Source organism: Kogia breviceps, chromosome 1, assembly GCF_026419965.1.
Source record: "Kogia breviceps isolate mKogBre1 chromosome 1, mKogBre1 haplotype 1, whole genome shotgun sequence".
NCBI lineage: Eukaryota > Metazoa > Chordata > Mammalia > Artiodactyla > Physeteridae > Kogia > Kogia breviceps.
In genome coordinates this window covers 45,581,479-46,734,911 of record NC_081310.1, presented here as the reverse complement: position 1 = coordinate 46,734,911, position 1,153,433 = coordinate 45,581,479, and the positions used below count along the sequence as shown (strand labels likewise).

Sequence of the window (1,153,433 nt, the reverse complement as noted above, 5' to 3'; positions counted from 1 at the left end):
CTGGCAGTTCAGTGGTTGAGGCATTGCACTTCCACCGCAGGGCCATTGGTTCCATCTCTGGTTGGGGAACTAGAATCCCGCATGCCATGAGGTACGGCAAAAAAAAAAAATAAAGAAAGAAAGAAAAGTGCTATTTGTACTTTACATGCCAGGAAGGAATTTGAGGAAGTCAGTAGGTAGATCCTTAGATTCTACAAGTCTTGTCTTGGGCAAGTTGCTGTCATTGGGGACTGCCAGATAGTGTGTCTTTGTGGTATGAAGGGACATGAGTGTGTTAGCACCAAACTAAATCCAGTCAGCAGACATCTTTTTTTTGCCCTATTTTAAAATGGTTTGAATTTTAATATCTCTCAGTAAACTGATATATATGAATCTGATTATTGGAATTCTATAGGCAAAGTTCCCATTACATTTGGATATTTAAACCATATTCTCCACTTTATTACTATTGCCTACAACAGTATTGGGCAGATACTCATTAAAAATTTTGTTGACTAATACAATTATTAAATCCTGAAAAATAAAAGGAAAATGCTAGAGTTTTGCTAGGTTTACTCCATTCAGTTATAATGTTAAGGTTTGTAACCTCAATAGATTTCTTGGAGGGGTTAGATTCTAAAGTTAGCTTATAAATTGTATGAATGGGTGTGCAACTTCACTGTATACCAGGATGAAAAATATCACCATGGACACACAGGAAATTAAAAGAACTATCATAGATTTCTTTGATCAACTATTTGAAAAGCTGGTCAAAATAGATGGCTTTCTAGGAAAATTTAAGTCACCAAAATTGATGAGAGAGAAGATACAAAATGTAAACAGACTGATTTTCTTAGAAGAAATAGAGGAAGTTGTCAGAGTTACCTACTAAGAAATACTTAGCACAGAGTTCTTCACATATGGTATGTCTCAAACCTCCGAAGAATAAATAATCTTAATGCTATTTTAACTCTTCCAATGTATAGAGACAGCTTTCAAATATTCTCTATGGTGCCAGAAAGCAATTATTCCAAAACTTGATAAAGGTGGTACAGGAGAAAAAGAAAATCATTGATAAATGTAACTTCTGACTATCAAAACTCTAAAAAAAATTAACTAATAGCATCTATTAGTAATTTAAAAGAATAATACATACCAAGCAAAGTTCCTGCCAGGAATGACCATGTGGTTCAATGTTAAGAAACCGGCTGATTTCATTCATATGTTAATAGGTTAAAGGGTTAATACACATAGGCCTATCTTCATGGCTGCTGAATGGGCATTTGATAAAATTTAACATCCATTCCTAAGAAAACAAAAACAAATAAGCAATAATAATAGCAAATTGCTTGAATTACCTTTCAAACAAGGTAAATTAATAATTCACCCCCTAAGGTCACACAACCAGTAAGGATGGAGCCTGGATTTGAACCTAGATAGCCTGGATTTGAACGTAGGATAGCCTTTAAATATGTTTTAATATATAATATATATTATTATAAATAATAATAAAAATAAATTATTTATTAACTTGGTATTGAAACAACTGACTTTCCATTGGGGGAAAAATATAGCTGAATCTCTATCAACTCCTAAGTTGTCAGAAATAAGTAAAACAAACAGTATTTAAGAAAAATATGTACATTTAAAAAATTAATAATTTGGGGTAAGGAAGAATTTTCTAATGAAGATACAAAAATAAAGATAGAAAGAAAAATACTGATAAATGCCTATATATCAAAGAAAAAGAAGCTTTCTGTATAGCAGCAAATATTCTAAACAAATTCAAAAGACAATTGGAAAATTGCAAATTTCCAATATATCTAACATTTCAGGCAAAATACTAATTTTCTTAGTACACAAGTATTCTTTTTTTATGTTATTGAAATATGTTCTGTTTTAATTTTATTTTTTATTTATTTTTTGGCTGCGTTGGGTCTTTGTTGCTATGCGCGGGCTTTCTCTAGTTGCAGCAAGCAGAGGCTACTCTTTTTGCAGTGCATGGGCTTCTCATTGCAGTGGCTTCTCTTGTTGCAGAGCTTGGGCCCTAGAGCACGTGGGCTTCAGTAGTTGCAGCACGTGGGCTCGGTAGTTGTGGCTCAAGGGCTCTAGAGCGCAGGCTCAGTAGTTGTGGCGCACGGGCTTAGTTGCTCCGCGGCATGTGGGATCTTCCCAGGCCAGGGCTCGAACCCGTGTCCCCTGCATTGGCAAGCAGATTCTTAACCACTGCACCACCAGGCAAGTCCCCACAAGTATTCTTATAACAAGAATTAACAAGGAAAATACAAGCTTATAAAAAAGAAAAATTAATTATCAAATAATATAGGTATTTTACAGAAAAATAAATGCAGGTAGATTATAAACACATCAAAAAAGGTCCACCTCTTTCATAAATTTAAAAATGCATATTGAGGGAATTCCCTGGCAGTCCAGTGGTTAGGACTCAGCACTTTCACTGCCATCGCCTGGGTTCAATCCATCAGGGAACTAAGATCCTGCAAGCTGTGCAGAGCAGCCAAAAAAAAACCAAAGCATGTTGGAACAAACAAAGAAAAGAACACAACGGAGATGTCATTTTCTACCTATCAGTTTATTGAAAAGGATTTAAATTGGATAATAAGATACATACAAATTGTGCAAATTACTCTGTGGAGTACAATTTAGCAATATCCATTAAAATTCAATATGCACAAAGCTTCTCATCCAGGTATTCCACTTTTAGGAATTTATCCAATTTCATACAGGTCTGAAAAGATGCATATGCAAGTTGTTGCAGCATAACTGGTAATGAGAAAAAAGTTGGGGGACAACCTAAATATACAGCAATAGGGAAATATTACACAGTTCTTAAAAAGGGATAGCTGTATTGTTAAAAAATACAGAATAAATCATATTCCTCTATTTGTATAAAACAATAAAATTAGATAGATTGCTATTAAAGCACATATACATATATATGCATGGAAACTCTGGAAAGATAAGAAACTTCAGTGGGAGGGAATTTTGAGATGCAGAACTGGCCAAGAGCCTGGAGTAGGAAGGAACTCCCTAAGTTATTTCCCCCTGCATGTGTGCTATTTTATTTAAAAAAAAAAAAAGGAATAAACAAATTACTCTTAACAGTATTGATCACCTTAGGAAATCTGGTGTCCTGTGGAGAAAAGCCATCTCGTTGAGATTTTCCAGAATGGCCACTCTCCAAATAAAGCATATCATAAAATATCTCAGTGACTCACTTACACCTTTGTAGTTGTAACCAAGTTTTTATGATTCGCATTCTACTTGACCTAAGATGTATTTGTGATGACCAGAAATCGACTTCAGAGTGTAAGATCAGACTTTTCACTCCAACCCTATTTCCCCTTAGGCTTGTAGAATAAGCCACTGTTGGTGTGGCTCTTTAGAGGAGAAAATTCTCCAGATAAGATTATTGGAAAGTGGGGTGAGAGTGGTAGTAAGGATAGAAGGAAAGAGGTAAAGAAAGTCTACATTTTCAGTGTCTTTATCTGATCCTTTGCTCTCAGCAAATTGGAGGTCATTTCCAGGACTGAAGTAGGGATTAGCCATTGGACTGCGAACATTGGTCCATTGTTAGAAAGACTTGAAATTAACTTTGAAATAGTGATGAAGGAGGGGAGAAATGTTTATACTTTTAAGGGTATGTGTAGTACATGGCGACATAGCCATCTATTTCAGTGTGAGAAATATGGATTTAGAAGGGAGGGGAAAAATTGGCATTTGCCTGAATTCAGTTTCTAAAAAATAGAATATATTTTAAGCCAGTTTTTTGTAGGTAAGGCCTTTTGCCACTGATTCCTGTTTTACATAGGCATGTGAAACAAAGAGCCAGTCATTCAGTCAGTATAGTTAGCTATTTAGTTAATGTCTTCTTGATTTTTTCTGCTCCTTCCTCTCCCTCAAAGTGCAAGCAGTGCAGGTATACCCTAATGAATGTCTTTCTGGTTAAATTTTCTTCTGGTAGAACTCTTTCTTTTTTAATAGCAAAGGATTAGTTTATTCATTATCCCATTTCCTAAGCAGAACCATCTGTTTATTGTTTATTTATCCTTCTCTAGAACCACTTACACAGAGGAGGTTATTTGAAGTGGGGTTATAGCCTAGAATTTGGAGTCGAAAATCCGAGGCACCCTCTCCACTCTTTTTGTGGGTTAGGTGGGGCAGGAACCATCTAGAACTGGTATCTCCTTGAGGCCTAAAGGTGGCCACACCTAGGAGGGTATGGTTGATCCACAAACGGGAAACCAAATTATCTCTATCAAGGCACTTTTATCTCAGTAGGGCGCTGGAAGTGTGCAGGGAGCATTGCTGGAGCTGGGCAGAGTTTACTTATTTATTTATTTTTTAACTTTTTTTTTGTGTGTGTGAGTGGTACGCAGGCCTCTCACTGTTGTGGTCTCTCCCGTTGCGGAGCACAGGCTTGGGATGCACAGGCTTAGCGGCCACGTGGCTCACGGACCCAGCCGCTCCACGGCATGTGGGATCTTCCCAGACCCAGACCGGGGCACGAACCCGTGTCCCCTGCATCGGCAGGCGGACTCCCAACCACTGTGCCACCAGGGAAGCCCTATTTTTTAACTTTATATTTTATATTGGAGTAAGTTGATTAACAATGTTGTGTTAGTTTCAGGTGTACAACAAGGTGATTCAGTTATACATATACATGTATCTATTCTTTTTCAAATTCTCTGGGCGGAGTTATTGCCAACGGAGGAGTTATTTGCAGGTTTCAGAGAAATGAGGGGCATTAGCCTACTCACCACCTGCAGAGGCAGTAGAGGCTACTGTATGTCTTTGCTGTCCCAAAGGAAAGACGGAGTAGCCATTCACAGCCAAAGAGGCTGTGGTGATTAGGCATCCAGGTGATGATTTTGGACAGGTTTCCTTTTTTAACCAGGTCAATAATGGAAATGATCAGGTAGAGAGGTTCACGGCTATGAGGATTCAGAAGGCGGCACTCCAGGACTGGTTGATGAGCTGCATCTTAGAAAGCAGCAAGAACCTCCTCAACCACGGACAGGGAGAAGTACCCTGGGTACTGTGCAAGGCACTGAAGCAGATGGGAACTGACAGGCGCAATATAATCTCAGCAAAATGGAGAGTTCCTTTTCAGGTGTGCAAGACCTTGGTGCAGAGAGCCTCTCTGAATTCACCTTAGGGCTGGGAGTGCTGGGCATCTGCTGGCTTGTTCAAGGTTCAAAGACTTGCCAGTCCAGCAGCATTGCCCACCATCTGACCAGGATGTCTCTGTCTCTGTCTCTATCTGTCTCTGTCTCTGTGTCTCTCATCATCTATCTATCTATCTATCTATCCATCCATCCTTCTATCTATCTATCATCTATCTATCTATGTATCATAATTTGGTCCGTTCATGCACACATAACAAACTATCATATTAGGATGTAAGATGCTGAAAACATCTTCCCAATTACCAAATAACTAATGTTGTTGTTGAAAAACAATTGCTTTGAATGCAGTAACATTTAAAGTTTACATGCTGTACCATAAACTTTACAGTCACAACAAACACCACACAACAATAAATTGGTTATAAAATGTAGACATAGTAAAAATAAAAAACAAGGCAGGTTTTGATAATGAACTGTTACTTTTCAAGTAGATATTTGAAGCTTGTAAAAAGTGAGAAGGTGAAATGGAAGAAGAATTGAAATAGTCATTATTTGTCCCTGGTCACAGAAGGTGATGACGTGAATGTGCTTGATGACAATGGGGCAATTGTAGGCAAATTATACTGATGCAGTAAAGTCAGTCTATTCTTGGAGGAGTTATTTTTATTTCCTCTTGCTAGATAAACATAAAGGATCATATGTGCTTCCAAAATGATCCAATCCCATCTCACCTCACTGAAAATTGTTTTAGTGGAATAGCTTCTTTAATACATAATTATGTGGATAAGATGGATGAGTTGACAGATTCAAGACTGTATAACATTAAAATAACAGGGGAAACAGCATATTAATGCAAGACCCACAAGTCCTTTTTTAAAATGTAACGAAGACATTTCATTGCACTGTCTAGGACTTCTAATACAGTGTTTAATAGAAGTGATGAGAGCAGATGTCTTTGCCTTATTCCTGATCTTATGAGGAAAACATTTAATATACCCCTATTGGATTTTAGCTAGTGTCCTTTTTCAGACTGAGACAATTATTTTTGACTCTTAGTTTCTGTGATTTTTATCAGGAATGAGTACTGAATTTTGTCAAATGCTTTTCTGCTTTTTATTGAGATGATTATGCTTTTTTCCTTTCTTATTCTGTAAATGTGGTAAATTACATTGATTGATTTTCTCATGTTGACCCAAGTTTGCATTCCTAAGACAAAATCCCCACTTGGTCATGGTTATATTATCCTTGTTCTGTGTTGTTGTATTCCACTGGCCAATACTTTGTGAGGATTTTTGAATCTGTATTCATGAAAAATATTGGCCTGTAATTTTCTTTTTTTTAAAGTGTGCTTTCAGGTTTTGGTATCAGAGTTATGCTGGCCTCATAAAAAACTGGTAAGTTTTCCTTCCTGCCATAAAGAGTTTATGTAAGATTGTTATTCCTTCCTCCTTGAATATTTGGTAGAATTCAGGACGGTGAAGCCATCTGAATCTGGAGGGTTTTTTGTTTTTTTTGTTTGTGGGACAGTTTTAAATTACATATTTAATTTATTTAAGAGAGTTCTGCCTCTACTTCTTACTCTCTGTTCTACAATGCATCTTATTTGTTTACCCAGCATTTATCTTTTTTGGGGGAAACATCCTTTCTTATTCTATGGGATCACATAAGAACTGTCAATCAGTGTATTTTATACCCCAGCTTCCTTGGAGGGTGTCCGTATGTTAGTCAAACTGACATAGCAAATTGGGACTTTTCTGCTAGAAAAAGTGGGAGAAGACTGTCTCTTTCCGGGGACTTCCCTGGTGGTCTAGTGGGTAAGAATCTGTACTCCCAATGCAGGGGGCCCGGGTTTGATCCCTAGTTGGCAAACTAGCACACATGCCACAACTAAGAGTCTGGATGCCGCAACTAAGAAGACTGTATGCTGCAACGAAGACCCAGAGCAGCCTAAATAAATAAATAAATATCAAAAAAGAAAAAGATACAAGAAGTGAGCTGGAAAGTTAGGTTATTTTAAAAAAAAGACTTTATTTATCTTTCCTTTATTTTAATGGTGCTAGGATACTGTGAGTTTAGGGTTGCCCATGGCCATTTTCTCCAGTCACAGGGAGGAAGACTGTGGTTAGAAGAGAAGACCAATTCGTGGAAGGAAGCAGAGTAAAAGATGGAAAGGAAAGAAGCCCGATTACATCATTCAGATCCCTAGGTCAAATCACACCTAAATCTCGTTCTATTTTTGGACTTTTCAGATACATATGCCAATAGATTCTTAAAAAGTTTTATTTAAATGTAAGTTAATTTGAGTTGGGTGTCTGACATTTATAATGAAGAGAAACTTGACTAGTACAGTCTCAAGAATCAGCACTCTTGGGCCTTCAACCTTAACCTGTGGTTTGGTGTTAAGGGACTTCTTTCTCTCTTTGCTTATTTGGTAGGAGGTGAAGAAAGGAGGGGTAGGTGTACAGATGATTGAGAAATATTCCTTAAAATGAAATGCATTGAAAGTGTGAGTCTGATCTTATTTTGGAGGTACAGTGGGGAAACATGTGACCTCAAAAGACTAAATGATCACTAAGAATGTATTTTACCTTTAAAACATTATAGTATAGCAAATAGATTTACTAGAAGCATTTGGTCTTGGCTTCAGGAATGTTATGTATTTCCCAGATAGCATTTGTGGGCTGACCTGGCTTGTCCTAATATGGATTACATTCTCATGTAAAAGAGCATCTCAAGTTCTAAAATACTGACCTAACTGTGCCTTTTTTTAAAAAGGCTACTGGAACGTCTGGAGATTTGTTTTACCTTTCTATCTTAGAGATTGTTTCCTACAAAATAATGAAATGTGACATAATATGAGATGTCAAAGGTAGGCTTTGTTCTAAGAATAAATGAGCTGTACATTTGTCTATCTTGGTAAGTAAAGAAGTCAATAGCATCAGACTTTATGAGTTTATGGAATATATTCATACCTAAATCTCTAGCCATTGAATAATTGAAAAAAATCTACCAAGGCATTCTATTTAATTAACTTTCAGAAACTTCTGCTTGAAATTCCTTTATAACTTAAAGGTTATGGAAATAACCTTTAATACACATTCAGTGAACTTATGTTTTGAAATAGAGTAGGTTTTAAAAAAATTAATCAATCAGGGAAATTGTTATACAGTTATTCTGAGTGGATAATTTTTATTTTACATTATGTTGTAAATACATTTGGTATTTCATTTTTAGGGAAGAAGATTGTATGTGAATCTGCTTTGGACCTTTGTGTTTGAAGTAACAAAAAGAAATTCATGTGTAATAGACTCAGCATTAAGATGGCTCCATGACATGGATCCTGAAACAAATTGTAGCATTACTCATCCTTTTACATCAATAAAGATTCTATTTTCAGACATAATGACATTTACTGGTTTGGAAACTTAATATTTTAATATTAAGTTTAATATTATTAAACTTATTTTAAACTTATTATTATTATTAACTTATTATTAAATATAAACTTATTATATTTAAACTATTAAACTTACTATTAATTTTCACCCTAATATTAAAGAATACTACTTTTATTAAAAATCTCTTGGAGATCCGATGACATTTGCTGATTGAATTTGAAAGTTAAGTACAATGAGATGTTCCCTCTCAGGCACTATAATATGGATTTTAAAGTTTGACAGAGCTGGCTTCAAATCTCAGCTCTGCAACTGGCTAGTTGTTTGAGTTTGGGAAAGTTGCTCAACTACTTAGGGTCTAGCACACTAATCTTAAAGGGTAATGTGAGCAATAGTGATAATGTATCCTAAGCATTTATCATAGTGTCTGGCACATGGTATTTCCTCATTAAAAGTAGTAAACTTCCAAATATGATGGTGGAAACTGTCAGGTCCACGCAAACATCTGAAATAGAATGGTTTCTGAGAGAAACCAGTGTAACTGATAATAGCCCATAATCCCACCACATTTTGCTTTTTCTATAAGGTTAGAACTATGTTAACATGGCTAAAATATAGGAGTGTACCTGTGAGAAAAACCACCATATAAGTAGGTGAAGAGAGCAGCCCTAAGAGAGACTGAAGGTGATTCTCTTTTTTTTTTTTTTGGTTTTTTTTTTGGTTTTTTTTTTTTTTGTTTGTTTGTTTGTTTGTTTTTAAATATTTATTTGTTTGGCCACGCTGGATCTTAGTTGTGGCATGCGGGATCCAGTTCCCTAACCAGAGATTGAACCTGGGCCCCTTGCATTGGGAGCACGGAGTCTTAACCACTGGACCACCAGGGAAGTCCCAGAAGGTGATTCTCTGAAGAGAAAAGTAAAAGGGTTTTTTTGTGGGTCTGTATGTGTGGCGGGGAGAGGCTGGAGGGTATGAAGCAAACAGGTTATGGGAAGAGAAATCAAGTTTTCTTCCTCCTTAGAAAATCAGAGCATTTTGTATGTGGTCAGGATATTTGTTTTGTTTTGTTTTGTATTTTTCTTCTTTAGTCGGCAGACACTCAAACTGGCGATTTCCAGAGACTAGAAAGTAAAGCATCCAGAAGGCAGTCTCAGTGGTAAGAAAGCCATCCCAGTGGTCAGGAGAGGGATGAGGAAAGGTGAACGGAGGGGAGATTTGCTTACATCCTGTACCAACCAGGGCATTAATGTAGGTTTTGTGTTTTTAAAAAATTAAGATTGTTAATGTAATTCTGTATTAGTAGGGTTTTCAGAGTATATGCCTGGAGAGAGATGTTGCGGCAGACGTCGTTATTTCTCTGCCCAATATCCCTTCTTTCCTTCTTCATTGCCTACAGAACTCTTAACTTTGAATGGAGCTGTTCTGTGAAAATCACGTACTCTTAAGCCTCCTGTGAAGCTAGGGGTGGCCATGTGACATAGTTCTGACCAATGAGATATAAGTGGGAGTCAGCAAGTGTGTCTTTGAAAGCTTTGCTTTCTTGGTAACGGGACAGAAGTGACTGTTATTGCCCTTTTGCTGTTGTTCCTGCTTTGATTGGATGTTTGGAGCTGCAGCATTCATCTTGTAATTATCAGGGGTCAAACAGCAGGATCCATGGATCCAAGAGCCTGGATCCATGAAGGTGTTATAGAGCCAAGAGTCATTACATACTTTTGGACTTCATGCTCTGTGAGAAAAGTCAACTCTTTTTGGCTTCATTTGCTATCAGTTGAATGTTTTTTTTTTTTTTTTTTTTTTTTTTTTTTTTCGCGGTATGCGGGCCTCTCACTGCTGTGGCCTCTCCCGTTGCAGAGCACAGGCTCCAGACGTGCAGGCCCAGCGGCCATGGCTCACGGGCCCAGCCACTCTGCGGCATGTGGGATCCTCCCGGATCGGGGCACGAACCCGTGTGCCCTGCATCGGCAGGCGGACTCTCAACCACTGTGCCACCAGGGAAGCCCACTATCAGTTGAATATTGACACTTGTAGTTGAATGCATTTCTAACCAACACTATTGACAAACAGGTTTTGTGCACTGATTCTTTCTTTTCTTTTTTTTTAAAGAAATTGAAATTTAGTGAGATATGATTAACATACTATACAATTCATCCATTTAGAGGGTACAGTTCAATGTGTTTTAAAATGTATTCGCAGGGTTGTGCAATCATTGCTACAATCTAATTTTAGATCCTTTTTGTTTCCTCCCCACTAAACCCCTTATCCATCCACAGTCATTCCCTATCTCCCATCACCCAATCACTCCGGAGCCCTAGGCAACCACTAATCTACCTGCTCTTTCTATATATTTGCATATTCTGTACATTTCACATGAATGGAATCATATAATATGTGGCCTTTTGTGTCTGACTTCTTTTACTTAGCAAAGAAAAGTAATTAGAAATGAAAAAAAATTTTCATGTTTTCAAGGTTCATATGTGTTGTAGCATATAAACCATTCTGTATTTTGTCTGAATAATATTCTGCTACATGGTTTTACCAAATTTTATTTCCCTGTTTATCAGTTGATAGACATTTGTGTTGTTTCCACTTCTTGACTATTATGAATAATGCTGCTGTGAACATTTGTGTACAACTTTTTTGTGTAGATGTGTTTTCATCTCTCTTGTGTATATATCTAGAAGTGAAGTTGCTGGGTCATATGATGATATTTTGAGGAACTGCGAAACTGTTTTCCAAAGAAGTTGCACTGTTTAACATGTCCACCAGGAATATATGAGGGTTCCAATTTCTCCATATCCTCACCAACACTTGTTAGTGTTCTTTTTTTTTTTGATGATAGCCACCTTAGTGGGTATGAAGTAGGTATCTCTTTGTGGTTTTGATTTGCATTTCTCTAATAACTAATGATGTTGAACATATTTTCATGGACTTTTTGGCTATTTGTATATCTTCTTTGGGGAAACGTCTATTCAGATCTTATGTCTATTTTTTTAAAATATACATTGTCATTTATTTATTTATTTATTTATTTATTGGGCTGCATTTGGGTCGTAGTTGCAGTATGCAGGATCTTCATTGTGACATGCGGAATCTTCATTGCAGTGTGTGGGCTCTTCATTGCAGCACACGGGCTTCTCTCTAGCTGTGTCGCTCAGGCTCTAGACCATATGGGCTCAGTACCTGTGGCACGCAAGCTCAGTAGTTGTGGTGTGCAGACTTAGTTGCCCTGCTGCATGGATCTTAGTTCCCCAACCAAGGATCGAACCCTCATCCCCTGCATTGGAAGGCAGATTCTTAACCACTGGACCACCAGGAAAGTCCCTTATGCCTATTTTTTAATTGGGTTGTCTTTTTATTATTAAGTTGTAAGAGTGGTAACTATTTAAGTTGTTACTTAAAAAGCAACTGTTTCTAAAACATAATATACTTTAAACAAAGTAGGATATTTATACAATTGTCATTTTGATGCTTTCGAGTTGGTCACAAGAGGCATAGACATCGCATTTTAATTAATATGAAGGCACAATCATTAATGGTATTAGCGTTTTATTATAAATACGTTTAGCCCTAAATCTCTTACTAAATCTTAACTGCTAATATACTCAGTTTAACCAACTGGACCTAGTAGAGTCAGGTTGGTTAGATTTTTTCTGTACTTGCATAGGGTCATTTGGCTATCGAGTCAGTGTCCCTGAATGGTAAATGCTTTTATTTTCTTCTTTAGCATTAATTGATAAAGCAATCTTGTCAAGACTCCTGGTCTCTGACTCCCAAGAAAGGCCTTTTGGGGTACCTTCACCTTCCCTGAGAGTCAGAAACCACTAGAGTAAAATATTAATTTACTCCAAATACCTGAAGTTTCTGATTAACTATCTCTCATAGCAGTGCTACAGGTTTAAGCATCTATTCTCTAGAGGTGATCCAGGACAGAAATGATTATTTTCCCCTGAACAAGGGCAATGACAGTGGGGGTGAAGGGACATGGACAGATTTGAGAGACACATAGGCGGTAGCTGTGACAAGATTTGGTGACTGATCAGACAGAGAACAGAAGGGTGAAGGTGAGAGTGGAGTAGCGGATGATCCAGGTTTATGAAGTGGGTGACAGAATGAAAACAAGAGAATTATCACAGGGAACAAGAGAATATAAGGTCGGTGTGAAGGAAGTGCCAAGTTCTGGTTTGAACACAATCCATTTGAAGTATCTCTGGGAAATTTACAAGATAGTATTAAGTAAATAACTGTATACCTGGATCTGGCCCTTAAGAGAGAGCTGTAAGGTAAGTCAATGCGTTGGAAGTCTGAGCATGAGAGAGGATGATAGCACTGAGAAAGAATGGAGAGTGAGGAGAAAAGAGGGCCTTATTCAGATCAGTGAGAAACATCAATGTGTGAAAGACAGAGAAAGGAGGAGTCTGCAAAGGTGACTGATAAGGAGCAGCTAAAAATGTATACAGAAAACAAAATTTCTGGAGAAAAAAGAGTTGTCATCTTTATCAAATGATTCATAGTGGTCCAATAACATAAGAACTGGAATGTGTCTATTAGATTAAATCAAAAAAAGGTTTTTGGTGCTTTTAATGAGAGTAGTTTAAGGGTATGCTCACATAGCTAGTTTGCTGCAGACCTGAGACTTGAAGCCAAGTCTGTCTAACTTTAAAACTGACATTCATAGTGCCTGAGAGGGAACATCTTGTTGTACTTGACTTTCTTTTTTTAAAATTTTTTAAATTAAATTTAATTTATTTATTATACAGCAGGCTCTTACTAGTTATCTATTTTATACATATTAGTGTATATATGCCAATCCCAATTTGTATTTGACTTTCAAATTCAATCAACAAATGTCATTGGACCTCCAAGAGATTTTTAATAAAAATAATATTCTTTATTTTTTATTTATTTTTTTTTTTAAAGAGAAGTAGGTGTCTAGTCATTTGGTTGCGCCAGGTCTCTTAGTTGCAGCAAGCAGTCTCCTTAGTTGTGGCTCGCTGGCTGCTTAGTTGTGGTACGTGGGCTCCTTAGTCGTGGCATGTGAACTTTTAGTTGCGGCATGCATGTGGGATCTAGTTCCCTGAGCAGGGATCGAACCTGGGGCCCCCTGCATTGAGAGCATGGAGTCTTAGACACTGCGCCACCAGGGAAGTCCCAATAAAAGTAATATTCTTTAATATTAAGGTAAAAATAGTTTTCAAAACAATAAATGTCATTGTCTGGAGATAGAATCTTTATTAATGTATAAGGATGAGTAAGGCTACAATTTGTTTCAGGATCCATGTGATGGAGCCATCTTAATGCTGAATCTATTACACATGAATTTCTTTTTGTTATTTCAAGCACACTGGTCCAAGGCAGATTCAGATAATAGTCTATTGCAGCAGGGAAAAGGATGGAGCGTGACGGAGAAGGGTACTGCCAGAGGAGATGATATTTGAGCAATGACCTGAGTGCAGTGAGTAACAAAGCCATGGACATAATCAGGGGAAGGAATATCTGGCAGAGGGAATGCAAGTGCAAAGGTCCCAAAGTGGAAAAGGATTTATCAAGTGGAAGGCAGAACAAGAAGGCTTAGGGCCTCAAGGCTTAATTCTACAGTGCAACTACTCAAAGGTCTCAAAGGATGCAATGTCTAGCCTGTCTTTTTATCCTTTTTCAATATGTAAAAAATCTATTTTGAAAAAGAAATCTCACAGAGCAAATGTTCAAGTATAGCACAGTAATGTTTTTCTTTGAAATATTTGGGAGTAAGGAAGTTGTTGATGTGGCCTATTGCCCCGAATCTTTTACTGTTTTTTTTTTAACAGAAAAAAAATTGGTCCCAGAGACAACATTTTTGGGAGAACTGTATGGAATTTTTTCAAGAGTTTCATCATTGAATTTTTAAAATATATCTAAGAAGAATAATGTTTATCATACTTAGACTATGTGCATAAAAATATAATAAATTAATATATTAATATTCATCAAAAGTTGGTAGTACAGCATGTTTTACTGTTTTATAGGTACTCAATAAATATTTGTTGAATGAATGAATGAATGAAATACATTTATTTCCTCAGAAAGATTTTATGACATAACATTTTTAGTTCAGGCAGCTTAATCTGGCTGCACTGTCCCTCCTGTCCTAGCTGTAATATCATATAATTCAGCATTATTATTACTTTTAAATTATTTTTATAAAGAAATACATGTCAGAATAATGGTATATTTATCTTAATGGATTTTAAGACTAATAAAATATTTGTTTTTATAATTTTATTAGTTTATATAATCACTGGCATGAGCAAGTTAGTAAATGCTAAAACATTATGTTGCTGAACTTTTTTTTTTTTTTTAATTTATTTATAGCTGTGTTGGGTCTTTGTTTCTGCGTGAGGGCTTTGTCTAGTTGTGGCAAGCGGGGGCCACTCTTCATCGCTGTGCATGGGCCTCTCACTATCACGGCCTCTCTTGTTGTGGAGCACAGGCTCCAGACACACAGGCTCAGTAATTGTGGCTCACGGGCCCAGTTGCTCCGCGGCATGTGGGATCTTCCCAGACCAGGGCTCGAACCCATGTCCGCTGCATTGGCAGGCAGATTCTCAACCACTGCGCCACCAGGGAAGCCCTGCTGAACTTTTAAGTTTATGAATTTATTAAAAATAAGGAAGACATGTAATTAAAAGAATTTATTGAAGTATAGTTGATTTACAATGTTGTGTTAATTTCTGCTGGGTAGCAAAGTGGCTTGGTTATACATATATATATATTATTTTTCATATTCTTTTCCATTATGGTTTATCACAAGCTATTGAATATAGTTCCCTGTGCTATACAGTAGGACATGTTGCTTATCCATTATATATATAATAGTTTGCATCTGCTAATCCCAAACTCCCAATCTTTCCCTCTCCCATCTCTCCTCCCCCTTGGCAACCACAAATCTGCTCTCTGTATCTGTGAGTCCATTTCTGGTTTTTTTTTTTTTTTTTTGCGTTATGCGGGCCTCTCACTGTTGTGGCCTCTCCCGCTGCGGAGCACAGGCTCCGGATGCGCAGGCTCAGTGGCCATGGCTCACAGACCCAGCCGCTCCGCAGCATGTGGGATCTTCCCGGACCAGGGCACGAACCCGTGTCCCCTGCATCGGCAGGTGGACTCTCAACCACTGCGCCACCAGGGAAGCCCCATTTCTGTTTTGTAGATATGTTCATTTGTGTTGTATTTTAGATTCCACGTATAAGTGATATTATACGGTATTTGTTTTTCTCTTTCTGACTTAACTTCGCTTAGTATGATAATCTCTAGGTCCACCCATGCTGCTGCAAATAGTATTATTTCATTCTTTTTTATGGCTGAGTAATATTCCACTGTATATATATACCACATCTTCTTTATCCATTCATCTGTCGATAGGCATTAAATGTAATATTTATTAGCAACTCATGGGCCATGGACAAAGGGGTTATTTGAAATTATGGTTAAATGTTCTCCATATCTCCAAGTGTCTTAATATTGCTTCTAGATGATTAAATATGTTTATATCATTTATTTTTTCATTTGCAGGTTTACTTCAATTTATACTTTTGTATTTTTCTTTTAAAAAATTAATCAGTATTAATGATATATTTGTAGTTCTTATGTGCCAAACAGGATTTTTAGCTAAGGCTATATACTTGTCGAAGTGATCTGCTAAGAAATTGAATAGATTAGAAATGGTGCCTTTCCTGTGATCATTTCATTGAGCATAACATCAAACCTGTATCTCATAAGGCAAGTGTTTCCTTTCATTCATTTTACCTGGCTCACGTACAAAAACGAAGAAAGCAATTAACCAGTAATGGAACTCTGACCGACATTTATAGCTAAGTAGCTGATATAGCTATAGCTACATAGCTATAGCCATTACAGCTAAGTAGCTGATATAGCTATCGCTATGTAGCTATAGCTTCTCACATTTTCTGAAGGAGGTTTTGTGCTGGACTTGGACGTAGTCCATTATTCTTAAGAGATGAATGACTTCAAGGAGTAATGAAGATTCTTCAAAACACCTCTAGTACCTTCATGATCATTGTGACATTTGTTCAATGATGCCCGATGGTGTTACTTGATATTTGTTCATTTTCTTTCTTGCATACCTGTTTGCAACTGACATGCTAAGAAGGGTATATCTAACTCCCCCTTAAATATAGCTGAGGAAAATCCATCATTATAGTATTTACCAAGTTTCTTGGTAATTTGATTTGTCCATAACAAATGCATGATTTTTTTCTGCATGGTTTTACATGGCTTCTTATTTTGGTAACTGTGGAATGTCTTCCTCTAGTGATGATGAAGTTATTGTACCCTTTTTGGTAACATTAGTCTGTACTCATCTAGATTAGTCTGCTGCCTCTTTGAGGTTGTCTGCAGCAATGCAACCCCTGTGCATTGGGGCAAGTTGCTTTTCTCTTTGTTTCTGTTTCTTCATTTGTAAAATGTTGAAAACAATAAAAGTAGCTACCTTCTACTATCTCCTGGGAGGTTTAAAGGATTAATATGTTAAATGACTTTGAACAATTCCTGGCACATACTAAGTACTAAATAAATACTACGTAATAAGTTCTAAATATAGTTAATAAGTACTAAATGTTATTTGTGTTGAGTGCACTGGTACTAAGCAAAGTACTTTCCAGCTCTGTGTACGTGCAGTTGGGCCTGAGGCTATGCAAATAACCTTTCCCTATCTCTTCTTGCTTCTAATTCATGTTCCAATTTGTATATGATGTTTTAAACCAGCAGTCCCCAACGTTTTTGGCACCAGGGCCAGTTTCGGGGAAGACAATTTTTCCATGAACGGTGGGGTGTGATGGGTAATGCAAGCAATGGGGAGCGATGAGGAGCCACAGATGAAACTTGGTGGCCGCTCGCCTCCTGCTGTGAGCCTGGTTCCTAACAGGCAGAGGAACCCCTGTTTTAAACCATTTTTAAAGGCAGTCTTGTGAGTAGGCCATAGTCATGTCTCGCTCTTAACCATCATCAGTAGAATGGATTAGTGTCACTGGATCTCTCTTCCTTGACTACAAGGTAACTCTTGTACTGTTTAATGTTCGAAAGCCAGTCTGAAGCCTGGAGGTAACTTGACTCAGCTCCTAATAGTTGCCTCTGTAATCTTTCCACACATCAGCTTTCGAATTCCAAGGGCTTAAAGAAGAGTGAATATTTTTAAATACAACGACTTTGAATACAGCAAACACGAATTCATTTATTATCATCAGAAAACATCTAAAGTCGGTGCTAAGTAACCGAACAATATCATGAAATGCACTGAGTCTGTCTCTGGGGACAATAAATAGTTCCTAATCTGTTGGAAGATACAACAACTTTTGTTATGTTTTGTGTCAAGGAATGCTATTGTTCCATATTTATTTCAGAAATTTAAAGGTAAATCCAAATTAATTTAGTTTTAAGAGTTTTATGATACATTTTGGGGTATTACAACATAGGTATCACAAAATGAACCTTGGGAATCATTGGCCAGTTTGTAACTCACCATTCACACTTGTCAAAAAAACAAAATAAATGTACCAACCATGTTATCATCTGCAGATTACGTTCACCTCCAGACCCAGCCACAGATCTTACATAGCAACTTGAAATTAAAAGGACATGCTTTTGTGTTATAAGGCAAAGAATGAGCATAGAAGTAACACAGAGAAAAAGATGAGATTAAACATTGACCTTTTTATAGTCAGAGAACTCGCTATCATTACAAGTCATGAGAATTCTTGGAGTGTAGTTGAAAGAACTTATTACTCAATAGGCTGTTAGGCACTGAGTGCGTGGAGGGAGAGGGATGAGAAAAGAGAATTTGGTGGTTGGAAAAATAAGTGGGACTAGAATGATTGACCTGGTACTAAGATCCTTCAGTCCAAGAGATGAACAATTGCATTCCTCTTTCTGCCTTCATAAACCACGACTGACCCGTTCAAGGTGGATTCTCAAAGCAGGGCAAAACAGAGGTCACCCTGACATAAACCCATGGACAGGAGGCCCCTGAAGATTTATGTAGATTTGGGAAGATTCTGTTTTTTTCTTCTTTCCTTCTCTTTTTCCAAACACCCATGGAATGCCATAGGGAGTCCTGGATATGTCCCAGGAACCTGGCAGGGGACAACTGAGCAAAAGTTTATTAACTAATGATCTGAATTTACATCAGAATTTTGCCACCCTTGCTGTTTCTGTGAGAATTGAACACATGTAATTGATATATTTCTCCTGCCATGCCACAGCACTAACCAAATGATGGGTCCACTTTTCTTGTTATATTTCTAGCTAAGATGAAATCACATTTAGAACTTGAATGGTACACTAGTCTCATTAATTAATGTAATAAGTGCTTACTGAGTGATACTGTGCTAGTTTATGTGTATGTATGTGTGTGCATGTGCACTTGTGTGTCTGTGTGTGTGAAAAGAAAACATCACAGGCTGATCCCTTAAATATCCTCCACTCTTTGAAGGGAGCTGAAGCTTGCACATTGTTAATTCCCACACAGGCCTAGATGCTATAAAATTTTAATTGGACCATGAAGATGTAGAGCGGAAGGAGAGTACAGGCATTCTAGATGGAGGAAAAAATTTATATGCCAAGACACAGAAGCAGTGAAGTTCAGATGTTTATGGGAAATAAAAATTTCATCCATTCAGTCATTCATTCATTCCATAAATATTTATAGAGTACCTACTATGTGACAAACACTCTCCTAGACCCTGGATATTCAGCACTAAACAAGGAAAAAATCTTTGTTCTCATGAGACTTTCACTCTGAGAGACAAGGGACAGATGGTAAACAAATAAATTAGATACCTTCAGACAGTGATAAGTATTATGAAGAAAAGAGCAAAGTAATATAGGGCATAAGTTGGGTAGAAGACATTAGATAGTGCTGTCCAGGAGGGGTTCAGTTTCTCTGGAGATTAGGTTCTGTGATAAGACTGTCGGGTAGAAAACTAAGAAGATCTGTATGGGAGAGTCGATGGAACACTGTGAATGTCAGGCCTGGTAAGCTCTTTTGGGACATTTCTAGAAAACACTAAGTATTTTAATTCTTAAAGAAGTGATATCTGGTGCTCACTTTCCTGACCAATGGTCTTTTCTAGTACCCTGTATAGAGGAACACTTGTATCCTTGCTTGACAGCTAAGTGGGAATAATCATTCTCTATCTGGGCACTAGTACATCTTGAGTCATTTAACTTTATTCAATTTCTAAATGCCAAGAGGCTGATCTTGACAAGCTTATCCAAGAGAACTTTAAGAATTTTTTTTTAGTTGCTCATAAAGTATTTTCAAATCACATTCAACTTCAGTTTATTACTTTTCCTGTGTTTCATGAAAATTACCTCACACTGAAGTCTTTCCACACGGGACTCAACGAAGTTCAACCACTTTTCAGTTGTTTTTGTAAAAATAACTGAATTTTGAAAATGTTTAATATTATTTCTTTACTTCCACACCTAAGGAAAAAAAATGTCTCAATGGATTTTTCTCAAATATTCCAGTAATACAATTTTTCATTCAATGCAAATACAGAACATTTTAACTTACAAGGAGAATTTTTTTAAAATAAATAATGCCAAATTGTTCTCAAGAAATGCTATGCTGTGAGTGGTGTAGGAGAGTGGCCATTTTTTTCTTTTTTTAAAGGGAACTTTATTTTTTTTTATTTATTTATTTATTTATTTTTGGCGGCATTGGGTCTTTGTTGCTGCGCGGGCTTTTCTCTGGTTGTGGTGAGCGGGAGCTACTCTGCGTTGCGATGTGTGGGCTTCTCGTTGCGGTGGCTTCTCTTGTTGGGGAGGATGGACTCTAGGCGTGTGGGCTTCAGTAGTTGTGGCTCGCAGGCTCTAGAGTTCAGGCTCAGTAGTTGTGGCACACGGCGCTTAGTTGCTCCACAGCACGTGGGATCTTCCCGGACCAGGGCTCGAACCTGTGTCCCCTGTGTTGTTAGGTGGATTCTTAACTACTGTGCCACCAGGGAAGCCCCTACAAGGAGAATTTTTAAAGAAAGTTTTAAGCATGTGAGCTATAGTGGAAACTTATTATCTTAATGATTTTTGTTTTTCTTGACACAAAAACTATTAATTGAACACTACTATTCTTGTTGTAGCTCTAAACCTCTGTACTTCCTTTAGAAGAGCTTGTAGTTTATGATGCTTACAGTCTGGCTATCTGGAGCATGTCTTATGAGAAGAAAACAGTTTTCACAAGTTAAGCTGAATGATATCAAAGAAATAGACAATACTGAGATCATTTGCTGACAGTGTGTTAGGAGGGAAAGGCCTCAGAATGGAGGGGTGGGGCTGGATTGTGGATCACAGTAAACATTAGAAAAAATGGGAAAACATGAAAAGAAAATGGGGTAGGAGTAAGGTGGTTTCTGTGTTCAATAAGGACACACCATCCCATGAAATTAAGCCGCAGTATCATGCCTGTTAATTTTGCCAGTTTTACAGAAACATCACTTATAAAACTGGACACAAAAGTATAATAAGAAAAAAGTCATCGTTGCTTTTTGTAAAATTATAGAGGTCACTCTTAGGAAAGCAATAGACAAGGTTAATTTTAAGGTTGCAAGTATAGTTTGAGGGTAGACTCCAAATTATTGTGCTGAGTTACTATCTTTCTTAATTTCATTCAGTTTATGAAATATTTTTTCAAAGTTTTCATAACTGGTAGGTGGGTGATGGGAGATGCAGCATAGCAGAGTTTATGGTGACCAGGGATGAGAGACTGGGTGCCAAGTAAGAAATAAAGAGTCAGATAAAAAGAGAAGACATGTATCGTATATGTAATAGTCAGCTTGGGCATACTGTAGACTGGGTGGCTTAACCAACAGAAATTTTCTCATAGTTCTGGAGGCTAGAAGTCCAAGATCAAGGTCCTAGCTCATTTGGTTTCTGGTGAGAGCTCTCTTCCTGGCTGCCTTCTTGCAGTGTCCTTGCATGTCCTTGGTGTGTATGCAGGGAGGGGGAGAGGGAAGGAGAGAGAGAGAAGGAGAGTAGCCAGCTCTCTAGTGTCTCTTCTTGTAAGGATACTAATCCTGTAGGATCAGGGCCCCACCCTTGTGATCTCATTTAACCTTAATTACTTCCTTAGGAGCCCTTATTTCCAAATTTAGCCACACTGGGGGATTAGGGCTTCAACATACGATTTTTTCAGGGTACATTAATCCATAAAATATAGAAAAGGGGATGGGGCTTCTAACAAAAGCAGGTTATAGAAAAGTTTTACTACAACTGAATAATAAATTTGGCTCTGAGCCTCCTGGCAAATAAGGCAAAAAGGGAAACATAATAGGCAGTGTGAATTTAAATCAGTGAATAATCTCTTTGACATCTTAAGACTATTCCCTCATACCGTGTGTTTCTGTTTGTTAAAGTAGTTTCAGATATTGACTGGTAAGGGCAGGAGGTGGGGAGAGATGTATTTTGGGGGCTAGAAATTCTGTTGCATTTCATATCACACTGCAGATTTTTTTTTTACATAGAAGGCTGATTTCAAACACTGCTTTTATCCCTTGGAGACTGGGTGGAAGATGTCAGGTAGTACAAGTTCTGGACTGGAGTTGAGTTTATTGCCACTAGAATTAAAGACTGGGCTTTTGAACTGTCAATGTATATGCAGGAATGAAACAAAACAAGTGGAAAAGTCACAAATCCTGCAAGCAGATTGTTTCAATTCTGAGGGGGATTTGTAAACCCTATTCCTGGTTCAAGTTAATAAAATACTTTTTACCAAAAATGCTAAAGAAGATCACTTATGTTAATTGTTTTATATTCAAATGAATTTAAAATGATTTTATCCTGATAGCTGCCACTATCTATGGAATAACTAAAGGCAATTTATTCATCACAAACTAAAGCTGACATTTTTATTTTAGATGCTCGGGGTTGGTCAATATAATGTACCCAGTGCAAAGGGTCACAAAATCATTTGAATGATGATTGTTTTAATAATTAATATTAAGTTCTTAAATGGTTTGTGCCATTCTTATTTTTGTTTTTTAATCATGCCATATAATCTTCAGTTAAGTACAAAGACCTTTTCAATCACATAACCTAGAGATGATTTCACCCTATTTGGCTGCCAGTCTCTTATTTCTCTCTTCAGCAATGGTGAGGTGGATCCCTTTTCCTTGGGGAAGAGATAATCTGTGGTTTGTTGCCTTTACCAATAACAAAAGTGTTGGCGAGCCAGGAGGCAAAGCTGTTGCCTTTAGCATCTTTCACATGAACCATATCAAAAGAGCCAGGAGGTCTCTTTCTGTTGGTGATCATACCAGTTCTTCCCAGGTTAGCACCTCTGGTCACCATATACAGGTTACCAGTGTTAAACTTGATGAAATGGGTAATCATGTTAGTCTCCAAATCAATCTGAATGGTGTCATTCACCTTGATGAGGGGATCAGGGTAGCAGGTAGTATAAGCATCATGAGTTACCAGGTGAGGGATTTCTTTTGTGCCCACAGAGATCTTTCTCACTTTGTACGACTTGTGCTTAGCTTCCTTAGGTATACTACAATGAATAGCAAAGTGACCCTTGGTGTCATAGAGAGATGGAAATTCTCTCTGGTCTTGTTAAGGCTGATGAAATCTATTAAACCAGCAGGGTAGGTTATATCAGCTTGGACCTTGCCATCAGTCTTAATGAACTGTTGCATGCAGATCTTCTTTGCTTCATTTCCTGTCAGAGCATACTTAGGTCTGTTCCTTAGAAAATGATGAGGGGGAGACATTCTCTCAGGCTTGTGGGGACTGGTAGATGGACGAGGAACGAACACATTGGTCTGTTTATCAGCATCCAATGCTTTGGAGTTGTTACATGCTTCAGATGTTTCTTGGGATCATGAGTCATGGCTGTGCTAGCCATGAAAAGAGCATTCTTCAATCCTTTTTAGCTTGCTTAAACTTTCTTTGAAGTCAACTTGGTTCTTAAATTTGCATTGTTTTCTCAAAGTGGTAAAAAGAGAAAAAATAATTTCTGATCATTGAGATCCTTTCAAAATGGCAAACTCAAAGACTATCAGTGTCTCAAAGTATAACCAGAAAAACAAGTATAATGTAAACCTCAACATTTTTTTCCTTCATTCATCCTTTTGTTCATTCACAATTTGATCAGTTTATATTGAGTACCATCTACATGCCAGGATATTTGTTAGGCTCTGGATAAAATGTGGTCTCTTGGAATTTCCATGCTATTAAAATGCAATGTGGTGTGATAGCTGCCATTCTGGAGATAAGCACAAGTGTTACTGGAAACACTCGTGGGTGTCACCCTGGCTAGATGAGAAAATTTGGGTTGGTTTCTGGAGGAAGTAGCACGTGAGCTGTAAGATGAATAAGGGCAAGCTATGGATAGAGCAGGGAGTTCCAGAGGTGACATTATATGCTTGGGAGCAGCTGGTTCAAAGGCAGAGAGGCACAACTGAGTGAAAACTTGAGAGTAACATGTGTACAGTGGACTATCGAGGGAGAGTAGTGTGAGGCAAAGGGGAAGGCTAGGATAGAGCTTTGCATGCCATGCTAATCTGGCACTCTCTCCTAAAAGCACTCCTAAAACCTTTGAAGGGTTTTAACCATTGGATTGGGGATGATCAGATCTGATTTTTGAATGACAGTGCCAATAGGAGTGTGGCAAATAGATTGAGGGTGGGGTGCGAGAACTGTGGTCTAGGGTCAAGTTAGAAACTATTGCAGTAATCCTGGCAAGAAGTGACGAGGTCCTGAGTGAGACTGTTAACTATTTCCCAAAGACATAAAAACAAGTTTCTTACACAATTCTGGGCCAAATGCTTTAAACAGTTATTTAGAGGAAAGCAGATAATTGCTGTTTACAGGCAAGGCTTGTTCATTTTTTCCTTTCTCATTAAAAACAATATAACCCATCAAGGCAATTTTGAAGCCATATGATATTTTAGAACTTCCTAAGAAAAAAACAATAGATAAGCCAACATTAAATCATCCATGCTTACAAATAGTCTACTCCCTTTTCAGGCAACCCTCTGTAGATTAATTAGAACCAATCCCATAAATTTTAATAGTAACATATGTTCTGTCATCTGCCAATCTATTCTCAAGTCTATACAAGTATGACTGTATGCCACGGTGAACGAATGAACTGGAAAGATCAAAGTTTTTGATCTGATTCTATGACTTATAATTTTCAAATCAATATGAAGAGAAAATAGCAGGCATCAGACATCCATCTATGCTTGTACCAGGTCATACACTATAATTCTATCCAAGTACAAATTTCCATGGTAAACAGGGCAAGACTTGCCAACGTTTCACAGGTTTCCAAAAAGAATCTATGTCCCTCTTGGGAGAACTTTGAAACGAAAAGAAAATCCTCACAGATGAAATCTCCAGCAAAATAAAGTCACAGACTGTATTTCTGCAGCAGGCCTTTTGCCAAATGTCTCATCAACAAGTATGGTGCTGGCAGTGACCCGTCGATGGTAGATGGGTAAAATGCTACCACCAAACCTTGTTTTTATTTGCTCACAGCTTCCTAGAAAAAAAATCTGACTTTGAGTTGAAATTTTCCACGTTTCATCCCAGTCCAAAGGTGACTTTAAAAAAAAATTTTTTTTTTGGAAAGTTGAATTAAAGTCAAGTGAAATTTGTAAAGTTTAGTCATTTGGGGAGGTATGTGTACACAAAGATCTCAGTGGGTAACACACAAAAAAATATATTTTCCTTTTCCTTGTGACTTTTGAGAGACTGAATCCTTTTGGCTCTTTCTTTTAAAAGGATTTAACCCTGTCTCAGTTACAGGGGCAGGAAACCAACCATTTTTTTCAAGTTATTCAAACAGTTTTTTGCCTAGGAAGAACTAATAAAATAAGACTTTACATATTAAATCCACTAGTAGTTTAAAAAATTTAGAATGTCCTCACATACAGTTGACAGAAAAAAATATTCACAAATAGTGAGTGTAATTCAATTAAATTCAACAAATCTACTAAGTACCAGCCACTAAGTCAGTGTTTAGTGTTCAAGGTATATAAAGCTGAATAAGGCAGGTCCTGTCCTCCAGAAATGTATTATTTGGTAGTGGAGATAAGAGTAATAAAAATGGCAATAATATAAGGCAGAATACAATAAGTGTAGAGGTATAAGCAAAGTGATGTGGGGCCACAGAAATGGAGAAATTAATGTTGATTGTAGGATGGGAATCATTTATTCTGGGTTTTCAAAGATTGAGAATGGCAAAGATCATTGAGTTGGGAAGGACATTTCAGACTAGAGACCACTGTGAGTCCACCAATTGAGGTTAGAGATGGGACTAGTCAAGGTGTCTGCAGAGTTGGATATGACAAAGGAAGGAGTAGAAAATAAAGTTGGGAAACTTGAAAAGTTAGTCTCAGAGTTTCTCAATGGGTATGCTACTGGTTTTTTGGGGTGGATGGGTCTTTGTCATCTTAGGGAGTGTGCATCTCTGGTCCCAGCCTTCTAAAAGCCATCAGTGCTGCATGGCATTTTGACCACTGAAAAGAATCCCCAAAGATTTTCAAACACATCCTGGGGCAGTCAGTATCACCTCTGAAGAAAATGACTAAAGGTGGCTTGGATTCCAAATTTGGGAGCAGTCCTTAGTTCTGTAGGTGGTGAGCATCTACAAAAATGATTCTGACCAGAACAAGGGCACGAGCAGACTTAGGATTCAGGACAATGATTTCTGGAGATTGAATCAGAGGAGGGAAAGAATGGGATAATCAATTCAGTCTATTGCAATAGTCCGGAGAAGAGTCAATGTGGACTTAAACTAAATTTCATCACTTTCATGCCTAAAGACATTAATAGACATTATTATTATTATTTTAGCTATTCCTTTTCCCTCTGATAGTCCATAGCACTGCATTGTAGACCTCTTTGTGCTGTAGCTGCTTTCCTGTTTTTCTCTTTCCCCAAATTAATATCATATGGTAAAGTCAGTATTACAAAACAAGATTTTTAGAGGGTGATCATAACCCCCTTTCTACAACACACTTTCTAATTATAGCATATACACGTGGGGCATGGAAAGCTCTATTTAAAAACAGGACAGAAAGAATGCTGTTTCTCTGTTTCATTTTAGATAGTGTTTGGATTCTTTCACTTCTTGAGTGGTTGTTTTTCTTTCTCTCTCTCTCTCTCTCTCTCTCTTTTTAAAGAAGGACTCTGTTGACAGTAGCTTGAATAGTTTTGAATCCCAGATGCCAGTGCAGTGGAAACTCAAAGTGGATATAAGCAGATGGAGTCTTTCAGAAGCACCACTAGTTTCCAAAACAGAAGACGGTGCCCAAGCAAGTAGGTAGTGTCACTACTTGGATGTGTGCAGGAAATCCTCCAGACTAGTGGTGAGGGTGCAGAGCACGGCTGCCCTCACAGAAGCACCAGTCTGCACATCTCAGAAGGGCGTCCTGACTCAACACAGCAGCTGTGATCACATCTTGTAATGTGTCCTTCTCTCCCAGCTGCTGGAGTATTGCTGCCTTCTGGTTTCCCCAGGGAACTTTGGAAGGGACTATACTGACAGAAGATCAACCACAGATATGTTATGCTTAAGTTTTTTTTTTTTTTTTTTTTTTCTAAAAAAAAACCCTCTTCAGGAAACAGGTGGTTTTCCATTTGAAACAAAATGGGATTTCAAGCCCATTAAGCAACTGAAAACTCACCACATCTATGCAGAAGCTCGGGGACTTGAGATCACACATTTGAATCTGATCCTAGTCATTAGTGAGGCTCTCATTCTCCAAACCTCACCTGAACTTTCATCTAGGCTCCTGTTAAGGGTCTCTAAAACTGGCTTGGGACCCCACTCAGTTTTTCTAGGGCTCTATTCCCTTCAGTTTCTCTTGTGAAAAATTGTTAATTTTGCTCTTCATTTAAGAACGTACTGAAAAAATAATGATTACAATGTTTTAAATTTTCTTGGTACTTTATATGTTATAAAGCATTTTCATGTATATATTAATCTATTAAATACTCTGAAGCACAGAGGATTGAGGGATTTAAGCAAGGCCACAGAATGAAAAATCCAGAACTCAGGTCCCGGTCTTTTGACTCCGAGCCCATGCTGTTCCCCCTACAGTTTGCTATTTAATTACCAGCACTTCGATCCCCTGAACTGATGGTGAGGAGGGCAAGAATTTCTGAGCGATAAGATCTCCAGTTCCGACCTAGGGTCTGCTGCTTTGAATAATAAGAATCAGTTCCATTGGCAGTTTCCAGAACTGTCTTTTAGAAATTTGTGGTTTATGGCCCTCAGTGTTAGGAGAGGCCAGTAGCCCCAGCTCCTGGTGACCATTCCTCCCTATATTGTTGCACGCAGTAACTCCGGGCAGCATTTTCTGCTGGCTGTGGTAACTCCCAGTTGTTCCTGTCAACAGCTTTTGAAAGGTCCTCTGGGCCATTCCAGAATTTCTTGCTTCCTGGAATAGCTCCTTGGCCGGTAGACAGCACAGCGTCACAACCTCAGCACCACCGCTAAGGGCAGATCACAGCCCTAGTGCTCCACAGCTCTTCGTGGAACTTCTTCAACTAAGCCCCCAAAGTGACTTAGGGGAAGCAAGACTCTGTAAGGGCCTGTAATTTCACACTGGGTTTTGCTGGACTCTAAGACAAATTTGGGTCTCCTGAGTTTCCACTGATTCAGAGTGAGTGCCTTGATATTCTTCTTTCAGAAGTCACACGTTTGCCCATAAAATTTCTATCTGCGTGCTCAGTCCTTCCTTATCGTGTGTTTATGTGAAATGAGCCCCAGAAACTGCCCTACAGTATCTCCAAACTCTCAAGCCCTCAGGATTTTATAACACTGACCCTGTGTTATGTAGAAACTCACAGTCTCAATAATCACTTAGCAATAACAGTAAGGTGAGGTTTATTTAGAGCTTGCCACATGCCAAGACCTTTTCTAAGTGCTTTCCATTAACTTTTAAAATCCTCATAACACATCCCTGAGGAAAGTCCTGTGATAAGCCCCTTTTCAAAACAAGGAAAAGGAGACTTCTGAAGTTAAAAAAAAAAAAAAATCTGCTCAGGAGGCAATGGATGGGAGATCTACCTTCTGGTTGTTTCTGAATTCCAGTAGTTTCTAGTGGATAAGAAGGTATATCACGGGGCTTCCCTGGTGGCGCAGTGGTTGAGAATCCGCCTGCCGATGCAGGAGACACGGGTTCGTGCCCTGGTCCGGGAAGATCCCACATGCCGCGGAGCAACTAAGCCCGTGAGCCATGGCCGCTGGGCCTGTGCGTCCGGAGCCTGTGCCCCGCAACGGGAGAGGCCACAACAGTGAGAGGCCCGCATACCGCAAAAATAAAAATAAATAAATAAATAAATAAATAAATAAATAAATAAATAAAAAGAAGGTATATCACGTTAAAAAATTTGAGCACCTACTTTATCCTTGCAGAATGCCACGTTTTCCCTGAGGGCAGACTTCTTTAAGCTTCCTGTGGTCTGGACAGAGCTAAGATTTCTGTGGCAGACACTTCTTTTCTCACCTAACAGCCATTCCTGTTTCTTCCTTGCCAAAGTCCCTGGCTTTGTTCATATGGCAATGTGCTGTGGAGCCTCAAGGGACTGGATCCTTGTTGACCTCATTCAACCACAGAGATCCCATTCTTCTTTGCATGTTGGGTATAGGGGAAGTTTTGCATGAGTTGGGGGATCTTTGGGGGCCTCTAGACCTTCTAGACAACATATTCCTCTTTGAGTGAATACAGAACCACATGAGGTGAAAGCCCCTTTGCCCTCTCATTCTTCCCTTCCTGCTTTGGATGATGTTGAGTGAGGAGGTGCTATCTGGGCCTCAGAGAGCTTTTGGCCATTAGATTACAATCCTGAGGATAGAAACCGATATCCTGTGGCTGGCAAAATGGGATAATAAAAAAGAAGCCTGGGTCTTTTTTAATGACATGGAGCCTCCAAATTAACCCTGGGATCACTTCTGAATTTCTCATGAACTCGATAATAACTGTCCTTTTATTTATGCCAATGCTTATCAAAATGTTAGAAGTATGTGTCAGTACATAGACTGTTTCTTACTGCTCTGTAAAGAGATGAGAACAGAAACTGAGAATAAGGGTTTAGATACTTCCATAGTACATTGTTTGACATTGTTGTTAAACCAGCAACAGTAGACTTGTTGAACAAAATGTTGACCAGTCCAAGACGGATTGAAAATTAAAAGGGCAACAACAATGCCATAGGTAACTTAGTTGATAATTCAGTGGACTTTTTCTTACTGTCAGCTAAGAGTATTCCTAACCCTTAAGAAAAGAAGTTTGCGCCCACATGACCGGTGTGCTCTCAAATTTAAACAGATTTATGTCACACGGTAGAGGCTTTGACACAACTGGCCTTTCGCCTAGAGGCACATCTTAATAAATTTGTCATTCTGTGTGATCTGATTCTTCTGTGTTTGTCATGCTTTGAGGGAAAACCAGGCCACTTCAGGTAAAGCAGGGCGGCACAGACTGGGCACTTATTAAATATAGCAAAAGTATGAAGTTGGCAACATTCAGCTCAGAGCTCTGTCATGTGGTCGTTCAGGGGTCCCTGCCACCCAGCCAGTCTGTCATTCCTCTTCTTCTCTCCCCCATTCTCGTTTTTGCTCTCAGCCTGATGTGAATTCATCTTTAATAAGTGTTTTTAAATTTTTATTTTTTATTGAAGTATAGTTGATTTACAATATTAGGTTCAGGTAATCACTACAGCATAGTGATTCAGTATTTTTACAGATTATACTCCATTAAAAGTTATTACAAGGTAATGGCTCTAAGTCCCTGTGCTGTACAATATATCCTTATTGCTTATGTATTTTATACATAATAGTGTGTGTCTCTTAATCCCATACCCCTAATTTGCTCCTCCCCCTTCCTTCTCACCTTTGGTAACCACTAGTTTGTTTTCTTTGGGTGTGAGTCTGTTTCTGTTCGGCATATGTGTTCATTTGTATTATTCTTATTTTTAAATTCTTATTTAAAAATTTTTATTTGTATAATTTAAACAAATTTTTATACAATTTTTAAAGGTTACTTTCCATTTAGTTGTTACAAAATATTGACTATATTCACTGCATCGTACTATACATTCTTGAATCTATCTTACACCCAATAGCTTATACCTCCCACTCCCTCACCCTGAGATTGCCCCTCCCCGCCACAGCTGGTAACTACTAGTTCGTTCTCTGTATCTGTGAGTCTGCTTCTTTTTTGTTTTATTCACTAGTTTGTTGTATTTTTTAGATTCCACATATGTGATATCATCCAGCACTTGTCTTTCTCTGTCTGACTTATTTCACTAAGCATGATATTTTCTACGTCCATCCACGTAGCCAAGAATGGCAGAATTTCATTTTTTTTATGGCTCAGTTATATTCCACTGTACATATATATCACATTCTTAATCCATTTGTCTGTTGATGGGCACTTCCATGTCTTGGCTATTGTAAATAGTGCTGCTATGAACATTGGGGTGCGTGTATCTTTTCGAATTAGAGTTTAATAAGGCTTTAGCAAATAAATTCCCATAAAGCCACTTAAAACTTTGTGACTTTAGGAAAATCACTAACCTCTCTGAATCTCAGTTTGTAAAATGAGAATAATATGACACCCCAGTATATAAATAATAATAATAATAATACCTAGCATTTATTGTGTGCTTACTGTGTGCTTGGTACAATGTTAAGCCCTGTATAGGTATTATAACATTTAATTCTCTTAATGACTTTATGATGTATGTGCTACAATTTTATCTCCATTATATGAACAAAAACTGTGACAAGGTTACAGAGCCATGGTTTGAACCCTGATGTGACCACATCACCATGATGTGACCACTAGAGCTCTCCTGCTTAACCACTATGCTGTAGCTCCTTATTGTAAATGTAAGGAATTGTTAATATTATCTGATGAAAAAAATTGGATCAAAAATAGCTTATCTAGGGGCTTCCCTAGTGGCACAGTGGTTGAGAGTCCTCCTGCCGATGCAGGGGACACGGATTCGTGCCCCGGTCCGGGAAGATCCCACATGCCGCGGAGCGGCTGGGCCCGTGAGCCACGGCCGCTGAGCCTGCGCGTCCGGAGCCTGTGCTCCTCAATGGGAGAGGCCACAACAGTGAGAGGCCCACGTACCGCGGAAAAAAAAAAAAAAAGCTTATCTAGTGATTTTGCCTGTGTGAACCACCCATTCATGTAATTGCATATTAATATGACTAAATGTTTAGAAACGAGCCATTTCAGAGAATCAAAAAAGGAAAAAAAAAGAAAAGAAAAGAATCAGCTAGAATATCTGGCTTCTGATTGGTTTCCTGTTCAGAAGTTTCCTAAAAGTAAACTTAATTATAGTGTTGATCTTGGTAGATTAGAACATGTGAATAGCTTGGAGTATTTTGCCAACTGGACCAACCCTTTTCAGGTTGGTCCCTCAGCAGCCAGAGGCAGTGGAAAGATCTACTTCATTCCTTGGTAATCAGCCTGTTTGACGGAAGGCAGGACTAAGTCCAGGAAATATACAAGACCAGGATCAGAGGAGTTGGCCTCTAAGTCTGGCTCTTTTACCACCTGGCTAAGTGACATTGGGCAAGTTACTTAACCCTTTCAAGTGTCAGCCTTCTGCAATTTGCAGTGAGGCTCAATTGAAATAATAGAGGTGTAAGTTGCTTGTCCACCCTAAAGCCTTGTGAACATATTTTTATATTTTCTATTTATATCAGTGCCTAATCCCTGATATTGACACTGTGGTATATTTGGAAGCAGTAGCAGCTTCAGTGAAAATTCCACTCTCTCCAAGACAAGTGATTTGGATTCCAGTCTTACTCCATATCTAACCTGCTGCAGCAATGTTTTCTTACATGAAAAATGAGGGATGTTTATGGAGGGAGGGTTTCTAAGTGATCTCTGGGACCCTGCGCCATTTCATCATCAAAACTGCTGAGATACTTTCTTTAGGTATTTATTAACAGATGTTGCTACTGTTGCATTTCCATGTAGCTGAAGCACATCTACAAAAGACACCAGAAACTACTCTTTTGACTCATAAAAGCAGACAGCACAGCTATGGATCAAAAGGGTATCACACAGACACAGCTCAGATGCAGTCTGCCAAGGGAAGGAGCTTGCATGTGTGCTTGGAGAGCACCCCAAGTACCTCACTGGAGTGGACACTGCATAAGCCACAGGGCTGTGAAGAGATTTTTAAATCCCAGGATGCAACTAAGTTTGGCCAAATCAGCCCTGCTTAGAACATCAGAGCTACAAAGTTCAGTATGGACCAGGAGGAAACTGAGGTTCAAAAAGAGCACATCAATTGCCTGAGGCTGCACAGAATATCAGCAGTTAGCAGGCTGGAATCCATCTCACCTAATTCCCAGGCCAGGCATCTTTCTATTGTCCCATGCAGCCTTATTTACAAAGATGACATTATTAAAATTATCTTGAGGAATTGCTCAAAGAAGTCATTGCAAAACACCTAAAGAACACAAAACTTTTGAAACACTAGGATGATTTATATATTTTTCACTCATCTAAGATGTGGATATTTTAGCAATATCTTTTTTTAATCAACATATAATATGCATACATAATTCAGTAACATTCCCTGCATCACTGCTGAGAGTTATATATAATTGCAAAGACAATATTGTGATATCAAGCTGATGAAACTTTATATTTGAAAGATTTCTTTTTTTAAATTAATTATCATTGGAGTATAGTTGCTTTACAATGTTGTGTTAGTTTCTGCTGTACAGCAAGATTTCTCTTTTTGATGTTCTGATTCATAGGCATCTGAAGCAGTTCTCTGAAAGAGAGAAGGCTTTTATTTTGTGTGGAATATAATGTAAACACTTACCCCAGATCAACCAGAAGGAAATACATAGTGGTGAAAAAAACGACTGAAGGGGAATGGCATGTTTAGACCCAGTAAGACCTGAGGGTCATGGTGGACTATTAGCCAAATATGAGTCGACAATAGTTTATTATAAAAGCAAGTATTATACTTGGACATTTCAAATGGAGTAAGCTGTGATATATCCAGAATTATAGTAATTTTCCTATTATACTCAGTGTTCGTCAGTCCTTTAGCATCGAGTCTATTTTTGTACTTCTCTTCAAGTAAATTCAATAAATGGCAAAGGAACAGTAGAAGAGAAGAAGCTCAGTGATTAAAGCACAAAGAGTAAAACGTTTCAATCATGATAGATTACTATGGAAGATGTTGTTATCTGCTAGAAGAGGAGGGACAGTCAGATGAGGTATCAGAAAGAATACCTAATTACAAGATTTATTGAGAATTAGATGGTAAATTAATAGCTAACATTTATTGGGTACTTATTATGTGTCAGGTACTGTGCTAAGTACTGTTCATGGACAATCCCATTTAATCCTCATAGATGGTAGTATTGCCCAGAGGTACGATGGATTTAAATTATATAACTTATCTTTATGACCAGTCATAGAGGTAGGAGGATTAGAAACTTCAGGCCCTAATTTTGGCTATTTGAATAAAGTAAAAATCTGGTTTTATTTCAATGCACTAGAAGCTTGCCAATGGCATTGAATGCTTTAGGTATATTTTCTTCCTATACCAAGTGGCCAAACTGGGCTTCTTTACGGAGAACCCTTCAGCTGAAGGACTTTTATTCTTTATTGAAATATTTTCAAAGCAAGGATAGCCACTCCTTACTTTTGAACACCAGGCACACAAAAACCTTATGAAAATGAATGGTTGGCTAGGAACTCCTAAACTGAGAGAAGAGTATATAAATGATTTAGGGCCTCACAGCTGGCAGAAGAAAATGCAAAACCTCTCTGGAGGAACACTTCTTCAACCTAGGGTATGCAAGATTTCCATAGATAAAGCCACAATGAAGATAACCTTACACTCCAAAGTTATCAAATACTAGAGAAACAATTCCTTATGAACAACAGTGCATCAATTAATAGAACTATCAGGTGGAGACTATCAAATATGTATGCTTAAAGTGACCTAAAAGAAGGAATAATATCATAAAGCATAAGATTCTGAAAAAGAATAGGCATATTTAAAAATAAATAAAACGCTTAGAAGGTTTCCCTGGTGGCACAGTGGTTAAGAATCTGCCTGCCAATGCAGGGGACACAGGTTTAAGCCCTGTGCCACATGCCACAGAGCAACTAAGCCTGTGCGCCACAACTACTGAGCCTGTGCTCTAGAGCCTGCGAGCCACAACTACTGAGCCCACGCACCTAGAGCCCATGCTCCACAACAAGAGAAGCCACTGCAATGAGAAGCCCGTGCACTGCAAAGAAGAGTAGCCCCTGCTCACTGCAACTAGAGAAAGCCCGCATGCAGCAACGAAGACCCAACGCAGCCAAAAATAAAATAAATTAATTTAAAAAAAATTTTAGAGATGAAAACATGTAGACACTGAAATTAGTAGACAGGTTAAAAATGCTGGCTAAAAAAAGAATTAGTATACCAGAAGATAAATCTGAGGAAATTATCAGGAAATCGCTGAAAAAAAAAAGAAAATGTTGGAAAAATGAGACATCAAGAGACCTTGAAAATATAAGAAGATGAAACATATATCTACTAGGGGTTTTAATAAGAAAGAATAAAGAGAACGGTTGAGAGGTAATATTCAAAGATAGAGAAACTACGAATTTTTTCATTGATTTTTCATTGATTAAAAACATTAGTCCTAAGCCTCAAGAAGCACAACAAGTTTCTTGGCAAAATAGGTAAAACAAATACACATCTAGATCCATCTTAATGAAACTACAGAATATCAAAGACCAAAAATATATAATAAAGGCAACTTTAGAAAAAAGACAAGTTAACAAAGGAATGATAGTTCAACTAGCTGGAGATTTTTCAACAGACAATGTTGGAGTCAAAGGACATTGGAAAAAAAAAAAAAAGGATTGGAAAAATATCCTCAAATTGTTAAGAGAAAATAAATATAAACTTAAATTCTATAGCAAATTAAACTTTAAGAATAAAATCTCCTCTCCCTCCAAAACAACATTTTCAGACAAAATAAAACAGAAAGAATTTAGCACAAAATAACCTTTCTGAAGGAACTGTTGAAAGATGTAATTCAGGAGAAAGAAAATTGAACTAGCAAGAAAAGTGTAAGGAGTGGTGAGCAGGTGAGTCTCTGTTTCCTCTTACTGCTGCTGGATGTCCAGTGCCTTGCATAGGGTTAAGGGCAGGGCCTGAGTGTGGAGATAAGGTAAGGAGACAGGTTGCTATTGCTGCATGTTTATTTTTGTGTATGTGTAACACATTTCCCCATAGGTGCAGTACTGCAAATAATGGTGAGGTTCCCCTGCTGGCCTTTCAAAGCCTACTGAACTCAAGTGCTACTAACACATAAAACTATCTGATGAAAGAAATACTTGAGTCCATAAAGAATTAAGCAAAGAGATCAAGATTCCTAAATTACCAAGTCTAAAGTCCTAGAGTGGTGGCAGTGTCAGTCATGGGGATAGGGGCAGTGAGTACATGAACGTCAGGTTCCTAAAGGAAATTCTAGATTCTTCCTCTGAAGAAACGTGCATTCTTCCCCTGGACTCTAATTAGACCTTGTTTTTCTTTAGTGACAATAAAAATGGAAGAACAAGAACTTTGGGGAAAAATATTACCAAAGGGGATATGATTGCCAGCAAGCCTTTGGATTTCATATAAAGTGTCCTTTTAGGCAAATACTTCTTTAGCCTAAAGGCCTAGCTGAGTTGCCTGAAACACACTTTACTGCCCAATCATTTTTCTGGAAGTAAGCTTACCAGCAGACTGATGATTAGATGATTATGCAGATATGCAAACCTCAGAAACCTTCTGGATGGAAGGAATGCCTGAGCCCAGCAGAGGGTGGACACTGAAGGTCTGGAGAAGAGCAAGGAAACAACAGGTGTTCTCAGTTGGCTCCAAGGGTCTGCTGCAGACAGTCTCATAAAACATTCACAAGGTTGGCCAGTGCTGGGGTAGAGCCCAGAGTCAGGACAGGTGCAATGTAAAGGGAAATCCCAGGGCAGCTGAAAATAGAGAGATTCTAGGAAACAGACAGCCAAGTAGGGAAAAATTAAAGTTATCCTGCACCCGCCTCCACACCCAGATAGAGATGAAACACGTGGGCTCAGGTTTCTACAGGGTAAAATGGAAGTTTGAGAGCAAGTTGTTTTGTGTGAAAAAACCAAATTACCAAAGGAACACAGAACCAAGAGCTATTATGTTAGTGTAGTTCTAGCAGAAGCTTTTAACTGAAGGGCAGTTACTTGACTGCAGAAAAATTAAACTTGATCAGATTAAAGCTATTGTTTAACATGGTGTCATCGAATGGAATGAGAGATCAAGAAGTCATTAGAATATGCTTTTCCATAAAGGATTCTGATTTAATAATGCCTAGATTTCTAAAGAATAAAATAGTTAATATTCTAAAAAGGTGTTGACAAGCTTAATGAGCCTTTAATTGGGGAATAAGGATATTGTAATTAAGGAACCTGGCGGAATGAAAGCTGAAACGCTGGCTTGAAGGGTTATGTTAACTTGAAAAGTAATGTATGCCACATGGTAATTTTGCCTACTGAGTTCCTTATTTTTTTGTTTCTTTTTGACTGAGAAAATAAGGACAATGGACTACTTTCCCCTTTCTTTTTTCCTCCTTCCTATCATTATCGCTACTATGACATGAAGATAGTTTTACTGTTTTCCCCCTCTGAACCCTTCATTCCAGCATGAGTGTTTGCATGAAAATCCAGGGAGCTACATCAGTTCAGTTTAACAAATATTTATTGAATGCCTGCTGTGTCAGGTGAGGTACCAGGGACTGCAGCTATAAAGATGGGATGATATAAAGGTGAGTAAGGGAGACAGGCAGGTAAAGCATCAGGTCATTCTTAAGAGCTGGATGATAAAGTTGGCTGAAGGGAGAACTGTGTGTATTCTGGGATTTATTATTAACAGGAGCCTAGAGCTTAGGACAGAGGTTTTCAATACTGGCTGCTTTCTCATATTTCTAATGTTAGAACCACCTGAGGAGATTAAAAAATGTTCTTACCATCCAGTTCTTACTACCTAGATTCTGGGTTAATTATCTGGGTGAGGCTCAGGCCCAGAGTCCTTTTCCAAGGTTTCTCAGCTTAACAGCCATTGGTTTAACAATGGGCAGTCTTATTCCCAAAGCCTGGTTTCAAACTCAACCAGCCAAGGCCTCAATTTTCTCACTGCCAAATAGGGATAATGTTGGTATTTACCTGTAGTGGACATTTGCCGGGCAGTATGCTTTCCACTAGGAACGGCTCTCCCTGACTCATGTGGTGCCAGGGGGGTCTGTCAGTCCCATTACCTGCCCATCTCTGGTGGAAAGGGCTAGCCACAGGACTCAAGGCCCTTGGAGCCTTTGGTCTGAGTGTTGTGCACATGACTCAGCAGGGCCATCTAAAGCCTTCCATGATGGAGAGAAGGAGAGGGAGAGGGCAGGAAGAGCAAGAGGGAGAGAGTGAACAAGAGAGGAAGGTCTGCTTCTTTTGACCTCTTAGAATAAGCATGGAGGCAGTCAGTCTCCCCAGGTATACCAAGAGTGACTAGCTACAAATGAAGCCACAGTCAGAGTAACATAGATCTGAGAAAAGAAAACAGTGACAGAATCCTGGTAACATTATCTGGTCCCCTGGATTCAGCTATTTCTGAAGCCAAGAATATCTACCCCTGGGCTTTCCAGTTATGCCAGCCAATTAATTCCCTTTAATGCTAAGCTATTTTGAGTCAGTTTTACATTACTTGTTACCAAAAAAAGTCCTGAAGCTTCTGTGAGGATGAAGTGAAATAATGTAGGGAAAACACAAATCCTGAGATCTTATAAACACTCAGTAAATTCTAAGTATCACCATCAGCATCAGCATCAGCATCACAACATTGTCCTCGTTGCTACCATCACCCATGTTTCTTCTGAAGTGGACTGTAGAATGGGATGCAGTTACAGTATTTTCTCCCTTCTGTACTGTTTATTAGAAAGAACTCAGAGATTATTGACATGCTGTATAGCTTGTTTGTTGTTTATACTGTCCCAGCCATTGCTCACAGTTCCAAGAAGGAATGAGGACGCTTCAAGCTTTGGGAACTTTGAATACACCAGCCTTCAGTTTCATGCTGTAGCTGGTAGAGGAATAGGAACTACTTAGAAGACATCTGTTCTTTATATTTTCACCATTAGTTGAAAAATAAGCCTCAGTGTCCACTCCATGGTTTACTTCATGTTCCCCACGTGCCCAGTGCATGTTCCACGTCTGCACATTTGCTCTGATTTGATTCAAAGGCCTTCCTTGCCTTTTGTTTGTCCATCTCAGTCCAGATGCCCTACAAGACCCAGATCAAGTCCCTTGGAGCTTTTCTGAGCACTCTCTCTGAATTCACTCCCCTTTCCTTAAACTTTTTTTTCCCTTAAACTTTTAATGTCGTATTTTGTTTAGTTTAATTTATTTATTTTTATTTTTTAAATTTTTTTTGGCTGTGTTTGGGTCTTCGTTTCTGTGTGAGGGCTTTCTCCAGTTGTGGCAAACGGGGGCCACTCCTCATCGCGGTGCGCGGGCCTCTCACTGTCGCGGCCTCTGGAGCACAGGCTCCGTAATTGTGGCTCATGGGCCCAGTTGCTCCACAGCATGTGGGATCCTCCCAGACGAGGGCTCGAACCCGTGTCCCCTGCATTGGCAGGCAGACTCAACCACTGCACCACCAGGGAAGCACTTTTGTTTAGTTTTAAATGTGTGATTGCTTTATCTCCTCAACAAGATGGCATTTTCATTGAAGGCAAGGGAAATCTCTGTATTTTGCTGAATCCCCCTGCACATACCAGATTCCCTATGACCACTGGTTCAGAGTATCGTTCAAATTAGGCAGCTCTCTCAGGGGCAGATGAGGAATTGCATTGGTTGGTTGTAATGCTGCATAGTAGACCTAGCTCCAAAAAAAACCCACAGCAGTCTTTATAAGCTATAGCTCCAACTGCAGGGAATTCTAGGTACCAGTTCTTAACTGCCTTTAAAGTTTGAGGTCAAGTCACAGAATTTTTTTTTTCTATTGTCTTATCTTCTACTTCTGCCACAACTTTGCCCTTGGAGGTTGCATGGAAATTTAAGCTCCGTTGAGTTAAACACGAAATCTAATTATTTATATCATAATCTGGTCATATTCTAGGAGTCTATGTCAATTTCCAAAAATCATTTTCTCCTGGCCTTTTTCTTTGTTGTTATGCTGATCAATTACATGCACTATCCAGTGAGGTCACTCTTCTTATGTGTGATGAGATGATGATTCCTGCTGCTTTAGACTAATTTTGATGATGATTATTTAATAAATAAATGAACACATTTGGCTGCTCTCCCCATATATAATTGTACCTGCTTTGTTAAAGCCAAGGTTGAAATGAATAACCTGTTTCATTCTTTCTTTCAATTTTGAATTCTTAGTATTTGTTTTTGTGTTCTTTTGGCAGCTTTTCTGCTAACATGCTGGAACATGCAAGAAAAGGAGGTTGCACCTTAGATTCAAGATTATACATTGGTAAGGGTCCACCAGAAGATGCCATGCATTTAAAAGCCCTTTGAAAACTGTGAAACCCTGTAAAAGTGAGGGCTAATGTTATAATTAGAAGGTTCACGATTCTGGTAGCTGCAGAAGAGGTGTGTTTTACTTTAGTTCATAGGCTTAGCTTCTTCAGGAATTTAGTAACAACATCCCAGCATGCCAACGTGAAAATGGTTTACCGCACATTCATATCTGGCTTCTTTACTGATTACATAAAAAAACAAGAGAAAACCCAACACAAGCACACACACATGCACAGATACACCCCTATGTGTACAATTCAAGGAAAATACTGAATATATAAAGAAAAATTGCTAAAAAGTAACTTTACCAGGAAACTAACTGCATATTACATTATTACATATTACATATTACATTACATTACAGCAAAAACCACTAAATAAGCCATTATTATTTAATAATCTTAGTAAACTTCATGACTTACAAAGGAAGGGCTATTTACTTAAAGACCATTAAAATGAGCACAAATGGATATGTCTTTAAGACCATTAAAATGAGCACAAATGGATATGTCTTTAGTTATATAGATTGAATCAAACTTTGGGCACTAGGGATCAGAGTACTTGGTCATGTAGCATTAACATATTATAAAATACGTGGTATATGAGGAGTGGACCCGCCAGCAGCCTTTCAAGAACAGCTTTATCAACTAGACAGAAAATCCCACTCTGTCCATCATTTCATACATGGGTAGCAATTATGAAATCAGAAAAGGAGCTGTATCTTTTAAATTTTCTATTTAAAAACAAACAGAAAGCAAGCTTAAACGTCACTCCTGTTATACACTAATAATTTTGATGTACACCATTTTTACCAAAGGGTCAAGAACAAAAATATGTTTATACACAATAGTAGGCTGGTGGTGAAAGGAGTTGGCTTGTACCTCAGAGAGCCCACTCCTCCTTCAGTGAAATTTATCATGGTGGGAGTATTTATGCCTTGGAAATTGGCAAATGCTACAAATCACCACCCTGTACCAAAGAGCAGGTTGTTAAACATTTTCCTGCATACCACTGAGATCCAAACATAAATGAGTGTCGACAGATCACAACTTTCTGATGATACCTCATAACTGCTGGCGCTATTCAGAGTTGTAAAAATCTCTGCCAGGTATTTGAAAATTGTGCAGATAGTTTAATATTAAATCAAAGCTCTTCTCATCCAGAGATTACATGCAGAGAGACACAGGCCAGTGTCGCTTGGATACACACAAATAATCTCAGTAGATATGGTGTTCCATAAACCTAGACCATATCAGAATAATCTGCAAGGATTCCAGAATACTGTGGTCTCAAAGTTGTAGAGTGCTGAGTGTCCAATATTATACTGCATATGCATTTATGTATGTCATAATTTCATTAACAACATATTCCTTATTGTCTATATTTCCTTGAGAGTTCTTATAATCTGCATAATCCTCAAGATGATTCCGTATTCCTTCTGGTAAACTGAGGAAAGCAGCTTTGTCTGGTAACCAAGTTACTGTCATCAGTAAGTCATGGGTTTGGTTATTCAGGAAATTTTAACTTCACCTCTGTTTATGATTTTTTGGTTTCAGTGATGGTGTCCATTTGGGCCCTTGTCTTCCGGGTGGCTGAGAGGTCTCACTGGCTTGGTCACCAGCTCCATCTTCAGGAGCTTTCTGTTTGATTTTTTAAAATTTTTACTCTAACTTTTTTTCAGAGGGGAAGTCCCCTCTCATCATCCTCTCTGCATATTGTTCTTGACTGGCTTTAGAAGTTCTCTCGCTTTCTGAAGATTGCTGTCCATGTTCTGGAACACACATTTCATCCTTTTTATTTTAACTACCCTGATGTATAAAGATTTTCACTTGCTTTCATACATGATTATCTTTCCGTAAAGAAGAGCCCACGAGAGCATAGCAGCTGCTCACTTGCCTGGAATTTAGACTTCAAGACCTGCTTTAGCACTACTTATCAACAATTTGCCACCTCCTTCTTCTTCTAGCACCCATGATCCCCCAAGTTGATTTTCATTTCAGGATCCTACAGATACAGCATGCATGCAGGAGTTCATTCATTCACTCAATAAATATTTACAGGGGACACACCATACACCAAGCATTGTGTGAGGATACCTTTATGCTCTAGTAAGGGTAGACTGAAAATAAGTACTTTTCAGAGAATTAAAATATGGTGATGTATGTGAGGATAGCACAAAATGGGGCTGGCAGGTAGGCACAAGTAGGGATCAGGATCCTGGCTAGAGGGGAGCAGCAGCTTGGTAGGGTCAGATTAGCTACAAAATGAGAGTCTGAGAAAATGCATTTCTCATTGTCAGAGAAGGAAGAAGCAAATATGGAATGGGCACAGCTAGAATGAAATGGACCATGTGGTATTGGGTTAGAATTGAAGGTACTGGTGTGAACTTATGGCTGTATGTAAAGTAAGTGTAAAGTGAGTGTGTTTATGTATATATGTGTGTGCATATGTGCATGTACATATACATACAGGTATATGTTTGCATAGGTATATATATGTATGTATTCATGTGCATAGTTTTCTAGTTCTGTTCACTGAAAGGGACTAGGAACAGCAATTCCTCAGAAGTAGTACGCACATCTAGAGTCCAGATCTTGGTTTCCAAACACCACTCTCTTCTTGAAGAAATGGTGGATTCTAGGGCTGGGGAAAAGTGTAAGATGAACCTAGAATATCTTGTTGTGTTAGAAAGAAAAAAATGCTCAAAGAATGATGAGGGCATGGCAAGGATGCAGAAACTAGCCTCAGGAACGCCCAGGGGCCAAATCTAGAACAAGTTAAACATCAAAATGACTATGAGAGTTATGGATTATGACCTACTGAATGAAACAGTAACTCATGAGTCTGCATTGATATACACAAATGAATTAATAAATAAAAGGAGAGAAGAGAAACCTCTTCTTTATAGTAGAAAGTCAGCTAATAAATGTAGAAGGCATGATGGTATTAGATAATCACCACTGGCAACCATCAGAGGAATAATTAATTTAAATAAGAAACATCAGTGAATGCTAAAACTAGTGGGGTGAGAAGTGAGATTTTACAATGTCTCAACTTATTTTCTCACATGTCAAAGCTAAGAAGTACAATAACTTTAAGCTTGGAAGGCACCGTCTTTAGCAGGTGATCAAAATTAGCACCACCATCTGTCTGAGTTTTGACTTGAACATCTGGGTGGATGCTGGGGCCATGTACTGAAATTGGAAAGTTGGAGACAAGAGTAAGCTGGGAATGGGAGGTTGGAAATTGAGAGTTCTGTTTAGACCAGCGGTCCCCAACCTTTTTGGCACCAGGGACCGGTTTCGTGGAGGACAGTTTTTCCAAGGATGGGGGTGGGGGTGGTGGGATGGTGCAGGCGGTAATGCGAGCGATGGGAAGCGGCAGATGAAGCTTCCCTTGCTCGCGTGCTGCCCACCTCCTGCTGTGTGGCCCAGTTCCTAACAGGCCAGGGGTTGGGGACCCCTCATTTAGACCTCATTGACTTTAAGATTTGTATGTAATAAGAATTTCTCAAAGCTATCTAATAGGCATTTGGATATTTGAGCATAGAGTTGCCGGGAAAGGTAAGAGCTGGAGACACACAGGCTAGTGGTCATCAACATATTGGTGGCCTTAAAATTTGTGAGATAAAAGAGGTCGCCTAGGGAGAGCATGAATCCAGAGAAGCATGGAGGCTCAAGGCAAAGCCCTGGACGTTCCAACATATGGGATTCCAGTGGAGGAACCTGAGCTGGGAGAAAACCAGGAGGATTTGGTGTCATGAAGGTCAAGGGAAGAAAGTGGAGTAGTCAGCCAATGCTGTTGAGAGATCGAGTAAGATTAGAACAAAAAAGCAGGCTTTGAATTTGGTAACACAGAAGCCATCATCTAGCCACCAAATTATACTGAGCGCCTATTGAATACCAAGCATTATGCTTGGCCATAGGCGAAGAGAGATAAGTAAAAGACACTTAGTATATGGTATGATGAGTACTGTGATAGTAGCAACCTCAGGGACCCATCGGGGAGATATACCTAATCCAGCCTTGGAGGTAAGGAGTGAATGGAGGCCTCCAGGAGGAATACGTTGAAAGGTGGGCAAGGATTAACTAGAAGAGTGATGAATTTGCTTTAGGCAGAGGAAACCCACATACAAAATTATGGAGGCAATCTACTTGTTTGGAGAACTACAAGTAGGTTGATTTGGGTGGACTGCAATATATATATACTGCAATATATATATACTGTATATATATACTGCAATATATATGTATACATATACATATATGTATATATGTATATATATGAAAGAGCAAAGTCAGATGAGGTAGGAGAGGTAGCCAGGGACTAGATGATGAAAGCCCTGTATCCTTTACCAGGAACTACCTGGTGGTCTGAAGAAAAAAAGAATAGGATGCATCCTATCACATCAGGGATGCCAGGGAGGAACACCAGGCTGACTCCGGTCATGTTGTGGGAGGTCTGTTTGTTTGTACCACTTCTGGTTCCTGCAGATCCCTGCTCAAGGCCATGGGAGGTTGTCCTTGGTCCCAAAATTGGGAAGTGACTCAATGAACATAGCTATTAGGATTAACAGGGGAGCAGTTGGCAAGGATAAGAAAGTAATATTAAGAACTTTCTATTGTAATCTGTGTATTTCTGGTAAACCATAGTGGCATCTCTTTTTAAAAAATGTACATTGTACTTTACTGAATAGTAAGCATTTTCATTTGATCCTCATGTTGTCATTGTTTTCCTACTTTTAATAGTGGAAGTGAGGCTGAGAAAGGTGACTAAGCCAAAGTCACACACTAGGATTAATAGAGCAAGGCCATAGACAAAGACCTTATAACTTCAATTTCAGTGGATTGTTATGCTACCAAGAGAGATCTTGGAATACATTCCATCTGGAGCGATTTATGGTTGAGCCCAGCATACGTCCAGATGGAGATGCTAGGCCACAATACAGATATTCACCACCAGAGGGTGCTCTTACCCAAGAGAAAATTGGCAGTTCGTCCCACAGTTTAAGAACTTTCGCTAATGAGTTTCTTTTCTGAGGTTCTTTCTTTAGAAACTGCAGTGCGAAGAACCTGAGGGCAGTAGCCCGAGAACCGCAAAGTTTAGAGCAATGACCTGTAGCCTTCCACACCTTGTGTCAGAGAGATGAGATTGGTAGGGAGACGTTTAATTCTGTCTGAAAGAAATCCAGATCATGCCTGTGTGGATGGGAGGAGCAGGACAGTTCAGAAATAAAGCTGTTATGGCTGCTATTCTAATGCAGGATTTATTTCCACAAACTCTAGGGTTCTTCCCAGGGATGATTCTTAGTTGATTTGTAGGTCCTCATTGTAAGTACTTTCAAGGCATCATGTTTAAGAATTTTGATTTCGCCTCACTAGGACAACTTCTTTGCAAAGTTATGAAGGCAGTAGTCTTAGCCTTCCCTTTCTCTTCTGTGAACAGCTTCCTTCATGATCACGCTCTGTCTGTCTCACTCCTTTCCTGCCTTCCTCTACTTCCTTTCTGGCTTCCCTCGCTCATCAAAGTTACTCCAGTAAAAAATAGGAACTCATTCACCTTAAGGTTAAGGTAGCTGATAGTGACTTAAAATGTTACCTTCCTAGGAGATCATGTACTGTAACAGAAATTAAGGTCTTAAATCAAGGAATTGAAGTTTTAAAGATACATGGAGCAGGTGGGGAAATTTTTGTTTTGTTTTGTCTTTTTGTACAGAGAGGTGGGCTATGGGTGGGCAGTAGTTTCTCCCTGGAGTTTTAAAAAGTCAGTCTTTTTCGTGAGCAGTCTTGTATTTGGCCTGTACCTTATAGTTATCTCTGGGAATCTCCTAGTTGTGTTATTTGTTGTCTATTCAGGAGGAAAGTAAAAATTGTGTAATAATCTGGCCTGGATAATCTGAAAACATGTTCTTTCCTCTCTATTTTGGCCCACCCCCCTTTACAATAGCTATCCTCTCTCAACCCTGAGGAGGGCATCAGGAGTAATCCAAGGCCTGAATAATTGAGATGATCCTCCTTGCCTCCACTTGCTTCTACTAGGCATGGCCTTGGGGCTTGGTTGAAACAAAAGTGGACTCTGTACAGTCAAAGCTCACTTTCTTGATGCCCTGTTAAGACTCAGTCTGGGTGGGCAGGTGCAGGTGGGGAACACCAGATTCATTATGTGTGTCCTTTTCAATGGTTCTCTGGAAATTCTTCTAGCTTTACCCTTGAGGGGAATTTGGCCTAAAATAAAGACATTTAAGTTCATACCTGCAGGAGAAAAAGATATTGCTGTCCATAAGAACCTAGAGGCCTATGACAATCTCCCAAGTGGACAATAGGTCTTATTCCTGTTTGGTAAGTGTTGAAAGACATAGCTTAGTCTGTTTTCTTCACTGGGTCCTTCTGCCTTTTTCTTGTAACAGCTGTTTTCCTTTTGAGCTTGGGGACATCGTGTCAATGTCCTGGAATGAGCCACTTACCCAATCTATGGGTTTGGGGAAAGTTCTGGATTATGATTTTACTCTGATGATTTGAGTTGGGAGTAGGGTAGAGACTTGACCAGATTCCATCTTTTGCAGTTAGTCCTGTCCTGTATCTTTCCAATAGTGGTTTCAATGGCAAAACCCAAAGAAGAGGTGATGTATGGGGCCACTAAGCTGGGCACACCTACCAGATAGTTTTATCTATAGCTTATCATTCCACCTTTGTAGTTTCATCTCTTTAATCCTCTAAAGTTTCTCAGTCTTCAGGAATCATCTATGAAAATGCAGCAATTCCAGGGAAAACTCATAGCTTAGTCCTTAGTAAGGTATTGTCTTACTTCTTAACTAGTAGTTTAGGAGGTATTAGAGTCACGCAAGGTTTTCCCTTAGAGGATCTTCAGATATTTTTCACTTTACTGAGGCTAGACAGAGAGAAGAGAATCAGCTAAGGTTACATATCTTGAAAAAAGCAGAACAAGGGCTACAATTCATTTTTTTTCAATTTCTAGAGTGGTACCTTTGTTCCCTCTCCTATTCTGTGAATGAGACTATGCTGGGGGTGAAGATGAGAGGGAGAAAGGGATGCCAAGAGAGAGGAAATGAGCACTTGTGAAAGAGGTGGTTAGTTACCCAACATTCATGCAAAAAATATGTTTTGGACACTACCATTCTAGACATTGAGGTAGGTATTGCAGACTGTAAAGACACATAAGACATAATCATTCTTCTCTTGATCTAGGCAAACAAATCGACAATTATAATGAGTGTGATGATAGAAATGAGAGGCACGGGTGGGCTTTGGAAGGTTGGTCCATTGTCAAGATTCTTTTGGTTGCAAGTGACAGAAAACTTAGCCGAAAACAACTTGAATAAAAGAGACAATTTACTGATTAACATAATTAGGAGGTTCAGGAGGTATTTCTGGTTTCAAACACAGCTGTATTCAGGGTCTCAAAAACTATATTAGGACAATTGTCTCTTAGCTTTTCTTTTTTGTGTGTGTTGACATCATTCTCAGGCAAATTCTCTGAAAATAGTGCCAAGGATGGATTAGGCAGCTGTGGTCTTGCTTATCTGCTTAACAACCCTAATGGAAAGAGGGTGTTTTTCTGTCAAACTGATCTCCTTGAGCTGACTTGGATCACATGCCTATTCTGAAGCAACCAGGGAAAATGGAATACTCTTATTGGCCAGGTCTGGGTCAAATGCTTATTCTGGAGCTGAAGAAATGGGATTAGTCCCACTCAAACAACATGGGTTGATGGCGGAGGTGATTCTTGTGGACATGTAAAAGCAACACAGATTCTAACACCAGCTGGAGAAGAGGTGGAGAGGAGGACTAGAAGGTTATCCTGTTTTGAAACCCAACTGGGTGTACTACAATACAATTCTGACACTAACCACTTGGGGTTAGACTCAGACTCTACAAATTAAATGGTCAGTCCTCTACAAAACTGCCTTTACTTCGCATGCAAGCTGCATTTTGAGGGATCCCAGGTCACCTGCTCTTCTGACTGCCTGACTGTAAATTCAAGGGTCTCCATAATCTCCTCAGGTGTGAAAATTTGCTAGAACAACTCACAGAGCTCATGAAAGTACTATAATTATTATAGTTTTATTATAAAGAATACACATAGGATAGGTTCTGGTAGGGAATACAGAGCTTCCACACCCTGTCCTGGTGGAGTCAGGGTATGTCACCCTCTCAGCACATTAGTGTGTTCACCAAACAGGGAGCTCCATGAGCTTGATATCCAGAGTTTTTATTGGGGTTTCATTACATAGGCACGATTAATCAAGCATTGGCCACATGACTGAACTCAATCTCCAGTCCTACTTCACTCCCTGAAGGTCTGGGGACTGAAAGTCACAACCTTCTTCTGGTGACCTGCCTCCATCCTGGAGCTATCTAGGGACCTACCAAGAGTCACACATTAGCATAACAAAGACACTTCTGTCACTCAGGGAATTCCAAGCGTTTTTGATGCTCTATGCCAGAGAACAGAGATCAAATTCTTCACCTACAGAGATGAAGAAAGGCTTCCAAGGGAGGTGATATTTGAGTTGAATCTTTACATTGGCAAAGAGCACATCTGCATGAAACCACCAATGAGTAAAAAAGAAGTGTAGTTTTAAGGGACTATATACAATGAGTGAGGCAAGAGAGGGCTATAAAGATGGATGGTGTCCATGTTTGGCAGTGCTTTGTAGGTTTGCTTCTATCGTGTGCAAACTGTGGAGAGCCATGGAAGGATTTGGATTTTAGTATTATGTCTGTAGCATAGATATGGAGGGTGGAAGGAAGGTGAGCAAGGTGGAATGAGGTGAGTACAATAAATCAGGCAAGAATATCAGTTCCCAGAGATACCTGCTTCACTAGTTTGCCAAGGACAGACCCTTGACTTCTGTATTAGTGTCTTAGGTTTGTCATAAAAAACTGCTGCAAACTGTGTGGTTTAACACAACAGAAAGTTATTCTCTCACAGTTTGAAGGTCAAAATTCCAAAATCAAGGTGTCGGAAAGGTTCTGTCTCAGGGAGAGTCTGTTCCATGCCTTTCTCTTAGCTTCTGGAGGCTGCCAGTAATTCTTGGCATTCCTTGGCTTGAAGATGCCTCACTCTAATCTCTGTTTTTGTCATCACATGTTGTTCTTCTGTGTCTCTGTGTCCAAATTTCCTCTTCTTATAAGGACACCAGCCATTAGATTAGGGCCCGTTCTAATTCAGTAAGACCTCATCTTAACTTGATTACATCTGAAGAGAACTTATTTCCAAATAAGGTCACATTCACAGGTACCAGGAGTTTGGACATCAACATATCTTTTTGAAGGGCACAATTCAACCCATAACATGCACCAAGACTTCCTGGGCACAGAAAGGGAAGTGATGGATCATCTGTGTAGCCTCATAGTGTCATAGCTGTCTCCTCAGCCTCATTCACACAGAGCCCATAAGCTCTGACAATGCTTTGGGTAGAGTATCTTTATTGGCTGAGCTGAGCCAAGGTGGATGGATAGTGTTGCCTTTGCTACTATCCTGGAGGAGAAGACTGTTCCTACCTTCTCCCAACTATGTTCTAAGTTGGAAGAGGGAGAGGCTTTTAGTGCACTCCTCCCCTGCACCAACATTTAATTCTCATAGCACTCCTATTTCTTTGGAGAAAATGAATAATAGATGATTCTAAGTTCAGTGACTGCTCTTCTCTCACTAGAAGAGGGATGGTGATGTAAAATCAACACAGGATGACTTGTCTCTTTCCCTTACCCTCTCTCACCCACTTAATCATTGTATCTTAACCAATACATTAAATGGAACACCTCAGTCTGGTATCTTCTTTGCTGTATTTAAAGATGTAACCCCTCAAAAATCAAAATACTTTACTGATCATATCTCATTCATCCTAAACATGCAGCTGTGTGTTGGGAGTTTTAAGATTGGTTGTTCAATATTGGTTGAACCAGGTTCTTCCATGTATAAGCTACATCCTGGGAATCACTAGATACCTTCAGGGAGCCAATCTGTTAAATGGTACTCCATTGCTTCAAAGAGACCAGGGGTACCACAGGGAGAAACTAAGCTTTTGAGATCATGCACGTTGCGATGTCCTGATTTCCTGTCTCTCTGGAGCCAATGCAGTAGGATTAGACATGGCTGGCATCTCTGTACTCTTTTTTTTAAAGATTTAATGCATTTTTTTTCTCCTGTTGGATATGGGTTACTGTGAATTAAGGCAAAGTAGTTAAAATTTTAAATTCATTTTTAGAGTTGGGCGATATGAGTTCTATGTAGATGAAGTGAATTTCCAAGACTAACTTCATAGAGTGGCTAACTCATCCTGGTTTGCCCTGGATTCTCCTGATTATAAAAGCCAAAGTCCTAAACTAAAAGTCCTAAACTAAACCTAAACCCTTTCAGTCATCCTACCCCTTAAACAAGACCTCAAATTCCTCAACGGCAGAGATTGGTTTACCTGTCTTAGATATCCACCATCTTTCCCTTTCTTTTCCCTTATCACAATATCCAGTATAAACTTTAGCACGTATCTGAAGTCCAAAGGAATGTCATCTAAGATGCCAGAGCTAAAAGCAACAAAGAAGATCACTCAGTTTCCAGTATTTGACTTTATTCCATTAATGTCCTGAATAGTGAAGGGACTGAGAGGGCCAGGAGACGAAAAGTAATGAAGATGGAGGATGCAAACTCAGAATGCTATTTATGGTCTAGGAAGAATCTTTGGTTGAGTTACTGGCTTTTCTCCAAGGGTCAAACAGCTCCAAATTTCCAGAGGAAGCCCCTGGAAAGGAACTTTTCTAGGAGAAATCATTATGTAAGTTTCCTCAATGAGATCAAAGCAAGTGTCCATCCGGTGATGTCCTGTTCCATCTCCTTTCACCCTTGGAGATCATCCCTATGATGAAATTTACGGACTGTGATCAACCAAATACTTGTCATAATTTCATAGCTAAAGTACATTCACATGCTTGTTGTTATAGTAACCATCAATAATATTAATAAAACCATGACTAGTTGAACCAGATGAATGGGACATGTAAACACAGACAAGAATAGCCTTATCAGATGTCAACACAGAACAACATAAGCATAACAGTCTGCATGCTGCTAATCATCTTCTATCCCACCCCAGCAGCTACATCTGTCTTGCTTGTGCTTGAAACACCCATTGACTTCTGTGTAGGGGCTATATAAATGGATACACAGAAGAAAGGAGTCTTCTTTGACTTCTAAAATAAGACAAAGAGAAATAGTTTACCATGAGTTTAGTATTCCATGAAACTAGGGGTTCCCTGTATGATATTTGCAAATTGTTCACCAATTATTGTCATCATGAAACACATTGTCTACAAAGCTTGTTCTTATATTTTTTAAGTATCATTATAACTTTATTTTAATTAATTTATTTATTTTTGGCCGTGTTGGGTCTTCATTGCGGTGCTTGGGCTTTCTCTAGTTGTGGCAAGCGGGGCCACTCTTTGTTGTGGTGCACAGGCTTCTCATTGCAGTGGTATCTCTCGTTGTGGATCACCGGCTCTAGGTGCGCAGGCTTCAGTAGTTGTGGTGTGTGGGCTCTAGAGCGCAAACTCAGTACTTGTGGTGCATGGACTTACTTGCTCCGTGGCATGTGGGATCTTCCCAGACCAGGGAATCAAACCTGTGTCCCCTGCATTGACAGGCACATTCTTATTTTAAAAATTAAATTAAATTTATTTTTTTTATACAACAGGTTCTTATTAGTCATCAATTTTATACATATCAGTGTATACATGTCAATTCCAATCACCCAATTCATCACACACCCACACCCACCCCCCCGTGGCTTTCACCCCTTGGTGTCCATATATCATTTGTTCTCTACATCTGAGTCTCATCTTCTGCCCTGCAAACCGGTTCACCTATACCATTTTTCTAGGTTCCACATATATGCATTAATATACGATATTTATTTTTCTCTTTCTGACTTACTTCACTCTGTATGACAATCTCTAGATCCATCCACGTCTCAACAAATGACCCAATTTCATTCATTTTTATGGCTGAGTAATATTCCATTGTATATATGTACCACATCTTCTTTATCTATTCATCTGTTGATGGGCATTTATGTTGCTTCCATGACCTGGCTATTGTAAATGGTGCTGCTATGAACATTGGGGTGCATGTGTCTTTTTGAATTATGGTTTTCTCTGGGTATATGCCCAGTAGTGGGATTGCTGGATCATATGGTAATTCTATTTTTAGATTTTTAAGGAACCTCCATACTGTTCACCAGAGTGGCTGTATCAACTTACATTCCCACCTTGCAACAGTGCAAGAGGCTTCCCTTTTCTCCACACCCTCTCCAGCATTTGTTGTTTGTAGATTTTCTGATGATGCCCATTCTAACTGGTGTGAGGTGATACCTCATTGTAGTTTTGATTTGCCTTTCTCTAATAATTAGTGATGTTGAGCAGCTTGTCATGTGCTTCTTGGCCATCGGTATGTCTTCTTTGGAGAAATGTCTATTTAGGTCTTCTGCTCATTTTTGGATTGGGTTGTTTTTTTTTAAATATTGAGCTGCATGAGCTGTTTATATATTTTGGAGATTAATCCTTTGTCTGATGATTCATTTGCAAATATTTTCTCCTATTCTGAGGGTTTTCATTTCGTCTTTTTTATGGTTTCCTTTGCTGTGCAACAGCTTTGAAGTTTCATTAGGTCCCATTTGTTTAGTTTTGGTTTTATTTACATTACTCTAGGAGGTGGATCAAAAAATATCTTGCTGTGATTTATGTCAAAGAATGTTCCTCCTATGTTTTCCTCTAGGAGCTTTATAGTGTCTGGTCTTACATTTAGGTCTTGAATCCATTTTGAGTTTATTTTTGTGTATGGTGCTGGGAGTGTTCTAATTTCATTCTTTTACATGTAGCTGTCCAGTTTTCCCAGCACCGCTTATTGAAGAGACTGTCTTTTCTCCATTGTGTATCTTTGCCTCCTTTGTCATAGATTAGTTGACCATAGGTGCATGGGTTTACCTCTGGGCTTTCTATCTTGTTCCATTGATCTGTGTTTCTGTTTTTGTGCCAGTACCATATTATCTTGATTACTATAGCTTTGTAGTATAGTCCAAAGTCAGGGAGTCTGATTCCTCCCACTCCATTATTTTCCCTCAAGACTGCTTTGGCTATTCAGGGTCTTTTGTGTCTCCATACAAATTTTAAGATTTTTTGTTCTAGTTCTGTAAAAAATGACATTGGTAATTTGATAGGGATTGCATTGAATCTGTAGATTGCTTTGGGTAGTATAGTCATTTTCACAATATTGATTCTTCCAATCCAAGAACATGGTATATCTCTCCATCTGTTGGTATCATCTTTAATTTCTTTCATCAGTGTCTTATAGTTTCCTGCATACAGGTCTTTTGTCTGCCTAAGTAGGTTTATTCCTAGGTATTTTATTCTTTCTTTTGCAAGGGTAAATGGGAGTGTTTCCTTAATTTCCCTTTCAGATTTTTCATCATTAGTAAATAGGAATGCATAAGATTTCTGTGCATTAATTTTGTATCCTGCAACTTTACCAAATTCATTGATTAGCTCTAGTAGTTTTCTGGTGGTGTCTTTAGGATTATCTATGTATAGTTTCATGTCATGTGCAAACAGTGACAGTTTTACTTCTTCTTTTCCAATTTGTATTTCTTTTTCTTCTCTGATTGCCATGGCTAGGACTTCCAAAACTCTGTTAAATAATAGTGGTGAAGTGGACATCCTTGTCTTGTTCCTGATCTTAAAGGAAATGCTTTCAGTTTTTCACCATTGAGAATGATGTTTGTTGTGGATTTGTCATATATGGCGTTTATTATGTTGAGGTAGGTTCCCTCTATGCCCTCTTTCTGGAGAGTTTTTATCATAAATAGGTGTTGGATTTCATCAAAAGCTTTTGCTGCATCTATTGAGATGATCATATGGTTTTTCTTCTTCAATTTTTTAATATGGTGTATCACATTGTTTGATTTGCATATATTGAAGAATCCTTGCATCCCTGGGATAAATCCCACTTGATCGTGGTGTATGATCCTTTTAATGTGTTGTTGGATTCTGTTTGCTAGTATTTTGTTGAGGATTTTTGCATCTATATTCATAAGTGATATTGGTCTGTAATTTTCTTTTTTTGTAGTATCTTTGTCTGGTTTTGGTATCAGGGTGATGGTGGACTCATAGAATGAGTTTGGGAGTGTCCCTTCCTCTGCAATTTTTTGGAAGAGTTTGAGAAGAATGGGTTTTAGCTCTTCTCTAAATGTTTGATAGAATTCACCTGTGAAGCCATCTGGTCCTGGACTTTTGTTGTTTGTTGGAAGATTTTTAATCACAGTTTCAATTTCATTACTTCTGATTGGTCTGTTCATATTTTCTATTTCTTCCTGGTTCAGTCTTGGAAGGTTATACCTTTCTAAGAGTTTGTCCATTTCTTCCAGGTTGTCCATTTTATTGGCATAGAGTTGCTTGTAGTAGTGTCTTAGGATGCTTTGTATTTCTGCGGTGTCTGTTGTAACTTCTCCCTTTTCATTTTTAATTTTATGGATTTGAGTCCTCTTCCTCTTTTTTTTTGATGAGTCTGGCTAATGGTTTATCAGTTTTGTTTATCTTCTCAAATAACCAGCTTTTAGTTTTATTGATCTTTGCTATCATTGCCTTCATTTCTTTTTCATTTATTTCTGATCTGATCTTTATGATTTCTTTCCTTCTGCTAACTTTGGTGGGTTTTTTGTTCTTCTTTTTCTAATTGCTTTAGGTGTAAGGTTAGATTGTTTATTTGAGATTTTTCTTGTTTCTTGATGTAGGCTTGTATAGCTATAAACTTCCATCTTAGAACTGCTTTTGCTGCATCCCATAGGTTTTGGATCATCGTGTTTTCATTGTCATTTGTCTCTAGGTATTTTTTTATTTCCTCTAATTTCTTCAGTGATCTCTTGGTTATTAAGTAGTGTATTGTTTAGCCTCCATGTGTTTGTGTTTTTTTACGTTTTTTCCCCTGTAATTCATTTCTAATCCCATAGTGTTGTGGTCAGAAAGATGCTTGATATGATTTCAATTTTCTTAAATTTACTGAGGCTTGATTTGTGACCCAAGATGTGGTCTCTCCTGGAGAATGTTCCATGCTCACTTGAGAAGAAAGTGTAATCTGCTGGTTTTGGATGGAATGTCCTATAAATATCAATTAAATCTATCTGGTCTATTGTGTCATTTAAAGCTTCTGTTTCCTTATTTATTTTCATTTTGGCTGATCTGTCCATTGGTGTAAGTGAGGTGTTAAAGTCCCCCACTATTATTGTGTTACTGTTGATTTCCTCTTTTATAGCTCTTAGCAGTTGCCTTATGTACTGAGGTACTCCTTTTTTGGGTATATATATATATATATATATATATATATATATATATATATATATATATATATATATATATATAATTGTTATATCTTCTTCTTGGATTGGTCCCTTGATCATTATGTAGTGTCCTTCCTTGTCTCTTGTAACATTCTTTATTTTAAAGTCTATTTTTTCTGATATGAGTATTACTACTCCAGCTTTTGTTTGATTTCCATTTGCATGGAATATCTTTTTCCATCCCCTCACTTTCAGTCTGTATGAGTCCCTAGATCTGAAGTGGGTCTCTTGTACACAGCATTTATATGGGTCTTGTTTTTGTATCCATTCAGCAAGCCTCTGTCTTTTCATTGGATCATTTAATCCATTCACATTTAAGGTAATTATTGATATGTATGTCCCTATAACCATTTTATTAATTGATTTGGGTTTGTCTTTGTAAGTCCTTTTCTTCTCTTGTGTTTCCCACTTAAAGAAGTTCCTTTAGCATGTGTTGTAGAGCTGGTTTGGTGGTGCTGAATTCTCTTAGCTTTTGCTTGTCTGTAAAGCTTTTGATTTCTGCATCGAATCTGAATGAGATCCTTGCTGTGTAGAGTAATCTTGGTTGTAGGTTATTTCTGTTCATCACTTTAAGTATATCATGCCACTCTATTCTGGCTTGTAGAGTTTCTGCTGAGAAATCAGCTGTTAACCTTATTGGAGTTCTCTTGTATGCTATTTGTCATTTTTCCCTTGCTGCTTTCAACAATTTTTCTTTGTCTTTAATTTTTTCCAATTTGATTACTATGTGTCTCGGTGTGTTGTTCCTTGGGTTCATCTGTATGGGACTCACTGTGCTTCCTGGACTTGGGTAGCTATTTCCTTTCCCATGTTAGGGAAGTTTTCGACTATATTCTCTTCAAATATTTTCTCAGGTCCTTTCTCTGTCTCTTCTCCTTCTGGGATCCCTATAATGCGAATGTCATTGTGTTTAACATTGTCCCAGAGGTCTCTTAGGCTGTCTTCATTTCTTTTAGTTCTTTTTTTCTTTATTCTGTCCTGTGGCAGTGAATTCCACCATTCTGTCTTCGAGGACACTTATCCGTTCTTCTTCCTCAGTTATTCTGCTATTGATTCCTTCTAGTGTCGTTTTCATTTCAGTTATTGTATTGTTCATCTCTGTTTGTTTGTTCTTTAATTCTTCTAGGTCTTGTTAAATATTTCTTGCATCTTCTTGATCTTTGCCTCCATTCTTTTTCCGAGGTCCTGGATCACATTCACTATCATTATTCTGAATTCTTTTTCTGGAAGGTTGCCTATCTCCACTTCATTTAGTTGTTTTTCTGGGGTTTTATCTTGTTCCTTCATCTGGTACATAGCCCTCTGCCTTTTCATCTTGTCTGTCTTTCTGTGAATGTAGTTTTTGTTCCACAGGCTGCAGGATTGTAGTTTTTCTTGCTTCTGCTCGACAGGCAGATTCTTAACCACTGCGCCTCCAGGGACATCCCAAAGCTGGTTCTTATTAAGTAGTCATTTTGCACATGTAAGTTACTAAAGTAGTGGTTCATTTTAGCTGGAGGGTCAATAGACAATAGTTTGGTGACCGGTGCATTTATTTAGATTCTTGTTTTGTAAAATGGTATAATCAAACCTTATAGGCAGTTGTGATAACCTAATGAGATAATGTAAGCTAAGCTTGTAGCACAGTGATAGCATATAAGTGCTTAGCAAATGAAATATCAGGGGAGGCTGTCTAACATAGCGGTCATGGACTTTGAAGTTAGTTCAAATTCCTGCTTTTTCACTTTCCAGCTGTGTATCTTTGTGCAGGTGTTGTAAATCTCCCTCAGCCTTAGATGAGTTTCTTCATCTACTGAATGGAGAACTTTATAGTACCCACATTATAGGTTGTTATGAGAATTAAGTGATGTTATGTACCAAAGGTGTTTACTTCATTGCTTAAGACTTGGCCAGGACACAATAAATAGTAACTGTTGTTGATATTACTAGTAATAGTGGTATTAGAACTGTGAGTTGCTCAGTGATGTGACAGAACAGGGTTGTAACAATGACTTGGAGAAAACAACTTTTGGTAGTGGTGTGGGAGATGGGGTGTGATTGTGCAGCTAATGATTGTAGCTTTTCTCTGTCCCAGTTTACCTTGGTGACATATTGGAAGCACTACTCTTTGAACTTCTGTCTCTAACTTTTAAATTTCATCTTTAAAATTCTAGGTATAAATTAGTGCTATAAATAATCATACTATATTCTCTATTGCTTCTAGACTTAAAGCCCATTTCTGACCTATTTCTAGTTTTTTTTTTTTTCTCCCACCTCTTTGTACTGTCAGTCCTCACCTTTGCTAGTTCACTTCTTATTTTTGTAATCTATGAGACCAGCATTTCGGTAATATTTAGTCTTTATCAGTCAGAAAGCTTTAATATCAGGGATAGGAATAAGAAGCTTGTTTCCTGACATCATCCAACCATGATGTTTCTGGTCTCAGAGAGATCTTTAGCCCTTAATAATCCTCTAACATATTTTTTGTTCGATCATAACAAGATACCAATTTGTAAGAGGATTTATTGGAGCAGTCATGCCATGTACAGCACTAACATTTTAGAGATTTTTCTTCAAAGAGGAGCATTTGTTTGCTAGTATGACACCTGCTTTCCTCCTTTTCTTTTTATGTCAACAAATGGATTCGATCAATTGATTGTTTTCTCAGCACTCTGCTCAACATCTAGCTTAATGGATTAAAAAAAAAAAAAACCTAGCAAACAACGTAATTCTAGTAACAGAACTTCCTGGTTCTTTTAGATCCACAGTAGGTACAGCCCTAGACTGTGTTTGAGGTGATAGGGACATAGGGCCTGTAGTTAATCTTTTATTGCTCTCAGAAGTCTTTGTTTACTTCAAGTGTTTCATCTTCCCAACTAGAGGTGGATTTCCTTTACAAAGAACCTTTACTGGCTTACTTCCTTTTCTCTAAGAACTGATCTCTACTCACACGACCGAAACCCTGTGGCTATAACTGTACCAAACAATTTTGTTGTCTCCACAGCCATAGCTGTTTGTACCAATGGTAGGCACCCAAGGCAATTTGGGCCAATCAGAATCTTTCTCTTGGGAATTTGGGAATCAGACACTGGGACCTAGTAGTTGGTGGTGCCAGAGCAATAGGTACAGGGCTGCAAGGCTGGGCCATTGTAATAGTTATTTATTGCTGTATAACACATCACCCCAAAGTTAACATCTTTAAATAAGAAACATTGATTATCTAGGTGCATATCTAAGGAATGGCTGAGATATGCACCTCTACCTTATTACCTCTCACAAGGCTGCAATCCAAGTTCTATATACTTTGATTGGACAGGACTGTGGTATTATCTGAAGGGTTGGCTGAGGTAGGATCTGTTTCTCTTCTCACTCCCATGGTTTTTGGTAGGAGTCAGTTCCTCATGGGCTGTTGGACAGGAGGTCTCAGTTCCTTGCCGGTTGTTGGTTAGGAGCATCCCTACGTTCCTTGCTTTATGGGGCTCTCCACAGGGAAGCTGGCTTTGATCAGAGAATAAGAGCATGAAAGAGAGAGAATGCACAAAATAGAAGCTACAGTCTCTTTGTAACCTAATCTTGGAAGTGGTATTTCATAACTTTTGCCATATTCTGTCCATTAAAAGGAAGTGACTAGGTCTGTTCCACACCAAAGGGTAGATGATTGCACAAGGATGTAATTATCAGGAAGCAGGTATTGCAGGTCATCTTACAGGATGCCTACCACAGTCTACCCTCTGATCCCCAATGATTCTTGTCTCTCCTACATGCAAAATACAGTCACCCCTTCCCAGAAGTATGGCATTATGGCATCAGTTCAAAGTCTAGAACCTCATTAACTAAATCAGTTCCAGGTTTGGATCAGGCACCTTAGTTCCTTAAGTACAGCTCCTTGAGTATGGTTCCTCTCAATCTGTAGACATGTAAGACTAAAGAGATAAATTATACCCTCATTATACATAATACACAATTATGGGACAGGCATAGATTAACTAGTCCATTCCTGTTCAAAAAGACATGGGGAAATAGAAGCCACAAAGGAGTCACTAGTTTATAGCAATTCTGAAATCTGGACAATCAAATGTTGGAATTCCTTGACTATGTCTCAAGGCCTGAGTATAGTACTCCATGGTTCTGTTTTCTGGGTATCTTGGATGTAACCTGTGAATCTTCTTTTTATATAAAAGGTAACATTTTTCAGCTGAGTAGTTTTCTCAGCCTGCCTCCTACTAGTTAAATTTGGGGGGGGGGTTGAACTCCCTCTTTTCTTTTTGTACTGCCTCTGTCCCTTTTAGTCTAAGATGACAGTCTGCTGGTATAATTCTCTCAGAAATATTGTGGGCTTCCTATGAATGTCATTGGAGTTAGAATTGCCATTAGATAAAGTCCATACTCGTGAATATCTTTGGGAAAAGGCTTTCTTCATGTTGAGCCTCTGCTGAAATGAATGAGGGACAATATATGTAAGCTCCTTAGAAGAACTTTCATTTGAGAAACTCTTTACAAAAGTCTTTGTAAAGGCACTTTTGTGTGATTGAATAATACTATTAGGCATCGCCTATTTTTTTCTGAGGTCTGAACAAAAAGTTTTACAGGCATACTCTGAACTTCATCTTTCAACCATGTTCTCCTAGCAGTGCTCTTTATTTGCTTCTTACCTGGAAACCATTTTTTAAAATTTAGAATTGTTTGCCATTTGAAGTGCCTTCAAATTTAAAAAATTATTAATTCCTGGTCTCTTTTTGTTTAATAGTCCTTCTATTTATTTCTTTTCTCTCACATCTGTAAGAGGAAACCAGGTGGTGCTTTCAGCATTCTACTTAGAAATCTACTTAACCAGATCATACACTTTATTAGGAACATTTTCTGCTTTCCACATAACTACAGATGACAGTGTTGCTAAACTTTTTGCCCTTACATAATAAAGATCTCCTTTTTTCAGTTTTCAATAACATGCCCCTAAATTTTTTTGAGCCCTCACTGGCAGCATCCCCAAAGTCTAGATTTTGACTAAAAATGTGCTCAAGGCAATTTAGGCTTTCTCTAAACATGCTCCTTATAACCCTTTTGGCCTCCATCCACCTCCTGGTGCTAAAGCCACTCCCATATTTTGGGGTATTTGTTATGGTACCAAAATCTGTATTATGTATCTATACAAAAACATTTTCCCCCCAATTTAATGGCTTTTAACAATAAACATTTATTAACTCAGTTTTTTGAGTCAGGAATCTCCATGCAAGTTGTTTAGATGTTTCTGCCTCAAGATCTCTCACAAGGTTTCCATCAGGGTTTTTGCTGGGGCTGCAGTCTCATCTGAAAGCTTACCTGAGGTTGAATCCATTTCCAACCACTGTCACTCATGTGGTTGTTGACAGGATTCCATTCCTTATGAGCTGTTGGACAGAGGGTCTCATTTTCTTATTGGCTGTTATTTGGAAGACTCCCTCAGTTCCTTTCTGTGTGGGACTCTTCATGGATTAGATTGTAAAATAGCAGCTGGTTTCACTCAGAATGAACAAAGAGTGAAAGTGTGCAGGATATCTCTTTAACCTAATCTTGGAAGTGACATATTATCATTTCTGTTGTATTCTATACTAGGAGTTACAGGGTCCAGTCCACACTCAGGTCTAAGGGATTACACGAGGATGTCAATATGAAGATGTGGAGATGACTGAGGTCATTTTGGAGGCCACCTATCACAGGCAACCATCTTATGCTATAAGCAGGGAGAGAGAAGAAACAAAATGTATAAGAAATGTAGAGATAAGGACCACATTCTGCCTTGAATCTAACACCTTTCCAGTTCCTAACTATAGTCTTCAAAATGAGGACCAACTGCATTACTTGCTTTTGGCTTCCATAATATACCCCTATGATCTATGCAATAAATTCTCATTTTTTTTCCTTAAGATAGCTTGAGTGACTTCTGTTACTTGCCACTGAAAAAGCCTTGACTAGGGCAGGACTATACTTCATCAGCACAGGTCTAGACCCATATTAGATTTTCAAACCACACTTGCACTAATTAAACGAAATGTCGATCTTTTCTAGAATGTTCCCTGTGGGACTCTGGTGTCATCTTAAACACAAACCATCACCAGCAAGAATATCTCCTATTTCAGTGTTTGGTGTCAACCATAATTTCTAAGGGATAGGATTTCACACGGACTGAGGGGTTAGACCAGGGCTTGGTGGTATGAGTTGTTTATCATATCTGTTTTTATTCAGTTTTACAATATTTGTGTGAGGAGCAGATTCACTGCCATAGGCCCTTGCATTCCATGCATAGATAATACTGCTGAGGAGAGATTCTAAGACTATAAAAACTGGGAAAAGGATAATTGAAAGTTGCCCACAATACATTCCTTGTTCCAAATAGTCTGAGGCAGGGGCCTTTATCATTAGTCTTAGCATGGTCCAATGTGTTTTAGAGTTTCATTCTTTCAGATTTTCACCACTAACCCCTTGCAAAGGGCTTGGCTCTGTGGTAAGGTGGACTGACTGTGAAGTGTTCAAAATGTCATGTTTTGGCAAAATGTGGAAATTCCTTTGAGGATGACTGTGGCTCATTGTCAGAGATAATCCTTTTAGGAATTCCATGTCTGGCAAATGTGGCCTTCAATTTGTGGACTCTTGTGGTAAATTGGTATTGTTCAGGCTTTCCAATCCTGAGATTTTTATTGTAGTTATCCTCTCTAATGATACATTCTCTGTTACTTTTTCTTCCAAATAAACATGTTGGTGCCAATGTTCTGTTGTGGTCTGGTTGTTGAAGCTTGGGATATCATTAATGTTTTAAAAATATATCTACGTGTATGCTATACACCTTTCAAGTGAGATTGGACATTTGCTCATGAGTCAGCTTATTTACTAAAGAAACCACAGGACTGAAAGAGTAGGCTGCTGATGGCATTTCATATGCTTACTGGGACCATGACACAGTTTGAAAACGTCAAGAGACCATAGAGATTGTCCAGTTCACAACCCTCAGTTCAGAGTCAGCCTTAACTGATCCAGGGCTTGAAATCAGGGTCCTTGACTCTCCTTTTACCATGGTATTTTTATTTTTATTTTATTTTTAATTCAATCAAGTCTCATTATTAAACAGCTTTATACAGCCAAGAGAAATGGAGCTTAACATGCCAATGAACATCTTATGTCATTATCTCTTTATTTCTACTATTAATCTACTTTTAGAAAACTTCCAAAGATAGTAAACTCACATTTACCTACAAGCCAAATGTAACTTAACATTCCTAAATTTTCTAGACTCTGCAATCTTTGGATTTCTTTGACACTGAATGGCAATAATTGGAGACCCTGAGTTATGTGGCTGTAGGAAGTCCAATTCTCTCTCTAAGTATTCTGAGAATGCTTGGTTTGCAACAGGAATGATAGAATATCATATAGTTACCCATTTGCTTTTTCCCACAATACATACACACAACAGTCTCAGAATAATAATACCAGCCCTTTTACCAACAATATGATTTGGAGTCTATTTTTAAAGTTCCTTTGGTCTTCCTCTCTATGCAGTTATGTGACCAGCTGGATACATATTTAGGCTCTTTAGTTTCATTTTATTTTAACTTTTTTTTGGAATGAATTTTTAAATTTAATTTTTTACAGTCATGTAAAATTTGTACATGTGTCCAAAGTTAAATTTATAAAACAAAATATATTCAGGGAAGTCCTGAATTTCTCTGTCCACTCCACAATATTCTTTACTTATAGGTAATTATTTATTTTAAAATTATGACTTATCTTTTCATTTTATGTTTGCTATACAAATCTTTTATATAAATAATATTTCACTATGTGGTCTTTTATTTTTAATCTCTTTCTTCTTATAGTATACATATATATTTGGTATTTAGAAATGTTTGCACTTTATTGTAATTGTGAACAAGTGCATTTCACATTTTCCTTTCCAATATAGATATTCTTTTTCTTGTCTAATTGTAGTGGCCAGAACTTTTAGTACAATGTTGAATACAAGTGAGAATGTACATTATTTTCTTATTCCAAATCTTTTAAAAAATTATTTTAAATTTATTTTTGGCTGTGTTGGATCTTTGTTGCTGTGTGCAGGCTTTCTCTGGTTGTGACGAGGGGGGGCTATTCTTCATTGCAGGGTGTGGGTTTCTCTTGTTGCAGATCATGGGCTCTAGGAGCTCGGGCTTCAGTAGTTGTGGCTCATGGTCTCAGTAGTTGTGGCTCGTGGGCTCTAGAGAGCAGGCTAGGTAGTTGTGGTACATGGGCTTAGGTTGCTCTGAGGCATGTGGGATCTTCCCGGACCAGGGATAGAATGCATGTCCCCTGTATTGGCAGGCAGATTCTAAACCACTGTGCCACCAGGGAAGCCCTGTCTATATCTTCTTTAGTGAACTTTGAGTTTGTGTTTTTCACAAAATTAGCCCATTTCCTCTAACTTGTCAAAATTATTGGCATAAAGTTGTTTGTAATATTTCCTTATTATTCTTTTAATGTCTATTGATTTTGGAGTGATGTTACTTCTCTCATTCCTGATATTAACAATTTTTTCCTTCTCTCTCTTTCTCTTTTAAATCAGTTTGGCTAGAAGGTTATGAATTTTATTTGTTTTCTCTAAGAAACTACTTTTCATTTAATTAATCTTCTGTGTTGTTTTTCTACTATCTATTTCACTGGTTTTCACACTAATCTCTATTATTTATCTTCCTTTGTGTACAGTGGATTTAATTTATTCCTCTTTTTTTTCAGTTCCTTAAGGTGGGAGCTGTAATTTAATTGAAACCTTTATTATTTTCTAGTAAAGGCATTTATTACTATAAACTTCCCTCTAATCCCGGTTTGGCTGCAACTCATACATTTTGAGGTATTTTTCCATTGTCATACAATGAAAATACTTCTTAACTTCCCTTTTGATTTCTTCTTTTACCCATAGGTTATTTAGATACTTTCTGTGTTTTATTTTTAATATAGCTCCACTGTTGTTTGAGAAGGTACCTTGAGTACTTTTAAATTTATTGAGACTAGTTTAATAGCTCAGAATATGATTTATACAATCTGGTTTTTGTTCCCTTTTCCTGCCATCTTTTGGACTGATTATTTTTTATAATTCTATTTAATCTTTTTGTTGATTTCTTACCCATAATTCTTTGTTTTCTTTTCTTTCTTTTTATTTTGGAGATTGATTTAGAGTTTGTAGTACACATCTTTAAATTACAACTGTTTACCTTCAAGTGATTTTAAACATTTAAAGTATACTATATGAAATTTACATAGATCTCCATTTCTTTAGAGTCAGTCATTGGAGTTTCATTAGTTTCCTTTGGTGGTGTCATGTTTCCTGGATTTTTCATGATCCTTACCATCTTGCATTTGTGTCTGTGCATTTGAAGAAGCAGGTACCTCTTACAGGCTTTACAGACTAGCTTTGGCAGGCAACGTCCTTCACCAGTCAGCCCCTCCAGAGATTCTGGGCAGGCTGTCTGGTGGTGTCTGTGGGTGGCTGGAGTCCATGGGTGGGCAGGTCTAGTGCTTGGGTCAGCAGGAGAGCTAGCCTGGTGCTTGGGTCCATGGGGACCAGCCTGGTGCCTAGGTCCTCAGGGGCAGGCCTGAAACCTGGGTTCCCTAAACTGGGCCTGGTGCTTGAGTCTGAGGGAATGGGTCTGGGACCTGGGTCTTTGTGAGTTCAGCTGGATCCTGGGTTCACAGGGGTCAATCAGGTGCTGGGGACCACTAGGTTGGGCCCTAGGGTCTTGGTCTGTGACAGTTGGTCTGGTACTAGCACAGGCTAGGAACCTGGTTTCACTGGAGTTGACCTGAAAGCTGGTGCCATGGGGGCTGGCCAGGCACTAGGACAAGCCTGGAGCTTAGGGTTGTTGGAGTCAGCCTATAACCTGGGGTTTGGCCTGGAGGCTGAGGCTGCGGGGCTGGCCTGCTATGGTGGGTTGGGGATCAGGGTCTGTGGGACACTGTCTGGAGTCAGGGGCCAGCCTGGAACTGGAGTGGGCGGGGGATTGGTGTTCATGGGAGCCATCTAAGGCTGCAGGAGTGGGCCTGGTGCTGGGACAGGCTGGCTCTGGCATCCATTGTGAAGTTGGGTGGTTACTTCACTCTCTTTCTCCCATGGGGATGGTGCCTCTCTGCCGCACTGGGCTGCCTGGGAAAGGGATGATGGGGGTAATGTGAATCTATCTTTCCTACTCTCCTCAATGCATCTTTTCTTACTTCTGTGCTTCATCCAGGTGCTGTAATCCTGGAATCCTTAGCTCTTGTGAAGGTATTTTCACATGTGGATAGATGTTCAAACTGATATTTTCTTTTGGGAAGGAGAGCTAGAAATTCCTATGCCACCATTTTACTGATGTCACTCCCAAAGTCTCTCAACTCTTCTTTCAAAAGATATTTTTACTCATTATAGAATTCTAGGTTGAAAGGTTTCGTCTCTCAGTTATATTTCTCCATTTTTATGACTTGCATTGTTTCTGACAAGACTCTCTTTCTCTGTATATAATGTGCCAATTTTCTTTGACCACTTTTAATATTTCTTATTTATCACTAGTTTAAGCAATTGATCATGGTGTCCCTTGCTGTAGTTTTCTTAATGTTTTATGTTCTTGGGGGTTATTTGTGGTTCTCTGGCCTGTGAGTTTCAGTTTATATCAAATGTGGACAATCTTTTGGCCACTATTTCTTAAAAAAATTATTTCTTCCCTTTATGCCACTTTGGGACTTGAATTACACATATATTCCATACACATGTAAGTCACTTGAAATTGTCCTAGAGATCACTGATGATGTATTTATTTATTTATTAATTAAAAAAATATTTTTCTCCATGCATTCTATTTTGGATTGTTTCTATTGCTTTGTTTTCCAGATCACTAATCTTTTCTTCTTCAAAGTCTAACCTACTCTTATATTTATCCAGTACTCTATCTATTTATCTGTCATTTATTTATCTTTATATCTTCTGTGTCTTCTGTGTCTCTACTTAATATGTTACATATTTCTTCTAGCTTCTTGAACATAGGGAATACAGTTATAATTTATGTTGTGCTGGAAAATATTTGACTTTTTGGCCAAAAAGAATAACACAGCCTTGATTTGTCACATCTGAAAATTTCTATGCTTTATATTATCCCACTCTGGCTAATTTCAAGCTACCAACATGTCATCACTGAATGTAGAGTTGAGAACAGATGCACAATAGGAACACGCTATTTCATAGTATCTGTTCATAACATATAAATACAATAACCTTAACCTAAGAAGCATAGATCATACTAAAATGTAGTAAAATAATTAGCAAGTGATGAGTTTTTGTATTTGTTACCTTTGCTTTAAATATAAATTATTTAATTGTTATGTCTATATAATTTTAAATGATGGCAATTCCCAATAATTGAGAATAATTGAAAAATTGGCTCCCCTGAGCCATGATGACCTGACTTCAGTATACCAGTGGATAATAATGCTCTTAATATCTTTATCTACTAATTCTATTTGTGTCATTGCTGGGTCAATTTGCTTGAATTTTTCTCTCACTGTGGGTCAGACGTTCTTCTTTCTTTTGATGGCTGGTAATTTTAACTGGATGGCAGGCATTGTAAATTTTACCTTATTGGGTACTGGATATTTTTGAACTATTATAAATACTATTGCCTCTTGTTCAGTGACACCATTTAATTTCTTGGAAACAGTTTTCATCCTTTATGCCTGATTTTAAGTTTTTTTGTTTGCTTGCTTTTGTTTTTGGTGGGACAGAGCAGCATTTAGCAAAGGGTTAGTTTTTCCCTGATATTGTGGCAAAACTCTTTTGAATACTCTACACAATGCCCTGTGTTAAATTCTGCACTCTGACGGGTGGGAAGAGAAACTCCAAGAGCCCCAAGAACTGTTTCGTCTAATGCTTTTTTTTGTTGTTGTTTTTGCGGTACGCGGGCCTCTCACTGTTGTGGCCTCTCCCGTTGCGGAGCACAGGCTCCGGACGTGCAGGCTCAGCGGCCACGGCTCACGGGCCCAGCCGCTCCTCGGCATGTGGGATCTTCCCGGGCCGGGGCACGAACTCGTGTCCCCTGCATCGGCAGGCGTACTCTCAACCACTGCGCCACCAGGGAAGCCCTCGTCTAATGCTTTTAAGTGTCTCTTTCCCTGCCTGCATAGTTTTCTTATAGGAATGGATTGATCAGTATTCATATGAAAACTCAAGGAGGACCCTTTTCAGATCTCTCTCTCTCTGTCTCTCTCTCTCTCCCCCCTCTCCTGTCTAGTATTCCACCCTGTGAACTCCGGCTGCTTTGACCTCCCTAGATTTCCACCTCTACCCAATTCCATGAGGACTCTATCTTCCTGAGTATTCCCCACACGCCCTGTGGCCTGGATACTGTCTTTGGGCAGCACACTGGGCCAATAGTAGGGCTACTATTTGTTCCCTCTTTTTCAGAGATTGGTGCCCTTCACTGCCAGATGTCTGATGTCTTGATAACCATTGTTTTACATATTTTGCCTTTTTTTTTTTTTTTACTTGTTCATATGAGATGGTAAATTTGGCCTCTTATTCCATCTAGGCTGTATTGAAGATTCTAAACTCTTCATATTTTAGTTTAAAAATTTCATTCTTTTAATTTTCTATTTATCTTAATGCATTATCTATTTTATTTATCTATTCATTTGTCCCTTCTAAGTTAGTCATAATTACTGAGATTATATACTATTTTATTTATATTCTTTTCAGAGTTCTGCTTTCTCTTTTCTAAGGATTCTAGTTATGATGTATGTGTTCTTTCAACACTTACTTCATTTTCTTAATTGATTTTTAGCTCATTTTGAAATATTAGGTTACAGTTTTTATCTGTTTTGTACACATAACCTTTTGGAGTGCTTTTGTTGTCTAAAAGGATGTTATTCTCCTCTTTATTTCTTTTTAAAAATGGGTTTTGATCATGATCCTTGTTTGGGTCTCATTTTAAGCAAAATGAATTTTTCTGTGTTTCCTGAAGATGGTGGAATGGGCCAAGATAACTTTTCAAATTTCATGATTCAAGAGCTTCATCTTCTTTTGTTTTCACAAAGTGATTGATAAATAGACTTATACTTTCTGAGATTGTTTTCCCCTACCCCTGTTCCCCTTTTGCTACTGTTTCTATGTCATGCTGTATTTAAATAGACTTAGGAATTTCTCCTTACTATTGGGATTTGTCCTGGATAAGTATTTAGTTTGTTAATTTCAAGATTTCTCATAGCCTAGACTGATCTACATTCTTCATACTTTACCGTGTACTCCTGTACTCACTCTGAACATTGAACCTCTCCCAGTTCAGCTACTGACCTTAAATTGGCCCATTGCCCTTTCCAGTGAGTGTCTACTGGCTATTTTGGAGTTCTCATATTCTCAGGAGCTCAAGACACCCTGCTATTTTCCTCTGTGTAGATACTGATGCCATGCAGGCTTTGTCATTTTTGCTAATTCTCTCTCTCTTATTTTTTATTTTGTGGTTTGTGGTAATTCCTGTCATCTAGTTTTGTGGTGAATTTATCCATGGGCATATTTTTAGCTACATCTATTAGGCAGAATAATATTCACCTCCCCTCAAGGTATCTCCATCCTAATCCCTGGAACCTGTGAATCTGTTACCTTACTTGGTGAAAGGTGCTTTACAGATGTAATGAAGTTAAGGATCCTGAGATAGGAAGGTTATACTTTATTATCTGGGTGGGCCCGTGTGATCATAAAGGTACTTATAAATGAAAGAGAGAGGTAGAAGAGCCAGAGAAGAAAATGTTGCTGGAAACAAAGTTTTAGAGCGATGTGATATAAGAAAGACTTGACTGCTGGCTTTGATGATGGAGAGAGGGGATTGTCCCGGGTAGAAAGGAAAGGAAGACTTGAGTCTTTGAAACTCAATTTTATATCTATCTGTCTATCTATCTGTCTATCTATCTATATATATACATATAAAGTTTTATTTATTTACTTATTTTAAAAATAGACTATTTTTTAGGGTAGTTTTGAGTTCACAGCAAAATTGAACAGATACAGACATTTCCCATATATGCCCTGTCCCCACATACACATAGCCTCCCCTTTTATCAACATCCCCCACCAGAGTGGCACATTTGTTACAACTGATGAACCTATGTTGACACATCTTTATCACCTAAAGTCCATGGTTTACATTAGAGTTCATCCTCGGTATTATACATTATATGGATTTGGACTAATTTATAATGATGTAGCCACCATTACAGTGATACAGAATAGTTTCATTGCCTTAAAAATCCTTTGTGCTCCACCTATTCATCCCTTTCTTCCCCCTAATGCCTGGCAACCACTGATCTTTTTATGGTCTCTATAGTTGCACCTTTTCCAGAATGTCATAAAGTTAGAGTCCTGTAGTATGTAGCCTTTTCAGATTGACTTCTTTCAGTAATATACATTTCTATTTCTTTCATGTCTTCTCATAGCTTGATAGTCCATTTCTTTTTTTTTTTTTTTTTTTTTTTTTTTTTTTTGCGGTATGCGGGCCTCTCACTGCTGTGGCCTCTCCCGTTGCGGAGCACAGGCTCCGGACGCGCAGGCGCAGCGGCCATGGCTCACGGGCTTAGTTGCTCCGCGGCATGTGGGATCTTCCTGGACCAGGGCACGAACCCGTGACCCCTGCATCGGCAGGCGGGTTCTCAACCACTGCGCCACCAGGGAAGCCCTCCATTTCTTTTTTAGTACTAAATTACATCTCATTGTGTGGCTGTACCACAGTTTATTTATCCATTCACCTACCAAAGGACATCTTGATTGCTTCCAAGTTTTGGCAGTTATGAATAAAGTGCTATAAACATCTGTGTACAGGGTTTTTTTGTGTGTGTGGACATGAATTTTCAATTCTTTTGGATAAATATCAAGGAGTGTGATTGCTGGATTGTATGATAAGAGATTTTTAGTTTTATAAAAAAACAACCAAATGCCCAAGCTGTCTTCCAAAGTGGCTGTACCATTTAGCATTCCTCCCAGCAGTGAATGAGAGTCCTTGTTGCTCTACATCCTCCTCATCATTTAGTGCAATCTGGTTATAATAATTTATTAGTTCTAGGAGGGTTTTTTTTTTTTTGCTGATTCTTTTGGATTTTTTACATAGATATTTATATCATCTGTGAACAAAGATAGTTTTCTTTATTCTTCCCTTATGTGTTCCTTTTATTTTTTTTCTTTGTCTTATTGCATTAGCCAGGGCTCCAGTATGCTGTTGAAAGGCACTGGTGAAAGGGGACATCCTTGCTTTGTTCCTGATCTTAGTGGGAAAACTTCAAGTTTCTCACCATTAAGTATGATGTTAGCTGTAAGTTTTTTGCAGGTATTCTTTATCAAGTTGAGGAAGTTGCCCTCTATTCCTAGGTTAGTGACACATCTTATTGGGGGGTCACAAAAACTGATCACAATTGTCTAAAATAGTTGTCTAGAAGAAGGAAATCCCTTTTGTCAGACAGTAATTCTTCTACTCTGTAAGAACATCAGTTATTTGAAGTCCAGTTTTTTTATGGTTATTACTAAATATGATGAACTTGGGCCTTTATTTGTATAATTGCTTTTATAAGTTACTTGTGTAGCACATGTGTTTTGATTAATTAATTAACAAAGTCCTTTATCCCACCTTGGTATCAGTGTAAGAAAAATTAGTATAAACTAGCTATACTGTTCCTCTTGAGTTGAGGGAGAATATTTGAAATCTAGAGGTCTTTAAATAAAATATTATAGCTCTCCACTTTCTGTACAACTATGTGGTCCATAAAAATAATTTGGAGTCACTTTAAAAGTAAAAAAATCTGGTATCAGGCTGAAATTCTCTAATCTCTGGCATCCAGGATCAGAATCGGAAAATATACCACCTAGAATTTCCCTTAGATGACTGCAATTATACTGCTTCAAGAGGAAGAAGATAGTAAGAAAAAACAATGAAAATCTTTCTAAGTTTTGGTGTCTTCTTATAGTTTCATTGCTAGCTAATCTTTTGGTTACCAAATCCAAACTTTATGTTATATATAGTTAACATCTTTGTGACAGTTCATTACTAAAATAACTTTAAAAGAGGTTGGACTAACTCTTTAGAAAATGAACTTCTCTTGGAAATTATGCTGTTTTGTGCACAGTTATAATAGATTATTAATGGAGCTTGTTAAAAGTAGACTAGCCTCTGTGTAGACCTTCTTTAGATATGAGTAATACAGAGTCAGGGATATAACACTAGATTGTACCATCCTGTGGTTTTTATTTTATGTTGATAACTTTGTTAAATAAACAACACATAATTTGATTTTATTTGTCCTTATACATTAAAAAAAATCTCAGAGCAAAGATGAAATGAAACATGAATCTGGTTGTTTTTCAGAAGAAAGGACTAAATTGCTTTTTAAATGCCTATTATTCTGTGAGAACAAGTGGATTTAATTTCTGGTAGCCACATTTCTTTATTGGTCTGCCGTCTGAGGCTCAGAGCCTCTGTGTGGTTTAGTCTCCTGGGTGCTTCTCTGAGCAGTCGGAAATGTCCTTCTCAAACAGCTGCTTAGTCTTAATGCTCTAACTTAGAGTCCTCCTTTCTACCTAATGGCTCCTCCACTTTCGGCTTGGAGTCTACAAAGGTCCAGTCTTTTTCTCATGCACATTTTCAAGTCACCAAACGAAAGATCATCATATCCCAAAGGACTGAAAAAAAAAAGGGGGGTAAAGTGAAGATTGAAAAAAATGGAATTTGGGAGCAATATATTAAAAGATTGTTCCATTATTTAAAAGTAGGTGAGGCAATGTTAACATTTGTTGAGGATAATACAGACCTGCCCAACTCTTATTTTCCTCATTCTTCTCTTTTAAAGAAAACAGTTAACCAATTGAAAGATAGAATAAAGAATTAAAGACTGAGATGAATGAGTGAAAGCAAAAGGGCATCTGACTGCTTTAAATATATTCAAATCTTTAGACCAAGAGGAAGTAAATCATGAACGTGGAAAAGTATGCATATAACTGCTACTAATGATCTTTGAGAAAAAAAAAAAAGGCAAAGCAGAGCATGGCCAATCACTTCAGGGAGGCAAACATTTTAACTTTTATAATGGAAAAGATAAACATCAGAAATTACAAATGGGAGACTTTGAAGTTGACTCACACAATTTTCTATGCTGGATCTGTCCATGCCCATGTTCAAGACTTGGCAGGTAGGTGGTGCCCTAACCCCATGCCAGCTCCCAGAATTCTTGAACCTCAGTCCAATATCAGAGTCTCTTGGCTTTCATTTGCCATTGAGAGGAGGTAGGACTGCAAACAAATAGCTTTAGGAACTTAGAAAAGTATGCTGTTTTCACTGGGAACCAGTAGAAATGCACTAGCAGCAAGTCATACCAAAGCAACTTCTTTTACTTTCTGAGGGTTTACTTGTGTTGAAAGTATCATATTTCACCAAGATACCAGGAATTTGGAATTGGAGAGCTGGTAGGGATCTCAGAGATCACTTAGTTCAAATTACTCATTTGTAAGTGAAAAAGGAAGACCAGAAAGAATGACTATATTGCCTAATGTCACACAGTAAGTTTATGGCAGATAGAGCTTGGAATAAATTCAACTTTCCTAGTCTGAGTTCTTTGTAGAACATCAGGTTCTCCTCATGATATCTTTGTTGACAAAAAGTAAGGACTGAATGAAGCATAGTTAGGTGGATTTATAGTTGATACAATAGCCACACTCCAAAAATGTTTAAGAGATTTGTGTCATTTGAAATGAAATCTGTAATGGTATACTTCAGGTTTCAGGCTGTCACTGTCACTTTTAATATTTTAATAATTGAATTGGAAATGAAGGCACAGAAAACCTCTTACTAAATTTTCAGATGACAAAGCTGGGAGGAATAGCTAATACATTGGATGATAGAATCAAGATTCAAAAGGCTTTTGACAGGCTGGAACAATGAGCTGAAAGTAATAAGATGAACTTTAGTAGAAGTAGGAGAAAAGTACTACAATTAATTTTTTAAAATCAACTGCTTCTATTCAAGATGGGGTGGTTTGTAGTTTTAGCTGAATGTAAGTGCAATGTAGGCCAACAGTGTCATTTGGCTGCCAAAAGAATGTACTGCAATCTCATGCTCTCTTGGAAGCAGCATTCTTGTGTTCTGATCAAGGGAGGTCGTTGTTCCCTGCACGGACCACATGTGGAAGATGGACTGAACTTCAGCACCACATTTTATTTTATTTAACATCTTTATTGGAGTATAATTGCTTTACAATGGTATGGTAGTTTCTGCTGTATCACAAAGTGAATCAGCTATACGTATACATATATCCCCATATCTCCTCCCTCTTGCGTCTCCCTCCCACCCTCCCTATCCCACCCCTCTAGGTGGACAAAAAGCACCGAGCTGATCGCCCTGTGCTATGCAGCTGCTTCCCACTAGCTAGCTGTTTTATGTTTGGTAGTGTATATAAGTTCATGCCAGTCTCTCACTTCGTCCCAGCTTACCCGTCCCCCTCCCCGTGTCCTCAAGTCCATTCTCTGCATCTTCATCTTTATTCCTGTCCTGCTCCAAGTTCTTCAGAACCATTTTTTTTTAAGATTCTATATATATGTTAGCATACGGTACTTGTTTTTCTCTTTCTGACTTACTTCACTCTGTATGACACACTCTAGGTCCATCCATCTCCCTACAAATAACTCAATTTCATTTCTTTTTATGGCTGAATAATATTACATTGTATATATGTGCCACATCTTCTTTATCCATTCATCTGTCGATGGACACTTAGGTTGCTTCCATGTCCTGGCTATTGTAAATAGTGCTACAATGAACATTGGGGTACATGACTCTTTTTGAATTATGGTTTTCTCAGGGTATATACCCAGTAGTGGATTGCTGGGTCGTATGGCAGTTCTATTTTTAGTTTTTTAAGGAACCTCCATACTGTTCTCTATAGTGGCTGTATCAATTTACATTCCCACCAACAGTAGCACCACATTTTAACAAAAATATTGACAACTGTAGCGCTTTAGAGGAGAGTGACAGGATTATGAAGAGTCTGTTGTGAAGAAAACTAGATATATTTATTCTGAAAAGGAAAAAAACTTACCGATAATTTGTTAATGATAGCTATCTTTAAAATTGTTCATTTTTCAATGTTCAATTTATCATTCATTCAATAAAGTTTTATTCAGAACCCTCTACTAAGTGCCAGGGATACAGAGGTAAATATGATAAGATTTCTGCTCTTAAGAACCGCATAGTCTAATGCTGTGTTTCTAAAAGCAGGATCGTTGGACAACCTGGGTATCTATCAAACAGTGTAGCATACTAGGCTTCACATCAGATCTACTGAATCAGCCCATGGAGTGAGGTCTGGAAAGCTACATTTTTTTTAAGATCACACATATTAGCAACATAATTGGATAAACATTGTTGTGGAGTTTTGTCTAATGTGCTTAGGAAGCATATGGGAAGGAGAATCAGAGTCTGTCTGATAGTCTGCCATGTATCAATAGTATAGGGAACACAGACAGTTCTGGTTGTTGTAGAGGGCAGAATTAGCACAAGTGAGGAGTAGAAATTAAATGGGACCAGTTTTCAACTCAGAACAGTGAAGAAATTTCTAACAATAAGGGGCTTCAGTAACAGAATAGGTTTCCTATTGAACAGCGCACCTCTTATCCTGGAGATGATCAAAAAGAGTCTTGACAAGCAACTGTCCTGGGATTTGGGGAAGAATGTTCATGCCTCCCATTCTACGACCCATGTTAGCACAAAGAGGGACTTTTCTACCAATGCTTCTATCCCCTTTCTCTCAACTTGCTCACTTCTCCTCATGGGAGAGACTAGTCTGTTTTGTTAGAGTCTGGGGTATTTTTGAGGCCATGCTTTGCTAGGGGAAGGTCATGATATAAAGCTTTTTTAAAGAGGCTGGTGATTACTGTATGAGTCAGACATGCAGACTCTTTATCCAGATGGGTGTGGGTCTCCAGGGTCTGCTCTGTGGGACCCGATGGCACAAATGTGTAGGCGCCAAGGTATCTATTGAAGATGGAAAATAGGGGCCCCATTTATCATCTGGTATAAACTGTATTCTCCAGCACAGTTATCAGGACACCTGCTTTGAGGATCACTGAATGCTTTCCAGGCCATTAAGAAGCTGTTATTTGGATCTCTGTTTGGTTAAAAGTTCCATTATCAGACAGAGTTCTGAGGTGGAGAGCAGGCCCATGTTCTGAGTAGTAGGCCCATGAATCCATACATATTTGTTTTTCATTGAGTGATGTAAGGAAACTAGCAGTTGGTCTCTCTTGGTGCTCAGACATCTAGTCTCTAGAGGTGGAACGTTGGACTAAATGACTCCATTAACCTTTCAGAGTCTTAATGGAGCCTGGATGCTCTAATCCCTATTCGTTTATAGAATCTGGCTGAGATTATTTGAACAATTTGTCCTTAAATCTGGTGATCAATAATACCCATCTGTCAAATGGTTGGATCTCATATTTCCTATGGATTTAGGAATCCTCAAAAAGATGGTGTGGTCTCTCATGTAATTTAGGCTGTGCCCTTCATTTATGTAAACAAATTGTGGTGCATGTGTGGTATGCTGCCCAGGTCCTTCCTTGAGGACTGAAACACTCATTCCTCAAGTTGTTGGAAGTTGGAAACTTATGGCTTGTAGTGGAGTCCCTCACCAGAGACTGTCCTCTGATGAATGTCTCTTCACCCAAGGTGATGCTTCCTTCCTGGAGGCAACCCACATGGTTGATACAGAGGTATAAAGGCCCACCCTTTGCCCCAATTTGAGATCACTCTGTAGAGCCATCCCAGTTCCAAATCTCCCCATGGGATCAGCTGAGGATTTATTTTTTAAGCCTATTTATTTATTTATGTCACACTATGCTGGCATGTGGGATCTTAGTTCCCTGACCAGGGATTGAAGCCGTGCCCCCTGCATTGGGAGCATGGTGTCTTAACCGCTGGACCCCCAGGGAAGTCCCAGGATCAGCTGAGGATTTTGTTGTGACTTACCACAAACCAATTTTCCTATCTGTTCAATGTTGCTTTTATCTGTTCCCATAGGTACAGTCCCAAGAGGACTCCACAGCAAAGGTCCTGCATATGACTTGCTGTCTCAGAAGTCTTCTTCATCCTAGAGAACCCAAACTGCAACGTGAATACTTGCTGTCTTAATTTAGGTATCAAGCAAGTGCTAAGTGTATGGAATATGGCAGTGAGGAAAGAGCCTACAATTCAGTAAGTTATCTATTCCAGTTACGGTGCTTCCCTGATCTAGGCTATGACTTGGTTAAAATATATTGCTACCTTCACAGGTCAACCTTGCTGCTGATATTCACAGGGTCTTGCTGCTGCACCTCTCTTAACCCCTGTACTTTTGGGCATGTCCCATCACTGCCTATGGCTATGCCACTAGTCACCTTGATGCTACTGGTTTGGCTCTGCCATGCTAGCTATGCTAGACCCTGTTGATAACCTGTTCTCAACCTCCACTTCCCTCGATATGTCTGTTCTTTTCACTGCTGTCTGATTGAAGCTTATCTCCATCTTTGCCCATATTTTTTCTCTGAATCTTTTGCTTGTGAGGAAACCTGTTCCCCTTCTTGTGTCTTTCTCCTTTATAGGGGTCTTTCCCTAGTGGTAAAAGCTTTTATTTTCATCATCCAGCCCTCTGTGGAAGTCATTGTCTTGTCAGAAATGCAGACGCCTTTGAGTGATTGATTTCTTTTGTATATTTTTCATGTACTTCTGCCTTGGATATATAGACATCCCAGGGGGCTGGTTAGGGTTAGATGGAGAGTGTTTTAAGGATAGCCTCATATTGTACCCAGAATAACAGTTCCCTTTTCTACACTCAGGCCCTGATACTAAGTCTATCCCTCCCGAGACTCCTCCCCACTTATGGTAACTTTTCCTTCAGTGGCCTGCTTGTTGCTGTTTGGAGCATAGCTTCCCTTGGGACCTCCCCAATCTATCAGAAATGTCTGTATTTGTCTAGACCTCAATTATGAACACAGTTCAAGTTCTTTCCCATGGGGGTCCTAGGCCCATACCAGTAAAAGGATGCAGCTAGATTCTTATCTAAGTGTCCACAAACATTCCGTGACAGTTACTCTTAATAGCCTGGTGCACATGGATGACCTCTGGACAGGAGGGCGCCTAGTTCCACATGCTAGCATATCTGAATCTCAGCCAGAATGCATTGCTATATACAACTTTGGGATCCCATGAAGTGATAATATGTGATAGGAAGAGAACTGAACCTGGAGTCAGGAGATCTGGAATCTTGTTAGTGCCACAAACTCATTGCTTTTTAGCTCTTTGAGTCTCAGTTTCTACAATCAAGAATGAAGGAGTTAGACTAGATCATGTCTAATAACTCTTTCAGTTCTACCACTTTATGATTGTTTTCTGGCCACTTGTGTCATATTTCCACTCTTTATTACCATGACTTTAATTGGCTCTGGCATGAACTCTCTGAGGGATGACATTTTCAAAACAGTTTGCTGCTGGAATGCAGATGATACTTTTCCAGGGTTGACACATATGCATTTCTTTGTGTGACCTCTGAAGCCCAACACAGAATTTTCCATCACAGTCTGCCTGGGATTGATCACATGCTTCAGGAGAGGCCCATCCAGGATAGCTCCTTTGTAACAGATTTTTGGATAGAAATCATTAGGTTCACCTTGTGCCCGGATAATATTGAAGGCTGGAAGGAAATCAGCTGGTTGGAGATTTTTGTTTGTTTGTTTTGGTTTGGTTTTTTTTTTTTTTTTTTTTTTTTGTGTGTGTGTGTGTGGTACGCGTACGCGGGCCTCTCACTGCTGTGGCCTCTCCCTTTGCAGAGCATAGGCTCTGGACGCACAGGCTCAGAGGCCATGGCTCACGGGCCCAGCCGCACTGCGGCATGTGGGATCCTCCTGGACCAGGGCACGAACCCGCGTCCCCTGCATCGGCGGGAGGACTCCCAACCACTGTGCCACCAGGGAAGCCCGGAGATTTTCTTTTAATGTATTTACTCCCCTAATACGAAATCCTTGAATTCAGCATACAACAAAAAGCAAAGAGTAATAATGAGTGCATTATACACGCATATAACAAGAAATTCAACTATTAGAATGTCTGTAAACCAGTTCTACAGGATCAAATGCGTCAGTACATAATGTGAATGTTTTAACATAGGGTGTAAAGCCCAAAGACAGAATCACAAGGCTAAAAAGAACACTGTATGAAGATATCTACGTTTCCTTTTCTGAAGTGTAGATGAGCCTCAATTAAGCCATCTTCAGTGAAAGATTATCAGTGTTACACCTAATCAAAACCCAACAGAGAATCTACAACCCTCAGAAAGAAGCACTTTCTCTTTCTCTTCATAGTAATTCAATGTCTAGAAAGCCTTCCTGTCACCACTGTCTCCATTCAGGGGAGGTATTAGGCAGGTAACTAGTACAGAGACACAAAGTCAGCCTTCTTCTCCAGTCTCTGTCATCCATGGTCTTACCAATTCTTTCTTTAAAATGCCACCCTAGTCCATTCTCTATCTTTGTCACACCTAATCTGCTTTGGTTTAGGCCCTTGTCATTTCTAATCTGGATTACTGTAATTGTCTCTTCATTCAGTAAACTCCAGTTCCATGACAAAAGTAGAAACATGGGACCCAATGCAAGATTGATATTTCCAGCCAGTATAAAATTTCACATTCTCTTGTAAGCATGGGAGGTAAGATTGACCAGCAGTGGTCTGGCAGGCAGGTATAAGGTAATTGGAGAGGGAAGGAAATATTTATACAATGTTGGGCACATCTGTACCAAAGACTTGAAGAAAGATACCTTGGTACCATGAATGATATAGTTTCTGTATTCCTGGGCACTTGTATGGACTTAAGGGAAGGTGTGAAGTTAACTGGGTTCTGATCAGAGGTTATGACTCATCCTGTTTTTTCCTACACTAGCCAGGTGGTACTACTTCCTTTCCTATCTATTTTTCAGGATTTTGTTTTGGCCCTGGGATTGAGCTCACACAGTCCTGCCGTACTTTTCTACATTAGATGCATTAGCTTAGTTTTTCTACCACTTCAGTCTCATACTCCTTTTACTGCTAAAGTCATTTTTTTCTAAAATGCAAATATTTTTGTGTATTCTCCCATTCAGCATCCTTCATTGGTTCCCCACTGTCTTCAAGGTACCATCCAATCTTCTTGTTGGAATAAACATGACTTTTTATTATCTAGCTCTTGCTTACCACTCCTGCTTTTCCTTCATTATGCCTTCTTGCCCTTGTGCATGCTCTCATCTCAGTCTTGTATACCTGTTCATCTCCTGGGAGTTGGCTGATTCCAGCTCACCCCAAGATTCTCCAGTACTGGAAAGTCATTTCTAACCTCCCTTCATACTCTTAATTATGCTGATCTCAGTGAGGTTCCATTCTTTACTCCTGTGAGTTCCCACAGAATCCTGAACTTGTTTCTATCATAATATTAATCACACAGTATACAATTATTTGTTTCTTGTTTATCCCTGGCCTGGTTGGAAGCTTCTTGAGGCCTAGATCTTTGTTTCATTTTTATATCTCCTGCTGTAGCAGGAGATTGGCCCATAGTGGATGATCAGTAAGTGTGGGTTGGATAAATGAGGTTGAAGACCTTCCTAAGAGGGTTATCTACAGGAGGTGTTTTTTGTTTTTGTTTTTCTTTTTTTTTACCGAGTACAAGGTTTAACTAGACAACCTCTAAAGTTCTTTCTAGCTCTTAGATACATGATTTTATGCTATATTGGAGACCTTGAGATAAAATTCTCAGAAAGTAGCTGCTTCTACATAACACACATTTTTCTTGTTAGGGTATTTAATTTGGTGATTTTGATATTTTACGTGGTTCAGTTCACAGCATGAATCCTCTTTTCAAAAGGTTCTTCTAATTCAGTCATTTAACTGACAAATAATTTTCATTATCTTTGTTCAAACAATTTGATTAGATGTATTACTCAGTGATTTTATTCTGTATCGCTAAGATCTATCAATGTACCTGCAGTGTCAAAGAGTTTGATAAGGATCAGGAATTATGTGTGGGTTGAAAAGACATAGGCAGACATAGTCCTAAGAGTAAACCAGACCTAAGGATCAAGGTTCAAGAGCCAGAATTTAGATGAGCAGTCTGACAGTGTCACAGACATGTTGTCACAACCTGGTAGTGGAATAAACCTGGGCAGAGGAACAGAAATCAAGAGAGCATAGAACCCTCAGTATAGAGCAAGACAGGGCCAATAGCCTAAAGTCTTAGCAGGTAGAGATAGAGGAAGAGCTGGGAAAGGGTCAGGAACAAGAAGGAAGACCAAAGCAGGAGTGAAAACAGATTCAAAGAACAAAACCTTGACTCTGAGGTAGAATCTGACCCGGTCAGAAGATTCTTGATGCTCTTTGTATAGCAGAAATTAGCATCAGCTTTGCTGGAGGTAATCTGAGGTTAGCAAATAGGAGCAGAAATTGACTATTGGAGTCCTGTGGCATTTCTTATGGTACTTTTACTTGTTTATAGTCTCTTATAAGCATATCTACTGTCTCTTGTTACACAGTGAACTCCTTGAGAACGAGGACCATGGTTTTCTCTCTATTACACTGAGTGTAGTACTTTGCATATACCTGGTGTATGTATGTAATGAATTAAGTTACAGCAGTTAGGAATTGCATTATTAATGCTCCCTGGAGAATACTGAGTGGCTCTAGTGATTCCCAGAATGTTCATTTAAGCCATCTGTAGATTCAGTTGTTTTTAATGCCAGTCACTGATTTTTTTTTCTGGGTAATTGAATATTTAAGGTCTGTGTGACCCTGGAAAATAAGTAATGCTCTTAGGAGATGTATTGAGATCTCTAATGAGTCAAAAAAAAAAGAGTAAGTTTTCTTGGGAGAAGATCCCTGTCAGAGTGCCTCCCTATTGAGTGAGAATATCAGATTGTTTGCTCATAAAAGGATCAACAGCTGACACCAGTGGGATGAGTTTAAGATTCAAATTTATCTCAATGTCTCATAATTAAAAAAGAATTGTGTTGAAAACTGTAAAATTTAGAAATTCAATATGATGAATCGGTTTCTGCTTTCTTGATCAAGTATCCTTCTGCTTTTAGGACTGTACACCCCTGCAGCCAGAACGATATTCTAGAAGGAACAGCCATTTAGAAACACTGAGTTTTCAGAATCTTATGTAATACACACTTACGATACAATATCAAATTTAACCCCGACGAATGAGTACTGGAGCCTCATAAAGATTGGCTCACATCTGATTTTTTTTCTGAATCTATTTGTATACCAACTGGAGTCAAAACGTCCTTCTACTTGCTTGGCCTTCCGAATTGTTTTCAGCTTTTTTTTCCTCCTTGCTAAATGATGAAAATAATCTAACTTTATAGTTTTCCAAGGTCAATATGGTGGCCCTATATAGAGAGTGAATTGAGATTAAGAATTCAGTTTTAATTCTGGGAGCTTGACACAAAATTGGTTTAATTTAATCTATTTGATTTTAGTTCTTTAATTTCCTCATAAAGGAAATTTAATTTTCACCTGCTGGATTTTGCTAATTACCCTTTGCCCTGTCTTGTGCTAGGCAAAATTCCAAGTAGATTTGGAGTCCAAAGTGTTGGATTGGAGTCTCAGTTTCACCATTCATTAGCTATGTGAGTGTGGGTAATCACCAGAGGCTTAATATTCTCACTTGTAAAATAAGAATAAAAACCTCTTGCCCTGGGTGGATTAGATGAAAGACTGTATGTCAAGATATTTTGACAGCACCATGATCATTACCTAAATTTTTGCTTTATTTATTTATGAATGGAAACTCTCAGAAAGTTAGTTACTCTACTGTCTTAACTTTTAACCTGGAATCCTTAAGGCAAAACTCAATCAATGTTAACCAAAGACAAATAGAAAATAAAAATCATCATCACCATCACCACCCTCAACATCACAGTACAAGGTATACAGGGATTAAAAAAAAAACCATATCAGGCTAAGAGAAAGGCCCTCTACTACTTGGAAGAACAAATAAGCCAGCAGTGCTTTTTGCTATGCAAAATCAATTCAGTAGAAAACTACCTACTTTGGTATGATTTGACGGGTAGCAAAAGCATTTCTGTCCTAAAATAAAATCCTGCTAATGACCTACACTAGAAAGTGAAAAAAACATGGGAAACTGGTCTAGTTTCACATACTCTGTGAGACTTCCAATTGTCTTAGGGATCTATGGGGTCTGGGGACAATGTCAGAGCTGAGACTTAGGGTTTCAATAATCAGCATTTTAAAAATGGGGTTTCAAATTTATATTCTATTTTTTTTTTTTTTTTTTTGCATCTACATGGAGGAGGTGAAAGATATAGGGGAACACTACAAGGAGATAACAGCACTTTAGGAACTATGACCCCAAAACATTCTTCTCTACATGTTCCATTGATTAGTGATTGATTGTAGATGAGTAATATGATATGATGTACAGTAAACTGACCTGGGGTCAAGAGATCTGGGTTCCAGGCTTGTCTTTACTATAAAAAAATTTGTTTTGCCTTTTAGTCCTTCATAACTCTGAGGCTCAGTTTCCATTCTTTTGAAGTAAAGGGGTTGAATAAATAGCCTCTTAGTTTCTTCCTTTGGAAAACATTATTGAGCTCTTTTTTAAAAAAAAATAATTTATTTTTGGCTGAGTTGGGTCTTTGTTGCTGTGTGCGAGCTTTCTCTAGTTGCTGCGAGCCGGGGCTACTCTTCACTGCGCTGTGTGGGCTTCTCGTTGTAGTGGCTTCTCTTGTTGCTGAGCATGGGCTCTAGGCACATGGGCTTCAGTAGTTGTGGTGTGCAGGCCCAGTAGTTGTGGCACTCGGGCTCTAGAGCGCAGGCTCAGTAGTTGTGGTGCACGGGCTTAGTTGCTCCACGGCATGTGAGATCTCTCCAGACCAGGGATCTAACCTGTGTCCCCTACATTGGCAGGTGGATTCTCAACCACTGCGCGACAAGGGAAGCCCCCATTATTGAGCTCTTGTTTCTTGTTTAGTACTATGACACAAAATAAATAAGACACAGGCCCTACCCTCAAAGAGCTTACAGACTAATAGGGCAGATAGAAGGGTAGACAAATATGTGTAGTAAAGGAATACTAATATTAAGCTAGATGTCTGTCTAGGTCTCTTCTAATTCTAATGTTTTATTATTTTAAACTGTCTTATAAAATACCAAGGTTAATTATTAGCAATTACCAGCACACTTTGACTTTCTTGTAATTTTGTCAGCTATTCTGTTGTCCAGCGACCTTCCTTTCACTGAAAATCATTTTTGACAATACGTCACTGCCTGTTTTAGATATTTTTACATAATGCAATGAACTTCCTAACTTAAAAAGGGATTATTTTAATGTACTTGACCCATATTATTCATACCATTATATGTCACCCCAGATTCACCAGGATACAATAAAAATAACAATAACAATTATTGCTAATGCCACTATTAATTATTCATGTTAGTGTCATCCACTAAAGTCATTCCAGAATTTCCCAGGTACCCTGGCACATAGCACAGTCTCTGGGCACAGTGTAGATATTCAATGCATGTTAGTTAAATGAAAGAATGAATTTGATTATCTTAACTATCACTCTTTAGACAATGCAGTGTTTTAAATCATAATTTCTTATTGGATATCCAGCCACATTCTGCCTTTAGGTACTTAGGCATTATTCCATTTGAGGACTTATGGACATTATACATCTGTTTATGTTTAAAGAAAGGGACTTAAGTTGAATGTCATTTTACAGACTTTCAGACTGTCTTCTTTCATTTTTAAAGGGTTTCTTTCTCTTTTTGAAAGAGCACACTGTCTCCATAACCTGAACCATGCACCCCCAATTCTCCTCTCCCCCACCCTCATGTCTACTTTCACTGGCACACGTATGATGCAGCACCATTTTGGGGCAGAATTTTATAAAGAGGAGGGACACTGGATCCATTCAGGTGGTGGAGAGGTGAAAGAACAGCTCATGTGTTTCTTTGTTTTCTGTCATTTTTTCCTCTCCTCATTAAGGCCTATAAAGACAGCCTGTGTGAAAGAATCTGAAGGCTAAATTTGACACCATGAGATACCCAAGTAGTAGTGGAGTGGAGGGAGAGGATGAATGTGAAGATGTAAGGAAAGAATTTGGATCCTGAACCCACTTCAGCTCAGTTGCCAACTGATCAAATGTCCCTTTGGTTTCCTGAACTTATCCATGAAATTTGTATCTTGGAAAAACTACATTTGAACTTGGCAGGACACAAGTTTTATGTTGATCAGAGTCGAGTTTTAAGTGTTTTGTGTTCTCTTTCCCCAAGTGCTCCATGTGTTCTGAATAACCCTACCTTCTCCCCAATCCACAGTAGCAAAGAAATGCTGCTCGGGGTATGGAAAGATCAAAAAATATTAGCTTCAGAACTTGTCTCAGTTTTTTTTCCATTGGCCAGGGGCAATGCCAGATTCCCCATCCATTCTGGCCATGGACAAGCCAGTAACATCCACATTAATCTAGATTATGTTGACTTCATCCTGTTCTGACAACTTGTAATATTATGTGTCTTGTTTAATCACACAACAGAAGGACACTTCTCACTGAGTCATTCACTCAACATATTCCAACTGCGGAACATTTGATCATGCTTTTAATATTTATGTGGTGCCATGAATGTACACGACAGGGAAATCACACTTGGAGGAAAAGAAATAGGTTGTCCTCTCAGGAGACTAGTGTGGAGGAATGTACTCTTTCAAGCAAGGAGAAAAGTTTGAGATCAACTCAGAAGAGTGAGCAGGCATATTTAAAATTCACCTTAGTGCAAGGTGTCATTGAGATTCATTTAATCATGCAAAAAATATTTATTAACTATCTACCTTTGTGGGCACTGTGCTAGGTGTTGGGGCATAAACTCTATGCCCTTATAGAGCTTAGGAAAAATATTGAACAAGTGACTATGAGTGTGAAGAGGGTCATAAAATAGATTATATCGAGACAGCATATGCGATATACAGAAGTATAAAACAAGAAGAGCTAACCTTCATCATGGGGTTGACACCTTTTTGGAAGTGACATTTTATTTATTTAAAAAATTCTAAGTGTTTATTGCCATGAATTTTCACAAAGTGAACAGATGGGTGTAACTATCCAGATGAAGAAGTAAAGCATCACCAGAACTCAAGAATCTCCCGTAATGTCCTCTGCCAGCCACAACCTCCAATACCCAAAGGGAACTGAAATCCTATCACCAAATACTATTTTTCCTAATTTTTGGAGTTTTTATAAATGAATTTCTACAACATGTACTCTTTTGTGGTAGCTTCTTTCACTCAATGACAATCATTCATAGCTGTTGCATGTGGCTGTAGTTCCCTGATTATCACTGTCATATGGTATTACATTGTATAAATACATAATAATTTATCCATTCTACTTTTTTTAATTTAAAATTTTAATTTTTTTGGCCATGCCATGCAGCATGTGGGATCTTAGTTCCCCAGCCAGGGATCGAACCCGTGCCCCTTGCATTGGAAACGCAGAGTCTTAACCACTGGACAGCCAGGGAAGTCCCTATCCATTCTACTTTTGATGGACATTTAGATCTTTCCCAGTTTTTGGTCATAATTGCTGCTGAGAACATTCTTTTATGTTTGGTGTGCATCTAGTTGCATTTCTTTTCTTTTCTTTTCTTTTTTATTGAAGTACAGTTGTTTATTATGTGTTAATTACTACTGTAAAGAAAAGTGGTTCAGTTATACATATATATACATTCTTTTCTTAAAATACTCTTTTTCATTATGGTTTATCATAGGATATTGAATATAGTTCCCTGTGCTATACAGTAGGACCTTGTTGTTTATCTGTTCTATATATAAAAGCTTAATCTGCTAACCCCAACCTCCCACTTCATCCCTATCCCAACCCCCTCCCCCTTGGCAGCCACCAGTCTGTTATCTATGTCCGTGATTCTGTTTCTGTTTTGTAGATAGGTTCACTTGTGTCATATTTTAGATTCCACTTATAAATGATATCATATGGTATTTATCTTTCTCCTTCTGACTTACTTCACTTTGTATGATAATCTCTAGTTGCATCCATGTTGCTGCTAATGGCATTATTTCGTTCATTTTTATGGTTGAGTAGTATTCCATTGTATATATTTACCACATCTTCTTTATCCATTCATCTGTTCATGGACATTTAGGTTGTTTCCATGTCTTGGATATTGTGAATAGTGCTGCTATGAAATAGTGGTGCATGTATCTTTTTGAATTATAGTTTTGTCTGGACATTTGCCAAGGAGTGGGATTGCTTGATCATATTGGTAATTCTATTTTTAGTTTTCTGAGGAACCTCCATACTGTTTTCCACAGTGGCTGCACCAACTTACATTCCTACCAACAGTGTAGGAGGGTTCCCTTTTCTCTGCATCCTCTCCAGAATTTGTTATTTGTAGACTTTTAAATTTTTTTAGTAACTGTTTATTTTCCATCAACCTATTTCCATTTTAAGAGTATGGAAGAACAGCTTAAGACCACTCAGTGGTTGTTTCTACCCACTCAGTGGCCTGAGCAGTGGGAGCTGCAGAGCAGTCCTCAGTGGCGGGCTGAGCTCTCCGGTCTTCAGTGGGGAACGGCTGAATATGCACAGAGGGCACATGCACACATTCGGACCAGTCTGCCACCTCAGGTTGAGAAGCAGTGAACTCAGGATCTGGAACAGACCAGTCACTCTGAAATTCCTCCTTGGTCACAGCTTTCTTGGCTGTCACCTGCTCTTCCTTTTCAGTCTCTTCAGGATCTCTGTAGAAGTAGAGATCAGGCATGACCTCCTATGGTTGTTCACGGGAGATGGTGCCACGCATGTGCAGAACATCCTGGGCGAGCATTCACCACATCAGACCCACTGACTGGGCTGGCTCCCTTCTTGTTGCATGGGATGGCAATGTCCACATAATACAGAGGAGAGTCTGTGTTACACAAAGCAATAGTAGGCAGGTTAACGTAAGAGCCCTTTGTGAGAGGCTGGTGGTCAGCTCTGGGATCAGTAACCACCAGAAGTCTTGGCGGCTGCCTGGATCTGGTCAGTGAAGGTTCCAGGAGTGAAGTGGCCTGCAATAGGAGTGGCTCTGGTGGCAGCAGCAAACTTCAGCAGAGCTCACTGTCCAGTATTCCTGGAGGATATGACACTGGCATCAGCTGGGTTTTCAATGCCAATAATGGGACGAGCTGCCAACAGAAGCTTCTCCCAGGTTCTCTTCAGATTTATGATGTAGATGCCATCACCTTTCCCTTTGTAGATGTACTATTCCATTTGGAAGTCAAGGTTGCTGCCACCTAAGTGGGTTCCTGCTGCAAGGAATTTGAAGACATCTTCCTCCTTCATTTGCAGGACATTAAGGGCTCCAGATATTGTGGAAGTTTCCCTTTAAGTTACGGTGGGAGGGCTAGAGCTTCAAGACGGTGGAAGAGTAAGACGTGGAGATAACTTCCTTCACAGAAATACATCAGAAATACATCTATATGTGGAACAACCCCTACAGAACACCTACTGAAAGCTGGCAGAAGACCTCAGACCTCCCCAAAGGCAAGAAACTCCCCACGTACCTGGGTAGGGCAAAAGAAAAAAGAAAAAACAGAGACAAAAGGGATGGGACCTGCACCATTGGGAGGGAGCTGTGAAGGAGGAAAGCATTTCACACACTGGGAAGCCCCTTCACGGGCGAAGACTGTGGGTGGCGGAGGTGGGAAGCTTCAGAGCCACAGAGGGGAGCACAGCAACACGGGTGTGCCTGCAAGCTCTCACCAGCCAGAGAGGATTGTCTGCTCAAATGCCGGGACGGGCGGGTGCTGGGAGCTGAGGCTCTGGCTTTGGAGGTCAGATCCCAGCGAGAGGACTGGGGTTGGCTGCGTGAACACAGCCTGAAGGGGGCTACTGTGCCACAGCTAGCTGGGAGTGTGTCCAGGAAAAGGTCTGGAAGTGCCAAAGAGGCGAGAGACTTTTTCTTGCCTCTTTGTTTTGTGTTGCTCGAGGAGAGGGGATAAAGAGCGCCATTTAAATGAGCTCCAGAGACGGGCGCGAGCCGCGGCTGTTGGCGCGGACACCAGTGACGGGCATGAGACGCTAAGGCTGCTGCTGCAGCCACCAAGAAGCCTGTGTGCGAGCACAGGTCACTCTCCACACCTCCCCTCCCGGGAGCCTGTGCAGCCCGCCACTGCCAGGGTCCCATTATCCAGAGGCAACTTCCCCGGGAGAACGCACGGTGCACCTCAGGCTGGTGCAACGTCATGCCGGCCTCTGCTGCCACAGGCTCGCCCTGCATCTGCACCCCTCCCTCCCCCCGGCCTGAGTGAGCCAGAGCCCCCGAATCAGTTGCTCCTTTAACCCCCTCCTGTCTGGGCAAAGAACAGATGCCAGAAGGTGACTACTCGCAGAGGCGGGGCCAAATCCAAAGCTGAACCTGGGAGTTGTGCGAACAAAGAAGAGAAAAGGAAATCTCTCCCTGCAGCCTCAGGAGCAGTGGATTAAATCTCCACAATCAGCTTGATGTACCCTGCATCTGTGGATTACCTGAACAGACAATGGATGATCCCAAATTGAGGCAGTGGACTTTGGGAGCAACGATATATATATATTTTTTTCCTTTTTCTGTTTTTCTGTGTGGATGACAGGGTCTTGGTGCTCTGGCTGGGTGTCAGGCCTGTGCCTCTGAGGTGGGAGAGCCGAGTTCAAAACACTGGTCCACCAGAGACCTCCCAGCTCCACATAATATCAAATGGCGAAAATCTCCCAAAGATCTCCATCTCAACGCCAAGACCCAGCTCCACTCAGTGACCAGCAAGCTACAGTGATGGACACCCTATGCCAAACAACTGGCAAGACAGGAACAAAACCCTACCCATTAGCAGAGAGGCTGCCTAAAATCATAATAAGGTCACAGAAACTCCAAAACACACCACCAAACGTGGACCTGCCCACCAGAAACAAGATCCAGCCTCATCCACCAGAACACAGGCACTAGTCCCCTCCACCAGGAAGCCTACACAACCCACTGAACCAACCTTAGCCACTGGCAGCAGACACCAAAAACAATGGGAACTATGAACCCGCAGCCTGTGAAAAGGAGACCACAAACACAGTAAGTTAAGCAAAATGAGAAGACAGAGAAACACACAGCAGATGAAGGAGCAAGGTAAAAACCCACCAGACCTAACAAATGAAGAAGAAATAAACAGTCTACCTGAAAAAGAATTCAGAATAATGATAGTTAAGATGACCCAAAATCTTGGAAATAGAATGGAGAAAATACAAGAAACATTTAACAAGGACCTAAAAGAACTAAAAAGCAAACAAACAATGATGAACAACACAATAAATGAAATTAAAAGTTCTCTAGAAGGAATCAATAGCAGAATAACTGAGGAAGAGGAATGGATAAGTGACCTTGAGGATAAAATAGTGAAAATGACTACTGCAGAGCAGAATAAAGAAAAAAGAATGAAAAGAATTGAGGACAGTCTCAGAGACCTCTGGGACAACATTAAACACACCAACATTCGAATTATAGGAGTCCCAGAAGAAGAAGAGAAAAAGAAAGGGACTGAGACAATATTTGAAGAGATTATAGTTGAAAACTTCCCTAATATGGGAAAGGAAATAGTTAATCAAGTCCGGGAAGCACAGAGAGTCCTGTACAGGATAAATCCAAGGAGAAATATGCCAAGACACATATTAACCAAACTATCAAAAATTAAATACAAAGAAAAAATATTAAAAGCAGCAAGGGAAAAACAACAAATAGCATACAAGGGAATCCTCATAAGGTTAACAGCTGACCTTTCAGTAGAAACAGTGCAAGCCAGAAGGGAGTGGCAGGACATTTTAAAGTGATGAAAGGGAAAAACCTACAACCAAGATTACTCTACCCAGCAAGGATCTCATTCAGATTTGACGGAGAAATTAAAACCTTTAGAGACAAGCAAAAGCTAGGAGAATTCAGCACCACCAAACCAGCTTTACAACATATGCTAAAGGAACTTCTTTAGGCAGGAAACACAAGAGAAGGAAAAGACCTACAATAACAAACTGAAAACAATTAAGAAAATGGTAATAGAAACATACATATTGATAATTACCTTGAATGTAAATAGATTAAATGTTTCAACCAAAAGACATAGACTGGCTGAATAGATACAAAAACAATACCCGTATATATGCTGTCTGCAAGAGACCCACTTCAGATCTAGGGACACATACAGGCTGAAAGTGAGGGGATGGAAAAAGATATTCCATGCAAATGGAAATCAAAAGAAAGCTGGAGTAGCAACTCTCATATCAGACAAAATAGACTGTAAAACAAAGACTATTACAAGAGCCAAAGAAGGACACTACATAATGATCAAGGAATCAATCCAAGAAGAAAGTAAAACGATTATATATATATATATATGCACCCAACATAGGAGCACCTCAATACATAAGGCAAATACTAACAGCCATAAAAGGGGAAACCGACAGTAACACAATCATAGTAGGGGACTTTAACACCGCACTTTCACCAATGGAGAGATCATCCAAAATGAAAATAAACAAGGAAACACAAGCTTTAAATGATACATTAAACAAGATAGACTGTATTGACATTTATAGGACATTCCATCTAAAAACAACAGAATACACTTTCTTCTCAAGTGCTCATGGAGCATTCTCCAGGACAGATCATATCTTAGGTCACATATCTAGCCTTGGTAAATTTATGATAATTGAAGTCATATCCAGTATCTTTTCTGACCACAATGCTATGAGACTAGATATCAATTACAGGAAAAACTCTAAAAAGTACAAACACATGGAGGCTAAACAATACACTACTTAATAACCAAGAGATCACTGAAGAAATCAAGGAGGAAATCAAAAAATACCTATAAAGAAATGACAATGAAAACACGATGACCCCAAACTTATGGGATGCAGCAAAAGTAGTTCTAAGAGGGAAGTTTATAGCAATATGATCCTACCTTAAGAAACAAGAAACATCTCAAATAAACAACCTAACCTTACACCTAAAGCAATTAGAGAAAGAAGAACCAAAAAAACCTCAAAGTTAGCCGAAGGAATGAAATCATAAAGATCATATCAGAAATAAATGAAAAAGAAATGAAGGAAACAATAGCACAGATCAATAAAACTAAAAGCTGGTTTTTTTGGGAAGGTAAACAAAATTGACAAACCATTAGACAGACTCATCAAGAAAAAGAGGGAGAGGACCCAAATCAAGAAAATTAGAAATGAAAAAGGAGAAGTTACAACAGACACTGCAGAAATACAAAGCATCCTAAGACACTACTACAAGCAACTGTGTGCCTATAAAATGGACCACCTGGAAGAAATGGAAAAATTCTTAGAAAAGCACAATCTCCTGAGACTGAACCAGGAAGAAATAGAAAATATAAACAGACCAATGACAGGCACTGAAATTGAAACTGTGATTAAAAATCTTCCAACAAACAAAAGCCCAGGACCAGATGGCTTCACAGGTGAATTCTATCAAACATTTAGAGAAGAGCTAACACCCATCCTTCTCAAACTCTTCCAAAAAATTGCAGAGAAAGGAACACTCCCAAACTCATTCTACGAGGCCACCATCACCCTGATACCAAAACCAAAGATGTCACAAAGAAAGAAAACTACAGGCCAATATCACTGGTGAACATAGATGCAAAAGTCCTCAACAAAATACTTGCAAACAGAATCCAACAGCACATTAAAAGGATCATACACCATGATCAAGTGGGGTTTATCCCAGGAATGCAAAGATTCTTCAATATACACAAATCAACCAATGTGATAAACCATGTTAACAAATTGAAGAATAAAAACCATAATGATCATCTCAATAGATGTAGTAAAAGCTTTCGACAAAATTCAACATCAATTTGTGATAATAACCCTCCAAAAAGTAGTCATAAATGGAGCTTACCTCAACATAATAAAGGCCATATATGACAAACCCACAGCCAACATATTCATTGCAGCTCTATTTACAATGGCCAGGACATGGAAGCAACCTAAGTGTCCACTGACAGATGAATGGATAAAGAAGTTGTATCACATATATACAACGGAATATTACTCAGCCATAAAAAGAAATGAAATAGAGTTATTTGTAGTGAGATGGATGGACCTAGAGTCTGTCATACAGAGTGAAGTCAGTCAGAAAGAGAAAAACAAATACCATATGCTAACACATATATATGGAATCTAAAAAAAAAAAAATGTTAATGAAGAACCTAAGGGCAGGATGGGAATAAAGACATAGACCTACGAAAGAATGGACTTGAGGATGTGGGGAGGGGGAAGGGTAAGCTGTGACAAAGTGAGAGAGTGGCATGGACATATATACACTACCAAATGTAAAATAGATAGCTAGTGGGAAGCAGCTGCATAGCACAGGGAGATCAGCTCACTGTTTTGTGACCACCTAGAGGGGTAGGATATGGAGGGTGGGAGGGAAGGAGATGCAAGAGTGAAGAGATATGGGGTTATATGTATATGTATAACTGATTCACTTTGTTATAAAGCAGAAACTAACACACCATTGTAAAGCAATTATACTCCAATAAAGATGTTAAAATATATATATTTACAATGGGAATCCAGAACAACTCCGTATGGACCCCTGTCTGTGTAGCATGGAAAGCTACTTGTGGACGTTTAATGATGGCCATTCTGACAGGTGTGAGGTGATACCTCATTGTAGTTTTGATTTGCATTTCTCTGATGATTATCTATGCTGAACATCTTTTCATGTACCTATTGGCCATCTGTATTTCTTGTAGTGATATTTAAACTGATGTCTAAAGGGTGAATAGGACTTAGCCAAGGTTTGAGGGCCTTGTGTGTGCTTGTGTATGTGTGCTTGCACACATGCGTGTGTGTTAATACAGGGGAGTGGTTCTGTCTTATACCTGAGAGCAAGGTCAAGGGAGTAATGAATAGGGTGGGCAGGACAAGGGCTGTTGGTGGAAAGGAAATGGAAGCATATGGTTGGAAGATTTCAGTGAGCATTTTCATTGTTTTAAGGTGTTCGGATAAGATTTTGAGAAGGCTTGAAGAAGTACTCTAGGAACTATGTGATTGGAGTATTTCCCACATTCATGAAAACTAGAAAATAAAGCTCCCTGAGGGAAGAACCAGGTCCTTCCATTCACTCATGAAGTCCCCAAGGTTACTGAATACCCAGCTCATAGTTGATGTTTTTAAAAAATATTTATTTATTTTGGTTGTGCCAGGTCTTAGTTGTGGCATGCATATGGAATCTAGTTCCCTGACCAGGGATCGAACCCGGGTTCCCTGCCTTGAGAGCGTGGAGTCTTATCCATTGCACCACCAGGGAAGTCCCTCATAGTTGACTTTTAATAAATATTTGTTAAATGTACAAATGAATAAATGAATAAGTAAGAGGATGAATGATTATCTTGAAAATTATCTTGGTTGTGCCTTCAGCCAGATTTGCTTTGCCATTTTCCCAGAATTACTTGGAGACCCTTGGAAGCTCTGTAAATAGCCCTGCTCTGCTCAGCTTCGTTCTAGAACTTATCTCATAAAGCAGCTTTGAAATTCCCAGGTCTGTTTCCATTCTGACCTAAGTCTTTGGAACACACTATGAGTGCAGATGTCTAATCATGGAATAGTAAAATGCTCTGTGGTTTAGGGACTTAACATGATAGCAAAAAAGAGGTTTGCCATCATGATTGGTCCCTTGTAAATTCTCTAAATATTATTTCCAAGAGTGATCTTTCAAAATCCCATAGATATCTTAGATTATAAAGACTCAGTCTTTCAAGGAGATCATGACAGTTTAACTTATTATGGTGGTGGGAACCAACATTTTTGTAGTAACTTTCAGTTTGCAGAGTGTACTAGGGTAGAGTCTCAGTACTTTATTTCATTTTGGTGTTGTTACTATCTCTCTTAGACTCATGGGGAAACTGATGTTCAAAGGTAATTTGCCCAAGATCACAAAATAGCAAGTCATGAAGACAGGACACACACCGTATTTTTCAAGGACTTTTCCTTTTTTTTTTTTTTTTTCTCACTAGTGTTTCAACAAACTTCTAGTTTTGGGACTTATATCTCAATCTTTAGTTTCCTTGTTTGCAGCTATCAAAGATAACAGTCAGCTATGCTAGAACTATTTCTCATGATTATGGCTTTATGTTTTATATCTGGGGACATAATACTTAAATTTAAAGAAATGAATGATTCCATAATAGCATAATTTTAGGTGTCATGGTAGGCTTATTAAAGAAATGTCCTTGTGTAAAAGGGCCTTTTCATGGTCCTCAAATTTTATTGAGCACAATATAGTGGAAAAAGCACTAGGTAGGAGCTAGAAACCCAGGACAATCCACTGAACTTTCGGTCTGAGTCTCTTCCTTCATAAAATAAACCTATTGTTCCATTTCATCGCAGGGTCGTTGTGAGGATCAAGTGCTGAAGTTTTTCTGAAAGAACTTTGTACACTGTAGATTACAATGCATGCTATCATACCTTATGGTTGTCTAAGTATAAAAATGCATTAAAATGTGTCAGCTGACCTTAGTAAATATTTGTTTGAGAATAAAGAGTTCAATTCAGAAGTATTGACAACATGATTTCTAATTTCCCTGTTGGCTAACCAGTCATGCTTATTTAAACTGTTCATCTCTCTGCCCACATACATGGTTAACAATAAACAATCCCTATAACTTTTATGTACAATGTACTGACAAATGGGAAAACAAGCTGGAAAAGGCTTTGAGGAAGGCTATGCTATGGGATTACAACTGGTCTTTCCAGGTTCCTTTTAGTGAGCACAACGTATGTTTCTGCAACATTTAAGGAAACCTTTCCATTTTCTCTCCATGATGAGGGGCAATGAATCTAGTCCCTTTTCTTCTAGGGATCAGAAAGGCAGATAGGATGTTCTGGAAGATGAAATTCACGAGGAGGGACTGAAAATACATGGATATAGGGAGGTGGCATTTAGGGAACAGACAACTGGTCTTCCTACAGGCCAGGATGCTAGAATAAAAACAATAAAGCAGAAGGGAGAATTACACAGGAGAGGAAGTTGGGTCAAGAAAGGAAACGCAGCCAGAACCTGAGTGGTGCAGTGCCTTAACAGGGAAGGCAAGTAGTTTAAATTGTTTCCAGAAAACACAGAGGAGCCAGGGAAGGGGCTTATTCAATTAGCATAATATAATAAGAGTATAATAAGCATAATAAAATGTCCCCATGGTAAAGGGGGGGGAGCAGCAAGTGTCAAGTGCAACATAGTCTTATAAAGCTTCAATTTGGTGTCATCATTTCATAAAGAACTTATTTCTCTTCTTCCCTCTTTCTTTGAATAAATCTCCTTGAAGAACAAAACTCACAAATACACCAACAGGATGGAATTTAGAAAAACTGGAAATATGGGACCAGATTTTAAGTACCATAGTAGGTAAGTTTTTTTTTTTAAATCAGATTAATGTCAAAGGAAATGATATCTTTATAACTGCAACTTGGATTAGTCAAAGAGTGTTTTCTCAATGCCATTCTCCCAACGTACATAGGAAAACCAACCAAAGCTAAAGCGGAGGATGGGAGGGGCTTGATGTAAATGTCCACGTGTTGAGGAACTCTTTTTTTAAAATTAGTTAAAAATATTTTATTATAAAAGCATTTCATGTATATAAGAAAAATAAAGAGAATAATGTGTATCCACCATCTCAACCACATGCTGAGGAACTCTTGTCTAGATTCCTGCAGAAGCCTTCCCTGTTAAGTCCTGTATGTGAATGCTGGCCTCCACCTTAGCGCCCTGCTTTTCCTTCCTGGGAAGGAGATCCAGGCAGGCGGCACCTTTCTGTGTGAGTGCGTGAGCGAGCCGCTTCCTACCACCCCTCCCCTCCCTCCTGCAGTGGTAAGCCCTTTAGAAGAATGCTGAGGTTTGGGGCCTCCACCCCAAGGTACCCAACAGTAACTTCAAGGAGCTAATGAGTAAAGTACAGTAACAAGGGCAAATCCCAATGAGCTTATTAAAAAACTGAACCGCAACTTTGGCAAGGGCAGAAACTATTGTTTGGGACTTGTTTGTTGATTTTGCCTTCATATATTCCCCACCCACCCTTTCAGAACAGAGAGATTAGCAACAAAAGTTAGATCTTCAAAGCTCCACACATTTGTTGATTTACACTCCACCTTGGAGACCTTAGGAAGGCTTCTCATTGGGACTGTACAGGGTTCCAACCAATCTCTGTTCCAGCTGACCTCCTGGGACTTTTGCTGTGGTGTATGTGGAAAGCGGAAGCGGTCTGATCCAACTCCCATTTCTTTTGCTAAAGCTCCTCTGTAATCGCTTTGGACTTTATGAAACTCTCCCCGCACCAAAAGCAAAGAAACGGTTTCAAGTGCAGTAACTCTTCTCTCATGGGAATATGTATAACTAACAGCATGGGATTACCCCCAAATTGCCTTTTTCCCTCCCTGGGGGAAGATCGTGTTTTCAGAGCTCTTACAGAGGTTAAGGTAACTTTTGAGAATGCCAGGGAATTCTTGGTTTTCAGGGACTTGCATCCTCCGGAGGGGTAGTTGCACAGTTCCTAATAGGTGAGTTCTAGTCAAGTTCTGTGTTAATGAGGCCAGTGTTGGAGGGTGAAAATCACAGGTGAAAAATGCATAGGAGAAAATTACAGGTGAAATACTCTCTTGGAGAAATGTTTGGTGGTATCTCCTGAAGCTGAATTCATGCCCAGAAGCTGCACTTTCAGGTGTGTACCCAACAGAAAAGCACCAAAAAACTTGTTTGGGAATGTTCATAGCAGCGTTATTCATAATGCCTACATCCTGGAAACTACACAAATGCCCACTGACAGTTAAAAGGATAAATAAATTATGGCATTTTTACACAATGGAATAATATACAGCAATTAGAATAAATGATCTACAACTAAATGCAATGACATGGATGAATCTCAACAAATAATGTTGAATAAAAGAAGCCAAGCACAAAAGAATACACACTGTGGGATTCCAGTTATATAAAGTACAAAACAAGCTAAACTAATCAAGGGTGTTAGAAGTCAGGAGAGTTTTTATACTCTTGGAGGGGTGTATAGCGACTAGAAGAGAACATAAGGGAGGCTTCTGTGGTGGTGATTAAACATGTTCAGTTTGTGAAAGTTCATTGTGCTATACACTTATGATACATACTTTTTTCTGCATATTTATTATAATTTGATAGAAGGTAAAAGAAATCATGGGGGTGCTTAGTTTCATTCTGTTATGTGATCACTTGGTTAAACTCCAACCTTAAAAGTCACCTAGGAAAGGTAGTGCTGTTGACTGCAAGAGAGAATGGAATTGGGCACTAGCTCACTACAACCCTATCAGCACAGTTCAAGATGAGCAAACAAATAAACCAAAAACTAAAACTGAAGGTTTTTAAGTCCCTATTGATTGGTATCCACCTCACCCTACCCATCTGGCCTCTAGACTTTTTGCCTATGTGTAATCAGAGGGCTCCAGGTGTGCTCCAATGACCTGGTGACCCATGAGAAAGAGCAGTTGTGTTTGCTCAACATGGCATCACAGGTGCATCAGTGAAACCAGATGAGGACATCTGTGCTTTGCAGCAAGAGGCTTTTTGGCTGAATTTGGAGATCTCCATATATCACCCCCGTCATCAGCTTTGGTAAAACCAAATTCTCATCTTCTCTTGAAACCCAATATATATACTTTCCCTGGAACTGTCTCTGCAAACTCACTGAGTTCTCCTGAAGGGAGAAGTAAGACAAAAAGCTTTTGGTTTGGGTTTTTCCACACCCATATTGAACAATAAGTAGATCTTCCAACATGGCACACATCTTATTGGACTCCTCCAGAGTAGACATAAAGTCTATTTTATTCCTATCTTTTCAACATCTTGGGATGGGACTTAGATTGTTTGCACCCAATCTATAAATATCTGAGGACTGCTGTATGGAAAAGTCCTCTGTATTATAGTTACTTCTTCACTTATTAAATGGATACTTACTGAGTATCTACAATGCTAGAGGCACTAAGGGGGTGAGTACACTTGGGCAACCAGTCCCCTTTCTATCAATGAATATCTATTTAGCCTTTGGGCAACCAATCTTCTTTCTATCAATGGATATCTATTTAGCCTTGTCTCCTCTCCTTCATGCTAGTGAAATTAAAAGAATAAATACATTTTTAATTATAGAATAGCAATCAGAAGCATGGACTCTGAGAAAGATAAAGAGGAGTTTGAATCCTGGCTCAGACACTGAATAGCTACATGTTCTTGGGCAAGTCCCTTAATTTATTTAAGCTTTGATTAAGATAAGAATAATAGTTACAACCACCTCATAGGTTTTTTGGCAAGGATTAAGTGGGATCAGATGACAATTTCATCTTGTCCTAAATTAGAGGCATGTCTGGATTTGAAGGAGCCAGAGGCTTGTTTCTTAACTGTACCTTCAGTGAATATAGACAGCATTCCTTCCAGATCTCAGGTCTTTCCTACTGGTTCTTTGTGGCCTGTGTGCTTTGCATCTAATGACTCATACCTCCACCTACTCCAGAGGACTGTCCTTAGCTTTCTAGAGCTTCTTGGTTTATATACTGGTTATCCAATGGCTGATTTTGTGGAGTATGAAAGGCCAGATTTCTGGTCCTGAGAAGGGACAAACTCTGAGGCTGTAATTTATGCTGCTGATCTCCCTGTGGGTTTAGATTGAAGCTGGAACTTTTCCTGGTCACACTCTTGCTTAACTACCACTGATTCTCTGTTCTTACAAGTGATTTATTCTACTTCCTTATCAGTTTCTCCTGGAAACTTCCCTAATAAGTTAGTTGCATATGAATCCTCACTTCAGGGTCTGTGAGCCTGACCTAAGATGGTCCTTACTGTCATACACAAACTAAAGTAAAAGTTTCCCTGGGCAGTAGTTGGATTTGGGATGAGAACAGATATAGCCATTAAGTGGAGCAGTATATATATTTGGGAGTGGCTGCCTGTTTTTCTATAAAGCAATTCCCAAATGAGCTCAAGATTTAACAAAAAAGTATTCTGATAGTGGCACAAATTGTTCCATTCAACAAACGATTGCTAAGCTCCTATCATGTGCCAGACACTCTACAAACTAAGCTGTGCCTGGGTTCCTGACCCACAGAAACTGTGAAATAATAAATGTACATATATATATATATATATATATATATGATACTACATTTGGGGATAATTTATTACACAGCAACAGGTACCTAATACAAAAAGCAAGGAGGTCTATTTGTTTGAAGTGAAGTGATCCAGGGGAAGAGCAGTAGGAAAGGAAGTCAGAGAAGTAACAGTGTTGCGTGGGGGGAATCAGACCTCATCTGTCAAGACTGATGTGGTAGGTTTGATTCAGTAGGGTTAGAGTTTGGGCATCTTCATGACTTTAAAACCTCTGCAGGTGATGGTGCAGTCATGGTTGAAGAGCAATGAGAAGAGGAATGGTACTCGTGTTGTGATGACAACACCAGGAGTGAGCTTCACTGTATTGCAGTCCAGGACAGTTGGTGATTGGAGTCATCCGTATCATATTTATCAGCAAAAAGGACTCAAAATTTAAATGATTTTAGATGATGAGTTTGTGAAAACATCACTGAATGCAAAAAGCCCAAGTGTTTAATTTTGTATGCTTCAGTTGTTCCTCCAGATGAACAAACAAAATGAAAAGAGATACTCCTTTTATTCCTATTTCTTTCTCCTACCTTGCCACCTTCCTCTTTATAGGAATATCCTCCTTTGGTTGAAAGCTCCCCTGAAGTTGACTGTGCCAGTTTCCTCATCACATTCTGCAAGGTCATACCCTATTCCTAGATCTCTTCATTATTTTTTCAATTTCCTTTGATCCACATCAGTTATTTCTTCCAAATGCTCTCCAGATCTAGAATGCAGCCTTCTTTGACTATGTCAGGTCCTTGATGAATCCTCTAAGAGCAAATAAAACACACTGAAGGTTTGGAAATCAAGGAATATATGCCTGTGTGAATACCAAGAAAGATTTTCTTGAGAGGAAAAAGGGTTACCCTATAGGGCATAATAGGAGTTAATAGATATTAATACTATGTCATTATAATTGTGATAGTTCTACAAATATTAACTAATCCTTTTTGAGAACCATTAAGAATTTGCCATAGCCTCTCTTAATTATCTTCCTGAAATAGTCTCCTCTCTAAACGTTCTCACCCTTAATTTTGATAATTCTTACCCATCTTTCCAGTTTCATCAAAAATATCACAACCTCTGGGAAGCCTTCCCTAGCTATCATGATTGGATTAAGTATTTCAGTTTGTACCTCCCCAGCACCCTGTACTTCCCCAGCATGACCCTTACCATACTTTAGCTTTTCAATTTCTATCTCCTCCCTCCAAGACTCTGAGCAATTTGAGAGGAGAGACCATGCTTAGATTGCTTAGTTTGGTTTCTTAGAGTCAAGCACCTTGCCTGACACCTAGTAGATGATTGAAAAGTCTGTTGCAGCTGTGTTGGGGGAGATCATTGAGAGGAGGTAACCTCTGCTTGGCCTGTGAGCTGGACCTGAACAATCAGAGGCTCCTGTCCTTGGAATGCATGTCCCACCTGCTATTCCCACACTAGCAGTCATTTCAAGGATAGCCTTGAGAGGGTAAGATGTTGTTGAGACCATCTGAACAGAATATATAACTGACCTTAGTTAAGATTCTGGCAAGTGTGGGCCAAGATCTACTCATCTTGCAGCCACCCAAGATAAGCCTCATACGTATGTTCTCTTGCTTATTAAAAGTGCCACGTACCAATCTAGAGTGTTATACCTCTTTGGTCCCCCCTTGCTCTCAGAGTATGGAGACCAGTTTTGAGTCTTTCCCAGGGAACTCCCGAAGTTGCACACCAAAAGGTAAAGACTTTCTTATAGCCCAGTGCCAGGCTCTTTACATAGTTGTCTTTTAAAATATTATAACAACTCTCCACATATTACATATTAGTCCCCACTGTGCAGAAAAAGAAATGGTGACCCCAAATGGCTAAATGAGTCAAGTTTTTATAAAACTTGGCAGAGTTAGGATGGGAGTCAGGACTGTCAGACTCTAAAACTTTGAACCACTACCTTAGACTTCCTCTTATAGGAGACTTCCTGTAAGTCATTGGGAAAGTCAGTGGAATTAACCGTTAGGTTTTATATCTGTGTGACAGCGGAGCCATGACCCCACTTCTTTTTTTTAAAAAAAATAAGTTTTATTTATTTATTTATTTTTGGCTGCATTGGGTCTTCTTTTCTGTGCGTGGGCTTTCTCCAGTTGCGGCGAGCGGGGGCCACTCTTCATCGCGGTTCGCGGGCCTCTCACTGTCGCGGCCTCTCCCGTTGCGGAGCACATGCTCCAGACGCGCAGGCTCAGTAGCTGTGGCTCACGGGCCTAGCCGCTCCGCGGCATGTGAGATATTCCCGGACCGGGGCACAAACCTGTGTCCCCTGCACTGGCAGGCGGACTCTTAACCACTGCGCCACCAGGGAAGCCCAACCCCACTTCTGAGGTTGAGATCTTAGCTTGCTAAATGCCAGTTTAAAGGGTCTGATGCAGTTACTGTTGTTGCCCCTTCTCTCTGCTTAAGATGCAGCCTAGCCCTGACTGCTACTCCTGGCATTATTCTTTCATTCATTCATTCACTTACTTTCTTAAATTCAATAGATGCTTGCTTAATGCCCACTATATACAGGCATTTGACTAGGTACTGGGGCCCCTAAGATGAAGAGCCACAAGACCTGCCCTCAAGGAACTTATATTTTGGTAGGAGGAGTCAGGTAGAAATAAATAAGTGCAATGGATTTCCACAGTGGATAGTTAACCTTTGTAGGTTTTGCCTGCCCTGGAAGTAGCATTTCAGTTTTTCTTTATGGAAATACTTCTCTGTTAGTTCATGTGTATCATATGGGTCTGAACCAGTGGTTTGCAAGCAAAAGACACAGGCCTAGCCAAGCAGAGCCTTCGAAAGTCTGGTCACATCAGTTGTTTGAGGATGGGGCATGTTTCAGGACAGGGCAGGATGGGGCATGAGAGCCCCATTCAGAACGCTGATTAAACTCTCAGGGAGGAAACATCTTCTTTCTGCTTGGGTTGCTAGAAAAGTAAGATGCAGCTGGGGACCTACTCCCAGAGAAATTTTGTCTGTGACAGAAGCCAACTCAGAAGAAAGTAGAGTCAAGAGGTAGAAAAAAAGACAGAGTCCTGATGATGTTGTTTGAGCACTTGCTGCATTATTCTTATTGACTTAAATTGCTTTCAGTTGGGTTTTTATTTACTGCAATATAAAGAGGCATGACATAAAGGGCTAGGGTGGAGGAGAATAAAAGATCACATGGTCTTTCAAGATAACAGAAATGACCTTGAGCTTATTCTACAATTTGTATAGGTTAACAAATGTCCATGGATGCTAAGTCAAATTTGAAAAGAATAGCAAAGAAGAAGAGTCATCCTACCAGATATGAAACACAGTAAGCCATAGTAATAAAAAAAATAAGTAGTGAAAGCAAGTAAAAGCAAAAAGTAGTGTGAGGAAAAGAATAGGAAAATAAATCCATGGAATGGAACAAAGAATTAAAAGTAGACCCATGTTTATTTGGAAACCTGGCATATGATAGATGTGGCACCACAAATGTATATGTCATTGGATTGTTTAATATATGGTATTAAGGCAATAAGGCCACTATATGGAAAAAAGTAAGACAGATTCCTGGGACTTTCCTGGTAGCACAGTGGATAAGACTCTACGCTTCCAATACAGGGGGCCCAGGTTCGATCCCTGGTCGGGAAACTAGATCCCACATGCATGCTGCAACTAAGAGTTTGCATGCCGCAACTAAGGAGCCAGTGAGCTGTAACTAAGGAGCCCGCCTGCCTCAACTAAGACCCAGTGCAACCAAATAAATAAATAGATATATTTTTTTAAAAAAAGACAGATTCCTATATGACACTAAAAATTAATCTTCTAGAAGGATCAAAGACCTAAATGTGAATGGGATTGTAAAGCTACTGGGAAAGAATGTCTTTGTGAGTTTGGAGTGAGGGAGGTCTTTTAAAATAAGACCACCAAAGCACAATTCATAAGGCAAATAGTTGATGTATTTGACTACAACAAATTAGGAGAGTTATCTTCAATGAATGCACCATAGATCAAGTTAATAGACTGGTAATGACTGGGAGAAGATATTTTCATTAACCAATATAACAATAAGGGACAGATATCTAGATTAGAACAGGAATTCTTACAATTCAGTAAGACAGATTGGGGAACTCAATGGAAAATGTTCAAAAACAGGAATAGATAATTCACACAAGGGGGGGATCTGAATAGTTAACAAGTATATGAACATTTGCTCAAATTCAAAAATCAAAGATATGCAAATTACAATAACAATAAAATACTATTTTATACTCAATGGAATAGCAAAAATTAGAAATATTGGTGAGGAGTTGGGGACACTAGAACTCATGCTCTGCTGGTGAAATGTACATTGGTACAGTCATTCTGGAGAATAACCTGGAAGCCCCTAGCTAAAGTGATGTTTGTGGGTATACCTTATGACCCAGGAACCCTAGGCCCGAGCACATACCCCAGAGAAATGTTCACGCATTACCGGAAGGGGGAATGTACAAAGATAGTCATAAGAGCTTTGTTTACGGAGGCAGAGAGCTACAGCCATGAAAGAGGAGAATGAAAGAAAGTAAGAAACACAAGGAAATTTCCAGCATAATACCACCTAAGTCTATTTAAAACACATACACACACCTCACACTGTATATTTTTCGAAGATAACCCTCCTCATATGCATACATAAAGAACATAGATATACACATAAATCCATGTACACATATACATGTATCTCTGTCTATATCAAACACATTAATGTGGGTGCCTTTAGGGTGGAAGAGGGGCTAAAAAGAAAGAGAAAGAGAGGGAAATGTGACTACAATCAGGTATAAAAGGAGAATAATAAAATAAAATATGAGAGAAGCCCTGCACGTACTGATAGTGATAGTGTGCTGTGAACTGGAGGGTATAATCAACTCAACTCTCTAAGTACATCAGGTTCAAAATAAAATTACAATTAAAATTTAAAATTAGAAATGCCTTAGGTGAGGAGAGGGTCAAGAATATTTCACATGAGCTCTAGTCTCATTCTACCTGGGAGTAGCATGTGACCTTAACTGTCCTTAAAGTGACATGGAGTAGATATTGTATTCTTCCAATTACCTCTCTGTGCAGCAAGAGTGAAATTAGATCTAAGCTATAAACCATTTTCCATGCTTTAAAAAGTAACACAATATGAACTTGGGGTTTTTGCTACTAGGATTAGATAGAAAGCAATTTCTATTTTTTTAAAAAGCAAACAACTTGTTGAAAATCAGTATGTTTACTGTCTAAAATCTTTGGCCTGAAATCAATGCTTCTGATTTCGTAGGAACCTGCAGTTTGGGGTTTCCTAAAATATTCAGTGGTATGCAAGTTTTGGCTTTCCTCATTTGCATATGTAAATTGTACTGTTTTCCTCCAGGTTCGAGATAAAACAGTCACACATCATGAAGAAAACTATTGGGTTCTAAATTATATCTAACATTCCTTTCTGGTTTTTGTACCCTGAGCCTAAATCAAACATATTCTCATAGGACACATATACCTTTTTGTTACGTGAGACAAATCCAAACACACCATCCCTTTTCAGCCATGAAATAAACTTTACAAACACACAAGCAACATGAGGCTCAAGGACCTAGCAAACTGTATCGAAGTGTTGTTCTGGGAACTCAAGGACTTTATTTTTCTTGTTCTTTGCTGTATCCCTGTGCCTTTCATAACACCTGGAACATAGTAGGTACTCAACAAATATTTGTGGGATGAGTGAATATGCAAATGAACTCACACACACACTCACACACACACTCACACACACACACACCTATTTTTCTTTGGTCTGCAACCAACTGTCACGATTCATTTTTTCTTTCGTTTCTCCCTTTGAAAAAGTTAGCCAGTCAACAAGCTCTTTACTAAAACATCTTAATGTACTGACATCTGTGAGAGTTGAGCGGGAGAATAAAAAGGAATTACAGAATATAGTTCTCATGGCTGAGAAACTTATGATCTAATAGGGCAAATACATATGAGAAACACATGAGAATAAGAACAGGAAGTGTTTTAGCACTACAGAACACTGCTTGGAAATTTATGAGAAAGAGACAGAGCTGGTGGATGTCTAGGAAATGGGGGTGGGGAGGGGGGGGGGTGACACAACCTCCCAGCTGGCCTATACAAAGCACGGGCCTCCCAGCACAGTCTGAAGCTTTGGGGGCATGGAGGAGTTTGTTGGGAGAGCTGGCCTGGGGCAGGATCTTCACAAAGGTTTTCTTGGGGAACCAGAGTTTGAGCAAGTCACTGGTGGAGGCCTCACTGTTCTAACCAGCTACTAATGAGAAACTGGCTCTTTGATGCCAGGAGAGGCTGCTGAGGAGGCACAAGTACTTAATGGGTTTCAACTGAGCTTCTGCAGACACATCCTCTAAGAAGTGGAAAACTCCGTTCCAGACCCGAGGAGGCCAAAAGGGTGCCCATATACGTGAACAGGCAAATTGTGGCCAAAAAAGCCAATAACACAAGGATGGAAACCCTCAGCTTTGCGTCCAGGGAAAGCTTGGTTTAGCAATCACTGTGAGCGAGTGGAACCAGCTCAATCAACGTCAGCAATCTGAAGACATCTGGTCTTTATTTTTGGACTTTTGTACACTGAGGAGGATTATGGTTATACGACGTAGAGGCCATTTAGCTTTGTCAATCTACAGAATTTCTTATAATAGGAATCTCTCACACTTAGAATAGAAACTTGTTCTCCAAAGTCACCTTGAGAGTTTCAAATATTAACTCTTTATCCCCCAGAGTGACAGTCTGAGGGACATTACTTTCAAGAGACGTTTTTAATAGGGAAATTGAGTCTGGAGTAGATATGTATTTTGCCAAAGGGTAACCTATTAGTCGGGTGGAGCCCCCAGGAACTTCAACATCCCATGACTGCCAAAAGTAATGCTTCTGTTCCATTGGCCTTCATTTCTTCTCTCTGCTTTGCCTTATCTTCTGACTTTTGTTTATCTTTAGTCATCCCCTAGCTGGGGCTAATCTAGAAAAAGTTATTAGTCTGGAAGTCATTGATAGTCCAGTATTCACTTTCCACACATTGCCCTTCATATCTTTTGGCCAAGGACCTGGTGCCTCCCCCAAGCCCACTTAGGTCTCTCGTCTTCCTCTACTTCTTCCACCCTCCTGCCCCCATGATTCCTGACCTTCCTTACTTCCGCTGTTAATACCTGTGTTGAGTTCCATTGCCCAGGGCTCTAATAGGTGACTGGCTATTTTAGACAATTTATTTGTAGCAAAGTTGTTAATGGCCTAAAAATGGCTCAGAGGCTTCCTCCACCAGATAACATTTACATTTTCATTGGGAATTTCAATGTCAAAGAAGTCAATGGAGCATTCCTGCACCTTGGCAGTCTTCACTCTTGATTTTCTTCCGTCTGGCTGCCCACTGAACTCACCTGCAGCGCTGGCACCTGCTCTCAGACTGTGGCTCCTGCAAGCTGGTTGGGCTTCTCTTTTTCTCATTTCAGTGTTTTCAGTTTATGTGGTGTTTTTCAATATTCTAGGAGCAAAGGACACAAGAAAAGCCAGGTAACAGGAAGAAGGAGAAGGAACATCGCACATTGAATAAAGGGCCAGGGCCCCAGGCTGAGGTATTCACGCTGTGGAGAGGCCCACTGGGTACCAAGGGTATTGCAGTCCATTAAAAACAAATCCATAGGCTTTTTAAAAATGCATTTTCAACTTAATACAGCAGGAGCAGCCACTCTGCCGTGCAATTCCTGAGGATTTATCGCTGGTTGGGGTTAATGGTTTGAGGTGTTATTTCTTTCTGTGCTTCATTAATCCCCAGGAAGCGCCTGTGCTGAGGTGGCTGTTTGGCTTGGGCTGGCCACAGAGACACCCCCGTGCCTACTCCAGCTCCACGGTGGTGGCCAGCTCTCAGCTCCGGCTCAGCTTTTTGTCTGTACCAGTGTGTCCCTTCCAGCCTTGGCTAGTGACCCGCACAATGGCTTGGGCTCTAGGTAAGTTTCAGGACAGATGGCAGACATCCTTCTTAGATACTGGCTTCCATGGTACGACTCAATCCTGGCCTCACCACCTCCTACATCTCAGAAAGTTTGAAAAATACAAAATTGTCCCTGTCTGAAAAAAGGAGGGTGAGTGCAACTCTCCTCATGTCGTGGGTGACAGAGGAGACTGGTTGATGGAGGGGGCAGAACTGGAAATGGGGGGCAGAGGCTCTCAGCAGCACACCACGCTTTCTGATGACCAGAACTTATTACACTTTGGGGGAAAAAAAATCATAGCTTTTCAGAGGCCACAGTGTTTATAAAGTATTCTGTATCCTTCTGTCCTACCTCTTTCTCTTCCACCAACATTAATTGAGCACTTCTTTCTGAGGTGCTAATGTATATTTTGGGGACACACCAGGACCAAGAATGACAGGGTTCCTGTCTTCAGGTTTTCTACACTCTAGTGTGTCTTTGGGACATGTGTGAGAGGGCCTGACAATACTCAAACATTTGGTCTTTTTACAGCCCTGTGACTCAGGCAGGACAGGTATGCCTATACCCATTTCATAAATGGGAGAGCTGAACCTTTGAAGAAGTCATGTGACCTGTTTCAGGTGAACTGGCTTATGCATTCATTTGCTCATCTCTCAGATTTATTGAGGGCCTGCTGTGTTCCAGATCATCTCCTGGGCTTTTGAGATGTAAAGATGTCTAGGGAATGAGCCTTGCCTTCCAGGGCTCACAGTGTAATAGAGAAAGAGCCACAGAAACACCTTTGAATCTAGTAACTGCTATAATGAAGCCTGCACTTGCAAAGTGGGGCCTTGCATGAAGAAGCCCCAAGTCTGCCTGAGGAAGTCAGTGGAGCAGGAGACAGAGCTGGGCTCAGACACAAGGCGAGGGCCCCCTCCTGGTGGCAGAGTGAAGAGAACGTGCTCGATAACATTTGTTGCATTGAATTGAGCCAGCCCTTCAAGGTCTGGCTTCACTCTTTTTTTTTTTTAAGAAACTATTTCATTATTTATTTTTTTATTTTTATTATTTTTTAAAATTTTATTTATCTTTGACTGTGTTGAGTCTTCATTGCTGTGTGCGGGCTTTCTTTAGTTGTGGCGAGCAGGGGCTACTCTGCTTTGTGGTGTGCTTCTCCTTGCTGTGGCTTCTCTTGTTGCGGAGCACAGGCTCTAGGCGCACGGGCTTCAGTAGTTGTGGCTCATGGGCTTAGTTGCTCCGCGGCATGTGGGATCTCCCCAGGCCAGAGATCGAACCCATGTCCCTTGCATTGGCAGGCGGATTCTTAACCACTGTGCCACCAGAGAAGTCCCACTCTCTTGTTTAAACAAGGGTCCCAGGCCATTGGAAATCCTATATTTTCATTCAGCAAAAAACCCTCTTCTCGTTCTAAACTGAAATAAAAATTGCTAATTCTACTTTTGGTCAGGCTTCCTGCTTTTATGTGATTAATTAAAACCTGAGTAGCTGCTAAACAGCAAGACAAATGGCAAATTATTTGTATCTTATTTATTAAGGCAAAATGTCCAGCAATTCCTGCAAGGGTCTGCTGCCTCCCCCCTCATCTTTCTTGCATCCCTTCCCTGCCTCTGTTAGACTGCTACCCAACGCCCACCATAGCAATGTCGAAGAAGCCAGAGAGCAAACCCAGGAAACCTGGGTTCATGTCCTGGGCCCACCATTAGCTAAAGTTCTGACCTTGGGTAGATCCCTTCATCTCTTGGTGTCTCAGTTTCCTAAGCTACAAACGGGAATATAATATACCTGTCCTACCGTATACCATGAGTCCTTCTGAGGATTAAATGGGCTCCAATACGTGGCAGAGATTAAGAAGGAGCAAAACTCTTAGGACATGTTAGGGGACATCACTACTATTACTACAGCACATCTGCTGACTGAGGAGGATGCTAGACATTTGCTAACTTGGCTTGGTTTCTGATGTGAGCAAGGGGGTGTTAGACGTCTCATATTTCTTTAGCATTCGAGAGCTGGGATGTGGCCCTGGCAACTGAGAGCAAGCATCCTTTTTAGCATTCTCCCTGTCCAAGGGTCAGGTTCCCACTTAGAGGCTCAGTTTCCCCAGTCTAATAAATTGTAACAAATTGTCTCATTTTTCCCTGATAAGTGATGACCCCTGGCTGCCTTGTCTCCTTTTGGGCTGCAACGGCTTCCACGAGCTGGCAACTCCAGTTCTCCTGGGCTTGGGCCAGGCCTGGGTGGGAAGACCGTGAAGGAGATTAGAATGAGGGTTATCCACATCCTCTGCAGGCACCCTCTCATATTCAGTGTCTGCTTGGCGGCATTAAAGGCAGAGGGGACGCTGAGGATGGGCATGTAGGGGGTGCAGGAAGGAAAAGATGGGTAGGGAGAGTTCTGTTGCCAAGCTTGAAGTGTTATAAGAGGAAAAGTGGGTTGAGGGGAAAAGCAGAGAGGGAGGATATAATAGAGCCAAATATCTTATTTGAACAGATGAAAGAGTATTTATTTCTTTTGTAGATAGAGTGATCATGTTATCCAGATCAAAAACCATGACTGTGGACTATGATCAAAAAGGTATATTTACGACAACAGGAGGAAGTATAGTTCAAATATAGGCTGTCTTGGAAAATTCTGGAAGAGTGCTTCCGTCTATCTATGACCTCATATCCTCTTATAACTTCAAAACCTTGCTGAGTGCAGTTTTGCTATGAGGTGCAATTGGGAGTTTTGTGTTTGGGATCCTCCTTTCTTTACTTTCAACAAATATTTATTGAGCACCTATAGTGTGTGGGGGGTAGGGCCAGCTTCATGGGTTTGAGATCTATTTAGTTGCACTTAGGAAGGCTCTGTGCTTGGTTTAGCGTACTACTGCTGTTGTCTTGAAATTTTGTAATATTTCTTGAACACATGGTCCCGAATTTTCATTTTGCACTGTCCCCATAGGGTACCATATTAGGTGCTGGAGATATAAAGATGAAAAGATACAGGCCTTTCCCAAAATTTCTCCCTGGCTGTCACCAGCCTGCTGCCTAGGCAACACCCCAGGTGCTGGACAGAGCTTTCCACACCGTCATCTGCTAAACACTGTCCTAGCTAACTGGACCTTTGAAAAGTTCCTTCTTAATTAATTCACTATAAAACATTACAAATTACATAAACGTGTTTCTTGTTATAACAGTGGTTGAAATCACTGTATAAAATTTGAACTATGCAGAAAAATATAAGGAAGAAAACATAATCTATGAGCCTATCACTCATATGCAACGGTCATCTCTGGGTGTTGGGATATTAGATATTTTCCATTTTAATTATTCCTATTTATATTTTTAACTAAAATTAGGATCCTACTGTGTTTGCAATTTTGTAATCCTGCGTTTTCACTTAAAATTCCATTTCTTGCCATTTCCCATGTCATTAAATAATTTCCAAAGATATGGTGTTTTATGTTGGTAGCCTTCTATCACATGGACATGTCATGATATATTTTCTTCCTTTTTGGGGACACCTAGGTTGTTTCCAGTTTTTTGCTGGGGTGAATGTCACCTGAATGAACATCCTTGTGTGTAAATCTTTGTCTGCTTCTTTGGTTATTTTCTCTGGATAAATTTCAAAAAGCAGAATTACAGGTTAAAGGGTATGCAGAGTCACATATACAAATTGCTGGCAATTTTTACTCTCACCAGTAAGTGACTGAGAGGACTTATTTCACAAGTCTTTCAATACTGCCTAATTTTATTTTCCAAAATTGTTGTCAGGGTTTACAGGTAACAGCATTTCTTTGATTACTTATTAGATTGAATATATTTTTCATATAATTTTTAGACACATATATGCCTCTTTTATAAATTATCTAAATCACATCTTTACTCATTATCTTATCAGAGTGCTCCTTTTTTTTTGTATCTATAAGTTAGTTATCTATTAACTACCTTAGTTTTTTTTTTAATGTATTAGGGAACATGCAGAATTAGAGGGGCTTCCCTGGTGGCACAGTGGTTGAGAGTCTGCCTGCCGACGCAGGGGACATGGGTTCATTCCCCGGTCCGGGAAGATCCCACATGCTGCGGAGTGGCTGGGCCCGTGAGCCATGGCCACTGAGCTCCGCAATGGGAGAGGCCCCAACAGTTGAGAGGCCCACGTACCGCAGAAAAAAAAAAAAAAGAAAAAAAAGAATTAGTTAGATATGAGTGGCTAATAACAAATGCATATTTAACATGTTATTCCTGCCAAAGATTACTGTTAATAATTCTTTGAACTTAAACAATTATTTTCTCTCTAAAACTTTAGTGATGTGCATTATGAAAATGAGTTACTGTGAAGGAAGTGAAATTCTTATAATTGTAAGAATTTCTTTAAAGGCTGAATGAACATCCACCAACAGTGACGTGGAGGGAATTCTTCCACTAGGTGAGAGGTTGGACTGACTGGGTGATGTCCAATCATTTTTTATTCTTTTTCTCCAATTTTAAGGGTAAAATTTCAAGTATCAATGCCTGTCTGGCTAGGGCCCTTCCAGTTCTAATCTATGAGTAGTTACCTCCAGGTACGTTCAGGCCGTCCTGGGTCAAATCCCATTAAATAACATTAATATCCCATTAAATAACTATACTATCCGAGATATAATGCGATTAAGTTCCCAGTGGTATCATCAAGGGGACCACACTTCAGTATTATGGGGTGTCAAAAAGAAGGACTCTTAGGAGGGCTGTGGAAATCAGGGAAGTCCTCATGGATGGAGGGAGCCTTGAGTGAATGGATCTGTGCAGTAGAGAGGGGTGTGAAGGCTTTCCAGGTGCAGAAAACAACAATGTGACTTGAGGGCTATGAACCTGGCCTAGGTGGGGCCCTGTATGTTTGTCACCAGTCAAGTCAGGGCAAAAGGGGATTGGTCACCTTGGGAAGTCAAAAATTCCTTGCTACATGAAGTATGAAGATTGTTTCCAGAACTAAGGGCAACTCCAGTTGGGGATTCCACAGTACAATCCTGGTTGTTAGGCTTATCTGTTTTGCTTAGAAATTCTAGATTAAGTCTTGTAGCTCTGAGGCCTTGGAAGTCTAGTCATTTCTGAATCAACCTAAGAGAGCTGAGGGGTTTTCTCTTCCTTTCCTTTCCCAGTTGTTTCCTCCTGATCATCTATCCACATTGTTAAAAGTGTTGGCGGGTTACTTCACTCTGTAAGACAGACTCCAGGTCCATCCATCTCACTACAAATAACTCAATTTCTTTTATTTTTATGGCTGAGTAATATCCCATTGTATATTTGTGCCACATCTTCTTTATCTATTCATCCGATGATGGACACTTAGGTAGCTTCCATGTCCTGGCTATTGTAAATAGAGCTGCAATGAACATTTTGGTACCTGACTCTTTTTGAATTATAGTTTTCTCAGGGTATATGCCCAGTAGTGGGATTGCTGGGTCGTATGGCAGTTCTATTTGTAGTTTTTTAAGGAACCTCCATACTGTTCCCCATAGTGGCTGTATCAATTTACATTCCCACCAGCAGTGCAAGAGTGTTCCCTTTTCTCCACACCCTCTCCAGCATTTATTGTTTGTAGATTTTTTGATGATGGCCAATCTGACCGGTGTGAGATGATATCTCATTGTAGTTTTGATTTGCATTTCTCTAATGATTAATGATGTTGAGCATTCTTTCATGTGTTTGTTGCCAATCTGTATATCTTCTTTGGAGAAATGTCTGTTTAGGTCTTCTGCCCATTTTTGGATTGGGTTGTTTGTTTTTTTGTTATTGAGCTGCATGAGTTGCTTATAAATTTTGGAGATTAATCCTTTGTCAGTTGCTTCATTTGCAAATTTTTCTCCCTTCTGAGGGTTTTCTTTTTTTTTTTTATTTTGTGGTACGCGGGCCTCTCACCGCTGTGGCCTCTCCCGTTGCGGAGCACAGGCTCTGGACGTGCAGGCTCCGCGGCATGTGGGATCCTCCCGGACCAGGGCACGAACCCGTGTGCCCTGCATCAGCAGGCGGATTCTCAACCACTGCACCACCAGGGAAGCCCCTGAGGGTTGCCTTTTGGTCTTGTTTATGGTTTCCTTTGCTGTGCAAAAGCTTTTAAGTTTCATTAGGTCCCATTTGTTTATTTTTGTTTTTATTTCCATGTCTCTAGGAGGTGGGTCAAAAAGGATCTTGCTGAGATTTATATCATAGAGTGTTCTGCCTATGTTTTCCTCTAAGAGTTTGATAGTGTCTGGCCTTACATTTAGGTCTTTAATCCATTTTGAGTTTATTTTTGTGTATGGTGTTAGGGAGTGTTCTAATATCATACTTCTACATGTACCTGTCCAGTTTTCCCAGCACCACTTATTGAAGAGGCTGTCTTTTCTCCATTGTATATTCTTGCCTCCTTTATCAAAGATAAGGTGACCATATGTGCATGGGTTTATCTCTGGGCTTTCTATCCTGTTCCATTGATCTATATTTCTGTTTTTGTGCCAGTACTGTACTGTCTTGATTATTGGAGATTTGTAGTATAGTCTGAACTCAGGGAGCCTGATTCCTCCAGCTCCATTTTTCATTCTCAAGATTGCTTTGGCTATTCGGGGTCTTTTGTGTTTCCATACAAGTTGTGAATGCTAACACACATATATGGAATCTAAGAAAAAAAAAAGAAAAACAGTCATGAAGAACCTAGGGGTAAGATGGGAATAAAGGCGCAGACCTACTAGAGCATGGACTTGAGGATATGGGGAGGGGGAAGGGTAAGCTGTGACAACGTGAGGGAGTGGCATGGACATATATACACTGCCAGATGTGGAATAGATAGCTAGTGGGAAGCAGCCTCATAGCACAGGGAGATCAGCTCGGTGCTTTGTGACCACCTAGAGGGGTTGGGTAGGGAGGGTGGGAGGGAGGGAGATGCAAGAGGGAGGAGATATGGGAACATATGTATATGTATAGCTGATTCACTTTGTTATAAAGCAGAAACTGACACACCATTGTAAAGCAATTGTCCTCCAATAAGGATGTTAAAAAAACAAAACAAAACAAAGTGTTGGTGTGTCCGGTTAGTTGCAAACAGAGAGAGCAGTTGCCTTTCAGGAAGTGAACTTCAACTTCTCCATCTGAACTTTGAGAATCTGCTTTCACAGTTGGAAAACTATCTCTTTATTACAAAGGTGGGTTCTGTTGCAAAGGAGGGGGCCTTGGCACCTGGGCTGCCTGGTGAATCAGTGGCAGCTTGTACCTTGTTCACTCAGTTAACAGAGTGAGGCAAGCCAGTTAACTTCAGTCTGTTCCACAAATGGTCCTAACTTACACTCCCTAATCCGATCTGTCAGTTTACAAAGTCATTAGTTTTGTGGGGAGAGGTGTAGGTGCTTCAGCACACACTACTTTCTCAATTGTGCTTCGGGTGGTTGGTGTGCCATGAATCCATCCAATAGTTTTTATGGAGTCACTGCAATGTGTTCCAGGAACTGTGCAAGGTGCTGAAAATGCAAGTTTGATTAAGGCGCTCTCTGTCTAGTGGATTTGACAAATATGTGAAAGATAGCATTATACAAGAGGGGCTGGCTAGGAAGGCTAAGTGGCAGCAAGGGGTGTGAGATCAACGCTAGTCATTACAAAGTGGGCAAAAGGCAATAGACAGGGATAATATAAAATGTCGCACTACCCCCAAACTCTGTTTATCTCAAGATTTGTGGATTCAGGAGCTTCCAAATTAGTTTTAATTACTTCACTTTTGGAATATCTGAATAAGCACCAGAAAGGAAGGTGATGTTTAACATAAGCTTCTGAGATTCTCCCACCCTGAATGTCACTAAGCCATCACATTCCTCCCTCAAAATACCCTGTCTGGAGAGCTTCAGGCTGAGTTTTTCCATTGTGCTCAGGGACTTGTTTTTTTCCTGTATTAAATACCTTTTATTTTTATTTATTTTTTAAATTTAAGTATGTGTGATGTATAATGTGTTAGTTTCTGGTATACAGCGAAGTGATTCAGTTATATATGATATATATTCTTTTTCATATTCTTTTCCATTATAGTTTATTACAAGATATTGAATATAGTTCCCTATGCTATACAGTAGGTCCTTGTTGTTTATTTTATGTATAGTAGTTTGTACCTGCTAATCCCAAACTCCTAATTTATCCCTCCCCCCTTTCCTCTTTGGTAACTGTAAGTTTGTTTTCTATGTCTGTCTGTTTCTGTTTTGTAAATAAGTTCATTTGTATCATATTTTAGATACCACATATAAGTGTATATGTATACTTTAAAAAATTTTTAATTTTATTTATTAAACTATAGTTGATTTACAATATTGTGGTAGTTTCAGGTGTACAGCTTCAGACTTTTTTCCATTATAGGTTATTACGAGGTATTGAATATAGTCCCATGTGCTAAACAGTAAATCCTTGTTGTTTATCTACTTTATATATACTGGTGTGTATTTATCAATCCCATACTCCTAATTTATCCCTCTCCTCCCCTTTTCCCTTTGGTAACTATAAGTTTGTTTTCTATATCTGTCAGTCTGTTTCTGTTTTGTAAGTAAGTTGATTTGGATTATTTTTTTAGATTCCACATATAAGTGATATCACATGATATTTGTCTTTCTCTGCCTGACTTACTTCACTTAGTGTGATAATCTCTAGGTCCAGCCATGTTGCTGCAAATGGAATTATTTCATTCATTTTATGGCTGAGTAGTATTCCATTGTGTGTGTGTGTGTGTGTGTGTGTGTGTGTGTGTGTGTGTGTGTATTACATCTTCTTTATCCACCCATCTGTCGGTGGACATTTAGGTTGTTTCCATGTCTTGGCTATTGTAAATTGCTGTGAACATAGGGGTGCATGTGTCTTTTCAAATTAGAGTTTTCTCCAGATATATGGCCAGGAGTGGGATTGCTGGATCATATGGTGACTCTATTTTAAGTTTTTTGAGGAACCTCCATACTGTTTTCCATAGTGGCTGCACCAATTTACATTCCTCAGGGGCTTTGTTGATGCAAGAAGAACGTTTGGGTATTTCACCAGCACCAGAAAAAGCAAATCTGCTTATTAGTCCCTGTGGCTTTTAGGTCTGTCCACAGCTAGGGAAGGGTCAGTTTGGAAGGCAGACAGTTTAACCAGCTCAGCAAATTCTCACTGCATCTTGTTGTGGACACCCTTCCAGGTATTTGAGCCCATCTCTTCTTTCTTCATACTGGCCAAGCACTGGGGGGTGTAGTCATGGAGTTTCACCCACTTAGTCCAGCTCCAGCCCTCTTGCAAGTAAAGTGGGCTTAGAAAGAATTAGGAGTTCCATCAGCAATATCTTCTGCATGGGGTCCTTTCTGTGTTCTCTTGTTCCTTCCCATCCTTCATCTCTCACATAAAAAAGCAAACTGATCTCCTGCTTCCAGGTATGACCTGGAAGGAATGTTTCCCTGATCGTGGGATATATGAAGAATGTGATTCACCAGCTAATGCTTCTCCTATCCCTCATGGGGACACATATCCTTTAAAAACTTTACCTTAATAAATAATAATAATAATGCTATATTTATAGAACATAAACCACCTGTTAGGTACCCTGCTTGGTAATTTAAACACATCATCTCATTAAACACACCAATCGCACAAGGTAGGAACAATTATTATCCCCTATTAGGGGTAAGTAAAGTGAAGTCTAGAGAAATTAATAACTTATAGTAGCTGGTAGGTGGAACAATCCAGATTTGAGTCCAAGTTTTTGACTCCAAACTCTGTTTCAAACCACTATACCATCCCACCTCCAAATACTTCCAAAGATTATATACACTCAGCAGCTTGCTGGGCAACACACCCTGGGAGGAACAGTGTTGGTCTCAAAGGTAAATGTTTCCTTCTGTTTTAATTTCCTTGATAAGTCCAGATCTTTCTGACCAAAAAACACGTCTCTTTCCCCAACTCATTGTGGCTTTTTAAAAGCCTAACTATTGAAAAGGTTCTTTTCTATCACAAGAGAAGTAGTTTGTGACTTCCCTCTGGCATCCATTGAATGCGCTAGTCCCTCCTCTTCTCCCTCTCTCTTCTTTTTTCTTTTATTTCTCTGGGTGTGAGTGTTAAGTCCCTGTGGCATGCAAGCACACTCTATAATCCCTCTAGCACCCCTATGAACACATCTGTGATGATAAATGGAGGATGGATGGTCCAACATTAATTGCCTAGTGGGGAGAAGTGGATACAGCAGCTTTTCACCTGGGCTCTTACTGTGGGTGGCACCTTGGGGAGGGCTGTCTTTAAGGATTACGTTAGCAGTTGTGTACTTCCTGCCCAGGCCAGGAAAACAGCTCCCACTAGAAAAGGAAAAGAAAAGCTGACTATGGTACTTCTTGGGAAATGGCCCGAGTGTGACTGCTTGTGAGAACAATCCATTGGGCCAAAGGTCCTGGACTGTTTTACCTCTCACCTCCCAAGTGCGAGAGGGTCCCCGAGACACTTCACTCATCCTCCAGATATCCCCCAGCGCCTGTAATCCCAGGATGCCTCAGAGGCCTCATTGAAGCCCGCAGTATACATTCCACTGCTGCAAATATGCTCTTCTGGCGCACTCCCCGCTGTTCTCTGAAGTTAGTCCTGGTTCCTGTCAATACTCTTTACATACCTTTGCAGGGGCAGCTGCCAACTACCTGATAGATTTTTATGTGCTGGAGGAAGGGACTTTGCCCTCCAAAATGCCTTCCAGAAAACATGATGGAATTTCTCTAACGAGAAGCACAACTTTCAGTTTAGTTAAATTCCCAAATGCAAATGCTAACTGAAATTCACAGTAACATGTCATTGAGAACCACCCCACTCCAGCACCACGCAGGAAGGGTCCCGGACTTCAGAGATGGAGGTGAGGAGGGTGCTGGGTGGGACTCACTCACCCACCACAGCATTAAGGGAGAGACCCAAGACACCGAGAATGAACTTGAGCTAACTTCTCATCTTGCCCCATGTGGACATCTGTTTCCATCTATTTCCTCTGCTTACCAGTGGCCCCAATGAATAAGGGGTAAGAATTCTCACTCCTGTCCTCCCTTCAGTGGACAGCTGTATAGAGCAGTCCCCTTTCTTTAGTTTCCTGATGAAGATGTCTCAACATCCATGCATTTCACCTGCCCCTTCTAGACCTGAAAGCAGGAGAGACAAACCAGAGCAACATGTTCTAGATCCAGGGGAGAGGAGAGTGATCAGGATGGAGAGAGTCAAGAGAAATGAGGCTGGCTCTAGGCTACGTGGAACACTCGGAGAGAAGGAAAATAGAAATGAATTGAGGAAAGAATGCTTTACTGAAAGAAGACTTAATGTTCCTGATGGCAACAAAACAGAAAATCCAGAGAAATATTCAACCCCTAATGAAAATGGCTCAGAAACAACAAAAAATGTGAAATGAAAACACAACCATTTTTAAAACAGCACAACAATTCCAAGAATACTTTGTGCTTATCAGCTTTGTGCCAGGCTTGCTCATGTGGTGTCTCCTCTAATCTTGGCTGGATCTGATTTCTAATCTGGAGACCACTGTTTTGGGTCAGTGAATTTTAAAAAAATTAAAATTCTTTTTTTTTTTGTTTTTTGTTTTTTTTTTTTAGTTTTGGGCTGAAAGAGAGGAAGAGCTGGTCCCTTGGTTTTGCTCCAAGTCCCCAATGGCTTCTTCAGTCAAGAAGCACACCCTCAGAATGTGAGGGAGCTATTGATTATGGATCCTGAGTTTGTCTTCTCTAACTTTTACAGATAGTTGGCGATACCTGGTGACTGTGCCTCTTTGGATGGGGTTTATGCCTAAGCCAAGAAGAACATAGGAAGGGAGGTGTTTGTTACTTGGCACAAGAAGAAGCTGTGTGGGGCAGTGAAGAATGGGCAGAGCTTAGGAGAGGAGGATTATGCATGGTTCTGACCTTGCTTGGTTTGGGTTTGAGGGATTTGAGGTGCTCCCCCTAAAGGGATGAGGAGCTCAAGCAAGGTTCTGGGAGACTTATTTCCCTCTAAGCCAATTAGATTTTCATTCCTAACTTTCATTTGCCCTTTTTTTTTTTTTTTTTTTTTTTTTTTGCGGTACGCGGGCCTCTCACTGTTGCGGCCTCTCCCGTTGCGGAGCACAGGCTCCGGATGTGCAGGCTCAGCGGCCATGGCTCACGGGCCCAGCCGCTCCACGGCGTGTGGGATCTTCCTGGACCGGGGCACGAACCCGTGTCCCCTGCATCAGCCTGCAGACTCTCAACCACTGCACCACCAGGGAAGCCCTGCCCTGTCTTTTAAGACCCAGTTCAAGATAGCCTACCTCTGGAAAGCCTTCTCCAGAAACCTCAGCTCACGTGTGTGCATGTGTTTTAATTTAAAGCCTTTTAAAAATTATAACATAAAACACAAATACAGAAAACTAAGAAAACAAACTCAGGGCTTAGTGGATTGTTAAGGCAAGCACCTACTTACCCATCACCCAGATAAGGAAAGAGCACCTTGTCAGTCATGTCAGAAGCCCTCCAAGGGCCCTGTACCGGACCTCCCTGCCCCTGAAAGTAACCATTATACCGACTTCTATAGAAATCACTTTCTTCTATTTTTTTTTAAGGTGGGGCGCTGGTTACTACCGAAGTGGCATCTCTAAACACTATAGTTGAGTTTTGTCGATTTTTAAAAACTTTGATATGTCTTTTAAATCTCTTTAAACCTACAGTTCTCCCTTCCAAACTTTTCTTTTCTCTCCAAGTGATCTGTTGAAGAACCCAGGTCATTTGACCTGTAGAGTTTCCTGAGGTCTGTTTGTTTTAATTGCATACTCCTGATGCAGTTCAGCAGGTTCCTCTGTCCTCTGTATTTCCTGCAAAATGGCAGCTGGATTTAGAGGCTTGAAACTCAAGTTCAGTCACTTAGGCAAGATGATGGGTGAGCCATTAGGAAGCATATAATGACTAATTGTCTCTCTCTGTTACTTAAGCGTATATTGATGCTCAATGTCTAGATCCATCAATTTATTGTGAACTGCAGAATATTATAATTTTATTATTTTATTTATTAGAATATTTCTATAAAAAGACACTTTTCCTCATCTATTATTTGTTTAATCAGTGGTATAATTCAGATAGGAAAGGCAAAGTAAATGCTCCATTCTTTTCTTTACCAGTTGTCAAAATAATGAATGTTTCCTATCAGCCTACAAAGATGTCTTTTTATTTTACATATCATGGACTTGTGTATCCATGTATTCATACATGTATTCAACATTTTGGATAGGTTTCAAGAATTATAATAATTATCTTTATTTTCAATTCATCCCGTCTTTGGCCAGGGAGAGCCTCTTCCATTGGCACTAGAATTCTTTGATGTGACCCTAGTAGTCTTTGATGGCTTCCTTATAACAAGATATAACAAGATATTGATATAACAAGATATTTGATATAACAAGATATTCTAGGCTCATCTTGTCCATTCTCTGCCCCAGACCTGGAATCTGCCATTTCTTCAAGAATCCCTTGTTTCTTTCAGTAAGCAATGGTATTTCAAAGCCACAACCCAGGTACAAAGTATGTTCATAACTACTGTGTTGATTATTGTTTCTAGGCCTTTTCAGTGGATGGAACGAGGAAATATCCATATATTTTTAAAGATAAAACACCTCATGAGTTCATTTTGATACTTTCAGTTCAAATTTGATACTATAGATTTTTGTACAAGCACAACAGTCTCAGAACAACAATACTAGTACTAATGCCACCAATATGATTACTGAGTTACATTTTAAAATTTGTTCTCTGCATTTGCTTCCATTTTTATATGTGAGTGTTTTATTTTTTATTTTTTAAAATAGATTTTATTTTCTAGAGCAGTTTTAAGTTCACAGCAAAATTGAGCAAAAGGTACAGGGATTTCCCATGAACCTTCTGCCCCCACTTACACACAGACTTTCCCACTACCTATATTCTTTACTAGAGTGGTACAGTTGTTAGAACTGGTGAATGTACATTGACATATAATTATCACTCAAAGTTCATAGTCTACATTAGAGTTTATTCTTGGTTATGTATATTGTATGGATGTGGACAAATGCATAATGACATGTATTCCCCATTATCATATCATACTGAATAGTTTCATTGTGCTAAAAATCCTCTGTGTTCTGCCTAGTCATTCCTCTTCCTCCTCCCCCTGATCTTTTTACTGCCTTTAAAGTTTTGTCTTTTCTAGAATTTATATGGTTGCAATCATATATTATGTAGCCTTCTTGGATTGGCTTCTTTAACTTAGCAATGTGAAGTTGTTTCCTCCATGTCTTTTCATGGCTTGGTGGCTCATTTCTTTTTAGCTCTGAATAATATTCCATTGTCTAGATGTACCACGGTTTATTTATCCATTCTCTTACTGAAGGACATCTTAACTACTTCCAAGTTTTGTCAGTTATGAATAAAGCTGCTGTAAACATCTGTATATAGGTTGTTTATGTGGACATAAGTTTTCAACTCCTTTTGGTAAATACCAAGAATCATGATTTCTGGATCATATGGTAAGAGTATGGTGAGTTTTGTAAGGAACTGCTAACCTGTCTTCCAAAATGGCTATATCATTTTACATTCCTATCAGCAATGAATGAGAGTTCCTGTTGTTCCACATCCTTATCAGCATTTGATGTTGTAAGTGTTTTGGATTTTGGCCATTCTAGTAGATGTATAGTGGTATCTTATTGTTGTTTTAATTTCCAGTTTCCTAATGACATACCATGTTGAGCAAATTTTCATATGCTTATTTGCCATTTGTATATCTTCTTTCGGTTAGATGTCTGTTCAGGTCTTTCACACATTTTCTAACCTCATTGTATTTTACCTGCTTTTGAGTGTGCCATACTTAGAATTAGGGTGACAGGCATGAGCCTCAGATGTATCCACTATGGATTTCTGATGTTTGATGAATTGGTAGAACAAATACGTAGAAGGCTATTTGCATGAAATGTTTCCTGGAGGTGAATCCATCAGGGGCAGTTCTGAAGACAGTAAAATGTATATTACTCCTATGTCTGATTACTATAGATGTGGTTGGCTATAGATAAAAACTAAAAGAATGATTTCACTAAAAACTATGTCCAGCAGTAAGAATAGGCTAGATAATGATGCATGTTGCAGAAACAATCAAGTGTGGAATCCCAGTGGCTTGATAGCACAATAGTTTACTTATTTCTCATTCCACATGTTCGGTGCAACTTGGTGGGGGCTTCATTACCTCAGTCATTGGGAGCCCAGATTGATAGAGGCTCTATCATTTTAACTTTGTACTGTCAAGAACACATGACCTTCTTTGTTAGAGGGACAGACTCATGGAAGGTTCCATGTTGGCTTTGCTACATTCAGGCCTGGAAATGACACACATCCTTTCTATTCATAGTCCATTGACCAGCACTAGTCACATGGCTGCCTAACTACAAGAGGGCTGAAAAATATGGGAAATCAGCTGGAATGCTTGGTGAATTCCACTATTTCTGCCATACTGTGTTAGCCATTGTGGACTCAATGGGGGTGATGGAAATGCCCACTTGAGACTTGGAGACAGAGTCCAGCAGGAAATGGTGGTACTCAGTGGGATTAGAAGGGATGCTCAGCGGGAGACTTCAGGAAATAGAGGGAAACGAGGACATCTAGTTCCTAACCAAGTCTCACACACTTATTACAAGCTCCATAATTGTTTTATTGCTTCACATAGAAGCTGCAATTACCAATTCTTTTAATTTGCATAGTACAAAAGTGAGAGGAAGCTGCTACCAGAAAATGTGATAGTTTTCAAACCTGAGCTGTGAAATAAGCCATAGGAATAGGAACAACTTGGTAACTCACCATGGTCCTTAAAGTACTTGTGCTTTCAAGCCCCAGGAATTTTTTTTTCCATGTTTAAAATTGTGCTAAAATACACATAATATAAAATTTATCATCATAACTATTTTTAGGTATATAGTTAAGTGGTATTAAATACTTTCATAATGTTGTGCAACCATAACCACCATGTAACTCCATAAGTCTTTCATCTTGTAAAACTGAAACTCCATACCCATTAAACAATACCTCCCCATACTTCTCTCACCCCAAGTCCCTGGCAACCACCATTCTACTTCCTGATCTCTCTGATTTTGACTACACTATGCTAAGTACCTCATATAAATGGAATCATAAAGTATTTGTCTTTTTTTTGTTACTGGCTTATTTCACTTAGCATAATGTCCTCAAGGTTCATCCATGTAGGATATGTAGATTTTTCTTTCCTTTTAAGGTTGGAAAATATTCCATTGTACATTTATACCACATTTTGCTTACCCATTAGTCTGTTAATGGATACCTGAGTTACTTCCATGTTTTAGCTATTGTGAATAATGCTGCTATGAACATGAGTATACATATATCACTTTGAGACCCTGCTTTCAATACTTTGGGGCATATACTCCAAAGAGGAATTGCTGGATCATATGGAAATTCCATTTTTAAATTTTTGAGGAAATGCCATACTGTTTTCCACAGAGGCTGCATCATTTTATATTACCAATAGTGCACAAGAGTTCTAATTTCCCCACATTCTCACCAACACCTATTTTCTGTTTTTATTTTATTTTATTTTTTATTTTATTTTATTTTATTTTTTGTTTTTGCGGTACGCGGGCCTCTCACTGTTGTGGCCTCTCCCGTTGCAGAGCACAGGCTCCCGATGTGCAGGCTCAGCGGCCATGGCTCACGGGCCCAGCCGCTGCATGACATGTGGGATCCTCCCGGACCGGGGCACAAACCCATGTGCCCTGCATTGGCAGGTGGACTCTCAACCACTGCGCCACCAGGGAAGCCCGATCATAGTATTCTTGTACAATCTTTTTTATTTCTATAGAATCAGTAGTAATCTTCCCACTTTCATTTCTGATTTTAGCAATTTGAATATTTCCTCTTTTTTTTCCCCTTAGTCCATCTAGGTAAAGTTTTGTCAATTGTGTTGATCTTTTCAAAGAACCAGTTTTGGTTTCATTGTTTTTCTCTTTTATTTTTCTGTTCTCTGTTTTGTTGATCTCTGCTCTAGTCTCTATTATTTCCTTCCTTCTGCTAGCTTTGGGTTTAGTTTGTTCTTTAAGTTGTAAAGTGCAGTTAGTGCAGTTGTTGATTTGAGAACTCTTTTTTTTTTTTTTTTTTTTTTTTTGCGGTACACGGGCCTCTCACTGTTGTGGCCTCTCCCGCCGCAGAGCTCAGGCTCCGGACACGCAGGCCCAGCGGCCATGGCTCACAGGCCCAGCCACTCCGCGGCATGTGGGATCCTCCCACACCGGGGCACGAACCCACGTTCCCTGCATCGGCAGGCGGACTCCCAACCACTGCGCCACCAGGGAAGCCCCTCTTTCGTTTTTTAATGTAAGCATTTATAACTATAAATTTCCCCTTAGTACTGCTTTTGCTGTGTCACATAAATTTTGGTATGTTGTGTTTTAATTTTCATTCATCTCTAAGATTTTCTAAGTTCCTTGTGATTTTTTCTTTGATTCCTGGTTATTTAAGAGTGTGCTATTTAGTTTCCAAAGATTTACAAATTTTCTAGTTTTACTTCTGTTATTGATTTCTAACTTCATCTTGTTGTGGTCAGAGAAGATATTTTGTTTGACATCTATCTTTTAAAATCTATTAAGGCTTAATATGTGGCCTAACATATGGTCTATCCTGGCAAATGCCCCATGTACACTTGAGAATAATGTGTATGCTGTTGTTTTGAGTAGAATGTTCTGTATATGTCTATTACATTTAGTTGGTTAACTGTTGTTTAAGTCCTCTATTTCCTTACTTACCTTCTGTCTGGTTGTTCTTTTCATCATTGAGAATGGGATATTGAAATCTACAACTGTTATTGTAAAACTATGTATTTCTCCCTTCAGTTCTGTCAGTTTTACTTCCTATATTTTTATGGTCATTAGGTGCATACCTGTTTACAATTATTATATCTTCTTGCTTTGTTGAACCTTTTATTAATATATAAATTTTGTCTCTTGTAACCTTAAAAACAATTTAAAGTTTATTTTGTCTGATATTAGTATAGCCACCTCTGTTCTCTTTTGGTTACTATTTGCATGAAACATCTTTTTCCATCTGTTCACTTTCAATCTCTTTGTGGCTTTGGATCTAACATGAGTCTCTTGTAAGCAGCATATAGTTGGATCATATTTTTAAATCCATTCTGCCAACCTCTGTCTTTTTGTTAGAGAGTTTAATCTATTTACCTTTCGGTAATTACTGATAAGGGTGTACTTACTTCTGTCATTTAGTATTTATTCTAAATATGCCTTATAGCTTTTGTGTCCCTCATTTCCTGCATTACTGTCTTCTTTTGTGTTTAGTTGACTTTTTATAGTGAGACTATTTTTTGAGTACAAATAAGTTTATTTACAAAATAGAAATAGACTCACAGACGTAGAAAACAAACTTATGGTTACCAAAGGGGAAGGAGGAAGGGGGGGATAAATTAGTAGTATGGGATTAACACATACACACTACTATATATAAAACAGATAAACAACAAGGATTTACTGTATAACACAGGAAACCATATTCAATATCTTGAAATAACCTATAATGGAAAAGACTCTGAAAAAAATATAACTGAATCACTGGGCTCTACACCTGAAACCAACACAATATTGTAAATCAACTACACCCCCCAAAAATAGTTTGGGTTCCAATTCTTGTTTCATTCTTTGCTAAATGTATGTAATTATCATTAAAACTTTCTAAGCTGCAGTTTTAAAAAAAATCTGTGAAGTGAGGATGAAATACCACTAATTTCAAAAAATAGTTTTGATGGGGACTTCTCTGGTCTCCAGTGGTTAAGACTTCGCACTTCCAATGCAGGGGGTGTGGGTTTGATCCCTGGTTGGGGAACTAAGACCCCACATACCACTCAGTATGGCCAAAGAATTTTTTTAAATACATAAAAAATAGCTTTGATGATTTAATAAAATTATATAGGTAAGGTGATAGCTTCTGACACAATATAATTAATAACCTTAGTAAAGGTATAATCATTATTATTTGATCAGTACTATTATGATAGAAGTATAATCCCAATGAAGAACAAATGGCTTAAAAAAATCCCTAGATAGATTTTTACATTCTTATATGGATCCACAGTATATAGTGAGATATTTAAGCTCCTTCCTCATTTACTTTTGTGTATATTCTATAGGTATTTTCTTTGTGGTTATCCTGGGAATAACATTTAACATCCTAAAATTATAATAATATAATTTGAATTTATACTGGCTTAACTTCAATAACATACAAAATCTCTACTCCTTTAACATCTCTGTCTCCATCCCTTTCAGTTGTTGTTGATATCAAAAAATCACATTGTTATACATTGCCCCCAAATATAAACCAATAATTATTTTAAGTGTATTAGTTTCTTAAATTATGTAAAAAACAAAGTGTGTAGTTACAAACTAATATTTACAATCATACTTTTTGGACTAATTATTGTTTTTTAAAAAATGTAACACTCTAGGGCTTCCCTGGTGGTGCAGTGTTTGAGAGTCTGCCTGCCTATGCAGGGGACATGGGTTCGTGCCCCGGTTCGGGAAGATCCCACATGCTGTGGAGCAGCTGGGCCCGTGAGCCATGGCCACTGAGCCTGTGCGTCCGGAGCCTGTGCTCCATAGCGGGAGAGGGCACAACAGTGAGAGGCCCACATACTGCAAAAAAAAAAAAGTAACACTCGTAAGTCATATTTAGAAAAAAAAGTGGGGTTATAAATGATTGTTACAATAATATTAACTTTTATAATTGTCCATCTGTTTACCTTTATTAAGATATTTATTTCTTTATATGGCTTTGTCTAGTGTTCTTTCATTTCACCTTGCAATATTCCCTTAAGCATTTCTTTCAGGGCAAGTCTAGTAGTCACAACGTCCCTCAGCTTTGTTTATCTGGTGATGTCTTAGTTTCTCCTTTACTTTTAAATGACAGTTTTCTGGATATAGGGTTTTTAATTGACAGTTTTTTGTTTTTTTTTTTTCTCTTTTGGAGCTCTCTGGCCTTCATAGTTTCTGAGAGAAATCTGTTGATAATCTTATTGAGGCTGTCTTGCATAGGAAGTGTCACTTCTCTCTTGCTGATTTCAAGAGTCTTTCTTTGTCTTGTCTTTTAAAAGTTTTATTCTAAAGTGTCTCTGTGTGGGTCTCTTAGAGTTCACCTTCCTTGGAGTTTGTTGAGTTCCTTTGATATTTATATTAATATCTCTCATCAAATTTAGGAAGTTTTCAGCCATTATTTCTTCAAATATTTTCTCTGACCCCTGCTCTCTCTCTTCACCTTCTGGGCTTCTCACAATGCATATGTTGTTCACTTGGTGGTGTCCCATAAGCTTCTTAGGTTCTGTTAATTTTTAAAAATCTTTTTTCTTTCTGTTCCTCAGACTTAATCATTTCCATTGTCCAGTCTTTAAGTTCATTGGTTCTTTCTTCCACATGCTCAAATATGTTTTTGAATCCCTCTAGTGAATTTTTAATTTCAGTTACTGTACTTTTAAGGTCCAGAATTACTTTTTGGTTTCTTTTTTATGTTTTCTATCTCTTTATTGATACTTCTATTTTGTTGATACACCATTTCTTGACTTCCTCCACATATTCCTTTAGGTCTCTGATTTTTCTTTAAGACAGTTGTTTTAAAGTCTTTGTTAGTAGATCAGGTCTTTTTCAGGGACTGTTTCTGTTGATTTATTAAATTTCCCTTTGAATGGGCCATACTTTCCCATTTTTTGTATGTCTTGTGATTTTTTTGTGTGTGTTGAAAACTAAACATTTAAATCTAATAATGTGGTTACTCTGGAGATCAGATTCTCCTTCCCTAGAGTTTGCCTTTTTTGCTGTAGTTTTTGCTTATTGTTTTTGATTTTTAAATTGTTGTACATTGTCTTTGTGCCAAGGATAATCCTGAGGTGTAAACTTAGGGTCTTCTCAGGTTTTTTCTGAGCCTGCACCTTTCCCTGGGTGTACATGGTCATTTTCTAATTTTGCTGTATATGCAATTGCTTTTGAATATCCTAGTCTTTAATGTGTGCCTCCCAAAAGGAGAAAAAGAAAAAAATGAAGAGAAGAAATAAAAGAGCACTAGCCCTTTAAATCTGCTGGAAGTCACTTCAGCCAGTGGGGAGGGACTAGTCACAAAGTGGGGAATTACAAAATTGGCTCCCATTTCTTTGTCTACATCTCAATGATTATAAGCAGCTATCAGAGACCAGAGCACAGATCCTTGATATTTCAAGGAGAGGGTTCTTATTGCCCATCCTGACTTGTGCAAACTGTGTGCAGAGAAACACATGCACAGTTGCCTGACATGGGGCTAAGGGTGCAGGATGGATAGTTGTGACTGTTTGAAAAGCTGAAATTGGCCAAAATTAACCACAATTTACCATCCAAACCTTCCCCTGGAAGTTGCAATCCTCAATAGACTCCAAAGTTCTAAAATGTTTATATCAGACAGATTCTGTCAGTGCAATTATTGTCTAGGTCAGGAGACAGGTTCCTAGTGCTTCCTACTCCACCATCTTCTTAGAATCCTTTTCCAAGCCTCAAGATTTTACACTTGGAAAAAATCATATGTTGTATCAATAAGAGGGTAAAACAAGCAAGATAGAAAATTATATGTGCAGTACAAACACATCTATGTTAAATAACTGCAATAGAAGCTCAATACAGAAAAAAATGGAAAGAAAATAAACCAAATGTAAATGCAGTAGTCATCTTTGGTTGGTGGTCTTAAGAGAAATTTCTTTTCATTCTACTTTTCTGTATTTCCATATTTTCTATGTTGAAAATGAAAATAGAATGAATTTTCATGGTAAATAAAGGACATAAATTCTATGCTATAAAACTGTTCCTGGGGTATGTGGCTCATTTAAAGCATGTGCAATAGGTTTCCTGTGCTGAGAAAGCCACAGTCATTAACTCTGGGTTGGCACAGAGTAGGTGCTCAATAAATATTTGTTGACTGAATGATTGTGTGTGTGTGTGTGTGTGTGTGTGTGTGTGTGTGAGACTTGGCTCACAAATAACGAAACGCCTAGTACAGGTGAAGAGTTTTTAATGGAGTGTTACTGAAAATGAAAAGCCCGGATTCTCCACTCTTGGCCCAGCATCAGTTGTTACTGGCCTCAGTGCATCCTTACAGAAGGAAAGCATACACTGGGGAGAGATGGTTGCCTCTTTTAGTAAGCAGCAAGAACCCTGTGTGCTGTCACTTTGTCCTCCTGATACCCAGGAATAGCCCAGGCTAGAGAAGTTCCTGTCATTATGGACCTTCCAGGATGGGAACTGGGAAAAAAAATTGCCAGACAAATTTACTTTCTAAAAATCTCACCAGACAAGTTAAATGATTGAAAAAGGTCATCTGGCAATGTCTTGGCTGGGCCAAGAAAATAACTCAACATCTTATGTTCCTTTTAATAGAGATTAGCAATTTTAGTGTGTTCTTTTACTTTGTTTTTTGGAGGATGGGAGTGGGAAGTGTTTTTAGGAGGAAGGAAAGAGTCATGGCCATTTGTCCACTTAATTTGGAAAGTCTGAAAAATTGGGGTGGTAAAATGTTAAAACAGAAGTAGCTGAATTATCTATCTTGAGACATCTAACTGGTACCTATAATGGAAATGGGAAACAGGAACCAAGAGTAATTGCTGGGCTTGCAGAGGGTGCAATTTTCCAATATTAGTAAGGTATCGGATTTTCTGAGTTACTGTACTTATTTGGTGCTGTGACTTTAAAAGGCTGTGGTAAGTTTCAGAGCAAAGACTGTTTCAAAATGTTTTAATCATTTCTCATCTACCTTAATATCTTTTCTGATGACCAGGCCAGTATCCTTTTAAAAGAGTTAGAGAAGGGAAAATATTGAAAACAGATTCTCAAGAAGGCCTCGTCTCAGTCTTGCCAACATCTGAGTCCCTTCACGATGTAAAATGTGGTTCAAAAAATATCAGCAAACACTTGTGTCTCATGTCTATAACGTATGTTCCTTGAGAGCAAGGAACTTGCCCGTCTTATTCCCTGAATCCCAACACCTAGAACGGTGCCAGCACACAGGGGATTCCCAATGCTTATTTGTTGACTGAATATCATTTGTTCTCTGCTATAGACTCATGGTTCTGAGAATCTAAGAGCTGAAGCCCAAGTCCCCACCATAATAAGGAAAACAGATGATGACTGTCATTGTTTCCTAAAACCAGCAATCTGGCCTCCAGGTGACATGCTTTATTGTGATGGGATGTGACAAAGATGGAGTCTGAGTGGGCCAGGTCAGTAGCATGAGGGTATGGAGTCCATTGGCTTTGTCTGAGGAGATCCCCAAAATGGCATTTGGGATGGGTATCAGGGTGTTAATGAGTAGTCTCTTATAGCTGTGGCAGGGAAGTATCAGAGATTCTCATTCCACTGGCAACAACAAGTTAGAAACCAGAGCAGCCAGTTAGATATGGAAGACAAGAACTGGAAATCAGAAATTTGGTGGTTCAGATGAATTTCAATGACTGTTTTTAATGGAATAGTCCTGTGCATTTTGGATGCCAGTGTGGGGAAAATTTACTGGCACCATGTCGCTTCTGTGCCCATGCTAGCCAGAATGAGCATCTGTGTTACTCTTCAGGACGGAATAGTCCTCCTGTCCTTTCCATTTGCAGACTTTCCAGGCATATAGAACTTAATGCATGGGAAAAAGAAATACTTCTCTACCCTGGGGAAAATAGACTCCAAGTAGGAAATTCTGTTCCTCATCCACACCTGAGATTCAGACCTTTCAGAATTATCTGAACACTAGCCTTTGGAAGGAGTTCACGCTACTCTTGCCTTTGGTAACAAGGACCTTTAGAGATCTTGTTTACAGGAAAGATAAGGAAGTGTTCCCCTGCCCTAAAGCCTTAATCCTTGTCCAAGTCCTTGTGCTGACTTCTTCCAGTAACTCTTTTTGGACAAAATATGGTGCCTGGCAAAGAACTCCTGGGAAACAAAGCATCCTTAACATTTGCCAAAACTAATGTGTGAGATTCAGGGACCCTGGAGTGGTTCAAAACAGATGCCTGGTACCTCGGGTACCTTCAGACCACAGGGAAGCAGAGTGCTATGTCAGGCACCCAGAGCCAGTGAGCTAGTGCTCCTAAATGCATGGCCATAAGTGGGGCTCTAGGCATCTTCCCATATGAAGATTTACCTGGACCACTCTTTTTTTTTTTTTTTCTTTTTTTTTTTGCGGTACGCGGGCCTCTCACTGTTGTGGCCTCTCCCGTTGCGGAGCACAGGCTCCGGACGCGCAGGCTCAGCGGCCATGGCTCACGGGCCCAGCCGCTCCGCGGCATGTGGGATCTTCCCGGACCGGAGCACGAACCCGTGTCCCCTGCATCGGCAGGCGGACTCTCAACCACTGCGCCACCAGGGAAGCCCTACCTGGACCACTCTTATGCTTAGACTCAAGAACTCCCTCCTACCACTAGGGTTGCTCAAGATTTGTTCTCATGAGTATACTGTAAAGCCAGCAAGACCCTTAACTCTCATTTCAAGGGCACTTTTTATTTCAGTTGATCTGTTGGCCCAGTTGTCAGTTTGGGAGCCATGGCTGGGCTGACTGTACCAGCATCATCTGGGAAGATTTTAACAATTCCATATTCCTGGATTCTTCCTCAGAGGTTATAATTCTGTATGTATAAGGTGGAAGCCCTGGAATGTGTATTTTTAGAAAAGACTGATGTGAAACCAGTTTGGAACCAAGTGGTCTATTGCCCCATGCTCATGGGTATTTGTCTAGGGAAAGTTAGAGTCAGGTGCTTTCAGCTCTGTTACCATGTTAGTGAGGCACTGGGAGCCTCAAAATCCTACTATCAAAATTTGAGGGCTTCCCTGGTGGCGCAGTGGTTGAGAGTCCGCCTGCCGATGCAGGGGACGCGGGTTCGTGCCCCGGTCCGGGAAGATCCCACATGCCGCGGAGCGGCTGGGCCCGTGAGCCGTGGCCGCTGAGCCTGCGCGTCCGGAGCCTGCGCTCTGCAGCGGGAGAGGCCACAGCGGTGAGAGGCCCGCGTACCGCAAAAAAAAAAAAAAAAAAAAAAAAAATTTGATAAGAACTTTAAGTGGGCCAAAGTCATCCTTAGGCAATCTCAATTTGTCCTACCTCCAAACTCTGCCCTGACACTATCCTCTTCCTGTTCAGCTTTTCAAGACAAGCTCCAAGGAGATGCCCTCTCAATCCCATCTAACTGTTCTCAAGAAGAGAGATAAGTTTTGTTGAGAAAGACAGTTTTGGAGTTTTTTTGTTTTGTTTTGTTTTTTTGTGGTATGCAGGCCTCTCACTGTTGTGGCCTCTCCCGTTGCGGAGCACAGGCTCTGGACACGCAGCCTCAGCGGCCATGTCTCACGGGCCCAGCTGCTCTGCGGCATGTGGGATCTTCCCGGACCAGGGCACGAACCCGTGTCCCCTGCATCGACAGGCGGACTCTCAACCACTGCGCCACCAGGGAAGCCCTAGAAATACAGTTTTTGATTCCTTTATTCCTCCCATCAAAATTTCCCCTTCCTGCCCTATCCTTCTTCTCAGGATCTTGGCCCTGTTTTACTTCCTTCTTGTGACTTTGGTTCATGCCAGTATTCCCTTTGAGAGGCAAACTGTTGGGGAATGTGAGTCTAAAATTTTAAAACCATGGCTTTCACAATAAGAAATGGATTTTATATTGTGATTCATTACAAACATACATACCTAAAAAAAAAGTCACACGCAGCATGGTGAACTCTTACTACATGTGATACACTCCATTCTTTAATCTATACTGTTTTGTTTAATTTTAAAAAGTAGACTGCTTAGATCTACAGAATTATTTTTATGGTCCACTAAGGGGGCTCAACCCATTTTTGAAAAACACTGCTATAAAGATTCTCAGACTGACCTATATCTTAAATATGGGTGTGGAGAGAATGAACAACAGAGAATTCAAGCTATTAACAGATTGTCAGCCTAGTTATTTGCTCTTAAAGACATGGGTCAATTATGTGGATTCAATATGTAGTAGTTATAGCTTATAGGTAATACCTGATGCAACATATCTGGAAACTGCTGGCATGCTAGCCTTGGCTAGGATCTATGGCTGAATATTCTGAGTGGGATCTGTTATTGAAAAGACTGTAAAGGAAAAAGCATATGCCAGTCCGTGGGGCACGAGCCATCAAAGCACTTAATTTTCAACAACAAGAGACTGAGAAATCTTTGTTAAGAATCTATATTGATTTCAAAAGGCATTCTAGTGGACTATATTCTTATATGGCAGATTCCTTTTAAAAACAGTTTGAATGTAACTAACAATAAAGGCTAATGTTTAAGATCACAGACTCAGGAGTCAGATAAACCCTGATTTGGTTCCCAGCTCTGCAACTTAGTAGCTGTGTGCCCTTGGGTAAGTTACTTAACCTCTCTGAGTTGCAGTAAAATGGGGAGAAAAGTAGAATTTACCTACCAATAGGGATATTATGAGGATCAAATGAAGAAGCATAAAGTGTTAGGGAGGGTGCATTACACAGCAACAGTCATAGCCTGACAGTAATTACTTGCATCATGTCAAATGCCAGATGTAGGTTCAGACAGTGGATTTGTTTTTACCTCAGTTAGAATGTGTGGACCTCAGCTTGAGAATGTGCAGACAAGGATTTTATCTAAGCTGTCAGTATTGTGCCACAGTATTCTCAGGCTACTGGTTAGACAGAACAAAGAATGGCCAGCAAGACTGGTCAGGTTTCTCTGTGCTCAGTCTGTCAATCCTGGGCTCAAAGATATGGTGCAGTCTTGCTAAGTTCCTGTTGAAGCCTCTCCAGCCAGGTCCTCAGCTAAGACCTATTTATATTACAGTCACCTATTTATATCATAGGAGTTAAACTCTGCTCTCCCTTTGGTGGAGCTGAATCAAGCTGTATTGAGGTCAGATCTAAGATATACAAAGCCTTGAGGGCAGACTGGCTGCTTCAGTATCTCCACATTAATTAATGAATGAGGACTTTTCCTCCATGGGAACTTGAGCAGAATTCTACTCAACAAACATTTTGGGGGCACCAACAATAATTATTATATTAATCATATTAGCTAACACATCTACAGCATTTAGTATGTGTTCTAGAAATCTTTACATATATTATCTCATTTATTTATCATAGCAATCCACAGGATAGATACTTTTATTATCTCCATTTTGAAGATGAGGAAACTAAGGCACAGAGAAGTAAAGCAATTTTCCCAAGGTCACACAGCAAGTAAACTCAAGCACAGAGTCAGATTCTGTGAGAGCATAAAGCAGTGGCACGTGGACCCATGCTTTTCACTTTTTCTTGCGAAAAAGTTGCGGTGGGTGGATGGTGGGGAGTAGCATCTCTGAAATACTCATCAGAGTCATAAAAAATAGGAAGCGGTGAATCTTTGGCCTTTGCAATTGCAAGATAATTGTACAACAGACTCTGAGCACACCACACTAGCAAGCAAGTGTCCCTAAGAAATAGCACCCCTTGCCTTAGATATATTTCCGGAGAAGGAGAAGTGTTAGACAGGAGGTGATGTGGTTCAAGGTTAGTGGGCTATGAGGACCCTTGGGGACTCTTGTAGGTGTTTGCTGAGTAATTGTAGAGTGGGCTGTCTCAGAGAAACATCATGAACACGAAGTGCCTCTTACGGCCTCCTCATTCCTTGCACTTTTCTCCTTATTGTTGGTCAACCTGTTATTTAGTATCTAGTAGGGTTCAAGCTTCTCTAGAGAAAATCCAAATACCTTGCTTTGACTCTAGGAGTTTCCCTTTTCCAAGCTCTGCGTCAAGAAGCCTCAGCATGTGAGATGAAATACAGTGAGTTGATTTGTAAAATTGACTTCATCACTTAATTCCCCCAATTTATAGCACATCAGCCTTAAAGCACAGTAAGTTAAAAAAAAATTTTTTTTTTGTGAAGCCTGGATTTGAAGATTTAGCCTTTGGAAGAGAAATACACAGGGAAGTGCCCATGGCCAGGGGCCCCTCTCCACCTCCTCCTGGCCACAGGGTAGGGTTTCCAGCTGACTGACAACCTCTGAGGCCTCGCACTGAACACTGCTGCTCACTAACTTGTTGGAGAGAAGCCAGCTAGGGGAAGAGGGGGCGTGTGTGGAGAGAAGCCTTCTCCCCGCCCAGTCCTGCTGTCCACACCTCCCTCCCTCGACCATGCCTGTAACTGGGCTTCCTCAGTTCCCAGCTTGGCTTGGCAGTACCGCTCTGAGCACCAGTCTCCAAGAAGTCTCTCTGCTCCCTCCAGCTCCTGGGGCACCCAAAAGGGCAGTGCTGGGTAACTCTCAGGTACACAGACCGGCCCTGGGGAGAAGGCCGTTCCATGGTTTCTGGGCGGGCAGACGTGAGATGAGTTGGCAGGCCTTAATCCAGTCCTGAGGGACAGGTACCCACATCAGGAAACCACCATCTGAACTGGCCCCTTTTTTGGCAGTCTGAACTGAGAGGCTGAGAAGGGAAAAGGAGAATGTAGAATTCCACCCTACCTTAAGGGCAGGCATGTGGTTGGTGGGGAGTGGAGGTGGGCAGGCCTGAAGGACCAGGTGGGGACAGGGACAGACAGGGGTCCCTGTGTAGCACACGAGCTGTCTGCTGGGCAAGCTCTGTCTTTGTAGACGCTCATGCTGTACCTCTTTCTACCCTCACGAGGGGCACCCAAATGTGACAGAGAATGGATGAAGGAAAATATTTTCTTTCGCCAGCAGTAATTGCCTTCCATGACACTGGTTAGGACCTCCTTCTCTCCCTCTCTCCACCTCTCCGTCTGGCTCTTGCCAGGAAGGAAAATCCTACGTGCATACCTGGAACCATAGACCAGACGAAAACACTGAAGCCAGTCACCCGACTGTGCACGTGTTCTCCAACTTCCCCGGGTGTCCACACTAAACATGTCTCCTGGACGTACCTACGACTGCGTGTGGGAGAGCAGCCCTTCCTCATCCCCAGCCCCCTCCAGACCCCGCAGGGCCTTCTTCTCGTCATCTTGCTCTGCCTTTGGTCCCCCCCTCCCCGTCACCACCCATCCTATTAATGCAGCAGGATTGTGAAAGGGTGGAGGGTTTCTGAAAATAAGTCTGAATCCAAAGTGACGAAGGGGGAAGAGAAGCTTTCTGAATATTGGATTAAGACTGGCTCCAAGAATATTGATATTCCCATAAGAAGGCCGTTAGCTTGCCCACTACTTTAGATCCCCATGAATATTTCATTGGTTGATTTAAGCTCTGAGATTTTTAAAACACACAGACACAGACACAGACAAAGCACCTTTTCAGCACCAGGGCCATCATACCCTCCTCCTGTGCCTGGGGCTCAGACACAGCACTGGAGTGATGCCATGCGGCAGCTTTGAGACAGAGTTGTTCATCCATCTCACAGGGATCTAAATTTATATCTAGCCAGGGACATCTCCTAGTGTGGCCAGGGAAAGGTGTCCAGAAGACAAAACAGTGGTTTAACACACATTTGTGACTCACTGAGGAAGCCGATTTCCCTAGCTACCCATTGCTGAGGGGGACCAGTTGTCAGATTAGTTTATTATCTGCAACTAAGTTAATAAAGGGGGCAAATCAGTTTTAATTATAACATTTGGGTTTAAAGCAAAAATTGAGGCTATGATTTATATTGCTCTGACCCTGGACAAGAATGGATATTCTTAAAAGGATAGATCTCTACATATTTCCAATTAGTTTCAAAATAAAGAGTTTTTACTACTTACCTTGGTCACGTTGCCTCACCACTTTGATGCTCTGACATTCTTTTTTCTTCACTATAACACATTCCCATGCCACAGGGGGAAAAGAGAACAGCCATTCAACACAATCCAGGAAAATCTTTCAGTCATACTGAAACCTATTAGTCCAAATCCTTTTCTCCGCTAAGCTGATTAATGGCAGTCATAACAAATGCTGCTGCTTTCCTTAGCAGAGTCTGGTATAGTGGAAAGAACTGTTAGAATTAGAAGACCTGGTATATATAGAGTCATCTTGGCCACAGAGACTTTGGGCAAGTCGCTTTTCTCATCCACTGTTTTCGATTCTACACTCACTAATTAAACATCAATATTGTGCTCATGACTTTTTCGGCTGTAAGTGAAGAAAACTAAAATCCAATGGTCATGAACAAAAAAAAAAGGAGTTTATCATCTCATGTAACTAAAAAGGCCAGGGGTGGCTTCAGGCTACCTAGATCCAAGAGCTCACACAAATGTCATTGGAATTTGGTTTTTCTTGGCTCTGCTTTCTCTGTGTTGGCTTCATTTTTCACCCAGGCTCTACACTTTGGGTGGCAAGATGACTACCAGCATCTTTGAGCTTATAGCCTGTCTTCTCAGCTTCATGTCCAGTGGGAAAAGGATTCCTATTTCCTGGATGCTCTAGTCTTGGTATGTCTTGGGTGTCAATCTCATTGAAGCAATTTGGGTTATGTACTCATCTCTGAACCAATCATAGTAATGAATAGATGCAGCACTCTGGCCAGGCTTAGATCACATGCCCAGCTCTGGGGTCAAGCCTACTCAAACCATATGTAATGAGAGAAGATGATGAATGGCTTCCCAACAAAAATCAGGGCACTGATACCATGAATTGGGGAGTGGGGGAGGGGTGCTGGGCAGGTAACACTGGTCTTTGCTGTTTTCAAGGTTACCAAATGTCCTCCACATTCCTGAGTCCCGAAGTCAATTCTCCATCCTTCTCTTACATGAAATCAGAGCTATTTGACACACTGGATTACTCCTGCCTTCTTAAAATATTTTCTTACCTTGGATTCCAGGCCGCACCCACCTCCACCTGTCTGTGTTCTCCACTGACTGCTCCTTTGCTGGGTCTTTTCCTCCCCCTGACTATATCAGTCAGGACCCAATCAGAAATTACACCAGTGATTTGAACAGAAAAAATATAATACAAAGAATTGTTTTATACTAGTGTATCGTTTGATACACTGGAAAAAGTGGCTAAGAGAGGGGTAAAAGAGGACTCTGAGGGACAGAGAAAGAACAGATTCAGAAATCCATCCCCAACTGAGATTCAGAGCTCTTTCAGCCTGGTGTGGCCACTCCAGAGAACACAAAGCCTGGCAGTGGTAAAGAAATGGGCCAGACGCCATGGGCAGAAGCTGTAGGGTGTGAGCTGCAGCTGGTCCCTGCAGCTCACAGGGGAGGGCTTCCAGACCTTCGAACCCAGTCTTCACTCAGTAAATGGCACAAAATCCAAACTTACCTCTCAGAAAATGGCAACTCTGCCTTGTAGTTGCTCAGGCTAAGACACTGGAGTCAACTTCTCTTTCTCTCACACTCTGTATTTAATTTCTCAGCAAATCCTGTTGGACCTACATACAGAATGTATACAGAATTAGGCCACCTCCACTGCTACCTGGTCCACATCAAGGTTATCTCTCACCTGGATAATTACGGTACCTCCTAATTGGATCCCTTGCTTTAGCCCTCTCTCTGCCACCACAATTTCAGTCCAACAGAGCAGCTAGAGTAACTGTGTCAAAAATTAAGATATATTACATCAGTCTTCTGTTCAAAACCCTTCAGTGGTTTCCATCAAACTCAGAATAAAAGCCCAAAGTCCTTGCAAGGACTTACAAGGTCCTAAATGATGTGTCTCCCCATTACCTCTCGGATCTCATATCTTTCCTTCTGCCTCACTCCACTCCAGCAATGCTGACCTCCTTGCTATTCCTCAGACTCTCCAGACATATATTTTTCAGACCTTTTCACTTCCTTGTCCTTGTGTCTAGAAGCCACATGCTTCACTCTCCTACCTCCTTCAGTTCTTTGCCTGTATGTCACCTTCTCAGGGAAATATTTTCTTATAATTCTATTTGGACTATTTTTAAACAATTTTTAACAACCATAGCACTTACTATGCTGACATCTAAATATGTATATTATCTATTGTCTATCTCTCCCCACTGTAATACATAAATACAGGCTCCATGAGAGCAGAGATTTTTGTCTAATTTGCTCATTGATATAATCGCAATGTCTAGCATACAGTAGGTGTTCAAGAAATGCTTTTTGAAAATGAGAGAATGCATGTGTACTCTGGTAATATGCGTGAGAGTCTGTGCTGGGGCCTGGTATGTCACAGAGATATAATTATATAATATATATATATATATAATATATATAATTATATATATATAATTATATAATATATATATATATATATATAATATATATAATTATAATGTCCTTGCCCTCAAGGAACATACAATCTAGTGGGAATACTCTGACAGGTACAGACATATCTACAGTGCAAGGTAGAATATCAATATATACTACAAGAGAAGTTCTTATATCAAGTGCTATTGGGATTTAAAACTTAGAGAGATCATACTGAATTTAGGGAATCAGGAAAGACTTCATGAAGAAGGTGACATTTGAGCAGTGTTGCAATTCTCCTCGATGGAGACTTTCAAATGGAGGGATGATCACAAGCAAAGGCCTGGGAGTGAGAAAGCACAGAGTATGTTTTGAAACCAGTGAACAATCCATTTGGGGTATTTCTGTAGGTAGGAATGACAGCAGTGGGAGATCGGAGTGGAAGCCGACACATTGGGACTAGATTATAGCTGGCCTTGCATGTCAGATAAGGAAAATGCACTCAGAGTTTAGGAGGCCTTTGAGAGCCATTGAGCGTTTTTGAAGAAAGAGGCTCTGGACAGCTTGATCATTTTTATGGGTAGAAAGAAAGGCATACCATTGTAAAACAGTTATACTCCAATAAAGATGTTAAAAAAAAAAAAAAAAAGAAAGGGACTTATATGCCATATAGAGGGGGAGGGTAGATTGAAGAAAGAAGAAATACTTGAAGTGGAACCAAGTCCAGAGAAGGTGAAAGGGGGTGAGATCAAAGAACAGGAGGAAATGGCCGAAAGGGCTTACCCAGATCCTAGGGGGGTAGCGATCTGATGAATACCACCCCCCCACCCCTGCTTCCCCCAAGGTAATCTGGTGTCAGCTATTTAAAAACATGCCTCGGAAAGTATGGATGTAGGTTATCACTAAGAATCAGCAAAATGAGCAGTTCTGAAAACACTCAGTGTTAACAGAGGCTGGGTTTCTGGTCAAGGCCATCTTGACCAAAGTTCCCCCTGTAGCCATTATGTAACCTGCATCCCTTTGAAGACATGCTCCGATGCCAGCAGTATTCAGAAAGCCTGCAACTGCCAAATCTCCATATCTGCCCCTGGGGTTACCGCATTAATGTGGAGTCTTCACTCCTGGAGTTGCTGCTGATGACCAGCTACCGTTCTCTGCTGCTGTTTATATCCACCTTGGCTACTGTGGCCAGGTAGTCAAAATCTAACTGGGAAGCAAGTTGGTGAAATTCCAAAGAAAAAGTTCTAAACCATGACTACAATTTAATTATGAGAAACTAAATACCCTGGAAGCTTTTATTGTTATTTTAAATTTTCAGTATTTTTCCAGTTCCTGGGACCTCAGTTTCTGGCAACTAGACACTAGACATAAAGGAATGAGCAAGCCAAGTGGGTGGCAAGGGCTGGAGTGAGTATGCCCGGAAGAAACATGACCAGTTCCACACACTGACAGTCAGGCTGGTTAGGCTGGGGTGGTTCCTGCGAGTGACTCTAACAAGCACTTACTGAGTGTGAGTAAGGGCCAAGGCCTGTGCTGGGACCTGGTGTAGTTCCTGCTCCTAGAGGGGTTCTGAGTCAAGTAGGGGTCAGTTATGTGTGTATATAATACCAGAGAGACAATAAAGGGGACAGGAGGGTGTTAAAAAAAAGGTAGTGAGGTCAAGAATGATAATATCCAGACTCCAGATTCCAAACCAAAATTCTGTTATTGAGGCCTCTTCTTACAGTCAATTCAAACAATGAGGTTGATGTGGGAATCCTATCTGGAATTTTAGGCAGGCGAGCAGGAAAACTGGAGAGGGCTGCTTTTAAATCCTGTTTTAAGTGTGAGCAGCAAAAGTATATTTGGAGATATTAAACCCTCATGTTACTATTCTATTCTTTCCTTTCTATGTGGTACTGTTCTTTCTCCAGATGTCCTATGTGGATAGAAAATAGGCCTAGGTCATCCTCATTTCCCAGAGTAACTAAACTTTTAATGGCATCTTATTTGTTATTTAAAATAAAAGAATGAATGGAAGAGTGGCTTGGGTCATAGGTTACTAATTCTTAGGGATGCTTTAGCTTTATCTTCTAGTATATGAATCAAAATGTGGAGTATAATGAGGGTTGGAGATTTTATATCTATATATCTACATATGTGTATATGTGAATAAAATATAGAGATACATGTGTGGATATAGATACATAGATATAAATATACACAGAGAAATATATATTTGTTTATATAATATAAAAAATAGGAAATAAATATAGAGGAAAAAAGTGGTTAAGACATGGGAAATAGGGTTAAAATATTTGGAAACCGGGTTATGGTGTAGAGGGTTTAAAGGAATGACTTTGAAAGTAGACTTGAATTATCAGTCTTGGCTCTGCACTAAGTAGCTGTGTGGCCTTGGGCCAGTACCTAATTCTCTGATGTTCAGTTTTCTCACCAGAATAATTGGGATGATAATACTATATACTTGATACATGATTGAGATGTGAAGTACTTAGCATGGTGCAAGGCCCATAGTAAGCACTTGGTAAATATTACCAATTATTTCTACTCTTTTGAGGATGGAACATGGTTGTTCAAACAGGGTGTGACAGAAGCCCAGTGCAGCTTGTGTCTAGTTGGTAATGGAGATACAAAGGTTCAGCTCTTCCATCCTCATCCTCCCTCCCTGTCCTTCCCTCACCTTCTACCACATCTGCTCTCCCTATCAAGATCCTGTGTACAGGGGGACCTCCAAGTTGGTGGAGGGGTAAGGTGTGGAGATCACCTTCCTCCCCACAAATACATCAAAAATACATCTACGTGTGGAAAAACTCCTACAGAACACCTACGGAATGCTGGCAGAAGACCTCAGACTTCCCAAAAGGCAAGAAACCCCCCACGTACCAGGGTAGGGCAGAAGAAACAAAGAAAAAACAGAGACAAAAGAATAGGGATGAGACCTGCACCTCTGGAAGGGAGTTGTGAAGGATAAAAACTTTCCACACACTAGGAAGCCTCTTCACTGGCATGAAATGCTAAGGCTGCTGTTGCAGCCACCAAGAAGCCTGTGTGCGAGCACAGGTCACTCTCCACACCTCCCCTCCCAGGAGCCTGTGCAGCCCGCCACTGCCAGGGTCCCGTGATCCAGGTACAACTTCCCCAGGAGAATGCACGGCGTGTCTCAGGCTGTTGCAACATCATGTTGGTCTCTGCCACCACAGGCTCACCCTGCATTCTGTACCCCTCCCTCAACCTAACCTGAGTGAGCCAGCACCCCCTAATCAGCTGCTCCTTTAACCCCCTCCTGTCTGGGCAAAGAACAGATGCCAGAAGGCGACCTACTCACAGAGGCAGGGCCAAATCCAAAGCTGAACCCCAGGAGCTGTGTGAACAAAGAAAAGTAAGGAAATTTCTCTGGGAAGCCTCAGGAGCAGCAGATTAAATCTCCACAATCATCTTGATGTATGCTGCATCTGTGGAATACCTGAATAGAAAACGAATCATCCCAAAATTGAGGTGGTGGACTTTGGGAGCAACTGTAGACTTGGGGTTTGCTTTCTACATCTAATTTGTTTCTGTTTTTATGTTTATATTTGTTTAGTATTTAGAGCTTTTATTAATGGTAGATTTGTTTATTGATTTGGTTGCTCTCTTTATATATATATATATATTTTTTTTTTTTTCCTTTTTCTCTTTTTGTGAGTGTGTAGGTGTATGCTTCTTTGTGTGATTTTGTCTGTATAGGTTGCTTTTATCATTTGTCCTAGGGTTCTGTCTGTCTGTTTTATTTTTTAATTTTTTTTTTTTTTAGTGTACTTTTTAGCATGTGTTATCATTGGTGGATTTGCTTATTGGTTTGGTTGCTCTCTTATTCTTTTTTTTTTACTTTTAAATTTTTTATTATAATAATTTTTTTTATTCTAATAACTTTATTTTTTTTTTCTTTCCTTTCTTTCTTTTTTTTCCTCCCTTTTCTTCTGAGCCATGTGGCTGACAGGGTCTTGGTTCTCTGGCTGGGTGTCAGGCCTGAACCTCAGAGGTGGGAGAGCCGAATTCAGGACAGTGGTTCACTGGAGACATCCTGGCCCCACATAATATCAATAAGCGAGAGCTCTCCCAGAGATCTTTCATTCAATGCTAAGACCCAGCTCCACTCAATGACCAGCAAGATCCAGTGCTGGACACCCCAAGTCAAATAAATAGCAAGACAGGAACACAACCCCACCCATTAGCAGAGAGGCTACCTAAAATCATAATATGTTCACAGAAATCCCAAAACACACCACTGGATGTGGTCCTGCCCCCAAGAAAGACAAGATCCAGCCACATCCACCAGAACACAGCACCAGTTCCCTCTATCAGAAAGCCTACACAACCCACTGAACCAACCTTATTAGGGGCAGACACCAAAGACAACAGGAATTATGAACCTGCAGGCTGTGAAAAGGAGACCCCAAACACAGTAAGTTAAGCAAAATGAGAACACAAAGAAATACACAGCAGATGAAGGAGCAAGGTAAAAACCCATCAAACCAAACAAATGAAGAGGAAATAGGCAGTCTACCTGAAAAAGAATTCAGAGTAATGATAGTACAGATGATCCAAAATCTGGGAAATAGAATGGAGAAAATACAAGAAACATTTAAGAAGGACCCAGAAGAATTAAAGAACAAACAATGATGAACAACACAATAAATGAAATTAAAAATTCTCTAGGGGGCTTCCCTGGTGGCGCAGTGATTGAGAGTCTGCTTGCCAATGCAGGGGACACGGGTTCGAGCCCTGGTCTGGGAAGATCCCACATGCCGTGGAGCAACTAGCCCATGAGCCACAACTACTGAGCCTGCGTGTCTGGAGCCTGTGCTCCACAACATGCGAGGCCATGACAGTGAGAGACACATGCAATGCAATGAAGAGTGGCCCCCGCTTGCTGCAACTAGAGAAAGCCCTTGCACAGAAATGAAGACCCAACGCAGACAAAAATAAAATAAATAAATAAATAAAAATTCTCTAGAAGGAATCAATAGCAGAATAACTAAGACAGAAGAACGGATACATGACCTGGAAGATAAAATAATGGAAATAAATACCACAAAGCAGAATAAAGAAAAAAGAATGAAAAGAATTGAGGGCAGTCTCAGAGACCTCTAGGACAACATTAAATGCACCATCATTCGAATTATAGAGGTCCCAAAAGAAGAAGAGAAAAAGAAAGGGACTGAGAAAATATTTGAAGAGACTATAGTTGCAAACTTCCTTAATATGGGAAAGGAAATAGTTAATCAAGTCCGGAAAGCACAGAGAGTCCCGTACAGGATAAATCCAAGGAGAAATATGCCAAGACACATATTAACCAAACTATCAAAAATTAAATACAAAGAAAAAATATTAAAAGCAGCAAGGGAAAACAACAAATAGCATACAAGGGAATCCTCATAAGGTTAACAGCTGACCTTTCAGTAGAAACAGTGCAAGCCAGAAGGGAGTGGCAGGACATTTTAAAGTGATGAAAGGGAAAAACCTACAACCAAGATTACTCTACCCAGCAAGGATCTCATTCAGATTTGATGGAGAAATTAAAACCTTTACAGACAAGCAAAAGCTAAGAGAATTCAGCACCACCAAACCAGCTTTACAACAAATGCTAAAGGAACTTCTCTAAGTGGAAAACACAAGAGAAGGAAAAGACCTACAATAACAAACCCAAAACAATTAAGAAAATGGTAATAGGAACATATATATCAATAATTACCTTAAATGTAAATGGATTAAATGCTCCAGCCAAAAGAACAGGCTGGCTGAATGGATACAAAAACAAGATCCGTATATACGCTGTCTACAAGAGACCTACTTCAGACCTAGGGACACACAGAGACTGAAAGTGAGGGGATGGAAAAAGATATTCCATGCAAATGGAAATAAAAGAAAGCTGGAGTAGCAGTTCTCATATCAGTCAAAATAGACTTTAAAATAAAGACTATTACAGGAGACAAAGAAGGACACTACATAATAATCAAGGGATCAATCCAAGAAGAAGATATAACAATTGTAAATATTTCTGCACCCAGCACAGGAGCACCTCAATACATAAGGCAAATACTAACAGCCATAAAAGGGGAAATCGACATGAACACAATCATAGTATGTGACTTTAACACCCCACTATCACCAATGGACAGATCATCCAAAATGAAAATAAACAAAGAAACACTAGCTTTAAATGATACATTAAAAAAGATGGACTTAATTGATATTTATAGGACATTCCATCCAAAAACAACAGAATACACAGTCTTCTCAAGTGCTTATGTAACATTCTCCAGGATAGATCATGTCTTGGGTCACAAATCAAGCTTTGGTAAATTTAAGAAAATTGAAATCGTATCAAGTATCCTTTCCGACCACAACGCTATGAGACTAGATATCAATTACAGGAAAAAATGTGTAAAAAATACAAACACCTGGAGGCTAAACAATACACTACTTAATAACCAAGAGATCACTGAAGAAATCAAAGAGGAAATAAAAAAATACCTAGAAAAAAATGGCGATGAAAACATGACGACCCAAAACCTACAGGATGCAACAAAAGCAGTTGTAAGAGGTAAGTTTATAGCAATACAATCCTACCTTAAGAAACAAGAAACATCTCAAATAAACAACCTAACCTTACACCTAAAGCAATTAGAGAAAGAAGAACAAAAAAACACCAAAGTTAGCAGAAGGAAAGAAATCATAAAGATCAGATCAAAAATAAATGAAGGCAATGATAACAAAGATCAATAAAACTAAAATCTGGTTCTATGAGAAGATAAACAAAATTTATAAACCATTAGGCAGACTCATCAAGAATAAAAGGGAGAAGACTCAAATCAATCAAACTGGAAATGAAAAACCAGAAGTAAAAACTGACACTGCAGAAATACAAAGGATCATGAGAGATTACTACAAGCAACTATATGCCAATAAAATGGACAACCTGTAAGAAATGGAGAAATTCTTAGAAAGGTATAGCTTTCCGAGACTGAAAGAGGAAGAAATAGAAAATACGTACAGACCAATCACAAGCACTGAAATTGAAACTATGATTAAAAATCTTCTAACAAACAAAAGCCCAGGACCAGATGGCATCACAGGGGAATTCTATCAAACAAGCTAACACCCATCCTTCTCAAACTCTTCCAAAATATAGCAGAGGGAGGAATACTCCCAAATTCATTCTACGAGGCCACCATCACCCTGATACCAAAACCAGACAAATATGTCGCAAAGCAAGAAAATGACAGGGCAATATCACTGATCAATATAGATGCAAAAGTCTTCAACAAAATACTAGCAAACAGAATCCAAGAGCACATTAAAAGGATCATACACCATGATCAAGTGGGAGGGGATATGGGGATATATGTATGCATATAGCTGATTCACTTCGTTATACAGCAGAAACTAACACAATATTGTAAAGCAGTTATACTCCAATAAAGATGTTAAAAAAAGAAAAAATATCCTGTGTATATTGTGGGATGTGGGAAAGCACTGAGGTGTTAGTCAGGACACTGGGTTTTAGTTTTCACACTGTCACTAACAAACTGTAAAACTCTGGGCAAACATTTTATTTATTTTTTTTTAAGATTTTTTTTGATGTAGGCTTTTTTTTTTTTTAAGTCTATTGAATTTGTTACAATGTTGCCTCTGTTTCTTATGTTTTGGGGTTTTGTTTTTTGTTTTTTGGTTTTTTTTGCTGTGAGTCATGTGGGATCTTAGCTCGCTGACCAGGGATTGAACCTGCACCCCTTGCATTGGGAGATGAAGTCTTAACCACTGGGCCACCAGGGTTGTCCCTTGGGCAAGTATTTTTAACTTCTCTGGATCTCAGCACCCTCATCTTTATATTGAGGTTGGGCTACAGTTGTCTAAGGCAGTGTTTCTCAAACTATGAATCACCACTCACATTTTATATAGTGACCTAGTATGTATCCATGCATGCACACAAACAAACACAAACTTCCACACTCATGGATGTAACCGAAACATAATTTTTACAAAACAAAAATTCTGTTCTGTTCTATATCATTATAAAAACTGCATGTCATGGCCAACTGCACGTCCTGTAATGACATGCTTGGTGACACATCATTGTTGGCAGGTAAATGCCTGTAACCCATGTTGGTTGTACATCTTTTGGGAGCCCATGGCAGCTACTGCAGATTCGGGGTAATCTCTCTGAATTCATAATCCTTTGTGTCTACTCTCCCTACAGAAGGCCAGGATCATGCCAGGCTTATTTGCTTTGCAGTGTTGGTAGGGTGTTCTTTCAATGATTTTTTTTTGAGAGCCAAGAAATGAAAAGTTTAAAAAATTGGCCAAGCCTCAGGTTCAATGGTGCCTCCCCCACTCTGTAATTTGAACTTTATATTGATCATATCTTCTATGGCACTAAATGATATTTATTAGTTAATTGTCTTCCCACTAAACTATGAATTCCTTAAAAGCAGAGACTGATTTTTATTCAGTTATTTATCTCCATATCTTATCCAAGTGCTTAGCATATAGTAGATCTTCAATAACTATTTGACCAATTGGCTTAATTGAATTTGTGAAACAATTTCAGACAGGAACGCCTTCTTCTTGACCTTGTTCTATGTCAGCTAGAGCAAATTGCAGGAAAAGAGGGTTCCCATTATCAGAACAAGTACGGCTTGCGCTGTATTACATTAGAGTAAGTCCCGTGGCAGTTGGGCAAAGTTTCTTTAGGTATCCTGTCTTTTCTCTGGTTATCTTCTTCTGCTAATGATATGCTTTTCTTCTGCTGAGGTACCAGGATCCCTCTGGTCCATTTTCTCTATCTCAAAGGATTTGACAAACTATTACGGTGAAGGTATTATCCCTTGCAGGGGCATTTAATAAAAGTAAGAAGTGTCTACTCAAAGGAATTTAGACTTTTAATAACCTTCAGTTAACAGATAGCCTGATAAAGGAGGTATTTGGAGATAGGGCTGGGGAGAGTGGGACGGGTCTACCCATTGTGCTGAAACTCCATTACAAAAGTGGTTATCTTCTCTACTAGCCTGTAAAACCACTCCAGATTGTATTTGTGTATTTCAGATGTAGAATCATAAACCAGGAGACTTACTGTCTGTTTGGCATACTTTGGTCTCTGGTTATATATTGCTACATATTTTCTTCCAAATACTTCATATGTGTTCATCTTCTCCACCCAGGGATGCAGAAAGACTCCATCAATCCATATAGATTGCTCTGAGTTCACGTTTGTCTGAAGTGACCAGAGCTCAAAGTAGCCAGTACAGGCATCAGTGGGCTAGTGTGTGGTTGGGTTCACAGAGGATGCTCTGTAACACTGAGCATGGAACCTTGAGTCAAAATGCCAGAGGGTCAACTGTGTGAGACTGGAAATAGCAGGATGTGAAACTTGGGAATGAGAAATGTCTCTAAAACTAGAGGGTAGAGTCAGTGGTGTTCACAGAGCCTGGGTGATAAAGAGCCCAGTGCTGCAGGTCTCAAGAGGCACCTTGCACAGGTCATGGGAAATGGCCGCAGAGACTTCTCTCCTCCTTCCCCTGCTCTCCCTTAGCTCAGGCAACATCTGTTTCATCAGTGGCACTGCAGCTTCTCCAGTGAAAGTGAGGTTCTTTTTTTCCTCCATGTTTCCAGAATATAAAACAAAAATAGTTGATTTGATGATGGTGATGATAATGGTGATATCCTGAGACTCAAGGAAGTTAAATAATTTAGCTCAAGTTGTATAGTTAGTCAGTGGCAGAGCTAAATTTGGATGCCAGTCTGTATAACTCCACGGTCTGCCATACCCATCATCCTACCCTGCAGCCTAAGGGTGCTACCAGATCTGCCTGACTGATCTGAGGCGCTGGCCCACACCCTACATAGTGTTGATAGCTTCTTAGAAGAGGGTGGGTGTGGGGTTGGGCTGGTACTATGGCTGCATTCATGTTGAAGAGACATACAAAATTGAAGGTCAGACATTTTTCCCATCATCATCATCATCATCATTATCAACATCATCAAGAAATCAAAACAATATTTTAAATATGGTTTGAGCTTTTTCATATGCATACTCTCATTTAGAACCACTTGGCTTGGTAGATAAAGTGGGTACACAGTTAAGGAAATTGGTTGAGGGTTAAGTAGGAAGTTGGAAAAACTGAATAGACTCTAAACATTTTAAAATCATAATCCACAATAAAAATGTGTATTTTATACCATGATCCAGATTATAATGCTCTCTGATCTATTCTATTTATTTCATTTCATTTCAAAGTGTTGGTCACAAGCCAATAAATTGATTTCATGACATGCTAACCAACTGTGACTCTCAATTTGAAAAACATTGGAGATCTATTAAACTTTCTCCACTCTGATGTGTTATAGTTCCATAATATAGTAAATGTTAATTTATGAATTGTTATCAAGTGTCAAAACAAGATTGATCCTTAAGGGAGAGTGAGGACAGCAGCTTCTTGCCCTAATCCACATTACTCCTCCCTTCCCAATCTGACTATCAAAGGCATCCACTTTCAAGATGTTTTTTCTCCTTTATATTCACTTCCCTATTTCTAAGCAGTGTTCTTTTTTAAAAATTTTTTTAAATTTAATTTTATTTATTTTTTTATAGAGCAGGTTCTTATTAGTCATCAGTTTTATATACATCAGTGTATACATGTCAATACCAATCTCCCAATTCATCACACCACAACCTCCTCCCACCCTGCCGCTTTCCCTCCTTGGTGTCCATACGTTTGTTCTCTACATCTGTGTCTCAATTTCTGCTCTGCAAACCAGTTCATCTGTACCATTTTCTAGGTTCCACATATATGCGTTAATATACGATATTTGTTTTTCTCCTTCTGACTTACTTCACTCTGTATGACAGTCTCTAGATGCATCCACATCTCTACAAATGACCCAATTTCGTTCCTTTTTATGGCTGAGTAATATTCCATTGTATATATGTACCACATCTTCTTTATCCATTCATCTGTCGATGGGCATTTAGGTTGCTTCCATGACCTGGCTATTATAAATAGTGCTGCAATGAACACTGGGGTGCCGTGTCTTTTTAAATTATGGTTTTCTCAGGGTATATGTCCAATAGTGGGATTGCTGGGCCATATGGTAATTCTATTTGTAGCTCTTTAAGGAACCTCCATACTGTTCTCCATAGTGGCTGTATCAATTTACATTCCCACCAACAGTACGAGAAGGTTCACTTTTCTCCATACCCTCTCCAGCATTTGTTGTTTGTAGATTTTCTGTTGATGCCCATTCTAACCAGTGTGAGGTGATACCTCATTGTAGTTTTGATTTGCATTTCTCTAATAATTAGTGATGTTGAGCAGCTTATCATGTACTTTTTGGCCATCTGTATGTCTTCTATGGAGAAATGTCTATTTAAGTCTCCTGCCCATTTTGGGATTGGGTTGTTTGTTGTTTTAATATTGAGCTGCATGAGCTGTTTATATATTTTGGAGATTAATCCTTTGTCCAATGATTCATTTGCAAATATTTTCTCCCATTCTGAGGGTTGTCTTTTCAATTTGTTTATGGTTACCTTTGCTGTGCAAAAGTTTTTAAGTTTCATTAGGTCCCCTTTGTATATTTTTGTTTTTATTTCCATTACTCTAGGAGATGGATCAAAAAATTTCTTGCTGTGATTTATGTCAAAGGGTGTTCTTCCTATGTTTTCATCTAAGAGTTTTATAGTGCCTGGTATTACATTTAGGTCTATAATCCATTTTGAGTTTATTTTTGTGTATGGTGTTAGGAAATGTTCTAATTTCATTCTTTTACAGGTAGCTGTCCAGTTTTCCCAACACCACTTATTGAAGAGACTGTCTTTTCTCCATTGTATATTCTTGCTTCCTTTGTCAAAAATAAGGTGACCATATGTGTGTGGGCTTATCTCTGGGCTTTCTATCCTGTTCCATTGATCTATATTTCTGTTTTAGTGCCAGTCCATATTGTCTTGATTACTATAGCTTTGTAGTATACGCCAAAGTCAGGGAGTCTGATTCCTCCAGCTCCGTTTTTTTCCCCTCAATACTGCTTTGGCTATTTGGGGTCTTTTGTGTGTCCATACAAATTTTAAGATTTTTTGTTCTAGTTCTGTAAAAAAATGCGATTGGTAATTTGATAAGCATTGCATTGATCTGTAGATTGCTTTGTGTAATGTAATCATTTTCACAATATTGATTCTTCCAATCCAAGAACATGGTATATCTCTTCATCTGTTGGTATCATCTTTAATTTCTTTCATCAGTGTCTTACAGTTTTCTCCATACAGGTCTTTTGTTTCCCTAGGTAGTTTATTCCTAGGTATTTTATTCTTTTTGTTGCAATGGTAAATGGAAATATTTCCTTAATTTCTCTTTTAGAGTTTTCATCATTAGTATATAGGAATGCAAGAGATTTCTGTGCATTAATTTTGTATCCTGCAACTTTACCAAATTCATTGATTAGCTCTAGTAGTTTTCTGGTGGCATTGTTAGGATTCTCTATGTATAGTATCATGTCATCTGCAAACAGTGACAGTTTTACTTCTTCTTTTCCAATTTGTATTCCTTTTATTTCTTTTTCTTCTCTGATTGCCGTGTCTAGGACTTCCAAAACTATGTTGAATAATAGTGGTGAGAGTTGACATCCTTGTCTTGTTCGTGATCTTACAGGAAATGCTTTCAGTTTTTCACCCTTGAGAATGATGTTTGCTGTGGGTTTGTCGTATATGGCCTTTATTATGTTGAGTGAGGTTCCCTCTGTGCCCACTCTTTAGAGAGTTTTTTATCATAAATAGGTGTTGGATTTCATCAAAAGCTTTTGCTGCATCTATTGAGATGATCATATAGTTTTTCTTCTTCAATTTGTTAATATGGTATATCACATTGATTGATTTGTGTATATTGATGAATCCTTGCATCCCTGAGATAAATCCCACTTGATCATGGTGTATGATCCTTTTAATGTGTTGTTGGATTCTGTTTGCTAGTATTTTGTTGAGGATTTTTGCATCTATATTCATCAGTGATATTGGTCTGTAATTTTCTTTTTTTGTAGTATCTTTGTCTGGTTTTGGTATCAGGGTGATGGTGGCCTCATAGAATGAGTTTGGGAATGTCCCTTCCTCTGCAATTTTTTGGAAGAGTTTGAGAAGGATGGGTTTTAGCTCTTCTCTAAATGTTTGATAGAATTCACCTGTGAAGCCATCTGGTCCTGGACTTTTGTTTGTTGGAAGATTTTTAATCACAGTTTCAATTTCATTACTTCTGATTGGTCTATTCACATTTTCTATTTCTTCCTGGTTCAGTCTTGGAAAGTTATACCTTTCTAAGAATTTGTCCATTTCTTCCAGGTGGTCCATTTTATTGGCATAGAGTTGCTTGTAGTAGTGTCTTAGGATGCTTTGTATTTCTGCGGTGTCTGTTGTATCTTCTCCCTTTTCATTTCTAATTTTATGGATTTGAATCCTCTCCCTCTTTCTCTTGATGAGTCTGGCTAATGGCTTATTAATTTTGTTTATCTTCTCTAGGAACCAGCTTTTAGTTTTATTGATCTTTGCTATTGTTTTCTTTGTTTCTATTTCAATTTTTTCTGATCTGATCTTTATGATTTCTTTCCTTCTGCTAACTTTGGGTTTTGTTTGTTCTTTCTGTAGTTCCTTTAAGTGTAAGGTTAGATTGTTTATTTCATATTTTTCTTGTTTCTTGAGGTAGACTTCTATAGCTATAAACTTCCCTCTTAGAACTGCTTTTACTTCATCCCATATGTTTTGGATCATCGTGTTTTCATTGTCATGTGTCTCTAGGTATTTTTTGATTTCCTCTTTGATTTCTTCAGTGATCTCTTTGTTATTTAGTAACGTATTGTTTAGCCTCCTTGTGTTTGAGTTTTTTATGTTGTTTTCCCTGTAATTGATTTCTAATCTCATAGTGTTGTGGTCAGAAAAGATGCTTGATATGATTTCAGTTTTCTTAAATGTACTGAGACTTGTTGTGACCCAAGATGTGATCTATCCTGGAGAATGTTCTGTGCACACTTGAGAAGAAATTGTAATCTGCTGTTTATGGATGGAATGTCCTATAAATATCAATTAAATCTATCTGGTCTAGTGTGTCATTTAAAGCTTCTGTTTCCTTATTTATTTTCATTTTGGCTGATCTGTCCATTGGTGTAAGTGAGGTGTTAAAGTCTCCCACTATTATTGTGTTACTGTCAATTTCCTCTTTTATAGCTGTTAGCAGTTGCCTTATGTATTGACGTGCTCCTATGTTGGGTGCATATATATTTATAATTGTTATATATTCTTCTTGGTTTGATCCCTTGATCATTATGTAGTGTCCTTCCTTGTCTCTTGTAACATTCTTTTTTTTAAGTCTATTTTATATTATATGAGTATTGCTATTCCAGCTTTCTTTTGATTTCCATTTGCATGTAATATCTTTTTCCATCCCCTCACTTTCAGTCTGTATGTGTCCCTAGGTCTGAAGTGGGTCTGTTGTAGACAGCATATATATGGGTCTTGTTTTTGTATCCATTCAGCAAGCCTGTGTCTTTTCGCTGGAACATTTACTCCATTCGCGTTTAAGGTAATTATCTATATGTATGTTCCTATTACCATTTTCTTAATTGTTTTGGGTTTGTTTTTGTAGGTCCTTTTCTTCTCTTGTGTTTCCCACTTAGAGAAGTTCCTTTAGCATTTGTTGTAGAGCCTGTTTGGTGGTGCTGAATTCTCTTAGCTTTTGCTTGTCTGTAAAGCTTTTGATTTCTCCATCGAATCTGAATGAGATCCTTGCCGGGTAGAGTAATCTTGGTTGTAGGTTCTTCCCATCACTTTACGTATATCATGCCACTCCCTCCTGGCTTGTAGAGTTTCTGCTGAGAAATCAGCCATTAACCTTATGGGAGTTCCCTTGTATGTTATTTGTCATTTTTCCCTTGCTGCATTCAATAATTTTTCTTTGTCTTTAATTTTTGCCAATTTTTTACTATGTGTCTTGGAGTGTTTCTCCTTGGGTTTATCCTGTATGGGACTCTCTGCACTTCCTGGACTTGGGTGGCTATTTTCTTTCCCATGTTAGGGAAGTTTTTGACTATAGTCTCTTCAAATATTTTCTCTGGTCCTTCCTCTGTCTCTTCTCCTTCTGGGACCCCTATAATGTGAATGTTGTTGCATTTAACGTTGTCCCAGAGGTCTCAGGCTGTCTTAATTTCTTTGCAATCTTTTATCTTTATTCTGTTCTGCAGCAGTGAATTCCTCCATTCTGTCTTCCAGGTCACTTATTGATTCTTCTGCCTCAGTTATTCTGTTATTGATTCCTTCTAGTGTAGTTTTCATTTCAGTTATTGTATTGTTCATCTCTGTTTGCTTGTTCTTTAATTCTTCTAGGTCTTTGTTAAACATTTCTTGCATCTTCTCGATCTTTGCCTCCATTTTTTCCCGAGGTCCTGGATCATCTTTACTATCATTATTCTGAATTCTTTTTCTTTAAGGTTGCCTATCTCCACTTCATTTGGTTATTTTTCTGGGGTTTTATCTTGTTCCTTCATCTGGTACATAGCCCCCTGCCTTTTTATCTTGTCTATCTTTCTGTGAATGTGGTTTTTGTTCCACAGGCTGCAGGATTGTAGTTCTTGCTTCTGCTCTCTGTCCTCTGGTGGATGAGCCTATCTAAGAGGCTTATGCATATTTCCTGATGGGAGGGACTGCTGGTGGGTAGAGCTGACTGTTGCTCTGGTGGGCAGAGCTCAGTAAAACTTTTATCTACTTGACTGTTGATGGATAGGGCTGGGTTCCCTCCCTGTTGTTTGTTTGGCCTGAGGCAACCCAACACTGGAGCCTACCTCTTTGCTGTGGCTAATGACTGACTCTAGCATGGCTCACACCAAGGAGTACTTCCCAGAACTTCTGCTGTGTCCTTGTCCCCACGGTGAGCCACAGCCACCCCCAACCTCTGCAGGAGACCCTCCACCACTAGCAGGTAGGTCTGGTTCAGTCTCCCCAGAGGTCACTGCTCCTTCCCCTGGGTCCCCATGCACACACTACTTTGTGTGTGCCCTCCAAGAGTGCAGTCTCTGTTTCCCCCAGTCCTGTCAAAATCATGCAGTCATATCCCACTAGGCTTCAAAGTCTGATTCTAGGAATTCCTCCTCCTGTTACCAGACCCCCAGGTTGGGAAGCCTGATGTGGGGCTTAGAACCTTCACTCCAGTGGGTGGACTTCTGTGGTATAAGTGTTCTCCAGTCTGTGAATCCCCCACCCAGCAGTTATGGGATTTGATTTTACTGTGATTGTGCCCCTCCTACTGTCTCACTGTGACTTCTCCTTTGTCTTTGGATGTGGGGTATCTTTTTTGGTCAGTTCCAGTGTCTTCCTGTTGATGATTGTCCAGCAGCTAGTTGTGATTCTGGTGTTCTCACAAGAGAGAGTGAGAGCACGTCCTTCTACTCTGCCATCTTGGTTCCTCTGGGCAGGAACTCTGCTAGTGTTGGAGGGTCCCCTGCAGAAGCAGGGGGCAGCTGTGGTTCACTGCAGGGACAAAGACCTCTAAGTAGTGTTCTTAAGTCTATTAGTTTTTAGTTGATCACTTTTAGTCATTAGTTAATAAGTTCTTATCACTTGTCTACCATCCCCCCTTCAATAAAATGTCAAGCTGACAGATATCAAGATGGCAGCTCTACTGCTCCTGAAGCTGTTGGAGAATGTGGTTGACATATGGTGGGTTTGTGAATACCACTCACTTGAATATAAGAGACTTCATTCTCAGTCACATGCAATGTTGCCACCCTTTTCAGGGGCAAAATCTGAATCATGGGAGCAGAGTGGAATACTTGCTCTCTGCAGGCAGGAAGATCCCAAAGAGGGAGCTTAGATACATTCTGTTCTTGCTCCCAATTATACCATTCATATAACCTACTTCTCCCTTGAAGAGAAGGGAGTGAGAAGTGACAAGTGGCCAAGAAGGCTTTGCTAGGTCATGTCAACCATAAGGAAACTCACAGCACAAGACACACAGGCATCCATCCAAGTTCTAAATAACAGTTCAAGAGAAAGCCTGCTTCTCTGGATCCAAAGCAGGAAACAGACTTTGAATAGCTGGATAAAGGCATCAGAAATATCTCCACTCTTAGTTAAAGGATTTTTTTTTTTTGGTCCATTGGCCTGGCTTCATATTTCTGTTGAATCGTGTTTTACCACTCAGAAACTTACTACCAGATGCTCAGGTCTGGGAGATCCAATTGTTAACATGATTGCATAAAATTAAATTAAAGTTTTATAAAACCTCATAAATATTAAGACAAAGCTATGGATATGTCTGAACATAAATTAGACTGCAACTTAGTCTGAAAACTCCGAGAATGCTGAGTCCTTAAATTTCATTACATAATTCCCCAATCATCTAAGGTGGGGAGTGCCGTCTGTTCAGCACCACCATCTAATTTCAGCATTGTTGTTAAAACCCAGACCAGAAATGGAATCCTGCAACCGACAATGAATTAGGGCTGTGTCTTAGAGTCTTATCTGAAGCTGCAGGCAAAATCTTGGAATCACACTTAAAGGTCTTACTGCAACAGGCGGCTACACACAACTCATCTGCACAAGAGAATTAGGAGCTTCCAAGTCAGGCTTGAGAAATTCGGGACTTGCTTAATTACATGGCCTGTTCAAAAGAGGAGATTGCCAATAGAGCAAAGTTCTGTTGCATTTTCCTGACCCTTTGGGGTTTAAATTTGCAACCTGCATCAGCAAAATTTTGGCATTTGATTCCACTAAAATCAAAGAGCCAAATTTCTGCCTCCTGTTACGTGAGCACTGTTCTTGCTGACGTCAATGAAAGCTGTGCATGCATAACTGAGGGCAGATTTTGGCCTGTGTTATAGACATATGAGAACTGGCACAACATGCTCACATCCAAACTCTGTCCCACCCGGCCTTCTGATAACGAGAACTTCTCCTTTGTAACTCTCTCTCTCCACACACTGGGAGCTGGGCCTTAACCCAAAACACAAATTAGAAGCATCATCTCATACAGAAATCTAAGCCAGATGCAAATTTAATGTAGATGTGGCAAAAGTCACCTGAGTGGGTAACTATCGAACTGCACATTTCACAAACAGATTATGGGTGACCTCCCCTTGAAGCGTACTCAGTGTAGTTTCTAAAGTATGCATTTAATTAGTTAGGAGAAGGAGGCTTGCACCTACTTCCACCTTACTGTTTAATTTTTATACTTGAGAATGCACTGTTGACACCACTCAGACTCCTGCTGCTGGTTTAGGAAATGCTACAAATATTCCTGGGCCTGGTGCAGTGCCTGGGATAAAGGACACAGCCTAGTGAATAACTATGGGACATATGGATTCTATAAAGCAAGAGATAGTAATAATAGCTTACAGCCACACAGTGCTTTGTGTCAGGCACTGTCTTGCATATATTAAATTATTGAATCCTCACCACACCCTATCATGTCAGTTTAGTATTTTATAAATGAGCAAACTACAGAAGTTAAGAAACTTAATGGCTAGTGAGTGGTGGAGCTGGGATTTCAATCCAGGCAGTCTGGCTTCAGAGATCAGGTTATCATTCACTCTGCTAAACTGCCTCTCAGTTAAAATGCACTAATTGTTTATTGTTAATTAGTTATCAGTCAAATAATATTTATTGATATCTGGGTAATTCTACTGAGAAAGACAGAAACATATTACTAGCAAGAGTTTGTTAAGAACTATTTGTGTGATCTTAATTGTCTGAGTTTCGTTTTTGTTTTTTTTTTCAACCAGACAGTTTTTCTAAATCCTAGGAGCCATAGCATAACCTCCCAGACTAACTAAACATTGTAGTCTCATGGCATATTTGACATTTTTCAGCAGAAAGGGAAATGAATTTTGCAGTGAATTTTGAAGACAAATTTTATGTGTATCATATTTAAACAAATATTAAGTTTACATTGGCTATTAGCTCCTTCAACTAATTTTTCTGCAGTCGCTTAAAAATAATTAAATATATCCAGGCTATGCATTGGCAATGTTAGGATTCTCATAACTGCTTTTTAATATGGGTCATCTTTTTCCTTATGAGAGCATATCTGAAGTTGAGTTTGATATGTATGATTTGACATATACATATTTACTTTACATGGAGGTTTGAGGGACACACCTGCAACCAGAAAGTGGGAAATTCTCCCTTGCCCCAAATTCTACTGGCAAAAATGGAAAGAGAATGGCCTTGTCTAAGAACTTATCAGGCCCCTGTAGAGCTAATTTTTGAGCTTTGGTTTGGCTTTTGTATTGCCCAGGATATACTTTCACAAAGTCTGTGGCTCAGCAATAGACCTACTCTCTTATTCTGAGCACCTCATCGTCTTTGGTTTCAAGTGGAAATTCCTTACGTTGTTCTCCTACACCAGGAACCCTAATTTCCCTCCATGAGCTTATAGCTCATGATGTCATCTTAGAGACCTTCTTTCATGACAGTGGGCAAAATATATGCCACTGGAGTCTAGGAAAAGTCAAATTTTGCTGCTTTCCTTGACATGAGGAAGTCAAGAAAGGGACATGTTCTTCTCATGAGAAGAAAGGACAGTGGCGGGGGGTGTGTGTGTGCTGTTTTGACAATCTTGAATCTGAAACGATGCTATATCGTTTAGTTGTTTGGAAAGTGAAGAATGTGACTTGTCCATGGTCACATGACTCATGAATAACAGACCAAGGAAAAGAATCCAGAACACTTAACCCCCAAAACCACACTCCCCTCATTCCAAACATGCTAAAACATAGGGCAAAGAAGCCTTTTTTTTGTAACTATGCAGAAAAAGATTTGGATTTATGTCCATTAAAACCCTATCCTGTTGCCAGGACATATGAGATATATATCTTCAGTGTGGTCTTGGCTGCACTTAGAAACATTGTGCCATGATGGCTTTCTCCATTGTCTCTTTCAGTAATGTGTTTAACTTAAGTAGATTATAGAGTTCTCATATATTGTTTTCTACTTCTTGAGAATCTCTCTCAGAGAACATTTTCTGATATCATTTCCAAAATTTCAAAATCGATCTGTAGACTTTTATTAGGGCCAGTTAGACCACCTAATGCAAGGTTCATTTCCATAATATTCTGTAATAAAGATCATCAGCTTCTACTTACCTACATCCAGGGACAGTGCACTTACTAATTCACAAAACATCTACCGCATTATGACTGAAGAGTTCTAGTTATTAAACTATATATAAATTATAATGACTAAAACCCTGACTCTTAAGAACTTTGAATGACAAGTTATAGTTTTACTTTCTCGAGCAGATATTTCAAACTGGGACCCCATGGGGGACCCCTTTCAAATAGCATTTTGTTTGGCCTGCTTGGTGTTTTTTAAAACTAATAAGCCAACATTGAAGAAATTGAAAGATTTCACATAAAAATAAGGTTTTCTGGCTTACCTTAAAAAAAGAAAGCCACTTTCTTACAAGGCAACAGTTATCTGGACCTGAGTGGGAACTGCCTCTTTCAGATGGGGCATAAGTTCTCCAGGTCTCCAGAGACCTCCACTTCCTATAGATTTCTACATCCTGTGGCTGAGTGTCACTTGCCATTAATTATCATGCATGTACTATTGTTTTTCTAACATCTGGCTAGCTCTATTCCCTTATATTACCTTTCTGAGTCCTGTAGGCACATTTGTGACCCCTTGAATTAGGCAATACAGGACAAATATGCTCCTTCATGTACATGAAAGAGTTGTCTTTTTTTGCTCTACATGTCTTTAGTCCTCCTTAGGTTTCAGTTTCTTTAACCATACCTTGTATAATATAGCTTCTAATGCCATCCCTCCTCTGGACATTTCTTCAATTTGTCTCAGCCTCTTTTAAAACATGGCACCCAGAACTTAACACAGTGGTGGAAACCTGGAACCATGGACTATTATTATCCTTTCCATTTCTTAAGTTACAGGTGTCATGAGAATCTGGTAAGTGTTACAGGTTGAGTGGGTTCTGTTCTGTTTACACAGCACCTTCGTTCTTTCTGGACACAACCCTCTCCTCTTCTTTGGGACCTCTTCTTCCTTGCCATACTCTACTCTGTGAGTTGCTAACTTCTGATGAGACCTTGGCCACAGAGATTCTTCCCAAGGTGGGCACCTGTCACAAACCAAGACAATGAGGAACTTTTCCTGAATTTTTTTCTAACCAGAGCTTGAAATTTTGGTTTCTGAGATTATAAAGATAAAAATCTGAAGCTACGTGTTACCAGCCTCCATGCCTGTTGGAAACGCTGGTCAGAAAGAAATCACCACACAGAATCACAAGAAAAAAATACCAGGTATCATCACTGAAGTTCCTGGTACCAGTCATCCCTAAGGCTGTCCTTTGCAAATTTTGTTTTCTGTAAGCCAGTGTATTCTTTTTCCTTCTTACTATCCTCCCCTTCTGCCTCTATTCCCCTCCTTCCATCTGTCCTTCATTCCTTCTTTAGAAAAATTATTTATTTATTAAAAACAAAAACAAAAAAATAACCACAAGACGTTATTATTCCCACCACGAAGGGCAGGTTCTTGCAGGACTGGGGAGTGACTTCTGAGGGAGTGGACAGAGATGAGTGGGTTCCACAGGACCATGATGACTGAGCCCCCGCACAGGAACACCTTGGAGATGTAGCAGTGCTTGGACTGCTTACCTTGCCACTCTTGAGGGCATCGGTCCACATCTCCTTCCCATTCTCCAGCACCACATTTTAATGCCTGTCAAAGGCCTTCGCATGGCCCAGGAATTTCTTGTGGCAACAGTCGGCGAGCACTTGGGTGCTGTGGCTGACCGACTCTGCGAGCAGGAAGAGTGGACCCGTGTTGACCTCCTCTGCTTCTGCAGCTCCTCTGGCCTGGGGCCATCTCAGGAGGGGGCTTGCTGAGGAGGCTCACGCTGGTAGTGGCTGCGCTCTCAGGTCTCGCCTATGCCCATCTCTTGTGTTGCTTCTGCCTCTGTAAAGAGTCTTATGTTAATTTAAATTGCCTCTGTCTCGCTGACAACGAAGTAAGAAAATCTTCCCTAAGAAAATGGGTAACTCACAGGTGATGTGACTGTGTGAAAGAACAAATGGCTCCCTGGCCAGGTGAGAAACTGTTTTCACACTAGGATGGACTATGAATTGCCTATGATTTCTAGTCCACAGCCATCATTTCGGGACCAGATATTTGGGGGGAATAATTATTTACTAAATTGACTTCAGTGATATCTTATTAATCCTTGTATCTAAGGAATAGTAAATTAATAATAAATAATGATTAGATTTAATTGATTAGAATTTCAGAATATGTGGCTAGTCCTGTCATGGTCCCAGAATAGATAATAACTTAATCTTTATGTATTTAGGATTCTGCCTCATCTTATTCTAAAGACTACTAAACTCTGCAGGGCAGTTCATCATACCCATTTTGAGCTAGTGGTTTTGAATTTATCCTTGGGCAGGAAATATGCAACTTAGAACAGATCTTACTGTAGAAAAGTACAGGGTTGTTTCAGTTGCTTTGATTTCTGCTTCTGTGGAGCATTCGTGATCCCCCAAATTGGACTTCTAACACAGATCTGGCTTCCAGCTGGGGAGGGGAGACAATGGTGGACAGCTCCCTCCATCAGCTCTCTTCCACACTGCTCCCCTGTCCAGTTCACAGAAAGGGGTTCTGAGGCTGAAAAGACCCACTGCATAAAGGAGAACTTGCCTAACATTGGCCTTATCACAATCCATCCTTTATGGGCCAACTCATGCTTTAATTTATTTTGTTGATAATAACCTTCTGAGTCTGTGAGTAGGTTACTGTCTCCCTCCTAGCTCATGGTAACTGAACAAATACTTGTAACATCTCCCTGGGTCTCTCTGTGTGTATGTATGGATGAATTTGGAGATCACCGTGTTCTTTCAATAATAAATGAGAACACCCTGCTCTAAGCTTGAAATGTTTATACCCCTTTGCAATATAATTAGAAACAAGAATCCTAAGATAAATAAGTGTGCTTAGATGCACATGGATAAATGCACTCAAGTCAAAAGAAGGGTGACACTTTTGAAAATTTTCATTTAGAAATATATGTATGTGTGGAGAAAGTTGTGAGATTTTGTTAACTTAGTAAAAATAAAAGAACTTCCCAGTTATTTTGTTCTTCCTCCACTGCCCCTCCCCACCTCCCAAATTGGAAAAATTTCCTATGTGTTTTTTTTTTCTTTTCCAGGTATTTACATTTCAAAGATAAGAAAAACAATGATTTTAAGGACAAAGCAAATTAAACATAGCGTATTTATATATTCCTAAACATAAGAAAAAACAACCTGAGATGTGAAAGGACACTAAAAGAAAAAGAATTCAATTTTGTGATATATTTTATTTCCAAAAATTTTTTGTCCTAAGTTAATTTTTAAAGAAAACTTACCTCTAAATATGTGTCCATATATGCATAACCAATTCACTTATTTCACACCTGATTTATGAGTTTTATACAGTCTTAGAATAATAATTGCAACTTATGCCTATTTATTTCAAATCTCTTTGACCAGCAACATGAATTTGGAAATGTACCTCTTGTAGAGGTACCTTCTGTAGTCATTCAATAAATCAAATATAATCAGTTCTTACTGGAATTAACCTTTGATAATGACTCAATACCAATTTCCCCTAACCTATGTATGCAATAGCATAAATCTAAACCATGGTTATTGTTGACATCAGCAATTTTAATTGGATAATACCTAACATATCCTTGAAAATCATCCTGGGGCAGCTCATTTTAAATATTGACTAATATGTGCTTTACTTTGCTAACAGTCTAAAGAAATTGGTTTTCGTTTATAGTATATTAGTAGTTGGAAGGCTAGGTTAGCATTAGCCGGCTATCATCAACCTTACTCATTTCCAAATGTTAACCATAAAATGTTATATTTTATAATATGTATATGTTATAAAAAATATGAGAAAGGAACAGACACCCACTTATAAGACTGAATCCAAAAGTTAAAAGCATAGAAATTGTAGCAGCAAAGCAAATTCCCACAGTTGATGGAAAAGTCTTTTCTTACAGTTTTATTATCCCTTAAAAGTTAGTTTTCATGTGGCTTCTAATAAATACCTTTCTATTTTTTTAGTTATCCTCCTTAACAATCTGTTTCTATTATTTTGAGTTGTAATTACAAACAAACAAGGAATGACAGGTTTTTGTAAGAGAACCTAATATTAATGCAAAATTCTTCTATATGAAGCTACCCTGTCTCCCTTTATCCCCATCTTATCCCTCGGGCCACTCTTCTCCAAACCCCCAAACAACATCCCAATCTCTGTTCAAACAGATGAAACACAAAACTACAGAAACTTGAAATAGTACAAATAGGACAAATGAGCTAATAATGAACTACTATACCCCCTGGCATTTGTAAAACCTTTTCTCTCTTGCTAATGTAATTTTCCAGTCAGAGATGGGGAAGACCTTCTCAAGGTTATGTCTGTACAAATGGCTGAGGAAGAGCCCAGGGACTCCGTTTCATTCTTTGTAATAGTCACAGAAGAGTGATTGCTTCCTTGACTTTGTGGCCCTGATCATTCCTTAAGTGGCTGAGTAAAAAACATGTCCCTGGAGGAGAGCTTTCTGATGGTTTTTCTGTGATCGATTACTCCTGGGATGCTCACCATCACAGTAGGTACCATGGTGATGCCACATTCTCTAGCCTCCCCTTGACCCTTTTGAGATAGTGATGCCAACATCTCATTTATAAAATTAATGCACTGTGGCCCAGCTTCACAGTCGCTAATAACAATCTTTTGTGGAATAAATGAGTGAAAAAGTGATGAACATAGACTGGCATAAAGAATAACTTCTGCTGTAAATACTCTGTTATGTCTGGACGTAGCTGTTTTAAAAAGTAAGCAGGACTAACCCTAATTGTTGAATACATTGTTGACCTATTAAGCAATAAAAAAAAAAAACTATGTAAGTTTTATTATACATTTTTCTCCAAACATCTGATTTAAGACATGCTAGCTGTCTGCACTATCCATTCAGAATTCTAACCATTTGTTTGAGAACACTAGAACAAAGTGGTGATGTCCATACAAAGTTCTGACCCATTTTTCTTTCAATTTAAATGATACTAGTGAAAATCCATGTCTGACACATGATGTTGTATAAGCAACTATCCCATAGCTATGAGGTTAGAGATGGATTTTGTTGTATTGTTAGCCATTCGTATGTACTTATTATTTCTCTGAAATGGTTAATACAATCTATATGATAAAATGTTGATCAGTTTTTTTCTTGGAAAAAATTTTGTTGTTGAGTTATGCTAAGTAAGCTTGTATATGTTATTCTTTAAAAAATTTTTAATATTATTCTTAATAGGCTCCTATTAAGGAGGTTGGGTTTTTCTCACATCACATCACTCCAACACTGACACTTCCTTTGCTTCCCACTTCCACTTTTGAGAACTGTTTTTTGATTACATTGGGACATTGGGCTTTCCTGGATAATCGAAAATAATCTGCCTATTTTAAGGTCAGCTGATCAGCAACCTTAATTCCATTTGCAGCCTTAATATAATTTAACATAATTTGTTTTCAATTTGTAATGCAGCATATTTATACATCCAAGGACTAGGACATAGGCATCTTTGGGTGGCCATTCTTCTGTCTTCCACATGAATATAGAAAGTAGAATTTCAAGAGAGGCGTAGTATCTAAACATTAAAATTTTAAAAACATGGCCACAGAGATAACTGTGAAATTTACACTCACAATAAGAACAAGAGTTTCTTAGTCAATATGTTCATTATTCCAGCGTGAAGTTGACTTTGTTCTTGAGTAAAGGGGCCACTACCTCAATACTGTGAAGTAAGGGGTTTTGGGGAAAGCGGTGTCTGTTCATTGTAAGGTTTAGGCACAAGCATACTAGAAAGCTATCTCCATGTTCCCTTGCTCAGGAGGCATATGCTGTAGAATGCCTCTTCAGATTAGGAGCTGGAGTGGCTCATCAATGGCAGATCTGAGGGAGAAAAATATGGCAGGAAAGCACTGAAGTCTGTTTGATCTCAGGGACCAGCATATCATGAACTAAATATTTCATCAGTATGAGAGGAAAACCACAGGATCCTCTGACATTTTTTCATAGTTTTATTTTTTCATTAAGTTGATCTCCAGAATTTGTGAAGGGCTTTCTGAAGTAGATCTGAGAGTTCATTGTCAATTGATTCTATGATTTCTGTTATGATCATTTAGCAGTGTGCTATAATAACTTTACTTTTTATGATACTCTGGAACATTGTTGGGGAAATTGGTTGACTGATATCAAACTCTTCAGTATATACTAAAAAGGAAATGTTAAGTCATTAAGAAAATGGTAAATACCCTTAACTATATTCAATATCCTGTGATAAACCATAATGGAAAATAATATAAATATATATATATATATATAACTAAATCACTTTGCTGTACAGCAGAAATTACACAACCTTGTAAATCAACTACACTTCAAGAAAAAAAGAAAATAATAAATACCCTTGAAAAAATTTAAATAATACAAAAGGGCATACAATAAGAACATCTCTCTCAATCTGGACCCTTATGTTCTGCTCCAAGGAAATGTTTCTTGGAACTACTTTAGAAGCATCTATTTCTTGTGCATCCTTTTAGAATATTTCTATGCATACATATGCAGGTGTATAAATACATTCCTCTCTTTACACAAATTAAAGTGTATTATAAACACTAGTCTGTATCTTACTTTTGTTCACTTAACAATATATTTTTGTAGTCTCCATATATCAGCAGATGTAGAATCCCTTTTTCCTTTTGATGGCTCATAGTAATCATTTAAGCACAGACTATGTGCAGTTTCAGGATGGAAGCCACATTCAAATACCAGCTACGTTTCTTTTTTTTTTTGTGGTACACGGGCCTCTCACTGTTGTGGCCTCTCCCTTTGCGGAGCACAGGCTCCGGACACGCAGGCTCAGCGGCCATGGCTCACGGGCCCAGCCGCTCCGCGGCATGTGGGATCTTCCCGGACCGGGGCACGAACCCGTGTCCCCTGCATCGGCAGGCGGACTCTCCACCACTGCGCCACCAGGGAAGCCCAACGTTTCTTGATATTGTTTAGCTTCACGTTAGGAACTAATCCAAGACAGAAGAGATGACAGGTATAGAAGTACAGTAGGTTGTATTAGTATTTACAAAATAATTATTTTTCCCTGTGGAAGGATTTTATATCCTTGGCTTGTTGGAGTAATGCATAGCCATGTGACTTCCTTTGGCCAGTGCAATGTTGACAATGTGTCATCCTCAAGGCAGAAGTTATAAGAGCCATATATCTTTTCCCTCTGCCATAAAAACCATTTATGTCCCAGACAGATACCACTCTTTCTGCTGGGTTACGAAATGAAGTTGACATGGAACATAGCTGTAACCTGTAACCCACCCATAATGGATGGGTAGCATGAGAGAGAAATAAAACTTCATTATCTTTAGTAACTGCTTTCAGGAAATTATTTGGAATCATAGAATGATCTAGCTTATCCTGCTGATAAAGGGAGCAACCTAAGGAACTATCAGAGTGTGAAAACTTTTAATAAAATAGTTCTTCCTGTTGTGAAATGGTTTCCAGTGACCCTGTTTTTCCTGATTCCTTCCTCCTCAATTCCTCCTCATTAAATCAAGTGACAAAAACCCCATTAATAAATAATACAACACAATATTTATTGACACGTGTAACATTTTCATTCTATTTATGCATTTTATTCTATTTTAATTCTATTTCAATACTTCCCAGGCTATTTTGTCCACAGGTCAAAGTAAGCGATATTTTTGTGTTTTAAAACAAACAATTGGGATTCCCTGGTGGCGCAGGGGTTGAGAGTCCGCCTGCTAATGCAGGGGACGCGGGTTCGTGCCCCGGTCCGGGAAGATCCCACGTGCCGCAGAGCGGCTGGGCCCGTGAGCCATGGCCGCTGAGCCTGCGCGTCCGGAGCCTGTGCTCTGCAACGGGAGAAGCCACAGCAGTGAGAGGCCCGCATGCCGCAAAAAAAAAAAAAAAAAAAAAAAAAAATTGGGGGAGCAAATGTCTGCTTCTGGCCATGATGGAGTAACTGGGTCCAGAACTTCCCTTCCCATCATAAACAACTAGAAAACTGGACAAACTACATAAGGCAACCATTTTGGATGTTGGAAAACAGGCATCACAGGACTGTGAATCCTGATAGCAGAGAAACAAGTTAGGGAAGCCTAAGATTGCCCAACTTTATGCCTGGAGGCACTTGCCTCACCCTGGTTCAAAGAGGGGGATCCCAAGCAGAGCACTGCAGAATTTCTGAGTCAATACTGGAGATCGGGATGGCTGAGGTGATTGGAATTATCAGGACAGAGTATGGAGAGAAGGGAATTGGGCAGGAAAAAAGGTTCAAAGATTTCATAGGGATTCCCTTGAGTCTGTTGTTGAATACTTAACTGCGCATATATAGGGAGAAACACCCCAAGGCTGGGCAAATAATGATGAAGAAGCTGTATTTCACACAGGGCTAGAAGATATTCAAGTTCTGAGCAGCCAGGGTCCTTGTTGAAAACTTGGGGCATTTGGTAGAGACCTCAGGGTGGTTGTGCCTTAATAGTGAGGCTAAACTAACCATAGAGTAAAGGCCACTCAAGATCCACATTCTGAAGCTTAAAAACAATCTTGAAAATGATCAAGCTGATCTTTAAGTAATGTAACTCTCTGTCAAAACGAAGTGCAACACTCTTTAAAGGAAGACCACAAAATCCAGCATTCAACAATATAAAATTAGCCAGGTTTAGCATTAAATAAAAAGGTACTAATCTTGTGAAAATAGGAAAACATGATCCATATTCAATAGAAAAATAAGTCAAAAGGAACCTGTAAGAAGTGACAGATGATGGAATTAACAAACAAGAATTTTTAAACAGCTAATATAAATATGTGTATTTAAAGAAAAATGTGAACATAAAGAGGAGAAAAATGAAATAATATATAGAGCAAAACAGAAACTCTAGTTTTGAAAAGTAGAATATCCAAAATGAAAAAAGCACTGGGTGGAATTCGTAGCAGATTAGACATTTCAGAAGAAAAAACAAGTCAGCGAACTTGAAAGCATAACAATGAAAAACCATCCAAAATAAAGCATATAGAGAAAAATACCCAAACAAATAAATGAACAGAGCCTCAGAAACTTTGGGAAAAATTTCCAACAGTCTAACATATACGTTGTTCCAGAGGATGGGGGAGGACAGAAAAATATTTAAAGAAATAATGGCTGAAATGTTCTAAATTTGATGAAAACTGTAAGCCCACAGATCTGAAAATTTCAAGGAACTTCAAGCATGATAAACACAAAGAAAACCACATTAAGACACATCATAAACAAACTGGTAAAAACTAGTGATAAAGAGAAAATCTTAAAAAGCAGCCAGAGGGGGGGAAAAATCACATGTTATGGATGGAAGAATGAAGATAATTACCATAGTCTTCTCATTTGAAGCAATGCAAACCAGAAGACAATGGAACAGCATCTTTAGAGTGCTGAAACTAAAAACAAAAAACCAAAAACAGAACAAGAAAAGCAAACAAACAACAGTACCCTGTCAAACTAGAATTCTATATTAAGTGAATATTTCTTTCCAAAAAATTGAGGTGAAATAATGACTTTTCAGACAAACGAAAGCTGAAAGAAGTTGTATCCAGAAGCTCTAAACTATAAGGAATGCTAAAAGACATTCTTGAGGCAGAAATTTAGAGCTATATAAAGAAGTAAAAAGCTCTACAAATTGCAAATATATGGGTAAGTTTAAAATAATTTTTTTTCATTTTAAAATTCCTTCAAAAGATAGTCAACTGTTTGAAGCAAAATTAAGAATACATTTTGAGGGTTATAATATTTGAAGAAATAAAATATATAACTACACAAAAGTTGGGAAGGAGGAAATGGAAGCACACTGATGTAAGTGGTATAATAACATTTTAAGGTAGATTTTGATAAGTTAAAAATGTGTATTTTAAACCCTAGATCAAACACACACACATGCACAAACCAAAAACTAAAAATATAGAGACAGAGGTAATAAGCCAATAGGAGAGATAAAATGCAATCATAACAGATATTTAATTTAATCCAAAAGGAGACTGAACAAGACAGGAAAAAAGAAAGTATCTATGGGACAAATAGAAAAGACTATCAAGATAGTCAGTTCAAGCCTAACCATATCAATAATATTAAATATAAACTCTAAACAATTCAACTAAAGGACTGACATTGTCAGAATGGATAAAAAAGTAAGAAACAATTGTTCTTGTTATTATTACATGTTGTCTAAAAACAGTTTACATTAAATACAAAGTCACATATGGTGTAAATGTAAAAGAATGCAAAAAGATATACCGTACACATACGAATCAAATGAAAGCTGGAATTGTTATATTAATATCAGAAAAAGTGGATTCTAGACCAAGATATGTTACCAGGAATTACAATATAGAAAAAGCAATTGAAAAAATGCAACCCCCATTCATAATCAAAACTAGGAATAGAAGTAAATTAAGAATAGAAGTAAACTAGGAATAGAAGTAAATTTTCTTAACCCGACTTACAGGGCATCTGTAAAAAAACTACACTGAATGTCATATTTAATGGGGAACAATTGAATACTTTTCCACCTAAGATTGTGAATACAATCAAGGATGTTTGTTCTCATCACTTCTATTCAACAGTTGACTGGTGGTTCTAGCTGGTACAATAGGGCAGGAAAACTAAATAAAAGGCATATAGTTAGAGAAGAAGAAGAAAATGTTTTTATTTGCAGACAACCTGATGATGGTTATGGGCTGAATTGTGTTCCTCCAAATTCATATGATCAAGCTCTCAACCCCAGTACCTCAGAATGTGACTGTTCTTGGAGATAGACCTTTAAGGGGTAATTAAGTTAAAATTTGGCCATTAAGATAGCCCCTAATCCAATCTGACTGGTATAGTTATAAGAAAAGGAAATTTGAACACACAGACACCAGGAACATGCATAGGGGAAAGACCATGTGAAGATAGAGTAAAAAGGTGCCATCTGCAAGCCAATGAAAGAGTCCTCAGAAGAAATCAAGTCTGCTGACACCTTGATCTTAGACTTCCAGGCCCCAGAACTGTGAGAAATAAATTTCTGTTAAGTCACCCATTCTTTGGTATTTTGTTATGAAAGCCCTAGCAAATTAATATGATGGTATAATAGAAAGCCCTAAGTAATCTTTTTTAAAAAAGGGTATTAAAACTAACAAGTAAATTTAGCAAGATCACAGGATGCAAGATCAATATACAAAAATCCACTGTGTTTCTACATACAGTTACAAACAATTGGAAAAGTGAAATCAAAATGCACTACCACTAGCAGAGCAATAAAAAGCATGAAATTATAAAATACTGAGGGGTCATTTAGCAAAACATTTTCAATACTTGTACAATAAAAACTACAAAGCATTAAGTGGAGACATTAAATCAATGGAGAAGTATATCATGCTCATGCGAATCAAAAGACTCAATATTGTAAGTCAAATGTTCCTTAAGTTCATCTACAGATTCAATGCAATACCAATCATAATTCCAAAGTCTCCTCTGTATAAATTGATATACTTATTCTAAGATTTATATGGAAATGTAAAAGGCCTAGAATAGCCAAAACAATTTTGATAAAGTAAAACAAAGTATGAAGATTTACAATATGTGATTTCAAGCATTTCCACAGAGCTACAGTAGTCAAGACAATGTGGTATTCATGTAAGGACAGTTCATGAAACAAAATAGAGTCTATATATAGATCCCTACATACATGGCCAATTGATTTGGACAAAGGAATCAAGGAAATTCAATGGGAAAGTATAGTCTTTTAAACAAATGGTGCTGGAACTAGTGAATATTCATATGGGAAATAAATCAGCATTTACCATTACTTTATTTCATAAACATTAATTTACTTGAAATGGGTCATAGTACTTAACATAAAGACTAAAACTATATAACTTCTAGAGAAAAATATGGGAGAAAGATCTTTGCAACCTTGAGATAAAGATTTTTTTGACATATACGGCATAAAGCATAAAAAAATAAATTATGAATTACACATTATCAAAATTAAAATTTTTCTTTAAAAGGTTAAGAAAATTAAAATTCAAGCCACAGATTGGGAGACAATACCTACAATATCTATGTCAAACACAGGACAGGCATCAAGCATATATAAAGAACATTTACAACTTGATAATAAGAATAAAAAGTGTCAAAATATTGTATTATCACTGCACAAAAGAAAATATTAAATGGCCAATAAGCACTTAAAATATGTTCAGTATTATTACTCATCAAGAAAAGTAATTAAGACCACAGTGATTTGCCACTACACCTCTTCTAGGATAACATTTTTAAAAAATGACCACATTAAATGTTGGTGAGAATGTGGAGCAACTGGAGATTTCGTACACTGTTGGTGGGAATGTGAAAATCATACAACCAACTTTGAAAACAGTTTGGAAGTTTGTTTTAAATTTAACATATACTTGTCATAGGACTCAATAATCCAATTTCAAGACACATGAAAACTTGTCCACTTGAGGACTGCTACATGAATATGTTCCAGTTCATAGCAACTTAAATCATAACAGTCCTCAACTGGGAATAACTCAAATAGCCATCATTGTGTGGCAAATTGTGATATGTCCATACACTGGAACATCACTCAGCAATAAAAATGAAAGAACTACCACTAATATATGCAACAACATGGATGAATCTCAAAATAATTACGCTAAGTGAAAGAAGCCAGACACAAAAGGGTACATATGCTGTTATTCCATTTGTAAGAAGTTCAATAACAGATAACACTAATCTAAAGGAATAGAAAGTTGGTCATGGGTTGTTTGGAAGAAGGGGTGGAGGAATTGACTACAAGGGGACATGATGGAACTTTTTAGGGTGATGGAAATATTCCATATTTTTATTATAGTACTGATTACACTGATTGACATATATATGAATATATGTCAGAACTCATTGACCTAAGTACTTACAATGGGCATTTTAGTTTACAGAATTATTCTTCAATAAACTTGATCAAAAAAAATTTTTTAAACATTAATAAAGTATAATGGACTTTTGAAATTTCAGCCTCTGTTCAAATAAACAAAAACAACATTAAAAATGGAGCACTGGTTCATAAGAACCATGCTTCTGGGTATCAGTTTGAGCACCAATCTCACCAGATGTTTTTCAGGATGCTGAGGAATTGTGATAATTTCAAAATTTAGGGATGAACTGGTTTTTCTAAAAGCTGTGAGTGATTATGGCCTATTCATTTTTTTCACCTATATTCTATAGCTTGTTGGATAAACTCTTGTTATTTGCTTATATTTTTAAAAATTTTCATATGAAAATTTTCATTTCTTTTTCATTTACTTTCTTCCTTCCTTTCTCTTTTTCTTTCTTTCTCTCCCCACCTTCTCTCCCTCACTTTTTAACTACAACTTTCTTTGTTGTTCAGCTGTTTTAAAGGGAAGATCTACCTCTTCTCTCTTGCCTCCACTGGTTCTCCCTCTCCACTTCTCACTTAACAAAACAGTTATCAGAATCGGAAATACAACTTTAAGTTCTGAGAAGAGAAATCACAGCGTGATATCAATAGAAGTTGGAAGATCTGGGTTCCCATCTCAGCTCCCTGTGAACCAGTCATGTTCTCTTGGTCCAGTTGGCCATTCCCTCATTCCACAATCTCTCTGGCTTTGGTCTGAACTTACTCATCTGGAAAATGAGAGAGCTAAATTCTATGATCTCTTCTGCCTCTCACAGTTCTTTCCCTGAAAGAATTATAGAAGCCTCACAATCACTCCCTGCTCATTTGGAAACTGCATCCTCTGTTATGTAGCAGTTCCCATTGTCTTGCTGGCAGCTGAGGAGGAGGAAGAGAATGCATTTCAAGCAGCTTCCTAGGGCTTGTTTTAAAGATAACTCACCATGGCGAAAGCATGACCATGCAACTTTTTCCAAAGATCACCACACCCTCACACTAAGGGCTCTTGCACTCCTGCTCTCAACATGAGTGGGTGGGCAATGTTTATCACCACAGTTTTATGGATGACTGTGTTAGAGAGACTGCAAGATATGCCTCAATTGCCCAGACCTTAACCCAGGTCAGCCTCTGGAGTCTTTCCCTTTACCATATGGGTTTGGCATAACAAATCAAAACCCCATAGAGAAATCCCTTCAGCTTCCAATCATTTGGACTCAAGTCCTGCTTCACTGCAACCTATGCTCACCACCAACAATAACATTTTGACAAAACATAAAACTTTAAAAAAAGAGGTGTACATTTGTTTCTCCACAGCCTTCTTCATGGGTTGAATCTGTTTCAAGGAAATTGTGGGCTTTGTATACAATCTTGGGTATGACTAGGACCTAACAGAAGGCTCAGTGGGAATATGATGACAAGGATTATGGGCTGTGGGGAGCCTCTCCCTCCGATGCATATCTGCAGTTGGGTTTGCCTATTCCAGACTGGCCCCACTGGTCAGGTCTATGCTTCCAACCATCCAATGATCCTTATCCAGTGTACAATTCATTCTTGAGCTCTCAGTGTGTACTAAGCCTTGTTGAAGAGACAATATTGAATCAGAATGGAGGGCGGGGCACTCTGGAATTCAACTGCCTTTGTCCTGATCTTGTCTTACCAGCTGTGTGACAAGCGAGATACTCATGATCTTCACTAAACTTTAGTTTCATCATCAACAAAATGGGGAGAATAAAAATATATACCTCCTAGGATTAACTGAGCTAGTGTCCCTAAAACATTGTACAAGTACCACAGTACTTGGTACTTAGAAAGACTTCAGTAACTGTTAACAAATATCACCATCATTATCATTGAGGGAGAGAGACTTACAAATGTTAATAGAGCAGAAGTATTCTTTGGGGATCCAAAGTAAGGAATGATTAGTTCTGGCCAGGTTAATGGGGCTGACTTCCCAGAGGAAGGGACGCTTGTGCTGCCCTGAAGTGAGAGTGGGAGTTTGATCGCTGGAAACTGTAAAAGGGCATTCCAGTTGGATGGATCAGCAATACATCCCTACATGATCTCATCCAGGAGGATGTGATTGCTCAGACTTTTAAGAAATAAAAAGCCCCAAGCTCACAATGGGAGCAGACACAGTGGAAGGACAATTAAGCTGCAGCCTGTTCATGGACTTCCTGCTGAACCTAAACAGATTTCTCAGACCAGTGACTCATCAACAGGACAGACTACGTGTACCTGTTGTGTAACCCCAGTGCTTCTGGTTTATTTTTATCTTGTTTCTGTAACCCCTCTTTGTTCCATTATTAATACCCAGTGCACTGGGCGAGACAGGCTTAAAGATGTGATCAACTCCTTTTTGGCTTTTTTGTACTTGTTATGTATTTTGTGGCCAAGGCCTCTCCACACTTTCTTTCTTCTTTCTGGAAAAATGTTCTTCTCTGTGACATGGAGTAGCTATTACTTCTACACTTTGTTCCATAGTCTGCTTGCTGTGGCTATTCAACTGGAATTAGTATTCACTGTCCATTGTTGCTAGGCACTTTGAAGACTTTTTCTCATTTAGTTCTCACAACAATTGTCTGATGGAGGTATTTCCCATTTTGTGGACGGGTCTCAAAGTGGTGAAGTAACCTGGCCAATGTCAGCTAACCTGAATGTGAAGTGCTCTTCTTGTCAACTCTCTTTTATGGCTTTTGCTCTCATCACTGGACAACATGTTCTCGAGACACTGAGGATTGGAAGAGCAACTGTGTGGCGAAGGCAGAGACTATTTCTTCCTTCTCTTACTTTAGAGCTCCCTCAAGCTCAGGTCTGTGGCTGTTGGGTGTCTCATCAAAAATGCTGCCAGGATTTCCATTTTTATCTTTTCAAGTCAAGTAGAGAGAAAGCTTAATTTGCTCCACTGTGACAAGCTTTCACATATCTGAGAATAGTTTAATTACGAATACCCTTATCTTCATCACTTACCAGGGTGTTTTTTGTTTTTGTTTTTTTCAGGCAAAGCAATGCCTATTTGTAAGCCTTGGTGTTAAAGGATGGCAGAGACAAAGAAAAGTAAGTGACCACACTTTCATTTGTGGATGGTTTTCTCAGCTACTGAATAGTGAGAAATACCTGTTGCTGCCATTTTCACTTTTATATTATTTTTTAAAAATTTTAAAAATATATTACCTGCTTCTCCAATTTCCTGTTCTGTGATTTCTGGCATGAATGAAACTTGTGAAGACTCTTAAAGATTAATAAATTGAACTCACTTCAGTGTGAGGAATTAATCCACAGTCCCTGGTCAACAGTTCCACTCCTACCAATTCCCATAATCATAGAGATCCTTCCGCAACTTTCCTTATAAACCAGGAGAAGATTTCCATTATTTAAAAAGCTCTTTTTTCATTAGGAAGCTAACACTGCCATGGCATTTCCTCCTTTCTTCCCTGCCTGTCTTGCTTTGACTGGGGAGGGATTAATTGGGCCATGATCAATCTCCTAAAAGATGGCAAATTTGGAAGGGCGGGTGGAAGGAGGAAAGCATGAATATTAATTAGCTAAGATTCCAAACAGAAGCCTTTTAATTATATTAAAATGCACAGGCCTGCAGGCAGTGAGATGGTTCTTGCTGTAAATCTGTCGACAGGCCATTACCTCAGCCATGTCAATGCCTTTTAATGAATGAATATATACATTTCAAGTGGGGGAGAGAAAAATACTTTCCTGTTTATAAATATTAAAAGGAAAACTATCAACGTGAGGTGATATCTATGACAGCTCCTTTCAGGCTGGAGGTGTTTGGGGAAGGCAGGGAAGGCAGGGAAGGCGGTCTCCCTAAATGGCTAATCCCAGTCTGTGAAACTGAAGCCTGTGGCTGATATGGGGACTGATGCAATTAAAAACATGACTGCAGCCAGGGTGAGCCAGCGGCTCAACTTCTCTATAGGTCAGTGAGTGAGGTATTTGAGGAAGTTACATTAACTTTTCAGGTCACTTCAGAACCATTCGCTACAGGAAACAAGGAAGTCAAGGGCTTTTCTTTGCTTCTTGTTAACATGAAGAAAGCATTGAAATATTGAAGGGTGACCGGCCACCATGGGGGAAGGGTCATGAACTGAGAAGTGTTAGAATTCCAGGGCAATAAAGAACTTAAATGTAAGAAAGCAGGTCTCAGTAGATCTAGAGTCACCTTGAGAAGATCCATGGAAGAGGATGGTAGTGAATATGGAAACACACCAGCAGTGAGAATGGGAAAGTGGGATGAAGGAATGCTGGTCACAGATGACTTCATAGACTCAAAAGACTTGAACAGAGCTTGGTGATCAAGGAGTCCAACCGCCTTAATTTTAGAGAACTAGAAACTGAGGCCCAGAGGGGAGGGGTGACCTTTCCAATCTCAGAGTGCTAGTTAGTAGAGAAATCCTGTTTATTTACTTCCCCACCAACTTACCTACTTAAGTACCCACCTCCTTACCTATCTCCCTACTTTTGTATTTACCTATTCATGTACCACTTCCTTCTATAAAACATTTGAGGTCTCTCCTGACTACCAGTCTGCTGGTTTTCTAAGACTTGTTGCTGCCTTCCTAACTTTAAATAAGAACACATTTGAGGAAACTAAGAGTACCACATAGTATGCACACTTTATATAATCTGAGAATATCCATCTACAGGGCCATAATAGTTCAACCCAAATGCAGAGAATCTGTACAATCTATCCCAGTCTATTGGAATGCCAACAGAAGAGTGCAGTGCCTTTGTGGAGTTACCCACCTTGATTTTGAAAAGCTTGACAGGCAAAAAAAAAAGAAACTCATCAGAAGATACCTGAGAACATTCAGGTCTTGAAGTTCGGCATTGGTGACTTTGAAAAGAAGGTAAGCAGAAAATAATTCTTTTGAGCACAATTTTTAAAAATGTATTTGAAATCCAATCAAGAGTACTTAATATTTGGGGGGTTTTTGGCTGTGCTGCATGGCATGTGGGATCTTAGTTCCCCGACCAGCAACAAACCCATGCCCCCTGCAGTGGAAGCTTGAAGACCAAAGCACTGAACAGCCAGGAAATTCCCAAGAGTCCTTATGATTCTGTAAAGCTTTATGTGGGCTTTTCAAAGATAAATTCAGAAACCATCTGCAAATGGGCACACTCCTGTACGTGTACCTTCGTGTGTGGGACTATGTATGTACAGGGTTGGTGAGGGAGAGTCATAAGTTTGTCCTATCAGTCAGTGGGACAGCATTCCCAGAATGGACATATAACTCACAAACATCTGGCTTTAGCACAATAGGAACTCAGGAGAGAATGTGAATGGCTTAGCAAAGGATATGTCTTTTTGGAAAAGTAACTCAAAGAGTAAGTCAAGAAAGTAATAGGAAAGTATTTCTGCTATATGTTCACATACATTATTCTAGAGAGCAGGGATCAGGAAGTCTCAAAACTTCTTTGAGGGGCTTCCCTGGTGTTGCAGTGGTCGAGAATCCGCCTGCCGATGCAGGGGACACGGGTTCGTGCCCCGGTCTGGGAAGATCCCACATACTGCGGAGCGGCTGGGCCCGTGAGCCATGGCCACTGAGCCTGTGCATCCAGAGCCTGTGCTCCACAAAGGGAGAGGCCACAACAGTGAGAGGCCCGTGTACCACAAAAAAAAACCACAAAAACTTCTTTGAGATTCACTTAATTTAGCCTCAAGACTATGAAACATAATAATATAATTTATTTGGTAACATTGAGGAGAAGGTAGAGGATACTAAAAGTCACACAACAGTATGATAGATGTCCATTCGGCTCAGTTCAAGGTGGATTCAATCCTTTTTTTAAAATATATATTTTATTATATTTTATTTATTTATTTTAGTTGCTCTGGGTCTTAGTTGCGGCTGACGGGCTCCTTAGCTGTGGCTTGCTGGACTCCCCTGCGTTGGAAGGCGGATTCTTAACCACCACCGCACCACCAGGGAAATCCCGGATTCAATCCTTTTGATGTGCAAGAGAGAGGATTAGGACCTAATGATGCAAAGCAGAATAAGACATAATGCTGCTCTTTTTCAGCCTACTATTCTGGAGAGACACGTGACCAAGTAGCTTTAACACATTGGGGTAAGTGCAGTAGTGGGGGTGTGCACAGGGAACAAAGGGGTGCAGAAGAACAGTGCTGGCGTCACTTGTGGGGTCAGAGTGGCTCTTGGAGAAGATAGAGTCTGAGAATGAGTTGGATGGACAAAGAGAAGGGTGGAGGGAGAGAGGGGGACAGGGAGGGGGAAGGACATGACCTTCAGACCTAATAGCAGCAGCAAAGGTGCACAGTATGCAACATTGTGTGCTTCTTTTCACTATTTTTCTCGTTAGAGAAAAACATATTTTGCTGTTCCTGCTTTCAGATGAAGATCCAGTTTCACCTGAATTAGAAATTTGCTTCTCCATGAGATGTTGATAGGAAAAACTAATGAAACAGAGCATTCAGCAACCCACCATTCACTGTCCTGAGTTGTTCCTGCTTTTCCATCTCGCTGTTTAGAAGGTTTGGCTACTGATCATCTCCAGGAAGTGGAAACAACATGAATGCCCATTACCTGTCTGGATAATGAATTGCAATTAATCAATATAAGTCAAGACAGTAATTTATCACAAACTCCCTGCACTTGCTGGTGGCACCTTTTCCTTTTTAATATTCATAACAAGACAGTGAAGCTGAATGTCAGTAGTTGGCTAGAAGCTACAATGGGAAGAAACTCATTGTCCCTTTGGCTTTTATCAAGTGCTCTTCTTCTTGACTGCATTTCTTGTGTAAGGTGAGGGTGGAGCAGAGCAGTTTGAATCCAGAAGTGTGGACTGGGGGAAGACTGTACCTTATCTCTGGCTTAATTTGCTTAATTGGTAACTGTCCTTGGGGCAAGGTTTTAGCAGTTGGTCAGGTGAGAATCTCAGTTGCCTGAAGAGGGGACAGGAGGAAAGTCATTCTTTTGCAGTGTTAGCAGCTTTAGACTTCTTCTAGGCTGGTGATAAGATGGGAATTAGAAATGTTATGCTCGGGCTTCCCTGGTGGCGCAGTGGTTGAGAGTCCGCCTGCCGATGCAGGGGACACGGGTTCATGCCCCGGTCCAGGAAGATCCCACATGCCGCGGAGCGGCTGGACACGTGAGCCATGGCCGCTGAGCCTGCACGTCCGGAGCCTCTGCTCCGCAACCGGAGAGGCCACAACAGTGAGAGGCCCGCGTACCACAAAAAAAACAAAAACAAAACAAACAAAAAAAAAGAAATGTTATGCTCCTCTTCTTCCTCCTTGTCCAATTCTCTCTTCTACATTTTTCCCCCCTAGGATTTTTTCTTGCCTTGGATCCAGACACAAGGCTGATCAGAGACTGTACCATACTGGCGATTTGTTTGGGGGGTGGGGGTATCTGTGGTTTTTCACCCTCTTACCTTCCCAGAACCACCAAAAAATTCTGGAACTGCACCAATTCAGTTAAGTTCGGGAACTTGACTCACTGGGAGTCTTTTTAAAGTAGTTCAGGTTCAAGCAGTTCAGGCACGCTTTCAAAGAGCTGAATTGCTGTGCTGAGTTAGATTTGGGGAACTTTCAGTGATATACGACTATCACGGACACTTTGAAGATCCTGTCATCTCTGTGCCAATACTGGATCAGTAGCAGAGACATTTCATAGTTAGCCCCTTATTGAAGATGGCACATGCATATGTCTGATAAAGGTGAACTCATGCTCTTTTGAGTAAGCCAATGAAATAAAGGCTTCAAAAGGATACACAATCCCTGTGATAAATGGCCTGGTCAAAAGAGAAAGTGTGGTTGACTGAAAAGCAAGGGAGTTTAGGCAGAGGAGACTGCTTGGCAGGGAAGGATTGATTCAGTAGATTGGTCCTGCTACCAGACTCTCCTGTTCTGGTGTCTAAGGCTTAGGGTGCTGGCAATAGAAATAGATGAGTATTTCTCATATAGACTGTCTACAAGAGGTTGGAAGTAGAGGTTTGCTCTGAGATTCAACGTAAGGAAGTACTGTACAGCAGTAGTGTGTTTGTGTGTGTATGTGTATGTGTGTGTATGGCAAAGTAGTGCATTATAGTAGATTAAAGATGACTGCAATTTTTGTTATTTCTTTTCTTTTTCCCCCCACTGTTCTTCCCATCAAGAAGTGGAATGTATTTTCCCTCCCTTTAGATTTTACCAATAGAATGTTGCAGGGGTGAGGTTATATAAATTTTGATATCAGGCATTAAGAGATCTACAGCTTTTCCTTTCACTTTTCTTGGAACTCACCCACCATGTTGTGAGAAGCTCAAGAAATTACAGGGTAGACCCGCTGGAGGGAAATCAAATCCTCCAGCCTCCAACCCTAACCGATCTCCCAGCCTACACAGCCAGCACTAACTGTCAGCCATTGTGAATGAGGCCATTTTTGATCTTCCAGCATCCTAGTGCTCCACCTGACACCACATGAAGCAGAAACGATGCTCAGTCAATCCACAGGATCATGAGAAATAATAAGTGGTTGTATTTTTGTTTGTTTGTTTTTTGTAACACACGGGCCTCTCACTGTTGCAGCCTCTCCCGTTGCGGAGCACAGGCTCCGGACGTGCAGGCTCAGCGTCCTTGGCTCACGGGCCCAGCCGCCCAGCGGCATGTGGGATCTTCCCGGACCGGGGCACGAACCCGTGTCCCCTGCATCGGCAGGTGGACTCTCAACCACTGCGCCACCAGGGAAGCCCAATAAGTCTTTGTTTTAAGCCACTAAGTTTTGGGGTGGTTTGTTACACAGTCATAGATAACTAAAACATGTGGAATCTCCACACTTTAGAAAGAATGACTTAACTGGAAAGCACCTTTGGTCAAGAGAGAAGGGGACAGCCACTGGAAGCAATACCAGTGCTTCCAGGTAGTGTGGGCAGCAGGAAGGCACTCCCATGAGGCAAGCAGGGAAGGAGGAAAAGTGAAGATCACCAAGTGGTGGCAGATAGTCTTATTCTGGCATATATGGGCAATATATCTGAGGAACATCTAGAAAGACTTGGGGAGATTTTGTTGGGAGTGAAAGTGAGATCTATAGATTCTGCAAAGGCATGAACCACAGAATGCCATTATACACAGATTTTTGTTATCAGCCTGTAGCTTTGATGTTAGCTGGGCCCTTCTTTTTCCTTGAGATCTGCATAAGATTGGATTGAAGTTCCAATTCCACATCTGTGAAAGACCAAAATGCTCCACAGAATTACTATGAATTTCTAGGGAAATTATTGTCTCCTCATTAGCCCTGGCTGTAAACTCTTGCTTCTTTTATGGGTCATCTCACTGTCCCTTTTATGCTGTTTCTGTTTCACATAATATCAACCTAAACACGAAATTCAAGTCACAAAATATCAACCTAAACATTAAATCTCTTAATTATCACAATTTCTACACATAAAAGCAATTTTTTTTGTGATTAATAGATTTTAATAAGGAATTTGGGGATATAAGAGGAGGATTGTAAAGTAGAGCAATATAAACTTCAAGTTGAACCTGAGACCATCCTCATTCTTAAAAATGTCTTTGCCCCACCACTGGAGAACTTTCACAAGCAATATCACTCCAAGTACTGTCTGAACCTCATTCTATGTCATTCTTCCTCTCTCCCTTCCATCTTTCAGTAGCAAAACAAATTTCTCTCATCTTCTCATATAGAATATCTATCAATCTATTTATTATGCTCAGTGACTCACCCTCCAACCTAAGCTGCTTATCAAGGTATTTACTCAGTAGAGACGGTTGTCCTCTGAGGAGCAATTATGATGTCAGTTGTTATAGTAATAACACTTCACTCTTCCACTTTCTACCCTACTAAAATCACTGCAGATTCCTGCAAAGGTACCCAGTGTTGGTCTCTCTCTCTCTCTCTCTCTCTCTCTCTCTCTCTCTCTCTCTCAGGTGTTGAGTGAAAGGAAAATCAAATGTAATAAACCTGGGCTATACCCAACTCACTGCCTTGCCTCTCCTTCCTTCCTTTTAGAGGGTGGAGATAATGCCCCATTAGGTTCCCTTTAAGATGTTGCTTTCTTTGTATAAACTCTTCTATGTTGCCTAGGTGAGAAGGGAAGAATTTATGAATCTACTCTCTGGATGGGTGCCATATTCAGTTTTAGGGAGACTTTGATGGGAGTGAAAGTGAGGTCTAGAAATTCCACAATAATGAATAGGCATATACCAGAGAACCCCAACTTATGTGGGGATTTTTGTTATCAGCCTATTAGAGACCCTATTACTCATGACAGTGACATGTCAGAGATGGTGAGTGGTCTGTTTCATTTAGAAATCCATTCATTCATTAAAAAAATTTTGGCATCACTCTATAGTAGACTCCTAAGGAAGTCAAATATAGCTGAGTCATGGAATCTCTTATTGAAAGAGCTTATGATTCGGTAGGAGAAATAAAAGAACCATACCTACCCAGTTTGACAGTGTTGATGTCCTCTTGGAAAAGGGAGTTCTAACTGAATCAGAGCCATAAGGGTTATTTATGGCACAGTCCCTGTGGAATTACATTCCCTCTTTTGTACATTGACAAATGGCTCTCTCCCCTCCAAATTCTTTGAAGTTGTGACCTGCTGTGTTCCTTCGGCCCCGTTCATACAATCATCTGGCAGTCCTCTGAGGTGACAGTGATGGTTTAGGTCCCTAGGTACGTCTAAGGACTCCCATCAGTCTCTTGCCTGCTGACTTTTACCCTCCCTTTTCTCATCATGACCATTTTCCTGAAGAATTTTCAAGCTCTTACAAAACTACCTTTTAACATCCATCATGTTACTTTTCATGTTTTTCTTTCTAGTACTATCATTTGCAGACATTTTCTCAGTTATCATGGGTCAAAACTATTGGTCTATAAACATAAAACAAATGGGGGAATTCCCTGGCAGTCTAGCAGTTATGACTTGGCGCTTTCACAGCTATGGCCCGGGTTAAATCCCTGGTTGGGGAACTAAGATCCCACAAGCCAAGTGGCAAAACAAAGACAAAAACAAAAACACCCCATAAAACAAATGGCAGAGATAGAGGATATGATGGATAAGCCACACCCTCTGCAGAACACACTCAGCTCAGGGTAGCATTGGTAGCACCCTTTCTGGTGGGGAGTGTTTGCAGTATGGTGCAATAACACTCAGTGGCCAAGAGTACAGGCATCAGGCTGTCATGCTAGCTCTCATGAGCTGGGACTCAGGTCATGGGAAAGAGAGCTCAAAGGCTAGCACACTTGAATGGATTTTTTTCTTGAAAATATTTCAAAGAAAATAGCATTATAACAAGTTGACACTATAAAGGAGGGGAGATAATATTAAAATAAATACACAAGGATAGGGTAGCAATCTGAAATACATACAACACATATTATAGAAAACTATTATTTTTGAGGAATAGCTTCCTGGAGGAGGTAGGCTTTTATATGGTATTATCTTCTTTGCAATGAATAATGAGACTATTCACCATGGAGTAAAAAAGTTACCTCCAGTAAAGTGTGATTAAGAGAGCAGAAGTACGGCCTCCCTGGTGGCACAGTGGTTGAGAGTCCACCTGCCGATGCAGGGGACACGGGTTCGTGCCCCGGTCCGGGAGGATCCCACATGCCACGGAGTAGCTGGGCCCGTGAGCCATGGCCACTGAGCCTGCGCGTCTGGAGCCTGTGTTCCACAACGGGAGAGACCACAACAGTGAGAGGCCCGCGTACCACACACACAAAAAAAGAGCAGAAGTTATGGTCTCTTCTTATAGAGCTGCGTAGGCTCCTAATAAAATGTTACAGGCTTCAAATTTCAGAAGTATTGTGGTGGGTACTTTCAAGAAGCAAGCTTAGCTGTAGCTTTTCTTTCCCCATCTTCTGGAAATATAGGAACTATTTCTTATTTATTTTTATATTCTTAGAGCCTAGAACAGTACCTGGCAAATGGCTCAATAATAATTTGTCAAGTGATTGGTTGAATGAGTGAATGAATCAATCACTCAATTTAATAAAACTCTTTTGCTTTCTGGCCCACCCCATGTCTTCATTCAAGCATTTGTCTCTCAAGTTTAAAGTGTCTGTACTCACATTATGGTGCATTTGCTCGTGTTGTTCAACACTCTGAAAGGTATACTACTTTAGAGTGGCATTCTGCTTTATTCAACAGGTTATAAGGTAGATAAATGGGTATATCAAAAGATGTTTAGGATTTCTTTTAATAAGTTAGAGTAGTGGTTCTTAATGTGGTTAATGGAACAGTGCCAATCTGTCTACTTCAGAATTATCTGGGAAACTTGAAACAGTTCAAATTTCTGAGCCTTACTTCTGTATTTTTGAAAACTTCCTCAGGTGATTCTGATATTCAACCAGATTTGAGAACCACTGCCTTACTCTTTAAAATAAGATCAAAACTTCTAAAATCCTAGCTATTGGCAATTACCCAGAAATAGATCAAGTAGTAGAGGCCCATTGAGAGTCTACCCAGGTAGCTTTTGGGAGGGAACTACTGGTCTCTCTGAAAGTTATACTTCTTAAAGCAAGCATTCACCTAGTGCTTCTCTGGTCTTCCACCAACAATGTATTTATTGCATGTTCACTACCTCTTTCTCTGAATGCACATTGGTACCCCTTTATCTTGGGATTTTGAGGCAGTTCTTATTTTAAATAAACTTCCCTCTTATTCTCACAAGTATAGGTTAGCTACAAGGATCCATAGTTTAGAGATGGAGTTCCAAGCTCACAGAGATTATAAACCTGCCCAGTGACCTAAAGCTGGTGAGGGGAACTCAGGGTCATGTTTGTCTCATTATACCCTCTGCTTCTCCTCCATGACTGTTGACTAAGAGTTTTTACTGGCTCTGGAGCTCTGTATGCATTCCTCTAGTCCTTGCACCGTCCCTGCAAAGAAAACAGTCTCTGGAGTCCTCCATTTTGTGGATGGAGTGTTTCAAGAGTTGATCATCCCCAGAACATTGCTTCTATTCAAATGCTGTTGCCCACTCTAGCAAAGACTGCTCTGTGTTCACTAAATCCCATTGCCTTTTCCTCATGGATGCACCCCTACACTACATTTCCCAACATCCCTTGTAGTTAGATGTGACCATGTGACTGAGTTCTGGCCAATAGAATATGGGCAAAACTGATTATCCCACTTCCAAGCTTAGCCCATCAGGAAGCCCCAGTATTATCCTTTGGGCCTTTTCTCTTTTCCCATTGGCAGGCTGAATGCAGCAGATGAAAAAAGCCCTAGAAGATTGAGAAAAAGCCTTGAATAATTGGGTGGATCCTTGTCAGACAGTCCTGTGGGGAGAAATAACTCTTACTGCCTTAAGACAGTAAGGTTTTCGGATGATTTTTTATAGCTGTGAGCCTCCCCTGACCAATACAGCTAGCTGCCCTGCCTTTGACCCACAGCCTCTGCAGCTGTAACACCAATCTCTGGCCTGAGAGCCCCAGAGCACTGGGCAAAGGAAAGAGGTCTTTCAAAGGAGCTGCCAGGAGGGCAATGTGACATAAGGAAAAGCACAGGCTTGGAGCTGGAAGAAATGGGTTCAAATTCTCACTCTTGGTCTAATTGTGTAACCTAAACTAATTGCTTTTTAAGCCAGAGAGTCTTCCCCTGTGAAATGGGAATAACATGAGATGACATATGTAAATGAATCTGGTAATGGAGCCCAGTAAATCTAAAGACTCTTCAGAAATGTAGCAAGAGTTTGGCAGAGACTGAAGGAAGTGTCAAAGAGGAACAGTTTGTAGCTTCAAATAGCAAGTCCAGAAAGTCAGAGGTACCCCCATGGCTATATTGGGCAGCGTCCTGTGTGGCAGCTCTGTAGTGAGGGCTCTATAAGCATTATTACATCTGACCCTATGATGGCTCCAGGAGGCTCTTCTAGATCACTTGCAGCTGAATAATTTTTTGAGACACTTTTTCCTGCTTCTTTCTTGTTTCAGGATAGTGATAGAATGTAAGTTTGATGAGGAGAGGGCTGTCATCTTTTCCCCACTGTACAGGGAGCACCTACCACAGTGCCTGGTGCATTGTATGTGCTATGTTTCTACAGGACACATTGTATTTGGCTTAGTGACTGACTCATCTCAGAAGGTTAAAGGGGTAATTTGTTCCTTTGCTTTTGTCCTCATGCTTTCCTCCTCTCACCTGCAGGTAGAATGGTCAAGCCTGTATGTTCAGACTTCTGGACAACTTTGCCTCTGGAGTTGTTTCATGGCTTTTTGGTTCAGCGTTGGAAAAAAAAAAAAAAAAGAGGAAGTTGCCAGTTATTCAGAAGAAATCCTTTACCCAGGTTAGTACTTTGATTTAAATAAGTAGAACTGGCTTTAAGACATAGATGGGAAGGTAGTAGCAAGTTCTTTCAGGGCTGGTGGCCCTATCCTGATCCTTGATAGAGCTCTGGGTAGACCGGAGCCTCTGATGGGGCCAGGGTGGGGGGAGAACAAGTGAATGCCTTTGGTTTGGACATAGAGGCCACCAGGCAGGGTGGCCAATTCATCCTAATTTGCCCTGGACTTTCCTGGTTTTAAAACTGAAAGCCTTGCATCCTGGAGACCCCTTCAGTCCTGGGTAAACCAGGACAGTTGGTCACTACTGCCATGCTTGAGGATCTATAGGGGGAGATAATCCTGTCAAGCATGGCGTGGGGGAAATGGAGCCTTCCACATTCAAATGGACCCTGAAGGCTCAGATGTTAAGAATTCAGTTTGCTGAGATGGACTAAAGAATAGAGGCCCTTCCCCATGTTCTCTGGATGCACCAGTCTTCTGAGATTCATGAACATTCCTACGAGGGGCAGCTCACCCCTTGACCTTCCTCCAGTCCCAACATGACAGAGAATACATTTCTTGCTTGCTAGTGAAGATCCAGAGACAGATTTAATTTGACTTCGAAAAAGAGGGCAATGTGATGTTTCTTATATCTTAAGAGGTGAGAGAATTCATATCAGTTACACAAGACATGCCCAAAGGCCCAGAGCTAAATAATAGTAGAATTACTGCTTGAATAGAGCTCTATCTGGCCCAAATGTTGGTTTTCTTTCCATCCTACAGTACCTTAGGAGGCACAGTGGCCCTAAACACTGAATGAAAAGGAAAACAACAATTTGTTCATTCAAGTAGACTTTTGGACATGCTCTCATTTACAACTATCTTTTTCTTTGTTTCACTGGATTGATTTTATTTAGCCTACAGCATCTACATCCCTTCCTTCTAGTCCAAATTTCTCAGTCTTACTTGCAAGACTGCTGGCTTTAGCTCTAACCTACCTTTTCAGGAGTACAGCCCATGATGTCTTCCATGTACCCCATGCTTCAGCCAAGCAGGGCTCTCCATGCTTTCCCACCTCTATGTGTCTTTTGCTGTGCCTACTCCATGGAATGCTCTTTTCTCCAACCTCCCTTATCAAGATCCTGCCACACTTCAAATTCCCATGAAGACTTTCTTGATCCTTCCTTTCTGATATCCTGATTTAAATATGCCCTGTATTGATTTCGTGCCATAATAACTCATTCTGCTTGCTAGAGGATTCCTTGAGGGCAGGACACAGGCTATGCTGTTTTTTTGTTTTTGTTTTTAAATACTCTCTGAGATAACCTAGCACAGCAATCTACACATAGTAGGCACTCTGTAAATACTTGATGAAATGCAGTGCAGAGGATTAAAGGAGAAGGGAAATCTTTAGATTTTCCCTAGAGTGTGACTTGGAATTGGGACAACAGCTAATTTGATGGAATATGTTTGAGGAAAATCGAGTGGGAAAAAACAGATAATAGACACAGAAGTGAAAGAGTAAGGCCAGCAGCCCATTTCATTCTAAGAGTGTCCCTGAAAGTCTCAGAAGGAGCCAGAGACTGATCTTTCTGACCTTCATCCAAGTGTCAGGACACAGCTCCCTGTGGGTGGAAGCCCACTCCAAGGCTCTGCTTCCAGCCTGCAGTTAACCAGGGAAAGCAGTCAATCAGAGAATGTGCTGGATCTGATCTCCTGGCTGCTGAATTCATCGAGGTCCGTACTTCAAAGTGCTGGGGATGTCAGTTACATAAAGTTGTATGGCATTTTCTTCTATCCTGAGGTGAGGGGAGGGTAATGGGAGGAGGAAGAAGAAGGGGCACAGCTATCAGCCCAAGAGAACTGCTGCAAGAGCTAGTGCTCTGCCTTCCCTCACCACACACATCTCCTCCAAATGTGCCCTTGATGTTGCATTCTCCAACCCAAACAAAAACCTGGAGAAAAAATGATTTTGTGGCTAGCTCTGTTTTCAATACCGTGGAACATTTGCCGGCCTGGTGATCCATCACCAGACTTTTTTTTAACCCTGCAAGATGGCCACTTGCCTTTTTTATCGGCATGTTTGCATCCATGTTGCTACTTACTTTCTCTTGAGGCCAAGTTTTCTTTCTTTTTTTTTTCCCCTGATTTTTGCCATCTGTGCCATATTTCTTTAGAGTTTTTCTTCTCTAATCCCCTCTTTAGTGCCAGGAGAAGTAATACCAATGGGCTGGAGAGATTCCAATGCTTGATGCACAGAACTGGCTAAAAATCTCAACAATATCACTTCACACACATTCTGGAAACTTCGCTCTTTCATGTTTGCAAGTGGGCATGTAGCATGGGCTGCATGAAGAAGATAAGGCTCACAATTCAGCCCTACTCAGAGGCCGGTGAGCTCCCTGCTCTTAGAATGTGGACCAGTAGTCCCTGCTGCTGCCCAAAGACCTGGGAGACAAGAAGCCCCCATAGATGTGAGGCGGCCAGGCCTAGGAATGACAATTCTAATTAAGAGAAATAAAAACCTCACTCTTTTCTCAGGTGTTGAACTTTGTCTAAAGTCAGGAGTTATGAAATCTGTGAAGCTTAGGACTCATCTACATCTTAAGAGAGCTGTGGAGACTCTCCCTTTTCCCATTAAATTGTCATGTGGTAGGTAGAAAGAGGCCGAGACTCAGACTTTCACCAAATAGCTTAGTGGTCTTGGGCAAGTCTCTGGATCTTAATTTGTTTATTCATAAACTATAAGAGTTGGGGAAGTGCATGATTCTATATTAGGGGTCTGTATTTCATGGCATCCTCTCACATATTGGGATTGGATTGGTATGAAAAACAGGGTCTAACAACTGGAATCCAAAATTTTATAGGGCTAAGGAGGTTTGTACATTTTTTTTTCCTTTTCTTTTTCTCTCCACTTTCAAGCATGTCTACTTCTTGCTTCCAACTGGGAGAATCAATTCTATGACCCCATAAAAGTCTCCTTAGGCCCAATATCTTAGGCTACTTTGGTAGTTCATAGAAGACGATCAAAGTTTTAGCTCTGTCTACCTGAGGCTCCCAGGCCAAACTAGAACTGAATGTTTGCCAAGCAAATATGAAGCTCTTTCGATGTAAACAGGAGTATTCACACCAACATGGTTCCTAGCAGCAGGCAGGCAGACCAGACCCAACTAGGATCCTGTCTGCTTCCAGTAGCTCTGCATTACTGTTGATGTCAGTTAGTCCAACTTGACCCCGTGGGATGTTCAAGGTTCACCACCATTGGTTTTCCGTCTATTGTGTCAAAGGCCAGGGCTGCCAGATGCCTGACTTTCTGAAAAAGGATGAAATCTGAAAAAGGCTCTGTCTGGGTGTTAGGATGTTTAGAATGTTTGTAAGCATGGTATAAAGACAGATGTAATTATAGTCAGAGAGTCAATCAATATTTATTGAGAACCTATTTTAGGTGCTGGGGATATAGCAGTGGTAATATTTCTTGAAGTGTTATTTGCCCTTTTCAAGTTTTCCCAAGGAATCTAGATTTTCAATTAATTGTCTCAAGCACACTGGTTACTGTTCTACCATCATAAGGGAGAGTAACTGAGCAGCTTTCCTGTCTAGAATTTCCAGGAGCTTCTTACAAGGATTACTTGTTTAACCAACAACTAATATCTGACTTTGATATAGGGTTCTAGGTGTCAGTGTTTCTCTGTACACTAATTCTCAGGACCTTCTTTCCAACTGAAGCGTGGAAAGTACACAAGTCAGTTTAAAAAATCTTCAAATATAAAATCAAGTAAGTAGTCTTTGGTATCTTATGGGATGCATAATGAACACGAGCTGGCCCTTTGGTGCATTTGGGCATGGATTGAAGTTGATGCTAATGGTAGCACATCTATATCTTGGGAACTGGGCTCCCTAGAGACCTCCTGGGTAAGGACTGCCTGGGCTCAGGACCGGCCCTGACATTTTGGCAGAAGTGCTAAAGAGAAGCTATCTCTCACTCTGAGGTTTTTCAGTCCATAAAGCAGCAGCAATTTAGTTGTGGAAGACCCCGGCAGAAACAGCATAAGAAAACTGAAAACACATAAGCACATTTGCCGAGTTTAATAGCCCTGCTCTGGCTCTCCACCTCCGGTACCTTAGGCATAAATTGCTGACCTCTATTTGATTTTCTGAACTGCAAGAATTATGGGCCCAAAGTTCAGTGAATTGGAAGAGGTAAGCTTTTATGCCTCTGAGTCAGCTTCCCCATAAACATTAAGTCTACAAATAAAAGCAACATTTCTGTTTATACTTCCTGGGGTTTGTGTATCAGACAAGCCAAGCACGTCCCTGCAGCTCGGCGCAGGTGACGGCATGATCAAATCTCCATCCAGGTAACGCGACGGAGCCTTCCAGTTTGGGTCAGAGGAAATAACCAGAGCAGGTGGACAAGAGATATTAAAAGTAACACACGCAATTTCATTCGGAAAAGGGCACCTGCTCAAACAGTGACTGATTTACTCTCGGTGGTGTTTGTTTGATTCTCCTCCTGGCCACTGGTGACAAATGTGTGCTAGGGGAAGTCTTACGTTCAGACCCTTCCTGGGCACTCACCTTTAATGATGGCCAAGGGCCTGAAGGGCAACCCAGCTTCCTGTGCCCACCTGGCCGTGGGTCAACACAGCATCACCCTCATACTCCAGACGCAGCAGGAGCGTAATTCCGGCTGCTGCCACGCATGCAGGTGATCCAGACATCCACGTCATGTTTTCTTTGTGGCCTTGCCTGACTCTTTCTGCTCCATGCTCCCTGTATTCCCTTCGGCCTCTGTTTTTGTCTCCATCTCTGGTGCCCAGCGCCAGCATAAGCATTTGATTCCACACACATGTATTGAACACCACCCCCTTGTGGAGGGGGCTACACCTCACAGACTAGCAGCTTCCCTGCTCCACCCCAGTGTCCTCTGAACTAGTGGGATTAACACAGATTTGTTTATGGCAATCATATAGGTGATTCACAATGAGGCAAACTCAGATTTGTGAGATTTATATTTGATTCCTCACTACTGCTTTTTTTTTTTTTTTTTTTTGTGGTACGCGGGCCTCTCACTGCTGTGGCCTCTCCCGTTGCGGAGCACAGGCTCCGGACGCGCAGGCGCAGCGGCCATGGCTCACGGGCCCAGTCGCTCCGCGGCATGTGGGATCTTCCCGGACCGGGGCACGAACCCGTGTCCCCTGCATCGGCAGGCGGATTCTCAACCACTGCGCCACCAGGGAAGCCCACTACTGCTTTTTTAAAAAATTAAGTATTTTTATTTATGTATTTATTTATTTGGCTGCACCATGCAGCATGCGGGATCTTAGTTCCCCGAGCGGGGATCGAACACATGCCTCCTGCATTGGGAGCATGGAGTCTTAACCACTGTACTGCCAGAGAAGTCCCTCCCTGTTACTACTTCTTTACATGCCCTTCGTCCTCCCTTGGGGTCATTCATTACTTGCTTCACGCCTCAAACCTTTTCCTCTTCCTGTCAAAGCATTGCCTTTCTGCTCCTTCCCTCCTGCATCTGTGCTACAAATTCTCAATCTGGTGTAAGTAAACCTATATGGGGCACCCCTTTCTAGGGATGTTATGTTGCCTGGGGCTTTCTGAAAATAACATCTCACCCCTAAGGCATAAGTCAAATGGTAAAGATTTTAGCCACCTTGGCAGGCTTCTAGGGAGTTATGTTGGGGCAGGTGGTGATTCTGCTTGAAATATTCTATCCATAGGTTCTGCATTGGCAAGGAGCTAGGTCACAGTCACCATCATCTTAAGCCATTTTACTAAGGCTGAGTCCAGGGTACCGGACCACTAAGAGGCCTTCAGCTGCTGAAGAGATAATGAGGTCAGTCTTTTGTTTCTTTAAACCACTCCATTTGGAACTATTTGTCATTCAGCTGTAGTGATAGTTTCTTTTTCTCTGAGCCACCTGCCAGAGGAGTAAGGACATTTTGCACACCCTCCCTGCCACTTCTGTAGCGATGCTAAACATTTGTCACAAAACATTTTCTTCCAGAGGACTTCTGCTTTTGTCTGTGGCAGCATTTCTCAAACTCGAATGTGCCTGTCACCTGAAGATCTGGTTAAAATGCAGGTTCTGAGTCAATGGAACTGCCTGAGATTCAGCAGTTCTCACAAACTCCCAAGTGATGCTGATGGTGTTGGTTCCTGGACCCGGCTCTGAGCAGAGTAGGTCTAGACCTGCACTGTCCAGCACAGCAGTCACTGGCCATGTGTGGCTATTGAGCTTTTGAATGTGGTCCAGAGACATGCCATAAGTGTAAAATACATACCATATTTTGAAGATTTAGTATATTAAAAAAATGTAAAAAGTCTCACAGATCATTTTTTAAAATAATTAATTTACATTTTGAAATGACAATATTTTGAATATTTTTGATTACATAAAACATATTATTATAATTTATCTCACCTTTTTCTTTTTACTTTGTAAAAAAGAAATATGGCTTCAAGAAAATTTTAAATTACACCTGGGGTTTGTGTTACATTTCTATGGGACAGCATTGGCTTAGAGAACCGAGCAGCAGAGGAGAGATGAGTTGCCAATTTGAGCTCTGGCACCTCCTTGCCTTTCTGCCCTGCTGCCCCAGAATATTTAATTGCCATTAGCTCCCTGCCTATTTTGCCTGTCTTCTAGCATTAGGGTCTAGGTTGATTTCTTATTTCTGGGTGTTCTCTGGACCCAGCCTAATCACTCACTTCTCTTACAATCCTGACTTCCCTCTCAATCTCCATGATTCATAGCTTCCCAAAGCCTCCGCAAGGTGGTGGCTCAACCCTGCCCAGATTGGAAGAGCCATTCTGGCTGCTGAGAACGGCGTAAGAACCTGCTGTAAGTATCAGGTTGCCTTTAGATAAGAGAAAAATAATAAAATAAGGAACACTTTCGAAGATATTTGATGACTTCATCAGATAGAATGGATTAACAATTAGAAGGAGGTTATTTTACTTAAGACTGTGAACTGAGGAAAGCATACTTCAACATGTGCTGTGGCTTAACTGAACCTGAGTTTATAGCAGGTGTGTGCCCGAGAGAAGCAGCCGTCACACTGGAGCTAACCTCTGGGAGCAGCAAGTGTGCTTTCAGACTCAGAGCTGCTTTCTTATGGGTAGCCATCCAAGACTGAGACTCCTGAAGCTTTGTTGCATGTGATTCAACTGCACACATGAAGAGCTGTGGCTTTAGGGGGATTTAGAAAGAAGAATGAAAGAGAAGAGGGAGGGTTAACAAACAGTTGGAACGGAAATGACTTACTCCGGGGGTCCTGCTAGAAATTACAATGAAATCCTTTGCAAATTGCTAAATGTCTTGCTCGTTGGGGTGCAAAAGCATCCAAAATTGCTCTTTACCATATTCCTCATAACTCCTGTTTCCATTCTCAACCTCAGAGGGAGATTGTAGAAGGTTGTGATAAAAAGTGAAGAGGAATGGACCAGCTTGACACAGGGTGGAGAAAAACAGGGAGAATGAAGCGATAAAGAGGTTAAGGGTCAAAGAATAAAATATGAGAAAAAATGTTGGAAGAAAGGAGCATGCCCTCTTCCCCTTTCCTCCACACTGCTGGCTGGAATGTAGATGTAATCCCTGGAACTCAAGTAGCCATGTTGGACTATGAGGCAGAAGAACATGTTGATATCGTGGAGCAACAGGAGAGAAGGAACTCAATTCTTGTTGTCTGGGGAGCCCACACGATGCTATTTTGCTGACCTCCAGATTTCATTCTCATAAGAGCTAAATTAAAAATCTTCCATCTGGCTTAATCTACTATTCTCCAGGAATTGCTCTCCCTCACAATTAAGCTAATTCTGCTGAGAACTGAGGAATAACATGCACATAACTTGGGGAAAGGAGCACGGTGGCCTAAAGGCACATGAGAGAGCCAGGGGCTAGTGTTGGGGTCTCTTCTGAGAGCATGTTAAGGGGAGACGGAGAGTGGAGAAGAGCACCAGGCCAGAGGGAGAGGGTGTAATTAGGGCCAGAGAAACAGCATCTATAGCAGTCATGAGAATGGGATCAGACAGGCCTGGATTTTAGTCCCAGCTATGTTACTTACTAGCCCTGTGACCTCAAAAACATTGATGTTACTTCTCTGAGCCTCAGTTTTCTCATATATACTTTGGGGATAAAATAGTTCTTGCTTTTTGGATTTTTATGAGGAATCAATGAGAAAATGCACATATAAAGTGCCTGCATAGTGCCTGGCACAGCGTAAGTGCTGCCTGTTATTATTTGAAAGAGAAGGCAGGAAGCCCCAAGGACTCATTTCATCTAGTGCTTTTGATTTTGAAGGTCTCCTGACAAGCGCTTTCCTAGGACCTAGTATCGTTAAGTCCCTGTGGGAACATATAAGGTTAGAATCTGAGTTGATGGAAGAAGGGCTCGTCACTAATTAAACTAATTAACAATTCATCATAGCAGCCTGTGGGGTTATACTGTCATGGGTTTCTCCACTCACAAGAAAAAGAATAGCATCATTAGCAACAACCTGTCAGGAAAACAAGGCAAAAAGTTCTGAAGCACCAGCGACCTGCTCGTTTTGTCTAATACTTGCTTTTTCTTTCTCTGAAAAGAATAGCAGGTTGTGAGAAAGATGTTTTGCTTGTGACAGCTATGTAGGGCATGCGTGGACCTTTTTGTGCTCCTCTGAAAAGTTATAATAATAACAACAGTAACAATAATAATAATAGTGGATCCGTTATCTATTGCCACGATGATGCTACGTAACAAACAATATCGTAACAAACAAAACCTTAATGGCACACAATGATATAGATTTATGTAGCTCAGGAGTTTGTAGGGTTTAGTTGATTTGACTTGGTTGATCTCTGCTAGACTAGTTCGTGCTTCTGAGGTTAGCTGCAGGTTGACTGTGTGCTCTGCTGATCTGGGTTAGATTTGCTTACCTGTGTGGGGTTGGCTAGTACTGGCTGATCTAGAATGGCCTCAGCCAGGATGACTGGGATCGCTCACTCCAGTTCATAGTTCTTGTCCTCCAGCAGGTCAGCGTCTGCCTGTTCTCAAGGCCATAGCAGAGCAGCAAGAGCAAATACATCCAAACATGCAAATCATCCTCTGCTTGGTCACATTCACTAATGACCCACCAGCCAAGCCTGGAGCCAGTGTGGGCGGGTACTACAAGGTCAAAAACAGGAAAGAGTAAGAAACTGGGCGCATTGAACAATTACAATAGTTGTTATTAATACTATCAGATGTTGCATACGTACAGTCTACATTAACACTGCTAAACTCTGTTCATATATTATCTCATTTAATCTGCCTCTAACCCTATGAAGGAGGTACAATTACTATCCTGATTTTGTAGATGAGGAACAAGAGGCATAGGGAAGGCACAGATTTAGTATTTAGTAGAGCTAGGCTCAGACCTCACTTATCTAACAACTCCAGAGCCCATTCATTTAACTTCTGTACCACTCAGCTTCCATTCATGCCCATGTTATTTTCCTGGAGATTTTTTTAAAGGGGTCTTTCTTTATAGATTCCTCTAGATTTGGTTGAAAATGAGGGGAAAGCATGTTGTAGAAATAATTTTTATAGTCTGATAGCTCCTTCGCTTTGAGTACACTTGGTACAGATTCAATTCTGTTCCTCAGTGGTGACTCAGTGGGTGCCCACTGTCCCCTCCCTCCAAGACAGCGGGTAAGACTCAGGTGTTAGAAAGTGAAGAGATCCAAATGTTGTCATCCATGCTGTACCGTCTTACATCTCTGGGTCCACCTCTTGTAATTATTCTCTTGGGACTTATTTTCATGCCGTTTCGTCTAGCATATACTTTAAGTGGTTCTCTAAATACAGGAGGTTCTCAATTAATTCTATACTCTGACGTATTTTAAATTTTTGCATATCTGCCTAGTGCATCAGATATTGACATATAAAACTAGAAAACACCTTGCACCTTGTCCATGAACCAAGTTCTGTGTCCTCTTATTCTTCTTCGCTCAGTACTTAAGGAGCCATATCTTTTGGGTTTTTTTTGTGGGGTTTTTTTGCTGAAAAAAAAGAGAAGATGGTCATTTAAAGGCAGAGGAGGTATGTTGTGTGTGAGTGTGTGTGTGTGTGCACGCGCATATGTATGTATGTATGATGCATGTAGTTTCTTCCCTTGACATAGTTAATCAATGAATAAAATTATAATTTAGGAAATATTTAAGTATGGCACTTTCACAAGTGTGGGAGGGAGAACCCTTCAATTTCCCTGTGAAAGTACCTCCTGGGAAGCCTTGATTAGGGGCTCTCTTTGGTTTTTGTCCACCTTATGTATCTGAAAGCCTGGTCAACACAAACAGAATAAGCAGCCTTGTCCTAGGACCAGCCATCTTCGGTTGTTAATGCTGTGACCTCTGGGACCCTGGCCCTGCTACTTAGACCTGTAGTGTGACCTTGATCTTAATGCCTTTTCACCTCTTGGCTACCTGGATGTCTGCTGATTCTCTCACCTCTACCCATCCTCATGTTTCATGGATTCCTTCTTCCTACTTGTGTCCCATGTCCTAAGTCCAACCATTCAGCCCAGCCCTCTGTACTTTCTTTTCTCTGAGGAAGGCTCTTGCATCAGCTCTGCTTATTCTTCAACTCAACACAGTGACTCAAAGTGCTATGGCCTTGTTTTGATCTCATTATTGCTCACCCTTACATCCTAACCTTTTACTCTACTCACACACACTCCCAGGGGACAGGATTCCTCTTCCAAATCTTTCCTTCCTCCTTTCCCACTCACTCCCCATAGATCTGGGACAAACCCTAGGACAATCAGTCTTCCCTTGTCAGAAACATGTGTTAGATATCAGAGTGAACCAAGCACTTTGCAGTCACCCTTTTATTTAATCCACACAACAACCTGTGCAGCAAGTACTATTATTTTTTCCACTTTATAAAAGTGGAAATCAAGACACGGAGGGGAGGACATTTATCTAAGGTCACACTAGTAGTGAATGATGACGCCAGGCTTCAGAACCACATCTGATTAACTCCAGAGCCTGTGCCTTGATCCACTGTGTTCTCTTCCAAATTTCTTCCTGAAGCCAAACCAAGCTGTTCTCCACTCCTTTTTGGATCAGTCTTGCTTTTCTTTAGTCCCTTCCCTTATTCCCCCTCCCTCCAGCCCATGCTGGTCCAAGTTCCTTAAGCAGAATTCACACTCATGCAATCTCTTTTCAAAATCCCTTTACCTTATCATTAGACACAGTATTTCACAAATTCAAGCCACTTATATATCCTGCTGCCAGCTCTTCATTCATGGGTCTTTGAAAGGCAGACTAATAAAAGAGGCCAGCCAAGATTCTGGTTCTGAAAGTCTTACAGTCTGTTTTTGCTTGGCCTCATGGGTTTAAAAAGTTTTGTTTAAAGTTATGGCTGTTTACATAGCCTTTACAGATTATCCCTCAGATTCTTTTTTTCTTTTTTTTTAATTGGAAAATTATTTATTTTTTAATATTTTTATTCTTTTAACATCTTTATTAGAGTATAATGGCTTTACAATAGTGTGTTAGTTTCTGCTGTATAACAAAGTGAATCAGCTATATGCATACATCTATCCCCATATCCCCTCCGTCTTGCATCTCCCTCCCACCCTCCCTATCCCACCCCTCTAGATGGTCACAAAGCACCGAGCTGATCTCCCTGTGCTGTGTGGCTGCTTCCCACTAGCTATCTATTTTACATTTGGTAGTGTATATATGTCCATGCTACTCTCTCACTTCGTCCCAGCTTACCGTTCCCCCTCCCCGTGTCCTCAAGTCCATTCTCTACGTCTGCGTCTTTGCCCCTAGGTTCATCAGAACCTTTTTTTTTTTTTTTTTTTTTTTAGATTCTATGTATATGTGTTAACATACAGTATTTGTTTTTCTCTTTCTGACTTACTTCACTCTTTATGACAGACTCTAGGTCCATCCCTCAGATTCTTGAAGAGACTTCAGTCATCTCTGAATCCTTTTTCTTTCACCTAAATCCTAATGGCTTGCCGGGTCCTGAGGATCACATGGTAATGAATGAAATTGGGATTTGAGTTTAATAGGTGTTAAATAAAGGCCTTTCATGTCCCTGCTGGATAAGCCCCTCACCCAACCTTTTCAGTTCAAATACCTGTGTGCTGGTCTGACCAGACAGACAAGAGCCATTCTGATGGCAGAGCTAGAGGGCTCAAGAGTTGTACCAGTTTTCTTATCTGGCTGCCTGGGTTGGTACAGAGTGCAGGGCATGAGCTGGGGTTGGCTGGACTGCACTGGGCACAGCCAAGGAGGAGGTGGCCAGAGGCAGGTGGAGGGCAATCGGAGGGAAGTACAGGCTCAGGTCATGGTGGCCTCACTGCAGGGGCCACAGATGCTGCCACCCTCAGCAAGGCAGATCCCTCGCTCACGGCCTCTAGTTTTGCTCAGTTCTGTGAACACTTGCCCTGGCTCCTAGCTTACTGTCCAGGCCCTGTCCTGGGTTGTAGGGACACAGGGCTGAATAAGAAAAGGTCCATGAACTTAAGTAGCTCATAGTGTGAGGCAGAGGGAAGACATAGCAAGAGAGAGGACCGTCTGGGGTGCTGCTTATGATTCTAGCTAAGTACGTGTGGGTTTTTCCTCACAAGCTGTATGGCGTGTGTTGAGCAGGTGCATAGGAGACTTGTGCACTGGGAAGTGAGAGCTGCTGTTCCAGTAAAACACTCTTTCCTGTGGGCCAATAGAGATTTCTTTAGACACCTGATCTCCTACCCTTCATTCCACTGTGACTCCATGTAGGTCCTGCTCCATTCTCAGGAGAACTCATGTCAGGCAGGAAGTCAGAGAACATTCTGGTTTTGGCCATGCTTTAAATAATTTTTCCAGCTTTACTGAAGTACAATTGACAAATAAAAATTGTATACACTTAGGGTGTACAGTGTGATAATTTAGTGTATACATACATTGCAAAATGATTTTAAAATCAGGTTAACACATCTATCACCTCACATGTACCATTTTTTTTTAGGGAGAAGGGGATGAGAATGCTTACCATCTACTCTCTGAGTAACTTCAAGTCTGTAATACAGTATTATTAATTATAGCCAACATGCTGTACATTAGATCCCTAGAAATTATTCATCTTTTTTTTGTATCCTTTGACCAACATCTTCCTGTTTCCCCCACCCCCAACCCCTGGCAAACACTGTTCTACTCTCTGGTTCTATGAATTAAACTTTTTAAGATTCCATATGTAAGTTGAGATCATACAGTATTTATCTTTCTCTGTCTGACTTCTTTCACTTAGCATAATGTCTTCCAGCTTCATCCATCCATGTTGTTGTGAATGGGAGGGTTTTCTTCTTCCTCATGGCTGAATTTATATATATATACATATATATACATATATATACACATTTTCTTTCTTTCTCTCTTTCTTTGTTTCTTTCTTGCTTTGCTTCTTTCTTTTTGTTTGTTTGTTTCTTTCTTTCCTTCTTCTTTCTTTCTTCCTTCCTTCCTTCCTTTCCTTTCTTTCTTCTTTCTTCCTTCCTTTCCTTCTTTCTTTCCTCCTTCCTTTCTTTCTTCTTTCTTTCTTCCTTCCTCCCTTTCTCCCTTCCTTCCTTTCTTTCTTTTGTTTTTATTTCTCATATTTTCTTTTGTCCATTCATCCATCAATGGACACTTAGGTTGTTTCCATATCTTGGCTATTGTGGATAATGCTGCAGTGAACATGGGAGTGCAGGTACCTCTTTGAGATACTCATTTCATTTCATTGGGATATATACCCAGAAGTGGGATTGCTGGATCATATGATCTGTCTATTTTTAATTTTTTGAGGAACCTCCATACTATTTTCCATAATTGCAATACCAATTTATATTCCTACTAACAGTGTACAAAGTTCTCTTTTCTCCACGTCCTCACCAACACTTGTTATCTCTTGTCTTTTTCATAAAAGCCATCCTAACAGGTATGAGGTATATCTCATTGTGCTTTTGATTTGCATTTGCCAGATAATTAGTGATGTTGAGCACCTTTTCATATGCCTGTTGGTCACTTTATATCTTCTTTGGGAAAATGTCTATTAGGCCCTTTACTAAATTCTTGAGTGTTTTTATTTTTGTGCAATTATTGAGTTGTGTGTGTTCCTTGTACATTTTGGATATTAACCCCTTATCAGATATATAGTTTGCAAATATTTTCTCTCATTCTGTAGGTTGTCTTCATTTTGTTGATTGTTTCCTTCCTTCTATGTGGCCATGAGGGAAGGACTGGACTTCTTTCAGACCTTTCTTTCAGGTCTGGACTTGGCTGAGCCTAATGCTGGGAGGAGAATAAGGAACAGGTAGCCTTTTGCTATTCAAATAACATTATTTTTTCATTGTATCTTTGAGAGCTGTGGGTACTGTTTCAACCTCTGTATGTCCTTTCTGGTCTTAGTCTGCTGGGAGGGGCTCCAGGCTCTTCAACAGGAAGATGAGGAAAGGGAGGGACCATTTGTTTCTTTCTAAGAATTTCTTCTCCTTACCAATCAAAATTTCTCATAGTTCCTCAATTGAGCTTGTCGTTTTTTGTTTTTGTTTTTTTTCCCCCAGACATCTGGGGCACCATCCTAGATTGCCTTCCAGGGTCACTGGGAAGAGAGACATAAACATGGGTAAACTATAGGACTTAGCAATACATGCTATCTTGGAGGCTTGAATAAAGTGCTACTGGGGCGTCTTGTACATGCCGTTCTCTCTTGAAATGCCCTCCACTTGGAAAACTCCTAGTCTTCATTTAAGACCCTGTTCAAAAATTGCCCCTTCTGTGAAATTCCCTGGATTAGTGCTTGAAGAGTTAGTTGCTTTATCCTTGGGGCCTGGTAGCACTTCATTCAGACTTCTGAGTTAGCACTTACAGCCATGTCTTACAATGTATTCATGTTCTGGACTTTTCCTCTAACAAGTCTGTGAAGCAATCTAGGGCAGTGCTTGTATGTTACTGTCAGTGTATCCCCAGAATCTAATATGATGGATGGCACCTAGAAGGTGCTCAACTTATGTTTCCTGGAAGATTAGGTAAGGCCATCATGACTTATGCTTCTTCACTGGACCTAGTTCAGAGGGCAAGATAAGGCCAAAATATTGAGTTAAAATGAGGCTCTTAACCATATAGCCAGGTAAATTGACCTACTCAATTCAGGCCAAGGAAAGTGAGAACTCAAACCCTCCCCCAGTAGAATGTATGTGTAGCATTATGTGGAAAACACTTTTCCAGTGATAACCAGCATCTCTACTAGGGCTTCTGAGATCTTACAGTTTTAGTCCAAGAGCTGCTCAGAGCCATGATGGCCATGGCCTCTGTAACAAACATTTTCCAGTGATAATTTAAGGCATATTATATGACATTGGTAGCCAAGGACCAGAATCTATGATTTGAGTTTTGAGATTCATAATCCCAGACATTGTTTTCTATTAATTTGTTATTTATTTATATATTTATCCTGTTTCTGATTATTTATTTAAACGCTAACATTCTAATTCAATTGGGTGATGTCCTTCAATAATACTTTTTAATTTATTTTTCTTTCTATTTCAAAACTGAGGTAACATTGATTTATAACATTATATAAGTCTCATGTTTACAGCATTATATTTCTACTTCTCTATATCCTACAATGTGCTTACCAAAATGTATTTTCCATCCATCACCATACAACTGATTCCCTTTACTCATTCCACCCTCCTCCCAGCCCCTTCCCCTCTGGTAACCACTACTCTGTTCTCTGTTCTTTGGTTTGTTTTGTTGTTTCATTTTGTTTGTGTTTGTTTATTTATTAGTTTTTTATATTCCACATGTAAAATATATGTGAGTGAAATCATATGGTGTCTTTATCTGTCTGACTTATTTCACTTAGCATAATACCCTCAGGGTCTCTATTTATTTATTTTCAAGTAGAGGGAGCTTAATGGAACTGAGTAAACTGCTACTTGAGCACGGAGAATCTCACTAGATGATATTTAGAAAGATGATCATTTGATAGAATGTGTGCTATACATCTTTGTGTGTATATATGATACACACAGTTCAAACCACTATTGAGGAGTATATACTTCAGCTTTATCACTAAATACCATAAAAATTGCAGTTTGAAACCTCCACATGACTTCCTCCCCTGTAGATCTTGGCAGTATGTCAAGCGCAAATACATATACAAGGTTCAATTAGATTTGTCTGCATAATATTTTGGCCTTGGTTTAGATGACTGGGTCTCAATGGGGGAAGTGCTGCCCCCTGGGGACATTTTAGAAAACAGTGAGAGTGGTTTTGGTGTCACAATGATTGGAGGTTATTTGTGGCATTCAGTGGGTGGGTGCCAGGGACGTTAGACATCCCTGTAGTACATGGATAGTCCCATTAGTTGAATCCTCTTGCATCCTGCTTGATTCTTGAATGCCTGCCCAAACATTCATGTAGCTGAAAACCCCATTTATAATGATCCAAATCTAGGAGGTGATTCTATTTTAAATATAAATGCTGAACCACAAAATTATTTTTTGTATACTTCAAATATACTCCCTAAGAATGCAACTTCTGTGTTTTTGAAGGAAGATTGTCTTTTGATTTGTTTGCAAATTTTACCAAGAGTTGCTTCCCATTTTGGAAAGTCATGCCATTGATGGCAATGCTGCTTACAGTATTTGAGTCACCCATACACACACCTCTACTTGTCTGCGTTTGGAGCTATTGTAGTTATGCCGACTCTATGAATATATACTACTTTACTTTGATAGCACTGAATTCAAAATGTCAGTATAAAGGAAATACCTGTAATGTTTGTTGAATATTTTCTTATTTCTCTTAAATCCAAACTTATTTATGAGAAGTAAGTTCAAGCATTTGATTGCTTCATTTTACTTGATCTTTTTTCTTTTTTTAAATTCATTATTTTAATGTAGTTGTGTCAGAACTATTTATACATTAAAATTCATTTTATTCAGTGTAAGTGATTTTCTTTTTTAATATTATAGACAGGACATTAACTTTTTTTGAAATTATGTAAGGTAGGTCATACTATATTTGCATTTTCAGTACAAAATATTTGCTATCAAAATGGGACTTATGGGACCGACAGGATTGAGAACGACAGATTTAGATAAACAAAAGAGCAATTGGGACACAGGAAAGGCTTACCTTTTGAGTACAGTGAGAAGTGGCATCAAAATGGATCATTGGGAGTGATAGAAACTTTAAAATAAGAAACTTGTAGGGTAGAACAGTTGAAGGAGTTGGCTTCTTCAATAGTACTCATGTTTATCTAGTACTTACTCTGTGTCAGATACATTGTTGAGAAATGCTCCTTATTATGGCCTCTCACTGATGGCACAGGTGTGTTCTTATCCTCAATGGTGACCCTGAATCTTGCCCCAGACCACATAGGCCATGGGGGCAGACCCCATCCACAGAGCCTACCCTCTTAACTATACCACATTAGTAGAAAAGAAACGTGAACTCTTCTGCAGAAAAGAAACTTGAGCTTTTCTTGCCACCTACTGGAAAGGGTCTCTGTTGAATGAGTTGAAGGGCATCTGACAAGCTCACGGTCTCAGACAGCTTTGGTTTGTGTTCCTGCCTCCAGCTGTGGCTGTGATCTATGGAAAAGCTGTGCTGGGCTCGGGTTTAAGAAGTGTATATTTCCTTTCCTATATAAAGTGTATATTTCCTTTCCTCCCTTCAGGGAAGGGAGGCCTGCTCCCTTCCCTGAACACATCTGGGGGGCATGTCCATTTTGAAATATTTACACATGTACCACATTTCAGCAATTAAATGACATGAATACTACTCAGTATTTAGAATCTAGGGTAAAACTTGGAGTTCTATATCAGAGCTGACCTTAACACAGGAAGTATATATTTTATGATGGTTAATAGACCATCAACTAATAGCTGTTATTAGTATTAAATGTTTGTATTAGTTATAATAAATAGACAACCCAACATTTATCCATCTTGCATGATACTTCCCAGATGGAGTTAATGAACTGGGGAAGTGACTGGTTTTCCACTTATGGCTGGTTGGTTAAAAGTCCCTTAGATTTCAGTGGGGACATAATGGATCAGAGAGGCAAGAGCAGTGAGAAGAGAAGTCTTGGGGATGTGTGAAAGGTACCTTAGCATTGGCAGAGGTGCAGCCTGTATCTGGGTGCTCCTATCAGCAGGGCCACATTTCTTGGAGGCTTTGGACCTTCAACCTGGAGAGACTTAAGGAAGAGACCTAAAAAACCTTTCCTGTACTCCTGAGAAACCACTGGGGTGTCCTGATCAGGAAAAGTCTGGTTTTGGTGTGCTGGGAGTCCAGTCATCATCAGTATGTATTTATGTCCTCCATGAAGAGTCAGTGTAGAAAGGATATTAAGAAAAAGGGCTCTGGAGATAGGTAGTTCTTTTCAAGGTGGGTAAGCTCAAATAAGTTGCTTGAACTCTCTATGCCTTAGTTTTCTCACCTAAAAAATGGGGATCACAGTGGAGCTATCTCATAGGTTAGTTGTTGGATTAAATGAGGTGGTTTATGTACATTGCTTTGTAGATTTACATGGACTAGTACATGTTACATTGAGCACGTAGTAGGTACTCAATAGATGTTAGCCGCTACTATTCTTCATTCAAAAATAGGGTTAAGAGAAGTACCCACTCACAGAACTGTTGTGAAGATTGCATCAACTAATCTATCTAAAGTGACCAAAACAGTGCCTGCCATATTGTAAGTAATAAATATTAGTTATTATTATTATTAATATTGTTATTGTTACCACTGTAGGGGGATAGCAAATGTGAAGAGTCTAGCACAGTATCAAATTTAAAAATAGAGTCACAGTGACCTAAATGGGAAGGAAATGTAAAAAGAGTGGGTATATGTATACATATAACTGATTCACTTTACTGTACAGCAGAAACTAACACCACATTGTAAAGCAACTATACTCCAATAAAAAATTTTTTTTAATTTAAAAAATAAAAATAGAGTCACAAATGTAGAGAAAAAATTTATGGTTACCAAGGGGGGAAGGGGAGATGGGATGAATTGGGAGATTGGGATTGACATATATACACTGCTATGTATAAAATAGATAACTAATGAGAACCTACTGTATAGCACAGAGAACTCTACTCAGTGCTCTGTGGTGACCTAAATGGGAAGGAAATCTAAAAAAGAGTGGATATATGTATATATAACTGATTCACTTTGCTGCACAGCAGAAACTAACACAACATTGTAAAGCAACTATACTCCAATAAAAATTAATAAAAGAAAGAAAAAAATCATTCCCATTTAAGTATTTTCATACTAATACCATGTGTTCTGATATTTGATTTTCTAAATACATGGCAATGGCTCATATGTATAAACATCTATATGTATTAGAGCTTGAAAACTCCCCACATGCTACCCCTGTTTTTGCTTATCATTGTTACAGTGGAGTTACATTTGAATATATGGCTTTCTTTAAGGACTAAAATAAATGTCCTGTGTGTCCATTGCTAATATACACTTGAGTCTCTGGGATATTTATGGGAAGTGGGCAATGCCTTTTTTTTTTTTTTTTTAATAACTGAGCAAACAAAATCTCAGAATAAGTGTGGGGTTGAAAAATTAGAGAATGTTAAGTGTGACCTGGAAGGGAACCTAGAGTCTTCTATTTCAAGCTCTCATTATACAGATGGCTCAGAGAAGTTCAAGAACTTGTCCAAGGTCAGATGGCTATTGAATTGCAGAGCAGGGGCCTAATCGTTCACCAGTGCTCATCTGGGGATTACTTATTTGATTTGTTAGGATGCTCTGGGTTGATGGAGCTGGGACCAGAAGCTGGCTCTGCTCCATTCAGTCGGGTTCTATAGGGTCACCTCAGGGGGTAGGCAAGAAGGTCAGTGGAGAGTTTAGGCACAGAGTGGCCCCAACCCATGACCAAGTTGTGTCATGCTCTCCATTGGTCTTTGGATACCTGCAGGATGTAGACAGAAGAGTCCTGTATTCAGAATCAAAAGACCCTGGCCCTAGCCTTGGCTCTGTTTTTCTGCCCCAGGTTCACTGAGGTATAATTTATATAACAGTAACCTTTTTTAGTTCACAGTTCTTTGAGTTTTGAAAAATGCATACAGTCATGCATTGTCACAACAATCAAGGTAGAGAACAGTCCCATCACCCCAAAATCGCTTTGTGCTTTTTGTATTCAACTTTCCCTGCCCACTGACACCCAGCTTCTGGCAACCACTGATCTATTCTGTCTCTATAGTTTTGCCTTTTCTAGAATGTCATATAAATGCAATCCTACCAGATGTAGCCTTTCGAGTCTGGATTCTTCCATTTAGCACAATGCATTTGAGATGTGTCCTGGCTGCATTCTTAGTGTCTGCAGGTCCTTCGGTAAGTTGCTTAACTTTTAGCCTCAGTGTCCTCATCTGTCAAATGGGCATAACACTTGCCTTGCATTTGTGTCATTGTGGTTAGGAAGAAAGAATGCACACCAATGTGCATTGGGTCAAAGGAAAAGTAAGTATACAAGTGTAATTGTTATTTTTGTTATGAGGTTGCCTTTTGAAGAGGCTCCAGGTGCACAGGCAATCCTAACTGAAGCAAAACCCCTGCAGAGCCTTTGTTCCTCTGATGAGCAGGGCAGGATCTAGCATCACTATTAACTCTTCCCCAGCCAAAAGGTTCCACAAGCTGGTTCCAAGGATCAAAATATTGTGGAAAACATCCAGACAGGGACTATCACCAGGCGAAATAGCTCTCTGGCTTGTTGCCTCCAACAGGCAATTCTGGAGGGGTTGGGAAGGCTAACCTGTAGATGAACTACTCTGATCTGTTTGGATGAAGGAGCTTTGCAAAACACTACCACTAACATTGATAATAATTTATAATAGTAATAACGTTGTGGAAAAAAATATGATTAACATAAGAAACACCAAACAGTTTGACAAAAAGATGCACAGGGGACGAGGGGAGGACTTCCCTCGTGGTCCAGTGGTTAAGTCTTTGCCTTCCAGTGCACAGGGTGCGGGTTCAATCCCTGGTCAGGGAGCTAAGATCCCACATGCCTCATGGCCAAAAATCCAAAACATAAAACAGAAGCAATATTGTAACAAATTCAATAAAGACTTAAAAAAAAAATTGTCCACATCCCCCCCCAAAAAAAAATCTTAAAAAAAAAAGCACAGTTGGGGAGCATGGAATCCAGATTTGCATTTCCTTCTGTGTGTGATTCTGAGTTACAGAACACATATGACCAATATACCTTCCCTGGGCATTTTTGCCTGAATGTGGAACGGAAAGGCCAGTCTTCGATACTGCCCTCCCATCCAATTGGCACGTGGGTGGCACACAGCAAGACAGGTGCATACCAGAGGAGAGAAAAGCTGACTGGGATTCAGGAGCCCCGGGTGCCCTATCTGGCCGTGCGGTTAATTGTGACTTCACCCTTGTTCCTCACCCATGGAAAAAGGGGCTGTGATAAGTCACCCTAAAGGGATCTCAAGTGGCCCCCATGAATGACAGAGCAGCTGACCCCCAGCTCTGTGTACCAAAGCAGGGGGGACAGAAATCAACAACCCTGAGCCTTTGAGTGAAATCCTTCAGAGCTCACTCTTTCCAGCACTAGCTGAATAAGATTCCAATAAACATATTGCTGAAATGTTTGTTTCCGGGTGTCATTTTAGACTTCAAGTAGCTAAAACAGATCCGGCTCCTATATATAGATACTGCATTTGGTTGTGTTCTGGAAGGCTTTTATTACTACGCTCCCTGGCCGGCTCCCAGCTGAGCTTTTCCCTCAAGGGATCAGATTTTGGAATCAGAAAGTCAGAAAGGATCAGTGACCATATTAAGGGGTCTCTCTCCCTCCCTCTCTCCCCACTGTAGCTCTCTACTGCAGGTGGACGCGAGCGTGGACTGGCTTCTCCCTTTGCTCAAAGACTCTTAATAATAATGATGACAATGCTGATGGAAACTGACCAGCCCCACTATGGCAGCAAATACAAGCAAAACAGCCCTGACATCCTGGGCTTAAAGGAAACATAGTATGATTGGGGTTGAAATGAAGTGCAGATTGTCACAAACAGCTCAGTCTTTAGATAAGAGGACTGCAGGACTCTGAGGATAGAAGCAAAAAGAAGGGGCTATTAAGGGTGGGGTTTTATTTGGAGGGTGGGTAGGTGGGATCTGAATTTTACTCCTGAATTCTCCAGGGGAAGATAATACTGGGAACAAAAAGGTGCATGAAGGAAGGTGGAGGTGGGGACTGGGGGAAGAGATGTGGGCGGGGAAGGAGGAAGGGATAGGGGTTTACTTAAAGAAACAAGGTTGTACCCTGGCAATCTAATTTTTTTTTCAGTGTGTCTGATCAGTAAGAGTGAATCCCTCCAACTGTGTGTGCCCTTTGTTTTCTGTGTGTCAAACCAAACCTCTACCCCATTTTATAGTGTGTTCCTTCACCTGCCTCTCTGACTCCTTTATGTTTAACCATCATGGATCTAACTGCCTTCCTGGTCTCCATATTTTATGTGCCTCACCACCCCTTTCTCTTTTCCTCTTCCTCTCTGTCTCATTCTTCCCTCCTCTCTTCCCTGCTTTTCTTTTTCAGTCCTTTCTCCTCCCAGACTCTTGTCTTTCCCCTTCGTCCCCCTCCCCTCCCCCTTCCATCCTCCCCTCCCCCCCTTTCCCCCTTTTCTTCTTTCCTCCCTCCTCTGTCTTCCCCTCACCCCCTTCTCCCCTTCTCTCCTCTCTCCACGTCCCCATCTCCCCATGCCCTCTCCCCTCTCTTCCCTCCTTCCCCTTTCCCTCCCTGTCCCTCTCGGTCCTTGTTTATCTGTAAGCTCCAATTTCTTGCCTTATAGATTTACCTGCAGCACAAGACACCGCTCCTCTTGCAAAAACTGTTTAAGAAATCCATATCCTCTCCCTTCATTCCTTGGGCATTTCAGAAATGATATTCCTCCCCCAACTACCCCCGTCAAAATAAAATAAATTCAGCCAGCTCCTGCTGTGTGTCCTTAAATCCATTCCCTCTAGCTTCGCTGGTTTGAAAGCCTGTACCCTAGAAGGGGCCTCCTGCATTTGCTGGCAACCCTGCTCGAGTCTGATCGCCACAGATAGTGCTTTGGAGTGAAAAAAAGGGGGAAAAACCCTCTCGTTGGAGATTTCAAAACAGATTCTACCAGTTTTCAAATCTGTGCACTTGTGGAGTGGCAGGGTTTGGGGAAGAGGCGTAGGAGACTTGGGGGTGTGGGTGTTTGTCATAAACAAATAAGCCACAGAATTTATACATATATATAAATGTGCGTTTCCTTTGGCATGTTTGGTGTCTTTCTCCCTGGCATCCAGGGTGGGTGGTGTGCAAGTCTGACTTCTCTCACACTTTGGCTGGGGTCTGGTGTGTGACCGTGTGCGATGGAATTGAGGAGGGGGTGGCTGGGTTTTTGATGATTCACTTGACAGATTATTTGAATCCAGCCCACCTTTCCGCACATGTCAAACAGATGGGATCATTGTTAAAGCCTTGGGAGAGCCGTGGCTGAGCGGTGGGTAAGGCAGGGAGGGGAAGAGAGGAGGGGGACCGAGGGGAGAGGGGGCACCTTCCAGTAGCTTTGTGTTTTCACAGGTTGGAACTGACAGGAGCCCTTCTTCCCCGTGGGGGGTATTTTGGGGGCATGGGGCTGATGAGGGGTGGGATGGAAAGGAGAGAGAGAGGTGGGGTGTTGGTGGGCAGGGTTATGATGTCACAGCAAAAGTTACAACAGGAGGAAAACACAGAAATGGTTCAACATTTTTTTTTAAACTTTGGACTGCCAAGAGCTGAAGGAGAGTGGTGAGCAAAGGAATGAAGGGGAGAAGAGAGAAACTAAACTGGAAGCTTGAGTTTTGTGTAGCTTCTTGAAACCTTATGAATGGATTACTAGCAGCTGAGAGCCAGGAGAGACCTATAGGGGATGCAAGATCATTCACATACTAAAAGGGGGAGAAAAGCACGGCGGAACTCTTCTTCCTTGCTGTGTTATCCCTCCTTCCTGAAATGAATGGTATGAAACCTTTTTCTGAGGGTCCTGGGGGTGGCATGAGGGAGGGGGGAGTTTACTTCTCCTTTTCTTACCTGGGTATCTTCCCTTCATTTAAACGAAGGTTCCTCTCCTTCCTTCCCTCCTTTCTTTCCTGGTTTCTCTGCCTCTGTCTCTATCTCATCTGCTTTTCTGTCTTTCTCTGTAATCTCCCCCTACCCCCTACCAAAGCTCCAATTTCTATTGAGCTGCTTCGGGGTGAGGGGGAGGGAAAAGGGCTGAGTCAGAAAAGTGAAGGGAGACAGGGAGATGATAAGAGGGAAAAGGACAGTCTAGGATTGAGGGATTTCTGTGTAGTGGTATCCACGTGCCTGAATTGATATCTTCTTTGGGGACTTGCTTTGAGGCTTCAGTGGATGCTGCTTAGGGAAACAGGGCATGCCAGGGATGGGGTGCTTAGGATACAGCATTCTTAAAGCACATAAGTCAGTTATTAGCTAGAGGAGAGGAGTTTAGAAGACGATGAGGAGACCCAAGGCAAAAGAGCCAGTGTGATCTTACTCCAAAGTATGTGGGCTGCATGTTTTATATGTGGGCAACACAAGCAGTGATTTTAGAACTGTAAGTGATTTTTCTTACTGTTGAATGAAGGACCCAATATATTTCTCTACCTGTTTTGTACTCACCTGTGGTCAAACATCCTTACCTGTGTTGAGAATTCAGAATCATGCTGTGTGTGTGTGTGTGTGTGTGTGTGTGTATACACGCACTTGTGTTTAGGCGGTAGGACTCTTTGAGATAGCTTACATCTAGGCAAACATTATTATGGAGGTTAAAATCACATTATTTACTTCCACATTCTATCCATTCATTTCAAATCAATTTAAAAAATAGCTGCTTGGGTCTAGCTGTTTATTTTTGTAATTTACTTATTTTGAGCATCTCTTTTGTTTATTTGCTCACTCAGCATATGGTGACTTTTAGTAACTTCAGAGTGAGAAACTTGAGCGAGAATAAGAAGACCTGTATCGTTCAAATCCATGGCATCTCCATTGACTGCTTCTTGCAGCAGGATAATTGATTTCTCCTTTCTCCCAATGTCTAATATAAAGTGAATTGGGGGTATTGTTCTTTTAAATCCCAAATGATGGAAATAAGAAAAAATACAGGAGGTGTGTGGCAAAACAAAAGAAAGATGCAAGTGGTCCCTAAAAGCCTGGTGTGGATTTATCAGGCAGTAAGCAAGTCTGTTCACAACACGTGTGTGTGTGTGTGTGTGTGTGTGTGTGTGTGTGTGTGTGTGTGTGTGTGTGTGTGTGTAGAGAAAGAGAGAGAGAATACACACAGAAAAGAGTGCTCCAAAACAGTATTGATTGTTGGCTATTGATTGTGTAGGCTGCAGCTGCTGGAAGAGAAAGCAAGAAATGTTTACTGGGGAAACCAAGAATGGCATCTGTCCCCTGTGCCTCAGTGAGGTGGGGAGGTTTTCAGGAGGGAGGAGGGGACAGGGAGTAGGTGGAGAGATGCACCGAACTTATTAGCTTTTACATCATCATTGTCTTTAAATGAAACAAACAAGAAGATAATTATAGGCAGAGAGAAAGGGAGAGAAGGGGAGCAGGAGGGACCGGAGAGAACAGGTCCCCTGAAGGCTATGCTCTTCTTCTCGCTCTCTTTTCCATCTTCCCAGGAACCCACAAGACTCACAGAAGGTGAAGTCAAGGGCTCTCAGACTCATAAGGTTACTAGGACACCAGACTGGCACCCCAAAGGAGAACTTTACGGAGACTTACAACACAGCAACAAGTTAGAAGGGGATAAAAACAAACAAACAAACAAACAAAACCTTTAACACTCACCAACCCCAAGCACGGAGCTGAGGGAAACATTCTGACCTGCACAGGCAGACTGCAGGCTGGATGGAGAGCTGGCTGAGGAGGACATCTGGAGAGTGAAGGTTAAGTACCAGCTGGGATTTTTGTGCCTGCAGATTCTTTTTGGCTTTTTAGATAATAAGCATCAAATTCTGTGTGTCTGTATAACAGTTTTTCTAGCAGTTTATTGGAAGGTGGATGTATTTGAGGTTAAAGTCTACAAAGAGAAGGTAACTCCTAGGGAAGGAAGAAGGAGAGAGGAAAGAAAATTAGAAGCTAAGATTCTTTGTAATGACTTCAGGTAGTGAGCGGTATGTGTTTGTGAGTGAGTGTGTATTTGACAGGCTTTGGCTCATGCCCATGTGTCCCTCTTCTAGTATCAGTGAGGGGAGGGGCTATTGAAGAAAGAAAAAAAGAAAAAGAAAGAAACCTGAGCTCTCTGGAAGAAATTCATAGGAACGCAGAGAAACGAACTTCATTCTGCAAGGACTAAACTAGAGCAAGGAGAGAGAGGTCAAGGGAGAAGGGTGAGGGAAACACATACGGTGGGTGAGGTACAGAGGCCACGCTGGCCCAGCACCCAGCGCAGGTAGCCAGAAGAGGTTCTCTATTAGGGTTGCTTGAAAAAGTTTGGTCCGTGAACAAAACAGTTTGCCTGGTGACTGTGAATCCACTGCTAGCTGTCTCTTTCTCTTCTCTCCATCACCCTGGTGTGGTACCCAGAAGTTGACTTCTGGTTCTGTATAAAGAGCCAGCGGAGGTATGATGTGCTTAAAGATTCTGAGAATAAGCCTGGTGATTCTGGCTGGGTGGGCGCTCAGTACTGTCAGCTCTGAGCTGGGCTGGACACGCAAGAGATCCTTGGCTCAAAGAGGACACCTGAATCAGGTGCTGTTGGAAGGAGAGCGTTGTTGGCTGGGGGCCAAGGTTAGAAGACCCAGAGCTGCCCCTCAGCATCACCTCTTTGGGGTCTACCCCAGCAGACCTGGGAACTACCTGAGGCCCTACCCTGCGGGCGATCAAGGAACGTACCACACAGGGCGCAGTAAGCCAGACGCTGAGGGAATGGCTGTGAGCTCTGTTCCCCCAGACCTGACTGGAAGTGCAGGAGTGACAAGTGAGGCTGAGCGGCCAGCTGCCCTGTGGGTAGGGGATGGTCCTACTGGGCAGTCAGAGCTACTGGGAGATGATGGCACTTATCTTGGAGATCAAGGATCCAAGGAGCCTCTAGGTGAGGCTGGGACTCAAGAACACGGAGCCTTGGCAGCCACCAAGATCACCACCTTCCCACGCCAAAAGGAACCTGGACCAGAGACCCAAAGGAAGGGCCGGACCAAGACCAGGCGTCGTCGCCAGGTGGCTAAGGGGCGGGCAGGAGGTGTGCAGGGAGACCCCAATGTTGCTCCCCGGCACTTCCAACCTTGGTCTAAGCATCCCCTTATGCATGGGGTCAGAACCAGCTCTTCGGAGGGCAGCATCCAGAATGGCGGAGGGGACCTCGACTGGGAAGCAGAGACCTTTAGCCCCCAAGGAGGATTGCCTGTTTTGTACTTCTCTGGGAGGCGGGAGCAGCTGTTGCTGCGTCCAGAAGTGCTGGCTGACATTCCCCGGGAGGCGTTCACAGTGGAAGCCTGGGTGAAACCGGAGGGAGGACAGAACAGCCCAGCCATCATTGCAGGTAATAACCCACTCCTGGGCTTTCCGTAGTCCGCGGGGGTAGGGTTGGCTTCCTTTTTTGATGAGGTTAGACTTTGGGGGCAAGGAGGGGAAAGGGACAGAGCAGGAGGGCCAGGGAGGGCTGGCTGAGCAGAGAGGGGGAAGGGCCTTTATTCATCTGCGCAGCAGGATTCCAGACATCATCTACCTTAATGACTCTGTAACCACAAGAGCATTTGTCCCTTGTATTGATCTCATGTGGTTCTATACATTGTGCTGGCACTTAGGGGACCTCCAGCTCACTCTCTTATCCCTCTTTAAAGGGGAAGATCTCTGGTTCTTTGTCAGTGGGGAAGAGGTGTCACACACCATTTCTCACAGTCCAGTATGAGATACCGAGGCAACTTTGAAACGACATGAAAGTGTAAAGACCTGGGCAGCGAGTCAAGCCTGGGCTGGGCTGGGCTAGGCAGCGAGAGAACAAGGCTGCCAGGTACACAGCCAATGGGTCCTGGTTGGTTTCCTTTTCTCTGAGCAGCCCTGGAATGTAGCAGAAAGCTACTACCTTGTCCAGGTCCCTGAGCCCCCTTTGCTTTGTCCTAAAAATCATGAGTGAGTCCAGCCTGGGAAGAGCAAGGTCTACTGGAAAAGGTGGGCACTCACAAGCCAGGACCCTGGTTTCTTGCCCTGGCCGTTGTAAAAGGAACCTAAAATGCACCTTGCATAACTCTATGGTTTTAATCAGGGGCAGTGTCTGGGAACACTACCCACATTTATTTTACCATATACCCAAACCTTGGCTTTCATGGGAAGCCACCCAGAAAGACAAAGAAAAGAGTGGGGTTAGGAATGGCTCCTTTGCCTTACTTCGGTGGTGGGAGGATTGGTTTCAGGCAAGGGGTGGTTGGGGGCTAGATGTGATACTTCATCACTCAGTTTCTCATTATCCCTCTGGAGCCCCCCGTGACAGAACCTCACACAAGGCTGGGCACCTAGTAGAACCATTTAAATCTTATTAATCTGGATTGTCCACAACACTGTTTGATGTTTGCCAGTCCTATGACATCGAGGGGGTAACAGAAGGAATGAGAGGTATGCCAGAGGCAGACTGGGAATGGAACTCCAGAACCCCTCAAAGGCCTGACAGCTCCCTGTATTAAAAACTTCTCAGGTTACTGGATGCCTGCAAATAAGTTTCAGACTGGAGAAAGAAATCTGGAAGGAGGGAGCCTCTTGCAATGGGGTGTTGCTGGAACATCCCTTCCGGACACGCTGTCTCCCCCCCTTTGGCTGTGATTTCTCTTTTGGAAGCTGGGATTCCCAGACACTGAGTGCTCTAGAGTCTTGTGGTTTTGCGTGATTTTATTTTGGGGTGGGAGAGGGTGAAGGGAGGGGATAGAGAAGGGGCTGGGCTCTAAGATAGGTGGGGACAGAGAAAGAGTAGAAGGAAATCCTTATTCTGGGGCCAAATGGAAGAAATAATGAGATGATTATCTGATCAGAGTTGGCAGCTTCACAGTTTTTCCCAGATGACATCTTCTTGCTGCCTAATCTCACTTCCTAGTACCCATCTGCCAGGGAAACTGTGTGCTTGCAGTCTAGACCGGGGCCTACCACTCTGCTTACCCCTCCTCTGGCAGTAGCGGCATAGGGACCTGGGATCAGTTCCCTGGCTCTGAAGAATCAGAGAAGGATCCAGCAGGAACATAGGTGGGAGGCTCTAAGAGACCAGTGCTTTGAGTTGTTAAAACCCAACCTGAGGGGACAGTTTCTGGACAGTGGGTCTTCCCATCCCTTTCATGTCCTTCTGTCTCATGCTCTGCAGCGGGGAGAACAGGGTCAGAATTTGATTCCGATTACAGCCTTCCTTGGATGCACCTCCTCCCTGGCCCTCCCCAAGCCCGTACATCTCCCTCCTGTGCCCACCTCCACCCTGCCACAGCTCACACTCAGATCCTTCTCCAAAGTGCCCATCTGAATCCTCGTAACCTCCCTAAACGTGTAAAATTAGGCAGAAACTCTTTCGCAGACAGTCTAGCTTCGGAGGTTTCTTTCTCTTCAACTCAAAGTGTTCCTGGGGGTGTGCTGGTATTTCCCCTACAGGTCCACACCAGGAAGGCGGAGGGCAGGGAATACCCAGGTCTATCTCCTCTCCACCTCCCACCCTGTATCTCTGTTCAGATTTGGGCACATCAGAAAATATTCAGGAAAGATTTAGGGTAAAAGTCTGGGAGAGACGGGGCTGGGGACAAGGCTTTCGTTCTTTAGGATTCTAGCAACCGAGTTCCCAAGGACATAGGGATCCTTGTCTACTCATTGTGCTGAGTTCCGTACACTTCCCCTGGGGAAGTGCCAAGGGGCCAAGGCTAGTTCCCCCACCCCTGCCCTCCTCCCGGAATAAAGGTCTCCGATTCGCTAATTTACTCACTCCTACCAACAGATCAGCCCCAATTCCCTCTCCGACCCTAGCACTGGTCCTTTCCTTGGTCACTGCCTGCTCCTGGGCTGGTTGGCCTTCAGCTGTGAAGAATGACCACAGCTGAATTGTGTCCCTGAGAGCTAAATACAATTCAACCATGGAAGTTCTGCTGTTCCACTGAGGGTAACCCAAGATGCTGCAAAACCTGGCTCCCATACTCTTTTCCAACAGCTCTCAAACCTCAGATGCTACCGACTTAACATAGACACAATTTCCTGGTTCTCCATCTACCAAACCTGGGGCATTTTCTCCTTGGCAGATATATTAAGTGATTCAGCTGCACCAGCCCTTGTAGAGGAACCCCCCCCACGCCCCGCCCGAGACGGGAGACCTCAGGGAATACTTCCCACACAGGGCACTAGGTGGCAGCGTTGCTTCGTGCACAGGAGAGTAGGCGGTGCCTTGGAAGCCGCGCAGTGGGGAATGTGTCCGGTTTCTCGGAGGGCTGTCCTCCCCGCCCCCTCCGCCCCCCCGCCCCGGCTCTGGGAGGTATTTAATCATCCCCGCCCAGAGCATTGTGGGTAGGCATCCCTTAGGGTCAGCTTCATACAAGTCTTTCTTTAGGGCCTATGTGAAAGGGCTAAAGTGGCCTTCTTTGGGTTGTGACTAACTGGCACTTGTAGAATCTGGTAAAGAAAACAAAATCAACTAGAGTTACCTCCCTCCCCCCACCCCTAACTCCCACGTGCTTCCAAAATAGGAAGTTGGATACTGGATGGATTGTTGGAATACTTTCATTTAGAGCCGAGGACAGTGCAGGCCTCACAGGCTTTCACTGGTAAGATTCTGGTCCCTTGGGGGGATGTGATGGTGCCGGGCCCCCTGTAAGTTAGACCTTCTGAAGTTGCCAGTCTCCTGTAGTTCTGACGTGGGGCAAGAGGGCCTAGGAAAAGACTGTGTGTGGCTGCTCCAGTGTAGGGGCCTCCATAAAAGTAACGACACGGGGGCATGGCAATTCAGGGATTTGTGGCCACCAAGGAGTAGCCTGAGGTCAGGATCCCATTTGGATAGGCTGTTGGAACTCAGCAGTGGACTTAAGCCAAATTCTGTTCCATCCTCGTGTGAAATCTTTAAGCTCCAGCACCCAACCCTGAAACCATCCTGTTTCTCTCCTTCTCAACTTCCTTTCCTCTCCTTCAACCCCAACATACACAGAAGAGGACCTTTTAATAGGTTCCTCCTCACCCATAATTGATTTCAAATGTTCCCTGAAGTTGCCCAGCTGAGTAAGCACCTGCAGCTCCAAGAGGCAGGAGACTGAGTCAGTAAGTCCATGGCAGAACTGGAGCCCGAGCCCACGTTTCTTCACTCAACAAATATTTATTGAGTGCCTTGCATGCAAAGCAGTGCAAGGCTCTGTGGGGAATACAAAGATGTCTAAGAAACTGTCCCTGACTTGAAGATGAGTTTTCCTTTTCTGAGGATCCAAGTTGCAGAGGAGATTCCAGGGCAGAATTTGGGAGTCAGACAGACCTGGAAATCAGACCCCATCTGACACTTAATCAGTGCTGCGACCTGTGGCAATCCATTAAACTTTTCTGAGCTTTGGTGTCCTCAGATTGAGAAATGAGATAATGTCTTGCAGAGTTGTTACAATGTTTGATTGAATCATGTATGTAAAGTGCCCAACACAGGCTTGACCGTGGAATTGATTTACGAAGTGGTATTAACAGCGGGAGGTGATCATTGCTAAGAGCAGTGTGTCAACCAATGCATCTTTGGTGTTAACCCACCAACCTGCAATCCTTCCTCAGTTAGGATATTAATTTCTTAGGAAATAGTTTGCTAATCTGTAAAATAGGAATGACGGTAAATAGGGTTTTTTGCAAGATGGTCTCAAGATGATTGAGAACACTGTAGAATCAGTGGCTTGAAAAGACTCTGTTTTTTAAAAAAATCTTTTTTAGCATGGGCAATACTATTTAATACATTGGACAATGGTCCAAGGCTTTTTCTGGGGTCATACACTCTTCTGAGAATATGATGGAAGTTATGCTCACTTTCCAGAAATATGTCCATGTCATGTAGTTCACATAACTCTCAGAGCTCTCTGGATTTCCTGGTAGCTAGCATCTGCTGACCTTGTTTAAGGCATATTGATAGCTTTTTTGTTTTGAATGACACCTGAGAAATGAGATTTCAGAGGACGATGTAACAACCCCTTCTCCCAGTAAGGGAGTGGCATGCTGAGGATAAGGAGTTTTGTTGATGTGGGGTGTGGAGCTTTACAGATTCACACACAAAAGTATCCACACAGATATAAAGAGAATTTAAAAGGAAGGCCATGTGTGCTATCTCGCTCTTTATCCAGAAGGATTCAGTAACAGATGAAGAGCCACGTCTATACCTTTCCCAGGGCTCCTTTGAAGATGAGGTTTCTACAGCCCTCAGCTGCCTCTTCCTATATTGCAGTGATGGTCGAGGTCAGAGTGTTTGCCTTTATGGGACCCTGAGGAATTTCCCGTTTTATTCCACAGTTAGCTCTGCTCCTTGATCTCGACCCAAATATGTAGTGAGGTCATACAACCCCACCCTTGGCATGGAAGAACCATGGGTGTGAGGTCGTTGGTCTCTGGGGGTGGGTTTGCCCACTATGATGGGCAAGCCATATGTCCTGATGGTTGTAAGTTAGCATCTGTGTATAGAAGAGTTTTTATCCTGTGACGATATGGCCCTCCAGAAGAGAGGCCAGGTCTGGTTTTAGAAGTACAGCAGATTGTCACTTTGCCCCTCCTTTCACAGCTCACTGCCCCTCGTCCATGGAGTCTTCATGATTCCCTGTGTGAAGGTGATGGCCTCCATTTCCCGGCCTGCACAGCCCTTTACCCTTGGTTTCCTGGGGTGCACGTTGCTTCCTGCCTCAGAGGTTCTATACATGTCTCATTTTTATTTACTGAAAGTTGCCCAGGAAACAAGGGCATGTCTGGTTCACTTTTGTCATCCCAAAATATCTAGCACAGTGTTAGGCCCTCAGCTATATTTGTAGAACAGATAACATAGAAATTTAGGTTGCTGATGCCCACTAGGAATGAGAAAAGGGTGAAAGAAGTTACTTTCTGTAACTGAAGGCTCTTTGTGGGGAACCAGGGCAGTGGCTTTCAAATTCTACTTTTGCTGCCTGCAGAAGCGTCTCAGGAGATTTTGAGGGGAACTCTTGGGCACAGGGCTCTCTGCTTACCATAAAGAGGAGCAGCCCCTGTCTTACCAGTTTCATATGAAAAAAGAGTTTAGTTGCTTCTAAAGAGTTTAAACCCCATAACTCTCGAGCAGATGTTGGTGTACTCTGGCCTCTGGGCCACATCAGGTCCAAAGCTGAAGGCTGTTTTTTGTAAATAAAGTTTTATTAGGACCCAGCCACCCCCATTTGATTGTGTGTTCTCTGTGGCTGCTCCCACTTTGAATGGCAGAGTTGAGTAGTTGCAACAGAGAATGTATGGCCTGCAAAGCCTAAAATATTTACTGTGAGGCCCTTTGTAGTTTGCCAAATCCTGCTCTAGAGCATTACTTCTCAAACTTAAATATGCATAGAGATCACCTGGTATTTTTCTCAAAATGTCCTTGCTGCTAGGGGAATACACCTTGCAGCGGTTGCAATGAGAATGCCAACTGTGGGGCATTTCCTTGAGCAAGGACAGAGGTGCTGTGCTCTGCATTTGTCATTGCATTTGCACTGAGGCCACATGCCTTGGTGTGGCAGGGATAAGGAAAACCAGTTCCTGAGAGATTCAGATCTCCACTGATAGTTGTCTCTGCCTTGAGGACTCGTGAAGGCCTTCGAGATCATTCTTTCGACTGTATAGCAGTTTACAATGCTTCCACTCCATCTTCTCTCTTTCCTTCCTTCAGGTCAGACCTGTACCATGAGCCGATGGCTCTCCCAGTCTTTTCAGGCCCTGGTTTCTCTCCTAGTTGTCTCTCCTAACAAAATCCTTGTATGTGGAACCCCATCTTGGCATCCGCTTCTTGCACTAACACAACTAACTAACACAAATGCAGATTCTGTTTCAGTAGGTCTGGGGGAGCATTTCTATCTAACAGGCTCCTAGGCGCTGCTGCTGCTAGTGTGTGGGCCGTGATTTAAGCAGCAAGACTTAAGACTTAAGTAGACTCATGAATCTAGAGCAGGGTAGGCAGGCTTTTTCTGTAAAGGCACAGTAGTAAAAAATTTAGGCTTTGCAGGCCACACAGTCTCGGTTACAACTATTCTGTCATTAGAGCATGCAAGCAGCCATAGACAATATGTAAATGAATGAGCATGGCTGTGTTTTAGTAAAACTTTATTTTCAAAGACAGGTGGCAGTCCCAATTTTGCCTGTGGGCCATAGTTTGCCAGCACCTGGTATTCAGGACTCTTCCTGCATGCCATGCTTCTTCCACAGTCCTCTTTTCTTTGCTTCCTAGTCCTACACTATCCAGGATAATACCTACAGAGAGACTGACAGTATCAGTGGTAGGGAAACACCTTTTATTCAAGTAAAGACAAAACTTCCCAGAAATTTCCTGCAAAAAACAAGTCCTGATGGTTTTTGTATGAGCATTCCAGATGGAGTTTCTATTTATTTACAGTTGACCATTGAACAACATGAGTTTGAACTGTGCAGGTCTACTTATATGTGGAATTTTTTCCAATAGTAAATACTACAGTACTACTACCTGGTCTGTGGTTGGTTGAATCTGAGGATGTGGAACCCGGATATGGAGGAACGGGAATACGGAGGACTTATTATAAGTTATACATGGATTTTTGACTGCACGGAGGGTTGGTGCCCCAACCTCTGTGTTGTTCAAGGGTCAACTATATTTTCTTTTTTTATAAATGGCATATTGAGATAAAACTTTTATACCATAAAATGCACCTGTTTAAGCTGTACAATGAATGTTTTTTAGAATATTTACCGAGTTGTGCAACTGTTACCACAATCTAATTTTAGAACATTTTCATTCTACACAAAAGAAACACCTTGCCCTTAAGTAGTCACTCTCCATTTCCCTCTCCTCCTTCCCATATCCACAATAACCAGAGACAACCACTAAATCTATTTCCTGTCTCTATTGATTTGGCTACTCTGTACACTTCATATAATATGTGGTCTTTTGAATCTGGTTTCTTTCACTTGAGGTTCATCATGTTTTAGCATGCATCAGAGCTTCATTCCTTTTCATTGCTGAGTAGTATTCCTTAGATATGTCACTTTAAAAAAATCTATTCTCCAGTTGATGGACATTTTCGTGGCTTCCGCTTTTTGGCTATATGAATAGTGCTGCTATGAATACCGTACACAAGGGGATTTATGTTTTTATTTCTGCTGAGTAGGCATCTAGGAGTAGAATTGCGTATGGTAACTATGTTGAGCATTATGAGGCACTGCCAGACCATTCTCCAAAGTAGCTGCACCATTTTGCAATTCCCAGGAATGCATGAGGGTTTGGTTTTATATTTTGACCCACTAAAATTAAAAAGACTTCTGTGGCCTCATTGAGGACTAGGGCTTGGCCATTGCTTACATCTGGTAGCACCTGGGTAGTCTTTGAGACATGTGATGTTGTCTTGTACAATGAGTAGACACATGGACCTCTGTGCTGAGGCCTTTGCAATCAGAGGGAGGCCTTACTGGTTGAGGTGGGAGCTGTCATCAAGCTCCGTCCTCCAGCTACTCAAGGGCATCCTAAGACGGACCATTCTTCCCTGAACCTGACTCTGTATGGTGGGAGTTCTCCTTTGGCCTGAACTGCATTACTTTCTATGACTTTCCACCTGCATAAGCCCCAGAGGACATGCACATGGGGAACACTCAGGCCCTCAAAAGTCACAGTGCATCAGATTCTGATGCATCAGCTCCTTCAGGAAGAAAAGAAGAAGAGAAACAGAGGGGAGAAGGGAAAATAAAGGCCATATAGGTCCCCTATAATGTCCTGAACTTTTCCCTGGATTCCAGCTCTGGGGGCTTAAGCACTGCCATCTCCCTGTGGCCCACTCTGTTCAGAACCTGGTGCCTGACTCACAAGGATGAGACCTGGGATTCTGGAGTCATCCAGGTGTCTTGGGGTGGGTGCAGGTTGGGGAAGGAGACTCACTTCCAGGTGGTAGCGCAGAAGTGTTTCCTACGAGTGTGACTGTGTGATCATCCTTATCACGCTGCAGCTTCCGTGTCTGACACCGGTTATTGCTCTTCCTGTCCTCATCCCCACCTTCAATTACTGTCTCCCTGAGGTGTCCACAACCTCAGGGAGACAGTGCAGTGGGGAGGGGTCTCGGCTGATCCACATGCCACCATTGGCCTCTCTCCTCATCCTCTGTTGGCTGTGTGTTCTCTCAGTCCCCAGGGATCATGGAAACCTACGGGCACTCTCGGTGTAGTTCTTGGGTGGAGCACAGGTTGTCAGGTTGGAAATATTTCGGAGTAATAGGGGTGAAGCTGGAAAGTCGGAATCACCTTTGGCGGCCCAGAGAAATTCACCTATTTGCCCATCACTGGCAGTGCTTTGTCTTTCGTCACCTTCTGCTCCCTCCTTTGTGCTCTACTTTATTGTTCCTCTGGGGCTGGCTGCCCATCTGAGTCATTCAGGATGTGTGTTCCAGTAGGCCTGCTCCTTCTTGTTCCCATCCTAGTCCACGCCTTGAGGAGGCAAAATAAACAGGAGAGGAAGGCATCATGTTAGTTTGGATTTTGAGCCTGAATACCCTGAACATCCCTTAGCTTCAGTGTCTGCTGCCGTAAACAAGTGCATAAATTCCATGCTTCTGTGCTCCAGTACATGGGATTAGGTTACTCTGGGGGCTCATCAGATCCCTTCCTGCTCACATCATACACCCCACGACCCTAGCACCTTCTAGAAAGCATATCTCTATGTTAAGTTTGTGTCCAACAAATAACAGCATCCCCCCCCCCCTTCTCATTTTCATTACCTGCCTTAAAATAATCCTACCCTTTGGATTTTTTAAAAAGAGAACATCCAGGAAATAAAGCCCAGTGGGCAAACAAAAACATCCCAATTCTCTTTATGAGTCAGAAGTGAGTCGTGGAGAAAAGTTGTTCTGCCCAGATATACAATACGGTCACTGGAACCCAACATTTCAGAGCATTTTGAAGTTGAAGCATTGCCATGGCATCCAATTGGGATATCAAGACCAGTAATTGTGGCTCAATTCTGGATTAGAAGTCCAGTTGCTGATCAGAGTGGGAAGTCACAGAGCTTAAAACTTAATCAATCAGTTAGTGAATCATCCTTCAAGCAGTGTCTCAGCATTTGCTAACTTTCATACAAGTAAGTGCGGTACATTTTGGGCAGGTTCGAAAAGAAACATACCTTCTTGGGTTTCTATTTGTTAATTTATCCACTCATTTATTCATTCATCCAACATGTATTGAGTTCCTATTAGGTGAAGTATCAGGCATTATGTCAAGTGTTGGGGAATCAAGAATGAGTAAGGCAGGGGCTGTACCTGGAAGGTGCTCACTGTCCAGTGGGAGCTGACCTGGAACTACACCATTGCAGCTCAGCCTCTAGGAGGGCCAGTCCTGTCTCAATGAGCCTGAGAATTCCTCGAGGCTAGAGAAGGAGAGCCAGAAACCAGAGAGGCTGAAGGAGGCCTGGGAGGCAGGAGAATTGGGGAAAAGAGAGAAGGATGGAGATAAAGTGTCAGATGGTATAGGAGCACGCACTAAGCCATCAGGCCTGAAGTGGGCTCATTGGATGAAGCAGTTAGAAAATCATCAGAGACTTTTAGAGAGAGCAGTTTCACTCTGGAGTTGGGGGCTGGGAGAGGACTCCACATTACAGCAAATGGAGGTATGAATGAGATGTGAGGCTGTGAAGACCTGGAGCAGGGTCTAGCACACCCTGCAAAGAAAGTGGCTATGAGGGGAAGGAATAGGAGTCAGAAGTAGACACAGGTTTAGAGAGACTTTTTTAAGGTAGGAGAGATCCAAGTCTCAAGGTCTTGTAATAAAGCACTAGTAATCTAAAGTAGAAGACAGCATAAACACACAGGAGAATAATGCAAGATGAGGTAGCAAAAATGGAAAGCATGCCCTATTGTTTCAAGAAATTATTGAGGGCTTCCCTGGTGGTGCAGTGGTTGACAGTCCGCCTGCCGATGCAGGGGACGCGGGTTCATGCCCCGGTCCGGGAGGATCCCATGAGCCATGGCTGCTGGGCCTGCGTGTCCGGAGTCTGTGCTTCACAGCGGGAGAGGCCACAGCGGTGAGAGGCCCGCGTACTGAAAAAAAAAAAAAAAAAAAAAAAATTATTGAAAGGATTTTTATTTGACAAATACTTACATAGTTCTTACTCTGAACCACATATGACTATAGTCACTTTGAAAATGTTAACTCATGAGCTCCTCAGAACAACTCAAGGAAGTGGATGGAGAAGTTGGAGCACAGAGAGGAATAGGATGTTGCCCAGTGACACACAGCTGCTCATGCTGCTTCAACATTTGAACCTGAGGGCTCCATCCCTAGAGTACATGCTCTTATCCACTGTGCAAAGCTGTCTCTAATTTTTATGGAAGAAGCAGCAAGGAGCAAAGGGTCACAACATGTCTCAACTGAACCCTTCTACCTCAGTCTCATTTCTCCTGTTTCCTTGATCTCAGCAAAGAGCTCTTTCCACACAGGCCAGAACCCTGGGGGTTCTTGTCCCACTTCAGTACCCCTCACCCCTACCTTCCTCAACATCACATATAATACCAGGAATAACTCACCAAGTCTTGTTTGTTCTACCTCTATAGTCTCATTTGGACCTGTCCTATTCATCCCTGCAGCCACTACACTAATCCTGGACATCTCTCCCCTGAGAGCCCAATTCATTCTTCAGCTAACTGACTGAACTTTTTTTGAGCTTTCTCAAATACCAAGCGGCTCAAGTCACTTTCTGGCCTAAAACCCTTGAATGACCCCCACGTGAGCTCAGGATAAAGGTCCACTTCTTTAGTATGCCATATGGTACACAACTTATGTCCTCAGGCTCATCACTGCCCTCTAGGGTGGATGCACACTCACACACCCATCCATACACGTGTGCACACATGTGTGCACCTGCATACACGCATACATACTTAAACATGCACACTTCACACACATTCAAAGCCATACACACACACACACACACACACACACACACACACACTCAGTTACATTCTAGCAACACCAAACTACTAGCAGTGACATAGATATACCACTCTTTCCCCAGCCTCTGGCTTCTGACCTGAGCCCTTTGCACTTTTTCTCCTAACAAGAAACTACTCCCCAAACCCACATTCACTGAACTTACTTCTAGTCACTCCCTGGTTTTTAGTTAATATGATATCTCTTCTAGAAAACTTTCCTTGGTCTCACTGATATAGGTTTGTTCTCCAATGAATTCTCCTAACACCTTATACTCAGCCTTATCAAGACACTTAGGTCAACTTACTGCAAGTCCCATCATACTTTTTATTCATTCAACAGATGTTCTTTGAGCTCCTACTGTGTGCCAGACACTGTGCTGGGGGCTGATGTTAGACAGCTTTGGCCCTACTGCCACACTATTTCTTTCCTAGGCTAGCTCCACCTCTGGGCTGCTTGAGGTCAGGGGCTGTACTTTTTTCATTGCTATACCCATAGAACCTAGTGCATTGATAGCAAATAAAACTCAACCATTTCCACTAAGATCAGGAACAAGACAAGGTTGCCCACTCTCACCACTTTTATTCAACATAGTTTTGGAAGTTCTAGCCACAGTAATCAGGAAGAAAAAGAAATAAAAGGAATCCAAATCGGAAAAGAAGTAAAGCTGTCACTGTTTGCAGATGACATGACACTATACATAGAGAATGTTGAAGACACTACCAGAAAACTACTAGAGCTAATCAATGAATTGGGGAAAGTAGCAGGATACAAAATGTACAGAAATCTCTGGCATTCTTATACACTAATGATGAAAAATCCGAGAGTGAAATTAAGAAAACACTCCCATTTACCACTGCAACAAAAAGAATAAAATATCTAGGAATAAACCTACCTAAGGAGACAAAAGACCTGTATGCAGAAAACGATAAGACACTGATGAAAGAAATTAAAGATGATACAAATAGGTGGAGAAATATACCATGTTCTTGGATTGGAAGAATCAACATTGTGAAAATGACTCTACTACCCAAAGCAATCTACAGATTCAATGCAATCCCTATCAAACTACCACTAGCATTTTTTACAGAACTAGAACAAAAAATTTCACAATTTGTATGGAAACACAGAAGACCCCGAATAGCCAAAGCAATCTTGAGAAAGAAAAATGGAGCTGGAAGACTCAGGCTCCCTGACTTCAGACTATACTACAAGGCTACAGTAATCAAGACAGTATGGTACTGGCACAAAAACAGAAATAGAGATCAATGGAACAGGATAGAAAGCCCAGAGATAAACCCACACACATATGGTCACCTTATCTTTGATAAAGGAGGCAAGAATATACAGTGGAAAAAAGACAGCCTCTTCAATAAGTGGTGCCAGGAAAACTGGACAGCTACATGTAAAAGTATGAAACTAGAACACTCCCTAATACCATACACAAAAATAAACTCAAAATGGGTTAAAGACGTAAATGTAAGGCCAGACACTATCAAACTTTTAGAGGAAAACATAGGCAGAATACTATATGACATACATCACAGCAAGATCCTTTTTGACCCACCTCCTAGAGAAATGGAAATAAAAACAAAAATAAACAAATGGGTCCTAATGAAACGTAAAAGCTTTTGCACAGCAAAGGATACCATAAAGAAGACCAAAAGACAACCCTCAGAATGGGAGAAGATATTTGCAAATGAAGCAACTGACAAAGGATTAATATCCAAAATTTATAAGCAACTCAGGCAGCTCAATAACAAAAAACAAAAAACCCAATCCAAAAATGGGCAGAAGAACTAAACTGATATTTCTCCAAAGAAGATATACAGATTGCCAACAAACACATGAAAGAATGCTCAACATCTTAATCATTAGAGAAATGCAAATCAAAACTACAATGAGATATCATCTCACACCGGTCAGAATGTCCATCGTCAAAAAATCTAGAAACAATAAATGCTGGAGAGGGTGTGGAGAAAAGGGAACACTCTTGCACTGCTGGTGGGAATGTAAATTGATACAGCCACTATGGGGAACAGTATGGAGGTTCCTTAAAAAACTACAAATAGAACTACCATACGACCCCGCAATCCCACTACTGGGCATATACCCTGAGAAAACCATAATTCAAAAAGAGTCATGTACCAAAATGTTCATTGCAGCTCTATTTACGATAGCCAGGACATGGAAGCAACCTAAGTGTCCACCAACAGATGAATGGATAAAGAAGATGTGGCACATATATACAATGGAATATTACTCAGCCATAAAAAGAAATGAAACTGAGTTATTTGTAATGAGGTGGATAGACCTGGAGTCTGTCATACAGAGTGAAGTAAGTCAGGAGGAGAAAAACAAATACTGTATGCTAACACATATATATGGAATCTAAGAAAATAAATGTCATGAAGAGCCTAAGGGTAGGATGGGAATAAAACACAGACCTACTAGATCATGGACTTGACGATATGGGGAGGGGGAAGGGTAAGCTGTGACAAAGTGAGAGAGTGGCATGGACGTATATACACTACCAAATGTAGGGTGGATAGCTAGTGGGAAGCAGCCACATGGCACAGGGAGATCAGCTAGGTGGTTTGTGACCACTTAGAGGGGTGGGATAGGGAAGGTGGGAGGGAGGGAGACGCAAGAGGGAAGAGATATGGGAACATATGTATATGTGTAACTGATTCACTTTGTTGTAAAGCAGAAACTAACACACCATTGTAAAGCAATTATACTCCAATAAAGATGTTAAAAAAATAATGATACCTAATTTATAGGGTCTGAGTGAGGATTAAATTAATTCACACATATAAAATCTTGAAAACAGTGCTTAGCACTCAATAAGCACTCAATATTATTATTCACTGTTAATATTATCATTTTAATATATATATAGGCCCTGTCTCTCCAACTGTATCATAAACTCCTTGAGAGCAAGTAGTCCTGTCATACACTAACTTTGTGCTCAATAAAGATCTGTTGAATTAATAAATTAGTAAGTGAGAGAATGGATTAAAAAATAAATTGAGCTAGGTACTTCCTGTTTCCAGGCCCCCTGTTGTCCTCGTTTTTAGACTGGCAAAATTAACTTTCTCTAGGAACAGTCTCTCCTCCCCCTCCCACAAGGAATAATCTGAACAGATGGATACACAAAACAAAATTTCTAGGGGGACAATGAGAAAGAGACACTGCATACAAACCAGAAGAAGCAAATAAATAGAATAGATAATTTCTGAAAGTTTAGAAATAATCAAGTTGCAACTACACCCAATTCTTCTAGGAGACTAGTTCCTGGTCAATATTTATCAAGTATAAATATATTTGGTGGGCTGAGGAAGGGGAAGTTGAGGTGGAAGATAAGGGTAACAATCCCTTCTAGTTATTTTCGAGTGAATTTCAAACATTGTAGCCCTCTTCCAAATCAATAGGATTTAAAGATTACCATGTCTTGCTGTGCCTATTTCCAAATAGAAAAATTCACTTCACGTTTGTAAGACTAAATCTTGCCCTGTGTTTGTTCACTCATTCATTCATCCCCTTATCAAATATTTATTGGATGAGTTTCTTTTTTAACATCTTTATTGGAGTATAATTTCTTTACAATGGTGTGTTAGTTTCTGCTTTACAACAAAGTGAATCAGTTACACATATACATATGTTCCCATATCTCTTCCCTCTTGCGTCTCCCTCCCTCCCACCTTCCCTATCCCACCCCTCTAAGTGGTCACAAACCACCTAGCTGATCTCCCTGTGCCATGTGGCTGCTTCCCACTAGCTATCCACCCTACATTTGGTAGTGTATATACGTCCATGCCACTCTCTCACTTTGTCACAGCTTACCCTTCCCCCTCCCCATATCGTCAAGTCCATGATCTAGTAGGTCTGTGTTTTATTCCCATCCTACGCCTAGGCTCTCCATGACATTTATTTTCTTAGATTCCATATATATGTGTTAGCATACAGTATTTGTTTTTCTCCTCCTGACTTACTTCACTCTGTATGACAGACTCCAGGTCTATCCACCTCATTACAAATAACTCAGTTTCATTTCTTTTTATGGCTGAGTAATATTCCATTGTATATATGTGCCACATCTTCTTTATCCATTCATCCAATGATAGACACTTAGGTTGCTTCCATCTCCTTGCTATCGTAAATAGAGCTGCAATGAACATTTTGGTACATGACTCTTTTTGAATTATGGTTTTCTCAGGGTATATGCCCAGTAGTGGGATTGCGGGGTCGTATGGTAGTTCTATTTGTAGTTTTTTAAGGAACCTCCATACTGTTCTCCATAGTGGCTGTATCAATTTACATTCCCACCAGCAGTGCAAGAGTGTTCCCTTTTCTCCACACCCTCTCCAGCATTTATTGTTTCTAGATTTTTTGACGATGGACATTCTGACCGGTGTGAGATGATATCTCATTGTAGTTTTGATTTGCATTTCTCTAATGATTAAGATGTTGAGCATTCTTTCATGTGTTTGTTGGCAATCTGTATATCTTCTTTGGAGAAATATCAGTTTAGTTCTTCTGCCCATTTTTGGATTGGGTTTTTTGTTTTTTGTTATTGAGCTGCCTGAGTTGCTTATAAATTTTGGATATTAATCCTTTGTCAGTTGCTTCATTTGCAAATATCTTCTCCCATTCTGAGGGTTGTCTTTTGGTCTTCTTTATGGTATCCTTTGCTGTGCAAAAGCTTTTACGTTTCATTAGGTCCCATTTGTTTATTTTTGTTTTTATTTCCATTTCTCTAGGAGGTGGGTCAAAAAGGATCTTGCTGTGATGTATGTCATATAGTATTCTGCCTATGTTTTCCTCTAAAAGTTTGATAGTGTCTGGCCTTACATTTACGTCTTTAACCCATTTTGAGTTTATTTTTGTGTATGGTATTAGGGAGTGTTCTAGTTTCATACTTTTACATGTAGCTGTCCAGTTTTCCTGGCACCACTTATTGAAGAGGCTGTCTTTTCTCCACTGTATATTCTTGCCTCCTTTATCAAAGATAAGGTGACCATATGTGTGTGGGTTTATCTCTGGGCTTTCTATTCTGTTCCATTGATCTCTATTTCTGTTTTTGTGCCAGTACCATACTGTCTTGATTACTGTAGCCTTGTAGTATAGTCTGAAGTCAGGGAGCCTGAGTCTTCCAGCTCCATTTTTCTTTCTCAAGATTGCTTTGGCTATTCGGGGTCTTCTGTGTTTCCATACAAATTGTGAAATTTTTTGTTCTAGTTCTGTAAAAAATGCTAGTGGTAGTTTGATAGGGATTGCATTGAATCTGTAGATTGCTTTGGGTAGTAGAGTCATTTTCACAATGTTGATTCTTCCAATCCAAGAACATGGTATATTTCTCCACCTATTTGTATCATCTTTAATTTCTTTCATCAGTGTCTTATCGTTTTCTGCATACAGGTCTTTTGTCTCCTTAGGTAGGTTTATTCCTAGATATTTTATTCTTTTTGTTGCAGTGGTAAATGGGAGTGTTTTTTAATTTCACTCTCAGATTTTTCATCATTAGTGTATAAGAATGCCAGAGATTTCTGTGCATTAATTTTGTATCCTGCTACTTTCCCCAATTCATTGATTAGCTCTAGTAGTTTTCTGGTAGCATCCTTAGGATTCTCTATGTATAGTGTCATGTCATCTGCAAACAGTGACAGCTTTACTTCTTTTCCGATTTGGATTCCTTTTATTTCTTTTTCTTCTCTGATTGCTGTGGCTAGAATTTCCAAAACTATGTTGAATAAGAGTGGTGAGAGTGGGCAACCTTGTCTTGTTCCTGATCTTAGTGGAAATAGTTTCAGTTTTTCACCATTGAGAATGATGCTGGCTGTGGGTTTGTCATATATGGCCTTTATTACGTTGAGGAAAGTTCCCTCTGTGCCTACTTTCTGCAGGGTTTTTATCATAAATGAGTGTTGAATTTTGTCAAAAGCTTTCTCTGCATCTATTGAGATGATCATATGGTTTTTCTTCTTCAGTCTGTTGATATGGTGTATCACGTTGATTGATTTGCGTATATTGAAGAATCCTTGCATTCCTGAAATAAACCCCACTTGATCATGGTGTATGATCCTTTTAATGTGCTGTTGGATTCTGTTTGCTAGTATTTTGTTGAGGATTTTTGCATCTATGTTCATCAGTGATATTGGCCTGTAGTTTTCTTTCTTTGTGACGTCTTTGTCTGGTTTTGGTATCAGGGTGATGGTGGCCTCATAGAATGAGTTTGGGAGTGTTCCTCCCTCTGCTATCTTTTGGAAGAGTTTGAGAAGGATAGGTGTTAGCTCTTCTCTAAATGTTTGATAGAATTCGCCTGTGAAGCCATCTGGTCCTGGGCTTTTGTTTGTTGGAAGATTTTTAATCACAGTTTCAATTTCAGTGCTTGTGATTGGTCTGTTCATATTTTCTATTTCTTCCTGGTTCAGTCTCGGCAGGTTGTGCATTTCTAAGAATTTGTCCATTTCTTCCAGGTTGTCCATTTTATTGGCATACAGTTGCTTGTAGTAATCTCTAATAATCTTTTGTATTTCTGCAGTGTCAGTTGTTACATCTCCTTTTTCATTTCTAATTCTATTGATTTGAGTCTTCTCCCTTTTTTTCTTGATGAGTCTGGCTAATGGTTTATCAATTTTATTTATCTTCTCAAAGAACCAGCTTTTAGTTTTATTGGTCTTTGCTGTTGTTTCCTTCATTTCTTTTTCATTTATTTCTGATCTGATCTTTATGATTTATTTCCTTCTGCTAAATTTGGGGGTTTTTTTGTTCTTCTTTCTCTAATTGCTTTAGGTGCAAAGTTAGGTTGTTTATTCGAGATGTTTCCTGTTTCTTAAGGTATGATTGTATTGCTATAAACTTCCCTCTTAGAACTGCTTTTGCTGTATCCCATAGGTTTTGGGTTGTTGTGTTTCCATTGTCATTTGTTTCTAAGTATTTTTTGATTTCCTCTTTGATTTCTTCAGTGATCACTTCGTTATTAAGTAGTGTATTGTTTAGGCTCCATGTGTTTGTATTTTTTACAGATCTTTTCCTGTAATTGATATCTAGTCTCATAGTGTTGTGGTCAGAAAAGATACTTGATACGATTTCAATTTTCTTAAATTTACCAAGGCTAGATTTGTGACCCAATATATGATCTATCCTGGAGAATGTTCCATGAGCACTTGAGAAAAATGTGTATTCTGTTGTTTTTGGATGAAATGTCCTATAAATATCAATTAAGTCCATCTTGTTTAATGTATCATTTAAAACTTGTGTTTCCTTATTTATTTTCTTTTTGGGTGATCTGTCCATTGGTGAAAGTGGGGTGTTAAAGTCCCCTACTATGATTGTGTTACTGTCAATTTCCCCTTTTATGGCTGTTAGTATTTGCCTTATGTATTGAGGTGCTCCTATGTTGGGTGCATACATATTTACAATTGTTATATCTTCTTCTTTGGGTTGATCCCTTGATCATTACGTAGTGTCTCTCTTTGTCTCTTGTAATAGTCTTTATTTTAAAGTCTATTTTGTCTGGTATGAGAATTGCTACTCCAGCTTTCTTCTGATTTCCATTTGCATGGAATATCTTTTTCCAACCCCTCACTTTCAGTCTGTATGTGTCCCTAGGTCTGAAGTAGGTCTCTTGCAGACAGCATATATACAGGTCTTGGTTTTGTATCCATTTAGCCAGTCTGTGTCTTTTGCTGGGAGCATTTAATCCATTTACATTTAAGGTAATTATCAATATGTATGTTCCTATTGCCATTTACTTAATTGTTTTGGCTTTGTTCTTGTAGGTCTTTTCCTTGTCTTGTGTTTCTTGCCTAGAGAAGTTCCTTTAGCATTTGTTGTAAAGCTTGTTTGGTGGTGCTGAACTCTCTCAGCTTTTGCTTGTTGGTAAAGGTTTTAATTTCTCCATCCAATCTGAATGAGATCCTTGCTGGGTAGAGTAATCTTGGTTGTAGGTTTTTCTCCTTCATCACTTTAAATATGTCCTGCCACTCCCTTCTGGTTTGCAGAGTTTCTGCTGAAAGATCAGCTGTGAACCTTATGGGGATTCCCTTGTGTGTTATTTGTTGTTTTTCCCTTGCTGCTTTTAATACGTTTTCTTTGAATTTAATTTTTGATAGTTTGATTAATATGTGTCTTGGCATGTTTTTCCTTGGATTTATCCTGTATGAGACTCTGTGCTTCCTGGACTTGATTAACTATTTCCTTTCCCATATTAGGGAAGTTTTCAACTATAACGTCTTCAAATATTTTCTCAGTCCCTTTCTTTTTCTCTTCTTCTTCTGGGACCCCTATAATTCAAATGTTGGTGTGTTTAATGTTGTCCCAGAGGTCTCTGAGACTGTCCTCAGTTATTTTCATTCTGTTTTCTTTATTCTGCTCTGCAGTAGTTATTTCCACTATTTTATCTTCCAGGTCACTTATCCGTTCTTCTGCCTCAGTTATTCTGCTATTGATCCCATCTAGAGGTTTTTTTTTTTTTTTTTTTTTTTTTTTTTTTTTTTTTTTAACTTCAGGTACTTTATGGTTTGCTCAATTAATGCCTTGGTGACTAACAAAGGCTCATTAACATTTACTAGATGTTAACGACAAATAGAAGAACAAAAGGGACATACGGCATATTACAATTTGGGGTAGTTTCTGTGGCTGGCCACATAGAGTCCTACACACCTCTCCAGCACCACTCACCTGGAGAAGCTGCTATGGATGCCAGCTACTGCTTTTTCTCCCTTCCCAAACAGGTACAGCTTGATCTATAGCTGCACTGCCCCATAATGAGGAGTAGAGTATTTTTAATTTCATTTATTCTGTTGTTCATCATTGCTTGCTTCCTCTTTAGTTCTTCTAGGTCCTTGTTAAATGTTTCTTCCATTTTCTCTATTCTATTTTCAAGATTTTGGATCATCTTTACTATCATTATTGTGAATTCTTTTTCAGGTAGACTGCCTATTTCCTCTTCATTTTTTAGGTCTGGTGGGTTTTTACTTTGGTCCTTCATCTGCTGTGTGTTTTTCTGTCTTTTCATTTTGCTCATCTTACTGTGTTTGGGGTCTCCTTTTTGCAGCCTGCAGGTTCATAGTTCCCGTTGTTTATGGTGTCTGTCCCCAGTGGCTAAGGTTGGTTCAGTGGGTTGAGTAGGTTTCCTGGTTGAGGGGACTAGTGCCTGTGTTCTGGTGGATGAGGGTGGATCTTGTCTTTCTGGTGGGCAGGTCCACGTCTGGTGGTGTGTTTTGTGGTGTCTGTAGCCTTATTATGATTTTAGGCAGCCTCTCTGCTAATGGATGGGGCTGTGTTCCTGTGTTGCTTGTTGTTTCGCATAGGGTGTCCAGCACTCTAGCTTGCTGGTCGTTGACTGAAGCTGTGTCTTGCTGTTGAGATGGAGATCTCTGGGAGATTTTCACCGTTTGATATTACATGGAGCTGGGAGGTCTCTTGTGGACCAGTGTCCTGAATTTGGTTCTTCTACGTCAGAGGCACAGCCCTGACACCTGGCTGGAGCACCAAGAGCCTTTAATCCACATGGCTCAGAATAAAAGGGAGAAAAGAAAGAAAGAAAGAAAGAAAGAAAGAAAGAAAGAAAGAAAGAAAGAAAGAAAGAAAGAAAGAAAGAAAGAAAGGAAAGAAGGGAGGGAGGGAGGGAGGGAAGGAAGGAAGGAAGAAAGAAAGAAGATAAAATAAAGTACGATAAAATAAAATAAAGTTATTAAAATAAAAAATAATTGTTAAGAAGAAAAATTTTCAAAAGTAAAAAAAAAAAAAAAAGTATGGTCAGAACCCTAGGACAAATGGTGAAAGCAAAGCTATACAGACAAAATCTCACACAGAAACATACAAATACACACTCACAAAAAGAGAAAAAGGGTTAAAAAAATAATATGTCTTGCTCCCAAAGTCCACCTCCTCGATTTGGGATGATTCATTGTCTATTCAGGTTTCCACAGATGCAGGGTACATCAAGTTGACTGTGGAGATTTAATCCGCTGCTCCTGAGGCTGCTGGGAGAGATTTCCCTTTCTCTTCGTAGTTCGCACAGCTGCTGGTGTTCAGCTTTGGATTTGGCCCCGCCTCTGCGTGTAGGACGCCTGAGGGCGTCTGCTCTTCGCTCAGACAGGACCTGCTTAAAGGAGCCGCTGATTCAGAGGCTCTGGCTCACTCAGGCCAGGGGAAGGGAGGGGTACAGATGCAGAGCGAGCCTGCGGCGGCAGAGGCCAGCATGACGTTGCACCAGCCTGAGCCGCGCGTGTGTTCTCCCGGAGAAGTTGTCTCTGGATCCCGGGACCCTGGCAGTGGCGGGCTGCACAGACTCCCGGGAGGGGAGGTGTGGAGAGTGACCTGTGCTCGCACACAGGCCTCTTGGTGGCGGCAGCAGCAACCCTAGCGTCCCACAGCCACGGCTTGCGCCCGTTTCTGGAGCTCCTTTACGCGGTGCCCTTATTCCCCTCTCCTCACGCCCCAGGAAGCGAAGAGGCAAGAAACAGTCTTTTGTCTCTTCGGTAGCTCCGCGCCGGTTTCTGGAGCTCCTTTAAGCGGCGCGCTTAATCACCTCTCCTCACGCCCCAGGAAACAAAGAGGCAAGAAAAAGTCCCTTGCCTCTTCGGCAACTCCAGACTTTTTCCCGGACTCCCTCCGAACTAGCCGTGGTGCACTAGCCCCTTCAGGCTGTGTTTACGCCGCCAACCCAGTCCTCTTCTGGCATCCGACCTCCGAAGCCCGAGCCTCAGCTCCCAGCCCCCACCCCTCCTGGCGGGTGAGCAGACAAGCGTCTCAGGCTGGTGAGTGCTGGTCGGCACCGACCCTCTGTGCGGGAATCTCTCCGCTTTGCCCTCCTTACCCTGTTACTGCGCTCTCTTCCATGGCTCTGAAGCTTCCCCCCATCCCACCCGCCACCCGCAGTCTCCGCCCGTGAAGGGGCTTCTAGTGTGTGGAAACCTTTCCTCTTTCACAGCTCCCTCCCACTGGTGCAGGTCCCGTCCCTATTCTTTTGTCTCTGTTTATTCTTTTTTCTTTTGCCCTACCCAGGTACGTGGGGAGTTTCTTGCCTTTTAGGAGGTCTGAGGTCTTCTGCCAGTGTTCAGTGGGTGTTCTGCAGGAGCAGTTCCACGTGTAGATGTATTTCTGATGTATCTGTGGGGAGGAAGGTGATCTCTGCGTCTTACTCTTCCGCCATCTTCTCTCCTCTCGGTATCATTATTATCTCCATTTCTTGGATGAGGAAAATGAGAGAAATTGCTCAATGTTGCTCAAGTTTGTACAGTTATTAAGTTTGGTTGGTCTAGCGGATCACACTCCTCAGTCTGCTGTATTAACTAGAATAGTATTAACCACCTTTTGGATTCTCAGTTGGCTGCTGGGCTGGCTCCCCTTAGCCATTTTTGGGTCTGGATTAAGGCCTGGGAGAGTCTGGGGAAGTTGGGATGAGGCAGGGTTGTCCTGGGAGATGTGCATGAGGACCCAAAATACATTGGCCACTCTCTGAATGGCACGCTAGAACTCCAGCTTGGCTATCCAGGTAGCTTTTTTTCTAGCCCTTGTGGATTACTTTTTTAGCAAGAAAATAGCTAACCACTCAGGCAGTAGGTAATGAATGATTAAAGCAATGTTGCATTTTGCTGTGGTGATGAAGGAAACTTCCTTAGGAAGGAGCCTCCTGCTGTCCCAGATTGATTTCAGGTCAGTGGCAGTGCTGGGCCTGTTTCTTTGCAGTTCTGGGGGTCACAGTGGCCCAAGCCCTTTGCTTTCTAGGCTTTTGCAAACAGTGCAAAAATTCCTTTAAACAACCTCCAGGCCATATAGAAACGGAAACAACAACTTACTATTTACTAGGTAACTTTTGTCCTTACATTATCATTATTGCTTAAAATTTTCTAGTATCATCATTACAATTTTCTAACAAGCAAATCTGAGTAGGTTACCTTCTGCCATGTCTTATCTTTTGCTACTTAAAACCCTCAGTGGCTCTTGATTTGTCATCCAGAGTGTAAGTCAAAACTGGTTAACTCTTATTTAATGTCCCTTATGATCTATTTCAACCAAAATATCTGATTTTAATTTTACCAATGTCCTACATGAAGTGTATAATTGTTAATCAGTTTATTCAACAAATATTTATTGATTGTCTAATGTGTGTCAGGCTCCATTGTAGATACTGGAGATTCAGCAGAAAACAAGAAAAAAATAACCATATTAATAACAGCTTACATTTTTGAGTGTTTACTGTAACTAGGCTTTACCTATATTAATGCATTTGATCATCAAATGAAGGAGGCATTATCATTGGTTCCATTTTACAGATAAGTAAATGGACTCAGAGAGGTTGTTTATTGTAGAAAATGTGTTAAATATAAAAATTAAGAAACCTTTTTCCTATGAATCTGCATTTATGAAAATAAGCACATATTTGTTATTTTATAAAATTTAGATCAAAGTATATATATTGTTTTAGAAGTTATATAGTTTTTAAAATAAACAAGCTGTAAACACCTTCCTGTGTTCCTAAGTATTCATCTACAGTGTGATTTTTATTTAATTTTAAATTTTTATTTTTTTAATTCCATTTTTTAAACTAAAACACAAAAAAACAAAAGCAGTTTACCCATTTCTCCCATGCTTCCAGTCCCCACCTCTGGCAATCACCAATGTGTTCTCTGTATCTATGAGCTTTTTGGGTTTTTTGTATGTTTTTCTTCTTTTCCTATATATATTTACAGATTTTACATATAAGAGAGCTCATATGATATTTTTTCTTTCTCTGTCTGACTTATTTCACCTAGCATATTAGCTATCCAGGTCTATCCATGTGGTTGCAAATGGCAAGATTTCATTCTTTTTCATTGCTGGGTAGTATTCCATTGTGTATACCAAAATTTCTTAATCCATTCATCTATTGATGGACACATATTATTTACATATCTTGGCTATTGTAAGTAATGCTGCAATAAACGTGCTTTTTTTTTAATTGATATAGTCCCACTTGTTTATTTTTGTTCTTGTTGCTTTTGCTTTTGGTGTCAGATTAAAAACATCTTTGCCAAGACCTATGTTAAGGAGATTACAGCCTATGTTTTCTTCTAGGAGTTTTATGGATTCAGGTCTTACATTCAGAACTTTAGTCCATTTTGAATTAATTTTTGTGTGTGATATAAGATAGTGGTCTAGTTTCATTCCTTTGCAAGTGGCTGTCCAGTTTTCCCAACAGCATTTTTTGAAGCCAGTCTTTTCCCCATTGTGTATTCTTGGCTACTTTGTCATAAATGAATTAATTGTTTATGTGTGGGTTTATTTGGGGCTCTCTATTCTTTTCCATTGATCTTTGTTTCTGTTTTAATGCCAATACCATACTCTTGATTACTATAGCTTTGTAATATTGTTAGAAATCAGGGAGCATTTTGCCCCCAGTTTTGTTCTGTTTTTCTCAAGATTGCTTTTGCTATTTGGTGTCCTTTATGTTTCCATACAATTTTAGGATCATTTGTTCTATTTCTGTGAAAAGTGCCATTGGAATTTTGATAGGGATTGTATTGATTCTGTAGATTGGTTGGGTAAATATGCACATTTTAACAATATTAATTCTTCCAACCAATGAGCATAGAATATCTTTCCATTTATATGTGTTCTCTTCATTTTCTTTCATCAATGTGTCATAATTTTCCATATATAGGGCTTTCACCTCCTTGGTTAAATTCGTTCCTGCGTATTTTATTCTTTTTGATATAATTGTAAATGGAATTGTTTTCTTAATTTCTCTTTCTGATAGTTTATTATTAGTACATAGAAACACAACAGATTTCTGTGTATTGATTTTGTATCCTGCAGTTTTACTGTATTCATGTGTTAGTATTAGCAATATTTTAGTGAAATCCTTAGAGTTTTCTATATATAAAATCATGTCATCTAAAAATAGGTACAAGTATACTACTTTCTCTCCAATTTAGATCCTTTTATTTTTTTCTTGCCTAATTGCTCTGACTAGAACTTCCAACACCAAATTAAATACAAGTGGTGAGAGTGGGAACTCTTGTCTTGTTTCTGATGTTAGAGAAAAAGATTTCCACTTTTCACCTTTGAGTACAATGTTAGTTGTGGGATTATTATATATAGGTTTTGTTATGTTGAGTTACATTCCTTCTACCCAATTTGTTTGAGAGTTTTTATCATAAATGGAAATTGATGTTTTTCAGATGCTTTTTCGGTGTCTATTGAGGTGATCATATGAGTTTTGTCCTTCATTTTGTTAATGTGGTGTATCACATTTGTTGATTTATGGATGTTAAACCATTCTCACATCCCTGGAATGAATCCCACTTGACATGGTGTATGATCCTTTTAATGTATTATTGAATTCAGTTTGCTAATATTTTGTTGAGGATTTTTGCATCTATGTTCATCAGGGATATTGGCTTGTAATTTTCTTTTCTTGTTGTATCCTTGTCTGGTTTTGATATCAGGATAATGCTGGCCTTGTATAATGAGTTAGAAGTATTCTCTTCTATTTTTGGAAGAGTTTGAGAGGAACCGGCATTAATTTTTCTTTGACTGTTTGGTAGAATTACTAGTGAAGCTGTCTGGTCTTGGACTTTTGTTTGTTTGAAGGTTTTTGATTACTGACTCAATCTCCTTACTAGTAATTGGTATGTCAAATTTTATATTTTTCCATGATTCAACCTTGGAAGGTTGTATGTTTCTAGGAGTTTATCCATTTTTTTTTAAGTTGTCCTATTTGTCGGTATATAATTGTTTATATTAATCTCATAATCCTTTGTATTTCTGTGGTATCAGTTATAACATCTCTCATTTCTATTTATTCAAGTCCTCTCTCTTTTTTTCTTGAGGAGTCTAGCTCAAAGTCTATCAATTTTATTGATCTTTTCAAAGAACTACCTCTTGATTTTGCTGATCTTTTCTATTATCTTTTTAGTCTCTATGTTATTATATCTGCTCTGATCTTTGATATTTCAGAACTTCTGCTAACTTTTGGCTTTGCTTGTTCTTTTTTTCCTAGTTCTTTTAGGTCTAAATTTAATTGTCTAGTTGAGATTTTTGTTTGTTTGTTTCCTGGGGCATGCTATAAACTTCCCTCTTAGAAGTGCTTTAGCTCTATCCAATAAGTTTTGGCATCATATTTCCATTTTTGTTTGTCTCAAGGTATTTTTGGTTTCTCTTTTAATTCTTCATTTTCCCATTGGTGTTTAGTGGCATGTTATTTAGTCTCCACATATCTGTAAAATTTCCAGATTTATTCTTGTAATTGATTTATTGTTTTATACCATTGTGTCTAGAAAAGATGCTTGACATGATTTCAATTCTTAAATTCTTAAAGACATTTTAAGTCTTGTTTTGTAGTCTAACATATAATCTATCCTGGAGAATGTCCCATGTGCACTTGAGAAGAATGTGTATTCTGTTGCTTTTGAATGGAGTGTTCTGTATGTAAATGTTAAGTCAATCTAGTCTTAATGTGTTGTTTAAAACCAACGTTTCCATATTGATTTTCTGTCTAGATGATCTATCCATTGATGCAAGTGGGGTATTAAAGCCCTTACTATAATTGTATTGCTGTCTATTTCTCCCTTTAGGTCTGCTATCATTTGCTTTTATATACTTACATGCTCCTATGTTGAGTGCATAAATATTTACAAATGTTATATCTTCTTATTGGATTGACCCCTTGATCATGATGTAACAGCTTTCTTTGTATCTTATTGCAATCTTTGTTTCAAAGTCTATTTTGTCTGATATAAGTATAGATACCCCAGCTTTCTTTTGGTTTCCATTTGAGTAGAATATCTTTTTCCATCTCTTCACTTTCAGCATATGTGTGTCCTTACATCTAAAGTGAGTCTTTTGTAGGCAGCATATAGATGGATCTTCTTTTTTTTCATCCATTCAACCACTCTAAGTCTTTTGATTAGAGAATTTAGTTTATTTGCATATAAAGTAATTATTGATAAATATGTGCTTATTGTCATTGTATTAATTATTTTCTGGCTGTTTTTGTAGCCTCTTTTGCTGTCTTTTTAAAAAATTCATTTATGTATTTTTTTAAAGTTAAATAATTACTGTAATCATAGTTATGTTTATTACTTCTGGCTTTTATCCTTCATACTAGCTTTGTAAGTGATTAATCCACTACCTTTACTATATATTTACCTTCCCAATGAGATTTATTCTTTCATATGTGTTCTTGTTATTAATTAGCACCCTTTCTTTTCATCTTAAAGAGGTCTTTTTAACACTTCTTTAAAGGCTGGTTTAGCAGTGATGAACTCTTTTATCATTTATCTGGAAAGCTCTTAATTTCTCCTTCACTTCTTAATATTAACTTTGCTGCTAATATTAACTTTGGATGTTCTCCATACACACAGTAAAATCTGAGCAGCTCTGGTCTAGAGCTGGCCTTTCAGGAGGTCTGTGTGCACTTTCAGTCTGGCAGGCACTACCTATTTAAGGTAGAAGGTGGTGGTGCTTTTCATTTAACTCCTGATGTCCAATCTGTTCCTCATCAGTAACAATAATAACCTTAAGAGTAGCTAACATTTATTGACACTTTGTGTCAGGAACCTTGCTAACTACTTTCCATGGTTGCTATGTATGAGCCACCTCTTCTGAGGTTGTGCATGGCTTTGGATTCTTGTCTCCCATCTCACCATTCTGTGTTTCCCTGCTCTCTCAGGCAGTGACAAACCAAGCCCTCTCCTCTCCCTGCCAATCTGCCTTATCAACTCTCACCCTATGCATGGGTGGCCTATGGAAAGCCTGGGAAATTCTCATTCTGGTTTCTGGCATCTTTGTGCATGACCAAAATGAAGAGTGGACTGTAAAAAGAGATTTAAAATTTTTCTGGGAAGGGCTTCCCTGGTAGCACAGTGGTTGAGAGTCCGCCTGCCGATGCAGGGCACACGGGTTTGTGCCCCGGTCCGGGAAGATCCCACATGCCGCGGAGCAGCTGGGCCTGTGAGCCATGGCCACTGATCCTGCGCGTCCGGAGCCTGTGCTCCGCAACGGGAGAGGCCACAACAGTAAGAGGCCCGCGTACTGCAAAAAAAAAAAAAAATTTTCTGGGAAGATGCTAGTGAAATATTCTCAGAAGGTTTTTTTCCTGCTCTGTAAAAGCTTGGGCTCATAGTTAAAAAGCTAAGTCTAATCCTGTCTTGAAGGAAAGTCTTCTAGAACAGCTGAAAAAAACCTCCCTGGGCTTCTTTTTTCACTTTCTCCCACTGTTCCTGCTGACACAGCCCTGCTCTCTGCCAGGTTGCATGGCCTTTGATGGATGGCCTATCTCCTCCTCCTCCTTGGCCCTTTTTGTTCCCCTTATGCTCTCCCTGGGGGGTGGGGTGTTGGGTAAGTAGTTCTGCAGAAGGCAGCAGATAGATGTGCAGGGAGGCCATAGGCATAACATCCTGAGAAAGAACCTTGCCTTGTATCAGGTTGATTTATGATCATGACCTAACCTGGCCCTATTTTTTGCTCATTTTCCTCCTAAAAACAAACTTGCACCACACAGCATGTTTTTTCATTTACCAGAGCTGATGACATTGTGCGTGACTTCTCTCTTTTAGTGAGGCTCACCTTTCTGGAAGCCAATGGGCCTTCCTGGAGAAGCAGAACTCTCACTCCCGACTTTAACTCTCCCAGAAGTACAGAGAAGAACTCTGCTATGGGGCTTTCCTGGAATTGAGTTTCCATGGCCATTTCTGTGCCAAGGACAGCATTTTCGCCTGGACTTTATCTTCTTCTACCTTGGCGTGTAGTTAAATAATCTCCTCTATAAGACTCTCTCATGGATAAATGTTCCCTCCAGGATCGGGCTTTGCCCAAGAAAATCCCTCCACAGGTTTTACCACATGTGCTGTAATCCAAGCTTGTAGGACTCAGAAGGAAGCAGCTTATTATGTGATGGCTGGGGAAAGCATCATGGGAAAGTCTGAGCACCTGTAGATGCACAGTGGAAGGGACACTTGGTCCCCCTTGCATCATACCTCTAGGTCAGATGCAATTGCAGGATCAATGGGCACCCCTGCCCTCCACCCACCCACCTCCGAGACTGTGGGGATATCTTCCTTCTCTGAGTCAAGATTCTCATGACTCAATTTGACTTTCAGAGCAGAGCAGATGCAATGTAGGAACTAAAACTTGGTCTTGCCTTCACCCTGTGGGAAATTCACAGGTGTCTAAGATACGCTCTTGCCCTCAAGGAACATTCAGATTGCTTGGTTGAATAGGGAAAATAGCAGCAGTACCATGGGGGTCAGCAAGCTGCAGCAGAAAACTCCTTTGACTAAAGTGGTCAAGCAAGGCTTCATGGCCAAAGTGAAGCTTAGGTTAATTTTGAAGGGCACACCCTTAGGTGGGAGGCACTTCAGGCAAAGGGAGCTCTATAGCATTATTTATGGGGTTGAGACTGTATTTGGAATGGTGGTGTTAGGAAAGTGACATGTTGACTGTAGATCAGGATTGACCTGCAGTCAGTCCTGGAGTGTATGAGTGTATGAGAGTGTATGGAGTGTATGAGAATGAAGTCTCAGTGCATCTTTCTCAGCATTGGGCTTACATAGGCTCTCAGACAGGGACATTTTTTGGCTTTTCCATTTATTTCAACACTCTGAAATCAAAGTTTGCATAATGTTCTTGAAACACAGGCACTTTTCTGCTTTGAGAAGGAAAAGTGTATGAATTGCTCCTTTTCCCCATTTGTCATCACCATCAAATAGGAATGCCAAGGACAGGTTGATTCCTGACAGTTCTCAGAAGATTCCTTTTGCTCTCACTTCATAGTGACTTTTATAACTCCTGGGGTGGATACTCTCCTCATTAGGATGCCAAGAACACTGTTGAAGTGTAACTCCCTCTATCCGGTCTTGTGTTCAGGGGACCCTATTCTGTCACAACCAACTGGCAGAAGATTCCAGTCGGGGAGCAGAGGGGATTTCTGGTGGAGAAGGAGGTGAGCAGTCAGAACAGTCTGACTGGATTGTTTGAGAGCAGCTCCTACCTGGACCATCTCATTCCCCTTCTCTGTTACACTCTCTTCTAATACAGAGTCCTCCTCCACCAGTTACATACCTAGTGGGGAAACCAAGAAAAAGGAAGAAATGGAGATGGAAGCCAGTGGCAGAGTTTTCAGCTGAGTGTTCTTCACATTAGCTCCCCTCCCACCTTCTCCAGACTTTAGTCACTGTCCTGGTTTTGGAATACGAAGCTCCCACTTTGTTTCAGGGTCCTCTGGAATTGATTACTGAGTGGCATGTGTCACAGAAAACCCTGCGGGGCCACCCAGACATTTTACTAAATGTCAGTAAGACAGCCTGTCAACTTAGGTATCGGCCAGCCTGGAGATAGTAACTGCTCTGCTAACCAGTCTGTTCTCTCCTCCATACTATTTCCAGGTGTGGATGTCAGCCTGCATATAGTTTTTTGAGAATCAGATCCCAGTCACCTTTAAGAAGTAGTCTGAAAATTTGTTAATGCCACACTCACCAGCTTTTTTGTTCTTCTTGCTCCAAAAGAACAATTAACCATTAATTTTTAGAATTTGAAATGTTTTAGTGCAGCGGAAAGAGCATGAGCTTTTTGGTCAACGAGGTCTGGTTTTGAGCCCTGTCTCTGGTTCTTCCTAGATGTAAGACTGTGGAAAACTTGCCTAACTTCTGTGATCTTCCGTTTTTTGGTTTTTAAGTGAATACAATAAAATTCAGTTCATACGTTTGTGGTAGGGTTTAAAAGGGCTGGCACATGTCCGGTGAATGGAGCATCGTAGATATTTAATAAAAGATAGTTTAAGTCTCTTTATCTCCTTTTGGCATGAGCAGATCTCCTGAGTGCAAAGAAAGAACCCCAAAATGGAAAGAATCAGGATTACTCCTCTACAGGGGCCACATTAAAACATTTCTACATTAAACAGTTATTTATAACTCTCTGGCTTTGATGTTCACTACTATTTGAATTTTTTTCACCCAGGGAGACTAGTTGATTCTATTAATTCTAAATTCTGGCAATTAATAATAGTAGAGAACTGGATGCAAATGATTTTTCTGGAGGACCCACATGAGTATATAGCTCTGTTAAGGTACCCACGGTCTCTAAAGACAAGTTTTGGAGTTGAGAGCAGGAATAAAATGAAAAAGATATGCTCTCTCGATTTACTTTCCTTTGTCTCAAAACTTAAATACAAGGTAAAGTATTTGAACAATTTTAAATTTAGTAAACACTGATGCATAATGGAAGCCAGTTCCAAGCAAGAGCTGAAAGAAAAATCTTTTTAATTGAGGTATAATTGATATAACGTTAGTTTCAGGTATGCAACATAATGATTCGATCTTTGAATGTACTGCAAAACGATCACCTCTATGTCTAGTTACCATCGTCACCATACACAGTTACATACAGTTTTTGTGTGTGTGATGAGAACTTTTAAGATTTACTCTCTTGGCGGCTTTTGAGTATTCACTACAATATTATTGACTATAATCACCATCCTGTACATTATATACCCATGAGTTACTTATTTTATAACTGGAAGTTTGTACCTCTTGAACCCCTTCACCCATTACATCTACCCCCCATTCTCCTACCCTTTGGGTTACCACCATTCTGTTCTCTGTATCTATGAGTTTTGTTTTGTTTTTTAGATTCCACATAGAGGTGGTAAGTGAAATCATATAGTATTTGTTTTTTCTCTGTTTGACTTAAAAAAATATATTTTATGGAAGTGTAGTTGATTTACAATGTTGTGTTAGTTTCTGGTGTACAGCAAAGTGATTCAGATATATATATATATACATATCTTTTTCATTATGGTTTATTACAGTATTGACTTATTTTACTTAGCATAATACCCTCAAGATCCATCCATGTTGTCACAAATGGCAAGATTTCATTCTTTATTATGCATGAGTAGTATTTTATTGAGTATATTTACCACATCTTTCTATCCATTCATCCATCAATGAACACTTAGATAGTTTCATATCTTGGCTATTGTATATAATGCTGCAGTGAACACAGAAGTGCACATATCTTTTCAAATTACTGTTTTCATTTTCTTCAGATAAATACCAAAGGCAGAATTGCTGGATCATATGGTGGTTCTAGTTTTAATTTTTGAGGAAACTCCATACTGTTTTCCATAGTGGCTACACCAATTTACATTCCCACCAACAGTGCAGCAGGGTTCCCTTTTTCCACCTCCTCACCAACACTTGTTATTTCTTGTCTTTTTGATAATAGCCATTCTGACAGGTGGGAGTTGATAATCTCACTATCGTTTTGATTTGCATTTCCCTGATGAATAATGATGTAGAGCCTTTTTAAAAATACCTGTTGGCTATCTGTGTGCCTTCATTGGAAATATGTGTATTCAGATCTTCTACCCTTTTAAAAACCAGATGTTTTAGGGTTTTGTTTAGCTATTGAATTGAGTTCTTTATATATTTTGGATATTAGACCCTTATCGGATATAAGATTTGCAAATATTTTCACCATTTGGTAGGTTGCCTTTTCATTTTGTTGATGGTTTCCCTTGCTGTGCAGAAGTTTTTGTTGTTATTTGTTTGATATAGTCCAACTTGTTTATTTTTGCTTCTATTGCCTTTGCTTTTAGAGTCAGATCCAAAAAATCATTTCCAAGACCAATGTTGAGTCACTTATATTCTATTTTTCTTTTAGGAGTTTTATGGTTTTAGGTCTTACATTCTAATCTTTAATCCACTTTGAATTAATTTTTGTGTATGATATAAGATAGTGGTCCAATTTCATTCTTTTGCAAGTGACAATCCAGTTTTCTCAACAGCATTTTTTGAAGAGGCAGTCCTTTTTTCATTGTATTCTTGGCTCCTTTGTCATAAATGAATTGATCATATACATGTGGGTTTATTTCTGGGCTCTCTATTCTGTTCCACTAATCTGAGTGTCTATTTTTATGCCGATTCTATGCTCTTTTGATTACTATAGCTTTGTAGAATAGTTTGAAATCAGGGAGCATGAAGCCTCCAGTTTTGTTTTTTCTCAAGATTGCTTTGGCTATTTGGAGTCTTCTGTGGTTCCATACAAATTTTAGGATTGTTTGTTCTATTTCTGTGAAAAATGCCACTGGAATTTTGATGGGGATTATATTGAATCCATAGATTGCTTTGGCTAATACACACATTTTAACAATATTAATTTTTCCAACCCATAAGCATGAAATATCTTTCTATTTATATGTGTCCTCTTCAATTTCTTTCATCAATGAGTCTTTCACCTACTTGGCTAAATTTATTCCTAGGTATTTTATTTTTCTTGATGCAATTATAAATGGATTGTTGTCTGAATTTCTCTCTCTGATAGTTTGTTGTTAGTGTGTATAAACACAAGAGATTTGTTTATATTGATATTGTATCCTGCAGCTTTACTGAATTTGTTTATTAGTTCTAACAATTTTTTAATGGAATCTTTAGGATTTTCTATATATAAAATCATGTCATTCACAAATAGTGACAGTTTTACTTCTTCCTTTCCAGTTTGAATGCCTCTTATTTCATTTTCCTGCCTAACTGCTCTGGCCAGTACTTCCAATACTATGCTAAATAAAAGTGCAAGAGTGGGCAACCTTGTCTTATTTCTGAAGTTAGAGGAAAAGTTGTTTGCCTTTCACCCTTGAGTATTATGGGTGAAAGTATGGACTTGTCATACATGGCCTTTATTGTGTTGAAGTATTTTCCCTCTATACTGACTTTGTTGAATGTTTTTATCATAAATTGAGGTTGAATTTTGTCAAATGTTTTTTCTGCATCTATTGAGATGATCACATGGTTTGTATCCTCCATTTTGTTAATGTGGTGTATCACGATTGATTTGCAGATGTTGAACCTTTCTTGCATCTCTGGAATAAATCCCACTTGATCATGGCGTATGATTTTTTTAAATGTATTGTTAAATTTGGTTTGCCAATATTTCGTTGAGAATTTTTGCATCTATGTAATCAGGGATATTGCCCTGTAATTTTCTTATTTGTGGTATTCTTGTCTGTTTTTGATATCAAGGTAATGCTGGCCTTATTAAATAAGTTTGGAAGCATTTCTTCCTCTTCAATTTTGTGGAAGAGTTTGAGAAAATAGGTAATAGATCTTTTTTGATGTGTGGTAGAATTCATCAGTGAAGCTGTCTGGTCTTGGGCTTTTGTTTGTTGGGAGGTTTTTGATTATGGATTCATGTCCTTACTAGTAATTGGCCTGTTCAAAATTTTGATTTCTTCATAACATTTCTTCTATTTGGAAGATCATATATTTCTGGGAGCTTATCCATTTCTTGTAGATTGTCCAATTTGTTGGTGCATAAATGTTCATAATAGTCTCCTATGACCCTTTATATTTCTGTGGTATGTGTTGTAACTTCTCATTTTGCATTTCTGATTTTGTTTAATTGAACCCTCTCTCTTTTTTCCTGGCTGAGTGTAGATAAAATTTGTCATATTTGTTTATCTTTTCAAAGAACCAGCTCTTATTTTCATTGATACTTTCTATTGTCTTTTTAGTCTCTATTTCATTTACTTCCACTCTGATCTGTGTTATTTCCTTCCTTCTACTAACTTTGGGCTTCTTTTATTCTTTTTTAAAATTCCTTTTGGTGTAAGGTTAGGTTGTTTATTTGAGAGTTTTTCTGTTTCTTGAGGTTAGCATTTATTGCTGTAAACATCACTCTTAGTACTGTTTTTGCTTCATGTTTCAGATTTTGGTGTGTTGTATTGCTATTTCCATTTTCATTTGTCTCAAGGTATTTTTTGATTTCTGCTTTGATTTCTTTGCTTACCTATTGATTATTCAGTAGCATGTTGTTCAATCTCCACATATTTGTGATTTTTAAAAACTTTTTCTTCTTGTAATTGATATCTGGTTTTATATCATTGTGGTCAGAAAAGATGCTTGATATGATTTCAGTCTTAAATTTATTGAGACTTGTTCTGTGGCCTAACATATGACTCATCCTGAAGAATGCTTCATATGCACTTAAGAATGTGTATTCTGCTGCTTTTGAATGGAATGTTTTATATATAACTATTAAGTCTATCTGACCTAATGTGTCATTTAAAGCTAATGTTTCCTTATTGATTTTCTGTCTGGGTGATCTATCCATTGATGTAAGTGGGGTTTTAAGTTTTCTGCTATTATTGTATTACTGTCTATTTCTCCCTTTAGGTCTGTTGTTATTGGCTTTATATATTTATGCATATGTTGGGTGCATAAATATTTACAAATGTTATATCCTCTTGTTGGATTGACCCCTTTATTATTATGTAACACCCTTCTTTGTCTTTTATTACAGTGTTTGTTTTTCTTTGTCTTTTATTACAGTGTTTATTTTAAAGTCTCTTTTGTTTGATAAAAGTATATCTACCCCAGCTTTCTTTTGGTTTCCGTTTGCATGGAATATCTTTTTTTCATCCCTTCACTTTTAGGCTGTGTGTGCCCTTACATCTGAAGTGAGTGTTTTGTAGGCAGCAAATAGATGGGTCTTCTTCTTCTTTTTTTTTTTTTTAATCCATTCAGCCATTCTATGAAAGAATGATTCTTAAAGTTTTAAGATGACTTGACCCAAATGTTTGGCTTCAGTACCACCATTATTTTTCAAGTTACATCACTTGATCTGATTTTTCTAACCGATGGGCTTTCATAGTCAGTTTGGTGTTGAGTGATTTCATAAATCATCTTGATGATCTGGTCCCTCTGTTCCTCCAAGAATGTGGTTTTGATGAATAAACAACAGTTATAACGTGTTTGCTTCTATCACATGTACATCCAAAGTTATAAAATCTCAATGTTGCACAAGCTCAGAATTTTACCACGTATATTGTATTGGCTTTGTCAGCCTTTACTCTGCTAGACTGAGAAATCTTCTAAATGTGGAGATTGGTAATTTTTCTTTTTAATCAAAGTCCATCTTTCTTCTGCTTAGTGGAGTTAAGGAAGTAGGGCTAGGCATCACTCCTGAGGGCATGTGGATGAGCTGTGCAGGTCTTTCTGTGATCCCAGTTTGTGACTGAAGGATTTGAAGAGCAAATGGACAGATTTTATTTTACAGGAACAATCAGTCACTGAGTACTTTGGTAATTTTAAGGCTCAAAACCCAGAGTGGAGGAAATATATACCGCCCGATCCCACCCCTTTAAAAACACTTACTTTTTTTTTTTTAAGAGAAGTTTTAGGTATACAATAAAATTGAAAGGAAGATACAGAGATTTCCCATATATCCCTTGCCCATACACATGCATAGCCTCCTCCATTATCAACATCACTCACCAGAATGATCTTTTATTTTTTTATTATTTAAAAAAATATTTTATTCTCAAGGACGACTCTTCACAGACACATCATAGTCACCCAAAGACCATAGTTTACTTTAGACTTTAATCTTAGTGCTGTACGTTCTATGGGTTTGGACAAAAGTATACTGAGGTATATCTACAGATTATTTTCATTGTGCTAAAGGTCCTCTGTACTCTGCCTATTCATGTCCCTCCCCTCACCCCTGGAAACCACTGATCTTTTAACTATCTTTATAGTTTTGCCTTTTCCAGAATGCCATATAGTTGGAATCATACAGTATTTAGCTTTTTCAGATTGGCTTGTTTCCCCAAGTTAAATGCATTTACATTTTCTTCATGTCTTTTCATGGCTTGGTAGCTAATTTCTTTTTAGCACTGAATAATATTGTATTGTTGGGATGGACCACAGTTAATATATCCATTCAACTACCAAAGGATGTTGTGGTTGCTTTCAAGATTTGGCAATTATGAATAAAGCTGCTATAAACATCCATGTGCAGGTTTTTGTATGGACAGAGTTTCAGCTTTCTGGGTTAGATAGAAAGGATCACGATCGCTGGATGATATGGTAAGAGTATGTTTAGTTTCTTAAGAAACCACCAAACCATTTTCCAAAGTGGCTATATCATTTTTCATTCCCACCAGCCATGTATGAGGGTTCCTGTTGCTTCACGTTTTCAAAAGTATTTGTTTGATGTTGTCAGTACTCTTGATTTTGACCATTCTAATAGGTGTGTAGTCGTATCTTGTCTTTAGAAGAAAATTAGTTTTTAACTTTAATGAAGTACATCTTATGAATTATATCTTTCATGGATCATGTCTTGGTGTTATATCTAAAAAGGCATCATCATACTGAAGGTCATGTATGTTTTCTTTCCTATGTTATCCTCTACAAGTTTTGTAGTTTTGCATTTTACAGTTATGTCAGTGATCCATTTTGAGTTAATTTTGGTGACGAATATAAGATCTGTGTCTATGTTATTTTTTTTGTTTTACATGGGGATATCTGGTTGTTCCAGCACCATTTGTTGAAGAAACTGTCTTTGCTCCATTATGCTTCTTTTGCTCCTGGCCAAAGATAAGTTGATTATATTTATGGGCTCTCTATTCTGTTCCACTGATCTGTTTGTCTACTCTTTCACCAATACCACAATATCTTGATTACTGTAGCTTTATAGTAAGTCTCAAAGTCACACTTATCCCTTTTTAATTATAAAAAAATCAGATGACCAGCAGAGCAGCCACATCTACTTTAATAGTCAGGGGATGAAAGAGACACATTGTGGCTTGTATCTGCTTTCCTTTTGAGTCTTTCTAGTGGTGGAATTGGCTCAGACTAGCTCACCAGAGCCAATTGTACACCTCTCTTCCCAACTCCATGTTCAGGGACATCAGTAAATTAAAATTGGCCATTGTCGGAATATTTACACCACAGAAATTAGCAAATGCCAACAATCAGTGTTTGTTTGTTTGGTTTTATCCCTTCAGAGAACCAGTTGTTAAACATTCATCTTCATAACACTGATTTTGTATCTAATTTGTTCTTGCCTTTGATAGTTCATCATCAAATTCCTTCTAGTCATCTCAGGTAATGCTTATTAATCTCTTTGTATGAGTTAGGCACTGTGCTAAGATCCTTCACATATGTTCTTTAATTTAATTCTCACAACAATGTCATGAGGTAGGTCTGTGATCTCAGCTTGTGGTTGAGGGATGCTGAAGAGAAGACCAGTGGTGGACAGATTTTTATTTTACAGGTACAGTTTGCAAGTAAATAAACTGAGGTTCAGCAAGATGATGTAACTTTTCTGAGGTCACACAGCATGTTAAGTGGTAGACTGGAGACTGTAGCTTCTGGCTGACTCATACTTGTAACCACCATGCACTATGGTCTTCCCCAGCGTAGAAAACTGTTCTGGGCTCAGAATCATGACACGCTGGCTCTAGTGTACTCTATGGACCCAGCCTGACACCTGCCCTCTCAGAACCTCAGTGTCCTCATCTATATAATAAGGCTGGTGATGATACTAATCTGCCTAGCTCACAGGATGGCTTTACCATTTAAATGATAGTTACACCAGATTGCTTTGGAAAGATTAAGTACTGTATAAATGGGAGATATCATTACATGATAAGAAGTGAAGGAAAAAAATATTAACCAAAAGAATACTACATCACAGTTTAGAAGATTCAGCTAAAGTGGATATTTTATATAAATGCAGGTTCTACGAAATATTACAGTGAATGTTTCTGGGTGAAATGGCAGGACCTTTGATCTGGGAATGCCTGAACTTACCTCTTAGAATTCTTTGTCTTTGGGTCTCCCTAACCTTCCCAGACACTCTGATTAGTAATCAAGGTAACCTTAGTTTCATGGGCAGATTTGATTGGAACTAAGTTATTAAGAAGGTAGTCTAGTGCTGGACAGTTGACATTTAGTAACTTCAGGGAGAATTTTTGCCTTATTATGTCCATGTTTTAATAAAGGTGGTTTTTTTTTTGTGCTGTTCACAGAGCTATTTATACTTCCAACTGTCAGCATATTTCATTGTAGTTGTTTATTTAAGGTTTGTCTTCCTGACTATACTGAACTCCTGATGATGTCAAATAACAGTATGATTATTACAGAAATCCCAAGCACCAAGTACCGAGATCGGCGACTAGGTATTGCTGCATAAATATCTACCCAACAAGTGCATGGGTGAACTAACTACATGGAACTCTTGTGGTGTTCATGTATTTCTTATGCCACAGTTGTCCATCTGTAAGCCTTGAAAAATTTCTTAATTGCAGTTGGAGCTAGTGTGCAAGGCAAGGTCAACCACGTGATGTTTCATGCTAGAGTTCATCTGTGTGCTTTTAGGATATCAGAGGCATTTGGCAGCAGTAGGAAAGCCTCTAGGTATTCCCTAACTTACACAGTCCAAGACCCTTACTGTGTTATACAAGACCTACCTTGACATGTTTCACCTCTGGTGCTCTCCATCCTGCCACTGTGTGGAATGATCTGTAATTCTTTAGCCTGGTCAATTCTTACACACTCTTCAAGAGTAGGTTTGGGTCTCATCCCCTCAGGAAATCATCTCTGAACTATGGGTTGTGATTAGGTTTTGTTTTCACTCACCTATTAGTTCTGATATTATATTAAAATTATTTCCTATGTTGCCTATTCTCCCATGAGACTATAACTCCTCAAGTGCAAAGACTACCTTTTCTTCCAAAGCTGAGAAGAGTGTGTACATCTGGTATGAATGAGATGTTCAGCAAATATTTGAGGAACTGAAATGACTAATTCCAAGTGGAATTTCTTTTTCTAGGAAGAGCAAGACAGTGAGATGAAATGTGAACCCTTCAAGGCTTAGTGGGGTGACAGCACTTCAAGTGGCCAAGTATGATCCTCTTCCCACCAGCTAGGGGTGAAGCAGAGAGCTTCCAGGTTACGGGTTCAATGTTGGGGCTAAGTCTGTGTTTGTCTGAGCACAGACTGCAGTTCTAGTTTAACTGCAGTCTGGTTTATTCAGTCTCAAGGGAGAAGAGAATCAGATAATTTCCCATTCAATACCCTACAGATTGGAGGAACAGATTTTAACCAGTACAGACTATAAGAATACAGAAGATGCAGTGGGTAGAAACATTTAGTCACTCTGTCCTTGTAAATTTTGAAAATCCCCACAAGGACACACTCATGATCTCATGAAAGAGGTTGGGGTGGCTAGCAGTGATTCTCAGGGAGATGTAAGCATACTATGCTTCAATGCCACAATTTCCTCCCTTGGAATAATAGATCTTTTAGTGGGAGCAGAGGACATTTATTTCCATTTCAGTAGTCTTAAATGTGAGTTGTATTATAGATAATAAAAAGCCTCAATTAATTATGAATCCTAGACAATCCATTAACCATATTCTCTAACAGCATTGTATCTGTGCACTTATTCATAACAGGCTCCTGTTTCTTTTAACTTCCTTTCATTCCACTGGTTTTCTGAATTAATGAGCAAGAACGTATGGTTGTGTAGAGACCTCAGACAAACCTAAAATGCTCTATCTGATGTGATCCTTAAACAAATGGTTTAAAATAAATGGTTGAAAAGAATTTCAGATGCGATTTCCACTTTCAAGTCTGACAACTTATTGATAACAATTTTTCTAATTCCTTTCCACTGGTTGGAAAAATTAAGATTCCCAGCTTCTGTCTTCTGCATTTCCACCCACTGAACAACAGTCAGAAGCTTGATTTGTTTTGTTTGTTTGTTTGTTTGTTTTAATTTATTTATTTTATTTATTTGATTTTTGGCTGCATTGGGTCTTCATTGCTGCACACAGGCTTTCTCTAGTTGTGGAGAGCAGGGGCTACTCTTCGTTGCCGTGTGTGGGCTTCTCATTGCGGTGGTTTCTCATACTGTGGAGCATGGGCTCTAGGCACGTGGGCTTCAGTAGATGTGGCGTGTGGGCCATAGTTGTGGCTCGTGGGCTCTAGAGTGCAGGCTCAGTAGTTGTGGTGCATGGGCTTAGTTGCTCCGCGGCATGTGGGATCTTCCCAGACCAGGGCTCGAAACCTGGTCCCCTGCATTGGCAGGCAGATTCTTAACCACTGTGCCACCAGGAAAACTCTTGATTTGTTTTTAAAATATAGAATAACAGCAGCTCTCAACATGGTTTCACAAGAATCTGTATTTGTGAATGTTCCACTTGTGATTCTGATCCACGGCTAGTGTTGATGACATTAGCTTCTTAGTTCCTTTGGTTTGCCATAACAAATATACAACAGACTGGATGTCAAATAGAAGAAATTTACTTCTCACTGTTCTGGAGGCTAGGAAAGATAAAGGCACCAGCAGATCTGGTGTCCGGTGAGAACCCTTTTCTTGGTTGACAGATGGCTGTCTGTCTTCTTGTATCCTCACATGGTGGCGAGCAGAGAGAGAAGCTAGCTTTCTTCTTAAAGGACACTAATACCATCATGAGGGCACTACCTGCATGACCTAATCACCTCCTAAAGGCCCTATCTCCAAATATCTTCACATTAGAGAGCAAGGTTCCTACAAATGAATTTTGGGAAGACATAAATGTTCAGTCCACAGTAATCGGGTTGGAAAATTCTATTTGTTAAATATGTTTTTTTTTTCCTTCTCTGGAATGAGTGCAGGGCAGTGCTTCAACAATTATTTACTCTCTTCCTATAGATGAAGTATGAGCAGTGGTAATACAGCAAATAGAATGCAGTTATCTAGGTACCTAGTGAGGTTTCACATATGCTGCTATGACATCTTATTAAATTAGAGGGTAAAGAATCGTTACTTTCATAATCATTCAGAAAGTAATACTTCTATATACTTTCTACAACTCCCAACTAAAATTGACTATTTTAATGCTCTTGGCCAATAAATCCTTTCTAATATAATTACTAAAATTTAGATTAATCAGAACTAGACTAGTATGATAAGAAAATTCCATCTTCTGTGTAGTGTCTCAAGAAGTTAGAAATAACATTTTAGACACACTATAATTTTAATAGCTTTCTATGAGTGAAATAAGTAGAAACAATTATTTTGTTGCTACTAGAAGTTCTAAGGACAATAAGCTAATGTGTTCCAAATTGCAGTTAGATGCTGGCAGGTAACAAGCTAATTATCTAGTAAATTATATGTCAAGCCTAATAATATATACCACAACTCATATATACCTGTATATGCAACAAATATGAAATAGTCTCCTCCTCAATTCTTCCTCTTAAAAACCAGCTGATATTTACTAGTTGAGAGGTTAGTAACTCCATGGTTCTGATATTAAATATTGCAGCACATTTGTTCATAGGTTAGTGGATGGACATAATTAAGGCTAAATGTACTTATGAAATAAGTGAACCAAGGAGAAACTATGAAGCAGGAGACTTATTACTGGTTTCACTAGGTTTCTCTGCTTTTTTGAAAATCTGCCCAGTACAAGAATTTGTAAAGCAGTAATTGTTACATTCCTTTACCATACAGACCTCAATGTAAAAATAAACAAAAAACCCCCAAACAATACTAGAACATCACCATTGTATTATACCTAGTCATCACCAGTACTTGGAAGTCTAATTGTTAGAATTGCTAGATTGGGGATGAGTTGCTTTTGTTAAAAAGAACATTTTATTTTTTAAATCACAAGATACTGATTTATGTTAGAGACATAAGAGAAGATAATCTATCATTTATGAAAAACATAGCTACTTTTAAGACACTTGCCTGCAATTAGAATGGGAGGACTCATGGCTTTAAAATCCACACTGTCCATAGAGTGGTACTGTTTGGGTGGATTATATAGGAGCTCAGGTAAGTAAGTAAAACTGTTGACTGGGGGAGGCTGGGGAAGAATAACTCTTGGTATTAGCCTCAGGTATCTATCTAAAGGCCAGCCAACTTTTCTAACATTCATTCATTGGTTAAAGCAGTATTTACTAAGCATTTCCTGTGTGAATGTACTGCCTCTATGTAAATTACAATTGAAGTCTGCTCTTGAGACCCTGCCTATATAGTATAAGAGGGACCAGGAGGATGGCGGGTTCATAACTGCAGATGGGTTGCTGGGAACATTCAAGGCCTCCAAATTGCCTTCAGTCTTCCTATTTCATCTGTGGTCCTGTTGCATCTGATTACTTCTTCCTGCTGCCAACTTGTTAGTGACATAGTTATCTACAGGAATTCCTTCCTTTGTTTATGGGACTTAAGAGACCTGGGCCTACTATGAGCAAGGTAGTAAGTAAGGTAGCACGTGGTGAGAAGCTTCGTTTACCTGGGAAAGTTCCACTTCTGTACTCTGGTGGGCGTTATTGGTTATAAAACAATCATTCTTATAATTTGACTAGGTTTTCTTAGTCTAGGACCGTGGGGCAATGTCATTTTGCTTACTCTGGGGAACAACTGTTCACTATGGATGGGTATCCTTGCCCTTGGGCACTAGAGAGAATAACATGTCTGGGATGTTACAGCCTTCTCCTTATTTTTCCCACAAGAATCATCATTTCAGTATTCAGTAGAGAAAAATGACCTTTTGAAGGGGTAGGAGATTACTAACTTGTGTAAAAACCATGAAGGCCCTCATGACTTCTGAGAAAGTGGAAAGAGTAGGAAGTCATGGACACAGAGTCACCCTGAGGAACGTTTGTGACAGAGTGGTGAGGATGGTTTTCACTTGCATTAGACATCCCCTTACGACTTCCATTTTGGTTATTTAAAAACACCAGAATGCGTTAAATTGGATGGAATCTCAAATTAAGTTCCTTTTGGGGAAAGATGTTGCCAGAACAGCCTGATATGGGGTACTGGACAGGCATCTTAGGTGGAGAATCTGTATCACTTATATTTTTCCCATTAAAAACCTACATTCTTGCTATTTATATGGGTTTTCTTCTCCCTTTCTCCATCCCCTTTGTATCTGGTATTTCTCCCCTCGACTCTTCCTTCTTTCCCAGGTGTGTTTGATAACTGCTCCCACACTATCAGTGACAAGGGCTGGGCCCTGGGGATCCGCTCAGGGAAGGATGTGGGAAGGCGAGATGCTCGCTTCTTCTTCTCTCTTCGCACTGACCGCGTGAAGAAAGCCACCATTATGATGGGTCACGGTCGCTATCAACCAGGCAAGTGGACGCACGTGGCAGCCACTTACGATGGACAGCGCATGGCCCTGTATGTCGATGGCACTCAGGTGGCTAGCAGTCCAGATCAGTCTGGTCCCCTGAACAGTCCCTTCATGGCATCATGTCGCTCTTTGTTCCTGGGTGGGGATAGCTCCGAGGACGGGCACTATTTCCGTGGACACCTGGGCACACTGGTCTTCTGGTCGACGGCCCTCCCACAAAGCCACCTCCAGCACAGTCCTCAGCAGCCAAGTGAGGTGGAGGATTTGACCACCCTGCTCCTGACAGCCAGTTTTGAGCCTCTGGAAGAACAGTGGGCCCCCTTTAGAGACGGGAAGTACCCACGGCTTGAGGTTCTCCAGGGCTTTGAGCCGGAGCCTGAGATTCTGTCACCTTTGCAGCCCCCGCTCTGTGGGCAAACAGCCTGTGACAACGTGGAACTGATTTCCCAGTACAGCTGGCACTGGCCCCTTCGGGGTGAGAAGGTGATCCGCTACCAGGTAGTAAACATCTGTGACGACGAGGGCCTGAACCCCACCGTGAGTGAGGAGCAGATCAGTCGACAGCACGAAGTGCTCAGTGAAGCCTTCAGCCGCTACAACATCAGCTGGCGGCTGAACATCCACCAGGTCCACAACTCCACCCTGCGCCGCCGTGTTGTGCTCGTGAACTGTGAGCCCAGCAAGATTGGCAATGACCACTGTGACCCTGAGTGTGAGCACCCACTCACGGGCTACGACGGGGGCGACTGCCGCCTGCAGGGCCGGTGCTACTCCTGGAATCGCAGGGATGGGATCTGCCACGTGGAGTGCAACAATATGCTGAACGACTTTGATGATGGTGACTGCTGTGACCCGGAGGGGGCTGACGTGCACAAGACCTGCTTCGACCCCGACTCACCTAGGAGGTAAGGGACTGGGGCTTGGGGTATCTGGCTTGTAGGGTACATTCCTAACATCGTTTTATCCTTTTGGCTTCTGGAGACAAAAGAGTGTTCACACAGCCCCCGAATAAAACATTCATCTACTCCACCAGGTATTATTGAGCTTTCATGAAGTACCAGGTGTTGTGTTGGGTGATTAGGAACACAGAGATGATTAAGATGAGACACAGCCCTCACAACTCACTTTCTATGGAGCAGACAACTGTGTATGTGGTGTGAAATGCACATGCACCAGGTGCTTAAGACACATGAAAGCTGAACAACTTCGTCTATCAGAGGAAGCCAGGGTATCTTCACAGAGAGCAAACAAGGTATATGTCGATAGAAACCAATCAGCACCAATTATACGTGAGCATTCCTTTTATAGTCTTAGGTTTCCAGCAAAGTAACACAAATTCATGAAGAGGCCCATGTGTGAAGCAGTTTGAGCAGTTCAGCAGCTTTATGAACATAAGACATTCTACATCTAACCACAAGTCTCCTTTAGATGACTGGAGGCTTCCTCTTTTGCCCCATTAAATTCCATTCTCCACACAGCATCTGGAAAGATCCTATGTAAAAGGTGAATTAGATCCTGTGACTCCCCTTCTTAGTTTTTTTTCCATTGTTCTTAGAATAAAATCCAAGCTCACCTCCTGCCTCCTGCCTCACAACCTGACCCCTGCTTTCCTCTCTAGCTTCCTCCCCTGCTCTCCCTACCCACACTGCACAGCCTCACTGACTGTTCTGTTCCACTGAACAGATCAAACTTGTTCCTGCCCCAGGGCTTTGCACTAGCTGATTCATCTTCTTGGAATCCTCTTTTCCTTGGTCTTCCCTTGGTGAGTTTTCTCTTGTCATTCCAAAATCTACTTAAATGTCACCTCCTGGAGAGGCCTTTCCTGATCTCCCAAGTTGACTAGTCAATCGCTATTATGTCAACGAATTTATATTCTCTCTGTAACACATCACTTCTGATGTTTTTCTGGTGTATTTATTTGTCTTTACCTGGCTTGGGATATCAGCTCTATGTGACCAGGACCCTTGTTACGTTCCCAGTGCCTAGAACAGCAGCTGAGACATAGTTGTTTATTTCATGTTTATTTTAATGAATAAATGGATCTGATGTGTCATCTGTTGTGAGACAGAAGCCAATAGGAGGATTTCCATTTGATGGTTGATGCAGGAGTTGGGGAATGTTAGAGGGAGGTAGGAAAGGAGAGAGGTGGGTGGTAAACTTAGTAATTTGTGTATGTGGGAAAGGGTTCCCCATTTATAACTGGTACCTTTGTACAAATTATAAAAAGGCCCACACCTGAGGTAGGGTGTAGTGTTGGTGGGAGGCGGGAGGACTAGATCTCAGCTTCCACCCAATACCTGAATGGCTGCCTTTGTGGTTTTTGGCCATGATTTGTGTGGTAATTCATGGTCGTGTGTGTGGGCAGTCCTCTTGGTGCCCCTGTGCATGGACAATTAGCACCAATGAATAGGTTCACCTGTAGCTCAGATGTCTGACATCAAGGATCGAGTGTAAGATTTGCAATCAGAGGACAGAGTTGAGTTCCAGAGCCTTGCTACTTAACCAGCTATGTAAGTTGCGCAAGTCACTTTTGTAAACCCAGATGTCTTGTCTGTAAAATGAGGGTGATTGCAGTAATACTTTGCATTACCTATATCTTTGGGTTATTTTTGTGAAGCAAATGAAATAAGGTACAGGAAAGTGCTTGGTAACTCTAAAGTTTTCAAAGTACAGAAACAGTTCTAAACTAACGTTAGTTATTATCATTATTAGAACTGACAGATGGGAAGCCTTTGTTTACATAATAATACCCAGGGAACTGATCACATTACCAGAAATATTTGCATAAGAAAGATTCTGTTTGGGTTTGTTTTTTAGATTTTGATAACCTTAAGCAGAATCTAAACCTCACTAACAACAATCTTTGCCAACTCTTAGGATCTCCAGAGAACTCTCTAGGGAAATTTGGCTTGTTCTCATTTGTCTACTAGCTCATTACAGCAACCCACTGCCTTGACTGAGAGAGCTGTCTTTCAAGGTACCCAGGCATCACTCTTCTTAGAGTGGCCCCTTGTGTCTCTAAATACTTACTGCCACTGCCCTCATCCGGGTGTTTATAACTTATTCCTCTTACCACTTCAGAGTTGCCATGGTAACTTATCCTTTTCTATCTGTAGACCCAGACACATTTCATACTTTCTCACCCCTCCATGTAAAACTCACTTTGTGGAATAAAAGGAACTAGTCATACTTTTTTGATAGTTAAAAACATTTAAATAAAAAATAAATGCTCCTGGTTAAAATATCAAATTGTACCAAAAGGCAGTTTTACCAAATTGTACCAAAAGGAAGAACAACAATCCCCTGCCTAACTCTTACTCATCCTTCTCCACTCTCTAGCCTTTCTCCCATATTTAATTATTTTACTTGCCTCTTTTGGTAATAACCTCCATATACATATATCCAAATATTATATTTATATAACTTGATTCATCAATTTTATTTTATTTTTTAAAATTATTATTATTATTTGGAGGGGGCCGCGCCATTTGGCTTGTGGGATCTTAGTTCCCTGACCAGGGATCAAACCCGCATCCTCAGCAGTGAAAGTGTGGAGTCCTAACCACTGAACCACCAGTGGTTAGGACTGATTCATCAATTTTAAACATTATGCATAACTTGCTCTTATTACAAAGATGAGACTTTTACTTTGTCTCCTCTCTCTCTTCTGCATTTTTCTAATATAGTAATTTTACTATTTTTGGTTGAGTCAGGTATATATATTTACAACATTATGACTATAGGATATTTTTCTTTTGGATGCAGAACAAAGTTTTATTCTTTTACTATATTTCCTTTCTGGCATAGCTCCCCCACTCTCCCATACACACACACCCTCCCCCTTGAGTCTCTATTTCCTCCCTCCCTCCCTTCTTTTATCTTCCTTCCTTCTTTTTTGATATCTTCAATCATTTTCAAATGCTTTATCATATTAGCTAATCTATAGAATGTCTTTTTTTTTTTTTTTAAACACTCCTCTGGAGTTCTCCTTTCAAGTTTATTCCATTTTTTTTCTCCTCTTCTGGACTTGACCAGTTATCTTTAGTTCTGCTGCACAGTTGTCATCCTGGAACTTCTCTTCACTGCTTTTTTGAGGGGGAATTGGAGTCACTATGTGCTGAATTTTATGAATATCTCTTAATTTACAACCTCATTTTACTGGAAAACATCCTTAAGTAACTTTCTAAGAAAGGATGTCTTAGGTAACTTTTTCAGAAAAGCATTTCTCAAAATGTTTTTATTTTGCCTTTACCCCAAACTGATAGTTTGTCCTGGTGTAAAATTTGGGGTTGGAAAATATTTTCTCTTAAATTTTTGAAGAGATTCATTAGTTGCCTCTAGCTTCTATTCTTATAACTATGTGTTTTGAGGTGAATGTTTTTCCTATTAAAAATCAGTTTTGAATTTTAACCTTGTTACTTCAGGGATTTTATGATAATTTCTTTTTAAGTGTTGGCCTTTTATTCTTCTTTTGTTGATATTCAGTGGTCCTTTCAATTTGGACACATGTCCCTTACCTCTGGCAAATTTTCTGAAATGATTACTTTGATATTTCTTAATTCTCTGATCTCTTTTTCCTCTCTGAAATGCCTGAGGATTTATTTCCTGAATTTATTCTCTGTCTTTTTTCTCGCTTATATTCTATCTCTTTGTTATTTTGTTCTATGTTTTGGAGATTTCCTTGAGTTTATCTTCCAACTCTTCTAATGAATTTTTCTAAATTTTAGCAATCATATATTCAAGACTTTACTCTTTGATTTTCTATATTAGTCTTTTTATTTTAAGGATGCACCCTTTTTTGAGGCTAAAAATAAGATGAATTTTGAATTTTTTCCCTGTGCACTATATCTGATTCATCTATAGTCAACTTTTATTTTTCCTTTTTTTTTCCTCTTAATTCTTATCTGTCTTTCATGCTGGGGGATTTTCTCAGATGTCTAGTACTTATTCACAATAGGAAACACACTTTTATATCTCTACTCTTATGATTTAAAAAAGGATATTTATCTATGAATTTCCTCTTTTAGAGGGAGAAATGTGAAGGCACACCATAGTGGAAAGGATAGGTTTTCTTTTTCCCAATTCCGTTATACTTATTTCATGTACAGACCCTTTATTCATACTCCATCTTCTCTGCCTTGTATTTCTTGTGCTGAATTTTTATTATTAAAAACATTGACTGTTTTTCATAACTCTTATTGGCAAGAAGCATATTTTGAAAAAACAATTATTTATCAAGTTCCTGTGATGTGCCAGACACAGTAAGCTAAGCAAAGGGACAAATATAAAGAATACATAGAGTAAGTGTTAATATCTTAGTGGAGGGATTTAGTAATTTTATCTAAATACCTGGGTGAAATCCAGTCTGAGGCACTAAAAGCAGAACATAGAATGTAGACTGCTTTTCTGTGCCATGGCTTAGACTGTTTGAAAGGACTTTGGATTCATAGAGGTGTAGATCTCTGGATTTCTATGAGGGCCTGTGACTTGGTAGAGTTGGTGGTTGTGTCTGAACTAACCCATATCTAGCAGCCTTATTATTACAATTAAATCACAGTGCTCAAGTTCACAATTCCTTTATTTTGTGACCCTAAAGAGACCCAACTTCAACAAGTTTTTCCAAACATTTTTTGAGGAGCAGAGCGTGCCAGGCAGAGACACCCTCTACTCAGGAGCTCACCATTTAGTAGGGGGTGGTTGGGAAGTGGGGGACACACCTGCAGATAGATTACTAACATGCAAGTACAGTGATTGCTTTATGAACACTTCTTCCTGTTTCTCAAATCCTGCTCAATGTTCTCTCTTTCCCCACCCCCAGCAAGAAACCAGAAATGTAGCCCAAAGGAGTTCCTCTCCCAAAAGCTCTGACAGGAGGAGAGAGCCTGAGGAATCCAGCACCAAACATCTGTAACCCAGATGGGCCTATCAAAGGGAGAGTATTTATCAGACTTGGGGCTGGTCAGAAGGAGATATGAATTATAGATAAATTACCCAGCCAGTTGAACAGAATTACCAAGATAGAGGAACTTGGCTTGTGGAAAGGGAAGGCTACATATGCCAGATGTCTGTTTCTACATAGTAGCTGCCCTAAGAGAGGGTCTACAATTGCTGTGGGAAAGAAGGGCTTGAAAGTCCACTTTAGTAAAATCACAAATGTCATTGACTACTCCCTATGATGCATCCTAGGAAGCCAAGCCAAGGGAATCTCTATGCCCTAAGGGAAACTCAGCTTCCCTAACCTTTGGAGGCTTCAGCTTCTTTTTGTTCATGACTTGTTTCTGTTGTTTTTCTCTCTAAAATTATGTCTCAGAGATGAAGGGTTCTTTGTTGCTGAATCTACTTTCCATCCCTTACTCTTTCTCTCCTTTACACATCAGAGTTGAGCTTAGTATCCAACCAAATCTAGAGCACTGTGTTTACCTCTTTGCTTTGGTTTCTATGGGTCAGATTTCATCACTCTGTTATCATGTGGAGAAAAATCACCAAATAAAAACAAATGGCTGAGGGGAGTTCCCTGGCTGTCCAGTGGTTAGGACTCTGAGCTCTCACTGCCAAAGGCCCGGGTTCAATCTCTGGTCTGGGAGCTAAGATCCCACGTGCTGCTCAGTGAGCGCCCTGCCCCCCAAACAACAACAACAACAAACAAATGGCTGAGAACAGTTTAAGTGAGAGTCATTAACCACCTAATGTCACCATGCTGTGAAGCAGACAGTGGGATCCAGGCGATGCCATGCATTTGTTTTCTGATGCCTGTGGTAGGCTGAAGTCTCTGTGTCTTGGTGCCTCACTGTCTCTTCTCTGCCTCATGTCCTGAGTTTTGATGGTGGGGAGTTTGAGGGCAGAAGAACTGCTGTATATAGCAATGCTAGAGCATGGTCTACTTCCCTCTAAAAGGGAGCTCAAGAGGGTGGGCTGGGAGGTGCCCTGCATAAACATGGCACAGAGTGGTGTCGGCAGTTGTACACTATAGGATATGTATCTATGGGACAGGAGGACAGTTGCATGTGACATTCAAGGGAACAGGTGGAGAAATTGGTGCTGCATGGACCTGGATGCTCTGGATTAGCTGTGCTTTGCTCACCCACCCTCTGTGGCTGTTGAGCCAAAGGAATGGTTGGGCTGGGCCCCTGCAGTGGCAGATCTGTTAAACATCAGCTAGGCTTCATTATAGGTTTCTTTTGAAGTTGGGATTCAAAGTTCCCTGCAGCCAAAAAAAACATGCATGGGGAAAATAAGTGTAAGGGGTAGAAGAAGGCAGAGAAAAAAGAAATGGAGAAGAAACTTTAAAACTGAACAGCAAGAAAACATCTAAATCCCTCCACTAAAATGCACAGGCTGTGCAAAGTCTAAAGAGACAAGTCTCACCTTCTCATTCTCATTTTATCTGGTAAAGGGAATAGGAGAGAAGATATAAGAATACCTTCTGGTAAGCTCAGAAAGTTTACTAACAAATAGAAATGTCTCTTGGTTGTTTTTCTACAGGCCAATTTCTCCGTAGTTTCAATAGATACAAGTCTATAGAGTAAGTGAAACCCACAATTTTTCTGTTCACCTGGCTGGCTTAGTGAACTTTTCTCCCCAGGTAAGTGGGGAGAGGTTGTTTTTCTCCTTTTCATGGCTATTTTCTAGGCAAATAGGCAGACTTGTGAGAGAGCCCTGTGGTATGTCTGGGTTAAAAATATTTCCTCTTAGAAAATTTTTAGGAGAGACCCTGGTCTCCAAACACATTCAGTTGTTCAAGATACTTGGGTATTTTCCTAGGAGCTGGGGTGCTGGCTTTGGTACCCTGGCCAGATGCCAGTCTGTCTCGGAGGATTTCACTTAGGGATCTTTTCCTAGAATTTAAGCCTAGGAATCTGAAAGACAGCTGCACACTTACACATGTTTTCCTTTTTTTTTCCTCTAGGAACACTGTTTGCCTATTACTTTAGTGACTGAATGAAAGTCACAGAGAAGTAGGTTGGGGAGTGTATGGAATATGTAGTTAGTCTGGGCATCACGGGTTTTTCTGAAGATTTGTTTCATCAGAGCGTCATCCCCTGGAGGAAGATGTTGACCCATTAATTTTCTGAACCCCAGTGCATCTCTCACTTCTCACCAGGAGCTCTATCTGTGGCTGTGGACCTGATTTTCCTAGCTTGATGCTTGGCTGATTCCTACTTATCCTTCAAGTTCAGTTAGAATGTCACTTCCTCTTTCCTGGTAACATTCCTTGGGTCCTCACATAGGGATTATCTATCTCATTTTGTGTCACTTCTTATCTCCCTACTGCCTTCACTCTGCTCTGACCCCATTGTCCCTCACCTGTGTTATTACAATAGCCTCCTAATGGGTCTCCCCATTTTTGCTCTTGCACCACCCTGCAGTCTGTTTTTCACAGAGCGCCTGGAGTAACCCTATTAGAGTATACTTCAGATCAAGTCATTCGTCTGCCTGGAATTCTCCAGCAGCTTCCCGGCTCATTCAGAGTCAAAGCCAATAGTACTGCTGTAACCAACAGGGCCCTACCTAATCTGGCATCAGTTATTTCTGTGCCGTCATCTCCCACCATGCTCTTCCTTGTTTACTCCATTCCAGCCACACTGGCCTTCTCATTGTCCCTTGGCTTGGCAGACATATTCCTGCTGCATAAATGTTTCAGTGGCTTTTCATTCTGCTGGAATGTTCATCCTCCAGATATTCCTCCATGGCTAGTGCTCCCTCATCCTTCCAGTCTTTTTTCAGAGTCACCTTCTAGTGAAGACTTCTCTGGTGACCTCACCTAAAATCCCAACTCCTCTGACTCTTTATGGTTTCTTCTCCATTTTACTTCTCTTTTTGGAATTTGTCACTAACATGCTATGTATTTTAAATTTTTTGCTTAATAATGTCCATATTCTCCACTAGGATGTCAGTTCCATTAGAGAGGGGGTTTTTGTATGTTTGAGTTACTATTTTACCCTAGCACCTAGAACAACAAATACTAAGAGTGTTCAATAAATAATTGTTGAATAAAAGAATGTTCTTACCCTAGTATAGTGATTGGCAAACTGTGGCCTATGGACCAAATTTACCTCACCACTTGTTTTTATAAATTAAATTTTATTAGAATGCAGTCACATGCATTGAATTACATATTATCTATGGCTGCTTTCATGTGGTAGAGTTGCATAGTTATAATAGAAAGTGTGTGGCGCACAAAACCTAAAATATTTACTATTTGGACCTTTACAGGAAAAGTTGGCCAACTACTTCTTGAGTACAGATTTACCATACAATATTGTAATTACCCGTTGTTATCTGTCTCTTGTACAAGACTGTAGGCTCTTCGTTCATAGTTCTTGTAACATAGGAAGTGCTCAATTGATATTTTTAAAATGAATTAACATATATCTGAATGGAAAATAAATGACATGGGGGAAATGACAGTGTTGGGCAAGGGTTTGGGAAGGGTAGAATGTGCTACTCTGTATTGAAGAAAGAATCTACACTCTAGTAATCCTTCCTACTGGCCCCCTTACTGTTGTAGGATTGCCATATTCAGAACTAAGTAAAGTAACTAAAGATACCCATGCAAGTGTGAATATGTTAGCTAAGGAGGGAAAGGCTGTAAACTGTTTTACTCATTATCTCATTATTTGAGTGGCTGAGCTCCCAGATGGCTCTGAAACTATGAAACACAGAGCAAATTTTGATAATCAGAGAAATAGTCAACTACAGTAGCCGGGAAGTAAGATGAATCCTCATTAGCTGGGGAGACAGTGATTGAGAGAAAGAGCAGACCCTGCAAAATGGGTACAGGGCCCTTCAATGAGAAGGGCCTCTTTGAGGTGATGTCACAGATTAGCCAATATTCTTACCAAACATTTTAGTTAGGCTTTTGTGGTTGTAGAGAACAGAAACTCACTCAAGTTAACTAAAAAAAAAAAAAAAAAAAAAAAAAGATTTATTGTACGATTACATATGGGCTGGAAGTGGAGCTAGAAGGCTGCTAGGGACTAAGGCAGGTTTCACACTTCATTTCTCTCAAAGGCTGCAGGGTTCTCTACATCTTAGTGCACCTGCATCATTCATATCTTGTTCCCAATTTGCTAGATTACTCATAGTTCCCATTCTCTTATAGCTTTAGTTTAAAACTAGACTCAGCTTTCTGTGGCTCCGGCTTTATCTCATTGAATCTTCTCTTAAGGTTCACATCCAATTGCTAATTGCCTCAGTCTCTTGCAGAATCTTGGTTCATATTCTGGAGACAATTAATGTGAATTGGCCCAACTCATCTTTACACGTCAGGCTAGAAATCATAGGTTTCTGGCCAGCCTTGAATTTAATCAACTGTGGCCAAAAGAACAGGATGGCAGGGAGGGCTCCTCAGGGTTCCAAGGCAACATCTCTCAGCCGGTGCCAACACTCTGGGTAGAGCAAGCTGGCTTTTCATCTTTACTTCTTGGAGACTCCTGACATACATAATTTCTTAGACCTTAGACCTTGGTACTCCTAATAATGTAATTCTCACAGAATTTTAATGCCAATTTTATTCCTAGGATTTTATGATTTAGAATTCAGATCTCAATCAAATATGTCATGATAATCCAGGTAAATTATAGTCATAGTAAGATTTTATATATATATATATATATATATATATAAAAACATATAGCATATATATATACATGGTACTGTGATGTCTCTATATCCATCTATCTACCATGTATCTATCTATTTTACCAATAAAACACAATAAAATAGTTTATTTAATGCTAACTATAGTTCTAAGAAGCAGATAGTTTGCTTATCTCCATTTTATGTACGAGAAAACTGAGACTGAGATAGTTAATTAGCATCATGCAGTGTCAGGACAGTGATTAAACTCTGACTACAGATCCTGTGTTACCAACTACCATTCTATATTGTGTGTCAGGTATAATAAGTCTTACATGCCTAGCAAAGTACTTAGCTCATAGTGGGTGCATGATAAATATTTATTTATTTTAATTATATAATGATTGTTTCAGAGGATATATGTCTCAAGGGATGAGGGAAAGACAATGGAAATCACTATGAGCTTAGTACTTAGGAAAAACATTATATAAAATGTGGATTCCTTAAAATATGAATAGTAAAGAGCAGGAAAGAGTTTATTAGGCAAGGACAAAGATATGACCCAAATACAAAAGTCATGTGCAAACATATTCAGGCCTCCATAAGGACAACAATTTGAAAGGAAGGAAAATTTCCTAGAGAAAAGTAAGAAAGAGAGAAAATTGGAAAAGTTATATTGGAAAGGCCTTAGCTGTTGGGCTAAGGGATTTGAACAGTAAACTATTGGGAGCCATGAGCTGTGTATAGAGATATCTATGTATTGATACATACATAGATACATACATCTATGTATTGATACATAGATCAATACATACATCAATCAATATTGATTGATCAATCAATCCATAGACATCTTTTAAAATATGTATCTGTTTTAATATCTACCATCTCTCTTGAATTTTAGATCTTCCTTATGGGATCATTTGGCTTATCCCTGAAAGACATTTTTTTAGAATTTCCTTTATTAAATGTTTGCTAGTCATATGCTTTCTTAATTTTAATTTCTATGAAAATGTCTTTATATTTTACCAAACTTCTTTTTTGTTTTTGTTTTTTAAATTTTTACTGGAGTATAGTTGATTTACAATGTTGTGTTAGTTTCTGCTGTACAGTAAAGTGAATCTGTTATACATGTACATATATCTATCCACTCTTTTTAGATTCTTTTCCCATATAGGTTATTACAGAGTATTGAGTAGAGTTCCCTGTGCTATGCAGTAGATCCTTATTAGTTATCTATTTTATATACGGTAGTGTGTATATGTCAAACCCAATCTCCCAATTTGTCCCTTCCTCCTTTCCCCCTGGTAACCAAACTTCTTAAAAAGTAACTTTTCTAGGTAGACAATTTTAGATTGGCTGTTTGTTTCTCTTATCAAATATTATACCACAGTCCCCTGGTTTCCATTAATACTACTGAAAAATTAGCTATCTAATTGTCATTTGTTTGTATTTACTCTGTCATATCTCTTCAAATATATCTTTTTTCTAATTTTTCTATTATTTCCTTCAGAATTTCCTATTAAATATATATTACACTTCCCATTCTGTACTTCATGTCTCTTAATATCTCTTCAATTTCTTAATCTTTGCCTCTCTGTGTTACACTTTGAGTAAATATTTTTGGATTTATTGCCCAGCTGACTCTTTATTCAGGTTTGGCTAACTTGCTCTTAGAACACACCAATAAATTTTTAATTTTTATTAGTATCCTTTTCATCTCCATAAGTTCTATTTAGTTCTTTTTTTGTATCTGCCTAGTCATTTAAAAAATCAATTTTTGTTACTTATTCATACTTTGGATATTCTTTTTTATTTTTTAAAACAATTTAAGGTGATGGCTACATGAATTTACACGTTATAAAATTGCATGGAACTAAAACCATACAAATTATTATGAGTAAAATGGGAAATCTGAACAAGATTGGTGGATTGTAGCAATGTCAGTATCCTAGTTGTGATACTGTATTATAATTTTGCAAGAAGTTATCATTGAGGGAAACCATGTAAAGGATATTCGTTATTACTCTGTAATAGTTCTTATATGTGAATCAGCAATTATCTCAAAATAAAAAGTTTAATTAAAAACATGTTAGGCTAGATAACTAATAAGAACCTACTATATAGCATAGGGAACTCTACTGTAATGACCTATATGGGAAAAGAATCTAAAAAGGAGTGGATATATGTATATGTATAACTGATTCACTTTGCTGTACAGCATAAACTAACACAACATTGTAATCAATTATACTCCAGTAAAAATTAATTTAAAAAACATATTAAGCATACCTCTTTTATATTTTATATCAGCTAGTCTGATTCTGTTATTTGTTAACAGAATAATTTTTCTGGTTCTTGCTCATGGTGCCTTGTTTCCTCATATGTGCTTTATGATGTTTGATTGGGAGCCCACGATCCTTGAAATTTTACCTATCCAGTGTCTTTCAGGCCTGGATTGAAGATATACTCTTTTACTTATGCCAATTTCCTGGGGCACTAGGAACATTAAACCACTTTAAATATATATAATTGGCATAAAGTTTTTTAAACCATAGGGTATTACAAATTTGGAGTGAAAACTGGTGAGTGATGATTTGTGGTTATTTCCCAAGGGAGATATTCACCTTATTTATTGGGCCAAGATTGCAGAATGTGTTTCCTTGCTGTTCCCCTTGATGAAGAGCTTTAAATTTTTTTTTTTTTTTTTTGGTGTTCTGTTTTATTTATGGAATAGATCTTCGGGGTCCTGGCTTTATGTAGAGCTCTTCCATAAAACTCCCTATCTTGGCTAAGATATTTTGTTTCCTATCTAAGATTCTCACAAGGCCATCAAACTGAAGGTCAAGGGCACCAGCAGAGCCTTCAGGGAAGCCAGCTGCTTCAGAGAATGTTTACTTTTCTGGATTCCTATTTTTACTTTGTATGTGGGCTCTGGAGGTAACCTTTAATTTCCTTTCAACCTCGTAACTATTTAAAATTTATTTTTGTATTGTATCAAGAAGTTATAGTTGTTTCCAGTAGAGGGATGATCAGGGCTTCTAAACTCTTTATACCAGAAATGGAAATAATTCTCCAGAAAACTAATCTGGAGACAGCATGTAGAATCAGCGTTACGAACCAGGGAGCTTGGAGGCAGGAAGATGACTTTGTAAGCTCTTATAGTAGTCTAGACAGGAAAAGGCAACAGGTTGAAATGATTAGGGAAATTATTATGGCATGGTGAAAAGAACTAGGAAACTAAAAATGAGAAAAACTGGACTCTAGTCCTAGCTCCAGCCTAGTCACATAATTTAATTATGTGTTCATTCATATTCATATTCATAGATATTCAACAAATATTATTTGAGCACCTATTCTAGGCCAGGCACTCTTTTAGACACTGCAGGTGGTAAAGAGAAAACTTCCTTCTCTCATGGAGCTTATAGTCTAGTGTGAGGAGACAGGCAATCAACAAATAACAAGTGAATACATGATATGCCAGATGGTGATAAGTGCTGTGGAAAGAAATACAGAAAAATGAGGGAGACAGGGAATAGTGCTGGCTGTGGAAGCAAGATAAAGGGTGTCGCAAGAGGGAAGAGATACGGAAACATATGTATATGTATAACTGATTCACTTTGTTGTAAAGCAGAAACTAACACACCATTGTAAAGCAATTATACTCCAATAAAGATGTTAAAAAAATTTTCATTATCAATTGGTTTATAGTTTCTGCACGGAATTTTGCTGTTAATGAAGTCATAAAGAATTCTGAAACTGTCTATAAAACCAGTGTGTGTTTATAAATTTTCTAATGTTAAAAGAGTACTTTCATGGAACATTTAGAAATCGCATTATTGTATAGGTAAAATAAAAATCACCTGTAATATTAAAAAAAAACACACTTAAAGGGTGTCCATGGAAGGTCTTCCTGAAAAGATGGTATTTGAGGAGATATATGAAGGAAGTATGAGAGTGAGCCACGTGGAATCCACAGCAGAGGAAGAGCAAGGAGTTGGAGCAGAATGAGCTAAACAGAGATTAGTTGGCGAGTACAGGTCACATGGCCTATCAGGCCATTGTGTGGCTTTTGGCTTTAGTTTCAATGAGGTGGGAAGCTGCAATAGAGCTTAAGTAGTAGAGTGACTTAAGCAGTGGAATGATATTAGTGAAGAACATGCAGAGAAGTGCCTAACTGCTCTGACTACCTCAAAGGAATATGATGATGTTCAAATGAGATAATACTTGTTGAAAATACTTCATAACTAAAAGTGTTTGGTGAGACATGGCATTGGGTTCAGCAGTGAGTTTGAAGAGACGGTGGGCATCCTTAAGGAGATGTTGAGCATATGATTGAAAAAGAGATGTGCAGGAGGTGTGGAATTTACAGGGGCAAGATCGTGCCTTCTATAGTAATAAGGAGTCATCGTGAAATAGAAAGCATGAGATGTTATTCACCCTGACCCACAGGGAATCTGTGCTCTATCTCCCCTCCTAAGCATCTTTCATGTGTGAGTATAAGAATGCAAAGCTGAGTACAATGAGCATCTCCTTACTAGTATGCTTTCAAAAAGATTTATTGTTTAGGAAGGCCTAGGTCTACCATCTGTCCTCACTATGCGGTAGGTACTCATAATTGCCTGCTGAATGAGTGCTGCAAAACTGGGAGAGAGGGGTGTCATAGCACTTAGGACTATGACAGAGTTAGGGATTCAAAATTATTTCAAGTAAAAATTTAAAAGATTGAATGCTGGTCTCATCACAACAGCATGAAAATTTACAGGGATGAACTTAGACTTTAGGATATAAAAACTATATCAACCAAGCTGATGTATAGTTGCATTTACAGAAATCAATGTGAAAATAATGATAAACATAATAAGCTCCATATTACGGAAAAGTGTGATGTGGCCATTAGAACTATACCAACAATTTTGGGCTCTGTTAAAAAGGGATAAAGTGTTCAGATCTCTGGAAGAGATGCTCCCTCTAGACACAGTCCTGATCAGGCTGTGTCTGGAGCCTAGGCTTAGTTCTGGGCAGTAGGTTTTATGAGGAACACCAGCAACCTGAAGGACATCCAAAGTTTGGTGAGGAGAGTGGTGATGAGCAAGATGGTAAAATGGCCCTTTTCCCCTTCAAGTATGGATTTTTAACTTCTCCCTGCTTGATTGAAGAATGAGCATAAAGGGTATGTTTTTAAAGTCACAATGGCCTCTTTTACATCTTATTCATTCTGTTCGTTGATCCACTCATTCATTAATTCATTGTTTCCAACAAACGTTTATTGAATGACTACTATTGATGTTTTAGATGCAGTAACAGGCTCTAGGGATATAATTCTTGTATTCAAAGAGTTCAGGTGGGAGAAAGAGACATACATGAATATAATTGCAATACTGAGTAGAATATAGCCAAGTACTATCATCTCTAATCATCTTTGGCCCCCCTAAATCTGAATGTCTATAGTAACTAACCAACTTGTCTTTCTACTTTTAGTCTTCCTCCACCTTAACATAAAAATTAACTCTGTACATTGTATCAGAATAATCATTCTAAGAATCATTTATATGTTTAGCTCTTCCCAATTAGAAGTACTCAATTGGGCAGCAGAGACCAGAAGGGGAATATATTAAGCAGGAGCTCAAAGTCAACAGAGAATTGGCAACTATCATATAGTACAAGAAGATTTAGGGTAGTAACTGTAATAATAGTTGCCGTTTATTCAATGACTTAACCATTAACTATTGAAATGGGACATCATCATGGGACATTCACAGTCCAATATTAGAAGGACAGTTATTCAAACTGACTCCATGTGGAGCATAATACTTTCAGTTAAATACATTTTGTAATTTTATCTAACTCTTTTGTTCAGTAGTTTGGTCTACTTCTTTTCCATAGATTTTTAATATAATGGAAAAAATCAGCATCCCTAATTCTGTCATTCTGGGACCTTCCTGCATTATCATAGATCCTTGGTCAGCAAATAGATACAATCACATTTTTCCTTTTCTTAGTAGCCTAGTCCATCTCGGGTAGTTTTGGAAAGGACTCATAGTGAAAATGGCCTATGCAGTAGTGGTCTGTCCTGTTTTTAGAGTTCTTGGGGAGCTGCCATAGCATCTTTATGCAATTAATTTGAGTGGATCACCTTACTTCAAGAATTTATTTTGGCCAATACTAAAATGCAAATATAAACCTTTTCTAAGGCTTATTATTCAATGTTTTTCTTTACTTATTCATATATTTAGACTCAATCTTTACAGAAAGAGAAATCATTGTACATTTTGCATATATATTTCTAAATAAGAGGTCTCTGGAAGAAATGGTTTTCATTTGCTTAGGGGTTAGTCTTACCCTGCCTTATTGCAGACAGGACTTAAGGTGTAACTTGTATTTTAATATGATACAGCAATTTAAAGTAAGAAATGTATGGATAAGAAAGGGGGAAAAGGGGAAAATAAGAACAGGTAAGAAAAGATTGTCAGTGGTGAATTCAGTATGCAGAATGAATGCATGCATATTAGAGTGTTAGACTACAGATTTAGCTATGAACTTCCCAGAATCAATACAAAGAGGGAGATGAGCTAAGCTCCATGGCTTATTCTATTTATGTGATGAAAACAAACAGCTTCTCAAGAGAACAACAAGCACAGGTAATCATACTGGACCAAAATTTCTCCTAGGGGACCACATACAGAGAAAACTGCATAGTGCAAAGAACAGTGTTCTCAACAGCACTCTTATGCAAAAATCTAATATTCTCCCAAATAATCAGTCTTGGGTCTGCTCCTAAGCACAAGCAAAAGGTAATTTTATAACCTCAATTTCCACCTTTTAGAGAATGGTTGGAATAATTTTATACTGAAACAATTTTAAAGAAGTATACTCAAGAGACTAGCCCTTCTGTGGAGGTAGGAAAGGAAGGGATTCCGAACACAGGCAACAGTTGCAGACATGAAATGAAGAAAGCACACATCTTTCTCTGAGACTGGAGGGAAGGCAGCGAGGGTGAATATACGAGTTGTTGGCATGCAGGCTGGGATTTGAGAAAGATTTTTCCTGGTAGTCTTGATCTTCATGATGAAGAAAGAGGCAGTTAGTTGTCTCTTGAGAGGAAGACAAGGTAGGAGGTAAGAGAAAGGTAGGGGGAAGGTGGAGGTTGTCCATAATAGCCTTTTTTTGTCCATCTTCATGTGCTGAAACATGAAGGAAACCTACAGGTCTACCCCCATTCCCTTCTTTCACGAGCTTTTGTGAAAGAAGGTTGATTATGCAAGCAGCTGCTGCTAATCCCTAAGGAGGTGGAACTAAGGTAAGTTCCAAAAGACATGTAAACCTACTCAGATTCAGAGTCATGGAATGTCATAGCTGGATCTTGGAGATTATTAAGTTCACCCATTTTATTTTATTTTATTTTGTTTTATTTTATTTTTTGGATGAGGAAGTTTGTCTCAAGTTGCAAAGCCAGGTGATTGTCTGCTTGGATAACCAAGGGGAGGTCATCTGCTTCTTAGTTATTTTCCCAACTGCATCTAACTACTCAAGCTACTAAGTAGCAAATGGAGGAGGAGTCTCTGTCTCAGTGCCTTTATTTCATTCCATACTCTACTTCACCCCATAGTTTCAAAACTGTTTGGGGGCTCAGAGGGAGAGGTTTGAAGTCACAGATTCCTTATTAGACTACCTTATCTATGTGGCCATGGTCTACTAGTTTCACATTATACAATCATTGGTAGAGTAGATGATGATAGGGAAGGAGAAAAATAAGGAGGTTGAGCAAAAGAAGATGTGATGTTCAGAATAAGAATAAAGCCCAGAACTGCCTGTGATTATGGGTAGTGTGACTCCCAGGAAGTTAGAATGGGCTGATTCTATGGTGTCCATGGCTGGAAGCCCTGTCAGGCTGCTGGCTTGGTGACCAAGCAGCTTCTCTCTTTGCAGTTGGCATGGAGAGCATTGTGCAAATCCCAATTTAAAAAGAACAAAGAGCCGAGTGCCCATGCTTCATGGCAGTTGCCACAGGAGAGGTTGGGAAATAAGGAAAAATTCCAATGATGAGTGGGTTGAGAAAGCCATATCATTTTTCCAGAGCAGGCAGTATTCTTCTGCCTTGGAGAATGAGTAAATCATTAACCCAAACCAGGGTGGGGTGTAGGGAGGGAGGGCAAGGGAGATAAAAAGGGTTGGATGGTACAGGGAAAGAGGGGTATGAGTGGAGGAAGGAAAGAACTGGAGTATAGAGAAAAATTGAAAAATTTTTCTTCTTTAATTGTGAACTTGCTTCTTAATTTTTAAAAAGGTTATACTCTATGTATAATTATAAAATATTGGCTATATTCCCTGTGCTGTACAATATATCCTTGTGACTTGCTTCTTAATTAATAAGCTTTAATAAGAGCTAAATGAAGACTAGCTAGCCCATTCATTGCCAGATGAAGGGTCTACCTTAGCCATTTCCCTAGAGATATGGAAGTTCCGTTAACTGGGCCATGTACTGTACTGTAGCAGGATCTGGTGTTAGGTTAAGTAAGCTTACCTGAAGCCTGTTGAATAACTGTTATTACATATGAAAACTTGAAAGTTTGGCCAGAAACAAATCCACTGAGATTATATTTCTTTCTTAATTTACTTCCTGTCATGCAAAGGCCTCCTCAGGCATCTGGAACCTTCACATTGTGAAACAGGGTTTTAAGGCAATGATTAGTTCCACTGGTGAGTAAACTGTGGTGTGTGGAGAAGCCCCCTAGTCAAAGTAAACTCCACAGGAGATTGAAGAAGCTCTCCTTCTTCAGGAATCAGGACATCTTACTGGTTATAATGACTTGTCTGAAAATCTGAGCCGACCGAAAAGGTGCTCTCACAATTCTTTTATAGAAGATTAGGGCCTATAAGTCATGGCTTTGGAGCTGTGAGAGTGATATTTGGATCACAAGCTAGAATTTAAGAAATGTAGTTAATTTGTGTCATGAGAGAGAATCCCCAGCATGTTTCTGAACCCAGTAAGTACTGATTTATGTGGTCTCTTAGCTTTAGTTCCTCCGTTTGGAAATTTGAGATATTTTAATATCAAGCTAAACCTTGAACCCTGTGGCCACTGTAGAGTCAATTTGGTGGTCTCTGTTCATGGTTCAACTTCTGTGACCCATCTTGTCAAAATAACTTTTTCAAATGGGTCCCTTGGACCTTCAGAGGTTATTAGATCCATGCCCTATCTTCAGAAATGCGCCAATATTTATTACTAGCCATACCAAAATACGTAGACAAGGAGATTTTACCATATTTCCATCAACTACTGAAATGCACCAGGAAATAAAAAAGAAATCTACCCTGTGGCAACATGCTGCTTTTTTATTGGTACATGTTAGTTAATATCTCAATTAATGAATGTTTGTCAGTATGCTCTTCCATAGGGTTGTGAAAAACATAATGAGAAAGATTGAATAATGAGGTCAAGAAACTTTACTATGAGAATTCATTCGTTTATTTATTTACACAAGCAACACTTGTAAGGCATGTTCAGATATGTTGTACAGCACAGGGAATATAGCCAATATTTTATAATTATGCATAGAGTATAACCTTTTAAAAAATTAAGAAGCAAGTTCACAATTAAAGGAAAAAAACACAAAAAAGTCATACGTGCAAAGTACTATTTCTCTCTGAACTTTTTACTATAAGGGATAGTTTTAGCTATTAGAACTCTTATGATCTCAAGCATTTGTTAATTCAACAAATGCCTTCTTTGTGTCTAGTCTGTGTGAGACACCAGGGATTCAAGATTAATTGGAATTTTATTTACTGCATGTCTCTTTTAGTACCCATGTATAGTGAAAAACAACTGCCCTCAAAGAATTCACAATCTAGACTGGTGAGTGGATTGTGGAAGCATAAATTATAACTAAAAATAATTATTATATAAGTTAAATAATTTGTCATATGCAAGCTATTAATTACTATAGGGGTGTTAGAGAAAGGAGAGAGGCCTCTTTCAAAATGGGTCATCAATAAGATGACCATATAGTTTCTCATACAGATTGGGACACTATTGAAAAAGAAAAGAGGTATGGTTAATAATTATGGTAGCATAAGAGGAACAAACTGGGACTGCCTAGGTAAACCAGAACATAGGGCCACACATCAAGGAAAGGTTCGTGGAGAAAGTTGCATTTCAGCTGGATCCTAACATAAGTTTAAATCACAATCACAAATCCTTTCTCAAATACATTGTACCATTCGCTCTAACCTTCACACGTGTAAGGCATACATATTTTGTGTGCTGTTTTGGAGTTAAACAGATGGAAGTTAATTCTTTCAGTAGCCAATCCATCTTAAAAAGAGGTCTGAGACTAATTTGTACCAGTGGTTTTTGCATAGAGACTACAGTGTTATTATCAGTCAGAGAATGTGTATAAGTTTCAACCCAGGTGCCAGCTTCAACTGAACAATGGTAGGTTCTTGAATCATGGTATGGAGAAAGATTCTGAGACCACATTGCAGTCCAGGGGGAAAGAATGCTGTATTTTATTAGCAGTGTCTACTATGGACACAGAAAGTCACATCGGTGGTGCTCATTTGCTTTCTCTCGTAAAAGGACTTATACATAAATTAAGCAGGTAATTTTTGAAAATAAGTATACATCATTCAGCTTACCACTTTCAATCACACAATCCTTCAGTAAGAGTAAAAATGATGAAGTTAACCCAAATAACTATTCTCAGTGCTAAGTGACCTTTCTGTAATCTGTCTTTCTATAATCCGTCATTTTCCTTTTTCATATATATTTGAATTATCTTAAATATATCAAGTAATAAGGTCATCTGCTAATACTTTGAAACACATTATAAATACTACTATGCTGATAAAGGATATTATACAAAGAGACTTGTAGTGACTTAGTTAAGGTAATACAAGAAACTCATGATAACGCTTTTTTTTGGTGGCTAATCTTGGGGGTGGGGTAGTATGGTATATTGAAGAGACCACTGGATTGGGAGTGAGGGAACTTGGATTTCTTGTCTGGCTTTGCTATTAGCTATATGATGCTAGACAAGCCACCTACCTCTTAAAGCAATAGTTATTTAATTTGCAGAAAGAAAAAACTGGATTACTACTTGGGCATCCACTTCTAAATCAGTGTTATTTGGTTGTTTCAAATCAAATTTTTCTATAAGTCTAGGTGTTAGCGAACTTTTTCTATAAAGGGCAGATAATAAGTAGTTTAGGCTTTGCGGATCCTACAGTCTCTGTCTCAATTACTCCATATTATGGTGTGGGTGCAGTCCTAGATGAGCGTTCCAATAAAAATTCATTCACAAAAGTAGGCACTGGCCCATGGGCTCTAGTTTGCCCAATCCTACACAAATCTACCCTTCCAGATAATACCTATTGCTGAGTAACGTGTTATTCCAAAACATAGTAGTTTGAAATGATAAACCTTTGTTGTCTCACAGTTTCTGAGGACCAGGAATCAGGGAGTGGCTTAGCTGGGTGGTCCTGCCTCTTGCCTCTCAGGAGGCTGCAATCAACGTATCAGACTGGGTTGTAATCATCTGATGCTTGACTGAGTCAGTTTCTAAGCTCACTCATGTGGCTGTTGTCAAGCTGTTAGTTCTTCACCACGTGGGCCTCTCCATAAGTCTGCTTCACTACGTGGCTTTCGTCAGAGCGTGTGAGCAAAAAAACAAAACAAAAAACCAAGATAGAATCTGCAGTCTTTTTATATGCTAATCTTGGAAGTACACCCCATCCCTTCTGCCTTTATTCTGTTGTTCAGAAGTGAGCCATGAAACCCAGTGCACGCTCAAGGAACAGGGATTGTACAAGGGTGTGGATACCAGGAGGCAAGGATCACTGGGGACCATCATTGTGACGTCTATCACACTACATTATGGTGATTCTCATTAGGCAGTTTTTTAGAACTTTATAAGAAATGAATTAATCATAAGGGCTATTTGAGTTTAGCTCTATCACGTGTCCTGGTGACCTCAAGTAATGAGGATTAGTGTAAGTGTATAACTATTGTTCCACTGGTACTAGAGGTGGCTCCAGAAATTCTGTTTCATGCTTTGCTTTATCCTCCTTCCCATACCTTCACCTTCCCCAAGCAGAGAAGATCTGATTGGATCAATGAAGCATAATCCAATATATTGATAGAACATTATTATTCGGTAGCTCTCAATTCACATTCAGTCTAAGCAGATGACTTTGCAATGCATAAAAAATAATGGTGTGCTTTCTCAGAAAATAGAGATAAAACTAGTAGACAATTAAGACTTCATTCCCATTCCCAGAATGGGGCCATGTATATACAGCAATGTGTATAGAAGGCCTGTTCACTCAGTGAAAATGCTTCCTGACAGCCATTGCAAAGGCACATGCTAAACGTATGTTCTGGAAGACGTTTATTGCCCTGTTTCTGTTAATACATCTTTTGGTAAAGAAGTGGCTCTTGGGAACATATTTACCCAATTAATTCTCAAGATGACAGGTTCTGCCTGACACAGTCAAATTTCTTTAGAGAATGGAAGAAAAGGGAGAAACATTACAGGTGAGACTCAATTTATAGAAATTTATTCTAGAAGCAAATACTCTCAGAAGGGATTGTATACAAAAAATAAATTAATCTTCAATTTGCATTTAAAATTCATGTACATTGTCTCAAGATACTCATTACTTAATTTCTCTTTTTCCATATTTTCCTAATAAAAGAGTAATAATATCCTTATGCATGCTACACTAAAGGCACACTCTGCCTTCAATTATAGAGATACAAGCAAAGAGGCAAAGGATTCCACATGGGAGATAGAGAGGGAGGAAAGAGGGTGGGGCAATGAAGTGGCTCTAGGTGAGAGAAAACAATAGTAACAGAAAACGTCAGGCCAGAGGGAATTGTTGAAAAACTAGAAGAAGGCATCATTAATATATTTATAGGAGGGGAAAATGTTGCTTCTTGAATATGCTAATAACTCAATCTTTTCTTTGGAGGTTGAGGACATCAGGTAAGTCATTGATCTGAAAGATACTTGGGGTCTTCTAGGATGTCCCCAGATTGGTTTTTTTTTTTTTTGGTCGCGTTGGATCTTCGTTGCTGCGTGTGGGCTTTCTCTAGTTGTGGCGAGTGGGGGCTACTCTTCGTTGCAGTGCTTGGGCTTCTCATTTCAGTGGCTTCTCTTGTTACAGAGCATGGGTTCTAGGCACGTGGGCTTCAGTAGTTGCAGCACGCGGGCTCAGTAGTTGTGGCTTGCGGGCTCTAGAGCGCAGGCTCAGTAGTTGTGGCTCACGGGCTTAGTTGCTCCACGGCATGCGGGATCTTCCCAGACCAGGGATCTAACCCGTGTCCCCTGAACTGGCAGGCAGATTCTTAAGGACTGCACCACCAGGGAAGTCCCTGTTTTGTTTTTTAAACTCAACAAGTATTCATTGCAATGAAAGACGACAAGCCTAATACTAGGAAGAATATAATGGGTTTACCTAGAAACACAAATGAGGGCTTTGGGTGCAGTAATGGACAAAGTGGGGGACAATCCTACCTGGTGGCCAAAGTTGCTCTTCTCACATCACCCTGGCACCCTGGCTCCCTGACCTAATGTCTGGAATGACCAACAGACACCCTTATTCATTTTTATCCATATTTCCCAATTAGACTTCTCTTTTCTAAGTAATTTAACATGAGATTTTACATAAAAAACAACGCAAAAATTTTTTTAAAGAGGAAAAAAAAGCAATGGAAGTTGCTTTTGACAAAGCCAACTTCTTAGGAGTAAAGGTTAAAATTCCACTCAAAACACCAGGAAGGTCAAGTTGATGGGAGTGACTTTTCTCTGGCACAGGCGACTCCCACGAGACATCTGGTCTGTCAGTGAGGACTCAGTATTGGGATCAATGGCTTGTCTGTTGTAGTAACTACCTCTTCTAGTGGATATAATACCGCCTCATGCGAGGAAACATTGCTCTCTCTGCCTTTCTCTCCCTGTTTTAAAAATAGTACTTATGGGGACTTCCCTGGTGGCACAGTGGTTAAGAATCCGCCTGCCAATGCAGGGGACATGGGTTCGATCCCTGGTCCAAGAAGATCCCGCATGCCACTGAGCAACTAAGCCCGTGCGCCACAACTACTGAGCCTGTGCTCTAGAGCCCGGGAGCCACAACTACTGAGCTCACATGCCACAACTGCTGAAGCCTGTGCACCTAGAGCCTGTGCTCTGCAACAAGAGAAGCCACTGCAATGAGAAGCCCACGCAGCGCAACCAATAGTAGCCCCCGCTCTCTGCAACTAGATGAAGCCTGCGTGCAACAACAAAGACCCAATGCAGCCAAAATAATAAATAAAATTAAAAATAGTCGTTATGTACACTTTCAACAAGTTATGAAGTGTCTTGGGCCAGAGCTATTATTCATGTCCATTGCCACTTGACAGCACTCAGGTGGTGTCCTCATTAATCAATTATACTTAAATTTTAAAATATTCCACAATTTTCTCTTAATTTAACACCTAAAGGGGGTGTAGAGTTAGGATCTAGAATGCATGCAGGAGGAAGCTCCATGGGGTCCTCAGCCCAGAAGGCTGAGCATTAAGTTTGAACCAGCATGGCTGCTCACAGGGCCCATGAAGGATCAGGTAGTACTTCCAGGGTGCGAGGCTGATTTCAGACATGATCTATACTGTGAGTTCCTTAAGGGAAGAGAAGTATACCCGTTTATCTTTGTACTGCCACAATTGAAAGAAATGACTATTAAGTCTTGATTTTGTGTCAGGCACTGAGGTATTTTATATTTATTTCATCATTTAATTACCATTCTGAGAGATGAGTATTATCCACATTTGATAGATGAAGCAGTCAGAATCTCTCACAGTTTGCCTTGTATAATCTTGCACAGAGAATATAATCAGTTCTTAATAAGTTTGTGCTAAATAAATTTGTTGAAGGTATAATTATACTAACTATGATCTAAGGAGGCCAAGGGCAATCTCTAAAGATCTAATGGGCCCTAGAATGATAACCTTAGGCCAGGGACTATCCCCAGAGGTCACTTATCAATGAGTTTTCCTTTTGTTTGAGATCAAGCTGTCAAAGTACTTATTACTAACTAACTTGATGATGGTAAACCGTAAGAATGCAATGTTCCTTCTGAGGGTGGGGTTTTGACTTTGGGCACAGTTGAGGTACAGAGAGTTGGTAAACCATGATGCTGGGCTCTGTCTGATATAATGGAACTTCCAAAATCGTCTCTCATCCACTCCAGTTATGCCCACCTAAGTCCGAGAGAAATAAAAATGGGGCAAGACAATAGGGAAAGTCATTGACCAAATTAATAGCTTGAGATATTTTGTTGCTTTTATTCTTTTTTTATATAAATTTATTTGTTTTAATTATTTATTTTTGGCTGCATTGGGTCTTTGTTGCTGCACGCGGGCTTTCTCTAGTTGCAGCGAGTGGGGGCTACTCTTTGTTGCAGTATGTGGGCTTCTCCTTGCGGTGGCTTCTCTTGTTGCAGAGCACGGGCTCTAGGTGCATGGGCTTCAGTAGTTGTGGCAGGTGGGCTCAGTAGTTGTGGCGCATGGGCTTAGTTGCTCCACAGCATGTGAGATCTTCCCGGACCAGGGCTCGAACCCGTGTCCCCTGCATTGGCAGGTAGATTCTTAACCACTGTGCCACCAGGGAAGCTCTCCTTTTATTTTTATTATAACCATTTTACATCTTCTCAAGAACTTCCATTTTGATTCCCACTCTCTGGCCTAATATTTTTTCCCTTTCTCATTCTGTTCTGGACAAAGTCCTTTTGGCTGATTGAGTCACTGTGTCTCTAACTCAGAGAGGTGAACAGGTCTGTGTGTGTCTCTGATGATTCACTATTGGCAGTGTAAATCCCTGGGCAGTGAGAGGTTTTGGCAGACTGAAATGAATAGTGTAAACTCCAGCAGTGCCAAGAGGAGTTGGAGCCAACTTTCATAATTGTTGGGCCCAGAAAACAGCCAGTCCTCATTTCACCTGGGACTGTCCCTGTTGAAGTCCCCTCTCCCTGAACAGCTACCTTTTCTACAGGGGACAGGAGAGAGAACTGTCCTGGCCCTCAAAGTAGAATTGAGCATGTGGAACTGTGGGGAGATTTCACAAAGGATCAGATTTTTTTTGATTCAATTTACATATATTCACCAATAGTTTGCTGAGCACCTCCTGTGTTCCTTCCTTCACTGTGTGACCTTACTTAAGTCCATTAAAATCACTGTGCCTCTGAGCTGGTCCTGTACCCGTTACTATCACCTACCCAAGGAAATGGTGTGGATGACTGAAGTTGTACTAAAAGGGCTGAGTTCCTTGAATGCTAAGCCTTATAAATTATGAGCGTGAGTGATCCCACACTAATCTCCAAGTAACAGAATACATTACTTTGGTTCAGGTCAGGTACTGCATCATTACTGTGACAAGAATATATTAAATGCATGACAAATAGGGCACATTTCTTATTAGCAAGGCATTTAAGATCTTTCTTCATTTTTCCTCTCATCTACTGTTCTACTCTCATATCTCATCATTCCTTGAATGCACAAAATTTCTCATCATTTTCCAAACATGTCAGACTTCTTCCCATGTTTATGCCTTTGAGGAAGTTGTTCCTTTTTGCTGGAATACTCCTTTGCTCCTTCATCTGATACATTTCTTCTTATGACTCAGCTCAGTTGTTTCTTCCACTCCTACCCCCATCTCCAGTCCTTCCTCTGTGCTTTTGTATCACTCTGTAGGCACCTCTATTGTTATATTTATCACATCATCATCATAATTTTAGGGGGTTGGGAACAACACCCTAAAATATTGTATTTACATAATATTTATATTATTACATGTATTACATTACATTTTTATTTATTACATTGTCATCATAATGTTATATTTATTACATTGTCCTCATAATTTTAGGGGGGTGGGAGCAATGCCTACTGGGACTGCTCAGGGATAAGGCAGAGAGAGTAAGAACTTGGCAAGTCTAGGACTGAGAGACTTAACTGGGTTGTATGATGGACCCCCATGAGGGCAAGCAGGAGGGTGCTTGGTGGACACAAGGGGGTGGGTATCAGCAGCCCAGTCAGTGAAGAACAGTGCATCTGAGGACACTGAATCTTTCAGGATATGACACGAGGGCGGTATCTGGAGTCCACATGCTGACAGATCACTCAAACCAAAATAGGGATGTGGTCAGTGGGCAGCCCAACTGGCAGGAGGAGTTCAAGGCCTGTGCTAGAAAGAGAAACTAGACAGTAGACTTGATCAGTATCACAGAAGGAAGGAGTCCCGGACTTACTCTGCCCTGATGGACACTAAGTCTGACAACATGATCAGTTCCATACCTCACCAAGGGATGGGTCATGAGGCTGCCAGTGGAACTCTTGTCCAGGTAGTTGGCTTGGAAATTAGAGAGTAAGACAACAGAAGAGCATCAAAACCTCCAGCTAGGAAGAGTGGGGGAATCAGGGAAGGACTGTCATTTTTGAAAATTGGAAAGATGCTAGTCTTCTAGAACTAGCTCATACACTCTTGAGAATAGAGCTCACATCTTCTTCATTTTGTCTCTCTACTGCCTAACACTGTGCCTGACATGTAGTAGGTGTTCAGTAGATGTTGATTAAAGCAGTGAATTAATGGATAAATGAATAGTCCCCAGCTCCTATAAAATGCACACACACGCACACAATCTACTATCAGTTGTATGAGAATACTAAACCAATACATAGTGATATAATCCATAATTGTTTGAGTATGAGTGCACTTCCCATGTTTTCATCTCACTGTTTTCCCAAACTAAAAGTACAAGAAGTCAAATTTACTTCAAAAACAGTGTTGTTGTTAATTTATTATTTATTATAAAAATGATACACATAAATAAGGGCATATTAAAACACACATATATGATTTTTTAAATAATTACAAAGTTAGCATCCACTGCTCTTGCTGATACAGAGATCACTAGTGTCTTAGAAAAGTCCTGTGTTCACCCTTTTGTCTCTGATTCCACCCCTCCAATCCATGTTATACTAACGTTTCTGATAATAATTTATTTACTTTTATTTATAGTTTTATCATCTATGCATGTATTCCTAAAATATATATTTAGTTTGCCTAGTTTTGAACTTTATTTAAATAGAATCTTCCTACGTACATTTGTGTCTTGCTTCTTCTGCTAAACATTATTATTCATTAAATTATGTTAATTTATTTTGAGATTTTATTTTTAACATTTCTTTTGCTGAGATGACTGGAGAATATGCTTGCCTTCTACCCTTTGGGTGGAAATGTCTGAATGAGCTAAAATGTGCACCCATGACCCTCTTTCAGAAAAGCCAAACTGACATATACTGAGGGTAGGTAGTTGTGGTTTTTTTTCAGAAGGATTTACCATAGCAGCCATTTAAAATATGATTGGATTAAAATGAAAACATAGATAGTGTTTTGGAAGTTCCTGTTAATGGGGTTATACCTGAATTGATTTCACATGGAGAACAAAAGTGAATGCATTTGAGGGATGGAGAAAAGAAGAGAGTGTGTAATTACAATAAGGATTAGTGAGGATGCTAGAAGCTTCATGACCAGACAATAGAGGGTGATGAGAAATCTCACTACATTTCTGGGCCAGGTATGTGTGTTATTCTTCCTTAGAGAAGGAAATGCTGTATTTTTTTGCAATAAGATTGGATGTGTGGGTAGCCTTCAGATCACACCTGTTTTTCCTCTTGTATCTGAGGAGCTTCCTTTATTTCTTCCTCTTTCTTTAATGTTCAGGCCTGTACATCCAGACCTATGCTATTGGGCACCAGGAGAAAGGTTGGCACTGTTTTCTGAGGGATTCAGACACAAGGAGGGTGTATTTTCCTGTTAATTACTCAAGTAACTTCAGCTGTATGGATTTGACATAAGACTATGTCTATATGTATGCACTGGTTTGGGCATCAAACCCAAATTGGTATCAAATAACCACTTGTTCTGATTACAATTATTTGGGTTAAATCAACAACTTGTTACCCATAAATTGTTTTCAAAAAAGCTGGTTTTCTTAAAGAATGCAAGTGCTAGATGAGAATCTGAGAGTTGGATGGGACTGCAAAGATCTTTAAGTCTAATCTTTTGAGACTGAGAGAAGTTTAGTGAATTGGTCCAAAGTTATTTCCACAACCTCCAGGTTTTGATTTATTTTGGTTAGTGTGTGTAAACTGACTTTTACTTTGATGTTATTCTTTTTTTTTTTTTATACTCTACTGCAGTGATGTTATTCTTTTAAACAGAATCTAGACACAGGTATCATCTTCATTACTTTAAATATTGGGTTGGCCAAAAAGTTTGGGTTTTCCACAACATCTTATGAAAAAACCTGAAGGAACTTTTTGCCCAACCCAATATCCATTTTTATCCTTCCTCATAGGGAAAACTTATGAGGAAGATACTCTTAGAAGCTGAAGCATGTCATTTTAAAATTTAATCTGTCTTGTGGAAAATTTCTGAGAGGTATCCTAGAGAAGGTGAGAGGGATAGAATCTAGGGCACAACACAATAGGAGGACTGGTTTTAGGTCAGAGCCTGCCCCGTTCACTCACTTAACAGTAGGAGAAGCAGAGCATAGGGTGCAGTGGGATAGGTGGGTTGGATGGCAGGAGCTTGTCTGAATGTTCTCCATTCTATTTCCCTGTGAAGGAGGTCTTAAGGTAATCAATTGAGAGTGAAGATTTGAAGAGGAAGGTGTTGAAGGTTTGAAGAGAGAAAATACGTTGTGAAATAATTACTAGGTGAATAGAAAAGTGAATGGACCAGGGAAATATAGTAGGATCTGGACAGCATAAGGGCCCAGGTGAGGTTAAAGGCCATGCATTCAAACTGAACCCAGAAGCATATTTGTGTGTTTTTCTCTGGTGACCTTAAGGTATGTGGATGCAAACAGCACCTTCAGAAAGGTTGATTTCACTAGGTCTGAGGTTTTGCCACGGGAGTACAGTGAAATAAGAGAAAGCCAATGCAAAGGAGTTGAGAAGGTATGCAAGGGAGCAGTCTAATGATGAAAAGGTATGATATCTATGTCAAAGAAATCTTTGTTTCCTATGGAAACATTTGCCAAATTCAGAACTATCTTCAGACTGGGACAAAGAAGGCACTTGGTGCATATTTCCTGAATGTAAGACTTTCAATTAATGAAATCATTATTAATCATATGTTTGCACTAACCATGCTAAGTGCTCTGGGGACTATGTAGAGAAATATGCCATGATTTCCACCCTAAAGGGATTTATAACCTAATCGAAAAATAGAACATAATGCAAAAAATATAAGAAAACATGGAACAAGAACCTTTTCTGTGTGTTTTTATGTTTTATAATGTTATTACTTGATTACTATTGTATTATTTTCTTTGAATGAATACTATCTCTTGAACGTATTCAAGCACAGACTGATCTCTGGTTGATAATGCAAGCAATGTAGAAGTAGATACAATGAATCTGTGCAGGCTGGTTTCTAAAATTTCTTTTAAAAACGTAATCGGGGGCTTCCCTGGTGGCGCAGTGGTTGAGAGTCCGCCTGCCGATGCAGGGGACACGGGTTCGTGCCCCGGTCCGGGAGGATCCCACATGCCGCGGGGCGGCTGGGCCCGTGAGCCATGGCCGCTGAGCCTGTGCGCGTCCGGAGCCTGTGCGCGTCCGGAGCCTGTGCTCCGTCCGCAACGGGAGAGGCCACAACGGTGAGAGGCCTGCGTACCACACACACACAAAAAAAAAACCACACAAAAAAACAAAAAAAACCCCCATAATCTTGTATTTGACTTTTCATTTCGTTTATCATCTGAAATTGAAACTCTCTCTGTGTTGAATAAGGATTTTCAGTCTCCTGTTTTGAAAGAACTTACTTACAGATAAAATTCAATTTTTCTTTCTGGTTCTGCTCTTCACAAGATGTATTACATTTGACAGGTCTTTTATGTTAAGAGCTGAATATGGAATTCTAGGCTGCAGTTGTAATTTATGCTACCTATAAAATTTAAGACCTTCACCAGCAATGGAAAAGCAATCAAGAAATGGTGTAAACAGACCAACCTGACCCCCATCTGTTGTGGTTTATAGTATATTCCCAGTGAGAGACATTTATTCCAATAACTCCCTCTGTTATTAACAGAAGGTTATTCACAATATCAGAGCCAGCCTCCTTTTGAGTAGGTGAATATAGGTGGACACACAAGTGGTATGAATTCAGAGTTCCTAGGAGGACCTTGGTCATTAGAAAGTGGTTCCTCCCACCAGCTGATAAAGCCTAAAATTCCATAAATAGAACATTATTTTAATGATTTCAACCAGATAAGAAATTGTCCCCTGTTAAAAGGAAATGTAACCTTATTTGTCACTTAATGACAGATCAATATGTTAAATAATGGAGTATCCAATTGGGCGATTACAGGGATGATGGATGAAATATATATCTCCTTGGAAGTCCAGACATGCAGGTAGACAGGTGGGCAACTGATACCAAATGAGACTGTTAGAACTTCAAATACCAAGATAGAATTTAGAATTTCAGACCCTGAGAGGGGTCTGTGTATGAATTAGACTAGAATCCAATTCTATGTGAGCTTAGGGTACCCAGCAAGTTAATAAGGAAGTGAATCCAGGGACAGTGACACTGTGTGAGTGTGAGTTCAATGATTAGAAATGGCAGAAACTGGGTCTTGTGATGAAGACTTTCATCCATGTATTCATTTTCATTCATATATTCCTTATTTAAGCAAGTGTTTATTGAACATCTACTATGTGCCAGGCACTGGTGAGGACACTGGGGTATGTAAATGTAGTAATTATCATGCAGTATGATAGGTATTATGACAGAGTGTGTCAGTTAGAAGTACTTCTAGAAGTACTTGGGTGGATCATGAAAAAAAGACTGGGGAGAAAAAGAAAGCTTCACAGAAAATGTAAGATGTAAGATACTTAAAACATTACTGAAGGTCATACATAGGCCAACCAATATACTAAGCACTCAAAGCACACAAAGTTAAATGGGAGGTAGGTCCTGCCTTCAAAAGCTTACAGTATAATGTGATCAATAGTTAATCAGCACCAGTGAGAGTATCTGCATCAGATAGGAAGGTCTCTTATAGAAAGCTTCCCTAAGTGGTCAACATTGAGTGATAAGAAAGAGTTATTTAGGTAAAGGTTGTTAATACATGTATTAATATATGCATTTCTACTTTTACCTAACTAAATATATTTTATATTTTTATAAAATAAATGTTTATTTTTGTAAATACATATATTCTAGGTAAAATAAGAAGTTTGTCAAAAGTACACAGATGTGAAATTGCATTCAAGGAGTGTGAAGCTGGAGCAAAAAATGTATGGGGAAGAAGCTCTTGATGCCAGAGAATCAGGCAAGGAGCAGATAGTGAAGAACCTTGTGTGCTAAGCTTTGGGGCGCCATTGAAGATTATTTAAATAGATTATGTGCCAAGATTAGCATTTTGTACAAATATGGAGAATGGGTTGGAGGCAGACATTGTAGAGATTATTTTGGTAATTCTCAGAAGAAATGACAAATGCTTAAACTAAAAGAAGGCAGTGACAGTAAAAGCTGAGAGAAGATGTTGCATGTGTGAGGACCATTAAGGTCTACACGGGCCTTGGAAACTGATAGAGAATGAAGAGAGAGAGGATGACTCATGTATTTATGGCAGAGACAAATAAGTGGTGTGCACTTTTCACCGCAATAAAGAATTGATGAGAAATAGTTGATTTGGGATTAAGAAGTGGAGGTAAGAGACAAATTCAACTTGGACTAACTGAATTTGAAACACTCAGAAGTATATCTAGGTAAAAATGTACAGTAGAAATTTGGCTATGTAGGTTTTTTTTTTTTTTTTTGCGGTACGCGGGCCTCTCACTGTCGTGGCCTCTCCTGTTGCAGAGCACAGGCTCCGGATGCACAGGCTCAGCGGCCATGGCTCACAGGCCCAGCCGCTCCGTGGCATGTGGGATCCTCCCAGACCGTGGCATGAACCCGCGTCTCCTGCATCGGCAGGCGGACTCTCAACCACTGCGCCACCAGGGAAGCCCTGGCTATGTAGTTTCAAACTTAGAGAATAGCATATGGATCCTGGGTATTGTTTTGACAGTCATCAACAAATTGGTGACAGTTGATACCATAGATTTTGATGAATCCACCCAGGGAAAGTCTGTAGAATGTAAACACCAGACAGTTAAGTGATGAGAATTTGGAAGAAAAACCCTTTGATGAAACTGGGAAAAAACACAGAGGTAGAGGAAATCCAGGAGATTTCTGTTGTCACAGAAATTTAGGAGGAGATAATTTCTTAAAGGAGTACAAGGTTGATAAATAAAACGTGGCATGTCCATACAGTGGAATATTATTGTCATAAAAAGGAGTGAAGTACTGGTATATGCCACAACATGGATAAAACTTGAAACATTGTATTAAGTGAAAGAAGCCAGTCACAAAAGATCGCATACCGTATGATTCCATCTATATGAAAGGTCCAGAATAGTCCAGTCTATAGAGACAGAAAGCAGATTAGTGGTTGCTTAGAGCTGGGGAAGATGGGGGGATAGGGTTTCTATCCCTAAGTAATACAGGGTTTCTCTTTGTCATAATGAAAATATTCTAAAATTGCACATATCTGTGAATATACTAAAAACATTGAAATGTCCCTTCAAATGGATGAATTGTATATTATATGAATTTTATCTCAGTAAATCTATTTAAAAGAAAAAAGTATGCAGTAAAATCATCCAGTGCAGTATAGAAGTCTAATAAAATACGAACAGAAAAATCTCAATTGAATTTGAGACTATGGAGAGATCATTGGCAAATTTAATGATATGGGGGAGTAACATACAGATGACAGTGGTTGAAGAGTGAGTAGGAGGTTAAAGTGATGAACTCTGAAGAACCTTCCTGAGAGGGGAGAAAGAGAGCTTAATGCCAAGAGTATAGACAGTATTTCTCTAAAAATGGAGGAGAGTTAGGAGAATATGCAAGTTTTAAAATACAGGAGTAAGAAGGGGTGAATGACAAAAGGAATTATGAATAGGTAGAAAATGATAGGATCCATTGCCCAGGTAGAGGAGAAGAGGGGGAGAACCAGTGCAAGGGGAGAGGATAGATGATGATGGAGCTGTTTGTAGCTGGGAAAGAGTAAATTCAATCAAGTGTTGCCGTGTAGCTCCTATCTTCCCATTAAGCTGGGAAGCAAATCTTTTAAGGTTGAGTGGCATTTAGCTTGCTAGAGGTTTAAGGTGGGAGTAAGGATTTTCAATAGTGAAAGAAATGGAGGAAGGAGCTTGCTAGAGATGTGTTGGACTGCTAGGCAGCAGTGAACATTCAACTGAGGTTGAAGACCAGAATTAGAAGTGTGTGCGGGTTATTTTATTTTCATCAGCTCTCAGGAACCTGGACAGAAGAACAAATGCTGGGGTTGATTCCACTTTGAAATTCTGTAGGACACTGCATGTAAAGAGAAGCAGAGAATCAGATTTCAAGAGGAATGACTGATTAACATGATGGGTGGGATGGGGAGAAAGAAAGTGAAGTCAGTGGATACTGATAGTGGTCTAGTGGTCTGGGAGAGGGTTGCTCAAGCCTTATTTTAGGAATGGAGCTATTCTGCTTAGTGAAATCGGTTTAATAAACAGTCCCCCAAAGAACAAACAGAGCTTCCCTGTTAGTAACCTGGAGGCACACCTCTCAGCCTACTCTTCCCTTCTTCTCAGTCCCTGAGTAGCCTCGTGGGTTCCTAGGGCTCTTAGAAAAGAGTTTGGAAACCATTGGTCTATGGAGGACTTAATGAAGTGGATTAGTGAAAACAAGATAGAGGAGATTAATAATATTAACAATAACAACAATAACCACCAACAAGATGAAGATGGAAGAGGAGAAGAGAGAGCAGAAAGAGAAGAAGAAGGAGAAAGAAGAGAAAAAGAAGAGAAAGAGGAAAAAGGAAAAAGTACTTTATTGAGCACCTACTTTTCACCAGGCACTGGTCTAAGCGCTTTATATCTAATCTTCACAATAACTACGTGAGTGAAGAAAGCCTATTATCTCTATTTTTATAGATGAGGACATTGAAGCATAGGGAGGTAGTTCACTTGCTGAGGGGTGCTTGGCTAGTATGGAGAGCAGCAGCTAGAGCACTTTATGTAAGTGACTTAATGTTCATCTCTGAGATGAATGACTTGCTGGTAAATTCTCCTGCCTTGGCCCATAGATGGGACTCAGTCTGAGAATCAACGGCACTAGGTCGGGAGAGGATGAGGGATGCAGAGGTTTGGAAACAAATTAGACCTGATGGGATCAATTAGGACTCAGTAAGTGATGAGGGGTGAAGGCAGAGAGAGGAGGCAACAACTATTCCAATAATTCAAGTCCTGGTGAAATGTTGCATTTTATAAAAATTTGGAAACCTGATGATGAATTTGGTTTGAGGGGGTAGGGAAATATCAGGTGTTATGAAACACCTAGTGTATCCAAAGAGCCATTATACTTAATATACATTATTGTTTTTAATATAAAAAAACACTATTATCCATATTTAGCAGGTGAAGAAGTTGAAGCTTTCAGAGGTTAGATAATTTGCCCAAAGTGACACAGTCAGTAGATGATGGTATCAGGACTTGAACCCAGATGATTTTACTTTTAGATACATTGATTTTGGGATTGATAATGAGGCAATACCCAGTAGGTAGCTGAGGCTAGACGTTTGCAGTCTGGAAAGAGATGTCTTTGAGAGACAGAAGTTTCATATAGATCCTCTTAGAATTGATAGGTGTAGTTAAATTTTCCATGGGGTAGCATATACATAGACAGCAGAGCAAAGAACCGAGGACTAAACTTTGGGGGACAGCTCGTGTCAGAAGAAAGGAGGCAAAAGAGGAGCTCTCTAGGAAGACAGAAGATAATTCAAGAAGTAGAACAATCAACTCCTACAGTAGAATCTTTCGTTATTTTTACCCTGACTCTCAGTTAGAAAAACATTTTGCATGGCAACCCAATATGTGTATATGTATATATTCACGTATATGTGTAAACCCAAAGTTTCTAAACGCAATACTTACTGTTAACAGTGCCGATATTTCCTCTTCTATTCTTCTTCTTTTTTTAAAAAAAAAATACTTGTTGGTTAGGAACCCACTAAATTTGTTTCATAACTTAATAATGGTCCACAAAGTGTTTGAAAACATTGCTGTATAACTACCCTCAAACATTCAGGGTACCACGATGACATGCTGACACTGTGAGTTCTCAAGTTTGGCTAGTTGTCTTGGAATAATAGCAAATATTAATGACTTTCAATGACTGCTGTCTATTATTTATCATGGGGAGTTATGACAATTGCCCCACCTCTAAGACCCACTCTCTTTCTGTTTCCTTATCCCAGTATTTGTTTTCCCCTCCCTTAATTTCCTGTTTTCTATTCAACTTTCCTTTGTCCCTTTGGTTTGGAAATTAATTCTTCCTGGGTTTGTTCTTGTTTTTATTGTTTGTGTTTTTTTTTTAAATGAATTAAAATAATTTTAAGGCTGACCTTTCCATGTCATTTCCAATCTTCCCTTGTGGCTGTTTTCTGCTTAAGTATACTATACCACAGTAGGAGAATGAACATTTTACTGTGTGGTACATAGTTTTCATTATATAATAATTTAATTATATGACAAGTGAGGTTGCAAAACTGATGTTACTCACAGCACCTCATACAGTGCTGCCAAATGCCCTGAGTTAACCTGACATTACCAGGAATGAATCTTGGAGACCCAAAATCCACAGATCCAGGAATGCCAAGTGAAGTTTGTCATCAATTCTGAAACCAGGGAATCAGAGTAAATAACATGAAACAGCTTTGCCTCAGTGTTCTTTCCTTCCTCTGTGGTACCCATATAAAATGGTTTCTTGTTGATGCACTCTGCTATTGAGAATATGAAAGGGACTCTGACAACAAACACAATTGTAAAGTGACAGTCATATAAATTAGTGGAGAATTTCTTTTGGAACTATTGCATTCTGCAGAGATAATTATAGAAGTTTTAAGAGGTATTGATTTTGCCTGTTTCTTTGTTTCCATATTTTGGTCAGGGAAACCGATGCTTGGCCTAAGAGGCTTAAACTAAGAATGCCCAGCTATCAATTTAAACAACCAAGATTAGAATTCAATATTGGAAACTGGGTAAGCTCTAAATTTAAATAGCTAGCTCTCCGAACACGTGCTTTCTCAGAAAGGTTGGCTCTACCTGTTAGTCACTTAGAGTCACCAATTAGATGAATGGTCAGAGGGGGAATATTGGGCAAACAAATTTGATTTTGTTCACATGGATTGCAGATGGGAAAGTTGGTAGAATCAGTGGGCAGATTTCAACTTCTAACTTGAACTTAAATATTTGGGACCACTGACTCAAAACTTTTTTCATCATTAAAATTTTGTAGATTATGGCCTCATAAATTTTGTTGTACCTCAGAATGATCAGCTTTTTAAAAATTCTCATGCCTAGACTCTAACCGAGTATGTTTTAACAAATCTCAGAGGTGATCGTAATGCATAGAGAAGTGTGAAAATTCTCAGTGACTCATTTTGGGCACTTAAGGACCTAGGTTCATTCATTTGTAAAATAAGTCATTACTGAGTGTATTCAGTGAGAACCTCAGTTCTTCACGGGAGACAAAAAGAAGTAAGACACATAGTGAAATCACAATGTGATATGGGGGTAAATACAAATATAAACAAGAAGCAAGGTAAAATATGGTTACAGGTTAAAATAAGGTATGGGGTTTCATTATAGATATAGCGCAACAAGAGTGAAAAGGTAGGAATTAGGTCAGACTTCTAAAGGAGATAAAAATTCATCTGGGTATTGATGGATTGATAAGACTCGGTAGGTGGAGGTTTGGAATTTCAGGCAATGGGAATAGCATGAGTGAAAGTTTGGAGATAATTTCTAGGTGTATTCAGGGAATACAGAGCAATGTCATTCAACTGGATCAGGGTTCTTAGAGAAAGATAGGGAAAGAAAAGGCCAAAAATCAAGAGCATAAAAGATCTTCAACAAAAAACTGAGGATTTTGAAACTAATTATTGGACAATGAAGACCCATGGTTGGTTTTCTGAGCAGAGACTGATATGATATGAGCAGCAGGGTGTAGGATGGCTTGGTAGGGGGACAACCTGGCTCTAAACAGATGGGTTACAAGACTCACTACATTGCTTCAGGCCAAAGCTTCCTCACTGCTTGCTCAAAATCTCTCCTCTCTAACAATGTACATAACAACATTTTTCACATGCTCCTTCCCTGCTTTTTGAACAGCGAAATCAATGACAGATTCCTCCAGGTCTAGTGCTTGTGGTCAAGGTGGAACTGAACCAGTGGAAAGTGGTACCATAGTTTGTTTATATGTCACATAATGTATAATAAAATACGGGACTCTTGGGGTTTTAACAGGAACTGTATTGGATGAGAAAACCTGAAGACACATTCCAAATTGTAGTGACAGCATTACATTCTTTTGAAAGAATTTCATGACTTTCTCTTGACACTTTGAAGGTGAGAGAGCATGAGATCTAATTCCAACTGTCTGGTTTTAATTGCTTTTATTATACAAGGGTAGGCAAGAATGGTCCTGATGTACAACAGTGGCTCTTGATTTAATGGTTGGTGGCCTTGCCCTATTATGAACATCTTTATTTTCTCTTCTCTCTGCCTACTCTTTTGCTTCTTTTCTTATTTCCCCAACTTCTTTTATTCTTTCTCATTTTTCTTTCTTTTCTCCTGACTGCTACTCTTTTCTTTCGGTCTGCCCCAAAGGGTCATCATGACCCTTTTCCTTGGGAAAAGAGAGGGTGGAGGTTACTTGTTAATCATTGTCTGGGCTGGAGATCTTTTCTTTTCATTTAAATTATCTCAGTGTCATCTGAAGTGCCTTGCACAGTGCTGGGAAATGTTAAGTTCTCAAAAATGATTTTTGAAAGAAAATGCAACATACAACCTCCGAAGCGTTGATGTCCTTAATAATGAAGGTTGACTCTACTTGGGTTTTTCAGGACAGTTGTGATTTCAACTATTCTATTCTATTGTTTTATGAAGTATCCTTATACTATAAAACCACATCTTGATTTTGGTTTGAAAATATGCTCACCCTACCCATGAAAAATAAACATTAATCTGTACCCCAAACATAATACATACTGAAAAGAGAACATTCTTTGGGTATTTTACATGCTCCTTTTGGAAAAGGCCAAAATGAAAAAAATAAAAGAAAGAAAGAAAAAAAATTGAGTGGCAGGAAGGAGGAGGTGGTGGGTAGAGATTTGGCGGGTTTTGTATAGCTCCGGTAGAAGGCTCTCTGGAACAATTTAGCCAGCGTTTTCATTGGCAGGCCTTAGCAGAGCCATTAGAGCTATTAAATGAATATATTGTTTTGAGTTTTCTTTGGCCCAAACTCCCCTATTATTTAGGGAAACGGAATTGCACATTTGCAGGGAAGAGAGGAGACTGAATGCCAGCTAACTCAAACCTTCCTTCATGGTGTGCTGTGGATGAACAGGCTGTAGAGCTGGGGATTGCTGAGAATTCCTAGCTCCTACAGATTCCCATGTGCCAAGTGCAATACTGAATCTGATCAGGATTCTTGGATATTTTTTTCACTTTCTGGTTAAAAAGTAATCAGAGCTTTGTGTAATTTCCTCTAATAAATTATACAGCGGCCTTTTTATATCTGGCAAGGAAGCCTTTTTAGAATGTCTGTTCAGGAGCAGAGGGCCCTGATCTGGAACACCCAATCTCTCTGGACTAAAAATAAACTCGGGTTTTGAGAAATTGTGTGTGTGTGTGTGTGCGTGCGCACGCGCGTGCGCTTGCATGTGTGTGTGTGTGCGCGCGCGCGCGTGTATGTAGGGCAGATAAATGGAGAACGTTGAATGTAGAAAATACTTTGTTAATAGATGTTGGAGTTGGAAATGCTGACTTTTTTCTTTTTAAATAAAGGATGAGGCTCAACAGAAGACCCATCCATCCTTCTTTTCAGCTTGTCAAGAGTGTCTTCGGGATGTATGCCAAGTGAAAAAACCTAGTTGGTCCTTTCCCTCTTATGTATCTATTTTCTCTGTTAGTTATTGTTGGTTGACCCCTTTTTTGGTTCCAAATACTGGAGTAGAATTAGAATAATAGAGACTACTAGGTAGCCCAAACTCTGCCTAGGGAAGCTCTTACCTAGGGAAGTGTTGCCCACTTTATCTTCATTTGCAGGGCTTGATGCACAAGCTTATCTGTGCTGGCCTTTTAATTGTGAAGCTGCTTTTGTTCTAGCATATAAAAAGATGGTACAGTATAGGGTGAATATTCTAACCAAGGTCTAATTTGCCCTTTTTATTCTTTAAAAATTGAGTTTCTCCTCTAGAATAATACATTCTTCTTGTAAATTTTCCAACAGTAAAGAAATAGTTATAAGTTCTGTCTTTGTTCTGTTTTCCCTATTTCTTTCCATCTTTCCTCAACTTTTGAAAACATGCCTGATTCTGAGTTTAGATCAGTTTGTGAAAGTATGTTCCACTTGTTTTTTAATAAGCATTATTTGAAAAACAATAAAAAGTGTGTCATTTTTTTTTTTTTTTTTTTTTTTTTTTATTTTTTTTGTGGTACGCGGGCCTCTCACTGCTGTGGCCTCTCCCATTGCGGGGCGCAGGCTCCGGACGCACAAGCTCAGCGGCCATGGCTCACGGGCCCAGCCGCTCTGCGGCACGTGGGATCTTCCCGGACCGGGGCACGAACCCGTGTCCCCTGCATCGGCAGGCGGACTCTCAACCACTGCGCCACCAGGGAAGCCCGAAAAGTGTGTCATTTTTAAACATAATTGAGGAATGCTGAGTTAAATAACAATTGTTTTTCTACATCCTCTGTTTTTCCATGTGCTTTACATACATTGTTTCATTTAACCTGCTTAGCAATTTTAGGAGGCAGTCTTGTTTTTATCCTCAGGCTATTATTATTCTCACTTTTTAGGTTATTTTTATGTTCATTTTTTAAATGATCACAATCATTTTTCAAATTATGAAACCGAGGCTTAGTGAGATTATATAATGTTCCAAATCATTCCATAAGAAAAATGGCAAAGCCCAAATTAACCAGGTCATCTTAATTCAGAGCTACAATCTTTATTTACTTATGCCATCTCCTAAGAATTTAAACAGATTTTAGTTTTATTCAGTACAGGAGATGTCAAAACCCTGAATAATTTGCACTTAGAATAAAGAGGGAAGTGTGCTCCTTTCCTTTTTTTTCTTTTTGACTGTGGAATTCCTTTTGTGAAAAGCATTTAAAGAGCCATTGTTTCTCATAGAACGGAATCTAGACTGAGTCAGCCTCATCATCACATTGGTCTTAAGAGCTTCTTGGTGATGGTGATATTACTGAGAACTCATGCCAGTGTTTTCACTGAGATCAGTCAAGGAGGCCTAAGTTAGTGTGTACAATTTTACAGTAAAGTCAGCTCAAATATCCACATTACTCCGAGGATTGCCACTTGACTCTAACCAAATTGCAACTTGTTTCTATAACTAAACTTATTGTGAGGAAGAAAGATTCGATACTCCCAGAATTTCCTTTTCATTACATGCCCCCGTGAAAGATAATTGTTCCCCTTTTCTGGGCAGTGCCCAAAGCATGCTTACTTTTACAGAAATGCCTCTGAATGGGATGAGAAAATCTTTCGCCCAGAAGAGTAAATGGCTGAGAAAATCGCGATTGTAAATTTTCTATGGTGTATTACAGTTAAAATGACAATAGTTGCAAAGGATACCTGACTGCATATTTAGTTGAACAAAATAAATGTGTGGGGGTCAAAAAAATAATAGTGAAATACCAAGAGCTTAAGATTCAAAGAGTATGTATGCTCCCATTCTGTAAGTTACTGTATGTGCATATGCATAAAAATAGAAACAAATACATCAAACTATTAATAGTAATTATCTCTGAGGGATTAGAATTTGGATACTATATAATTTTCCTTTAATTCTTTTTGTGTTCTAAATTATCAGTAACACCCATGTAGTACTTTTATTATTAAAAAAGAAGGGGTTAGGTAGAAGGTATAACAAAAGGGAAAGGACAGAAGTACTAAACAGCATAGTTGGGTGTAGGTGGGGAGCTGTAAGTAGTTTGATGTTGTTGGAAGTAAAGCATGAGCTGGGTAGTGACAAGGGATGAGGAAGGAAGGAAGGTCTCAGGTTGGTGAGGTTGGTGGCTTAGGTGGATAACTTCAGCAGCTATGTGGGTAACAGTTTGAGGAAGGTAGGCAAGAAGATAGAAGACCACCATTTGGACAAGAGATTCTGAGGACCCATGACAGTGACATTAGAGTGAAGGGGATGGTTGAAAATAATTAATAGGTAAATTAGGTAAGCTTCAGTGATTGAGTGGATGTTAAGGTCGAGAATAAATATGGAGGAGACAGGATTACTCTCAGGTTTCTGCCTAGGGTGAAAAGGTACAGAAAGCATAGCTCTGAGATCTTCTCTCATCCAGACGTTTTGGAGCCATATATGGAAGCATTTGTCTTATTCACCTCTAATCTTTATAGAACCATAGCTATGACATTCCTTCTTTTCGACAGTGAAGAGATCCAATCACAGGACAGTTAAGAGATTTGGTTCAACCATCACCTTTCTTGTGTGTAACCTTTTCCAGTGTGAGCATACAAGTTGTATTAGACACCCCCCCCATCAAAAAATAACAATAACAAAAGTAGCTACTATTTATTCTGCTCTTCTTATGAGTAAAACTCTATGATAAATACTTTATATAGCATGCCATTTTTGCCTTCACATCCATCATTGGAGTTAATTCTTAGTTTATGTTACAGATGAGAAAATTGAGGTTGAGAAGGGTTAAATAATGTGTCCAGTATCACATAGCTAGTAAGTGACAGAGCTTGACTATAAACTCTGGTCGGCCAGATTCAGACTCATGCTTTAGAACCATACTTTAGTATAGAATAGGAGTTGGCAAACTTTTTTTGTAAATGGCCTGATAGTAAATACTTTTTTAGCTTTCAGGTCACATGCGGTCTCTCTTGCATCCTCTTCTTCTGTTTTTTTAAAAACAACTTTTAAATATATAAACATAATTCTTAGCTCACAGGCCATACAAAAACTAGCCACAGCCTGGATTTGGCCTGTAGTCCACAGTTGCAGACCCCTGGTCTAGAGTACACACACATGCACGCAAACACATGCACACACGTATACACCTTTTGGAGGACATTGGTGATGAAAGGGTAATATGAAGCATGCTGGGGTAGAAGGAGAAAAATGGAGAACTCGCTTAGCTATAGGTTTCCTGGGGAAAGGGAAATCCAGCTGGAATAGAATACCCATGGTAAACACAGGGAGACCACAAGAGTATGAGTCATCACTAGGCCGTAGTCTGAATGTGATCACTCAGCCAGCAAATGATCCTCAGATGGCTTCAAAGCATTAATGTCAGGGGCGGGAGAGGGAGAGAGATTGAGGAAAGGAAATGTATTCCTTAGATAGAATGCTGGCCCTGGCCTTCTGGAAAAGGAAGCACAACAGAGTGGCTGAAAGGGCATGCCTTTCTGGGCCCCAACTCTCAGAGGAGAGGAGAGGGTGAGAGATAAGCCAGGAGGTGAGAGTGAAGAAGGGAAGGTGAGGAGGTTGCCTCCGTGTATGTATACAGACTTCTCTTTCCTCAGCCACAACAACACTTGCAACTTTCAGATGGACAGAAATGGTCTAGCATCTTTCTGTAATCCAAGTCTACAAATGGTAATGCAAAAGGCAAACAAAAACTCTTCCATCAAAGGAGGACACACATGTACTGAAGGCTTTTGAGAACTTATTACGTGAAAGGATGGAATTCGGAGCCTCTGTCCCTTGAGACGTTATGACAAGCGAGCCTTGTCTGCAGGTTCCTATGACTTCAGGAGAAGTTGTGAGCACCATCAGAAGGGCCCAGAAAGTTTTGGTGGATTTGGATCTTCCTATGTTGTGTGTCCTTACAACCAGTCAGACTTGTCCTTGAGCATATGAGTGATAGGATATTTTTTAAACACCCATTTTATTATTTAGCTGTCCTTTGCACTTCATTGTTTCATCAGAAGGAGTCAAATATGGACACAGAAATGTTTTCTGCATTCCAATGTATATGTCCCACAGTGGAATTTATTTTAATTCCTTTCAGGGCCTCAACATTGAGAAATATTTAGTCCATCACTAGAGGCAATACTGTACCATAGTTAGAGAAAGGGTTATAGAATCAGAAGCATCTCAGTTCAAGTTTCAGCTTTCCACCAGTCACCAGCATAATGCTATAAGTGCTGTGCTGGAGGGATACAGACTGTGTTAAGGTAGTACCTAGGCTAGAAACTAAGTCTGCACTCAGTCAGCAGTTGGGATGGATGTCAGGAAATTTTCCTGGAAGAGGTGACATCTCTACCGATTTTGATAATGGGTAGTTATTAGCAGAAACGAACAAAAGAAAAGAACATTCTAGGCTGAAGAAATATTTGTGAAATTTCATGGAACCAAGAGAGAGAACGTAACCGAGGTGCAGAGCTGTAAGTACTTTGGGGATTTAGAAAAACAATGTAAGAGAAATAATGGCCAGAGACGACGTTTGACAGGCAACAAGGGGCTGGAGAGTGTGTATACTGAGAGAGTATGTGAAGGAGTGTCCTTAAAGATAGGAGGTAAACTAAGAACGTGATGACATGCTGAAGCCAAGTGAAGAGGAAGTTTCAAGAAGAAAGTGATCAACAATGTCAAATGCCCCAGAAAGGTCAAGAAGGTAAGGACAGAAGGTATCCACTGGGTAGAAAAACTGGGAGATTATTGGTGAATTTGAAGAGTCCAATTTTACTGAGAATGTTGAAGATGAAAGAACATTTTTGAGTTCAATTCATAATTAACGATTTTTCATTGCATAATATTTATAAAATCTAGGAAAAATCATATACTTTGAAATCATTAGTAACAACAGAAGTTCCTCTTTTTCCTACTCCTTAGTTTCTTCTAAGTAGGAGTTATAACTAACTGGATTTGGGAGAAGGTGGCATCAAAATATTTGTTCATGAACCCCAACCAACTAATCTACCTCTCCCTAATAAGTGGTTGGTTTCCTAGTCTATCTCCTCTCACAATGAGTATTTCACACCTTCTAATTATTCTCAAGTTTCCGTACCCATCACTTCATCCCCACTGTTAGGGAAGCCCCTTACCTTTTCCTTCATTAGGAAAGCAGCATAAATTAGAGGAGCATTCCCTTAATGAAATGCCTGCCATCAATCCTCAAAACTATTTGCATTCTTTTCTCCCTTCCCTCCTCCCTTTCTAATGCATGAGAATCTTTCTCTTGATATTCAAGGAGATTCCCAGGAAGTGGTGCCTGAGACAGGAATTTTTGTCATTTACTGAGGGTTTCTTTTAGCAGAAAGAGATGAGGAAAACAGAATAAGTCAGGGCAAGGGTCTAAGCAAGCATGTGGTCTCACAGTTCAATCCCACAGGGAGCTCTGGAGCATGAATTGCGCCAAGGATTTGGTCCTATCTTGGGGCAAAGGGCTGGTTTTTTGTACCCTCCTGTCAATCAGTCATTGTCTGCCAGCTGCCCTGGGAGGAGACAAGCATAATGTCCTGTGAGGCAGCTCCTATTTGGCGAAAGGGGATTTTTCCAAAGAAAAGGGCCAGCAGTGAACTGTTAGCAGCCAATGTTCACAGCAGCTAGGGGTTGGTGGTACTTGCTTAGGTAGAGCACCAACAGTATCCACCACACTCCTGTGTATGGTGTATCTCTCCTGATGTGTTCTGCATTTAATTACCTTAATTATATCTTTCTTTCCTTTTTATATTATCTCCCCTTACTGGTGTCTTCCTGTTAAACTAATTTAGTAATGCTTAAATCTCCTATCATAAACATTTTCCGTCCTCCTCTACATCTTCACTGTCAAGATTCTTGTCTATGTTCATTATCTTCTCTTCCTTAAGAGCCACTCATTCTCCAGGCCATTGCAGTCTGGTTTCTGCCTCTACTGTTTTTCTGAAATTGCTTTTGTCAAAGTTACTGACCTTGTTTCTAGTTCTGGTGGAGAATTTTCTGTTCTTCTCTTACTTCAGTCGCCAGGGACATTTGGATTGATATTCTCCCTTAGCTTTGGAGACGCCAACTCTCCTGGATTCCTTTCCTACCTCTTCATCATGGCTTCTCAGACCTCTATACCAATTTCTTTTCTTCCACCTATTCTTAAAGTTACTGTCCCTCAGTGTTTGATTCAATGTCTTCTCTTCTCACTCATATACCTTTTCCTTGGCCAGACTGAGGCTTTTGAGATCATCGGAAAAGATCACCCCTTCACTGTCCCATGATATGTAATTCAAGAGTAAACACGTATTTTGGGGGACTTCCAAAAGTGGTTGGTGCAGTGGTTAGGAATCCGCCTATCAATGCAGGGGACACAGGTTCGATACCTGGTCCAGAGAGATCACACATGCCGCAGAGGAACTAAGCCCGTGCATCACAACTACTGAAGCCTGCGCGCCCAGAGCCTGTGCTCTGCAACAAGAGATGCCACCACAATGAGAAGCCCACGCACCACAGCAAAGAGTAACCCCCACTCGCCTCAACTAGAGAAAACCTGCAGGCAGCAATGAAGAACCAATGCAGCCAAAAAAAAAAAAAAAAAAGTAAACATATATTTTTAAACAAAGCAAAATCAATATTGTCTTTCTGTAGTCTTTCAAATTGTACACTTCTGGATATAATTTTGAAAATGAACTAACTGGTGCGTGCTCTCTCTCTCTCTCTCCCTCTTCTGGTTCCCTAAGGATACGTTGTGTTGAGTATACCCATTAGGAAGTCAGTAATGCACTACCTCATTCATTCTACAGTTTTCATTATCATCAATTTCTGAATTTATATACTGCTCAGGTCTAAAGAACCATATCTACACCTGTCTAATAAATATCTGTAATTTGATTATCAAAGATGACTTCAAACCTTCACCCAGATCTCTTCCTCTTCCTATTTCTCACTTCAGTGAATTGTGCTAACCAGTTACTCAATTTAAAAACCTAGGAATCATTTTGGACTCTTCCTCTTCCTCACCCTAACCTCCTCCAATTAATCACCAATTGCTATTGATCCTTTTCCTAAATATCTCTCAAATCCAGCCACAGCCTTCTAATAGGCTTCTCTGCCTCCAGTTTTGCAAGGCTCAAATCCATTCTCCACATTTTCTTAAGACCAGTCTTTCCAAAAAGCAAATCTAATCACGTTTCTTCCTTGCTTTAAAGAATTCTAAACTTCTTATCATGGTTTGTAAGACCTTTCAGGATCCAGCTGCTGTTACCCTCTTCAGTGTCAGTCTTTCTACTTCTCTCCAGCTCTCATGAACCACTTCCTTTCTCTTATCCATTGGGCCTTTCTACCAATGGCTGCCTCTTCTTCCCATGCCGTCTCCTCTCCAGGATAACTCCTTTTCATCTGCCAGGTTTTGGTATGGGTGCCAATTCTGAGACGACTTCTCTTAATCTTGGTCAAGTGCTCTGGTCCACAGATTCTCACCACACCTTTTACTCTCCCTGCCAGAGTACCTGCTGAGTCCCAGTGTGACTGCCCATTTCTTTGTCATCTCCCCATAAGGCCACCAACTCCATGATGGTAGGAGTGCTACCTGAGTGTATCCATTGTATACTGGATTTTCAGCACAGAGCCTGATATTTAGTAGGTGCTTAGTAAACACTTTCTGAATTAATGAGTGTGTTATCCCACCTCCTGAAATCAAAGTTTGAAGGATTTTCAATCATCAATGTTTTTATAGGATTCATTCACCTTCCCCATGTCAATAGAATATAAAGTTGAGAATTCAGTTTGTTGCATGTGTACTGTCAAAAAGAACTGACTTCTGTGATGTATGTGTGTGTGTGTGTGTGTGTGTGCACGTGTATGACATATTACAGAAAGAACGTTTTGCTTGAAAACAGGATTTGAAGAAAACCTTTAAAAATGTTCTAAAGCAGTGGAAGAAAAAGCTATAGGAGAAGAGAAAAGGAACACAGAATATGACTAAAATGTGGGATAACTTCAACTTTTACCATTAGTTGAAACACATCCTGTCTGCTCCAGTTACCCACAAGGACTACTTCTTCCGGGAAAAGCTTCCTATTTTTAAACCCAGTGTAATGTCTGTGGAATTACATTGCCCATTCCCACCCAGGCCCTGAGAGTTTATCATTATACAGTGTTTTTGCCAAGAATCTGCTCTGTCTTTAGTCATCAATAAAGAGTTGTCAAAGAGCGTGTATTTGGGGCTTTGGGCTTCAGCTTGGGGCATATTTTTGTCTCTTGCTCTCTACCAGAGACAGCAGATCCTATGGGCGACTCGTTGAAGTTTGACTCTTGTACATGTAAGCGGGCCCTGTGGTTTAAGTGGATTCTGCAGCAGGGCAGTACTGGTGAACTTGGGAGGGGGAAGAATGGGGTATTCTCTGCCTAATCTTCCAGTTAAAGCCCATCTGCACCATTGATATTTTCAACTAATATTAAATGAGCACTTAATAATGAGCACTTAATAACGAGCACTTAATAATATGCAAGATGATGTACTAAGTTGCTATTATACTGCCATGTTATTATACTATATATTTTTGCTATTATTTTTATTATTGTATTATTTTATTATTATTTGCTATTATTATTATTTTGCTATTATTCCATTGCTGTTGGTGCATATTTGAAACTCATACCAATATCTTCTTAGGTTAAATATATAGAGGTAGGATTTCTACTCTTGGCAAATATTGCCAAAAGTAGGCTTACATATTGTAATTACATATTACAATCTGTTGTATTATAGACTAGACTGAATGACTTAGAAACTCAGATTTTGGGGCTCATTTCAGGCTGGGGTGATTGGTGTGGGCTTCACGGAAAAAGTGAGATAGAAAATGAGCCTTGAATGTCAGATACATTTTTGATAACTATATATATATAAAGGAAGAACAGTATAAGCAAAGCAGGGAGGAAAAAAACAAAAACAAACAAACAAAATGACCCAAAACAAAAAAATCAGGGGCATATTTGACGTCAATGAGTAAATCAGTTTACCTCGATCAGTGGCATAGTGGTGCTGGGGTGATCCTGGAGGGTAGGCTGGTCATCAGATTAAGGGCAACTTTGAGTGGCAGCTTAAAGGAAATCTAAAGGACTATTGTGTAGAGCACAGGGAACCAAGAGTGAACAGGAGAACACCAGTTTTGATGTCATATGGTGTAGACTGGAGTGCACATAACATTAGAGGGGGAAAATAAGAAGACATTTTAGTACGTGACAAATAAAGTAAAAAATGATCTATTCCAGACAGTGACAGTGGGAAGGGAAAAATAGGGATGTATTTTAGAGACTTTGTGAAAGAAGACTCTACAGAAGTTGGGACTAAACATCCAATTAGTCACCAACTTCTATAGAATCTTCTTTCACAAAGTCTCTAAACCACGGCTGCCATCACCGAGTCATGCTATGCCTGCTAGATCCATACCAGCAATGAGGGTTTGCCCCCATAGCCTTCCCCAAACCCTCACTTCCAGTAGCTGGGCACTGGAACACTATCGCCCAGCCCTGTTTGCAGGCAGAGAAAGAAGAAGCAGTCAGAGGTAAGGTCTTCATGTTACTGTCACCTTCTAACTAGAGCACAGCTGATTGGTAAACTAAATCACATCTAGATCCCTAGGTGCAAGGGAGCTGGACAAATGTATATTTCAACTTTTCTGTCCTCCATCAAAGGAAGACACAGGAGAGGGAGGGTGGAATTGATGTACACAAACCAATTGACAATATCCACCAAAAACTTCTACAACACCTTATTAATGTCTGCTTCTCTAAGCTGGTTTTTCACTCTGTCCCCCATTCTTGCATATAGTTCCATGCATATTATAATAGTTCCCTTCACCTTGCATTATAATCATATGCTTGCATAGTTATCTTCCTCACTAGACTGAGCTTCTTGAAGAAGAGTTATGTCTTCTGTATCTTTTTATTGCCAAGGCCCAACACAGTGACTCACAGATCCTAGTGAAACCAATTGAAGAACAGAGGAAAGAATGTGTGTTTTGGAGTTAGAGGAACTTGGGTTTAATACTTGCCTCCAAAACTTACAAGCTGTGTGGTTTTGGGCAAGTGACTTTATCTCTGTAAGCTTTAGTTTCTTATCTGTAAAATGAAATAATTATGCTAACTTCATAGACTTGTGAGCTTACATGAGAAAATACATATGAAGCATCTGCCATATATTTGGGATTCAGTGAATTGTGATCACTATTATTATTAGGGGCAAATAAATTATTGCCAGGTTAATGACTTATTTAATGGGTTTCTTAATGATTATTTATCTTGGCAGCAAGGCAGACTTTGAAGAGTTCATTTTTTTTCCCCTTCTGTATTATTATACTCTATTTTGCTTACTATTCTGAAAAACGTAAATTTTTAAATTTATCATTCTTTGCATTTTTTATGTTTATGCTGGTTCTGGGCTTTATCTTTTTGGGGGGTGCTGTGGTGGATCTTCATTGCTGTGTGCAGGCTTTCTCTAGTTGTGGCCTGCAGGGGCTACTCTTCATTGCAGTGCTCATTGCGGTGGCTTCTCTTATTGCAGAGCAAGGATCTAGGCATGCAGGCTTCAGTATTTACAGCATGTGGGCTCAGCAGTTGCAGCTCACAGGCTCTAGAGTGCAGGCTCAGTAGTTTTGGCCCACGGGCTTAGTTGCGCTGCAGCATGTGGGATCTTCCCGGACCAGGGATCGAACCCGTGTCCCCTGCATTGCCAGGCAGATTCTTAACCACTGCGCCACCAGGGAAGTCCCTGGGCTTTATCTTTTTTGACCCTATTTTTTAAAGTAGCTTTGTGCTATTCCTCTTTCCAAAATCTACATATGTTCTCTTAAAATTTTAGCTCAGCAGGGAGTTCCCTTACAGAACCTGTTCTTTTTGATGTTTATCTCCTTTCTGCTTTATTGGGACAATCTAGAATTACATTGATTTTCAAGGTTTATGCCCTTCTACCTCCAAAGGGCCATTTTCCCCTTGAGAGTCCTAGGCCTTGGAATCATTACTCCCTTTTGGAAATCTGTTTTACTCAAGCTCTAGTCCTTGATGTTACCAGCCTCAGCTATTGAAAAATTTAAATAGAGTTTCTTTCATTAAAGGAACTCTTGCATTCCATGTCACCATCTAGTTCTTTCTTATTAATAAGAATTAAAATAAATTATCATGACTCTTTGTTGTTTCCTGACTTTTTTTTTTAAACATCTTTATTGGAGTATAATTGCTTTACAATGGTGTGTTATTTTCTGTATCCTGACCTTTTTGAGAGATATTATCAGGAAGTCAGAAAAAGTATTTATCAGAAGTGCTGCTATTGCTATTAGCAGCACTAGCCTTCTGGCAGAGACATTCTCATCTGAAGTTCTGGCTCATCACTATATTTTTATTTTGTGTCAATTTTGGAAACTGCTTTTGGGATGTATCAAAACTATCCCTTGCCTGACCATGCCAACAGTACTTTATGCCTAGGAAATTTTCATTGCTATTTTATTTTCACTAAATATTTTCCATTGTGGGTTTACTTCAGGTGTCAGATTTCAGTTGTGTTTGCTTCCTTTTGCACTGTGGTATTACTTCTATTTCATTTAACTTTATTTCTTTCAAGCAAGGTATACCCATCCTCAGACATAGTCTATGATTAGCTCCCCATCAAGTCTTTAAGATGATACTTACTTTCCTATATTATGATTTTTGAACTTTGTTGCTGGCTATGTAGACATCTGAGACCATAGGTATTGTTATTAATAATATAAGGTTTATTGACAACTGTTTATGTGTGATTTTAGATGTTACCTCATTTTTCTTTCCAATAAGTATATGCAGATTATACTTTCATTATTGTCGTTTTACAGATAAGTACACTGAGGTGTAATGATAGTAGGCACCTTGCCAATGCCACATGGCCAGTGAGTGTTAGAGGTGGGACATGAGACCAAGTCATTCTGGCTTAAGCACCTGTTCTCAGGATGCTGACACATGCTACCGATGACTTTTGGTTTGGTTATTTTTTCTTAAGTTCAACTGGGTATCTCTTCCACCATGCTTTTCTTTTTCCTTATCCAGACCCAATAAGTTATATGGGTATTTTTATGCTCCCCTTCCAAATAAATTTCAGGGTAGGACTCCCTTGATAAGGTAGATAAACTACTGCCAAGAACTGGAAACGTGGGATTTACTATTTTCTGCTTCAGAAGGTAATCACAAGTTCTTTTAAAACAAATTCTTTTGACACCATCTTTTGAAGCCAGATGTTTATTCTCTATATGCTCTTTTCTTTTCCAAAGATACTCTATGTTTAAATGGAAGAAGATATATTCATTTTCTATTCCTGCTGCAACAAGTGACCACAAGCTTATTGGCTGAAAACAACACATATTTATTAACTTAATTGTCCTATAGGTCAGAAGTATGACATGGTTCTCATTGAGCTAACATCAAGGTGTTGTTAGGTTTGCATATCTTTCTGGAGGTTCTACTGGAGAAACCACTTCTTTGCCTTTTCCAGCTTCTAAAGGCTGCTCACATTCTTTGGCTTGCTGCCCCCTTCCTTCCCTCAGCTTCAAAGCCAGAAATGTAGCATTTCTCTGAGTCTACTTCTATTGTCACCTCTCTTTCTCTGAGAACAGGTGGGAAAGGTTCTCTGCTTATAAAGACCCATGTAATTAGATTGGGCCCACTCAGATAATCCAGAATAGTCTCCCCATCTCAAAGTCTATACTCTTAATCATCTCTGCAAAATCCATTTTGCCATGTAAAGTAATATAGTCCCAGGTCCAGGGACTAGGACATAGACATCTTTGGGAGCATTATTCTGCCTGCCATAGAAGATATTATGACATTAGACTTCAAGTCCTTTAAATCTCCAGTTAGCTCTTTTATTTCAACCTCAAATTCTTACAACAGTTAAAAATTTCTAGAGAATAATTCCATTTTACTTCTAGTAGTAATACTCTTTCCCACATGCATTAGCAAAAGTGAGTTTTTTGGGTGTGATAATTCTTGTCAGTTTCTCCATATTTGAATTTCAAGAAAAAAATGTGTTCGCAGTTGATTATGTCTGAGTGATGATGATATCTAGCCTCTTTTTTTGACATTCAGAAGAGAAACAATAATCATCATGATGTCTTTTCTTCCTGGGGTCATTAGTAGGTGGTTGATTACAATGAGGGGAGTGAAGTGAAGGGGGGTGAGTATTGAAGGAAGAATCCTGGCTTTTCTTCTTGTGTCATGGAGAGGGTGATAGAGGTGGCATCAATTCAGAGAGAGACAATGGAGGAGAAGTGGGTGTGGGGAAGAAGACTATGAGTTCAGTCAGAGACAAGTTGAATATCCTCAAGTCCACATACCCCCTGGGGATGAATGATGTCATACTACCATTAATAATCAAATTACATGAGCTCAGTGTATAGCTATAAAATCTTATCCTCATACATTGTCCTCTTTCTCTAGTATTTCTGGGAGTCTTCGGAAGGGTGTGCCTTAAAAATTCATGCCCACTGGCTTCTGTGGTTCTACTGCTGTTTGCTGTTGAATTCTGGCAATGGTGTTTACCTTGTCTGCTGACACTCAGCATTTCCAGCTGATGCTCTGCCCTCACTGTTTCTCTAGGGAAAAGCTGGCCTTATTAGAGAACTGGCTTCTAATGCAACCCAAGGCTGTAAAACTCTCAAGTGTTAGAATGGTGCTGACATCCCTTAATTCTTTCCAGAAATGGAGAGAGTGTCCCTTCTCTTCAATTGGTACTTCATTTTGTTATTAGGCCATAAAGCATGGCTTATGTATTGTGGGTTGCACCAATTTTCTTACAAAAAGAGTTCTTTTTGTTTCTTCCTGAGGAACTCGAAATCCAGTCTATAAAATTAGGTAATGGACAAAATGCCATTGTGGTTCTTCCCTGTTCTTGCCTCTTTATCTTTCTGTGGACACTGTCACATACTGCCTCTGTGTTTAGCCAAAAATCAGACACTTCTTGAAAATATATCCATGGAAAAAATGTCCACAGATTCAGTAGTTGGACCACTATTTGAGATGCATTAAAACTCACTGTGTCCGAATTTTGTTTGTGCTCAGGTAGAGCCACCCATAACATTGACATGTTGACTTCAAGATGTCTGTGGGTGATCCAGGTAGATAGATAGATATATCTATCTACCTGAGAGTTTTCCAAATACTGATGGTGCTTCAGAGTTTGAGAGTGGAAAAGTTCCCAATGGTGAACAAGGAGAGTGACAAAAGAATGGACTACAAACAGGACCCCAGGGAATAACTTTTAAGGATTAGAAGGGGAAAGAGAAACCCACAAAGGAGACTGAGAACCAGTGGTCACCAAAGCAAGAAGAGAATCAGGAAAGAGTGTTGCAATAAAAGCAGAGAAGCAGAGAACTTTAAGAAGCAGGAAGTAACTAACAATATAAAAATGAACCAAAGGATTCCAATAAGAAGGTGAATGAATTTTTTCCATTTTTGTGGGGAAGGACAACTAGGAGGTTACTAACAACTTCAACAAAAGCATTTTTGATAAAGTGGTTCTCATGAAAGCCAGGTTGCAGTGGGATTAGTGGATACATGAAAAAAAAGAGAAACAAATGGGAGATGAAGAAATTATCCTTTCAAGAAGTTTGAATTGGAAAGGAAGAGGGTACTAGCTATGGTTTTCTCAGAAACCTCATCTTGTAGGGCAAGAGGAAAGGGAATAAAAATAGGTGAGGAAGTAAATGTTTTGAGTGTGTGTGTGTGCATGTGTGTATGTATGGGGGGAGTGATAGAGTTCATGATAAATGGCTTCAATTTTATCATCAAAGAAGGAGGCACGATTCTAAGAGTCAGAGGGGATTGAGGTTGCTGGAGGAGAAGGGGCAAGAAAAGAATGGTAAAGATTTCAAATAATTCCTGAAGAGGAGATGACCATAACGAGATAAAAGTTTAGACCAGTAGAACTAAAGATCCACATGAGATCAGAAAATCCACCTGAGTAAAGGTGACAATGAGAATTGTGTGCAAGAGTCATTGGCAGTAAGGAAGTAAAGCATAAGACTGTGTTTTCAGTGGATGTTTCACATACATGTTGAAATTTCCTCAGGTGACTCTAGGATCTAAGGTAAAGGGGAAAACTGTGAGTCAGACTGTGAAGCCCTTGATGGGTATGGAGCAACCAAGAGATGGGACAATGAAAGGAAGTAGAAAGTATATGGTGACATAGTAGAGTGCCATGTGCCCAATAGCAGGAGGACTTTGAGAGAATAAAAAACTAAGTTTTCAAAGTGGCACTAGGCAGCTGGGAGAATGCTAGTTGGTACTCTGGGAGCCCGTAGGCCCCATGGTGTGAGCACTGTCCAAGGACTGGGGGCGTAGGTCAAAGGGGATATTCACCCAGAGGAGGAAGCATAGTTGGCAAAGTGGATGGCAGATGGGGGTGGCAGAAGGAACCCTTCTGTGTATTTTGGGTCAAGAACCATGCTGTACAGTAATGACAAGAAGGTTTAGGTTTAACCAAACCCAAATATCCCAGATTTGGCACTGGTCATTTCTGTGATGGGAATTGGCTGAGGGTCCTTGGGAGCATCTGGTTTTGTTCTAATGGAGGCTGCCTTACCCCCTGTGGAGTGCAGTCAGGATCTTCCTCTGGAGGGAGCTTGGTCTGACTGTGGGAAGCAGGGCCCTGGGTCCCAATCTCAGGGCATACATGCATGCATCTTGTATGTCTTGTTTTTTTAGCATGTGAATTTTTTTTTTTTTTTTTTTTTTTCCGGTACGTGGGCCTCTCACTGTTGTGGCCTCTCCCGTTGCGGAGCAGAGGCTTCAGACGCGCAGGCTCAGCGGCCATGGCTCACGGGCCCAGCCGCTCGGCGGCATGTGGGATCTTCCCGGACCGGGGCATGAACCCATGTCCCCTGCATCGGCAGGCGGACTCTCATCCACGGCGCCACCAGGGGAGCCCAACATGCGAATTTTTGATGCTGACTCAACTTCCTTCAGACAGCTCAGGATCTTTTTCTTCTTTCTGGCCTGAATCATTTCTATCAGTCTATAAAGGAGTTATTCAACTGACTATTAAACTAGAGCACAAGAGGCATTATTTTTATATCCTTTCACTTTTACTTAGTCAGAAACTAAGCAAGAGTTGGGGCTTGCATGGACACTTAGATACTAGAGTGTGGCTAGGGGTCAGCGGTCAAGAGATCCCAACAGAAATCATCTGGGGACAAAGGAATGTGGTGGGCTAGACACCAGGCAATGTTTAATCACAAACCAGTAGGTCACAGTGATAAAATAGTGAGGCAGCTGTGCATTCTTCCAGGAGGCATGTCAGAAATAATAGACTCAAGCAATGGGCAGAACAAATTGATATGTCAGCCTCAAGGAAAGCTTGTTTTTGAGAAAATTTTTTATAAAGATCAAGATGCAGCTTCACTTTGGTCTGTCTGAGTCCTCAGGGAGAAGTTCATGGTGAGTATCTCAATCTAGAGTGTGGAGAGGATGAGTAAAGGGAGATCCTGGCAGAAATTAAGTAGATCAATATAGTTCACCTCTCTTCATACATAGTTCTGGTCAGTTCATGGTCCCATGCTTTTTATGACATTTATGTATGTTGTTTCACCCTTCTTTGAATATTAAGTTCTTTTGGATGGATGACAAGTTTATCTCTTAATAAATCATTTCTGAAGCTTGATGTTAAGCTCTGAATTTTAGAATATGGCCATTTTCTCCACCCTAGGTCTGAGCCAGGCTCTGGTCACATTAGTGGACAAGCTAAGACATTTATCTTATTAGCTCTGATTAAATTCTGAAATGGTGTACATATGTTATAATAGGCAAGGCAGTCTACATGCAAAGTGGACACCCTGCTATCTACACTTTGCCCTTTTTTGGTTTATGGAATAATCTGGACAAAAATCTGTCTTCAACAAAATAAAACTTTCCCGTATCAATTCAATTAGTGACTGTTTCCAACTGTCTCTAGCTTTTAAAAATGTACTTTATCCCTTATACTTGCCAATTTCTATCTGTATCGCTATGGAGTGCAGAAATTAGAGTGACTGTACCGAGTTTGCCACAAGTATGACATAAACACTCTCATCTGGAAGGGTAATTTATGGCTGGAGAGTGGAATGGGCAAGGAAGAAATGGGAGATGAGTAGAACCAGCTAATGAGTTGGTGGTAGAGGAGGAGGCCTCTTGGAGGGTGGCTCAAGGGAAATTAGTGGAACTGCTGGGTTGAGGGAGGATAGAAGGATGATGGCCAAGACTGGTAAGTGGCAGACAGAGAAGCCAGGAACACACAGATAGCCCGAGTAAACCATGCCAGGAACAGGGGGATTTGGGGAAAGTGAGGGGGGAGAAAAGAGAGAACACTGTCAAGTTACCAATTCCTAATTTTAATGGGAACTCTGGAATAGGAACAGAGGATGCAGATTTTCTTTCTTGGTACCCTGAGCTGTACATAGGCTATCACTGATTCTCTCTGCCCTTATTTCTTTTATTTTCTATTTGTTTCTTTTTTCCCTTTTCTTTCTTCTCTCTCTCCTCCCATCCACCCTCCCTCTTCTCCTTCTATCTGACCACTTAGACCACCTCCATGTTGAAGAGCTACTTGATGTCATCATAACTCCAAACCATCAATTTATCAATACAGGAAATTGTAATTATTTTTAATAAAGGAGAAAAAGAAAGGGAATGTGACTAATGTCCAGGGAAAACGAGGGACATTTCAAAAAACAGTCCAGGAATGTATCAGAAGGAATATCCCTCTGATCACATCTGATACCACTTCATGAAATTTGGATGATTTACTGGGGATGAGAATTACTTTTCCAAGATATTCTGTCAATAAGAAAGAATATTTTAAAATCCCCATTCTCTCAAGCATTTTTGGTTCTAAAGCAAAATCTTTTTGTGTTTCTTTACTTTTATTCCCCTTTTTGGTTCTGTGCCAAAGAACATAAACACAGTCTCCTTTGGGATCTCTATTTCTTGAGTACTCCTTGCCAGTATATCCTACATGTGGATTAAATAGATGGCATAAACAGTGTAGTTGGGAGGCAGAGTGAACAGAAGAAGAAGGGTCATGCTCTTCTAGCCTGAGCTTCTGGGTTGAGAGATTTCAGTGTCTGCAGCTTGTCTACCAGAATAGCAAGAATAAAGCGTGAATCTATAAAGGAAATTTCAACTGTGTTGAGAGAGCTGTCTGCATAGTTGAAGCTGTGATAGGATCATTCATATCTTTGGAGTGGCATTCCCATGGCCACTATAGGAAGCATCCAGTGAATCCAAGGGGCCACTGGGTTCTAGTTTAGTTGTTCTTTCTTAAAATAGCTCTTCATTGCGTATGATGAGGCTCTGTTTGCCCATAGTAAAGTTTTAAGTTTCATTGATGCCAGGAAGATGAAGGTCTTTGACTATATATGAGCTTTAAAAAAGATCAAATCCTTGTTTCCCTTTTTTATGGGACATGGGGCATGTGTTTTTAATAGACCTGTAAGTCTGTGAATAAGTTCAAACATAATATTACCTAGTGCTTTGAAGGCCACCAATAGAGATACTTGGTGAGTATCATAAGGTAGTCGGAGTAGGGGTAGAGAGTCTATGGGTTAAGGTACTGGAAAGAGAAATATATATATAATTAACATTCTTTTCAGTAGCTTATGATATCCTCTCCTACCTATAACTCATCTCTTTTTTCCTGTTTTACTTTATATTTTCTGGCCACTATTTACCTTTAAAAATATGCCTGAAGCAAGCATATGCTGAAATAGAGATTCAATCGGTCTTCTTATCATAATAACGATCGTGCAGTGTGATGGAAAGAACCAGGGACTGGGAGTTGAAAGGCGTTCTTCACCGTGGGCTCGGGTGGGGGTGGGGGTAATACTCAGGGCATAGAGTTAAGGGTATTATTGGATTTATCTTGAAGAAATAATCTGGGTGTAGAGTGGAGAATTGAGTATGATGTCAAATACTGACTATCCATATACATATTGTGGTGCTTAAAAGGTAGGATATTATTTATCTTGGAATAAATATCCTAAATGTGTATTAGGGCATTTTTGAGAGCTTCATAACACCTGGTCTTGCCCTGTCTGCTTCTCTCCTCTAAAAAGCAATGCTGGTTGGGAGAGTCAGAGTCTGATTAGGTCTGGCTTTACTGTTCTCTATGGGCTGATCCTTTGGTGTGACATTTCCTCCTCTTACGTGCTCTCCAGGGCATACATGAGTGTGAAGGAGCTGAAAGAGGCACTGCAGCTCAACAGCACTCACTTCCTCAACGTCTACTTTGCCAGCTCAGTGCGGGAAGACCTTGCAGGTGCTGCCACCTGGCCTTGGGACAAGGAAGCCATCAGTCACCTGGGTAAGTAAAGTGAAGACCAACTATAGTAGGAAAAATGAGGAGATTGGTAGGGAGTCCGTGAAAGTGCATTTGCGGAAAAAACGGAGAGAAAAATAAATTTACTTAATGAATTAGCTGCTTTGGGCTGAGAATAGCTTTTGGGAGAATCTCTCAGTGTTTCAATGCAGACAGGTAAGATGTATTAGAGCAAACAGTGGCAAAACCTCAGAATGTCCTAGACCGAATCTACAATCTAGACGTTAATAAATTGCTGAAATGGAATAAGATCCATTTTATGTCTTGGAGAGCCTCAAGGGGGAAACTAGCAAGAAGGTGGCTAGACTGTGAAACCTGGTTTCCAGTAAACACTGAGCCAGATGATTGCTGGGCTTCTTGCATGGATTGGAATCCTGAGGAGATTCTGGGAAATTCAAACAGGTGGGGGAGCTTGTCTGCTTACCTAGGAAAAAGGTGACACCTTAATACTGAGTGGAACTACTGCATGCTTAAGAAAGAGAATTCCTTTTATTACAATATCTTATCATTATTATAAAGGAAATATTACTGACCAATCAATAGAATCATTAAATCAGTTTATGTGGATGAGAGTAATTATTCAATATAATTTATAATTATAATTATAATTCAATATAATACTTTCAAAGAGTCTTGAGTAGGATTCTACCAAAACTTACTTTAAAACTGAATTACCATAATTGAGAGGAATTTTTCATGTTGGAAAGAGAATGCTTGAAAGAGACCAGAAACCATTTTATGAGTGATTTAAAAGAAATTATGCAAAATTAATCTTCTTAGTAGTCAAATACAAAGCAGAGAGAAATAAACTGAATAAACATCACATAATACTGTATATGTCAAACCCATGTATGATGGGGTCATTATGAAGTGGAGTCCAGAATATTGAAATGATAATCAAATAAAATATGAGCAAGTGTCCAAAGGATTGGGGAAGGAAAATGATGAGCAGTAGGTTAGCAATAGGTGAAAAAATGTTGTGGCTGTTCAAGAGGAAACCAGAACATAAAAATCCTTGTAGTGAATCAGGTCAACATCCAGAAGCAGTGTATATCTCAAGCAAAGGAAGAGACAATGAAAAGTTAAACCTGTGGTGATCCAAACTGAATGCTTTGTTAGTATGCTGGATTTCATTGGCTCTATAGTATCTGATACAGTTTTAAGGCTCTGCAGTCCTTTTACCACTAAATTTTGTATTTTCAGTTCTCAGTATGTTACAAGTCAGAAATTTGTGAGATGAGTGGAGCTTTCCAGATGAAAGCTAATGTGAGTCATTCTAGTCTTCAAAGTAGCACCAAGTGGGCTAGAAGGTTATATTCCAATAATTCATTTAGCAGTGAGTTTGAGTATCTTGAATTATCCTCATGAAAAACAATACTATCAGAGGAGCATATAACACTGTAAGAAATTACCTCCAAATTGGTTCATACCTGATTCACCAAAGGTTACCTTTATGGTATATATGACAGCTAGGTTTACCCAGCAATTGTTTCTATAAATCCTAGGTCTATCATTGGGTACTGAATCTACTTGTTAAAAAAACCTAGAAAAATGATCTTCCTGGCCATTATGGAGACAAATCTTGGCCTCTTGATAAGAATTATTGGACTGGGAGCAGAGCCATGAATATTTTTCTAACTTTGTTGGCACTAGGCCATTGACAAGATTCATTTAACTATAAAAGTGGATAAAATACCAAAAAACAATTAACTATTTGAAGACATCAGACATCAGCCAAGACAATGAGGATTTGAGGGACCCAATCCCAGTGAGAAGAAAAATGCATTGAAGTGAGCTCTACATATAACTCAGATTTTTTTCTCCTTTAGGGAAATTGCCAAAATCTCAGTGAAAGTAATAGAGGCAGAACAGAGAGAAGCAGCCTAAAGCTTGCTTCTCACTACTGAGGAGACAAAAATTAAAGGTCAGGCCTTCTAAGGCATCCAGACTTGAGGGACCAAGCTTCCAGAGAGATAGAAATCATGAAAAAAATGAGCCTGATAGTCTGCTCATAATTTGAAGATATTTTCTAATTACTAAACTATGCATGCTCAGGGCCAGTGGCCATAAAACAAGTGTAAAATAACTGCTAATGGATTAAAAAGCTGAACAGTGATTTCAGGAATCTCATAGTGGAGGGGACAAAAAAATGAAGTTGAGGTCCTATCAAGGAGGGGCTTTGAGATACCCTATGTGTGAGGGAAAATATAAATAGCCTAGCTTACACAAACACTCTTAAATCCCTGTTTGGAGGATGGTCATCTGCCTATGTTTAGCTGCCTAACAAAATAAAATTAAATGTGCTCTGGAGGAAGACAATATCATCAAAAGCCTCTACAGGTTTTCATGCACAGTGGCCAGAAATCAGTAAAAAAAAAAAAAAAATTACCCGTTATGCCAGAGATAAGACCAAATGATGGTAAACTAAACAAAGAAACAAATAATCACTAAATAAATTCAGACCCACAGATATCCATATATTGGAGTTATTGAATATTGGCTTAAGATAATTGTGATTAGTATGCTCAAAAATAGATAAAAAGGTGAAGAGTGTCTTTAGAAAACTAGAATCTATATTAATGAATCAAATGGAAATTTTAGGACAAAAAAACAGTAACTGAAATTTAGAAATTAATAGATTGGTCTATGAGCAGGAGAAAGGTTTAATGAACTAGAAAACTGTAGAAAACATACATATTAAAGCTCAGAGAGAAAAAGTGATGGAAAAATATAGAAAACAACTTGGGACATTTGAGATCTGATGAAAAATTCCTAACATAAATTGGAGTTCTAGAAGAAGAGGAAAAGGATATTGGGGCAGAAATAATATCAAAGAGATAGCTGCTGAGAGTTTTTCAGGGTGACAAAAAATATTAAACCACAGATTCAAAATGTTTTAAAAACCCCAAGAAGGGTAAATAGAAAGAAAATTACAACTAGATTCATTATAACAAAAGTGCTGAAAAACCTCAAAAGTAGCCAGAGCAAAAAGTTACGTTACTTTAAAAGGAGCAACAGTAAGATTGACAGGCTGACCTTTCAACAGAAACTATGGAAGTCAGAAGACAACAGATTGATATTGTTTTAAAAATGCTAAAAGAGAATTATTGCCAATTTATAATACTATGTTCAACAAAAATCTTTTAAAATGAAGAAAAATTAAACATATTTTCAGACAAAAACTAAGATAATTTAAAACCAGCAGTAAAATAAATACTGAAGAAAGCTATCCAAACAGAAAGAAAATGACTCCGAAAGGAAACAGAGACATGCAAAAAGAAATGAATCACACTACAAAGGATAAAAATATTAAAAGTAATAACAATGTCTTTTTGGCTTAAAATATATGTAGAGTTAAAATATGATGACAATGGCATGAAAGACAAGAAGTAAATAAAATTATATAATTTAAGTCCCCTTCTACACCAGTATCTGGAAAAAATACTGATTTATTAATTTTAGATAGCTTATACACACCTTATATTATACAAGAATTAACTCAAAATAGATCATAGACTTAAATATAAAAAGTAAAACTATATAACTTTAAAAAGAAAACATAAGAGAAACTCTTCAGGGCAAGACTAGGTGGAGAGTGCTTATATATGGCACACAAAGCATAGTCAATAAAAATGAAAACTGATAAACTGGGCTTAATCAAAATTAAAACTTTTTCTCTGAGAAACACTCTGTTAAGATGAACAAGGAAATGACAGTCTTAGAGAAAGTATTTGCAAACCACACATCTCGCAAAGGATTTATATCTAGAATATGTTAAGAACTTTCAAAACGATAGTAAAACAAACAAATAAATATTCCAATTAGAAAACGGACGAAAACACAGACATTTTACCAAAGAGAGTATACAGATAGAAAATAAGCAGATGAAAAGATATTCAATATTATTAACCATTAGGGAAAAGCAAATTAAAGCCACAATGAGGTATCACTATACTTATTAGTAGAGCTAAAAAAAATAGTAACAGTACAAAATGCTGATGAGGATGCAGAGAAACTGGATATTGCATATATTGTTAATGGGAAAGTAAAATGGCACAGCCAGTCTGGAGAACACTTTGGTAGTTTCTGATAAAATTAAACATACACTTACCATATGACCCAGCAGTTGAACTGTTGGACACTTATCCCAGAGAAATGAAAACATGTCCACTGGAAACCCAGCTTTATTTGTAATAGCTTCAAACTGGAAATGATAAAGTGTTCTTTGGTGCTAACTGCTTAAGCAAACTGTGATACCTCTGAACGATGGAATATCACACAGCAATAAAAAGAAACAAAGTATTATTACATGCAGCAACTTAGGTGGATGTCAAGGGTATTATATGGAGTGAAAAAAAAATCTCACAAGTTGTGCGCTTATGATTTAGTGTAGTATCCTCAAAATTTTATGTGGTATTCTCAAAATTAAAAAAAAAAAAAACCCAACAGAGATAGAGAACAAATTAGTGTTGCTAGGAGTTAGGAATGGGGTGAGGGGTGGTGGGGAGAGGGGTATGTGTGTGGAGTGACTTAAAGGATAATAGAGGAGAAATCTTAATGGTAGTTACACAAAGGTGTACATACATGTGATAAAATTGCATAGAACTACACACAAAAACACACTTGCATGTGCACACATACACACACATTCACAAGCCTGCATGCAAAAACTGGTGAAATCTAAATAAGGTCTGTGGCCTCTTTGCATGAGCAGAACACTTCACATATAGCAGGTGCTCTTTGAATGCTCACTGACTGAAGGGATGACTGAATAAATGAGTGAAGGTGTTAAATTTAAATAGTTTCAAGAAATGTTTAAATTATCGCATGAGTCACTGACTCATAATGAATTGCAAAAGAAGCTACAGATATTTATATTTTATGCTTAAACCTTTTAGGAATAACTAGTTCCCCTACAACATGTTTCTTAATGTGCATTTAAGAAGTAGAAGACTAGCTGAAAATCTGACTCAATATGAAACTTCTCATGTTATTATTTATTTTTTCTTGTTCAGTCATAACTGTGATTGAACAAAGGAATCATACTGACCTAAATTGGGTGTAGAGTAGTACAGACAGCTGGCATAACATGATAGAGGAAGACATTTAGGATTTTCTAAGCAAAGTCTTTTCAAGACTCAAGATAAGATTATCTGTGTCAACATTCAAGACCCTGTATTTTGAGGGTCAGCTGAGTGACCTGGCAGATAAGTATGCTAGTTTTGAGACTGAATCCAATTTCTGACTACAAATGGCTTAAGTCACTATGAGGAAAGACAAAGGTAATCTCTGGTCCATCAACACCATTTCTGGCCTTTAGCATGATTTTGTACTTTTAATGTTGTGGTAATGCAGGGCAGAATTTTTTATAAGTAAAGTAAATGAATAAATAAGATCCCCTTGAGCTCAGTGGTTTGAATATCTTTAACCTTAGTATAAAGCACTTAAACTGAAAACATATCCTCAAAGGCAGAAGACTTAAACTAGTGGTAAACCAGATCTTTTATAAACCATTAATATCATACTCATAATTATTTATTCATTCATTCAAAGAAAAGCTGTTGAATCTATTTCATGGCAATATCAGAGATAGAATAATTAAAAGGAGTCCACCGTAAAGGTTTGCATAGTGCAACTGGAATACAGACATGCAAATACACACTTATAATACCACACGATGCTGCCACACAGGAGGTCAAGTAGCAACATGATGAGAAAGTGCCTGATTGTGCTGAAAACATCAGGGAAGAAGGGAAGAGTTCCCAGAGGGGCTGAGGCTTGAGGGGAAAGTTGAAAGAGGAGCAGGAGTTTGCTTGGCAGACAATGAGAGGGCATTCCATAGTGAAAGAAATGGTAAATGCCAAGGTTTAGACTGTTAAAAACCTAGACTTGCTTAGAAGTGGAATGTCCTTGGAATGGCTAGAGCAGAGCTCTTCAAACTTATTCTTGCTCTCTTCTACCTCCTAAAAGACTTTTGAAAAACTCTGTACCCCTTCATTGATTTTAAAAGTAACACCTAAAAATTTAACCGTAAGTTTAAATTATAGCAAAGAATATAATTTCTGGCATATTATTTTAAATTATTGACATTTAAAAATACATTTTAAATCTACTCTTCTAAATGTATCTTTGGTAACATAATAATTTGATAATCACCATCATTCATTAAAAAAATTCATGGCCATGCACTTTTTTAACATTGAGAAATTATTCATTGCTCCTTTTATCTCTTTGAATTTGTGTTTCCATTTCATTGTTCCTATAGAACTTTGTACTAATGTAACATATAAATATACTTTTTTCAAAGTCTTTAGTGAGTCACCTGTTTCTCTGCTAAAAACATATATTGAATAAAAACATAAACATTTTGCAATATTTTTAATTAAAGTTTTTATTTTGAGATCACTGAATATTCACATATAGTTGTAAGAAATAGTACAAAGAGATTCCACATACCCTTTACCCATTTTCCTCTGGTGGTAGTACCTTGCAAACCTGTAATACAATACACAAGCAGGATATTAACATTGATACTGATCATAAGTTATAACATGTTAAAAATTTGTTCTCAATTGAGTTAGCTTTTGAAATGATTCCTTGTCCAAAATTGATCAAAACAGTATTTTAAAATGTTGATTAATGACTAGTAAACAAAGTGGAAAATACATATTTAATGAGCCAAGAGTGGCTTTTCTCTCTCAGATTAGTTCTTGTGTCAGTGGATGAAGAGTAATTACTGCTATAATAAGACAGGATTTAGCATCATTTATATTGCTTTTTTTTTTCTTTTATAGCTCTAAGTACTGAGAAACTTTGTTCACATAAATAAGTAGATGGGGAAAAAATGAGTTCTGTTTGACTGAGTGGATGATGGTGCCAAGGTAGAAAATATAGAAAAAGCAGGAGCAAAGGGGGAGGCAGTTTGGTTTTGGATATGTTGAATTTGGGATCTCTACAAATTTGACCATGAAAGGCACTTCCACAAAAGCAGAAGGAGGAGCAGGATTCAGGCATGTACCAGACAACAAAGGAGAGAAAGTCCCTTGTGGCCCACAAATATGACTGCTTCAGAGTGATGAAGTAAGTACAAGGACATCTTGGCCAGGTTAGAGAGGATAGTCGGTCACTCTCTGGCACAGAAGTTCGGCACTTCAGAGTGTTCTGGACCAACCATCTTCTTTTATTGCTCTAGGGAATGTCTGTACTGCCAAGGAACATTCACAGATCCTGACCAGATCATAAACAACATGCCCCAATGCATGGGACCCAAGAACCTTGTGGGAGGGAACTTGAACCTGGCTTACAATGGGGCTTTAGACATATGGGATCTTCCAAGGAGTCCAGATAATGTGACCCGTGGAGGAAAAAAATGTCTTAGAGTGATAGAGTGGGCTATGGCTTCTGAAAGGCAGGAAGAAATGTATCTTGAGCAAGTCACCTCATATATAAAATGGGAATAGGGGCTTCCCCGGTGGCGCAGTGGTTGAGAGTCTGCTTGCCGATGCAGGGACGCAGGTTCGTGCCCCAGTCTGGGAGGATCCCACATGCCACGGAGCGGCTAGGCCCATGAGCCATGGCTGCTGAGCCTGCGTGTCCGGAGCCTGTGCTCTGCAACAGGAGAGGCCACAACAGTGAGAGGCCCATGTACTGCCAAAAACTAAAAATAAACAAACAAATAAATTAATTAATTAAATGGGAATAACAAGCATGAGGAAGACTACCGGCACATAGTAGGGCTTCAGTAAATATTAGCTCCATTAGTAGTAGTAGCAGCAGTAGCAATAGAAGTGCCATGGCTGCTGTTGCTGGTTGGGCCCTTAGCTTCCCACCTACTTCATCTCCATCCTAGAGATTTTCAGTGCCCTAGAAAGATGTTGGCTTTCTAGGGGGAAAAAAAAAATGTGTTTTTAGGTGTCCAATTGTTTGCAGTGGTAAAACAGCTTATAAGAAACAAAGGGAGGCTCCTTATAAGTCACAGAAGGAAAGAATAAGTGATTGTTGGCAGTTTGGGGGAGACGGGTAGTGCCTGATGAGGGTCTGTGGGTGTCATGGGACCAGATGGACTGGAGAACAGCTACCACAGGTGATGCAGATGTGGCAGGCATCTGGCAGAAAGCAAAGCAACAGCTGCATGAAGCGGTAAGGGGAAGACAAAAGCAGCAGACATAAGTTCTGAGGGGAGATATCCTTCCCTCACCTAGAACTTCTATAGGGGATCCTCCTACCCGAACAAAGCTTGACTTCCTCCTAACCAAACAGCTGACATTGAGATTAGGGTGTTACATCAATTGTGACACATTCATGCACAATGCGGGTGAGAAATAGACATTGATTTGGCAAGTGGGAAGTCTCTGGTAATCTCAGCCCAGTTGTTTCTGTGGAGTATCGGTGCAGGAGCCAGTGTGGGAGAGGTAGAAGAATCCACTGGAGGTAAAGGGAAGCACACTCCAGTGTAACAAATCACTGAATGGTTGGGCTAAAGCAAAGCAATTTTGTTCCTCTCCACTCTGTCCCCTCTTCACTGTGTCAGAGTGGAGTGATTCTTCCCCAAGACAAGGAATAAACAGGACATGTAAACTGGAGCACACCATGTCCATACGAGGACTTAGAGCATCATTAGTGAGACAGGCTACAGGACATGAACAGGATAAGGACTGTTCCTTGGAATTACCCACTGGCTGCTACTGTAGATTATTTGTCAGATAATATTCAGCAAATGGGGTAATTTTAGGTGCCTTGGGGCTTCAAACATAGTGAACACTCTTAGATATTGAAACCTTGGAAAAAAATATCCTGAAATTGGGGTGTCCCAAAGGTAGGTTTATACATTTATAAGTAGGTGGAATAAATAATCACCTTTGTGTGTGATGCCTTGAAAGATCTCCTTTCTTAAAATATGTCCTAGTAATCATTGAATCTTTAGTGTCCAGAACAGTACCTGACACTGAATAGATGCTCAATAAATGCTGAATTGATAAATCAATTGTAGAAAATATCTTTCCCATTCATACTCTGTAGTATGAGGTTGTGGGTGTTTGAAGCACCGCCCTCATCCAGAAACAAGGAAAGGAGTACATCATAAGTCTCCAAGGCCTCAGTGATAACATCTTCAGTTTTCGTTAATCAAATGAGTTTTCTCCCATGGTATGGGAGGCGTTAGAAAGCCCAGAGTTAGGGAGGCATCCATGTGATACTGGGAGTATCTAATGAGGAGGAAGTGCCACGTGGCCTTGGCTTCAGAGTGATCCAGCCTGAATGCCAGTTCTTCTCCAGATTGCAGGTTCTTCTTCCATAGCTTGAGCAGGGCTAGTGGTGTTCACCTGTCCCCGATGCCAGGCTCAGGGCGGGGCTCCACTCCCACCCCGCCCCAACCCTGTGGGATGCTGGGCCACATGCAGTTCTGAGTCCCCAGAGGCCACAGCTGAGGAGAGCGAGGTGGCTGAGCCCTGGGTAGCTGGGGAGACATTGAAAGAACAGTGACAATAGAGAATCAATACAATATGAAAACAGGAATCTGCTTCCTGAATGGATTGGAAAATCAGGGACTAGTAGAAGGCTAGCAGACCACACAAAAACACTCCTCCATTCTTTGTTGCTGTGTGGCTGACAGAATCTTGGTGCTCCAGCCAGGTTTCAGGCCTGAGCCTCTGACGTGGGAGTGCTGAGTTCAGGACATTGAACCATCAGAGACCTCCCAGCCCCATGTCTCCCAGAGATCTCTGTCTCAATGCTAAAACCCAGCTCCACTCAATGACCAGCAAGCTCCAGTGCTGGATAGACACTCCATGCCAAACAACTAGCAAGACAGGACTACAACCCCACCCATTAGCAGAGAGGCTGCCTAAAATCATACTAAGTTCACAGACACCCCAAAACACACCACTGGGTGTAGTTCTGCATCAGAAAGACAAGATCCAGCCGCATCCACCAAAACACAGGCACCAGTCCCCTGCACCAGGAAGCTTACACAACCCACTGAACCAAACTTACCCACTGTGGGCAGACACCAAAACAACGGGAACTACAAACATGCAGCCTGAGAAAAGGAGACCCCAAATGCAGTAAGTTAAGCAAAAGGAGAAGATAGAGAAATACACAGCAGATGAAGGAGCAAAGTAAAAACCCACCAGACCAAACAAATGAAGAGGAAATAGGCAGTCTACCTGACAAAGAATTCAGAGTAATGATAGTAAAGAAGATCCAAATCTTGGAAATGGAATGGAGAAAATACAAGAAACGTTTAAGAAGGACCTGGAAGAACTAAAGAGCAAACAAACAATGATGAACAACACAATAAATGAAATTTAAAATTCACTAGAAGAAATCAATAGCATAATAACTGAGGCAGAAGAACGGATAAGTGACCTGAAAGATAAAAGAGTGGAAATAACTACCGCAGAGCAGAATAAAGAAAAAAAGAATGAAAAGAACTGAGGACAGTCTCAGAGACCTCTGGGACAACATTAAATGAATCAACATTTGAATTATAGGAGTCCCAGATGAAGAGAAAAAGAAAGGAACTAAGAAAATATTTGAAGAGATTATAGTTGAAAACTTCCTTAATATGGGAAAGGAAATAGTCAATCAAGTCCAGAAAGCACAGAGAGTCTCATACAGATTAATTCAAGGAGAAACACGTCAAGACACATATTAATCAAACTATCAAAAACTAAATGCAAAGAAAAAATATTAAAAGCAGCAAGGGAAAGCATCAAATAGCATACAAGGGAATCCCCATAAGGTTAACAGCTGATCTTTCAGCAGAAAATCTGCAAGCCAGACGGGAATGGTAGGACATATTTAAAGTGATGAAAGGGAAAAAACTACAACAAAGATTACTCTACTCAGCAAGGAACACATTCAGATTCGACAGAGAAAATAAAACCTTTACAGACAAGCAAAAGCTGAGAGAATTCAGTACCACCAAACCAGCTTTTCAACAAATGCTAAAGGAACTTCTCTATGCAGGAAACACAAGAGAAGGAAAAGACCTACAATAACAAACCCCAAACAGTTAAGAAAATGGTAATAGAAACATACATATCGATAACTACCTTAAATGTAAATGGATTAAATGCTCCAACCAAAAGACATAGACTGGCTGAATGGATACAAAAGCAGGACCTGTATATATGCTGTCTACAAGAGACCCACTTCAGGCCTAGGGACACATACAGACTGAAAGTGAGGGGATGGAAAAAGATATTCCATGCAAATGGAAATCAAAAGAAAGATGGAGTGCCAATTCTAAAATAAAAAAATAGACTTTAAAATAAAGACTATTCCAAGAGACAAAGAATGACACTACATAATGATCAATCTTGGATTGATCAAGGGATCCATCCAAGAAGAAGATATAACGATTGTAAATATTTATGCACCCAACATAGGAGCACCTCAATACATAAGGCAAATGCTAACAGCCGTAAAAGGGGAAATAGACAATAAAACAATCATAGTGGGGGACTTTAACACTCCACTTTCACCAATGGACAGATCATCCAAAATGAAAATAAACAAGGAAACACAAGCTTTCAATGACACATTAAACAAGATGGACTTAATTGCTATTTATAGGACATTTCATCCAAAAACAACAGAATACACTTTCTTCTTAAGTACTCATGGAACATTCTCCAGGATAGGTCATATCTTGGATCACAAATCAAGCCTTGGTGAATTTAAGAAAATTGAAATCGTATCAAATATCTTTTCCGATCACAACGCTATGAGACTAGATATCAAATACAGAAAAAATCTGTGAAAAATACAAATACATGGAGGCTAAACAACACACTACTAAATAACAAAGATATCACTGATGAAATCAAGGAAGAAGTCAAAAAATACCTAGAAAAAAATGACAATGAAAAAATGACAACCCAAAACCTATGTGATGCAGCAAAAGCATTTCTAAGAGGGGAGTTTAGAGCAAGACAATCCTATCTCAACAAACAAGAAAAATCTCAGATAAACAACCTAACCTTACACCTAAAGCAATCAGAATAAGTAGAACAAAAAGAACCACAAATTATGCAGAAGGAAAGAAATCATAAAGATCAGATCAGAAATAAATGAAAAAGAAATGAAGGAAATGATAGCAAAGATCAATAAAACTAAAAGCTGGTTCTTTGAGAAGATAAACAAAATTGGTAAACCATTAGCTAGACTCATTAAAAAAAGGGAAAAGACTCAAATCAATAGAATTAGAAAAGAAAAAGGAGAACAGCTGACCCTGCAGAAATACAAAGAATTATGAGGGATTACTACAAGCAATTATATGCCAATAAAATGGACAACCTGGAAGAAATGGGCAAATTCTTAGAAAAGCACAACCTTCCAAGACTGAAGCAGGAAGTCCTTCTTACACTCTTCCAAACTATAGCAGAGGGAGGAACACTTCCAAACTCATTCTACGAGGCCACCATCAACCTGATACCAAAACCAGACAAAGCTGTCACAAATAAAGAAAACTACAGACCAATATCACTGATGAATATAGATGCAAAACTCCTCAACAAAATACTAGCAAACATAATCCAACAACACATTAGAAAGATCATACACCATGATCAAATGTGGTTTATCCCAGGAATGCAAGGACTCTTCAATATATGCAAATCAATCAATGTGATATACCATATTAACAAATTGAAGGAGAAAACCATATGATCACCTCAATAGATGCAGAAAAAGCTTTTGACAAAAGTCAACACCCATTTATGATAAAATGCCTCCAGAAAGTAGGCATAAAGGGAACTTACCCCAACATAATAAAGGCCATATATGACAAACCCACAGCCAACATCATTCTAAATGGTGAAAAACTGAAACCATTTCCACTAAGATCAGGAAAAAGGCAAGGTTGCCCACTCTCACCACTATTATTCAACACAGTTTTGGAAGCGTTAGCCACAGCAATCAGAGAGGAAAAAGAAATAACAGGAATCCAAATAGGAAAAGAAGAAATAAAACTGTCACTCTTTGCAGATGACACAATACTATACATAGAGAATCCTAAAGATGCTACCAGAAAACTACTAGAGCTAATCAATGAATTGGGGAAAGTAGCAGGATACAAAATTAATTCTCAGAAATCTCTTGCATTCCTATACACTAATGATGAAAAATCTGAAAGAGAAATTAAGGAAACACTCCCATTTACCATTGCAACAAAAAGAATAAAATACCTAGGAATAAACCTAACTAAGGAGACAAAATACCTGTATGCAGAAAACTATAAGACACTGATGCAAGAAATTAAAGATGATACAAACAGAAGGATAGATATACCATGTTCTTGGACTGGAAGAATCAACATTGTGAAAATGACTATAATACCCAAAGCAATCTACAGATTAAGTTCAATCCCTATCAATCTACCAATGGCATTTTTCATAGAACAAGAACAAAAAATTTCACAATTTGTATGGAAACACATAGGACCCCTAATAGCCAAAGCAATCTTGAGAAAGAAAAACAGAGCTGGAGGAATCACGCTCTCTGACATCAGACTATACTACAAAGCTATAGTAATCAAGACAGTATGGTACTGGCACAAAAACAGAAATTTAGATCAATGGAACAGGATAGAAAGCCCAGAGATAAACCCAAGCACATATGGTCACCTTATCTTTGATAAAGGAGGCAATAATATACAATGGAGAAAAGACAGCCTCTTCAATAAGTGGTGCTGGGAAAACTGGACAGCTACATGTAAAAGAATGAAATTAGAATACTCCCTAAAACCATACACAAAAATAAACTCAAATTGGATTAAAGACCTAAATGTAAGGCCAGACACTATAAAACTCTTGGAGGAAAATATATGCAGAACACTCTATTATTTAAATCACAGCAAGATCCTTTTAGGCCCACCTCCTAGAGAAATGGAAATAAAAACAAAAATAAACAAATGGGACCTAATGAAACTTAAAAGCTTTTGCACAGAAAAGGAAACCATAAACAAGATGAAAAGACAACCCTCAGAATGGGATAAAATATTTGCAAATGAAAGAATTGACAAAAGATTAATCTCCAAAATATGCAAGCAGTTCATGCAGCTCAATATCAAAAAATCAAACAACCCAATCCAAAAATAGGCAGAAGACCTAAGTAGACATTTCTCCAAAGAAGATATACAGATTGCCAACAAACATCTGAAAGGATGCTCAACATTACTAATCATTAGAGAAATGCAAATCAAAACTACAATGACATATTACCTCATACCAGTCAGAATGGCCATCATCAAAAAATCTACAAACTATAAATGCTGGAGAGGGTGTGGAGAAAAGGAAACACTCTTGCACTATTAGTGGAAATGTAAATTGATATAGCTACTATGGAGAACAGTATGGAGGTTCCTTAAAAAGCTAAATATAGAACTACCATATGACCCAGTAATCCCACTACTGGGCATATACCCTTAGAAAACCATAATTCAAAAAGAGTCATGTACCACAATGTTCATTGCAGCTCTATTTACAATAGCCACGACATGGAAGCAACCTAATTGTCCACTGACAGATGAATGGATAAAGAAGATGTGGTACATACATACAATGGAATTTTACTCAGCCATAAAAAGAAACGAAATTGAGTTATTTGTAGTGAGGTGGATGGACCTGGAGTCTGTCATACAGAGTGAAGTAAGTCAGAAAGAGAAAACAAATACCGTATGGTAACACATATATATGGAATCTAAAAAAAAAAAGTTCTGAAGAAACTAGGGGCAGGACAGGAATAAAGACGCAGATGCAGAGAATGGACTTGAGGACACGGGCAGGGAGAAGTGTAAGCTGGGATGAAGTGAGAGAGTAGCATTGACATATATACTCTACCAAATGTGAAATATATAGCTTGTGGGAAGCAGCCACATAGTTCAGGGAGATCAGCTCCGTTTTTTATGACCACCTAGAGGGGTGGGATAGGGAGGGAGGGAGGGAGACGCAAGAGGGAGGGGATATGGGGATTTATGTATACGTATAGATGATTCACTTTGTTATACAGCCGAAACTAACACAGCAATGTAAAGCAATCATACTCCAATAAAGATTTTTTTTTTAAAAAAAAAGGGCTTCCCAGGTGGTGCAGTGGTTGAGAATCTGCCTGCCAGGGGACTCGGGTTCGAGCCCCGGTCCGGGAAGATCCCACATGCCACGGAGCGGCTGGGACCGTGAGCCATGGCCACTGAGCCTGCGGGTCTGGAGCCTTTGTTCCGCAACGGGAGAGGCCACAACAGTGAGAGGCCCGCGTACCACAAAAAAAAAAAAAAAAAAAGCAAGCCCAGAGTGCTTGCCAGTTGTGGGTAGGAGTGGCTGAAAGAGTTTAAAAGGAGACAAAAAATGACATCAGACTTTGCAAAATCTTTACCCTCTACACATTCTTCTCTTTGTTCAGTCTTGTCCAGAGCTCGGACTTCTTTCTGATGAGACCACAGGCTGTAAAACTAAGAAGCCAGTATAAGATTTGGAGATGAATCGTTCCTGGGCCAGTTCTGTTAAAAATTTGCTTCATTTTCTAAGCACTTGTGACTTTTTTTTTTTTAACTTTTCCATTTCTTTCTTTCCCTTTGTCTGTCAGCCCACCTCTGCCACTTTCTTCCCTTGCCCTGCTCCAAAGTGCTCCTTCCGTGGACCCCCACACATTTTGATAGCTTTGTCACTTCCTTGCAGAGTGTGTTTGGAGGAGTGTGTCTCAGCCAGTAACTGGAAGTAATTATGGAGGCACCTGCAGACCAGCTCTGAACCTCCTTGTTTTATGGGCATATAACATTCAGCCCTAAAAGTTTTACAGAACTCTTTTAAAGTCATTTCAGCTCATGTCCTTTCTTTAAGCTGCCTGAGTTTCCTTTTTTTGTTGTTTTGTTTTTAATAGAAGTGACTTTGGGAATCATTCTCTTTGCCACGTGCTACTCTGGCGGTCTTGTGCTTAAGCTGGGAAAAGCCATTTGGAACTTGGATACAGCATCACTTTGGGAGCTTGGCTGTCTGCTACTGAGATTTAATCTTTTAATCAGCAACTTCTCTCTTTTCTTCCCCTGCACCATCCTCTGGACCACACAACAACCCTGTCTTGGTGCTTTAGTTCGTCCTAAGAAGGCGTTTGTGCTCCCCGCCAGTCCATTAAGCAACAGCTGCGCCACACATGGCCACCAGATACTAAATCCAGAAAGCCCCATTCATATTATGTCCTATGTACAAGTAAGTGGTACTGGCATGTAGTTAGTTCAAGTTCCAGTACAACATTCAGGTATGCAAGAAATGTAACTTTTATTTATTCTTCTATAATGAACTTTATACATATGTTGAGCCCCACTGTTGCTGGGTAGTAGAGATTTATTCTTAGTCAATTGAGTTTCTTTTGCCTGGGTCTGTATCTAACTGCAGAGCTGACTTATAAATGCCAAGGCCATAGATGGAAGGATCCATTTTGTTCTTAGTCATCAGGTGATGCTGGTAACCTAAGATGACCCTTGTTCCTATCACAGAGTCCTTCACCTTCAGGGATTCTCTGGAAGGCTCTCTATCACCCTGCCCTCTTAGCCTCACTGGTCAGCATTCTTCTTTAGAAGTAGGCTCCTTACTCAGGAATCCATCACTGGAATGAGGAAAAAAAACCCTGTTGTCAGATCCCATGCACCTATTTTGAATCTTTATCCCTTTACTGGGGTCTCAAAAGATGAATTACAGTCCATTTTATCTGGACCCACCACCGTCTATATATTCCCATTATTTCCTTTTTATCTCTTTTCCTCCAGCTTAGAATCTTTTCTAGGCTAAAATGTGGTGGTAGTGTTGGTAATGTGAGGCCAAGATTACTTTCCTCCATTTATCCATCATGCTGGCTAAACCATGGAGTCCTCTCAGGGAATGGTATAGGTTTTGGAAATCTCACATCCAGAAAAGGACTTCTTTCCTTGCTTTTCACTCTGTAATGTAAGGTAATGAATGAATGCAGGTAATGAATGTATGCAAGAGAGTCTGGCAGTAGGGTAAGGGGGAGGGAGGTCAGGAACCACTTGGGTGAAATGTTAGTATTTCCAAAATGTTGCCCCTCAATCCACACTATTACTTCAAAATTTCCTCTGAGTAGGTGCTCTTGGTCTGGTGGTCAGTCCCTAGGAAGTCTTTTAGGACAGGCGTTGGGGAGGTGAGTGAGAGTAGAGAGAGTCAAGACTGAGGGGCCAAGGTATGGTTGAAACATATATTGACCTGTCTTTCTACTTCCTGTTTCAAAATGGCGGGTGAGAGCAGAGAACACGAAGGAATTCTATTGTAGGAAAGGGAATCCCGTCCCTCCCATCCTCTCACCACATTTATCCCTCAATTATGTTTGAATTTTATCCTTCCAGATGAGAAAAGATGAAAATGAACAGTGTTTTTGAGTGTAGGAAATGATAATTATAGTCTCTAAAACTAGAGAAGTAGGAAGGAAAAGGTTATTGACACTACATAAAAAGGGGTCTTGAACCTACCAGCAAGGTCTATGAAGAATTAAGCCTACTCTCCCAATCCCTAAAGATTTCCTTTCCTCCCACAGTCACTAGTTTCAGGCTACTGCAAATAATTTTTGAATGCCAGTACGCTCTCTATGAAGAGAATGGGCACTTGTCTATTTGCAACTCTATCCAATTCATTTCTGTCTTCTGGGTGTCCCTGGGTCTTAAGATCAGAATAACATGGAAACAAATTGTGAGCAGCTTAGAGGCAAATCAGAGCTCCTTATGTGAGGGTATTTGTCTACCTTGCCTGATGATGTCTGGTATCACTCTGTGAGGTCTGCCCAGTTTGTGGTCAGACCCTAGCTTTCATTTTCTTGGTGAATGAAGATGGTGAGGTGGGAGCCAGTGAGGGGTGGGAGCAAATGAGTGTGTGTGGCCAGGCTGCATTATGTAATTATAATAATATTGACAAATAGTCTAATATACATTTTGAATTATGTTGTTCTGGAAAATAAGCTAAATGCTTATTTATCTGCATTACTGTCAATACTTCCATTTTTATAATGACCCTTTGAGGTAGGAACTCTTGTTATTTCCATTGAACAGATCAGGAAATAGCCTTAGCACTTTTAAAGAATGTCCCCCTAAATAAAGATCAATACATTTCCAGTGAGAGTCCACAGCCAATGAAGGAGCCCTGGTCACTCCAAAGGCCACTTAGTGTGAGAGAGGTTTCTGTGCAATGGTGTAAGGACCCACTTGTAACCTCTCAGGGTGTGACCCATGTTGTTGGTAATGAAAATGGAGGAAAGTGTGGGGCATAAGTACCCACTTCAGAAGATGATGCTGGTTTGCTTGAATATTAAAAATAGTCCTGGAAGGTAGCATTTTGTACTACCTTTTCCTGATTTCTATTAAGTTCCTCCTGGAAAAGTGCTGCTCATTCCTCTGTGAGGGTAGGTTGAACCCAAGTGACAGAGAGGACAGGAAGAAGTTGCCACTCTTGGGACTTGGTTTTTACTTTCTATATATAATGTCTTCTTTCTTCTTTTTTTTTTTTAACATCTTTATTGGAGTATAATTGCTTACAATGGTATGTTAGTTTCTGCTTTACAACAAAGTGAATCAGTTATACATATACATATGTTCCTTCTTTTTTTAAAATTGATAAGATTTACAATGTTGTGTTAGTTTCAGGTGTACAGCAAAGTGCTATATATATGTATATACTTTTTCAGATTCTTTTCCATTATAGGTTATTACAAGATACTGAATATAGTCCCCTGTGCTATACAGTAGGTCCCTATTGTTTACCTATTTTATATATAGTAGTGCGTATACGTTAAGCCCATACTCCTAATTTATCCCTCCCCCACCTTTACCCTTTGGTAACCATAAGTTTGTTTTCTATATCTGTGAGTCTATTTCTGTTTTGTAAATAAGTTCACTTGTATAATTTTTTTAGATTCCACATATAAGTGATGTCATATGATACTTGTCTTTCTCTGTCTGAGTTACTTCACTTAGTATGATAATCTCTAGGTTCATCCATGTTGCTGTACATGGTATTATGTCATTCTTTTTATGGCTGAGTAATATTCCATTGTGCATATGTACCACATCTTCTTTATCCATTCATCTGTTGGTGGACATTTCGGTTGCTTCCATGTTTTGGCTATTGTAAAGAGCACTGCTATGAACATTGGAGTGCATATATCTTTTCGAATTAGAGTTTTTATCTTTTTCTGGATACATGCCCAGGAGAGAGATTGCAGGATCATATGGTAGCTCTATTTTTAGCTTTTTAAGGAACCTCCATACTGTTCTCCATAGTGGCTGTACCAATTTACATTCCCACCAACAGTGTAGGATGGTTCCCTTTTCTCCACACCCTCTTCTTTTTCCTTCTTAATGAAAAGTTTTCACCTTCCTCTTTTTAAATTTTGACCAACATTCTTCTTTAGATTTTGAGTCTTATGCCTCACTCAGACTTTGACATGAGCATGTGGTGTGTGCGTGTGTGTGTGTGTGTGTGTGTGTAATTTTCATCAAAATGTGAAAGAACTTTTATAAGGTAAACCATGAAATAAGTGAATGTCTTTCTTCCCCATATGGATGTATCAGTGTGTGTGTCTCTGAGTGATTAAAACCCACTCCCCTAATAACTTAACCAGTTTGTTTTAGCTGGAATAAAGAGGGATTGAGAACAGCGTGGGACGCCCATGCTCAGGAGAGAGGAAGGAGAGCACACACTTGCGGGAAGGGTGTGAGGAAGAACAGGCAGTGAGTGGATCACTTGACCATCTGTAGCAGACAGAGAGTAGGTGTCTGTGGCTCTCATTCCTAGCCTTTCCCCTTCTCCTCAGGCTACTGAGAGATGGGAGTCTGGGAACACATCTCACCAAGCCGAGGTGGTGACGGTCCATAACACAAATTTCTTCGCATGGTTTTTATGATTGTCTCACTCAGCCCTGCATGCTAGCTCTCAGAGGCACAGGAAGAGAATAGGAAGGACTCTTAGCCATAAGCCCGTGTTGCCCCCCCACTTTACAGAAGAGACCTTGGGAAAGGTTAAAGAGCAGGGCCATTGTCACACAGCTAGTCAGGGTCAGGACCACATTTCAAAGTCCTTAAGTTCTAGTCTATAACCTTGGGGTCTACTGGACAGAATTACTGTAAGAGGTCCAGGGTCTTGGCCTTTTTCCTTAACATAGGTTGGTGTACACAGCACTTACTCCTGAATGAGAGTATGCACTGTTCTAATTCTATAGTGACTAAGCTCATTACTAGGTGTTCCATACAGATGATTTGGGGCTAGAAGTATCATCTCTCTGGAATCAAAAATATAACTGTCAGTAAATGTGTTCGAAGGCTTATGCTTTTTGTTAAAATATAAGTGCCGTGTGGTTAAAACTATATTCTCCTGCTTTGGGGATGTATGTTAAGGGTGTGCTGTGGTTGAGAACTCTGGCCAATTGTCCTTGGCATGGAGGAGATTTGCTGGCAGGGCTGAGAATTTGCATGTTTATGCTTCTTCCTCCTCTTATAAATAACCAGGTTTATTGAAAGGAGACTGTGAATATTTTTAGATTTGGAAAAATCTCATTTGGACTTGAGGCAGAGACTTCTAGAGGTTGATAAGAAGCCTACTATTATCATGACCACGCTCATATCCACTCTGAGTGCCCCAAGGCCACACTCCCAGCCTGTCTTTGACACATGCTACTTTTGCTAGCCCTTCTTCCTGGAACCTTATTTCTGTTCAGCTCTAGTTCCTTTCTCTGCTGCTGGAGGAGATCCCAAGAGAACTTATCTTGGACTTACCATAGGATGAGGAGGTATTTGACATTTGCTCAGGGGCAAGAATATGGATAGAAAATAACTATTGATTGGAAGCTTTTTGGTCTTTGGTAGTATTGCATGCATTGTGCTCCGAGTAATTCAGTATTCCAGATGTCAAAAAGTATTCTACCCCAAACAGGTTCTGTGTTCAAATAAATTTGGGGCACAAAGGATTAAACAGAATTGCTGCAGGACTTTTCAGAACCTTTAACAAAACAGTTCTCAGGTACAACGTGAATCTTCCAGAGGACGTATGGCATGCTACCTTTCTTTTCTCAAGCATATTTAACCACTGATACTACTTTTTTTTTGCAAAGTATCACCCAGGACCAGAGTTTATGAACATGATTCGGTAAAAACTACTCAGCGTAGATACTCAAAACTTATAGGCAAGTTGTAGCCTTTCAAAGTTTGATTCTGGCAAATTGGTATAGACAATTTAGAGAGAACAAAAACATCTTCTGTTAGAATCCTCATTGATGTGAAGGTCGATATTGCTGTTGGAGAACTGAGAGTATAATGGTGTATAACTTTGATGATAATTATTACTGAAACTGGATATGTAAACATGAAGCGGAAGGTATCTTGAAAGATGGAAATATTTCATTTTACCAGCTTTATTCAAATACTGGACACCCTGGATGTTTTTGAAATAGATCTGTTTTCAAACTAATTTTTACCTATAGGATGACATAATAACGATGCACTAATGTATAAAATTATACAGAATATATTTTTATAAAAGGAAAAAATAATGTTGAATGTTTCCTGGAAGTAAGAGAAATGATAAACAAGGAAGATGAGGTCTAGCTTTGTTTCAGATGTGAAAGTAGACAATATATCTCAGGACAAGTCTAAGCATGGCTTGGTTAATGTCAGCATGTCTGGGTAGACTAGAAGAAACTAGAACTTGGATTTAGAAACTGCCCTTTGCAATAAGGTGGTCCCTAAAAAGGCAGATTGAGTTGCCCATTACAGAAACCAATGGGTGTGGCACCAGATACCCTAGTGACTGTATCCTGCCCATAAAACCATGTATGTAGTTGTCTATAGAGTATTGTATAGAGTTCAGGAATGGGACATATTGAATATGATCTGGCAAAAGGAAGGCAGGGCTATTCTTCTGGGGGGCCCACTATACTCAGCAGACTATTTGATACAGGGAGGACTTAGGTAGGAGGAATGAAGCAAGTCTGGGGAGCTGGGATTGGATCTGGGACACAAGGGCAGGATCAGCCTGGAAATACTGCTAGGGTGACTCTGGACACCAGAGGGTTGGTCCAGAGCTGTTGACATTCCCTGTTCCAGGTACTGGAGATGAAGATGGGTCTGATCCTGACAATGTTTAGGGGTGAAGAAGGAAAGTCTTCCGTGGGGAGAGGAGAGATGCAGGGATTGGGAACTAGACAGATAGAAGTTGGGACACTCAGAGATCCTCAGCCTTTTCTTTGGTAATATACAGTGATACCACTAGGTCTTTCATCTAAGCCCAGATTGGATGCAATGGACGGAACTCTTCTCTGAAACACCTCCCTTGGTGTTCTCAGGGAGATTTGGGAGGAATGAGAGTGGAGCAAATTCCTGTAGTGCCCATGACATTCGGAATTTCATGGTAGTTCAGTTGGACTTGTCTTTTGTCTCAACGGTTGTTAGCTCCTTGAGATTAGGGGTAATAAAATCAGAAGCAGCATGTATAACTGTCATTTGCCAAACTCCTTCAATGTGCCAAATGCTTTTTAAAAGGAGTGCTCTCATCTCCACTTTACAGACAACAAAACTTAGCTTCTAGAAGGTCAGATAGCTGTTCAAGTCCTCAGAGAATCCCATGTGCTTTCACTTAGACCAATGGCTCTCAACCTGGGAAGTTTTTAAAAATACTGAGGCATGTACCCCATCCTCAACTATTTGGATTCATTTCACTGGGGCTGGCATTTGGACATCTGTATTTTTCAACAGATGATTTTAATGCACAGCCAGGGCTGAGATTCCTGGCCCTCTATCATGTCACCTTGTCTGTATCGTTATCTCTGGCATTTAATACAGCACTCACCCAAGACAGAGGTTAAAGACATGTTTATTGATTGGTTCAGAAGGTATTTGTGGCCAGAGGGAAAACCAGTGACTGAATGCCACTAGAAGTTATAATGCATCCCCTTAGAGGCTGGTATTGAACGTTCAATGTTTATCAGAAGACAGAGGGTGGCTATTCATTACATGCTTAGAGATGTTTTACAAACCTTCCATTACAGGTGGTGTTGTCCTCAACCCAGCCTATTATGGCATGCCTGGCCACACCAACATCATGATCCATGAGGTGGGGCATGTCCTGGGACTCTACCATGTCTTCAAAGGGGTCAGTGAAAGAGAATCCTGTGACGACCCCTGCAGGGAGACGGTGCCGTCCATGGATACAGGAGACCTCTGTGCGGACACTGCCCCCACTCCCAAGAGTAAGCTGTGCCAGGACCCAGAGCCTATCAATGACACCTGTGGCTTCACCCACTTCCCAGGGGCTCCATTCAGCAACTACATGAGTTATACAGGTATCACAACAGTCCTGATGTCTTTGTTTTTATTAAGATTACATGGGAGCCTTTTGGGGCCGGGAGGGTAGAGGTATGGGAATTAGAGAGGATTATCAAGCAGTCATTCTTGCCAGAGAGTTGAAGTGTATTTGTCATGGCATATTCTTTTTTTTTTTAATGTCTTTGAAGAACTTAAAGAAATATTGAAATATTAAGGGGTCTCATTGACTAGATTCTCCTCCATTAAAAGTTAAAAGATAAGCATATTTCTATCTCAGTTAAAAAGAGGGAAAAAGCCAAAAGCTCTCTTGAGAGCCCTTTCACCTCTAGAATTTGGTTATTTTGCTTCTTTCCCATATTCGTAGGGATTTACTCTGAAGGAGAGTCCAAAGGTTATGGAGAAAGAGGTTTCTGGTTCTAAGTGGCTCTTTGTACTATTTTTGAAGTTGGTCAAGAAGATGGCCCTGGTTCATTTTAAGCTCAGAGTTCCTTTTTCTGTTACGTCATTTTTTTAAAGTATCAGATTCTCTTCTTCCAGCACTTGACAAGGGCTGATTCTTAGCTTGTCTACAGAAAATGGTGCTGTTTCATTTAAAGAATGGTACTTTCTTGGTCCTGGTTTTGTTGTCTTGGATTATGCTTCTTCTTTGTCCTTTCACATCTCCCTTGTTTCTGTCAAAAAGTAATACTACTCATCATCTCCTGATAATGGACTTAAATTTATCCCTAAAATTAAGGACTGATTTGATGACTTATTCCAGTGGGGAAGGAAGGAAGTAATTTTTCTATAACATCCAGGGGCTTGTTGGTGATAAGTTCTAGATAACTATCCCCCCCCCAAAAAAAAAGAAAGAGAAGATAACTGACAGATGCTGACCATGCCTTTGCAGGGAGGAAAAAGTGCTGAGCTGGTCCTGTCGGTGACCCATCAATATATTCCTATCTAAGTCTCATCTTGGTGCATGATTCAGGTACATCAAATTCATAAGGACCAGCATCCTTGCCTCTCCCAACAAGCACACAGTGACCCTTGCCAGGGCAGAGAGACCAGACAATGGGGTGCGGAGGGCAGAGCTATTTAGGCGCCACCTTTGAAGTGGACAGAGGAAACATCTAAGAAGCAGAGGGGAGTGTTTCACTGGTGGGCCTTCATGGAAGAAGGCCTGGAAGCTAAGATAGCTCCTTTTCTAACCCTATGAAAAGTGTACCTAATAGGAAATTTTACCAGCTTTAAAAGGAAGTTGAGGATCACCATTCCTAGTCCTGCTGCCTGCTTGGCTTTTTGGCTTTCGCTCCTCTTGAGCATCTCCATGAATACTCACTAACCTGGGCCAAAGTCATTGGGCATAAAGCAGGTGTCTGCAGCTCCACACATGTTCACGAATTCAAAGGCCATATGCTGAAATACTGCCATCTTGTGGTTTCCTGAATAAGCAATGTCAGCTCAGAGCAACCCTGAACCCCAGGGCAGGAGTCTCACTCTGGCCAACATCAAGGTAAACATCAAGCCCAACTTACTTTAGAGATAAGCCAGTGCTCTTCTCTGCCCTCTCTTTCCCACTTCCAGCCTAGATATTTCCTGGCAAAATCTATCTCGACCTTGGTGGACATTGCAGGTTAAAACCTCCATCTCTCTTGTTCCCTTTTTTGTCTCTGCAGATGACGACTGCACTGACAGCTTCACCCCTAACCAAGTGGCCCGAATGCACTGCTATTTGGACCTGGTATATCAGCAATGGAGTCAAAGCCGAAAGCCCACCCCCATTCCCGTCCCACCCATGGTCATTGGGCAGACCCCCCTGTCCCTCACTATCCACTGGCTGCCTCCAATTAGTGGAGTTGTGTATGACAGGTGAGAGAGGCACTGGTATCTTTCTCTGCGGCATTTCTTGTGAACAAGGGGAAGGATGTGAAGTTGGGGGAACCCCAGTTTGGAACTATAAATATGCACCGCTACTCAGGGCTGCCTCCGCCACCCTGCTCAGTACTCATCTCCTGAGCAGAGCTCATGGGGCTCTCACGTCAGCCAATGGGGCATCATATGTGCCCACTCCTTGGCGAGGGGCATCCGGATGTTTCCTGAAATCACATCTGGTGGGCTTCTAGGAGCTGCGAAGGGGTTGACAAATGTGATAAACAATGACCTGACAAAACTGAGATGGCATTTGCCACCTGTCCAGGTCAGCTGTTCCTCCTTGGTGTAAGGGTGGAGCAGGGGCTTGCTACTTGCACAGTGGTGTCTGGAGGAAGGGAAGTAAGGTATGTTCTTCCAGGCAGTTCTGGGGGTGAGTGGGTGGCCGGTGACTCAAGCTGTGTATCAGGGGCTTAACTGGCTCGTGTGGGCATTTCTAATGCCTCCTCTGTGTCCTGTCGTACCCCGTGCCTACCCCACGCCTACCCCACTTATGGCTACTATCTTGCGGAATTGTCATTATCTGTTCATTTTCCTATCTTCTCCGCTACTCAACTGGCAGTTCCTTGGGGTCAGGACTATTTTTTGTATCTTTGTCTCTTGGCCTGCCACAATAAACAGCTAATTCATGTTTATTGAAGGAAATCGTTACACCTAAACTTGGTTTTTATTCATCCTTTGAATATCGGTATAATGAATACCAGGGAAATTTTTGTGGAAAGGAGAGAAGGTAGGAAAAGACTGACATCTGACAATTGGTGGGAGGATGGGGGGATGTGGTTTAACTGAAAAGGGCCAGAACCCCATCCACGACCTGCTCTCTGTTTTCAAAACCTACCACCGTGGGCTATTCGGTCCTTCTATGTGTGAGGCACTGTGCGAGGTATTTTACCTGCAATTGTCTTATTTAGTCCTTGCAGTGAGCCCAATCTCTGCTATATAAGTGAGGAATCTGATACATAGAGAAGCACATGGTGGCTAGCCCAGGACACCACAGCTGGATAGGGCTGAATTGGGGGTATCCCTGGAATTTCAGAAATGGAGGACATGGAATAGATTCTTTGAATTTAGAGTTTTCACCTATAGGAGGTGGAGGGTCCCTCATCTGTGTGTCACGCTTCCCTTCTGGGTGTCAGATCCCACCTAGGGAGCTGAATGTCCCTGAAGCATGTTCCTGTGTACTCCAGCTTTGCTGAAAGCCTGGGAGAGAGGACAGGGAGAGACAGGGATGGGAGGAAGCAGGTGAACCATTTTTCAAAGTGGCTTTCCCGGCCTTCTGGGATCTTGGAACCTGTCCTGGACACCTGGTGTACACTTAATGCGTGATATTACTTAGACCCTGCAATCCTATAAAGCAGTTTTGATTGTCATCGGCACCCAGGCTCTCATGGGTTCCCTCTGTGAGTCAACATATATCTCTGTGATGTGTGTAAGAATCCTCTTCCTGCAAGTGTGACCTCGTGCAGCTTGGGTTGCTCTGGCTGAACAATAGGTCCTCTGTAGGCATGTGCAGACCCGTGTTTTACATCAGTTTATGTAACACATGTAAACAATTTAATCTTTCAATTCTCTCTCTGGTACAAACGTTACGATAAAGCAGACATCAGTGCTGGCTTGCTGCGAGGCTGTTGGCAGAAAAGGCTGCAGTTGGCTTCCTTTTCTCAGCGAGGTGGGCTATAGCGCTGAGGCCTCCTGACACGTGCGTCGGGGAAACTCACGTCACGTACCCAGCAATTTGTGTCACACTTGGAGTTATGTTTACTCCTCCCCAGTAGGTATTTGGAATCCTTATGTCAGAGAGGAGCCCAACCACGCACTAAGCAGCGGCCCTGGAAGAGCCAAGTGCATCAGGGAAATGTGGTTTGGAGTCGCGTCCGCAACAGAAGTGAGCGCTGACTGCAGTCGGGGGTTGGAGTTAACGACACCTTTTGGTTGCCAAAGTACTGGACACTTGATGGTGTTTGGGAACTTGCTCAGAGGAATTAAGAAACTTGTTGCGACTTTAGGCAATTTACTTCATCCCTCAGAGCCTGAGTGTCCTCGTTTGTAAACAGGGTTCTTACAGGGATTAGAAATAATTTATGAAAAGCACCTAGTGGAACAATGCCAGGTATATACAGTGCTTAACAAATGGGAGCTGGTAACATACTTATTACCCTTATTTAACAATACTGTTTTTCCATGATATTGCAAGATTTTACTTTTCTCCCTCTACTTGTTGAGAGACCTTGATTTGATGCCTCGGTTTGCAGATGGATCGTTCACAATTGGGCTTCCACAACCTATTAAGTGTAAAATAAGCTACAAGGATATATTGTACATCACAGGGAATATAGCCAATCTCATAATAGCTGTAAATGGAGTATAACCTTTAAAAATGAATTGCTATATTGTATACATATAACTTTTATAATATTGTATAGCAACTATACTTCAATAAATTAAAAAAAAAAGATTCTAAGTATCAGAGGCAGGCCTCATCAAGTGATTTCCCCTTGTTATTCAGCTATTGTTGTCATTACCTCTTCAAGATATGGTGCTTGAAGAGCTCTTCACAGGTGTATTAATAGTCTCAAGGATGCGCATAGAACAAGCTCTCACAGAGGGACTGCTGAGGCCAGTCTGTGTCCTAACTGCTGGGCATAGAAAAATTGAGCTTGGTCTGGATCTGCTCACAGGCAAAGGAGGAGGAATGGGAGTGGGGCTTCGCAACACCACAGATCAGTGCCCTACAATGGGAGCCAGAATGTACAGTGGGTGCCCAGAAGAGAGAGTGCTGGCCATCCAGAGGAGTCAGGCTAAGTGCCACTGCAAAGGTTACATTTGCATGGGTCTTGAAGGGTGAGTAGGAGCTTGCTAAACAGAGAAGCTTAGAAAGGCTATTTAGCCAGAGAGAGAACAGCAGGTTTCACGGAGCTATGTGAAGGGTATGATGTATTTGTGAAATGGTGATTAGTTATTGTGATGGGAACATAAATGAAATTCATGAAGGGACCGAAGTAGGTAAGGCTGGAGGTATCCTCTGAAGGACGCTGAATCATGGTAAGTAATTTAGATGTATCCCTATAGGCAATGGAGAACCAAGGAGTGTTACATTTCATATGACTTTTATTTTATGTGTGTGATTAAAAGTAGAGAGTTAAAACATAAGACCACATATAACTAATATGTTTACTGTGAAAATTGTTGTCTGTTTCAGTTGGGGGAACGCAAGGAGGCTTTGGATGACTTATTGAGAGTCAGTGTATAAGTCATTTTATGTTGAAAGATTCAGATTGTAATTACTTTGTGTTGACTGGATAGAAGGCCTCTTTCATCTCCACAGGCCTCCTTTATGACTTAGTTAAATTCTTCTGCTTCATAACCTTGAGATTTTCATGGAACTATGAGTTTTGCAAAGATGAGGTATATACAAGAAGGAAATGAGTTGAGAAATAGTTGTGTTCTCAGTTACCCACTAAGGCCTCACTCCCCATTGCCACTCCCATGCCCCAAAGGTCTTGTGAATTTTGTTATCCCAGTTCATCTGATCTGTTCTCCCCATCTCCACCCCTGCTCATTGTTTTCCCAGGGTCCCGGGCAGCGTGTGTGGTGCCTGCACTGAAGATGGGACATTCCGTCAGTACGTGCACACAGCTTCCTCCCGGCGCGTGTGTGACTCCTCGGGTTACTGGACCCCAGAGGAGGCTGTGGGTAAAGGACCATGACTTTTTCATTTACACCTTGGTGGCCAAGGTGGACATGGGGGGTGGAGGTAAAGGGTGGAGTGGTGGCATGGTGAGAAAAAGGTAGTGTGCCTGCTGTGTGCGTGCGTGTGTGTGTGTGTGTGTGTGTGTGTGTGTGTGTGTGTGTGTGATGTGCTAGAAATCTCCAGGGGTCTGGGAATGACTCTGCCTGGTACCTTTGTGTGGATATCCTATGTGTGCTTAACGTGCCAGTGGCTGTGGTGAAGCAGAGGGAAGCATAGAGGAGAGAGGGATGGAGAACTCAGGGGGTGACTTCAGGAGGAGCTAGCTCGGGCATGTCGTATTACATGTGCCTATCAGCCCATGGAGCAGCTTTGCCACATGACAACATAAGCTGATTTCATCCTCCCCTCTATCAGGAGGCTGATAGAGAACACGTTGCAGGGAACACTCATACACACTGACTGAGCCAGTTTGGGTGGAGTGGGGTGGACTAGGTGTTCCAAACTGATCATTCTCATCTATGCTATTTTATGAGTCTATTAATCACTGGTACTGGTTGTGCTTTGGATGTCATCTAAGCTAGGCTCTAGGAGGGGGAAAATGTTTTTAGCTGTCTCCTTTCCTGTCCCACCCCCAACTTCTCAGTTACATATTCACTCACCTACATATAACAGTGCCTCTACGACAAAGTAGAGCATGAATGCTACCCCGATTCAAGTCCAAAAAATGCAACTGACATGAGTTTTAGTACCTTCTGATGAATGGCTTGAGTTCTTCTACCATCACAATCTTCAGTGTTTACCTAGTCATCACCTTTCTCTTTTTCTTATATTTATTAAGAGCCTAAAAATGACTCAGTAAGACGTGTTGGACAGGGTCCTATTTGAATTAGTTTGTAGTCTTGACTCTGATAAGAAAAAAAAGGAGAACATTGGTCTAAGAGTCTACATCATCCCCTTGGGCTCCCAGTTACTCAAATGACAGGAGCCTTGAGGAGGGATGTGGGGGGAGACAATTGACTTGATTGATCATATAGAACTTTTTTCAAATGATTTTTCAGGGAAGAATGGAAGGTGAGTATAAAATTTACATTGGCACTGAGTACGACTCATTTAGAGATGGGCATTTCATAAAAGGCCATTTTTGTGGCAAACAGTTCGTCCTGTGCTAGTGTTTTAATGCCCATTTGACTTTCTGGCCCTGTACTTTTTTTCTTTTTAATTCTTGGAAAAATTTAAAGTTATCTGGTAGAGGTGAAAGGAATTAGAAGTTCTGGGTTCTAACTCTTGTACTGTGTCTCCAGGCATACTAAATCAATTTTTAGGGCCTCCACTTCATCTCTTTACATGAGATCATAATAAAAACTTTCTGACAGACAGTGCTGCTATTGAGTTGGCTTCCAAGGGACTTTACTCTGCTAGTATTGGGGGATGCCTGTTGGAAAATACTGTGAGGAAATACTGGTATTCCTTTGCTTTGAACAGGTGAAGAATCAAGTCATATTTTAAATGTATAAAATGAAAGGAATTGATTCCCCAGCAGAGCACACACAAACACATGTATTTACAGATATGATCAAACTGTATTTAATGACACTTAATGGACACTTCTTGACCACCAACTACATTCAGAATGCTATGAGGAATAGAAAATTGAACCAGACATATTCCCTGCTTAATATCATCTTCTTGGAGAGAACTTCCCTGTCTCCCTGATCTAAAATAGCCCCCAGCCTTACACCATTATTCTCTAGCCCTTTATCCTCCTTTATTTTTCTTCAGAGATGACATTATTATACTGATGCCTCTTTATTTATTGTTGTACCTATCACCCTATGGTAAGATATATGTGATCAAGACTTTTGTCTCTCTTGTTCACTACTCTATCTCTGATACCTAGATTTGTGCTAGGTGTGAAAGAGGTACACAGTCAATTTTTATAGAATTAATGAATGAATGGATTCAAAATACAGGGAAGAAAAAATAGAGATCATAAGATGTAACACACACACACACATTTGAACTTATTTCCTCTGGGCTTTGGAACATTATTTTCCAAATCCTGAAGGTCTAAGTCATTCTATTTTTGCAAATGTAGTTTGCAAATATTTCTAAGGAACACTGTATAGATCTTCTACACTAATCTAGTAAGGCAGGGGTTAAATAGTGCTTATTTTATAAATAAGGAAATTGAGGCTTAGATAGACTGGCCACAGTCACACAGCTAATGCACAACACCAATTACAGCCTAACTACTGTTTCCTAATTTAGCAATTTTCTTTCAGTTCCCCTCATGTTATAGGAGAAACCACCTTGTATAGATTATTTCCACAGAGCTGACTTTATATGTTTGTGATATTTGATTTTTCACCATTACATTTTTACTTGGCTACTGAATCTCCTTTTTTTTCCACTCAAGAAAAGTGTTTCTATTTCCTGCCCGCAATTTCCTCTGTGTAGTGCTCTACTGGCTTACATATATTTGAACTGAAAGGGAAGTTTCAATGTATGGTTTTAAAGTTTGGCTAACAGTCCATTGGAAGGATTGCTAAGGTATGATCTTAGGGTATCAAAGAAGTTTCGTGAAAATCCTAATTAAACATTGTAGCAGCAGCCTGAAACAAACATTGGCCTGATTAGTAAATAAAACAGGGCTTCAGAAGCATTAATTTATCATAAATTATTAGTAAAACTAAGTACAAATAGTTCTCTTCTACTCAAGACTTCTTTAAGGACATGACTTACCTTACCTGTATCGGCCTCATATTTCCACCTAGTCTCTGGGTCACTCCATTCCAAATACCATGCTGGATTTCTCTTGTTAAAGGGCACCAGGAAGTGGTGATTTGGAGCATAGTACTTTTGAATTGTTACACCTCTGTCTTCAGTAATACTTCAGATCTAACCTACTAAGCTGACCGTCTTCTCTAAGAATTTGCTCAAAGTTCTCTTCGACTTCCTTCTTTTTTCTGGCCCTTGATAGGGGTGACTCATTTTCAGATTTTTAATGGTGATTCCTGATGCGTCTGTCTTTCTGCTCATCTCCCTCAGGGCCTCCAGACGTGGATCAACCTTGTGAGCCAAGCTTGCAGGCCTGGAGTCCTGAGCTCCACCTGTACCACATGAACATGACGGTCCCCTGCCCTGCAGAAGGCTGTAGCCTGGAGCTGCTCTTCCAGCACCCAGTCCAAGCTGACACTCTCACCCTATGGGTCACCTACCTCTCCATGGACTCCTCCCAGGCGCTTTTTGACACAGAGATCTTGCTGGAACACCAGGAGTCCGTGCACCTAGGCCCCTTAGACACTTTCTGTGACACCCCACTCACTATCAAACTGCACGTTGATGGGAAAGTCTTGGGGGTGAAAGTCTACACCTTTGATGAGCGGATGGAGATTGATGCAGCTCTCCTGACTTCTCAGCCCCACAGTCCCTTGTGTTCTGGCTGCAGGCCCGTGAGGTACCAAGTCCTCCGTGAGCCCCCATTTGCCAGTGGCTTGCCCATGGTGGTGACACATCCTCACAGGAAATTCACAGACGTGTGAGTTGGGCAGTAGGGCTTTCTAAACCATGGGGCTTCCTGAGGCTTTGGGAGTGGGTTTGGCTTCCTTTTTCTCCATTTTTTAATATTCTGACATGCCCTTATTTGGAGAAATGTTCAGACTCTCAGAGGGGGTTTTATTCTAAAGTAGCATCTCTGAGATGAGCAAAAGTATTTCCCAGAATGGGCAAGCAGGTGTTCTGACTGATGATGCCATCTTTACGATTATGGAAAAAAGAGGTTAGTATTTGATATGTTTCAGTTGGACTGAAAATATTAATTGCCGTAAATAAGTTGATCAGAGTCAGATACTCCTATCTGGTAACACAATTTGACTTTTTTTTTTTTTTTGCGGCACGCGGGCCTCTCACTGTTGTGGCCTCTCCCGTTGCGGAGCACCGGCTCCGGATGCGCAGGCTCAGCGGCCATGGCTCACGGGCCCAGCCGCACTCTGTGGCCTGTGGGATCCTCCCGGACCGGGGCACCAACCCGTGTCCCCTGCATCAGCAGGTGGACTCTCAACCACTTCGCCACCAGAGAAGCCCCACAATTTGATTTTTGATCCTTGCTTTTAAATAACTTTTAAATAATCTGCCACAGCTCCTATACCATTCAAAGGTTACCATCACCTCTTCTACAGCTAAGCAGAGAAGCCAAGGGTCCTGCAGACACTATACTCTGCTTTCATGACTCATTCATTTTTCTTTCCTCCCTCCCTCCCTGCCTCCCTCCCTCCCTCCCTCTCTCTTTCCTTCTTTTCCAACCCTCCTCTTTCTCTTTCTTCTGTTCTTTCTACATTTAGTGAGTTCTCAAGTGCTCCTGGCACTGTGTGCTCAGTGGTGGGGACACAGACTAAGATAAGATCATTGGCTTAAAGAGTTCAATGTCTATAGATTAGGAGGCTGGTATCTCTAAAGGCAAATTTTCCTCACCTCATAATTTTCGTTGGAGGCTGTCCTGAGGGCAGAATTCAGGGTATAACAAAAGTTTTATCAAAGGTGCTATATTTGTTAGTTTTTGCTGCACTAGAAATCATCACAAAACATAGTGGGTTAAAACAACAAACACTATTTCTCATGGTTCTATGGGTTGGCTGTGTGTACTCACCTGGACCGGTTTGGCCAGGGCTAGGTGGCCCCAGGCGACCTCATGCACGCATTGGAGGCTAAGCTAAGGCACTGGCACGGCTGGGAGGATGAAGTTCTCTTTCCCCATTGTCTCTCCTTCACTAGGAGGCTTTGCCTGGGCTTGTTCTCATGCTGGTGAAAGGCTTTCCAGAAGTAGGGATGTCAAGTTCCCAAACACTCACATTTTTCAAGCCTCTGCTTACATTACTCATGACATCATTCTACTAGCCAAAGCAGGTCACAGTCAATTCCAGATTCTGCGGGTGGCAAAATCAATTCTATTTCTTGATAAGAGAAACAGTAAAGTCACATCACAGAAGGGCATGCATCTGGGATGGGAAGAATTTTTGGCCATTTTTCAGTCTGCCACAGCTACAAAAGAGTAGAGAAAAATATTCACCTTGAATTTTACTACATTTTCCCTCTCATATTAGCTCTATGAATTAGAACTAGAAGACAGTGAAATGGTCAAAAAGCTCATGCAAAATAGGAGGATAGATCATGGGATGGATTTGAAAAGAAAAAAATATATTTTGGGGGGGTTTCTTTAGTAAGGCAATTAAAATGATATTTGTTATCTAACTTGATATACACACGTGCATGCGTGCACACACACACACACACACGCATGTACACACAACCTTTAAGGTCAATAATATCCCATTTTATAGATGAGAAAACTAAGGCTTAACTTTAATTTGGTTGAACAGAGCTCGTAAGTGGCAAGCTCAAGATTAAAATCCAATTTTCTGACCGAGTCTCATTTTGGTTCCCTTTCCTTAGTAACACATCACCTTTTACAAACTCAGCTCATTGAAGGTCGGGGCTACCTGCTGCTGAGTTTTCTCCCCAAGAAACGTAAACATATCCTGACGCTTCCTTCCAATCCTTTCCCAGCCACAGAGCAGTATGAGACTTTTATGCATGGCTGGATGAGAAGTCAGACAGAAACCAGCCTGCGAAAGGGAAGCCATCCAAATTGATTAGGATATAAAACTGGTTTTGCTTTTGAAATATCTGGCACTCTGATGAGGAGTGCTTCCCTACGGAAAGCTAATTTGGAAATTTAAGTCTTTCATATTTATGTGTCTTTCCTACTAAAATAACTAAAAGCCAGGACAGAGGTGTTTAAAGGTGTTTTTGAAACCCCACGACATTTCCCGTTTGCTGGTTGCAGCATCAAGCGAAAGAGTAGAGGCTTTGTGGTTGAGTCGAAGAGTGTGTTAAAGAAGAGAGGGTCTCGGCAGGAGATCTGTGGGCACCACTTACGGCAGTCCCAACAGCCCTTTGAGATCCTGTTCTCCTAAGTCACTCCCATCCTAGCTTGACTTTAGTGGTACTTTTCCAATTAGGGCAGGCACTGGACAAAAATTAAGTTGAGGGCAGAATTTGTCTTTGGAACCAGCAACCTCCCTCTTGAGTCCCTTCCCCCTTGCAAATGTTCAGTCTCTCACGTTCTCCACTCGATCAGTGCACTTGGGCTCTAGATCGAATCAGATAAACTCCTTCCATCTCTGGTGTCAATTGATAAAACTCCATTCCTGGTTTATATGTATTTTGGAGGTTTGGAGGTGGGGAGGCATTTAATGCATTTCCAGTTGTGGAATTTCTTGCCTCCACACAATGATGATGGAAGGTGTTCTCACCTCCTCCTAGGAGAGAGTGGCTTTTCCTTGTAAGCATTTTGCCTCCTCAAGACAAGAATTCTCTTGAGAGACAAGAAAACTCTGATTCACAGACCCAAGAAGGGCCTTGCTGAGACCAAACTCTGAAATTTTCATCTTCAGTTTCTGTGACTACTTGAATGATACAGAAGACTAGGTTTTCAAGAGTTGGCGGTTTTCTGTGTGTGTATATGTAACATGGTAAAGATACACTCGAAATACCGTCCTCCTAGATAGCGTAGGACTGTTAGTTCAGTTTTAATTCAGCAAGCATTTGTTGTACATTCACTATGTGGAATGTACTGGGAATACAGAACTGAATATGGTTTCAAACATTCTGCTGTTCTGTAAGACTATATGCCCTGATCTTTGTTTCAAACAATGTGGCATATGTTTAACATTTATATTCCCTGTAATATTTATTTTAAACTCCTGCAAACCATCTGAAAAGGACCCAGGGTGTGCCCCACTTCCTGGATGTGGTGGTTACAGCCCATTGGTTTCCACAGGGAGGTCACACCTGGGCAGATGTATCGGTACCAAGTTCAAGCTGCAGCTGGAGCAGAACTGGGAGAAGCTTCGCCTCCTCTGAGCCACATCCATGGAGCTCCTTACTGTGGAGATGGGAAAGTTGCAAGGTGAGGACATACTGTATGCCTGGTATTGTGTGAGGGAGGATGCCCTGCCCTGCTTGGACAAAGAGGGTTAGCCTCAAGTTTTAGCTTGACTGGTATGGGAAATGTAAGGGGCAGGGCACTATGTGATTCAAGTATTAAACAAAATAGAGGACCTAGTAGATATCTTGAGTGGTCAATCACATCTCTACATAGTTAAGGATGGGCCCACTTTAATTTAGAACTCATCCCAGTCATAGATACTGGGGTTGATTCTGTGGGGACCCTCTTCAGGTTTCAGAGAACAACTGCTGGGCAGTGATTCAGGGCAGGAGTTCATGGTGGAGAAGGTTACTTGCCAAATGATGCTGAAGGAGGATGTGAGGATAGCTTTTGGATCAGCTGCCTGTCTTATACTACTAATGAGCTGTGTGACCTGAGGAAAATCAGTATAGCTTTCTGAGCTTCACTTGCTCATTTGACCCCTGGAAGACCTGATTGTAATGTTATTTCCAGCTACTCCATAAAATCACCAAGGTAAAAATGGAATCACTTCTTTGATTTCTTAACATGCCATATTCATTTTTCTGTTACCCTCTAGTGACATCAGTCCAGAGGACTAATTCATTCTGGTTTGCCTGGGACTTGCCGGAATTTAATACTGAATACTTCCATGTCCCAGTGATCACCCTATATTAACCTGTTCTGAATGCTTATCTAACCTAATACGTTACTTATATAAAGCTGCTGGGAGTAGGAGATTGGAAGGCTAGGCACTGTGATTTGTCTTAGATTCTGCATCCTAATAAGATGACTTATTTTTAATTTCCCAGATCAAGGAAAAGTACCTTACACCTTTTTTTTTTTTTTTTTTTTTTTTTTGGCCACACTGCACGGCTCGTGGGATCTTAGTTCCCCAACCAGGGATTGAACTAGGGCCCATGGCAATGAAAGCACGGAGTCTTAACCATTGGACCGCCAGGCAGTTCCCAGTATCGTATATCTTGAAGACCTAATAGAAAGCAATCTATAGCCTTTCTTGGGGTTTCATCCCATTGTTTAGTAATTACTAAATATTGTTTATCTTTTCAATCTTCTAAGATTCCTAAGCTTCGCTGTAAGTCTACTCCTTTTCATAGAAATATAAACACCAAATGTTCGCAGACCTCAGAACTTTATCAAGCGACTGAGGTCACTTTAATACCCAAACCTTCTTAGTTTGCTGCCACCTTCTGCCTTACTCAGTCTCAGCTTGCCCCTCCTCCTCCTCCATCTCAATTAAATATCTCCCTGGGGATGCCTCACATATGCACAGAACAAATCTGGCTGCTGTTGATGTTCTCCCTGGCTGCCACATTTTAAGTCTGCTCCCCACTTAGTTAAGCTGTCTGCAGGACTAGATTACCATTACTACCCAGACAGAGTCCTCCTTGAACAAAATACTTGGCTTTATGTCGTAGCATCTCCTACAGCAGTCCTCCGATGGAGCTTCTGATGCCCCATGGTGCCACATCTGCCTGCGGAGCTTGGGCAGAAAGAGGCAAGGGCCTTCTTCCTGATCTGATATTACACATTCTAGCCTGGGCTTTGCAACAGCTTCACCTGTAGCAACACCTGCTTGGCTACTGGGCCTCACAAGGCTCTTTATCCAAATGTTCCTTTAAACTCTGCCTGTATTCCCTCTTTGTAAACAATCATACTTAGTTCTGCCATCCAATGAGAAGACATTTCTGAATTGCAGCTTTGTCTCAGCTAGAGGCACTCCATTACACATAAAGCGGGAAGGAGCTGTACAAATCATTTAATCCACTGTTTAAAATGCAGAAACGTGTAGATGCATTCTAATGGAATCACAGATACCCAAGAAGTCATCCTCAGATTCTAGTTTAATACGTTTTTATTAGAAGCTAAAAGTTGTCATTTTGGATATCACTTGTCAGTAAGAAAATGGATAGTAAACAAAGCCACACGTAGATGGGCAGGTTTCCTCCTCACTATATCAGCTAACTACTTTTAGGATTCCCCTCATTATGAGGTTGATAGGACTTTTCTAGTGTAAGATCATCTTCCAGAAACACTGGCAGGACCCCTGGTGGATCTCTTAATGTGTCTGAGCCATGAGCTACTTTTCCTGTAAAAGCATTCTCTTAGCTTCTACTTCTCTCCAGCTTTCATTTTTTTAATACATATAAGGAGTTTTAAGAACTTGAAGTGATGGTAACCAAACAAGAAGAATCATTTTATGTATATATGTGTATAAGAATGTACACTTTTACCTTCTAGGAGCCTGGGCGAAGAGTGTGATGATGGAGACCTTTTGAGTGGAGATGGCTGCTCAAGGGCATGTGAACTAGAGGAAGGTTTCAATTGTGTAGGTGAGTTTAGAAACACCTGCCTAGGCTTATGTCCTATTTTTGGAGGGGTCTCCGTGTCTTTTTTTTTTTTTTTTTTGCGGTACGCGGGCCTCTCACTGTTGTGGCCTCTCCCGTTGCGGAGCGCAGGCTCCGGACGCGCTGGCTCAGCGGCCATGGCTCACGGGCCTATTTGCTCCGCGGCATGTGGGATCCTCCCGGACCGGGGCACGAACCCGTATCCCCTGCATCGGCAGGCAGACTCTCATCCACTGCACCGCCAGGGAAGCCCTCCGTGTCTTATTTTTGTGAGCTCTTACTGATAATAACAATAACATTTGATGTGTCTATTGTGTGCCTGGCACTAATTGTTTCACATATATTTTCCCATTTAATCCCTACAATAAATATGAGGGGACTAAACAGAGGCACAGAGAGCTTAAATAACTTGCTTTCTCTTATACAGCTAGAAGTGATGACGTCAGGATTTGAACTAAGGAAGCAAAGCTCTAGAGTCTACATGTTAAACCACTAGGTCACCCTGCCTCTTAGATTAATGTTACAAAGGATTGCTCTTGGGTCCTCTTGTCTAATGTCAGACTGTCAGCCAAGTAGCACAATCCCACAGATTCTACATAAAAATTAGGGTAGGGTATGTTTTAAGCCAAAGGGAGTACAAGATATCTCTTGGTGTCTGTGTTTAATAGATAAGATCATGAAGAATGGCAGAGGATCATAACATTTCTTAATCCTGGTGAATCACTGGTAATAAATTATTACTAGGTGGCTTTGACTCTAGTCTCTTGGTACACAGGAAGACCCTCTAGAACACTTCTCCCAATTCTGATTAAAACCATCAACAGGCTTCTTTGCAGATTATTTTTCCATTCCCTTATGCATACATTGCAGTGATTCTGTGCAATATATTCATCAAATTACTTTAAAAAGCAGTGAATTTAAAAATATTTTAATGTTTCTAGATCTCAAGATAAAGTCAGGTATGATTATAACTATGTAGAATTTATTAAGGTATTAAATACTATACAGAACACACAAATGCCCCTGCTCTCCAGAGCAGAATAAAAAATTATAAAACCTTAGTAGTTTTACATCCATCCATCTAACAGAACATGTTCAGTGCCCACCATATACCACAAGTCTAATAGAGACCCTTATCCCTTCCTGTGTCCAGCTTCCTTCCCTTATAGAAATCTATCAGTTCTTGAGAGATGGGCCTCTAGCTTTTGCTTACATTCATTTAGCAGTAAAGTATGCACCTTGAAAGAGACCATTCTGTTTAAAAGTAGCATTATCTGTTATAAAATTCTTTTCCCCTTTTCTGGTTTGGAAACTGCGACTCAGAGCATTTTAGTGACTCATCCACAGGCATACAACGAGGTCTCTGCAGAGCCAGCACTGGAACTCAGCTTTCCTAATTCTTAATCAAGTGCTTTTTCCTTGCTATGAAACTACAGAAGATAATTTTTTTTCCAGTTTTATTTGACTACCATTCAGATATTTGAAATGCCTCCCCATTATTCTCCTTTCCAATCCAAACATCCCCTCATGTGATTAGGTTTCCAGACCCTTTCCTATTTACCCCAACCTGGCATGCTTCATGTGGTCAATGCCCAGAAAGGAATTCAATACTCTAGTTGTGGTCTGGCTGTGCAGAATACACTGAACCGATTACCTCCCCTCTTCTGTACACAAGTATTTGTTAATGCCACCTCTGTTTGCATCATTTCTTTCTGGTAGCACATAGTGGGCTCATCACACACACACACACACACACACACACACACACACACACACACACACACACAAACACACACACTGCCTTCACCAGTGCAGCTCAAGTCTCATTTAACTTAAAAGCAGACCTTACTTTGTTTCTATCACATTTGATTCCATTAAATTTGGCTCATATTTCTTTACCCTCCAACTCCAGGAAGACTATAGCTAAATTATTTTAACTTTACAGGGCAAAGTTAAAATGATCTATTCCACAGTTAGACATTTGTTTCAGTGAGTAATATGCTCATAGTATGCTAAGGATGTAGTTCTAGTCCATTATTTCTCAAAAGATTAATTTTGAAGGAACCATTGTGAAATGTGTTGTAAAAGTGGTCTGCTATTTTTTCATGGATTTGAAGAAACAGAGGGAAAAATTTTCATAGTAAACAAAAAATAGAGAAGAAGCAAGGAGAAACAGTCACTGGATTATATAGAAAAACAAAACATGTATACATATGTATGTTATAAAAGTATGTGATAAAATATATATTATAAAAATAAGCATATTCACATATACATTTATGTGTATACAAAATATGTACATACACATAAGCTATACATACACATATATGTATATGTGTGCATATAAACTATACATACATATAAACATACATATAAAATATACATACACACATATGTATATATATGTACGTGTGTGTGTATATATATATATATATATATATATATATATATATATATATATATGGAATCCTCATGGAGATGTCATTCCAAATACACATATATTGGTTTTAGGGGAGTGACTTAGAAAGACCATGGCTTTAATGGAATGCAGGAGTTTAAAACCCAAAATAGGCTTAGAACCAAGTCCTAGGAATAGTGGTTTATTCCTGGCAAGTAGAGGTAGATTTACTGCAGAAGGGTCTTAGACTTGAAATTATTAAGGATAATAATTAGTAACTACATATTGATGAGCAGCTGAAAAATTACCGGAACAGTCTTGTGGTATTTCTGTGAAGAATTTAAAATAAAAAGAATGGTATAGTAACAGTTAATTTTAGTGATGACGTTACTGAGTGTGTACCTATGTGTTGATTTATTTTAAATCTTGATTTTATTTGCATGTCCTATTATTTTAAGTAGAAATGAGGAATTAGAATTATGTTACTAATATGGCTAAAAAATACAATAGTACTTAATAAATGGCTTTATAACTGCATCTCAGCTTTTTACATTTGAAGAAAGCTATTTTACATATCTATGGTTAGTACAGACTATTCACTTAGTAGGACTTATCCTATGAGCAAGTATGGACTTGTCCAGGGGTTACAGCTTGCCCTACAAGCCCAACGGTTTTTCTCACATATTCATTACTCACACGTTTGCTTTTGAAGACAGTCCTGCCTTGGCTTGAGGCAGTGTGGAGTGAGAGAGAGCCCCTGAACCTGCCTTGTATAAGCCTGGCTCAGAGCCTAACGATATTGCTTCTGTGTCAAGGGAACTTTGGTGAGTCACAATCACAGAGACTCAACTTGTCTATTGATGAAACAAACAAAAAATACATACCTCACATGGTTGTTTTAAGACTAAAAAAAATAATACACTTGTAATCCTTATAAACCTGGAGCCCATTTGTCCATTTCAGAGCAAGTTGCATGGTTAGTTGAAGAAACACAGCAGCAAAATGTAATTGAAAACAAATCCCTCAAATGTTTTATTTAATATTTCAAAAACTGTTTAGAGGATTCAAGTATATAATACATCCTACCATCTATTTAAATTTCCTTTATTCTTTTACTTACTTCTCTTGTATCCCCAGCTTCCCCTAAATACCTTGCTCAATGGTTCCTTAAAATTTCTTTCTATATCCAGTCCACAGCTGCTTTTTTTCTTCCTGTTCCTTCTCCCCCAACCCCACCCACTTTGTATACTTTTTATTATATAAATGGATTTTACCACTCTCCCCATGAAAAAGTATCCTTCTTTTTAGGTGTGTGTGTGTGTGTATGTGTGTGTGTGTGTGTTTGTGTGTGTGTGTGTGTGTGTGTGTGTGTGTGCGCGCGCGCGCATGTGTTGTCTATATATTTGGGGTGGACATTAGATGAGTTGGTAGTTACAGGTTTCTCTTTAGCAGGCTGGAGAAAAAAAAGTAATTATTTTTACATGACATGTATAAAAACACTTTTTCAAATGTCATTCAAATTTTTCTTGGCAGGGGAGCCAAGCCTGTGCTATATATATGAAGGAGATGGGATATGTGAGCCTTTTGAGAAGGAAACCAGCATCACAGACTGTGGCCTCTATACTCCCAAAGGATACCTGGATCAGTGGGCTACCCAAGCTTATTCTTCTCATGAAGATAAGAAGAAGTGTCCTGTTTCCTTGGTAACTGGAGAACCTCCTTCCATGGTAGGTTAAGCCAGAAGAATAGAGTCAAGGCTAAACAAAATTGTGAAGTGATTCCCCCAGATACTTAATGTGAGCTTACATTTTTCTCTCCTCACTTTGACACCAAATTTAGTTCTTAATGCACTCAGAATAGGATAATGTTAAATGAAAAGCTTCTAGACTGGCAATTAAATCTCATCCCTCACCCTCACCCCACTTACATTCACTAGTTTTCATCTAGGAACCTTTGACTGTGCAATAGCTGACTTCAAGTTACACAAAAACATCTCAAAATTAGTCTTAGAATACACATATCAGAAATTACACTTGGGCTTTGTGTGTGGGAAAATTTATTTTAAAAGGAGAAAAAGAAGCAGTAAAGAGTCAGAATACCTGGATAACACTATTGGATCTACCAATATTATTATGATTATTACTAAGTGAGATTTGACATGTCACTTAACCTCTCTGGGCCCCAATTTTCTCATATGTAAAATGGGTATAATAATACCTTTTGCATTTAACTCAATGGTTTATTACAAGGATCAAATGAAATTTAAAATATGTATTAACGATCAAAGTATAACTTGATTTAAAGAATTCTTATTATTAAAGAAATTTGAGAGTTAGTACTAAAAACAAATCCATAGGTATACAATTTTCCATGAATATCTACCTAAATAAATAGAAGATCCTCTGAGGACTCTGAGGACTGACTTCTATGAATGATAACTAAATACCTAAAAGAAGATTAAGGGCTTTACTTTTTGGATACTATTCTAGATGTTTCCATTGCCAAGTAAACTCTTTCATTCATTATAACAATAAGCAATACAGTCATTTCAACAGAAGTAAGATGTAGCTCTCTAGGTATATTAGGCCAGGATAAAATTACTGGAGTTTAACGTTGAGGAGTTACCCCCAAATGATTGAGGAACCAGCCAAGGTTGGTGCTGCGGTTCAAGGAACTCATCAAGGACCCAGGGGTCTTTGAGAGTTCACCTCTTTCTATCCTTGGCTTGCAGCTTTCTTCCTCAAGCTCATAAGATGACTGCTGTTCCTCCAGGCACAAAGTCATTATTTCAAGTGGGAAGAAGGGTGAAGGTCAAAGGGAAATATTGATACGTGCTAGCTGAGTCTCTTTTTATTGGGAAAATGGGAGCTCTTTGGGAACTTCGACACTACAGGCTTCCACAAACATCTCATTGGTCAGATCCAGGTCACTTCATCATCCTTAGTTGTAAGGGACCCTGAGGAGATGAGCATTTATAACTTGATACATTGTCACCTTGAACAAAATTGGAGTTTGTTAATAAGAAAGAAAGGGAAATGGATATGAATAGGCAAGTAGCCATGCCTGCCACACTCCTTCAGCTAATTCTGGCATCTTTCTCAAGAGTTCTGGTGCCCAATGACAGGAAGCCCAGAAAACTGGGAGATTCTGAGTTAGTGACAGCTCTCTAAAGTGGCTTTTAGCCTAGCCTGTCTGTCTTCCCCCAGTGAAGTGGGAGAAATTTCCTGGATTTTCTCTTTCCTGGTTCCTTTTCCCAGCTAAGTGATTCCCTGACTCAGTAGCCTCACTCCTGGGGCCAGTGGATCCTGCCTGGTAAGGATCTAATCATCATCCTGGACAGACTTCCCTAACTAATCCTAGGAGCAGTTGCCTGAAATGTGCCAGGATAATTCGTTGAGCAAGATCCTTGGGCTATCAGTGGGCTGTGAGTTGTCATGTGTATTCTTCTACCCTGGTAAAGTTATTTCTTGAGGCTAACAGAGAGCACTGAGACATTCTTCTACATTGAGAAAAGTTTTCTGCTGATAATGTGATCATTTAGGCATTCAGAAAGAGAGGAAAACTTTGGTTTCAAGCTGGAGAGTTTCATTTTGTTTACTTACCTCTCACCCTCCACATTTAATTGTTGCTTGAAATTGCATTTCAGATTTGCACATCATACAGTCCAGATTTACCAGAGCACCGTCCGCTTACTGGCTGGTTTCCCTGTGTCACCAGTGGAAATAGCCCTCAGGATGAAGGGAGTAAGCAGCTAAAAGGTACCCTGGAGAGAGACGATGAGGTTTGGCTCAAAGTAAGTGGCCCAAATGGATTTTTGTGAAGGCTGTGGATAGATTGTGCATGTGTGTGTGTATAAATGATGCATTGGAATGGCTTGTCAGGAGATTTTCTTTTATCATCTCAAAGTTTTTACATCTTGAATTTATTTTCATCTCTCTTTGAATGTTGGACTTTTCTTTATAAGCAATCATTTTATCAAAGTATAATATACACATAGAAGAGTATAAAAATCAGAAGTGCACCGATCAATAAATTTTTACAAAGTAAACATCCTCTCTAACCACCACACAGATCAAGAAACAGAAAATTAACATCTACCCCCAAAAGGCTCTCTCATTCCCCCTCTAATTTATTATATGACAGAGGTATCTACTATTTTTACTTCTGCCACCATAGATTAGTTTTGCCTGTTTGCATTTTATGTAAAAAACTTTACAGTATGTACTATTTGTGTCTGATTCTTTCTTACTCAACTTTCTATTTGTGGGATTCATCGTCTGCCTTACTTAGCAGAAAAGTTCATTTCCGTTACTGTGTAGAATTCCAGTGCATGAATATGTCATACTTTATTTAACCATATTGATGGACCTATAGTTTATTTCTAGTTTTTCTGTACTGTGTATTACAAATAGTTCTGCTATAAACACTTCTGTACATTTCTTTTGGTGAATGTGTATAAACAATTGGGTATATTTGGAACTGTTAGATCATAGTTAGGCAGATAAACAGCTTTAGTAGATAATCCCGAATGATTTTCCACTTCGTTGTACTAGTTTATACTCCCACCAGAGGCCTATGAGTATTCCAGTTGCTTTACATTTTCACCATTACTTGATATTTAAAATATTTAAAAGTCTTCAGTTTAGCCATTCTGTTGGGTATGTAAATGTACATACCTGAGGTTTCAATTTGTATTCACATGTTGGCTAATGAGATTAGGAGACTTTTACATGTATATTGGTCATTTGTAGATTCTTCTTTTTTTTTTTTTTTTTCTTTTTATCTGAAGGGCATATTAAAGTCTTTTGCTCAATTTTCTATTGGACTGCATGTCATTTTCTTCTTAATTTATATGGTTTCTTTACAATTTTATGAATGTAAACACTGTTCCAGTTATGTTATTTAATATTTTCCAACACTCTGTGGCTTACTTATTTTTACTCTTAATGGTATATTTAGATGAACAGAGTTCTAAATTTTACTAAACTTTAAATTATCTTCCTGTTTCTTTATGGTTAGTGCTTGTCATGTACTGTATTTAATAGTCTTTGCCTACCACAAAGATATAGTTTCCTATGTTATCTTCTAGAAATGTTATTGTTTTACATTTTATATGTAGGTCTACAATCCATTGGAATTTTTGTGTATTGTGTGAGATAGGGATCAAGATTTTTTTCTCCCTAGACCTAGAACTACCATTACTCAAACTAAAATTCTTTTCTCCTCTTTGCTGCACTGTGTCACCTTTGTCGCAAATAAACTGGCAACATGTATGTGGAGATCTGTTTGTGGAGATTCTACATCTTGTTCTGTATATCTGTATACAGACTGATCTGTATATCCTTGCATCAGTGTTACACTCTTAATTACTGTACATTTTTTATGAGTCTTAAAATAAAATAATGTAAGTCCTAAAACTTGTTCCTTTTTTTCCTGATTGTATTGACTATTCTTGGTCCTCTGAATTTTCCTATAAATTTTGGAATCAGCTTCAATTTTCACACATAGAAAAAAAAAACCTGATGCAATTTTGGTTGGGATTTTATTGAATCTCTGAGTCAATTTGGGGAGAGTTTTCTCTCTCTTTTTTTTTTTTTTGCGGGATGTGGACCTCTCACTGTTGTGGCCTCTCCCGTTGTGGAGCACAGGCTCCGGACGCGCAGGCTCAGCGGCCATGGCTCACGGGCCCAGCCGCTCTGCGGCATGTGGGATCCTCCCGGACCGGGGCATGAACCCGCGTCCCCTGCATTGGTAGGTGGACTCTCAACCACTGTGCCACCAGGGAAGCCTGAGTTTTCTCTTTAAAATACTGTCTTCTAACATTTTCTTTGAGCTACTTAAGTCTTTAATTTCTCTTAATGTTTTATAGTTTTCTGAGAAAAAGGGAATTGAATTTTATCAGATGCTTTTTCTGCATCCACTGAGATGACCATTATTATTTTCCCCGTTGTTCTGTCACTGTCTTGATATACATTGATAAATGTTTAAATGTTAAATCAACATTAGATACCTGGGGAAAATAATAACAACTTGGAGGCTATGTATAATCCTTTGCCAATAGTTTTGGATCCTATTTATGAATATTTTAAGTGTTTTTTTCATTTATATTCATTAGAGATTGGTTCCTACTTTTTTTTTTTTTTTTAATTTTACTATCTTGTCAGGTTTTATGATGAAGGCTAGGTATGACTCCCAGAGTAAGTTTCCTTTTTTCCCTAGTTTTCTGGAATATTTTGTGAAATGTTGATGTCAATTTTGGAGGAATTCATCAGTAAAGCTATCTGAGTCTGTGTTTTCTTTAAGGAAAATATTTAAATATGTGTTAAAATTTTAAACCAAATATTGAAAAATTTGGGTTTTTTATTTCTTCTTAAGTCAACTTTGGTAAGTTGAGTTTTCTGCCAAGTAATTAGTCCATTTTTTCTAAAATTTTGAATTTATTGGCATTAAGTTTTTAGTAATGTTCTCTTATTTTAGTTGTAATATTTCTAAGCTCCCCAGGACTTTTTCATTTATGCTATTGTTAATTTTTGGCTTCTCTCTTTTATTTTTTTGCTCAGTCTTGCTAAAGATTTATCAGTTTTATTAATCTTTTATTAATGTTTTATAGAACCAAAGAATATATGTGTGTATATATATATTCTTATATATATAAATATACATATATAAACATAAAAGGAAGGAAATAATGAAAATAGCATTATTTCCTTCCTTTTATGTTTACATTTAACTTGCTCTACTTTTTCTAGTAACTGAGATGATGCTTAGATAATTAATTTTAGCTTCTTTCTTTTTAAAATATGTGCATTAAGGCCACAAGTTTCCTTCTAAGTGTGACTTTAGCGACATACTACAAGTTTCACATCTTACTTCTGTTATCATCCAGTTCAAACATATTTTATAATTTTTTTTTTATTACTTTTTTGATCCCTGAGTTATTTATAAGTATGCTGATGAACTTCCAAACATTTGTGGATTTTCTGGTTACCTTTTTATTTTTGACTTATAGCTAGAGTCTTCTGTGGTCAAAGATTATCTTTGGTATGGTTTCAAGCCTTTTTAATTTGTTGACCCTTGAATTATGGAATAGCATCTGGTTAATATTGATAAATATTACATATACTTTGAAAGAAATATGTAATCTGAAATTATTGGATATAGCATTCTATATATTTAACATAGATCAAGTTCATCCATCATGTCGTTAAAATTTCCTATATCATATATATAATATAATATATATATACATATTTTCCCTGATATTTTGTATACTGTTTCCATCAGTTACTGAGAGATATGGGTCAGACTTTCTTACCATAGTCTTGAATTTGTCTGTTTCTCTTATTTTTGTCAGTTTTTGATTTATATATTTTGAAACTATATTATTAAATATGCAGGCAATTCTCACTCTGTAGTGTGGGACCACAAAATGACCATGTATCATAAAACTATACAAAGCAAATTCAGTAATCGATGGGAAAAATTATAATTGTTACATGACCGTTTTGACACGATATTATAAACTCTTATTTTCAGAAATATATGTGAAAGGAAGTGAAAAAATAGTAAATTTTAGTTCATTATAATTAAAAAAAAACATTACAAACAGAGAATTAAAGTGTTTCATTTCTTCGTTTAAATAAAAAGAAAACTACCAAGTGTAGTTTGAACAGTGCTTGCCTTTTTTTTTGCTTCATATGACTTACATTACAAAGCAAGCAGTTTTTCTGTGCCTTTGTGAATTGTCATATTCCTTTCTAAGTTTGAGCAGCTTCCAACATTTTATAGTAATTTGCACTTTCAAAGTTATGAAACATCTCTGAGAGTTCTTTTCATGTGAATTTTTCTTGGCATCATTTCCTCTGGGACATCTTCATCCTTTTTGTCACAACCACTTTTCTCATTTTTGCTGATCATTTCACTTTCACTAAGTTCCTCTGGCTGCCAATCCAGTCTCTCAAATGGCAGCAGCATCAACATTCCCACACTCAGCTCTTTTGTCTATAACTCTATTTACCTTTAATTCAAATTTCACCTCTAGCATTATAATTTTTTGTTTCTTTGCTGCACTTTCATCCTTGCTGGCTGATCCCCTCTTTTGATTATCAATGTTTGTGAAATGTCATGTGGGTAAAATGTCACTGGGAGATGAGGCAACACAACTGCACACTTTTCTGCCTCTGTGTGAACTGAATAACAAATACACATTAAACAGTCAATGACAGTTTGAAAGAAGTGATGTAATTGGTCACTGATCATGATTCTCAGTTGTTATTTACATGGTGACTTGTGGATGGAAAGCCTATTAATGGAGTTTGTACTTTCTACAGTTACAATTATTTTTTGGTAACTGAAATTTGAATCATATCATTAGGACTCTGGTATTATATAACTAAATTGTGATAACTGATATTTTTGTATATGGAAACTGTATAAAGTGAAACTACTGTCAGTAGATAATTTTAGAATTTTTATACCTTCCTGGTGGATTATCTCTTTTAACACTAAGAAATGTCTCTCTTTATCTCTAAGAATATTTTTTAATAGATCTTTATTGGAGTGTAACTGCTTCACAATACTGTGTTAGTTTCTGTTGCACAACAGAGCAAATCAGCCATATGCATAAACATGTCCCCATATCCCCTCCCTCTTGAGCCTCCCTCCCATCCTCCCTCTCCCTCCCCTCTAGGTCATCGCATAGCACCGACCTTATCTCCCTGTGCTATGCTGCTTCTTCCCACTAGCTATTTTACATTAGGTAGTGTATATATGTCGATGCTACTCTCACTTCGCCCCAGCTTCCCCCTGACCCCGTGCCATCAAGTCCATTCTCTATGTCTACATCTTTCTTACTGCCCTGCAAATAGCTTCATCAGTACCATTTTTTAAAATTTAGATTCCATATATACGCGTTAGCATACAGTATTTGTTTTTCTCTTTCTGACTTACTTTACTCTGTATGACAGTCTCCAGGTCCTTCCACCTCAGTACAAATAACTCAATTTCGTTTCTTTTTGTGACTGAGAAATATTCCATTGTATATATGTGCCATACCTTCTTTATCCATTCATCTGTCGGTGGACATTTAGGTTGGTTCCATATCCTGGTTATTGTAAATACTACTGCAGTGAACATTGTGGTACTTGTCTCTTTTTGAATTACGGTTTTTTCAGGGTATATGCCCAGTAGTGGGATTGCTGGGTCATATGGTAGTTCTATTTTTAGTTTTTTTAAGGAACCTCCATACTGTTTTCCATAGTGGTTGTATCAATTTACATTCCCACCAACACTGCAGGAGGGTTCCCTTTTCACCACACGCTTTCCAGCATTTATTGTTTCTAGATTTTTTTGATAATGGCCATTCTGACTGGCCTGTGGTGATACCTCACTATAGTTTTGATTTATATTTCTCTAATAATTAATGATGCTGAGCAGCTTTTCATGTGCCTCTTGACCATCTGTATGTCTTCCTTGGTAAAATGTCTATTTAGATCTTCCAACCATTTTTTAATTGGATTGTTTGTTTTTATGATATTGAGCTCTATGAGCTGTTTGTTCATTTTGGAGAGTAATCCTTTGTCTGTTGTTTCATTTGCAAATATTCTCTCCCATTCTGAGGGTTGTCTTTTTGTCTTGTTTATGGCTTCCTTTGCTGTGCAAAAGCTTTTAAGTTTAATTAAGTCCCATTTGTTTATTTTTGGTTTTATTTCCATTACTCTAGGAGGTCAAAAAATATCTTGCTGTGGATTATGGCAAAGAATGTTTTTCCTATGTTTTCCTCTAAGTGTTTTATAGTGTCTGGTCTTACATTTAGGTCTTTAATCCATTTGGAGTTTATTTTTGTGTATGGTGTTAGGTAGTGTTTTAATTTCATTCTTTTACATGTAGCTGTCCAGTTTTCTTAGCACCACTTATTGAAGAGACTGTCTTTTCTCCATTGTATATTCTTGCCTCCTTTGTCGTAAATTAGGTGACCATATGTGTGTGGGTTTATCTCTGAGCATTCTATCCTGTACCATTGATCTATATGTCTGTTTTTGTGCCAGTACCATACTGTCTTGATATACTGTATAGTTTGAAGTCAGGGAGACTGATTCCTCCAACTCTGTTTTTCTTTCTCAAGTTTGCTTTGGCTTTTGGGGGTCTTTTGTGTTTCTATACAAATTGTAAAATTTTTTGTTCTAATTCTGTGAAGAATGCCAATTGGTAATTTGATAGGGATTGCATTGAATCTGTAGACTGTTTGGGGTAGTATAGTCATTTTCACAATATTGATTCTTCCAATCCAAGAACATGGTATATTTCTCCATTGGTTTATGTCATCTTTGATTTCTTTCATCTGTGTTTTATAGTTTTCTGAGTAAGTCTTTCACCTCCTTAGGTAGGTTTATTCCTAGGTATTTTATTCATTTTGTTGTGATGGTAAATGGGATTGTTTCCTAAATTACTCTTTCTAATTTTTCGTTGTTGGTGTATAGGAATGCCATAGATTTCTGCACATTAATTTTGTATCCTGTAACCTTACCAAATTCATTGATTAGTTCTAGTAGTTTTCTGGTGGCATATTTAGGATTTTCTAGGTATAGCAGCATGTCATCTGCAAACAGTGACCGTTTTACTTCTTCTTTTCCAATTTGTATTCCTTTTATTTCTTTTTCTTCTCTGATTGTCATGGCTAGGACTTCCAAAACTATGTTGAATAAGAGTGGCAAGAGCGGACATCCTTGTCCTGTTCCTGATCTTAGTGGAAATGCTTTCAGTTTTTCACCATTGTGTATGATGCTTGCTGTGGGTTTGTCATATATGGCCTTTATTATGTTGAGGTAGATTCACTCTATGCCCATCTTCTGGAGAGTTTTTATCATAAATCAGTGTTGAATTTTGTCAGAAGCTTTTTCTGCATCTATTGAGATGATTGTATGGTTTTTATTCCTTAATTTGTTAATGTGGTGTATCACACTGATTGATTTGTGTATATTGAAGAATCATTGCATCCCTGGGATAAATCTCACTTGATCATGGTGTATGATCCTTTTAATGTGTTGTTGGATTCTGTTTGCTAGTATTTTGTTGAGGATTTTTGCATCTATGTTCATCATTGATATTGGTGTATAATTTTCTTTTTTGTGATATCTTTTTCTGCTTTTGGTATCATGGTGATGGTGGCTTTGTAGAATGAATTTGAGAGTGTTTCTCCCTCTGCAATTTTTTGGAAGAGTTTGAGAATGATGAGTGTTAACTTTTCTCTTAATGTTTCATAGAATTTGCCTGTGGATCCCTCTGGTCCTGGACTTCTGTTTGTTGGAATATTTTAAATTATGGTTTTAATTTCATTACTTGTGATAGGTCTGTTTATATTTTCTAATTCTTCCTAGTTCAGTCTTGGAAAATTGTACCTTTCCAAGAGTTTGTCCGTTTCTTCATGGTTGTCCATTTTATTGGCATATAGTTGTTTGTAGTAGTCTCTTATAGTCCTCTGTATTTCTGTGGTGTCAGTTGTGATTTCTCCTTTTTCATTTCTAATTTTATTGATATGCATCCTCTCTCTTGTTTTCTTGATGAGTCTAGCTAAGAGTTTATCCATTTTACCTTCTCCAGAATCAGTTGTTAGTTTTATTGATCTTTGCTATTGTTTTCTTCATTTCTATTTCATTTATTTCTGCTCTGATCTTTATGAGTTCTTTCCTTCTACTGACTTTGGGTTTGCTTTGTTCTTCTTTTTCTAGTTGTTTTAAGTGTACTGTGAGATTGTTTATTTGAGATTTTTCTTGTTTCTTGAGGTAAGATTGAATTGCTATAAACTTCCCTCTTAGAACTGCTTTTGCTGCATCCCATAGCTTTTGGGTTATTGTGTTTTTGTTGTCATTTGTTTCTATCTATTTTTTAAATTTCTTCTTTGATTTCTTCAGTGATCTCTTGGTTATTTAGTAGCACACTGTTTAGGCTCCATATATTTGTGGGGTTTTTTCCTTTATTTTCCCATGTAATTGATTTCTAATCTCATAGCATGTGGTTGGAAAAGATGCTTGATATGATTTCAGTTTTCTTAAATTTTCCAAGGCTTGATTTGTGACCCAAGATGTGATCTATCCTGGAGAATGTTCTATGTGCATTTGGGAAGAAAGTGCATTCTACCACTTTCAGGTGGAATGTCCTATAAATATCAATTAAGTCTATCTGGTTTAATGTGTCATTTTAAAGCTTGTGTTTTCTTATTTATTTTCTGTCTGGATGATCTGTCCATTGGTGTAAGTGGGGTGTTAAATTTCCCCACTATTATTGTGTTACTCTCTATTTCCCCTTTTGTGGCTGTTAGCATTTGCCTTATATATTGAGGTACTTCTATGTTGGGTGCATAAACATTTATAATTGTTATATCTTCTTCTTGATTGATCTTTGATCATTATGTATTGTTCCTCCTTATCTCTTGTAACAGTCTTTATTTTAAAGTCTATTTTGTCTGATATGAGAATTGCTACTCCAGCTTTCTTTTGATTTCCATTTGCATGGTATATCTTTTCCATCCCTTCACTTTCAAGATTGAAATCATCTGTCTGTGTCCCTAGGTCTGAAGTGGATCTCTTGTAGACAGCATATATATGGGTCTTGTTTTTGTATCCATTTAGCCAGTCTGTGTCTTTTGGTTGGGACATTTAATCTATTTACATTCAGGGTTATTATTGATATGTATGTTCCTAATACCATTTTCTTAATTGTTTTGGGTTTGTTTTTGTGGGTCTTTTTCTTCTCATGTGTTTCCTGCCTAGAGAATTTTCTTTAGCATTTGTTGTAGAGCTGGTTTGGTGGTGCTGAATTCTCTTAGCTTTTGCTTGTTTGTAAAGCTTTTGATTTCTCTGTCAAATCTGAATGAGATCCTTGCTGGGTAGAGTAATCTTGGTTGTAGGTTTATCTCTTTCACCGTTTTAAGTATTTCCTGCCACTCCCTTCTGGCCTGCAGAGTTTCTGCTGAAAAATCAGCTGATTACCTTATGGGGATTCCTTTGTATGTTATTTTTTGTTTTTCCCTTGCTGCTTTTAATATTTTTTCTTTGAATTTAATTTTTGTTAGTTTGATAAATACAGGTCTTGGTGTATTTTTCCTAGGGTTTATCCTGTATGGCACTCTCTGTGCTTCCTGCACTTCGGTGAATATTTCCTTTCCCATGTTAGGGAAGTTTTTGACTATAATCTCTTCAAATGTTTTCTCAGACCCTTTCTTTTTCTCTTCTTCTTCTGGGACCCCTATAATTCGAATGTTGGTGCATTTAGTGTTGTCCCAGAGGTCTCTGAGATTGTCGTCAGTTCTTTTCATTCTTTTTTCTTTATTCTACTCCTCAGCAGCTATTTCCACCATTTTGTCTTCCAGCTCACTTATTCGTTCTTCTGCCTCAGTTATTCTGTTATTGATTCCTTCTAGTGTTTTTTTTTTCATTTCATTTATTGTGTTGTTCATCTCTGTTTGTTTATTCTTTAGTTCTTCTAGATCTTTGTTAAACATTTCTTATATTTTCTCAATCCATGCCTCCATTCTATTTCCGAGATTCTGGATCATGTTTACTATCATTACTCTGAATTCTTTTTTAGATAGATTGCCTATTTCCTCTTCATTTATTTGGTCTTGTAGGTTTTTACCTTGCTCCTTCAGCTGTGACATATATTTTGCCATCTCATTTTTTTTTGTAGTGGATGGGATTTTGTTCCTGTTTTACTGGTTGTTTGGCCTGAAGTTTCCAACACTGGAGTTTGTAGGCTGTTGGATAGAGGTGGGTCCAGGTGCTGAGATGAGGACCTCTATGAGACCTCACTCTGATGAATATTCCCTGGGGTCTGAGGTTCTCTGTCAGTGCAATGGTTCAGACTCAGAGATCCCACCACAGAGCTTCTGCCTGACCCCTGGCTCATGAACCAAGACCCCGCAAGCTGCATGGGGTGGCAAAAACAAAAAAAAAAAGGAGAACAACAACAAAGTAAAAAATAAAATTAGGAAACTAACAGATATGTTAGAAAGAATATAAAAATAAAAATATAAATGAATCAACAACTGGAAGGTACAACTGTACCACAATAGTAGAAAAGAGGAGGAGGGGAAAAAAAAAGCAAAAGCAAAAGGGGGAAAGGCCTTTGCTGTGGATGGTGGGACCTAAGCAAGGGTGAGGTTTGGGCAGTGGGAAGGGCCTATGCTTAAGACCCACAGGCCTGGAAAATGCCCTGGGAGCTGTAGGGGGAAGGGACCCAGACATGTCCCCCACCTCTGGTCTCAGAGGGTGGAGGACCTCACCTGGGAGCTCAGCAGGCTTCCTTGACTCAAATGGGTGGGGCATATGCCCTCCTCTCCTCTCCTGCTCCTCTGGTCCTGGAGGGCCCCTCCCACCTGCCTCTCCTGATCTCCCCAGCCTCCCTCATATGCCCCCAGGACCCATGCAGCCTGGAGGGGGGGGTACCAGACTGGGAGCTCAGCAGGCTCCCCAAGCCCAAGTGGGAGGGGCAGTCGCCCTCCACTCCTCTCCCATTTCTCCCAGAGGGCCCCTCCCACCTGCCTCTCCTGATCTCCCAGGACTCAGGGGCATCAGTCCTGTCTGGCCTCCACTGCTCCTCTGCCTGCAGTCCCTGCATGTCGTATTGTTCACTTGGGTGTTCCTCCCATCTCCTTGGGCATCAGGGTCCCTCACCAGCAGCCAGCAGGCGCCATAGTTCTGGGGAGACGTTAACTTGTTGTCTTTCCACTCTGTCATCTTGACTCCACCTATCTCTAAGAATATTTTTTGCTGTACTGTAAACTTTGTCTGATATTAGTATAGCTATACCTTTTTGTTTATTTGCATATTGTTTCCTCTTCCATCCTATTACTTTTAATCTTTCTGTGCAATTATATTTAATATGCTTTGTTTGAAGTCAACATATCTTTACATATATAAATAATATATATAAATCTAAATCTAACAAATCTCTATATAAATAAATCTAAAATTCTCTATTTTCCAATTACAGCAGTATTTAGTCCAATTACATTTAATGTAATTGATGCTTAGTTTTAAATCTACCAACAAACCATTTGTTATTCACTTGTTCCTCATGCTCTCTGTTTTTTTTCTATTTCTTGCCCTTTTTAGATTAAATAAGTAGTTTTATTATTTTATGTCCCATTCTATCATTTTATTAGTTATACTTTTATTTTATTCTCTATTTTTTTTACCCTAGAAATTTCAATGTGGGTCCTTAACAGGTTAGAGTCTGCTATGAATTAGCTCTCACAGTTTCGTAATCAATGAGTAACTTAGAATGCTTTGTCTCTATTTTCTGTTTCCTGGCTTTTTTAAGTTAAAATGATTTAAAATTACCTAATATTTACCTTTCCAGTGCTCTTTGGTCCTTTCTACATTTCTGTGCTTTCCTCATTTTTATTTAGCTTGAAGAAATCCATTTATTATTATTTCTTAACATGAATCTGCTGGCAGTGAGTTCTTCCAGTTTTTGTATAGCTGAAAATATCTTTATTTGACATTTATTTTCAAAGAGTATCTTTGCTTGGCATAGAATTCTAGGTGGCCAGTTGTTTTCAAGAATTCGAAGATGTTATTTCATTGCCTTTTTACCTGTATACTTTCTTTGGAGAGTTAGCTGTACCATCTGATGTACATTACTTTGAAGGCAATGTCTTTTATTCTCTGGTGCTTTTAACATAATCTCTTTGTCTTTTGTCTTCAACAGTTTTAGTATGATGTTCCTAAGCCTGTTTATCTTTGCATATATCTGGCTAACTGTTTGTCAGTCTTCTTGAATCTGTAGCTTAATGTCTTTACTTGCCCTTCCTGTTTTGGACACCAAATTACATACATCAGAGCTTTATGCTGTTTATATTTTGTTACTTTTATCTTTGTTCTATTTTTCATTCTTTTTTTTCCCTGCATGCTGCAGTCTGATTATCTTATGCTGACATATCTTCTGTTTCACTAATCCCAAATATTACACCATATAATTGGCTGTTAAACTATTTATTATATTATTAGTATCAGTCATTTTATTTTTAATTCTAGAATATGTATTTAATTATTCCTATAGGTTCTCATTTTCTTTAAAATTCTCCATCCTGTAGTCTATTTTAAAAATATATTAATCACAATCATTTTAACATCTGTGTCTGATAATACTAATATCTTGGTGACCTGAGGTCTGTTCATGTTGACATTTATTTCTTAATTATCATTCATTTAGGCATATCTCCTGTCATACTGGATAGTGTCTTAACTGAATATCAGACACTGAAAAATTGTGTAGGCTCTGGCTAATGATATCTTCCTTTTAAGATGATTTACTTTAAAAAATGTATAATAAAGTTTGGGAAAGAGCACCTTAACTTAATTAGTACTTAAGTTGACTCAAGCTGGTGCTTCTGTATTAATGAGCCCTGAAATGTTTCATAGTTTCTTTTCTCCTAAGGCCTAGTCCTTCAGGGGTCTCAACTAAAAGCATGGATTGGGTCTTCTACCTTGATAGTCTCTGAAGCACAATTTCTATTTCCTCAACAATACATGCCTGCTAAAAGTTCTGCTTAGCTTTTTGGTCTTTAATCTACCCATTTCTGCTTAGCTTCTTATACTCTTATTCTTCATAGTTTAGAATTTGAAAATACATCAGTGGCAATAGTGGCGCCGAATGTTAGGTTATCTTCAATGTGGTGTCTTTCTTTTTGAGTCGCTTCAGTCCTGACTGCCTTAGTTGCTCTCAAATGCTTTCAAACTTTATTTTTAATTTATTAATTTTTTTAAATTGTTCTTTTCAGGAGTATATGTTCTACTATAAGTTACTTCTTTATACCTGGAAGCAAAAATCTCCAACTGGAATTTTTAAAATGTATGTCAATTAGCTACCTTGTATATTTTAGGTTTGCACTCTATTCTTATTACAAGAGATATAGGAGTAATAGTACTTGTGTAAGAAAAAAATCATGAATATCATTGAATGTTAACATATAAAAACTTAAGAAAATTTAGTTTTCACAAATCCACATGATACTAAATAAATTAGGAAGTGATTTTTAAAAATAAGCTGATTAAGTTTTTTTTCAAAGTTTTCTGATGACTGAAGGATTTCTGACTATTATTCCTTTTATATTACTTTAATCTTGATTTGATGTACAAATATGATTTGTATGCAATGGATAAGAGACAAATTTATTACAGTGAGAAACAACTATACTGGAAAACATTAGCCTTGAAAATATCTTTCCAAAATCTTACCTTTACTTGCTACTTGCCCAACAAAATTTCTATTTTAGTCTACATTTACTAAGGTAACTTGTCTCTCTTATCTTTCCTTATTATTATTATTTTTTTAAATCTTGGATCAATAGACCAAAATATGAGAACTTTCTCTTACATAGAATAAAATGTAGATTATTTTTATTATTTACAATAATAAGCACATTTTAAAGCCCTTTATAGTTTACAATGTGCATTCTCAACACTTTTTTATTTGAACCCCATAGTAGTCCTGTGAGTTTGGCAAAGTAGGTGTTTTCATATTTTACCGATTGGGAAAATAGGAATCAAAGACTCAAAGTGCTTTTTCCACATCACCCAAGAATAAAAGGGTAAACCTGAAGTTCAAACTCATACCTATTGCTCTAATCCCATGTTTATTTCTCTACATGATGTTGCCTCATTCAATCAACATTCATTATGCACCTGCAATATGCCAAACCCAGAAATAAGCACTGGGGATAAACAGGGAAATATGACATGAGCAAGAAAACAAGTTAAAACATATGTGGAATGGAAGAAAAGGTTTCCTGTCTTTTGTTGGATTTCTTCTAAATTCTTCAAAGATGATATATCTGTGGATCTAGTTCATAGGATTTATTAAGTGCATAGTATAAACTCCAGGTGCCATTAAGGAAGAGAGAAAGAAACAGAAGGCATGCTTCTTCCCAGAATAGTGCTTTGGGTTTAAGCAATATAGACAACAAATGAAGCAATCTGAGAAGCAGACGTTCAACAAAGTACTTGTTGTTTGGTTTCACAAGGAGCCCATCAGCATATGCAAAATCATATGTTCATGTTTATTTTCAAGGCTGTTCTAAAATGTCTCCAATTAAGAATGGTCTCATTCAACCTGGACTGGTTAGCAGTCCTAACTTAAACCACCACATGGTCATCATATCTTAAATACCAGGGTCCTCCACATTAGTTATAAATTATGGACCACTGTCTGGAAACCCTCGCTACATAAAACCTAAAGCCTGTTAACTATAATTTCCTCCTTTTCTTTGTTTGAGTTCAACTAGCCAAACACTGAATATGAATCTTCAACAGAAAATGCAGTGTATATTTAATTAATTGGATTTCAAAGATAAGAATCCCTAAAACCAGGCACTAAAGAGGAGAGGATAGAGAGAAACACATTTATTGAGATTTAATATGTTCCAGATATCTTATTATCAATTCTTATATGAATTTTTAATCAGAGATATGATTTTTCTGATTCTAAAAATGATTATCTGAAAACTCAGAGATGCTAAGCATTTTAGATAACATAGCTAGTAGAGGTATAGATAGGATTCAAATTCAGATCCAACTTATTCCAAAACCAATGTTTTTTCCTCTATACCAAGGGTTGAGAAATATTTTGTGTAAAGATCCAGATAACAAATATTTTAGGGTTTATGGACTATATGGTCTGTGTCACAGCTACTTAACACTGCTGTTGTAGAATAAAAGCAGCCATAGACAATACATAAATGAATGAGCATGGCTGTGCTCTAATAAAATTATACTTATGACCACCAAAATTTCAGTTTCATATAATTTTCACATTATTCACACTATTTTTCTTTGAATTTTTTTAACCATTTGAAAATGCAAAAACCATTCTTAGCTCACAGACCATACAAAAAACAGGCAGTGGGTCAGATTTGGCTCATGGGCTGTAGTATGCTGACCTCTGCTCTATATCTAGTTTCCAGTTAATGCTAAAGGTATGTATGGACATTTGCCTTATTTCCACACCATAACAACATTCACCTTTAATTCTACTCAATAAACACTGCCTAAAAATAAACAAAATATTGTTTGCAGAGGGTTTCAATGATGAATTAATCACTGTCTTCACCCTTAAGGTACATACTCTGCAGTGAGAATGTTTATACAACTATTGTAGAAGACAAAATGCTATGCTACAAACATAATGAAGTGTAAAATAGACTCAAAAGGACCTGGTGACTGATTGGACATAGGGAGATAGAGATAAGTCTTATCTTAGCGCGAATTCCCCCATTTATCTCATCTTCCACACCCCTCTATGCTACACGTGCGTGCACACACACACACACACACACATTCTAGGATTTAGAAATTTTAATCATAACAGATTGCTTTCAGTGCTGGAAAACACCAAGGTTTTTACATATCCATAATCTTACAGATAAATAATTCATGTTTTTCCTTCTTGGTAAGTGCTTTCTCCACTTTGACTTTCAAAAAAACACATACTCGGGCTTCCCTGGTGGCGCAGTGGTTGAGAGTCCGCCTGCCGATGCAGGGGACGCGGGTTCATGCCGCGGTCCGGGAAGATCCCACATGCCACAGAGCGGCTGGGCCCATGAGCCATGGCTGCTGAGCCTGCTCGTCCGGAGCCTGTGCTCCGCAACGGGAGAGGCCACAACAGTGAGAGACCCGCGTACCACAAAAAAAAAACCCATACTCATCTTCTAAGAGTTAGCTCAAGGATTACTTCTTTTATAAGGCCTAGACTTTCCTGAACTTCTCTCCCAAGCCATAATAAGTATGTATAATTAATCTCTTCCTCCTATGTGCCTCCTCAATAGACACTTCTGTCATAGTTCCTATACACTTCACTGTTCTTGTTTGTCTGTCTCTCCATCACATAAACTGTAAGGATCTTGTGGGCAGAGACCATGTATAGTCATGGTTGTATGTCAAGCATTGAGCATAGACCTTGGTTGTTGTGATGTTTGAAATGTTTCATGATTGCATGAATAAATGATGGGATGTTAGGTCTTAGCCTTGGCAGTTGGGAGCATATTGATAATGATAATACTACTTATGACACAGGACAGAAGTAAGTAGGACTGTGGGCTTAGCTAGACTGAAAAGGGGAGGTGACAAAGGCCAGAAATAGGGGCAAACCACCTCTTCCTGCAAAACCTTTTAAAAGATGAACTGAAGTTTGAGTGGAAACCATATCGAAAAGAATTTTTCAAAGATGTGGAGAAGTGGTCATTTTCCTTGGTTGTGGCAGGTGGGATTCTCTAGGAAGCAGATTCTGAGATGGAACTTAGTATTCAGGATGTTTGATAAGCAGTAGCCTAGCTATCAACATCTGTGGAAAAGAAGGAAAGAAAGCATAAGTAGGTGAAAAAAGAAGTTTAGCAACCTCACTGAAGGCTTGGCTGACGCCTCCTATAAATAAATAATATATATTATCACAAAGGACAGGTAGTAAGTGGAATAATAGTGCTGTGAGGTCTTTAAACTATTCAGGATATGGTGATTTTATTTGAATGTGGATTGTAATAAATTAGGCATACATATAATAATCCCTAGAGCAATCACAAAAAATATACATTTACACACAAATAGCTATAGGTAAAAAGTCAAAAGAGGAGATTAATGGAATAATAAAATAACTTGTTTCATCCAAAAGAAGGCAGGAAAAGAGGAACTAAAAACCAAATAATAGGGGCTTCCCTGGTGGCGCAGTGATTGAGAATCCGCCTGCCGATGCAGGGGACACGGGTTCGTGCCCCGGTCTGGGAAGATCCCACGTGCCGTGGAGCGGCTGGGCCCGTGAGCCATGGCCGCTGAGCCTGTGCGTCGGGAACCTGTGCTCCGCAACAGGAGAGGCCACAACAGTGAGAGGCCCGCATACCGGGAAAAAAAAAAAAAACCAAATAATAAAGAGAAAACAAATACCAAGATGGTAGACCTAAATCCATCTGTATTATTAATTCCATTAAATGCAAATTGTCCAAAAATGCCACATGAAAGTATAGATTATTAGTTTACATAAGACAGAAAGAACCAATTATATATTATTTATTTAAAACACACTTTGAATATAATGATCTACAGATTGAAAGTAAAAGAGTAGAGAATTATGCACCATGTAAATGGTAAGCATAAAAAATCGATGTGCTATGTTAATATCTGACAAAATACACTTCAAAATAGAGTATTACCTGAAATAAAGAGGGACATTTCGTAATGATAAACGAGTCAATTTATCACAAATACAGAACAATCTTAATCTGATAAAACTGAAGCACCTAAAAACAGTCTCAAAAGAAATTAATTAAAAATTGACAGAACTAACAGACAACCCAATCAGTAATCATAATTGAGGATTTTATTATCTCTCTTTAAGTAATTGAGGTAACAAGTGAACAAAAACATTAGAACAAGTATATAAGATTTGAAAATCATTATCAAATATCGTGACCTAATTGACATTTGTGGAAACACCACAGTCAACTACTGCAGAATGCATATGGTATATTCACCAAGAGAGACCATATACTTGACTACCTAACAAGTCTCAACAAATGGGTAATGACTGAAATCATAAAGAATATGCTCTTTGACCTCAACAAACTAAATTAGAAATAGATAACAAGCTATCTAAGAAAGCTCCAATTTTTTTTGGTAATCCAGCAATACATTTGTAAATAATCCATAGGTCAAAGAAGATTTTATAGGGAAATTAGAAAATATTTTTAGCTGAATGAGAATAAAATAATATGTCAGATTTTATGGGATGCAAACATAACAATATTTACAGGGAAAGTTTTAACTTTAAATATCTGTATTTAGGGGGGAAAGCATTATAAAATCAGTAATCAGTTTTCAAATTAAATAATTAGAAAAAGATAAAATTAAAACCAAAGTAAAAATAAAAAGGAAATAACAGAGAAAAGCAGAAGTCAGTCAAGTAGAAAATAATCCCATATCATCACTGTTATTTTACTTTCTCTGGAAATAGCAGCCAGTGCAATTAGACTTTTAATTTTATAGTTTATGAGATATAAAATAAATGAAACATGAAAAGATGTAAAATTTGAAACATTTTCTCATAAACCGAATTAACATTGAAAAGAGAAAAACAACCTGAAAATTATTTCACTTAGTTATCATTTTAAAAATAACTTTGCCTTTTAAAGATTAGTTTTTAACATATTTAAATTTTGTTTTCATATGTAGAATAAGATAAGATCCCACTTTTTTGTCTAAATACAATAAGCCAATTTTTCTAACCCTATCCATTAAAACATCAATCCTTGCCCTGATAATTTCTGATGCTACATTAACTATATATAGTTTCTGATATATACAAGAGCCTGTTTTTTAAACCTCTTGTATTCCATTGATCTATTTTCCTGCTCTGTGCACCAGCAATACACTGTTTTTATTACTATAATTTTTACCATGTAAAAAATTTCCGGTAGAGTGTATCCCCCAAATTCCACTATTTTGCACATCTTTTTCAAAATTAAATTAGCTATTCACTATTCTCAAACACTAATTTTCCATATAAACTTTAGAATAAGCCTTAGATAATTTCTTCCACTTCTTGAAAACCATACTGGTATATATGAGCTGAACTTAATCAAACACTTGATTTTCATCAGTTGATATGATTGTGTGATTTTTCTTCTTTGATCCATCATTATGTTGAATCACATTGATTTTTAAAATTTTTATATATTTGTTGGTTGGTTTATTTATTTATTTTATTGGAGTATAATTGCTTTACAATGCTGTGTTAGTTTCTGCTGTACAACAAAGTGAATCAGCTATATGTATACATATATCCTCTCCCTCTTGGACTTGACTGCTACCCACCACCATCCCACCCTGCTATACAGCATGTTCCCACTAGTTATTTTACACATGGTAGTGTATATATGTCAATCCTTATCTCCCAATACATCCCACCCTCTCCTTCTGCCTCTATGTACATCCATCCATTTTCTATGTCTGCTTCTCTATTCCTGGCCTGCAAATAGGCTCATCTGTACCATTTTTCTAGATTCCACATATACGTGTTAATATACAATATTTGTTTTCCTCTTTCTGACTTACTTCACTCTGCGTGACAGACTCTAGGTCCATACACATCTCTACAAATGACCCAGTTTTGTTCCTTTTTATGGCTAATATTCCATTGTATATATGTACCACATCTTTATCCATTCATCTGTCGATGGGCATTTAGGTTGCTTCCATATCCTGGCTATTGTAAATAGTGCTGCAATGAACATTGGGGTACATGTATCTTTTTGAATTATGTTTTTCTCAGGGTATATGCCCAGTAGTGGGATTGCTGGGTCATATGGTAGTTCTATTTTTAGTTTTTTAAGGAACCTCCATACTGTTTTCCATAGTGGCTGTATCAATTTACATTCCCACCAACAGTGCAAGAGGGTTCCCTTTTCTCTACACCCCCTCCAGAATTTATTGTTTCTAGATTTTTTGATGATGGCCATCCTGACCTGTGTGAGGTGATACCTCATTGTAGTTTTGATTTGCATTTCTCTAATAATTAGCGATGTTGAATAGCTTTTCATGTACCTCTTGGCCATCTGTATATCTTCGTTGGAGAAATGTCTATTTAGGCCTTCTGCCCATTTTTGGATTGGATTCTTTGTTTTTTTGATATTGAGCTGCCTGACCTGTTTGTATACTTTGGAGATTATTCCTTTGTCAGTTGCTTTATTTGAAAATATTTTCTCCCATTCTGAGGGTTGTCTTTTCATCTTGTTTATGGTTTCCTTTGCTATGCAAAAGCTTTTAAGTTTAGTTAGGTCCCATTTGTTTATTTTTGTTTTTATTTTCATTACTCTGGGAGGTGGGTCAGAGAGTGTTTTTCCTATGTTTTCCTCCAAGACTTTTATAGTGTCTGGCCTTACATTTAAGTCTTTAATTCATTTTGAGTTTGTTTTTGTGTATAGTGTTAGGGAGTGTTTAATTTCATTTGTTTACATGTAGCTGTCCAGTTTTCCCAGCACCACTTATTGAAGACACTGTCTTTTCTTCATTGTATGTTTTTGCCTCCTTTGTCATATTTTAGGTGACCATAGGTGCATGGGTTTATCTCTGGGCTTTCACTCTTGTACCATATATCTATATTTCTGTTTTTGTGCCAGTACTATACTGTCTTGATTAATGTCACTTTTTAGTATAATCTGAAGTCAGGGAGCCTGATTCCTCCAATTCCGTTTTTCTCTCTCAAGATTGCTTTGGCTATTTGGGGTCTTTGTGTTACCACACAAACTGTAAAATTTTTTGTTCTAATTGTGTGAAAAGTGCCATTGGTAATTTGACTGGGATTGCATTGAATCTGTCGGTTGTTTTGGGTAGTATACTCGTTTTCACAATATTGATTCATCCAATCCAAGAACATGGTATATCTCTCCATCAGTTTGTGCCATCTTTTATTCCTTTCATCAGTGTTTTATCGTTTTCTGAGTGCAGGTCTTTTGCCTCCTTAGGTAGTTTTCTTCCTAGGTATTTTATTCTTTTTGTTGCAATGTTAAATGGGAGTGTTTCCTTAATTTCTCTTTCTGATCTTTCATTGTACGTGTATAGGAATGCAAGAGATTTCTGTGCATTAATTTTGTATCCTGCAACATTACCAAATTCATTGATTACCTCTAGTAGTTTTCTGGTGGCATCTTTAGGATTTTCTGTGTATAGTATCATGTCATCTGCAAACAGTGACCGTTTTACTTCTTCTTTTCCTATTTGTTTTCCTTTTATTTCTTTTTCTTCTCTGATTGCCATGGCTAGGACTTCCAAAACTATTTTGAATAAGAGTGGCGAGAGTGGACATCCTTGCCTTGTTCCTGATCTTAAAGGAAATGCTTTCAGTTTTTCACCATTGAGAATGATGTTTGCAGTTGGTTTGTCATATATGGTCTTTTTATGTTGAGGTAGTTTCCCTCTATGGCCACTTTCTGTAGAATTTTTATCATAAATGAGTGCTGAATTTTGTCAAAAGATTTTCTGCATCTATTGAGATGATCATATCATTTTTATTTTTTGTTACTATGGTGTATCACATTGATTGATTTGCATATATTGAAGAATCCTTGCTTCCCTGGGATAAATCTCACTTGATCATGGTGTATGATCCTTTTAATGTGTTGTTGAATTCTCTTTGCTAGTATTTTATTGAGGATTTTTGCATCTATGTTCATCAGTGATATTGGTCTGTTAATTTTTTGTGTGTGTGACATCTTTGTCTGGTTTTGGTATCAGGGTGATGGTGGCCTCATAAAATGCGTCTGGGAGTGTTCCTTCCTCTGCAATTTTTTGGAAGAGTTTGAGAAGAGTGGGTGTTAGCTCTTCTCTTAATATTTGAGAGAATTCACCTGTGAAGCCATCTAGTCCTGGACTTTTGTTTGTTGGAAGATTTTTAATTACAGTTTCAATTTCATTACTTGTGATTTATCTGTTTATATTTTCTATTTCTTCCTGGTTCAGTCTTGGAAGGTTGTACCTTTCTAAGAATTTGTCCATTTTATTGGCATATAGTTGCTTGTCAAGTCTCTTATGATCCTTTGTATTTCTGAGGTGTCAGTTGTAATTTCTCCTTTTTTGTTTCTAATTTTATTGATTTGAATCCGCTCCCTTTTTTCCTGATGAGTCTGGGCTAAAGGTTTATCAATTTTTTTTGTCTTCTCAAAGAACCAGCTTTTAGATTTTTTGATCTTTGCTATTGTTTTCTTTGTTTCTATTTCATTTATTTCTGCTCTGATCTTTATGATATCTTTCCTTCAACTAACTTTGAGTTTTTTGTTGTTGTTCTTGTTCTTTTTCTAGTTGCTTTAGGAGTAGGGTGAGATTGTTTATTTGAGACTTTTCTTGTTTCTTGAGGTGAGATTGAATTGCTTTAAACTTCCCTCTTAGAACTGCTTTTGCTGCATCCCATAGCTTTTGCATCATTGTGTTTTCATTGTCATTTTTTTCCATGTATTTTTAAATTTCCTCTTTGATTTCTTCAGTGATCCCTTTGTTATTTACTAGTGCACTGTTTAACCTCCATGTTTTTGTGTTTTTTACAGGTTTTTTTTTTTTTCTGTCACTGATTTCTAATCTCATAGCAAGTGGTCAGAAAGGATGCTTCACATGATTTCAGTTTTCCTAAATTTTCCAAGGCTTGATTTGTGACCCAAGATGTGATCTATCCTGGAGAATGTTCCGTGTGCACTTGAGAAGAAAGTGTATTCTGCCACTTTCAGGTGGAATGTCTTATAAATATCCATTAAGTCTATCTGGTTTATTGTGTCATTTAAAGCTTGTGTTTCCTTATTTATTTTCTGTCTGGATGATCTGTCCATTGGTGTAAGTGGGGTGTTAAATTTCCCCACTATTATTGTGTTACTATTTCCCCTTTTATGGCTGTTAGCATTTGCCTTATCTATTGAGGTGCTCCTATGTTGGGTGTGTAAATATTTATAATTGTTATGTCTTCTTCTTGGATTGTGACTTTGATCATTATATAGTGACCTTCCTTGTCTCTTGTAATAGCCTTTATTTTAAAGTCTATTTTATCTGATATGAGTATTGCTACTCCAGCTTTCTTTTGATTTCCATTTGCTTGGAGTATCTTTTTTCATCCCTTCACTTTCAGTCTGTATGTGTCCCTAGGTCTGAAGTGGATCTGTTATAGACAGCATATATATGGGACTTGTTTTTGTGTCCATTCAGCCAGTCTGTATCTTTTGGTTGGAGCATTTAATCCATTTACATTTGCAGTTATTATCGATATGTACTTTCCTATTACCATTTTCTTAATTGTTTGTGTTTATTTTTGTGGGTCTTTTTCTTCTCATATGTTTCCCATCTAGAGAAGTATGTTCCTTTAGCTTGTTGTAGAGCTGGTTTGGTGGTGCTTAATTCTCTTAGCTTTTGCTTGTTTGTAAAGCTTTCGATTTCTCTGTTGAATCTGAATGAGATCCTTGCTGAGTAGAGTAATCTTGGTTGTAATTTTTTCCCTTTCGTCACTTTAAATATATCCTGCCTCTCCCTTCTGGTCTGCAGAGTTTCTGCTGAAAAATCAGCTGATAACCTTATGGAGATTCCCTTTTATATTTGTTGCTTTTCACTTGCTGCTTTTAATATTTTTTCTTTGTATTTAATTTTTGATAGTTTGATTAATATGTGTCTCATCCTGTTTCTCCTTGGGTTTATTCTATATGGGACTCTCTGCACTTCCTGGAATTGATTGACTATTTCCTTTCCCATGTTAGGGAAGTTTTTGTCTATAATCTCTTCAAATATTTTCTCAGACCCTTTCTCTTTCTCTTCTTCTGGGACCTCTATAAATTGAATGTTAGTGTGTTTAATGTTGTCCCAGAGGTCTCTGAGACTGTCCTAATTTCTTTTCATTCTTTTTTCTTTATTCTGTTCCTCAGCAGTTATTTACACCATTCTATCTTCCAGCTCAGTTATTTGTTCTTTTGCTTCAGTTATTGTGCTGTTGATTCCTTCTAGTTTTTTTTTTTTTTTTTTTCAGTTACTGTGTTGTTCATCACTGTTTGTTCTTTAGCTCTTCTAGGTCCTTGTTCAATATTTTTTGTATTTTCACGGTCCATGCCTCCATTCTATTTCTGATATTCTGGATCATCTTTACTAACATTACTCTGAATTCCTTTTTAGGTATGTTGCCTATTTCCTCTTCACTTATTTGATCTTGTAGCTTTTCACCTTGCTCCTTCATCTGTAACATTTTTTTTTAATCTCATTTTTTTTTTGATGAGTGGGGCTGTGTTCCTTTCTTGCTGGTTGTTTGGCCTGAGCTATCCAGCACAGGAGTTTGCAGGCAGTTAGGCAGAGCCAGCTTGGTGCCAAAATGAGGACCTCTTGGGGAGCTCACACTGATTAATATTCCCTGGGGTCTGAGGTTCTCTGTTAGTCCAGCAGTTTTGACTCGGTGCTCCCACCACAGGAGCTCAGGCCCAACCCCTGACCTGGGAACCAAGACCCCACAAGTTGCAAGGTTTGGGGGAAAAAAAAGGCAACAATATAAAGGAACAGAACAATAACAAAGGATAAAAAATAAAATAAAATTAGAAAAATAAAAAATACTTTAGAAAAATAAAAATAATATTGAAACAACAAAGCAAACAGAACCAAACACACACACACAAAAAGGCCAGAAAAGGCTTGGGCAGTGAGGGGGTGGGGTGGGGATGGGGAACAGGGCTTTGGTTCAGTACCCACATGACCCGAGGGGTCCCTGGAGGGCAGAGGTTCAGGCCCAGGACCCCAACAGTCATTCTGGGGCTTGAGCAGGTTGGGGAGATGCTGACTACATTCCCCTCCAATGTCCTGATCCCTTGAAGTTCTCTCCCCTTCCCCACTGATCCCCTCACTGTGAGTGGGCCCCTCCAAGCATGGAAACCCCTCCCTTCCCCCAGCCGCCCCTCAGGATTGCTGGTTTCATCCCGCCTCTACTTTTCCTCCCCCTCCCTCCCTCCCTTCCTCCCATGCCCCCAGGACCCATGTGGCTGGAGGGGGCCCTGGAGGGTGAAGGTTCAGGCCTCAGACCCCAGCAGGCTCACTGGGGACCAACCAGGCAGTGGTGATGCTGGCCGCATTCCCCTCCAATCCCCTGATCCCCCAAAGGTCTCTCCCCATCACTGCTGATTCCCTTGCAATGAGTGGGCCCCTACTATCATGGGAACATCTCCCCTCCCCCAGCTGCCCCTCAGGGACACCAGTGTCATCCTGCCTCCACTTTTCCTTCCCCCCTCCTTCCCTCTCATGTCCTACCCAGTCACACAGCGCTTCCTCCCATCCTATTAGGTGTCCAAGGTCCCCTGCCAGTGCCTGTTAGGTGCCCTAGTTGTGAGGAGACACAAACTCCATGTCCTCCTACTTGACCATCTTGACCTGATTTTTTAATTTTTTTTTAGCTATCAAATCATGTTTGCCTTTGTAGAGTGAACCTACTTTTTTATTATATATTATATATTAAGTATAGTGTTGAATTTTATTAGTTAATTTTTAATCTTGGATTTTTGCTTTTGTATTTATATGTGAAATTAGTTTATATTTCTTTTTTGAATATTTAGATTATATAAGTCTCATAAAATTATTTGAGCAGTTTTCCTTCTTTTTAAATTTTTGAAACCACTTGTATAAAATAAGGATTATCTGTTCCTTCAAAATATTTCAGAACCCACTTGTAAAACCAATTGGGCCTGGGGCTTTTACAAGGAAATATTTATGATTGTTATTTAAATTTATTTGATTTTCATTAATATATTCAATTCCTCTTTTCTAATTTTGAGCTTAGATATTTCTAGAAATTTATTAAGTTCTTCCACATATTCAAATTTAGTACTGATAGTTTTTCATAATGTATTTTTATTATGACTCATCTCTATTTTTTTTTTTTTTTGCGGTACACAGGCCTCTCACTGTTGTGGCCTCTCCCGTTGCAGAGCACAGGCTCCGGATGCACAGGCTCAGTGGCCATGGCTCATAGGCCCAGCCACTCTGTGGCATGTGGGATCTTCCCAGACCAGGGCATGAACCCATGTCCCCTGCATCGGCAGGCGGACTCTCAACCACTGCGCCACCAGGGAAGCCCCTGAAACTTCTTTTTCTCTTTTTTTCTTAATTACTCATGCCTAGGACTTCTTCAAAGAACAAATTTTAGTTTTGCTCATTTCTGTTTTTATTCTAGTTGCTATTCTCAAATTCACTGATTTCTATTCTTTTCTTTATTATTTCTTCCCTTCCTTTTTCTCTGGATTTACAATGATGTTATTTTTTAGCTTCTTGTGTTGGACACTTGGATAATTTGTTTTCACTGTTCCATAAATTTTCCCTCCAAGTGTTACTTTTATTGTAGTCCACAGATGTTGATATATAGTCCTTTTATTGTCAATCAGCCCTATGAATTTTGTAATAACTCATAATTTCTTTTTAAAATAATGCAATTTTAATAACATTTTGTTTGTTTCTAGCACTGATTTTTCAGAGCATAACAACTTTTTTATTGTGCTAATTATGTCAGTATTAGATATTTTTTCCTCCTCCGCTTGGCCCTAGGAAGCACTTAAATAGTAATCCTTTATTCATTCAGGAATTAGAGACCAGTGTGTACTAGAAATGTGTATTTTCCATTAACTGGTCAAAAAGTGCTCCACTCTTACCATTTTTCTCTTTCTATTTTTGTTTTTATACACAAATATCTACAAAATCCTTCATTTCTTTTATTTTAAAAATTTGTGTTCTTTGCTCTTCTTTCTTTTGTTCTTTATTTGAAAATTATTTACTTATTTATTTTATTGAGGTATAATTGACATACAATATTATTTGAGTTTTAGGTGTACAACATAATGATTCAATATTTGTATATATTGGGAAATGATCACCACAGTGAGTCTAGTTAACATCCATCACCATACTTAGTTACAAATTTTTTTCTTGTGATGAAAGCTTTTAAGATCGACTCTTTTTAGCAACTTTCAAATATGCAATACAGTATTAACTATAGTCTCCATGCTATACAGTACATGCCCTTGACTTTATAACTGAAAGTTTGTACCTTTTGACTCTCTTCACCTGTTTTGCCTACTCCCTACCCCCCACCTCTGGTAAACACTAATTTGTTCTCTGTATCTATGAGCTTGCTTTTTCTGTTTTTTAAAAAAATTCCATACATAAGTGAGATCATGTGGTATTTGTCTTTTTCTATCTGACTTATTTCACTTAGCATAATCCATCCATGTTGTCAGAAATGGCAAGATCTCATTTTTTATGGCTGAATAATATTCCATTGTATATACATGTGCCACATTTTCTTTATATATTCATCCATTGATGGACACTTAAGTTGTTTCCATATGTAGGCTATTGTAAATTATTCTGCAGTGAACATATGGGTGCATTTATCTTTTTGAGTTAGTCTTTTCATTTTCTTTGGCTAAATACCCAGAAGTGGAATTGCTGGATCATATGGTGGTTCTATTTTTTAAAAAATTTTGAGGAACCTCCATACTATTTTCCTTAGTTACTGCACCAATATACATTCCCACCAACTATGCACAGCATTGCCCTTTCTCCACATCTTTCCCAATACTTGTTATTTCTTATCTTTTTGAAAGTAGTCATTCTAACAGTTTTCAGAGTACAGGTCTTTCACCACCTTGATTAAATTTATTTCTAGGTATTTTATTCTTTTTATGCAATTGTAAATGGGACTGATTTTTTACTTCTTCTTTCTTTTGTTATTAGCATTTAGAAATGCAACCAATTCTATATATTGATTTTGTATCCTGCAACTTCACTGAATTTACTTATTAGTTCTAATAGTTTTTTGGTGGAGTCTTTAGGGTTTTCTATATATAAAATCATGTTGTTTGCAAATAGTGACAGTTTTTCTTCTCCCATTCTGAGTAGAATGCTCATTATTTCTTTTTCTTGCCTAATCCTCTGGCTAGAACATCCAATACTATGTTGAATAAAAGTGGCAGAAGTGGGCATCCTTGTCTTGTTCCTGATCTTGGAGGAAACGTTTTCAACTTTTCACCACTGATATGATGTTAGCTGTGGACTTGTCATATATGGCCTTTATTATGTTGAGGTGTGTTTCCTGTATACCCACTTTGTTGAGATTTTTTTTCATAAATGGATGTTGAGTTTTGTCACATGCTTTTTTTGCATCTATTAAGATGATCATATGATCTTTATCCTTCATTTTCTTAATGTGGTGTATCATGTTGATTGATTTGCAAATGTTGAACCATCCTTTCATCTCTGGAATAAATTCCACTTGATCATGGTATATGATCTTTTTCACGTAATGTTGAATTTGGTTTGCTAGTATTTTGATAAGGATTTTTTTCATCTATGTTCATCAGGAATATTAACCTGTAATTTTCTTTTATTGTGGTATCCTTGTCTGGTTTTGGTACCAGGCTAATGCTGGTCTCATAAAATGAGTTTGGAAATGTTCTCTCCTCTGCTATGTTTTGAAGAGTTCAAGAATTGGCTTCAATTCTTTGAATGTTTGGTAGAATTCACCAGTATAGATGTCTCATCCTGGACTTGTTTGTACAGAGTTTTTAAATTAATGATTCAGTCTCCTTACTAGTAATTGGTCTGTCCAGATTTTCTATTTCTTCATTATTTGCTCTTGGAAGGTTGTATGTTTCTAGTAATTCATCCATTTCTTTTAGGTTGTTCAATTTGTTGGTGTATAATTTTATGTAGTTATATCTTATGATTCTTTGTATTTCTGTGATGCCTGTTGTAACATCTCCCCTTTCATTTCTGATTTTATTTATTTGAACCCTCTTTTTTTCTTGGTGAATCTGGCTAAAGGTGTTTCAATTTTGTTGATCTTTTCAAAGAATCAGGTCTTAGTTTCATTGATATTTTCTATTGTCTTTCTATTCTCTATATTATTTATTTTTGCTCTATTCTTTGTTATTTCCTTCCTTCTTTGGGCTTTGTGTGTTCTTCTTTTTCTAGTTCCTTTAGTTGTAAAGTTAGATTGTTTAATTGAGATTTTTCTTATTTCTTAAGGTAACCATTTATTTCTACGAACTTCCCTATTAAAACTACTTTGGCTGCATCCTATTAGTATTGGTATATTGTATTTCCATTTTCATTTGTCTCAAGGTATTTTATGGTTTCTCTTGATTTCTTCATTGACACATTGGTGTTCAGTAGCATGTTGTTTAGTCTTCACATGTTTGTGGATTTTCCAGTTTTCTTCTTGTAACTGATTTCTAGTTCATACAGTTGTGATCAGAATAGATGCTTAATATGATTTCAATCTTCTTAAATTAGTTAAGACTTGTTTTGTGGCCTAACATATGATCTATCTTGAGAACATTTCATGTGCACTTTGAAGAATGTGTATTCTGTTGTTTTTGGATTGAATGTTCCATATATATCTAAGTTCATCTGGTCTACTTTGTTGTTTAAAGCCTATGTTTCTGTATTGACTTTCTGTCTCGATAATCTATCCATTGATGTAAGTGGAGTATTAACGTCCCCTACTATTATTGATTGTTGCCAACGTCTCCCCTTATGTCTGTTAACATTTGCTTTATATATTTCGGTGCTCCTATGTTGAGTTTATAAATATTTACAGTAGTTTTATCCCTTTGTTGGATTGATGCATTTATCAATATATAATGTCCTCCTTGTCTTTATTACAGTCTTTGTTTTAAAGTCTATTTTGTCTGATATAAGAATAGCTACCTCAACTTTCTTTTGGTTTCCAGTTGCATGGAACATCTTTTTCCATCCTTTTGCTTTCAGTCTGTGTATATCTTTATGTCTGAAATGAGATTCTATAAGTGTTATTAGATGGGTTTTGTATATTTTTTGTTCAGTCAGCAACTTTATGTCTTTTGATTGGAGAACTGAGCCTATTTACATTTAAAGTAATTATTGATAAGTATGCACTTAATGACATTTTGTTAATTGTTTTCTGGCTGTTTTGTAGTTTTTCTTTTTACTAGTCTTTCTCTTGATCTCTTCCTTTGTGGTTTGATGACTTTTTTTTAGTGATAAGCTTAGTTTCCTTTTTCATTATCTATTACACGTTTTTTGTATCTATTATAGTCCTATGCTATATTCAAGGCATACTTATACTAAACAAATTTTTTTCTTTCACATTTAAATTTATGTGGTGTGCTGTTTGTTTTTGCTAAATCTAGCAACTCTTCTTTTTTTAATTTAATAAATTAGAAGGTAATCCTCTATTTAGAGATCCATCCAGAACACCACAACCATACAGAAAACTGTCCAGATTTCATAATTTAGCAAAAAAGAAAAAACTCATGTGTAGAAGGCACCTAGTCCAGTCACAACTTTGGATTCTTTGAGTTTATTCATAGAAAAGTTGACAAGGCCCTTTGTCAGAGTCTATTCACTTTATACAGATTTCTAAAAATATTAGTTATCTGAATTTCAATCTTTTGCAGGAAAGGTGCTAACAATTTAGTCAGGGAGTTAGAAACTGGCTAAAAATATATGCTCAGAGGAACACTGTAAGCTCTGTTTTTACCATTTATCAGTTATGACCTTATATAAATCATACATCCTTCTTGGGCACCATTTTTCTTAGAGTTAAAATGAGGTTCTTGGACCAGATGATTCCTTCCAGCTCTGCATTTTATTTCAAGTTTGATGGTGAATTTTAAAATGAATGATATAATAAACAAATATGATTAATATAATAATTGTAGTCTTAGGCTATCAAATGCTAAGGACAAAGTTAATTATATCTATTCATACTTTTAGAGCTCTCCTACTCAAAATATGGTTGGCTTCCAAAAGCATCAGTGTCACATGAGATCTATGTAGAAATACAGAATCTCAGATCTACTAAACCAGAATCTGCATTTAAACATGATTCTCAGGTGATTTGTGTGCACATTAAAGTTTGAGAAGCACTACTTTAGAGGATTGTTATCTCATCATTCAGTAAAATAACTGATGTTCAAAATGATGCCTCCAATTATCAAGTGAAAATTCACTGAAGTACAGAATCCTCTTTTTAAGAGGGAAGAAAAATTTCAAATATATATTGTGATTATTTCTATACACATGATTTAAATTTGGGAAAAGTTCTTGCTTTCCAAAATAAAATTTTCTCTTTGGAAAATTAACCTACATGGATTCCTGCAGTCTCTGGGAATCCTAAAAAAGCAAAGATGACTATGCATATATGATTTTCATTTCCATGAAAAATTAGCCTAGTGCACTGAAAGAGGAACTGCATCTCCCTGTGGCTAAACAGTTTATCCCCAGAGGTAAAAGACTCATTTTCCATTTTCCTATCTGATTGCTACTAATCTAACTTTGATTTTACATGAAAGCTTTTGCAGGCCCTAGATATAACAACTTAGCAGACTCTAAGTTTCATAAATAATTGGAATAGCAATTTTTTTTTAACCAGAAGGGAAGATTTCTTGGCTCTCCATTGAATCCCTCACTTATGCATTCTCGTTCCCAAGAGAACCTTCATTATCTGTATTTCATACCTTTTCTCATTCTCAGACTTTGTCTTAAGTGAAGTTTCCCCAGGATTCAGACTCTGAGATAAAGATTTGCAGAAAAGTTTATCAAGAACTTTCCTTGGAATCAACACTTATGGGGGAATGAAAGAACTAGGAGTTGACAGCGAGAGGAGTAGAACTATGAAACAGCCACACAAAAGTGTCAGCATCCTACAGGGAGCTAGGATGGCCCTTCAGAGTTGTCCCACCTTGTATACCACTCAATCCTATCAAAAGGCCATTGGACATGGGTTTTTTCTCTCCCCCTACTCCAAGGAAGTGGCATAACCTTGTGGAGGCTTTCTTTCTCTGAGGGCAGTTTCTGTAAAGAGACTTTAGGTGAGCTGAGTACTCAGTCCTGAAGAAGGGGATTTCAGTGGTACACCACAGTATTCACTACATAATTGGTTTTGCCTTTCTGTTCCCCCTCTGAGTCTCTCAAATTCTTCTAACACAAAGTCTCTGCAGACTTAGCCCTGGTGTCTGAAATCACAACTGAGGAGATGCTCTTAGAATTGAATTGAGCCAATAAGCTGATTTTGATCTGAGCCCTTCCACTGACTTGCCAAATCATACATTGTCAAATGCCTCCTCCTGGATGGTGGGGGTCATAAGGGAGGTTTCTTCTTCATTTCATAAAATGACAAGTTGACTTCACTCTTCTGAAAAAAGAACTACATAAGCTCTTGGTGTTTATAACCTTACTTGTACTATGAAGGAATAACACTAGAAATCAACTGGGTTTTGACCAATATCAAGAAAGGCAGGAGCTTGAATATGGGAAGGAAGTCAAACCAAGTTCAAAACCCCCTCCACATTTTGACTCACATCCTCAAGTACAGATGCCACCAAGAGGCCTCAAGCTCAGAGGCAAGAGGCTAGTTGCCTCACACTTTCCCTTCATCTGTTAGATTTGGATTTCAGGTAACATACCTTGAAACTTTGAGAGGTAACCTCTCCCTTGTCAAATTTCTTAAGTCTACATAGATAGCAATATTATTAGGGTGAACCATATAAAATTGCCAATATTTGATAGTTTTTCACCTACAAAAAAAGCATGTGGGTCAACCAATTGTGTAAGCATTCTTAATCTAATTTCTGTTGACCCTAACTGAACTATGAATGGCTTTCAAAGGGTTCTCTTAGCTCCCTGAAATAGTATAACTTTTTTATACCTAAGTATTTATGTGACTTCATTTTTTTGTGGGGAGAGAGGGCACAGACGTCCACAAATTTTCTAACAAATTTGTGATTTTCTGCTAACCCAACTTAGGAATCCCTGGGCAGTTAGAAGAATAAAGAAAACCCCAATTCCTAACTGTCTAGCATTCAGCTAGAGGAAGTCACTTAAGCTCTCAGAATCCTACGTTTCACTTTTATAATATAACCTTTGTATCCTGGGGATATTATAATAAAAAGGTCTCAAATAGGAACAAAAACCCAGTGAGCTTATTGGAGGCTCCAGCAAGGCATGCGATCATGTTTGTCAAACTGTAAAGTGCTATGCAAAATGAAAATAATATGTGCTCACTTTCTCCTGTTCAAGGGCCTTCTCTTCCTCTCTGGAATCAGGAAGTGCCATAGATGAATGAAAATGGAAAAGCACGCACAAAAAATAACATCTCAGTAATAACCAAAAGCATTTTAAAACCTCAGAGAAGATTCTTTTCAAGTTTGTGGTATAGTTTTATGTTCTGCTGTCCAGGGACCTCCACAAAGGATGACCTGGACGTCGAAATGCTTGGTCTGGGAGTCTATTAAGTGTGTTTGTACCCAGCAGGCAGATTGAAGACGGATTTCTTATGCCCAAACAGTTCTGCACCAGGAAAACATTCTTTCAGTCTTACCCCTCACAAGTGGCCAGAAGTTAGATCCAGCAGTTAATGTGAAGGCTTTGGATGGAAAGCAATTGAGTGTGCAGGACTGGTTTTCCACTCTATCAGTAAGTCTCGACCTATCTACCTAACGTCTATCTATCTATCTATCTATCTATCTATCTATCTATCTATCTATCTACATACCTACCTACCTATTATCTATCTATCTATATCTATCTATCTAATCCATATTTTCTGTTTCAAATTATTTTGCTGGAGATTCACTGAGCTAATTTCACTGGCAAACATTTTATTTTTAGACTGTTCCTCAGTCCTGAGAATCAATTGCTTTTCTAAAAGATCTTGCGTCCTTTCTGATATCTAACTATACTTTGTCTTCTTCATAAAAGCCACATTCAAATTAATTTTATATTGCCCTGTAATACATAAATGCAACCTCCTTGTTAAAATAAATAATAAAACTTTACAAATAAAGCTTACAAGTCCCTTGACCTCTTAGCATCTTGGACTTTTCTCTTGGGCCATGCCTGGTCCTCATTTCAGATCTGAGTAGTCCCCAAGGAGGTGCATCTGGTGTGCTTTGTCCTGAAAGGGGCTGCTCTTCATATTGTACATTTGATGTGATGATTAGAGGAGTGTCATACTTGTAGTGGCAAAGGTGACATGGGGTTGAATAAGCAGAGATTTGTGTTGACAAATTTTCTGTTCCGGCCAATACCTATTTTCACATTTAGGAACATAAAATCCATTATTTATTTCATAAAAAATAAAAATAGCCTATACCATTATATATATTAAAATAGCTCTGCTTGGCTGTGGAAAGACCAGCTTATTATTTTCTTTATAATAAAATTTTTTTGGCTGCGTTGGGTCTTCGTTGCTGCACATGGGCTTTCTCTAGTTGTGGCGAGCAGGGGCTTTTCTTTGTTGCAGTGTGCAGGCTTCTCATTGTGGTGGTGGAGTCTCTTGTTCAAGAGCATAGGCTCTAGGCATGCAGGCTTCAGTAGTTGTGGCTCACGGGCTCTAGAGCACAAGCAAACTAGTTGTGGCGCATGGGCTTAGTTGCTGTGCAGAATGTTGGATCTTCCCAGACCAGGCACTGAACACATGTCCCCTGCATTGGCAGGCGGATTCTTTTTTTTGTTTTTTTAACATCTTTATTGGAGTATAATTGCTTTGCAATGGTGTGTTAGTTTCTGCTGTATAACAAAGTGAATCAGCTATACGTATACATATATGCCCATATCTCCTCCTCCTTGCATCTCCCTCCCACCCTCCCTATCCCATCCCTCTAGGTGGACACAAAGCACCGAGCTGATCTCCCTGTGCTATGTAGCTGCTTCCCACTAGCTATCTATTTTACATTTGGTAGTGTATATATAAGTCCGTGCCACTCACTCACTTCGTCCCAGCATACCCTTCCCCTTCCCCTCCCCATGTCCTCAAGTCCATTCTCTACATCTGCGTCTTTATTCCTGTCCTGCCCCTAGGTTCTTCAGAACCTTTTTTTTTTTTTTTTTTTTTAGATTCCATATATATGTGTTAGAATACGGTATTTGGTTTTCTATTTCTGACTTACTTCACTCATATGACAGTCTCTAGGTCAATCTGCCTCACAACAAATAACTCAATTTCGCTTCCTTTTATGGCTGAGTAACATTCCATTGTATATATGTGCCACACCTTCTTTATCCATTCATTTGTCTATGGACACTTAGGTTGCTTCCATGTCCTGGCTATTGTAAATAGAGCTGCAATGAACATTGTGGTACATGACTCTTTTTGAATTATGGTTTTCTCAGGGTATATGCCCAGTAGTGGGATTGCTGGGTCAGATGGTAGTTCTATTTTTAGTTTTATAAGGAACCTCCATACTGTTCTGCATAGTGGCTGTATCAATTTCCATTCCCACCAACAGTGCAAGAGGGTTCCCTTTTCTCCACACCCTCTCCAGCATTTATTGTTTGTAGATTTTTTGATGATGGCCATTCTGACCAGTGTGAGGTGATACCTCATTGTAGTTTTGATTTGCATTTCTCTAATGATTAGTAACCATTGAGCATCTTTTCATGTGTTTGTTGGCAATCTGTATATCTTCTGTGGACAAATGTCTATTTAGGTCTTCTGCCCATTTCTGGATTGGGTTGTTTGTTTTTCTAATACTGAGCTACATGAGCTGCTTGTATATTTTGGAGACTAATCCTTTATCAGTGGCTTCATTCGCAAATATTTTCTCCCATTCTGAGGTTGTCTTTTCGTCTTGTTTATGGTTTCCTTTGCTGTGCAAAAGCTTTTAAGTTTCATTAGGTCCCATTTGTTTATTTTTGGTTTTATTTCCATTTCTCTAAGAGGGGGACCTAAAAGGATCTTGCTGTGATTTATGTCATAGTGTGTTCTGACTATGTATTCCTCTAAGAGTTTTATAGTGTCTGGACTTACATTTAGGTCTTTAATCCATTTTTGAGTTTATTTTTGTGTATGGTTTTAGGGAGTGTTCTAATTTCCTTCTTCTTCATGTAGCTGTCCAGTTTTCCCAGCACCATTTATTGAAGAGGCTGTCTTTTCTCCGTATATTCTTGCCTCCTTTATCAAGATAAGGTGACCATATGTTCTTGGGTTTCTCTGGGCTTTCTATTCTGTTCCATTGATCTAAATTTCTGTTTTAGTGCCAGTACCATACTGTCTTGATTACTGTAGCTTTGTAGTATAGTCTGAAGTCAGAGTGCCTAATTCCTCCAGCTCTGTTTTTCTTTCTTAAGATTGCTTTGTCTATTCAGGGTCTTTTGTGTTTCCATACAGATTGTGAAATTTTTGTTCTAGTTCTGTGAAAAATGCCAGTGGTAGTTAGATAGGAATTGCATTGAATATGTGGATTGCTTTGGGTAGTATAGTCATTTTCACAATATTGATTCTTCCAATACAAGAACATGGTATATCTCTCTGTATGTATCATCTTTAATTTCTTGCATCAGTGTCTTATAGTTTTCTGCATATGGGTCTTTTGTCTCCTTAGGTAGGTTTATTCCTAGGTATTTTATTCTTTTTGTTGCAGTGGTAAATGGGAGTGTTTCCTTAATCTCTCTTGCAGATTTTTCATCATTAGTGTATAGGAATGCAAGAGATTTCTGTGCATTAATTTTGTATCCTGCTACTTTAGCAGACTCCTTGATTAGCTCTAGTAGTTTTCTGGTAGCGTCTTTAGGATTCTCTATGTAGAGTATCATGTCATCTGCAAACAGTGACAGTTTTACTTCTTCTTTTCCAATTTGGATTCATTTTATTTGTTTTTCTTCTATGATTGCTGTTGGTAAAACTTCCAAAACTATGTTGAATAATAGTGGTGAGACTGGGCAACCTTGCCTTGTTCCTGATCTTAGTGGAAATGGTTTCAGTTTTTCACCATTGAGAATGATGTTGGCTGTGGGTTTGTCATATATGACCTTTATTATGTTGATGTAAGTTCCCTCTGTGCCTACTTTCTGGAGGCTTTTTATCATAAATGGGTGTTGAATTTTTTCAAAAGCTTCTTCTGCATCTATTGAGATGATCATATAGTTTTTCTCCTTCAGTTTGTTAATATGGTTTATCACATTGATTTATTTGCATATATTGAAGAATCCTTGCATTCCTGGGATAAGCCCCACTTGATCATGGTGTATGATCCTTTTAATGTGCTGTTGCATTCTGTTTGCTAGTATTTTCTTGAGGATTTTTGCATCTATGTTCATCAGTAATATTGGCCTGTAGTTTTCTTTTTTTGTGACACCTTTGGTTTTGGTATCAGTGTGCTGGTGGCCTCATAGAATGAGTTTGGGAGTGTTCCTTCCTCTTCTATATTTTGAAGGAGTTTGAGAAGGATAGGAGTTATCTCTTCTCTAAATGTTTGATAGAATTCGTCTGTGAATCCATCTGGTCCTAGGCTTTTGTTTGTTGGAAGATTTTTAATCACAGTTTCAATTTCAGTGGTTGTGATTAATCTGTTTATATTTTCTTTTTCTTCCTGGTTTAGTCTTGGAAGGTTGTGCTTTTCTAAGAATTTGCCCATTTCGTCCACGTTGTCCATTTTATTGGCATATAGTTGCCTGTAGTAATCTCTCATGATCCTTTGTATTTCTGCAGTGTCAGTTGTAACTTCTCCTTTTTCACTTCTAATTCTATTGATTTGAGTTTTCTCTCTTTTTTTCTTGATTAGTCTGGCTAATGGCTTATCAATTTTGTTTATCTTCTCAAAGAAGCAGATTTTAGTTTTATTGGTCTTTTCTATCATTTCTTTCATTTCTTTTTCATTTATTTCTGATCTGATCTTTATTTCTTTCCTTCTGCTAACTTTGGGGTTTGTTTTTCTTTCTCTAATTGCTTTAGTTGTAAGGTTAGGTTGTTTATTTGAGATGTTTCTTGTTTCTTCAGGTAAGATTTTATTGCTATAAACTTCCCTCTTAGAACTGCTTTTGCTTCATCCCATAGGTTTTGGATGATCATGTTTTCATTGTCATTTGTTTCTAGGTATTTTTTGATTTCCTGTTTGATTTCTTCAGTGATTTCTTTCTTATTTAGTACTGTATTGCTTAGCATCCATGTGTTTGTATTTTTTTCAAATTTTTTTCCTGTAATTGATATCTAGTCTCATAGCATTGTGGTCGGAAAAGACACTTGATATGATTTCAGTTTTCTTAAATTTGCCAAAGCTTGATTTGTGACCCAAGATATGATCTATCCTAGAGAATGTTTCCACGAGAACTTTAAAAAACGTGTATTCTGTTGTTTTTGGATGGAATGTCCTATAAATATCAATTAAATCCATCTTGTTTAATGTATCCTTTAAAGCTGTTTCCTTATTTATTTTCATTTTGAATGATCTGTCCATTGGTGACAGTGGGTTGTTAAAGTCCCCCACTATTATTGTGTTACTGTCTATTTCCCCTTTTCTGGCTGTTAGCATTTGCCTTATGTATTGAGGTGCTCCTATGTTGGGTACGTAAATATTTACAATTGTTATATCTTATTCTTGGATTGATTCCTTGATCATTATGTAGTGTCCTTTGTCTCTTGTAATAGTTTTTATTTTAAAGTTTATTTTGTCTGATATGAGAATTGCTACTCCTGCTTTCAGTTGATTTCCATTTGCATGGAATATCTTTTTCCATGACCTCACTTTCAGTCTGTATGTGTCTCTGGGGTCTCTTGTAGACAGCATTTATACAGGTCTTTTTTTGTATCCATTCAGCCAGTCTTTTTCTTTTGGTTGTAACATTTAATCCATTTACATTTAAGGTAGTTATTGACATATATCTTCTTATTACCACTTTCTAATTGTTTGGGGTTTGTTATTGTAGGTCTTTTCCTTGTCTTGTGTCTCCTGCCTAGAGAAGGTCCTTTAGCATTTGTTGTAAAGCTGGTTTGGTAGTGCTGAGTTCTCTTAGCCTTTGCTTGTCTGTAAGGTTTTTTATTTTTCCTTCAAATCTGAATGAGATCCTTGCTGGGTAGAGTCATCTTGGTTTTAGGTTTTTCCCTTTCACCACTTCAAATATTTCCTGCCATTCCCTTCTGGCTTGCAGATTTTCTACTGAGAAATCATCTGTTAACCTTAATGGAATTCCCTTGTATTCTATTTGTTGCTTTTCCCTTGATGCTTTTATTATTTTTTCTTTTATATTTATTTTTTGATCGTTTGATTAATACGTGTCTTGGTGTGTTTCTCCTTGGATTTATCCTCTATGGGACTCTCTGTGCTTCCTGTTCTTGTTTGCCTATTTCTGTTCCCATATTAGGAAAGTTTTCAGCTATAATATCTTCAAATATTTTGTCAGTCCCTTTCTTTTTCTCTTCTTCTTCTGGGACCCCTATAATTTGAATGTTGGTGTGTTTAATGTTGTCCCAGAGGTCTCTGAGACTGTCTTCAATCCTTTTCATTCTTTTTTCTTTATTTGCTCTGCAGTAGTTATTTCCACTATTTTATCTTCCAGGTCATGTGTCCATTCTTCTGCCTCAGTTTTTCTGCTATTGATTCCTTCCAGAGAATTTTTAATTTCATTTATTGTGTTGTTTCTCACTGTTTGTTTGCTCTTTAGTTCTTCTAGTTCCTTGTTAAGCATTTCTTGTATTTTCTCCATTCTATTTCCAAGATTTTGGATCAACTTTACTATCATTACTCTGAATTCTTTTTCAGGTAGACAGCCTATTACCTCTTCATTTGTTTGGTCTGGTGAGTTTTTACCTTGCTCCTTAATTTGCTGTTGTATTTCTCTGTCTTCTCATTTTGGTTAAATTACTGCATTTGGGTTCTCCTTTTTGCAGGCTGCAGGTTCATATTTCCCATTGTTTTTTGTGTTTGCCCCCAGTGGGTAAGGTTGGTTCAGTGGGTTATGTAGGCTTCCTGGTGGAGGAGATTGGTGCCTGTGTTCCAGTGGATAAGGCTGGATTTTGTCTTCCTGGGGGCAAGGCCTGGCATGTGGATTCTTAACCACTGCGCCACCTGGGAAGTCCAAGAGCAGCTTTTAAAAATATCTTCTTTGTTCACATAAAGTATACACTTTTAGTATTCTAATTATACAGCCAGTTCTAGAAATTTCTTTGTCTATATGTACATAAAAATAGGTTTTTAATAAATGCATATTGAACTAAATTTTTAAAACTCTATTAAAATAGTTATATATACAAAATATATTTTTCATGTATCCCATTTATAAAGTAGAGATACAATCTATACCAAGAACTTCAAGTATTACCAGTTTCTATGGAAGCAGAACCTGGAGTATCAATTCACATGTACAAGTGCCATTTTAAAAAAGCATACATGAAATTTTTTAGCCCATAAATTTCAGAAAAGCATAATTCTCTATATACCAAAACATATGGTTGTATGTTTAATTTTAAAACTTTCTTCTTTATCGTTGTCTTCCTGAAGTATAAACAGGATAAAAAATAATTTCTTTTTGGAAATAGGAATTATTGAGTCCTTACTAGATGGTAGGCACTCTCCTATGTGCTTTTACGTGATTTCATTTCATCCTCATAGTAGCCACCTGAGATAGGTAGTATATCATTTCTCAGATGTGGAAGAGGCACCCTATGCTCAGAGAGGAGAGATGGATAGTTCAGATCTACCCAGCTAGTAAAGATGGATTAAACCCAGGGTTCTGCCTGGCCAACGCTCCCTCCAGAATGGTCAACTCACTTGATTCCTTCTACCGTGGCTCAGATTCATTATGAACATATGTGTAGGCTCAAACTTGTCTCTTCTTTTGAGGTTCCAATAATTGTATGAGAGAGTTAAAATTCTTTGTGTCTAGTTGCTACTGTGAATCATATCAGGTATTCAGATGAGAATGAAATTTGGCTACCTCTCTGTGTCACTGTGAGAGGAAATGCCCAAGACTTGGCATCCAGTACCATGATCAAACCCTTGTCTCTCGTTGCTTTGTGTATCCCAACGTTTCTCTGCCGATGTCTCACCTGTGGTTTTCCTACTTAAGCCATGGACTGGAAATCCTGGCATGGCCGCTTCCCACAAATCAAGTCACAGAGACACTGCCACCAAGAGCAGACTTTGAGGTTCAAAGTGATTTGGGATTCAAAAACCCTTAGAGCAAGGAGATGCAAAAGGAGATGGAGGTTTTGGGCATGGGCCCTCAAGATGGAGAAATCCACACCATAAGGCCTACAAATTAGTTTCAGGTGGGTGGTGACTATTTTGGGACCCAACAGACAGTGGGAAAACTGAGCTCTCCTGTTGCTCTTTAAAGCCATCCCATTCTTCAAGTCTGAGGCCTATTGAGGTAAAGCCACCAGGTACTTGTTTGGACTCTGTTTGTTCCTGGCTCAGGAAACAACCCAGAGCTTTCTTCCAGTACTCAGGTCTTTTTTGTGGTGTATGAAAAGGAAGAGGTTGTGGGAGTTCCCAGGGGACTTTGATGTCATTTGGGGCTGGGGTTAAGGGCTTTGCATTAGGCTCCTGGTTACCTTATGGTGTGTTTCATGTCTAGCCCTCATCCAGCCAGGAACAAAGGACCTCGTATTACAAGCCATAACCTATGGGTCTGGAAGTTTCTTAAGTTATAAGGAAATATTTATTACTTCAAAGAGGGGAAATGAAAAGGGGAAAAAGACACTGTAAAAAAAGAGTGTGGCTGGTCTTTCCCTCAAAGGAGGAAAGGAAGAAGGGAGAGAGTTGTGCTACATTGACCACTGAAAATCATAAAATCACCCTAATTGAGCCAGCAGTGCAAATGGACACTCTATAAACATACCACCAAGGCTCAGGAAAAATCAGTCTGCGGACAAGGAAGAATTCTTATTAAAATGGAAAACATGTTTTACTCTCCTGCTCCCCATTTTAAGAAAAGACCTCTGCCATTAGATGTTGTACCCTGCTCTGACACTGAGGACAGTTTTTCTGGAGCTTTATCCCCTTCAGAACCTGATAAAAAGCTAGAGAAATACACACAGAAGGTTGTACGGTCCAGCACCAGGTTCTAATAATGCAACAACCATCCAACACCAGGGAAGACTGGAGATAATTCTCAATAGAAATTAAGAGTAATGTTGAGCTATAGGAAATAAAAGTAGAATTACTACATCAAATAATTTCAATATGGAAAATAAGTTCTCCAGGTCATTCCCCAATCTCTGAGGTGTTTTCTTTTATATTAAAGGATTTCCAGGGACAAAATGTCCATAGTTTATTGTGAAAGACTGTTTCTTTGTTAATTAGTCTAGCCATCTAGGTATATTTCTTATTCAGATAACTGAATTTTCCTGTGAATTTTCATTGTTGGCTTATTCTTCAGCCATGGATAGGGTATATGTGCTTGAGGTACCAGAAGAATATGAATAAATAGTTTGGCAGCTTCTAATCTCAGAAGCAATAGAATCTGCAATAGCTTCTCTCCCATGGCATAGTTCAAAAGCTAAGTGAGAGGTTCTGATAAAAATTTTAAGGGAGAGACAAGGAGATAGGGAAGGATAATTAGCTATGCCAGTTCAGAACAAAGTGTTAGCAAGGTGATACTCTTGTCCACGTCTCTCACTTTGGAGATAGGGAGGTATTGTCTACCTATGCTGTGGTTTACTGTCTCCAGTGATGGTCTATTTGAGTGATCTTTTTGAGAAATTTAAAGAAAGATTAAAGTGACAAGCAATTGGTTGACATAAAATGTCTCATAAAAAGATGGGAAGCTCAGTAGCTGAAAGTTATCTTCTTTCCCGCTAATTTTGACTTTTGATGTGACTGTGGCTATCTTTCTGTGCCTACTCCATGTTTTTTCCCATTGTAAAGGAGAAGGGAGCTCTTACTTTATGAGTGGTGAGCTATTTGAGAAGTATAAAAATAGTGTGACACGTGCCTTGATAGCACACTGGAAATAATGGCTCGTACATGTATGTGCTTATGCCTAGGTTTGTTTCAATAGACCAGGAGTGGCCACAGCAATTTTCATTTTCTTGACATCTGATGGCCTGGTGCCTGGGGAACATCAGCGGCCAACAGTGACCCTTTACCTGACTGATATCAGTGGAAACAACCACTCTCTTGGTGAGTCTGACAGTTATTCCTTTAGGACCACTAGAGGACAATCCAGTAGACCCAGGAATCAGCTTGATGTCTGTCTCTGATATTGTTTGAGACCTTGCTTACATCATACAGCTATTGAGAAGATAAAATGAATACTAGATATGGAAACTTGGTACTACATGAAAGACTTTAAATATTATTAATCTCCTGTTTCTCTTCAGGAAGCTATGAACTGTCATGCCAACATAACCCACTGGTTATCAATGTAACCCATCACTCGAACGTCCTCTTCCACCATACCACCTCAGTGCTGCTGAACTTCTCATCCCCACTGGTGGGCATCTCAGCAGTGGCTCTAAGGACATCCTCCATCATAAGTCCTTCAGCTTCCAATAACTGCATCCCAGAGCACGAGGGGCAAAATCATCAGGGACAGAGGTACAAAGTCCCCTGTCTTCCTTTTTTCTTTCTTTTTGTTGCGATGTGTTGCTATCATTTTCATACATACTATTGTATATGTAGTGGGTGCTTGTTCACTAACTAAAAATGGGTCTAAGAACTTCTAAAAAGACTTAAGAAGCAAGCAAAGAACAATTCATAGAAGGCACACTTGCGTTTTATATTTTGCTCTTCTTTCCTTAGCTGAGAATAATGTTTCTGTAAATATTTATCATCTTTAAGTTCTTAAAATCTTTTTTACATATAAAACCACTGCCTTCACATCAACATTGTTATGTAAACTGCCAAAAATTATCTGCCAAAAACTCAATGTTTCCTAAGCCATGTATATTTTTTCACTCGTTCCTACATGGACAGTGTATATAGCAAATTTAACAATTAGTTTCTAAGGCATGCCATATAATCCATTAGATTTACCTATGGAAATCAGGACTACATTAGCTATATGTGCCCTTCTGTGAACATCTGTAATTGTCATCTAAATAACATTTCCTGGACTCTCAGCTCCTGCTAGTAAGGCACTGTTCTTCATAGCATTGGTATGTCCAAGGTTGGCCCTGATGGGGCAAGGAGCAAGCCAAACACAGTAATCTGTGCTGTACTTGGGCTGGACTCATTCTATGAATGGTCTAATCAGTTGAGTGGCACTGTAGGTAAAAGGGTTTGTTCCCTCAAGGAGTGAAGTGCCAGGCAATTGGGATCCTAGTCACAAAAGCTGGAGTTGCAGGCAGCACTCCATCACCAAGGAGGGACTCTGATACCACCTTGCCCAACCTAGGTATCCCAGAAACCCAACCTTGATTAGGAAAGAAGTGTAGACAGTACTGATATAGTATATTAGTTATCTTTTGCTGTGTAGCAAATTATACCAAAATTTAGTGGCTTATCATGGTTTCTGTCAGTGAGGAATCTGGGTGCAACTCAGCTAGGTGCCTCTGGCTTAGAGTCTCTTATGAGGTTGCCATCAGCGTTAGGCTAAGTGTGCAGGAACCTCAAGGCTCGAGTGGAGCTGGGGAATTCACTTCCAAGTTCACTCATGTGGCTGTTGGCAAGCCTCGGGAGATCTGCATCCAAACTCACTCACCTAGGTGCTGGCAGTGGGCACACTCACATAGGCATGGCTCAGTTCCTTGCCATGTGGGCATCTCCATAAGGTGCCTGAGTGTCCTTATGACATGGTGGCTAATAATCCAAAAAATAAAGAGAACCAGAAAGGGTGAGTACATGAGAGTCTGCCCAAAAAGGAAGCCAGTCTTTTTATAACATAATGTTGGAATTGACAACCCATTACTTCTGGTATATTCTATTCATTAGAAATGAGTCAGTTAGTCCAGCCCATACTCAAGAGGAGGGAGGTGCATCAAGGCACGAGTCATTAGGTGCCATTTATCACATGCAGTAATAGTAGTTTATGTTAATCAAGGACTAACTATGTGTTAGACATTGTTGTAAGGGCTAGGAAGGGATAGGGTCTAGGTAATGGACATTGCAACACTAGCTAGTTCATCTGCAACTTTTAAGTCTCCTTAGTGAGCAAAAGTCTTCAAATATTAAGGTAAGAATGTAGACTATTAAAATAGCATGTTTTACTAGAATTATTGCCTCTGTCTCATGTGTTTTCCAATTATTTTCTCTATTGGTTCTACCTCTGGCCTCAAGCCATACAGAATTTCTTTCAGGTCCCTGAAACATGTGTTCTTGATGAGCTCCATGTCTTTGCACACAATGTTCCTACTTTCTTGAATGCTGTCGAGTACTTCTTCACTTCAACTCACACTTGACCATCATGATTCACCTTCGTCTATGAATTTTTGGCAAACTCCCTCCCTATTTCCACAGGACATTGTACACAACCCATGCTTTACAAAAGCAGCTATCACATAAATATACCTATTTATTTACTTGTTGTTCTTTCCCACTCTGAGCTCCCTGCAGTAGGAATTACGCTCAGTATCTCTCAGTACCTACTAAAGGCCCTGGCGCATAAGAGGTGTCAGAAACTGTGCATTGAATGACAGTTACAGACTTTATCTCTAAATCTTCTATGGGACAGAACTGAACAGGCAAAGCAAAAAAGAAGTCACAACCTCTGTAGACCCCCAGGGACAAGAATTCCCCTCACAACAACAGCTGCGAAGTTTTGACAGAGAAGTTGATTAATTATGATCACTGCTGCTAGTTCTTCACTTATTTTCATTAGGCAATGTGGTAAAAACAAGTTTTACATGCATGCATGCAAACCAGTAGAAATAAGATATGATTCTCCAGTTTACACAGAGTGTATTTGGAATGCACGAGAATTTCCAAACCACATGTGACTGACAGGAGCCATGCAAATTGGCTTTTCCTTCTCGGCCAGAAAATCAGTGCAATATAGTAAATTTTGATACACAGGGAACCTAACAGATCCCACATATTTTCTTTGTGGACAGATTTAAAATCTAAATCCCTATGTATTCTCAAATAGTAGAAGTCTTTTAGCATCTTTGTATCAATCACAGTTGTAAATGTAGATAGACCATAATATGAAACCCTCAAATTCTGGGCATAGTGAGAGGGATTTCTGGCTACCTCCTTCTTACCCCTTATGACCTGAATTCCATTAATACTAAAATGGGCAAGGGAGAGCTGACAGATGCCTGACAGTAGAAGATGTGTTATCCATTTTGTATTTAACCATTAATGACCAATGGCCGGTCCTCCTACAACACTTTATCCTTAAACCGGCCTGACTGACCCACAGTATCTCAGCTGAAGGCCAGTAAACCCAAGTCTTGCTCTCCGGTGACATTCATGATCGTTACCTTGGACCATTTGACTTTGATCTTTCTCTTCATCTTGTTTCCTATTCTGCTATGATGGCTACCCAGTTTATGACCCTTTGGGCTTAGTCGACTGATAACGAACGCCTTAGTCTTGAAAACCAACTTTAGTGTTCTTGGTTTTGGTCACCAGTGCCCGGTAAGAATTGAATTCATTCTTACCCTCTGGCTATTTCCTGCTCTAGCCACCTTGGGGAAAGGTACTGCATAACCTTCCACAGTATCCCATGAGTTACGCGGGCCTCTCACTGTTGTGGCCTCTCCCTTGCAGAGCAGAGGCTCTGGACGCGCAGGCTCAGCAGCCATGGCTTACGGGCCCAGCCGCTCTGCGGCATGTGAGATCTTCCCAGACCAGGGCACAAACCTGTGTCCCCTGCATCAGCAGGTGGATTCTCAACCACTGTGCCACCAGGGAAGCCCGGAACCATCTTTTTGATTAATACAGTGGGATTTTGAATGTGTCTGAAATACAATTCTGGCACTAATAGGTTAATTTTCCTAAATGAGTGGATTAGCTTGCAGATAATCAGGGCTCATGTTATCTACTTCGGAAATTCACAAGGTCAAGTCTAGAAGAATTTACTAATAGGCAAGAATTGCTGATGGACATGTGTTTCTCCTACAACAGGATTCTGTTTTTTCAGTCACATGAATACAATGAAAACATTAGTTGCAACTTCTCTGACCCTACCTGATGGTATATCCATCAGATACCCCAGTGTTGAATCTTCTGAAGATGAACAATATTATCGCCTCTTTCAGGACATAGGCTGATAGCAATGGTTGAAACTTCTGATTACTCATTTCTTTTCAGCATTTGTACTTTCCTTTTATTGATTTTTCTATCTACCTGCTCTATAAAAGGTTGAGAATACAGTATAACATTCCAAACAATTGTGCTTCTTTCAATTGTTCCTTGTATTTCAAATAGTTCTGGCTTTTTATAATTTCATATTACATAATTAGGTGTATAAATGCTTGTGACTGTTTTATCTTTATTAGGATCAAAGCTCTTGCCAACCCTTTTGCCCCTTTAAAAGGTTAAGGCTTTTTATTATGCTTTGTCTGGAGTTAAAATTTCCATCCCTGCTTTCCTTTTGTTTGTATTTGTTTGATAAATGTTTGCCCTTGTTTTATTTTTAGCCTTTCTGTATCTTCACTGCCAGTGAGGCCACGGTACGTTGCTTTACTGCACTGTTTACAAAGACAGTAGGATTTCACTGTGTAAAACTACTCTAAGCGTTTATTCTGAAATTTTATCTCATGGTCCTCAAGCCTGTAGTATTCTTTAGGACTCTGTAGCATTTTTACCTTTGGGACAGTTATCTCCCAGCATTCAGTGGGCTTTGCCAATGGTTCTCCCTTCTCCCCACTTAACTTCTACCCACCCCACCAAGACCCTTATACTTCCTGACCGGAAATCTTGAAATGAGTAAAGAAAGGGTACTGTTGAGGACTGATGGATAGAGAACAGAACTGTGACCCCTGAAAAGTAGTGCCCAGCTTTCTGGTCTTTACAGGGGCCAGGGAATGAAGAAAGAGTGACCTGTTTCCCTCTTTTCTTTTAGTATGGCTCTATTCTTTATTTGCTTTGCTTTTTTCAGAAAACAAAACAAGAAATGCATGTTTTGGCCTCCGGTGATATTTCTCAATTCAACTCCAATACATTTTGAAATCAGGAGAAAGATCCTCAGAGTCCAGCTATCCACCTTGGTTTTTGGTATTGATAAGAGTTTTCATATTTTTCTGTATTGTTGGTATTTAAGTGGGAAACAGAGAGAAATTATCTCCAAGTATTCTTGTGAGATTACCTGCGAATGATCCATGTGGAGTTTGTAGCACATTCAACACCAGGTGGGAGGACAGCCCAGGCAGTTTCCACACCATTTCCCATCTTTATCATGTTTACCATCCTCCTTTTACCAGCTGTGACAGTTATCAGTCAACGTATTACTTCCCACCTCTAGATCCACCCTTATCACCCTAACTCGTAGTACTAGAGCAGGATTTTATTGATATTTATCCTTTGCTGACTGGCACAGTGTTAACTTTTGTCACCAGAGGATTCTGGAAACACACTGCAGGAGGCAGGGTCTTCTCTTCCTGGTTTTGATGTACTTTCTTCTCTCTGGCTGCTGTGATGGGCTCAGCAGTGGGGTGCAGGACACCTGTGGTCATGTACGGCAGGACTTTGGGTTCCCAGTTGGCTCTTCACAACAATAGCCAAAGATGATAGCTTGGTAATTGATAATTGTGATCCCGCTGTGTGTCATTGATTATTAGCATCCCATTTTCCATTGCCAAGTAGCTCAGCACTGTGCTCAAGCCCAAAGGCACAACCGAACAGACTCCCAGATTCCATCTTTGTGACTCTATCTCCTACTGCCATTTCCAGTTCCATTGTTTCAGTCAGGACACAATAATTAGAATAGGGGAAGATTAATAGAAATAACTAGTAACTAGTAACAGAGGATTAACTACTAAAGGGTAAAGAGAACCCTAACGTAGAAGAATGGTAGATAAAGGGAGCAATCATTACTTTTAGGGATGAGGGAAGAGTATCCAAGGAAGAGCACCTGACCCCCTGCAAGGCTGTGATTTTTTTTTTTTTTTTTTTTTTTTGTGGTATGCGGGCCTCTCACTGCTGTGGCCTCTCCCGTTGCGGAGCACAGGCTCCGGATGCGCAGGCCTAGCGGCCATGGCTCACGGGCTTACTTGCTCCGCGGCACGTGGGATCCTCCCGGACCGGGGCACGAACCTGTGTCTCCTGCATCGGCAGGCGGATTCTCAACCACTGCGCCACCAGGGAAGCCCAAGGCTGTGATTTTGGTCTCATTGGAGAGGATGGAGCAGTGGCACACTGGGCGACAGAAAAGTTTGCTGAGGTTTCATAGGCTGAGACTGGCAATCAAGAAACCACCCACTGGGGTGCTGATCAAAACTCATTAAGGAGCTGTCTGTTGAGGTGCTATTGGGACTTTATGGAAAGCTGTCATTGGGGTGCTGCTGAAACTTCCCGGGAGGTCACCCGCTGAGCACTGATGAAACCTGATGGGAAGCCACCCGTTGGGGTGCTGCTGAAATTTTGTGGGAAGTCATTCCCTGGGGTACCTTTGTGGGAAGCCAGCTGCAGTGCTGGTAGAACTGCTGGGACATGCAGAGTGTCACTGAAACTCATTAAGGGGTGAGCACCACTAGACCGAGGCTGTGTTGGACATCAAGAGCTGCAGAATCAAGAAGAAAAAGCAGGGCTTCCCTGGTGGCGCAGTGGTTGGGAGTCCGCCTGCCGATGCAGGGGTCGCGGGTTCGTGCCCCGGTCCGGGAAGATCCCACATGCCGTGGAGCGGCTGGGCCCGTGAGCCATGGCCGCTGAGCCTGCGCGTCCGGAGCCTGCGCTCCGCAACGGGAGAGGCCACAACAGTGAGAGGCCCGCGTACCACCACAAAAAAAAAAAAAAAAAAAAAAAAAAAAGAAGAAAAAGCACATAGGAATCAAGAAGAAACACCCCTTCCTCCTGCAGTGTCTCTCCAGTTATGTCTACTGGGAAAACATGACATCGTGCTAAATGGCAAAAGAGCAATATTTGCATGGTCGATCTCTAGTATCGCAAAGCAGGGCAGTGAAGGTGGAGATTTGGAGCTGAGAGGGAATAAGCTGATAACTGGCAGAAAATATCTTGTCAAATAACCATGAAGAAACCCCTTCTGTCTGCCTTGTATGTTCCACATTAAGATTTTCTTTAAGTTCCTGGCTTTAATACTAAGACCAATTTTCAGTATAACTTTTGAGTAGACTGACCTAACTGGAAATGCATATTTTCTTTTTTTAATGCTTTGAACTTATTTTAAGGCCAAGGCAAACATAAAGTGTAAATATCTCTTTAGCTTATTCAGTATAAATACATATTCTGATTGAGATGGAAAACAAGTAATAGATACTCATAAATATAAAACTATAGTGGGTTCTGAGGTTTACCTTAAACTATAGGTTATCAAAGCCAAGTATTCTAATATAAAATTGAATAGGACATTAATCTTTTAAAATGAATATTCATGTGGAAACCTGAGTTATTTCTTCTCTCTCTTGTTCTCACATTCTTTCTCACTCACTATATATAGTCATGCTTTGGTCCTTCTTATCTTTGTGGATAATTGAGAGTTGAGTTGTGTAAAAATTTATGTCTAAAACAGTGAATATGTATGTGTGTATACACATTGTATATACATTGCTGTATTTTATTTCACATAGAAGAAAGGCTTCTGAAAAATTTAATGTAGACTGATTTGTAAAACTAATTATTCTATATGGTGTGTGTGTGTGTGTGTGTGTGTGTGTGTGTGTGTGTGTGTGTGTAGAAAGAGGCAGATTATTCATCATTCAAAAAAATATTTATTAAGTGCCTACAATATGCCAGGAATCATTTTTCAGTTGAGGAAACTGAGACTCAAGAGTGTACAAATTCACCTTATTTAAAACTAGCAAAACTAAGAGTAGTATCAAAGTAATTTGGGTTTTTTTTTTTGCGTTACGTGGGCCTCTCACTGTTGTGGCCTCTCCCGTTGCGGACCACAGGCTCCGGACGCTCAGGCTCAGCAGCCATGGCTCACGGGCCCAGCCGCTCCGCAGCATGTGGGATCTTCCCGGACCGGGGCACGAACCCGTGTCCCCTGCATCTGCAGGCGGACTCTCAACCACTGCGTCACCAGGGAAGCCCCAAGTAATTTGTTTTTAAAGAAAGTTTTCATTATATGAATGAAAAGCTGTTTTAGAAACATACTCATGTGACACAGAGGTAGAGAACAAACGTGTGGACACCAAGGAGGGAAAGCGGGGGGTGGTGGTGGGGTGAATTGGGAGATTGGGATTGACATATATACACTAATCTGTGTAAAATAGATAACTAATAAGAACCTGCTGTATAGCACAGGGAACTCTACTTCGCTGTACAGTAGAAACTAACACAACATTGTAAAACAACTATACGTCAACAACAACAAAATTAATTAATTAATTAATTATTTTTAAAAAGAAATATACTCATGTCTATTACTCTCCAAGAAATTCTTCCACCCTCCCTCAAACTGTATTTGGATTGCGGTAAGAAGATTTTAACTGGCCCTGGAATAATTAAAGAGCACCTGTATTTTAGATATGTTTATGCAAATAGCATATTTATTTTGAGGAATCCATGAAACCAAGAAAAGTAGATGTGGGCCCCAAGTAATGCAGGTGATCTGGTGATATTTGATGGAGTAGGTAATAAATGGTGGAATTGTAAGGATATTTTGGACTTCTGGAAAAGTTCGGGAAATGAATTATCTAGTGGGGCAATTTTATGGGCAGAATCCAGGGGATTTGGGGTCATTAGAAAAAGAGAAATTTTGCCCCAGCTCCTATGCGGTCCTAGCCCAGACAAAAAGAATCGTATTCCTCGAGGAGAGAAAATCAGAAAAGAAACATTCCATTCTCTTGGAGATTAGAAGTACAGATAAGCCAGAAGGAAGACTACAATTTAAAGCCTGGTTTGTGTATGTATTAGTTTTCTGCAGCTTAAACCAATACACATTTATACTCTCACAGTTTCTGAAATTCAAGATTTTAGGCCAGGCTTAACTAGGTCCTCTGTAGGCATTTGGTCCCCAAAGGCTGCCAGACTGAGGGCCTGTTTCCTGCTGGATGTTGCACAGATGCTGTCCTCAGTTCCTTACCCCATAGCCATCTCCATGGGGCAGCTGACACTTGGCAATTTGTTTCTTCAAAGCCACAAAGTGAGAGTCTCAGCAAGAGTACCATTCAGGGCTTCCCTGGTGGCGCAGTGGTTGAGAGTCCGCCTGACGATGCAGGGGACACAGGTTCGTGCCCCAGTCCGGGAAGATCCCACATGCCACGGAGCGGCCAGGCCCGTGAGCCATGGCCACTGAGCCTGCGCGTCCGGAGCCTGTGCTCCGCAACGGGAGAGGCCACAACAGTGAGAGGCCCTCATACCACAAAAAAAATAAAATAAAAAAATAAAAAGAGTACCTTTCAATCTTAGGTTGTGTACTCAGAAGTAACATTGTCACCTTTGCCATGTTCATTTGGTTAGAAGTAAGTCACTGGTCCCACCCGCACTCAAGCTGAGAGAATTACACAAGGTTGTGGATTCTAAGAGGCTGGAATAATGTCCACCAAAATGTGTTAGGCTGGACTAGTTGACTGTGTGCCTAGACCTTGGAGTTACAAGGATCTCACTGCATGTGTCTCATGGCCTGATAGAGCCACACACTGTACTGATATAGTTTCAACTTACTAGGCAGCTTGGGTCACAAGGGACATGTGAGAAATTTGCATGCAGGAAAAAAGCATGATGGAAGAACAATGATTCCAAAAGTAAGGTCTTTCTCATAGGGATTCCCCAGTTCTTGGTAGGTGCATTATCTAAACAGCCTTTTACCAGCGAATGTCCTCTCAATACTACATTATCTAGGTCCACCACATCCATTTTGTGACTGATCCATTTCCACATTTTATTCCAAAGTTCATTTTCCCTTTTCCCTAAGCCTGAGCCACCTTCTCAGTAGCTCAGCCAGAATTGTTACAGTGTTCATTAAAGTGAAAAACAATCAGTAGTATCAATTGGGTTTCTCAGAAAATCATAAAATTACTTAAAAAATCTAAAAATAAAAAATGTGGTTATTATTTAAATGATCTACATTCTGACTTTTCATAATGTAGGACAATTGAGGGTTAATTTATTTAGCAATTTGGATCTAGTAAAATGTGGTTATATATGTGTAAGTGTGTGTGTGTATGTATTTTATTTTTACACAAGGCAGTCTTTCAGAGAAGATGAATATACATTGAATTATATAAGTAAATTTTAAAATGATTTAACTTTTTAAATGATTGTGCCATTCAGAAAGGCATTATTTTTTAAGTAAACTAGAAATATTTTTGTAAAGAGCAGTGTCATCCCCAGATTTTCTCCCGTTCTCTTTCTTTCCTTTTATCTTTTCTGCATAAATGTGGATTTTCCTCTTTACTTAAAGCAGACCGAGCATGAGCACATAAAGTCTGAGTCAAGGGGAAATAATGAACACACACGTTGTGCTCTCGTATGATTCTATATTCAAGGCAACAGCTCTTCAGCAGAATTTATCTTTTGCGTTAAAAACATTTACTATTAGTCTGTTACTGTGGACATCAGTGAGAGTTCAGCCTCCAACTCTTTTATACTTGACATAATGCCTGACATAATTAACATACCTGCCATGTTTTGTTAATCATGCTTGTGTAAAGAAAAGAATCAGGTAATTAAAAATGAGTAGGGGCTTCCCTGGTGGCACAGTGGTTAAGAATCCACCTGCTAATGAAGAGGACATGGATTCGATCCCTGGTCCGGGAAGATCCCACATGCCTTGGAGCAACTAAGCCCGTGCACCACAACTACTGAAGCCTGCGTGCCTAGAGCCCACGAGCCACAACTACTGAAGCCTGTATGCCTAGAGCCACAACTATTGAAGCCCGAGCGCCTAGAGCCCATGCTCCGCAACAAGAGAAGCCACCCCAATGAGAAGCCCATGCACCACAACAAAGAGCAGCCCCCGCTCGCCACAACTAGAGAAAGCCCGCGCACAGCAACGAAGACCCAACACAGCCAAAAATAAATAAATAAATTTATTTTTTAAAATGAGTAATAGAAGAATAATGTATAGCTGATTTGGTCTGAAGTGCCTCAGGATGCACAGAGACCTGCAAATTTGTGTACATGTGTATTAGTTTAGTCACTTTTGTTTTCTCTGTGGAGCCTCTGTTCTTCAGATTCTGTTTCCTGAAGCCGGGACTGTAAAAAATAAATAATTCAGGGAGAAAAGCCAACAGTCAGCTACCACCAAATAACTCATATCTTTGCATTTGCGATTTACAAACTTCGGTAACACGCAGGGTTAAGGCTATCTCAGGCTGGCTCACCTCAGCTGCCTTGCCTCTTCAGATCCCCCCTTTGAATGACATCACTGTGCTGTGACACAAAAGATGTCTTTAGCCTTAGAAATCTAATCTTGAAAAGGTGGATCTGCTGACCAAGAAGATAGCACCTTCATCAGTAAGTCAAGTATAGAGGATTTCTGGGTCACCCTCCACTGTCTGTGGAGAGTTCACTGTAGACATGGGATTTTGGTTGGGGAGTGGAGGGATGTGGTAGAAAGGAAAGCACCTTTTCCATAGAATTCACTTCTATGACTTTTGTAACCCCCAGAGAATTTCTGAGAGCAAGTGGCTGTGTCTTCCATTTGGAAGATGTTGGGACCCCTCAGGTATAAAAATGTTTCTTCTTGGTTGCACCATAGATTACTGGTAGAGCTGGGGCTAGATTATAAGGCCTCTGAGCCTGAGTCCAGGGGCATGCAGCCAGAGCGCAGATCAGTGCCTTGGCATTCCATCCCTGCTGTAATCAGTTTGTGAGCCTGGTCTTGGTAATAGGATCATTCCATCTCTATTATCCGTCATTCTGCTTCATGCTTCATTATTCCCTGGAACCCTCATTGCTGCTGCTTTACCAATTCCTACTGCGCTTCAATTATTTGGAGTTCAGATTTAAAATGCCAGCACTTTCCCTTCCTTCTCTTGCTGGATTAGGCCCCTATACCTTGCCAGGCTTCTCTGTTCCCTACTCAGTCCTATGTAAAACATTCCAATCACCTCCCTTTTGATAGCCTCACAAAGTAAAGGGCTTCTTCCTTTCTTGTGCTAGGGGCTACAGGTTAAAGCATCTATTTATCCTTTGGCTCTTCCTCTTTTATATTTAGCATAGGGTTTCCTTTTAATGTTCCAGGATGATGGGAAGTGTTCTCTCTTGCTGCCGGGAAAGGCCCTATAGAAATGAAATATGTATTGCATTTATATTCATTTGATTATCTTCTTCCCCAAAGCAGTTTAGCAAATTAACCTTGAATCTGTTTTTGCTTCTTAAGCAAGAAAAGAATTATAGCTGCTCAGTTGTTCCCTAAGTTTCTTGCTCAACTTCCTTTTCCCAGAATGATTTGTCCATAAAATAAGAGGGAAGGAGGAGGATCCACTGGCGAGGATTCTGGTTCTCCTGGCCAATGATGGATGGCCTGGTGAAAGACAGATCTACTTTGGGAGGCACAGTTAGCTGTTTGAGTCTTTTCAACTGTTTACTCTCATGGGGTTATAGAGGAAAAATGGAAAGGTCATGGACATGGTCTCATTTAGGGGTTTATTGGGGCATGGCTAGACTACTCTAGAAATAGCCTTTATTAAAATATTACGTTGTCTGAGATGGTTCCTTTATGAAAATATTACGTTGTCTGAGATGGTGGGATACATTCTTAGAACCAGTTGGGTGGCAGCCTTCAGGTTTGAGATTTCAGGGCTACAGGCACAGACATCTTAGGAAGACTTGGGGTTGGAGTCTACCGCTAAGGATGGTTTCAAAACAGTGACTTCCCAATGCCTTATCACAGTGTCTGAAAGTCCACAGCTAGGAATTATTTTGTTCAAGTCCTGATAATCTCCAGCAGTCTCTTTAAAATAGGCAATAACCACGTAATAGAAATAGAAATGTCTTAAGCCATTATCAACTGTTTATGCCAGAAGTATTCTCTTATGGACCTTGCCAATTCAAAAGTATACCAGAGCCCTGCTGAATTGCAACCTAGTGTAGGTCACTGGAAGTTTGGGGGAGTGTGAGAAGCAGGAAAAGTGGTGCTGAGAAGAGAAAATGAAAAAAGAAGAGAAATGAGTTTTAAATATCACCTGCTTCCCAATTTTTCTCAGGGCTGGCCCTGTGCTTATGGTCTGTATTAATGGCAGCTGGTGGAGAAAGCACAGAAAATAAAAACAAGCCAGTATTACCAGGGTTCTGTCGTCTTGCCAGCCTGCCAAATAGACAGACACTGTTGACGGATTTGACCCTAAGTTCTGGTTGCAAGGACTCTCAGGCCATGGTTCGGTGTAGCCATAACTGTGGAGACAGAGGAAGCCTAGTGATTAGAATGGCAGCAAGCCCAATCCAGACCCCTGCCTCTCACATTTGGCTGCATCATTTAGTCTCACCACACGATTTTAGGACAGTCCCTTCCCTTCTTTGGGTCTTCATTTCTCCATAAGCAAATGAGCCATTGATGTTGCAAGGCTTGGGAATGCTAGGAAGAACAAAAGGACAGAAGAGAGTAATATTCCAAATCTGATGTCAACCAAGGACTGATAAATTCCTGAATTACGAGATGATGGGAACAATGTGAAGCTTCTGTTGGGGAGTCCAGAAACTTTATGGGGAAAGGAAGCCAAGGGGGAGAGAGAGTCCCAGAGGGGCCCAACATGTGTTTTATATTCTACTTCTATATGTGAATTTGGGGCTCATTCAAGGTGCTGGCTTGCGACTCTTCAAGACCTCAGTTAACGCGTAGCTTGTATATAGCCACACAGAAGCCATGCTACCCTTTCTTCCTGCCTTTTAAGTACTGTTCTAGGAATGCCACAGATGGAAGCTCATGCCCATTAAACTTATTTTTTTTTTGCAAGCATATTTTTTTATTAGTTATCTGTTTTATACATATTAGTGTATACATGTCAATCCCAATCTCCCAGTTCACCCCACCACCACCCCCACCTCCTCATGCCCATTAAACTTTATTCTCAGGATTATGTTGTTCCCTCACTTAACTCCACCTGTTTCACAGTTCCCCAGCCTTGGCCTATGAATATGGCTGGGGAAGTGTCACTCCTGAATTAATAGTTTAATTGGTGCCCCGGGAAGAATAGTGGGGTGGGTATAGGGGGAGTCCGCAGTGCAGTCATTTGGGGGCTCCAGCGATCACTCCTCATTAGGAAATGCCTCACGCGGAAATAGTTACTGGCTTCGCAAACTGGAAAAAAAGTTTATTATATATATTCTATATAGACATAATATTTGTTTTTATTGTTGTTGTTTCTGACGAGTGATTATGTTTCCTTGGTGCTGTGCTAGGGCGCACATTCTCTGCCGGTGAGCCAGAAATTGTTTTGACTCTTTGGTGTTCCACATATTTTATAATCTACATTAAAATCGTCAGTTCTGAAACTTGGTGAGACAAGGATTTTGAAAGGGAGTGCTTTTGGCTGTGTGATGTAAATCTGTTTTTCTTTAGAGGAAGAGGGGGCATTTGGATGGGACTTCTAGTGTTACAATCAGGCATGGTAAAAAACCATGCCCAGAAATAGAAATGAGTGAAGCAAAGTACTAGTCTTGGGGCCACCAGAGTCCAGTCCTGAACTTAGGCATAGGTCACATTCGAGGAAGAGATGCACATCTCCTGACAGAGATGTTTTCAGGGACCAGCTTAGGGGCAAAGACTTCAATAGAGGGGCAGAGAAAACCTCCACTTTCCCAGGATACAGGAAGGAAGGAGAAGTCTGCTTAGTGCAGTGCAGTAATTCATTTCTTTGTCATGTGATGGAAAAATCAGAATTATTACTGAGATTCCTCTGTTTCTATCAGATAAGACTCTTCAGAGGAGAAGAATTTGAATTAATTTTCCCTTCTTGGTCAGTATGACCTTTCAGTAAAACTCCTCAAAGTACCAGCTTCGTTCTGCCCAAGAAGGCTGATGGAAATGTACTTGACATTTAATCTGGTTCTTGTCCTACAAAGCAAAGATGGAGCCAGTAGTGAGGAGGAAGTAGAAGGGGAGCCAGAATGGAGGCCATATGTTTTTGTATTTGTTTGGAGAAACAGCAAAGCTCTCTAAGGATGGATATTATTATTATTATTTGGTTTTGCTGTTGGTGGTGGGAACATTAACGAGGACTCCATCTCTTCCAGTCCACTCTACTTTCTGTACATATTACTTCCATCTGCTGCCAAACCCAGAGCATACATCTCTTCTTAGCCCATACCCTCTTATTTCAATAAAAATCGGTAAAACAAAAGTGAAGGAATGGAGAGAAATCTGATCCTCTTTTACTATGTAACCTTCAAAGAGTTGTTTCTACAGAAAACACTGGGATTGCTATTTGGTCAATGGTGGCACTTCTTGGATAAATGAATTGCAATATTTTGTTTAACTAAACAACTTAAATGTTGGGACATTAAGCAAAAACTTACACTAGGAAAGAAAGATTGTGAGCAACTCTTTTTGGGGGTTCTCTACCACATCCTGCCCATTCATGGGTTTTCTGTACTCCCACTCCAGTAGCACCATCACCTCATCTAGAAAATTAAATACCATGTTAAAGCTGGAAGGGGCCTTTGAGAGAACCTAGTTTAACCCCATCATTTTACAAATTTGCACACAAAAGGCCAGAGTGGTTAAGAGACTTACCCAATGTCATAGAGCTAAGCAGGGACAAGCCAAGACCTGAACTCAAGTCACATTGGCCTTGATCTACTACTTTCTCCATCACACCATGCTATTTCTCAAAAAGTATGATACAGATGCCAGAAAGTTTCTCCTAAACTAATCTAGATTCCAGATATCAAGTTGGATGCCTGAGGGAGGGTGGGACGTTGACTTTAGAAAAGTTCATGAGCTGATGTCAACCTGATTTTGAGTTTAACCTAAAGCTTAATTAAATGTTTCTTTGTTATTATATTGTAGTCTGAGTGTGGTAGGAAGTTCTGGAATATCCCATAATTTCTTTTGGGCTCAATTTCCTCATCTCTAAAATGAGGAATTAGGGTTGAATTATCTTTAAGGTCCATTTTAGTTTTAACAAACTGTGGTTCCTCTAAGATCATTTTTAAAGGTCTTCCCCACCCTCCATCTGTCACATGCAAGAAATGGGGTCTTTAGTGCATAACTTCTATCAGCTCTTACATGGGAGAAATAAGGTTTCACTATTGATTCTGAATAGTGGAATAGTGTCATAGCCTTCTGAAATTCCTCCAGGGTGGCACAGACCCTCAGGGGAACCTTACACCAAAACTGTGAGGAAGCTGTGGACAGAACGGCCAGGACTTCACCCATTCCTTAGGAACTACCCAGCTTCCCATATGTGGACCTTGGCTGGAAGTGAAGCCAGCTTCACTCTAGTGGCCTCAAGCAATGGAAAATTTTTAAATGTGCCTGATTTGGCATGCCCTGGGGCACAGCTCATGGTAGGTTTTGTTAGTGAGTCTGTCTGCTGTCTCTGCTGAGAATGATGTCTGCTTTCTGATATTAGCCTTACTCTGTTCCTCACCAATCACTGAAAGGTAGAGGAAGATTTGGGGGACTTGCCTCTAAGTCTATCGTCAAATATCGATGTTGACTCTTTTCTGTATAGGTTCTTTAAATTTGTTAGTCAGAATTTAAGAGCTCCGCCCCTACTGAATTTTCTTCAGTTCTCAGTGGCAGGGAGAGGAAATGGTGATTTTGTCTAGGTTTTTAGAGTGCTACTTTGCTCTGTGTTCTGTCTGGAAAGCATTGGAGGTATCTTTCTGGCATATCTCTTTTGCCTTTCCAAATCCTATTAATTTATTGAGGTCAAATCATATCCAATGATAAAACTTTCTCTGGAACAGCCATGGATTTATAATCGGTACCACATGATTTAATTATTTTCTCTCTTCAGCCGTATTGAAAGATTCTTCAGAATGGGGGAAATGTTTTATACTTTTGATCTGTCTTATGACTCCCACATGATAATTTGTGCTGAAAACATTAAAGCATAATGATGAAACAGTGGAACGAGTTTCTCCTTCTGGAATCAGCATTTGTTATTTTATAGTCTTGGCCTATGGAATTTGTTGACATATCTTTCAGGTTACACATACCCAGATCTTTATGGTGCTGGGTTTCACTCCTGGTGAGCATCAAAAACTTTAAAACTTAAAATAAAATCACAGCTGTGAGGATCTCACCACAAGCCTACAGGATCAAAATCTCCAGGGGACAGACCCTGGGTATCTGTATTTTTTAAATGCTGCCTCTAAGTGAGTCAAATATACAACTATGGTTGACAAAGAGTCTGCCTTGTGGCAGATGAGGGCCATTCTTTTTTTTTTTTTTTTTTTTTTTTTTTTTGCGGTACGCGGGCCTCTCACTGTTGTGGCCTCTCCCGTTGCAGAGCACAGGCTCCGGACGCACAGGCTCAGCGGCCATGGCTCACGGACCCAGCCGCTCGGCGGCATGTGGGATCTTCCCGGACCGGGGCACGAACCCGTGTCCCCTGCATCGGCAGGCAGACTCTCAACCACTGCGCCACCAGGGAAGCCCAGAGGGCCATTCTTTTATGGAACTCTGCCAGCAGAGGTTTCCCAAGGCATCACGCAGAGGCCCAAACGAAAAGGAAGCACACATATCATTTTGGTAGGACGGTGCTAGGAGTGTGCCTGGATGTCCACAAGCAGGTTATATGCAAGAAGATAGCCCAGGGGTAACATACCTTTTGAGAAGGGATTTCACTATTGAAAGCATTTTTTAAAACCCTCAAACATAATAGCTTCGGGAAGTGAGGACAAGAAGAGAGAGAGTAGAGGCTTATTGGGGAAGTGGAGAGACAAAGAGCAAAGCTAGAATGATGGATAAGGTGACCATCTACATAATGTGACCTCTAAGGGCCTACTGACTTAAAATTCTATCATGAAAAACTCATTCCTTTGCCTTCAAACTTTGTCTCCTGTTAAAATGGAAATACCTGTGAATCACATCTGACTGGCTGCATCATATCCTTACCTGAGAACACATTGTGATGGGGTGTGGGGAAAGGTCTGGAAAAAGATGGGTGGAAGGGTGAAAAGTGGTTGCCAAAGTAAAAAACACACTTAGCAGGGCATCATGCAGACAATGGCAGCTGGACAAAAATTGCCAATTTGATTTTCTCTCATTTAAAAGAAAACTGCTCAAAACTGAGACTAACCATTTAATATTCTACCCTTTCCCCCCTGAGTACCCTGCTGAGGAATTTCTTGGCTCATCCTGGCCAATGATGCTAGAAAACAACAGGAGATCCACCTCATCGCCAGGGAGACAGCCTGGTGGTCTAGGCTGGCCCCGAGAGTGAGGGCTCTGAGATGCAGCCTGAGGATTTTCCTCTGACTCTCTGTGCAGCCTCCAGCCAGTCTTCAAACAGCTTTAGTTTCCTTGGATGTCAAACCAAGATAAATACCTAACTTCCCATCTCTCTGGGGCATTGTAAGGCTTCACTGCTGCCACTTTCATTAACATTTGTCCAAAGACCATAAGAAGAAAGCTTTTAAAAAGTTTTAAGACTAATTATGTTTACTATCAGCATTATCATTATGATATTGGGTCTTAATGTAACAGTAGCCAGAAAGAAGAATGTATCAGGAGCATGGGAAAACAGAGAACACAGAAACTTCACTCAGAGAAGCAGTATTTGTAGTGGAAGGGAAACACCAAAAGGGGTTTGGGGATGGGGTGCAAAGGAGAGAAGTCTGCAATTGGTACCAGATGCCATCAGAAGCTAACGACCTGACAAACACCACTCTCATAAAACAAATTCCTTAAAAAGGAAGCAAATGGAAATATAAGCTAGTGAAAGAATTTGCAGCAGCTGCCCTAAAACCATTTCTCACTTCATAAACAGGTCTGGGTTTGATGCTTTTTTTTTTTTTTTTTTTTTTTTTTTTGTCTTGGTCTTATTTCATGCCACTTTCCCTCTTTTCTATCATCCTCTGTCTCATTCTTCTTCCCTTGCTGCCAAGGCTGGATGGACTTTTCATACTGGTAGTCATAGCAACAGTAGTTAATGGAACACCATCCTGATGGAAGGAGGCTCATTCAGAGTATTTGTTTTGTGTCTTATCTCAGCACGTATTTGTCCTCAGTGATGACATGGATGAATTGGACGGAGTCACTGGAAAATAGCACGTGCTATTATTTCACATTAATTTCTTGGCAGTGAGCTGACATGAACCAGAACTGTTAATGACTATCTGTTTTCCAGTCTTCTCTGCTTAACACGCTGAAGAAATATTACGTTTTGTGTACATCAAGGGCATGTAATATCTATGGAACTTGAAGTTCTTTAGCATCACTAATGAGGTGTTCTGATCTCATTCCATGAAGGACCGTCAGGTTTCAGATTTCTTATCCAGCTAGGCTGAATAAAGACTTGGAGACAAAGGTTTATTTCCTATATTGCATACCTAATTAGCAGCATTGGATTTGGAGAATCCATGCTGACAATTAAGAATCATCCCCCCGCAATTCATATATTCCTCCCTTCACTGGGCTCCCTGGAGTGATTCTGAGGGAAATACTACACCTTCTCAGAGAATAATCAGAGCTTAAAGGAGTAAAAACGTTTCCTTCATACCATTCAACGCCAATTCCTCCATCCTATACCTAATAAGCATAGGTAAAAGAAATGAGAATGTCACTGACATATAACTTAAATCCCTGACGTGTAACTTAAACCCCATGGGTACAAGATCAGGGGCAGCAACTTTAGCATATTCGAATCAAATCCATGCTTTTTGGACTAGTGCTTTTTAAAGCAATTCTCAATTATTTCAAGGCAGTATGTTCAATTCAATGGTATTTTATTTTCCACTTTCTTATTTATTTATTTACTTACTTATTTTTGGCTGTTCTGGGTCTTCGTTGCTGCGCTCGGGCTTTCTCTATTTGCTGCAAGCGGGGGCTACTCCTCGCTGTGGTGCGCAGGCTTCTCGTTGCGGTGGCTTCTTTTGTTGCAGAGCACAGGCTCTAGGTGCACGGGCTTCAGTAGTTGTGGCTCGCAGGCTCTAGAGCACAGGCTCAGTAGTTGTGGCACACGTGGCTTAGTTGCTCTTTGGCATGTGGGATCTTCCCGGACCAGGGATCAAACCCGTGTCCCCTGAATTGGCAGGCGGATTCTTAACCACTGCGCCACCAGGGAAGCCCCTATTTTCCACTTTCTTATATTGTTGCCCAGCTCCTTGATAAGGTCGTTGGCCGCTAACACAATTCAAGGGCAAATAGAACAAATTAATGATGATGAGACTCACAGAAGTCATTTTAACTAATATTTAGTACCACTGGCAAAAACATCATGAGCAAGAAAATATCTTGTTGTTCTACACCACTAGACTATGAGTTCTTTAAGGGCACATTTATTTTATCCCCAGTACTGAGACCGATGCCTTGCCAGTGAGTGCTAAGTGCTCAGTAAATGTTTATGAATGAATGAATGAATGAATGAATGAGTAGGGAAATATGGTTGGATCATTTTTTTTTCTTTTTTAACATCTTTATTGCTTTACAATGGTGTGTTAGTTTCTGCTGTATAACAAAGTGAATCAGCTATACATATACATATATCCCCATATCTCCTCCCTCTTGCATCTCCCTCCCATCCTCCATCATTGATCACTCTTTTTTAGATTCTTTTCCCATATAGTCCATTATAGAGCACTGAGTAGCGTTCCCTTTGCTATACAGTAGGTCCTTGCTAGTTATCTATTTTATATATAGTGGTGTGTATATGTCAATCCCAATCTCCCAATTTATCCCTCCCCCACCTTACCCCCTGGTAACCATTAATTTGTTTTCTACATCTGTAACTTTATTTCTGTAGGTAAGTTCATTTGTACTCTTTTTTCAGATTCCACATATAAGCGATATCATATGATATCTGTCTTTCTCTGTCTGACTTACATCACTCAGTATAACAGTCTCTAGGTCCATCTCTGTTGCATCCTTGCTGCTGTTATGGTCCCAGCAGAGTCTCCCCAAACCCTGGGGAGTTAACTATCCCTCCTGTTCCCAGTTGACTAGCCCTTGAGATCTGGACAGCAGTTCTCCTCTGCTGAGATAATATCCTGGAAGCATCTAGAACAACGTCAGGCGTGTGGCAGGGATCTGATATGTGTGAGTTTCTTCTTTCTTCCATGAGCTCAATTTCTGATTAGCCGGTGCTGATATTCAGTGGTGTATGCCAGTTGTCAAAAATATCTCCATGCCAATCAGTAAATAAATGTTGCTTTTTCTGCCATCTCAAACAACCAGGCCCTGCCTACAGGGCCCCCTGCGACAAACCTGTGATAGAACAACAGAAAGTTTGATGCCTGACACAACCAGGGGCCTCCAGGATTCACTCCTGACCTTTGTCCTGTGTCTGTTCTGATTGTTTGGGGCCCAGAGTACTGGTTATGAAATATTTCACGGATTATCCTCTGATCTATTCATTTCTGATGCCATCCAGAGCTCTTGAGACATGCTCCCCACCTGTTCCACCATCATTTTGTCCTCCTGGAAGAGCCATAGAAAGCCAGTTCATAATCACTTCATAGATGATATTGTTCTAGTTCATTTAATGTTGCATGGTACCAGGTCACATAGAAGGAAGTAATGAATTTAATGTAGGTTTTGGAGAAACGATGTTCTCTTTGGTTTAGAGGCACTTCGCAGAGGGAGATGCAAAGCCTTTGCTGCTGCCTATCAGTTCTGAGTCAGCTTAAGATACTTCTGTTTCTGTCATCTCCAGCTGTGTCCATCGGCCCTGTGGGGAGCAGGGCAGCTGTGTGCCATTGCTGCTTGATCACGCGGATGTGGTGAACTGTACCTCTGGTGGCCCAGGTCACATGAAGTGCTCTATCACCTGTCAAAGGGGCTTTGACCTTCAGGCCAGCAGTGGCCAGTACCTCAGGCCCATGCAGGTGAGTTGGAAACCCGTGGTCATCAGGACCAAGCCCCTGGGGAGGGATAGTAGGCATGTTCCTTCCCCTGGCTGGATGGGGGAAAGGCACATGTTTTTAAATCATCTGAAAGGAAAAATGAGGAATCTAACAAGCAAGGAGAAGCATGGCTTTATAGAAATTCAAGGTGTATATATAAGAGCAGGTGCAGTTTCCATTAACTAGGGTGTCAATTTCTCTCCAGGTGGGCAGTAGATAGGAATACTTATTCCATCCTTCTCCCTTGCTTTTTTATCTTCCTATCAGAAATTATGACCCCCACTTTTGGCTTCAAAATGGGAATGCTGCAGTTTAGACCTGTCCATAATTTGCAGGCAAGATAGTTTGCAATCAGCTTGTTTGTGCTTCATTGTCTGACTGCCCTGCACCAGCCCCCTTCCCTGCCCCCACCAGCCCTCTTTACAAGAAGACTGGAGGAAAGCATCTGATTTTCTTCCTTCTGTTACTGAGGTGGGGATTATATCATGATTCTAGCTTTAACTGAATTTTCCAAATTTCTACAAGCTACCATGCACAACTTGAAGATTTCAAGGTGATCTGAAGATAGTAGAATATATTAATGAAGAGTGTGGTTTGAGAGACAGACCTGGAATGAAATTTTGACTCCACTGTTTAGTAGGTGTGTAATTTAGGTAAAGACAAACACACAAAAGAAACTAACCATTTTAAGTTTGTTTCCACATTTGTAAAATAATTAAATCAGAAGGATTTATGTCACTGGGTTATTTTGATGACTGACTAGACACAGTTTATCAGCTTCTAGCAAAATGGTAGGCACCTAGCTCTCTGCAAAGCTGCCATTATGATGAGCGTAATAATGTATTCTCAACTAAGAACTTTATTTTCCATTTTTCCTTTAGAGAGCTTTCAATACTCTACAGAGGAACTTGAAAATTGAAATCAACCATTAGAAAACATGAGCACAATATGAGATAGAGACAGGATGCATTAGGCAAAAGGTAATGATGCTTGAGAAGAAGATGAGAAAGATGAGGTATGATGAGGGAAGAGTGGAATCACGATTGGTTAGTCAGGTATCAATGGCTTGGAAGATTGGAATTGTTTTCATCTTGTACCAGTTGACTGCTTAGCAGGTTGTGGATCTGTGGAAGAATTTCACTTTCTTAGACATGGTCAGAATTTATAGACACAGTCTTTGGTTTCAGGTGGTTTAGGTTCTGCATAGAGAGAGACAGGTTTAACATACCTTGAAGAACCAACTCCTTGGTCTATGATGCTTCGGTGAGAAAGGCAATCTTATCACCTCTCTTATCACCTGCGCTTAACTCAGCTTAACTCACACTAGAAAAGAGATGGAAAGAAGGAAAAAGAACAAAAACAATGTAGGAACTAAATACATTTTTGCAGTCTAGGTAAAGAAGGGGAGAGAAGAAAAGATGGTGTTTGCAATTCATTAAAATTAGGAACAAATTCAAGACAAAATGGTTAATACCTAATGAAGCCGGGAGGAAAACCAGGCAATATATGCAGAGTTTGAGAGACATTCTTTAAGTGATCATTGTGGTTTGAGCCAGTCTTCCAGGCTGTGATCAGTGTTGCAGGGACAGAGTTGGGAGAAGGAAGGTGGGAGCTCACCTTTTGCCAACCAAATGGTGGAGTCAGCAAGCACAGCTTTCCAGCTAACCACTCCTGTCACCCAAGGCTGGCCCTACTAAACAGATTGTGCGATCCCGGCTCGTGATCACAAGACAGTGGGGATAGTTGCTTTTTGTTGACACAAGAACTTAAACTAAACAGAAAAATGTGTCTGGCTTTGAACTGGACTCTTCTGGCAGGCAACAGGGAAACTCTGGAAAGCAGGGAGGAGCAGCCAGCCAAGAGTGGATGTCAGGGGTGACAGGTGCTTTCACCAGTCACTTTACCTTTGGCTTCGATGCCACTGTGGTCTCCTGGCGGGATGGCTGGCTGAGCCGCAGAACCTCCCCACTCTCCCTTTGACTTTTGGTAACACATTGGCTACAATGACAGCTGTGCTTTTTCCCAAACAAGCCATGAGCATCCAGGTCTTTGAGTGCCTGCTCATCCTGTTCCCCTCACTCTGAATACTTTCTTCTCCCTGCTTCCCCTCTGCTGCTGGGAAGTCTCGCTCATCTTTCAAAGGCCAGTTCCTGAGTTACCTACCCTGTGTACCTCCCCCCAAACCCTATCCCTCCTACCCAAGTATGGGCAATCTATCCTCCAGCCCCTGTAGTGCTATCTCACCACCACAAAACAAGCATGCATATATTATATCACTGTATTTTTTTTAACAGCAACTTATATTTTCTTTCTCCTTGGTCCATGTTTTCTACTTCTTTCATTTTATCATTTGCATTCTTTGTATTATATTCTCTCAAATCATTACAGAAGGAAGTAGGATATAACAAAAATATATCTCCTGCATTTTTCTTTTTTACTTTCTTTCCTCCCTTCCTCTCTCTCTTTCTCCTTCTTTCCCTTTTCCCCCCTTCAATTGTTTTCTGATACACTGCTCCAACCTATGATTTGCTCTGCTGGTAGATTATCAGCTCCTTGAGGGTCTTGTTTATCCAAACCTAGTAAAGAACCTGGCCCTTCTAGGTGTTCAAAAAATGTCTCCTCGTTTATTTCATGGTGATGAATTCTAGGGCTCCCCTACAGAAACTGCAGGCCCAGGGAAAGAGCTGGAATCTCTCAAATTTAACTACAAAGTTTGGAAGATGCCTCATATGCATTAAGTCTCAGCGGTTCTTAAAGCCTAGGCACCATTCTCAGAGGAGACAAGTATGTTTAGTAGCATTATCTGTTGGCTTATCAGTAAAGGTCCCAGCAGGAAACAGATGACACAATCAAAGGTGGGCAATTTGAGGGACTTCAGTAAAGGGACCACTTCTAAAGGTGGGGCCAGGATATAGGAAATTACAAGGAGATGGTGCAGAATCCCAGGGTGAAGGGGTGATATCCCCTGTAGGCCTGAAGAGTTGACTATAGGGGGCATCAGCAGAACCCCTGGGAAGAGAGTGCAGGAGGTGTGTGGAGATCGCTGCCAAAGGGTGCAGCCAACCTACAGCAACCCCTAGGGAGGGAGTAGCAAGAATCAGCACCCTGACCTCCCTTGCCTCTCTTCCTCTCCAGTCTCCTGCCAGTGTTGCCCTGGGTGCTAAACCAAACACAAGTCAGAGGCATGAAATCTACAGGAGCCAGCATCCCAGGGCAAGGTGGAAAAGGGTAGAGAGTGATCTGGAGAAGCACGTGGAGGATAGCCAAGAGTTGGCGTGGAGGAGTGTCTTCATTTAAAGATTCCCTTACACTAACATTTGCCTTTCATTAGCAACATACCTGGGTAGTGTGAGATAGTACACTAAGACAATAAAGCATAAAGAGGGAGAAAGACAAACTAATTTTGCCTGTTGTGAACGTTTGCACAAATAATCATCAGGACTCTTGCAAATCCTGGAAACTGTTTGGATAAGCCTTTTTATGTCACCTTGACAGCAGAAAATTTTCTGTTTCTAGAAAGAAATTCTGCTCACATGTTCCTCTGGACACTGGGACCGGGCTGTGAGCTGCATGCCCCTTGACTGTGGTGTCCCCGACCAGTCTTTGGTGAACTATGCAAACTTCTCCTGCTCAGAGGGAACAAACTTTCTGAAACGCTGCTCCATCTCCTGTGTCCCACCAGCCAAGCTTCAAGGTATTGTCTGGCCAACAAGGAGCTGTATGCAAGTTCCCTTCAGGTTCTCTCTCTTCGGGGGTACTTTGGGGATCTTTTCTTCACCCCAATGCCCTTCCCATTTGGCTCTGCTGTATCACCCTCTTCTGATAACACAAGCAAAGTCCCAAAGGGCAATACCATTCCTTGTCCCAGAATGCCCTGACTCAAGATCTCATTAATGAAAGAAACTTAGACTTTCCCATTTTTATTTGACTTTACGTCCTCTGGAGTCAAGCCAACTAACAGTTTTCTAATAATATTAATAATCCAGATACGCTTTATCATTCACATTTTTAAATTTAATATTTACAACCATCCTATGAGTTAGGTGCTTTTAGTTCTATTTTAGAAATGAGAGCATAGTTATATGAGCTGTACCGCTAGGAAGAGATGGAAGACCCCACATCTTGGTCTTTACCTCCTGGACTTAGGTGTGCCTAACAATGTTTGAGCAGACTTGTTACAAATGCAACTTCCTGAGCCTCATGCTGACAGATTCTGATTTAGCAGGTCTGAGGTGGGTTGGTGATGCTACTGTGGGGTGTCCATGGATTGCACTTGGAGAAACCATGCATGACGTTGAGGCATATGGTATGGTGTTGAAGTGCAGAACTTTGCATCCAAACTGCCTGAGTACAAACCCTGCCTCTGTTCTTACTGGCTTGGGCAAGTTACCTAAACTCAATTTCCTCAGCTGCAAAATAGGGGATAATGATGGTATCTATTTCATAGCGTTGTTTGAGGTTTGAAGTTTACACAAATGAATACATGTAAAATGCTTAGAGCGGTGCCTGGCATATAATGAGCACTATAAAAGTGTCATCTAGTATTATTATAATGCTTTCCACAATACTGTCACTACTCTATTTTTATTATTTGTAGTGAGGAAGTGAGGTAATAATTTGGTTGGTAGCCCTCCTTTCATTCAGGTCATGAAAGAGCTTTCTGACCTCTGTGCTATAAGAGAGCACAGTAGATGCTCTGTGGGCACAAAGATATAGGATAAACATTTGACCTGAGGTTTTAGAGAAGCTGCTCCACAAAGAATAACGTGACTTTCCAAGAATGACGGTATGTTGACAGGTCTTCGCTCTCTCTGCTAGTATTTTATTTCTGGACTCTCTGCTCTGAACATCTTATGCTTCTCTTTCTTGGAGTCAGGATTGAGCCCGTGGCTGACCTGTCTTGAAGATGGGCTCTGGTCTCTCCCTGAAGCCTACTGCAAGTTGGAGTGTGATGTTCCCCCTGTTATCCCGAACGCCAACTTGCTCCTGCCTCACTGCCTCCAGGGCAACCATGATGTGGGCTCCATCTGCAGATACAAATGCAAACCGGGCTACTACGTGATGGGAAGTGCGGAGAATAAAGTCAGGAAGTAAGTTGGAATGTTCCTGGTCTTTGCAGTTCTCTCTACCCTTGTACCTTGCTCCTGTTCCTTCATTTGCAAATCCTAGACCACTGTTTTGGAAATAATATTAAGACCTTCTGGGTTGTCCATTGTTTGTTGTGTTTGTTTTTCTATATGATCTCTCTTCACCTGCACAGATGTGTTCCCCAGTCATGATAGGCAGGCTGGCCAAGTATGCTTTCTGTAAAGATATTCTTTCTCATAGGAGATTCCACAGTCTCATCTAGGTGTTTTTAAAAGAATCTCTGCCCGAATTATTATTTTCCTTGAAAGTAAGTGTTATGAGCTTCTTAAGCAGTACACACATCACCCGAATCCAACTCTGTCCTAGAACTTCCTCATCAGGACAGGTGGAGGCTTATGGTTGTGGCTATGGGAGAAACTGTCTGGGATGGTCCCCAGCTCAGGTATTTATTGGTTATGTGATGCTGGGAAGTCTTCTTTCTCTGCCTCATTCATCCTCATCTGTAAAATGAGGATAATAATAATAATAATAATAATGTAGGAACTAAATAAATTAGTATATCTAAAACATGAGTCAGTAAATTTATTTTTAAAGCATAAAACTCAATACATATTAGCTATTAATATTGTAATTATAGTCTCTCTGCTTTCTTTTTCCTGGACTTTGTGTGTATACACTCCTAGATCCGGAAACCAAGAGAGCCTTTCTTCTGAATGCATGGTGGATCAGAAAGAACAAAAGCTTACTGCATAATTTAAGAGGAAGGGTTTTAAAGAAAGTCATGCTGGGGTTCAAATCCCAGTTGTTCTCCATTTTATTAGCTTAGTAACCTCAGGCAAGTTACTTAACTCTTTGGGTCTCTTCTTTGTAAGCTGGGGATAATGCCCTCACCAGAGTGCTCAGTTGAGGATTAAACAAGGTAATACATATTCAGCCCAGTGCCTGGTTTGTGCTAAATGCTCAATAAATGGTTTCAGAAAAAGAAACATTTTCCGAACAAACAGAACAAGCAAAAAGCTTTCAGAAGGAGAAACTCCTTGTACTCAGTAAATAGTAACTATTATTTTCCTACCAAAAATTATGTAAAGGAGAAAATCAGATTTATTTCTTACCCAGGATTTAGTTCAAAATCTGATCATAGTAGGTATTTTTTTTAAAGACTTTTTTTTTGAACTAACATAATCCCAGCCATGGCATTACCAGTGATTCCAGGAGATACCAACTTTGATTGTAAGCTAGAATTCTCTAAGGGAGCAAAAGAGAAATAGGAAGCTTACTTTCTGGCTCCAATTTGCCCTTCTCCCTTCTCTAGTCAACATCCAGCCATCTCAATATGGGATGGATTGAGTCCGGCTTTGCCCGGAGCCTTTCACTCCCAAGAAAGCCCAAGATCATATTTGGGAGGGGGAGAGGGAAGTCCCCTCCTCAAGATCTCAGCCTGAGGCAAGAGCCTGGCTAATTAGAACATGAATAAATACTGATGAAAAATTCATAGGAAGCAGCATTCTGGTTCAGTGACTCTAGCAGGTATAGTCAACAGTTTTTGACAGCTGAAAACACATTTGCATGTGATGGTCATAGGGTCTAGATCAATTTGCATCAGCATGCATTGACGGGTAGTGAGTACCCAGGTCATCTTCCAGTGAGAATGGCATTACAGCCAGCCTGAAGGCTGCTGTTTTCTTGCTTTTTTTCTTCTCTTCTTGCCTCCCTTTTCACACACCTGAGCCAACTCAGGTGTCTGCAGAACAATGCAATGAAGACTAGAGGGAGAGAGAAAAGCTCGGGACCCGGAGGAATTCGAGGTGGAGGCATTATTCCTAGCTCCCCTGGGGCCATGGCTGGGCTTTGCCTTGGGAACAGTGAGGCTTCCTCCATGACCATGGGCTTTCTGCTGCATCTGCATATCTGACTCCACCAGCTTCCCTTCCCCAGCAGGGGCCCACAAGGGCCATTTGCTGGCACAGCTTTCTTTTCTGGTTGAGAAACTGGAAGCTTGCATCACAGCGTCAGCATCGGTTTGGGCTTAAACATTTACATTCACAAGCACCATGCTGAGGAGAGATTAAATTATTTACTGCACTGCATAAACTGGTTTTAATCTTAGTTTACACCTGTTTACATAGCCAGCAGTGGACTGGTAATCAGAAGTTTGCAAGTCAGGAGTAAATCACTGTCACTTGCTTCTTGTGTTTACCCAACGAACTATGTCATCCTTGTTCCTTGCTTGGAGCCCAGAGTTGTACAGATGGAGTCCTCAAATTCTTTCTAGGACATGCAGGCAGGGGGAGAAGAAGTTGAGAGAAGTTAGCAGGGAGATTAACCCAGACAGAGTGGGCACATGCTAGTCTTCTGCAGTTCTCTGAGTAGTGGAAAAACCTCCTAGATGGTCAAATTTGCCACTTGTTCTTTGCATGACCCTGAACAATGTTATTTCACATCCACGTGTCTCGGTTTTTGCCTCCTTGATGTGTGAGGAGTAGTAATGATTTTTACCCAAGAGTATTGTTTTGAGGCCCAAAGCAGGTAATGTACTGAAGGCGTTTTATAAACTATGAAGTTCAATACATATGCTAGAAATTACTTTTTGTTCATTTCTTTTTAAAAGAAGGAAACAACTACCAAAATATCAGCCAACTACATTGGCTTCCTGCTTCTTCTCAAGTCTGTTGAATATTGTTTCAAGAGAAAAAAGATAAATGCTGCATCTGACTTTTCTCTTCTATCCAACCTGTTTAAGCTTTGTCCCATTGCACTTGTGGATGCAGAGAGGGCACAGCTGCAGTTGGCACTTCTTCACGTGGGTGCTTTATGCCAGCTTCGGGGTTAGGAGTGAAGATATCAGTAAGACCTGGGCTCTGGCCTCAGGAGCACACAGCCTCCATGCTCCCTCTTTCGTGGACATTATTTCTCCTTACAGTGGAGCATAGGAGAGGACATGGACTACAGGTAGGCCCTTTCTCCTGGCCCCTGGATCCCTTGCCCCTTCTTCCTGGGATCTGAAGGTGACACTGCTCACACTGACTCTAGTTCCTGAAGACAAGGAAATGCAATGGCTTTGGCCTGGGTCAAGGACTCTGGCCTTGAAGTCATGGGTAGAGTCAGTATCACCCAAACTGTATGGATTCTCCAGAGGGAAAAATTGAGAAGGAGAGTAACAAAAAATTCAATGAAGCAAAATGAATGCCCATTATATAGTACAGCCATACAATTATACGGGCATATCATGAAATAACCTGTCACCATTAAAGATGTTTAGAAGAATATTAAAGACATGAGAGAACATTCACAATACAATAAGTGGATAAAAGCAGAACATAATTATTATAAATGACACAATCCTTATTTTCCATATTAAAGGTATGTTTTTATCATTCTTCTTCAGAAGCTAGAAGTGATTATAATATTAATAGTCGTAATGTCTAGGTAGTAGGTTTATAGGGAATATAACTTTTCTTTTTCTGCTTGTTTATATTTGCTAAGCTTTCTAGACTTTATAATGAGATAAATGAATAAACAGTTTAAAAAAATAATGAAGTGAGCTAGAAAGAGGAGATCATAGCCAATTTGTGGAGGCAGAGAGTGATAAAAGAAAACTAGACAGACTTTCAAAGTAGGCAAATCAAGCAGAGACCAACACTCCAAGATGACAGTAAGACAGGGACGTGACCCTTCCATCCTGTGTCCAGACCCTTCTGTGTTTTGAAGACAAACACTGTCTCTGTTCTTGAAGGCCATTTCAGACCTCCTCTCCTCCAGTAACACCTCTTCCCTATTCCGGCAGATCACCTCACTGTGCAAGCTAATTGACACCTCCAAACATGTTCTCCCCCTTCTCACTGTCTAAAGTGAATTATGACCAACAAGGACCTACTGTACAGCACAGGGAACTGCACTCAATATTTCATAATAACCTATAAGGGAAAAGAATCTGAAAAAGAATATATATATATATTCTTTATGTATTATATGTATATGTATAACTGAATCACTGTGCTATACACCTGAAACTAACCCAACATTGTAAATCAACTATACTTCAGTTAAAAAAAAAAAAAAAAACTCTCTTTTTTTTTTTTTTAAACTAGAAAAAAAACACCAAAGTGTCAATACTCTGGGCAAGAGGTGTGACTCAGGGAGATTTTTTTGTCTTCTATTTTGGGATTCTTTTAATAAATAATCATATTTTATAATAAATTTAAAAATTTTTTTAAAATAAAATGAATTATGAACTCCTCCACCTTTGCTCTGGATCCTGTACCCCTCCTAGAGAATTTCTCTCAATCACTTTACCTTCCTCTTTCCTACATGTGAAGCCTCTTCCTTCCTCTCGCCTGGTTACTTCTCTTTAATTATGCTCAGGTCTCTCCTATGTTAAAATTCAAACAAGCAGAGCCTTTTATTAACTCCATGCCCCCCCGCCAGCTACCACAGCTTCCCCCCTCCCTTTTACAGTGAAACTTGGTGAAAGAGTTGTTTGTATTCACTGTCTCCATCTTGCCATCTTCTCCCTCCTTCACACTTTGACACTCAGGTTTTATTCCCATCTCTCCACTAAGGCTGAGCCTTCCATGGACCCCACTGCTGTCAAATGCAGGGTCTCTTTTTAGACCTTATGTTATGTGAGAATAGTTGGCTTATGTCACGGTCACCCTGTGAGATAGGATGGACCCTCCCACCCAAGTCTGGTTTGGATGTTGAAAGTAATGATGCCACACATTGACCAAGAGAGTATGAAAAGGTTTATTACTCACATAATGAGGCTTTCAGGGGAGAGAAGGGGAAAATTCCAAGTTGGTTTTCAAATGGCTTGAGCGATCAGGGAAGGGAGACTGGTCTGGAGTTGTATGGTGGTTAGGGGGTGAGGCCTGGGGGACGGTTTGTGCATGTGAACAGGACCTGGCATGGTTTGAACTTTCTGCTGAAGCCCAAAGAGGAAGCACCCAGGCTTTCTTACAGGCTTGCTCAGATGTGGGATAATGATGGGGCTTGAAAGCCATCAGAGTCAAACCTCAAAGGTGGAGTCTGGCTCTTCACTACAACGTGGTTGGCTAGACCCTCCTTGAGACTTTTTCCTTGATTCTGCTCTATCTCACTCCCTTGATTTTCCTGCTTCTTCTCTGTCCCTTCTCAATTTCCTCGTCTGGCTTTTTCTCCTCTGCCCATTTCTTCAATATTGATGTCTCTGTGCTCATTCTTCTCTCTTGATCTGCACACTTGTCTGGGCTGAAGATCATTTACCCCATAGCCTCGACTACCTTCCACATGCTGATGATTCCTAAAACCACACCTGCTATCTAGTCTCTTCCCGTAAGGACCATAAGACCCATTAGGACAACAGCCTACAGATATAGCCACTTGGGAAATCCGATCTGCCTTTCAAACTCTTACTATATAATACAGAGCCTATTATAATCTCTTTCAAATCTGCACATCCTTCTGTGTTTCATGTGGTTGGGCAGGTCAGGGACCTGCACATAACCTGAGACTTTCGAATGTCCTTCACCCTCAGTCATCAACTTCCATTGAGTGTCATCATCTTACTGACTCCTAGGTATGGCCATTTCTCCTCATCCCTGCTGCCATTTCTCTATGACAGATCACTATCCTTTTTCACTTCTGAACTGATCTTTCTAACTCCAGTCTTTCCCCCTTCAATACATTCACTACTTTGCAGCAACAATGATCTTCAAAACACTCAAATCCAGTTATAGTATTCCCCTGCATAAAACTAAATGACCAGCCTTTCTGCTATTTCATCTAAGAAAATAAAAAAGCTTAAACTTAAAATATTTTCAAGGTCTTGCATGATCTAGCTGGGCCTGGCTTACCTGGCTTCATCACTGACTGTCCTCCTGAGAGATCACTTCCCTCCAACTGTAACACACAACACCTTCTATACTGTAGGCTCTAATGCTCTGGACTTCTTTTACTTCTTTATATACACCATGGCTAGCATGCCTCTGGGCCTACAAACATGCTATTCCTTCTGGCCAGAACTCTCCCCGACAGTGGCCTTTTGCTTGGCTAACTCCTAGTCCCCTGTTGTTTAGCATAAGTGTGATTTTTGTCTAGGAAGCCCCCCAGATCTCCCCAGTCTGTAGGAAGTGTCCCTCCCATGGTTTCCCACTGCACAGAAAACTTCCCTGACAACATCATTTATCTCACTGAGTAGAAATGGTTCGATTACCTGTCCAATAGACCATGGATGTTTGTTTAGCATCATGTGCCCAGTGGCTTCTACATTTATTGGTAGGTACTTAATAGATAGTTTCTAAATGGATGAAAAGACTGAATTATTAGAAAATTCATGATAGGATTTTAATGTTAAATTTGATGCTAAAAATGGTGCAGGAAAGAGGGTGGTTTTTTTTTTTCTTATGAGGGTACGGAAATTTCTATTTCAAGTGCTTTAGAGTGGAAGGAACCCTTAAAAATATTATCTCTATTTTTCTTCTAGCAATTGTCTTAGCAACATATAAGGATTGGTCATTCTCCAGAGACAGTTTTAATTTCATTTATTCAACTGACATTTAAGCTTGATTGGCAAACTGTACAAGTTGGTGGTAACAGAAAAAGGATTAGACCTCTCCCTCTCAACAAGCTCACCAGAACAGTGGTTCTCATACCTACCAGGCTGTACATTAGCATCACCTGGGGAGAGTTCAGATATATTAATGCCCAGCTCAAACCCCAAACCACTTACATCAGAATCTCTGGAAGTGGCACCCAGGCATTAGTCTTTTGCAAAACTCCCCAAGTCACTCCAATGTGCAGCCAAAATCAAGAAGCACAATCTAGAAGCACAAACCTTTCTTTGTGTAAGAACAATATCAGTCATGGGATTTTGACCGTCCGAAAACTATCCAGAGTAACGTTTTCTTTTCTCAAAATTACTATAACAACACTTTTGCATGCCAGATTTCATGTGTCTCTTTGAGGTTTATTTATTTTTGGAGTTAACAGAGAAAATACAAACAATGGTAACTTCAAAGAAATTGCCATGTTTAGATAGTTTCGGGAGTTCTTTCTTATTCATATTTTATAATACACACACACCTTTCTTTTCCTTCCATGCAATTTACTTCCACATATACGTCATCATTAATCACATTAATCAGGTTAATGTTTCATTAACCTGACTTCCCAGGGAGCTAAAATAAGTGTGTATGACTTATATTTTATCAAAAAGACCGTGTTATATTCTCCCTTGTCTTTCACTCCCGTGGTTACCTTTTCCTCATTAGGTGTTATCTTTATGTGTGAAGGTTAGGCTAACCTCGTTAGGGCTCATAATTAATTTAAATGATAAATTATCCCAACCTTCTAACTTTACTTAGACAGCCTCTCCCTCTAAGTTAGTCATTCATCAAGACGCCATCTGAAAGGTACTGTAGTAGTAATACCTTTTTAAGAGTAACTGTAAATAGCCATCCTTCTGAGGGTCACTTTTCCAAAGAACATAAATCTATTTAAGTTCTAGAAACACAGATATAGGTTCAGACTGCAATATTGTAAATAGGCCTCACATTGTGCCTATTTATTGTTTGACAAATGTTTGGTTGGTAAAACCCTTCAGTGCGGTTTGTCTGATCTGATCTGGGGGGGAGGGTGCGAGAGGGCTTTGTAGCTAGATGTGTGTACTTGACCCATCTCTGTACACATAGGAAGGCTGTTTAGTGTGGCAGAGAGTTAAAACACATAAGGTCTCAACTCTGTTCTGTTGGGTCGATGATGATGATGATGATAATGATGATTCATCACTATGTGCTGTGTGTGTGAAGAACTTTACATACATTACCCCATTTATTTCTTATGATATTGATAAATTTTATTATATGATAAAATAATAGTATAATGTAGAATAATATGAGATGGTAATATATAATGATATAATATAATAATATAATATATAATATATTATTGATATATTTATAATATAATAATATAATATTACTATATTATAATAATATAATATATAATATAATATTATTGATATATTAATGATATAATATATAATATAATAATAACATAATATTACTATATTATAATAATATAATATAATATATATAATATATAATAATAATAATAATACATTTAAGTATTTTATTATCCCCTCTTCCAGATAAGGAAACTGAGACTCAGAGTATTGTTAAGTAGTCATCCCATGATCACTTAGCCAATATATGGTGCTAAAACCATTCTAACTCCAAAGCCCATGCTCTTGGCTAATAAGGCTTTTGATCACAGGTAGATTACTACATTTCTCTGAGCCTCTTTTTCCACCTCTGAAAAATAATGGAAAATCTTGAGTGACTTCCAGCTCTAAAAGTCTATATTTTATTTTCTATCTCAACAGAATCAATGAGGAGATTTAACACTTTGGTATAACACCACTGAGAGAAGTGATACATGAAATTTATTGCCACCAGGAAAAAAAAGAAGCAGCAATATATTATAAACACAAACACTACACAGACAAGATCTTAGTAGACAATACTTAGTAGGTAATACTTGGAGAGCTTCTGATCCAAATGAATAGCCAAGGTTTTATTTCTTCCTCTTGATGGGTTTTGGTGAATTGTTCTCCACTCACCCCCAAGAGGATTAGATCTAGACCTTTCTTGAAGACAGAATATTGGGTACATTTTTAAGGATTTTTAGAATTGAGTTTAAAGATTAAGCGCTTCTCTAAAATGTCTGAAGAAGACCATTTAGTCAGCTTTCTAGGAAGTCTTTCCTTTGTCCAAGATTTATCTCTTTGCTTAGTGGTTAATTACGCAGGTTCTGGCGTTAGTGAGATATAAATTTACATCCCAACTCTGCTATTTATTAGCTCTTTGACCTTTCGGGTTACTGATCTCTATTGAACATGACTATTTTTATTTACCAGATGGATAATAGGAAAGAGGGATACTTACAGATTTTTTTAAGGATAAATGAGACAGTAGATATAAAGAACTGAGCACAGTTCTTAGATCAAACTTCAAGTCAGAAGTAGCTGCTGTTTATCATCATCACCATCATCATCATTTCCAGCAGGTTAATACTCCTTGTAAAATGACTGTTGCTTTTGGTGTGTTTAACAGCTAATCTTCTTCTTTAGCAAGGAATATATTCAGCTACATTTTTATCAGGGGCTGTTGTTTCCCATCCTGTGGTCGGTTCCTTTGCTCCAAAAAAACAACACAGAGGCCAGAAAGACTGAAGGTGGCATTCCAAGTGGGAAGTATAGGTCTTCAGTTACCAGGGCGGTAGGGGAGTGCATTTCCCCTGTCTATAAAGAAAACACACACATCAAAAGAGAAAGTTCAGGGCTTCCCTGGTGGTGCAGTGGCTGAGAATCTGCCTGCTAATGCAGGGGACACGGGTTCGAGCCCTGGTCTGGGAAGATCCCACATGCCGCGGAGCAACTAGGCCCGTGCGCCACAACTACTGAGCCTGCGCGTCTGGAGCCTGTGCTCCGCAACGGGAGAGACCGCAACAGTGAGAGGCCCGTGCACCGCGATGAAGAGTGGCCCCCGCTTGCCACAACTAGAGAAAGCCCTCGCACAGAAACGAAGACCCAACACAGCCAAAAATAAATAAATAAATAAGATTTCAATAAAGAACAAAAAAAGAAAGTTCATTAAATTAAAAAAAAAAAAATACATGTACTTCCCTCCACCAGTCAGAACCCCCTCTGAATGTTTCATCTCATCCCAGTGTGAGTTATCCAAATACTACAGTGGCTTCAAGTGGACCGTGAAAAGGAAAAAGGGGGATGTGGAGAAAAAGAAATGGAAATTAAATCATCAGCCAGATAGACCTGGACATAATTCAAAACTTAGGGTGGGCAAATACAGTCAGACTGGTCTTGGAGGAGAAGGGAAGGGCATGTCCTGGAGACATTACCTAAATTTTTAGTCTCTTTTGATCTTTTTGAACCATAGCTTGATTCTCTGAGGTTCAACTGATTTTACCCTACCATAAGAAAGGAAAGAAAGACTTGGCTAATGAAATGAAATATGCAGTTGAGGCAAATGCTAAAACTCCTCAAGTACCCTGGATTTGTAATTTTAAAAATTCAGTAAAATAATATACCTAATTTTTAAGTTCTGTGTCATAACACTGTGCATATTCATACATGACTAGATGCTAAACCTATATATATCGAGACACACAGGTTAGCTCTGATTTGGCAATTAAGGGACACACTGTAATCTTTATGTACACTCATGCATCTGTGAGAAATAGAAATTTGTTTTCTTTCCATTAAGACATTGTCTGGCTTTATAATTAGTGTTTATAGTAAATACATTCGAAGTTTATCCTTGGAGTCCTCAATTCTCTTGCCATTGTAGGATATCGTGAGATTTAGGCTCATTTATTACAGCCTCTTTTGGCATGAAAGTGACTAAATCTCTGCTCCAAGCCTTGGACACTCACACACACACCTGGGCACAGGCCAGCTCGCTGCTGCAGGCTTCACAGGCTCTGGTGATTGGCATACAGCCTTCACTTTGAACAGAGCATTTGATGAACTTATAAATTTCCGTGTGACCTTCAATCCCAGGCTAGGGAGTGTCTTGTTGTAAAACTGTCCTTTCTCTTCTGATATTATATTGACCACTGATTTCTCTATTAATCAGGAAAAATAATTTTTAAAATCTAGCATAAGTAAGTGCTGGGTTGTTATATATAAGCCATTAGGTTCTTCAACTCACACTTCCTCTCCCTGATGCCCTTTCTACACTTCCTTTTTCCTACCCCATCCTGTCTCAGGCTCCCTCTAAGCCCTTCTTCAGCATACTGGGTGAACATTTTGATTGTAAGCTTGCCTTTTTTCTTTAGTAATAAGGTCAGGTCAGGCCCAGCTAATTTATGAACTGTCTCCTGAAAGATTCTGGGTGGGACAAAAATCTGAAGAATTAAGTAGGGTGGAAAGACTGAGTAGAATGCTAACATTCCACACTTGTATCTCTTATACATGCACGTGCATGTGCACATACACACACACACACACACACACACACACACACACACACACACGGAACACAGAGGGAGAGAAAGAGAGAGAGAGAGTGATTTTGGTCATCAGAGCTAATAACTTCCATGGCTTATTGAACATTGTATGTACCAGTCATTGTACTACATGCTTCATATACACTAACTTATAAAATCTTCCAAGGACCCTGTAAGGAAGCTATTATTATCCCCATTTTTCAGATAGGAAAACTGAGAGAAGAAAGATTAGGTGACTTATTAAAAGTCAGAGACATATGAAGAGCCCCAGCTGGAGTTTGAGCATTAGTCTCCTGATTCCAAGTCATCTGCTCTTAACCACTTTGCACACCATCTTCCTGATGGGAATTACCCAGTGAAGCCACTAACAACCTGCTGAAGTTCACTGTGACCTCCGACTCTTCCTCTTCATTCAGGGAAAACTGGCAAAGAGAATGTTAATCAGCCTTTCCAGCCCACATCAGAGGGATGAGGCAAATGCAGGGTTCACCTGTGTAAATTCTGAAGTCATTATGTAGGTCACAACTTGCCAGGAGTTCTGATAACTCTTCAGTGGATTCAGGTCTTATCACTGCTGTGACTTCTGGACAAGGAGCCACGTAAAGAGCTTTGCTTTCTGGAAGAGCAACAATGATGTGCAGGGACGGATTTGTGAATTCCCAGGTGCGGGTGTGAATGTGTGGACATCCTGTGAGTACTTTTCATGAGACCTGTGAGTTGGACTGACCAGGAACAGGAATATAACAACATCTAGAAGAAGAATTCTTCAACTAGAAACTTTATGAAGATAGCCAAAGGATTCCTTACAAATGAGAGATCCTACCCTCTGAAATGGAATTCATACAATTTGTGGCCCTTTTCTGCCAGACTTTTGTCCCACCCAGGCTCTTTTCCCCCACAGGGGCCACATATAGGCCTGTTTTTTTCCATTTAAACTTTAGACTGAGGCTTCAAATACACACTGCCGGGCTTCCCTGGTGGCGCAGTGGTTGAGAGTCCACCTGCCAATGCAGGGGACACGGGTTCGTGCCCCGGTCCGGGAAGATCCCACATGCCGCAGAGTGGCTGGGCCCGTGAGCCATGGCCGCTGAGCCTGCGCGTCCGGAGCCTGTGCTCCGCAACAGGAGAGGTCACAACAGTGAGAGGCCCACGTACCGCAAACAAACAAACAAACAAACAAAAAAACACACTGCCTTTCACACCACTGGTTCTTGCATGCACTGCCCCTTCTGCCTGGCAGGTCCTTCTCCTTCTCTAACAAACCCATCTTTAAGTGTTCCTTTCCTGATAGCCTTCCTTATGTCCCTCTTTGGGTTCCCACAGGTTAGTCTTGTGGCCTTATTATTGTATTAATATTTGTTTCTACAACAGCAAGACCTAATGAAATGTATGGGTACATACTAGGTGCTTAATGAATATCTGTTGACTGAACATATGAATGGACAAATACAGGCATACCTCATTTTATTGCTCTTTGCTTTATTATGCTTTGCAGATACTGCATTTTTTACAAATTTAAGGTTTGTGGTAGCCCCGCATCGAGCAAGTTTATCGGTGCTGTTTTTCCAACAGCATTTGTTCATTTTGTGTCTCTGCATCACATTTTGGTAATTCTCACAATATTTCATCTCCTCCACCAGCAAAAGATTATGATTCACTGAAGGCTCAGACGATGGTTAGCATTTTTTTTAGCACTAAAGTATTTTTAAATTAATACATGTACATTTTTTAGACATAAAAGCTATTGCACACTTAATAGACCACAGTATAGTGTAAACATAACTTTTACATGCACTGGGACACCAAAAAATGCCTATGACTTGTTTTATTGTGATATTCACTTTATTGCGGTGGTCTGGAACTAAACCCACAATATCTCCAAGGTATGCTGTAACTGAATGATGAAAGATAATGAAAGCAAGAGATTCCTATTTAAGGTTTCCATGTTTTAGACCCAGTTCACCCCTGCATTTCAGTGTAATCACCAGCTCCTCAAACACACCCTGAAGGGAATAGATGTAGAATTATGCAGAATAATGTGAAGGTTTAAATTGCAGGCATTGGAGGAACCTCAGGATGTTTTTAGGTCTGGAGGTAACCTGAGCAGATTTAGTAGGAAGATAGCTCTGTCAGCTCTGTGAAGAATGCATGAGAGGGGCCAAGAGACTGGTAGAAAAGAGTTTAAATGGGGCCTGTTGAAGTGAGAGAGGCTGAGGGTTGGACAGTTTAGGCAATGAGAGATGAAGAAGTGGGCCCAAACTTGAGGTAGGGGTTCACACTTAGGGCCAGGGCATTATCGCATCTGCCAATTTGGAGACCGAAGAGTTAGCAGCAGGAAGATCAAAGATGGAAGTGAGGGGTGGAGCTTTGAAGTAGAATTGACCACATGCTTTCAGGGGTTAGCAGGTTGCTCATTCTGACAGAGAGGCTCTATGTTACATGGAAGAGGAGCTCTGTAAGTTATAAGCATTTTTATGAGTCAGGGGAAAATGAAAGGTCAAAGCCCATGTGTCCGGTGGGATGGTCCTGCTGATTACTACTTCCTGCCCAGTCAAGTGGACTGGGGATGGCCCTCCGGAGGCCTGGTGTGAGCGAGGGTAGAACAACTGTGCTCGGCTGTGGACTAGCTATGCCTGAAGTCTGCTGCTCTCCATTTAGGATGTTGGCTTGAGAAACCAGGTCTGCAGTTTGTTAAGAGGAAAGCTGGCCTGGAGTTTGGAAGCACTGATGGTTCTGTCTGGGGTGGAGTAGAGGACCGTGTCTTTTAAAATGGTCTAGAAAACTACTTCCTAAACTTTAATGTGCATAGGAGTCACTTGGGGATCTTGTTAAAATGCAGATTCTGATTGAGTCTGTCTGGGTGGGAGCCTGGGATTCTGCATTTCTAAGCTCCCAGGTGGTATCAGTGCCACTGCTCTGGGAAGCACCTTGTAAGCAGTAAGGGCCTAGAATGTTCTGAGTGAAGAAGCTTTCTAGTTTCACTTCAGACACTGACCACGTGCCCAGCAAAACACTTAGCCTATTAATGCTTTCATTTCCTAACCTACATAATGGAAATAGTAATGCAGTCACTCCTTGTCCTTACCTTTCCTCTTTAGGGATATTCTGTGTGGTGAGACTTTGAGATACTCTGTACAAAGGCACAAAGTAAAGGGAAGTAATTTATCTGCAGCTCCATTTCTAGTAACACTAGTGCTTCCAGATTGTGACTTAGGGATTGGCATCAGACAGATCACGGTACAGGCATCCCTCGGAAATACTGGGGATTTGGTTCCAGACCACGGCAATAAAGCGAATATCACGATAAAGCAAGTGACACGAATATTTTTTGGTTTCCCAGTGTGCATAAAAGTTATGTTTACACTACACTGTAGTCTATAAGTGTACAATAGTATTATGTCTTTAAAAACAATGTACATAATTTTAAAATACTTTATTGCTAAAAAATGCTACCCATCATCTGACAACACAGGGTTGCCACAAACCTTCAATTTGTAAAAGGTGCAATTACCTGTGAAGTGCAGTAAAGCAAAGCACAAGGAAACAGGTATGCCTGTACTGATCTCTGCTCTGCCATTAGGTAACCTCAGACAAGTTCTTTTACTTTTCGAAACCTACGTAGTTCATCTATAAAATAAACATCTATACATTCATTGAACCAACGTTTATTGGCACCTGTTCTGTACCAGACATTATGCTGAGCACTGGGGATATAATAGAAAATAAGGTCTTGCCCTCACCAAGCTCGCATCCCAGTGGGCGAGTCAGGCAACACACAAAATAATTACAGAGTATGTATTCTATGCAAAAATACACAGGTGCTTTAATTAAAAACCAAAAACATTAGAGGTATAAAATAAGGATGCTCTTGGGTGGCAAAAATTATCCTTAGATAAGAAGAAGAGCCAGCCAGGAAAAGAACAAAAAAGAAAAGCATCACAAGCAGAGAGAATGGTACCAACTTCCTTTGGCAGGAAAGAGCTTGAGTTGTGCTCGGGATTCTAGGTCCGGTGTGGACAAAGCACACTAAGTAAGATGAATGGGATGTAGGATGAGGTCAGAGAAAGTGTGGCCAACTCATGCGGGACCTCGTGAGTGAGAAAGTTTGGATTTTATTTTTCATGCAACAGGAAGCAATTGAAATGTCCTCAGCAGGCAAATGACATGTTCTAATTTATTTATTTGTTTTTACAAAATATCCCTCTGACTGATGTTTGCAGACTAGGTAGGAAAGGGCCCAGAGGAGAAGTGAAGTCTCCAGTAAGGAGCTGAGAGATGGGAACGTGGGCTAGTGCTCATGGCAGTGGAGATGCAAGAGATATGGGAACAGATGCTGGAGATATTTGGGAGGTAAAACTAAGAAGACCTACTGATGGATTGAAAAAATCCTACTCACTTGGGGAAAAGGTAAGACTGAGACAAAGAGTAGAATCAAGGATGTCTCCTAAGTTTCAAATTTGGGCAACAGTGTAGATGGTGGTATCATTTGCTGATCTGGGGATGATTACAGAAGAGCATGTGTGGAGAGAAGGGAGTCAAGAACTCCCGTAATCATACAAGATGGTTTTGAGGGTAAAATGATATAGATATATATCCTTCTGTACAATGCCTAGCATTTCAGTGCTCAATATTTTATTGTTTTTCTGTTATTATTATTATTACTCATGAGGGACGACTCATTGGAGACACCAGATGCCCTTGATCAGTAAAGACATGATAATTCCCTTGGACTCAACAATCATACTTTTATTTTCTCCAATGGAAAATAAATATTACTTTTGAAAACCCTGCAGTGGTGATAGAAGGATGGGGTAGACTCATGTGTGCCTCAAGCAACATCAATCAAACTTTCAGCCAAGTTTTGATTACAAGATCTTTATTTCTGGCAATGATGTAAGAAGCAGAAAGAGCACAGCTGGATTTTCGGCACTAGGTGGATACCACAAGTTCTGGAAATTGGAAAAAGCATCTTCTAACTTGGAAATTGTGGTGATTTCTCTGGAGTAGTTAGAGGGAAAATAAATACAAACCTTCCCCTACCCCCAAACCCTCATGGTACCACTTACAGAGTAAGTTGTCTGGCTGTAACTGTCATGTTTGGTCTTTGCTAAGCATCCAGCCTTTTGGCCGGTGTTGTTAGGTGGGTGATTTTGCTCTCTGATTTCTACACCTATGGTTTATTTTTACTAGCATAGGAAAGTAGCATAGATTTTAGTAGTTTGCCAACCTGGCTACATTTTAAGACTGCTGACAAATTTACAAATATAGAATGTGAGGGCAGTTCCAAGAGATTTAGGCAATCTAGTTTTTTATACAGTTCCTGCATGATTTTGATGGGGCTGGTCTACAAATGTCATTTGGAAACCATTGTTGGTGTTTCCAACACCATGTTGGGGTGTTATGTTATGATTTCAAAACTCTGAGTTCTATTCTTGCTTTTGCCTTTGACTTGCTTGCTCTGTGACACTGAGCAAGTCACCTCATAGTTATTAATGTGCAGTTTCCTGCCTGTAAAATGAGATATTTTAGCCTCTCTTGCTCCCCTGGGATAAAGAAAATGCAGGGAGCTGATAGTCCATAAATAGAATATTTCAAGTGAAAGGCACTTGCACTGGACTATCAGAAAAATCTTGGAATCTCTGTCCTGGTGAGGGCCTGCCTGTGTGCTTGGTCTAATATACAATGCCATCATTCTTTGAAATGCAAACCTATTCACTTCATGACTTTAAAAGTGTCTCTTAGGGGCTTCCCTGGTGGCACAGTGGTTGAGAGTCCACCTGCTGATGCAGGGGACATGGGTTCGTGCCCCGGTCCGGGAAGACCCCACATGCCGCAGAGCGGCTGGGCCAGTGAGCCATGGCCGCTGATCCTGTGCGTCCGGAGTCTGTGCTCCGCAAAGGGAGAGGCCACAACAGTGAGAGGGCCGCGTACCGCAAAAAAAAAAAAAAAAGTGTCTCTTAGCTTTTGACTCATACGCTTTATGCGAAGGAGTTGGACCATTCTGAATAAACCAATGTTTTCATTAATGATTTTATAAGGGTCAGAGGTTACTCCTCAAGATCACCAAACTAGAAGAAATGCAGAAGGAGTTTTGGTACCACTGGGGGTTAAAGTTCTGCCATTGCTATAGGCTTCAGTCCCCTTCAAGGGCCCGACATGGAAACCAAATTTCCTGGAGCTGGGAGGAATGCAGGACACCTTGAATTCCTACTACAATCTCAGTCCCTTTTTGAACAAAGGCCAGAATGAGCCCATGGCACTCAAGTGCCAAGCTCCATACCATATGATCTCAAGAGTCATTTCCTAAGTGAGTATAGACAGGCATTGACACGGAGCCAGTGACACTGACCTATCAAATGCTTTGCGAGAAGTCTAAGGGTTGGGCCTGAACTGTGTCATCTGATTGACATGCAGAAGACAGCCCCTGTATAAGGGAGATGAAACTGTAAGGAGAATCTGTGAGGTTGAGGGGGAATAGGAACCCCTGCAGGAAGGAAACAGGATTTCCTAGGGAATCAGCACTCTCTCCCAGCCTCTCCCCACTCCTTTCTGTAGTGCCTCCTCTGGGGTCCAGGGGCACCCATGTGAACTGTGTTGCTTCCCTTGCCACCTTACAGCCTCTCCCTCCCTTATCACTGGTATGACTGGTGAGTTGCAGTGCAGGGCCTGTCACATTACCTGGGTACCACCCGCAACAGCCAACTCACTCTTCCCCAGCCAAGTTTGATCTCTACCCTCATCCCTGAGGTTATTAAACTGGCAAGGAAATATATGAAATCGGCATTCTTGAATGGCTCTCCACTCTGGGCAAGAAAAGGGAGGACTGTTTCCATGGCTGAAGTGTTCCAACCAATTCAGAGAAAAATACCACATGAAGTCAAAATATTGTTGTCCTGGCCAAGCAAGGGTTTTCCTTTATGACCATGCTGACATGCAAGGTTTACAGCCCTGCCTCTCCCCTGGTGTCAGTGGTATTGCCTGCTCTCTCCAGCTGGGGAATGACAGTTCAGCAGAGGTAGGGAAGGATTTCATCTGTGGGAGGTGATAGAAAGGAGAGAGTCCCTGGGAGAATATAAACTCTGTAGTGTGAAAAAAGGGTAGACTGTCCAGCCTAGGAGAGGGACAAAAGATGAGCTTCGCTATAGTAAAAAGAACTGCATACGCTTCCTTGAAAATCGATTGGAGAAGACATTTTTAAATGTCATCTTCCAGGAATAAAGATGCAGACTCAGAGCATGGACTTGAGGACACGGGGAGGGGGAAGGGTAGGCTGGGGCGAAATGAGAGAGTAGCATGGACGTATATACACTACCAAATGTAAAATAGATAGCTAGTGGGAAGCAGCTGCATAGCACAGGGAGATCAGCTCAGTGCTCTGTGACCACCTAGAGGGGTGGGTTAGGGAGGGTGGGAGGGAGACGCAAGAGGGAGGGGATATGGGGATATATGTATACATATAGCTGGTTCTCTTTGTTATATGGCAGAAACTAACACACCATTGTAAAACAATTATACTCCAATAAAGATATTAAATAAATAAATAAATAAATAAATAAATAAAATGTCATCTTCCTTTAGGGAAAGAAGCCTTATACTAAAGAGTACACAGTGTGTGATTTCATTTATATAAAGTTTAAGAACAGGCAAAATGAATCTAAGCTGATGAAAGTCAGAAGAGTGTGGGTTGCAGGGGTGTGGGAAGGTTCAACTGGGAAGAGGAATTTCTAGGGGGGCTGGAAATTCTCTGTACCTTGGTCTGAGTGGTGATCACCCAGGTGTATTCACATGTAAAAATTTCTTGAGCTATATACTGAGTTGTGCAGTTTTCTATACATAATTTAGTACTCAATGCAAAAATTTCAAATGAATCTTCTTTTTTTGGTCACACTTATAAATGTGGCATCTGGATAAAGGGCTGTTCAGTAGGATAGAGACATTACTGATATTCAAAGTGGATTGTATAGCATAAGAGGTGCAGCTGAACCTGACCCAGGAAGGACCACAGGCTTCGGCAGCAGGATGACCTGGGTCCAAGTCCTCTCTGTGGCTTTTACTGTGGATCTTTGAGCTAGCTTTAAATCTCTCAGGCTCGGTTTCCTTCTCTGAAATGTGGAAAATAATATTTACCTTTAAATGCTGTTTGGGGGATTCAGTGAAATAATGTATGTAGGTGTCTTTCCAAACACCTGAAATACAGCTCAAAAATAATATTTATTATTAACAGATAGCAGATATATGTCCACATAAACTATGATGCTAAAGAATTCCAGTCATAAAATCAGATTTCTATCCTAAAATATTACTGGTAATAAAGGTATGATCTAAATAACCATTTAATAATAAGTTAAGCACTCCTTCACAAATATCTAAGTGGATACTGTTAAAATATGTTAAACTATTAAAATTTATTTAAATTTTTTGAAATCAACTGCATTCTCTGCTGTAGGATCTTGGTCAAATTATTTAACATTTCTGAGTATGTTTATCTATAAAATGGGAATGATAATACTACTTCATTAGGGATATTCTGATGGTTCACTTTGTTAAAATATGTAATGTGCTATGCAGTGTGCCTAACACACTGTGAATTTTGGTTAAATAATTCAATTTGGCAAATATTTGATTAATGCCTAATATAAGACAGATTTTTTTTTAGTTCTTGGGAATTAAAAGCAAGAATAAAACACAATCCTTGCCTTCAGGCAGCTTCCAACCTAGTGGGAAAGGCAGACGTGTACACATGTATAAGATAATGTGATAAATGTTGTACTAGTATAATATTAGAATACTGGAGAAGCATGCAGGGGTCATTGCATAAAAACAGTATGACAGTCCATTAAACGTGTGTAGATGGTGGGCATATTTAAATTTAAAAAGAACATCGTGATACTGGAAAATAAAAATTTAAGGCCACCATGTGGTTGAATCAGGGGTCAAAGGATTATTTCTTATTTAGACTCACAAGCTTATCTTATGTTCTGAATCAGAAGTGGATACATTAAAACAGCAAAATGGACAGCACCTTCAGTTTGGCAGTGAGTTAGAAGGGGAATGGGATGGAGTTTGCAGCAGCAAAACCTAATTCTGTTGACTACTGTCCACCACAAATGCAGTCTCCTTGGTTGGAGGCCACATCTGTGCATGCGAAGGAAAGGCTGTTCTTCCAGGACACTGTTGAGTCATGTCTACTCAGAGAATCTCACGAAAGCTATGAATGCTTTCCAAGAAAAAAATGGACTTGTAAGCAAACAAAATGGCCATAGTAATTTCCAGTGAGGCTCTTGACCTTCTGAAGTTCAGAGTAAGAGCCTCTGTTTTAAGAAGACCCCTACTGCTGTATCTTCTCCCCTCTTTGGAGAACCAATAAATATTGGCAGCTTCATTGACTACATAACCATATTAACAATGATGATCCTCAGATGACTTCTGGATAGTCCCCTGAGTGTGTGATAATCATTTCTGTACTCCATCCTACCAGGTATTTCCAAGTGCACTTGGGTGTGAGACTGCTCCAAGATGAAGAGCTTAATGAAAACCCAACTGAAAAAGTCTAGATGCTGCTCTGATTGTTATAAAAACTCTCTGGAGAGTAATATACAAAATATTACTATATAACAGCTAATGTGATCACTGCTATTACGTGCACATTACTATTTTTACTTCCATGACTTAGAAATTAGACTAGAGAGGTATGACATTTGGCTAATGAGACCCAACTGCCCCTGTCTATTTGCTAATCCTTAGCCCATGTTACTGAGGGTCCAGTCTTCTCCCACAACCTCTTGAGGGATTTTGATGGGCTATTTTGCTTTATATCTTATCAGCAAGTTCCTGAAGATCCAGTGCCTGGAAGATGGAATCTGGGAGCAAGGCAGCTGCGTCCCAGTGGTGTGTGAGCCCCCCTCTCCTGTCTTTGAAGGCATGTATGAATGCACCAATGGCTTTGAGCTCGACAGCCAGTGTGTGCTCAACTGTAACGAGGAAAGTAAAAGGGTAAGGATGACTTGAACTTTATTTTGGATCAGGCTGTGCTCTAGTCTTGGTGACCAATCCAAGAATGTTCTGTAGAAATGATCTAAATGAATTGCAACAGGCAGGGCCTTACCAAGCTGGGATTCTAACCAGGGGTGTTGATATTATTTGATAGGGAATTCAGAAGAGACCACGTTTTTGGAATATTCTCTCCTGACTTCAGAACTTCCTCTTGGATAAGAAGAACAACCTGATGGGTTGGGTACCTGAGTAAATTGCAAAAATGCTGGGATTCTGATTTGGCAATGTGATTTCCTCTGATCTAACTTGGCTAGAAATGCTGGTATTACACTTTTTAATAGAACAGAGTCCTGAACAGAAACACGAATTCCTCAGCAAAGGCAAAGCCGAATGCGCTGTTTGACTATTATCCTCCCTAGGATTTTGGCGGAAGAAGTCTCAAGCAAAAACCACAGTCTTATCATGATTATGTGACTAAAATCAATTTTATTTTAGAATCTTTGCAAGTACCACACACATACACGAGACAGGAAGTTAAGCAGACTTCCTAGGCAAAGATCAATGATCTTGACTGCTCTCCTGGAACATGCCTTTATCTCAGTGTCCAGTACTCCAAGGTAAACACTGCAGGACAGATTTGAAAAGAATACTGCATGAAATGAGACACCTTAGAAATCAATACCTCTGTTTGCACTGATTGTTTAAGGAGTCAAAGAGTTGGCCAGATGAAGGGAGAGTTATTGTAATTCTAAAATCTTACTTTCTTGGGGTTTGTGAGTTAGTGCTACTCTCTGTGTTCTGCCTATAGTATACTTTGTGATTGCTGGGGATGTGAAACCAAAAGTTACACAAACCAGCATACATGTGGAGAAAGGGACTAGAACTTTGGTGAGATCAAAACATCTATGATGTGTCCATTCAAGCAGAAAGGTAAAAAGCACCTCCAGAAAAATTGTGAATTACTTTTACGGGCTCAAACTCATATTGAAAAAAATCTGACAGTTGCCACAAGCAGCATCCGTGGGATAGTATGAATGGATCAATGCAAAACAACACCATCGGGGAAAAAAATTCCAAAAACTATCTCAGAATACATGAGCTACTGTTGATAGCTCACTGTATCCTTACATCCAAAGGAAAACACATTGTTAATGAATTTTATTAATGACAAAATTGTTCATGATTCCTTCACATCAAAACAGCAAAAACTTGTCTTGACTTTTTTTTTGGGGGGGGGAGGCGGTGGTCAGAAACAACGTGGTTTATTATCTCAATATTGTCTCTTAGTCCAGGTTCTAGAAGTTGGAAAACACTACCATTTAATCAGATCACCTTTTCCCCCACTCTAAAAGAAGTTAGCAAAACAATAAGGTACATGTGTTTGACTTTTGATATTCTAGCTTCCCATCCTCTGCACGAAGGAGGGACTGTGGACCAAGGAGTTCAAGTTATGTGAGAACCTGCAAGGGGAGTGCCCACCACCCACCTCGGAGCTGAATTTTGTGGAGTACAAGTGTGAGCAGGGATACAGGATTGGTATGTTTGGGAAGGGATGCTGACTTCTGCTCTCAAGTAATCCTTAACTAGGACTGGCTGGATCTTGAATCAGATTCATTGTTCTCCCTGAGGAGTGGATAAAAAATCAAGTTGACTCTTAGCTGCTTCAGTAAAAATGAAATTTATGACAAATTTGTGTTTTTTTTATTCCTCCACTCATGTGAAATGTTGTTGCTACTGCTGAGCCATTTGCATAGTGTCTGGTCACGTTACCCACTTCGCAGCAGGCTGAAAAGTGGATTGATTTGTGGCAGGAGTAGTAGTCCTAAGAGGAAAGGTGGAAATGCGTAGATGCACACCACGCATGTGCTGGGCGCCTCCTCCTTTCTCTCTGCCGTTGTTACTGGAGCAGAGAGTCCCTGAAAGGAACAATTTGAAATTGCCTTTGCTTGCCGACTCAGAAGCCATTCCTTCTGTAAGGGGATTAGGCTCCACAACCTAGGGGTAACTTCTTAATGCGGTCATTGAAATTAAAAGTCTCTGTGGCCAGGGCCGATTGAAAGTCAAGTTGACTTAAATTTGCTCTGGCTGGACTTAAGCATCATAGAAAAGAGATGCTGTTTGTGGAAAACTCTGTGAGATTAACCTGAAGTTTTGAATTGTACAAGCAAGGAGTAATTTTCCAAGTCATTCTAACGTTTGTAATGCCAGTAGGTATAATTTGAGTTAATGAGAAAGCTTGTTAGTTTCTGAGAAGGTTCTTTACCATCTTCAAGTTGCTCTTTGCACTGAGAAATCTTAAGGTCAGGCAAGGAGTAGCAGAATGCTGAGACCATGCCTCTTGTGTGGTGTCTCATGAGAAAATTCTTATCTCCCCACCCTCTAATTTTTCATTAATATGTCACACACACACGTATATAGAGTCCTTAAGAGTCATGTAACTCTTTGAGTTATTATACAAGTCAGCAAAAAACATTAATAGAGGTAAGTGTGAGCTGAAAAGAAACTTGGAGATCATCAAGATCTTTAGATGAGGAAATAGAGGACCCTGAGAGTCTGCCTTCTTTGAATAGAATTTTAGAAGATACTTAAGACACCACATACAAAGAAATAAAGCAAGATTTTTCTTTAAAAGGCCAACACATGACCAAAATCTCTGCTTCTGATTTCCCCGTTTCCTCTTTTTATCACATAGGTTTCTTGGCTGCCTGTGTAATGATCTTCAGTCTAGCGGGCATTGTAAATCCACCTTCATGATTTCTGGGCCATTTTTTACCCAGCTAGTAAAGTTCTTAGGTAGTAGATGTTGCAATCATAAGCTTCCAGGAAATCATATGAGCAGGAATGGTATTAGAAGTACTTAAAAGGCATCAACCAATCCGGGTAGACTTTGGCTGGCCAGAGTCCTGGAGTGGGGTATTGGAGGTCTACGAGACCAGGAATTAAATCTTTTATTGCTAAGTCATACAGAGACTCAGGGATTCCAGAGGAGGGGTATATTGGACTAGAAGGAGAAAGGGCACTTGGGCCAAGGGAGCTAACTTGGGGAAGTGGCTCTTTACTAGTTAGTGTAGGAATATCCCTACAGGTACAGAGTAGATGAGTATCGACCCTGCCTATGACCATGTTAATGAGGTGACCTACAACGTAGAAAGCAATTGTTTTTGTACTTCTCTAGTGGCACAGTGGTTAAGAATCTGCCTGCCAATGCAGGGGACATGGGTTCGAGCCCTGGTCTGGGAAGATCCCACATGCCGCGGAGCAACTAAGCCCGTGCGCCACAAACTACTGAGCCTGTGCTCTAGAGCCCGCGAGCCACAACTGCTGAAGCCCACGTGCCTAGAGCCCATGCTCCACAGCAAGAGAAGCCACCGCAATGAGAAGCCCGAGGACCGCAGTGAAGAGTAGCTCCCACTCGCCGCAACTAGAGAAAGCCCGTGTGCAGCAACGAAGACCCAGCGCAGACAAAAACATAAATTTATTTATTTATTTATTTTAAAAAGAAGTGAGCAGAAAAGAAAAAAAACAATTAAAAAAAAGAAAGAAAAATCAAAGCTAATGATTCCAAGATGTAAAAGTCTGAGATGTGGGAAGTTCAAGTCTCTTTTGTAAATTTCTGTTCCTTCAGGTGCAGTGTGTTCCCCATCGTGTATAATCCCCCCTAGCGATCCCGTAATCCTTCCTGAGAACGTCACTGCTGACACTCTGGAGCACTGGATGGAACCTGTCAAAGTCCAGGTGAGGAAAGGATCATTTTTATGTGCCGAGGATGTAAGACTGCTGAACAATTCTCAACCGGCAGCATATTCCCTGGAGTAATTTCAGAGGCTTTCAAAGCATCCTTAGAGCAAACAACCGCATGGATCATTCCTAGAGAGAAGGATTGAAAATCGAGAAGAAAAAAGAGAAAAGCTTGAGAAAAAAGATGATCAATATCCAAAGGAAAGTTTAAAAGATAATATAGACGGAAGACTCAGAGACATAAAGAATGATAATACAGGAAGGAAATTGAAAGAGAAAATTACCACTAATAAAAAAAATAGGATAAATTAGAAAAGATGAAAATCAAACTGAAAACAGGGAGAGAATGACTAGGAGGAAGTAAGGAAAATTACCTTTTCTGCCTCCATTTCCCACTCTCTCTAAACCCCCAGATCCTCTCTGGACCCTCTGATATTCAAATCAGTCATGAGCGAGATCCATTACATCTCTGAGCTTTCCATTTGTTTTCATCTTCATTTGAAACCCTGAGGATTCTGCCTCCCTGCAGGGTCCACTGGTTCCTACTTTCTCTCTCACACCCCTCCTGTCTCTGGGCCTGGGAGAGGAGCAGATGTCCTCCTGTCTCCTCAATGCCACTTCCAAACTCTTCTCCCTACCTCCTCCCTGAAATCACCCACATTTGAATCTAATGCCAACAGAATAAAGCACTCACCACCCTCAGTGTAGCTGTCATCTTCTGACCCTCAGTTCACTCCCTCCCCTGATTTTTTAAACACTTTAGCTTCTGGCTCACAGTCGCTTTACCTAATATTCCTGGTATAACTCTTACTGATTTCAACATCCACACACTGGGTCCTTCTCACACCTGGGTTCTCGGTTCCATGGCGTCCTTTGACCACCTCTACCTTCCTGACTCTCTCCCATATGCTTTCCTTGGCTCACTCAAATCTTGCCACAGTGGCTCTTGGCTAATTCTTGAACATGCCAGGCACGCTCCCACCTCAGGACTTTTGCCCCATGGTTCTGTCTGCCTAGAATGCTCTTCTGGGTATCTTCATGTCTTGCTCCTTTGCTTCCTTCAGAATTTTATTCAAATGTCAGGAAAGCCTCCTTTGACTACTCTATCTAAAATTCTAACTCCCCTAAAACTTTGTTCCCCTTCCCTCTTTTATGTTTTTCTCCTTAGGATTTATCATGACCATGCATATTATATATTTTACTCATTTATCTTATGTATTCATAATTCTCTTTCCACCACTAGAATAAAGAGGTCAATGAGGGATTATTGTTCACTACTATATCCCCAGATCCTAGAACACTAACTGGTATGTAATAAGTGTTCAATAAATATTTGTGAAATGAGTAAATGAAAAAGAGAAAGAAAAGGCTATACAAGATATGAATGGAGACGAACTTGTAGTCAGGAAGTTATTTATTCTTAGAATGGGAGGGTGGGGATATCAGAAAGCCTGAGAGCTTTGTTGCTTTATTGGACTGTCTAATAAACAAAAACCTTGGAAGGCTATTCCCACAGAGTCACCAAGAGATGGACACTAGTGATATACTCCATTTCATTCTCAGAAATCATTCTCAGATTGCTCCTTTTCCCTCGCAGGCTAATTGTACTGTCTTATTGGCAGGGATGTGTGTTAAAGCAGGAGGAACAGTAACAAATACTCTAAGTATGCTTTGGGGTGGGGGATGGGAGTAGCATGACCCTATTAATTCAGTCAGTCACTCACTCAGCAGACACTTATTGGGGCTTACTATGTGCCCTGGAACTGTGCTAAATGCTGGGAATATGAAAAGGAAAAAAATGAGAGTCCTTCTGTTTACAAGACTTATGCCCACGAAAACAAACATTTATAATAATGCAACATGGGAAATGGCTTGCTTGTGGTACAAGAGCTGTGGGAGCACCCAAGAGGAAGCGTCTAATTCTGCTCAGGAACTTTGGGGAGTTGGGGAAGGATCAACAGACCAGGAAGCTTTTCCTCTGGGTCTTAAACTATGATCGAGGGGAAAATTCTAGAGGATAAGGAATGGTAAGAAGTTCTGTGTGTCTGAAACCAGGGTATTGCTGTGGTGAGGGAGAGGAGAGACAGCAGCTAGAAGGATGAGATAGGGTAGCGGCAGGTGGGCGAGATCCTGTAGGGCATGACGACCCCTCTTAGGATGTTGAACCCAATGAGAACACTATGCAAGAGGGGGCCCAGCACGAGTGGGAGGGCTCTGGGAAGACCATATGGAGCAGGAAGGAGAAAGCAAGAAAAACACCTTCTCTGGTTCTCCCATCCCAGCCTTTCTAGACTCCCCGTCCCATTTCCCACAGTCTGTTGTGAAGGTTTAGCTGGAATTACAGTGCCTGGAGAAAGAACTCCTGCCTCATGTTCACGGAGTGCAAGATGGTCTAGACCCTTTCTGTCAGTCCCTTGAACTCAACTTCTTATGATGAAAGACTTCTCTTTCTCTATAAGCAGCTAAAGGGGGAAAGGCTTGGGATGTTTACAATCCATTTGTCCCACTTGAGAAATGAACTGCTTCAGGAACCCTTCTACAGTCACTTCAGCATCTACCCAACAAGACATCCGATGGGCACAATCGATGCATGTAGGGTTTGTCAGGCCAGAGTGCAGGCCTTCTGGTGATGGGGGGGGTCTCCCACCTCTGCTTTCTAAATGAGACATTCAGAGAAGAGCAGTTCACTTTTCTTCTTGAAGACAGCAGGGATACCAATAACAGAGACTTGACTATTTCCAAGCTGAAAAACAATATCTTCTATTTTATTAAAACCTCCCCTTTCTCAACTATCCTTCAGGGGAGTCATTATTATTTATTTACCTCTATTCCATAGCATTTTGTTCATGTTTATATTCCTAGTTCCTTTTTCAGTGCTGGGCAAATTGTAGGTGTCTTATGAATGTTGGTTGAGTAAATGAAGAAATTGCGATAGCATCAATTTCTACTTTGAAAGTAAATATATATTTTCTCCTCAAATGGGGAGCACTTGCTGCAGCTTCGTACTGCTATGTATGATTATATCCTTGTCAACTTCAAGTTGCCCGCCCCAGAAAGAAAATGCAGAATTAATTTTCTTCTTAAACCAAACACCAAATGTTATCATTTGTATCACTGCATTTATCATGACTATGGTCTAGTCCAGAAAGTCAGTGGAAGCAAAGGAAATAATGATGAGGTTATTGCCCTTATGTACCCAGGTCCTCAGAGATGAGATTATGCCCCAACCATAGATGGTCCCATTTTGTGGCACTCAGTGGCTCTTGAGGGGTGGGAAATCTAAGCTTGTCCTCACAAAGAAGGAGAAATGCCTTATACACCAAAGCAGTTGTATTAAATGAAAGTCTTCTTCGAGTAAAAACCTTGTAACTTACATTGGTTTATCTTGAAGGGTGTTCCATATCGTACTCAATCTTAAGTTTTGGTGCCCTTCAGAATCACTTGGGCAGTTTGTAAAGGGAGCAGACCTGGGTTCCCCCCTTTAGAGAGACTGCCAATGCCTTGGGGTGTGCATTTTTTAACAAGCCCCCCAGGTAATTCCACTGTAATGCTTTGCGAAACACTGCTATTACAAAATAAAATACTGGCAACATAAATATTTTAAGTGCAAGTGCACCTATTTGGAGCCTGGCTCATTTGTTTAGTAAATGATGATCTCCTATTTCATGTAAACCCTTGCTATCTCTCATACTTCAAATACCTGGTATCTGGCAAGACTACAGAGCAATGGATTAAATTGCATCATTTTCTCTAGTCTGCTTCCAATGACTTCATTCTTTGTAATAAAAATGATATCTTACATTTGGATAACGCTTTATTGCTTTCAAAGTTGTGTATATATACATAATATATATATTTTGGAAATTTATAATTTCATTTGAGTCTTCTCACAAACCAATAAACTAAGAAAGGAAGATTTTATTATCCTTATTTTACTGACAAATTAGATGTTGTCAGATTATGTGTTCAAGGTTGCACAGCTTTCAAGAAATGGAGAGAGCAGTGCACCCAACTTTTCTGACTCCAAGTTCAGAGATTTCCCCTGAATCACCCTGTTGGCTGTAGTCTTTTTTTCTTCTGGTGTATGTTTAGGTTAGTTTGCCTATCAAATAGAAAAGAAGTCATTTGCCCCAACTATGAGAACTCCTCATTCCCACATGTCCCTTCCCTCCTCGTGAAGTCTAACAAAAATAATTTAGAGAGATATTTCCCTATAATACTGCTTTTCCTTGTTGTGAAAGTTTGTTTTTAAAGAATAATCGAGTATACGTTTTAGGTTCCTGTAACATTTATGTGCCTGTCTCTAGGGGTTCTACTGGTTTTTATTCCTGAACATGATACCTGACTCCTAGAATAATGTACTTTACATTAAAGGAAGAATTTCGGAGGATTTAGGTAGTCTGGGGTTTTGATGAAAAACAACTCAAAGTGGCAATTGTCAAAAGAAGAGTGAGGTCCTCCTGGGTTCAAATACTATATGACTTACCCCTTGGAGCCTCTGTCTGCTCATCAGCAAGAATGAGAATGGTATTATCTATCTTGAAGTGTTGTTATAAAAATTAAAAATAACACTTTTGCAATGTTTTGCACAGTTTCTAGCACATAGTTCTAAATTATGTAAAAATGTAATTTAAGTTCACTTAGTACAAGTCTTACCTTTGGAAATTTCCAGCCTCTCTGAAAAGATATCACCTGCTTTCTATAAGAAAGAAAAATATTGTTCTATAAGTTCTATGCTTTGCTTGTTAGTGTGTGTAGATAGAGGTGTGTAGGTCATTTGTTTTTTTCAGTGCCTTTTACAAATGGGACTGGGAAGACAATTAATGGCCATTCAGTGCTTCCTATTGGACACCTCTGACTGAAGAAGCAATTTCTAACGGCTCTGGTATGAGACTGAGAAGAGAGTAAGGATGAACATATACTATTATTTCTAAATGTGTCAGAGGCATGCTGGCTGTAGGAAACATGAAGTAAGGATTTGAAATTCCCAAATGGACTTTCTGGGCCTTTGTTGTTGTAATGGCGTTTTCCTCCTTCACCTACTGCACCCAGGGATTTAGACCTTTCTATGGTGATGGCATCAGCAGAGACATATCCCTACAAAACAGAGGATGCCAAACAGAAGGGCTTCTTGGCTGTCAAATAAATGCCTGCTAGTCAGGGTAACTGAGCAGTGGAAACTGGCAGCTGGGACAGACAAGAGACAGCCAACTGCCCAATCAGTACCATTGCTCATATCTAGGGGGTCTGAGCTGAGGGTATAGGAAGAGCTCCTCATGGACTTCCGCTGAGAACATTTAGTGTTTCTCTCATCCCTGCTTTTCCTCTTCTTCATTTTCTGCTTTTCTTCCTTTTTTCTGTCATTCTAACACCAAACTGTGAGAGTCTTGGGGGTAGGAATTATGTCTTCCTCAATGTATGATTCATTTCATCCATTGCTCAGAGCGAGGTTGTTGTGTGAAACCAAAGACCTCGAAGAAGACAATGCCTCCCACCTCCACAGAGCCATTTCTCATGGCAAACCTTTGGATTTTTACAGAAAGCCTACGTAAGGTTGATTTTTTATTATCATACTGAACCACTGTGTCTAGAGAATGTTTTATTATATCTTGCGACTTTCCTGTTTAAAATAGGAAAATCGACATTTTGACTTACGTTATAAAGAAGTGGTCTTTTGAGAACCGGATTTCATGGAGAGATTTTGTTGTTGTTGTTGCACATAATAAGGCAATTGTTTGCATGTAAACGAGTTTTTCTAAACTGTATTTGAAAATGTTTCTTTCTGAAATACAAAAATATCCATCATAATATCTCATTTCCCCTATTAGTCTGCTTCATAAATTCAGTTTTCCCAGATTGGATAATCCTTTTTTTCTTTTTCTTTTTTTTTTTTTTTTTTTTAGTATATCCTAATTAGGAATTAGTGAGGTCCAAATTAATGAGATTTTCCTGTGGCTACACACGTTAGGTTTGCAAAGTTCTCAACACTGCATGGAACCCCTCTCAACTCGCCAGCTCTTCAACAGAATTGCTCAGTCAAAACAAACCTTATAATTTCTGACTTTGTTTTCCCAAGTTGGTCCCCAAAGGATTAATAATTCCTTAAATAAAACCAAAATGTTTTAAGAGGAAGAGAAAAGCAGGAGGAAAAAAAGAAGATAATAGCCTCCAGAAGTCACAGTTTCCCACTATCTGGTCTCACCCTCCAGTCTGTCTCCCCTCATCTCCTAACCCTCCCCCTCCCCCCACCCCGAGTGTCCTCTTGATGGGTGCAGTTGTGTGTAACAGCTCCAATGACACTTGCCACACATCATGGGAGAACAAATCCCTCAGACATGAGTCATGAAAAAATCTTCTTTTTCATCTGTTTAAAACGTGGCATTGTTCCCTCTCTGCTTGAGTAAGTCTCAGGCATCAATTCCCTCTTCTCTAGAGAAGAGTAGACGAGAGTGTCTTGGAGGATGGGGGAAGAATAACCACAAAGTATATTGCAGGGTAATGTGCTGTGGTCCAAATAAATATGCAAAATAGCGCTGTATTTTATTTAGGGCTGCATACATATATGGTAATAAGGAGATCATTACAAACCTGGGCAAGGAGCAGAACTTTGTGATCTGATGTGATTAGTAGCCCATTCTGTCAAGTAACTATTCCTGATAAAAAAACAATTGAGCAATTTTGTATTAGACCTTAATGTTGGCTAACCATCAGTCTTGTGACCTTTAACAACACATTTAACCAGGCAACAGCCTTCATACAGCCCTATGACCATCCTAATAACCCTTAACTGGTTTTCTTTCCCTCTTTCCTCCCTCCCTTCTCTCTCTCTCTGCCCCACCCCATCTTCTCCTTTCCCATCTCTGCTCTCCCTTTGTTCTTCCTTTCTTCTCTTTTTTCCCTTGCTTTTTAAAAAAATTTAAAATAGTCCAACCAAGAGGAAATCTTTCAACTGGTTTTCTCATGCACTTTTTCTTTTTGAAAAGTTTAAAACAAATCCTTGGCCCTTAGTTTTCACAACTGATTCATTTCAGAAGTGGCTTGCTAATAGTATAACAACTATAGTTATAATTATATATATGTGTATAGAAATAATAATTTTAAAATTCAGAATAGTTGTTACTAATAGGGAGGATGGAAGGAGAATGATGTTGGAGGGACATATATAAGGGACATTAATTGAATCTCTAGTGACAAACTCTGGAAGCAGATAAAACAAAGTGTTATGATTTGATAAAGCTGGGCAGAGGATATAAGGTGGTTTTTTCAATTATTCTCTATAGCTTTTCAAATGTAGTATATAGGATTATAATTTGTCAAAAACATTCCAGAAAATAAGAAAATCATATTGAACTGTTAAACGATAAACTGAGGCATATTAACTATTTTAAGAGTTTATCTGAGCAAAAATCAATTCAGATTGGGTAGTGCCAAGCCGGGTTTAGGTGTGCTCCACCAACAGCAGCTGGGGAGAGACTTGACTATAGAGAAAAGGCAGAAGCAAAGTAAGGAAATTATTGATTGGTTATAGCTGAAAGCCAAGTTGGTTGTTCATGATTGATTGCCCTTTGGTTTCAATTTCATAACCTTGAGACGTTGACAGGCATAGGTTCTGGTTTGCTTCCACAGGCCACCGTGGCATTAGAGCCAACTCAGTGTAATGGCCTCCTTGTTTAATTAATTTAACACACCTCACCAGGAGCTAGCCCTTCTATGCCAACTTCTCACTAGTTTTCCTCCCATTTCACTTTCCTCTTTCACCTCACTACCACAAATGTGCTCATAAAATGTAGGATCTGAAAAACATTTGAAATTTTCCTCCAATTTTGATCAGTAAGTAGTTATTCAATTAATTCTATATGCAGATCTTTTCATATGAGATGAGTGACTTTCATAGGCCAGAAGATAAAGAAGAAACCTAAAGATACAACAACCTATTTAACAGTTGACAAGTACTTGTTGAACATTGTCTCTCTCTAAGTCACTGAAATAAGATGTGTGAGTGGGAGACAGTCCCTATTCTCAAAGATTTTGCAGTCTAGGAAGGTATATGACACAGGTACCAGAAACTTTTGTAATCTGTACAGAGATCAAGGAGGTTTCCAGTCTGAATTAGTCTTAAGACTGAATTATAGAATATTAAAAAATTCATTGAGATGGGTATTGTCAATTCCAGTATCGTGAGTTTATTGAACAGATGTAGTTGCACATATATGAAATGATTTATACATAGCTTTGTTTGTTAGAGCAAAAGACTGAAAATAACTTGAATATCCATTAATATGGGTCTGATTAAGTAAATTAAGGTACATCCATGAAATGGAATAATATGCAATCAATAGAATGCAACAACCCATATACCATAAAATGAACAGAACACCAAGAAATGTTCTGGAGTGAAATAAAGTTAGACAATCAAACAACAATAAACTAAAGAACTAAATAAAATTATAGTATTTTATACTTTGTGTGAGGAAATAAAGAATTTTATATACGTATGTATATTCATAGACTATCTGTAATGACATAAAAAAGAACTAAAAATTGTATGCAGGAAATTGAGTAGTTGGGGAGATTGTGTATCCTTTTATGCTTTTTAGATTTTATACTGTGAACATGTATCACATAATAATAAAATTAAATTACATAAAAATACAAAGATGTAGGGGAGCTCCCTGGTGGCCTAGTGGTTAGGATTCTGGGCTTGTGGACCAGGTTCAATCCCTGGTTGGGGAACTGAGATCCCCCAAGCCACATGGTGCGGCCGCACACACAAAAAAGATACAAAGGTGTAAAAAACAAATTGGAAATAATAAGAGAAAAGAGCACTGGAGAATGTATATGTATAGCTGATTCACTTTGTTATAAAGTAGAAACTAACACACCATTGTAAAGCAATTATACTCCAATAAAGATGTTAAAAATATATATATATAAAATAAAATGAAGGCTCACTACTGACGCAGATTAGAGATGTAGAGGCTAGTACTATAAATGGAACAGTGATGAAAAAAAGACTGGAAAGAGAGATATCACAAATTTCACAATAAATGGTAATTGCAATTTGCTTCAGCAGAGCAAAATGAAGAAGCTGTTATGTGAAAAAAAAAATGCACATGTATTGTTTCCATCATATAACTATTGAGTACCATTTCCTAAAGTGAGTTCCACAGAACATTAATCTGGAGAGATGTTCACAAAAGAAAACCAAAAGGGTCTGTGGTTAAAAAAAAAAAAAGAGCACTGGAGAAAAAGAATTAAAAGTAAATACAGACAGACTCCTTTCCTTTCTTTCTTTTAGGTTTTTTTTCTTTTGTTTTTTTCCTTTGCAATGTATTTTTAGAATTCCTCAAGTATTAGAAGATCAACACTCCTGCATGTATAAAGGTGGTGGATGGAGTAGAAGGTATGAAGGGCATAAGAGAAACTGATCCAGTCAGTTCAGAATGTTCTGGCAAGTTCTGGCTATGGTCGTCATGTGAAGGTGCCGAGGCTAAGTTCCCCTTCATGTGGAGGAATTGATGTACTTCCAGCTACCTCCCCCCATAGACTTTGAGTTCTTTGAGGGTAGTGACAGGATTGGTGGATCTTCAGATCCCTTTTGCTCCCTGAGGAAACTGGGTCATAGTGAGTGCTACATTTAGTCTGAATTGAATAACTGACTGACACTAGGGTGGGGCCTGGGGGTCCTTAGTGGATTCAGTGCATGAGAAGGAATAAAGTTGCCATGAATTTGCATTTCAAGGATTCAAATTACTGCATTTTGCCATTACCATTATCTGGTAACAAAACATTCAGAAAAAAAAAAAAAAAATCCAGAAAGTTCCAAAAAGCAAAACTTGAATTTGCTGCTTTCAGGCAACTATTTCCATAGCATTTACATTGTATTTATAGCTATCTCCATAGCTTTTACATTGTATTAGGTATTATAAGTAATCTAGAGATGATTTAAAGTATAAATAGGATGTTATATGCAAATAGTATGTCATTTTATATAAGGGATTGAGGAGCCTTGGATTTTGGCATCCGCAGGGGTCCTGGAACCAACCCCCTGTGGCTATCAAGGAATAACTGTACATATTTCATAATTTTTTTTTAGTGCAATGATAATTTATCTTTTATTTTTTTAACATCTTTATTGTAGTATATTGGAGTTTTTTTTAACATCTTTATTGGAGTAATAGTGTGTTAGTTTCTGCTTTATAACAAAGTGAATCAGTTATACATATACATATGTTCCCATATCTCTTCCCTCTTGCGTCTCCCTCCCTCCCACCCTCCTTATCCCACCCCTCTAGGTGGTCACAGACCACTGAGCTGATCTCCCTGTGCCATGCGGCTGCTTCCTACTAGCTATCTATTTTACGTTTGGTAGTGTATATACGTTCATGCCACTCTCTCACTTTGTCCCAGCTTACCCTTCCCCCTCCCCATATCCTCAAGTCCATTCTCTAGTAGGTCTGTGTCTTTGCAATGATAATTTAAGCAAAGTCGCCTTCTACATTATTAGAGTATAGAGTTTTGAATATCAAAAAAATTTCTTAGGGTTTACAGTATTTATTGCCTCTTTAGGGAAGCTGTGAAGGAGGACTTTTAGTTTATAGCAATATAACTCCAGAAAAATACTGCAGATGTGCATTTTCATAACTGACTCTGAGGTATATACTGATATACCTACAGCTTAAAATATGCAAATATCTCCAATCTGATTATTGTACAGTCTTAGCATTCTAGAATGTATAATTTTCAATTACTGGAGTGCTGTTTTATGTAAAACTCATATCTCACAGTGCATCATTTTTCCCTGAATTTCTATTGTACTGAATTTAAAATGTGAGTATGAAAGTCCACAAATGGGTGGATTGTTAGCAGGTTATAAAGAGAACTTCTTTTTCTCTTTGAAATGTCTTTTGGGACTTTTTCTTTTCCTGAAGTGTATCTTTTGAAATCTTTAAATACAAAAATTAAAAGAAAAAAAACTCCATGAAAATGAGTTATTATTCTTCATAAAGAGTAGATGACTACTTGTTTAAAGGCACATCAGGAAATGGCCATTGGGCCCTGGTCAATGGTCAGAGAAGGTCACCAGTGTTTTAACACAGACACATTTTCACACTCTCACCATCTTAATGTTGGTGCCATTTTGAGTCCTGGTGGTTTCACATTAAGCCTATTTGTCCAGTGCGTAGACCCTCTTTTATTTCCCACAAGGAGGGCATAAATGGTGCTAACAGGAGTTGCAGAGAGTGCAGTTTGGCCCCCGCTCCTTGCTTGGGCACTCACATCTTGTGATCTAGGATTCCTGAGATCCATTTTTAGTTCAAGACTCTTCTTATGAAGCTCTATTTCTCAGCCTTTAAAACTCCATGGTCCTTCCTGATGAACACAAGCCATCTCACAATTTCTTGTAACTTTATTTAAAATTTCAAAACAAATGGAACCAATATTATGCCTAGAGCCAAATTAAAGTCATTTTAGTATTGAGGATGATATTTTAAACCACACCTACACCAAATTCTGCAGATTTTGATAGCTCAGGGAGAGTGAAGATGATGAAGAAATGAATAAAAGATTCTCTCCATTAAGAGATTCTCCCTTGGCTCCACCTGGCAGAATTAGTAGTTCCACGGGAAAGACCAAACTATGGCCTTGGACCTATTCATGCAGCACAGCTGGGGCTTGCTCCTCAGGGAAGGGGTTGGGCTAGTGGGGAAAGCACAGGATTTGCCCCTTCTCTCACTGACCAGGTGTCTTTGCTTTTGTTTTCTGTTCTTTCCGTCTTCCCCTTCAGAGCATCGTGTGCACCGGGCGGCGTCAGTGGCACCCAGACCCCCTCCTGATCCACTGCATCCAGTCCTGTGAGGTAAGCCACCTCCCCTCCCCCAAACGCAGACCAGAGCTTTCTGTTCTGCTCAACTTATGGAGACTTTCGTCCTTCTGCTTCAGTATTTGCCCTTTCCCAGATCCTATGTCCTTTGTGTAATCTCTTAAATTTAGCTCCACAGTCCCCAAATTACAGATATTAGGATTTCTGACTTTGCCTTTTTAAAAATTTTAACAAAATCTCCAGGGTTCCATTTTAAATGACTTAATAAAACTTAAAAGCAAGTCAGAATTATTTATGGTTTTGGGATTCTCTAACCGGGCCTCATTGGATTTCAATTAGATCGGAGTTTTGCAGATCAGTGGCCCACAGACAGGGGTTTGGCCAGCTCAGTGTCTAAAAACAATTTTGTTTTGGTTGCTAATGCTTAAAAATAGGGATTTTTCACAAAAAATTCATATGTGTATATGTAACTTCACACACACACACACACACACACACACACACCAAGTAAAAATAAATATAAAACTCTTTGTGCAAAGATTTTTCTGTTGAAAAACAAGAATATCTGACAACCGTGGCAACGATTAGCTGGATCCGAGTGGCAGCTACAACACCAGAAGGGCAGCTGCCCTTCAGTTCAGCACGGTCCTTACCAGACTCTGTAGCTTCTCACCTACTGGGCTTCTCTCATTGACATCAACTGCCTGGGTCACGCAGGCATCTCTGTTTCCTACCTCTGAGGAGGTCCTGTAGTCCACTGTTGATTAACCCAAACTAGACCTTTACTACCTCAAGGAATCCTGTTTACTTCTCACACAAGGCATTCCCCTAGCAGTGGGGGACTCAGGGGGATGTGAATTCTTTAATTAGATTAAGAGGAGTGTTTGCAAGAAAGAGTCAAGAATGAGGACACACACACACACACACACACACACACACACACACACCATTTAAGCCCTCTCACCCTGGGAATAGGCAGAAGCAGATAGAAATACTGTAGTCTCAGGCTAGAGTTAAGGCTTTGTCATCAAAGTCTTTCACTGGAAGTAATTAAGCCACTTAGCAGCAATGCTCAATAATTCTGGCTGTGCCTAGTGCGCTAGAGAGAGCTGTTTAACTTGCCCTTGACTTCCAGCACCCTCCCCCTACATACACACCCAACCCACATGCCTGTTAGTCCCTGGATTCTCCTGTATCCCTGTTTCTCTTGATCTAATTCTGGGAAACTGGGATCTACATGAGGCCAAAGAGGGGAAAATTGTGGGGTTTCAGACAAAGGGAAAACTGGGTGGGGAAATGATACCAATAAAATAGCATCCTGAGAATGCATCAGGAAAAATGCTAGCATGGAGAGTGCTTTGTTATGGTGTGGGCCAACAAAACAGCTCATCTTCTGCCATCATTAGAAAAACAGATGGCAGTGGGGTGGGGAGGGGAGTGAGTGACTCATCCACTGGGCAGGGGGTAGCAAGGGGGACGAGGAGGCCAGGGAAGGAAGGAGATAAACAGACAGAGGATTCGAGAACTTTGGCGAGATCAAAGGGATCCTGAGAATTCCCTTCTGTGGCTTCCAGGCATGATCGCAAAGAGGGAGGGTGGATGGCAGGGCTTGGAGCTGGCTTCCGTGTTTCCCAGAAGGTTACAACACAGAGCTTTCCCCATTTGTCCTCCCTCCGTGCTGCACCCCAGCACACGCTCTGGATCCCTTATCCAGAGCTTCCCAGGCTTCTTTCAGCTTCTTTGTTGGTGTGACAAGGAACAAACCTTCATTCCCTCTTATGACCCCTATGCCCAACTGCTATCACGCACAGCTGAAGCTTGACACACCACACACCCACACTCCAGGGCTTCTCAAAGCATGGCCCTTGGACCAGAGCAAGTGGCATCACCTGGGAACCTGTTAAAAATGCACATTCTCACGCCCCACCCCAGACTTACTGAATCAGAGACTCTGGGGGTGGGGATCCGCAATCTGTGTTTTAACAAGTGTTCCAGGAGATTCTGAAGACCGCTTAAGTTTGCAAACCACCGCTCTGGTTACTATGGGAGCAGACAAGAAGGTTCCTAGACTATGGATCCCTAATTTGAAGCTTATTTGTCTAGGAATAATTTTAGCCTACATTATTCATTCACATTCTGATTATTCTACAGTATTTCCCGAGACTCTCTGGGTAGGACAAGATTTGACAGGACATGATTTTGCTTCTGGTTTCCCAGCAAAGGCTAGGAAGAGAAAAAAAAAAAAACACTGAGAGGGGTGGACAGAAGGAACAAAGAAGAAGAATCAATACCTGTAGAAAGGGAAAAGGAATTGTGCAGAGCGGGGCGCATGGGGAGAAGTAGAAACAATTCTGAAGGTATAAGTAATAAGAAATGCAGAGAGGAAGGGTGAGGATGGAAAAGGACAAGAGCGGCTGAAACTGGCCTGTTCTAGGGGCAACTTGGCAGACACTTAGTCCTTTACTGGAAAAAAGTCAGCTAAATATATTAGGGAGAACCAAAGAGTGTCAGAGACAGACAGAGAGAAAACAGACCTGGATGCAAGATGAACCGAAGAGAGTTAGGTGGGTGAGAGCAAGTTTTGAAACATGTGGCACAGAAATCTGATACTTTGTACCCCAGTGTCTAAAAAGGGTTTTCTTTTTTGGCTTTCCAATAGCGAATTGAATTCTAAGATGTCCCCTTAAGACATTCAACTTCATAAGAGTGAAGTACATCATTCTTTATTGGTCTCAGTACACCGAGGCATTGAACCAATCCCCTCACTGTACCACTCCACGCCTGCGTTGTATCACTTCTGCACCTGTTTGCGTCCTATCCCCTTGGCCACAGAGTTTTAGCCTTCAATTCTCCACTATCTATGCCTCTCACTTTTCTTTAAGAGACAGCACTGAAGGTTCCCTCTGAAACATCTTATGTAAATAATGCCGTCTTCTCGTGGTTACTTACGCTCCCATTTTCTCAAGAGCACGTGTGTACCACATATCTGGAGTCCAAACCTGTTCATGCCTTAAATTCTATTTTTCTAGTTGGTTCTTGTGTTTCACCTTCTTGACCCAGACACTCCTTGTATTTTCTCTTTCTTTTGTAAGTTGCAAATGGGCAGGGAGTGGTAATTTGGTTGGTGGAGAAGTTTTGAAGTTAAATAAGTATAGGTTCAAATCCTGGGTCAGCTGAGTGGTGTTAAGCCTTTGGGTCTTAATCTGTATTGGGAAGTGGGGGCAACACAGCCATTTTAAGGAGTTGTGATGAGGGATTAATGTGATAATGGACATAAATGTTTAAGCATCATGCCATTCCAGGTCCATAGTAGATGCTTATAGGGTGGTTATGCACTATTCACCACTCTGTGAATGCTTACGGAATGAGTGCGGCAGAAGGCAGGGCAGAGCTGCCGGGTGGCCTCAACGTGGTTAGATGCAAACTCTGAAGATGGGGAAAGGGAGAGAACAAAGGAAGAAAGGGGAACAGACCATTGCCTGGAGAACCTCTGAGATCCACAATTTGCAAATCACTTGGAGACAGCTGCCAAATCTAATCGGTCATGATGAGGAGCTCTCCTCATTCCTACTGTTGCCCTCGTTGGGGCCTCAACATCTCTCACCTGGGCTATTGCATTAGTTTCCTAATTGTTAACCCTAATCCCGGACCTGTGCCCATTAAAATTATAGACAAGCACACCAATAGTCAATTATAACTGTGTAGAAAACAAAGACTTATTCTGCCAATGCTTGGCCAATTGAGTGCACTCTTTTCCCAGTATGGGGGGTGGGGGTGGCGAGGAGGGTTATCCTCATTTTGTGGGGTGATAATTGAAGTGAGTGTTCACTCCGTCAGTGAACACATTATACCGTCAGATCATATGTGTTATCTTCTCTCTCTTTTTCCTTCCTGCTTCCCTCCCTCCCTTCCTTCCTTCCTTCCAAAACATCATATTTATTAATTCTAACAAAGTCTACAGTCCTAGGTTCCATTAAACTAAGAACATCTTGTTCTCTAGGGAATGCAGCTGGAAATATAGACCACACCTCCAGCCTCCTTTTGCGTAGAAATGACTCATTTCCTTCCTGTAGGGTGGTTAAAATTGAGTGCCCATTGACCTACATTTTGGTTCTGCTTTTTCTGTGAGCACGTATTTCTTACAAGTTTGTTGTGCTTGTCAGCAGCCCCCCATTTTGGATTAAAATTTCTGATATTCTCTCTTTAACATTTTGCAGGTTCTTGTAGAGTTGTGTTTTTCAAAAAAAAAAAGGTGGGGGCAGCTGTGGAGGAGGTCAGAGGTGGAATGAAGTCAGAAGAATTAGGTTCAAATTCTGAGTCTACCCTTTTAGCTACGTGTTGTATCTGTCTGGCTTTCTCTCAAAACTCCTGTGAGAGTCAAGTGAAATAACTGATGTTAAGGTGCTATGTAAATTGCCAAATAATATATTTGTACTGGTATTGCCTAAGGAACGATATACATCACTATGTAAGGATGGGCTGTTATTGAAACAATATATACATATTAAGAATCAAGAAAGTCTACTCACACCCAGTTTATATCTTTATGAGTATTATATACTGCAGGTGGCCATGGTTAATTGATGTTCTTGAGGCTTCCAATATTTTTAGAAAACTTTTAAAGATTTTTGGGGGTATTTCAAGTAATTCTCTCTGAACATGCTACTATTTCTCCTATAAATTCTTATACATACCCTTGTAAATGCCTATCATCTCACTTATCACATTATTTCAAGATTATATGACAGGTCTGTCCTTCCTACAGTCTGTGAACTTCTGAGTTATAGGATGTGTTTTAGTCCTTTGAAAAACACAGGCCTAATTCTTCAATGACACCTGCTTCTACCCCTCTAAAGGCAAGGAGAGAGAGTTGAAGGTAGACCTTTGACTTTGAAAGTCTCGAATTGAGAATGATTATATTCGTTTTCTGAGGAGTAGCACAGTGGAAGGAACGGTAAGGAAGGAGTAGAAGGTGAAGGAGAGAATTACAACCCTGTCATGCATAGAATCAGAAAGCTTTGCAACAGGGGCAACCCGGAGGAGCCAAAGGAAGGCTGTAAGGGGTCCGGAGGCAGGCTTGAACCTCAGTTTCATCCCTTAGTACATGTTTCCTTGGGCAAGTCCGTTAACATCTCTGAATTTAAGTTCCTCAGCTTTATCAGGTGGATACAATTTATCTTTTAAACTTGTTGGTCAGATACCTGACTCAGAAAACTATGGAGATGCACCCAGCGGGGTGTCGTTTGGGGGACTTTGAAGAGGTCATACCTCAGGAGAATGTGAGTCATGCTGATTTCTCAGGAATAACTGGAAATCTCCCTTGTTTCTGGGGATTTTTGCCTTCTACATAGATTTTGATCTTTCTGTTCAGATTTGTGGCCTTAATGGTTAGCTTTGATTTCTTACTCACTGGATGGGTTGCATTTTGGAAATCTGTTGGCACCATCCTTCCTTGGCTTCAGTCCAAGGTCAGTTCTGCTTTTGGTTTTTTTCCATCCTCCTGGTTCTAGCTGGCAAGAGAGAACTCAGACTAAGAAAGGGTGGATATGAGAGAACATAATAAAGGATGAGCAAGCGCCTATTGTATGAATGTTCAGTAAACATTACTTGAATCTCATTTATCAGTCATACTGAGTGACTTCTGTTACTCACCGAAAAATTAATGCTTCTTCCCACTATCTATTATTCTAAGACAGTGGCAGGAAATACATATGTAGGTGCATATATATTAAGAGAGTGAGAGGCCAAGCTGATCTGGAGGAAGATGAGGTAAAGAATTGCTTAGTAAGACTCCTTGGAGTCCCCAGCCAATCATTTTGATGTTCTCAAAGGAATGAGGAGCTTACAGAAGACTGAAAATAAAGCTACGTAGCATGTACCATTTTAAAAGAAAAGGGGGTTGAACAATAAAACCTATGGGCCTGCAAGCTTGGTTTTTCTACTAGGAAGAGTTCTAGGACAAACTTCTCTAAGTCCTGTATTTATAAGGGATATACTCTCCTTTTCAGTGTGATGTTTTGTGCCACAATGATTGGTCAAACAGATAAAGGAAAAATCACTTTTTAAATTTAGCAGGTGTGTCATTCTAGTACAAACGATATACCCCTAATTTAAGAAGACCCCTAAGGAGTTGACCACATGTTGGATCACTACTGTAGATTGTGCTGAACTGGGATGGTCCATCCAGTGGAAACCTCAAGACTTATTCTGGCCACACCTTGTCTTTACTCATTCCACATGGGCAGTGGACTCTGCTGATAGTTTTTTGTTTTTGTTTTTAAAGTGTGCTTAAGAATTACTTGGAGTGCTTATTTTTAGAATGTAGATTCTTAGGTTCTGCCCCTCCCTCCCAATTTTTACATATCAAGTCTTGTGTGGAGTCCAAGAATTTGCTTTTTTCAGAAATACCCCAGTTCCTTCTAATGTAGGTAGTCCTCAACTGTACTTTGAGAGGCACTGGGCAGGAATGAATTAATACACTCAAAGATAATTGTATGCAATAGCAGTCACATCACATCTTGGAGAAAAAGGTTCCATCTACCAATAGTTAACCATTTATCTAGTGGGTTCTTTTTTTTAAAATTAATTTTCATTGGAGCATGGTTGCTCTACAATGTTCTGTTAGCCTCCACTGCACAGCAAAATGTATCAGCCATACACATACAGATATCCGCTCCCTTTTGGACTTCCCTCCCATTTATGTTACCACAGTGCACTAGGTTAGTTCCCTGTTCTATACAGCATGTTCCCATCAGTTATACATAGAGTCAATAATGAATATGTGTCAGTCTCAGTCTCCCAGTTCCTCCCACCCCACCCCTTTCCCCCTTGGTGTCCATACATTTGTTCTCTACGTCTCTGTCTCTATTTCTGCTTTGCAACTAAGATCATCTATACCATTTTTCTAGATTCCACACATATGCGTTATTAAACGATATTTGCTTTTCTCTTTCTGACTTACTTCACTCTGTATGACAGACTCTAGGTCCATCCACATCTCTACAAATGACCAATTTCATTCCTTTTAATGGCTGAGTAATATTCCATTGTATATATCCACATCTTCTTTATCCATTCCTCTATCGATGGACATTTAGGTTGCTTCCATGTCCTGACTATTGTAAATAGTGTTGCTATGAACATTGGGGTTCATATGTTGTTGGGTTTTTTTTGAATTATAGTTTTCTCTGGGTATATGCCCAGTAGTGGGATTGCTGGGTCATATGGTAGTTCTATTTAGTTTTTTAAGGAACCTCTATACTGTTCTCCACAGTGGCTGTATCAATTTACATTCCCACCAACAGTGTATGAGGGTTCCCTTTCCTCCACACCATCTCCAACATTTATTGTTTGTAGATTTTTTGATGATGGCCATTCTGACTGGTGTGAGGTGATACCTCATTGTAGTTTTGATTTGCATTTCTCTAATGATGAGTGATGTTAAGAATCTTTTCATGTGTTTCTTGGCCATCTGTATGTCTTCTTTGGAGAAATGTCTATTTAGGTCTTCCAGTAGTTCTTGAATAAATGAAGAAATCACCTGAAATAGAATAACATTGGAAAGATCAAGGATAGAGGTAAAAATATCTGGCAGACAGTGGTAAAACTGAAATTCTTATAAGCCAGGAAATACGTAATTGTTTTAAAATTACAGTTAAAATTTTTAAATGATGGTTCATTGTGTGTAAACAGTAGCCTGACCATGTTCTTAAAATGACAAGCTACCTGCCAATAAGTGTAAGTGAGACCAACCGAAAACCCGAGTATTTCATTGCCTATCATTATTCTCACCATTGATCTGATCCTGTTTTCTCTCTGGGTCCAACTTCTGTAGCCATTAGAAAACACAGAACATGTTGAAGATCACAAAAATAATATCAAAAGCTTGATAATAATACCTTTGGTGAAAAATAAAAAGAATTGGAATTTTTAAGCCTAAAAGAGAAGGATAAAGATTAATGTAGTAAGTACTTTCATGTAGTAAACATTTTATATAGAGAAGAGTTAACAGTCAGCATCCCCCAATAACAACAGGACAGAAAATAATGGGCTTAAAAAGCTGAATGAACTATTTAAAGTAAATATGTGTGAGAATATCCTGGAACTGTTAAACTTTATAGAAGTTTATAAAGGGAACTGTTTAAAGGCATATTAGTCTTTGGAGCATTTTAAAGGGATGTGTATTGTCTTCTGTCTGACATGGTTAAACATTTTCTGATGTCTCAGACACAGATGATGGTTAGATATTCTCTCTCCTTGTAAATCTATCACTCCATGGATTTACGTGTAAATATATTTGTGTTTTCTGAAGGCAACCAGTAGAGATATATATATATTTTAAATAAGTTCAGAGATATTATTATTCCACTGTCATTGCATAGGAATTACATTTTAGATGAATCTTGTGATTGCAAGCAATGTGGGAGACTTTTTTTTTTTTTGAGATCTGGGTTTTTTTGTTTTTTTTTAATTTATTTATGGCTGTGTTGGGTCTTCGTTTCTGTGCGAGGGCTTTCTCTTTTTGTGGCAAGCGGGGGCCACTCTTCATAGCGGTGCGCGGGCCTCTCACTATCGCAGCCTCTCTTGTTGCAGAGCACAGGCTCCAGATGCACAGGCTCAGTAATTGTGGCTCACAGGCCTAGTTGCTCCGCGGCATGTGGGATCTTCCCAGACCAGGGCTCGAACCCGTGTCTCCTGCATCAGCAGGCGGATTCTCAACCACTGCGCCACCAGGGAAGCCCCCAGTAGAGATATTTTTAAGTGTCATGACTATAACGAGTACTACCTTGATAGGAATTTGTATAGGAGAGAATTGGAAGTGGAAAGACAGGGGTGAAGAGGCCTTGGGGACAACTTTAGCTTCAGTGAAGTGGCTGCATTTACTTAAATGTAGGTGGGCAGTTGTATTGTTTTTACACATTTAGTAGCTGATATCCACAATGCTTCCATCACTAATTCATTCCATCTGCTCCATCATTCCTTAGATTCTTTCTTCTGTGTTGTCTTGGACCTCTCTCTGCCTCCCTTTTATTATTTGTATTCCAGATGGTAGCCCTGTTAGCTATGTCTGGGACATGTGCTTCTCCATCACTCATGGGCACTGCCTGGGTTTACTGCTGTACCTCTAGGGTGTGAGGGCCAATATATAATTCATGAGGTGGAAATGATGGCATGAAAATTGAGTTTTTATTGCACCTTTTTTTCTTTCCCAGACTTTGAGCCCAGAAGGAGTAGAGAGTCACTAGAATCAGACTAAAATTCCCCATTTTAGGAGATGCGCTTTATACTTGGGTGCAGAATGCCTGCATGCAGATCTGAATGTGATGATCAGAGACGGGGGTGAGAGAGGGTCAGAGGTTAGCCTGCATGTGATAAATACCTGAGAAATAAGTGATTTTTATGGGCCTCCGCATGATGTGTGGCCCTTTTGGAGGAAGGCTTTTATTTCTGTTAGGGTTTTGCCCCCTTGTTTTTTAGGACAAGATGTCATATAAATATATATAATTTCACTCAGCCTCATAGTGAAATCTGTTCAGCCATTCTTTTCTCAAACTTTTATCCTTTTTGTTTGTAAGGTTTATCTCTATTACTGTGCTTTAGTAATGCCTTTTTCATCACTAGCTAGTCACGAATTTCTTTTAATAAATGCCCAAAACTTGATCTTTGAAGTGTGACCAGATGGAATTTCTACTGATCTTTTCAAAAAAACCTCTCACCTGATTATGTCTTTATAAATTCCTTATTAAAAAGAGAAAAATGAATCTTTTTTTATGATACCTGTATACAGAAAACCAAATGTTCCAACCCAACTTTATCACTTTGGGCACTGAGATTGCGAAGTTGTTTAACTTCTCTTATTTCCTTTTCATTTACATTTTGTCATTTAAACGATAGCCAACAATTAAACTTCTCTTTGCCACATTTTAGCTGTTTACAAATCAGATATTATAATCATTCTTTCCCATGCTTCTCAGAGGACAGATCATATGGGCTTACTTTTCTTTGACATTCTTGCCAAGTTCTTTAGTATCTATGGGTGAAAAGAAGTTAATTAGAGTGGAAATAATAATGGCTTAGCAGCTAGTAATGAGAACAGCTACTCCACTTCTGGTAGGGATAGTGTGGGTCCTCACAAATCTAAATCTAAATATGTGTTAGATGTGCTAAAATCCAGAGAAAAAATGAAAATTAACTTACATTGGAACTGTCTTCCAGCCTCACTGGCTGCCAATTTCCAATCCCCCCCGAGATTTGTTTGTGAATTTCATCGCCAGTTTTGTGCAGTGTCTGCACCGGCCTGGAAATCTGGGCATGTCTTTAGGCTTGTCCAGAATCCTGTTCAGTTCAGGGCTCTACTTTAGATCCTCCAGTTGGAATCTCTGAAAATCGGATTCCAAATGTTAATTAGGACTAGTTTTTTCATACTGAAAGCTAAAACCATTGTGTTTTTTCCCCCTGCTTTTTAAAAAAGTAAAACATTAAAAGCACAACCATGCAAATTGTAAAACCTCCTCTAGATTAACAACATTCATGAGAATTTATGCTTAAGACTCCCTGGGAACCACGCTGTGACATCCCAGTGGGCTTTCTACCAGGCTGCATTTTGCTTCTTTTGTCTATTCCGGCCTCATGGGTGGGCCACTTTCTCACTCTGTTAATTCTCTTTATGACACGGGTTTTTCCCTTTTTCTCCTCCAACCACACCCTTTTTCTGATTTACTCTGTGCTTTTCCTTATTGTTCTGTTCTTTTGATTCTTCATTTCTAGCCCAACTTTGCAGACAATTGAAATATTACTCACATGTAAAAATAGCATTATGGAAATGCTACCTTCTGTTCTTCAACTTGGCTTCCTAAAGATTATGCTGAGATTATAAGAATTAGCAGTAAGCAAATATAATCAGATTATATCTGTAAGTAACTCTACCCCTCTCCTCTTCTCCTAAGGCCTTTCTCCACTAAGATTTCTAACTGTGCTCCTAAAATATGTTTTAAATACAGTCTAAGTGTGACTCAGATATGTTCACTGAGAGTGTTCTTAAAGTCCATAAAGCATTGATTAGTTTACCATTTACCTTCATGGTCATTTGCATATGCCTTTATTAAATAGTCATATTGACAAGCCCTTTCAGAAAGTTCATATAATTTGAATCATTTCTAATTTATCCTACTAAAATAGATATTCCTTTAAATGAAAAATTATTTTATTAAATACTTGTTGATTGTGACTGAGGGATAGCAAAGTACTCTACTAAGTCTCTTACACTTACTTTTTAAAAGTATATGAAGTATATATGTATACCTATATACATACGTGCGTATGTGAGTGTGTATGTTCTGACTAACCCTGTAATGAAGTGGTGACAAGAAAAGGGTGACTGTCCCAAACTGATTGCAGTTATTTGCAAATTGCCACAAATAGCAGGCACAGCAGAAAGGATACATATTTCAACCCCTCACTAATGGGTTTAAATCTCAGCTCTGCCCTCATTAGCCATATTTTCATGTAATATTTTTTAAACTTAATTTTAATTCTATAAAAGTACTACTGTACATGTACCTAGTTTAAAAAGTCAGTTAGCACCTCTGGGTTTATTTGGAGGACTGGCAGTGCCTGCCGCTCTCTGGCTAACCTCAGCCGTTCTTGGCAGACACGACTCTTTCATATCTTTTCTGCTTCTCCTTGTCACTTCTCTTATTTCATCTGGAAATTGCATCTATAAATATATATCTATAACTACATATATCTATACACCTATCATCTGTTTAATAATGCTTCCACTGCCGATCTTGATTTTTTTTCATTTATGGAATTATTTACTGACTTCCTAATATAGAAGGGGGGGTTTGAACTCTCTGACGCAATCACTCTCTCTCTCCCGCCCCCCCCTTCTCCCACCCCTCCCCCCCCACACGCATACACCTCCCCCACAAGACACACCTGTATAGCTGCCTGCAGGGGTCCCTGACACTCCTAATTCTCGGGGTTTTCCGGTATTCTGTGCATTTCAGGCATTTAGGTTTCTGTTTTCTCAGATCTGCTCTGTCAGCTACTATTCATGCATGCATTTTCCACTTTCCTAAATGTTGAATTCTCCATTGGCTGTTGTTGTCTCTCCTGTTCTCTTTTCTCTTGTGAATTCGTACCTTGTTTATCTTTTTATTCCCGTTTCAGTGGGGCTTCTAGAGGGAGCAGATATAAAGACAAATTCAATTCACATGTCTTACCAGCGCTAAACCTGGGATGTAGGAGATGTGCAGTGGTCATTATACTGTTACTACTCACCACTCCCTTCGACAGAATTTATGCCTGTATGGAAGAAAACAGATGCACCTGACAGAGACAATGTTCCTTATTTTGGTATTTTTTCCTTCTACTGTCTCTTCTAACTTCTTATTTTGACCTAGAGTCAAGCAGAAATCTCTTTAAGGTGCTTAACTCGTGAAAGTGAAGGTTTTAAATAAGGATGCACTTATTCACAGACTATACATTTATTGTCCATGTATAGTCTACGACTCTAGGGATATGAAGGGAAAGAAGACAAAGCTCCTGTCTCCTGGGAATCCACTCTAACTTGCAGGGAGGGGCAAGTTCAAAGTACTGTGGAAACAGAGGAAAGAAAGTGATTGTGTTTGCTTACTGAACAGGCAGGAGTAGGATGTGGGACATACAATTTGGGGAAGAATTCAGAGCAAAGAGGAACTCATATAGGATTTAATGGTTCCACTAGTTGGCGTTGAAGTAGAAAGCCCTATGGGCAGAGGAGATGTTATGAACGCAAGGCACAGGGACTGAAACACAGGGAATGTTTGGAAAACCGTGTGGAGACTACAGTTGAGGCTAGAGGGACTCAGGCTGGATGAGGGAGTGGCTTGAATGTTGCCACACTTGGACTATCAAATTTATTCTGATGGCATTGGGGAGCATCACTAGGAAGCTACAAGATGAGATACATTGGTGAAAATGAAGCCCTTCGAGAAGAGACAGGTGATAAGTAGAATGGTTAGGAGACAGTGCCTGTATCTCAAGAGAGAGACCGTGAGAGCCCAGACACGGTCCCGCCAGGTAGGGATGGAAGGAAGCCACCGCTGAGGCCTTTCCTTTTAGGATATAAAATCGATTCTGAAATCCCATATATTGGGGCAGATGAAGATCTAAATCTAACTCCCTGGTGTTTGGATGGATAGAGAATGCCATTCATCTCTGTAAAGAAAAAGAAGCAGACTTGTAGGAGACAAAAATGAGCTTGGCTTTAGACTGAGTTGAGTGGAGTTGGAAATAAAAGGTCTAGCGTTCAGGAGCATGGTCTCAGTTTGTGACTTATGTTGAGAAGTGAGGAAAATATGGATGATAATTAAAGATAGGTGAGGGGATGTGATCATGCCAGGAATGTGAATGGAGAGAGATGAGGAAAAAAGACCTGGGAGGAGGTAAGTAATACAAGGGAAGAACAGAGGAAGTGAAGCTAGTCAAGGAGATAGAGAATGAGGAGAAAAGTAGAAAGAAGTACAGGAGAGAATGGCTGTAGGAAAACCATGGAAGAGGAGAGAGATGGTAAATAGTGTTCAGTGCTACAGAGCGGACAGACGAGTTGAGTATTGACAAGAGACAATTAGGCTTATAATTTCAGCACTCACTGTAATCCCAGACACAGTGGTAACTGTGGAACGGGGGAGAGGGCAGTAGGTTGAGAAATAGATAAGAAAGCGGATGCAGCAAATAAAAATATTGTTTCCAAAAGTTGGCCAGTACAAGGAGTGAGATGAACAGTAACTTAAGTGGAAAACAGGGTTTATGGAAAGACTTTTGATATGAATAGAACTTTAATATATTTATTATCTGTGGGTAATAATCCGATTAAGAGTCTGGACACTCAAGGTAAAGAGGGGATAGAAATGATTTCAAATACCATTGTCTCTGAGTAAGGTGTGAAGGAAGTAACAACGACTAGAGATGAAGTTTGTAGAGTAGCAAACAGAATTCAAGAATTCAAGGAGTCGGGCTTCCCTGGTGGCGCAGTGGTTGAGAATCCGCCTGCTGATGCAGGAGACACGGGTTCGTGCCCCGGTCCGGGAAGGTCCCACATGCCGCAGAGCAACTAAGCCTGTGAGCCATGACCGCTAGGCCTGCGCGTCCGGAGCCTGTGCTCCGCAACGGGAGAGGCCACAGCAGTGAGAGGCCCGCAAAAAAAAAAAAAAAAAAAAAAAAAAAGAGAATTCAAGGAGTTCACGTGCAGCGGTTTCTCATTTCTCTGTGCAGACTTTCCCATCTCTGTTGATGACAACTTCATCCTTCCCGTTGCTCAGGACAAAATCCTTGATGTCATCTTAATCCCCCTCTTTCTCTCACCCTCCACAGCCAATTCATCAGGTAATCCTACTAGCTCTACCTTGAAAATCCATCCACAGTCCAGTCACTTTTCACCATCTCAGCTGCTGCCACCCTGGTTTGAGCTATCATCCTCTGCTGCCTGGATTCCTGCAATAGCCTCCTGACTGGTCTCACTCCTACCCCTGCCTCACCACTGTTTATTCTCAACACATCAGCCAAAGGGGCCTGTTAAAATGTAAGCTAAATCCAAGCATTCCTCTGCTGAAACCCTCCAAGAATTCCTCAGTTCACTTGGAGTAAAAATCAAAGTCCTTGCAGTGGCTTTCCCAGATCTCCAAATGTCCCTTCTCTGACCATTTGATTGGAAATTGCAACTGTCCTTCCTCTCTCATTCTCTGCCCATCCTCCAACCTTCCACTGCCCTATTTTCTATAGGACTGTTACTTTTTAATTCACTAGATAATTATTTGTTATATTTAATATCTATTTTCCCCACTGGGATACAAGCTCTACAGGGCAGGGCTTTTTGTTTATTTTATTCACTGAGGAACCTCAAGTCCTCAGTACAGTGGTGCAGTGACTGGCACAGGGTAAATGTTCAATAAATATGTCTTGAGTGAATGAATGAGGTAGGAAGTTAAGGGCTGCCACAGATGGAGGAGAAGATTCGCAGCAAGGCAAGGATCTTAAGGAGCAGCTTGATTACTACGGAGAAAAGGAAAATTTTGCTAACTTGTGAAGGGTAAAAAGATTGCCAAGAGACCCTGAGCTTTATGAGTCCTTTAAGAGTCTTTTTCTAACTGGATGCTCTTTTTGTTGGGTGAAGCCTGCAGCAAGCATGGCCCTGTCTTGGGACTTTGGGAACGAGTGGTGAAATTTAGATTCCCTTCAGCTCTTTGAAGGCTATTTGTGCGTCGGGTAGAGAAAGCTTGGTTCCACATATTGCCTTTCTTCTCCTTGGTTATGTGACCTCAGTCAAAGTCATTTAACTCCTATGGAAAAACAATGTCCCCTCTGGTTGACTTTGAATGTTCTTTTGGCTCTCAAATGAGATGATGTTTGCGAAAGCATTGATCGACACTAAAATGCTACACATGTGTACAGGACTATCACCATTATTATCATGCCTGTGTGAGAAGTCTTCCAAAGCAAGGCCAGGCCGAGGCATGGCAACAGTGCCGGTGACAGGGGACTCATCCTACATGCTGCTCACTGGGGGTCCCAGCTGAGGAAGTCAAATGTCTACTAGGAGGTGTGCACGTAAAGCTACAGCAAGAATCAATAAGGAGAAGCAGAGCCTCTGCTTACCTCCTTTCAACTCAGTCTGATTTCTTTCAGGCCTGCAGCTTTGAGCTAGTTTTTGTGTCTCTTTGGATCTACCTTTCCAGGTGTAGGCACCCAAACTGGGCAGCAGAACCTTGTTTAAGGGGCTAACACAGCTCAGATCTGCATCTGGCCGGCAGCACCCCAGCTCCATCCCATCAGCTTGGGGCAAACTTCCTTCAGATGCTCCCCTTAAGAGGATGCCCGTCATCCATTCAGGATACAAAGCCTCCATCTTATTTTCCCTCTGTTTCATTGACCAGAGTAACAAGAATAAGAGAGAAAATGAGCCTTTAAATGCTTAGCCAAACAACAACAACAACCAAAAGAGAAACAGAAAATCCCCAAACCATATGCACCTATTTTGAAAACAGACTTATTGTCTCTTCCTTGTCTCAACACCCCTAGCCTAGTGATCCTAAGTAAGCCTTCTTTTCCCCAGTAGATTCTCCATAGCCTCTTCGGTCTTATACATTGTTTTCCTTCCTATTTAAGATCAATAATGAGGACTTGGCAGGAGAAAGATTCAAATGGGTCAGGAGGCCCCTGTGGCTTTTCTCCGGCTTGTTTTCCACAGCCCATTCTAGCCTGCAACATACTTCGCAAGAATAAGTTGGCTGCAGCTCTAACTCACGGTGAGAGGCCGCCACTGAGGGCAGCATTTCAGACGAGTGAGCCTGGAGCCACGAGCAGGCTTCCTGAAGCCCAGAGCCTGGGTGTTTCCTTACACACGCACATGAACACACACGTGCACACACAGCAGCACACACCGGGGGTCCTTATCGAGAACAGATGTTGCTGCCCACTGTGGCAGCCACGTGTTGTGCATGGCATTTTCTTCTGTTAAGCTCCTGGCAGCTGTGTTTTTCCTTTCTTCTCCCCTCCCTCCACCTCCCACCCCCTTTTCCCACCCCGTACACCCATTGCATGTACAAATTGTCTCCTGATTCATAGTGGGCCAGCCTCATATTTTTGTTGTTGTTATTGTTATTGCAAACATTAGATGCTTCCAAAGCTGGAATGAAATAAAAAGGAAAGAAAAGAGAAAAAGAAAGAAACCACAACAACCCCCCAAAGAAAACATGTTCTAACCCAGGAATGTACAATACTTCATGCATGGGAAGCATCTTCCCACCTCTCCAAGCTTAGCTACAGAATCTAGGGCTCCAAATTCCAACACATGAAAAAACAAACTCATCCAGCTTTTTTCTTTTTCCTTTTTTTTTTTTTTTTTTGTCTGAGCCTCATACCATTTCTCAATCTTAAAGCTTGCTGCTCCCCCCAATGGCAAGGATTTGCAGAAGCGGCATAGCCTCTTTTCCCAACTCACACCATGCTTACTAAACTATGATCCCTCCTTCAGGTTCCTTTATTTATTTCTTCCCTTAAAATAATATTTTCTGTGTGCCAACTATGAGTCAAGTTTACAAAAATGAATAAGGAATTTCCAATCCAGTGTGTGCAACAGAGGTAAAAGATCAAATTTCTACCCAGTGAATAATAATACAAAGATATGAACAAACTCACTTGGGGACACAGAGAATAAAGCAAATAACTTGTCCCAATCACGTTGAGAAGATCTTACAGAGGGGTAAGCACCTGAGGAGAATTTTGAAGGATAAGTAGAAACATATGGAAAGGCAAAAAAGGTGAAAGGAAATGGTGTGATGCAGCCATCCAGTTTTTTCTGTGATAATGCTGCATGACAAATAATCCCCAAATATCAATGTCTTGTAATAGTAACATTTATTTCTCACTCAAGGACCCAGGCTTCAGGGTTTCAGGGTCAGTAGCTACCCAGCGCATGCCGGGACATTCAAAATCTCTGGTCAAATGTAGCATATGTTACTTACACTCACATTCCATTGGTCAAGGCAAATCACATGGCTCCATTTAAAATTCATAGGAAGGGGAAATATACTCTGCTGATAGTGAACTCCTGGCAAAGGAAGAGAGAGTAAAAGGAACTGTGGATATGTAATCACATCTGCCAGTCAGTCTTTTTGGTTACAAACGTTTGTTATATTTCAAATTTACTCCACCTTACCCCAAGACATTCTAAATGTCTCATCCAATTATAGCATTAGGCTTAAAAATCTAGAACATCATGATTTACATCAGGTTACAATGTAGCTTCTCTTAGTCTGGACTCTGGTGTACTAAAAATCACAAGTTCTCTGCCTTCCACACACTTGATGGGCAAAGTAGAGTAAAAATAAGACAGCTACAATAAACATCCCCTTTAAAGGAGAATAACGAGAGGAACATAACTGGCACTGGTCCACAATTCTGAAATCCCCCTGAGAAAAGTAGCAAAAATTATACTCTAAGAATAAGGAGTGCTGCTTGGGTTTTTTTGTTTTGTTTTGTTTTGTTTTTGCGGTACGCGGGCCTCTCACTGTTGTGGCCTCTCCCGTCGCGGAGCACAGGCTCTGGACACGCAGGCCCAGCGGCCATGGCTGACGGGCCCAGCCGCTCGGCAGCTTGTGGGGTCTTCCCGGACCGGGGCACGAACCCGCGTCCCCTGCATCGGCAGGTGGACTCGCAACCACCGCGCCACCAGGGAAGACCGTGCTGCTTGTTTAATAGCTTTTGATTACTCCCTGGATATAGGTCCCAAGTCGATTTTTCTTCATGGCTCTTGGCTCTGCTTTCTTGGATGTCCTTCCCTTTCTGTTATCCTCTTGGGTCACAAGAAGAGGGCACAGGAGAACATCCTCCTATTGGAAGCTAAGTAACGTTATCAGCCTGCTTTCTCCTCTTAGAATATAGGGGATCCAAAAAAATGTATCCAAACTCGCTAACAGTAAATCTCTTTTAACACAATCTGATGCTACTTTTGGAAATTGAACTCACAGACTTCTTTTGTTTTGCATATATTTAATTTCAGTCAAATCCATATTGCAAGAGCTATGTCACAGTCTTTTCAAGACGTGCCTCTCTGAATCAGTTTGATTATAGGTATTCTGAGCTTATGAGACTTCTCTGGGATAAAGTCCTTAGTCTCTTTTCTATGAGTCACTTTGTTCAACTACAAGGATCTTCTAGGTACCACTTTAATCCAGTTAAAAGTTGTAACAAATGATGTAATGGTCCACCCCTTGATTTGGTCTTTGCCTGAGATTAGGCCTTAACTTCAGTCTTCGAAGGCCTGTCTAATACAAAGCATTATTCAGTTTTATCTTTTGCTTGTTGGAGATGAGAAATAGCTTTGTTTTTCACTGCAAGTCCTGGAATTTTTAGCTCTCTATATTACCTGTCAATTCTGCTGGCAAAGCAGCAACCTTTTCTGAACTCATCTTTTCTTGCAGCACCTTATCAGATGAACATAGTAACCAATAACTAACCCTAGTAATATTATTCTTTAAATTCTCTTTACCCAAAGCCAGTAGGGTATTGAGTAAATTTTCTGACCTACAAGTTATAATAGTTAACATTATAACTTTCCTCACAACTACAGGAAACGTTTAATAATTTTTTTTCCCCACTACCTGGTGAGTTACTTCATTTTTCCAGCTTCCTAAAACAGTTCCTTTGCTTTCTGATGCACCATTCTAGAACCAATGCCACACGTTTTAGATTTTTGTTATGGCAGCATCCCACTTCTAATACCAATCTTTGTATTATTTAAATGTTTCTACAATCATGTCACATAACAAACAACCCCAAAATACCAGTGGCGTATCACAGAAAATATTATTAGGCTGCTCAGTGAAGCTGATCTTGGGGAACATGATGGAATGTGGGATGACTGGAGGTTAAAGAGCTAAGCTAGGGCTAGATCTCTCAGGCTTTTGTGTGCCAAGCTAATGAGTTTGGACTTTATCCTGGAGTCAGTGTTGATCCATTGAAGATTTATAAGTAGAATATGAAATAATCAGGATCTGCTGGGGTCACAAATTAACCTGGAAATCTCAGTGATTTAACATGACAAAGGATTTGTTTCTCAGTCTGGTGTAACTCTCTGGAGCACCCATTCACTTCTTCCATCTTACACCTCTGTGCTCTCAAAATGTGGTCTCCATCGTTTCCTCCAAAAGGGCAGAGAAGAAATACAGAGAGAGGCCAATAATTCTTGAGTCCCTTAGATGACAAGTAATGCATCACTTCTGCTTGCCTTCCCATTTACTAGAACTTGGTCACATGGCCTCAAGCCCATGACAAGTGAGTCAGGGAAACACAGGGAAACACACAGATATTAGGTGAGCATTAAACATCTCAGTCACAGAAAAAAGATTATACGATTTATATTTTAGGAAGAAAAGCATGGTGGCAGAGTTGGACCACGGAAGTCAGAACCTTATCCTCTCTCACCTAAACTAATTTAACAGCCACCTACCTCACTGAACTGAGGAAGCAGAAAGAGAAGAGAGAAAAGGGTCTGCATACAAAACTATTTCTTCAGTAGAAGGGTGGACATTTGGATGTTGGGTGTGATGGATGATGAGAAAGAGGTTGAAGATGAAATTAACTGGACTGGAAGGAGGGGAGGTGTATGATGATACTATGAGCTTACCTCTCACACTAATAATATCTCAGTTTGACCTGAAATAAGCTCAGCCAACAGTTTGTCAACACATAATGGTTGAACATCTACTTCGGGGAACAAAGAAAAGACCTGGTTCCTGCCTATGTGGTTGGACTTGTGTGCCATTTGTGATGGTGCTGGTTACCTATTTTGAATGTTCAGTTGGACCAGTTAGACCAGGTTCTAGAGGACAGGAGGCATGTTTCATTCTTCTGTGTTTATACCCACTCCCCACAATGTAGTCTAATATTAAACATTCCATAAATAGTCAGTACATATTCACATTTGTCTGAGTGATGTGCATTTTATTAACTTCTTTGGCTGCTCCTGGCAGAGGATACTTGGTGAATTCCTTATGCGTTGAAAATGGAATACGGGGGTTCAGAGCTAGAATGAGTCCTTTACTTTTTAATTAGAGAAACCAGGTAGTAAATTGAATATGCATTATCCAAATGTGAAAGATCCTGAACAAATGATGATGATGAAATCAGTTCCCTACTGTCCTCTCCCTTGTGTGCTAGTTTGGAAGTTTAAAATACCTAAGTTTAATTTTCACCTCTATTGCTCATTCCCTAAGTGACCTTGAGGCATGGCCCTTTGTCTCATTTTCCCCATCAGTGGAATATGGATAATCATATTAATCTGCCTCACCAGGTAATGTGAGGACTAATTAAAAATGAGATTAGATTCAGTTGAAGTCTTTCTAATGTGAGAAATATTAAACTTGGTGGTGCATGTCTGCAATGCTGTTAGATTTCCAGTAATGGTCTCTGGCCTTGGAAGCACTTAAGACCCTGATGATACTGTAGCTGAGTTGGAGTGTCTGAAGCCTGCCCAGCTTATTGGCTGTGCTCACCTGTTCTGGTTTCATGCCCTGTGTGCCCAGCCCGAGGGCCAGAGCCATCCAGAATTGCCTAGTTACTGAATAGGAGAAGCCAATGATCTTTTTACTTCTTTGGGCTTCCTCTGAGAGCTGTTTCCTGCCTGTCTGTCTTCTTACCTCCTTTTCCTGCTCCTTTTTTTCAGACAAAATCTTTGGGAATTCTTTAGATTGACAAATCAGTAAAAATAGCTAACTTAATAAATTCACTAAATAAGTCTTGAGTGTTAGTCTGCTTGGGCTGCTATTTACAAAATACATAGGCTGGGTGGCTTAAACAACAGACGTTTATTTCTCACAGTTCTGGAGGCTGGGAAATCCCAGATCAAGATACTGGCTGATTCAGTGTCCTGGTGAGGTCTCTCCTCCTGGTGTGCAGATGGCCACCTTCTCACTGTGTCTTCACATGGCAGAGAGAGAGAGAGAAAGCTCTGCTATCTCTTCTTATAAGGGTAATCATCCCATTATGAGGGTCCCACCCTCATGATATCCTCTAAACCTAATTACCCCTCAAAGGCCCCACCTCCAGATACCATCATATTGCGAGCTGGGGCTTCTATATATGCTTTTTGAGGGAACAAAATTCAGTCCATAACAGCAGGTGTTTTGCTCATGCTCGCGTCAGTCAGGTAGAAAATGTCCCGATACTTAGAAATGGGCTTCCCAATTTTGCTTAACAGGTGGACTACCTCCACTACGTAATTTTGGGCGTGCTACATATGCTCCTATTTCACCCACAGATTTTGTTTCCACCGAGTGGCTCACAAAGCTCCAATCTTTCCACAATTAAAGTCATTTTTTTGCCTTAATATTTTATTTTATTAATATAATATATATTACATATAATATATATAATATATAACCCTTAGTATGTCTGCTGCTCTCCAGAGGGATAGAAGAATGTGCAGATACTCTGGTAGGGATGGATACACTAGCTATGGGAGTTGTCAGAGGGAGAGCACCGTCAAATACGGAGATGAGGGTGACGGAAGAAAAGGAGACCAGGGGACCAAAGACAAATTCTGACACAGCATTGCTGCTATCCCTCAACTATCAACAATGGAACCTAAGAGAGATGACTCGTATTTCAGATAACTTGGCTTATGCATTTGCCTGCCTTAAGTCACTCTGTCCCTATAGTTGTGCGGGGTTAATGGTAAGATCCCTGGTATCACTGGTCACAGTTAAGAGAGAAGAATGACCAGGTTACCTGGGAGAACTGCTCTGTACCTTCACAGATAGGGAAACATCGATACCCAGAGTGTACAGGCTCACTGCAGTTAGGAAATAAACAGAAAAATAACTCCTGGTTCCATGGTATATTTAATAGCATTATTGGATGTTTATTGTATGCCAGGTGCATACTGTGAGGAGTTATTACCGTTGTTATCATTCTTGTTTTAGTGATGAGCAAAATTGTGAGGGGCTGAGGATTCAATTATATTTCCAAAGCCCCGGAGCTAGCAAATGAGACTGTAAATGAACCCAGGCAACTAATTCCCGAGTCCCTGTCCTGTTCTTAAATTGGTAGGAAGATTAAAAATGAATAAACAAATAGAGAACACACAAACTAGAAATGCAGGACTTTAGGGAAGTCAGTTGAGAGACGAACGTGGGGTGCTGGTCACCTGTTAGGACTTCTCCCTGGGCTTTGCAAGCTTTCGTCCAGAGGAAGAGGAGGCGGACCCAGAAACACTGCTTTAGCAAAGGATCAGAGACCAAGGAAGTGAGACTGGAGAACATGTTGTGAAACAGATGCAGCTGATCAGTGGTTGAGTGAATAAGATACACAGACCGCGTCCCGTAGATAAAGGGAATGTAAACAAGACACTTGCACAGAGAATAGGTTCCATATGGGTGAAAGTGCGACTGGATGGATGGACCAATTAACAGGGAATAGAACAGCCAGGCTGACAACCCAGGATGGCGTGATAGGTTAAGGATGAGAACCACAGTAATCAGCCAGTCACACAGACTGAGCAGCTCGTAGACACAGGAACTAAAAATTAGACCAGGGCTAAAAGAAACAAGACTATTGGCAAGAAAATATTCTCGAATAAACATGCCACCTCCCTCCTGCCATTCCTCAACTCAGCTGGACCTGGATGTTACTGAGGGTGATAAAATAGTCATGTCTAAGTTATGGGGAAAGCCTAGCAGAAATCGGGCAGGAGAGACCCTCTAGGGCTTTGTTTAGATGGAAAAAGAAAATGTGTAGATCTTCTCACTGTGAAGGAGAATAGGGTTTGCTGATGGATCACGTTCTATGTCCTGTGACTCAGTCCTTATGTTTAGTGAGGAGTCTTTCTAGCTATGTTCTCAACGAGCTAATTTTCTGAGAAAAGCTTAGCATGATTTGAGTAAAATGTCACAGATAAACCTTCATCTCCATTGGTCTTCTACCTAAATATGGCCATTTGCCAAGTCCTGAGAAGTCCTTCACAAGACCCCTCCCTTCTGCTTTTTCCTATTCCATATTAGGACCCCCAATTCTGTTCTTCTCAGTTCCTATCTGCTTGAGGTCAACTTCTGCCTACTCTGGAGCCCCCCAGTGGTCTCCTGAACATTCCCCACACTGTCCCCAGATCCAACCTTTGAAGCACAACTTTTACCATGTTCTTCTTCTGCCCCCAAAATAGATAAATAAACACCAAAAAAAAACCTCCCAGATTTCCACCGCTCCCTATATTGTCTTCACGGATGAGGACTAGATTCCTCTAGATGGAGATTTTGACCTAATTCCAAACTTAGGCCATTAATACTCAAGGCAGAAAACCACAGATATATCTTTTCTTTTTCCATTTGAAATCTTGGTTTATATTTGCCCTCCTGCTGGGATGTTTCTCCCTACTTCTCTGACCAAATCCTATCCATCCTCAAAGATTAAGTCTAATCCCATTTACTCCATTAAGCCTTTCTGAAATGCCCCAGCCCCTTTCCTGTTCTGAACTTCTGTAGCTCTTACTGGTGCCATTAATTACTTTGGCAGTCGATCCTCCATTGGCCTGTGATTTTCTTTTCTTATTGCCTCAGATGCTGTTCAGATTCTGCCTTATTTAAGGCTGACGCCACCAAAGCTTCTTTAAGGCAAATGTTTTGTCATGCCTTGTTCATAGGAGACACATTAAGTATGTATGAAACAGATATCCTAGGATTCCAGCAATTAGCCCCATGCCTGGCTCATAGTATATGTTTTGAAGTTAAATATCCTAGATGGTATATTTCTCATGGACTTCTGTGACACTGACCTTCCATCCAGAAAGTGGCTACTTCATGCCCATAGTTATGGTAGAGATTGGACCAGGTGTGCAGTTCTGAGAAGTGAAGTGAGGCATATCATTATTATATGGCGAATAATGCTAGAGGCAGTGTGAGCATGTCAGGATGGTTATAGCACAGGCCCTGGTGTCAGACGGTGGCTCCACATCTTTTCTAGAGACAGATTCCTGAACAGCTCTGATCCTTGGATTTTTTCATCTGTAAAATGGGTTGTTGTGAGGGTTCAATAAGATCATGAGTACAAACCTTATAGCACAGTGCCTGATACACAGAAAATGCCATATATAAAATAAAAGTAGTATCCTGTTTCTATACGATGGTTTCTAGTTTGTAAAGTTATTTTTACCATTAGAGGCACTGCTTATGCCTGGAGCTTCTAGAGAAATTGTATATGGATGTACGTGTCTGTTTCTGTGTATAAAATATAAACACATATTTTAATGTTATATATCTGTATTATAAATATTATATATACGTTTATCTTATATACGAACAGTACGTATATATCATTTATGCATCATATTTATGCGTATACATGTATGTACGTATATATACACACCTATTACATATATGTGAAAGAAGGAGAGAATGAGAGAGAAAACAAGTGCTGTGAGTTATATCCCATGAAGACTTACAAAAATTCAAAGCAATGTATTAATAGGTTTAGATTTACCCCAAAGTGAAACACCCCAGTGAAGAGCTGGGTGTGGTATCAGAATGGCAAAAGCCTTTGTCAACTACTTTGATTGATTTCCTTAAACAGGTCTTCCCACCCTAGGAGTTTCTGCCTTCTCCTTGAAGTTTCTCTCGGTGTGCAGAGGGCGGAGGGAAGGGATGAGAGAGAATGGGAAGGAAAAGGCAAAAGACGCTCAGCAAACACCAGGAGGGCCAAGAAAAATATTTAATCCAAACAATGAATATTGTCATTTCCTCCCACAGTCTGCATCCCCCGTCCTCTTCCACGGGCGGGCTCGGGGAGCAAGCAATGCCGAGCTGCCTGGCATGAGAGTGCGTGTGGTGGGGGCACCCGGCGCCAGCACGCGTGTCGGGTGCGGCCGTGTAACATTCCCACCATCAGCTCAGGCCTGCTTCAACCTCCCGTGAACTGCAGGCTGGCCGAGGAGCCCGGAGAATGGATGGCGGAGGGGAGCGCTCGAAGTCAGAGCAGGACCCCAAGCGTCCGCCCTGGGCCTTCTCCCAGGACTCCCGTGCTCTCCCGTCCCCGTCTCCCAGCTGCAGGTCCTCCGCCTCTGACTTCTGCATGTTTCCTCGCTCTTTCACGTCCTTCGCCTCCCAGAGCTTTGTGAGCTCTTGACCAGAGCCTGTACGGCTCCATGTCCTGATCATAAGGGGTCTGGTGCTGGCAGAGGCCCAGAGAGGAGGCATGGGTGAGGGACCACCTCCAGAGGTGCCTGGAGGCCAGGGGGAGGTCCCACCTGCTCAGCAAGGCACCTGCAGCGGCCGACATTCTGCTCTCAGCTTCCTTCTTCTGACGCTTTTGCAGTCTGGTTCCGTGAGAGTCTGCGGTTAGTGAACCTCTCCCTGGAAGGCCGTGCCGAGCTATCTCAGGTGACGTTTTAGAGAGAGTCATTGATAGTGAGAACAGCCATCTGGGGAGGCTAGGGGAGCCAGGCAAAGGAAAGGTACCTTATCTTGGAGGAAAGTCCAGAGGAAGTAGAAAGCAAAAACTATTCTGCCTTCTTAGCTTACAAAGTCGATTCGGCACGTGTCTCACTCACCAGCTATTCACGAAGCAGCTAGTGTGGTGTGTTAGCTGTTGTGCTGATGTAGGGGCCTTACTGCTGATGGAAGGAAACAGGAGTGGAAAAGGAGACAAACCGGAAGTGTCTCTGCCCCGTAGGCGTTGCACAGTTCAGACCTCTTGTGTTCAACGTTTCTACCTCTGACCTTGAACCACAGTAGGCTGGCTCCAATTATCTGGAACCAAGGCAGGAAATTCCCCCAAAGTGAAAACAAGACAAACAAAATCATGAGAATTAACGGGTCCGCCAGCCTTGCGATGGAGACACAAATGGGTTCTGAGGGCGTGTCATCATCAGCTCCCACTGGGAGCCCCAGCACAGCCATTAGGTCACGTGGAGGACTGCTGCCGTGTCTTGAGAAGCCTTGCTGTGTGGTTCAAGAAGGAGGAGGGTGGAGCTGCCATGAAATCCCAATTTAAGAGCAAAGGACTGGAAGTCACTGGCATCCAATCTGGACTAGCTGACTGTGCAGGATCAGCTGCTCCAGAGAAAAGGGAGAGCATGAGAGACGGGAGTGAGACCGATGGAGGAGGAGAGAAAAGGTTTGGAGGCATTTCGTTTAGGACATGGAGCTGGGGGTTGATGCCGAGGGGCAGGCAGTGACCTTGTGAGCGATTATGGGGATTTGAGGAAGGAGTTAAGGTGGTGGCAGAGAGTGGAGCACAGGGTGCGCTCACAGCCTCAGACAGTTTTGGTAGAAGGTGGAGGGAGAAAAGGGCCCACAGCACAGGACACTGTCCCATCAGCAGCAGTGGTTCTATACAGTAACATTTCTCAACCAAGGGACAGATCACAAACTTGCAGGAGAGCTTGGTCGTTTTGTTAAGCCCCCTGAGAGAGTGAGACAAGAACCGTGGGGGAGATGTTCTCTTCTCATGTCTCTCGTGAGAAGCAGCGCTCTGCCTTGGAGCCCATGTTTTTCTGGCACAGATAAGTGCAGACTCTACCTGAATACCCTGGTGCCCCCAATTCACCATCGGGGCCCTAACACCCCCCCCCCTCCCCCGGGGGTGGATAAGAAGAAGCACCAGGGCCGATTGGGGCCAAGAGGAGGGGCCACGTGGGGAAGCTGGTTGTGTGTGTTGGTAAGTGAGGTGGGGAGCCTGCGCCGCCGGGTCTTTTTTTGCAGCTACATGGAAGGAGCTGCTAGGAGGTAATTTTTGGCTGGAAAGTAAGTCACAGAGAGTCTTCTCACCTTCCTGTTTTCCTGTGGTGCACACAGGGAAGAGGTGTCTGTGACCGTTTGGGGTTTTTCAGAGGCTAAGACACCTGAGTCACCACTATGGTTTGGAGGAGAGCCCTGGTTTCCAGAAGCCAGACAGGCCTTTCCCACTCTATTTTTATAAGTCCCAGACCCATTTCCCTTGCCACCCGACTCTCCTCCATGACTCAGATGGGTGCATTTATGGTGAGAGTGAAGGGAACAGGAGGCTCTCAGGGGTGAGAGCGTCCATGCTTTGACTCTAAAGTACGGGTGGCAGAATCTTGACATCTTTTTTTTTTTTTTTTGCGGTATGCGGGCCTCTCACTGCCGCGGCCTCCCCCGCCGCAGAGCACAGGCTCCGGACGCGCAGGCCCAGCGGCCACGGCTCACGGGCTTAGGTGCTCCGCGGCATGTGGGATCCTCCCGGACCAGGGCACGAACCCGTGTCCCCTGCATCGGCAGGCGGACTCCCAACCACTGCGCCACCAGGGAAGCCCTTGACATCTTTTTGACCAGAGTCTCTCTGGAAGGAATTCAGACACCCACCCACACTGGCACAAAGCAATCATACGTTCCTGCCGCCTTCATAAAACTAGGATTCATTGAGTACTTACTGTGGGCCAGGTACTGGGCTAAGTATTTCACCTCCATGCACTCATTTTTTTCTTGACGGCAACCCTCTGAATAGGTGTTATTCCTACTTTACGAATGAGGATACTGCAGCTTAAAGCACAGTAACTCGCTCAGGCTCTAATAGCTGGTAAGGAGCAGAGCTGAGACCTGGGCATAGGTTTATCTCACACCATACCTCATACTCTGAATCACCATACTGTACAGCCTTGAGCGTCTTCCCGTGCAGGAGCTGCTAAGCTTTGGGTACCTTGCTGCAGATAAAATTATTACAGGTGAAAGAAGTCATTTGACCTTATTCTGTTTGCTTTTCTTTTTCCGTTCTCAATGCATTCTGTTTCTCTCAGAAGAGATTCCTTTTTGCACTAGATGGCTATTACTATTCTAAGACTATGCTTTGGTTTTGGTGTCAGATAGAGATAAGCTGGTGATAATCAGTCTTCTCTTTCCAACCCTGTAAAGGTCCCCATTTGCTCTTCCTTTTCTGAGGGTAAGAAGAGCAACCCATCATAAGAAGAGCAGCCCAGCCTCTCTCTCAGAGTTAGGTATTCACTTTAGGTATTATTCTACAAAGCTTGACCCATGAGGGTGTGTGTGTGTGTGTGTGTGTGTGTGTGTGTTGAAGGAGGCTCATTTAGTAAAGGGGTAAATAGCCCAATGCAAAGAGCCTCCTTATAAGTAAAAAGGAAAAATATTCATGTTAATGACTTTGTATTCTATAAGTTATTAAAAGGCAGGGAAACGGGATTTTATAAAGGTTTTTTTCTCTGTGAAAATTGTTCAGAAGCTACATGATGTCACATGGACCAGTAAAGTACAATAGACCACAAGAGCAGACCTGAGTACTGACCCCTCTCTAGGGGCCACCAAACGGGGCTCTTTCGCTCTACCCATCCAACAGAATGTGTATCTTCATTGCTTTCCTTTCCATTATGTCTTGCTTATCTATTGTTTGAAGAGTAGACTCTTGGCCTTCAAGGAGGTACTCTTCGCAGTCTCAGCTGTTAGCTGGTAACCCAGCATGTCTTTAATATCTTAGTGACTAGTGACTTTGCCAAGGCCTGGATTGAACCATGGAGACTTCAGGGCTGGTAGGCAAGAGAAAATCTCTTAGTTCCAAGTGAGCCAAGCTACCTGTGCAGCATCACCATTCCATATGTCATTCCGTATCAGTCCTCACATTTTATCTTATTAAAATTCTAACAGAGTCACTTAAAAGATCTCCATCTTGCAAAGCCCCAAGACCTGGGCCCCGATTCCCGATCAGCTGTTAAAACCCAACAACTTGATTACAGATAGTGTTTGCAAACATTCCTAGGACAGCCACAGTTTCACTGTTGTCTTCTTTCTGCTCTGGTTTTCAGCTTCTTTTTGCTGTTGGCCCCTGGCAATTTCCATTCTTTTCTTATTATACCACCTGTAGAACTGAGATGATATTGATAAATTTATTCAACATTTTTAGCTTGTTAATAGGAGAACTTTAGATGGTGTGTTCTACTGTTTCTTCCCACTGAGAAATAAATGTATACCAATACTCTGCATCTAGTAGGAGAGGACTGATGAAAAGGAGGGATCTGGTTATAAAGTATGCTAAAAAAAAATGTATTTAGCCACCATCATAGTTATTTATTTCTTGAGAACCTCCTGTGCATCAGGCACTGAATTAGTAGCTGGGACTGAAGGGGATTAGACTCTGAGCCCTTGATAATACATTCTGAATGTTAAGTCCTATGATGCATATATGGATAAAACATACCATAGTACACAGGCAAGGAGAACTCTCTGGGTCTAGGAAGCCAGATGAGATTTTCCAGAGGAGCTTGTATTTAAGAAATTCTTCCTGCACAACCTATCTCAGGGTATCTGTCGATTTTAATTTTATTTTCCAAGAAGACTGTTGCAAACCCACATATGTGAGATCACTGGCACCCTCCCACCCCAAGGGGTGAACACGGGAGGAGTGGAACAACTCCATTTCCTCTTTTCCTCAGATGACTGCAATGAGCAGAAAGTGCCTGGCTTTAGCATTCTAGGGCCCAGAAATAAATGTTTCTGGGTTGCAGGCATCTGCTGATGGGATGGGAGCACAGTGCTGCTTCCTCCTGGCAAAATCAGCCTCTAGGAAAATATGGGCCAACCGAGCCCCAAGATCAGAAGGAGCTATAGTACCAGGTAGCTTATTTTACTTTTTTTGCGGTACACGGGACTCTCCCGTCGCGGAGCACAGGCTCCGGACGCGCAGGCGCAGCAGCCATGGCTCACGGGCCCAGCCGCTCCGCGGCATGTGGGATCTTCCCGGACCGGGGCACGAACCCGTGTCCCCTGCATCGGCGGGCGGACTCTCAACCACAGCGCCACCAGGGAAGCCCAGTACCAGGTAGCTTATTGGGTAAACTTTTAACCTGCAACTGAGAGAAACAGAAGGGAAGTTGTGGGGGATCTAGCGGAATTGAGATGATACATATGACCCTTTCTCTGTTTCTACATTGGATCGCTGGGTTCACTTCATTATTAATGTTCTTGCACCTAAGCCCTTTTTATAGAGATGCCAAAGGAATTTGTTACTCTGCATATTCCCAATAAATTAAAAGGTTAATGACATAGTCAGATAGTGGTAGCATGGTTTAGCAGAAAGAACATCAAGAATCAAGAAATTTGGGCCTGGGCTTCCCTGGTGGCGCAGTGGTTGAGAATCCGCCTGCCGATGCAGGGGACACGGGTTCGTGCCCCAGTCCGGGAAGATCCCACATGCGGCAGAGCAGCTGGGCCTGTGAGCCATGGCCACTGAGCCTGCGCGTCCGGAGCCTGTGCTCCGCAACGGGAGAGGCCACAGCAGTGAGAGGCCCGCGTATCGAAAAAAAAAAAAAAAAAAAAAAAAAAAGAAATTTGGGCCATGTTCCCAGGATTGTTAAAACTAGCCTTGCAAACAAGACATTTCACTGTCTTAATGGGCCATTTCATCATTTGTAAAATGAGAGTTTTGTACGAAATAGTATTCAAGAATCCATCCAGCCTTTGAATTTTATGCATCTATGGTCCTTAAAAAAAAAAAAAAGAAAGCAACTAATGTTCTGGTCATCAAGAGTCCCTGAGGGGCCTCAAAGACCTCTGAATTTTGCCCCTGAGATTCGCAGGTGAAGCAATAGACACATGGGCAGATCCAAGGGCTGAAAAGAACCAGGCTGGAGGTCACCATTCATTGGAGAGCCAGAGAACTTCCATCTGCTGCATGGACTTCACTGGGTGTGGCACCACGGCTGCCTTGGAAGATGGCTTCTTTTGGCCTGATGTAGCCTAATCAATATGAAGAAATGGGTGTGGGTCTGATTTGTCATTCACATAACGAGAAGGTTTTGATGGGAAATGTTGTAGGAGAAAGAAAATAGTGTTAGGCATTATACAAAAATGTGATTAGCGTCTTCTGTTTTAACACACTCCTCAAGATTACTTATCCGGCTTCTGTCCCATGCTGTACCTATAGGGATATAATCACTTTGGGCTGATATCTCAATCTTTATGTTAGTAGAGCAGAAGGTCTAAAGCCCAAACTAACCTTTCTAGAACATCAGTGTGCTCATGGGTTCTCTTGCAAGCTGTAGAAGAAAAATGTTCTTAATCTAATTCACATAATAGAGGTACTATCAGCCAATCAGTCAAAGTTTATGGAACTCTTCCTGACAGTGGGCTCTGTGATCAGCAGTCTGGGACAGCCTGCCTCTCTATTTTTACCCTCTTCTTTCACTTGCACAGTTTTCTCAGGCCCCTCTACCCCTCTGAATCATCCAGTGCTAAACTCTTTTTCATGTGGGCTAGATGTAGCAAAGCCAGCCCCTGAAAGCTCATGTCGTCCTTTCCGAGTCCCCACCCACCCCAAATCTGTACTAGGTACTTCTATCTGCATCTGTATGCTAGCACTCGTCATCATAAGCTATAATTGCAAGTGGGGGGTTCTCTTGAGGACTGGAGCCATGTTTTATTTCTCTCTGTACCCTCATACCAATGCCCGGTACAAATAGATGAGGAATAAATGTTGAGTGATTGAATGAATAACTACATCCACAGGCAACAGACACAGCTACCATTCCTATACCCTACTCCCCAGAACAAGTTAAACAGAAAATATCACCAGATAATATAACATGAAGGAGAAATTATTTTACTTCTGAGAAGTAAAGTCATATGGATAGGATAGACTGACAGCCTTTCCTCTTTGTAATTTCATCACTTACACACTTCCATTCACATGGCCACCTCAACTGCCTGGAACATAGCCAGTTGGCAAGAAAAGCCTTCCTATAACAACTAAAATAGGTATCATCAAGCTCATACATCATAAGAAGAGCAACCCAGCCTCTCTCTCAGATTTAAGTATTCACTTTAGGTATCATTCTACAAAGCTTGACCCATGAGGGTGTGTGTGTATGTGTGTGTGTGTGTGTGTGTGTGTGTGTGTGTGTGTGTGTGTGTGTGTGTGTGTGTGTGTGTGTTGAAGGAGGCTCATTTAGTAAAGGGGTAAATAGCCCAATGCAAAGAGCCTCCTTATAAGGAAAAATATTCATGTTAATGACTTTGTATTCTATAAGTTATTAAAAGTCAGGGAAACAGGAATTTTTTTAAACATCTTTACTGGAGTATAATTGCTTTACGATGGTGTGTTAGTTTCTGCTGTATAACAAAGTGAATCAGCTATACTTATACATATATCCCCATATCCCCTCCCTCTTGCGTCTCCCTCCCTCCCACCCTCCCTCTCCCACCCCTCTAGGTGGTCACAAACCACCGAGCTGATCTCCCTGTGCTAAAGTGAGAGAGTGGCATGGACATATAGACACTACCAAACGTAAAATAGATAGCTAGTGGGAAGCAGCCGCATAGCACAGGAAACAGGCATTTTATACAGGTGTTTTTCTTTTGTGAAAACAGTTAAAATGAAAATTAAAAAGTGGCTCTTAAAGAAATAAGCTTTAGGTACTTGAAAAATTCACTTATTTGGAACACTTCATTTTCTGATGTTACAGGAAAATGAGGTGCACGTATGGGTAGTGAAAAATTCACCTATGGACACATTGTGCAAAGAAGCCAAGACTTGTACCATTCCTTGGGGAAGTTTCCTGTGGGGAGGAGTGATGTCCCAAGTCTGACACCTTTCAATTATTGAGATTTGTGTCCCCCAATCTAGTCCAGTCTTCAGATACTTTAAAAACTTTGGATCGATTAGTCATTTTTCCCTTCCTATTTTTTCCATTGTAACTTTGGACTCAAGCTGTCAAGCTTCCAGGCACATGTTGCCATAGGAGACTCTGTTTGTTTAGGGTGGAGTAGTTATTTTTGGCATGTTAGGGGAGGAGCAATTAATTCTAATAGGTATATAGTAAATTATATACTTGTGTCTTTCCAACCTTTTCTCTGTATTTATGCTCCTTTTTATAAATTCCCTTCTCTTCCCAGATGACCCTGTAAGAACATTCTAGAAATCATGTCCAGGCTATAGCCATCGAAGTCTAGTGAGCTCTAGAGAAGGTCACCTAGACAATTTCTGATCTTTTCAACATATCTTCCCTAATACTCGAGATGAGAAGCACTCCTTGGGGAAGAGGTTGGAAAGAAAGATTCCCAGGATCTTTTATTAATCCATTCAAATGTCTAAGTTGTTTTTATGAAAAGGAAGATCTTCTTTAGATCTCCCTTTAATCCTCCATATTGAAGACCATACTTTTATATGTAGGAGAAGTATTTTGGGTGCTCTTTGGATTTTTATAGACGATTACATGAAAAAGAAAGAAGAAACAGATTCAGTTTTGCCAATGAGTCAGTCAGGGTTGGAGGAAAAGTAACAGATGCAGAGTTAGATGAGGAAAATATACTCCAAACACTGGAAAAAGAAAATTCTGGGGGAAATCTCAGTGGATGTATCTGGTCCTCCCAGGAGAACCCAAGGGCATCTATAAGTGTTAAGGATGCAGCTAGTTGTATTTTGACTCCTATTTGGCTGCAATTGTAGATTCAAGTTATGATTATATAGTTATTCCAAGTTCTCCAGAGCCAGAGTAACTGGCTCTAGGGTTAAAGACAAGTGCTCATCTCAAATCTTTGTCTTTTATCCCAGTGAGGCGTGTGTTGAGAACAGAATTCATTTTCACTTCCTGCTCTCAACTGACATTGCTGTGCAGCTGTCTGACAGCTGTTGAGTTCCACCCCACAAGTAGCAGCTTCTCAGAGGTTTGCAAACTGGTATACATCTGGAATGATGTTCAAGTGACCTCAGGACCCCATAGAATAAATCAAAACATTGAAGAAATAACGTGGATGAGCTCATTCTGATATAACTCAATTGCTGAAAATTATTTAATGGCCATTAAAAAAATTTGTATTTATTTATTTATTTTTGGCTGCGTTGGGTCTTCGTTGCTGTGCGTGGGCTTTCTCTAGTTGCGGCAAGCGGGGTCTACTCTTCGTTGCGGTGCACGGGCTTCTCATTGCGATGGTTTCTTTTGTTGCGGAGCACAGGTTCTAGGCTCACGGGCTTCTAGGCACATGGGCTCGGTAGTTGTGGCTCATGGGCTCTAGAGCACAGGCTCAGTAGTTGTGGCGCACGGGCTTAGTTGCTCCGCGGCATGTGGGATCTTCCCAGACCAGGGCTCGAACCCGTGTCCCCTGCATTGGCAGGCGGATCCTTAACTACTGCGCCACCAGGGAAGTCCCTTAATGGCCATTTTTTTTGCTTTAGTGATCTATCTCATCAAAGCAGAGTGAAATAGGGAACAGTCCTTCTATTTGACATTTAAGGAGGGTGGGGGAAGAGAAAGTGATTTGAATATGTGAACTGGAAGGTGGCCTCAGGACTCAAGAGTCTACTGACTGTCCTGTGGCTGAAAGAGCTTGACTACGAGATGCTTCCTGAGGCTTCGCAATTGGGTATCCACTCAGGATGGGGAGCAGCTAATATGATTGAGTAGGTGGGCTGCCTGGGCTGGTGCACCCTCCAGGATGCCGTGGGACACCGTTTCCCTCTGAGAGTGGTTCTAGAGAAACAGTGCGTTGGGCTGCTGAGCTATTTTTTTTTAACCGCTCGTTGCTGTCCTTACCATACATTCCCTTTTGGGGTGAAACACTCCACTAACTCTGGTTTGGCCTGGGCCCCTTTCCCATTTTGGTTCCTGTTAACTTGCAGCAGTAACAGGAGTAGATGGAAACCGTTTGGCTTCCTCTGCTCTAACCCTGTGTCTACCTGCTGTGCACGAAGTAGCTGTACATGGGGGATGATTTGTGTTCCAGCACTGGTGTCCCAAACCCTAGGACCACTGCATTCTGCACAAACATCATTTGAGTCTATAGCAACCCAGGACTATTGGGGTCTCTAAGTACAAGAACCAGAAGAGATGGAGGTTATGGTCCTTAATCTGTGAGAAGCAGCAAAAAATCAAGATACATGACTTCTAATCCTCAACTCTGCTTGACCTTGCTGTGTGACCTGGAGTAATTTTTGTCATCTCTATTTATCCCCATTTCCTCACTGATACAATGGGACTTTAAAAAGCCAACCCTGCCTGATGCACAGGTTTTCCTGATGATCGACAGAGTTAGCATGTGTGCAAATATTTTGTAACCTACCTAATGATGTAAAGACCTACTATTATGAGAAGGTGAAAAAGTTGATCAAGGAATTAAATGAACCATCCTGGTCCCTAGAGTAGGCCAGGAGCAGATATTGGTTGTGAAATTTGACAATTCCTTCAATCCAATGGTCTTATCTTGCAACTTTTCAACTTCTTGAGAATATTAGGTCCATTTTTACCCTGCCCCTTTGGTGCTCTCCCATAATAATGTCTCGAGTTCCATGGGTTACGTTGGGGGTGGGATAAGTGGGAGAATAGGGTGAAGCAGAGCGAAGTTGTACTTAGACCCTGACTTGCTACCTCCTTACCAGCCTTTCCAAGCAGACGGTTGGTGTGATACCATCAACAACCGGGCCTACTGCCACTATGATGGGGGAGACTGCTGCTCTTCCACACTCTCCTCCAAGAAGGTAAGTGAGGGCGCCCGGGAGTGGGAGGAGAGGGTAGCAGCTCCAGAAATAGAGGCAGGAGCTTTGGCTGGCTCTCCTTCGTGGTGCGTCGTAATTTGCTTTTCTTCAACCGTCGAGAAGAGGGAATGATAATGAACAAACGTTGGAGCTTCTACAGTGACAGGATTAAGGATAGTCATTTTAGGATAGGTTGTTAGAAAACACTAGTCTCTCATTGTCAGTCCTGTAACTGCTAGAGAAAAGCCATGCTTCTGCTACTCAAAGACTCCCACCTGCTTAACATTGTCCAGAAAAAGTTTCTGTAGGTAGGGAATAATGGCTTCCACTCCTTGGAGAGGCAGGATTATCCATGAAGTGGTAGCCACTTATTATTAAACTTCACAGTGAAATGTATAATCCTATAAAGTGTATTACAAGCATATTGCAGGTGTATGTTGAGCAGCCACCACAAGCTACCTGGAGCGTTCCCCCTGCTGTATCCTGAGCGGCAGTCCTTTTCTTTTCTTTTTTTTTTTTTAACATCTTTATTGGAGTATAATTGTTTTACAATAGTGTGTTAGTTTTTCCTTTACAACAAACTGAATCAGTTATACATATACATATGTTCCCATATCTCTTCCCTCTTGCTCAGTCCTTTTCTTGATGCCTTTTACCCTGTTGCTCTGGACTCTATTAAAATAGAAGATATGCTCAAGCTAAGCCTATAAAATTGAATAGGCTGAAAATTTGGAATAATATGGTTGAAAAGCCAAGAGCTCCAAAGATAACTGATGCTAGTTGGCCGATTTGATGAATCAGAAATACACAAGAATGCTTCCTTCCTTGTGTGTGTCTCCACAGTTAAGTCACATCTGCATGATTACCTCGACACAGACCTGAATACTCCTACTAATGGCTAATATTTACTGATGGCTCACTCTGTGCCAGGCATTGTTCTCACCACTGACATGAATTAACTTATTTAGTGCAGAGAGCTCAGGGACTTATTGTATCACTGTTCAATTTGGCCCTCTTTTGCTCTAAAAACCAGCAAATCCCAAACCATGAGAAACAGATCAAGAGCTTGGATTGCAGGTCAGACATCATGCCAACTAGTTCCTGGTCTCACTTGAAGAAAGTAACTGGTCAAGGACCCCATTTCTACTCAGGAAGGCATAACCACTTCGGAAGAAAGCAATCAATTCTCTCCCCATCTCCATCTCACACTCAGCAGATCTAGGGTTTTTCTTTAATGGATTTTGGTGCCTGTGGCCAGTATACACATGAATCAGGATTGAAAAAGCATTTCGCCCCTGTTGACTCCTAAATTACATTTAATTCATATGTGAAAATATGCTGGGAAATTTCCTCAAACCCCACCACCCATTCTCCAGCCCACTTGCCCAGTCACCCAGCCTATCTCTTCAGTGTACTTGGACTATTAAATAATATGCTGATCTGTTGTTGTTTCATTTGACTATCCATGCCCAAAGATCAGAATCTTTGCCACCTTTACATCATATCTCCTGAATGCCCAATTCTCTCTGAAGCTAATTATGGACACTCAAAAAGTATGATTATCTGTTGGTAGCAGTGCAAGCAGGAAGAGAACAACTTTGCTGGACCATCTCTGACCTGGAGGAGGGATAATTACACAGCAGGAGGGCAATCCAGCCACAAACGATGGGTAGAGAGATTCATTGTTTCACCAAGCCAAAGTATATCCTGGGTTCAAGAAGGGCAAAACCTCAAGCTTATGAAGATAGAAGAGATGATTCTATGGCCCCAAGAACATCAAAAAAGTAGAAGACGTAGAGCTAGGTAATAGAGTCTTGGTTTTCCGGGTAGCAGTGTCATGACCTTGAGTTAAGTCACCCTACCTCTCTTGACCTTCCCCGTAAGAAGAAAATACTAACATTCATCTTACCTACTTTACAAAGATTTTGTGAAGATTGATAATAACAACAAAAACATTAACAGCAGTAGTTTTGAACAGTAGTGGTAATATTAGAAGTAGTAGTAACAGATATTAGAGGTGCCTGGAAATGTGTGTCTCATATCCATCATCTTACTTCAACTACACTAACACCCTCTTGGGTAGCTGCTATTGTCCTCCCACTTTATATATAAAGAAAATTGGAGGCTTCCCTGATGGCTCAGTGGTTGAGAGTCTGCCTGCAGATGCAGGGGACGCGGGTTCGTGCCCCGGTCCGGGAAGATCTCACATGCCACGGAGCGGCTGGGCCCGTGAGCCATGGCCGTTGAGCCTGCGCGTCCGGGGAGAGACCGCAACAGTGAGAGGCCTGCGTACCGGAAAAAAAAAAAAAAAAAAAAAGACCTTGCCTAAGGAGACAGTGGTGTGTAAGTGAAAGAACTGAGTGTTCATTTCAATTCTGTGATACTGACACGCAATCCCACACTTCCTCTGGGACCAAGTGAGAAAAAAAGCAAAAGCTGGTTGAAAGTGTGATGCTTGGTGCAAAAATGAGTGATTTCAACTTCTCTTTGATTTCTCCGAGGTCATTCCATTTGCTGCTGACTGTGATCTGGATGAGTGCACCTGCCGAGACCCCAAGGCAGAAGAAAACCTGTAACTGTGGGGTCAAGCCCCTCCTTCCACTGCCCTGGAGGCAGTAAGAATCAGAGGCCTCCACAAAAGGAAACAAACGATGAATGAAGTAGAAAGGTCATGAAATGAAGGAAGGAAGAAGGACACCAAGGATCCTATAAGAAATGCAAGAGGACGTTTATAGGTGCCAACTATTGCATCAAGTAGCCCAAGTAAGGAAGAATCGTAGGCAAACATTTCTTCAAAGAGGCAGTTGATTTAAAGTGGAAAGAGAAATATGATATATATACAAGGACCCTCCTTCCCCATTTATATTCTATCAAATCCCATCCTCAACTCTTGCCCTGCTACCCACTCTGCACCCTGCCAACTACTCAGCACCACCCAACGTGTAAACCAATACCAAAATACTAGAAGAGAAGTTGCCAGGGACACTCTGCTAATACCCCATTGTGAATGGATGGCCATCTTTCAGGGCTCGTCTCGTCTAAACTGGCTCTCTCCCTTTCTTTGTGTAGTCTCCTTTAGTAATAATGAGGTTAGTTATTAATTCTTTATAAGTATTTAAACATAATGATATAAATATATTATATATATTATATTTTTTGCTGTCTACTAAGCTAAAAATTATCCATTGTTCCACACATGCTGCTGTGAAGTTCACGTCCAAAATGAATGCTGAGGGCTTGAGGACCAAAAGACAAGTTCTTCTGCCATCTTTCTATTCCTAGGGATTGGCAGGCTGAGAGGGAACTGGGGAAGGAAAGAGAGAGATTAGATGGAGTTTTTGATAACCACATGCCCAGTTTGAGGAGATGGGGGCTTGGAATGATAATACTAAAAGGCATGGAAAGGTGGGTGGGGTTATCCATCGGTGATGGGTCCAGGAAAACTAGACTATGGTTCTTGAGTATCCATCCAAAAAGAATACATTCTCTTCAGTTCTTGGAACTCTTCGTTGCAGTTGGTGAGGCCCGGGAGTTTCTGCACTTCCACAGGTGCCTCTTCCAAGTGTGGCTCTCAGCCAGTCACTCAGTCAACAAGTCTGTATGTAGGCTCACTCCCCCATCACCAGGATTAGAGGAACTCACGCATTCCTCATACTTGGCCTGTGGTCTCCCTTTCTCTAAGTCTCCAAGCCTGGCCATCATTCACGGCCACATGACCTATTGTTGACTTTCTGGGGAAAAAATGTCATGGAAATGACATCGGGGAAAGGTGGAGGAAACTGAAGAACAGGCAGGTTTGGAGGAGCCGCGGGAGGCCATAGACAGGGGAGAAGTCAGGGTAAATCAGAGCCCAGGTGCTGGAGGATGAACTGGGTCAAGGAGACTCGGCCTTGTTCCGAGTCTCCACGGCAGACCAAAGGGGATCTTTTGAACAATGCAGACTCGGAGGTAAATTCTATTCAAGTGTGATGTGTCGAATCTGTGTCCCAGAGCGAGCACTTTGAGCAAGCTATGAAAATAACATGGAGCAAGGGTGACACTCTGTGGGGAGAGAGAAGAATTTCAACTACTTAGGGTCCATTTTGTCGTTGTTAATCTTTCTTGCTCAGTAGATGGACTGTATGTGAAATGACCACGTTTAACCTGCCTCTATTTACGTCCTGGGCTGACTCATTTTGCAAGTGGTCTACTGCAGTTGTTTTTTAGAGATGATTTACGGATTAGGCCTTGGAGAAAGAAAGTAAGGAGCTAGTTTCTTGTTCAACACCCCAGTTTATCATCTCAGGAAGGGAAGAATAGGCAAAAGTTCAAGGGCAGCCTTGGTCTCTGTGGATCGCCTGCTCTTTGGCTCTGACCACAGTTTTCTATTCTTTCCATCAACGCTGAAAGCAATGGCTGTGCAAATATCAATAGAAAGACGAAATACTTCCCCCACTATCTTGAGCCAGACTTCACGTAGGAAAGAACAACATTCTGGAGTGGAATAAAAAGGAGAAGGAGATTACGCATATTTATCTGTGGGGATCTGAAATGAGGGTGGCAAGGTCACTGGGGAAGGGAAAGACCAGAGTCTGCCCATCCAAAATACTCTTGTTCTCTGTATTTGCAGCCGTAATGGAAACAATAGCCTAGATACCTACTGTTCCTTATCTAGGTTCACATTTTTAGTGCCCCCAAGAAGAGAATATTTATTTCTGGGATTCTGATAGGCTTCAATATGGAAAGGACAGTAGAAAAGTTTAGATTCTTCATTTTAAAACAGTTGTAAGATGGTTATCCAAATGTCTCGAAGCAATGTCAAACTCCGTGCTGCATGCCAGCGTGGATCTGGGCTCAGTCTTCCCACAGGAGTTACAGTGAGAACATTTCTCTTTCGTACTTCATTTTAAAATATTTCATTCTCTGTTGGCAACGTGTGCACTGTATCGCTGCCCTGGGAAGGTGAGAGTAGGGTTCTGGGGGTGTTGTGGAAAGCCTGTCAGGCCACAGGCTGCCCAGCCCGAGTCAGCCCTGGCCATTCATAGGTGGCAGGTTCTTCCGGCCTTTGTCCCTGGAGCCTAGTGCTTCAAGCTCCTCGGGTCACTAATAAAGTTGAAGCTCTAGGACACCCCCGGTCACAAATCCCCAGTGGATATCAACTCACACTCACTCCACGTGGTGGTCTCTGCTGCTCTTCCCAGACAGAGGGCCTCTCCCAGAGGCTCTTCCATTTGTTTCCTTGTTCCAAAATCACTTCTCTGCTTCTTCTTTTCCCCAGTAACTAGGAGCTCTGGGGTCCAGGTTGCCTAGGGCTGGATGACTCTGATGATTAGTGTGACAGTTTCCAACCAGAGAGATGAGAGGGCAGAGTGAGGAGGATGGTCAGCTGGCAAACTTGTACCTGAAAGTAAAGAGCTATTCTTGACTCTCTCTTTTCCTTCCCCCCATTACAAGGCATTGGATTTGGCATGTCCTCTCCTCTGTGAGATCACTATTGAGTGTGTCAGTTAGCATCCCAGGGGGCTGGCTTGATTGGGAACACAGTGAAAGGAGCTATCTACTGTATTGTAACGTAAAACAGCTACAGCCAGTTATTTTGTAAGATTATAAAGTGTTCATTAAAAAATCAGCACACAAAATGGGAAGTGTCTTTGGTGTCTTATTCTTCGTTTAAATCATTCCATCACTTCCAAATTGCTCGAGCACTTCATTTGCTCGTTTCAGGTCTGGACCTCCACCATTGATTGACTGATGATTCTTTTCAGTCACTTAAAAACTATTTATTAAGTAAATGGTAGGCATAAGGAAGGTAAACATGAAAGTTCACAAGAAGAGATGACATATACAAAAGCAGAGTACACAGCAGTCATGTCAAGTGCCTCATGAGTTGTAGGAATAAAACGCAAGAATCATTTACAGTCCAGAGGGAGTAGCGTCACCTCTGGATGCCAAAGGCAGGGAGTATTTGAAAGGAAGATGGTCCATGAAGGATGCATACGAGCTTGATAGGCAGAAATGGGAAAGGGGGAGAGAAGAGTCCAGGCAAAGTGAAGAACAGGGCTGACCCTATGGCAGCAGGAAGGGGGAAAGGCTGGGTGACAGCAGACGTCCCTGGGGCATCCAACTTAGCTAGAAGGTAGAACTCAGCTCACATATGCCCTGCATTTGGCAAACGCAATCTGATTTAATCCTCACAAACAGATCTGCAACTTCCACTATTTCATTTCACAGATGTGGACACCAAGTGTCAGTGTGTAAAGAAAGTTCTTTAAGGTCATATGCCTGGCACTAGAGTCAAGCCTGGTTCTGTGAGACACCAAGATAGATATAAGAAGGAAAAGAAAAATGATGGTTCATAGGATGGGAAAAGGCAAAGGAGAAGTGGAGAGAGATGTCAAAGACAATGACTCTGCGTTATCTTTATACCCATAAAGGTTATCATCACTGACAGAAAAGGGAAGCCAGGAGGAGTAAGCTTCTGAAGAAAGAGCGTGTGTGTCTCTGCTTTTTGATAAAATCAGTTTCAAAGCCAGTTAGATAAGTCATTGGAAATTTCATATAAAGCAGTATTTAGCAGGCTGGAGGAGGCTTCTGCAGCTGGGGGCAGTTTGCCAATGTCTCTGGCCCTGCTGGGCACCACCTGGCTGCCACAAGGGCCAGGTGGTTATCTCAGTACATGTATGAGCCTTTTGGGAAGGCCTGAGGAATAGATAGTTAGAAATGTGAGCCTGGAACTTGAGAGAGGGGTGTGTGACTAGAAATAAACTTTTTTTTTTTTTTTTTGGTGGTGGTACGCGGGCCTCTCACTGTTGTGGCTTCTCCCGCTGTGGAGCGCAGGCTCCGGACGCGCAGGCTCAGCGGCCATGGCTCACGGGCCCAGCCGCTCCGCGGCATGTGGGATCTTCCCGGACCGGGACACGAACCCGTGTCCCCTGCATCGGCAGGCAGACTCTCAACCACTGCGCCACCAGGGAAGCCCGAGATAAACTTTTAAGAGTAAAAATAATGTTACCTGACATTTTCTTTATGGCTTGCAAAGTACCTTCATATGCTTTATTGCTACGCATGGGTTAAGCAGAAGTTTTTGTTTTTTCGTGTTGGGTTTTTTTTCCATTTTACAGATAAGGAAACTGTGTATTAGAGAGGCCATTGAAAAATTTAAGTTCATATTACTAAGTGCAGGTTGGGATGGGAATCCAACTTTTCTGTCTCCAAATGTGATGTGCTTTCCACTACATGAAGTCCAGCCCACTAGATCCAGAATGAACTCAGATTTTCCCAGCTGAAATGGGAAAGTTAAATGTCTTTTTACTTGTTTATATTTCAAGGTGCTCATTGGTTTACCGGTGGCTTTCTTAGTAGCTGATGGTAGGAAAACTGACAGCAAACCTAGAGAATCGTTCCAGGGCCCTCGGCTCATGCCAGGCCCTGAGTATAAGCAGATGCCCTGCACATGCCCGTTAGGCCAGCTGGACTGAGACATTCTGGCAAGGCTGCCTTCTCCCTAATAGTTTCCCCAGGGAGAGTCCTGGAGAGAGACTTTGGACCTCTGGTTTCCATTGACTGACAAACTTAAATGAAATGATGAGTCACCCGTCAGCTGGGAGACTCACTACTCTAAGATTCCGGCCAATCAGATGTTGAGGGGCTCAGGATGGCAGGAGGGTAATATGGCTTTTCACTTATAAATAACTCCAGGGCATCTCTGGAGCTGGCTTTGGGTCATCTCTTTTTATGTCACCCCAAGAAGACCACTGGTTCTGGACCGATAACATTTCCGTTTGCCCAACGTTTGGCTCAGAAAAAGCAATGGTGATGAGAATCTTGTATCTTGTAATATATGTCCACACCCATAAAACCTACACATGCCCTGGGTATTTGGAACAAAATAAGACTCATTCGAAAGTAATGATTGTTTTCAAGTTGTTCGTGATTTGCTGATGATCCCTCTTTCTGTTTGTTTCCCCCTTGATCCTGCCACTAGATCCTCGGGTTACATTGCCAAGTGTTAGTGAGAACTGGTGTGACAATGGCAGAGTCCATTCTTAAAAGGATCTACAAGTCAAATCTGGTTAACATTCCAAATCAGTATAATAAAAACATTCCCAAGCCCTGAAAGATAGTACAGATCAACTACAATTTGCTAGTGTTCTTCAAATCAAATTTTCTTCTCAGGATAATTTAATATAGACAAGCTTCCTTTGCCTTGTCTTTGTCCACACAAAAGTCACTTATTCAAATGCAGAAAATAAATAAATAAAAGGAGACTCTTGACTTTTTAATGACTGCCAATCATGTTGTATCAATTTGCCTTTCCTCTCCATGAGATAATAACTGCTATCTGCAGGCAGCTGCTTTGTAAAAAATATCTGTACTCTGAGAAGTCACATATTTAAATCTCACAAAAGGCTCTCAAAGGTCAAGAAAGTTCCCATATCAAAACTCGACGTGTGCAGTTCGGAGTGCTTTCTGAATAGTAAAGCCAAGTTGTGTTAGGACACAAATAATTTCCAGGGAATGATTTTGTTGGTAGCGAATCAATAACCTTTAGAATGATCTGTAAGAGGGTTCCTACAGTTTCTTCAAATGTCCTAGAAAATATTGCTCATGAACTCAACACTGCTCTTGACTTCTCTACTTTGCCAGGTAACTTGCTAAAGGCACCTTAACTTTGAGAAGTCAGCCGTGACTGAGGAGCAGTAAAACACTTACAGATGAGACATAAGCAGTATTCAAAGAGGTACAGAAATGCCCGAGGTGGCACAGCTAATAAGTGGCAGAGCCCTGATTTAGACCCTCGGAGTCTGGTTCTAGGGTCTATGCATTAACCCCCTATGCTCTAACAGAACACTCCCTCTCTGGGGAAACCACACACATAAAGCACAGTACTTAGATTTATAGGTTCTCAGGCTTGAAAGAGTCTCCAAAAGACTGAATTATTCACATAACGTTTCCTACCATGGGTTGTCCTGCCTAATTGTGAATCAGCCTAGTATTAAGGAAATCACTGTCTCCCAGGGCTACACATTTTATATCTGGACTGTTCTGACTTTAGTGAAGCAAAAAAATACCCAAATAGCTGGTGATATCAATAAATAAATATTTATTTATTTATTTATTTATTTATTTATTTATTTATTTATTTATTCTGTGCCAGGTGCTAGGGATACGGCAGTGAACAAAACAAAGCGCCTTATTTGGAAAGACATTGGTGGAGACAGACTATATAGTGTAGAGTGCTACAAGGAAAACTAAGGGGCAGTAAGTGGGGTAAGGAGGGGCCGGGGTGGGGAGGTGCTAGTTTCTATAGGGAAGGTCTGTGAATGCTTCTCAACAGCAGGAAGTCAGCTGCCCCGTGGATACCTGGGGGGAGAGTGAGCCAGAACAGGAAACAGCAGGAGTGAGGTGGGAGAGAGCTTTAGTGTGTCTGCAGAAGAGCAGAACAAGGGAAGCAGGTGAGGGCAGAGAGGGATAGGGGTGGGGAGGGGTCACAGAGGGTCTCCTTAGCCGCGGTAAGGACTCTGGCTTTTACTTGGAGGGAAATTGTTTCCCACACCAGTTTCTCTGTATCTGCACATAATCCATCGCATGTGCTTCCTAACTCTCACATCCATCCTCCTCCTTTCGGTTTGCCTTCCTCTCAGCCCGGCTTGGGCTGCCATCACCTCCTCTGCTGCCATGGTAACGTCACCAAGCCAGGTCCCTTCTCCTGTCTCTTCCCCCGCCGTCTGTTGTTGCGAGGCTTCCACATCATTCCTCCTGTAGCACACCTCTCATCCGGTCACCCGGGACTCAGGGAAAGGAGCTCACCGTGTCTGCCTGTCCTGAAGGATCAAACCACTCTCAGCACAGCCAACCTGTTAACACTGGCTTCCTGCTGCTTCCGAACTAGTGGTCCTCCCCAGCCCCACACCACCCCCTGCCCCCCTCCAGTCAGAGAGGATGCGCCCACAGTCCCTGAGGCTCCTGCTCCTGCCCGTGCTAATCCCTAACCTGGATGCCCTCCCTCCATCTCCACATGCCCCAAAGCTGCTCACTTCCCAGTCCCCTCTCGTGTTCTCCAGTTCTGTGAAGCTGCACTTCCTTCCCCATCTGATGAGATTTACTGTGTCCATGGCTCCTTATTTTCCTCTCCCAGGATCATCAATCTGGTTGACTGATGTTTCGTTAGCTGTGTTCTTGTCTTTCCCTCCTATTCAATTGTAAACTCTTCGAAGCCAGGTGAACTCAGGGCTCCATTAGACCATTCGATACCTTTTCTGAGAAATAAAAAAAAGCACCCCTTCATCTGAGTAAAAGCAAACCAATGTCAGAGAGCATGGCTTGAAAAGTATAGCACGGGCTGGATTTCTGGCCATATTCACCCCCTGGACCAGGCAGCCTCGGGCAAGACACAACTTTACATCTCTACCTTGTGGCCCTAGAAACACTATCTTACTTGATTTTGGATCTCTGACACTGCCTTGCACAGTGCCTTGCCTGAATAAATTACCTTAAAATTTGCTGAGTTGAATCCCAATTCTGATTTGGGGAATGTGAGAATGAAAAGAAAAGAAAAAATGTTGTGTCTGGGGTTGGAGATGGGTGGGTGGGTCTGTGGACACTCGAGTTTTATGCTTTGACGGTTTCTTTAACACTAGTCTGAGCAAGGATGATAACACAGGGCCAACACAGAAGACTGTAGGTTGTGAGTACATAGTTTCAAAATGACTCATTTTGAAGCTGACCATTGAATTCAGGGTTTGTCGGTCAGTTTTATGTTGAGGTGTACTTTAGCTCAGCTAAGATGTGCACATTTTGGTTTTAGATGTGTAGTCCACGTGGATTAGGAAGAAGTAGCAACTGTTGATTAGGCAAGATTGAGACTCTAAGAGACAACCTGACCTGAGACGAAGTGAAGTGACCTTGAGCAAGTTATTTAATGGCTTAAGACTCAACTTTCCCATCTGTAAAATGGAATGATAATTCCTAACAGAATTTTGATGCAGATTTACTACAATAATCATGAAGTGCCTTCCATGGAGGCACTTTTTTCTTTCTCTTTTTTATAAATTTATTTATTTATTTTTGGCTGCTTTGGGTCTTCGTTGCTGCACATGGGCTTTCTCTAGTTGTGGCGAGCGGGGGCTACTCTTCGTTGCGGTATGCGGGCTTCTCATTGCGGTGGCTTCTCTTGTTGCGGAGCACGGGCTCTAGGCTTACAGGCTTCAGTAGTTGTGGCTTGAGGGCTCTAGAGCACGGGCTCAGTAGTTGTGGCACACGGGCTTAGTTGCTCCGTGGCATATGGGATCTTCCTGGACCAGGGCATGAACCCATGTCCCCTGCATTGGCAGGCGGATTCTTAACCACTGTGCCACCAGGGAAGCCCCCATGGAGGCACTTTTAAAATGGTGATTATAAGTATTATTACCCAAGATCGACAGAAGTATCCCTGGTACAGAAGTAACAGAGTAGTGGGCATGGTGATTGGCTGGCTTTTGGGTTTCCACATACTTTCTGGCCTAGGATGTGAATTATTCTAATGGGTATTCCTCTCTCTCTCTCTCTCTCTCACACACACACACACACACACACACACACACACACAACACACCCATATACACACACTCACATGCTCATATGCAACTAAGTGTTCTATGACCCTTTGGCTATGTTTTAAATATAATTTCATTTAAAGCCACACTATGTGCCAGTCTGAGGCCCCAGATTAAATAGTTAGAATGTGACCCTGATTCCAAGTAGTAAGGGGAGGAAAAAATTGTTTAAACTATGTCATCAAGAAATGTAATTTATTCACAATTTTAGAGGGTCATGTTGATGCCAGAGCATGTCCTGGGGCTCTGCCTGGGCAGCATACTCACGAATAAGCAAACTGGATCCATCCATACTAATTGTAGTTTTAGACAATTTACCTTCACAAAGTAAAGAGGGCCCCAGGCAAGGATCGTGGCTTGGGGAGAGTAACAAGGTTTCCTCTAGATGTAAATGACATTCCTGGAGATACCAAGGCATCAAGACTTGACTGTCTCAAAATAAACTTTGGTAGAAATTATAGCCATTCATGTATTTATCTTGCTCATTCGGAGAGTACAGACCTCAGACTGAAGACCTAGTGTGGACTCCCAGTTCAAGGAGATGTTGGGCAGATGAGCCTTTTAGGGCCCATTTATAAAGTGGGGATGAGTTTATATTATGAGCACTCGATAGGGTAACATTAGTAACCCTTGAAAGCACTTGGTATACAAAGTGTTCCACGTGAGTTTCTTTCCCATAGCATGGCTGGAGTTCAGTAAATACTGATTAATAATAAATATTTATTAGTGAAAGAATTTTCTTCCTTCTTTTCCATTGAAGTGCCCAGTACCTTCCTATTATCATTCCAGGTGTACTTAAAATCTCACCACTTGTTTCCAGTTTCCATTCATGCTATAGCTCAGACAAGAGTTTCCTCTAAGCTAGTTAAGGGTTCGGGGAAGAGGAAATCGGACAGGAAAGAGTTGAATCTGGAGAAGAGTTGAGTCTGGCAAGACCTGGAGGTAAAGGCAAGAGCAGAGTCTGGCAATATCTTTTCCAGGCTCCAGAAGGGAGTTCCAGGCCTCCTTCCTCATGAACAACTTGGCCAGCAGTTGTCCACGCTACCTCATTATTATCAGGATTTCTATGAATCTCCTGGCTAGTGAAGCCGCATCTAAGCACTGGGCTTCTGACACAGACCCCGCCTTGACCTCAGGCTCTATGTGCTCTCCAACTCCAGCTCTTCAAGTCACGCCAGTCCCACCCTTTCACTGTCCTTGTGGTCTTATCTCTCCTGGCGCCAGCGTCCTTCCAGACTTGCCTCTTCAACCCACTACTGCCCATTCCCGTTGCTAACACACACCACGGATCTGTCTTCTGTTTGATCCCACTGTGAGGGTTTTGAGATCCCAGGTCCATGCCCACAGTGAGAATACCACGTTGGAGAAGGGCAGGCAGCAAAGGAAAAGACAGAAGTGAACTTTTGCAGGGAAGAACTTGCAAAGTGCCTGCTGAAGAATGTCCAGCTCAGAATTTTTTGGGAAAAAAAAAAAAAATCATTTGTAGATCAAGTCTCTCTTGGCTCTTTGAAGAGTTTTCCAAATTTCTTCTGGGAGGTCCCCATTCTGTGCCCCGGGGAGAAGAAAACCCACACCTGGGAGATCGGCTTTTCTTTTCTGTGCCTGTCTTCGTCCTGAGGAGTCCTGAGAGGTAGGGCACTCCTTGCTCGTGGTCTCAGCCCAGGCTCTGTGGGGAGGAACGAAGCTCCACTCAGACATTCCAGCAGCTGCTCAAGCCCAGTGGCACTTTGTTAAGTTCTGGGCCACACCCTCTCCTTGGAGTGTTTGCTGGTATTGCTGTGGCAGCCAAATGCCCTTTCTTTATGTTCCCCTCTCCTTGTCCCACACCAGTCAGCTCCATCACCGACACCTCTACTGTGGTTCTCTTCAGATTCCTTCCTAGTCGCCAAGGGACATGGAAGCTACAGGGTGAGGATCAAAACATCTGGCTCTGTCTGATACCCGAGAGTGAGGAAGGTCCAGAGATCTGAAGTGCGTTAGACTGACCTTCTTGGTCAGGGGTTACCGTGGTGTAGACACAGTAGATCCATGGGTGTGGTTGAACGCTTCCTTTCTAGAACTGTAGAGACATCTGCATAGCTGGAATGGTCTGCCTGAGAATACGACCAGGCTTGGAGGGTGGAAATGACTTTTACGCCAGTAGAGATACAAAAGTCAGTGAGATCAGACATGGGAGGAATTCCATTTCCGTGCATGCCAATAAACTCACGTCACAAGAATCCTTGAAAGTGCATAGGCCCAGCTCCCTAGCCACGCCTTCTCCGCGGCAGGGACTGACGCTGTGCTGATGACCAGGATGAAGCAGCAAGACGTGGACACGTAAAGATCGCCGAGTCTCGTTTGTCGGTTCTGCTGCATACTAGGAAACCCTGACCCCCCGCATCAGCAAAACAAAACAAAGAGAAACAACAGACAAAAAGAACATGTTCAGTCAAGTTCTGCTGTTGGTTTAGTTGAATCACCCTGTTGACGTCACATAGGTTCCAATCCCGGGGTGATTTAGTTGGGACACATGGCAGCATTGGAGAGCAGTAAAAAGGGTACACTCTGGCTCCCATACTTTACCTGCCTTATGGCCTTGGGAAAGTTACTTAAGATTTCTAACTTTCCTCATCTGCAGAATGTAGATATTAACAGTATCTGTCCACAGGCTTGTTGGGAGAATTAGACAAGAGAAGCCACGTCAAAGTGATTAGATGGTGCCTGGCACATAATAAGCAAGCAATCAATGTTACTCGCTATTGAAAACAACAACGTCTTCAGGGACAAATCCCACATAAAATGGTAAAACCTCTTAGAGAAAGCTCAGTTTCAAAGACAGCATGTTGTAGTATATACAGAAGTTGAAATATAATGTACACATGAAACATGTAACGTTATAAACCAGTGTTACCTAAAAAAAAACCATAGGGAAAAAAGAGTGCATAGTATAAACTTGAAACATGTTTTCTTGCTACCCTACAATGCTGTCAAGAAAAACCTACCGGGAAAGGATAATAGCTGTGGCACATGTGGCTCCATTTCAGTGTCTAAAGACGGCCAGGGAGCACCAGTACTGTGGAGCCTTTGCTAGGTGTGTTCCAGGCATTGTGCTAAGCGCCTCCAAAGCATTATCTCATTTAATCTTCAGGCCACTTGTGCCAGTTATTAAGCTACTGTCTCTCAGCTCAAACCCACCCTCTCGTCCTCTGCTTTGTGATGCTGCAGTTGAAACACTGCAAACTTCAGTTCTTTTTTGTCAGTTTCATGTTAGGTTTCATCAGTAGGGGCCACTAGAGGGAGATTGGAAGAAAGAAGGAGAATGGACTGGTTGGTTCCTTTGGGTTTACTGGAGGTTCAAGCAGCAGCATCCTTCTAATGGCTCTTTACCGTGGCAGCAGCAGTTGGTTCTAGTCTCTGTCATCTCTGTGCCCTTGAAGGACCAGCTCTATTATGTTCTTACAAAGAAACTCCATCACCAAGCAAATGGCCTCTCCTTGAGGAAACCTACTTTCTGTTTCCTCCCCTTGTTCTCTGAGTCCAAGAGGGGTGGCTGCTTCCTGCAGTTATTCATACCTCTGTGTTATCTCAGTATTTCAAATAGTTTTGCTCTTTTGCTCCTCCAGTATCTTTTAACCAATTCCCTACATTAAATTCTCTCTGTGGAAATCTTGACTGGATCTTAACTGATACACTGTTCAAGAGGCAGAAACAGATGGAGACTTTGAAATCCTTTGTTTCCTGCCACCTAAGATACCAAATTAACACCATTAAGACTATCTTAAAATACAGATTTAGAAATGAAAAAAGACAGTTCAGAAAACATAAATAAAATGCTGTGAAAGTGATCACGTAGTAATGGGGCCAGAGGTTTCAGAAATGTGTTTTTTGTTCTCGCTCTTATTTCCATTATCAATGCACAATGAACCTATATTCACTTTTGTATATGTCATAAGTTATATGACATTATTATATTATATTACGGTGCATACATAAATGATTTTCCTGTATAGTTCTGATTTTAGGTATTCTGTGTCTATTCTTTTTCTATTAGTTAAGAAAGACAAATGCATGGCACACATTTTGCCATTCAGCATTTCCATATCCATGTTAGGCATTCACCACTCATCTCACCACTCTTTCTGGCCAGATACAGATCCAGTCTCAGAATCCTTTTCAAATCACAGGCAGTGGCACTTCCCTGGTGGTGTAGTAGTTGGGAATCCACCTGCCAATGCAGGGGACATGGGTTCTATCCCTGGTCTGGGAGGATACCACATGCCATGGAGCAACTAAGCCTGTGTGCCACAACTACTGAGCCTGTGCTCTAGAGCCCATGAGCCACAACTACTGAGCCCATGCGCCACAACTACTAGGGCCCATGCGCTACAACTACTGAACCGGCGCTCTAGAGCCCGAGAGCCACAACTACCGAGCCCGTGCACCACAACTACTGAAGCCCACTTGCTCTAGGGCCCATGTGCTGCAACTACTGAGCCCTCGTGCTGCAACTACTGAAGCCCATAAGCCTAGAGCCCGTGCTCCGCAACAAGAGAAGCCACTGCAATGAGAAGCCCACGCACTGCAATGAAGAGTAGCCCCCACTCGCTGCAACTAGAGAAAGCCTGTGTGCAGCAACAAAGACCCAATGCAGCCAAAGAAAAAAAAAAAGAAAAAAATCACAGGCAGCCACTACACTTGATCAAATTTAGCCCTCAAGTGAAAACCCATTCGCCATCCTTGCGATCTATCTTCAAGTTTATGGAAATTTCTTTACTTTTGTCATCAGAATTTATCTTCCAGATGGTCATTCAGACCCTAAAGAGTTATAAAATTTTTACGCCATATGATATGTAATAATTTTTAGTTTGAAGTACGTATTAGTTAAGACCCAGTTAGGAAGCAGAACACATTTTAGATAATTCAATACGGAAAATTCAAAATGGAAAACTAATTAGAAAGGCTTTGGAATAACAGAAAGGGCATGTGAAAAATCGTGGGCCAACCCAAAGTTTGGCAACAGCAGGAAGCTCCTGCTTTGAGGAGATAAGACCGTGTTACTAAAACTCAGGACTTGGAGCCACCTAAAGGGAGCTGGAAGCATGGCAGGAATTTGCTGGAGGAGTTCTGAGGCCAGAGAGGCAGCTGGAATCACAGAGGAGATACTAAGGACACCATCCAGTCAGAGAGAGGAAGAAATACACACTGGTTTCCTCCCTCTCCCTGTCCTCCAATCTTCCACAAGTACCTGCCATTGTCCCATGGGCTGGAAGCCTGTTGGCAAGGCTGTGTGGAAAATGTAGCTTGCAAGAGCCAGCTCTCTGTGACACAGAGCAGAGTAGTAGAAGGCTGGAGAATGGATCTGAGGACAAAGAGGCAGTTGGCTTTTGAGTAGTATGGGCATTACCAAGTTATACTCAACAGTCACTGGGGCAAAATGGCAGTGAAGGCATGTCCGACCTTGTCTCATCGACAGGCTCTTCGGTCCCGGGACATCACAAGGACACGGCAGGAGACGGTTTCATCTCTAAGCCAGTGGGTCACAGAACACTGTCTGACTCATTGGACAGCAAAGGCCTCAGGGTCACCTGACATTTGACTTTTTCTGAACACACGAAGTTGCTCCTAATTATTAAGCACAGAATATGGCTGAGGTTTTCTTCCTGGGAGAGGTAGTAAGAAATCAATTACACTAATGTGTAGCACTGTGTGAAAAGACATATTCATAAACTCTAAGAAAAGGCAGTTCTGGTGAAGAAACAAGATATCAAAACCTGTGCATCCCTACAGAAATCAATTCAATTAAAGCACACACTGCAAAGTCCTGGCACAAAGAGGGTTTTTTTATTCCCCTCACTTTGGAATAGTGCAGACATGAGCCAAAGCCTGGAGTCCCACATGTATCAAGAGAAATTGTCAGCTGTTCTATATAACGCTGAGGTTTCATTTGACACTAAGCTGCTCATTCATTGGTTCACTTGAAATGACAATGAAAAAGGAGGTGGTGATGGAAACAGGGCTGGGAGCCAGTAGGTTATCAAAATCAGGCTGGGTCCTTCCTTGATCAACATGTCAAGCTATGCTGTCCTGAAAGGCAGGAGGCTTTTGTTTCCCAAGATCTCACTCAAGTATCCGGTGTTACCAAGGATGCATGCAGACAGAGCACAGAGAACAGGGCAAAAGAACCATTAAAAGCCAACACAAGACTACATTCAACAGATAGAGCTTGAGTCACGGTTTTTCTTGACTCTGCATTATCCTCATGAGACAGACAAAAAACAAGCCCAACAAATCCCAAACCAAGCCAAACAGACAAACAAGCAAACAAGCTTGGAAACAAGCTCTGCACCCTGAGTTGTCTTCCTGATCGTGGTAGGTTTGTATTGACCCAGCCACATTCTCTTTTATGGTCTGACATAGGGTAACCAGCCAGTGATTTGTAAAAATCTCAGTGGGAGTTTTTCCCTTTCTAGGAAACTCAATAAAAAGCCAACTCATGAATGGCGGAGGCAGGATGGTGTAATGTTTAGAGTCAGACAGTCCTTGGTTGAGAGGCCTTACTTCTACTTCACTGTGAACTGGGGCAAGTTCTGAGATTCTGAGATTCTGCTTCCTCTTTCCTGAGAGTATCCAGTTCACAGAATTGCATGAAGATTGAGGACGAGCCAGCAGTTAAAGTGTTTAGCACGGTGCCTGGCACACTTAAGTGTGGGATGTACACATTCACATCCAGGAAGTTCCAAATGCAAAGGGGCAGAAAAGCAAAATAGTTAGAAGAAACCCTTCCCTTCTAATATTCCTGTTTTGTCCCCAGTTGTCTTCTCCTTTCTCTTTTTTTTTCTTTTGCTGGCCCTGGAACAACCATCCCCCATCCCAGGGCTTCCACTAAGTTCCTGAGATTCGCCCTCTGAGAGGTATTGGGGTGAAGCATCCAGCCTTTTTTGCTCTTCTCTGTTGCAGCAGAGATTCACTGCTGCAAGGTGGTGAGAGGGACGTTATGCTTATGTAGCCCAGCCTGGGTAAAATCACCTCTTCTTTTCATGGTGAATTCACACCCGGGAAACTTAGATGCTTAGGTGCTCCATCACTGGCTGGGTGGAATAGACACCGTTGAGCTCTCTCATCCGATCCCCTTTATTTAGCAGACCAATCCCCATAGTGGCTTAAAGCAATAACCATTTTATTGTGTTGCATAATTTTCAGGGCCGGGAATTCAGGCGGGGCTTGGCAGGTGATTCTTCTCTTCCATGTGACATTGATAGAGGTCGCTGGGTGGTGTGCAGCTGGCAGACGGACGGGTCTCGAGGGGCCAAGACAGCTTCATTCATGTGTCTGGTGCCTTAGCTGGAATGTCTGGAAGGCTGCGCTCAGCTGGGACAGTGGCCCAGAGTGCTTACATGTGACCTCTCCAGCATGGTGGCCCCAGCACGGTGGCCTCAGATTTCTTCTCCAAGAGTAAGAGTTCCAGAGAAAAAGGCAGAAGGCCTTTTATGACTCAGACTTGGAAGTCAGAGAGTTTCACTTCCATTCTCATCTATTGGTCAAAACAGTCATCAACCTGCCCAGATTCAAGGACAGAGGCAGTAGAAAACCATTCTAGTTGGGAGGCGTGTCGAAGAATTTATGGGGCCATCTTTTAAAACTGCCAGTCTTTGTCTTCTTTTAATAATTCCCACGTGCGCGCACAGACCAGAACTCTCACGGTTACTTTTCAAGAGGGCCAACTAGTGCCTAGGCACTTAATAGCTGGCTATTGAAGAATTTAGAGGGAATCACATGCGTTGGTGGCAGCACAGATAACATCTATTTAAAGTTACTTTGGGCTTCCCTGGTGGTGCAGTGGTTGAGGGTCCGCCTGCCGATGCAGGGGACACGGGTTCATGCCCCGGTCTGGGAAGATCCCACATGCCGCGGAGCGGCTGGGCCCGTGAGCCACAGCTACTGAGCCTGCGCGTCTGGAGCCTGTGCTCCGCAACGGGAGAGGCTGCGACAGTGAGAGGCCCGCGTAGTGCAAAAAAAACTCCCCAAACCAAAAAACAAACAGCAAAAAAAGTTACTTTGTAGAGAGGGGGCAAAAAAGATTGAGGTTCTGAGCTACAGTTCATAATAGCCAGCCTCTCCCAAATGCCTCTACAGAATACAAGATAAGAATGTGTCAGGCTGGGCCTTCTGCAACATTATTCTTAGATGCCCAACCTACAAATTGCAGCAACTCCCATAGAGTCCTATATGTCTCTGTCATAGTTCTTGTCACTCTTGTAATGATGGGTTCAATGTCTAACTTTCTCTATAAAATGCCATTCTCGGTGATGGAGAACAAGCTTGTCCTACCACCCAGTGTATCTCCCGCACCATGCACAGTGTCTGAAATGCAGCAGATGTGCAATAAATACATTTCATTGGCTAATTATTTGGAGATGGTAGAAAGAAGATGAGAATAGCTAGTACCTAACAATAAGCTTATAATTTGCTGTGAAGGATTTAACTTTTTTTCTACTTAAGATGATGGGCTATAAGACCTATGTATGTATCAATAGAATCTAAAGTATAACATTTAAAGTTTTAATAATTCTCCAGTTGGTCTAACCAGATCACTCCGATTATTAAAAGACACAGGTAACATCCACACACCCGACACTTACTGACAGCTTTGTTTATTATTTAGTTGATTATTCCATTTGTATAATCGTACAATGATTCTCTTTTAAACAATACTGCTATACCTGAAGTTGGTCACACTATACTCTCCCTTCCTTCTATAGTAGTAAAGTGGTTTTTTTTTTTCACACTCGGTTTTTTAATAGAACATTTTCGAATATCAAGAAGTGCGATTAACTGAAAGTAATGAACGGACCCAACTCCACGGAAAACAACTGCACACCCGTTAAAGGTCTAGTGCTATTACGGTGGGCCATGTCCATCCAGGAGGAAACACCAGTGGCCTCGTGGGATCCCGGGGCTGGCAGAGTGTTGGTAGGTATAAGCAACTCCCTTAAGACCTGTTTGGCAGCTTGGAAAGTTGAGGTGTAATAGTGGCCCCGTCCACCACCCTTCTAGTCAGAATGGGTTCCTCCAGTCAAACTGTGGGCAGTGTCGTCAGGGTGTGAGCGAGCTTGCCTTCCTTGGGCAACATCCTCGAGTGAAATCCGCAGGGGGCCCGAGCACTCTCTCCTGCTCTGTTCAGGCCTTATTTTTAACTTGAAAGTAGGTGGGACCCAGGCATAGAGGTTGTGTGTACAGTGTGTATGTGTGTGTATAGAGTGTGTGTGTGTGTGTAGTTTGTGTATGTAATGTGTGTGTATATCCTGTGTAGTATGTTGTGTGTGTACAGTGTGTATGTAGTGTGTGTATACACTGGGTGTAGAGTGTGTGTATGTGTAGTGTGTATTTCTGTGGCTGTGTGTAGTATGTAGTGTGTGTGTAGTGTATATAGTGTATGTGTAGGGTGTGTGCATACAGTCTGTATGTGTATAGTGTGTGTGCCTATAGTTTGTGTAGTGTGTAAATAATGTGTATAGTCTATAGTGTGTGTGTGTACATATGTACAGTGTGTATACTGTGCATGTAGTATGTGTATATACTGTGTGTAGAGTGTGTGTTGTGTGTGTGTAGTATATGTAGACACTATGTAGAGTTTGTAGAGTGTGTGTGTGGTGTGTGCACATGTAGTGTGTGTGTTGCATGTGTAGTGTGTGTATATACTGTGTAGAGTGTGTGTGCATGTGTGCACATACTGTGTGTATGTGTGGAGGGCACAGGGGACACTGAAGGAGGGCGAGGGTCACGGAGGGAGAAGGGCGGGGCTGAGGAGGAAGCGTATCAGGCAGGAGAAGCAGACAAAGATGAGGAGAGACCTGGGGGGAGACAGGGGGAGGGAGGGAAAGTGTGAGCATGCTTTATTTTAATAACACAGAAGGAGGGACAAGGAACGGTGTCCCTGATGCCACTCCCTGGTCCCCCTCTCTGGCCCAAGGTCCTGGTCCTCTGCTGTGTGGACCCAGCTTTCTGTGCAGACTTGAATAAAGGAGCAGCAGCGGAAAACCAGCTCTCACCCAGGCTCCGCCCCATTGGCTGGGGTCCCGCTGCTGCCTCCTGTACCCCTTCCTCTCCAGTCAAGGTGAGACACTGGCTTCTGAGGCATTTCACCCGCCGCCCGGCATTGACCCCAGCGGGTCTCAGAGTTTTCTGCCAGCCTCTGCTCTGGAACTGAGCGGGGGTGCGTTCCAGAGTCGATATACTGTCTTTCCATCTTTCTGCAGAAAGATGCAGAGAGGGGCGTGAGGTCATCTGTGCTTGCAGCCCTGCCACACGCTCACTCTCAGGCACTGGCGGGGAGAAGGCTTGTGCTGCAGATCCGTGGTCCCAAAGGGCGCCCCGGCTGCAGGGTTAGGATGCACTGTGCCCTCCCCTCCCACTGCAACGCACTGCAGGCATATCTGTGCCACGGGGCAGGGGGCCAGGGAGAGCTGCACGTCCCGGCAATACGGAAAGCAGAGCCAAGGGGGGCGAGGGGTTAAAATCCTGTGCTCTGGAGTCCCACAGCCTGAATTCAGATGGTGGTTCAGGTAGGTAAGAAACGAGCTGTTGCTAGAATTCAGCGATATGTAAAGTGTTTAGAGCAGCGTCCGGCACACAGTAAGCACTCAATAAACAAGTTCTGTCATTCTAACCACTTAGAAAAAATTCAATAGGGCTCAATGACAGGCCTTATAGATTCTGCATCTCCTTCCTGACCTTTCTCTTGTGCTTCCAAATGAGGAGCCCTGGTCAAAGGCAGGGCGGCTGAAAGTGTGTGTTCAGGCCTCTGAGGTGTGTGAGGACAATTAGGGCCATTGCTGGTCCACAGAGCCCTGCAGAGCTCTTTCTGAGAGGCTGGACTTCCTGTTGGCCAGGCTTCCACTCACGCCAGTGCCAATGGTTGGGGAGCGGGGCAGAAGCAGTGGCCTGGCCCTCACCTGTGGTCAGGGGAGCTCACCTACACAGAACCTCTGCTGCTCCTGGCAACTAGATGGGGGCTGAAAATGGTGGAATCCTCATCTAGAGAAATGATTTGCAAAACTAGCAACATAACTAAGCAAATTTGGCAAAGGGGAGAATGAACGGAAGTGTTTTGTGATGGGTAATAACTTGAGTTCACTAGAACACTGACATGGAGGTCTTGACCCGTCCTGACCAGAGCGGACGTCAGCCAGGACGGATCTGTGCAAGGTAAGAGGCGCGGACACCACAGAGAACCCGGGCATGCGATGTGCACTGCTGGTCTGCAAAAGTTCACCCTGGAGGTACAGGAGTTTCTTAAAAGAAGAAACTACATTTTCTTTTCTAGAACATGGACTGCTAACCAGACTCCCAGGTAGACTGCTCTGCAGGTGCATTAGACAGGGAGCATTTTATTGCCTCTTAAGGATATATTGTTCAGAGGAGAAGGCAGAGTTCTCCCAGAGGGAGATTTAATTCCCTTAAAATGGGCGAGGACCTAAAAATCCAGGAGGCCGACGGGGGCCCATAATGGAGGCTAAGTTCACCTTTGCAGTGTGAAGATAGCAATCTGAAGGCCGGCAGTGGGGGATGGTGGTGGGGGGGAAACCATGAGACCTACACAGGAGCCACCTTCCCAGTTTTCTTGCTGTTGTTCTCTGTGAGCAGCTCTCTTAGTGTGAGAGCTTCTCTAGGACATCTGAGGCTGGGGTCTGAGGCCACTCTACAACTTTCTGGCCTCATCTCTGTCCCCAGGTGCAAGGGACATAGGAACTCAGTGAGCACAGGGTGCACCAACCTGATGGCCCTTCCATGAGAAGCATGGCAGAACCCGAGCATTTTGATGAACCTCTTAGACAAAAAATGAACAAAACAAATTAACCGCAAAACAAGCCCCAAAGTAATTCCCTAAGAAGAAATTTAGCTTACTGACCACACACAGATGGAGAACATGATACCCGAGAAGTTCTGCAGGAAGCAAGGATCACCTTCTCCCTGGTTTAGATGTTGCCTGTGGAGGTTTGAACGTTCCCTTAAAAATATTAAAAATCCACACACCAACCCAGACATTGCCCCTCCTTTCTCCCGCTTCCTTTTGGCAGCTGCTCTCTGGCATCATGGCGCTAGATGTCTTTGCTGTCCCCATAATCGTTGTAAGGGATGCTCAGGGTCTGCTCCTCACACGTCTTCCTAAGGTCCCGGCTAAGCTCTGACCAGTCAAGTCCGTAGGGCTTGATCTCGCTGTAGCGGCAGCCCAGGTACTTGAGGGAGCTGCGTCGCAAGCTTATCTTGGGTTCCTGAAGGAGTCCATTGCACCAACTGCTGAGATCCCCAAGCTGAGAAAGGATGAGGCCAGCTTTCCTATGGATCAAGCATGGAGGATGCTTAGGTTAGAAAGAAGAGAAGGCAGGAAAGGTAAACGGTGTGAGACTTTAAACTTCAAGAGGGAAGAGCCCCATTTATTTTGCTTACTGTTCCATGGCTGGCACTTAGAAAAGGGGGGACCTCCATAAGTACTTGTCAAGAAAATGAATGAATGAATGGAAGAATGAACAAATGAATGAAATAATTAATTAATAAGGATGGACGAGCAAAGTAGGGCACCAAAATGGAAACAAAGAAACACAATGCAATAAGGACAAATGAAAAAGAGAAAATGACATACTTTAGTGGGAATTTATGCTCTTTTAAAATCATAGAGCTGACAAATGAATTTACTTTAAAGCCAGTGATTTATCACCATTAAATGACAAATAATGTGTTTGACTGGATATTTCCCTTTTCGAGGGTATTTCTGAACTGAGTAGAAGCAGCCAATATATTGCACTTTGGGGGATATCAAGTGTAACTAATTATGCCTGGATGAAGGTAATTATAGTGTAATAAGCGCACGAACAATAATGCCCTCAGTGCATATTGGCATAGGGTCATTCTTTGGGGAAATGCAGACTCTCAGTGGCACGCATCACCTAATTAACCCCCAGGTGAGCTCCTGCTCCGTTCTGCAACCTCCCCCGGAAAGTCAGAGGCTAGTGCCATTGAGACCCCTGAGACCCCATCCAAAGAGTGGGAAGGAGAGGAGGTGATGAGAGGGCACCTGAGCTGTTGCAGATCCCTGAGAGAATGGGAAGAGGAGGGCAAGGTCTCCCCAAGTTCACACACACTGTAAAGGAGTGATCCCACTGGCCCAAGAATAGAGTGTGAGACCCCCTGCACATAGCTTGGGGAAGTGGGCTATCGCCAGGATCTAGCTCACCGGTGTACGGCTTCTTCTTGGCGTCCACTTCTGGTGTTAGAGATGGGACTGCCTGATAGCCAGTTCTCAGCCCGCAATGGCTCTGACTCTGAACACTTAGGATAAGTGAAGGAAGGGGGTTCCCCTCATTTAGCTGTGTTCTTTCCCTTCTTCAAAAAACCATGGGTGACCAGAGACCCATGAAAGAATAGTCTCTTATTCCACCAAACCCATGTGAGGCTCTAAAATCTGTTCTGCAAAGTTCAATGAACAGGACCCCTTGCTGTATTTATCAACTGCTAGGCTAACTTCACATGTGAGGAAGCATCTCTTTTCTAATTCAATCAACAATTCTTTCCAGAAACCGGAAGTTTCTTCACCAAGTTTAGAATGAGCATTTCATGCCTCTTCTTCCGTCCTGGCTATGAGCATCGCAAGGGGTGAGCTCACCGCATTCCTAGGAGGGCAAGCGAGAGACGGGCGGGGATGACGGACGTTGGAAGCAAGGTGTTGAGCTGTGGCAGCAAGGTCAAGGGACCAAGAAAGTGTGAGGTCATCGGAGGCCAGTCAAGCTTTCTCCCACTGCAATGGTGGGTCAGAGAAAGTCAAACAAACACTCTGCCGACTAAGTCACATCTTATGCAGATTGTCTCTCTTCTGCCGGTCAGCCTCTGCCGTTTGGCCAAGCAGGTTTTCCAAAAGTCGTCAATGGGGACTTTGGTGGCCTTCCTCTTAATCTATCCTGCTGCATGTCATTAGCTGTTGACACATTCTTGGGATGTGGACGACGGGGGAGAGAAGAAAGAGTAAAGGGCAGCATCTGCCTCATCAGAAATGGATAAAGGAACACATCCTACCATCCTTTCAAACAAATGGATTTAATTAGCCCATGGAGTTTTTTGTGGCTATTTTCATTGCTCACTTTTTAAAAAAGATAATAATTAATCTGGGTGTGTCCTTGACCATCTCAGAGCCGCCTTCTTTCTTAAGAGCAATGTGACCAATTTTGTCCTCAAAGTATTTCAACTTTCATGGAGGCTTCCATGAATTTTAATGGCATTGGATTTAACTGAAGCAAGGGAATACTTTCTGCTTGCTTGCAGGGCATACGTACCCTCTGACCCTTTTCTATTTATTCTCACAACTAACTCCAAAGTGGGTTGAAGTATCTCAAGGCAGGAGACTTCTTGTTTCCTGTGGTCCCCCCCCCCAGCTCCACGACACTGAAAAGCAAAACTTGATTTTCCACAAGCTAATGAAACTACAATTTTTCCTCCTAATATATAGCCTTAAAAAAACAGTATTACACATGAAAGAGTCTCCTGGGAAGACTCTTGAGAGTCCTCTCTTTTTGAGAAGACAGTGTCAAGTCAGCAGCAGGCCTTACTTTACTTTACCTACACTTTCTTCATTAACCAATTTTCCTTCTGACTCTTGAGTTACAAGAGAAATTTTAAAAGCAGTACAAATTCCCTTGGAAATCAAGATGATGTATGCAATGTTAGTGCTATTCAAATTGTGACATTTATGTTCCCTGACAAAGAACTGCATATATGTACTCAATAAATGTCAGAAGGAGGGAGGAAGGAGGCAGGAAAGGGAAGGGGGAGGAGGTAGCATGAAGGGAATTGGGGAGAGAGCTGGAGAGAGGGGATGATATTAGGTATGAGTAATAATAAGGGCAGGAGTAATGGTAAGGTATGGAGCAGGGAGGCTATTTCTTAATATATATCTACCTTCCAACCCAGGGTTTGCTTTTTACCAAAATTGAGACAGAACAAATTAAAGCGCCCTTATATATTTCCCTCTGTGTCCTGTCCATAGCCATGGTATCTGTTTGCCCAAGAATAACCAACCTTTATAAACTTTGGGAAATAATTAGATTCTTCCTGACCTTACACATAAAATCATTTTATTTTAGGAAGGTAATCCTAAATTTTCTCCTTTCTTCAAAAGTAAGAAAATAGGCAGCAGGGCAAGGGATGTCCTGTACAATGGTCTTCTAGAAAAGTTGATAAATTCAGGTCATACGAGGCATCCTGAGACTAAGTCTCCTTTCCGAATGATCAGATGTCAGACAAATGGGATGACTTTTGGGTGATACTTTTATTGATCCCTTTTGGCAGGAGAGCAAGAATTCTGAGTGCCAGAGTATCCTACTGTACTGATTTTCTTCCTCTCTTTCTTGCTCTTCTTTCCTTCCTTCCTTCCCTCCCTCCCTCCCTTTCTCCCTTCCTTCCCTACGCATTCTTCCCATTCCTCTCTTTCCAAGAACTCTATCTGGGCTATATAACCTAAAAGCAGGGGTACTGAGTATTAGGAAGTTGTAGCCTTGGGGCCAGGGCAAGTTGGCAAACACTACATTATCCTAACTTTGGCCAAGTTAGATGTCAAGACGGGTCATTGGCTACCCCCATTCTGCCTTTCAAGAGAATGTAGAATTTAGCTTGAAATACGTCTGTATAATGCATATAACATATGTAAAGTTCATATGCAGTAAATATTTTTGGATAACCTCTTTAATAAAATTCCTAATTTTCTTTCAAAAGACTAAGCTTTGGGCTCCTACAGTTTAGCCTTTGGAATGCTGTGTCAGCATGATAAAGAGGGGGTATAACAGCTCAAGGGCAAAGGTTTTTTCAGAGTTCAGGAAATGCATTCATGGCTTGACTTAAATACAGCATAAATACAGCTTAACCATAACTAATCAGTATGAACTGAGCTGTCTAAAAGCACAGGACTTACAGCAGCTAAGCTCACCCAGGATATCTGCAAATTCATGGATGCAGTATTATAGTGGAAGAGGTACAAAATTTCAAAAAGCTGAGGTCTTTAAAAGAGATAATGAAGTTTACTGATTACCTGGGGCCTAATTCATCCTCACACCGCCAGGTGAATTCTCCAAAACTCTCATAATGCTGGTTATAGTGGTAGAGGACTCGATGGAGGGTGGGGGAACCCAGATCCAGAAGGGTGTTGTAGGCGGTCTGCTGCTCCTTCCCACTGGTATAGCCATTGAAGAGATTGTAGATCTTGTCTGCTATTTCTGAGGATGGGAGAAAAGGCCAATAAATAAGATTTTATATATACATATATACATACACATATATACATATATGTACACACATATACATATATGTACACATATACACATGTATGCACGTATACACACATACACATACATATATGCACATGTATACACACATACATATATACACATACATATATATGTACACACATATATGCACAATATCCATATATACATACATATATGTGCACATATACATATATACACATACATATACACACATACATATATACACACATACATATATACGCACATATGCACACACATACATATATACCCACATATACATATATACCCATATATACCTATATACACACATATACATATACATATATATACACACATACCTATATACACACATATACATATATACACACATATATACACATACACATAAATGATTATAAATACAGGCACATAGGTGTGTATATGCATGTATATGTGTGTATATATATACATGCGTGTGTGTGTGTGTGTGCGATATTACTCAAAAGAATACTGAACCTACTGCCCTATCAGGTTTCAGTTTTCTCTTCTATAAAATGAAAGGCTTCAAATAGAATCTCTCTCTCTAAGGTCAATTTCGGTGATAATATTCTTTGTCTTCACCCATGTTTCCTAATAATACAGAGTCTGAGGCAAGAGCTCATAGATTGATACTTTATTGGCAAATGCAATCCCAGAGAAGCAGGAGGGAGGATACAGAGAAATGAGGCAAGAAAGGAGGCAGAGTGAATATAAGAAAATGCTCTAAGGAGTTGATGGCTATGTTTTGCAGGAGAGGATGTATGAAGCTATTGGATCCTCACTGGTCCATCTGGGAGAAAACAGAAGAGACTTTATATACAGCTCCCATTCAGGATTGGTCCATGGGGACTTTTCACATTTGTCCCCATGAGGCATTAACTCCCCTGCACCTCTAGGCTGCATGCTTGGGTACAAAGTGAGTCCTGCAAAAGCAATGGGGAAGCCCTGGGCAGCGGGGAGCAGCCTTCGGCTCAGGGACGAAGTCAGGAACTGTCAGGTCATGCCTCCAGCAACGTGAAGAACCTGGAGTAGCCACAGTACCAAAAGCAACCTGGCCCCATGACTGCAGGAATGCAGGTCTTTTTGCTAGGGCCACCCAGACAGGTAGGAAGGCAAGCTTGCAGATCTGTGCTGACATGTACGTTGAATCCAGTGCATTCTGCAGTTCCAAATGAGTGATCTTTTGGCTTAATTTATACCTCTTATACTTCTGCCTCCAAGGTATACATTGCCAAGATTGAACTTGGTGATGTGGCAAAGTGGCAATGAATTTGTGTAGCCTTGGCATTTTTTCCTGTGGAGTTCAAAGCACTTTATCATTAAATATTTTCTCATTAAACCTGTCAGAAAGGAGATTTGTTGACATTTTCTTCCTAAACAGCTGGGAACTGATATCTGGAGAGCTTTGTCTCAGATCCGGTGTTAAATCTGGAGATGAAGAGACTAAGTCTACAGGCTTCTAAGCCAGACTTTGCCCACTTGACCCCCTGTTAGCCTAAAGGCCCTGATCCCTTGTCACCACTCCAAGTGAATTCAAGGCTGCTGGTGATGACTGAGTCATTTTAAGAGTTTCCTGGGTTGGAATGAATAAAATTTCTACCTCTACTCTGCCCAAGCATTGCAATAATTTCCCTTTTTGTCTATCTTGCCCATTGCCTATGAAAACAGGAGCCAGACCTTACTTCCTCAGTGTCCTGAGTAGCAAGAACAAGGCCAGACAAAATAATAGATCAAAAAATGTTAGCTAAATGAATGAAATTTATGACCTTGGCAGTCATTTGAATCCAGTTTGGTGGAGAAGTTTTTGGTGATACATCTCCAGACATGGGTTGTACCAACCCTTTAGCAATTAAACCCTTTTAACCAGCATCTTTAAGCTGCAATAAAAATAATTTCAGCTGAGAAATCCATTCAGATTTTCAGGACTTTAAAATTCTCAGGTTGTTAAAATAAGATCAAGAGATAAAGTGGACAGTGATTTAGACTATAAAGATCTCTGGTATTTATTATACAGAATATAAATAAAAATCATATAGAATATAAAGAGCTCTGGTATTTATGTATTAACAGCCTATTGATTGCCAAGAACTTTACATGTGTGAATTCTAATCCTCATACCACCACTGCACAATGAATATGAATGTCTTTGTGCTACAAATGAGGCCAGGTTACCTGCCCAAGGTCATAGAGCCAGTGCGGGCTGGAGTCAAGCTTTAAAACTCTATCCATCTTCCATTGCTCTTTTGCACCTATGCTCAGGAGATGGTAGTGTTTAACCAATTTAAGATACAGGAGGCAGGGTCTTGGGGGTGCTTTCTGGGGTGACTATTTCTGGTAGAGGACATTGCCCTGGCTGGCCCATAAATTCCAAGTAAGAGAGAGTCCTAGTAGATATGCAGGGAGTCTGTCATTTCTAGAGTAGAAATAGAAAGAAGCAGGACTATTCTAAGAGCTGTGCTTGCTCACTGGGAGGCAGGGAGTACGTACTTAGAGAAGAATGACCAGCAGTGCAGAAACGCAGGTGAACAGACCAGAGCCCAGACAGGGAGGGTCGGGGTTCCTACTCTCATCCTTTTACTGCTGTCAATCTGTTCTTATTTCCAGTGATGGGACATAGCATCACAGGCCTAAGGCCCTGGTTGTGACAGTCTGCTGAGCAACAGTGATGACTGAGAAGGTGTTTTCTGGCATATTTATTATTCTCCTAACACAACAGTAATATCCAGCTAGAGTAGGCTAATGCTTCCCGTTAGCAGAAGCATTTGTGCCTGAGACCAGGTGGGATAGTCCCAGTTTCTACCATAAATGTCCTAAAACCAAGATAATCTAACGCCAGGGTGTGCTTAAAAGACTCCATCGGTAAATGGGATATTATATTCAGAAAAATCTACACGCTAGGCTCCTAGAGGCCGAGTATTTCTGGTCCTTCCTATCTCCAATGAGGGAATTTATGGATACTATTTCATTAGCCTTCATAGCATCTCAAGAATTCACTAACTCAAAGAAAGTTAAAGACTATAAGATATTTTTGGTTATCATTTAACCCCAGCTTTCAGCTTCACAGAAGTCTCGAGTTTTCCAAAATAGGTATCTGTCTTCCCTCTCTTTGACATGCATGGTGTTCAGGAAGAGTTAAAATGCAGGTGAAGAGATGGCAGGGTGGCTATATACACAGCTTCATCACACACCCAAAAAAAGAGAAGGCAGCCAAGATCTCTCGGGCATCAGAATAAATGAACAGAGCTGGGACTGAAGGCTTCAGACCCAAAAGTATGGTTAAGATAGACACCATAGGGAATGTAAATTGATACAGCCACTATGGGGAACAGTATGGAGGTTCCTTAAAAAACTACAAATAGAACTACCATACGACCCAGCAATCCCACTACTGGGCATAAACCCTGAGAAAACCATAATTCAAAAAGAGTCATGTACCACAATGTTCATTGCAGCTCTATTTACAATAGCCAAGACATGGAAGCAACCTAAGTGTCCATCAACAGATGAATGGATAAAGAAGATGTGGCACATATATACAATGCAATATTACTCAGCCATAAAAAGAAACAAAACTGAGTTATTTGTAGTGAGGTGGATGGACCTGGAGTCTGTCATACAGAGTGAAATAAGTCAGAAGGAGAAAAACAAATACCATATGCTAACACATATATATAGAATCTAAGAAAAAAAAAAGTCATGAAGAGACTAGGGGTAGGATGGGAATAAAACACAGACCTACTAGAGCATGGACTTGAGGATATGGGGAGGGGGAAGGGTAAGCTGTGACGAAGTGAGAGTGGCATGGACATATATACACTACCAAATGTAAAATAGATAGCTAGTGGGAAGCGGCCACGTGGCACAGGGAGATCAGCTCAGTGCTTTGTGACCACCTAGAGGAGTGGGATAGGGAGGGTGGGAGGGAGGGAGATGCAAGAGGGAAGAGATATGGGAACATATGTATATGTATAACTGATTCACTTTGTTATAAAGCAGAAACTAACACACCATTGTAAAGCAATTATACTCCAATAAAAATGTTAAAAAAAAAAAAAAGAATAGGCACCATGACATCAAATGGAGTTGGGCTCCACTACACTAGCTTTGTGGCCTTGGACATGTTACTTAACCTCTCTGGGTTTTAGTTTCCTTGTCTGTTCAGTGATGGTTAATAACACATATCTTCCAAGATTATTGTGAGGCTAAGAGTGATATCGAATGTAAAGCATTTCTTTAGCACAATGTCTGGACAAAGCAAGTATACTTTTATTCATTAATTCATTCCATAAATATTTTTACTGAGTGCTTACCACATGCTTGACATTTTTCTAGGTACTTGGCTACACCAGGGAGAAACTTTGACAAAAAGTCCTCATCCTATGACACTTACCGTCTGGTGGTAGGACACATTCAGCTAAGCAATAAACATAATAAATAAGTAAAATACAGTGTGTTAGAAAGTAGGAAAAAGTAAAACAGGAGAAGGAAGATTGGGAGTGCTGGATGGGGCCTTGCAGTTTTAAATAGAGGCGTATCACTGAAAAGATGACATTCAAGCCATGGCTTGGAGGAGAGGAGAGAATGATCTATGAGGCACAGCATCTATCTGGGGCACAGCATAGGAGGGAGAGGAAATGCCAGCATGGAGGCCCCCCAGCTATGGTGGGCAGCAGATCTGAAAGCAGCAATAAGCCATGGTGTTTGGAAGTGAGTGAGGGGGAGAGTTGGGCAATAGCAGATATTATTTTTTTAAATTACTGTTGCTGGTTCTCTACTAGATCATGCTTTTCCCAATGCCATGACACAGAGAGAGACTGAAACACAAGAGTCCACGAGTGGGGAAATAGTCTTATTTAAATGAGAGGAGTGACTCCAGGAGCAGAAGGGAGCTTTCTTATCCCCCAGCAGTGGTTGCTCTTTTTCCTATGAAATAAGAATCCTGAGGGCTTCCCTCGTGGCGCAGTGGTTGAGAGTCCGCCTGCCGATGCAGGGGACACAGGTTCGTACCCGGGTCCGGGAAGATCCCACGTGCCGCAGAGCGGCTGGGCCCGTGAGCCATGGCCACTGAGCCTGCTTGTCTGGAGCCTGTGCTCCGCAATGGGAGAGGCCCGCGTACCACAAAAAAAAAAAAGAATCCTGGTAAGCACCTATACCTTCTGCCAATGGCTTCCTTGGCTGCCGTAACAAAAGTCTCCTGAATGGAGGTCCTAAGTCATCATTTGCATTATTTCGGGGGGAGCTACCTGAAACCGCAGTCTGTCCCTACACTGAAGTAACTGACCATAGAATTCCACATGAAAACTTGAGGACAATGAATCCCAACTGGCTTTATATTTTTGTCATTCTAAGCACTGTCCAAATTGCAAAGCCCCTTTCCCCCATCCTCCAAGTCTGTCTGTCCTCTCCCCTACCCTCCTCTCCTCATGCTGCTCTGTGCTTCCTTCACACCAATGATTCTCAAACTTGAGAATTAAACTCGATTCACAACCTGGAAGGCTTGTGAAAGCACAGACTTCTGGTTCCCACTGGAGCTCCTGATCCAGTAGGTCTCAGTTGGAATCTAGTATTGGCATATCTAACAAGTTCCAAGGTGATGCTGCTTGTCTGGACTACACTTTGAGCACCACTGTTCTATACTCATTCATTCTCTCAAAACTTTCTTACTTCCGCTGGGACCAACACTGTTACGTGGCAACCAACTCTCCCTTCACCCTTGACTTTGGAACACACTCTTCCTTCCCTCCATATCCCTGTGTTGGCTGAAACCTGCATGACACCTTCTCCAATACTGAGGGATCCTTCTCATACACCTGAAAAGAGCCATCTCCCCAGAAACAATTTTTTCTCTCAATATATGTAAAAGTCCCTCCACTTTAGAAACTTACCTGTCTCTTTCTATTTCCCACCACTCACTTCCTAACTATGCTTCTCTAGACATGGCAGAATCTAGCATCTGGTTATCTTCTCCACCTCATTTCTTATCACCATTTTGGGTGATAAGGCCAAAATGAAAGGCCTGCTTAAGTCTAGAGACTCCCCCATCATCAAAGCCAATCATTGAGCTGAGAACTTCTCCCTCTCTGAAATAATAAACCAAAATATCACATATGTACTGTGAATACAACCTCTTTTCATGGTTCCTATACTTCTTATTGCTACCAAATCTGTTCTTCAATGACAGAAACCCCAAGTCCTTTGACATCTTCGTTCACTCCAGGCATCAGTCCTGTATTTACATCCTTGTCTACCTAACCTGATCTACGCGGCCCATTGCTAGTGTCCTCAACTAGCTTGCTCTATCTTCTGCCTTTCCTTTACCTTCACATAGGCTGCTAGGGTCTGCCAGGGAAAAATCACAAGCAGTTGAACTAGGTGGTCTTGCTTGCATTCCCTGAGCACTTGGGACACACCTCTATACATCACTTTTCACAATATAGGATAAGGCTGGAATAACTCTTCTTTCTCTCATGCTCTACATCCAATCCATTTAGCAAATCCTTTGGGTTCTACCATCAAAATAATTTAGAATTGGACCACTTCTCATCACCTATATCCTGATCATTCTAGTTTAAAACAATATCATCTTTCCTCTGTATTGCCATAGCCTTCTTTCCACTTCCACCTTGGACCCAATATTTGGAGTCCATGCTCAACAAAGCAGACAGAACGATCCTGTAACATTAAGTCTGATTATGTCATTCTTCTGCCCAAAGTTTTCCAGGGCTTCCCATCCCAGTCCCTAGCAGAATTCCATTGCCTACTCTAATGACCAAGCACTACAGGATCTGTCCCACAGCCTCTCAGAGCTCCTCTCCTGCTCCTTTCCTTCTCATCATCTTTCTCACCAGAGGAGCCTCCTTTCTCTTCTTCAAACATGCCAAAGATGTCTGCACTGCAGCTCCTCTACTGGAATGAACCACCTCCAGATATCTGTGTGTTTTCCTCCTTCTCCTTCCTCTCAGCCCACTCTAGATGAAATTCTACCCCCTGCACTTCCTAAACCATTTCCCTGCTTATATGTCTTTATAACGTATGTCACTATCTGAAATATTATTTATTTTGCTACTTTTTTGCTTTGTCACCCCTGCTTAAATATAATCTCCATGAGGCAGGGGAATTTTGCCCCCAATGCCTAGACCATCTATTTAGTAAGGGCTTAAAATAAGTTGTCTGATGTGATAAATTCATGAAATCTGATTATAAAGTTCTTGAAAATAGATTCTGAGCCTAGTTCTTTTTGTTTCCTTAGCACCTAACATCAGGCTGTGGCATTAATTAATAAATGACTGTGGAAGAAGCAAATGAAGAAATGGATAGGATTTATGTTTGGCATCAGGAAAGGAGGATGGATGTTGGAGGAAAGATGGATGAGAACTAGCCTTCACTTAGTGAAGCCACATGAAGAACCCTTGAAGGTCATGCCCCAACCTAGAGACTAGGTGGACCTTATTACTGACTCTAGCCTTTCCTGCTGGGAAAAGGGTGTTTTCAGTAAAACATTGGTAGAAACTTCCTTGCTCAGTGACTTTACTGTCATGAGGCAGTAAAATTCTTCATAGAAAGTATCTAGTTTAGGAAAATGATCATATAAGAAATAGTGTCTGGACTGACATGTACACACTGATGTGTATAAAATTGATGACTAATAAGAACCTGTTGTATAAAAAAATAAATAAAGGGCTTCCCTGGTGGCGCAGTGGTTGAGAATCTGCCTGCCAATGCAGGGGACACAGGTTCGAGCCCTGGTCTGGGAAGATCCCACATGCCACAGAGCAACTGGGCCCGTGAGCCACAACTACTGAGCCTGCGTGTCTGGAGCCTGTGCTCCGCAACAAGAGAGGCCGCGACAGTGAGAGGCCCGCGCACCGCAATGAAGAGTGGCCCCAGCTCGCCGCAACTAGAGAAAGCCCCCGCACACAAACGAAGACCCAACACAGCCAAAAACTATATAAATAAATAAATTAATTTTTTAAAAAAAGAACAGTTTTTTAAAATAAATAAATAAAATAAGATTAAAAAAAAAAAAAGAAATAGGGTCTGGTTTCCTGCTAGATAATTAGGAGCTGAGGTCATGCTCTGGGTCACTTAAAAGGTAATTCCCATTTGTCACTAATTGTAAACTCAACCCAAGTGAGCTATATTTATGATCGCCATCTGGGTTTGAAGGAGGCAAAGCATATGTGTTTTGGTATAACGGCCAGGCCTGTATTAATCTGCAAAGATGTCCTCAACTAGTCGAACTCATTAATCTCCACATCTGCCTGGTAGAGGATTCCTCTCTGGCTGAAGGATAACGGGACCTGAGAATGTTATTTCATTGTCTCAGCATTAAATTGCTTCTCATGCTCCCAGCTGGTCTGCTGGGATTTCAGAAAGTCTTCTTTGTCAGGGAGCACAAATGGTCAGAAGCACATCTTGATATACTTTGGGGACTAGCATTAACACAAAGAAGCCCCACAGAGAGAAACAGTATAGCGGCCTCTCCTGGGCAGATTATTCTTTGTTGGCCACTCTTTATTCCAGAGTTGCTTCTATCCATCTATTCCTGCAGGTGGCATTGTGTGGCATCTCTCCTACGTGCTCTTCACCCCACTGATGTCCAACCAGCCTGCTGCCTATTCAGCAAACAAGTCCAAGGTGCCTACCACTGCTGGCAAGGACATCAGCAAATTCTCCAAAACGGAAGTAGCTGGGACACCTTCTCAACACCTGTTCTTACTCTGGCTTGGAGTAAGAAATCAACAGATGATGAAATAAGGGTAACTTGGGTCCTTCCCAGTCTCTCATCTAGGTGTCTTCAACCTCAGATTCTGCTTTCATCATCAAGGGATTTCAGAGACCTTCAAAAGTCATTCAGTCCATACCCTACAAACCAGGCAACACTCACTCCAGAGACAAGCACATTTGTCTTATACTTAAAGGTCTCCTTTCTACTATAACATCTCAGTGGACACCAATAATCCTGAAAATGAGAATTATTTTGTTATATAACTTGAACACTATTTTTTAATGTATTGATATGTCTTTTCTTCATCAGTATTGAGAGACAAAGCAAGGTTTTCAGTCTTTTACATAATAATCCTCTAAATATCTAATTTAACATTGCAAGCAAAATAGGGATTGATGTCAAATAATGAGTCTGAGCGCAGGCCCTGTTAAGATGCTAGCTTTGTGACCCTGGTCAGCTTACTACTCTGCTCCAAATCTCAATGTCTACATCCATAAGATGGGGGCAATATTCTATTCATTCAGTAAATATTTATTAAGTTTAGTTAGGTCCCATTTGTTTATTTTTGTTTTTATTTTCTTTACTCTAGGAGGTGGGTCAATAAAGATCTTGCTGTGGTTTATGTCAAAGAGTGTTTTTCCTATGTTTTCCTCTAAGAGTTTTATAGTGTCCGGTCTTACATTTAGGTCTTTAATCCATTTTGAGTTTATTCTTGTCTATGGTGTTAGGTAGTGTTCTAATTTCATTTTTTTACATTTAGCTGTCCAGTTTTCCCAGCACCACTTTTTGAAGAGGTTGTCTTTTCTCCACTGTATATTTTTGCCTCCTTTGTCATAGATTAGGTGACCATAGGTGCATGGGTTTATCTCTGGGCTTTCTATCCTGTTCCATTAATCTATATTTCTGTTTTTGTGCCAGTATCATACTGTCTTGATTACTGAGCTTTGTAGTATAGTTTGAAGTCAGGGAGCCTGATTCCTCCAGCTCTGTTTTTCTTTCTCAAGATTGCCTTGGCTATCTGGGGTCTTTTGTGTTTCCATGCAAATTGTAAAAGGAAACCATAAACTAGACAAAAAGACAACCCTCAGAGTGAGAGAAAATATTTGCAAACGAAGCAATGGACAAAGGATTAATCTCCAGAATATACAAATAGCTCATGGAGCTCAATATAAAAAAAAACAAACAACACAATCAAAAAATGGGCAGAAAACCTAAACAGACCTCTCTCCAAAGAAGACATACAGATGGCCAAGAGGCACATAAAAAGATGCTCAACATCATTAATTATTAGAGAATGCAAATCAAAACTACAATGAGGTATTACCTCACACAGGTCAGAATGGCCATCATCAAAAATCTACAAACAATAAATGCTGGAGAGGGTGTGGAGAAAAGGGAACCCTCATACACTGTTGGTGGGAATGTAAATTGATACAGCCACTATGGAAAACAGTATGGAGGTTCCTTAAAAAACTAAAAATAGAACTACCATATGACCCAGCAATAACACTACTGGGCATATACCCTGAAAAAAAAACATAATTCAAAAGGACACATGTATCCCAATGTTCACTGCAGCATTATTTACAATAGCTAGGACATGGAAACAACATAATGTCCAATGGCAGATGAATGGATAAAGAAGATGTGGTACATATATACACAATGGAATATTACTCAGCCATAAAAACGAATGAAATAGGGTCATTTGTAGAGATGTAGATGGACCTAGAGTCTGTCATACAGAGTGAAGTAAGTCAGAAAGAGAAAAAAAAAGATCATATAGTAACACATATATGTGGAATCTAGAAAAATGGTACAGGTGAACCGATTTGCAGGGCAGGAATAGAGACACAGACATAGAGAATGGACATGTGGACACGGTGGGGGGAAGGAGAGGGTGGGACAAACTGGGAGATTAGGAATGACATACATACACTACCATGCGTAAAATAATAGATAGTGGGAACCTGCTATAAAGCACAGGAAGCTCAGCTCTGTGCTCTGTGGTGGTCTAGATGGGTGGGATTAGGAAGGTGGGAGGTCCAAGAGAGAGGGGATATATGTATACATACAGCTGATTCACTTTTCTGTACAGCAGAAACTAACACAACATTGTAAAGCAACTATACTCCAATAAAAATAAATAAGTACATAAATAAATAAATATTTATGGAGTTCCTACTCAAGAACAAACTCTATGCATGGTTAATGACCTAAAAGAGACATTGACTGATGCTGGAAGTTTAGGTTGGGAAAGTTTCAATAAGAGAAATATTGTGTCTAAGCTGATGTGCTAGTAGCCTGAAAATCATCTCATTCATGTCTCCTGACTCCAGTTGTATCAGGTTGACCATGAGGGACACAATCCCACAATGTATACTCCTTAATATTTACTGAATACTTACTACTGGACAGGCACTTAAAAACACTATACGTAAATTCACTAGTTTAACTCTCACTAGAAACTTATTATCTAGGGTACCATTATCCCCCATCCCATTTTACAGAGTAGTAAACTGAGGTACAAGGTGAAGTAACGTGCTCAAGGTCAAGTAGTTAGATGGTAGAGCAGAAATTTGACCCTGGGTGGTCTGACTCCAGAGTCTACGTTTTCTGGAATGAGTCAGTCACCATGCTCCTTTCTAAGTGTTAGGCACATAATCATAGGCAAACAGAGACCAGAACTCTGCTCTCATGGAACTCACTGTCTAATGAGGTAAATAGATATTGAACAAGGCATTATAATAAAAAACTGAGATAAATGTTCTGAAGGAAAGAAACATGGTACTATGAGGGCATCTAGTAGTGGCCCTGGACCCCTTCTGGATGTGACTTTTTTTTTTTTTTTTTTTTTTTTTTTTTTGGCAGTATGCGGGCCTCTCACTGCTGTGGTGTCTCCCGTTGCGGAGCACAGGTTCCGGACGCGCAGGCTCAGCGGCCATGGCTCACGGGCCCAGCTGCTCCGCGGCATGTGGGATCTTCCCGGACTGGGGCACGAACCTGCGTCCCCTGCATCGGCAAGCAGACTCCCAACCACTGTGCCACCAGGGAAGCCCCCTGGACCCCTTCCGTACTGAGGAAGGACACTTGCTCTGAGATCTGCAGGCTGAGAGGAGTTAATCAGTGAAAGGGGTGGAACTGGAGAGTATTTGAGGTAGTGAGACTAACACGTGCAAAGGCTCCTTGCTGGAAATGGAAATGGTGTGTTGGAGGAACTGAGAAAGGCAGTGAGGCTTCAGGAAATACAGAGATTGATGGGGAGTGTGGGCAAGAAGAGGCTGGAGAAGTGGGCAAGGGCCCCTCCATTTAAGTCCTAATATGCCTGTTACATATTTTGATCTTCATCACAAGAGGAACAGCAATCCATTAAAGAGTTGTAAGAAGAGGCGTTACGTGATCAGATTTCTGTGTTGAAAATAACAGTGCCTTTAACTGTTAAATGAGGCAATAAATCAAAGTCCTTTCAGAAGGTGTAAAGTGCTACAGCATCAGTGATTTTAATTAAAGTAGGTCTAGGTCTCTCTACCCACTGTGACTTTGCATCACCCTTTGAACATTGTGGGATTGTGTCAACTCATAGCCAACTTCATACAGCTGGAGTCAGGAGCCACAGTTAGGGTGATTTGAGGGGTACCACATGCCAGCTTGGCAACAGCATTTCTCTTTTTGAAACTTGCACAACCTAAACTTCTAGCATCAGTCACCATCTCTGTTAATGTGCGTATGCTATCAGTCCATTAGCAGTCCAGCTGTTAATAGAAATTACTAGTTGATCAGATCACTTTCACTGGTGCCAGAGCCCCACAGAAGTGGCGCCCAAGACAGTTAAATTCTGGTTGTGGAGGGGATGTAATAAACCTTAGAGCAAGTGATGATATCAAGATCTCCAGGGAGCTTCACGAGAAGAAGCAGCGAGAAGTGTGCTATTCGTGTAATGGATGTTGACTGAAAACAAACTCTTCCTAATTGACAGGGGCTCATTCTGGTGCACTGAAGAGGGACAATTCTTTACCAAAGAACTGGTCCATAACAACTCTAAAATACAGAATGAAGATTTTGACACATCTTTGGTAGGGAGGGAGTGATATAACAATTAATTCTAAATCTGTAGCCTTCCTATGCTGTAATTCAAAATAATCTTTCAGATGTGTACCAAAAAATATGAAGGGAGTTAAGTTATCCGATCAGCCTCCTGAAGGCAGAGGTCACAGGTACTAAAGCACATGGTACCATGTACCTAAGCACCTGGTGTATCGCCATGTGTGTCTGGGGCCTTCACCAGTATCTCCTACTGGCTGTCTGACTTACAGACTATGTGGAATAACGGGATGCAGTGCAGATTTCTGCCAGAGCCAGAGGTTGAGGAGTTCCTGGAAAGGAGATGCTCCTTTCCTGAGCCTTGAATTCTCCCCCTTCCCTGCTGAACTCCACGTTGTTCTGTTTGACTCTCTTGCTCCCCCTTTCCCCATGGTGAGTGGAGGTCCCTGGAGCATCCCTCTGCAGACTCTGCTGGCCTCAGTGTCTCTTACCTTGGGCTTTGACATCATCCACCACTGGGCAAGGGGTCTTCACGATCACGTCACTTGGCCTGGAGCGTCGTCCTGTGTTGTCCACTCCCCACAGGGTGAACCTGGCGGGGAGGGGAGGGTAGCATTAACAGAGAGAACCTGCGGTCCAGCTGACAGCCAAGCCTTACTGGATGGGCGGGTTTTCCCCTGGCTGGTCTAGCCACCCTACCACGCACTTACTGCCATCACCAGGTCATAAAGTATGCAGTCTAGAGCCTCTTGCTCCTTCCTGGTAGGTCTTGGGCTGTCATTTTCTGTCTTGAGGATATTGCCTCATGGCGAGCATCACGGCATAGAGCAGTGGTTCTCAAAGTGGGGTCCCCGGACCAGTAGCATCACCGGGGAAGTTGATGGTAATGAACATTCTCATGCCCCATGCCAGATCTACTGAATCAGAAACTCTAGGGGTGGGGACAAAGATCTGTGCTATGACAAGCCTTCCGTGTGATTCTGATGCCAGTTACATTCTGACAACCACCAAGCTGAGGGAAAGAGCATGTATCTGTGGAAACAGATGGTCTCAAGTGGGTCCGAAGCCTCCACTCCCTGCCATGTGGAGTGGTAGTTAACTCCCCTGAGCTTTATTTTCCCTATTCTGTGAAATGGAGCTGATAATAAAACTGCTTGTAGGTCACTGCGATGATGAAATGAGATAATAAAGTACAGGAAGACCTAGCGCAGTACCTGGAGCTCAGTGACATTGCATAAATGATATTAATTCTGTTCTGTCCATCTTGTACCCAGTTGAGGCTTTTATGCCGAGCACTGAGGACAATTCTCCTCTTTTTTTTTTTTTTTTTTTTTTTGTGGTACGCAGGCCTCTCACCATTGTGGCCTCTCCCATTGCGGAGCACAGGCTCCGGACGCGCAGGCTCAGCGGTCATGGCTCACGGGCCCAGCCGCTCCGCGGCACGTGGGATCTTCCCGGACCGGGGCACGAACCCGCGTCCCCTGCATCGGCAGGCGGACTCTCAACCACTGCGCCACCAGGGAAGCCCTATTCTCCTCTTTAAGTCAGAAGTGAAAACACCAGAGCTGGGGAGTCCTGACTTGCCTGTGACTAGGGGCTCTATTTCCTGCATGCAGCTGCTTCTGACCCACTTAGATGCTACCCGCCGTGGACCAGGAGTCCAGAGTGGAAACCTTATGCTACCCCTGGCAACGAGAAGATGTGGTTCTAAGAGCCCCCTCCACCCTTCAACACACACACACACACACACACACACACACACACACACACACACACACACACACACACACCAGGAAGAGGATGAAGACCTGGCCATCGAAGGCTGAATGTAAAATTTCCCCCTTGGGTGATGGAATTGGATGGAGAGGAAAGAGCAACGCCAGGTTCTGCTACTCAGATAGGAATTTGAATATAACCATGAAGATAACCTCTGGTGTCGGTGCCCGGGACCTCTAACAACTAATCTAGTGAGTCTAAAGCAAATCATTAATGCTGCTTTCCTTGTCTCTCTCTCTTTTGCTGTGTCGCCATGGGAGGTTGCATTTATTGAGAAGTCTGGATTTTCTTTCCTCTTGGCAGAGCTACAGGGAGGAAGAGAGGTGAAAAGAAGAAAGATGCCCCAAGACAGAGGGGCCATGTACATGTTAAGGTAAATGAGCCTCAGACAGCTGAACCGATGAGGTAGAAAAGAAATGGAAATCGCCTAATGATTCTGCCAGGAAATATAAGTTTGTCTCAGCAGAGAAGACAGCCTTGCATCTGCGACTGCCTCCCCACAGAGGAGCCCAGGAAACGGTCAGGGTTAAGAACCTGTGTGTCCTGATGTGTTGTTTTCCCTCCCTCTGACTTCTCCAGTCTCATGCTGGAATCACATCCCACTGGATGTGCTGGCCCAGCTGGGTGCAGACCTGCCCGTGCGCTCCCACGGGACTGCCCAGGTCAGGGCTGGGATCTTGCTACATGCGCTACACGTAGCCCATGGGCTACATGATGCTGTCTGCCTGGATATTTACAGGCTTAGGGGTCACCTGCCCTAGACTGTCTATGGTTGGTTCCAGCCACCTTTTGTAGCGCACCCTTATTTAACCTTGAACCTTTAATTTCTAGCAATTTCCCTGGACTGTGATGAGAAATGTCCTAAAGCTTCAGGTGCCAAAGTGGCTGTCAGATGGACGCCCTCTCTCAGTGCCTGGGATGGAGTTAATCCTCACCCCTTCCCGCTTGTCCCACTCCTCGGAATTTGCTTTGTGCTTCATCCTGCTGTGAGTTCCCACTAACTCTACAGGATCTTGGGCTGGGATGAAATTGTGTGTGCTGTAATTAATTCTCATTATTCTCACCGGGCAATTAGTAAAAAAATTTAGGGTCCTAAGCCCTTACCATTTTTAATTAGCAAAGCCCTCACCTTTATTAGGAAACAAAAGTCTTCCCACATCCTTCTAAGCAGAGAGGATGCCTGACCTAAAAACCCATCCTCAGTGCTCCCGGCTCCCTCGGTCCTGGAGGGACCCTGAGGAGTAGCCAGGTTATTTTTACTATTGAAGCAAGCCTGGGGAACACTCTACACTCTACACGTTTCACGTGGAAATGTCGTGTGCACTTATTTCAGGAAGGTCCTACGTTTATAGTCAGCATCATCATTTCCACCACTGGACACTAGTAGGATAGTAAGAGGATTATAGCTGGAATTACTGGACAGAAGAGATAAGCCCTGATCCCAATCCAGAGAGATAATGTGTAAGTACATTCACTGTCTTGTCCAAAGCTCCCGGGCCCTTTCCACCTCTGCCTGGCTGCTGGGACTGTTCAGCCTGTTGTTAGAGCCTGTATGAAACATGTATATCGTGTGTGTGTGTGTGAACCAACGCAGCCCTGCTCTGGCTCCAGGGCTGAAGTTTTAAAGGACTGAAACTTGAAGTGCATGGAGCATCCTTGGGCCTCCTGCCAGGGGCTGACTGTCTCTGTCTGCGACTTTCACACTTGCCCCCTCCAGGTGTGGTGGTTTCTACGGATGGCTCCAAATCCACTCCCTTTTGCTGAATTATCTGTTCGTTGTCTCATGCCCCCTAAGGCAGCGGCTCTGCTGTGAGCGCATGCTATGGTGGGGTGTGGTAGGCTACAAGGCCGGGGAGTCACTTCCCCACTCTGGCCTCAGTTTCCTCGTCTGTAAAATGAAGATAGAGTACCAGACACACCTTTTTTTTTTTTTTTTTTTGGTACGCGGGCCTCTCACTGTTGTGGCCTCTCCCGCCACGGAGCGCAGGCTCTGGAGGCACAGGCTCAGTGGCCAAGGCTCACGGGCCCAGCCGCTCCGCGGCATGTGGGATCCTCCTGGACCGGGGCACGAACCCGTGTCCCCTGCATCGGCAGGCGGACTCCCAACCACTGCACCACCAGGGAAGCCCCCAGACACACTTTAAGATCTCTTTTAACCAGGGATTCTTAACTGCTTTTGTACAGTTGACCCTTCTCAGAATAATGCTTTTCCAGTGCATTAAAGTGCATAGGATGACAAAGTAAGCCATCTATACTGAAAGGCCATTCTGCCTCCGTGGACCTCAGGTGAAGAGCCAGCTCTACGCTTGCACGTGAGTTATAATATCATGCTTGATCCTTCCAGTAGCCTGGACTGGCTGGGGACTGAGACACAGATAAGAGAATGCAAACTTTGATTCAATTCTTAACCACCCACCACACCCAGACAACAAGCTGTATGATTCTGAGGAAGTTATTCAGTGTTGCTGAACCTCAGTTTCCTCATCTATAAAATGGGAACAATAACCCTAATCTCACAGGGTCGGGGGTGGGGTTTCGCAGAAGCACCTACACGTGGTGAACCCTCCGTAAATGAAGGCTGCCTTCCTCCATATTACGGATAAGAAAACGTAGTTGCAGAAACGTTCAGTGTTCTGCTTAATCACTTAGTGGTTAGAAACAAAATCAGGTTTGGGGCCCATGTGTTCTCAACTCTTAACGCAGGGCTCCTGTCCTTGCACCAGGGACTGAAGCTCTGGTCCACTCGATGGCTCTGCAAGGAAGGAACGTCTCTCCCAGGCCCGCTTGCATGCTCTCTGCACATGATCTGCAGCGCCACCTAGTGGAGATTGGCTGTTTTTTCCTCTGCCCGGTGCACTCTCTTAATTTCCTCGGCAATCAATCTTGACAGAACGTTTGTGTTTTACAAGACTTAAGAGGGAGAAACTAGAAGCTCACCTAGGAGAGCAGAGTGGGAGAAGCCATCGGCCTCGGGTCTTTGTGAAATGTAGCCAGACCAAGGCCCATATGAGGAGGGTCCCAGAGTGGGTAAGGGCTGGCACTCCTAATGAACAACCATGCCAGCCTGGTGCTTGTAGGAACTTTGAAATTCCTAATTAACATTTGGTACTTAGTGACAGGAATTACTAAGCCCTCATTATAAATGGTAATTCCAGTTTCACTGAGTCTGAGGCATTTACAGCGGGTTAGGTGTTCCATGTTCCCAAATCTTTGTTCCTTTTACCTGTTCCCCTCCTAATGAAGGGCCAGACTGCCCAAATCTCAGGCCAGCTGATGAGAATCCTAAGTAGACATTCCTTTGTGCTACAATTATCATTTATGTCTCTCTATGTTTTCCAGCCCCTCCAGAATACCACTTGTCTTTACGTGTGTTACTTTCATCAGCCTGGCCCCTTCCTGTACTGAAGATATTCAGCCTGAGCATCTAAGTTCATCTTGCAATCCATGCCACTCACATTTCTAGTGCTTTTCATCTTTGAACTCTTCCACTATGGAAATGGAAGTGATTTATTCCAGAGACCTTGACTCAGTTCCCATGACCTCATCTGTAAACTGTTAAATGTTTTTCATACTGATGGGGTCAAAGAGTCCCAGAACTACATTGCTATGAATTCTGCCTTCACCCCCCCCGCAATTTTCCCGTCACGACTTAGATTCCATCACTATCTCTCCTCTCTTGGTGTCTTTTATGTCTGCTTCATGAATACTTCACTGTTGTTCCCAGAGCACCAAGGGAAACGGGAAAGAGCTACCAAAAAGAATAGAGCTGGTCCAAGTGCCACAATGCGGGAGCTCGCTGTATTTTCCTTGAAGAAAGACCACCTCTCACCTCTATAAACTATCTATTTCAATGCCACTAGAGCAGAATTCTTGGTATTCTACTTCTTTCCTCCAAAACAAAATTAATCATCTCCTCTGACTTAACAGCATTCACTCTATTTTCCCAAGCTCACTTTCTTCTATCCCCTTTATTCACTATCTGCTTCTACCCTGTTGTCTACTCGCCACTTACCACAGCATGCCTCTTTGCCTCTGCCCTTGCTGTTTCCTCCGCCCGGTGCGCCTTTTCCAACGTTATGCTTCCTACTGAAATTCTACACAACCTAATTCAGATGACGTCCTCTCTAGTTAGAAAGAATCACTTCTTTCTTTTCTACAACAGGTTCCTTTTGCTCTTTTACATCTAGCTTTAATTTCAATCTGCCTCAAGTTAACGTTAGTTGTTTATATGTTGCAAACTAGGATGGGACTATATTACCTGTTGCAAACTAGGATGCAAACTAGGATGAGACTATATTATCTTTCTTGATCCTCCCCCTACAGTACCGAGAAGGTTCTCTATAATGTTGATTGAGACAAGACTTGAGACACTCATATTTTTCAAAGTCTCTAAAGGAACTTAAGTAGCTAAAAGGAACCAGCTAAAAGTCTGGGGGCATTCAGGGTAAGGAAGAAATAGGCAGGTGTCTGTCACTCACATGTAGATGGTGTCAGGCTCCAGGCATTGTATGATCAGAGAGATGGTGGTGAGCTGCTTGTCCGGAACCTGAGAGGGCATCGCACAAGGAGACTTCGCTCCGGAGATGATGTCGTCAACAAAGCTCAGCACCGTTTCTGCCCAGAGGGGAAGGAATGGAAAAGGCATGAGAAACAGTGATGGCCAAGCAACACCTGGTTGGGATTGACTCCGTTAGAACTTAACATTAAAATCACTCAGTCCCCGGTCTTCTCAAATTCCTAGTAGGTCAAGGAGACCCAGAAGGAATGGTCTTTTCTGTTTCATATTTAATCAGTTTGGAGCCATCTGTACAGAGTTAGCTGAGACAACCAAGGCAAGATGTACGTAGCACATCTGCGAGCTCTTTTATGACACGTTCTTGGCTTGGGCAGAAAACAGCTGTTCTGGCCAACGGTCATTGCCAGACCTTTGCAGTACCTGTGCACTTCAGGAAAGGGCCTCGGAAGAAGCCGTAGCCAGCTCTCCATGCCCAAGGGCAGTGCATACGTTTCCAAGCCACAGTGATAGTTTCACCAGAAGCTATTTACCCTGCACTAGACTGTGGATGCTACCACCCTGCTGGTGCCCACACTCATGCGTCAGTTTTAGGAATGATTTATGTTCACCTTTCCCTATGTGTAGACAGTGAAATACTAAGGCATGAAACATTTTTCATGGGGTGTTTCCACTCCTTGAAGACATATCTCTTCTAGCTGTACCTGGCAAAAGCAAGGTTCGCTTTAGGACAAGACATGGGGTAATAAGCACATCTGTTTCTACATGCTTTTGCCTGGATGGGGCAGGGAGTTGGGGTTATTAGCAAAGAAACGTTTTTCTGTAATCATGGCAGTGGTTAACACAGAATTGTTTCCCAATTGTGGGCTAGGATAACTAGTGTACTGTATTGTTGTTTCTGTGCGTGTCCAGAGACAATGAAATGGACCCCTCTTTTATAAACAAAAACAAAATCAAAACAAGACTTTGTCAGATGCTCACTATGCAAAAACTCTCAAATGGAAAAGAGTTTTGGTTGCTGCTTCTTCTCCCTGCTCCTCCTCCTTTGCCCGGGGATACTGGGGACCCAGGGCAAAGCCAGGAGGCAGGACATTTTCCTTTTCTTTTCCTTTTGCCACCCTGGATCAAGATGAGCCTGTGAAGTGGGAAATGCTCACCTGTCTCCACTTTGGAGTGGTCCATCCTGTCAGTGACCTTTTCTTGACGGATGAGGTAATCTACAATCTGCACCCCGATTGGAGGCTCTGAGTGTTCCCACTCCAGGACCACGAGGGTGCTGCTGGGCTCATGAACCGTGGAGAGTCTGAGCCTGAGTGCAGACAGCAAGAAACATGAAATGGGGACCCAGCCGAGACCTGTGATGTCTTCTGATACCACCACTGGCCACCTTCTCAATTATTATGATAGCATACAACTCTTCTTTCTAACCTTTCTTAACCAACCACTAGGACGATTTCTTTGAGGGTGTGTCTCCTTCACTGTAAAATAAAGATTCTTGAAGATCCTTAAAGTCTATATTTTGTTCATATAAGTGCCTGTTACACATTGGGAACTCAACATATATCTGTAAATAAATAAATAAGCAGGTGAGTCAAAGGTGAATGAATGCCTGCATTTTACAGGGTTAGTCGATAGGGCCTTTGGAGTAGCACTTTACAGGGCTTGAAAATGTAATTTCTGGGTTTGCTCTTGAAAAATAAGAAAACGTGCCTATAATGCTCATACCAAGGCCCACTAAAAGGGATGTCTGGGAGAGCCGTGCATTAAGAAGGACACAGTCAGCTCAGCTTCGAGAACATTACAGGATTGCCCTGCTGGTGGAACCCTGGCTTCCCCTCCTGCTACGGGTACTAACACGTGCTCAGTTTGCAGGTAATGCTCATAGGGGGCTTTACTGGGCCAGAGAAAGTTTGACACATGTCACTTTCTCCTCAGGGCGTTGTCCTACGTCTGCACACTCAGGTTCTGATTTCAGTTTCTGTCTTTACTCTTGGGTTTCTATGAATATCCTGATTCCAGACTCTAGTCTCTCCTTGCTTTTCCCAATTCATTGTCTCCTTGTGTCATGTAAATTGTCCATTTTGACCACTCTGCCATCTCATAACTCTTTATGCCTTGTAGAGACTCAATAAGCACTATTAACATTCATTGGCATGGGTCTTCTAATGATCCAAGAGGTTTCAATTCTCTGCCTTGTTCTGACTTCATGTGTGTGTGTTGGGTTTCTCACTTGCTTCTTGTCCCCTGTTTCTTCCTAGACCACTGGCTTTAGGGAGTTTTCCCTGTCTATCCCACGCCAGCCTTGGTCCCTTACATGAGTCTCTGCCATTCATTCCCAACCTTGGCTCCTATATCTCATGACCACCCATAATCCTGATGCTCTAGCCTCTACTCAGCTCACCAGATGTGTCATTGGTCTCAAGGATCCCCAGGCAAGGTACTGGGGACGGATCCCATCAGAGCGATGTTCCGTTTCAATTCAACAAATATTTATTAAGCACCCACCACTAATAAGAATGTGCTCGGTGCTGAAGATGCACTGGTGCAGAAGCCAACTCCATCCCCTTCTTTTATGGAGTGGTCACTAGACCAACATACAAATTATACATGTGATTGTAATAATGTGTGATAAGAACTTCAACAAGAAATCATGGGAAGCTGTGGGAGCAACGGTAAGGAATTCAACTGGTGGGAAAATAACACAAACCACATGCTCTTTAGTGGCTTACTATGAAGGAGTGCATAGTTTGCATATGACACTAAAGATGGAACAGACCCCAAACAGTGCGGATATTCATTAATTAGAATCGTATGCAGAGGACTATTTTGAAGAAAAAAGCATTAGGAAGCTTAAGTAAGTAACTAAGCTTTACTGAGAACTCAGATTCCGTGAAAATATGGGCTAAAGCTGGCCTCTACTGAGAAATAGGAGTGTGTATGATTTAAACAGGCTTGTGTAAAACTAGAGTGCATTTCTGTATCCAACTACTGATAAAATTTCAAGAAATTACGGTTTGCTGCTGGAAGAGGTGATTAGAGTTGACAAGAAAAGTGAAGTCCTTTATAGATGTTGCTGTTTATGGAAAGTTAGCCCAATTTGATCTCTTCTGCTATGACATTTAGTAAATGCAGATTTAGAAATGAAATCAGTCCTAGGACACAAATGGCTGGATCTGGCATCACCTGATGATAACAATTTGGTAGCTTTACTCTTGTGTGTCAAAGGTAGCTTTCTTAGTTGGTGAATCAGTCTAGAAGCACCATCTTCTAGAGTTCCCTTTCTGACAAAAGAAAGACCTTTTACTAATAATGAGCTTGATTCTCTTTTGAACTAAGAGGTCTAAGTCATGGCTGTAAAGAGCAAGAAGCCAATGGCTGGTGTGTCTAAAATGACCCACAAAGAGAAGGCCTGTAGACAAAAGAAGACATTGGCTTGTAATGACCCTGTACCACTGTGTTCTCCTCTTTCTCAATGTTCTTCCTGCTCAGTCCTGGCCCTTTAATGCCCACCCACACTTTCATGGAACAGACCAGATAGCAGTATGCACACAGACCAGCCTCTCACTTGCTGGTTTCCTCCTGCCATCTTGCTCCTACTTACTCAGCCCTCCAGTTACTGAGTCCTGATCCTCCCTTTGGGCTCTCTTTGCCTTACCAATCCATGCTTCTCCAGCTCGTCCTACCATCCCTCTTTATTAGACACAGTATTTCCGTGCTTCACTCCCACGGCAGATGCCACACTGGAGGCTAACAGGGGCTCCTGCCCTTTACATGAGTTCAGCCAGTTCTGTTCAGCCTTCCTCCGAGTGTATGAAAACTAGACGTGTTCATTTTCAGCCACCTTTGCAGCCCTTTGTACTTTGTTCACCCCTCAAATGCAGATGCCCCTTAATGCACATCCTTGACCCTCTGCTCTTCCCAGTTGACAGTCATTCTGGAGCATCCTTTCTCATAGCTGTGGTTCCATTTCTCATTTCCTTGGGGCTGAGTTCAATCTTCTTATCTCGAGTGTTTACTTTGTTATAGGGCTCCAGATCATCTTTCCTCATGACCGCTGACTATCTCTATAGGACTGCCCCACTGTAATTCTAAGGCAGTTCCAAAGGGAACCAACCTCCTCCTCAAACCTGCTTATCCTGCGATGCTTCTTTTCTCAGCTGTAGCCTATTCATCTTCTCAGCCACTGAGGTCGTAAGTCTGAAGTCCATTCTCAACTTTTCCTTCCTTCTCACTCCCACAGTCAATCAGTCACCAAACCCTGCTGGTTCTACCCAAAGTCATCTCTGAGTTGTATCCTCTGTGTACTATACTATTACGGTTAAGATCACGGTCTCTTAGCTATGGCCCTGCTTCCTGCTCTATCACCGTGGAAAAACTATTCAGTCCATCTGAATCCATTTCCCTGTCTATTAAAGGCGGGGGGAGTGGTGATAACAGTACCTAACTGTTCCACACAGTGCCCAACACCCAGTAAGTGTGTTGTTGTCCTGGGTCTTATTACTGACCTCTATCTTCCTCCATTGCAACATTACATTTACCCCTCTTTGCTTCTAGCCATGCTCTCCTGCTTTCTCCACCTTTGGGGAGAAATTCAAGTGCTCTTACCCTTTATGAAGCCTTCACTATTCTTCAAATTCAGACTTGACTGTTTCCTTTTCACACTGTCTTTAAATGTCTCATATAACTCTTATCCTACCATTTCTGCTACTGTTAAATTGGTTCACTTGCCTCCCTAGAAGACTGAAAGCGCCCCGAAGGCAGGTACTGCACCATGTTTTTTCTTTCTGTTCTCCAGTGCCCAGCCCACCACTTGGAAAAGAGTAGACACTCTTTAATATATGTTTGCAGAATAATGGCGAGGCACACAAGCCAGAGAAAGGCCGAGAAAGGGAATCATACACGGGCTGTGGCAGAGGCGCACAGGCAGGGAGTCCATCAGTTCCGAAAGCGCTGGGGTCACATCGACACCAGTCCTCGATGACATCTCCAGTCCCGGAGCACCAGAGGGAGCTCATGGTGGCCTCCAGCAAGAGCTGCAAGAGAGGGCGGAGAAAAGAGTAAGCGTTAGGGAGCCAGGGCTGGGTCCCCAGAGACAAGAGGCAGAGCGTCAGGGCTCTGCTTGGCCCTAAATAACTCCAGTCAGCAGCCTGTAGCACCACGTCTCCATTTACTTCTACCCCAGAAGAGTGTTTCTGGGAAGCCTGGACCTTGGAGGACCTGTAGGGTGTCTCTGTCTCATTAACATAATAGTTCATCCCTGTGGTTGAGGTCTGTCATCTTGGAATCAAGTCTTATTCCACCTCGCATATCCCTCCCTCCCAATTCTGCACCATCATTCCACACCTAGGGCTCTAGAGACATGACCTCTTCCCCACACGCTCAGCAGGGCCAGGCTTGACCACTCTCCCTCGGGCCAGAGGCACTCAGCCTTTTTGCAAATGCCTCTCTGAGCATCCTTCTCTGCCCTCTTCACCCTGCTCCAGTATTTCCTCTGCATTCCTTCAGTATGCCTTGTATCTCACTTACAATATTCATGCAATTCTGCTTTGGGTGGTATTATGCATTAGACCTTTCTTTTCCTCGTAGAAGGTAGAAAGCATGTGACACACAGGCTAAGAGCTGTGCTCTGGGGCAGACCCTCTAGGTGAGAACTCCAGCTCTGCCAACCACTGCCATGTGACCTTGGGCAAATTACATAAACTCAGGCTCCTCATTGGTAAAATGGGATAAAAACAGCACTTTCCTTATAAGGATGTTGTGACAATTAGATGAAATAAATACATGCCAAAGGGCATGGCATAGTGCCTATGCTATGCACACATTAGTTGCATATAAATAGTACATGTTAGTCATCAATAAATAACAGCAATTGTTATTGTCTTTGAATGACAGGGTTGGGTCTTATGTGGAAGCTTGTAAATAACAGAGTAATTCTTTACATACAGTGGTTTCACAGCAGATATTCACTATTCAATTAAAGGACAACAAGATAAAATTAGATCACTGAGGGAACAGAACTTATGAGAGGGGCAAGTCCCTGGTGAGGAACTGGGTCCTGACAGGCACTGACCCCTGGGTGAGGCCCTGCTGCCTCAACTACAGCCCAGGGTGGGGGAGAGCCTGAGATGGCTCTCTGAGACAGCAGGGCAAGCTCAGGGCTTTCTCTCCAGGTCAACTCAACCTCTGCAGCCTCTGCTTTTCCTTTGATTCCCTTCCCTATGTTTCATCCTCACCACACCCACACATAATAGATAAATTAAAGAGAAATGAAACAGCTATCCTGGAAAGTTTTAGGCCAAACAATTAAAAGAAAGAAAAAATTAGAAGAGGATAAGAAAAAGAAGAGATAATCCTACAAAACTCAACATGTCCAAGCCCAAAGCCAGTATCCTATGTCCCATCCATCCCAGGTTAGAAGAGATGACATAAAGTCCATACTGACCTCCCTCCTTGGTTGGGAGCCTCAAGGGAGCACATACTGGCCCCCCTCCTTGGTTGGGAGCCTCAAGGGAGCAGGGATTCTCTGTTATCACTATGATTTGTGTAGAGCTTTAGAATTTACAAAGCCCTTAATTTATTTTTTTCCCTATTTTTTTTAAACATCTTTATTGGAGTATAATTGCTTTACAATGGTGTGTTAGTTTCTGCTGGAAAACAAAGTGAATCAGCTATACATCTACATATTTCCCCATATCCCCTCCCTCTTGCATCTCCCTCCTATCCTCCCTATCCCACCGCTCTAGGTGGACACAAAGCACAGAGCTGATCTCCCTGTGCTATGCAGTGGCGTCCCGCTAGCTAGCTATTTTACATTTGGTAGTGTATATATGTCCATGCCACTCTCTCACTTCGTCTCAGCTTATCCTTCCCCCTCCCCATGTCCTCAAGTCCATCCTCTACATCTGCATCTTTATTCCTGTCCTGCCCCTAGGTTCATCAGAACCAATTTTTATTTTAGATTCCATATATATGTGTTAGCATACAGTATTTGTTTTTCTCTTTCTGACTTACTTCACTCTGTATGACAGTCTCTAGGTCCATCCACCTCATTACAAATAACTCAATTTCGTTTCTTTTTATGGCTGAGTAACATTCCATTGTATATATGTGCCACATCTTCTTTATCCATTCATCTGTTGATGGACACTTAGGTTGCTTCCATGTCCTGGCTATGGTAAATAGAGCTGCAATGAACATTGTGGTACATGACTCTTTTTGAATTATGGCTTTCTCAGGGTATATGCCCAGTAGTGGGATTGCTGGGGTCATATGGTAGTTCTATTTTTAGTTTTTTAAGGAACCTCCATACTGTACTCCATAGTGGCTGTATCAATTTACATTCCCACCAACAGTGCAAGAGGGTTCCCTTTTCTCCACACCCTCTCCAGCATTTATTGTTTCTAGAGTTTTTGATGATGGCTATTCTGACTGGTGTGAGATGATACCTCATCAGAGTTTTGATTTGCATTTCTCTAATGATTAGTGATGTTGAGCGTCTTTTCATGTGTTTGTTGGCAATCTCTATATCTTCTGTGGAGAAATGTCTATTTAGGTCTTCTGCCCATTTTTGGATTGGGTTGTTTGTTTTTTTGATACTGAGCTGCATGAGCTGCCTGTATATTTTGGAGATTAATCCTTTGTCAGTTGCTTCGTTTGCAACTATTTTCTCCCATTCTGAGGGCTGTCTTTTTGTCTTGTTTATGGCTTCCTTTGCTGTGCAAAACTTTTAAGTTTCATTAGGTCCCATTTGTTTATTTTTGTTTTTATTTCCATTTCTCTAGGAGGTGGGTCAAAAAGGATCTTGCTGTGATGTATGTCATAGTGTTCTGCCTATGTTTTCCTCTAAGAGTTTTATAGTGTCTGGCCTTACATTTAGGTCTTTAATCCATTTTGAGCTTATTTTTGTGTATGGTGTTAGGGAGTGTTCTAATTTCATTCTTCTTCATGTAGCTGTCCAGTTTCCCCAGCACCATTTTTTGAAGAGGCTGTCTTTTCTCCATTGTATACTCTTGCCTCTTTTATCAAAGATAAGGTGACCATATGTGTGTGGGTTTATCTAGGGCTTTCTATCCTGTTCCATTGATCTATATTTGGTTTTGTGCCAGTACCATACTGTCTTGATTACTGTAGCTTTGTAGTATAAGTCTGAAGTCAGGGAGCCTGATTCCTCCAGCTCCGTTTTTCTTTCTCAAGATTGCTTTGGCTATTCGGGGTCTTTTGTGTTTCCATACAAATTGTGAAATTTTTTGTTCTTGTTCTATGAAAAATGCCACTGGTAGTTTGATAGGGATTGCACTGAATCTGTAGATTGCTTTGGGTAGTATAAGTCATTTTCACAATGTTGATTTTTCCAATCCAAGAACATGGTATATCTCTCCATCTGTTTGTATCATCTTTAATTTCCATCATCAGTGTCATAATTTTCTGCATTACAGGTCTTTTGTCAAAGGAGAAGTAACAACTGACACTGCAGAAATACAAAGGCTCAGGAGAGATTACTAGAAGCAACTATATGCCAATAAAATGGACAACCTGGAAGATATGGACAAATTCTTACAAAAGCACAATCTCCTGAGACTGAACTAGGAAAAAATAGAAAATATAAACAAACCAATCACAAGCACTGAAATTGAAACTGTGATGAAATATCTTCCAACAAAAAAATGCCCAGGACCAGATGGCTTCACAGGCGAATTCTATCAAACATATAGAGAAGAGCAAACACCCATCCTTCTCAAACTCTTCCAAAATATAGCAGAGGGAGGAACACTCCCAAACTCATTCTACAAGGCCACCATCACTCTGATACCAAAACCAGACAAAGATGTCACAAAAAAAGAAAACTACAGACCAATATCACTGATGAACATAGATGCAAAAATCCTCAACAAAATACTAGCAAACAGAATCCAACAGCACATTAAAAGGATCAAACACCATGATAAAGTGGGGTTTATCCCAGGAAAGCAAGGATTCTTCAATATACACAAATCAATCAATGTGATACACCATATTAACAAATTGAAGAAGAAAAAACATGATCATCTCAATAGATGCAGAAAAACTTTCGAGAAAATTCAACACCCATGTATGGTAAAAACTCTCCAGAAAGTAGGCATAGAGGGAACTTACCTCAACATAATAAAGGCCATATATGGCAAACCCACAGCCAACATTGTTCTCAGTGGTGAAAAAGTGAATCCATTTCTACTAAGATCAGGAACAAGAAAAGGTTGCCTACTCTCACCACTATTATTCAACATAATTTTGGAAGTTTTAGCCATAGCACTCAGAGAAGAAAAAGAAATAAAAAGAATCCAAATCAGAAAAGAAGAAGTAAAACTGTCACCGTTTGCCAATGACATGATACTGTACATAGAGAATCCCAAAGATGTTACCAGAAAACTACTAGAGCTAGTCAATGAATTTGGTAAAGTAGCAGGATATAAAATTAATGCACAGAAATCTCTTGCATTCCTATACACTAATGATGAAAAATCTGAAAGAGAAATTAAGGAAACACTGTCATTTACCATTGCAACAAAAAGAATAAAATACCTAGGAATAAACCTACCTAAGGATACAAAGGCCTTTAAATGTTAATACTTTTGTAAGGGAGCAGATCCTATGGGGCCTTCTGGGGGCAGACCCTTCCCCCATATCCTCTGCTTTAGCTCCTCTCTGAAGTGCCTAGATAATAGTATCTGATGCACATTTCCTGAGTTGTTTTACTGATGTGAAAACCCTCCAGCAAATGGAAGATATTAACTACTTGATGACCATGAGCAAGTAGCCCTCAGGCCTCCTGGAGCCTAAGGACTGATAATGTTAACCCCTGCCACACTGGCCTGTTACCACACCATCAACCAATCAGAGAACTGTGCACAAGTTGATCACACACCCTGCAACCCCTCTCCCTCACCTGGGCTTTAAAATTGTTTTTCTAGGGCTTCCCTGGTGGCGCAGTGGTTGAGAGTCTGCCTGCCGATGCAGGGGACGCGGGTTCGTGCCCTGGTCCGGGAAGATCTCACATGCCGTGGAGCGGCTGGGCCCATGAGCCATGGCCGCTGAGCCTGCGCGTCCGGAGCCTGTGCTCCGCAACGGGAGAGGCCACAACAGTGAGAGGCCCGCGTACCACAAAAAAATAAAAAAATAAATAAAATAAAATTGTTTTTCTGAAAGCCTTTGGGGAGTTTGGGGTTTTAGAGCACAAGTCACTTGTCCTCCTTGTATTGGCACCTTTACAATAAACGCTGCATTTTCCTTCACCACAACCTGGTGTCAGTAGATTGGCTTTACTGTGCGCGGGTGAGCAGACCCGAGTTTGGTTCAGTAACGCTTTAATTTGAGCTCCATGTAAGACAGTTATCATGATTCACAGTGGAGGACACTTAGAATCCAAAAGGTTAGGTAACTTGCTCATGGTCACAGGTTAGTACATGCGTAACAGGACGGATTTTACATCTCAGGCTTCATGGAAACATCAAGCTCTCTTGATTAACACTGTATCCACCCGCTCCCAGGATGAATACCAGTTCACAGTAGGTGCTCACTTTATGCTTTACCTGACTAAACCAAATTCAAATCAAAAGATGTATTTTTTTTAACTAGGAAAACAGACATCCTTTGAGATGAGCAGAATAAAGAGGACATCATGGCTGCTGCCTTACAGTCTTCAATCAATTGTTATTGGCTAAGTACCTGTAGGGATGATTTCCTGTCCTAAGCATTAAGGATACAGTGCATAAGATATATATGGCTCCTGCTTGCATTAAGTCTTACAGCTAAATAATAAACAAACAAAAGTTATATAAATAACCAGAACTGTGATAAGGGCTCCAGAAAAGGGTGAAATGGTGGCAGGAGGGACAAGGAGGGGGCCAATCTCACAGAGGAGTTTGGGAAGGCCTCCATGAGCTTGGAGGGATAGGTCAAGAGTAATCCGGTCACAAAGCTTGGGGAAGTATTCCAGGTAGAAAAACCAATATTAAGAAGACTTTAGCCTGTAAGAAACTTGACTTCTAAAATCAACTGAGAAAAAGTTCATTTTGCTGTAAGAGACAGAGCAGGGGAGAGGGCAAAGAGATGCTAAGAAAGTGAGAGGGTGGCAGGCCGATTACAGAGAGTCCTTAGGACACCATGTGGGGGTGGGTGTCACATTCTAAGAGCAACAGGAAACCATCAAAGTGTTTCAAACAGGGGACCAACCTGATCAGATTTTCCTTCCAAAGGTATTGATGACAATACGTATGAATGACAAACATTCTAAATGCTGTTTCAGACCATTTGCTGAGAGTTCCTACTCTAAGTCCTGGGAGAGAGGTAACTGTGCAGGTAGGATGAGGGTACAAGAGAGGAATCAAGAAGGAACACTTTGGGAAAGGAAGAGAAAGGAAAACTACATTTTTCTTAGTACCTACAATGTGCCAGGCATTGCATAGGAATCCTTGTTTGTTATTAGATTTAATCCTGATTCCAGAAAAGAAATCGAATTTTCCAATTTTTATTATTTTTCTCTAAGGAAAGCAGCTGAACTTTTTGTTTTTTATAAGTTTATTTATTTTTATTTGTGGCTACGTTGGGTCTTCGTTGCTGCGCATAGGTTTTCTCTAGTTGTGGCGAGCAGGGGCTACTCTTCCTTGCTGTGCGTGGGTTTCTTACTGCGGTGGCTTCTCTTGTTGTGGAGTACAGGCTGTAGGCACACAGGCTTCAGTAGTTGTGGCACACAGGCTCAGTAGTTGTGGCTCGCGGGCTCTAGGGTGCAGGCTCAGTAGTTGTGGCACACGGGCTTAGTTGCTCTGAGGCATGTGGGTTCTTCCCGGGCCAGGGCTCAAACCCCATGTCCCCTGCATTGGCAGGCGGATTCTTAACCACTACACCACCAGGGAAGTCCAAGCAGCTGAACTTTCAAGCCAAGTTCATCCATCCATTGATTTGTCCATTTATTCATCATTTCGTTCATTCATTCTACAGAATGCCAACTATATGTGACTGCTGCTGGGTACTAGGATTCCACAGAAGAGAAAGTTTCTCATAGTCTAGAGGAGAATGAACAACTATATAAACACTAGGATAGTAGGTGATGCATGCTTTAAAAGATGTATGCACACATACAGTGGGAGTTACATGAAGGAACATCGGGTTGGCCTGGGAGTGTAAGGGAGAGTCATGTTTGAGCTGAAACTTGCAAGTAACAGTAAGAGTTTGCCAGTGGCAGTAATGTGGGAAAAGGCACTTTCGGGAGAAAGAGTTGAAATTCTGAAGGGCCAAATGCATGGGAGAAAATGCGTTTTGTTTAAGGAGGTATAAGGAGTTAAATTTCGGAGGATAAAGCATAAAGTATAGAGTGGATACAACCTAACCTTGTAAGCGAAGACAAAATCGGAGAGTGAACTGCCCTTGTAATGATGTGCTAAGGACTTTAGATTTCTTCAATAGATTCTGCAGAGCCACTGAATTACCTTGCTGCTATATGATCAGAAGTCCATATTAGACTTTAAGACTAATTAGTTAGATGACTCTGACTGGTCTAACAGGGAAACCAGTAAGAAGGCTGCTGTAACAAGAAGATGGTGGCCTGATATTACAATGGATGACTGAAATAGTTAGGCCGTGACAGGGGGTATAATAAAAAGAGGATGGATTTGAGATATTTGTAGCCCTAGATGATGGATTAGATGTTAGGGACAAGAAAAGTCTAGGAAGCGTCCCTGGTCTCCAATTTGGGCAACCTGGTAGAAAAGAATGCCATTCACTGAAGTGGAAGCACAAGCAGGTATAGTTTAGGGTGGAAGGTGGTGACTTCAAGTCTGTTGGGTTTGAGACACCTGGCTTGTCATACGGTTTGACCTACTTGTTTCTAAATTGCAATCACAGACTAGACTGAAATATGGCACTGGAGATTATTTAGCCCGACACAAGGAAGACAATGAGGCCAAGAGGTTGGAAAACTGGCCTGAAGATCTACCAGGCAGGTAGGGATAGGAACACACCGAGTTACTAATGCCAGGACTTAGCTCCCCTCCACTGGTCCTTTGCTTCATCACTCCTCATCTCTATTCCTTGGTAGAAAGGGCACAATTAGAAAGAAAAGCAGAGGAGTGGAGAGAATGGTGACCACAGAAAATGTCTAAGGAAGAAGAGAGAAGATATGGTGACTGAACTCCTGCTCAGGCCACCTTTCTATGTGTTTGGAAAATTAAAGGTTCAAAATATGGCCAGATGGGAGGTATCTCTCAACCACTCTCCTAAGACCAGTGCAGGGAGACAGAGGGGGCTAAATTCTGGCAAGCAGGGGATCCAGAAAGGGGCGTTGCTAAAGACAAAAATTCCTTCAGCTTCCTCATTCTGCTGGTACTGGCCCGACAGGAAGCAGGGGCTCCAGGCCCCCCTCTCCCACCAAGCTCTTCCCTGTCTGTAGCTTCACATGCCCTGCCCCATAGGATGGTTCTAGGTGTGAGCTCCCCGATTCTGCCGCTCCCAGGCAAGTGCACAGGAGCTCCTGGGGTACCAACTGCAGCAGCCTTGGGTGCTCACAGAAGACAGAGTGGGACACGTTAAGGGGAGGGCTGGCCATTGGATTAAAAGCACTGCAGCTTTGGGGTTTCCATGGTGACACAAGCCCCTCCTTCTCCTCATCCTTTCAAGCCCACCTCCAGTGGTCTCTTCTCTCCCACTTCTCTTCCCATAGTCACTTCTATCAGATTGAAGAGAAATTTGCAGGCCAAAGGAACAATTTATCTTTTTTGTTCCTGTGAAAAACCTTATTTTCAAACACTCAATGAAGTATCTGTAGCAGAGGCAGAGAGGCGAGAGAAACACACACAGCATCACCTATGAAACAAACTGTGACGCACCAGGTGTCCCTTAAAAGAGAAAAGAGAAAGCAATTATCACCCCACCTGGAGAGACACACCTCTAAAGCAGGAAAGCAGCTCACTGCTGAGACTCTACTATATCTTTTCCCCAAAGTGGCTTTGCCGAATCTCAGAAGTCCCCCACCCTGAGCTTCTGTGTTTTTGATTTTTGTCATTGTTGTTGTTGTCTGTGGTTTGACCCGCTCTGTTCTTAACGTCCTTGAGAAGATCAGAGAGCTCGGAAATGAGGTAGGTCACTGCCTCTGCTGCATTTATTTCGCTTACCCTTTTGGGTCCATTCATTTCCTGCTAGCACCTTGGGAAAGGGAGGGGCAGAGGAAAAAGAAGAGTGGCTGGGAAATGTCATGACCCAGCTGCATAATATAAGGCAGGGAGATCTGCGTGGATATGCAGTTTTGTTCTTAAGAGTCAGAGTGATGGGCAGAAAACCAACCCCCTCCAGACTAAGGTGCACAGGTCCTTCCCTTGGGGATCTGTACCTAATGTGCTCCTCCTAGCCTAGCTGACCCAGTCTTGGATCAGTTAGGGGAGCTGGTCCACCTGCCGTGCCAACAAGGGGGTGGTACTGCTGAGTCCCCTCCCACAACCACCCCGAGGCTTTCTGAACAAAGCTCAGGTGACTGTGATTGCTAGGCCTCCTTATCTCCCTTCTTCCTTCCAGCCCTTGTTGCTCAAAAACCTGTACAAATGCCAAGCGGTGACTCCTGAGTCATCACCATGGGTGTTGCAGATGCATTTATTTGATTTAATATGCAAAAATGCAAATCTAAGCAAATTAGGTGGCTGGAGTAGTTAAATGAAAAGTCTCACTCTCCATATTGTAGCGTTGAGCTCAGCTGACCCTGTCACCCCCTCAGGCCATTTGGAAAGCCCTCTGTTGTTGTTGATGCCACCTTAAACCATGAGTCCCAGGCCTCTTACCCTCTGCGTCTGGTTGTTGGTGACCAGTTCATAGATGGGGGCTGCTCTGGTCACCTCCAGCAGAACTGGCTCAGCAGGGGTGTCAGGGTTGGATGTCACATGACACAGGGGGCAGGACGAGGGGCACCGTCCCTTGCTCTGGCACTCCATGCGGACTCCAGCCGCCATGCGCTTGGTGCCAGACTCTGACAAGCTGGCAATGTATTCTGGGAATGTCAGCACCTTGGGGTCTCTTTCCCGCTCCTCTGACTCGTCGGATGGGGAGTTGCCTGCCAGACACAAAATAAAAAGCAACAGTGAGGGAGGTGAAAGGGCAGGGACTTGCATGGCCTCGTGGCCCCGAGTGCTAGACTCAAATCCTTGAGAGGTCAGAAAATGACTCCGAGGGGGTAAGAATGTGACGCTGTTATCCCACTCAGTTTGGGGAACCCATCCTCCCAGAGACCCACACAGCTAGAAATGATCCTTCCAAATGTGAGAGCAGGTTTTCTTCCTTCCTGAGAATCATCAGTGCCACGCATCCTTTCAGACGGATGCTTCTGCCGTATCTGTGCAGGATTTATGGCTGTCATCAATAATATCAACAATAATAGCAGTGATTATTCTATGAATCATTTTCTTCATCCAAAAATGAAGATATTAATGATACCTACCTCTAGCATTGGGTTATAAATACACAGCCAACTATTTTCAGAGCACAAAACACAATGGCTAGTGCATGTTGAAGCCTCATCATCATACTTTTCATCATAACTATCAGTAAGATTTATCAAGTCTGTACAGTGAAAGTGAGATCTGTTAAAGATCTCCCTTAACCCCTATAACAACTCTCCGCATGAGCTCTATCATTACACCCATTTTATGAATGAGGAAAGCGAGGCCAAGAGCCTCAAGATCACACAGCTAGTGTATAGTGAGATCTGAAATTTGAATCCAGTCTTGCCTGATCCTAAAGCCGTCAAGTCATAGGGAATAACAGGACTTCTCTGCTTCATTATTAATCAGTGTATTAAAGATACAGAGGGAAGTCTGACTTCTTCACAAAGATTTGCACTACAAAGCCTGAAAGATGGGTCCACATTGCCCTTGACTGATGAGTAAAAGGTATTTGGGGAAGCTCTTGATTTATTTTTGGTGACAAACATTGGAAATGCCTCCCAGAAGTGTTTTTCCCTACGGAAGAAAGCATTGCTTGATATTTCTCTTCCAAGCCTTCATGAGTTTTCATTGAATTTATTAAGTCTAAGGAAAGATGGAAGTAGAATCTGCTAACAAAAAGCTCTGGGTTCCTTAGGAGATCCCTGGTCCTTTGTGCACAGTTGTATGCCCGAACGTGAAACAATTTCAGGGAGACAGCTGGGCTTTTGGAAACAATAGGCAGACACAGAATGTTCCTCCTGGTCCTCAGGCTCATCAAGAGTGCCAAGCTTGAGGGACCAGATCTTTGGGGAAACTGGTTGCAAGGATTTGCAAAGTGGTTCCAGAAGATAATTGTGAGATACGACTTATGACTTCATAGCCGAGTTCCCTCTTATGGGGCTCAGGGAACACTGTTATTCTCCCCTTGTTTGCGATGTCATGTAAGACCGTTTGGAAGTGTCCAGAGGCATTTGCTGTTTCCCACATGAGCATCATCACTGTGCGGATGAGGCATTTTTACCAGCAGCTCCACTGACACCAGATTCCTTCTGGGTGCAAAGGCAAAGGCTCACTTAGAAACTATAAATATGGAATATAATTTATTTCACATGTGCCTTTTGTTTAATAATGGATCAAAGATTGAGCTCAAGCCCTCGTGAGGTTATAAGAGAACTGCATAACCACACACACCAAAGCCAAGAATGATGGCCTCCAACAGGAAGTCCAGAAGCCCACACCAGCTAGCCCCAGAGTCAACTCCAAGCCATGTGTACATCTTGATTGACATTCAGGCTCATGAAACTCAGTGAACCCCACTGGGAGGGTTCATAAAGCAGCCACGACCCGGCAGGGCTCTCCTCACCCAGCCCCTGGCCCGGTCTCCAATCTTCTTCAACAGGCTGTATGAACTGGGCTGCGATAAGTAGGGGTGGGGTGAAAGCTTTGCAACTGTGATGTGATTTCTAGAAAAACAGGCCCTAGTTCATTGAGAAAGTAAATGAAAAAAAAAAAAAAAATCAGTAAAGAGACCATGCTTCTTTTCAAGATAAGATTTAAAACATTTCACTGTGCAAGCCTTGCCGGGGAGCTGGAGGGTCTCTTGCTGGCCCTCCTGACCCTCACAAGCATTTCATCATCCATCCACGTGTCATCTCAACCTCCCGGTTGAGAAAGTATTCAACAAAGAGCCTGAGAAAAGCATTTCTATGAAATGACCACTAGATGGTGATATCACTTCTAAAATGACTTCTGTGAGAGGAAAGAAAAGGCGTGATCAATCCGGTGTGGCCACCTTAGTACCACAGAAAATAAACTTACGGAAAAGTAACACCTGGCTACTTAAAAAAAAAAAAAAAAAAAAAAGTCATGGTACAATTTCCTTTCAATCAAATAATAAAAAGCTGAGTAAAACAAATCCATAAAACTTATCCTAAGGAGAAAAATATAGAGAGACATAATTGTGAGAGACACAAGATAGGAAGGGAAAATAAAACTCTAAAGGGAAAATAAAAATCCCCCTCCATATCCTTCACATGGAGTATAGTTTACTTCAAGGGGGAAATAATATGCCACCAAATTTCTTTTCTCTCACTTTTACTCCCCAAACACCCAACCCCCACACCCTACATACACATCCGTATATAAGACATATAACCCCTGCCCATCCATCACTTAGGGTGCACCATCTGACAGACAAATTGGGCCACGAGAGGGCACTGCAGCCCCAAATGCAGTCGAGCTGAGTGACAGCCTCCCTGCCCTCCAGCGCTGCATCATTAAGGTTTGTAATTGCTGTAAACATTTGAGGGGCTGCTCCCCTTGCTTCCGTCTTCTGGCTTTCCCAATTTAAATCAAGATGCAACTAATCCCCTTCAGTATCCTTCAGCCCTGGATTGGTGTAAGATTAGGACGTAAAGAAGCACAGGAAGGGGTTTACAGAGGAATATGGTGAGAGGCCACCAAACTCTTGTTTTCATCAGATTTGTATTTTCCTTCTCCTGATAATATTCAGGCCCATATAGAGCAGGCCCTGCTGGAGGCCAAGACGAATTGCCCCTCTGGTCCCCTCATCATGCAGGATGGAGTTGTCTAGAGAGGAGCGAGATTTACACAGAAGTAATGAGCAGCTAACTCCCCAAAGCCATCTATTCAGGCTCCAGCGAAGAATAGATGTGTGTGTATGAGAGAGATGTTTCAAAAAGGAAATGCATTTTCCATGCGCCATTAAAGATACAATCGGGAAATACTCCTTAAAATGATGGAGACCAGTGGTGAAAGCCCAGATAAATCTCCCTTTGCCCAAAGAGACCACCAATAACCAACATGTCTGTGGGGAGTGAAAGAGTGCAAACCTAAAAGCTTCAGGAGAGTCTGAGCTTTGACATTTGCTTTTAACCCCCAGCTCAGTGTTGGGAGTGGGTGGTGGCGAGGTCTGTGTGTAGAGACTGGAGGGAAGAGTCTCTGCCTTATTTCCTTATGGTTCAATGGCCACCTTCTTCCATTGTCCACTCCAGTGACAGTCCTTTCTTACTTCATCCCTCTTCTGCCCTCTAGATCCTGGGTAGAAATGCTCTAGTAATTTGAGACACTATCTTGTTTCTTAATAAAATGAATATTCTATTTCAACAAATACACAGTTTCTGGACAAAAATAACCTACAATTAAGGTCTTAAAAGAATATAACTGACAAAGGTAACTTCTGACCAAGAATACCCAAGCGTGCTCCCCCCCACTCACCCCCATTTGCAAAATTCACCCTATTGCTCTCAGCAGAGGCTTTGGGGTCCTCATCACACTTAGCTTTCTTACAAGTAGAAGAACAGCCAACCTAGAATGTCGTTAACAACCCCAAAACTGCAAAGCATTCTGCAAATACAGTTAGCTATAAATAAATGCCATTTGCTTTAGGCTAAATCTGTATCCTACAGCACACAGTGGATGAATTTCCCCAATAGAATATTGTGGTATGAGATTATTGGCATCCTCAGTGTTCAAAATCTCTTTGTGGATGTGCCTGCGTGGCCTTAGGCATGTACATATTGACCCACCTAGACTCAGGAGCATAGGAGGATGATAAAAGTGACTGACCATCCTCATGCAGGGCCTGCTCTGCTGCTGGAAACTGACAGGTCATGAAGGTGAATTAGTTGTTACGAAGTAAATTGGTACCATTCCTGTAGGATTCTGGGACTGCTTAAGAATCTCTCTCCTGAGTTGGTGCCCAAGGCAATGAGATGCTAATGACATCACAGCTAGAACTACAGAGGCAGTTCATTAGGCAGCCAAAAGAAATCAAATGCAAACTTGTCAGATCCCAGCTTTTGGAGACAGCTTAGGACCCACAGGAAACAAAGCTTGACATGGGGTAAATGAAGCACAGCCATAGTGAACTGCACGCTGAAGCCCACGGACACCCTGATTTCCATGACTTACCCCCACTCCCACTCCCCCACCCCAGTCTACTCCTGTTCACACCAGAAATCCTGAAGTTACCCGAATTCATATTTTCACCCATGTACCCAGGCTCAAATCAGCCTCTTAGGGTGTTTATTTATGTCTGTAAACAGAGAGGGTCAGGTCGCTCTGGATGGCCTTAAATTGAACTCCTAGACCTGCCATGAGACACATTTTCTGAGACCTGACCAAAATACAATACGAAGTGGATAGGGCCTGACCCGGCCACTTCTCTCTACACCTCAATAGGAGATAACGGGTGCTCTGGGGGCAGGGATTGTGTCTTCATATTTGAAACTCCTTTCCCTGGTTTAGGTGTATATATCCATTTCCATATCTCTTTCTATCTATATATCCATGGATATATTTTTTTTTTTTTTGAGGGAAAAGGGGAGTGAATATAGTAAGTCATGACCATAGATTTAAATTTTAAAAACAAGTCAAAAGTGGTAGGAGGGAATAAAACACAGACCTACTAGAGCATGGACTTGAGGATATGGGGAGGGGGAAGGGTAAGCTGTGACGATGTGAGAGAGTGGCAGGGACATATACACACTACCAAATGTAAATTAGATAGCTAGTGGGAAGCTACAGCATAGCACAGGGAGTTCACCTCTGTACTTAGTGACCACCTAGAGGGGTGGGATAGGGAGGGTGGGAGGGAGGGTGACAAAAGAGGGAAGAGTTATGGGAACATATGTATATGTATAACTGATTCACTTTGTTGTAAAGGAGAAACTAACCCACTATTGTAAAACAGTTATACTCAAATAAAGATGTTAAAAAAAAAAAAAAAAAAAAAAAAAAAAACAAGTCAAACATAAAGAATAAAGCCAACGCATCTGTAAATAGTCTCTAGCCCCTTACCAAAGCTTCAGGCAATCAAGTAGAAAGAAAAAAACGTTATCTGATGACAGCCAAAGCTATATTTCTAGCTGGGATTGCTTCTCCAAGTATAACAGAACTTAATATGCTTGCTTGGAAATCCATCTGAATGTTCAATAGGCACCTCAAACTCAACGTGTCCCAAACTGCAGTCCTTACATCTCTACACCCTCCCAGCACCTGCTCCTCCTTCCATAGGTCCTTGCTCAGGAAAGGGCATCAATTTCCCTATTGCTCGAGACAGAAATCCTGGATTCTTTGTGGGTTCCTTCTTGCTCTCCCAATCTTTTTTTTTTTTTTTTTTTTTTTTCGGTACGCGGGCCTCTCACTGTGTGGCCTCTCCCGTTGCTGAGCACAGGCTCCGGATGCACAGGCTCAGCAGCCACGGCTCATGGGCCCAGCCGCTCCGCGGCATGTGGGTGGGACCTTCCCAGACCAGGGCACGAACCCATGTCCCCTGAATTGGCAGGCGGGCTCTCAACCACTGCACCACCAGGGAAGCCCCCCAGTCAATCTTAAATCTATGTACTTTACCTCCCCCAGGCCATCCACTTCTCTGCAAGGTCTGAGTCAGACTGCCTGGGCTTGATTTCTGATCTTACCACTTGTTAGCTGTGTAATTTGGGGGTGGTTTCTTAACCTTTCTGTGCCTGGGCTTTCTCATACATAAAATGGAGATGATAATAACAACTGATTTAGTAAGGCAGTGGTAACGATGGACTGATAAAATCCATGCAGAGAGTTTAGCGGAGCTGGGACATAGTGAGTACTCTCTAAAATTAATGATTCTCACAATGCCTGTCTACTTACCTACACTGCTGCCAGCCACACCATCAAATGATGGGCTCCTTGAAGGACAAAATTATGTCTTGTTCGCCACTATAATATCCCACAGTGCCTACATGTAATGTAACTAATGCATTTGACAATTCATTAAACAAATATTTATGGAATGCCTACAAATGTTTGTCCAACTAATAAATCATTTTTAATGACTTGTATACAAAGTGACTACTCCCTGTGTTCTGCAGGTACTAACTAGACAGGCTGGGTTTAATTACATTTCTCACCTTGCTGTCCTGGGTTCTTTTGAGATTTTCTAGTTTTCTTCAAAGAGAGACATCAATTCAGAGTGAGTTCCACTACTTTCATGTACAAACGGGAATTGGTCAGAGATAATCTAGTTGCAAAGATTTGAGATAATATTGCAAAAATACATTTTGCAAATTTTGGAAGTATACACATATATCTCAAAGGTTATTAATGTGCACTGGGTAATCACCTTGGGACTTAAGGATTTACACTTAAGAAAAGAGGTAGCCGACTGTGGTGCTGAAGAACAGACAGTGGTTCTCCTGTGACTAGAAAATGTGAGAAAGTTGTGGTCACTAATGTCACAATGTGTCAAAAGGCCGTGACTGGTGTCCTGGGCCTGCGGTGCCATGGGTACCAGTAGCTGAGGTGGAGGTACATTGCTGTGGGGTTCTAGGCAGCTCTGAGAGCTGAGCGATAGCATTGTACTGGGATTCAATTGTGTGGACCACTTCACCAGCAAACAAGGCAGTGTGACAGCAAGAGAGAGAGGTATTCTGGACCCCAAGGACAGTCACAGAGAACCACACCTTTTGCACTTTTTCTACTCTGCCCAGTCTCAGCCTGCACACTGGAGCCCATCAACCTTTCCCATTACACATTACTACCCATTAGCTCAGAGGAAGCACATCTTTCTTTTGGGATTAAATACTAGACAACTATCCAACGTGTTCGGAAACAGTCCCAATTCCAGAGAGTTTATTATACTCTTGTCCTTTCTTACAAATAAATCCACAATTAAAAAACAAAAATCCTTTGTCAGGATGTATCCTTTGTGTTCTAAAATTAAAATTACATTAAGAGGTACAAACTACTAAGTATAAAATAAATAAAATACAGGGATGTAATGTAAACCAAAAAAATATTAAAGTTACTGTACACTTCAGCTCTAGTTTTTTGGTATTCCTTCAGGAAATTTCTGGAAATAACAGATCAGATGGTCTTTGTTATAAGCATGAACAGCATGTCTGGGTGTGGTGAAGTCCAGTGTAATAGTAAGTGGTCATCAAATACCCACTGGGCACCTCAGCAAAGCACCATTAACAGGACATTCAAGAAAAGGTGTCTTCTGGAAAATTAAATATTTTGTTTAACTGGTACTTAGCAGAAAACGCTTAGTTTTCCTCCAATTCTTGTTGACATTTTTCTTCTCTAAAAATTTTGTTTTCCAATTTTCTGCCTCGCTCATGAAGCATTGCCTACCAAACAGAATTAAACCCTTCCCCAAGGCGCCTGCAGGTGATGATTTTGTTCATCAATTATGACCATGCAGATGTGGAAGCTGTAGAAGACAGAAAGAAAATAGTATCTTATCCCCAAACAGCTCTTAAAAAGTGGATCAATAATAAGGTTACATTTTCTGAAGACTGCCCCCCTCTTAATAGGCATGTTGTCAAACAAATAATTGCCTGGTTGAGGCTCCTGGTTCAGTAGGTTCATGTGAAATTGAAGTTTTGGTGTAGCTGCAGTGCTTTGTCTTTGCCAAAAGCTGTTAGTCAGCTTTGATGTGGGAACAGTTTTAATTTCATAACAAATTGACAAATTGGCCAAAGCCTCCGTCAGCCTCTTTTTGGTCAGTAATAGTGCTGTTCCATTTGGGATGAGAGGTTGAGTCCAAGAAATAGCAGGAGAGCAGCCTCTACCAAGGAATCAATAAAAACGCAAAGATAGCCTTTGTCTAGCAGTGACCCCAAGTGCTAAAAAAATAAGTGACCTCTTTTCGATCTTAAACTTAGTGTGAAAAGGAAAATATGAAGACAGCCCAGTGATGCAACCACCACTTTAAAGATGCCTGAATATGCATCTCTAAACAGCCCATGCATCTCAAGAGGAACAAAAATAAAATCCAAGAATTCCTGGGAAGCCCTAAAGCTTTTACTACAAAAATGAGCTCTTCTAATCAGCTAGACTGCTCGTCCCCAGTGGGCAAGAAGCTGCCTCTGTTTTGTTGGAGTGTCGTGGCTCTCACCCAGGCCCTGCACTTGATAAGCGTTCAACAAACACACAGGGATGGAAAGAAGCAAAAGGTTTTTTAACTCTTTCTACTCTCTGACTGCCTTCAATTCCTCAAGGCTGCAACCCAAAGCCTCGTTAGGATTCATCATAAAGGCCAGGCCAGGAAGCCTGAGTGGCTCAGAGGGACTGTCCGGAAGCACTTGCACAGCGCACTTAGCGCACACGTGTGTGGGCTATGGGAGACCCGGTGGACATCATTGTTGTCCCAACACACCCTAAAAATGTCTTTCTTTCCCTTTTCCTTTCTCTCCCTTCCTCCTTCCCTCCCCACCTCTCTTTTCTTTCTTCCCTACCTTCCATCCTTCTATAGATATACATATATATATGTATATACATATATATACATATATATGTATATATATATATGTATATACATATATATATGTATATATATATATATGCCACTCTGCTCCCATCATCCCTAGCAGAAGGTACTTAGTGCTTGTGTCCAGAGGGGTACCTACCACACTGTAACAGACTGAGTTTAGTTTTATGTCTTGTCTGTCCCATTCACTTCCATCACTGCATCCCTAGAGCCCAGCACCTGGTACTCTGTAGGTACTCCCTATCACAAATTGTAATAAATTTGTGTGTGCATTGTCTAACAACCACATTTATAATGTTTATATGATTCCGGTTTTTCATTTGCCTGTTACAGTCTCATTTCTTTATTCACCAATTGCCTCTCTTGTGACTCTAGGTGGATGGCCAGGTTTTTTGTTCATATCAAATATTTCCTGTTTTGTTTCCTAAGGCTGCCATAACAAATGACACCACGTGAGTGGCTTAAAACAACAAACATTTATTTCTCCAGTTCTGGGGGTTAAAAGTCGAAAGCCATGATGTTGGCAGGACCACAGTCCCTCTGAAGGCTCTAAGGGAGGATCCTTCCTGCCTCTTCTAGCTTCTGGTGGTTCCTGCCAATCCTTGGTGTTTCTTGGCTTATAGCTGCATTACTCCAATCTTGGCCTCAGGTGTTACCTGGCCTTCTTCTCTGTGTATGTGTGTCCAAATCTTCCTCTGCCTTCTCTTATAAAGACACAAGGCTCACCCTAAATCCAGGATAACCTCATCTAAATTACATCAGCAAAGACCCTATTTCCAAATAAGGTCACAATGTGAGGTTCCAGATGGATACTGATTTTGGGGGGGGGACACTATACAACCCACTGGAGCAGCCATAGCCTCTAACACTGTGACACTGACAGTCAGCCCTGCCCTGCTCCACAGCCAGGGATGATTCATTGGCTGGCCATCCATCCCCTTGACCTCCTCCCAGCACAAAGGGAAGAAGAAAGAAATCTCCAGCTCCATCAGCATCCCCAGCCCAGCCGCAGCTGTGTGCAGCCAGATTGAAGATGGCCCCCAAGGCCTCAGAGGATCAAGAACCAGCCCTGAAGCCCTGTAGTTTGGCTAAATCTCAATGGCATCAGGGTCCCCCATCTCATCCACAAGCCAGCTGATGATTCTCATGTACCTCCTCCTGGTAGGGAAGAGGAGAACAGGCCAAAGGGAGCTGGGTCACAGAGGTTGTCCCCTTAACTCATTGCTCCTGCCTCTCCAAACTCCATCATAAGGTAGATTTCTCTGTGAAATGGATGATCATTGCCAGACATTTTTTTTTTAAGTATAATTATCAATATGAAGATTATTGATGATAACACCACATCTTATAGCTTACAATGCATGGTATCATTTTTTTTATCCATCTTCTTTAATTTTTGAAAATTCGACTTGTGATTCCAAATGGTGAAGATAGTTTAAAAAAAAAGTTAATATCTTCTTGGCTTGATACTAAATTTATTGTAGTTATTATTCCAATAACTATCCATTGCAGTAAAGCTTTTTCCAAACCAGCCAAAATAAATAAATAAATAAATAAACCTGACATAGAGATTCAGAGTCACAGCCTTCCGGATGTGCAGAGCTGCAGTAGATTATCCCTGCTGATTCGCTACAGACAGAGCAGCGTGGAGAGAGGGAGTGGGAGGGAGGACGAGGCCGGGAGAGAGGTGAAAATGAGGAACACCTGCAGGATTAGTTATTTTCAAATCTCCATTAGCAGAAAGATCACGTGAGGAGTGGGCAAGCTCAGCGGGCCACCAGGAAAGAACTTTCTGTGCCCCTGTCTGGAAATTAAAGGCTATTTTCCCCCAGTTTTGTTTTCCAGTCTGGAAGGCTGAGATGAGAAGCCAAGTGTGCACCCCCAGACCACTCAGGAGCCGGTGCCTTCCCTCTTTCCTGGTCCTCCCCAAGAAGGAGCCAGAAAAACACAGGGGAATAGCCGGGGGTCAAGTAGAGGGAGGAAATTGTAATAGAAACAGAGAGTGTAGAGAACAGGGAGCTCCCTGCACCAGCTTTGGCCTCTGCTAATGTTGAGGGCTCCACTGGGGGCCTCTGTGAGCTTCTGGCCATATCCACAGTGAAACTGATGCTTCCCTTTGTTCACCACGCGGCGTTATTTCTCAGCTGGGGGTGCCCATGAGCGCCTTTCGCTTTGCCAGGACCATCAGCCCAGCAACATTCTCTTTGTGACTCCATTTATTCCATCTCTTCTCCTATTGGCTCCAGCTCCTACCTCGTCACCTCTTTTCTTTCTCGCTTCAAACCTGGACAAGAGGAGCACAGTCTGGGGACACCCCATGACGATTCTGAAATGGGTAAAACTGACATATGACCATTACTTGCTTTGTCTCCACATTACAAAAACTCGGCAGTACATTGCGTACAAAGTGTGTGTGTGTGTTCGGGATGCTAACCTGAGTTACTGGGGCAGGTGGGAGTCTTTGGGGCTTGTGTAGCTCCACAGCGAGAGATTTGATGCCTTGCTGGATGCTGTAAGGACTCACTTATAAATATCTTTAACTACCAAATGGTCTAGAAATTTTTAATAAAAATATTATTCAATAATAATACTACTTCAACCCTAGGTTTTGTTTTGCAAATGAATTTGGATGTTAAATCCTTTTGTTGCCCTGACCAATTTATTCTGCAAATTAACTATATATGAGAGGACATAAAGTCCATTACCACTTAGCTTTGCCTCACTGAAATTGATGTTGCTTTCAGGCTCCTTGGAGCCCTGAGCTCAAATAGACTGTGGCTCCTGATTTTGGATTCCACACAAGTCCCACACCTCTTGGTCCTCTTGAGTTTAAAATGCACTGAGTGGACCAGGATCTTTTCATCTCCTGGTAACCTGTGCCCTCTCTTATCAGATTCTCTGGTCTCTGCAGCTGCCTGTCCAAACTTAATGAAACACTCATTGTAAGATGGGGTTTCACCCAGAGCTTCAACCCACACTGGTTCGTGTGGGCCACTCAGTGCCTCAGCCTGGTTGCAACACCATTTGTAAATGGTGGAAAGAGCTGGATGCATGGGAAAGCAAAGGTTACAAGATGAAGAGGCTGGCAATGAATGCAGCATGGCTGCTAAGCCCACGAATATCTTAGATTGTATTAAGAAAGTGTAGTGACCACCAACGTGATGGAGAGAGACAGTGCCTTGTCAAGCCACACGTCTTGAGTTGGTTCGGGATTGAGTGTCACAAGTGGGGAGAGACTCCAATGAAAGGCCAGGCAGTCAGGATTCCGGGGCACTTGGAGACAGTGTCATATGAACACTGGCTGAAGGAATTGGGGCAGTTAGAATGGATACAGGGAGACTTGGAAGCAGATTTAGCAGTGCTCTCTGTAAATATCTGAAGGGTTGTCATGTGGAAGAGGTATCTCATGAATTCTGTATATCTCAGAGGGCAGAATGAAGATCCAACGGAGGGGTCTTATTAAGTGAGAGAGAGTTGAGTTGACTGAACCACAAATTGTCACTGAATGCTACTATGTGTCAGGTACAGTACTCAGTGCTAATGTACACAGATAAATAAGAAAAAAGAAAGCTCATTTTCCAGTGTGCACGGTGGGAGGAGTAGATAGAAAATGAGACAATGATACGACAGGGAGTGATATCAGAGGCGTGGAAGACAGGCTTTGGGTACACCTAGGAGGAAGTTTGGAAACCTATGCCTGAGGGTGGGGAGGCTAAAGGAAGCCTCTTGATTCCTTCAAGGACAATTTTTATATTAATTTATTACTGATACCAAGTAGGATGGGCAGCCTTGGAGATGATGAGCACTGGCTAGCAGCAGGGATCTTGTAGATGCCAGACAGCCACTTGTCAGGGATGTCACAGCAGGGGGAGCATTTCAGAAGAATGAGCTCCATGCCCCACCCCCCTTTTTTTTTTTTACGCTTGTGTTCATGGTTTATTACAGTCAAAGGATACAGATTAAGATCAGCAAAGAGAAAAGTCCAGGAGAAACTAGATGTGAGCTTCCAGTGGAGTCATACAGACAGCACTAAATGTTAAACATCTATTATCCTGTGACCTGATTTTCTCAGTATTTCCTTAAATCAGCAGGGTGGAATAGGGGATATACATGTTACTAAGCACACCAAATGATTCTGACTTCAGATAACATGTTGGAGGTCACCAAGAGTAATTTATTTTATAAATATCGTCAGAACACTTTTTAAAATTTCTACAACTAACCTGAGTATGTAAAAGAGATGAAAGTCAGGAATAGACTCCATAGGCATTTAACATCATTACTGTTTGGTAAAAATAAACAACGGTATTGTTTATGGAGCCATTCAAGCATCTTCTCAGAGCCCCAGGGTACAAGCAGCCTAATTTGAAAACTACTGATTCAGACTCTGATGACAATGGCCTGAACTGTACCAGAAGTAACCAAGCATGCTCCCCAGCCAAGAGGACCACATGCTGGCCCTGGGAAGGGTACTGCCACAAGGAGTAGATTCCAACTGGTCATCTACGGTCACCTTGCATGCTGGATTTTGCTAGAAAAAAGCACTGTGTGATCAGTCTTACTTTAGGTGCGTAATAACGAAGGTCAGAAAGCTTTTATACTCTTGATCAAAAACAGACCTCCTCAATCATGCATATTCATCTCATAAACAAAGGATTTCATGGAAAGTGAAAAGGAGGGAACACCTAGGCAGACAGTTCCATGCAGGGGGACGAAAAAATGAGGGGCAATTGTAGAAGCCAGACCTAATACTCTCCCTCAGACAATGATTAAAAGGTGTGTATATATTAACAAATTCCACTGTTAACTCATCTCATTCAAATGCCATAGGAAAACTTAATCATGACGTTCAACCCAGGGAAGTAATGTAAAATCATAGTGGCAGTTACTTCCCTGGATTCTTGTAATTATAGTAGATACTAAAATAATTACAAATGTTAAAAAGACATAACTTTGTGGTTTCTGCATGGGGCCCTACCAAGGAAGAAGGAAGCTCTTATTCGTGTAGCAGGGCCCAGTTGGCAGTTACGATAACCAATAAAGATAACCATCTTGTCTCTTTCTGCATTAAATCCAAGGTCTCCTATAGTGTCTAACTCTCTCTCATGCACACACATGGTTTGTTTTTTTCCACAAAGAGATACGACTAGGTAGTGATTTACAGGGAACAGCAACAGTCACAGCCCCAGCAGCCAGCCAGACAGCCAGCCAGACATGGCCTTACTCAGCCTCCGAGCCAGCAGAAGCTCCCAGACCCAACGGTGTATTAGGACATGGGCTATGAGGAGGCTAGAGTCTCTGGAACCCTTGAGGTTGGACCACCAGTCAAAGTGGGAAAGCAGATGTCTGGTCCTGGAAATGAAGGGGAAGGCCAGAGAGGGGTGCAGCAGTCCTTCTGGTCTCAGAGTAAGCATCAGAGGTGGATGCTGTGAGCATGTCATATCCCAGGCTCCCACCACAACTGGCAAAGACCGATGTTCAAATTCAGAGCTCAGAGATTTATCATAATGCTTCACCACTTTGAGCTGAAGTTTCCTTATCTGTAAAATGGGTTTATAACAGAACTTATCTCATCTCATAGAATTGTTCTGAGATTAAATGGGATAATAAAGGCAAAGCCCTTAGCACGGCCTCTGGTGTCTTAGCTTTCAATGGCAGCCATTGTTCACCATCATTACTCCATCGCCTAGCACAGTCTTGGCACCCAATAGGTACTCAATAAATACATAATGATTTGTTTTAAATTGATGCTCAAGAAAAACAAAACAAAACAAAAACCAACAGAGGATCTCTATGGGCTAGAGATAGCAGAATACTCAAGAATACTCAGTAACAGGGACTAAAGTAGCAGGCTTCAAGTCTGCAGGAACTTAACCCACCGAGGTAGCTATAAAGTCAGTTCCTACATAGTAAAGGGATCAGAAGTCCCTCACATTGTGGGGAAACGAAACTAGGATTGAGGAAGGGCTCCAACACTTGCCCCCCAAAATGAGGCTGAGAAAGCCATGACTTAGTCCAGACCTCTGACAGTCCCGAGCTGCCTGAGCTGGCAGGAGGTAGCAGAGACAGAATATGTCTGAGTCACTGGCTTCAGTACTGGAGTCACAAAGTCCCCAAGAGCCCCACGGGATGGGAAAGAGGGAAGGAAGAGATGCCATTAAATTTATAATTTGTTTATGACACCATGCTTCCATATACAGGTTTGATGCATGACATCAATCAAAAATGTGGTTGGTTGTCTCTCAGGCATCCTTGCTATTGATGGCAAGCCTGTTCAGAGTGATGTGATCTCTACCATCCCAAGGGGACCCTCAAGGCTGCAACCAATTTTTCTGAGAATTGGGTGATTCTTTAATTAATATTAGGGGGGAAAGGGGTAGAAAAGATGCTGTTGACCATGCTGAGCTTTAACTAATTCAAATAAAAATGCTACACTAGTGGCATAAGATTAAATTTTGATCTCCCAAACCAACCTTTCAAGTTATAAAATATTTCTCCCTGAAATGCAATGCTATTTGGATGGTGCTTGCATGGAGCGGATGGTTTATAAATGTTAGTATTTCAGGACCTCCACTCCACGTCTTGAATAATTATTTACAATACTTAGGTGTTAGTACTAAAAGAGTGCTAGGATTTTTAGATTCTTTCTTATTTTCACAGAAAAGAGAAAAAGCAAATCCCTCCTAGGTATTAGCAAGATCCCAGGGGTATCTTTCCCTTGTATCAATCTGGAATCAAAAACCCACAGCAAAATACAGAAAATAAGCCACTTCAGATATATTAAGCCATGAATTCTATCTGTTTCTAAAGCTTGCCACTATAGGATCTTGTATTTAATTTTCATTCCTATGGTAACAAGTCTACTGGAGAATAATTCGGATATTTGTCTTTATTCTAGTCTAACGCCAAATGAATAAAGGAACAAAATGGAAAGAATATCTGTCCTTATGTGCATGTGCGTGCATGCACACACACACACACACACACACACACACACACACACACACACACCCCTAACAAACAAAATACAACCTCTCTCCCAATGCCAGAAATTTAAAGGGTGTCAAGAAAGCTGAGAGACTAGGACCCTTTTAAAATGATAGATAAGAAAATTCATCTTTAATTTCTCCAAATCCCTGGGGCACATCTAATTTTGTACTTTCAGAGATAGTAGGAATCGAATGTTGTCAACAAGTAACTGGTGCTGAAATTTTGTGTATATAGTGGTAAGTACTCATTTCAAGGTTGTTACTATTATTTTTTTGAGTGTACATCTTTTTAGACACTTTTTATGCTTCTGTCTTCAGACTCCCAGGACTTTCTTTCCCTCGCAAAGTTGGCTGACATCAGGCAAAATCAGAAGACCCAAACTGGAACTCAGTTCAAAAGAGCAAATTCTAAGTTACTGAATGTCTGTTTACAAGATACTGTTCAAGTCTTCTGAATATACCAAAATGAATTATGTGTAATCCCTACATTCAAAGGACGTATACTACCCTACAGAGGCGATAAGACAGACATACAGAATTTAAGTGCTATCTTTTCTTTTTTTAAAGTATCAAATAAGAACCAGATAATATCAGGACAGTTAGATCAGGGGAGGCTTCACTGAGGAGGGAGCTGTTGGGTTTGCCCTTGAGGGATAACAGCATCCTTAATAACAAGAGCTACCGACTACTTATGGCAGGAATTGGCGCATTTTTCGGTAAAGGGTCAGACAGTAAATATTTCAGTCTTTGCAGGCTACTCAGTTATGCCTTTGACTGTGAAAGCAGCCACAGACAATACGTAAATAAATACTCATGGTTCTGTTCCAATAAAACGTTATTTGTGGATACTGAAATTTAAATTCTATATAATTTTCACATGTCATAAAATATTATTTTCCTTTTTATTATTATTTTCCATGTATTTAAAGAGAAACCATTCTTAGCTTGTGGGCCATCCAATCACAGGTAGCAGGCCAGATATGCCTGCTGGTCATATTTGCTGACCCCTGATCTATGGTATTCTCACTGTAAATTTAATGCTTTGTTATACTTGATCTCATTGAATCCTTACACCTTGCTCTGTATCTTTTCTAGATATCCAAAGTGAAGCTTAGAGAACTAAGGCTATACAGATTTCAAAACCCTTGCTTTTAACCACTAGGCCATGCAGTCTCCCAGTGATGGTAAGGAATGCATGAGAATGGTGAAATGAATAGGTTTTCTTTGGCCAGAGGCATTTAAACGTAAAAATACTTTAAACAATCAATATGAGGTTTCCTATCATGGCTGACTCATAGTAAACTCATTTTACATCTCTGGTATCACCACATTCTCTATTTTCACAAGTCATGCAGGGCATGGGTATAATGTTTAACAACATCTACTGTCCAGAATATAATATTCTCCCATATTTGAAGAAAAGAGAACAGCCTTCTAGCATTTGTTCCAACCTCCCCACTCCCACTCCCACCCATGGTTGCCCAGAGCCACATATGGAAGGTATTGTTTGGCCCTGCAGGTAATGAGAAGCTTGAAGACATAATTCTCTCCAAGTTGCTAACTTCCCTCTTTCTTTCTCTCCTCATCATTTCGAGCAACGATTCTATCTTACATGGTTTCTTTACTGTCTACTGTTTAAAAGCAATTTTATGAGCTAGAGAAGATGGAAAGGAAACAGGAGTAGCCATAGTCTCTCATCACCTGTCAAGATGACCCCAGGTGGTGTCTCAATCCTTCTTTGGTCACCTTCTTTCTCCAAACAGAGGTAAAGTATCCTTTACACTGTCTGTGGGGTTGTTCACAAATGTAGGATCACAATGGGTTGTCGGCTTCCAGATTCAATGACAGGTTCATTAGTTAGTCAGTATACGTCTATTAAAGATCGATACCCAGACCTTTCTGTTATGTACCCAGGATTGTGTTAGGTACTGTGGAGAGCTCTAAAGTATGAGACTGACCTCAAAGAATTTGCAATCTACTGGGATAGCAAGATAACAAAACATAATAATAATAGTAATTATAAGAATAGCAGCTGCTCTCTATTACACATCTTGGCACTCTGTGGAACACTTTCCATGTATTCTGTCGAGTAAAAAGCAAATCTAGACTTTGTAGGGAGTGCCTTATTCAAAAAGACTATTGCAAGACATGGCTGGGAGACTACTGTAATAATAGGGGAGACAATTAGAATTGGGAGAATGCTCTGATAAGGTCTGCCAGCATCTGAAAAGTTAGAAAAAAAGAGTTTCTCTTTTATGGAGAGAAGTAAACAAAGCTAGAAAGAACCACATGTGGGCAGGTGGTATGAGGCCAGCCCATTCTCAGGAGGGGCTGTATACTGGCTCAGGCTGAAGGTGGGCTACAGTTCAGGAGCCTGGAGGAAGGAAGGAAGTTTAACCAAAGTCTGATTAACAAGCATTTTGTTTTGAATGATCAGTGGGGACAAGCAGTTCAGCTAATCATTTATATGACAAAGAAGGGGAATTTTAAGGGATCTGTGAGTCTTGTAAGTCTCAGGGGGAAGGATGGTTCTTTGCAGCAAGCCATCCTGTAGAACATGAAGGGATGACTGGACTTCTTAATCTCCAGGTAAGAGTTAACACTGAGGTCCGCTCTCCGTATTGACCTTTGTGGTTGGTGCTGAAATTGTCCCTATTTTAGAGGTGACAAAACTGAGCAACAGAGAGGTTAATTACTTTGCCCAAATTCATAGCGTGCTCACTAGAAGAGGTGGAACTTATACCCAGGTCTGTCTGACTCCAGGGTATCCAACCAGCCCTCCATCAATCACATGGCTGAGACTGTAAGAAGAGAAGAGGGGTTATCATTGAGGCCGAAGAAGTCCCAGAAGGCTTCATGAAAGACTATGTTTGGAAGAATGGGAGGAGCTGACCAGGTAGTTAGGACAATGTAGATTATCAGGGTAAGGGCAGTAAGGCGAAAAAAAAAAAAATAGAGGTGAAGGTAGCCAAGGAGGCCATTAACTCTGTGACACAGAGGTTTTAACTGGACAAATAATGAGCAATACAGTTACATAGATAGCACAGGGCCATATTGAATGGGTCCCTGAGGAAGCAGACCAGGCATTCAAGGCTTGAAGCAACAGTTAGGAGCCAGCCTTTGCTAGAGCTAGACAGGAAATAGCGCAAAGGACGAAAATAGCCAAGGAAGATGAGTCAGGTGGTGAAGTGTAGACTGAATGAATGAATGAATGTTTGAATGAATGAGAAACAAGAGGCCAAAACGACTAGCCAGGGGGCTGTAGTAACAATGGAGGTCTGGGGATCAGACTGGGGTGACAACCGTGTGCACAGAATGAGGGGTAAACTGGGGGAGTATTTCAGAAGAAACAAGAGGATTTGGTGCCAGATCTGGAGAGAGGAATTTAAAGGGAAAGCCTCCCCCTTATTAGAAGCAGCATAACTAAAAACTCAGAATTCTAAGTAGATCTCATAGAACTTGTTTTTAGGATCTGTTGATAGCATTACTCAAAATAACAAACAGACAAAAAGATTTTCAAGCTCTAATGTGAGGGAGCAACCTGAGTCAAAGTTACGCAGGTTTTTGGTAAATCTTCAAAAAGCCTTTAAAATGCTCATATGTAGGGACTTCCCCGGTAGTCCAGTGGTAAAGAATCCGCCTTCCAATGCAGGGGACACGGGTTCCATCCTTGATCGGGAAACTAAGATCCCACGTGCTGAGGGGCAACTAAGCCCGTGGGCCACAACTACCGAGCCTTCGCGCCTCAACTACAGAGCCCACACGCCCTGGAGCCCGCGCGTCACTAGACAGAGAAAACCCACACACCACAACTAGAGAGAAGCCTGTGCGCCGCAGCGAATGATCCCTCATGCCGCAACGAAGACTCAATGTAGCCAAATAAATAAATAAATAAATTCTCGTATGTATTACACATCTCCAAGAAGGAAATATAGCAGGCAGTGTTGTCAAAAATAATCTGAACATGGAATTCACGTCTTGTAGAAAATCTGTGGGACTAGTGTGCTAGAGCCCATCCTGGAAAATCTCCTAATGGTTACATTATTGAGGACCTACTATGGGCCAGAGGCTCTGCCAGCCTTAACACTCTTGGTCCTGACAATCCTCTGTAATATTCTCATTATCCTGCTTTGCAGATGAGGATTTGTCTTAAAATCACTCAGCCACCGAGTCTCTTAACTCCCAAACCCTCCTTCTCCCGTTGCATCCTGCTTCCTTCCACATCATAGATATACAAGATCTTCAGAAACAGACTTCCCCGGCTTTCTTGAAAACACCTGATTACTGCATTTTGCTGAGTTGTTTTTGACAATTTCTGAAGTCCTTTCCTGGGATGCAGGATTTCATGCATCACGGGCCTGCTGATACCAGCTTGCAATCTGTTGGCATTCACCTGCTGTTATACACAGCTTCCGGCGGTATCATTCGGATTTTAGATTATTCCTCTCCCTTTGTTCCCCAGAACCTGACATCTATAAACATGACAACACAGAAAGGAAAGGGCACGAGGAGCTATTTCCAGCTTCTTAATATGGGCTGGTGTGGGGAGGAGAGGGAGGGCACGGGTAAGGTCCTGACATCTCACGCGGCCCTGGAATTGACGTGTACCACACTAATGCTCGCAGTTGCCGCCATCACAAACTGCTTGGTGTTAAATTTAGATAAAAACCAATTAAAAGACAACAAGGAAACATATGCTTGGGATGGCAACGATCTGAGTGTTTACAGAAATATGACTTCTAGCTGCTGCAGGAAAGCACTGGCGTGTTTTAGAAACCTGAATCCTCCCCGCCCAACTCATTCTCCATCTTTCACCCATGGCCCCAGCTCGTCTCCGCCCAAATGGCTTTCAGGGAAAAAACTGGCGGTTTTTACTGTGGTGGATGGACTCACTTGTATCTGAAACCCAGAGATCATGAAGATCACCGTTGACTCTTTTCCCCTACACTAGGCCAGACTACTGAGTCTGGGCTGGGTTCAAGGAATCGTTGGCATCATGCTTTGAGCTGGGTTCAAGGTGCTTCTACGTACGGTTCCAGCCAAAGAGCAGGCTGTTAGTGAGATAAGGATGCAGGCGAGTAGGTAGGTTTCCCATTCCACCCTTGCATCTCAGCAAGGCATGCCTGCAGTTCAGAAGCCCCTAAAAAGGGAGATACTGCTAGGATGGACACCCCAGAAAGGTGAGTTTGCTGCCTTTGGCATCCTCTGCCATGTCAGCATCCAGAAGCGAACTGTACTATCATGAAAAGCAAAAATTCCGCTGCTCAGCAATCCATGTCAGCTCAGTTTAATGTCTGGACTAAAGAGTTTTCAATTCTTACTGTTCCATAATTGGGGAAATCACCACAGGAGCCACAGGTTTTCCATTTATGCCTACCTAGGAAACTTCCAGGGCTGGGCCTTGCCATGGCTTACCGCATCCTCACCCTCCACATCCAAAGAGTCACCTATTAGTGATATTTCCAAAAGTATTGTCACATCCATCCTATACTTGACATTTCCCCCCCCCTCACTCCAGACCCTCAGCAGTTCCCATCCAGTCTACTCCAAAATTGTCCTGACTGGTCGACCTATCTCTAGTTTTCACATCTCCCAGTCATCCTCCATACTGTCCAGATGTAAGCTTCTAAAGCACAACAGGAACATATCCTTTCTCTGCTGAAATCCTTCAATAACTCCTAAACCACATTAAGATATAAGTAGGTCCTTCAAACTGCTTTAAGGTAGAAGTAGGAGGATAGGGCTTGGCCAGTGGGCCCTTTATACCTGCCTCCCCACCCCAACTCCCCCTCACGTTTTCTCATTCCCCGTGTTTATGTGCCTTGCCTTTTCCTACTTGGAATACCCTTTCCTCAGAGGTTGCTGGTCAAGGTCCACCCTCCCTCCATCTCTTTGTCCAGGCAACACTTCCTCCAGGAAGGTTTTCTCAATCCTACGGGCTAGGAGCCCCTCTTCTGTGCTGACTGTTCTCTGGTCTCTTATAGTCCTTTATCACACTATATTGTAATTTCTGGTTTACTGGACACCCTCCCACATATTTTATGAACAGCTCGAGCACAGGGCCCAGCTCTTATTCATCAGCATATTCCAGACACTTAGCATAGGACCTGGGATTCAATATACTTTTGGCAGTAGGTATTAAGTGAGTGATTCTTAAGCTGTGGAATGGAATTCTCTCCCCAGGACTGGGATAGCAAGGTAAGCTGGGCAGAGTAAGGACTTAATTTTGTTCGTTATTATGTTGATAATGCCTAGTAATAACAAAACTGTTAAGAGTGGACAGTCTCAGGGAGGGGGTGTTTATCCTGGGACAGCCTCGTGGGGTGATCCAAAATTCAAAGAGATGCACCCAGGCAGTGGAACAAGTGTCCCGAGCCCTTCCGATTTTTAGCGCAGGCAGAAAGCAATGCACAGATCTGTGAGACAAGGATGATGAATGATCAAGCCTGGGTTCCTTCTGGTTCTTCCACTCTCTGTGTGACCACACACTAGTGTCTTCACACTGTGGGCCTCAGCTCCTCCCCTTGGAATCAGAGGTACAGGTCTGCCAGTGGGAGGAGCGGGGGCATCCGGCAAGAGCACATGGTCTGTGGGCAGACGTTCTGCATGGAGAATGGTTCCACCGCTCAGCATCCCGAGGACCTGGGACAACACGCTCGCTCTGGAGATACCCCAAGGGACAGAGCTCTGCTTTGCAAAGTGCCTTTCAGGGCTTTACAATTCAAAGTGAAGCCACTGTGACTGAGCACAGCTCACCAAGACCCTTCACCTGACAAGGTCATAACGTGTAACCTACCTCCGCACTTCAGAGGGTGGTGAGAAGTATGAGATATAGGAAAAATACTAATAATTGTATGTTTCTGCACATATATTACCAGGGCCTTTGCAGTTATAATAGTTTAGGATTCTCTAAAGGAACACTGCTCTAAGGCAATGATGTCTGACCTACAAATCTCACTCAGCAGGACAAGACAGCCGCCTACTGGCCTCTTCACGACAGCCTTCTTCTGATTCTCCCACCTCCCGGCTGCTCCCTCATGGTTTCCTTTGCTGAGTTCCCCCGCAACCTGCCACCTCTGCTCGGCCTCTAAGTGTGGGAGCAACTCAGAGCTTGGGTCTGGGCCCACTTCTCTCCTCTTCTCCGTCTTCCTCCCTGGCTGAGCTCATCCAGGATGCTGGTTGAACTCTTCAGGCTCAGATTGGCATCTCTAGCACTGACCTCCCTTCTGAGCTCCAGACCTGCACATCTAACTGGCTCCTTGACTTCTCCACTTGGCTGTCTCCATGGAAACTCAAAGTCGGCATGAAGCTCTATATTCCCCACCATCCCCCAACCTCTTCCATCCCATTCCCCCCAGTTTGTAAATGGTGCTCCAGCATAATCAGTTGCTCAAATATCTAGGAATTATCTCGACTCCTCTTCACCTCCTCCACCCTATCTTCAAGTTCCCCTATTCCACAAACAAACCTTACACCCTGTTCTTTCCTCTCCATGTCCACTGCCAGGGTTCCTGCTTTAGGTCCTTAACTGGTGTCCTTGTGTCCACTCTGGCCTCCTTTGAAGCTATTCTCCACCCGGTGCAGGATGGATCCTAACATATAGGCCATGCAGAGTCACGGGGCAGTTGCCTCCGTGACTCTGCATGGCCATCCTTGTCCTTTCCAGCTCCAGCCAGGCCATGGTTTCCTCACTCCTCAATCCCACTGGGCTTCCCCACCTCAGGACTTTGCACTGGCTGTTCCCCCTTCCTGGGATGCCTATTCTCCAGCTCATCCTCCACATCTCAACATAAACACCACTCATACCCTCCCCGATGACCCATCCTAAAGAGGATATTGACTCTGTCACCCTTTATCACAGCACCCTCTTCATTACCCTCATTGCCCAAAGTTTCTAGTATTTTGTTTATTCTTTATTTACTTGTTTATATTCTGTCTCATCCATGTATTCTCCGTGAGAGCAGGGATCATGTTCCATCTACAGTGCTGATTGTCCAATGCCTACACAAAGTAGAAACTCAATAAATATGCATTGAATCACCATTCCATTTTTCCATCATTCCACCATCAACCATTTTTTAAAATGGTTGACTGAATTATAAGAGAGTTTTTCTTTGGTTTCAATTTGCTTTTATGTGTATCTGTAGATCATTAATGATCTTAACCAGCCCAACAAATGCAGAATGCATGATCTATACAGGGCCCAACACATTAATTACCCTTGAAGGGAGATATTGTGGAAATTCTCAAGAAATAACACTTCTTCTTTCTACCCAGCTCTGTAAAAGAATGCAGCGATCAGTAAAGCTTGGGGGCTAGCATCTCCTGATTATCTATATCCACATCACTGTGATCAATATTGATTGTGAACACACTGTGAGCAGAGTCTAAGGTAACAGCTATGGGGAGCCGCAAAGAAGTGGGCAGAGTCCCTGCTCTCTAAAGGAGAAGGCAAAACAGACCAAATAAAAATACATACAGCCAGAAATGCCCAAACACATCAAAATAAGTAGAACCAATTACCACGGTATCGACTGGACTTGTAATAAATTTACAGGAGGGACCACAGCAGTCAAGGTGGGCAGCAGAGGCACAGGCAAAGAGGCACTTTATAAGCTGCCTCCGTGGAATCACCTGATTAAAGAAAAACCCCAAGGAAACAAAAAAAATGCCAAGGGAGTCCAGGATGTTGGTTTACGTGATTAGGAAGTTTTTCCCTGTCACTGGCACTCACATTTCACCTACAAAACACATATTTTAACTGGCAGATTTATTGAAACATTGCGCTGGAGAAATGCTTCTTTCTACCTTTCTTTTTCTTTCTTTCTGTGTTTGTTTTTTTTTTTTAATAGGCCAAAGAAAAATTAAGTCTTTTGAACCTGTTTGATTTTTGCAGTTGCTCCAAACTGAGGGCTTCTGTAGTGTTACATTCTAACTATGTGGAATGAACCCTGTCCCCTGCCAGACTTAACCAGGTAGATGGGCCTTGTGTGGTTATGACTTAGCCAAGCTATCTATTCCTTTCCAATCATGTTAGGCTTTAAGGGGAGATCAATGTGGCCATTTTCTGGAGTCCCAGGCCATGAACTCTGTTTAGGCAGGTACGGTCCCGTCTCTGGCTTCAGTGGGCAGTCACCAGAGTACAGGCAGTCTACAAACAGCCCTGCACGAAGCAGTAAGGCAGTGGTGTGGACACCACACATGACCCAGGGATGGCCCAACCTGGTCCAACAGCCCCTCGCCCCAGGAATTGTTGGTGGTGCAAGGGGTCTTCACCTAAAGTTCTCCACATGTGCCCCTTGGCTTCCCCTCTTCCGTGTCTCATAGATTGCTTCTGGGGGCAGCAGCCACCTTCAGTATGGGCACTTCAGTAGTTGATAGGATATGCAGAGCCCTGTCCCCGAGAAACTTTCCAAGGAGTGGGGTGAACTCTCAAGGTAGAAAGTATGTTCCGGACCTTGCAGTGACCTTCTTTGCCTCTTTCATGGGTCCCCCAGAGGGTTCAACCATGCTGTCCCAAAGATACTGACTAGCCAATTGCAAGGAGAGAAGAAGTAAGATGAGGCTGGCAAAGGGAAGAGTTATGCTTTACACCTCAACATCTAGAGTCCCACAGTGGGTTAGGAGCCTTCTTTTATTACCTATCATATTCCTGATGCCCAGCACAGCACCTGATCTACAGTAAACAATACACATTTCTGAATGAATGCTTAAACATCATTACCTTGCAGAACTCACAGCCTTCCCTCAAGGTGCTGCCAATCGAGGTCTACATGTCCCTGACTCTGCTGGCAGCAAAATTAACGGCAATAATGTCAAAGTACACTTGGGAATTTTTTAGAGGGAAGTTGATCTGATTGGAAAACCATCTTCCTCTCATCAGTAACAGAGACAATGATGCATTCTGGATCCTTTGACTGTTGAAACATTAATCAGCGGCATTTTGTAGTGTAGCTGGCAGTTGGGGCCAGGTTTGAAAATGATGTCAACTACTCTCTTTTTTTTTTTTCTAAATTAATTACTGACCTAATCCATTTTTTGCTGACTTCCTTGACATTAGTGTTTTCTTATGTATTTTTAATTTTTCCTCTTAATTTGTATCTTTTAATAATTGAACCAACTTCCAAAGAGTTCCATGAGGTTCAGGGAGGCTGTCTCTAACAACAAAGTCATGGAAACTAGGAATGAATCAGAAATGGTTAGTGGCCAAATGGGTAAGCTTAGATGAAAGGGGTTTGTTGATGTGTTGGTTTAAGTCAACGTAGTTTTATGTCTGGTTTGTTTCAGTTTAAACACAAGTTGCATGTTACACCTAACACATACCCCCTTACCCCCTCCCTCCCTACAAAGAAAACTTTCCTACTTGCTTTATTTTTAAAAAAGTAATTATAGGAACGGTGGTAAAAGAAAGACTACGGTTGGCTCCTACAACATTAACTGGTAGCCAGAAACTTGAAATAACGACCGCATATTGGAGGTCCACACATGGATCTACTCCAGTTCCTAGTATGTAATCCCAGTCCTACCTTGTGCTGATCACTTGGTTTTGAAGACTAGTCTATTTTTCTAATGCCAAATCCCAGGACGTGACGTAATTCCGGGGTCGGGGGGCAAGTGGATAATGCCCCCCATACAAAACAATCAATCCTGTGGCGATGAAAGAGGGATGATGAGGCGGTGGGCTGGTGCCTGGAGGCTGAAGGGGAAGGTGTTTGAGGAGATGCTGTCCTGGACAATATGCTGCCCTTTCCATTGGAAGAGGAAAAGGAGGAGAAAAAAGTATGGCATTTGCTCGTTTATTCATTCAGCCAATATTTATTGACTGCCTGCTAGATTCGGTGCATGGCGTTATGTACTGCAAAAGATGGGGTACGAATAGGGAGTGACCTCAGAGATTTGCTAGAGACAGCCCTCACCTTCCAGAAACTGGTGACCTCCTCAGGCCTCTGAGAATACAAGAGTGTTTCTCTAAAGCAGATTATTCATGGAAAACAGGAGGAGACAGGAGCCTAACAAAAACCCCAAAACTACTAATCAGTTATCTTTCTACCTCAACATCCACTTATGTTGGAACCTGGGTTGTTACTAGGGCCAGGGTCCCACCTCTGGGGCACAAGAGGAATCAGAGTCCGCATCTGTATGCAGGCAGCGGAACCAGACGGCACAGGCTTTGTTACAGGTAACAGGGAAGGCTAGTACAGCTGGACATGTGCATGAATTTTCCCCCTTTGGAGAATGCACCGACAGCTCCTTTGCATTTAAAAAGCAATAACACCCAGGCTGCTTATCAAAAAAATGTCCCCAGGGATTCTTTTCCACAGAGAGCACATTCTTATAGCCTCCCTTACCCCACAAAAAAAAACAAAAACAAACAAAAAAAAAACACCTCTCATATGGGTGGCGCTTATTTCCTGGTCTTTTCTTAGCAAAGGAGCTATAACTGGGACTGAAAATAGCCAAAGGATGTGATTCTGGTCTTAATTTTTGTAATGGAGGTTTAACGTCCCCTGTTCCACTAGCCTAATTAGTGATTTGTGACTTCTAAAATATACATCAGTGTTTCTGTGAAGAAAAAATTTACCCAGTTTTACTGACATCTCCTTGACATTTTGATCAGCAGCTATTTTGTTCAAAAATAATGAACTGAACTGCAAATTTCACTGAAATAATGCTAGTACTAATAATAGTCATAATAATATGTCACAATGCACTGAACAGTTACAGTATGCTAGACATTGTGTTTCATAAATTATTATTGTATTCGACCCTTATACTATCCTTACTTGTAAGCTAAGTATCAAGAGCTCTATTTTACAGACATGGAAACTGAGGCTCACAGCCATTAATTAAACTTCTCAATAAAAATTTTGATGCCAATCTGACTCTAAATCCTCACTATAAACAGCCGCATTAAGCTCCTTCCATTGCAATATCAGTTGAGTTAGCCTATTTATCCTTGAGCCAGGCATTATTAAATGTTGCATTCTGTTATGAGAAGTAGAAATCATTTGCTGAATATGTAGAAGTCACAGAACACTAAAAGTAGAAGAAACTCTAAGTATAATCTAATTCAAGTTAGTTATTATACAGATGGGAAGATGATTTTGAAGAGGGCTAAGTAATTTACCCACGGTCAGCTGGCTGACTAATGGTTCAGCTGAGACCAATAACCCAGATCTCCTGACTCCCCATCCAGTGCTCTTTCCCTCAACATGCTGCCTTAGAGGTGGATAGACAATATAGACATATTACCACTTAAGACACAAGGCACCCATCCCAAAAGACGTGGGAAGCCCAAGTGATGTCAAGTTCAGATTTCCACATTTGGTGCAGGATTTCCCATTGCCTCACCATTTATCTTGTAATTTTTTCCCAACATATTTTCTTGTGCAGAGATAAACTATTAGTTTTGGTACAGAGACCATGGCTTAAGACTGAGATAAAAGTCATGGTAGGTATATGTATTGTACTCTTAAGCCTGTCGCCATATGCTTATTTCTCTTGGGTCTATAGCACCATGGCCAGCCCACCTGAGCACTGATCTAAATGTTGGATAAAAGACAATGAGCTAAACAAATTGATCCCAGCTTAGCTTGCTGAATCTAGGAAACAGAACCAGTTTGGCTAGAAGTAAAGCTTCTTCTCTCCATATTCCACCAGAGAATCCAGGCCTCTTTCTTCTCAGTCTTGTTGGTTAACAGTCTGATATTTACCAACTAACTTCTATATACCCTACCTGATGCTAGAAGCTATGAGAATTCAAAAAATTATGACGCTTTTGCATTTGCTATGTCCCCTACCTGGACTGTTCGGCCCGCCTATCTTTGCATGCTCTGTCTTGTCTGCCAGGTCTCAGCTCAAACTCACCCCTTCATTACTATCATTGAGGCCTTCTGTGTGCCTGCCATCTTTTTTTTTTGGCCTCTCGGCATGCAGGATCTTAGTTCCCAGACCACGGATTGAACCTGTGTCCCATGAAATAGAAGCATGGAATCTTAACCACTGGACCACCAGGGAAGTACCCTGTGCCTGCCACCTTAATCAGCTCCCCCACCCATCCTCCAGTCACCCTCTATTACACCACCTGATTTTAGTTTCTTCATAGTATCTGTCACTATCTAGAATTATTGCTTTTGTCACTTGCCACTTTCTTTCTCTCTTCACTAAGATATAAGCTCCATAGAAGCAGGAAGCTTTTCTGCATCATTCACCATTATTTGACCAGTGCCTAAACCAGTGTTTAGATATAGAAGGAACTGAATAAATGAATGAATGAGCCCACTCTCAGGAAGCAATCCATCAAGTTGTGAAGGCAAAACTTACATATTTGGAGGAGAGAATAATCCAGAAAACTATATAATTAACTACTAAATTGTATATTATGGCCAAGATGTCACTACTGTCAGGCCCATCATTATATGAAAGAAGTTTGACATCACCACCAGAATTGTCCCGTCAACTAAAATAATAGCCAGGTAAAAATATGAAACTCCAATAATTTTTAGTTTTGAGAGGGGAAAAAAGTGGGGACCTCTTGAACACTATTTTAAAAAATAGACAGAATGTTTGAGATAGTAAGATGAGGACAGTGTTGCCTACAGCACAAAGTTTTTTTTAAAAAAACAGCTTATCACCTTTAATCCTGCTCCTTGGAATGTTTCCAATTCCCTTCAGTGCCTGAGGGCTTAAGACTGTCCAATTCTGCACACAAGCCTAATGATCAATGGCTTAATCAGAGAAAAGTCCTGGCCTAAAGTGAAAACCATCAGGCCCGTCCTCCTGTCTGTGACAGATTCTCCACTGTGGAGATGATATCAGGACACAGCCCTGGAGGCCACCGTGCCATGGCTCCGTGTTCAAGTTCCTGCACTGGACAGGATGAGCAGGGATGATGGGGAAATGCACTCCCTGTTGGTCTTCGAGGAGAGAATCTAGCTTTGCTATTCAGAATGTGGTGCTCAGACTAGCAGCTTTGGTGTCATCCAAGAGCTTGTTAGACATGCAGAATCTCAGGCCCCACCCAGACTCACTGAATCAGAATCGCCATTTCAACAACATCCCAGGTGATACATGTGCATATTAAATTCTGAAAAGCACTGCTGTACAGAAAAACAAAAACTCCTCCAGAAACTGGGTCATGATCGTATATCATGGCCAAAAAAAAAAAAATCCCACAACAAATAACCAAAAATCCTGAAAACTCAAGATGAAAAGGAAGTGGATCCTTCATGAAGTATAACCATGGTTGACATCTGGCCCTGTAGTGGTCACTTTAGACCAGTCACCTGGCTTCAATTCCATCTTGATCCTACTTCCATTTTGCCCACTCATCTTCCCACCTTCATCTCTTCTTGTGCCACTGGCAGGCAAAACAGCAAGCTGCCATTTGCAATGTATCTCAGTAGGTGAAGGCATTCTTCTTATCCTCACTCTGCCACTTACTGCTTAGGTGACCACATGCAAGTTATTTAAGCTCTCTGAGGCTTTATTTTCTTATCTATAAATAGGAAACGTAAGACTTAAGTGATGTGTATGTTTGAGGATTAAATGAGAACAGTTATGTAACAGGCTGTTTGGTAATATTATTTTGGTAACTTCTTCCCTCAACCTACAGATCCCGTTTACTGCGGACTCTGCATCAGAGCCTGGGGACTTGAAGACTCAAAATAAATCCTCACACATATGTTTAGAAAAGCTTAGATCCTCTTGGAAGCCTCTGTTTATGATACCACCCGGCTCAGCATCAGCGGCACCTTCATCAGGCCTGTCTGCCTGGGAATGCCATAGAACAGATGTCTTCTCTAAAGCCCCTCTCTGCTCACTTCAGGGTTTTGCATGGAGCAGGTCCTCAGCAAACGTTTGTTGAATTAATTAATTAATCATTGAAAGAAAATAGCTGTATGCCATAATCGCTTTGCCACTTGCGTGCTAACTTTGTCACTGTAAATGTGCATAAAAAGAGCCTTTGCAGCTGGTTTGCAACCCTGGGGTTGTAAAACATAAAGCATTATACAAACTTAAGTTACTACTCTTCATTGGCATCAAAGACACAAGACTAGGTCTCTGCTGACCAGCACTCACAGACTGGATCAGAGGCTGATGGCTGATTCAGCTATTGTTTTTGTTTCAGCCATGGAAGAAATCCGTTCACTATCCTGGGCAGATGAGCCAACTGAGTCTTTCTTGGGCTCTGTCCGCCCAAAAAATAATTGATGAAAAGTAGAAAACATGGCATCCTGTGTGGTAGAAATACAATGCCATCCAGGTGGTTTACTTCTTTCTTTGATTCTAATCTAACTTAAGACTTCTCAGAGCTAGAGGGTCCCCTTAAGGGACAAACTCTCAACTTGTGTCTTGGAAGAAGAGGAAGCTATTCTTCTTAGCTTTCCCCATGGAAAGGAAGCAACTGGCTAGAAACCAGCCAACCAACCCCCTGTGGATTATGCCTCAACCCCCAGTGGATTATGGACTACAAGGTACAATAGAAAGGAAGAGCTTGGTTACTGCCAATTGTCAACCCCGATGACCCCACTGATATGCCACAAAAGCAATGGCAAGGAAAAGCTATGGCAAAGGTCAGATCTAACATAGCAATGAAAATTATATTGGAAAAGAAAAGGAAGAAAGATCCGAGGAAATCCACTCCTGAATGGAGTACCAAAAAAAGAAAAAGAAAAAAAGAAAGAAAATGTACTGAGCTTAGTGTGTCAGGTTGAGGATTATAATTAAGCCCTTGGAAGTTCTTATTTGAAGAAGGTTCAAATTTTGGTCACTTCTCTGGAATCTACAGATCTATGGCTCTTTTTACTGGTTTCTTCTGAAGTAAGAACAAAATAAAGGATCTATTCCTTCAACAAACAGTACAACAGATGCTAATAATATGCCAGGCCCTGTGTCAGGGGTGAAGACTAAAAGATTGGTAAGAAATGATCCTATTGTTTTGGACTTCCTCCCAGATTTCTATCCAAAGTTCAGCTCTTTGTAGATACAATTGTGTGATATTTTTCCAGTTAACTTTCTAAGCCTTTACTCTAGATAACAGAAACTTTTCAGAATATATTTATCAGTGCGTTAAAAAAGTTTTATTATAAAGGTGGCACATGCTTACTGTAGGAAGAGCAACACAGAAGTTTTTAGTACAAAAAATAAAAGCCCCTACCCTATACCATATCCCTAATTTTGAAACAAACAGATAACTTGTGTGTGTGTGTGTGTGCGTACATACATACACACACACATATCTAAATATACATAGATAGTGAGAGAGAGGCTAAAGATTATACTTATATAGATGTGTATATGCATATACTTATATATAACATTTTTAAAACAGACAAGACCCTAATATATCTACCTTTCTGCAACTTTCTTTGTTCACTTCCACATGGCTAGGAATAGACTATTTCTGGATAGATAGACAGTAAACTGTAGTAATAGTTGCCTGGTTGCCTCTAGGGAGTGGAACTAGATGACTGGGAAATAAGAGTGAGAGGAAGATGTATTTTTCACTTTGTTCTGTTTTACACATTTTGCATTTTTTAAATAAACTTTTAAAATTACAAAACGGAGGGAAATATGGTACATGCTGTCAAGTCTATTATCATGGGAGACAGTCACACAGGGAAATGACAATACAGGGAAATGTCAAGAGTGCTGTCAAAGGATATATATATAAGGAGCTCCAAGAGCATAAAACAGGAAGCAAAGAATTCTGACTAGAGCACCACAGAAGGCTTGGTGGAAGTGGTGATGTTAGAACTAGCTCTTGAAGAGTAGAAAGGTGATGGTAGAATAGGGGTAGATAGAGGACAAGGTTAAGTAGGCTCAGAAGTGTGGAAAGGCTCAATCTCCTCTTTCGAACCAGTGGGAACCTTGATCCTGGACCCAGAGTTGGGGCCTGACACTGGGTCAAGGTATCATTTAATTGCAGATGGCAATTTATAGAGCTGAAGGGGGCAATTAAAAGACACAAGCAAGAAACAGAAATCATAGCCAGGAAGACTAATCTGCTGATCCTAAGGGCCTAAGAAGAGAATAAGATCCATCCAGAAATAAGGCAAAGGAACAGACACCAGGGAATGGAGTAGGGTCAGGGGGCCGGGTGGGCAAGAGAGGGCCCAAGAGAAAATTTCTGTGTGGGACAAGTAATTGTGGAGACTTTAGAGCACATACCTCTGGCCTCAGACTGGGGCAGGAAGGGAGACTCTGAGGCCTTAAACTGTCTGGAATCAAATGCAAGGGTTTTGGATTGACAGCAAGCAGTCTTGTGTCATCAGAGTGGAGGAATGCTCGGGGTAGGGAATGGTCAGTGGTGCAGCAGCCGGAGAGGGTGGAGGGTGTGATAGGCTGAATATTTGCTCCCAAAGATGCCCAGGTCCTAATTTCTAGAACCTATGAATGTTACCTGTGCCTGGCAAAAGAGATTTTGCAGATATGCTTAAATTAAGGCTTTTGAGATGGGGTGATTATCCTGCATTATCTGGGTGGACCCAATGTAATCAAAAGGGTCCTTACATGAGGAGGCAGGAAGAGTCAGAGAGGAGACCATGTGACTCAGACATTGGAGTGATGCACTTTGAAGATGGAGAAAGGGGCCACAAGCCAAGGAATACAGGCGGCCACTATGAGCTGAAAAGGACAAAAAAGGGGTTCTCTCCTAGAGCCTCTGGAAGGATCCTCCAGCCCCACTAGTACCTTGAGCTTAGACCACTGAAACTGATTTGGACCTCTGGCCCCAAAACTTTCAGGAAATAAATGTATGTTGTTTTAAGCCACCAAATTTGTAGTCATTTGTTACAGCAGCCATAGGAAACTAAGACAGGGAGTGAAGCCATGTTCATGCTGAGAAGGCAGTAAGGCATTAGTGAAGGGCTCCAAGCTGAAGAGTCATGTTGTTAAGGGGTATTTAAAAAAGATAACAGATAGTGAAATGCAGAATGGACAAGAGTGGCAGGAAACTGAAGAAAAGGAGGCACCTGAGGATGCTATGTCAATATTTCTTATGAGGGCTGATACTGTAAAGTCATACAATTTTGAGAAATCGACAAGAAGACACCTGCTGAAGAAATATTTAGGTGGTAAAAAGAACAGAACTTGTAAATGGTTGAATGTGGAGAGTGAAGGAGAATATAAAAGACCCCTCACTTTATATTTTGACCCATCAATGTGGTTCACGAATCTACTAGCAGATACAGAGAAGAGAGATGCTGATCATTGAGGTGCCTATAGAATATCCAGGTAGAAATGGTAAACACTCACAGACAAATAAGCTTTTGAATTTCAGGGAGAAGGGAAGGATTTGAGATGTGGGTTGAGGTAGATACAAAAGAGATTCACCCAGCAACAGTGAAGAGGAGGTGAACGTTAAGGATGAAATCCTAGAAAATGACCAAAATGTAAGTGATTTCTTTAGAGGAGTGAGGGCAAAAAAGAATGAGAAATAAAGGCCAAAGATTTATGAAGAGAATCTGGACAGAACAGCATCAGAGACACAAAGGGAGAGGATTTGCAAGAAGGCAGACCTGGCCAAAGGGACAAATTCTTTAGCTGAGATAGATGAAATGGTCACAGGATAGAAAAATGAACCTCTGCTTATAAAGTCTTTGATTTCCTTCTCCAGAGCAATTTCTGCAGCGTGATGGGGCTGAAAGCAATTATTTGAAGAGTAAAAGAAGTTGAGGAAGTAGAGAAAAGATGTATAAACTACTTGCTCAAGAAATTTGATGGTGACATGTTGAAAGGAAGCCGTGGTAAAAGAGTTGCATATTTATAAAAAATATTATTTTTTGGAAAATAGAAGGCTGGGGAAGGGATAATTGTGGCTGAAGAGGTTGCAGAGATTAAAAAAGAGGAGGCTAATGAATGAGTGAGGACTAAGAGGAAGCAGAGAGGGAAGGAAGCAAGTGTACAGGTGGAGAGATTCGCCTGAAGAGGCGGAACTCACTGCATTTCCTGAGGCACAAGGGCAAAGGATGATGAGAAAAGATGGAAGTCAATTTAGAAGTAGAGAGAGGGAGGTTGGAAATTTCAATTCAGATAGTCTTTATTTGCTCTGTAAAAGAAAAAGAAGAGAGGCTAATCTTAGACTGTGAGAAATGGAAATATGTTATTCATGGGCTCCAGTCAGACTTATCTTAAGACAGGTGCTCCTAAATATTGGTCTGACCAAACCATATAGTGGTTGTATGACGAGTAAGCGGCTGCTGAATAAAAGGCTGCCTCCTGAAGATCAGTTCAAAAATATCCATCTCCGAGTTCTTATCAGTCAGGCATACCTAATGCATTTTATGTGTCTATGATAAAACCCACATGGGAAGTCACCACATCAGAAGGGCTTTCAACCACCATTCCCACCGAGACGACCCCAACTGCCATCACTAACAACAACATCAACAATAACAAACATTTGTTGAGGGACTGTCATGTGCCCGGCTCTGTGCTGGACCCTGGGATTTTAAAGTTGAATAAGGCATAGAACCTACCCTCGAGAAGTTGTGTAGTGATTGGTAGAAAGAAGAGGAAAGTCTTTAACTCAAATGTGTGACCTGAGAAAGCCTCTCACATAAAGGAGGACTCCTAGGATCCATAAACTGTCAGAGCAGGAAGAAACTACAGAAGGCTTTACAGGGGAGATGCCAATAATTAACTGACTAAACAAAAGTAACCTGACAGATTCTAGAGTCCCAGCCTTTCAGTCCTGTGATCTTTCCATTTCATTTCACCCCTGATAAACCTCTTTCCTATTCAATCCATAAGAAATTTTAGGTATCTAATCATAGGTACAAAAGCAAAGAACACAAAACCCCTTTTCATTGGAAAGTTTTTAAAGTTAGAATAGGCAAGAACATATAATTAAAGGACTCGAGTCTAAAAAAGGTGCCACTTTTATGCCATGGTAGGTATAGCCCTCTCAGAACACTTGTCACCACTACTGTATAAACTCCATTCTGGAGCAATCCTCTCCAGAGTGCACAAAAGCAGAAGAAAATCTTCCTTTGTCTTATGCACTTATAATCCTTAATCAGTAGCATGCTTCATGCTTTTGGAATAAAAAGAAATTAGTGCCTAGGGAGAAGAAAAATATTTAAGGGTAAGAATCACATCCAACAATAAGAGAGATAAACTCTATGACACAAAGGTAAGATTCAGGAGTCAGCTGGGGGGCAGGTATACATGGACAATTGCAAGAGATCAAAATAAACATACTAAAATGTTTGAATACCTTTTAATATCAATAACAAGCAAGGGGTGATATACATCATATTTATAAGAACTAAAGCCAACAGTTGGACTGTGACAAAATTAGTTCCTGTGTGTAAGAATGGAGAGGGATAGGGCATAGTGCAAAGGCCATGGACAAATTTCCCTCCTGGGCTTAGTATACCTTAAGGATACTACAACGCTCAGGATAGACGCAAGAGGTAGAACCAGGAGTTCTGAGGAAGGTCAGACTCGCATCTCCCAGCAGTCCTAGAGCCTGGCAATCCTTGAACCACCGACAAACAGAAATAGAGGAGGCTTTAGTCCTTTGGTTCAATCACTAGGCTCTGGCATGGAAATATAACAAAGTTTTGCCAGCTGGAACTGGTCTTATAGAAATGTGCTTACATTATACTCCTCTTGGCAAATTGGAATCAGAATAATTTTAAGATGCTGAAGTTTGAAGGGATACAAGAAGCCTGTGGTTGTCTCTTTGAGCTTAGAGGAATCAGGACCTGGGGGGAAGCCTGCAGTCCAGGTACAAGCTTCTTGCTTCTTTTGGAAGAAAGCTCCCAGCCAGAAGAGGGGCTCTCATGCCTCTAGTACCTCTTGAGCAAGACAAAACAGAAATCTGTACGGAGCTCAGAGAACCAAGAGCATCTCAGCCACAGGAGCATATTTTCCCCCACTGTAGCACTGATGACAGCAGGGGGTCCCTAGTCTCAGAGGAACCCTTGATCATTAAATCTTAGGATGACCTACTTCTTGAGTTTTCACTGTGCTAATTTCATCACTTGCCCTTTAGCAACTCACACATCCATAATTTGAGCTCATCAGAATGCCATGAGGATAAGCTCAGAAGAAGAAATTCCATGAATGGCAATTCTAAACCAGTCTTGGTTGATCAGGACACAAATTTACCAGCCAGTACTCCTCCTACATCAGAAGGTGATTCAAAGGGTTCCAGAGGGCTTCCCTGGTGGCGCGGTTGAGAGCCTGCCTGCCAATACAGGGGACACGGGTTCGTGTCCCGGTCCGGGGAGATCCCACATGCCGTGGAGCAGCTAGGCCCGTGAGCCATGGCCGCTGAGCCTGCGCGACCGGAGCCTGTGCTCCGCAACGGGAGAGGCCACAACAGTGAGAGGCCCGCGTACCGCAGGAAAAAAAAAAAAACGGGTTCCAGAAATTCCAATTTCTTATACTTACTTGGACTGAATACTAACTTGCCATCAAACAGTGGACCAAGATTTATTTGTGAGGCTGTTATCCAGCACTATACAAACACCTGGGGCAATGGAGATTTCCTCATAGCACACAGCAGTAGGAAAAATGCCCCTAAACACAGGGCAGGATGGAGTGAGAAGGGGTTTACTATGCAGTTACCCGAAGGGGTTGCCAGCCAGTGTAGGATGGGATTGCCAGAGGCAGGGAGGGGTGGGGGAGACTGCAACGCTCTCCTTTTCTCCCCTACCCCATAAGAACGGTCTAGTATTTTGCCCGTGCTATGGTAACAGGATGAATGGTGACTGCTAAGCCCTTTAGAAGACTCTCTCTATGATAACCCGCTCAGTGGTCATACAGTTTGGACCCCCTCCTGCATATAAAGTTTTCCCAAATACTCCCATTTTGACATTTGATTTTAGCAACCAAAGCTTGGCAATTTAAAGGGTGGGCAAGAACATCGAGGCAAATCTGAATTAGTCCTTCACCTGTTTTTGGTCCTATGGATGTACCTAGGCAGCCAGGACTTGCACAGGGAGTAGAACTTGCTGATGAGCATGTCACTCACCTTTGCTGATGTCTTCATATTCCAGCCAGAGTCGCCGCTGGACCTGCTTGTTTGGGTACCAGATAGAGCAGGATTCCTCAAAGCCGTAGATAGCTTCCTGGATGTAATGGTTGCCAAACTGGTCCAACAAGGCTACAAAATCCCCACGAGATGTAGCCCCGTCTATGGAGTGGAGAGCATTGCTGAGGGCTACGGAGAAACGTCACCCAAGAAAAAGAGTGAGGACTTACAGTATGGGTATCTGGATCCCCAGGCTGTCCAGCCTCAATGTGCAAGTGCCATGTGGCCCACAGTGATGCTGGAGAGCTGGCTGGAGCTACCAGGTACTTCCAGGTAGCTAAATCAGACATTTCAGTTCCCAGAAGAATATTTCTTCCACCCAGTTAGCTATGTTGTTAACTTCGTGCAAGTTAAGTATAACATTATCAAATCTCCACTACCTCCCTGCTTAAGGCAACGTTTTTTTTTTTCAAATCACAAGTCATGACATTAAATCAATTTAGTGAGCTCAAATAATAGCATTAAAAAAATGAAAAAGAATAGCACAGTCTAAAATAGAAACGCAAATACCAGCAAAGAACATTTCACTTGGGAAGATGAAGTATGGCTTCATGAACCTTCTGTGGTGTTGTACGTGGGGACATGCCTGTGCACAAGGTCACGGTGTAAAATGTGCTATAACTGTGGGTAGTGACCAAAAAAGTTTTCAGGATGCTGCCTTGATGCAGAGAAATGGGTAATAGGAAGATAATGGAAAAAGAAAGATAAGGAAAGTCACTAAAACACTGCTTAGATTTATTTAAGAAAATCAAAAGTATAAAGACTTTGAAATGGCAAATGGAGGAAAGAATCTGTTTGCCTCCTCCCCAGACAAATCTCCTTGGATTTGCCTTCCCTGTTTAAGAGAATTGTATTTGTCAGAAAGATAACCTATGGCAATTTTTCCAAATCCAATACCTTCTCTACCTGACCAACTTTGTACAGCCTTCTTTTTGACACACCTGTGTCCTATCAGGACAAGGCAGAGCCCAGCCCAGGCTTGAGACCCCAAGTGCAGAGGTCCACATCGTCCATGACACCATGTGTGGCTTTTAAAAGCACATGGCAACAGAGACATGTGATTGTTAACCCCTGATATGCATAGCACCTGTGCTGCGTGCAAACTGAGTATGTGAAAAATACTGCCGTATTTTTCTAGGATGAAGAGTAACTTCATTCGTTCCAAGTGTTTTCTGCACCAGCAGAGGTTCACTTCAGTAATAGCCACATCCCAATACCTTATTGCCAAGAACTCTTTCGTGATAGAAAATAAAAAGTTCTGAGTCCCTCTGTGTACTTTGGAGATGTTCTATATCCTTAATGCCTCTTCTTTCTCTAGTACACGTCTCACTTCTCTTCACAACTCTCTATCTATCCCTTACCCTCTATCTCTCTCTAGGTGGCCCTAAGCCTCGGCCTCCCTGTTACCGACCCTGAGTCCTCTTTCCTTGTCTTGTTCCTTTGCCAACAATCACATCTGGCTCTAGTTACCCTTTTATTCAATACAGCAAAGCCAGACTCTGGAGCATAAACTTCAGGTCTGGTACATTCTTTAGGTAGCCCCAGAGGAAGGAGTAGAGTAATGTTCTTCTGGTCCATGGGGATGAGGCAGAATAGGGATATAAACCTATGTTAAGGCCACTTTGTAGAAATTTCCTCTTTTGAAAATTGCACAGTGGGATTGCTCAAATGCTAGGAAAAACTTGACTCAAGGCATTTATCACTAAGATTTGACGAATATTTATACAAGGTGCCTCATGTTTCTGTTTTGGAACAATTTATCCTAAGTTCAGAATTCACTACTCCTTAACTTATTAGATATAAAGACATATATGTAAAACATAGATGTAGATGTAAATAAATCTACATCCATCAATCTATCAATCTATCTATCCATCCATCTATCTTGCTTGCTTGCTTTTAGGAACCATAGCCGTTTTCTATTTTTCCACTCCCCTTCCTCTTTCTTGCTCTCTTTCCCTTATTTCTTTCATCATATAGAACCTCTAAAGTACAGTAAAGTATACTCTTTGCATTTGGAAAGCTTTATTCTGTCAATTTATAAAAAGTTTGCTTTTGCATATCCTCTCTACACACTGGGTGACCCCAGGAAATATGATAAAGTAAGTGTTTATATTTATCTTCAGTAAGTGTTTATATTTATCTTTATCTTTATCTTGCCCTTTCCATCTCTTCTATTATCCAAGATAAAACTTGCAATTTAATCTATGCTAAGAAAATGATCCGATTCCAGCCATTTGCCCTGAAGGGTGAATCGAGTGACTAGGTTATAGATCTTGTGGAGTGGCTACATTTTGGATGGCATCTTCAACATTGATAAAAGGCTTGTGCGCCCTTGGGAAGGAATGCCACACCCCAGGAGCAGGTGGGAGGGATGGCTTGCAGCTGTGCTCACCCTGAGAGACAGTCACTTGTTTGAGTTTGATGTGGTACATCACAGAGCGGACCTTCCAGTGCTGCAGGACGGGGTATCCGGACACCTCACTGAAGTTCACCATCCCTAGGGACAGAGGAAATGTAGGCTCAGTGCATGTAGTGGATTCTCAAGTGCCAAGTCTACTGGGTTAGGGGGCGTAATTGTGAGGAAATGAGAAAGCATTTTTGGATGGAGAAAATTTCTGGAATCATAGTAACAACAGCTATCACTTATTGAACCTATACTCTGTGCCAGGCACTTTGTATATAGTCATACCTTATAAACTAGGTGTTATTGTCTGCATCTTATAAATGAGAAAACTGAAGCTTAGAGAGGAGTTTGCATAAGGGCCCTAAGCCACCAGGTAGAGCCAGGATAAAGTTACAGATGTGTCTGAGACCAGAACAGGGTTCGTAACTATTCTACTACAATACTCCCTTAATAAACTCATATGAAACACTGGGCTTACTGTAACACACAGGTTTTTACTCTCTTTAATAGCTGCAATAATTGACTCAGCTCAAGTTCCTGATAACATCGATTTTTGTGTCCCATTTAACCAATTTGTGTTCCGTATTTAAGTTTTAATTACTCTGAAGCTGATAATGTTTGTTTCATCTTTACCGGGAGGGATAGTGTCAGCATGACTCAGTTAGTAAGGGGCAGGAATGGGCCCTATACTGAGTGTCATCTCTGTGCTAGACACATGATAGGCACTTTATTTGTGGTCCCTATTTTACAGGTGGGAAAACTGAGGCTCTGGGAAGCCAACTTACTTATCCAAGGTCATTCTCAATAAATACATCCTTGTAGCCTCTTAGTGATGTTGTAATGAGCTGTTCTTGTTTGAACACCTTGGAGAAAGAGTGGCACTCTACTTAAATTCTAGCCATTACTATAAACATAAAATGCTACAGAAACAAAATAATTAGGCCACAGGAAATAAAAAAATCACCTTGCTAAGTTTAGAGCACCAATTTTGGCTTCATTTCTATGCCTGATATATGCACATGTGTGCGTATATATGTACATATGCAAATATAATGGCCACATATATGATAAATTTAGATAGATAGTGAGTGTGTGTGTGTAAATATAATGGCAATAATACATACGTAGTGAATTATCCTGCCATTTTGACCCATGCTTCCTTCAGGCTAAATCAACTAATTTAGTACCTAAACTGGATGAAGAGTAGGTAGGATTAATTAGCTGCTTGTCAACTCTGATCAAATTAGCTGAGTAGCTGCCAAATTTCCATTTCTGTGTGAATCATATGGGAATGATTATTGGTAGAAAAACAGGAAAAAAAGGTCAGAAGAGGTGCTTACTGAATCAATTGCTTAAATTTGATCTCAGGTAATCAAAGATAAGTTACTGGAAACTAAAAGAAGGTTTTCAGCAATTTTCTTTTCAAATGCTCTTCTTTCAGGGCATTAAGCTTTGTGACAGTAGTCATACTTCTCCATACTCTGGCTTTTTGCCTTTATGTTAATTGTAAAAGCGTATAAAGGAACTTCTAACTTTACAAGTTTAAGACTCCAGTCACATACCTCCAAGGTACGTTTCATTAGAGTTATAATGTGCATGTTTTGTAAAACTCTTGTATGTAGTATGCATTCTCTAGTGATGCGAGCTCATCAGCTTGCTGTTATTTCAGAAACTCTATTAATAAAAAGATAGCAAGCCCGATAAATAAAGATTTTTCAATATATCAGAAAACATTCCCTTTAATGGACTTGTTTCCTAGCAGAAAAAGAAAAGGGCAGGAAATCAGGAGGTGGGAGTTCTAAGGCACCCATGCTGCTGAAGAAGGCAGTTTCTGCCTGCCAATCCACTGGCCTGAGCTTCCTCTCTGGCTACCTGGCCAGGGGACCTTGTGATTCTCAGTTGTTGCATCTGTAAAGTGAGCGGCTTAGCTCAGATGACCCCTTGTTTCCTTTTCAATTCTGTGATTCCAACCAGCTGTGTGACTTGGAGCTAGGCAACTCATTTCTTTCAGTTTTTGTATCTGAAAAGTGGGGCTGACAGTATTCATCCTGCCTACTTTACAGGTAGGTTGTCAGGACAAAATAAAGTTACGGGTATAAGAGCACATTGAGAAAAGATAAAACATCATATACGTACATGGTTTCCATAATGTTGTCCCCCTCCTCCCTACCTCTCTCTCATCACTTCTAATTGTGTGAACTTGACATTTGTTAATTGACGTTTTTGTTATAAATTCCCAGGCCTTAGTTCAGGTCAGTAGAGGGAAGGGAAAATAAAAGAAGCACGGGTGTTGGCGGTGGGCAGGGATGACAGTGTCCCACATTCGCCCAGGATGAGCCAAACAACTGAACCCCATTACTTCAGTGCTAAACAACAATTCTACTGATTGCCTTTATGCTACACCATAGTCAGGGAAACAGTTATATAACTGTTAATGCTCGGGAAATGTTGTTCTGTGCCCATTACAGATAATATTTCCACTAGTTAAAAGGAAAGGGATATTTTAAAATATGTATTTTCTGGCTGAGTCACAGGATTCTTTCTCATTGTGCCCTTGCAATGCGGTTAGTTCCAGTTTTTTATTTCATTTTATTATTATTTGTGATACATTTGTGAATGACTTTTTTTCTAAACAAAATATCTCTGTTTTCTCAAGAAAGAACATTATTCTTCCCTACATATGCTCGAAAAATGAAAGGGAGGGAGGGAGGGAGGGGGGAGAGAGAGAGAGAGAGAGAGAAAGAAAGAAAGAAGAAAGGAAGAAAGAAAGAAAGAAGAAAGGAAGGAAGGAAGAAAGAAAGTTACTTTTATCCTGTTATTTTATTGAAATGTCAAGGGGATATTTAAGATTTCGTGATTATGGCGCCCATCGGACCCATGAATGTGACCAGCAGCCTCCTCTTCCTCCTTGATCTGCCTCTGGACTCTTTTTTTTTCTCAGCTGAGAGACTGAAAATACAAATGGATGATGGCCAGACCACATGTAAAAACAGAACTCTGACCCACAATCTGCAGCAACCAGCCCAGTAAACCACGCTATTATCTACAGCAACCAGCCCAAGAAGCTAATCTACCGTCTCTAAGTCAGACTTGCAGGAAGTCAGACCATTATCTCTTCTAGTTCAGGAAGCCAAATAATAACCCCTGTAACAATCAGGCCAAACTCACCAGGACTTGATTAATAACTGACAGCTTCCCTAATTTTTGTTCTTGCTTCCAAGTTAGGTTCCACCAGAGAAAGTCAAATAGGTCTCCTAAACATTTACCTAAGAATACCTCACTCCTGGTTAGTTGGATCACCTGCCAACAGCTTACATGCCTATCAGGGCATATCTGAAGCCCTTCCTTTTTTCCACTCTGAAGCTTTCCTACTTCTCTGCCTGCCTCTCAGTCTCTGCCAAAATGCAAGTGATGGTGGCTGACTCCCTTGCTGTGTGTAAATAGCCTTTACCTGTTTTCATTTTGTTGGTCTTCATTTATTTCCACACAACTTATAACACCAAAAAGGTCTGTAAAGAATAAGAGTTCTTAACTGTTTTGGTAAGGAAGAAGGTAATCAGCAAGATAAAACACATACATCAGAAATTTTCCAGTACATTCTTTAAGCCAATAATTCTGAAAGATCGAAATAGCTGTTATGTGTAAAAGGATTCTCCAGTTAAATAGATTTGGGAATTGCTGGGCTAAGTAAAGTAAAATGTATTTCTTTAGTGCAGGACTTCTCGGAATCCGTTCCAAGCTCAGGTGCTGCAGATTGCTGAGAGATAGATGGCTACCGTCTTTCCAAATTATTTGAAGATAGAACCTATTTATGAGTGGAGGGCTGGTTTTTCATGAAAAAAACATGCTTGAAAATGCTGATATAGAAGAATCTGAAGATCACTTTCGCCCTAAAATCTTTTAAGCTTGGAGGTTTATGGGGATTGTGACCTATAATTGCACATAGTGAGGCATGATATGACATTCTCTGTATGACTCTCAAGAAAGATATAATTAAAATGTTACCAGAACCAGGAAATAAATATGGAAGAAAAGTGGTCAACCATCTCTAACTGATTCTTCTAGTTATTCTGGGCTTTGAAAAACAAGACTGATTCCTTCTTACATCAAAGGAAATACCTACTCTTGGACTAACTGGTATCACTTCTTAATCAAAATACATTAAAAAGAAAGGCTGGGTAGAAAACTAGCAGGTCAAGAAAAGTTCTCTCTGTACTTTTAGGAATGTCACTGTCTCAAGACCATGAAAAAGGGAAGGTCCCACCAGGACATCCTTCCACTCCTTTTGCCTCTGATATACCAAACCAGGAGAGGTCCAAGGGCTCAGGGAAGAAAGAAGTTTCTCTTGTGGATTTGTACAAAGTTTGGATCTTTTTCTTATTTCCAAAGATGGAGATTCAGACACATGTTTTTCTGATGTTGCTCAGATCTATCCTCCCCAGAAAGCTCAGGTAGCATCCAGGACTACTCTGTGTCTTCCCAGCCTGACAACTGAACTCTCACCTCCACGTAAGTTCTAATGTGTGAGAGAATTGTCCTGGTGACTCTTTAAACAGAAGCCAGGTAGTTTATTGGCAGTGTGGAGCCTGTCCTACTTCTGTGCGACACCTCACGCCTCCTTTACAAGGCATTTTACACACACCCAGCAAGTGTTTCTCAGCCAATGACATGGAAACAAGAAAACTAGATTGCCAAACACTAGAGACGTAGGCTTTCAGGACACACCCAGAGGTGCACTTTAATTTTTTCAGGTTTGTGTGTGTGTGTGTATTGTGTGTGTGTGATCTTTTAGAAGGCAGCTTATTTTGATGAGATTTATTTCTGGTCCAGAACATATCTAATTGTTTTCTCTCTTGCGCCCTTTCCTTCTTCTATAAGGAAAACACAATTTGGTAGTTTGAATGTTCCTATTTTCTTTCTTCCTTGGTATATTTATTTGTTTCATAAACATACATCTCAGTATGTATCAGGAACTGTTTTTATAACTTTATGAATATTTATTCCTCATACTAATCCTATCAGAAAGATAATACTATAATATCCATTTTTACAGGTAAAAAACTGAGCCATGGAGAAGGTAAGTAACTTGTCCAAGATCACACAGCCAGTGAAGAGTTGAGCTTAGCTGTTGGGATCCAGAGCCTAAGCTAGGGATCACTATGCTATACTAACTCAGACAGACCTACTTCTAATCCCATTCTGGTCTAAACAAAATTTTTGGACATAACTTGATATCTGAAAAAGTCTTACACTCAGTTCAAGCCATTCTTCATAAAAGGGAAAAATAAAGGGGAGAAGGGTCTAGAATAAGGAAGACATAGAATGAAGAAGGGAGAGGAGTAATGGAGAAATGAACAAAGCTGACAATGGAAGAGCTCATGTCGAGACTCCTAGTAAATGATGCTGAGTTCCCTGGTTGGCTGCCTCTTAAGGGTCCCTGGAACACTTTGAAATGCCTTCTTTGGTCCAGGAGGTGCTAACTGGGGGTCTTTAGCGGCACAGAAAGGAGAAACGACCCCTAGTATTCCTGCCTCTCCCAATCAGCCCATACCTTCGTTCCACAGTGAGCCGAGGAGAAGAGTGCCATTGGGCTCAAAGCAACATTGAGTGACCGGTGTTATGATCCCCATCTTATGATGGGGGCCATGAGACCCCAAGAGACTGTATTGTCTAATGTCACACAGCTAGAAAGTAGCAGAGCCAGGAGTCAAACCCAGGGTCGTTTGACAACAAAGCTCTATCATTTTCTATTCTCTTACACTGCTCTAGAAGCACTTGCCAGGGAACCAATGACAGATATTTAGGCTCTAAGCAATCCACCTTCTTTCTACCTCTACTGTGACCTAGTCACTTCCTCTAATCCACTGAGAACTCTGAACTCTCACATATCTATTATTTCATTTGTTTTCAAAGCATCCCAATAAGACTAGCAGGGAAAGGTATTATGGCCATTTTGCAGATAATTATGTAATAATATTGGCCGTTTTACTGATAAATAATCCTACTAGTGTTCAGTTTTAGGACTGAGCTTTTATCACATGTCAAGAAAATCACTGGCTTTGAAACCAAAATAAGCAATGTCAAGAGTCTTGAGCTTACAGCATCATAGGGAGCTGCTTGTTTGTTTCTGCCACTTAAGCAAGGTGTTTGGCACACTCACCAGTCAAGAAGTCTGGGTCCGGGGTTGGTTCTGAGATCTCCTCCAGGCACTGATTCTCCAGGGGGACAGTGGCCACCACAAGACCGTCTGGCAGTTGCTGGTCTAAACCTCGAGCAAAGTTGTTTTGCCTGGAAACAGAGGCCGACTTTCATCTCTGAGTGTTCAAGTGAATGCCACTCTTTGGTGAGCGATCTATGTCTCAACCCACAATGGACCAAAAACTTCCCCTCAAGCTGAACCCCACTCGATGTACATGTCTGGAGCAAGACACGAGTGTGAGAAGTAGGGCAGGGGCTGAGGGAGATGAGAAATAAACCAGCTGAAAAGGTCTACTTACAAGATCGAGAATATTCTTCCCCCCATCCCACCCCAGTCCCTACTCCCTGATCCCCTCTCCACAAGATCTGGGCAAATGCAGCCACCACAATATTCATTATGACACCTCACTGCTTGCCATTGGCCAATGAGGTCCCAGGCTAAAGGGGGAAATTTTAGTAAAGTCTACTGTCTGTAACAGAAAACACAACTGACTCCAAAAGATAGCTCGTAAGTTTACTATCAGTTTGCTTGTAAGAGTCCAGACCTAGCTTGCTATCAACTGCTGGTCCATATTATAACACTTTCAACATCATCATCATCATCACCGCCATCATCTCCTGAAACGCATGGATTCTGAGGACAATGTATTCAAATAACCTAAGATAGATTAGGGACAGGGGTCAAATGGAGAATTTCCTAGAAATATTCTAAGTCAGTGGTTTGAAACATTTTGTTCTCAAGACCCCCTTTACACTCCTAAAAATAACTGAAGGCCCCAAGCAGCTTTTGTTTATGTAGATTATATCTATCAACATTTACCATATTAGAAATTGAAAGAAAAAAATTAAAAAATATGTATTGATATTTTTTAGATGACAATAATAAATCCATTAAATATTAACATGTCTTAAAAAATGATGAGACAAGTGGCATTATTTTACATTTTTTGCAAGTTTTTTAAACATCTGATTTCATAGAAGACAGCTGAATTCACACCTCTGCATTCAACTTATTGCAATATGTTGTTTGGATTGAAGTATATGAAGAAAACCCATCCTCTCTGTAGCTGGAAAAGGCAGGACTTTGAATATCCCCTGAGAGGATCTCAGGGACCCTCAGGGATTCTTGGACCATATTGAGGACCTATGCTAGATTGACTCATTAGCCAAGATTCAGAGGGATGATAGAACCTGAGCATTTTGTGGTGGCTTCCATGGAAAATCCTGTAGTCTCTGCCTGGGCAAGGTAAAAATTTATTTAACACTTTACTGTTCAGGGTTCTTGGGTTCTGGAAGGAAGAGTGTGAACCTAGTAAAGACCAGGGGAGATAAAATAACCTATCCTTTTAGGGTCACATTTACCTGGATCCAAGACACAAGACTTTATTCTGACTTTAAGACCCATCAGAGAAGAGATCCATCAACAGCCCTGAATAACCAGTGCTATGGATGTGGGGTTCACCTGAATGTTCCTTTCAGCACCTGTCCAGCAGCCACTTCCTTGGAATGGTTGTTGTAACCAAAGAACATCTCCCCAAAGAGGGTCTGGTTCATGGGGAGCTCTCTGCTTTCCCCACAGTCACCTCCCTCTGGACAGGTCTCTGCGATGAGTTGGCAAGAGCGTCCATCCACACCAAGCTTGTAATCCTCGATGCACCTAGCATGGTGGAAAGCTCAAGATAAGAAGTTATTCCATCAATGAGCCATGCAGCCAACGCAATCCAATAGATTGGAAAAATATGCCTTGGGAGAATGTTGGATAGCCAAAGATTATGAGTATCCTGATTTGATTTTGTCCCCTCTATGACTCAGTTTCTTAGGTCTATAAACCGAGTCTTCTTGCATTATGTGATCATACAGAGCCTCTCACCTTTCCTTCACAGATAAGTGCTTCCAGAGCTTTGCAGTTCTTTCTCCTCTAATAAGTGTAGGATTTCCCAGATAGGTCTGAGTAAGAATCACTGGATATAAGCTTATAAATGAGTTCACACATTTAAATCCAAAATATTATAGAGTCTTTCTCCAGAACAATCTATATGGCCAGACCCTGCATTTGTTTGGAGGGTAATTAGGCAGCAAAAAGAATGACACTGTGCTTAAGAAGTTAATAACCTTCTAACCTGGTCCTGTGACAAGTCAGCTAAGAAATTAAAAAGATTGATCATCTTGCAGCTGTGCTCCATTTGAACATATCCAAACACAAGATCAACCCATATTAACTCCCCCTTAGTTCAGAGTAGCATTCCTGAACTAAAGAGATGTTAGGGCATGTTGTGTGGACACCTCCTTGATATCCTCCCCATTAAGCCTGTGCAGTTACTCTAATGGAAGAGCAATACTGATGTTGGTAGATATGGGTCAATAACCTGTAAGTCATTAATTGGACTTTATTTGTAGTTATAGTGAGAAGAACATAATTTGTTCGTTCAAGTAAGAACGGCTTTGATAAAGCTGTCATTTTAAAAGCATATTGATTTAATTTGGGTCTCTCCTTAGAAACATACCAAATTTGGAACTTACAGATGTTCATGACATTAAAACACATCATTTATTGCTATCTATAGTAATTGTTGCAATAAGATAAAGACCTCTGTTCTATATAGAGGAACAAATTATCATAGTTTTAAGTGATGAGAAGCAATATTATCATGTCAATAATGCCCCCCTTTACTGGGTTACCTTGAATTAGCTGATTGAACTCCACATCTGTAAAAGTGAGGAAAAACAGTAGCTGCTTTGTTGGGTTACTGAGAAGATTAAGTGAGATACTGAACTCAGAGAACTTATGCTGTGCCTAGCCTATAGCAGGTGCTCATTAAATGCTGCTATCATCATTAGCAGAGGTACAAATGAAGCCTATGTTAATGTAACTGTTTTCCCCATTCACCATTTACCTATCGTGTGAACAGGTGTGAGCAGAGCTCTTTAATTATAAGTACATGTGATTTGGTCTTTCTAAAGAACCTCAAATCAAGGACTTCTTTTGGCAGGCTATATATAGTGGCTTGGAGAGTGCTAAATGTACATGTGTACCAAATTCTGATGAAATAGGAAAGAAAGTCCAGTTAGGGACCTACCGTATTAGTCCAGGCAACAGACCTGATTTGAGACCCACAAAGGAATTTATGGCACCAGCTTAGGTCTGGGACAAGATAAAGTGGTTCCTTCCTTGAGCCATAACACAGTGTTTCTGGAAAGAATTTTAAATTTGGCTGGTTCCTTCTTAGTCCATCCTGAGCATCTTGACAACTTGCCCTTTCACACTGCCCCATCTCCCCCATTCTCCTTTGTACTCATGGCCGCACATCCCATCGTAAACTCCTTTGATAGAGAGGAGACCAGATCTCATATCCTACTGTGTCTCCTATATCTGACACCTAACTAGGTTGTCTGCACAAAGTGGGTGCTCAAATATATGTTTATTAAATAAATAAATTCTATGCAACTTTGGCTGAATTTACCTCATTAATTGAAGCAGGTCAACCATAATGATAACATTACACAGACTTTAAAATTGAGATCAAGCTTCCATTTGTGGCATGGGATTTTACAAGAAACTAAACAGGAAAATTGCCACTTGCAAAGAAAGAAAATAAAATGAAATACAATAAAATAACATTACTAGTCCACTGAATAATCTTCTCATGATTATTCAGCAGGCACTGGCTTTCAGCAACAATCCAGCATGTCCCTTCTTTGATAATTGATTAGTTTCACACAATCTTTCCCAAGCTTTTGGACCGTGGAATCCTTTTGTCACAAAACAATTAACATAGCAGCACAAACACAGTTTGGAAATTCTGGTGTAAGCAGGCAATGATTTAGGTAAACCCCTAGGTCAGTTTCCTCATTTTCAGTGGTGACACTATAGATTTCCCCTAAGGGTCCTTGCAACTCTGACTTTAAAAAATGCTCCTCTTCCAGCCCTGAAGGGTCTTTCCTCAGAGCCTAAGGGCTGGCCTAGAGTGACCAGTTCACTTGGATTTACTTTCCTGAAAGTCCCTCATCCCAGTAAGCCGGCTGGCCTCGTGGGCAGCTCAACTCACCCGCAGAACATGAGGATGTTGTACACAGCAGGGTCGTCTGGGAAGGGTGCCATCTGCTGCAGACACAGCTGCTCACAGCCACCGTTGAAGCCATCAGAGCAGTCCACCCCGATGTGGCGGTCATAGCAACCAGAGCTGTCCTTCATGGGGCTGAGTCCGGAGGGGCACTGGCACAATCAGAAAGCATCCACACAGGTGGGTGAACCCGGGACCTGGGTTCTCTGGGAACCAGAGTGTAACCACTGATGCCTACTTTTAGCATTCAGCCTTGAAACCATCAACATTGGTAAGTAATGCACGAGTTTCCCACTATGCTGGACCCCCTATAAAAGCAAGTGGTCTTTTTTGACATCTTGCTTCTTCTCTCTGGGCACAGATCACACACATTTGCATTAAAGCTGATTCCTCCAACAGGCTGGAAGGGAGCATCGCAGCAAGACAGGGCCGAGGTGTGCTGGCCTCCCAGTTGGGCCTCAGGCGGGCAGGAGAGTGGAAGTGATGGGCCTGAATTAAAATGCATTAGAAGAGACTCCTTTGGGCTAGGGGAAGGGGGGTGCTGCTGTTTGGACTTAGGATTAATAGGACTTTACTTTTGATGTCCAAAGCACTTTGTCAACATTGGTACCGGACGGCAGTGTTGGAGAAAGTGGACTGAGCCAGGGCTGCCAGCCGGAAGCAAGAAGTGGACTTTCTCTGTGACCTTGGATGGAACCACTCTCTCCTAGTGAGAGTGGCGGTACTCATGACCTTCCCACCTCAAGGATGCCCTGAGGAAGATGCACAGACAAGGGTACCTGCTACCTGAGCACCCACAGGTGCCATACTTGGGTTTGGGCTTTATCCCAGTTCCCTGGACACTCAGTGTAAAACATTGAGTTTTCTGTACCACCACGTCCTCAATAAACTACCCAAGAATGACAGCAGAGGAGATAATGCAGGAAGAAATAATCAGTCAGGTCCCAGGCAAGATGAAAAGGCTTGGTGAGCAGTAGGGACACTCACAGGGGATCCACGATGAGCCTGCGTCTTACTCACGTAACCCTCACAGCATCCCGTAAGGTAAGCGTGCTGATTATCCTCACTTTACACGTGAAGAAATGGGGGCACAGAAAGCTTAACCTCCTTAACATCACATGGCTGATCATGGCAGGACCACACCTGAAACCTTGACAGGCTGCACCATCACCAGCTCACAGCACAATCAGGCTGTCACACTTACTAGTAGACGGGCGCTATGCTATGTGCTTTAGGTATTTCATCTCACAGCACCCTGTATTATCCTCATTTAATAGACCGGGAAACTATTAACATTGCCAATTAATGCATGAACTTCTTACTGCACTGGATTCCATCTAAAAGCCAATGAATATTTTTTGCCATCCTGCTTCTTCTGTCTATGCAAAAGATACTCTACGTTTACATTACTGCTGATTCTTTCCAACAGGCTGGAAGGGGAAAGATAACTTGCCCAGGGTCCAGTAGCTTATATGGGGCACAGCTGGGGGTCTGTCTTGATCTGACCTGATTTTAGTGACTGCTATACACCTACTGTCAGCTAGCTAAAACACTCCTCCAAAAGTAAAACCAAACAACAAAAAAAGCCTTTTAAAACTCGGTAGAGGGCTTCCCTGGTGGTGCAATGGTTGAGAGTCCGCCTGCCGATGCAGGGGACATGGGTTCATGCCCCGGTCCGGGAAGATCCCACATGCCGCGGAGCGGCTGGGCCCGTGAGCCATGGCCGCTGAGACTGCATGTCCGGAGCCTGTGCTCCACAATGGGGGAGGCCACAACAGTGAGAGGCCCGTGTACCGCAAAAAAAAAAACTCGGTAAACTCGGTAGAACCGTGTTAAACACCTCCTCTCCTGCCCTGCTGCCTGGCTGGCTCTTGCTCCTGGTTGCCAAGCACCTTGGCCTAGTAGCCTGGAGCTGTCACAGGTGTACCTCTGAAAACCCACCTCCCCTCTCTCCATGCTTCCCAAGTGAAGATCACAGCAGGATGGGCACTGTTTGCTGACACTAATTCTGCAATTTCCCAAACAAATGGTCCCCTCATGAGCCTGCCAGGCTCCCAGCCTGGTCCATCCCCTTTCTCCCCAGGAAGCCAGCTGGAATGCTGGAAGGTGACAGCATTTAAGGATGTTTCCAAGGGCTGCCTCATGCTGTACCCACCCAGATGTTTCAGATGATGGTAAACGAGCAAATGAGGCAGCTGAGGATTGCACCCCACGTTTCTTTAGCCCCCTCCATGCACCCACTTTCTTGGCCACCCAGCTGTTAGGCCAGATGTGTGACCAGAAGGGAGCTGGCTTCACCACTGTGAAGCTGCCCAGGCATGGACATGGTGGGTATTGAAACAGAAGTTTGATTGGAATTAAATGGGCTGCACTGGTTTCCATGAGTTCTTTTTTCCTTCTATAAAGCTTGAGAAGAGCCATCAAAGTAGAGACAAAGACAGTGCTCCTGTTATTCCCACCTCACGTGGTTTCAACTCTGGTACCACCTAGCTATCTCAGTCACTAGCCAGGACTCTCCATCTTCTCAACCACCTGCTTTCTTTTCAGAATGCCCCATTAAGCGTGACGTTTGACAAAGATGTCACCAAATGAAACCCGAGCAGACTTTGTTCCAGAATCCCCAAACCTGGCACATCCACATCTTGTCTGGCCCTGGTGTCTAGATAACCATCACTGTGCCACATTGGACCACCTGATGCTTACACTTTCATAGGAGATTTGGAAAGAAGACAGCTGCCTTGTCCAAGTTGGATTTCTTTTCTCATAAGTAAAGCTAAAAATAATAATAACGGCTATTGGGAATTAAGCAATTCCACATGCAGGACAATCTACATAAATTATCTTCAATCTCACAATTAGACTTTTCCCCCCTTATTTTATAAATGAACAGACTTAAGACTCAGAAAGATTAGTAGTAACTTGTTTAAGGTCACAGAGGTGGAAAATGGCAGAATCAGAATTTGGACCTAGTTCTATCTGACCCCAGTACTCATTTGTGTCCCTTCCACTCTGGCATACTGCTTCTCAAGTGTGAGAAAAGCTGGATCTTTGGAACTGCTAAAGAATAAAGTCAATGTGTCAACAAAAGCAATCCCATAGATTTGTTGTTTGTTTGTTCAACTGTCTTAGGCAATTCCTTGAGTACATTCTGGAATCAATTATGGATTTCTAGATCCAGCCTAATATTCTCTCTCTCCCCTTCTCTTCACACACACTCACACACACACACCGTATTATGGGTGCATATATTTATAGGACAAAACACTGCAAACTGTCCAGAGCAATGACCTTGAAGGCAAGACAAGATCCTGAATCACTAAAAAAGATGCAATTATCTATACTGCACTGTAAGTTACTTGGGCTGCAGTTCAGAGTAAAACATTTTCGAAAGATTTCAAAAAAAGGAAGCTGAAACCAAAAATAGTTTTCTTCTTAACCCTTGCTGAACCAGAACTCCCATCCCCAAGGAGTCTAATCAATCAAGTTTCCCACGGTATAAATTTGCTTTTGTTTTTTTCCTGAATATTTCATGTGCTGTTACAGTCACATTTTGATCTCCTCAAAATCTATATCTAAAAACAAAGAAACTATAGGCTCCAAATCATGGCCTCTTCTTACAAGTACTGGCAGCCAGAGACCAGTTGTCAGGAGAGAAATCCGGCCTCCAGGAGGAGCTTGTATTTTCCCTCTGCAAGTGCTGGCCATTCTCTTCTCCCCGCTTGTGGACAACCCCTTCACTGCTTCCTTAAAAGAGAACTGTTTGCTCAGGATTGAGCCCCAAGGTCAGACATTAACCCCTCTTTGCATAGGTTACATTTAGCAGTCCCAGGAAGAAAACTCCATTTATTATGGCAACAACCTTCCCCCATCAAGAAAGTCTACTAAATGAGCTCATATTTCAGTGACCCCTAAAATACACAAGGTTAATCATCTTTCATGTGATGCTCATGGCTTCTTGACTTATCACTGGTCTAAAGCATAATGTGCTAATGAGATTTAAATGATTCTCCCCATTCGATTCCTTTTCTTCACTGTCTTTCCCCTCTGTTTCTACCAATGATTTTTGGTTGATTAATTACTTTGGAGTCTAGTCAAATCTTACTCAGCCTGAGACACACACACCTCAGTTCCAGATGATGAGGTGGAGGCTCTGTTGGCGGATGAATATGACTGATGGACACAGGAGTGTATTCAGGGTCCCTGGGAGAAGAAGAACAACTTTCTGCAGCTGAGCCTGCCTTGCCTTACCTGGATGATTCATAAGACATGCAACCATAATTCCTACTCGAAATAGGTTCTTTTTTACAACATGGCAGTCTTATTCTTTTCATAAATAATGATTTCCCCAGCTGTGTGACGGGTTTTGACATGTAAGCCCAAGCCATGCAGGAGCAAGGGGGAAAAGTCTGATGGAATTCAGTTTATATCTCAGCTTCCTGCCCCCACTTCTCTGAAAGCTTCTGAGGCATAGCTTTCGGCTTACTGTCCTACAGAGAGAAAGAGAGACGGTCATCTGTAACGGTCTCCGCACATCTGCGCTCCAGTAGAGGTGAAATGACACATTCTGTGGGAAACCATTGTGGACAGCAAGTGGACAGCAGGGCGGCAAGGTCGCGGGGTAATTCAGTGCTCATTAGAGCATAATGCTCTGGCAAGGAAGGTCATGTGTTCAATACATGAGAGAGCAGGACAGCAGAACTCTCGCCTTCCAAGGCCACTGTCTGCTCACCTAAGGATGTGCAGACACCTCACAAAGCAGAAGGCATTTTGTGGGGGTCACTGTCAGGATGAGTGTGAAGATAATGAAGAAGCATTAGAGCATAGGCTTTCCATTTTTATAATTTTTTAAAAAATAGTTTCATAGTGTTGGAAATCATTTTCAAACTTCAAATACGGTTTTATATTAAACCTCAATAGGTAGGCTTGGTAAGAATCAGGATGCTCTGGTTAAAGCTGGGAGAGAGGAGACTAGAGTCCTACCCACCAAGGCTGCTCCACTTGCCACTGCTGTCTCCCACTGATGGCACCAAGGATGTCTGCAACATAATCCCTGGAACCTGTGACAAAAGGGGCTTTGCAGATCAAGTTAAGGCTCTTGAGATGAGGAGATGATCCTGGGTTAACCAGGTGAGCTCAATGTAATCACAAGACTCCTTAAAAGTGGAAGAGGGAGGACGGAAGAGAAGAGAGAGAAGATGTCCTATAGAAGAATGGTCAGGAAAATGCCATGTAGCTGGCTTGAAAGATGGAGGAAGGGGCCCATGAGCCCAAAAATGCGGGCAGCCTCTAGAAGCTGGAAAAGACCAGGAACAGAGCCTCTAGAAAGGAATGCAGCCCTGCCGACACCTTCACGTTAGCCCATGGACACGGAATTGGATTCTCACCTATTGAGCTGTAAGATAATAAAATGGCTGTTGTTTTAGGCCATCAAACCTGTGGAAATGTGTTACAGCAGCCATAGGTCACTAACACATGGACTCTGCGGGACCCCCTGGGGCTCCACAGAACAGAGAATGGCACTCTGTGCTCTGCGGGTGGGAACCACTGCCCCAACCCTCGCACAATAAAGACAATGGGTAGGAGTAAGACCTGTTGTCCGCAGGGGTTGGGGCGGGGGCGGACCTCTGCTCCAGGAATCATCCAAACGTTCAACAGTCCTGCCGTTGGAGAGTGATCTGTCTGGTTTGGAACGGAGTGACTGAGGCTGGTACAGGGCTATGCCTTTCACGGGTATTTGTTTCCTGTCCCCAGAGACTACATAAACAACAGGGCAATTAATTGGGTAGCAATTAACCCTGTGGGAGTCCATGCATAACAGAGAGACGTGCCCTGACTTCCTAGAAAGAAGGAAGGTTAAGCAGCTGATGTGGACCAAGCCCACCTGTCTGGCTTGAACTCAGCCAGGAAAATAGGGGATCGAACCTGTCTCTTCCCACATCTCTGTCCCTTTCCCAGGTTCATTAAGGGCCAGCGTGCTCTAAGTGCCTCCTCTCCTTCTTTCATAAGCCTATGCCTTTACAGGGAAGCCTTTCAGTTCAACACTCAGAGAACTGAATGTCAGGGTTGATGTGGATGGAAGGAGGAAGGCAGCCTGATTCTCTCCATACTGCAGGTGCCACAGCTGATGCCCTTGTCCCTGGTCCTACTCCAGATGACACGGAACCCCTGGGTTAACACACCAAGGCTGCGGGATGGTACTGATGCCCAGTGGAATCAGATCAGGCTCAATGTCAAGTTTTTCTCAGTAGGGTCACAAGGATATGAGGTGGCCCATCAGCTCTCAAGCCCCAGTCCTCCTGCCTCGGGGATCCCGTGCTTCACAGCCAATGAGAAACAGTCAGTTGAATGGGCCTGGCCCCCTTCTCCCTCCAAGAGCCACATGGGCCAGTGACTTCAAAGTCTTATGCTAATGCCAAGTGCTGGTATAATTGGGTGACTTCTGCAGTGGCTCCGATTCGCAAATGCAGTGGCCTTATTGCAAATGCATATTCATCGGAACTATTCCTGCAAGCCCCGTCTCACAGATCACAATCTTAAAGGTACAAAAATACATCAGCACAGCAATATGTCAACTAAAAGGGGCTGGGATCACCAACAGAAGGCAAACCCTGAGTGGCTCAGAGAAAGGGCAGAGAAGTGGGAAGAGATGGGGAATATATCCATGTGCACGTGTGTGAATGTGTGGGCATGCTCAAACTCGGATGAGGGTGGTAGAGGAGGGATGTTTACATGTGTGCACCCACAGTGTTTCAGTATTTATAATGACCCACCCGAGAGAGCAGCAAGGAAGGAAAGGTTAAAATCTGGATGAAGAAATGCAGGCTGAATAGTTTTTAAAAAATGTATCTCAGCTGGGAACTCCATTAGACAGTGAAATTGTCTCCTGAGGGAGCCAGTTGGGAAGCTCATTGCTTAAGACATCTGAAAGCAGACTAGCTGCAGGGAGGGGAGCACCTGGGACATCGACTTACCTCCTGGCTGCCTCTGGAAGACATGACCTAAAGAGCACTTTTCTTTGTGTTTTCCTGGTAGTCCTCTCTGTTCTGCCTTCCCTTCCTTTTGATGGACTGGTCCTCTGCCTCCCTGCCCCTCAGCCGTCTCTCTTTCCGTTTTCTTTGCTTTCTCTTCTGTCCCTTCTCAGAGGAATCAGGCTCCTGCCAACTGCTGCCCAATCTGTGAAAGTCTGGGGAGGCCTTTGGGCTGAGAGAGTCGCGCTCTGGACCCAGGTACAAATCCATCTTTGATGGAGAATAGCTCCCTGGACAGGTGCTCAGAGACAGGGAAGTAGGGGGTGTGAAAGATGGAATTGGCCCCAGCATCCTCACAGCTTACCCCTGCTCTGGGCCCCTTTACAAGAGCACAGCTGTCAGACTGGGAAGCAAGATGAGGCTCCATATCCTCTCCAGAGCTGGACGCTCCCAGCTCTGACCGGAAACCCTGCATAACAACGTGTCTCAGTGAATCACCTCTTCCTCTCTTTTATGCCAACTCTGTGTATGGCTTTCCTGTCTTTCTTCTCTGCCCTGTTCCCTCTCCTCTCTGTCAGGATTGCATCATTCCGCCCTCAAAAGAAGGGATGGCTGAAACCTGACAATAGTGTTGATGGGCATGAAAATGACTACTATAAAGGCACCAGGAACTGAAGCCTGGCCCATCTGCTCCTGCCTCCATTTACCTGCGTGGGTCCATCAATCTTCATATCCATGGCATGGGAGATAGCTTGGTCCACTCTAACCCAAATAGTCTTTCTAGTTCATAGCATCACATAGTTTACACGTAGCAAAAGTCCATATAGCCGATAAAAGTAGAAAACCACATTTGGGGAAGCAGGACTTCATTGCTATGGTCTCAAAGAGGACATATTTCTATTTTTTCTCTACCATTCCTGGCATAACTTGCTTCTTTCATCATTCTGGCCTTAGGTATGTGTCTTCTCAAATTTCCTATTATACTCAATGTAATTTGACTCTTGACAAAGGTAGGTTTCTTCTAGAATTTCCTACTATAGTAACTGCAGTCTATTTCCTACTAGAGTCAATATTATACTATTAAGCAGTTAATTCGTTCTCAACTTGTTTGAGGGGATCCCTCACCAACTAGAGTGCAGGACTGGCAAGAAAGAGCCATGCTATATAGTTCATGACATTTTCCTAGGATAGTTATACTACACACAATAGGTGCTCCATAAATACCTCTTGGTTAAATGACTGGTGATTAGCTCCTCATCTCTGTCAAAAGAAAATTCATAATATAGACTAGACGGTAGTTACAACTAGGGAGGAATCAATCTTGACCCTCTCTTTTACTCACAGTATGCTTTCAACTCTATCTGCATTGTGTCTTATCCTGTGGCCCCTCTTCCTGAAATTACAAGCTCAACAGGGCAGACATACCACGCAACCAGTGGAGTCCAGCTTGCGATCTGAGATGCAGCGGAAGTTCTTACTGCAGCCCCCATTATCCTTGCTGCAATCACGGACTGGTCCAAAGGAATCTAAGAGGACCTCCAGGCTGTCAAAGGAGGATGAGGTCATCAGCTCCTCTCTGTAGGGAGAAAGAGCAGGAGGTAAGAGGGGGCCAGGGGATGCCAGGTGCAACAGGTAGCCTCACATTCCACGTTGCTGTCTGGCCAACCGGATCATGTCTTACTCTCTCTTACAAATATTAAAGATCAACCATACTCTGAGCCTTGAACTAACAAATTATGGACATTCTCCATCTCTGGGAAATAAGCCAAGGCTGTAACTCCTGGTCAGAGAAGAAGGTCTCAACTCAGGCAAGGAAATTAACATTTTATTGCTTGTCAGTCCTGAGGGTCTGTGGGAAGTGCTTTTAAACTCTAATTTTATGTCCTCTCTCGGTGCGTGAGACTTGGGGTGTGCAATATTGACCCAGATAGTGTAGATCCTGGCACTGCATCTGGGGAATTGGAAGGCAGCCTGCCAACTTCTCCTTCCAGCTTGTCTTGATTCCCTTCCCAGCACCTTGGGCACTCAGGTAGTTTCTCACTCAGCCTCCCAAACCCACTGTGGGCCTCAGCGTCCTGAGGCTGGACTCACCTGACCTCCACAGCATCCTCCATCACTGTCATGTCTGTCTTACACTTTGCTGATGGATTGATGGCCAGTTCAGCTGGTGGAATCACAAAGCTCTTGCTGAGGGGCAACCACATGCCCTCCCCGAGGGTGTAGGTGAATCTGCAGAGACACCCAACACCAGCTGGTTATGACGGGCGGGATAAGCACCCACTGGAGGACCTGGCACTCCACCTCCAGCTGCCTCCTTCTTAACCCTCGTAGTCCTCTCCAAAAAGGAGAGCTTATTGTCATTTTATGGATGAGATGATCGAGTCTGAGGCAGGCAGAGAGGCCTACCTCTGCCCACGTGTCCAGCCGGTTGGAGAACTGATGATGGCACCCACTTGCCCGCTGTTAAAAGTGTCTCTTTTTTTCATATCATAAGCAATCAAGTTCCAGTTTCCTTCAGATTTGAAACTGGGCTTCCCTGATCTTAAGTCAGATATAATTGGAAGCATTTTAATTGGAAAGATGTACTGGCCTCCCACCATTCCCATCCCCCACGTTGCACACCCACAGTGGTAGCGACGGTTTCTCTCTGTGCTTGGAGGAGCCCTACCAAGGAAAAGAAAGAAGAAAAGCTCCCTTTTTCTGGCTTCTATGTGATGGGAGCGGAAATGACTGAAGCCAGGAGCCTCCCAGGAGGAAAGAAGAGGGATGAAGAAGGCAGGCCCAGATGTATTCTCTGCACTCCTACCCACACCCCGATCAAATGCCGCTAACCCTCAGGAGACAAGGAAGATTTTTCTTTTTTCTTATAACAAGGGCTAAAAGGAATAAAGGAATCAATCAGCATTTCACGGGAGAGCTTAAGGAAACCATGAGAGATGATTTGTTTATTTATTCATTCATTTTATTTCAAAGGCATTCAAATCCTCTGTGTTCACAGTCAAAAATAGTCCCTGGGATAAAAGCCAGCATGGGTGGGATAGCACGAGACTGTGGCAGTCTGGCGTCCCCTTCCCACTTAAAGTGCAGGGAGGAACAATGGAAGGATGCGTACAATTAAATGGAACCAGCACCGGCTCCGTTAGCAAGCTGGTCACAGAGCACCACTTCAGACTCCCGCTCCTTTCCCCTAACCTGTACACTCCCCTCTTCACTCCCCAGGTTGCCTGAGATGTTAGGAAACCAGACTGATGACATGAGATCTTTTATGAGACGTGCAGCCCTCTCCAGGATGCGGGACACAGAGAATCCCCACTGACCAAGGCTCATGAGTTATAAGCAGCCAAGCCCTGTGATTTTCATCCACTCCCTGAACAACAGACCTGGGCAACAGAGCCGCTGAAAGAAGAGAAAGCAGGCACCCAGGGGAGAGGCAAAACCACTGAGCAAGTGGGACATGGCCAGGATTGGGGAGATTCCTCCCTCATTCCCATACTCTCAGTCCCCTACTTCCTGGACCTGTGGGGCAAACCTCTGCATTAAGCAGCATTGAAATAGCAGAGATTCTTTTTGCTCTGAAGGAGGCACTCGACTCTCCCTGCCCACAGGAATAGGAGGTTAGGGTGGGGCTAGGTCTGTGCAGGAGGGGTCTCCACCAGGTGAGGGAGACCCATTACTAGGGGGACAGAAGAGGAAACCCACCACCCACACTCTTCTGTGGAGCAGCTGGTGAAATTGAAGGCATGCCAGTTCCTTCTCTCTCTCTCTCTCTCACACACACACACACACACACACACACACACACACACACACACACAATCACCTGGCAAGATTAAGGAGCCAATTCAGGGCAGGTGATCTCACACACACACACACACACACACACACACACACACACACACACACACACAATCAGAACCTGGGACTTAAGGAAGAATGTGGGTTGAAGGCAACAACATTTAAGTGAGTTTCGTAATGGGCATTGTTAAGACAGGGAGACTCTAATAGGCAGGCTGGGGTGGGCACACCACTAATCTTACGCATAATACACTGTTTCAGAGAGGACATATGCAATATTGAATGGTACCAGGGAGAAGGCGGTTTATTTGGACATAGACGGGAGTTTTTGTTTTCTATTTCAGTTTTTAAATGACAAGTTTTGCATTGATGCAGAGCAACAAATCGGTGACCTGTAGCTTATAATTTCTGTAACAGATTTTAGAAGACGGTTGGCAATTCTAGCATTTTTTTGGCGGGGAGAGACATCCATGTCCATCTATCTCACAGTTTTCCCTTCCTCCTCTGCATGCAGTAATACTTTCGAAAGGAAATGCAAACCACACCTTTCTCCAACTGACACTGTTTAAGGGCACCCAGACCCAAAGAACACAGTCCACATCTCCGAAGATGTCACATTTCAGCTTCTTCTTTCACCAAGCCCTGCTTCAAACTCGGTGTTCCTACAATGCAATCTGACTGTAACTCCAAAAGTTGTCCTAATTTTCTCACCTCTTTGCCTTTGCTCTTAATAGTCCTTCTTTCTGAATTTTCTTTCCTCTCTCCTTTGTCGCACTCCCACTCATTTTAAGACTCAGTTAAGGTCGCATCTCTTCCTGAAGGCCTTCCAGGGCCTTCGTGCTCTTAGGCTGAGTAAGGGACTCTCTTCTGCATACGTGCACACGGTGCCTTGTCACCCCATTAGATGTTGATCTGCACCCATCTTTTCACGTGTCCATCACCATTCATAAGAATGTGCTCTCTTGGTAGGCGGAGGATGGTTCTTTGTCATCTTTGTATTCCCACTGCCAAACATTTCTGACACAGGAATGTCACTCCATAAATATTTATTGACTGCTTGACAAGGAGATTTAGTTATGCTCTTTAGTTCGAACAGGCTGCTAGGGGAGATAATCCCAATTTTCCAATTTAAAGATAGAAATGGTGGTGAAAATTGTTCTTCATTTAAAACAGGATATGGGTTAACCTCTGGGTTTGAATACATTTGATGTTTGAGATGGATCTGGCTTTGATAGGATAAAGAACTTCCTCAGAGCACAGAAACTTCTGAAACATGACACTCTACCAAGTTAACAAGAAAACCTTCACTCTCTGGTAGGGTCAAGGTGAAACCTTGTGAGGGAAGCAAAGTCAGGTGTGGGTAGAGACTAACCTTTATTGAGAACTTTCTAAAGGCAGGTGCTCTTGGAGTTGCCTCATTTATCCTCACAACAGCCCTCTGAGGTTAGTCATTTGGTTCCATTTTACCAAGCCATTCAAGCAACATTTTAAGAAGTTTTGCAGCCTCCCCAAGGTCACCTCTCCATAAGTGGGAAGGAGGGGGGTTGGTCTGATTCTCAGAGTGTTGTTCAGAGCCGCTTTCCAGCCCATGTTGGCTCATGCCTATAAAATTCTAAAGTTTTCTTTTATCTTCAAAATCTACTGAGTGACTCCAAAAACTAAATATAGAACAAACTGTCAGAGGAAAGCTGCGTCCTAAAATCTCATCTATCCCTCATCCATGCAGATTTGGCAGGAACAACTTCAAAAAGCCACCAAAGAGAAGTTGGGTGAATATCTGAAATGTTTTCCTAGGTTGGGCCTTCTTGCATGACAGCTGGTGGTGACCACTGCAGTTAATGGCTCAGCTGTGGGCTGAGTCCTGCACATGGCCCTTTTGAACTAGAGCTTGAAATTTCTGTCCAGAAGCAAGCGCTTGCCAGAAAGCACTGGACAGAAAAAGCCTGTGCTCTCATTGTGGCTTGGCATGAAATAGAATGTGGGAAAACTGATAAATGGCTCTTAGCCTGGCATCTCCACCCTTGCCTAGAGCAAGCCATGCCAGAATGAGGTATTATTCCAAAGGATGCAGGTACGCATTCGGGAGGAAGGTCTCTGAGAGAAAACTTCGGTCTGTAGTCACCCCTGACACGAGAGGGTCGAGTGGAATGGAGTGATCCTAGCTACCACAGAAAGAACATCTGCAGTATCAGGCTGAGTTGGGTGAAGAGACTCATTCTGGAGATTCAGGGTTCCCTTGGACGCTTTGAGTCTAGCTTGGACCCTTCCCAGGTTCTTTGGGATTACAGATTACCAAGGTTAGGTTAGGTATCAAGGTTTTTTCCTAATCTGGCTAGGAAATACCTGACATGATCATCTACAGATATTTATTGAAGACCAACTATATTTAAAATGGTATGTTAGATATTAAATATTTAAAACCATATAGGGTATTTCCCCGCCCTTCAGGAAGACAACTATTTAATTGGAGAAGCAAATAGGCAAATTAAAAATCAACATGAAATAAATAATTGACAAATAAATATTAAAGCTAGTATATATACAAATTTGGAAGGAGGAAGTCACTGTGGATTGATGCAATGGATTGGAGAAGCTTCAGGCCAGTGTTTCTCAATCCTGGGTACAGATTAGAATTACTGTCGTGTTTTAAAAAACACTCATGCCGTGGTCCCACCTCCCAGAACTTTTGAATTAATTGGTTTATTCTGGGTAATGTCATTGGTAAATTTTTTTTTTTTTTTTTTTGCCACACCAGACGGCATGTGGGATCCTAGTTCCCCGACCAGGGACTGAACTTATATGGCCCCTGCCTTGGAAGCCCAGAGTCTTATCCACTCACTGGGGACTCTCATATAGGGCCATGGTTGGAGAACAATTCTTAGATGAGACTGTAAATTCCTTGACATCAGGGACTATCTTGGTCACATTTGTTTGGTCATATCTACTTCATCTTGAACAGTACCTTGCAATAGTGGGTGCTCAATAGATGTTGAGTTTAGCTGAAACTGGGTCTGGACCATGGCAATGGGTAGTGTTTATAGTAGGAGAAGAATATGCATAGAGGAGGGAGTCTGAGCAGATGTGCAGAGAGGGAAATATGCAAGTTGTCAGGGGCAGTAGATCAGTTAGAAGGTAGATTTGACTATGAATGGAAGGTTCTATAGGAGAAGAGCAGCTTATTAAGAGGGAGTTGTACATTGACATTCAGTTGTGGAAAGATTTGAATGGCAGAATTTAAATTTTATTCCACAGTCCATGGAAATATGCAGTGGCTTGGAATTTATCAAGACTCTAAATCATAAGTGAACAGAGTAGCAAGTAAATAGTCATTTAGCTCCTTTAAGAAATTGCAGTCACTGACCAGGTCATAGAATTTTCCAGACTGGCCATTGGCAGTTGGTTTACTCAGATCACAGGAGGGTCTCATTAAAATTCTTAGTACCTGAAATAAGGGGGTCATGACCTGGTGTTTTCATCTGAGAGACTAGTTACTGTTATGTTAAGGATCAAAATGATTAAACACTTATTAATTAACCCACTGGCTTCTGAGATAGTGGGTCTGACTGCATGGGTCAAACCACACATGTGATCCCCTCTGTAGTGACTGGGTATCACATCTAGTTGGTACTTACCAAACTTGAAAAGAACAAATGATGCTTGTGGGGATGGAAACACATTTTTTTTGAGCTGGTTCTACTCTAAAAGCAATTTCATTAAGGGCTTGGTTTTTCAAAGTGTTAGTTTCGGACCTTTAGGGGAGAGGGAACTTATCCATGTTAATAGAACTCCACCAGGCTCTCCATCTGCTTTATCTTTATCACCCTTCATAAGTTCCAACAGACCAGCAGCAGGAAAAAGGGAGAAGAAAGTTTGCCAAATAATAAATCATTGTTGGAAAGTTTAAATGCCCGAGTCATAGTCTAAGGAATATAGCTAACACCTCTTGCGGCACAAATCCTCAAAAGCAGCCTGTGGCCAATGTCCTTAACATGACCCAGCCCATCCCCGGAGAGACATCGGGAGAGAAAAGGGCAAGGGCAGGCTCTGTGAGGAAGTGGTTCTGTGAATCTGCACTCTAGCTAGGAGCGTGCCTTAGGAGAGCACAGCAGTGGCAGAGCCCAGTGCATCCAAGGCAGCAGGAAGGAGCAGGAGAAGCTGAGGCAGAGAAGTCAGCTCGAGGAGGCAAATGCAGGAGCAAAATGAACGCCAAGGCCAGGACTGGCTGACCCCACAGAGGGTCTGGGGAAGGGGTCTGGAAAGACAGCAGTGAATAGGCGAGACCCCTCGCAGTGCATGAGTGCAGTGAAAAACAGGAAGCAAATTTTCCATTCGCTCACCATTCCTCCAGTATGGCTATGCAGTAGCTTAATGCCTCCTTTGACATCAAACACTCGGGCAGGACTATTTACTTCTTCTCCCAGAGGGCTTGCTCATGAAGGGAGATGTATTCGGGTCCATACCTCCTGCACAAGCACAATCTCTGGCACTTAGTGGGTACTCAGTTCATGCACGTTAAGTGAAAGATAGATTGACAGACAGAATAAACGGATGATAAGATCTTAGCTTGGAAATAAACTTGTATTCCAGCTAAGGTCTGGTGTGAATTAAACTTCATGAAAATCTCATAGTTCATGGCTGGCACCCAAACTCTTCCTCTGCTTGCTGACTTTTCTAATATGTACCATTCCCAGGTGTGTAGGTAGAAATTTGGGAGGGACTAGAAACGTCCAATTTGTTCAGGAGGGTGGTAGATTAAAGAAAATGATAATGAGGTATAGCTGAGAAAGGAGGGAGGCAGGGATGGGAGGGATTAATTTTGAACAACTTAAGTCTTTATGAGGAAGGTGCAAATTAGATGCAAAATGAAGAGGCAAAAACTAACATTAGTTGCTTGTTCTGTGCCAGTTTCTGTGCCAGGGGCTTTCCCTGCATTATCTCATATACGCCTCACAACAATAGAGCAAGGCATGTAATGAAGCTCTGTTTAACAAATGTGGAAACTGGGGGCTCCAAGAGGTTAAGTAAATGACTGGGGGTCACAGAGCAGAGCAGGCGAGGAAGGAAGCCAGGACCCCAACAGAATCTGTCCGGCCTCAACATCCTCCATGCTGTCACTGGATGAAGGAGGGCAAGCGCTGCTGTCACTAGGAGGGCAGGATGACTAAAAGTGTTCCCCGTTTTATAAATTACCGCTAGGAAAGAAAGTTCAGCGGGAAGTGGGACATGGGACTCGCAGAGATATATAAGCAAGTCCTTAGACAACAACTTACCTGAATATTTTATCAGAAGGCTGTTCTCCCAAAACCAGGTCAAAGCCTCGCTGAAATATTGTATAAGGCCAAGGCCTGAAAGGAGAAATAGCATGCAATTAAAGTCAACCAACAAACACTCCCTGAATGTCTACTCTGTGCCAGTTACCATACCAGGTTCTGGAGACCCAAAGACAAAGAGGACGTAGTCCCTCAAGAATCCCACTAAAGTGAGCTTACAAGACCTGGAATGCTGGAACCCAACCAAGAACAGGAGCAATGCAAAAATCACTGACCCACTAGGAAAGTGGAATTTAATAGACATGACAATTGGAACTCTGTACAGAGTAAAATTATAATAATGTCCATAAGATGTTATGGAAAAACCCAAACGAACTTTTTGGCCAACCCAATAGATTTAACAGACACCTAGCTTTGCTTCACTGAAGAAAGAGAAGCAGTATTATTTCTTGGAAAGATGAAGCCTCTGGAATCAGACAGTTCTGGGTTCAAATTCCGCTCTGCTGTTGAGCCAACTGTCTACCTTTGGGCAGATTATTTGCCGTGTTGAGTCTAATTTCATCACTTGTAAAAATAGATTTGCTAACAGCTGCTTCACAGACCACTGTGAAGGTGAAGGAAACCTTTTAGGCCAAGGTCACAGTTCATGTGGGGTCCTCAACATGCCCCCTTTCCCTCAAAATGACATGAAGGTTCTGGGTCTTTGACAGGTTCCAGATGGTTTCATTCATTATAATGTCATTCATTCAACCAGAAACAACTGAAATGGTATTTTTGAATAAGACTTAAATACGGGTCTCTAGTGAGCATCTGGACGTCACATGTACTTGAAAGTAACAAATCTATTCCTTTTCAATAGTATATATCTCTTCACTAACCCAGATGTCCAACCCCCAAATTATTTACTCCTTCAAGCAAGATGTATAAAGCCCAGCCTTGTGCAGGTACTATATATTGTGCACATGGGGTGAACTGGGCCCCTGCTCTCATGGAACATACAGTCTCCAGTATAACCCAATCACACCAACCCAATAACCTAATTACTGAGGATTTTACTGTAGACATGCCTTTGGTTTTCAAGGACTACAGAAAGTCAGGAGAATAAATCAACATAATGATTTGGGACTAAATCTAATACGAGGAGTTGACCCAGTGGTTGTCAATGAGGGTGGTGTCACCAATAGAGAGTATTTGGGGAAATTTAGGGCAGTTGCCCTTGAATGACACAATGATTGCAGGACATTACTGGCATTTAGAAGGCAGGTCTAGGAAGGCTAGAATAGGGCAGTGCTCAGAATAGCTCTGCACAACAAAAAAAATTCCCCCGTGTTCTGCAAACTTCTGAATGTCTCGCTGCACATTTATGTAGAAAAAACCTGCTTATAATTATCTGAGCCTAGATGCTAACTCCATTTACATACAAGCAACAAAACAGCTTGTACTGTTTTAATATAAGATGAATTGTCTAGGTGCATAACTACCATGTAAATTAAGAGAAGATTATACACTATTGTTTAGAAATTTTACCAAGATCTGTTCATAATTTTGGAAAATCACATCATTGTCTACAATGCTGCTCATGGTCTTTGAATCACCAATACAGCATGTCTGTTTCAGTCTAATTGCTCTTACATATATCGTGTATTGCGTATTACTTTACATATTATATTTTGGTGAATCTACACTAGATGCAAATGTCTGTCATTATTATTTCTTCCTTTGTAATATTGCAGAGAATTTATACATTAAAATAGTTATATCATTATAAATTATATCTTAGCATTTCTCTTTTAATTACTATTAAAACATATATATATATTTATTTGTGTGTATTTAGATTTTATTATATATGAATTTCATTTAAGGATTATAAAAAAGGTTAAGTTTATTTGTCATAAGATAGGGTGTTGGGTCTGATTGGGTTGAGAACCACCAACTTAACCCAACCAGCTAACCAATTAACTACTTGAAGGAGTTGGTAGTTCCAAGGAGAGGCCAGTGGGACTCCATAAGGGAGTGGCTGAGATGAATACATTGCTTTTTTATGCTCACTATTTATCAACACTTTATTCCTGGAATTCAATTTAGAAATACCCCGCAGCAACTAGCATTGGCTCCAAAAAGTACCCAACCCCGAGGCAACTAGCATTGGCTCCAAAAAGTACCCAAACACTGTACTATGAATAACCCCTACATCAAATAAATAGCCCGTGTGTTTTTCATGTTTGTTCTGTTCTGGGGTTTGAATCTGATTTTGTTTTGCTGAACAGTGAGTGGTGGCTTGTGAGCAGCTAAAACATATGCACTAATTCAAGAAAAAGACTAAATATCAGGAGAAAAAAATGTCTTGTCTGATCCTAGACACCAAAGAGGGCAATAAAAAAAGAAAAGGGAGCTGCAACTTAATCTCTCTTTTGGGCAAAATGACATTTTATTTACTATCAGCTTAATAATTTTAAATAACACACGTTTTGCCTTCAAGTCATCTCTAGTACTCAAAACGGGTGCAATGTGTAATTAGAGTTAATTCTTGGCGTGGTTCCTCAGTTGTTTGAAAATACATCTTGAGGAGCCAAAGTTTAGGACAAGTGTTGATTACAATATGAACAATTAACTGTGTAGAATAACATAAATAAACCTGTATTCAGGCCATAGGTAGTGAATCAATAAGCCCAGAAACATTAAGCAAGCACACGTTGACATGTTGCTAGGTAGTCAGGTCAAAGAGACTTCCTGGGCTTCCCTGGTGGCGCAGTGGTTGAGAGTCCGCCTGCAAATGCAAGGGACATGGGTTCGTGCCTCGGTCCGGGAGGATCCCACATGCCACTGCGGAGCAGCTGGGCCCGTGACCCATGGCCGCAGAGCCTGTGCTCCGCAATGGGAGAGGCCATAACAGTGAGAGGCTTGTGTATCGCAAAAAAAAAAAAAAAAAAAAAAAAAAAAAAAGAGACTTCCTGCTCTCAAGAGGCCTGAGTGTTAAGAAAGCCACCTCAGATGTGTGGTCTGGACTCTGCCCTGATCTCTGACACAGGCAGCAGGACCCAGTGTGTAGGCCATGGGTTCTGGAGCCAGCCTGACTATTCGAATTCCAGCTTAGCTAGCAATTGCTGTGGGACCTTGGGCAAGTCCCTTAATCATTCTGTGTCCCCATTTCATCATCTGTGAAATGAGGCTGAGGGTAATAATTTTATCTACCTGGCAAGGCTGTTATAAGAAGGAACTAGTTACTATGGTTAAAGTGTTCAGAACAGTGCCTGACATTCAGTAAGTGCCATGTAAGCATTTGTTAAATAAGTTAAATGTACTAGTTGCCTGAATCCAATATAAATACTATAAAAAGGAGATTCCCAAATTTCTAATGAGGAAGAGGTGTCTTCCACTAAGGTGCAAACACAGTGCAACACCAGGCTTTAACTCAGATCGTAAATGTATCTGTGGCAGCTGGAGAGGAGATAAGGATGAGTGTGGAAGACAAACCCCCTGCACCTCCCACCGGGGCCGCTTCACAGGGCAGGGACGCTGCATCACTGACATGAAATGCAGAGGGAGGGGAAGAGCACATAGTGAAACGGCAAGCGAAGGTGGAGAGTCTGCGAACTGCTTCAGCAAAGGAGGAGAAAAGAATTGACTTATTTCCTTCCCACGAGTCAGGGATGATGTGTCAGGGAGATGGGGATTCTTATTTGATTTATTTAGCAAATATTTACGGAGGGCCTATTGTGTGTCAACCGTGGTACTAGGCAACAGAAGTCGGGATAAAGAGATTCTTGCTGTCGAAGGAATCTACGGTCTTTCTGAAGAAACATACATATGCCAGACAAATAGCAGAGGATGAGTAAAAGGGAGGAGGAACGGGATTGTGGGAGAAAAGCCAAGTGGTCGTGGCAGTGGCAGATCACTGATGCACATGGTGGAGACTTGGCCTCCCGCCGGCTCCAGCTGATGTCTTTACAGGCTCAGACCACAGAGAGATACTACCCCTCCTCATTAGGAAAAACTAATCCATGGAAAAACTGCTTGATGTATCTTAGATCAGATGAGGAACCTGGACAAGTCTCTGGGGCCCGGGAAGTAGAGGCATCCATGTAGCTGGAACTTCCACTTGGTTTTCAGGACTAGAGTGGGGAGGAGGGTGAATGTCAAACAAAACCATCATTTCCACCTCAGCTTCCATCTACTTGTGGTGGCAAGAGCGTGGCCTCCATCAGGAGTGGGTGGCATTACCGAGCAGACTGTGCCAATGTTAGTTTCGTGGAAAGACCACCCATCAAGGAGCCCAAGGATGATAGTGTCAGGCCAAATGCTGGGCAGGAGATGGAACACCACAGTTGGAAGGAAACGTCAGTCTTTTGACTCCAACTTAGGTAACGTGGTCTTGAATATTCTCTGTCCTGCTTGGGCAACCCAGTCACATGTTAGTTTAGGAAAACTAGCAGCATCAGAAGTCAGAATAGAGCTTGTTTGTTTGTTAATATCTTCAGTCTGACAAATCAACACCCTGAAGATTTTCCTCCTGTGTGGGCAGCAGATGGCCTAGATTCAGGGGCCTCACAGGCCAGCACCGGAACCATCTGGGATCCACTGCCTTGAGCAGGGACATAATCTGTGCCACAGAGGAGCCCCACTGTAACGGAAACACAGCAGCCAGCAGGACACACCTGCAAATTGTGTATGCTCAGAGCTATTAGTAATCTCTTATTTGCCTTTTCTTTTCGGTACCTGTCTCACACAATACCCTCGGTTTATGCAGAGTCTTCCTTAAGCACTGGCAATTTCTAAGCTTTCAGTTTCTCTCCTCAATTCTTGCTCCTCTTTCTCAAGACACATCAGCTGTCACAGTGTTGTTTCCTTTAGTTGTTGGGTTAGGCCAGAAGTTGGTTGTGGCCTTGACTTGACTTGATTTGACTGGTTGCTTGGGCATTCCTTCCACTGTGTACCCTAGACCCAACTGAGTGAGTGGAATCCTGCATGGCCAGCCTGATGGAATGATCCCTTCACACCGGCTCCCCCAGGGCAGAAAGGCACCACTTCTGCTCTGGACAAGAGTTTTTTTAAATCCGTTTTTTGATTAAATGCTGGTCCCAGCTTTCCACCTAACAGTGGCACTTGGAAAGGGAACTCAGAAGTTTCTGGTCAGCATTGTCTGATGATGGGCTTCCTTGTGGGGGACATAAGACTTACCACCTGGGGGTGAGTTGAGAAGGAAGAGATACAGATGATAGACAGATGACAGGTAGATAGATGGATAGACAGATAGATATAAAATAGGTGGGGGGATAGAGAGTGTGAGAGAGAATACATGTATGTATGTATGTATGTATGCATGCATGTATGTATGTGCAGACACAGTTCAGTGTGTCTGGGAGAGAATGGGAGAGAATGTTTCAGCTGGAGGCAATGATGAAAAAGGCATTCATGATGGGCTTTCGAAAACTAGGAGCTTCTTCTGAACTCATATATTCTTCCACCTATCGCTAAAGAGGTCATTTTACAAATGAAAATAATTTGTCCATAGTTAAATGAAAGACATCCTTTTAAGCTTGCTTCTGGCCACATTAGGCTAAGTTTCTGGTGGAAGTATGGCTCCAAAGTTTCCCCCCAGCTAGTCACAATACTTTGGGGTCCAGGTACAGGATGCCATATCCATATGCAATGTGAGAGCTTTTGAGCAAATGTTCCTTTTCTTAACTAGGTAAATGCATTTGCAAGGAGAGGGCAGTGAAACAAAGAGAGAATAGAGTTTCATTTTTTAAAAGCTTCTGAAAAAAGGTAATTTGAGAGATATACAGGAGAAAAGGTAAAAGGAAAACTGGTAAAAATAACTTTTCCAGCTATGCAGTTGGCTGAAACATTCCACACCTCAATTTACCCTAATGATAAAATGAGGAGATTATTATGTGCTACTGTCTTCACAATCAGCACCAGTTCTGAGAGGAATAAGTACTGGAATAGCTGATCCCTAGATTGTCTGGTAAACCTGTGGCTTTATCAGAAGTTAAATGATAAGAATAATGATGTCCAAAGTTTCTATAGGACACTTTAGGGCCCGAAGGCCTTGGCAGATGTTGTTTCTTTACCTGGATTTTTTCTCTCTCATTTACTTATTTAATTTATACTGTTCGTTAATTCTGGCCTAAGAATTACTTCCCAAAATAGACCTTCCCCTCCAGATTAGGTTACGTTCCCTTGTTATATAAAGCACCCTGCACTTTCCTTTATAGAATCTATAACTAATATGCTATATATTTAGTTAATATGTTCCCTTCATCATATATAAAGGACTCTTGTCATCATCTTTGCCACATCCTCACCATCCAGCATAGAACCATCACATAGCAGGTACTCAGGAAAGAACTAGACCACACTGCAAATGAGGTTGCCGGTTGGACAGATCTGGATTTGAGTCCTGGGTGAGGCAGTCCATTGCCTGATAAGTCCCTCAATTTCTTTCAGTGTCTTCATCTATAAAATGTGGTTAAAATAGTACCTAGAGTTAAGCAAGCAGGTATATACTTTACACAGTGCCTGCCACACAGAACGAACTCAGCAAATATTAGTTATTGTCCATTATAATTAACATTCCCATTTAGTAAATAGAAATGCATTTCTAACTTTACATTTTAAAACTAAATCGTGATGACAGGCTGTATTTTACAAACTTGTGTTATCTTTAAGCGTGTAAATCTCATGTAAAGAAAAATTAAATACTGGTATGATTTTATTCATTATTTACTGTCTATTAATAGGTAAACAAATTCATTTAGAAGTTTTTATGCAGAAAAGTAACATATTTGTCAGTAACTAGCAAAGCAGCCAGGAATGTGACTATGGAGCCAGACTCAGTAGATTTAAAACCTGGCTCTGCCACTTACTAACCCCGTGTCCTTGGTTAAGGTCATTAATTCCTGCCATCAGACTATCCTATCCATTTCCTCCTTTTGCTCCAGTCATGCCAACACCACCCCGCCCCCATCCACCCTCCACAGTTCAGAGCCTGGCTCACTTCACAATTTTTGGTGACTTCAGTAGCCACGAAGATGATCCTTTCAATTCTCAAACCACTCATTTCCTTGACTTTTCTCCTCAAATGATCCTGTCCCCACCCTCACTCCCATGCTCATAGACTAGATTACCAATATCTGCAACCGTTCCTTGGAAACAGTTTCAAGAATCCCAATATCTGACCGTCACCTCCTACCCTTCCAGTTCATTCCTCCTAAAGCCACAGAATATTTTCTATCCACCTGCGCCTTAAAATCCATTCATCCAACCACCGTTTTATCGACCCTCACCCACCTCACGCACCAGCTTCCCTCTTTACTCAAATTAAATTCTGTGATCCATTATTGTAATCACCCTTTCATGTAACCTCAACCCTCTTGCCCTTCATTGCTTCATCATACCTGTCTGAAACACTCTGACACTGGTTAAATTCTATGACCCCGTGGCTCCATTTCTGTGTTTGCACACATGAATGCCATTGGCAACCACACGGATTGGTCTCCCTTTAAATCCGACACCAGTGACCTCAAGTGGGCTCTGCATACCGCCTACCGATCAGACTACATTTTCCCTGTCTGTTGTCTCTCCCACTCTCAAGATCATTATCTCATAGCTTCTTCTTTCTCCTCATACCTCCAACATCTCCCCCCACATCCTTGCCCTCAGCTAATGATCTGCTTCCTACGTAATTGAGAAAACAGAGAAAGTCAGATTAAAAGCTTTCCTCACAACATCCATCCACCTACCTGCTCCTGTGCCCACTCCTTGGCCCTCCTTCCAGTAATTAGGCAGGAACAGTTTTGTGCTCCTGTCTGGAATACGTCCATTCTAACTCACATTTTGACAACTACAGGCAATGGGATATAAGGAAAGGAGCCCTAGATCGAAGTTACAAGTTCAAATCCCCTTCTGCTATTATGACCTCAAGCAAGTAAGACTGCCCGAGAGCCTCTGTTTCTCCATATGCAGAATGAGAATCATGAGCTACGGCATACTCCACACAGACTTTACACTGCTGAACAAAGTGTGTATAAATAAATTTTAGATCCTTCATAATCTTTGATTTTTCATTTTTTAAATCAACTTAATTTTTGCAGTTTTGCTCTATGTTTTGTGTATGTGTGCTTGTGTGTGCTTAACATGTTATCACATTTAAAGATAGAACAGTGAAAAACTGACACAGTCCCAGTCTCTCTGTGGCTCAGTTTTCTCACCTATAAAATGGGATAATAATAGTACCCACCTCATCAACTACACAGGATTAAATGATCTAATATCTGCAAAAACTAATAACCTTGGATATAGTAAGTCCTGAATAAATTTGGTTGTTATTACACACATATTATTTGGAATGCTGGTTCTAAATCTTGACAAGGGTTTTGCTCAAAGAAATTTTAGAAGTATATAAAATGATCTTGAAAATGACAGTAATAAACAAATGTTGTAACTTTTCCCCCCAAGTTTGGAATTCAGGGATACAATCTTGGCCTCCAAAAGTGGCAATGAAGACAAATACACACATTATGATGGTTAATTTTATGTGTCAACTTGACTGGGCCACAGGGTCAGTCTAGATATTTGGTCAAACATTATTCTGGGTATGTCTGTGAGGGTATTTGAATGAGCTTAAGATTTAAATTGGTAGACTGAGTAAAGCAGATCGCCCTCCCTAATGTGGGTGGGTCACATTCAATCAGCAGAAGACCTGAATAGAATAAGAAGGCTCACCCTCCCCTGAGTAAGAGAATTCTTCCTGCCTGATGGTCTTCAAACTGAGACATCCACTTTTTTCTGCCTTTGGACTCAAACTTAAACACTGACTTTTCTTGGGTCTTGAGCCTGCCAGCCTTCAACCTGGAGCTACATCATCAATTCTCCTGGGTCTCAGGCCTCTGGACTCATACCCAACTACACAACTGGGTCTCCTGGGTCTCCTGCTTGCTGACTGCAGATTTGGGGACTTGTCAGCTTCCATAATTGTATGAGCCAGTTCCTTAAAATACATCTTTCTTCATATTCTACATGCTATTGGTTTTGTATCTCTGTAGAATGCTAATACAGTCACATACACACATGTACATACAAATACAGAATCCACACTTAACCTTTTTGTCAACACGAAGCATGTCAGAGAATTAGAGTGGTGAGGAAACATAACTGGCATGGACCCCAGTTAGGCAAGACACATTGTTACCTTGATCCCTGTCACTTGTCTTATGGGCAGAAAGGATAAGTGCCTGCTTCAGGAGACTCAAGGGGCATCCTAGAAGGCAGAGTCCATCTGTCCTCAGATGGGAAAGCTGGCCCAGGAACTTGCAGTTTCCCTGTATATTCTCGGATCAAGGATTATATAAAGCAGAAGGAAGAAGTCTTGAGTGGGTCAGAAAAAGCTGGAAAGAGTAGCTGCCATTCACTGACCACTGACCACGTGCCAGGCAGTCACATGCTCAGTGCCACACACACATTGGCACACCTTTTCACTACCACATAGAGAGCCACACAGCTGTACAGTTATTATCCTCAGGTTGCAAAGGTAAACAAAGGTTCAGCATGGTTAAGTCAGTTGTCTAAGGTCACTCAACCAGCAAGGGCACTGGTGAGTGTTACCATGGATCACAGAGCCCATACTTTGCCCTACACCTTGCCTCCCTACACCTTGTATTAAAGTCACCTGTTTGTCTTCCTCTTTAAATGTCCTTGCACTGACATAGCTACTGAATCTACTTTATCCCTGCATCTCTCGTAAGTGCTATCTAGCAGAATGGTTCTCAAAGGTTGGGGTACATTAGATTCACACAACACATGGGCACAATAGTTCTCAAACTTTAGTTGCTCTCATCCACCTATCTAGGATGCGGCCAAGCATCAGTATTTTTTAAATTAGGCAGCTGATTCTAAAGCTCACAATATGTTGAGAATTGCCGACCCAGCATATGTCCACTCACACCCTCAGGAAATCTTTACGGATGAATTCGGTCTTCTATACAATATGATTGCCATAAAAATGGAAATTACAAACTAGCCTAAGGATTCACTGGAACCCATTTTTTAAATTTCTGAATAATAATGAGGGATGAAGCATATTGAGTTCCCTTCTGTCCCCTTTATTGATGAATTAAGATATCCCAAAATTCATTACAATTATATAAGATGTGCATTTGTTTTTTTAAATTGTCAGTCATTTAGATTTTAGTGGATCATTTTCATTAAAACAGTATTATACAGAATTGAGATTTTCATGTTTATAAATGCATCCACAGGTACAGATGTACCCCCATATATACATACATATATACATACGAGCGTCTGTGTACATGCCACACACACGCACACACACTCATTCACAAACTCACACACACTGCCATAGCTACTGCAACATTTCCTTTGGGGGCTGGGGGAGGGGTGAGCAGATGGCTGGTAGGGCTCACAATTACTCTCTGCCACCTCTCTTAACCCGGTGGCAGCTGCTGTGGACACTGAAAGCAGTTCTGCAGAACAGCCACTGACAGCAGGGCCCTTTGCAGACACCTCTGTGCCTTTAGTAGTTCATGTAAATCACCCCAGAAAAGCCTCACTGTGGCTCAGATTTTGTGGGTGGGCTCTGGAGTCAGATCTCCCTTTGAGTCCAAGGTCTGGATTTGAGTTCCTTGCCAGCTGTGTGAAACTGACCAGATATTTAACCTTTCCAAGTCTCTCTGTCTTTTCCTGTGAAATGGTGATAATAATAACTGACTGTTACTTACAGGACGACAGAAGAATAAATGAATGAATAAATACAGTTCCAGGACAATGACTGACATACAGTTGTTACTTTCTAAATGTAAGTTTCCTTCCCCCATTTTTCTCTGGACTCTGCATCTAAAGGCTCAGTTGATTTTCACCCAGGGCTAATGCAGCCAGGGTCTCAAGTTCAATCCTCCTGAAAGCCTGTTAGTCTCACTTACTCCAGTCCATGGGCAAAGCCTGTACCAGGTATCCCTGGACACCCATCTTTGCTCACAAATGAACAGGATGCGAGCTTAGTGATCGATCTGTGCAAATCCATCCCTGCACAAGAAAAACAGCTCAACACCTACTCACTGCTGAGTGTGCCCTCCCCGTAAAAGGAAGGTGCAAACCTGGGACTCCCTCCTCCCCCACAGATGCACCCCTTCTATTCCAGCGAGAAGGTAGGAGAGTGAACAGAACTAACACAAGAAGAGAGTGACAGATGAGAGGCAGAGGATGTGCAGGAGAAGAGACAGCTTCCTCCATTTCTATGATTTTATGTGAAGGGAAATTGACAATGTAAAAAAAAACAGGGAACCAAGAGAGAATCACGATATCCACCATGGACTTGTATTTAGTATGAGTATAGTGCTTTTACCCTTTCCCCAAAGTCCTTTCCTATCTACTAAGTTGTTTCCATTTGTTATTTAGCAAGTTCACTATTAATTCAATCCCTCATTCATTTATTTATTTACTTGAAAAATATTATTGCACTGCTAAACACTGTCAAGGGACACAGAAATGATTAATACACATTCTCTGCCATCAAGGACTTCATTAATGTAGTGAGTCATTCCTCAAGCAGTTATTCTGCACCTCTGATGAGCCAGATGCAATGGAGAGTGCTGGGACACAGGGATGAAAGGCAGGTCCCTGTCTGGGATCATGGCCTAATGGCATAAGAATGATAAGTAAACAATTCGTGGCATTTGGTTTGTCAGTTTTTATGATAAAGCAAGTAAGAACCATTATTTATTGTACATTTACTAGTAGTCAATGAGTCAAGTGTTTTACATTTATTATTTTACTTAGTTCTCATAAAAACCCCGAGGCGTAGGCATTATAGTATTTCCATTTGATAGATGGGGAGAGTGAGGCTTAGGAAAGTTAAATAACACTTGGCAGAGTCCAAGCTCCAGCCTAGCGCTCTCAGATGCCAAAGCCCTTGCCACGACCTCCGTGAGTACCATCCTCCCTGGTGCTGCAGAGGACAAAGGAGAGTTGCTGAGCTGCACTGGCTGGAAGGGTTAATGAGATGAGGACACATCTAAACTCCAAGGCAGAGATGAGGAGGTAGGATGGAAAAGGCTGAGTTTTAACTGTGAGCATCTGGTGAGATGTGGAATAAGTAGCTAGACAAGCAGGGCTGATATTTTAAAAAGAGGGAAGTACACAGGGAGAATGGGAGTGAAAACAGAGGTCATGAGAGGAGGAGAGATAGTAATAACTGGATGACTGATCATTTACTATCCCCGTTTACCTCTATTTCACAGATAAGATCACTGAAGCTCAGAGAGGTTACATTGCCAAAAATGACACAGAAGATAGATGAAGTACGATCACTCACTCATTCATTCATTCATCCATTTATTCAGCACATATGTACTCAGCAGCCGGCACGGGCCAAGTTCTGTGTTCTGGGGATGCAGAGGCGAACAAAAGCAAAGATGGTGAGGATCTGCGTCATGAGTTCATACTAATGAATATACGATCATTAGTGATGTGAGTGCTCCGAAGAAAGGAGTGTGGTCCATGGGTGTTTATGGTCAAGGAGAGCCTGTCTGAGAAGGTGAGAGTTAAGCCCTGGGTGAGGCAATCTTTACATACAAATCTGATCCTGTCATTCTCATCCTTTAAATTCCTGTCCTGCCCTCAAAGCTCCCCTGCGTGACCTGACCCCTGCCTACCTCACCAACTTCATGCACAGCTTCTCTCCCTGCTTGCTGTGCCAGAGTGGTGAGCCTGACAGTTCCTACAGGGGGCCAGGGCTTTTCTCCTCCCCAGGACCAACCAGGCTATGCTAGCCCTACAAAGCCTTACTCCTCATTCTGATCTGGCTGGTGCTTTCTCATCTCTTAGTTTCAAGTGAAACACAGCTTCAGAGACTTCAGATTTTAAGTTACCCATCTCCTCCCCTCACTTTAATCACTCTTGGTTAACCCTCTCTTTTCCTTCCCTGAACTTTTCACAACATGTAAGTATACTTTGTGATGTGTTTGTTTTCTTGTTTGTTCTAGTGCCTTCCTCATTAGTGTTTACCCCTTGAGGGCAGGAGCCCTGTGAGTCTTCTCCTCATGGTATCTGCAACTCTTAGCAGAACCCAACACACAGTAAACCCTCAAGAAAAAAACTTTAATGAATGATTTTGGTAATTACAAATAAGCAAGCATGTGTGTGCGTGTGGGGGGGGGTGTCTGTGTGTGGAAGAGAGGAATAGAAAGAGAGATTGCCAAGCTGAGTTTAAAGTTTCAGGTAATAATTAAAACACTAGCATCAAGTCTTCATGAAGAAATTAACTGACAATAAAAGCAAAGATAAAATATGTTGATATTTTCCTTATGAAATGTAGGTAGTGAAAGTAAATGAGAAAAATCATAGGGAGAGATAATAGGGTCAAGGGATAATTTGACATTTGAATAAAGGATAGAAGGTGTCTGGGTATAATAGTATATGCGAGAAATAGTCATCTGGGGAGCAAGGCTGTCTAGAAAGTAAGAAGAGCTGGAATGACGAATTAAGGTGGGGAATTTAGCTTTGGCACTGAGATGAACACATCCATTTCAAAGACAGGAGTGAGAGAGGGTAAAGATGAGGAGAGACTGAAAGTAAGACGGAAGGAAGGAAAGGGAGTATGTGTCACACGGCTCAAGTTAGGGCTGAGGTTATGGGCTGAGGGTAAGGGGCCAGGACAGAACTGGGTACTTGAGGAGAGTGAAAAGGTTTCTGGCCCATGACAAGAGATGGGAAGGAAGATTGTGATGCTACTGTGAGTCCCTGGTTGGAACTACAGAAAGAATACCCATGAGCAGGTTTCTACAGGACTCTCCCTAGCTCTAGGAAGCCCCAGAGCAGCAGAGAAGCAAACGGAAAGCTCTTATAAAGATTGGAAGGGGCCAGGGAGGAGTGGCAGAAAATAAAAAGGACAAGGATTTGGGGGTGACTAAGAATGTATTTTTATAAACGGCTTTGCATGGCATCCAGGCTGGCTGGAGCCAGGAAAGAGACAATGGATTTGATAAGATTTTGAAAAATGAAGTCAAAGAGTGGGGCAAAGAGTGGGGAAGCTGCAGTGGGGCAAGGAGAAGCTGGGAGGCTGTGGCAAACTTCAGAGCTCAAAAGCTTCATGCCTGGATGCTTTTCAAATATAATGCCATCAAGGAGTGGCCTTGCTGGTAATCCCCTAATGTAGAGAAGAATTAGAAGAAACTGAGATGTCTGTTATAAGGACAATTAACATACATGTTTCTTTGTTCATGCAGTCAGCCAACAATTACTAAGGGTTTACTAGCTGTCAAATACCACACTCATCATTGGGGAAATAAAGTCAAGTAAGACACAGCCCTTTTCCAAAAGGACCCACAGCCTAATGAAAGAACCAGATAAATCAATGGATTATTATCGTATTTGGTGATATGGGTGGAATTGTGTCCCCCACAAAAGTTATGTTAAAGCCCTAATCCTCAGTTCTTCAAAATGGGACCTTATTTGGAAATTGGGTCCTTGCAGATGTAATTAGTTAACATGAGGTCATACTGGAGTAAAGTGGGTCCCTACTCCATTAAGACAGATGTTTTTATAAGAAGGTGACCCGGTGAAGACACAGACACACAGAGAGAACACCATGTAAAGAGAGAGGCAGAGATTGGAGTGATGCGGTTGCACATCAAGGAACATCTGTGGCTACTAGAAGCTGGAAGAGGCAAGCAAGGGATCTTCAGAGGGAGCATGACCCTGCCAACACCTTGATTTCAGACTTCTGGCCTCCAGAACTATGAGACAATACATTTCTGCTGCTTTGAGCCACCCAGTTTGGGCAATTTTATATGGCGGCCCTAGAAAACACACACACTTCTCTCAGTAAAATGTACTCAATGGAGGGATATTTGCGGTGTTATGGATCCACAGGGAAAGGGTATCCATACCTGGGGACCAAAGAATGATTTGCAGAGAAGGTGGAAGAAACCCAATTTTGAAGGATCAATATGAATTGATTTGACAAAAATGTGGGGAGGGCTTCCCTGGTGGCGCAGTGGTTGAGAGTCCGCCTGCTGATGCAGGGGACACGGGTTCGTGCCCCGGTCCGGGAAGATCCCACATACCGCGGAGCAGCTGGGCCCGTTAGCCATGGCTGCTGAGCCTGTGCATCCGGAGCCTGTGCTCCGCAACGGGAGAGGCCACAACAGTGAGAGGCCCGCGTACCACAAAAAAAAAAAAAAAAAGAAAGAAAAATGTGGGGAAATGCAGTCCACAGGGAGACAAAGTCCTGCCTTCAGTCACAGAGATTAGCACAGCAGGTGGATCTCTTCCCCTGGAGCTCAGCAGCCAGGAGACAAGTCTGGAGATGAGGCCAGAGGTCAGGGCAGAACAGAGCCCGATAGGGAAGAATTTGGAATTTTATCCTGAAAGGTAACGGAGTGCTGCTGAAGGAATTTAAGCAGGAGAGTCAGGAAGAGTGGTTACCAGGCTCAGGGAGTAATCCCCATGAGAAATGAGAAGGGTGAGAATGAAGGAAGCAGCCAGAGGAGAGGGGACAGTTCTACGTGAGATTAAGAAAATTGAAATTAACAGGACACAGAGAGTGATTGGGTGTGAGGATGAGGAAGAGAGAGGAAGTGAGAATGAAACCCAGATTTCTGGCTTCAGCAGCCAGGAGGTAGCAGCTCCACTCACTGTGCTGGGGCATCTAAAAGAGGAAAAAGTTTAAATTAAGAGCTCAGTTTGGGATACACTGACTTTGAATTGTTCAAGCTGGGTAGGAATGAGGTCCTGAGAGGCAAAAAGGTGAAGATCCGTCCTGTTTTGCTGCACCAAATAAAAAGAGTCTTGAGAAGTAGGAAGTTAGGAGGTAACTGGAAGGTCAGGTCAGCAGAAGGATGGAAGTGGCCTGAGTGCAGAGAATTCAATTTCAGTTGAACCTTGAACAGTGTGGGTGTTAGGGATGCTGACACTGCCCCTGCTCTGGGCCCTCTGTATCTGTGGCTCCTCCACAAGCTGCATCGTACAGTACCGTGGTACCTACTATCGAAAAAAATTGGGGTATAAATGGACTTGCACAGTTCAAACCTATGTTGTTCAAGAGTCCACTGTATAAAAGGACTTATAGTGCCCCAAACAAGTGTGAGGCAGAGTCTCTGCAAATTTCCTTCTCCAGGGGGCTGGCCAATGCACAAAAAGGTCCTGTAAGTTACATAGGGTTGGTTATTAATTGAGTTCTGTGAGGAAGAAATAAAAGGAAGACAGAAAACAAGATTCCAAAACCTTAGCTTTATCAACTGCACCTACTCTGGGAAGTAACGAAGGCCACGCAAACCTCAGGGTGAATACTTCAACGATCCCACTCAGTGACTGTTGATCAGCCTGCACTTAGCACAACAGTTGTTCTCAACCTTCAGTGTGTATCAGAACCCCCTGGCGGGCTCACCAAAATGTGAACTGCTGGACCACACCTCAGAGTTTCCGATTCAGTAGGGTGGGTTGTCTGGGGTGGGCTGGAGAATGCACATTTCCAACAAGTTCGCAGGTGATACTGACGCTGCTGGTCTGGGAATCACATTTTGAAACCTTGTACTAGTGGTATGAACCCTCACTGGGCATCAAAGTCACCTTGGAGCTTTTAAACTATACCGAGGCCAGGTTCAACCCCGAGATGTCTGATTTCATGGGTTCGATATGGGGCATGGCCATGGGTGTGTTTTAATAGACTCAACAAGATCCTAATGTGCAGCCTGGGTAAGAGAACAATAGTCCTGCTTTTTTCCTGACACAGAGATAGACACCCAGGCACACAGAGTTAGAAGACCTGGCCCAGGTCATAGGCGTTCATAGCCTAGAAGAATAAGCATATACATGTACATTTTTATGTAATGTAAGAGAAGTGAGTAATGAGGTTCAGAAAAGTACAATGCAAAGCTGAGGGGAAGGGGAAAGCCACAGAGTTGATGATTGAGGTGGGACTTGGAAAGGGAGACTGGAAAAGAGAAGAGGTTTGACTTTCCAGGTAGGCCACTGGGGAGGTGGAGGGCAGCGGTGATGCTGCAGTGGATGAAGTTGGATGGTGACCGAGGGGGCTTTCCAGTGCAGGAAGGGGAGAGCGCCTAAGAATGTGGTTTGTTTGGATAATGCAAGTGGTTCAATGGGGCAGATGCACAAAGGCCACGGAAGTTAAAGCCTGGGATGAGGCTTTAACTGGGCTGGGCTGGTGGGTGGCAGGTCAGGAAGCAGCACACATGCCAGGCTGAGGCTCTGGGTCGCCCAGGGTCATGGGGAGCGTCTGAAGAACTCCCTGCAGTGGCCCTAGCTTTCTCACTGGGCTCCCTTGCTGGGCTCATAATTACGGCCCCCCACTGAAAATCATGACAGCTCCTCAAATTTTCAGATTATTTTTCATGTAAAAGACAGATAGGAAAAAGCAATCCACCTCCTCAGTCTTGTTAGACTCGCAATAGATTTTGATCCCCTTTGCTTATTTATGGACCTATTTTTCCCAAGTGTTCTTTTTCCCTGGTATATTTGTAAACACCATTTTTATTCCTCTTAATCCTTCTGGCAGCATTAACTCATTCTGTACTCACTGCCCTTATCTTTCCTATGAAAAATGTTCACAGACATGGTTAAAATTCAGATTTTTTTTTTCTTTGCTGTTGTCTCTCAAAACTTTCTCTGATTTGGGGTTTAGGGATGTTTTCTCTCACAGACCAGGTTTGCTGAAGGCAACTCACTCATCAGCTCAAGACATGTTCTCTGCCTTTTGCATCTCAGTGCCTTTGTGCTGCACACACGGGCCTCTTTCTCTCTCTCTCTCAAAGCCTTCAAAGTATTCACTCTGACCTTGGCCTTGGGCATAGTGGTCAAGCAGCCTCAGGCCTCTGGACTCGCAAAAGGTTTCATATCCCCATGGCTGTCCCTCCTGCATCTCCCACCAGCCTCAAATGCACTCCTACAAATGACAGCTGCTGGGCCTGCCACTCTCGGATTGTGCTGCTGTAGAATGTTCCAGCTGGATCCTAATCCATATTGTCAAGCCCACTGTAAGTGGAGACTTCAGGATGTCCGGTGATTGTAAGGGCCCAGTCAGAGGCCAGATAGGGAAAGACAGCAGCAGAGGCTGTCCTCCTTACTCATTGATACCATGAAAGCTCTGCTATTTCTTGGCTCTTTTAGCATTCTCCAAGATGCGGCCTTTATTCTCCCTCCACACTGCTGGTCCAGGTGCCAGGAACAAAGGCCAGGCTCAGCGATTGCTCCGTGAAGGCAGCAAGGAGAAAGGAGTGTTCAAAAGTGCCCTTCTGCAGTGTTTGGCTTTTGATTTCCTCTCCCTCCAATTTAAGTGACGGGGGATGGTCAACATTGCTCTGAGGAGAAGGAAATGGGAGGACTTCACCTCCATTAAAACCATCCAGAAATGAAAATCATTGCCTGGTAGGTGGTGAGGTCACCATCACACTGAAGACCAAGAGGGCAGATCCTTTGGGAAATGTTGTCGAGATGATTACAGCCTCCAGGGAAAGGCTGGGCTTGAGGAGATCATAAACTCATAGGACTTTGAAACCACATCCCTCACTGCAAAGCCACTACCATGCGTCCACTGAGCCATTGTGAGCCTCGGCTCCCAAATTTTAGAGATTTCAGAGGATTCTGAGATGGTGTTAAGCATTCGACATTTTTCTTATTTGAATTAAAATCTGCTTCCTTCTCATCTGTACCTGTTAGTCTTGGGTCTGCCTTTCTGGGGCAAAACAGCACCAGTGTAAGTTTCTTGCTGCAGCTGTTACCGTGTCCTCCCTTCACTTCTCCTGCTCTAGACTGAATACCTCCGGGTGCTTTACCGAGCCTGAGCCTACCAACTGGTTGACCAGCCTCTGGTCACTCTCACCTGACACTGTTTGGGTTGTCACTGAGCTGCCTAGACCTAAACCTTGAAATCTATGATTGACCAGACCAGGGTACCATACAGCAAGATTCACACATGACTCCACCCCACCCCGAACACTTTCCTGGACACCCTGATCCCACTGCTGTGCAAAACCACCTTGACATGGTGCAGGTAAGAGCTCTCACTCCCCATGAGTTTGGCACCTGGGGCAGATGCCGATGAGGACACCCATATTCTCACTACTATGCCGCTGCTGTTGAGGATGCTCTGGGGCACCACCCGTATGCTTCTTCCTTCAGGACCCAGGCACTCATGCCCTAGGCATGTGAGTGTGGCTGCAGATGGACCTCAGCTGAGACCCTCTCTGGGAAGCTGCTTTGCCTAATGTAGGCCTCCCTCTTCAGGGCAGCCCACATCCAGTGACTGGTCCGTGTAGAGGGGGCAAAGCCCCGATCCCCTTGCCTCAATTTGGGACACCTCTGAAGAGCCGTCCCAGCCCCAGGGTTCCCCTGGGACGGACGGGCCGAGGCCTCCGTTGTCACTGCCAGGCAGACGACTTTCTCCCCCTGCCCTATCCGCTTCTCTCACTGCCTCCCCCTGAGTTGCCGCTCCCAAGGAGAACTCCCCCAGCATGCAAATCCTGCCCCGGAGTCTGCATGGGGGAAAGCTGACCTGCTGCAGGCTGCACACCCCTCCCCTCCACCCGGGCCTCAAGTCCAGCTTTCAGGCACTGGTGAGAAAGGATCTTTGTGCCCTCGCCTTCTGTAAGGTCTCATCTTCTGCCTCAAGTCTAGGCACTTTGGTGCTCTGAACACCTGTCCAGCTGAGAGAAATCACCTGCTCCATGTGCACAACAGGCCCTCTCTCACCTTCCCCTCTGAGGGGTAAAAGAAGGCCTAGATGGCATGAAAAGTGACTTTTCCTGGGGCAAGGACATCTCAGAAAGCAAGACCCAGAGCCCCCCCCCCCCCATCATCCTGCAGAATCCTGTCTGCTTTCCCCACTGTTCTGCAGCGCTGCTCCACCCTGGGCTGCCCTGCTGCCCCTGCTTCCTCATGCTTCTCTCCTCACACCCCGTCCTCAATTCCCCCGCTCCCAGTTCTCAAGATCACTGCAGCCTATCGCTTCTGCTGTGTGTTCCTGCTCTCGACCATCACACACCCCTGAGACACTCTGGCAGTTATAAAGGAACTGTAGCTGATCTACCAAGGAGTCTGGCCTGGATGGAGAGGATGAGAAGGCCCTTAGGCCATTAGGATGGCAGGATCCTGCTTTCATTATTGCCCTGTGCTGCTTGTTGATACCCAGCAGCCCCCTGGGACCAGCCCAAAGCCAAGGAAGCAGCTTGTGAGCATTGATTTCTTCCGTGCACCTCATTCCTCTGCCCAAAGTTCCAGGTGCCAAGAAACCCTCTATCTGGACAGGTACTGACCACTCATCCACCCACTTGTCCTGTTGCGGTACGGTATTCAACCCATGTCCTCCATTAGCTGGGCTAATTTACTTCCATACTGCTATCTTTAGACCTAGCTATTTTATTACCACTCTCTCTCCAACACACACACACACACACACACACACACACACACACACACACACACACACACACACGGTTTTGTTTTGTTTTTTTTCTTTCCATGCAGGTCATCTTCTGAATAAAAGAGGATCTACCATGCCTGAGGGAGACAGCATTTTCTGTTCTCACTGCAGAGGTGGACGACCCAACACTCACCTGGAATCCCTGATACACTCAGCCCATGAGCAGAGAGTATTGGATGGCAAATTCCAGAGGCAGCAGTGGAGATCTGGTTCCCAGCACTGCCTCTGAAGCTGATGCTCAAACTTGCCCTTTTGTCCCTAGAAAGACTGTCTTCTTGTATACACGGCTTCCAGCTTATTTCATTTTCCCAGACTCATCTCCCACCCATTTGTCTTCACAATGTCTGCACTCTCCACAGACAGAATAACCAGGAAGACGACAGAACAGTTGTTAGGTACAAACAAGAAATAAAGACAATGCCGAACCACAGGAAACGTGTTGTAATCACTTCATAAGATGAACACGAATTCACTACTTTTAAAATGTAGTAGAATGATAAAAAATATTAACACCCAGGCAAAGGCAACCATGGCCATTTTGACAGTTCAAACCATGTGTATCATGCCTGACTCAGGGACATTTCTATGTGTGCAGTGTATGGTGTGCAGGGAGGAAGAGGGTAGCTGGGGGTAACACCTTAAAGGTGCAGAGATACCTAAAGAGATTCCCCAGCTGTTTGAGGTTAGAGCGAAGTAAAAATAGTTTGGAAGTGGGAAGAAGGCAATAGTTCAAAATGCCTATTTTCTAACCAATTCCATGTCCATTAAGCTATCAGGACAGATCCATTATTTTTTGTGTCACTCAGTACAGTCTAATGGTTAAGCACGTGAATTCAGCAGCCAGACCACCTGAGTTCAAAACTGGCTTGCCACTTATTAGCTGGGTGACCTTGAAAAAAATCACTTTACTCTGATCTAATTTCCTCATATGTAAAACGATAGTAACTATATTCCCCCTACAAGAGACTAATGATAAAACAGTACCCACCTCACAGGATTGTTGAAAAGATTAAATGAATTAATACATGGAAAGCACTTATAGTGGCAGGCACATGGCAAGCACAATGTAAGGGTTTGCTGTAACTATCATCATCATCCTTACCTGTTGTAACTACCTGTTAAATTGTTTCCAATACTGCTGGCTTCACCATAATCTAATGGGGGGAGGTGTTGACCCCTTTCCTGACTGGGTAATGTCCGGAGACAGTTTTGATTGTCACATCTGGGGGTAAGGGTGCTACATGTATGTAGTAGGTGGAGGTCAGAGATATTATTAAACATCCTGCAACACACAGGACAGCCCCCTGGCAACAAGGAATTACCCGGCCCCAAAGGTCAACAGTGCTGAGGTTGAGAAACACTGATCTAATGCAGGAATCATCAAACATTTTCTGTGGAGGGCCAGAGAGTATATATTTTTGGCTTTGTAGCCATATGGTCCCTGTTATAACTACTCAACTCTGCCTTTGTAGCAGGAAAGCAGCCATGGACAATACACAAACAAATGAGTACCACTGTGTTCCAATAAAACTTTATTTACAAAAACAGGTGGCAGGCCAGCTTTGGCTTGAGGGCAGTAGTTTGCAGGTCCCTGAGCTAATGCCCGTTGTGCCTTCCTGAAATACCATCTTCATCACCCCCTCCCTTACTCAAAATACACTCTACCAGCTTCCCATTTCCTCCAGGTAAAACCCAGACTCCTTGTTGGGAATCCAAAGCCCCTGGCCACTGCCATACTTTCCCCAAGTATCCTCTATGCCTATCCTATCAGGTTCCACAGCCCCATCACACCCATTATTTCCTGAACAGGCCGAGTGCTTTTCCTCCTCCTCTCCTGGACTCTGCCCATGGTCCCTTCCCCACTATGCACATCCTCTAATTCCTGGGCTCTTTCATTCTCTTCCTCCCAAAAGGTGAGCCTAATGGCATTGGCAGCAGTGAGCAAGGATATTAGAGATTGTCAAAGGCTATGGATTGTCCAAGAGTAAGGCAAAAGCTTTGGGAGTAGAAAGGAACCACTGGGTTTGAGAGGCATTTCTGAGAAGAGCAAAGAGGATTTGGTGGCTAACAGGGTGTGTGTGAATGGGAGAAAGGAGAGGTAATTGTGGGGGATTTGGGGGTAGAATGGCCCCGAAATTTCTCATCTGGGAGACAGTGATGGATGATGCTATTTACCCAGGCCAAAAACTGTGGGAGTTGGAGTCAGGTATCAGGGTGGGAATGGGTTTCGTGTTCAATTCTGGACAAGTTAATTTGAGATACTTGTAGGAAGTCCATGAACAAATATCCAGAAAACAATTGGAAATGGAGGCCTGAAACCAAGAAGAGAGATTCAGGCAGGAGAGACAGATTTGGAAAACACAAGCACATAGATCATGTTTGAGACACTGGGAGAGGGAGGATCACCCAGGGAAAAAGGACAGATGATCTAGTAACAGAAGGGAACCAAGGACCCTGCCAACACCTCTTCCTGGAGGTTTTGGCTTCCCTTTCAGATGCTTAAATGTTTGACCTTTGTCCAGGACAGTTTTAATGTGGGGAAAGCTGAAGGCCTTCAGGTTTCACTTCAGGTTATTTGCAAATTAATAGAGATGAAAAGAAAATGAACTCTCATCCCTAGGTATAGTAACAAAGCAATTTCCAAATTCATTTCCTACTCCTTCAAAATAACTTGGTTCTGGATATAAGCCTATATTCTCTCCAAACCTAAATGTTTCTGACAGTCTCCAACTGATGTTACTTCTACCCATGGCTGTGAAGCTGGGAGGCAGCATCTATTCCTTGAAGGGACCTAAGAGTCACAGTCCCATTTGCCTCTCTGTACTCTTCAAAGATATTTTGGTTTAAGGATTGTGGAAAATTTCCAGAGCTGTAGTTGATACTGATATGTATATTTATATGCCTGGCACCTAGTACCGGGTCATGGCCCTAAGCTCAAGGACAAGAAGAATGTCACTGATGAAGGAAATCAAGATGCAGCAGTAAGATGTAGAGCCCAGATGCAACTCAGTGTTTACACAAATATATACCTTCTTTTGTTTGTTCAGATGAGGCCAAAATGATTGATTTCATGTGTAAGGAACATTGGCTGGGATAGTTCCTCTTTTGTTAAAATTGCAAGGCTCTGAACAATGGGATTAGCACCATGTCTAAGCGTCTGCTATGTCTACAATTATTTGGGTTGACACTTCACCAACAGAGAGGTCTTAAGCACTTAATATGCTGAAACCCAGGGGTAAGAAGGGGTATGCCTCTGATTTTGACTTTGCCCTGGCCCTCTGTGGAACTGGATCTGGGGAAGTAAAGCAGATTTGCCACTATTTTACTCACATAGAGTTTTAAGTATGATGGGGGAAGAACACTTTGACAAGAAGGTTCCTTTTGATCTTTAGGATTTGAGTTACCTTCTGATTGACTCCAGGTTTAGGCATTCAATTCATTCTTATTTAGCAACTTTTCATCCAGCTGTCAAAGGCATTAGACCTAATCACTGTCACTCTCTTTAGAGAACAGTAACCTCTGCAAGGAGATATTTTTTTCTCCTTTTCAATGGTGGGAAAAGAGCCAGTTAAGCTTCATCCTGCAGAGGTACAATGGCCTCACGCACAAAACAAAAACCTAGCTACTCCATTAAACTATTGCATTTGTTTCCTTAGAAAAATGAAATAGGGAAGATGATGTCAGCCACTCTGGGTCTTCGAGGTTCACTTTCTTTTTCTATATCAAGGATGTGGGTGACCCCTTCCCTCCTGTTTATTTCTTCTCCCTCCCTGCAGAGCACAGGGAGAGGAGGAAGAAGAGAAAAGGAGAGAAGAGGTTAGCCAGGACCATGATTTTTGCCAGTAATGGAGGAATAATGGCTCATTCCAGGAAGACAGAGAAAATGGGCTAAATTAGAAAACATTTCACAATGCCGGCCTCAGTATCAAGTTGAGCCAAACTCAGTCCAGCACAGCGATTTCCCACCTCCCAACTGTGTCTGCTTGTGTTCACAGCTCCAATTATATCAGCCTGAGTGATTCTCCTAAAACTACTACTTCTCTTGTCCGCCTTCCCCTGCCCCCATCCTGAGCTCTCTCTGGCTCCACAAAGGGAGTTTTAATTGCCAGTGGATTCGGGCGTCAGCCCCTCCTTCAGCTTTCTTGAGCTGCCTCTCTCTCCTCCAGCTTCTTTATTAAAAATGCTAATACTACCATTTTCTGTCTGGATTTCCAAAAAATGCAGTAGAAAGGATCTGAGGCTGGGGGGAACAGGAGCGGAGATGATCTTAACCAAGGAGGGGCTTTTTATCTGGCTGTCCCTCAACTGATGCTCACAGCCCAGAAAGCAGTGGAGGCGCAGCAGGGGGAGGGAGAAGAGGCTGCAATATTTTTTTTTTCCTTTTAAAATTAAAACTCCCTTAAAAGAGAAAATGCTGTCTTGTAACTTTGGCACGGACTTTCAGCTTTTGTTCCCTTTGTCAGAGTGGCAAATTCGTTTCCTATTTTGGAAGAAGAGAGGCGAAGAGCAATGGCCTGGAAACCTGGAATGTGCCAGGTACCAGAGAAAGACGAGGAGGAAGATGGGCAGGAGAATAACTAGAGAGGAAAAAAAGCAAATCAAAAGTGGCTCTGAGGATGAGGGGGTAAAAAGAAGTAAAAGGAAAAAAAGCAATATGGAAAGAAGTACCTGGAATGGCTGGAAGTGAACAGGAAGGGAAAATATAGAAAGGGTAAAGAACACAGCAGACGACACATGAAAAACGACAGCTGTTAAAGAATCATTAAAAATTGCCAATAGGAAAGACAATCTAGATAATCCCTGGGGGTCAGTGTAATCATCCCCTCGGGCATTTTCCACAATGTTCACATAAGTCAGGCAACAGAGCCTTCCACTCTCTCCTCCTCACACCGGCTAATAAATATCAGCATCATATCTTCAGCCTAAATTTTTCTTTCTCCTTCTCACCCATTTCCTAGTTATGTCTCCTGAATAACCTCTCTGCCCTTCTCTGTAATATTTATACCACTTAGATATTAATAGATGATGCCCCATCCCATTTATGTTTGAGTAACCTAAATTATACATTGCATGATCATTCTTTTGCTCTCTCCCTGTAGGCCAAAGACTTTGCCGCCATAATGAATCTCAGTGCTGTTCCCCAAAGTCCCTCATTTCTCTGGGCTTTAGGTAATAAAGCATCTTCAACATTTTGGTCATGAAAACTGGAAAAGGATAATGGGTGGTTGTCCAAAGCTGGGAAGAGAGAGGAAATACGCAGAAGTAAGAGGCGGGAGACCAGATCCCCAGACTGAATTCTATTACGAATCCACTGTGTGATTGGGCCAGATTGTGAGTTGGGCTGGATTCCTGTTGAAGCCTGTTTTAGCTCAGACAGTCTAAGATCTAATCTGCATTAACTCTGTAGTAGAGCAACTTTGTGGAGGCACATGGGCTTCAGAACCTGACAGTGTTGGGTTCAGATCTGCTCCACTGCTTACACGCCATTTGACCTTGTAGTAATTTACTTGATTCTTCTGACCCTTAGTATCCTCAGAGGTAAACTTGAGAAAATATTGCCAACCTTACTGGGGACCTTACTGTACAAAGTAAACAGAAGTTCCCAAACTTGCCCAACTCATAGCACCCAAAGTGACTCCCCTAAGTCCAAAGAAAGATCTACTAGTTTCATTTATTAGTGGTCAGGTCCAAACAACTTAATAAGTATTCACATCCTAACATCTTAGTAGTCATTTGAAAAAAACAATACCCATAAAATTGAAATATTTTGTGTGGTCTCTGTCGGATATCCCTGTGTTTCCCTTGACAACTTAAAATATCTCACAGCTCCCTGTAAGAATGCTGTGGTGCCCCAAATTCTTCAGGGTGTAGTTGGGGAATCAGGAAAGTTAAGTGTAAGTAAAGTTACAGTAAGTACAGAGAAGGGACCCAACAAATGGCAGCTATTCTGCTACCAATTGGAACATTCCTTTAGCATCTAAACTGGACCTAGGAACATGAATTGAAGTTGATCTCATTCAGATTCATTGCTTCCTCATGTGTTAAATACAGGTCTGGAAGAGCTGGAAGAAAATGGGAGAAGTGAACTGCTGGGTTGAATACTGCATTTAAGAAAAGAACATATACCTTGAACATTGTGAAAGAGAGTTACAAAGATGACCGTGGAGAATGAGAATTCCACTTCCAAACTCATTAAGGAGCCCAAGTTGGACCCAGTGGCTCCTGAAATGAAAAGTCTAGATGAGGATCAGAAATGATCCTTCTCAACTGTCTAGAATGAAATGGCAAAAGAAACTCGTGTCTCCCTTCTCTTTCCAGTGAGATTTGGCATCTCTTCTAAGACGATCTTTGTTGCAGCCCCTATCATCGGGTATTACTTTGGGGATGGATACAGGAGTAGACAGACACTCAGAAGGTCAAGAAAAACTCCTGTTACTCTCCCCTCTCAGAAAGTGACTACAGTGGAACTATCAACCATCTGGCACTATCTGTTCATTGATTCTGTCATCGATTTAATGTCTATTGAGCACTTACTGTGTGACTAAGAGGGCCTGGTGTCACAAACACAAAAACGGCGAGACAAAAAAGGTACAGTCTCTGTCCTTAAGGAGTTTCCCACTGCTCGTACAGTCCAATGGGAAAGCAGACCAGGGATTATACTGAATTGAGCTCAAGGAAGAATCTTTTAAATCTACTATAGCAGAGATGAGCAGCAGAACAAAAGCAAGTGTTTTGGGAAGGCTTTTTGGAATAGGAATTGGAGGTAAATAGGGGCAGGATAGTATTTACCCTTAACGCTCCCATCCCCCCAAATAAATCAAACTAAAAAAAAAAAAAACACACAAGGAAGCTAGTAACCCTCCCAGGAACACTCTCCTCTAAGAAAAGCACCTGCTACAAAATCTGGCTACATCCATCTCACCAACACACACCTAGGCCTAACCTAGGTCAGTGGGGACCCCGTTAGCTTGACTTCTTTTCATGGTGATGGTCATCGCCCCACTTGTGTACTAATGCTCTGGTTATCAGTCAGTCCATTTCAGGACTACTCTATTTTCCTCTACTGGACCGAAGTCATTCGTCAGGATGCTTCCTTCTCATTCTTCTATTCATCTCGACTCATTCATTCATTCATTCATTCATTCATTCATTCAACAGACTGTATTTATAGTCAGCCTCCAATTTTCCTACATTTAAATCTCTCGTATCCTGTGCTTCCTGCACATTATGCATTGACCTATGCTGAATGTAAACGTTCATCATAATTCTGACAGACTCCTCACTTCCTCACTTGAGGATGACCCCTGTCAGAGCCTCACCTGGGTGGTAACAAGTGTAAGTGTGTGTGTGTGTGTGTGTGTGTGTGTGTGTGTCATAGGTTCCATACATTCTAATATTGTAGATTTTGAAGTTAACATCCCTGTCCATGAAAACCAGCAGATTGGAAAGAACCAGCAGATAAATTCTTCTCCATTCCTGCCTATCCTCTATCCCCATGGACTGTTCAGAGGTACAGATTTCAATAACGCTCCTCTATGCTACATCCTGTGTGTCCAACAGCTAGTTTCTTCTAAAGCTTAGAAGTGACCAGCTTACTAGAAGTGGCCAGCTTACTAGTGCACTATCTTGCATTTGTTTTTCCTCTCTCTCTGCCTCAATTATCTTTTCCCCTCCCTCTTGCTACCCTGGGATTGTGCCTTCCTATAAATCCTTAGCACATATGCTTTGTTTCTAGGGTGCTCAAGCTAGGATGGTCTACACTCTTCAATTTCTTCAACTGCAAAGTGAGGGTATATAGTAATAGTACCTACTTCATAAAGTTGTGAGGATTAAATGAGTTAATACTAAGTGTTTTGAACAATGCCTAGCATATAATAAGCCCTACATGATTGTTGACTATTATTATGCATCTCTTTTTTCCAGCCACTTAACACAATCCCAGAGACATGGAAAGTCATTGGTAAATGTTCTTCAAATGAATAAATTATGGATGTACCCCACTTTAGTGGCACTGGGAAGATCGATGAGTTAACTCAGAAAGGAACGCTATGCCAAATATTAAATATAAATAAGCCAATTTCTCTTTCGTTCCTGGAGAGACCTTAGCACCAAGAAATACACTGAGAAAATCATGCAAAGGTTTGCAAAGAACTTGCATGTATAACTTCACATACAACCATTCACTTATTCATTCAACCAACATTTATTCAGTGCTTAATACTGAATGTGACAGGAAATGTTATAGGGTTACAAAGATGAATAAAACACAACCCTGAACTTGAGGAACTTACAAGCTAGGATAGTAGGGGCCAAGGCAGATATATGAACAGATGATTAGGTTTATCAGATCATGATAATTATGGTGTGAAAACAATGGTGGAGATAATACCTGGGGGTCACAGGATCAAAGATGAGGGTCGCTTTGTGAAGACTGGGTAGCGTCAGATAGATATCTCAGTGGGGGCTATCCGGATGCAGACTTAAATAGTAAGCAGGGAATAGGCAGGGAAGTTTGGAATAGGCTAGGAATTGAGGTAAGAAAAGCCATTCCAGGCACAGCACACCCCCTAAGCAAATACACAGACATGTGGTATAGCATGGTGTACACATAGGCTCTACAACAGATGCAATGTCATTGGAACCTAAAATTCTGGGCAGAGAATGGTTCGAGATGCTGAGCTGAAGGGGTTGGCACGAATCAGATCAGAAAGAGCCTGTAGGCCACCTTAGAAAGGCCCAAATTTTCCTGTAGGGCCATAGGTTTTGTTGGCAGGCTTTAGGCAGGGTGTAAAATGAACAGCTCATTTACATGGATCTTTTTGGTGACTGAAGAGAAAGGATGTGAGGCCAAGTCAGGGGGCAGGGAGCCTATCATGTGGTCCGGGTGAGAGATAAAGTGCTGGCCTGAGAGAGTAGGGGTGCAGGTGAGGCCGTGTGTGTGCGATGGGCCTTTGGACAAATGTTACGGTGGTGAAGAGGAGAAGCTGGAGCCCACCAGGGGCATCCCGTGGTCCTCAGCAAGGCTCCCAGAGATCTGCACTCAAATGCTCCCCTTAAGAATTCCTTCATGGGGCTCCACCAACTGATCTTCCAAACATGGAGTGGGTTATTCTGGTCACAGCCCTGGGACTTCCGTGCTGAAACCTCAGGCCCAGGTTCACGCAGAAATCTAAGATCTGGGTCTAAGTGAATGACTCTGTCAAACATTATTTCATTCACAATCGTCACTGAACTTCCAAGGGATTAAGAGAATGAAAGTCAGAAATTAAGAGGCTGCCCAGGTAAATGACAAGTGAGAGGCAAGGCCAGGATACAAATCCAGGTTTCTGTAATCTGTAACCAAAGTCCCGGATCTCTCTCTCTCTCCTTCTCTCCATACGTCTTTCACTCACACACACACACACACACACACACACTCTCTCTCACACACACACACACACACACACAATTTTAACTTCACAGCAGATTCCTCATAGTCATTATCAAGTACATGCTAAGTGTCCAGAGCCTCAGAGCCACTTTGGTTACCTTCCCAACCCCCATCTCATAGGGCCTTAGATTATAGACTGGAACCTTAACCATGTCCTACATTTCATATCCCTGGCCCTAGCAAGTTTAATTGTTAAATTGGTTAAAACCGAAAGAACAGGGAGAGGTTTTGTGATAGCATCACCAGCCCTCTCCCTGGGCTTCAGTTCAAAGGGATTGCAGTCCAGGGCCAGAGGAGAGAACAGCAGACTTAATGCACTTGTAGGCTCTTCTCTCTCTCTCCCTGTGCAATCCTCTGGTGAGCAAGGGCACAGCAGGGGTTGCTGGGAAACGGAATCTTTGATGATGTGCTCTCCCTGCTGTGAAGACTAATGACTTCAAAGAGGGCATCCTGCCACGATAGGGGCTTGCGTGGAAAATCTGACTGCAGTGTAATTAGGCAAGAGACTTGAGTTTAGGCTGCTGTGCTCAACCACACCCCCCTCTGCCCGGTGGAAAGCACAATTTGGGGAAGGGAGAGACAAAGCTTTTGAAGAACAGGAGTGCGTCTTCACGATGCATTGATGCTGGCAGAGAGGAAGAGAAAAGTTCAAACCAACCGAAACAAAGAGACCCAGCCTGGCCAGTGGTCAAAATTGAAAGATTTTAAATAATGGAAGCAGGACCTCCCTCCCGAAAACCATTCCCCTGGCAGGTGTTATGATACCTGCTGCTAGATTCTCTGACTCTTGGAGGAAGGGCCATCTGATCCCCTTGCCACCTGGCATTACCAGCACCCCCCATAAGCTAGACACTCTTGCTTTCCATGGTTCTGTCGTTTACCTCTTACTACAACCCTATGAGGTAGGTACTATGATCACGCCTGGTTCACAGGGGTGGAAGCTGCGGTACAGAGAACTTTAAGCAGTTTGACCAAGGGAAGTGGGTAGAGCCAGTAAGTGGTAGAGCTGGGATTGAGACTCAGGTGGTCTGCTTGTATAGTTTTAACCATTATGTTCTATGGGCTCAATTCCTAATGTATTTAAGCTCCTAGTGGGTTGGACCTTATAGGACTATTGTGAGCCTGGAATAGGGTGTCCAGCACAAAGGAAGTCCTCAGTAGAAGTAATGTGTTGTGAGTGATCTCAAGGTGACCTCCTTCCTGCCTCCAACGTAAATACAGTTAAGTCCCCTACATACGAACCTTCAAGTTGCGAACTTTCAAAGATGCAAACGTGCCCCTGTATGCCAGCTGCTGTACTGTGCTACTGTACTTTTCAAGGTATTGTACTGTAAGATTAAAAATGTTTTCTTTATTTTTGTGGGTTTTGTTTTTTACGTATTATTTGTGTGAAAAGTATTATAAACCTATTACAGTACAGTACTATATAGCTGACTGTGTTAGTTGGGTAACTTTGTTGGACTTTACAAATTATGAACATGCTCTCGGAATGGAACTCGTTTGTATGTAGGGGACTTACTGTATCTTTTCTGTTAGTTCATTTCTCATAATGCTTGGACTCTCACGAGCAACAATTATTTAATTTTTATTGAGCACCTACTACATGCAAGCCACTCTGTACTTGAGAATGAAACTCAAAATTAAGCCCTTGCGCTACAAGTCTTATTGTCTACAAGGAGTCAAGACAAGTCTAGGGATATAAACTCTCTCTTGTGCCAGCGGCCACAAGAGAGAGTTACAGGCCTGAGGCAGCCCAAAGGATGAAGGGGTGGCTTCATATTGGAGAACAGGGAAAGCTTTGTAAAGAAGCAGGTATTTGGGCTGCACCTGGGAGACTGGGAATGAGGAGGGGCACTGGAGGGAGAGAACTGCAGGGGAAGAGATGTCCTGAACAAAAGCGGAGAGAAGATAAAGTAAAAGGTCAGTGTGATCAAGAGCAAGCAGTTCAGTCAGGCTGGAAACAAACGCTGGGAGCCTTGAGAGCTAGGAGGGACCTATCCTGAGAGGCTCTCTGGTGGCCAAACTCATCCTCATGCATCCCACTGAGGGCCTGGACTGAGAATCAGACTGCTGGGTTCAACCCTTCTCCTCTCACTGCTACTGTGCCCTCTGAGCAAGTGACTGAATCCTCTGTGCCACTGCTTCCTCATCTGCACAGTGTGAGGAAGGGATGCTGTGAACACTCACAAAGCATCTACAGATAATGCCTTCACACAGAAAGCAATCAGTGAGATTTCCTATTATCATTTAAATGAGGTAACAGATATAAAGCACCTGGAAGAGAACCTGACCCACGGAAGGAGCCCATGATGCACTGACCTCCTCCCCTTGCTCAGCTGGAGCACCCCAAGTACCTCTCTACATGTACTTCATTGACGCCTGAAGTGGCTCATTCCTCTGGGCTAAGCTCCACCTCTCCACAGGTGAGGTTTGCTTCGAAGAGCAAATGCTTCTGGGAGCTGGGAGGAAAAGCCCATTAAGTGACTGACGGTGGAGAGAAGATGGTAACACTAGCTCAATCCCCCAAACTGGAGAACTGAGAACATGGGGTGGAGGGTGATCCTGACCATCGTGCCTGCAGCCAGCTCAGCTGCCTGACTCCCATTACTTCAGACAAGGGAGTGGCAAGGATGGGGGCAAGACACCAGAAAAGGGGGCATTTGCTGCCCACAAATCTGCTTGTTCATAGAGTAAACCCTTTCCTTGTCAGGCAGCACCCTGTGAGTTATATGCACGGACTGCAGACAGACTGCCTAGGTTTGAATTCCAATTATGGCACTTACTATGGTGCAAGCTGTGGCTAAGTTACCAAGCTCCTTGGTGCCTCAGTCTCCCCATCTGTAAAAAGGGAGAGCTTCAAAGAGTTGTGTTAAGATTAAAATATATAAGCTCTTAGAAATGTGCCAGGAACAGTGTAAACTCTCAGTAAATATTAGCTCTTACTATGACCTTTACCTTCACTTATCAGGTAGGAAATTGTTGAGAGTCACATCGCTGGAACTCCTCGTGAGGTAAGACTCTTAATGAGATAAAACTGCATGGCCTGGAGGAATAGATGGTCTAAGAGCCACAAGTGTGGAAGCAAATTTTCAGCAGCTTCGGGCTCTTTAGAGAAAGAGGATGGATCAATACACAAAAAACAAGAATGCCAAGATGTGTAAGAGCTAGACTGGATTCACTAACAAGCGGGGTGTCCCAAGCTAGGCTCATGACCATTTTTGATGGCATCTCTAGGTCAGCATTTCAAAGGGCAGCACAGAAGTCATCTACCCTGATTTCAGAAAGGCATTCATTCCCTGACTTAGAAAATGTATTGAGCACCCATTCTGGGCCAGACACTTGACAAAATCTTTTATATGGATTAGATGGAAACATGAAGGTTGAATGATTATACAGCTGATGAATTTCTGTGTAATTGAACAAACGTAACCAACAAGTTTCGAGTAAGGGGTCAAGGTCAACCTGCAGGAAAGTCTCTGATGGGAGCAGGGCTTGGTGGTGTTCTCTTTAACAATTTCATTAGTTACCTGAAGAAGGTCACTGAAGCTATGTTAATTAAATTCACAGATAACACGAAATAGCAGGGATAGCTAACACATGGGATAACATTAATGTGTAGCCAGACCATATATGGTGGTCTCATTTGTTCACAGGCATCCACCCCACACTCTGCAACCATTAAGCACATTTTTCTAATCCACACAAAGGCACCGTATAAGCTAGCAGTCCTGAGCACAGAAGAAGGAAATCAACATATTCTTTATTGTTCCAAAGGACAGAGCTGACCAAATGGATAGAAGTTACAGGAAAACATATTTTGGCTCAGCCTGAAGGATAACTGTCTAAGAATCTGCATTACAACAACGATACGAGCTGCCGTTTCCAAGAACATAGCCTTCATCACTGATAATATTCAGGTGGCCATCTGCTAGAAAGGCTGTAGGAGGGATTCCTATACCAGGTGGCAGGTGAGATGATATGACCTTGAGGTGGGCTCCCAGCTCTGAGTGTACAGAATTGTGAGTGATTCAGCTGATATTCTTAACTCCAACTTCCTGAAATTACGGAGGTGAGTCACCACTCTCATAACAGAGTCTAAAGATCCAATTAGGTTCAGAAAGCATAAGTCTGTGTATGTCTTGCCCAAAGATGACCACATGCCTTTATTTATTTTACAAATATTTGTTGAGTACCTACTATGTGCCAAGCAGTGTGTTAGGGTCTGACAATGTAATTATAGATAAGAGACATTGTTTAATGCCTTCGTGGAATTTACATTCTAGAGGTGGATTACTCTAAACCCAACTTGCCAAATTGATGTTAAGATCTCATCATTTGGAGGCGGTTCAAAGAACATAAATGAGGCTATGACCAATGCAAAACATCAACAATGGGATACTTGATGCCATCACATTTAAATGCTTACATATTTTATGTAACATTATTGAGTGCAACATTCTTATTTTTACTGAAAAGGAAATTGAGGCTCAAAAGAGTTATGAAGCTAGCCAAAAACAGAGCACTTTTAGTAGAAGAAATGAGATTTGAGCTCAAGCCTGTCTGACTGCAACCCTGTGCTCTTCCCATTGTGCTATGTTGCCTCCCATACAGATAAAAATATGAGCAGGTGGGGCTTCCCTGGCGGCGCAGTGGTTGAGAATCCGCCTGCCGATGCAGGAGACACGGGTTCGTGCTCTGGTCCGGGAAGATCCCACATGCCGCGGAGCAACTAAGCCCGTGAGCCATGGCCGCTAGGCCTGTGCGTCCGGAGCCTGTGCTCCACAACGGGAGAGGCCACAACAGTGAGAGGCCCGCATACCGCAAAAAAAAAAAAAAAATATATGAGCAGGTGAACATAAACTCTCTAGGAAATGAGGTATCCCCAGCCTCCTGGTTAAGATGAGATCATTTGACCAAGGCTATTAAGTGAAGTCTGGTTAACAATATTTAAGACTATACCTGGAAAGAAGAACCTCTGAACATATCCCAGACTACCTTCTTTCCAGGCCAAGTAGTCTGAAGAAAATGGATGGCCCCATCTTTCAAATGTGAAGATCTCACTCCTGACCCACCAGGCAAAGGCTCTGGAATCTTTGCCAATAGCAAGGACTTGCCTAGGTGTTTTCGTCTCCCACCTTTGTGCCAGTAAATGGGCAAATGCAATGCCTGCATAGGGTCCATGGTGAAGAGTGTGCCATGGCCTCTGCTACAATGGGCCATCTTGATTTGACTCCACAGTTGTGGTTTTACACTGGTCAGAGCACAGAGCTACTCAGTAACAGCTGCCTGGTCCCGACACTTACCAGCCTAGAGCATTTACTGTGTTTAGGCCTCCAGCTAGGTCCCTCTAGTGACATGTCACTTTTCCTAGGACTCTACATCATCCTGGAAGAGATACTTAACTACAGACTACATACTTGTCATTGTTTTAATCAAGGCATCGACTCAAGGATCCCCTGTCCCCAGAGCCTCAAGGCCGAATTGTAGCTTCTCTCCTGCTTTCATTTCGAGACTCTCAGAACAGTAGGCCTTGAGGGGTTTGGCAACAGAAAGTTCTCCTTAGGTTCTGAGATTCTCTTTTCTTGCCAGTGAAACTTTCAATATTGCTGCAATATTCAACAGATCACCAGTAAAATGGGGAAAACAATAGTTTCTTTTTTTTTTTTTTCCCCAGTATGCTGGCCTCTCACTGTTGTGGCCTCTCCCGTTGCGGAACACAGGCTCCCGATGCGCAGGCTCAGTGGCCATGGCTCACAGGCCTAGCCGCTCCGCAGCATGTGGGATCTTCCCGGGCCGGGGCACAAACCCGCGTCCCCTGCATCGGCAGGCAGATTCTCAACCACTGCGCCACCTGGGAAGCCCAATAGTTTCTACTCATAGTGTTGAAATGAGAAATAAATTGGTTGGTACATGAAAAGAACTTAGAGGGCTGGCTGATGCATCCCAAGAACTATATGTGTCAGCTATTATTATTACTATATTAGTATCACGACTATTACTACTGCCCCTGAAGGGTAGAGTGTGGGGAGTGTTATAATACCAGGCATGCAAAGTACTACGGCTCGCTGGCTTTGATGTTAATTTAACTCCTGGTAGGCTTCTCTCAGTGTGGAATATGTTCCCATTTGTGACCATCCCCCAACGGTGAGCACTCACTCCATTTAAAGTCATCCTTCTCATGTGGAAGGAATATAACAAGGTCTAAACAGACTCACAGATATGCAGAACAAACTAGTGGTTACCAGCTGGGAGAGGGAAGCAGGTGGGAGCAAGACAGGGGTAGGGGATTAAGAGGTACAAACTACTATACAAACAGGGATGTATGGCAATGTTTTATAATAACTCTGAATGAACTGTAATCTATAAAAATATTGAACCATTATGTTGTGCACCTGAAACTAATATGATATTGTGAATCAACTATACTTCAATAAAAAAATAAATACAGACATAAATAAAGTCATCTTTCTCATTTGGTTATAAGCAAGGGAGTCTCTGCTGTACGTCAGGATTGGAGGAAGTCCATGCCGGGCACTGTGGTCTGGGCAGCCACGTGGAAATCCTCCGCCTCCAGGGCTAACTGGGCTAGTGCACCACTGGGGCATTGAACAGCTGTCCACGGCCTCCTTTCACAGTCCTGCACAACAGAAATCTGGGGACTCTCCTCCATCCAAAGATCTTAGATCCAAAAGCCAACCTCAACTGGAAAGCCTGGTTTCCAGGCTATCTCTCCTTAGGCCAACCATGCTACTCTCAGTGTGGAAAACCATGTGGAAAGGTTAATAAACTTGATGGGAAGAAGAGTACCAGGAAAGGAAAAGATAATTCCAATTGTTGAGTGGCATCGTGGTCTAATGAAAACAGCCCAGATGTTGGCATCTGGCAATTCTGTTCACCACTGTGACCCTGGTCACCATACTGTTGAGCCTCACATAATAATAGGCACCTCTTATATGTGCCTATTATATATATATGTGCCTATTATATATATGTATGTGCCTAATATATATATATGTGCCTATTATATGTATATGTGCCTATTATATATATGTATGTGCCTAATATATATATATGTGCCTATTATATGTATATATGTATGTGTATATATGAATATATATATTTTTTAAAGCAAGAGATATAACAATATAGTGTGATTTTTGTTAAAAATAATATTATCCCTTAACAAACAAAAGAGTTCAGAATGAGTTCCCTCCAGGGGATGCCACTTCAGGTGGCTTGGACTGTCTTCTTTTTACTGCTCTGTGGGTGATTTTTTTTTTTTTTTTTTAGATTTTCTACTAATTATATGCATTCCTTTTATAAAAACAACAAAAAAAGATAAAATAAAAACCAAGACCTGCAGTGACAAAATGTTTGCTCTCCAATTCCTGAGATTATATAAAGTTAAAACTTAGGAAAAAATAATTGTAGTGTGAATGTTTGAAGCAGAATTCAAAGTACTTATCTAGGAAGAATAAACCTTAAGATGACTTTTACTGAAACTGTTATCACAGAAATTGCAGGTGGAATAAACACTACTAACTGCTCACCTCTTAACCAGTTTGGAGGCTTTGTATCAAGATTAGTGATGATGTTAAAAACAACAACCACAACACTGAGCCCAGCATTACACGCTTAATAAATGGCAGCAATTAATCAGCATTATCTGAGGGACTGCTCAAAATCTTCAGTGATATTGCAGTTGTACTGCATTAAATATTGTGCTGAATTCAAGGGTCATTTTTGGTGTTCATCCAGCCCTTTGTTATACAAAAACTTACAGAGATGTTTACATTAGAGGAATTTGACCTGAACGCTAGACCCTGAGCCACTTTCTCTTTCCTCCAAAACCAGGTTTTCAACTGAGGGTTTTCAGTTAGACATTAAGAATAACTTCCCCAGAGAAAACGTTTTGAGAAAAATAATATACAACAAAGACACTTTTAAAGCTTCCTTCTTAAATTTCCCCCAAATTTTGTGGTTACGAAAGTAATAAATGCTCATTGTTAAATAACGAAAGAGAACAAACATGCATTCATAATTAAGGGGGGCACTGGAAAGCAAAACTTTTGATGCATAGAAAAAGAAATTGGGAAGAAATATGACAAACTGGTAATGGTAGTTTTCTCTGAGCAGGGGATAATGAGTGGATATTTTTTCTACTTATTTTCAAGAAAAAAAAGATAAATAGCCAAGATGTCCAAAGCCAGGGAAGATGACAGCACTCTCAAACCTAGTATTCTCAGACTGAAACCCAAAGAAGCTGCAGGTCCAGGGAGCATTCCTAGTAGAAAACATCCATGCATTCAATAGAATATATAAATTCAGGACACTCTCTGGAAAGCCTGGGCCAAACATAAAACATTCATTTCTATAAAATTGAAACAATTTATCTTCCATTCTCGAGCAGATGGGAGGGTAAATCAAGGTTGATTTTTTTCACCCTGGTGGTCATATTGGAGGAAATATGAGTGTTCCCGCCTCCGGCACTGTTTAAAATAAGTCTCTTGGTGCCGTGACTGGACTAGTCAGAGAGAACACTGTGGATGTTTCACTCTCCTCCAGGGGGTAGGCAGTACTGTAGGGGGACTGCAGACACTTGTGTGGGGAAGGGTGGGATGAAGCTGAGTCCCCTCGATGCCCTGGGGAGGAGGATGCAGAGAAGCAGGTGGGGAATGCCCACCTCTCATCCACAGCTGATGACTGACTTCCAGAATGTCACATGCTTGTCACACTGGGCTCTCTTTGAAATCCGTATTTACCCAACTGATTTATCTCCAATACCCACCTGTCACTATAAAGCTTGGCCACCAGCTACGTGACCTTAAGCAAGTTTCTTCACCTCTCTGGCCCTCTACTTGCCCATCAGTCAAACACAAGAATCCTTTAAGATACACTCAGCCACTAGTCTACAAACCCATTCTTTTCATCAGAGGGGATGATGCACTGGTAAGAGGATGCCTTCCTGGTGGGGATGTGGAGACTCCACACCTTGCTTAGGAAGGGCCTCTTAAGTCTGGCTGGGCTTCAGAAGCATTTGGGGGAGCTTTTCATCTGTACAAAGACTGGGCCCTCTCCCAGACCCTTGAAATTAATATATTTCTCGGGGTAGCAATCAGAAATCAGTATTTTAAATAAGCTCCCCAGATGATTCTTAAGTATTTGCTCCACGAACTGGCACCAGGGAGTCAATTATTAGGCATATTTTGCTCTCTTATCATCTAGAGTAACCGAGAAGGTTACAGTTGCCTCTAAGAGGGGAGCAAAGGGCATCACCTAAAACAACCCCGGCCAGGGGCAGCTCTAGCTCCTCAAGTGCATTTGTGCAAATGAGAAAAAGGCACGCATCAGGACAAATGTCCCCTGCGTCTCAGAGTTTGCTTTCCTGGGCCTGCAGGGGCGAGGTTTCACCCCTCAGCTGCTCTTTGTGCTAGATGTCTACCTGCAACGTACAAAGCATATGGCTGTACTCAGCTGACTGACCACACACCTTTTGTGAAAATGGGTCAAATTAAACATGTTTCCACTTGAGAAAAATCCCTAAGAATGAGATTCAGGGTCCCCCAAGACAACTGGGGGGACTTGATCCCCTTAAGCCCGTCTGAGGAGGTCCTGGTAGGTGGAGATCCACTTTCAACCTCTCAGTTCCTGCCTGCTCACCCAGAGGGGGTCAGTTCTCCTTCTTTCTACAGGGCAGTATTTCAGCTAGAATCAGGTTACAGCAGAGTTTCTAGCGAGAGAAGGAACTAGGAACTTTAGGTTTAATACTAAGAGCTAAGATGACCTGTTGGACACTGAAATGGGTGGGAGAAAGGACAGCCACATTTCCACTGACTCCTGGGGGATAAGAGGAGGAGATGCAAGGAAAGGAAAAGGGAGGGAAGAAAAGAAGAATGAGAAATAAAGGGCCAAATAAAAACACTGGAAACCCTTGTTAGGAATAAGTGAATAAGTAAGAGGTAATTAGAAAGGGTCACACATGCATGCACGCACACGCACACACACACACACACACACACACACACAGAGAAAAAAGGACAATAAAAAGAGAGCTAATGGGAGCATAATCCCATTTGTGCTTGGCATGGCAATGACGGGAGCTGGGCACAGACAATGAAGTTGGGGCTGGAGGGAAGGGGAGGAGGGCACCCAGAGATAAAAGAGCAACAGCAGCCTGGCCTGCAAATCTTATCTGAGGGGTTGGAGGAAGGTGAACAGGGCATCACTGATACAGAGACAGGCATGAGGGTGGGGAAATGAAAGCCAGATGATGAGCTAGAAACGGACAAATGAAAAGTCAGGAAATGTCAAATGTCACACAGGACTGTCTGACTCCATCTGAGTCACTTCTGACAAGACTTTGGGAAGGTCAAAGAAGGCCAAACACTGCCCAAGACCTGGGTTGAGAATCAGAGCTACCCCCTAGCATTCTAGTCACTGCCATATAATGGTTCAGCGTTTGCACTTGGATAGTCAGACAGCTGAGAGAATGTTCTTGCTCAGCTTTAGGCGGCCAGAAGGTGAGAATGGGTTTTAGATCATTCTGAATAATCAGTGCAGGTTGGTCTCTGCTAACACCTAGAACTCAGAGGCAAAGGCATCCTCTCTAGCGGGGTTGTGGTCATTTTTCTGTGAGTGGTCTCTAGGGAAATGTTTAGGATGCCATCATTCAGACAGACCCAAATAAAATTACCTTCTGTCAAGGACGTTTTGGAGCAAGACCGAGGGGCTGAGGCCAACCATGACAAACACGGTCCCCATTCTTGGCTTGAAAAGGAAACTGGATTCTATGGTGTGGGGCATTTGTTCCTTATACACATTTAGAATCCCTAAGCAGGGATCCCTGGGAGGGTGAGTAGCAGGGATGAGTTGTAGAAAGAGAAAGAACAGGGCTTCCCTGGTGGCGCAGTGGTTGAGAGTCCGCCTGCCAATGCAGGGGATGCGGGTTCGTGCCCCGGTCCGGGAGGATCCCACATGCCGCGGAGCGGCTGGGCCCATGAGCCATGGCCACTGGGCCTGCGCGTCCGGAGCCTGCTCCGCAACGGGAGAGGCCACAACAGTGAGAGGCCCGTGTACCACAAAAAAAAAAAAAAAAGAAAGAAAGAAAGAACAGTACAAACCTGGGACAATGGAAAGGCCATATTAAGGTGGCACGGGCTACGTATGAGTGTGTGAGTGTGTGTGTGTGTGTGTGTGTGCACACGCGTGCGCAGGCACAAGCACACACGTGTACTAGTCTGAGGGGGATGTCATGGTAAGTAGGTAAGTATGTTGCCTCCTGAGCAGGTAGTGAAACAAGTGCCCTGATGAACAGGACTATTCCTGACAACAGCTTCTAAAACCTCAGAGAAACACCTGTTCATTTTCCACAGCTGGTCTTTTCCCATCTCATAAATTATCACTCTATCACCATTCTTCAGCACTGAAATCTAGTAATCTGTTCTCTAGTGGGGAATCTCCTTGGTATTGCCCTCTGTATCTGAGATGCCAGAATAAGAAATCAGGCTATTATTTACCAGTAATCTTCAAATGCATGAATTCAATCTTACTGTGGTGTTCTGAAAAATGTATCTAGAGGCCACTGGGTATACTCTTAATTTAACAAAAACCATTATTAGAGCCTTTCTTAATAATCTCCAAAGTAGCTAAATAAATTTGTTTTTTCCTCTTCTAATATTTTCATGTAAATCATCTCTCTTGCCTCCTCCACCCTCATTTATTGGTTTCATTTCTTGTCTGTGAAATTTTTAAATTTGTCCTTGTTGTCCTAGCAGACAAATATCACATAGAGACACTAACAGTCCCTGGCTGTGTCTATGAAGCCACAGGGTTGGGAGGCTGAGCGGCTGTGAATTCACACAGGTTAGACAGAGATGTGGTGAAGCCCTGCACTAGGGCAGGATCCTTCCATCCTGGGTCCTCTGCTGGGCACCTGGGTCACCAAGGGTGCTGGGGCAGGCAATGATTGATGTTGTTGCCAACCTCAAAGACCAAGGATGTAACCTCAAACATCCCATGTTCTTTTAATAACTCATTAGAAGTCTGTCATCCATGACTTTGTTTAAATCTTTTTGAAGCTATTTTTACTTTTAGTGAATCAGAGCCTCTTTTGTAATGAGTTCAGTGATTTTACAACCTGCCACCCTGAATCCTGTCACCTGGGTGAACTACAGTGGCTGGCTTTATCACCGAGATTCACACACGAATGTCTCAACTAGCCTCACTTCTCCTTGGGCATTTCTGGCAAAACCAGAGTCACCAAAAATGGCTGCAACCCCCTCGATTCACATGTCTCGTACCTATGGTCCCCAATTTTCTGTCACTCTTTGCTATCTGGTCTTTAAAACTTTTATCTACAGGATAATTTTAAGACTGCTTTATTTGCAGGATCCAGGTAAATAAAACCTTAGGTAGTCTTGAGAGGTTTTTTTGTGTGTGTTTGTTTTGGTTTTTGTTTTCTTTTTAGGATTGTTTTAATTTCTTTTGAAGGGTCCAGAAAAATAATGTGTAGCTGAGGAATAGCCCTCCACATATACAGACACCTCCTGCTGACAATTCTAGGGGTGTACACATGGAGCTTTAAGGTTCAAAGCCTTGGTAAGCAAGAGTTCTTCAAGATCTAGTCTTTACCCACCTTATCAGCCTCTTCTCCTGTCTCTATAGACTGCACCCATGAGCTACATTGAGTTATTTGTTTGCCATTCCAGGAAAAACCATGCTTAAGTCTCCATGCCTTGGCATATGCTGTTCTTTCTGCTTAGAACTACCTTCATTATCTGTTAAATAGAACAGTTCAAGATCTAACTTCCTCATGAAATCCTATTCCAGATTCTTAGATGTCACATGAGTCTTAAACTGTAATCCCATTGAACTCTGCTCAAACCTTTATTTTAATAGGTTTTAGAATTCATTGTAACTTTCTTGTTATGTGCCCATCTATCTATTCTAGACTATTAGTTCTTCCAGAGCAGAGACAATATCTTCTTCTTAAAATTAGCAACCTACCTTATCCTGGGCCACGATGGGTAATACAGTGAATATCTGCTGAAAACATGAATGAGTGAGAGAGCAGATGAAGGAGTAGGGTGGGGAGAGGGTTTCTATAAATAAACCAGCTCACTCATGTACACATACACACACACACACCACACATACACGCACACATACAGGTCCAGGTAAACTGAAGCACAAAGTAGAGTCTGGATAAAGTTGCAGGTATAACTCCTCTGTCTCACAGAATCATCCAATTGTAATTTTTTGTATTAATGTCCTTGACCAATTTTCTTCCTTGTCTGAAAGTCATGACTGCTTCTTGAGACTTTTGTCCTGGTACATTAACCTAGATTTTCACAAGGGAATTCATTTTAACTTTCACTGGCCTAGGATTTGATTGTTCAACTTCAAAAGAATGTTCAGCTATTTTAATGCATGCAATATAGAATACTAAGTAAAAAACATAAATACCCATACAAGCTGTTCACCTCTCCCTCCTAGACCATTAAATAAAATATTCAGGAAAATCAGGCCTACCACTGATTTTTCCATAATACCCCAGTACGGGGCATTAGTTAGCAATTTGTCAGGTACTTTTCAAGTGACAGTCTTCACGTTCAAATAAATTTTCATTAATTTTGTAAGAATCATTTAAAGAAACGTGGCATCAGATCCCTGATTTAAATCGAGATGTATGAATCTTCTACTTTTCATTTATCTTGTCATTTTATGAGGAAAATGCAGTCCTTTGTCTGGCACTTTTTTATATACATGTAAACATGCTGCTTATCACTCCTGGTTCCATTATTCTCATGATAGTCACTTTTTTCCCCCTCCTAACAGTTGCTCCATTATTTTATTAGTGTCCAAAATGAGACCTTATAGACAGTGATGATCAGAGAATAATGGAAATTAGAGATGGAAATGACAGATTAGGTCTCCTTGTCTGTTTCCTGGGGCTAATGTTCCTGTCAGTCTCTAACTCAGGGCTCTAGCCTGTCTTATTTTAAATGACACCAACGTGGGGCCTCCACCATTTCCCTGGAGGCTCTTGTCTACATTCAAGACTGTCTCTACACACAGCCAGAGGGAATGATGAAGTCTTGTGCAATTACCCAGTGAAGTCAGGCCCAGCCTCACATGATCTGTCTACAAGGCAAGGGATGTGGAGGCTTGAGCGATTAGCCACCAAATCCAATCACTGCAGAGAGCCAGCCTGGATCATTCAGGGCACAAAAGTGAAACGATTTTTTGTTATTGTTTACTTCAGCAGCAGGTATGCAGGCTAAGAGACAGAAAGCTGGTTATCTATCACCTTTTCCAATATTTTACTCAATATGAATCACAGTCAACTGAGATTTTCAGCCATCACATAAGCTAAAATCTTGGCTCCTTGGCAACTGTGCAAACATGTCAGAGGGCAGAGAGTAAGGGGACTGAACTGACTTTACATAGCCATAGAGAATGGCACTCTTTATTCAAACTCCACTTGGCATCTATGAACCAAGTTCTCTGCCCTTCCCACCAATCTTTCAACAACTGGCCACCTCATATGCATTTACCCTTCTCCAAACATCTTCCTGTACACTTTGTGGACTGCCTCCCTGATAAGATCACAAATTCAGTGGAAAAAACGGAGCCATCCTTAATTTTCACTAACAGAAAAATTTCTTGGCATTTTGACTTCCCCCAAGTTTTATGACCTGTGACTCAGATTTCCTTTCCTTAACTTCATTCTCTCTTGTCCTTATCCCTCAACTTCAACCTGTTCCAGCACATTTGCCCTCTTCGAACATCTACAGGCATCTATCATTCCTTGACTTAGTCATCAGCTGGTCAAGTTCTCTGAGTGGAGTTCTTCTTCCCCTTCATCATAAATCACTCCTTTGGGCTCTTCATTCATTTTTATTGCTCTTCTCCAAACTCTCACCCATTTTTCTCCATATTTACTGCTCTGAGAGTCCAGAACCACATTCAGTATTCTAGGCTTTGGCTCCTCTGAATCATAGAGAGGAGGTTGAGCATCGAACTCAGGGCTAGGAGTCCTCCTTGGCACCGTGGGAAGGGACGGTGATTTCTTTTCTCCACCTTGCCAGCCTACAAACACATTTCCACTCTGCAGTCCAAGCAATCACTCCGAGATGGCTTTTGCCTTGATTTCTTTCTAGTTTCCCCTGTCCCACTGATTGCTATTATTAGTTAGCGTTCATTGATCCCTGTCTTCCCACACCCTCCTCCACGACCCAGCCAAGGCAGAAAGTAATCTCTCAGCACCCAAAACAAAGTAGGAAGTTGCTTTTAAAAGGCAATAGAAGATGGATAGTGGTGATGGTGACACAACAATGTGAATGTGCTTAATGCCACTGAACTGTACACCTAAAGAATGGTGAAAATGATCATTTTTATCTTATGTATATTTTTTTCTCCATGAAAAAATTCAAAAAAAGTAAAATGAATAAAATATAAAGCAATAGACAGGGTAACTATTTTATCCCAGTCATCTGTGCTTGGCGAAAAGCAAAGGTCTTACAAGGAAATGGTAACTGGAGATCAGGTGAAAATCCTTTGACTCAATGCCAAGCACTCCCTGAGTCATTGCATTTCACCCTCTGACAGTACTGGTGAAAACAACTTTCCACTCACATCAGTCTTGCAAAGCTCACTGAGCTCTGGGAGAGCTACACTGGAGTGTGTGCGACTTCACGTGTCTCCAACAAAATCATCAGCTAAGTTCTGTCTGTGGAATCCTCGTGGCTGATGGCGGTGTGAAAAGGAAGAGAGGGCCAGCTTGATTCCCAGATCCCAGCTGGAGGCTTGGGGCTGCGAGTCAGAGGCATCATCTCTGAACTCGTAAATGGAGAGTAAGATGAGATGGACATCACTGGGATGGTATAAACATGGAAACGCACAGTGACACGTTTCTCCATTTGCTGTTCAAAATAGAACCACCCTTTAGCTCTGTCCCTTTCCACCCAATTGCTCCACGTCACGTCTGCGTGAGGGAGCGGTGACGTCCGGGAACTGCCTAACTCGCCGTCCCCTCACTTACCCTTGGTTGGTTCCCCATTCATTCCGAATGCAAAGATGCTTGTGCACTGGATCCTTCATGTAACCCTCATAGCAGAGGCATTCCCCTTAGAAGCAGGGTGAGGAAGAAGAAAAAGAAACAAGAAGAAATTGATTAACACGTCTGTGTTGGAGAAAATTAGTATGAAATGATCACATCAAACTAACACTGGCACAGATGAGACCATAAATCCTATTATGCCATACATGCCCATCTCCACTGCCCACATGAAGGAACACACCACCAATCTCTCCATTTTCACTACGTGATAACTTTCACTAGTTGAGGACACTAACATTTAGAAAGCACCTATTACATGGGCTCTGCAGACGCAAAGTCCAAGAACTCTTTGAGCAAAGGGACTGCTTCGTCATTATTTTCTCAGTGGCCAGTATACTGCAAGCCACGTATTAGATGATCAACACACGTTTGAAGACCACATAAGTGAGTTATTTCATCAAATGTTTCTGAGAAATTTGAAAAGTACATATGATTAGCCATGCTATCCTGATGAGTGAAATCGAGGCTCAGAAGAATTAAGGGATCTAGAGATAGATTTAAATGGCAGAGTTAATATTTGAACCTATGTCTGTCTGACTCCAGACCTTTTTTCCCAACCAGGCCATGCTGCTAGCCCAAGAACAACTGCTGTATTTAGAGGAGGCCACTTATACCTATCATAGTTTTATAAGGGCTCTGGGTTTTTATTTTTAAGTGAAAATGACTCAATATCTTGGTGCTGATAAACAGAAGGACCATCTATGTTTGTTTAGGATATCTCACTAGGTTTCATAATCATTACTTACTTCAGTAGTGTACCAAGAACATGTAAAAGTATGAGATTAGAACACTCCCTCACACCATATACAAAAATAAGCTCAAAATGGATTAAAGACCTAAATGTGAGGCCAGACACAATCAAACTCTTAGAGGAAAACATAGGCAGAACACTCTTATGACATACATCACAGCAAGATCCTTTTTGACCCACCTCCTAGAGAAACAGAAAACAAAAATAAACAAATGGGACCTAATGAAACTTAAAAGCTTTTGCACAGCAAAGGATACCATAAACAAGACCAAAAGACAACCTTCAGAATGGGAGAAAATAGTTGCAAATGAAGCAACTGACAAAGGATTAATCTCCAAAATTTATAAGCAACTCATGCGGCTCAATAACAAAATAACAAACAACCCAATCCAAAAATGGGCAGAAGACCTAAAGAGATATTTCTCCAAAGAAGATATACAGATTGCCAACAAACACATGAAAGGATGCTCAACATCATTAATCATTAGAGAAATGCAAATCAAAACTACAATGAGATATCATCTCACACCGGTCAGAATGGCCATCATCAAAAAATCTAGAAACAATAAATGCTGGAGAGGGTGTGGAGAAAAGGGAACACTCTTGCACTGTTGGTGGGAATGTAAATTGATACAGCCACTATGAAGAACAGTATGGAGGTTCCTTAAAAAACTACAAATAGAACTACCATACGACCCAGCAATCCCACTACTGGGCATATACCCTGAGAAAAACATAATTCAAAAAAAGTCATGTACCAAAATGTTCATTGTAGCTCTATTTACAATAGCCAGGACATGGAAGCAATCTAAGTGTCCATCAACAGATGAATGGATAAAGATGTGGCACATATATACAATGGAATATTACTCAGCCATAAAAAGAAATGAAACTGAGTTATTTGTAGTGAGGTGGATGGACCTAGAGTCTGTCATACAGAGTGAAGTAAGTCAGAAGGAGAAAAACAAATACCATATGCTAACACATATATATGGAATCTAAGAAAAAAAAATGTCATGAAGAACGTAGGGGTAAGACGGGAATAAAGACACAGACCTACTAGAGAATGGACTTGAGGATATGGGGAGGGGGAAGGGTAAGCTGTGACGAAGTGAGAGAGTGGCAGGACATACATACACTACCAAACGTAGGGTGGATAGCTAGTGGGAAGCAGCCGCATGGCACAGAGATCAGCTCGGTGCTTTGTGACCACCTAGAGGGGTGGGATAGGGAGGGTGGGAGGGAGACGCAAGAGGGAAGAGATATGGGAACATATGTACATGTATAACTGATACACTTTGTTGTAAAGCATAAACTAACATACCATTGTAAAGCAATCATACTCCAATAAAGATGTAAAAAAAAAATAGTGTACCAAAAAAATAGTGTCCACGACCCCTCTGGAGTCGTATGTGAAACTGTACATATGTGTATGTGCATCTTTCCTCAGCAGGCCTCCATAACATTCATCAGATTTATAAGCAAATCCAAGACTCCCAGAAGATTAAGAAGCATTGCTCTACTGAGTCTGACTTTGAAGAAAATTGTAACTGCTTCCTTATATTAATAATTCCTTAGGCAATGCTATGTATCCCTAAACTGCTGAGACCAGTTCCACTGAAGCACCGATATTGTCTTTTTCACTGGCTGGTTATTTCGTTTATAGGTAGTGAAAGAACAGAGTGTGACTTCCTAAAATTTGGAAATTACAAAGGTGCCAGACCCTAGGGAGACAAAGGATAAGGTTTCTTTATCTTCCTGGGAAGAAACACTCAAAAAGGATGTAGATGGAATCATAGCTTTGAGAGCTATTTTCTCTTTTCAAAGATAAAAAAACAATAAAAATGAAGTGAAGGGGCCTCACAGTTATGGGGACAAGGATTGGGTAGGCTCTGAGCAAGAAGTTTTTTTTAGGATCTAAGTGCATCCATTCTTGTTGAGATTGACCTATAAGCTACTGTCCATCAGGGTCTCACTACCAGATAACACTCGTCTTCCTCTCCAACACCTGCTCAGTCAAGGTGCTGAGGAGTGGAGTAGAAATGAGTAACTTAGTTTGTGAGGGATCCACAGGGAGTGTTAGATCAGTATTTTGTCTCCTGTATGACAAACTCAGGCTTCCATGCAGGCTAGATTCACAATAGGGTGAAACTTACTGGCTTCAGTGGTGCTGAGCTGTTATCTAGGAACGGTCAGGGAGCTGAGAGTTGAACATAGGAAAACACAGCGGAAAATTCGGTAGCTGATGATAAGGCTTTCAGGTGAAGGCTGTTTCTCTGATAGAAGGAACGATAACGAGGGCAAGGACCAGAGGAGGGCAAAAGAAGGGAAGTACCAGGTGCCACGCTTCATACCATATCAATTCCAAAGAAAGCACTGACTCTAGACTATAAGCTACACAAGAGCATGAACAAGCTAGTTTTTCCTATATTTGAGTAGACCTTTTATAAATACTATATAATGGAAAATAAACAAATTAATTAAAGAGTGTGTCCCAAATTTATAGATACCATCACCACCACCTCTCCCCAAGGTGCCAATATCAAGCCAACTAATGGGTCAAGAACTCAGAAATGATTCGCCCTTAAGGAGATCATCTTTCAATTTCCTCGTGGACATTAGGCATGGATATGATATTACAAAACAGGAAGGAATCTCAAGAGGTTGTCAAATCCATCAATCTGACTCTTACAATATTCTTGACTAGATGGCTTGCCTAGAATTAAAGATTGACAAAAAAGGTAGTCCTCCTTCCACACTTGATATCTAGTTACCACAACACATGTAAAAATAAATGCAGTAACAACTCAGAGTTCGAGCAGAGCTTGATTTTCCTAATGCTGGCAATATCTACCATTTGTAGAGCACATCTACCTTTCTCAAATTGCCTTCAGTCATTATCCCCTGATGAGATTTCCATCACTCATTACTATGTGGGGACACACTACTGACAACAAATAAAGCTTTCCTCCATATAATGTTATATGCAGCCCAAAGTCAGAGCAACAGAGACATTTTTCAAACATATCATGTTAGAGTTTGAGGATTTCCAAAATTTGTCTCTTAAATCATCCTCATTTCCGGAACTCACCAAACTTCCCTCTTCTGTATTCCTCCTCAAAACCAGTCTGGCCATCTACACTGAAAGGAGCTCAGACTTGATGAGGAAAGTTGCTATGGCAACCAACTGCTAAATCTTGACTTTAAGAGGGGTTTCGTGCAAGCACAGGCTCTGACTGTTAGCTGTGAATTTTAAAGACCCCACAAGGGTGTTGGATGCCCTCCTAAGCTAGAAGTGTTACAGTCTCTGCATCTGCTGTGACAGATGGCAGGGAACACATGACGTGCCGACTCTGTGGTGGTGTTCATAGGAATCCAACAGAGAGACGTGTCACGGCCACAGAGAAGTGCCCAACTGGGATGGAGCATGCCCTGCAGGAGGCACTCACAGACAACTACACTGCCAGAGAGTAGAAGCCCACCCAAGAGATGATCTGCAGGGCCTGGAGATGCCTACACTGGATCTGTGCTTGGTACCCTGAAGGCAGATGCTCACAGGCAGTGCCTTCAGTCACTTCCCATTCCATAGATGGATGGAGGCACAAATCTTATCGAACGATTGAAGAAAGACCTTGAAGCTAGGGCTCCTCAGACATGACTGGGCTCACCACAAGTTCTTCATGACATAACTACAGATCAAGGCCAAAAGTCCTGATCACCTCCATCCTTCAGTAGCAGCTGGCTTTTATTAAAGTGAATTGGGTACGCTTCATCCAAAAAGGGAAATCTTTGTCAGACATCTAGGCTTGAATAATATCTAATTGCCTGGTCTCCTCTCCTGGGCAGACATCAGGCAAGAGGTAGGCTCAGAGTCAAACAATCCCACATGACTCTGGGAGGGAAGACAGAGGGAAATAGGCCAAAAGTACACCCTGAAGGGAGGTGCTTTAATTGAGCCACAAAAGAGAGTTTGGGATGAGTGGGCAATCCAGGTGGCAGAAACAAAATGGGCGCTGTGCTATCCCACCTAACTAGGTTCTAAAAACCAGGGAAGACTAGAGAGAGAGAGAGAGAGGGGGGGGGGAGCGGGGGGGCCCTTATTCAGAGTAAAGAAAGGGGAGGAGGGCTACAGTGAGTCTGGAAAACTGGTCCAATGCCCCTCACCAGATTTTACACATTTCTTCATGGTTGGGACCAGCCTATGGAAAGATCTGGGACAGAAGGAATTTCAGTGACCATCTTGGATGGTGATTAAAACTTGATTTAGCTTGGAAGTGTATGCTCCTTGCAGACTCATAAAAGCTACATATCTTGAAAAGGGCAGTGAGGGTCTGTGGCCAGAACTGAAGGGGGCTGTGAAATCAAGCAGGTGTGTGAAGCCTCCACAGCTGCCCATACGGCGGAATAAAGGCCAGGAATGCAGCAGAGAGAAGTTGCTGAGGCCAGTTAGTCTGTGTTGCCCTCAGAAAACAAGCCAACATACAACCACCACAAAAACCCTTAGAAAGTACAGGAAAAGTCAACCCCTGGCTGGATCCATCCGGGCATTAAGCATTACAATTTCAGTGGTTTGCTGTTAGCCCCACGTGACCAGAGACACACCCAGGGTTACTAACCTGGGATGATCTGAGAAAGGATGTCAGTGTGTAGTTGGCAGAGGGTTTCCAGGCTAAGAGCTTTAGGTGCATTACGTCCCTCCCCGATAGCACGTTGCTAGAATGCAAAAGGGAGGCTGGAAGGGAAAACGGTCTCAAGTCTCTTCCAGCTCCAGTCCTTCCATAGATTCCTGACATATCTGCAGAAGGTCTGTGCAGCCACCTTCTATAAACCGTGCCAGAGTGATATAAAGAGGGCATAACAATGCTTATTTTTCTTCTGTCCTTTTTCTCCTTCCCTAGTGTGTTGGTTTTCTATAGCTGCCATAAAAAATTATCACAGATTCAGTGGTTTAAAACAACAGAAATATATTATCTTGCAGTTCTGCTGGTCAGAAATCTGATATGAGTCTCACTGGGCTAAAAACAAGGTGTCTGTAGTGCTATGTTCCTTTCTGGAGACTTGAGGGGAGAATCTGTTTCCCTGCCTTTTCCACCTTCTGGAGGATGCCCACATTCACTGGTTCCTCAACCTTCAAATCCAGCAATGGCTGGCGGAGTCCTTTTCATGTCGTGTCACTCTGGCCTCTTCTGACCCCCTCTTCCACTGTTAAGCACCCTCGTAATTACATTGGGCCCACCTGGTTAATCCAGATACTCCCCTTATTTTAAGATCAGTTGTCTAGCAACCTTAATACCATCTGCAACTTAAATTCCTCTCTGCCAGGTAACATAACATTTTCACAGGTTCTGGGGATTAGGACGTGAACATCTTCGGGGGCCCATTATGACTCCTACCATACCTGGTACTCCGGACCTCTGTGCAGGTGACGAGTTAAACACACACTTAAGTTTGAAACTCACTGGAAGGATGCCTGAGGAGAGCTTCAGGCACTGGAGGGTGTTCCTTTGCAGTGACTGAGCGCCTGTGTTTGTGTGTTTGTTTGCATGTGTGAAAAAGTATCCACGTGCACTTGCACAGTTCCACCCATCCATGTGGGCAGACCCCTCGGCATGGCTGGGAAAGCACATGTCCCAACACTATGACATTTCCAAGTGAGTTAGCTGGAGGACTGCAAAAATAACGTCGACTTGACTTGCAGCCAATGCCCACACTCAGCTCTTTGGAGAAAGGCTTTAGGATGGAGTGTGGGAGGCGATAAAGTTTCTTACTGTTGAGCATGTGGGATGACCACATCATCCCAGGCACAGACAGAAGCAGGGCAGGAAGGGGGAGGGTTTCTAACCCCAGCACTAATGAAAATGGAAGCCCCTGCAGTATCATTTCTCAGCGGCTACCCCGGAATGAAGATGTCACACCTTAGTTCTGTGGTAGGTTCTTATTTTTAATCTCTCTCCTTGGCTTTCCAGTTGGAAATTCATTAATTGTCACAGACACTGGGAAGCCACTAGCAGGGGAGGGGCTTCCCAAAGTCATTTTCAGTAAGGATTAGAAATGAGACATCCAGGAGGGATTGAAGAGGTGATGGGAGTTTTGCTATGGACAAGCAGGTTCTTCAGCTTCTGGCTCAGGAAACAGTGATGCTTAGCAACGGTGATTGTTTGAATAATGTCACAGTGGCAAATACGTTGGCTCTGACCTGTCTGGGGGAATTCAGCAACCCTTTACAGTCCCACTTCTGCTCTGATTTCATGGTAGACAGAACACCGACTCTGCCTTAGGTAGCTGTGGGGCTTCGGGCAAGTCGTGTAACTTCTTGGGGAATTTGAGCATTGACGTAAAGGAAGGAGGAGTTTACCTCTAAGACCCTCCAAGCTTAAAACACCAACCCCTCTTTCCACCTGTAATTCAAAGAGCTTCCTGTTCTTTAAAACCTCAGGTGAAGCTTCCAAGGCCCTCTGCAGATCACGCTTCTCTCAGAAGTGAGTTTAACAAGTGAGGTGGTCCAGGGTCTCCTAATCCAAGTCAGAGGGGGCCAGAGACTAGCTCAGCTGCATGGAGAGGCCCCACCTTTGAGACGAGCCTGCTTTTCTCTCCAGAGCCCACTGGCTTTTGGGCATGGCACACGGCCCATCTGTCTAGCTTGGTGTTTGCCTGACAGCGTGGGAGGAGCAGCAAGTAAGCAGTCTTAGACATCAGATGTTTAAAATGCTGTACTTTCTCCTTCATAGGGGGACCTAGAATCTCTGTGATGGGCCCACGTAACAACAACTTTTAGACCTATGAAGGTGAACTTTAGATGTTGCAGTTACCTGTTACTCCCCCAGAGAGCTGTAGCAATGGACTGTAACAGAAGTAACAGCTAGATCTCTTGGAGTCAACCTCTACTAATATCCTTCTACCCCGGCACCATCTGTGTGTGTGTGTGTGCGCGCGTGTGTGCGTGTGTGTGTGTGTGTGTGCGTGTGTGTGTGCGTGTGTGCGTGTGTGTGTGCGTGTGTGTGTGTGTGTGTGTGGAGGAGGAGGGGCTGTAAGTGAGGTACAGAGAGCTGGAAGAGCTGGCCCTAGACTCCAACAATGTTTCACTTGGGGATCTTAGACATCAGTACCTCCCCTTCCTTGATTCTTAGGCATCTTACCACTCCTCTGGGAAGGAGCTATCTGTGGTGCTGAACCTACTGGAAATAGGTCTTTATAAAGACTACCATAGAGGAACCCCTTCTCCAATGAAAGGGCAAAGCAACCTGGTATGAAGGACCCATACTCCTTGGAGCTCAAGTAGCACTGCGAGCACCCCAGTACATGCTGCATATGAATTCAAACCCTCTCTCTCAGAGCAGCCCCAGCCCCCCTGGATAATATAACAGCCTGAAAGATGGCTATACCCTTTGACCTGGTAATCTCTCTTCTAAGATTTATCTGAATAAAATAACTTCAAACATGCCCTACATTTATGTGGAAAGATATTCATTTTAGTAGTGTCTGTAAAAATTAAAAATTTAATGCATCTTACATGTCAAATAATAGGGGACTATTTAAATGAGCTATGGGGCTTCCCTGGTGGCGCAGTGGTTGGGAGTCCGCCTGACGATGCAGGGGACGCGGGTTCATGCCCCGGTACGGGAAGATCCCACATGCCGCGGAGCGGCTGGGCCCGTGAGCCATGGCCGCTGAGCCTGCGCTCCGCAATGGGAGGGGCCACAACAGTGAGAGGCCCGCGTACCGCAAAAAAAATTAAAAATAAAAAAAAAATAAATGAGCTATGATATAGACATACAGTGGAATACCAAATGGCCATTAGAATTATGTTATTGAGGATTATTTAGTGGTTCTGGAAAACTCCCTTGATAGAATGTTAAGTGAAAAAAATCAAGAAAACTCTTCTGGACTTAGTGTGCTTACAAGCCTCTAAGAATCAGGCATGGATAAAAAATCGGAAGGGAGGAAAGACATTAAAATTTTTAAATTATTTCTGCAGGAGATAGAATTATAGATGATTATCATTTTCTTCTATAAGCTTTTCTAATTTTCCCATTTTTTAAAATTAATTAATTAATTTATCTTTGGCTGCGTTGGGTCTTCATTGCTGCGTGTGGGCTTTCTTTTTTTAGTTGTGGTGAGCGGGGGCTACTCTTCGTTGCTGTGCGCGGGCCTCTCATTGCAGTGGCCTCTCTCGTAGCGGAGCACCGGCTCTAGGCGCATGGGCTCTAGAGCGCAGGCTCAGTAGTTGTGCGCAGGCTCAGTAGTTGTGGCGCACGGGCCTAGCTGCTCTGCAGCATGTGGGATCTTCCCGAATTAGGGCTCGAATCCATGTCCCCTGCATTGGCAGGCGGATTCCTAACCACTGTACCACCAGGGAAGCTTCCCATATTTTCTACAATAAACATGCATGAAAGTTTAGCCCCCTTGGCTGATATCCCCTGACTGGAGGGCACATGGGCTGTGGAGGTCATCCCGAGCTGATCTGTCTGGCTTGGGGCTACATTTAGGAGGCTTCCAAGGCTTCTGCCAGAAGATGACCTCACATTTTAAGCCAGCCAGCCCAGGGGCTCATCCACATGCTGCCAGCTTGCACAGTCTCAGCTCCCAATGGTAATGGGTCAGTTGGGAGGGATGGCCTGGATTTTGAGGGGTAGTTGCAAGAGGCATGAACTCTGACAGTTACCCGCTGCCCGGTGCTCCCGCCTACCAGTTTCGGGGTCACATTGGTGTTCACAGGGGTCCAGGAGCCGCCGGGCACAAAGGTCCATGGCCCAGGGCCCACTGGAGTTCTGCTGAGAGAAGAGAACCACTTGGGCAGGGTTCAGCCAGTCACTGGCATCCAGCTGGCTCCCCTCCAGCAAGATGAAGCGGCTCCCTGCAGGGGGAGAGAGAGGAGGCATGCCCGTGTGTGCCCACAGCACACACACACATTACTGAAGACAGACTGAGCAATGCTCTGAAGATTAGCCCCAACCTGAGGTCATTACTTCTACCAATCCTGGCCCACCATGAGTCACAGAGCAAGGGGTCAGCAGATGGCCAAGTTGTCGGCCACTACTTGGATCTCCCGCCACATCATCCTCTGCTGCCTTGTCCCATCCCATGTCTACTAGTGTGGACCCAAGGGATACAGGGACAGAGCAGCTCTGTGATGGCCATGGCACGGCTCCATCAGACCCTGGCAGTCGTCCAAGGAACAGAGACCTGCTGCCTGTCTTCAGTTGCCATGAAATAAATAGCAGGCCCTCTAACACTCCAGACAGTCCCCACCTGTTTTCAGCGTTACGGCAACCAAGAGAACAGACATTAACAAGTCAATTAGGTGCTCTGGGCTTAACTAATTCAGGGACTCTCAGAATGTATATTATTCCCTCATTATATCAGGGTCCCCCTGGATGAAAGTAAATTATTGCTTCAGAGTTCTAGGCTCATAGCAAGTTACTGCAATTAGGAATTTCTCACCAGGCATACCAAACGGAAACATGGCTAATGCTTAAACATTCTACTACTCCACTTAGCTTTTCCCCATTCAAAGGCTGAGAATCTTGGTGTCTATGTACCTATAGCCAGTATGCTCTGCATTTATCCACAAAGACAGGTGCTTAATTAAAAACAAACAGAAATGGGAAATGGGCATAGAAAGGAGGAGGTGATCTGTTCTTTTTTTTTTTTTTTTTTAACCTGCTTTCTGATTTCATCAGTGGACAGTCTAACTTTGTCCTAAGTCTTTCTTATCCAGGTTTATTTTTTCCACACTGATAGGTAACAGGGCCCCCTGGCTTGTCTATATTTTCCCTGCCCACCCTGAAACATTCTTCTCGGGGGAGGGGCAGGAGGTGGCATCCTCAGAGGTGGACTTACCATCAGCGATCAGGTGCTCAGGGACGTGCAGGGTGATTTTGACAACGAGAGGGCAGCTGACATGAGAGGAACACACAAGGCCAATCACACAGCTGGTGATGCTGATCAATGTCAAGGTGGTCTTATTCACAGGACTTCGGGGAGAGCCCACTGAAAATAAGGCAAAAGCAAGACACTTGATGGTAAAAATCTTGGTAGTGAAGGGCCATCTCGGCCTTTTGCTGCCCAACCTGGAAAGCAGGGGAGGCAGCTGGCAAACCCAGCCCAGGTGGGAAATGTGTGTAGTGTGTGAGCTCAATGACTTTCACCCTCATGGAACACCATGTCATCGCCTGGTGTCAGAGGGGACTGAGCCACTGGTGGTCCTCAGAGTCAACAATGGTCAGCTGTGAGCAAGTCCTCTGCATACCTCCTGGGCCAGGTCACAAGAAAAATCATAAAGAAGGGCACTGTCCCCCTCTACTCTCCTGGCAGGGCTCCAACATCTTGCCCAAGGGTGGTGGGAATGCTTTTACCCTACGCTGGAACTCCCTGCACTTCCCATGGCTTTCCACAGAGGGCGCTCTGACAAACCAGCTTCTCCACTCCTGGGGCTCAAACTACCTCTCACCTACTCTGTGGGTGAGAGTCTAGGGCTTGGAAGGAGAAAAACAAGGAATGTCTGCTCTATACAAGTAGAAGATATTGTCACACCAGAAGGCTCTCCCCAGTCCTGCAGTCCTTGGGGTAAGGTTTTAAATGGAAGCTTAAGGAGAAAATATGAAAGCTGAAGGATAAGAAACACTTCCAAGTATCTGGGGACAGGGCTAAGAAGGGAGGTTTTGGGGGTGTTTGTTTGGTTTTGGTGGAGAGAATAAAATGGTAGTAAGAAGAGGGACCTTTCACATGGAAACAGGACAGATGTGGGAAAGCAAGAAAGCAAAGCAAGCTGCCAACAAAATGTATGAATACTTTGGAATTTTCTTACAGTCTGTGTTAATATTTATTATTGATAGCAATGAAAGGCATCTATTATGGCTGACAATGTGCTAAATGTTTTACATACATTATTTTAAATATTTGCTTACTTACAATAAATCTATGAGTCTGTACAGTAACTACCCACTCTATAGATAAGGAAATTAAGTCTCAAAGAGATTAACCTTATAGTGATAGTTAACACTTATGAATAAGTGTAATTACCTGTCAGGCACCTTACACCTGACATATCAGGTGTTTTACGTGTCTTACACCTGGGCATATCATTTAACAATGACACAGCCTGACGAGGCAGCTCCCACAGAAACAATGCATTAGAGAGGCTATAGGGCATGTCCAGGGTCAAGGAGCTACTAAGGAGGGGAGCTGGAATCAACACACACAGATCCAGTGAGGCTACAGCCCCTAGATAATTCACTATTCAATCTCTGGGTCCAGTGGAGTCTTTGCAACTGCCGTTCTCAGGAACATGGGGAAATATGTGGTCTATGGCTGCACACATCTTTTCTGGGAGCAGGTTCCCTGAGTGGGTGTGTTGGCAATGGCTGGGAGGGAGTGACTGCAGGGTGGCAGGCAGCCTCTGGATCCCCCGTCCCTTGCTACCTGGAGATTTTCTATTCATGTTAGTACCCTTTCAACACGGAGTCTATTTCCCACACTTACACATTTCTTCCTCCAGCCCATGCCAGGCCTGAGCAGCGCCCAGATCCACCACCCGAATGGCCCTCAGACACTCAAATGCGATATCCAAAACTGGGCTCTGCACCTTCCCTCCAACCCTGCTCTCCCTACCATTTCCACTGCCTAGCGAATGGCACCGCCGTCTACTTGGTCCCTCAAACCCCTAAACGCCATCATGTCTATCCCTTCCCTCTCTTTCATAAGCCACACCCACCCCCCACCAATGCCAATTTTGTGCCCAAAATTTCTCTTGCTCCATCCTCCGCATACCTACCTCCATCTATCATCTCACCCCTGGACTATGGCAACAGCCATCCACCCAGTCTCCCTGCCTCAACTTACCCCTGCTCTCACCTATCCTCCACGCTGCCTTAGAGGGATGGTTCACGAAGCAGAGCAGACCAGGGCTTTGCTCTTTAAAAAACCTTCAATGACTCCAACTGAAGTGTCAGGTCCAAGTCCTTCAGTCAAGGAAGATCTCCTGATCTTCCAACCTTATTTCCGAAGCAGACCACAGGCTGCCCCAGAAGCTTGATCCTAGTAAACTATTTACTGCTCTCTGACTAGACAATTATTGTTTATGTCCCTGTGACTCTGCACATATTATTTCCTCCTCCACAGAATGCCATTTTGTCACCTTGTCAGCCTGGTATACACCTACTCTTCAAGTCTCAGCTCAAACAATATCTCCCTGTAAACACCTCCCTGAAACCTTCAAGAACCGATTCTCACTCATTCCTTGCTGTTCCTCCAGCCCTTGTGCACCCTGCTGTTACAGCCCTTCTCACACAGTATAGTCACTGTTTACAGGCACTTGCTCTCCTGTGATGGCAATGACTTGCTGCTCTGCCTCTTGTCTCTCGGGCCCTTCTGCATCATCAACCCATCATCCAGAATCTCTACCTGACTTCAAAATTTCCAGTGGTCCCCTTTGACCTACAAAACCAAGTGCAAATCCATTAATATCGTGCATGCACTGGTCCTCTAGCCTGTTATCCAGCCCCATCCCTCCTATCCCTGTGTGCCTATATATTCAAATCCTGGATTACAACTACCATATTGAACTCCTTTTACTTACTTGAAAATGCCATGTTCTTTTGTGCCTTCAAGGCTTTGTATCTGCTCTTTTCCTCTATTGAAATGCCCTTCCCCTAGATTTTCCTCTTTCAAGAAATTCCACGCATTGTATGTAATCCAAGTCTAATTATTTTCTCCCTTTTTGCCTCCTTTTGCTGCCAGGTAGAATTAACTGTTCTCTCTTCTGAGTACTCATTTTACTTTACTTATATTATTAAATTAAGTCTTATCACTGTGCCGTGTTTTCAGGTTTCTACTACTGATCACAAAGCCTGACCCATGACAGGTGGGTTATTATAAAATTTCCTGCTGGCCTGACTGATGTATCCAGTTCAATTCAACAAACACTGGCAAGCATCTATTATAGGCAAAATCCCTCACTAGGCACTTTGGAAAAATAAATTAGACATGCCCATCCGTAAGAAGCTTACAGTCTAGTTAAAAGCAATAAACGGTTGATGCGCTAGGAGAGCTTGGTATTTAAAAGTAACAATTTTATGTTGCAAAGAAACTCATTCTAATTCATTACTATAGATTTTCTTACACGGGATTTTATTAAAGCAGAACCCACCCTGCTTTGCTGTGGCCTAGGGTGGATGGGCCTAGGATGACTCTCGGCTGTATATAAATATGTAATGAGGATGAAGAGTCAACATTCTCACCTCAGGGATACTGGGGCACCAGACATTAGGCGACTCAGAGCCCCACTGATCTCTTGAAAAAGTGGTGGGAAGAACTTTTGTACTGATAGCAGCAGAGCCTGCAGAACTGGAACTGAGGAATTAACAGGGCTTCCTTCAATCTCTGGGAAGAATTCCTCAGTATGTCAAGAACTCAAATGGAGGTGGGAGAGAGCCAAAAGGTAGGTGCCTTTGCGGGGAGGGCACTGGTTAATTATTGGTTGGGGAAAATGTTATTGACTATCACACAAGATGACATCACTCAAATACCCTCCATTGTATCTCAAGGGGCCCCTGTCTAAAATTCTTTAAGATGAAGTGCTGTAGAAACCCAAGGCTGCACTGTGGAGAGTTCTAACAGCAACACAATAGAGATCTCATAGTGCCTTGTCAGTCACCAAAAAGGCACATTTTAATGTAATTAAGCCCTATGCATGAGGTATTGTTAACCCATTTAATATGTGAGGAAATTGAGGCTCAGAGAAGTTGTTGTCTTTCTCCAATATCACACAGCAAGTAAATGCTGAAGCTTTTCTGCTGCCTGAACACAGACCTCCCTCAGTAATGATGGTGAGACCACAAAGTCATAGGCACTGGTAGCCACAGCTGCAGTAGCCATGCCTGAAGCCACTGAACATCAGGCTGGAGAGTCACAGACCGTGGCTGTGTGAAAGGACAATTCTATCAACACTGAGAAGAATGAACAAACCAACCTGGGCCCTGCCAGGAGAAGAGAGGGGACTTGGGCCCTGGGGGTCCTGTGATTCTGCTGGGCAGGGGACTAAAGGTCAAAAACCACTACACGTGTTTTTCAGGCCACAGATCGTTCCTCAACTACCCGCCCCCCCATAACACACTTTATCAACTTTATTTCCTGTGTCTAAACAGCAAAATATGACTCCTGAGGCTTCCAGAAGGAATTGAGAGTCTTCTGACCAAGAAATAGCCTTTCAAACAACTTGGAAACTTGTTTGAGAGTGCCATTATCTGGGAGAGATGATTCTCTGAAATTTTCCACTCTAGGCTCTTCTTTCTTCCTTAGGAGGAAACACCAAGTTTGGTCCAAGAATTCTTCCCGCGGACACTGGCTTTGGTCCACAGAGCCCCCTCCCTGACCCAGCACCTCTGTAGCTCCCTGCCTTCCCTGCCCCATGGCCCCTCTCACCCCACTTTGCCCCTCTATCCTTCCTACCTCTACTTCGCCTTCGGCTCCGCGAGGGGTCAGTGTAAAAGGTCAGCTGGGGGTCATTTTCTGCCTCTGTGTTAGAATCCCCTTCAGGGTTCAGGAAGGCGGAACCAGCTGTAATGAAAAGACAAGGACAAAAACTGTGTCTTCAGTTTTGTCTTCATGACACCAAATCACTGGGCAAATTCAAGAGGAAAACATGAGCAGGGTGACTGACAATCTGGAAGGAGTAGCCACAGGGACTGGAGCTTCCTGATACACAGATTTCTTGGAGAAGGAGACCTTGACATGACAGCCATCACTAGAGCTCTACGTCCACCCAGCCCATGCTCCTACTGAGAAGAGCCACCTGCCAGAGAGGACCATCGTGGACGGTACATGGAAAAGGAAGAAAGGGAAATTTCCCTCATCACACGTCATGATTCTGGTTGATAGAGGCTGGAATTATGTCCTAAGGGGCATATGTCTGTATGTCTTAATATCTATATTGTATTTTTTAACTGGTTCTAAGATTAATATATATTCAATGTGAAAAAGAGAGAAAAGAATAAACAAAAGGCCCCCAAATGTTTAAAAGGAACAACGCTGATGTCCTCTAAATCCTCCAAGTCACAGAAAGACTCTGTTAACATGTAATGAATACACTCTCCATCTTTTTTCTGAATACAGAAGCAGATAAAGGTTTTTTAAGTTCCCCTTAAAAATGGCATTCTGCTGTACCTTCTATTTTATAACCTCATTTTTCCCCATTTAACAGATGGGTGGGCAACTTTCCATATTAACAAGTATAGATCTATAATATCATCTTAAGCCACTGAACGGAAGACAGATGTGCAGGTAGTTAAGCAATTCCCCACTGATGGACATTTAAGCTACTTCCAATGTTTTGCTCTTTTAAACAACGTTGGGATGAACAGCCTTTTACACACATCTTTGCATACTTGTCCAATTATTATTTACTAAGGATAAGTTCTCATTGCTAAAATTACTTGGTCAGAAGGTGGGTATACATTTAAATTTGTTGGTAAGTAACACACAACAGGCCTGTAGAAAGACTGCGACCAAACACAGCCCCTCTAGCCGTGCCTGAGAGTGGGGGTCAAGGATATTAACGGCCCTGCCTCTGCTGATATTACGGAAGCCATCTTCAAGCCCTAACGCCAGACGCGGGTACCTCTTGCTTTGTTGTTGATCCTCTTTCTCTGGCTACTGGAGGTGTGAGAGAGCAGAGTGGCCTGCTGGTGGTTGGAGTCCACAGGGCTGGTAGCAATGATGTTATCTTTATACTTGTTCATCAAAGACAGCTTGGCATTGTCGCTTCCTGTATAAGGAAAGGCCAAGGCAGAAACTTTAAGAGAAAAGGTCAGAGAAAGTGAGAGCAATGAAATCTGCATGAACCAAGTAGATGGGGTTTCACAGAAACTGAAATATGAAAGCTTTAAAATGAGAGACTGGCAGAGACTGAAATGCTTCTTTTTGATTTCTAGGGGACTACAGAGTTATGAGAGAAGGGGTGAAGAAAGGAAATCTAATTCAACCAATTCTATATTGATAGGGTCACCACGTGTGGCCGTTTGGTGAGATACAGACTGCAGATTTCTTTCCTTTGGTCAGCACAGAGTTTCACAGAAATGTGAATTTGAGTGCACTCAGGCAGAACTTGCCCCCTCTCTTTCATCCCAGTCTGCTCTGTTCCCTATTGCTGACATCCAGCTCTCTCACATATCTGTGCTATCTGCCTGCTCCCTGAGTCTCTAATCATATGGCTACTTGGTGGGCTTAGCACTATGGCAGGTGCTATGGAATATATGAGATATTGAAGACACATCCCCTAATCTCAAGGAATGTCTAGACTTTAAATCTTATTAAGACATGACTAGTCATAGGATCTTCTCTAGATAACAAGCAGAATGGAAACCTCTATGATGTGATTTCAAGTCCCACAGAAAGTCCACATATCTTAAGCAATATTCAGTTTCAAAAATGTCTTCTTCAAAGATAATTGGGCAGTTCCTTGAAGGATCATTGTCTTGGGGTTTTATCTACAGACAGTTGTTATTTATAGAAGTATGAGAGATAGGCTATAAATGAAAAGTACAGTCATTTCCTCTCTGCATTTTACTGACTCTGGTCTTGTTCAGCCAAGTTAGAGCCAAGTCTCTTCCACCCAGTGTCTCATAGATGCACAAAGCGTCTGAGGTCAAACAGTTTGATTGTATTCCTTTATTTTCTTTGAAGAACATCCCTTGTAAAGACCACAGAGGTATGGGCAAGACAACACAACCAAAACACCCCAGGCCAAAGTCTCAGGAGTCATAGAAAAGAAAGATACCTCTGTCCCCTCCACTTCAATGGAAAATTTATCTGTCCGCACAAACGTACTATATACAAAAACGTCTCACACACACATTGATCTTTTCTGCTATATCCCTATTTTCCTGAGGACTGCTCATTATATATGAAAAAGCCTCTAACCCACTCTTCTGTTGGACGTAAAAGTACCTCTACTTCCAGTGCAAAGTGGAAGTGGAGAGGGATCCAATTTACCCTTGTTCTTCTGATTTCGTATATTAGAAAACAGCTCCCACCATCTCAGGAAAATGCTTACGCTTCTTGCCCACCTGGGAAAGGGCACTGGCACATCCCATTATGTATGGCAACCAGCCATGAAATCAGAAAACAGCTGTTCCCTACCCACGCCCTAGTGCCCTGAGCCAAGGACCGAGTCACCCACCTGGCGTGAGGTCCATCCCTGCCTTCTCGTTGCAGCCCTGCAGGGAGTCAAGGGTGCGGGTAACCTGGCTGGCGAAGTCCTCCCCTCCGTTCATGCACTCCCTCTGCAGGTGGTGGCGCAGGTCAGTGATGTCGTACTCGTAGCCATCCAGGATGGGTGTCTCCCGGATGCTCAGGGTGCCGCTGGAGTTGTGGCCCTGCACGCGGGCATTGCGCAGACTCTCCCGCCCGTGCCCGCCGATCAGCACAGAAGGAATGTAGTGAATCTCATTGGCAGCCTCAGCGCTGGCACTCTTCTGGGGCTGGGGGACCCGGCGGCGCTTGCACCAGAGCCGGCGAGTGTACAGGATCATCACAAGGCACAAGATGGACAGCAGCAGTGCTATCATGCCACCCTAGGAAGAGAGGACAGCAGGAGGATGCAGGAAGATGAGTGAGCTCATCCCACCAAGGGGCCTCAGCCCTCCCGCCGTTACCACCCATCCCTCACCCATTAATTCATTCATTCACTTAGGTGCAGTAAGCGCTTATAGCAAGCATCACTCAGCAGCAAAGGGACAGTGTGCTGTGATCGGTGATCAGGGTGAAAGAAAAATGGAACTGGGATAATCAGTGCATCATTTCAAGTGATCCACAATTGCTTCTGGCTTAGCAAACAATTTGAAGAAGAAAGAAGTCTTTGTGATTGTGTGTGTGTGTGTGTGTGTGTGTGTGTGTGTGTGTGTGTAATTTCAGCTGCAGAAATAAGAGAGAGGGTTTTTTAAGGCAGATCTGCTATATGTAAAGCTGGTTTCAGGCCAATTTTTAGCAGTGGGATGGCATCTGGTTTCTTCCTCTTTCGTATCTTAAAATCAATCATATATAGATTCTAACTCTGCCTCCACCAACCATCAGCAAGTCCTATAAATTCAAAACCTCAGATTCTGTATAAGGGAGAAGATACCACAGATTCCTCGTCTGTGTAATGGAAAAGATACCACTTACCCTCACAGGGTGGTGTAAGTACTAAGTTGGGTAACTATGTAACACATCTAATAGATGGTATCACAGGGAGTCAAGGCTGTCAGCCTAACCTTAAATGTCTCTATCAGAGTAATTGCCCGAGCAGGAGAAAACCAGAGACCCATCCGAAGAGAAGTTTACATCCATCAGGAACTTACAACCAAGTGTGCAGAGAAATCTCATCATTTGAACATGACTTTTGGGGTCACTGCTGCTTTAGGAGACAGCCTTCTCCCACTCACACAGTCCCGAGTGATGTTCCCATTCTTGCTAAGCTCAAGAGAAGCGACTGAGACCCATGTTGTCCTGGACTCAGACTGGCAGAGGAGTTTCCTTCTGAACCTTCTGGTGCTCCAAGGCCATCCTCTGAGGCCATTACTTAAAAGCCTGAACACAACTAAGTTGTCCGTCAGAGACGAGGATGCAGTGCTCAGCGAGGCTGAATGCCTCGCCTTAACGCGTGCCCAGGGCAGTGTTTGGAGAGAAGGGCTTACAAGGCCATTGCTGCACAGCACTCAGTGGGCATAAATCTTCCCGTGCACAGTCTGTATTCACTCCCTTTATTTTGGTCAATATCCCTCGGAACCCATTTCATTAGGTGGGCATGTGTCAAATGGTTCTGCTCTCAATCTTGAGCTTCAATCACTGTCACCCCATCATATAGGCTAGAGGTGAAAACCCTCTATTAATTCCCAGGGGCTCGCCCACACACGGCTGGGTCAAGATGATTCCCTTGAATATATTAGAGGGGACTTTTTCCAGTCTCATAATAATCATATCTTAGATTTATGAAGTTCCTCTCCCTGTAAATTTTCCCATTTATCCTTCCTCTCCCACCATCACTGTGAGCAAAGGAGCACGTGTGTCCGCACTCACACACACAATGTTGCTGCTTTCCAACAGCCAGCTCAGAAGTAACAGTCAGCTGTCAAGTGACCTGTCATGTCAGGTGGCTTTTTGGAGACATACACTGGCTTCCAGGTTTTCAAATTTTTCTTTTATCTGCATAACCCTTTCTCCTGGTGAAATCTCTCAAGTACAGAGAAAGTATGAATATGAAGCTGCTCAGGTTACAGTGGGGGTGGGAGTCCAGAGCCAAGCATTCTAGGTCCCTGATAAGTGCCACCCCTGCCGCCCATGGTCCCTCCCTCCTGGCAGCCCTGCAGACGTGCACAGAGAGCCCCTGGGGCACCTGAACAGGGCAGATCTGAGCCCTGCACCCATTTGCTGAGAATGAGTGAGTGAGTCCAACCCACTGGTTTTTCGGCAGACCCTTTATCTCATAGTCAGACCCACTAACTTTCCTTCACCCCAGACTGAAACTGCAACAATAGGTAATTAAGCCACACAAAAAGAATAACTTCCCAAGCCAGGGAAGTTGTCAGACATTGAATTAGGCAAGTGAAAGCTAGAGGTAATTTTATTCCCTAAAGAGCTGTAAGGGGAGCATAAACATCAATCTCCTGGGAATGGCTTAAGCACCATCCTTCCTGCTCACAGAGAGGTGTTCGGGAGCCCCTCGCAGAGAGGTCTTCAGGCGCCCCTTCCACTCTTCCTCTCTGATTCTCCTTTCAGTTGCTCACAATGGGGTTGTGACAAGATCCAGGCCATAGGTTCATGCCCCATATTACATAGGAATAAAGCAACGACAGTGGTCTGTTAATGGGGCTTTTACTTTGTATCAGACATTTGCCCCAAATGCTCTACACTTTTAAATCTGAGAGGTAGGGGCAACTATTTCCCCACTTTACATTTGAAAAGGCTAGGGCACAGAGGCTGAATGACTTGTTCAAGGTCACACAGCAAATGAATCATAGGACTGGAATGGGGCCAAAATGACTCCCACTCCAGAGCCTACCTTCTTAACCACTAGGATGCAGTCATCCCGAGTGAGCTTCGCTCACTGGAGACATATACACCCTGGCATCTATCTCATGAATTTTAAAAGGATAGAGTAGGAGAATATGGGTAACTCCACCTGAATCCATCCTCATCTTTCGAAGGAAAAAGAGAAACTACTCAAAGTGCACATCTAGCTGACAAAGAGACACTATCGTAAACAAAGGCCCTTGCACCAAGCACCCACTCAAGCGTCCAAATCAAGGTTAGTAGGCAGGGCAAAGACAGCAGGTGCATTTCAAGGTCTCTGTGGTAAAATAAGACTGCCTCACACACCACTACATGCCTGGAGGATACCATTAGACTCTAAGTTTAGTTGAATTTCGACAGAGAAATCTGTGTTCTCTCTCAACTGTGAGATCCAGTGAAAATCTTTAGACTCAGCCCCTCCTCTTCTGAAGAAATGAAGGCCCAGAGAAACTACAAAACTAGACAGTGTAGAACTGGTTCTACACCCAGATCCTCTTCCACTGCTCTTTTCATGGTACTGTTTTGTTAGGTTCATCTAAAGTCCCCTTTACCACGTAGGGGCCTAGACACTCAATTAGCAATATTTTATGCAAATTTTTTTAAAAAATAACAACTCGGGCTTCCCTGGTGGCGCCGTGGTTGAGAGTCCGCCTGCCGATGCAGGGGACACGGGTTCGTGCCCCGGTCCGGGAAGATCCCACATGCCGCGGAGCGGCTGGGCCTGTGAGCCATGGCCGCTGAGCCTGCGCGTCCGGAGCCTGTGCTCCACAACGGGAGAGGCCACGACAGCGAGAGGCCCACGTACTGCAAAAAAAAAAACCAACAAAAAACCAACAACTCATAGGGAGTTAGAATACAAGTTTTTGTCTGGCTAAGCCAGTTCATTTAGCAGCTCTAGTGTTGCTTTAGCAAAACATTCCCTCTGCTTAGACTCACTCACTCCAGACGACCTCAGTTTTTTAATAATCAGTTACCAATAATAAGCTCCAGCCATTAGGTGAAACTCAGCACAGGCATGTGAAAAAACATTCTCAGGCACTCAAATTGTGGAACAGTCTCTCTGCATCTATCACCCAAAATGATGGCAGATGTCACACTTTGTTATGACTTACTAGTTGTGGACTATTATCGAAATAATAATATACATAAGTTATATGATATTAATTTGTAATATTATTTAATAATAATAATATGTTGTAATAATAATTCATAAAATCACTACACACAAATACCTCTGGACTGCTTATCTGCTCTATCCAGGGAGGAAGAAGTAGGTAGGAGAACTTTATGTACAGGGCCTCCACTGTACTGGGAAAAGGCATGGGTGTAGCCACTTTGATAATGTTCCCTCTATGGTGAGGACTCAAATCCAGCACTCAAATTCGATTGCTTTTGCATTCCTGTGATAAACCATGGTTCTTTGATGTTACCATTATTTTTAACCCTTCTACTTCCATCGGTGATCTTAAGCAGTTTCAGTGAAACTCACAGAGGCTCTAGGATTTTTCTTTCAAATAACCTAATGAAACCAAGAGGTGGCAGATGAATGGAAAGAAAGCCTAGGCCAAGAAGGGCTAGGAGCTTCCTAATAATCAAGTCAAAAAGAGCAAGGCGAGTTTTTGTCTGACAAAAGAAAATTTGTTGGTAAACTTATAGTTACCAAAGGGGAAAGGGGGGAGTGATAAAGTAAGAGTTTGGGATTAGCAGATACAAACTACTATATATAAAACAGATAAACAAGGTCCTACTGTATAGCACAGGGAACTATATTCAATATCTTATAGTAACTTATAGTGGAAGAGAATCTGAAATAATATATACACAACTGAATCACTTGACTATACCTGAAACTAACACAACATTGTAAACCAACTATATTTAATTAAAAGAAAAAAAGAAAAAAAGAAAAGAAAGTTTGTTGGGAGGAACAAACTTCCTCTAAGCATTCAACCCCATTCAAATAGACTTCCACCTGGCATGTGAACATGAGGATACTGACAAACGCAGTGGGCAATGTGATCTCCCGGGCTTTACAGAAGTGCACAGGAGTTCTTCCTATACCTACACCTTGCTTTGAGCTTCTGCATTACCCTAGCTGTGTTCAGAGTATGTGCTTCATCTATGTGTTAACTTGAATTTTTATGGCAAAACAAAACAAACAAACAGAAAAACCATTAAGGTACATCTGGGACCCAAGTGAGAAGTAACAAAATGCAAACTTTGAACATTAAAAAAATAACACTGACAGCAAGATATGTAATTTTTTGCTCTTTATTCATCTTTTCATGAGTTTTCTGATGATTCTATTGATTTTCCTCAAAACTGTTAAAAATTTTGTATCTACAAGTATGTTTGGGGTATATGAAATCTCCACATCTATTAATAAGATGCTTGCAAAAAATGGTATTTAAAAATATATTTTTCTTTAAAAAAATCAATAAATCATTCCTGCTGGCTTCAATAGAGATCAAACAAATGAAATCAGCTTTTATTTTCTCATGAAACTGACATTTGGGGCACTTACCTGAGAGAGTAGCATGAGGTTTGTTAGATAGTTTGCAGATTTTGTAATATTTATATAACAATGTTTTATATAGCACTGATGGTGATTGCTCAGGGATAGCAAGTTCTAGGCAGATTTCCCTTTTATGCTCATCCTAGTCATGCAGGCCAACCACAAGACTGTCTCATTATCTGACCTGTGTATTCATCCTGGGTCTGGGTCATTCCTCACTCCCTTAGCTAACCCTTACTTGCTTGTCCTTTAAAGTCAGTTCAGTGATATAACCTCAGCCAATTCTTCCCTATATCACTGAACCACCCATAGAACCTTCCACATAACTAACCGCAAGTACTTTTATCTCTGATTTGCGTGTTGATCTCATCTACTAGATTATAGATTTCATGAGAGCAGAGGATGCTAAGTTCCAGGGTCAATCCTAGTGCCTTCCATGAAGTAGGTGTTCAATAACTGTGGAAGGAAGGGTGGAAAGAAGGGAGGGAGGGCGAGAGGTGGGGGAGGAAAAGAGGAAAGGAGGGAGGGAGGGAAGAAGGGGAGGTCAACTTTGAGTATCTTTCAATATGGACATCATCTACGTGCCTGCAAGCAAAGCTTATATGTCAGTTGCTTATGTGACTCATCCATTCAATTCATTACTCAATCATTCAACAGATATTTACTCACTTTAGTGAGGCATTTTTCTCATGGTCACTGTCATGCAGATACTGCAGTGAATAATAAAGGAATAGGTCCTGATCTCATGGGGTTTACATTTGAGTTAGAGAAAATAATCTCTATAATTTGGTTTTTAAAGGTAAACATAGGCACAAAAGGAAGATAAAAACAGATCACAAGGACTGGAAATAGCCTGCCATGACTTCTTTTCTTATAACAGAAGAAACTGTGATAGGTAAAGATATTTGGACTGGAGGTTATACTCTAGGTATAACTTATAACGTCAGGGGCCAGTAAAATCCTTCCATTATCCCAAATCAGTATCATATGATCGGTAAATCCCAACAAAAAGAATCCAGATTTATCAAATTTCACCAAAGTTTAGGGAGTCACCTGGGTTTTGTGAACCCTTGGCAGAGAAGTGGAAAAGCTGAGATTATGTTTCCAGCTACCATCTGTCAAGTGGCTGCAGACAATCACATCAGCTCACATTTCAAAGCTTAGCTTTGCCCTAGGAGTAACCAGAATAGTGTATCTGAGACATAATTAATTATCCCTCAAGGCAACTGGACACACTGAATTCAAATTATATTCCTAAAGGAATTAAATGGTGGTTAAAAACTAAGGATAAAATAGACGAGTTTGATGGCCTGTCAGCTATTTTTCCCCAATAACAAAGCCCAAAGGTCTAGGGCAAATGCCCTCTCTCACATATGACAGTGATCATTTCTATCTATCTCCAGCTTTCAAAGACAGACCAAGAGGAGAAAAACTGTGTAAGCCCATATGGCAATGCTGCTCACTTTCTAATCTAGACCCAAATATCCCAGGGGTAGGGAATGGATGAGGCGAATAGATGATTTTCAAGGTCCCATCCAATCCTACGTTTCTCTGAGCCCAGTGGAAAACTGTAGTAAGTTTCTAACAGCATGTAGGTCACCAATAAAATAGCAGAGCTAACCAGAACAACTTTGTGCAAGTTGCACAGCCTCTATGAACCTACCCCAGGCCTTCATCTGTCAAATGAAGTAATTAAAAGAAATGCACTGACTCTTCCAAATTGGAAACTTCCTGATTATAACACTGATACCTGTCAAACTGGAAATAACTCTCAACTGGTAAACTAATTATGGAAAAAAATATTTGTGAGCTCTTCTTGCCCAGTAATGTCAGAAACTACAGACCAAGGAACTGATCCTTCAGAGGCAGGCTATCAACTCCAGCTAGCCAATGCAGCCCCGATAAGCAGACCCAACCACTTCCCCAAAGGCACAATAGGCCTTGGAAATCAGAAGATGTCACTGAAATTGTATTAACACATTCTTGACCTTGAGGATCCTTTTACTGCCAGGAGTCCCTAAACTAGAAGAGAAAGCCCCTTGGTTTGCTCTTCTGGCAGATTCTCTTTTCTGTGGTGGCTGGTGAATAGAAATCCATTATCCTCTGCCCATCTCCTTCCCAAATGGAAGACAAAAGCTACAGGTTAAGCCTATTAAGTAGTGGGTGCAATTTATAAATTATTAGGAACATTACCTCCCCTTGGGGGTTTGCCGAAGTCTTTAATCGTGTGGAAATGCTTTCCAGTTGCCACAGGCCACCACGTTAATTAAGAGGCTTCAACATTCCTCTGGGGCTTCTGATGTGAATTGCACATCCCACTGGCAGGGGACAGACCTGCCCTGCCTGGTTAGCCTCTCACTGGAGCCTGCTGCCATGAGATGCTTCAGAACCCCATCCCCACCCTTCTAAGTCCAAAGATCCAAAGCGTAGGGAAGACATAGGATGTCCCCCCAAGATCTCTCATTAAAATGCCATTTGGGGGGTAAAGATAGGGACCAGGCAACCTTCCATATATAAGCAAGAGAAAAACTCTAAGATCAAGAGCTCCCTAGGTTAGGCAGATTGACATCAGAGGGCCCTCCCAACCCAAGGAGGCTATGAACATGAAGTTCTTCTCAAGAGGAAACTCAACTTTATAGCTTTTAATTTTTTTTATTTTCCCAGGTCTAAAAGTTTTGATTCTGTTAGGTTTGATCACTGTCTTTCTTCTTTAATCTGGGAAGTTTGTCTTCAACTTCTCTGTGAGGCTTCAGGAGTTTCAGCTAATGAGAGCCTGAAGCTCTGCAGGGAAAGTGGCTAGAGTCTAGCATGCTGGAGCCAGCCTGGGCTATTTCAAGTTGTCCTCTTTCAGGTTCTTTTTATAGAGCTGCTTTTTTAGTTCTTGGGATTTTTCTTACCTCTGAGGCTTGACTTTGCTGTCCCAAAGTAAAAGCAAGGGAGTACATTTGTGCATAAGGAGCTCAGAGCTCTCTGGTCACTAGTAGCTTGGGGAATCTGCCGTTTGCCTTAATGAGAAGGCTGAGGTCGAGTGGAGCTGGACGAAGCAGGGTGACAGAAGCACCTTGCCACGGCTGGCTTTTCCGGGCCCAAGGCTACCCTGATGGATCTCCTAATTCCAAAGATTGGCCTAGATTGTTGCAGAGTGAGAGAGCCGCGAGGAATCAGGCAACAGAGGCAAAGCTGAGGTCCTCCACTCCCTCTAGATGTAGACTTAGAAAATTTCTGAGAGATGCTGCTGCTTAGTCAGATTATGGATGGGACCGCAATCAGTGCCATGTTAAGAGGCCGGCCCCACGTGTGACCCATCCTGTGGGTATGTGCGTGCATGCACATGCACAAACGTGTACATTGTGCATGACAGGCAGGCTGGGAGATAAACGGGTCCACACGGAAGCAAAAGCACGCCAGGTCGCTGTCTCAGCAACCCATGGGCAGAGCTGTGGGAGACAGGCTCCCTCCACAGACCATGTGCACCAGCCCTTCAGAACTTCACAAGCCAAGCATAAAGCCAATAAATAAATATCTCCAGCTGGATAATGCTCCATGCCTATTCTTGGCCACGTTATTTTCCCCCTTTCCTCTTTGTTTTTATGCAGTAGGTGATCTCAATGAAGTAAAATAATAACAATAATCTGCTCCATTAGGACCAAACATTAAGGGAATTATTGAAGAAGTAACAGAAGAGGCAGCTGGCACGGTATATGCTAATGACCATTAGACTTTAACCCTCTTTCTCTCTGAACATAATGGAGTTGTTAAATTCTCTTCCTCCCATCTCCCCAAACGTCAGGTAGCCCAGCCCAAGGGAAGGAGAGGAGGTCTCAGAGACGTAACAGCTCTGTGGGCAGCAGCTGGCACTGAACAAATGAAAACCAACTGAGGGCAGACTTTGTGCAAGACCCCTGTGGGGATTCCAATGGCCTGTGGGGATTCCAATGACCTTTGGAAATTCCAATGACTTCAGATGAAAAAAGTTGGGAATAAAACAGAGAGAGTGTCAGTTATGTCAAGATTTCCCCGATTTGGGCACATATTCATCAATATCACTCTCCGAACCAGGTCTTTTTTTTTTTTTTTTAAAGGTCTTTTTTCCTCCCCAGCTAAAAACTGAGATGAACCTTTAAAGGCTGCATAATCCAGGAGATGCCTGCGAGGGGAGGTAGAAGGCCCTTCACATAGGTGCGGGCCTTGACCATATTTCTGTCCCACAAACAGAGGTCCAACTTTATCATTGTGATTGCCATGAGGTCTGCTGTGGCAGGGTCTAGTCAAGTATTCAGAAGCCCTGCCAGGGTTTTCTTTCACAGTAGAACCTCCAATGGCACAGTGTCTGTATTGGGAGAGGTGACAATCCTACAGAGCTGATGGTTAGCTTTGCAAAGATTTCGGAGGCTACATACCACTACAAAAGCATTTCTCAACTCCTATAGCAATCCCATTACATATGCCTAATTCCTCCCCTGAATTCCTGCCTCATTCTGCAATTATACACACACACTGCCTTATTCCTATAGTATCAGCACAGTGGAGGAGAAATAATAACTACCATTTGTAAAGTATATACCGTGTGCCAAACACAGTGAATGGTAAGCTACCATTATCATTTTATTTAATCCTACCAAAAAATATAAGTAGTAGGAATTACCATTTCCATTTTTTAGGTGAGGAAACAGGAGATCAGAGGAGCTACATAATTTGCTCAAACCAAGACTCAACCACTGACCTTAACGATGTTGTTTTATGACCTTGTTGAGTAGAAAGGAGCCACCGCTGTAGCCTGGGCTACAATTCCCCAACTTCCCATCTTCTCCAAATTAAGCCCTGGTGGTCTTGCTCCTATATCTAACTCTTAGGGTTATGCAAGTAAGGATTCTCGAATGTCCACACTCAGTACTGTCTTCACTGCCTGCCTCAGATGCCCCCAATCTTCCTCAGTTAAGCTGATCAGTTAATGTAATCACTGGGTTGACCAAGTGCATAATTTCAAGCAATAATTTAATTGTGCCAAGGGCGGCCAGACTTACCGGGCTGTCGTTTTGACATGGGAAGAGAAAACTTACAGAGATATCTGTTCTTGGGTGGATGTTTTCTAAGTGAAATCAAATGCCTTTAGGGTCAACAGGCACAGATGCTCAACTATCTCCTTGAGAACAGCCTGCCACACTTGCACACAAACTCAGGTCTCTTTGCTGCCTGTAAGCCCTTGTTCTGGGGTCAGAGCCCTAAGAGGAACAGTAGATGTGTTCCATAATATAACAACACATGTAGAAGATAGGCTGGGGAGAAAATGTGGGACTTGAACACTTTCAGGGAAATTAGAACCTGCATCAGTCAGGGTCACCCAAAAGACTGCTGGCCAACAGACTTGGAAAAGGTAGGAGAAAGCCTGCAGGTCATGTTTTGTATTAGGGCCCTAACAATGATAATGGTCACTCCCAATGCAAGTCATTTAATGCTTATCAAATACAGAGGTTAGCAAAACTCTTATTCATGGCTTTCTGCTCATAAAGCTCTTCTAACTTGTAACTTATTTGACCCACCTTGCTAAGGAGAATAACAGGCATCCATGGTCACATCTCTTGTAACACTCCAGCTGTGACTCAATCTTGGCACCAAGTAATATGCATAATAGAGCTGAAGAATTGTAGCAAAGGAACAGGCAAGGGAATTAAGGACTGGGGGAGACGCTGACCTACGAACACAATTAGTATTTCACATGCTAAGATTCCCTCCAAGCCCCTCACTCCTTGCCAGCAAGCTTTGTCTGACACCGAAGAGGGGAGGGGGAGGGAAGACGGACAGTTGAGAATCTCCTCTTGGACCATACACTAAGTGCTGTGGCTCTTGTTTCTCCTTGTTAAAAAAAAATTATTACAATTCAATTTTTCTCTGGAACTAATCAAGCACAAAATCTGGAGAAGAGGCCTTGTTTGTGAAGGCAATCTCCGAGCAAGACACTGACGTTCTCATTAGGGCAGGCTTCATTAAACCACCGGTTCCAACATCAGCAGCATGTTGTCTTCAGCTAATTACATTTTCGCTGGCGAAGTCATTGTACAAGTCTTCAAATCCTTCCCATCATTAATTTAAAACACATGCACACACAACAACTCCCTGCCCTGCCTCCTCCCTCGCTGGCCTCCCACCCACCCACCCATCTCTGCGTGCTGTCAGCTTTGTTCTTCTGGTTTTCCAGGACTTCTTTCTTGTATTGGGGCTTTGGAGGGGGAGGTGATGAGGTGAAGTAGAGAACCTGTCACCTGTAAGCTTGATTTCTTCACTAGCTGACCACGGCTCACTTTGTTCCCAGCCAGATGCTAGTTATACATCCCAGGACCTTGGATGCAAGCCCAGTGCTTGCCCGCAAAGACGGGCCAGAGCAAAGGGAAGCTAGAAGTTAAACCCAGCTCTGCCCCATCCCACCCATGGAAAGTGACAAAAGGCCTAACTCTGCTACTGTTTTGATTTACTGATCAACAGCTTGATCACACAGAGTGCATCCATCCACAGGTCAGCCTGATCTGGCCAGAGACACTCACATGATACAAAGACGGTCGGGGGGTTGTGCTTCCAACACAACTGAATGAGGCAGACATCATCCACCCAGCAAATGCATAACCCTGTTCCCGGGGCGGGCATGTTTTCCTGACCCCGTGGAAGTTGTTCCCAGCCAGCCTGCAACATCATTACGACTTAGTGCAGATCATGGCATCCAGGAGGTTTCACTTTTCTACTTTTTGATAGGAGTGATTTAGTTTTTTTTTCTCTTCTTAACATTCAGTTCAATTGTAAGGGAGAGAGGGGCAGAGAGAGAACAGGATAGGGTGACGGGGTTGTCTATGCCCATCTCTGCGCCTTTGCCCTCTCCCTTCCCCGACACGTCCTTCCTCACCCTCCTTCTACTTCAGTTCTTCACACCCTTATAAGTCCCAGCATAAGTTCCTCTCCTTCCTGAAACCTACTTTGATTACTCCAATTCTCAGACATGGCATTCGCTCCCAATTTTTAAAGCATATAAGAGCTTTTCTTCATTAATCTTTAATCCCCGATTCTGCTGTTTCCCATATCATAGCTCTGACTAGACTTGCAGGCAGAGACCATGGTTTAAAAACTTTCTACAGTCCCAGCCTTAGTAGAGGGCCCAGCCCAGAACTGACCCACTGTAAATAGCTCACTGCTTGATTAATTACAGGGAGGCATATTCAGCTGGCTTGGCAAAGCTGATAAAGCACAAATAGCATGATATCCACACTGTCAGCTCAGAATCAAGGCTTCCATCTGGAAGCCCTCGTTGCTCTTCTCAGCTGGCTCCTTGGCCAACCCTGAGGTGCTCTCTCGGCTGTAGAGCCTCCCAGGAAGGAGTCAGCTACAGGAGGGGGGTCTGCTTCCTCACCCCAAGGGAGTGAGGAATGGGAGGTCCACGCTACAGACCCATCAACCAGAGGATATTAGCTGTGTTTTCGGAAAGCGCGATGGCTTCTACCTACCCAACTTCATTCTAGCTTGTATCTTGCTGTACCATTAGCAAGCCATTGTGAGATGGCAGAGGGCTCGTTTAAGCTGACAGAGATGCTTTTCTAGTAAAACGAACTGACCAGTGCTTGCATCTGACTGTTCTTGCTGTCCTCCACGGAGCTCTGCATGAATAGAGTCTCATCATCAGAGACGTCAAAGACATTTGTTATCACATTTTAAAACATAGGTTTAGCACCTAATTATAGGAAGAACGATATATGTGTTTGACAAATAGTGTAAAAAAAGTCCCTTTTCTTAAAAACTAAAGCTTTCATTTTTGTTTTTGTTAATATAAGCATCATTTGTATTTATGTGTGTATATATATATATTTATATTTGTATGTCTAGTTCTGCAGAGTGACTGCAGGTAGAATGGAGAAGTTCCTGTTCACTCCATTCTGTAGTTGGAGAAATTAAATCTGGCTTAGCAAGAGGGCCAAACACTGTCAGGACCAACAAGGTGAACAGTTTTCTCTGCCACCACACCACGACAAATGCGGGCTGTACCCTGGGGAGATCCCACAGGCACACCTAGGGTTTGATGTACTTCCAGCACCATATGTCACTCCATTTTTTTCTCTCTCAGTCAAGAAGCCGCACCAGAATACAAGTTGAGTGAGAATGACCTTATAACAGGTCATTTATAACACTGACTCCACTCTAATGGAACAAAAGGAAACCAGTCACAAATTTCAGCACTTTACCTATCATTAGTATCAGATTCACTTGGCACATTTTACAATTGATGGGGTCACGGTCACGGCACTGTTGCTGCAAACTGCAGACGTATGAACACAGCCACTGAGGACAGGGAAACAAAAAACAAGATTTTTTTAATTCCTGGGAGCCTGGCTTTGCCCAGAAGTCTGGGTCAGGGACTGTCGAGTCTTCAGGTCCTGGGAGAGGCCTCTTCATTGTATAACACCAGGTGGTACCACCTTGGTCCTCATGTCATACCATGTAATACATGCACTGCTGAAGTTCTCACTCTGAAGATCTTTCACAGTGATTTTGCTTAGTGTCAATTAAACCAAATTTTAATATAGATAGAGAGAGAGAGAGATGGCCTTGTGACCTGGCCAGCTCTGGTGCACGTGTCAGTCTTCCCTAAGTTCCTTTTCCACGACTATGCAGAGAGATGAAGAGAGGTGAGGGTTTAGCGGAGAGAAAGGAACCCCAACAACCCGAGAGGAGCCCTGAGCAGAACATCCCACCAAACGCCTTGCAACACAGAGGAAGCAGCCCTGACTGAGCACCTGGGCCCCAGTCCCAGCATTGCCACTTACCAATCATTCGGCCCTTTGGCCTCTTTGAGCCTCAGCTTTCTATGGTGGCAGACTAGCTCGACCTTCCCCACAGGGTTGTCTGTTCATTCCCAGAGTCTCTTTCGGCCAGGCCCTTGGCTGGGATACAGAGATACACGATCCCTCCTAGCTAGGAGATCACACTCAGTGAAGGCAGGCTCCTGCAGGGATGAGGGCTAGGGCAGGAATATACACCAGGGAGTGCACTGGCAGGAAACCACCCTAGAGGGAAGGGGCCCAGGGATGCCTCCTAGGCCAAGTCATGGACTAATTTTAAAGAGGCATTAGAAGCGACCCCACTCGGAGGAGACAAAAGACATTTTACACCAAAAGTATGGCACTAGTGAAATCACAGATGAACTAAATAGCAAGGGAGGGCCAGGAAAGATGACTGAGCTGGTCAGTGCGCCTAGAATGGAGAGTGGACACCAAGGAGTGATGGAAGAGAAGGGTCAGATCATGAGAGGTTCAACATCTTGGAATTTACCCTTCAGAGTGAGGAACTACTCAAGGCATTTTACCAGGAAGGTGACATTGTCGAAGCTGGATTTTACTAGGAACAGCCCAGTGGTAGTGAGAGGGGAGTTTTGAGGGGATGGTATCAGAAGGCAGCGTGAACAGGTGGAAAACCCATGCGGCAGTCAGCTGAGAGGTGATGGGGGCCTGTATCAGCAGTGGTGGTGGGGAGGGAAGGAAGAGAGGGATTCATTCTAGAGACTTTCAGAAAATCAAATGAGCAGAGCTTGGTGCTGGAGTGAATGAGGACAGAGAGGGACGAAAGGGGATCTGACCTGGGTAACCATGCTGATGGTCCTTGCACCAAGCGAGGAGAGAACACAAGAAGTGGAGAGGGTGGTGGGGGAGACAGATGATACATTTCATCTGTTCTGTGTGGTTCGAAGTGCACGTGGGACATCCAGACAGATAGATCTATAAGTCAGAAGCTTGAGGGAGAGAAGCCAGGGCGGGAGAAAGAGACAGATGTAAGGACCAAGGGGGAAAACACATGATACAAACAAATAATATTCATTCCACAAACACCAACTGGGGATGTTTCTTGTGTGAAGCGTTGTGCTGGTAGCTGTAAGAAATATAAAGATGAATCAGACTCAGACCAGATCCTGCCATTTAGGAACCTAGTAGAGAAGAAAAGACTCATCAAAATACTAACACACTGGATAGAAATAGATACCAGCCATGAGAGAGGCTCAGAGAAATCTTTCCTGTTGGTCTGGCCATAGGAAACCAAGAAGAAGGCATGGTCTCTGGTTGAGAGATTGGGGAAGGTGGCCAGGGGTAGATGTTTGAAGGAGGATGTAAAAGATAGGTAGGATTTGAACACATACACAGGGAGAGGAGTGGAAGGCACAAGGGGACAATGCCATGGCCATGACAGGTACAGGGACACTGAACAGGAGAGTGCAGAAAGGGGGATCCTGGGCTGAAGAATGAATAGGAAGACTGAGATCCTTCTGTTCCCAGATAATAAAATGCACCTTTTGTGTGGATGATTCATAAGTGAAATAACGGTCTTTCTCCTCTGCAACCCTAGTGAGCTGAAATGATATTTTCTGGGTAAGGCAGCATATAGCACGAATGCTGGTGAAAAATGTCTGGATGTAGAAATAGCCCTTTGAATGTGCTCACAGAAATAGTTACACAGCCCACTTCCCACTCTAACTTTTTCCAGGAGATAAAACTAGGCAAAAATGAACATCGAATCCAAACTTGAGCAAAGAGGCAAAGGAACTCACAAAAAGCATGTAGGAGAGGGAAGCGAGGAAGAGGAATACAGCTGAATGTCCAGTGCCTCAGAGAGGACCTCGCATTCCCGGTTCCTGATGGAAATCTGGCATTGCCTTGTCCTTGTCTCCACACCAATGCTGTGCTGAGAACCAGCGGGACCCACCAGGAGGGGAAGGTGCCCTGTAAGTGCCTTCACTGTCAGTCGGCAAGGCAGAGTTCATTATCCTGTCAGGAATTTTCCTTCTAAAACAGACTTTTCCTCCTAACTGCTGTCCTGAGAACAGAGCACACAGGGCAACTGAGGCAGTCAGGCGAGGAAGAAATATAAAACCACTGGCTCAGCTGGGCTTGCCAGGAATCATGCCACCTCTGGCTTCGCTGAAGGCATTTAAGTAGGAGAATAAACATCCTCTTCTTAGAGCACCCAAAGTCCTCCAGAGGTGATTCAACAGTGCTCTGTGGGACATTTCCCCTTACCAAGTCCCCCAAGCTGGAGGTTGTGGGCCCTTCCTATGACCTGATCCCTCACGCGGTCCGGAGGCCACTCCATCCTGGAGCACTTCCTGCCGGCAAAGGTGGGGGCATGTCTAGGGAGACTCCCTGGGGACTGAGAAGCAGAGCCGGCTGAGCACAGGGGCCCTGGGCCAGCAGTTCAACAAAATCTCAGAGTACCTGCAGAGAGATCCCAGTGGGCCACAGACAAGGGCTCACAGCCACCAAACTCCTTCCAACAGATCAGCACCGTGGGAGGTGACAGCTCCCTCCCAGGGCAGAACTGCCACCATCAACCCAACCTATAGGCACAGAAGCCCACCCTTTTCCCCACAGACCATCATCTCATGCTCATAAAGGGAAAAAAGAAGAGCGGAGCTGCTGCAGGGGATGGAATCAAGTTTCTCGATATATTACCCTGAGGTCTGTTTTAACCAGGGATTGCTAGCGTCCCATCTGTCCTTCACTGTCATATTCCTAGGAAGTGAGATCTGAAGGCATCTTGAAGGGCATCTAGGCTGGGATTCCCGAGGCAGAGTACACACAGCCCATCCAGTGCTCCTGGTTGATGGCATGCTAATGGCTGGTAAAAGTATGAAACGTTTTTATTTATTTCATACAATTTTATTTTTTCCTAACCTATATTGAAATAATTAACTATTACTTCAAACCTATGATTTTGTTGGCATTTTCATCTGAGATAAAGCTAAAATAACTTCAAGCTGAAAAAGACAGTCAATTTAAATAAAAATATTCTGAAAACACTAACACAGATTGTATAAAAATTTGGCAAAAAACCTGAATGCCTAAAGTTTTGAAAACATTCATATACAGATAAGAAAATTGCGGTTCAGGACGGTGAAGGAGCTCGCCTAAGGTTTCACAGACTCTTCGGGGGAAAAGGACTATAGTGAACGCCTCCTGACTTCTAATTCAGTGGTCTTATCCAACATGAGGCTGCTCGTCTCCTCGACCGAGCTTTAATCACTGTTGAGGAGAGAAAAAGGAAATACAGTCCGTATGAGTACAGCTGGGCTCTCAGCCTGCACCACTCTGCCATGGAAGCCCTGGCTGGGACATGTGGACGCTGCCCCATGCCAACTCCAGGTGGAGTCACAGGAAGGCGACTGTGACCTGGAGAGGCTGGAGGCCTTAGATGCCGGGGCTGCTCTCGCTGATCAGAAGAGGCCAGTTGAGGCGAGTGGGCCTGGGGACTGACACAGCCAGCGGAAAGCCTGAGGATGATGACCTGGATGTATACACTCCATGAAATTTCGGGAATAAATAGAGAATCAAAGAGAGATGCTTTAAAACGTCACTGCTGGGATGCAGAGCATGTCTGAGTCTGTTCTGTGTGGCAACTTACCTCACTCTGTAATAATGTGTCTAAGGCCCATAAATGCCAAATCCTGACATGTTGACTCATAAATCCAAAATACTTTTGTGTCTTAATCCCAAAGCCTTCCATCTTTTTCCTCAGATGAGAATAAGGGAGAAAACAAAAGGTTGAATCCTTTAATAAACATTTGGTATCAGATCTCCTGTAGGGATCTCATACAGCTCTGCCTTCTTTATGGTGTTGGAACAGCAGAAGTCACCTTAGGTTCACGTTAAGCAAACTGTGGGATTGGGAGCCAGAGCCCAGAAGGCTCCGGATACTGTTCCATGAAGCACTTGTACTGTCAGGCACAGTCCAATGTATCAACAGAGCATCTGATTCATCCCAAGTTAGAAGGCTCCTTGACTCATCTCTGTTGCTATTTATGGATGTCAGCAGCAGTGATAGAGGTGTCAGGAGAATTCATAAATAGCAGGGCAGTATTAAGAGGCTCCCAACCTCCCCGGATGTACCGTGGGGGCCCCTGTGCAACATTGAGGAGGGCTCCTGACATCAGCCTCTCACGTAGGCAAGACTTTGAATAAACTTGAGCAGATACTTGAAAGGGTCACAGCTGATTTTATGAGACGAGGTCTTAAAATGCTTTGTCCACCCTCAGCCTCCTCAGCAAGGCAGAAAGCCACCACCAACTCGTAAAGTCCTTCTGTATCACCAACTTGATGGTGATGTGTCTGGAAGCACAATTCTACTTCCATGCCCACATGTACATTTATATCAGGTATTTTGCTTTAAGGAGATATTCTAACATGAACAGGCATTTCATATAAGTCTACTGTGTATGGCAAAGTTGAAACCAAGCAGGAGCCACAGGGAAGAGAAGATAGCATGTTTGCTAATCAGTATCCTGTTTATATTTCTTCTGTCAAGTCTAAGCACATTTTTGTTTTCATCAACTTTTGTCTTTACTAAACCCATCAATACCTCTCATGAGAAGTTAATGTGAGCGCATTTCACCTGAACTTGTAAATACCATATGCCTTGAATTTTAGCAAGAACAGTCTTTATCAGTGCCTTCCTTAAGTGACAATTATAATTAATCTATGGGAGTCTAACAAAGACTAGCAAACTATTATCTTTTACACTGCAAATAGAACCCTGTAACTTCTACCAACCTGTTAGAGACTAGTCTCTGTTTGGGCTCTGTAAACAAAATGAGGAGAATGTACTAGATCAGGGTCACTAAACTATGGCCTCTAGGCCAAATGTGGCCCACTGTCTTTACAAACAAAATTTTATGGAACACAGCCACATCCATGCATTCATATACTGTGCGTGGCTGCTTTGGCACTATAATGGCAAGAGTTAGATAGTTGCAACAAAGCCTAAATGGCCTGCAAAGCTGAAAATGTTTACCATTTGGGCCTTCACAGATCCTTGGCCTAATCTCCTGCCATTGTCCATGCTAGAGGTCTCTCTGTGGGCCCAGCTAGCTCTACCTACTCTACCTAAATCTAGTTTGTCTCCAACCAAGGCCCATGGGTGTGGGTTTGAGGTCATATTTAAGGACAAACTTCAGGTCTGTGAGAGAATCCCAAAGCTTTAGGGAGGGGCAGAAGGTGAGGGAAGACAGCATGATCTGGAGGAAAGATATAACAGCATTAAGAATAAGAATCTCTGAGTTTTTCCACCAATGCTGACCCTGAATATCACCCATCATTATATGCCTTCTTTTTTCTCTTGTGAATGTAATAGCAAGCTTTGTATCTGTGGATACCTGGGCAGAAAAGGAATTCCCATAATGACGTCATTTGGTTTGATGAAAAAAAATAATTAATTAATGAAGTTCTTCCACGGAAGTTTGGAGCTGAGATTACCATCCTAAACCACAGGATAGCTGCTAGGAAACCCTGTAAACAATAAAAGCGACTTAACGATGCCCTGGATGTCCATGACCACATCCCAGCTTTGTAAGGGGCACCTTCTGTGGCCCTGATGTCCCTAATTGCCTCAGTCTTTTCCCTGAGCACAACCCCTCTAGGACTCCTGTAAGACGCTGCTATGATCCCACCTGCTTTCCTGGCTCCCTAAGGTAGTGGGCCCCTGGGTAACACATTGCACACAGAAATTGTCACATCCAGCTTACATGGCACCCCAAGAGTTTACCTAGGCAGTATTTACTAGGCACCTCCCACGGGCCAGGCACTGTAGTAAGTGCTTAATAAGAATCACCTCATTGGGCTTCCCTGGTGGCGCAGTGGTTGAGAATCCTCCTGCCGATGCAGGGGACACGGGTTCGTGCCCCGGTCCGGGAAGATCCCACATGCCGCTGAGCGGCTGGGCCCGTGAGCCATGGCCGCTGAGCCTGCGCGTCCGGAGCCTGTGCTCCGCAATGGGAGAGGCCAGAATCACCTCATTTAATCAGCATAACAGCCCTATGAGGTAGAATCTATTATCATTCCCATTTTACAGATAAGAAAAGTGAGTTTAGAGAGACTGAGCAATTTTTCCAAAGCCACTAGAAAGTCTAGTAAGTGGCAGAATGAGGATTTAATTTGGTCTCTCTGATAGCAAAGCCACTGCTATAAACTACCATAGCTAGACCACAGAACTAAAGTACTACACCATAGAACTTATAGTCTTCAGTGGCTTCTTGGCTTCTCAAAGACCTCTGTTCAGATCCAACCCCAGGCTTCTGTAATGCTTGATCTTGTTGCCCAGTCTAGCTCTTCACTTTTTGAAGTGACTCAGAGACTCCACCATGACAGTATCTTGCCCAATTCTCTATGTGCCCTGCTAATCTCCATCAACCAAAAGGGTTTCTGCTGTACTAGCCAAAAGAAGCACATTTGTTCCACAGCCTACAAAACTGGAGAAGCCAGCCAGCCCTCATGCCACCAAGCTGCATTTCTTACAGCAGAGTGAAGTCTGAAGTCAGATATACTTGCCTGGAATCCTGGCTCCACCTATGTGAAATTCGGTCTGTGATTTACTTTCTCTACGTCTCAGTGTTCACATCCGAAAAATGGGAGATTTAATACTATTTCACAAAGCTGCTATGGAAATTGACTGACATTATTCATGAAAATAATCCCATACGTTGTCTGGGACACAGTGAGTGAAGGGATAGCTTCATCACTATGAATATTACCAGCTCTTAATATTGATTTAAACCCCACAGAGATTATGACTCTTTATTTCAAAAAGATCTTCAGGGATTTTTGGAACTAAGTACTTAAAAGCAAATTGTTGGCATCTCTATCAAGTGAGCTAAATTGCTGAACAGAATATTACAACAAGTTGTTAAAAGACATTAGCATCCTTGTGAAAATTTGGCCTCTTAGCTATTTTCCTTGCTGTCTGGAGAAATGGGGGTAACTGAAGGCCTCTATGATCTTCAGGAGAGAGAATAATAGAATTGTAAAGAGGATGTAAAGAATGGAATGGAACAGGGAATCACCTGACACTCAGTTCTGCCAAAGGCCATCCTCAAACATTAAGTGTTAATAATACGATTGAATGTTCCTTGAAAGCAGAATCTTGTCTTATTAGTTTTCTATCTCCTTAATAGTTAAAAAAGTACCTGAAGCCTGACATATCATTGCATGAAAGAATCAATAACTGAACGAATGAGTCAATGATTTTTTAAAATCAATGATAGGTCAATAATGTTTTTAAAATGCTTTTTTGGTTTACTGCAAAAGTGTGAAAGTACGTATATGAAGAAGCCTAAGTTTACTGTTACATGACTTTCACAACTTTAGAGCTGGAAGTCCCCAACTTCCCTCCTCCCTTCTTTGCCAATAAACCCGCTGCCAGCTGTGAGGCAGAGTGGCTGCAGCCAAGGTTAGTAGGTGGGGTCAGCTGAGCTGAACAGACTCTCAAATTCTGGGGTTAGCTTCCTGGTGTAGGAACAGACAGACAGATCTGCATGCCACCTTGGTTGTGGGTCCTCGGGCTCAAAGAGTGGCTTTGAAGTAACAATGGGGACACATGTCAGATGAATCTCAGCAGAAAAAAGCTGACAAATCAAAAAAAGCTGGTAAAAGGACATGTAATAAATATATCTTGGGCTCTCACTATGGGCCAGGATATGAGCTGGCTGCTTCTTAGAGTATATAGACTCTGACAACTGCCTCAATGCAAATCCTGGCTCTGCACCTTTAGGGTTGTTTGACTTCAGGTAAGTTTCTTAGCTTGTCTGGCCCTCAGTGCCTTCGTTTGTAAAATGAGATAATAACAAACTCTACCTCATGCTGTTGTGATACGAATAAAAAATAAGCTAATGTATATTGAAAGTACTTAGATAATAAGTACATAGTAAGTGCAAAATTAAGACTGTGATGATGATGTGAGGGTGGTGATGAAATCTTTCGATCCTCCTAACACCTCTACAAGTTAGATTGTAGTTGCCCACTGTATTAAACAAGTGAATCATGGACTCATGACTTACCAACCTCTACTAAAGGAAGTGGTTCCAAGCTGTGCCTGGAGCAGGAGTGACCATTTTCTGTGTCACCTATTAAGGCAACCTCCCCATAACTAGAGCCAACAGAAGAAGGCTGGTTAAGGTTACATCTACCTATGGGATAATTTGATAGGAAAGTCTCTCAACATACGGGAACTATGGTAACTAGTGAGGTCCATCTGCTTGTTTCTCTGAGTTAGAAAAAGGGTGGGGGGAAGTAAGGAAGCTGGCAGCCACAGGAACAAAACTGGAAACCTTGTAAAGCTGAGAGGGGTCAGGTGAGGTCATAAGTGAGGTGACTTCATGAGTGAATGGATAGTACAAACATTTTATAAAAGTGTCAAAATGGGGAAAACATTTACAGAGTAGGCTGGACAAAGTTTCTCATTATGGCAACAAAAGTAACAGAAACAGGTGCTGCAAAAAGCCAAACCACAAAGTGCTGAGGCTGGGGGCTGACAAGATGACTTGGATCCTGCACAACCTACCTGTTCCAGGCTTCATGAAATTCTTTTTAGATTTTTTTTTTAATCAGAGGATTTCTGTCTCCCTTACCTCCATATGAATTTCTGTAGTAAAACTCCATTACAAAGAAGGTCTGAGTAGATCTCCATTCTTTAAAGCTAAAAAGCCTAACCAATGCATTCATCTCATAATGAAGCTTCCCAAAAGGACAGCAGATTATATAAAGTGGTAAACCCAGATTTGAAGACCACCTTCCAACTAAATGCAGTGTTTCCTTCCACTACACCCCAGTTCCCACTCTACAGGAATAGGGGAGGGCAGCCAGCAAGATGGAATAGCTAATCAACTGAAATGGCTAATGGATTCACATGTACCTGCACCTAATGCATGTTGACAAGAGATGTACAGCCAAACCACGGTGCCGGATGGGGGAGGTTTGCAAGCCAACTCTCCCTCAGTACCTGAAATAGCCCTCAAATGGACCCTGGCATCTCCAGGCTGTTGCACATCAGACAGTCAGAGACAACCCAGGAACAAAGGGGTTTTGTTTTTAGGGGTCTTGCTATTTTAGGAACTGCCCACCATTTTCCTCATGGAAGGCCAAGAACACAAAGATGGCTTTGGTAGGTGGACAGTATGGCCAATAGGTCAATCTAGCCCCATGATGGATGGCTTGAGTTCCTAGATAAGCTCCTTGGACTGAATGAGGACCTGTCTTTCTGTACCTTCCAACTTACTACTCTAGTTCTGTCCTTTGTGGTAACACAAGATGTCTTAACACCTCCATTTGTTTCTCAAAGATCAGAAGGACTAGCCCTGATAAATTAGGGTATCCTCTCTCCAACTAAACAAATAATATCAATTGACAGTAAAGATGCAAAAGTGATTCTGATGAATGAATTTGCTAACAAATTTTCTGTAACAGATTTGTTGAAGGTAAAAGGTACTGAAAGAAAAAGAATCTAGCCCTCTCTCCTATGCCCACATACACCTAATAAGTACCTGACAGTCTTGGTGGCACATAGCAATGACCATGCTTAGAACTGCTCTTCTCTGCCCTAGAAATGGCTGAGCTTTAAGAGTGAAATGAAGACAGCTTCAAGCAAGTAATATGTGACGCTTCGGCAGCTGAACTGAACTTGAGTTAAGGATGCTCAAGTAAGAGCATGGATGGGTCCTTGGGCACAAAGTTGTCTGCAGTCCTGGAGGCACAATCTTAGGGTCCCCCACACGTGTGTTCTGTGGGCTTTGCACTAACTCAGCCCCAAGGGTGACCTCCCCAGAATGGAACATCCTGAACCTTGTTTCCTACATTTTTTCTCCCCAAAGAAAACTATGCATCAGGGGCTCACCTGGGGCTCCCAGAAATGAGGAGCCTGGGGACCCCTGAGGAGCCAGCAGTTGGAGGCCACAGGAACCTGCAGACACTGGCCAATGGGCTCCACACAGCCGGGGCTAGTGGTCCTGCATAGCACCCAGGCTTGATTGATGGGTTCTCTTCATAAAACTCTCAGGGGGATAGACAAATGCTCAAAGATTATTTTTTTCCTCAATTGTGAATTGTGCCTAAGAAGGCTGAACTACAAAAGGTATTATCTACCAATGGGAGTTACCACTAATATATATAATATATATATGTATATATTACATGTATTAGTTAGCACTAATATATATACATATATATCAAACTGAAGCATGTTTGAAAGGCTACTTGCTGTGAAAAATATACTTAACCCATATGCATATAGGAAGTCTATTAACACTGCCATCTTTAATTATAAAGATGAAATAAGTAGATAATCCATTAAAATTATATTATGCACCATTAAATTATTTTGTGTACTTTAAGAAGAAAAATGTAGATCACATGGTAAATTAGCAAAAGTATAATATGGAAATTTAAATCCACACAGAGTCTGACTATCTAATGTAAAGTCATATTAAAACTTGATCTTCAGTGGAGTAAACAATTTGCTTATAACTGAAGAATTCCTTGACTTCTGGTTTAAGCTCACATAGCAATTTTCATTTGATGACTTTGCTTTCACTTGTTCAAAAGTTTGCAAAAGAGAATCCTTGTGTACTTCTGTAGTTTTAAATGTCAATTATCTTGCAAAATTTGAAATAAATCTCTTCAGCCACATCTGAATCATGCAGGAGGTTAAAATACATCATGTGACCCTCAAAGCAATAATATAAGATTTCAGAAAGGAAATCCAATTATTCTATATAAAGAAGAAATAGTACTTCTTTGGAGAAAATAATTAAAAAATTTTAGGATGTGATTGAAAAATAAGAAAAGCAAAGGGTTTTTTAAAGTTTTAAACTGCCAAGTTCCTAGCTGAGGTATTGGTTTTCTGTAAGCCCACGATTTTGCTGATGGTATATATATACTGGGCATAGTGTAAGAGAGAACTTACCAATTTTCATCCATACAATGTCAAAAGGATACAAAAAAAGGGTTTTCCTCTATATCTCAGTCTCTCATTACTTATATTGACATTTTGTGTGTAAATAAAACACAGTAAATGCAAAATATAAAAATAAACAGCAGTCTCTGCCCTGAGGCTATATGGATGAGAAAAGTATAAATACAAAAATGAAAGAAATGTAAACTTTAAGGTGTTTACAGAACCATTAATTCCCTCTGCACATATTAGAAATATTTCAGATTATTTGTTAAGCTTTTAAATATACATTTTCTTAACAAGAGAGAAATGGTTAGGTATACTCATGTTTTGACAACCTTAACTTTTCTCTTTTTTGAATTATGCTATTTGGATCCAACTAAAAACTGCATCAGTATTGATTGTTATAGTTAATGAAAAATAGCCCTGCTATTGTTATTTCATAACTAACAGAGTTTGGGTAATAAGACTTCATTTAAGTGCATTTTGCTGCCCAATACTGTTACTACTCAAAGGAATTTGCTATCTTCTAACATTTATAATGTTGTCATTCCAGATGACTCAAATGGTTGCCTACTTACTTCCAAAAGATATTGCATAAAGTGTATCAGATAAAGTCTACCAATCCCTGAGTCTCTGAGTTCCCATCAGAGACTCTGGGAACGACATCTTCAAACAGGATACCTTCAGGCTTGATTTCTAAGTTGAGGGCAGATACAAAACTTCAAACTTTGAAACTGTTTTTAGAATAGAATGTAAAGGATAGGAGAGACAGTGTCTGAGGGTGGATGCACTAGGAATAGAGAAAGGTGGGATGGCAAGAGAGGTGGCAGGAGGCTCCACTGACCACACCATCTTTGCAAGGATGGGAGGGAGTACTTATGTCTTCAGTTCACCTTGGGGGCCCTGTGCTCCTGCAGAAGCCACAGGCTTTCCTGAATTTTTCATGGAGATGTGGACCCATCCACATCCAAGAGGGCAAGCCAGAGACAAATACCAGACTTGCGCACCCTTACCCTTTACTCAAGCCCCTTTTTTTTTTTTTTTTTTTTTTTTTGCGGTATGCAGGCCTCTCACTGTTGTGGCCTCTCCGGTTGTGGAGCACAGGCTCCGGACGCGCAGGCTCAGCGGCCATGGCTCACGGGCCCAGCCGCTCCGCCGCATGCGGGATCCTCCCGGACCGGGGCACAAACCCGTGTCCCCTGCATCGGCAGGCGGACTCTCAACCACTGTGCCACCAGGGAAGCCCTACTCAAGCCCTTTGAAACTCTGCCCCCTCCAGTGAACCTCTGCCCCCTCCAGCTTAGTTGAAAATAACATAGAATAAACTAAAGTCAAGCTGAAGGAGTAATCTCTCCCATTTTATTTGGAAAATTGAACATCATTGTTGGTCTGCCATGGGTAACCAGTAGCATATGAAGGAAAGAGCTCAAAGAGTCCCAGGTTTAAGGCTGACTTTTGTTCTCTTTCCAGTTCAGTGTCCACTTTCCATTAATTCCTGCCCAGGGGGGCTCAACAAAAAGCATTAGCAATGTAGGGCTTCTTGTAAGGGTTATTACATTTTGAGGACACCAACTATTTCCTCAAATGCTTTGGCATCCTTGATCAGCCACGCATCCCCACAAATATGCACACGCATACACAGGCATACACACACACTTCTCTGGAGAATCTATTGGAGCACCTCATTCTGAGCATAGAAGATGGGGTCCTTGCTACACTGAAGATATCATGTAGCAACTAGGACAATCTTTGGACTGCCCTCCCACAGATACTCACACCACTTCCCCAACCCCCACTAAACACAGCTTCTGACACCTCGCCTGCCTTAACTGCTTACACTCAGGGTCTTTCTTTCAGACACAGCCACTCCCAACGTTAGTTCCTGGGAATCTCTTTACAGTTCTCTTTACCCTAAACATTTTTGTGGTGTTACAAAGACTGGACCTTTGAAATGGTCTTGGACCAGAAGAAAACTAAAACTATCCATCACAATGACCGCTTCCCACATTGATGGGGGGATGTGGATAGCTGGTGGAAAGTCCACCATTGTACCCTTCTTTGCAATCAGACCACATGATAAAGACAAAAACAATGTGACCTCTGCAACTGTCACCCCAAGCGATGCCAGGGCTGATTCTGCAGGTCTGCCCGATCTCACCACAATCTGGAAACTACAAGCTGCAATGAAGAAGACACGCTTTCCTGAGAGAAGAAACAGTGGTCTTTGATTAAGGATGTACAAGTAACTCTAACCCTAATGTTATAAACCTCAATTAATTTGTAAATGTGAGGCATAGTAATCTGATTTACCTGCTCACTTTCTGGCATATCTGGACACTGAAGTTTTTCTATTTGCTATTCAAGGACTCTTTTCTCAACCACATAGTTTAAACAAAGTAGAGCATCTGTGCATACACAGGTAATCTATCAAGTCAGTTATTCATGGAGACACTGGCTGAGGAAGAAATAGAAGGCTTGCATTCTGAGATTTTATCAGAGATTTTACAGGGATATTTTCCATGCCAAATATTTAGATAATGAAAATTTTAATACATCTAAAATGTGCTCAGTTTTCCCCAATCTAATACACAAAACTAAACAGCACGTAGTGATGGTACCAGAGTAACAGATAAACTAAAGTTTAGATCAAGACCTCTTTTGGTTCTCTGCTGAACTTCCTAACAGTGAAAGAGCCCATCCCCTCCCATACATATAGTCCGCAGATAATCAGTCAAGTCTCAACCTGCTTTCAAGCTACCCTAGGAGCAGGTGATGTACTGATTTTACTAATAAAAATACCAAGTGAATCAGGCATGTTCCATTTCTACTGGGAAATGCATTCATTTATTCCACAAATAATTATAATCAAGCATTAACTATGTGAATGCATTACTCAAGGTGTTGAAGATACACCAATGAGCAAAACAATACCAAACAAAACCCCTGCCTGCCACTGTAGCACTTACTTTCTAGTGAGATTCTAAAACAGAAGTTACTAGAATTTTAGGAAAAATTCTCTAATTTTCAGAAGGGATATCGTAAAAGGGATGTTGATGGTGATGTTTCTGAGATGGGCTAGAGAGAAAGGCAAGTATCAATTGGCACACCCTTTATTGTAAGAGGAGAGAAAGCCAGGACTGATTTTCTCCCATTTGGGAGAAGAGGGCTCAGTAGCAGCAAGCAGCTTGGCAGTTCAGTCCCTCAGCAAACATTTATGGAGAAACTGTTATAAGATATTCTGATCTAATTGAATAATTCCTTTCTAAGACAATCCACTACCCCCATCTGACACTGTCTCTGGTTTGTAGAAGTTACTCCCCGTCTAGGCATGTTCTTAGAACAGTTGGGTAATGGTGGTACAGAAATAACTGCAATTTTTACTTACACCACAGGTGGAGATATTTCCCATAAATGGGAAATGTACTTATTAATAAGATCAAGGATCAGACTGTGGAGTTGGGTCCTACACAGCTATGTCTATGGCACCCAGACTCTTAATGTCAAGGAAATATAAGCCATAGCCTGAGAGGCTACAGTTGTGCTGCTTTTACCATGACTGAGATGTGGAGGATTCTCAGCTCCTCTTCTGCTGACTCATGCTGGGGTTCTTCGGTTGGGTCTTGTCCAGGGAGGCTCGGGGCACCATCTTGGTGGTGGATGTGAAAAAGTAAAGTGCCATTCTCCAGCCACTGCTGCCTCCAGCGCACCAGAGGGATGTCCTCCGTGTTCCCTGAGATCTCTAGAGGACAAACACCAAAGGCACAGGTCAGAATTCCAACCGGACCAGTCCAAATCTCCTTTCCATCTCCTCCTAGACAGTGGTACCAATTAGCCAGTGTCAGATGAAGACGACAAAGGGTTTCTAACTGTAGTGAAGTCAGGCTTACTGCTGCTCCAAATCTCAAGAAAGGGAAGAGGCCCTGAGAAGAGAATTATCCCCGCATCAGTCTTTGCACCATCAACTAGTGGCCCAGCCTCTCACCCACTGAGAAAAATACAAAGGTAAAAAATTCAAGTTCTTCCCCATATTTCTATGATCAACAGCATCCTTACTTAGCACAGTTTGAATACCCTGATGACCTCTTGAGGTAAATAGAAGATTCTTTGCCTCTTGTAAATTTGAAAGTGTGAGTTCCCTAGAAATTACTCTGAGACACCAGTGAATCTGCCAAGGAGAGAGTTGGTAATTACTGTGCAGGGAACTGGCACTTATAGAAGAGTCCTGGGAGGTTACTGCAGAGCCACTGGAGCTGGCAGGTTATTTCTAAAACCACCATCATTTGCTGCATAGTCCACTGGAGGTGTCTGATACTTGCTTTGGCAGGTAAAGTAATGTTTTAATTCCCCTTAATTTTTCTCTTCATTTCTGCAGAGCAAAGGTGGTATACATGAGAGGGCTGTGAAGAAGCAGGCCCTTACCACAGACATAAGCACTCACCTGCTTTCAGAGCTCTAGACCCAGGCACTGAAATATCATCAGCAAATAAATAACAATATACCAAAACCTACTATGTACTTCATACTGTAGGTGTTAAGCGGTGCTGCAGAAGTATACTGTTATGTGTCCCTTTCTCTAATATTCCTAAGCAATATCAGATCAAAACTTTGAGACATCCCACAACAGAAAGAACCTGATTAATCCAGCTTTCTTGAGCTTCATTTGGCCCTAAGACCATTTTTTCCTTAACAACTATTATCATCCTCGGAAACTCATATTCTGCTGAACATACTTTGGCAAAGAAAGCATTGCTTTGTGAAATTTCTTTTTTTTTTGAAAGGCATGGCTTCTTCTCCCAAAATTTATCACCTTTGACTAAACAATTCAATACACGTAAAGAAGATATAGTAAGATTCACTTAGAATAGTATTCTCATCAAGTTACCACAATCATAAAGAGGAAAGCAATTTTAAATATTTATAGAGTTTATAAATATCTTTCATTCTTTGTGGGAGTGTACAAATGATGTTCTGCTGTATTTATTTACTTATATAGTTATTCATTAATTTATTTAACAGACACACACTGGGCATGTATTATGTACGCACCAGGCACTGTTCTAGACACTAAGAGACTAATCTAAATGAGGCTCTCAACAAGTTCTCCAAAGCCACCCACTGTGAATGAATGTGTAAAGTGTTACAGCATATGCATAAAAGTTTTGTGGAAACAGAAGAAGGAAGGAGTAATCTTGCTTGGGTAGAGGGTGGAAGATGGGAGGAAAGTAGCATTGCCAGAAGAAGAAGATACTATAGTTTTGGGCCTTGAAGTGTGAGTGGACTTCCTATAATAGATAGAGAAGTGGGGAATGGACATTCAGACATTGATAGAATACAGAGGAGGAGGAGGAAGATGAAGAATATTCGCTGGTCCTCTCGGGGAAGGTCAGTGAGAAGGATTCATGAGCCACAGGTCATCAGCCTATGATGATTCCCTAGCTCATCCTACCATCCTACCTCTCCTCCAGGGAGGAGAATAAACTTTGGAGAGTGCAGGAGGATGAGGGTGCAGCAAAAACTAGGTGCTTAGAGTCCCCTTCATTCTTAGCCTCTCTCCCTAATTGCCTGAAGAACTTGGTCATCCTGCTGGGTTGGTAAGCTGTCCATGCTCTGGAAGTGACCGCACAAGCATCTAGGAAGCTGCGGGGAACAGAGGGTATGCAAAAGGGTCCCATGCAGCGTGGTCCTGGTTTTCCCCAGGCACAGCTCCATTTGTTAAGTGAGGCAGTGACAAAAGCTTCCCAAGTTCATCTTTCCTCTACGGGGTCTTTACAGATTTCCAGGTGAACAGAAACCCTTCGGCGCACCTCCAAGGGTGCCTGAATAGACCCGCGGCTGCCGCATGACACTTCATCACAAGTCCTGCAATCACAAACCCCACTCAACAGCACTCAATCTTTCTAACCACTCATCAAGCCTCCACATCAAAGCACTGGGAAGATTCTTCCTGGGAAACACACCCTTCTCTCCCAAGTCCATTTCCTGACATTACAGTAGAAACCAAATTCCATCCCCTTCTCATCACAGACATAAAAATCACAAGCAGCGACAGCTCCTAATAGAGCACCTAATGGCACAATTAAATCACCTAGAGCAACACGTCCAGCCTCTTGCCTGCACCTGCTCTATTCCACACATGTCAGATCCCACTTTAGCCCTTCCTGTAACTATTCAAGAGGAATCCAGCACCTCATACCACTAAAGCACTCAACAAACTGGTTTTTTATTTCCCAGAAGAGCCTCATCAAGGAGGTTAGGCTCATTACCCCTCTTTTAACTGTGGAAGTAGAGACAAGTAAATACCCAGACCAAAGTCACCCCAGCATGACACAGAACAAGGACTAAGACAGATGAATGAATTTCTATCAGATCCCCTCCACCTCCAACACAGGCATCAGACAACATGACCTTCGAACATGAATAAAGAGACGAAGCAATTGAGTTGAAAGCCCATGGGGTCTTTCAGGAATTTTTGTGCCACAGTATTTAAATTTTTTACATCTTAGTATTCCATGAGTTCTTTGACAACTGAAATGTAATTCACATACCATAAAATTCACCCTTTCAATATATACAATTCAGTGGTTTTTAGTATATTCACAAAGTTGTGCAACCATCACCATTCTAATTCCAGAACCTTTTAATCAGCCCGAGAAGAAACCCTGTACCCACTGGCGGCCAAGACTGTTTTCGAGAAGGAGGGACTCCTGCTCCAAGGTTCTAGGAGTGATGGTACCAAGGAAAGAACGGGTGCAGTGGGGGTATGGGGAGGTGGGCTGAGAGCACAGAATCTCTAGCCTTGGCTTCCAGCCCAGCCCTCTGAACCTATCTATGGGTTATTCATGCCAAATTCCTTTGGAAAATGATATCCTGATTCTGCCCAGACCAGAATCATCATAGAGGTGAAAAGGTGAAGGAAGGAGGGTGCCATACCTGCCAGTGAAGGTGACTGTCACTTTGTAGATTGAAGATAATTACAGAATGATAGCTTCCTCCTTGGCTTTTTCCCCCTCTCCTGGCAAGATCTGACACAGGAGAGCTAAAATGCTAAACTAGGAACTTACTTACTCATGCTATAGCTGGCCTGGGTCAACCAATGAAAAAATCACACAGGGCACAGTAAATATCTTGTGAATTTCATTGCAGTGGGGCTGAGATCAGAGCTTGGAACATCAGTGTAATCATGTTGGTCTGGATGTCAGCAGAATAGCTCAAGAAGAATAAATGCTCAGAAATTGCTTTACCAATGCAAGCCTGACCTGGGACTCCCAAGGAGCAAATATGGGAGATGATCAAATAAGTTACTTTAGTCCAAGACCTCCCGAGGGTTGTGGATGAGGCTCAAACAGAGCCTTTGCCAGTGTACTGAATAAAACAAGTGCCAACAGGAGCCTGCACAGTCATCTCAATATACCACAGGTGGCAAGAGCACCACAGCCATCATCACACTGTGGAGCTGAGATCTCCAGAAAGGTAAGGCTGCCCTTACTTTTAGCATTCCATTTGTCCCATTCTTACCCTCTGTTAACCTCCCAGATCTCAGCACCTGCAAAATTCTGGAACGCCCAAAATTTACAGAAACCAGGGTGCCATTCATTCTTTTTTTTTTTAATGTTTTTTTTTCCCTTGTAATGAGAACTCTTTGCTAAAACAGTTATTTATTTATTTATTTTAATTTGGCTGCGTCAGGTCTTAGTTGCGGCACACGGGATCGTCTTTGCTGCAGCGTGCAGGCTCTCTGTCGCAGCGTGCTGGCTTCTCTCTAGTTGTGTCATGCAGGCTCCAGAGCATGTGGGCTCTGTAGCTGCAGCACACAGGCTCTCTAGTTGTGGCTCGCATGCTCAGTGGTTGTGGCGCGGGCTCAGTTGCCCCACCGCATGTGGGATCTTAGTTCCCCAACCAGGGATCGAACCTGCATCCCCTGCATTGGAAGGTGGATTCTTAACCACTGGACCACCAGGGAAGTCCCAGCCGTTTATTCTCGAATACACAAAGATCCTTGGAGCACACTCTATTTGCCACATTTAGCAAGTTGTGCTACATGGTTTCTATTGTCAAGGAGCTTTTGGTCTAGTAAGAAACTGAAGACAGAGCCAAGAATAAGTACGCTAAACTGTAATAGCAGTGCTGGGTGAGAGGGTGGTACTTGGCTGGGCATATAGCCTTGGAAAGGGATAAAATGGGAAGAAATGTTGGGGGGCAATTCGAGATGAAGAGAACAGTGTGTGTAAGTATGTAGAGGAACAGCAGGATGATGCATGTTTGCAGAGTTGCGGGAGGTCTGGTTATGCTGCAGAGTGAGGATATGGAGAGGAGTAGTAGAGGACTGGGCTGAAAATCCAGATTGGTGTCAACTGTAAAAGCTGTGAATGCCAGTTTTAAGGAGTTCAGAGCTAATGGAAAGTCATCCATAGTTTTATTAAGCAGAGGAATGAATAAAGCCATGAGTAGAAAGATGAAGAAGACCCAGAAAGAGTAGCAGACAGACTAGACTCAATCACAGTCCCAGTGTAACTCTGATCCTATATTCTGCAGGGACCACAATACTAAACTGGAACTCAGGAGACCTCGGTCTAGAGTAACCTTGAATGGGATGCCTGGCTTTGAATTTTCTCATCTGTATACGGAGGAGCTGTATTGATGAATTTTAAGATCCTTTTGTAACTTGCCATCCCACAATTCTAAATCCAAAGGGTCTGCTTCATGTGACCACCTAGAAAGGCAATGATTTCAATGTACCAAGCAGTGTCAAACCCTCGCTCCAGTCTAACCTGCACTCTACCTCTTCCCTCCCTCTGAGCACAGAGTGGACAGGTTAGAGATGATTCACTTAGAGTCTTTAGAGGCCAGGCCCATCTTCAGACTGGACCTCAGGCTGGTGAGAAAGGTTCTTATTCATGCTGGTACAGATATGTGGATTCTAAGAAAGAAAACTTGCAACTTCTGGACGCAACACAGAACCAGGAAGATGGGACCTTGGGCAGGGAAAGTCACCATGCAGAATAACCTGGGATGGGGAAAGGCAGAGAGAAGGAGAGTGAGATGAAATCACTTTTAAGTTGGCCTTAGTCATTGTTCTGTTAGCTTGTGTGCTGTGAGCTTGCAGCACTGTATTTTTGTGGGGTTAGCTTAGGACACCCAAAACTTGCTACAAAAGTCCCAGGTCCTTCTTTAGGCAATCCCGCAGCATGCTGAGAGTCCCTGAACTGAGCTGCTAAGACACATCGTATCAGTAATCAGAATTTCCCCAAAGGACAACTTCACTGAGGACCAGATACATGATGTCTTCTTTCAAAGAATCTGGCAATTTAAAGTCAAATGTGGATTTGAACTAGGGAAACTCTCAAAGATCCTTTAATTCATTGAAGAACTTAGAGTAGCTTAGGTTAGTCCTGGCATTCTGGGCCCCTTTCCCACTCCTGGCAAGGCTGAGTTTCAAGCTAAATCCAGTTGTGTAGTAATGAGGCGGCCCAGGTGTTGAGGTCAAGTCAGAAGGAAGCATTAACTTGTCAATTCTTAGCCTCACGTTGAGGGCACCTGATGAACTGACACTGCAGTCTATCAAGATTGAGGGTGACATCCCTTGATGGCCATTGCTGACTATTAGAAGACCCTACTTAGATCAGGATTTTCAAACTCATTGTTAATCTTAAAAACACTTCCTCCAAACCAAATCTAATATGGCTTCTGAGGGAGTTCCCCAGAGCAGAGTTAGAAAAGAACTGGATCAATTGGAAGACAAATAAAATGCAGAACCATGAAATTCCCTGCCATTAGGGGACTGGAGGGGGAATGTCTATGGGTTATTAGTTTTGCTTGGTTGTTTTTTCAATTCTATTAAGTGTGGTATTGTGAAAAGCCTCATATTCTTTATGAAATAATTACAAGGGAAAGGGAACATCTCTAAAAATAGAATCTAGCCACCCATCCACCCTATGCTATCTCAGCTGTCATTCTGAGTTTCCCTGTGCGACGAGGATTAAGCGCAGAACTTTAGTAGTGATAAGCTAATTATTCCAAACTAAGAATAAGAAATGGGTCTTGTCCATCAGTGACTATCATTAAGGTACCCCCTTTTCTTCCATTCTTTTTTACCCCCCCATCCCCATTTCAGAGTTTGAAAGAGATTGATGGTAGGTCTAGTTTCCCACATGGTCTCATTATGGCCTTCCAACTAAAACTATTAACAGTGGCATGAATTTTCAACACCTTTGTAAGAAAATAACCTGCTTAAGTCAGGGGTTAATAACAGCAGAGGATCACTAATTATCCTGTAAATCTTTACTCTGGTATCAAACGTGACCCAAGTCTTTAATGTCTCTGGAACAGCAGCCTCTAAAGACCCCGGCTTGTTCCATAAACATAATGAAAGCAGTGCATTAGTGTCCTGGCCATCTGTGAAGAAAGATGAGGGACAGATGAAAATAAGACAAAGGAGAGGGATGCAGAGAGAAAGGACAAAGTCGGCACAAGTGAGGACAGGAAACTAGCCAGAGAAACAAGGTCCCATAGGTTGAACTGGCTGGGCCTCCACACCTCTTGCCATCTGGTAGGGAGTTCTGGTGATGCAATCCCACATCACAGTGATAGCCACATAAAATAAGGTACCCTGTGGAGCCTGAAGTCCACCAGCTCACCAATGGCTTGCCTGAAGTTTGCACCTATGTGGGCGTGGCTAAGTTAACAACCAAATGGGAGATAGTACAGCTATAGGTAATTCTTTTGTGAAGATGTTCAGAATCCAACTGGAAATGGAACTCTCTTTGTGGCTCTTCTGTTAAACTCACAGTCAGCCGTGGAGCTGCTACTTATCATCCCACTCTCACTCCTCTGCCCCACCACACACAACTATGTGAGCAAAAGCTTTATGGCCAAAATGGCTTAAGATGTCAAGAATCTCTCGCCCAACAGAAGAACAGGATGTTCCTTTTCCAAGTAATTCAAACCTTTTTTGACTGTCTAAGATTTGGAATACAAATTTCCACTCGTGACCAGAAGAAGGATAACTGAATTTCTATTTCCTCTGCTTGGTGACATTTGTTCTCAACGGCAAAAGGAAGAGAGCCTCGGGCTTCCCTGGTGGCGCAGTGGTTGAGAGTCCGCGTGCCGATGCAGGGGACACGGGTTCGTGCCCCAGTCCGGGAAGATCCCACATGCCGCGCTGCGGCTGGGCCCACGAGCCATGGCCGCGGAGCCTGCACGTCCGGAGCCTGTGCTCCGCAATGGGAGAGGCCACAGCAGTGAGAGGCCCGAGTACCGCCAAAAAAAAAAGGAAGAGAGCCTCAAATCATTAATGATCCAATGATAAGAAACAGAATGGCAGGTTAAATAGAGCTTTGGTTTGGGGTGGGAGGGCAGGAGAATGAGGCTGCTCTAATTTCCCTGGAGGCCACTCTTCTCATCTTCAAATGATAGGACTCGAAGGTCTCTAAGAACCACTCACCCTGCTCTAACCGTGGTATTCAGTGACACTGGCTCTAGTTAGACTCCAAATCAGGTACAGTCTAAGTTTCTGCATGCCAATTGGATAAAAGTCTCCGGAAGTTTTTTTTCCAAATCAGACTTTCCTCTGGGACTTTGGGATGCTTCCAGTTTAGTCCAGCCTGCCAACTTATGCAACTTATGAGAGTGACCTATGGAAACTCCAATCAGCGGTCCCCAATAAGAAAGAATCATCTCACTTATACATGTCTGCGAAGGGTCTCCGATGAGTTTTTACTTTATGTGTTTATGTGAACAAGGTAGTCTAAATAAGAAAATTTCGCCTGATTTCTTTCTGCATCCCCACAAATATCCCTCTATAGAGCTATATTCTAAAAATCAGAAATGTCAGCTTCCTTTAAAGCTGCTTACCCACCCACTTCCGTTTCCTGAAGAGGTTTACAATGGACTGAAATAAACTGATACCCAAAGCAGGAGTGATGAGAGAAAGAAATAACGACTCGTATAGTCCATAGTATGTTGTCTCAGGTGGGGGGGGGGGGCAGCGGAAAGCGGAGGGTGGTTTTGTAAATCAGACTGGATGAAAAGCAGCGAAGCATTCTATGGATGCTGCTGGAAGTAGGTCACCCTGTGCTACTCTGTGCTGGCATGAATAGCAATCGAGCAACTCTGCGCACATTCTATTTACCTAGCCATGGAGATGAAAACATTCCTGTGGGGTGAAAATGCAGCCAAAACGTTCTGACACAACCAGAGAGATGAGGAGACGTTCAAATGGCTTATGATTTTATCCAAAATGGTTTGCTTGTTCCTACAACAGTTTTTCTCTGGATCTTTTCAAACCTCTGCAAAGAGTTTATCCACATGATACTCATTAAAGTCTCATTTGAAAGGGGAAAAAAAGCCCAAAGCTCTTTGAAAAAGGCAGGGTTATCTGAGCTACAGATGTACGAAGAAGATTTTTAAATGTATCTAATTCTATTCTCCACTGCCATCTGATTGACCTTTGTAAATTCAGATAACAGCACACACTTAACAAAATCTGACATCAAGTAAGATGTGTAATAGTATTTAAACTCGGTAAAGTTAAAATATGTATTTACGGATCATTTCATACATTGTAATGAGAATAAGTCATTTTGAAGCCTGCGGTTTCACAATTGAAATTCTGATTTGAGCTTTGCAAGTCCTTGGGGGCCACTTCCCTGTAGTGTGGCGTTGGAAGCAATATGGACACGTGGGTTTGGGAAAACCAGGACACTGGTTGTAGGGTGATTGCAAGGAAATTGCCTAGTAGATCCAGTGAAAGCTCTGTTCATTCCGAGTCCTCTCTTGTACTCTAGTCTTTCATTAACAAAGAGTTTAGTATTTGCTATAATTCTCTGATCTCGAACAGTGAGGTCCCCTCACCGGTTCTCATCTTATAAAATGGATAGGAAAAGAAAAAGATAATGACAAAATATCAACTATAAATGACTTACAAAAGGAGACTATCCCACTGCTTGCCCTAAACTATTTTGATTCATCTCCATTTCTAATTAGTTCTCATCCACTTGTATTTCTGTTCTTATCATCTACGATTCAACTCAACAGTAATGATGTACATATTATGTGCTGGCCTCTGCTAAGAAGCCCTTTCAACATTCATGAACTAACTTAATCTTTAATGACCCTTTAAGGTGGGTATTTATATTTCCATTTTACAAATAAGGAGCTCCAAAAAAGTCAAACTACTTGGGCTTCCCTGGTGGCACAGTGGTTGAGAATCCGCCTGCCGATGCAGGGGACACGGGTTCGTGACCCGGTCCGGGAAGATCCCACGTGCCGCGGAGCGGCTGGGCCCGTGAGCCATGGCCGCTGGGCCTGCGCATCCGGAGCCTGTGCTCCGCAACGGGAGAGGCCATGGCAGTGAGAGGCCCGCATATCACAAAAAAAAAAAAAAAAAAACCCAAAAACAAAAACAACAACAACAAAAAAAGTCAAACTACTTGACCAAGTTCACCCAGTAAGTAAATACTAAAATTAGGGGAAAAAAATTCCTAGCTGTTTCGGCTTCAAGGTTATTGTTCTTTTCCACTATTTCAATTCCCACTCTCTCATTTTGCACATCTCAACCCCAGGATAACAGAAGTAAAGTGCTTAGCAATATCTGGCATACAATGAATACCAATCAACATCAATATCATTGTCATTATTAACACTGTGGTTTTTGTTGTCATTATTAATATCACTCACATAAATTCCAAAATTGAGCAATAATCTTTGACAGAGTTAAGCAAAGGGTAATTTTAACTGTCACAAGCTGCTTAAAAGTCTACCTAAGTCCAGGAACCAATAAGAATCAATTCACTTCCAATGAGGAACCTGGCCAAGTCATATCTGTATATCTCTCTAATGCTCCTTAACAAATGGAACATTCCTTAGATACCTCTGATGAAACCCCACTTAAACTAACTTTGCTTTAAGATCTGGCCACAGGGGTTTTCATAGATGATGCCATGCTGTCCATGTTCATTCAAGGCTGGCATGCAAGGCCAACTCGGCTGAGCTTGCTATAAGGCACTTAGCAAGATACTCAGTAATTAAAATGGACAGGTCATCCCAGATGGACATGGGACTGGCTGACACCGAGCAGGATCCTCTGGGGCTCCTGGGCACAAAATCCTTTCTGTGTCCCCCATTTCTTGATTATAGGAAATAGGTAGGCTTCATTCATCCTCCATGACCTTCCCTGAGTTCCAACTAGCAGGTTCAAACAGTTGCTAATTAGGGAAGGGAGAGGATGCCAGGACAAAGGAACAGTCAAAAGAAACAATAGTGCAGCCTTGGGGCAGGGGCCCGGTTACCCATCAAAGGATACACAGAACAATATCTTTAAGCTGTTTTGCAGGTAGTGGAAGCCCTACCAGGTGGGATGATATGCTGCCCACAAGCACTTAGACCCCAGACCAGTTGGAACCAGAAGGTTGATGATGCTGGCTCCCACTTACCTCACCACCAACCAGTCAGAAGAATGTCCACAAGCTGATCACGCCCTCGTTGAACCATTAACTATAAAACTTCTCACAACCACCTCCAGGTGGGGACACACAGTTTTGAGGACATTAGCCCACTGTGACCCCCTTTGTCTGGCAAAGCAATGAAGCTATTCTTTTCTACTTTACCCCAAACTCTGTCTCAGAGCATTAATTTGGTGTTGGGGTACAGAGGCCAGATTTGGCTTCACGATGACTGTGTTATTTTAATGGTGTTAAAGTGACAGCTGAGCTTCCTTCAGGGGTAAACTGAGTCCTTTTCTGCAGATTAATTTGTATAAGTGCTTTTTATCATAAACACCTAGAGGTGCCACTCAAATGGAACCTTCCATTCTCATCTTCCCCATGGCAGGCAAAGCTTTCTGTCCTATTCCTACAGACCTGTGAGCTCTGCCTTCTTGCACACACGTAGGCGGGGAGCCTGAAGCTGGGTGGCCAGTCATCTGTCTAGGCTCTTCTCTCTAAACCACTTTCTCCTACAGGAAACGAGTGTCAGAGTAGCTTCTAAGGCCTCTTCTCATACTAAAATTCTCTGGTTTTATTTTTTATCTTCCTACGATCTGCAATTACCCTAATGGGGGCTGAACCTTAAGTTCCTACAAAGTGAAGCTGGGAAGTGGTAATAATCTGTGTCTCTGTTGTGTTATTCGGCCTGAGAAAGGGGAGTGGGAGGGAATTCTACAGACTGGAGCACACGGAAAATTCCTATTCTAATCACTGTGTTTCAACTTACAAAGACCTTTCTTATGAGGCCCCTTCTCTTTTCATTCATCAATCCTCTGTGGTAGGTTTTACAGAACTACGATGGAAGGCCAAAGACGGTAACTGATGATCTCAAGGATTAGGGCTAAAGTGATGGAGATAATAAGGATCAAATCCAGCCTTCTTACTCCTAGCACAGTGCACCTACCAACCTGTGCCGACTACCAAAGCAATGTTTATTTATACTGAGAACACATGAACCACTGTGCTTGCATGTCAGCTTAATGAATTAGATATACAGAAGATATGTATCAATAGTAAACACTGTCAGCAGTTTGAAGTTTGGGCTTACAGACCTGGGAATGAAATTGAGTTATTAACCAATTCACACTAGTGTACAAATCACATGACAATCTGATGTGATTTCCCTGTGACAGACTCCCCCAGAGGATCAGATCTGCTTCTTACTGGATTCCAACTACTGGTCTGAAGACTCTCTTGGGCCCATTTCTGCAGGCTATTGTGTAAATGCTCCTTTCAAAAGAGGTCAAGATGAACTCTAAGTGACCTGCCAGACAGATATCTCCATGGAAAATATTAATCTAGCCATCTAGTCTATCTTAATTCTAAAGCCCTCCCTCCTCTACAGGCCTTCCACACAAAACACCCATTATGGGGCTGGCAGTGAGGAGTGGGAGCCATGCATTGTTCACGAAGGATGTATTTGAGAAAACAGGTCTGCCATTTTTCATTGGTCAGTAGCACTCTTCAAGCCTCCTGTATTCCTCCGGCTCCTCTCTGTGCTGGGCCCTGCTCTGCAGGGTGTGTCTGAATCTCTGTATTCAGATAATCATACGCACTTCATAGTGCCAAGGATGTTTTCCTCTTTTTCTCATCTCTGTTATGAGTTTACATTTATGCTCTGCACAGGCCAAGTTTAGTGTTTATAAAGTTCTCAGTGTTGTTATGATCAGGCTGAATTTGACAAGATAAAGTAGGACAACTGATAATTATTACTATTTTTCAAAACACTAAAAGCTAACTTTTATTGAGCACTAACTATGTGGTAGGTAATGGGCTAAACGCATACATTCTCATTAAGCTACTTGACGGCTCATAAGGTAGGTACTATTATTATCCACAGATTAGGAAAGTGAAGCACAGCAGTTAGAAAACTGATCATATGACTTTGGCATTGTGACCCTAGAAGAGGAATACACTCTTCCTGAAGCCTCATCCTTTCCACTTGCCGCTTAGTGAGAGATAGGTCCAGTGTGCGATCATCAACATGCAGGCCAACAAGTCGACTTCAACCATTGCCCACCTTGACTACTGTGGTAGGAGATAAATGAGACAGTGTCCTTGGTATCACTGACCATGGTCGTGAGAATGGGGAGTGGTGATCCATGAACTGGGACCTGATAATCTGTCTATAGTTCTCTTTTTTTTTTTTGACCTTGGTCAAATCAGGAGTGGAAAGCATTACCTGGATGCATGAACAACATCAGCCCCTAAACACAGACTGTCTATTAACACAATATACAATATGGCTAATTCTTATGAAGTATGTACAACAGGACAGGTGCTACCTAAGGAGTTTTGAATATATTAACTCATTTCATCTTCACAGTCATTATGAGTTGGATAACAATCTCCTGTAAGAGGGCTGAGGTATACAGAAAGGTTATGTAACTTGCCTAGCATCACACATTTAGCAAGTGGAGAAGACTGGGTTCAAACAGGAGGTCTAGCTCCAGATTCTGGGTTCTGAAACACTGTACTTTCCTGCCTCTTCCCTATGAAACACCCTAATATACAGTCCCTGTTATAAAACTAATTTCTAATCAACCTACTTGCTCACTATGTGTTCTTTGCCCCTTTTCTCTTGGTTTTCTGCCCTAGCCTTGTTACTATTCTCATATCTTAATGGACATTACATTTCTTCTGGAGTTTAATTTTTAATTTTCAGTAGCTCTCCACACATATTTCCACTGCAAGGTGACCTCCCATGGTTAGTTCTATTCCTTAGCTGATCCTAGCATACCCTACCAGCACCAAAGATCAGGAAATTAACAGGTGGCACTGACATTTCCATTCTCTACTTAGTAGCACTCACCCATTAATTAGAGGGTCTAGCTAAAGCAATATTAGCGGAGTTTTGCAGAAAGAAAAAAAGTGCTGGGTTTTCTGCTTCTGTTTCTGCAAGAACACACTGTAAAGGAATACAGCTATGTTTCACGATCAAGCCATTATACTGTGAATACAAGTGATGGTAACTGGATGATTAGACTTAAGTCAGGACACAAAGACAGGAATTTTAGGGACAGCTAATAGCTTCTCCACCTAGCTCTCAGACTACGGCCAGAAAGGCACAGAGCTGGAAGGCAATTCTGTGTCAGGGGCATATATCCTCTCTGACATCAGCCGTAAAGCTGACCTCAGCTCCTTAGCAATTATGTCTTTTCCATTCATGAAATTTTCAGTATCTTTTTTGTTTTGTTTACGGCATCTATATTTTCTGATTGTACCACACACTGGAAAATAAGTTCTCTATGAATAATACCTCCTCAGTTAAGTGGAACTTCCTTTCATTTGCCCTACACTCACTTTCTTTGGGTTTCAGATAGAGCTTTGAGTCCTAGCAGTTGAGTATTTGGTGAACAGGGTCACATATACTTTATGTGATAAAAATGGGCACATTCTTCTCTCAGACTCATTCATATTTCTTTCATTATTATTTGGCTGTTGTGTCTAGCACGTGTCAGGTTTTTTATTCTTCCTTCATACAACCACACCCACTTCCTGTGCGGACCATTACAGCTGCCTTTCTGTGCACTTTCTCTGGGTTCATTAAATGCATTCTCTGGAGGGGGGTAATGCAGCACAGCTGAAATAGGAAGGATTCTAATATCAGAACACCTAGGTCTGAGACAACGGTGCTGCACCTGAAATCGAAATGCCTCAGTTTCTCGATCTTTCAAAAAACGGAAATACAAATATCTACCTCACAGGGCCATAAGAGTGAAAACGCACATGGGAATGCTCTGAAATATGAGAAATAACAGTTGTAGTTATTATTAATATTATGACCATTAAAGATTAGCAACAAGAATAACTTCTTTTATTCCTGGTAAAAAAATCAATGTGGGGCTTCCCTGGTGGCGCAGTGGTTGAGAGTCCGCCTGCCGATGCAGAGGACGCGGGTTCGGGCCCCGGTCCGGGAAGATCCCACATGCCGCAGAGCGGCTGGTCCCGTGAGCCATGGCCGCTGAGGTCCGGAGCCTGTGCTCCGCAACGGGAAAGGCCCCAACAGTGAGAGGCCCGCGTATGGCAAAAAAAAAAAAAAAAAAATCAATGGGATTCTACTTAAGTGTAGAGTGCTGTTGTGTTTCCCATGCCCTTCTGGATGCCATTTCGTTCCTATTTTTCAGCCAGGGTAGCATATCGGGTCAATGTTTTCAGAGAATGATTTTAATGAACTCTAGGTTATTTTCCTGAATGATTAATGAAATGACAGAGAGCCTTTTATTTTATATTTTATAACTATAGCTAGAGCCTATATCTGGGAGAACATTACCTTGAAGTTGATGACATGAAAATCACCACCTTCTTTTCTGTCCTCTACATAGATTCTACTGCTCTTCTTGCAGTTTGTCTCCATCAATTTGACGTCCTAGTATATAAAGTTAGTATCATCTAAACCATGTATGAAGACTTTTTTTTTTTTTTTGCGGTACGCGGGCCTCTCACTGTTGTGGCCTTTCCTGTCGCGGAGCACAGGCTCCGGGCGCGCGGGCTCAGTGGCCATGGCTCACGGGCCCAGCCGCTCCGCGGCATGTGGGATCTTCCCGGACCGGGGCACGAACGCGTGTCCCCTGCATCGGCAGGCGGACTCTCAACCACTGTGCCACCAGGGAAGCCCTGTATGAAGACTTTTATACTGCTTTCCTAACTAAGGCTCCATTCCCAACAAATACGGTAGTAACTTACCATTTAAAAAATACATTTCAAAGGTAGAACCTGCCAGAGCTTTTTGAAAATCTAAATAGATCCCTTTGATCAGCATGAATGGCACCCCTAAGAGCAGTGATCATTCAGACTTGATTTTCCTTTATAGATCCCCACGGTTACCATGTCTCCCCCCACCACTGTGCCTACCTCTTCCATGCATGCTAGGTTCAATTATGTAGAAGTATTTAGAGATCTCATCCGGCAGCATCAACTTTAGGGGTTTGCCCCCAGTAAGGGTTCAGAGTCCTTACAAACTGGGAAGGTCTGCCAGATCAGGTTGAACTAGATATTCTGTACCACTTTCCCTAACTTCATCTCTGAAGTTCTTCAGGATGCATGGGTGTACCTCAGGCACCAGTAATTTAACTATTCTTGTTACCCAGTTTGGGGTACTCTTTGTATTCAATATTACTTGTTTTAGTACTAAAATTTCAGGAAGTTACATGCTTGATGAAAATTCACAAATTCTTCAATATAAAAAAGTCATTCCATCAGTTAATTTTATCATTTTCCCCCTCCTACAATCATGAGAGAATTTAGGGTTTTTCAGACTGGCATCATTTCTTTACATCTTGTGGGGGCTCTCTTATATGCTTGATGGTTATAAAAATCTATTTGGGGGCTTCCCTGGTGGCGCAGTGGTTGAGAATCCGCCTGCCGATGCAGGAGACACGGGTTCGTGCCCTGGTCTGGGAAGATCCCACATGCCGCGGAGCAACTAAGCCCGTGAGCTATGGCTGCTAGGCCTGCGCGTCCGGAGCCTGTGCTCCGCAACGGGAGAGGCCACAACAGTGAGAGGCCCGCGTACCGCAAAAAAAAAAAAAAAAAAAAAAAAATCTATTTGGGGTCAATTAATTTCTATTTAGCATGCATTTTTCATACATAATAACCTATTAGAGTTTTCCAAATCCTTGCCTTTTTTGTTTTCAATTTTGATACTTAAATTGTTCCATTAGTACAAAACATATACTAGGGAGCTTTGTTTTCTTTGTGAGAGGTTTCTTCAATCATTTAAGAGATAATTTATATCCTACTTTGTGTTATCGTTGTTTTTTCATGAACAGCCAGACCTGGATTTGGTGGGGGAAAAAAAGCTGGTGTAAAAATGGCTTTTCTTTTTCTGGGCAGATCTTTCCATCTTAGGTGAGGGATCCCTAAACTGCAATGGAAACCCCTCACCACATCCACTCTCCTCACAGAAGGGAAGCAGAAAGCCCAGCTGACCTGCCTCTGGAGTGAGATGAATGGAGGGATGGAGGGCCAGTCATTTGGGGAGGGATGGGAGAAGGAAAGATGTTTCCCGTCTAAGTTTCTAGGACTGTGTTACAGATGACAAAACTAAGATGAAGGGACTTTTGAAACTAGCCGTCTCGGCCTCTTTAATTACCCTGTCTAGAGAGAAAGTCTGTCATCAGGGCTGGAGTCTGGGACTGTTCAAAGAGATTGATTGGAGGAAGACACTTTTTCGTCCCATCTAGATTGCTGCGGTTTTACTGGAATTGAGGCAAGCCATAAACCTATCAGTGACTCAAGAAAATGGAAGCAATTAAGTCTGCAGGTGCGCCTATTTGTCATATTAATGATGGATCTGTGTTAATGTAAGTCACAGGAGGCTTCCGCATGCGCGCTCTCGGCTACGGGGGCGTGAAAGGACCTGGGGGCGGGGCTGCGGCTCTACCTCTGCCCTCCAGGAGTCCGGGCTCAGGGGCAGATGAACGCCCGCCCCCAGAGCTCATCCCCTCCAACCAGCTCAGGCTTAGACGCTCTCTCGCGGAGGCTCCAATTCCAATCAAACTATTTCATAGATGCTGGATGTGACTCAGGAGAAGAAAACTCTAGTCGAAGAGACGTGGTTCGACGTGGAAGGAGTATGATTTGCAGGCCTGATTTTGCAGTTAGACAGACCGGGTTTGAATATCAACCTTTCTACTTCGTACTGGTTTGTCTTGAACAGGTTATTTAAGCCCAATAAGGGTTATGATATTTACTTGAGAAAGTTGTCCTGAGCAAGGAATTAAGTTATAACTGCAAAGCTCTTAATAATAGAGTGTCTTGGAGCTTTGGCCACTTTCATGATTTCTCCTTTTCTGACCTTGAAAACATTTTAGCTCCTAGAAATTAATTGCCAGTCATTCCTCATAGGCTGCTAACGCCTTCAGGGTGAGGAGTAGTATTAGGAAGGTTTAGGAAAGATGGGTAGGCCAGTCACTAGGCTTGCCAATCCTAGCACTTGCCCACTGCTCCTTCCACAGGAAGCTGCCCCTCCCTCCACAGCCCCTTCCTCAGGCCCTTCTTTCCACAGGAGCCCCTGAGGGTGGGCACTTCACCCAAGGGCAGCCTGTCCATAGACTGGGCAGGAACTCACGAAGTGGCTCAGCACAAGAACTTGAGCTAATCAGATTCTCACTCTTAGGAATCTGAAGCAGGGAACGTGGAAGGAATCAGGCCTAAATCAGCAGAACTTAGAGAGATGCATAGCAAAAGCGCAGATGGGGAGTCCGGGCCATAAGGGTCACTTCAAGCTGGACAGATGAAGAAACAGAAAAAACATGAGTAAGCAAAGCTCTGAGGTAGAGGAAAGACACTGAGCACAGAGGGAAATGCTAGTCAAGATGGCAGGGGGAAGAGAAGGAGCTGAGGCACATTCACGCAGGACAACACAGGGAAGACCCCAAAGCCCTTCACTGAGCCCCAAGTACCATCTTGGATCTGGGTCCACCTGCCTTGAGGCCTAGGAGGAGCATGGCTCCCGTTCCTTCAACACTTCAAGGTCACTGCCTCCTGCTGACATGAGGGAGTCCTAACAAGGACCACCCCCATCACTGAGTAAAGTGAGTTACTGTGCGTTACAATCAAAGGAGCCTACCCACTGAGATGTGATACCCTTCAGAGGATCTGGAATGCTCTGAGAATTCCAAACGCTGGCCCCTCACTAGATGGCCTTGATCACAGCACCCAGCCCGAGCCTCCTCTGATCTCCTATCACAGCTTATAGAAGACTCTTTTTCCCCCCTAGAACAACAGGCAAATACATATAACTCTTTATGAGAGCAGTCCTAAAAAATGTTTGTTTCGACAGTGAAAGAGTAAAGGGAACCCCGGTTTCTTCAGAATTGTGTCTTTTCAGAGTCTAGCTATGGCTCTGAAGTCTCTTTGTAATTTTGTTTCCATCTGCAAAATGGGAGTCATGATAGCACAATGGCAAACCACAATATGCTGCTTGCTGTAAGGTTGTGAAACATGACAGCAGATAATGCCACTGGAAAGGCAATGCCTTCTTCTTTATTATAAAAGAAAAGATTTTTGTTTGCCAACCCACATAACTTAACAGTCAGAAATAATGAGAAAGGAAAGAAACCAAAAAAAGCTGTATATGACAGCTAAAATCAGATTTTGATAAAATACTCTACTTCTAAGGGGATACTGTCAAGTAAAAAAAAAAAAATCAATTTGGGTAGAAAAAAATCTGGTTTGTTTATTAGTTTTGCTCCTAATGCCACCAAATGGACCTCAATCTGAAATGGCCTTTGAAATCAAATTTGCTGTTTTCCAATTCTGCAACTTACTCTTTATGCTAATTTGTCTGCACCTGCAGGGACAAAGAAACTGGCAGCATTGAACATGAGATCCAGGAAGAAAAAGCAACACAAAGATTCAGGAAATGAAACCAGGACTAAATCATATTAGGTGTATAAAGGTTGGACTTCTTCTAAAACAAGGAAAGAGTGGATTGAATGTCTGAGAGAGTATTCTGACTGTAAAAATGACAGATCCTTGGTGAAGGACCTGGTGTCTTTCCCAGGACCCAAAAGAATGGCAGCATGGGGTGTGGGGCAACTTGTAAGGCCAATTTTGGGGGCCAAGCTGGGTCTCTCCCAGCTTTCAGGTCCCTTAATCATGGGGGTTATTATTAAAATGTCTCAAAGAGTTTCATCCTTCAGGAATTTAGCCTCTAGAACTTCAGGTTAATTCTCCCTTCCAGTTTAGAAATCTATTTATGGCTCTGTTTTGAAAGAAATATCACGATTTTTAAGGAAAAGACCCGGTCACCATTTATTTTCCCATTGTTTTTCAGTGTCTGGGCCCCATTTCCCTTCTCCTGCTTCCCTGCTGCCATATTACCAGGTATGCTCTAAAGGTGCCTGGGAACCAAACTGAGTATCCCAGCCATCATAAAACCTAGAGACATAATTACTACAAAGGAACTTAGAGATACTGTCCTCATTTTACAGATGCCCAATCCTTCAAGGGCATAAATGCCACACCCCCATTTAAAATATAACAAAAGCTCAGAGAGTTAAGTATTTTGCCCAAGGTAACACAGAGCATTAGCCCATAAGAAATCCAGAAAAAGAATCTCAGACCAAGGCTCTTTCCGTTATACTGCCTCTCAAAATCCAGAAAAAAACTGAAAAGATTTTTTTTTAATATTCTAAGATGCTTCTACTTTGAATATTTTCTCTATTGCTCTGTCCAGCATATTTAATTTTAGACTCTCTGCACGGTATAAACCACTGTCAAATTCAAGTTCTGTCAATAGGCAGTAACCGTTAAGGTCCACTAAATGCTGTGAATATGTGTTTAATGCTCAAGCAAAAATGTCAATTGCCACCTTGGAGTTATTAGACTTAGAGAAAACAATCAATTTGGCAAGTAAAACATTCAGCAGCCACACTCCCACTATCCTTCTATTCTCCTCTTAAGCATCTCTTCACTTCTCCATTTTCTGCCCTATCACCAGCGGTAAAAGAATATTGGCATCACACATCCCAAAAAAGACTTGATATAAAATTAAATAAAAAGGGAATCAATTTTTTATCCACTGCTTAATTTTCACTAGACCAGCTGTCTTATTTCCTTTAGGCCAATACTAGTTTCTTGTAGAAATAAGGTCACTTTTATGGTTAGTAATTGCATCAAGTACATTTCTGTAGCAAATGACACAAATTCATTTATGAAGTAACTTTTTTATTAATTGCGTGACTGATGAGGAAAGTCTGTGTGTCCCATATTTGTGAATATAAAGAGATGGGATATAAGAGATTAATGGACTTTCTCAAAATCATACCACGCAACAGGATAAGAGTTAGGGTTCATAGCTCCTGTCTCTTCCGTCCAATTTGTTATTGGAGTCACAGAGGAATGCCTTTTAGTGAAACTTCTTGAGATTTTATGTCCCTAATTCTGTTCTGTTTCCCTAGGGAGGAAACGTAGTGAAGGAGAAAGAGAATGGACTTCAGAATCAGACGTGGTTAGACTCCCAACTCTGACATTTGCTAGTCACGTGATTCTAGGCAAGTTATATACCTAGAGTTTCTGTACCTTCATTTGTAAAATGTAGATAATAATACACACTTCAAAGACTGTATGAGGATTAAATGAAACTATATGTGACGTGTACAGCAGGCACTCAGTACATGTGTGCACCTTTCCTGTCTATTTTTTTTTCTTGGACAATTAAACTATAATTGAGCCGCAAGAGAAAGATGACAAAGTCTAGAAACTGAAGACTCGTCTTCAATTATTTCTAATTAGTTTGTGAGTTCTAACATTTCAACTTGAAAATAAGATCAATTTTGTAGAGAAAATACACTGATGGTACCACTTTAAATGCCTGGGTCTTCTCCCTGGGCAGCATGCTCCATTGATCTTTCGATTCGTGTGTCAACGCCACGTTTCATTACCAAGACTTTATAATATGTAGTAGGGAAAACATGAACTGGAAGAAGGAAAACCAGGGATCTCTCACTTGACTGGATCACTAGTGGGCTGTGTGCACTTTTGTTCATTCATTCATTCTTTTTAAGAAGTATTTTACTGAGTCCTACCTTCATGCCAAAGGCTAAAGTTTACAACTATGAATAAACCTGCCCAAAAGGAGTTTACATACTAGAATGGACAGGGGAAACAACAACAACTAAGAATGCAATAACAGGGCCATGGGAGAAGTATACACAGGATGGAGTGAGGGTATAAGGAAAGAGTGGCCCATTCTTCCTAAGGAGAGGGCATCAGCATAGTTTAAAAGATGATATCTGCACTAAGCTTAAAGATAACTGTGGTTATCCCAGCAGAGTGTGTGTGGTGAGGGGAAGCTACTCCATGACATAGAGCTGTGTAATAATAGCATGGCACCCTCCTAGAACATCAAGATGGCACTTGGCAGGCTGTGCTACGCTGAAGAGCTCACTGGAGGTCACACTAGAGAGGACACTGTGTGGCATGCTTAAGAGTTTGAACTTTATCCTCCAGGCAAAAGGGATTGGAAAGACAAGACCTGGTTTGGGCTTTTAAAAAGAAAGGTGCTTGTAGGGACTTCCCTAGTGGCACAGTGGTTAAGAATCCGCCTGCCCATGCAGGGGGCACGGGTTCAATCCCTGGTCCCATGTCCCTGGTCACGTGCCACAGAGCAACTAAGCCCGTGTGCCACAACTACCGAGCCTGCATTCTAGGGCCCGTGAGCCACAACTACTGAGCCCGCGTGCCACAACTACTGAAGACCGCACGTCTAGAGCCCGTGCTCTGCAACAAGAGAAGCCACCGCAATGAGAAGCCCGTGTACCGCAACCAAGAGTAGCCCCCGCTCGCCACAACTAGAGAAAGCCAGCTCGCAGCGATGAAGACCCAACACAGCCAAAAATAATTTTTTTTTAATAAATAAATAAATAAAAGGTGCCTGTGGAACGCAAAGACCAGAAAGGCTGAGATCAAGGTCAGGGAGATCAACTACTGCTGTCTTCAAGCTAAGAGGGGTTAAGGGCTTGCCCTGTAGAAAGGAGAAGCAGGAAAAGGCAGGAGAGTAGTGGAAGGGGAGGAATTAACAGAGTGAATCACTGCTTGGATGCGGGGACAAGAGGAAGGGAGGACATGTGAACAATCCTGAGAGGCTAGTGTGAGGTTTACCACCATTTACCCAGAGAGGCAACATGGGATGGGGAGCAGGTTTGCTGGGGAGTGATGGTTCAGACATGCTGAGTTTCAATTACATGTTGGACCTCCAGGCAGAAATTCCCCATAGACAGGTGCACGGACACATCAGAAGCGCATGGGAATATCTCCTCTGTGGTCATGTGCAAGTGACGTTAAGGGGAAGCCATGTGAATGGATGAATTCAACTATGAGTCTGCAGTGTGTGGTCAAGGGCCAAGGATGAGAGCAGGGACAACTGTCCTTTAAGGGAAAGGATTCTCTGGGCCTCAGTTTCCTCTCCTGTTAAGTGAGAGGGATGGGCTTCTGAGCTCTCTTAGGTGACTTTCACCTCCACAATGCCTCATTTCATGCCTTTTTATTTGGCTCCGGCTTTCACTCACAGACAGTTCTTTCTTCCTTCCACCTTTGTTATTTTTGGAAAAGACTGTTTGAAGCTTAAGCTCCTCTGAAGTGGCCCCTTGATCTTTCTGTCATAAGGACACACATACAAAGAGTACAGCAGGGAGACTTTGGAGCAGAAGAAAAGGCAAGCGAGAACCAGGGCCAATCTCAGTGCCAGGATGTGACCCTTCTCGTCCCTTCAAAGGAGCCACAATAGGATATATTTCCCTCCCACTCCTCAGTTGTTCAGGGTAGGTGTTTTTGATACAAACCAGAAGAATAACACCAGCACCTTGTGTTAAATACTCCTGGCTTCCCTTTACTACTCTCCCTCGTGATACTGGAGGGAACTCCGCCACTATAGATTGGCCTAAGGTATTGGTACTTCATTACTCGCTAGTAGATTTTGAATTATTGGGACCATAACGTTTTCATTGGCCAAATCCCCATTTATAATTTTACCTACTCTTCCACTTATCAATGTACCATATTTCCTATCTTTCCATATCCTGACTGCATAAAGCACATGTAGATGTTCTCTGTGGAAAATACACCCAAATTCCTATTAAACTCAAGATAAAGAGGGGGGAATTCAATTTATTTTTTGTATACTGCCCGTTTCTCATTAGCCTTGACTTCTTAAGCCCTTGGGTTATGGGCCAGTGCTTATTTTCATGGCTGCATTACTAGATTTTATTACATTTGTACTGCGAGGCAAGATAGTCTCATTTTATATCTGGAGAAATAGGTTTAGTGACCTGATGACAACAACTGGCCATAGATCAGTATATTTTCCTTATTATGTTAGGCCAGGGCCATACGTTTTTGGTTGTCTGGGCAGAGTATAAAATGTATTGCCGATCACGTAGAAATTCAACACTAGTGATCTATCGTCCTCTCTCTGGCACCACCCAATATCAGAAGATGACAACCCTCTGCATTTTCTAAACTTCTTGTAGGAAATCTGTGGGTCCAAAAGCATCATTCTTCTCTCTATGCCAAGTAAGGTCAAGTGTCACTGAGGAAAAAATGTTTCATCTCACCTTTAAAAGTAAAAACATTGTTTTCAGGTATTAGAAATTAAGAATTCCAAGTGTAAAGTTAGAAATGAATGAAAATCATCCGCTGGGCTTTCCCTGTATAAACTGTGATGAGGCATTTGGTTTCTAACCCCTGGAATAAAACAGCTTCCTCCTGCAAAGGCCCATTATATATCAGGAAAGCAATAGAAGAGTTCTTTCTCCCTTGTTTTTGGTGGAGCTCTTCCCCAAATCCTCAACGGTCAACATGGTCTCCTAAGTGGACCGCTCTCAGCAATCACCACCGCGGTCAGGCTATCAAGATTATAAATGAAATACAGAACTGTAAGGGAGTCTTGGTCCACCTGGACCAAACCTCCGCAGGAAGCTCTTCTACATCCCAGGTATCCAGACAAATGAGGGCCTAGAGGTTTCTAGGGATAGATGTTCTACATCCTCCAAATCCTCTCCACAGCATACTTATCCTACCTTACTAACATGTTTTTCTTCTTTTGTCAGAGTCTATCCCCCTGTTGCTGTCATTTAAACCTGTTCCTTTCATCTTTGCCTTCTGTGGAGATGGAAAGTAGCTAGGTTGGAGCCTTGTAATAATATCTGCAGATACGGGACCACTGCCTCTGAAGTGCCATATGCCTCTGACTGCAAAGCACAGCACTTCTCCAGTTCCCCATCACGACAGGGAGTGAAGTTCTCCCAGTCGTACTTCTGAAACCATCAGGGAGTGGATGGTTGGAGGCGTCACCATTTTTACTCAGGAAGAAAGAAAGGCAGATGACCACCTGGACCAAGGACGAGAGAATCAGCTAATTATGCTCTACCACAATTCCAGGCCCTGCATGTCTCCCACTAAAAGCAGAGGCTGCTATGTAAGCTCTTATGTACAGTTTATGTACCTTCCCAATCACAAAGGTGCCAGAGAGTATGTCCCTCCCCAAATAAAAATCTCAGGAGTAGGTACATTCTGAGCCCAAGACCTGTTTTCATAACTCAGACCTATTATCCCCATCCCAGTCCATCTGCAGGAGAGGTGAACCCCATTAATTTTCCTGTCCTTTACTTCAGAACTCTTCCTATCTTCACTTTTCCTTTCATATCCCTTCCAGCCTAGAAGGAAAGCTATTCTTTTTCTTCTCAAAGTTCAACCCCTCTCCATGGGCCCTCAACTTCTCCCTCACTTGCTACCTCTAAAGATTTTGTTCTACTCTCCTGTCCCTTTTACCTTCAATCTATCTTCCCAGTATTTCTTCCTCCTTGGTCTAAAATAATGGTAAAAGTCATCCTCACCTCCAACTCCTCCAAAAGAAGAAAAGCTTCTCATCTTGATTTTGACTTTTCTTATTGATTATTTTTCCTTTCATTAATTGCTTAACCCTTCAAAAATTAAGCCTACGAATTTATTTTCTCTACTCATTCTCTCTTTTACTCCTTAACCCATTAACCTCCAGTTTTTCCGCAAATGATATAGGGTGCAAGCAGAAGAGCACTAGCATAAGATTCTATGAACTTCTACCTGGGCCAAGAACCTCTTGAATACATGGCTTGGTCATAGCAAGTGATGGCTGAATGAAAAAAGGCATGAACACAGGAAAGGGATGGGACAGCAGAGGGTAAGCAAAAGGAATGATCTTTATTGAATGACTGGAACTAATCCATGCCACGCGCTGTGTTTAGTGTTAGAAATACTTGTCTTATGTGATAAAAGATAACTTTGGTTCTTAATTCAGTTCTGCTTTTAACCATCCACATGATATTGAACAAGTCAATGACCTTCTTCTGGAGCCTAGTTTCTTATCTATAAAACAAAGTGATTGGACTAAAGGATTTCTCATGCTCCTTGACACCTAAAAGATATGAAAGAAAAGCATTTGGTTGTATATGTTGGAGAACTTAGAGATGAAATAGTCCCGAGTTTCTAAAGCTTTCTTTTTTTCTCTCCCTCCCTCCATCCCTTCTTCCTTTTCCCTTCCTTTCATTTTTTAAAAATCTGATATGGAACCTTGTATCATATTTTTTTTTCCTGTTTACCAAGCTTATTTATTAATATTTTTTTTCTCTTTTTATTCAAAGACATAGATAACTGGGGTCATATGGCCCAGTTGCAAGAGCATAGGTTTTGAAAACAGGCAGTATGAATTTGAATCCTGCTTTGCCACTTACTAGCCCTATGACGCTGGACAGGCTACTTAACTGATATTAGCCTTAGATTCCTCACCTATAAAATGCAGCTAAGGCAGTAAAGGGCACCTGCAAAATCCTGCCTCTGAGGATTTTTACGAGAGGTGGTAGAGATAGAAAGCCTGGTTCACAGAATGGTTGGCACAGGAGGCATGGAATGAGTTTCCCTGGTTTTCTCTTTATCTTTTTCTTCAATAGCAAGGGCAAAGTTTCTATCAGGTTCTTAACAAAGACTGCAAATACAAATACCTTGTAGGTACCCTTTATTCTCTCACTGGCTTCTAGGTGGGCTGGTGTCTTTCACAGGAAATGACTGACCTACTGGAATTCCCTCATTAAATGATGAAGTAACAGAGTTTGGTCTCCTGCCCAAGTTCATGGCAATGTCAAAATCAGCAACCCGGTTGTTTCACTCTCCATGTGGTTCTTATTCAAGGTCCTCATGACGCTCCTCGGGGGCGGGGGTGGGGGGGTGGTTCTCCACAGCTGATTTTGTGTTCCTCAGAAATGGAATATTTTTTCACTCAATAATGATCTGACAAAAGACTTTTCTGTTATTATTGAGGTTGTCAGATGTCCTGGTCTTGCATAATAGCAGAGAACCCCTCCCCTTCCTCCACACACATCTTCTAGTGTTTTTCTTTCCTCCTTCTTGTCTCTCTAGTGGTATCTTCTCTGTAGTATCATGGATCATTCAACCAACCCCTTTCTCCACCTTTAGCTTTCTTTTCATGTCAACTAGTTTTAAACACAAATATAAGTTTAAGAAGGGAAAAAGCCTTAACCTTAAATACATATATGGTGGGAAAAGAATTATTGCAAAAATGTTCCTCTTAGCATTTAACTTGCAGACACTGGAATCCATCTAGATGCTCAGCATTAGAAAAGGGATGGATAAATGATGGTATGGACATATGATGAAATACTATGTAATACTAAATACAATTAACCATCATATGTTTCAACGAACATTTAATAATGTGGCAAATCACTTACAATATAAGGTCAAATAATGTTTTTAAACTCTTTTTAAACTGTGTAAAGTATGAGCTCAGTTTTCCAAAAAGAATTTTATATGAATAGAAAGTTGGCAAAACATGTAACTAATGTTTACAGTTTGTCCCTGGAGAGTGGGGGTATGGGAGAGTCTAAATTTCTTCTTCATATGTTCTGTGTGTTTCTTCTCATTTTTAGCATGATCGATAGTTTTTAATGAAAAGAAAATAATAGCTTTTATTTTGACACCAGAGATTGCTAGGTATCTTCTATGGCAACTAATATGATTACTCTGGGTATTTGGTTTGTAAAACTGCCAAAGCTATTTGCATGGGCACAGACTATTATAGCCAGAGAGAACTGGAAAATAGCATCTATTCTCAAAATGTTTTCAACAGCAAAAGTCTTTCTTCAAAAGAAACCTTTAAAGAGATGCTTACTATGTCAACAGAGATAAAAGAAGAATGGTTCTCATCCCAGCAGGGATAATGGGCTCAGAGTCCCATCATTCCCATCTTCCCACCCTCCTGATGGCAGCTGAAGCCTGTTAGTGAAATCCCTAGGACTCTGGGAGACATCATTTTTAAAGATCCTGATTTGGTACAACCTCTCTGTGCTGCAAGTGAAGAATCAGGCACCAAGAGGGGCAGTGACTTGCGTGAAGTCATCAGGGTTCCTGACCAGCACAAAACAGAAAACACCAATTTTCAGACTCCTAAGCTGGCTGCATAAGACTTGCCCAGAAGAGGAAAGCATCTTTCAGTGATGTTCTTGAGATACAAGATGAAAGAAACAGGACCTGGGATGCTGACCATGAGGAGTCAGCCATCCTCAGCAGTGCACTCCGCAAGCCATATGTGGAATTCTGCCCATTCAGCAGGAGCCTGAATGTTATTTATTATTTGGAGGTGAGCATGGCCTCTTTTTCAACCTTCAGACCCTGTGAATCTCCTCTGACCCCCACCTCCATCCTCAGGTTGCCCAGGCTTACAAGAAATACTGCTAAATCCTTTCCCCTCATTGCAATGAATCAATGTCTCTGTGGTCTGCAGTCCTCAACCGTGTCTCAAACAGAGCCAGCTTTTGGATGGAAGCATAAAACCCCAAATCTTGTTGAAGCTGTTCAGAGAGCCCAAGATGCTGGTGGGAGCGGGGGAGTGTTAATCCCCACTTTCGAGGCCAGCTCCTACACTGGTAATTACATTTTGCTTCAAAAAAGTGTCCCTGCCGCTGCTGGTAGATACAGTCTTCATTTTCCCCTCTCCAAGCGAAGTTGGGAGTTAAGGTCTCTCTGAGGGTGGCTTGCTGACCCTGGAGGCGGCTTTGTTCAGGGCTCGGCTGCATTTCAGCACTGGCCGAGCTGGGCTCTCTGTCCTGGGGTTTGCTGAGCTGTTTGCAAAGAGCTTTGCTTAAAGAAGTTATATACCTGTAAGGTATTATTATCACCTCATCTTTTTCAATCTTCAACTCCAGTCATAGTGATTGAGGAACCAACCTCATGTGCCTCAGAGTTTCAGTTTAGTACAAGCCTAAAGGCTTGGGTTTTGAAAATATATCTGAACCCCTCAGATGTGACAGAATTGAACTGGAAATCTGCTTACGCACCTAAAGAGAATGGACAGCTTCCTACCGCCCCCCCCTGGAGATGCTGGCCTGCCTCTGCTTCTGCCACCACCCAGAAGCCAAGACAAAGTTCCACTGCCAGAGTTGAGTAACATTCACGCCTAAGTGTCCAGCCAAGCTTTTTGGTGCTCCCCATCTCATAAGGGGCAAAACAGAGGCAGTTTTCTTGAGCTTGAGAATCAGGCTGATAAGCCAAAGACAGAGAAGTTGTAACAGCTGTGACATTCGTCACATGCCTGATTAGACACTTCACTGAATGTAGCTAGTGTCACCATCAGTAAAATCAAAAAAGTAGACAGGACATTCACAAGGGAAAAATACATGTGTTTTGGAGTTAACAGCAAACCAAGAGGTGCTACTTTAATTTTTCTGAAAAATCCTACACTCTGTTGATATTACCTATTTTAAAAATCATTTTAAACATTTCTCGTTTAAAATGTAGCATGCTCATTCTAAGATGTCAAACAACTGAGAAGCTTTTAAAGCGAAACTTCTGCCCGTCTGCCTTGCAATCCCACTCCCAGAAGTAACTACCATTAAAGTTCAAAATATATCTTTGCACACCATTCTCCAAGCTCACGTAACTATATACAAGCACATGTGGAGTATTTCTTCCTCCCATCTTCTTCTCTTCCTCCTTCCTTCCTTCCTCAAGAAAACAGGGTAATAAAAACATCAAAATTCTTCCATTAAGGTTTAGAAACCAGCAATACTCGTTGGATATGAACTGCTTTGTCTGGCCCAGAGTCAGAACCCCCACCACACACCCCTCCCGTCTATGGGAGGGACAATGGGCAGTGAGCCAGCAAGAGAGGATGGTGATTTTTCTTGGTTTACGTAACCAGCACAGCCAGTCCTTCTCAAAAGCAGAGGAGGTGACCCAGGAGCCCCTGCCTAATCTCATCAATGCGGAGGCATGGGAGCTCCCAGATCTCTGTACTTTGTTTGATGTCAAGAGTCTTCCTGCTCAGAAACAGACACAGATGTAGAGAACAAACGTATGGACACCAAGGGGGAAAGTAGCGGGGGGGGGGGGGGGGGTGGTAAGATGAATTGGGAGATTGGGATTGACATGTATACACTCATGTGTATAAAATGGATGACTAATAAGAACGTGCTGTATAAAAAAATTTAATTTAATTTAATTTAAAAAACTAAAAGAGTCTTCCTGCTCAGTGGGGAAGCTCAGACCACCCGGGGGTCCTTGATGGCTCCATGAGAGTTTCTAGATTGCTTCTGAATGGGACCAGATTTGACCGTTCCAATAACAAAAGCTCCTATGGAGGGCAGTTAAAGCCATTTGTATCATTTAGTTAATGTATTAATTAATCTTTGTTCCATAGCTATGCCTGGAAGGAGAGAGACAGATTCAGAGAAAGAGGCACCAGAGGGACACTATATGCTGAAAATGTTTGAGGCAAATAAGATCAATGAATACAAGTACTCCTCAATTTCCAGAGTCCAGTTCACAGAACGGTAGAAGCCTTACCTGATACCCCACAGGATACATATACTTACCCACACCACCCTCTCTTACACACACTGGTAACTCACACAGAGATATATGCAGAAATAATTGTATCTTTATTCTCACTCGCCTTCCCTGCACCATCCAGCCCAAGCCCAGCTCTCCACCTGCATATCACACTCTCCCCAGTACTGGCTAAGGTTCTTCCACAACACTACAAACTCCATCAAAACTGACCCTTAGCAAAGAGCTTGCAATCAGACACTGAAATAGAAATTAGAAGTCACTGAAAACAGTCACCTTTCCCAGGGTGTTATCAGTCAGTGGCTGAGTGAAGCTCTTATTTTGTTTAATAAAAATAGGGCATCCTCTTCACTTCTGACACCAAAAGCACTAGTGGCCCACGTACTAGTTTAGCCCTGCTCACATGAGCATAAATGTACATACTTGCGAAACACACCACACACACACACACACACACACACACACTCCTCAATCACCACCATCATCATCGCAATATAAACAACACAACTCAATACAATACAACACAACACATGGTGTTTGTATTCTTATAATTTTTTTTAGACTGTGAGCTTCCTAAGGACAAAGATCCATGAGACAGTCTTATGTTTGCAGTCCCTTGGTAGAATGTCTAACAGATAAACCAGCAGGGTGGCTTGACAGATAATTAGCATCATGATGAAATCTTAAAACTCGAAGAGATTACAAAAGTCATCTAGATCCTATAACCATTTAAATGGTCATCCAGCTTGTGCCAACAAAGCTCAACCAACCCTCCACCTTTGAATAAAGACCACCCATCCACAGGGAGCTCAGTTGAAATGCTCTCTACTTTGAGTCAAAACATCTCCTTCTCTGAAGCCTCAACCCATCAATCCCTTGTATTCATTAGTCTTTTCCCACATCTACATGAAAGACCTTCAGATATTTGAAGTCTGCTCCCATGGTTCCCAGATCTTTTTCTGATGAAGCATAATAGTTCATTCAATTGTGCCTTATCCTTTCAACATGTCTTGGGACGCCTTTACCATCCTTTTTACACGCCTTTGTTTTCAAGAGTAGGAGAGAGGGGCTAAATTCAAATGTTAATAAGGAGGATGTGGGTAAAATACATGTATGAGTCTGGCCCTGCTTGTGGTAATGAAGGAGTGATAGGGCTGGTGGAAAAGGAAGAGGCCCATCTTACCAAAATGCCTTCAAATGAGAACACAGACTTCGTGAAAGCCAAATATAATATGTATTGGGGCTAGATTCACCCACTGAACTAGATATTTCCTGAATCACAACGACCAGAACTGACCTCAAAAGTCTGGGTGTCATTTGACCAGCTCAAACAAAAAATGATGTTAATCTCCCATTGGAGTAACTATACTTCTGTTAATGCTGCAAACATTACATTAACCTTTTAGGATGTGACATTCTGCTGACTTACAACAGGCTCTCTGTGAACTAAAGCCTGGAATTATTTTATAGGGCTGTTATTAATTGTTTTTCTTGAATGCAGTTTTAAGACTATGTTTATTCCTACTAAATTTTACCTTTTCAGATTCAGCCCATCTTTCCAATCTGTCAAGATTCTTTTGAGTATAGACTTTGCCATCCAATGCAAATATTCCCCTTGCTAGTTTCATGTAACCTATAATTATGATAAGCATTTTTATTGATATAATTCACATACCATAAAATCCACCCTTTTATATTGTACAATCAGTGATTTTTAATATTTGCAAATTTATACAACTATCACTACTACCTAATTCCAGAAAATTTTCATCAGGCTAAAAAGAAACTCTATTTCCCATTAGAAGTCCCCATCCCTCCTCCCTCCCTCCTCTGGCAACCACGAATTTCTGTCTCTATGTAGTTGCCTGTTATGGAAATCTCATATAAATGGATTCATATAATATATGGTCTTTTGTGTCTGGTTTCCTTCACTTAGAATAATGTTTTTTAAGATGCATCCATGTTGTAGCATTTATCAGTACTTTATTTCTATGGCCAAATACTAGTCTATTATATGGATTCAGCACATTTTGTTTATTCATTCTTCAGTTAACATACACTTGGATTGTTGCCATTTTTGAACGCTATAAATAATGCTGCTATGAACATTCATGTGTAAGTTTTTTTGTGGACAGATGTTTTCAATTCTCTTGAGTATATACCTAAAAGTGGAATGGCTGGGTCATATGGTAACTCTATGTTTAGCTCTTTTGAAGAAATGCCAAATCATTTTCCACATCTGCTGAACAATTTTACATTCCTGCCAGCAGTGTATGAGGGTTCTGATTTCTCCACATCCTTGTCAACACTTATTATTGTTTGTTTTTGATTATAGCTATCCTAGTGGCTATGAAGTGGTATTTCACTGTTGTTTTTATTTGTAGCTCCCTAAAGACTAATGCTATTGAGCATTAGCCCATTTCATGGGTTTTTTGACCATCTGGATATCTTTGGAGAATGTCTATTCAAATCTTAGCCCAATTTTTAGTTGGATCATTAGTCTTTTTACTGTTGAGTTGTAGGAGTTCTTTATATATTTTAGATACATGATTTTTTAAAGTATTTTGGATACTTTATCAGATACATGATTTTCAAATATTTACTCTTACTCTGTGGGTTTTATTTTCAATTTCCTGATGTCATTCTTTGAAACACAAAAGTTTCAAATTTTGATGAAGCCCAATTTATCTAATTTTTTCTTTTGTTGCTTGTGCTTTCAGTGCCACAGTTAAGATGCACTGCCTAATCTAAGATCACAAAGACTTACACCTATGTTTTCTTCTAAGGGTTTGATAGTCTTAGCTCTTACATTTATATAGTAAATCCACTTTTGAGTTGTTTTTTGCATATGGTGTGAGGTAAGGGTTCAACATCATTCTTTTGCATGGATACTCAGTTTTGTAGTTGTACCAGCACCATTTTCCCCATTGAATTGTCTTGGCACCCTTGTCAAAATGAATTGCCTACAAATTATAAGGACTTATTTCTATACTCTCAATTCCATTCCATTTTTATATGTCTAGCCTTATGCCAGTAGTGCACTGTTTTTATTACTGTGGCTTCGTAGGACAAACATGTTTTTGAATGTTACAGAAATCAATTATAGAAATGTTGAACAAGACAGGACTGAGGAAAGAGCTCTGTGGCACTAGAATATAAGTTCCATGAAGGCAAGAGCTTTGTCTCCTTTGGTCACTAGTACATTCTCAGTACCTAGAAAAGGGTCTGACACATGGTAAAGCTCTGACTAAATATCGGTTGACACTGAATGACTGAATAAAAAATATGATTAGAATCCACTATCAAATTACAACCACATATGAATCTACTTACTTGGACCAGCATTCTGCCTTCTCCTTCCATCAAGTCTGGAAAGCTCATGTGGAAGACCTTGCCAAATATTTTGCTTAAGTCTAAAGGGCACTTATTTTAACACTCAGTGTCAGAATACCGCATATGACATCCATCAATTTAGAGTTACAAGTAGAACAGTGACTTAGACCATTCCTGGCACAGGCAGGACACCACCTGATGACTTAAGAAGGAAATCCTCTCTTATCTATTCCTTTAAAACAGTTATTACCAACTTAGAAGAACTGCAAAATCCTATGGCAACCACATTCATATCATTTAATAACCCCTGTCTGGTAAGTTAATACTCTGCAATGTCCCACTTGCCCTTTTCGGAAGAGCAAGCCCAGGAAGCAACAATTAAAAACAAGCAAAAAAGACCCTGCACACACCCGCAACACTGGTTCTGCCAGAGCTCTCCCTGCTTCTGAATGGGACCTAGATGACTGAAAGATGACAGCGTGGGGAGATTTCATCAAAAAAATGAAAGAAACATCAACAAAGAAAAGGAGAGATTTCAACTTTTCCCACAGATTAACGACTAACAGTTTTATTTTTTAAAGTTCAATTTTTTTTCTTAATTGTATGTGAAAGCTGACTTTTCAGCTGTGTGTTTGTATATAGGACTGTTAGGTCTCTGAATTTCATTGAAGGTTTATATTCTGGGGTTTATGTTTTGGGTACAGATCTGCATACAAATACTGATACTGACATCAGCTCCCAAGAGAGCCTGCCTTGTAGAAATATCCTTGCCTGAAATCTCACAAACTTTCAGGCTCCAGTCTTATGTACTAATGCTGCCTCCTTGCTAAAAAAAAAAAAATCATCACAATTTTCAGTTGAGATCACTACACAAATTACCTCACTTAATCTTCTCAGCTGAAATAGATATTGTTCTCTGTTATACAGATGAGAACAGCAAGGCTGAGAGAAGTTAAGAAAACTATCAATTCACAATCAGAGGAGCCAAGACTCAAACCCAGGTCAGTCTGACACCAAACTGCATGTTCTTAGCCACTGTATATCCTGCCTCTCAAATGAATATAATGCACTATAAATGCACACAGGTGGTTTTAAATGAAGAGAGGCTGCCTGAGCACATGATTATCATCTGAGTAAAATCCAACTGCCCTTCTTCCTCTAGATCCTTGCCCTGGGCTTTGCCAATTCAAATGCCCATAATATCAAGCCCACTGCCTTCTCTTTTTATCCTTTTCACATTCTCAATATGTATTTTCATTCTCAATGTTTGCTTCTGGGGGGGCATAATTCTCATGAAATCTACCTTCTTAACAAATTTTTAAGTGTACAGTGCAGTACTGTTAACTATATACACACTGTTGCACAACAGAGCTTTAAAATTTTTTCATCTTGTATTACTGAAACTCTGTACCCATGGAAAAGCATTTCCCATTTCTTCCTCCCTCTAGTCCCTGGCATCCACCATTCTACTTTGTTTCTCTGAGTTTTACTACTTTGGATACCTCATGTTAAGTGGAACTATGAACTATTTGTCCTTCAGTGATGGACTATTTTTAATTTATTCATCAATGGACATTTAGATTGTCCCAATCTTGGCTACTGTTAATAATGCTGCAATGAACATGGAAATGCAAATATCTCTTCAAGATCTTGTTTTCAATTATTTTAGGTAAATACCCAGAAGTGGGATTGCTGGATTATTTTATATAGTAGTTCTACTTTTAATTTTTTGAGGAAACTTCATAACGTTTTCCACAGTGGCTATACCATTTTACTTTCCCACAGTGTACAAAAGTTTGATTTCCCCACAGCGTTACCAATGCTCACTATTTCCTGTTTTTTTATGATAGCTATCTTAACAGGTGTGAAGTGATAGCTCATGATCTGCACTTCTCTGATGATTAATTACGTTGAGCATCTTTCATAAATTTGTTGACCATTTGTGTGTCTTGGAGAAATGTCTATTCAGGTTCTTAGCACATTTTTAAATGAAGTTATTTGGTTTTATCATTGGAGTTCCTTAATATATTGGCTATTAACCTCTTAACATAATATGGTTTGCAAATATTTTTTCCCATTCCATAGGTTGCCTTTTCATTCTGTTGATTGTTTTCTTTGCTGTACAGAAGTTTTCAGTTTGAGGGACTTCCCCGGTGGCCCAGTGGTTAAGAATCTGCCTTCCAAGGCAGGGGACGTGGGTTTGATCTCTGGTCGGGGAACTAAGATCCCACATGCTGCAGAGCAAATAAGCCTGCGTGCCGCAACTACTGAGCCCACACACCTCAACTAGAGAGAAGCCCATGCACCACAACTAGAGAGAAGCCTGCGTACTGTAACAAAGAGCCCATGCACCACAACAAAAGATCCCACATGCCACAACTAAGACCTGACGCAGCCAAAAATAAATAAATATTTTTTTAAAAAAAAAAGAAGCTCACGGGCTTCCCTGGTGGCGCAGTGGTTGAGAGTACGCCTGCCGATGCAGAGGACACGGGCTTGTGCCCCGGTCCAGGAAGATCCCACATGCTGCGGAGCAGCTGGGCCTGTGAGCCATGGCCGCTGAGCCTGCGCGTCCGGAGCTTGTGCTCTGCAAGAAGTTCTTCAGTTTGATGTACTCCCACTTGTCCATTTTTGCTTTTGTTGCCTGTGTTTTTGATGTCATATCCAAGAAATGATTGCCAACACCAATCTATGAAGATTTTCCCTCTGTTTTCTTCAAGAAGTTTTATAGTTTCAGGTCTTACGCTTAAGTATTTAATCCATTCTGAGTTGATTTTTAACATAAGGGTCCAACTTCATTCTTTTGTACATGGATATCCAGGTTTCCCAACACCATTTATTAAAGAACTTATTCTTTCCCTATTGTGTCTTGGCAATCTTGTTAAAGATAATTTGACAGTGTGTGCTTGGATCTAGTTCTAGACTCTCTATTCTGTTCCATTGCTCTATATGTCTGCCACTGTGCCTATATCATACTGTTTTGATTAGCACAGCTTCATATTATTATTATTATTATTATTATTTTGCAGTACGTGGGCCTCTCACTGTTGTGGCCTCTCCCGTTGCGGAGCACAGGCTCCGGACACGCAGGCTCAGCAGCCATGGCCCACGGGCCCAGCCGCTCCGCGGCATGTGGGATCTTCCTGGAGCAGGGCACGAACCCATGCCCCTGCATCAGCAGACGGACTCTCAACCACTGCACCACCAAGGAAGCCCCCTATGTTTTGAAGCCTAAATGGAAACACATCCCTGTGCATGGACTGAAAGACTTAATAAAATGTCCATACTATCTAAAGTGATCTACAGATTTAATCCAATGCCTATTAAATATTCCAATGGCATATTCTGCAGAAGTAGTAAAAAAATACTAAAATTCATGTGGAATCACAAGGATCCTGATAGTCAAAATGATCTTATGAAATAAGAACAAAGCTCAATGAGTGTTATTACTCTTGCTGCTTCTTGCAGATCAACCCATTAACAAGACCACGGCAGTAATTTTTGCACATCTGTGACACACTCTCTCTTTGAACACTAGCTTTGAGAGAAAACTTGGACGTCATTCAGATGCATGAATCCCAGACACCCAAAGCCTGCTTAAGCACCTCAAGTCCAATATAGCTAACTTCTAAAAGTAAACCCAGTTTAGAACAACTCATGCACAGATCTTAAGTTTCCTCATTCATCCCCAGTCTCGACAAAACTCCTATCATTTCTGCTCATCAGTATCAGTTCTCCAATCATCACCACCACTGGGAAAATGCCGTGATGTTTTCAAAGAAAAGTCCCATAACTATTGTTTTTTCCCAACTGCCAAACACCTCCACCTTATTTCATACGGAATGTCTCTCCATAGGTTCACCCGTAACAACTGCAGCTCCCATGAACACAGTCTATAGGGTTAGAACATGGTTTAAATCCTAATCTCATTATCTATCAGCTGTGTGTCTCTACACAACTCATTTAATAAACCTAAGCCTCGATTTCCTCACCTAAAACTGGCTATAGTAATGATACCTCTATCAAAGATTTGTCATAAAGATGAAATAATACAGAGCCTGGCACTTAGCAAAGCCTGCATGATAATCATTATTATTAATATTATTTTGGTTTCATTTTACTTTAACTTTTTTAAAAAGCCCCTAAATTCTATGGCCTCCAGGTAGCATCAGAGAAACGAAGTGTCATTTCTGTACACTTTGTAAGGCAAGACCTAGATGCACACGCCGTGGGGAACGCCCCCAGTTGCTCCGACAGCGCAGCACTCTGGCCTCCGGGAGACCACACTGACCGCTCGGACCGGGCCCACTGTGGGTCTGGGACTGGCTTTAAGGCGCTTATCTCCCACTGTTCGGCCGGCAGCGCCGAGCCAACACAAGAAAACCAGGCGCACCTGGCACCGCCCAAAGGGCCCAGTGGTGGCCGCCCAGAGGTCTGGGCCCTGAGGCAGCGGCTGGAGTAGTTGCGCAGGAACTCCCCGCTGGCCACACCCGCGGGCCCAGGCTTTTGAGCGGCATTTCGGCTGGGGGCCCCCCTCACCCAGCCTTCCCCTTTGGCCTGGGGAGGCCCAGGGCGGGCTCACCCCTGGCAGCAACGTCCCACAGCAACCCCTGGAGAAAATGGCCTCCGGATGGAGGGAGAGAAGCTGCACTTTATGGCACTAACGGGGTCGGCAGCTGCACTACTTACTCAACAGACACTGGCAGAGGCGCAAGGCAGATCAGCCGCTGGAGTTTTCTTTTCTCCTTGTTTGAAATAGCTAATGCTCTTGGAAGGGCGGACTAGAAACAGGTGTAAGGAATCTCGTCCAAAGTCTCATGTGAAGGAAGTGACCCCACGTGCGGAGGGCAGCTCTGCCGGCCAGGCAGTCTGCGTACGGCTGCGGCCACATGGCCATGGCCAAGCTCACCCCGAGGGGCTGCAGCGGGAGGATTCAGGGGCCACCGCTCCAGGGTCACCTGCGTGGCTCCAGCGATTTTCTCTTTCTCCTCTGAAGGAAACAGCAGCACTTGGTGTCGTCAGCCACCTCCACGTCTGCGGGGACTGTGATGGGGACACTGAAGTGACCAGCAGCGGTGTTGTCGTCAGCATTCAGCTCCCCGTGGACGGAGTTCAGTGCCTGGTTTTTGCTGTGTAGCAAGGCTTTATCCCAAGCCTGAGGCTGCGAGGGCCGGTTGGTGTGGACCGCGCCATAGGCGTGGGCCGGGACTTCCCGGCCCAGTCGGACTGGTAACCAAACACAAAACGGCTGCGGTCAGAGGTAGTGAAGAACTTGTGCAGGTAGTCAGAGTTCAGCTTCTCGAAGAAGTCCAGACGCCGCCCGTAGCACAGGCACTTGGCCATTTCCGGGAACCTCTCGGGGAGGCTCTCGATGGGCGTGGCCCACTTGGTGTCCCGGATCTTCCGGTAGCGCTCCTTGAGCGTGTGGGCCTTGAGCCTCTGCCCGCGCAGGCTGTCGCACAGGAAGCACAGAAGCATGTAGCCCAGCGCCTCCAGGTCATCACAACGGCTCTGGTCCTTGCCCAGGTGAGTGTTGATGCTCATGTAGCACGCCGTGCTCGCAGTACGGGATGTGCTTCTTGGTCTCAGGTTTGATGGAGTCCTTGGCTAGGCCGGAGTCAGTCGATGATGTGGATGGCGTGCCCGGCAGCCCAGCCAGGAAGTTCTCGGGCTTCACGTCCCAGTAGGTGAGGCACTTGGTGTGCACGTACTTCATGCGCCTGACCAGCTGGATTGCGATCATCAGCACCATTTTGAGCGTGAACGTGTGGTTGCAGGAGTGGAACGGGTCCTCCAGGCCAGACCTGAGCAGCTCCAGCACCATGGCAGTGTAGTACTTCCCTCACGGGCCGAAGTAGTAGACCTGGCGGACGACCTCTGCGGCACTGAGCTGCTCTTAGAAGCTGTATTCCAGGTGCAGCTGCGGAGCCTGGGACTCGATGGGCTCCAACTTGATATAGTTAAGTATCCATTTGTATAAAGATTCTTTTCTAGCCGGAGCTCCCCAAAATTGATAACTGGCTGTCTACTCTCCCCAAATCTCTTACATGACCCTGTCTGTGATTTAGGTTCCAAGAGGTCATGAAGTGAACCGAGATCACCTTCTATTAATGTTAAATGAGCCTGTAAGTGAATGTTGGGCAGCAAATCAAAACCACTGTTAGCAGCTACTCTGAGGAAGTTCCTCTCTTAAAGGACCAGCTGCCCTTTCATAAAAGACCACTTTTTTCTATGAATAATACATATAATAGTAGGGAAGAAAACGTTTCCATTAAGCAATATCAATTCTCAACACACTGGATATAATCTCTTATGCCTCCATAATTAAAAATTAAACACAAAGTATTACGTTAAAAAACTCCAAAGCTGATTTTTATGTACTCTTTTTCTCCAAAAACATCATTCTTACCAGCCTTTCAATATAATTATATTCCAGGGCAAAACAGGCAGGTAGAAAAGAATAAATCAACATATAATCTTCCTTTAAAGTCCTAGCTTAGATTTTATGATGTGTACAGGCTGTTCGAAAAAAAAAATCAGGTCTGAAATTTTCCACAATGAACATATAGTATATTCCATTATTTTGTTATTTTAAAAGGGAAAATCATGTGAATTATCAGATCTGTTGTATTTTTAGACACAAGAGACTTTCATTGACTGTGCAGGCTTTCATTGACTGTGTGAGTTTCTGTTAACCTATTTCTAGATCTTAAGTCCCTGACAAATAGCTGGTGCTTAATGTATATTTTTCTAAATAAATAAATACTAATATTAAAAATAAAAACTAAGAAGATATTTGAGGTTGGGACAATTCAATGTTTTGTCAATATTATTGCCAGTGGATTTCCCCCTCCTCTGTTCCACTTCCCTCTTTACTAAATAAATAAAGAGCAATTTCAAGGAAACAATCACTGGGAAGTAGGAGGATTCTTACTGTTGTCCTTAATTCACTTAGGACAAGCATTCTCATCTTATTTATTTAAGAAAGTCCATGTGAAAGTCACTGAACTCAGAAAAGCATGGGCATCTATCTTCTTAAGCTATGAAAGTAAAAATAATGATAATAATATATTTAATTACAAGGAAAAATTTGGTTGTATGCATTTCGATCAACATACCCAAATTGATTAAAATTCGAATCACAGGATTTCTAAAGCTGGAAAGATTCTTACATGTCTTGGAATCTAACCCTTCCTTTTTAAAATTGTGGAAGCTGAGGTAGAAGAAGTTAAGTGATTGTCCCAAAGATACAGAACTAGTAAAATGGCAGACAGACTTGTTCCCAGGTACCTAATTCCAATTTCAACACATGTTCCATTTCACTTCACTCTACTATAAAGCCCTTAGTGTTTTACAGACTGATAATAAAAATTAATAAAAATGATGATGATAATGAAATTTCACTGTACTGGAAACAGGGAAATGAGGTCAGTTAGCAGGTATTTGGTGATGCTTTTGTTAAGGCAGAACATCTATTATTTTCCATCTCCCTCTGCATTTAAAAAAAAAAATCTATGTACTTTGCTTAAAAAAAGCCTTAGGCAACTAAGTATCATTCATTAAAACATTTAAGACAAGTGACAGCTCCTAGTAATACACTTCCAGAACAGAACAAGCAGGATAAAGATAACTTAGCAACTGCATATACACATAGAATTTTTCTACTGATACCCTAATCCCCTGCTGGCCAATTTTTTTAAGTGGGCTTTTATTGTACCATAAAAATGAACAAGCTGAAGCTTTCACATCCGGAGAAATGTTGGTACCTGCATGGAAAATGTTTTGCCTTCAGGAGTCCAGGATGAGAGAAAACCATTATTACTCCTAGATAAGGACAACTAACTATGTGATAGAACTGGGTATTGAAATTCCATTTGTGAGTAGCACATAAACTACAGCTTTAGCAAGATGATTCCATTTCTAAGTATAAGATGATTACTGATGCAAGGTTGGTCTTGTTACCACTAATATAACTTTGTCTTTTAAAAACCAAAAACCCAGCTTTGGAGAACTATTTGACAGCAGCTATGAAAGCTAGGCACTTGCACCCACTATACACCAGAAATTCCACTCATCGGTATATACCTGACTAAAATGCATTTATATATGAGTCAAAAGACATGCACAAGAATGTTCATAACAGCCCTATTCAAAATAGCCCCAAACTGGAAGCTACTCAAATGGCCATCAAAAATAGGATGGATAAACACATTGTATTATAATCACACAAGGGAATACCACTTTGCAGTGATAGTGGGTAAACTACAGCTACTCTCAGTAACACTAACAAATTTTTACAAAAACATATTGTAGAGTAAAAGAAACCACCTACGGGAAAAGTTTGCACTGTATGATTCAGTTATATAAAATTTAAAAGTGATCATATTAATCTATGGTGTTACAAATCCAGTTAATGCTTCCCCTTGTGGGGGCGGGTGGTTACTTTCAGAAGGGGCACAAGGAGGATTTGGGGGAGGGTGCTAACTCTGTTTTCTTTCGTGATCAGGGTCCTGGTTATACAGGGTTGCTATCTTTGTTTAAATGCATTGACTTATACGCTTATGATTTGTAAGTTAATATGAGTTTATGTATATGTCATTTAAAAAATCTGAAGCCCTAAACATTTTTCTATAAAAACATGATAGGGCGAGAGTGACACATTAGTAGAAGCGATGTGCCATCAGTAAGATAAAGAATGACTGCACCCACAGGGAGCCTTCCCTCCCTTGCCCTGTTTTTCCCTCATCATTGCTTATGAAATTGGTCATCAGCCTGCAAATGAGGAACATAAATGTATAAATGTCACATTCTTATGCAAGAACAAAGGCACTCACTTCTTTTTGCCCCAAGGCATGAATGGGTCTCAGTTTTCATTTACTAAAAATGGACCTATTAGGGTAATGTGCTCACGTCTGTCATTTCAAGTTGATCGCTGGCAGTCTGTGTTATGTGAGATGTGTCCCACTAAGTAGAAATCAGATAAATTCAGGGAACATACATGATTTTGGGACATGGACTAATTGGGCATTTGTCCTTTGTGCTCCGTCTGTAAGGTCTGTTGAGGGAACACAGAAGTCTGTCCTCGAGATTTAATAAATGGAGGAAGGAATAAACTTTTAAGTACTTATTATGAGCCGATACAGTGTTAGGCATTTATATAATCTTCACAATAGCTTTCAAAGGCAGGTACTATTGGCCTCATTTTACAGGAAGGAAACAGACTCTGAGAGAGGATGAAGCCTATGCAAGTTATGCTGCTACTAAATAAGGGAAGAGAGATTCAAATTTGGGACCACTGACTCCTCAGGCTGTTTTCATAACGCACAGTTTCTATAGAGGTCAAAATGTCTGCATTCCCTAGAGAAAAGAACCAAAGGGTTCTTTTCAACTCTGCTTTAAGTCTATCCTAATACCAGGGAGTATTCCAAGTGCAAGAAAAAACACAACTACCCCTTTGCCTGAAAAACAGTCTTAAATAGCAGGGGTAGTGAAGGTATAAGTTTTTAATAATTGTCATCACTGGGTCAAAACACTTTCTCAATCAAGCCCAATATTCTTTCAGAAATGATGGTATCCAATGTGTGGGTACCTTCCAAAAGGCAGGCCTCAAAAGTTTAGGTATCCACGTTCAATGTGTCTAACTTCCTTTCGACTCAAGAAAAAAATCACTCCTAGCACTATAGAACTGGCCAACATATAAAGAGGAAGAAACCAATGGTGCCACCCCAAAAGACTTCAGAGAAACCGTAAACCGGCTGTATTGCTTTGAGGTATCAGAACTCCAACTAGGAGCAGGCATCCCCTGCAAGCTCTTCCCTGACCATCACGGCTGATGCTATGACCCAGAATAAACATCTGACTCTCCCTACCTCAGCTTCTCCACACTGCAAAAGGATGATAAGAACTCCTACCTGTCCTCAAAGGTGTTAAAAGAACCAGCTTATATCTGCAGAGAGAAGCACTGTTTAAGTGCTAAGTGACCACCAATACAGGGAGCCTTGAACAATGCAGATTGGTGTCGGTCTTGCACAGATCACACATGTTCTCACCTCCCAACAGAGAAGGTTTGAGAGTGACCCCCTAGCTCATAATGAGACACAAAAGCAAATGGATGATGTGGAGATGTATTTGGGGACTAAATGAAGAAATCAGAAAAAAAATTGGAGTGAAATTTGCCAGGCTAAAAGTGACCTACAGTAGCCCTGCCCTTGCATACAAAATCACAGGATGGACATTTGTCCTCTGCATGCTTTCTGGCAGGGTTGGCCACACTGGGCACTGGGAGAGTTGACTGAACCCACACTAGAGACAGCAGCCACAGAGACTCAATTAAAACTGATCTAACATGACAACAGTGAAAAGGATACACAGCTGCAGAGACGGAGCAGCAGGTACTCAATGGGTATGCAAAAGTAGTAAAGCAATAGATAAATCAGACTTAAATAGCTGGCTCCTGATCAGGTGACTCTCCTCCAGGGCTTCCACCTGGTGGCAAGCATAGGTGAATACTAAGAACAAGCTCCCAGGCTCTGAGTTAGGTCATTTTACATGTTTATCACACAGTCCTCTCACCAGCCCCTGAAAAGTGGGTATTATCATTTTTCAAGAAATGAGGGTCAAAGTGACAAAGTAACTTGCATTAAGACAGTGCCGCCATCACTAAAATATAGGTCTGGCTGAGACAGGAGCCCTTGCTCATTAAACTGGGTCCTCCATCTCTCATCACAGTTATTCACTGTGTATACTAGCTCTGAGCAGATCCCCAGGCCAACTCAGTAGGAAATCCAAACCATGGTACCTGGCTTTGTAGTTAAAGGGTATGGCCTATAGTACAGTAACTGATCCAATAAGCATTTGAAGAGGCCCTGCTATGGGCCAGGCTTGTGCTAGATGAGAATAATGCAGAAAAAAGAAGACCTACTCCTTCACCTTGGCAACATCCATTGGCAGCCAACAAGCATGGTGCAGCAGCCATTCTGGGCAAGTTCTCCAGCACAGACTTCAGCCACAGTTGGTGAGATGTGTCAGCAATCACAAAGGTTATGGCCCCCTTGAAAGCCATTCTCAAGGAGGCCCTCAGCAAACAGAGGATATTCTTTAGTCTGAGTTTTGACAGTTCTTTATTAATCTCCTGAGGATTATGGCTAAAAACTGCTGCATTGTCTTTTACTTTTAATTGCAGTGCTATAGAAGGTTTGATTTTATTTAAAAAAAAAAAACTAGTAAAATTATTGCAGAAGAAAAAATGTTCTTAATAATTTATTCATAATGCTATTAAGACAAAGTCATGTTTTATTGGCCTCTGTGTGTTTATGTTGTGATGCAGAAGTCAATAAGAGGGAGCTTTAGTAATATACACTATCTATGAATATTCTCCATGTATGTTCACCAAACAATTTCTCAGCATCAATAAAGGATTTCAATAATTTAAAAGTATGATTTTCCCAGGTTTAACTGTTTCCTACTAAAAGGGTGCCACAGATGCTTATACTGACAGCCTCTCATTCCTAGCAAAAGCATCTGCACTTTATGGGGAGAGAGAGTGGAATGAATGTTAGTCCAGGAAGGGGCTCTTGTCTCCATGCTGATGCTAACTGCACATGACCTTGAGGTCTAGGCCCTTCCCTCTTTATCTGTACGATGAAAAGATTTAGAGGAGGCAATGCCCACGTCTTCCTCAGCTTTCAAACTGTGAAATAGCACTCCCCTGGGCCTTATCTTTATCCCTTCTTGATCACCACTACCTTTTGTCAGGTGTCATTTTGAAATGAGTTTCTTGTTTCCCAAATGGGCATTGCTCTCCAACTACTTAGCGTGGCTCACAGAGTTAATAGGCAGAATGGAGGCCCACTGGCTATGGAGACAAGTGATGGTTCCCTCTCCAACTTGCTGTTTGCCCTTGATCAGAGAGTCACTTAGGAATTCCAGGCCCATCATTTCCTCACTGATGGGGAATTATGTGACAGTATTTAGCTAGCATGAAGGAGTGAGAGAGGATTAAATAATATGCTTGTATGGGACTTAGCCAATACTTGATGTTACACTGGATACTTGGTAATAATTACCTTTTGAGTCTCACAGAACTCACCTGAAATACCTTCCTGATTCAAGGGCTAAATGGTTCTAAGAGGGTTTAGTTCCTTTTCATTCCCTAAAAGAACTGTGCCACAAACTGAGAGCCTTGATATACCAATGCAAGCATGGATTTCCTTTGCCTTAGCTCCCCAGAATCACTAAAGAATCATGATGACTATGTTTTACAGTCTCAAATCACTTTCCCCATATTCCTTTATAGATAGACGCTTATTATGCCGTAAACATAAAGGGAAAATATCCAGTGAGTATTTTGACACTGTTAACAATCCCTTTCGGGGAGACCTTCAAGATGGCAGAGGAGTAAAATGTGGAGATCAGCTTCCTCCCCACAAATACATCAGAAATACATCTACATGTGGAACAGCTCTTACAGAACACCTACTGAACGCTGGCAAAAGACCTCAGACTTCTCAAAAGGCAAGAAACACCCCACGTGCCTGGGTAGGGAAAAAGAAAAAAGAAAAAACAGAGACAAAAGAATAGGGACAGGATCTGCACCTCTGGGAGGGAGCTGTGAAGGAGGAAAAGCTTCCACACACTAGGAAGCCCCTTCACTGGCGCAGACGGGGGTGGGGGGGAGCTTTAGAGCCCCGGAGGAGAGCGCAGCAACAGGGGTGCCGAGGGAAAAGCGGAGAGCTTCCTCCACAGAGGATCAGTGCCAACCACCACTCACCAGCCCGAGAGGCTTGTCTGCTCCCCCGCCTGGGTAGGCGAGGGCTGAGAGCTGAGGCTCGGGCTTCGGAGGTCAGACCCCAGGGAAAGGACTGGGGTTGGCTGCGTGAACACAGCCTGAAGGGGCTCGTGCACCACTGCTAACCGGGAGGGAGTGCGGGAAAAACTCTGGACCTGCCTAAGAGGCAAGAGACCATTGTTTTGGGGTGTGCAAGGAGAGGGAATTCAGAGCACCACCTAAATGAGCTCGAGGTGGACACGAGCTGTGGCTATCAGCGCAGACCCCAGAGACAGGCATGAAATGCTAAGGCTGCTGCTGCCGATACCAAGAAGCCTGTGTGCAAGCACAAGTCACTATCCACACCTCCCCTCCCGGAAGCCTGTGCAGCGTGCCACTGCCAGGGTCCCATGATCCAGGGACAACTTCCCCGGGAGAACACACACACATGGCATGCCTCAGGCTGGTGCAACGTCACACCGGGCTCTGCCGCCGCAGGCTCGCCCCGCATCCGTACCCCTCCCTCCCCCTGGCCTGAGTGAGCCAGAGCCCCCCAGTCAGCTGCTCCTTTAACCCCGTCCTCTCTGGGCAGGGAAGACACCCTCAGGCAACCTACACGCAGAGGCGGGTCTGGATCCAAAGCTGAACCCCAGGAGCTGTCCGAACAAAGGAGAGAGCGAAATCTCTCCATGTAGCCTCAGGAGCAGCGCATTAAATCTCCACAATCAACTTGATGTACGCTGCATCTGTAGAATACCTGAATAGACAACAAATCATCCCAAAATTGAGAATTGAGGTGGTGGACTTTGGGAGCAACTGTAAACTTGGGGTTGCTTTCTGCATCCAATTCTTTTCTGGTTTTATGTTTATCTTAGTTTAGTATCTAGAGTTTATAACCAATGGTAGATTCCTTTATTGATTTCATTGCTCTCTCTCTATATATATAAATATATATATATATATATATAGAGAGAGAGAGAGAGCTATATTTTTTTTCCTTTTTCTCTTTTTCTGAGTGTGTATGCATATGCTTCATTCTGTGATTTTGTCTGTATAGCTTTGCTTTTACCATTTGTCAGAGGGTTCTGTCTGTCCGTTTGTTAAAATTTGTTTCTTTGTTTGTTTTTTAGTATAGTTTGTAGCACTTGTTATCATTGCGGGATTTCTTCTTTGGTTTGGTTGCTCTTTTTTTCTTTCTTTTTTCTTTAAATTACTTTTTAATTTTTTTAATTTTTAATAATTTTTTAAAAAATTTTTTAAAATAACTTTATTTTTTCTCACTTGATTTCTTTTTTTCTCCCTTTTCTTCTAAGATGTGTGGCTGACAGGGTCTTGGTGTTCCAGCCGGGTGTCAGGCCTCTGCCTCTCAGGTGGGAGAGCCAAGTGCAGGACATTGGTCCACCAGAGACCTCCTGGCTCCATGTAATATCAAACAGCAAAAGCATCCACGTAATATCAAACAGTGAAAGCTCTCCCAGAGACCACCATCTCAATGCTAAGACCCAGCTCAACTCTATGACCAGCAAGCTACAATGCTGGACACCCTATGCCAAACAACTAGCAAGACAGGACACAACCCCACCCATTAGAAGAGAGGCTGCCTAAAATCATAATAAGATCACAGACACCCCAAAACACATGACTGGACATGGTCCTGCCCACAAGAAAGACAAGATCCAGCCTCATCCACCAGAACACAGGCACCAGTCCCCTCCACCAGGAAGCCTACACAACCGACTGAAACAAACTTAGCCACTGGGGGCAGACACCATAAACAACAGGAACTACAAACCTGCAGGCTGCGAAAAGGAGTCCCCAAACAGTAAGTTAAGCAAAATGAGAAGACAGAGAAACACACAGCAGATGAAGGAGCAAGGTAAAAACCCACCAGACCAAACAAATGAAGAGGAAATAGGCAGTCTACCTGACAAAGAATTCAGAGTAATGAGAGTAAAGATGATCCAAAATCTTGAAAACAGAATGGAAAAACTACAAGAAACATTTAACAAGGACCTAGAAGAACTAAAGAGCAAACAAACAATGATGAACAACACAATAAATGAAATTTAAAATTCTCTAGAAGGAATCAATAGCAGAATAATTGAGGCAGAAGAACGGTTAAGTGACCTGGAAGATAAAATAGTGGAAATAACTATCGCAGAGCAGAATGAAAAAAAAGAATGAAAAGAATTGAGGACAGTCTTAGAGACCTCTGGGAAAACATTAAACGCACCAACATTTGAATTATAGGGGTCCCAGAAGGAGAAGAGAAAAAGAAAGGGAATGAGAAAATATTTGAAGAGATTGTAGTTGAAAATATCCCTAATATGGGAAAGGAAATAGTCATTCAAATCCAGGATGCACAGAGAGTCCCATACAGAATAAATCCAAGGAGAAAAATGCCAAAATACAGGTAAATTAAACTATCAAAAATTAAATACAAAGAAAAAATATTAAAAGCAGCAAAGGAAAAACAACAAATAACATACAAGGGAATCCCAATAAGGTTAACAGCTGATCTTTCAGCAGACACCCTGCAAGCCACAAGGAGTGGCAGGATATATTTAAAGTGATGAAAGGGAAAACCTACAACCAAGATGCTCTCCCCAGCAAGGATCTCATTCGGATTTCACAGAGAAATAAAAACCTTTACAGACAAGCAAAAGCTAAGAAAATTCAGCACCACCAAACCAGCTTTACAACAAATGCTAAAGGAACTTCTCTAGGCAGGAAACACAAGACAAGGAAAAGACCTACAATTATAAACCCAAAACAATTAAGAAAATGGGGATAGGAACATACATATCGATAATTACCTTAAATGTAAATGGATTAAATGCTCCCACCAAAAGACACAGATTGGCTGAATGGATACAAAAACATGACCCATATATATGGTGTCTACAAGAGACCAACTTCAGACCTAGGGGCACATACAGACTGACCGTGAGGGGATGGATAAAGATGTTCCATTTAAACGCAAATCAAAAGAAAGCTGGAGTAGCAAATCTCTTATCAGACAAAATAAACTTTAAAACAAAGAGTATTCCAAGAGACAAAGAAGGACACTACATAAGGATCAAGGGATCAATCCAAGAAGAATATATAACAACTGTAAATATTCATACACCCAACATAGGAGCACCTCAATACATAAGGCAAATGCTATCAGCCATAAAATGGGAAATCGACAGTAACACAATCATAGTGGGGACTTTAACACCCCACTTTCACCAATGGACAGATATCCAAAATGAAAATAAATAAGAAAACACAAGCTTTAAATGACACATTAAACAAGATGGATTTAATTGATATTTATAGGCACATTCCATCCAAAAACAACAGAATACACTTTCTTTTCAAGTGCTCATGGAACATTCTTCAAGATAGATCATAACTTGGGTCACAAATGAAGCCTTGGTAAATTTAAGAAAATTGAAATTGTATCAAGTATCTTTTATGACCACAATGCTATGAGACTAGATATCAATTACAGGAAAAAATCTGTAAAAACTACAAACACATGAAGGCTAAACAATACACTACTAAATAACCAAGAGATCACTGAAGAAATCAAAGGGGAAATCAACACATACCTAGAAACAAATGACAATGAATACACAACAACCCAAAACCTATGGGATGCAGCAAAATCAGTTCTAAGAGGGAAGTTTATACCAATACACTCCTACCTCAAGAAACAAGAAACATCTGAAATAAACAACCTAACCTTACACCTAAAGCAATTAAAGAAAAACCAAAAAAACCCAAAGTTAGCAGAAGGAAAGAAATCATAAGATCAGATCAGAAATAAATGAAAAAATAAATGAAGACAACAGTAGCAAAGATCAATAACACTAAAAGCTGGTTCTTTGAGATGATAAAAAAGTTTGATAAACCATTAGCCAGACTCATCAAGAAAAAAAGGGAGAAGACTCAAATCAATAGAATTAGGAATGAAATCGGAGAAGTCACAACAGATACTGCAGAAATACAAAGGATCATGAGAGATTACTACAAGCAACTATATGCCAATAAAATGCACAACCTGGAAAAAATGGACAAATTCTTAGAAAAGCACAACCTTCCAAGACTGAACCAGGAAGAAAGAGAAAATATAAACAGACCAATCACAAGCACTGAAATTGAGACTGTGATTAAAAATCTTCCAACAAACAAAAGCCCAGGACCAGATGGCTTCACAGGCAAATTCCATAAAACATTCAGAGAAGAGCTAACACCTATCCTTCCCAAACTCTTCCAAAATATAGCAGAGGCAGAAACACTCCGAAACTCATTCTATGAGGCCACCATCACCCCGATACCAAAACCAGACAAAGATGTCACAAAAAAAATAAAACTACAGGCCAATATCACTGATGAATATAGATGCAAAAATCCTCACCAAAATACTACCAAACAGAATCCAACAGCACATTAAAAGGATCATACACCCTGATCAAGTGGGGTTTATACCAGGAATTCAAGAATTCTTCAATATATGCAAATCAGGCTTCCCTGGTGGCACAGTGGTTGAGAATCCGCCTGCTGATGCAGGGGACACGGGTTCATGCCCTGGTCCAGGAAGATCCCACATGCTGCGGAGTGGCTGGGACCGTGAGCCATGGCCGCTGAGCCTGCTCATCCAGAGGCTGTGCTCCGCAATGGGAGAGGCCACAACAGTGAGAGGCCCGCGTACCGGAAAAAAAAAAAAAAAAAAAAAAAAAAAAAAAAAAGAATATATGCAAATCAATCAATGTGATACACCATATTAACCAACTGAAAGAGAAAAACCATATGATGATCTCAATAGATGAAGAAAAAGCTCTTGAGAAAATTAAACACCACTTTATGATAAAAACTCTCCAGAAAGTAGGCATAGAGGGAACTTACCTCAACATAATAAAGGCCATATATGAAAAACCCCACAGCCAACATCGTTCTCAATGGTGAAAAACTGAAATCATTTCCACTAAGATCAGGAACAAGACAAGGTTGTCCACTCTCACCACAATTATTCAACATAGCTTTGGAAGTTTTAGCCACAGCAATCAGAGAGAAAAAGAAATAAAAGGAATCCAAATTGGAAAAGAAGAAGTAAAGCTGTCACTGCAGATGACATGATACTATACATAGAGAATCCTAAGGATGCTGCCAGAAAACTACTAGAACTAATCAATGAATTTGGTAAAGTAGCAGGATACAAAATTAATGCACAGAAATCTCTGGCATTCTTATACACTAATGATGAAAAATCTGAGAGTGAAATTAAGAAAACATTCCCGTTTACCACTGCAACAAAAAGAATAAAATATCTCGGAATAAACCTACCTAAGGAGACAAAAGACCTGTATGCAGAAAATTATAAGACACTGATGAAAGAAATTAAAGATGATACAAATAGGTGGAGAAATATACCATGTTCTTGGATTGGAAGAATCAACATTGTGAAAATGACTCTACTACCCAAAGCAATCTACAGATTCAATGCAATCCCTATCAAACTACCACTGGCATTTTTCACAGAACTAGAACAAAAAATTTCACAATTTGTATGGAAACACAAAAGACCCCAAATAGCCAAAGCAATCTTGAGAACGAAAAATGGAGCTGGAGGAATCAGGCTCCCTGACTTGACTATACTACAAAGCTACAGTAATCAAGACAGTATGGTACTGGCACAAAAACAGAAATATAGATCAATGGAACAGGATAGAAAGCCCAGAGATAAACCCACACACATATGGTCACCTTATGTTTGATAAAGGAGGCAAGAATATACAGTGGAGAAAAGACAGCCTCTTCAATAAGTGGTGCTGGGAAAACTGGACAGGTACATGTAAAAGTATGAAATTAGAACACTCCCTAACACCATACACAAAAATAAACTCAAAATGGATTAAAGACCTAAATGTAAGGCCAGGCACTTTCAAACTCTTAGAGGAAAACATAGGCAGAACACTCTATGACATACATCACAGCAAGATCCTTTTTGACCCACCTCCTAGAGAAATGGAAATAAAAACAAAAATAAACAAATGGGACCTAATGAAACTTAAAAGCTTTTGCACAGCAAAGGATACCATAAACAAGACCAAAAGATAACCCTCAGAATGGGAGAAAATTTGCAAATGAAGCAACTGACAAAGGATTAATCTCCAAAATTTACAGACAGCTCATGCAGCTCAATAACAAAAACAAACAACCCAATCCAAAAATGGGCAGATGGCCTAAATAGACATTTCTCCAAAGAAGATATACAGATTGCCAACAAACACATGAAAGAAGGCTCAACATCATTAATCATTACAGAAATGCAAATCAAAACTACAATGAGATACCATCTCACACCGGTCAGAATGTCCATCATCAAAAAATCTAGAGACAATAAATGCTGGTGAGGGTGTGGTGAAAAGGGAACACTCTTGCACTGTTGGTGGGAATGTCAATTGATACAGCTACTATGGAGAACAGTATGGAGGTTCCTTAAAAAACTACAAATAGAACTACCATACGACCCAGCAATCCCACTACTGGGCATATACCCTGAGAAAACCATGATTCAAAAAGAGTCATGTACCACAATGTCATTGCAGCTCTATTTACAATAGCCAGGACATGGAAGCAACCTAAGTGTCTGTCGGCAGATGAATGGATAAAGAAGATGTGGCACATATATACAATGGAATATTACTCAGCCATTAAAAGAAATGAAACTGAGTTGTTTGTAATGAGGTAGATGGACCTAGAGTCTGTCATACAGAGTGAAGTAAGTCAGAAAGAGAAAAACAAATACTATATTTTAACACATATATATGGAATCTAAAAAAAAAAAAAAAAAAAGTTTCTGAAGAACCTAGGGCCAGACAGGAATAAAGATGCAGACATAGAGAATGGACTTCAGCACATGGGGAGGGGGCAGGGTTAGCTGGGACAAAGTGAGAGAGTGGCATGGACTTACATATACTACCAAATGTAAAATAGATAGATAGTGGGAAGCAGCCGCATAGCACAGAGAGATCAGCTCAGTGCTTTGTGACTGAGGGGTGGGATAGAGAGGGTGAAAGGGAGACGCAATAGGGAGGAGATATGGGGATATATGTATACGTATAGTTGATTCACTTTGTTATAAGGCAGAAACTAGCACACCACTCTAAAGCAATTATACTCCATTAAAGATGTTAAAAAAGTAAAATAAAGACTCCCTCTCCACCATAACTAACATGGTCATCCCACTATAAACTGGAAGAGACAACTTGGCTTCATGGAAAGAGCTCACATTTAAGCAAGATATCAAACTCAATGAGATGCTAATAGTTATTGTTAGCACCGATTAAGAGATTAGTCTATGGCAGCATTGTTCTGAATAATTTTCACTTATCAAGTCCTTTATTCCTGGGGACAACCCTACAAGATTGTTACTACTTTCATGTCCATTTCACCAAGTAAAAAACATGCAGCACAGGGAGGTTAAAAGCTTCAAAATGCCAGATATCTATGAATTGGTTCACACCAGATTTAAACCCAAGCAGTTTACAGTCTGGGCTTTTAATTATGTTACTCTTCAGAGTTGGCAGAACGATCTGAAATAATGTATGTAGAGAACTGGCCATACTGAAGGCACTCAGTGAATAGTAATTTATATTATTTACATTAAAATAGCTATTTTCTTAAATGTTGTTGCTTTTCCCAACTGATTATGACAGAGATCCATCCTTTGTATTCCTCTTTTCCACTTTCACCTCCCATATTTTTAGTTCCACTGGCGTCACTGCTATCTCAGTCCACAGACACAAGGCCCCATGGCATTCATGTCATCCTAGTGTGAACCCCCTCTCTATCCCATCTTGTAACTTCCCTAGGTCTGGCTTTCAGAGTTCCACTTACTGATATATCAGCTTACTGTTTGAAATAAAATTCAGAGGAACAAGTCCCTCACCCTTTTCCTATACTTTCCTCACTCTGTGTACAGCTTCAGCCTCTGATAAACTGGTCACTTGTTTTGTAAGATATGTTAAGATACAGCAAAAGTTTAGTCTGTGATACCTTACCCTGTTAAAGGGAAGCTTACCCTAAGATTATAGACTCCTCAATTTCTGCAACTCACTGATCCAGTCACCAAAACATCATCAGCTTTTTTGGCTCAGGTAAGCATCAAGCTGAATGGTGTTCAAATGACAGCAACAGTGAGGCAAATAACAGGTCTTATAAGACACCATTCGCAGAAGATAATCATAGTAATTTGCTGTCATCATTCCCTCACAAATCCAGGAAAAGGAGCAGTATTAAATCCCATATAGAAGGCAGACGTTTTGAGACTTAGAGAAGTACATGGTCCACATGAATTCTGGGAACTGGTGGCAAAGCCAAGAAATAATGAAATAGCAGATGGCAGGCCATCAGTGGAAAGGTGGACCCTTCCACTAGCTCACCTAACCAATTTGAGGTAGCTGGTAGTTTATCTGAAGGCCATTTTCAAATCATGCAGTGCCTTGCTCCTCGAAATGTGGTCCATAGACCAGCTGCATGGATATCATTTGGGAATATGTTAGAAATGAAGACTCTCAGGTCCCTCCCCAGACCTCCTGAGTCTGAATCAACTTTAGAAGCTGGCTATTCCTGAGTCCATTACATATTGAGAAGTTCTGGTGGTGGCTTATAGCTCAGGTTAAGACAGGCAGGCCTGACCTACCTATGAAAGACTCCATTTTGAACTTTCAATGAATAAGTAAGTACATATGATAATATAAAAGCAAAATTAAGGAAGGGTAAAAGGTTTATAAATTGTGCTTAAAATAAAATTGCAACACTAAAGAAGAGATGGCAAGAGATCTGCATGGAAACCCAATAGAAATATTCCATTTGCTGCTCTGATACACCACCCACTTTTCTTCATCTTGCTGTGTGCCCAGGGAGGCTGACCTGCGTGAAAGAGGGACGAAGGAGGGTGAGATTCCCCAGGGGCCAGCCTTGGGCTGGTTGTGTCCCTCGGTGGAGGTCACAGCTCTGTCCCAACAGTCCTCACTGTCTCTGGGTTCCAGTAACTGCCTCCTCCTCTTCCCCTTCAGGCCTAAGGCTGGTCACAACACTTTGCTGTTAAGAGCCTCTGCATACTGCACTATTCCTTTTTGTACCTTTTAAATAATTCCTTAGTAAATTCTGTAAGACTCAGTTGGAGTATATAACTTGTTTTCTGCTGGGGCCCGGATTGATAGATTTAGACAAAACTGTTGGTTCAAAGAAAGACAGGAGAATTAACCTATCATAGGGGAGGGAACTTAAAATATAAGAATTGTCCAGGGGAAAGAGGGTGCGACAAATTTAATAAGGGCCATGTTCCATCACACTTAGACGTCACACATACGAAACGTGCTCTTAACATGTTTAATAGCAAGCTTACCCCTCGTCTGTTAGGGAATCCTAATTCTCAGAATGGGGTTTCCACTGCATTTCTATCCAGATTTGCTATCAAGTACATCCCAGTTATGTCTTGTCATAGCAACATCCCTTTAGATGCTCATCTGGCCTGCATCTGCGAAACAGCCTTAGAAGGTAAGTCATCTCCCGAAAGTGTCCCCTCTCTTTCCCTTCTCCCCAAAGTACAGAGTTGATTGCATAAGCCACCTTTTTCCCTGTAAGATCTATCCTTTCACAGTCAACTTCTTCAGGTCCCCCATTTATTTGTATAGTAGGAACCCTATTTTCCAGAAGCTTCCAGAATTAGATATGATCTAATTTCTCTCTGACTCCTTTACATTACAGAATGTCAAATGTGTACACGCATTCGACTATCTACAAAACCAAATGCGACTCCACTGAGTGGCCTTGGCCCACACTGCTCCAGAGGGCCCAACTCTACAAGAAGTCAGCATGACCAGCCTGGTCAGGCAAAAAGGCTTTCCTGCAGCTCCTCATCCATCACTGCCACTCAGATGTCAATCTTATTCCTACCGCATCTTGTCCCTCTATCTAGAATCTCAGCTCCAACAACCATTTCTTAAGTAATTCTGTATCACCCAGCATTCAAAGCCCTTAGCAGGCTCACCTTCTTCGTAAAGTCTTCCCTTCAACTTTAAAACATAAAAACGTCTCCCTTATCCAACTCCTGTGGAGCTTGCTTGCTTCTAAGTGAGAACCAAGGGGGTTTCTGTAAGCAGAGCGCATGTGTGCAAACATAAATGGACACACGGGGCAAAAAGATTCCAGCATGACTTCTAGGTTCCTGGCTTAAGAGCCTAGGTGGAAGGTATTGTTGTTTACTCATTTCTATAAATTAATTTATTTTTGTCTCTTCGGTCTCCTTTATTCCGTAATAGTCCTTCCCACCTTCCCTCCTCCTTTTTTTATGCCTTTGATTTTTTAGTGAAACTCGTGTTTGTTCCACATTCTGGGTTTGGCTGATTGTTTTATGTGGTGTCTTTTAACGTGTTCCCTTACATTTTTCTGTCGTTTTAAAAATTGTAGTGAGATACATACAGCATGAAATTTAACATCTTAACTATTTTTAAGTGGACATTTCTGGGGCATTAAGTACATTCACATTGTTGTACAATCATCACCATCATCCATCTCCAGAATTTTCCTCATCTTCCCAAAGCAAACTTCTGTCCCCATTAAATAGTTACCCTCCCTTCCCATTCCCTGCTCCTCTCAGCCCCTAGCAGTGACCACTCTACTTTCTGTTTCTACCAATCGGAATACTCTAGCTACCTCATATAAATGGCATTGCACAGTATTTGTCCTTTGTGACTGGCTTATTTCACATAGCATAATGTCCTCAAGGGTATCCACGTTGTAGCATGTGTCAGAATTTCCTTCTTTTTTAGGCTAAATAATATTCCATTATATGTATATGGCACATTTTATTTATCCATTTATCTCTTGATGGGAACTTGGGTCCTTTCCACCTTTTGGCTATTGTAAATCATGGGTAGTGCCATTTATTGGGGTGGGGAAAACAGAAGGAAGAGGTATGGAAGGTAAAGGGAGAAATGGTGAATCCAGTTTGGGGCATGTTAACTTTCAGTGCCTGTACAAATACTATACATATGGCTTTTGAGTTCAGAAGACCATCTGGACTGCAGGAATAGATTAGCAGTTGTAGGCATTTTAGGTAGCAATGGAAACCAAGAGACTAAATGAGATCACCTCTGGAGAACAGGCAGAAGGTCTAAGGCTGAGTCCTGAAGAACTGTGATTTTGAGGTGAGGTAGGGGAGGATGAGCAAGAAAAGGAGACAGAACAGCATACAGAAAATGGGAAGAAATTCAACAGAGCATGGGGTTATTTGACACCAAAGAATATCTGGACTAGACAGAGGATGTCAGGCCTCATCAGTTTGGTAAAAACTAAGATTGAGAACAGACCTAAGTGAAATTCTTTAAATTATGAATATTGATTTTTCAAATACAGTATGCTACATTTAAAAGTATCTGGGCTTCCCTGGTGGCGCAGTGGTTGAGAATCCGCCTGCCGATGCAGGAGACACGGGTTCGTGCCCTGGTCCGGGAAGATCCCACATGCCGCGGAGCAACTAAGCCCGGGAGCCATGGCCGCTGAGCCTGTGCGTCCGGAGCCTGTGCTCCGCAACGGGAGAGGCCACAACAGTGAGAGGCCCGCATACCGCAAAAAAATAAATAAATAAAAAAAAATTAAAAAAAATAAAAGTATCTACTTGGGCTTCCCTGGTGGCACAGTGGTTGAGAGTCTGCCTGCCGATGCAGGGGATACGGGTTCATGCCCTGGTCCAGGAAGATCCCACATGCCGCGGAGTGGCTGGGCCCATGAGCCATGGCCTCTGAGCCTGCAAGTCCGGAGCCTGTGCTCCGCAACAGGAGAGGCCACAACAGTGAGAGGCCCGTGTACCACACACACACAAAAAAAGTATCTACTTGAAGCTTGCAGAAAATAGGTAATCTAAGAAACTCATTTGTTCGGGAAATAGTAGAGAAATATAAATACTTACTAGGAAAGTGTGTATAAAATCACCAATGTTACATTTGTGACACATTGTTAGATGTTTGAGACACACCTGATAAAACCCTCAAAGTTGTTTTAAAGGAGATAAATTGTGTTTCACATACACACACATGCACACATACACTATCCCAAGGAACAGACAACTTCACTGCTTTGGATGTGAAAATGCTCTAGGATAGCATTTTCAAACGCCAGTGCTTAGCAGTAAACTATCTATAAAAATCACTGTTGAGCAAGAAATGTGAGACTTAGGTTAGATTTCAGGAAAAGCTCTCTGTGACTGGAAATTGTTTAAAACTTTCAAAATTCTGGAATGCTAATTGGAATCAAGAGACCATAAAATATCTTCCTCTAACATTGTTTAAAAAGCAAAAATGGGTTCTCATCTGTCTGGCACTAAGTGCAGGCATGACTCAAGATAAGAAAACAGACTTGAACTCTCATGGTTCCTTCATTTCATAATATTATATAATTCTCCCCACTGTTTTACCACTTTTGGTAGAAGAGCTTTCAGCTTTCCAATTTCCAAACTACTAAGTGAGATAGCCTGGCCAAGTTTCTCAGACTCACTGATTTTTCCACTTCCTCGAAAAGCTCAGCTGAAGGCATCTTTTATCTTTAATTATATTTGTGAATATTTTCCTCTTACACTACTTATTATCATCTACTTGTTATTTGCCCTCCCTTCTCCATCCTTTCCCTACCTTATTTATCTACCTATAAAACACATTAATATTTGATTCTTTCTCATTGAAGTCTGGTATTTTGAGAACTCGAAGTTGGTAGGTAAATTTGAACCATATATTATAACATGTGTTACTAGGTCATAATTTTATTCCTTTTGGCCAAAGGCCATCACAAGACTTATGGAGGAAAGATAATATACAAAGAGAACTTTAAAATAAGTTATAAAAATCAAATGAGGACTAAGTTAGAATGAGTTCCTAAGTGTAAAAATATGTAACATTTCAAGGTTAATTTATTAAAATGAGTCATAAGACCAATTCATCATTATACCCTTTTGGCTGGAGTGTCTAACATAACATTAACTCTGATTCTGAAATGGCCAGTGAGTAATAGAGGATCAAAAATTATGCAGGTGTCCCTGACAGGCAAACCTTCCTTTTCCAGTGATGTTCTAGAGTAAATATTAGTTTTGATCGCCACCCCCCAGAAATGGTTAGAGTTATTTCTAGATACAAAGCAGGAGGAAATAAATATGCATGAGCACCTACTATGCATAAGGTTCTGTGCTTTCAGTGTATATAGATTTTCACATACTCTTTACAATGACCCTATTAGATAGGATTTTTTAGATCCATGTTCGATTATACATAAGTTCACAGAGAGTAGATAACTCCTCCAAGTCATACTTTAGTAAATGGCAGAACTAGAGTCTGGACCCAGGACTGTCACAGCCCAAAGCCCAAGCAGGTACCCCACTGTCCGTTTTAGAGAAAAGGAAATGTAAAAGGTCCTCTGATTCCAGACTGCTTCCAATATGGGCTCAACAGACCAGGAAATAAGCCAGTATCTTGTCTTTAATTATGAAGTAGACATAATTTAGAAGAAGATTGCTGTGAAATCCTGGCTAAGTTTGAGAGAAATAAGATCGATCAAGCAAAGTGAAATTCTATGTAACCCTCCTATAACACTTGAAAACACCAGTTTCTATAAAAGCTAGCCTTTTAGGAACAGGGGGCAGGGTATTTCACTCAAAGGTTCTTTAACAAGAAGACTTGGTAGTAGGGAGGCTGTTAATTCATTTTCTTTGCAAGCCACTTCATATGAATTAGTTCACTGAATTCTCACAATCACCCTGGCATGATTTTATACTGGAGAGATATAACGGTCAATGGTCAATGTCATTGGTCAATGTCATTAAGTAAAGGAGCTAAGATTTGGATATAGGGCTAAGTCCCTAGACCAGGCTTCCTCTACCATAAAGCCATGGAGAGAAACAGCACTGAAGACAGCTAAGGCAGTGCTTCTTAGCCTTCAGTGTGCATATGAACCCCCGGGCATTTTGTTAAGTCACATGTTTAGTTCACTGGAGCCTTAGAATCTGCATTTCTGAAAGGCCCCCAGCTGATGCTGATGACACTGGTCTGCAACCACTCTTAAGGGTAGAAATGATGAGGTATTTACAAAACAATCCCTACAAGTGTATTCCCAAACAAGGCACTCTTCTGCTAGATGGCTTCAGTGAAACTATGTGCTTTCTAAAATATTCAGTCAGTGCTCTAAGTTATGGGATGGTGACCTTCTCTGCTACAGATGCTAAGATAGAGAGTGGGAGCACATACAAGATTGGGATGAGAGGTTACGTGTTCCCCATGTGTATCACCACAAGCCCTCACCTCAGTTCTACGAACATCTGGTCAACCACTCGGCAAAGGAAGGATTCCATAAAGCATAAGCTGTTCCATTCGTCAGGTAGAATTTTGCTACGTCTCCTGTGGCTGCAGCAGTTCTCAAGTGAGCAGGATCCCATGAGACAGGCCCACATCCATAGTGGGTGCAGCCCTCAGCCAGTGGAGGGGCTGGCCACTTGGAGGTGTTTGGTACAAAGTTGTTTTGCAACCGTTTACTGTGTTCCTTTGCTCTGCTTTACATTTCACTCCTGTTCCCCTGTCCCCTCTCTCCCTCCCTTATAGGAGCCTAGTGGCAAGCGACCCTCCTCCATGTCTGCAGTCAGGCGTCAAGGCTGCTTCCATGAAATGTTCTCTATTTTAATGAAAACCAACTTCACAGCAAATTGCTCTGGTTACTACTGGGGTCACTTAGGTGTTGCCTAGTCTGCGGTAATTGCTTTATTTCAGCAGGAAAAAAAAAAATACTTATTACCATGTTTTTGCAGCTGACAGTGGCTTTTGTGTAGGTAATCTTTCACTTCAAAGGAAGAGGGACTCTGTTGATGACACACACACCAGCTGTTTCCAGAACTGCTCGCCTCTACCCGCCACGCCTCCTCTGCAGGCCAGCTGAGGCCCTGCTCACCAGGAAAGAGTTCCTTGAGGACAGTTGGCATTCACCTGTGTCCGGTAGGGGTGGGTGCCACCCAGGCGACAACCAGACTAGGGACACTGACTTAAAGGCAGACGCTGGTAATGAGGTCCAATGGGGGAAATGGCTTCAAACTGCACCCAACCAGTATTGCCACAATGAGTGGATTTTGCTTCCTCCCAAACAGATAGCTCTATTCTCTTCATCTCACATCCCTAATGCCCTTGGGTTTGAGATTTAGCCTGGGAAGGGGGGTGGAGAAGAAAAGCATGAGAGGGGCAGACATCCCCCTATTCTAATAAGATAGCTGAGTTACCTTTTATCTCTACTTTTGATGCAGCTTAGACAGTCCCGAGGCAGCCCAGAATCCTTTTCTCTTTTCCCCTTTTCAAGACAGTCCGTTATCATGCCTAGTGCTTGGCTCATTATTTTTTTCCCCTACATCATCTCCTGCTCCTCCTTCTGCAATGACCTCTCTCCCCTGTGACTGGTTGTGAAGGTTCTCTTTCATTTTCTTTCTAAGGCAATCTTTGTAGAGCTAACTTTAACTAACCAACCAATTCTTTCCCAAGCCCAGAAAAGCATCCCATGAAAAGGGACACGCAAGAAGCCTGCAGCCCTCCCCTCTCTCCAGCCTTCTCTGCACACACTCAGCCTCTTCCCAGCGATGGCTTGGAAACTGCCTCTTTATCACAAGTTCAGGCTTCGCATGGCATGTGGCAGTCAGTTCGCCACAGGAGAAAAAAAGTCATAACCACTGCACTTGCTCCAAACCGGGCCGTCAGCACCTAAGGTTGTTTCCAGCTTCCATGTGGCAGAAAAGAGGCCATTTTCTCCCCAGAACTAAAGAAGATCACATATAATATTAGGACATTCAAGGTTCGGTGAGTAAAAGTCTTAGAGAGCCAGGGCCAGCTGGGTGACACGTGTTGCCATTCATGTTCTGAAACTGGTTGTTTCCTGTGGGAAGCATACATGACAATTCCAGCTGGAAAGAAAGTTTCCCCTGTCACCCTCTTGACCTTGGATTTGTTCTCTTCCATACCTTCCTCTACTACCATCTTGTTTCCTTTGAATGTGCCAGTTCTGGAGCTAGCCTTGTGTGGGTCTTTATTTTTTCTGTCTCCCCACTTCCCATGCACCTACCTGATTTAAACTCACTTCTTTGCTCTCATTCACATGTGCTCAACCACCACCCGTGTTCCAGAATCTGAGCTCTGCCCTGATACCAGTTTTCAGGCCCTCCCAACCTTGCCACACTCTCCTAATTCCGGCTACAGAGTTCATCCATATTCCGTCGCATACCCTGCATTAACAGAGTGTATAGACAAGCCCCACCTCATCTCCACAATTATTTAGTGGGTGGAAAGGGAGTGGGGAGTTTCTCAAAGAAACCTAAGAGAGAGTTCAATTTAAAAACACATAACTCTCTACATAGCAGGGGATAAACTTGATAGTAAAATTGATATAGTAAACTAGAGATAGTAAAATTGGTCATATAAATAAGTGTAGTAAGTATTTAGATAAACTCTTAGGGGAACAGCCCCAAAGGATCGATGCCAAGAAATGATGTCTGGGAAGAGACAAGACACCCCCTACCTACCTGAGTTAAACATCATTCAAGGCAAACGTTTTATCTGATAGAACACAAAAGGAGTATAGCTTAGGGATTAAGTGTGTATGCTTTGGAGCCAGACCACCTGGGTTGGTTCCTTACTTTGCAATTACTAGATGGGAGAGTATAGCAAGTTACTTAATGTTTTGAGCCTCAGTTTCCTTATATGTCACATAAGGACAATAATACCCATCATAAGGTTGATGAAATTCTTAAAAGAAAATAATGCAAAGTGCTTAGTTAGCATAGTGCCTAATGCATAATAATTTTGTAATGGATATTTGTTTAAAACCCTTTGTTCTTACTATCAGAGCAGAATCTTGAGCCATGTGGACAATGGCTCTTACAAGACATGAATGGCTAACACATACTTTTTATTTAATTGAACTTTTTATTTTGAGATAACTGTAGCATGACATGCTGTTGTAAGAAATAATACAGAGAGATAGCACATGTCCTTTACTCAGTTTCCCCCAATGGTAACATCTTGCAAAACTATAGTACAGTATCACAGTGAGGATATTGACACTGATACAAAGCACTAATCTTATTCAGAATTCCTGTTTTATACTCGTGTGTGTGTGTGTGTGTGTGTGTGTGTGTGTCTATCCCATGCAGTTTTATCACGTGTAGTTTCACATATACACCACCACAGTCAAGATGCGTGGGCTTCCCTAGTGGCGAAGTGGTTAAGAATCCGCCTGCCAGTGCAGGGGACACGGGTTTGAGCCCTGGTCTGGGAAGATCCCACATGCCACGGAGTAACTAAGCCCAGGTGCCAAAACTACTGAGCCTGTGCTCTAGAGCCCGCGTGCCACAACTACTGAGCCTGTGTGCCACAACTACTGAAGCCCACGTGCCTAGAGCCCGTGCTCCGCAACAAGAGACGCCATTGCAGTGCAAAGCCTGCTCACCTCAAGGAACAGTAGCCTCCGCTCGCCGCAACTAGAGAAAGCCCATGTGCAGCAACGAAGACCCAACGCAGCCAAAAATAAATAAATGTATTTTTTAAAAAAACAGATGCACAACAGTTTCATTACCACAAGCATACTTTTTTTTTTTTTTTTTTTTTTTTACGGTACGCGGGCCTCTCTCTGCTGTGCTCTGCTGTGGCCTCTCCCGTTGCGGAGCACAGGCTCCGGACGCACAGGCTCAGCGGCCATGGCTCACGGGCTTAGTTGCTCCGCAGCATGTGGGATCTTCCCGGACCAGGGCACGAACCCGTGTCTCCTGCATCGGCAGGCGGATTCTCAACCACTGTGCCACCAGGGAAGCCCCAGCATACATTTTTTAAATCAAGTTTTTAAATGGCCTTATTTGGGTGGCCCCAGTCAAAATGCTCATTTTTGCCTTTCTTCTGGTTCCTGGTGCATTTTATAAATGATGCCTATGAACTTTTCCTGAGCTAGCTCTTTATCCTCCAGTGCATGTGGTTCAAACACAGCAATGGAGCACTTGGCCAGCAGAGGAGCAGAGCCCGTGAAAAGAGGTGGAGGAGGAAAGAATGGAGGAGAGGGAAAATGGAAAGGAGGAAGGAGAGGAGGAAGGGGAGGAGACAGAGGAATAAGAGGAAGGGCACAGGAAAAGGGAGATGAGGGAGAGGAGCAGGAGGCATGGCAGCCCCTTCCATGCCCAACAGACCACGAGTAACACCAGCATCTCCCCAATCTTGATGCCCACCCATTTCACCCACAGGGAAATATCTGGTAAACACGTCAGTTCTGATTTGCTCTAGTCCAGAGTCTAAACAGAGCCTGTTCTGATTCATACTGAGGTTTGAATATAAACGCAAGACCACAGGGGTTATAAATTTAGGCCCCCCAAATCCAGACCCTATCCTGGTGAAAATGAAATGGAAAGATACATATGGGGAAACACATGTGCAGCTACACTTCTGTGAGACTGAAGTTCAGGTTTAAACAATTTTTATAATTATAAAAATAAAGTAGTAACCTCATTACATAAAACTTGGAAAGTACCTAAAACATGAAGAGCAAAATAATTATTATTCATAATCCTATCACCATAGATAACTATCATTAACATTTCTGCGGTATAATATTCCTTCAGGCCTTTTTCTGTGCAAATATATCTATATGTGCAGCATTTAATTTTATAAAACTTGAGTCATACTACATAGAGATTTGTATCCTGGATTTTCCATGGAACATCTTAATTGGGTTTCCTCCATGTTTCTGAATATGCTAAATACTGCATATGATGAATTTAAAGAGGCATAGTTTATTCAACCACTCCCCTACTCAGATATTTTGTCCACTTCTATTTCTCAGTGCACTTGCATCAATGTTGCTTTCATCATTTACGTGCAGTTGTCTTTTAGTCCTGTTTTTGAAAGATTGTTTTCATTTTTTTAAAAAAGCAAAAAACTAAGCATTTTTGTATTGCCAGTGTGGTTTTCCATTCAATGATATATCCAGATACCCAAGTTAATCTAATCATGGTGGTTGTGAGATTCTGGTATGAAGAGGGCCTTGAAATGTGTAGAATCCTTCCTGCTCACATTGCAGCCAACTTCATGTTTCTATAACAGTAGTTCTTTCCTATTACTCTGAAGACACAGGACAAGATAAAATCTTCAACTTTCAGGAAAGGGATAAAAAAATTTACTTGCTTCTATTTGGCTATATTATTTGGTTAAGAAAAAAAGGGGGGAAATGTTTTTCCATTTGTTTCTATGCTAACTCTACTCTCTACCTGGTCAAAACAAAGCAATCACATAAAATTCCATGAGATCCTTTCCCATATAAACTAATACCACTACCACTGTAGGTCCCAGGCACATTAACATTGGGCAGGACATTATAATTCTGAAATACTTTTCATGGAAATCTTCTGGAGGACAAGGTGAAAGATCCAATGACCTTACAAATTACCTCAACACCTAGAACTCCTAACGCTTCGGTGAAACCCAAATCTAGGACTACCAAGTTCTCACTCTGTCTGACCTGATTTTCCTCCTTGGAACTATGCAGCCATCACCAGGCAGTGGTGAGACAGGGACAGACAGACCATGATGTCACCATCTCTTCAACCTCACAGCATTTACAGAAAGAAGCCCTCTTTCCATAGATAAAATTTGAGACTGATAAATTGATCATTATTAGTAAGACTAAACATCATCTTTATGTATCGTGCTTGACATTATCACATTAAAATTGTGCTCAGATGTATTTTATGTGTAGATGAAAGGTGTCTTATGCTACTTTTCTCAAAATCAAAATACTTTTCCTATATTATAGAAACAACTAAGAGTTTATTGTTAAGTTGTTACGTAAAAGCTTCCCTCTTCATGAGCTCACTTTCCTTCATAAAAAATGTCTTTCCTCAACTCTAATTTCCTCTGAAGCCAAACCCTCCTCCTTCTTTCATTCACGCACTCTGCATTTGTGTTCCATTTTGTCAGCCAACATTTTCATCTTTCTGTAATGTTTCACCTCCATCATTCTACTGACATGACTAGTAGCTCTTGACTATCTAACCAAGTGGGCTCTTACCAGTCTTCACCCTGCATGGTTTTCGACCAGACTCAGTTATTTGGTCACATTCTCCATCAGAAAACACTTTCCTGACTTCTTTGACTCTCCATTTTCCTAATTTAGTCCTGACTTCCCAATTCTCAAGCTTTTGAATTTCCTACCTATGCAAAGCAAGCCTTCCTCAGATTCTGTGTCCCACCCTTGTCAGTCTGGCTCTCCATGCCCTCCCCAGAGACCCAGGGCCCCTATTGTCTGCATTTTCATTATTACCTTTATCCTAATAACTCCCACATCCTTCACTCCAGTCCTCCTGTCCCAAACTGAGCTCCACTCCCCAATTGTCCCTTTGAGTGTCCACATGAATTTCCCAAGTGCACCTCAAATTCAACTTTTCCAAAAGCAAAGCCACTGTCTTTCTCTCTTCAGCTTCTCCCCACCCTCAACTTGGGGGCAACTCCTCCCTCGAAGTTCTGAGCCTTGGTTAATGGCAGTCCTAGCCAGCTGTTTATTTTTAATCATACAGGGGACATATTTGACCCTCACCCTCACATTCACTCAGTGACCAACTTCTCTGGTGCTTTCCTCAGCTCCCCATTCACAGTTGTTGATCTTTCTCATGTCACTCTCAGCTTCAGTCTTGTAGGTGTTCATTTGAGTTTCTGGAAAAGCTTTCTACCTTGCATCTCCTCCCTGAAATCCTTCCCGTTTCCTAACTTTTTCATCATGCCCAGAAAAAATTCTTAAAGCCCTGGTAGAATCCCATTCACCAGCTATCTACTGAAGATCTGCTGTGTGCCAGGCCTGGGTTAGCCCTTGGGGTGTATGAGTGAAGAAAGCAAACAAGCCTCACCTGGTGGAGGCTGTGTTCTACTGAGAGCACACAGACAATAAGCAATAAGTATACAGCATCAATTCCCTCCTCAAACATCTTCACTGGCTACTCATTTCTGCCTACCCACCCTCCACCATAAAAATAAAATCCAAACTTTGAGGCATGATGGTGTTCAAGATTCTCCAAAGCCAAGTGCCTGATTTCCAGGTGTCTCACACTGTATGCCTCCTCACTGGACCATTCACCGTTTCCCAGGCACACCCATCATAGCCCAGGCTCCCAGCCTTTGCCTAGGCTGTTTCCTCAGCCTAGACTGCCCTTCTCCTCCATACCTACAAAATAGCCCTCATTCTTTGAAATTCTGCATAGATGTTATTTTCTCTATAAAGCCTTTCTGTCCTGAAAGCCCTGGACACCCATCAAAATGAATCATTTATTTTATGAAAGTTTACAGTATGTTTATCCTATCAATCATTTTACACTTACAAAACATGTTGTGAGGCACAGTGCTAGGTCTCTCTCTCTCTCTCTCTCTCTCTCTCTCTCTCTCTCTCTATATATATATATATATATAAAATTAATATATATATTAATTACATATATATAATTATATACACACATATATATACACACCCAGCAACTACTTCATTTTGATCTATATTACATTTATTTATACATCTCCACCTTCCCTTCCATAAACACAGTAAATTGTAAGATTCTTCAGAATAGGACTTGTTCTTTTTCCTATTTATATCCCCACCACATTGTGTTGAACATAGCTGTTGAATGAATGAAGACTAAATATATATTAGTACTGTGGTAATATTGAGTGTGATCATGACAATCTGATTATTTAGTGAATCTAGGTAATAAAATAGTCTTTGGATAAAAGTGCCATCAGTTGAGGTGATTTTCTTCTTTAAGGATGATGGGTGTTATTTTTCAATTATCACCAATTAATATGCACGGAGTGTTCACAGGATGACTAGCACTGATCCTAGGGGGGCTCTGTGGAATATTACTGAGGTGAGCCTTGTTCTCCAGTGCTCTGAGAGAAGTAATTTATATTTATATTCTTGGTGTCAGTATGAAAATTAGTATATTTCTAGGAGCATAAAGAAACCAGCTAGTTAAAGTAAAGGCCACTAAAGTAGTTCAGAACAGTTATGTCTCTCTTTAAAAAAGTCATTAGGCAAAGAGTCAAACTAATGGTGGGATGTCTTAGGGAGAAAGTATTCTAATCCCCAAACAAAAGAGTTTTCAAACAGATCATTATAAGCTGTCTTTAAAAATCAGCCCTGGGCTTCCCTGGTGGCGCAGTGGTTGAGAGTCCGCCTGCCGATGCAGGGGACACAGGTTCGTGCCCCGGTCCGGGAAGATCCCACATGCCGCGGAGCAGCTGGGCCCGTGAGCCATGGCCACTGGGCCTGTGTGTCCAGAGCCTGTGCTCCAAAGTAGTAATGCTGCAGCCAGAACCTCAACAGCTGGTGGGCAGAAGCTCCAGAGAGGACAGAATCTAATGGAGGATGGGGGAATGTCTCAAAGACATGTCAAGAAACAAAATCATAATTTGCTTTATTTCCTACTTAATAGATATTATTCCCACAGGAATTTCCTTCTTCTCATTCTCCACCTGGAAAACTCCTACTCACTTCTTTGTCAGTTCTTGAATGTCATTATCACTGGGAAGCCTTCCTAACCTCTATTAAAGTTAGCTATGCCCTCTTCTGCGCTGGTGCAACACCCAGAACATAAATGCTGAACGGCACAGATCTCCTGGGATGGTAGCCTCATCAATGTCAAAGGCTATTTCTTATTCACCACATTATCCCCAGAACCTACCCAGTGCTGGTGCCTAGTAAATGCTAAATAAATGCAAAGAATTCATGTTTCAGGTCAAGGAAGAAAAAGGGCATTCACTACTGAATACAGATTCCTACATACCTCTATGTGAATATATTTAATGTTAATAATCCAGGAAACCAAACTTCTCCCATTCCATTTTCTGGTTCGGCAACACTAGCTCCAGAGTGGGCTGTCACAGCTTTGCAGGCTGCAAGTGGGTTGCCATGGAAACAAGGTTCTGGTTGGAGGCTCTGGCTAAAGAGCCCTTCTCAACTCAAATGAAGCTGCAGAAATGCAAAGGGTATTTTGGTTCCCCCTCCTTCTCTCCTTCTTTTCTCCCAAACCTTCTAGTCATTTGAACAACTTGAAAGCTGAAACCAGCTGAGTTCTGGGAGCCAATTCTCCTATAACTCCATCTTCTCCTGGAATGGCCTTGCCCACACAGAACAATGCAGATTTAGCTCCGGACTATTTTTAATGCCTCTAAGCTTCCTTTACCTTTCCTTCTGCCTTTTGTTGTTATTCTTGCTCCTCCTTCCACTTTGCCTCATTCTCAATATCACAAAGAATTGCCCCAAGTATATGCATTAACAACCTGCATCTTCTTGTTGTCTATAATCATCAAGCAGAAGCTACCCCCAGTCCTAAAATAGCAGGGAAATTAATAGGGCAGATGTGGCGGGGAACTGTTGAAAGAACCCTTTCCCTCGCACAGAAGCCAGGTACCTTGTTGCAGCCCACTAGAGAGCCATGGTCAAAAACTTGTTAAGTCATCCAGGAAACAGCCTCCTCCTCCCTGTTCTATGTGGCACCAGAAAGCAGTAATGTTTTGCCGATGTTTATTTGCTCCACTTTACACCAAAAGAAGCAGCAACATGGCCTCAGAGCTGGAAAATGGAGCAGCAGTGAAGCTCCTATCTCTGATCTTGTGCTGGAAAGTGCCCTAGAAGTATGTTTATGTGATGCCTTGATATTTAATTGAAGTATTAAAATGCTGAACTGCAACAATGATACTCAGCGCAAAACATTCTCAAGTACCCGGATGAAATTTAAACATTGGGAAATTTTACATAAAGATAGTATGGAAACCAGGCATTGAGAAGCTTGACAGTGCCCTTGAGGCCCACTGGTTATGAAGTCACCCGCCCACCATCTTTCCACAAAGGGCTTTCTCCTCCCCTCAGGCATCCCAAAGGGGTTTTCTTGATCTGCATTCACACAAAGCTAAAAATCCAAGGCAAAACCCTGACAGAAACTTACTTCCACAATCAAACTGAAAAGACCTTCCTAAGGCTAGTTCCCAGGAGTTATTTAATTCTCTCAGCTCCTGGGTTTCTTTTTCCTTTTCTTAAATAAGCTTATTATTTTGATGCAATATTCATGACTCCAAGACACAGGAGGGCCCTCCATTGCAGAAAGACAGCATTTCCTTCTACAATGAGTTTCCCCCTTCTTATCTCACTCACACAGGCTCTGCCTCTCAGGTTTTCTAAGTTTGGTGTCTGCCTTAGCTTTCCTCTTAGCTGCAGGAATTCGATGGGAGAAGCCCATCCATTAGAAGTGCCCAGCCAGGGCTTCCCTGGTGGCGCAGTGGTTGAGAATCTGCCTGCTAATGCAGGGGAAACAGGTTCGAGCCCTGATCTGGGAGGATCCCACATGCCACGGAGCAACTGGGCCCGTGAGCCACAACTACTGAGCCTGCACATCTGGAACCTGTGCTCTGCAGCAAGAGAGGCTGCAATAGTGAGAGGCCCACACGCCACGATGAAGAGTGGTCCCCGCTTGCCACTAGAGAAAGCCCTCGCACAGAAACGAAGACCCAACACAGCCAAAATAAATTAATTAATTAATAAACTCCTACCCCCAACATCTAAAAAAAAAAAAAGTCAGGTGTAGTAGACATGGTTCACTACCTTCCAAGCATCATTTCCCACCTCCCAGTCATGAGCCAGAGTTTTATGTGAATATCCCACCCCACCCCATGGCCACAGACTTTGGGGGAAGCCAACTCTGCCTCCAGCTTCAAGTACAAAAAAAAAAAGAAGTGCCCAGCCATTAGAAAGAGGGCTTCCACCTGACCAGACAATGTGTTCCAGCTGTACCGCATAAAGACAGTTCCTGGGCACAGGCTCCTGCCTCCTGGTAGGGATCCTTAGCAAGGACCCCTCTCTCTCTTCTGAACTGAGCTCAGCAGATCTAACACCAATCTGTCCTGTGATCATGGTTTTGTTTGTTTTTGGTTTAGTTTATTATTGTCACCGCTGCTGCTGTCTTCTTCGTGTAAGGAGCAGCCTTGCCAGTGTCAGACATCGGTGTTGACCTTACACACTATGTAAACCACATGTGAGCTTTATGAGGATCTTCAAATTTCAATCATGACTCAGAGATAGAGTTACCAGCCATCCTCATAATCTTGCAGAGGTGAAGGGAGTTCTAGGTGCCTTATAGGAAGGACACCGGGTAAAAGATCGAGAGATATATGCTCCTTATAAAAAGGCCAGTGACCCTGAACAGGTGATACCCACCCTGTTTGCTCAGCAGGGAAATGAAAGGATGAGCCCAGGTGACCCTGAAGTCAGGAAAAGGGCATTTTGGAGAAACATGGCCCTTGAGGTCAGATGGACCTGGGTGTGCAATGGGATGGCCATGTGCTGGTGGGCAAGATGCTATCTCCTCTGAGCCTCAAGTTTCTCATCTGCCCACTCTGACATTTTATGAGGTTTGGGGTGAAAATTCAGGGAGATAGCATTTTACTAATCGTAGCAGAAAAGAAATGCTCTGGGAACGTTAGAGTTTCCGCCTCCGTCTCCTTCCCTTCCTCCAGCTCTTCCAAAGCTATTAGCTTTCACATCCGAGAGGCCTTGACATTAGGTGGAAAGACAGGCTATGGCGTATATTCTGCATGTCCCTTTCAAGAGTCTGGGTTTTGTGGTGAGGACCCAGATTTAACCTGGGAGGGAGGTTAAACGTGTCAAGTTTGAAGCTGGGGGAGAATGGGAATGGTTCCCTTTTGGTGGAACAGAACAGCTCACAGATGCTGTCGACAGCATTGAAGCAGATGCAGGCAAACGAGAGGACCTCTCGACCCACTTAGCACAGAGCTGGCAGTTTCATTTCTTGGCTTGAGCAGAGGCATAAAAGCTGAGGGAAAGAAGTACCGCTGCTACCTGGAGCACTTTGGGGTTATTGGGTTAAAAAAGAGATCGATGGGAACCCTACTGTTACCTGCCAAATCCCATTCTCCTTGAGCCAAAGTGGTTTTAAAACAAGTTGCAATGAGGAGGTGGTGAGGGTAAAAGCCCTGTGTTACAGAGGGACTGAGAGAAGGCCCCGTGAGTTAATATGGACAGCCAGAGGCTTGGAGTAGGAGGGAGATGCGGACCAGAAGTGACAGGAGCCACGTCTCACCTATTCTTCGAGAGGCAGAACACAATGCCACTCAAAGCAAAACTCAGAGTGGAGCTGTCTTTGCTTCAATCCAGTTAGTCATAATATCCAGGGACACTAGAGCAGAGCAACAGCAGCTCAGAAGTACTTGACTGGTGCTGGAATGTGGCAGCAGGGCCGAGCCTCAACTTGCAAGGTCAAGGGTGCTAGAGAGAAGACTTCTAAGGAGTCAAGTGGGGACACTCCCATCTCTCTCTGCCCTATCCCACCCCTCACCAGCCCCCAACCCCACATTCAGCTCAGAGGCCTGCTGGTCAGGCTAGGGCCACACTCCTCATCCTGGTGATTTGACAACTCATGTCACCCCTTGGGGGTTTTTTTGTTCGTTTTTTTTTTTTGCTTTTGGCCACCCTACACTCCTTCTTACTTCACAGGGGCCAGCGTCCTGTCCAGACATTACCTAACTCATCAGATTCACTGCATTCCCGCAAGGGAGGTGACAGGAATTATCCTCCTTGTTGCAAGTAACAGGAGGCAGAAATGCCCAGGATCTAAAAGGTCTTCTCAAGCTGCTTGCAATAAATTATGGGAAAGGCTGAGAGAGAAGATCCAATGAGATAGTGAGAATCAAAACACTAAACTGCATTGCCTCTTCTGGACCCCTCCCCCTTCTTCCTTCTAGGGATGACCATGGCTGAAGTACTCCTTGGAGCGCTAGCCCCCAGCTTCAAGGCCAGGACACCTCTCAACATCTCAGGGAATGCCCAGTGCAGTAGTCTCTGCCTCACTTATTTTAAAGCCACACATAACCACATGCAGCTAGACTTGACCATAGGGTCAGTTACCAGCTGGGAGTGAAGAAACATTCTTCTGCAAGCTTTCATAGAGGGAGTCAAGGAAACCAATATATGCTGAATAGAAAGCATTGTCAGTGGTCCTAAGCAAACCCTCATGGTACATGATATGGCTTCATTTCAACAGTCAGTGGGAAATATGGAACGTCAACACAGATTTGCACAAAAATTTTCAAAGCGTTCATTTACAACAAAGGAGAAAAATAGACCAAATAATAATCATTATTGGACTTTCATTTCCACTAGTGACAATTAATATCCAACAACTGCCCAACACCTTTTATGCTTTACTGAGTTCTTGCATATATGTTGGAAGATCTGCTCCTCATCAGAACCCCAGAGAGGAAGTAAGGTAGGTACTATTTTTCCCTTTTTACAGACAAGATAGGCAACAGAGGCTCCAAAATACACAACCCTAAGCGAGCATCCCAAAGATGGTGATCACAGATCATGGAAGGCAGACCCTCACATTCCTGCCCCATCTTCCTCACCCCAATCCAGTGGCTCCCAGTGGCCCATGGACTACTTCTTCCTTTGTGTTAAGAGTTCAGGGTTCTTGACATCAGACTTTCTCGACAGCAGCTATCCATTTCAAGCTGCATCTTACCCACCCTGGCTCTGTGAGCTGATTACATCTTGGTCAATGGTGCAGCAAGCAATTGGCATGGCCAAGCCATCAGGAGGCCTCAGCATCCACTTGTGAGCTCACCCCAGGCAGGAAACCAAATTCAGTGGCTGATCAGTGAGGAGACGAGAAGTAAGAGAATTAAGCCCTAGAGTTGCAAGTCTGTTTCCATCTTGCCTAGGAAGGGACAGGTCCATTGTGTAAAAGGTTTGATTTAAGGGCATTTAATTTTGTTCTCTCCAATAGAGACATTTTCAAGGAAGCCTTGCAGCCGCATATCTGGTTATCTCAGGACTTTAAGAGCTGCTTCCCACTGTGGGCTTGACTCTTCCTTCCAAGTAAACCACTGTCCTCTTTCTAAGCACAGGGCATAGTTCATCATCTTTTCCCCGTCAGATGGACACATGAGCTTAAAGCAGGTAGCCAGAATCCTGGGTAGGAGGCTCAACCTGCCAGTGGAGCCCCAACTCTCCTCACTTGCCCTGCATTTATGTGTTTTCACCTCACTCCGTCCTCACAAGAAGCGTCTCGGAGATAATGAAACGGGGGCTGATAGAAGTTCAATAGCATGTTCCAGGCTAAATTGTTCAAGTCATTCTCACTTCAGTCTCTCCTCGGACTCCTATTGCAGATGGATCCCCTCCCTCCAAATTCACTCCAAAAGAATAAAGATGAAGTCTCTCGAGACCCCATCACAGATTTGGTGAAGGTGTGAGTGTGAGCTTTGGCTAAACTCGGTAGTATCATCTCAGATTTGAGCTTGGGAGGAATGTCGTAATGAGGAATTTCTCTATCTTATGTATATTGCCTGAAGCATTTTGCTAACAGCTACCACAGAAGCCACTGCCCAGAGGAACAAGAGGACAAAGGTAGGGAAGGCAAATTCTTTTGTTAAAATTGGGTAAAAGTTCTCTTTATTATCAATTAGAAGGTCTTTAGGATTCCCTGGCATGTTTTTTGGTTTTGGTTTTTTTTGTGGTATGCGGGCCTCTCACTGTTGTGGCCTCTCCTGTTGCGGAGCACAGGCTCTGGACGCGCAGGCTCAGCGGCCATGGCTCACGGGCCCAGCCGCTCCGCGGCATATGGGATCTTCCCGGACCAGGGCATGAACCCGCATCCCCTGCATCGGCAGGCGGACTCGCAACCACTGCGCCACCAGGGAAGCCCCCCTGGCATGTTTTGACAGAGGAGGAGAAGGAATGGGAGTGAGTTAGCACCACTGAAAGGGGCAGTAACTTTTATTACTCTCAGTGAAAATTAAGGACTGCTTTCATTATCCAAAGCAATGAGGAAGCATTTTCACCAGGAGCTACAGTGAGCTGCCCACTGTCCCGAGTCCGTCTGGATGGCAGCACACACACACACTTCTCACCTGCCAACCTGCTACCCAGCAAGTGTTCACCAAGCAACAACTAAGTGCCTGGCACTGTGCTCCCTGTGAGGCCTACCTGAGAGTACCAGGCAACCTCACTCCTGCTCTCAAAAGGGCTTAAAATCTAGTTCGAGCAAGGTGATTTATGTACAAAGTGATTAGCAACCAATTCAGGAGGGCCTAAAGCTGAGTATTTATGATAAAGATAATAAATGTCATATGATTTAAAGCAGTGAAAGGCCATGAGGAATGAAGTGGTCAGAGGTTTTATGGAGAAATGGGAATTGGCCTAAACCTTTCAGTGCATGGACTTGGATAAACAGAGAGAGAAGAAAATCCAAGTACAGAGATTAACTTAAGCAAAGAACTAGAGTTCAGAATGAGTATGATGAAACTAATGTAGTTTATTATATTTGTGTTTCAGATGACTATGCAAAGATCAAGTGGACTGATTGCCCATTTAATTCCCCACTGGTTTGTAGAGGAGAATTAAATGCTAAAAGACTGAGTATAGGGGACTTCCCTGGTGGCACAGTGGTTAGGAATCTGCCTGCCAATGCAGGGGACACGGGTTCGAGCCCTGGTCCAGGAAGATCCCACATGCCGTGGAGCAACTAAGCCCGTGTGCCACAACTGAGCCTGCGCTCCAGAGCCCGTGAGACACAACTACTAAGACCACGTGCCACAACTACTGAAGCCCGTGCACCTAGAGCCCGTGCTCTGCAACAAGAGAAGCCACTGCAGTGAGAAGCACTCACATCGCAATGAAGAGAAGCCCACGCTCACCACAACTAGAGAAAGCCCACGTGCAGCAATGAAGACCCAAGACAGCCACAAATAAATAAATAAATAAAAATTTTTTTAAAGACTGAGTATTGACAAAGGCGGAATAATCCTTAAAGTGAACATGGACCCTCTATAGGAATGCAGGATGCTTACCTAGATTTGAAGACAACAGTTCTGATGCACCCTCCACTTCTCCCCCAAGGCAAAAAGTCCCTGAAATTACTATGGATATTAGTGATAAAAATAGATATGTAAAACACTTTATATTGGCTCAGACCAATGATCCACTGAGACCAGGATTCAGTCATTGAAAGTGACACTAAATATATTAAAGGAAGGACATTACTGTTTTTTGTGATCTCAGTTTCAAAAGGTTAGGGCTAGTACCCTAAACACTATTTCCACCTAGTAGCCGATTATGGCTCCATAAAATATAAATTTACCTAAATTATTCTTCAACCAGTTTGTATTTTCTGACAGTAACACCTCTGAGGATAATACAGTCTATGTGTTTACTACCAACTATATTAAGTCATAACAATACCCCCTTTCATTTCTCCCAAATTAAGTCTCTCCTTCAAGCTTCAAGGGATGCCCCTTATTTGTCATATTCCAAGATGCTGTGAACAAATCTATGTTCATATAATTAGAACTTCTCTTGTCTTCCACCTTTCTAAATGGAAGGGTGTTGAACCTATCCTTATGTTAAATATTTCTTCTACTTGTTTGTTGATTCTTGGTTGATCTCTTCTGGTCCCTTTCTTGTCTCCATTTCTTGCTGGCGATAGTTCTTTATCATCATCATCATCATCATCATCATCATCATCATCCTATCAGATATATCTATTAACTTCATCTGACTCACTTGGCCACACCTGTCTCCAAGACCCTCAGCTGCTTGCTCCACCCCAGCTGTCTTTGTGGCAGATGAATTGACCTAAACCAGTTTGGAACCAACCATTTACTGCCTGGGAGTGACAGACTTCCACCTTGCCTAGGGATATTCAACCAGGCTAACCCGCTGGACCCCTTGAGTCTTGGCATCTCTTGCAACTTCCAGCTCAGATGGAGCAGCACACTTCAGGGTATGAGATGTGGCTTTCTGAGTGGCCACTGCAGGGGCCAGTTGACACAACTCAGAAGCACAGGGCAGTTAACTCCTCTGGCGCAGACTTTGACCAATGAAAATCAGAAGATGGGAAGGAGCCAGGCAGATAAATAATCTCTCCTTCCTCCCTTCTATGGACTGCTCCAGGGTGTGGTACAGCTGTGTCCAAAGACTTCCCATCTGGCAGAGCCAAAAATGTGTGCCAAGTGACCTGCTGTGTCTTCTCGCTGGTGTCATGAAGCAGCAGCCATTATGGTAATACATCATCTCACATCTCTTTTCATTCTTCCCTTTCTCATTCCCCTTCTCCTTACTTTTGTGGTCCTTGCCTTGCAAATAAAGCATCAGAACTTGGTCCTGAGGCCCTGTTTTCTAGAACTTGGTCCTAAGGCCCTGTTTTCTAGGGAATCTGAACTAAGGTAATCATCAAGAATACCACTAATGGTTTATTAAGGATCTAGTGGATTCTGGGCTTTGTGATAGGTTCTAGTGATACCATACCACAAGGAAAAAGACAATGTAATTGGAGATTCAACATATATACAAAAAAAGGTAAATAACATTTTAAAGCTAGCATATGCCCCATATCAAATAAATAGCATATACAACAAGCATCAAAAGCATTAAGAGGGGTGAACAATCCTTGGAAGCATCAGACAAACCTTGTGCAGGTAGGCCATAATTATGTGGGCAGCAAAGAAAGAAGCTTTAAGTTTTTATGGAAGTTACCTTTCAATTCCCTCATCTAAATCTTCTCTGATATTCTGAAATGTATTTCTACTGGCTTGACATTCCTATGTGTGGAAGGCTTTAATGTTGATTGCACACTAAACAAATTTCATTATGGTCTCAATACCTTCTATAAAAATATTAAAATGTAGGGGACTTCCCTGGTGGCACAGTGGTTAAGAATCCACCTGCCAATGCAGGGGACACGGGTTCCAGCCCTGGTCCGGGAAGATCCCACATACTGCGGAGCAACTAAGCCCATGTGCCACAACTACTTAGCCTGCCCATGAGCCACAACTACTGAGCCCACGTGCCACAACTACTGAAGCCTGCATGCCTAGAGCCCACGCTTTGCAACAAGAGAAGCCACCGCAATGAGAAGCCCGCGCACCACAACGAAGAGTAGCCCCCACTTGCCGCAACTAGAGAAAGCCCATGTGCAGCAACGAAGACCCAAGTCAGCCAAATAAAGAAATTAATGAATTAATAAATTTAAACAAATTAAAATGTTAAATTAAAAATTTTGAAGTGTTTTTTTCTAGACGACCCCATGGTTAATGCTTTTTATTCCAAGAAACACCCATTTATCATCTCCCTGATATCTAAGCCTATTCTTCACCCATGTCATAGTGTTTTCTGCCATTCTGCCCACACCCAATGCCTTCCCCACAATCAAACATCTTCGGCACATCTGACCCACTGCATCTGGGTCTGAAACCCAATATCCTAACCACCATACTGTCCTTCAACTCTGGATATGACTTTGTATCCATTCAATGTGCCTCTCTTTATAATCACTTCACCTCTTTCTTGCAGTAGAAGGAATCTGAGGGCCCAGAGGCCCCTTCTGCATATCCCTGGGGCATCCCTGACAGTTACCCAGGCAATCCAGTAAATCAGGCTGCTCACACAGGAGCCATCTGACATATTTGGCCCCCAGTTTCACAATTCCACTCTCAAGTTCTTTCAAAGCTATGGATGGATGGAACCCATTTTGATGATTTATTTAAACAGTTTGTCAGGTCAACCACATCCTGTACGCATATGATCCAAAACATAAATGTTTGCTGTAGCTGTAATTTTTCACGTCAACTTATGCACCAACAGAAAATGACCTTTATTCCAGAGAGATGCAATTTCTTTACAAATAGTAACTCGTAATGCCCTGGTGAAGCAATCTTCAAGTTCTAATAAAAAAATATAATAATACAAATGTAACGTTTAATTGAACAGCAAAAATGGTTTAGGGGCCTTCAGCATTTCTTAGTTGCAGCCCTACACAAGAATTTAAGGTTATTCACATAGTATTTTGCCATTAGATGAATTTGAGCAAATAATACAATTCTGACAAGGAGTCATAACTTGGAAGTACAATATAAAAAGAAAACAAAAAAGGTATCCATTTCCGTCTTTGTACAAGCCTCTCCAGAGATTCTTGAATCTGTAAGTTATACTCACCCCAAATTTTCTTATTATGCACAATAGGAATTCTATGCCTGGGATTGGCCTTTCCAAATTCAAAAACTGCAAACCACATTTAATGTTTGCTTAACTGAATCAAAATTCTAAAAGTCAAATATTATTAGAGAGTTAATTTTTTGCCCTCAGATTATCATATATTGCTTTCAAAAGTCAAATAAGTTACTTTTTAAAGGCCTGCAAATTGGAAAACATTATATTCCTTAGTTTGGGGAACTCACAGTACCACTGCTATTTTTGAAGTTGGTACGTGTCTGTTCGTACGTGTATGCACAAAATACAAGATCTTATAAGCAACTCTAAATTAAAATCTAGAAGAAACATGTAAAAAAATGACTCTTCTCTTTCCTCTGTGATTTCAACAGTATGTTTATACTCTTTAGGTATTAGACAAGAATCAAAAGGGCCCTTTTGGGCACTGAGGGAAAGAGTTATTTAATTTTATAGAATGGATTGAAGAGAAACTGGAGAAGTGGGTAGAACTAGCAACCCAACGCAGTAAAGTCTGGATCAGCCACTAACCTTAGGACCTAGCACTCACTTGTTTCTGCTCTGAATATAATATAAAGGTTGGAATTTTCCATCAGCATGAAACAGGAATATGATAAACAGTCAAAAAAGAAGTGTGAGTGTAAGAACAGAGAAAGAATCAGCCCCTGTTTGTCAAAAGTGCAAAACGAGCTCCAAGGAAAGATGGTGCCACTATCAGGCTTTAAGACCAGTAGATGAAGATGCCTCATTTCATCAGATGATAGGATTAATCTTACTGGGGAAACAAAATAATGAGTAAGCTTCAGGAAATACTGAAAATCCCAGTAAGCACGTGTAAGGGATGAGGATATAATTTCCAGAGCTGTATAATCATTGAGTTCACAGAACAAGTTGGTCTGAATTCCACGGGAGAAATTTACATCCTGGATGTTGGGGACCAGACATGAATGAAAGAGATAATTGTAGCTACAACATCCAATTAAAAATCAGTTTAGGGCTTCCCTGGTGGCGCAGTGGTTGAGAATCTGCCTGCCGATGCAGGGGACACGGGTTCGTGCCCCGGTCCGGGAAGATCCCACGTGCCGCGGAGCGGCTGGGCCCGTGAGCCATGGCCGCTGAGCCTGCACGTCCGGAGCCTGTGCTCCGCAACGGGAAAGGCCACAACAGTGAGAGGCCCGCATACGGCCAAAAAAAAAAAAAATCAGTTTAAAGACAGGCAAATAGGTTAGGGAGAAGAAACATGCAGAAATAAGACTGGAGAGCAGCTTTTGTAGGATCTGAGGATCCCAGCAGACAAAGAAGCAGGTTGTTGGAAAGGATCTATGCTGCTTTGTCCCAAGGTCACAGAGCTTGTGAACAGACAGTCTCATTCATGGCTAAACCTTACTTTGCAAACTCATGTACTTTTTCGAATTCATTTGACTGTTTCTCTTTCTAATGTTTCTTCTTATTGAAGTTCCTTTTTCAAAATAGTAATCTTGCCATGGTTAACAAAGAAGACCAGGGCTAAACCTTGCTGGATAGGGTGGTTTATGTAACCCTGGTTATAAGGTTAGGATATCCCTCCAGAGTAACCGGCAGGCACACCCTCCCACCCAGCCCTGTCAATAAGGAGACTTTTAATGAGCAGCATAGAAGCAAAATGGTCCTTGTCCTCAGGAAGATGACTGCTTGGCAGGGAAAATGGCATGCACCCACCTAATGCCTACACTCTTAAAATTGTCCCTGCAGTACTTAGGGACTGCTAATGATTTAGGGCCAGGAAAATATCATGTGTCACCTCCCCACTTCGAAGCATTACTCTGCAGGTCACCAGATGCTGCCCTGTCACTTGCCTTGAGGTCCCTGAGATGGGAGCCAGAGTTAGCCTGGGTGAGGGCCACGCCCTTCAGGTAGTGCTCTAAAACTCCAAGATGCAGCTCATTAGGGATCCTAGCTCGTTAAGGCCCATCACACACTGTCAAGGGTAATTAAATCAGGGATTAGTGTCACCCAGAGAGTTTGGCACGAGCCTGGTCCATGTTAAAGTGCTTGACACTAAGTGGTGAAGGCAGACAAGGTTACTGTTAGATCCTAGCACGGAGCCTCCTCTCTGAGGCTTGCAGGGGCTGGCAGTTAGGTCCCTTGAGTAGAAGAAAGCTACATATTTTCGTTTTCCTTTAATGTTTTTTCTCTACTCGGAGCCCCATTTTGCACTTATTGGATTTTTTAATCAAAGTACATGACACATTTCACTCTTCAGATCCTATTTAAAAACACCTTCCCCTCAATTCACCAGAAGTTGTTCTTGTCCATCCTCTTAGATGGATGGAGCTGCCTGAGTGGTCCTTGGTGTCTGCTAACTCGCTGTCTGCCTCGGGTACAGTGAAACGTGCCTCTCACATACCTCTTGTGGAAGTATAAATTAATGCAACCTTTCTGGAAAGCAATCTGGTAATATGTTCCAAGAACTTTAAAAACGCTCATATCCTTTTGACCGAGTGTATAATTACACTTCTGGGAAACTGTCAGAAGAAAATCATTAGAAGTACAAAAGAAGTTTATTATACCAAGCACGTTAACTGCAGCATTATGTTTAAAAGCAAACAAATTGGAAATGTGAGTATCATTCAGTAGAAAACCGAACATCCGTATGGTTAGAATATCATCGTTCATTTTATTCAACAAACATTTATTTGCTAGGCACTGAGAATTTAATAGTAAACCATCTCTATCCATCCACTGCATTCTCAGAATTTATAAAGTTAGTATTTTTAGATTTTGATAATATAGGATTTGTTTAAAGTTTCAAATGAAAACCCAAGATTTTAAATTATGTGTACAATAGTATTTCAAGTAGGTAAAAATTATGCTTAAAAAGAAGGAACTATATCTCCATGTCAACAGGGTTACCTGGTTGATGAGGTTACGAGCGATTTTTCTTCTATATGCTTTTCTGTTGTTTTCTGACACAAATGCTGTGAACATATATTACCTTTATAATTGAAGGAGGTAGGGAGAGTACTGCATTTCTAAAAACATGCAAACAAAGATAAATAAAAATATCCAGCTCCTTTCCCTCATGAGTAGGAAATATGATTCTTACCTTGGCTAAGAAGACTCACTTCTTTCAAGCTAAAAATTACTATCTTCCATTTGGATTTAATCATCACCAAGGAGAGATGATCAAGGAGCAAATGAAGTCACCAAAGAAGTATGGTGACAGTCTGCTTTCCCCATCCTGCAGCTTTTTTCTCATGGCTTTGTGATTCTGGGGCTGAATCCCTACATGCCTCCTGCTGACCCCAAAATCTCCTAAGATCATTCATCAGAAGGAAAGTGCAGGTATACAAGCAACAGGGGTTCAGTTCCTCATTAAGATCATACTTTCAACAAAATATTCAAAATAAGAGGCTGGAAGCAATAATCAAGAATTTCACCAAGGCCCAAGTATAAGCTGGGGCACAACTGGGTCCCTGGACTCCAAAGGCCCTGATGGATAAACAAACCTAATCTAACTCCTCTCTGCAAACCACCCAGTACCCTGCCTTGGTATCTGTTCTAGCACTTGCTGAGCGAACTGCCTGTGTTTAACAGGTGTAACTGCTACAATGTCAACAAAGCTGTTCATTGTTAAGACCTGGTATCGCATATGTTTGCTTCTGCAGATTCCAAGTAGGATTATAGGTGTTAATGGATATTTATACCCAGAGTGAGAAGGGGTAAAAAGATGAGGGAGATGTTCCAGTGTTGGTATTCTCCCTCTATGTGTCACCTGGCTTGGGGCAGATTCTCCAGCAAAAGAATCCTTTCATCCTTTAGTTCATAAAGCACAGTCGATCACACAGTCTACTCTGAAAGATCGCTTTTTTTTTTTTTTTTTTTTTTTTTTTTTTTGCAGTATGCGGGCCTCTCACTGTTGTGGCCTCTCCCTTTGCGGAGCACAGGCTCCGGACGCGCAGGCCTAGCGGCCATGGCTCACGGACTTAGTTGCTCCGCGGCATGTGGGATCTTCCCGGACCAGGGCACGAACCCGTGTCTCCTGCATCGGCAGGCGGATTCTCAACCACTGCACCACCAGGGAAGCCCTGAAAGATCGCTTTTAGAGTGGTCCTAATATCCTAGAGTCAGGAACACAGGTACCCATCCTATTGAATCTTGTTTTTAATCATGTACATCACCTTAGTTGTCGAACTGCGGTATCTGCATGGATACCTCAGTAATTGACCTAAGTAATAATCAGAAGGAAAAGAACTATTCGTCAACAATTATGTGCTAGGCAGTTTACAGTTCCTAAACTTCCCCACCGTCCAAAGAAAACCTAGGCTTAGAGAAGTTAAGTAACTGGATAGCAGTCACCCATAGATAGAATTCAAAACAGGGTCTGTCTGGATACAAAGCCCAAGCTCTTCTCTGTCCACAAAATTCTGTCACCTCAAAAAATATTAGTTTGTTTTTTGAGACTGAAACATTTCTCCTCTACCTAACAGAATGCATGGTACAAAATCCATGTGCTGTGTAAGCATGAATGCCCAATAATCCAAATATCTCATCATTGCCTCTTTCTTCCCTCTAACTGGTGATGGGAAAGTAAGGATAGAGATGGTCAAGGCATAATGGTGGGACAGGAACAGGGCTATCTCTTGTGATTAATATTACTTGCACATTGAATACCGTCAGAACAAAGATGAAAGCCATTATTCTATCTGCAGTCCAGCTAATGTAAAGACTTAAATATCTAACGGTAATTTGTAGGTAAGCATTTCTAGTTATCCAAATGGACGAGTTCACAGGTTAGCCCTGTAAAGGTCTAGTTTATTTTTATTTTTGAGGTGGGGAAAGTGAGACACAAGAATGTGACCAATTCTCTACAGACTGCACACTTCTGAAAGCTGCATGAGGGTACGGAATAGGTCCATTTGCTTTAGTTTATACACTAATTTATTCATATATTGATTTATTCAACACTTATTCTGAGTACCTGCTATGTACCAGAGGCTAGAGGGACAGACAAAATCATCTGTACCTAGGACGGTGCTGAGCCTGCTGTAGCCACCCAGGGAATGTGCCTTGAAAGCATTTATTGATTATAGATAAGAGTAGCAGAAATGAGGGCACCAATGTCTGGATCCACAAATTCCAATCTATTGCTCTAACACCTTCAAAATTCATCGTTCCGTGTATGTAGCTGGCCTCTATGCTTCCAAGGAGCACTGAGATCCTCAGATTAGTAATGGACTGCAAACATAAGAAGGTCATTTCATCAACACTAAATGGGTTACATTTTCATTTCACTGAGTGCCTTCTTGCTTCTGAAACGTGGGCCCGGGAAAGCAGTTGCACCTCTCTGACCTCTGCACCACTCATTATCCACTCCTGCTCCATCTCATGGGTCTAATCAGCTCTTACAGTTCTGATCTTGTTAGAGAACACTGGTCTCCCACCCCTGAAGTCCTGCCTAATTCACTACTGGGAGCAACCTCACTGGAGTTGAAAATTACCAGGTGTCTAGATTCCAACCAGATAACCTGCTTCTCTTCCTGATGTGGGTCCTCTCCCCACCAACCCAAGGACTGAATTTAGGCCAACACTAAATTGCTATGTTTCAGTCTTACTATTATTCAGAGTGGAATAAAAAGAGCTACCCTCCTTAATACTTCAAAGGGACACAAAGGGAATTTATGGTCTGATGTCTACAAAAATCCTCAAAGAAAAATCCTGTGAAAAACAATGGATTTTTATTGCTTAAAATATTGATTTTTTTTTCTCTCAAGTTTTAAAAATGGCTTCACTGGATGTTACTATAGAATGCAAAGAAGAAGTGTCAAGAATGCATACAGGAGGGAGAGGAAACTTTAGCAATAATGACCACCCTATGAGAAGAGGTGGAATCATTATTTTCAAATGAGTTGTGAGAAATGTCTGAGGAATTCCCAGAGGGATGTCCAAAGCTAACCATGGTGGTTAGTTATAACAATGACCCGAAAAGCAACAAGATGCCAGGGAAGACATTATAGGAGATGAATAATGAAGAGGTTCAAGTGAATGAGGGCGCAGGTCTCCTCTCTCCTTCCTTCCCTTCTCTTGCCACCCTCCCATGCAATATTAATAGAAGCGCCTTCCCTGGAGTCCTAAGAGAACCTCTGCTGCATGCAGAGGGGCAGGTAATTGTGCTTACTGCCACAAGAGGCTGCTTTCGCTATGTTGCCTGGGTCTCAGCAGCAAGAAGTGCCAGTTCACATTAAGCTCTGTGCATCTCGTCACGTCAGTAGTGCCTGAGCCAGCATGATGGGTTCCGGGATTCATTTGTGACCAAGGTTAGAGCCCATCTCAAAGAGGTATGCTCACCAAATGAAAATGGCACCTGTTTACCCTGCCAGGAGCCGATCACCAATCCTGTGCCCATCCAGCCCTGCTTCCTGCATCCCCCAGATTCGTTCCCGAGAGGCAAGAGGCAATAGGAAATGACATCTCAGCTACAGCAGAATTCACGGCGACCACAGCCCACTTGTTTCTAAAAAGAGAAATCCAAGACCCAGCAACAGTAGGTGATTTGCCAAAGACTGAGCAGCGAGGCCGGAGTGGGGAAGGCGTGGGAACTGGGCTGGGTACAGACATCTGGTCACTACACTCTGTCCGTGCCTGCCCTAGAGACTCCAGGCCTCACTTTCATCATTTGTGAAATATAGGTTCAGTGGGGCTCAGTAACCTTCAAAATACTTTCTGGCTTTACCATTCTAAAAACCTTGTCACTCCAAGTGTGCCCATGGTGCAGCAGCACCCATATGTATAGTATATATGACCGTAGCTTGTTAGAAATGGGACGTCTTGGTCCCCACCCCAGAAGCACTTGAAGATACTCTGCATTTTAACAATATCTCCAGGTGATTCATATGCACATTAAAGTTTTACAAGCATGGTTCTAGCATATTTTATCACAGGCTTATAGACAGTCTTCCATCCTAACTGGAGAATTATAAAAGAAAGCAAAACGAATGCCAGACGAGATGACCTGTCTTCTTATAAAGTATCACTGTGGCCCATTAATAGGACCTGACACTGTGCTAAAATTTGTCATCAAATTAAATCCCGTCCCACTCCAGGTTTTTGTTCACTGTTTCACTCACAGCAGGCACCCCCTGCCTCAGAAGTCATTGCTGCAGTCCTTGTGGCTATTCTCAGGTGGAGTGTCCTCTTTTGAACATATCTCAGCTGGCTTGCTTGAGGGTCTTTAGTCTTCATGCATTTGGTTAAGTATCTCAATAGAACAGCCTTTAGACATGTCCAAGTTATTATACGGAATATCAAACAGTGGTTTTAGGCAGGCCTCCCTTTCTGGATGCAATTACAAAATTGTAACATGACTAAATTTGCAGTAATAGTGGCTCTGTTTACCAACACAGGGGTTAGTCAGTCAAACAATAATAAATAATTCCTCTCTTTCTTGTTATGTAGTCCTATGCTGCATGCTACTCACATGGAAATGGACATATTTGGTTCCTGCACTTGCAGAATTAAAAATGGTTATAAGAGAGTTTCTAAATGCCAGCACTACTGACATTTTGGACCTCACAATTCTTTGTTGCAGGAGTTGCCCTGTACATTGGAGGATGTTTAGCAGTATCTCTGGCCTGTAACCACCAGACGCCTGTAGCAGTCTTCATTCAGCTGTGGCAACCAGAATGTCTCCAGACAATGCCAAATGTTCCTTGGGGAGGGGGGATAAAATCACCCCTGGTTGAGAACCACTGAACTAGAAAAAACTAATCAGGAAAGTGTAAGGAAGAAGTCTATGGGGATGTGATTGGAAATAGCACAACACAAATGCTGAGCAATTATATTAATGGGAACTAAACAAAGAGGTACTAATAACACATGCAAGTCAAAGGGCTGGCGAAGACAGGAGGAAGAATCAAGAGAGATACATGATTCAGAAAGGAGAAACCAAGGGGAACAGGCTACCTCTAATTCTAGCAAATACCTCATAGTGAAGAGCAGAGGTCCTGATCACAGGCTGTTTCTCAGCCATAGACATTATTAACAAAGACGGAAACAGTGTAACAGACCAAGAAAAAAGTTCAAGGATGTCAGACAAGAAGGGTTGTTACAGTATGAAAATATCACTTTGAAGTATTAATTCTCAGATGCAGGTCTCCTGCTCACAGATTCATAAAATCTACAGCTGGAATGGGTGTTAGATTCACCTCCTCCAATGCCATCATTCTGCACATAACCCAGAGAGGCAAATGCATTTGTCCAAGGTCACTATTACCTCAAGGCAGAGCTGGAACACTTGTCTGTGAAGGCGCAGGGTTGGTGTTAACGGTCTCTGGTTGCCCGGCACCCAGAGCTGGGCCTGGAGAATACTGAGGACCAAGGATGGCTATATAGTCAAAGTGAACCTGGATCTCCTGCCCCACAGCCTAATACTCCTCCTACCGTGCCACTCTACCTGTTGGGATTTATGAGGATTTTTAGAGTGTGGAAAGTCTGCTAATGAAATGCTAACTAAAATAGCATCTAGTGTATTGGAAAACATAAAATGTGCATCTATGGGTCTTCCAACAGAAAATGATAAGGATAGGATTTAGAATGAGGTTAAGATACCTCACTCAGGGGAGGGAGGACATGCCTTCCAGGGTACAATGGCAGGGAATAGAACCCCCTGAGGCTGGAAGGGGCCGACAGTACCAGTACTCACTTCTCTGTCTAGTCCCTGCCAGCTACCAGAACAAGCTCCAGAACCCAGCTCAGGTCAACTCTTCCCAGGAGAAGAGGGAACAGAGCCATGGGAAAAGAAGAGATGCTTCTTCTGAGCAGACATATCCTATCACCTTAAAAATGCTAAATTTTGGTTTATGTTCAAGGTCAACCTTGGAGCTGGCAGATTGGGATTGAAGAATTCTCCTTTCTCTAGAAAATCTCTCTGCTTGCTAATGTGGGAGATCTCTTAGCATGGGACAAAGTTTCTTATACCATCATAAACTGAAAAGGCTTAAAATATAACTGCTGGTTGGGATAACACATTGGCTAAAACCCATTCACATTCAAGTACAGTTAATCAAAGAGCATTAATTGTATCAGATCCTTCACAGTTTTTGTGGTGGGGTAGAGGCAAACTCATTGAGGAATCTCCGGTTGTGGAGGAGGGGAAGGAGGAAGGAAAGCATAGAAAGAAGAGGCTGTGGATCCAGATATATTTAGAACACTAGGTCATTTTACTGAGCCAACATGGCTCCCTCTTCAACTGGAATGGGACAAATAGCTGTATCCTGAGGTGGCTTTGTCATGCTAATGCACCCAGACAGCTCTGCTTCACAAGATTTAGAGGTTTTTGTCAGTTTGTTTGCACCAAGCTGAGCTTCCTTAGAAACCTAGCATCAATCAGGATATCACTGAACAGAACCAGTACTTGGGAACTACCTGATTAAAGGCAGAGGAGAAGGTACAGCCTGGGTGGAGTCCAAGTGGGTAGAAAGAAGAAGCATCTCCTCGGTGCCAAACACTGTGCCAGCTTCCCTACAAAAGTAATTTCTTGTACTCTTAAAAGTATTATCTCTACAATGCAGATGAGGCAGCCGATGTTTAAGGGCTTTTGAATAAAACTTGGCTGTGGTCATTTAATGAATAACTGGTGGATTCTCTGACACCAAAGTTTATGTTCTTTCCACTCCACCATGCAGAAAAGCTAGAAAGTAAAGGACAATCCATTGAAAAACCCTTCCCAGTGTGAGTCACCAAAACAGCTCAGGACTTAGTGAATCTCAGCAAATGAGGACTCCTGCATTTATTCTGTAGCTATTGAGTATCTTTGATGAGCATTGTTCTGGGCTCCAACAAAGCCAAGGGCTCTAACAAAAGACACAGAAGAAATAGTACCTCCTATACATGGCCTTACCATCTAGCTGGGAGAAAAAATAAACACAGAGCAAATAGTTAAGTAATATAAAATGATGCAAGTTAGGTAACAAGAACTGTGGGACTTTAGAGATGAGGAATATCTATGTGAGACAGTGTAATTATGGGAAGCCTTTATCAAAGAGAGACGCATGCTGATCTTTGCAGAATAACTAGTATTTCAGGGAGTAGAGAAGGGGAAAAGAACATTACAGAAGAAAGACATGATATGAATCAAGTCAGGACCAATGCACCTGTCCTGAACAGAAGCTCAGAGCTTGAATCAAACAAGGCACTTTGGATACAGTGATGCGCACAGCCTTGCTGAAGCAGAGATATTGTGGAAATGACAGAATTTTGAATGTCAGAAAGTCTATTGGCAATAGGGGAAAAACCTAGTGAGTTTTTAAGATTCACCTGATAGTAATATTATTCTAATTTTACAAGTAGAATTTTACTTGACTTTTCAAAGTCAACAGAGATCCAGTGACTTTGTCTATAGAGAACAGCAAGAGGGTATGACAAAGGCAGGAAAACGCTACTCATCTTCCTTGTTTATCTTCCAGGGGCCCCACTGAGAAAACATTCCCAACAGGATGAGTCACAGGTCCTTGGTCTGTTCCATCTAAATATCCCAAGCACTTTCACTGCTTTATCAGGGTATATTTATCACCTACGAATAAATCACTTTAGGATGGTTTTCCATATATAGCTGAGAGATGTTTGCGTTTGGCAAAGAAAGGAGACAATATAATTGTAAATAAGCGAATTCTCACTAACTACTCAATGAGTGAGAGCATCCCCAAAACACTGTCATTTTGAGCTTATTTTTTTTCCCAGTTGGCCCCAATCAGGGAGAATCTTGAGAAATAAACATACGGCTCCATAGCCACCTTTAAGCATGTAACTGAACAAATGAATGAATGAATGAATTCCATTACTATGGTGATGCTAAAGGTGGCTGTGTCATAATAAGAAAGATGCGCTGGTCTCCGCCACTGGTTCCTGAACCAGAGCTCCTTAATTTCCTGAGTGACGAGGGTAATAGGAGTATCTTACACAGAACTCCTAAATCCTTTGGAATTGTCTAGGTGTTGGAGCATCTTTTGTTCTAATGAGGTAACTCTTGGTGGGCTCCTGTGTGGGGTCCTGTGTGGGGACTGGTCACTAAAAAGACAAGGCCATGATTGATGCTTGGCAATTTCAGCCCTACCCCTGTCCTCTGGAAGAGGGAGAGGACCTGGAGATTGAGTTAATAATCAATCATGCCTACGCAGTGAAGCCTCCATTAAAAAATCCCTAAAGTAGGAGATTCGAAGAGCTTGTGGATAATGAATGTCCGTGTGCCTGGAGAGTGGTGTACCACAGCTCCACGTGAACAAAAGCCCCTGTGCTTGGGGCCCTTCCAGACCACATCCCATGTATCTCTTCATCTGGATGCTCACCTGTTTCCTCTATTATACTCTTCATAATAAACAGGCAAATGTAAGTAACTGTTTCCCTGAATTCTGTGAGCTATTATAGCAAATTATTGAAACTGAGGAGTGGGCTATGGAAACCCCAACCTATAGCTGGTTGTTCAGAAGCACAGGTGACAACCCAGGACTTGCTACTGGCATCCGAAGTGGGAGCCAGTCTTGTGGGACTGAGCCCTCAACCTGTGGGGTCTGCACTAACTTCACGTAGTTAGGGTCAGAATTAAATTGTAGGCCACCCAGCTGGTGTCCGGAGAGTTGGAAAATTGGCTAGCTGGGGAAAAAAGCCCACCCATTTAGTGTCAGAAGTGTTGTGAGTAGAATAAAAGAGTGTTTTTCTTTTAGCAGTCAAGTGCAATGACAGTGGTTTTGAAAAGAATGAGAATTAAGCTAGCTGAAAACAGGTCTGTCAAGAATCTACCATAACTGAGCAGACATTATAATCTTTTAAACTACCTTTCCTTTTATGGGTATGTACAGAGCCTCATCGTCCCAGGTCACATGAGCATTCTCTCTCCCATCAAAGCATCCCCCTAACTTAGCCCCAAGCCTCCTGGTACACAGTGGATACCTTATTAAGTGTTTTATGGACAAATAAATGAATCTCCCAAGCACAAGTGCCCCAGTTTACCACTTTATGGGAAACAAGGCTAACCTCCTTCACCCAGCTTGTGGCAGCTCTCAGATACAGAACATTTTGCAAAGAGTACGCTCCACTCCCCCCATCTAAAGTGTGTACCCTTCTTCCATATGTGGAGTCCTTGGGCACCCACGTATGAGCCAGCTAACTGTAGTCTACAACCACCCTTTACTCTCTATTCCTTATAAGAGTTCTTTCATCTAAGTCAGGATTGTTCTCCCCATTGAGCGGATAGTGAAACCAAGAATCAGAGACGTGGGGCGCTACATTCAGGTACAAGCTAAGGTGAGAAGTGCTAGTAAGTGTAAAATGTCTGAGACTTTCCAGTGCTGTGGTTACGAGCATAGGATTCGGGGTCATCATACATAGGCTGTGTGATGATAGGCTGAAGGTTGCGTTCACACTGTCTAGCTGTGTGATCTTGGGGAAACTACCCTTGCCAAGCCTTAGTTTCTGCCTTACTTTATGGAACTGTGGTGCTTGAGATCACGGAGGTGGAGCACTTAGCACAGGCCCTAGCACACAGTGGGTGTCTGGGATGGTGGAGAGCCTCCTTTCCCCTGGATTTGTGCTTCCATCTGTAAGAGGTCTCCATCAGGGCAGCACTGCTGTTCTGTCTGCCCCTGCACTCCCTGTGTGAGTGGGGAACATGGGAAAAAGAGCTGAGCTGGCAGCCACTCCTCACTGTGTGTTTTTGATGTCTGCAGGCGGGAGAAAAGTGCACCTTCTTGCTCTACTCTCCACACTTTGTGCGAGCTTAGCAAGGCCAGCTCTATTTCCCAGGAGGCCTGACATTTAGGAATGAAAGTTGGAGCTAGAAAGAATGTTCGTTAGGCAAGCCTTTTGACCATCTCCAAGCCATGTCTCCCAGCATAGTTTTATCAGTAATAAAGGTGATACTTTCATATCCAACTGCCTATCTCCTGTTTCTGCTTCTCAATTGGTCCTGAACTTGGGTGGAGAAAAGGGGAGACATTCACTGGGTCCGCTCAAGTCCCAAAATAAGTATGTCACAAGTGGCACCTGGGGGCACAACCAAAGCAGTCTCACTATGTGTTCTACTGTCTCACTTGACTGTAGGAAATGACCCAACAGTTTGTGTGTCAGTGGTTAGCAGGGAATGACAGTGCACATGAGGGTAGTGGCTTCCACCTGCCAAGTTCGTATGAATAAATAAGCCAATTTACTGGATGCCCCTCATGTTTCCAGGGGGCAGTATCAGTGTCTACCAGACTAACAACAGCCAGAGGAGATGGTGCACCTCATTATACTGTGAACCCCAGCTTGAATGGTTATGGAGAAGTGCTCAGATGACAGCTCCCTTTGGTCATATTTATTCTGTAGCAATTGTTGCTTGAGGCAATAAAAATAATAATTACGCATTGCCAGCAAATTTACAAATTCGAGGCAAGGTGGTCAGCATGTGGCTCAGTGGTCAAATAGCTGTTGTATTTTTTTTAATTACGCTTGTAGTGCCAGTGCTTGCTACGTGATGAGCGAATCCAGGAAAAGAAATCCTTCTCCTGTTATTCGCGAACACCCCAGGACTAAGTATTACTCTGGAAGCCCAGTTTGATGTGGAATGGCCTGGAAAGCCAGGCAGATATAAACAGAAAAATACAGAAGGCTCTCAAGTAGCAGCTACCAATCAAATATTACTTTATACATCACTGTCACTCTTCATGTCCAAGATTTTACATAATAAATAAAATAGGGAAAAGCAAGGGCATCTGAAAGTCAGTGGGACTGAGTCTACTTTCCTTGAGAAAGACTCTGGTTAAAAAACAACAACAGGGCTTCCCTGGTGGCGCAGTGGTTGAGAGTCCGCCTGCCGATGCAGGGGATACGGGTTCGTGCCGGGGTCCGGGAAGATCCCACATGCCGCGGAGCGGCTGGGCCCGTGAGCCATGGCCGCTGAGCCTGCGCGTCCGGAGCCTGTGCTCCGCAACGGGAGAGGCCACAACAGTGAGAGGCCCGTGTACCACAAAAAAAAAAAAAAAAAACAACAACAACAAAATGCACCAAGTATACCATGTAACAAAAGGCACTTTTGCTCTATCTGAAGGTTATTATTTAATTTAGCAAATTCCTGACTTTTATAATGACAATGAAATTGGGGGACTTTAAGCCCTATGTCTCACCAGCTTTCACTCACTAACAATGAGAACATGCATGAGAAAGCAGGGAGGAAATAGAAAAAGGAAGGCTGAGTTTCAAGACAAATTATTTAAAGTAATTTTAACTCCTGAGGGAGGAAGAAAGGCTGAACTTCAGAAGAGAGATACGGTCAGCAAATTCCCTCCCAGATTAAACACAAGTCCTCCTAGCCTTCTGCACAGCCCTCATGGCTGTCTAAACTCCTCAAATATCTACCCTGCTCCAGAGTTCTTAGTAATCACCTCTGCACAGAACCTGGGAGAACATAAAACTGCCAGGCGTCCGTGATTTACATGGTGACCTGAAGATGAAAGCAGTTTCTGCATGTATACTGGGGAAAACCCATTAACTGGATAATTTACATTTCCCCCTCAAATCTCCCTCTAGTACGAATATTTCCAAGTTTTTGTCAATGTCCAGTCTTAGGAAGAACATTAACTTCCATCATCACTGCCATAATCATCAATCTATATTGCAACGTGAGGAGTCTAGGGAAGTCAGCTTTGCTATGGACATGTGCAGGGACATTATTCTAGCCTTGGCCATCATCAGCTTACTGGATGGAGAACACAAATCACTCAGGAGTGGCACTCTGAAGACATAAAGCCTGCCCTGGGAAGCCAGCATCCAAGGAGTGTCTCCTAAGATAGTAAGGAGGAAGTAAATTCTTAAATTTCCAAGTCACGCATTGACTTTGACAGAGAGTCCCAAGTGTCACTCATTCAAGTAATACCTTTGTAATTTAATTTTGCCATGTCCACATACCACCTGAAATGTTAGTCACTTTCATGTTTTTAAATTACAATTTACTTTAAATCAACTTTTTGCTTAATCTGAATCTTTGTGACAAAATTAATGAAATTATGAGTTTGATATGCCTTTTATTTTCCAATATGCATATTTTCTAATATATGTTGAAATGTTATATTTTTAAATGATAGGCTGTGTATCACCTAAAAATATTCTCATACCCATGCTAATTTCTTAATTTTGATCATTCATTACACTTGGGCAACATGTAAATTAGGAGAAACTGAGTGAAGGGTATATGGGCATTCTCTGAATTATTTGTGCAATGTTCTGTAAGCCTAATATTATTTCAGAAAAATAAGTTACCATTTATTGGGCAGTGCTGACCTTGAATAAGGTCCCACAGGTAAACAAAATGTCAAGTTTCTTTTCCTTTAGGTTTGGTTAGAACATTATCAAGTCCCAGTGGAAATTATGGCTATTATAAGTTTCCACAGACTATAACTTGCTGTTGATAAGGTCATGAGAAATTCTGGAGCATGCCCTCTAAGCTAGATTACTGGACTAAATATGAGTAGTACCTAGAGCTAAGACCAAAACAGGTCAGGAGTAGGAGTGGAGTCCAATGGTTTGGTCTTATCTCTGAGGTGTTTTAATCCACTGGATAATAGCCCCAATGGTTTAGGGGTAATTGGTCCAATTCAGAGGTACCACAGTTGTTAGATGCTTGGGAAGGTTATTACTGATCTCTCACTTCACATAAGGAATAATGAGATTCTAGCACACCTTCCCACGAAGACACGTTAGACTAGAAAAGAATTTCCCATTAGGTATGTCATAGCATACTGGTATGCTGCAAATGGATTACAGATGTGCTGTGATGTTCACCTCCAACCCTTAGTGTATCTGGTGGGATCCGGTGTTAAGCCACAGTCCCTAAACCCATCACCTCTAGCCATGAGAAGTCATGTAATTTACTCTAGGGAGACATAGAGAGATCATCATTTTTAGAGGTCTCCTGCCATGAAAAAGTTTGTGAAGCTCTTATCTAGAAGGTTTCAGAGTGCCTTAAATCCCCAAATCTCTGAGTCCCCAAGCGACAATCCCCAGGATTGAGCAGTGCAGGACCAAGATTTAAGAAAGCTGGATTATTCACTAGATTGCTTTAACCCGCAGCCTTAGAGCAATCAACTTTCAGCTCTGTTCCTCTGGTGGTAAATGAAGGTGAAAATGCCTTGGATTTTAGTCTCTGTCTTAAGAGTAACTCAACTCTTCCGCATGGCTCTAGAACAATAACCATCCCCCTTGCCTTTAATCTCAAGACCCCTGGGAAATAAACTAAAGTTGCTTTAAATGTCACAGTCTCTCAAACAGCCTCCCCTGTGACCTTTAGGTAATGCAACAATGTGTCTTCCAGGCTCACTGTATATCCAAAACCCTGAAAAAAGTGGCTAAAGAAAAGCACCTCTGAAAGCAGCTTTAGGCACCATGATTTAGAGATTCTTTTGTTTTTGTTTTTTTTGTTTTTGCGTTACGTGGGCCTCTTACTGTTGTGGCCTTTCCCGTAGCGGAGCACAGGCTCCGGACGCGCAGGCTCAGCGGCCATGGCTCACGGGCCCAGCCGCTCCGCGGCATGTGGGATCTTCCCGGACCGGGGTACGAACCCGTGTCCCCTGCATCGGCAGGCGGACTCTCAACCACTGCGCCACCAGGGAAGCCCGATTCAGAGATTTTTAACCAACCACTTTTCCTTCCTGATCTCTATAAGTTCACCACATGGCTGAAGGGGATGGGCCCAAACACAGCACATCTAATTGGTAGAAGAGGTTATAGTGTGTGTGTTTAAAGCCCTGCCCTCCAAAGGAGCCATAGAACACTCATTAAAATTCAGTAACAAGAAACAGCTGAAGTAGAAGGATGAGCCCAGGAAATTTCACTCATTCATTCGTCAGGCACTAGTATCAGATATGCACCTAGACTCATAGGCTAGAAAAAAATAGGCATACAAACTAATATGTTACTTTACAGGAAGTGTTGTAACAGAAATGTAAACCAAGTGCTGCAGTACTCACATGAAAGATAATTAATTTTCCCCGGGGTGTCAGGGTCAGTTCCCAGTTGAGGTGCCATGTGAGATAGGTCAGCAGTTCTCATATATCTTGTCTCAGCAACCCTTTTCATCCTTAAGGATTATTGAGAACCACAAAAATCTTTTGTCTATGTGGGTTATATCTATCTATGTTTACCATATCTGAAGCCAGTCTGAGAAATGTCTTAAATATTTATTAATTCATTTAAAAACAACAAGAAACCCACTACATGTTAACATAAATGATATATTTCATGAAAAAAATATTTTCATGATAAAAGAAATAGTGAGAAGAGTGACACTGTCTTACATTTCTTGCAACTCTTTTAAATATCCAGCTTAATAAGACAGGATTCTCATCTCTGCTTCTGCATTGAATATACCACAATATGTTATGTTGGCTAAAGAATATGAAGAAACTCTTGCATCACACAGAGATGGAGTTAGAAAAGGGAGGAGTATTTTCATAGCCATTTCAGAAAATTGTGGACAGTCTTCTTTAATACTACACCAAAACTCAATAAATATTAATGTCTTAAAGGTGAGTGGCAATGTGGAAATAGTAACCATACATTGAACACTGTGTTCATGCTTCAGTAAATTCCATTACCATGTTGAAATGTGAACATACTTTTTTTTTACTCATTCATGGTTTTGAAACATTAGGCACTGGTCACTTCGAAAATACTGGCTAATGGATTTACACAGATCTTCCAACTGCTGGCACATTTCATTACACAATTTCAAAAACTCTCCTCACTAGCAGTGCTAGTCTCAGGAGAAGAGTCTATAAGTATTGGAAAGCTGTCAAGTTCACTGTGCCATTTACAAGTTTTTAAAATATTTTTTTTTCCTCTTGAAAGCTTGGACTTTATCATTGGCTACAAATATTGTTAGTCATGTTCCAAGCTCACTTTGTTCATTTTTCAAGAAAACGGCAGCCAAATACCTATTACAAATACCCCAGTCTGAATACATATAGTTTGCTTGTTCTTTTAAGCAAAAATTGTGGTACAAGACAAAGGGACATAGTTCAGCTACCAACTCAATCACACTTCAGCTTGGAGCAGAAGTGGTGTATGTGTACTTCGCATTTTGTAAGTTAGAATGTTAAGAGGACATGTACTCAAGCATCAATTTTCATAAATTAATAATCTGTATTGTTTCATCTAGATTACCCTTAAGTAAAACCAGATTTTTAAAAACTGTGGGTGTGGTGACGAGTGCAATGACAACTAGCATGGTTTGGTGTCACTGCATTAATTCCTGTTAAGGTGCCAACAGTTTTTCCAACAACTGCTTATGCACCACCAATGCAAACATCAACTCAGTGGAAGAAGACAAGTAATGTCCCAATATTTTGAGGAAAATAGTTTTCACTTCAAAGAGCCTCTGAAAAGAACCTCATCAATCCACAGGAAGATCTGAGGAACACTTTGAGAACCACTGAGCTAGACCTGAAGGCTCCTCAGGAATTAGTCCAGTGAAGTTCAATGGAACCAAGCTCAACACGCATTCACAAAGGACATCCTGCATGCCAAACTAGCACTGTGCTAGAAGCTGAGGACAATGAGCTGCATAAGAAGTTGTCTGCCTTTAAGGAGCTTATTGTATCATGGGATAGGCAAACGGGGAAGAAAATAATTTTAGAATGACAGTATTACAGGTCTTCATGGAGTGTTATGAGAATACAGAAAAAGGGCAAAGAACCTACAGAAGAGGAGGTTGTATCTAAGATGTATACGGAAGGAGCTGAGGTGTTAGCGCAGCCATTTCTCACCAGGAGCTCTGGTCTGAAGGGCAGGTGCAAGGCCTCTGCATGCGGCCACCTCTGAACAAGTGAAACCACACCAAGCACCAAGGAAAAGAAAAAACAATCCTTCTCCAGGAGAGAAGCATCATCCTTGAGAAGAGGAGTCCCTGAACTTAGCATCAGAGTCATTTTGGAGAATTGATTAAAAGCACTGCCCCGTTTCCTCAGGACTCATCCCCATAATGAGGGATAATTACTCCAGCAACCTCACTCAAACCTGTTGCAGCCGTGTGGCTAGCAGGGTCTTGGTGCTCCGGCAGGGTGTCAGGCCTGAGCCTCCGAGGTGAGAGAGACGAGTTCAAGCATTGGACCACCAGACCTCCCAGCCCCACATAATATCAATAGGCTAGAGCTCTCCCAGAGATCTCCATCTCAATGCTAAGACCCAGCTCCACTCAAAGGCCAGCAAGCTACTGTCCTGGACACCACATGCCAATCAACTACCAAGACAGGAACACAACCCCACCCACTAGCAGAGAGGCTGGTTAAAATCATACTAAATACACAAACACCCCAAAACACACTGCTGGACGTGGCCCTGACCACCAGAAAAACAAGATCCAGCCCCACCTACCAGAACACAGTCACCACTCCACTCCACCACGAAGCCTATACAAACCACTGAACCAACCTCACCCACTGCGTGGAGACACCAAAAACAATGGGAACTACGAACCTACAGCCTGCAAAAAGGAGACCCATAAACACAGTAAGTTAAAAAAAATGAGAAGTCAGAGAAATATAAAGCAGATAAGGAGCAAGGTGAAAACCCATCAGACCAAACAAATGAAGAAGAAATAGTCTGTCTACATGAAAAAGAATTCAGAGCAATGATAGTAAAGATGATCCAAAATCTGGGAAATAGAATGGAGAAAATATAAGAAATGTTTAATAATGGCCTAGAAGAACTAAAGAGCAAACAAACAATGATGAACAACACAATAAATGGAATTTAAAATTCTCTAGAAGGAATCAATAGCAGAATAACTGAGGAAGAAGACAGATAAGTGACCTGGAAGATAAAATAATGGAAATAATTATAACAGAGCAGAATAAAGAAAAGAGTGAAAAGAATTGAGGACAGTCTCAGAGACCTCTGGGACAACATTAAACATAACAACATTCGAATTATAAGGGTCCCACAAGAAGAAGAGAAAAAGAAAGGGTCGGAAAATATTTGAAGAGATTATAGTTGAAAAATTCCCTAATATGGGAAAGGAAATAGTCAATCAAGTCCAGGAGCTGCAGAGAGACCATACAGGATAAATCCAAGGAGAAACACGCCAAGACACATGTTAATCAAACTATCAAAAATTAAATAAAACGTATTAAAAGCATCAAGGGAAAAGCAAAAGATAAAATACAAAGGAATCCCCATAAGGCTAACAGCTGATCTTTCAGCAGGAAGTCTGCAAGCCAGAAGGGGATGGCAGGACATATTTAAAGTGATGAAAGGGAAAAACCTAAAACCAAGATGACTCTCCCCAGCAAGGATCTCATTCCAATTTGATGGAGAAATTAAAACCTTTACAGACAAGCAAAACTTAACAGAATTCAGCACCACCAAACCAGCTTTACAACAAACGCTAAAGGAACTTCTCTAGGCAGGAACACAAGAAAAGGAAAAGACCTACAATAACTAACTCAAAACAATTAAGAAAATGGTAATAGAAACATACATATCAATAATTACCTTACATGTAAATGGATTAAATTTTCAAACCAAAAGACACAGACTGTCTGAATGGATACAAAAACAAGACATGTATATATGCTGTCTACAAGAAACCCACTTCAGACCTAGGGACACATACAGACAGAAAGTGAGGGGATGGAAGAGATTTTCCATGCAAGTGGAAATCAAAGGAAAGCTGGAGGAGCAATTCTCATATCAGACAAAATGGACTTTAAAATAAAGACTATTACAAGAGACAAAGAAGGACACTACATAATGATCAAGGGATCAATCCAAGAAGAAGATATAACTATCGTAAATATTTATGCATCCAACATAGAAGCACCTCAATACATAAGTCAAATGCTAACAGCCATAAAAGGGGAAACCAACAGTAACACAATAATAGCAAGGGACTTTAACACCCCACTTTCACCTGTGGACAGATCATCCAAAATTAAAATAAATAAGAAAACACAAGCTTTAAATGACACATTAGAAAGGATGGACTTAACTGATATTTATAGGACATTCCATCCTAAAACAACAGAATACACTATCTTCTCAAGTGTTCATGCAACATTCTCCAGGATAGACCATATTCTGGGTCACAAATAAAGCCTTAGTAAATTTAAGAAAATTGATATCGTATCAAGTATCTTTTCTGACCACAACGCTATGAGACTAAATATCAATAACAGGAAAAAAAACTGTAAAAAATACAAACACATGGAGGCTAAACAATACACTACTAAATAACCAAGAGATCACTGAAGAAATCAAAGAGGAAATCAAAAAATACCTAGAAACAAATGACAATGAAAACACGATGACCCAAAACCTATGGGATGAAGCAAAAGCAGTTCTAGGAGGGAAGATTATAGCAATAAAATTCTACCTCAAGAAACAAGGAAAATCTCAAATAAACAACATTAACCTTACACCTAAAGCAATTAGAGAAGGATGAACAACAACAAAAAAAAAAACCCAAAGTTAGCAGAAGAAAAGAAATCATAAAGATCAGATCAGAAATCAATGAAAAAGAAATGAAGGAAACAATAGCAAAGATCAATAAAACTAAACCCTAGTTCTTTGAGAAGATGAACAAAATTGATAAATCATTAGCCAGACTCATCAAGAAAAAAAGGGAGATGACTCATATAAACAAAATAGACATGAAAAATGAGAAGTAACAACTGACATTGCAGAAATACAAAGGATCATGAGAGATTACTACAAACAACTATATGCCAATAAAATGGACAACCTAGAAGCAATGGACAAATGCTTAGAAAAGCACAACCTTCCAAGACTGAACCCGGAAAAAATAGAAAATAAAAACAGGCCAATCACAAGCACTGAAATTGAAACTGTGATTAAAAATTTTCCAACAAACAATAGCCCAGGATCAGATGGCTTCACAGGTCAATTCTATCAAATATTTAGAGAAGAACTAACACCTATCCTTCTCAAACTCTTCCAAACTATAGCAGAGGGAGGAACACTCCCAAACTCATTCAACAAGGCCACCATCAACCTGATACCAAAACGAGACAAAGATGTCACAAAAAAAGAAAACTACAGGCCAATATCACTGATGAACATAGATGCAAAAAGTCTCACCAAAATACTAGCAAACTGAATCCAACAGCACATTAAAAGGATCATACACCATCATCAAGTGGGGTTTATCCCAGGAATACAAGGCTTCTTCAACACATGCAAATCAATCAAAGTGATCATCATATTAACATACTGAAGGAAAAAAAAGCATATGATCATCTCAATAGATGCATAAAAAGCTTCGACAAAATTCAACACACATTTATGACACAAGCTCTCCAGAAAGCATAGAGGGAAATTACCTCAACATAATAAAGGTCATATATGGCAAACCCACAGCCAACATCGTTATTAGTGGTGAAAAACTGAAACCATTTCCACTAAGATCAGGAACAAGATAAGGCTGCCCACTGCCACCACTATTATTCAACAGAGTTCTGGAAGTTTTAGCCACAGCAATCAAAGAAGGAAAAGAAATAAAAGGAATCCAAATCAGAAAAGAAGTAAAACTGTCACTGTTTGCAGATGACTTGAGACTATACATAGAGAATCCTAAAGAAGCTACCAAAAAACTCCTAGAGCTAATCAATGAATTTGGTAAAGTAACAGGATACAAAATTAATGCACAGAAATCTCTTGCATTCCTATACACTGATGATGAAAAATCTGAGAGTGAAATTAAGAAAACACTCCCGTTTACCACTGCAACAAAAAGAATAAAATATCTCGGAATAAACCTACCTAAGGAGACAAAAGACCTGTATGCAGAAAATTATAAGACACAGATGAAATAAATTAAAGATGATACAGACAGATGGAGAGATATACCATGTTCTTGGATTGGAAGAATCAACATTGTGAAAATGAATATACTACCTAAAACAATCTACAGATTCAATGCAATCCCTATCAAACTACCAACGGCTTTTTTCACAGAAATGGAGCAAAAAATTTCACAATTTGTATGGAAACACAAAAGACTCCGAATAGCCAAAGCAATCTTGAGAAAGAGGAACGGAGCTGGAGGAATCAGGCTCCCTGACTTCAGACTATACTACAAAGCTACAGTAATCAAGACAGTATGGTACCTGCACAAAAACAGAAATATAGATCAATGGAACAGGATAGAAAGCCCAGAGGTAAACCCACACACATATGGTCACCTTATCTTTGGTAAAGGAGGCAAGAATATACAATGGAGAAAAGACAGCCTCTTCAATAATTGGTGCTGGGATAACTGGACAGCTACATGTAAAAGAATGACATTAGAACACTCCTTAACACCATACACAAAAATAAACTCAAAATATATTAAAGACCTAAATGTAAGGCCAGACACTATAAAACTCTTAGAGGAAAACATAGGCAGAACACTCTATGACATACATCACAGCAAGATCCTTTTTGATCCACCTCCTAGAGAAATGGAAATAAAAACAAAAATAAACAAATGGGACCTAATGAAACTTAAAAGCTTTTGCGCAGCAAAGGAAACCATAAGCAAGACGAAAAGACACCCCCAGAATGGGAGAAAATATTTGCAAATAAAGCAACTGACAAAGGATTAATTTCCAAAATATACAAATAGCTCATACAGCTCAATATCAAAAAAACAAACAACTCAATCAAAAAACGGCCAGGAGACCTAAATGGACATTTCTCCAAAGAAGATATATAGATTGCCAACAAACGAATGAATGGATGCTCAACATCACTAATCATTAGAGAAATGCAAATCAAAACTACAATGAGGTATCACCCACACCAGTCAGAATGACCAATATCAAAAAACCTACAAACAGTAATTGCTGGAGAGGGTGTGGAGAAAAGGGGACCCTCTGGCACTGTTGGTGGGAATGTAAATTGACACAGCCACTATGGAGAACAGTATGGACGTTCCTTAAAAAACTAAAAATAGAACTACCATATGACCCAGCAATCCCACTACTGGCCATATACCCTGAGAAAACCATAATTCAAAAAGAGTCATGTACCACAATATTCACTGCAGCACTATTTACAATAGCCAGGACATGGAAGCAACCTAAGCATCTGTCGACAGATGATTGGATAAAGAAGATGTGGCACATATATACAGTGGAATATTACTCAGCCATAAAAGGAAACGAAATTGAGCTATTTGTAGTGAGTTGGTTGGACCTAGAGTGTATCATACAGAGTGAAGTAAGTCAGAAGGAGAAAAACAAATACCGTATGCTAACACATATACATGGAATCTAAAAAAAAAAAAGAAAATTGTTCTGAAGAACCTAGGGGCAAGGCAGGAATAAAGATGCAGACATAGAGAATGGACTTGAGGACACAGGGAAGGAGGAGGGTAAGCTGAGACGAAGTGAGAGAGTGGCATGGACATATATACACTACCAAATATAAAATAGATAGCTAGTGGGAAGCAGCAACATAGCACAGGGAGATCAGCTCGGTGCTTTGTGACCACCTAGAGGGGTGGGATAGGGAGGGTGGGAGGGAGGGAGATGCAAGAGGGAGGGGATATGGGGATATATGTATACATACAGCTGATTCAGTTTGTTATACAGCAGAAACTAACACAACATTGTAAAGCAATTATATTCCAATAAGGATGTTAAATAAATAAATAAATTAATTAATTAATTAATTAAAATGTCATAAAATTTTTTTTAAGAAAAGATGTATACCAAAGACCGATAGAAATTAGGGGAAAATTTTAGAGAGAATGATAGGTCACCAATCCTGAAGCAGGAAGTGGAGGGGAGTTGTTGAAGTGACTTTGAGGTGTCCTCCTCAACTTCCTTCTCCCCATGCACTCTGGGAGTTTGACCCCAGCTCCAGGCATGGACCTTGATTTGTTGAAGCTGACCAGTTATTGCATCCCTCTTGGTACAGAGATTGGTCCAGGGCTGGGCAGGCCTAAGTCAACTCATGCCAAGAATTGCAAGGAGCAGCTTGGGAGACTGCTGGGAGAGCACAGCTTTCTTCCTCTTATGAGAGAACTCTCAGAAGCAACCTGACTCTTCCTCTGGACACTTTTCCATACTTTTCCATATGGATGTGATACCTGGAACTGCTGCAGCTCTCTTACTATCAGTCTAAGGATGTAGTTGACCAAGGAAGCCAAAGCCTTGAGAACTGCAGAGACACACAGCTGGAGTCCTAAAAGAAGGTTGCGAAGAATCCCAAGCATCTCCAGCAGGTTCTGGGAGTCATTGCAGTATTGTAAGCTGGGAAATAGCAAGGCTTTTGAAGTTGCCACCAGCTGATTTTGGAAAAACTCTTTCTACTTTCATGTCCTGGCCACACTGGCTTTCTTTCAGTTTTATAACATACCTCCCTACCTCTAAAGAGTTTGTACAATACCCAAGAAAAGAAGGTGATTATTTCAGTGAAGATCAGCAGTGACAAATGCAACAGTGGACCATTAAGATAAGGATAGAAGAGTTTCCCTTGGATTTAACATTAAGGGGTCAATGGCGACTTCAATGCAATGAAGCAGACAGGAAGCCAAAAGCCATTGCGATCAGGGAGAGATTGATACGGTAATCCCTAAGAGGGTACACAAGTAAGTGGATGATTTTTTTAAGATAGGAGAAACATGAATATACTGACAGGCTGGTGGGAAAGAGCTAGGAAAAAGAGGGAGAAAAAGGTGAAGCTCTACAAAAGAGGAATGAAAAATACAGTGAGGCCCCAGAAGAGAAAGAATTCTTGTTCTATAAAGACAGGATTGTGTCTTTTTTATTTCTCATTGCATCCTGAGAGCCTTGTATCATAACTGGTACTTAGCAGCTGCGCAAAAAATACTGGAAGTTGGAGATGAGGAGGTAAGAAGGAGTATGGAAGTGGGTCTACAAATTTGAGAGTTGGGGTGTATAGAAAGTATGCTTGATAGTCTCAATATTTTAGGTAAAGTTATGAGGCAAGGTCTTATGCTAAGTGTAAAGATGTAGATATTAAGTTGGGAGCTTAATTGTCTTATTAAAGGTTTGAAATGGTCACTGAGGACAATGAAAGGAGAGGTTTATCAAGGACAATAAAAACTAATAAGCAATGTTTAGGACCAACCTGAGATTAGAACCTAGATATTTATAGTATCTCAAATCCATGCAAAAGGGAATATTTATACACAGATTTCAGCACTCAGTCTGTGGATACAAGTAAAGCATGTGGATTTAGGGGAATTGATCTACATTTGGACATTCAACTGGTAGATGCTGTATAATGACAGGAAGCAATGAAATTGAGGATTCTGATCAAAAGGTACTTCAGAAAAAGGAGGAGATGCCAGAAACATTCTAATGGACATGGGAGAAATAAAAAGATCAATGAAATGGTGAATTTCAAAGGACCAAAGATCAGTCAAAGGGAACGGGAGAGCATGAGAGCTGCAAAGAAGAATTTGTGATCTGACTAGGACCAGTTTCAGAGCTGGAGAGTTCTGGGGATGAGGGGTTGTGACCAAAGTTATGGGTGAATAAAGTGGAGTTTTGTTGGTCAATGGAGGTATAGGAGTCGAAGAATTATAAAGTAGGAAATTGGATGCATTGTCTACATCAGGGGTTGACAAACTGTGGTCTGTGGGCCACTTGCCTATTTTTAAAAATAAAGTGTTAATGGAACACAGCCATATCCACTCATTTATATATTGTCTATAGCTGCTTTTCTGCTACAAAGATACATCTGAGTAGTTGCAATGGAGATGACATGGCCTGAAAAGCCTAAAATATTTACTATCTTGTCCTTTAAGAATAGGTATGTTGAACCAGGTCTACATGGTTAATGTTATGGTCTTGGGTAAAGAGAGCAATACCAGAGGGGCAGTACCAAGCTCATTAGTGAAAGGCCTGGAAGCTGATAAATGGAGACAACTAGGACGGGCAGAAGGTGATGAACCTGAAGTTGTGTACTTCCAAAAAGGAGGTGTTTCCTGAAAGGAGAGTAAAATTGCATGGTCTAAAAGGGTGGTTCCTGGGCTTCCCTGGTGGCGCAGTGGTTGAGAGTCCACCTGCCGATGCAGGGGACATGGGTTCGTGCCCCGGTCCAGGAAGATTCCACGTGCCGCGGAGCGGCTGGACCCATGAGCCATGGCCCCTGGGCCTGCGCGTCCGGAGCCTGTGCTCCGCAACGGGAGAGGCCACAGCGGTGAGAGGCCCGCGTACCGCAAAAAAATTAATTAATTAAAAATAAATAAATACATAAAAGGGTGGTTCTTAACTTTTTTGAGATCCTTGTGACAAAGACTGCTAATGTCCCCCCAAATCTTTGCCTTACCTTGCCCTCCTTCCCCACCCCTGCTCCTCCTCTTTCCCTTCCCCCTCCTACTCCTCCCTCTTCTCTCTCTCCCTCTGTCTGTCACTCTCTCATTTAACTTGAGCACATGGCCACCCAGCTAAGGATGTATTTCCCAGCATCATTTGCCGAGATTTGGCCCATGTAAACAATGACATGGGAGTAGACAGGATATGTACAATTTTTGCTTCATTTGCTTAAATTTAAAAAAAAACTATGAAAATTGTTACCCGGGATTTCTGCCCTTCTCCATTGTATGAGCTAAAACACACATGCTGGTGAGCCTGCTTTCACGTGTGGAACAGGATAAAGACTTGGAGATTGGCAGAATAACAAGATGAAAGGATTCTGGATTTCTGAACAACTGCAGGGAGTGCAGCTGCCCTTCCAAACTTAACCACTCACCTTGGAACTGTCATCATCTGAGAGTAAACTTTTCTTCTTTAAGTCATGTTATTAAGGTATCTTTGTTCCAGAAGGTTAACCCCTTTCCTACTTATAGTACCCCCTTTAAAATCTGATTTAAAGCTACGGACTCAGTTGCCAAGAAATTGCACTTACACATAAAGTTTATACACAATAGACTCTGGAGCCCATACATGGTCCTAAGGCTAAGAACACTTGATAAAGAAGCATCAGTGAAGAAAACAGGAAATGGCCACTCCTCCCACACATTGGGGAACATTCTGAGAAAGTGTCCAGAAGGATACTTTTCAATAAAGTAGCCACTCTTTGCCATTGCACCCTTTCAGGTTATATCTCTGATTAGTGCTAGACTGAAAAGAGCCATCCAGAGAACACTAGAAAGGAAAGGAGAAGGGACATGGGAAGGAGAATAAGGCCAAGGCAGAGGATGAGATTACGATGGGGAAAAATGAGTGAGAGAGAATTTTAATTCTCAGAATTCATATTTGGGGGAAAAGTAGATATCTAGAGGAGGACAGGACAATCTGAAGCCATCAGTCAAGGCCATTAAAAGTACACAGACTTTCACTGCACAACTCTAGGTGATGCTATGTGTACATAGATTTCAATGGGAACAGTGCCTCACAGAGCTATATAGTATGGTGGATTCCCTGTGAGTATTCCCCTCACTACTTATAATTATAAAAACTACCTAGGAACTGGCAAGAGTAAAAGAATTCACTGGATGTTTCTTTGGTTTACATACTCAGCTTCATGCCCCTTCAACCAAAGGTTGCCAACTTTGACATAAGTGCCAAACGTGACACTTAAATATAACTATACTGCACATCCTTTCACCCATTTTGGTTTTTACATTTTCTACTTCCTGTTTCCTTAGGCTAGAGGTCATAATTTATTTTCCAAACTTAGAACCCCTGATTTAGCAGACTAAATCCCACCATCCCTTGAATCTCAACTTACACCACTGTCTTTGGAAGGAATTCCCTATTATTCTGTCTGACTTAGTTAGTTGTTCATTATTTACTAACAAAGTAATCAGCTATTGATTCAGGCATTACACTCACCATACTGTATGGTACAGTGGTTAAGATTACAAACTCTACAGATAATTGCAGTGCTATCTAAATTGTGCTAGAGCAAACAAAGAAGGAAAACTTGACAATTATTTTTATGAAAAAAAGTAAATGTATCAAATGTAAAATAGTTGACAAATTCTGACAAAGATTACACACACACGAAAAGAAAATCTATGACTAATCTCACTTAGGAATATTGATGCAAAATATCCATATTAAAATATTAGCAAACAGAATCCAACAGCATATTAAAGGCATCATTTATCATTTACCATGTACGAGTTGTTTCAGGAATGCAAAAATGGTTCAGTATTAGAAAGTCTATTTATACCATTTATCCTTTTAATAAATCTAAGGAGAAAAATCATATGATTATCTCTATAGATACTCAAAAAATATTTTTAATTTTTTAAAAATCATTTTTGATAGGGATAAAACACTCAATTCTTTCTTAACATGGTAATTTTTATTTACCTTAACCCAAAAGCCATTATCATAATTGTAAGACAGCAGTGTTATTTGCCATTAAAGTTAGGAAAAGAGACGAATTCACATTATTGAATGTAAATTCACACTCTTCTTTGCCCTTATATTGGAATTAGTATCAGAACCAGTATCAGTGAGAATGAAATTAGAGGTAAAAAACTTAAGGGAAGGATATAAAATTATCAGTATTTGCATATGATATGTCTATAGCTAAAAATTCAGGAAAAGCAACTGATACACTACTATGGCTAGAGAGTCAGTAAGGTAATGGGGGTTGAAATTAACACAAACATCAATAGGTTTCATATATACAAACATAATTGTTGTGAATATATATAAAGAAAATACTCCTTTTACAAAACCACAAAATGATAAAATACCTAGAAGGAAATCTACTAAGAGACGTGCAAGAACTATATGAGGGGGCAAAAAGCCTTTAAAACTCTATGAAAGGACAGACTAGAAGACTTGAATAAATACAGACATACTAAGTTCTTAAATAGAAAAACTCAACATTATAAGTATTTAATTAATTCCCCCTTAGTTAATTTAATGGGATTTCAAGCAAAAAATTTACTAGCGTTTGTTTTTCTTGATGTTTTATATGTATATACATATATGTATATATGTGTGTGTATATATATATATTTATTTATTTATTTATTTAGAACTAGACAAGCTTCTTTGAAAGTTTATTTTTTTTTAAAAAAAAAAGAAGAATGCTTAAGAGAATTCTGAAAAAGAATAGTAGCAAAAGTGACTACTCCTACCAAATACTGAAACATACTACAGAGCTTCAATAATTAAAACAGGGGCTTCCCTGGTAGCGCAGTGGTTGAGAGCCTGACTGCTGATGCAGGGGACGCGGGTTCGTGCCCCGGTGTGGGAAGATCCCACATGCCGCAGAGCGATTGGGCCCATGAGTCATGGCCGCTGAGCCTGCGCGTCCGGAGCCTGTGCTCTGGAGCGACTGGGCCCGTGAGCCATGGCCGCTGAGCCTGTGCGTCCGGAGCCTGTGCTCTGCAACGGGAGAGGCCACAACAGTGAGAGGCCCGCGTACGGCAAAAAAAAAATAATAATAATAATAATAATTAAAACAATATGGTAGGCACATGAATAGCTATATGTAGTAATAGAACAGAAGTTCAGATAAACTTAAATATATTAAAGAATTTACTATAAGATAAACGTGATGCCTCAAGTCTGAGGGGAAGGCACAAACTACTTAATAAATGACACTGAGACATCTGAGTAACTATCTGAGGAGCTAAAGTTGGCACTTCATACAGTTCATCTGCATAAGGTGTTATATCTCATAGTGTATACCAGAATAAGTTCAAAATACACCAAATATTTAAATGCAACAAGTGAAACCACTAGATTATGAGAACAGAAAGTAATAAATCCTTTTATATTCCTAAAGTGAAGAAAAACTTCTCTAAAGTGAGGAAGAACTTCCCCTAAGACTTAAGGTGTAGAAGCCAAAAATAAATAATTAATAATTAAAATACATAAAATCTAAAAGCTTCTGGAAAACCAACCAGCCAACCAACCAACTAAACAAAAACATAGGTGAAATCAAAAGACATACATCCGAGGAAAAAAAATTCTTTATAATTCATATTACAATCAAGGGGATAAGTGCCTTAGTATTTTAAAGTGCTGCTAAAACTGCAGAGTGAAATCACACAATGAGATATCACTTTACACATAGTGGATTGACAAAAATGAGAACACTGGACAATGCCAAGTGTTGATAGGAGTATGGGGATATAGGAACTCTCAAATACTACTGATGAGAGTGTACACCAGGGCAGCCATTCTGAGCACAATCTGATGGTACTTAGTCAAATTAAGTGTACATAATCTTTATAACCAGCAATTCTACTCCTGCTGTATATCCCAGAGAAACTTTCACAATGATCCTTGAGGAAATATGTATAAAAATGTTTATTGCAGCATTATTTATAGGGATGTGGAGCTGGAGGCAATCTAGGCATACATCACTGAATGGATTTGTAAAATGGGGAAGACGCCCATCATGGAATGCTAGACCTTCTCTGTCCAGTCATCCTTTCTGCAATGGTGGAAATGTTCTATATATGCACTTTCAACATCATAGCCACTAGCCACACGAGGTTATTTAAAGGTTAATTACTTAATTATTTTTTAAGAAAAAATTTGGTTCCTTAGAAGCACTAGCTAAATTTCAAGTGTGAAAGAGCCACGTGTGGCTAGGGACTACCATACTGAGTAAGGCAAATATAAAAATTATCATTACTGCAGAAATTTAATTGGACAGTACAGTGTTGGGCTATATTCACACATAGTAACATGAGTGGATCTTAAAATAGAGTGTTGGCTGAAAACAGTAAGAATCAGAATGTCATTATATCACATCACCATTTAGTTAAAGTAAAAATAACATGAGCACACAAAAAACTATTCACAAGAACATGTTTAAAAAAAGATACATATTGAAAAAATTAGAGTGTTGGCCTGTGAGGAAGGGCAGCTGGAAATTGGAGGGAAGGATAAAGAGAAACAAACAAACAAGTGAGCCACTGGAAGGAGGAAGGCTTTCACAGATCTATGATAAAACATATTTCGGATTCAGGTGTATGATTAACTCAAACCTCTCCACTGAGATTACAAAAACAAAACAAAACAAAAAAGCCAGCACACAAAGAAGACATATGCTAATATTTATAGAGCTATTATTCTTAAAAGCCAGCACACAAAAAAGACATATGCTAATATTTATAGCACTATTATTCTTAATTGTTAAAAACTGGAAGCAACAAATATGTCTTTCAATAGGTGAATGGATAAACAAACTGCAGTACATCCACACCATATAATATTATTCAGCACTAAAACAAACGAGCTAACAAGCCATAAAAAAACATATGAATGAATCTTAAATGCATAATGCTAAGTGAAAGGGGCAAGTCTGAAAAGGCCACATACTGTGTAATTCCAACTACATGACATTCTGGAAGAGGCAAAACAATAGAGTAAAAGCTCAGGGGTTGCCAGAGTTTGGAGCAATGAAGAAAGAGTTGAATAGATGAAGAGTGAAGAATTTTGTAGGGCAGTAAAATTATTTTGTATGATAATATAATTGTGGATATATGACGGTATATATTTGTTAAAAACCCATATAACTTTAGAGCACAAAGAGCCAACATTGAAGTTTACAAATTAAGAGAAAAGAAAACATTTAGGAGGTTGGGTGATTCCAGGATGGAATGCAGAAAGTGACAAAACACTAACTGTATCTTAAATACATGAAGCAACTTCACTGGGGGGTGAGGCGGTAAAGACGCTGACCTAAGTAACTAAGAAAATGAGTGGAAGGGGGACCTTCGAGATGGTGGAGGAGTAAGACGTGGTGATCTCCTTCCTCCCCACAGATACATCAAAGACACATCTACACGTGGAACAACTCCTACTGAACACCCACTGAACACTGGCAGAAGACCTCAGACCTCCCAAAAGGCAAGAAACACCCCACGTACCTGGGTAGGGCAAAAGAAAAAAGAATAAACAGAGACAAAAGAATAGGGACTGGACCTGCACCAGTGGGAGGGAGCTGTGAAGGAGGAAAAGGTTCCACTCACTAGGAAGCCCCTTCACTGGTGGAGATGGGGGGTGGTGGGGGGGAAGCTTCAGAGCCATGGAGGAGAACACAGCAACAGGGCTGCAGAGGGCAAAGCGGAGCGCTTCCTGCACAGAGGATTGGTGCCGACCAGCACTCACTAGCCTGAGACACTTGTCTGCTCACCCGCTGGGGCAGGTGGGGGCTGGGAGCTGAGGCTCAGGCTTCGGAGGTCAGATCCCAGGGAGAGGACTGGGTTTCAGGAGACAGCCTGAGGGGGCTAGTGCACCACAGCTAGCCAGGAGGGAGTCTGGGAAAAAGTCTGGACTTGCCAAAGAGGCAACAGACCATTGTTTTGGGGTGCCTGAGGAGAGGGGATTCCTTCCCCATCTGCCCACAGAAAGCAGAGCTCTGCCTAAACAAGCTCCAGAGACGGGCATGAGCCACAGCTATCAGCACGGACCCCAGAGATGAGCATGAAAATCTAACGCTGCTGCAGCCACCAAGAATCCTGTGTGCAAGCACAGGTCACTATACAAACACCCCCGCCCCCCTCCAGGAGCCTGTGCAGCCGGTCACTGCCAGGGGCCCGTGATCCAGGGACAACTTCCCTGGGAGAACACACAGGCATGCCTCAGGCAGTTGCAACATCACGCCAGCCTCTGCCGCCACAGGTTCACCCCACATTCCAGTTATGACTACAGTACCCCTCCCTCCCCATGACCTGAGGGAACAAGAGACCCCTAAACAGCTACTGCTTGAACCCCCTCTTGTTTGAGTGGGGAAAAGATGCCTGAGGGCAACCTACATGCAGAGGTGGGGCCAAACCCAAAGCTGAACCCCAGGAGCTGGGTGAACAAAGAAGAGAAAGGGAAATTTCTCCCTGCAGCCTCAGGAGCACCAGATTAAATCCCCACAATCAACTTGATGTACACTGCATCTTGGAATACTTCAATAGACAACACATCGTCCCAAAATTGAGGCAGTGGACTTTGGGAGCAACTGTAGACTTGGGGTTTGCTGTCTGCCACTGATTTGTATCAGATATTTTTGTTTATCTTAGTTTAGTTTTTAGGCCTTCTTATCATTGGTGGATTTGTTTATTGGTTTGTTTGCTCTTTTTTTAAGTATTATTATTTTTTATGTTAATAATTTAAATTTTTTTCATTTATTATTTTCTTAATTTTAATTTTTTTTTCTTATTTTCACCCTTTTCTTGTATGGCTGTATGTATGGATGTATTGCTGACAGGGTCTTGGTGCTCTGGCCTGATGTCAGGCCTAAGCATCTGAGATGGGAGAGCCAAGTTCAGGACATTGGACCACCAAGACCTCCCGGCCCCATGTAATATCAATCGGCGAGAGCTCTCCCAGAAATCTCCATCTTGATGCTAAGACCCACCTCCACCCAGTGGTCAAAAAGCTCCAGTGCTGCATGCCTCATGCAAAACACCTAGCAAGATAGGAACACAACCCCACCCATTAGCAGAGATGCAGCCTAAAATCATACTAAGTTCACAGACACCCCAAAACACACCACCAGACACAGTCCTCACCACCAGAAAGACAAGATCCAGCCTCATCCATCAGAACACAGGCACCAGTCCACTCGACCAGGAAGCATACACAACTCACTGAACCAACCTTACCCACTGGGGTCAGACAGCAAAAACAATGGGAACTACAAACCTGCAGCCTGCGAAAGGAGACCCCAAACACAGTAAGATAAACAAAATGAGAAGACAGAGAAATATACAGCAGATGAAGGAGCAAGGTAAAAACCCACCAGACCAAACAAATGAAGAGGAAATAGGCAGTCTACCTGAAAAAGAATTCAGAGTAATGATAGTAAAGATGATCCAAAATCATGGAACTAGAATGGAGAAAATACAAGGAACATTTAACAAGGACCTAGAAGAACTAAAGAGCAAACAAACAATGATGAACAACACAATAAATGAAATTTAAAATTATCTAGAAGGAATCAGTAGCAGAATAACTGAGGCAGAAGAACGGATAAGTGACCTGGAAGATAAAATAGTGGAAATAATTACCACAGAGCAGAAAAAAGAAAAAAGAATGAAAAGAATTGAGGACAGTCTCAGAGACTTCTGGGACAACATTAAATGTACCAATATTCGAATTATAAGGGTCCGAGAAGAAGAAGAGAAAAAGAAAGGGTCTGAAAATATTTGAAGAAATTATAGTTGAAAAATTCCCTAATATGATTATAGTTGAAAAATTCCCTAATATGGGAAAGGAAATAGTCAATCAAGTCCAGGAAGTGCAGAGTCGCATACAGGATAAATCCAAGGAGAGACATGCCAAGACACATGTTAATCAAACTATGCCAAGACACATGTTAATCAAACTATCAAAAATTATATACAAAGAAAAAATACTAAAAGCAGCAAGGGAAAAGCAACAGATAATATACAAGGGGATCCCCATAAGGTTAACAGCTGATCTTTCAGTAGAAACTCTGCAAGCCATAAGGGAGTGGCAGGACATATTAAAAGTGATGAAAGGGAAAAACTTACAACCAAGATGACTCTCCCTAGCAAGGATCTCATTCAGATTTGACAGAGAAATTAAAACCCTTACAGACAACCAAAAACTAAGAGAATTCAGCACCATCAAACCAGCTTTACAATAAATGCTAAAGGAATTTCACTAGGCAGAAAACACAAGAGAAGGGAAAGACCTACAATAACAACCCCAAAATAATTAAGAAAATGGTAATAGGAATATAAATATTGATAATTACCTTAAATGTAAATGGATTAAATGCTCCAACCAAAAGTCATACACTGGCTGAATGGACACAAAAAGAAGACCCATATATATGCTGTCTACAAGAGACCCACTTCAGACCTAGGGACACATACAGACTGAAAGTGAGGGGATGGAAAAAAGATATTCCATGCAAATGAAAATCAAGAGAGCTGTAGTAGCAATTCTCATATTAGACAAAATAGACTTTAAAATAAAGAGTATTCCAAGAGACAAAGAAGGATACTTCATAATGATCAAGGGATCAATCCAAAAAGAAGATACAACAATTGTAAATATTTAAGCACCCAACAGAGGAGCACCTCAATATGAAAGGCAAATGGTAAGAGCCATAAAAGGGGAAACTGACAGTAACACAAAAATATGAGGGGACTTTAACACCCCACTTTCACCAATGGCCAGATCAACCAAAATTAAATTATGAAACACAAGCTTTGAATGACACATTAGACAAGATGGACTTAATTAATATTTATAGGACATTCCATCCAAAAACAACAGAATACACTTTCTTCTCAAGTGCTCATGCAACATTCTCCAAGATACATCATGTCTTGGGTCACAAATCAAGCCTTCGTAAATTTAAGAAAATTGATATCATATCAAGTACCTTTTCTGACCACAACGCCATGAGACGAGATAATAATTATAGGAAGAAAACTGTAAAAAATACAAACAAAAGGAGGCTAAACAATATGCTACTAAATAACCAAGAGGTCATTGAAGAATTCAAAGAGGAAATCAAAAAACACCTAGAAACAAATGACAATGAAACATGTTGGCCAAAAACCTATGGGATGGGGCTACCTTGGTGGTGCAGTGGTTGAGAGTCTGCCTGCCGATGCAGAGGACACGGGTTCGTGCCCTGGTCCAGGAAGATCCCACATGCCGCAGAGTGGCAAGGCCTGTGAGACATGGCCACTGTGCCTGCATGTCCAAGCCTGTGCTCCGCAACAAGAGAGGCCACAACAGTGAGAGGCCCGCATACTGAAAGAAAAAAAAAAACCTATGGAATGCAGCTAAAGCAGTTCTAAGAGGGAAGTTTAGAGCAATACAATCCTACCTCAAGAAACAAGGAAAATCTCACATAAACAGCCTAAGCTTACACCTAAAGCAATTAGAGAAACAAGAACAAAAAAACCCAAACTTAGAAGAATGAAAGCATAAATATCAGATCAGAGGTCAGTGAAAAAGAAATGAAGAAAACAATAGCAAAGGTCAATAAAACTAAAAGCTGGTTTTTTGAGAAGATAAACAAAATTGATAAACTATTAGCCAGACTCATCAAGAAAAAAAGGGAGAATATTCATATCAACATTAGAAATGAAAAAGAAGTAACAACCAACACTGCAGAAATACAAAGGATCATGAGAGATTACTACAAGCAACTATATGCCAATAAAATGGACAATCTAGAAACAATGTACAAATGCTTAGAAAAGCACAACCTTCCGAGACTGAACCAGGAAGAAATAGAAAATATAAACAGACCAATCAGAAGCACTGAAATTGAAACTGTGATTAAAAATCTTCCAACAACAAAAGCCCCAAACCAGATGGCTTCACAGGAGAACTCCATCATTTAGAGAAGAGCTAACACCTATCCTTCTCAAACTCTTCGAAAATATAGCCGAGGGAGAAACACTCCCAAATTCATTCTATGAGGCCACCATCAACCTGATACCAAAACCAGATGAAGATGTCACAAAAGAAGAAAACTACAGGGCAATATCACTGATGAACATAGATGCAAAAATCCTCACCAAACTACTAGCATACAGCATCCAAAAGCACATTAAAAGGATCATACAGCATGATCAAGTGGGGTTTATCCCAGGAGTGTAAGAAAAACCATATGATAATCTCAGGAGATGTAGAAAAAGCTCTGACAAAATTCAACACCCATTTATGATAAAAACTCTCCAGAAAGTAGGTAAAGAGGGAAACTACCTCAACATAATAAAGGCCATATATGAGAAACCCACAGCCAACATCATTCTCAATGGTGAAAAACTGAAATCATTTCCACTAAGATCAGGAACAAGACAAGGTTGCCCACTCTCACCACTATTATTCAATAGTTTTGGAAGTTTTAGCCAGAGCAATCAGAGAAGAAAAAGAAATAAAAGGAATCCAAATTGGAAAAGAAGAAGTAAAGCTGTCACTGTTTGCAGATGACATGACACTATACATAGAGAATCCTAAAGATGCTACCAGAAAATTACTAGAGCTAATCAATGAATTTGGTAAAGTAGCAGGATACAAAATTAATGCACAGAAATCTCTTGCATTCCTATACACTGATGATGAAAAATCTGAGAGTGAAATTAAGAAAACACTCCCGTTTACCACTGCAACAAAAAGAATAAAATATCTTGGAATAAACCTACCTAAGGAGACAAAAGACCTGTATGCAGAAAATTATAAGACACAGATGAAAGAAATTAAAGATGATACAGACAGATGGAGCGATATATCATGTTCTTGGACTGGAAGAATCAACATTGTGAAAATGAATATACTACCCAAAACAATCTACAGATTCAATGCAATCCCTATCAAACTACCAATAGCATTTTTCACAGAACTAGAACAAAAAATTTAACAATTTGTATAGAAACACAAAAGACCCCAAATAGCCAAAGCAATCTTGAGAAAGAAAAACGGAGCTGGAGGAATCAGACTCCCTGACTTCAGACTATACTACAAAGCTACAGTAATCAAGACAGCATGGTGCTGGCACAAAAACAGAAATATAGATCAATGGAACAGGATAGAAAGCCCAGAGAGAAACCCACGCACATATGGTCAGCTTATTCTTGATAAGGAGGCAAGAGAATATAACAGAGAAAAGACAGCTTCTTCAATAAGTGGCACTGGGAAAACTGGACAGCTACATGTAAAAGAATGACATTAGAACACTCCCTAACACCATACACAAAAATAAACTCAAAATGGATTAAAGCCCTAAATGTAAGGCCATACAGTATAAAATCTTAGAGGAAAACATAGGCAGAACACTCTATGACATCAATCACAGCAAGATCCTTTTTGACCCATCTCCTAGAGAAATGGAAATAAAAACAAAAATAAACAAATGGGATCTAATGAAACTTAAAAGCTTTTGCACAGCAAAGGATACCATAAACAAGACCAAAAGACAACCCTCAGAATGGGAGAAAATAGTTGCAAATGAAGCAACTGACAAAGGATTAATCTCCAAAATTTATAAGCAACTCATGCGGCTCAATAACAAAAAAACAAACAGCCCAATCCAAAAATGGGCAGAAGAACTAAATAGACATTTCTCCAAAGAAGATATACGGATAGCCAACACACACATGAAAGAATGCTCAACATCATTAATCATTAGAGAAATGCAAATCAAAACTACAATGAGATATCATCTCACACCGGCCAGATTGGCCATCATCAAAAACTCTAGAAACAATAAATGCTGGAGAGGGTGTGGAGAAAAGGGAACACTCTTGCACTGTTGGTGGGAATGTAAATTGATACAGCCACTATGGAGAACAGTATGGAGGTTCCTTAAAAAACTTCAAATAGAACTACCATATGACCCAGCAATCCCACTACTGGCCATACACCCTGAGAAAACCATAATTCAAAAAGAGTCATGTACCAAAATGTTTATTGCAGCTCTATTTACGATAGCCAGGACATGGAAGCAACCTAAGTGTCCATCAACAGATGAATGGATAAGGAAGATGTGGCACATCTATACAATGGAATATTACTCAGCCATAAAAAGAAATGAAACTGAGTTATTTGTCATGAGGTGGATAGACCTGGAATCTGTCATACAGAGTGAAGTAAGTCAGAAGGATAAAAACAAATACCGTATGCTAACACATATATATGGAATCTAAAAAAAAAAATGTCATGAAAAGATTAGTGGTAGGATGGGAATAAAACTCAGACCTACTAGAGCATGGACTTGAGGATATGGGGAGGGGGAAGGGTAAGCTGTGACGATGTGAGAGAGTGGCAGGGACATATACACACTACCAAATGTAAATTAGATAGCTAGTGGGAAGCTGCAGCATAGCACAGGGAGTTCACCTCTGTGCTTTGTGACCACCTAGAGGGGTGGGATAGGGAGGGTGGGAGGGAGGGTGACAAAAGAGGGAAGAGTTATGGGAACATATGTATATGTATAACTGATTCACTTTGTTGTAAAAGAGAAACTAACACACTATTGTAAAACAGTTATACTCAAATAAAGATGTTAAAAAAATAAAATAAACTCAAAATATATTAAAGACCTAAATGTAAGGCCAGACACTATAAAACTCTTAGAGGAAAACATAGGCAGAACACTCTATGACATACATCACAGCAAGATCCTTTTTGACCCACCTCCTGGAGAAATGGAAATAAAAACAAAAATAAACAAATGGGACCTAATGAAACTAAAAGGCTTTTGCACAGTGAAGGAAACCACAAACAAGACAAAATGACACCCCTCAGAATGGGAGAAAATATTTGCAAATGAGGCAACTGACAAAGGATTAATTTCCAAAATATACAAGCAGCTCATGCAGCTCGATATCAATAAGACAAACAACCCAATCCAAAAATGGTCAGAAGACCTAAATAGACATTTCTCCAAAGAAGATATATAGATTGCCAACAAACACATGAATGGATGCTCAACATCACTAATCATTAGAGAAATGCAAATCAAAACTACAATGAGGAATCACCTCACACCAGTCAGATTGGCCATCATCAATAAATCTACAAATAACAAATGCTGGAGAGGGTGTGGAGAAAAGGGAACCCTCTTGCACTGTTGGTGGGAATGTAAATTGATACAGCCACTATGGAGAACGTATGGAGGTTCCTTAAAAAACTAAAAATAGAATTAGCATATGACCCAGCAATCCCACTACTGGGCATATACCCTGAGAAAACCATAACTCAAAAAGAGTCACATACCACAATGTTCATTGCAGCTCTATTTACAATAGTCAGGACATGGAAGCAACCTAAGTTGTCCATTGTGAGATAAATGGGTAAAGAAGATGTGGCACATATATAGAAATGGAATATTAGCCATAAAAAGAAATGAAATTGAGTTATTTGTAGTGAGGTGGATGGACCTAGAGTCTGTCATACAGAGTGAAGTAAGTCACAAAGAGAAAAAAAGTACCATATGCTAACACATATATATGGAATCTAAAAAATCGTTCTGAAGAACCTAGGGGCAGGACAGGAAAAAAGACGCAGACATAGAGAATGGACTTGAGGACACGGGGTGAATTAAGGGTTAGCTGTGAGAAAATGAGAGAGTAGCATTGACATATATACATTAGCAAATGTAAAATAGATAGCTAGTGGGAAGCAGCTGCATAGCACAAGGAGATCAGCTCAGTGCTTTGCAACCACCTAGAGGGGTGGGATAGGGAGGGTGGGAGGAAGATGCAAGAGGGAGGGGATATGGGGATATATTTATACGTACAGCTGATTCACTTTGTTATACAGCAGAAACTAACACAACATTGTAAAGCAATTATACTCCAATAAAGATATTTTTTTTAAAAAAGAATGAAGAAAAAAAGAATCCAAATTGAGGGACATTCTACAAAATACCTGACAGGTACCCCTCAAAACTGTCAAGGTCATCAAAAACAAGTCTGAGAAACTGTCACAGTCAAGAGGTGCCTAAGGAGATGTGATAACTAAATATAACATAGGATCCCGGTGGGATCTTCGGACAGAAAGAGGATACTAGGTAAATAGGTAAAAGAGGGTACTAGGTAAAAACTAAGGAAATCTGAATAAAGTATAGACGTCAGTTAATAGTAACATGTCAATATTGGTTCTTTATGTGTAATAAATGTATCATACTAATGTAAGATGTTAATAACAGGAGAAACTGGGTACAGGGTATATGGGAACTCTCTGTACTATCTTCACAATTTTTCTCTAAATCTAAAACTGTTATAAAAATTACGTTTACTTTTTTTAAAAAGGAAGAAAAACAAAAATCAAGAACTGCCAGAATGTTTGAAGCCCTCTTTTTTCCTTCCTCCTTCACATCATCATACATTTTCATAGGAGGTAACACCCTTTGTGTTTTTCTGTTTCCTTGCTTTTCATACAAATTGTACATCTGTAAGTACCCTTAAACAATATGTTATTTTGAATTTTATATAAATGAAATTGTATCATTTGTATTTTTAAGTTAGTTGCTTATTTTCACCTATGATATATTTGTGAGATTTACCCATGTTGGTATATGTAGCTGGAACTCATTTATTTTCATGGCTGGATAATACTCCATTGGGTAACTATAAAACCTGTATACTTCTAGCCTCCTATTAACATGTTGGGTTGCTTCCAAGTTTTGCTACTACCAGCAATGCTGCTACAAATATTCTTGTGTATAGATGTAAGAATTCCTATATAATAAATACTTAGAAGTGGAATTGCTTCGTGATAAAGCATGTATATTTTCAACTTTACTATATAATATCAAATTGTTTTACAGAAGTCATCATGTCAGTTTAGATTGCCATCAGCAACAAGCTAAGGTTTCCAAATTTTGCTCCTTGGAAACTAGGAGATCAATAGAGGCACTTTGTTTTTTTCTCTCAGTATTTAAAGTGTATATGATTAAAATATAAAATATTAACTATTTCATATTTATAATAAAAATGGTGATAGATGCCAAATTGTGGTATATTAAAAAATCACCATAGGCCTAAACTTATCCTGGGAGATTAACTCGCTCAAAATAGAGCTTTTTTGAGCAAAATACATCTGTTGGCACATATTTGAACTGGGTATAAAAGTGAAGAAAGAAAGTCTTGGCATATCCCTGCTGAAAAGGTGCCATGTTCTGTTCATTAACTGGCCTTAATCTGAGAAACTACTAGACCTTAGGTTTAATTACGTTCCTTAAAAAGAAACAAAGAGGGCTTCCCTGGTGGCGCAGTGGTTGAGAATCCGCTTGCCAATGCAGGGGACGCGGGTTCATGCCCCGGTCCGAGGCCCGCGTACCGCAAAAAAAAAAAGAAATAAATAAAATATATATATATATATATATATTCTGTAAAACAAGACCTCAATCTTGCCTCCAAAGATATATAAAGAAATTAAGCTCGTATTTTACTTTTCCTTCAAAAACTTCAATTCAAACCATATCAGTATATCTAGAAGAGCATTTTAAATGTAAAATTCATCACTCTTGCATTTAAAATTCCTTTGATGTAAAATCTACAGTTCTGTAGACAAATAGTAAATAACAACCCTCTCTATACTATAAATTAGTGCATTCTGCTAGTATGATGTTATATAAGTGCTGAAGACCCTACCTTAAGGTTGCTACTTATCATCCTCCCATGTCTTGGATGGGGCTGCCACTCTATTTGAATTTGTTTGCTGTTAACCTAGGCAGCTCACTGTAGCAAAGAGCAAAAGGAAGGAAAAGAAACAAATTTTAAAGTTTCTTCTTGAATGGGGACATGGAGGGCTATGTGGGAAAAAAAACTAGGATGCTTCTTATTAGGCAAAGCTCAATGTTAAGTATAAAACTATGTCTAATATTATATTTGAAGCCAATCAAAAAGCTCAGAAACTGCTATTCAAGCAGTGCCACTGGGCTCTGACTGAATTCTATGCATAAGATGACCTGATACAAACTTCAGGGGACTTCGTCAAGAAGCTGAAACCACAGTGACTTCCGGATGGCTCCATTTCACAGCAGAACCTGCTGTCTGGGCTTCCCAGTTTGCATTTCTGTGGGGCCCTTCTCAGAAGAGCACTGAACATGTTATCTTAATCCTCATATTACCCTACTTTGTTCATCATGGCTGTGGGTGCCATAACACACCATAAAACATGGCTACCCAGACCTGGAAACTATGAATGAAATAAGAATTCCCCAATTCTGCTTAGGTAAGTATACCTACTTAGGTAAATATTCCTTGAGAAGTTCACCCTCTTCTGTATTAAGGCGTATGTGAGAAATCACTTGATGGACAAGGATGTTCAAAAGGTATTTACATAGAAACCAAAAAGGACTCCTTTATACAAACTGAGTGTGTTTTCCCTATTCTAACCTTTGCCAGGGCTCCTTTGATTTAACCATGAAAAAGAACAGATTTTGAAAACTTTTAAGGCCTATGAAATAGCAAATAAGAGAAAGACTTAAATGTCATATTAACCTGAGTTCAAGTTAAAGATCCATCAATCGTCAGCTATGTAACCCTCAGTAAGTTACTTAACCTCTCCGTCCCTACTTTTCTCCACTGTTGGAATAAGTGGAAAGTCTGGAGTTGACACCAGATCTGTCTTCAAAGTCTGTTCTTTTAACCACCACACTGGCCTGCTCCAGACACCTTAAATAGCACCTTGCATGGGGGAACTCACTATATCTCTGCAGGCTGATTGATTTATCTTCAGGTGTACCTTCTTCAATCAATGACAGCTAAAGCTAAACTCCAAGGCACAGGAAAAATAGCTTTCTTCACTAAGTTTTACACACGCTCAATAGTTGGGGCTGAAACAGAGGAGCATCCCCTTCAAACAATGATGAGACTGATAAATACGTTCTGTTCACAGCACAGGAAACCACACTTCAATGCAGAAGCCATACTTCAGGTTAACCAGTTGTCTCAAAATCAAATATGCCACCAAAGCAAGAAAGTCTACTGTTTTCAAAGATGAGACACAAAATTTTAGTTAAGGTATGAAATTTTAATTGGCTAGTTCAGCAAAATTTTATATTCTCCTGAGAGGATAATAAGGCCTATGTATCTAAATATTTTGAGTTATGAATTGCAGTTATTTTCCCATATTTTAGAAAGTTTTACAACACTTCTGAAAACAGGGGTTTAGATTACCTGGCTAAGAGGTACCAGATAAGAACCATAAAGAAGAGGTTCAGCCATAGTACAATCAATATTCATAGGAAGCATGGCAATCTAGAGATGGCACGACTTGACTAAGAACATTGAAATTCAAAACTATGTGTAGCCAAACAAAACACATCTGAAAGTTACATATGGCCCTTTCACCAGAATTTGCAAATCCTACTTCAGAGAACAGGAGATAATGCCACCTCCTCCACTGCCCCTCAGAGTTATCCTACAAGCAAAATTGACAACAATTTTGAAGGCTGAGATAGCCTCCGCAAGTCAGGCTTCAGTGCTTTCCCTGTCAAGTCAGCCGTCCCCTGCTTGGCTTTTAAGTGGTGAGCCATGTCCCACCCTACAGAGCCAGGCAGAGTCCTCTGTACTCTCAGGCCACCAGGCTAATCTCTGAACTGTGCCATATGCATGCTAGTCCCACATTCATTCCTACCACCATACTTGGCTCATCCTTTCCATGACCTCAAATGGCTTACACCCTTCCTAGGCCAAGCCAAATCTAACCTATCTTTGATTTTGTTCATTTGTGTGTGTATATTTTTTTTTAATCCATGCAAAGAGCACCGAAGAGGGATGAATGAACTCCAACTACTCTGGTGGGGGTAGGGAAGGCTTCATAGAGAGGTGCCTATGTGTGCAGGGTATAGAAGGAAGAATGAATGGCTGCCAAGTGGAGGAGCAGGGAAGCCCATTCTAGGCAAAGGGAAGAGCATGTGCAAAGTCTTGAAAGAGCCCTGAAAGCCATGGCAGGCTTGTAGAGATAAGAGGCTGGAGAAGGCTATAGTCAGAAGGAGAAGACACTTGTTTGCTTCACTGAGGTATAGGACTTGATCCTGGAGACAAAAGGATCTGATTTTGGTCAAGGCCCCTAGTCAAGCCCATATCTTCCATAGAGTCTGCTCTCACCATGCAAGTATCTCCTTCCTCCACATTCCTACAGCCCTTGACAACCTTGCCACACAATCAGGTGTTATTACTCACAGCTCTGAAGGCAGAAGCCTTTTATTTTTTTTTTTAACTTCTGTATCCTAAAAGCACCTAAGAGTGTCAAGCAAGTAAATGCTCAGTAAATTCCCAGGACTGATTGATTCAAATTCCTCTAGGGGGTGGAATTAAGCAAACCAGGCTCTAGAGGTAAGAGGAGGGAAACCTCTAAATCAAAGTCACTACAGACCTTATTGTTGGCCGCGAGCGACAGGATCCAGGACAACAAAAGTTAACTTCAAAAGCAACCACCCTTGACTTCCATGAACTTGGACTCCTTTCCCTTCCTGCCCAGCTCTGTCCCACTACCCAAGCTGAGATTCACTCCTACTCTCCCTGGGAATACTGGGCCAAAAGGGAAGGTACCAGCACATCTCTGGTTCTGAACATATCCCATTAACTGGGAGGGCAGGGGACAATCAATGCATTGAGCAAATGCATCTGGCCCTGAAATGAGAGTGTGTCTGCTCCTGTGTGTAAATGCCAAATTGCAGGAGGTTACCATAGTAACTCCAGCAGGGTGCTGCAGTGGGCAGCTTTGCCCAGAGGTGCAGAAAAGCCATTCTTTAACATCTGGGCTTTTGCTATGCATATTGGACCCTAGTAGCCACATCATGGCTTTAGGCCCTGCTTTGGGATTCTGCAAAAGAGGAACTGGAATTTTGAATACCTGTTAGTCCAATGTCCTTTTTTTCATGTACCACACATGTCCCTCTTCATGCACAGTAAACACTGCATGTAGAGCCCAAAATAGGCTCTTTAGAAACACATAATTCCCTATACTCATTCTTACACATGACAATGAACAGATTGTACTTGCACATCAGCATGACTTCAACACAAAATTTACATCCACCAAATAACCTAGCAATTACACATTTTAATCAACAGCGTATCCAATGTCAGCATTCCCAACCAGTCCCCAGTTTTTATTGTGTTATTAGTACATTTTAAACGCAAAACTAAATAATGCCATCAAGGCTGTAGGTTGGGCTTAATGGGGTCTACTGAGCTGTACTCCAGGAACTGTGAACCAACTTTTCAAAGGACCAGGCAATTTTTGAAATTGTTTTTCCATAGGGGCTGGAGAGTGGGGGTTTACACATCCACTTCTTAATGTTTTATGTCTCATAAGGAAAGAGCATGAAGAGGATGTGAAATAGCATTCCATTTGTGGTTTTAACCTACATACGGCCATCAGGAAGCCATATCTCTACAAAGTGAACTTTAGTTGGTCGGGCAGTCAATAGATGAAACAGCTTCCTGGACATTTTCACTTTTTTTTCTTGGATCTAGAAACTTACTTGTGGTTATATTTCAACTCTCTCCTGGGCAAAATAAGAATGATTTATAGCAGCACTAAAGAAATGGATGGCATGGTGGGTGTGCACAGCAGGGTGAGATGGATCTGCACGTGGAGAAGCGAAGGAAATTTTGGTCAACAAAGTCACATGAACCTGTGGTAGTTTGCAAGGTGCTGGAACAGGACTACAGTATCTTTGCAGCTTGGAAGTGAAAAAAGAGGGGTGGATTAGAAGTGATGTAGAAGTTCCAGTATCTGAAGGAGTTTTGTGGCCTAAGGAAATTAAAATAGGGATACCAAGAGAGAGATGTAAATAAATAAACAAAGGAAGGAAAAGCTTCTTGACCAGGGACGCTATTCTTTGTGCAGGAATGCCTATCTATCTAAGGGAGCTGGAGAACAAAGATGCCAGTGTTAACAGACTACAGTTGGATGATTTGTTCATCCAAGGAATTGGAGATGTGGAGGTGTCTGTAAGGAGGTGTCTGTTACATGTAAGCATGGAGGTAGGACTTGCCAGGATGGAAACCAGGGGTGTAGGAAACTTCTGTTCTGAAAGAAGGCCAGAGAGTATCAGCAACCTGGTGACAGAAAAAGAGCTCTCAGTGAGTGAATACTGGAGATTCAGCCAGTACAATGTGGCCTGCACATACCTGGCTAGGTGGGCACTGGATACCTATTTCTAACTCCCCCAGGGGATGCTGTGGGTGGCGATGGGGGACCAGGGTGTGTGAAGCAAAGAACTGAGCATGTGGCCTGAGAGTGGGAAAAGGGCTTCTGGGTGGTAAGCTGGGAACTACCAAGAAGTGCTCTGTCAACGTGCTTCTGAATGAAAGCTGGGAGGTCAAGGCTGGGACAGGTTTCAGAGAGACTCCAGCAACCTGTTCCTTTGGGGCAGGCCGGCTGAGGGCAGGTGGAAGGCCCAGCTTTGAGGCGCCAGTCTGCAAGTCGGTATGGAGAAAGGTCTGGGAATGGGGCGGATCCAGGGAGGTAGGAGTGGGGGAGGGGAGGTCACCGGCGAGTGGGTGTGGAGAGCGAGCCCGAGTGGTGGGGGTGAGGGCTCCGGGCCAGCGCCTCGACCTCCCCCGGGACTCACCCAGCACGAAGTAGGGCAGCTCCGTGTTCTCCAGGTCGTCCACCACGACCATTTCTCCCGGGAAGTCGTTGCGTACCGAGAAGAGGAGCTTGGGCTCGGAGGCCGAGGGGCTGTGCATGATACTCAGGTCGTTCTCGCGCAGGAAAGGCAGCGCCGACACCGTGATGCTCTTGAGCTTGCATTCCAGCTCCTTGGAAGGATCCACGTCGCCCGCGGCCGTGGCCAGCACCGCCGCCGGCCCCCAGCAGCAGGCTAGCAGGGCGCAGAGCCCGGCTAAAGCCATCTTGAGCCCCGGCCGCCTTCCTCCCAGCGCCGTGAAGGTGGGGGAGGCAGCGAGCGGGAGGGAGCGAGCGAGCGAGCGCGGGAGGCGGGGAACGTTGGGGAGGAGATGTGGAGCCGGGAAAGCTCTGGTCCCCGGAATGAGATGCCACTTGCCTGGTGCAGGGCTTAAGCGCTGATGCCTGGAGAGCCCGCGCTCTTTGTTTCCCGGAGCTGCTTATCTGGGAAAGGGGAAGGGAGGGTGGGGGGAGGTGGGGAGTGGAGAAAAGGAGAAGGAAGGACGTCGGAGGAAAAAGGAAGGGAGCTGAAGATTCTAGGGAATCAGGTCAGCCCCCAGTAGGCTGCAGGTGCTGCCGCCTTTCTTCTCCTTTGCATCCCTCAGCAGGAGCACGCTCCTGGCTATAATCTACCTGCACAGCTTTTTTTTTTTTTTAACCGTTTTTGCAATGCAAAATATTCCCTCTCGCATTATCTTCCAGATGCCTTGGGAAGGGCGCACACTCACACACACACGTACACCCCTTATAAGGTTCTTCCTCAGAGCAGGTGATGGGGGTCTCTAGATCCAAATACGCCCCCAGTTATTTTGTAGATGTAGGTGGTCCCATTCTTGTCTTCTTTACCCACTAAAATTGGATTTGTATATTGGATAAGCGTGTGCTGGCATAAATGCACGTGTGTATTATTACTCAGCACTAACTTTGCAGAAATATTTAAAGGAAATATTCTGTATGTGGATATAGATAGATGGTATGAATAACAAAGAACAAAGCCAGTGTGCTGCATACAGTTAAGCAGAAGACCCGAACTTTTATTTACAATTTCTCTCTGCCTCTTGTTTCATTTCTGTTACAAACGTTACCTATGATAAGCAATATAAAGATAACTTGGGGGCTTCCCTGGTGGCGCAGTGGTTGAGAATCCGCCTGCCGATGCAGGAGACACGGGTTCGTGCCCTGGTCCGGGAAGATCCCACATGCCGCGGAGCACCTAAGCCCGTGAGCCATGGCCGCTAGGCCTGCGCGTCCGGAGCCTGTGCTCCGCAACGGGAGAGGCCACAACAGTGAGAGGCCCGCATACCACAAAAAAAAAAAAAAAAAAAAAGATAACTTGGGGCATGCTATAATTGAGAGAAAAAGTAGAGCTAGCTCAAAGAAATGTTGAGCTTTTAGTTTTAGAGAATCTAGTAAACAGAGCAGAGCTGGAAGAAAATTTGAGAAAAACAAAGTTTCTAAGCACCCTTAACAAATGGAAAAGGAATAAAAGAATATCCTTGGGCATGGGCCAAGTCAATCCCAGCCCAATCAAGAGTAGAGCAGGGTAGATAACGACAACATTAACAACAAAAACCCATATAAATTTTCTTTCCATTAGTGCTGGACAGTGATACCTTAACAAAATAACAAAATATCACAGTAAACTGTGATAGAAAAGTGATGTTTGTATGTGCCGGTATCTGATGATTAACTGAACTTTCACACGATAACCTATAACTTATTTCAAAAGTTTGCCAAAACTATACAACACTGTAAATCAACTATACTTCAGTTTTTAAAAAGTTTGCCCCTCCAACATCATGTATTCAGTGCTGACTTAAATACTAGGTGCTGTAAGACTATGTTATAAATAACTCGTAATCTCTAGGAATTTAACGTACCACCCTCTTCAAAGAGGACCCGCACTTTAGAAACAATTTCATTCTCATTCTAGCTGGTGTCAATTTATTGGCATATGTGAATGTATGTCCTTTAAAAGAATTTTTTAAAAGCTTTTGCCATATATTTCACAAGGTTACTCTAGTTGATGAATGGGAATAGAGAAAATGAGGCATATTTAAGGTCATGTTTAAGGACTGAAAGTCCTGCTTACCAGAAAAGAGAACAAAAATACTTTATTACAAGTTAAGTTTTTGTGTTTTTAATTTGACATATCTGAGAACTAACCCAGAGATATTTTACTATGTAGCATTGCAGAGTACTGCAAAAACCATTTATCAGCTAATGACCTTTCTAAAACTCATCTTCATAGGAGATACTGCGGGAGAGAAAGACCCCATGATACTTTTTTTGCCTACTCTCTGTAGCATAAAAAAGCAGTATTAACTTAGTTACTCACGGTTTACCATTGAAAAATCAGAGCGGATAACAAGAAAATACACTTAGTCTTAGAATGTGAGAAATGGCATGAAACTACCAGATCATCTATTAGTCCAGTCTCTCATTTAACAGATGAGGAAGTTGAGGACAGTGAAATACCAAGGTGTTTTACCCAAGATCAATATGCCAAGAAGGGGTGGGGGAGCTAAGACCACAAACAAGATTTCTTTGCCTAGGCCTTTCTCCACTACACAGTTATGGGACATCTAGATGTACCCATGGATAGTCGTTGGACTTAATGGCCCCCAGTAATTCATTCAGTAAACATCTGCATACCTACCATATGCTGTGCACTAGACTAAGCATAGGTAGATTCTAGGAAAAATATTCTTCCTGTTTTGGGGTAGCATATAATCTACTATTGTTTTGAAATCTTTCTCCCCAATTTTCTGATGTGTGGAGTCATTTTAGAAAACCCAAGTGAACCATTTGATGTTGATTTTTCTAAGTCAATATCTACTTTGCCTATCTGTAGTCATTTTTACACGCTTACATTTTTACCTGCTTTCTTCTTCACAGTTACAAGAAAAAGAGTACATGGATCAAATGTCCGTTTAAAAGTGTATATTGAGGCTCCCCTGGTGATGCAGTGGTTAAGAATCCGCCTGCCATTGCAGGGGACACGGGGTTCGAGCCCTGGTTCGGGAAGATCCCACATGCTGCGGAGAAACTAAGCCCATGCGCCACAACTACTGAGCCTGTACTCTAGAGCCTGCAAGCCACAACTACTGAGCTCGCGTGCCACAACTACTGAAGCCCGTGCGCCTAGAGCCCGTGCTCCACAACAAGAGAAGCCACCACAACGAGAAGTCTGCGCGCCATAACGAAGAGTAGCCCCCGCTCACCGCAACTAGAGAAAAGGCAGCGCACAGCAATGAAGACCCAACACAGCCAAAAATAAATAAATAAATAAAAATTTTAAAATATATATATATATATTGATATGATCAAGTTACTTTTTTTAAAAAAAGTGTATACTAAATTGGAAAGACTTGGAATTGGTGTCTCAAGCTTTTAAAGACCTCCTTCTCTGTGGAAGGGTCGAGCAAGAAGACTATGCAAATAAAAAGAGATAATATATTGCCAGGGCACTGGATTCCTGTAAACATGCATACACTGTCACACGGCCTTCTCTTAGGGAATTAAGTACCTAGATATGGGGGAGAGGGTGAAGTTCGCAGAAATGAGACCATCTCTTCTGTACGATGTTTTATATTTAAATGGGGCTGGGAGAAATTTGTGTGCATCTACATAATTACCTTTGTGTACAGGCAACATGATGTAGTGAGACAACAGACTTGGAGTCAAGTCTCAACTCCATAATTTACTTATTTGGAGATGAGCCTGGACCATTCTTATCTTCATCGTCCCCCTCAATAAAATGGTGCCAGTGATCTCTGCCCATCGCACAGGCCACAGATAATATAAGTACAAGTACTTATACTTGTTTTCTCCTGAGGTCCAAATTCCTATATTCCAGTACCAACGGCCTTGCTCCTCGACCCTTATAATAGCTTGTGAATGCTTTCCCTGCTATTAACCTATTCTTTAGACAACTACCAGATTGATCTTTGTGAAATCTTGCTTTCCTCATGCCATTCTAAAGTTTTTCTTTTCCTACAGGATAAAGTTCGAACACCATAGTTTCGAAATTCAAACCCTCTTCCAAGTTTCATACGATTTATTCTCTTAGATGTATTGCTTACTACACTATCCCCTTCCCCTCCCCCAACAACACACATACACATCCCCATCGAATTAAAGCCCGTTCTCCATTTTCACTCCGCCCACGCCATTCTGTCCACCTGTAACGCACCACTCAGTGTTCTCCAGATTGTCCCTTCTCTGCAGGCAAATCTCAGGCTTATCTATGTAGTGAGACCTTCCATCACTCCCTTCTCTCATAGCTCCTCTCACAGATCCCTTACACACACACACACACACACACACACACACCCCACACTAGGAAGCCAAGGGTCATATCCCAATAGTGTCTTGCATTCAACATTCTTATTAGAAAAATAGAAACAATAATACATGCCTTTTAGAATAGTTGTGAGAAGTAAATGAGATTATGCATATAAAGAATTTAACGTTTTAGGCATTTAGTTGGTGATCAGTAGTGATATTTTGCCATTATCTGCTCTTCAATTATTTCAGAAAGAAAATAGGCTTCTTTCATGAGACTTTCATGAGATTTTTTTCCCCATGTTGTAGCCAAAAGCAAACTAAATGATTTATGCTCTTTGGCATATATCCAGGATAAATGATTGTATATATCCACCAAAAGCATGAAGATCATTCATAGCAGGTTTGCTCATAATAGACAAAAATGGAAGCAACCCAAATATGCATCAATAGGAGAATGGGTAAATAGCATTTAGTCATGTGATGGAATACTACACAGCAGTAAAAAAAAAAAATAAACATGCAACTATGTGAGTGAATCTCTCAGACATAATAAGTGAATGAAACCAGACACAGAAGAGTGTATCATATAAGAGTCTACATTTATGAATTTCAAGACCAGGTAACATTAATCTTTGGTGCTAGAAGTCAGAATAGTGGTTATCTGTATGAGGAGGGGAGCTTTGACTGAGAATGTCAGGACGAGCTTCCTGGAAATGCTGTGGGTGGTGGTCACATGGATGCATATTTAGGCAAAAATTTATCAAACTGTACACTTGTGGAATTTTGTGATGTCTATTATACCTCAATAAAGTGTTTTTTACATGGCTTAGGACTCCGTAGGAGAAGAAAGCAGAGGCGAGTTTTTCTTTTTACAAGTTGTTTTCTTGTTTCCCAACTCCATACCCCCTTTACTTCTCCTTTAGAGGTTTTGGAAATTTTATCTTTCTTTCCATCGAGATTTGTAATCATTTATTCAACTACTCCTTTCATTTACCCACTCCTTTCTACTATTTTTATGAGAGTCTCAACATTTGGCATCTTGTCATCTGGAACAAGTTCAGGGGGCCTCTGTCTCTAGGAAGCGCAGGAGTAATAACTCAGGAGTTGGACAGAAGCAGATTTAGACTTTCACTGGATATTACTTTACTTAGTAAAATATTATTATATTTTACTTAGATATTTTATCCTGAGGACTATTCTCTGACATGTTTTGTTACCTTAGGCAAACAGATACCTACAGCATGGAAAGGTAAGGTCAAACCTATATAAGATACAGAGGAGGGGATGGAGGTGAAAGAGATGGGTGGGGCTCAGGGTGTATATGTGAGGAATATTTTTAATTTTCCCCATTTAGTCAGAACATCTGCCTCCCTGATGCTTTTTAGATAATCCTGATGTATATACTATTTCGGCATCCATTAAGCCTCTGCATACTTTTCTTTTTCCTAGTTCTTTACAAAAATAATCTTTAATGTTGCTCTCTATTTTTAAAATAAACTAAATTGAAACACTTCTCTCCCTTTTTGACTCTGTATTTTCCTCTCCATATTTCCCCCATCATACAAGTTAGTATGAACCCCTCACATTCCTTTGCCAGCTCCCACCCCCAGCTCTTCTGTTGAATTGGATTCTTTCTTCAACTATTACTCTCCCATGCTCTGCCAAAATTTAGTGTAGTATGCTAGTTAGCTGGACATAATTCAGTTTTGCATCCTCATTAGGACATTAAGAATATATTTCACACTCTGATTCAAAGTTAATATTTTCTTTCTTTACTCTTTCCTCCCCACCTCCCCATCTCTCCCTGTCTCTATCTCTGTCTCTTTCTTCCACTTTCTCTCTCTTCTCAATTCACAGGCTCAGCAACAGCACCTGCTTCACAGAAACAAGGCTGTTCCTGTTCTGATTTCTCTAGTCTTCCTTTAAAAACCAAGTGGAGATTCACAATCCCTCTTCCTGATACACACTGAAGTGAAAGGAGGCATGCAGAAGGAAAACAGCACAGGCAAAACAATTCACTCTTTTGGAAGCAGGACAATTTGTTTCCCCTAAATTTCTCCCCAGAAACCTGAACCTGAAGTTCTTCTTTTTGTCTTTGTCTTTACAATCCTGGTTTGGGGACAGAATGTTTCTTGATTTAGCTGTTCAGAGTATCTAAATCTGTTTCTCTCTGTACTCACTGAGTCCCTGCCATCTTTTGCCTCTCTTTCCTGTATCTCTGGTGTGTGTGTGTGTGTGTGTGTGTGTGTGTGTGTGTGTGTGTGTGAGAGAGAGAGAGAGAGAGAGAGAGAGAGAGAGAGAGAGAGAGAGAGAGAGAGAGAGAATATGTTGTGAGATAAGTATTCTCACCTGGGGACTCATTTCTAATTAAGTAATTCAGGACCAAGACCAAGAGGCTAAAATGCACCAAACAACAGAATAAAACCTCAGATTAGAAGGAAAATGGCTCAAATGGGTCCCTATCTCTGCTAGTTCTAGTTAAGCAAGCAAACAAAATGGTCTGGGACAAATGATTATCTTAGGAAAATTAGAAGAAAATGTAATTAGCTCCCAAGTTTCTTCCTGTTCCTCGGCCTTCTTCCACTCTCCAACTCCCCAGTCGTGAATTTATCCAAGCCTCCCTTATCCACACCAGGAAAGTCCCTGCAGCAAAGCTGGGAGGGTTAACAGAGCTGGTAGCCCCGCCAGCCAGCTAACCAAAGGAGACAGCCGGTGAGGCCCCGAGCCCACCCCCAGCCGAGCCGCCCAGCCAATGGGAGCTTGCGGGGAGTGTGGCGCTGCGTCCCATTGGCTGCCTACCTACGTGCATAAGAAAGAAAGAGAGAGGCAGGCAGGGGAGCATTGTTATCTTAAGACACTCAGCTGGTGTCTGAGTCTGCAGGTGAAACTGCCTAGGTACGGAGCTCGGAGTCGGAGCAGGGACACGCCGGGCTGCAGCCTGGGATGGAATCCGCCCGCCTCGGAAGCTGCTCTGCCCGCGGCTGCTCGGGCAGCCCGTTCGCTGAGCTCGGAGGATCCCGTTAGCACTTGCCCAGGGATGTGTACCTGCCGTGCGCGGCGAGCGCCTGGCCAGGTCTGCAGGCATACGAGGGAGCGGTGAAGCAGGAGGAACTGTCTCTACCCATGTGCAAGGCAGTGATTCCGTGGGAGAGACAGGGTGAGTGAGTCTCTTTAGAGTTGGAAGGAAGGCACGATCTTGGTTTTCTCTTCGGTGGAGGGACAGAGGACTCCCCGGGTCGGGTTTGGCAGTTTTCTTCCCTTTCCACCCGCGTGCGCCCCGGCCCAGCGTCGAAGCCCCACTTCAAACATGCTGTGGGTGCCGGGCATCCTTGCTGCTCAACTGGAAGGCAGCAGGCAAGTGGTCTGACAGCGGCGGCGGCGGCGGTAGCAGCAGCAAAGCGGGGAGCAAGGAATTTGAAAAGAGACATCGGCTCCCTTTCACACGCTGAGGGGGAGGCATTCACGTTTCCCCAAATGAGAAGGAGCCACGAGAAATCATGAAGTAAAAACTTTGGAAAGCTGCCACTGGAGATGTTGCACAAAATCCTGGAATCTTTCAGGAGTCTCCTCCCGGTCGGTGGAGGTTTGGGGAGCAGCTGATACAGCAAGGAGGGCTCTTGCAAGGATTCAAGGTAACAGTGCAGGGTTTTGGTGGTTTTTCTCCATCCCCCTTTCGTTACATTTCTGGTGCGTCTCTTGGTAAGGGAATCGTTTTGCCCTCCTACAACCCTCTTGCCCTGGTGCCTGGCAGTTGCAGGCAGAGGGGAATGATCCCCCCCCTTAGTTTCTGTCTTGTGGAGCTGAGCAGTGGCCTTTGGGGTTTAGCTAGAGATCGTCCTATTATTGCCTCCTGGTGTTGCACGGCTGCCGCACGGCTTGGGCACTCTGCCTGATCTATATTGCTTTTGCCTGGTTTAAGTCCTCAAAGTTAGTGCAACTCCCATTAGCTTCAGAAAATCCAATCGGACTGCATAATTGCAGAAGATGACAAGGACTTCTGCATGCCCAGCAGATGCTGGGCTGAACTGTACACGGTTCACTATGTTTGGGATGGAGGTTGTGATACGTGATACACATGTTCACAGGTATTCACATGTTCCTAGAGCTATATTCACACGTCCATAGAGCTCCCTGGTATGTCTCTAGAGGCCTGTCTCTTTCTCCCATGCACATGCAGCCACGAAAAAAAAAAAAAAAACAAAACAGATTGAAGAGTGAACCCTGTGGGTTGCAAATAGTCTCCCCGGGTGGTGGCAGAAACCCCACTGATTGAGTTGAACCTGGCAGTGCGCTGGAGACACTGGGGAGAGCATTGCTGTGCTGGAAGGAGGGGCACACTGCGAATTATCTGGTGATCTCTCTCTCTCTCTCTCTTCCTGGTTCTGTGATCATCTGGGTACACAGTCTAATGCTGCCCATGGTATGTGTGTGTGTATATATATGCGTGTGCCTGTGCTCACAGCTGTATGCAGGAAGCAGGCTGCCGCTAGAAGAAGCATGCTTGTGCAGCTCTCTGCCCAGGCCCCAGATGCCTGGAGTGTTCCTTCCTAGTAGAAACATGAACTTGGGAGCTGCTCTTCCAGCCCAGAGGAGTTTTCTCTTCACCAAGCAGTCTCTCTGCATTGTACATATTTATCCAGAGTATATAGACCTAAGCCAAATATGAACTAATAATCAAGCTAATGCACTGTAACATGATTGAACAGACCCCTCCATAAAGAACTGTGTGTGTGCTCTTCCTAGCTCTGGGAGTCAGGTGTCCTGAGCAGGGGCAAATGTTTTGTTAAAAGGATAGCAATTATAACAAGCCAGGCTTCTAGCTGGGTAATCTGAGCCTTATCCAGCAGGGACAATGATCTGTCAGCACAGACCAATCTGGAGGATAAAAGGTATATTGTAAGTCAAGTATTTCTGCCTCTGTCCTTCTCCAGAAATGTGCATGTTGAAGGGACACTCTTCCTGACCATGCCTCCTAGAATACAGGGCAATGCCAGTATTAACCAAGCAGCTAAAGTATTTTACAAAATCCCCTGGGGGGCAGTCTGATGACATCAGGCAACAGCAAAGTGATGTTGGAGTTTGTGTGTTTTCCCTCTTGACTACACACAGTTATGTGTATGTTATTTGTTTAAGGCAGGACCCTCTGGAGTTCCCTCCCAACCAGAATAAGTTGCTTTGCAGCACTGGGGGCATGACCAAGCAATGCTGACACAATGATCCTGAAATCTTATCAATATCATAGCTGTTGCTATACATATATATACCTTCTTTATAGCTGCTGCCTACTCTGGGGAAAGATGCATGCTTTGCTTCTTTGAGGAGCGATATGATTTGAGCGGGTACAGAGCCTGGATACTGTGAAATGTTTGAGCGAAAGGAAAAGCAAATGTCAGCCCATGGTCTTCCCTGTTGGAGGGCAACTGGCACCAAAGGGTTTAACGGCTATTCTGCAGCCGTGGAGAAGACAGAAGCATCCCTGACTCTTGCTTCTCCCTCCTCACCCAAAAATGGGGCTGGCTTTATCTCCCAGAATGGAGTGCTGTGTGCTGCAGTATGGCCACAGGAAAGGAGAAAAGGAGGGAAGGGCTGGGGAGGGAGGAGGGTTCCTGCTCTGCTAGCATTGGGCCAGACTCATGGGTGGGGAGCATCTTCCCCATTTAGGCCCTTAAGGTCATCCTCTGGGTTTTCCCTTCTGGCCCCCTAACAGGTTGTTTACTGAGCAAGGCCAGAGGGCAAAGAACATCTCTGCGTCATCAATTCCTTCTGATTCCCAAGACACAGGCTAGCCACTGGGGAGTGTTGCACAAAAAGCATCCCCTCTGAGACGGTGCTCCAAAATCCCTCCCCAGCTCACAAACAAGAGGTAATCAGAAGGGACTGGAGACATATGCGTGGGCACTTTCTGCTGAGTGGGAGGGATGCTTAGTGTTGAGAGTTCCCAGTTAGTATTTTGTTTTCCCCACTGTGCTGTGTATTTTTGGTGATTCAACTCTTTCTCTTAGATAATAAGACCTTGTATACATTTTATAATTGCATACTTTTCCAAAGGGCTAGGAGCATTTTAGGGAGCTCATCTCATTAATCCTCACAAGCCTTATAGCCTCATTTATCTTTGATTACCCGAAGAAGGAGACTAGAATGAGTTTAGCCTCCTTCTTGGAAAAAGGAGGGCAGAGGACCTTGGAAACATGAACTGTTTTACTCTGGGTCACACAGCAATTAAGGGAACCTATGGAGTAGGGTGTGGGTCTCATCATTCCCAAACCAACCCCAGACTCTCCTGACTCCTCCTAAGGAATGGGTTAATCTTAGTAACTGTGATTTGATTCAGCTGTTCTGTACTTGACAGGAATGGAAGGTTGCAGTGACATAGGGTTTGCCTCTGGCTCTGACCTAAGGGCTGTGAGGGATAAAAGTCTTATAAGACTTTGTCTTTGCCCTCAATGATCTTACATTCTAGTTAGCAAAATAGGCTTACGTCTGGGAAAAAGGTAAATGACAGCATACATTCTAAACAGCAGTTCAATACAAGAGACTCTTGAGGCTGACCTAATTAATCTACAGTTGATTTGTACAGATAATGAGAGCTATCAGTATTCCAAGGAAAGAGAATTTGAGTTGTGCCATGGGGGATAGGGTGGGATTTGTTTGGAGAGGGAGAAATGGGAAAAAGATTCCAGCTGACAGGCTAACTGCAGCACAGCTGAGAAGGCTGGAAACTTCAAGGCATGCATGTTTCCTTGGGGTTTGCCCTAAACCACTTCTCCACTTGGATCCTGGAAACAGCGTACACCTGGGTTAATTACTTGAAGCATGTATTGGCCTAGAGGAAGCTGCCTTCAGATCAGGCAGAGGGCTTTGAAATGTTGGACATCTCATTAGGCTCCGAAAATTACCTAAGCCTTCTACCCACGCTCAAGCCTAATCCATATATTATGGGAAAAATAGTGCTCAAGGTCAGGGAGCTTAACAACATATCAAAAATTTTGGAGAAAGATATTGGGGGAAAGTAGGCAAATTTCAAGAGAACACGAGAAAATCTTCTCATATTTTTTTCTTTAGACTCAGAATCTCCTAAGAGAGAGCCTTGATTTCCCTTCATTTCCTGTTTCCCCACCCAAATATCCCTATTGGGGTTTACTTGGAGCCAGCAAAATGCCAAAGCCCTCAGGCATTTAGCATTGAGGAGAAGATTTTTCAGTCTTAAGATTCTTGGCGTGCCCATGTACAAAACCTCTCATCTCCCCTCCTTTTCCTTTTTAATAAAACATATGCTGTAGCAGTCACAAAGGAGGAGACCACAAAAGCAGAAGGGGCGGGCGCGGTATTGCCCGCAGCTGTACCACGAGGTACTCTGATTGCTCAGCTGAACAGCGGAGCGGGGAGGTAGTCTGCCAGCCTGGGCAGTACCAAGGGAGGACCAAGGGCTGCATGGCACCAGGAGAGGGCTTTGACTGGTCAGCCACACACATTTGCTCCAACAGTGAGCCTTGTTTCCCAGAGGAAAGGTCAAGGGAAAGCATAGGTCCAGTGAGAGGACTGGTGAAACCCTATTCCTTGGTCTTCATTTGGTTTGAGACATCTATTCACTCTACCTGTCATTGGTTGCTTCGGTGGCCCCTTCCAACATCGACAAAATTCCGGTGGGGCACTGAGAGTGGAATGACTTGCCTAAAGTGATGCCATCATTGCTCTCAGGTCAAGAGGAAAATCCCCAAGAACATGGTCTGTTTGATTGCTTCGCCCCAGGAGTTCATTCTGGGGACAAGTCCTGAGGGATATGGATTTTCTCTTGAAAATTCTCCCCAGGCCTTGTTGTCATCACCTTTGTTTCCTGTGTTAAATGACCCTTCAGCTGGTCGGTGGGACTGAAGCATTTTTTCTTTATTATTCACAAGTATCTGCTGCCACGTTTGGGGGCTAAGGTAGAGGTCCAGGCCCATGGGCCTGTGGCTAGTGATTGTAGGCTAAAGCCTCTTCCATTTGGGAGTGAAGAGAGAGGCAGCTCAGTTATACTTCAGACTGCGGGCAGCGGTGGATGGGTTTCATCTGACCAATGGGTCTCATCTGATCTCTCTGGAAACTGTCACTCTGCCATGCAGATGGAAGTAAAGTTGAGGAACATCGTTATAGCGTGGAATCCTCAACAGCCAGTTCCATCATTCCTTTTACTGAAGCTCGCATGAAATGCAAATATATCTGGAATGCTGGATTGAGCGAAGGGTGGGCAATCTGATACCTCATGGGACTGAGCGCTGCCCCACACTTTACTATTCATATGGTGGCCACTGGCTACATGTAGCTCTTGGAGCACTTGGATTGCATGTTGTCAGTGTAAAAATACACACTGAATTCTGAAGACTTGGCTTAAAGGAAAAGAATGTCAAATATCTCAGCACTGTTTCTTTTAATATTGATTACACGTTAAAATGATAATCTGGATATATTGGGTTAAATAAAATATATTAAGATTAGTTTCATCCATTTCCTTTTACTTTCTAATGTGGCTATTAGAAAAGTTAAAATTATATATGTGGCTCTCATTCTATTTCTTTTGGGCAGTGCTGGTCTAATCCTGCAGAGTAGTGACAGCAAATGTGGAGAAAGGACAGAGGCTTGAAACAAGAGGAGCCAGAAACATAAAAAGAGAGAACATGGAGGGAGGGATTGTGAGTAGCCCAGAGAGTGTCTGGTCATGTATTTCTGAAATCGAAAGCCAAGGAGGGCACAGATAACTTAAGTTGGCTTATCTGATGGAGACCTTATCAACAGTGACTCAGCCCACCCTAAGCATTTGTGGAGCATTGCTGCTCCCAGTTCACATGCAAACAATCATCAGGTAGGAGGCCTGGGGATTTTATCCTAATATTTTTGTGTTTCTGCCTGACAGTAGAAATAACCAAGTTAATTATCTTTAGGGTCTCACTCCAAAGTCTGAGGACACAGCAGTTGGGATTAGCTGGGTCCGTTTGACTTTCAAATCTCCTCTTCCTTCTCATGTCTACCATATTATCATCTTTTCTTGGGAGAGTTCTCCTTCAAACCAGTCATGTTGATGGTGTGATGGGGAGAAAGAAAAGTCACTGCTATATGTTAGAGATTCTTTTGTGGACCTATCAGTAAGAAGAACGGGGAGAAGACATCATGATTGAATTTTATTTAATAAGTATAGATTTGAACTCTATAATTCACTTATCACTATGATCTTATTATTACCATTTGTTGCAATAAGGTTTGGCCACAACTGGAACTCCTCATATTTGATCAGCATTCTATAGTTTACAAAATTCTTTACAAGCTTTCTCTCACCTTATTTTCACAACACCCCTGTGGGGTGGTTAATACCTCCATTCAAATTTTTCCATGATCTGCTCCCAAACTACCTTTATTACTTTATTTTCTGATCTGTCTCTTTGTATTCACTTCATTCAATATTGCTTAATCAAACTGGTCTACTTAACTGTTCTTTGGTGTTCACTATGTAAAGTACGGACCGTTACTCATTGAGCCTCAGTTTTGTCATCTATAAAAAAAATGATAATGCCCCATCTCTTGATCCGCTGTTCTAAATATTAAATGAGATAAAATACATAAGTAGCCAAACACAGTTCCAGGCACATGATAGATGCTCAACAAATGTCAACGTCCTTTCCTACAAAACATCCTTCACTTTGATGATTGCCAAGATTAAAATGTCCAAAGGTGAACTCATTATGTACCCATTTCACACATAAAATGATTCCCCTCTCCAAATTCCCTGTTTGGTTAATGGGACAACCAATCGCCCAGCGACAAAATTAAAAAATACAGTTGTCCTGGGCTCTGCTTTATCTCTCACACAGCCCCTCACATCCAATCAATCCCCAATGACAAGCTCTACCTCCTGAAGATTTCTCAAAGCCATCCTCCCCCCTCCTCCTCCCTCCCCTCCCTCATCAGCTCTCACCCCTCTCACTTGGACTTTCCCAGTACTTGGTCTCCTTGTCTCTTCTTTTGAGGGCTAGCCAACCCAGCCTCCTCGTTGCAGCTGGGGTGATCTTTCAAACCGGTAAATTTGATTATGCTCCTTCCTTTACTGTGGTTCTGCAATGACTCCTCACTACTGTCAGAATAAAACCCAAGTTTCTTAGTATCACAAGCAGGAGACCCTTCACGAGCTGGTCCAGCAGCTTCTCCTTGCATCTCTCCATTTCCCCCTGCTCACCCCAGCTACCTAAACTACAGGCAGTTCCCTCAGTATTCCAAGGCTGTTAGATGTGCTATGTTGCTTTTCTGGAGAACCTTCCCTTGCCCTGTTCTCTGTTTCCTGAGGGTTATCGAGCTTTAAGACTGTAAGGGTGATCTCCTCTGTGAAGTCTCCCTGAGACTCTGGGAAGGAATTAATTGTCTCTTCCTTTACACCCCTGCACAACTCACTCAGACTCTGTTTTTGTACTATAGCCACCACATTGTAGTGATTTGTTTATATGGCCCTGTCCTGCACTCAGAGGCAGGGTTGGGATTGGGGTTCTCAGACATATTTGTCAGGAACTATTTATTCAGTATATTATGAGTATGTGCCAGGTACTTTTCTTAGGCATTGGATATTCTACAGTGAACAGAAGATAAAAGCCCTGCCATCAGGCTGCTTACATTCTAGAGTAGATAGGAGGATAATTATAATAATGATTATTATTGACATAGCTGATAATAGTAGTACTTTAAGTACACTTGAGTAGTACTTATGTGTCTGGCATTATACTGAAGGCTTTATATACATTAACTCATTTCCTTCACATAATGATTCTATAATTCCTGTTTTAATAAATCCTATATTCCCATTTGACAGATGATGAATTGGAGGCCCAGTAAGGTTAAACAATTTGTTCAAGCTAGTAAGTGGAGTGGCTGACATTCTAACCCAGTTTAGATCCTGAGTTCACATTGCTTATTAGTATGACATCCATAAAGAGGAACATGTAGACAAAGAAATGAGATAATTTCAGGTACTGATATGAAGAAAAGTATCAAAATCGAGAGTGATTGCAGTGGTGGTCAGGGAAGGTCTCTTTGAGAAGGGAACATTTAAGTTGGAAACTGATTTTTCAGTTGAGGAAGGTAGAAATCCCAGGGTGGGGTAGAATCTGGGGATCTAAAGAAGAGAAATTGTGGACTCAATGTAACCAGAGTTCTAGCTGCCATGAGGATCATCCCCCACTGCAGAAGGTACAAGACTCAGTTGCCCGGGGGTGGGGTGGGGAGGATGTCTTAGGGAGCAGCCAATTGCCCACATGTTAGCAAACCTCTCTCCCATCAGTCCACTTGTCCCTTCTGTTCTTTGGGGTTAAGATATCTCACGAGATGTCTGGTTTGCTGCTCTCCACAGAAGTAGGAGGTGTGGACACACATACACACGTGTATGCATGTGTGTCCCTGCTCTGCTGAACCACTTTATTTCACTTCTCTCCCATGAATGACATGTCACTCAGAACCTTAGTGAAGCGACAGGCACAGGCACATCAAAGAGGCTGGAGACAACCCAGAGGCATGAGCGAAAGGGGAAAAGAAAATAATTTTTTAACAAGATGAGAAGTGAATTGGACTGGAGGGAAAAATGGGAATTTCATCAGGGAGGGGCATACAGTCTAGGGGTGCTTCTGAGATGCTGACAGTCGAGCTGGATGGTAGTTTGCGCTGTAATTTTTCTTATATATGTATATACACATACACATATACACACATACATACATATATATTCACATGCAACACTCCACATATATAAACATACATACATATGTATCTTCTCTATGAATATTTCTGGTAAGGTTAAAAAAAGAATTGATTTGGAGAGCAGATAAAACATGGGTGGGGCAAGTTCATACCTATTTAATATATATCCTAAGCCTACTTTATGATAAAAATTGCACTAGGCTTGTTTTTACTTATATTATCTCATTTTTAAGTTTTATTACAACATTATGAAGTAAGTATCATTCCTGTTTACAGACAGAAATTGAGGAAGACAAAGCCCAGAGCAGCTGACATTCAACCCTGGGCTCTTGTCCCTGCGCCATGCCCTCTGCCTTCCACACAGGAAAGTTCTGAATGTCAGCAAGGGTGGTAGAAAAGGACCCTGATTCCTGGGTCAGACAAACTTGGGCTTCAGTCTAGTCTTGGTCACTCACCGGCTGTGTGACCCTGGATATATTACACAACCTCTGTGAGCTTCAGTATCCCCATCTAGTAAAATGGAGAAGATATCCCCGTACATCATGAAGCACAAACATCATGACAATTAAAGGCAATGATTGAAAAATATCAGCCAAGTACCCGCCACACAATGGGCATTCAGAAAAAGGCAGCTGCTGTTTTGGGGTCCCCAGGTATTAAAGCTCATAAGACATTGACTTCCATGGAGAGCAGTGATGGCATTTAGCTGTGGTCAGTGAGAGTCAGGTACTAGCTTGGGTATTTGCTGTTGGATGCCAGTGCATCCAGAACTACCTGGCAATGGTTACCATATGCCAGGCACCATGCTAAGTGCTTTAACAGGCATTGCTCATTTAATCACCTAACAACCCTCTGAGAAGGGTTGTTATCTTCTGTTTATAGATGAAGAAATTAAAGTTCGGAGACATTAAATAACCCGAGGTCACACAGCTTGGAAGTGGCAGAGCTCAAATTTGAACTCAGGTCTGTCAGATCCCAAAGCCCATGCTCTTTGACACAGGGCTTTCAATGTGATCATTGTCTTAGGTTATGTCCAGGGCAAAGGGCACCTTTGTGGTCAAGGTAAGGTTAACTGCTCCAGGTCTAGGCTACATTGGTAAGGAAAGGGATGGACGCATGCTTACCCTCAGGGTATTTCTGGAGCAGGCTCAAAAGTTTGGTGCTCATTAAAAAAAGCTGCAGGGCTTCCCCGGTGGCGCAGTGGTTGAGAGTCCACCTGCCAATGCAGAGGACGCGGGTTCATGCCCTGGTCCGTGAGGTTCCCACATGCCGTGGAGCGGCTGGGCCTGTGAGCCATGGCCACTGGGCCTGTGCATCCGGAGCCTGTGCTCAGCAACGGGAGCGGCCACAACAGTGAGAGGCCCGCGTACCGAAAAAAAAAAAAAAAAGCTGCAAAGTTTCAATTGCAATGCTTTACACATATTGGGTACTTAAGATGTGTGGGCTGAATATTTCTCAATATTCAGTGCCTCTTTCTCAATACAGGTGTACTCCATTTTCAAAAGAGCAGGCTTGCAAAACAAATAAGAGTTGAGTGTCCTTAGGCTTGGATAAAGGTTTCCCTGAATTACACAAGGGTATATTAGCAGTGGTTCTAACCTTTTAAAAAAGCAGTAGAAGACTCTAATCAAATAAATACTTACCTAGAATCCCAATATATGAAGCAGATAAAAGCAGACCTCCCTGACTGAAGCAGGACTGGGGGCCTGGAGGTCCCTTACCTGTCGCTTCTCTTTCCTCCCCCTGTAAGTGGTCCCTGAGACACCTCCTTGGAACCTAAAGGCTGTTCAAAAACACATTGAAAACCACCATACTACAGAATTCCTTTAAAAAGCAAGACTTGTGATTCATTTAAAATAACAGGTGACATACTAAAATTGATTTAAAATATAAGACTCTCATCAATGCCGACACACCTGTGAAGTTCAGGGAGCCTAGGACAAATCCCTCTTGTTCTCCACGTTCTCAGTGATTGAAGATGCTTGAAATTCAATGCCTATGAACAGATGCCTGCTGTGTGTCAGGTACAGTGCTAGGCACTGAATGTACCAGCTGTGTGATCTTTAAGTCAGTTCTAACCACTGCCTATGAGATAGATATACCATTATTCCGATTTTGAAGATGAAAAACATTAAGTACAGAGAGGTTAAGTCAATTACCCAAGATCTCACAGCTAGAGTGACTAGTGGAGCTGGGTTTTAAACCCAAGTCATAGGATGGGTTAGAGAGCCAGGGCCTTGCCACCAACCCCTGCAACCTATTCAAGCATGTATGGGGAGGAACAGGGCTTCTCTCAAAGTTTCTTACTTTTCCCAATACTCCTTAGCTGTGAGATTTTCAGAAAAACTCTCTCTGGACCCTCTGGCCTTCAATGACTCTGCTTTCATAGGGCACTCAGGTCTCCCAGGAGCCAGGCTGTGGTCCTCCCTCACCGTCCTGTCCTTTCCCTCCCGCGGCCCCAGCCGAAGGAAGCGTCTGGCCATCAGGGCAAGGGGGACCCCCGCTCTGTCCCTTACTCCGGGGGCCTTGTATAGCATCCTGAGCCCGGGCTGAGCCAGGGGCCATTGGCGCTCTGGTGGAGTCTGGTAGCCTGGAGATGGGGCTTCCAGGAAGTGTGTGTGGTGGGTCTGCTGAGGGAAGTCCTTGGAATCCCCTTGAGGTATAAGAATGCTTAAGCACTCATTAAGGAGGGCGGGGGCAGTTAATTTCTGCCTCCCCCTCACTTGGTGTTCAGCCATTTAGCATATAATAAATACGCCGGCAGGCAGGAGCAAGGGAGGTGCATGAGCAGTGCTTCGGCGGGTGATGGGGTCCTCGGGGGGGACTCCCCGCACGCGCGCGCCTCTTCCGCTTTCCGCAACCTTGGCCCTTTGGGATTTGAGCCCTGCAGGATAACAGAGCAAGGTCAGCATCCTCCTGAAGCCTCGAGGCACTGGAGACCCCTAGAGGCAGAAGGCTGAGTTATAAAGCCCCCGGCCTTGAGGCGCAGGCGAGGTTCTTGCCTGGAGGATGCTGAGGAGTGGCTGGAACCTTTTTAAAAACACTTACCCACCTCCATCAAAATATCTTTTCTTAGGGCCCTTGACACCTCTCAGTAACCTGATCAACTAATTTGTGCTGAAGTATTAATGACTAATAATGATTTAATGTGCTGCCCTCTCAATTAACACTTGAGCATTTCGAAAGAGAAATTCACAGATTTTAACCCAAGCAGGAGACTGGTGTTTTTCCCTTTTGAGAGGAACTGTAGGCCCCTCAAAAGGGACCGCACCGACAGCTGCCTATTCAGTACATTTCCTGCATCACTCCTGATCTTAGCAAGGTTTGGAGGCATTATGCAGGGGCTCAAACAGAATTTCCCAAAGGCTTACTCTAATTCACAGTCCTTAAAAACACTGCCTTGTGCCGGTGGTGGGAGAACATAAGACACCTCATCTCCTTCTCTTCCTCCTCCAAAGCTAAATGGGGATTTATTTGACTGAGAGAAACCCAGGGCAACTGAGCCCATGACAACACCCCTATAACCTTTGTTAAGAAACCTGCAGTGCAAGAATTGGCCTAGATGCCCACTGATATCTCAATACCATGTCTGTAGAAATTTAATGTGCTTTCAGTTACAGATGAGATGACCTAGTCATGGGGAGAATAGGCTCAGGGACTACTAACTTGGGTTCAAGTCATTGGCAAGCTCTGCCATGTACTAGCTATGTGACCGTGACAAGTTACTATGTAAGCCTCAGTTTCCACATCTGTAAAATGGGTATATTCTGTACTCATATCATGGGATAGTTTTGAGTACGAAATGAAGTAATGCAGAATTAGCACTTCCTATAATGTCTGGTACATAGAGTGCTCAATAAGTGACAGTTCTTTCTCTTTATCATCTTATTTTTTTAAATTTTAATTATTTTTGCACTATCCCAAATTTTCAGTGCAGGGCAGCATACATATGAGGTATTTATTACTTAAAGCAGGTGTAGCAACCCAGCCTCTTAGGAGTGGTTGGCTTGATAATGAACTAGATTTCTCTCCAGGTGACAACACTGTATGAGATTTTTTTTTTTTCCTCTGCTTGGTTTCTTTAAATGTACCTCAGAAATGCAGTGAGTGAAATGGATTTAGCAATAACTTAAAAAGACTTAATGCATTTTGGAAAGAAAAGAAAAGCCACAACAAAAACTGGGTTGTTTCTGTGATATATGGTTCATGTGATATGACAAAAATCCATTTTTATGCTTAGGAAAATTGGCTAATTTTAAAACAGTTGACACATGCCATATGCATATAGAGTCATGATAGATTTTGCTCAGGCAAACAACAGAAGAATACAGGGCCAGTGACAGCTCTGTTAGGGCTTTAGTTATTTAAATTCTTATTTAGTGGCAGACCTGCTCCTCATAGGAGAGCAAAGTGAAATGGAAAATGGACTCACTGTGGCCTCAGGTGCTGGATATTTGATCATAAATATATCAATGACTGAGCTTGGGACACAGACACTGTGTTGTCATGAAATGAGTGAGAAGAGACTGAGGCATCTACCAATATAGCAAGCTTTATGTGCAAAAATGTGAACAGTTTATTATAAAGATATTATCCGGATAAGAGAGGAGAATAGTGCAAAGGACACTGAATTGTTGAGCCACCCTGATTTGGGGCAACTCCTGAGCTTTGCCTGCTCAATTTTCCCGTTGGACACGTGGATGATTTTTAGACTTTAAATATTACTTATAATGTCCTTTAGGATCCTCTGGCTTATAGCTCTGCATAAATAACACTGAACAGGGAATTCCACATATTTTCAGTTGCTGCTAGTTAGGACAAAGAGACTACATGTGAAAATAAATTGCTGTAAATGTTGCACATGAAATAAGGAGTGATTATGAAAAGTTTAAGACAGAGATAAGCCCTCTTTTGTCCTGATGTCCCTCCAGTAGATCCTTCCCACGTTCACGCCTGTGTAAGTCAGCCAGATACCTGGCCCCATTATAGCCTCATAATATGCCTTCTATTTGACTCAAAAAAAAAAAGCCATTTAATTTTATTTTATTTCAAGGGAATATTTAATTAGTGACTGCAGAGGAAAAACGCTGAACAGCTCGGAGAAGGTTTATGGTTCAGGTCTGCAGGACTCAGCAATTTGACATTCTAATCCTGTTATTTCTCACCTTAAACCGAACAGAGTCAGCAGGGGGTTTTTTTGTTTGTTTTTTTTTTTCCCCCCCGCCTCCCCCTAATCCATCTCGCTTGCTATTAGGTTTCCTCTTCCCTTACTTCCCACTCTCATCCTTTGCTTCATTTGCCTTCTTTGTCCTGTTTCCTACTGCATTTTTTCCCCCAGGATATCAAAAACAAACCAAAAAAATCTTCATTTGTGACTGAGCCATGTTAAGAGAGAAATTAATTCTTCCTCTCCCTACTTTAATTCCTAGAAGGAGCGCCCCCCCCCCCCCCCGCCACGTATCCTATGTGAACTCGACTACTAAGGTGACTGCAGCCAAGGCCCTACAATGATTCCAGGCAAGAGGCTAAGTGTCCCCAGTTCCCTTCTTAATTATAGACTGTAAACACCTTGAAGGCAGGATCTGAGTCATCTTTTTCATTGTATCCCCAGCTCCTTGGCACAATACCTAGCACAGGGAAAACTTTTACTGTTTATGCAATTAAACCAACAAACAAACCTCACTATTTATACCACAGTATACACTTTTCATTAAGATAGGGGCTTCTGGGAAGTTAACAAGTATTCTTCCTATTAAGGAAATTTAGTATTCAGGATTTCAAATGTATAGAATTCCAAAATTAAGGAAGTGTTTTCTTTAAGGCCACGGTTCTCGAAATTTAATGTGCACCTGGGGAACTTGTTAAAATGCAACATCTTCAGCCCTGACTTCAGAGTCTAATTCTGTAGGTCTTGTGTGAAATTCAGAAAACTGTATTTTAACAAGCAGGTGATATAGAGACCACACTTTGAGAAACACCATTTTAAGGCAATCCAAATGAAATGTTACCCAACTTGGTTTGGTAGAACTGTAATGTCCCTTAAGTAGTTAATGGGTGTCATGTAGAATAAAAGTGTTTGTGCTTGGAAAAGTTGGGAAACGGAGTACTTTCCCCTCTTACACCCATCCCCTCATACACAATTGTAGGTTTACAATACATGTAGCATGTTAGAAGATCCGAAAAGTTCTGCAATAAAGAAATCGTTTCAACTTTGTTTAACCAAATATTTCCAATATGCCTGGACCTTGAAACTTTTATTTATTTAAATTTAATTTGTTACTGAACTTAATATGTTGCTTAATTTGATACGGAAAACATTGCCATAAGGGAGTGAGCAACACCTACTGGAAAAAGGTGATATTGCAGCCCAGATCTACTACTAATTAAATTGCCCAAGGAGAGAATGAACCAAGTGAGTGCGGAGTTGGGGGAATCACTAACCGTGGGGATATCTTATAGTCTGGAGATGTGTTTGGCATAATAGCCATCACTTGTTAAGCATTTGCTATTTCCCAGGCATGACTCTACATTTTATTTGTAATATGTACTAACTCATTTATTTCTCAGAACAAGCCGTGAGTCAAACACTTTTATTATTCCCATTCACTGAAAATGAAATTGATATTCTGAGAGGCTAATAATTTGCTCAAGATCCCGGAGTTAGGAAGTGATGGAGTGGGATTTGAACCCAGGCAGTCTGCCTCTAGAGCCTACCCTGTTAACTGCTCTATCAGCCTCTCCTTCAGTAGTGAGGCTCTGGAAATTTATGCCCGGGAGGAATGACAGCTCCAGCAGACATAACCTGTTCAGGAGCCATGCTACCTCAGTGCCTGAGGATTCTCTCCTATACATGAGGGCCTGGGATCATTGCCCCTTATTCATCAGGGAATTTCTTATAATGACCACCTGAACCTCTGAAAGATTTTGCTGTACTTAAAGACAGAATATGCTTAGCAAAACAACCTGACAAAGATGATTCATGGGGCTTCCCTGGTGGCGCAGTGGTTGAGAGTCCGCCTGCCGATGCAGGGGACACGGGTTCGTGCCCCGGTCCGGGAAGATCCCACATGCCGCGGAGCAGCTGGGCCCGTGAGCCATGGCCGCTGAGCCTGCGCGTCTGGAGCCTGTGCTCCGCAACGGGAGAGGCCACGACAGTGAGAGGCCCGCGTACCACAAAAAAAAAAAAAAAAAAAAAAAAAAAAAAAAAAAAAAAGATGATTCATGGACAGCAATTAGGTGAAGAATTCTGTGCCTACCAAATCCCAAACTGAGTTGAAGATCTGACCATCCTGCTGACACCTTGGTATGGAATGCAGTAGTCTGGCCCTTGTGTTTCTACTCCACTCTCAACTCCCTCATTGTTCCTGAGCATGGGAGGTATCCCTGAAGGGCCAAGCTGGGCTGGATGACACAATTCCAATATTGGCTTTTGGTAAGTTACTTCACCTCCTTGGCCCTCGGTTTTCTAATCTTAATAGAGAGGAGAAGAGAGACAAATGATACCTACATTGTTATAAGAAATAAATTTGCATATATATATAAATGCACATACACACATATACACAAATATATATGCATACACATATATATATACACTGTATATATACATATATACATATATTGTGTGTGTATACATATATCTATGTATATATACACATATATACAGTGCTTATGCACAGGGAAAGTGTTCAGCTTCTTGTTCCTGTACTATTAGGGCCTGGGGATGACATGGTACAGCAGGAGACCTTTGAGAAAAGCTCAGTACCTTCAAAGGTGTTAATGTGGACGTAATGGGAAGTCAAAGTTATAGCCCTGGGAAGTGGGAAGGAACTCAGGAGTGAGAGGGAATTGGCTCCAAAATCCTGGCTGTCTTCCAAAATGCATGTGAGATGTGGGTCACTGGAACTTACAATCCAACCAGGACTCCTGGTTACTTCAATTTCCTCCTTTTAAAAATATGGATAGGGCTTCCCTGGTGGCGCAGTGGTTGAGAATCCGCCTGTCAATGCAGGAGACACGGGTTCGTGCCCCGGTCCGGGAAGATCCCACATGCCGCGGATGCGGCTGGGCCCGTGAGCCATGGGTGCTGAGCCTGCGCGTCCGGAGCCTGTGCTCCGCAAAGGGAGAGACCACAACAGTGAGAGGCCCGCCTACCACAAAAAAAAAAAAAAAAAAAAAAAAAAAAAAGGATAATATTAGTTATGGGCATATTTCACTAGGGATCTCTGCATCTTCTTCATTAATGAATGCTGGAGTGTCACATGACAGTGAGGAAGAATTTTCCAACCCTGATTCCCAGAGAATTAATGTGTTCTAAGCATCACTTTACACACCCTACAAACATAAACTATAGAAGCTGCCTCTTTTAAGATCAGGAAGCTGAGATTTAGACAAGCTTGTTATTAGCCTGAGGTCATGGAAGTGGGAGAGGCAGAGTCTGAACCCAAGTCAGGTCTGTCTAACCCATATCCCTGATTCTTCCTCTCAACCACTTGGAGAAGGTAGGGGAGGAAAGAAAGCAGGGGAGACATCTGTGGACTGGCTCTCCAATCACGGGAGCTTAGAAAGAGCTGCTCAAAATCACCTCAGGATCTTTGGGGAATAAGCCTTCCCAGCACCCCTGGTTTTTTTTTTTTTTTTTTTTTTTTTTTTTTTTTTTTTGCGGTACGCGGGCCTCTCACTGTTGTGGCTTCTCCCGTTGCGGAGCACAGGCTCCGGATGCGCAGGCTCAGCGGCCATGGCTCTCAGGCCTAGTTGCTCCGCGGCATGTGGGATCTTCCCGGACCGGGGCACGGACCCGCGTCCCCTGCATCGGCAGGCGGACTCCCAACCACTGCGCCACCAGGGAAGCCCCCAGCACCCCTTTTATACCCCAAGTTCTCTGACTTCCGAAGTCAGTTGTTTCCTGCTGTATTATTCTGTACCCATCTCTTAACACAAAATGCTTATGGTGCATCCAGGCTGACCATCAGCCGCCAGCTCCAGAAGCCCAAAGAGATATCTGGTCTTAGTGCTTGGCTACTTCAGAGGTCTCCCTTTCTGAACTTGTTCCTCTGGACTCTGAACCCTGTGACTGTTATGAGGTTTAGTGGAAAGTTCTTTCTTACCAACCTTAGCACGTACACCCACCGAAATGAGTTCTCATGCAATTTTCCTTTGGGTCAGGCCTCATGAATCCTGAGCACAGGGTCAGGAACAGAGCACAGACAGGGCAGTCCATCCCCTGGGGCTTCACATAAAGCCTGGATGATCAGCTAGTGAGAAGGAGGAGGAAAAGGCGGGGAGTTTAGCCACAGCGGACCTTCTGGAGGCTTTCCTAACCACTCCCGTGTGTAGAGTCCTGCTCTTCTGCTCATAAGGAGTAAAATTTCTGTTTCACTTATTTCTTCATACAGTAAGTGGTTAAGATCATGACCTCTGACAACTAAGTTGGCTATGGATTTATCATTGTTGGCTAAAGCTGAGCAGTGCGTACAGAGGGGTTCATAACATGATTCTTTCTACTTTAATATACGTTTGGAAAAGTTCTGTAATTAAAAGGATAAAGAAAGTTATGGATTCTGGGGTGAAAGAGTCTTGAGCTGAAATTCTAACCCAACAGCCACTTTCCTGCTGTGTTATCTGGGGCCAGTGATTTAAATTTTCTGAGCCTTTGTTTTCTTATCAATATAATGGACTTAATATCTATCTAAAAGGAATATTGTGGAAATTAAACAAAATAAGTAATGAGCTTAGCACAGTGACAAGTCCAAAATAAGTGCTCAGTAAATAGCAACTATCAATGTTGTTGTTATTATTGTTTATCTTTGTTGTTAGTGACATTCTGTGAGTTCCTTATAGCAGGTACTGTAACTCATTGGGTTTCATTTATTTATTTATTTATATTTATTTTTAGTTAAAAAAAATTTACTTTATATTGGAGTTTAGTTGATTTACAATGTTGTGTTAGTTTCAAATGTACAGCAAAGTGATTCAGTTATACATATATTTATATATATTTATTCTTTACAGATTCTTTTCCCATTTAGGTTATTACAGACTTATAGAATATTGAGTAGAGTTCCCTGTGTTATACAGTAGGTCCTTGTTGCTTATCTATTTTATATAGAATAGTGTGTCTATGTTAATGCCAAGCTCCTAATTTATCCCTCCCCCCCAACCCTTCCCCTTTAGTAACCATGAGTTTGTTTTCTAAGTCTGTGAATCTGTTTCTGTTTTGTATATAAGTTCATTTGTATCATTTTTTTAGATTACACAAATAAATGATATCATATGATATTTATCTTCCTCTGACTTACTTCACTTAGTATGATCATCTCTAGGTCCATCCATGTTGCTGCAAATGGCATGATTTCATTCTTTTTTTGTGGCTGAGTAATATTGCATTGTATATATATATACACCACGTCTTTACCCATTCATCTGTTGATGGACATTTAGGTTGCTTCCATGTCTTGGCTATTGTAAATAGTACAGTGAATATTGGGGTGCATGTATCTTTCTGAGGTATGGTCTTCTCCCGATACATGCCCAACAGTGCGGTTTCCCTGTCATATGGTAACTCTATTTTTAGTTTTTTAAGGAACCGCCATACTGTTCTCCATAGTGTTTGTACAAATTTACATTCCCACCAATGGTGTAGGAAGGTTTCCTTTTCTCCACACCCTCTCCAGCATTTATTGTTTGTAGACTTTTGTGTTTTTTGGCATCTTTATTGGAGTATAATTGCGTTACAATGTTGTGTTAGTTTCTGCTGTATGACAAAGTGAATCAGCTATATGTATACATATATCCCCATATTCCCTCCCTCTTGCGCCTGCCTCCCACCCTCCCTATCTCAGCCCTCTGGGTCGTCACAAAGCACCGAGCTGATCTCCCTGTGCAATGCAGCTGCTTCCCACTAGCTATCTATTTTACATTTGGTAGTGTATATATGTCAGTGCTATACTCTCACTTCATACCAGCTTATCTTTCCCCTCCCCCATGTCCTCAAGTCCATTCTCTACATCTGCATCTTTATTCCTGTCCTGCCCCTAGGTTCATCAGAACCATTTTTTTTTAGATTCCATATATTTGTGTTAGCTTATAGTATTTGTTTTTCTGACTTACTGCACTCTGTGTGACAGACTAGGTTCATCCACCTCACTACAAATAACTCAATTTCATTTCTTTTTATGGATGAGTAATATTCCATTGTATATATGTGCCACATCTTCTTTATCCATTCATCGGATGATGGACACTTAGGTTGCTTCCATCTCCTGGCTATTGTAAATAGAGCTGCAATGAACATTTTGGTACATGACTCTTTTTGAATTATGCTTTTCTCAGGGTATTTGCGGAGTGGTGGGATTGCTGGGTCATATGGTAGTTCTATTTGTAGTTTTTTAAGGAACCTCCATACTGTTCTCCATAGTGGCTGTATCAATTTACATTCCCACCAACAGTGCAAGAGGGTTCCCTTTTCTCCACGCCCTTTCCAGCATTTATTGTTTGTAGATTTTTTGATAATGGCCATTCTGACCGGTGGAAGGTGATACCTCAATGTAGTTTTTTTTGTTGTTTTTTTTTAACAACTTTATTGGAGTATAATTGCTTTACAATGGTGTGTTAGTTTCTGCTTTACAACAAAGTGAATCAGTTATACATATACATATGTTCCCATATCTCTTCCCTCTTACATCTTTGATTTGTATTTCTCTAATGATTAGTGATGTTGAGTATCCTTTCATGTGTTTGTTGGCAATCTGTATATCCTCTTTGGAGAACTGTCTATTTAGATCTTCTTCCCATTTTTGGATTGGGTTGTTTGTTTTTTTGATATTGAGCTGCATGAGCTGCTTGTATATTTTGTAGATTAATCCTTTGTCAGTTGCTTCATTTGCAACTATTTTCTCCCATTCTGAGGGTTATCTTTTGATCTTGTTTATGGTATCCTTTGCTGTGCAAAAGCTTTTAAGTTTCATTAGTTCCCATTTGTTTACTTTTGTTTTTATTTCCATTTCTCTAGGAGGTGGGTCAAAAAGGATCTTGCTGTAATGTATGTCATAGAGTGTTCTGCCTATGTTTTCCTCTAAGAGTTTTATAGTGTCTGGCCTTACATTTAGGTCTTTAATCCATTTTGAGTTTATTTTTGTGTATGGTGTTAGGAAGTGTTCTAATGTCTTTCTTTTACATGTAGCTGTCCAGTTTTCCCAGCATCACTTATTGAAGAGGCTGTCTTTTCTCGATTGTATATGCTTGCACTTTGATAAAGGTCACCTTTATCAAAGATAAGGTGACCATATGTGCGTGGGTTTCTCTCTGGGCTTTCTGTCCTGTTCTATTGATCTACATCTCTGTTTTTGTGCAGGTACCGTACTGTCTTGATTACTGTAGCTTTGTAGTATAGTCTGAAATCAGGTAGGCTGATTCCTCCAGCTCCATTTTTCCTTTCCAGGATTGCTTTGGCTACTCAGGATCTTTTGTGTTTCCATACAAATTGTTAAATTTTTTGCTCCAGTTCTGTGAATAATGCCATTGGTAATTTGATAAGGAGTGCACTGAATCTGTAGATTGCTTTGGATAGTATAATCATTTTCACAATGTTGATTCTTCCAGTGCAAGAACATGGTATGTCTCTCCATCTGTTTGTATCATCTTTAATTTCTTTCATTGGTATCATACTTTTCTGCATACAGGTCTTTTATCTCCCTAGGTAGGTTTATTCCTAGGTATTTTATTCTTTTTATTGCAGTGATAAATATGAGTGTTTCCTTAATTTCTCTTTCAGATTTTTCATCATTAGTGTATAGGAATGCAAGAGATTTCTGTGCATTAGTTTTGTATTCTGCTACTTTACCAAATTCATTGATTAGCTCTAGTAGTTTTCTGGTAGCATCTTTAGGATTCCCTTTGTATAGTGTCATGTCATCTGCAAACAGTGACAGTTTTCCTTCTTCTTTTCCAATTTGGATTCCTTTTTCTTCTCTGATTGCTGTGGCTAAAACTTCCAGAACTCTGTTGAATAATATTGGTGAGTGTGGGCAACCTTGTCTAGTTCCTGATCTTAGAAGAAATGGTTTCAGTTTTTCACCATTGAGAATGATTGATGTTGGCTGTGTGTTTGTTATATATGGTCTTTATTATGTTGAGGTAAGTTCCCTCTGTGCCTACGTTCTGGAGGGTTTTTATCATAAATCGGTGTTGAATTTTGTCAAAAGCTTTTTCTGCATCTGTTGAGACTATCATGTAGTTTTTATCCTTCAGTTTGTTAATGTGGTGTATCACATTGATTGATCTGCATATATTGATGAATCTTTGCATTCCTGGTATAAACCCCACTTGATCATGGTGTATGACCCTTTTAAAGTGCTGTTGGATTCTGTTTGCTATATTTTGTTGAGGATATTTTCATTTCTTTTCATCAGTGATACTGGTCTGTAGTTTTCTTTTTTTGTGACATCTTTTTCCGGTTTTCATATCAGGGTGATGGTGGTCTTGTAGAATGAGTTTGGGATTGTTCCTCCCTCTGCTATATTTTGGAAGAGTTTGAGAAGGATAAGTGTTAGCTCTTCTCTAAATGTTTGATTGAATTGACCTGTGAAGCCATCTGGTCCTGGGCTTTTTTTTGTTGGAAGATTTTTAATCATAGTTTCAATTTCAGTGCTTGTGATTAGTCTGTTCATATTTTCTATTTCTTCCTGGTTCAGTCTCGGAAGGTTGTACTTTTCTAAGAATTTGTCCGTTTCTTCCAGGTTGTCCAATTTATTGGCATATAGCTATTTGTAGTAGTCTCTCATGATCCTTTGCATTTCTGCAGTGTCAGTTGTTACTTCTCCTTTTTCATTTCTAATTCTGTTGATTTGAGTTTTCTCCCTTTTTTCCCTGATGAGTCTGGCTAATGGTCTATCAATTTTGTTTATCTTCTCAGAGAACCTGCTTTTAGTTTTATTGACCTTTGCTCTTGTTTCCTTCATTTCTTTTTCATTTATTTCTGATCTGATCTTTATGATTTCTTTCCTTCTGCTAGCTATGGTTTATTTTTTGTTGTTGTTGTTCTTTCTCTAATTGCTTTAGGTGTAAGATTAGGTTGTTTGTTTGAATTTTTTCTTGTTTCCTGAGGTAGAATTGTATTGCTATAAACTTCCCTCTTAGAACTGCTTTTGCTGCATCCCATAGGTTTTGGGTTGTTGTGTATTCATTGTCATTTGTTTCTAGGTATTTTTTGATTTCCTCTTTGATTTCTTCAGTGATCTCTTGGTTATTTAGTAGCATATTGTTCAGCCTCCATGTGTTTGTATTTTTTACAGTTTTTTTTTCCTGTAGTTGATATCTAGTTTCATAGCATTGTTGTCAGAAAAGACACTTGATATGATTTCAATTTTCTTAAATTTACCAAGGCTTGATTTGTGACCCAAGATATGATGTATCTTGGAGAATGTTGCATGAACACTTGAGAAGAAAGTGTATTCTGTTGTTTTTGGATGGAATGTCCTATAAATAGTAATTAAGTCCATCTGGTCTAATGTGTCATTTAAAGCTTGTGTTTCCTTATTTATTTTCATTTTGGATGATCTGTCCATTGGCGAAAGTGGGGTGTTAAAGTCCCCTGTTTGTAGACCTTTTGATGATGGCCATTCTGACTGGAGTGAGGTGATGCCTCATTGTAGTGTTGGTCTGTATTTCTCTAATAATTAACAATGTTGAGCATTTTTTCATGTGCCTTTTGGCCGTCTGTATGACTTCTCTGGAGAAATGTCTATTTAGATCTTCTGCCTCTTTTTCAGTGGTGTTTGTTTTTTTGTTATTGGGCTGCATGAGCTGTTTGTGTATCTTGTACATTAATCCCTTGTTGGTTTCATGGTTTGCAAATATTTTCTCCCATTCTGTGGGTTGTGTTTTCATTTTGTTTATTGTTTCCTTAGGTGTGCAAAAGCTTTTAAGTTTAATTAGGTCCAATTTTTTGTTTTTGTTTTTATTTTCTTTACTCTAGGAGGTGGATCCAAAAAGATATTGCTGCACTTTATGTCAAAGTGTTCTGCCTGTGTTTTCCTCAAAGAGTTTTATAGTATCTCGTCTTACATTTAGGTCTTTAATCCAGTTAGAGTTTATTTTGGTATATGGTGTTAGAGAATGTTCTAATTTCATTCTTTTACATGTAGCTGTCCAACTTTCCCAACACCACTTGCCAAAGAGACTTTTCCCCATTGTATACTCTTGCCTCCTTAGTTGAAGATTAATTGACCATAGGTGTGTGGTTTTATTTCTGGGCTTCCTATACTGTTCCATTGACCTATGTTTCTGTTTTTGTGCCAATACAATACCGTTTTGATTACTGCAGCTTTGCAGTATAGTCTGAATTCAGGGAGCCTGATTCCTCCAGCTCTGTTTTTCTTTCTCAGGATTGCTTTGGCTATTCGGGGTCCTTTGTGTTTCCATACAAATTTAAAAATTTTTTGTTTTAGTTCTGTGAAAAATGCCATTGGCAATTTGATAAGGATTGCATTGAATCTGTAGATTGCCTTGGGTAGTGTAGTCATTTTCACAGTATTGATTATTCCAGTCCAAGAACATGGTATATCTTTCCATCTGTTTGTGTCATGTTTGATTTCTTTCATCAGTGTCTTATAGTTTTTGGAGTCTTTTCCTCCTTAGGTAGGTTTATTCCTAGGTATTTTATTCTTTTTGATGTGATGGTAAATGGGATTGCTTCCTTAATTTCTCTTTCTGATTTTCATTGTTGGCATATAGAAATGCAACAGATTTCTTGTATTAACACAGTAAAGTTGTATCCTACAGCTTTACTGAATTCATTGATGAGCTCTAGTAGTTTTCTGGTAGCATCTTTAGGATTCCCTTTATATAGTGTCATGTCATCTGCAAACAGTGACAGCTTTCCTTCTTCTTTTCCAATTTGGATTCCTTTTATTTCTTTTTCTTCTCTGATTGCTGTGGCTAGGACTTCCAAAACTATGTTGAATAAAAGTGGTGAAAGTGGACATCCTTGTCTTGTTCCTGATCTTAGATGAAATGCTTTCAGGTTTTCACCATTGAGTATGATGTTAACCTTGGGTTTTTCATATATGGACTGTATTATGTTGAGGTACGTGCCCTCTGTGCCCACTCTCTGGAGAGTTTTTATCATAAATGGATGTTGAATTTTGTCAAAAGCTTTTTCTGCATCTATTGAGATAATCATATGCTTTTTACTCTTCAGTTTGTTAATGTGGTATAGCATACTGATTGATTTGTGGACATTGAAATATCCTTGCATCCCTGGGAGATCCCACGTGATGATGGTGTATGATCCTTTAGTTTCATATTCATTCTATCTAACTCAATTTCAAGCTCATACGGTGAGAATATATAAAATATTTGTTGTTCCTCCAAGCTGCCAGTCTCTTTCTAGGAGCTAGAGATATAGAAATGAGCCAAGTAGACAAGAATTAAAATCCCTACCCTTATGGAGCTTATATTCTTGTAGGAGAGAGAAAAAAACCAAAAATCATAATAAATTAGTGAGTTTATTTTTTGTTAGAAAGTAGTAAGTGCTGTGGGCAAAACTATAGCAGGGGAGATTGGTGCACTAGAGGAGGGTTGCAAGATTAAATGGGATAGTCAGGGTAGGGCTCAGTGAAGAGGTAACATTTGAGCAAATACTACAAGAAGGTGAGGAAGTGAGCCATATGAATATCTTGAAGATTTTCCCCATGGCAGGAAATTAATATATTTTGTCTGATAGCTGTTTGATACCTATTTAACTCTTATATTACCTCTTTTTAAAAATGATTTATTTGGGCTGCACCTGGCCTTCGTTGTGGGATGCAGGATGTTTAGTTGCGGCATGCATGTGGGATCTAGTTTCCTGATGAGGGATCAAATCTGGGCCCCTGGTGCATTGGGAGCCTGGAGTCTTACCGACTGGACCACCAGGGAAGTTCCCTTATATTACCTCTTAACTTCCAAGATATGTATGTTTTATCCCTGGGTAGCCTCATTGATTGTTTAGAGAATGCATTATACTTTACATTTGTGCTAGTTCACAGAGCTTCCTACTCAGTACTATGCGTAGGTTAATAACTCAGTGATTGTTTATAGAAAATAAACCCACACCCATCTTTCCTGAGAATTCTTTTTTTTTTTTAAGCACAGAAACTGAAGTGTATAAGTTTACAGTAAAACTCATCCCTTTCACCTGTACCTTTATGAATCATCTTTTCTGAGTTTTATTAGCTTGATGTTTTCAATTAAGCTAACTCAAGACAAAGCACAAGTTAATTGTAGGGAAATCTGTAGCTTGAGAGAATTCTTCGGGAGGCGAAAAAGGTCAGGATATAGGATCAGGGAGAAACATAACTGATGTCTTTAATGCAGTTCTAACTGTGACAAAACATTTTTAAAAGTCTTATTGCAAATTGAAAATTGCAGTTATACATTATGTGATCTTAATTGAAACCAGTTAGGTTTAATTCCAAAAATCCAAACAAATGACCAAAGAATGCTGTTAAGAAAGCTGAGAAAAAGATACCTAAAAAGTATATATATATTTTTTCTTATGCATTCAGCAGGATTTTCTGCCATAGAGTTATGTGACAGGTGAGACCTGTTTGTTAACATGGTCTGTTTAGTAATCAGGTTTCTTAGTGACCAAACCTCCCAGAATAGGGCCCAAGACAGCCCCACCTCTGGCCAAGCCCCTGTCCACAGTGAATGGTGTAGAGAGATGGCAGAATGATTCATTTGGTTGCTCCTGATCTCTTCCAGAGAAGAACCACGGCCGACAACGGTAAATTACCTTCAGGATGGTAAATTAATTACTGTCAGGCTTGTTACAGATCCAACCAGTCAGAGGTACTGATCTGTCCTCCTTAACACAGACTTACACTGTCTGGTGCTAAGGAATCTCTTGATTTTTTTCTTCAAACAACTATATCAATATAAATGCTTCTCAACCTGGGACCTATGCAACACTGAGCATTATTTTAAACAGAGGCCTTTACATTGAGATGTTTAGTCCCCATAGAGCGTGATGGAGTAACACATTGTACAGCTGCCATTCTCCAGAGAGAGCCTCACAAAAGCAGGTTGTCTACCTCCTGTTTCCTAAGGCAGCCTCATGAATAAACCATCTTAATGTTAGGTCAACTGCATAAATAGTTTAAGACTAGGCTTGGGAGGGAAGAGGAAAGGTGAGTATGTGGGACACTGATCATACCACCAGTAGTCTGTCAGCTAAGGTTTGGGAGGGTCCTTGCAGCTTGGTGACAGGTAGTGCATCCATAAGGTTCAGCCGACCAGAAATTCCATTTCACCTTATTGTCCCCTTTCTGGAACTCAGTTGGCAATGGATGGGAACTGATACAATCTTAAGCTTCCTCAGAGTGTGCCCAACTCCTGCTCTTCTGTGAGGCTAACTCCAAACTCGAATGACTAGGGCTAGTTTCCTCTGGACATGAATTTGAATCTTTATCTCCTTGTAGAGGGACTCCCAATCACAGGTCTTTTGAATCTTTCCACTGGGAAACTGCAGAAACACTTTGGAGAGAAGCTTGCTTCTCTAATTTCTGATTGTGTGTTCTCACTCACTTTTCCTCACTAGACTGGAGTTATGTGGCATTTAAAAAATGTTCTTTCAAGTCTATTTATCCATCTGTCTCCTAGATCAGTCCCCATCCCTCAATCTTCTTCTCTTCCATGTATATTTCAAGTTTAGCTCTTTCTGCTTATGTCACACTTCCCTCCAATCTCTTTCCCTTGTTCTTTGTCAGCCAGCAAAAATCTCTCTCTTCTCATCTCCAAAACAGCCTACACACCATCTGTCGAGGTTGGCAGGCTCCTGTTCTCTCCTCTCTTTCTTCCCCTGGTGGGAGTCAGTCAAGATAAGCATGTGGATCCCCTGTGAAGCAGCTATAGGCAAACTGGACCCATCTGATGGTTCCTTCTTCACTAATGACTGCAGTTTCATGGGATTAGAAGTGAGCTTTGGGTACCAGTCTGTCTACTTGGACCCAGGCAAAGAGATACACACAGGGGGTGTTTAGGAGAACAGACTCTAGGGTCAGACAGTTTTGGTTTCAGTTCTGGGCTCTACTAGTTCTGTGATCATGGGTGAGTCACTTAACACATCTAAGCATCCTTATATAGAAAATAGATATGTATCTTCCTCATAGGGCTTACGGTGAGGAGTGAATGAGATAATTCAGAGCTTAGCACAGTCGCCTGGCCCATAAATGTTAGCTCTTATCATTATGTCATCCCAAACTGATAAGCAAAAGCCCAATATTTTTCTCAGCAGTTAAGAGAAATATTCAGCACTTTCATGTTGCAGAAATTATTGTTCCAAAAATTGCTCTGCTATGAGCAGAGGTAATTGGGGTCTCCTGTGAACTTCATTTCCTATCATTACTTCTTATTTTTGATGGAGGTTCCTTGACAGTTTGAACCTCCTTTAACATGGAACAGGTAAACCTTTTGCAGTTGAGACAAGAGACCTGGCTTCTTTAATTGACAGCCCACTGCATATATCATCATGCCTCTCAGTATACTGGTGCATGCCCACTTCAGCTGTGGATGGATGGGCCTGGTAATTATCAAAGGATTAGTCTAAGAGGGAAGTGATTTGCAGAAATAGAGATGAGATTAGAGAGACCCACTGTGAAAGCCGTCTGGTCCCAAACTCAGTCTAACATTTTCTTTTCTCTTACTACACTGCCTGGGTCTGTGTATATATGTTGGTTTGTGGAGAGGAAATGAGCCCATCCAAGCCCTACTCTTATTAAGAACATCACTCATCTCCCTGGTACAACCAAGTTTCAACTTTTATTACTACCAGTGGCCAGACCTTACGTTCCACTTTGGATTATTTATAGTGGTGGGTCAGAACATGAATAAATGCAATTCACAAAACACTTAAAACTTATTTTACCCAAGCCTTCCTACAAATATCTCATTGGAGCAATGAACAGGGCAAAAGAGATCAGGTTTTACTCTTCTCAGCCAGTAATCAGAAATGAATAAGCAATCAGGTAATTGAAACCATAAGGTAGACAAGCAAAGACCCCAAATAACTTAAAAACCAATTAGATTTAGGGATATCCAGGACAGAATAGTCCAAGAATAACGAAGATTTGACTGAGTGGTAAGAGCCAGCCTGCAAGGGCTGTAGGGTGAGCCCGTTCCAGTGGATGTAACTACCCATCAATAGCCAACCACTGCCCACAGTGGGTAGAAGAGCCTGGGCAGAAGAAACCCACCTGGGCTGTGAGGTATAAACTGTTCATGGGACCAGTCTTGTGTACAGATGCAGTGCAGTGAAGACAGGGACAGGCTCTGGCCACACTTCTCCTTCCTCCCTATACGTTTCAATGTGAGGATCTCAGTACATATGTATTTTTTCACCCACCTGGAAGACAAGAGCATGGTTGGAAGACAAGAGCATGGTTGGAAGACAAGAGCATGTGATGGGTGAAGGGAAGGAGCCAAACCTCCTCAATAACACTGTCATGTTTCCAAAGCAGTTTTGATCAGCAATAACAAATGCCTGGATTTGAGCAATTGTAAACGATTTCCCAGGCTGTGAGGGGGAGGGATTAGAGAGACAATTAAACAAAATCGTCTGTGTTATCTTATTGAAAGCAAGTATCTGCCTCATGTTAATGGCATTTATAGGATCCACAGAGGTAATACTAATGGAATTATAGGAGACGTGGCCAGGAATACCCAACAAGCGCCTATGGTAATTCAATTAGAAGAACATTCAGGAACCATAAAATTGCATGAAATTCGTAGTTTCCCCTTTGTTGGGCAATTTAACAAAATATTTATCAGTCTCTCTTTGCATGGGGAAGGAAATGAAAGTGTGTGCTTTCTTGAACTTGAGCCATGCTACTAAACCATGCCTCAGGTAGAATTTAACAGTGAGAACCTTGCTGTGTCCAGCATGTGCCCTCAACAAAGGCGAGGTCTTTTCAGCACACTGTTGACGCATTCACAGAATGAATTGTTCTATGCATGTATGTCTTTCCCATCACATGGTAAAACTGTTTAAAAAGTATTAGCCTGCCAGACCCAGCTGTCATCCATTCTAATCACCCCATTTTATTCAGGAGGCAACAAAAGCTCAGGGGAGTAACTTGTTCAAGGTCACAGAGCTGGTTATGGCGGAAAGCTGCAACTCAAACCCAGATCCCATTCTTCCCCGTCCATGACCCTAGATTTTTCCATGCTACTATTGCAGTAGAAATGCTGGTGTTAGGGCTAGACAGAGATTGACATATGGAGAAGGTAGTAGTGATGCTTTTGAGATGTTTAGCTGTATATCTTATTGTTTGTACCATGCAGAAAGGAATATCACTGACATTCTTTATGTCCCATTATTACTCAATAGAAGACACATGGGAGGGTTTTTTTTTTTTTTCTGTTTTATCCAATAACATTTTTAAGGTAACTTGTAGAAAGCAGATTTTCTACGTGACACCTTAAAAATCTGTCTATATCATATGACTCAGTCCTGCTTCTTTCCATAAAGAGGATATTTTACTTTGCCATTGTTTTGTCATCCACAATTCAAAGAGGATAGATAATGGGGTTCTTTCCCCTAATATGTCTCTGAGAATCCAGGTCTGAGACTGAGGACACTGTGCTGTGTCCCAGACTCCACCTCACCAGGATACCCAAGGACAGGATCACAAAGAAGATGAGAAATCATCATTTGCCTGATATCAGGCAATAAGGATAAGATACATTCTTAATTTGCAGGCAAAATCTTGCATCTAACCATTTAGTGTCTCAAATCTCCTTCTATCCCCTTTTGATTTTCATAAGCCTTCATTTTTCCCAGTCTCCTGAACAGCTACCCATGACTAAGAAGATTTAACTGTCTTTCCATACATGTAGGGATGTCTTGTACATATCTGCATATGGACAGAAAAGGTACGACTATAAAGTGATGAGTTTTGTGTGTGTGAGCACGCGTGGATATGAATGAAGCATATACATCAGGACCTGCATTACCCAATCAGAGTTGACCCTCAAATAGCCTTTAACTCCCTTGAGAGGCTCATCGCTATCTCCAGTGATACTCTACTAATTAGAACATCTTGGGTATCCTTTTTAAAATATCACTTTTGGGACTCATACCAAAATGTTTTCTACTCATTCTTTCATTGTTTCGTCAAACACTTTTCGGTCACTTATCATATGTCAAGCAATATGGCAGAACCTGCAGGTATAAAATTTAAAAATTTAAACTCCTCCATTGAGGAGTTTATAGCCCAGGATTTTCCTAAACATATTCCACTCATTTTCATTGCCGTCTTTTATTCATCATATTTGGTTCTAAGGGACTTTTTATTTAAACATAAAATATTTCCTCAAAGGACAAATATTTGCCACCATTAATTATATTTACAAGGATATGCTTCAGGTTTTGGAAACACTTCCAAAAATATTTTGAGTCATTGCCACATCCCTGGAATAAGACAGTGTACCTAAGGGACTTCTCTGATGAGCTAAATACTCTTTTTAGATGTTTAAATTCTGGCATATTTAGCCAACTATTGTTACAATTTTATCTTATTTTTTAAACTCTTTCATATCTTTAAGTATTTATGTACACCATTGGTTTTCATGCTTTTTTGACTCTTCCACCATATGGAATGAACTTCAGGTGCTGACACAACAGGTCAAGAAACAACACTTGCCGTTACCAGGAGGGGCGCTCTCTAATATTTTCCTTTTTTGTGTTTTTAGGCCCTAACGTAGTTCATTAATTCAGTTCATAGGCCACTAAGGGGTATCGACTGCAGTGTAGGGTACTCGGTGTGACACTGTTATTTTTTATTAAGTTTAAATACTTCCCTAAATATAATACAGAAGAACTATCATATTTATTCCCCCAAATTACAATCTTCCAAAGTATCCTGCAAGTACCACTTTTAAAAACAGCTTTACTGTAGTACTTACTTACTTATTATCTATCTATCTAGCTAGCTAGCTATTGCTACTTTCCCTGTTTTTACCCTATTCTTGATTCCTAGGTGAAAAAAGTGTTGCCAATGTACCACGATGACTTTCTTCTTTCTATGTTTACCCCATCTCTGTGCTGTATTTATTTTTATGCTGATGGTGTTTTCTTATTTAAGCAGTTAACAGCTATATCAAAATAAGCATTTAATAAAGTTAGGTTTACCACTTAATAGGGATTCTTTTATTATGCCAGATGACAAACTAATTGATTTCTTTTCTTTCAGCCTTTTGACCCCCTTCACCCATTTAAAAATAGTATCATTACTCCTTTATAGTTTAATCTTATGCCCGCAGACTCAGACGTGGCCCTGGGCAGACTTGCATAGGGCAAAGCATGTGTCCAGCGCCCTCTCTTCCCTTACAGCATCCTCTACTCTTCTGTGCCAACTCCTTCCCTCAGAACACTGAGTCCTCCTAAGTTGTTTCCTACTTGATCTGGGTTTGAATCCCAATCCTGCCTCTCATTGACTTTGTGCCTCTAAACAAGTCATTTATGCCCTCTCAACTGAAGTTTCTTTAACCATAAGATTGGGGAAATTGTAGGTTGCTGGGGGCAGAGTGAAGTCAATCCAACAGCAATTCCTGCAAGCAGGGGAAGGACTCAGTCCCTGAAAAGCATCTAGGAGAGAGCCACGCCAGCCTAGGGATGCCGAGGGGCAGAGCAGATGTCACTGGCCAGCCATGGAACAAAGTATCCCCAAAGCCAACTGGAAAAGAATGTTTGGAATCCAAGTCCTAGATGACCAGCAAAGATGGCCTGTAGGTAGCATTGTTGATAACAGATCCGCCAAGAGCAAAAAAACCTGGCAGATGGCATTTTCCTGGTTTGTTGTTTCCTTTAAAAGTGTTTGGTGTGTACCACACCTTCCCCTGCCCCCCCACCCCAGGCTGTTGCCTCAAAGCATTTGTAAAGAATAATGATACCTTCCTCATTGGGTTATTTTAAGATTTTGATGGCACTGAGTATGAAAGTGCTTTGAAAATGGTAAAGCACTCTACAAATGCTAATTTCTCTATTTACCCCTTTTCAAAACTGTTCAAAGCTGGCAATTTATACTGGGATAAGAAACAAATTCATGGTCAGGAGTAGAAGACTGATATTGTTGAATGAAATGCACACTTTAGTTGATTGCATTCTCCTAGCTCCTTTATTTCCAGCTCAAGCTATCCATTAGAATCACCTGATGAACTCTGAGGACTTACCAGCGCCCAGCCCTCTACCCAGAGACTCTGCGCCGCTTGGTCTGGGGAGGGGCTCAGGTAGCAGCTTGGTGTAAAAGGTGATTCTAACGTGTTGTCAGAATTGAGAACCACTGTCAAAAGAGGAAATCTCGTATGTTAGAATTGAGGGGAAAACCTAAATGATAACCGGACAAGGCTCTTACTGAGTCCAGGCAACCCTGCATATACTCTCACAGATGCATGGGATTCTTCACATTAATTTCTTCAATCAAAATATATTCATTGGGCAGCTGCTCTCTGTCAGGCATATTCTGGGAAATCAAAGATAAATAATACAAAACTCCTATCCTTAAGCAGTTCAGTCCATGGAAGACATAGGCTTTCATGTAAGTTGTAAGTAGTTAAAAATTGTATATGTGAGTTCTATAATGGGGTAAGGAGGCTATAGGTGTAAGACTATACATTCTACCAGGGAATATCAGGAAAGCTTCTCATCAAATGTGAAGTTTAAACTGAGTGATGACAAACATGTACAGTTTTGCCAGGCAGAGAATAATTATAACAGCTGACATTCATTGGGCCATTAGCATGACCAGTCACCACTCTAAACACCTTACCCTATAACTCATCGAATCATTCCAATGACAAACTTAGGAGGTGAGTGCTAATATTCACCCCATTTTATTACAGGGAAGTGGTCCTCCAAATGCATGCCTCCTACAGCAGAGGGCCATCCGTAGAGACCTTTTTAGAAATGCAAATTCTCAGTCCCCATCCCAGACCTACTGACTGGGAAACTCTCTGGTTGGGCTTCTCCCTCCCCCTTCCCCTCCCCTTCCCCCTCTCCCCCTTTCTCTGTATCCCTCTCTCTCCCGTATCAGGACACAACAAGAAGGTAGGCATCTGCAAGCCAGGAAGGGATGTCTCAGCAGAACACAACCATGCTGGCATTCTGATCTTGAACTTGAATTTTCTGTTGTTTAAATCACTCAGTCTATGATATTTTGTTGTAGCAGCCCAAGCTGACTAATACAGACCTCTACCCAGGAAGAGGGAAGATTGTATGCAAAGGAGCAGAGATAAGAGAAAGCATGGAATATACCTAAAAACATAGATGAATAGGATGAGGGATAAGGTGTTGGATGAGGGGCCCATGATGGAGTATGAGGTGTGACGAAAACTAAAGCATGAGAGATTGAAGTCAGATACTGAAGGCCCTTGTATGCAAGGGAAATGTGTTTAAACTTTTTCATAGGAGCAGTGAGGAGCCACTGAAAGATTTTAAGCAGATCAGATTCGTATTTTAGAACAATAACTATTAGGGGAGAAATGAATGGATGTGCATCCGGTGATTAGAGGGGTAGATTGATGTGTTAGGAAACTCTTGGATGATTCCAGATTCAAAGCAAAGAAAACATGAACTGAAGTCATAGAAGTGTGGGTCTGAAGTTTAAATATAAGATGCACTGAGATTCAGATGCCTATGGAAAATGTATATAGAAATATATATATGTAACATAAACAGATGTATGTATAGATTTATATGAGTATGGATGGGAAAAGTTGCTTAAAGACAGACACTAAGCTGTTCATATTTCTTATTCAGACTAGAGGAACTGGAGAGGGAAGGAAAAAATGTTTCCTTATACCTCTGTATTATACTTGTTGCAATGAGCACATAGTACCTAATTAATTTTTTAACAAACCCAATAATGATCCCACATACACACACACATGCAGTTCTGGAGCTCAGGTGTGAGAGCTCGGCTTGAGGTGTAAATTTGGGTGACACTGCTGTAGGGGTAACAGTGAAAACTGTGGGAGTTGAGAAACCTTGGGACTGAGGAGAAAAGTCCTCCAAGGGTGGCAGGCAGGGACCTACCCTGTTTAAATGCTAGACAAGGAAAGCGTGGGAGCCTAGAAGGAGTAACCCGAGAAGGGATGCCAGAGGAGTCCATGATCCTGAGGAAGCAGACTCATCATCCCTGGTGTACCCCCAGCCTTCTTGACACATAACAGATACTCCGTTGGCCATTCAACAGCTGAGGAATGAAAGAATTTATTTTAGCAAGTGGAGTGACATCTGTGTCACACACTACTAGAAGAGTCAGATTAGCTGTGCAATACACCCTTTAAATTTGTCAATTAGAATATTTCTGAGTCAAAAGAAAAGCCATTTTTATTTTTATTTTCTTCTCTCTGTTGTTTCTCATGTCTGACATCCCCTTTCCTAATCCTGAAAAAAAAAATTTGCTCATAGATACACAAACACATAGCATGCACACCTAGATTCAAATGGATGTAACATTCTATTTTTATCCCCGATGTAATATCTTAGGAAAGACAAAAAACACCCTTAGATATTTTTCTCATTGCAAGATGAGGGTAAGGGTGAGGGTAAGGAAGTGTATGTAAAGGTCTTTCACCCTTATTATACTGTATTGCTCCCAAATGGTTGAAGTCATGAACTTTTAATCTTGGCAGCATGATAATTCTCTTAGAGACAGGAGGAAACATGAGGAAAATCAATGACCAGTTAGCAGCAGGGTGGTGGTTGGTGTTCCCAACTTCGGCCACATGCACTGGAACACATTCTGTTTGCCTTTTTAAGGACAACTTTGCAGAGCACGAGACCATCAAAGAGAAGGATTATCTGATCATTTTGACCATTATCTCCTCTGAGGTAGAAAGAGACTGGAGGGCCACCAACCCTCCCCCAAATGTCCCAGACAGATTGAATTGAAGGCTGTTAAGGATTAATTCCCATAGTTGGTTACTCACAGCATCTGATCTAGATTTCCTTGTATTCAACAGTTCTCCATCACGCTCCAGCTGAAACCCTTTGCCTCATCTTTCTTTGGGGCGGATACAAAAATGACAGCATTTTCAGGGTAAAAACTGCTTCTTAGCATTCTGATTTTAAAATTTTGTTTAGGTTGAGCAATTTGGGATGCAGGCATGTCCCAAGATTATTTTGTTGATGTTGTTGCATGAAAGCAGGGTAGAAAAGGGATTAAAGGATATCTTCTCTTTTAAAAAATGCACTGAATTCTAGAGCATGACCAGACTCCTCTTTTTTCCTTATTCTTCCAACCAGTGAATGCATCAGTAGATACCAATGGCTCTGGATGTAAAATATAGAGAGAATTTGACCATTTTTCACCATCTCCACAGCTACCACTTTAGTCCAAGCCATCACCATCTTCTACCTGGTTGTTCTGACCTCTAAACAGTTCTCTGCTCCACCCAGGGCATCCTAGAGGCTATTCTCAACAGAGCAGCCAGAACAAGGCTGCTACAACAGATTATTATATTCAGATTACAGCTGGAGTCCTTACAGAGTCTGACAGAATCTGGTCGTCTACCTCTCTGACCTCGCTTCCTCCTACTGTCTCACTCCCTCTCTGCCCTGTAGCCACTCTGGCCTCTTTGTCATTCCTGTAGCTCCTGCCCGAACTCACTCCTACCTAAGCCTGGCATGCTTTTATCCTCCAAATGCCCTCTTAAATTCACACCCCACTTGCTTCAAGTCTTTGCTCAAATACCCTATTACTTGAGTACTCTCTACAAAACAGCAACCCTCACCGTTTCTCCCTATCCCCTTGCCCTGCTTTATTCTTCTTCATGGAACCGTTACTACCTGATATATTATGTATTTATTTGTTGATATGCTTGCTGAACGTACCCTTCTCCATTAGAATGTAAATTAAGGAAGCAGATGATTAGTGCATTGCCTGTAGCAATTAGTCAATATTTTGTGGAATAAATACAAGCTACAAAAATAATATTTATTGTGCCTCATAGTGTATAACACAGGTGTTGAATAGAACTTGGACATCCAAGGGTTCTGGAAGCCTTAACTTATGATGGTGTATCTATACTTTCAGATTATTTTCTCCTAATTTGTCCCTTATTTAATTAGGATAGGCTTGAACAGGAGTCTTCTGGCGATTTCAGCTTCATCAATTGGATCATAAAGGACTGTTTCTTTAATAAAAGAGAAGGTGGAATGTTTCTTCAACCTTCTTTTGAGACCCTAAGGTGGGTCCTTCCTTGTTATGGGAAGTCAGAGATTTTGCATTGTACCTCTTGGCAGCCCACATGATAACTAACACATTGCCTGACGTGTAGTTGGTTGTCATTAAAAAGAATTTGCCTGAAGAGTAAAAACTGATCAAATATTTCTCTAGTTGTAGTAGGTTTTTCCCAAAGCCTAGGGCATGTCTGGAACTCCCATTCTTGAATCTGGAATGACGGTCAGCCTTATAAACCTTGATCTAATTGGGATCCATTGAGATGAAGTGAGATCCAGTGCACTAAACAAAAGCCATATCCAGTTCACTTTTCATTCACTCAAGGAACATTTAAGTGCCTATTATGTGTTAGGTAATATGCTAAGTACTGGGGATAAATGATGAGCCCAGAGGAGTCATGTTGCAGCATATACAGAACTTAAGACTAGTAGGGGAGACAGACCTTGATCAAACAATGATTCAAACAGTTGTGTAAAATCATAGTTGGCAAGTGCTGTGAGTAAAAGAGACTCAAGGTTGCAGGTGGCTATAATCAGAAATTTGACCCTGACAGGGAGATTCAAGGAAGGCTTCCTTAAGGAAGTGAATTGATTAAGAGAGAACTAGAACAGCCCTCAAGGCAGAGGCAACATAAGAAGCAAATGCCCCTTGGTTGAAGGACATTAGACTGGTCTGAGGTCCTTAAGAAGGTCTTCATGGTGAGTGCAGAGCAGGGTAGAACATACGAGACTGGAGATGTGGGTGAGGCAGGTCATTCACAGCTTCATAGGTTAATTTGATAATTTCTTAAACATACATCTAAAGAGTGATGGGAAGCCATGAAATAACTGATATGTTTGGGGGTTGAGAGTAAGGAGCTGCCTAACAAATTACCACAAATCTAGTGACTTAAACCAACTCACATTAATTATTCCATATTTTGCATGAGTCAGGAATCCGAGCATGACTTAGACAGATTCTCTGCTCAGGGTCTCACAAGTCTGCAGTCAAGGTGTTGATCAGGCTGCATTGTCACCTGGAAGCTCAACTAGGGAAGAATCAACTTCCAAGTGCTTTCACTTTGACTTTCACTGTTGAATGAATTTTTTTTTAAGATTATTTAGTTTATTTTGATTTTTAAAAAAATTTATTTTATGTATTTATTTTTGGCTGCATTGGGTCTTTGTTGCTGTGCTCAACCTTTCCCTAGTTGCGGTGGGGTGGGTGGGGGCTACTCTTCGTTGCGGTGCGTGGGCTTCTCATTGCCGTGGCTTCTCTTGTTGTGGAGCACGGGCTCTAGGCACATGGGCTTCAGTAGTTGTGGCACGTGGACTCAATAGTTGTGGCTTGCAGGCTCTAGAGCCCAGGCTCAGTAGTTGTGGCGCACGGGCTTAGTTGCTCCTTGGCATATGGGATCTTCCCACTCCAGGGCTCGAACCCATTGGCAGGCGGATTCTTAACCACTGCGCCACCAGGGAAGTCCTTGTTGACTGAATTTATTTCCTTGCAGTTATAGGTCTGAGGGCCCCAGCTTCTTACTGGCTGTCAACTGGAGGCTGCCCTCAGGTCCCCGACCCATGGCCCTGCAGAGGCAGTTCACGACATGGCTGTTTGCTTCTTCAAGGCCCCAGGAGAATCTGTCTCCAGTCCTGTAATATGGAGTCTCACATCATGTACTGTAATCATAGGAGTGACTTCCTATCCCCTTTGCTGCCTTCTACTGGTTAGACATAAATTATGGATCCTCCTTGTACTCAAGGGAGGGAGTTACGCGAGGGCCTGACTCATTGTGGGCCACCTTAGGGTGTGTCCACCACAGGAGGGAAGAAAGAGATGACAGATGTTCAGATCTGATGCATGCCTTGGGTAGCCACGAATGGGGGTGAAATCACTAGTGGTGGAATATATACTAAGAAATTGGCATTGGGCTTTGAGAAACTCCAACATTTAATGACTTGGTGTAGGAATATGAGTCTACAAGGAGTGGCCACAGAGAAAGCAGTAAAAACAGACTGTGAGGTCAAGGAAGTCAAGAGAAGAGAATGTTTACAAAAGAGACAATGGTCAGTGATGTCACATGAACTTATAGAAGTGGGCTGGGGGATACTCAGATGCCTGACTCTCTCCCCAGTAAAAGTTGTGAGTTAGAAAGCTTTAATTACTTTTAAATGAATCCCCAAACTAGCATCTGCAAACTTTTCCTCTTGTTTTCCTCATTACAAAGGTAATGACAGTAAAATGTAGGAAATTTAGGAAGAACAGATTAGCCCAAATGAAGGAAATTTTAATTCCCCATAAACCTACCAACCAATGGTAACTACAATTGGTATGTATCTATCTCCTTGGAGTTCTTTTTTTCAGCAGATATACATTACTTCTTAACAGAATAATAACTTGCATACTGTTTTATAGCCTGTATTTGTCACTTAATATATCCTGTACAATTTTTCATATCCTTATATAGCATACTCTCAAATGATTACATTATACTGAATTGTATGGATATGCCATCATTTGCTCAAGCAATCTATTATTTGACATTTAGGTTGTTTTAATTTTTCCACTATTATGAAGATAACATTATAAAATATAAGACATAATTGTGAAAGTGAGGGGTCAACAAAGCACTCAAAAGTTGGGATCCAATTTAGGGATAAGACACAGGTAAAGTTCAGCTTTATTTCTGAAAGAGATGAGTAGAGAATGTGACCTAGATCTGGAACTAAATCTGGCATAGACAAAACAAGCCTTCCCATCGCAACCTCTCCAAACCAACCACCGTGCAACAGAAGCAGAGCCTGCTCTGCTAACTTACTGGATGATAGAACAGGCAGAATGCATATCCACTGCAGGCAGAGAGCTTACAAAGAGAAAGAAGTCTAGAACTAACAGGGCCAGACCAGATCTGTTCTTCTCTCAGACTCACAGTACAAACAATTCCTGGTGACTACTTCTCTTGGTGAAGTCTTCCCCATATGTGGTAGCCAGCTTTCAAGATGGTCTTCAGTGATTCTCAGTTCTGGTATTCAAACCCTTGTATAACCCCCTCCCACAGAGAATCAGGCTTGGTCTATGTGAGCAATAAACACAGCAGAAATGATGGTGTGTGACTTCCAAGGTTAGGTCATAAAAGGCATTACAGCTTTTGCCATGCTTTCTTTTGGATCACTCACTCAGAGGAAAGCCAGCTTCTGTGTTGTGAGGATACTCAAGCTGCCCATGGAGAGGTCCATATGAAAAGGAACAGAGACTTCCAACCAAGAGCCAGCACCAACCAACCTGTCAGCCTTGAAAATGCCCCAACTTAGACATGGAGCCTCTGTCCCAAGTCAAACCTTCAGATGCCTGTAGCCCTAGCTGACATCATGACTACAACCTCACAAGAGACCCAGAGCCAGACGACCCAAATTCCTGACCACAAAAATTGTGAGAAAGTGAATGTTCTTTATTGTTTTCAGGCACTACGTTTCTGATAATTTATTACACAGTAATAGATAATTAATGTACCTTAGAAACATAAGTGGCTCTTTCTCTCTCCCAGTTGCCAAACAATAAACATCTTTGTAGCTGAATCTTTGTGCATATCTGAAATAATCGTCTAGATGTAGACTTGCTAGATCAAAGGAAATGCAGAATTCCAGTGTTAAATATGATTAAATCTTAACTGTGCTATTTTAGACATCATGGCACTGGCCTTAAAGTATGTGGTCAAATCGTCACTACTCTTGTCCCATTCACACACTTGCCTGTAGGACTGTGTCTTTGTTTTCTGCCTGGAGGGAGTGGGACTGGAACAGGAGGAAGGACAGAACAATGATAGGAGTCCCCAAAGGTTGGTAGAAAGCATGAGGGGTCCTAGGGCATGTGCTGACTTTTGGAGGATCACCTTTGTAAATATATCAGAAAGATATGTGTTTATGAAGGTTCAATGTGGCAACACTGACAAGTGAGACTTGATGTACTGACAGAAGTATTTGGTGTGTTAGATAGAAACACACTGATAGATGGAAATTCAAAATTCCTGGAAAGAAGAAAAAGGACAGATGATGAGGCCAGGAAAGAGCTGCGTGGAGAGAAAAGAGAGAAGGCAAGAATAAAAGAAACAAATAACCCCACAGCAATAGATAACACATATGGTACTCCAGTTAGAGGAAGACATAACTACTGCAGGAGAGGGAGATTTCAGCTAATGATCCCACCCATAGCAAGCTGCTCCTGTTTATGAGCAGGAAGCTATAAAGTTCCAACAGTGGCAGCCTCATGCTTTTCAAAGGCCTAATTTTAGAATACTCTTGATAATGCCCCAGGAGTTGCTAGATCTGAATTAAAAACTCCAGGTTCCTCCCTCCCCCTTTTCTAAACAAAGGCTTATTGATTTACTAATAGCCTTTATATCCTGCTGAAAACAATGCCGTAGAAGGAGAGATGTTACCTAGACTAACACCTTGGAAAAACCCAAATCTCAGGTGGGAAGGTAGACAGAAGACTGGCTCAGAGAAAACTCAGAGCCTGAGACAAAGGGAGGGGAGAAATGCAGGGTGGGAAGAGGTTTTGAAGGGGAAGAGTGGGGCTGCTGAAAAAGTTGTTGCCTTAGGATCCAGATACCTAAGGACAGGCACGTGGAAGTCCTGTGAGGAAAATGGTGTCCCTTGGGGGTTTGTTGGAACCATAGATTTGTCAGAAGAGTGGGGTGCAGTAAAAGGTCTCTGGGCTGAGTGGCAAAGACCTGTCTTGATTCTAGTCCCAGATCTCCCCCCAGCAGGCTACATGAACCTACATTTTGTAACCCCACCCTGGACTCTGGTGTTCCCTCTGTGAAACAAGGGACCTATCTGTCTCTAAGTCTAGAATTCCAGATTTCAGCTACTGATGTGGTGTCTATCTTTCTGGGAATTTTTTTCTCTACCTGTATCATTTAGAACAGGCCCACACTGAATGGATGGAGGATGACAGGAATTGAGGGAAATGGATCGGGAAGCCAGATTTGGCGGAGGAAGCAGGGGAAGCAAGAAAAGGCAGAAATACAGACACAAGGGGACGGAGAAGGCAGGTGGAGGGGCGGGCAGTGGCCAGAACTGCAGAGAAATGGGGCCTTGAGGGAGAAATAGGCTGAAGAGTGTAGAGGCGAGGGCTTACAACCTGGCCTCTGGATCCTAACAGCCCACCCTGGCCATTAAATTCTGACACCTTGAGAAATTACTTAATCTCTTTAGCTCCTAATTTCCTGATCCATAAAAAGAAAATAATAGGAGAACATAATGCTATTTATTGTCCTGCGGATCAAATGAGACAGCGTCTGTAAGGCAATGAGTACAACATCTGGCACCCAGTTATTACTCGGTAAGTAGTCACCACAGGTACTGAAAAGTCTCTCCGGTTTGGAGATTGGAAAGTTCTTGTGGGTTTGCAGAAGCCAAGCTTAATGATGTCTGTGGACTGGGGGGCGGGGCTGTCTGTGCCCCGCTTCAGGAACTGTGTTGAGACAGTTTGAGGAGTGATAGTTTTGTGTCTCTGAAATAAATTGAACAAGCAAAAATGGGAAGATAAGTATTTTAAGAAGTGTGCTTACCATCCCCCTCTCCCCAGTGTAGTAGCAGGTGTGACCCACTAACTGCTGATAACTGCCCTTCAGAGAAATACCTCCCAGGTACTGAGTCTATAAACCACGTGCATGACTCTCTGGACCCTCCTCCACAACGTTCTATATTTGCATCATGGCTTCAAATGTTTTAATACTGGCAAGCTACCTCTGGGGACTCTACTCTTGGGGTGTGTCAGTGATACCCAGCAATGTCCTTCATGATCAGACAAATTTACCTTTTTTCCTTTTCCCTTTGAGTCTTTTCTTCCGTATGGTCCCTACTTCTGTACAACTGTGCTGGGTTACAAAAAGGGAAGCTTAATTGTCATTCTGGAGGTTAAGAGAAAACATAGGACTTGGCAAGGGCCCAGATGTGACTGACCACACAGGTTGTGTTCTGCTCAACAGTGCAGGTCCAAGTCATTCACTTAGATTACGGTGTGAATGGTGTCTCTTGGTATTGCGCAAGGGTAATCTGAAACGCAGTATGGGGTGGCCCTGTCGGGGAGGGGAGCATTCTAAGTCAGGATGAAAAAAAGAACCAAAACACAAGAACTGGGAGCATGTTTAATTGAAACTTCAGGGGACACAGTGAGAACAGAAAGCATATGGATAATTGCTCCGCGGGCCCTCCATGCCAGCTGCGATGTGAGGAGGGCAGTTTCAGCCTTTGGGCAGCTCATTAGGGCAGAGACTGAGGATGGATGGGGTGAGAAGGAAAGCCCTGTCCTGCTGAATCACCAGTGCCGGTTCCAGGAGCTGCCTGGCCATCCCCACAGGCTGCCTGGCCGAGGACCGAGCAAGCACAAGGCTGGAGAGTTGGCAGAATATCAAAGGGTGGCGGGGCCAGTTGAGAGCTGAGAGAGAGACATTTGTGAATGAGTGTGATGATGAATCGTTTCTGTTTGTTCCGACTAAACCCCAGCTCCACCTCACACAAGTGGAGCAACCAAGTGTAAGGCGCTGAGATGGCTGGAAATGAAAGGATTGTCTGACCAGCTGTTCTAATTGGTGGTTGAAACTCTCAAGTCAGAACACCTAAGACTTGGGTCTTGCTCAGTTGGATAGAGATGAGAAAAACGGAGACAGAAGAGTCCTCTTAATGCCTTACACTCATTTTTTTTTAATTAGAAAAGGTCATTGTTGTTTTTTTTTCTGATTGTAAAACTAATGCATTGTTTTGTAGAAAATTTGGAAAAAGAAAATCATAACAAAGACAATAAAATGTATCCATAATTGCCTCACTTGGCAACAATTATCAGTATAAATTCACCTGCAACACTTCTCTCAGGAGAGCAAGGCATTTTGCGAATATTTTCTAATTCATTTGGCAGTGCAGGTGTGTGAGGGTTGGTTGGAAATGGGTAGTGCATCCTTTTATTATAATAATGGAGAAGTCAAAATAGCAAATTCACTGACTTGTTCAAAGTCTTTGTGATGGCAGTCTTTGTGATGGCAATGTCTTCTGTCCACTTGTTCTGGCCTCTAATAATAAAAATAACCTGAACGATTAACATTTGTCTAGTGCTTTTCAGTTGTAAAGAACTTTCCCTTGTGGTACCATTCTGCTATGTATCTTCTATACTTATTCACTTACATTCTAGTTCATAGGCAGCCATGATTTTTTTTAAAGTCTTTATTGAATCTGTTACCATATTGCTTCTGTTTTATGTTTTGGTTTTTTGGCCGTGAGGCATGTGGGATCTTAGCTCCCCTACCAGGGATAGAACCTGCACCCCCTGCACTGGAAGGTGAAATCTTAACCACTGGACCACCAGGGAAGTCCCAGGAGCCATGATTTAAGGGAAATTAATTTAGTAGTTGGAAGTAGAAAGCTGGGAGCCAGGACTTCCGATCCCTTCAGCTGTGTGGAACCATGCTTCATTCAAAATCTTCATGCTTGGGCTTCCCTGGTGGCGCAATGGTTGAGAGTCCTCCTGCCAATGCAGGGGACACGGGTTTGTGCCCCGGTCCGGGAAGATCCCAACATGCCGCGGAGTGGCTGGTCCTGTGCGCCATGGCCGCTGAGCCTGCGCGTCTGGAGCCTGTGCTCCGCAACGGGAGAGGCCACAGCAGTGAGAGGCCCACGTACCACAAAAAAAAAAAAAAAAAATCTTCATGCTTAAGGCAGCAAAAGGAAAGAGTATACGGATCCCCAAAAAGTTATAGTGCATCTGCATTTATGGGAATAGTATAAGCAACATGCATACACAGGGATATATAGGAGTATATGAACTGTGGACCTATCCAGCCATGTTCAGTAGGTGGCCACTAGCCACATGTGGCTCTTGAGCACTCCACAGTGGCTCATGCAACTAAGAAATTGTTTTCAGATTTGATCTAATTTTGATTAATTTAAAAGTTAAAATGCATATACTCCAATTATTATTTTAAAAATTTAAGTATGCTTAAAACAACTTGTTTATGAATCTTTTTCAACTGTAAATTATTTCAGGTCTAAATACAGAATCAAGTATTTCTTTTTTTTTTTTTTTTTTTTTTTTTTTGCGTTATGTGGGCCTCTCACTGTTGTGGCCTCTCCCGTTGCGGAGCACAGGCTCCGGACGCGCAGGCTCAGCAGCCATGGCTCACAGGCCCAGCCGCTCCGCGGCATGTGGGATCTTCCCGGACCAGGGCACGAACCCGTGTCCCCTGCATCGGCAGGCGGATTCTCAACCACTGCGCCACCAGGGAAGCCCTGGAATCAAGTATTTCTGATGAAAAATTTGTATCTACATTGAGATGTGCTGTAAGTGTAAAATACACCCCAGATTTCAGACTCGGTGTGAAAAACTTTAAAATATCTTGATGATAATTTTCTCATATTAATTACATGTTCAAATGAAAATATTTTGGGGTCATTAGTTTAAATAAAATATATTATTAAAATTACTTGCATCTATTTTATTTTGCCTTTTGAATGAAGCTGCTAATCAATTTAAAAAATATATATAGTTTGCATTATATTTTTATTGGACAACACTGGATACAGCAACCTTAGCAAGTCCCCAGTTGTATCTTCTAAGCTGTGAACAGTGAGGGTGTGTGTGTGTCTTAAAACTATGTATTAGACATCTCTCCTTGAGTTCAGTAGACAAACGTATTTTAGAATCATGCGCTGGTAAATGGCATAGGTGTCAAAGTTAGAACAGCTAGAGGTGCAGTGGGGGCTGCATGAGCTGTGTAACAATGTATGATTTCATTTTTCATTTTTGCTTCATACATTACAATAATTTCAATCTTACAGGGAAAGTATACAAGAGTACAAAGGACTCCTATGTGCCCTTTCCCCAGGGACCCCGTTCAAGGGTTGCACCTGACCCAATAATGTCTCTTACAGCAGAAGATCCAACCCAGATTGCACATGGCACAAAATTGTCATGTCTCTCCAGTGCCCTTCAGTCAGGAATGATTGGTTCCTCCGACCTTTATAACCTTAATATTTTTGAAGATTACAGGCTTATTATTTGTAGAATGTCCCTCAATTCAGGTTTATCTGATGTTTCCTCATATTGAATTCAAGTTATGAATATTTGGCCAGAATGTCATGGAAGTGATGTTGTGATCTCATTGGATCCTGTCAGGTGGACATGATTTGTATTTGTCCAATTTCTGGTGATGTTGACTTTGATCATTTGAGCAAGATGGTGGCTGCCAGGTTTGTTCACTGTAAAGTTATTTTTTCTTTGTATAATTAATAAGTATTTTCAAGGGAGATATTTTGAGACTATGAAATACCATGTTCTTCACCAAATTTTACCTCCTAGTTTACAGTGATTTATGTTTCTTGCCGGAGTGCATTATAACTATGATAATGACTAAGTTACGATTTTCTAATGCTATCATTTTTCTGTTTATTATAAGTTATTACAAATTATTATTTAATTATATCTCAATTATAAATTATTATTTTCTATATTGACTTTTCTACAATATATATAAATGATTTTTCTAATTCCATTATTTTTTTACATTTATTAGGAATTTTATTCTAAATTATTTAATTATATAATCAATTAGAAATTATTATTTATTTTTTCCTACATTATATAAATATAATATGGCTTCTTGGATTCCTATTTTATTCAAAGGAATATAACCCATTACTAATTGTCCCAGGATTCATGAGAGGAAGACTTTCAAGGCAGCTCTGTGTCCTTTTGACATGCACCCATCATTCTTTGGTATTTTTTAATCCAGTGGTTTGCTGGAGCTGGCTTACACTGGTTTGTAAGAGTCCATTCTAAATTTTTCAGGAAATTTGCAAGTACTAACTAACATGAAGTTAGTAGCTTAGAATTAAACAATTGGGAGTATTTATTTACTCCATGGAAACTGGCAAATGCTACAACCAGAACTTTCTCCTCCAAAGATGTAGTTGTTAAAAATTTGTCAGCACACACAAGGTTTCTGTCACAAAATTGTTCCAGACTCATCTTATACCTTAACTGACACAGGCCTGTAATCATCCATTTCTCCAAGGATCCCTGATTCCTTTTAATGGAGAACAGGACTTAGAAACCAAGATCTTGAAGCAGGGTGAACTCTACTGGATGTACTTGGGTGAACACAACTGGGAAAGATTGCTTATGTGTGTGTGTATGTGTATGTACACATGCGCTAGGAAACATGTATCATGTACCTATATGCATGTATACACTCTAATTTTAAATGAACATTTATTTTGGAGTAATTTTAGATTTACAGAAAAGTTAGAGCACAGGATTCCTGTATATCCTTCACCCAGCTTCCCCTAATTTTATTTTACTTTTTAAACTGAAATATAGTAGACTTACAATGTCATGTTAATTTTTGCTGTACAGCAAAGTGATTCAGTTATACATATATATATACATTCTTTTTTAATATTCTTCTCCACTATGGTTTATCATAGGATATTGAATATAGTTCCCTGTGCTATATAGTAGGACCTTGTTGTTTATCCATTCTATACATAATAGCTTAGATCTGCTAACCCCAACCTTCCACTTCATCCCTCCCCCATCCCCCTCCCCCTTGGCAACCACAAGTCTGTTCTCTATGTCTATGAGTATGTTTCACTTTCATAGATAGGTTCATTTGAGTCATAATTTAGATTCCACATATAAGTGATATCATGTGGTTGTCTTTCTCTTTCTGACTTACTTCATTTAGTATGATAATCTCTAGTTGCCTCCATATTGCTGCAGATGGCATTATTTCATTCTTTTTTTGGCTAAGCAGTTTTCCATTGTATATATGTACCATATCTTCTTTATCCATTCATCTGTCCATGGACATTTAGATTGTTTCCATGTCTTGGCTATTGTGAATAGTACTGCTATGAACATTAGGGTACATGTATCTTTTTGAATTATAGTTTCATCTGGATGTATGGCCAGGAGTGGGATTCCTGGATCGTATGGCAATTTTATTTTAGCTTTTTGAGGAACCTCCATACTGTTTTCCATAGTGGCTGCACCAACTTACATTCCCACCAACCAGTGTAGGAGGGTTCCCTTTTCTCCACACCCTCTCCAGCATTTGTTATTTGTAGACATTTTAATGATGGCAATTCTGACCGGTGTGAGGTGGTACCTCATTGTAGTTTTGATTTGCATTTCTCTAATAATTAGCAGTGTTGAGCATCTTTTCACATGCTTTTTGGCCATCTGTATTTCTTCTTTGAAGAAATGTCTATTTAGGTCCTCTGCCCATTTTTCAATTGGGTTGTTTGTTTTTTGTTGTTGAGTGGTATAAGCTGTTTGTATATTTTGAAAATTAAGCTCTTGGAGGTAGCATCATTTGCAAATAGTTTCTCCCATTCTGCAGGTTGTCTTTTCATTTTGTTTATGGTTTCCATTGCTGTGCAAAAGCTTGTAAGTTTGATTAGGTTAAATTTGTTTATTTTTGTTTTTATTTCTATTGCTTTGGGAGACTGACTTAAAAAAACATCGATAGGATTTATCTCAGAGAATGTTTTGCCTATAACCTCTTCTAGGAGTTTTATGGTGTCACATCTTATGTTTAAGTCTTTAAGCCATTTTGAGTTTATTTTTGTGTATGGTGTGAGGGTGTGTTCTAACCTCACTGATTTACATGTGGTTGTCCAACTTTCCCAACACCACTTGCTGAAGAGACTTGTCTTTTTCCCACTGTATGTGCTTGCCTCCTTTGTCAAAGATTAATTGACCATAGGTGTGTGAGTTTATTTCTGGGCTCTCTGCTCTGTTCCATTGATCCATATGTCTGTTTTTGTGCCAATACGTTGCTGTTTTGATTACTGTAGCTTTGTAATATTGTCTGAAGTCTGGGGAGGGTTATGCCTCCTGTGTTGTTCTTTTTTCTTCAGGATTGTTTTGGCAATTCTGGGTCTTATGGTTCCATAGAAATTTTAGTATTATTTGTTCTAGTTCTGTGAAAAATGTCATGGGTAATTTAATAGAGATCACATTAAATCTGTAGATTGCTTTGGGTAATATGGTCATTTTAACAATATTAATTCTTCCAATCCAAGAGCATGGGATATCTTTCCATTTCTTTGAATAATCTTCAGTTTCCTTTATAGATGTTTTATATTTCTCAGTGTATAAGTCTTTCACCTCCTTGGTCAGGTTTATTGCTAAGTATTTTTTTTTGGGGGGGGGGAGGTGTGATTTTAAAAGGTACTGTTTTTCTTTTTTTTACATTCCCTTTCTGATATCTCATTGTTAGTGTAAAGAAATGCAACCAATTTCTGTATGTTAATCTTGTATCCTGCTCCCTTGCCAAATTCATTTATCAGTTCTAGCAGTTTTTGTGTGGAGTCTTCAGGGTTTTCTATATACAGTATAATGTCATCTGTATATAATGACAATTTTACCTCTTCCCTTCCAATTTGGATACCTCTTATTTCTTTTTCTTGTCTGATTGCTATGGATAGGACTTCCAATACTATGTTGAATAGAAGTGGTGAGAGTGTTCATCCTTGTCTTGTTCCAGAGTTTAGCAGTAAGGCTTTCAGCTTTTCACCTTTGAGTATTATATTAGCTGTGGGTTTGTCATGAATAGCTTTTATTATGTTGAGATCTGTTCCTTCTATACCCACTTTGGTAAGAGGTTTTTTATCATGAATGGATGTTGAATTTGTCAAGTGCTTTTTCTGTATCTATTGAGATGATCATGTGTTTTTTGTTGTTTCTTTTGTTGATGTGATGTATCACATTGATTGATTTGCATATGTTGAACCATCCCTGTGAACTTGAGATGAATCCCACTTGGTTGTGGCGTATGATCTTTTTTATGTGTTGTTGGATTCAGTTTGCTAATATTTTTTTGAGAATTTTTGCATCTATATTCATCAAATATATTGGTCTGTAATTTTCTTTTTTGGTGGTATTTTTATCTGGTTTTGGTATCAGAGTGATAGTGGCTTCAAAAAATGTCTTTGGGAGTGTTGCTTCCTCTTCAATCTTTTGGAAGAGTTTGAGAAGGATCAGTATAAGTTCTTTGTATATTTAGTAGAATTTGCCTGTGAAGCCATCTGTTCCTGGACTTTTGTTTGTAGGGCATTTTGTTTGTTTGTTTGTTTTTAATTACAGATTCTATTTTACTTCTAGTGATCGGTCTCTTCAAATATCTGTTTCTTCTTGGTTCAGTTTTGGTGGACTGTATGTTTCTAGAAACTTGTCCATTTCTTCTAGGTTGTTGAATTTGTTGGCATGTAATTGTTCATAGTATTCTCTTATGATTTCTTTGTGTATTTCTGCAGTATCGGTTGTTATGTCTCCTTTTTCATTTCTTTTTTTTAAAAAATAATTTTATTTATTTTTGGCTGCGTTGGGTCTTTGTTGCTGTGCACGGGCTTCCTCTAGCTGTGGTGAGTGGGGGCTACTCTTCGTTGTGGTGTGCGGGCTTCTCTTGTTGTGGAGCATGGGCTCTAGGCATGCAGGCTTCAGTAGTTGTGGTGTGTGGGTTCAGTAGTTGTGGCTCGTGGGCTCTAGAGTGCAGGCTTAGTAGTTGTGGGACACGGGCTTAGTTTTTCCACAGCATGTGGGATCTTCCTGGACCAGGGACTGAACCCATGTCCCCTGCATTGGCAGGCAGATTCTTAACCACTGCGCCACCAGGGAATTCCTCCTTTTTCGTTTCTTATTTTGTTTATTTGGGTTTTCTCTCTTTTCTTCTTGGTGAGCCTGGCCAGAGGTTTGTCAATTTTGTTTACCCTTTCAAAGAACCAGCTCTGGGTTTTATTGATTTTTTTCTATTTTTTAAAATCTCTATTTTATTTATTTCCTCTCTGATCTTTATTATTTCCTTCCTCCTGCTGACTTTAGGTTTTGCTTGTTCTTCTTTTTCTAATTCTTTTAAGTGGTAGGTTAGGTGGTTTATTTGAGATTTTTCTTGTTTTTTGAGGAAGGCCTGTATCACTATGAACTTCTCTCTAAAACCTGCTTTTTGCTGCATCTCATAGATTTTGTATGGTGTGTTTTCATTGTCATTTGTCTCAGGTATTTTTAAATTTCCTCTTTAATTTCATCATTGACCCATTGGTTTTTTAGTAGCATGTTGTTTAGTCTCCATGTAATCATTTTTTCTCATTTCTTTTTCTGTGATTTCTAGTTTCATGCAGCTTCCCCTAATTTTTATATCTTATGTAACTGTGGAACATATGTCAAAACTAAGAAATTAATATTGGTGGAGTACTATTAACTACACTCTAAACTACTTAGATTTCATCAGTTTTTCCACTACTATCTTTTTTTGTTCCAGAATTCAATCCAGAATATCATATTGTATTTAGCACGTGCACACACGCACACACACACACAAATTTACACTATCCATTTCTTTCAAAGAAATGCAAATCCAAAATCTTTCTGTCTCTTCATCTCTATATCCCTCTATTTTTCTACCTTTATTTAGAACCACAAGTTCATATCTGTAATCCCAAGGCTATACCACAGGGTTTATTTTAGCTTTTGTATTTTCCTTATTTATAATTTCCTTGACCATGAGAAACTTAGCACCTGTTATCCTCAATATAATTACTTATTGGCTAGATCCCCCTGTACGTAACCTATTTCCTTACTCCACTGGCTGCTGCCCCTTTCAACCACCTACCTCACGTGGATTCAGACCCTTACTAGGTTGCCCCCATCACACAGGTCTGCCTATTGGCTTTTTGATTGAATTAGGAAAGAAAGAAGGAAGGCAGAAAGTTGTACAAGTTTCTTAATCTCTTAGAATCTCATTTTCCTTATATTAATTGTTCAGGGATCAATAATACCCACCCTGTTGCAAGTAAAGTGCTAAACACAGCATGGAGTAGGAAATAAGCACTCAATAAATAGGACTTGTACTGCTTGATTGTTATTGTTATCAAGGACCAATTAAACATGAAGCAGGAGGCCTAGAAGGAGGGACTGTGAAGGTGAGTGATTTTGGTCTTTGCCACTCTGACAAATGTTGGCAAACTAGATATACATGAAAAACTTACCTAAAAAGTTGATCTTCTATTACTCAGACACTTTATGAGCCTGGGCTTATTAGAATTTGTTGGCATAAGTCAGAGCTTCCCAACCTCAGCACTACTGATGTTTGGGGTCAGAGAATTATTTGCTGTGGGGAGTTGTTCTGTGCATTATAGGATGTTTAACAGCTGCCTGGCTTTAACTCCCTAGAAGTAGCACCCCTCTCCAAATTGTGAGAACCAAAAATTTCTCCAGAAATTGACAAAGGTCTCCTGGGGTCAAAATCAATCTCTCCCTCTCCCTCTCCCTCTCCCTCTCCCCCTCCCCCTCCCCCTCCCCCTCCCCCTCCCTCTCCCTCTCCCCATCCCTCTCCCCGTCCCTCTCCCTCTCCCCTCCCCCTCCCCCTGCTGAGACCCACTAGAGTAAATGGTTGGCTTTGTGTTGACTATGTTCTCTGTTACCATGTTTGAGAAATGGAATACTTGATTTAATTTTAAAAATTCTTAACAAAGTTACTTTATAGTATTTTTCCAAAGATTTAGACTGAAAATCAATGACACAGTTCAAAATTGGGCTGAAAATAATGTAATCTCAGTTTTGAGTCAGAAGTTGCTGATTTGAGTCTTAGTTACCACTGAATTGTGGACATACGCAAATCCTGGTCAGCACAGAGTCCTCCTAATGTGACTTTGGCTAATAAGGCTTGCCATAAGAAAATTATAAAAAGGATTTGCACTCTCCTTTCTTTCAAAGAAATCCAAGCACTACCTTCTAGTCTTTTCTCCCATAGTTCGCTTCATGCATTTTACATTCTAGCTAAATGGGATGTTCTTTGTCCATAAACATTAGTTGGAATAATGAGTAGATATTTATTAACTTTCCTAAAAGAAAGGAAGTGGGAAACTTATTGCCCCATCTTACAAAGGGCTAAATTTTTCAAAAATAGTTTAGGTAGTCAGTAGCAGTGTGAGCCAGAATGAAGTGTGAATTAAGATTTTTAAAGAATTGCTCTAGTTCTTCCACTGAAGTCTCTGAAAGCTTTTTGCACAAGGATCTCCTGATAGTGCCCAAGTCACTGCAGTCTATCGAAGTCTACAGTTCCACCTTTTACTGGAGAGCGAACTTGCTGTTAAAGAATTGGAGGGGAACATCAAAAACAACCAAACAAATAAAATAGGCAATTACATAAATTAAAATTAACTCCCCAGGATGACACTGAACAGGCCCTAAATTCAAAGCACGTCTCATTTTGCACCACCTCGCAGAGTAGGGGTTTTGATGATCTGTGCAGGGTGAGCTTTGCATCAACACAGAGGATTGCAAGGCAATAAGCCCTCTCAGCTGAAGCCTGAAGGAGAGCGAGTGCCTAGTAAACTCTTGCAGGGTGCTGATTTTAGGAATACCAGCTTCTGTTAACCTGCCATTATTAATTTAAGAGGTTGATGCAAGGGAAGGCGAGTCATTTGGCTCGAGAACTAAAGAAAGGACTCACAGTGATGGATAAGCTTGCTTCCCTTCAGACAGTCTTTCCAAATGACCAGTGAGCCTCAGACCATACTTTTAGAAATGGTGCCCTTAGGCCATCAATCTCAAGTTTGACAGTAATTTCCCTGTCTACCTGGTAACCTGCCACCATACTGTACACACTATACCCAACACAGCAAACTTACTGATTGCACCCACTTTGTCTCCTTATGCCTCCCCCCTCCCCCCAGCTGCCTGCCAGTACCAGTCAAATGCCTGTGGGAGGAAAAAGTCGCTTTCATCAAAAAACAAACAACCGAAAAACCACTTAGGGATGGGTTCCTTGGACCACGCTACAAAAAGAGATAATGATTCTTTCTCAGTGTACCTATTGACATTCATTGAGCAGCATATAGTTTATTTTAGCTAGTTTGTGATGTAGCAACTATATTTAATTCCACAGGCTGTTGGGCAACTCATAAATTTACAAACACACTCCGGGAAACAATGTTGTTTGCTGGTCACAGCTGCATCTGTAACATCTCTGGAGCTCTGCGCTGTTTGGCAGAGCCCAGGGCATTGTCATTTTACATTCTGGTCTGTGCCAAGGCCCCAGTAGGGCAGAGCTTGGGCTAAAAGTTCAGATTCCATGACAGGCGTGGCAGAAAGCCAGGAGCAAGAGTGACTGTGAGGGCTGTGGGTCAGGATGGAGAGTTCCTTGTCAGCCCTGCCTCAGTGCTGCAGACTGCACAGTGGTGAACATTTTCCATGTGATTGGCTTAGGCTTATTTTGGCTTCCTAGGCCTGAAAGAAACAAACTAGCCTATGTATACAGAGGCTGGCTCTGCTGGGAAGTGAGCTGGGGCTTCAGTGATGGAAGCCAGCCTGGTGGGAAGGAGGCAGGAAAAGAGAAGGTTTCCTCTCTGGAGGGTGGAACCAGCTGTCTGCCAGGGATGGGGAGGGGATGACTAAGTCAGCTTCAGTAGCTGGATCCAGGGAGAGCGACTGGGCATAGCCAGGGGCAGGGGCCAAACGCCATGATTCAGGCAATCTTGGTAACAGAATATATAAAGAGGGATATATCAAGAGCTGGTGGCACAATTCAGAATTAGGCAAAGGGGCAGCCAATTCTTGGAGGTCTGTCTCCTATGACAGAAAGTAGGGAGCTGAGAGCAGGGGGTGAGGAGCCAGCAAGGGTGCAAGCCCCTTACACCTTAGATGGACACCCTGAGATTGGGCGGGAAGGAGAGGATGGGGAAATTGGGCACAGGCTCAGTTGGGTTTGGGGGTCTAAGGGTTTGTAATGCAGGGGAGGAAACCAGCAATTGTGGGTTGTCCACCAGGGCCCAGTTTGGGGGAACATGCCTGACCTTATGGTTTTTAAGACATCACAAGGGAGATACAGTTGCCTTTTTATAAGGCCATGCTAACAGGCCATCTAAACAGGAGCCACATGGCTTCTTCCAAAGCAGAAGGCTTAAGCAGCCTTGTCCAAGCCAGGAAATTTATTTTAGGTGCATCTTGATTTTGTTCTCTAAGATTTTTAGACTTTTCATCAATCCATGGAAATTTTAAAAATAGGAGTGACCTAGAGAAATTTAGGATAAACTTCTGTGAGCACAGCTCCCTTATGAGACTCCCATCTGTGGATCTTAGGTTAATAGGTCATTTAGACTGTCCAAAGGACTGTCTTGGGATAACATCATTGACTTCTCTGTTCTTGAGTTTCTTCCTCTGTAAAATGGGGATAATAACAACATCAACCTCATAAAGTTTTACAAGAATTAAATGAGCCAATGAATGGAAAGTTTTGAGACCAATGTCTGGCACATAATAACTGGTATCAAAACATAATTGTCGATGATGACGATGGTAACTCTGGAACTCATGGACTCTGGCTTCTGAAAATTTCAATTGACCTCTGACACATGTGAAATAAAGATGAAATGAGCTCTAGGCTTAGCATTGACAGACCCAGGTTCAAGTCTTGTTTTTGCCCCCAAATCGTGAATAACTAACTGCATTTCTGTGGCTCTATGTTTTCTCATCTATCAAACTATGTGAAGGGGGTTCTATCACTGGCTCACACTGGAGAGTTACATCAAAATCTTCTTGGGGATTTTCAAAATATTCTATAATAAAATATAGAAATACACCCCAACCCAAGATATCAGTCATTCCTCTCTTCTCTTTCCTTGTCTCTGTACCTCACCGCACCCCCCACACTGACACCTACCACACACACACTCCAGGCTGCTGAGACCCACTAGGCCAGGTAATCCCTAGGATCTCACCCCTTCCCCCAGTTCCATGATCTGATCAGGTGGAAATTAATCAGGGACCAGAGGCTGTAGGAAGGCAAAGTAACAAAGTAATCAACACAGAGTCTAGCTTTGACAGGCTTCTTGGAGAACAAGAGTCTCAAAGATGTAATAGACAGATATAGACTCACAGAGGAAAAAAAGGAAGGCAGGAGTGAGTAAATGGTGGGGCCCATAGCCAGACTATCAGGGGTCAAGTGACAGAGGCCACAGATTAAAACAAAAGGACTGCCCACCTCTGCAGTCATTATCTATGGAGGACCCGGTGCACGGGGCGGGGGGGGGGGGGGGCTCCACAGGCCAGTGAGGCCACTTGGAGTGACCTGTGGAGTCCCCTGAGGCCTAATGAGGACACATTTTTAACAGAGACTTTATCTTCTCAGGCTTCTTACCTGTAAACAACAACAGCAGCAGCAAAACAAACAAAAAACCCATATGTTGATGCCTTTGAAGAAATAACAGTGAACACACACATAGCACTCACTGTGGGCCAGGCACTTTTCAGGGCCTTTACAAATGTTGCATTTAATCCCCACAACCCCATGAGGAGGCACTATTATTATTGTCGTTTTTTCTTTCCTTTTTTTTTTTTTTTTTTTTTTAAAACAGTTGAGGAAGCTGAGCCAGGAGAAGTGGAGCCAACGTGAGAAGCCAGGTGTTCTGGCTCCATGGTCTATGCTTGTAACCCCTCCACTGCTGAGCTGCTGATGGAGGGCTTGGTGCCTGGGGAAGGAAGGAAGGCAGATGTGTTCTCAGGCCACAGGGAGCTGCTGGGGTCTCATAATGCAGGAGTATAATGGAAGTGGTTTTGAGGAAGGTTAATATGCATGGAGATCAGGTTTTAAAGTCTTTGAAATGTGCAACTTTTCATTTAGAGATTCTGTTTGATCGGCAGTGCTTTCTCTTTTCTGGAGACCCCTGTGACCTCAAGGGAAGTTCTGGGCCGGAGGGCCCAGCCTGGTCTGCACATGGTGACCCAGGCTTTATCACACGAGACTCTGGGCAAGCCTGTCAGTTAGCTTGTCTCCCCAAGGAAAGTGCCAAGGACACCCGGCAGGCAAGCATGAAACCTGTGCCGCTGACACATGAATCCGTCCTTGATGAGTGAAGGGCTGGTTATCACACAGCAGAAACCTATAAACTGGGGGCCCTGAGGGGATGGAGCCTATGACGTCTAATGTAACTAAAGCTGTGTGTGTGTGTGTGTGTGTGTGTGTGTGTGTGAGTGAGTGTGAGTGAGTGAGAGAGAGAGAGACGGAGAGAGAGAGAGAGAGAGAATATTATTGTTTTAAGCTCATTACAGGATCCTCAAGTCCTATGTTTCGTTGCTGCTCCATGAGGGCAACTGTTGTATCTGTCTTGTTCATCAGATTTACCACCACCACCTGGTACAGTCCTGGTGCATAGAAACTGCTTAATAACTGATTGACTATTCGATGGACAGAGGTGAGGGAGGGTGAGGAGAGCTGAGTGATAGGTTTTGAAGTCGGAATATCCAAGTTTCATTTCTGCATCCTTGTGGAATTGTCTCCAGCAAGTCCCTTAGCCTCTCCCAGTCTCTCCTCTTAAAGGTCTCAGATGAATGCAAGAACATTTAGTAATCATGATAGTAAATGGTAAATCATGATAGAGCTTACCTTTGTACAAATCATCCTTAACATTGTTAACCTGATTCTGTGCAGGGAGGCTATCCCTATTCCTCACCTATATTAAGTCTAGCAGTGGGGGAATGCATCAAGTGTACCTTGCTAGGTCCAGGCCAGTTCTGAGGGTGACACTGAGGGTCATATCCCAAAGCCTGGAGAGGAGGGTGGCAGTCAGGGTGTGACATCTGCCCGTGTGCACACAGGGAATGATGGCCACTGCTGAAGCTCTCTGAAGTGCAACGAGGAGCATATTATAGGGATAAAAAGGCTGTGGTTAGGGTCTGTTGAGGCTGGCAGATCATCCCAACAAGAGAAGAGAATACAAGTCATTCATCTGAATGGATAGCACCCCCATCTACCCTTCACCCCAGGATGTCCTGTCATTTCTCTGGTCTCCTCTCCCTTTCTAGTCAAAACAGGAGATTTTGTGTCCAGATCTTGTGGATGACAAGAACAAATAACACTTCCTGTGAGTTCTTACTACTGACACCCTCAGATTTATTCAAGAGAATGTCTCTTCCATAGAGTTGGCCAATTAACCACTCAGATGGCTTGAAAACTTATTTAATGTCACTGCCTAATCATTTTATTAAATGTCACTGCTCAAATAGGCAAGAACGTCTGCTTTATCCCTCACTTCTCTTATGCTTCACTCCCTTTCTAAAACACAGAGCCTCCTCCCAAAGAAGACTAAAATCTCAGAGCCTCACCCCTCATATTTGTGCCCCTTTTATTTGCATAGAATTAAGGGATTTCTGTTTGGGCCAGGACCATGAGGATCATCTCACCTCTTAAATCATTTTACTGATGGCCAAAGGGAGGCTCCCAGGGGAAGTGACTTGCTTCCAAGGGCACCGACTTGTAAGTGGCAAAGCCTGCATGTTTTTATAGCTGTAAATCAGGTAAGTGGTGCAGTGAAATGTAAATACTATAAGAGCTAGAGTAGGTAGACCCAGATCTGCCACCGACACACATGACCTTGTGCAACTCACTTCTCTATTCCTAGCTTCAGTGTTCTCATCTGTTAAAAGGGGATCCTACATCTTGAGAGACAAAGATTGAGCGTCATTTTATTATCTTTGCTTCATAAGTAGTAATGACCACACAGATAGAAAATGATGTCTGCTGGTATTGATTCATGATAATTGTTAACAACATTAACAATTTTGTTAATTATAATACTAATTTCACATCTTTTTCTCCTTTTCTTCTGGCCTCTAGCAACAGCTTAGCCATAGCCTTAACTCCTCCAACATGGAGCCCCTCCCCTGCACAGTATTTTTCAAAGAGGAAACTGTACTTCTGTCTCCCTTGCCAAGATTTAGTCCCTGAGCAGCTGATGGCCCAGATCCTAACTGCTCTATTGACACACCTAGCGTACATGGAGATGGAGACCAACAGGAGGACACAAAAGAGTCCCCAGAAGTCTTCAGCTGGGTGACAATCTTGGTGGAGATGTGATTCTTATAAGCTTTCCCCTGTTGAAGACCGCGCTGCCCACTTCTCATGTGACTTCATCTACACCTGATTTTCTCAGTTGACAAAACTGGAACCCATTGAATTCATGGCTTAACAAATAGATACGAGCTAATGTACTCACAAAGGAAAAGCCATGACTTATTCTACTTGTACCTTTGGGCCAAAGCTGATTTATAATTTGTGTAGGTGTAGAACTCTGTCTTGAGTAGGGTCTAAGTAAGTGAAATTATTTGGCTTTCACAAGTAAATTTCTAATTTTTTTCCTCAAGGAGCTAGCTTAGCCATGACTTTAATACACTTACATGTAACATAGAGATTTACTTTCACAACCAGTTGTAGGACAAAATGGATACATAGAAGCATCATGGGGAAGGTGAGAATTGTTTTAACCCGCTGAATATTAACAGTAGCAGCACAAGACTCAAGAATCTAGATGGTTAAGATTTGCTTGACAGGTTGCTGTTACAAAGTTTCTAGTAATATTGTTTGTGGAGCATAAACAGTAAATGCCCCAAAGCTATCCTCCTTGAAAAGTCTAATTTTTATGCAACTGTCATGCAGCAATTATTTTGTGTTTTTTTCTTTTTTTAAAGGTGAAGGAACATGTTCTAGTTATTTTTTTAAGGAAAATTTTGAAAGCTGTTTAAAACTTTTCTTTCTTAAAAAGAGATTTTTTTTTGGAGGGGGGTGGGTCAAAATGTTTTTAGATCCTGAGAAAAACCAATGAAACGGAAACCATATGATTCTGAGGCCAGGTTTTTTAGAGGTGCTGTCAGCACTGAATTCAGGCGTTCTTGCTGTGCTCAGCAGACCCGGCCCAGCAATCAAAACCATTTGATTCTAAAGCTGATACTTCTATAACCAGGCAGGTTCCAGCACACTGTGAACCCTGAAAAAGCATAATTACAAACAATGACAAGAAGCACACGTTGACTTAATATAGTTCGCTTCTTTCAAAGAGCACACAGCTTTTCACACACACGCTCTCACCTGTCCTTAGAAACCCGCGATTAGCAGGGGAGGGGGCGGCTGCCACCCCTGTGTTACAGCACAGGCCACCAAGAGGCTCAGTGGCTGGGCCAAGGCCACACGTTGTCACCGGCTCACAGTGTCGCCTCTATGAAACACATGGAATTGATTGATCACGTATTTTTGAAGACTGACTCTGTATGAGAGCTGAAGTTTTTCATATAACCAGAGACCTGGACTTTGACCTTGAAGGGTCCATAACCTAGGCAGGGTTGGTGTTGTACGGCTCAGCAGAGATGATCAGACTTAGGGGAGATGATCATCATCACTCTGCTCAAGAAATTGCCACGCTAGCTTTTTCTCATGCCGAGAATAATTGCTAGTCTTCTCCAGAAATCACCAAGAACCCTCAAAGGTGTGCAGAATGGGAGCAAGGTCCTTTATGTGTCTATTATTTTTCAATTGCTGTGTAAGGATTTACCACAAACTTAGTGACATAAAGCAGTATGAATTCATCATGTCATCGTTTCTGTGGGTCAGGAGTCCAGGTACAGGTTAGCTGGGTCCTCTGATCAGGGTCTCACAAGACTGAAATCAAGGTGTCAGTCAGGAAAAGCAGTTCTCATCTGGGACTCAGTTCTCTTCCGGGCTCATGTGGTTGTTGGTGGAATTGGTTTTCTTTTTCTTTTTTTTTTTTAATTGGAGTTTAATTGCTTTACAATGTTGTGTTAGTTTCTGCTATACAGTGAAGTGAATCAGTTATATGTATACATATATCCCCTCCCTCTTGGACCTCCCCCCACCCCACCCCCATCCCACCTATCTAGGTCGTAACAGAGCACTGAGCTTCCTGTGCTTTATAGCTTGTTTCCCACTAGCTATTTTATGCATGGTAGTGAATATATGTCAATCCTAATCTCCCAACTTGTCCCACCCTTCCCTTCCCCACCATGTCCACATGTCCATTCTCTACTTCTGCATCTCTATTCCTGCCCTGAAAATAGTTTCATCTGTACCATTTTTCCAGATTCCACATATATGTGTTAATATACGATATTTGTTTTTCTCTTTCTGGCTTACTTCACTCTGTATGACAGACTCTAGGTCCATCCACATCTCTACAAATGACCCAGTTTTGTTCCTTTTTATGGCTGAGTAATATTCCATAGACATTTCACTGAAGAAGACATAGAAATGGCCAAGAGGCATGTGAAAAGATGCTCAACATCACTAATTATTAGAGAAATACAAATCAAAACTACAATGATGGGGGCTCCCCTGGTGGCGCAGTGGTTGAGAATCTGCCTGCTAATGCAGGGGACATGGATTCGAGCCCTGGTCTGGGAGGATCCCACATGCCGTGGAGCAACTGGGCCTGTGAGCCACAACTACTGAGCCTGCGCGTCTGGAGCCTGTGTTCCACAACAAGAGAGGCCACGATAGCAAGAGGCCTGTGCACCGCGATGAAGAGTGGCCCCCACTTGCCACAACTAGAGAAAGCCCTCGCACAGAAACGAAGACCAAACAGAGCCAAAAATAAATAAATTAATTAATTAAAAAAAAAAAACTACAGTGATGTATCACCTCACACTGGTCAGAATGGCCATCATCAAAAAATCTACAAATGATAAATGCTGGAGAGGGTATGGAGAAAAGGGAACCATTTTGCACTGTTGGTGGGAATGTAAATTGATACAGCCATTGTGGAGAATGGTATGGAGGTTCCTTAAAAAACTAAAAATAGGGCTTCCCTGGTGGTGCAGTGGTTGAGAGTCTGCCTGCCGATGCAGGGGACGCGGGTTCGTGTCCCGGTCCAGGAGGATCCCACATGCTGCGGAGCGGCTGGGCCCATGGGCCATGGCCACTGAGCCTGCGCGTCCGGAGCCTGTGCTCCGCAACGGGAGAGGCCACAGCAGTGAGAGGCCCGCATACCACAAAAACAAAAACAAAAACAAAAACAACCTAAAAATAGAATCACCATATGACCCAGCAATCCCAGTACTGGGCATATACCCTGAGAAAACCATAATTCAAAAGGACACATGTACTCCAATGTTCATTGCAGCACTATTTACAAGAGCCAGGACATGGAAACAACCTAAATGTCCAACAACAGATGAATGGATAAAGAAGATGTGGTACATATATACAGTGGAATATTACTCAGCCATAAAAAGGAACTGGTTTTCTTGGGGTGGTACAACTGTGGTTCCCATTTTCTTACTGGCTGTTGACTGAGAATTGTATTCCATTCCTAGAGGCCACCCACCATCCCTTGCTGCATGACCCGCATAGACTGTACACAGCATGGCTGTTTGCTTTCTTCCAGGGCAGCTAGATCCTGTCTCTCTGACACTTCACCTTCTTTTAGAGGTTCACCTGATTAGGCCAGGCCCACCCAAGATACTTTTCCTTTTGATTAACTCAAAGTCAACTGATCAGTAACCTGATAATGGAAGGAGTATCCCATCACATTCACAGGGCCTGCCTGCACTCAAGGGGAGGAGATTATAAAGGGCACAAATAGAAGGGCTCAAGAATCTTGGGGACCATTTTAGAAACCTGCATTCTGCAGTGTCCTACCTGTGTCAGTGCTTGTCCACCTTACTGTGTTTGCTGCCTTGGCCTGCTGTGTCAAGCAGCCCCAGTCTCCAAAATGTGCCTCCATCAATATGCCTTTAGAAAGAGAAAAATCTTTTATAAGACGAACTAATCACTAATGGTAGGTAGTGTTTCAGACAATGTAACGAGCACTCGCTTTCATATTGTTGGTACTTAGCAGAGTGTCTGGCACTTAGGAGTCCTCAGTTTCTGTTTCTCAAGCAACGAATGCATGGATGATTAAATGAGAAATATTTTGGGCATCCTCATCAGATTACATCCCATAAAAATAAATGCCTACCCCTCCACGTGCAAGGCTGATTCCTCCTTTTAGTTTATAGCACTATTTTTCCCCCCTGGTTTAAAAGTAATGCCTGCTTATTATAAAAGCACTTGGAAATGTGTCTTCTTCCTGTGGTTTTATTTTTTTATATTTAACTTCTTAATCCATCTGGAACTAATTTCCCAATATTATGTATATAATAGTCTACCCCCACCCATTTAATCTGTGATGCATATATATACACACACACACACACACACACACAAACATACTAAGTTCTTACGTATAATAACGTCTATTTCTGAGCTAGCTATTCTATTTCATTGATCTGCCCACCCACTTTGTGTGCCAGTATCACCTACTTACTTACTAGAATTTTATAATATGTTTTAAGATCTGGTAGGGCAGATGTTGCCTCACTATTTGTCCTTCAGCCCCCCTGTCCACCAGTTCATTAAGTATGGGTCTATCTTGCTGCCCACTCTAGCACCTTAGAGAGCAAAGCATTCTTTGGAAAAGTCTGGATATGGAACCAGATCTAGGTTCATATTCTACCTTTGCATCTTCCTAGCCCAGCACCTCTGAGTCTCAGGGAAATGTAAACTTGCAATAATAATGCTTATAGTAGAAACTTTCTGGGGAAACTTCTAAGAATTACCCAGTGTGTAGTAGATGGTCAATACCTACTAACCAGAGTAAAGGAGTGACTCTGAAGGTCCATGCACCCATGCTTCTGTCCCTTTATCCTTACCGGCAGGCACTGCAACACTTTTGAAAGCATCTTGTACAAATGCTGAGGCTCAGATCTGTCAGACTCAGGCCAGCTTTTAGGCTGGGAGTAACCAGGATTAAGAATTGGCCCCAGCCTCTGGGCAGCCTCTTCAGGGTTTGCATTGGTCCAAGGGAAGTCTGGTAGTTTTGTTGAACTGGAGCCATTCCTGAGTGACCCAGGGTCCTGGGGAATGGGAATGAGTCAAATGCTGAAGCCCACTTTACCTGGACTTAACAGAAGTCTGGAAGTGCCAGTGAATTGACACCCCTTGCTTCATCACAGGAAGCTCATCTCTGGACTTTGGCAGCCAGAGAAAGGTCTCAAAGCCACAGATTACATGTGTTGGGGATTGGAAATCATTCTAGCACAGACCGAGGTGGTACTGGTGAGGGGAGATGGGTGAGACTCTGACAGCATGTGCTAGACATTGAAGATTGAAGAAATGAATTCGATTGCAAGAACCCCCGCAGTACTGAGTCAGCCAGGAGTCTTGAAGGCCAAAGTCTTACTGCCTTCCTGGCACTGTCCCTCCAAATCAGAGAGGGCAGGGCAGGGCAAGAATGCACTAATTCATTTCTTCAGGAAGCGTCTCTGAAGGCCTACTGTGTGCTGTCAGGAACTAGGGTAGGGGGGATACACAGCCCTGCCCTCAGAGAGCTTCCATACTACACAGTGAGGAGAAAGAGCACAATGGCCATCCTTGCGTTCGCGGATCTGTTCTCTGATGATGGTGATTTCCCGCTGGAACTCTATCCCTGCATGGCCTTTTCTTTTCTTTTTTTTTTTTTTTTTTTTTTGTGCGGTACGCGGGCCTCTCACTGTTGTGGCTCCTCCCTTGTGGAGCACAGGCTCCGGACGTGCTGGCCCAGCAGCCATGGCTTACGGGCCCAGCTGCTCCGCGGCACATGGGATCCTCCCAGACCGGGGCACAAACCTGTGTCCCCTGCATCGGCAGGCGGACTCTCAACCACTGCGCCACCAGGGAAGCCCCTGCATGGCCTTTTGTAAAGGAACAGATCGATGTTCAAAGCAGGAAGTCCAAAGCTTGACTATTATCTAGTCAAGCCTCTTTCTTTTCTCTTCTTTTTTTTTTTTTTTAATATAGGATAATCCCACATTTGTTTTTTTTAAATTGAAGCATAGTTGATTTACAATGTTGTGTTACTTTCAGGTGTACAGCACAGTGATTCAGTTATTTATATATTAAAGTATTTTTATTTATAAAGTGTATATATATATATACTTTTTCAGATTCTTTTCCCTTGTAGGTTATTACAAAATATTGAGTACAGTTCCCTGTGGTATACAGTAGGTCCTTGTTGATTATCTGTTTTACATAGAGTAGTGTGTATATGTTAATCCCAAACTCCTAATTTATCCCTCCCCTACTCCCTTTTCACAACCATAAGTTTGTTGTCTATGTCTGCAGGTCTATTTCTGTTTTGTAAATAAATTCATTTGTATTTATTTTTTAGCTTCCACATATAAGCAATATCATATCATTTGTCTTTCTCTGTCTGGCTTACTTCACTTTGTATGATAATCTCTAGGTCCATCCATGTTGCTGCTAATGGCATTACTTCATTCTTTTTTATGGCTGAGTAATATTCCTGTGTGTGTGTGTGTGTGTGTGTGTGTGTGTGTGTGTGTGTGTGTGTGTGTACCATCTTCCTTATCCATTCATCTGTCAGTGGGTACTTAGGTTGCTTCCATGTCTTGGCAATTGTAAAGAGTGCTGCTATGAACATTGGGATGCATGTATCTTTTCAAATTATGGTTGTCTCTGGATATATGCCCAGGAATGGGATTGCTGGATCATATGGTGGCTCTATTTTTAGTAGTATTAGGAACCACACTGTTCTCCATAGTAAGCATCTTTATTTTCCATAAAGGATAACTAAACTCAGAGAAGGGAAGTAATTTGCCTAAGTTCACCCAGCTTCATAACAGTGATGGGACTTCACTATTCTGCCCACAATTCACCATCAGAAAAAGGGGGCTTCTCTTTGCTTTACATCAAGCCCCTAGAGGCTGCACACAATCTATGAGGCTATTATTGAAACATAGTGAACATTTTTGAGAGAGGAAGACATGCGGATGGTGTTGAGTCTACACAGGAAAAAAGGAAGCAACACAGTATAAAGGTTAGAGTTGGACCCCCTGAGGTCAAAATTCTGGTTTCTTCACTTGAAATCTGCGTGAAATTAAGCAACTTTCCTCATACCTCGAAACCTCATCTTCTCATCGGCAAAATGACAGTGGTGTTTCCTGTAGGATTGTTTTAAGAATTAAATGAAATATACATCAACACTTAGCTCAATGCCTAGAAGGAAGAGGTGTTACTAAGATAAAGGATTTCTAGACTGGGCCCTGGCCAAGGAGATTTGATGCTCACGGGCCCATGCGGTCAGACCAGGGTGTGCAACTGACATCTCCGTGTTGTACTTTTCCAGTTCCAGGAGGCCTGGTGGAGCGGCACAGAGCGGGAGAGTGTGGCGAGAGAATGAAGACACCAACCGCCTGGGAGAAGCATGAGGTGGCAGTGCGGCACTCGATTTAGAGGGCTTCGGCCGGTGGCGGCGGCCCCATGGGCAGCTCTGCTGGCACTGGCTCTCCCCGGTTGGGTGCTGGCTGTCTCGGCCACGGCGGCCGCTGCGGTCCCCGAGCATCATGCCTCCGCGGTCGGCCAGCCGCCCCTGGACTGGCTGCTCACAGATCGGGGCCCGTTTCACCGTGCGCAGGAGTACACCGACTTCGTGGAGCGCTACCGCCAGGGTTTTACCACCAGATACAGGATCTACAGGTGAGTGGGGCGTCCCACTGAAGCCAGCCTGGGTCTGTGCAGGGCGCCAAGCGCCAAGCCAGCTGGCAGGCCGCAGACTGCACTAGGAGAGAGCCGGAGGACCAGCAGGCAGGGAGAACAAGCTTGCCATGTTGGTTTTTAAAAAAAGAGAGAAGAAAACACATACAAGCTGGAAAACCTGCTGATGCCTCCTGGGGAACTTGGCAAAAGGGTTTCTATTTATAGGTTGTGCTGCTTATAAATTGAGGACAAATCAGGCGGCATGGATTCAGCATGCGGCCTGAGCTGCTGCAGGAGGTCAGAGTCGAATGCTGGGGCCGGGTTTTAAATAATGGGTGAGATACTTTTATGAGTTGTAATTACTTCGATATGCAAATGAAGGAAGGGCAGCCCCAGTTCCTGCCTTAGAGGTGGGGGGAGCCCCGCAGGGGCAGGGATGTGGGCCTGCCCTCACCCTTGTCAACAGCACAGCCTCAGTTGGCCTTGTGCAAGGAAATGGGCTGCATCATCCCTGCCCCTCGGCCTGTCCTCAGGAGCATGAGAGCTGAAAGTCAAACATGTGACCTGTGTGACCCATCTGACAAGGGATGAACCAGGTACAAATTTCTAGCTGTTGGACCAGCACTTCAAAAGCACAAGGCTCGTCAAAATCCTCACCTCAGGTGACCCAGAGGCCCTCAGGGCTCCCTTGAGTGCATTCCTAAATTCGACTTTCCCCTTCAACCCTCTGCTCAGTCTCTGCCTTAGTGTCACCCCCTTTTCTTCTTCACCTTGACCATAGTCTTCAGACAAACTTGGGAACTTTGCTAGAATTTTTTTCTTGTATTAAAGATATTTATTTTCCAATTACAGATTCATTTCTAATGAGAGAGACAGAGGGGGAAAGTATGAAAAAAGCACAAAGAGAAACAGAGCCAGAAAATCACCTATTCTTTTGCCATCTAGAGGTTGCTATTGGTAACCTTGGGCATGTGCATTCCTAGTCATGTGAACATACTAAAGGTTTTGGCCCTCTTGCTGGATCTGTCGCTTTACATGCCTTATGTATATGAACTCATTTAATCCTTCTAATAGCCCTCTTTTGGAAGAACAATTATTCTCCCCTTTTTACAGATGAGGGAATTGAGGTCCAGAGAAGTTAAGGAACTTGCCGAGGGGCACAGAGCTAGTAAATGGTGAAGCTAGGATTAGCTCCCAAGTAGTAGTCAGACTCCAAAGTCTGGGATCTTAAATTATACTTAAAGAAACTATATTTTTCTGTTGCTAAGAGGCTTTTTTTTTTTTCTTTACTTCTGCAACACCACGCAGTCTGTTTAAGTTAGTACGGAGTCTCAGAAATAAGGTTTTAAGGTATTGAGCACTGGGAGAGTCCCAAATGGTAAGTGCAGCCATTTACAGGAGACATTTTCCAGGTACACGATTCCCACATGCAGATGCAGACAAAGGGAAAGATGAGGTATTTGAGGGGCTGGTGCTTCATGGGTGCAGAGGTCCGTAGAAACAAAAGCCATTTCTCTTCCAATCTGGTATTAGAAGGGATTGCAGTTCATACTCTCTGGTTCAGCGGCTCTGGTCCTTGCCATCCTCCAACGACTGTAGTGTAAATTCACACAGGGCCACTGAGGCAGAGAGCGGCCAGCTCAGGCTGAGAGTGGCTGAGCTAACACCTGCTCTGGTAAAAGAGGTAAACTTGACTCTGGGAAAATACATAAGAAATTAGACCTGTGTCCCCCACGAATTTTCTATAAGGTAAATTCAGGGCGATGCTTCTCTTTGTTTCTTTTAACATCCCTCCAAAAAAAAAAAAAAAAAAAAAAAAAAGGAAGAAAGAGAAAATCTACCCTAGAATGTGTTTAAGCAGAGAATCCCTCTAGTTCAGGAAAACAGATTTAATTCACCTCAAACTTTTCTGTTTATCCCAAATCTTTCAAAAGCACTGTTAGCGGGCTTCCCTGGTGGCGCAGTGGTTGAGAGTCCGCCTGCCGATGCAGGGGACACGAGTTCGTGCCCCGGTCTGGGAGGATCCCTCATGCCGCAGAGTGGCTGGGCCCGTGAGCCATGGCCGCTGAGCCTGCGCGTCCGGAGCCTGTGCTCCGCAATGGGAGAGGTCACAATAGTGAGAGGCCCGCGTACCGCATAAAAAAAAAAAAAAAAAAAAAAAAAAAAAATCAAAAGCACCTTTATCACCAAATTTTTTTTTTTTAAGTATGTTGGAACTGAAATGTCAGGCTGGGAATCCTGATACCACCATTCACTTCAAAGGGCTATAGGAACTAGAAGGAATAAAGCACCAGTCTCCTTCACCCTCCACAGATTTTTCTTGTCATCAGGTCCCAGCCCCAAGGCTGGCGACCACTGAATACCTGAGCAACAGCTCAGAGCCGGCCACGGGGAAAGTCTGGAATCACTTCTGCACCATCAGCCGTTCTATCAGTCCGTAATGGTTTTTTGATCATTTAATGTGACAGGCTCTTACACTGTGCCATTCTGTTTCTCCGGGGTCAGTTATTGCACATGAACCTGTACTTGGGGAAACAGTAACCAGTCATTCTGACAGGAATGCAGCATTGCGATTTGTGACCCCATGGCGGGGCAAGGGGAGAAGGGTCACACACAGCTGCTCCAGAAGCATTCTGGGAGTCCTGCCTTTAGTTATTAAGCAACATGGTGGATCCATGGATACTTGTTGTAGGGCTCTATATTATCCCCAAGGGAACTCACTCTTATTCCTTTCCCTTTTGTCTCTAGCCTCTCACTGTTGTGGCCTCTCCCGTTGCGGAGCACAGGCTCCGGACGCGCAGGCTCAGTGGCCACGGCTCACGGGCCCAGCCGCTCCGCGGCATGTGGGATCTTCCCGGACCGGGGCATAAACCTGTGTCCCCTGCATCGGCAGGTGGACTCTCAACCACTGCGCCACCAGAGAATCGCCCCCCCACCTATTCTTATTTGGAAATCAGAGTGTGCTGTCTGTTGGAGTAGATGACTGGTTGGTCTAGAATAGCTCTGGCCTCTCTAACCATGGGTCCCCAGAGATTGTTGCTGTCTCCATAAGTTTGTATTCTCGTAGGCATAGATGCTCCAGAGTGAAGATTCTGGAGCCAGATGACCTGGACTCTAATCCTGGGGCTGCAGCTTACTAGCTGTATAATAATTATTAAATTTCTTTGTTCCCCAATTTCCTTATTTGTAAAATTAGGACAATAATAGCGCCCACCTAATGGATTAATGTGAGAATTAAATGAGTTAATTGATGTAAAACACTTAGAACGGTGCTTAATAAATATTACATATTATTAGAGTATCCTCATCAAATATTAACCAATGCAAAAATTATAACGAGATGACAGCCATGGGTACTGTCTTCATGATAACATCTGATAATGGCTTAGCATTTGGCAACTGACATTAGAAGGAGAAAAAAAAATTGTTCTCGGGCTTCCCTGGTGGCGCAGTGGTTGAGAATCCGCCTGCCGATGCAGGAGACACGGGTTCGTGCCCTGGTCCGGGAAGATCCCACATGCCGCGGAGTGGCTGGGCCCGTGAGCCATGGCCGCTGAGCCTGCGCGTCCGCAGCCTGTGCTCCTCAGTGGGAGAGGCCACAACAGTGAGAGGCCCACATACTGGAAAAAAAAAAAAAAATTGTTCTCTTGCTTTCTTTTTTAAAGCATATTAACCTTAATTCCTCAATCTCTCTCTCTGCTGGGAGAGGAACTCAACTGGAGAATGAATGCGTGTTTTCTGGGGCACGCTCTTACTAGTCTTATAGACTACCAGAAAGAGTTGGATCATTTCCAGCATGTTTTAGAGTCACCATGGGGAATGATCTTTCTCCTATAAAGTCAGGGGTTGCCAACTGAGCAGACCTTCCTTAAGATGTCCTACGGAAGCTGGGCACTGGGCACTGCCAGCTCCCTGGCCCCGGGGTAACTTGAACAATCTCAGGATGGCACCATTATGAGAAGAGAGACAACATACACTCTTGTTAAAACTTCCTAAATAACAGGATGGCCTTGGCCATCTCACCCAATCTTTGGCAAGCCTTTAAATTCCATTAGCCAATCTCTCAACATATTCTCAAGCCCTGTCAGACCAAGATCTGAGCAATCAGTCCACTTCTCAGACACTGTCTCTTAATAGGCTAGTGGTAAGAGCTGGAAGAGGAGAGATCCTGTCTCAGATTCCATTTGTGACCCCCAACTGCCTGCCTTTGCTCCACTCTGTAGCCCCCAGTACAATAAACCCTTAAGTGATCAACCTCTCACAGCAGCCCTGTGAGGCAGATGGGGGTTTTTAGGGTTCAAGGCGGTGAGATGGACTTGCTCAAGGTCAGAGAGGTAGCCAGTCACAGCCAGAAATAGCACTCAGAGCTCCTGACTTGAAGTCTCCTGCTCATTACTCTAAACCACGCCACTTCCCTTTTACTGGTAAGTGCATCTTCATCATAACACGCAACCTAATCAGGCACCTAAATTGAGCTGATGCAAATGTAAATATGGTTTCTCAAAACACTCTAGCAGTGATGTTCCATTCTCTCTTTGCTACAAATCAAAGTAATGAGCGGTCTGGTGTTTTTTTTTTTTTAATTTCTTTTTGTATTAAAGCTTTAATAGAGAGATAATCGTGGGATTGGAAAAAATCCAAGCCACTATGATGAAACACTTAAAACTCGGAAAGAATAAATTAAAATTAAGAGATAAAGTTAGAGATCATATAGAACAATGAGTATAATATGGTGGTTGGGAGAAAAGCAAGGCCAGGTATAATTCCAAATTATTGACCTTAGCCACTAATACCTCCATTTCTATTATCTGCCTCTCTTTTAGGAAAGAAGGGTCTAGGGATATGTTAGAAGTCTTTTAGGAGGAAAAAAACAAACCAAAAAATAAGTAGCTATCTTCATATTATATGCGATCATATTCTGATCATGATTTTCTGATCATATTCTGGGCAAAGTTTGCAAATTTTGAGAACCAAAGTAGAACATAGCTTAAAACCAAGAGGTTGGAGTGGTACCCAAAGGCAGGCAATGTTGAAGCAGGAATGTGTTTTAGCAGGTGCATCTGGAAACATACAATAGGGCAGGCTGGGGTAGAATCAGATGATGTGCTGAATGAGGGCAGTTAAGGCAAAAGAACCTTTCTACAGGCACCAGAGCAATTACCCTAAGAAAAGATAATCTGTTTATAATTCATCAGGATGAGAAATAAGGTTTGGCAATAGCTTACATGTGAAAGAAGTGAGAAACGGGCCAAACCGAATAATTTATCCATACTGCTCCAAGTGTGGTCTGTGGACCAGCAGCAGTGGCATTACCTGAGAGCTTGTAAAGAATGACAGAACCTCAAGTCTCACTCTGACCTATAAAATCAGAATCTGCAGGAGCCCCACATGAACAGTATGACATTAAGGCTTGATTATACTAAGTGCTTGGGAGGTGGAAGGAGAGCAGGAATAACCAGGGTGGAGAAGGACAGAAGGCGTAATGGTAAGGCAGCATCCTCCATGATGCACTTGAGGTCGTGAGAATATTTACAGGAGATGTTACAAATGAAATAGAACAGTAGTCATGGGAGGCTAAATTTAGGAATTATTAGTGCCAAGGCACATGAACTCATAAGATCCAGCAGCCGGGAGAAAAGTTGAAAAGCAGAAAAGGCTGGAGGGCCTAGAACCAGCCTATGGGTGCCTCCTGGGAGACGGAGAGGTGAGGAAGCAGAGGGCAGCTGTGGAAGCAATCACAGAAGGAACTCCAGAGCTGATTTATCATCTGGACCATGTCTCAGGGACTAACAAATACTGATTTGAATAAACAGTGAACCCTGGGAGAGGCACCGTCTCCAATTAAGAGATCACAATCCACATCAAAAATGGCAACCAAAGGCAACCTCAGTCTGTCTGGGTAAATCCCATTGATTTCCTAGGTGTTCCTTACAGCTACGGAGGTACAGAAAGGTTGTGTTGTCACACAGCTGCAGGGCACCACAAGGGAATCCGTGGTTCTCAGGTGGATGGGACAGGCAGGGGAGGAGGTGAGCTCTGCCAGAGAAACGACCATCACCCGAGCAAACTGGGTGATCTCTGCCCTTCTCGCTGGGTTTTTAGTTTGACAAGGGAGTTTGTTGGAATAGAAGGCAAGAAAGGAATAGTACACAAACTAGAGCAAAACAAATCAGAGCAAAATCAGAGGCAATGCGGACTGATGAGCCTGTAGTCTGGTCACAGGTACTACTTCTCAGTCCCCAGAGGTAAGGAGGTGGGAGAGGGACAGAACGAAACGTCTAGAGTTTGCTTTCCTCAAGAGTTCAGTGCTGGCTAAATGTATAGCCGAATATCTGACATAAACTATCTAATCTAGGCTGTAGCCCCAGCAGAAGGCCTTCACCCAAGGAATTTTATTCCAGAAGTTTCTGGATGATGAGCCCCAAAAGGGTGTTATGGGCCCTTGAATTGGGCCTTGCAGATCCTCATCCTTGTGCAACATCCTATCTGCCTCTTAACATGGAAACAGCCGCACCAGTGCAGCTGACCTATGCGAATGAGGAAGTGCGCTGCTCGCTTCGAGGAAGGAGAAAGAGCACATAAACATGCAAGGATGATTCAAGAGTGTAAGAAGAGCAATACTCATTCAATACATTGTATTGAAGGCCTACTCTGTTCTCATGCTTCTACAAGATTCTGCTAAAAAAAAAAAACCATGAATGGGGAGGACACAGTTCTTGATCTGGTGGAACTCGCAGACAAGTACATTTGGAGAAAGTGCTAGGTCACTCTGCACGGAAAGGTCAAGGAAGGCCAGAATAAAAGGGGATGCATCAGCCAGACTCTGATGGCTGAGTGGGAGATCTCCAAGTGGAGAGCTTGGGGAACAGCGCTGTGGACACAGTAGCAGTTTAACCAGAGTTTTGGGAGTGCCAGATATGCTTTAGAAACTGAGCAGCCAGTCCCATGCCTCCAGTGTAAATGCCAAGAAGCATGTGAATGTCCCTTCTCCACCTGCTCTGCCCTGCTGTGTTGTTTCTGCCATATCTTGTCACTCCAAAATGCCAAAAGGGTCTCCTAGACATTGATTTCTTCCAAGGTGCAATTTTAAAAGCCTCTCATCTGGAGGGCATGTCATTTTCCTGTACTGGCAGTGAGTAAAATGAAGTAAAAGTAATTGCATATCTGGAGAAGGTAGGACCAAAGGCAATTCCTTGCATTTCTACCTTGGAAACATGGAGTGTGAATATGCACCTGGTGAGAAAATGGTAAGCAGTGCTTTGAGGTCTTACAAAGCCACTAGATCAACTGAAAATCCAGCACCACTTAGGCTTAAAAAATTGAATTTAGAGTAAGCTTCCCACACCATGTGTTTGCTTTCCTGGTCCTCTCGCAAGTATTTATGGAGCATCTACTTTGTGCAAAGCATTATTCTGGGCACTGTTGAAGGCTACAAAAGATAGAGAAAACAGGGTTCTACTGATTTCCAGGAGTTCAGCTGTCCAGTTTGAGTGACAGCACACATAAACGGAAAAAACACATTGGAATGTAGCATCTCAGGCTCTGGGAGAAGAAGACATTTAGCACATTGTCAGTGACTGATGGATAGATTTGGTCCGTGGATGCCATATCAGAATGAATTCTCAGCATGTCAGTCCCACGTTCCCCCAGGACAAAATGACTCTTGCCCCAAATTTTCCTGTGTGTTCTAGGACTATTTCCATGTCATCCACCTGGCTTGAAACAGGATTGCAAAGACGGTCTGTGAAGAGAAAATGTAAAAATAAAAACATGCAAGAAAAGCAGGGAAAATCCAGGAAGGCCAAGGGGAGAAAGCTAGTTCAGTTTTGTGTTCAGATGAGATTTACTAGAGAGATCTTGAATCAGTCAGGCAGAGAAAAAGAGGATTAATTTTTGCTTTGAGAAATAATTCATTTTATTCATGAATGAATTGCTACTTAGAGTCATGTATATGTAGAAAGGAGTGAGGTAGGCTTCATCTAGAAACCGTCATGACACAGATGCAAGCAGAAAGGGACACTGGCTAGCCGCATGGTCTTTTCATTTCTTTTTCTCCTCAAGAGAACAGCTTCTTCTGGGTCAGGGATTCTCAATTTTTTTCTCTATTCAGCTTCTGCCACATTTATCCCACCTCAGGGCTTTCCACATCTCCCACAAGAAAATTATTTCAGTCCACATTGCTGAGAACAGTGAGTGGCATGTGGTGGGACATTTGTTCAGTCAGCATATGTTTATTATCTCTGTGTGCTGGCCATTCCCCAAGTGCTGGGGACACAGCTGTGAACGAGACACGGCCCAGGCCTCAGGGAGCTCTGCCTTCAAGGAAGACAGACCCCTGGGAGCAAGTGGTTGGAAGTGGGCTGAGGTCTGTGCAGCAGACCAAAGCGCTCTGTGCGAGTTTGGTTCCCATGTCAATCATCCGTCTTCTCCTCCAGGATTAGAAACAGGTGAGTGTGCTCGCAAAGCTGCTCAAAGCAAGTGGAACAGGTTTATGACCGTAGAGCTGGGCTGGAGATGAAGATATGGACCTGAGACTGAGACAAAGATTTCTATCCCCACAATCTATCCGTGACTCAAATTAAAGACAACTGGAGCCTTCTGGTCTTTCGGACTGATTTGCCTAATCCTATGTGAAGCAACTGAAGAAGGCGTCACTGGATACTGTGGATGGGCTGGGCAGGTGGCCTCAAATGGAGCTCCACGAACTGAGCAGGAGGAAACCTTCAGAGGGCCTGTTGACTGGAGGGCGTGGATGTCCAAGACACAAAAGCTTTTTGTGGGCTTCCCTGGTGGCGCAGTGGTTGAGAGTCCGCCTGCCGATGCAGGGGACGCGGGTTCGTGCCCCGGTCCGGGAAGGTCCCACGTGCCGCGGAGCGGCTGGGCCCGTGAGCCATGGCCGCTGAGCCTGCGCATCCGAAGCCTGTGCTCCGCAACGGGAGAGGCCACAACAGTGAGAGGCCCGCGTATCGCAAAAAAAAAAAAAAAAAAAGCTTTTTGTGAGCAGGGATCTCAAGGCATTGACTACACAGTATTGAAGTGTGGACCACAGGGCAGCAGGCTCTCACCAATTTCCCCAGTTTCTTTATGGGATGAAAGGAGTAAGGGGGCAAAGAAATCAGACTGTTGTTGTTTTGGGAAGGCAAATGCATAACTTAGAAGCAAAGCAAAGCTATGTTGTGACATATTAATAACAATAATAGTTATTATTAATAGTTATTAATAATATTATAATAATTATTATTAACAAAAATAATAGTGACTATACATATGGAATATTCACAATATACCCAACATCTTACTAAGTGCATAATAATATACATATATGCTAAAATTATTCTTATGAGAAATGTACAAGGGAGATGCTCTTTGTATACATGTCGTACAGATGAAGACACTGAGTTTTAGAGGGTGTCGCACAACTGGTAAGAGGAAGAGCCAGCACTCAACCCATACGATAGCGGATCTGACCATTAAATGATTATTATTGAATCAAATACATAATCTGAGCCTGGGATTCTTAATGCTCCAAGAGAAATGGTGCCTCTACTTGCAACCACCTGTGCTCTCTGCCCCTCCTACTCTTACTTCTGGCATTCTAGCAGACCTTTGGGATGGAGAAGATGGGTCTTGGGGCTAGAGGGTGTCTCACCCCACTCAAAGACCCTGTAGTTCTCTGTTTCCACCAGAGTTCTCCATCTGCACTTGGGCTCTGGGGAACCCTTTGTGGGAAGAACTACAGATGAACCTTCCCGAAGCAGGTCACCCGCAGAGAATTTTGTGTGTGTTGGCTTTGCACTGCCAGTGTATTTCTATAAGGGTTCAGTGTAAATCGAATTTCTGTAAATCAAATCCTCTGCTGGAGGGACACTTGATGCCATTTCCAAAATTCAGTATCTTATTTTTTTGCCTGGCAATGGCTTATAAAAATTCAGTGCTAAGTCAATCTCTAGCCCCTGACTTGAGGATCAGGTAGCTACTGATTTATAAAACACAGACATCCACTTGGAAATATCTTATATTACAAGAAATATTTTAATACAACAAGAAGAAACCTTTGGTGATGCAAATAACCTCTGCTTATTGGGCTACTTTGCAAATTTGGAGTTTCATATAACGACAAGATTGGTACGTGCTCTGGGTCACTCCTACTTACCCTTTGCATCCACAGCACATCATGGAATCCGATGAAGCAGTGAAAGAGACCTAGAGGCTGGGACTCCCAAGTCAGCTTTAGGATTTGTAGGTATAGGGTGGGCAGATTAGGGCTGCTGTACTCGGGCCATGGCTTAGCGAGGATGCAAGGATCTGGCACAGCTCCCTCCGTCTGCTGTGTTTTCCCCTCTGCACCTGTTTAATGCTCCCTGGTTCTGCCACCACACCAGGCTCTCCCCTGAGTCCAGAAATATGCCTCTTTCTCCCTCTCCCTGCAAAGAACAAGCAAGCTCGGGGCGTCAGAATGAGTCAGAATGAACAAGAAGTCTCACTGGCCAGGCAGGAGGCCCTGGAGGGAGAAAAATGAGGTAGCCAGACCCAGCGCTGCCCCAAGCCCTTCATTACTAGCCTTGGTGCCTGGGAGAATTCTCATTTTCCTTGTGTGCTGGGAGAGTGTGTGCCTCACCTGGGGACACGCTAGTGATGGAGGAGGAAGAAGAAGGAAGACTCTTTGGGGAGCGAGTTCTCCTGGATCCACAGAGGCATGTAAACACCTCATGATCCCTCGACAGGGGTCATGTAGTTGGTTTACTAGTAACAGAGGTAAACTTCAGCGCAGTGAGCCAGGCTTTGCTTAGCTGCGTTCTGTTTATGTTCTAAAGTGTGAGTCTGATAAAGACCACGTGGAGAGGAAGGGAGGCTATGCAAGTCCTTGAATGCCAGCCTCGGCCATCTGGAAATTCATGCTCAAGTGGGACTTGATAGAAGAAATGTGGCTCTAGAGGCTGATAATACATTCTTTTACCTTCTGTTACCACTAAGTAGGGCAATGTCCATTCTGGTGCCTGTAGGCCAGGAGACTAAATCAGAGAACACCAGATTTAGTGGTTGGCCTGGAATAAGAGGCCAGAGCTGCAAAAACAGTGTCTGAGGATGCAAGGAAGCCTGGGGACATGGGATGGCAGAACAGAACCAAGGTGCTCGGATCTGTGAATTAGAAGGAAACTTTATTTTTTTATGTTTTTATAAATTTATTATTTATTTATTTTTGGCCGTGTTGGGTCTTTGTTGCTGCGTGCGGGCTTCTCTCTAGTTGCAGCGAGCAGGGGCTACTCTTCGTTGTGGAGCGTGGGCTGCTCATTGTGGTGGCTTCTTTTGTTGTGGAGCACGGACTCTAGGCATATGGGCTTCAGTAGTTGTGGCTCACGGGCTCTAGAGGGCAGGCTCAGTAGTTGTGGTGCACAGGCTTAGTTGTTCCGCAGCATGTGGGATCTTCCCGGACCAGGGCTCAAACCCGTGTCCCCTGCATTGGCAGGCGGACTCCCAACCACTGCGCCACCAGGGAGACCCCTATTTTTATTTTTTATTGAAGTATAGTTCATTATATTATAGTTCAATATATATATATATATATATATATATATATATTCTTTTTCAGATTCTTTTCCATACGGCTTATTACAAGATATTTAATATTGTTCCCTGTGCTACATAGTAGCTCCTTGTTGTTTATGTATTTTATTTATAGTACTGTGTATATGTTAATCCCAAACTCCTAATTTATACCTCCCTCCCACCTTTCCGCTTTGGTAAACATATGTTTTCTATTTCCGTGAGTCTGTTTCTGTTTTGTATATAAGTTCATTTGTATCATTTTTTAGATTCTACATAGAAGTGATATCATGATACTTGTCTTTCTGTCTGACTTACTTCACTTAGTATGATAATCTCTAGGTCCATCTATGTTGCTGCAAATGGCATTATTGAATTCTTTTTTATGGCTGAGTAATATTCCATTGTGTATATATATATACACATCACACCTTTTTTATCTATTCATCAGTCAATGGACACTTAGGTTGCTTCCATGTCTTGGCTATTGTAAATAGTGCTGCTATGAACATTGGGGTGCATGTATCTTTTTGAATTCGAGTTTTCTCTGGATAAATGCCCAGGAGTGGTATTGCTGGATCATATGGCAGTTCTGTTTTTAGTTTTTTAAGGAACCTCCATACTATTTTCCATAGTGGCTGCACCAATTTACCTTCCCACCAACAGCATAGAAGGGTTCCAGAAGGAAACTTGAAAATCATTTATTTCCTACCCATGGCAGACAACCATTCTACAAATGCACAAGAAGGTGCCTTGGCTTGGGCAGGTCCAGTTCTGCGTGTTCTCTGAAGCCAACTTCCATTCAGCAGCCCAAAACACTCTACAGATCTTTATGAAATTGAATCTCAGTATTTCCTTCCATAATTCCACTTATTGGTCCTGACTCTGCTTTCTCCTATTTCTCTAGAATAAGTGTAAATTCCTCTTCTTTGCAAAAAGGTCTCCAGATATTTCAAGACAGTTATTCTTAGACACAGTAGCACACTGCGACTTCCCTCCAGATGTTCTTTTCTCTCTTTCCCCTCTCACAGTCTCTCTCTCAAACTGTCCTTATTTCTTTTTTCCCAACTCTCTCTTTTCCATCTTTGATCTTCATGAAATCATTCAGAACCAAGACTCCTATCCAGTCACTATGTCATCACCCAGAGCCTCAGAGTTCTCCTGGGTCCTGGTAAACAAAGAAAGGGATAATAAATAAGAAATTGATGTTGACATAAGGTTTTCTTCCTGAACCAATTCTGGCTCCTGGAGAACTTGCTTGCTTACTTGCTCACCTTTCAAAATCCTCAAGAATTTTGTCACAGATCAGTATCAGTTCACCATCCTGGAGTTTTTCAGACCAGGCATTTTCCTCTCCACAGATTTCTTTAACTTCTTGCATTCTGTGCAGTTCTTGAAAATTAGTGATGGTAGTTCAAGGTCACGGGCTCACCTCAGAATATGTGGTGACTCTGCTTGGGAACTGAAGCATCAATTTTACAAGAAAAGTGGGACATATGTTCTGGGTTTATTGTGAGAGAACATAGGTTTTTCATTCAAGTGAAATGTAGAAAAAACATCCTAACTTTTTTCTCAGCTTCTCAAAGAATTGCACCTCCCACTTGATTTGATTTTGTTCACCTAGACTTAGTTTGTGGTAAAATCATAGCCAGAACTGCACTCATCCTGTTTTCTACTACATTTATTGTGTCTCCTATATTCTTTCCTGTGCTTCCTACCATGACTGGCCACCACTGTAACTCGTGCTTTTTTCCCCATCTTCCATTTGACTTATGTGGCTTCCATCTCAGAACTGCCTTTCAAAGCCAGCCTCTTCTCTCTTGTCTTGGCTTCATCGTTTACCACTTGGCCTTTTCTCTCTTCTCCAATTCAACCTGCCGAAAATCCTCTGTTGGTCCCTCTGTGCCCAAAGGATAAAATCCAAATATGTTTTCTTAGCATGAGAGTCTCTTCTAAATCCATCCATTTACTATTTCAACAAATATTCCGTGAATACTGACCTTGTGCCACTGACTATGCCCCATCATTTCTTCCTGCTTATCTTATGTTCCAGTCTCAGTGAACATTTCCAGGTTTTCCTAGACACAGAGCCTTCCTTAGATCGCACTTGTCTTTCCATGTCCCATTCCGTTTTCCTGCAAAGCTCTTTCCATTTTGTCTACCATCTGAGCTCCGACTCACCTTTCAAACCTGTTTAAATATCACCTCTCTATAGCTTCTTCTTTGGCTCCCACAAGCAAGTTAGTTATTCCTACTTCTGGTTTCCCCATCAGTCTGTTCATATTTCTGCTTTAGAACTTATTTTGTGCATTTAATTAATTATTTATTTGCCTATCTCTACTTGCTCTTTACTTGGCTCTGAGCTCTTCCAGGCAAAAGTGTCTGCCACATGTAAAGATATAATAAAAGAATGAAGTCACTCTTTAAGAGTAGGGTGTTCTGGGACTGAATTAGATGAAGCAGACAGCAAGTGGGTGAGGTTCAAGCCTCTGCAATCATACTCTGTTGGCTTATCAATTTATTTTTTTTTAATAAATTTATTTATTTATTTTTGGCTGCATTGGGTCTTCGTTGCTGCGCGCGGGCTTTCTCTAGTTGCGGCGAGAGGGGGCTACTCTTTGTTGTGGTGCGCAGGCTTCTCAGTGCAGTGGCTTCTCTTGTTGCAGAGCACGGACTCTAGGTGCACTGGCTTCAGTAGTTGTGGTGGATGGGCTCAGTAGTTGTGGCTCACGGGCTCTAGAGCACAGGCTCAGTAGTTGTGGCGCATGGGCTTAGTTGCTCTGCGGCATGTGGGATCTTCCTGGACCAGGGATTGAACCCATGTCCCCTGCATTGGCAGGTGGATTCTTAACCACTTCACCACCAGGGAAGTCCCCTCTGTGGGTTTAATGGAAGTTCTGCTACTTCCAGCTATGTGATCTTGTACAAGTTATTTCTCATCAGTCAAATAGGTAGAATAATAGGAATTTCTTTATAGGCTTATTTGGTGATAACTAAAAAATAAATTTGGTTTATTTCAAGATAGGTGCTTATTCTTGTGAGAGGTCTCCTGAGAATAAATATGGAAAACAATAGAGTGGAAAATCTTGAGGAAGGAAGAGAAAATGAAGAGAGATTAATTGAGAAAGATGGAACAAAGAAGAGGAAGCCTTACTTTATCAAACTCTTTCTAGGGCAATCTTCATGCATTAGTCAAATTTATCACTTAAAATCTACATATTGTTCTCCCTAACTGTAGCTGGAGTTAATCTATTCATTGATTTTATAGTTATAGATAGTCCCAGATAAATCCCTAACTGTGACAGGTGCTTTCCCTGTAGAATACAGCTCATACACCATAATCCCATAATGTTAAAGTTAAGGCCTCAAGACCAACACCATTTCCATCTAGACTCACAAAGCAAGGAAGAGAGACCCCATATGGGAATGTTACTGAACTGGGAAGATATGGGAGCATGGATGTTTGCCCACATAGGCAATAAAATCAGATAATTGAAAGGGACCTTTATCCAGATAGGCAATAATGTCAAGAGTGAAGATTATTTGCCAGGCTGCAATATGAGATTGACATGATCAAGGTGGAATTAGAGTAGGCTAACTGCTGGAACAAACAGTTCCCAAATCTCAGTGACTTAATACAAGTTTATTTTTTTGCTCATGTCCAGTGCAATTTGTGGTAGGGTTAAAAGGAGATTGCCTCATGAAATCATTCAGAAACAAGACCCCTTCTATCTATCCAGTCACTCTGTCACCACCTAGGTCCTCAGAGTTCCCCGCTGGGTCCTGGTAAACACGGAAAGAGCATGAAAGATTTTATGGGAAGTCTTATGGGCTAGGCCTGGGTTCACATTAAACTGGCCAAAACTCAGTCATGTGGCTACACTTAAATGCAGAGGAAGCTGGGAAAAACTATCCATCTGTGAGCCCAGGAGGAAAATGAAATTGCTTAGAGAACAATTTTCCAGTCTCTGCCACAAGTGAGGAAATGCAAGAAAAGGGGGAAATGCAAAGCCTTAAATTTAAGTTCAAAATGTCGACTTCACAAATATAGGGTATAGGAGTCCTGGATTAGCTGTGGAAAAAAAATATCTGGGGTTGGAAAGATGTGTGTGGGGGGGTCTGGTTCATCATGAGATTACTGTCAGCCAAGAATATTTTTCTCTCAAAAAAGGAATGCAATATTCAGGTGTATTAATAAAGGAAATAGGTATAGTAGAAAGATCACAGACCATCTTCACTTTTGGTTGGTTATGTGTCCTTGACTAAGATACTTAAATTATCTCAGTCTGAGCTTGCTCAGCCATAAAATGAGACTTAAGCTTGTGGAGTATATCAGTGTATCAGTTAATTATTGCCACAATTATAGATATAAAAGTATCCCCCAAACTCAGTAGTTTAAAACAATAATCATTTTTCTCACACAGCATCTGTAGGTTGGTTGAGTTAGCTATGCTTCAGGCTGTGGGTCTGCCCAGGGGCCATTAGGTCTTTACTCCAATGATGCTTATTATGGGTCTCAGGCTGAAAGGGCAGCATCTTACAGCTTCATGAAGGGAGTAGTTCTCATGGTGAGGGCAGAGATGCAAGAGAGAGAGTGGAGACATGCACTTTGGGGCCCAGAATTGGCACCTGTCACTTCTGTCCATGTTCCTTTGTCCAAAGCAATGTCACATAGCTAAGCCCAATATCAGTGGGGGAGGGAAATAAGCTCCATTCATATGAGTGAGTGATACTGCAAAGTTATATGTCAGAGGGCATTCTAATACAGGCAAGAATGAGGATTCTACCCCACTGACATTTGCAAGATTGTGGTGATGACTGAAAAATGTGTAAAGCATCCAGTCCCATGACTGGCAATATAAGGACTCAGTAAATTGACACTATGATGATAATTATGATGATACTGATGTGTTCAGATATTGTATCCTCTTGGTGGCTCAGAACACACCTACTGGATTGTGTTTAATTTTGGTTGTCATCTTCAAAAAGAAATACATTGACAAACTAGATTGCAAGCAGAGAAAGTTAAAGCATAAGGGCCTAGAGATCTGGGAACTATATTGAAGGAACTAAAAATAGTTAATCTAAAGAAGAGTAGCCCATATAGGAAGTAAATACACCCAAATACCAGAGGGGCTATCTCATTGCAAGAGGAATAAACTTGTAGAATAATGGGAGGAACTACCAGTCAGGGGGAATTCTCTTGGGGTTGAGTAGATAATGGGAAGCCCGTGCATGTTTGCCGGGGAGAAGCCTGGCATGGGCTGTCGGCTTGCTAGGCAAAGACAAGCACAACGGGAGGTGAAGAGTAGTCAACAAAGCGATTTTCTCCACAGTTAAAAAGATGAGCTGTGGGGAGCAGGTTGGGAGGTCAGGGCAGAACTGGAGTTTCTGTGCCTCAGAAAACACAGGTCTCAGCTCCCTTTTCAATTCCTTCTGGCCTCATAGATTCACTGGCCCTTCATTTCAATGTGTCTGCTGTACATCCTGTTGATTCTACAGACACACCACTCTCAACGCCCTCTCCAAGCCCCTGAGCCTGTCGGGCAGTGTGAGATTCACCAAAGAGTGATCTCTTCCTCCTTCTTTAAGCTTGAGTCTCCCCTCCCCATTTCTCCCAATCAGCCTTAATTAAACTGTTTGAAAGCTACAGCTTGATTTTAATTAGAGCAAAATTGGGAAGATTAGAATGAAATTGGCCAATCATTGTTTATGGGCCGTTGTTTGAGAACACAGCAGGCTGCTAAATTACCTCCATGCCAGGCTTCTTGAATTCTTCCAGTGGGTGGACCGGGGCACTGGGGCATGGGGGGAGGGCTGGCCTTCTTTCTCCTCTTGTGCCTCCTGGAGTTGCAGGGGCTGAGATATTATTTACCCAAATGCTCCTGGATCAAAGCCTTTCTTCCTGGGGATTTCTCCCAGCCACAGTGGTAAACGAGGCAAAAGAATTTCCAGGGAAGTATGACAAAGGTGTACAGTGGTCTTTGAACTTGAGCACAGGTCATAGACAAAGACAGAAAATCATTTGTGGCGTGGTGTGGGTTCTCATCAAACTCTACCACTGATCAACTGAGACTTGGTCCCTTTTTTTCAGTTTCTCCATCTCTTCCTTTGTTAACTTCTAGAAGGGTTATAGTTGAGTAGTAATAACTCTACTTCCTCTTTCTTGAGGTCCTTGCATTGATAAAATTGTTGAGCTTATGTAAAAATTGTGTGCAATTATTTTTTAAAAAACTAAAGGAAAGCTTTACACCAATATAAGAGATTATGGTTTTATTATAATTTCTTTTTACAGCTCAGATTAATCATGTCTTATTCATTATAGCAGTAAAGACTCTAATAGGCAAGTATATTATGGTAACCTCTGGTTGAGATGGAAATCTCCTGATGATGTGCTGTATCTAGAAATACTGCCTTCTGTACAGGAGCCAAAGCATTATATATCCCTCAGCTCTAAAATTTCCAGCTCAAGAACATGAAACCATCTTAGCTGTGTCACTGAGGTAAACCACTGGCATCCCTCAATGTATATGTTGGCTTTGGCTATTCTCCTTCATGTGAATTTTCTAAGGCAAATATGAGCCCTATGAAAAAGAAAACATGGTACTGTGTTAGCTTGGTGAATGGAGTTCTATGAAGAGAACACTAGCCCTGGGTGCAAGGTATATTGTTAGAAAGATGAAGAAAGAGAAGGCGCCTTTCCTAGAACTCTTTAGGGAAATCAGCAGTCCAAGTCTCACTGTTTATTGAGACTCCTGCATCAAATTGGCGAGTGAAGCTAGTTGGGAAAAAACAACTCTCCAGGAGAAAGGTGGGCTCTGAGAACAAAGACATTTGTATTTATCTAGTACTGGTTGGTATGGGAGAAATTTGCCGATGGTCATTGGTTGACAGTTTACATAGACAAAGTCAAGTCACAGTAAAAATAACAAGAAACCTATTTTTGTCCTTGGCCTAAGGCCAATCCATCTTTTTGGCTCCAAAGTTCTTAAATATTTTATTTAATGACCTGTCCTGTGTCTCCCTTCATTTTTCAAGGAAAATCAGTCATATTTTTTTTTCTTACAAGTATGGTTCATATCCAAACAACCTTTTAGAGGATGGTAGCTCAGTCCCTTTCAGCACAAAAGGTTGGAGGGGAGGGTACCTCCCAGAAGACAGGTTGTTGGAAATACATCAGAAGACTAGAGAAGGGCGACATTCCTGACCACAACAGTCCATTCCTTCCGCCATTGTGTTTAAAGTGGGGCCTGGAGCTGGGCATCCTGGGCTCAGTGGTGGCCTTAAGACTTCTCCCCAGCCTCTCAGGTAGTACCAGAACCTCTTCCAGAACGGCTGCCTGAGTGAGCAGGTGATGACTGGTTTTCTCTGCTGGAGACAGAATTGAATCCTTCCCTGGTAAACCAGGCTGGATTCTAACTCAAGGGGAACAAATGGGCTCTGAGCACTCAGGGGCACGGCGACACCGGAACAGGATGGCGCAAACCTGCAGGGGTGCCACAGCAGAGCGCGGTGGGGTCAAGCTGCATACTCAGGATACAGGAAATGTGTGATTTTTCCAAATGGCAACCATATTGGTGGTCGGAAATGGGCCTAAATGTGCTTCCCACCCAGAGAGGGAAAGACATGTCTATTGGAAAGTTGGTAAAAATAATCTGGCTGTAAGCACAAGGTCTCAGTGCAACTACCCATACTGGACGCTGCAGTGCTCATTACTACTAGGTTTCAGCCTCACTGAGGTATAGTTTTGTTTTTGTTTTTAAACTGTGGATTTTAATTTTTTTAATTTTTAAAAAATTTTAATGGAGTATAGCTGATTCATAATGTTGTGTTCGTTTCAGGTGTACAGCAAAGTGAATCAGTAATACATATATTCACTCTTTTTTAGATTCTTTTCCCATATAGGTCATTACAGAGTATTGAGCAGAGTTCCCTGTGCTATACAGTAGGTCCTTGTTAGTTATCTGTTTTATATAGAGTAGTGTGTATATGTCAATCCCAATCTCCCATTTATCCCTTCCTCACTTCCCCCCTGGTAACCATAATATTGTTTTCTACATCTGTAACTCTATTTCTGATTAAACTATGGATTTAAAAAAAAATACGCTCCTCCTCAAGGTTTCATAGGGAGGGAAGCTTCATGGGTCATGACTCTTCAAGGGGGCTGGATCAATGTTCTCAGTTTACAAACCCGAAAAGTGGTTCTTCAGCATGTGGCTGCTGGAAACCACACCTGGATGGAAGCCCCCGGCTGTGCTCTTTCTGTCTTTCATGGCTGAGAGTGCAGGACTCTGCCGGGGGGACTCTCAGTGGCAGTTTTTGTTGACCTCGTGTATGGTGCAGGAACACAGTGCTGCAGGGGGTTTGGTGACCTTAGAGTCAGCAGCTGCTACGTGGAGGCACTCCTTTTCATTTACATCTTTCAAATTGGGAACACCTTGTAGCCATTTAGTATTCTAATCGGAGACCCTTTTGCTTCAGATCCAGAGCTGGCCTGGTCCCCAAGCCCTGATGAAGCTCCTGTTGCCTGAGGCTTGGCATGGGGCTTGGTTCTGCCTTCCTGTCACAGGCCCCTTTGGATTCTGGAAAATCCCTAAACTCGTGCAACCAGAAGCATCCTGTATTGGCAACTGGACTGTTAGTGTTTAGCAGTCTGGGACAGAGATAACTACGATCACTTCAGAATACAGATAGAGATTTTTTGTTACGTGTACAATATTCTCAGTGTCGGTGTGTATGCTCACTCCTAATAACACACTGGATTTTACCCTCCAATCTGGATTGTACCTTTCTTAAACTTTGTTTTGATTATTAATAATTTTATGGGTATGTTAATCCTTTGACAAAAATATTTGCGATGCACTCTAGGCTAATCTAAAATGCAATAGAAAGTGGCCTAAACTTCTGTTAATTGTAGCCCTTAACTGAAGCAACGTTTTGAAGTGCTTCAGTTACCGGTAGGCAGAGTCCACATTGGAGAGCTCTGGTCACCCTTGGTTTAACCTGTGAGCTCTTTATGTAGTGACCTCTGTTGCTTTAAGGACCCTTTCCATATGGCCTTCCCTAGTGCTTAAAATGTTTGCTTTCTCATACTGTTGACTGTGAAACAAACACAGTGGGAGAAGATTTTAGGAGAAATGGCTAAATTGAAATGGAGATTTACTTGATGTCTTAATTGAAACAAAGATGATGGCATAATTGAAGTAGCATGTGTTAATATAATTGTTATATAGAAAACATCCTTTTCCTAGGGGAAAAAAGGAGCCTTGATTATTTTATTATGAAAAAAAAACCCTACTAAATGAAAAATCGGAAATGAACATTTATTCTTTGAATAGCTCAGGCTGCCTTCCAGTATTGCCTTCTGAGGTTTTCAGTTGCTGGAAAGAACCAGGTTAATAAGTTCTGTAAGCACTTTTTTTTTTTTTTTTTTTTTTTTTTTTACCACTCTGGCTCAAACTCCATTCACAGATGTTTCCTCCATTATTTTGTTTCAGTGAAGGGCCCCAAAGGGCAGGCAGGAAACAGAGTGAAGTAGAAGAGAAAACCACTGGGTGCCCTCAGAGCCTGAACCTTCCTGCAGCCAGCTGAGGCCTTATGCCTAATTCTGAGTCAATATCCCACCAGTTTATGGAAGCGAGTTTTGTTTATTTGTTTTGGGAGGGTGTGTTTCTCCAGTGAAATTCTCCTACCCCCTCACTTACACACACACACACACACACACACACACACACACACACACACACTCACTCACTCTCTCTCTCTTCCACTCACAAACTCATGATTGCCCCTTTGACTTTCACGGGGGAGGTGGTATAACACGTTGGTAAATACTGTGGATTCTGGAACCAGAGAGCCTGTGTTTCAGTCCTGACTCTGCCACCTACCAGGTGTTACCTACTGGGCAAATTATCTGTGCCTCGATTTCCTTGTCTGTAAAATGAGGATAATTATATTTTACCTCTTATAGGAGTGTTTTGAATATTATATTGGTTAATACTTGCAAGATACTTGGAATGCCTGGCACATGCTAAGAATTCATTAAATGTTAACCATTACTTTTTATTACTGGCTCATAAAAACCTTCCTAAGGCGGTATCATTCATTTTCTAAGTCATTTGTTATTCTGTGTTATGATTTTCAGAGCAGCCATAGGAGCTGGAATCAGGCCTTTATCTCTGATTCCTTGCATGGTACCCTGTGTATGGAGTTGATTTTTTTTTTTTCACTTGGGATTCAACTTTAATGTAAGTACAACCTAAATCATACAGTAGCTAAGATCCCACAAATAGGGTTGATTACAATTGGGACAACCCTCCATCCAATAGTCTGTGACCCACATGCCAAAGATAATTTGGGAATGTGGGTGGAAGCTGAGGGAACAAATGACATTTCTTCTTCATCTCTTTCAATGCTTCCTCACTGTTTTCCGAAAGTTCCATGGTTGCACTCCAGAAAACCATAATTAGAAATCCAGATGAAATTTTCTCTTCCAAGAATTCAAAGGTAATTACGAAAAAGAGAGTTCTATTGTACCATAATAGATTAAAACTCTCCCCTTCATGAACTGCAGCATTTCCCTGATGGCGGGGGACCACTTGTATATTCTTGAGTTGTAGGACAGCCAGGTCTTTTATAGCCTAGAGCAGCATCCCTTAAAGTACGATACTTGACCAGCCAAATCAAAATCACCTGGGAAGTTGGTAATACATGCAGATTCTCTGACCTCCTGAACCATACTCTTCTAGGTATGGGGACTGGGAATGTCCATTTTTATCAGATTCCTTCAGGGTTCTGGTGCAATTAAAGGTTGAGAAGTTCTGCTTTAAACTATATTTGCTAGGAAAACAGGGAACCAGTCTTCTGGATATTTGTGGAAAAGTCCAAGTCCAGCCCACCTTGAGGATATTGTGAAGATTCGTAAGTTGGCTCACCGCTTTCCAAGAAGAGCTCCAGGTGAACAGAAAGGTGGTCAAAACCATGTAAACCCTTCCACCACAGGGTCCCATCTCCATTCCTGGAGTAGACTGCACATATCAGCCAATCAGCACACAGTTTCCCTCGAGTACTGGTATTGGTCCAGCAGTGAACATCAGGCTCAGGTAGATGAAAGAGAATGATCTATAGTCCATGCCTTGGGGAAAGTTTCAAGGTTTTTCATTCTCTCCTTCCAGATGGGACAATGGTGCACATAGACTCATTTGCTATTGGCAGCCTTGTTGTAACTAAGAGGAGAGAGAGGATGAGGAAGAAAGAGGAGGGGGAGGAGGGGGAGGAATCTTGCAGAGCAGAAAGACAGAAAGCGCCCAGATTTCCAATTATATTACTGATCACACTGAATCTGCAGCCTATTCTTCCTCTGATCTTCCAGGCATGAAAGATAAGAATGTCATGTATTGTTTAAGTCTATATGACTCAGGATTTTCTGTTACTTGCTGTCCAAAGCATTCTTTCTGATATTTACAATCATTGTCACCAACAATAACATCATTTTTAAGCACCAGCGTAGCATTTGCTTTTCTCCATGGAAAGCATGAAACTTAGTGTGTCCTTACTCAGTACATACAGCTGTTCAATTCCGGAAAACTGACACTGTTCTGGAATCTTCTCTGTGCTTCGGTTTTGCAATCTGCACCTATGGCTCAGGGTTGTTGGCAAGATTAAATGAGTTAATGGGAGTTCCCTGGTGGTCCAGTGGTTAGTTCTCAGCGTTTGCACTGCCGTGACCCAGGTTCAATCTCTGGTCGGAGAATAAAGATCCTGCAACAATCAGCAACACTGAAATGTGGGACAGCTCACTGCACCACGCCAGCCACCAGGCAGCCTCTCTTCATTTCCTGACTCTGTTTTGTCCAGGGATTATCTAGGCAGGTCTTTGCATCTGGCTGCTTCACCAATGAGCCCCACAGCAAAACAGCTGATGAGGTGAAGAAAGCCCGGAGCCTGCATCTGAAAGCTGCCTCCATCACTTTCCAGAACTTGGGCAAAGGTAATCTCACTGAGCATCGTTTCCTCATCTTAAGGTATGGCACTCCTTTCTGCCTTCCAGGGTAACACTAGGGCACCAGCCTCAGAGGGACAAGGGACGGCAAAGTCCAGAGATGTAATCAACACACTGATATCGCACATCCTTGAATGGATGGGGCATTCAAGAGTGGAAAACCTGAAACTGGGACCCAAGGAGGCCCTCGAAGAATGTTCAGGTGGATGGAAGCCTCCAGGTGGGGGGGTCTTTGCTTTGAATGTTGAAATTGGATTTCTAGAGACTCCCAGGCTACCAACAGATCACTGACATCTTATATCCTTTTAGTCCTCTTCCAATCCCATCTCCTCTGCTAAGCTCACTCGAGTTCCTGTTTCTCTTGCTGACTTCCAAGGAGGAAGGAAGATGTCTGGAGTTGATTTTTTTTTTCTAGGTCTTAATTTCTCCTCCTGCAAATGGGTATATTGAAACTACCTTCATCCAAAAAAGGTTTTGCTTTGGTGTATATGTTGCACTACAGTTTGGATATACGGTACATTCCTGTTTTGTGTAGATAATTAAAAGAATTAAGTGTTCTGGGTAATGAAAATTTCTTTGTTAAAAGATAGTAAACTGTTAAAAAGCATTAGAATGAAATAAAATACACTTAATTGAATGTACACAAAGGAAAATAGTGTTATAGAAACAGCAATATGGTATTGACCTGGGTGTTGGTCATAGCTTGGCCACTTACTGTGTGACTTTTTGCAAGTTACTTTCTTAACTTCTCTGGGTCTCATTGTTACTATTGTCACCATCATTATAGTTGTTAATAGCACTGGGATAGGGTTAGGACACTAGGTTTTGATCTGGTTCTAGTGCCAAATGGTTATATTGTTTTGGGCAAACCACTTCCCTCTTTGTTTCATGATTTTCTCATAATGTAAGAGGAATGGAACAGATGTTCTCACCTGCTCTGCATGCTGGCATGTGGTGGTGCTACAGATGGATTATAGGGGTGTCCATATATTGATTCCCTCGCCCTTGGGGTGATTGGGCAGGGTCTAGGGTAGCAGGACTCCCTGTGCTCGTCTCCTCAGGCCTGAGAAGCCTCATTCATTGATCCCAATGCATCACATACAGAGAATTTTCAATGTACATGATAACATGAAAGAGGTTGGCAAATAGTATTCAAATGTTTCTTCTAATTCTAATAGCCCAAATTTCCCTCTTGGTAATTTTGTGACATCAGGCCAAATACTTAGCTTTCTGAGCTTCAGTATATTCATTCACTTGAGTAAGATACACTCAAAACTTTTGTTGGGTCTGGATAAAATATGTGATACAATAAAATATGTCAAAGGAAGATGAAGACTAAGGAAAAGTACAGAACTCCAAGATTGTTGCCTCTTTGGGGCTCTTTAACACTATGAGTGTGGCAGAAATTGTTTTTAGACCTAGTATAGAGGATTGGAGCTGTTGATGTTTAACATTGGGTGTAAAGCACAGCAGAGTCTGAATGGGTGCTCCATACTCATGGGACTTCGGCATGTGGACCGTGGACTGTCATTGGAAGTTGTCTATGTCCACTGAAGACAATGGAAGAGGATTCAGACTCATTTTACCAAAGCATAAGAAAATACCTTCAGTGCCTTGATTTATATATAAAAAATGCACAAAATATGCCCATAAGTTACATTTTTATAAATCAAATCTAATTTCTCATTGATACGTATACACACTTAAAATGCTGACTTTTATTTCACATCAATCATTAATTGGTTGTTGCTTCTATGTATTCTCATCACTAACATTTTTTATCTAGTTTCAATAATTTGCAAACAACTAAATGATTAGGAGATCTGTGACATGAAATAATGGTTGTTTATTTTAAATAAATAAAATAAATGAGAGACTCTATCATTCAACAAAAATCTATTGAATATCTACTATTGTTCTGCTTTACAACATCTAGCATTGTTCCGTTGCTGTTGAATAAGACAGGTAGAATCAGTCCTGACCTCATAGTGTTTATGTTCTAATGGGAGAGAAAGAGAATTAAAAATATCTATTATGTCAGGTAGTATAAGTGCTAAAAAAGATATGTAGGGCTTCCCTGGTGGCGCAGCGGTTGAGAATCCGCCTGCTGATGCAGGGGACGCGGGTTCGTGCCCTGGTTTGGGAGGATCCCACATGCCGCGGAGCGGCTGGGCCCGTGAGCCATGGCTACTGATCCTGCGCGTCCGGAGCCTGTGCTCCGCAACGGGAGAGGCCACAACAGTGAGAGGCCCGCGTACCGCAAAAAAAAAAAAAAAAAAAAAAAAGATATGTAAAGTGGGGCATGGGGAAGCGGAGGTAGGTGTGATCTTTCGGATGGGATGGTCAGGGAAAAAGCTTCTCGTAGGAGATACTGTTCAGCAGTCCTGAACGAAGTGCACTGAGCGAGCAATGTGACGATCAATTTTTATTTATTAGATTTAATTAAAGTGGGATTCACCTCTTTGGTAAAGTGGCCTTTCCTTTCAGTGAGGAGCTATCACCATTGTAAGAAACTGTGGAAAATGGAAGAATACCTGCCTTTTTCACCCCCTAAAAAACTAAGTGATACGATAGAAATTTTTTGTTACTTAATGAAGTCTAGGTGTGGCCTACAACAAAGCAGGGAGACTGGGTTCGGTGCCAGAAACAAACACCATCACCAAGATTCATGTCAAGGAGCTCACTGCTGCCTATGTTTTCTTCTAGGAGATTTATAGTATCAGGTCTTAAGTTCAAGTCTTTAATCCATTTTGAGTTGATTTTTTTTGTATCCTTTTTTTTTTTTTTTTTTTTTTTTTTGCGGTACACGGGCCTCTCGCTGTTGTGTCCTCTCTTGTTGCGGAGCATAGGCTCTGGACGCACAGGCTCAGTGGCCACGGCTCACGGGCCCAGCCGCTCCGCAGCACACAGGATCCTTCCAGACCAGGGCACGAACCCGTGTCCCCTGCATCGGCAGGCAGACTCTCAACCACTGCACCACCAGGGAAGCCCTTGAGTTGATTTTTTGTATGATGTAAGATAGGGGTCCTGTTAAATTCTGTAGCGTGTGGTTATCCAGTTTTCCCATTATCATTCCAATTATGTCAAAGGAGACTAGCCATTCCCCATTGAATATTCTTGGCTTCTTTGTCATAAAATAATTGACCATATATGTGTGGGTTTATTTCTGGGCTCTTTTGTTCCTTTGACCAGTGTGTCTGTTTTATGTCAATGTTATACTGTTTGGATTACTATAGCTTTGTAGTATAATTTGAAGCAAGAAGTATGATACTTCCAGCTTTGTTCTTTCTCAGGATTGCTGTGGCTATTTATAGTATTTTGTGGTTCCATACTAATTTTAGGATTGCTTTTTTCCTATTTTGTAAAAAATGCCATTGGAATTTTTATAGGGATTGCAATGAATCTGTAGGTTGCTTTGGGTCATATGGACATTTTAACAATACTAATTTTTCCAGTCCATTAGCATGCAATATTTTTCCATTTATTGGTGTCTTTTTAATTTCTTTCATCAGGACTTACAGTTTTCAGTGTACAAGTCTTTCACCTCCTTAGTTAAATTTATTCCTAGGTATTTTATTCTTTTTGATGCAGTTGTAAATGGGATTGTTTCCTTAATTTCTCTTTCTGATATTTCACTATTAGTTTATAGAAATGCAAGAGATTTTTGTATATTTTGTATCCTTCATCTTTACTGAATTTGTTTATTAGTTCTAACAGTTTTTGGTAGAGTCTTTAAGGTTTTCTATATATAATATTATGCCATCTGCAAATAGGGACAATTTTACTTATTCCTTTCCTATTTGGATGACTTTTACTTCTTGCCTAATTGCTCTGGCTAGTATTTCCAGTACTATATTGGATAAAAGTGGTGCTAATGGGCAGTGTTGTCTTATTCCTGATCTTAGAGAAAAAGCTTTCAGCTTTTCACCATTAAGTATGATATTATCTGTGGACTTGTCATTTATGACCTTTATTATGTTGAGGTATGTTCACTGTATACCCACTTTGTTGAGAGTTTTTATCATAAATGGATATTGAATTTTGTCAAATGCTTTTTCTACATCTATTGAGATGATCATATGATTTTATTTATTTATTTTTTTGCGGTATGTGGGCCTCTCACTGCTGTGGCCTCTTCCATTGTGGAGCACACGCTCTGGATGCGCAGGCCCAGCGGCCATGGCTCATGGGCCCAGCCGCTCTGCAGCACGTGGGATCCTCCCGGACCGGGGCACGAACCCATGTCCCCTGCATTGACAGGCAGACTCCCAACCACTGCACCACCAGGGAAGCCTGATCATATGATTTTTATCCTTTGTTTTGTTAATGTGGTGTATCACATTGATTGATTTGATGTTGAGCCATCCTTGCATCCCTGGAGTAAATCCCACTTGATCAAGGTGTATAATCCTTTTATTGTACTGTTGAATTCAGTTTGCTAATATTTTGTTGAGGATTTTTGCATCTATGTTTATCAGGGATATTGGCCTGTAATCTTATTTTCTTATAATGTCCTTGTCTGGTTTTGGTATAAGGGTATGGGTGGCTTCATAAAATGAGTATGAAAGTTTCCCTCCTCTTCTATTTTTTGGAAGAGTTTGAGAAAGATTGGTATTAATTCTTCTTTAAATGTTTGGTAGAATTTGCCATTGAAGCCATCTGATCCTGGACTTTTGTTTGTTGGGAGGTTTTTGATGATTAATTCAATCTCTTTACTAGAAATTAGACTGTTAAGATTTTCTATTTCTTCATGATTCAGTCTTGGTAGGTTTTATATATATATATATATATATATATATATATATATATATATATATGTTTCTAGAAATGTATTCATTCTTTCTAGGTTGTCCAATTTTGTGTATAATTGTTCATAGTAGTCTCTTATGATCCTTTGTGTGATATCAGTTGTAATGTCTCTTTCATTTCTAATTTTATTTGAGTCTTCTTTCCTTTTTTTCTTGGTTAGTCTAACTAACAATTTGCCTATTTTTTTTAAACCTTTCAAAAAACAGCCTTTAGTTCCATTGGTCTTTTCTATTGTCTTTTTAGTGTCTATGTCATTTATTTTCACTCTGATCTTTGTTGTTTTCTTCCTTCTACTAACTTTGGGCTTAGTTTGCTCTTCTTTTCTAGTTCCTTGAGGTGTAAAGTTAGGTTGTTTATTTAAGATCTTTATTTTTTCGTAATGTAGGCATTTATAGCTATAATCTTCCCCTTTAGAACTGCTTTTACTACACCCCACAGGTTTTTGTATTTGTGTTTCCATTTTCATTTGTCTCTAAATATTTTTTGATAATCTCCTTGGTTGTTCAGGAGCATGTTGTTTAATCTCCATGTATTTTTGAATTTTCCCATTTTCTTCTTGTAATTGATTTCTAGTTTCATACCATTGTGGTCAGAAAAGGTGTGTGATATGATTTTAGTCTTCTTAAATTTATTAAGATTTGTTTTGTCGTCTAACATATGATCTGTCCTGGAGAATGTTCCATGTACCTTTGAGAAGTGTATTCTGTTGCTGGATGGGATGTTCTATAAATACCTATTATGTCCATCTGGTCTAACATATAGTCCATCTGGTCTAACATATAGTTTAAGTCCAATGTTTCTTTGCTGATTTCTGTTTGGATGATCTATCCATTGTTGAAAGTGGGGTATTGAAGTTGCCTTCTATTACTGTATCACTGTTTCTCCCTTCAGATCTGTTAATATTTGCTTTACATATTTCAGTGCTCCTATGTTGGGTGCATAAATATTTATAAATGTTATATTTTCTTAATGAATTGATCCCTTTATCATTATATAATGACCTTTGGATTTATATCTATTTTGTCTGAAATAAGCTACCCCAGCTTTCTTTTGGTTTCCATTTGCATGGGATATCTTTTTCCATCCCTTCACTTTCAGTATATGTGTTCCTAAAGCTGAAGTGAGTCTTGTATGCAGAACATGGTTGGATCTTGTGGTTTTTTGTTTGTTTGTTTAATAAGATGCTCTATGTCTTTGATTGGCCATCCAGCCAATAAGAAGTGAGTTCAAGCAACTGTTCTTTATGCTACAGTGGGATTTGGGATAGAAAATATTTTGACAAATACCCTGTACTTTAAAGTTTAGCATTTCCTCCACAAAGGAAATAAAAGATAATGCATTATTATGAACTTACCTGCTTAGGTAAATAAAGCCACACAGTGGGAATTTTAAAAGGTTTTGTCAGAACCCTGAATTATTAGTTATCCCTTTTCCTTTGTTTCCCTGGTAATGTTTGGCACATGCCCCCGGTCTCTATCTTAGTTTCTAGAATTAGATAGGGGAGTTCTGTAGCCTCAAATGGGCATGGATTTTTATGTATTTATTTTGAATTATTTTTTTCTGTGGACTTGTCATTTGTACTTCATGGATTTGGGGGGAGGTTTAGACCAAGGTTTAGCACTGTCATGAAGAGCAGAGTTGGGATGGGTGAGAAAGTTGAGAAGACTTTACATTTTGTGGTTTTCTAAGGCAGTGGAGCTGATCCTTACTAGTATAATTTGGGAGGCAATGGAAAACCCCTTTTTTACTAGTGGATATGATCATTTAGATTTCATCCTTTAAAATACAAATATTTCAGTGAGGAGTAAAGCATGAAGATTAAAATTCCAGATGGAACTAGAAAGGAACGTTGCCATCTTCTAGAATAGAGCTTCTCAAAATGTACATCCTCTTAGTTCCTTTCAGGATGTCCATGCTGACATTTGCAATAAAGGTGCAAAAGCAATGGTGAATGAATCTGCTGGCATCTTACCTTAAATAAGGGCGGTCTCACCAAATGACACTAGTAGTCATGTATTCGTCATTACATACCTAAACATACACACACATACATGCATGCTTAACTTCATGAATGTCCTTGAAGCAATAAAATTTGTTAATTTTATTGGATCTTGACCCATGAGTACATGTGTTTTGTAATATTCTGTAAGATGAGATGAAAAGTACATATAAAGCATGTTTGAGGCTACTGAAGAATGATGGTATCAGAGAAAAATACATTTGTGATTGAGTTGTGATTTGAACTAGCCACTTTTTTCATGGGACTGAATTTTTCTTGAAAGAACAACCAACAATCTATGGTTATTTAGATTTTAGTGTTTGGCAGACATTTTCTCAAAAAAAAAAAAAAAAAAAAAAAAGAATGAAACAAGCCTCCCTCTTCAAGGAAAGTAACTGACAGTATTTGTTACCAATGATAAAATTTAAGCTTTCAAATGAAAATTGAAATTTTGGAAAACTTATATTTGTCATCATGAGCTTGACAGCTTTCCAATATTTAAAGACTTTTTTCTTGAGATTTGTGGTGATATTAACAAATATGTTTTGATATTATATAATAAAAAGTGTCAAAATGTGGAAGATCTGAATAACTCAGTGGTCCCATATTTTCCAGATGGATGACCAATACATGATGTTACAAAATCATAAAGAGTAAAAAGATCCATTCAAAGTACAATATAGAACACTGGATTTTAATGTAACTGAGTATGAAAAGCTTACTGATGTGGTTTCAGATGCCACACTGTAATTAACCTTTAAGAAAGTACATTTGTTGAGTTTCGTGCAGTACCAAAGAAGAATATCCACAATTATCACAACAGATTGGACTCAGAAGAAAATATGAGCATGCAGCTCTCTTCTGCTAAGCCAGAAACTTGAGAGATTTGCCAAAAGGCAAAGCAATGCCATTCTTCTTACTAAATCTGTTTTGTTTCAGAACATACAGTGATTGTCATACAAATATGTTATTTATGTTATATATAATGGATTTATTTCTGTTATCTTTAAATGAAGTAATAAATAAATTTAAATTTTCTCAGTTTTAATTTCTAAAGGGGTAATTATCATTAGATATAAGCCACCTAAATACAGGGACTCAATCATGTTTAAGAGTGTGATCAGGTCCTGAGACAAAAAAGTTTGAGAACTGTTGTTCTAAACCAACCTCTTGACTTTAAAAATGGGTAACAGAGGCCATGAGGTGACTCATCCACTGAGTTGCAGTTGTGACTAGATCTTACTTCAGCAAACCACTTCCAATATTTTCATTGTTGGTTTTTCCCCATTACACTACTACCATGACTGCCTTCAGGTGAATAAGCAACTGTCCAATGGGAGCATGTTCTAATGGAGGTCAGCTGAGGTAGGGCTTTCTTACTGACTGGGAATCAGAGACCAGAGGGCCTCTTTCGGGCAGTGGTCCCTCCATCTGCAGAGATGTATGCTGACAGGAGATGAGGGGGTGCAAATGGAGGAAGAACATTACCTGCTTCCGATTTTATGCCTCTTGTTCCAAAATACAATGAGCTTTTCCTTGTCCCTCGACTTTTCCTCCAGGGAGTTTGCACGTTGGAAAGTGAACAACCTGGCTCTAGAAAGGAAGGACTTCTTTAGTTTGCCATTGCCTCTTGCCCCAGAGTTTATCCGGAACATTCGCCTCCTCGGAAGGAGACCCAACCTGCAACAGGTCACCGAAAACCTGATCAAAAAGTATGGCACTCACTTCTTACTTTCTGCCACCCTTGGAGGTAAGCAATACCACGATCCTACACTCATTGGTTGCCAGCTCATCGAAAACAGCTTTAAGACCCATTGACTATAGCTTCAGTACTCTTCCTGGGTCTTTTATTCTTCTTGGCCTATTATTGACTGGGAAACATTTTCTTTCTGGTGCCTTTGTCAACAGTGTAATCTCTTGACATCCAAATTCACCCCAGAACATTGCTATTTGCTTATAAGCATCCTCCTGGGGAGGGGATGTGGGGTAAGGAGGTTGGGGGACAGACAGACTACTAATCACTTGCCAGAAGGGGGTGCTCCCAGTTTTCTTTTGACTGAGCCATCTAACCCAGAGGTTTCTCCATATCTTAATATTGGCTGTGGCTACAATAGTGAGACCCATAGGCAAAGAAGTAAATGTCCACTGAGTCCCTGACCTCTGCTTCCACTCTACAGAGATTGGTAACCAGCCAAACCAAACAGAATGACTTTGGGCTGGACGGAGGCAAAGGTGGAAGGGGACCTATGGCTAGGGGATGGCGCAACCTATGGCTAGGACCCAGCGCAGAATTGAGAGCTGGGAACAGGCAGCATTCTCTCTGCCCTGGCAAGGAGAAAGCAGGATTTATTATAACATTTAGCTCAGTGTCTGATGGACAAAAGGAACTCTCCAAGGGTTCAGGCCAGCTGCCGACATGTGGTAGGTGCTGAGTGTTTGATGGGGAAAAGGGAGGTTGAGCTTCAAGGCTTTTGCCCTTTCTTAGGGAGCAGAAATATCCACGGTGACATCTTATAAACAATTTGAGATGGAGAATTTTATCTTCCCCATGGAGGTAGATTGCCTGAGACAGAGATCAATAGAGGATGTTAAATGGATAAGCTGGAGGGGCGGGGGATGAGCTTTGGGAGATTACAGAAGTAGTGAGGAGGAGGAGGAGGAGGAGGGCCTCTCAGGCAGTGGTGCCCTTATCCTGTGGCACAGTCTGATGAGATTGTTCTGAACACGGTAGGGATGAGAAGAGTCTGTCAGCAGGGGCCATGGGCTCGCTCTTAGCTCCGTCTCCCCTGGAGAAGGGTTTCACATTCTTATCGGTAGGGGATTAGGGAGCTGAAGGCCTCACCGGTGCACCCATGTTGTTTGCTGTAGGAGAAGAGTCCCTGACCATTTTTGTGGACAAGCGGAAACTGAGCCGAAAGTCAGAGGTGGCAGGAATTGCCCCTATAGTCGGGGGCGGTGGAAACAGCTCTGCCGTGTCCCTGGAGACCCTGCACCAGCTGGCAGCCTCCTACTTCATCGACAGAGAGAGCACCCTGCGACGGCTGCACCATATCCAGATAGCCACAGGGGCCATCAAGGTAAGGGCCTGAGAGGTCCTCGGGGAGGGAGGGCAGACAGGCAGAGAAAGCAGAGGGAGGCCTGGGTGTTAACTGGCTCCAAGTGAGCCAGGCCTGACTGATGGAAGTGGGAAAGCAGCTTTCTGATGTGGGCACAACCTTATACCAGCCCTAAAACATGGTCTGTGTCTTCCTTCTGCAGCAAATAGTCACGTGGCATCTACCCTGAGGCAGGCTCCAGCCGAGGGACTGTGGTGAAAGGTAGACAAGGGCTCTCCTCTCCAGAGGTCACACTCTGGTGGGGGATGAAGATAATAAACAAGTAAAAAGTCAGCCCAGTAATTCCAGATAATGATATAAGGAAAAGACCGAGTCGTAGGTACAGATTTCCTGGGGTGAGAGAGGGGAACAGTGAGTATTAGCCTGATTGGTCGAGGGAAGGCACTTTGGGTTTAGACTTTGAGGCTGAGATCTGAATCCTTAGAAGTCAGCTGTGTGTAGATCTGAGGGAAGGGTGTTCAGGCAGGGGGAACAGTAAGTGCTAAGGCCCTGAGGCAGGAACCAGTGTGGTGCCTTGGTGAAACACAGAGAAGACTGCTGTGACTGCAGTGAGATGAACAAGAAAGGTGCTGGTACAAGATGAAATTCAGAGGTAGGCTGGAGCCAGATCACATGGCTGTGAGAAAGTGCAATAGAAAACAAGCAGAGGAGTGATATGATTTCATGTATGTTTGAAAAAGCTCAATAGTTACTGTAACTTTAATAACTATAACTTTCATCCCATGTTCTCTACTGACATCTAGAAGATTTCTAGCACAGTTCATGTTGTTTGAGGGAAGACTAGTGAAGATACTTGACAACACTGGGTATTCTACTTCTAAATATAAAGTTAGGATGCTGAGGAGAGTTCAATCTTGTCTTACATCCTGCTTTCATCCCATCCAAGACTCACAAGGAAGTTTTATCATTCTTTCATTCATTTGTTCAATAAGTATTTAAAAATTTTTAAAAATTTTATATTGGAGTATAGTTGATTCACAACATTGTGTTAGTTTCAGGTGTACAGCAAAGTTATACATATTCACATATCTATCCCTTTTCAGATTCTTTTCCCGTACAGTTTATTACAGAGTATTGAGTATAGTTCCCTGTGCTATACAGTAGGTTCTTTTTGATTCTTTGTTTTACATATAGTAGTGTGCCAATCACAACCTTATTGAACACCTGTATGTGTCAGGCACTGTTCTGGATACTGAGAATCCAAGAGTGAACAAAACATATAAAGTCCCTGCCCTTGTGAAGCTGAAATTCTAGTGGTGGAGACATAATTAAGTACATAAACAGTGTCAGGTGGGCTTAATGGTATAAAGACATGAAGTCAGGGAAGGAGACAGAGGGTGATGGGGATGTGGTACTTTAGGGAAGACCAGACAGAGATGTGAATGAAGCAAGGGAGTGAGCCACATGTATATCTTGAGTGAGTGCATTCTAAACAGAGCGGGGAGTGAGGGCAACTGCCCTGAAGTGGGAGTGTGCTTGGTATGATCCAGGAGCACCGGTAGTGTAGCTGGAAGGAGTCAAAAGAGAGGTGAGGTGGCAGATGAGGCTACAGTGGTCGCAGGGCCTGGATCATGTGGGCATTACCGATCAGGGAAGAGAGGAGAAAGAGGGATCCTGGAGACCAATGCAGTCATTACTGCACTGCTCAAGGTGAGAAACAGTGGTGGCTTGGACAAAGCTGGTGCTATACAGGTAGTGAGAAACTCACAGGTTCAGGTTTTGATGGTAGAGCCTATTGAGTGTTAGCTAAGAAATTGGAAGAAAGGAGTCAAGATTTAACCGTGAGATTTTTGGCCTGAGCAACCTGATGAACAGTGATTTCATTAACTGAGGGTAACACTAGGGGGAGATGCAGATCTGAAAGAAATAAATCAAGAGTTCAGTTTCAGACATATCGTATTTGACATTCCTATTAGATGTCTAACTAAAGATAGCTAACAGGCAGTTGGCTATCAACACCAGGATTTCAAGAGCAATGTCATGATTGGAGATATAAGTTTGGCTTACAAATATATCCACATGTGTAGTTGGTGTTTAAAACTTTGGGAAAGGAGGAGATGAGATCACTCGAGGACTGAATGCAGCTAATCAAGTGGCCCCAGGGCTTTGAGCTGCGAAGCACATCAATTTTCAGAAATGGGCCAAAGGAGGAGGATTCAACAAAGGAGGCTGAGACAGAGCATAAAGGTATGAAGAGAACCAAAGCTGGATCACAAAGCCATGTGAAGAAAGTGAGTCACAAAAGAAGGAGCAGGCAACTGTTGAGCAGTCAGATTGAGAACTGACCTTCAACTATGCCAAGTTGGAGGTAACTGGTAACCTAGATAAGAGTAGCTTCAGTGGCATGAAGGGTATAAAAGGCTGAGTGGAGAAGGTTCAAGAGAGAGAACAAAGTGAGGAATCAGAACAGTAGAGACAGTTCTTTAAAGGTCTTGCTGTAAAGGCAAATAGAAAAAATAGGTGATGGCTGGAGACTGATGGGGGATCAAGGGAGCTTGTGTTTTTGTTTTTAAAATGGGAGATATTCCAGAATATTGGTATGTTGATTAAAATGACTCAGTAGAGAGGGGGAAAGTGGTGGTGCCAGAGAGACAGGAGATAATTGCAGAAGCAGTCGAGGTGGTGAGAGAGGTTGCTATTCCAGGCACAAGTGGAGCAGCAGGTCCCACACAGGACCATGAACACTTCATCCTTTGGAGCCAGAGGCTGTACAGAGCACACAGCTCACACATGCAGTGGGATGGCAGATGTGGCAGTGGAAGGATGCAGATGTTCTCTTATGATTTATTCCATTTCCTTGATGAAACAAGCAAAGTCCATGGCTAAATGAGAGAAGGAATTGTTGAGAGAAGAATGTATGAAATGGTCATTCAGAGAGTTAAGGTTATCAACTGACTAGATGACTATAGATAAATGGAGTGGATCATTGGGTGGCACCAAGGACTCATTTGAGACTCATGGTCATACTTATAACATGAGGCCTGTCAGCAGCATTGGGAATTTTATCAGCTACATTCAGCACGTCTTGTTCAGACAGGCATGGGAGAGATGGAGAGTTGGATTTAACCAAGGGGTGTGTGTGTGTGTGTGTGTGTGTGTGTACAAGATGAAAGAAAAAATAGGCAAGGGAGTTGAGAGTATATAGAAAGGAGTGATTATAGTGGTGGATCAAGGGATGTGAGACCATTATAGGATGATAGAAAGTGAAAAATTGGCCAGGTCAAAAGATTGGGAGTCTAAGTAGGTTTGATGACTTGTTATAGGGAAGAGACTAGAGTAGGTACAAGTGTGTAATGCTTTATATCGCTATTACAGGGGGTCAGGTTCTGGCGCATGGACATGGGTGTGGGAGTCTAAGATGGGGTTGGATAAAGGACAAGATAAGGAGGTGAGGAGGCCAGGGGACTGGGTGGCTGGGTATTAAAGGATCACCTATATGGATGCTGAAGTCAGCAGGAATGATACAGACCTGGGTGGTGGTAAGAAAGACGGTGGTGAGTAAGCTAAATACTGAAAATCCTCAATGAGGGAGGGGGAGTGACAAGAAAAATAGACGGCAACACAGAGGAGTAGTGGGAGATAGTCCTGATGGTTAGAGAGGAAGGAGGACCAGTGTTCAGGATATCACAGTGGAAGACCCACCTCACTTCATGCCAGTGTGAGGTGTGGGAAGGCAGACAGCCACTGCTAGAGAAGACTGCAGGGGAAACCACATCCTCCAGAGCTGCTAGGTTGTGCTTAGAACAAAAAGGAGATGTGGACGCTTGAGAAGAGATTGAGGTTATAGATGTTCTTGCTGAGGAGTGATCATGAGATTCAGAGAGCATGATGGAGGTTAAGTGAAGAAAAGGGGTCAGATTAGGGGATGGCCAGTGTCTGGAGTGAGAGTCTGAGAGAGGAGGAAGACGGGAGTTCAGACGGACTAGGGTACATTTGGGAGGCTGGTATCTTAGGCAGCTTAAAATGACGAAAAAAGAACTGTAGTAGCACAGAGTGGGTTTTTACCAAGAAGACAGAACTCTGTGGAAGCCCTCTCACCCTTCAGTCCTCTAAGTGGGCTGTGTCAAAGTTGGAGAAGAATTGGTCCTATCCATTTGTGAAAGGTAGGCCTGGATCAATAACTCCATGGTCCCATTAATGTCCCTTCCTATCCTTTGACCTGACCAACTTTTCAGTTTCTATCATCCCTCCATGGCCTCATTGTCTTTTTGCCCCACTTAGATCTCTTGATCCATCACTATAATCACTCCCTTGCATGTTCTCTTCATCTTACCCTTTGCCTCCTCTTCATGCCCCCGGCCATTCCTATGATTCAGAACCTCATCAACGCTTACCTGGTTTTCTCACGTAACTAGCCCTCCCATCTGCGTTCTCAGCTCTGCTCCCTGATTCACGATCTATGCTGCTTGCATGAGTGCAGATCGTCATAGCGTATCATTCCCCTGCTTTAAATCCTTCAGTGGTTTCTGACTACATGGGACAGAGCCCAAACCACCGCCTCCCACCCAGGGCGGTAGTGTGAGGCATTGGGAAGAACCCGCGAGTCTGAGCTCTACCACTTCTCATGGCAAGGCTTTGATCAAGGTACCAAACTTCTCTGAGCCCCCATTTGCTCCTTCTAAAATTGTTGAACAGTTAGAATAATTTCTAACATGAAGGATTTCTGGGAAGTTCAAATTAGAAGATGTATACAGAGTGTGAGCCACAGCGCAAATGGACCTTGAAAAGGGATCATTCCTCTTCTAAACGAAATGGGAAGGCAACTGAAGACCTACTATCCCTGTTGTCTTTTTAGTTTCAGCTCCAAAGGCTCCTTTTACACTCCTCTCAACCCTTGTTTCCCCCCTTAACCTTTCACTTACCATTTATACCATGTAAGCCAGTCCTATCTACCTCCTAGTCTTTGTTCAAAGATGCCATGCTCTTGTGTCTCCCTTCCCTCGTACCTGCTGTCTTTTTTGCTTACAATCTGCATCTGTTCACCTGAGCGGCTCTTCCTAACCCTTCTTTGCTTGGCCCAAAAAGGTAACTCTTTTGTGAAGCCTTTCCTGACTCCCAAGGTAGTTAAATGTTCCTCTTCAGTGTTTCAAACACATGCCTCCTTTATAGGGATTATCATTTGAACTGATTGCTAGCTAAGATGAGAGCCTCCGAAACTATGAGATCCTTATGGGAGGGGCTGGGTCTCAGGCATCTTTGGTTCCCATTAAGAGTACAGAGCTTGCCATATTATGGATAACAAGTGAAGGTTTGCTGAGTGAATGAATGAGTCACTGACCCCACTTTTCACATGGGTTGGGCTCTTCTCAGTGTGTGTGCAAGTGCCTATAAGCATGTTAAGTTGAAAGAAACAAGGTAGATTCAGGATCAAGATGATTTGTTAAGAGAACTCTGGTGAAGGATACCATAGATCTCTAAGAACAAGACACTAGATCCAATCCAGACACATAGGTGTGGTAAAAGAACAGTAACACTCCCAGGTTGCTCTCTGTTTCTTGTTGGAACACGCCTCTACTTTTTCATCTCTACCTGCTTCATCTTCCTCCTTCTCTTGTTCAAGTTCTTTCCTCTGTTTATTCTAGACTTTCTGTACACCAGTCACTTCAGCCTACCTTTAGCTCTGTCTTGCTCTGAAGCTGACTCTGGCCATGGCTGAACGTAATCTTTCTGTTTTGTCTCTCAGCCAGTGCACTCAGGACAAGGACTCTTCTCTTGTTCATTGTAGTATCCTCAGTTCCCGGTACATAGTAGGTGCTTGATAATTATTTATTCTGAATTTTGTAAGTGTCCATAATCAACTCTTAAATTTTTTTTTTTCTCTCGGTATCACAGTTGTAAATTCCCCAGAGAAAGAATCTGGTTCAGGAGTCATCTTAGTCCTACACAAAGAGAGGGGGGGTTACATAATCTCAACCACGGCTCACTGGATTCACTTCTTTAGCAAGGACTGTGCGTGATAGCGTGAGAGGTGGGCAGGCACTCAAATTCACGTCTGTTATAGTGCCTGTAGATGCACTTTCTAGAACTAGAGCCACTGCCCGTCTCCTCCAAAGAAGGGCCACCATCCTCGGAAGCCTCTTCTTGGAACTCCTCAGTCTCACGTGGAATGAGAGATGATTATTCAGCTTTCACTGTGCTGCTTGACCTGTAGCTGTTTCTATTTGGGAACACCGTGGGTTCTCCCCATGGGTTGCAATTCAGAGGCCCATGAAAAAACAAGGCATTTAGTGTCTACTCCCTACTCTGCTCATCTCCACATAGTTTAGTGAGGTCTGGAAACCTGTGTGACCTGTCCAAGGACACACCCCTAGACTAAAGAGCAAAGGGAGGTGTTGGCATCCTGTCCCACCGCTCTGCTCCCTTGATAGGGTTGACCTGACCATTTTGTCCTGATAGTAATGGTGTCCCACAGGAGGCCATCTCTCTGCTTTAACACAGCATTTGCAGATCCAGACAGCAAGGTCCCCCTGCAGCACATCCTTGTGAACTCACACTCCTCTGCTGGTGCTGCAGCCCCTGCCACCTACTTCCCTCTCCTGAACATGCCTTCGCAGGGCTTGAGCTGGCTTCCAGTGTGGTCGTTGCTCTGGATGGAGGTGAGGTGGAGGTGAGGGGCTCTGCCCACTTGCTCAGCCTTGGTGAACGAAAGACCCTCGAGCATATCTTCCTGTTGCTTGTTTCTCTAGGCAAAGGTGCTCTTACTTTCTACCCTTTGGTAGCAACTTCTTTTCACTAATGTGGAGAAAGAGGCACCCTGCCCCCTTTTGTTTATCCAACACATGCCCGAGACCCCACTGAACATCCCCCTCTGTTGCAAGGTTTACTCCGGTCAGTACATACCTCTGTTGCAGGATTTGTCACATTAGACTGCAGCTGTTTACATGCCCATCTTCACCTGCCCACACACAACAGCAGGGCTTATATCAGTGGGGACTCTGTCACATGCATACAGTTCCAGGTCCCTTCACAGTGTCGGGTGTGTGGTGAGACACTCAATAAAATGCCTGACTGATAGCGGAAGGCAGGTTACCTGCTTTAGTGGGAAACAAACTTACTCAAGTGAGAAGACTGGGGATTGGGTTTCAGCCTTGATACTTACTATTCCTATGACCTTGAGAAGTTAGTTATTGAACTCCATGACATGGACTTACCAACTGTTTTACTCACCTGTACCCAGGGCTTATATTCAGCTGATATGACCACATCAGTTATTAAAATATTAAAACACTTCCATACAACCTGGTAAATCATCTTCACCCAATCTGCTGTGTGCCACCCTAACCACCTTTATCCCTCCCCTGGAACCCCGGGATCTTCCCTAATAGTAACCGAAGGACTAATGTAACTCTGGAGACCCTCAGAACCCTGCTTTGGCACTACGGCTGGCACCTCTCCTGATTAGTGACGTCCTAACCTGCTGATACATATTGTGAATAACATATTGTAAATATCACCCCTTACTCTACCGTAGGATGGGGGGTGACACCAAATGATATAGTTCACATGAAAACACTTTGAAAACTATAAAAGACTGAATACATATTCATCCTGTCCATAATTCCCAGGAAGGGATCAGAGCCCTGAAGGAAGGGAGGGGCCTATTTCCTAGTTGTGGCTCACCCTCTACTTAATTGAAGACTGAGGAAGGACTTAGTGAGGAGGGTTTGAGATGCTCATGAGCTGCCCAAAAAGAGCCCACATAAAAGTTCATGTGGTCCATCCACCTCACTACAAGTAACTCAATTTCGTTTCTTTTTATGGCTGAGTAATATTCCATTGTATATATGTGCCACATCTTCTTTATCCATTCATCTGCCGACAGACACTTAGGTTGTTTCCATGTCCTGGCTATTGTAAATAGAGCTGCAATGACATTGTGGTACATGACTCTTTTTGAATCATGGTTTTCTCAGGGTATATGCCCAGTAGTGGGATTGCTGTGTCGTATGGTAGTTCTATTTGTAGTTTTTTAAGGAACCTCCATACTGTTCTCCATAGTGGCTGTATCAATTTACATTCCCACCAGCAGTGCAAGAGTGTTCCCTTTTCTCCACACCCTCTCCAGCATTTATTGTTTCTAGATTTTTTGATGATGGCCATTCTGACCAGTGTGAGATGATATCTCATTGTAGTTTTGATTTGCATTTCTCTAATGATTAATGATGTTGAGCATTCTTTCATGTGTTTGTTGGCAATCTGTATATATTCTTTGGAGAAATATCTATTTAGGTATTCTGCCCATTTTTGGATTGGGTTGTTTGTTTTTTTGTTATTGAGCTGCATGAGTTGCTTATAAATTTTGGATATTAATCCTTTGTCAGTTGCTTCATTTGCAACTATTTTCTCCCATTCTGAGGGTTGTCTTTTGGTCTTGTTTATGGTTTCCTTTGCTGTTCAAAAACTTTTAAGTTTCATTAGGTCCCATTTGTTTATTTTTGTTTTATTTCCATTTCTCTAGGAGGTGGGTCAAAAAGGATCTTGCTGTGATGTATGTCATAGAGTGTTCTGCCTATGTTTTCCTCTAAGAGTTTGATAGTGTCTGGCCTTACATTTAGGTCTTTAACCCATTTTGAGTTTATTTTTGTGTATGGTGTTAGAGAGTGTTCTAATTTCATACTTTTACCAGGTACCTGTCCAGTTTTCCCAGCACCACTTATTGAAGAGGTTGTCTTTTCTCCACTGTATATTCTTGCCTCCTTTATCAAAGATAAGGTGACCATATGTGTGTGGGTTTATCTCTGGGCTTTCTATCCTGTTCCATTGATCTATATTTCTGTTCTTGTGCCAGTGCCGTACCGTCTTGATTACTGTGGATTTGTAGTAGAGTCTGAAGTCACGGAGCCTGATTCCTCCAGCTCCGTTTTTCGTTCTCAAGATTGCTTTGGCTATTCGGGGTCTTTTGTGTTTCCATACAAATTGTGAAATTTTTTGTTCTAGTTCTGTAAAAAATGTCAGTGATAGTTTGATAAGGATTGCATTGAATATGTAGATTGCTTTGGGTAGTAGAGTCATTTTCACAATGTTGATTCTTCTAATCCAAGAACATGGTATATCTCTCCATCTATTGGTATCATCTTTAATTTCTTTCATCTGTGTCTTATAATTTTCTGCATACAGGTCTTTTGTCTTCTTAGGTAGGTTTATTCCTAGATATTTTTTTTGTTTTTGTTACAGTGGTAAATGGGAGTGTTTTCTTAATTTCACTTTCAGAGTTTTCATCATTAGTGAGTAAGAATGCCAGAGATTTCTGTGCATTGATTTTGTATCCTGCTACTTTACCAAATTCATTGATTAGCCCTAGTAGTTTTCTGGTAGCATCCTTACAGTTCTCTATGTATAGTATCATGTCATCTGCAAAAAGTAAAGACAGCTTTACTTCTTTTCCTATTTGGATTCCTTTTATTTCTTTTTCTTCTCTGACTGCTATGGCTAGAACTTCCAAAACTATGTTGAATAAGAGTGGTGAGAGTGGGCAACCTTGTCTTCTTCCTGATCTTCGTGGGAATGGTTTCAATTTTTCACCATTGAGAACGATGCTGGCTGTGGGTTTGTCATATATTGCCTTTATTATGTTGAGGAAAGTTCCCTCTACGCCTAGTTTCTGCAGGGTTTTTATCATAAATGGGTGTTGAATTTTGTCAAAAGCTTTCTCTGCATCTATTGAGATGATCGTATGGTTTTTCTCCTTCAGTTTGTTGATATGATGTATCACGTTGAGTGATTTGCGTATATTGAAGAATCCTTGCATTCCTGGAATAAACCCCACTTGATCATGGTGTATGATCCTTTTAATGTGCTGTTGGATTCTTTTTGCTAGTATTTTATTGAAGATTTTTGCATCTATGTTCATCAGTGATATTGGCCTGCAGTTTTCTTTCTTTATCACATCTTTGTCTGGTTTTGATATCAGGGTTATGGTGGCCTCATAGAATGAGTTTGGGAGTGTTCCTCCCTCTGCTATCTTTAGGAAGAGTTTGAGAAGGATAGGTGTTAGCTCTTCTCTATATGTTTGATAGAATTCGCCTGTGAAGCCATCTGCTCCTGGGCTTTTGTTTGTTGAAAGATTTTAAATCACAGTTTCAATTTCAGTGCTTGTGATTGGTCTGTTCATATTTTCTATTTCTTCCTGGTTCAGTCTCAGCAGGTTGTGCATTTCTTAGAATTTGTCAGTTTCTTCCAAGTTGGCCATTTTATTGGCATAGAGTTGCTTGTAGTAATCTCTAATAATCTTTTGTATTTCTGCAGTGTCTGTTGTTACTTCTGCTTTTTCATTTCTAATTCTATTGATTTGAGTCTTGTCCCTTTTTTCTTGATGAGTCTGGCTAATGGTTTATCAATTTTATTTATCTTCTCAAAGAACCAGCTTTTAGTTTTATTGATCTTTGCTATCGTTTCCTTCATTTCCTGTTCATTTATTTCTGATCTGATCTTTATGATTTCTTTCCTTCTGCTAAATCTGGGGATTTTTTGTTCTTCTTTCTCTAATTGCTTAAGGTGCAAAGTTAGGTTGTTTATTCGAGATGTTTCCTGTTTCTTAAGGTAAGATTGTACTGCTATAAACTTCCCTCTTAGAACTGCTTTCACTACATCCCATAGGTTTTGGGTCATTGTGTCTCCATTGTCATTTGTTTCTAGGTATTTTTTCTTTTTTTTTTTTTTTTTTGTGGTACGTGGGCCTCTCACTGTTGTGGCCTCTCCCGTTGTGGAGCACAGGCTCTGGACTCGCAGGCTCAGCGGCCATGGCTCACGGGCCCAGCAGCTCCGCGGCATGTGGGATCTTCCCGGACCGGGGCACGAACCCGTGTCCCCTGCATCGGCAGGTGGATTCTCAACCACTGCGCCACCAGGGAAGCCCTGTTTCTGGGTATTTTTTGATGTCCTCTTTGATTTCATCAGTGATCACTTCGTTATTAAGTAATGTATTGTTTAGCCTCCATGCGTTTGTATTTTTTACATATCTTTTCCTGTACTTGATATCTAGTCTCATAGCTTTGTGGTCAGAAAAGATACTTGATACGATTTCAATTTTCTTAAATTTACCAAGGCTTGATTTGTGACCCAAGATATAATCTATCCTGGAGAATGTTCCATGAGCACTTGATAAAAATGTGTATTCTGTTGTTTTTGGATGGAATGTCCTATAAATATCAATTAAGGCCATCTTGTTTAGTGTATCTTTTTTTCTTAGCATCTTTATTGGAGTATAATTGCTTTATAATGATGTGTTAGTTTCTGCTTTACAACAAAATGAATCAGTTATACATATACATATGTTCCCATATCTCTTCCCTCTTGTGTCTCCCTCCCTCCCACCCTCCCTATCCTGCCCCTCTAAGTGGTCACAAAGCACCGAGCTGATCTCCCTGTCCCATGCGGCTGCTTCCCACTCGCTATCCACCCTACGTTTGGTAGTGTATGTATGTCCATGCCACTCTCTCACTTGATCACAGCTTACCCTTCTCCCTCCCCATATCCTCAAGTCCATGCTCTAGTAGGTCTAGTGTTTTATTCCCGTCCTACCCCTAGTCTCTTCATGACGTTTTTTTTTTCTTAGATTCCATATATATGTGTTACATATGGTATTTGTTTTTCTCCTTCTGACTTACTTCACTCTGTATGACAGACTCCAGGTCTATCCACCTCATTACAAATAACTCAGTTTCATTTCTTTTTATGGCTGAGTAATATTCCATTGTATATATGTGCCACATCTTCTTTATCCATTCATCTGTTGATGGACACTTAGGTTGCTTCCATGTCCTGGCTATTGTTAATAGAGCTGCAATGAACATTTTGGTACATGACTCTTTGCATTATGGTTTTCTCAGGGTATATGCCCAGTAGTGGGATTGCTGGGTTGTATGGTAGTTCTATTTGTAGTTTTTTAAGGAACCTCCATACTGTTCTCCATAGTGGCTGTATCAATTTACATTCCCACCAGCAGTGCAAGAGTATTCCCTTTTCTCCACACCCTCTCCAGCATTTATTGTTTCCAGATTTTTTCATGATGGCCATTCTGACCGGTGTGAGATGATATCTCATTGTAGTTTTGATTTGCATTTCTCTAATGATTAAGATGTTGAGCATTCTTTCATGTGTTTCTTGATAATCTGTATATATTCTTTGGAGAAATGTCTATTTAGGCCTTCTGCCCATTTTTGGATTGGGTTGTTTATTTTTTTGTTATTGATCTGCATGAGTTGCTTATAAATTTTGGATATTAATCCTCTGTCAGTTGCTTCATTTGCAACTATTTTCTCCCATTCTGAGGGTTGTCTTTTGGTCTTGTTTATGGTATCCTTTGCTGTGCAAAAGCTTTTAAGTTTCATTAGGTCCTATTTGTTTATTTTTGTTTTTATTTCCATTTCTGTAGGAGGTGTGTCAAAAAGGATCTTGCTGTGATTTATGTCGTATAGTGTTCTGCCTATGTTTTCCTCTAAGAGTTTGATAGTGTCTGGCCTTACATTTAGGTCTTTAACCCATTTTGAGTTTATTTTTGTGTATGGTGTTAGGGAGTGTTCTAATTTCATACTTTTACATATACCTGTCCAGTTTTCCCAGCACCACTTATTGAAAAGGCTGTGGTGGATGGACCTGGAGTCTGTCATACAGAATGAAGTAAGTCAGAAGGAGAAAAACAAATACCGTATGCTAACACATATATATGGAATCTAAGAAAAACAAATATCATGAAGAGCCTAGGGACAGGATGGGAATAAAACACAGACCTACTAGAGCATGGACTTGAGGATATGGGGAGGGAGAAGGGTAAGCTGTGACGAAGTGAGAGAGTGGCATGGACATATATACACTACCAAACGTAGGGTGGATAGCTAGTGGGAAGCAGCCGCATGGGACAGGGAGATCAGCTCGGTGCTTTGTGACCACCTAGAGGGGTGGGATAGGGAGGGTGGGAGGGAGGGGGACACAAGTCGGAAGAAATATAGGAACATATGTATATGTATAACTGATTCACTTTGTTGTAAAGCAGAAACTAACACCCCATTGTAAAGCAGTTATACTCCAATAAAGATGTTAAACAAAAAATTCACGTGGATTGCAGGGTTGCAAGAGGGAGCGGTTCTCATAAGCATTCTTAAAGTGACTTGTCCAAATTTCTCCCTGTAGCAGCCTGGGATTCAATTTGCAGCTCTTTGAATCACACACACTCTCAGCCGTGCTCTCCTGGCCAGCCCTATCGCTCACAATTAGAAGCCCATTTCACTCCAGCTTAGCTTCGCAGGTGCCCCCCTAGGTAGGACAAGAGCAGCCAGGGAGTTAAGGGCAGGGGAGGAGAGCAGGCTCACTGGAACGAGGGTTTGCACAATCTGGCATTTATGGAAAATTGGATGTGCTAATGAACCTGAGATCCATCAGGGCTTTCTGAAGGCAGGACTGTATCTATCAACAGACCAATTAGCACACAATTATTTTCTCCTGAAAGCTTATCTGAGGCGCTCTTTGAATGTTTGTGCCTGAGTGAGCTGCACTTTCCATTACCTCTGGGAGCCCTCTTTATAATCCTCCAAAGCTGTCTGCCCCTTCTACAGGGAGAGGCACGGGGTTCTCCAACCTGCCAGAGACTCTGGGACTTTAATCACTCGAGGGGAGGGGTCCTGAGCTCATCCTGCTTATCAAGTCAGTGCTCAGGCAATATTTGCAAGAGGACCCTCTCCAGCTCCCCTTCTCCTTCCCACCTCCTTGCTTCTGTAGGGAAGACAGAGGTGGTTCAGAGCAGAGTAGCAGGGGAAAAAGCAATGACTTTGGGATCTAGTAAAACCTGAGTGAGGCTTCCTCGCTCGTGGAGATCTGGCTTGAGTCATTTCCTCTAACAGGAAATGAACAGGGGGATCATGGTCTTTGTCTCTTCCTCATTCCTATTCTTGTGCTACAATTAACAAACTGGAGCTACTCACACCCTTTCAATGACTTACCTAATTGATTATCCTCTTGCAGAACTGACCTTTGGAAATAGCAAAGTAAAGGTCAGAAAATCGCATCAGAGCCAGTCCCAGAATATTGAACAAGATGGCGGTGGGGGGGGTGGTTGGGAAGCTGATGGGTTGGTGGTAGATAGGTAGGCATAGTGGTAGGATAAAGGGGAGGAAAGTGGCTGTGCTATATTTGCCCCCTTGGGAGTCATCCTACTTCTGCATAAGGTGTGTCGCTTTCTCACCTGTTGCTGGTGAGTGTTCAACTCAGGAGTGGGTGGATAGAAAAGCCAGTGCAGAACTCAGGACAGTATGGTGGCCAGCTTACCTGGAGCTGGGGACAGGCCAGTCTCCCAAATACCACACTCACCATCCCACTCTGCCCTTCAGCCCACCCCATTCCAAGAGAGGCAGGGTTTCCCAGAATAGCTGGGCTAGCCCTTGGCCACAGCTCTTCTTATAGGAATTTTTGCACCGTATAGATAAAGAAGACTTTACCTTGACATAAGCCTGACTCTGACTTCCCACTGCAGTTTGACAACTAGCCAATCACCAACTCACTCAATACAGAGACATTATTCAGCACCAAGTGCCCACCTGTGGTAGGAGGTAGGCTCACGTGGAACACCAGGATTATAGAAACATGTTTCCTTGTCTGTAAACTCCTTATGGTAGTGACCTTGTCTTACTCACTGTGAGTTTTGGATTCTCCTTGAATATGTAATGGATGAATAAATGAGTGAAAGAATAAATGAATGAGTCAAATGAATCGTAGCCCTGCAGGTGACTAGCTGTGTGACTTTGAAGAAATCATTTAACCTATCTGGCCTTGGTTTCCTCATCTGTAATATAGGATAATATCTAAAGTGTATACAATTTGTCTTACCCCATGTTCACATTCTGAAGAGAGGGCAGATCACTAAAATACTTTGGATGAACTGGTCTGTTTACACTTGTTTTTTACAGTGATATCATCTAAATGGGTTTACCTCATTTTAATTTTCTGCAGCCCTTTGACGTGCCCTCACAGGAGGCACAGGGCTTTGAACTGGAGTCTGAGAACTCAAACGTCAAAATCCTGTTTCAGCTACTCAACAGCTCTTTGGTCTCGGGTACTATAACTCTCGGCACCTTAGTTTCCTTCTTTGAAGAGTGATAGTAGTGGGATTTGTCTCAGACTTCATGAGAAGGTTAAATGGCATGATCTTGGAGGATGAACTTGGAAACTGTGGAGAGGTTTCCTGCCTCTGTCATGGCCTTGATCCTGTCCCCGATCCATGCTGGGTCTTGCTGCCTCCCATGCACTGTGTCTATTGCTTCCCCTTGGTCTTGGTCTGCAGCTACCTCTTTTTCTCCCAGTTGCCCCCTTCCCTCACATCCCTCCTCATCCTTCAAGACCAATTTATGGATCACCTTCTCCATGAAGCCTTCTCAGACTGCTTTAAGCTACAGGGTTCTCTCCCGTCTCTCTCTTTACTGTATTAGTCTGTGTCATAGCATCTCTCACTTAATTACTCTCTTCCATGTGTATTTTTTAAGACTAAGTATACTAAATTCTCTTTAAACATGTCACTCACACTTTGGTATTCACCACGGTAACTAGTAGGATGGCAGACAATTACACTACACACTTTCCAGCCCATGGCTTGTAGATCATGCTGCCCCTTCTTTATTTTTTTGGCCGCGCCGTTCAATCCCTGGTTTTAGTTTTCCCCAACCAGGGATTGAACCCGGGCCCTCAGCAGTGAAAACCCAGAGTCCTAACCACTGGACCACCAGGGATGCTGCCCCTTCTTTTTCTGAGAGTACTTTCCCTCCCTTCTCTTCTTGTCCACTTTCTACTTATCTTTAAAGACCAAGTCAGTTGGTGTCTCCTTTAAACTCCTTCCCTTGTTTAGAGCTGTGGTTTCCGCAGGGCTCCTCATGAAACTTTTTTTTTTTTTTTTTTTTTTTTTTTTTTTTTTTTTGCGGTACGCGGGCCTCTCATTGTTGTGGCCTCTCCCGTTGCGGAGCGCAGGCTCAGCGGCCATGGCTCACGGGCCCAGCCGCTCCGCGGCATGTGGGATCTTTCCAGACCTGGGCACGAACCCGTGTCCCCTGCATCGGCAGGCGGACTCTCAACCACCGCGCCACCAGGGAAGCCCTCCTCATGACACTTTGCTTCTGCTCGAGGTGGATGTGTATCAGTCAGTTGGATATGTACCTGCCTCCCCCACAGGTTGTAACCTCCTGGAGGACACACTACATAACTTGTACACCTTTGTGCCCACCTCTCCACCCCGCAAAGCCTGGAACAGATTACTCATACATTCTCTAATTCATTGAGTACCTGCTATGTGCCAGGCACCCTGTTAAGTGCTATTGACAACATCGTGAGCAAAATAACTACGAGCTTACCTCTGTGGAGCCTTTAGTGTGTGGAGGACCTAGTCTTTAACTAAATACTCGCAGAAAAGGATGGAAGACTGCAAGTTGTATGCTTGTTGCGGAGCAGAGGTGCCCAGAGCTAGGAGAGGAGGTCAGAGGTATCAAGGCCAATTTCCTTGAAGAACTCCGAGAAAGGCACTCTATGAATGTTTGCTAAATTGTAGGGAATTGAACAGTGGCTGCCCAATAAATACTCGTTGATTGGTTGATTGATTTTTGGCAAAGCCTCTGGAGATCCTGAGAAGAAAGGGCCTCAGGTCCCCATCATTCTTATTACATAATTATTTCAGCGCATTTAAAGCTCCCCATTTTTCATCTTATACTTTAAACATCAGGGAAAAACTGATAGGCCAACTTTATAATATTTTAAAATGACTGCGGTGTTTTGGAATATTACATAGCTATAAGAGTTTATGTATATTTAATATGCTTATTAAAATATGCAGTAAGCCCATGGCTGATTTTCTCTAAGGATGTCTCAGTGCCAAGGTGGGACTTAAATGTTTAATATTAATAATAATACTTATAACTCATATTTCTCTAGTGCTTTTCATCTTCGGGATCCCTAAAGCCTGTGAGCACCACATCAAGTGGATGCAGCTGGGCTCACCAGCGGGCTGACAGCATCCTCATCTGGCCTCCTTTCTTCCTCTGGGGGAGGAGAAGGGGGAACTCCAACACAAAGGTCCAGCTTCCACTGCCTACATTGAGTTTCCTCTTCCCAGACTCAAATTCCCTCTGGTTCCCTCTGAAAGGTTTCCAATTATGTACAACTCCTGCTGCCAGCCCTATACCACTGATACTCCCTGTCTTAGAACAAGGGGAAAAGTGGCTTTACGCTCCTGGGGTAGGGAGATACATGCCCTTCCTCGGGCTGGTCCAGGACAGGAAATAGAGCCTGAGATTGGCTGACCGGAAAAGGGAAGTGCCAAGGGAAGGTCTCAGCTTGTTATATAAACCCACCCCCTGCCCTTCCTTCTCTAGGTCACGGAGACCAGGACCGGTCCCCTGGGCTGCAGCAACTACGACAACCTGGACTCGGTCAGCTCTGTCCTGGTACAGAGTCCGGAGAACAAAGTGCAGTTACTTGGTAAGGTGCCCTGTGACGTTTTCACACTTTCCATACACCGTAAAAAAACAAAAAACAAAACACTTAGATCACCAAAAGGAAAAAGTCCTTCCTGCCCCATTTGGCTAAACCTTTCTGAAGACAAGAACTACCTACCACTAGTTCTGGAACTTGTATTTAACAACTTTCCATCATTCTTTTGAGAAAACTTCTGACATGGTTCACTTTACACCTCGACCGTTGCTCAAACCACTGGACACCCAGATCCTCCCACCTCCCAGTCCTTCCCAAGACCTCTGTCACTATCCTACAGCAACAGCACATCCATCGTCATACACCTTGATCTCGTTGGCGATCTCCTTTGTTGTCCAAAGAACGCTCTGCTTTATCCTAAGTACACACTGGGGAATAGCTGGCCTTTGCAGAGTGGTTATGGGGTACTGTCTCTAGCTTGACTAAGAGCTACACAAACTGTGGGACCATTGGTTACCCTGAGAGTGTTCCCTGTTTTCTGTTACTAGTCTGCAGTCTTCAATGGGAGATCAAAGCCAGGAGAAGAGTTTGAGAGGAATAGGAGCCCTAACTGGGGACAGAACAGGCAGAAACAGAAAAGCAAGAGGAAGGGGAACGACCCTAGGTCTGGAGGCTGGGAGATAAGGGGAGGCACTCAGCTCCTGCTCTCTGGCCCCAAAGCATCCTGGGGGCAGAGCCATGCAGACTGATTCAGACAGAGCTCTTTGGCAATGGGAAAAGTTCATTCTTCTTAAGGCCTGAGTTGGACTCTGTTTAAGATATTATTGTCTTGGTATTATAAAATCAATAGCCATCACCCAGGATCTATGATTACAAATTCCAGGCAGCCTGAGCCAGACATAACCCCTCAATGCTTTAGGCATCAAGAAACATACAAAAAGGAGGAAAAGACTCCTGTATTTAAAGCCGCCCAATGTAATTAGCATCCCTGTTCTCTTAGGTCCCTGGATGGGCTGGGTTTGTGTCTGGAAATGAGTGATGAGTGAAGTTCAGAGTGTCTGGTGGTTCATTTGAAATAGTTTATGCCATTTAATTTTATAGCCCATCACTCATGCAGACATTGCTCGGGGCACTTATTTTGTAGCAATAGGAAATGTTACGGTGAGGAGGAGGGAGCTAATGGGGGAGGTGAAAGGAAAGGACTTGGAGAGGCGTGAGTGTTGAAAGCAAGCGTATGTGGACAGTGTGCATGGGGAGGGCTGCTCAAGTGCCACGCTGGGCACATCGTCAAGAAAGGAAAATTTAGGAGCAGTTCAGAACAGGAGGTAGATCACAAACAAGAACAACAAACATCTACCGCAGCTGCAATTCTAAGTTATATTTTGAGGTCTGCCGAGACTGGGTTACATACTCTGGGCTCTCTGATTTCCTGCCAAGGACAAGGTCAAGGGTGTGGCAAGAAAGAGCTGGCAGACATCTGATGAATGGGGAGCTCATCCCGTCCAGAAGTCCCCGCGTCCCTCCCTCTCCTGGCACAGTTTTTCCCAGTGTCCCTGTTGGGAGAGCCTCCTGCAGGTCTGACCTCAAACCGGGCTGGGCTGCAACCAAAGGCATGCCCGTCCTTCATTCACCTCTTGATATGCTTCCAACAGCCGCCCTGTGTGGCTTGAAGCCAACTAGGAGTCTATTCTGCTGCTGGTGAACCAATATCCACCACAGATGGGTAGGAAAGCTGAAGCTTGGAGCAATTTAGTGGGTTATATTCAAGACCAGAGGCAGCTAATTAGAAAAGAGCTGAGAGACATTCATATCTATCCAGGCTCAACTGAACTTGGGGCATCCATCGCCATCTTGCTTTCACATCGTGTTAAGGGTTAAACCCTGAGATAGGCAGCCAGTCCCAGTTATGCAGTATGACCCAATGGGACAAGGACAGGGTCTGACACCAAGCTGACTTTCCCAGCACTGTGACTTGAGCAGGTCACCATGGTCACTGGGCTGGGATTTCCTCATTATAAGAGCCTCAGTATGACCACAGTGTTGCTTGTAGTTGTATATGGAAAGTGCTTGGTGTAGTGCCTGGCCACTGTGTACCCACAACACCTTGTCCCTACCTCCTCAGCAGGGCAGCCTCCTTGGTCATCGGGGCTAAGGTGGGAGGCCCAGGAGAGTCAGCATTCAGAAGTAGCCTAGGAGGCCTGCCGCTCATCTCAGAGAAGCTAGAAACAGGATGGCAATTGGAGGCAGAGCAAAAAAGCCCATCAAGCCTTGATTCTTCCCCCACGAGGGCTATAAGCTCTTTCTTTATCTGAAACATCTTCCCATTTCCATCCTAGAAACGCTGACGTGTAGCCAATAAGCCCGTTCATATGATATGCACGCTCTCAATTTGGCTGATGTGAGGGGTTTGACGAAGGCTTGAGCTTTGACGTGCCCCATCTGTCACTGGGACAGCAATAACCCTCTGTCCCAACCAGCTCAGCAGGATCAGGGCCTACGGTGGCCATTTTTGGGCCCAGGATGCACAAGTCAGCAGAACCCCAGCTGGGGATCCTGCAGCCTTGGGTGTGGGAAACCGAGTACTCCCTGGCCCTGCCCGGCAGTTCCCCGACACGTCCTTTCCTTAGGCCTGCAGGTGCTGCTGCCCGAGTACCTGCGGGAGCGCTTCGTGACCGCTGCGCTCAGCTACATCACATGCAGCTCTGAGGGCGAGCTCATCTGCAAGGAGAATGACTGTTGGTGCAAGTGCAGCCCCACCTTCCCAGAATGCAACTGTCCTGACGCTGACATCCAGGCCATGGAGGACAGCCTGCTGCAGATCCAGGACTCCTGGGTGACTCACAACCAGCAGTTTGAGGAGTCAGGTGAGCAGTCAGTCAGCCCAGATTTCCTCCCTGTCAATGGGAGGTGGCTGAGAGGTGCGGGATAAGAACCCGGGGCTCTCAGCTTGGCTCCTGGCTCGGCCACTTAACTGGCTGGGTGACCTTCAGCAGGTTATGTGACCACCCCAAGTCTGAACTCATTTTCTTTTTTTGTATATGCAAACAGACCTAATACCTACCAAAGTGATGCATTTCAAGGACTTAATAAGCTAAGGTAAATATAATTGAGGCCATAGGCCTTGTCTCTCTTGTTTGCCACAGATTCCACAGTGCCTGCACATAAGGTGCACAGTGAATATTTGTTGAATGAATGAGGCACATAGCATGTTTCTAGGAGGCACCTAGTACATGCTGGTGATTGCTTATTGCAGTTATAACTGATATCAATGTCACCTTGAGACTTAGATTCAGAGGACTTGGTTTTGAGTTCTTATTCCGTGTTATGGCTTGAATGTTTGTATCCCCTCAAATTCATATGTGGAAAATCTGATGCCCGAGGTGATAGTATTAGGAGGTGGGGACTTTGGGATTTGATTAGGTCATAAGAGCCGAGCCCTCATGAACGGGATCAGTGCTCATATAAAAGAGGCCCCAGAGAGATCCCTTACCTCTTCCAACACATGAGGACCCAGCAAGAATTTTGCTGTCTGCAACCCAGAAGAGGGCCTTCACCAGAACCTGCCAGCAGCATCCTGATCTTGGACTTCTGGCCTCTGAAAAAATACATTTCTGTTGTTTATAAGCCACCCAGTCTGTGGTATTTTGTTATAACATCTTGGACAGACCTAATGCACTCTTATTACTGATCCTTTGTATGACTTTGGTTTAGCCATGAAGCTCCTCAGTGCCTCCATTTCTTCATCTGTAAATGAGGGAAAATGATAATGATAGGTGGATGGATGGCTCATATGGAGCAATGCAGATAAAATTAAAGTATAAAGAACTCTGCATGATATACTCATACATTTCAATATTAAATGAGTAATAGTTATATGGATATATCTCAAAAAACAATATTGGATAAAACAAATGAAAGTTACGTATTATATACATATTTGTATTTATATAACATTTATATGTAATACTATAATAACATTAAATATAAAACATTTAGTACTATTTATTTGATGTTTAAAACATACCAGCCAATACTTAATATTTTTATGGATAAATATTTTAGAAAACGTTAAAAAATATAGTAATAAAGAAACCATTCAAGAGAGTAGTTACATCTAGATAAAGATGGAGGGGGAAGTTTAGGGCCTTCAAGTACATTTGCTTTGCCTTATTTCTCTAAAAAAAAAAAATCTGAATTCAGTACGGCAAAACAGCAAACTCTAGGTGGTGGGCACATGGGAGTTTATCTTGTCCTTCTCTGTGCTGTTTTGTATACCTAAGTGTTTTATAAAAAGAACTATGCACACACTACTAGTTGTTAATGTCATTACTAGGTGTGATTTTTTCCAGTCATCTGGGTGGGGGATGAAGAACCAGGGGCTTGAGAAATCAGAATGAGCTGAGGCCCCAGGCATTGCCATCTCAGGTCTTAAACAAGGCATTCAGTTGCTAAGGAGAATATCATATTCCGGCCCCCCAGCTGCATTGGACCAATGGTGGTGGGATGTGTTAGGTAATGCTCGAGTATGTGGGAAAGGACTTTGGGCTTTCAGCACTATGAATTACTGCCAGTGAGTGAAGGAGGACTATCCAGACCCCCATCAGGAGACGTGATGGCTGCCGGTTCCAAGGAAAAGCAGGTCCATGGACAGAGATCTGAGCATGAATTCAGAAAACACATTGTGCCCAGGAAGCTCTGAGGAGGACTCAGACTTTGCAGTGGGAGCTAAGAACCAGAGAGCACATTGCTTCTGGATTAGCTTCAAGAAAGAATGGGTGTCTGGCCAAGAGGTAAATCTCAAAAAGAGAGGAAAGGTGTCCTAGAGTCAGAGAGAAGGACACGGAGGGAAGAGGCTGGTCTCAGGGACTGAAAGGCTTCTAAGAAGACTTCTGAGCTGGGTGCTCCCTCTTCTGTGTCTGCATTTGCCAGTCTCGCCCGCCCTCACCTACATGAGTGCCTCACACCTGCCCTAAGGGTGCGGTGGTGAGATTGAGGAAGGTTGTGCATGAGTTATAAGGCGGTATAAAGGGCAAGAGAGATGCATCCCAAGGTCATTGGCCCCGTAGGTGGTGACAGAGATGTGTTTTGAAATTCAGAAGCATATTAGAAACAGGAAGGATGGGAAAGAATCCATATCTTAAGGTATGTCAATCATCTCTGAATAAGGCTGTTTGGAAAGAAAGAAAGAAAAGGGCCCGGGAGGGTGGATGTGAAGCCTCCTTCCTCATACAGTGACTGAAGGGCCGGCTGGGTCTGGGGGTAGCGGAGAGGTCCCTCCTGCCCATCCAGGTGCCCCTCAGCTCAGCTCTCGTGTTCTTACCCACAGAGGAATTCCAGGCCCTGCTGAAGCGGCTGCCGGACGACAGGTTCCTGAACTCCACAGCCATCTCCCAGTTCTGGGCCATGGACACCAGCCTCCAGCACCGCTTCCAGCAGCTGGGAGCCAGCTTGAAAGTGCTGTTCAAGAAGACCCATCGGATCATCCGCCGGCTCTTCAACCTCTGCAAGCGCTGCCACCGGCAGCCCCGCTTCCGCCTGCCAAAGGAGAGGTGAGCACCCCAGATGCCCGAGCCAGAGCACGTCACCCACGACGGCCACTGAGGCCGGGGAGGACCCCTGTCCAACACAGCAGAGCTGGGCATGCTGACCCACACACGGCCTGTTAGAGTCTCCTGTCATCTTGACCTACTTGCGTGTCATTCTCAGTTATGAGTTGCATCCTAAGTGAGAGAGAGAAAAAGAAACAGAGACGCTAATTTTACTTTTATATAAATTATAGTCGATTTGAATGTTATTCTAATAATACTCTAATTCTCACTTACTCATTTCTATTTTAGTAAGTCTTTTAGGAAAGAAAAGGGTGGAGTTAAAGCTTTTAGACCAATTGCGTATGATGAGAAACACGCACAGTAGATTGTTTCCAACAAGTGACTCTGCTCTGAGTCACAGGAGGGAAGCGAGCTGAGGCCCTGTGCCCTCGGGAACAGAGTGGGGCTGGATTGTCACAGGCCCTCATGCATCCATCCACTCATTCACACGTGCATCCAACAAGCCTTTATTAAGTCCACCTCGTATGTCCTAATATTAAGCAGTGAGGGATACTTGTTAATTGAGAAGATATAATAAATATACAGGAACATCAAAATTATAAAATTATTATGTGGCAGCCACTTAAAAGCATGTTCGTGGACCATAAGTCAAAGGCATAGTCTAATAAGAGTAAAGGTCAGAGAGAAAAGCCGCCCAGGAGAAGGACCTCTTGGCCAGATTGTGTGGGAGGAAATGGAAGTGGGCTGGTGCATATGAGCCAGAGCATTCCGGGGGGGCGGGGGTGCTGCCCTCACAGCAACCCAGGGGTGCACTTCTAACTGAGGCACAGGTAACGAGGGACATATGAGTGAGAGGACAGACCAGCAAGGGCATTTGAGAAAGGTTCTTTTTTTTTTTTTTTTCCAACAAATAGTTAGGAAATGCTTACCAGGCACCAGGACCAATCCTAGTTTCTGAGAATATGTTGGGGAATAATGCAGGGTCCCTGCTTTCATGGCATTTGCAGGGAAGCCATCTCTGAACAGGTCAACAATAAATAAACACAATCCATTTTGATAATGAACACTGCTGTGGATCACATCAAAGCAGGGCGATGTGACAGAGAGGGACTGGGTGGTGCTTTGGACAGGGGAGTAACTGAAGACCTCTTTGAGGAGGTATCATAAGAGCTGAAGTCTAAACCTTAAGAGGGAGCCAGCCATAGAAAAGTCCTATCCTTGGTGGGAGAGTTCTAGAAAGGACAGAGACTGTGAAGAGGGGAAAGAGGTTGGCATGACATTGGAAAGTTTGGAGAGCCAGTTGTTGGAAGATCTTATTTAAGAGGCTGAAATCTAGATTGGATACGAAAGACGTTGCAGACCTTCTGTAGGCTTTTGAATAAGGGAAGGAGATGGTACTTTGGAGGGAGGAGCACAATTTGATGTCAAACATTTCTGGTGCTGAACCATCTGACACCCAGCTCCAGGACTTGTTCGGTTATCCCAAAGTGGTAAAGTAGGGTTTCTGTCATTCAGAGAACCTGGGGCTTTTATCTTCCTTATCACCTATTAGTCAAATCTCCTGCCACCCTCAGGGAAGCAGCAGTGTTTGGCTTCCTATGACTCTTGTTTCATTTTTATCCCCCCTCCCAAAGGTCTTTGTCCTACTGGTGGAACCGTATCCAGTCCCTCCTCTACTGTGGAGACAGCACCTTCCCTGGCACCTTCCTGGAACAGAGCCACAGCTGCACCTGCCCCTACGACCAGTCTTCCTGCCAGGGCCCCATCCCTTGTGCCTTGGGCGAAGGGCCCGCCTGTGCCCACTGTGCCCCAGACAACAGCACACGCTGTGGGAGCTGCAACCCAGGCTACGTGCTCGCCCAGGGCTTGTGCCGCCCCGAGGTGGCCGAGTCGCTGGAGAACTTTCTGGGGCTGGAGACAGACCTGCAGGACCTGGAGCTGAAGTACCTGCTGCAGAAGTGGGACAGCCGCATCGAGGTGCACTCCATCTTCATCAGCAATGACATGCGCCTGGGCAGCTGGTTCGACCCTTCCTGGAGGAAACGCATGCTGCTCACCCTGAAGAGCAACAAGTACAAGCCTGGGCTGGTGCACGTGATGCTGGCCCTGTCCCTGCAGATCTGCCTCACCAAGAACAGCACCCTGGAGCCTGTCATGGCCATCTACGTCAACCCCTTTGGGGGCAGCCACTCTGAGAGCTGGTTCATGCCCGTGAACGAGGGCAATTTCCCAGACTGGGAAAGGACTAATGTGGATGCCGCTGCCCAGTGCCAAAACTGGACTATTACCTTGGGCAATAGGTGGAAGACCTTCTTTGAGACAGTCCATGTTTACCTACGGAGCCGAATCAAGTCCCTGGATGACAGCTCCAATGAGACAATCTACTACGAGCCTCTGGAGATGACCGATCCCTCCAAGAACTTGGGCTACATGAAAATCAACACCTTGCAGGTCTTTGGCTACAGCCTGCCCTTTGACCCGGACGCCATCCGGGACTTAATTCTCCAGTTAGACTACCCATACACTCAAGGTTCCCAGGACTCTGCCCTCTTGCAGCTCATCGAGCTCAGGGACCGGGTCAACCAGCTTTCTCCACCTGGCAAGGTGCGGCTTGACCTTTTCTCCTGCTTGCTCCGGCATCGCCTCAAGCTGGCCAACAATGAGGTGGGCAGGATTCAGTCCTCTCTGAGGGCTTTCAACTCCAAGCTGCCAAACCCTGTGGAGTATGAGACAGGCAAACTCTGTAGCTAATGGGGGACCCACTCCAGTGCCGGGCAGGGAGGGGGGGATCCATGAGTCCTGGGTGCAAAGATCTAAGCCCTCACCTTAGTGCCAACGGGGTGTTCCCTTAAGACTGTCTGCACCCAGCAGATGGGGCTCGGGGCTTGAACTGAAGCAGGCAGGAGAGAAGGAAACAGCCGCTGCACACATGCACACACCACGCGTGTGCACACACACACACACTCACAAGGGGAGGCGAGCACTCAGCAGCCTTGGATCTGTGAAGTCGGTGCTTTCTCACATGAATGCAGCTGAAGGAGAGGGAGCCGAGGGAGAGCTTCAGAAAAGGAACCAGCCCAGCTGTGTAACACACAGATTCTTAAAAGTGATTCTTAGCATTCAAGAAAGCAAGAGGGAACAACAATGGGAGGGGTGAGAGCACCACCTCCCCCTCTGTGGAGTCACTTTTGTATTCTTTTTAGCCAGATTTCTTAAATGGCGTTGTTTCATGATTCCCCACAGTGGTTCTTACTTTTTGTTCCCTGCCGCCTCCTCCGAGCCCTCCAGACACGGACCGTTCCTCAAGCCAGCTCCCTTGGGGAAACAGGAAGTGACACCCACGGAGGACCACTCAGGGCAGCCAGGCAGCCCTGCTGCCCTCCCTCTCCCTCGGCCCCCTTGCTTCCTTGGCCTCCCCAGTGTCAGGGCCTGGCTGGCTCCACGTTCCCCTCGTGGTCCAGCCACAGCTCCTCTCCTAACAGCATCTGTTCTGTCCAAGAAAGCAGCTCTGTCAAGTTAGAGACAATGTATAGGGAAATGTCCTTTTTTTAAAAAAAAAAAAAAAAAAAAACACCAAAAAATATCTATTTTGTGATTGTTTTTCTTGTCAATCTGCTCCAGCCACATGAACATATGAGTAAAAACTTGCTTGGTTTAATATATATATGTTTTTAAAAGGCCGTTTTTTAGGGGAAAAATGAGAGAGTAGAGGGGGAAAAAAGAGTATAGTTCCCTGGGCTGCCTGGATTTTTAAAAATTGGGTGTCCATGGATGGAGGATATTGCTATGTGGGAGGCTGGTTGATCCATGTACACACAAGTGCGTGCATGTCTGGCTTGACTGTGTGTGTGTGTGTGTGTGTGTGTGAGAGAGAGAGAGAGAAAGAGAGAGGGAGGGAGGGAGAGAGAGAGAGAGAGAAAGAGAGGGAGGGAGGGAGAGAGAGAGAGAGAGGGAAATTGACATTAAATAAAGAATGGAGTGAGGCAAAACTCTTGCAGAGTTATCTGGCTTGCCCACCTCCTTTTTTCCCAGGTGTGAGGGCTAACACAGGTCCGACAACCAGGATAGGCCACTATCAGGAGAGTAGTAGAAAAGTTCTTGCTTTCCAGGAGAACTGTAGCCTCTGTGCCTCGGGCAAATACCTGCTAACAGGGGTTCCTCTTTGCCTGCGCTGCTGTGGACATCAGGAGAATTTTTCATCTTCTGCATCGTATGGTCTGGGATCGCCTTTGAGGAAATTGGGAACCATGCAGACATGGCCTTGGTTTTCTCCATTCTGTCTGATTACTACTTTTCCAGCCTAAAAATCAGGTTTGACATAAGCCACACAGAAAAATGCATCATTCTCCTTTAGTGCCTCCCCCAGGTGGTATGAGAAGCATTTCATAGCAGATCTTTTAGAGAACCAATTCTCTGTCCTCCACATGATCCAAGTACAAATGTGTAGGCATGACAACCCCCATTTTATTCAGGCGAAAGTCACCACGTAAATACTAAGTACCTCATTTCCTACCTGTGGTACATCTTGGTTGGTACAAAATGAACCGGGAGACAGAAAGGATGGTCATGTCTCTCTGCCCAGAGCCATCTACGTTTATTGTTGCCAAGAGAGGAATTCAGCAGTCTATTACTGCACCATCGATCCAGGAGGACCTGAAATCCTTGGTAGATAAGCAGCCTAGGGCATTTCTTTCTTCACAACTCCCCTGAAGGCTTCTAATGTAGAAATACAGAGTGATGGAATGATTTAGGAATGAACACAGGTATTGGCTGCCTATTTCTGGTGCAGCTGCTGCTTACTTTGGGGAGTTTATGTCAAGCTCCTCGTCTGTGGAAGATGGAACTAACAGATGTCATTTTCATCAGTGGGGGTGTTGATGTGCCAGAGGAGTGTGCTTTTGTTGGGAAAGGGGTTACAACTGGTAGGGAGGCTTTGATACCTTCCCAGGATGGAGTTTGAGAGGTGTAAGGCAGATAGGAGGGTCTGATTGTAGCATTCTGAGTGTGCATATCTATATGCTGTAGGGGTGTGTGGGCAGAGGCTTTCACCCACAAATTAAAGGCACACCGTTCACAGCAATATTCAGAGTGGGGAGGAAAGCAACTGAGAAAGCGCTGTGCACAAAATTAGCAGTTGCATCCTCAGTAGCATGAAGGTGATTGTCCCAGTGGGAACTGAGTCAGTACACGAGGGCGCACATCCCACCTGAGCCAGTCCCACAGCTGAGGGGTGGGAAACCTCACCTGTCAGTCTCTGAATCAGAGAGCAGACGGGGGTGGGGAGAAGCCCACCTATAGAGTTATTAGGAAGGATGCTGCATCTCCTTACCTCAGACTCCTTGTCTTAGGAAGGTTCTGGCAAGATGCTGGTGTGATATGGTTTTAGAAATATATGCATCTAGTTGCAAAGATTTCCACTTCTTGCCTGCTGGAAGGTTTAAACTATGAAGCTGAGTGTATCAGCTCCATCTAGAAGTACTATTACACGTTGGTAAATATTTAGGAGTGCCCTTCTGAGCCCAGAAGCAAGTACCATATTGATAGAGGGTCTAAAAGACATTAATAATTAATTACAGTAGTAGACATGTTTATATTTGACCTACTAACCTGATATCTGTGACAGATGTCTGACTCCTGTGTTCCAAGGCAGTGATGGGGTATCTGGTGTAGAAGAGCTTGGATCAAAGCAGCAGACCAAAGACTTGGCTTCCAGAAGGCAGGTGGAGGAAGGGGGCGAGTAAGGGATGAGCAGGATTTCTTAAGAGGCTTTTAAAGGCTTGAAACCATGAATTCAGCATGAGTTTCTCAGAAAGCTAGGCTGAGAAATGCCATAATAAGGAAAGGCTGTCCCCAAATGATTGCCTTAAGAGTCTATAATAATCAGAAGATGTGAGTTATCTTTTCTCAGACACGGTTGCAAATAAAGAATTGTCATTAATTAATTAGTACTAGGTTTGTCAATGTTGGTGAACTCATTGTGGAATTCAGAGCCAAATCACAATTCAGTTACTGGATATAACAATCGGAAATTCAAGCATTAATTGTAACCCCAAAGAACTAATACATCAAGTGCTAATCTGCCCTAATGTTTGAGACTAATACCTCTAACACTAAATAATACATTTAATACCTGCTGCTGATAATATAATGCATACTCTTGCATCCATAGCCAAAAACAGAAATGAAGATTGCTTCAAATACTGGCTGTCAGGAATAGTTCACATCCGGTTCTTGGATTCTTTTCACAAATATGAAAATAGTGGTCATGATGGGCAGAGCTACCTTACGAATGGTTGGAATACATCACCTACATGTTGTCCTGCCCCCCAAAATCACCTTCAATGTTTGTAATTTCATCATGTAAGTCTGTTCTCTTGCATATAAAAGAGATCTTTTTGCCATTATATTTTGTATGAAAATTAAAATGCCCTTAGGAAGAAATAAGTCTTAGAAGTTTAGCCCAGAGGCAAAATAGAGGATTAGATTTTTGGAGTTGGAAGTTTTTTAGAGGTCGTCCTGTCTACTGATTTCTGACATGAGGAAAAGGTGAAAGAAGTTTCCCAAGGTTGTGTCTATTAGCAGGGCTAGGAATAGCAGTCTAATCTGCTTCCTTCTCTACCTCTCTCTGCCAGTATATGATATCTGGGTCCTGGGAGATGACAGGGACCCAGTTCAGGGCTTGGGTGTGTGAAGGTGGGGGAGGGGAGACCATTTTCCAAGAAGCATAAGAGGACTACTAAGAGGTAAGAATATCCTCACATCTTCTTCTGGGATTGGTTCTAGCAAAAATAATCAGTTGCTATAACAAGTGAAGAAAAAAGACAAAACTTTCTCCCCTGAGAAGCTTTAAACACAGAGTAGACATGTTTCCATCTAAGCTGGAGATAGAGGGATCAACTTTCCAGTTTCCTGATGAATCTATCAGCTCAATGTTTTTTAATTACAGCATCCTGCCTCCAATTTCTTGCTATTTTCTAGAGACCATGAATTAGACTTTGAATATATTTACAAATCTGATACTTTCTGCAAAACATCTTCTGTGTAAAGGCTAGAGGTATCTGGGTACCACTAACCTCCAAAGGCCTTAGGCTGCAATCACCATGGCAACACTCTGATATGCCCTGAGAGTCCTTACTCCTTCCAACAGAAGAGCAAGAGGCTGTGGACCGAAGGAGCCACCCAAAGCACAAAAGTAAGGCCTTAACTCCAGACCTGGAAGGATAGATGGGAAAATTCAGGTAGTATGACTGGGCTGTAGACACACAACTTTCTTCTGGTTTCTTGTTCTGGTTCTGCCACCAGCCAGTTTTGTAACTGTGGGCAAGTGACTCCACTTCTCTAGGAGTTTGCTTCCCTGTGGACGAGGGAGTTGGGTTTGCTATGCAGGTACTGGGGGACTTTCTAGTGCTATCCATTCATGATGTTAAAAGCAGTGTGGTACAGAACACGCATATGCCCTCAGACAGACCTGGATTCCCATGTTGGCTCCACACTTACATTTAAGCGACCTTAATTCTTGGTTTGTCCCCTTATCTGTAACCCAACAGCTTCATCCCTACCTCCCTAAGATTTTTCCTTCCTTTCTCTTTCTGAGCACTCACTTCTCTCCCTACTTTTGCTCCATGCTCTCCAACATCCAGAACACATGTGTACCTTCAGTTCTCTAAAACTCAAATCCATTTCTTCCCTCCCTCCCTCCCTCCTTCCTTTCTTCCCTTTTTCCTTCTTTTATGTATTCTTTTGGGCCAGAAAGAATTGTACAATATAACGTGAGGGATGGGGATGCATTAACAAAGCAGAGTGGTGCATTCTCTAGTAGAGATGTGCAAAGTCTTGATGGAGCACAGAAAGGGAGCAAATCACTCCCTGGAAGAGACACTGGTGACATTTGTTGTGAACCTTCTAATAACTATGGAAGCAATACTCCAGGTCTCCATATGATTTACATATTTATGAGGCAAAGATTTAACATATAATGTGTGCCTCCCTTCTCGGAGGGCAGAAGAGAGCAATGACAGTAGCAGAGCCCCACTGAAGGCACACACTACATCTAGATAGTGCCCCTATTTGTAGATCCTGAGCCCCATGTCAGCACCTTGTTATGCAGGCCAAGACACACTCAAGCTACTGCCATGGGAGATCTCTTTGCTAGAGGAGATGTTTCCTCCCCTGGAGGGTGAAGTGTTCTATAATCAAGGCTTCCCAACTTTAATGTGTGTATGATTCACCTGCAATTTGAATTCAGCAGGTCTGTGGGAGCCCAGATTCTGCACTTCTAAGAAGCTCCCAGGCAATGCTGCTGCTGGTCTGAAGACCATGCTTGAAGGAGCAAACTCTTAGAGAGTATGCCTGTTATTATCTTCCTGCAGTTCTCAGGACTCTTTAAAAAAAAAAAAAAAAAAAAAAGAGAGAGAGAGACTCCTAGGAAGCACAGGGGCTAAGGAAACAAAAGGTCAGTGATGTCTGGCCAGGAGGTGCAGACCTGACTTATGAAAATCTTGGTTCTCCCCTAGTCTTTAATCTCTCAACCAGTTAGGAGGCAGGTACCTGACCTATATATATACCAATAGTCTAAGAAAAGAAAGGAGAGAGGAGAGAAAGAAAAAAGGAAACTTAACTAAATCAAAATTCTGTGGGCTGAGAGCTAGCTTGCTTGTGAATGTGTTTACGGGTAAGCAGCCCCACAGACCAGCTGAATCATGCTGGCTGAGAAAAGGGCTTTTCCCCCCAAGCCTATCAGAGTAAATCTGTTCATAAGTGGGACAGGGAGTACTTGTCACTCTACAGAAACTTATGTCAGACGAGATGATTGAATCCGCAGCAGCCAGAGGCCCCAAACTTCAGACTGCTAAGGTACCATGCCACCTCTAGGCACCTAATCTAAGAAATAGAATGAATTATTTCTGTTTTCAATTCTGTCCTCCTCTCTTGCAGCCTGTGCGATTACTACCCTTGCATTAATAAAAACAGCCACCAGAATTTATGTAAGGTCATTCTTCCAAGGATCTCAAACTTGGAGGAATGAATCAATCAATGTTATTTAGCAAGCATTTTCAGATAGGAGGTGTGGGGAATTTTTAAAAAACATGCATTTAGTATGTACACTCCCTTAATTTGAAAATTTTGTAGATGACTTATAGAATAAAACTTGGGAGAGGCTATACAGCTAAGTGAAAGCAGAAGCTGGACTTAGCATGCTTTCTGGAGTCAGGCTGCTTTGGTTCAAATCCCATCTCTGTCATTTACCATTGTGAGGGGCAGGATATGTCATTTCATTTCTTTCAGCCTCAGTTTGCACATCTGTAAAAGAGGGACAATAACTGTGTGGATATCATAGGATGTTGTGATGGTAAAATAAGGTAAAGCATATAAAGGGTAGAGCAAGCTCACAGTACATATTACATTAGATAGTTTCTATGTTTGGGGGCAAGGGAAGGGAAGGAAAGAGAAGTAAAGGAAAGCAAAGGAAAGGAAAAAGAAATATATTACTCAACTGCAAAAGCAGACTTCTTCCTGGAAACAGAGAAATGTATCATCTGGGCCATTATATCAGGGTCACTGGGTAATATAATAGAAAAGGTCTTCAATTACAGTTTTGTGGCAGACATAGATAAGCCATTCAAACAGATAATTTCTTATATAGATCCTCTAAAAAAGCAGAGAATATAATAACATCACTCATCACCAAAATGCCTGTGCCTGCCCAGGTACATTGTTTCTGATGCTGTAACTTATTAGAGTGATAGAGCTTGGAGTATCAGAGAGAATGGCTAGTTAACATGCCCATTGGACTGTCTCTTTCAAAGAGCGCATCTTAAGTGCACTACTAGCAAGTACTGGATTGCAGGCAATTCCTAGTTGAATTCCTTGATGGGGAACCAGGGTATAGCACTACCATAACATTTTTAGATACAGACATGAGGGAGGCAGAGTCTCTATTCCAGTTATAGTAGAAGTAGAAGACATGGATAGGCAGAAAAGTGGGGGAATGTTCTAAGAAGTGGGAGCAGCATGAACCTAGGCACATATTCCTAGACACGGTGATGAGTCAGCCTAATGTTTGCATTCCAGATCCACCCTCCTGCTCTTCATTCTTTTCATTTTCAAATAAGAATTTAATTGAGATATAATACACAAACCATAAAGTTCACCCCTCTAAAACGTACAGTTCAGTAGTTCTTATTCAAAAAGTTGTGCATCAATCACCACTCTCTAATTCCAGAATATTTGCCTGACCCAAGAAAGAAATCCTTTATCCATTAGCCATCACTCTGCATTCCTCCCTGACCCCCAGTCCTTGGCAATCACTAAATCTCTTTTCTGTTTCTATAGATTTGCCTATTCTGAGCATTTCATATCAATGGAATCATATAATATGTATGATTTTCTTTTCACTTTCTTGAAAGTGATCCTTTGAAGCACAAAGTTTAAAATTTTGAGGAAGTCCAATTTATCTATTTTTTTCTTTCGTTGTTTTGGTGTCATATCTAAAACTCCATTGCCTAATCTAAGGTCACATAGATTTACAGCTATGTTTTCTTCTAAGGGTCTTTTAGTTGTAGCGATTACATTTAGACCTCTGATCCATTTTGAGTTAATTTTTGTATGTAGTTTGAGAAGGGGGTCCAACTTCATTCTTTGGTATGTGTATATCCACTTGTCCCAACGTGTGTTGAAAAGATTTTTCCCCCCTGGAGTTGTCTTAGTACATGTGTTGAAAATTTATTGATCATAAATTTATGGCTTGATTTCTAAACCTTCAATTCCATTTGATTGCTCTGTATGTCTATCTTAATGCCAGTTACCACACTGTATTTATTAGCCTAGCTTTGTAGTCAGTTTGGAAATCAGGAAATGTATGACCTCCAACTTTTTCTTTGTCAAGATGTTATTACTATTCTGGGGTTTTTGAAGTTCAACTTGTCATTTTCTGCAAAAAATGCAGCTGAAATTTGATAGGGATTGTGATGAATCTGTAAATCAATTTCTGGAGTATTGCCATCTTAACAATATTAAATCGTCTGATTTATAAAGATGGCATGTCTTTCCATTTAAATCTTTAATTTCTTCTGATGATATTTTGTAGTTTTTGGTCTTAAATTCTCAGACTTCTAAATTATTTCCTAAATATTTTACCCTTTTTGATACTATTATAAATGGGATTATTTCCTTAATTTCATTTCTGGATTTTTCATTGTGTATAGAACTACAATTGATTTCCATATATTGATCTTATATCCTGAAACCTTGCTGAACTAATAAGTTCTAAATTTTTTGGGAGGATTCCTTAAAATTTTCTATTTACAAGAGCATATCATTTTCAAACGTAGTCTTACTATGCCCTTTATTCTTAATGACTCTTCTTCAGACTATACATTTTTGCTTTTGCTATCAAGATGCATTCTTACTCTTGTTGCCTCCTGTGAAAGAAAAATATATTTTTTAAATGATCTTACTGGGAGCACCTGAGAAAATTGTTTTACTGCAGAGTCAGATTGGCCTACAGAAAAACCTATCAGTCTCAACACTATTTGTGGGCACACAAATGCCTCCAAAAGCTAACATAGTAAAAAGGTGAGAATAATCAGTACTCTAAAGCGTTTGTTCAAAGTTCTCAGCTGCGTCCAAGGACCATTCAACAGCAGCAGTAATCAGATCAGCATGGGAAACCACACATAGCCTCCATACTTGTTCCCAGGACTATTTAGTTCATGCATCCATTATGCCAGCATCAGAGTGACTAATGACAGATGCTGGCTTTCACCAGCTGACCAACTCATTCTAACTGTTTAGTACCTCTTCCACAGTAGAAGTTCTCTGCTGAATGTTAACATGCAGTTCAAAAACCTTCACACTTCCTGTCCACTTTCATCCACATGCCTTTTTACTAGGCCTCTGTCTTCGATTTTCCAATCTTTCTCCTTTCAGGTCCTTGATCAACCAACCATGCCATTCACTACTGCCCATGAGTTTATCTATATTTTTATTTCAGGCCACTTCTGTTTCTACCCAAAGTTGATGACTAGTTGCATCTATCATCAAAATTCTTCCCTCTGAGAGGATGTGCCTTCATCACTATCCATCACCACCACACCAGAAATAAAGGTTGGCCTTTTTACTTCTCTGTTATCTGGTCATAACGGCCTCCCAGTAGGTCACAGATGTGAGCTATCGGAGATACACTAATGCAACACTGATGGATGGCATTTGACTCTGGGCCACCTGCTTGATTGGCTTACTTGTGCTCTCCAGCTTTGATATTTCCCAATCTTGGATGTACCATATCCATCTTAGAATGGATTGCTGCAGGACTAGCCCCACCTTATGACTTGGTGGCTTTGACTGAACCCAGCTCATGATGGATACTCTTGCCACAAGGTCATTGGTATCTCGTAGTCAGAAGCTCTGTATTTACCAAAGCCAAGCAGCATGTCAGTAACTGCTTTCTAATGGTGATAGTCCTCTGTTGTAGATGGTAGGGACTTTCTTCAGAACCCCACAGGTCCACATTGTGATTCTTCTATTGGAGCTTTCCATAAACTCTATACACTATCTTCACCCACCATAGATGCTGTTAGTCCTATAGGTTCTCCTGGGTCATATGACTCAAGTGTCAAGAACACTGCACAGGCTTGTCCTTCTGCGGGGCTTTCCTGATTGAGACACTACTCAAAGTTCACAGGCTTTAGTGTTACCCAGTAAATGGGTCAGCAGTATTGCCAGGTACAGAATATGCTCCCTCTAGAACTTGAAAAGGCTACTAAAATTTATGCTTTCCTAGTAGTGGGAGGTGTAAGATAGATATAATATTTTGTTGTTTAATTTGGAGAGGATGGTCTAGCTTTGTTCACAACTTCGGATCCCTAAATAGTTCATTAATGTGCTGGGGTTCTGAAGCTTTAATCTCCACCCTCTAGAGCATATCTGTTTTGCCAAGGCTTCCAACATACTTGCTTCTTCTTGCTCATCTGGTTTGATTAGCGTGACATTGTCAACATAATGGGCCAATTTGATGTCCTGTGGAATGTCAGACACTTCATACCCCTTCTAGCAATATAACAGAGAGTCAAACTGTTAATATAACTTGAGACAAGACCATATTTGTATACTCTTGTCCATCTCACATAAATATGAACTGTGTCTGGTCCTCTTTTCCTATAGGGATGGAAAATAATGCACTCACCAGATCAACGGCCACTTAATATGTGTTGGAGCCTATATTAATCTGCTTTAGTAAAATTACATCTGGCATAGCAGCTGCATTTGGGGCCACTACTTGATTTGCAGTAGTGTATCATTTGGTTGCAATTCATTCCATTTTTGTATGGGACATTCTATTGAATTAAATGGGGATTTGTCACAGATCATCACCCTTGTATTCTTTACGTCTTTGAAGGTAGTACTCATATTTACTATTCTCCCCAGGTTGCAATATTATTGTTTTATTTACTCTTGGCTTGGGTGGAAGTTGCAGAGACTTCCATCCCACTTTCACTACTATATTTCTTGCTCCACAGATTAAGGAACAAATACCAAATCCAAGGGTTTCTGCCAAATAACAAGCATGTCAATTTCAATTTTTACCAGCAAATGACCATCAGGTGTGTCCTTGAACACTGTTGACCCACTGTGAGCCAGACCAAGGATTCCAGAATTTCATTTATTTCCTGGTGCATACAGCACCACTGTATGGCAACACTCCCCAAATTGATCCCTAGATTCAATTCTAACAGGAAGGCTATTTTGGCATATTGAAGACTTTAGGTATTCCCTTTTACCAAATGCATGTCACTTAGTAAATAGCTGTAGTCCCTGGGAGAATGACTAGAGGAATTTCAACTGAATACAATTGCAGGATCCCTTTTCATAGGAAACCAGCATCTCTTTCTGCCCTCAGTGTTCTGGTTCTGAGAACTGACTCGGGTTTGGAAACTTGACAAAGTAACAAGAATTTTAACTTGAGAGGTTTCCCTCATCCCTTCCTATCATCCATCCTTGATACCTTTTGCTTGTGTAAACTAAGAAGTATCCCCTTTGCCTAATTGTCCCCTAACTTGCCTCTGAAAACACCAAGTTCCTGTTAATATCTCCATATTCTTTGGAGGTTAAATTTCCTCTCCAGCCCAACCCAAAGACCCTTGGATTTTGCCACATAATGTGGTATCTATGGCCACCTTGCTTCATTACAATAATCGCAACTACCTTGCTTCTGAGGGTTTGAGTGCCACCAATGAACCTTTACTGTTTGGGGATATAATCAGGCTATTAGGAAGCCCAATTCTATATTAGCTTCTCCTATCATCAACCTTGATCTACACAGAACTGTCATGACTAAACTGATCCAACTTTCACCAGGGTATTCCTTATTGGTATGACACTTGGAGTGTCCTTCAGGCCCTCCCATGGAACATATTCAACTGGTGAGTTTCCAGCCTTATATAGTATATGCAGTCTAGTGTGCCAACTTCTTTGAAACTTTTGATCTACTCCTTCACCATACTCCATGGAAGTTCTAGAATTTCTACTTCACAATATGTGGGCCTCGGCTTTTTCCAGATTCTAAAGCCCTTCTAGCAATAGATCGGTATCATCTCTTGGGTCTTTGCAATTGTGTCAAATCATATGTTGATAAACTCTTGATTATCTAACCTTATGTTCTGTCCTTCTTGATCCAGTACTTCAGAGTTCAGTCCCATGCATATACTACCAGCTACTACAAGTACCAATTAGCTATGCCTTGCAGCTCTTTTGGTGTATGCCCTCTCTCCTTCCATAGCAGGCTTATCACATCTCTTCACTGGTTCACTGAGATTCAGTCTTCCTTATTGGGTTGGTTGCCAAGAGGGGTGGTGGGACTAATCCTGAAGCAGGCAAGCATTGTTTCATGAGGTGCATGCCTCCTTTGAGGTCTCTGCATCACTTTCAAGGAAAGGGAGGGATACTGTCTTCTAACAAGGCAGAGGGGAGGAGGGGACTTCTGAAGGCCCAGCAAGTCAAGGTCCTTAACCACATCTACTTAGCCCATTACAAGTCTCAGTAGCCTACTCCTTCCCCATTAGGGCCCTGTATTTGGCATAGAAACTTACTAAGGCTGAGAATTCAATCCTATCTGAAGCTTTACTACTTTAATGATTAAGTCCTAAGCCTAGTTTTTTTATTCTTTTGGTATGAACTCTGGTTGCAGGAGATCAGGGTTTCCTTAAATGCAGCTAAGAAGGCCCTCTAGCTTATGTATTTAGTCTTGAAATGGTGATTAGTCACCTGAGCCTGTCATTATTTATCTTTCAAAAATCAATGGTGCTCAGCAACAGCCACCCAATTCCATGGTCCTTATAATTATATTTTCCTTATCCCTTCAATCATGAGAAATACCGCAGCAGGGCGTGTATCCCCTTCTGTGGACATCCATATCATTCTATTGCTGGTGAATGTTTTAACAATTGCACAGAAATTTTCCTGATTTTAACAATTGCACTGATACAGCATTTCAGGGGCAAGCTCTACTCCACCTACTACCGGCGATGGGGTTCGCATTGCCAGAGAGCCAATGACTGACCAATGTCCAAAATTCCATTTTGAAAGTCAGCTTCCTAAAACTACTTTTTGTATCAATGGATTCTTAGATGAGAAGTTGCAAGCAGAAGCTTTAGTAGGAAGCGTTCTTGAGGGATACATATGTAAGGAAGTGAAGATGGAAAGTTTGGGAAGAAGAAGAAGCTGACTTGAAATGAGGTTGTAACTGAGACCTAAGCAGACTCTATGGGGAGTCTTGGATCTTGAATGGCCCTTCAGAGTTGTCCCAAGTTGAGGCAAGACAGCTAGTCTTTTAAATCTCTAGGCAGGCAGTCATTAGCAGTCATAATCCAGAAGGAGTTATGCATGGGAGGAGGCATAACTTTGGTCAAGTCAGTTCCTAGTGAGAGGTATAGCTGTGACCTATGAGCATTCAGCAGTCAATATTCCAAGAAGCAAGGGGATATGTCATCAACCCGGAAGAGGGAATACCTGTGGCACATCACAACATCTGTTACAATGACCATCTCTATTATCAACCAACTAGAACCACTGCCTGCATTTCACAGTATCTGACCAGACTGGAATCTCCACACCCTTGCAGGTATAGTTGCTTATTCTAGACATTCAGGGTTGGATTTTAAAGCAAAAAGAAAATACTCTGCTGCCATAGTACCACCACAAAAGACCCACTAAGCTTGGCTGGCAAGTAGGGGCCATGGGTGATCATGTCAGGTATTTTCGCCATAAACATCTTTTCCTCAAGCATTTTTGCCACAAACATTTTCACCACATAACTAATTGGCCTTAAGTTGATTCTGTTATAAAAGATAAAATAACAAAATATAAAAGTACATAATGAAACATGAAAAATGAATTACAAAATTAAAAAGACTTTATTGCAAAATACAAAGTATTTGAATGTATTCTAAATGGGTGTAGATTCAGGGCAATGCTGTATAAATAATTGATTTTATTTTGTGGGTTGTACCTAAGCACTTGTCTTCCAAGTCTTTCATTCATAGTTTATATATATATATACTATATATATAGTGTATATACATATATATATATCTTGTTGATTTGTCCCCTCATTCAGCATTGCACTTTTTCTTTTTCATTTAAATTTCTTCCTTCTTTAAGAAGAGGTAACCATTTCCAAATACCAGGATGCATGTTTGTAACCGAGCTTTGGATTGTTTGTGAAAGACTCTGAACTATTGTTTGTCCTTAGCATCTTGTCAGTTGTCCCTTCATAGACTTTCCAAAGTTCTATGGGAAGTGTAGGGTCAACCCTGCATCTTTGGGGCCCTTGGCTTCTTTCTCCTCCAGTGCAGTGTGTTTCAAAATAAGAAACCAACTTTTGGGGGTGAATCATTTTCATCTGACAGTTGGATAAAGCTATCAATAAAGTCACTAACTGGAAGAAATACTAACTCATTTCAATCAGTTGAAACCAAACTGTCAAACCAAAAATTGTCAACCAGTTATTTTATCTTTCATAGCAAAATTGCCTTAGTGCCAATTAATTATGTGGTGAAAATGTTTGCAGCAAAGATGCTTACGGCAAAAGTACCTAGAACCATGGATGACAACATGGTGCCAGTTAGTGATGGAAGACTAGACTAGCCCTCCACTCTGTTGGCACTCTGGTTGCAGCACCTTTCCTTTCTTTGGCTCAGAAACTGATGAAATAGGTCTGGAATACAGAGAGAAAAAATTTTGTTTGGCATTACAACTTTTTTATTATGACATTATGCTGATTAATAATCACCTTGAAACTACAGAGCATCACCCTCTAATTAATGTTGCCCTGACTCTCAGACCTCCTGCAGTCTCCTGACTCTCAGGCCTCCAGGGTCAAGTCAGAGCCCAAAACAGAAAACAGTCCACTTTATTCTCATCATAGAAAGAGAGAGAGAGAGAGAGGGAGAGAGAGAGAGAAAGAATATGACTGTGACAAAGACCGACTGGATGTTCAGCAAACCTTTTCCCTGTTTCTCATTCACACACAGTTAGTCTGTATCTGCCAGCCTCCTGAAGTTAAGTGTGGCCATGTGCCTGAACTCCGGACAAAGGAATTGAGTACCTCCTCCCATGCCTGGCCCACGGATGCTCCCAACTGCAATTCTTTTTTCTTTCCTCTCCTATGAGAAAGCAGGAAAGCGTTCTGAGGACTGAAGGTTAGAACCATGAGATGTAAGGTACAAGGGTCCTTGGACCTCTGCTTGGACGAAAGCTGTCCAGGGGAGCTGCTCCTCTAAATCAGACTGTTACACAAACAATCATTTGTTATGTTATGCCAGTGGAATTTGGGGGTTGTTTGTTACAACGGTTGGCTTACTCTGACTAATACAGAGATAAGCAAATTAACACGAGTCAGAGGGAACCCAAGGGAACCTGAGCTGTGCTTCTCTCCAGTTCTAGGCATTAATTACTTGGTAACATTTAAAAATTCACAGCACCCACCCAGTGACTTGAGCAGACCAAAATAATCATTTTGAAAATGAACAAGTATTCATCCGAAAGTTACTTTGGTGGAAATATGAGGTAGGCAGGACTTTCCTGTGATCAGAAGGGTCTCAATGCAGCTGAGATTTATTTGTAGCCTCTGTCTTACTCTTTGGACACCCCACATGGAGATGGAGCTCTCATGAAGTAGAGAATGACCTATCTTCCTCCCTCCTATCCCCAGCCTCTTTCTTCAATACAAGCAAATCTAACTGGAGGGCTGTATCCTGCACCTACTTGGAAATGTTTTTTTTTTTTTTTAAATTCCAAAGAACATAGGATCTGTTGATCTGTTCACAGGAGTTTGTCTGGGGGCATTCCCCCAAGAGAGTATGTGCACATCAACCTAAGGCAAGGAAGGTGGGCTTGGGAGAAACATTCTTGCACTTAGCCATGCTAGCCTGGCACTCTACAAAGTTCATACTCTTCCAATTAAGCTGTTAAGTTCTCAATCATCTGGAGCTGCTGCCAACTGCTGGCTGCTGATAGAGTGGCTGCTGCTGGGAATGTCAGCAATTCTGCTTTTCTGCCTGTCTTGGGCTGGCTTCATGTATTCTTCCAGCCACCCCATGACAGTAAGGCACTAACTTCACTTCACTTGGATGATATCAAGGGAGACACCTGGGAAGGTGCAGTGGTGCTACTATGCAATAATTTTTTAGTGACCACAGTCTATGCTTGATATTGTGCCATTCCAGTGCTTTAAACCCCACCTTATCCAAGTCAGATGTCAATTCTTGTTCCTGGAGAGAGCAAACAGAATGGGTAGTGGGTAGAATGCTGGCTAACCATACTTTCCCTGCCAGCTTGGGCTGGTGCTTTATACAACATCATCTCAGAGAATCTTTGAATCATCCAGGAAGGTAAATACTGTATCCTGATATCACAAACAAAGAAGCTAGGAAAAGCCAAGTCATTTGACTATCACCTTCTCTCCATTCTCATTACCAACACCCTGGATTAGAAACTTATCATCTTCCCCTGAACCTTATAAAAGGCTGCCTTGGTTTTTTAACATCTAGATTCCATCCTCTAGACATGCATTGTTCAATATCGCAGCATTAGCCACATGTGGCCACTGAGCACTCGAAATGTGGCTAGACAGAATTGAGATGTGCTAAGAGCATGAATTACACACTGGATTTTGAGGACTTAGTACAATAAAAAGGAATATAAAAATATCTCATTGATATTGTTTAATATTGATTATGCATTGAAATGATTATAATGATTATATTTGAATATGTCAAGTCAAATAAAATATTCAAATTAGTTTTTCCTTTTCCTCTTCCTTTTTTAATGTGGCTAATACCAAATTTAAAGTTACAAACGTGACTTGCATTTGTGGTTCATAATATCTATGAATTGGATAGCGCAGAGGTTGACCAGAATGCTCTGTCTGAAGCACAAATGGACCATGCTACTCTCCTGCTCCCATAGCAGTAGGATAAACTCCAAGTTCCTTAAAATGGCTGACAAGACCCCATCCCACCATGCTCTGTTCCTCGTCTCTCTCATGTCTCCCAATTCTCCACATTTAATTTTATGCTCCTGCCACCTCCACGAGTGGGTAATTCTTTACCCACATCATAATGTTCCTAGCAACTCTGCTTTGTTTATGCTCTTCCCTCTGCCTGAAACAACTTTTTCCCTAAGAGACGCCTGGAAAACTACTTCCTGCTCATTTTTGCATACTTAATGCCTCCTTCCAGAAGACTTCTCCTGACCAGAGGGCCAGGCCTAGGGTAAGGCAGGCAGGGCCCCCATGGCACAAAATTTAAGAGCGCTCTTCCACAAACCTAAGAGTAGCGCCTCTTTAAACTTGGTGTCCCAGGTACTTAGCTGGCCTCAGCCTAGCTTGCCCTGATTGCCTTGTTGGATATTCTCCCTCTTGGAGTAACGTCCCTGTGTAAGTCTATGGCTGCACTGAAGCAATGTCTTAAAATTATCTCTGCATGTGATTGTTTTGAGGGTAGAGACTGATGTTTAATCATGAAACCAAGCAGAACAAGCAGAATCCTGTGGGGTTCCTGGGCATGGAAGCCTTTCTGTGTCCCCCATTTCTTGTTGTAGGGAATAGGCTTCAGCCTCTATGACCTTCCCTGTGTTCCAAAGGGCAGGTTTAAACAGTTGTTAATCAGGAAAGGGAGGGGATGCAGAGACAAGGGAGGAACAGTCAAGTAACAATAGTGCATGTGGAAAGGAGGGCCTCTGGACTGTTGAGTTCTGGAGTTTGGAGATTCTTTTCCATTATAGGTTATTACAAGATATCAGATATAGTTCCTGTGCTATACAAAGCTGCTGGCCTCAGTGAATGCTGGAATGACTTCTGAAAGCCACAGGTGAAGCAACAGCTCAGACATAATTCTTTTTGAGGATGGTGCCTACATACTCTAGGACACAGTATCTACTTTGAATCAAATAACTTGATATGGTTCTGTGGCCCAATAAAAAGAATACAGTGGTGACCAGTCCCTCCCATCAGGAAACTTGCTCAAGCCTCTTAGATAGCCTCATCCACCAGAGGGCAGACAGGAGATGCAAGAAGAACTACAATCCTGCAGCCTGTGGAACAAAAACCACATTCACAGAAAGACAGACAATATGAAAAGGCAGAGGGCAATGTACCAGATGAAGGAACAAGATAAAACCCCAGAAAAACAACAAAATGAAGTGGAGATAGGCAACCTTCCAGAAAAAGAATTCAGAATAATGATAGTGAAGATGGTCCAGGACCTCGGGAAAAGAATGGAGGCAAAGATCGAGAAGATGCAAGAAACGTTTAACAAAGACCTAGAAGAATTAAAGAACAAACAAACAGAGATGAACAATACAATAACTGAAATGAAAAATACACTAGAAGGAATCAATAGCAGAAAAACTGAGGCAGAAGAACGGATAAAGACAGAATGGTGGAATTCACTGCTGCAGAACAGAATAAAGAAAAAAGAATGAAAAGAAATGAAGACAGCCTAAGACACCTCTGGGCCAACATTAAACATAACAACATTCTCATTATAGGGGTTCCAGAAGGAGAAGAGAGAGAAAGGACCCGAGAAAATATTTGAAGAGATTGTAGTAGAAAACTTCCCTAACATGGGAAAGGACATAGCCACCCAAGTCCAGGAAGCTCAGGATAAACCCAAGGAGAAACACGCCAAGACACATAGTAATCAAATTGGCAAAAATTAAAGACAAAGAAAAATTATTGAAGGCAGCAAGGGAAAAATGACAAATAGCATACAATAGAACTCCCATAAGGTTAACAGCTGATTTCTCAGCAGAAACTCTACAAGCCAGAAGGGAGTGGTATGACATATTTAAAGTGATGAAAGGGAAGAACCTACAACCAAGATTACTCTACCCGGCAAGGATCTCATTCAGATTCGAGGGAGAAATCAAAAGCTTTACAGACAAGCAAAACATAAAAGAATTCACCACCACCAAACCAGCTCTACAACAAATGCTAAAGGAACTTCTCTAAGTGGGAAACACAAGAGAAGGAAAGGAACTACAAAAACAAACCCAAAACAATTAAGAAAATGGTCATAGGAACATACATATCGATAATTACCTAAACATGAATGGATTAAATGCTCCAACCAAAAGACACAGGCTCGCTGAATGGATACAAAAACAAAATCCATATATATGCTGTCTACAAGAGACCCACTTCAGACCGAGGGACACATACAAACTGAAAGTGAGGAGATACAAAAAGGTATTCCATGCAAATGGAAATCAAAAGAAACCTGGAGTAGCAAAACTCATATCAGATAAAATAGATTTTAAAATAAAGAAGGTTATAAGAGACAAGGAAGGACACTATATAATGAAGAAGGGATCAATCCAAGAAGAAGATATAACAATTATAAACATATATGCTCCCAACATAGGAGTACCTCAATATATAAGGCAACTGCTAACAGCTATAAAAGAGGAAATTGAAAGTAACACAATAACAGTAGGGGAATTTAACACCTCACTTACACCAATGGACAGATCATCCAAAACGAAAACAACTAATGAAACACAAGCTTTAAATGACACAATAGGCCATACAGATTAAATTGATATTTATAGGACATTCCATCCAAAAACAGAAGATTACAATTTCTTCTCAAGTGTGCACAGAACATTATCCAGGATAGATCACATCTTGGGTCACAAATCAAGCCTCAGTAAATTTAAGAAAATTGAAATCATATCAAGCATCTTTTCAGACCACAACACTATGAGATTAGAAATCAATTACAGGGAAAAAAAAGGTAAAAAACACAAACACATGGAGGCTAAACAATATGTTATTAAATAACCAAGAGATCACTGAAGAAATCAAAGAGGAAATCAAAAAATACCTAGAGACAAATGACAATGAAAACACGATGATCCAAAACCTATGGGATGCAGCAAAAGCAGTTTTAAGAGGGAAGTTTATAGCAATACAACCTACCTACAGAAATAAGAAAAATCTCAAAAAAACAATCTAACCTTACACCTAAAGGAACTACAGAAAGGAGAACAAAAAAACCCCCAAAGTTAGTAAAAGGAAAGAAACCATAAAGACCAGAGCAGACATAAATGATATAGAAACAAAGAAAACAATAGCAAAGATCAATAAAACTAAAATCTGGTTCTTTGAGAAGATAAACAAAATTGATAAACTATTAGCCAGACTCATCAAGAAAAAGAGGAAGAGGACTCAAATCAATAAAATTAGAAATGGGGCTTCCCTGGTGGCGCAGTTGTTGAGAGTCTGCCTGCCGATGCAGGGGACACGGGTTTGTGCCCCGGTCCGGGAAGATCCCACATGCTGCGGAGCGGCTGGGCCCGTGAGCCATGGCCACTGAGTCTGTGCATCCAGAGCCTGTGCTCCGCAACGGGAGAGGCCACAACAGTGAGAGGCCCGCATACCGCAAAAAAAAAAATAAATAAATAAATAAATAAAATTAGAAATGAAAAAGGAGAGGTTACAACAGACACCACAGAAATACAAAGCATCCTAAGAGACTACTACAAGCAACTCTATGCCAATAAAATGGACAACCTGGAAGAAATGGACAAATTCTTAGAAAGGTATAACCTTCCAATGCTGAACCAGGAAGAAATAGAAAATATGAACAGACCAATCATAGGTAATGAAATTGAAACTGTGATTAAAAATCTAGCAACAATCAAAAGTCCAGGACCAGATGGCTTCACAGGTGAATTCCATCAAACATTTAGAGAAGAGCTAACACCCATCATTCTCAAGCTCTTCCAAAATATTGCAAAGGAAGGAACACTCCCAAACTCATTCTATGAGGCCACCATCACCCTGATACCAAAACAAGACAAAGATACTACAAAAAAGAAAATTATAGACCAATATCACTGATGAATATAGATGCAAAATTCCTCAACAAAATACTAGCAAACAGAATCCAACAGCACATTAAAAGGATCATACACCACAATCAAGTGGGATTTATCCCAGGGATGCAAGGATTCTTCAATATACGCAAATCAATCAATGTGATACACCATATTAACAAATTGAATAATAAAAACCATTTGATCATCTCAATAGATGCAGAAGAAGCTTTTGACAAAATTCAACACCCATTTATGATAAAAACTCTCCAGAAAGTGGGCATAGAGGGAATCTACCTCAACATAATAAAGGCCATATACGACAAACCCAGAGCAAACATCATTCTCAATGGTGAAAAACTGAAAGCATTTCCTCTAAGATCAGGAACAAGACAAGGATGTACACTCTCACCACATACAATATCGTTTTGGAAGTCCTAGCCATGGCAATCAGAGAAGGAAAAGGAATACAAATTGGAAAAGAAGAAGTAAAACTGTCACTGTTTGCAGATGACATGATACTATACATAGAGATTCCTAAAGATGCCACCAGAAAACTGCTAGAGCTAATCAATGAATTTGGTAAAGTTGTAGGATACAAAATTAATGCACAGAAATCTCTTGCATTCGTATACACTAATGATGAAAAATCTGAAAGAGAAATTAAGGAAACAATCCCATTTACCACTGCAACAAAAAGAATAAAATATCTAAGAATAAACCTACCTAGGGAGACAAAAGACCTGTATGCAAAAAACGATAAGACACTGCTGAAAGAAATTAAAGATGATACACACAGATGGAGAGATATACCATGTTCTTGGGTTGGAAGAATCAATATTGTGAAAATGACTATACTACCCAAAGCAATCTACAGATTCAATGCAATCCCTATCAAATTACCAATGGCATTTTTTTACAGAACTAGAATAAAACATCTTAAAATTTGTATGGAGACACAAAAGACCCCAAGTAGCCAAAGCAGTCTTGAGGGAAAAAAACGGAGCTGGAGGAATCAGACTCCGTGACTTCAAACTGTACTACACAGCTATAGTAATCAAGATAATATGGTACTTGCACAAAAACAGAGGTATAGATCAATGGAACAGGATAGAAAGCCCAGAGAAAATCCATGCACCTACGGTCTATTAATCTATGACAAAGGAGGCAAGGATATACAATGGAGAAAAGACAGTCTCTTCAATAAGTGTTGCTGGGGAAACTGGACAGCTACATGCAAAAGAATGAAATTAGAACACTCCCTAACACCATAGACAAAAATAAACTCAAAATGGATTAGAAACCTAAATGTAAGACCGGTCACTACAAAACTCTTAGAGAAAAACATAGGAAGAACACTCTTTGACATAAATCACAGCAAGACTTTTTTTGATCCACCTCCTAGAGTAATGGAAATAAAAACAAAAATAAACAAATGGACCTACTGAAACTTAAAAGCTTTTGCACAGCAAAGGAAACTACAAACAAGACAAAAAGACAACCTTCAAAATGGGAGAAAATATTTGCAAACGAATCAACAAAGGATTAATCTCCAAAATATATAAACAGCTTATGCAGCTCAATATTAAAAAAACAAACAACCCAATCCAAAAATGGACGGAAGACCTAAGTAGACATTTCTCCAAAGAAGACATAATGATGGCCAAGAAGCACATGAAAAGCTTCTCAACATCACTAATTATTAGAGAAATGCAAATCAAAACTACAATGAGGTATCACCTCACTCCAGTTAGAATGGACATCATTAAAAAATCTACAAACAACAAATGCTAGAGAGGGTGTGGAGAATAGGGAACCCTCATGCACTGTTGGTGTAAATTGATACAGCCACTATGGAGAACAGTATGCAGGTTCCTTAAAAAACTAACAATAGAATTACCATATGACCCAGCAATCCCACTACTGGGCATATACCCAGAGAAAAACAGAATTCAAAAAAACACATGCACCCCAATGTTCATTGCAGCACTATTTACAATAACCAGGTCATGGAAGCAACCTAAATGCCCATTGACAGATGAATGGATAAAGAAGATGTGGTACATATATACAATGGAATATTACTCAGCCATAAAAATGAATGAAATTGGGTCATTTGTAGAGACGTGGATGGACCTAGAGGCTGTCATACAGAGTGAAGTAAGTCAGAAAGAGAAAAACAAGTATTGTATATTAACACATATATGTGGAACCTAGAAAACTGGTACAGATGTACCGGCTTGAAGGGCAGAAATTGAGACACAGATGTAGAGAACAAACGTATGGACGCCAAGGGGGGAAAGTGGGGTGGTGGTGGTGTGATGAATTGGGGGATTGGGATTGACATGTGTACAATGATGTGTATAAAATGGATGACTAATAAGAACCTGATACATAAAAACATAAAAAAATAATTTAAAAAAAGAAACAATAGTGCAGCCTTGGGGCAAGGTCCTGGTTTAGCCTCTATGGATACACATAACAGTATCTTTGAGCTCTTCGGCAGAACTAAAACCCCCAACAAATGGAAGATATCAACTACTTAATGAAACATTCTTCATTCTAGAGAGAAGGTCACAGATCAATAACCTTGAGAACCATAAAAGCTTATCAGGAGACCACCTGAGGCCAGATTAAAGGACTGCAGGCCCTGCACACACCCTGACCCTTATCAGCAATCCTACCCTTGAACTACTGCTATAAAACTCCTCACCAAATCCCCCTGGGTTGGGACACATAAGCCCACTGTGTCCCCCTTTGCCTGGCAAAGCAATAAGGCTATTCTTTTCTACTTCATCCAAAACTCTGTCTCTGATATTCAATTCAGCACTGGTGTACAGAGGCCGAGTTTTTGGCATCAATCATTAGTGAAATCCCAGAAGCCTGCTTTCTACCAAAACATTGATTGTAACACTCATGAAATAAAATTTTGTCGGGAATATCAATCTGTTATTTTTCAGGCACTGTGCTATGTACTGGGGATTCAACAATGACGTAGTCCATGCCCCTCAAAAAAATCAGAAAACCCTGTTATGCACCCTCCACTTTCCTATTTGGAGGAGAAATTTCCTAGCTTTGAAACACTGACTACATGTGCAGCCAGCCAAAGTACAGATTCTCAGGTCCCATCCCAGAGTTCCTGAGTCTAGATCTGCAGTGGGTTCAGATGTTCCATAATCAAATTTAGAGAAACATTTCTCTTCTATATCCATTTATTTATTTGTTCATTCGACTATTATTGAGTGCCTACTCGTGTAAGTCTTTGTGCCAGGGGCTGTCAGGGAAGCAAAGATAAATCAGGGAAGAATAATGTCTTATAGACTCCTATAGTTTATGAAATGTCTCTTTATGTGCAGTTTGTTTGATCAGTAGATTAAGGATTATCTCCCTCTTAGAGATAAGGCTTATTTGCTCAAAATCACACATAAGTAGGTAGTTGGAATTAGGATGAAGGTCACTGAGTAAACAGTGGGGACTAGGATGAAGGTCACATAATAAGTAGTGGGGACTGGAATCGAGGTCACATAGTCTCCACATAGCGGGAACTGGAATGCAGCCCAGCTATGTCTTCCCATTTGACACAAGAGTCTGTCCTGAAAAAGGTGATCTTGAGATTCACCAGAATTTCAAACCTAGGAATTTAGGTGTAGCAGAAAGAAAGGGAGGAGGAGAAAGATAGGGGATCCTGGAAACTGGTGTGTATAGAGGAAAAAAGGGGAGGGCCAGCTTGTCCCTGGATTGGCTGCTACCTAGCCTGAAGGCCTTTAGTCCCAAGGTGACAGGGGCCAAAGGTGGGCTCCCTGCAGCTTTGTGCCTGGAGTGAGCTCTGGGAATCTGAACTTCCTCCACCACTTCCACCCTTCCCTAGCCCTGAGGCACCTCTGCTATCCCAGCAGAGGAAGGATGTCCTGAGAGGGCCTGACTCCTCTCCCACACAGCCACCTTTATAACCTGAGACCCCTTTTCCCCCGGGTGACCAGTAGACCAGAGGACATGCCCCACCTCACTCCCCACGTGGTTGGCAGCCTGCCACAAACCTCTGCCCCACCCCCTGGCCAGTCCTCTCCTCTTCCGGGACTGGGCTCCCAGGGCTCCGGGTTGTCAGTTAAGCAGGCCTGACAGCTGACAGCTTTCCAGAACAGCCGGAGTCTGGTTAGCTTTCCTTCCCTTTTTGTTCTGCTCTTCCTTTCCCCTGGTGTTGTTGCAAGACTGGAAGCCTGACTGGAATTTAAAGCAAGGCTTTGGGATAAAAATATATACTAGCACCAAGCTTTGCTCTCCCAGCCTCCCCCCTCAGATTGGCAGCTGCCCACTTTCCGGGTCCAAGAACAGAACACCTGCAAATGGTTAGAGGAGGGGTCTGGAGCGGGAAGGCGGGAGAGCGGTCACTGAGATGCCTGAGTAACCCTCTCTGTCCGGGCGCTGATTGTTTTTTAATTTTTTTTAACATCTTTATTGGAGTATAATTGCTTTACAATGGTGTGTTAGTTTCTGCTTTACAACAAAGTGAATCAGTTATACATATACATATGTTCCTATATCTCTTCCCTCTTGCATCTCCCTCCGTCCCTATCCCACCCCTCTAGGTGGTCACAAACCACCGAGCTGATCTCCCTGTGCTATGCGGCTGCTTCCCACTAGTTATCTATTTTATATTTGGTAGTGTATATATGTCCATGCCACTCACTTCGTCACAGCTTACCCTTCCCCCTCCCCAAATCCTCAAGTCCATGCTCTAGTAGGTCTGTGTTTTATTCCCGTCCTACCCCTAGGCTCTTCATGGCATTTTTTCCCTTAGATTCCATATATATGTGTTAGCATACAGTATTCGTCTTTCTCTTTCTGACTTACTTCACTCTGTATGACAGACTCTAGGTCCATCCACCTCACTACAAATAACTCAATTTTGTTTCTTTTTATGGCTGAGTAATATTCCATTGTATATATGTGCCACATCTTCTTTATCCATTCATCTGTTGATGGACACTTAGGTTGCGTCCATCTCCTGGCTATTGTAAATAGAGCTGCAATGCACATTTTGGTACATGACTCTTTTTGAATTATGGTTTTCTGATTGTCTTTTTATTTGAGGCACAGGAGGGGCAGGAATTCTCCAGAGAAACACCTGGAATCTGTCCTCCAGGTCCCGAATCCCCTTCACTCTCCTGAAGTCTGGGATGCCAGGAGTCGCCTGTGCCTGCCACTAATCCATCCTACTCATGTTATCTGCCTGTCGCCCTATCGGTCCCTGCTTATGGCAGATAGACAAATAGATGGATAGAGAAGAAGGAGAGACTCTAAACAGCTTAAACTATCCTATTTACATCTCCGGGTCCAGTCCATCAGTCCATCGCTCTGTCTATTGTGTCTGTGCTCTCTCAATCTGCCACTTCAGTCCCCATTAACCATTCATCTGTCTTACTTGTGCCCTACACTTTCATCTTCCACCCCCCATTTCTGGCATCAGAATAAATCCAAAGCTGAGACTCCATGAGGCATATCCTTCCTCTCCAGTTATCCTGGAAGGGTGACCATGGTGATTGATGCTGGTGGCTTCCTAGGATGATCTTCCTTAGGACATATCCAAATAGCCCTGTGAACACTCTGGGGGATAAAGGCCAAGGGAGAGGTCTGCTGCTGGGCTGGTCCTGAATTCACAGATTTGCAAATCGAGCCAAAATTTCCTTAATCTAGACTCTCTTGGGATAAGGGAGGTGGTGGGAGATGACAGTGCACTGGGGTCAAGGAAGAAAAGGAAGGCTTTGTATATTTGCACACAAATCAGTTTTATCATTTTTCAAGTAATTCAGACCAACTAGGTGAAGTGAGAGAGTAGGAGAGGACAGATAAATGGTGGGAATTTTATATATTTCATAACTGGTACTATTTGTTGTCATTCAGTTAATTTCTTTAGATCCTCTGAAGTTCAGATTTCATTGCTAACAGCATGAAGGGGCTACTTCAAATGAACATTCCCAGAAAATGGAGTGAAAATTCATGATATTAATGATATATAAAAATATCAACAATTTAAAAGAAGATAGAAAGAATAAAAACTACAACCCACACCCAGTCAAGTCTCTTGTGCATGCTAGTTAGGCACACACAAAAAGTAGAGTATCTTGCCCTTTCCTGGGGCTACCAGGTATCTAATTTTGTTTGGCTCAGAAAATAAAGCGAATCTCAAGCTTCTCATTGCCCTTATGAAGTCCATCATAATCCTATTTTCATAATCTATCCCAGGATTTGAGTCCCCAGCTGATGGCCCTGAGGCCTTTGGTGTCTACACGTTCCTCTGTTGACTTCTGGATAGATGTGAGCAAAGGAAAGTAGTACCTCTGTTTAAAAACTCTTTTTAGAAAGAACACAATATGATAGGACTTTGTTTAAACTGAAAAATATCAATTGATTAGCCTGATCTCCTGACACCCAGGTCAGAGATATGGGTCCACCCCCTTGCTCCCCATAGAATGTGATCTGCCACAGGAGGGCAGCACCATCCTGGACCCTGTGAAGTTCCCACTGAGGACCCAGAGGAAAAGGGATAGCAGGGCTCCCAGCTGCTGCACCCCGACTCCAGCAGAGCCCCTGACAGCTTCCAGAAATGCCTGGAGACCTGCCTCCCTGTCACTGTTGGAGACTGCTGGTGACAAATGGACAGAGCATCCTTGGAACAGAGACACAGTAAAGACAGGAGGAGCAGGGCTGGTGGGGAGGCACTGTCACCCTCCAGGGTTAGAGAGACTCTGAAAAAAACTCAAGGTGCCGTTGTAGCCTAGGAAAATAAAGTACAGCTAACATTTTACTCATCCACCATTTAATAGACATAGGCTGACTCAGTCTGGGGGCATGTGATAGTTATTTATAAGCCAACACTGGAGAATACCAGAAGATGTCAATAAGTAATTATGGACCCTGAACAAGAAGAAAAGGTCCATTCCCCAAGCCAGCCAGATGAATATATGAAAGGAAGTATTTTTTAAATGGGAGAATATTGCTTTCACATACCTTATTTTAGAATAAAAAGTTCTGAATAAACATTATTTTAAGAAATAAAAGGGGGAGATCTAAGCCCTTATATTTCTTGATTCTGATGGTGGGAGCACTTAGTGCTCCCGACTTCTATTTAGTTTATTTGTAAATGGGGAAAGGAGGATGATGCTTTTTGAGGACTGGGTCTTTTGAGGCCCCTCCCAACTATCTGATCCATGAATCTGAGGCATTCAAGGATTCATCATTGAAGGGAAGAAAAGCTTCCTTCTTACTTTAAAGATAATCCCTGGAAAAGAGAAAAGCAAACAGTGAAGCAGAAAGTCAAGTCTTCTTATATCTCTACTATTCAAATCAAAAAAGGAGAAATAAAATGCTTTAACTCATGGGCTTCATGTTGACAAGAGAGCTCCTGAGAAAGAATGCAGTGGAATAAATTAGCACAGTGTCGGGTACATAGTAGGTGCACAATAAATGTCTGTGTGAATGCATAAATGAATGAGTGAGTGAGTGCATGAACTAAAATGCCCTGAGTGGTGGTGTTTCACATGACTACTTGGTACAAATAGCATCTCTAGCAAAGGAAGTTGCATAAATTCCATGGAGATCTTTAAAAAGAAATAGACTATTTAGTGTGTTGCTTTAGGAGTGGTTCTGTATGAACACAGTGAGAAAGGCTTGATCAGTTTATGGACAAGCTGTATCACATCTCTCAGGGAACTTGTTAAAAATACAGATTCCCAGGTGCCACCTTGGATCTACTGAATCTGAATCTCTAGGGTGGTGCCTGGTAACTATATTTAATGAGTTTCCAGCAGATTCTCATGTAGCCAGCCTTCAACAGTTCCCAGATCAGCATTGGGGAACTATTGTTCTAGATGATACTCCAAGGACCCTTCCAGTCTTAGGGATTCTGTGGAACTGACACTGGGGGGTAGTGATCCAGGCAAGGGGAGTTCATTCATCCCACATTTATTGAGCACATACTAGATGCCAAGTGTTGGAAATATAACAGTAGATAAGAAAGTATAGTCAGGTTGCTATGGTGTCTCACTGAGCAAAAACAACTTGACCTCCAGAGAAGACCAGTAGAAATCTACCCCCACCATCTTCATCATCCTATAGGACAAGACTATTATTTTTTTTCCAATTTTGGGTCTCACAGAATAAAAGTACTTACTTAGATTACATAAACTTTCACAATTAAAAAAGTGCTTTTAGACACAGCAGTCACATGATACAACAAATTAGGTATGGTTATATCCCAATTTCATATATGAGAAAAGTTTAATTACTTTCCCAGCATCATTTAGCTTGTATGTAGGAGGACCAGGAATCCAATCCAGGTTTTGAAACTCCAAATACAATGCTATTTTAACTGTTCTCTAGAGACACTTCATCTGTGAAGTTTGGCTTCGATGTCCCTGTGAAATTGCTGATATTTTTTCCTATTTTATCTGTGCAATAATAGTATCTCCTAAGGCAAGGAAAGTGCCATCTTCCTCAGTAAAATAAAACCCAGATCTACAAGGAGAAGGGGCAGCTGGACTGATCGGATTTCATTTTTCCCCTAGATTCATCTTCCCTTGGTGAAATTTCCCAAAGCGTGTTCCTCAGATAACCAACCCTATAAAAATTTCCTGAAAGGATGGTTGTTTTATCATAGAGGTTTAAGAAGGACTTTATGCTTACCTCATCCTAGAGATGCACTCTACTCATAATGTATTTAAGGCTATCATGAGTTAAATAGTGACCCAGCAAAAAGATATATATAAATCCCTGGAGCCTCTGAATATTACCTAATATGGCAAAAGATATGATTAAACTAAAGATCTTGAGAGGAGTAGATTATCCTGGGTGGGCAATCACATGTGTCCTCACAAGAGGGAAGCAGAGGGAGATTTCTCACGCGCGCGCGCACACACACACACACACACACACACACACACACACACAGAGGAGATGTTGTGAAGATAGAGCAGAGAGAGGTTTGAAGATGCTGGCCTTGAGGATTGGAGTGATGTGAACACAAGTCTAGAAATGTAAACACCCACCAGAAGCTGAAAGAGGCAAGGAACAGATTCTCCCCTAGAGCTCATGGATAGAACACAGCCCGGCCACTGAGCCCTGCTCAGTGATACTGACTTCAGACTTCTGGGCTCCAGAACTGTGAGAATGCAAGCCACCAGGTGTGTGGCAATTTGTTACAGAAACCACAGGAAACTAAAAGGCCTTGAACAGTCTTGCTAGGAGTCAACTCATTTAAAATGCTTCACCCAACATTCCCCAAACCTGGTTAACCATGGCATTCTTTTTCCCATAAGTCTTATTAATTTCCAAACATAACTCACATTATATGCAACCCACTTTGAAAAATGCTGCCTGAGGGAAATCTTTTGTTAATTACTAGGGCCACCACTGCTCATCTGGGGACAGAACTGCTCCTACTTAATGTTCTGACCAAACATGAGCCAGGATCCTGGCCTGCAAACTCTGCAGCGCAGCTAAGACAGGGGGAATATTTAAATAAGACTTTCTGAAGGCTGGGGATAGCAAAAGATGAAAGCCAAGAGGGATGTAAACATAAAACTTCATGCTGCTGCTGCCAAAGGACTTTTTGGGGAAGGTGCATTGGGGTACTCTGAAGGGATATTGCCTTGCCTAGCTCCTAGCCACTGGCATATGGCCCCAAATATAAACCCAACATCCTAGAGCATACCAAAATGCCTCTAGGCTTCTCTCTAGAGAGCAAGGCCCACGTGTAAAGAGTCTCTCTGAGATGGCTCTTCTGCAATGACCAAGACTTGGACAATGGTTGATGGGCCTAGTGTAATAACTGTGTCCAACTATGGCAGGGTACCTCTAGCATTAGTGCAAGAGATAAACATGGTAGAAGGAAATGCTACTGACTTCTTCCCTTCACCTAGTTCCAGATGACGGCCTCATTCTCACCACGCATCTGTGCATAATCAAGGACCAAGTCAAATAAAGAGGCATAAGGTCAGTGCGGTGGTTGTCCCCCACCCAGGAAGGAAATGCCTCCCTCTTGTTTTGTAGGAGTTACATACAGAATTACAATAATGGGACAGCTGCATTTTATTACAACCCCCATTTCCAGCCTTCCTTCCCTAATATCTACTTGTTGCTATGACTATTAGCATTATTTTGCACACCTCTTTCACATGAATGGTTGGCTATAAAGCAGCACTTGTTTTGCTTTATTGCCATTTGCCTTACGTAGGCCATTAAGACTCCACCACTCAAGCAAGGAGGTTTAATTCTATTTTTAAATAAGAAAGTTCTATGACTTCAAGACGTTTGTACACTCCAGCTAGAAGGTATTCAGCCTTTCTGTGGAGGGCAAAGGACTTGGTGTCCTGGCCATTGAGCAAGGGAGTCAGTCTGCGTGACAGTTGAACAGCCGCTGTATGAGTTCTCCTGGCTGTGGATTCTTAGGACAAAGCTTCAGAAAGAGAGCAAGAAACAGAGCAAATAACTCCAAGATGGAAAGAATGTTTAGAGAGAAGAATGAACCCACAAAGGTCATGTGACAAGACACAGAAGAAAAGTGACTGCAGGCTCAAGAGGCCAGGTTTCAGAGCAATTACTTAAAGCTAGACTGCCCACGCTCCTCACTGAGCTGATTCCTCTGGACAAGAAAGGGAAAGAGGCCGGGGTGGGAAGCAGACTTACTGTCTCCCCCATGCTGCTGAATATTCTACGAATGCTCCTTATGATAGGGAGAACGGCTATGTGAACTCGATTGATACTCGTAATGTGCCGAAGCCAGCCTCCCGGTAATCAACTCTAAAAGCAGTCACAAAAGCCTTCTCAAGGGGCGCTGAGAGGTGTGTGCCTCTCTTCTTGAGATCTGAATGGAGTCCTTTTTTCAAAGAGTGACCCTGGGCTCTAGCAGGCCATTTCACCCCCGGAAGCTACAGAATTGCTTTATTAATAAGCTGAACAGGTGAGTCCGAGGGGCACCTCTTTAAAGATGTTTCTATAATTTCCATTCAACGATGGGAGAGGAAGCCACTTCCTCCCGCCAGGGTAAAGGATGGCAAACTCTCCAGGCAGCCTCAAGAAAGAAGGAGAGTACATTCTGGGGGCTGGGAGGGTGGTCAGAGAAGGGAAAATGTCACTCTGAAGGCTGGGCAGCAGACGACCCTCTCCTCTCCGACTGAACTCTTGGCAGCTTTGTGAACACGTCTCAGAACTGTGACAGCTGGAAACAGGTGAGCTGGTGCAGATAAAAGAACCGACCGCCGCCTTTGGGAGCATGGAAACAATCTCCACTAACCTTTGTATGACGCATTTGTTCTCTTCCCATCATTGTCTCTGCCTTTCTGAAGCCTTGGATAGAGCCAGCATTGTAAATAACAACGTGCCAATTAAAAATGCAAGGATGCAAGCCCAACTGTGCCAGAGTCCGTTGGTCTGCAGTGGGACAGTGATCGAGGGGAGATGATTGAAATCTAATGGACCCCCTTGGGGTTCACCTGCCTCTGCACATTGTTTCCTGCCATCATCACTGACCCCAAATGGGACCATCTGACGGGGAATGAGCTGTGCAATCCACAGACAGTCTGCACCATATGGAACAGGCATTCCAATTGCCCATTGCAATATATGAAAACAATTCAGGATTCTAACTTGATTTCCCTGGCAATCGAGTTTAACTATCACTGGGCTCACTCTAATCAGATCTGCTGCCGTATTTATTAAATATAAGTTTCTAAACATATGGCTCGAGGGATGGGTAATAGGATATGGAGTCAGGCTTAGCAGGAGGATCATTTTTCAGGTCTCCCACCAGGTATTCAATGCCAGCAGTGTGAACCAGCCTATGGCTGCTCAGAGCCAGTGAAGAATGGGTCTTCTCAGTCATGGAAGTGTATGTAGTTGGTTAGAAGTTACAACTAAGGAGGTCAAGCTTATGGGTTCAGAAAGCTCTGTCTCCTCTTTATTCAGCCAACATTTCAGCGAACAGCTATTATGTACCACGTGCAGGGCTAGGACTTGTTGATACCAAGGTGAGTAAATCATGACCAGTATGCTTGTCTAGAAGTCACTCAGTCTTATGTGGGAGAAAGACAGGAAGATAGACATTTTATTCTAGTGTGGTTTGTGCTGTAAAATAAATGTGCACAGATTGATATGTTTGGGAACCAAGAAAGGGGAGCAATAAAAATCTAATGTTTCCCATTATTTGTACAGAGCTTTACAGTTTACAATTTCTAAGTCTAACACAAAACTTAGAAGCAGAGGTGTGTTTTCTTTACAAGGGAAGGAATTGAAATCAGAGGTTGTAATTGTCCAAGGTCATACAGCCAGTGAATCACCATCACGGAAAAACACACTGCTCCCCTGAGCCTTGACAACCAGTTCACACGTGTGAATTGCTGATCACACACCAAGAGCCTGTCGACTGATCAGGAAAATACCCTCTCAAGACTCATAGCTCAAATCCCTCACCAATGACTTGTAGCAGCATCTTCACAGACCAAGGTAATCTATTTATTAATTAAATGGATGGTGGCCCTCATTATGGTCCACTAGGCAGAACCCAGAATCATGAGAAATGCATTGAGAAGTACAATTGTGAAGAGTGGCAGATGAACACAGCTGTGTATCTTTGCATCTTCCTGAAACTCCACAAACGGGATGATTTTTTAAAGACTGCATACAGTCATGAGTCAAGAAAGATTAAGTGGGGAAAATGGCCACAAAATTTTAGCTCTAGAAAGAGTAGATGAACAAGTGGTAATAAACTGAGCGCATGTCAGAGAAGGGCAAAACCAGAGCCTGCAGTGAGAAAAGTCCAGAAGCAAGCAGGTCAGTAACCCAGAAGCCTAGAAAAGCCCAGGAATAGCAAGCAGCGATATCTTTGGAAGTGGGAGTGCAGGCAGGGCTAAAAACAAAAGGATTTGTTAAATGTCTATGTAAGAAGCAGATGGGTTCCCACATCCCCTCTATTATTCTGCAGAACTAGGTGACTGTCAGCCCCAACCCTGGTGGAAGGCCAGATGCGGAGTCCTTGAAGAGGGGCTCCTGGCTAAGGGAAATGAAGCCGAGCAGAGGCAACATGCTGAAAACAGTGGGCTGAAGAGAAATCGGCAGAGTGCCCTGGAGGGTCTGGGCCCCTTAACCAGCTCAGTTCCAAGAACCCTGGCTGCCAGATTTAGACCCCCCCCAGGCAAGAGATTAACTAGCCCAAGACCTATACTACTCGGGGTCTCTACAATGAAACGTCCAGCAGATTACCTACAGTGAAACCCACCCAAGCACAAGCCAGGTGCAAACACCAGAGCATCTAATCAGCATTTTAAAAAAATAATTATTTATTTATTTATTTATTTTTGGTTGTGTTGGGTCTTTGTTGCTGCGTGTGGGCTCTCTCTAGTTGTGGCAAGTGGGAGCTACTCTTCGTTGCAGTGCGCAGGCTTCTCATTGAGGTGGCCTCTCCCGCTGCGGAGCACGGGCTCTAGGCATGCAGGTCGCAATAGTTGCAGCACTTGAGCTCAGCAGTTGTGGCTCGCAGGCTCCAGAGTGCAGGCTCAGCAGCCATGGCACATGGGCCCAGCCGCTCCACGGCATGTGGGATCCTCACGGACCGGGGCACAAACCCATGTCCCCTGCACTGGCAGGCGGACTCCCAACCACTGCGCCACCAGGAAAGCCCTAATTAGCATTTAAAAAGATCCTGAAATGTTGGAGGAGAGCCTCATGAAAGAAAGAGACCAAAATGAACAGAAAAAAGAAAAAAAATGCAGAGACGAAGCAGGAAACAAAAAAAGATTTTCAAGGAAAGAAAAAACCCTGTAATTAATATTTTCAGAAAGATGAAAGAAGAGATAACATACATGATAATAAGAGCTGACATGTACTGAGCACTTACTATATACTAGGCAAGTGCTTTCAGAGTAACTTACTGAGTCCTCACAATAACCCTGCATGAAGTGCGTGCTGTTACTGTCCCCATTTTACAGTTGAGGAAACTGAGACACAGAGGGTTAAGTATGTTGTCAAATGTTAACACAGATGGTTAAGCGGTTGAGATGCAATTTGCACCCAGGCAATCTGCTTGTTCAGTTTATAAGCTCAACCATCGTGCAAACTATGCTGCTGTAAGAGGCCATAGAAAGGAAAATTCAGAGAACAAAAAAGAGTTACTGGGATTTAAAACTACAATTACAGAAATGAAACATTCATTACTGAAAAATAAAGTCGAGGAAATCTTCCAGAAAGCAAAACACATGGGGAGAGAATGAGAAAGAATAGGAAAGAATATGTTAAAAACAAATAAACAAAATAACCCACTCCCCTGCCCCCAAATCAATAGGATCAACCCAGTAGTTCCATCCGAAAAAAAGACAAAATTGGTGTTCCAGAAAAAGAAAAGAGAATGTGAGAGGAGGAAATTATTAGGGAAGTAATTTGAGACAATTTCCCAGAACTGAAAGTCCTGAGTTTCTAGAATGAAAGTACCTACTAGAATGAAAAAGGACATAAGACACAGTATTATGAAATTCCAGGGTTTCTGGGAAAATGATAAAATCTTAAATGTTTTCAATAGAGAAAAATATAGATTAAATATTAAAAATTCAGATAAAACCAATCTTAGGTTTTTCAGTAGTCACATAGGAAACTAGAAGACAATGGACAGATGACTTCAAGTTGTGGAGGAAAAACTATTTCTGTGCTCAATCTCTTAGAATAGAATAATGATTTTTTTCAGATATAAAAGTTATCTAAAATTTATCTCCAATTCATGTACCCTTTTCGGAAAGCTACTGGATAGATCTAAGAGTAAATCTAGAAAGGGGAAAAAGGGATCTAGGCAACCAGGGGCCCCTACACATAGGAAAGTGCAACTCCTGTGTATACTGTAGGTTAAAGAAGTTGCCAGTGAGCAACCATCTAATGGCAGGAGAGGATGAAGGCTGCAGGACATATGCTTCCAAGAAAAGGAGTAACGAGAGATTACCCCATGTGTTTTGAAGCATTTGAGAGGAGATCTGCTTTGGGGATGAATTAAAGATGGCTGCATGTATAGCTGGTTGAAAAGATAATTTAGGCAAAGTATTCACTTCAGGGGAAAAATTGCACAAGAAAATAAAAATCCTAGTGTTCTGTATGACTCAGCAGTATAAGCATCTTATTTATAACCTCACAGTAAGTAAACAATGCGTGTTGATCCCATGAAAACTCGTGATATAACACTAGTAGGAGAATGAAGAGAAGAAGGGTGTATGTGTGTGCATGTGTGTACGTGTACGTGTGTGAGTATGTGTATGCATGCATCAGAAAGTCAAATCTCAATTTTTTGTAGTAGGAAAATCGATAGATTATGCCTACCATTGTAAAACTAGCAGTGTAAGCATGTTATTTAAAATTATTGAGGTAACCACCAAAGGAAGGACTAAATAATTGAAAGTGATTGCCTCTGGGGAGTAAGAATCTGAGGCTGGGGCAAGGCACTGAGGATTTCATTGTAAACCTCATAGAACCATATGAGCTTTTTGAATTATGCACATCTTGTCAAAAATCAAAAATTTTTTTTTAAAGAACAATAATTGTCTTACTGAGGGCAATATCCAATGGACACTACAGGGTCATTTTTGACTGGACTACTACAGCTCCTTTAGTGAGAACGCTGCTCCCAATCAGTTACTGGGAAGTGTAACCCTGAGCTGAAATTCAACCCTCAGTGGATTGGAGCATGTTGGGCCTGGCTGATCTCATTTCTGCCGCCCACAAATGCCAAGAAATTCACTGCTAATGGATCCTAGGGGACACAACAGGAAACACCGGGATAAGCAGGATTTCACTGCGTGTGAATCAGAGTGAGCCCAGTCTGCTTTCCCAAAGGACGAAGGGCTCTTTTCACTCTAACTAGGAATTTTCCCCTCTGGGCAGGTTGTTTCCCAGCAACCACAATATTTGGGAAGGAGGATAGAGGTTTTGAATGAAATACGGAAGAGGTAACTTTTCTCATTGGCCTGAACCCAACAAGGTGGAATAGCTCTCTTCTTAACCTCATTAATCAGTAAGTCAAACAGCAAAAATGAAATTTCTATAATGGAATGAGACACTATGGATAGATATAAAAGCAGCCAGTGAGGTTTACACCCTAAGGGAGGGACAGGGAATGCACGCTGGCCAGGCACATAACCTGCATGCATATAACCACAATAGCAGACGTTCAAAGACATAGGAATCAGCTAAGACATTAGCCTAACTTAAATCCTGATGGATGGCATTTCCCCTTGTACATCCGGTTTAGCCATAACTGGATTAAAACCAAAACAGAGCTCTACCTTACCCATCTCTGCCATGATCTCTGATGGGTACTGTTGGTTGGCACCATCCAAAGGGAGAAAATGTTGGTGAGGATTGTGAGGGGTTTTACCCATCAAAAGCCACAGTCTTTTCCATTTTACTGCAGTATCTTATTCCTTCCTTTCTGCCTTCTCTAGTCCAAACACACAGTTAGGCACAAACCTAAGTAGCTGTTGTGGAGGAAAAACCTTATTTGGATTCAAGTTTCCAAATGAAGGGACCACCATTTGAATCAGCCTCCTGGCCTCTGCTGCCCACAGGAAGAAGAACGACTTCTTTGTCTGGTGGGTTTGGGAGAAGGAATTGAGTCACATGGTCCAGCCCCTTCTTTTTTCTCTCTTTTTGGGGTGGCAGCCTACTCACTGGCAAGACTCATCCTCTGTTTCTCCATGGGGTAAACTGCAGGTCCATGTCCAGCTGGGGAAGCTGGTATCTTCCAAGCAGGCCTGGGTGGGCAAATTTATTTCTTAGGTGTATTAACAAACCACTTACCCAGAGAGCTAGGCCACACCCTCTGATCTGGCTTTTTTCAGCAATAAAGCCCATTTTGGTTTTTGGTGTTTTTTTTTAGGTTGTTTTTTTTGGGGGCTGCACCATGCGACATATGGGATCTTAGTTCCCTGACCAGGGATCGAACCCATGCCCACTGCAGTGGACGTTCAGAGTCTTAACCACTGGACCACCAGAGATTTCCCCTAAAGCTCCCATTTTGATCTCCAGCTGGCCACAGTTCCCTCACACTTCAACAGTACCACACGTCTCCCACCAGGCTGCCTGCTATTAGTTTCTAGAACATACCAAGCTGTCTCTCCCTCTGGGTCTCTGGACCTGCTGTCTCCTTTGCCTTCACAAGTTGGAACTCCCTCCACACAACACTTTTTATGACTGGTTCCTTACTTTTCAGTTCTCCCAGGAAGGCCTTCCCAAACCACTCTATCAAGTAAGTCCATCTCTACTCATTTTTCTCAATCATAGCTCCCTGTGTGCTGTCCTTATTGTGCTAATGACAGCATATATTCTTATATATTTATGATGGATTGTGTTAAATCTTCCCTATATGATGAAAACTCTATGGGACAAGGGCTTAATCTTTACTGTGTTTCCAGCACCTACCATAAGCCTTGCACATAGCAAGTCCTTAATCAGTATCTGTTGAATCAATTAATGAAGTTAATGTTTTCTACAAAGGAAGTTAATGTTTTCTACACGTTCAGGTGTTAAAGCATGGAATAGCCCTGTTGCTAATATTGGTCAATAGCTCAACAAATAATACTCCTTCAGGGATCTCTTTTCCTCCGCTTCATTAATTCACCAGCCAGCTCCTGATCAGTATGCTGATAACATTGGGGCTTCCCAGACTAGCATGTGAACCTGGTTCTTATCTGGGACATTTTGATTTGTCTGTCTCATTTCTTCAAACTGTGACAGGAGTCCTCATGCAGACTGTATTTAGCTTCTACACAATCCAGGCACCATTTCGGTTATTACTTGTTGTGTCATTCTATTCAAACATATCTTTTGGTTTTTTCACTCCTTTCTTTCTGCATTCACTATACATTCAAGTTTGCTTTTGTAACTCTTTGTCTCTCTGTCCAAAGGAAAGCAGTAACATTGCCTCTCAACTCCTCCTCCAATCCGGAGATCATTTTCTCCTTGGGATTTCTCCTTCATGCTTCATAGCACTTTGCATTTAAAAATTAATATCCATATACCTTTAAAGGTTTAAAAAAGTCATGAAGACATTACATTTATATTTTAACAGGAAGAATCCTCATCCACAGTGTACATGGCTTCCCTGAAATTTTTAACCACAGTTCTAGGAAGAGTCTATGCTATCTAAGAGGGTTTGTGAGTGAAACTGCAGTTGGAAAGGTACTAACGATGTCAAAGGGCTCCCTCTGGATCTAGAAATATCTATGACCATCTGTCTTAGATTGTCCTACCAGGAAAAGGACAAGGCACAAAGCAAATCATAGGAGGTTTTGCTCTCATGAGATTTTGAGTTCAACCCAACTACACTTGACCTATAAGGCTCCTAGGTAGTTCAAAGTCATTCTTAGACTTTCCTAGAACTAGTGTGAGATGTAAAGTTTATAGAGGTTTTACCCATTGTGACTCACTGTCATAAAAACATTCTGCCTGTGAATCATATATATATAATCATATATATATATGAATAAATATATATGAATATACATATGAATATATATGAAACCTATTTAAGGTAGAGTTGTAAATGGCCTTTGAAAATGGAAAATTATATATCCAATTGTAAGTGGTGTTCCAAATTAGAATATACTGAATTTGGGGGTGTTTTCTTTGATCTTTCTTTCCTGAGAGGAGTGGTCTAGGGTCACACTGCCTTCACAGTAGACTTTTCTGAATTTCAGGAAATTCTTATCCTTCTTACTCTGAATTTCCTTGGCCCTGAGTAGCCCAGAGGCTTAAATAGATGATAGTATGGAATATTCTGATTTAATACACAAATGGTCCTAAATGATATACCTAATGATGTCCAGGTAGCCTAAGAAAACTACTGGCTGGGTTCATGCTCTACACATGGAGAAAATATACAGCAAGATAAATACAATTTGATTATCTTTTCCTATTTTACCTTAATTTTTATTTTTTCATCCTAATATCTTGTGAACTGGCATATGTCTATTATGTCCATACTGTGTCTAATATTACAGACAGGCAAAAGCAATATTGAATTATCTTATGTATTGATATTATTATATATATGTTCATATTCATATACATATATATCATATGTACTTATCCGTGTGTGTGTGTGTGTATGTGTGTGTATGTATACACACACAAAAATTGAGAGATAATCCTATAATAAACATTTGGGTCCAATAACATGTCCCTATCATGACAGTTTGATCTGACAAAAGTATTGAATACTTTGCCTCCCATTTATTAAGACTCATTAAGTCTCCTGGCTATAAATGTTGTTGGAAAATGTTCTGTGGTGAGAGATACAAGCTTATGGGGGACAAATCTTGAAAGGAGAATGTATGTCTGATGATATGTTTAAGCTAAAGCTGTTACTACAGGCAACCTGAATCACTGATTGCAAATAAGGAACTGATCAGAAAGACAGAAAATTGAAAGACTTCCCAAGGTGGGGAGAAATACATATATATATCTACACATATATATATATATATATATCTACACACATATATATATATATATATCTACACACACACACACATATATATAATGTGTATATGTAGATATATCTCAGAAAAAAACTATTGTCATTTCAGGGGAAGTGGTCTTGAGGCTCTGTTATGTGACTTTTCTCATCCTTTCTATGTCAGCCTAGCCTATAGGAGAGAACATATGGGGATGTCAGGAAGAATAGAGCCGAGATGCAGAGATTTAAAAGACAAATGACATTTGCCCCTCTAATTCAAAAGAAGTTAGGTTGCTGGTAATAAACAGCTAGAGACACAATCAGGACTCTGGATTCTGTTTTTCCTTAACCCCTCTGCTCTGTGCCCTTCCTGAGGAGTGAGATCTAAGTACCCCCAGTGCCTACATTACAAGTGGTGTAAGTCACGTGCTCCAGGCCTTCTCAGAGCAGTCCCAGACTCTAACTTACATCCTATGAAGAATAGGACCTCAGAAGAAAGATCCCCAAAGATATGATGAGAATGTCTCAGACCTCAGAACAATAAATCCCTTGACTTTTGTCCATTATATCACATCACCTCTTCTTCACTATGAGATGGGGGTAAGTTAGGGCAGAAGAAGGCAGAGAGGGCATCTAGTTACTCCTGAGCCAAGCACCTAGCTCTAAACTCCAAACAGGGTGAATAGACCAATAATAAGGGGGACAAAGGAAAAGAAGTCCCTGGATCTCTGGCAGCCCCAGAGCCCCCCAAGGGGCTGCTATTGCAAAAAGGCTCCAAAGTGACACACCAGTTCAGAAGAGTAGCACCACGGTTGGATTCAGAGTTCATAACAAAGGAAGGAGGTAATTTTAATCAAGGTATGAGGATAAGATGAGAATTAGATTACCATAATTTGTGAGAAATGTTCCATAAGAGCTTGTTCTTTCTGATTAGGTGCATCATCAATAAACTAGAAGTTGATAGTATAAAGTTTCTATATAAAATTGCCATAAATATATGATCACTTTCATGTAAGGCAAAATTTCTAGGATGTAAGTAATTTTACCTGGCAATGTTCCAGGCACATGGTAGGTTTACTAAATATACGCTGAAATAATAAACTGCTGAATGAATAAGGTATAATCTGTATTTTTAACCTCATAGTCTTATATTAGTGGCCCCATCACTAATTGTAAGCAAAGTGCCAGATGCGAGGAAATGTAACAATACTGAAGTATTCGTAAATATTATTGGCAAGGGGTTTGTGGGTTTGTTTTATTTTTGTTTGTTTTAACAAGAAATACACTAATGATAGATTGTATAAAGGTTTGTATTATTATTCTAAGTGATCAGGGGAGCCAAAAAATGAAAATTATCTCAGAAGTCCTATCTTATTTACTTGGAATTTACCTTGGCTTCTGGAGGATTTTCTCATATTTAGGACTTTGAAACAGTGGAACTCTTTTTATGTTTATAATGTCCCTTGACTCATAAGTCACAGGAGAACTAATAACACTCTAAAATCTTCTAAAGAGTTTAAGGGAATATTCATTCTCCAGGTTCAGGAGATGAGCATATAGGTCCAGCGGGCTGTCGGAGCCACCCCTTCACTGACAAGGATGGACTTTACTTCTTACTTCTAGTCAAGAAGAGAACAGAGGGAGCTGACAGAGGTTTTCTATTTTTCACGCTAATGAATGCTATTTTTTTTTTTTTTTTTTTTTTTTTTGTGGTACGCGGGCCTCTCTCTGTTGTGGCCTCTCCCGTTGCGGCGCACAGGCTCCGGACGCGCAGGCTCAGTGGCCATGGCTCAAGGACCCAGCCGCTCCGCGGCATGTGGCATCCTCCCGGACTGGGGCACGAACCTGTGTCCCCTGCATCGGCAGGCGGACTCTCAACCACTGCGCCACCAGGGAAGCCCATGAATGCTATTTTCATTTGCGTTAGAGAGCAGTCCCCATGAAGACTAGTGACAAGATGAACGTTCACTGGTTTCCTTTTTCCCTGACAAGTTCAAAAGTGCTGTGCAGGTGGCAAATTAGACTTGGCTTCCCATTAATTGGTAGGAAGAAATTTTCTCTCCTGCTGTTCAGACTGTCATTGGATCTTTTAGCACATACTGAAGCTTTGTGGAATTATCATTATATTTATCTTTGCTTCTGCTAGTGCTGTAGGCAGTATCTCTGAGAAAATGGTGAAGGGCTGATATCCATGGGAGCCCCTCTGAACGAATGTCTTAAAGTAACTAGAAACTGGAGATAACTCTTGGTCGGGTGAGCAACAAACCAACTGATACAAATTCTGAGTTCTGGGTTTGGGTAAAGAACTTATTCTGTGGTTGTCTTTAAGTACTTTGAGAAAATAATTTAAAAAATAATATTGAGATGATAATGATTATGATGTGCATTGTGTAGGCAGCATAGTGTTTTACATTTATTTGGTCATTTGACCTACAGAACAACCCTAAGAGGTGATTATTCATGGAGCCCTGGGGAAGTAAGTGATTGGCCCAACTTCATGCAGCTTTTATTCAACTCCAGTTCATAACTGGAAGGACTATAACAAAGTTAACCACAAAGATAAGAGCATAGATCCTTCCTTCCAAGGACATTCCAGCAAACAGAGTCAAAGACTGACATGGTGAAACCAGGTGGGATTTACACCCAAGGAGGACAGCTAAAGGAAGAACAGAAGAGGAGAATGTGTCTTTCTAAAGGATGATGGTCTTTTCCATGGAATTCAGGGAAGATTTTCTTTTTTGACAGACCAGACCTAGATCTGCTGTGGGATAAAAACATGAGAGTGAAGAGGATACAGGTAAGTGTTGAATATTGTCATGGCTTTGTGACATGTCAGCTAAGCTAAGCTAAACTACATTCCCTAGAATGCCCTTTCTAGTATGCTTCTGATCATGGTGGGCTACAAGGGAGATTCTTCCAGGAGAATTAGAGTGTCGAAGGGAGAGAGTAACCATTTTGTAATATATATACACTCCCTTCCAGGCATTTGATCAAACACTGGGCTAGATGCTACAGTGAAGGGATTTTTCAGATGCAATTAAATTCCCAAATCAGTTGATTTTGAGTTAATGAAAAGAGAGATTACTGTGGATGGGCCTGACTTAATTAGGTGGAAGCCCTTTGATGTCTAAGCCCTCCTTGAATAGCCAAGATTCCAAGCAGTAGAGGAGAAAGTAAACAGTAAAATATCTCTACATTCTGAAACCTCTATACTCACTTTATTTTTGCAGATCTGCTGACTCACCTCATTGGTGTGAAGCAGTAGCTGGAGCTATAATTGCTCTCTTTCTTTCCTGATTGCCTGCCCTGTGGACTTTAGGATGATGAAACCAGCTCCCACACTGCATAAGCATATGCCTTGTAACTAATCATATATATATATATATATATATATATATATATATATATATATATATATATTATTAACACACACACACACACATACATACACATGCTCCTCTGGTTGCACTTGATACCAACACTGAAGGACAGTGGAATCATAGCACATTTGAACACCAGCCCTGTCCACCAGCTAAATAGGCTTGTATATGGAGTTGTATTTCCAGGAGAGGAGGGAACACTGACTAGTACAGCATTCTAGGTAAAAGAATAAGTGGGAAAAATTAATATAAAGCCATCTCCACCAGTGAGGGGAGGGTGTTCTTTTAATGGAACAACACATTGTGTTTAGTCTGCTTGGGCTGCCATAACAAAATACCTCAGACTTAGTGGCTCAAACAACAGAAATGTATTTTCTCACAGTTCTGGAGGCTGGAAGTCCAAGATCAAGCTGCCAGCAGGGTTGGTTTCAGGAAGAGGCTCCTCTTTCTGGCTTGTAGACAGCTGCCTTCTCACTGTGTCCTCTGTACGTGCAGAGAGAGAGAACTCTTTGGTGTCTCTTCTGCTTATAAGGACACCAATCTTATCAGATTAGGGCCCCACTCTTACAACCTCATTTAGTCTTCATTACCTCCCCAAGTCCCTATCTCCACATTCTGTCACGTTGGACATTTAGGCTTCAACCTATGCATTTTGGAAGAACGCAATTCAATCTCTAACATTTTTCTTCTTGTGAACAAAAAGAAGAAAAATGTTTCCAAAATTAGGGAAGTTGAAGGACAGTCGTTCCTACTAAGGATTAGCTAGTTATTGGTAGAAAGAAGAAGAATTCTACTGTTCAGGTTGTCACTGGGTAGCTCGGCACCCTTTTTATTCAACTTCCCTGCTGCTCCTCGGTTTCCTACCAATCATGCAGAATGTCTTTGTCTTGTCTTTACCAGATTGTCTGTCAATACTGGTTTCTTCATTGCTTTTCAAAAGAAATCCAGTTCATGTTTGTTAATAGATTTTACTGAAGAAGCATAAGAAAAATAGAAAGCAGAGTTTATATTTCACTCCCCTACCCCCATAGCCAAAAATCTCAAGTCTTCTTACCAGATATAACTCTCTTATACTCCTACTGTGGTCCTCATACAGAATTCCCACACCAAGAGTCAGCCTTTATTCCTCTAGTGTCCCATGTAATTCTGCCCCTCATCTGAATACTCCATCAGGCTATTGTTACTTAATAAAACATAAATTTGAAGTCTCATCCCACCAATCTAAGTGATTTATCAAACAACACAAAATGGTCTCCCTTGAAGAAGTTCTGGTAAAACATACTTTTCTCCCTCTTGCTTGAAGAGAAATAGAACTGTTCAAGTGGTCTGGTGCCTGTACAAGACAGCTGCACTCCACCAAAAGGACACCCCCAAGTGGATGACTGTAGCACACCAGCTCGTTAGTCATTGGTGAAAGTGAGCTGATTCAGGCAGGGGACAAAGACAGAGGGAGAGGTAGGTTTCAAGTGACCAAAGTCAAGCAGATAGTTTTTCATGAAGGCCAGACTAAGTTCTTCAAGAAAGAAGAAATGCAGCAAACCTGGTGTCATGTTAGCCACCTTAAGCATCAAAGAGAAACAGGTGCTGTCTTGACAGCCTGTTGGGACAGTTGGGCTCATGGCATATCATGCAGCTCCCCCTGAAGGAATGCTCCCCACTGCTCATAAAAATGGCTAATTTAACACAGCAACACATTAATAATGGAACATGACTTTGCCACAGCACTGAAGACCCCACATACGTCTGCTGCACTGTTGGGACATGCCCTCCCCATGCTCTTCCCTCATCTCATTACACAAGTACCTCTTTCTGGAACTCACTGAGAACTGCAGCCTGTGAAACTCTTATACTTGGGTGCCTGAAAAATGTTTTAGCAATTCAGTTTGGAAAGGCAACATGGTGGAACAGGGAGAGTTTGGGGAATAATGTGTGTGAAAGTGCTTTGTTAATGAGATAACACATAAATGTACATTTTATTTTTTATGAGTCAGAAGCCAAGGGTACTAGTACCCATTTTACTAATGATCCTCAGAAAGTCACTTTACCTCTTGAGAATTGAGCTTCCTTATTTGTAAAATGGTATTTAACTAGATGCCCTCTAAGATCCATTCTTCATGAATAATGACCATCATCATAGTGATGACTTGGTATTTACTGCACGCCCAATATACCACGGCACTCTTCTAATCATTGTACATGTACTATCTCATTCATTCCTCAAAACAATCTTATGAAAATATTATTACCATCATCTCTATTCTTCAAATTGAAAAAAAAACTGAGGCACAATGACATCAAGTAGCTTGTCCAAAGTCATTCAGCTAAGGAAAAGAGCTAGGATTTTAACCCAAGCAATGTGCCTCTTGCCCACATTCAGCCACTATGCTATACTGCTATTGTATGTTTTAATGTTGTGCTCTATAAAAACAAAAACAAACAGAGAAAAAAAAAAAGCTTTGAGATTGCCAATACAGCATCAGTAAGCACAGCTAGTATCAAGCTGGGGATGTTTTTAATGGTGGTGGCAGATTCATCATAATCCATTTATGTTCTTGTCCAGGCTTCTTATAACTAACATGGAACAGTTGGCTTGGGGTTAGCAGCACTAACTCGTCGTGAAACAGGGAAAGCTAACTGGCCCACCCAGGACTGAACCCTTGACCTTGGGCACTTGAACATTTGGAAATATTTCACTTCCCAAGTTGTGGATGGATATTTGTTCATGTTCTGCCTGAAGAACCAGGCTTTGAGATCACCAGCCCTGACTGTTTTGATGGTCTGCTCATGGGCAAATGTCATCTTGTCTCACCTTCACCTTGGGAGCCATCCAAAGGTGCAAAATAAAATTCAAAAGAGGCAGGGTTTCACTCAGTACGTAGAGATGGCTCAGAGCATCAGCTTTGGGTTAGCTCTGATCCCTGTGACAGCTGAGCACATTTTCCATACCTTGAATGTCTTTTTCCTTCCGCCTGCCAACCCCTAACCCACTCAAGCCTGCAGAATAGCCATTCACATTGATTTATCCCTCTTCGAACTTGTGCAGTATTGTCAGCTCTGCATCAGAGTTTAGTGTCTGATTATGAGTTTTATCCTGCTGATTTGTGGCTGTTTCATGTGTGGTTGAATCTCATTTGCACCAACAGGTACCTTGGAGAAAATGAGGCATAGCTTTTTCATTCCTTTTTCATTCCTCCATATTACCGGGGTCAGTGATGTACCGAGTGTATGTTTCTGTTACTACCAGCAAAATATTTGCTGAGTTAGATTGAAAGGAGGAATTGCATACAGGGATCATCCCTTGAAGGAAGAGCTTTAGAATTCAGGAGTCTGCAGAAATGAGAACTCCTGATCACCATATGCAGGGGGGTTCCTATGGGCCTAACTCTCTACTGGCATGGCCACAATTGTCATTTCTTCAGATTGCAATATCAACAAAAGCTTTTAAAGAATAAATGCCATCTGGGAATGACCGTAGCACAAAAACTTGGGAAGTGAAATAGCCAGCCATCCCTAACTCAATTCCAATTAGGCTGGTAGAAAACCAAGCAAAAAGTTAGATTCCCATGGGAATCGCCTCAGGAAGAAACAAAAGTCAGGTCTAAGGAGGGACAGTCACTCCTGGACAACAACACAGAATGTAGGAAGGCAGGAAAGTAGGAATGCCATAAAAGGAAGGGAGAAAGCCACTGGAAAATGTGTCATTAGGCCAACCTTTGGGGATGCCTCTTGAGTATATTTCTGTGATGACAGTGTGCATATGTAGATTCAAGATATTGCACTTCCTCAAGCAGGAGACACCAGATGACACCGCATCAGTTTACAATCCAAAGGATCCAAGGACTCTCCTTGCATTGTCCTGATCTGACTGGCATTCTAGGCCGCAATAGAAGTTGAAGAAACTGCTTTTGAATCATCCCTATCTTTCTGTAAAGCCATTATAACCATGGTTCTCAAAGAGGACTTACTGGGTTGAAGGGATGTTTGAGCATCTTCCCTTCACATAGTTTCCTAGGGTGAATAGCGGAACAACCGAAGAGCTCAGCTGAGTATGTGTGTGCAGAGTCTCTGTACTTGTGTATGTGCTCAGGTCAGGGTAGAGAAGAAGAGAGACCTTTTGATTGTTCCCGTCAGCGTATGCATGACGTTGACTGTGAAACAAATGTAGGCAGTCCTGAGCCAAATGTCCATCGCTGTCCAAGGCATCTGCAAGCCACATTTGTTTTGGGGCTATGATGGAAAGGGGTGGGCTATCTCTGTCTTGTCTTCTTTTACTACCCTGATCCCCTGAGCTAGAGGAAGGTGTTGCCATTGATGTCTTTCCCAGACATGGTTTGTTGTTTTTCTTTGCAGATGCATTGACAGCCAAAAGCCTTGAGTAAGGAAATGATTCTTTAGGAACAAAAAAGCTCTTTTGTCTGTGACATTTAGGACATCAGGCAGAATGGTCTTTCCAGATAAAGTTGGCTGATGATGGGAAGAGTGGCGTCTACGGGTCATAAAGCACCATGTCTGTACATATTTCCTGCCGACAGGCACTTACTCTGCGTGCCAATCCCATGTGTTAATGTCACTACTTCCTTCTCCACAGGGCATGCAGGTCTCTTTGCTGAATAATTCTGCCTGTGGTACTTCCATTGGTGGAGCTGGGAAGGAAGAGTGCACTGACTTGAACACCTTCTCCGATGAGTTTATTTTTTGTCTATTTCTTAATGTTTAAAATTTTCTAACAAGCAAGACAAAAAGGTAGAACAAAAGGAAATAAACAGCAGCTAACTATACATTTTTTTTTTTTTTTTTACTGGATTCAGAACTTAGAATCTAACTCGGTATTGAATCTGGCCCTAATGCATACGTTTAATAAACATTTTAGAGTACAACAATAGAGACAGGAAAGTCCCAAGCCCCCAATGGTACCAGAGGTGTCACAGACTAATTGAGCACAAATATTAGCCAAGTGCTAAAAGAGGAGCATCCTGTCAAAGTGACTTGACTGTGGATGGAGACCTCTGCTCCTTTCTGTTAACCCTGTCATAGTTCTCAAATGATTTGTCCTTCCCCCACCCAGGGCATTTTTATGATCTTTTATGTCATGAGAAAACATACACAGATATCATCTTTTAAAGTCCAAACTGGAATTATCTCCCAGGGATTTGGTAAAAGAAATAGTTTGAGTTATTTTGCGGGGGGGATGGATAGGGAAAAAGGATCAGAGGAAGAGAGGATGTTCTCCCACATTTTACTGACACCGATTTTCTTGTAAGAGGGGGGGAAAAATAGTTACAGAAAAATGAGTAAAAAAAATAAGCTTGTCTGACCCACCTTTTCCCCTAGATATTGGACAGCTATAAATCTGGATTGAGCAATGCATAACAGAAGTCTGGTCACTTTCACTGATTTGCATAAATAGTATATCATTGTGATCAGTGATTTTAAAGATTGTTTTAATTTTTATATGCTTTATAACTCTAGGTTAGTTTTTTTAAAAATAAAATGTAGGGCAACAAAAGGAAATTGAAAATGCATATTTTCCTTATTAAGTAAAATTAGTGCACATCTTTAATAATATTTATTCAAAATATGTCACTTTGGAAAAAACGTATATCTTTGGAGCATCTCTTTGAGGCTCTCCTCAGGGTCCATAACTTAGAATTGCCTCAATCTAAAAATATTTCATAACTCTGGTGCTGCAAGGGCAGAGTATTCAGTCTGACGTAGAAGATTCTGAAGAAAGACATGAGGTGCTTTCAATTATAGGGACTGTTATTACACAAAGGATGGTGATCTTATGTTCTCTAGTCCTAATGAAGAGAAAATGAAATAAAAACCTCACAAAACCTGAATAAGGAAAAGCTATAGTTAAATACAAGGAAGAATTAACTAACAGTGAGGTTTGTGAAATATGAGAGCCAATGAGGGGTATTTTCTTGTCTCCCTTCTTGAACAGTATCTGGGTTAGAAGACACCAATATCCTAGAGGGGTCTTAGTTTCACCTCAGTGCAAGGGAGGGACTAGCACATCCAACTCACCAAGTCTAAGTAACCAAAAAACAAAAAAATAGTGCAAGTATTCACAAACATTGGTGTCAGGAAAAAGCATCTGGGGAGTTTGTTTAAAATAACTCTCCCACGGCCCATTTCCAGAAATGGTGATACAGTGGCTCTGCGGTGGGCTCTGGAAATCTGTTTTGATTTTGAAGCATGCCAAGGCTTGAGAAGCACAGATGTAATGTTGAGGCCTCTGACTCAGGTGCCAGGAGCCTGCGTTCCTCCCCTAGTCTGTCCCTATTCATTAAATGATCCTGTCAAGCTGCGGCTTCTTTGCCTGAAAAAAATCCATATTTCATTCGGGCCTTCTGTCCTATGAGAAAAGAGCTGCAGAAGATTTCCTAAGGTAGAAAAGCATTTTACAAATCTGATGGCATATTCTTTTTATCAAATTTTACATACCTCATTAATCATTTTCCCAAATTAATCAAAGAAAGCCTTCTCTTGCCCCAGCTAATTTTACACATGGAATTTCAAACCCACAGATACTAATTTAGGAGCCTGCCCTGTGTGCAGACCTATTGAACCCAGTCTGCTACTTCCCACCTTTGTGATCTTGGGCAAATTATTCAAATTATCTGAGTTTCTATAACCTCATTTGTGAAATAGGGATGCTTTTACCTGCCTCCCTGGTTGTCATGAGAATAGAATCTGTAAAATTCCTGCTACCCTTACAGGAGTCTGATTCTTCTCCTCTGCAAACCCTGTCCATCCTTTTTCAACATTTCCTTCTCCTATTTTTGAATGTGATTATCCTGTGGCAGAAACTGAATGGCAAGACTGGATTGGAAAAAGTAAGGTTAATAGAAAGTTACCCAGAATGAACAGAAATAAGCTTTTTACTTTCTCCAAAAGCTCAACAGGTTTCTCAATATATATATAAATTGAGAAAGGAGCCAGTGGTGCCTGTCCCTGAGCATGAGATGAGGGACACAGAATTCCCTTGGGGCTTCTGCAAACTCAGCTTTATTGAGAACTGAAGGCCCTTCAGCAAACAGAACACATGGAATTTTCAGAGGTTCTGGTAATGATGTTTAAAAAGCAAACAAAAGTATATTCAGTGGGGTCTTTTCTGGCCTCAGCTCTGGAATGATTTTTGCCCTCTTTCTCATAAGAAGGGACTTAGGGGAGAAAATGGAAGCTGTAGTGTCAGACAGGCGAACAAGGGAACCATGTTTTAGGTGGTATTTTTAAAATTATAGCTATGGAACCTTTCATCCATAAAAATCTCTGGCATCAACCGAGAGCAGATATGGCAGGTGCCTTTGGAAACATGGGTTTTCTTTCTTCTTTTTTGGCAGGTGGGTGGGGGAGTCCTTGTTGTTTAAAATAGGTAGTGAATATGTTGCCTATTGTTGGCATGACTGCAGTCCTCTAAGAGAGTATAATACCCAACCAGAAATTGCCTACTGTTTTCTTTTATTGCATACAAGCTCAACACGATGGGAGAAATGTCCTTGAAACTTCAACCTGAGAGTGTCTTTGTAGGAGGTGGCGGCATTGCCATCTGACAATCAATTGAGCACTTGGGCAGTTGCTTCTGAACCCACCCTCATATACTGAATACTCAGCGATAGAAAAGATCCTGTGGCAGAGGCTGGCTGGTCACTTCCCCCAGCCTAGGGGTGTGACAAGTAATCAGACTGAAGGCCAGACTCCCCAGAGTGACACCTGAGGGCTTTCCTGATATGCCACTGGCTGGCCTCTCCAATTTATCCTTTCTTCCTGCCCCTCCCCCACTTCTCCCGCCACAACTCACTGTAGCTCTCACTGAATTCATGAAGGGAGGAAGGAAGGAACCCTTTCAAGCAGCTTCTTAAAAGCAAAAACCCTACCTTTCCCTACCTCCATGTCTCACAACTCTACATTTTGGAAGATGGAGCTATAATACTTTGTTCTAGAACCAAGAAGTTTTGGGGGGTAAGGATTTGCTGACAAATGATCCTTTGAGTTTACATGAGGCAAATACTCTAATCCCATTCCCCAGCCAAAGATATAGGGTATCTATAAGTACAGACTGAATGTTTGTGTCCCCTCAAAAACTCATGTGTTGAAGCCCTAATCCCAAGTGTGATGGCATTTGGAGATGAGGCCTTTGGGAGATACATTAGAGTTAGATTAGGTCTTGAGAGGATCTCATGATGGGATTAATGCCCTTATAAGAAGAGCAAGAGACACGAGATCTTTGTCTGCCATGTGAGGATAGAGCAAGAAGGCGGCCATCTGCAAGGGAGCCCTCACCAAACAGAACCAGCTGGCACCTCGATCATGGATTTCCCAGCCTCCAGAACTGTGAGAAATAAACTTCTGTTGTTTAAGCCACCCAGTCCATGGTATTTTGTTATAGCAGCCTGAGCAGACTAAGACAGAAATTGGTATTGATCACGGGGTGCTGCTGTAACAAATACCTAAAAATGTGGAAGTTGCTGTGGAACTGGGTAAAGAGCGGAGCTGGAAGAGTTTTGAGGTGCATGCTAGAAAGAGCCTATATTGCCATGAAAGGAGAGTTAAAAGTATTCTGGTGAGGGCTCAGACAGTGTGGGAGCAACGGGCTTGGCTGTCCTTGAAGGCTCTGCTCACAACTATGGTTATTCTACATGGAGGCCCTTGGGTAGCATGGACAATGGTAGAAGGGTAGGACTGGATCCTCCTTGTGCTGGTGGCAAAGCCTGGCTTCCAGGTGCCAGCTTTGAAAGGGGGAAAGTGTTCTGGAAAGCCAACCTGGCATCTGTTTGCAGTTTGGAAGATAGAAAATTTTAAATGGTGAGAGAAAGTTCCTGGGGAATCCTGCAAGAGATAAAAGTGGGGGGCTTCCAAAAAAAAGTGGGGGGCTTCCCTGGTGGCACAGTGGTTGAGAGTCCACCTGCCGATGCAGGGGACACGGGTTCGTGCCCCGGTCCGGGAAGATCCCACATGCCGCCGAGTGGCTGGACCCATGAGCCATGGCCGCTGAGCCTGCGCGCCCGAAGCCTGTGCTCCGCAACTGGAGAGGCCACAACACTGAGAGGCCCGCGTACCACAAAAAAAAAAAATAAATAAATAAAAAAATAAAAAAAGTGGGGAAAATGGAGAGAGAGGGCAAGTAAGGGAGCTTGTTTGAATTTTAAAAGAGAGCCATTTTGTTGCGGGGTGTTTTTAAGAGCTGTCAGAAAATGGCTCAGGTTCATTGCCACCACGTGAGGGGCTGAGAACTCCTTTGCTAATCTTTCCTGCCACTAAACCCCACCCTCCAACTTGTTATAATACTTGTAGTAATTCAACAAATAGTGATGTCTCTTTCTGTTTAATTCAGCATTGTGCTAAGTCTTATGGGCCATATAGAAAATGTAGGAGACACAGGTGTATACCCAAGTTGTTTACAGCCTCACAGAGGAAACAAGGTTCACTCTTGCACAAACAAGCACGCAAAAAACAGCACAATACCAGACAGTAGAGTTCACAAAGAGCTCTGGATGGTGGCTCTTTGCTGCATATTAGAATCGGTTGGGGAACTTTTAAAAATCTTGAGCCCAAGCCATACCCCATAGAAATGAAATTAGAATCTCTGGGAGTGGGACCCAGACATCAGTATACTTTAGTTTCCCAGGTGATTCCAAGGTAGTACAAACAAGTTTGAGAAACCATGTTGAAGGAAGAGCATTAGCTCTAACTGAAAAAATCCAAGCTGTCCATTCATTAGTTCTGTAACCTTGGACTAACCAGTGAATATCCTGGGGTCTGACTATTCCAGAGATTTTTGTAAGTCCTGTGAAGGGCATTTTATGTCTCCAATGATTAGCATAATGACTGCCACATCAAAGGTACCCAATAAAAATATATTTATTTGAATGGATAACAATAGAAGAGATATTTAATAAGCTAGCAAATTAACAATGGTACTATTTGTAAAAGATAGTTTAGTGATAATATTAGCAGTAAAAATTGTGGTAATTCAGATTCCAAGTTAAACAGTAGAGTTAAGCCCCAGTGTTTCACATGGTAGCTGTACCTAACGGTGTCCCACACGTTGGCTAAATTGAGAAGTGCCTTGGGTGGTTTGGAAGAATCAAGAGTAAAGCTTTTTAGTTCACCTTGGGAAATTGCCTGCTTCATTGCTCTGGTCTCTGTCCATCTGTCTATGTACCACTGAGATGCCAAGCCAATAAGCCTATGGCAGAGGTCCAGGAAAGTACAGAGGATAGGGGAAAGAGAGCGAGATGGGGGTGGGGGAAGAGGAAGACGAGTAGGTGGAGAGGAGTAGGAGTTAAGGATTCTTGGGAAAGAAGGAAGAGGAGGGGTGTGACAACAATAATGGGAAGGGATTAAGAGAGGTTGGGAGGATGGACAGTGACAGAAGAGACAGTGAAACGCTGGATGGGCTCAGTGTTTCAAGACAATGAGTTGACAATAAAGGTTTGGCTTTATGTTGATTTGAAGGTCCCAGGAGACGGGAGCAGAGGAGACAGGGAGTTGGACTTGTAAAAGGAGCCGACAAACCATAAGCATTCAGAGAACACAGCTATCTAGCCCCACCAAGAGCATGTCAGGTTTTACTTTCCTGACACTTTGAAAGCATGAAGGTGGTTAACTTACCTCCCATTCCTGAAAAAGCCCAGGCAGGCAGCTCCCTCTGGGACTTGCATTAACCCTCGTGCTCCACTGCCGGAAGCATGAGCTCACTCCACTCGTCCGTTTGCAGTCCTCACAAGCACGATCAAACTTTATGAGGCATGGGCTTCCCTGGTGGCGCAGGGGTTGAGAGTTCGCCTGCCGATGCAGGGGACACGGGTTCGTGCCCCGGTCCGGGAAGATCCCACATGCCGCGGAGTGGCTGGGCCCGTGAGCCATGGCCGCTGAGCCTGCGCGTCCGGAGCCTGTGCTTCACAACGGGAGAGGCCACAACAGTGAGAGGCCCGCGTACCGCAAAAAACAAAAACAAAACTTTATGAGGCTTGTTACCAGCAAATTACATGGGAAGCTGCAAAGGACTGGAGGGAGGAGGATGGCAGGGGGTGGGGGCAAGTACACTGCCAGGAAAGGGGAGCAGGGGTACGGATGCTGGGCTCAGCCTTGACTTCGAAGGCCTCAGAGTCCGTCAGTGAGCAGCTGGCGGCTCCTGCCACCAGGGCCCAATTTTCCAAGTGATGACTTGAGTGTTCACACCTGCACTGGCTGGGACCAAGGCCTTCCCTCGGCAGAGTTAATGGTGCAGGCAGAACCCCGGAACACTTTTGGCCACAACAACAATTTCTCTCCTCTTTGGCCTCACTTTCTCTACTGGCAGAGCAGGTTTCTCTCCAGCTCCTCGTCAGCTTCTCCTTCCAGGTCTCTCTGCTGCTGAGGTGTGCAGATCCCACCCCCTACCCTGGCTAGGCAGCCTCAGAGAGACCTGCTCCAAGACACAAAAGAATCCAGCACCTTTCCCCTTTGATGAGCAGCTGGTCTCCCCCCCTCCCCACTGGCTTCCTCTTCCCCTTCCCAAAGTACAGACTCAAAACTATTTACTTCTTTTTGTTTTTTTTCCTACATAACACAGCCTTGGACAATTCTCTTTACAGTTTTTGGCTTCACTTGATATATTCTCCTGGAAATAGACTGGAGATGGCAAAACTAGAAATAACCCAGGAGCTGGGATTCCTGTGGCTTGGCGTAGCTCTTACAGAGAGAAGTAAAAAACTCATGCAGATAATTTTGCTTGAATACTTTCCTATAGCAATTGCCCCTTGGAGAGTCTCTGCAACCAGGGTTCCTCTCTCTTCAGTGCTATACACTTTTGTATGAGCACACACACACGTCCAAGTGAAAACATGCTCACTCACAATCTTGCTGAAACAGCACCAAATCAGAGTGTTCAAACAGGCCTAATGGTTTGGGGACAATTTAGGAGATGGATGCAGGGTAAGTTCAACGCAGGCAGAGTTTTGGATAGATGTTTTAGACCAATCTGAAATGCAGGAAACCAGGGAAGCAAAGGAAAGATGCCACGTGAATGTTGTTATATAAATTTTCTCTCCCGGCACAGCTTGAGGTGGTTTGATGCTGTTTCTATCCAATGGGAGCTCCTTAACCTCTCCCACTAATGCTGGAAAAACATTCACTTAGTAGGCTTCTCCAAACAATTCCCTTTTTAATTCAGACATGATGAACTGCAGGGGAGAAGCAGTGCCCCAGGGCTGCCCACTTCAATACCATCACTCCTGACACGGCACACAGCCACATGTCCACCCCAGCGGTCCATTAAAAAGCCTGACAAGGAAACTGTTTACAGTCAGGTTACAGCACAGGGCGGGGAGGCAATTAACACCTTCCCCATAACCCCTTTCCTTCTATTTTCTCTCCTTCCCAATGTCCACACAACATGCGCACACAAGCCCACCTCCATCCCTGGCCTTAAATGCTCTTTGACAAGCTCTTCCTCTGGCGCACCCACCTCCTTGCACAATGGTTCTCTCCGAGTGCACCTTGCAGGAGAAACCGTGTTCACACGTAGACCGCTCACTCACACTCCCTCTCAGATCACAGCTAGACCCACAGCCTCTTCTTTTTTTTCCATCCACATTTTTGTCTAAACACTTTCATGTGCCATTTCGTCTCCCTAAGCTTGAACCTGCTCCCATCTTCTTTTCACACACAGTCGTTCAGGAAAATATCCCTGCCTCCCCCACGTCCCCAACTCAACCCTCCACCTCTCAGCAACCAATTCAGAGGCTCCTCCACCATTCCTGGTACTCACAAGAAGCTTCTACACAAGGCAGTCTTATAACTATTTTTTTATCTTTCTTTTTTTTAATGTTTTAACATCTTTATTGGAGTATAATTGCTTTACAATGGTATAACTATTTTATTGCTCCCTCCCCCTCTCAATATATTCTTGTCCTTCCAACTGAGCTAGATTCCCCTGAGTTAAAAAACCTGCCTTTGGATTATGTAACAAGTTCCTCGGGGAATACATGAGGATTCAGCCAGTCACTTAAAAGTAAAGCAAACTGCCAACAACAACAACAACAAAACTACTTAAAAAAATGCCTAGTTTACACAGGAACCTAATTAAAGAAAGATCTAGTTGGTGAAAAGTAGTGGGAATGGAGGCAATTCTAGTGTGGGTTATGTTAGTTTCTTGTCCAACAGCCATTTTGCAAGTGTTAATGGGATAAAAAATGCCATTGGGGAAAACATGCATCTTTGAATACCTAATATTGTGCTTCACGAGGTACAGCAACTGTGTCAAATATAGCAGTATTCACTGAAGCGATACAAAATACATACCACAAGAGTGATTAATTAGCCAGACTATCTATAACACACGCTATCAAACATTCACTATTATGATGTTTAATAACATCACATATCACACTGTGATTAATATACATTCAATGATTCAAATATGGCTGTGCTGTGCTTATAGTTTCTTTGTAAGAAATGGAAATCATTGTAACACATTTCACACATATTTCCATATATAACTTTATTTTTCTGTGATATTTCAAAAAGTTGGATATCGTCCCCATGTGATTGCTCAAATGAAACTCTTGCATACACTGAGTTCCACTGGCAGGCTGACTTCCAAAAAGAGCGGCTTGAGATGTGCAGGGAATGCAGGTGGCTGAGGGGCAGAGGAGAGCAGGAGAGAGCATGGGAAGGCCTTTCTCTACCTGTCTTTGCAGCACTGGCCCTCAATTTACCAGAAAAACTGCACAATAACAAAGAACTGCTAAGGGCTTCTTGTTGGGGAAATTGAGACTACTAAATCCAATTGACAGACCAGCTTTTAACATGCTATCTACTGCAGGGGTCAGCAGATAGCAAATCTGCCAGGAAAGGGGAAGATAGTAATTTTTTTTGATTTGGGCGCCATATGGCTTCTATCACACCTGCTCTACTCTGCTGCGGAGGTCCAAAGGCAGTGGTAGTTAGTAACCAGTGGGCAGAGCTGCATTCCAAGAAAACTTTATTTATGGACACTGACATTCGGATTTCATGTAATTTTCATATGGCACAAACTATTATTCCTCAGTTTATTTTTTTCATTCAAATATGCCGAAACAATTTGTAGCTCATGGGCTGTGGAAAAACAGGTGGTGGGATGGATTTGGCTCATGGGCTGTGGTTTGTTGACTCTGATTTAGAGTGTTTCACTGCAGACATTTACTGACTCTCTAAGTCCCTCCCTGCCCTGCCTTCTCTCACCCCTCCCTACCTCCTTCTCTCTCTTTTTTTTTCTCCAGCTTCTGCCTGCTCGGCCTCCAGCAGTTATCAGGGGTATCCTGACATGCCAGATACACCCTCTCTGTATCGATAGAATCCTTTTTTCACTTTGTTGTTGTCATTGAGAGTGGGGATTTCTGTTATTTCTTCTAGGAAAAAAATGCCACTGAAGAAATGCTTTTCTGGACCTCCTCATCAAAGAAGATGCTTCTTCTCACCTTCAGAGGATGGAAGCTCTTTACTCCTATTCAGGAGTGGGGAGGGAGCAAAAACCTTCGTGTAACTGGTGCCTTAGCATCGGTGATATTTCTTTACATGTTCCTACAAGACAACCATAGCCAACCCTTCAGGGAGTGTGTGGAGGAGGACGGGGACCTGGTCAGTCATTTGGGGTCTTGAATAGGGTCTCACAAAGCATAGGTACTAACACCCACTCCCTATACCAATTCCCTGCTGGGGAATCTCCAGATTCCACTTTGACATTCACTCTGTACTTGTGAGCTGGGAGACATTCAGAGACTGGCTACATCTTGTCTCTAAGTTCCTCATCCAGGAACACAGAGTTGGCATTGGAAGTGGACCTCCAAGGGTATTTCATGTGAACGTGGCATGGGGTACACTTTTGCCTCAGGCCAGCCCTGACCTCTACAGGCTCTAAGAACTTAACAGAGCTAAACGTTATGTGAGGGGCCAAGCAAAGTGCTATATTACCTCCAATTTACAGAGACAGACACTGAGGTTCAAAGTTAGGAAGTAAAATGTCCATAGTCAGAATATGAGATATAGCGGCAGCAGAAAATCACAAAGACTTCTCTCTATCACCAGTCCTTTGTCTCTATTACTGGAGTCCTATGTGAGTATGTGTTACTTTATTTGTCCTCAGTGAACATTCTTGCATTTTTATAGCCATAACATTTGTCAAAATGCAACGACACGAGGTCAGTTAATGTCACACTCCAGGCAGCCCCCTCTTCCATCCCCGGGTTCTGGGGGTGGGAGAAATTCGACTAGATGTAAAACAAGCAAAACTGTAGAACTAAAAAGACAAGTACACATTGTAAACAAAAAGTCTGTGTCCCTGCTCTGGAGCTGTCCTTCCCCCGTGACCCAGGCTCTCCACTTGATGATACTTGCCTGCAGAGAAACTAGTCAGCAAGGGGAGGTTCCTGAGAGGTGGGGAAAGTCTGAACATGTTCATAGCATTTTAAGTCTCTCTACATAGTCTGATACCATTGTAAGCCCGCACTCTCCCTCCAACTAGTTATTTGTAACAATAGCAAAACAACAGCAGCATAGCTTGTAGGGATGGGCAGCTGGGAAGGACTGTACCAATCACCAAACCTCCCCTCTCCCTGCAAGCAGACAAGCAAAGCATCCTACCTTGGCACAGAGAACTCATCCCTCCAAAGGCCTAGAATCCATATCAGTATTAACCAATTGGTCAAGTCTACTAGAACTCTTGGAAAAACAATAATGCCTCTCTGCTCTGCATTGCAATCGCAAGAGGTCAAGATGGAGCTAATCAAAGCTCGCATTATGTGGGCAAAAGGCAGGAATCAATATAAAAAATAAAACTGTTATGTGGAAAGGAATAATGATAGGCCAGTGTCTAGTTACTTTGAATCAAAACATGATCTCAGGAAGAGCAGCTAGGACTGGCAAGATACATCTGAGAAGACCCCAGTAGGACTTTGTAATGATGTTCCTCTAAAGTATGAGTTTATATGTTAAGCAAGTGTTCTAAAATATTTCATGAACTAAGCTGTCAACAGCCAACTGTTGACCTTGTGTGCTTTCCTTTGAAAGTGCGAGAATGTATGATTGGTTCAAGGCCCAGTATTTAGGACACTGGAAAGGACAGATGAATATACCCAAATCCCAACTTAGAAGATAAGCCTTCAACTGCAAGGCCAGTTGAACAGAATTATGCCTAAGCAACTCTTTAAAGAAATGGTTCTAACATTTGAGACCTATATGAAAATGCAGTTTACTCTTGGACAACATGGCACCCTGTCCGCTCCCCATGCAGTGAAAATCCAAGATATCATCTGCTCTGGGCGTCCGTGGTTTTGCAGCCACAGACTCAACCAACCTCAGATCATATAGTACTGTAGTATGGATTTAGTGAAAAAAATCCACATGTAAGTGGACCCACACAGTTCAAACCCGTGTTGTTCAAGGGTCAACTGTACTTCATAAGTTCCTCATCGGAACATTTCGATTGATTCCAACTCTTCAGAGCCAACAATGAAAAAAAATGTTGACGTGAACTACCAGGCAGTCAGAGTCATCTGGGCCCTGACCCTGGAGGAATGAATTAGTACTCACTGCAGATGTACCCATTTTCATAAATTCATGTATTCCTTCATCCAGCTAAGATTTATGTGAACACCTACTTGTACCAGGCTTTGTAGTAGGGGCTGCGGAAACAAACAAACAAACAAATATTATCTCTACCATCAACTAGCTTACAATCTAATATGGAAATTGACATGAAAATAAACAATTATGATACAACACAATTAGACAATGCCTACAAAACAAGATGTGTAACAGAAATAGTTACTATTTGTGTCAAGCTCAGTAAGTGACCTAGGGACAGATTATTTATATTATTTACATAAAATTTAAAAGATGTGAGGGTCTAGGATAAGTGCCTTAATCTTCCTAGGGGGGTCAGGCTTCTCAGAGGAGATATTATTTAACTTGACTAATAAGGCATATAGGCTGCTTCCAAGGCAGAAGAGACAGCATACACAGAGGCATGGAGACACAAGAAAGCATGGTGCATGCAAGCAAATACTAGTAGATCAGAGGCTTCTGGAAGAATTCAGCAAAGTGAGAATCTCCCCTAAATGACATCTTCCTCTAAGGAGACAAGTGGTTCTTAAAACTCTGACAGCTTTTCTCCAGTGGGAGACATGGATACCCCAGCCAACCTCTTGCAGATCCTTGAGTAACCTCTCCATACCCCTTTTCCTTATATGGTCTGCATCCTAACCATGCCAGTAATGATCTGTCCTAATAGAAGTGACAGACTGCACTCTGGTTTTCCAACCAATAGGCAGAGACAGGCCAAGCAGCATTGCCACAAGCTTGCCCTGCACTCATAACCTGGACCACAGTCAGGGGTAAACACGCTCCGAGGTCCTAGGGTCCAAGCATATTTCCCTGTTGCTATGTCTAACCCTCACTCCTAGATATCTGCTATTTCTACTGACTAGGAAAGCAGTATTTTATTTATTTATTTATTTATTTGCAGTACGCGGGCCTCTCACTGTTGTGACCTCTCCCGTTGCGGAGCACAGGCTCTGGACGTGCAGGCCCAGCGGCCATGGCTCATGGGCCCAGCCACTCCACGGCACGTGGGATCTTCCCGGACAGGGGCACGAACCCGCGTCCCCTGCTTTGGCAGGTGGACTCTCAACCACTGTGCCACCAGGGAAGCCCCAGCATTTTTAACACAGTCTGATGCAGAGAGAAGAACACTGGATTAGAAGTGAGGAGGTCTAGGGATCTCTGTGAGTCTACTATTAATTATCATGGTTCTTCTGCCAGGTCTCTTAACCTCTCTGGACTCTGGTTTCCACATCTGAAGACTGGATGGATTGGCGTAGATGACTCCCACGATCCTTTCTAGCTCTAAGATTCTCTGAGTTATTGCTACTCAGGGAACACAGTGGGTAGAGGTTGTCACCATACTCACAGTTCAGCCAGACTCTGTGTCATGAAAGATTATTCTAGAACAGGGTTGGCAAAGTACAGCCCATGGGTCATATCTGGTCTGCAGCCTATTTTTGTACAGCCCACAAACTGAGAATGGTTTGCACATATTCTTTAAAAAATTTAAAATAAAACAAAAAAGAATATGTGACAGAAACTATATGTGGCTCACAAACCTAATATATTTACTATTTGGCCCTTTACAGAAAAACCTTTGCTGACCTCTGCTCTAGAACACTCAGAAACTGGCTATATCAGAGGCTGTAGCCATTCAATATTCTGGAAAAAGAGTATTTCCTACTTTTTCTTAGGCTGTGTGACAGATTAAATATGGTCACAATTTTTACATTCTTCCTATTGGTCTATATCCCAACACCCCGGCTCTGGGTGGGTTCTGTGACTGCTTTGTCCAATGAGATACTGAGGACATGTACTAAGCCAGCGTTGGGGCCCAGGCCTTGAGAAATTGGCAGTTTCCTCTTTCTGTCTCTGAGACACTCTCTCTGGGAGCCTGGAGTGGCATCCCCATAAAGGTGACAGACATATGAACTGCAGCCATCTTGGGCCCTCCAGACTGGCCCATGTGCTAGCTGAACACCACCAAGGATGCTTAGTCAACATTACATGGAACTGAAGAATTGTATAGTCAAGCCCTGCTCAAATTTGTGACCCACAAAATCTGCACATGTAATAAAATGACTGTTGTGTTGACCCTCTAAGTTTTGGTGTAGTTTGTTACATAACTAGAAATAACTGGAACAGGACCAGTGTGAGGTGCTTATGAAATATATAGCAGGAGCTTCCTCTGTCTTGGGTGGGATCCCAAATCTGTATTTTAATAAGGCCCTTCAGGTGATTCGTATTCTCAAACAAGTTGGTGAACTAAACTTCATAGTGACTCTGTGCTGGTAGCATGATTTTCCGGGATGTGCTTGGGTACCTAGATTCTTCTGTTGTACCTTCCGGACATCTCCAGGTATGGCCTGGATCTGCCCACAGCCCACTCCCCAGTACTAGTCACCTCCAAGACACCGAGTCTCTTCTTTGGACAGAACATTACCCAAGACACTGTGGGGAATGGACTGACTGTAAACATTGAAGGCCAGGTCTTCGTGTCATTTGTCATCATAACCCTCGCATCTAGCATAGATCCCAGCTGGGCACAAAGTAGTTGCCTAATACACGTTTATGGGTTAAAAGCAAATAATAATTGCCATGCATTTATTGATCATTTACTTCATCCCAGCATTTGGTTTTCTATGATTGTTTCATTTAATCCTCACAGTGATCCTGAGAGGTAGTTGTCATTTGCTTTACCTTAAAAATAACAAACCTAAAGTTCAGGGGATGAATTCGCCCAAGGTAGCTGGTAGAACAGCTGCTCAGGATGCTTGACTTCAGTGCTCTTAACCATCCCACAGCCCGCCGTCTGATAGGTGAGGCATTCATAGTCCCTGACTTTGAGGGGCTTAAAACCTGGGAGAGCCAGAGCACAAGTGCACACCTGGAAATGTTGCACAGAGTAGATTGTGTAAGCGGGCCAGCTCTGTCAGCAGACTGCTGTAGGGATCCCTGAGAGTTGTATCAGTTGACTGTCGCTTCATAGCAAATAAACACAAAGTTAATGGCTTAAAAATACCCATTCATTAGCTCACAGTTCTGTATGTCAGAGGTCCTAGGGCAGTGTGGCTGGGTTCTCTGCACATGGGTCACCCGAGGCTAAAATCAAGGTATCAGTCAGGCTGCGGTCTCATCTGAAACTCAGGGTCCTCTTCTAAGCTCACTTGGTTGTGGCAGAATTCAGTTGCTTGTGGACATAGCGCTGACTAAGGTCCGTTTTCCCTTGTTGACTACCAGCCACGGGCTGCTCTCAGCTCCTAGAGGTCACCCATTTTCCTCATTCCCTGGCCCCTCTATCTTCAAAGCCAGCAATAGAGAATCTCCCTAGTGTTAAAGCCTGCTCACGCTTCACTCTTTAGGAAGAGCCCAGTGCCTTTTAAGGGTTCCTCTGATTAGGTCAGATTTCTCGAGGATACTCTCTTTTTTGTAAGTCGACTGATTTACATCTGCAAGATCCCTTCACAACACCCTTCAAACACAGTCCCTTCAGACACCTAGGTAAGTGTTTGCTTGAACAGGTGGTAGAAGAATGGGAATCTTGGGAACCATCTTGGAATTCTGCCTAGCCCAAGAGCACAGAGCAGGAACAGACTGCCGAACAGAGGCTGCTTCACAGATGTGTTCTCTTGCGAAGATTTTCTCTTTCTCTGTACTTAGAGGCCCCAGTGGAGATGGTTCCATTCTGGAACCTTAAGGCAGATGATTATACAGTGGCTTCTTAATCTGAGAGTGGGGTTTGGGGAGGAGGGAGTGCTGGCCCATAAAACAATGACTGCATGTTAATGTGCTGTACAAAGGTAGAGAGGCTGTGAAGAGTGGTACCCCATGCTGGTTCCCTGTCTTTCTCCTCTTAATAAGCTCTCTGCGGAGAGCATTCGCCCCAGAAGTGTGAGCTGGGCAGGGTCTGAGTTTGCCTTTCCCCCACAGCCCTGTGTTCTCGGCAGAATCTGCTGCTTTTGCAAGAGAAGTTGATTACTGAATAATGAATTATCATTCTTTTTTCATTTTCCAGCTCTCTTCAGAAACGTGCTGCTATTTTTCTACTTATTGAGGCTCAAAAGGGAAAGAAAAAGAGGAGATTCGTCTTGCACTCAGAGAGGAGAAAAATACAATCTTACCTAACAACTCCATCTCATTCCCGGGGATGATAGTAATAATTGTTTTAATTAATTCAATTTCTAACTTCTGAGTAATTTCACTACTTCCCCAACTGGATAATAATGTCTCCAATGAAGTGAAGCTTCACTAGATAATACCAGGCAGGGCCACTTGGTCAGATCAAAAGTCCTTACCCTCTTGGGGGGTGATTTCCTCCCTGCTGGGCAGGGAGGGGACATATCCTGGAAATGAGTATTCCACTCAAAGAGAATAGAGCTATTCCTGCATCAGAGACCAGAAGCGTGCTCGGAAGTCCTCCCAGGGCCGTGGTGGAGGCTGCCCTATATATCACAGGTGTGGGAGTTCTATATAATATGAGATTTATTCTCCTGGGAACAGGGATGCATACAGGGAACTTGCCGTGAGCGAGGAGGCGGGTAGCCATAGGTGAGGAAGGGGTACTCTTACAGGCTAGAGTTCATGTATAGCAGAGTAAGCAGAATGAGCCTGAAGGTGGCATCACGAAAATTGACCTGTGACCCAAGACCAGTCCTTAAGTAACCGCAACCCAAAATAAGTTCCTGAGGAAGGAAAAGCTGACAAATGGCTCGTTCTGGGATATGACCGCTTAGAGGCCCTTCTTCCAAGGCCAATTACAAGTTGCGCAGCGTCAGTGAGGTTCTGTTGTAGGGATCTCAGTGTGTGTGAAGGTATGTGTGTGTGAGGATGAATATGTGAGAGTCTGAGTGAGTGTGTGTATGTGTGAGAGGGTGTTGTGAAGATGTGTGTGAGAGACAGTGGGGGGTGAGTGTGTGTGTGTGTGTGTGTGTGTGTGTGTGTCTGTACGTGGTGCTGGAAGGAATCCTGACACAAGCCAGGTTTTGCCTGAGTGACCTTTACACCTTTACAACAGATTAAAATCCCCAAGGAGAAGGGATGGCAGGACCTGGCAGGGCAGGGAGAAGCAGGAATGGATTCAGCACTTAGCAAACAGAGACAACTAAATCAGGTGACTGGGGGAGGAGGGGGGGGGAGTGGAGGTCAGGAGGCATCTGAGCATCTGGCTTGAGCAGCTGGGTGAATAGCGGCCCCATTAATATGGAGAATAGAGAAAAATGGGAGCAAGGTTAACAGGACATCATTTGAAAGGAGTATATGCTTTTGAGGAAACCACGTGGCTCTTCAAGAAATACTTCTTGTCCTCAGAGTCTGCAAAAGCCTCTGGTCTGCTATCATCCACAGACTGAACTACGAAGATTATCTCATGCTTTAATCACCGTTTCCTGTCTCTCGATCTGCCTTCCTCTGTGTCTACCAAACTTCTTCTGTCCTGCTTTTTGAGTTTTGCTTTTTCCCTGCTGCTGATCTTGTGTACCCTTTCTATAAAGCCAGCATTATCTCCACATTTTGTTAGCTCAAAACTGAGTGCAAGCACAGCCAGGGCCCCAGGAGATACCCCCAGCTGTTTGTTGACTTGAACTGCACACAACTAAAGATCCAAGAGAGAGTAAACTTTTCTGTAGTTTTTATATTGTTTAAAACTTACTTAGCTTGATACCTACTAAGGAAGCTCCAGAATATCAGAGAATAAATAGAAATTAAAATAAAAGCAAAAGCTTCTTTTGCTTGTGAGAGATCTTGCCCCTCTCCATCATTAGCTTATTCAGCTAAGTACCATTAGTAGAACCTGGCCTTCCATGTGAGCTGGTAGCCCCTGGGGCATTAAGACAATTGTTGGGGATGGAGGGGTGATGAAATGGCATCACTCTCCAGCTTCAGTTAGAAACATCTGGAAAGGACAAGGAACATTGAGACTTTGAGACCAGGGGAATGGGAGAGGACAATTTCCCTGAAAGGTGACCAGGCAGGCATGGGTCAGGACACGTGACACATCACTGTGTCACAGGAGGCTCCAACTGAGAGAGAGATTGTCCTTTCAGATGGTCCATTACTGGAGGATTACAATTTTAAAAATTAACTAGCCCCCTTATGAGAGGGACCAGATTTAAGACAACACGCTGCTTTGTTTCCTAGTTCTCTTCCATAGCAAACAAGGCTCTAAAAATGCTTTGCAGAGCTAAATCATGAATCATGCAGGAGAGAGCAGTAAAGTCCAGATGAAGGACAGGCTGCTATAATAAACTCCCACAAAATCCTCAGGAAGGGTACCGCTGGCAGGAGTTGAAGGGTAAAACATTCTGCAGCAGGAATCGTGGAAATGTATAGAAAGACGAGCAAGAAATCTGAGGACTGAGAAAATTGGAGGCAGGGGACAGGGGAGGATCAGGTTATAAGCAGCAATAAGAGAGGCTGTGAATCTCATCCTATGAATTGTGAAGTATCCCTGTAACAGGTCTGGAACATGGTGGATTGGTGTGCCTTGAAGGGCATATGGAGAGCTTGCTTACAGACACAGGTCATATCAGCCTCTGGCAGACGCAGCCTTTTTCTCTGGCACCTAGATCATCAGCATCATAGAGATGAGCAGTCTGACTCAGCCATCACAAAAGCAAAACTCTGGAGGGCCCAGGCAGGCCATGTAAGTGAGTGAACCCAGCTAGGCATAGGAAAAGCCATTCATCTGGATCTCTCGACTGATGGAAACGTGGATACAGAGAAATATTTCTCTACCATCAGGAAATCTGCAGTGTGAGAGGATGATCAAGGGCCCCTGGCACTCAGTCTCAGTGTCAAAAGCCAATATGGTATGGACGGAGAGGAGGCACATTGGACGGTTCATGGTAATGGTGTGGCCACACTCCCCACAGCCCACTGCCAGCAAAGGAGATGGAGTGCCCTATTGCTGCCACATCTGATTGTCAAAAGAAGCTATACTGGGCTTCCCTGGTGGGGCAGTGGTTGAGGGTCCACCTGCCAATGCAGGGGACGTGGGTTCGTGTCCCGGTCTGGGAGGATCCCACATGCCGCAGAGCAGCTGGGCCCGTGAGCCATGGCTGCTGGGCCTGTGCGTCCAGAGCCTGTGCTCCACAACGGGAGAGGCCACAACAGCGGGAGGCCCATGTACTGCAAAAAAAAAAAAAAAAAAAGCTATACTGATTTTTATATGACGTCTGTCAATTTAAAAATATTCAGATTTTTTAAAGATACAAATAAAACAAACACCTGGGAAGGTTGCATTCAACCTGTATGCAGTCAATTTAAAATCTCTGATCTGGTTCAACAGTGTCTCATTTTACAGATGAGAAAACTGAGGCCCATGGAGAAGTGTCTGGCCCTCTGTTACACAATGAGTTGGGGCCAAGGCTACACCTCGAGCTTAGATCTCCCTGACTCCAGGCCTTCTGCCATCTCCCTGCTTCTCTGGATACGTTATTGTCCCCTCTCAGAATCTGTTGCAGCCTCACGCTGCTCCCTGGTCATCAGCATCGTCACTGCATTACCCCAGTCAGGAAGCTTTCTGTGTACCACACATGTTCTACAATACCTGCCCAAAGTAAACAAAACAAAATACCTTACCCATTCCTTCAGGACCTAGGGTGGGTTAAACCGTAGCCCAGTAAAGATATTCATGTCCTAATCCCCAGAACCTATAAATGCCATCTTACTTGGAAGGGTGATCTTTGCAGACATCAAGTTAAAGATGTTGAGATGAGATCATTCTGGGTTAGCCATGTGGGTCCAAAACCCAATGACAAGCAACCTTATAAGAGGGAGGCAGAAGAAGATTAAATAGACAAAAGAGGCAGAGGCAATGTGACGACAGAGGCAGAGGTTAGTGTGATGCGGCCATAAGTCAAGGAATGCTGGCAGCCACCAGAAGCTGGAAAAGGCAAAGGGTACATTTCCTCCAGGGCCTCCAGAGGAAGTACATCCCCGCCAAACATTGATTTCAGACTTCTGGCCCCCAGAACTGTGAGAGAATAAATTGTAATTGATTACAGCAGCCACAGAAAACTAACACAGGGCCCTTCCTTCTGCTAGGGAATAGGAATTTCCTGTGAGACTAATAATTACAATGACTACCATTTGTTGACTACTTATACCAGGCCCACATGTTTTTTCCAGTCCTCATACCACTCTATAAAATAGGTGTTATCTCCTCTCCCATCCCTCACCCCCACCCATTACACAAACAGGGAAACAGAGGCACTGAGAAACCACACAGCTTCTAAGCAGTAGAGCCAAGATTTAAGCCCATGCTTTTTACTCTCTCCACCCTACTTATATGGAACTTCCTCAAATAAGCTCTTGTAATGTAATAGCAAGGCTTTCTTAACTCCAGAAAGCAGCTCTGAAGGTGGGAATCTCCCATTGTTAGAACAGATCAGTGCAAACATTTTTTTTGAACAGTGACCAAGTTTTTTAGATTTAATATTTTAAGCTAAATTATGCCAGTATTAAAGAAAGAGCTGTGCCTGATACACCGATCTGTGGGCAAATGCACATCACTTTCAGATGCAGGCATTGCTGAACTGTATCCTAAGATGAATTACCATGAGGAGAGACTCTGTTCATGTACTGATAACTTCATTTTTTCAGACCTCTGGGAATAACCACCACACTAATGTAAGAAGTCAGGAAAAAACAACTTCACCCTAATAGAGCGGAGGCAAAGCACAGATTGAGCAAAACTGGGATTGGCTTTACGGGAGAAAAGGGAAGTACCTGGAATCATATGATGTTTAAGTAGCTAGAAATATTTTGAGGAGTTGATTGTGATCCAGAGAAATAGTGTGGATGTTGAATAGTAACGGTGAGTGTTTAGATAGTTGAATTTAATCTCTTTGAGCCTCAATTTGCCAATTTGTAAAATATAAGGATAGAATTAATGTGTACATATCATATGGATAAGGATGTGGCAAATATATGGTTCTCAATTAACAATGGTTATTAAATTATTATTATTGCTATTGTTAATTGTCCTGACTCTTCCCTAGTTTATTATACAAAATTTAAACTCAAATATTCTGTAAGAGGATATCACAAAAATTACCCAATCACCAGTTTAATTTTCTCTTTCTATAGTTATACAGAGAATTGAAATTCCACACCAGAAATATTGCACCCTTTCAAATTATCCTTTAAAATAACTTGTTGCATGTCTTCCTTGGTGAAATGTCTACTTAGGTCTTCTGCCCACTTTTTAACTGGATTGTTTGTTTTCTTGAGATTGAGCTCCATGAGCTGTTTGTATAGTTTGGAGATTAATCCTTTGTCTGTTGTTTCATTTGCAAATATTTTCTCCCATTCTGAGTATTGTTTTTTGTCTTGTTTAAAATTTCCTTTGCTGTGCAAAACCTTTTAAGTTTAATTAAGTCCCATTTGTTTATTTTTGTTTTTATTTCCATTACTCTAGGAGGTGGGTCAAAAAAGATCTTGTGTGGTTTATATCAAAGAGTGTTTTCCTCTAAGAGTTTTATGGTGTCTGGTCTTACATTTAAGTCTTTAATCCATTTGAAGTTTATTTTTGTGTATGATGTTAGGTAGTGTTCTAATGTCATTCTTTTACATGTAGATGTCCAGTTTCCCCAGCACCACATATTGAAGAGGTTGTCTTTTTTCCATTGTATGTTCTTGCTTCCTTTGTTGTAAATTAGGTACCAATATGTGCGTGGATTTATCTCTGGGCATTCTATCTTGTACCATTGATCTATATTTCTGTTTTTGCGCCAGTACCATACTGTCTTGATTATGGTAGCTTTATGGTATAGTTTGAAGAAGGGGAGCCTGATTTCTCCAACTCTGTTTTTCTTTCTCACCATTGCTTTGGCTACTCGGGGCCTTTTGTGTTTCCATACAAATCGTAAAATTTTTTGTTCTAATTCTGTGAAGAATGCCATTGCTAGTTTGATAGGGATTGCACTGAATATGTAGATTGCTTTGGGTAGTATAGTCATTTTCACAATATTGATTCTTCCAATCCAAGAACATGGTATATTTCTCCATCTGTTTATGTCACCTTTGATTTCTTTCATCAGTGTTTTATAGTTTTCTGAGTGCAAGTCTTTCACCTCCTTAGGCATGTTTATTTCTAGGTATTTTATTCTTTTGGTTGCAGTGGTAAATGGGAATGTTTCCTTAATTTCTCTTTCTGATTTTTCATTGTTGGTGTATAGGAATGCCAGAGATTTCTGTGCATTAATTTTCTATCCTGCAACCTTACCAAATTCACTGATTAGTTCTAGTAGTTTTCTGGTGGCATCTTTAGGATTTTCTATGTACAGTATCATGTTATCAGCAAACAGTGACAGTTTTACTTCTTCTTTTCCAATTTGTAATCCTTTTATTTATTTTTCTTCTCTGATTGCCATGGTAAGGACTTCCAAAATTATGTTGAATAAGAGTGGTGAGGGTGAACATCCTTGTCTTGTTCCTGATCTTAGTGGAAGTGCTTTCAATTTTTCACTATTGAGTATGATGCTTACTATGGGTTTGTCATATATGGCTTTTATTATGTTGCCGTAGGTTCCCTCTATGCCCATTTTCTGGAGCATTTTTATCATAAATGGGTGTTCAATTTTGTCCAAAGCTTTTTCTGCATCTATTGAGATAATCATATGGTTTTTATTCCTTAATTTGTTAATGTGGTGTATCACATTGATTAATTTATGTATATTGAAGAATCCTTGCATCACTGGGATAAATCTCGCTTGATCATGGTGTATGATCATTTTAATGTGTTGTTAGATTCGGTATTATTTTGTTCAGGACTTTTACATCTATGTTCATCAGTGATATTGGTCTATAATTTTCTTTTTTTGTGATATCTTTTTCACCATCAGGGTGATGGTGGCTTCATAGAATGAACTTGGAAGTGCTCTTCTCTCTGCAATTTTTTGGAAGAGTTTGAGAAGGATCGGTGTTAGCTCTTCTCTAAATGTTTGATAGAATTCTCCTGTGAAACCCTCTGGTCCTGGACTTTCATTTGTTGGAAGATTTTTAGTTATGGTTTCAATTTCATTACTTGTGACAGGCATGTTTATATTTTCTAATTCTTCCTGGTTCAGTCTTGGAAAATTGTACCTTTCCAAGAATTTGTCCATTTCTTCATGGTTGTCCATTTTATTGGCATATAGTTGTTTACAGTAGTCTCATAATCCTTTGTATTTCTGCAGTGTCAGTTGTGACTTCTCCTTTTTCATTTCTAATTTTATTGATTTCCATCCTCTCCCTTTTTTTCTTGATGAGTCTGTCTAAGGGTTTATCAATTTTGTTTATCTTCTCAAAGAACCACCTTTTAGTTTTATTGATCTTTGCTATTGTTTTCTTGGTTTCTATTTCATTTATTTCTGCTGTGATATTTATGATTTCTTTCCATCTACTGACTTTGGGTTTTCTTTGATCTTCTTTCTCTAGTTGTTTTAAGTGTAGGGTTAGCTGGTTTATTCGAAATTTTTCTTGTTTCTTGAGGTAGGATTGTATTTCTGTAAACTTCCCTCTTAGAACTGCTTTTGCTAGATACCATAGGTTTTGGGTCGTCGTGTTTTCATTGTCATTTGTTTCCAGGTATTTTTTACTTCTTTGATTTCTTCAGTGATATCTCGGTTATTTAGCAGCACACTGTTTAGCCTCCATGTATTTGTAGTTTTTACAGTTTTTTCCTGTAATTGATTTCCAATCTCATAATTTGTGGTCAGAAAAGATGCTTGATATGAATTAAATTTTCTGAGGCTTGATTTGTGACCCAAGATGTGATCTATCCTGGAGAATGTTCCATGTGCACTTGAGAAGAAAGTGTATTCTGCCACTTTTGGGTGGAATGTTCTATAAATAGCAATTTGATTTATCTGGTCTATTGTGTCATTTGAAGCTTGTGTCTCCTTATTTATTTTCTGTTTGGATGATTTGTCTGTTAGTGGAAGGGACATTTGACATTTTAAACAAATACATTTTATTGACTATCAATTTTATCTCAATATATCTATTTTGTTAAAAAAAAGACCCACTCGGGCTTCCCTGGTGGTGCAGTGGTTGAGAATCCGCCTGCAGATGCAGGGGACACGGGTTCGTGCCCTGGTCCGGGAGGATCCCACATGCCGCGGAGCGGCTGGGCCCGTGAGCCATGGCCGCTGGGCCTGTGCGTCCGGAGCCTGTGCTCCGCAACGGGAGAGGCCACAGCAGTGAGAGGCCCGTGTACCACCAAAAAAAAAAAAAAAAAAAAAAAAAAAAGACCCACTCAACCTCTTGATAGAAACAAATTAAAAAAAGAATAACTTACTGCTGACTGAGGACTCTATATTCAGTGAAAAATGCTCATCAGAAATTTAGGAGAAATAAAAATATCTTCAGACAAAAGCTAGAACTTATCAGTAGACTTACCTTAAGGGTACTATTTTCTTTTTTAAACATCTTTATTGGAGTATAACTGCTTTACATTGTTGTGATAGTTTTTGTTGTATAACAAAGTGAATCAGCTATACGTATACATACATCCCCTTATCACCTCCTTCTTGTGTCTCCCTACCACCATCCCTATCCCACCCCTCTAGGTCGTCTCAGCTCTAAGTACTGAGCTGATCTCCCTGTGCTATGCAGCTGCTTCCCACTAGCTATCTATTTTACATTTGGTCCTGTATATATGTCCATGCCTCTCTCTCAGCTCATCCCAGCTTAACCTTCCCTGTTCCCATGCCTCAAGTCCATTCTCTACATCTGCATCTTTAATCCTCTCCTGCCTTGAGGTTCATCAGAACCATTAAAAAAAATAATTTAGATTGTATATACATATGTTAACATATAGTGTTTGTTTTTCTTTTTCTGACTTACTTCACTCTGTATGACAGACTCTAGGCCCCACCACCTCACTACAAATAATTCAATTTCTTTTCTTTTTATGGCAGAGTAATATTCCATTATATATATATATGCCACATCTTCTTTACCCATTTATCTCTCAATGGACACTTAGGTTGCTTCCATGTCCTGGCTATCGTAAATAGTGCTGCAATGAACATTTTGGTACATGACTCTGTGGATTATGGTTTTCTCAGAGTATATGCCCAATAGTGGGACTGCTGGGTCATATGGTAGTTCTATTTTTAGTTTCTTAAGGAACCTCCATACAGTTCTCCATAGTGGCTGCATCAATTTTCATTCCCACCAACAGTGTAAGAGGGTTCCCTTTTCTCCACACCCTCTCCAGCATTTATTGTTTGTACATTTTTTGATGATGGCCATTCTGACTGGTGCGAGCTGATACCTCATTGTAGTTTTTATTTGCATTGCTCTAATGATTAGTGACATTGAGCCTCCTTTTATGTGTTTGTTGACAATCTGTATACATTCTTTGGAGAAATGTCTATTTAGATCTTCTGCCCATTTTTGGATTGGGTGGTCTGTTTCTCTGATACTGAGGTGCACGAGCTACTTGTACATTTTGGAGATTAATCCTTTGTTAGTTGCTTCATTTGCAAATATTTTCTCTCATTTTGAGTGTCATCTTTTCATCTTGTTTATGGTTTCTTTGCTGTGCAAAAGCTTTTAAGTTTCATTAGGTCCCATTTGTTTATTTTTGTTTTTATTTCCATTTGTCTAGGAGGTGGGTCAGAAAGGATATTGATGTGATGTATGTCATAGAGTATTCTGCCTATATTTTCCTCTAAGATTTTATGGTGAATGGCTTTATATTTAGGTCTTTAATCCATTTTGAGTTTATTTTTGTGTATAGTGTTAGGGAGTGTTCTACTTTCATTCTTTTACATGTAGCTGTCCAGTTTTCCCAGCACCACTTATTGAAGAGGCTGTCTTTTCTCCATTGTATATTCTTGTCTCCTTTATCAAAGATAAGGTGACCATATGTGTGTGGGTTTATCTCTGTGCTTTCTATCCTATTCCATTGATCTATATTTCTGTTTTTGTGCCAGTACCATATTGTCTTGATTATTGTAGCTTTGTAGTATAGTCTGAAGTCAGGGAGCCTGATTCCTTGAGCTCCGCTTTTCTTTCTCAAGATTGCTTTGGCTATTCAGGGTCTTTTCTGTTTCTATACAAATTGTGAAATTTTTTGTTCTAGTTCTGTGAAAAATCCCATTGGTAGTTTGATAGGGATTGAATTGAATCTGTGGATTTCTTTGGGTAATATAGTTATTTTCACAATATTGATTCTTCTAACCCAAGAACATGGTGTATCTCTCCATCTGTTTGTATCATTTTAATTTATTTCATCAGTGTCTTATAGTTTTCTGCATACATGTCTTTTGTCTCCTTAGGTAGATTTATTCCTAGGTATTTTATTCTTTTTGTTGCAATGGCAAATGGGAGTGTTTCCTTAATTTCTCTTTCAGATTTTTCATCATTAGTGTATAGGAATGCAAGAGATTTCTATGCATTAATTTTGTATCCTGCTATTTTACCAAATTCTTTGATTAGCTCTAGTAGTTTTCTGGTAGCATCTTTAGGATTCTCTATGCATCACATCATGTCATCTGCTAACAGTGACAGTCTTACTTCTTTTCTGATTTGGATCCCTTTTATTTCTTTTTCTTCTCTGATTGCTCTGGCTAAAACTTCCAAAACTATGTTGAATAATACTGGTGAGAGTGGGCAACCTTATTTTGTTCCTGATCTTGTGGAAATGGCTTCACTTTTTCACCATTGAGAATTATGTTGGCTGTGGGTTTTTTCATATATGGCCTTTATTATGTTGAGGTAAGTTCCCTCTATGCCTACTTTCTGGAGAGTTTTTATCATAAAACGGTGTTGAATTTTGTCAAAAGTTTTTTTCTGCATCAATTGAGATTATCATATCATTTTTATCCTTCAATTTGTTAATATGGTGTATCACATTGATTGATTTGTGTATATTGAAGAATCCTTGCATTCCTGGAATAAACCCCACTTGATCATGGTGTATGATCCATTTAATGTGCTGTTGGATTCTGTTTGCTAGTATTTTGTTGAGGATTTTTGCATCTATGTTCATCAGTGATATTGGCCTGTAGTTTCTATCTTTGTGACATCTTTGTCTATTTTTGGTATCAGGGTGATGGAGGCCTTGTAGAATGAGTTTGGGAGTGTTCCTCCCTCTGCTATATTTTGGAAGAGTTTGAGAAGGATAGGTGTTAGCTCTTCTCTAAATGTTTGATAGAATTTCCTGTGAATCCATCTGGTTCTTGGTTTTAGTTGGTTGGAAGATTTTTAATTTAAGTTTCAATTTCAGTGCTTGTGATTGGTCTGTTGATATTTTTCTGTTTCTTCCTAGTTCAGTCATGGAAGGTTGTGCTTTTCTAAGAATTTGTCTATTGCTTCCAGGTTGTCCATTTCATTGGCATATAGTTGCTTGTAGTAATCTCTCATGATGATCCTTTGTACTTCTGCAGTGTCAGTTGTTACTTCTCCTTTTTCATTTCTAATTTTGTTGATTTGAGTCCTCAAACAACCAGCTTTTAGTTTTATTGATATTTTCTCTTTTCTTCTTCTTTTTTTTTTTTTGCAGTACACAGACTCTCACTGTTGTGGGCTCTCCCTTTGCAGAGCACAGGCTCTGGACGCGCAGGCTCAGCGGCCATGGTTCATGGGCCTAGCCACTCCGCGGCATGTGGGATCTTCCCAGACTGGGGCATGAACCTGTGTCCCCTGTATCGGCAGGTGGACTCTCAACCACTGTGCCACCAGGGAAGCCCTATTGATATTTTCTATTGTTTTCTTTGTTTCTATTTCATTTATTTCTGCTCTTATCTTTATGATTTCTTTCCTTCTACTGACTTTGGGTTTTCTTTGTTCTTCATTCTCTAGTTGCTTTAAGTGTCGGGTTAGATTGTTTATTTGAGAATTTTCTTGTTTCTTGAGGTAGAATTGTATTGCCATAAAATTCCTCTTAGAACTGCTTTTGCTGCATCCATATATTTTGGGCCTTCATGTTTTCATTGTCATTTATTTCTAGGCATTTTTTGATTTCCTCATTGATTTCTTCAGTGATCTCTTGGTTATTTAGTAGCATATTGTTTTGCCTCTATGTATTCATATTTTTTACAGTTTTTTTCCTGTAATTGATGTCTAGTCTCATAGTGTTGTGGTCAGAAAAGATACTTGATACTATTTTAATTTTCTTAAATTTACTAAGGCTTGATTTGTGACCCAAGATAAGATCTATCCTGTAGAATGTCCTATGAACCCTTGAGAAGAAATTGTATTCTGTTGTTTTTGGATGGAATGTCCTATAAATATCAGTTAAGTCCATCTATTTTAATGTGTCATTTAAAGCTTGTTTTTACTTACTTATTTTAATTTTGGTTGATCTGTCCATTGGTGAAAGTGGGCTGTTAATGTCCCCTAATATTATTGTGTTACTGTTGATTTCCCCTTTTATGGCTTTTAGAATTTGCTTTATATATTGAGGTGCTCCTATGTTGGGTGCATAAATATTTATGATTGTTATATCTTCTTCTTGGATTGATCATTTGATCATTATGTAGTTTCCCTCTTTATCTCTTGTAACAGTCTTTATTTTGAAGTATATTTTATCTGATATGAGTATTGCTACTCCAGTTTTCTTTTGATTTCCATTTGCATGCAATATCTTTTTCCATCCCTTCACTTTCAGTCCGTATGTATCCATAGGTCTGAAGTGGGTCTCTTGTAGACAGCATATATATGGGTCTTGTTTTGTATCCATTCAACCAGTCTGTGTCTTTTGGCTGGGGCATTTAATCCATTTACTTTCAATGTTATTATTGATATGCATATTCTTATTAACATTTTTAAAATTGTTTTGGGTTTGTTCTTGTGGGTCTTTTTCTTCTCTTGTGTTTCCCACTTAGAGAAGTTTCTTTAGCATTTTTGTAAAGTTGGTTTGGTGGTTCTGAATTGTCTTAGCTTTTGCTTGTCTGAAAAGCTTTTGACTTCTCCATCAAATCTGAATGAGATCTCTGCTGGGTAGAGTAATCTTGGTTGTAGCTTTTTCTCTTTCATCACTTTAAGTATATCCTGCCTCTCCCTTCTGGCCTGCAGATTTTCCACTGAAAAATCAGTTGATAACCTTATGGGGATCCCTTTGTATGTTATTTTTTTGTTTTTCCTTTGCTGCTTTTAATATTTTTTCTTTGAATTTATTTATTGTTAGTTTGATTAATATGTGTCTTAGTGTGTTTTTTCCTAGGGTTTATCCTGTGTGGGTCTCTTTCTGCTTCCCAAACTTGGGTGAATATTTCCTTTCCCTTGTTAGGGAAGTTTTCAACTATAATCTCTTCAAATATTTTCTCAGACCGTTTCTTTTTCTCTTCTTCTTCTGGGACCTCTATAATTCGAATGTTGGTGCATTTATTGTTGTCCCAGAGATCTCTGAGATTGTCGTCAATTCTTTTCATTATTTTTTCTTTATTCTGCTCGTTGGCAGTTATTTCTGCCATTTTGTCTTTCAGCTCACTTATTTGTTCTTCTGCCTCAGTTATTCTGTTATTGATTCCTCCTAGCGTATATTTCATTTCAGTTCTTACTTTGTTTATTGTTTTTCGTTCTTAATTCTTCTAAATCTTTGTTAAACATTTCTTGTATTTTCTCAATCCATGTCTCCATTCTATTTCTGAGATTCTGGATCATCTTTACTATCATTACTCTGAATTCTTCTTCAGGTAGATTGCCTATTTCCTCTTCATTTATTTGGTCTTGTAGGTTTTTACCTTGCTCCTTCATGTGTGACATATTTTTTTCTCATCTCATTTTTTTTTAATGTGTGGGATTGTGTTCCTGTCTTACTGGTTGTTTGGCCTGAGGTTTCCAACTCTAGGGTTTGTAGGCTATTGGGTAGAGCTGGGTCTTTGTGTTGAGTTGAGGAACAACGAGAGACCTCACTGATGAATATTCCCTCAGGGCTGAGGTTCTCTGCTAGTCCCTTTGTTTGTACTTGGAGCTCCCACCACAGGAGCTTTGGCCTGACCCTGGGCTCATGAACCAAGATCCCGCAAGTTGCTTGGGCCGGAAAAACAACAACAACAGAGTAAAAAATAAAATTAGACTAGGAAACTAACAGATGTGTTAGGAAAAATATAAAAATAAAAATATAGATGAGTCAACAAGTGCAAGGTACAACAGTACCACAATAGCAAAAAAGAGGAGCAGGGACAAAAAAAGGGGGGGAATGGCTTTGGCTGTGGAGGGTGGGACCTAAGCAAGCTTGAGGTTTGGGTAGTGGGCGTGGCCAATGCTCAGGACCCACATGGCTGGAAAATGCCCTGGGGGTTGTGGGGGGTGGGGCTTATGCTCAGGCAACAGAAGGGGCCCAGGTGTGTCCCCCACCCCTAGTCTCAGAAGGCAGGGGACCTCACCTGGGAGCCCAGCAGGCTTTCTGTGCTCGAGTGAGCCAGGCAAATGCCATCCTCTCCTCTTCCACTCCTTCTGGATGGCTCCTCCCACCAGCCTCTCCTGATCTCCCCAGCCTCAGGGGTGCCGATCCTGTCTGGCCACCACTTCTCCTCCCCCCTCAGTCCCCCTATGTCCTACTGGTTCTCCTTGGGGTTCCTTCCATCTCCTTGAGTGTCAGAGTCCCCCACCAGTGGCCTGCAGGATGACCAAGAGGCACAGGAAAAGATGTTAAATATCACTAATTATTTGAGAAATGCAAATCAAAACTACAATGAAGTATCACCTCACACCAGTCAGAATGGGCATCATCCAAGAATCTATAAACAGTAAATGCTGGAGAGGGTGTGAAGAAAAAGGAAACCTCTTGCACTGCTGGTGGGAATGTAAATTGATACAGTCACTATGGAGAACAGTATGGAGGTTCCTTAAAAAACTACAAATAGAGCTACCATATGACCCAGCAGTCCCACTATTGGGCATATACTCTGAGAAAACCATAATCCACAGAGTCATGTACCAAAATGTTCATTGCAGCACTATTTACAATAGCCAGGACATAGAACCAACATAAATGTCCATTGACAGATGAATGGATAAAGATGTGGCACATATATACAATGGAATATTACTCAGCCATAAAAAGAAATAAAATTGAGTTATCTGTAGTGAGATGGATGGACCTAGAGTCTGTCATATAGAGTGAAGTAAGTCAGAAAGAGAAAAACAAATACCATATGCTAACACATATATATGGAATCTTAAAAAAAAATAATGGTGCCGATGAACCTAGTTGCAGGGCAGGAATAAAGAAATAGACATAGAAAATGGACTTGAGGACAGTGGGTGGGAGGGGGAAGCTGGGGCGAAGTGAGAGTAGCATCGACATACATACACTACCGAATGTAAAATAGTTGGCTGGTGGGAAGCAGCAGCATAGCACAGGGAGATCAGCTCTGTTCTTTGAGACCACCTAGAGGGGTGGGATAAGGAGGGTGGAAGGGAGACACAAGAGGGAGGGGATATGGAGACATGTGTGTGCATATGGCTGATTCACTTTGTTGTGCAAGAGAAACTAACACAATATTGTGAAGTAATTATACTCCAATAAAGATCTATTTAAAATTTTAAAAAAGAAAAGAAATAATAAAAAAATAAAATAACTTGTTGTGAGCATACATAAATTTACTCCACGTATAATATTCTTTCAGTTGACTCAGAGATGTGAAGTTGACTTGTTAGAGGTAAAAAAAAAGTCTATAAAGGCTGCACGCATTCATCCACTAGATATTTATGGAGGAATGTCTCCAGAATCAATGCAAAGTACAATAATTGCCTAAGAGGTTTGAGTAAAATGGTATGGGATTATAAACAGAAAAAACACAGTTAAGTTTGTTAATTAAAATAATTAAATGTGAATTCAAAAGAGGGAGAATTCCTTTTTAATACCATATAGGATTGGGGAGGAGGGGAAATGAATGATGAGGAAGAAAGCACAGCATAAGAAAATGCTCTCTGAAGGAGGTAGCTTTCTAATTAAATCTTAAAGGAGATGACAGATTTCAACATGGGAAGCAAGGGTCTTCTCCACAAAAAGATGGAGACTGACAAATTCTAGGTGACTGTGGGAGGCAGCAAATAAGTCTGTTTTGATGGGACAATGAGTGTATAAAAGTGAATATTTTATTTAATATTGGAAAGGTAGGTAATAGAGACCTCACATATGACCTGAGCATAGATAGTGGATGTAATTAACATCCTTAATAGAGGAGAGATATGGTGAGAAATAGGCATTTTGGCACTTGGGTGTGTAGCCTGTGTTGGTGGGAATGGAAGCAGGGAGACTAGATGGGAGGCTAGCTGATAATCTAAGTGAGAGGAGAATGAATGATCAGCTACCTAGGAGAGAGTGGGATGGGAAGGGAATGTAATACAAGAGGGAGTTAGCTGAAGGATGTGGTGGACCAAGCAGGGATGCCCAAGAAATTCTCCTGGTAGCAGTGGGAATAAGGAACACAGAACAAAGAGTAGACTTTTGTGGAAGAATTATGTACTTAGTTTGGGATGCACAGAGATGCCCATCATACAAATGAAAACAAAACAAAACACCCTTAGTTTAGAAGAAAGTATGGCCCTGGAGATTTAGGATAGCATGCTACAAAAGGTAATGGTTTATAGCATTGAGAAAGCTCAGATTACTGAGGGAGAATATGAAGAGAAAGAAAGGAAGAAGACAAGGACAAGCTCTGGAAGGCAACATCTCATTTCCTGGGGGTAGGTGTAAATTAATGTCCAGAGAAAGGGTAGTCTGAGAAGTAGAAGGAAAATGAATGTCTCTAGTCTTTGAAAATGAGGAAGGTAGAGATACTTTACAGACCAAGATCTAGGCGAAAGCTATGATTTTGCCAATGCTGTTTCTCTGTCTGGAATGTCTACCCTACCCCCACTGTCTTCCATCTAGCCAATTCCAATTCATCCATGAGGCTCAGTATGAATGCCACCTCCTCTGTGAAATCATCCTAAGCCACGTCCTAAGAAAAATTGATCCTGTCCTCTCTCTTGTATAGGAATTCTCACTCTACATTATCATTGCTTCCAGTTATGCAGTCAGTCATATGGTAGACCTTCTCTAAATGCTGGTTGATGGGAACCAGGGCTAGGATTAAAGGCATAAGAGAAGGGGCTAGTCCTGGTCAGCAGGAATGATACTTTTCTTCTAAGATAGGAGACAAGGGAAGACTTCTGGGCTCAGTATCTAGGATCTACATGTTTTTCAAGGGTTTCAAAAATATTTGAGACCAAAAAACAAACAAAAAAATCCCTCCAAAATATGAAAAAACTGAAAAGCAAAAATAATAAATGTTTAAGTATCTACAAATGTTATTATATCGAATAGTCAACAAAAATTCAAATCAAGTCTTCTATCATCTTGTGTAAATGTGATTTCATGTGGGGTGTGGGTGCATTAAATACATACATAATAGACAAACAGGTTTGAGGTGGTACATCCAATAGTTGGCATGCCCAGAACCTGGGAAGACCTGAACCCATCCTGAGAGAAGGCCAGTGGAGAAATTTTGAAGCAGAGAGGACAGAAGTAACAAGGCATATTTTACGGGTCATCTATGGCAGGCTGCTTTATGTCACATACATTGTTAAAATAAAGGTGAATTAAGACTGAGAAACTAATCCCATACAAGTATTCTCTTCCTGGAGCCTGGTTACTACGTTCAACTCATCCTTGTTTCATCTGCAGCAATGACTGACATGGAGGCAGGTCTACCAATCACGTTATTGACCTTCAGGAACAGAGAACAGTCATCTACTATCTTAGCAGTCTAGTGATCTCAGCCCAAACCTCACAAATAAGTACTTGATTATTATAAAAATTGAAATTATTAATAAACAAATGCAGACAAAACAAGTTCTTCACAGCCACAAAGAATAATTATGATATTTTCAGAAACAAGCTACTACTTGCCAGACAACTTGCTAGGCCACTTTCAGCCTGCAGTAAATCTATACACTTAGCTTTGCTGTCTTCATGAAACACATTAACAAAGTAATAGCGAAATGACTGCTGAAAAGATACAATGGCTAGATGAAGCCCTAAGGGAATTACATAAAGTAAAGCAATCAGATGAAGGTAAGCAGTGCCTTTTCCCTTAAAATATTTCTATGAAGTTTTAAAAATTAATTTCAGATTTAAAAATTATTAAAATGGGACTATGTGCACAAAATATAATCTCATTTATGAAAATGACAGCCCCAAATCCTATTTCAAACCCAATTTTCAATACATGGAAGTTGTTCATGAGTCATCTGAGTCATATTAGGATAATCTTGTTAAAATTACCACAGTCTATGGAGAAAATTAACTTTCTGAAGTATCCCATAGGTGCAAAATTTATAGGCTTTTTTAAAATTAGCATTCAATTTTCTAAAATATATTGCTGGGTTTTCCTAAGACTGTACATTGAAATAAAATGGGCATCGTATATATAATATTAAATGTATATAAATTTAAAGTATATACAGTTTTTAATATAATTATGGTATTTTATATTACATATCTGACATTATATCAATTTATTCACACATGCATCTTTCTCTCTGATTATTTAAAATGAAAATTCCCACTGGTGTTTTATTACTGTATCTCTAAGAAGAGAAAGGCAGAGGCAACTGCCTTCCCTGGCAATCAACCGCTGCCACATTCTTTTCACATTTTCCTCATGAAATTGCATTTCTGAAAAGAAGCAGCCATGGGGGAGGGATGGGGTGAGTATTATAAGAAACTGACGTGAGAAGGCAAAGATAAAGTCGGAAACCAATGGTCATTTCAAAGGACACATATAAGGTCAGGCTTAATTTTTCTGAATAACCAAGCATTATCTCAACCACTTATGTGTCATCCTGGATATAAAGTTGTAGCTTGGAATATCTCCCTTCCCTGAAACCACACCAAAGAATCAGGAATATATTTCAGCTCCCTCAAACTGCTGTGGAGTTGGCAAAGGGGCAGCAATCATGCAGAATGAAAGGGAGAGTCAGGCTGGCAGCCTGTAATTGCCCCATTGGCACGTTAATGGTTCTCTCTGCTGACTTCCATTTTGTAGAATTTCTATTAATGATCAACAGGCTATGGACAAGGTACTTACTGTGCTTTTTGAACTTTTAAAACTACTTGGAGCCACTTACATATTTGGGAAGAATTCCATTTGCAGAGACCACATTAGTTGGGTGAAAATGCATTTTAAGGATTACATATTAATGAGACCAAGTAAAATTTGGTTATTTGAACAACTGACCAGGTATGCAAATGCTGGGACTCTATGTACAAAAGGAAGTTCTTAATTGGGTCACTGATTTGCATAATTGAAGCAATTCCCTTGGTGCTCTGCTTCAGTCTGACCATAAAACTCACCAGACAGTGGAGGAGGGTCTGCATGTCAATCAGAATGATGACAGATGTTAACCCTTCCCCTGTTAAGTTGTACCTCCAGGTTATCTGGTTGTCTGCCCTGTGGTGGTAAGGGTTTACCCAGTATATTAGATCATTGAGGATTTTTCTCTTATGATCAGTTTGGGGAAAGAGTCAGAGTCATTACTTTTGAGAGTCTTGATTTCTTGACTATCTATGCTCATTGAGCTCAGAGAAAGGGTATGAGAGGGAGGTCAAAAGAGTGGACCACGTGGAAGTTAGAAGGATAGATTTTGATCTAACACTTGTGGCTACTGGGCTGTGTAACTCTAATCAGCCATGTCTACTCTCCATCCCTCAGAAGACCGAAGGTAGAATGACCAGAGGTACCAAGGTGAGGGCCAAGGAAAAGGGTCTGGATGAGGTAAAACTACTTCCTAAAGCTCAAATGTGGCCAAGTTATTCAGAGTGGGTTTGGGGAACCATGCTAAAGTTATTAGAATGAATCATACTAAAGGGTCATTTTCTATGACAAAATAAGTGGCCTCTTTATATGGTTCAGTTTAGTTGTAAAGTGTGTGTTTTGCTGGAGTTTCCTAACTGGGTCTTAGAGGTTCTGATGCTCTTTCAATATGTTCCATTTCCTCATCAAATGTTGCCCTTAAATAACAACTTTATAAGTAAACCTGGTATAGCATTTGATAGCTTATGAATTGCTTCAACACATTTAATCTGATTGAAACCCCACAGCCTTATCAGAAAAAAAAACCCATTATCATTCCTTGCCTTCCAACACATGGCACTATTCTATTTACTCTCCCGTTCATGGTTCATTCCTTTTCTAACTTCCTAACAGGCTTTTCTGTGTTGGTGGCTTGTTTAAGGGTATTTCTCAAGGTTCAAGCTTCATTCCTCTTCTCTACCCCAGAGACATCATCCATTTTTATACACATGACCTTCACATTTTTATCTCCTACCAGAACCTTTTCCCTAAATTCCACTTCTACCATTCCAACTGCCAGCTGGACACTTGGTACTTGATTTTCCAGCATCCACCTCAAACCCAGCAATTTTATAGCTGAGTTCATCATTTCTTTTCTCTCCTCCTTTCATCCCTTGTGGCTCCTCCTTCTGACTTTTCTACTCCAGTTAATAGCATCGTCATTCTCCCAGGAACCAAAGTTCAATATGCCCATCATTTTGGACTCCTCTTTCTCCCTTGTCTCCCACATTTCATCAGTCATCAAGGTTTTCTGATTATTACTTCATAATTTCTCTCCACCAACAGGGTCAGAGAATGGAGACAATCACAGGATAAGTTACCCATTATTACCTGAATACACTATTACCTCACTAGCCCAATGAACACACAGATGAATTTTTCCATGTTCCATAACACGTGTGCCCTAGACTTTCCTTTTAGACTGGTAAGAAATATTTAGTTCAAGAGCATCAGGTACAAAACAGGCAGACAAAACCTTCCCTGGGGCTGTTTGGTTTGCGGTTGCTGGGTTAGGGACCTAAGGTAGAGAGGGGCTTTTGGACAGTTTACTTGGGGGAGCCAGACTTTAAATTTGCAAACCTAAATAAATGGGAGAACACAAGGAAGAGAACAAAACTACAGAGGAAGATAGATTTGGCTCTGAGATGCTAATTTGCTACAATTTCAAACATTATTTTAGCCCTCAGGACAAAGAAAGTGATACATTGCAACTGTCAAAACAACAACAACAACAAAAGGAACCTCTACTCCATTTTCTTTTCTATTTCTTCTTTCTGAGCAGAGGTAAAGGTACACATTGCTATTTTCAGACTGGGCTGATGAGAAAAATAATGTAAAATTTTAAATAAGTAAACAAAATTAATTAGATGATTGGGAGCATAGTGGAAATGTGACCATGGACACAGCAGAGAAAGCGTGTTTGCCATGGAGTTGCTCAATACCCTTAGGTCTCTGTTGTAAAACTGTTACAATAACAAGCATACATACAATGCATGTAAAGATTATAAGGAGGGATTAAGTCAGTGGACACAAGCGCTGATGTGTACATTAGGTAGAACAATGATATTTAACTTATTAAAACCATGTATGTCCAAGCAATGATTATAACCTTCACATGCTGGCACATTATTCCCAAGGGAATGATAAAGCACAGAGGTTCAGAGAAGAGAAATTCATACCAGACAGACTTGAAGATGTGTTTTTTCTTCCGCCAGTTACCATAGTACTTCATTTTTAGGCTTCAAGTTTATCTCTACAACATGGGAATTAATGATAACGTCTACCTCATAGGTTGTGAGGATTTAATAAAACAATGCACGGAAAGCACTTAGCTTTAGTAAATTTTAGTAGGAATCCAATTACTCATAGCTTTATCATCATAGTGTTATCATCCGTTTTCCTGTAAATATGCACTGAGAAATCAAGTCAAGCTGTAGACGGTGCCATTAGTTTAGGCAAATACTCATACTTCTTAACCGAGACTCATGGATACACAGGTAGAATGTGGATAGATGCTGGTGAATTGGTAATCATTTTAGAAGGTGAGTGCAGAACTCTTTTGTGTTTAAGCACAATAATTTAGTGTGTTTGAACAACCTACAATAACCTTCATCAAATTAGCATCCATTATTGTTTATTACATTATGGAATACTCTAACAGAAGCATGACGTTTGCCAGTCCTAAGCCTTAGGGTGAGTCTCATTTGATTCAGAGAGCCATGGTTGGTTTCCAGCCAAAGCAGGTCTCCCCAACATCTTCTATATATATAAATGCCAATGGTTCCCAACGAGAAGACAAAAGGATGAATGTCTCAGCATACCTACTTGAATTGCTACAAAAGCTATTCAAAGGGCACCCCAATGGGATGCAAATAATCCAGAAGAGACTGAGAGGGAGGTCCTTCTCCTGTGTGTTCTTCTCATGAGAGGGAAGGAATGGAGGATTTTCTTTTCAGGGACAGTATTATGACACCAACATACTGATCATCCAATACATAAGCAAGGTGTTGGAGAGGAGACCATAAAACTTAAATATTTCACAAGGAGAAGGCTTACAAGAGGTTAAAGAACTCGTTGAAAATTATAAATACATTTATATTATTATTTTTTATTCCAGAGATCAGAATTCATTAAAGTTAAATGAACAGTTAATAGGCTACTTTGTGGTTTATCTTTGTATCAACCATCATTAAATTTGAGAGTGTTCCCTTAAGTGTGCTGGAAGGCAAGATGGTTTCAGTTTTTTGTATTTATTGTTATTGTTCTTTCATTAATACCCAATGAATTATTCCTAAAGAATTATCAAAGGCACTAATGATACCGGGTTCCTCTTTTCCACTAACTATCTCAAGTGTAGGAAATTTTGCATTTTTTGGAAAGCTTTTTTTTAAACTCATTTCTTTGGCCTTCAGTTGACCTCAGATTGATCTCTCCCACCCTCCAATGAAGGTTAGAAGGAGGAGGAGGCTAGAGAGGGAGTGAGAAGTTTGGAAGAATGTCCTGGTGGTTACAGTCCTACCTTACTGCCCAGCACTAGAGCAAGGAGCTCCAATAGTAAATCAAGACAACACCACACCTCTTGTTCCTTTGTCCTTTTATATACAACCACTTAAATAGTTTTAGGTCCCCAGAAGGTAGAAATAAGGTCTATTTTCAAACTGTGTTCAGGATCTAGCACCTTGCTTAATCAATGTTAAATAGTAAGAGTGCATTTTAATTGGCCTACTTTCAGAGCATCAGATTAAATTATTCTGCTAATTAATTGGTTGATCTCATATTTCACTTATATTGTCAGGTTATTATTTTTCCCTTAAGGGCTCAAGATACCACTGACAGTTCAAATACTTCTTCATTAATTACCATGTCTTAGATTCCACATAATCTTATTATAATTATTTTGATATCATAGTTATTGAGGGCCAGCCTGTATTATGAGAGATTAAGAACAGAGAATTAGTTTCACCTCTTCTCACTAATATGCACTTTGGTTCATTGCTCAAAATCCAATGGAAGGTGTACTTGGCTTGGCAGAGGAGAGACTTCAATTGGGTTTAATTGGTCAGACATTAAACTAGTTTCATGTAAGTGATCGCTAAACATTTTATAACATTGGACCAAGTTTCTGTTTCACCAGCCAAATGTTTCCTGTTAATCGGCTCATCCTGTCTTCCCTGGGTAACTGTGATATACAACTAAACCAATCACCACACTTTAAGAGAGAAAAAGGCAAACTGGTAGCTTTTAAGAGAAAAGGAAGCAAGAGAGACAAGGATTTGAAAGTCAACACAGGTTAAATGGTTAAAGGAACCGTGACTTTAGCTTGGAAAACAGAAAATGTGGTGAGACATAAAAGCTACATGAAGCATTTAAAGAGTTTACATGGATAAGAAATGGGTTAATTTCATGTAACAGAACAAAGTCCAATGGGTGGATGTTACAGGGATAGAAAATTTTGCACAATATAACAAAAAACTAAACAAAATATTAGAATAATATATACATTGGAGGACGCTTATACAGAGAGTTCCCTGTCCTTCATAGAGGTGCTAAAGAGACCAATTTTTAAAAATTCAACAAATAATTATGAATGCCTACTATGTGAAACACGTTTATAAGTAGAAGTGAATAAATCAAACTACAGGCTGCCAAGGAGCTTAGTTTTTAACGTGTGTCCAGTGTGTGTTGGTGTATGTGTGTTTGTGTGTGTGGTGGTTTGGGGGCAGTAACAGAAAATAAGCAGTCAAACCATTGTGCCTGAGGTCATGGTAAATGCTGTGTTGGGATGTCAGGAAAGTGAGGTCCAGGAGATGGTGGGCGTCTAAGCATGCAGGGATTTCTGGGGCAGAGTGGAGAGTTAAGATTTTAACTTGAGGGCAGAGAGCCTTTGCAGGGTTTTCAGCAGAGAAGCCGTGAGCTGATTTGCATTTTCAGAAGCTCACTCTCTCAGTAGTGTGGAGGATGAATCATGGAGGAGGAAAAGAATGGAGGCAGGGAGGCCTTCTAGGAGGCCAGTGGAGTGAGACAGGTGAAAGATGTGGGGGACAGATTTGGGAAAAGTTCTGGAGGTGGAGCTGCTGCTAGATAAGAAGTGATGTATGAGGGATGGGTGGAAGATGGTGCCCATCTCCAAGGGATATTTGAGACAGGAATTCTTGCTTTAAATGGGAGGGTGGAGATGATGGTCTCCGAAGGTACTTTCATCTCTAAAACTGTATAATCGTATGGTAAAGTTTGGGTGTGGCACCTCTATAACCTCCATCTAACCTTTGTGCTAATACAGAAGCACTCATGTGAGCACCAACATTGATTATGGGACTGAAAAGAATATAACATCTATGTGCTAGCAGAGATGTTCTTTTGTCTTCTCTACTGCTATACCTCTACTGCCTAGCACAGTGCCTAGCGAATCATCAGAATCCAATAAGTAGCTGGTGAGTGAATGAATGAATAAAAGGATGAAAAGTTTCTAAATGTATATATATTTGAATCTGTAATAGACATTAAAACAAATTAATACCTACAAAAACTACCTTGCTCTTGTTGTAACGTAGGAGTTGTACTTGATGCTAACACAAAGGATAAACGGTCACTTACATATATGGGTGTCAAAGCTTAACAATTGAAATGGGTCAGAATGCTCCTTTCTGTCAAACTCACGAATCTTTAAGTTGTCTTTTCTTGTACAGTGATGCCGAATCCTCTCAAATAAAGAAAATTTAAAAATAAAAACAGGAATAAATACCATGCTAATGTTAAGTAAAACCACTTGAATAGTATGTTAAGGATGATGTGTGCTATGTGGACACGAGGGAAGGTTTTTGCCAAATTGTACTAATAACCACAGGTTACCGGGGGGAGGAAGGGTAGAAGAGAGGGACAGATTGGGAGTTTGGAATTGACATGTACATACCGCTATATTTAAAATAGATAACTAACAAGAACCTAGTGTATAGCACAGGGAACTCTGTTCAATATTATGTAACAATCTAAATGGGAAAAGTATTTGAAAAAGAATAGATACATGCATATGCATAACTGAATCATTTTATTGCTCCCCTGAGACTAACACAACATTGTTAACCAACTATACTCCAATATAAAATAAAAGTTAAAAAAAACTCCACAGTTGTCTGCTGGAAACTATGCAGTGAGGGATTGCACACAATTTGCATGTAAGGCAAAAACAAAAAAAAATGCTATTAAAAAAAAAATCACCACAGGGCCTACCTCCAAGCAGGCATCAGTAAATGTCAGTGGATTCCCAAAGTTTAAGTTCCTTGAGGATGAGAAGAATATATCAAGTGTGGCTCTACAGTCTACCATGAGGAGATATTCAGCTCTGCCTATGAAGCCCTCTCTTTTTAGGATCCTCACAGGTATTGGTCCGTGTCAAGGGCTCTACATACCTACCTTGAACTCACTCTAGATAAATTGCTTCCTGGAGTTAATGGTTTTTGTTAAATGTCTAACTACCCAGTAGGTTCCAAAGGCCCAGCTGTGTTCTTTCTCAAGGCTTTCTGTGTCTGCTCTCCCCCTCTTTCTATCACTCACTGGACTACTTCCTTTGTTTCACCTAATCCATAGTTGATTTGCCTCTCTTGTACTATGAGGCAGAGGGGAAAACAACAATGACCCAACACTAATCTGCACTTGCAACAAACAGAAGTTGTTGCCAAGGCAACTACACTGGAGAGTCTTGCATCCAGCCATCATGGTGTGAAGGGAGTTTCAGATGAGCTCGTCTGAAGGGCAAAAGGGGACCCTTCAGGAGAAAAGCTGGCCTGATAAGGGAACCAAGGATTTGCCGTTCCAAGTGATAGCTTTTTCTCTTTCTCAATAAAGAGAAGAGCTTGTGAAAGCCCTGAAAGACAGGCAGGCTGGGTAAACTAGATGGGATTTCAAAGGATCTTGTTCAATTAATCTGACTGAGGGTAGATCAGAACAGTTGTGCTTGTGGGGACATGCAGAGGGAAGACTTTAGGGCAAGGAGACACAAGGAAAGGGGACAGGGCATGAAACTCACTTCTGAACCACAGTGTACACTCTAATAGGAGTGATTGCCTTTATTTTTACAATGCCTTTTGTCCAGGATCCTGAAAGCACAGCATAGACATTACCTTCCTGGGCTTCCAAGCACCCCTGTGAGCAGAGGATCAAGGACGGGGATTATTTTACAGATGGGAAAACTGGCACTCAAAAGTCTCATATGTGCCAAGGCCCCTTCACAAGGCAGTGGCACAGCCAGAAGAAACAGGATGCAAGTAAAAATAACAACAATAAATTTTTTTTTTTTTTATTGCTTCTTAACGTCTTCCCTGCTGAATTAAGATGTAGTTCACAAAACTTTCAAAAGCCAAAGTCTCCCATTTTCCCCAGTACGGAATACGGTGAGTTTATACACTGTGACTGCAATTGTTTCAGCTCTGAAACTACAGGATGAGAGGAGGGTCAAGGGTAGGCTTGTGGACTACAGGGTTCACGGGAAAATGCCCCCAGACAGCACTGCAGCTGCTCTGGACTTCACTCTCTGCGTTTACTGGGCGTACTTTTAGGAGATTCATTTTGGCATCTCCCAACCATGTGGATTCTCGATCTGGGAATCTCAGTCAATCAAACAAATATTTATTGATTGCCTACCATGTTCAGACCTAGCACTGTGACTGAATAACAAATGTTAGCTTTGGTACTCTCCTGCCAAAAATACTGTGTATCGATCACAGAGCCTTCTACAGAATAAGTACTAAAAACATGTAGTGAACGGTAAATAAATGAACAGAAAATGAAAATGAAGACACCATAGACCATATGGCAGAAGCAGAGTGCAGCAGAGTTCTGAAAAAAGTAGGGTATGAGGACTTGAAGCCAGGGGAGCCTTGATCAAGGAGGGATCCTTGAACCAATTGTCAGAGGCTTGTTCCCTGAATGGAATGATAAAGTGCCAGCCCCAGATGAAACGGACCTGTACACACACCATTTCACAGTACACTTCACATGTGCTTCAGTGAAAACATATGATGAATAAATGGCTGGGTGAATCGGCATCCTGAGATAATCGTCATCATCATCATCATCATCATCATCTAATGCTATCTTCCATGCAGTAAGAATTGATAGTTGATATTTAATAAATAAGTGAGACCTCTAAGTTCCCACATAATACAGAAGGCCAATATCTGGGGGGGGTTGAATCTTGCCTCTGCCCTTTACTACCCTTATGGCCTTAGGACAAGACTCCAAGTCTCCATTTCCTCAGTTATGAAATATGAATGAAATAATTGTGTTTACCTCAGTGGTTCTGGTAAGGCTAAAATTAAATAATACATACAAAAAAATGCTTTGTAAAGTGTAAAGCAGTGTACCAATCTGTCTTTATTGCCATCAATAATGTAATTTAGCATATCATTGATTGATGTCATCTATTACATACTTTTCCCACCAAAGTACTGTCATATATCATAGGTCATTTAAGATAAATAAGCCAAAGTTGATGTAAAATTATTTTTCTCGAGGTCCAACAGCCAAAAGTAGAGCCATGTTTCAGACTCCTGGCCTGTGCCCCTTCCACGAAGCAGCTCCTAGAAGGCCCACTCAGCAGATTCATGTTGGAAGGATAGAAGCTGTATGTTTGCCTTTCTCCCTTCTCTGTTCTCATCTCTCAGCATCACCACATCAAAGCAGAGTTGGAAACATTGCTGTAGTCATTTCTTGTCTCTATCCTCACTCAAGGCCAGATGCTGCTCCTCTTTCCTGAACTCTGTGGCAACACTGGGCCAACCTCCCACCTTGAGGCCTTCCCCCACCACAGTCCAATCTGGACTCTGATGTTCAATCATCTTCCTCAAGCATCATGTGAGCAGGTGACTGCCCTTCTCAGATGACTCAAGAAGCTTCTGATTGCTTCTTTTCCTAAAACTCCCCTTCGTGGAGTTTGAACCTCTTACTAGATGCCCTCCCACTCTTGCAGAGCCCAAAGTTTAGGTGGGGTGGGACTATGTCTGTTGTCACTGTATCTACCAGCTTTTTGCATAGTATCAGCCCCCACTAGACCCTCGATATGAATTTATTAACTTAGAGGAATCATATTGAACCCTACAAAGTAACCACCCTTCCAACTTCCCCTCTTAGTCCTAACACACAAACTCCCAAATTCCCAACCACACCTCACAGCCACAGATTCCATGGAATATATTCTATGACACTTGATATAGGCATCCCTTCCAGTGGGGGTGGTCATTCATGATATTTATCCTTCTTCTCCCTTCTTGTCTACCAGCAGCTGTCCTCTTATTCACCGCCTTCCCTGGCCTGGTGGCAGGAATTCCCTGACCTACCAATCCCGCACATGCATCCACTACCCTTTGCACTTTGCACAGTATACTTGCCATTACCCCACAGAACCACCCTCCCCAGTCTTCTTCAGCAAATCAGGTTCTTTTCCCATTTAGAACTGTGCTCGAGTGCCCTCCAGCAGGAACCCCTCCAGATACCCTCACCATATACTCTTCCATGGGGTCTACTGTATTTCGAAATGGGATTCTCTTCAGCAGCAGCCAATAGGTATTGAGTGCCTATTATTGACAGGTCTTAGTATGAGATGCCAAGAAAGCTACCTGATGTGTGTTTTAGTCCCTGCCTTCCGGGACCTTAGGACGAAGTTAGTGATACAAGAAATATGCATCAAATAGTTACATTGGCTTACAAGGTCCTTACATCTGTAGGCGTTTCTTTCCCACCCTTGCATATGATTTATTTATACAGGTTGAGCCAGCTGCCCACTGGTTGTTTTCATGTCTGTGTTCCTTCTACACTTTGCATGTTTGTGAATGTTTCTCTGAGTGTCACTTCTACTCAGAGGTATTTGTATACATATTTTTTCTATGTATGCCCAAGCTCTCCCACCAGAACAAGCTAGAGGCTTGTGGTAATTAGGTGTTTCTGCCCCTGCACAAACTGATACATGCAATGGCTTTCAGGAAGTGCTGGTGATGGAGGCTGGCTGAAAGAGGTCATCTGGCCCAGATGTCATTGTCACACACACACACACATACAGATCTAGAAGTATTGACCTCAGTTAGAATATCAATGCCACACTTTCCAGAGGAATGCTAATCAACCCTCATCAACTTCCTTCTGATTGAGGGACTCCATAACTTAACCTGACACCAGATTTTGAGAAGTGACTGTGCCTGCAGACAAGTGCATAGGATCACAAAAATTGCCAGGTCACTCACACTGCACTTGCTCCACAATTTTACCACAGTATCTCAAGGAATTACTTTCTCCATTCCCATTAAAATTTGTTCAGAAGATGCTGTCTCTCCTATGCTTTTTGCATGTGATATACCCTACCTCTTATAGTTCATTGATTGATCATTCATTCATTCAAAAATATTTGTGGAGCATCTCTCTATGCTGTATGCTGGTGATAAAACAGTGTGGTAGTCTCTGCTTTTAAAGAGCTTACTGTCAAAAATGTAGCTTACTAATGAGAAAAACAGGCAAAAACACAAGAAATCACAAAGTGCAAAGGTAAAGGTTAGAAAAGGATTTGGTCATAGCCAGTAAGAGGGTGACCTAACCCAGGAAGGGCTAATTTCCTCAAAAACGTAACCTCAAAATTTGACCTGAGGATGAGTAGGTCTTTAGTGAGACAAAGGAGGAATGAAGGAGAGAAACACCTGAAGATGTAAGGACTTTGTAAGCCACATAACTATTTGATGCATATTTCTTGTGTCACCAATGTCATCGTAAAGTCCCCAAAGGCAGGGACTAAAACCCACACCATGTCACTTCCTTGGCACCTAATACTAAGACCTCTCTCTAACAGGCACATGATATCTATTGGCTACTGCGAAAGAGAATCCCGTTTTTGATGTGTCTCAGTTGTCAATTTCTGAGGAAAAGTACTAGCCCTCAGGTGGGATAGCCCACTCATCCACTGGCTTAATTGACAACAGAATGGTCATAATATGCAAAAGATGGGGGGTCCTCCACTCTTTCTTTGTCAGAGAGTGTAGTAGAGAATTAGACTTCTCCACCATCAACTATCCTCCTATACACTACCGATCTCCTGAGACTGGGAGGTGGTGAGAGTTGGGAAACCCAGCCAAGTCAGAAAATGAGGGGGGCCATGTCTGAAGCCCCTCTGGCAAGCCTCTGTTGTCTGGCACAGGGCCTGGTGGTTTGAAAGAAGCACCTAGAAGGGGCACATCAGCCCCCACTTAGGAACCCTGTTCATAATTGTGTCTGTTCTAGACAGCTTCTCTTTGTTCTCATAAGAAAGAGAAGGTAGAATGGTAGCACTCACACTCAGATAGGCTCCTCCTATGACCCTCCCCAGAAAGAGCAGAGACACTGCGCAGGCAGGAGCAAAGAGATGGCAGTTTGTTGGAGAATCCCACCCTTAATCTCTTTACTCAGCCCTACCTGGCTCTTTACCAAGTCAGGCCAGAAGCACTGCCAGCTCCGGTCCCAACCTACTCAGGGCAAACCACTCAGATGATTTACTCACAAACCAATGATGTAAATGTTGGAGAACATTGATTTTAAAATGCTTGACTTTTCTGAAAATGTCTGGATAACGTGAGCTCTAAATAACTAATACTCAGCAAGTAAAACATGTTATCTGAACAGTAGGATTCTGGCTCTTAGGAGATTCTACCCATAAGTCTCCCAAGTCTCCTAGGGCAAGAATCTTTGCAAAGTCATCTTCAACGAGGCTAGGAAATCTATGGAGAAAAATGGAAAAGACATATATAGGGACAGCTAGGAGTAAACGGGAGCGAGAAAATTAGTAATGTGAGTTCTCGATCCCGTGCATACCTCCAGGCCAGTATTCCACTGAGTTGTTGCAAACAGTAAGATGAAAATTAAAACAAAACAGGGAAAAAAACAGAGTTTTAAAAACAGATAAAATATAGACTAGAAATAAATGACCAGAAACTTTAAAACGAGTTACATATAACTGAAAGCAACAAAAGAAAGATTTAAAATTTAGGCTCAGGGCTTCCCTGGTGGCGCAGTGGTTGGGAGTCCGCCTGCGGATGCAGGGGACGCGGGTTCGTGCCCCGGTCTGGGAGGATCCCACATGCCGCGGAGCGGCTGGGCCCGTGAGCCATGGCCGCTGAGCCTGCGCGTCCGGAGCCTGTGCTCCGCAACGGGAGAGGCCACAACAGTGAGAGGCCCGCGTACCACCAAAATAAATAAATAAATAAATAAAATAAAATTTAGGCTCAATATTTCAAATGATTAAGTGTTGAAAAATAAGGCAGAGCCAAATAACTGGTAAGAAACCAAACAGAAGCCCTGAGCTATCAAGGCAAGAGATTAAAATGTGAAAGTTAAAAAATTTAAGAGTATGATAAATCTAAAATCCAAAGATAAACTTAGAGCTTTGGGGAAATGGGGCTAAGAATCAATAGAAAGAAAAAGCAAGGGTGTATCTGGAGGGGTGGGTGGGGCAGAGAAGGAGAGAAAAAAGGAGAATGCTGGTGGGAGGAAGATAAGAAGAGAGGGTCTCATGGGAGGGTCTTGAACCCTCGGCTTCTGAACAGAGAGCGGGCTGCTCAGGCCACAGCATCCCTGCTGCATATTGGAGACAAATGTATCTAGAGTCAAATGCAGCCATTTCTGTCTTGACCCTACAGAATGCTTCTGGAGATTTCTGCCTCAATACCAGGCTAAAGTTTCACTCTGCCTATGGGGAAGAGGAAAGAGGCACAGATCCTCCAGAGCTGGGCCATAGATAACTAACTTCCTCAGATCCCACAGATTCCAAGAGCTTTGATCATGTTACATTTTCCCAGAGGAAAAGCTCTACTCTCAGCAATGCGTCAGCCCTGCATCAGAACACTGGCCTGAGAGTCAGGAATCTGGTATTCATGACCCCACACTGCCCCCACAGAGAGCTGACTGTTGCTGTCCATCTCCTAAACTCTCTGACTTTCATCATCGTGTCTGATATAGAAAAATATCAGTAGCTAAATTATATCCAGTCTATCAAAAACCGAGTTGGGTCAAGGAGATGCTGTCAAGTGGAGCCATTGGGATCACCCTAGGTCCTGTCTCCCAGAGTCCTAGCTGTTTTCCCCCTTTCTGCTTCCCAGTTCTTGCTCCTGTTACCTCTGGAGACTGACTTGGCTTGTCTCATCATCTCCCAGTGCACACCCACCATTTGACCCTGCTTTTTGGATCGTGACCTGAACTCAACATCTCTCTGGTTCTCTGGGGCAAACCTGGATGTCCCATACTGTTGACCTTATTTCTGTGTAATGCTGGGTAAGGCAGCTTCTGATGATAACATATTCTGATTCTAATTCCAACCAGCTGTCTTAAAGCATTGGTCACAAGGGAGATCAGGAGATTGTGTCTGTTTGGTTCCATGTAAACTCATCTTGACTGCTAGAAAAACAAAGCAAAATGAATGCTGTATGAAGAATAAACCAGTCACATCATGTTCCTAAGTGAGGGGCAGGCCAATTCATTTTAAAAAATCAATACACGTTAGTAGGAAGCAAATCTCTCATATTTCTCTTGTTCTTCACCCTCAACTAATTCTTTGAAATGTAAAGACAGCACCATGGGAGAAATATGTCCTGGTACTACTAACACAGAGAAATCCTGGGAAACAAGAGAAGGTTTTGTTAGCATTGAGGTGATGTCCATTCAAACCTGTTATGCCTAACATTGCTCCCCGTCGCTTCACCTTAATAATGACTTTCCCCATATCAAGTGAAGGCTCCCTGAGCAATGCAATGGGAGAGGAATCCATCTGAGATGCTGCAAGTGACAACACAGACCGATTTTCATGTTGCTTAAAGTGCATGCCATCTTGTAACATAACAGCTCACAAAAACCTGTCCATGGAAATAATGCTGGAGGAGCATATCAACTCTAGAGTACCAAATCTTCCTCTTGATAAACTACACTTGCAGATAGAGCAGCAAATTAGGTCCCATGTGCTGAATGCAGAGGAACTTTAAAATAATCTTTTATTTTTTGTTTCTGGGTGACCTGAGGCTGGAGAAAACAATGGGCAATTTAATGTAGACAACTGTGAAGTGTTGTCTTCAGGGCAAGGGATCCATGGAGTGAGCCCAGTGTGAGTGCAAAGTGGTAGAGCCAAGGGGTCTGGAGTGGGCCAGCCAAGTCAGTGAATGTTTTGTTTGGCTAGCTAGGACACCAGAGCATCCCCTTGACAAATGCTGACCTCCTTTGGAGAGCTGGGTCAAGGTGGGGGAGGGAATATCTTCTGTTCATTAATCCCAGGGCTATTTGTTTCCCCTGGGCCTGGATTAGTGTCCTTTCAAAGAAAGAGCCGGAAAAACAGTAATTGGTGTGTCAGGTTATCAGCTGAGGGCTCACAGCTTTACAATTCAACAGAAAAGCAGTCACCCAAGGGAGGAGTTAGGTAGGGATGTAGTCTCTTCTAAAAGGCCAGGAATGTAAATTTGTGCAGCCACTACAGGGAACAGTATGGAGGTTCTTTAAAAAACTAAAAATAGAGTTAGCATATGATCCAGCAATCCCACTCCTGGGCATATATCCAGAGAAAACCCTAATTCCAAAAGATATATGCATCTCAATGTTTGTAGCAGCACTGTTTACAACAGCCAAGGCGTGGAAACAACCTAAATGTCCACTGACAGATGAATGGATAAAGAAGATGCAGTACATATATACAATGGAATATCAGCCATTAAAAAAGAATGAAATAATGCCATTTGCAGCAACATGGATGGACCTAGAGATTATCATACTAAGTGAAGTAAGTCAGACAGAGAAAGACAAATATCATATGATATCGCTTATATGAGGATTCTAAAAAAAAAATGATAAAAATGAACTTATCTACAAAACAGACTCACAGGCATAGAAAACAAACTTATGGTTATCAAAGGGGAAAGGTGGCTGGGGGGTAGGGATAAACTGGAGTTCAGGATTGACATATACACACTACTATATTTAAAATAGATAACCAACAAAGACCTACAGTATAGCACAGTGAACTCTGCTCAATAATCTGTAAGTTCTAAATGGGAAAAGAATTTGAAAAAAATTATATATATATATATATATATATATGTATAACCGAATCACTCTGCTGTACACCTGAAATTAACACAATGTTGTAAATCTACTATAGTCCAATATAAAATAAAAAATAAAAAATTAAATAAAAACAAATTCCCCCTAAAAAGGAATTTATAGAAAAAAAAAGAATACAGTGATTGATTGATCTATCTGTCTGTTGAGCGAAGGGAGACAAAAGGCAACCGTGGTTAAAATAAATAAATAAATAAAATTCCCAGATTTTCCCTTTATCCAGAAGCCCCCACTCCCAACTTTCAGGACAGCACACGCACACCCAGATGTCAAAGGGCACATACCACTGCCCAGTGTGGATCTTATTTGAGACACAACTAATATCTGAGTCTATAATAATAAGAAATGAGTCTTATTATTCAGTTGAGTTTGGCACCCATGAAGTCAACACACATCAGGTTTTTGACAATACCTCCATTTCTCCTTCCAGGCTTTTCTTTAAGTAGAAATCTAGAGCAATACCTCAGCCTTCTTAGTGACTGAGGAGTCCAACTCCATTGTGTCTCAGTTATGTAGAACCAGGGCTTAGTAGACTCACCTCCCATCCTCTCAAAACTCAGCTTGCACACATCCCTACATCCTGTCAACAGAACTTCCCTGAACCTCCTCTCCCATGGAAATGAATACTGTCAATGCGACTCTTCAGTGTCTGTGTTTTCAGGCTCTTGTTAACTGCAAATTATTCTGTTATGAATTACTTTATGCATTTTGACTCACAGTCAGAAGGTAACTTCACCCAAATTCATCTTCTTTATGAATCTTCTCTCTGTTGGAAACACTAGATGAGGTTTTGCACTTCTCCTCAGAGGTCCAAGCACATGTTCCTTCTATACAGGCATTTTCACCTGCAGAAATAAACCTCTTAGTATCATCTCAGCACAAATATTTTAATAATCTGGCTTCTCTTTTAATACCTACTTGCCCAATAATAGTGAGGTGAAAAGTGGGGATTCTTAATCCTTAAAGATAATTAGGTTTAGGGAGAATCATTGAAGATGATAAAATGATAAAAATTTAAAAAAGACAAATTTAAAAAAATCTGTTAATGTGGAGTAAAATGTTCAGACTTTGTGAACATTAACTCAAATTCTCCTTTTTTAACTCTCAGTGTTGTTAATAAGTCACTGATACAGAGTGACAGGAAGAGAACGAGATGGGTTGAAGTGAGGATACTAAAAAGTTCAGGTTCCCACGGTGAGTGACAAGCCAAACATGAGATGATCCTTTTAGGAAGTCACCAATTGGAATACATCAACTGGAGTATGTTATTGTTTAAAAATAAAGAAAAAGTCAAGCAACTCAATTTCCTATTACTAGAGAGATTCAGCTAGGGTAGCAGTGCAAGATGGGTACATCTATTTTATTTTCAGATGCACGTATTATGGAAAGAGTCCACACGAGAGACATGAATGTTTCCATAACCCTTGAAGGTGCCTTGAAGGGCTGTGGAGCTGGATGAAAGTTGTGTACGTCCTTCTAGCAGTGCCACTTCTGAACAATGTGACAAGGACTGAAGTTCTGCATGCAGATTGCTGATACAACTGTTTGCATACAAAATGTCTCTGTGCTCCAATATTGCCTGCCTGCCTTAAATCATCATTTCCTACGTGCCTACCCAAAAGGCTTATCTGCTCTTGCCCAACATCTAATGGGCAATCAAGTAAATGTACCACATTTAAACTCCTAGAATCGTAGAGCTGGAGGAAACCTTAGAGATACTTTTGTAACCCAATTCTTATTCAATAATATTGTCTTTCTCTCAAATCATAAAATTGACATGTGCTCATTTTAAGGAGTATGAAAAACAGTATGAAAATGAAATAACCTATAATTCACTTATCAGAATTCTGAATTTCTTCTTAGGTTTTTTGGTGGGAGGATGGTATATATATGTATATAAATATTTGTATATATGGTAAATTTTTATGTGCACATATATGTACACACACATACATATGCACACACTGACGCATACAATTTTTCCTGCATGTTTTATTTTTTTTAATAGATCTTTATTGGAGTATAATTGCTTCACAATACTGTGTTAGTTTCTGCTTCACAACAAAGTGAATCAGCCACATGCATACACATGTCCCCACATCCCCTCCCCCAGATCCTCTCCCACCCACCCTATCCCACTCCTCTAGGTCATTGCAAAGCACCGAGCTGATCTCCCTGTGCTATGCAGCTGCTTCCCATTAGCTAACTATTATACATTTGGTAGTGAATATATGTTGATGCTACCCTCACAGCTCATGGTATTCAATATCAAAAAAACAAACAGTCCAATTAAAAAATGGGTGGGAAGCCTAAATAGACATTTCACCAAAGAAGACATACAGATGGCCAAGAGGCACATGAAAAGATGCTCAACATCACTAATTATTAGAGAAATGCAAATCAAAACTACAATGAGGTATCACCTCACAACAGTCAGAATGGCCATTATCACATACATTTTTTAGCTTACAAAACTGAGATTATACTGAAAGTCCAGCTTCTAACAATATGTACATGAAATTAATTTTCCCATATCAGTAAATATTCTTCAAAAGCCACAATTAAAAAAATTTAGTGAGGTGTTATACACATAATGTAAAATTAACCATTTTAAAATGAACAATTCAATGACATCTAGTACTTTCACAATGTTGTGTAACCGCCACCTCTATCTAGCTCCAGAACATTTCTGTCACTCTAAGACAAAACCCCACACCCATTAAGCAGTTTTTGCCAGCTGTTTCCTCCCCTGCCCCCAGAGCCTGGACACTACCAATCTACATTCTGTCACTATGAATTACCTATTATGGATATTTCAGATCCATGGAATCATACAACATGTGACCTTTTGTGTCTGGTTTCCTTCCCTGAGCATAAATTTTCTGAGGTTCATCCACGTCATAGCATGTATCAATACTTCATACATTTTTATGTTTGAAAAGTAGTCCACAGCATGTGTATACCACAATTTGCTTTGCTATTCAACTATTAATAGGCATTTGGACTGTTTCTACCTTTTGGCTATCGTGAACAGTGCTGCTGTGAACATGTGTGTACATAAACTTCGACTGCTTGTTTTCAATTCTTTTGGGTATATATGAAGGAGAAGAATTACAGGATCCCGTAGTAATTCTGTTTAATTTGTTACTTAACCACGAAGTTATTTTCCATAGCTTTTGGATCATTTTACATCTCCACCAGCAATGCACTAGGGTTCTACTTTCTCCACATCCTCACCAGCACTTGTTACCTTATGCTTTTAAAAAGTATATACCCATGGGACTTCCCTGGTGGCGCAGTGGTTGAGAGTCCGCCTGCCGATGCAGGGGACGCGGGTTCGTGCCCCGGTCCGGGAGGATCCCACGTGCCGCGGAGCGGCTGGGCCCGTGAGCCATGGCCGCTGAGCCTGTGCGTCCGGAGCCTGTGCTCCGCAACGGAGGGGCCGCGGCGGTGAGAGGCCCGCGTACCACAAAAAAAAAAAAAAAAAAAAGTATATACCCATCTATTACAGTGGGTATTAAGTGGTATCTCATTATGGTAAAACCATAATTTTTAAATATCATCTGGTTTTTCCATAATATGTTAACCAGTCCCTATTCTGTTGTTGGCATTTAGGTTGAATTGAAATTGTCCCTATGGTAAATAGTTATATGATGAAATCCTTACACGATACATAAATCTCTAATTAAATCTCATTATTTCCTTATTGAAAGTTCCTGGGGACAGTCATCTGATTTTGCAGATGAAGAAGCTGAATTAACAGTTGCTAAGACCATAAGTTGGGTTGCCTATGCTTCAGCCAGTGCTTTCCATTAATGTTTTTGATGAGGTTGGGTGTTTCACATGTCAGATGTGTTGCATATTAGGTGGAACTCAGCTAAGAAATAAATTCTTCAGTGTTGGGTCTGATGCTCTGTGAAACTGATGACTCCAAAGCTACTTCTAACACTATTTTGACGTATTCTATTTTGCTCTAAATAGAGAAAATTCTGTAAACACAGCAAAACACTGTGTGCTCCATTGTGTACTGTGTACCATCAACAAATTAACATACATCGCCTTAAATAAAGTCTATCATTACTCTATCAATTCTGCATGTGCTACAGACTCCTAGTAGAGAGTGCTCAACTCAATCACACTGGGCCTGGTGCCCTTCTGTGACATTGTTTTTCCACCTCTATGGCATTCTGTGAGAGGGTAAGAGAATGACATGTAGGTTTGTGCTGTCATTGGTAGACCTCTATTTAAATGGCATTTTCAATGAGGTTTGAGTTGGTAAGAGAGTGAGATGCAGTGATACATTTTGAAGTTTCTAGTGAGATCCCAAAAAGAAATATATCCAACCACATACAGTGCATAAAACTACAGTCTGTTTCCCCTCTAATTGGTAATAAATGTAAATGTTTAGTTATGCCTCACTAGGGAGCTATGAACAACACATCTGTCTGACTGCTTTTTCAGTCTTCACAAGGACTGCAGCATTTATACCATCTGTAGCTTGTGAAGGAAGAAAGAGACAGAGCAAAAGTGAGACTGAAATGTAGAGCATGGATATTACTAGAAGTTCATAAGGAATTGACTCGTTCAACAAATATTTATTGAGCAACTATTATGGCCTGGGAACTAGGAAAGAAATAGAGGGAGATAATAAATATCTTCCCTTCCTAAATTCTGAATCAATTGATGGGGTGAAGGTCAGGCAAATGAAGATATAGATGTCAAATCTGTTACTGAAAACAAATTTTCTAGTATCCATTATTGGGTTGGGGTAAGAATGGGTTTTCTAACAGTGAGCTCCAGGATTAAACAGATCCACCTGCCCAGACATAGGCAGCACTGGAGGATGGCAGGCCTTGCCCACAAGGGCAGAGCTCTGACTATTCATCTTGTGGCCTGGCCAAGAGAAGAGCAGGCAGCTCTCTGCAGGTCAGCAGGGCTGGTAGAGAGAGAGGAGGGCTAGGGCAGGCTACAGGCCAGTCTTCCTCGTCTACTCAGTCAGATGAGTGAGGGGCTAACAGAGAAAGACAAATACTCTGACTCTCTGCTCTGCCTATAGGTTAGGGTCAACTGGGAGCTTTAGCAAAATCTAGATTCAGTCTCCAAACCTAGAGATTCTGATTCCAGCAGGCATGGATTGGGCATGGATACTTTTTAAAACTCCCCACGTAACTCTAAGTGTGCAGCCAGGGGTTGAGCATCACCTAATAGAAACTGAGGGGAAATGAGCCCGCCATTTCCCACAGCCCAGCAGATACAATGATACACGAGGGACAGTTCCTATCTTCCAGAATCTCTCACTCTCCTGAGAGAGAAGTCATGAAAGCAACCACAGCGCTGTTCACCGAGTGCCGTGGGCACTCAGAGGGTGGAAAGACCAAAGGCCCAGAGACCTTCCCAGGACCATGGGTGTCCTGGGTTCAGAAGATCACCCTGACAGCTGTGGAAGAGGCAATAAGAGAGAGGCAGATGACCAAGAGACCCGCTATGAAATTACAATAGACCAAGAGAGAGAATAAAGTAAAAAAGGAAGCAAGGCAGCTATGGACGCAGATTGCTCATTAATTAGAATCCTTCCGGGTTCAGACTTGGAATAAAAAACCTTCCTTTCTCGAGCAGGCTATCTGTGGTCTGCCTTGGCTACATGTGTGGCCTCCACTGGGGGCTGTGGTACTGTGCTGAGGAGCTCACGTTTCTTGGGGTTACACTGAGGATTAGAGGAGGGGAAGTTTATCAAGTACATAGCCTAGTGCCTGGCACAGAGTACATCCTTATTACATGTTAGGTGCTACTGTTGTTTGTTTTGAGAAGCCACAGAAGCTACAGCAACAAGGTCTTTCCTTGGCTTGTTTGCTTTGAGCTCTGATTCACCTGTGTGAAAGTAGAGATTTAAATGGCTTATCATGAACTAACAGTTTTGCAGAAATTTCAGACTTTTTAGTCCATTTTTTTGGTTCAAACATCAGTATTCGGCAAAAAAAGAAAAAAATGCTGTGGATTCCCAAACATTATATCTTAATGAGTTTTAATGATCACCAGACCCTAAACCAAATTTCAACACCAAACAAGTATTTTTTCTTTTCATTTAACTCTCATAGCTAGCCTGTGATATGCATTTCTCAGATGAGAAGCTGAGGTTTGGAGAAGTTAAATAATATTTCTAATGTCAGCTGTTAAGTAACAAAGGAAGGATGAAAAACAGGGCTTTTGATTCCATATCTGGCTCTGTTTCAATTATATTACACCAAATTAACAGTGATTATTGCCTACAAGGACAAGAATGAAAAGAAAGGTATGATTTGTTAAGTCCTCCAGAAGTACTGCCTACAAGTTGCCTTTGTGGTATATAGAGATAGGGTTTTAACAATTTGAGAATTCTTGCTATGTTCTATTTCTGAGAATCGTCACTGTTTCCCTTCTGTACATTGGAAAAACTCCTTACGTGAAGTCGAGAGTAAATAAATATTCATGCTCTCTATGAATTTGTTCTTCAATGGGTCTACGCGGGACCATGAAGAATATGGAAAAAAAATGAGAACTTTTTGAACTCAGAGTCACTCTTTTCCCCAATTAGATTGCATGCCGTGTCCCTTACACAAGTATACTCATTTTAGGTTTTATGTGCCTGCAGACAATCCATGGAAATACCATGAAGAATGTTGGCCATAAATTCCTTAAATTTGCACTTGTGACTTGCATTTGATGAAGGACTTTTAAAATTTTTTAACATCTTTATTGGAGTATAATTGCTTTACAGTGTTGTGTTAGTTTCTGCTGTAAAACAAAGTGAATCAGCTATATGCATATGTATATCACCTCCCTCCTGCGGCTTGGGCTCGCTCCCACCCTCCTTATCCCACTCCTCTAGGCGGTTGCAAAGCATGGAGCTAATCTCCCTGTGCTATGAAGCTGCTTCCCACTAGCTATCTATTTTACATTTGGTAGGTCTATATGTCAATGCTACTCTCTCACATTGTCCCAGTTTACCATTCCCACTCCCCGTGTCCTCAAGTCCATTCTCTATGTCTGTGTCTTTATTCCTGTCTTGTGCCTAGGTTCAAAAATCGGTGCTGAATTATGTCAAGAGCTTTTTCTGCATCTATTGAGATAATCATATGGATTTATCCTTCAATTTGTTAAAATGGTTTATCACATTGATTGATTTGCATATATTGAAGAATCCTTGAATTCCTGGGATAAACCTCACTTCATCATGGTGTATGATCCTTTTAATGTGCTGCTGAATTCTGTTTGCTAGTATTTTGTTGAGGATTTTTGCATCTATGTTCATCAGTGATATTAGTCTGTAATTTTCTTTTTTTGTAACATCTTTGTCTGTTTTTGGTATCAGGGTGATGGTGGCCTCGTAGAATGAGTTTGGGAGTGTTCCTCCCTCTGCTACATTTTGGAAGATTTTGAGAAGTATAGGTGTTAGCTCTTCTCTAAATGTTTGACAGAATTTGCCTGTGAAGCCATCTGGTCCTACGCTTTTGTTTTTTGGAAGATTTTTAATCACAGTTTCAATTTCAGTGCTTGTGATTGGTCTGTTTATATTTTCTATTTCTGCCTGGTTCAGTTTCAGAATGTTGTGCTTTTCTAAGAATTTGTCCATTTCTTCCAGGTTGTCCATTTTATTGGCATAGTGTTCCTTGTAGTCGTCTCTCATGATCCTTTCTATTTCTGCAGTGTCAGTTGTTACTTCTCCTTTTTCATTTCTAACTCTATTGATTTGAGTCTTCTCCCTTTTTTTCTTGATGAGTCTGGCTAATGGTTTAACAATTTTGTTTATCTTCTCAAAAAACAGCTTTTAGTTTTATTGATCTTTGCTATTGTTTCCTTCATTTCTTTTTAATTTATTTCTGACCTGATCTTTATGATTTTTTTCCTTCTGCTAACTTTGTGGGGTTTTTTGTTCTTCTTTTCCTAATTGCTTTAGGTGTAAGGTTAGGTTGTTTGAGATTTTTCTTGTTCCTTGAGGTAGGATTGTATTGCTATAAACTTCCCTCTTACAACTGCTTTTGCTGCATCCCATAGGTTTTGCGTCATCTTGTTTTCATTGTAATTTGTTTCTAGGAATTTTTGATTTCCTCTTGATTTCTTCAGTGATCTCTTGGTTATTTAGTAGTGTAATGTTTAGCCTCCATGTGATGGTATTTTTTACAGTGTTTTTCCTGTAACTGATATCTAGTCTCATAGCACTGTGGTCGGAAATGATACTTGATAAGATTTTAATTTTCTTATATTTACTAAGGCTTGATTTGTGACCCAACATATCCTGGAGAATGTTCCATGAGCATTTGAGAAGAAAGTGAATTCTGTTGTTTTTGGTTGGAATGTCCTATAAATATACATTAAGTCCAGACTGTTTAATGTGTCAGTTAAAGCTTGTGTTTCCTTATTTCATTTCATTTTGAATGATCTATGCTTTGGTGAAAGTGGGGTGTTAAAGCCCCGTACTATTATTGTGCTACTGTTGATTTCCCCTTTCATGGGCTGATAGCATTTGCCTTATGTCTTGAGGTGCTCCTATGGTGGGTGCATAAATTTTTACAATTGTTATACCTTCTACTTGGATTGATTCCTTGATCATTATGTAGTGTCCTTCTTTGTCTCTTGTACTAATCTTTATTTTAAAGTCTATTTTGTCTGATATGAGAAATGTTTCTCCAGCTTTCTTTTGATTTCCATTTGCATGGAATATCTTTTCCATCCCTTCACTTTCAGTCTGTATGTCTCCCTGAGTCTGAATTGAGGGCAGTCTCAATTCTTTTCTTAATTGTTTTTGAAAAGAAGAGAGAGACAAAGGACCCGAGAAAATATTTGGATAGATTAGAGTCAAAAACTTCCCTAACATGGGAAAGGACATAGCCACCCAAGTCCAGGAAGTGCAGAGAGCCCAAACAGTATAAACCCAAGGAGAAACACGCTGAGACACATAGTAATCAAACTGGCAAAAATTAAAGACGAAGAAAAATTATTGAAAACAGCAAGGGAAAAACGAAAAATAACATACAAGGGAACTCCCATAAGGTTAACAGCTGATTTCTCAGCAGAAACTCTACAAGCCAGAAGGGAGTGGCATGACATATTTAAAGTGATGAAAGGGAAGAACCTACAACCAAGATTACTCTACCTGGCAAAGATCTCACTCAGATTCAATGAAGAAAATAAAAGCTTTACAGACAAGCAAAAGCAAAGAGAATTCAGCACCACCAAACCAGCTCTACAACAAATATGAAAGGAACTACTCTAAGTGGGAAACAGAAGAGAAGAAAAGGACCTACAAAAACAAACCCCAAACAATTAAGAAAATGGTAACAGGAATATACATATCGATAATTACCTTAAACGTGAATAGATTAAATGCTCCAACCAAAAGACACAGGCTCACTGAATGGATACAAAAACAAGACCCATATATCTACTGTCTACAAGAGACCCACTTCAGACCTAGGGACACATACAGACTGAAAGTGAGGGGATACAAAAAGATATTCCATGCAAATGGAAATCAAAAGAAAGCTGGAGTAGCAATTCTCATATCAGATAAAATAGATTTTAAAATAAAGAATGTGGGCTTCCCTGGTGGCACAGTGGTTGAGAGTCTGCCTGCTGATGCAGGGGACACGGGTTCATGCCCCGGTCTGGGAAGATCTCACACGCTGTGAAGCGGCTAGGCCCGTGAGCCATGGCCACTGAGCCTGTGCGTCCAGAGCCTGTGCTTTGCAATGGGAGAGGCCACAACAATGAGAGGCCTGCATACCGCAAAAAAAAAAAAAAAAAAAAAAAAAAAAAAGAATGTTACAAGAGACTAAGAAGTTCACTACATAATGATCAAGGGATCAATCCAAGAAGAACATATAACACTTATAAATATATATGTACCCAACATAGGAACACCTCAATACATAAGGCAACTGCTAAAAGCTATAAAAGAGGAAATTGAAAGTAACACAATAACAGTAGGAAAATTTAACACCTCAATTACACCAATGGACAGATCATCCAAAAAGAAAACTACTAATGAAACACAAGCTTTAGATGACACAATAGGCCATACAGATTAAATTGATATTTATAGGACATTCCATCCAAAAACAGCAGATTACAATTTCTTCTCAAGTGTGCACAGAACATTATCCAGGATAGATCACATCTTGGGTCACAAATCAAGCCTCAGTAAATTTAAGAAAATTGAAATTATATCAAGCATCTTTTCAGACCACAACACTATGAGATTAGAAATCAATTACAGGGAAAAAAAGGTAAAAAACACAAACACATGGAGACTAAACAATATGTTATTAAATAACCAAGAGATCACTGAAGAAATCAAAGAGGAAGTCAAAAAATACCTAGAGACAAATGACAATGAAAACACGATGATCCAAAATCTATGGGATGCAGAAAAGCAGTTCTAAGAGGGAAGTTTATAGCAATACAAGCCTATATCTAGACACAAGAAAAATCTCAAATAAACAATCTAAACTTACACCTAAAGGAACCAGAGAAAGAAGAACAAAAAACACCCAAAGTTAGCAGAAGGAAAGAAAACATAAAGAACAGAGCAAAAATAAATGAAATGGAAACAAAGAAAACAATAGCAAAGATCAATAAAATTGAAAGCTGGTTCTTTGAGAAGATAAACAAAATTGATAAACTATTAGCCAGACTCATCAAGAGAAAGAGGGAGAGGACTAAAATAAAAAAAATTAGAACTGAAAAAGGGGAAGTTACAACAGACACCGCAGAAATATGAAGCATCCCAAGAGCCTAGTACAAACAACTCTACATCAATAAAATGGACAACCTGGAAGAAATGGACAAATTATTAGAAAGGTATAATGTTCCAAGACTGAACCAGGAAGAAATAGAAAATATGACAGATCAATCAGAAGTAATGAAATTGAAACTGTGATTAAAAATCTTCCAGCAAACAAAAGTCCAAGACCAGATGGCTTCACAGGTGAATTCTATCAAACATTTAGAGAAGAGCTAACACCCATCCTTCTCAAACTCTTCCAAAAAATTGCAGAGGAAAGAACGCTCCCAAACACATTCTATGAGGCCACCATCACACTGATCCCCAAACCAGAGAAAGATACTACAAAAAAAGAAAATTACAGACCAATATCACTGATGAATATAGATGCAAATATGCTCAACAAAATACTAGCAAACAGAATCCAACAACACATTAAAAGAATTATACACCATGATCAAGTGGGATTCATCCCAGGGATGCAAGGATTCTTCAATATATGCAAATCAATCAATGTGATACACCCTATTAACAAATTGAAGAATAAATCCATATGACCATTTCAATAGATGCAGAAAAAGCTTTTGACAAAATTCAACATCTATTTATGATAAAAACTGAAAGTGGGCATAGAGGGAACCTACCTCAACATAATAAAGGCCATATACGACAAACCCACAGCAAACATCATTCTCAGTGGTGAAAAACTGAAAGCTTTTCATTTAAGATCAGGAACAAGACAAGGATGTACACTCTCACCACTGTCATTCAACATAGTTTTGGACGTCCTAGCCATGGCAATCAGAGAAGAAAAAGAAATAAAAGGAATACAAATTGGAAAAGAAGAAGTAAAACTGTCACTGTTTGCAGATGACATGACACTATACATAGAGAATCCTAAAAATGCCACCAGAAAACTACTAGAGCTAATCAATGAATCTGGTAAAGTTGCAGGATATGAAATTAATGACCAGAAATCTCTTGCATTCTATACACTAATGATAAAAAATTTGAAAGAGAAATTAAGGAACCACTTCCATTTACCACTGCAACAAAAAGAATAAAATACCTAAGAATAAACCTACCTAGGGAGACAAAAGACCTGTATGCACAAAACTATAAGACACTGCTGAAAGAAATTAAAGATGATACACACAGATGGAGAGATATACCATGTTCTTGGTTTGGAAGAATCAATATTGTGAAAATGACTATATTACCCAAAGCAATCTACAGATTCAATGCAATCCCTATCAAATTACCAATGGCACTTTTTACAGAGTAGAACAAAAAAATCTTAAAATTTGTATGGAGACAAAAAAGACCTTGAGAAGTCAAAGTAGTCTTGAGAGAAAAAAATGGAACTGGAGGAATTAGACTCCCTGACTTCAGATTATACTATAAAGCTACAGTAATCTAGACAATATGGTACTGGCACAAAAACAGAAAGATAGATCAATGGAACAGGAACAAAAGCCCAGAGATAAACCCACGAACCTATGGTCACCTAATCTCTGATAAAGGAGGCAAGGATATACAATGGAGAAAAGACAGTCTTTTCAATAAGTGGTGCTGGGAAAACTGGACAGCTACATGTGAAAGAATGAAATTAGCACACTTCCTAACACCATAGACAAAAATAAACTCAAAATGGATTCGAGACTTAAATGTAAGACCGGACACTATAAAACTCTTAGAGAAAAACATAGGAAGAACACTCTTTGACATAAATCACAGCAAGATCTTTTTTGATCCACCTCCTAGAGTAATGGAAATAAAACTAAAAATAGACAAGTGTGACCTAATGAAACTTAAAAGCTTTTGCAAAGCAAAGGAAACTACAAACAAGACAAAAGACAACCCTCAGAATGGGAGAAAATATTTGCAATGAATCAACGGAAAAAGGATCAATCTCCAAAATATATAAACAGCTCATGCAGCTCAATATTAAAAAAACAAACAACCCAATTAAAAAATGGGCAGAAGACCTAAACAGACATTTCTCCAAAGAAGACATACAGATGGCCAAGAAGCACATGAAAAGCTGTTCAACATCACTAATTATTAGAGAAATGCAAATCAAAACTACAATGAGGTATCACCTCACACCAGTTAGAATGGGCATCATCAGAAAATCTACAAACAACAAATGCTGGAGAGGGTGTGGAGAAAAGGGATCCCTTGTGCACTGTTGGTGGGAATGTAAATTGATACAGCCACTATGGAGAACAGTACACAGCTTCCTTAAAAAACTAAAAATAGAATTACTATATGACCCAGCAATCCCACTACTGGGCATATACCCAGAGAAAAACATAACTCAAAAAGACACATGCACCCCAATATTCATTACAGCACTATTTACAATAGTCAGGTCATGGAAGCAACCTAAATGCCCATCGACAGATGAATGTATAAAGAAGATGTGGTACATATTTACAATGGAATATTACTCAGCCATAAAAAGGAACGAAATTGGGTCATCTGTAGAGATGTGGATGAATCTAGAGACTGTCATACAGAGTGAAGTAAGTCAGAAAGAGAAAAACAAATATATATTAACGCATATAGGTGGAACCTAGAAAAATGGTACAGATGAACTAGTTTGCAGGGAAGAAATTGAGACACAGATGTAGAGAACAAACGTATGGACACCAAGGTGGGAAATCCGCAAGGTGTGGGAGTTTGGTGGTGGGATGAATTGGGAGATTGGGATTGACATATATACAGTAATATGTATAAAATAGATAACTAATAAGGACCTGCTGTTTGAAAAATTAAGTAAAATAAAATTCAAAAAAAAAGAAGAAACACTGGTTACTAAAGATAATTTTCTTTTATTTCTTGGAATGACAATAGGTTAACAAAATATGTAAATGTCTCTGGGTGACAGTATATATGTGTGCTTATTTTTACTACCTCCAAATTGTTAAAATGATATAAAATGCACAGTCATGGAGAAAAAAATATCTAGGCAATTATTGGTTTCCTGTCCTCTGAGATTCTCTGTTGTTTAAAGAAAAAGAAAAAGGTTACTTTGGTTAAATATGACAATTAATATGAGTGGTTGATTATATTAGGTGACAGTAATTAAGAAAAAGAAAAAAAAATAAAAGAGGAACAATGCAAATAAAAACTACACTGAGGTATCAGCTCACACCAGTCAGAATGGCCATCATCAAAAAATGTACAAACAATAAATGCTGGAGAGGGTGTGGAGAAAAGGGAACCCTCTTGCACTGTTGGTGGGAATGTAAATTGATACAGCCACTGTGGAGAACAGTATGGAGGTTCCTTAAAAAGCTACAAATAGAATTACCATACAACCCAGCAATCCCACTACTGGGCATATACCCGGAGAAAATCATAATTCAAAAAGAGTCATGTTCCAAAATGTTCATTGCAGCTCTATTTACAATAGCCAGGACATGGAAGCAACCTAAGTGTCCATCAACAGATGAATGGATAAAAAAGATGTGGCACATACATACAATGGAATATTACTCAGCCATAAAAAGAAATGAAACTAAGTTATTTGTAGTGAGGTGTATGGACCTGGAGTCTGTCATACAGAGTGAAGTAAGTCAGAAAGAGAAAAACAAATACCGTATGCTAACACATATATATGGAATCTAAGAAAAAAAAAGTCATGAAGAGACTAGGGTAGGATGGGAATAAAACACAGACCTACGAGAGCATGGACTTGAGGACATGGGGAGGGGGAAGGGCAAGCTGGGACGAAGTGAGAGAGTGGCATGGACATATATACACTACCAAACGTAGGGTGGATAGCTAGTGGGAAGCAGCTTCATGGCACAGGGAGATCAGCTCGGTGGTTTGTGACCACCTAGAGGGGCGGGATAGGGAGGGTGGGAGGGAGGGAGACGCAAGAGGGAAGAAATATGGAACATGTGTACATGTATAAGTGATTCCTTTTGTTGTAAAGCAGAAACTAACTTACCATTGTAAAGCAATTATACTCCAATAAAGATGTTGGGCTTCCCTGGTGGCGCAGTGGTTGAGAGTCCTCCTGCCGATGCAGAGGCCGCGGGTTCGTGCCCCGGTCCGGGAAGATCCCACATGCCGTGGAGCGGCTAGGCCCGTGAGCCATGGCCGCTGAGCCTGCGCGTCTGGAGCCTGTGCTCCGCAACGGGAGAGGCCACAACAGTGAGAGGCCCGTGTACCGAAAAAAAAAAAAAAAAAAAAAAGATGTTAAAAAAAAAATTCTTGGCTATGGTGGTGGAGTTTAGGTGGGGATGGAACTTAGGCAGGGGCGGGGTTTAGGGTGAGGCAGGGCCAAGACGGGTGGGGGCAGTGACGTTTGAGCATGGGGCGGGGCCTACATGGGGCGACGTTCAAGCGTGGGCTGGTGTCTTTCTTAGGACCTGCAAGGAAGGTGAGAGGCCGCACGTCGAAAGGAGGGCCTCTAGAGTGTGGAGTTCCGGAGTTTGGAGGTAAGGCCCTGGGTGGGGGTGTAGGTGTGGGGCTTGGGTTCTGCGCCGAAGGAGGGAGGTTCCGAGGGCAGAGGGTTAGGCTGGGAGCCCAGCAGTCTCCCCAGTGCCTATGTGGACAGGGAAAGCGCTGGCTGCGTTCCCTTCCGTTCCTCCGCGCGCCTCCCCCACCGTCTCCTCCAGCGTCTCCTCTGTCGCCGCTTGACCCCTAACCGTGGGTGGATCCTGCTGGGTGTAGGAACTCCTCCCCTCCCCCAGCCACCCCTCAGGGGTCTGGGTCCCGGAGGTCCAGCCTTTACTTTTGCTCCTCCTCCCTCCCTCCCACTCCCTCAGGACTCGCGCGGCTGGAGGGGGTCTAGATGGGCAGAGGATCAAGCCTGGGATCTCAGCAGGTTCCTTGGGGCCCAAGTGGGCAGTGGAAACCTGGCCATGCTCCCTTTTGATTCTCTGCCCTCCCAGTGGTTCTCCAATTTGCCCCTTCGGGCGTGGGATCCGTTCCCCTCCCCCAGCCACCCCTCAGGGGCACCAGTCCCGTCCGCCTCCCCTTCTCCTCCCCTTTCACTCCCCCCACACCCCACGTCCTACCTGGGGTTCCTGCCATCCCCTTAGGTGTCCGTCATCCCCCACCAGTGCCTGGTAGGTGCCCTAGTTGTGAGGAGACGCGAATTCCACGTCCTAGTCCGCCATCTTGACTGCGCCTGATGGATGACTTTTGACCAAATGAATGAATGTTGGGGAAGATTGATATTGTTGAATTCAAAAGGTGGCAGAGATGCTATGCTTTACTTAGGGAATATTTTAGAGCATCTGAGGGTCTGACCAGCTGGAGTCTGACAGCACAAGGGGAAGCAGAGAAGGGAAGAGAGGTGTTTTTAATCTCTCCGAGGGCCTGACGGCAAAGCCCTTCATTATGTCTGTAAGTGCTTGATGCCATTCCTCATCTTAATTTCAAATTGATTCTTTACTACTTTGCACCAGTTAGACATTGCGTGTTAGCAGCCCAGCACAATACCAGTTGTCTTCCAGGCCTTCCCGGAGGTCATATCTTGGCAGCACTTCCAGCTGACTTGCAATTATCTTCACCTGGCTTTTTTTTTTTTTTAATCTTCACCTGGCTTTTAAAGAGGCAATTGAGAAGGAAATTCACTGTAAAGAGAAGGAAAGGGTCTCTCCATTTTTTCCCATGACTGATGTCAATAAAAATGGTACCTCAAAGTAACTTCGTCCCGCTTTGCAGCCTCAGTTCAATTCAGTGTGCATTTATGGAGGTCATTCTCTTTGTGGAACGTTGTGATAGAGACTCTCAGAATCTCAAAGATAAATGAGTACTAAGCCTTGTCTTCCAGATGGAAACATGGGAGCAGACACTAAGACATATTGCATAAATAACAAGAGAACACTGGAGTCTCTACTGTCTAATCACTATCCACAGTTAGATCATGTGAAGTTTCATCACTTTGACCTTAGACACATATCTTACCATCCTCTTATTTTATATGGGTGTAGCCACAGATAAAAAGGTGAAAGATAGAGTGGTTTGTGCTATAACTATATGCTAAGCCCTCTGAATCCTGCTGTGGTGGCATGAGAAATCATATTAGAAGTGTTTTAGAATACAAGGTTTGAAATATCAGGAACTATGAATGATGGAGTACTACAGACACTTTCATTTTGTAAGGTAGGGGTATCCTGATGTTAGGTGTAAGGGTGCCATATCTAGACCTCTTAAAGTTTCACCCTCTTAAAGGATCTTTCAGATCAGCAAACATTTGTGGAATACCTACTATGTGCTACCTGTTTAGCTGGGTCCAGGGAGTAGGTATTAAGATAATTAATAGACTTGAAGGAGTTTTCAACCTTATGAGGGGTGAAAAAATGTACAATTTCAATAACTAATGTTGGAAAGTTAGGCAGAGAAGTACACAGTGCACTGTCCTAGCAGCAAAGGGCAGTGCATAGCCCAGGCAGAGGGTTTGAAAGGCTCCCTAAAGAAGCAGCTGCTCTTCTAAGCCTTGAAGTTTGTTCAGGTGAAGAAAGGTTTGAAGGGAAGCCCAGGTAGAGGGAGAAGACAAGCCATGGAGGATAGAAGTATGCGGTGTTTGGGGGGAATTCCTAGTTTAGTTTTTTAGAATTAAGTGCAAGTCAGGACATGGTGGATGCTGCTGGAAAGGTAGACAGGTAAGGCTTAAAAAGGTTTGGGTACCATGGTAAGAAGTTTACATCCCCTCATAGGGAGCTGCACTGAAAGTCACTGGGACTGCAACTTAGGGAACAGGGTTAAATGGAGCAAGGCAGGGGCTGGGAAAATGGGGAGCTCAGTTCAGGAGGCTACAGCTGAGAGATTTTGAAGGTGTGAGCTAGGATGTGACACTAAAGGTGAAGGAAAGGGTAACATTTCAGAGTTGGAAATTGATTGGGTGTGACTATTGGGGAAGAAGAGGGAGTCTAATGACTGCAATTTGGTGCTTGGATGACAGGGTGGATTGGTGGTATCATTTACAGGCACTGGAAAGAGAAGAGAAGATTAGGGCAGGGAAAGAGAAGTCCACATTGGGATACGTGTTGAATTTGAGGCACCTATCAGATGACTGAGGGAGATGCCAAACAGGATATTAGACATACAAGTCTAAAGTTCAGAGGAGAGGCTAGGGCTGGAAATACAAGCAGAGAACTTGTCTTCTAATTCTTCTGTCTTAGATCAGAGCTTGGGAAGTAGTAAGAAAGTAAAAATTACGAGTTTAAGGCTGACAGCTGGGGGGCCATAGGGTAGAGCTATTTGCTACAGGAAAGAAGAGTAAAGAAAATCTTTTAAGATTTTCTATGCCATAGATTCTGCAGTACAGAAAAAAATACTTTAGACTAGGACAGGAGTTGGCTGTTAATCTCAGCCTGAAAGCACTTTTTTTTCCCACTACCTATTTTTGGTATCATTCAGTTTATTTTTAGACACCATTGGAATTAACTTTGGACAATCTTCTCTTGAAGTTTACCCAGGGGAAGGTGACCTGGATAGTGAACTATCTAGAAATCATTTCATATGAGAATTCGTTTAAATATTTGCAGATATTCATCCAGGAGAAACACACACACAGACACGCACACATACACACACACACACAGATATGTGCATACATAATAAAGGCAACCTCCAAATATTTAAAGGGCCATCACATAGAAGAAACAATTGATTTATTGAACATATCTCCAGTAGATCAATGAATGGAAGCTACACCCAGGTAGGGTTAACATTTACTTGGTAAATAGTTATTAAGGACCTACATTTAGTAGGCACTGTTTCTAGGTTCAGGTACAGGGATCTAATGAGAAACATGATAGATAAAGTCCCTTTTCTCCTGAAGTCCATATTCTAGTGATAAGGAGACAGATAATCAACAAGATAAATGGCTTTAGGTACAGGTAAGAACTATGAGGAAAGGAGTGCATACAAAGAGAGAGTGTGGCCAAGCAGGGGAGTACACGGTGGGGTACACACTCCTTAGATTGGCTGCTGAGGAAGACCTTCTAAGGAAGTGACATGCTGAGACAGAATGACAAGAAGCCAGTCTTAGGAAGAGCTTTCTGGGCAGGGTGAACATCAAGTGAAAGGCTAAAACTCAGGGTTGAGCCTGGGCTCTTGAGGACAAGAAGGTAGGCCAGTGTGGCTGAAGGAAGGTGAATGGGGTATCAGATGAAGTCAGATAGGTAGACAGAGAAAACCCATACAGAGTCTCTTTGGGGTTTTTTTTTTTCCAAGTGTGATGGGAGACTATTGTGTACATTTGGGACAGGATTTATTCAGGAAGTAAAATGATTGAAATTATATTTTTAATGATCACTCTGGCCATTAGGCATAGAATGGAGTGTGGGAGAGTTGATGCTATAGCAGAATTCCAGGGGACTAAAGACAGTAGCTTGAAGCAAGGTGTTTGTTAATACTGTAGAAAGAGAAAAATGGATGGATTCCAGGAACACTTAAAAATAGAAATGGCAGGAGCTGCCAATGAATTAAATGTTGGGGGGAGGTGTCAGTGAAGAAAGGGATAATAAAGGATGACTTGGGTTTTTTGCTAAAATACTCAGTTGGATGGTACTGCCCTTTATTAAGATGGGGAAATACTGGGAGGAGCAAATTGTGGACAGTAAACAGGGTTAAGAGTTATGGTTTGGATATATTCTGTTAAAATCCCAATTTGATGCTCAAGTGGATATATCATATAGGAAGTTAGATACATGAGTCTGGAGCTCACAAAAGAGGTCATGACTGGAGAAACAAAGATTGGAAGTTATCATCACATAGATGGGACATGAGCCATGGGTCTAGGGATAGAGGGAAATAAAAGAGGCCCCCAAATTGAGCTTTGGGGGCTTTCAGTATTTAGAGCTCAGTTAGAGAAGGCAGAGTCAGTAAAAAGGGTGGCTAATGAGATAAGAGACAAACCTGGAGAGGGTAGAATAATGAAAACAGAAGAAAGTATGTGAAGAAAAAGTCACTCCATTTAAGGAAAATTCCATGAAAATCACATTTTTCCCTACCATGGAAGGAATCTCACAGTCCCCTGTGGAGACCTTACTGTTCCATCTCTCTCCTCCTCTGGATGATGAAAACGACTTAACTTTATCAGCAGGCAAAGATCACCCATGCCAGGACTGATGCTGAAGAAGGGACAGAGAGACATTTATTGGTCGTTCAAGGCTTGGCCTCTGGGCAGTCTTGTTAGATACATTACTGTGCCCTTGGAGACTCTTCCCTAATGCTGGGTCTGTGCCTTGTTCTCAGGTCTCAGGAATATTTTTCTTGTCTATTTCAGGACTCTACCCTTCAGGTAGATTCTAATTCTTGCTGTCAGACCTCACCACCAGCACCACCTCTATGATGGTCTCAGTTCTCAAATCCTTCCACCCATGTGAGAAGTTATAACCATGGTAATTATAACCGTGGTAACTTCCTGTTATAGACCAACTCTCAAACTCACATCTGCGTGTCTTGTAAAACCAGAACCTTAACCTTTGCCCAGCACCACAGATCTTTCTAGATCGCACCACTGAGTTGCATATGGTCTGGGACAACTGAGAGCACCAGAACCTGAGTGGCCAAGCTTAGGTGGGATGAAGAACCTGGAAAGGGCCCTGCTCTTAGGAGAATACTTGCCCCACGTGGGAGTGTGATAGGGTTGGCCTTTGAGGACCCTTCCAACACCCAAGATTCTGTGGTATTTTCAGATGCCATGTAAAATAACAAATCCTGGGTTCATTTTTTAGAGAATCATTTTGAAAGCATACATTTAGTGAAATAAAATTACTTTTCTTTTTCCCTAGCACAGGACTATTCTCATTCTGAAATCCTGTTTTTCTATCTTTCTCATATGTTTTGTTTTGGGTTGAGGAAGCTCTTATTTTGCTGGCAGGGTATTTTGCTTCAGGCTATCATATTGTTACTTAGGCATAATTCCAAATGACAGAATTATACACTAGCAAGTTCAGATCCTTCTGGTCAAAACTGACCTCCTACTATTTGCTTTCACATAGTAGGCATTCAGTAAATATTTAACGAGTTGAACAGAAACCTTTTAAAAAGTGGCTTCCTTACTAAAGAAAATGGTTGGTGTTGGTGTTCGTTACCAGGACCTGGCAGAGGATGGGAAAAGGAGTTTTGTGAAGCACACTTTCTGTTTTTTCCCTCATCTATCCTCTTATTAATGTGAAGATGACATGTTGATGCTTTCTTATTTGTACTGAGAATGTAGACAAGAAATTATAAATTATAGATTTGGAAAATCCCAAAATATTTCTACACTTACCTAGAAAATGACATTAGCTTAGTACGTCTGAATGTGAGGTGGGTTCATGTGACATTGCCTTGTCCCCTGTGCCCATCCCATGGGCACATTCATTTCAATGTAGGCTTGCAATGTCCAGGGTAGGGGATGAATTGTATTTAATACCTAACATAAATGTCATCAACGAGTGGTCTCCATGTTTAGGTCATCTGACTGACAGAGAGTTTCTAAAACATTTAGAAGCCATGCATTCTCCAGTCTTCATTCTTCTCTGCTGTGTTGCTCTTGGCCTGCATCATTCATTTTTGCTACCTTCTAGGGTTGGGATGGTTTTCAATGTGCAAACCGGTCTAAAACATGATAGAACAGGAAATATGACAGTGCTTATAAATTGTCATACCCAGGTTTTATTTGGACTGCAAGAGTGTAAACATCACAGAGTTTTAAGATAGAAACAAATGTAAACTATTATCAGTTTACTGAACAAGCTGGAATGAGAAAGGGGAAGGCAAAAAGCGACTTTATTCTCTCTCACCACTGCCCCATTGTACACCTTGTGGAATTCTTCCCAATCACTGGATGACTTCTGGGCATATCCTTTTTTTTCCCATCATTCTAAGGCATTAATGAAAAACTGGGCTCATAAAGTATTTAGAAAGTACAGGCAGTCGGATATTGACGCTCCAATTTCTCACCCAATTGAAGTACCCCACTGCTGGGCCCATATATCGGCTGGAGACTCACTAAGGTACAGAAGCTTGGGATGAAGCAGGCTGAGATTGCTTTCTTCACTCTTTGCCCTCTTCTACTTTTATTTTTCTTCTCTGCCTCTTTCCAGCTCTCTAAATCCTATTTCTGCCCCCTTCTCGGGCTGGACTCAGGAGACGAGTGATCAGAGAAAAGGCCACAATCTTCCTTTGCTCATGTGTTTGTATCATGGCATGAGGGCTCTCTGTGTGTCAGGAACACACATTTAAATCTTTCCCTTAGAAATCGCTTTTGTGGGTCGTTCACATATCTCCTCACTGGAGGCTTCTTATCAGTGGGAAATATCTTCTCCAATGGGAGTTTTTTGTTTTTAAATTTGCCTAGTTTTTTTTTTCTAACATCTGTATTGGAGTATAATTGCTTTACAATGATGTGTTAGATTCTGCTTTATAACAAAGTCAATCAGCTATACGTATATGTATGTCCCCATATCACATCCCTCTTCTGTCTGCCTCCCACCCTCCTTATCCCAGCCCTCTAGGGTAGACACAAAGCACTGAGCTGATCTCCCTGTGCTATGTGGCTGCTTCCCACTAGCTATCTGTTTTACATTTGGTAGTGTATATATGTCCATGCCACTGTCTCACTTCATCCCAGCTTATCCTTCCCCCTCCCTGTGTCCTCAAGTCCATTCTCCATGTCTGCATTTTGTTCCTGTCCTGCCCCTAGGTTAATCAGAACCATTTAAAAAAATTCCATATATATGTGTTAGCATACAGTATTTGTTTTTCTCTTTCTGACTTAACTTCACTCTGTATGACAGATGCTAGGTCCATCCACCTCACCACAAATAATTCAATTTTGTTTCCTTTTATGGCTGAGTAATATTCCATTGTGTATATGTGCCACATCTTCTTTATTCATTGATCTATTGATGGACACTTAGGTTGCTTCTATTATAAATAGTGCTGCAATGAACATTTTGGTACATGAGTCTTTTTGAATTATGTTTTTTTCAGGGTATATGCCCAGTAGTGGCATTGCTGGGTCATATGGTAGTTCTCTGTTTTTAGTCTTTTAAGGAATCTCCATACTATTCTCCACAGTGGCTGTATCAATTTACATTCCCACCAACAGCGCAGGAGGGTTCCCTTTTCTCCACACCCTCTCCAGCATTTATTGATTGTAGATTTTTTGATGATGGCCATTCTGACTGGTGTGAGGTGATACCTCGTTGTTTTGATTTGCATTTCTCTAATGATTAGTGATGCTGAGCATCCCTTCATGTGTTTGTTGGCAATCTGTATATCTTCTCTGGAGAAATGTCTGTTTAGGTCTTCTGCCCATTTTTTGATTGGGCTGTTTGTGTTTTTGATATTGAGTTGCATGAGTTGCTTGTAAATTTTGGAGGTTAATCCTTTGTCAGTTGCTTCATTTGCAAATATTTTCTCCCATTCTGAGGGTTGTATTTTTGTCTTGTTTATGGTTTCCTTTGCTTTGCAAAAGCTTTTAAGTTTCATTAGGTCCCGTTTGTTTATTTTTGTTTTTATTTCCATTTCTCTAGAAGGTGGGTCAAAAAGGATCTTGCTGTGATTTATGTCATAGAGTGTTCTGCCTATGTTTTCCTCTAAGAGTTTTATACTGTTGGCCTTACATTTAGGTCTTTAATCCATTTTATTTTTGTGTATGGTGTTAGGATGTGTTCTAATTTCATTTTTTTACATGTAGCTGTCCAGTTTTCCTAGCACCACTTACTGAAGAGGCTGTCTTTTCTTCATTGTATATTCTTGCCTCCTTTATCAAAGATAAGGTGATCATATGTGTGTGGGTTATCTCTGGGCTTTCTCTCCTGTTCCATTGATTTATATTTCTGTTTTCATGTCAGTACTATAGTGTCTTGATTACTGTAGCTTTGTAGTATAGTCTGAAGTCATGGGGCCCGATTCCTCCAGCTCTGTTTTCCTTTCTCAAGATTGCTTGGGCTATTCGGGGTCTTTTGTGTTTCCATACAAATTGTGAAATTTTTTGTTCTAGTTCTGTGAAAAATGCCATTGGTAGTTTGTAGGGATTGCATAGAATCTGTAGATTGCTTTAGGTAGTATAGTCGTTTTCACAGTGTTGATTCTTCCAGTCAAAGAGCATGGTATATCTCTCCATCTGTTTGTATCATCTTTAATTTCTTTCATCTTATCTTATAGTTTTCGGCATACAGGTCTTTTGTCTCCTTAGGTAGGTTTATTTCTAGGTATTTTATTCTTTTTGTTGCAATGGTAAATGAGAGTGTTTCCTTAATTTCTCTTTCAGATTTTTCATCTTAGTGTATAGGAATGTGAGAGATTCCTGTGCATTAATTTTCTATACTGCTACTTTACCAAATCATTGATTAACTCTAGTAGATTTCTGTTAGCATCTTTAGGATTCTGTGTGTATGGTATCATGTCATCTGCAAACAGTGACAGTTTTCCTTCTTTTCCAATTTGGATTTCTTTTATTTCTTTTTCTTCTCTGATTGCATTTAATCCATTTACATTTAAGGTAATTATTGATATGTATGTTCCTATTACCATTTTCTTAATTGTTTTGGGTTTTTTGTTTTAGGACTTTTCCTTCTCTTTTGTTTCCAGCCTAGAGATGTTCCTTTAGCATTTGTTGTACAGCTGGTTTGGTGGTGCTGAATTCTCTTAGCTTTTGCTTATCTCTAAAAGTTTTAATTTTTCCATTGAATTTGAATGAGATCCTTGCTGGGTAGAGTAACCTTGGTTGTAGGTTTTTCCCTTTCATCACTTTAAATATGTTGCCACTCCCTTCTGCCTTGCAGAGTTTCTGATGAAAGATCAGTGGTTAAACTTATGAGGTTTCCCTTGTATGTTATTTGTTGCTTTTCCCTTGCTTCTTTTAGTATTTTTTCCATGTATTTTTTTTGATGGTTTGATTAATATGTGTCTTGGTGTGTTTCTCCCTTGATTTATCCTGTATGGGACTCTGTGCTTCCTGGACTTGATTGACTATTTCCTTCCCCATATTAGGGAAGTTTTCAACTAATCTCTTCAAATATTTTGTCAGTCTGTTTCTTTTTCTGTTCTTCTTCTGGGACCCCTATAATTATATGTTGGTGTATATAGTGGTGTCTCAGAGGTCTGTGTGACTGTCCTCCATTCTTTTCTTTCTTTTTTCTTTATTCTGTTCTGTGGTAGGTATTTCCACTATTTTATCTTCCAGGTCATTTATCCTTTCTTCTGCCTCAGTTATTCTGCTATTGATTCCTTCTAGAGAATTTTAAATTTCATTTATTGTGCTGTTCGTCATTGTTTGCACTTTAGTTCTTCTAGGTCCTTGTTAAATGTTTCTTGTATTTTCTACATTCTCTTTCCAAGATTTTGGATCATCTTTACTTTCATTACTCTGAATTCTTTTTCAGGTAGACTGCCTATTTCCTCTTCATTTGTTTGGTCTGGTGGGTTTTTATCTTGCTCCTTCATCTGCTGCATATTTCTCTGTGTTCTCATTTTGCTTAACTTACTGTGTTTGGGGTCTCCTTTTTGCATGCTGCAGGTTCGTATTTCCCGTTTTTTTCAATGTCTGCCCACAGTGGATTCAGTGGGTTGTGTAGGCTTCCTTGTGGAGGGGACTGGTGCCGGTGTTCTGGTGGATGAGGTTGGATCTTGTCTTTCTGGTGGGCAGGGCCATGTCCAGTGGTGTGTTTTGGGGTGTCTGTGACCTTATTATGATTTTAAGCAGTGTCTCTGATAATGGGTGGGGTTTTGTTCCTGTATTGCTTGTTGTTTGTTGTGGGGTGTCCAGCACTGGAGCTTGCTGGTCGTTGAGTGGAGCTGGGTCTTAGTGTTGAGACAGAGATCTCTGGGAGAGTTTTCGCTGATTGATATTAACTGGGGCCTGGAGGTCTCTTGTGGATCACTGTGCTGACCTCAGCTCTGCTACCTCAGAGGCTCAGGCCTGACACCTGGCTGGAGCACCAAGACCCTGTCAGCCACACGGTTTAGAAGAAATAGGAGAAAAAAAAGAAAGAAAAAACTAAACTAAACTAAAATAACGTTATTAAAATAAAAAATAGAAAAATATTACTAAAATTAAAAGAAGTAATAAAATAAAGAACAGAGCAACCAAACCAATAAACAAATCCAGCAATTATGACAAGCGCTAAAAACTGTGCTAAAAATAAATAAATAAAATGGACAGAAAGATCCCTAGGACAACTGGTAGAAACAAACCTATATAGACAAAATCACAGAAAGAAGCATACACGTACCCCACTCGGAAAAAGAGAAAAAGGAAAAAAATATGTACATATCTATATATCTATATCTATATCTATCTATCTATCTATCTATCTATCTGTATAAAAGAAAGAGAGTAACCAACCAAACAAACAAATCTTCCAATGATAATAAGCTCTAAATAGTAAACTAATATAAACCTAAAACCAGAAACAAATTAGATGCAGAAAGCAAACCCCAAGTCTACAGTTGCTCCCAAAGTCCACTGACTCAATTTTGGGATGATTCATTGTCTATTCAGGTATTCCACAGATGCAGGGTACATCAAGTTGATTGTGGAAGTTTAATCTGCTGCTCCTGAGGCTGCATGGAGAGATTTCCCTTTCTCTGCTTTGTTCACACAGCTCCTGGGGTTCAGCTTTGGATTTGGCCCCACCTCTACATGTAGGTTGCCCTCTGGCGTCTGTTCTTTGCCCAGACAGTAGGGGCTTCAAGAGCGGCTGATTAGGCTCTGGCTCACTCAGGCCAGTGGGAGAGAGGGGTACAGATGTGGGGCGAGTCTGCGGCGGCAGAGGCCAACGTGATGTTGCACCAGCCTGAGGCACGCGCTGTATGTTCTCCTGGGGAAGTTGTCCCTGGATCATGGGACCCTGGCAGTGGTGGGCTGCACAGGCTCCCGGGAGGGGAGGTGTGGATAGTGACCTGTGCTTGCACACAGGCTTCTTGGTGGCTGCAGCAGTGGCCTTAGCATCTCAGGCCCGTCTCTGGGGTCCACGCTGATAGCTGTGGCTTGTCCCCATCTCTGGAGCTCATTTAGACGGTGCTCTGAATCCCCTCTCCTTGCACACCCTAAAACAATGGTCTCTTGCCTCTTAGACAGTTCCAGACTTTTTCCCAGACTCCCTCCTGGTTAGCTGTGGTGCACTAGCCCCCTTCAGACTGTGTTCATGAAGCCAACCCCAGTCCTCTCCCTGAGATCTGACCGCTGAAGCCCAAGCCTCAGCTCCCAGCCCCCACCCGCCCCAGCGGGTGAGCAGACAAGCCTCTTGGGCTGGTGAGTGCTGGTCAGCACCGACCCTCTGTGCAAGAATCTCTCCACTTTGCCCTCTTCAGCCCTGTTGCTGTGCTCTCCTCTGTGGCTCCGAAGCTTCCCCCCGCCCACCCCCTGTCTCCACCAGTGAAGGACCTCCCTAGTGTGTGGAAACATTTCCTCCTTCGCAGCTCCCTCCCAGAGGTGCAGGTCCCATCCCTATTCTTTTGTCTCTGTTTTTTATTTTTTCTTTTGCCCTCCCCAAGTATGTGGGGACTTTCTTGCCTTTTGGGAAGTCTGAGGTTTTCTGCCAGTGTTCAGTCAGTGTTCTACCTGTAGGAGTTATTCCACACGTAGATGTATTTTTGATGTATTTGTGGGGAGGAAGGTGATCTCCAGGTCTTACTCCTCTGCTATCTTCCAATGGGATCTTTTTTTTTTTTTTTTTTTTTTTTATTTTTATTTTTATTTTTATTTTTTTTTTAACATCTTTATTGGAGTATAATTGTTTTACAATAGTGTGTTAGTTTTCCCTCTACAACAAACTAAATCAGTTATACATACACACATGCTCCCACATCTCCTCCCTCTTGCATCACCCCCCCTCCCACCAATGGGATCTTTATGATTCACCTGTCGTCCCTGGATTCTGGCCCTTCAGCACAGACTTTCTTTCTTGGTAATTGTACCTCATCTCTCCAGACTGTCCTAATGAGAAAGTTCCTTATCAGAAGTCCTAAAACTACCTAATTTTTGTGGGGTCTACATATGACCCACAGGGGAAAACATTTTGTATCTGATGACTTTGGAAATACAAACCATCCTCCATGAGGGTCTTTTTGTTTTGCTACCAAACATTTCACGGAGCTCTTCATCTGTTGACTTTTTCAGGTTTAGTTAGGTAGGTCCCTGAGTGCCCCAAGCTTCAGGGAATATATATCAAGCTTCCCAAGTGGTTATATGAAGACTTCCCCTCATTGGCTTGAAGTGGAGGGGAAAGCATCCCTCTGGTCTCTCATGTTTGGGGGGAATAGTATACTGACATTCTCCCCCAAGATTCCTCACTTGTCACCAACTTCTCCTATATTCCCTAGAGTTGGTTAATGGGCTAATGGGACAAAACAGGTTTGGGTCTGCCTCTTTCTAGGCCCTGAATAAATGATGCCATGCCTTAGTTCAGAATTCAAGAATACTCACCATCTGTTATTCTCAGATTTGGGGCCTAAGCAACAAAATGTGAGGTGTAAGTACTCTTTACATCCTGCATCAATGACATAAAAATTCTCCTACCAAAATCCAATCAATCTCTTTGCTTCTACTATAGATCCTGTTCCCTGCTGACTTTTACAGGCATCCTCCCCTTTTTCTATACAATCTCTCCCTCTCTACAGAAACAGTCCTGTCAATATCAAGCAAACACTATGATCTCCCATCTTAAAAACAGAAATAGATTGTAAGTCTTCCTCCACCCCACATACTTCTCTGTTATTGCAACATTTTTCTGTTCCTCTTCACAAACTTCCTAAAAGGTTTTTCTACACAAGCTGTCTCCACTCTCCATCTGCAATTTACTCTTCACCCAAAGTCTGAATTCTGTCTCCATTACTCAATTGAAACTACTCTTGTCAAAGTTAACAACCTCCATGTTGCCAAATGCAATGGACACTGTTCTCTCCTCATCTTTCTGAGTGTTTTACTAGTATTCAACCTGACAAAATTCCTACTAGAAACACTTTCCTCTCTTTTCCCCAGGAGACCACACACTCCCAGATTTCCTTATTTACTTTTGTCAGATTTCCCCCTAAATCGCTCCCCTTCTAATTGACTGAGACTGTTAGACTTCCCCATCACCCCTTTCTGAGATGTATTCTCTTCACTAGTCTTTCCTGGGTAGTGATCTCCATTTCCATAGCTATAAGTACCATCTGTATTCATATGGAAACAAAACTGCAGTCTCCAGTTCAGACCTCTCTCCTACTCTCCACTTGCATATTCAACTGCTTACTTAATATGATGTGCCATGGCCGTGTCGCACTTCACATGTTCAAATCAGAAGTGAGTTTTCCTCTCAAAGCTGTTTCCATCTTCCCTATCTTCTCAGAAAACAACAATGCCCTTCCTCCTTGTTGTGAAAGCCAAAACTTTGAGAAACATTTTTTTTTTCCTCTTTCCCCCAAATACAATTTAATCACATATTTTTTGAAGATCCATTATGTACCTAGCCCTGGGTACCCACATTCCATTCTTTTCTAGTTCCTATTGATTCTGCCTCCAAAATATATCTGTAATGTGGCTACATCTTACCCTTTCCCCTGCTACCACTTTAGTTCAAGCCTCCATCATTTCCAGCTCAACCATCACAATCACCTTCTAACTGACCTCCTTGCTTTCACCCTGACCCCAACCTTACACCCATCCTTTTTCCACCCAGCCGCTAGAGCAACTTTTAAAGTATGATAATTTCACTAAGCCCAAAATATTTCAATGTTTTGCAATTAATATAAAATATAATACCCACTTTGGGTAAACCCTGGTTGCCCAGCTCTTCTTTTCTTTTCATTTTCAAGCATGGCTCCCATCCCTCAGTCACATCTTTCTAGCCATGTAGGTTATTCAGTACTGTGAATAGACTCAACTCTTTCCTGCCTCAGAGACTTTGCACTTGCCATCCTCCTTACCATGTATTGCACATTCTCATCCTACAGGCCTCAGCATAAAGTTATCTCTTGAGACATGTTGCCTCTAACCACCTTCTGCAGTATTCCACTGCCATTCTGCATCTTGCTGCTCTATTGTTTTTCATTTGTAACTCTCCTCATAATTTGTAATTATTTGTTGTTGTTAAATATTTGTGATTCCCATAGGATGGTAAGTTCCACGAAGATAGAAAATGTGTCTGACTTGCTCACAGTTGCATCCGTACCTACCACAGGGTCTGACTGATAGAAGGCATGCAAGAAAGTTTAGATACATCAATGAATGGATGAATATGAGCATATCTCACAGAGAGACATCTCTCCCCAGTTGCCGTTCTCATTGCAGTGGGTTTGGACATCATAACATGGCAGAAAGATGTCAGAATATTGGAACCATTAATTCATTCCACAAATGTTTAAGGAATATTTATTTACTATGGGCCCAGCACTGTTATCTTCACTGGGGATGCAGTTAACAAGGTGTAAATACAGTCTCTGCCCTCATGGAGCATTTGTTTTCATGGAGGAAATAGATCACAATATAACAAGGAAGATATATTATCATGTCATTTCATAAGATATGTGTTAAGAAGAAAAGTAAAGCAGGCAACAGGATAGAAAATGACAGGAAGGGGTCCATTTTAGACTGAGTGGTTGGTAAGGAAGTCCTCTCTGAAGAGGTAACATGAGAAGAGATGCAGAGAAAGAGAATTTCTGATGAGGAAGCAGCAAATGTAAAGGCTCTGACACGGGAAGGAGTTCGAGAAGTTGGAATAAAGGGAGGTTTGACAACTGTGAGTGTGGAATGAGATAAGAATGGGAGAAGATGAGGTTGGAGAGGTGGTTACGGGACTGATTACAGGGGATCTTAGACGACATGGTAACATGTTGAAATTTTATTCTGAGTGCGATAGGAAACTTTGCAGGGGTTAGAGCAGGAGAATAATGTGATCTCTTTGACATTTTAGACAGACTGTCTGGCAGCTGTCTGGGAGTTGACCAGGGGCAATGGTAGAAATAGGAAGATGGGTTAGGAGGCTACTGTAATAGTAGAGATGAGAAATGAGTGGTGGGCATGAAGAAAAAGTGTGCAAGTTAACGATATCCTTTGAAGATAGGATCAAGACAACCCATTGGTGGATAGACTGTGGGTGTGAGGCAAGGTGCTACATTTGGGCCTGAGCAACTGGGTGAATACTGATGCCATTTACTGTGAAGGGGAAACCTGTGGGAGGACACCGTGGAGGGGGTGGTAAATAAAGTGTTCTGTTTTGGCCATGTTATGTTTGAACTGTATTGAAAACTGACATAAGCCAGTTTGATAATGCACAGCTCTTAGGTTCATTGTGGTACACAACTACAGCCATGGAAAATGTTGAAATGGATAAATCAGTTAGTTACCCCCACAACCTCATTACCAAGTTACAAAGAGAGCAAGTCTCAGATCAGATTTTACCACATATACAGACATAACAAGTAGGCACAAAGCAATTTATACACGTGCTTTGTTAGCCTGATGTAGCCCCAACTCACTGGCCTTCTGGTACTACAAGTACTACATTGCATGAGGCATTCACCCAGCAGAAGATAATATTTCAGGGCCGTCAGACATCCAGAAATCCTTTGCCCTAATGGCTGGAAACAGAATTGCTTAAGAATCAAGTATAAGAACCAGGTACTATCCCTAAAGGGACAGCCTATCAGCCTTGTTAAAATCTTATATCCTGTTTTATATGAGTAAAGAATGTCCCTAAAATATTTTAGCCAGTTCCCGTATCTTGATTACCTCCAATTTGACCTATGAAAGCCCATTTCTAACATCCATTATGCTGATTAACAAGCCACTAATTTCACAAATGAAAACCCAGTTTTGACTTCAGCATGCTAATTAGCAAAATGTCTGGTGTTGATCAGAGCTAAAGATAGCTGAAGTGCTTGTAGGAGCTGCCTCTGGAGAATGGGCTTTCTGTAATGAAGCCAGCTGTAGTACACATTCCTGATTAGAGCAACTGTCTTTACCTTGAAGCAACTAGTACCCACTTCTGGAGCACACTCTCTCTGTTGCAGTATTATAAAGCAGATGACACACAATATCACAAGTTGCCTAGTAGACATCCACTGGAGCCTCCTTATAGGTGGATGGATACACAAGTATGATGCATGCTCAGGACTGCAGGAGTACATTTTTGATTCCTCAGCATATGGGTGGTATTGAAAGCCATGTAACTAGATGAGCTCATTCAGGGAGTGAGAACATATGAGAGGGAAAGAGGTCCACTGAGACCTGGGACACTCCAACTTTTAGGGGTCAGTTAAAGGAGGATGATACAGCCAAGGGAGAACAAGAAGTGGCTGGTGATGTAGGCAGATGGCCAGAAAAGTTTGTTGACATGAAAGCTAATTGAGAAAGGTTGTAAAAAGAAGGAATGACCAAATGGGTCAAATGTTCCAAGAGAATAAGTAATGAGATTGAGAACTGTCCATTGAGTTTACCCAGATTGAAATGATTGATATCCCAATAAAGGTAGTTCCCTCAGTGGCAGAGATAGAAACCAGATTGGAGTGGATTAAGGAGAAAATGGGAAGCAGGGAAGCAGAAAGAGTTTGCACAACTCTTTGGAGTCATTTCCTATGGAAGGAAAAAGAGAAATGGAGTGGTAGTTGGAGAGTACAAGAGGTCTAAGAGGTGTAAGATGAGCACCCCATCATGATGCTATGCCATGGGTGGGATACTGCTCCTTCCCACTATTCCCATCCCAGTTAGTAAATTCCCTGCCACCAAATTTCCTTCTTAGAGTTGTAGGAGTTGCTTGGTGATTTATTAGGGTGGAAAAAAATTTCCAGAAGATTTATAATTCTAGAATAAAAGACCATTAAGGAATACATACTCCAGTCCTTGCACCCCTAGACCATGGCCCAGGGGTATATGAGAGCCTTCTCCTCTGTTACCAATTGGCAGTGGGTTTTGCCTGAGAAATGTTCTAATTGACCCGATCCTCAAGTCCCAAACCTATCCTGACCACCTGTTATATCAGCCTCAGTAATTGCTGAAACAGCCTCTGGTAAGTAGGTTAGGAATCTGCCAGTGTCAGAGTAAAAGTGAAAAGAAGAAACATCCAACCATGAACCGGAGAGATGAACTCCATGCTCCACTGAGTGGGCACTGAGGCTCTCTTCATCTCTTCCTGAGATCATGAATTATTACTAACTCAGAAGCCTCTGTGCAAAGGATCAACATGGCAGACCCAGACAAGCCCAGGAAATAAGGAAGCTGAATGCAATTCTCTCCTCCCTCTCTACACTGAGGGCTCTAGCTCCCTAGTTGTGGAGTTAGATATGTACCTGACTAGCCTTACTCTCCCACCCAGTCATCACAGTCAGTTCATTCCTGTTTCGGTGACCCTGACTAGGGACTTCAGGATAAAATGTAACGTCACAAAGGCCCCTTACCGCCTTAGTGCTGCATCCATGCCCAGCTTGATTAGCCAGGAACTCAATATCTTTCTCCTGAAACTTTTTTTTTTTTTTTTTTGGTATGCGGGCCCTTCACTGCTGTGGCCTCTCCCCCTGCAGAGCACAGGCTCTGGACGCGCAGGCCCAGTGGCCATGGCTCACGGGCCCAGCCGCTTTGCAGCACGTGGGATCCTCCTGGACCGGGGCACAAACCCGTGTCCCCTGCATCTGCAGGCAGACTCTCAACCACTGTGCCACCAGGGAAGCCCCCTGAAACTTTTTTGCAGTCTTTTTGCTTCTAGCCTTTCAATTCGTCTATACTCCAGCTTATGGAGTTAATCATCCTGAGAGAAATTTTATTCTACATTCCCTGCTGTAAAATGAAAACTGCCACTGGTTCTTCATTGCCTACAGGTTGAAAACAAATACCTTACAAAGGATGCAAGACCCTTCCTATATTGCCCCCACCTCTCTTAAGCCCTCTTTGCCTCCTTCCACTTTGTTGCCACCTAACTGCCACCAGAGGTATCAAGGGTGTCTGGTCCTTGGGCAAAGGCACAAGCTGTTTCCTTCACTGGAAACACTCTGACCCTTCTTTGTCTCATGAGCTCTTATTTATCCATCAATACCCAGCTCGAATGTCATTTTCCCTCTGAATCCTACTGCTGTGGGCTTTGTTGGTTACCCATCCAGCAACTATTTTCTTCCTCCTTTATATCACTTCCTATACCATGCATATGACTCAAGAGAAGTTTATTTCAGGGAAGGGGTCTTTTTAGTTAAAACCCTTCGCTTGCAATGTTCCAGGTGAATGTTATTGTCCCAAGAGCAGGTATATGCTCTTAAATGACTGAAGGAAAGAAATGTTTTTCCACAGTTGGAGCAGAGTTTTTTCTCTCTTTCCTACTGGACACAAAGAAGCTGCTGGCCATTATCTTGCAGCCAGTTAGGGAAGCTGATGTCAAATTCAGCCCACAAAAGAGGGCAGAGCTGTGAAAATAGCAGAGAAATGGAGCTGGTGCCATGGCCAGACTATAACTTTTGCTTTCCATGACTTGGATGTGGTATTTTGTAAGATGATTTTCTTATTTTTTAACTTGATTTGCATTGAGTTTTCTGGTACTTGCAGCTGAATGCCCTCTACAAATGCATCCTCTCTCCCCTTGCCTGGAGAGAGTTCACATTCCTTGATGCTCCACCCGGACCCCCACCCGAATTAGACTTGGTCATAGCGCCCTTACAGACTGTGACTTCCATCAATATCTGTGTATCTTTAGTGTCTCATACAGTTCCCAGCGCACCACAGGCTGATGAATGTAGAAGGTATAAACAGATGAATGGGTAAACCCCTTGATAATCCTGAAAAGCCAATCCAATGAATCACAAATTATTAAGAGGAAGGTAACAAATAGAAAACAAAGAGAGGGAAGAGCCTTTTCAAAGGGAACAGGTTAACAACTGAAGAGATGTCAATGTTTTGGATTTATTAGTATCTTTAAACTCAGTTTCCTATTGTGGCCCTACTTGCAACAGGGACCGGAAACTGCGGTAAAATCAAGGTAGGTGAATTCACCTAAGAGCTTACACAGAGTACAGATGTCTTGTAGAATCAAATCTTGTCTCCAGAACTTATAGCAACTGGGCTTTGAGCAACCTCTCTGAACTTCACTTTCTTCTCTATGCTATCAGGATGATGATATCTCACAGGGCTGCTTGAGATTTAAACACGGTTAAAAAATAAAAAGAACTTATCCTAGTACATGGGTCAATAGATGCCTAAGATCCTCCAGGGAAGTGCGGGAGACAGGCAGGTTGTTATATGTGTGTTTGTTTTAACTGAGAAAGATCCCCTTCATAGAGAAGCTCTCTACTGTCATTCCCTTAAGATCCTTGATTTCTGACTCCACTTGTATTACAGCTTAGCACAGACACAGCTGTGGAGATGAAGACAGGGCATCCCTTATCTTGTGACAGGAGCACTGTAGTGTGCTAGTTAAAATAAACTGGAACAGAAGAAGTTGGGAGCTCAAGTAGGAAGAAAAGGATGAAAATGGTTAGTTGCTGAACCCCTCTTCTGGCTGGGGCAGCTGTTCTCCAGCCGTGCATTCAGTGACATGGGTGTAATTATGCCCACCTTACAAAAAAGGACTCCTAGACATAGGCAGCCTAAGAACTTCCCCAAAGTCACACAGATAACCAGGGATAGAGTTTTAACCCAAGTTCATTTGGTTTAAGAGCTCAAGAGGGAAGCCAGAGAGACCGAGAATTAGAGAGTCTGGGGTCATAGTACATCAGAGTGGCGTCATAGGGAGCTGAGACCACACAACTGGTCTATTTGCACTTTTTTCTGGGTCTTGAGAAAGAATGATCTATTGGTAATTTAATCCATTCCCTGAAGTTGGTGCAACAGAATTCTCTGACAACCTGCATTTAGGCCAGTCCACAGGGGGACGAGAAAAAATGAAGTAGGACTCTCAGAAATCATGTTCCTTACATGAAAATAGATCAGGCAGTGGGAGGGGGCAAACCAAAAATAGCCTGAGGGAGTGAGAGACAAAACATGTGAAACAGTGAAAGGGAGGCTGAGACAACTGTGATGTGGTGAAGAAAGGGCACGACGAAGCAGGGAGAGGAGCAGGCACAGGGAAGAGATGGAATGGTTTTCTTTCAGGATTCTGTTAAGCCAGCCATTCATCCCCTCAGGCAGATTCTTCCTAAAAAGACAGGGTATTTTAAATTATGCCAGCTTAGTTAAAGCACCACTTCCTTGGTAGTCAACGTGTCCTTCCAGGAACATCTATCTTCTGAAGAAAATAAATAAATAAACAGATAGATATTTTCCCCTAGATTTGAAAATAACACGTTTATTATGTAAACTTTAGAAAGTACAGAAAACCATGATGAACAAAATCACTCATCCCACCACATAAATATTACCATTACTAGCATCTTATGTATTGACTTCATGTCCCCCGTTTATATATGTGTGTGTGTATGTATATATGAATGTATTATATATGTGTGTGTATGTATATATTCATAAATGTTTCTGCTTGTTACTTTGCAGCATCATGGATATATGATGAGATATATATATATATGCTTGATATATGTATATATATCTTGCGGTAAATCCATGATGATGCAAAGTAACAAACAGAAATATTTATGTCTCCAAATTCCTGAACAGAGATCCGTGTTGCTGAGGCTCCTGAATTCTCCAGAATTACCTGTGTTCTGGATATCAGATCCTTATCTTCTGAAAGATTTTTCAGGCTTCTTTTATGCCCTATTTCTTCTGCATCATACAATAGATTTTAAAATATTAGTTGAACACACACATTCCTCCACCTGCCACCTCATTTCTCATCTCCACCTCTTGAGAGAATTGTCTTCATAGGCTGATGTCACTTCATCTCTAATTCATTCCTGTTTTAAAATTACTGTATGTATAATATATAATTTATATTGTTATTAATTCATTTTATTATGTTTTATTCATTTAATTAAATAATTATACCTGTTGATTAATTATATAGTTATATATAATTAATAATTGCTTGTTTTAAAATTTTACTTTTATGTACCTCTACAAATTCAGCCCCCAGTGAGAGTTATCTGTAACTCTTCTCCCAGAGTTGATTTAGTTTCTCCAGAAAAGACTACCAGTTTCTTCTCCAGACCTGCTGGAGTTCTGGAAGATAAGTGGGGAAAGAAGGCTGATGCCTTACTTTGCAAAACGCAGACTCTTACTTATTCCCCTTGTTTTAGCAGTCACCTCACCACCTCTGCTGTTCATGGGACTGGAGTGAAATCTGGGGGTCTAACTGCCCTTCATAAGACTTCCAGGCCGTTCCCTCATTTTCAGCTCATCCTCTCAGTCCTGCTGTGGTAAATGGACCTAACTTTTCACCCCTCCCTTCATCCATGGCCTTTGCCACATGACCTGGCAGTTCCTCTCACTAAAGAGTCAAAGTTTCTTCCTCATCCCTTAAATTTAGGCTGGGTTATGTGACTTGCTTTGGCCAAGACAATGAGGTCAGAGTGACAGTGTTCCAGTTCTGAACCCCATCCTTAGGAGGTCTAGAACTGTTCCCTTGTAGTCCAGTGCCTCTGCCCTCACCAGGGAAAGGCATGACTGCTAGCAAACTGGCCTCAGGAAGAGGATGTGGAGTACAGCTGCCCCAGCTGAGGAGACATAGCTGAGCCCATCCTTGAGAAATGCTCCTAGCTGACCCACAAATGCATGAGCAATCCAGCTAATTTTCAGACATGTGAACAATAGAAGGTTCCTGTATTCCATCGAGGTTATATGATTGTTATATATTTTACTGTGACTATACTTAATCCATGCACTTTGCTTCTCCAATACTTAAGGCTATTAGCGGGGCTGGAGGTTGGTGGGACTTTCATCTATTTTGTCTTTGTCCTCTTCTTTTCAAACATTTACCACTTCTCCATCTAACTCATCTGATCCTCATGTCCACATTTTGTTAATAACTCTCTTTCATTGTTTGTCACCCATTCTTTGTCCTTCTCAACTTTTACCATTTTTTTTCTTTCTTTTTTTACTCTTTATTTTCCCTTTAGAGGCTTATTCCAGGGTTGAGGAAATATAGATAAATACATGTATTTAATCAGAAGATCCTCTTTCCTAAAGCGCTCTACTCCCTTAGTATGACAGAGACAATGCTGTTGTTCATCAAGCAATTTTTATTTTTCTACTGGGTACAGACCTCCCAGCTGCTTGCATCTGGGTTCCAGCCTAGGTGATTAGTTCTGGCCAACAGAATGTGGGCAGAAATGATTTATGCCACTTTCATGGCTTTCTGTTTTCCCCACTGTCTTTTTTTTTTGGGCTGTGCCATGCGGATTGCAGAATCCTAGTTCCCCGACCAGGTATTGAACCCCAGCCCCTGGCATTGAGAGCACCATGTCCTGACCACTGGACCACCAGGAAATTCCCTCCCACTATCTTATATACAGTATATTGGTAGTAGTTATTATTTAGTCTTTAGGGCACAGAATATCAAAGAGAATTTTGGCTGTGCCAAGAAAGGAATGAACATCATACATGGAAAAATGGGATTTTACATCTCCCTATTTTGGGGAGAGGAAGAGTAACTTTTTATTCATGCCATATCTAAATACATGCTATTAGGTGGGTGCATGATGCTGATATTGCTGTTGCTTAGGAGTTAAATATGGATAGAAGGCTGTGTTTGGAGGCTGAAAAGCCAAAGGAGTACCAGGTGTTATTTATTAAACTTTGTACCTTTGCTGCCATTTTCAGCTCTTCTTTCTACTTAAGTTTGTAAAGCCTAAAATATCATTTTTCAGACTTACTTAAAAGATAGTTTCCAGGACTTCCTGGGTGGTGCCATGGTTAAGAATCCGCCTGCCAATGCAGGGGACACAGGTTCGAGCCTTGGTCCGGGAAGATCCCACATGTTGAGGAGCAACTAAGTCCGTGCGCCACAACTACTGAGCCTGCGTTCTAGAGCCCATGCTCCACATCAAGAGAAGCCACCACAATGAGAAGCCCGTGCACTGCAACGAAGAGTAACCCCTTCTCGCCACAACTAGAGAAAGCCCGCGTGCAGCAACAAAGACCCAATGCAGCCAAAAATAAACAAATTTATATTTAAAAAAAGATAGTTTCCAGTTAGAGTCTTCAAATTAGAGGCACTACTATGACTACCCTGAGTCTCACAGGAGGTTGTGAAGTCCAAACTACACTCTGTGCTAAGGAGTGGGCAGACACCACAGAGAGGCACTGCTTTCTCTAGACCGGTTATTGCTAGTCCAGCCAACCAAGTGACCCAAGGGGACCCACTTTTTCCTTATCCATGTGATATTGAACTTCTGGACCTAGATACCTTGCCATATGCTTTCCACGTACACTATGCCAGTTTTTTTCATCTTGAATGCAAACGTATGAATTCAACAATCACAGCACCATGGTGCAGGAGCAGTATGGAGGTGATGGGATGACTCAAAGGTCCCTGCCAAGATGACTGGCCCCGAGTATGGGACAGACAGTAAGAATACTTCTAAAGAAGCCACTTACCTATTCAAAAGGAAACATCTGAAATCATGAGACACATGGTACTTCTAGGAGAACTGTCACCTAAGCCACTCTGAGTCCTTTGGTGTGTTTCTCACAGGTGGTGACCTCCTGAACTAACATGTCATGATGCTGGACTTGCTATTTTTGTACTGGTTGTGCTGGGGAACAGTGGGTAGCGATTTTAGTGTATGCCAGGAATACCAACCCTTTTGCCTACTTCTGATGCCTTCTGGCCAACTCTACTGAATCACAACACTTAGTACCCTGCCAATGAAACTAACAAAATGAATCATAGAACAAGAGGCTGAGAAAGCTAGGTAAGATGTCTCTTCTCTCTTCAGGAGTCATTGGAGGAGCCTTGAGAGTAATGCTGTGAATTTTGTTAGCATTTTCTCATCCACTGGGCTACAGGTGCAGATGCTATTGACCCAGCTATACTTTTCAGACTGAAGAATATGCCCCTCCTGGCGGTTCTTAAGAATGAACTCCTTTGTCTGCCTTAGGTGGAAAGGATCTGCCTCCTGAGGGTAGTCAACTGACCATTACTAACCATCTTCCAGTGTCTCTTAAAGCGATGCCAGTGACTAGTCTCATAGCTCTCAGGAAATGGTATGTTTCTGACAGTGGGATATAGTGCATAGACACAAACTTTCAGAATCAGAAGATAGGTTGAGAGCATCTCCTGCAGGACCCCAGCAAAGATCCATGGAAACTGGCTATAGCCCAGGGCTTCAACCAGTCAATGTTAGTCAACCAAAAGGCTAGGACCCCAGGAACCTTGTCAGATCATGGGAGGTTGCTAATGTAGGAAATCTTGCCAGTAACTCACCATGCCATACAGTTGCAACCAAGTCTTAGATACCAATTACCTGCTCACATCAGGAGTGGGGTTAGTGCTTCATCAACCATAAACATGGAGTTGGCAGAACTGGACTAGAGCAAAATTCTAGCACTCCCATTCTATTGAATAAATGCCACTATGCCAAGTGAAGGGGTTATGCTTTCTCAGTCACATAGTCTAAAAGTCCCATAGCCCAAGGGCTGGAGTCCGGTATTTGACTCTCCTAAATTTCTGAGCCTTGACCAAGAATGTAGCAAGCCATGGGGAACCTGAATATGTGCCACAACGCCTATATCCAAGAGAGTTTTTTTCCCAAGATACGTTGTTCTGACAAGCATAGTATGGTTGCTGGTTGCTGTTTGTCCTGTTTTGCATGGTACTCAGTATTCAACTTTGGTCCTTTTCTCTCCCCATGCTCTCTCTCATGCTGACATCATCAGTTACTATAGTTTCAAATGTCATCTATATGATGATGGTTCTCAACTATATGCTGTACTTGTACCTTCAACTTCTCTGAACTCAAGAATTAAATCCCCAACTACTCAGATGGATATCTCCATCTGAATGTCTCACAGACATCTTAGATTTGTTATGTCCCAAACTAGAATACTTTATCTCTTCTCCACTGCTACTACCCTTTTCTGTGCCATTCTTCTACCTATCACATGGATGTCATCATCACTCAAATGGAACACAGATTCCATCTTTGCCCTCCTCTACCTCATTCTTATGGCAAAGTGATCTTTCAAAATGTAAACCACGTCATCCAATCTCACTGTTTATTTGTTTAATGACTAAACAAATGCCAAATTCATATGATGTAAAAGGCCACCAACTACTTCCATGATGACATATCTCATCCTTCAAGACTCAGCTTGAAAATCACCTTTTCTAACCACCTGTTTTATTATGTTATCTAAAGTAAGTCCACATCCTTATTCTTTAACTGAGTACCTTTCACAATCGGTAGTCATTTAGCTTGTTTGCTTAATTGTGAGAAGTGTTTTATTCCATTAGCTCCTTAAGGGCAAATATGGGCAAATTTTATTCATCATTTTCCCAGATTTGGGACAATAACCAGTACATAGTCAGTGCTCAATAACTACTTATAGAATAAAATAAAAGACATATCTAGCATGACTTTTACTGAGTACATCCTCACAGCATTACTTGCCTTGTTTTTTTTTTGTTTCGGGGTTTTTCTTTTTTTAACATCTTTATTGGAGTATAATTGCTTTAAAATGTTGTGTTAATTTCTGCTGTATAATAAAGTGAAGAAACTATATGTATAAATATATCCCCATATCCCCTCCCTCTTGCGTTCACTCCCTATCCCACCCCTCTAGGTGGTCACAAAGCACCGAGCTGATCTCCCTGTGCTATGCAGCTGCTTCCCACTAGCTATCAGTTTTACATTTGATAGTGTATATATGTCAATGCTACTCTCTCATTTTGTCCCAGCTTACCCTTCCCCCTCCCTGTGTCCTCAAGTCCATTTTCTATTTCTGTCTTTATTCCTGTCCTGCCCCTAGGTTCACCAAAACAATTTTTTTTTTTAGATTCCATATATATGTGTTAGCATATGGTATTTCTTTTTCACTTTCTGACTTAACTTCACTCTGTATGACAGACTCCAGGTCCACCCACCTCACTACAAATAATTCAGTTTTGTTTCTATTTATGGCTAATATTCCATTGTATATATGTGCCACATCTTCTTTATCCATTCATCTCTTGGTGGACACTTAGGTTGCTTCCATGTCTTGGATATTGTAAACAGTGCTGCAGTGAACATTGTGGTACATGATTCTTTTTATTTTTTATTTATTTATTTTTTTTTATTTTTATTTTTATTTTTTTATTTATTATTATTATTTTTTTTGTGGTACGCGGGCCTCTCACTGTCGCGGCCCCTTCCGTCGCGGAGCACAGGCTCCGGACGCGCAGGCTCAGTGGCCACGGCTCACGGGCCCAGCCGCTCCGCGGCACGCGGGATCCTCCCGGACCGGGGCGCGAACCCATGTCCCCTGCATCGGCAGGCGGACCCTCAACCGCTGCGCCACCAGGGAAGCCCCATGATTCTTTTTAAATTATGGTTTTCTCAGGGTATATGCCCAGTGGTGGGATTGCTGGATCATATGGTAGTTCTATCTTTAGTTTTTTAAGGAACCTCCATACAGTTCTCCATAGTGGCCGTATCAATTTACATTCCCATCAACAGTGCAAGACGGTTCCCTTTTCTCCACACCCTCTCCAGCATTTATTGTTTGTAGATTTTTTGATGATGGCCATTCTGACCGGTGTGAGGTGATACCTCATTGTGGTTTTAATTTGCATTTCTCTAATGATTAGTGATATTGAGCATCCTTTCATGTGTTTGTTGGCGATCTGTATATCTTCTTTGTAGCAATGTCTATTTAGGTCTTCTGCCCATTTTTGGATTCGGTTGTTTGTTTTGTTGATATTGAGGTGCAGGAACTGTTTGTATATTTTGGAGATTAATCCTTTGTCAGTTGCTTCATTTTCAAATATTTTCTCCCATTCTGAGGGTTGTTTTCTGTCTTATTAATAGTTTCCTTTGCTGTGGAAAAGCTTTTAAGTTTCATTAGGTCTTATTTCTTTATTTTTGTTTTTATTTCCATTTGTCTAGGAGGTGAGTCAAAAAGGATCTTGCTGTGATTTATGTCACACAGTGTTCTGCCTATGTTTTCCTCTAAGATTTTATACTGTATGGCCTTACATTTAGGGCTTTAATCCATTTTGAGTTTATTTTTGTGTATGGTGTTAGGAAGTGTGCTAATTTCATTCTTTTACATGTAGCTGTCCAGTTTACCCAGCACCACTTACCAAAGAGGCTGTCTTTTCTCCATTGTATACTCTTGCGTCCTTTAACAAAGATAAGGTGACCATATGTGTGTGGCTTTCTCTCTGGGCTTTCTATCCTATTCCACTGATCTGTATTTCTGTTTTTGTGCCAGTAGCACACTGTCTTGATTATTGTAGCTTTATAGTATAGTTCAGGGAGTCTGATTTCCTCCAGCTCTGTTTTTCTTTCTCAAGATTGCTTTGGCTACTCGGGGTCTTTTGTGTTTCCATACAAATTATGAAATTTTTTGTTCTAGTTCTGTGAAAAAAACCATTGGTAGTTTGATAGGGATTGCATGGAATCTGTAGATTGCTTTTGGTACTATAGTCATTTTCACAACGTTGATGCTTCCAATCCAGGAATATGGTATATCTCTCCATGTGTTTTTTGCATCTTTAATTTCCTCCATCAGTGTCTTATCGTTTTCTGCATACAGGTCTTTTGTCTCCTTAGGTAGGTTTATTCCTAGGTATTTTATTCTTTTTGTTGCAGTGGTAAATGGGAGTGTTTCCTTAATTTCTCTTTCAGATTTTTCATCATTAGTGTATAAGAATGCCAGAGATTTCTGTGCATTAATTTTGTATCCTTCTACTTTACCAAATTTATTGATTAGCTCTAGCAGTTTTCTGGTAGCATCTTTAGGATTTTCTGTATATAGTATCATGTCTTCTGCAAACAGTGACAGTTTTACTTCTGTTCTGGTTTGGATACCTTTTATTTCTTTTTCTTCTCTGATCGCTGTGGCTAATTTCCAAAACTATGTTGAATAATAGTGGTGAGAGTGGGCAACGTTGTCTTATTCCTGATCATAGTGGAAATGGTTTCAGTTTACCACCATTGAGAATGATGTTGACTGTGGGTTTGTCATATATGGCCTTTATTATCTTGAGGTAAGTTCCCTGTATGTCTGCTTTCTGGAGGATTTTTATCATAAATCGGTGTTGAATTTTGTCAAAAGCTTTTTCTGCATCTATTGACATTATCATATGGTTTTTATTCTTCAGTTTGTTAATATGGTGTATCACATTCATCGATTGCATATATTGCAGGATCCTTGCATTCCTGGGATAGACCCCACTTGGTCATGGTGTATGATCCTTTTAATGTGCTGTTGGATTCTGTTTGCTAGTATTTTGTTGAGGATTTTTGCTTCTATGTTCATCAGTGATATTGGCCTGTAGTTTTCTTTCTTTGTGACATCTTTGTCTGGTTTTGGTATCAGGGTGATGGTGGCCTCGTAGAATGAGTTTGGGAGTGTTCCTCCCTCTGCTATATTGTGGAAGAGTTTGAGAAGGATAGGTTTTAGCTCTTCTCTAAATGTTTGATAGAATTCGCCTGTGAAGCCATCTGGTCCTGGGCTCTTGTTTGTTGGAAGATTTTTAATCACAGTTGCAGTTTCAGTACTTGTGATTGGTCTGTTCATATTTTCTATTTCTTCCTGGTTCAGGTGTCGGCAGCTTGTACATTTCTAAGAATTTGTCCATTGCTTCCAGGTTGTCCATTTTTTTGGTATATAGTTGCTTGTAGTAATCTCATATGATCCTTTGCATTTCTGCAGTGTCAGTTGTGACTTCTCCCTTTTCATTTCTAATTCTGTTGATTTGAGTCTTCTCCCTTTTTTTTCCAATGAGCCTGGCCAGTGGTTTATCAATTTTGTTTATCTTCTCAAACAACAACCTTTTAGTCTTACTGATCTTTTCTATTGTTTCCTTCATTTCTTTTTCATTTATTTCTGTTCTGATCTGTATGATTTCTCTCCTTCTGCTACCTTTGGGGTATTTTTGTTCTTCTTTCTCTAATTGCTTTAGCTGTAAGGTTAGGTTGTTTATTTGCAGTGTTTCTTGTGTCTTGAGGTAGGATTGTATTGCTATAAAGTTCTCTTTTAGAACGGGTTTGCTGCATCCCATAGGTTTTGGGTCGTCATGTTTTCATTGTTATTTGTTTCTGGGTATTTTTAAATTTCCTCTTTGATTTCTTCAGTGATCTCTTGGTTATTTAGTAGCGTATTGTTTAGCCTCCATATGTTTGTATTTTTTAAAGTTTGTTTTCCTGTAATTGATATCTAGTCTCATAGCGTTGTGGTCAGAAAAGATACTTTATATGATTTCAATTTTCTTAAATTTACTGAGGCTTGATTTGTGACCCAAGATATGATCTGTCCTGAAGAATGTTTCATGAGCACTTGAGAAGAAAGTGTATTCTGTTGTTTTTGGATGGGATGTCCAATAAATATTAAGTCCATCTTGTTTATTGTACGTTTAAAGCTTGTGTTTCCTTATTTTCATTTTGGATGGTCTGTCCATGGTGAAAGTGGGTGTAAAAGTCCCCCTCTATTATTGTGTTACTGTTGATTTCCCCTTTTTGGCTGTTAGCATTTGCCTTTTGTATTGAGGTGCTTCTATGTTGGGTGCATAAATACTTAACAATTGTTATATCTTCTTCTTGGACTTATCTCTTTATCATTAAGGAGTGTACTTCTTTGTCTCTTGTTATAGTCTTAATGTTAACATCTATTTTATCTGATATGAGAATTGCTACTCCAGCTTTGTTTTTATTTCCATTTGCATGGAATATCTTTTTCCATACCCTCACCTTTAGTCTGTATGTTTCCCTGGGTCTGAAGTGGGTCTCTTGTAGACAGGATATATACGCGTCGTGTTTTTATATCCATTCTGCCAGTCTTTATCTTTTGTTTGGAGCATTTAGTGCATTTACATTTAAGGTAGTTATCAATATGTATGTTCATATTAACATTTTCTTAATTGTTTTGGCTTTGTTTTGTAGGTCTTTTCCTTCTCTTGTATTTCCTGCCTAGAGAAGTTCCTTTAGCATTTGTTGTAAAGCTGGTTTGGAGGTGCTGAATTCTCTTAACTTTTGCTTCCTTGTAAAGGTTTTAATATCTCCGTTGAATCTGAATGAGATCCTTGCTGGGTAGAGCAATCTTGGTTATATGTTTTTCCCTTTCATCACTTTAAATATGTCCTGCCACTCCCTTCTGGCTTGCAGAGTTTCTGCTGTAAGATCTGCTGTTAACCTTATGAGGATTCCCTTGTGTGTTATTTGTTGCTTTTCCCTTGCTGCTTTTAACATTTTTTCTTTGTATTAGTTTTTGATAGTTTGATTAATGTGTGTCTTGGCATGTTTGTCTTTGGATTTATCCTGTATGGGACTCTCTGCACTTCCTGGACTTCATTAACTATTTTCTTTCCCATGTTAGGGAAGTTTTCAAATATAATCTCTTCAAATATTTCCTCAGACCGTTTCTTTTTCTCTTCTTCTAGGACCCCTATTATTCAAATGTTGGTGCATTTAATGTTGTCCCAGAGGTCTCTGAGACTGTCTTAATTCTTTTCATTCATTTTTCTTTATTTTGTTCTTTGGTAGTTATTTCCACTATTTTATCTTCCATTTCAATTTCCATTCTTCTGTCTCAGTTATTCTGTTATTGATTCCTTCTAGAGAATTTTAAATTTCATTTATTGTGCTGTTCATCATTATTTGTTTGCTCTTTAGTTCTTCTGGGTGCTTGTTGAACATTTCTTTTATTTTTTCCATTCTTTTTCCAAGATTTTGGGTCATCTTTACCATCATTAGGGTAATTATTTTTCAGGTGAACTGCCTATATCCTCTTCATTTTTTTTTGCATTTTTTTTCTTAGCATCTTTATTGGAGTATAATTGCTTTACAATGGTGTATTAGTTTCTGCTTTATAACAAAATGAATCAGTTATACATATACACATGTTTCCATATCTCTTCCCTCCTGCTTCTCCCTCCCTCCCACCCTCCCTGTACCACCCCTCTAGGTGGTCACAAACCACCTAGCTTATCTCCCTGTGCTACGCAGCTGCTTCCCACTAGCTATCCACTTTACTCTTGGTAGTGTATATATGTCCATGCCACTCTCTTACCTCATCACAGCCTACCTGTCCCCCTCCCCATCTCCTCAAGTCCATGCTCTAATAGGTCTGTGTCTTTATTCCTGTCTTACCCCTAGGTTCTTCTTGACCTTTTTTTTTTCTTAGATTACATATACATGTGTTAGCATACGGTATTTTTTTCCTCTTTCTGACTTACTTCGCTCTGTATGACAGACTCTAGGTCCATCCACCTCACCACAAATAACTCAATTTCATTTCTTTTTATGGCTGAGTAATCCATTGTATATATGTGCCACATCTTCTTTATCCATTCATCTGTTGATGGACACTTCGGTTGCTTCCATATCTTGGCTATTGTAAATAGAGCTGCAATGAACATTGTGGTACATGACTCTTTGAATTATGGTTTTCTCCGGGTATATGCCCAGTAGTGGGATTGCTGGGTCGTATGGTAGTTCTCTTTGTAGATTTTAAAGGAAACTCCATACTTTTCTCCATAGTGGCTGTATCAATTTACATTCCCACCAACAGTGTAAGAGTGTTCCCTTTTCTCCACACCCTCTCCAGCATTTATTGTTTGTAGATTTTTTGATGATGGCCATTCTGACCAGTGTGAGATGATATCTCACTGTAGTTTTGTTTTGCATTTCTCTAATGATTAATAATGTTGATTCGTTCATGTGTTTGTTGGTGATCTGTATATCTTCTTTGGAGAAATGTCTATTTAGGTCTTCAGCCCATTTTTGGATTGGGTTGTTTGTTTTTTTGTTATTGAGCTGCATGAGCTGCTTGTAAATTTTGGACATTAATCCTTTGTCAGTTGCTTCATTTGCAAATATTTTCTCCCATTCTGAGGGTTGACTTTTGGTCTTGTTTATGGTATCCTTCGCTGTGCAAAAGCTTTTAAGTTTCATTAGATTCCAGTTGTTTATTTTTGTTTTTATTTCCATTTCTCTAGGAGGTGGGTCAAAAAGGATCTTGCTGTGATTTATGTCATAAAGTGTTCTGCCTATGTTTTCCTCTAAGAGTTTGATAGTGTCTGGCCTTACATTTAGGTCTTTAATCCATTTTGAGTTTAGTTTTGTGTATGGTGTTAGGGAGTGTTCTAATTTCATACTTTTATATGTACCAGTCCTGTTTTCCCAGCACCACTTATTGAAGAGGCTGTATTTTCTCCCCTGTATATTCTTGCCTCCTTTATCAAAGATAAGGTGACCATATGTGCATGGTTTAATCTCTGGGCTTTCTATCCTGTTCCATTGACCTATATTACTGTTTGTGTGCCAGAATCACTGTCTTGATAACTGTAGCTCTGTAGTATAGTCAGAAGTCAGGGAGCCTGATTCCTCCAGCTCCGTTTTTCTTTCTTAAGATTGCTTTAGCTATTCGGGGTCTTTTGTGTTTCCATACAAATTGTGAAAATTTTTTGTTCTAGTTCTGTGAAAAATGCCAGTGGTAGTTTGATAGGGATTGCATGGAATCTGTAGATTGCTTTGGATAGTAGAGTCATTTTCACAATGTTGATTCTTCCAATCCAAGAACATGGTATATCTCTCCATCTATTTGTATCATCTTTAATTTCTTTCATCAGTGTCATATAATTTTTAAAATACAGCTCCTTTGTCTCCTTAGGTAGGTTTATTCCTAGGTATTTTATTCTTTTTGTTGCAATGGTAAATGGGAGTGTTTTCTTTTTCTTTTTTTTTTTTGTGGTACGTGGGCCTCTCACTGTTGTGGCCTCTCCCATTGCAGAGCACAGCCTTTGGACGCGCAGGCTCAGCAGCCATGGCTCATGGGCCTAGCTGCTCCATGGTATGTGGCTTCTTCCCATACTGGGGCATGAACCCGCGTCCCCTGCATCGGCAGGCTGACTCTCAACCACTGCGCCACCAGGGAAGCCTGCGAATGTTTTTTTAATTTCACTTTTAGATTTTTCATCATTAGTGTATAAGAATGCCAGAGATTTCTGTTCATTAATTTTGTATCCTGCTACTTTACCAAATTCATTGATTAGCTCTGGTAGTTTTCTGGTAGCATCTTTAGGATTCTCTATGTATAGTATCGTGTCATCTGCGAACTGTGATAGTTTTACTTCTTTTTTGATTTGGATTTCCTTTATTTCTTTTTCTTCTCTGATTGCTGTGGCTAGAACTTCCAAAACTATGTTGAATAAGAGTGGTGAGAGTGGGCAACCTTGTCTTGTTCCTGATCTTAGTGGAAATGCTTTCAGTTTTTCACCATTGAGGACGATGTTGGCTGTGGGTTTGTCATATATGGCCTTTATTATGTTGAGGAAAGTTCCCCCTATGCCTACTTTCTGCAGGGTTTTTATAATAAATGGGTGTTGAATGTTTTTGAAAGCTTTCTCTGCATCTATGGAGATGATCATATGGTTTTTCTCCTTCAATTTGGTAATATGGGGTATCACGTTGATTGATTTCCATATATTGAAGAATTCTTGCATTCCTGGAATAAACCCCACTTGATCATGGTGTATGATCCTTTTAATGTGCTGTTGGATTCTGTTTGCTAGTATTTTGTTGAGGATTTTTGCTTCTATGTTTATCAGTGATATTGGCCTGTAGTTTTCTATCTTTGTGACATCTTTGTCTGTTTTTGGTATCAGGGTGATGGTGGCCTCATAGAATGAGTTTGGGAGTGTTCCTCCCTCTGCTATATTGTGGAAGAGTTTGAGAAGGACAGGTTTTAACTCTTCTCTAAATGTTTGATATAATTCGTCTGTGAAGCCATCTGGTCCTGCGCTTAATCTGTTCATTTGTTTGGTGTGGTGGGTTTTTTTCTTGCTCCTTCGTCTCCTGCATATTTCTTGTCTTCTCCTTTTGCTTACTTTACTGTGTTTGGGCTCTTCTTTTCTCAGTCTGCAGGTTTGTAGTTCCCGTTAATTTTGGTGTCTGCCCCCATTGGCTAAGGTTGGGCCATTGGGTTGTGTAGGCTTCCTAGTGGAGGGACTGATGACTGTTCTGGCGGGTGGGGCTTGATCATTTCATTTTGGTGTGCTGGGCCATTTCCAGTGGTGTGTTTTTGGGTGTCTGTGATTAGTATGATTTTAGGCAGCCTCTGCTAATGGGTGTGGTTGTGTTTCTGTCTTGCTAGTTGTTTGGCATGGGCCATCCAGCACTGGAGTTTGCTGGCCATTGCTTGGAGCTGGGTCTTCGCATTGAGATGGAGGTCTCTGGCAGAGATTTTGCCGATTGATATTACGTGGGGCTGGGAGGTCTTTTGTGGTCCAATGTCCTGAACTTGGCTCTCCCACCTCAGAGGCTCAGGCCAACACCAGGCCAGAGCACCAAGACCCTGTCAGCCGCATGGCTCATAAGGGAGAAAACAAGAAAGAATAAATAAATAAATAAATAAATAAATAAAAATAAAATACAATAATTAAAATAAAAAATAATAACAATCATAAAAAAAGAAGAGAGCAACGAAACCAATAAACCAATCCACCAATGATAATTAGCACTAAAAACTATACTAAGATAAACATAAAAATCAGAAACTTGGGAGGCTCACACAGCAAACCAAAGTCTATAGTTGCTCCCAAAGTCCATGCATGGCCTCTATTTTGGGATGATTCACTGTCTATTCATGTATTCCACAGATGCAGCATACATCGTTGATTGTGGGGTTTTAATCCACTGCTCCTGAGGCTGCATAGAGAAATTTCCCTTTCTCTTCTTTGTTCGCACAGCTCTTGGTGTTCCACTTTGATTTTGGCCCCACCTCTGTGTGTAGGTCACCCTCAGGCATCTGTTCCCCACCCAGACAGACAGGGTTAAAAAGTGGCTGAATCGGGGGCTCTGGCTCACTCAGGCCGGTGGGGAGGGGGGTCAGTAATGCAGGTCGAGCCTGTGGCGGCAGAGGCCAGCATGACTTTGCAACGGCTGAGGCGCACTGTGTGTTCTCTCAGGGAACTTGTCCCTGCATCACGGGACCCTGGCAGTGGTGTGCTGCAGTGGTTCCTGGGTGTGTGTGGATAGTGACCTGTGCTTGCACACAGGATTCTTGGTGGCTGCAGCAGCAGCATTAGCATGTCATACGTGTCTCTGTGGTCCCAGCTGATAGGTGCGGCTTGCGCCCATCCCTGCAGCTCATTTAGGCAGTGCTCTGCGTCCTTTGGGCAGATAGGGAAGGAATCCCCTCCCCTTGCGCACCCCGAAACAATGGTCTCTTGCCTCTTAGGCAGTTCCAGACCTTTTCCTGACTGCCTCCCGACTAGCTGTGGTGCATTAGTCCCCTTCAGCCCGTGTTCATGCAGCCAACCCCAGTCCTCTCCCTGGGGTCCGACTGAAGCCCAAGCCTCAGCTCCCAGCCCCCACCTGCCCAGGCGGGTGAGCAGAGAAACCTCTCAGGCTGGTGAGTGCTGGTCGGCACCGATCCTCTGTGCGGGAATCTCTCTGCTTTGCCCTCTGCACCTGTTTCTGTGTTCTCCTCCGTGGCTCTGAACCTTCCCCGCCCCCGCCCATCCCCCCACTTTCTCTGCCAGTGAAGGGGCTTCCTAGAGTGTGGAAACTTTTCCTCCTTCACAGCTCCCTCCTAGATGTGCTGGTCCCATCCCTATTCTTTTGCCTCTGTTTTTTCTTCTTTCTTTTGCCCTACCCCAGGTATGTGGGGTTTTTCTTGCCTTTTGGGAAGTCTGAGGTCTTCTGCCAGCATTCAGTAGGTGTTCTGTAGGAGTTGTTCAACCCATAGATGTATTTTTGGTGTATTTGTAGGGAGGATGGTGATCTCCACGTTTTACTCCTTCGCCATCTTGAAGGTCCCCCCTTACTTGCCTTATTGACTTTTGCTATTGTTTTTCTCTCAGTTGATGGCCATTTTTAAAACAAAGAAATAACATATTTTAATCTAGGAGAGTTTAATGTTTACTCAGTTAAGGAAAACACTGCACATATGAAGATACTTACGCTGCATTACTGATGAGATTAGCTCCCTAGCTCTGCGATTCACTCTTCATCTTTCAACTTCACACAATTAAAAACTGCTACATATCATAGGCCTTTGGGATTGCTTGAAAACAGTTAAAACCATAGATATGAACCCTACCAATGCCAAAGGGTTGTATTTGCAGTTTTGTATTAAGATTTGTATTTTAATAATGACTTCTCATGTAATTATTACAAATTCCTTTTGCCAGTTGGAGAATGTCTTCAAGTAACTTTTTCAAAAAAGTATTAGTTACAGCAGAAACTAACACAACATTGTAAAGCAATTATGCTCCAATAAAGAAGTATTAAAAAAAAGATTAGTGGGTAGTATCTTTACTAGTCCTATAGGAAAATGTTTTGAATAACTGTTTGATTGGGTATAAAATTTGGGCTAATAATCTTTATTCTCATAGTACTAAAATTCCAAATGTTGCTCTATTGTGTTCTAGCATTTATTGTTGAAGGAAATTAGTTGTCACCAGTCTAATATTAATGCCTCTGTAGATCAGCTCTGCATTTGTTTTCTTCCTCTTGTCAGAGGTACTCATAGGATATTTTCCCCTCTTTATAGTTCAAAAATTTTGCCTGACTATATCTAGGTATAGAGATCATTTTATTAACTTTACCTGTATCAGTAAGAATTTTGGTCATCCCAATGTGATATCTTTTCTTAAATCCAGAAACATTTTCAATAATATTTTTTCTAATTTAATCTGGTTCCCATAGTTTGGGTTCCCTTTTCAGAAGCACTTTTAAGTATCTGGTAAAGCTGCTGCCTTCTCTTACGTACATTCGTAGTCTTCTTTCTCATTTTCCCCTATTTCCTCTGCATATCTGAAGAGCTTCTCATGATACACTTGCAAACTGTGATTCACTTTTTTTCCCTTTAGCATCAGTTCTATTCCTAGGTGCCTCTGGTGCAAACTCAAATTCTTCTACAGGAGACCTTGATTTATAGTTACTAGACTTGTACTTCCCTGTTACCACAATTTTTATGATATTTCTTTTAATGATTACAGTAATGATCTAAACTAGTATTAAAGATCATCTAATGACTCTGAATGACACCATCACTAATGCTGTTGCCATGCCAACTCAATTATCACACTTGGTTAGCTAGTGAGGTATATCCTGCAAACATGCTTGAGCTGTGAGAATCTCATTCACATAAGCTCTATAGTGAGACTCTTATTGAAATAAAAGAGCAAAGAATGAGCAGAGGAGAGGTAGAATGTGGTCATCTCCTCTGAGGGAACCAATTAGAGGAATGCACTGCTCTGAGAAGACCTAGCCCTGAAGATGAGCAGAAGGTACCTTTGGTTGGATATAAACTCATGCCAAAGAGCATAGCTTGGGGAACGGAGCAAGGTCTGGATACCAGCTCCTACTTGCCCCCTTGGCTGGGTATCTGTGCTGTGTACATAATGCTCAAATGCACATAATAGCTCTGGTTCCAGTTTTTCCTAAGGCCAGAGCTATCATTTCATGATATGGTTGTATGAGTAAATATATCCATTGTTTGTTTGCTTAAAAGAATTCTGTCACTTGCAACTAAATAAAATTGATTTGTCTGTACATATGATATATTTATTCCTTCAAAGGCTAAAAAATAAGGTGCAAAGAGTTTTGGAGTCAGTGATTGGATGAGGCAGAATAGGAAGTGTGAGAATTGCCATTGTTGGTACAGCCTTAGGTAGTCTTACTAATGGGCACAGAACATGCTGAGGTGTAACCTGTGAGCTGAGGTTACACACATCAGTCAAGGAACCTGCTGTCAAGACAATGAGTCCCTGAGATACCATCTCACAGTATCTTAAGTTTGAGAATGAGGGCTACTTCCTTGATTATAGGGACCAAGTTGATAACACAGAGTACAGTGTATTTATACCACCTTGAACATTCAGAAGGGAAAGGACTTAAAAACAGATCTTCCAGTTCACAATGAAGACATTCCTGGTGACTACCTAGACCCAGTGAATCAGTCTAATCATTGGGCCCCCCTGCCTTTCCCCAGTGTGTGTGGGGGGTGTGCATCCCGAAACAATCCAGTCTGACCGTTTCTGTCAACAATTGAAAGGAAGGAAAGGAGGAAGGAAGGAACTGAAACACAATAAGGTTTAATTATTGATATCAGATTGAAGTGCAACTTCTCTCAGAGATAGCTATGTATTAAATAAGGTCGGGGGGGGGGAATGCTAAGCTACCAGAATTAAGCTAAAAAGACAAACACCTTGAATGAACCTAGTATGTCATGCCTAGCAAAGCGCATAGCATAGAGTACGTTTCCTGAATAGGAAAATCCATGTTGAATGCACCAGCATGAGCTCAGGAATAACTGTGGCAGTGCCTACTCGATAATCCTGAGTCTACACATCTTCAGTGAAGCTACTCATGCCTATATCTCAGAGGTTTGTGATTTACTCTTTGTGTTCTCAACAGATGCGCACATCTCTATTAGTACTTATATCTACTGTAATATTTTGCTCTATGTATGTCCTCAAGAGTTTGAGTTTTTCTCTTTGCTCAGTACCTGTCTGCTAAGAGTGAGTTTTAAAAATTTTTTATCTTTTTAAAAAACAATTTTAATTTAATTAGTGTATATATGTCAATCCCAATCTCCCAATTCATAACACCACCACCACCACCCATGCCGCTTTCCCCCCTTGGTGTCCATATGTTTGTTCCCTACATCTGTGTCTCTATTTCTGCCCTGCAAACCAGTTCATCTGTACCATTTTTCTGGGTTCCACATTTATGTGTTAATATATGATATTTGTTTTTCTCTTTCTGAATTACTTTACTCTGTATGAAAGTTTCTAGATCCATCCATGTCTCTACAAATGACCCAATTTCGTTCCTTTTTGTGGCTGAGTAATATTCCATTGTATACGTGTAACACATCTTCTTTATCCACTCGTCTGTCGATGGGCATTTAGATTGCTTCCATGACCTGGCTATTGTAAATAGTGCTGCAGTGAACATTGGGGTGCGTGTGTCTCTTTGAATTATGATTTTTTCTGGGTATATGCCCAGTAGTGGCATTGCTGGGCCATATGGTAATTCTATTTTTAGTTTTTTAAGGAACCTGTGTACTGTTCTCCATAGTGGCTGTATCAATTTACATTCCCACCAACAGTGCACAAGGGATCCCTTTTCTCCACACCCTCTCCAGCATTTGTTGTTTATAGATTTTCTGATGATGCCCATTCTAACTGGTGTGAGGTGATACCTCATTGTAGTTTTTATTTGCATTTCTCTAATAATTAGTGATGTTGAACAGCTTTTCATGTGCTTCTTGGCCATCTGTATGTCTTCTTTGGAGAAATGTCTGTTTAGGTCTTCTGCCCATTTTTTAATTGGGTTGTTTGTTTTTTTAATATTGAGCTGCATGAGCTGTTTATATATTTTGGAGATTAATCCTTTGTCTGTTGATTCGTTTGCAAATATTTTCTCCCATTCTGAGGGTTGTCTTTTTGTAATTTCCTTTGCTTTGCAAAAGCTTTTAAGTTTCATTAGGTCCCATTTGTTTATTTTTTTTTTTATTTCCATTACTGTAGGAGGTGGATCAAAGAAGATCTTGCTGTGATACGTGTCAAAGAGTGTTCTTCCTATGTTCTACTCTAAGAGTTTTATAGTGTCCAGTCTTACATTTAGGTCTCTAATCCATTTTGAGTTTATTTTTGTGTATGGTGTTAGAGAGTGTTCTGATTTCATTCTTTTACATGTAGTTGTCCAGTTTTCCCAGCACCACTTATTGAAGAGACGGTCTTTTCTCCATTGTATATCCTTGCTTCCTTTGTCATAGATTAGTTGACCATAGGTGCATGGGTTTATCTCTGGGCTTTCTGAGTTTATTAGTCTTTAATAAATTAACTGACAAATGAAAGAAGGGAGGGAAGGAAGGAAGGAAATCTCCTAGTCTGTCCATATAAAACATAAACAGTTAGCAGAGTTCAGTAGCTCTGAGAGTTGAGATGTGCAGTTTGGAGCTCCAGCAGCTAACTCTGAGCACCCTTCTCCTAAGTCTGTGAAAATAAAAAAGTAAAAGAATATATTCAATTGGGAAGCAGCGACAATTAGTTTTTTTCTGTGTAATAAACTATCACCAAAATTAACGATTTAAGACAACAAAACAGCCATTTACTTAGCTGTCAAGTTTGATCTAGATGGGCCTTAGCAGAGATGTTTGGCTAGTCTTGGCTTGTACCTTCACATGCCTTTGGTTAGCTAGGGTCAGCTGGCCTAGGCTATCTAAGGCTGGGACAGTGTCTACTCCATGTGCCTCTAATTATCATCCTAGAATTAGCAGTCTTGCTCATCTCATGGTAATGGCAGAGTACAAGGGGAAGACTAATCACGCAAGCATTTTTAAGGCTCTGCTTGAGTTACACCTGCTAATATCTCACTGACCAAAGGGTTGAAGAACTGTGGCCATTAATGCAATCCACCTAATTGCATTAATCTAGTTGACCAATGAAGAGGCTCTTCATGGTTGTGAGAGCAAATAATTATTTTAAAAGCACATTGTAGACATACCATTGTTTGGCACAGACATAAATACTTACTTCTGGGGGAAAAAAACAACTTCTAAAACTTTCCTAGAAAGTCAAATTACCAATCACGAAGTTAAATCTCCTTTCATAAATCCAGAAGTAGTAATATATTGGTTAACAGCTTGACAGGTCTAAGATTTTACCCTACTTGCACTCTAACAAGTAACAAGTTAGCCTGCCATAGTTTCATGGATACTGGCAGAAGACATGAGACTGCTGGCTCAGAAACAAAGGATGTTTTATTACTCACAGCAACAGCAGCGACCAGGGTATCATCTTTTTTTGCATCAGTTCCCTGAGCCCAATTCCCATAAGGCAATTCTGAGAGGGCCAAGTGACATCTGTGTACTCAGTATTTTGCATTTCTGGAGAGGAAAACTGAGCTTACAAAACCCAAACCTTGTATAATAGATAATAAGCATGCCTGTCCCTGCTAGGAGGGAAAGCAACACTATATCCATTCTCCAAGGCTTTGACTATACATCACTAAAAACATAGGTAGGAATAAAGGCAGTCAGTGCTTCTAATCACAATACTTATGGAAATGCAAGAGATCCATGGAGAATTGCATCCTGACCAACTAAAATAATCCTGGCTTTTCTGTATGGACCTCGGCCACAGCCAGGATTCCATGCATTCCATTCCATGCTTTAATTTCTGGTTTTGGTACATACCCTAGCTGTGGACCCAGGGACACAGGCATAGACAGAATAGTAGAGGCAAATACCAATCAACCTCTATCCTATGATCTATGTTCACTAACTCCATTTAAGTCTGTGCTCTGCCACTGACTGGTGGGATAGCTGAAAGCAGAAGCTTCACTTTGAGTCTCAAGTTTCCCCATCTGAAAATAGAAGGTAGGGTCAACACCTCTATTTACCTGCTAGATCCTCTATCCTGAGTTATAATACTCTTTCCCAGCAGCTGTGAGTGTTGACTGGTGATCTTCTCTGGGTAATTGTCCACAGCCAGACCGAAGCTGCTTCACCCAAGATGTTAAGCCTTGCCCTCCCCTGCCCTAAGGGCAGGCAAAGACTGTTTGAAGGGAGAGCAATGTACAAAAAAGCAACCCCTTCACTTTATGGTAGAACAGCTCCATGGTATAATTTATGTTCCAGAGCTCCCATGGGATCAAACTGAGACCAAATGCTTGCTTACTTCTTTCCCCTGCCCTATCTGACTTCCCTCACTCACTTTCTCCTGAGAACATCCCTTCTATAAATCATGTGCACTCAGATCCCTGACTTGCGCTCTGATTTTAGGAGACCTAACCTAAGACAGAGAATAATAGCTGCCCCAGAGCACCATGATGAAATATAACTTGGTATAGTTCAGAGGTAAAAGAGTTGTAGTAGTTTTCCTACCATTTCTGACCGTAGCCCACAAAATTATTTTGTACCCTAACTGGCCTGGTTTATGCAGCTGATCTTGCCATTTAAGTTGACTTTTCTTGGTCCACCAGGCTCAAAAGTGTCTCAGACCCCTGCCTCCTATTTAGATGGTCATGATTAGATGGTCATGATCTGTTCTAAAATAGGCCATATTGTGTTGTGTTGTGACCTGTATCAGTAAAATTCTGGGTCATCTGATAAGTTTTATAGCCTCCAAACAAAGCCATGTGACCTGCAGGGGTCTGTATGTGTGTACGACAGAGAGAGGGAGAGAGAGGAGAGAGAGGAGAGAGAGGAGAGAGAGGAGGGGGAGAGAAAGAGAGAGAGAGAGAGAGAGAGAGAATGTCCTGCCACAGCAGTGCATATAACCGCAGTAGATAAACTAAAGTAAAGAATAATTTACCAGGTTGAGCCTGGGAATAATGTCAGGAAAGACTAGTTGTTCATTGAGACTGCTCTTAGCTTTCCAGTCACTGCCCTTATCCGCTGCTACTACGGCTTATACAAAAATCTATGCAGATACGTACTAACAATGCCCTTGGCAATGGCAATTCCCAGAAAGCTGCCTTCCATCTTCATTGGCACCAATGCCACCATTAATGCTAGGCTGCTGCTTCTGGATGAATCAGCTTCTGTTTTGGTTGCGGAGTCAGTCATTTCTTAACCTATGTAGTTAAATGCTTGGATGTAAATACCAAGCCAGGTACATTCTACCCAACTTTGAGTCATTTTAAAAATTTTTTTATTTTTATTATTTTTTTTATGGTACGCGGGCCTCTCACTGTTGTGGCCTCTCCCGTTGCGGAGCACAGGCTCCGGACCCGCAGGCTCAGTGGCCATGGCTCACGGGCCCAGCCGCTCCGCGGCATGTGGGATCTTCCCTGACCGGGGCACGAACCCGTGTCCCCTGCATCGGCAGGCGGACTCTCAACCACTGCGCCACCAGGGAAGCCCATGAGTCATTTTTAATGGTTTTAAAATTTCTATTTCTAGCACCATTCTGAAATCCAAAATAAGTTCATATGACCTTCTTTTTGCCATGATAAATGGCTGGTCCATCCCCAGAACTAATCTTGACTGCCACATTTCTACCTAAAACCTGCTCTTTTGCCCTCTCTCTACCTGCTTCCAGTTAGCTACCTCTCTCTTGAGTTCAGTCAGCCCATCAGACTCATTAGAATTTTTTTCTGACACTTTTGCCATCTAAATAAAGACTATTCTGGGCACAATGTACTGAAACTTTCAGTGTGACACTCCAACTGGCAGCACTTTTTATTAGTACAGAAGCCATGTCCCCAAAGCCAAACTAGCTAGTGGTGAGCCATGAGAATCCAGCTCACATCAGCAACTTCCTCCCACCCCCACATCCCCCACATGTGCAAGGACTGTGTTCAGTCTTCTCTAGTCAAAGAAGGCAGAGAACTGGCATAATCATCTAGATATTTGGGTCAAGGCCCATCTTTCATATTCAGCCATATATTTCCAGTAGGGTCTCAACTCAAGCACAAGTAAAATAGCAGAAAAATGGGCATGGAATCACATCCCTTCCATCCTAATAGATTCAGGAAGCATATCTGACTGTTCAGTAGAGTCCAATTTTAGAAGTGGAGAAGCTAGTCACGAAAATGCAAATGCTTCTACTTAGAATGTTCTTTGACTCAACAAGGCAGCATGTGCATATTAGGAGACTTGCTAGCACAAATTTATTTCAGAAGAGAAGAAGAAATTTGTGGGCAATTGGTGCTCAGAGTCTTCTTACTTTCCAGGGCCTCAAATGGAATCAGAGCTGTGGCAAGGAGACAAGTACAGATGCCGCTCCAGTACTTCCTCATTTAGAACGTTCAAATCATCAGAACACTGACTGAGATGCATTTAGTTGCTGCTCTGAATTGTTGGGTTTTTTTAAAATCTAAAAATATTTACTCTTTTGTCAGGCCTCAGAGAATCAAGTTTTGAAAGCCCCTCCTTTCCCCCACCCCTATTTCTATAAACATTCACAACAATTCACGAACAGTCAGGGATGAAGAGACATATGGACTATTGCGTGGAAAACAACGCAGTGACAAAGGTTTCAGATTCTAATTCTTGTAGTCAAGGAACAGAATTAAATGTAAAACAACCGCCTGCACATGTAGTAACAAGGCAAGGAATTGTCACCAGGGAAGCTGCCTCAGAGGCATCAACATAGAGCAGAAGGGCTTTTCTTTAATCTCATTTTGCTTTGGTGTATGAGCATGGCTAATACCCAAATTAAGACATCTATTTATGCCATCGAGAAGAAGACATTTGTCGATATCATCCTGAAAACTAGAATGGTTCATGAAATATTGATGAGATTGTATTATTATAAGGTGAGAGTCGGTAGAGTTCAGAAAGCAGAAACGGTTGAAGAGCTTGTCCACCACTGTCCAAGAAAAAAATGATACTGTAAATGTTGAACACCATATTCAGTTCCTGGAGAGGTATGCTCTAGAGGAAAGCAAGAGCAGTGTACAATCCTTGCACATTTCCTTTGTAATTTCACCCACTCTTGTGACTTCATTTACAGATATATGCTGATGACTCTCAAAGCAAGCTCCAGACCTGCTGGACATTGCCACTTGGGTAGCCCATAGATGTTATACAATTCATAAATCTAAAACTAAATTCAGTGCCTCTCTTCTATGACCAAAATTTGGAGTTTCTTTTCCCTCAACTACCACAGCCAATCAATCAAATTCTATTAGTTCTTCCTCTGTAATATGGTTCAAACTCCATCTCCAATATAAATCTTTCCATCATAAACGCTACTACCTTCAAGTCTATCTCATGAATTATTTCAACAATTTTCTAAATGGTTTCCCTGCCTCCAACTTTGTTTCCATTAGTTTATTCTTCTTTAAACCTCTTTCCTCCCACCCACCCAAATGATGATGCCTTTGCCAGCAATGATTCATTATTTCCTTCAGTCTAACTCCCAAATGCTTTATAAACTGTCGCCCCATCATGCCTATCCAAACTGACATTTTATCATTCCCCTCCTTGTAGTATATATTCCACTATGCTGGACAATTTGTGGTTCCCTGGAGAAACTACTCATTCTTTTTCTCACCACCTGCTCTGGCCCCTCCTCTTCTCTTTTACCTAACTGGATCTTACTCATCTTTCAAGACTCAACTCAGGCACACCTGATTTGCAACATCTAGCATTATTTAATATTAAATATCACATATTGTAAAGGTCCTCTCTGACTAGGCTAAGCTTTTGACAATAGGTATCATGTCTTGGGTGGTGCATAACAATTGTTCAATAGCAATATGCAAAAATTCTGTCTTTTGTAGAGTACGTGACTTCTCTTCTAAAACTTTTCCACTCCTTTTTAGTCTGTACTCTCTGAGAAACTTCAAATTACTATTCCTGTACCCCGTTACCTTGATATTGGGAAGAAATCTACAGGGTAAAAACATCCCTAATACTATTAATGCATATTTTTAGTATGAAAAATAATCTGACTTATCAACAAAATCTATGCTTAATCTCTCACCCTATATCAATTCTAGAATTGCTTTCCTGAGAACAATGGATGAAGGTGAGAGGCTGAAACATCAAAGGAAAAGTCACACTCTATACCATGGTATACATCCCCAGGATGTAGGCCATGTGACCCTGCCAGACTGTTTTACTGGTTTGACCTGTGTCCTATGGCTAACTAGCTTTAGGTGGCTGGTATCACAAAAGGTGAGACAACAGAGTAAGCTCTGCTTAGTCAAGCAGTGAGGGAAATGGTGGCTGGAAGGGGGAATGAGGCAACAGACTTGCAGAGCCTTCTACCTTTACCTGTGGAAACCATTCATAGGTTTACATCTGATTTCCTACTGCTACAAATGGGATCTCAAAGTAAACACCTTCCATTCCTCTCACAGATGTTCAGTCAGTGGGAATCTGTCAGATACAAAGGAAGCCATCTGTCTTTTCCACACATGCCTATTGTTAGGAAATCTTGAGGGTCCTCTTAGCATTTGGCCCACTATGCCCACAACAACATGACAGGGGTAGCTTTTCTGGATCTGACTCTGTGCTCTTGGAGAAAGCATTGAAGAAAACCACACAAATAATAAAGACACAAGCTTACATGTGTCAAAAAAAATAATGTCTTCAAAAGTAGCAAATTACCTCACCTACCAATGCCAAGTCTCAGCCAGGGACTGTAGGTATATACAGACAAGAAACCAAGAGTTTCCAAATCTACCTATTAGAGAGGCTAAAAGAGAAACATCTTATATTGAGGATTATTAAATTTTAGAATGATTCATCCAGTGTAAGAAATACTGTCTCTTATTCTGAAAAGCTATAAAAAGAGAAGAGAGCCAGTCTACTGGGGATGCCAGTTGTTGACCTGCCTGAGTCATGGGAATGGACTTTATGAACTCTTAGGTTCCCTCCTGGCCCCATGGTTCTATAAATCCTTCTAATAGAAGATTTTCAGATATACCAAATGATTTGTTTTTACATTATCCTCTAAGGAAAAAAATGCTAAAAATCACTGGCAAGTGGTTCATCTGAGAGCCAAGTTTTCAGGAGAAAGGAGGCTTTTCCTTATCTGTATAATATCCAGTGATCATCCTGAAGACTTGACTAACACCTGCAAACGAGAGCCTAGAATAGAATTATAAGTCAGGAGAACATATATGGAGCAGCCATTCTTCCTAACAGTGACTAGGAACACACTCATGCCATCAGGCAACCTGGGTTGGTGCATGATAATAACAATAATGTATTTGTTGCTAAAAATTTAACATTAAGACTTTGGAAGTTGGACAGAACCAAATATGAAAGACAATGGGAAAATCAGTAAGAATGCCTGGACTCATAGAAGGAGAAAGGATTATGCCAGATTCTTCTACCCTTAGGGGAAAACAAAAAAGAGATATTTCCAAGAGAAATCCTTTGCGTGAAAGTGTGACTTTCTCATTCTAAAGCTTCATGAGGTAGGCTGTAAAAGGCCAATAAAACAAAATTCCTAGGGAGAGGGTTCATGATGATGGTGTAGGAAGATCCTGAATTTACCTTCTCCCACAGACACAACAACTCTACAACTACATATGGAATAATTCCCTCAGAAAGGGAATGAAAACTGAATGAACAGAGCCTCCACAGCAAAGGGTAAAAAGATAGCATCAAGATGGGTAGGAGAGGCAGAGATATGGGCTTCCCAAGGAAAAGCCCACACTCCAGCTGCAGGGATTCACAAAGGTACAGATCTTTCCCCTGAAGAGTTAGAGATGCGTCCCACATCAAGCATCTCAACCTTTTGATCCTTTATTGGACAGACAAGTGCCTAGAACATCTGACTCCAAAAACCAACAGAGAATATGCCCAGGAAAACTACAGAATGGCAGGGAAGAGAAAACCTGCTCTTAAAGGGTTCACATGCAGACTGAACCCCCAAACCAGTGCAAAACACTAGATTGAAAAGCACACAGATCATAGATGAAGGGGACACACTTATAATTTTCAAGTGTCTGCCAAAGAGGCAGGAGCCACGTGGCTCACTCCCCAGGAAATGAGTCACTGGTGGGGGCCATTTATGCACTCTCAGGCTACTTGTTAATACTGGCAGTAACAGGAGCCATTTTGGAATTCTCCATCTAAACTACTGTGCCAGTGGAGGCACCCTGCTGAGAGCCCTGCCCACCAGCAGTCTGTGGCAGCTGCTGCTGGACCCCACACCTGGTCTGGGCCAGCGCCATCCACCAGTGCTCCATGACAGCTGCAGCTTCATAACAACAGGAGGGCACATGAAGCCCACTTAAGGGACAGACCTTGAGTGCCTGGCTGTGGTGGATAAGCAGGATTGAGCTTCTGAGCCCCATAGGTCATCTCCTAATAAGGCCACTCTTTCAAGATTGGAAGATAGTTGATATACCTAATATAGATTTTAAAAAACCTTGAGAATTAAGCAAAATGAGGAGACAGAGGAATATGTTCCAATCAAAAGAACAAGACAAAACTTGTCTCCAAAATGGATACAAGCAGTCCCTCTGATACAGAGTTCAAAGTAATGGTCATAAAGATCCTCACTGAACTCAGGAGAAGAATGGATGAATACAGTGAGCACTTCAACAAAGAGACAGAAAATATGAGAAAGTACCAAACATAAGTTGTAACGAAACTGAAAAACACACTAGTGGGGTTCAATAGCAGACTGGATGAGATAGAAGAATAAGTCAGTGAGCTGGAAGACAAAACAATGGAACCCCTCCATGCAGAGCAGCAAATTTTTTTCAATTTTTAAAAAATGAAGAAAAGGGACCTTTGGGACAACATCAGGTAGAATAACATTCACATTATAGGACTCCCAGAAGGAGAAGAAGGGAATGGCCATAAAAATTATTTGAAATGACGATGGCTGAAAACTTACCTAATCTGGGGAAAGAAACAAACATCCAGGTCCAGGAAGCCAAGAGAGTTCCAATAAAAAGAACCCAAAGAGACAGACACCAAGACATATTATAATTAAAATGATAAAAGTTAAGGATAAAGAGAGAATCCTAAAAGGAGCAAGAGAAAAATAACTTGTTATGTACAAAGGAAATGCCATAAGACTACCAGCAGATTTTCATCAGAAACTTTACAGGCCAGAAGGGAGTGGCATGGCGTATTCAAAGTGCCAAAAGAAAAAAAAAAACTTCCAACCAAGAATTCTCTACCAAGCAAGGTTATCATTCAGAATTGAAGGAGAGAGCAAGAGTTTCCCAAATAGCAAAAGCTAGAGGAGTTCATCAGCACTAAACCAGCCCTACATGAAATATTAGAGACTTTTTTAAGCTGAAAAGAAATGTCACTAATTAATAGTAAGAAAACACAAAAGTAAAAATCTTACTGGAAAAGGTAAATATATGATAATGGTAGTTGATCAGTCACTTATAAGACAAGCAGGATGGTTAAAAGACAAAAGTAGTAAAGATAACATTTACAATAATCAGTTAAGAGATGTATAAAATAAAAAAGATGTAAAATGTGTCATCAAAAACATAAAACATGGTGGTAAGTACAGAGCTTTAGAATGTGTTCATAGTTAAGTTGCAAGAAACTTAAAACAGGCTACTACTTACATAGGATATCATATGTGAACCCACAGTAACCACAAGGAAAAAATTTATGGTGAATACACAAAAGAAAATAAGAAAGGAATAGAAACATAACACTAAAGAAAACCACCAAAACAGAAGCAAAGTGAGAAAAAGAAGAAGAAAGAAACAGAGAGGAACTACAAAAATAACAAAATGTCAGTAAGTACATACCTACTAATAATTACTTTAAGAGTGAATGGACTAAATTCACCAATTAAAAGACATAGAGTGGACAAATAGATTTTAAAATATTAAGATCCATCTATATGCTGCTTATAAGAGACTTCAGAAGAAAAAACACAGACACAGAAAGTGAAGGGATGGAAAAAGATATTCCATAAGCAAATGGAATAAAAAGAAAGAGTAGCAATACTTACATCAGACTTAATAGACTTTAAAAAGAAGACTGTAATAAGAGACAAAGAAGAGCTTTACATAGTGAGAAAGGGGTCAATCCAGCAAAAGATACAATATATATATATATATATATATATATATATATATGCACCCAAGAGATGATCATCAAGATATATAAAGCAAATATTAATAGACTTAAAATTGAAAGCAATACAATAACAATAGGGGACTTTAACATCCCACACATCAATGGACAGATCATTCTAGACAGAAAATAAGAAAACATTAGCTGTAACACATTAGATCAGATAGACTTAGTAGATCTATACAGAACATTTCATCCGAAAGCAGCATAACATGTTCTTCTCCAGTACACATAGAACATTTTCCAGGATAGATCACATGTTAGGTTGCAAAACAAGTCTCAATAAATCCAAGAAAACTGAAATCATCAAGAATTTTCTCCCACTACAATGGTATGAAATCAGAAATCAATCACAAGGAAAAAAAACCAGGAAAAACCACAAAAAACATAGAGATTAAACAACATGCTACTGAACAACCAATGGATCATCTAAAAAATCAAAGGAAATCAGAAAATGCCTACAGGAACTTCCCTGGTGGCACAGTGATTAAGAATCCACCTGCCAGGGCTTCCCTGGTGGTGCAGTGGTTGAGAATCCGCCTGCTGATGCAGGGGACATGGGTTCGTGACCCGGTCCAGGAAGATCCCACATGCCGTGGAGCGGCTGGGCCTGTGAGCCATGGCTGCTGAGCCTGCACGTCCGGAGCCTGTGCTCCGCAATGGGAGAGGCCACAACAGTGAGAGGCCTGCGTACCACAAAAAAAGAAAAAAAGCAAAGAAAAAAAAAAGAATCCACCTGCCAGTGCAGGGGACATGGGTTTGATTGCTGGCCTGGGAAGATCCCACATGCCATGGAACAGCTAAGCCCATGTGCCACAGCTACTGAGCCTGCACTCTAGAGCCCACAAGCCACAACTACTGAAGGCTGTGTGCCCTAGAGCCCACGCGCCACAACTACTGAGCCCATGTGGTACAACTACCAAAGTCTGCATGCTCCAGGGCCCAAGTGCCGCAACTCCTGAGCCCGTGGGCTTTGCTTGCATGCCTAGAGCCTGTGCTCCACAATAGGAGAAGCCACTGCAATGAGAAGCCTGTGCACCACACTGCATTAAAGAGTAGCCCCTACTTGCTGCAACTAGATAAAGCCTGCATGCAACAATGAAGATCCAACACTGCCAAAAACAAACAAACAAAAAACACACAAAAATACCTACAGACAAATGAAAACAGAAATTTTACATACCAAAATCTAAGAAGGGAGTTTATAGCAATACAGACCTACCTCAAGAAATAAAAATTCCAAATAAACAATCTAACTTTATATCTAAAGAACCTAGAAATAAAAGCTCAAAATTAGTAGAAGAAAATAACAAAGGTCAGCATAAATAAAGACTTACAACAGATCAGTGAAACTAAGAATTATTTTTTTTAAAAAATTAATTAATTTATTTTTGGCTGTGTTGGGTCTTCGTTTCTGTGCGAGGGCTTTCTCTAGTTGTGGCGAGTGGGGGCCACTCTTCATCGCGGTGCGCGGGCCTCTCACTATCACGGCCTCTCGTTGCGGGGCACGGGCTCCAGACGCGCAGGCTCAGTAGTTGTGGCTCACGGGCCTAGTTGCTCTGCGGCATGTGGGATCTTCCTAGACCTGGGCTTGAACCCGTGTCCCCTGCATTGGCAGGCAGATTCTCAACCACCGCGCCACCAGGGAAGCCCCAGAATTGTTTGTTTTGAAAAGAAAATCAAAATTGATAAATCTTTAGCCAGACTCATCAAGAAAAAAAGAGGACTCAAATAAAATCAGAGATGAAAGAGAAGTTCAACTGATACCACAAAAAATACAAGTGATCATGAGACTACTACAAATTATATGCCAATATATTGGACACTAAAGAAATGGATAAATTCCTGGAAACATATAATCTTCTAAGACTGAATCATGAAGAAATGGAAAATCTGAATAGACTGATTACTAGTAAGGACGTTGAAACAGTAATAAAAATCCCGCAAAAAAAGAAAAGCCCAGGACCAGATGGCTTTATTGGTGAATTCTACAAAACACTCAAAGAAGATTTACTTCCTATCCTTCAAAGACTCTTTTTAAAAACTGAAGAGAAGAGAGACCTACCAAACTTTTATGAAGCCAGTATTACCCTGATATCAAAACCAGATGAGGATACCACAAAAAAGAAAATGGCAGGCTATTATTCTTGATTAACATAGATGCAAAAATCCTCAATAAAATATTAGCAAACCAAATCCAATAATACATTAAAATGATCATATACCACAACAAAGCAGGATTTATTCCAAGGATGCAAGTATGGTTCAACATCCACAAATCAATCAACCTAATACATCACATTAACAAAATGAAGGAAAAAATCATATGATCATCTTAATAGAAGCAGAAAAAGCATTTGACAAAATTCAATCTCCATTTATGATAAAAACTCTCAACAAAGTGGGTATAGGTGAAACCTACCTCAACATAATAAAGGCCATGTATAAAAACCCTACAGATTTACTATAAAAATTAACTCAAAATGTATTAAAGACTCAAATGTAGGACCTGAAACAATAAAATTTCTATGAGAAAACATAAGTGATGACTTCTTTGACTTTGGTCTTAGTGATGCTTTTGTGGCACTGACTCCAACCTACTAAATGGGAGAAGATATTTACAAATTGTATGTACAATAAGGGGTTAATATCTAAACTAAAGAATTCCTACAACTCAACAACAACAAAAAGACAAAAAATGATTAAAAATGGGCGGAGGATCTAAAAAGACATGCCAGGTGATATAAG

General features: G+C 41.4%; 3 protein-coding genes, 1 long non-coding RNA gene and 4 pseudogenes across 9 annotated transcripts; 3 read left to right on the top strand and 5 right to left on the bottom strand.

Moving 5' to 3' along the window:
• Positions 1 to 22,614: 22,614 nt before the first annotated feature.
• On the bottom strand, positions 22,615 to 23,393 carry LOC131749960 (small ribosomal subunit protein eS4-like; annotated as a pseudogene).
• A 16,638-nt stretch (positions 23,394 to 40,031) lies between these two features.
• LOC136793493 (uncharacterized) lies at positions 40,032 to 107,597 on the top strand. Its single transcript, XR_010838791.1, has 4 exons — positions 40,032 to 40,066; positions 76,555 to 76,728; positions 95,921 to 96,000; positions 107,543 to 107,597. It is a non-coding gene; the product is annotated as an uncharacterized lncRNA (long non-coding RNA).
• On the bottom strand, positions 87,043 to 88,803 carry LOC131749967 (small ribosomal subunit protein uS2-like; annotated as a pseudogene).
• Positions 107,598 to 136,605: 29,008 nt separating the features above from the next.
• Positions 136,606 to 175,607, bottom strand: LOC131752677 (small nuclear ribonucleoprotein Sm D2-like; annotated as a pseudogene).
• Positions 175,608 to 213,772: 38,165 nt separating this feature from the next.
• On the top strand, positions 213,773 to 542,230 carry PAPPA2 (pappalysin 2). 3 transcript variants are annotated; one of them, XM_067031083.1, is made up of 22 exons: positions 213,773 to 214,688; positions 259,000 to 260,071; positions 319,058 to 319,203; positions 342,256 to 342,549; positions 344,191 to 344,383; positions 348,015 to 348,136; positions 351,183 to 351,672; positions 354,973 to 355,101; positions 357,361 to 357,452; positions 361,399 to 361,592; positions 363,512 to 363,658; positions 406,147 to 406,282; positions 406,483 to 406,699; positions 427,936 to 428,107; positions 431,642 to 431,819; positions 433,002 to 433,215; positions 454,042 to 454,210; positions 455,611 to 455,746; positions 457,836 to 457,945; positions 469,737 to 469,808; positions 505,638 to 505,736; positions 542,165 to 542,230. In XM_067031083.1, the coding sequence occupies exons 1-22, from the start codon at positions 213,773 to 213,775 to the stop codon at positions 542,207 to 542,209; spliced, it is 5,343 nt and encodes a 1,780-aa protein (XP_066887184.1). In that variant the 3' UTR covers positions 542,210 to 542,230. The 3 variants fall into 3 exon arrangements, with proteins under 3 accessions (XP_066887184.1, XP_058907942.1, XP_066887195.1); XM_059051959.2 differs by lacking the exon at positions 542,165 to 542,230 and adding an exon at positions 508,235 to 511,336; XM_067031094.1 differs by lacking the exons at positions 427,936 to 428,107; positions 431,642 to 431,819; positions 433,002 to 433,215; ... (4 more) ...; positions 505,638 to 505,736; positions 542,165 to 542,230 and having other exon boundaries at positions 406,487 to 406,625.
• On the bottom strand, positions 525,924 to 854,865 carry ASTN1 (astrotactin 1). Of its 3 annotated transcripts, none has more exons than XM_059073144.2 (23): positions 854,196 to 854,865; positions 726,728 to 726,915; positions 698,055 to 698,448; positions 696,495 to 696,641; positions 695,327 to 695,434; positions 690,719 to 690,868; positions 689,565 to 689,732; positions 680,050 to 680,134; positions 634,117 to 634,191; positions 627,143 to 627,280; positions 626,477 to 626,627; positions 618,069 to 618,235; positions 615,485 to 615,679; positions 613,985 to 614,112; positions 607,813 to 607,917; positions 605,358 to 605,546; positions 567,470 to 567,738; positions 557,571 to 557,704; positions 553,829 to 553,980; positions 552,637 to 552,772; positions 546,874 to 546,974; positions 533,361 to 533,544; positions 525,924 to 529,624 (listed from the first exon to the last, which is right to left on the bottom strand). In XM_059073144.2, the coding sequence occupies exons 1-23, from the start codon at positions 854,476 to 854,478 to the stop codon at positions 529,387 to 529,389; spliced, it is 3,885 nt and encodes a 1,294-aa protein (XP_058929127.1). In that variant the 5' UTR covers positions 854,479 to 854,865; the 3' UTR covers positions 525,924 to 529,386. The 3 variants fall into 3 exon arrangements, with proteins under 3 accessions (XP_058929127.1, XP_058929116.1, XP_066887211.1); XM_059073133.2 differs by having other exon boundaries at positions 689,541 to 689,732; positions 854,196 to 854,702; XM_067031110.1 differs by lacking the exon at positions 525,924 to 529,624 and having other exon boundaries at positions 533,357 to 533,544.
• Positions 765,288 to 766,339, bottom strand: LOC131761875 (casein kinase I pseudogene; annotated as a pseudogene).
• A 6,483-nt stretch (positions 854,866 to 861,348) lies between the features above and the next one.
• Positions 861,349 to 987,803, top strand: BRINP2 (BMP/retinoic acid inducible neural specific 2). Of its 2 annotated transcripts, XM_059067762.2 has the most exons (8): positions 861,349 to 862,173; positions 927,453 to 927,802; positions 959,715 to 959,905; positions 961,024 to 961,232; positions 978,614 to 978,719; positions 981,299 to 981,535; positions 983,998 to 984,220; positions 985,855 to 987,803. In XM_059067762.2, the coding sequence occupies exons 2-8, from the start codon at positions 927,531 to 927,533 to the stop codon at positions 986,969 to 986,971; spliced, it is 2,355 nt and encodes a 784-aa protein (XP_058923745.1). In that variant the 5' UTR covers positions 861,349 to 862,173; positions 927,453 to 927,530; the 3' UTR covers positions 986,972 to 987,803. The 2 variants fall into 2 exon arrangements, with proteins under 2 accessions (XP_058923745.1, XP_066887174.1); XM_067031073.1 differs by lacking the exons at positions 959,715 to 959,905; positions 961,024 to 961,232 and having other exon boundaries at positions 861,354 to 862,173.
• The last annotated feature ends 165,630 nt before the right edge of the window (positions 987,804 to 1,153,433 follow it).

Coding starts and splice junctions, on each gene's coding strand:
- BRINP2 (XM_059067762.2), top strand. CDS start 927,531: ATGAGGTGGCAGTGCGGCACTCGATTTAGAGGGCTTCGGCCGGTGGCG. Junction 927,803..959,714: donor ACCAGATACAGGATCTACAG/GTGAGTGGGGCG, acceptor CTTTTCCTCCAG/GGAGTTTGCACGTTGGAAAG. Junction 978,720..981,298: donor GAACAAAGTGCAGTTACTTG/GTAAGGTGCCCT, acceptor TCCTTTCCTTAG/GCCTGCAGGTGCTGCTGCCC.
- PAPPA2 (XM_059051959.2), top strand. CDS start 213,773: ATGATGTGCTTAAAGATTCTGAGAATAAGCCTGGTGATTCTGGCTGGG. Junction 344,384..348,014: donor AGTGGAGTTGTGTATGACAG/GTGAGAGAGGCA, acceptor TTGTTTTCCCAG/GGTCCCGGGCAGCGTGTGTG. Junction 433,216..454,041: donor GCGGAGAATAAAGTCAGGAA/GTAAGTTGGAAT, acceptor ATATCTTATCAG/CAAGTTCCTGAAGATCCAGT.
- ASTN1 (XM_059073133.2), bottom strand. CDS start 854,478: ATGGCTTTAGCCGGGCTCTGCGCCCTGCTAGCCTGCTGCTGGGGGCCG. Junction 698,449..726,727: donor TCCTCCACATCTCAGTCATG/GTAAAAGCAGCA, acceptor CTCTCTTCCTAG/GGTGGCATGATAGCACTGCT. Junction 695,435..696,494: donor GATCAACAACAAAGCAAGAG/GTACCCGCGTCT, acceptor TTTTCATTACAG/CTGGTTCCGCCTTCCTGAAC.